The sequence below is a fragment of the Lagenorhynchus albirostris genome, chromosome 4 (assembly GCF_949774975.1).
Source record: "Lagenorhynchus albirostris chromosome 4, mLagAlb1.1, whole genome shotgun sequence".
Classification (NCBI taxonomy): Eukaryota; Metazoa; Chordata; class Mammalia; order Artiodactyla; family Delphinidae; genus Lagenorhynchus; species Lagenorhynchus albirostris.
This window is the reverse complement of record NC_083098.1, coordinates 145878507-146823439: the sequence shown is the minus strand read 5'-3', so window position 1 is coordinate 146823439 and position 944933 is coordinate 145878507. Positions and strand designations below refer to the sequence as shown.

The 944933-nt window shown below is 51.0% G+C and overlaps 14 protein-coding genes, 1 long non-coding RNA gene and 1 pseudogene across 88 annotated transcripts; 10 read left to right on the top strand and 6 right to left on the bottom strand.

Moving 5' to 3' along the window:
* The first annotated feature begins 2534 nt into the window (after positions 1-2534).
* On the top strand, positions 2535-45596 carry RNF4 (ring finger protein 4). Of its 9 annotated transcripts, none has more exons than XM_060148868.1 (8): positions 2535-2569; positions 22562-22723; positions 26280-26394; positions 28468-28561; positions 41906-42061; positions 42592-42627; positions 42768-42825; positions 42857-43557. In XM_060148868.1, exons 2-8 carry the CDS (start codon positions 22715-22717, stop codon positions 43088-43090), a joined length of 702 nt encoding a protein of 233 aa, XP_060004851.1. In that variant the 5' UTR covers positions 2535-2569; positions 22562-22714; the 3' UTR covers positions 43091-43557. The 9 variants fall into 9 exon arrangements, with proteins under 9 accessions (XP_060004851.1, XP_060004850.1, XP_060004857.1 ...); XM_060148867.1 differs by lacking the exon at positions 2535-2569 and adding an exon at positions 2650-2768; XM_060148874.1 differs by lacking the exons at positions 2535-2569; positions 42592-42627 and adding exons at positions 2696-2752; positions 41570-41579 and having other exon boundaries at positions 28468-28547; positions 41902-42061; positions 42768-42816; positions 43420-45596.
* A 13485-nt stretch (positions 45597-59081) lies between these two features.
* Positions 59082-233209, top strand: FAM193A (family with sequence similarity 193 member A). 8 transcript variants are annotated; one of them, XM_060148847.1, is made up of 21 exons: positions 59082-59157; positions 132187-132432; positions 157692-157837; positions 158176-158343; positions 161481-161715; positions 167211-167335; positions 172119-172266; positions 182215-182292; positions 183882-183994; positions 184129-184371; positions 186712-186892; positions 186981-187160; positions 192436-192687; positions 203737-203935; positions 204902-205174; positions 206730-207003; positions 207623-207806; positions 208834-209064; positions 211697-212540; positions 222554-222635; positions 232453-233209. In XM_060148847.1, exons 2-21 carry the CDS (start codon positions 132205-132207, stop codon positions 232544-232546), a joined length of 4278 nt encoding a protein of 1425 aa, XP_060004830.1. In that variant the 5' UTR covers positions 59082-59157; positions 132187-132204; the 3' UTR covers positions 232547-233209. The 8 variants fall into 8 exon arrangements, 7 of the variants coding, with proteins under 7 accessions (XP_060004830.1, XP_060004834.1, XP_060004833.1 ...); XM_060148851.1 differs by lacking the exon at positions 59082-59157 and adding an exon at positions 59390-59430 and having other exon boundaries at positions 132258-132432; XM_060148850.1 differs by lacking the exon at positions 59082-59157 and adding an exon at positions 59396-59618 and having other exon boundaries at positions 132258-132432.
* Positions 233210-242621: 9412 nt separating this feature from the next.
* TNIP2 (TNFAIP3 interacting protein 2) lies at positions 242622-268613 on the bottom strand. 12 transcript variants are annotated; one of them, XR_009540458.1, is made up of 7 exons: positions 267428-267799; positions 247737-248021; positions 245948-246037; positions 244894-245160; positions 244669-244788; positions 243606-244147; positions 243240-243379 (listed from the first exon to the last, which is right to left on the bottom strand). XR_009540458.1 is itself a non-coding variant. In XM_060148855.1 (6 exons), the coding sequence occupies exons 1-6, from the start codon at positions 268001-268003 to the stop codon at positions 243116-243118; spliced, it is 1602 nt and encodes a 533-aa protein (XP_060004838.1). In that variant the 3' UTR covers positions 242622-243115. The 12 variants fall into 12 exon arrangements, 11 of the variants coding, with proteins under 11 accessions (XP_060004838.1, XP_060004847.1, XP_060004848.1 ...); XM_060148855.1 differs by lacking the exon at positions 243606-244147 and having other exon boundaries at positions 242622-243379; positions 267428-268003; XM_060148864.1 differs by lacking the exon at positions 243606-244147 and having other exon boundaries at positions 242622-243379; positions 244684-244788.
* Positions 268614-292972: 24359 nt separating this feature from the next.
* On the top strand, positions 292973-334496 carry SH3BP2 (SH3 domain binding protein 2). Of its 11 annotated transcripts, XM_060148836.1 has the most exons (15): positions 316724-316940; positions 319150-319205; positions 323434-323573; positions 324728-324830; positions 326335-326452; positions 326808-326878; positions 327738-327826; positions 328087-328155; positions 329915-330566; positions 331946-332069; positions 332232-332287; positions 332743-332824; positions 333042-333085; positions 333494-333553; positions 333909-334044. In XM_060148836.1, the coding sequence occupies exons 1-14, from the start codon at positions 316872-316874 to the stop codon at positions 333528-333530; spliced, it is 1710 nt and encodes a 569-aa protein (XP_060004819.1). In that variant the 5' UTR covers positions 316724-316871; the 3' UTR covers positions 333531-333553; positions 333909-334044. The 11 variants fall into 11 exon arrangements, with proteins under 11 accessions (XP_060004822.1, XP_060004820.1, XP_060004819.1 ...); XM_060148831.1 differs by lacking the exon at positions 333042-333085 and having other exon boundaries at positions 316727-316940; positions 327747-327826; positions 333909-334496; XM_060148830.1 differs by lacking the exon at positions 333042-333085 and having other exon boundaries at positions 316727-316940; positions 333909-334496.
* An 11066-nt stretch (positions 334497-345562) lies between these two features.
* ADD1 (adducin 1) lies at positions 345563-422148 on the top strand. 6 transcript variants are annotated; one of them, XM_060148826.1, is made up of 16 exons: positions 345563-345713; positions 380835-381049; positions 384062-384224; positions 390653-390804; positions 398381-398461; positions 398706-398855; positions 400917-401060; positions 401165-401263; positions 402216-402392; positions 406622-406873; positions 409523-409624; positions 410300-410389; positions 411106-411198; positions 415503-415659; positions 418079-418177; positions 420211-422148. In XM_060148826.1, the coding sequence occupies exons 2-16, from the start codon at positions 380855-380857 to the stop codon at positions 420573-420575; spliced, it is 2319 nt and encodes a 772-aa protein (XP_060004809.1). In that variant the 5' UTR covers positions 345563-345713; positions 380835-380854; the 3' UTR covers positions 420576-422148. The 6 variants fall into 6 exon arrangements, with proteins under 6 accessions (XP_060004809.1, XP_060004806.1, XP_060004810.1 ...); XM_060148823.1 differs by having other exon boundaries at positions 406622-406966; XM_060148824.1 differs by lacking the exon at positions 345563-345713 and adding an exon at positions 347642-347663 and having other exon boundaries at positions 406622-406966.
* On the bottom strand, positions 419377-881914 carry LRPAP1 (LDL receptor related protein associated protein 1). 2 transcript variants are annotated; one of them, XR_009540456.1, is made up of 9 exons: positions 881650-881914; positions 877114-877258; positions 875374-875498; positions 874953-875073; positions 874426-874584; positions 873015-873097; positions 871657-871833; positions 868586-868713; positions 419377-419390 (listed from the first exon to the last, which is right to left on the bottom strand). XR_009540456.1 is itself a non-coding variant. In XM_060148846.1 (8 exons), the coding sequence occupies exons 1-8, from the start codon at positions 881860-881862 to the stop codon at positions 868651-868653; spliced, it is 1086 nt and encodes a 361-aa protein (XP_060004829.1). In that variant the 5' UTR covers positions 881863-881914; the 3' UTR covers positions 868247-868650. The 2 variants fall into 2 exon arrangements, 1 of the variants encoding a protein (XP_060004829.1); XM_060148846.1 differs by lacking the exon at positions 419377-419390 and having other exon boundaries at positions 868247-868713.
* MFSD10 (major facilitator superfamily domain containing 10) lies at positions 422648-426796 on the bottom strand. Of its 4 annotated transcripts, XM_060148841.1 has the most exons (13): positions 426647-426795; positions 425998-426215; positions 425800-425896; positions 425457-425560; positions 425044-425202; positions 424798-424959; positions 424368-424476; positions 424137-424248; positions 423770-423878; positions 423587-423677; positions 423414-423461; positions 423246-423335; positions 422648-423040 (listed from the first exon to the last, which is right to left on the bottom strand). In XM_060148841.1, the coding sequence occupies exons 2-13, from the start codon at positions 426169-426171 to the stop codon at positions 422928-422930; spliced, it is 1368 nt and encodes a 455-aa protein (XP_060004824.1). In that variant the 5' UTR covers positions 426172-426215; positions 426647-426795; the 3' UTR covers positions 422648-422927. The 4 variants fall into 4 exon arrangements, with proteins under 4 accessions (XP_060004824.1, XP_060004827.1, XP_060004826.1 ...); XM_060148844.1 differs by lacking the exon at positions 423246-423335 and having other exon boundaries at positions 426647-426796; XM_060148843.1 differs by lacking the exon at positions 423414-423461.
* On the bottom strand, positions 429388-450232 carry NOP14 (NOP14 nucleolar protein). The gene is made up of 18 exons (XM_060148821.1): positions 449937-450232; positions 447088-447222; positions 446448-446589; positions 443169-443311; positions 442210-442344; positions 441152-441274; positions 440232-440363; positions 439266-439500; positions 438280-438410; positions 437654-437739; positions 436637-436772; positions 435142-435243; positions 434487-434640; positions 432671-432830; positions 430596-430743; positions 429970-430088; positions 429671-429826; positions 429388-429510 (listed from the first exon to the last, which is right to left on the bottom strand). Exons 1-18 carry the CDS (start codon positions 450129-450131, stop codon positions 429411-429413), a joined length of 2532 nt encoding a protein of 843 aa, XP_060004804.1. The 5' UTR covers positions 450132-450232; the 3' UTR covers positions 429388-429410.
* GRK4 (G protein-coupled receptor kinase 4) lies at positions 450130-496295 on the top strand. Its single transcript, XM_060147071.1, has 11 exons — positions 450130-450225; positions 450414-450891; positions 458412-458477; positions 476274-476369; positions 481220-481309; positions 482191-482411; positions 486509-486646; positions 488194-488331; positions 488803-488931; positions 491861-491917; positions 495419-496295. The coding sequence occupies exons 1-10, from the start codon at positions 450130-450132 to the stop codon at positions 491888-491890; spliced, it is 1482 nt and encodes a 493-aa protein (XP_060003054.1). The 3' UTR covers positions 491891-491917; positions 495419-496295.
* On the bottom strand, positions 455201-455628 carry LOC132519583 (small ribosomal subunit protein uS8-like; annotated as a pseudogene).
* HTT (huntingtin) lies at positions 513819-650837 on the top strand. 13 transcript variants are annotated; one of them, XM_060148799.1, is made up of 67 exons: positions 513819-514183; positions 526880-526963; positions 534808-534928; positions 539350-539409; positions 539791-539870; positions 541523-541661; positions 547061-547202; positions 547926-548104; positions 551729-551933; positions 553131-553178; positions 556097-556177; positions 560849-561201; positions 564103-564226; positions 564484-564602; positions 566239-566350; positions 566602-566739; positions 567552-567710; positions 567809-567906; positions 569134-569273; positions 570276-570339; positions 570590-570690; positions 573051-573197; positions 574227-574347; positions 575947-576023; positions 577048-577199; positions 578290-578492; positions 580978-581104; positions 582711-582838; positions 585996-586106; positions 588716-588793; positions 589166-589389; positions 590506-590584; positions 590695-590856; positions 593346-593401; positions 594423-594571; positions 596393-596529; positions 597991-598107; positions 600845-600967; positions 601248-601483; positions 602573-602715; positions 616139-616343; positions 622386-622524; positions 625036-625215; positions 625345-625521; positions 625813-625889; positions 627064-627202; positions 628211-628333; positions 629828-630041; positions 630448-630593; positions 631974-632151; positions 633132-633227; positions 635545-635732; positions 637361-637487; positions 638932-639032; positions 639985-640139; positions 640495-640634; positions 641031-641113; positions 641593-641711; positions 641822-641951; positions 643583-643738; positions 645955-646145; positions 646415-646529; positions 646669-646882; positions 647195-647300; positions 648857-649019; positions 649181-649341; positions 650107-650837. In XM_060148799.1, the coding sequence occupies exons 1-67, from the start codon at positions 513960-513962 to the stop codon at positions 650318-650320; spliced, it is 9378 nt and encodes a 3125-aa protein (XP_060004782.1). In that variant the 5' UTR covers positions 513819-513959; the 3' UTR covers positions 650321-650837. The 13 variants fall into 13 exon arrangements, 8 of the variants coding, with proteins under 8 accessions (XP_060004782.1, XP_060004783.1, XP_060004781.1 ...); XM_060148800.1 differs by having other exon boundaries at positions 622383-622524; positions 635566-635732; XM_060148798.1 differs by having other exon boundaries at positions 622383-622524.
* On the bottom strand, positions 590702-591229 carry LOC132520065 (uncharacterized). Its single transcript, XR_009540455.1, has 2 exons — positions 591147-591229; positions 590702-590887 (listed from the first exon to the last, which is right to left on the bottom strand). It is a non-coding gene; the product is annotated as an uncharacterized LOC132520065 (long non-coding RNA).
* MSANTD1 (Myb/SANT DNA binding domain containing 1) lies at positions 656871-666738 on the top strand. 5 transcript variants are annotated; one of them, XM_060148796.1, is made up of 5 exons: positions 656871-658427; positions 658743-658857; positions 659537-659801; positions 663761-664036; positions 665450-666738. In XM_060148796.1, the coding sequence occupies exons 1-5, from the start codon at positions 658410-658412 to the stop codon at positions 665688-665690; spliced, it is 915 nt and encodes a 304-aa protein (XP_060004779.1). In that variant the 5' UTR covers positions 656871-658409; the 3' UTR covers positions 665691-666738. The 5 variants fall into 5 exon arrangements, with proteins under 5 accessions (XP_060004779.1, XP_060004777.1, XP_060004780.1 ...); XM_060148794.1 differs by having other exon boundaries at positions 658518-658857; XM_060148797.1 differs by lacking the exon at positions 658743-658857.
* On the top strand, positions 691950-810393 carry RGS12 (regulator of G protein signaling 12). 2 transcript variants are annotated; one of them, XM_060148789.1, is made up of 19 exons: positions 691962-692028; positions 717098-717242; positions 719469-721446; positions 735990-736106; positions 760724-760745; positions 788682-788851; positions 789270-789362; positions 790075-790218; positions 790973-791152; positions 791435-791588; positions 793374-793450; positions 795340-795534; positions 795897-795970; positions 796387-796513; positions 798370-798466; positions 799882-799961; positions 800303-800456; positions 801802-802242; positions 809881-810393. In XM_060148789.1, the coding sequence occupies exons 3-19, from the start codon at positions 719569-719571 to the stop codon at positions 810105-810107; spliced, it is 4230 nt and encodes a 1409-aa protein (XP_060004772.1). In that variant the 5' UTR covers positions 691962-692028; positions 717098-717242; positions 719469-719568; the 3' UTR covers positions 810108-810393. The 2 variants fall into 2 exon arrangements, with proteins under 2 accessions (XP_060004773.1, XP_060004772.1); XM_060148790.1 differs by lacking the exons at positions 800303-800456; positions 809881-810393 and having other exon boundaries at positions 691950-692028; positions 801802-801996.
* On the top strand, positions 811881-820127 carry HGFAC (HGF activator). The gene is made up of 14 exons (XM_060148791.1): positions 811881-812405; positions 812964-813174; positions 813323-813419; positions 813647-813726; positions 814359-814481; positions 814561-814692; positions 814831-814941; positions 815018-815192; positions 815437-815522; positions 816255-816519; positions 818095-818234; positions 818614-818754; positions 818855-819003; positions 819875-820127. Exons 1-14 carry the CDS (start codon positions 812298-812300, stop codon positions 820055-820057), a joined length of 2001 nt encoding a protein of 666 aa, XP_060004774.1. The 5' UTR covers positions 811881-812297; the 3' UTR covers positions 820058-820127.
* DOK7 (docking protein 7) lies at positions 827765-862890 on the top strand. 12 transcript variants are annotated; one of them, XM_060148808.1, is made up of 11 exons: positions 827765-827938; positions 828064-828109; positions 838411-838641; positions 840728-840928; positions 850858-850977; positions 852755-852871; positions 853692-854389; positions 858172-858214; positions 861369-861488; positions 861639-861771; positions 861952-862890. In XM_060148808.1, exons 1-11 carry the CDS (start codon positions 827885-827887, stop codon positions 862868-862870), a joined length of 2682 nt encoding a protein of 893 aa, XP_060004791.1. In that variant the 5' UTR covers positions 827765-827884; the 3' UTR covers positions 862871-862890. The 12 variants fall into 12 exon arrangements, with proteins under 12 accessions (XP_060004791.1, XP_060004798.1, XP_060004797.1 ...); XM_060148815.1 differs by having other exon boundaries at positions 861639-861865; positions 861952-862092; XM_060148814.1 differs by lacking the exon at positions 861952-862890 and adding an exon at positions 855247-855484.
* Positions 881915-944933: the final 63019 nt, after the last annotated feature.

Below are 944933 nucleotides of genomic sequence, written 5' to 3'. Positions count from 1 at the left end.
GGTGAAGTGACCTGCTGGGAGAGCTGGACCCAAAGCTAAGCCTGGATGCCTTTAGAGCACTGCCCAGCCTTCTCCAGCATCACTGAAGGAACAAGGTTAGAGCCACTGGGCAGGAGCTGGCCCAGGGCCTGGACAGGAATGGAGTGATTCCCCTGGGTCCTCAGACCCATCATTGGACTGGAGGTGCGTGGCTGTGAGGACAGCCTGGCTGAGTGAAAGCCTGCTGGTGAATAAAGCACAGTATGCTGCAGCTCTCAGGAGAGAGAATGAGCAAGCCCATGGGGTGCAAGGCAGTAAGAGAGGGGCTGGAAACTGCCAGGCGGATAGATGTCTAGGAGAGACCCCCCACACCCTACATCCTCCTTGGGTCTGCAGAGGGGGGAGGCTGCACCCCAGGGCACATTCAGACTAAGAGGGTGGACATCTCAAAGGGACGAGAACAGACTAAAGACCAGCGTTCTCCCCCAATACTCTGAACTGTGTCAGAACCCCAGGACTTCCCCACAACTGAGGTTGGTAGAAAGAGGAATTTCCCACCCCCGTCAAATTAGAGCTGGGAGCAGATTAAATTTCATTAAAAAAAATAAACATGGCATTTCTTACATCCTGTGTTGTTATTCAAACCCATTTCATTTGATATCGAGGGAATACATTGATGATGACCCGTCCCAAGAGAGGCTCTCAGGAGCTCTGAGGGCTTCAAAAGGGGAATTATTAGCTTCTATAACCGGCAATCCAAAATAGGGTAGACTTCAGGACATGCCTGATCCAGGAGCTCTGTCTCCAAGCTGGTAGCAGTTCCAACCTCACATGTCTGGAGGAAGAAGGACCATCTCTCCCTGGTAGTTCTCGTAGGAGAGAAACCTCTCTGTCCTCCAAGCCTTGTGCTCCAGTCTCACTGGCCTGGATTGAACATGCTCTGCTGAACCAGTTCCTGTAGTGGGAGAAGGTCTGCATGGGGGCTCTTGCAGCACATGGGGGCCGAAGCAAGCACTGTGGCAGAGGAAGAGAATTACCCTTCACCTATCAGACTGGCCTCTGGAGCAGAGGGGAGAGGTGGTGGCCCAACAGACTCAGGGTGCTATTAGGAGTAATGCTGGTTGGCAATCCACAGGGTCCCCACCTGCCCTCCTGGACTGGGCAGCTGCTCAGAGCTGCCTTGAGAGCACCTGGGGCTTCGGCTCCATACAAACCCCCGTAGGGTCAGGTCTTGGGCCATCCCCTGAGTTTATGGGCTGAGGGCCAGCCTTGTGTGGTAAACTGATGGCAACAATGTCTCCCGGTATCCATGCTCCTTGCCTTGTGACCCCTGCCAAGGCAAGGAACAGAGTAGGAAATAGGCAGAGTCTATTTCCCCCAGTCCTTGAATCTGGGCTGACTTGCTTTGGCCAATAAGGTTCAACAGGGCTGGCTGTGCACCAGTTTAGAGCCTGGACCTAGGTGGCCTTGGAGGTCCCTCTTGTTCTCTACCTGGCCGCAGTGTGGGCATGTCCAGGGTGGCCTTGCTGGGATGACCTGGTTATTCTCAGAACAAGAGAGACAAGCTGGGCTCTCTTTTCTGGTTGCCAAATTCATGTCCAAGTCCAGTTCTGGGAGCTGAACTCAAGGAACCTACCACCAGATTCTCTAATCCCAATTCTGATATGCAGCCCCACCCAGGGCTGGCATGCACCTGTGTTCACAGTGTTGAGTCCTCCCGACTCCCACCTTCCCCGAGATAAGTACTGCTATCATCTCCATGCTACAGGCCAGGGAAACGTGAGACTTGCCTGAACCATGGAGCTGGGATTCAATCTCAGGCAGGAGGGATCCAGGGCCCACACTCTCTTCTTGATTCTGGGAGTTGCACCAGATGCCCCAGAGACCTCCAGGCTTTTGCCTGGGCCATGGCCCCTTTCCCAGGACGGGGCTGGACCGGACCTGGGTGAGAAGAGTACTCCACGGGTTCAGTCCTTCCCTTCCCGACACCTATTGTCTTCGGGATAATCCAAACTCTTAGCCTGGCATGTGGGCCCTCCAAGGTCTGACTCGTGCCTTCCCCGACCCCAACCTCTCCCAACCTCTGAACCCGTGGCGCACTGGGCAGCCTCCAGTTTTCTGGACATGCTAGCCCACCTTTCCCCATCCAGGCTCCCTCTTCTTGGAACTCTCTCCTCCATTCTAGTCCTTTCAGTTCGCAGGTCGTTTCCTCCGGGGAGTCCTCCCAGACGTCCTGGTTGAGTGCCTCCTCCGGGATCCCGAAGATGGGCCGGGCTGTACTTCCCTCGCGTCTCCACCAACAGCCTGGCAGAGCCCGGGATCGCAGGGACCAGGCGCAGGCCCAGGGCCTGGCACGTCGTGGGGCGCGGGCGCCCGGAGGACCTGCAGATCCAGGCCGATAGTAGAGACCCCAGGAAACTGGCTGGGAGAGGCGCGTCGGGCTCCGCGCCGCGAGCCGGGCAGCCGGAGCCCAGACCACGACTCCCGGGAGGCCTTGCGGGCCGAGGGGCGCCTACCGCTCTCTCGCGGGAAGGCAAAAGCTTGAGCTCACGAGCGTGGGCGGAGCCGGAAGGAGGCCCATTTCAAAGTGGTAATAGATGGTTTCTTAGCCAATAAGATTGAAAATATACCTCCTCAACCGGCCGACCACGGGAGTAGGGACAGCGGTGGCCAATAGGGACGCGCGGAGGGCGGAGCCGAGGTCTCCGGAGCGGAAGTGGGTCTCTGTTGAGGCGGCGGTGTCTTGTTGAGGGCTTCTCAGCGGCTTCCAAAGGTCCTTCCTCGCTTGGGTGCGTCGACCGCCGCGCCTGCCAAGCCTCACCAGCGCCAGGCAGGGCCAGACTTTGTGGGGAGGGGGCGGCAAGGCAGGGCCAGGCGGATTCGGGGTTCGGGCGGCTTCGAGGCCTGCGGAGGCCTCGGCGCCGCGGCCCAAGGAGCCGCCGTGGCGCGGCCGACCACGCTCGGGCCCCGACCTCCGACCGGGCCTCCCCGGGCCCGCGGGCCTGTTCGCCTGCCCGCCCGCCCCGCTCTCCGCGCAAGCCTAGCTCGGCGCGGGGACGGAAGTGGGCAGGCCCCGCCGCGGGTGCCGGCCGCCCTGGCAGGCCACGGCGCCTCGTCTTAGCGTCGCCGGGGAAACTGAGGCTGGGCGGGGAGGGACGCGCCCAAGGTCACTCGGAGGGCCGGGCGGGGCGCGGGGCGCGGGCCTGCGCCGGCGTTCGGGAAGACCGGGCGACGGTTTGGTCCCCACCGAGACCGCCGCCTTTGTGTGCTCGCGCAGCCGCTCCGCCATCGCGGGCCTGCGAGTCGCCTCGGGCGGCCGGGCGGAGTCTCCTCCGGGCTAGGACGGGGCTGGGGCACCCGCCGGGGGCAGATCTCAGCAGGTCCTCAGCTTCCGGGCGTTGGCCAGGCGCGTGGCCGCCGAGGCCTGCGGCCGAGACCCCCGCGGGCGCCTGGAGACAGCTGCCTGAAGCACAGAACTCAGTGGACGCCACTTAACACCCTTTGACCCGTCGAGGGAGAAGGGGAGAGTTCAGATCCTTGGTAGGGGTTTTTGTGAGGTTTTGGCTTTTGTGTAACTCCAGTCCCTTCCCATCGATGGTCACGGCCATACCTTCCTTGTGCTTCTGCGCCACGTTCTCGGAGCCAGACCTGGGGGTCTCAGCTCTGCGGTCCTGCATTCGCTGAGGCTGCCTGAGTGGCCGGGGAGACGAGGTGGTCTCCCCAAGGTCACAGCCTCGGTTCCCTGACTGCGGAGCTAGGTAGCCCTTTGAATTCAGTGACCAGGAGTTTGCTAATGAGAGGCAGAAACGTTGAAGGGAATCGTTTTGCTGTCTTTCTGGTGGTTTGTTTTTTGATGGATGGGGGGACACATTGGGTAGTTTTGTGTATGAGTTTGAGGTGAAATGGGAATATTCAAGTAGAAAGATGTGTAGCTGGCTTCTGTATTGCGTGAACTTGAGTTTCCAACTTTGACTCACATCTTGCTGTAATCCAGTATTTATAAACCTTTTTACAACGACGACTCCGCGCTCCCCGCACCCCGCACACCCGAGCTTTTTTACACGTTGTTTTCTTGATTACCCACTCCAGGAAATTTTAATGCTGCTTTCACACTGTATGCCCTTTTTATTTGCTATATGCATGTTTATGCTTTGTACATAAAAAGAGGGGGCTTTTTTTCGCCCCCTTTGTGAATGCGTACGTTAATTTTTTAAGTCATCATATTTTGAGGTCTTCTGCATGTCAAGCTTTCTGCTTGCACAAAAATAGGCATGGTACCGGCCCAGGAGCCAGAGTGGAGAGAGTGAGAGACATTCCCTGAGGTTGAAATATAAATGGTAGAAAGGTGGGACTGGAGAGGTAAGCAGGAACTAGATCACAAAAGGTCTCCGGTATTCCTCCACAATAAGGAGTTCAGAAATTATCTTAAGGCCAGGTGGGAAATCACTAAATTGAGTTCTAAGCGGGGAAATTAACAGGGTTAGGTTTGCGTTTTAGAAAAATCACTGTGCTATGAGAAGGATGGTTAGAAAGGTGGACAAAACTAGTGGCTTCAGGACCAGTTAGGAAGAGAGAAAAGGATAGCCTGGACCAGGGTAGTGACTAGTCACTGAACTTGGTAATGGCGATTGCCAGTCATGGCAGTTTTTCACTGGCTGTTTACTTAAAAGCTCTTAGCAAGGTCCATGTCCGGTAGTTTATACCCCTGCCAATTTTTGGAAACGTTTTGGGGTGCTACTCAATGAAAATATGTGCACAAGGTAATTGGTTTGTATGCTGTATAAAAGTGGCTTTGTATGTTCTTGTGAATATGTTATCCATGTCTCATTTTGGAATGATTTACGTGCATCTCTCACCGTCCCCAAATCAGGCATTTTTGAGGGATGAGGTGGCTCCCGTAGCATATTACAGGGCTGACTCTGTTATGAGCTATAATTCACGTATGCGCTCTTCTAACTTATCTTTCTAAGTAGCTTGTTTCCCAGCAGGACTTTGGGAATTTTAGAGCGAGGCATTTCGAGGTTTCCTCTCTGAGGAGGAAGGCCCAGAGCACAGATACCGACTTACTCTGAGGTCACAGTTCCAGTGTGAGAAAAACATATGAGGTTAAGTTGGAGGGTGCCACTATAGGGTTATGGAATCTACTTTGGAAGCATTTTTTTTCCCCCGGCATAAATAAGAATTGGCAGGTTTATTGAATACCACATGATGCAGAGTAGGAGAGGCCCGGAAACATTTCAAAATGAGTATTATCAGTAGCCTGCCGGTGCAAAAGAGAAATTGTGACCATCATGCCTTCCTGGTGTATCCTGTAGGGTACATTAACTGTAGAATGTACCTCCAGATAGCTGAGTAAATTAGCTTGCTATGTATATTTAGATTTACCGGGCATACACAAATTTAAAATGAAAGAATGTCTGCTAAATGGCATTATTATCTGCTAATGCCTTTTTGTTTTGGAATCATAATTTCTGGTTTTAGGAATGCGACTCAGTTGTCTGTAAGGGTTACTCTAGGTTTGTGATACCACGTCTACTGTTTAGTAGTCTCTACCACTTACAAATCCACCCTGCCAGGTAGTTGTGGTTAGTTCCATTTTGTGTGTCCTGAAGCACAGGAAGGGCAGAGTCACTTGCCCAGGGTCACACAGTTAGTAAGAAGAGACCTAGCATCTGGACCTCACGTTCCGTTGCCTTTGTTCCTTTTGCTGGACTTTGTTATGTCATTCACATTTTTCTGTGGTGGGAAAGCACAGGGCTGGTGTTTCTAGTAGCTTTAAATAGTGAAAATGAAACTTAAAAGTGGGGGATATTGTCTTTATTTTTATGTTTCTTTTTCAAGTAACGTTTACCCAGGAAGGGTCTGATTATAAATATTCTCAAGAAGCTGAATTTTCAGTGACTGCATTGTATTCCTGAGGACTCTAGTTATTTTTCGTGAGTCCCCCCAACCCCCAACCCAAGGAGGTGGTCTTAGGACCCGGACATTTGTCTGTCTGCTGCACCTCCCTTCTTACTTCAGCCAAACTGTTGCTAAATTCTCCTGCTTGCTATAGCAGACCGGTATAAAATTTGCTTTCTTTCTAAGCACCTTCTTGCTATTTTTCAGTTCTTAACTAATATTTAAGAACTTTTTGCTCTGGCCTCTTTTTCCAAGTTGAAAATGCCATGATGATCATCTGTTTTTAAGTCTTCCTTTGTTTCCTTATGGTGACTCTCTCTCTCTCTATCTATCTATATCTATATATTTTTTTTTTTTTTTTTTTTTTTTTTGCGGTACGTGGGCCTCTCACCGTTGTGGCCTCTCCCGTTGCGGAGCACAGGCTCCGGACGCGCAGGCTCAGCGGCCATGGCTCACGGGCCCAGCCTCTCCGTGGCATGTGGGATCTTCCCGGACCGGGGCACGAACCCGTGTCCCCTACATCGGCAGGTGGACTCAACCACTGCGCCACCAGGGAAGCCCAAGGTGACTATATTTTTACTTGCAATGTCAGGCTCCAGTTTTCTCATCTCTGAAAGTCATCCTTTTTCCCCCCTCTCAAAAACACTTTATGCTGTCTTTTCTAAGTATCTGCTATCTCTTTCAAGCATCTAATGAGCTTGGTAATTTAATTTCAATGGGAAAAATCATTATTTTTCACCCTGTTTGTGCCAAGTGGTGTGCAAAGAAGAGGGCATGCCCTGATCAGTATTTGACAGAGTTATGTTTAGCATACTTGTACAGTAGAAGAAATTTAGGGTCAGGAGTGAGAGAAATGTAAGTAACATTTCTTTGAGGTAGGCCTTGAACAATGAGGAGTTCCCCAAAGTGGAATGGGGGTAGGGGAACCTTTGCAGGCAAGGCAACAGCATGTATCAAATTATGGTGCTGTGATAGGAAAGAGCATGGAGTTGATACTGACATCCAGGGTACCTGAAAAGTAAGGTACAGTCAGTTCTGCTTTAAACACTTGTTTGGAAGCATGGATTTGTTCCAGTGGGATTGATACTTTAGGAAACAAGTTGAATATAACGGGAATATTGAGTTTAGTGTGCATAATTTCATCATTGGTAATAGGTAAACAGAAAATTGAACTCAGCTGAACCAAGCCATGTAGACTATATACACTTCAGACATCCACCAGCTATCTCAGTTGACTGTGTGTGCCATGAGCCACACCCTGTGCACATCTCTTGTTACAACACTCACCCTATTTCCCAATAACTCATGAGCTGCAGACCTGGTTAAGTGCCATAGTTGTAGTATGTATGCATTTCTTAACCATTTAATTTGTCAAACTGTGCTGTCATTTTTGTTAGGTTTTTGTTAGCTTCTTACCGTAAGTTTACCATCTTAAGTTTTTGGGTGTTATACCCTTAATTCCACTTTTTCCCATAAACCCTGTGGACTTTTTGTGTCGTATGGTGATTTTTAGGAAAACATACGTCTGTAACTACAAATGAGGCCGGACCGGTGAGTTGTTGGCTATACACGTGAAGGCAATGGGTTCGATCATTTTGGAACATTTGCAATATTCTTGGGCCTCTTGGAGTCTGGCCGATTTTTTTGAGCTACCACGTGAAGCTTTTAACTTCCTCTGGCCCACTTAATGTTCTTCCTACGGCTTTCCTGCTTTTTCTCTTAGAACATTCCCAACATTCCCTTTATAATAGGTGCTTGCTGTCCTGGGAGCCAAAGACCATTGACTTAATATTTTACTTTCTAGGGAGAGAGTTGAAGAGAAGAGGATCTGGATTTCACTGCCAAGATTAATGTCTTTAGAGAATTGGGTTTGGCTAGCCATTTGGTGACTGCATGCATCCATTCATTAGCCAGCGCGCTTGTGCAACTGCCTGAATGGAAGGCTGTGCCTTGTGCTGCGGAGCTCTGGGGGCAGTGCTATTTGAGACCAGCTCCCCTCTTATGCAGATGAGGGAATTCCCTCTGTGGGGCGCTGCTGGGCTGCCCTTTGCTGTAGGTATACCAGCATTTATAAGCTTCTGCCTCCCCGCTGCCACCGCCACTACAGTCTGCACGTCGGCTCTGTTTAGTGGCTCTTGGTTTACTCCACACACATACACCCCAGCCCAGCCCAGCCCAGGTTCATGATTCAGTGGAAGCAGCTAAGATTCCTAGCTTTGTGCTTGGGTGCCATCCACACAGGCCCAGCATGCCTGCCTCCTGTGAGTTTTAGAGTTGGAGGTTGTTAATGGCCTCAGCACCTGAGGTCAATTTGTCCCCTTGGCCTCTGGTATCTTTTCAACCTCTGGTGGAAAGCTTAGGTTTCCTTCATTATATTACCCTTGCTTCTGGCCCCCAGCAATTGCCTTGTTTGTATCACTGGCCCGCTCCAGAGCCCAGACCACTGTGACTGAAAGAAAATCAGAAGTTAGGGGTCAGAGAGATGGAGAGGCCACTCGGCTTTGCTTCTGTGCTATGCCAGAGAAACCCTTCTGCAAAGGAGTAGTTAGTTATAGGACCAAGTAGGCAGCTTCTGAGCTGCCAAAATTAGTTGGTTGAATTTGGTGTCTATTAATATCCCTCCCAGTTGTGAAAATCCTCCAAATCAATCACTGATACAGCCTCATCAGACGTGGCCGTGAGAGAAGTAAGGTGCCCTTCCCGCCTGCACCCCTCCACCCCCCCGCCCCCAGGCTCCAGGGGTTTCATTGACAAAAGGGTCAACCTAGTATTTGGGGGAAATTGATCATAAACCTGCATGTGAAGCTGTGGAGAAATTTCTAAGAACAGTGTCGCTGAGTAGAGAATGAGCCAAGGTCCTCTTTGGCTGTGTTAGAGTCGTAGGTGTGTCCTGCAGATCCCAGGACATGGGGGAGACTGAGGGTCCCAATACAGGTGAGCTCTTTACAGGTGTTTCTGGGGCTGTACCTACTGCAGAGTGTTTCTGAATACTCGACTAAATCCTATTTAAACTATCTAGGAAAAAAGCATTAGGTGAAGTTTATTTTTTAATTTTTTTGTTGTGGTAAAATATACATAACGTAAAATAGATGATTTATAACCACTTTTAGGTGTTCAGTGGCATTAAGTAAATTCACATTGTTGTGCAACCATCACCATCTATCTCCAGAACTTTTTGCATCTTCCCAGACAGAAACTCTGTATTCATTAAAGGATAACTCCCTGTTCGCCCTTCCCCTAGTCCCTGGCAATCACCATTCTACTTCTCTCTCTGAATTTGATGTCTTGGGACCTCACATAAGAGGAATTATGCAATGTTTGCCCTTTTGTTTCTTATTTCACTGAGCATAATGTCTTCAGGGTTCATCCATGTTGCAGCAGGTATCAGAATTTTCTTTTTAAGGCTGAATAATATTCTTTTTACTGTGGATTTTTTTTTCTCATCATTTTAAAAAAGCTGAGGTTCATTCTTAATTCTGGAGCCTTGTACCTCAAGACCTGAATCGCAAACAAAAGTAGAACATCGCTATGCCCAAAGAGCTGTTCTTTTTCTCTAGTAGAAGCAAAAGGCAATCCTTGATGGGTCCTTTGTTTGGAGAAAAGGAAAGAACTTCCCTGAGTGACAAATCACTGAGCAGGTGTGAAGTCTCCTTGGCTCTGGTGCCCCTTTCAGGCTTCTGAGACTGACTGCTTCATCAGGGTCATAAGGTTAATGTGTGAAAGACCCGGTTACTGTCTCTCAGCTTAGTTAGCTGCTTTCTGTTTTTGCCAGATCTAGTTTAGTCCCTGCAAAAACCTCAGGAGATCGGTGGTCGAGGCTGCTGAGCCTCCTTTAGGAATAAATAACTGGGAGAGGGTTGCCCCACTGCCTCTGTGCTGGCTCGTCAACTTCCTTTAAGCCTAAGCAGGAGTGATTAGCCACATCCTGCCAAGTCTTTTCTGGAAATGAATTAAGCCTTGCTGAGAGCCGGAAACATTTGTTCCACTTCTTCCTGGGGCTGAAAGTTTGCTTTGCTCTCATCTAGTAGCACTCACACTTGTAAGAAGAGCTATGGTTTCTGGCTTTTCTGATGTAATCCGTATTTATTACTTGAGTTATTGATTGTCTTTCCACTTAGAGTATATGCTCCAGGAGTGTCTCTCTCTTTTAAAAAATAAATAAATAAATAAATAAATTTATTTATTTATATATTTGGCTGTGTTGGGTCTTTGTTGCTACGCACGGGCTTTCTCTAGTTGCAGTGAGTGGGGGCTACTCTTCGTTGCGGTGCACGGGCTTCTCATTGCAGTGGCTTCTCTTGTGGAGCATGGGCTCTAGGTGCACGGGCCTCAGTAGTTGTGACACGTGGGCTCAGTAGTTGTGGCTCACGGGCTTAGTTGCTCCGCAGCATGTGAGATCTTCCTGGACCAGGGCTTGAACCCGTGTCCCCTCCATTGGCAGGCCAATTCTTAACCACTGCGTCACCAGGGAAGCCCCAGGAATGTCTCTTGTTCGCCATTATATTTCTAGCCCCTGAGGTAGTGTCTGACCAGAGTAGGCACCTGTACATAGTTGCTGAATTACTCAGATGATAGGGTGCCTCCAGGGTGCTGGGAACCTACTGGGCCCTTTGATTCATCATCACGGCTGCAAGGTAAGGGATATTTTTCTGACATTGAAGATGATAAAACTGAGACATGGAGATCAAGTATTTGTGCAGGGCTCTGGAGCTCATTTGGCCAGTCTCATCATTGCTCTCTATACCATGCACCCTCCTCTGTCTAACAAGCAAGACGTTCATATTTTTCTTAAGTACTAAGGTCTGGATGTTGATGTGACAGTGGCATCAAAGTTCATTTAAGAAGCTTTGAAGGGAATTCCCTGGCAGTCCAGTTGTTAGAACTCCGCACTTTCACTGCCTAGGGCTCGGGTTCGATCCCTGGTTGGAGAACTAAGATCCCACAAGCCGCGAGGTGCAGCCAAAATAATAAAAAGGAGAGACGTGACCTAGACTGTTGGTACTAGCCAGTGCCTAATCAGTTGCTGGTAAATTGGCATCACCCTGATGAGATTCTGTAGGATTTAGGCTTTTCTCTGCCTTTACCATGCCAACATGAAGGGGTTGCCCCGGCCACTTCAGTCGGACTCACTCTGCTTGTGTCTCAGAATGGCCATTTATGAGTTTACAGTGAGATCTGCTTTACAGTTGCCCCACAGAATGAGTGAGTGACCCAGTGTGTCTGAGTATCCTCTCCCGGAAGGAAAACGCACAAGGAGCCACCTTAGAATCCAGATTGCCTGGGGCTTGTGGAAGCAGTGCTGGGGAGTTTGGTCTCAGATTTTCAGTGAGTGATTGTATCAGCCTCGGCTGCCCTGGCTTGTGTGAGGGCTCTGTGTGCCTGCCGTGGGCTGGGCTGGACAGAGCTGCTCACCCAGACATCTCCCTTGGCCTCGCTGCATAGTTGCTGCTTCCTTCTGTCTCTGGTGCACCCCTCCCCTCCCCTTTTCTGCTGACTCTTCCTTTCTTGGCTTGTGGGAAAACTGGTGGGAGATACGGTGACAGAATCCAGCTCTAGTCTAACACTGCCAGTCTGTTTCTAACCATCATGTGTGTAGACGTACACATATAATCACATCCACATAGGCGTCACATATATATGATTACGTGTGTCACACTCCTAACTAGAGTTGGGGGGTACCATCTTTAGTGTCCATAATAGCTTCCTGGGAAGAAAAATCAACCTCTAACAGTAACGTCACAATTGAGTAGACCATTAAATCTGTAAGAACACTGAAGGTACTAACCTCACCAACCCCCCTCCCATCTAGTCAGGGGCCTCACGTCTTTCCACTACCTCCAAGCCACACGGCTTTCTTCTTGCTTGGGTTCCTCTAAGTCTCCACGCAGGTCTGCATTCTGACATGTCCAGTTTCCCTTTGGTCCTCAGCGCCCAGGTGCTGCAGTCTCCAGATGCATCTCTGTCTGAAACCCTTGATGGCCCTGCCCCTGGGGTGTGGGTTAGGAGGCCTGTGGGGTTGCGTCACGCCACTGTGTGGCCCTCAGTTCTCACTGCTGACACACTACTTGTCTAGGGCAGATAATTCCTCTCCCCTTCGATGCCCTGCTGCCCACCCGATTTGTTTGTTACATAAGTCCGGTCACTTTCTGGCCTCATCTTCAGTGTCACTTCCTCCGCGCAGCCCAGCTTGGCCCTCAGTAACAGTTTGGGCCTCCGCTTGCTTGGTCGACAGTGTCCAGCTCCCTGTGGCCGGCTCACTGGCCTCGTTCTGGTTCCCCTGCCTGTTTACTGCTGCTTTCTCCTTGAAATGCCAGCTTTTGTCTAACCGATACCTCCAAGTTCTCCAAGCTTTGTTTCTGGCTTTTTATTCTCTTTACAGGCTTCTTTTTTCTCTACCTGACTCTCCAGGTTTTAACACAGATTCTAAAACCTCTACCTCTACCCTAGTTATCTCTCCTCTGAGTTTTTCAGCTACCTTTGGACCTTTCTACTTGGATACCCCACATGCAGCATTTCTAAAACTAAAGCTGGCTACCCTTGACACCTGTTTCTTTTTATCCCTTCTCTAGCCCGGTTTCATGGCATTACTACCATGGAATAACCAGTTAGACACCTTGGCATGGGTTGGTCTCCCCTCACCCTCCTGTCAGAGCTTTCGGGATTCCTGACATCTGGCCTTCTTGACCATTCCCAGTGCCAAGCTCTACCCCAGGTCTTTTCTTAGTGGCAGGGACAACATTTACCACTCCTCTCTCACCTCCAAGCCTTCAGTAAACATGAGCATCTGCTTTGGGCAAGAGGTGACCTAGGTACAAAGTATCCTCTGTGGCACTTCCATCAAGTGAGGGCATGCTGGGACTTCCCTGGTGGCACAGTGGTTAAGAATCCACCTGCCAATGCAGGGGACACAGTTTCGATCCTTGCTCCCAGAAGATCCCACATGCTGTGGAGCAACTAAGCCCGTGCACCACAACTACTGAGCCTGTGCTCTAGAGCCCTCAAGCCACAACTACTGAAGCCTGCGCGCCTAGAGCCCGTGCTCCACAACAGGGAAGCCACCACAGTGAGAAGCCACACACTGCAACAAAGAGTAGCCCCCGCTTGCTGGAACTAGAGAAAGCCCACGTGCAGAAACGGAGACCCAATGCAGCCAAAAATAAATTAAAAGAAAAAAAAAGTGAGATCTTGCTGAATGACTGCAGTTTGCTTTGGAAACCAAGGGGTGGTGGGGCCATTTGCCAAGATGGAGTGCTGGCATGTTAGAAGGAGTTCCTTTCTGGACACACTAAATTTGAGGAACCTGGAAAACATCTGTGTTCCATATTGTTTCTGGAATTAATACATCAGATTCTGGCTTAACTTTGTTTAAGGCTGGGGAGCTTCTGGCATCAGACTGCCCTGGTTTAAATCTAGGCTCTGGTGTTTACTCGGTGTGGACTTCGGGCAAGTTACTTAACCCCTGGTCATCCTTAGCTCCCTTGTGTGTGAAATGGTGATCATAACAGTACGTGCCTCCTTGTTTGGTGAGAGGAGGATTACAGGAGATGGTGCTTGGAAAGTGCTTAGTGTCTTGAACGTAGAAGTGGCCTCTGAGTTTTAGCTATTGTTAGTTTTATTGTTCTGATGACCTCTATTAACCTGCATGATCCAGAACCCTTTGCAGTTGGCGAGAGCCACTTTTCCCATGACCCCTAGCCTCTCTGTTCACACACTGCACTTCCATGTCCCCAAACTGGTCTGCTGGGAATGCCGCGCCCACCCCTCCCAAACCCCCCCGCATCTTCCTATCTTCCCACCTCCATTCTCTGGTGAAATCCAGCCCCTTGGCAGATTTCCCTAAGGCGGCCAGCCTTCCAACTTTTTATGTCGTCTGACCACTGACCTTTATTATCCCCTAAAGAAAAACACAGATATGGAACAAATTGCTAGTTGGCATTGGGCATGGGAGGGCGTGGCAGAATCTGGAGAACGAGGAAGCTCTGGGAAGCAGCCGCTGGGGCTCAGGAGGCTGGTTTCAGAGAGCAGGGAGGGTGTGCAAGCTGAGGAATGGGGGCCCCTCCAGATGGTTGCAGGACATGTCTTTAATGACCATATTTGAAAACCTAAAAATTAAACAAGTAGGAGGCAAGAGGCTTATGGAGCAACCAAGGTATGTGCATTAAATTATTTCCCTTTGCTCAGCGGACCTATCTCTCCCTCCTCTGTCAGTGACATTTTTATCAGATTTTTCTCAATTCTAAGAGACACCACTGAGATAGATAAGGTTTCCCCCAAAAGCTGCATCATGGCTGTATACTCAAACATAAGATACTTCTTGTGGTTAGCAACAGGAAGTACGGCGGATCTGGGACTATGTGTGATCTGTTCTTGTGAGTCCTAAGTGCCTGTTGAGGTGTTCAGGACACCTGGCTTGAACACCTTCTGTTCAAGCCAGGTGTCCTGTCCTCATCTCGGGTGGTGTTGCATTGGGAAGCATTTGTGCCATTCTCGAGTGAGAGCACCTGTGGGCCAGCCTGAGGGCTGTCAGGAGATGTTGTGCTGTAGGCCACCCGCGAGTCTCCCTGGAGAGAGTGACACGGTGAAGAGATAACTCTCTAAGCCACTGAGTGGATAATGGGAGATGGGGGGCATGCACGGATGCAGACTACCATGTGCTGGAGAAAGAGGCTCAGCTGGCTGGGCAGTCCTTTTATCTTTATTTTTTTAATCTTTTTCGAATTTTATTTAATCTATTTTTTTATATAGCAGATTCTTATTAGTTATCCATTTTATACGTATTAGTGTGTATATGTCAATCCTAATCTCACAATTCATGATGCTACCACCACCCCCGCCGCCACTTTTCCCCCTTGGTGTTGATACGTTTTTTCTCTACTTCTGTGTCTCAATTTCTGCCCTGCAAACTGGATCTGTACCAGTTTTCTAGGTTCCACATATATGCACTAATATACGGTATTTGTTTTTCTCTTTCTGACTTACTCCACTCTGTTTGACAGTCTCTGGATTCATCCATGTCTCTACAAATGACCCAATTTCATTCCTTTTTATGGCTGAGTAATATTCCATTGTATATATGTACCACATCTTTATCCATTTGTCTGTCAGTGGGCATTTAGTTTGCTTCCATGACCTGGCTATTGTAAATAGTGCTGCAGTGAACATTGGGGTGTATGTGTCTTTTTAAATTACGGTTTTCTCTGGGTATATGCCCAGTAGTGGGATTGCTGGGTCATATGGTAATTCTGTTTTTAATTTTTTAAGGAACCTCCATAGTGGCTGTATCAATTTGCATTCCCACCAACAGTGCAAGAGGGTTCCCTTTTCTCCACACCCTCTCCAGCATTTGTTGTTTGTGGATTTTCTGATGATGCCCATTCTAACCGGTGTGAGGTGTAGTTTTGATTTGCATTTCTCTAATAATTAGTGATGTTGAGTAGCTTTTCATGTGCTTCTTGATCATCTGTATGTCCTCTTTGGATAAATGTCTATTTAGGCCTTCTGCCCATTTTTGGATTGGGTTGTTTGTTTTTTTGATAATGAGCTGCTTGAGCTGTTTATATATTTTGGAGATTAATCCTTTGTCCGTTGATTCATTTGCAAATATTTTCTCCCATTCTGAGGTTGTTTTTTATTCTTGTTTGTAGTTTCCTTTGCTTTGCAAAAGGTTTTAAGTTTCATTAGGTCCCATTTGTTTATTTTTGTTTTTATTTCCATTACTCGAGGAGGTGGATCAAAAAACATCTTGCTGTGATTTATGTCAGAGTATTCTTCCTATGTTTTCCTCTAAGAGTTTTATGGTGTCTGGCCTTACATTTAGGTCTTTAATCCATTTTGAGTTTTTTGTGTGTGTATGGTGTTAGGGAGTGTTCTAATTTCATTCTTTTACATTTAGCTGTCCAGTTTTCCTTATTGAAGGAAACCACTTATTGAAGAGGTCGCCTTTTCTCCATTGTATATGCTTGCCTCCTTTATCAAAGATAAGGTGACCATATGTGTGTGGGTTTATCTCTGGGCTTTCTCTCCTGTTCCATTGATCTATATTTCTGTTTTTGTGCCAGTACCATACTGTCTTGATTACTGTAGCTTTGTAGTATAGTCTGAAGTTAGGGAGTCTGATTCCTCCAGCTCCATTTTTTCCCCTCAAGACTGCTTTGGCTATTCGGGGTCTTTTGTGTCTCCATACAAATTTTAAGATTTTTTGTTCTAATTCTGTAAAAAATGCCATTGGTAATTTGTTAGGGATGGCATTGAATCTGTAAATTGCTTTGTGTAGTATAGTCATTTTCACAGTATTGATTCTTCCAATCCAAGAACATGGTATATTTCTCCATCTGTTTGTATCATCTTTGATTTCTTTCATCGTTGTCTTATACTTTTCTGCATACAGGTCTTTTTTCTCCCTAGGTAGGTTTATTCCTAGGTGTTTTATTCTTTTTGTTGCAGTGGTAAGTGGGGGTGTTTTCTTAATTTCTCTTTCAGATTTTTCATCATTAGTGTATGGGAATGCAGGAGATTTCTGTGTATTAATTTTGTATCCTGCTACTTTACCAAATTCATTGATTAGCTCTAGTAGTTTTCTAGTGGCATCTTTAGGATTCTTTATGTATAGTATCATGTCATCTGCATACAGTGACAGTTTTACTTTTTCTTTTCCAATTTGTATTCCTTTTATTTCTTTTTCTTCTGTGATTGCCGTGGCTTGGACTTCCAAAACCATATTGCATAACAGTGGTGAGAGTGGACATGCTTCTCTTGTTCCTGATCTTAGAGGAAATGCTTTCTGTTTTTCACCATTGAGAATGATGTTTGCTCTGGGTTTGTCGTATATGGCCTTTACTATGTTGAGGTAGGTTCCCTTTATGCCCACTTTCTGGAGAGTTTTTATCATAAATGGGTGTTGAATTTTGTCAAAAGCTTTTTCTGCATCTATTGAGATGATCATATGGTTTTTACCCTTCAATTTGTTAATATGGTGTATCCCATTGATTGATTTGCATATATTGAAGAATCCTTGCATCCTTGGGATAAATCCCACTTGATCATGGTGTATGATCCTTTTAATGTGTTGTTGGATTCTGTTTGCTAGTATTTTGTTGAGGATTTTTGCATGTATATTTGTCAGTGATATTGGTCTGTAATTTCCTTTTTTTGTAGCGTCTTTGTCTGGTTTTGGTATCAGGGTGATGGTGGCCTCATAGAATGAGTTTGGGAGTGTTCCTTCCTCTGCAATTTTTTGGAAGAGTTTGAGAAGGATGGGTGTTAGCTCTTCTCTAAATGTTTGATAGAATTCACCTGTGAAGCCATCTGGTCCTGGACTTTTGTTTGTTGGAAGATTTTTTTTTTTTTTTTTTTGTGTTGGAAGATTTTTAATCACAGTTTCAATTTCATTAGTTGTAATTAGTCTGTTCATATTTTCTAATTCTTCCTGTTTCAACCTTTTTTTTTTTTTTTTTTTTTTTTGCGGTACGCGGGCCTCTCACTGTTGTGGCCTCTCCTGTTGCGGAGCACAGGCTCCAGACGCGCAGGCTCAGTGGCCATGGTTCACGGGCCTAACCGCTCCGCAGCATGTGGGATCTTCCCGGACCGGGGCACGAACCCGAGTCCCCTGCATCGGCAGGCGGACTCTCAACCACTGCGCCAACAGGGAAGCCCCCTGGTTCGATCTTGAACGTTTATACCTTTCTAAGAATTTGTCCCTTTCTTCCAGGTTGTCCATCTTATTGGCATAGAGTTACTTGTAGTAGTCTCTTAGGATGCTTTGTATTTCTGTGGTGTCTGTTGTAACTTCTCCTTTTTCATTTCTAACTTTATTGATTTGAGTCCTCTCTCTCTTTTTCTTGATGAGTCTGGCTAATGGTTTATCAGTTTTGTTTATCTTCTCAAAGAATCAGCTTTTAGTTTTATTGAACTTTGCTGTTGTTTTCTTTGTTTCTATTTCATTTATTTCTGCTCTGATCTTTATGATTTTTTTCCTTCTACTAACTTCGGGTTTTGTTTGTTCTTTATTTAGTTTCTTTAGGTATAAAGTTAGATTGTTTATTTGAGATTTTTCTTGTTTCCTCAGGTAGGCTTGTATTGCTATAAACTTACCTCTTAGAACTGCTTTTGCTGCATCCCATAGGTTTTGGATCATCGTATTTTCGTTGTCATTTGTCTCTAGGTATTTTTTGATTTCCTCTTTGATTTCTTCAGTGATCTCTTGGTTATTTAGTAACGTACTGTTTAGCCTTCATGTGTTTGTGTTTTTTACATTTTTTCCCCTGTAATTGATTTCTAATCTCATGGTGTGGTCAGAAAAGATGCTTGATATGATTTCAGTTTTCTTTACTGAGACTTGATTTGTGACCCAAGACGTGATCTATCCTGGAGATTGTTCCGTGCGCATTTGAGAAGAAAGTGCAATCTGCTATTTTCGGATGGAATGTGCTGTAAATATCAATTAAATCTATCTGGTCTGTTGTGTCATTTAAAGCTTGTGTTTCCTTATTAATTTTCTGTTTGGATGATCTGTCCATTGGTATAAGTGAGGTGTTGAAGTCCCCCACTATTATTGTGTTACTGTCAATTTCCTCTTTTATGGCTGTTAGCAGTTGCCTTATGTATTGAGGTGCTCCTGTGTTGGGTGCATATGTGTTTATAATTGATATGTCTTCTTGGATTGATTCCTTCATCATTATGTAGTGTCTTTCCTTGTTTCTTGTAACATTTTTAATTTTAAAGTCTGTTTTATCTGATATGAGTATTGCTATTCCAGCTTTGTTGTGATTTCCATTTGCATGGAATATCTTTTTCTATCCCCTCAACTTTCAGTCTGTCTGTGTCCCTAGGTCTGAAGTGGGTCTCTTGTAGACAGCATATATTTGGGTCTTGTTTTTGTATCCATTCAGCAAGCCTGTGTCTTTTGGTTGGAGCATTTAATCCATTCACGTTTAGGGTAATTATTGCTAGGTATGTTCCTGTTACCATTTTCTTAATTGTTATGGGTTTGCTTGTGTAGGTCCTTTTCTTCTCTTGTGTTTCCCAGTTAGAGAAGTTCCTTTAGCATTTGTTGTAGAGCTGGTTTGGTGGTACTGAATTCTCTTAGCTTTTTTTTTTTTTTTTTGCGGTACATGGGCCTCTCACTGTTGTGGCCTCTCCCGTTGCGGAGCACAGGCTCCGGACGCGCAGGCTCAGCGGCCATGGCTCACGGGCCTAGCCACTCCGTGGCATGTGGGATCTTCCCAGACCAGGGCACGAACCCGTGTCCCCTGCATTGGCAGGCGGATTCTTAACCACTGCACCACCAGGGAAGCCCGCTCTTAGCTTTTACTTGTCTGTAAAGCTTTGATTTGTCCATCGAATCTGAATGAGATCCTTGCCTGGTAGAGTAATCTTGGTTGTAGATTCTTCCCTTTTATCACTTTAAATATGTCATGCCCCTCCCTTCTGGCTTGTAGAGTTTCTGCTGAGAAATCAGCTCCTAACCTTATGGGAGTTCCCTTGTATGTTACTTGTTGTTTTTGCTTTGTTGCTTTCAGTAATTTTTCTTTGTCTTTAATTTTTGTCAGTTTGATTGCTATGTGTCTGGACATGTTTTTCCTTGGGTTTATCCTGCCTGGGACTCTCTGAGCTTCCTGGACTTGGGTGGCTACTTCCTTTCCCATGTCAGGGAAGTTTTCAACTATAATCTCTTCAAATATTTTCTCAGGTCCTTTCTCTCTCTTCTCCTTCTGGGACCCCTATACTGCGAATGTTGTTGTGTTTAATGTTGTCCCAGAGGTCTCTTAGGCTGTCTTGATTTCTTTTCATTCTTTTTTCTTTATACTGTTCCACAGCAGTGAATTCCACCATTCTGTTTTCCAGGTCACTTATCCGTTCTTCTGCCTCAGTTATTCTGTGATTGATTCCTTGTAGTGTATTTTTCATTTTAGTTATTGTATTGTCCATCTCTTGTTTGTTTGGTCTTTAATTCTTATAGGTCTTTGTTAAACATTTCTTGCATCTTCTCGATCTTTGCCTCCATGCTTTTTCTGAGATCCTGGATTATTTTCACTATCATTATACAGAATTCTTTTTCTGGAAGGTTGCGTATCTCCACTTCATTTAGTTGTTTTTGTGGGGTTTTATCTTGTTCCTTAATCTGGTACATAGCCCTCTGCCTTTTCATCTTGTCTGTCTTCCTGTGAATGAGGTTTATGTTCCACAGGCTGCAGGATTGTAGTTTTTGTTGCTTCTGATGTCTGCTCTCTGCTGGATGAGGCTATCTGGGCAGTCCCATTAATGTGTCTTCTCCTGGCAAACCTCCTCTGGCCTCTCCTTGTCCTCCTGGTTTCTTTTGCACCTGGCTCATATGCCCCAGTTACCACAGCTGAGCTGCCTGCCAGCAGCCACCCCCAGATAGGAGCTGGTGGCTGGATTTATTCATCGCTGTATTCCGGGGAAGGAGCCATACTGATAAGTGAATGAGGTGGGGAGATGTGCAGTCCTGGGTTCTTTTTTAAAGCTGGATTGGGTGCAGTGTTGCACAGCACTTTAGGGCTTGAGCAAAGGGGTGGAGCTGTTCAGTGGGCGGTACATTTGGAGAGACTGCAAGGCTGGTGCTGGCAGAACAAGTCAGTGATACCCACCCACAGTCCTTGAGCCTTTAAAACTGTGCACACTGGTCCAAGTGCTCTTTGCATTAACTCCTGTAATCCTCACACAACCATTGAGGTGGGTGCTATCTTGTTCTATAGATAAGGAAGTAAGGCACAGAGAAGTTCAGTGTTTCGCCCGAGGTCACAAGTAGGGGTTATGGAAGCCTGACCCCTGTCCAAGCTGTCTGGCTCTGGAGAAGTGCTCTAACTGTAAGGCCAGCTTGCCTCCACAGGCAATGCTTAGGAGTTAGGACGTGATGGGGAACCAGGGAAAGGCTGTGGGGGTCGGCTGTATGTTTTAGAGAGACGCGTTGGCAGTAGGGTAGAAGGATACCAGGAGATGGGCAGTCGTTTGGAGGAGGTAGCGGCACTGGAGATGAGAAGAAAGATGGGTTTGAGAGTGGTCCTGCATTAATTTCGCTGAGATACGACTAGTTCTCCCCAGCTCCGAGGCCATTGTCCTAGGCCATTGGGTTCCCATGTTGTAGCCTCTGGAGCAGAACCGTCAGAATTGCCTAGGAGTGCAGAGTTTTGAGCCCCATCCCAGACCTGCTGAATCAGAATCTAGTTTAACAAGCCCTCCGGGTGAGCCTGACGTCCAAGCCACTATCACCCAGGACCAGGTGACCAGAGCCTTCTCCTTGCTTTGACTCTGCTCTGGTCCCTCAGCCTTGCCCTGAGCTCAGGCCCTCCCCCACTAGAAGCCCTTCTACATGGGTTACACCCTGACTCCTGGCTTCACATTTTTGCTTCTCATTTGCTGCTTTATCCACTACATCCCTGAACACTGATATATCGTGGTTAGTTGTCACCTTCCAGTGGGCCCTGAGTGAATGCAAGGGCCTCTCATTCTCCAGTAGCCTCCGCATCTGCTGCCTTCTCTGCTCTTCCTGGAACCTGCTTGGCTTCCCAATTCACAGTTTCTAGGTTTTTGTCTACTCGTGTTGCCAGTGACAGAAGTCTCAGCTGGGCACACAGGGTGGATCAGGGTTGGTGGCTCTCATCTGCTCCCCTAAATTATCAGCTCCTCCAGAGAGCAACAGTTCCCAGTCATTGGGAAGAGGCCGAGGCTCTGGGCTCTGGACTGGCCTAGGAAGCTCTGTTCCTTCCTGGTTGCTAGGTGTTGGTGAGGTCACGTGTAAGCAGTTCTGATTCTCTTGTCTTTTCCCAGAAGCTAGTACAGGACTGTGCAGGAGGGTTTTTTTTTGTTTTGGTTTTGTTTGTTTGTTTGTTTGTTTGTTTTGTGGGGTGGAGGGGTTTCCATTTGTTTATTGATCTTCTCCTCATTACTCCAGAGAGGATTCAAGATGGGAGGGGGCTTCAGCATCACCCACCCTCCCAGTCGGCAGGGATCCTCAGAGCATGTGCAGTGAGGCACGGTCACTGTATCCTGGGAAGCTAGGAACTGAAGGCTGTGAGCTCTGGGTCCCTAGCCTCGCACGGTCAAAGTAATGGCACAGTAGCTGCTTTGCTAAGCCTGAGTGAGGCAAGCCGCATCTGCGCAGATTGCGCGAGAGGGCTCAGGATTTCTCCTTTCTAACTGAGACACCAGGGCTCTGTCCCCTCTGCCTGCTCGCTCAGCGGGTCACAGAACATCACCATGCTGGCTGCCTGGGTTTAACCTGGGTTTAGCGAATCATGCAATGACCAGCAGCTGGCTGGGGCCCTGCCATTTGCACTGTCTCCTAGCACAGCCTGGTGGGGCAGGGGTGGGCACAAGCTTGGACAAAGGCCAGAGCCTATCTTTCAACTGGGCCTCACAGGGGCAAGTCCAGACAGGCAGGGAGGGTGCCATGGGCTGAGGAGAATCTGTGGGGGTTTCAACGGCCAGAAAGGAGGGCAAGAGGTGGCATAATGTTTCCAACTGCAGGCTTTGGGGTCAGGTAGTCCTGTATTTTACAAGAATGCTTACTTCCTAAGAAGAACATGGATTAAGGACATAAATTGCATTAAGTGTTCAGCAAAGCACGCAGCTGACAGAAAAGACCAGTAAATGATTGAACTGAGCTTTGCTGTCGATGATGCAGGGGGCAGCATTTATCAACTTGATAATCTTTGTTTTTCAGGGCTTGAAGATACTGGAAGTCTGTTTGGCTACAAATTCCTATGCTAGCCAGAGGATGAGTAATGAGCAGGCATGAGAGGTTGAGGCATTCAGCTTCTCTGCAAATCCTGGTATAGATCACCTTCTCCTCTATAGGTTGGAACCACAGAGCACAATGAGTACGGTGAGTTTTGTAAGTTCATGAATTTTATTTTTTCAGGCTAAACAATTACTTCATCCCTTGTGTACCCTAATGAGAGTACCATAAAGGTGTTTCTAAGTAACCCTAGTTCTTACAGGAGTGTGTACAGGACCTTCTGGTAGTTACACCAACCTGCTTGTCTTAGGTCAGAGTCCAGTGTTTTGGGTGGTGCCCTAAAGACAGAAGGCTGAGGATGGTTGAGGGTTTTGAAGTTTTATACCTCCAGAGCAGCTGTCAGTGTCCCAGAAATATTAGGGCTCTGGTTTATTTAATTATTTACAGCCCAATCTTCCGTTTTTCCTTCTATTTCTTTTCCCTGTGTAGTTCTTGGTCCGATGTGAGCATCGGTAGCGGTAATAATCCTTGGTGAGTTTTCTTAGGGTCAGTGACCAAAGTTGGTAAGTCATTGTAACTCCTGTTTAGAGCTTTTATCAGACTGCAGGGGCAGCTCTGGTTTGGTGTAACCCAGATGTCACCTGGAGCCCCTTGAGTCCGGAGAGTGCCTGAAGGTCCCCCTCCCTACTTTACTCCCTACTAACAGGGCTGCTCATATGATCTAAACTCAAAACAGCTGTTTTCTGAGATAGTGCATTCACATCAGGTGGACCAGATGTGAAACCCATACTCTTTTTCCAGGTTCCAGAAGTGCTGTGAATGGTGTTGGGTGGGGGGTGCAGGATAAGGCTGAAAAAACGGTTCCCAGGGTGATAGAAACCGTGGTAGAAATCCTACTGTAGACTCTGTTCACCGACCCCCACCCCCTCCCCTTGGCCCATCCCTTCTGACCGCTCCTGGCCCCCACTGTATTCCAGACCCACTGTTGACGTTCATACACAAAAGGGCCTTTGTTTCGCTGGAGCTATCTTTTTAAAGGGCAGGTGACCTCCCATCTTGGTCCCATATCTGCAGGTTGCCACCACAGTTCACCTTAGGGAAACCTCCTAAGCCTGGGCACCTCACCTCTGAAGCCCACGCTCTGCCCAGGCAGGACCTGAACAGACTGAGCAGTGTAGCCTCTTATAAGAGTGTGTGAAGAATTTGGTTAAAATTTCCTCAGAGTGGTGTGAATAACTTGTGTGGTGGTGATTGGATGGTCGGTTTTAACTGGAAGCTGTGAGGGCTCTGCTATTAAAAAGCAGGAGAGCGTGACAAGAGTAATAGGAAGGCAGAGGGGGCGAAGTCTTTTCCCATATTCTAGGGTTTCTTGAGCCTGGCCCTGTGCTAACAGCCACCTCCTCCCTGCCCTCGGGGAGTGCAGGTGGAAGAGGAGGTGGAGTGGGGGTTCTGGAGGCTTGGGGTGGGGGGTCATGAGATGGTCAGCCGGAGGGCATGAGGAACGTCCTCATGGTGGAGCTCACAGTGAGTAGGTTCCTGAAAGCTGTGTAAGAACTGGCTGAGTGAAGAAGGGAAGGGATGGGTCATCCAGGCTGGGAAGGGTGCCAGGTGAAGGGCAGGGAGCGGCTGAAAGAGCAGCCAGGAAAGGACTGCTGTTGGTGGGGGCGGGGGTGAGTGCTGGCAGGACACATTACTACAGTGACCACGACGGGGCTTTTAGGCTTCAGCACCTGGACTTTGGCCAGGACCTGTGACTGCTTCTTAACCTCCCTCAGTGGAAAAGCTGCACAGGTTGGGGCATGAAGGGTTCTGTTTAGCAGTGTCTGCTAAGACAGATTTGGTCCTTTTCAGAGGATGGAAGATACAAGGGCAGCTTCAAAGAGAATGGGGTAAAAGTTACGGAGCCCTAAGTAACTTGGTAGCTGCTGGGGAAACTCATATAAACACCAGGTAATGGACTCATGCCAGCTCCCTGGAGGGACAGAGCAGCTCCTCACTGGACCGTTTGGAACAGCTGCTGTCGCTTGCCTCTGGGACTTCCTGGGGAGGCTTCCCTGTTCCTTAGATCCGTGGGAGTTGCTCAACCCAGCTACATTTCCGAAACTTCTCAAGCTGCCATTTGATAAGAGAGTCAGAACACAAACGGAATCAGGCTTCTCTCTGTTGCCAGAGAGTTGGGCTGGGTGATGGATGTTCCTGAGTCTTGTGCACATCTCATGGACACTTGCCTGTCCTCCAGCATTTCCAGGGATAGGATGCCTAGTAAGGCGTATAAGGAACTAGGGTAGTAATGCTATCTTCTAACAGCACTCAGTACTGTACATATGGTATGTCGCCTCATCCTTAGGAGAGCTCTGCGAGTCTGGTACTGGTGAGGAAGTTCAGACTTAGTAGTGAAGTAACTGCCCCACATCGCCCAGTGTGAAGCAGAGCAGGCCCGGTGCCAGTGAGGAGTGGGACAGGCCAGGGGAGAGAAGAAGCACCGAAACACAGGGAGCTAGGTTTGGGTGGGGCCGTACAGGGTGGGAGTGATGAGGCTGCGGGTCACTTGGGAGGTTCTGTCTCTTGAGGAAGATGGCAGGGGGCGGGTTCTCAACTTGTCTTTCAGGACCAGCCAGGCCAGAAATGCTGGAGCGTATTGGTAAACCAGCTCAAGGACGTGGAAGAAAGGCTGGTGAGGGGGTCTGGGCTGCAGATAGGCTGGTTAACAGCTCAGACCTTCCAGAGGCATGTCTCTCGGGCAGCCCCTGGGAACAGCCTTTTGAAGACTTTGGTTCTTAGAGTACCTACTGTACAGCACAGGGAACTCTGCTCAGCACTTTGTAATGGTCTTTATGGATATGTGTATATGTGTAACTAATTCACTTTGCTGTATAGCAGAAACTGCACAACATTGTAAATCAACTACAATGAAAAAATTTTTTTAAAAGTTCTCATCACAAGAAAAAAAAATAAAACTTTGGTTCTTGGAGCTGTGGCGGGTGATTATTAGGGTGTAAACTACAACTTGATAGTATCCTAAAAGGTTAGAGGCCAGAAACCTTTCCCAAAGAAAGACCCACTTTTCACAGTGAATAGAAACTTGGGAAACTGAAGGGCTTTGGGCTGAAAAACAGAAGGGGCTCAGTAAGGCCAAATACAAATCCAAGGAAAATAGGTCTGTAACTTTTGGTTAAAAGAAGGGGTTTCTGGCCAAATCCCAACCTGGACCAGAGGCTTCCATAGAGTTATGTGTCATGTACTTTAGACAGACCAATAGTCTTTATAACAGAAATTTTACTTTATAGGATTTGTATTCACTATATGTTCTGGATGATTTCTCTCTATAAACATTCAGTGTTCTAGAATCTCCAGTTTTGAAAGGACCCTGACCTCAGGTCTGCTCACTGGCCTCCTATTCTTCTTCTTCTTTTTTTTATTTTTTTAATTTTTTTTTGCGGTACGCGGGCCTCTCACTGTCGTGGCCTCTCCCGTTGCGGAGCACAGGCTCCAGACGCGCAGGCTCAGCCGTTCCGCGGCACGTGGGATCTTCCCGGACCGGGGCACGAACCCGTGTCCCCTGCATCGGCAGGCGGACTCTCAGCCACTGCGGCACCAGGGAAGCCCCCGTTCTTCTTAATGAGTTGATCTTTTTGTTCTTTTGGCTGAAATCTTACTGGTCAGGAGCTTATGTAACTGTTTCTTTTTCCCCCGATACCCTCAGAGAAAGCGTCGTGGAGGAACAGTAAATTCTAGACAAGCCCAGAAGCGAACTCGAGAAGCATCCTCCCCCCCTGAGATGGCCCTGGAGGCAGAACCCATAGAACTTGTGGAAAGCGGTAAGATTGCCAGTGACACTGGGCATGAGTGAGCACATATGCCCAACATGCCACCTACCAGCCACGGGCCTTGTGCAAGTTACACAACCTGTAACTCAGGCTTAAGTTTCCTCATCTGAAACGGGGGATAATGCTGTGCATATATGTGCAGTAGCTGCTGTGTAGAGTTATCATAGCACTGAAATGAGTCAATGACACAGGACACGTAGAACAGTGCTTGTCACGTAACACTATACGAGGTTTAGCTTATATCAGTGTATTTATAAGACCTACAGTCTCAGACTCGCCTACCGTTCGCAACTTAAAAAAGCTAAGGTGAGCAAGAGCTGCCTCCTTGGTTGCCCTGAGACTCCACAGGTTTAGAAACGGCCACTCAGCTGGGCTCACCGTCCAGCCTTTCAGGGGTGTGCAGCATGGAGTGGAGACTGCCGTGGGTCCACCTTTTCTCTTTGAAACTGTGCCTCAACTTACTTGGCCTCGGGAAGTACTCAGCTTTCTTCCTCTCTCCTTCATTAAGACAAAAAATTGCCCCAGCAGGCAGACTTGTTGGCAGAGCTGGGTGTGTTGGGAGTTTGGTGCAGGCAGAGGCCAGATTGGCTTTTCCCCCTTCTTCCTGCCTCGGGAGTGGCAGATGGCCTGAATCAAGTGCCTCAGCTCTGCAGGTAGTAAGGTTGTTTTTATAATTACGATGCCTGAAAACTGACATTAGAAGAGAAGCAAGCAGCTTGTCTGTAGATTTCATGGGCCCTTCAGGGGAGTGAAGTTCTCTGTATTGTCTCTGTGGTCTCTGAGCTTCACTTCTAACATAAATTCACAGCCCTGGGCTGTCCTCCCCTCCACCCCAAAGCTGATGCCCTGGTGTCTGAATTCTGCCACCCTGCAGGAGAGGCAGGTGCAGGAGGCTCCTCATTTGGGACCCTGAACCCACAAGTGGAATCTCCAACCTGGCCAAGATCCACTGCTTTCCACTGCAGCACTGCTCGTCCTCAGTCAGTCTTACACCCATGTGCAGGGCTGTATGCACAAGCTGCCCGTTGGAATACCGTTTTTATTTGTAGGAGCCAAAAATTGTGTCCATCAGAAAGAGAGCGGTTCTGTAAATTATGGTATGTCCATATATGGACTATTCTTTAAAAAGAATGAAGTCATTTTGTATAAATTACGTTGGACGGCTTTGATGTATTGTGGTTTTTATTCCTGTGAAACTTTTTAATGCATGAGAACAAAACAAGTTTGAATATGTTAAATGTATTACAAGTCACTTTCCCTGAATACTAAACAAACATTATTTCTAAAAGTTCTTCCCTCTTACTTTTTAATGTTAATAATAATAGAAACAAACATGGTTGTAAGTCTTGTTTCAGTTTATATAAATGGAAGTTGTACTCTGCCCCTCTTTTCTGCCTGCTGGATGTAAGCGCTGGTGACAGTTTGGCACGTGCCTTTCCCCCCCTTGTCCTGTGCTCAGGTAGACAGTGCGCTGTCCTCTAGGGCTCAAAGGCAAGTTGCAGAACAGGCTCAACCCATCTGCGTGGGTTGGGGTTCTAGGGGACCAGTAATAAACGCTTGTTGTCCACCCAAGTGGGAAGCACTTTAGAGCCAAATGGAGTTTAAAACGTAACTGATGAAGGTGCAGAGCTAAGCATGACCGGAGGTCTGAGGGGAGCAGAGGTTTCAGACAGATCCATCCCAAAGCCCAAGCTGAGCATGCTTGGTCCCTTCCCCAGATGTGCACCCCCATCCCACCTCAGGTAAGTTGCTGCCTCTCCCCTGTGAATGAGCTGAGCAGGTGCGGGGCACGGAGGCCTAGCTGTGTGGCAGTGTGAGGACACGGGGAGAGGTGTGCGTGTGCACAGACACACACAGGATGGTGTATTTGTAAAGCCCATACCCTGTTACTCACAGCAGAATTCTGGAAGAGTATTCATTGCCTGTCACCCCGTTACTTCTGTACTTCAGGGACTTTAGTTTGGTATAAGACTGTGCTCTGTTGGTAATCATATTAATAATGAAACTTAGAGCAGTAGTCCTTTACTTTCCTCCTAAAGCTTGTTCAAATGCTTTATCTTGAAGCTGGAGATGAAATAGTGGACCTCACCTGTGAATCTTTAGAGCCTGTGGTCGTCGACCTGACTCACAGCGACTCTGTCGTGGTAAGTGCTAGAGCGTGAGGATTGCCCTTTCTTGGCTGTGGGCCCCTGGCCTGCACGTCTGAAGGCCTTGGTCACAGGCTACAGCTTGGGCTAAAGAAGGCATGCTTTCAGTGACTGGTGCTCAAGATGGAAAATGTTTCAGGAAAGTCATTTGTTGCGACATCATTGCTTAAATTAATCACATTAGTAAATCTGTGCGATCCTGTCCTTTACATAGCTGGCCATAAAGGCTTTTGGGGAGAACTCTGAGGCCCGATCTCTCTTTGGTCCCCGATTCTACACTTAACACCAGCTGTGTGACCTTGGGCAAGTTACTTAGCCTCATTCACTTTGTCCATAAGATGGTGATAATGCCATCCATGTCAATAGAGTGTTGTGAGGATTAAAAGAGATCCTGTATGTGAGTGCCTGGCACCTAACGTGGTGCCCAGTAAAGCTGAGTAAATGTGAGTTTACACCCTCGCGGCTGGTGGGAATGGGGATATTTGCTCAGCACTGCCAGTGGGAAATCTCTCGAGTCCCAGAAGCAGCTGCCTCGGAGGATGCAGGCCCCCTGCATTGCCACCTGATGCCTTGGTTGTGTCGTGCCTCCAGGGAGGGTGGCACCTGGGAGGCTGCTTGTGCCCCCTCCCACAGGGAGCATGCCTGCCCCTGTGCGGCCCTCAGGAAGGAGACCTGGTCTGGTCAGGGGACATGTGGAGAAGTGGTTCTGGCAGCCTGGCTCCACAGGTCAGGGGCGCATAGCTGTGTGTGGGTCTGGGAGTCTGGTCAGCCCACAGACCCACATCCTGAGGACATACTGGCCTCGTGGGCTGCTTCTGCAGTGCCTTTTGATGCAGTGTGCAGTTGTGTGGAGTGGAGGTGGTGACACCCTGGACGGTCTTGGGCCAGTAGGGGCAGGTGCTGCTGAGGGCTGCGGTTTGGTGGGGCGAGTGGGGTTGCTAGGAGCTGAGTCTTCCCCTTGGCCTTGGGGCTGTCCTGGCTGTGCTTAGAACCGTAGACTAGGGTTGCACTGAGAAGCTTCAAGACTTTAAAAGGAGAAAAGAGCGAGGACAGGGAACGTCTTGACAAATTAAGAGATTTAGACTCTGGTCAGTCTGAAACTGCTGGGCTGTCCTGTGGTGTGTCCTTCCCTCTCATTCCTCCCCTCCCCCCATCCCAAAGGCGAGGCAGCTGCCCTTGCTGCGTCATCAGACCGTCCCCAGCAGATTTTGGATGAATGCTCGGGGAGACCGTGGCCCCCAAACAGGAGGCAGTAATTTCCCTGGAGACCAGTCGGAACTTTCTGAGATAAGCCTGAGCAGGTTTAGGGCCTGATTAGTGTGATTGCTAGGGCAGGGGTCCCCAACCCCTGGGCCGCAGACCGGTACTGGGCCGCGGCCTGTTAGGAACCAGACCGCAGAGCTGGAGGTGAGCAGCCAGTGAGCAAAGCTTCATCTGGGGCTCCCCATCGCTCCCCATCGCTCGCATCACCGCTTGAACCTGCCACCTGCCACCCGCCACCCCGCCACTGGTGTGCAGAAAAATTGTCTTCCACAAAACCGGTCCCTGGTTCCAAAAAGGCTGGGACCGCTGTTCTAAGGTACACACATATTGGGTTGGCTGAAAAGTTCGTTCTGGATTTTCCGTGACATCTAATGGGAAAGTACCCGAATGAACTTTTTAGCCAAGCCCACACATACAGCTTTGCTGCTGCTCCCTGCGGGCTCCCGCAGGTTCTGGAAAGGTAGCTTGATTTGGTACCGTGGCTGGAGCCTCAGGCCAGTTGCTGATTAACACTTCAAAGTGCTGCTAGTCCTTAATTTCTCCAGTATTCAGTGTCCACCTGCAGTGTGCCAGGCCCTGGGAGATGGCCAGGATTCTGCTCACAAGACCGCATTTTCTGCCCTCAAGGAGACAACGATTGGCTTCTGTTGGGTGCCAGACCCATGTCATCATGTCCCCTTTTACGCCTTAGTTTTGTTTTGATGGCCAGTCTGCCCTCCCTACATGGGCTTCTTTTCTGAGCTTTCCAGCCTTCTTCCTGTTTCTCTGGGTGTGGAAAGTCATTGAGAGACACCAGGATGGGAATGCTAGAGTTGGGGGAGCTGCCCTGGGAGTGGGTGGATAGCCAGGGGCAGGTGGATAGGTGAAGGGGAGGCTAACTTGAGAAGGAGTCCTCGCTTCTTGTCCCAGAGGCACTGGCCAGTTTGGTCGGAGGACTTACCTTCCCATGGCCTCAGTGGCCCCAGACATGGAATAATTGTTTTGGACTTAATAGCACCCCTTTTTCTAATCATCCTTCATTCTTTATTGGTGTTTAATAAATCCAAATGCCAGTTTTAAAATTTACAGTGAGAAGTATACCTGAGACTGAAATTCTCACTCTCTAAAGCAGATCTACTTGGAAAACCTAATAGTATTATTAGCTTATCAAGGAGCATCTATTAGAGGAATTACAAGTTTAGGGTTACTTCAGGCCCCGCCTACAGGACAGTATGAAATGAATAAATATATCGTTTCCCAAATTGGGGTAATCGTACCAGTTCGGCCAGAATGCAGGGGGACAGGCTTAAGTGTACCGCTTGAATATCACCTGGGAGTAGCTCTGCATCTTTTACGTCCCAGGATCCAGGGACAACGTTAGAACTCTTGTGAACCCTCTTAAGACTGGATGAGAAACTACACAGGCTGTGTTATTCTAGCTCTAAGGAATCCTAAACCCCTGATGAATTAGGAGAAGTCTTAAAAGCTGTAAGGTGCAATGAGACCTTGTACATCTCTGCTTTAATATTTTCCCTCAAAATTTAACTTATTTTTGGCATTGCGTACCCAAAAAAGGCCGTCACTGCTGGGTCCTAGGGTATGTATATCTTTGATTGTCACTAGATAGTGACAAGCTGTTTTCCAGAGAGGATGTACCAGTTTACGCTCCCACCAGTGTTGGAGGTTCTTCCACATCTCACTGCCACTGTAACCTTTAGCCAGTCTGGTGTTGTCTAGAGTATCCCACATGGTTTTAATGTGTGTTTTCCCATCAGTGGTGGGGTTGAACATCTTTTCATGTTTAGTGGTGTTTCATTTTCCTCTTCGGCGAATTGCCTGTTGCAATCTTTTTTTTTTTAAACACTTGAGTCTTTTTTTCTACTCATTTTTCTGTGTGATTGTCGACCTTGTCTCATTTTTTAGGAATTCTTTATAAGTTCTAAATATGAGCCTGCCATTAGTTGTGTTTTGAATCTGCTACTCAGAGGCTTGTCTTTTCTCTTTTTGGTTTATGTACAGAGGTTCTTAATTTTAATACAGTTCAACTTATCAATTTGTTGATGAAAATCCCATACCATAAAAATATGTTCCTCTACTCCAAAAGTTTTACTGTTTTGCATTTCACATTTAGGTCTATAATCTATATGAGTTTTGTGTATGTTTTTTTTTTAAATTATTTTTATTTATTTTTGGCTGCATTGGATCTTCGTTGCGGTGCGTGGGCTTCTCATTGCAGTGACTTCTCTTGTTGCAGAGCACGGGCTGTAGGCACGCGGGCTTCAGTAGTTGTGGCTTGCGGGCTCTAGAGCGCAGGCTCAGTAGTCGTGGCATGTGGGCTTAGTTGCTCTACGGCATGTGGGATCTTCCCAGACCAGGGCTGGAACCCGTGTCCCCTGCATTGGCAGGCGGATTCTTAACCACTGCGCCACCAGGAAAGCCCTTTGTGTATGGATTTATAATATTCCCTGGAGTGTTTTTGCAAGTCTTTTGTTAGAAGATTTATTTCTAGGTACATAGTATTTTAGGATGCTATAAAAAAAATGGTGTTTAAAATTTTCACTTTTTTGTTTTTATTATTTGCTAATATAAAGAAATGCAATTGGTTTTTCTTTTTTTTAGTACAACAGTTCTTAATCTGTAAATCTTTTTTTTAAATTTATTTTTATTTATTTATTTTTGGCTGCATTGGGTCTTTGTTGCTGTGTGCAGGCTTTCTCTGCGGTGAGCGGGGGCTACTCTTCTGTTGCGGTGCGCGGGCTTCTCATTGAGGTGGCTTCTCTTGTTGCAGAGCACAGGCTATAGGTGTGCAGGCTTCAGTAGTTGTGGCCCGCGGGCTCAGTAGTTGTGGCTTGCGGCCTCTAGAGTGCAGGCTCGGTAGTTGTGGCACACGGGCTTAGTTGCTCCGCAGCATGTGGGATCTTCCCAGACCAGGGCTCGAACCCATGTCTCCTGCACTGGCAGGTGGATTTTTAACTGCTGCGCCACCAGTGAAGCCTTTAATCTATAAATCTTTGAATTTCTGTGTACACAGAACAAGTTTTGGTTCTTCTCTATTTTCCTTTTTTTTTTTCCTTGGCCTTAACACACTGGCTAGAAAATTCAACACTGGCTGAATAAAAATGGTGACAGTCATTGACATTCTTGTTTCATTCTAAATCTGAAAGAGTCTTTTCAGAGTTCCACCATTAAATAAGACTTCTGCTGTAAGTTTTTTCGATTTGTTTATATCCTTTACCAGAGTGGAAAAGTTTCTCTATTTCCTGTTTGGCTATAAGTTTCATCTTGAATCAATGTCGAAATTTAACAATTTCATCTAATGTTGCTTTTTCCCCTGCTTCTAGTGTTAAACCACTTAAGCATTGTGGTCATGGCATTATCTTTTTATGTTGCTAGATTTGGTTTGCTAATGTTTCATATATAATTTTGCCTCTGTTTTTATGAGTAAGATTGGTGGTCTGTAATTTTTCCTTATAGAGTTCTGGTATCAGCATATTGATATCTTTACAAAGTGAGTTGGACACCTTTTTTTCCGTTCCACAGAAGATTTTGTAAGATTGGACTATTTCTTCCATGAATGTTTGTTAGAACCTGACAGTGAAGTACATAACCTAGAGTTTTAATAGGGTTTGGTAATTACATTTTTTAGGAATTTGTTGATGTCATCTAAAGTTTTCACTTTTATTTGCATAAATTTGTTCATAATGTCTTGTGTTCTGTGGAATCTATAGTGATGTCTCCTTTTTCATTTCTGATACTGGTTATTTGTGTTTTCTATTTTTTTAGATTAGTATCACCAGAGCTTTATTAGATCTTTCAAAGAACCAACTTTTAGCTTTGTGGATCCTTTCTCTTGTAAGTTTTTCATTCATTGATTATTCCTTTCTTTGTTTGAGTTTATTTTGCTGTTTTTCTAATTTTCATCATTTCTTTTCCAATAAATGCATTAAAGATTATACTGTCTTTAGCTATATCTTACAAATTATGTTACTGGTACTTTACATTTAATTCAACATATTTATCAAATTTATATTTTTTAACTTCCAAATATATGGGTACTTTCTTTTTGTTACTGATTGCTTGCAGTATTGGTCAGAAAATAACATTCTGTATGTCAGTTCTTTGATACTTACTGGGTCTTGCTTTAAGCCTGGCTTGCCCCCGATGGCTGGCCTTCACTAGATAACCTGCCCCCATGGTTCCTGCCTGGGCTTTGGTTTCTCTGTGGGGCTTTCAAAAGTAGCCTTCAATTTTTTAAGAATTCTCTGTGCTTTTTTTCCCTCTGGGTTACTGTATTCCCTATACTGTTGACCGAATTCTTCTCTTTTTTTGATACCTCTTTATTTAAAAATATGTATGTTTTATCTTGTTTTTGGTTGTTTTCAGTGGAAAAATGGATGGAAATACCAGCCTGCCATTTATTGGAAGTCTCTGCTTGTTTTCCATCCTTCTGCTCTTTCTTTTTTCATTATTTTAATTAATTTAATTTTGGCTGTGTTGGGTCTTCGTTGCTGTGCATGGGCATTCTCTAGTTGTGGCGAGCGGGGGCTACTCTTTTTTGCAGTGCATGGTCTTCTTATTGTGGTGGCTTCTCTTGTTGCAGAGCACAGGCTATAGGTGTGCAGGCTTCAGTAGTTCCAGCACGTGGCCTTAGTATTTGTGGCACACGGGCTTAGTTGCTCCGCGGCATGTGGGATCTTCCCGGACCAGGGCTCGAACCCGTGTCCCCTGCATTAGCAGGCGGATTCTTAACCACTGTGCCACCAGGGAAGTCCCATCCTTCTGTTTTCTTATCTGGTTTGATAGATGAATTAAAATTTTCAGACCACTTTTCATGAGCATTTGCAGTATGCCAGTCTCTGTTCCAGCTGGAAGTCATGCAGTGATGGAAAAGAGACTCACTCCTCTCGTTAAGAAACTGAGTCTTCCAGGGGAAAGTTATTAAAAATGGGACTTGCTTGGACTATTTTCCTTCATCGAATTTCAAAAGATTGTTTCTTTTAAAGTCAGGTTGGTTTTCCTGGAATCTTTTTTTGTTCTCTTCCCATAGTGTACTAATGTATAGAGCTATTTGTGTTACACTCTGTACCTCACCTGGTTTATGATTTATGAGACTGTTGAAAGGGTCTGCTTGGTGAAGCCTTACAGGCAGGGACAGAGCCTGGTCCGTCTCTGGCTGGGAATAGTAAAGGGCATGAGAGGTACACAGTGACTGCTAGAATGAGTGAATGAACCAGTGTAATTATATATGAAGGAAGAAGAGCCCAGACATCATATCCCAGAATTGGGGAAGTGAAACAGTTGTCCGTGGAATCTGACATGATTGCTCACTCGACTGGGATGTTCACGTCAGCACAGTCTTCCTGGTGCTCGTGGCGGTGCTACAGTAAAAGTACTCTGTAATTGTGTGATGCGAGCACCTGTTGGATGTGAGGCGTATCCTTCGTGGGTACGGTGGTTGCGTGTGGCTGTTCCTTCCAGTGGAATGATGTGCCGTGCTGCCTAGGAAGGTCACTTAGAGCAAGCGGCTCTCTGAGCTCCCAGCTGGGTGAGTTTTCTTGGGAATGCCAGAGGTCAGCTTGCCTGCAGAGGATCCCAGGGACCCTGCTACTTGGTTCCATTCTGTTGCTTAACCCCAGCATGTTGCTGTAGCCCTAAGAATGCCAAGCGTTTTGTCCACTAGTAGAAGAAGAAAGGCTTATCCTGCCCCACTGACCAGGAGTCTGTGACACGGGTGTCACTGTTTGCAGGGGTTCTGAGGCTCACTTGTGCTTCAGAAGCCCACCGGGGTTCTGGGTGCCTGACATGGAGTCAGTGTGCCCGGGTGTGGAGGCAGGCGGCGCCGGTGCTGCTGTGGGTTGTTCATGCTCCACGTGTCTCCACGTGTTTGTCTCTGACACACTGCCTGTAGTTTATTCTAGAGTCAGGAAAGAGAAGCCAGGCTGAAGGTGGGGTGGAATGTGTGGTCTGAGCTTGAGCCAGTTTTTCACAGTGTTGATTTGGCTGTACATACTAGGGGACTGGGGAATTGTTTCCGTTTGGTATTTTGTTTCTTTGAAAGGCCTCTCAGCCAGATGAGAGGTCCAAGAGGTGGTATTATTCCTATTTGCATCTGTTTACTCCTGGAGTCAACATTTCTGAAGCCCCAATGCTTTTCCCCACCTCTGTCTCTTGTGCTAGGTAAGCACTTTGTTACCTGCAGGGCTATGGCCACGGGGAAGGGACATTCCAGAGCACCTGCAGAGTTCTTGATTATTTTTTGTTTGTTTGTTTTTGTTTTGGCTGTGTTGGGTCTTCGCTGCTGTGCACGGGCTTTCTCTAGTTGCGGCGAGCAGGGGCTACTCTTTGTTGCGGTGTGCGGGCTTCTCATTGCAGTGGCTTCTTTTGTTGGAGAGCACGGGCTCGAGGCGCGCAAGCTTCAGTAGTTGGGCCTGCGGGCTCTAGAGCACGTGGGCTCAGTAGTTGTGGCTTGCGGGCTCTAGAGCACAGGCTCAGTAGTGTGGCACACGGGCTTAGTTGCTCTGTGGCATGTGGGATCTTCCTGGACTAGGGCTCAAACCCGTGTCCCCTGCATTGGCAGGTGGATTCTTAACGCCTGCGCCACCAGGGAAGCCCAGAGTTCTCGATTTGTTGCGACTTGGCTGCTGGGTGGAGGGAATACCAGTGATAGTATCTCACCTCCATCAGCTAGGAGGTGGCTCCGGGTCACCGGAAGTCATGGAGCTTGGAGGCCAGGCTGTGGTGCCATTCTTTTCTGCCCTTTGGGCAAGAAGCCTCATCTCTGAGCTGTTCTTCCATTGAACATGGATGGGCACAGTCATCACCAGCGAAGGAGGCTCTCTGGCCGCCGTGTATTCATTTACCTAGTAGTTAAGTGTGGAGCGCCTGCCGTTGTGCCACCAGCATCCTGGGCCTTGGGACTTCCTGGGGGCTCAGTGTTCAGGTCCGGCCTCAGCTTGGCACTGCCGAGAGGCGAGCTGGGTCTGGCTCTCAAGAGCCTGTGGAGACCTGGTTGCCACATTCTGGTGGCCTGGGACCCAGGGGCGTCACATTGCACACCTGGCCAGTGGTCCTTCTTGGCAAAGGGCAGTAAAAGCAGTGTTGGAGTGGAGGAAAACTGGGGTCTTCCCTGCCCACAGCAGAATTTCCTTCTGCTCTTGGCTAACTTCAGAGCTCCCCTTATAGACTTCATATGAACAGCACCTTCTGCCAGCCCAAGCTTGTCTTCCAGTTCATGGTCCTGGTGATGAAGTTGACTGTCGCCAGTTTCATAGTCACACTTTCCAGCTGCTTCTGGGGGGAAGGGGAAGTGTCTTCAGTGGCTTCTCATCTGCAAAATGAAGATCTTTATGCTCAGGCCTTCTTCCTTCCTGTGATGGCCATTTGTATTTGGCAGGGTTGAGGCTGGAGAAACCGAAATCCGCTCTACTTATTCTGGAGCAGAAATGGATTTTAATACATGGGAGGGGGACTTCCCTGGTGGCAGTGGGCAGTGGTTAAAAATCCACCTGCCAGTGCAAGGGACACGGGTTTGATCCCTGGTCCGCAAAGAATGCCACATGCCGCGGGAACAACTAAGCCCGTGCGCCACAACTTCTGATCCTGCGCTGTAGAGCCCGCAAGCCACAACTGCTGAGCCCGTGAGCCACAACTACTGAGACTGTGTGCCACAACTACTGAAGCCTGCGTGCCTAGAGCCCGTGTTCCGCGACAAGAGAAGCCGCCACAATGAGAAGCCCGCGCACGGCAACAGAGAGTAGCCCCTGCTCACCGCAACTGGAGAAAGCCCGCACACAGCAATGAAGACCCAACACGGCCAAAAATAAATTAATTAATTTATTAATTTAAAAAAATACACGGGAGGAGTTGCTTCGTGGTGTTGTAAAGGCTGGAGGAGCAGGTGTCTAGGAATAACTCCGGACATCTCAGCCTTGACGCACCATGGGATCTGCTACCTCTGCTCCAAGCAGAAGGATGGGAGGGGGCAGCTACCACCTGTACTAATCTCTTTGGGCTCAAGGAAATGCTGCTGTGTCTTCTTGCTTGGGAGGACAGACCTGGGCTTTGGACATTGCAGCCTCGGCCACGACTGCCTCTTGATCCCCGCATCTGTGTCCACCTACAGCAGCTGAAATTGTCCTCTACCCTTCTGCCCTCCAAATAGCATGAGTGTATCTCACTGAGGGAATTTAGTTCGTGTCTAGAATCCCCACTGCAAGGGAGTTGGAATAGAGTTGAGCTTCCCATCTCTGCGGGGCAGGATGGCGTGCCAAAAAGGGTCAGCCTCTGTGCCCCTGAACACGGGGGCAGCCAAGGAGAGGTGGCAGCAGGGCTTTCAACAGCAATCCTGAGAGCTCTCCTGAAGTAGCTGATCACACACACAAGCGAGAGGGAAAAGGGGTGCTACTGGTGATGGTGTAGACAGACAGGTAGTAGCTCAGTGAGAGAGCTGACTTGACAGGTTTGAAACTGTTGCAGAAAAGAATCTTAACAAGTTCTGAGTACAGGCACACCTTGGAGATGGTGGGCTCAGTTCCAGACCACCATAGTGAAGTGACAAAGTGACAAAGCAAGACACAGCAAACCTTTGCGTTTCTCAGTGCATGTAAAAAAGTTGTTTGTGCTATACTGCAGTCTATTAAGTGTGCAATCGCACATTATGACAATTTGCCTTCCTTAATTTTTTTTTTTTTTTTTTTTTGCGGTACGCGGGCCTCTCACTGTTGTGGCCTCTCCCGTTGCGGATCAGAGGCTCCGGGCGCGCAGGCTCAGCGGCTGTGGCTCATGGGCCCAGCCGCTCCGCAGCATGTGGGATCCTCCCGGACCAGGGCACGAACCCGCGTCCCCCGCATCGGCAGGCGGACTCCCAACCACTGCGCCACCAGGGAAGCCCTTGCCTTCCTTAATTTAAAAGTACTTTATTGCTAAGTGCTAACCATCATCTGAGCCTTCAGCAGGTTGTAATCTCTTTGCAGGTGGAGGGTCTGGCCTCGATGTTGATGCTGCTGCCTGATCAGGGCGGTGGCTGCTGAAGGCTGGGGGCCCTGTGAGAATTTCTTCAAAGAAGACAGCGATGAAGTTTGCTGTATTAATCAACTCTTCCTTTCATGAACAGTTTCTCTGTAGCAGCAATGCTGTTTGACAGCATTTTACCCATAGCAGAATTTCTTTCAAACCCTGCTGCTGCTTTATCAACTAAGTTTATGTGGTATTCTAATTCTTTTCTGTTATTTCAACAATCTTCACAGCATCTTCACCAGGAGTAGCTTCCATCTCAAGAAACCACTTTCTCATCCGTATGGAGCAACTCCTCATCTGTTCATGTTTTACTTTGAGATTACAGCAGTTCAGTCACATCTTCAGGCTCCACTTCTAATTCTAGTTCTCTTGCTTTTTCCACCACATATGCAGTTTCTTCCTCCACTGAAGTCTTGAATCCCTCAAAGTCATCTGATAGGGTTGGAATCAACTTCTTCCAAATTCCTCACCCGTGAAATCACAAATGTTCCTAATGGCATCTAGAATGGTGAACCCCTTCCAGAAGGTTTTTAGTTTACTTTGCCTGGATCCATGAGAGAAATTACTGTCTATGGCAGCTATCCTTACAAAATATATTTCTTAAATTATAAGACTTGAAAGTTGAAATGACTCCTTGATCCATGGGCAGCAGGATGGATGCTGTGTTAGCAGGCCTGGAAACATCACTGATCTCATTGTCCGTCTCCATCAGAGCGCTTGGCTGACCAGGTGCACTGTCAGTGAGCAGTAATATTGTGAAAGAAATCTTTTTTTCTGAGCAGTATGTCTCAGTAGTTTAAAATATTCAGTAAACGATTTTGTAAACAGATGTGCTGTCATTCAGGCTTTGTTGTTTCATTTGTAGAGCACAGGCAGAGTAGATTTAGCACCATTCTTAAGGGCTCTAGGACTTTTGGAATGGTAAATGAGCACTTAAAAGGCCTCAACTTAAAGTCACCAGCTAAGGAGAGAGTCAGCCCGTCCTTTGAAGCTTTGAAGCCAGGCACTGACTTCTCCTCTCTAGCTATGAAGGTCCTAGATGGTATCTTCTTCCAATAGCGGCTGTTGTCTACATTGAAAATCTCTGTAGCCACCTTCATTAATGATCTTAGCTGGAGCTTTTGGATAACTTGCTGCAGCTTCTACACCAGCACTTGCTGCCTTACCTTTGCAATATGGTGTTATGGAGACGGATTTTTCCTTCAGCCTCATGAGCCAACCTCTGCTGGCTTCAGACTTTTCTTCTGCAGCTTCCTCACCTCTCTCAGCCTTCATAGAATTGAAGAGAGTTAGGGCCTTTCTCTGATTAGGCTTCAGCTTAAGAGAATGTTGTGGCTGGTTTGATCTTCTATCCAGACCACTCGAACTTTCTACACATCAGCAATAAGGCTGTTCCACTTTCTTATCATTGTGTGTTCACTGGAGTAGCACTTCAATTTCCTTCAAGAGCTTTTCCTTTGCATTCACGACTGGGCTAACTGGCGCAAGAGGCCTGGCTCTAGGCCTGTCTCAGCTTGACATGCCTTCCTCAGTAACCTTAATCATTTCTAGGTTTTGATTTAAAGTGAGACATGTGCAGCTCTTCCTTTCATTTGAAGACTTAGAGGTTATTGTAGGATATATATTTTTTAATATTCATTTATTTATTTGGCTGTGCTGGGTCTTAGTTGCGGCACGCGGGCTGTTTTAGTTGCAGCATGCAGGCTTTAGTTCCCTGACCAGGGATCGAACCCGGGCCCCCTGCTTTGGGAGGGCAGAGTCCCAACCACTAGACCACCAGGGAAGTCCCTACTGTAGGATTATTAATTAGCCTAATTGCAATATTGTTGTGTGTAGGGAGTAGGGAGGCTCAAAAAGAGGGAGGGAGTCATGAAAGAGTTGTTCTGTGGAGCAGTCAGAACACACATTTATCAATTAAATTCATCGCCTTGCATGGGTGAGGTTCACGGTGCCCAAAACAATTACAGTAGTAACATCAGAAATCACCGATCACATATAGCCATAGCGAATATAATAATGATGAACAAGTTTGACATATTGTGAGAATTACTGAAAAGTGACACAGACACGAAGTGAGCAAATGATGTTGGAAAAATGGTACCAATAGACTTGATTGACACAGGGTTGCCACAAACCTTTAATTTGTACGAAACGCGGTATCTGTGAAGCGCAGTAAAGCAAAGCACAGGTGTGCCTGTAGTCAGGCGATGGGCTTGTCAGGTTCTCACTAGCTCTTTCTGTAGGCCTCGAACACAGGATTGGATTGATCTCAGTCCTTGGTGTATGCTACTCTCCGTAGTCCCCGCATGGCCTACTTCAGCTGTTTAATTATTTTTAATAAAGTATTAAGCACTGCAAACCCTTCTGCCAGTAAAGGCTCCGTCTCCGGCAGTAGCCCACATGGAGTGAAGACAAGGAGAACGGGTGGAGCTGGTTGGGAGCTTCAGGCCACTGGTGCCCTGTGGCATCGTTGTGATCTCACTTAGTTCTCACAGCAGCGAGGGGGCGCTGTTTTTCAGAAGAGGAAGTTGGCAGTTCCTGAGGGTATGGAACTTCCCCAGGTCACGCAGCTCCCAGAGACTCACTAAACACCTGCAGGCTGGGGCGCAGTGTGTCAGCTGCTGGGAGGCTTTGCTGCTCCTGAGGATTTTGCATTTGAAACAAATGCTTCAATTTTATTGTTTTAAGAGTTTAACAGAATACAGAATATTTTATGTCAAATTAATTGTGTATTTCTCTTTTGTTTTTCTCCTTTTTCAAAGATTGTTGAAGGTGAGTGGTTTCCTCTCCTTCCTTGGGTTTGGGTAGGGGACTGACGAGGGTGCGGTGGCAGGGCCTCGGGCCTTGCCAGCTCTGTAGGTGTGGGAACACTCCCGGGATGCTGCTGCTCACGCCTGCAGTCAGTCCCCTTCCTGCTGAGGAGACGTCCCCCTGGGCATCTGCACGCAGCAGGGGTGGGGGCTTCTTCTCTTGGGAAGATGGGAGGGTGGTCTCCGTGCAGCTGGGACTGGCCTTTTCCCAGTCCGAAAGGAGGGTGGGTGGTGAGGGTGGTAGGACTGGGAGGCCCTGCTCTGAACGTGGGCTCACATCTCAGAAAGGAGGCGGCCAAGGAGGAACGGCAGGAGGCTGCGCCAGGAGCACGCCGACAGCTGTGTGCTGAGCAGTGATGACGAGGAGCTGCCCAGGGACAAGGACGTGTATGTGACCACCCACACCCCCAGAAATGCCCGGGAGGAGGCCGCTACCGGACTCAGGTACCAGCGTGCCCGCTGCTCTGCTGCTGCCGTGCTGGGGACAGGCTCTCTGCCGGGAAGCTTCTGGATCTGTGGGACCCCATCGTCCCTGGAGTGAGGATCCTCTTCCTTCCTCTCCATATTTCAGTGGAGAGGTTGGGGCAGGAAGCAGGGTATTAGAGACACTGACCTTCAGCCCTGGGCTCAAGAAGGGCTTGTTGTAGCATCTGGGTGGCAGGTGGATCTGGAGCTGGGCTCAGCTGTTCCCACTGTGACCAGGGCGTGCCAGGCACTGGCTGGGCGGGTGTGAATAGCTCCAGGCTGAAGGCAAAGCCCCGCCACCTGGGGTGGAGAACAGACCCAGCGGCCCCCGGCCTTCTGCAGCAGGACTCCTTGGAGGAAGGGGGTGCTAGGCGCAGCCCCTGCCCCAGACAGGGAGGCTGGAAGGGGGCTCTGAGGGAGCATAGGCCAGAGGTGCGGGGCGGGGACAGGGCGACTCCAGTTGCTTGTGCCTCCTCTTGCCCCCATCTCTTTCCTCCCCTTTCTCATAGCCTCCCCCACCCCCCATCGGGACAGCCGGCCATCTTGTAAGTGTCCCGGGTGCCTGTGCTAAGGCAGGGTCAGAGGAGGCTTTTGTGAAGGGGATGTGGGCTGCTTACATGAAGCCACTTAAGAGTAATTGATGTTTGCGTTTGCTGAGGAACTGACATGAGCACTGTGATTTTAGGCCCTCTGGTACTGTCAGTTGTCCCATCTGCATGGACGGGTACTCGGAGGTAAGCAAACTTATTCTGTATTCTTTTAAACTCTTAAAACAATAAAATTGAAGCATTTGTTTCTGGTTCTCAAACTGCTTCAGTCAAAGAATTAGATGAGAGAGCACTCCTCACTGGGTGGGCTTTTGATGCCTCTGTTTTGCAGTCACACTTGGGTTGGCACATGGCTTGGCACACCTCTGTGAAGGGGGAGGGTACCATCTTCTTGGGCCCTACAGTCTTGAACTCTGGGCTGCCCTGTGCATCAGTCCTGTGTATTCCCTACCTGGCCTAATTGGAAGCTGCCAGTGTTCACTGTGGCCCCAGGCCCTAGGGCACTGCCCCACTGGGTGCCTGGAGGTTCGTCAAACCCCCTTGGGCTGTCGCTGCCAGAGACTGGCTGCTGCCTCTGCTCTCGGCTTCAGAGACACCGCTCATACTTGCCTGAGCCTACAGAGCAGCATCTTTAGTTCTTCAGACCATCTCCCTGCTTTTCCTGCTGCAGCCCTTGGCCCCCTCCTCTCATTCGGCATCTTAGAGACGGGCGGGGGTGGATTCTCTGGGGGCTCCCGCTGCTCTGGTACAAGGCCAGACATGAAGCCTGTTCTTTTTTATGTTTTCTAGATTGTGCAGAATGGACGTCTCATTGTTTCTACAGAATGTGGCCACGTCTTCTGTAGCCAGTGCCTCCGTGATTCCCTTAAGAATGCTAACACTTGCCCAACTTGCAGGAAAAAGATCAGCCACAAGCGGTACCACCCCATTTATATATGAAGTGCTGGGCTGCTCGGGGGACGGATGGACAGACAGAGCCTGACTGGGTTCTCTACGGCCTTACGTGGGCTATCTGCCGCCAGTTTCTTGAGCTCAGAAAGACTATTTCAGAATCAGCATCTGTAATGTAAACTGCTCTCGTTTCCCACCCCGTCTTTGATCCTTTTGTTACCTCTAGTCTGATGCTGTGGAGCTGGGCCCAGGGCCCTCCCAGCCCAGGGTCTACATCTGCTCCTCTGGGTGGTCTGGTTCCAGGGAAGGAGAGAGGGAGTCAGGCCCGTTGGAATTGAGAATCGTGGTTCCAGCCTCTTTCCGGAACCTGCACGTTGCCAAGAAGTTTTCCCCATTTGGAAAGTTTGCCCCAGCTTCCTGCTGGCAGTGTGTCGAGGGCTGGCCCCGGTCGGAGAGCAAACAGGTCCACCCAGCTCTCCTGGGCACGCTACCTCCTCCCAGGCATCTGCCCACCACAGTGACCAAGCCAGACAAGGGTCCATCTGGCCTGAGGATCCCAGGTGCAAGCATGGCCCCGGAAAGACCAACCACTGGACTTTTTTTTCTTCCCTTGAGTTTCAGAGGTCACCCGTGATTCCATCTGCATTGATGTCGGGTTCCTGCAGATCACAAGGACCTCTGCAGGGCAATCCCCAGTTTTCTAAGAACGAAATGTGCAATAAAGCCTGTTCTTTGCCTACTTTTCAGCAGCCCAGGAGATGTAGCACTATTAGTGTCCTTCAGAGGCCTCATGTTGCCTACAGAGCAGTGCCTGTCTCGCCCCGTCTGGTTCACCACCTGTTCTCAGGAACCTTACCCATGCCCAAGTTCACCTGGTGCAGGCTGTGCAAGGTCAGTGGGGCAGGCACGTCGTCGAGTATCCTCTCTTTTCTGATAAAAATCCATCCTTTGTTTACCACGTGCCCTCCGGTCCTCAGTTCCCACTGCCTCATGTCTACTCAAGCATAGACCCTGGGCGGTGGTGGCAGTAATTGTGGCCTTATTAGCCGCCCGTGTCCATGCTGTTGCCCAAGTCACAGCTGACCTGCGTTTCAAAGACCTCGGCTCTCCAGACTTGAGCTGGGCACCCCCCACCCCTGCAATTGACATTTCCGAAGCTGCTCTTCTGGCCACTGGGCTTTGATCCTTTGGGCTTTGATTGCTCCTTAGGTTTTGGTTGGCAAAGTACGGTGGCCTCTCCTCCCCAGGGGCCCAGATAACACCCTCTGCTCGACTCCACGTGGGTAAAAGCCTCTGGTCTCAAGGAGGCAGAAGGTGGCCCAAGCTGACCTGAACTGCCCCCCGCTGCACAGGGCTTGCCTCCACCTCTGTACCCCTCCTTCCTCCGAGGCCTTCAAGCCAAACCAACAACTTTTCGTGTGAAACATCTTCGAGGTGGAAAAGGGGCCACCTCTGGCTTTGCTAGCAATAACTGACCTTCAGTTTCTCCTTCTGGAGGAGCAGGGACTCAGCACAGAATTCACTTTAAATGGGGCTGAAGGAGTATCCCTCCTCTATGTGAAAAGAATTGTTTCATTCTTCATTCTGACTTTTTAACTGTTTGGCTCACTTCCGGTTCGTTTGATGAAAGTACTGCTTTCTACTTGGAGTCGAGGAGGGCCGACATCAGTTGTCATCTGCGTGGTGTGCAGCGCGTCTGCCCTTCGATTGGACATCGTTGCCATTAAGTTCCTTCTGGGCTTCATGGAATCTCTTTTCTTATGTTCTGACAATACCCGGACTTCAGGAGCCAAGACAACCGCAGCCAAAATTTCTCACGTTTTATGCTTAAGGACAAATGGTTGATCGTAAAAGTTGTATTCCTTCATACTAACTTAAGTTGGGAAAAAATGTTTAGTTTCTACTGTTCAGAAGTTGCAAAACAGGAAAAGGTTGATAAGAAAAATCCTTTCCCTCCCTCCGTGTACATAGTTCAAATCTTCTTTGTTACACTTAAACTATATCCATGTATGTCAGTCTGTTTTGGACTCTCCTCTGCTAGTGTTACAGGCGGAAATAAACCAGTTTGAACCAGGTATCTCGTGTGTGCATTCATTTGCTCTTTTGGATCAGTATCACCCCCCACCCTTGCCCAAGGTGTGTGATCCTGTCTGCCTCGTGTTTGGTGTTTTTTGTGACAGTATGTGTGCAAGAAAGTTGCTTGGTCATGTGCTGACCCAGAAGTCAGCAAGTAAGAGGTCATCCTTGGAGCAGAACCCCAAGTCCAGGCCCTGGAATCCCTAAACGAGCAGAATCTTAACCTCAGGCCTGAAGAAGCAAGGTTGGCTGTGGGCTGTCTGCTCAGTCTGGCCAGTGCCAGCTCAGGAGAGGAGCTCCGAGCAGTGTGGACTCGGACTGACCTGGGGTCCTGGCAGTGCAGCGCACCTGCCCCAACCACTGTATACAGTTTGCCCTCTGCGTGGGAGTGGGGGCCCAGGAGTGCATGGCGGGCCCGTTAGAGCCCCAAGCAAGCTGTGCGGGGAAAGCTGAAAAGACAGCATGGGCTTGGCTTACTTCCCAGAGAGTAAGTGATGGCAGAGTTGGCCTTTGCCTGCCTGCTCTTCTCCATTCCTGTCAAGTGGTCCCCAGAGACAGAACAGGCTAATGTGCTGGGTGCTTGGGGGCACAGAGGTGCTAAACTTCAGACGCCTGCCTGCCTTCCGTTGGAGACCACCAGAGACAAAAAACACAGTTATTCAAATGCTTGTTGCACATTTGCCATGCTCCTGGTACCACACTTGGCTTGGTGGGTGTTGAGAAACCCAACTCCCGTGCCCTGCTAGGCCGTACATCATCGAGGGAGACAGTTCCCCAGGCCAATGGAAAATAAAACTGGCAAAGGTGAGGTACGGGAGTCCAAGAGAACAGGAAGAGATGCTCAGCTGTGCTCCGCAAGGTCTGAAACTTGTCTAGGTAAAGAGAAGAGGAAAGGGTCCTTGAGTGCAGATCCCAGGCCTGGCGCCCTCCCAGTGTACAGGCCTCCCGAGACCTGAGGGTGTGATTGACCAGACACTCCCTTGGTGGCCCCCCTAGACCAGCAGTGTCTGAAGCCAGGAGCCAGGTGAGGCCTCCACCCTCGGCAAGCCCAGGGAGGAGAGCAGAGTCCCATGAAAGGGCGGGGAGTGTGTACCACAGGTGTGTACTAGCAGAGGATGTCCCCCAAAGCTGGCTACAGAAGGGGCTTGTTTCTAGGTTTCTTAGTTTTGAAACTTAAGTGGCATCTTACCTACCTGTTTTTGTTGTTGCCATATGGAAATTTAATTGGTTTTGTAAATTATGTAAGCATTCTTGCCAAAGTCTCATTCTAATTAAGAATCTGGATTCCGTTAAAATTTTGTACGTTCACAACCATATCATCTGCAATGGAAAGTTCTAATTCTTGGAACTTTCTTTTTCTTTATGAACTTGTTAGATAACAGGTAACAGAGGTTCCTTTTCCAACCACGAGATAGGAGTTTGTATTTTATTTCTGTTTTATTTTGTCACAAGGGATGTATCACCTTATTGGTTCTTTTTCTACTTCTACTGAGACATAGGATTTTCCCCCTTTGGATCAGTTAATGTAGTGTATCACAGTGATTTTTTTTCAGTGCTCACCAGCATATTTCATGGGTAAATCTACTTTGTTCATGATGTTTTATCTTACACATTTCTTACTTTGTTTTGCCAATATTTGGTTTAGGGTTTCTAAATATCCATGTTCATGAGTTATATTGACCTATCATTTTCTTACACTGTCTTTGTCAGGTTTTGGTTTCAAAGTAAGTTCCCTACAGTGAGACTAAGGAGAATTGTCTCTATACCCTGGATTCGAATTATTTGTTCCCTGAATGTTTAGTAGAACTCAGCAATAAAATTTCTGGGCTATTATTTTTATTAAGGAAAGATTTTAAAATACTGATTTGATTTTTTAATGTTTGCAAATTATTCACATTTAAGTCAGTTAAGTTACAGGTTTCTGGGAATTTGTGTATTTCATCTCGTTACAAGTCTTTGGTATAAAGTTCAAAATATTCTCTTGTAAGCTAATTAGTCTCTGCAGCATCTTTTTATCATTAATACTAATTTATGCTTTCTGTTTTAATCAGTTTTAGAGATTTGTCTGTTTCATATTCTATTTATGTTAATTCCAGTACCCAAAGTCTTTGTGGGTCTAATTCTGAGGACTTTTATTCCGGCTGGCTCTCACTAATGATGACTTCCTTCTTTGTGTGTTTTGTAAACTTTTTTCTCCCTTACTTTGAACCCAGGTAACTTGGTAACTATCTGAAAATTCTTTGAGACCTGAATTGAAGGTGGGTTCCTCCAGAAAGTATTTACCCTTGCTTTTTAATTTTTTACCCTTGCTTTTATGAGGTGTTTAAGGCTTAGTTACGAACTCAAGGCCACTGTATTTATTTATCTTTTATACTGTGAAATATACCACACAAAAAGCACACCTCACTGAATTACTTCAAAAGTACAGTTCAGTGAATTACCATAAAGCAAAAGCCTGTGAAACAACCAACTGCAACAAGAAACTATTACCAACACCTTAGAAGCCCCTTCTTGTCCTCCCTCCTGGTCAGTACAGTCTGCCTTTTCCTCCAAGGTAATCGCTATTCTGACTTTTATGAAAATCACTCCTTTAACTATAATTATAGTTTAATTACCAAAACACAATCCTACTCACGTACTTTACTTTTGCCTTTTCTTTGCACTTTAAACAGATGGAATTGGGGACTTCCTGGTGGTCCAGTGGTTAAGACTCTGTGCTTCCACTGCAGAGGGCAAAGGTTTAATCCCTGGTCAGGGAACTAAGATCCTGCATACAGCACGGCATGGCCAAATTAAAAAATAAATAGATGGAATCACTCAATGTGTATTTTGTGGAGGAGGGGGGTGGCTTCTGTTGCTCAATATTATATTTGTGAGATTCATGTTGTGTAGTTTGTTCATTTTCCATACTGTATAGTATTTCATTAGATGAATATGCTTCAGTTTATCCATTCTTTCATTAATTTATGTTTTTTGCTATTAGTAGCCAAATGTGAACATTCTGTATATCTTGGTGCAGTTTTGCTCACATACCTGTTGGACATATACTTAAGTGTGAAATTACTGGGTTATAGGGAATGAACATTTAGGAGAACCCACAAATACGTGGACATTAAACAACACACTTTTAAATGACCAATGTTTCAAAGAAGAAATCACAAGGGAAATTAGAAAATACTTTGAGAAGAATGAAAATGAGAACACAGCATACCAAAACATGGGATGCAGTGAAACCAGTGCTCAGGGGGATAGTCATAGCTATAAATGTCTACATTAGAAGATCAAATCAATAACTGTATGCCTTAAGGAACTGAAAAAAAAACAAACTAAACCCAAAGTTAGCGCACAGTTACAGTACAAATTCAGCAAAGTTCTGGGGTATAAATTCACAAATCAGTTGTATTTCTATACACTGTCAACGATCTGAAAGGGAAATAAAGAAAATTCCATTTTCAATAGCGTCAAAAAAAATAAAAGGAGTAAATTTAACCAAGTAGGTGCATAATTTGTACACTGAGACATATACATCCCTACAAAACATTGCTGAAGGAAGCAAGCCTAAATAAATAGGCATCCCATGCTTGTGGGTTGGAAGACAGTATTAAGATCGCAATAGTACCCAAAGCAATATAGTATAGAATCAATGCAGTCCCTACCAAAGCCCAATGGCAATTTTAATAGAAATTTGTATGGAATTTTAAAGGACCCAGGATAGCTAAAACAATCTTGAAAAAGAAGTTGGGAGACTCACTTCCCAATTTGAGAACATTATAAAGGTACAGGAATCAAAACAATGTGGTGCTGACTTAGGGACAGACATACAGACCAATGGAGTAGGATTGAGAGCACAGAAATGAATCCTCACTTCTATGGCCAAATGATTTTCACAAGGGTTTCAAGACCATTCAATGAAGAAAGGTCTCTCCAACAAATGGTGCTTGGAAAACTGGATATTCACGTGCATAAGAATTATTCCCTGGTGGCGCAGTGGTTGAGAATCTGCCTGACAATGCAGGGGACATGGGTTCGAGCCCTGGTCCGGGAAGATCCCACATGCCGCAGAGCAACTAAGCCCGTGAGCCACAACTACTGAACCTGCGCGTCTGGAGCCTGTGCTCCGCAACAAGAGAGGCCGCGATAGAGGCCCGCACACCACGATGAAGGGTGGCCCCCGCTTGCCGCAACTAGAGAGAGCCCTCGCACAGAAACGACCCAACACAGCCAAAAATAAATATAAAAATAAATTAATTTAAAAAAATTAAGTTGGGTCTTTAAACAGTATATAAAAATTAATGAAGAAATGGATCACAGACCTAGATTTAAAAGCTAAAACTATAAAATTCTTAGAAAAAAACAGGAAGGCAAATATTCATGACTTTGGATTTGGCAAAGTTTTCTTATATATGACACCAAAAACACAGGCAACAAAAGGAAAAATTAATTTGACTTCATTAAAATTAAAAACTTTTGTGCATCAAAGGATACTATCAGGAGAGTGAAAAGACAACCCACAGAATGGGAGAAAATATTTGCAAGTCATCTATTTAATAAGGGCCTAATAACCAGAATATATAAAGTGCTTCTCCAACTCAACAAGCACAAAAAATCAGCCCAATTTAAAAATTGGCAAAGGACCGAAATAGATATTTCTCCAAAGAAGACATACAAATAACCAATAAGCACATGAAAGGAACTCAGCATCATTAGTCATGAGTGAAATGTATATCAAAACCACAGATACCACTTTACACCCACTGGCTATTATCAGAAACACAGAAAATAAGTGTTGGTGAGGATGCGCAGAAATTAGAACCCTTGTGCATTACTGGTAGAAATATAAAATGATGAAGCTGATCTAGAAAACAGTTTGGTGGCTCCTCAAAAAGTTAAACATAGGATTACCATGTGTTCCAACAATTTCTCTCCCAGATAGACACCCAAAAGAATTGACTCAGACACTTGGGACTCAGGTACTTGTATACCAATGTTCATAGCAACATTATTCACAACAGCCAAAAGGTAGAAGCAACCCAAATGTCCATCAACAGATGAATGGATAAAGTGTGCTATATCCATACAATGGAATATTACTCAGCCTGAAGAATGAAATTCTGATACATACTTACAACATGGATGAACCATGATAACATCATGCTAAGTGAAATAAGCTAGACACAAAAGTACAAATACTGTATGATTCTACTTACATGATGTATCTAGAATAGGCAGATTCATAGAGACAGTAGAGTAGAGGTTACCGGGGCCTGGGGTTGTTATTTAATGGGTACAGAGTTTCTGCTTGGGATGGTGGAACATTCTGGAAGTGGATAAAGGTGATGGTTGTACAGCATTGTGAATGTAGGTATGCCACTGAATTGTACACTTGAAAAGGATTACAATGGTAAATTTTGTATTATTTTACCAAAGTTTTTTAAATGAAAAAAATACTAGCATACTATTATCATTCATATATCTATATATAAAGTCATATATATGCATATATATATATATACACACACACACACACACACACACACACACACACACACACACCATTTGTATGTCTTTGGTCTTTATTCCTCCATTTCAATCTGGAATAATTTTCCTACTGCCCATAGAATTTCCTTTAGTATTTCTTTTTTTCTGTTTGTTTTTGTTTTTGTTTGTTTGTTAGTTTTGTTTTTTTGGCGGTACGTGGGCCTCTCACTGCCGTGGCCTCTCCCGCTGCGGAGCACAGGCTCCGGACATGCAGGCTCATCGGCATGGCTCACGGGCCCAGCCGCTCCACAGCACATGGGATCCTCCCGGACCAGGGCACGAACCCGTGTCCCCTGCATCGGCAGGTGGACTCTCAACCACTGCGCCACCAGGGAAGCCCTCCTTTAGTATTTCTTTTAGTGAATTCCTGCTGGCAATAAATTCTATTTTTGTTAATCTGAAAATGCCATTATTTTACCTTCATTCTTGCATGATATTTTTGTTTCTGAGTAAAAAATTACAGGTCGCTGTCTAATATGGTCACCACGAGCCACACGTGGCAGCTGAGTACTTGAGTCACGATGAATCCAAATGTAGAGAGACCGCAAGTATAAAACACACAGGGGAAAAAAAAAAAAAAAAAAACACACAGGGTTCCGAAGACTTAGTATAAAAAAAAGAGTATTAAGATATGTTGTTAGTAATTTTATATTGGTTACATGTGTTAGTCATGATATTTTGAATATATTGTGTTAAATACGTTACAATTTTTAAAAATTATAAGTTGACAGTTTTCTTCCCCAATTACTCTTTGTCATCCTATTTTTTCCTAGCTTCATTTCTCTTGCAGTCAGCTGTCACATACCTTTGAAGATACGTGAATATTTTCTTTGGCTGAGTTTTTTCTTTGTCTTCAGCAGTTTAGTAATGATGTGCTCAGGTGTGGTTTTGCTTGTTTTTATTCTGCTTTGTGTTCACAGAGATTTTTGAAACTGGGTGAATATCTCACCAATTTTGGAGAATCTGCTTCTGTCTGTGGCATTCTCTCTTCTTGCCTTTTGGGACACCAGTTACACATATGTTAAACTTTCAACTGTGTCTCATGTACTTTTTATTCTCTTTTCTGTTTTATCAGTTGTTTTGTTTCTCTCTGTGCTGTTTTATATTGAATTCTAACTCATTAATCCTCTCTTGTACTGTGTCTAGTTGGCTATTAATCTATTGAAGTCAATTTCAGTTACTTTTTCAGTTCTAGTTAATTTCCTGATAGATTACAATTATCAATTTTTTCGTCTTTTTTTACACCTTTTCCTCTATTTTCTTGAACATATTAATTATATTGTATAGTCTTTGCCTACCAACTCCAATATGTGACTCACCTATGAGTTTTTGTAGCCTTTTGTCTTTTTATTTTCAGTAAAATGGCCATGTGCCTTGATATGCCTAGAAATTTTTAATTGAAAGCTGAACTTGTGCATAAGAAAAAAAAAATCAGGGATTTCCCTGGTGGTCCAGTGGTTAAGAATCCGCCTGCCAATGCAGGCGGGACATGGGTTCCAGCCCTTGTCCAGGAAGATCCCACATGCCGCAGAGCAACTAAGCCCGTGTGCCACAACTACTGAGCCTGCACTCTAGAGCCCATGAGCCACAACTACTAATCCCACGCACCTAGAGCCCGTGGTCTGCAAAAAGAGAAACCACTGCAATGAGAAGCCGTGCACGGCAAAGAAGAGTAGCCCCCACTCGCCACAACTAGAGAAAGCCCACACGCAGCAATGAAGACCCAGTGCAGCTAAAAAAAAAAAATCATAGAGGCTGCAGGTGCTCTTTTCCTCTGCTAGGCAAATGGAGCAGGTGCTCCCCACCTTCATCTGGCTGTGCACCAAGCTACGTCAGGGCGGTATTGCGGTTTGGTAAGGTTCTGTTCACCACTGGCTCACTTCCACCTTTAGGATACCATTAGGGCTTCCCACTGAGCACTGGAGCACCTGTCCCTGGTTAGTCCTCATCTTGGTTAAAAGGTGGAGGAGAGCTACTTAACAGCCTTAGGCCGTATGTGAGAAACAGACCTACTGGTATTTTAGGGTTTTTTACTATGGTGCAGTCTGTTTACCTGACAAATATAGTTTGTCCAAAATTGTTTTTTGTCTCCATACACAATTGACAGTTTGGCTGGCTATACAATTCTATTGTATATTTGATTTTCTTTCAGAATTTTGAAGGCCCTGCTCCACTATTTAGCTTCAAATGTTACTGTTAAAACATTTAGTGAGGTTCTTTTTTCCTGCCTTTTTTTTTTTTTTTTTTTAATGTGACTTCTGTTTTTCTTCCTGAGCATTTTAGGCTGGTTTTTTATTTTCCATCTCTGGTTTTCTACAGTTAACCATCTTCCTTGGTGGGCTCTTTCAATCTGGACATTCAACTCCTTACTTCTGGTAAACTGTATTACTTCTTTTTAAACATTTTTATTCATTTATTTTTCACTGCGTTGGGTCTTCGCTGCTGCGCGCGGGCTTTCTCTAGTTGTGGCGAGCAGGGGCTACTCTTCGTTGCGGTGTGCAGGCTTCTCATTGCGTTGGCTTCTCTTGTTGCGGAGCATGATCTCTAGGCCGTGGGCTTCAGTAGTTGTGGCACGTGGGCTCAGTAGTTGTGGCTTACGGGCTCTAGAGCGCAGGCTCAGTAGTTGTGCCGCACGGGCTTAGTTGCTCTGCGGCATGTGGGATCTTCCCGGACCAGGGCTCGAACCCGTGTCCCCTGCATTGACAGGCGGATTCTTAACCTCTGAGCCACCAAGGGAGTCCCTGTATTATTTCTTTCAAAAGTTATTTACCTCCATTTTTTCCCCTAGAATTCTTATTGGAAAGTTGCTGGACCGCCTTGATTGAGATTTTAAGTCTCATTTCTCTCTGATTTTCTGTGTCTTTTGTTCTGCTTTCTGAATAATTTCCTTTATCTTGCAGCCCTTCTATTGAATTTCTTTTACAATTTTGGCTGTATTTTTAATTTTCAAGCCTCCTTTCTTAAACATCTCTGAGGCTATTAGCAGTTTTTGAAAAAGTTTTTGATTCCTTCCATTAACCGTTTCTTTGCCTGCCCCCCCGCACACACATTTTTTCTATCCACACTTGAGCCATTTCTTAAATGACTGGTGATCTTTCACTGTCCCTTCATGTTTACAAGTGACATGTTTTAAAAGCTGATTAGAAGCTCCAGGTGGGCAGAGCTTTTGACCTGTGGGCTTCAATTCTGGGTGAGCATCAAGGACTGCCCGATTCTTTGGGATCCCCAAACATTAATATGCCCATTGCTGCTCTTGCATCGTATAGTTTCTACAGAGAATTCCCTGTGCTCTGCTTGGGGGTGGAAGCCTGCTGCCGTAGTTCTGCCTGGGGCAAGGAAATGGCTTGAGCAAAGGTGCTCAACTGTTCTTTCTGCAGACTTAATAAAGCCAGAAATTAGAAAAGGCTTTCTAGGTAATGATTCATTATTATGTAATGCTCCCTGGTTATAAATTGTGAGATAATGAACATATCTAATTTTTCTTATAAAATTGTTTTGTGTTACTAGTACATATTCATATCTTGGTTAATATTTACTGCACATGAAAGTAATAAAACTTGACTTTTACAAAAATATCCAACACATGCCGCCTTTTCCTGTAAGTGGTTCTAAGAGCCTTCCAGAGCATGAGGGTGCTTTGAGTGGCCATCTCCATGCCTAAATCCTCTCCAAGGTCACTGCCCACAAGTCCGTGACCACTTGTGCTCCTGCCAGACTGAGCTGCTTTTATTTTTAACAGTATACATAGACCTTCCTGGCCCTATGTCCTGCATTCTCCCTTGTGATGGTTAGTTTAGGTCAACATGACTGGGCCTTAGGGTGCCCAGACATTTGGTTAAACATAATTCTGGAAGTGTCTGTTGAGAGTGTTTCTCCATGAGATTAACATTTGCATTGGTAGACTGAGTAAAGCAGATTGCCCTTCTCAATGTGGGTGGGGGACTTCCCTGGTGGTCCAGAGGTTAAGATGCCATGCTTCCAATGCAGGGGGCATGGGTTCAAACCCTGGTTGGGGAGCTAAGATCCCACATGCCAGGCAGCCAAAAAACCCCACAAAAAACAGCAACAACAGAAAAAAACTGTGGGGACTTCCCTGGTGGTGCAGTGGTTAAGAATCTGCCTGCCAATGCAGGGGACACGGGTTCAAGCCCTAGTCCGGGAAGATCCCACATGCTGAGGAGCAACAAAGCCCGTGTGCTGCAACTACTGAGCCCACGTGCTGCAACTACTGAAGGCCACGCCTGGAGCCTGTGCTCTGCAACAAGAGAATCCACCACAAGGAAAGAGTAGCCTCCACTCGCTGCAACTAGAGAAAGCCCACGCGCAGCAACGAAGACCCAACACAGCCAAAAGTAAATAAATTAAAAAACACAAAAACAAAAACAAACCTGTGGGTGGGACTCATACCATCAGCTGAAGGCCTGGATAGAACAAAAAGCCAGCTTCTGTTGCCTGAGTGCCTCTGAGCTGGGTCATTTTTTCCCCTACCTTTTGGACTCAGACTGAAACATCAGCTCTTCTTGGGTCTCAAACCTGCTGGGTTTTGGACTAGAACAACTCCATTGGCCCTCCTGGCTCTCAGGCGTTTGAACTTGGACTTGGACTACACGATTGGGTCTCCTGGGCTTCCAGCTTGCTGACTGAAGGTCTTGGGACTTGTCAGCCTCCATCACTGTGTGAGCCAATTCCTTATTTTAAATATATATATATATATATTTATACATTTATATATGTGTGTATTATATATGTGTGTATATAAATGTATGTATATGTGTGTATAAATATATGTATGTGTGTATATACGTATGTATATATGTGTGTATATATAGGTATGTATATATGTGTGTGTATATATATGTATATATGTGTGTGTATATATATGTATGTATATATGTGTGTATATATATGTATGTATTTATGTGTGTATATATATATGTATGTATATATGTGTGTGTATATATATATATATCTCCTATTGGTTCCCAAGGGGGTGAAAACTGATTCTTAAGAGGAGAAACAAATCGTAGATATTACAGTGGTTTGTGGCCCTCCCAAAGCTCAACTCTACCAGACAAAATCTTATTCCTTAGTATTTTCTCCTTAGTATCTTAAGTTTTCCTTAGGGGGGAGATAATGAAAAACAAAGGTTGAGAACCGCTGCTTTATGCCTTTGCTTCGTAACTTCTGTCCGCCAGGAGCACCCCCTCCACCTGCTGCGCCAGCCTCCAATCTTGCTACCCTGACATCCATTCTCAACATAACAGCCAGAGTTTTCTCAGAAACGTACATCCTACCATGACAGTCCCTGCTCAAAACGCTGCATGGCTCTCAGCTGTACTTAGAATAAAACCCAACCTTGCTTTTGTTGGTTCCTGGGACATGCTGAGCTTCCCCCTGCTTGAGTCTCGCACTGCTCAAAGTTCTTTGCTCTGACGGTGATTGGCTCTGGTTCAGCTCACCTCCTCAGAGAGGCTGCTCCTGTCCCCAGGCGCCAGAAGGACTCTTCACTGTATCACCCTGTGCTCTGCTGGAACACAAAAGTCACACCTGAGCCACATCTGAATTGGAATCTGGGCCCTGCCTCTGACTATCTGGGTGACTTTGGGCAAATCCCTCACCATCTTTGAACTTTAGTTTCTCATCCATAATATAGGGCTAATGGTGCCTATCTCGAGAACGGTTGTGTGGATTAGATGAGATGATATAGCAGGAGGCAGAGTGGCTGGTGCATAATTGCTTGACAAATGGTCATTATTATGTCATTCATTCATCCAGCAAATACTGGATTGATGTGTGCCCAGCCCTTGCCTGGCAGGAGCTGGGGTTCAGAGGCGCAGGATGCAGACACTCCCATGCTCCCCCCGGCCCAAGACTTGACTTCTCTGGGGATACTGGTGAGCACCAAGAACCCCAATCCAGCGCAATGTGCTCTGACAGGCAAAGTCACAGGGGCTGTGCGAGTGGGGAGTGTCTGTATGGGGAAAGGGGCAGCCCAAAACACTGCCCACCCAGTGGGGTGCTAAGGCAGGCACCCCACCCACCTTCTCAAACTCTACCTTCAGCAGCAGGGTCATTCAAGACACTCCAGGAGGGGTGAGGGGTCTTATTCTGCCTACATAACATGGAATCTCTGAAAGGCTTTAAAGAGAGGATTAATTTGATCACATTGACTCATTCCGGTTGTGGAACGAAGAATGGGTCAGGAGATTAGAAGGCCGCGGCTGCAGCTGGGGCAAGGGTAACGGCCAGGCAGTGGCACCTGGCAGGCCCAGAGCTAACGGTGCGGGGCCCAGGAAGCAGTGCAAATGGAGGCCCTCGTACTACACATCCTAGCACCAAGTTTCTCTGCATCTCGGTCCCGTAACCAGCCATGGAACCAAAGAGGGGAACACATACATGTTTTTTGTGTCTCGGTGTTTGCGATGGGTGGGACCCAGGCGAGGGACTCCTGTGGTCCGGGTCTAAGGGCAAAACTGTACCTGGGGCTTGCTGATGATGGGCAAGGGGCCCGGGGAGGAGGAGGGTCCAGACGGAGCGGCCCCACTGGGAGGCCCGGGAGGGTCTGACGGGGTTCGTGGCCTCTGCGGTGGGGTGATTGCGAGGTCGTGAGACATGGCTGGACCACCCTGGGACCGTGCAGGGTCGCAAGGCACCGGGAGGCCGGGCGACGGCTGCACGGGACCTCAGGGAGAGGGCGAGCTCAGAAGGGTGCCTCCGGGCCAGGGGTTCTAAGCTAACGGCAAGGTCTGCCGGTTCGCGGCAGCCCCAGCGCCCAGGGCGGTCCCCGACCCGACGGCGGCCCGGGCCAGCGCTTTCCAGGCGCCCTCCGGAACAGCCTAACCCACGAGGAGGGTCATTCTCGTCCCAATGAGTCACCTGGACACGGGCGAGGGGCCCGGCCCAAGATCACAGAGCCAGCCAGTGGAGGAGGCGGATTCGAACCCAGATCAGGGCCAAGGTCACCGGGCCTTTCCTGGCGGGCCAGAGCCGAAGCTGCCCGCCCGGCGCATCCCAGGGACAGGACCGGCCTGCAGACCCGGTGGCGGGGACGCGGGGCGCTGGGGCGTCTGGGAGGCTGTCAAAGAGGCGGAACTCCTCGCCGCCAGCCTTGTAGTTCATCCACCGCGGGCGACGCGGCCCTGAGCTGGCCAGACCATTCCGCCCAACTACAGGTCCCAGAAGGCCGCGCGGCTCGGGTGGGGCCGAGAGGCGCGAGCGCGGGGTGACGTCACCGCCGCATCCAGCTCCCCTGCCGCAGCCCCTCGCGGCGTCCGGGCGCTCGGTCGCGCGCGTCCTGACGGGAATCGTGGTCCCCGCGCCAGACGCCCCCAGCAGCAGAGCGGGCGCGCGGACTCCAGCTCCCGGCGTGCCTGCGTGCCGGCGCAAGTTAACGGCGGGAGGGGAGGGCGCGGCAGAGGGGGAGCGGCGCTCGGGAGGGCGGAGTAAGGCGGGGGGGGAGGGCGCCCACACCCCTCCCCCTCCCCGCCGCTCCTTCCCCCTCCCCCGACATAAACTGGGATCCCTTTCCCCTTGTGTCCGCCATATTGGACTCTAACTCTGGTCAGCGGCGGCGCCGGGCCCGGTGGACTCGCCGTTGCTCCCGCCCAGCGGCCGCCCCGCAATTCCCACCCGCCCGGCCCTCCCCGCCCGGAGGCGACCCCGCGCAGCGCCCCCCGCCCGCGGCCGGCCGGAGCGCCCCGCCGCTGCCTCAGCCTCCCCGCCTTCCCCGCCCTCCGCCGCCGCCCGCGGCCCCGCGCCCGCTCCGCGCCCTCCCCGCCCGCCAGCCCGCCCGCCATGAGCCCGGCCGACGCCAAGCGCGGGGCCAAGCGCCGGAAGAACAAGCGGGGCGGCGGCGGCGGCTCGGGCGGTGGCAACGGCGGCGCGGGCGGCGGCAAGGCCGGCCCGGCGGCGGCGCTGCGCGGCTCCCAGGCCACGGGCCTGGCAGCCCCGGGCGGCGCGGCGGCGGCCAACGGGCCCCTCGGCGCGGGCGCGGGCGGCGCCGCCCCCGGAGGCTACTTCGAGGTAAGCGGCGGTGGGGCGGGGGCGGGGGCCACGGGCGGGTGGCGCCCTGACAGCCTCCTGCGGGGCCGGCGGGGACCGCGGGCCAGGGTGGGAGGCGCCGCCGACCCGCGCCCCGAGCCTTGGGCCAGGCTGCAGCGCGCCAGGTGCCGCATCTCCCGGGAGCGCGGCGCCGCCTGCCCACCTGCACGGCGCTGTCACGGATCCGGGCTGGTGCTGTGTCGCCCCGCGCCGAGGTCGTCCTTGAGGTTACTCGGGTGCAATTCCAGAATAATTGTGAGTCAGGTGACGAGCGGGGCTTCCCTCGCGGTGCCCACCTCCTCCACGCCTGGCGAATGATCATCGGGAAGTGCCTCCTAGAAGTTTTCTTGTTCTTCTCCAAAACGGTCATTTGAAAGATACCTGACAGTCTTCGGAGGTGGCGGCCCTGGCTCTTCACCTCTGCTTTTAAAAAGTTTTTAGAGGTAATTGGTGGTCTGGTTACCCAGGTATATATTTAGGGTTTGAACTTAAGGAATTTGAGTAGTAATTTTTTCTGTTTTGCTTTTGAAGGCAGCTAGCACACACTGCCTCTGCCAGTTGTGGATTGTTGCCACTTTTATTCCGCTCTTGGTCACAACACTTTACAAGACACGGTACTGGTACGTGGGTATGCAGTTGGTAGTCATTTCCACTCATTCAGTTGTCTCCTGAAAGATAATGGGTTTTTTCAAAAGTTATGTTGTTAGGACTGTTAAATTAAGTTGTTTTAAAGACATTTGCAACAGTAACAACAAAAGCCTCATCAGGAGTATTTATTTGTGTACCAAATTCCGAGACAGAAATTGTTTTATGCGGGATTCTAAATGTTGTGTTGGAAACGATATGTAGTGAGAGCAGATAAGAAATCATTGCATATGGCATGGCTCTCTGATGCTTATACTACTATACGAATACACAGTGTTCTCTGCAGTTGGAGCTTCCTTTAGATTATGTTGTCAGATTTGTTTTGGGTGCTGGGTTGTAGCCCTGGAGGTTACCATTTTACAGTACACTGGAGAGTGAAACAGGTGTAGTTCTTGGGATCCAGGGTGAGGCTTATGCATTTGCATCGATGGAGTGTAAATTAAGGGCAGTGTTTGTTGCTGCTGGGGAGGCGAGGCTGGCAGGTCTGCCCAAACAAATGCTTTACAAAAGTGTTTATAATATTGGCTGTAGTTGGGTGTAAAATACACCCATTTTTATTGATTTAGTAAAAATTCTTATGCTAGCCTTTCATACCATTATTTCAGGTTTAATAATTCTCCATTACTTTGCAATATTTGGCTAAAATAACCGTTCAGTTATTCTTTTTTCTAATTTTTTTTTCATAATTCCTTTTATTTATTTATTTTTGGCTGTGTTGGGTCTTCGTTTCCGTGTGCGGGCTTTCTCTAGTTGCTGAGAGCGGGGGCTACTCTTTGTTGCAGCGCGCGGGCTTCTCACTGCGGTGGCTTCTCTCGTTGTGGAGCACGGGCTCTAGGTGCGCGGCTTCAGTAGTTGTGGCACACGGGCTCAGTAGTTGTGGCTCATGGGCTCTAGAGCACAGGCTCAGTAGTTGTGGCTCACGGGCTCCAGAGTGCAGGCTCAGTAGTTGTGGTGCACGGGTTGAGTTGCTCCATGGCATGTGAGATCTTCCCGGACCAGGGCTCGAACCCGTGTCCCCTGCATTGGCAGGCGGATTCTCAGCCACTGCGCCACCAGGGAAGCCCTCAGTTATTATTCTAATCACACTTTTGAACTCACATAACCATACACCTAGTATTATTTTTGTTTGACAAGACTGTTTTCTATTAAACTTATGAATCCAGAGTTTTGACCATGACCCACTATCAGCAATAAAATATACCACACACACACTCACACAGCAGGTTTTACAAAACAATACTCTGATACTTTTTGATCTTTTCTTTTTCGTTCAATTTCATTAATAAAATGCTGATTGTATTTTATTAATGAATTATTAATATTATTTTACTTATGTACTGTTGAGTTGTGACCTGAACCTTTAAAAACATTCTCTTTTACTATATTTTAAAGTTTTAAAGTTATGTCTTTAGTTTTAAAATTTCTTCACAAGTGTCTTAATAATAGTGCATCAAAGATACTCTTTATGGTAACAGGGTGATGCCAATCACAAACATTCTTCATGTAATTCTGAAACCTCTGAATTGTTTCCCTACAGATGGTGAGCTTTTTGGGACACCTTATCTAGGGCAGAACAGGCACCCAAGACAGCGTTTGTCAACAAGTAATGGTGAATGGGTACTGGCCCTGCATTTCCCAGAGAGGCTTATGATTCTTGGGGTGCATATTTCCATTTCATATTGGGTCACCGGGGCAGAAGGTGTTTAAGAGAAGTAAGAGTGTAAGGACTGTCTTGATTCTCAGGAGGGGTCTTAGGCCCACTGCCCAGTGTGCTGGGGACAGCACTGAGCGTTAGACCCAGGACCACCTTCATCAGAGGCGGCTTCTGAGGCAAAGAGGGCATTTTTGCATGTAGGTGGCTTCTACAAAGAAATGAGGGCTGTAGGATAAGTAGGAAAACATAACTTAGCTTATAGAGTCCTTGGCCCACAACAAAACTCTGGTGTACAAAGCTCAGGGGACACAGACTTGTTAGGTTCTGTGCCCTCAGGCAGAGCCTCACAGGCGGTGTTTTCTAGGTGGTGTGGCTTCCGGCTCCTAGGGTTGTTGGAAGAATTAAACACGCGGAGGCTGGAAGGTGCTTACACAGTGCCTAGTGGCAGTCAGTGCTGTGCATGTGCTTGATGGCTGTTTTCAGGAGGCTGGCCTGGCTTGCTTTATAGGGCTCTGCTGCAGGGTGTTATTGATGAAGCGTTCCCACTTGTGAAATGGTGATGTAAAAATGATGACATGCGTCTTGGACAAGTCCCGCTCTTAACAGCCTAGTGTGCTGGTCTGCTCTAATGTGACAATACAGGGTTAGCCCTGAGTAAAAACTTGGTAGGTGAAGGATATCATGAAAATATCTTACTTTTTTGCATTTCTGTTTTAAAATGTAATTTGCATAGTGTTCATGATGTATTAAGAAAGAGAAAAACTTACAAAATAGAAAACAGTGTTTGTGGGAATTTCCTGGGGGTCCATTGGTTAGGAATCCACGCTTTCACTGCTGAGGGCCCAGGTTCAATCTCTGGTCCGGGAACTAAATCCTGCAAGCCGCATGGCATGGCCAAAAAAAAAAAAAGAAAACTGAATCCTGCAGGCGGCATGGCATGGCCATTTTTGTAAAGTGTCTGTGTGTATATATATTTGCATAGGAAGGTCTGATAGGGTATACACATCAAAATATTTTGTGGTGGAAGTTCTGATGGCTTTCTTTTTTCCTTTTGGCACATGCCTCAAGCTTTAAGACTTTTCTACAATGAATATTACTTATGGACAAAAAGGTGAATGATACTTTTACAACCTGATATTACCAATAATTTTGCTTTTTCAAATAAAACTGATTTTGGCTTTTCCCACTCTTTAACAGTTAAACATTTAGGAATTTACACACAATAAAAATATCTATACCATCAGAATTCTGTAGTTGAATCGGTGTGCAAAATTAAGTCATACACATATTATTTACCAAAATTTTTGTATTGTGGAAATTGATCCGTGTTATTAGCTGTTGGGATATCAAATTACATAAAATTTACACTTTTGGAGAGCTCAAATGGGAATTTAGGGCTATTTTTGTAACGCTGTTAGAGGTTTATAAAAGGAAACTGTTTGGGGTAGGGATCAAAGTACATTTCGAACAGTGATATTACAGTTTTAAAGTCAGAGAAACATGTAGTGTAGGGAGCATTTGTAATAACGTAAATCCTCTTTCATTGCTGAAAAGGTGGCAAGAAGGACATAATGTTATTAATGTTTAAAGGCCACCATACAGTGTATCCTGTGGTCAGATGGTATGATTATATATCTTGGGGTATACTGGGATGCACTTAGAGGCCTTCCCTGTGTTGTAGAAATAGCTGCCGTGACGAAATGAGGTTTAGTCATTACTATTTAGTGCACATTTGCCTTAGTGACCTGAGGAAGTAAAGATCTAGAACCTTATGTGATTTAGCTAAGTTTGACAGTGGGTAAAGCTGCAGAGAGCATCTCTGTGATACAATATTCTGTGTATGTGTACACCCATGGGACCAATATTTCAACATACAGAATACAGATAAAGAATATTCCCAGTATGCTAGAATGCGCCCTTGCTCTCTTCCTCGCCATCCCTACCACTTTCTCACGTGTTTTGCCTGTTTTTGAATTTCACTTAAAAGTACTCTGTGCTGGTGCTGTTTGGCTGAACATTATATTTGAGATGCATCCCTGTTGTTGATGTAGCAAGTCGTCATTCTCTTCCATGGCGTGCAGTTTTCCGTTGCGTGAATATTCCACAATTTATCCATTCTGATGTTGATGGACGTTTGGCTTATTTTATTTTATGGCTGATATGAATCAAGCTGATATGCACATTCCTGTACATGTTTTTGGTGGATAAGAGTGTTCCTTTTTGTTGAGCATATGCCCTAAGTGGATTTGCTAGGTATACATGTGGTTTGACTCTAGTAGATACTGCCAGAGAGGTTTTCTAAGGGGTTTTACTGTACACTAATCAAAAAAATTAACGTGTAGTAAAATATATTTTGTATGTATATATATTGGGCTTGTGGCATGTGGGATCTCAGTTCCCTGACCAGGGATTGAACCTGGGCCACAGTAGTGAAAGCCTGGAATCCTAACCACTAGGCCACCAGGGAACTCTCCCGAATTTATATTTTTTGATGTGCAGTTGTTTGGACTTTAACACACGTGGATTCATGTACCGCTGTCAGGATGCAGAGCAACTTCATTACCCAGAAAGGCTCCCTCCTGCTGTTCCTGTGCAGTCACACTCTTCCCCCACCCCTAAACTCTGGACAGCCACTTACTGTGCTTTTGTCTTCTGGGGAGGTCATATAAATGGAATCATACAGTATGTAACTTTTTTTTTAAGTTTTTTTTTTTTTTGATGTGGACCATTTTTAAAGTCTTTATTGAATTTGTTACAGTATTGCTTCTGTTTTATGTTTTGGTTTTTTGGCCGCAAGTCATGTGGGATGTTAGGTCCCCGACCAGGGATCAACCCCCACCCGAAGTCTTAACCACTGGACCACCAGGGAAGTCCCTAGTAGGTAACTTCCTGAGGCTGGTTCCTTTCACTAAGCTTAGTCACTTTGAGATTCATCCAGGTTGTTGCAGGTATGCGTAGTTTGTTCCTTTTTACTGTCAAGTAGTATTCTGTTGTATGGATGTACCACAGTTATCCATTCTCCTATTGGTGGACATTGGGCTTCTGTTAGTTTTTGATGATAATAAATAGAGCTGCTGTAAAACATATGTGTACAGGTTTTTGTGTGACAGTAAATTTTCATTTCTCTAGGGTAGATACCAAGGAGTGGGAGCAGGGTCATGTGGTAACATTGTAAGAAACTGCCAGACTGTTTTCCAGAGTGGCTGCACCAGTTCGACTTCCCACCAGCAATGATGAGAGTTCAGTTGCTCTGCATCCGTGCTGGCACTTGTTATTGTCAGTAGATATTATTTTAACCATTAATAAATAGGTGTGTAGTGGTGTTGTGGTTTTAATTTACATTTCCCTAGTGCCAATTATTTTTAAAAAATTAATTTTTGGCTGCGTTGGGTCTTCATTGCTTTGCGCGGGCTTTCTCTAGTTGCGGCAAGCGGGGGCTGCTCTTTGTTGTGGTGAGTGAGCTTCTCATTGCGGTGGCTTCTCGTTGCGGAGCGCAGGCTCTAGGTGCGCAGGCTCAGTAGTTGTGGCTCTCGTGCTCTAGAGTGCAGGCTAAGAAGTTGTGGCGCATGGGCTTAGTTGCTCCGCAGCATGTGGGATTTTCCTGGACCAGGGATCGAACAATGTCCCCTGCATTGGCAGGTGGATTCTTAACCACTGCACCACCAGGGAAGTCCCTCCCTAGTGACTACTGTTATTGAACACTTTTCACTTGTTTATTTGCCATTCTTGTATACTCTTGGGTGAAGTGTTTAAGACTTTGCTTATTTTTTTATTTATTTATTTATTTATTTTAGGACTTTGCTTATTTTTAATTGAGTTGTTTTATTTTCTTAGTTTTGAGTTTTGAGAGTTCTTTATAATTCTGGTTATGAGTCCTATGTCAGATTTGTGATTTGCAAACATTTCCTTTCAGTCTGTAGCTAGTCTTTTTTTTTTTTTTTAATATGTATTATTTATTTGGCTGCACCAGGTCTTAGTTGCGGCATGCATGTGGGATCTAGTTCCCCGACCAGGGATAGAATCCAGGCCCCCTGCATTGGGAGCAGAGAGTCCCAACCACTGGGCCACTAGGGAAGTCCCTGTAGCTAGTTTTTATACTTTATTAACTGTTTTTTGGGTTTGTTTGCTTTTTTTGCAAAGAAAAAAAATTAAATTTTGATGAAGTTCGGCTTCCTAGTTATTTTTTTGGGTCATACTTTTTGGTATCACGTCTAAGAACTCTTTCTTTTATAAAACCTCATAAAGATTTTATTCCTATATTCTAAAAATGCCATAGTTGTACATTTAGATCTATTATTTATTTTGAGTTAATTTTGTATAAGGTATCAGATTTGGGTAGGGGTTCTTTTTTTTCTCCCCCCATATAGTTGTCAGGTTTGTTCCAAACCCATTTGTTGAAAGGATGCCCTTTGTCCATAGAATTGACTTTTCACTTGTGTCAGAAATCAGTTAACCTTATTTGTGTGGGTTATTTCTGGACTGTATTCTGTTCCTTTGATCTGTGGGTTTATCCCATTGCCTATGTCACATTGTCTTAATTACTGTAAGCCTTAAAAAATTAACAAGGTGATTCCTCCAACTTAAAAAAAATTGTTTTTGCTATTTAGTCATTTTGCTTTTCCATGTATTTTAGAATCAGCTTGTCTAGGTCTACAAATAATTCTGCTGGGCTTTGATAGGAGTAGCCTTAGATCTGTAGATCAGTTTGATGGAGAATTGACATGTTAACAGTGTTGAATCTTCCAGTCTGTGAACATTGTGTGTGTTTCTATTTATTTGATTATCTTTGATTCTTTTTTAAATTGAGATAGAATTTATGTATAGCACATCTTTGATTTCTTTCATCAGTGTTTCATAGTTTTCAGCATACATATCCTGTACATGTCTTTTAGATTCATAAATTATTTCATTTTTTTTTCAACTTTTGTAAATGGTGTTTTTAAGAATTTCAGTTTCTTTTTATTCATTGCTGGTATATAAAGATGTGATTAATTTTTGTGTTCAACTTCTGTCTGTTGATCTTGCTAAAATCATGTATTCTGAGAGTTTTTTTGTGGATTTGTTTAGGTTTTCTGTGTAGGTAATTGTGTCTGTGAATAGTGAATTTTTTTGCTTCCTATTCTGTATGCCTTTTATTTCTTTTTCTTTCTTTATTGCACTGGATAGGGCTTTTAGTACAATTTCCTTGTTTCTGATTTTAGGGGGTAAGCATTCAGTCTTTCACAATAAAGTGTGATGTCTATTGTAGTTTTTTTGTAGATGCCCATTATTATGTTGAGGAAGTTTCTATTTCTAGTTTGCTGAGAATTTTCTCAATAGGTGTTAAAATTTGCCAAGTGGTTTTTGAATCTATTGATATAACCGTGTGTTTTTTCTTTTTTAGTCTGTTAATGTGGTAGATCACACATTTTTGATTATTGGATATTGAGCCAGCTTTGCATTCCTGAAATAAACCCTGCTTGAGTGTGGTATATTACTCGTTTTAAATTAATTGCTGGATTCACTTTACTAATATTTTGTTGTGCTTTGTTGTATCTATTTTTTATAAGATGTACGAAAGTAGTTTCCTTATATTGTCCTTGCCTGGCTTTGGTGTTAGTATAATGCTGGTCTCATAAAGCAAATTAAGAATCGTTCCCTTCTATTTTAGTAGTTTGTGCTTTTCAAAGAATTGGTCCATTTCAACTTAGTTGCTGAGTTTATGTGTGCAGAATTGTCGGTAGTGTTCCTTTTATCCTTTTAATGTCTGTGGAGGTCTGTGTCCTCTCTTTGATTCCTGATATTGGCAATTTGTCTTCTCTCTTTTCTGCCAGTCTTGTAGAAGTTCCTCAAGTTTATAATATTTTTAAAGAACCAACTTTTAGTTTTGTTGATTTTTTTCTATTATGTTTCTTTTTTGATTTCTTTTTTTTTTTTGCGGTACGCGGGCCTCTCACCGTTGTGGCCTCTCCCGCTGCGGAGCACAGGCTCCAGACGCGCAGGCTCAGCAACCATGGCTCACAGGCCTGGCTGCTCCGCGGCATGTGGGATCCTCCCAGACCGGGGCACGAACCCGTGTCCCCTGCATCAGCAGGTGGACTCTCAACCACTGCGCCACCTGGGAAGCCCTGATTTCATTATTAAAAAAAAAATTTTTTTTTAATTTTATATTTTATTCTTTGCCTTATTTCTTTCTTTGGGTTTATTTTGAGTTTTCTTTTCTAATTCCTTAAAGTAGAAGCTTAGATTATTGATTTGAAGCTATTTTTCTTTCCTAATATACATATTCTCAATATACATATCTTTATATATATATATATGTGTGTGTGTATACATATATGTATATATACACATGCTATAAATTTCCCTCTTAGCCATAATTTAGCTTCATCCCATAAATTTTGGTATGTTGTACTTTCATTTTCATTCAGTTTAAAACATTTTCTAATTTCCCTTGAATCTTTCTGTTTCACGGGTTATTTAAAAGTATGTTCTTGAATTTCCTGTTATCATGTTTCTGTGTTCTAGTCTAATTCCAGTATGGCCAGAGAACATGCTTTTATGATTTTAATTATTTGAAGAATTTTAAGGTTTTTATGGTCTATCTTGGTATTACTTATGCACTTAAAACATGTGTATTCTGCTATTATTATTTTAAATTATTTATTTATTTATTTTTGTCTACATTGGGTCTTCATTGCTGCACGTGGGCTTTCCGTGGTCGCGGTGAGTGGGGGCTACTCTTCGTTGTGGTGCGCAGACGTCTCATTGTGGTGGCTTCTCTTGTTGCGGAGCACGGGCTTCAGTAATTGTGACACGCAGGCTCAGCAGTTGCAGCTCGCAGGCTTAGTAGTTGTGGCACACGGGCTTAGTTTCTCTACGACATGTGGGATCTTCCTGGACCAGGGCTCGAACCTGTGTACCCTGAATTGGAAGGTGGATTCTTAACCACTGCACCATCAGGGAAGTCCCTATTCTGCTATTATTGAGTGGAGTGATCTCTCAAATGTCAGCTAGATTTTTTTGTTTAATGCTATATTCCTTCCTTTTAAAAATTTGTATTGGTGTATAGTTGATTTACAATGTTGTGTTAATTTCAGGTGTACAGCAGAGTGATCAGTTATACATTAATTCTATATTCTTGATGATTTTTTGTTTACTAGTTCTGTCAATTGCTGAGAGAGGAGTGTTGAAGTCTGGCTAAAATTGTGGATGTCTTCATTTCTCCTTACAGTTTGTTTAGTTTTTGCTTCATGTACTTTGAAGATCTCATGTTTGGTGCATATACATTTATGTTTGTTGTGTCTTCTTGGTGACTTGACCCTATTTTTCATTTATGTTCCTCTTGTCCCTGGTAGTTTTCTTGGCTCTGAAGACTGCTTTGTCTGATACTAGCATAGCCATTCCAGCTTTCTTTTAATTGGTATTTGCATGGTATATGTTCTTCTTTTCCTTTTTACCTACCTATATACTTTTATTTGAAGTGGGTTTCTTATAGACAGCTGCTTGATTTTCATTAATCATTCATATTCATATTTTCACCTTTACTTGTATTTCATTTACTTGGAATATGTTTATTAACTTGAGGCCTTTTTTCCTGGCTTGATTACTAATTGAATATCTATTTGGTGCTAGTGTGGGGTGCTTCTCTGCATTGTATGACTCTCTATTGGACTTTTTTTTGACTCTATAGGCTTTCTGAATACAGATGGAGACACAAGGTGATTTTATTTTAGAGACCATATAACCAGAATGAGCTGAAATTGAATAATTTGTATTTCATGAGCCTACGAGACTTTTTTTTTTTTTAACAGTTCAAATCAATGTTAGTTTCTAGGTTATCTTAGAGTAATTCCAGTAATATTTGTGGCATTGAATTATCTATCACACCTCCTGTGGAAATTAACTTTTTCTCATTCATAGAACACAGAGAACATTTTTCTCTTGATTTGAGTACATTATTAGTTACATCTTGAAACTGAATGAGAAGTTAAGGAATTTAACTTCCGATGACCCAGGATTTTTTTAACAACCTTTTTATTTTGGAGTAATTTTAGACTTACAGAAAAGTTTCCAAGTTAGTATAGAGAGTTCTCATAGCCCCTTCAACCAACTTTCCCTAATGTTGACGTCTCCCTTAACCTTTGTATATTTGTCAAAACTAAGGAATTAAAATTGGTACAATATTGTTAACTACAGGCTTTATTTGGGTTTCACTGATTTTTCCACAAATTACCTATTTCTGTTCCTGGATTGAATTCAGGACACCACATTGCATTTAGTGATTTAGAATTTTAATTATTTTTAGCTGCCTCATCTATGAAATGGGAATATTGATTTTTATTTTCCTCAAGAATGTTCTACAAAAGCTAATTAGTACTTATGTTTAAAATATAGTAGTAATATTATATTAATTTTATTTATTTTTAAATTGTATTTATTTTTGGCTCCATTGGGTCTTGGTTGCTGCACGCGGGCTTTCTCTAGTTGCAGTGAGCGGGGGCTACTCCTCATTGCGGTGCGCGGACTTCTCATTGCGGTGGCTTCTCTTTGTTGTGGAGCACGGGCTCTAGGTGCATGGGCTCCGTAGTTGTGGTTTGCGGGCTCTAGAACGCAGGCTCAGTGGTTGTGGTGCACGGGCTTAGTTGCTCCATGGCATGTGGGATCTTCCCAGACCAGGGCTCGAACCCCTGTCCCCTGCATTGGCAGGCGGATTCTTAACCACTGTGCCACCAGGGAAGTCCCTATATATTTATTTTAAAATTCAGTGAGATCCTTAACTATTTAATAGTTTGCGACAAGCTAATTTTTTTCTCTAGAGGTGCTTGGCTGTTATTCCACTGTGGTGAAAGTAGCCCAGCAAGGGAAACACTGTCTACAAGTTCCTGCTGAGAGCTTAGCCCCCTCTTTAGAGATTACTGAAGGGGGTGACCTGTCAGTGCAGGTACATCCCTAGTTGATGCTCAGGACAGCTTAGAGAAGGGAGTTACTAGCCCTTTGCCAAAGCTGTTTGGTTGTCTTGCATAAAGACATTCCATAAGTGAATTCTTGACTTTCTTTATAATATTGTTTTTGGTTTCTGTTTTTAAAAGCATAAAAAGCAGCATTACTCATTAAGTGGTTTAAATTGTAGTTACTGTCAATATTCTCTGTTGTTATTTTTTTTCGTTTGGCTGCGCTGGGTGGCTTGCAGGATCTCAGTTCCCCGACCAGGGGCTGAACCCGGGGCACAGCAGGGAAAGTGCCGAATCCTAACTGCTAGACCACCAGAGAACTCCCCAATATACTCCTTTCCTTTAAAAGAACAATTGTATCTCACTTTTAAAAAGAAAAATAGCAAGGTTGGATCTGTCAACCAGTCATTCCAATTACATGCCTCTCTGCAAACCATGATTTGATACTCCTTTATGCGTTTGCACATTTACTGATGCCCGTACCAGTGTTCCGGTTGGAATGCTGGGATTGGCAAATCATAGACTCATAGAACTTTAGAACTGGGCGGGACAACAGCAGAACACACATTTATTGCTGAGACAGTATTTGCTAGCTGAGGAAAGTGAGGCCCAAAGAGTTGACTTTGAAAACTTCTTTTAATTGTCCTAGCGAGGGTCCTCTCTTGTACCTTTCAGCTCCTGGTGGCGTTCATTACTTATCAGTAGTCACCCAAGATATAAAATCCTCCTGTTATTCTAGTCTTGCTTATTCTCATCCCAGTCTGTACGTCTTGTCTGTCTCTAAGTCAGGCTTTGCTACTACTTTCTTCACCTTTTCTGCACATAAACCTGCCGCTGGCCTGAGTAGCTGGAAGCCTTCACTTTTCTTTGATGACACCTTCACGTGTTCTTCCTACGGCGCCTTGTCTGCCAGACTGGCTGACGGACAGGTTCCCATCCTTCTTGCTCTTAGCTAGCTTCCTTCTGCCTTGTTGTTCCGCGGCTGCCACCACCTTTGTCTGGCACCACAGTAGCCATGTTGCTCTCCCTGTATGGTGCGGCCTGCATAGCATGAACGGGCCGTGTCTGCTGTGCCTTTCCCGGTGCTGCTTCTGCGCAGTGTTTCTCTGCCTTCACTGCCCAGTTAACTGCCGTCTCTCCAGGAGGAGGTCACGTGCCGTCCGTCCGTGTGGGAAGTGTTGCCTTCAGCACCCTAGGCCAGGCTGTTGCCTCCCTCTGGGTTCCCTTGGTACCTGTCCTTAGCTTGGCCACAGCCCTGGGTTAGGCTGGATTGCACTCCCTGGGTTATTGGAATGTTTTCTGTAAACCGTGCTCTGTGGCTTACTCGGTATATAGTACATACTCAGAAAACGCTGCTCTGGGATCCAGGCCAGCTGATGTGAGCTCCTGCGATTTCTCCCTCTTTCCCTTTTTTCTGAAATGTGTTGTCCTTGTCTTCTAATTTGGAAGAAAGCATTTGTCCTTTTTTTCAAAGTTAATCCTATACTCCAGAGGTTCTTAACTGATAGATTTGAGTGAGTCTATTAACCCATGGGAACTCAGGGCAAAATTTGTGTGTGAATATGTTACTTGAGGGTCTTTTCCAAAGCTCTTTGTCCTTTCTCTCCTGGGTCTTGAATCTTTCCTCCTCTACTGGGTTGTTTTCCATTCAGATTTTGAGTTTACCATCTTCCCTTTCCCCTCAAGTCTGTCTCTTGACCTTGCTTAACCATTTTAGGCACATTTCTGTCTGGCGTTGTCCTACCCATTGCTGTCAAATCACTTGAAATAATGGATAATGATACTGGTTAACACTGCTTCTACTTCCTTCACCCTCAACTCCTGTTTTCCTCCCTGATCTAGCTCTTTCATCTACCACTTTAATCAGCCTTCCCAGAGGTCATTAAGTGATCATACTTAAAAAATCCTGTAGTTGTTTTTAAATTCTGATACCCTTTGAGCTTGTTGCATCTGACCTTGATCATACATGCCTTTCTGGAACTCTCTTTTGCCTTTCTTTGTATGGCCGGGTCCTGGTTCTTCTCCCCCCACACTTAACAGCACTCACCTTGTTACAGGTGAGTCTATGTCCCATTCTTCCTCTCAAGTTCAGACTTATACTTGATATTTTTACCATGTGTTGGTAGAGATTTCTGACCATAGTTAGAAACTCACACGGTTGATTAAGTCTGCCACTATGGTTGTGCTCACTAGAATGATGGCGGAGGCCTGTGTTCCCCTCGTCTGTGCCAAGTGAACTCAGCTTGTCCACGTTTAGACTAAACTCTTCTTTCCACATTACAAAATAGTGGTTAGGTATTACTGGTTTGTTTGCTAGAAAGTTTATCAAGAGAAGCTTTTTTCTAAAGATCTCAGGCCAGTTGTATGTGGTTGTACATTGGACACATCTCTCAGGTAAGAAGATTGTGCTAGATAATCTTGACGTTCTTTACAACTTTATGATTCTCTGGTTGTCACTCCTTTGGTCACACGCTTTGAGAGACCATGCATTGCCCCCTGCAAGGGTCTCTAACGTGTGGTATACGTCAGAGGCCCACGCGGAGTAAGTAAGGTGCTCCTTGGTGCTGCAGGAAGAGCATATTAGTCCTTATGTTTTCAAGTAAGACATTACACTTCACAGATATTTAGTATGTGGGTCGATACTGACGCCCTCACTTGATCTGTACTTCAGAATCATGAGTCTTGTGTGGTTTCTGAGGTACCTTGAGTCAATAGAGGATGTTTGTTCACTTAACAGAGTGTTGCCGCCCATGGCAGTTAATGAGTGTTCATTAAGTACGTTCATGACTTCTGCTGTCTAGTTTTAATTAAACGGGTCCTCACAAAACAGGCAGTCTTAAAAGAAACCCTGGATTGGAGATACTGCCCATAACGAAAGCATATGAAACAACAAGGAAATTGATGGCAGAGCCACCGCTACTACTTCCTGCACAAACTATTAACCATGTAATGAGGTTGCGAAAATGATCTCAGCAGAACTGATAATTGACTCTCAAAGATTATTAGAAGTATGGAGTTATATCCACTTTTTTTTTTTTTTTTTTTGCGGTATGCGAGCCTCTCACCACCGTGGCCTCTCCCGTTGCGGAGCACAGGCTCCGGACGCGCAGGCTCAGCGGCCATGGCTCACGGGCCCAGCCGCTCCGCGGCATGTGGGATCTTCCCGGACCGGGGCATGAACCTGTGTCCCCTGCATCAGCAGGCGGACTCTGAACCACTGCGCCACCAGGGAAGCCCTATATCCACTTTTATTAATGACTAATCATGTCCAAAGTGGTTATCTTTTTTAAAAATTTATTTATTTCATTTATTTTTTGCTGCGTTGGGTCTTCATTGCTGCTGCGCGCTGGCTTCCTCTAGTTGCGGTGAGCGGGGCTACTCTTTGTCGTGGTGCGCGGGCTTCTCATTGCGGTGGCTTCTCTTGTTGCGGAGCATGGGCTCTAGGCGCGCGGGCTTCAGTAGTTGTGGCTCGCAGGCTCTAGAGCGCAGGCTCAGTGGTTGTGGCGCACGGGCTTAGTTGCTCCGCGGCATGTGGGATCTTCCCGGACCAGGGCTCGAACCCGTGTCCCCCGCATTGGCAGGCGGGTTCTTAACCACTGCGCCACCAGGGAAGCCCCAAAGTGGTTATCTTGTCTTGAGATTTAGAGAAGGAAAGTATATAGCCTTCACAGTCAGCAGAATATGTACAGACTAAGCATCCGGAAGAGAAACAGCACCTATGCATTTTGCAGCAGTGTTTAAAGTCATATAATGTTCCATCGAGTACTTTATAAAATTTCATTAAGCTTAAGGATAAACTCCTTCTGAGGCAACTTACATTTCTATAAGGTTCAGTTGCAGGAGCAACTGCAGCCAGTTTTGCACAGACAGGCATTTAATACGGAGAATCAGGAACATACAACATTTTGGAAAGGGCTGGTGGGACAGGGTCTCTAGGCTGCGCTGCTGAGAACGATTTGCAGAACAAAAGTACCTTACTCAGCCGTGGAGCTGGTCAAGCTAATCCACAGCATCTTCTGTACTTGTCTAATACTAACAGACAAAAGGGCCACAGGCACGCACTGGGAAATCCAGCTCTTCTAGCTGGGAGTGAGGAAGTAGGCAGAAGGGCTGAAAAATTCCCGGGAAGCAAAATGGCAACAAAATAAACACATTCCTTTGATAGCAAATACTTTTGGGGTATTCACAGAATATATTGCAGAAGATTTGCAAGAAGTAAATTATTAGAATAAATGATGTGTGGAGGGTTTGCCCTGGGATGATGCAAACACCGTTGTTTCTTAACAGTTTTCAGCTTATGCTTTTTGGTAGATTCAGATTGAGTACTTTTGTGTGTGTGTGAGCTGCTGAATAGCCTAGAGCATATATATTCTGAAACGACTTCTTTAATAAACAGGGTTTTGTGCGAAAACTAGCTATAACCAGTGATGGAGCAGCCACTGTAATTTAAAAAAAATTCTTGGATAGGGTAGGACTGCAGCAAGAACAGCACACGTGAAAGTTATTCAGCGCATGATGCATAGAGAAGTTCTTAAAGCAACGAATTGAAGCCAGAAGCACAGAAGGGATCAGCCTGAGACCTTTACAAAGTAGTAAATCTTTACAATGTTTATGATGAGATGGGGAGTAACTATGAAAATACTTGGCAAGACACAGAGCTTTGCTGGTTATCTTGTGGCAAAATTGAAAGCATTGCCTATTCTGAGGTGAACTGAGTGTTTTTCTTTTACTTAAGGACAAGTGGTCCAGGTTTGCGGACCTCTTCTGTAATGAGCGGCTGTCAGTAGAAAGCTACCTAGCAAATTTAGTATTTTTGAGAAAATAAATACTTAATCTGCTTTCTCAAAGTAAAGGTGACATTTTAACAATGAGTAGAAAATTGCTTTTTGAAAGAAACTCTTGCTTTAGAGAGCATTTTGAAATTGGATATATAGAGTTGTCTTCGTTATTTGTTTTGTTTTGCTAAGAATAACGTAAATAGTCATTTTACTGCACCCTCAAACTTGGAAATGAACTTTTAGCCTGTTTTAAAATTTCCTGTTAACACTTAATTTTAACCTTATTTTTTAAAAATACAAGAATGTTTTGCTTCCTGATTCTGTGTAAGAACAAAGAACTCCGATGATTAAGATGGAAATTGACTAGCTGAATTTCAACAAAAATCCTTGTGCAATTGATTGATAGGATTGAAAATTGACTAACATGATTTAGTAAATACAGCCAGCAGTGTATTTCTTCCCTTTAGATCTGTGTGTCAATAAAGGAGAAGCACCGTTTTCAGTGAAGACTGGCAGTAAAGCTAGCTTTCTAAATAATTGAATTTATAGTGCTCCAGAAATCTGGTTTTAACACAAACATACCAAGATTTTAAAAAATAATAAAGTACATTCAGTCACACTGGTTTTCTTAAAATTTTTTCTCATGAGTTTTTGTGATATAAAATGTTTTCAGTATTAATAAGAAAGACAAATTTGCAAAAATACAATTTTGTTTTTATGTTATTGTATCTTTGTAGGTTTGAGTGTATTTTTTATTACATGTAAATTACATTCATCAACTGAGTCTGAGTGCCTTCTTTGCTTCTGGTAATAGATGCAGGATGACCTCAAAGCCATACCCTGTGCCCTTCCCGGACATACAGTCTGTTATGTGGCTGCTCAGGTCTTCCTGACTGGACTCCTTCCACAGGAGTGCCACGTGCTGGTGACCAGGCAGGACCTTTCGCCAGCTGGGTCCCTTCTTCCTTTCTCCCATCATCCTGTGCTTTCTCACACCTCATTTGGATCTTGGCTCCCCACTTTTGCTCTCCAGGAAAGCTTTTCTTTCACTTCCTCTCTTTTCTCACCCTCACCCTTCCTTCCAGTTTTGCCTCCGAAGACTCCTATAGTCCTTCAGGGTGAACCTGATGCTTCCTTCTCCATTCTGCGTACCCTGATCCTCTCTCAGCTACAGCCGTTAGCTCTATGACATGTAACACATTTGTATGTACCTGCACATTTATTGTCTTTTACTAGATTGGAAGTTTATTAAATGCAGAAAAGTTTTAAGGGCATTGTAACCTTGTTCATAGACCAATAAGTGTTTTGTTTTGTTTTTTTTAACATCTTCATGGGAGTATAATTGCTTTACAGTGATGGTTAGTTTCTGCTGTATAACAAAGTGAATCAGCTTTATGCATACGTGTATCCCCATATCCCCTCCCTCTTGTGTCTCCCTCCCACCCTCCCTATCCCACCCCTCTAAGTGGTCGCAGAGCACCGAGCTGATGTCCTGTGCTAAGTGGCTGCTTCCCACTAGCTATCTATTTTACATTTGGTAGTGTGTATACGTCCATGCCACTCTCACTTCATCCCAGCTTACCCTTCCCCCCTCCCCGTGTCCTCAAGTCCCTTCTCTACGTCTATGTCTGTATTCCTGTCCTGCCCCTAGGTTCTTCAGAACCTTTTTTTTTTTAATTCCATATGTATGTGTTAGCATACGGTGTTTGTTTTTCTCTTTCTGACTTACCTCACTCTGTATGACAGACTCTAGGTCCATCCACCTGACTACAAATAACTCAATTTCGTTTCTTTTTATGGCCGAGTGATATTCCATTCTATGTATGTGTCACATCTTCTTTTTTTTTTGCGGTACGTGGGCCTCTCACTGTTGTGGCCTCTCCCGTTGCGGAGCACAAGCTCCGGACGCGCAGGCCCAGCGGCCATGGCTCACGGGACCAGCCGCTCCGCGGCACGCGGGACCCTCCCAGACCGGGGCACGAACCCGCGCCCCCTGCATCGGCAAGTGGACCCCCAACCACTGCGCCACCAGGGAAGCCCTGTCACATCTTTTTTATCCATTCTTCTGTCGATGGACACTTAGGTTGCTTCCATGTCCTGGCTATTGTAAATAGTACTGCAGTGAACACTGTGGTACATGACTCTTTCTGAAGTATCGCTTTCGCAGGGTATATGCCCAGTAGTGGGATTGCCTAGAGCATATATATTCTGAAGTATCGCTCTCTCAGGGTATATGCCCAGTATATACCCTGAGTATATACTGGGCATATGCACAGTATATGGGTATCGCTTTTTGAAGTATCACTTTCTCAGGGTATATGCCCAGTAGTGGGATTGCTGGGTCATACTGGTTTTTTAAGGAACCTCCATACTGTTCTCCATAGTGGCTGTATCAGTTTACATTCCCACCAACATTGCAAGAGGGTTCCCTTTTCTTCACACCCTCTCCAGCATTTATTGTTAGTAGATTTTTTGATAATAGCTATTCTGACTGATGTGAAGTGATACCTCATTGTAGTTTTGATTTGCATTTCTCTAATGATTAGTAATGTTGAGCATTCTTTCATGTGTTTGTTGGCAGTCTGTATATCTTCTTTGGAGAAATGTCTATTTAGGTCTTCTGCCCATTTTTGGTTTGGGTGTTTGTATTTTTGATATTGAGCTGCATGAGCTGCTTGTATATTTTGGAGATTAATCCTTTGTCGGTTGCTTCATTTGCAAATATTTTCTCCCATTCTGAGGGTTGTCTTTTCGTGTTTTTTATGGTTTCCTTTGCTGTGTAAAAGCTTTTAAGTTTCATTAGGTCTCATTTGTTTACTTTTGTTTTTATTTCCATTACACTAGGAGATGGGTCAAAAAGGATCTTGCTGTGATTTATGTCATAGAGTGTTCTGCCTATGTTTTCCTCTAAGAGTTTTATAGTGTCTGGCTTTACATTTAGGTCTTTAATCCATTTGGAGTTTATTTTTGTGTATGGTATTAGGGAGTGTTCTAATTTCATTCTTTTACATGTAGCTGTCCAGTTTTCCCAGCACCACTTATTGAAGGGGCTGTCTTTTCTCCATTGTATTTCCTTGCCTCCTTTATCAAAGATAAGGTGACCTTATGTGCGTGGGTTTATCTCTGGGCTTTCTATCCTGTTCCATTGATCTATCTTTCTGTTTTTGTGCCAGTACCATACTGTCTTGATTACTGTGGCTTTGTAGTATAGTCTGAAGTCCAGGAGCCTGCTTCTTCCAGCTCCGTTTCTCTTTCTCAAGATTGCTTTGGCTATTCAGGGTCTTTTGTGTTTCCATACAAATTGTGCAATTTTTTTGTTCTACTTCTGTGAAAAATGCCATTGGGAGTTTGATAGGGATTGCACTGAATCTGTAGATTGCTTTGGTTAGTATAGTCATTTTCAGAGTGTTGATTCTTGCAAGCCAAGAACATAGTGTATCTTTCTATCTGTTTGTATCATCTTTAATTTTTTTCATCAGTGTCTTACAGTTTTTTGCATACAGGTCTTTTGTTTCCTTAGGTAGGTTTATTCTTAGGTATTTTATTCTTTTTGTTACAGTGGTCAGTGGGAATGTTTCCTTAATTTCTTTTTCAGATTTTTCACCATTAGTGTATAGGAATGCAAGATATTTCTGTGCATTAATTTTGTATCTACTTTACCAAATTCATTGATTAGTTCTAGTAGTTTTTTGGTAGCATCTTTAGGATTCTCTATGTATAGTATCATGTCATCTGCAAACAGTGACAGTTTTACTTTTTGTTTTCTGATTTGGATTACTTTTCTTTTTCTTCTCTGATTGCTGTGGCTAAAACTTCCAAAACTGTTGAATAATAGTGGTGAGAGTGTGCAACCTTGTCTTGTTCGCGATCTTAGAAGAAATGCTTTCAGCTTTTCACCATTGAGAACAATGTTAACTGTGGGTTTGTCATATATGGCGTTTATTATGTTGAGGTAGGTTCCCTCTATGCCTACGTTCTGGAGAGTTTTTATCATAAATGGGTGTTGAATTTTGTCAAAAGCTTGTTCTGTATCTATTGAGATGATCATATGGTTTTTATTCTTCAGTTTGTTAATGTGGTGTATCACATTGATTGTCTTGTGTATATTGAAGAATCCTTGCATTCCTTGGATGAACCCCACTCGATCATGGTGTATGATACTTTTAGTGTGCTGTTGGATTCTGTTTGCTACTATTTTGTTGAGGATTTTTGCATCTATGTTCATCAGAGATATTGGCCTGTGGTTTTGCGTGTATGTGTGATCTCTTTGTCTGGTTTTGGTACCGGGGTGATGGTGGCCTTGTTGAACAAGTTGGGCAGTGTTCCTCCCTCTGCTATTTTTTGGAAGAGTTTGAAAAGGGTAGGTGTTATTAGTTCTTCTGTAAATGTTTGATAGAATTCGCCTGTGAATCCGTCTTGTCCTGGGCTTTTCTTTGTTGGAAGATTTTTTTTTTTTCCCTGCAGTACGCGGGCCTCTCACTGCTGTGGCCTCTCCTGTTGTGGAGCACAGGCTCCGGACGTGCAGGCTCAGCGGCCATGGCTCACGGGCCCAGCCGCTCCGTGGCATGTGGGATCCTCCCAGACCAGGGCGCAAACCTGTGTCCCCTGCATCGGCAGACGGACTCTAAACCACTGCGCCACCAGGGAAGTCCTCGTTGGAAGATTTTTATTCACAGTTTCAATTTCAGTGCTTGTGATTGGTCTGTTTATATTTTCTGTTTCTTCCTGGTTCAGTTTTGCAAGGTTGTGCTTTTCTAAGAATTTGTCCATTTCTTCCAGGTTGTCCATTTTATCGGCATATAGTTGCATGTAGTAATCTCTCATGATCCTTTGTATTTCTGCAGTGTCAGTTGTTCCTTCTTTTTATTTCTAATTCTGTTGATTTGAGTCTTCTCCCTTTTTTTCTTGATGAGTTTGGCTAATGGTTTACCAATTTTGTTTATGTTCTGAAAGAACCAGCTTTTAGTTTTATTTATCTTTATTCTTGTTTCCTAAATTTCTTTTTCATTTATTTCTGATCTTTATGATTTATTTCCTTATGCTAACTTTGGGGTCTTTTTGTTCTTTTTTTATCTAATTGCCTTAGGTGAAAGGTTAGGTTGTTTATTTGAGATTTTTCTTGTTTCTTAAGGTAGGATTGGATTGCTATAAATTTTCTTCTTAGAATGGCTTTTGCTGCCTCCCGTAGGTTTTGGGTCATCGTGTTTTCATTGTCATTTGTTTCTAGGTATTTTTTTATTTTCTCTTTGATTTCTTCAGTGATCTCTTGGTAATTTAGTAGTGTATTGTTTAGCCTCCATGTGTTTGTATTTATACAGTTTTTTTTTCTGTAATTGATGTCTAGTCCCATAGCGTTATAGTCGGAAAAGATACTTGATACGATTTCAGTTTTCTTAAATTTACCAAGGCTTGAGTTGTGACCCAAGATACGGTCTATCCTGGAGAATGTTCCATGAGCACTTGAGAAGAAAGTGTATTCTGTTGTTTTTGGATGGAATGTCCTATGAATATCAATTAAGTCCACCTTGTTTACTGTGTCACTTAAAGCTTGTGTTTCCTCATTTATTTTCATTTTGGATGATTTCACCATTGGTGAAAGTGGGGTGTTAAAGTTCCCTACTATTACTGTGTTACTGTTCATTTCCCCTTTAATGGCTGTTAGTATTTGCCTTATGTGTTGAGATGCTCCTATGTTGGGTGCATAAATATTTACAATTGTTATATCTTTTTCTTGGATTGATCCCTTGATCATTTTATAGTGTCCTTCTTTCTTTCTTGTAATAGTCTTTATTTTAAAGTCTGTTTTGTCTGATATGAGAAATGCTACTCCAGCTTTCTTTTGGTTTCCATTTGCATGGATTATCTTTTTCCATCCCCTCGCTTTCAGTCTGTCTGTGTCCCTAGGTCTGAAGTGGGTCTCTTGTAGACAGCATATATATGGATCTTGTTTTTGTATCCATTCAGCCAGCCTGTGTCTTTTGGTTGGAGCATTTAATCCATTCACAATTAAGGTAATTATCGATATGTATGTTCCTATTACCATTTTCTTAACTGTTTCGGCTTTGTTTCTGTGGGTCTTTTCCTTCTCTTGTGTTTCCTGCCTAGAGAAGTTCCTTTAGCATTTGCTGTAAAGGTGATTTGGTGGTGCTGAATTCTTTTAATTTTTGCTTATCTGTAAAGGTTTTGGTTTCTCCATCGAATCTGAATGAGATCCTTGCTGGGTACAGTAATCTTGGTTGTAGGTTTTCCCCTTTCATCACTTTAAACACGTCCTGCCAGTGCCTTCTGGCTTGCAGTTTCTGCTGAAAAATAAGCTGTTAACGTTATGGCAGTTCCTTTCTATGTTATTTGTTGCTTTTCCTTTGCTGCTTTTAAAATTTTCTCTTTGTATTTAATTTTATTTTGAATTTTTGAGCTTTATTTTATTTAATTTTTTATACAACAGATTCTTATTAGTTATCCATTTTATACATATGGTATATATGTCGATCCCAATTTCCCAGTTCATGACCCCACCCCACCCCACCCCACCCCACCCCTCCACTGCTTTCCCCCCTTGGTGTCCATATGTTTGTTCTCTACATCTGTGTCTCAATTTCTGCCCTGCAAACCGGTTCATCTGCACCATTTTTTTTGGTTCCACATATATTTGTTAACATACGATATTTGTTTTTCTCTTTTTGACTTCACTCTGACAGTCTCTGGATTCATTCACGTCTCTACAAATGACCCAGTTTCATTCCTATTTATGGTTGAGTAATATTCCATTGTATGTGTGTACCACATCTTTATCCATTTGTCTGTCGATGGGCATTTAAGTTGCTTCCATGACCTGGCTATTGTAAAGAGTGCTGCAGTAAACATTGGGGTGCATGTGTCTTTTTGAATTATGGTTTTCTCTGGGTATATGCCCAGTAGTGGGATTGCTGGGTCATATGGTAATTCTATTTTTAGTTTTTTAAGGAACCTCCATACTGTTGTCCATAGTGGCTGTATCAATTTACATTCCCACCAACAGTGCAAGAGGGTTGCCTTTTCTCCACACCCTTTCCAGCATTTGTTGTTTGTGATTTTCTGATGATACCATTCTAACTGGTGTGAGGTGATACCTCATTGTAGTTTTGATTTGCGTTTCTGTAATAATTAGTGATTTTGAGCAGCTTTCCATGTGCTTGTTGGCCATCTATATGTCTTCTTCAGAGAAATGTCTATTTAGGTCTTCTGCCCATTTTTGGATTGGGTTGTTTGTTTTCAATATTGAACTGCATGAGCTGTTTATATATTTTGGAGATTAATCCTTTGTCCATTGATTCATTTGCAAATATTTTCTCTCATTCTGAGGGTTGTCTTTTCGTCTTGTTTGTAGTTTCCTTTGCTTTGCACAAGATTTTAAGTTTCATAGGTCTGATTTGTTTTATTTTGTTTTTATTTCCATTACTCTAGGAGGTGGATCAAAAAAGATCTTGCTGTGATTTATGTCAAAGAGTGTTCTTCCTATGTTTTCCTCTAAGAGTTTTATAGTGTCTGGCCTTACATTTAGGTCTCTAATCCATTTTGAGTTTATTTTTGTGGATAGTGTTAGGGAGTATTCTAATTTCATTCTTTTACATGTAGGTCTCCAGTTTTCCCAGCACCATTTACTGAAAAGATTGTCTTTTCTCTATTGTATATCCTTGCCACCTTTGTCATAGATTAGTTGACCATAGGTGCGTGGTTTTATCTCTGGGCTTTGTCTCCTGTACCATTGATCTGTATTTCTGTTTTTGTGCCAGTACCATACTGTCTTGATTACTGTGGCTTTGTACTATAGTCTGACGTCAGGGAGTCTGATTCCTCCAGCTCCGTTTTTTTCCCTCAAGACTGCTTTGGCTATTTGGGGTCTTTTGTGTCTCCATACGAATTTTAAGATTTTTTGTTCTAGTTCTGTGAAAAATGCCATTGGTAATTTGATAGGGGTTGCACTGAATCTGTAGATTGCTTTGTGTAGTATAGTCATTTTCACAATATTGATTCTTCCAATCCAAGAACGCGGTGTATTTCTCTTTGTATCATCTTTAATTTCTCTCATCAGTGTCTTATAGTTTTTTGCATATAGGTCTTTTGTCTCCTTAGGTACGTTTATTCCTAGGTATTTTATTCTTTTTGTTGCAATGGTAAATGGGAGTGTTTCCTTAATTTCTCTTTCAGATTTTTCATCATTAGTATTTAGGAATGCAAGAGGTTTCTCTGCATTAATTTTGTATCCTGCAACTTTACCAAATTCATTGATTAGTTCTAGTAGTTTTCTGGTGGCAACTTTAGGATTCTCTATGTATATAGTATCATGTCTCTGCAAACAGTGACGGTTTTACTTCTTCTTTTCCAATTTGGATTCCTTTTTGTTCTCTGATTGCCGTGGCTAGGACTTCCAAAACTATGTTGAATAATAGTGGTGAGAGTGGACATCCTTGTCTTGTTCCTGATCTTAGAGGAAATGCTTTCAGTTTTTCACCATTGAGAATGATGTTTGCTGTGGGTTTGTAGTATGTGGTTTTTATTATATTGAGGTAGTTTCCCTCTATACCCACTTTCTGGAGACTTTTTATCATAAATGAGTGTTGAAATTTGTCAAAAGCTTTTCCTGCATCTATTGAGATGATCATATGGTTTTTATTCTTCAGTTTAATAATATGGTGTATCATATTGATTTGTGTATATTGAAGAATCCTCTCATCCCTCGAATAAATCCCACTTGATCATGGTGTATGATCCTTTTAATGTTTTGTTGGATTTTGTTTGCTAGTATTTTGTTGAGGGTTTTTGCATCTATGTTTATCAGTGATGTTGCTCTGTAATTTCCTTTTTTTGTAGTATCTTTGTCTGGTTTTGGTATCAGGGTGATCGTGGCCTCATAGAATGAGTTTGGGAGTGTTCCTTCCTCTGCAATTTTTTGGAAGAGTTTGAGAAGGATGGGTGTTAGCTCTTAAATGTTTGATAGAATTCAGCTGTGAAGCCATCTGGTCCTGGGCTTTTCTTTGTTGGAAGATTTTTAATCACAGTTTCAATTTTATTACTTGTGATTGGTTGGTCTGTTCATATTTTCTGTTTCTTCCTGGTTCAGTCTTGGAAGGTTATATCTTTCTAAGAATTTGTCCATTTCTTCCAGGTTGTCCATTTTATTGGCATAGAGTTGTTTGTAGGAGTCTCTTAGGATGCTTTGTATTTTTGCAGTGTCTGTTGTAACTTCTCCTTTTTCATTTCTACTTTTATTGATTTGAGTCCTCTTCCTCTTTTTCCTGATGCGTCTGGCTAATGGTTTATCAGTTCTGTTTATCTTCTCAAAGAACCAGCTTTTATTTTTGTTGATCGTTGCTATTGTTTTCTTTGTTTCAGTTTCATTTTTTTCTGCTCTGATCCTTATGATTTCTTTCCTTCTGCTAACTTTGAGTTTTGTTTGTTCTTCTTTCTCTGGTTCCTTTAGGTGTAAGGTTAGATTGTTTATTTGAGATTTTGCTTGTTTCTTGAGGTAGGCTTGTATTGCTATAACCTTACTTCTTAGAACTGCTTTTGCTGCATCCTGTAGGTTTTGGATCATCGTGTTTTCATTGTCATTTGTCTCTAGGTATTTTTTTATTTCCCCTTTGATTTCCTCAGTGATCTTTTGGTTATTTAGTAACGTATTGTTTAGCTTCCATGTATGTGTGTTTTTAATGTTTTTTTCCCTGTAATTGATTTCTAATCTCATAGCATTGGGGTCAGAAAAGATGCTTGGTATGGTTTAAATTTTCTTAAATTTACTGAGGCTTGATTTGCGACCCAAGATGTGATCTATCCTGGAGAAAGTTCCGTGCGCACTTGAGAAGAAAGTGTAATCTGCTGTTTTGGGATGGAACGTCTGATAAATATCAATTAAATCTGTCTGGTCTGTTGTGTCATTTAAAGCTTGTGTTTCTTTATCAATTTTCTGTTTGGATGATCTGTCCATTGGTGTAAGTGAGGTGTTAAAGTCCCCCAGTATTTTTGTGTTGCTGTTGATTTCCTCTTTTATAGCTGTTAGCAGTTGCCTTATGTATTGAGGTGCTCCTGTGTTGGGTGTATATATATTTATAATTGTTATATCTTCTTCTTGAATTGACCCCGTGATCATTATGTAGTGTCATATCTTGTTTCCTGTAATAATCTTTACTTTAAAGTCTATTTTATCTGATAAGAGTTTTGTTACTCCAGCTTCGTTTTGATTTCCATTTGCATGGAATATCTTTTTCCATTCCCTCGCTTTCAGTCTGTCTGTGTCCCTAGGTCTGAAGTGGGTCTCTTGTAGACAGCATATATTTGGGTCTTGTTTTTGTATCCTTTCAGTGAGCCTGTGTCTTTTGGTTGGAGCATGTGATCCATTCACGTTTAAGGTAATTATCTATATGTATGTTCCTATGACCATTTTCTTAATTGTTTTGCATTTCTTTTTGTAGGTCCTTTCCTTGTTTTGTGTTTCCCAGTTAGAGAAGTTCCTTTAGCATTTGTTGTAGAGCTGGTTTGGTGGTGCTGAATTCTCTTAGCTTTTGCTTGTCTGTAAAGCTTTTGATTTCTCCATCGAATCTGAGTGAGATCCTTGCCGGGTAGAGTAATCTTGGTTGTAGGTTCTTCCCTTTCGTCACTTTAAATATGTCATGCCCCTCCCTTCTGGCTTGTAGAGTTTCTGCTGAGAAATCGGCTGTTAACCTTATGGGAGTTCTCTTGTATGTTATTTGTCGTTTTTTCCTTCCTGCTTTCAATAATTTTTCTTTGCCTTTAATTTTTGCCAATTTCACTACTGTGTGTCTTGGCGTGTTTCTCCTTGGGTTTATCCTGTATGGGACTCTCCGTGCTTCCTGGATTGGGGTGGCTACTTCCTTTCCCATGTTAGGGAAGTTTGCAGCTATAATCTCTTGAAGTATTTTCTCGGGTCCTTTCTCTCTCTCTTCTCCTTCTGGAACCCCTGTAATGTGAATGTTGTTCTGTTTAATGTTGTCCCAGAGGTCTCTTAGGCCGTCTTCATTTCTTTTCATTCTTTTTTCTTTATTCTGTTCCGCAGCAGTGAATTCCACCACATTCTGTCTTCCAGGTCACTTACCCATTTTCCTGCATCATTTATTCTGCTGTTGATTCCTTCTAGTGTATTTTTCATTTCGGTTATTGTATTGTTCATTTCTGTTTGTTTGTGTTTTTTTTATATATATATATATTTTTGAGGTACGCGGGCCTCTCACTGTTGTGGCCTCTCCCGTCGCGGAGCACAGGCTCCGGACGCGCAGGCTCAGCGGCCATGGCTCACGGGCCCAGCCGCTCTGTGGCATGTGGGATCCTCCCGCACCGGGGCACGAACCCGTGTCCCCTGCATCAGCAGGCGGACTCTCAACCACTGCGCCACCAGGGAAGCCCTGTTTGTTTGTTTTTTAAGTCTTCTACGTCTTCGTTAAGCATTTCTTGCATCTTCTCGATCTTTGCCTCATTCTTTTTCCGAGGCCCTGGATCATCTTCACTATCATTATTCTGAATTCTTTTTCTGGAAGGTTGCCTATCTCCACTTCATTTAGTTGTTTTCCTCGGGTTTTATCTTGTTCCTTCATCTGCCTTTTCATCTGGCCTGTCTTTCTGTGAATGTGGTTTTTGTTCCACAGGCTGCAGGATTGTAGTTCTTATTGAATCTTCTGTCTGCCCTCTGGTGGATGAGGTTATCTAAGAGGCTTGAGCAAGTTTCCTGATGGGAGGGACTGGTGCTGGGTAGAGCTGGCTGTTCCTCTGGTGGGCAGAGCTCCGTAAAACTTTAATCCACTAGTCTCCTGATCCGGTGGGGCTGGGTTCCCTCCCTGTTGGTTGTTTGGCCTGTTGCGACCCAACACTGGAGTCTAGCTGGGCTGTTTGTTGGGGCTAGTGGCGGACTCTGGGAAAGCTCACCTCAAGGAGTGCTTCCCAGAACTTCTGCTGCCAATGTCCTTGTCCTCATGGTGAGACATAGCCATCCCCCGCCTCTGCAGGAAACATTCCAACACTAGCAGGTAGGTCTGGTTCAGTCTCCTGTGGGGTCACTGCTCCTTCCCTTGGGTCCCGATGCGCATACTACTTTGTGTGTGCCCTCCAAAAGTGGAGTCTCTGTTTCCCCTAGTCCTGTCGAAGTCCTGCAAGCAAATCCTGCTAGCCTTCAAAGTCTGATTCTCTAGGAATTCCTCCTCCTGTTGCCAGAGACTGAAACCTGACATGGGGCTCAGAACCTTCACTCCAGTGCGTGGACTTCTGTATTATAAGTGTTCTCCAGTTTGTGAGTCACCCACCTAGCAGTTATGGGATTTGATTTTATTGTGATCGTGCCCCTCCTACTGTCTCATTGTGGCTTCTCCTTTGTCTTTGGATGTGGGGGTATCTCTTTTGGTGAGTTCCAGTGTTTTCCCGTCAATGATTGTTCAGCAGTGAGTTGTGATTCCGGTGCTGTCGCAAGAGGGAGTGAGAGCATGTCCTTCTACTCCGCCATCTTCAGGCAAACTCAGGAAGTGTGTATTTTTTAATAAATGTTAATAATCACTCTTTGTGTTTAACTTTTGATAGTTGGATTAATATGTGTCTTGGCGTGTTTCTCTTTGGGTTTATGCTGTATGGTACTTTCTGTGCTTCCTGGACTTGATTGACTATTTCCTTTCCCATGTTAGGGAAGTTTTCGACTATAATCTCTTCATATTTTCTTAGACCCTTTCTTTTTCTCTTCTTCTTTCAGGACCCCTAGGATTTTTTTTTTTTTTTTTTTTTTTGGCCGTACGCGGGCCTCTCACTGTTGTGGCCTCTCCCGTTGCGGAGTGCAGGCTCGGCGGCCATGGCTCATGGGCCCAGCCGCTCCACAGTATGTGGGATCTTCCTGGACCGGGGCACAAACCCACGTCCCCTGCATCGGCAGGCGGACTCTCAACCACTGCGCCTCCAGGGAAGCCCTGTCCTCAATTCTTTTCATTCTTTTTTCTTTATTCTGTTCCTTGGCAGTTATTTCCACCATTTTATGTTTCAGCTCACTTACCTGTTTTTCTGCCTCAGTTATTCTGTTATTGATTCCTTCTGGAGTATTTTTAACTTCAGTTATTGTGTTGTTCATCATTGTTTGCTCTTTAGTTCTTCTAGATCCATGTTAAATGTTTCCTGTATTTTCTCCATTCTGTTTCTGAGATTTTGGATCATCTTTCTTATCATTACTCTGAATTCTTTTTCAGTTAGGTTGCCTATTTCGTCTTCATTTATTTGGTCTTGTGGGTTTTTACCTTGCTCCTTCATCTGTAACATTTTTTTTTTGTCGTTTCATTTTTTTTTTTTTTTTGACGGGTGGTGCTGTATTCTTGTCTTAGTGGTTGTTTGTCCTGAGACGTCCAGCACTGGCATTTTCAGGAAGTTGGATAGAGCTGGGTCTTGGCGCTGAGATGAGGACCTGTTCAAACTTCACTCCGATTGATATTCCCTGGGGTCTGAGGTTCTCTATTAGTACAGCGGTTTGTACTTGGAGCTCCCACTCAGAGCTCGGGCTTGACCTCCAGCCTGGGAACCATGATCCTGCAAGCCTGTCGCTGGGGGTTCCTCCCGGCCCCTTAAGTGTCTGTGGTCCCCCACCAGTGCCTGGTAGATGCCCTAGTTGTGAGGAGATGCGAATTACACGTCCTCCTAGTACGCCATCTTGACTTCGCCCCCCCAATAGGTGTTTGTTGAACGGATCAAATGAAATGTAGAATTAGGAATTTTTAGAAAGATATCTGAAAATTTCAGTATCACATTTGAAGTGCAGAAATTTTCCATGATGTGAGTTTAGACAGTATAGCCAATTTAGTCCAGACGTTCAAAAGTGCTAAAGAGAAAGATACAGGAAAGCATTCTAGGCCAGCGTTTCCTGCAGTAAGGAGTGTGTGTTACTACCAGGTGTATCGACTACAGGGTAAGGGGCAAAACAGGAGGGGGGAATAAAAAGGGGGGGGTTGGTTATTTGGAGAGTTAGAACTTAGGTCTTAGGAGATAATGCCTTGAATATGTTTCCTTGTGTGCAAAGTTGATTCCAGATTTAGTTAATTCTGATTCTGGAATATAGGAGAATCTTAAGATCATTTTCTTCCCTTTCCTGTTGCATGGAAACTCATGATTGGTAGGATTAAGTCTTTAGCTTGTTCAGGAAGTTAAACACAGTTTGTTTCAATATCATCCTAGTTATTTATTGAAACACTCATGGGCTTACTCATCCAGACTCTTGTGAAAAGCCAGGTTGATTAGAAATCCATGTGTGGGCTTGAGAAATTGTAATGGAAATTCTGTTGCTAAGAGTGGTGGAACATAATTTTCTAAAAACTAGGTTTTATTTAACAGTAAAACAAAACCAGTCCAGAGGTAGTTTATTCCATCATATTTAAACATAACTGTGCAGGTGTGAGGTTACTGCTCTTTGTCAGTGTTAATAGTGCAAATTTTGGTGTTTACCATCCTGAAATACTCTTGGGAGCTTGAGAGGCACACCTGAGATCTAGCGTCATTGACTCACTGGTTCATTCATCGTATATTTATAGCATCTGTTATGTGTCAGGAATTGTTCTTCACACTGAGCATACATTAGTGGACGAAGCAGTTGAAGATCCCCCTGCCCCCTTGCATGGGAAGAGACAGTAAGTTAGGGGAGGGTGGGGTGGGGTGGTGGGTGATGGGGTGGGGCATGTGCGCATGATGCCTGCAGTGTTAAGTGGTGGGGGGCGGGGTCAGTGAAGGCCCCCCTGAGAAGGTAACAATGAGCAGACACCCAACGACAGTGAGAGAGCAAAGCTGTGCAGACATCTGGGTAAGAGGCCGAGGGAACAGCAAGTGTCAATCAAGGCCCTGTGACTCCCAGTTTTTATTTTAGCTAATTCCATTAAAATTAAAATGAATATGCTTTCATAATCAGTTAGACTCAAATATTATCTGCTCACAAAATCACAAATTTTTGTTTGTTTGTTTGTTTGGCTGCACCACATGGCATGTGGGATCTTAGTTCCCCAACCAAGGATCAAACCCAAGCCCACTGCAGTGGAAGTGCAGAGTCTTAACCACTGGACCACCAGGGAAGTCCCACTAATTTTTTTTTTAATTGAAGTGTAGTTGATTTAGAATGTTGTGTTAGTTTCAGATGTACAGCAAAGTGATTCAGTTATACATACATATATTTTTTTTTCAGATGTTTTTGCCTTATAGGTTATTACCAAATATTGAGTATCGTTCCCTGTGCTATACAGTAGGTCCTTGTTGGTTATCTGTTTTATATTAACAGTGTATATATGTTAATCCCAAACTTATAATGTATCTCTCTCCTTCACCTTTGATAACCATAAGTTTGTTTTCTATGTCTGTGGGTCTGTTTTGTATATAAATTCATTTGTATCTTTTTTTTTAGATTCTTTATATAAGCGACATTTTGTGATATTTGTGTCTTTCTATGTCTGGCTTACTTCATTTAGTATGATAATCTCTAGGTCCACTCATGTTGCTGCAAATGGCATTATTTCATTCTTTTTTATGGCTGAGTAATATTCCATTGCATAAAGACACCATATCTTCTTCATCCATTCATCTGCCGATGGGCATTTAGGTTGCTTCCATATCTTGGCAATTGTAAATAGTGCTGCAGCGAACATAGAGGTGCATGTATTTTTTCAAATTATGGTTTTCTCTGGATAGATGCCCAGGAGTGAGATTGTAGGATCATAAAATAGCTCTGTTTTAGTTTTTTAAGGAATCCCCCTACTGCTCTCCATAGTGGCTGTACTAATCCATAGTCCCACCAACAGTGTTTCCGTTTTCTCCAAACCCTCTCCAGCATTTATTATTTATAGATTTTTGGTTTTTATAAATGTATTTATTTATTTTTGGCTGCGTTGGGTCTTCGTTGCTGTGCACGGGCTTTCTCTAGTTGCGGTGAGCAGGGTTACTCTTCGTTGTGGTGAATGGGCTTCTCATTGCGGTGGCTTCTCCTTGTGGGGTATGGGCTCTAGGCACGTGGGCTTCAGTAGTTGCGGTGCGCAGGCTCAGTAGTTGTGACTCACGGGCTCTAGAGTGCAGGCTCAGTAGTTGTGGCGTGTGGGCTTAGTTGCTCCACGGCATGTGGGATCTTCCCGGACCAGGGCTCAAACCCGTGTCCCCTGCATTGGCAGGTGGATTTTTAACCACTGTGCTACCAGGGAAGTCCTTGTAGACTTTTTGATGATGGCCATTGTGACTGGTGTGAGGTGAATACCTCATTGTAGTTTTGATTTGCATTTCTCTATTAATTAGTGATGTTGAGCATCTTTTCATGTGCCTGTTGGCCATCTGTATGTCTTCTTTGGAGAAATGTCTATTTAGATCTTCTGCCCATTTTTTAATTGGGTTGTTTACTTTTTTGATATTGAGCTGTAAGAGCTGTTTGTATATTTTGTAGATCAGTCCCTTGTCGGTCACATCATTCGGAAATATTTTCTCCCATTCTGTAGGTTGCGTTTTCATTTTGTTTATGGTTTCCTTTGCTGTGCAAAAGCTTTTAAGTATAATTAAGTCCCATTTGTTTATTTTTGGTTTTTTCCTAGTACTGTAGGAGACAGATCCAAAAATATATTGCTGTGATTTATGTCAAAGAGTGTTCTGCCTGTGTTTTCCTCTAGGAGTTTTGTAGTATCTTACGTTTAGGTCTTTAATCCATTTTGAATTTATTTTTATGTTTTATGTGTGGTGTTAGAGAATGTTCTAATTCCATTCTTTTACCTGTAGGTGCCCAGTGTTCACAGCACCACTTATTGAAGAGACTGTCTTTTCTCCTTTGTACATTCTTGCCTCCTTTGTCATAGATTAGGTGACCTTAGGTGCGTGGGTTTATTTCCAGATTTTCTTACCTATTCCATTGATCTATATTTCTGTTCTTGTGCCAGTAGCATACTGTTTTGATTACTGTAGCTTTGTAGTATAGTTTGAAGTCAGGGAGCCTGATTCCTTCAGCTCCATTTTTCTTTCTCAAGATTGCTTTGGCTATCATTGTCTTCTGTGTTTCCATAAAAATACAAGTTTAAAATCTTTTTGTTCTAGTTCTGTGAAAAATGCCATTGGTAAGTTGATAGGGATCACATTGAATCTGTAGACTGCCTTGGGTCAGTATTGACACTAATGATTTTTGCAATCCAAGAACATGGTATATCTTTCCATCTGTTTGTGTCATCTTCATTTTCTTTCATCAGCGCCTTATAGTTTTCGGAGTACAGGTCTTTTGCATCCTTAGGTAGATTTATTCCTAGGTATTTTATCCATTTATGATAAAAAAAAAAAAAGCTCTCCAGGGCTTCCCTGGTGGTGCAGTGGTTGAGAGTCCGCCTGCCGATGCAGGGGACACGGGTTCGTGTCCCGGTCTGGGAAGATCCCACATGCCGTGGAGCGGCTGGGCCCGTGAGCCATGGCCACTGGGCCTGTGCATCTGGAGCCTGTGCCCTGCAGCAGGAGAGGCCACAGCGGTGAGAGGCCCGCATACCGCAAAAAAAAAAAAAAAAAAACTCTCCAGAAAGTGGGCATAGAGGGAATCTACCTCAACATAATAAAGGCCACATATGACAAACCCACAGCTAACGTCATACTCAAAGGTGAAAAGCTGAAAGCATTTCCTCTAAGATCTGGAACAAGACCAGGATGTCCACTCTTGTCACTTTTATTCAATGTAGCTTTGGAAATCCTGGCCACGGCAATCAGAGAAGAAAAAGAAATTAAAGGAATCCAAATTGGAAAAGAAGTAAAACTGTCACTGTTTGCAGATGACATGATGCTATACATAGAAAATCCTAAAGACACTACCAGAAAACTACTAGAGTTCATTAATGAATTTGGTAAAGTGGCAGGATACAAAGTTTATACACAGGGACTTCCCTGGTGACTCAGTGGTTAAGAATTCACCTGCCAGTGCAGGGGACATGGGTGTGATCCCTGGTCTGGGAAGATCCCACATGCTGCAGAGCAACTAAGCCCGTGCACCACAAATACTGAGCCTGTACTCTAGAGCCTGTGAGCCACAACTACTGAGCCCACACACTGCAACTACTGAAGCTCACGCGCTCTAGGGCCCACGTGCCGCAACTACTGAGCCCACGTGCAGCAACTACTGAAGCCCGTGCACCTAGAGCCCATGCTCCGCAACAAGAGAAGCCACTGCATTGAGAAGCCCGTGCACCACAACGAAGAGTAGCCCCTGCTCACCTCAACGAGAGAAAGTCGTTGCCCAGCAGCAAAGACCCAATGTAGCCAAAAAACAAAAAAGTTCCTATTAAAAAAAAAAAAGTTAATACACAGCAATCGCTTGCATTTCTATACACTAATAACAAAAGATCAGAAAGAGAAATTAAGGAAACAATTACATTTATCATCACATCAAAAAGGTATCCTAAAATACCTAGGAATAAACCTACCTAAGGAGGCAAAAGACCTGTACTTCAAAAACTATAAGGCACTGGGCTTCCCTGGTGGCGCAGTGGTTAAGAATCCGCCTGCCAATGCAGGGGACACAGGTTCCAGCCCTGGCCCTGGAAGATCCCACATGCTGCGGAGAAACTAAGCCCGTGCGCCACAACTACTGAGCCTGAGCTCTACAGCCCACAAGCCACAGCCACTGAGCCCACGTGCCACAACTACTGAAGCCCACGTGCCTAGAGCCCGTGCTCTGCAACAAGAGAAGCCACAATTAGAAGCCCGCACACAACAATGAAGACCCAACACGGCCAAAAATAAATAAATTAATTAATTAATTTAAAAAATAAAAAAAAGAGGTTTATTAAAAAAAAAACTATAAGGCACTGATAAAAGAAGTTAAAGATGACAGAAATTTCTGGATGGTCTTGGGATTCATACATTCATCCTTGAAATTTTACGACTGGTATATTGTCATAATTTGATTTCATCTCATTCAGATGCCCTTGAAAGTGGAGCCGTACTCTTAGAGTCAGATGCTGGATAATTCACATACATCTGGAGGTTTTCACAACTAATATTTAAGCAACAGAAACTTAAAGCATGACTTCTAATGTTCACTTTGGAATATCTTCTGTATTTGTGACCCTCTTCCACGAAATAGCCCAGGAGTTCTTCAGAATTAGTTCTGGGCGTTTAGGCAGCACTGAGTGGAGTCTCTGGTTGCCATCTGCTCGGCCTGGGACCAGTCTGGGTCTGTGCTCCCTTGGATAAATCACCTTAGCCTTATTTCTGCCTGCAGGGTTGGATTCAGTGTGTTCAGATCTTCCATTTGTAAGAAGGTAGTACCTTCTGGGAGCCATCGTGGATTTGGTCATCTGGATTTCTTAAGGCATTTTATTAAGTTGAGAGGGTCATTCTGAGCTGAAGAAGCATCTCTGTAAATCTCTTTTAAACAACTTTGATGATATGCTTAGGAGGTATCAGAATAAACGAAATCTCTATGTTTTTTCTCAGTACATTTTAAACTTTTCCTAAGTATTTCATGTACTGGGGAAGAACAGTAATACTCTTGGTCACCTCCTGTTATTCCTTCTTGCAGGGGTCACCACACAGTCCTTTGGTGTATCACACAGCACTAAAGGGCCTTCCAGCCCTCTCTCGTGACTGGAATAATTGAAACTCTTTTCTCCCCTTCATCGCTGAAATACCATGGTGACACAGGAAATAAACCTTCCCACATCTAGATGTAAGGCTGTGTGCCATTTAGAAGAAGGTGTGCAAATTACCCCATGGGTGCAGCACTTGGAGAGCTCCTGCTTAGAGCAGGGCTTGGCTAGAGGAGCCCAGGCTACTTTTCAGCCCTCACTCTGAGGGCTGGGAGCTTTTGTGCTGCCGGTTTAGGAGAATAATTGTTTCTGTTAGGCTTCAGTCTCAGGTGGGCTGCCTTTGGTCGTGTTTCCCAGATGGAAGTCGAGTGCTCTAAGTGCTACCACGTCAGTGCCTCTTCCTCACCAGATCCTTCCCTCCTCCCCCCACTCTCTGTTGTATTTAGGGATCTTTAGATTGCATGAAACAGAAAGTTGCTCCGCTCAGCTTAATTTAAGATAAGAATTGCCACGCACGGGCACCCTGCCTGTCCTGTAGGTCCTTCTTGCTGTGGGGCAGCTTCCCTGAGCCTCTCCCTCTTCTGGCCTGGCCCACCTTACCCATAGAGTCTGCTCTTGGACCATTCTGCTTGCCATGGCCCCAGCTCTTCCTCCTGGTAGCCTTTGATGACTACTGGCTAATTGTGCTTTGTATTTTGGTTCACGTTTCTCAGAAGTGGACCAGATCATATTTTTATGCTAGGCTTCATTGTGGGTCCCCGACCGTGCTGTGATGGGCTGCCTGTTCCCCCATGGGTTTATTACCCATTCTGAGGCATGAAGGAGAGGGCAGGGCCTGAAGTACAGGGCAGGGGGACTGTGGGGACACTTTCCCTGATGAGGGCCACCTTGCAGGCAAGCTTGGAGATGCACATCTGATAGGACAGTGCGCTTGTGTTGAGTTATTTGTAAAAAATTCACATGTGCAATATGAGTTTGGAAGTTAGTGGTTTCGAGGCAGAAAACCTAATTTTATTTAAAGGTGTCTTGGCGGAAGAAAGTTTTGAGGTAAACTTTAGTAAAATTTACCTCTAGAAGTAAAATTCTAGAGCAGAACTGTTGATTTACCACTTTCTAAAATCTTGGTCAGGACAGCAAAACAGAGTATGAAGACTGAGTTTCAGCTAAAAGTTAAGCTGAAAGTAACATTTCAAGCTTTCTTTCTAATACCTTTTCCCCCTGAATGAGGTCCTGTACGGCACCTACTGGAAACCAGATTGTCTGAGGATGTAGCCTCCAAGCACTGGCTGGACCGGGGACCTGGGCATTTTTCTAGCCTTGCTAGGAATTCACGGTGTGACCCAGAGTCTCTTGTCCTCCTCTGGTATGTCAAATGAGAGATTTAGGTGGGATTAAGGTTTCAGGCTGGGCCTCGCGGCTGCCTGTGCGTTAGAACTATCACTAGGCCAGGTAGGAGGGAAGCCTTGTGCCATGCCCAGCTTCACCTCCAGGTGTGCTGGAGCAAGGGGCCTGGAGGGGGAGACTGGGAAGCTCTGGGTGGGGCCTGCAGGGCTGGGCCAGAGGGTTTTGCTCTTTTGGTTAAGAGCACCTGGAGACACTTGGTGGGCTTTGAAAAGCAGAGAAGAGCTCTCTGGCTGCAGTGAGGATAATGGTTTGTTTGCTTGGTGACAGTGGCTACAGGGAGACGGGTGGAAGGCACTTCAGTAACCCACGTGAGAGGTGGCGGTGGCAGTGGAGATGGCGAATGAGGTGCATTGAATGTGGGAGGGCCAAAGCGAATTCTTAGGAGTCTGACTTCAGAAAGGATTTCTCCTGATAGGAGATACTGCAGAAGGGCTATGTCTGGGGGACAGGTCTTCATTCTCTTATATGTATTTGTGTGTTTATTACCGAATGGTGTAGGGCGCGGGTCCTACTCTTACTTTGGCCCACAGCTTCGTTTTGGGGTTCCGATGTTGCCATATGTACATCACGCTTGTCCCTCCGTCCCACCAGTGTCTGCTGAGTGCCTGCTTGTCGGGCTCTGTTCTGGACAGAGGGTCTTGTCTGTCTCTCTGACAACATCGGTTTTTATCTTGTTAAGATGGGAGCATGGGAGGGTTTTGAGCAGAAGAGAGAAGTGCTGTGACTTAGGTTCTAAAAGAGTGATTGCAGATGCATCATGGATGTAAGGGCAGAGGCTGAAGCAGGAAGACTAGTTAGTGGCCTGGTGTCAGGCATGGGTGGGCATTTGACAGGGCATGTGGTGTGCCTACTTGAATTTTGCTTATGGGATGTGGAAAATGGGGGGATGGAGGTGGAGAACGGGCTGTGGGTGTCTCATCAGGGCACAGGTCTTCCTTGTATTGGGCAGGGCTGTCCCTTTGCTCTCTTGCTGTTTTCTTTGCAGTGGACGCTGCCAGGGGCTCTGGCTCACCATTGCCACAGAGGCCGAGGCATGTAGATTTGGGTTTGGACATGTTGAGCTCAAAGTGCCTTGAGACATCCAAGCGGGGGCAGTGCAGATTAGACAGTTGTACCATAGACATTTGAGCCCCCAAACCAACTTCTTTTTCTTTTTTCATAAATTAATTAATTTAGTTTTTGGCTGCACCAGGTCTTAGTTGTGGCACGCGGGATCTTTCGTTGCAGCACGTGGGCTCTTCATTGTGGTGCGTGGGCTTCTCTCTAGTTGTGGCACACGGGCTCCAGAGCATGTGGGCTCTGTAGTTGTGTTACATGGGCTCTCTAGTTGGTGTGCTCGGTAGTTGCAGTGCATGGGCTTAGTTGCCCGGCGGCATGTGGATTTTAGTTCCTTGATCGGGGATTTAACTGGCATCCCCTGCGTTTAAGCTGGGTGCTTAAACAGTGGACACCAGGGAAGTCCCCCGCAAACCAACTTTTGGGAATTGTGTGTGTATTGATGGTAGTGGATGTGGCTGGTGGAGGGACAGCATAGAGTGAGCAGAGGCCAAGACCAGGGCCTCAGGGTTCTCTAACGTTCAGAAGCTGAGACCTCTTTCCTAGTATTAATGCTTACATCTAAACTGCCATAATAAATTTGAACACGGGAGTTTTCAATATTACAGGCACAGGGACTTCCCTGGTGGCGCAGTGGTTAAGACTCCGCCTACCAATGCAGGGGACACGGGTTCGAGCCCTGGTCCAGGAAGATCCCACATGCTGCGGAGCAACTAAGCCTGTGCACCACAACTAGTGAGCCTGCACTCTAGAGCCCACGAGCCACAACTACTGAACCCACGTGCCACAACTACTGAAGCCCGTGTGCCTAGAGCCCGTGCTCCGCAACAAGAGAAGCCACTGCAATGAGAAATCCGCGCACCACAAAGTAGAGTAGCCCCCGCTCGCCACAACTAGAGAAAGCCTGTGTGCAGCAATGAAGACCCAATGGAGCCAAAAATAAATAAATAAATACATAAAATTTATATTAAAAAAATACTACTTGCACGGCATCTTTTACTATATAAATTATTTTGCACTAATTTAGAAACAAACATTAAAATCAGAAGCAATATTAACTCATCATTTAAGTCTGGCTACCGAACAGTTAGTTACTTGGGTAGGAAGTAGGCCTTTTGCCCTATTGGAAGCATTGAGAAGCTGAACTAAACTTTTTTTTCTTTTTTTTTTTTTTGCGGTACGCGGGCCTGTCACTGTTGCGGCCTCCCCCGTTGCGGAGCACAGGCTCCGGACGCGCAGGCTCAGCGGCCATGGCTCATGGGCCCAGCCGCTCCGCGGCATGTGGGATCTTCCCGTACCGGGGCATGAACCTGTGTCCCCTGCATCAGCAGGTGGACTCTCAACCACTGTGCCACCAGGGAAGCCCTGAACTAAACTTTTTTAAAAATATGGGGAATAAAAGCTTTCTAGCCTTTTGGGTTCATGACCCACCTGTGGGAAAGGAGGCCTCATGACCCACCCCCTCCGTCTGCTGGGTCATGCTCCTCGCCCCAACCCCAAACACTTGCATTGCCTCTTGCTTGAGCCCTGGGTTAGAGATGGCTGACCTGTCGGGAGGGGAGGGAGCAAGGACAGCGCATCATTGTGGGAGCAGCGAACCACAGCAACCATCTGGGAACCAGCTTTGGAGTGAGTGTACCGAGTGAGCAAAGTCAGGGTTGATGCCCAACAAATGAGTAGAATCTGGTCAGTGGCAACAAGGGCCAGACTCGCCAAGTCAGGAGCTTGGATTGCAAGTTGGTGTAGTTTAAAGAATGCAAATTTACTCACTGGGCAAACATTTGTTGAGGCTTTTTGATGTGTTGGGTACATGCTAGATCCTGGGATTGTAACATTGGAGGAACATGTATAAATCTTGGGTGTTGCTGGGCGTGGTGAGGTTGCAAGCAAGTGTCACGTGGAGCTGTTTCTGCTCTCAGGACACTTTTTTTTTGGCTGCGAGATTTTAGTTCCCGAACAGGGATTGAACCCGGGCCCTCAGTAGTGAAATGCTGAGTCCTAACCACTGGACCGCCAGGAAACTCCCAGGAGGCTTATGTTTTAGGTGAGTTGGGACAGCAGTGAGAGGTAGAAGTAGCAGCTGTCCAGGATTATAATGGAAGACAGATCAGAAATTAGTTTATATGGTCTGTTGGCATTAATTTACAGTGTATCTAGTAATCGCTGAGTAGCTCTGCCACAAACCCAATTATTAGTATATATTAACATTAGTTGGCATTTAGGAACTCCCCTGGCAGTCCAGTGGTTAAGACTGAGCTTCCACTGCAGGGGGCACAGGTTTGATCCCTGGTCAAGTAGTTAAGGTCCCGCATGCTGTGTGGCACAGCCGAAAACAAAACAACAGCAGCGGAAACATTAGCTGGCATTTATATAGCACCTACTCTGTGTCAGGCAAAGTTCTAACCATTTAGGTTGTATGTTTTTTTGCCCTCAGTAGTCTGAAGTGGAGGTGCTGTTATCCCCGTTTTATGTTGACGAAATAGGCATGGAAAGCCTAAGGGTTAGTTCAAGGCCAGCTGCACAGCTAGGGGTGAGGGGCCAGAGCCAGGCAGTACCTGAGCTTTGGGAGCTGACTCTGTACCTGTACCTGTCCAGTACCTGGGGGAGGTACTGTAACAGGTGTGAGCAACCTAGGCTGGAGATGCGCTGTTCTCTGAGCAGTCTCTGTAGTTTGGAGGGTCATTTCCGTACAGCTTTCTTGATGTGGTTGCTTGAGTGTTATTAGACTTCTTTGTATAGGGATTCATCTCACTGTTACATTACCTAAGGTTTTTAGTTAATGTGAAGACTAAAATACCTCAAAATATTGAGGATATAAGGAGTCCATGTAATATTTCTTAGAGATGTTCATTATTTTGGGTGTAACTAATTGGTACCATTCTGTTCTTAATTTTACAAAGGCATGAATTTGAATGGAGAAGACCTTGAAGTTCCTAGGTTTTCCTGAAAGTCACTTATCTGGGGACTGCTCATCCCCCCACACCTATTTCATTTAAGCTTTTTTGTGATTCTTCTGCCCTGTGAACAGTGACCATCTTATGAGATTAATAAGTAAAGTCAAAAAGAGCAGTGCGTGGTTTAATCTTATATATTTCTTAAAAGGTCTGATGAGGTCATTTAAATGTTTTAGTTATTTGTCATATCATGTGTTCTTTTTTTTTTTTTTCCCGGTACGCGGGCCTCTCACTGTTGTGGCCTCTCCCGTTGCGGAGGACAGGCTCCGGACGCACAGGCTCAGCGGCCATGGCTCACGGGCCCAGCTGCTCCGCAGCATGTGGGATCTTCCCGGACCGGGGCACGAACCCAAGTCCCCTGTATCAGCAGGCGGACTCTCAACCACTGCGCCACCAGGGAAGCCCTATCATGTGTTCTTGAAGGTCCTGATGTGTCCATTGAGAATGTCAGGAGTCTGTTGTACAAGATAAACTGACTTCAGAACATCCATAAATAGTGGAACAGTGGTAGAAATTTATTTAAAACCATGGCTCTGGTAGTTTGAGGTAGATGAGAGAGTGATAATCTTAGAAGGACTCAGTAAATGTTAATTATCTTGTGCCATTCATAACTTGAAGACGTTTTTAAGAGTGTTTAACCTTTAACTCCATTAAGTAAGCATGTTGTTTGTGCTCAGGAATATTCTGTTTCATTTATTTATTTGGCTGCGTTGGGTCTTAGTTGCAGCACGCAGGATCTTTCGTTGGGAGTGCGGGCTTCTCTCTAGTTGTGGCGCACAGAGTCTAGAGCGTGTGGGCTCAGTAGTTGTGGCACGCTGGCTTAGTTGCTCTGCGGCATGTGGGATCTTAGTTCCCCAACCTGGGATTGAACCTGCGTCCCCTGCATTGGAAGGCAGATTCTTAACCACTGGACACCAGGGAAGTCCCCAGGAATATTCTGTTTCTTAAAGGATAATCACTTGTTAAACTTTCCAGGTCTGGAACTTTTAAAGGAGGTGATTCTCTGCAAATTTTTCAGTTTCTTCATGGTCATTGGTCTAGGTTTAATGTTTCTGGCTGAGTCAATTTTGATCCTTCGTTTAATTAAAATTTAAAAATCTTTATTCCTTTCATTTTCCTTTTAAATATATTGACTTGATATAATGGGACTTATTTCTGGACTTGGTGCTTAGTTAATGTTTGTGCTCTTTGTTTTTTAATATTATTTTATTTTCAATAACCTCCCCCCCTTTAGACTTGCCCTTTTTAAAAAAATATTTTTTTAATTTTATTTATATTTTTTCGTTTTATCGTGAGATTTTTATTTTTATTTTTTTATTTTTTGGCCACACTGCACTTGCAGGATCTTGGTCCCCGACCAGGGATTGAACCCATGCCCTCGGGAGTGAGAGCACAGAGTCCTAACCACTGGCCAGCAGGGGAATTCCCTCTTTTTTAATTTTTTTAGATTTTTTTTTTAATTAAAAAAAAATTTTGGGGGGCTGTGCTACACGGCACGTGGGATCTTAGCTCCCCAACCAGGGATTGAACCCACACCCCTTACATTGGAAGCGTGGAGTCCTAACCACTGGCCCTCCAAGGAAGTCCTTATTTTAAAATTTTATTGAAATACAGTTGATTTACAATGCTGTGTTAGTTTCAGGTATAAAAATTATTTTTTTAATTGTGGTAAAATATATATGTAACATAAAATTTGCCTTTTTAACCATTTTTAAGTATAGAATTCAGTGAGAACTGCCAGGTTTTAACTACTCTTTACTGTTTAACAATTCTCTTTTATATGTCATTAACTTTTTCATATTTTAAAGTAACTTGTCCTTGTTTTCTTTTGGGCCTTTCTGAATTGGTTCTAATCTTTAGCCAAAGTTTTTTTTTTCTTTCCCTTCCTTCAAAATAATACTGGTGGTTAAAGCCGTGAACTTAACAACTAAAGTGTTGAGATACACTGTTCTCAGTTTTGTTGTTACTCGAAATCTGTTCACTCAGCAAATGTTCATTTAGTACTTACTGTTTGCTAGTTACTACAGCTGTTACTGAGAATTCAATGATGATCTCTGTTCTCTAGTATTAATTATTGGTGGGACTGTAATTACAGATTTTATTACTTCTTTGTTACAGTATTTATCTGAGAGAGCTTTGAATATTGAAGTGAATTGGATTTTGAAGTATATGGTTTCAACTTTATGAATTTTATATTTCATCGTTTTTTTTGTTTTTAAGTGAATATGGCCTCTACAGCTTGTGCCTTTTGAAATGTAGGTTTTTGTTTGTTTGTTTTTTTGGTAGAATATTGTTTGATTGGTTTGTATTTCTGGAGCTTAACAAAAGAAGTATTCAGTGGAGTTTAAATCTTGACATAAATCCAACCGTTAAGCCTTATTTAAATTTGTCATTTATGTTTTTGTTTACTTGGTTTGTTACATATTGATAGGTACCCTGTATGACTGTTGGTAAATTCTGTTAATTTTTATCTGGAGACTTTAATGGTTTTTGCATTATGTATTTCAACATGTTTATATTGATACAGAAAATAAACATGTTTTCATTAAAACTTTACCTCCTTATTAACAGAGTAATCTTTGTTACTTGTATTTTTTCTGATTTTAATATTGCTACCCATGCATTTATTTTATTTGCAGTTACCTGCTTTATTTTGCCCATTTAAAATTTTTGTCATTTTATGGTAACACATAGCTGCTATTTGACTTAATGATTACTATGTGCTAGATTCTCTATTAAGTACTTTACTTGTAATATCTCTTTTGATTCTATGGCAACCCTCTGAGTGGATTTTTTTAAAAATCCTCCAGTTACAGATAAGGAGACTGAGGCTTGGAGGCCTTAATGACTTGCTTAAGGGTAAACAGTGAGCAGCCTTCAATCACTGTTGTACTATATTTTATTTTGCATGTATATTTTCTAAGCAGCTTTAGAGTTCAGTGTTGTTTTAAAAAATAAACTTAATATTTTTTAACACCTATGGGGTGTCAGTTTCTCAGAAGAAAAAAAAAGGAGTTCTACAAAGGTTGAGTGACTTCTCAAAGTTAGGTAGCTTGTTAGGAGATAGAGTTGGGATTCAAATCCAGGCATTCTGACTCCAGAGTCCCAGGCTCTTCATACCAAAAGACTGTCTTCCTGCCATTTCTTCTTTAGTTGACACCGATGCTTCATCCGTTTGTGCTGGTCGGCCCTTGACAGTGGATGGTGCTGAGGGAGACACTGAAGGCATTCTGTTAGTCTGCCCCCATTGATTTATTCCATTACATTCTTCATAGGTTTTTAGGTATATTTTATTTAGAAGCATGTGTATGTAGAAAAACAAAAACATAGCTGACTGAATTTTTGGGGGGGAGTTCTGGGGTGATGTTTTATTAATTTTTCTTCATTCTGTTTCATGAGGAATTCAGAGGGTTGGAAAAAATTTATCAGCATTAATGTTACTATTCTTGGAAGACATGTTAACATTTTAGAAGGAAGCTTAGTTTAGAAATACATTTTTTTTTTTTTTTTTTTTTTTTTTTGTGGTACGCGGGCCTGTCACTGCTGTGGCCTCTCCCGTTGTGGAGCACAGTCTCCGGACGCACAGGCTCAGTGGCCATGATGGCTCACGGGCCCAGCCGCTCCACGGCACGTGGGATCTTCCTGGACCAGGGCACGAACCCTCATCCCCTGCATCGGCAGGCGGACTCCCAACCGCTGCGCCACCAGGGAAGCCCTAGAAATACATATACTTTTTAAAGACATATTTTTTGGGATTCACTGCTTGTTTCACGTGCTCTTTATCCTTGACCATCACTGTACTTAGTCACTGTTTTTTTGTTTGTTCATTTTTTTTTAGTCTGGTGGTTCAAAGGCATTAGGAGTCCAGCTGGTCGGGCAGGCTTCTGGTGTCCTGAGACTGTGTCACCCCGGGCGAGCACTCAGCTTCTGGGTACTAAGACTTCTAACCTGTCAGAACCAGAGTTGAGTGGGCCGGAAGGAAAACTTCCTGGATTGGTCATTAGGTGTCAGTGAGATGCTGCTCTCATTAGGACCCCTCTTTCCTGGACAGTAGGAGGTGTAGCAGCGTCTGTTGGCCATCTGTGCAGAGTGTATACAGCTGCAGCTTGTGGGGCAGCTCTTTAACCCCAAGGTCCCCTCTTCGGTGCGGTGAGTTCCCAGTAGGCCATTCCACCATACTCTGGAGCCAGTTGCTTCTGAATGGTGAGGTATGTGATGGATGAGTGAATCCAGTGATCATGGGCTCATCACCTCACTTTTACCCTGAAGCAAACTCCTTGGTCATTGTGGTGTCATGACAGTGAATAAGGCGTATGCAGCGAGTCCACAGATGGTGACGTTGGGGAGCAGACACAGTGTGTCAGTCTGGGCCCAACGAGGAGACAAAACCGTATACTAGTAATTTAAACAAGGCAAATTTAATATATTAAGGAATTACTAAGCTGTGATAGGAGAATAACTGTAAATTTATTTATTTATTAACTTATGGCTGCGTTGGGTCTTCATTGCTGCACGCAGGCTTTCTCTAGTTGCGGTGAGCGGGGTCTACTCTTTGTTGCGGTGCACGGGCTTCTCTTGTTGAGGAGCACAGGCTCTAGGTGCACAGGCTTCAGTAGTTGTGGTGCATGGGCTCAGTAGTTGTGGCTTGCAGGCTCTAGAGCGCAGGCTCAGGAGTTGTGGTGCACGGGCTTAGTTGCTCTGCGGCATGTGGGATCTTCCCAGACCAGGGCTCGAACCCGTGTCCCCTGCATTGGCAGGCATATTCTTAACCACTGCGCCTCCAGGGAAGTCCCAGAATAACTGTAAACTGGAAAGAGAACTCTATACTCTCGAGCTCAGGGATAGTACCTAAAGAAGGACAGACACATTGGGAAGGGGACTGCTTCCCAGGGTTGGAGGTCATACCTTGTTGGAGCAGGTATGGTTGCATCTGGATGGCCTGAGCCACGGCTAGTTCGCAGTTACTGGGCACACAGAAGCAATCTGGGGCTCAGGTGAGCTGAGACTGGTGGGTGGGCCTACAGAGGCAGCCAGGATACCCTTTCAGTGAGTCCTGGGGTGTGTGTTTTCTGTGTTGGATGGGCCACAGGAAATGCACCTCTAGGGCTCACGTGAGCCAAGGTTGGTGGGCAGGCACACGGAAAGGGTCAGGGTAGCACTGCTGGAGCTGCTTGCTGGTGCAGTAGCCCCCTTCTACAGGAACTCCTACACTTCTGTGTATCGCTTGGGCCAGGGCAGCTCTAGGGCTCTGTGTGGGACAAAGGTTGGGTAGCAGGCTCACTAGACAGCCAGCCCTGAAGGACCCCTGGTGTGTGGAGGCATGGCACCGAGGAGAGGGTGCAGCAAGCAGTAACTGAGGCTGGGGCACAGGTCCCAGCTCTCTGGGGCTCCCAGCTACGTTGCTGCTTCCCAAGTCCAGAGCTGGAGAAAGCACATAATGCCAAATACCCGAGAAGCTATGCCCTGCAGATAGATACCTAACATTGGAAAATCCAGGTCATCCTTGGTGGAAGTTCATGTCGTTGAGCAGATTCATCACTCCAGTCCCTGCTGCCATGTCTCTTTGTTCGTGAGCTCACTGAGAGTTGGTGAGAGAGGCTGAGAGAGACACACAGGGCAGGTCATCTTGTCCACCTGCTTCTGCAGTGGCTGTCATTGTGGGCACTCGTGTAGGACACAGCTATCCTTGCACTCCCTGCCCATTCTCAGAGCCTTCTCTAGATCTCTTTGTCACTGATTATCCCTCCTTGTTCTTTCCAGATTCCTGACCCTCCAGCCAAACATTAACTGCTGTCAGTGAGTCGGTGTGGATTTGCCTCTCTGGCCATTTCTCCTTCCTGACCAGGGGTACAACCACGCATACTAATTGAATGTCTGCTCACTGGCTGGATCTCACCTCCTCATCAGAGCCTTCAGGACCATCTCTGAGTGCAGCATCTTGCTGCAGCCATCCACTGCTGACTAGTGCCAGGACATCATTTACCACTCTCTGTACACGGACTTAAATTTTTCTTCCTTCGTTACTGATCATAAGGAACTCACCAGGAGGCCATAGGTGTAGTTTGTTTGTTTGTTTTAATTGGTTTATTTATTTATTTATTTTTGGCTGCATTGGGTCTTTATTGCTGTGCACAGGCTTTTCTGCAGTTGCGGCGGGCGGGGGCTACTCTTCGTTGCGGTGCGCGGGCTTCTCATTGCAGTGGCTTCTCTTGTTGCGGAGCTTGGGCTCTAGGCAATGGGCTTCAGTAGTTGTGGCACGCAGGCTCAGTAGTTGTGGCTTGCGGCCTCTAGAGTGCCGGCTCAGTAGTTGTGGCACATGGGCTTAGTTGCTCCGCGGCATGTGGGATCTTCCCGGACCAGGGCTCGAGCCCATGTCTCCTGCACTGGCAGGGCGGATTCTTAACCACTGCGCCACCAGGGAAGCCCTAGGTGTAGTTTTTAAAGAAGTTGCAGTGTAGCAACTTGATTGTGCAATATACATGTGATTTCAGGATCTTCTTGCATAAGTTATCCTGATGGGAATTTCAGGTAACTCTCATGTCAGGCAGTCAACCTTTTCCTATCTGCTGCCATCACTTTGAAAACCATTGGGTGTGATGGATGATAAGCCCAAGAAGACTGAAGGGTCTTCTTCTGCTTGTTCATTCCGTGGACATTGCCTGCCCTGTGAGCGATGTTATGGAAGGTGTTAGTAGAAGGAATGTGATTGGGACAAACTCTCTGGTCTCAAGGAGTGTGCCGTCAATTCACTGGGGGAGAGAGGCAGGCACACCTAGTGAGAAAGTTGTGTGAGCAGACAGAGGATATTACTAATTGATAAGACTGGGAGAGAATGGGAGTCAAATGAGTCAGGTTTTAAAGAGAAGATGATGTATGAATTATATTGAAAGATGAGAGCCATTATCCAGGTGGGTCATGAGAGGAGGAAGCCCTCCCTGACCCTCCCAGGAAGTAGACCAGCAGAGGCAGTTAATCACAATGTTGTGAATTCAGGTCCTAGATTCAGACTGCCTGGATTTTTTTTTTTAAAGCAGATATTCATTTTTAATTTTTATTTATTTATTGATGGATGGACGGATGGATGGCTGTGTTGTGTCTTCGTTTCTGTGCAAGGGCTTTCTCCAGTTGCGGCAAGCGGGGGCCACTCTTTTTTTTTTTTTTGCGGTACACGGTCCCCTCACCGCCGTGGCCTCTCCCGCCGCGGAGCCTGTGCTCCAGCTGCTCCGCGGCACGAACCCGTGTCCCCTGCATCGGCAGGCAGATTCTCAACCACTGCGCCACCAGGGAAGCCCCTGGACTGCCTGGATTTGAATCCTAGCTCTGTGATGTTAGGTGCGGTTACTTTATGGTCCTGTTACTAAGCTTTAAGGACTTTAGAGTGAGGTAATAGTGCCTCCCTTTGGAGTCCTTGTAACAGTTAGGGGAGGAAGCAGCTGAGTGCGTTTAGCACAGTGCCCGGCACTTAGCTGTGTGGCCTGATGGATGAGTCATCTCCTCTTCTTCTGGCTTTCATTTTCCTGGAACAGTTCATTCCCATGCCATTTTCCCAAGGGCCAGAGGATAGATTGGTCTTTGGAGCCGTCTCCAGCACCTTGTACATCTTCAGTAAATACTGCCTGTACTGCACAGAAGAAGTAGGAGTGTAGGAGAAGGGGGTTATTTTCTAACCCTGAGGTTTATTTCTGTGAGTGTATTTCTGGTGATGTGCTTTGTTTGCATTTACCTTTTCTTGCATTCACCACAGACCATTAGGTGCGAACAGACACTGGGTGATTGCTTGGCCGCCCGTTTTGCACCATTATGATTGCTCTTCAACGGGACGTGGCCCAGACCTTTCAGGCACGGGTTTGAGTGGGTAGTGCTCAGTCCTAGAGCCCCAGCCCCTTACCACGTGCTTCCAGAAGAGCCAGCCTCTCTGAGGGGGTGCTTCCAGGGCTCTCAGCTCATGATCATCTAGTTTCTTTTCACTTAGAGAAACGTAAACGCAGTGAATATTTTTAAAAGTTAATTGTATCTTAACTCCCAAAACAGAGTAATTAAAAATGTATGTATCTTGAGAGAATATGAATACAGTGCCTAGGTGGAATGTTTTTGAGCTCTCTGGCTCACAATGATTTTTTTTTTTTAATTGGCCACACTGTGCGGCTTGTGGCATCTCAGTTCCCTGACCAGGTATTGAACCCAGGCTCTCAGTAGTGACAGCCGTCTCCATCCTGGAGCTGAAGTGACAGGGAGTTCCCTGGTTCACAGTGATTTTTCAGAATTCAGTCTGATAGTCTTTGGTCAGATGACAGTGACCTCCCCCTCGAGGAACAGACCTCTGTGCTCCTGTGTGACGCTAGCTAACACGTGGTGTTCCTTCACTATGTGCCAGGTAGGGGCTCTGAGTACCTTACCTGTGTTCACTCACTCACTCCTCATGGCAGGCCTGTGAGGCAGGTATTTGAAGATGAGGAAGCTGAGACAAAAGGTTAAGTAACACCTATGTTGACGTGCTAGTAAGTGAAACCGGGCAGTCTGGCCTTAGAGCGGGCATTCTTTTTTTTTTTTTAATAAATTTATTTATTTTTATTTTTGGCTGCGTTGGGCCTTCGTTGCTGTGCGCAGGCTTTCTCTGGTTGCGGCGAGCGGGGGCTCCTCTTCATTGTGGTGCGCAGGCTTCTCATTGCAGTGGCTTTTCTTGTTGCAGAGCACGGGCTCTAGGTGTGCGGGCTCAGTAGTTGTGGCTCTCGGGCTCTAGAGCACAGGCTCAGTAGTTGTGGCACACGGGCTTAGTTGCTCTGCGGCATGTGGTATCTTCCTGGACCAGGGCTCAAACCTGTATCCCTTGCATTGGCATGCAACTTAACCACTGCATCACCAGGGAAGTCCCACTTGAAGCTTTTTGTAAGTTTTTTTTTTTTTTTTGCCCATGCCTTGTGGCTTGTGGGATCTTAGTTCGCCGACCAGGGATTGAACCCGTGCCCTTGGCAGTGGGAGCACGGAGTCCTAACCAGTGGACCACCAGGGAACTCCCTACTTGAAGCTTTTGACTTGGACATGTGTGGTAGTGGTGTGGTGCTGGCTCCTTATTCTGAGTAAGGCTGAGTCCTAGGTGTGTATGGGGCCCCTGAGTCTTGGGGTACAGCCCTCTCAGCTCTCCTGCCCTTCCTTGGCGGTAGTTGTGGGCTCACTGTGTAATCTTGCCCATTCTCCAGGAGTACTTCCCCCAGTCCCCTTTTTCCTTTCCCAGCTTGCAGTGAGTGTTCACCAACGCCTTTCCCTGTATGATCTGTACAGGGAAGGGCTTTTTCCTTTGTGGGTTTAGTGGATATGGAGAAGGATGGGGTGGCATTGCTTGCCCTTCACACATGGCTGCTGCTCCCCTCCCCAGTTCTGCACCGCCCTCGATGCTTCTTAGGGCTCTTGCAGATCTTCCCAGCGACCATCCGGGGGGTTTCATAGGGAGGTTGCAGAAGGGTACAGACTCCCCCAACTTCTGTTACCCCAGACATTGTCCTGCCAGCCTGCACTCAGCCTTCACCAGTATGTCATCTGTTCTCAATGAACTCTTCTTACCAGTGTGTGGTTGCATCTACCTTGGCTGAGTGTGTGTTCTCTTTTCTTGCAGGCACTTAGGTTTTGGGCAGTTTGCTCTGTGACATTAGTTTCCTGATAGGTTCCCAAAAAAGTCATGGATTTGCATGGCTGGTTGGTTTTTATTGTACAGGTGGGAGCAGTGCTCCTCCCGGCCGTCTCCATCCTGGAGTTGAAGCCAAAGGAACCATGTCTTGAGAAACAGGTATCTTTAAGTTTGATGAAGTCCAGTTTATCAAGTATGCTTAGTGCTTTAGGGGTCCCCCAAAATTTCTCTACCCCAAGGTTGAAATCTTGTCTAATTTAAGTAGAAAAAATGTTTGTCTACTCTGAGATTAGGAAGATTTTATTCTTTGTTTTCTTATTGAAGTTTTATAATTTTAGCTTTCATGTGTAAGTCTGTTATCCATTTCAAGTTAGTTGTTATGTATGGTGTGTGTGGTAAGGTTGGAGGTGTCCCCCCCAGATGGATATCCAGTTGTGTATCAGTTATTGGGAAGCCTCTCCTTTCCCCATGGGATTACCTTGTTCCTTTGTCAAATATTTATTTCTCTTTTTTCAGAACTTTTTTATTGTTAAATATCATAAAAGTGCATACAAAATTTACAGCTCTGCAGGTCATGTTTATTTGATCCATGGTATAAGCACCATTCAGATAAAGAAATAGAACATTTTGGGGACTCCAAAAGCCCACGAAGGCTACATCCTGATTACAGTTCCCTTTCTTTCCTTTCGTGGATAGCTGCTAAACATACATTCCCAAGCACTATAGGAATTTTTTGTCTTTGTTTTTGAACTTTACATAAATGGAAGCTTACTACATGTAGTCTTTGGCGTATAGCTCCTTTTACTCAGTATTTTTAACATTTGTTTTGAACAGATCTACAGTTTGTCCATTTTAATTGCTGAATAGTATTTCACTGTATGAATAGACCACAATTTATCTGGGTTCTTTCCAGTTTGGAGCTCGTATGAATAATCTTGTACATGTATTTTGGCTCGTGTAAGACTTCATATCAGGAAGGATATATATTTAGAAGAGAAATTACTGGGTCATAGTGTATGTGTGTTTTCAGTCTTAATATAATGCTTATTTGCTAGCATGGTTATACATATTTCCACTCCACCAGCAGTTTGTAAGTTCCCATTGTTTCATATTTTTGACTAAATATGGTTTTGTCACAGTTTCTCATTTTAGCCACTCTGCTCGGTTTATGGTGGTGATTCACTGTAAATATTACCTTTCCATATGTTTAAACAAGGTTTTTGGTTTTTTAAATAACTTTATTTATTTATTTATTTTTGGCTGCATTGGGTCTTTGTTGTTGAGCGCGGGCTTTCTCTAGTTGCGGCTAGTGGGGGCTACTCTTTGCTGTGGTGTGCGGGCTTCTCATCGTGGTGGCTTCTCTTGTTGTGGAGCACAGTCTCTAGGCACGCAGGCTTCAGTAGTTGTGGCTCTCAGACTCAGTAGTTGTGGCTCGCGGGCTCTAGAGCGCAGGCTCAGTAGTTGTGGCGCGTGGGCTTAGTTGCTCTGCGGCATGTGGGATCTTCCCGGACCAGGGCTTGAACCCATGTCCCCTGCACTGGCAGGTGGATTCTTAACCACTGCGCCACCAAGGAAGCCCTACCTTTTCATATGTTAATTGACTATGTGGGTTTCCTTTTTTGTGATGTTTGGGTCTTTTGCCTATTTTTTTCTATTGGGTTGTATATATTTTTCTTGCTTTTTCACTTTTTTTAAATTTATGTTTTAAATTTATTTATTTTTGGCTGCGTTGGGTCTTCGTTGCTGCGCACAGGCTTTCTATAGTGGTGGCGAGCAGGAGCTACTCTTCGTTGCCGTGCACGGGCTTCTCATTGTGGTGGCTTCTCTTGTTGTGGAGCACGGGCTCTAGGTGCGCGGGCTTCAGTAGTTGTGACACACGGGCTTAGTTGCTCTGTGGCATGTGGGATCTTGCTGGACCAGGGATCGAGCCTGTGTACCCTGTGTTGGCAGGCGGATTCTTAACCGCTGCGCCACCAGGGAAGTCCTTTACTTTCTTAATGTTGTCTTTTGAATAGAAGTTTTAATTTTAAGGAGTTGAATCTGTTGATCTTTTCCTTTATGTCTTAGTGCTTTCGATATCTTGCTTAAAAATGTTTTTCTTCCCCTGAGGTCATGAGGATACCAGTATTATCTTTCACATTCAGATCTATAATTCTGAAATTGAGTTTTGTGTATGGTGTGAGATGGGGGTTCGATTTAATTTTTTCCCCCATTTAGATATCTAGTTGAACCAGCATCATGATTTAAAAAGACTGTTTCCAGTGCTGTGGAATGCAGTCTCTGTTATAGTTTTAGAGTCCATATGTACCTTGGTTCTGTATTGTTCCTTCCTCTGTCTGTCCTTGGGCCAGCACCACACTCTCTCAGTTACTGCAGCTTCTTGGTAAGTCTCAGTAGTCCTCCTTACACTTCTAGAGTGCTGCCTTACTCTTGGCCCTTTGTATTTCCATATAAACTTTAGATTCTTTCTCAGTTACCACATGAAAATTTGTTTGGATTTTGATTCAGATTGCATTGCATATATAGATCATTCTGAGGAATGTTGACTTTGTCACCTTGAGTTTTTTTAGTCTGTGTATTTTTCTCCATTTATTTGGAACATCGTTTCTCAATAAAGGTTTATAATCTTCTCTGTATGTATGGTTTCTCTCTTGCTTTAGATTTATCCTTTGGTGCTTGATAACTTTTTAAATGATTTAACTTAGAAATAATTTCAAATTTATAGAAAAGTACAAAAATAGTACAAAACTTTTATATACCCTTGACCCCAGTTCCCCAGTTTTTTGACATTTTATCACATTTGCTTTATTATTCTGTCTCTGTTTCTTTCTCTCCTCTCTCCCACTTCTTTTCTTTCTCTCCTTCCTCCCCCACATATATCTTTTAATTTTTTTCTGAACTACTTGAAGAAAAATGGCAAACATAATGCCTATTACCCCTCAGTATGTATTTCCTAAAAACAAGGACACTCTTTTCTATATATATTGTATACCTATCAAAATCAGACAATTAGCTGTATTACAGTGTTAGCATCTCACCCAAAGTTTCTATTCAGATTTTGCCATTTGTCTGAAATATGTTCTTAAAAGCAAAAACAAACAAAAGACCTTGGCTTCAACCCTTTCCTTTATAGTCCAGAATAAGTTCCAAGATCACTCATTGCATTTAGTTGCCATATTTTTTAGTCTCCTTTGAATCTGGAAGAGTTTTTCCGTCTTTTCTTGTCCTTTATGACCTTGACATTTTTTATGAGAACAGGCCACGCACTTTGTAAATGACCCTCAATTTGGGTATATTTGATGTTTCCTCATGATTGGACTGAAATTTTGCATTTTGATGGGAATTCCACACAAGTCATGCTGTATTCTTTGCAGCACATCATCTTAGGAGTTTGTGACATTGATTTGTTCCGTTACAGGTGGTGGTAACTCTTATCACGTGGTTAAGGTGGTGTCTGACCAGCTTTTTCACTGTAAAGTTAATTAGTAATATTTTGTACTTACTAATAATAAGTAATTAATATGTCTTTTGTAGAGAAGTACTTTATCATAAATATCCTGTTTCTCATCAAACTTTCTCCCTCTAATTTAGCATCCATCGATAATTCTTGGTTGAATCCATTAGTTCAGTGGTAGCCAAATGGTGATCTTCTAATTTCATTATTCCTTCTACGTTTATTGAAATTCTGTAGTGAGCTAGAACTTTCCTTTCTTCCTTGTTATTTGTATATCCCCTGTGTAAGTATGGACTTATGGCTTCGTGTTTGGTGTTTTTTTTTTTTTTGGTGTAGTTTCCTGTTTTATGCAGTGTATATCAGATTTAGTCAGTGGGAGCCCCTTCAGGCTGGCTGCCGAATCCTTTTGACATGTCTTCATCGTTCTTTGAATATTTCCTTACTTTATGGTACCAGATGTTGCATTCTCATCTTGAGTTTTCTCAAGTCCTGAAATCAGCCATGCAATCAAGGAGCCCCGGTTCCTTTTAATGGACAGTAGTATTTACAAGTAAAAATTTGGGTGCTGGGCTTCCCTGGTGGCGCAGTGGTTGAGAGTCCGCCTGCCGATGCAGGGGACACGGGTTCGTGCCCCGGTCTGGGAAGATCCTACATGCCGCGGAGCGGCTGGGCCCGTGAGCCATGGCTGCTGAGCCTGCGCGTCCAGAGCCTGTGCTCCGCAACAGGAGAGGCCACAACAGTGAGAGGCACGCGCACCACAAAAAAAAAAAAAAAAAAATTTGGGTGCTAAATGTCCTCACAGGTATAAGAGCTAGGAAGTAGGTGGGCGTGTGTGTGTGTGTGTGTGTGTGAGTGTGTGTGTGTGTGTGTGGACACCCCCACTCCTCATCAGGTTTTTTAATCTATTGAAACCAGGAGTTCACACTGAATCTTTTCAATTCCAGTCCAACATTTGGAGTTTATTATTTGTCTTCCTCCTTTCTGTATTTGTACCTCTCTTCTCCTACAGGGAAAACCTGGCTACATTGTCTTCAACATGTTTACTTATTTACTCAATCCTGTTGTGTGTACCAGTCTCCAACTGCCAGCCACATTCCCAGCCCTGGTGCACCTCAGACAGGTGCATCCTACCCAGGACTGTCCTTCCCCCTCAGCACCACTCATTCACACCAACTAAGATGGCCAAAGCTTCCAAGGGGGAGAGGGCAGTGCTTGAGTTTTCTCTTTTAGATGTTATAATTAAGTGGTATCTGAAATTTTTTAAAAGTCAGCGTTTGAAAACTATTACTTCTCCTTATTTATCTTTACATCTTCTTGGATTTTCTGTGTGTACAATAGCATCATCTACAAATAATGGCACTTCTTTTCCCCCTTTCTAATCATTAGTCCTTTTATTTTTTTTCTTACCTTACTCTACTGGCTGGGATCTCTGTTATAATGCTGAATAGAAATGACGATTGTAGGTACCGTCATCTCATTCCTGATCTCAAGAGGAAAACTTTCATTGTTTCATCTTTAACTGTGTTTAGTGTTAATAGGGTCTTTTTTTTTAAGACAGCCTTTATCAGTTTAAGAAAGTTACCTTATATTCCTGATTTCCTAGAATGCTCTTTACTAATGAATGGATGTTCGATATTATCAAAAGCCTTTTTTGCATCTGTTTTAATTACATGATAACTTGTCTTTTATTCTGTAGTATGACAGAGTAATTAGAAAATCAGCTCAGTGTTAAACTAACTTTGCATCCTTGGGTAAACCCATTTGGTAATAGTAATATCCTTTTCTGCATATTACTAGGTTTGGTTTGCTCATAAATTCCTTTAGAATTTTTCATCTATTTTCATGAGTGAGAGTAAGCTGGGATTTTCCTTTCTCTTTGTCAGATTCTGGTATACAGATTATGGTTAGTTTTTAGTGTGTACTCTTTTCTATTATCTGCAATAGTTTGTCTAAAATTAGATTGCTTTCTTACTTAATTTTTTGTGTAAGCCATCTAGGCTTGGAGTTACATATGTTTGAATTTATTTAATAATTATAATATCGCTCTAGTTTCTATTTATTTATTTTGGAAAGTTATATTTTCTAGGAATTCTTTGAGCACTTCATCAAACTCTCACCTAAAGTTTGACCTAAAGATGCTGGTAATATCCTTATTATTATTTTAAGTGTTCGTTTGGTCTGTAATGATGTCTTTTTCATTTTTGACTTTGGTGTTTTGTACTTTCTCCCTAATGATTCTTACCAGTATTTGTCCATTTTATTGGTCTTCTCAAAGAAGCAGCTTTTGGCTTTGTTCATCTTCTCTAATGTATGTGTGTTTGACTTTGGTGCCCGCTTAGGCTCAGCCTCCTTTACCTGGTTGCGGTGCCTGTGTCCCAGCTAAGATGAGCTTTAGGGTTCACAGCTGCATTCTCTCTGGGAAGGTGACCTTCATCCAATAAGCTGCCTCGCCCAGGAAGTGACCCCAGCACACCCTCCAGTGGTCTGGAGCCAGTTTGCCTGGGTTTGAATCCTTGCTCTGATACTTACTAGCTTGAACAAGTCTCATAAACTCCATGCCTTAGTTTCCTTCTCAGTGAAATGAGGATGATAATTACACTAACAGTGTAGGGCTGTTGGGGTGATTGGAAGCTGCTGTACATATTTAGGAAATTGGCCTGTTGCCTCTGTGTTGCAGATATTTTGTCTAAGTTTGGTATTTACAAAAAAAACTTTGTTTTACAGAAGTTTTACGGTTCTGTGTTAAAAGACTTTGGGGTTTAAACCAACATGGTGTATAGAGTTATTGTCGGCTGTAGTCAACTCCTGATTTTCTAGCTGTTCTTCCTGTTTGTAAATTAATTATTCCTTGTGGCTTCCTTCCCTTCTGTGCCCAGTGTTGGATAGCACTCACAGAAGATGGGAAAAGAGAGGAGTAGTGACACTCCAACCCAGTACTGCCCGATAGAAATGGAACGTAAGCCACGTATGTAATTGGAAATTTTTCAGTAACCATATTACAAAAGTAAAAAGAAACGGGTATAATCAATTTTATTAGTATCTATTACTTGTGGCCCAAGTAGCCACAAGATTATTTCAGCATGGAATCAGTATAAAAATGATTACTAAAGAATTGATTCCTTTCTTCATGCTAAGTCTGTGAAATCTGGCGTGCACTTTATACTTCGGCACGTCTCAGTTTGAACTTGTCACGTTTCAAGTGCTCCGTAGCCAGCTGTGGCCGGTGGCTACTAAGTTGGATGCGCACCTCTAGTCTTGTGTTAGTTTGGCGATTATCTTAAAGCTATCTAATATTTCTTTTGATTTTGCTCTTAAAATTTTTTTTGAGGTATAATGACACAACATCGTTAGTTTCATGTGTACAACGTAATGACTGGATATTTGTGTATGTTGCAAAGCAATCACCACAGTAAGTCTGGTTGACACCCATCACCTCACACAGTTACCGAATGTTTTTCCTGTGATGAGCACTTTTCCTGTGTACTCTAGTAACTTTTGAATATGCAGGTAGTATTAACTAGCTGCTGTGCTGTGCATTACATCCCCATGACTTGCTTAGTTTACAACTGGAAGTTTGTATTCCCTTCACTCCTTTTGTCCATCCTCTAACCCCCCCACCTCTGGCAACCACTGATATGTTCTCTGTATGAATGAGCTCGATTTTGTCTGTTTGTTTTAGATTCCACATATGAATGAGATCATACACTATTGGTCCTTCTCTGTCTGATGTAAGCTTCATTTAGCATAATGCCCTCAGGGTCCATCCATGTTGTCTCTAATGGCAAAGGTTTCATTCTTTTTTATGGCTGAGTAATATTTCATTGTTTGTGTGGATACAGATATGTATGTATATACACATCTTTTTTATTCATCTATTGGTGGACACTTAGGTTGTTCCATAACTTTCTTGGCTATTGTGAATAATAACGCAGTGAACATGGGGATGCATATATCTTTTTGAGTTAGCGTTTTCGTTTTCTTCTGATGAATACCCAGAAATGGGATTGCTGGATCATATGGTAGCTGTATTTTTAGTTTTCTGAGGACCTTCCGTACTGTTTTCTGTAGTGGCGGCACCAGCTTACATTCCCACCAACGGTGCAGGAGGGAGGGCTCCCCTTCCTCCACAGCCTCGCCAGCACTGGCTATTTCTTGTCTTTTGGTGATGACCATTCTAACGGGTGTGAGATGATAACTCTGCTCTTTTCGAAATAAGCTATTACTGGTAACTGAGATGAGATCATTAGGGTTAAAAACAGATTTCAGAAGTTCTTTGGAGTAGATTTTTGTTAAACTTTTTATTATTTTATATATAATAGTGAGCATTGTATGTCGTAGGTACAATTTTATGTATAACCTTGTGTATCTCATACTTAATGCCAGAAAAAATGCTTAAGCATATAGTTAAAGGAAATACAGTCTGTGTTTTTCAATCAAAATGTGAGATTGTAGTTAGGAAAATACTGAAAATGAAATACAGTACATTTCTAGAAATTCTGATATACTAGCTTTTCACTCTACCTGCAACAATGTCTGTGCCTCAGGCTTCAAGTAAGGGTGTGGTGACCCTTCTTGCCTGTGGGAAGGTTGGTTTCGCATTCCTCACCTGATGGCCCTTACTGGTTGTCACTGCTTGTCAATCCGTGGAGTTTGTTCCCTGAGCCTGGGAGCCACAGGTGCAGGTGGCCTGTGTGCCCTGTCAGCAATGGGAGACGTCGTTCTCTGTGGGCTTGGGGTCCACGCGGGGGGGACTCGCGGGCGGAGGTCAGGGCCTGCCGGGTGCAGGTGTGTTGCTGTCCGCGCGACGCTGTCCTCTGGAGACCTGCCCCTGGCCCCCGTCCCCCTCCGGCGCCTCCTCACAGGAGCTGGTATCTTGATCCTGACTGAACGGGGGAGGTGGCCGCCTCCTGGCAGGAGGGCATCGAGCTCAGGACTCGTCAGGTCACCAGCTGGCTAGCCCTTTCAGCTTCTAGAACTCCCCTTTTGAGGATAGTTTGCTTTTTGTCTGACGCTCATTGAGATGTAGCTGGGACTTGAAGCGGGCGTTCTGTGGGCCCCCGTCCTGCACCTCCCGATCCACGGCACCATTTGTAGACCCCCGAGGACTTGAGGGGAAGGCTTCTCTTCTCTCTTCTCCCTTGAAAGTTACCAGGGAGGGAAGGGAAACGAGGCGCAAACTCTGAAGAGAGAGCGAGGAGCTCGGCTGGGACTGACCCTGCAGTTAGTTCTCAGAAAAACCAAGAGGGTGTGACAGCTGGGAGGCCAGTCGAAGAAAGAATATCAGATAGGAGGAGGTGAGCTGTGTGTCGTATGTCCATGGAGAGCAGTGTGATGCTGGAAGATTGGTGGGGAGCGAGAGCCCTACTGGAGGGAGGCGGCTGGAGAGTGGGCGTGGTTACCTTCGATGTGATAATGTTGTGCGTATATTGAGTTAAATAAAATCTTACTAGAATTCACCTGTGTTCTTGGGGGGGGTTTAATAGACTTTTTTTTTTTTAGAGCAGTTTCAGGTTCACAGAAAAATTGAGCAGGAAGTACAGAAAGTTCCCATATATCCTCACATGTGCACAGCCTCTCAGTGTCAGTGTCCCCACCATGGTTTGTCACAGTCAGTGAACCTACACCAGTACATCATCATCACCCAAAGTCCGGGTTTTCTGTGTGTCCATCTTTGTAGTATCGCACAGAGTTGTTTCACTGCCCTAAAAATCCTGTGTTCTGCCTATGCACCCTCTCTCCCTCGCAATCCCTGCCGACCGCTTATCTTTTCACAGTCTCCATAGTTTTGCCTTTTCCAGAATGTCGTATAGTTGGAATCATACAGTCTGTAGCCTTTTCAGACTGGCTTCTTTCACTTCGTGATATGCATTGAAGGTTCCTCCGTGTCTTTTCATGGCTTGATAGCTCATTTCTCTTTAGCACTGAGTACTGTTCCGTTATCTGGAGGTACCACAGTTGATGTATCCATTCACCTTCTGAAGGACACCTTGGTGGCTTCCAAGTTCCGGCAACTATGAGTAAAACTGTTACAAACATCTGTGTGTAGGTTTTTGTGTGGATGCAAGTTTTCATTTCATTTGGGTAAATTCTGAGGAGCACATTGCAGGGTTGTATGGTGAGAGTATGTTGAATTTTGTAAGAAACCACCAACCTGTCCTCCAGCGTGGCTGCACCATTCTGGTTCCCACCGACAGTGACGAGGGTCCCTGCTGCTCCACACCCTCGGCAGCCAGCATTCGGTGTTGTCAGCGTCCTGGATTTTGGCCATACTGATCAGTGTGGAGTGTTATCATCTTGTTGTTTTTACCTTTGTTGTTGTTTTTAACTTACTACATGGCTCGTGTTTGTGACTTGCATCATACTTCTTTTAGACAGAGCTGGGGTGGAGAGCTTTGAAGGAGTGTTCCTGAAAAGGAAGGAAAAGATAGGCACTTAGTAGCTGGAGGTGGAAGTGAGGTTAAGAGGAGGGTGTTTTGTTTATCCTAATGGAAACGATGCAGGAAAGAAGGAAAAATCGATGATTTAAAAAAGAGAGGGGACGATTAGTGGAACAGAGTCCTCAGGCAGCTGGCAGGGTCTGGTGCCTGAGCAGAAGGCTTCACCTAAGTGAAGAGGCACGTGTAGCGTAGGCATGCCCGAGGGCACAGGTGCAGGTAGACGGCTGGGAGCCTGTGGAAACATACTGCCAAGTGATTTTTCCAGAGAGGTTGTTGCACCTTCATGCCACCATCAGCTGTATGGAGTACACCCATCTTCCTTCACCCTCTCTAGCACGAAGAGCCCTTGTAATCTTCAGTAAATGTTTTCAGAGTTTCCCCTTGTTCCGAAACTGGAGGAGACCAAATGTTTTGGCGGGCGCCTACTCACCTGGCCAGGATCCCCTGTTGAAGCAGACACACCCAGTCTGTATAGGGGCCCAGAGCCCAGCCCACCTACTCTTGCTGCCCACGTGTGTGCCCTGCCCGTGGTTCATGTGTACGTCTCTGCTCCACCTTCCCGGACCTGGGTGTCTGCATCTTTGCTCCGCATTCTCTCCAGCTCCTGCCCAAAGGCACCCCTCCCTGTTCCCTTAACACTCTTAACCCTCTGATGGCAGTTCCTGTGCCCCTCGCCCTAACTCATCTCCCAGCCTTGTGAATTTTTGGGACCATAACAGTTTTTTGAATTTATTTATTTATTTGGCTGCTCTGGGTCTTAGTTGTGGCACTCGGGATCTTCGTTGTAGTATGCGGGATCTTTAGTTGCGGCACGTGGGATCTAGTTCCCTGACTAGGGATTGAACCCGGGCCCCCTGCATTGGGAGTGCAGAGTCTTAACCACTGTGCCACCAGGAAAGTCCCTGGACCATAATTCCTGCAGGCACCATCTGTGGGCATCAGTACTTAAGGTCCCTGGCCAGCCTCTGGTTCGGTTGTCCTTGAGCCAGCTGCCTCCCTGTGGCCAAGTGAGTGGTGGTGATGGTGGGGGGGAGGGGTGGATGAAGGGTTCCGGCCCTGGCCTCTCTGCTCATGTCAGCAGGGCCATGTTGATGACTTGGGGTTCACCAACATGTGAGTGGCTACCTTTGGAATTACTCCAGGTCACTCAGTTTTCAAACGTGGATGACCCGTTTAGGGACTGACCAAAAGCCTTCCCCAGTCTCTGTTCTATTTATGTGGTTTTTTTCCCCTCCCTTCTGATGTATTGTTGTAAACACTGTTAACATCCTATACAGAATGACTGGCTGCTGTGATTTTCAGGTACCTTCAGATTTATAAGGGGATGCAGACTGCAGTCTGAGAAGTTAGTAGTACTCTGATAATCAATTTTTCATTTAACTGTAGTAGATTAGTTGTATTTTAAAGATTGGTAAAGAGAAGTGTAAGAAATACATATTTCCAGAGCTGTAAGTCTTTTAACTGTCTGATTTGCTGCTATTAATAAATTCAAGTTATGTTTCTCTTTTGCCATGTGGAACTTGAATGCAGAGACCTGAAGTATTTTGTAAATATTTGAATGGGTGAATTGCTGCGCCGTCAGATGAAGGAGCAGTGAGTGATACTAAACTTGTCCTGGCATCCTGAGGCTTACTCAGACATTTATTTTCTTCCAGATAAGTAGCATCAAAACATACAGTAGGGACTTCCCTGGTGGTCCAGTGGTTAAAACTCCGTGCTTCCAATGCAGGGGATGCAGGTCAGGGAACTAAGATCCCACGTGCCCCGCAGCCAAAAAATAAAATAAAAATGATCCATTCTTTAAAAAAAAAAAAAAAAAGTAACAGTAATTACATTGTTTACTAGACTTTAAACATAACTACATTTGTAAAGGAAAACCATGTTAATAACAGTTACATGCATAAAATCATTTTCTATAACCATGGTTGTGGCAGATAGCAAATACCACTTTGCCTCATTAGTTCACAGAACCACCCTATTTACTTCTGTACGCCCACTAGTGGTTAATAGCTGGGCCAATTCAGGAAGTTAACTTGCAGCAGTAAGAAAAAATGGTTGCAGTTTTCTGTAGGCTTTCTGTATTTTTTTTTAACATTAAAAACTGAAATGAAAAATCCTAAAGAAAACTCATTTTTACATTAACTATAAGAAGGATGCTATAATAATGTAATAATATGGAATCAGTAATTAATGTTTATTGAATTTTATTGAATTTAAATGGAACAACTTTGAAATCTATAAATTGCTAAATATTTACTCTGTAAGATTGCATAAATTATAAATTACAAAGCATTAAATACTTCAGGTAATTTTGCACCTAACTCATGGTATGATTCTGTTAACAGTTTTTTTGTAACCAGTTAGGAGGGAACTTAAGTCTTAATGTTAGTAATTATTCTCAAGCAGTGCCACTTGCTCAAGGCATTTGCATGTGCTTTGGGAGAGCTGAGTTCAGGAAAGCAGCAGAAAGGATTGACCACACATGGAGTCATCCCTGGACTTCAGCACAGGCAGCTAATAAAAGATTGTGTGTGAAATAAGGAAAGAAAAATTGTAGTTGAAATAGGGAAGACAAAATGTGAATTACTGATTTGGAGTAGTTTCAGTTCCTTCAGTGAGTATCTATTAGATGCCTTCTGTATTCTGGGTGCTTTATGGGACTTAATGTCTAATGAGAAGATGGACATGTGAAAGTATAAGAAAACCTGTGTAAGCATAAAGGTTTACAGGAGTTGGAGTGATTAGCTATGTGGTGGCTTGTATTGGCTGAGGAGAGCATGTTGGAGGAGACTGGGATTCACAGAAAAAGAAGGGATACCACAGTGGGGTTCGAAAGGATGCCTCACAGTTGCCTGGTTAAAGGAGGGGGATTGGTGTTTTGGGGCGGGAAATGGCATGTACTAAGGCCCCATAGCTGAATGGGGCAGGGGTGTACTGGGTGGGCCAAAAAGTGCCTTTGGTTTTTTAGTAAAAACAAGAGACACATTTTTCATTTTCACCAAGAACTTTATTGAACAACGTATTCACCCTTTTGTTCCACTACCTTCTGCCATTTTTCAGGCAACTTCATAATTCCGTCTTCCCAAAACTTTTTATCATTTTGAGCAAAGAACTGTTCCAGGTACCTTTTACAGTCTTCCAGGGAATTGAAATTTTTTCCATTAAGAGAATTTTGTAGAGACCAAAATAAATGGAAATCTGAAGGTACAATCTCTGGTGAATAAGGCGGATGAATCAGAACTTCCCAGCCGGGCTATAACAGTTTTTGCCTGGTCATCAAAGGAACACGTGGTCGTGCGTTACCCTGATGGAAGATTACGCGTTTCTGTTGACTAATTCTGGATGCTTTTCGTCGAGTGCTGTTTTCAGTTGGGAGCAGAACTCCTTGGAATTAATCGTTTGGTTTTCCAGAAGGAGCTCATAATAGAGGACTCCCTTGTGATCCCACCATATACACAACATCACCATCTTTGGATGAAGACCGGCCTTTGGTGTGGTTGGTGGTGATTCATTTCGCTTGCCCCACGATCTCTTCCATTCCACATTATTGTACAGTATCCACTTTTCATCACTTGTCACAATTTGTTTTAAAAATGGAACATTTTCATTATGTTTAAGTAGAGAATCGCATGTGGAAATACTGTCAAGAAGGGTTTTTTTTTGCTTAACTTACATGGAACCCAAACATCAAAGCGATGAACATAACCAACCTGGTGCAGATGATTTTCGGTGCTTTATTTGGATATTTTGAGTATGTCGGCTGTCACCCACATGGTATAATGTTGATTGTTCTCAGTTAATGTTTCGATTTGATCGCTATCAACTTCAGCTGGTCCACCTGACTGTGGAGCATCGTCCAGCGAGAAATCTCCAGCACGAAACTTCACAAACCACTTTTGACACGTTTGATCAGTCACAGCACCTTCTCCATACACTGCACAAATCTTTTTTTGCGTTTCAGTTGCGTTTTTACCTTTCTTGAAATAATAAAGCATAATATGCCAAAAATGTTGCTATTTTCTTTCATCTTCAGTATTAAAATAGCTACACAAAAATTCACCAGTTTTGATAGGTCTTTTTTTCTAAATGCATGCTGATATGACAGCTGTCACATAGAGTCTAACAACGTTTCGAATGAAGTTAAAGACAACTAAGTGCTACTAGAGCCACATCTTATGGAAAAAACTGAAGGAACCTTTTGGCCCACCCAGTAGAATTGGAAGGAATTTCATCTGGGTAATGAGGCAGAGACTCAGTGATCATACTTGATCCTTTTCGGCGGTAGGAGCTGCTGGAGGGTTCAAAACAGAGGAATGTTCTGGTCACATGTGCAGTGTGTAAGGTCACTCTGCAAGGGGCAAAGGATGTGTGGAAGGCAGACAGTACAGACCTGCAGGCTGGGGACCAGTCAGGAGGAGATAATCGTGTCGTGTTCTAGGCAGGAGATGATAATGCAGTGAAAACAGACACATTTGTGTGTTGTGTACAGTAGAGTCCTGGCTTTAGCCCTCACTGGCTGTGTGATCTGAGATGTGCCATTATCACCTGCGAAGCTGTGGCTTTTTAGTGTCTTTAATGCCCTAAAATGCCATGTTTTCTTTTTGTCTATAAGTTTACCTGTAATGTCTTTAAAGAGTAAGTCTGAGTTTTTCATGTTGAATTTGGAATTTCTTTTGGAAATTACTTTCAGAGCTAGAGTATAAGCTTAGTAAGAAAGTGAATACTTGTGATTTGGTACACACAAATGCTGGCCACAAATGGTAGCTTTTACCTCAGAGTAGAAAATCCGTGTACTCAGAAAGGGTAAAATATTTTACATCATAGGTGTAGGGACTCAGTTGTAGTGCATTTTCAAGTTTTTTCAGCAGTATGACCATTTTAGGAATAGGTACATGCTCTTAGGGAAAAATTTCTTGGTTACCTTAGTCCCTTACTTTAATATATGTACATTTTATATATTTGTATAAATATCTTTTCTCTGTATAGGATTTGGGAGAAAGCGCTTGTTTGGTTATGTTCATTCTGGTACATTTTTTAAAATTGATATTTTGATCAGTGTAATTGGATTTATCCTCCTACCTTAACTAAATGAAGGACATAAACATCCCAGTTTTCCAACATTGGACAGTACACAGTACAGGACTGTGATCCCTGAGTGAAGATAAGCTAGGTGAGCCCTAGGATTGGCCAAACTTACTACCTGGAAAGAGTTTGCAGGCCATGGTTCGAGGAGGAAGGAGGAGTAGCCCAAACAGAGTTGAGGAGACCGAGCTGAGAATTTGGGCAGGCCAAAGTGAATCTGCAGGGCAGAATACCAGAGAAGAGAGAGCTGCAACGAGAAAAGTAGAGCTCTGGGGACACACGGCGTTCCCCTCAGATCTTCATGTGGGTACTGATGAGCACGTGCACATGTGGAAACTCTGAGCACAGGAAAAGAACCCTGGAAGTGAGTAGTAGAACAATCCTTGGAGCTCATATAGGGCCCCAAGTAGTTAGTGTTCCCAGCAGTCAGTGTGTGCTCCCAATGGTATTGCCTCAGTAGTGGGGAAGATTAAAGGTGCTCTGATCCTGCCTCCCAAAGCTTACAAGTGAGCCTTCAAAGAACCAGACTCTTCCCAAATAACCTAACCATGGCCCCCAACAAAGCTCAGAAATATTTGAAGGAATGAAATAGTACCTAACAGGATAAAACTGTAATCTAGTCAAAAATTACCAGGCAGAGAAAGAAGCAAGCAAATACCGTCCACAATGAGGAGCAAAATCAATGAATAGAAACAGACTCAGAGATGACACATATGATAGAATTACTAGATAAGGACAGTTGTTATTGCTATTAAATGTTCTCCACATTCAGGAAGATAGAGGAAAGCATGAGTGTGTTAAGAAGAAACAGAATATAAGAAAACCCAGATGAACATCTTGAGTTGCAAACTACAGTCTGTGATAAAAAATACATTATGTGAAGATTAGCAACAGATTAGACACTGTAGAAGAAAAGATTAGTGAATTTGAAGAGCTAGGAATAGAAACTACCCAAAAAGAACCATGAGGGAGTTGAAGATTGAAATTTTAAAAAAATTAAAAAGAACAGGGCTTCCCTGGTGGCGCAGTGGTTGAGAGTCCGCCTGCCAATGCAGGGGACACGTGTTCGTGCCCCGGTCCAGGAAGATCCCACATGCCACGGAGCGGCTGGGCCCGTGAGCCATGGCCGCTGAGCCTGCGCGTCTGGAGCGTGTGCTCCGCAACGGGAGAGGCCACAACAGTGAGAGGCCCGCGTACCGCAATAAAAATAAAAAGAACAGAGCATCAATGAGTTGTGAAACAACTTCAAACAGCACACTATATGTATGTTGAAAGAAAGAAAGAAAGAGTGGGGATAAGGAATAAAAATTTATATATTTAAAGGAATAATGGCTGAAAAATTTTCATGTTTGATGAAAACTCTAAGCCACAAATCCAAGAAGTTCAAAAAGCCTCAAGCACAAGAAACATGAAGAAAACTGCACCCAGTCACATCATAATTTTATAATGCTGAAAATAGTGATTAAAAGAAAACTTCAGCGATAAGACTAATAGCAGACTTCTCACGGCAAGTAGTACAAGCCAGAGGATAGAAGGAGGACAGCTTTAACATAGTAAAAGGAAGAAGAACGTAACCTAGAATTCTAAACCAGTAAAAATGTTTCAAAAATGAAAATGAAAAAAAAATGAGATCAAGATTTTTCATACATAAATAGCTGAAAGAATTCATGACCAGGGGTTCTTCATCACAGGAAATGTTAAAGGAAGTCCTCAGGCAGAAGAAAAATGACACCAGATGGAAATCTGAATCTTTACAAACAAATGAAGAGCACTGGAAATTGTAAATATATGGGTAAATGTGGTTTTTTTAAATTACTTTAAAATATAATTTCCTGTCTGGAGCAAAAATAACAATGAGTTATGGGGCTTTTAGGTAGAGGTAAAAGGTATGACAACAATAGCATAAAGAAGACCAGGAGATGGGAAACGTAAGGTGATAAAGTTTTATTTGATCGCTGATTGTGACAAGGCAAAATGTATACGGTACACACTGAAGCAGCCAATTCAAAAAGAAAAGAGGTGTAGCTCACAAGCCAACAGAAGAGATAACATAGCATCACAAAAATTATTCAACTTTTTAAGGCTAGAAAAGAAGAAAAAGGAAACAAAAAAATGAATCAGTAGGAAAATAAAGAATAAGACGGTAGATTTAAAAAACCCAATCATATCAGTAATTGTATTTAATGTAAATGGTTTGAATATCCCAGTTTTAAAAGATTGTGAGATTGGAACAAAAAACAAGACATAACTGTATGCTTTCTGCAGGTAACTTGCTTTAAATATAAAGACTCAGGTAAGCTAAAAGTTAAGTCATAGATAGACTTCCCTGGCGGTCCAGTGGTTAAGACTCCAGGCTTCCATTGCAGGGGACACGGGTTTGATCCCTGGTCGGGGAACTAAGATCCCACATGCCCTGTGGTGCAGCCAAAAAAAAAAAAAAAAAAGTTATAAAGAAAGATACGCATTGCTTATGTGAAAAGAAAGCTGGAGTGGCTGTACTAGTGTCAGACAAATCAATACAGGAGCAAAGAATAAAGAATGTTACCAGGGTAAAAACAGTCACGTCATACTGGTACAGGGGTCAGTTCATCAAGAGGACATAATAGTCCTGAACATTTTTGAACCTAATAATGAAACTTCACAATATATGGAGGAAAAATTGATAGAACTTCAAGGAAAAATAGACACATCATAGTTGTGTTTGGAGATTTTAATATCTCTCTCAATAATTGATAGAAAAGGTAAATAGAAAATCAGTGAAGTTAAAGAAGACTTGAATGACACCATTGGCCAACGTGACTGAACAGACATTTATAGTACACGCTACCCAACAACAGCAGCATACATACACATTCTTTTAAGTGAACATTGAACATTTACTAAAATAGACCATATTCTGGGCCATAAAAAAGTATTGATAAATTTGGTATAATTAAAATAGTACAGAATATCCTCTCTGACTGCAGTGGAATTATATTTTAAAAAATCAGTAACAGAGGGCTTCCCTGGTGGCACAGTGGTTGAGAGTCTGCCTGCCGATGCAGGGGACGCGGGTTCACGCCCGGGTCCGGGAAGATCCCACATGCCGCGGAGCGGCTGGGCCTGTGAGCCATGGCCGCTGAGCCTGTGCGTCCGGAGCCTGTGCTCCGCAACGGGAGAGGCCACAACTGTGAGAGGCCCACGTACCACAAAAAAAATAATAAATAAAAAAATAAAAAATCAGTAACAGAAAGATATTTAGAAAACTACGAATTTTTGGAAACTAAACCACACTTTAAACAACTCATGAGTCAAAGAAGAAATCAAGACGGAAGTTAGAAAGTATTTTGAACTGAATGAGAATGAGAACACAACACATCAGAACTTGTAAAATGCTGCCAAAGCAGTGCTTACTAGGGAAATTTACAGCATTAACCACCTTTTTATGCAAGAGAAAGGGCTTGATGACCCTATGCTTCCACCTTAAGAAAATAGAAGATGAAGAAGCCGCTTATACCCAAAGTAACTCAAAGAAATGAAATAATAACATAAAAGCAAAAGTCAGTGAAAGAAAGATTTTTAGTAAGGAAAAATCCATGAAAACAAAAGCTGATTATTTTAAGAATAATAAAATTGATAGACCTTGAGCCAGGCCAAAAGTTTGAATAGATACTGCATAAGCCTGTGAAAAGATATTTAACGTATTATTAGGGAAACCACATTGAGACAATACTATACACATTACAGTGGCTGCAATTTAAAAACTTACTGATGAGGATATAGGCTAGCCGGGACTCTTTAACACTGCTCTTTGGGAGAGGTTTGGCAATTTCTTCTTCTTCTTCTTCTTTTTTTGGCTGTGCCACGTGGCATGTGGGATCTCAATTCTCCGACCAGGGATTGAACCCAGGCCCTTGGCAGTGAAAGCATGGAGTCCTAACCACTGAACCACCAGGGAAGTCCTGGCATTTTCTTAAAAGTTAGACAACCCAGTCATTCTATTCCTTGGTATTTATGCAAGAGAAACAAAAACATGTGTTCACAGCAAGATTTATACATGAATGTTCATAGCCACTATTATTTGTAATAGCTGAAAACTGGAAATAACCTGAATGCTTCCAAGCAGCAGAATGGGTAAGCAAAATAAATAAATAAATAAAAATTAAGGGCGGAAAAAAAAGAATGGATGAGCAAGTTGTGGCTCACACACACAATGGACTACTCTCAGGACTAGAACAGACTTGTGAATGGAATCATCTCCAGGTAATGACACTCAGTGAAAGAAGCCAGACAGAAGAGAATATGTTATGTGACGTCATTTATAAACAGTTCTAGAAGTTGCCCAGTGATCTGCAGAGACAGAACTCAGTCCAGTGGTGGCCTCTGAAGGGTGGAGGGAAGAGGCAGCGGGGAGAAAGAGGGAGCAGAGGGCCTCCTGGAACCTTCGGGGTTAGGACGATGTCTATTATCTTGGTTGTCGCATGGTTTCACGCGCGTGTTCACGTGTCCGAACTATCCACGTCCCATACTTTAGATCTTTTCAGCTTATTGTTCCTCAGTTATACTTCAGTGCAGCTGTAAAATGTTTTTACGAGAACCAGTGGGACTTATATTTGTCCCTCACGTTTAGTCACGGGAGGGTGACCATGTGGCAAGCACTAGTATGTGGTTAGCTTGAGGTTTAGTCAGGCTTTGCTGTTGTGTGAGTGTCACTTGCTTTGTCTGAAAGAGGTTTGCAGAGTAGAGCTTCACCTCCCGAGAGGACTCGCTTCCTTCTTGAGCATAGTGGTCAAGCCTCGAGAAGTTTGACCTCCGTTCAGGACACTGGCTGCATGCCCTCCGCAGATCATCCCATCTGGCTCTGGCTTTACAGACCCCAAATTGCATATCCGGCTGCACCCCTCCGGTCGCTGCTCCAGCAGGTGCCGTGCTCCACGTTGTCTGGGTGGCTGACGCACACTTTGACCGCACAGTAGCCAAAACCAACCCTTGCTCCTTCCACCGCTGCAGCCTGTCCCCCGTTGCTGGTGGGTCCACTGCCCGGGCGGGCGAGCCCCCGAGCCTGACCGCTCTGCTCCTCCAGGGCCGCCTGCACCTGGAACTGCCTCACGTGTGGTCACCTCCTCAGAGTCCATTGTTCACACAACAGGTTTCCCTGTAAGATGAAAATTGGGTCACGCCATCCCCTTCTGAGCAATCTCCAGCCCCTCACGGGGCACGAGCTTCAGCCTCCGGCCTTCGTCCTGCCCCGGACAGGCCCGCGTTCGCAGCGGTTCCCTGCACCAGCGCTCCTCTCCAGGAGCTTCACACGGCTCTTTTCCGTTTGTTTTTCCTTAGCACTTGGGTCTCAGCTTAGCTTTGCTCTCGCTGAAGCCGTGCTCTCCTGCTGGTCCCACTCTGCACCCTTGGAGACTTCATTTCTTCCTCTTGGTGGAGGAGCACTTACTGCCATGGGGCGCTGGCTAGTTCTGTCTGTGCTTGTCTGGTGTCCCTCTGGGACCAGCAGGACCCAGTCACCTGACCTGTAAGGATGCCTGACATGCAGTGTGTTCCAGATGCCTACGGCCGAGGTCCTCCTCACCTCGGAGCGGTTCCACACGCGCAGTCCACAGTCCGGGGGGCTGTCTGGCCTCTCTCCTCTCCCCTGACGTCGGGCTCCTCAGTCGGCCTATGGGCTCTGCCTTCACAGCGGCTTCACCCTGGTCTCCTGGGCCCCTTCCTTTCTGCCATCGCATCTCTTCTCCACGCACATCCTGTCTCCCCGTTAGGACACGAGTGGGGTCAGGCCGTGCCGGGCTCCCTGCTCCCTTTCCCCTCCATCTCTGCCCCGGGGCCTGTGCGCTTGCTCTCAGGTGTCCGTGCGGCTTCCAGCAGCCCCGCACTTCAGATGTCTCCTCAGGGAGGCCCTGATGGCCATGGTGAATGAAGGGCATCGTCCCCGGCCCCAGACACTTTCTCTTGCTTTTCTCTCCTTCTCAGTTACCACTATCTAATGTTCTGTATTTTTTACTTTGTCTTTGTGTTTGACAAGAATTACCTCCCTAACGGCAGAGATTTTTGTTTTATTCACCACTGTGTCTCCAGTGCCTGGGCCGGTGCCTTGGCACACGGTGGGCTTCCGGTAAACACTGGATGGATGGACGGATGGACAGACAGACAGATGAGTGGATAATGAACTGGGTGCTCGCAAGACAGTTCTGGCTCTTAGCATTATGATTTCTGCTCGGGGACCTTTCTAACCTTGGGGCCCATCATCTTCTGCTCTGGGTAAGCAAGGCGGCCTAGAGAGGTTTGAAGGCTGTGGCTGTTCTGTCGGTGACAGGCTGCTTGGATTTGTTGGGACAGAGAAAGACGGCTCCTTCCATGGCAGATAGTACTCAGTTCTCTCCCCTTGCACCCCAGACATTCAGATGGCTGCTGAGCTGGGTTTGGTTAAATCCAGGGAACCCTGTGGATGTGACAGGTGTAAGCAGTTTTGATCACTGGTTTATGAAAGCAGGTAAGAATATACGTGCAAGTCTTTGGCATCTTAATGGTGCTGTTACTCATTCTTTTTTTTTTTAAATTTTATTTATTTTTGGCTGTGTTGGGTCTTCATTGCTATGCGTGGGCTCTCTCTAGTTGCAGTAAGCGGGGGGCCCTCCTCACTGCAGTGCACGGGCTTCTCATTGCAGTGGCTTCTCTTGTTGCGGAGCACGGGCTCCAGGCGCGCAGGCCTCAATAGTTGCAGCACACAGGTTCAGTAGTTGCGGCACGTGGGCTATAGGGCATGCAGGCTTCAGTAGTTGTGGCTTGCGGGCTGTAGAGCTCAGGCTCAGTAGTTGTGGCACGCACGGGCTCAGTTGCTCCGTGGCATGTGGGATCTTCCTGGAGCGGGGTTCAAACCTGTGTCCCCTGCACTGGCAGGCGGATTTCTAAGCACTGCGCCACCAGGGAAGTCCCGTTATTCATTCTTTGAATCACTCATTTGTTCATTTATCCATTCAGCCCCCTTGTTTAAGCACCTGATACCTGGTCATTCCAGGCTTTGATAATGGAGCCTGGGGCCCATTTAAGAGCACTCTGTCAGCTGTGGCACCCCAGTCGTGTACATGCTTATACGTAGTCCAGGTAACAAGTACAGCCAATGGCCTGTGCGAGCCTGGGTACAGGAAGACAGGGAGAGAGCCATGGGCTGAGGGAAGAGCTGGGCTGCTGGCTGGGCAGGGCTGGGGGAGCATCTGGGCAACGTTCCAGCCAGAATAGGCTTCGCATGGGTCCTGGTGCACTTTCCCACCTGATGGGTTCACGGTAGGGGCACTCCAAATGGGAGAGAGGCCTGGGGGTCCTGACAGCTCCATCCCATGTGTACTCTGGCTTCCCTGCTCACCTGTTGCCCAGGTGTCCCTCTCTCGAACCTATCTTCAGGATTTTCAGGATGATTTCTCTACGGTGCAGACGACCCTTCTCGGGCTCATGTTTTGAAAATACAAATTTTTTTTCTGTTCCAGACTCCTTTTAATTTTGGCATGAATCATAGAACACCACCCTACCCCGCTGGGGATTACTGTCTCCTGTGCAGAAGCGAGCGGAAAGACTCTTCGTTCTTAGAGAGTGGAGTAAAGACTGCAAGCAAGCTAGCCCTGTCCATGGCGCCCAAGGGCAACAGCGTGCTGCACCTGCCTCTGTGGGTGTGCCCGGACTGCCGGCGCACCGTGGAGAACGAGGAGCGGCGCGGCAGCCTCGACCCGCCGGCGGTGAGTGCCCGGCCCGGCGGAGTGGAACGGCGCGCGAGATGGCTCATTTGGGTCTGCTTTCTGGAGGAACTCCCTCCTGCGCCATCTCCTCGTCCCTGGCTCCAGCGGCTGGGGTCCCCGCCCCTCTTCCTGATGACACCTGCAGTCAGTAGGAAGGGCCCTGCCCTCCTCGGTCAGACAGCCCCGTCAGCAGGCCTGGGGGGCCCGCAGGGTGGGTTTTGGCTTTTTAAGTCTGCTCTCAGGATGTCTTTGGCAGTGTAGCTTGGTGAAAAGCTAGAGGCGTTCGTGTGCTTATTAGTGCTAGACAATTCCATGCGCTGGTAACTCGCCTGAAATTCTTTCCCAGATGCAATTCTCAAGTCGGACTCCCCCCCGCCCCCTTTTCCACTGATTTCCTGCCTCGGCTAAATGAGGCCTTCTTGAGAACATCAGGATCTTTAGCCCAGACGGTGTCTGCATGGGCCCTGGTTCTGAAAGGGCTTGCAAACCTGCTCTTTGGGTTCTGGAAGGAGTTGGCTTTTGCAGCCATTTGAGGCCCCGCATTCTAGGGCTTTTCTGTTCCTTTGATTTCTGCTTGATGATTGTTTTCTGAGCTGTTGTCTTTCTGCTAATGCCACTCTGCACGTGGCCGATGACAGCAGCACCCAGCACCACATTCTGTTTCCTGACCTGGGACTGCTTTCCACACTGGTCGCCGACAGTTTGCTGCTGCCCCTTCGCCTGAGCCCCCTTGCTGCCCGCCACTGAGCCAGTGGCTTCTGTTTTAGGGTTTCCTTGAAGGCAGCACCCCAGCTCACATGCCAGTTTCTGTAGTAGTGCTTTAGTAGCTAAAACTCAAAATCTGTTGTTTATCAAAATAGAAATTTACTTCTCACTCAACCTCTTCCCACACACCCCTTTTCCTGCTCTGTTCTCCTCCTTAGCACTTCTTTCTAATATACTGTGCATTTTACTTATTCATTTTGTTTGTCTTTTTCCTTCATTGGACTATATACTCCAAGAGGGTAGCTCTTTTTGTGTATTTTCTTACCAAGAACAGTGCTAGCCTGGCATATTTTAGGTACCCAAAATATTTGAATTGATGAATAAATAAACGAATGAACAAAGCAATGGATAAATCTGGAATTAGGGATTAAAAAGATGGCATAGTCGGTCTGAAGTTTTTTCACCCTCAGATCTTTGTGCTTTTATCATTTTATTTTACTTTTGTTTTCTTCCTGTGTCCACTTAAAGTATTTGGTCTGTTTTCCATTTTCTAATGGAAGGCTGTTTAGCTTACTGATACCCATTTGTTCCCTGCTCACTTCCAGTCAGCATTCTTTTTTTTTTTTTCGATACGCGGGCCTCGCACCGCCGCGGCCTCTCCCGTTGTGGAGCACAGGCTCCGCATGTGCAGGCCCAGCCGCTCCGCGGCATGCGGGATCCTCCCGGACCAGGGCACGAACCCGCGTCCCCTACATCTGCAGGCGGACTCTCAACCTCTACGCCACCAGGGAAGCCCCAGTCAGCATTCTTGAGTCTCCCCCGGCTAGCGCATTTTCTTTGCTTCCTGAAGTTTGCCGTCTCTTCTTCCTGTTTCCAGTCCTGCTCTTGTGTTTTGGCCTGACTGTGCCTTTGGGAGAAGGGTTGCTGTTGCTCATCCTGGTTTTGGAGGCAAAAGCGAAAATGCCTGTCATTTCCCATAACTAGTCTTGCCACGAGGGGAGTCTCATTTCCTGACTTCCCAGTTTGTCCTGGATAATGGATCAACACACGAGGCTTTCTCTCCTCATCAAAAAAGTGACACCAGGGACCACAGAGGTATAATGTTGACCTATGTTTGTAGACGTAAGCCTTCTGTTGCTTTTGTACAGTTGGCCTCTTTGCTCAAGCTGGTTAAAATTGCTGAACTTTTTAAACTAATGAGATGTAATTTACACCTAGTAAAACTCACTCATTTTAAAGTGTATATAGTTCACTGAGTTTTGACAGATTTATACAGTTGTGTAAACACCACTACCACGGCTAAGATACAGAACCCCCAGGTGTTCCCTTGTTAACCTCGGTAGGCAGCCCTTCCCCTCCTCCCAACCCCTCGTAATAACCGCGGACGTGAATTTTGTCCCCGTGGATTTGCTTTTTCTGGGGTGTCCCGTAGACTTCTTGGTGTTGTGCTTTGAGAGTTGTGCATCAGTCGTTGGTTCCTTTTTATTGCTGAATAACTTGTAGAGATATACCACAGTTTGTTTACCTGTTCACTGTTGATGGACGTTTCTGTTGTTTCCAGATTTGGACTGTTCTTTGCGTCAAGCTGTTGTGAACGTCCTTGCACATGTCTTTCCGTGGACATGCTTTGTCCGTGTCACGTTTGGTTGAGAACTGCGCGTCTGTGCTTGTGAAGAGGGTCTGCCCATGGAGGCTCATTAAAATCTTCTTGTCTTTTGTGTCTTTCAGGGCCTCGTAAAGTGAGTTGAGATGTGTTCCTGCTCCTCTTTTCTGGAAGAGTTTGTGTAGTGTTGGTGTTGCTTCTCCCTTCAGTGTTGTTGCTCCTCGCTCTCGCTGGGGGCAGTGCCAGGCAGCACGTGCAGACGCAGGGGGCCCGCTCGGCCAGTCTGACGGGCCCTGGGGCTGCTGTGGCTCGTCCCCCTGGCGGCTGCTGCCCCCTGTGCTTGTGCGGGCCGCGGGGTCTCTCTCCACACTCTGCCCGCGCCGTGTGCTGGCGGCGAGAGCCTCCTGCCTGGTGCTTCCTCGGTTCCCCTGTTCGGCCTGAGCCTTGGGCAGTCCTGTGCCCGGGCTTCAGGGTGCAGCTTTCCTGGTGATGCTGCCCCTGCCGCGTGGCAGCCAGACTCTGCCTGCATCTGTAGGGGCCTCGGGGTGTGGCCTGTGCTCGTGTCCGTGTGGGTCCTGGGCCTGTCTCCTGGAGGGCTCGGTCCCCTCTTCTCGGAGGATCAGCCTGGGCCTCGGGTGCAGACCGCCCACCGCCTCAGCAGTGAAGGCTTCTGCTGGCTCCCAGAGAAGGGCCCGGCCTGGCAAGTCCCACCGGCCACTCCCAACCTTTAAGGACTTGTCACATGCTGCGCTGTGGCCTCCGTCCCACTCATGGCTGCCTGCCTTCCTCGCCTTGTCCCCAGGTGGCCTGTCACACTTGTCCCATTCAGCCGGTCCTTTGTGCTCTCTGGTGGGCCCAGAGTTACGAGTTTGTGTGTGTCCCGCTGTCTCTGATCTTCAGGGTAAGGGCTCTGAGCACGGACAGTGGACCCGGAGCTGAATTGCTCCCTTGCAGATACACATTCTGTTACCGGCAGTCGTGGTGGGGCACTGATGTTTCTCCCTGCTCCGTGCCTCCCAGCTCCACGTTGTCCATTTCTCCAGAGACCTCCTCTTCTGTGCCTAGACCTTTGTCCTGCCCACACACCTAAGAGGACTTCAGTTCACACATCCGACTGGATCCTGTCTTTCTAGGTCACTTGCCTGAGTGTCCTCCGTTGCCATAGTTCTTGGACCTCCTCGGTCCCTTTCCCACCGTCAGGTCCCTCTGAGCTCACTGTCATTTCTCTCTTGGAAAGCCGCTAACTCGTCGGCCTGGGGCCTGGTTCAGTGCTGCCCCTGGCTGGCAGACGTGACTGGAGAAAAGCACCGCTGGGGTCCTGCTTCCCGACTGCGGGGTGCCAGGTCGTGGAAGGGCGTCCAGCGTGTCGCCCTGGCTTTGTCACTGCGCCCCCAGATGCAGAGATGGAGCACTCCCTTCCTTCTCCTCTCTTCCCAAACACCCCCCACCCACTTGGCCCTGCTGGGCTGGTCACCCCTGTGGCCGAGGGAAGTCGCCTCCCAGGTGCCCACCCCTGTCCATCCTCTGCAGGGCCTTGTTGCTTTTGCTGTTCATTCCCTCTCTTTGCTCCCGTCCGGCTCGCGCCCAGCAGAGTGCAGATGCTCTAGCGTCGTCTGCCTGTGGCCTCGCCCCTCCTGCTGTCAGCCTCCTCCTGTTCCCTTCACAGACAGGCATGTCTCTGGGTAACTTTTAAACTTTTGGTTCAGTTTCTTTAAGTGATAAGAGATTTTCCATTGCTATTCGAGTTAGTCGTGGTAAATTACATTCTTAGAAATTGTCATTTTGGGTACGAAGTTGTGTGTGGGTGGTCTGTTTTCAGTTCCTACCGTACCTGTAGATGCAGCTCTTTTCATTCCTCATATTTGTGCTTTTTCTTTCTCTTTTTTTAACCACTCTTTCTAGAAGTGTGTTGATTTCGTCTTTTCAAAGAACTTTTTTTAAATTTTTAAAATCTCTTTCACTTTGTCTATTTCATTAATTACTACTCTGTGTGTGTGTGTGTGTGTGTGTGTGTGTGTGTGATACGCGCACACGGCAGTATTTGATTGGTTAACGCTGTGGTGCTTCTGATAGAAGTTCCGGGGCACAGAGAGACTGGTGCAGAGTCCATCCCTCTACCTTGTCTCCTCACCATCCTCTCTGTCTTCCCAGAGGCTCGCTTGTGGGCAGATTCTTGTTTATCCCTCCACAGATGTTCTGTTCTGTTCAGTGTGCTGAAAGGTAGTGATGGCAAGCACCACAGGGTCCCGAATTACAGACAGATGCTGTCAGTAAGTTGAGACATGTGGTTCTCCCAGTTTCTTGTTCTTGGGAGCAGGGTACAGATGCCGTGACAAGGTGGGGTGCGTGTCAGTGTGGGGGGCTCTCCATTTTCTAGGCCTCTTCTCAGGGCTGCTGACAAGTGTCTGGGGAGCCTGAGCTTGGTACCAGCTGCCTTGGGAGCTGCATTCCTGTACTTACCTCACCCCAGAGACCTGGCGGGAACCTGGCCTTGCTCAGCCCGCCTGCTGGGGGGCGGATGGGAGACAGCCCAGTGCCACTCACTGATTGCCAGGCGACCTTCACCACACAGCCCTGCTGAGGCCACCACAGGTCTCGTCTCTTCTTTCTCTGCGGCCACTCTTCTGTCTCTCTACCTGCAGTTCTTCTCATCAGTTTTTCTTTCTCTGCCCTGATGTGTGCTGGAAACCTCTAATTACTGCTCTAGATTTTGAATTGCTAGTTGTATTGGCTCAATTTTAAGTGTTATCCAATTTTGATTATTTCTGTTTTTAACCATAAATTGTTTTGAAGTATCTGTAAATATCCAAACATATATCTCTCGGATCACCTTTAATCATATTGACTTTTAATTTAATGCTGTTACAGTTGGAGATCATGGCATGTATTATAGTGACCCCTTATCAGTCAGTTACACTAATATGTGGTTAGGTTTTTATAAAAGTTCCGTGTGTGCTTGAAAATGTTTTCTCAGCGTTTAGATAGAGGACTCTGTGTACTCCCATTAGATCAACCCCTTGTTAATTGTGTTCTTAACTAATTTTGTTGTGCTTAATCTGTTGATTTCTGAGTAAGGTCAGTTAACACCTCCCACTGTGCGTGTGTATTTGTCCCTTTTTCTTGTAAATGTTTCCATTTTTGCTCGAGGTTTTAAGGCTGTGCTGGATGAATACAGGTTGATTGATTAAATCTCAGTACATTGTTCCTTTGGTTGTGGTGGCCCCTCCTCAGGGCTTTTTGTTTACTGTTTGTGCAGGTTGCTGAGCTCTCTCCCTCCCTCCCTTCCTCTCCTTTTTCGTAGCCTCTTGTTCTCATTTGCTCTGTGTTGCATCTTGTAAGTGTCCTTGTGCAGTCAGCATAGAAGTATACTCAATTTGGTCTCCTTTGAGAAGCCACTTATTTATTTTTTTATTGAGGTAAAGTTGATACACAGTAAGTTTCAGGTGTACAACATAGTGAGTCACAATTCCTAAAGTTTATACTCCATTTATAGTTAGTATAAAATATTGGCTGTATTCCCTGTGCTATACAATATATCCTTATATCCCTGTTGCTTATCTATTTTATACATAGTAGTTTGTATCTTTTAAATCCCTGCCCCTACCTTGCCCCTCCCCCTTCCCTCTCCACACTGACAGCTACTAGTTTGTTCTCTATATGCGCGTCTGTTTCTCTGTTCTGTTATATTCGGTAGTTTTATTTTTCAGTTCCACGTGTAAGTGATAGCATTTGTCATTCTCTGACTTATTTCCCTCAGCGTAATGCCCTCCAAGTCCATCCATGTTGTTGCAAATGCAAAATTTCTTTTTTTTTTTAATGGCTGAGTAGTATTCCATTGTATACGTGTATATCTATGTACCGCACGCTCATCTGTCGATGGACGCTTAGGCTGCTTCCTTGTCTTGGCTGTTGTAAATAGTGCTGCAGTGAACATTGGGGTGCATGTGTCTTTTCAAATTAGTGTTTTCATTTTCTCCAGCTGTCTACCCAGATTGTATGGTAGTTCTATTTTTTGTTTTTTGAGGAACCTCCACGTTGTTTCCCACGGAGACTGCACCAGTTTGCATTCCCACCAGCAGTGCACAAGGCTGCCCTTTTCTCCACAACCTCACCAGTGGTTGTTATTTGTGGCCTTTTTGAGAATAGCCATTCTGACAGGTGTGACGTGATACCTCATTGTGGTTTTGATTTGCATTTGAGAAGCTACTTCTTCTTCTGATTCTTTTTTTTTTAAATTTAAATATTTATTTATTTATTTGGCTGCGCTTCGTTGCTATGTCTGGTATCTTTAGTGCGCGGCAGGAAGCTACTTCTTTTTTTTTTTGCAGTACGCGGGCCTCTCACTGTGGTGGCCTCTCCCGTCCCGGAGCACAGGCTCCGGACGCGCAGGCTCAGCGGCCATGGCTCACGGGCCCAGCCGCTCTGCAGCATGTGGGATCTTCCCGAACCGGGGCACGAACCTGTGTCCCCTGCATCGGCAGGCGGACTCTCAACCACTGCGCCACCAGGGAAGCCCCAAGAAGCTACTTCTTAATGGTGAAATTAATCTTCGTCACTTCCTGTGATTGCTGATCTGTTTGGGTTTATTTCTGCTACAGTGCAGGTCACAAGTCAAGCACTGCCCTTCACCTAGATCCCCTCTGTGTCTCTCCCGCCCCCCCCCACCTCTCCGCAGAGTTCGCAGTCTTTCCAGCTCCTCTTTCTTAGTTACAGCACCCACACCTCCGTCCCTAAGCAGTGTTGTTCTGTTCTTCTGGTGTTCTGAACTTTATACAGGTATCATGCAGTATGCATTATTTTGTGTCTGATTTATTTTGTTCTGCATTATGTTTGAGATTCATAAATGTTGTAGTTTTTTCATTTTCATTACTATATACTCTTCACCTTTGTGAACTTATACTACATTTTGGTTGTTTTCCAAATTCTGCTATCACGAATGATGCTCTTGGAGCACACGTTCACACATTCTGTTGTATATACATGTAGGAAAGGAATTGCGGAGTCATGGGGTTAAGATTAATAGCATATTTTTTAATGAAAACTATTTTCCAAAACAAAAATAGTAAGTAGAATAGCACTGTTTTGCAAATCTTCTTAATGTTTGGGTAATAGAAGACAGCTGAATTCTCATACCTGCTTCTGTGTTCATTCTGGGTGATAGGTTGTTTTGACTGAAGTTATATGAAGAAAATATTTTAATGGGTTTTTCAGATAACTGGATATTCTTTGGTACCACACCAAACCATGACAGGTAATAGTTTCCTAATGGTTAGCTGTAATGTAGAATCTGAAATGATATCAGAGAATTTTTCCTACACTGTTAAACTGAAATCCATTGTCTATCTTGCACTCTCAATGAACCTCTTACCCACACATGCTTCTGCACCACACATTGGTCATTTGTAAAATAGCTGTTTACTGAGTAAGGGAGGTCTTTGAGATAGTGACACCTTACATTATTCAGGTTGTTGTTTTATTAAAGTCACATTTGTCACTGCCACCACCGATCTCATCAGAAAGGTCTCTAAATGTGGATAAGTGTTCAAGTCCACAGTGATGGATACAAGTTTTCCAAACTTCCAATTTTTGCTTGAAAGCTCAGATTTTATGATTGGCCACAAGTAGCATCAGCTGTTTTCCTTGGAGGGACAGGCTTATTTCATTCATTTTTGAGAAGATGTCTGACAGTATCCAAGTCTGAATAAACATAGATTGGTGTGTCAGGCATTCTTTCAAGTAAAATTGATGTTTCATGGACGGAGTGGCTCATTCAGCTCACAGTGCACAGTGCTTTTCTCTGGAATATTGCAGAAATGCTTTATGCAGACTTCCCGTTTGATCACATTGAATATTCAAAAGCCGTGTGCTTAAAGGTTGAGATTTAATACAGTTCATGATTTTGCAGCATCTAGGACACTCTTAAGTGGCACTGGCCTTTTTTTAACTAAGCACGTGGTGGTGAAGGACACAGTGGCTACTAAGTCTACTTTGCTGTGTATATTGTGGTAATTACTGTAGCTCTGTAACAAATGTATTCAGAGAGAAAGCCCTCTTACCTTGTACTCATCAAAAATGTCTTGGTTATTCTTGGTTCCTTACATTTCTGTATAAATGATAATTATCTTATCAATTCCTCCCCCCCACAAAAAAAACCCTGTTAAGATTTGACCAGGATTGCACTGACTGTAAGTCAGTAGGAGAAGAATTAACTTCTTATGAATACTGAGTTTTCTAATCCCGTAAGTATGGGGTCTTTCTGCATTTATAAGTGTTTCATATTTTTCTGTATTATGCCATTGCACCTTTTATTTATTTGTCTATTTGGCTATACCAGGTCTTAGTTGCCACCTGCAGGATCTTCTTTGCGGCATGTGGGATCTAGTTCCCTGACCAGGGATCAAACCCAGGCCCCCTGCATTGGGAGCACGGAGTCCTACCTACTGGACCACCAGGGAGGTCCCCCATTGCACCTTTTTAAAAAAATCATTTACCTATACATACTTTTATTTATACTATTTATTTATTTATTTTAAATTTATTTATTAGCTTATATGTATTTTTGGTTGCGTTGGGTCTTCATTGCTGTGCGTGGGCTTTCTCTAGCTGCGGTGAGTGGGGGCAACTCTTCGTTGCGGTGCGCAGGCTTCTCATTGCAGTGGCTTCTCTTGTTGCAGAGCACGGGCTCTAGGCACGTGGGCTTCAGTAGTTGTGGCACACAGGCTCAGTAGTTGTGGCCCACGGGCTCTAGAGCGCAGGCTCAGTAGCTGTGGCTCATGGGCTTTGTTGCTACGCGACATGTGGGATCTTCCTGGACCAGGGCTTGAACCCATGTCTCCTGCATTAGCAGGCGGATTCTTAACCACTGCGCCACCAGGGAAGTCCCTTATTTATACTATTTAAATGATATCTTTTAATTTTTCTTCCTCTAACTTTATTGGTATAGGTGTAATTGACTTCTCTTTTTAAGTTGTTAATGGGACATTGCTAGACACCCCCCATCTGAATATACGTTAAACAGGCCTTTTGACTTTACTTCTGTCAGTGGAATCCCAAATTTTTTTCAAGATCTGCAATTTTAGGTTACAGGCTGTTTGTCTCAGATGTCCTTTGCTGGTCATTCATGCAACAGTTGTTAAAACAGGCGGCTTTTGGGAACTACTGTATAGCACAGGGAACTACATTCAATATCTTGTAATAAGCTATAATGGAAAAGAATCTGAAAAGGAATATATGTGTGTGTGTGTGTGTGTGTGTGTGTGTGTGTGTGTGTGTGTGTAACTGAATCACTTTGCTGTACACCTGAAACTAACATAACATTGTAAATCAAAACTATATACTTCAGTTTAAAAAACAAGCAAACAGATGGCTTTTACTCCTCTTCTCAACCTTGGTCCCTGGCACGATACCCAAGTCAGTGGGTGGAGGGAGCAGTGGAGTCCTGAGGAGGAGTTCTAGCGAACACCTGACAGTGGAGGTAGAGATGACTGAGCAGCAGACGGCGGAGAAGTAGAACGAAAAGCAAGGGAGTGTGACAAGCACAAGGTCGTCGTCGTTGGGTCTGGGGTTAGTTTTTTTTAACCCTACCTGAAGATAATAAGCTGGCTTGTTCCTGTTGCATGGGTGCTGGCAGAAGACTTGAGAATCCTGAGTCAGAGACGAAGGACTTTGTTACTCGGCACAGCAGAAACATCCCGTTCTCCTCACCCCCTCCCCTCCCCAAGGCCCACATCGGTGCAGGGGGTACAGGGGGTTTGTGTCCCAGTTCAGGAGCACGGGCTGGGGGTGGTGGTGCGGGCGGGGATCTGGCCCTTTTATTGTAAGCAGTAAGCAAGCCTGCCTTTTGTCTCAGGGTCCTCAGCTGCATAAACAGCCCTGAGAAGTGGCCCGTGGGGAGTGGGCAGGGGAGACAGAGCCTTGTAGCTTTGGTACATCAGCAGGACGAGGAGAGCCTGGGAGGTCCCTGGAGGACACTCTGCCAGCAGTCCTGACAGACACTGAGAAAAGTTAGCTGCGAGAGGACACAGAGTGTTGGTGTGGCAGTAGAGAAGTGGTATCTGACCTTAGATAGGTCTGTGTTCAGTTGGAGCACAAGCCTGGCTGAACTGTGTGAACAATAACTCAGTGGAGAGGAAGCTGAGCAAGTCCAGTTAAGGGGCTGATCTTTCAGATGCTTGACTGTGAGGGGAGGAGAGGACAGACACAGCTGGAGGAGGGACTTGGAAATGTTGAAATAATGAAGAAAAGAGCTGGTAGTGGGGAGAGGTTTTTCCTCCCATTTAAATTTTATTTTTTTACTATGTGATATTTGATATATATATATGAATTATGTCTACAGTATACATGTTATGAGGGATGATAAAATGAACACCAGTCAGCATTAAAAATCAGGCCATCCCTAACACCTGTGTGCCTGTGTGCTCTTCCCTTCTCCATCTTGTTTCTCCCCTTCCAAGGTAAATGCTGTCCTTTTGTATTGCTCATTCCCTTACTTTATTAAACCCTTTTAAAAAAAGTTACACTGCCTATATGTGTATCTCTAAATAATAAATTATTTATTTTTGTTTGTTTTTGACCTTTATGAAAGTGTGTGCTTATGCTGTCTTCTCTGTTTATGATTCCTCATGCTGTCTGGGTAGCTGCAGTTTGTGCATTTTCCCTAATATAATTCATTCATTTTTCACATAATACAATTCACATATAATCCAATATGTTGCTATACTGTAATTTATTCATCAATAATTTTGTTGAATAGTGGAGAAAAGACAATCTTTTCAATAAATTGTTCTGAGATAATTGGATATTTGCGTGTGAAAGAATGAAACTTGACCCATATCTTAGACCACTCAAAAACATTAACTCAAAATGGATTACAGACTTAATATAGGAATAAAGCTCCTTGACATGCGTCTTAGTAGTGACTTTTTGGATTTGACACCTAAAGCACAAGCAACAAAATAAAAAATAAACAACTGGGACTACGTCAAATTAAAAAGCTTCTGACAGCAAAAGAAACCATCAACAAAGTGAAAAAGAAAATCTACAGGGCTTCCCTGGTGGCGCAGTGGTTGAGAGTCCGCCTGCCGATAAGGGGGGCGCGGGTTCGTGCCCCTGTCCAGGAAGATCCCACATGCCGTGGAGCGGCTGGGCCCGTGAGCCATGGCCGCTGAGCCTGCGCGTCCGGAGCCTGTGCTCCGCGACGGGAGAGGCCACAGCAGTGAAAGGCCCGCGTATCGCAAAAAAAAAAAAAAAGAAAGAAAAAAAGAAGAAAATCTACAGAATGGGAAAAAATATTTGCAAACCATATATCTGATAAGAGGATAACATCCAAAATATTTCAAGAGCTCTATACAACTCAGCACCAAAAAACCAAATAAGCCAGGGAAAAAATGGGCAAAGGACCCATAGACATTTCTCTAAATAATATATGTAAAAGGCCAACAGGTACATGAAAAGATGCTCAACATCACTTGTCATTAGGAAAATGCAAATCAGAACCAGGCCTGTTAGAAGGGCCATATCATCAGCAAGACAGGAGATGACAAATGCTGGCATGAATGTGGAGAAAAGCAACCCTCGTGCACTGTTGGTGGGATTGTAAAATGGTGGAGCCACGGTGGAGAACAGTATGGAGGATCCTCAGAAAGTTAAAAATAGAATTATCATACGCATCAGCAGGTCCACTTCTGGGAATATATACAAAGGAAGTGAAATACTAACTTGAAAAGGTACTGCAGCACCATGTTCATAACAGCATTATGTACAATAGCCGAGTCATGGAAACAGTCTAAGTGTTCATTGTTGGATGAATGGATAAAGAAGATGTGGGGTGTGTGTGTGTGTGTGTGTGTGTGTTTGTATACACACATACATATAAAAACAATGGGATGTTATTTGGCCATAAAAAATGAGGAAGCCTTCCCATTAGGACAACATGGATAGACATGGACTTTGAAGGCATTCTGCTTAGTGAAGTAAGTCAGACAGAGGAAGACAAATACTGTATGATCTCACTTACATGTGAAATCTAAAAACACAAAAAACAAACCCAAAGCCAGACTTGGAGAAAACGAAATCGGACTTGTGGTTACCAAAGGCAGAGGGTGACAGAATGGGGAATTGAAGAAGGTGGTCAACAGGTGCAAACTTCCAGTTACAAGATAAGCATGTCCCCGGGATGTGATGTACAACATGGTGACTGTAGCCGACGGTGCTGTATGACTCATAGGCAGGTTGCTGAGAGAGTGAATGCTAACAGCTCTCATCACAAGGAAAAATGTTGTCCTCTATCTGTGTGAGAAGATGGGTGTTAGCTGAACCCATTGTGGTAATCATTTCACAATATAGGTAAATCAAACCATCATGCTGTATGCCTTAAAGTTTACAGTGATGTACATCAATTATTTTTCCATAAAACTGGGGGAAAAAATTAAAGCCCAGTATCGAAAACAAAATGCCCATTAAAAAATACTACTTAAACAAATTTTGTTGGAAGATACAGAGTTGTTTTCTGGGTTTTGCAGTTATTTAAAAAAAAAATGCCGTCGGGCATCTATATATCCATCTCTTGGTACTCGTTTGTAAGAGTTTTGTTAGGGTGTGTTTTGGTCGGGATTTTCCAGAGAAACAGAACCAACAGGAGATGGATGGGTGGATGGATGGATGGATAGTTAGATAGATAGGGAAAAGAAAAGAAGAGGTTTATCGTAGGGACTGGCTCAAGTGGTTATGGAGGCCAGAAGTCTCACTGTGCACATTCTGCAAAGCCGGAGGACCGGAAGCGCTGGTGTCCGAGGGCAGAAGGTGGACATCTCTCTGCCTTTTTACTCCGTTCAGACCCTCGGAGGAGTGGACGATATCCATCTTCACTGGGGAGGGCTGGCTTCGGTATTCAGCCTGCCCATTCCAGTGCTGGTCTCTCTGGAGACACCTCACAGACACCCCCAGAAGGGAAGTTTTACCAGCTCTCCGGGCATCCCTGAGCCCAGGCATCACAGAGTGTTTATCTGTGGAGTGGAGTTGCTGGGTTACAGGTAATTCAGACACATTCGTAAGGCAGCCCCAGCTTCTGGAGCGAGCGCCAGCAGCACTTGAGCCCCGGTCACCTGTGTTCTCACCTCGGCTTGGCGTCAGGGAGGCAGAGCTTGAGGCTGGGGTGGGGGAGCAGTAAGGTAGACAGATGGTGCCCTCATGAGGTCCCACTAAGACAGGAGAGCCTGATTCTGGAAGAGACAGATTTGCAGGCAAGCCTGTAGAGGATGCAAGTAAGGTCGGGTGAGGAGTGTAGAAGTTGAGAAAATTGCTGCCAGAATTTTTTTATAAACTTGTTTTTGAGAGCGAGAGTGGATTGAGGGGACTGGGAAGGAGCAAGGGAGTGGGTGAGGTTTCAGTGAGAACAGTGAGCTGGCGGGGCATCCGGGTTGCTGGACAGCCTGAGGTGCTTGTTGAAGGTGGAGACATCACTGCCCATCAGCAAGGACCTTCCCCCTCAGCAGCGTCCAGTGTTGGAGAGAGAGCCAGGCAGGGCGGCTCAGCTGAACAGGCTCAGCAGAGGCCTGGCCCCAGGGTAACTGAGAGCAGAGTCGCTCACCCTTTACCGCCGGCATGCGCCTCAGCCCTTCGGACCTGCCGGCACCCCCTAACCCCACGCCGAATTTCTCCTGCAACTCCTTTGCCCTGGTTCCTGTCTCACCCATCTCAGGGTGTCTGCACAGGCCTGGCACAGAGCAGGTACCTGGGAATGATTTTTGAATGAAGGACCGAGCCTTCCTTTGATTTGTATCCACAGGTAATGTTTCAGGACTTAAGAATGTTTACAGTATGCTTCCTGTACAGTAGAGTTCACACCTTGTTGGGGCTGTGGACGTGTGTTCCTGATCTGTGAGTTCTCTGATGGCTTGTATTCTGATAATGGGGCAGGCAGGCTCAGATCGTGTGGAAGGCTTTGCCCCTGACTTCTGTGGGCCTGGGGTGCACTGCTTTTCAGGGTTACTGAGGCAGCACCAGCAGTTGTCTTGATATTCACATTCTCTGCTGAAGCCAAGCAAAGACCCATCAAAGGTGTGACCCGCTCTGTGCAGGAGAAATTCAGACAGGCAAAGAGGTGGGATGGTGGAGACATTGTGCAGAGACCCACTCAGGAGAGCCTGCCTGCACTTAGTTGTCAGAACCAGGCTGTGTTGAATTTAGCAATTTGGTTTCAACGAATCATCCTTTTTTTTTTCTTTCTTTTTTGGCCCTGCTGTGAGGCTTGTGGGATCTTAATTTCCCTGACCAGGGATTGAACCAGCTCTCAGCAGTGAGAGTGCTGAGTGCTAACCATTGGACCACCGCCAGGGAATTCCCCCATCTGTGTCTTTAAAATAATGTTAATTTGAATTTTAATGATTTTCAGGGGGTTTTGTATTTAAGTTGTAGACCAGCTTGGTTTTTTTTTTTTTTTTTTCAGCTTGGTTTTTTATAGTTATAAAAAGGCCTTAAAAACATAAATTATGTTGCATTTTACATTTGTGTTTGTTTAAGTAACAAAAATAGTTTTAAGTCTGGTGTGGGGGAGTGGGAGATGGTACTCTGGAGAATTATTTTTTCTTTTATTTATTTATTATTTTATTTATTTATTTGTTTATTTATTTATGGCTGCGTTGGGTCTTTGTTGCTGTGCGCGGGCTTTCTCTAGTTGCAGCGAGCGGGGGCTACTCTTTGTTGCGGTGCGTGGGCTTCCCATTGGGGTGGCTTCTCTTGTTGTGGAGCACGGGCTCTAGGCACGTGGGCTCAGTAGTTGTGGCTCGTGGACTCTAGAGCGCAGGCTCAGTAGTTGTGGCGCACGGGCTTAGTTGCTCCATGGCATGTGGGATATTCCCGGACCAGGGATCAAACCCCTGTCCCCTGCATTGGGAGGTGGATTATTAACCACTGCTCCACCAGGGAAGTCCCTATTTTTTCTTTAAAGGGGCCTGTGTAGCCCTCAGGCATCCTGCCACAAGGATGACTACTTAGCAAATTAATATTCTACTTTCCTGTTTTCAGGGTTGAGTGATGTATAAAGGCTTTTGGTTGTGGACATTAGCATTTGTGTCTGTGTTCACCTATATATTGTTAAAATGTAAGTCTTGCGTTTTACACTAAGTAGCCAGGTTCTCTTAATGGTTACCATGACCACAGTTCTAATCAAAGGCATGTAGTTCCAATTGAAACCAACCATTTAAGAGTTTGTTAACAGTCGTCCTTATCTCGAATGTTTGCTCTGTTGAGTCTTGGTTCATAATGCAAACATATAAAATTCCTTTGTAATGAACCTCATGAAAGTGGTTGTGCTAATAAAATGTGTCACTGCTACCACGAATTGTCAGATCAAGAGGGCAGAACTTGAGTCAGCCTCACAGAAAGATAATCTGAATGGTAGTCTTTGCCTTTTTTAGCTTAATATAATGCTTTTAAGTCTTATCATGTTCTTGCATGTATCAGTAGTTAATGATTTCTGAGCAGTATTCCGCTGTATGGATGAACCACAGTTTATCCACTCACCAATAGAGGGACAGTGGTGTTTCCTTGTTTGGGCTATCATGAATAAAGCTGCTGGTAACATGTGAGTACAAGTCTTTGTTTGGACAGAGTTCATTTCTCTTTGGTAAATACCTAGGAGTGGAATTGCTAGGTTGTGGGTAAGTGTGTGACTAACATTATAAGGACCTCTCATGCTGTTTCCCAAAACGCTTATACTGTTTCCCAGCCGCGTGTGAGAGTTCTCCTTTATATCTCCATCCTCACCAAGGTTGGATATTGATAGCCTTTAATTATGGCCAGTCTGATAATGGCTCGTAGTGTTATCTCATTATGGTTTTAAATTGCATTTTCTTAATGACTTGTTGAGCATCTTTTCATGTGCTTATTTTCTGTCTCTTTAGTGAAGTGACTGTTCAGACCTTTTGCATATTTTTAATTGGGTGGTTTGTCTTACTATTGAGTTGCCAGAAATCTTTATATATTCTGAATACAAGCCTTTTATCAGGTATGTTTCTCAGACATTTTCTCCCAGTGTGGTTTGCCTTTTCATTACATTAACACTGTTGTTGTTGTTGTTTTTAATATTTATTTATTCATTTATTTTGGGTGCGCTGGGTCTTACTTGTGGCACGTGGGATCTTTGTTGCGGCATGCGGGATCCTTTAGTTGCGGCATGCGGGCTTCTTAGTTGCTGCATGCATGCGGGCTCTAGTTCCCTGACCAGGGATCGAACCCAGACCCCTTGCATTGTGAGCGTGGAGTCTTACCCACTGGACTACCAGGGAAGTCCCAATAACACTGTGTTTTGAACATCAAAAAATTTTAATTTTGGTCAAGTCCAGTTTATCAATTTTTAAATGATTTGGGCTTTTTGTGTTCTGTATAAGAAATCTTTGCTACCCAAAGTTTATAAAGATTTTTTTGCCCTGTGTTTTTTTCTAGATGTCTTACAGTTTGAGCTTCTGCGTTTGATTCTTGATCCATCTTGAGTGAAGTTTTGTATCTTTTGTGAAGTAAGGGTTGAGGTTCATCCTTGTATATGGGCATGCAGTTGTTCAAGAACTATTGTTGAAAATGCTGTTTTTCCTCATTGAAATACCTTGGCATCTTTGTCAAAAATCAGTTGATGCTGTATGTGTGGGCCTACTTCTGGACTTCCACTCTACGTGTATACCCATGCTTTTGCCAGTACCATACTGTCCTGATTCCTGAAGCTTTTTATAGTAAGTTATGAAATTAGGTAGTAAAGGTCCTCAAGCTTTGTTCTTCTTAAAAAGTGTTTGGCTGTTCTAGGTCCTTTGCATTCCCATATAAAGTTTAAAATCATCTTGCCAGTTTCTACAGAAAAACCCACTGAGATTTTAACTGGCACTGTGTTGAGTCTGTAGACCAATTTGGGGAGAAATGACATCAAAGTAATATTGAGTCTCCCAGTCCATGAACATGATATGACTTTTCATTTATTTAGTTTTTAAGTTTATTCTTAGAGTGGTTTTGTAGTCTTCAATATGTAGGCTTTACACACAGTGTATTGAAACATTTCCAAAGCATTTCATCTTTTTCTTGCTATTTTAAATAGTACTTCTAAAAAAATTTCAGTGTCCAATCATTTATTGCTAGTCTATAGAAGTGTAACTGTTTTTTGTATATTGACCTTATATCCTGTGAAGATTCATTTATTTTTAAAATCATTTATTTATTTATTTATTTGTTGACTGCATTGGGTCTTAGTTGCGGCACACAAGACCTTTTGTTGCGGCACGTGGGCTTCTCTCTAATTGTGGCATGCGGGCTCCAGAGCGCGTGGGCTCTGTAGTCATGGCGCACGGGCTTAGTTGCAGAGTTGTAGTTTGTGGCATGCGGGCTGTCTAGTTGTGGTGCGTGGGCTCAGTAGTTGGTGGCGCCTGGGCTTCATTGCCCCGCGGCATGTGGGATCTTAGTTCTCCAACCAGGGATTGGACTTGTGTCCCCTGCATTGGAAGGCAGATTCTTAACCACTGGACCACCAGGGAAGTCCCAAGATTCATTTATTAATTCTAGTGGTCTTTTGGTAGACTCTGTAGGGTTTTCTACGTAGTTGATCACATCATCTAAAAATAATGTGTTTTTTCATTTCCAATCTGTATGTCTTTTTTTTTCTTCTTCGTTATTCCGTTGGCTGGAGCCATCAGTATGATGTTGAATAGAAGTGGTGTGAGCAGACATCCTTCCCTGTTCCCAGTGTTAAGGGGAAAGCATTTAGTTTTTCACCATTAAGTATAGAAGAAGAATCTTGTAGATCAGGTTGAAAAAGTTTACTTCTGTTTTTAGTTTGCTGAGAGTTATCATGAATGGATATTTAATTTGGACAAATTCTCTTCCTACATCTATTAAGATGATCATAGAGCTTTTCTTTTTTAGTTTGTTAACAAAATTAATCATGGTGATTTTTTTTTTTTTAATCATGGTGATTTTTGAAATGTTGAATGAACCTTGCATTCCTGGGATAATCCACGCTTGGTTATGGTGTATTATCTTTTTTATAGATTGCTGTATTGGATTTGCTACTGTTTTTCTAAGGATTGTTGCATCTGTGTTCATGAAGGATATTAGTCTCTAAGTTTCTTGTCTGACAATATCTTTGTGTGGTTTTGGTGTCAGGGTAATATTTGCCTTTTAGAATGAGCTGGGAAGTATTCTCTCTTCTTTAATTTTCTGGAAAAGTTTGCGTAGAATTGGTATTATTTCTGCCTTAAATGTTTGGTAGAATTCACCAGTGAAGCTCTCTTGACCTAGAATTGGCATTATTGGGAAGGTTTTGAACTGTGAGTCCAGTTTAGTTAGTAAAGATTGTCTTTCTTCATGAGTGAGCTTTGTTAATTTTTGTCTTTAAAGAAATTTGCATAATCATTTCACAGTATATGCAAGTCAAGTCGTTTTGCTGTACATTTTAAACATATACAGTGATATATGTCAGTTGTATCTCAGTAAAACTGGGGAGAGAAAGAAATTCGCCCTTTTTATGTCAAATATATTGGTGTGAAGTTGTTCAGAATATTCCCTTGTTATTTTTAAATTTATCACAGGATCTGTAGTGATTGTGTGCCCTCCCTTTCATTCCTGATATCAGTTGTTTGGGTTTTGTTTTTGTCTCTTTTTCTCCCTGATAGCCTGGCTAGAGGTTTATCATTTTCATTGATCTTTTCAATAAAAGGGAAAAGAACCACATTTTGTTTTAATTGATTTTCCATTTTCTATTTTATTAATTTCTGCTCTTAGGTTTATTCTTTCTTTCTTTCTACTTTATACTTAATTTATTATTCTTTTTTTGTTTGTTTGTTTGTTTGTTTGTTTTTTGGGTTTTTTTGCGGTACACGGCCCTCTCACTGCTGTGGCCTCTCCCGTTGTGGAGCACAGGCTCCGGACGCGCAGGCTCAGCGGCCATGGCTCACGGGCGCAGCCGCTCCGCGGCATGTGGGATCTTCCCAGACCAGGGCACAAACCCATGTCCCCTGCATCGGCAGGCGGACTCTCAACCACTGCGCCACCAGGGAAGCCCTCTTGGTTTCTTAAGGTAGAAGTTTACATCATTGATTTGAGACCTTTCTTCTTTTCTGATGTGTGTTTTATTCCCGACAATTTTATCTAAGCATTCCTTTAGCTGCATCCCACAAATTTCGATATGTTGTGCTTTTCATTCTGTTCAAAATATTTTATACTTACTCTTAGCATGATTTATCCTTTGACCCATGGGTTATTTAGAAGTGTGTTTTTAAACTTCCTTATAATTTGGTGTGTTTTCTAGATGTCTTTTTAAATTAAGGTATATGTATATATATGTATTTTTTAATTTGGCTGTGCCACACAGCTTGCGGGATCTTAGTTTCCCGACCAGGGATCAAACCTGGGCCCTGGCAGTGAAAGTGCTGAGTCCTAACCACTGGATCACTAGGGAGTTCCCAGAATTAAGGTATAATTGACATACAACATTCTATTAGTTGCAGGTGTACAACATAATGATTCAGTATTTGTATAGATTGCAAAATGATCACTGCAGTAAGTCTAGTTAACGTCCATCATCATACATAGTTACAAAAACAGTTTTTTTGTGTGTGATGAGGACTTTTAAGATATACTCTCTTAACACCTTTCAGATATGCAGTAGAGCATTATTAACATAGTTACCATGCTGTACATTAGATCCTCTTGACATAATTTATTTTATAAATGGAAGTTTGTACCTTTTGACCTTTTTATTACTATTATCATTGTAATCAGAGAACGTACTTAATATGATTGAATTTTTTTTAACGTGTTGACATTTGTTTTGTGTTCAGTCTTGGTTAATGTTCCATGTGCACTTGAAAGAATTTGTGTTCTGCTGTTGTTGGGAAGAGTGTACTGTGAGTGTTAGATCAGATTGGTTGACGGTGGTGGTCACGTTGACACCCTTTCTGATGTTTCCGTCTGGTCTAGTAATTGAAAGGAGTGTTGAAATTTCCAGACGTAATTGTGGACTTTTACATTTATCCTTTTAATTCCTGCCTCACGTATTTTGAGCTCTGTTATTAGAGTGCTTACCCGTTTAGCATTGTTATTGCTTCTTGTTGAATCAGTCTTGTTGTCATTATTATTTTATCGTCATCATATTCATCATCCCCTTCACTGGTGCCAATATTCCTTGTTCTGAAGCCAACTTTTGCTGATGCTAATACCACCCAGCTTTTTTTGGTTAGTGCTTGCATGGAATTTGTCTCCTAACCTTTATTTTCAACCTATTTGTGTCTTTGTAATCTCCTGTAGAAAACATAGTGGCTCTTGCTTTCTAATCCAGTCTGACCATCTCTGCTAACAATTAGAATATTTATTTCCATTTAATGTAATTATTGATAGTTTGGATTTAAATATACCATCTTGCTTTTTTTTCCCCCCCTATTTTTCCCATCTGTTGTTTGCTGTTCTTCTTTTCCGTCTTTTCTTTTGGATTAATTGAATATTTTTCTTTCTTTCTTTCTTTTTAAGATTTGTTATTTATTTATTTTTAGCTGCATCGGGTCTTAGTTGCAGCATGCAGGATCTTCGTTGAGGCACATGGGCTTCTCTCTAGTTGTAGTGTGCAGGTTTTCTCTTCTCTAGTTGTGGCGTGCAGGCTCTAGGGCGTGTGGGCTCTGTAGTTGCGGCACATGGGTTCTCTAGTGGAGGTGCGTGGGCTCAGTAGTTATGGCACGTGGGCTTAGTTGCCCCATGGCATGTGAGATCTTAGTTCCCTGACCAGGGGTCGAACCCGCGTCCCCTGCATTTTAAGGTGCATTCTTTACCCCTGGACCACCAGGAAAGTCCCCAAATATTTTTATGACCCTGTTTTACCTCCTCTTGGCTTATTACCTATATCACCTTGTTTCATAATTTTTAATGGTTCTAGAGTTTACAGTATATATCTTCAACTTTTCAGCCTCTACTTTCAAAGAATATTATGTACTTAATATGTAGTGTAAGAACCTTTCAATATTATACTCAGAGCACCACCGTTTTTTGTGTTAGTGTAGTCATATATTTTTTGCATATCTCTTGTAAACTTTACCATAGATTTTTATTATTTTTGCTTTAAATAGTTAACTTGCTTTTTTCATATCTCTGTATAGACTCTATACATATTTTAATGGCTGCAGAGTATTCCATCATTCTGATATCATAGTTTGCTTAGTCTCTCTCTTATTTTTGAGGTAGAGTTGATTTACAGTGTTGTGTTAGTTTCTCGTGTACAGCAAAGGTGAGTCAGTTATACATACATATTCTTTTTTCATATTCTTTTCCATTATGGTTTATTGCAGGATATTGAATATAGTTCCCTGTGCTATGCAGTAGGACCTTGTTTTTTATCTATTTTATATATAGTAGTTTGTATCCACTAATCCCAAACTCCTAATTTATCCCTCTCCCCACCCACCCCACCCCCCCAGGTTAGTTATCTTTTTAAAAGAGTTTACAAATGAGAGGGGTCTTTGGCCCACATCTTCATCATGTGTAGCCCCACATCTCCACTTGGGGCCATTTAACTGGAACTGCCTTTAACATTTCTTGTCCTGCAGGGAAGCCTCTGTTTGTCTGACTGAGAGCTTTTATTTTGCCCTCATTTTTAACTGTTACTTTTGTTCAGAATTCTAGGCTGTAGGTCAGGTCTTTGCTGCCCAACCTGTTTCTGATGCGCAGTGGCGTTGTTGTTCTTCTCTTTGCTCCTGTAGACCGAAGGGGTGATTTCCTCTGCCTGCTTCTCAGCTGTGTACTTCTCACTGGTGTTTAACAGTTTTGCTCTGTGTGACTTGGTTGTTAGCTTTGGTTTACTGTGCTTGGGATTGCAGGAGCTTTTAAGATATGTCAGTTTACAGTTTCATCAAATTTGTGAAATCTTCAATGATTTAGCCCCTTTTTTCCTGGGACACAATTACCTGTGTGTTAGACATCTTGATTTTGTCTTACAAATGCTTTGTTTGTTTTTCTCAATCCTGTTTCTCGCTGTGCTTCATTTTGGATATTTATTTGTATTACTTGTCTTCAGGTTTATTGATATTCCGCTGGGTGTAATCTGCTCTTGTCTATCTCATGTATTTTTTTCTTTCAAGATATTTTTTATTTTTCATCTCCAGAAGTTCCATTTGCGTATTTTTGCATCTTTGGTCTCTCAGCTCACCATGTTTGTTTTCCTCTACTTTCATGAGCATATGGAGTTTATTCATAGTCTCCAGTTCCAGGTCCTTGCCTGTTGGTTGCATCGTCTCTGTTATTTGGGGTCTGTTTCTATGGATTGGTTCCCCTCCTGGTTATGTGTTGTATTTTCCTGCCTCTTGGCTTTGTTATTGGATGCTGGACATTGTATATTTCACATTGTTGAAGTGTTGGATTTTGTTGTATTCTTTTAAACTGTGTTGGACTTGGGCATAACACAGTAACTGAAGTTAAATGTAAGATGTGCACCGTGAGGTGACACTTTTAAGGATTTACCATATGGTAGCCACGCGCCCCGTTTTGAAAGGTCTGAAGCTTCCTCCCATGTCAGTAGGAAAGGTTTTTCAGGTTCTTGGCCGCTGTTCCGAGTCTGCCCAGGGTACCAGGCAGCGTCGCTGGTGCTCGTGTGCAGTGGCAGGCGGGTCAGAACGGGTCCTGCTCTCACAGAACTGATCTTCTTGTGGTGAAGACAGGTCTAAAACAGGAAAAGCCCAGGAATTCAGATAGCAGTTTGTGATGTCAGAGATTAGCCAGGGTGACCAAGGTCAGGAGGCGGCAGCGCACCACGGATGTGAACAGGGTCACTTGAATGTGGAGGGTGGTGAGCTAGTGACGGGAGACCCATGCCCAGACCCGAGAAGGGAGCTCTAAGGATACAGTCGTGGTGCATCCAGGGAGCAGCCACTCGGGGTCAGGGGAGGGCTCGAGGACACGCTTGGAGCAGAGGGGCTGCTGGGAGGCTGGAGCAGCGGCCGGCGGGCTCGCCGGAGCAGGGGCTGCACCTGGTCCCTCGGCCTCCGAGTGGTAGGAGTGGGCCAGTGCAGCCGGGGACCAGGAGGGAGGCCTCTGCCGAAGAGGCCAGGTGCTGACCACAGCAGAGGAGCAGTGTTTGCAGGGCAGAAGGCGGTGGGTTTGGAGCTGAGACGCAAGAATTGAGAACTGGTTCAGCCAGCCCCCCTTAGTAGGTATCTTTTAGCTGAGGCGTGATTGATGGAGAGAATTCTTCTTTTGTCGGAAGCCATTCAAAGGCTTAGTAGATTAGCCCTCTGGGTGAAGGGAGCAAGTGCAGTGAAATAAAAGCAGACGTTGGTCCTGGCCAACCTTGAAGACAGCGGGAAGACATGAGAGTCTGTTCAGATGGTGTGGGCGGGTCTTTGCAGGGATCTGTGTGGTCTCATTCGTGCGTTAAACACCACTCTGGCTGCTGCTTGGAGAACGGACCCTCGGTGTGCAAGGCGGCTGTAGCACTGTGGTATCCAGGCCTGGGGTGGGTGACAGTGGCCTCGGCTGGGCTGGACACGTGGGTGGGGTGGAGTGTGGGTGCGTGGGGGGTGGAGGTAGGGCGCGCGGCCTCGCTGCTCTCGGGGAGCAGCCTGCTTCCTCCACCACCGCCTCAGACCCGTCTCGTCTGACCGCCCATTCCTGCCCCTCGCTGACTTGTCCGTCAGACCCGTGGCCTCTCCAGGCACAGTTAGAATCCGCATTGTCTCATTGTCAGGAATGCATGTCCCATCTGCAGAAAACACAAGTGTCTCATCTGGTTCAGAGCTTCTCCCCCAGCTTCCATGAGTGACGTCGGCATCACCCAAGGGCATGTTGCGGGGCTGGAGGGCAGCGGTGCCTGTCCTGCGGCCTTCCCCTTGCCACCCCCGCCCCCCACTCTTCTGTTCTTTGCTGGTCTCCCTGTGGTCCCCTCTGGTGCCCAGGCCCTGCGGTCCTCACAGGTCGTCCATGGCGGGTGGCTCTTGCCCATAGGAGGCCCTGTCGAGGTTTTCCTAGGCCTCAGTCGAGCCCTTGCACTGACTGCCTGCTGGGGACTGTGTGACACCCCCGTCCCCGCTCTGCCTCTGCCCCCGGTGTAACTCCGGGGTCCGCTCACCCAGCAGGAACGTTTTCGGGCTGGGGGTGTTCTTTAATGATGGCGCAAGCCCTACCCGCGGCTTGGGAGTGGCTCCCCTGCTCCCAGCCCCTCCACTGAAGGACTTTCTTGTGCTTCATCCAGCAGTGGATGGGGTGGGGCCGCAGGCGGGGGCATTGGCACCCGGCTGAGGGCTGAGCCGGGCTTGTCTCAGAGCCTTTGCACTTGACCTGACGGTGACGGGAGGAGGAGCGATGCTGTCCTCCCTTCAGGAGCCTTTCCTGTGACTTGGCCCTTCTCTTCAGGCCACTGGGGCGCTGGCCGGAGCTGGCTGCCCTGCTCACGAGCCCTGGGGGAACGTGCAAGCACCTTCCTGCACTGTGTGTGGGTCCTCAGCCCTAAACCTGGAGCCCACGTCCCCGAGGGACCAGGTGGCGGCTGTGCGGGTCGTGGGACCATGTTCTTAGGCAGGGGGAGGTGAGGGGTCGTGATCTCCATGGCGGCCGCGGGGTGGCAGGGTCTAAGCCCACCTCCTCCTGGACGTTGTGGGCCAGAGGCTCAGGTTTCTGCCGAGCGGCATCCCCCAGGATGGTGGTTGCAGGTACCAGTTAGGGCACTGGGAGTAGAATTGCTCTTCTTTAATGTATGAAGGAGGTTCATGGACCGTCCTAGTGTGGTTATGATGTGACTATCAGAAGGTAGAAAAATAATCGGTTCCAGACGAAATTCTTGGGTGTCAGAGAGAAAGTTTCCTATGTAGTGTCGGTTGAAACATTTTCTTTTTGATGTGTAGGTTTTCCATTTTTTCTAAAAGGCGTTGTCCTGAATACTTAGTAACGAATTTGGGCCGTGAGCATTCCTCATAATGAGCCTGTTCTCTTTTCTCTAAAGCAGGGTCAAGACTTCCTTCTTCACTCCCCGCTCGGCAGCTCACAGCCCGAGGCTGGTGGCGGGAGGCTCACCCTGGGCGCTCAGCCGTTACCCACAGCCACCCCCTCGGACACCGCGTGCGCCTGCGAGGCCTGCAGCGAGCGCAGGTACGGGTATGGGGGGGCCCTCCGCCTGCGGGGGGTGGGGTCCTCCTTCATTGCTGCCCTTGACGACTGGTGGGAGGAGGCACGTCCTCACAGAGGGCGGGAGCCTCCCCGAAACAGTTAGGGTCTCAGGTCGATGGATGCCTCCGACTTGGAGGCTGGGGAGGCCGTCACTGCCGCTGCCAGAGGCCTGGGAAGAGGAGCCGGACGCGCGGGTCCTGATTGGTCTCGGGTCCCGGCTCGGCCGAGGCGGACCAGGGCCCACGGGAGCCTTGACAGCCAAGGGCCCTGGGGGCTGTGCCGGGGCTGATGGCGCCGGTCCTGTGGGCGTTTGTCCTCAGGGAGATTTCGGCAGAGGCGGAGCGGGAACCTCAGCAGCTGCAGAACTACTGGTCGGAAGTGCGCTACACAGTCCGCTGCATCTACCGGCAGGCAGGCACCCCGCTGGCGGACGACCAGGACCAGTCTCTGGTGCCCGACAAGGAGGGGGTGAAGGAGCTCGTGGACAGGTGCGTGTTGCCCAGGCGCGGCCCTCCCCCACCAGCCGCCCACCCGGGCTTCCCCTCTGCTCGGGGGGACTCCCCTCTCGGGGTTGGGAGAGCTTGTCCCGCGAGCTCGGCCCCGGGCACGTGGCAGGCCTGCAGCAGACGGGCTGGGTGAACTCTCAGATTCTCATTCTGATGGAAGGCTTATTACCTGTGTAATGAAAGCGAATGTACTTGTCTCCTTCCTTAGTGTTGAGGCTGACAGTAAGACTCCTTCTGGGCACTTGCTGTGCCCGCGATGGCGCTGAGCACTTTCTCAGGCACTCCTGCTCTATTGCCCCGCGGAGGAGAGGCAGTTGTGCCGCTTAGGAGATGAGGAAACCCAGGCCCCGTGAGGTCCGGTGGCGGATGGAGAGCCATTTGTCACAGGCCCGTTCACACAGGTGCTCCTCACTGGGCGGGGCTCCCGGCAGGGCGCTCGCGCAGGCGGGGACCTTGTGCTCAGTGACAGCACAGAGTTTGAAGTGGGTGTAATTTTTATTCTTCCTTAGAGTTTGTACCATTTGTTTCCTCTGTTTGGAGATGTTCCCAATAAAAGCAGTAAATTTGAGCGAGACGTTCCATGAACTGATTCTCATTTTGGTCCTTTTTTCATGTTTTGAATGCAGCCCCTTTGGGGTTCTGTAACCTCTTGTTCACTGTACTGTAGAGTTCCTCCTGGAGATGGGGGTGGTGACTGGCTATGGGCTGTATTAACTAGTTAGTGATTCAGCCGGTGTGTCTAGCGTTTGACTACGTGAAATGGCTCTGGGTGGTGTGTGCCTTTTTTAGAAGTTAGGTTTCCTAGTGAATATTAGGAACTACATATAACCTGCATGTCACACTCGGAGCTTCACAGCTTGTGAATGCTTCGGAAGAGGCCAGTGCAAAATCAGAGACAGTTGGAAGGAAATGCTCAGTAAACGATTGTTCAGATGGGACGTTACGGCAGAGAGGTTTGGGAAACAGCAGTATTCTAGTAACGAAACACACCGTTAAGAATGGAAACATTCCACGCCACCATTTGAGGTCCGGGTATATGTATGTCGCGTGTTTTCCACATGTTTTCCACGTCCTACGCTTTTCCTCATCTCCATGTCTAAGGACCCTTCTCTTGTCTGAACGCCAGCACACACCGGGAAGGGCCGTCTGTAAAGGCCGTGTCTAGGACCTGACAGCTGGCGGCGATTCTCCTTTGCCCCTTTCCGTGGCCCTTGGCATCCTGCCGCTCTGCCTCCCCCTCCCACCGCCCCCCATTTTCGCACATCATCACTGCGTTCAGCCACACTGGCTCTCGTGCCGTCCTCCACAGACCTGCTGGTTTCTTCTCTTCGCTCGGTCTGGAATGTTCTTCCTTGCTCAGGGTTCTTTTTCCTCCCTTCCATCCTTCACTTTAGACTTCAGAGTCACCATCTCAAAGAGACCACCTGACCTAAACTCCGAGGGGCCTCCCGCATCATTCTTTATCAACCCTTCCCTTCTTTTTTATCGTGTTACTGCCGCCACTACCTGGAATTACGCTCTGTATGTGTGTGTGCTCCGAGCATCCAGCGGCCTGAGAGTTTGTTCTCCTGGCGTCTTCCTGCTGTGGCTTTGACACAGCCGCCTGGGCCCAGTGCTTGTTGAACGCACAGCTGGGTGAGCTTCCACAGCATCTTCATCTTCCTGCCCCTTGGCCATAGCGCTTTTTACAAGTCTACTTGCAAAAGTACCATGTGGTCAAGTCATTAAATTTATAAGATACAGAAATGGACAAAGAAATAAAATGCAACGCATGTCTAATTCCAGCAGGTGAAGAGAGCCAAGAAGGAGGCATCCAGTCTCCTTGTAAGTTCGATTGTCCCTGTGTCATTTTGAGTCTTCTGTGACTTTCCTTTAAGAGATGAAATACCTTCTGTTTCAGAGAACAGTTGCTGTACTGGTAATTAAAATTATGATTGTCATGCTAAGCTAGAAAGTCAATATATCTGTGTGAAGTAGACTCACCACAGTGGGAGTCCCATCGGTTCTTACTGTTTCTCTGACCACGTTTTTTGTAAGGCTACACAAGTTCCATTTTCACTCGGCTCTTGTCTTTTACAACCTAGGTAGTGTGGTCACTTAAAAGTGGAATAGGTGACAACTTACAGTCTTCTCTTTTGACCCAGCGTGGTGCCCAGAGGTGAAAGGATCCACTACCCAAATCCAGGAGCTACAGCTTAATGTATTGTACAGCGTGGGTGCGGAAGTCCCAGCGGCTCCTCCTGGTGACGGGCTCCAGGCGGGTGCTGTGGTTGTCCCAGCGGCTCCTCCTGGTGACGGGCTCCAGGCGGGTGCTGTGGTTGTCCCAGCGGCTCCTCCTGGTGACGGGCTCCAGGCGGGTGCTGTAGTTGTCGCTTCATCGGATGTAGGTTTCCATCTGGAGGCTCCTCAGAAGTGCACAGCTGAAACGAGTGGTCACTTGAAACATAGTCATGCCAGTTACTATAGAACAAGTTTGTAAAAGTTGATGCTCTCCAAGTTAGGGAAGAAATTCGTGAAGATGATCGTTGCTGTGTGGCCTGATGGGGCGTGTATTGACTTGTTGTCTCTGACCTTCAGCTTACACATTTTCTCTTACCGCCTTTAGTATCTTTTGGTGGGATGATTTAAAAGGAGATACACTGTCTGTAAAGTTTCTTCTGATTATGAAAATAGTAGAAGCAGCCCATTTGGATCAGATACTGAATTCCTAGGAAGAAGGAAGAGCAGCCCGCTCCCGTGCTGCAGCCAGGTGTCACCTCTGGGGGCCGTGGCTTTTCCGCTGTCTGCATATAAGCGTTCAGAGATGAGTGCTGGGGTCTCCCGGGCTTGGCAGTTCTGTGGCCCCCGCGCGGCTCCGCTGTGCCCACTCTGCTACCTGCTGGCTGCCTGAGTCCGGGGACTCGCCCAGCCATGTGGCTTCGCGTCTGACCCGGCGTCGCCTTGGGGGTTGACAGCGAGCTCTCAGTGGACGCCGGTCACTGCTGTTTGGCCAGTGACTCTGGGGGCTCCCCCTCTGTCAAGCAGGCTGACTGTGAGAAGATGGCAGTCGTTGTTAGGTGGGCACCCCCAGGCTCCCAGGGTCCCCCTGCGGGCGAGTGGTGACTCTCTCTCCTGTGCAGGCTCTGCGAGCGGGACCCCTACCAGCTGTACCAGCGGCTGGAGCAGCAGGCCAGAGAGTACGTGCTAGAGATGAAGGTCCGGCTCCTGCGGCAGCTGTCGGCCGCGTCCAGGGTGAAGTCGCCGTCCGCCCTGCAGGGCCCCCCGCAAGCGCACCAGTTCATCTCCCTGCTCCTTGAGGAGTACGGTGCCCTGTGCCAGGCGGCGCGCACCATCAGCACCTTCCTCGGCACCCTGGTGAGTCGGCTATGTCCCCTGCCCGGGACGGGGGGCAGGAGCGGGGGGTCTGGAGGCCCGTCACGCCCCTCCCCTCCTCCGAGATGTGCAGGCGGGGCTGGGGGCCTGATTCTTCTCCTCTTTCTCTCCCCTCTGGACTTGGCTGCTGGATGAAAGCGGAAATACTGCTCGGGGACCTTGGGTCCTGGGGGCACGGTGTGGGGACCATGTGAGGTGAGGGCCGGAGTGGGTGACAGTAGGAAGGAGACAGAGGAGTGGCTGTGCTGTGAATTCTGCAGATGGGGGCTGTGTTCTCAGGTGGAGTGCAGAGCATGGGGGACGGCAGGGCACCTGTGTCCGGCCCCCCGGCTCACCATTACTGATCTACTCACCAGCCCAGCGCTGGACTGAGGATAGGGTCATAGAACCACGTGAGACGCTGACCCCCTGTGGGCGGTCTCTGACTGCCTCAGAAGGGAGATGACCACAGCGGGGTGGAAGGAGGCCTCTGGTAGAAACTCAGTTCCTGGGCCTGGTCCTCGACAGCCTCAGGCGCACCTGCCGGCTGGACAGAGGGACAAGCCGTCTTTGCTTTCTCGACTTACTAATAGTCTGTGGAGTTTCTCATCATCACTCAAATTTTACTGTTAAGTGAGAGTTCATTGGGCTGGTTTTGGGTGCTTTCTTAGTGGTAAAACTGCATTTTGAAACAAATGCAGTAACCAGTGGTTCCGAAGGTTTTAAGCATAAGGTCTTTATGTGACTCTAAAGTTGATAGACCTCGATAGAAAAATTAACCATTTTGCAGGTAGTTTCGGGGGGTTCACAGAGCTCCTCAAGCGGCATCACTTCAGTAGAGCATTGCCGTTCCCGCAAGTGAGTCCCGAAAACCTCGAGGGAAGCACCCACCGTGAGAAAATGAGCGGGTGAATGCATGGGCGGGCGGTTACCCTCTTCAGCACCGAGCCTGAGGGACTGACCCCCGGGCGTCCCAAGCAGCACCCGCCCCTGGCTCACTGAATGTCTCCCCGTCCTCCAGAAGTCCAGCTCCCCTGCCGCTTCCCCTGTGCCATCACTGGCCTGAGCCTGGTGCACAGAGCGGTGCGGAGAGCTGCTGCTGCCCCCCAGCCAGCCAGGGCCAGCTCAGCCTCACCCTCCTCAGCCGGTTAGAGTGCACGCCATCTTACTCAGCTACCGGAAAATAATTTGAACCGTGCTTATTGAGCATAAGCTCTAAGCTCAGAATACAGCTGTTTGGTCAGTGATCTATTTCACTTGGCTTTGCACGTGGAGATACTCACTTTGGTTTCCAGTGAGACACCACACCAGTAACCTGGACCCTTCCTTCCTCCAGGGGAGACAGCTGAACTCTGGATAACACAGGCTAAATCAAGGTAGAACCTTTTAAAACGCATTGCTGAGTTGGCATGAAAGGCAAGAAGCCTTGGAGGGAAAAACAAATCGAAAGCTGGTGGAATCCTGAGAAAGTCATGTGCTCAGAAGCCAGCATTCCCTCCAAAGATTTCTTCTCGTCCTGGGAGAAAGGAGGTACAGCCTAGGTCCAGCACATAATGCTGGGACCACAGATGATCACAGCTTCTGTGAGGGGGCAGGAGAGACCCTGCCCACAGGAGGGACAGCAAGGGCCTGTGCCTAGGGTGACCTTGGCAGGGGTGGGGGGCTGTTGATGTGATGTGAAAACCCCAAACCTAGAAGTCAGTGAGTCGGGCAACACGCAGATCCCCTCTGCGAGCTCACTTCATCCCATGTAACCACTGTACCGTGGTCACACCTGAGAAAACTGATGGTGATTTCTGTGCGCTCAGAAAAATGTCCCAGTTATCTCAAAAATCTCTTTTTGTGTTTGGGGTGTTCAAACCGGATTGAGAACAGTTCACAGATTTATAACAGCGTCTTTCCGGGTCTACCCCGTGATCTGAGCAGGGTAGGAGTTGACAGAGCCGAGGTGAGCTTAACTTCCAAGTCCGTGTCTCAGAGTCTCAGCATTTTTGGACTTGGACGCCTTTCCGTTTAAAAACGGAGAGCCCCAAATAGCATTTGTTTGTGCAGATATTATCTATCAATATTTACTGTGGTGAAATTAAAACGGAGAAATTTAAAGATATTCATTAAATCACTTTTAAAATAACAGCTCATTGCATAACATAGACAGCATGTCTCTAAATAAAAAAACTGTTTTCCAAAACAAAACGTTTAGTAAGAAGAGGGGCACCGTTTACATGTTTGCACATCTCTTTAGTGTGGCTTAACGGAGGACATATGTGTTCTTACATCTGCTTCTGTGCTCCGTGTATCTTCATAGGTTGTTTTGGTTGAAGTTTTTGAAGAAAATTGGGCCTCCCACAGATATGTATTTGGAAGAATAGTCTAATAGACTTTTCAGTTTGTTGTGGAAATTCTTCTTTGAGAGAATACACCGGAGTCCCAGTGCTTCTTAATGGTTAGCGGCAGTGTAGAACCTGAAACCGGGTCATTGAGCTGAGCCGGCTCTGTTCCGTCACAGTCCACTGGTGTGGCTCACGCTTCAGGTCGTTTTCTAGCATCAGACGTCGGTCATTTTGCAAACACTGGTTCACCGAGTGAGCTACACAGATCTTGCTGAAGATATTCAGTGTCATGTTAGGCAACACGATATTCAATATAAAAAATGGCCTTTGTCACCATCCCTGTGACCCTCCTCAGAAAGATCTTTAAATGTGGAGAAGCTTCAAGGCCACAGTGGCAGATGTAAGTTTTCCAAAGTTCTGATGTTTGCTTGAGAGCTCGGATTTTGGGCTTGGCCACAAGTGGGGTCAGTTGTCCCTGAAGCGGCAAGCCCCCTCGCCGTGCACACTTGCCGGCTCACGCTGTGCTCACTCCCTTAGCCTCTCTGGAGACAGCCCCTCCGGCCCTCCTGCCGCCGCAGGGCCACGGACCGTGTCAGGGCGTAGAGAGGTGTCTTCAAACACATGCCTTTCCTGGGAAATGTGCTCGTGTCCTGGGCATCAAACCAGCCACAGGTTTTCTAATGTTGTACACACTGAAATAAAGCTGGGACCAAAGTTAGGCCTCCATTCACCTAGGAAATGCCTTCCCAGGCTGTAAGAATTGTGAAATCTGAATTTCCATTTACAAGGCCAGAAGAATCTTGGATCTCCAGCTGTTTCTCAAGCTCTGCTGTAGGACTTGACTGTACACACTTCCTCTTTCTTCTTCCAACCCCCAAGCACCTCCCTGCAGGTGAAGTGAGAAGTGAGAGTGGTTTGGGTGGACATGCCTAGGCTCAGGCCATCCGGGAGCTTTTCCTTTGGCCTCCGGCGGGGGCAGCACCAAGTCTCCGCCGACCCCCGGGTCTCGTCTCTCGTAGCAGCTGTGGCAGCACCCCCCCCCCCCGCACACCCCGTCCCCCCAGGCCCAGGGCATGTTGCTCAGCCTCTGCACACTGTTTCTGGCCTGTGAATGGGGCACGGCAGCACCAAGTTCAGGGTGGCCCACGGGAAGTACTCGCACTACTAGCATGTGTTGTCGTCCCAAGTTGATCTGAGGTTGTGAAACGAGCTTGGGGTCTGCTGTTTCTCTTGCATGACTCACCTGGAAGTATAATTTCAGATTTCATAAAAAATGTCAAACATCTTCCTCATAAATCGGTCTTTACCTTTATTACCTTTAGTTAATGTGAGCCCAAATCCAGAGCTGTGGTCCCACCCTTGCAAGTATTGTAACTCAGTGCCCAGGGTTGCTCACAGGCTGGCGGGCAGGGACTGTTGACTCTGTCCCAGAGATTGACAGGGGAGACCAGGCAGGCCCTCGGCTCTCCTGGACGCCTTCCCTGGACCCTCTGTCATCTGGCTGAGGGCCTAGTCTGGCTGCTGCCTTAGCTCCTTCGTCATGGAGACAAATCATAAATCAGACCGTCGCCGATCCTCTGTCGCCTGGGGACTCGCGGCAGTCCGGGACCTGCTGCGCTAGTCTCTGTGGCCTCGTGCTAGCACAGCGCCTGTGCAGAGTGCTCGCTGCTGAAGTGCGTGGCACGTGTCCTTTCCTCACTGCCTCGGTGGCTGTGTCATTATGACAAGCACGTTCTTAAAATTACGTGCTTGTAATCAGGCCTCATTCCAGGCCTTGGGCCTAGTTTTTCGGTTCTCAGGCCCTGGTCTTCTGCCCCACCCAGCTTTCCTGTATCGTAATTGCTCCGAGAGATGCTGCGTGTGAAACAAGAATGATAAAACTTAGACCTGGGAGGCACTGGTGTTTCGGTTAAACGTGCAGTGAGGACAGGCACTGGGAACGTTGCCAGAGTCAAGGGCTTGAGGCTCCCTGCAGGTGCCACAGATGCCCTCCTGCAGGTGCCATAGACGCCCTCCTGCAGGTGCCATAGACGCCCTCCTGCAGGTGCCATAGACGCCCTCCTGCAGGTGCCATAGACGCCCTCCTGCAGGTGCCATAGACGCCCTCCTGCAGGTGCCATAGGTGCCCTGCCGAGTCTCTGTGCGGGTCTCGAGTACAGGCAGAGGGCTGTGTGCAACTCGAGAGCAGGTGTGCGTGCATGGTAGGGCAGGAGCACACGTGCTCAGCAGCGTCTTGCAGGTGTGTGCTCACCCTGAGTTGCTCGTTCAGCCCCTCCGTCCACTGGGGATCAGGGCACAGAGCAATGGGATCTCCACGTGTAGATCGTGTCCTGACGTCTCCAGGTGTCATAATTTCAGCTCAGTTGGGCTACACAGTAAATAGGAACAGACCAGTACATGGGGCGGCATGCGTCACCTGTTCAGAGGGGACTGGAGTGTGATGCCCAGTGAAGCCTCTCCAGACCGTCCGTCACTCAGGTGAGGAATGTTTCCCCAGGTGCGAGGTGATGCTCCACGAGTAGTGTACGTGTGACTGACAGATGGACGTGTGGGTTCACACACGCGTGGTTGCGGCCAGAGCTGTTGAATATGAACGCTGCACGTGGGGAGGTCGTGGCGCTGTCTGCCCCGGTCACCCTGTCCTCTCTGGAGGTCACTCGCTGTGATGGCCAGAATGCTTCCAAATGTTCAAAAGTTGTTGTCGAAAGTAACTGATGAGGTTGCCCATGTTTAGCAGGGAAAGAAAGAGCTGGCCTTCCCTGCATTGTCACTAGCAGGGAAGTTACTGTGTCTGTCAGAACGGGAGACTTCTCGAGACAGGCGCGGAAGTGCTTGTCCTTCGGCATCAGAGGATTTGTGTGCGTTTAGTTAAGTTGTTTGAGAGGCGGGGCTTGCAGGACATCTGGGAGGCGTGGTTATGAGGAGTGGCTGCTGGCCGTGCACGCTGGCCTCTCTCTTCTGTCCCCTCATTGTGTGCATCTCGCCGCCCCGTTGTTTTGTGTTGAGTCATTTGGAAGGGAGGCTGGATGCACAGGGAGTAGCAGCCCCTCATGAGCAGAATGTTCTGGGCCTGGACAGAGGATGTGGGTTTGGGGGCGGGGGGAGAAACCCTTCTGGGAATTTTTCAGTCTTTGATTGGATGTATCTTCTGTGTATCTGTCTCACTAGGAAAATGAGCACTTGAAAAAGTTCCAGGTTACGTGGGAGCTGCACAATAAGCACCTCTTTGAAGATCTGGTCTTTGCGGAGCCACTTCTCCAGAGCAGCCTGCCGGCACTGGTGTCACAGATCAGGTACTCGGTCTGCACCTGCATGTGTCCTGCTGGCGTGACGGCGTGCTCCTGCCCTGGGGTGCAGCAGGTGCGCACCTGAATGCCACTGCAGGGGCAGTTCTTGCCAGAAAATTACCGGGCTTAGGGGAAAATACAGTTTGGTTGAAAGCTCAAAACCCAAAGAGTAATACGATTGAACTTTAAAATAATAAACCCAGTATCATTGCTACTAAGGTTTAGCATCACAGATTTCTCCTGAATAAGGAAAAGCTGCGGTAAACATAACAGTTCACTTGACAAGTCCCAGGCTTTGCCAGGTGGCTGTGGTGTGGTCTGTGCTGGGGCACTTGGGGGGCCGGGGGAGGGCTGGTGGTGTTAAGGGGTTCTGGGGCGCTAGGGGAGGTATTAGACACGCTGTCAGGTCTCTCAAGCATTCGCTCCACATCGTGGCTCATGGCTTGGGTTCTTCTTACTGCTGTAGAGCTTCCGTGGGGCTTCATCAGGTGTGCCAAGCCCGGAGTCCCAAGTATAGCCTCAGGTCGCTTGCCCTGGTGAGGGGGAAGGGGAAAGTGCAGCCGGGGGTGTTTGCTCCGAGGTGGCTTGACAAATTGGGCCCCTCCTTGGATCTGCTGTCCCTGTGCTAGAGAGCCAGGTGTGAGCTACCTCAGCCCTGCAGCGGGTCATTTTGTTCCTCATCTGCTTACCACCTGTGAACAGATTCCCAGGCTGTAGACGCATCATAGAACAGCACAGACTGTAGTCATCTTGGTTTAAAGGTCCACACCAAAATATGGTTGGGCCAGATTCGCAAAGAAGGGGAATTATTTTTACGTCAATATATTATTGTTGTAGTTAACTTACACAATAGTCACCTATTTTTTTTTTCTCTTGAAATCCATGTTTCAATCCAGTCTTTGTTTCCTGTATTCCTAACTCCTATTTGAGGGGTCCTAGCTATTCCCACTTCTCACCCTTACCTCCGGAGCAAGAATAACCTTAAAAGCAGCTGGGGAAGGAGGACTGGGGCCAAGGTGGTCAGGACAAAGAGTTACTGGTGTGGCCCGCACCCTGCTTCCAGCAGCTCCCGCACCACTGCCTGCGTCCCGCCCACTCCGACAGCGCCGTTACGTTCCATGGTGGGTGCACAGAGAGATGCGTGTCCTGTACGAGTGTCCATGTCTCCATGAGACGTGAGCGACCCTCATGGAGATTGTGCCCAGTTACGATGCTCAAATCCAGCAAGAGCACTTCTTATAAAAAAGATGTGCATCTTGTGTGTGCGTGGGTGGGGGTGGGGGTGGGGGTCCTTATAGCAGCATTCCAGGGTATTTAGCCTTGTTTTTTCTTTTTCTGGTGAGCCAGGGAGTTTGATGGGCCTCTCATCAAACCATGGGTGGGTGGCAGAAACCTGAAACGTGTTGTAGAACCCCACTTTTTCCTGTGCCCTGGCTCTGGATTTCTCATCTTGTTCGTTGTGAATGGTGGTCAGTCTCCAAAGATCAGCAGTGGTTTAGAGTCTTCAGTGTTAATCCTGGGGCCAAGCTGCAGAGTTGCTACCAGGAGCGGGTGAGGGACAGGGTGCATAGAGATGGGGATGGAAGCTGGGGAGAAGGCAAGCAGGGCGTTCCCCAGGAGTCTGGGGCGCCAGAAGGAGCCATTCCTTCAAGTTCCCCAGGGGACACCTTTGTTGGACCCAAGAACAATTCAGATTTGAACTTCTAGTTTACAGATACCTAGTTAACAACTCCTAAAAATTTTGTGACAACTTATATACAAACACTACCCCCTAAAGTGATAACTATGTCTGTGGCACACAAAATCCATAGTTGTGAGTATCTTAACACTGACACTTTGTCTCTGGGCCTGCATTTTGTTTAACTTTATTATAAAGTAAAATACAGATACAGAAAACTACACAAAATAAATGTAAGCTGAATGGATTGATAGCAGGTGAACATCCCTTAGCCCCAACCCAGCGTGCTCACCTAGAAGCAAGTCCGTCTGCATGCCCCACCGGGCCCAGGAGCCTCGCCCAGAGCTGTCACTCAGTTGTCTTGCACAGCGATCCTGTGATTCCCTTTCTTTATTCTCTCTCTTTTTGTTTTTTTTGGCCACACTGTCCGGCATGCGGGATCTTAGCTTCCTGACCAGGGATCAAACGTGTGCTCCCTGCAGTGGAAGCGTGGAGTCTTAGACCACTGGACCGCCAGGGAAATCCCCCGTTCTTTATTCTCTTATTACTCATGTGCATTTCCATAGTCTTGCCTGATTTTTATTTGCTGTCGTTTTTTTTTTCTCTTTTTTTAAATACAAATGATCTACCCGAAGGTTGACTTCATTCAAGGAACTGACTTAATTTAGGCAAGTTATGTCTCTCTGCTTTTTAACAGCTTTATTGAGATAGAATTCACACACCATATAGTTCACTAGTTTAAAGTGTACAATTCAGTAGCATTAATTACATTTATAACGTTGGGCAACTGTCACCACTATTTCCAAAACTTGGATATCACCCCAGATGGAGACTGTGTCACCGTTAAACACTGACCCCCACTCCTGGCCCCTTTTTCTCCCTGCCTTTTGAGATGCTTTAACATGCAGGCCCCACCCCTATCCACTTTCCCTCACAACTTACCCATTAAGGAACCAGCTCCGTTTGTCGTGTAGCGATGCCAGGGTCTGGGTCCTCCAGCAGGCCACTTACTGTCTGTGCTGCCTGAGAGTTCGTGTGAAACCAGAAGCTCTGTCCGAGTCTGCTTCCATCCCTCTGGCAAGACCAGGAGCCCCGTTGTCTCTCCTTATTTGTTGTGGTGGTTTTAGTAGCTATTGCCCAATTTGGTCTTTATTTTAAGTATATTGATATATTCATTGTTAGGGGAATGTTTAATTAGGCTTGTAAGTAAACGTACCTGAACTGATTTTATCGCATTTTCCTTATCACTTATTGTTTCACATAGACAATATTCATAATAGATATTACCAGCTGTTAACTGTCATGTGTTTGCAGAGTGAATATGTAGGTAGTAACCTGTCTGCTGACCCATTGATGCTGTTGACCCTGAGGACACTTTCTGCAGTCTAGCAGCTCCCTGTTTCCTCTCTGGACTCCAGCCCTGTGCCTACAGCTTGTGCTCTGAGTGCCCCACCACAGAAGTCCCAGGACCCCCGGCTGCTTTGCCCTCCACTGGCTCTAAGTAGAGTCTGCGCGTAGGACAGGAGGGGAGCGGTTCTCACCTCAGGCAGGAGCGGGGGAGAGCATGAGTCCCCTCCGCCTCCACCCCAGTCTTCTGGGTGGCCTAACGGGCAAGGTGGGGTTTGCACGAAGAGTGGAAATCAGCTTGTGACAAGCAGGGTTGCAGAGGCAGGGGTTGAGGAGAAGACCGCTGCCTCGTGGGCTGCCGTGCTCTCAGGCCTGGAGGCACCCACGTGCTGGGTGGAGCCAGGGGGGCCTCGAGAGGCCCTGGATTCTGGGTCTTGAGGACTTCTGTTTCCTGGGGACAGCCGCGGTGTCTGAGCCAGCCCCATCACCGCGTGGGTCGCGTCGTGCCCTTTCCTGGCTCTGGGCTTTCCTGCACAGCTTTTCAGTGACCTTGTTTTCCGCGTGCTCCCTCCTTGAAGTGATGGAGCCGGTGTAGACGGCTTCGGCAAGAATGAGTCCATTCGCACGACGTGCGTCTTTGTGCAGTGGTCACCAGGGTGGAAAGGAAGGTGTCTGCACCCATGGAAAAGTTCTTGTTTTTAAATCGCTGTTGTTTATTTTCATTATAAAATTATTAGATTGTCATTGCAATAGAATTCTGAAAGCAAAGGAAACCCTGAAGAGGTAGGTAAGGTAGGTACCATAAACAACTGGGTGCTGCTTCCAGATTTTTTCCAGTGTCCACGCCTCCCACACATGTGCATCTTTACACGTGGTGACGTAGTCCTTTCCTCACTTAACATGGGAGCATCTCCATTTCAGAACATGTGTCTGTAAGTGCATGTGTGTCTGAGTCTGAGTGTGAGCGCATAGGTGTAACTTAGTGTGTGGTTAGAAGGCGTGTCTGGTGTGGTATCACTGATCCCAGCGGGTCACTTCCAGTTCTTTCGTGTGAACAGCAGCGATTATTAAGCCCGCGCGTCATCTTTGTGCTCGTCAGCGATTATAAACGTGGCCTTTGATTTTGAAATTCTGTGTTATGAGGTCTTTATCACCATTGCTTTGGTTCAAATGTTGACACGTTTAGGTATTAGGAAAAGGAACGGTGTCTGAAGATAACCTGCCTGTGAGCCTGCACCCCTCCCCCACTCTCCTTCTCTCCCCTGCCACCCTCCTCTTGAGAAGCCCAGGTGTTTACCTCTATTTGTGACTTTCGTTTTCTGTTTAGTTTCTCGTCTGCCATCTTACCATCTTTCTTAGCAAGATACACAGAGTAAATGAAACTATGATTATATTTTTTATTGAACTGAATTTCCTGTTTTACTTGATTTGAAAACCAGGTCCAAATTTTGTATTTCTCATTAAATGTTTTGTTCTCTCTGTGTCAGTGAATCTCAGTAGGGAGAAACAGTTTACGACCCCACATCCAGTGAACTGAATCTCTGGCCCTTAGTCTTTGTAGAACAGCGTGACTCACCACTCATTTTTTTCTTAGGAGCTGTTGCTTCCTGGAGCGTCTTCTCTAGGCCAGACTCTGTCGTGGGTGCCTGGGCTGTGTGCTTAACTCATCCCGCACAGCAGCCTCGTGGGGTGTGTGGTGGTGCCCCACTTGCCACCTCGGGAGGGGAGATGATGGCCAGGGTGCTGAAAGGCCTCTCTCCCCAGGCTGGGGACCACGACGCACGACACCTGCAACGAGGACACGTACAGCACCCTGCTGCAGCGGTACCAGCGCTCCGAGGAGGAGCTGCGCGGGGTGGCCGAGGAGTGGCTGGAGTGCCAGAAGAGGATCGACGCCTACGTGGACGAGCAGGTGGGTGTGCACCGCTGCGACGGCCGCAAGGAGCCCGCCGCGAGGCGCCACGTGCCCAGGGGAGGGGTGCGAGCGGGGGCTCCCAGCTGCTGTTGCTCCGGAGGGGACGCCCAGCCATGCCCGCAGGGTCAGCTGCTGGTCAGGTCCCTGCTGGCCTGGGTACAGCCACGGTCACGGGCACAGGCTGCTGCCCAGACTCGGTGCTGCCGGCGGGGGCCTCTGAGGCCTTTGGAAACGGCTGAACCTTGCCGTGTCAGGACCCGTTTACTGAACACTGGCCACACGTGAGCTTCAGAGCCCATTCTCCCCCCGTCCCTAAGCATGTCGAGCGGGAGCGCAGACACGAACACACACGGCTGTGCTGGGCAGGTGGTCTGCAGGGGTGGAGGAGGGTGGAAGGCAGGTGCTGCTGTGGGGATGGGGCCCACGGGCAGGGCTTCCAGCCGGCATCCCGGCCGGCCAGCCCGCCTTTCTAAAACCCCCAGGAGGGTTGGGCAGGGGAGGCGTTCAGCATGGATCTTTTCCAGGGTACTGCAGGGTGTGAGGAGTAATAAGGGAACAGTGACAGCTCCGTGTTGTACTTTTGAGGCTGTAGGAAAACAGAACCTTGGTTCTGGCGTAAGGCGGGTGCTGGTGCAGAGTCTGCCTGGGATCCTGGGTGCCGCCTGGCCGCTGGCTGTGACGCTTCGTCTCGGCGTTGCCACCTGAGCGTGGTGAGGGATTGGGAAGAAGGAAGGGACTGGCGTGTGCCCACGTCACTGTTCGTTCCAGCCTCACTCCGTGTTTCGTGTGGCAGTTCTCCCTCTGCAGCCTCAGGGACCGTTACTCTAAGTAGTCTCTCATTCAGAAGCTAGGGGAGCGGTTCCGACCATATTCTCCCGCGTGATCCTGGCCTTCCCCTCTGTCAGGTGCGCCTTGGCAACGCGACAGCTCGGCGCTGTTGAGCTGAGCTTGTCTTGGGCAGGTGGCTCCGCCGGCGCCATGCGCTTGGCCTCTTCCACAGTTGCTGCATGTGTAGCACGTGGCCTCGGGAGCCACTCTGTGCCTGGCCCACGCTCCCCGCTGTCCTGGGGCCCCCGGGGCACTCGAATTCTCCAGCTGTGGCTCGTTGCTGACCACTGACGCCTCAGCTTCGGCCGCTGTGGGGGCAGGGCTGGCCCCAGGTTGCGTGACTCGCCTGAGGCTGGCAAATGTAGGCACGGGGTCAGGGAGCCGTGCATCCTCCACCTGTGCATCCTCCACCTGGACCTGCAGCCAGCTCGGCCCCTGAGGCCTGTGCAGCCAGGCGGCCGGCAGCTGAGTCACTCCGAGGCAGGGGAGCAGACAGCTCCCTCCCCCCTGCCGCCTGCGCGTGCACCAGCCCGTTTGCAGGAGTTTGCTGTCCGGGCAGCAGAGGGCACAGGCACCCGGAGGGGAGACTGCTGCAGGGGACGGGGGCTGTTGCCTGTTCCTCGGGGTGTTCTGGACTCAGGTCCTGCGGAGGACCCTGAGGGGCATTTGGTGCCAGGCCCTGCCCCAGATTGGTTGTGAGCCTCATTCAAGCCTTTCCCCTCCCTGGGCCTTACTTAGTCTCCCACTTGTGAAATGACAGAATCAGATTAGATGACATTTTGGTTCTGTTTGAGCCTTTGTATTATATAATTCTGAATCAGTTTTGTGTGTGTGTGGTTACTAAAAAGCAGGACCGCAGTAAACAGTCCGTTGTGTTCTGAATTGAGCTGCACCGAGCCGGTTACTGGGTTACCTTTAGAGGAAACCCCACATCCGTTAAGTGCGGTGGTTTATCCAGAGTACAGAGGAGAGGGGAGAATTGGGAGCCCTGGTTTCCCGGGACGTTGGGGCATCAGTTCTCTGTGCAGGAGGGACCTTCAGAAAAAAGTCAAAGACTAGACGCCAGCCTCTCCCTGGCTGAACTCTCGTCTTTGGGGTCCAAGCTGACGATAGAAGAAATTTGATGAGCCATTCTTGCTTTAAAAGAACGAGTGATGTGCGAAGGCTTCTCAGGGAGAGAGACGTGTGAGAAACAGGAGCTGGTCTGGGCTGCTTTGTGGGAACCCACGAGGTTACGCCACCTGCTAAGTCTCTGTCCTGCCGTCTCGGCTTACAGGAAGGGTGGATTGCATCAGGTCACGGAACCCCTGTCCCCAACATTAGGCTGAAGAAAATACCCCCTGTCCAGCAGACTGAGGATGAGTCTGTCCTCACCAAGGGTTGCTGCTTACACTGGCCTCAGTTTGTCTTCAGGGTCCCTGGACTAGGAGAGGAGGGAGGACACCCTAGAACCTCACAAGCCATGTGCCGCGTCCCCTGAGAACCTTCTGGGTCCATGTGGGCAATAAACTGCTGCAAGGACAACAGCAGACAGTCCGTCCAGATGGCTCCCCCACCAGTGTTTGCTGTGGGCCTGGACAGTGACATTGGCAGCTCTGCCTTGGGCCCCTCTGCCACCCCGTTAGTATCTACAGTAGTAACAGACGTGTAGAGAGAAGCTGGGTCCTGGCGAATCAACTGGAGGGCGGATCAGATGCTGAAACGTTGATGGGCAGCAGTAAACAGACTGTCACTTGGAAGCCTGTGCTGGGGAGGGTCCTAGACAGAGTTCTGGAGTCCAGATGTGAGGGCTGCGCTGTCTGTCCTCAAGGCATCTACGAACAGGCCAGACCCCAACAGGAAATGGCAGTGCAGCCTCAGGAACTTGGGGCAGCCCCTGTCCTCAGCGCTGTGAGGAGGTCTGGAGAGAGAGGCCTCCAGCCCAGCGATTGAAGTCTGACCCCAGGGAGAAACACAGGAAGACAGAGCTGCCCCCTCCCTGTGAGAGGAGACGTGCAGAAGTGAATTGACAGCAGTCTTTTTTTTTTAATTATTTATTTTAATATTTATTTATTTGGCTGCACTGGGTCTTAGTTGCAGCAGGCGGGCTCCTTAGTTGCGGCTCTCTGGCTCCTTAGTTGTGGTATGTGGGGTCCTTAGTTGTGGCATGTGGGCTCCTTAGTTGTGGCATGTAAACTCTTAGTTGCGGCACGCATGTGGGATCATCTAGTTCCCTGATCAGGGGTCGAACCCGGGCCCCCTGCATTGGGAGCGTGGAGTCTTAACCACTGCACCACCAGGGGAGTCCTGACATCGGAATCTTAGATGTGGCTGGAGTAGGTGACCTGTGAGGTCCCCTGCATCTCTGGCCCTGACAGTGGGGCTTGTTGAACTTTGTGTTTGATGCTGAGCACTACTCGGGGAGTTTGCAGAGTTCCATAGTGGCAGTGGGGAGACGCTCATTCGTGAGTACAAGTGCAAACGAAGGCCTGCGGGCATGTAAGCAGCGCTGGTCCTTGTGTCGAGCAGGGGCTCGCCGTCTGTCGCAGAGGAGCCTTCAGTCTGGAGTTGATCTGAAGGGGCTTCCACTGCAGCTGGCGGTTCCTTCTGCAGAGATTGGTGCCATGCGCTAGAGTGGGGGTCTGATTTATCCCTGACTTTTCCATCATGCTGTGTCAGTGTAAGCTTCTGATGACAGTCAATAACTTGTGATCTTATTTAGATGATTTCAGAAAAACGGTGTAACTAAAATGATAATTCAGGTGAAGAGAAAGAAGATAAATGGTGGCTTGCTGTGCAGTGTGCTAAGCACTGTGCTAAGCAGTAACCTCCTTGCTGCGAGGAATATAATAATCAGAAATATAATGCACAGTGTTATCACTGCTATTGTGATAAAATGGGGGGATGTAAAAATAGCAACATACATGTTGTTTCTAAAAGGAAAATACGGTCTTAAAAAGTAAGACTGAAAGCGAATTTGTTTCTTTAAAAATACTTGTTCTTATAGCTATAAATGTTTACATTAAAAAAGAAAGATCTCGAATCAACAACCTAACTTTGCAACTTGTAGAAAGAAAAAAAAGATAAACTAAATCCAAAGCTAGCAGGAGGAAGGAAATAATAAAGATTAGAGCAGAGGTAAACGAAGACAGAGAATAGAAAAACAGAAGAGAGAATCAGTGAAACCAGAAGTTGGTTCTTCAAGAAGAACAGCAAAATTGGCAGACCTTTAGCTTATGGACTAAGAGAAAAAGAAAAAAGACAAATTACTAAAATCGGAAATGAAGTAGGGACATTACTACCAGTCCTACAGAAATGAAAAGAATTACCAGAGAGTACTATGAACCATTGTACACCAACAAATTGGATAACCTAGATGAAATGGACAAATTCCTAGCAACAAAGAACCAACCAAGACTAAATTATGAAGAAATAGAGGATCTGAATAGTTACTAGTAACTAGTAACTTATAACTAGTAAGGAGATTGAATCAGTAATCAAAAATCTCCCAACAAAGAAAAGTTCAGGACCCAATGGCTTCAAAGGTGAATTCTAGCAAACATTTAAAGAAGAATTAATACCCATCCTTCTCAGACTTTTCCAGAAAACTGAAGGGGAGGGAACACTTCCTAACTCATTCTATGAGGCCAGCCTAAGTCTGATACCAAAGCCAGAGACACTGCAAGAAAAGAAAACGACGGACCAGTGAGCGTCCTTTATGAATATTGATGCAGAAATCCTTAACAAAACACTAGCAAGCAGAAGTCAGCATATTTAACGGGTTATACACCATGATCAAGCAGGACTTATTCCTGGAATGCAAAGGTGTTTCAAGGTATGAAAATTGATTAATATAACATACCACATCAACAAGGAAAAACCACATGATCATCTTAGTTGATGCAGCAAAAAGCATTTGACAAAATTCACCATCGTTCATGATTAAAAACACTCAACAAAATGGGAATAGAAGGAAACTACCTCCATATAATAAAAGCCACAAATATAAAAAACCTATAGCAAACATCATCCTCAATAATGAAAGATTAAAGTCCAAAAGGGAGGGGATATCTGTATATGTATGTCTGATTCATTTTGTTGTGCAGTGGAGGCTAACACAACATTGTAAAGCAACCATACTCCAATAAAAATTAATTTTAAAAGAAGTGAAAGATTAAAAGAAAGCCTTTAATCCTCTGAGATCCGGAACAAGGCAAGGATGCTTGCTTTCACCACTTCTATTCAACATAGTACTAGAAAATCTAGCCACAGCAGTTAGGCAAGAAAAAGATATAAAAGGCATTTAAATTGGAAAGGAAGAGTAAAACGGTCTCTGCAAATGATGTGATCTTATATGTAGAAAATCCTAACGACTCTGCAAAAAAAAAAAACTGTTAGAATTTAAAAACTGTAAGTGAATTCAGCAAAGTAGCAGGATTCAGAGTGCACACACAAAAATTAGTTGCATTTGTACAAACAAACAGTGAACAATCTGAAAAGGAAATTATGAAAACAGTTTTATTTACAGTGGCATTGAAAAGAGTAAAATACTTAGGAATTAACTTACTCAAGGAGGTGGAGGACTTGTACAGTGAGAACTACAAAACATTGCTGAAAGAAAATAAAGAGGGCATCAATAAATGGAAGCACATTCCTGTGTTCCTGGATTGGACACCTTAATACTGTGGAAACGTCAGTAGTACCCAAAGTGGTCTACACATTCAGTGCAATCTCTATCAGAATCCCAGTGATGTTTTTTGAAGAATAGAGAAACCCACCCTAAAATTCATACGGCATCTCAAGGAACTCAGAATTGCCAGAACAGTCTTGGGGAAAAAAAGCGCAAAACTGGAGGCTCACACTTTTGATTTGAAAGCTTACTACAAAGCCACAGTGATCAAAGTGGCGTGGTATTGGCATAAAGACAGGCATACAGACCAGTGGATAACAGTAGAAAGCCCAGAAACAAACCCTTGCGTATATGGTCAGGTGATTTTTGACAGGGGTGCCAAGACCCTTCGATGGGGAAAAGACAGTCTTTTCAACAAATGGTGCTGGGAAAATTGGGTATCCACCTGCAAAAGAATGAAGTTGTACCCTTATCTAATACCATATGGAAAAGGGAACTCAAAGTGAATCAGGGACCTGCGTGGAAGACCTAAAAACGTGGAAGAACCTTAAACACATTACTCTAAGTGAAATAAGCCAGACACACAAAAAGACATCCTGTCTGATCCCACTCACCTGAGGTCCCTAGAGTAGGCAAATCCATAGAGACAGAGAGTAGGAGGGTGGGTGCCGGGGGCCAGGGGAGGCGGGCGGTTATTGTTTAATGGGGACTGCGTTTCACTTTTGCAAGATGAAGAGAGAGGGGATACCACTGAAATGGTTCAGATGGTTTATTTTAGGTTACACGTATTTTACAAGGAAAAAAAAGAAAGCATTCTCTGTCTTTTCACAGTGGAAAGCCATCCTCTTTCATTAAAGCAACCCAAAGGTGCATTCTTATTTTCATTCACCTGTCAAGGAACTACGATGCCATTAATACCAGTTAGGGAAATCGAGCAATTTTAGTTGCATCCAGAGGGTACCAGTCATTCTAGAATCCTTGGAATGGATATCAGTCTCTTCTAATCAAGTAGCATTTTAGAAACTACATAGTAATTCAAGACTGCAAAATGTTGCACATCTGTAAAATAATTAGTATTCACAAATAAGTATGGCCATGGGGAGACAGTTGACAGCTTTGAAATCCGTTGTTCTTGTTTGCTTTTAAAGATTTATCCTTTGTTTGTTGTGTGACGCATATATAAGCCTACAGGTACCCAAATGTTCCACAAAATTAATCCCAGAGGCTGCGAAGAGAAGGTCAAAGAGGAGGTTTCTATTGATTATATTTATCAAACAACTCTGTACTGAGCTCTGTAATAAGATAAAGAAATGATTACTTTTTCTAATGTTTAGCTCATTTTAAATCATTTTTAAAATTTGCAGCAGTAATTACTCACGAAAGAAAAATGTTTCTCCTGAAAACTGCAGACCCACGTTACGTAAAGGGAGAATTAGCACCAATATTGAATCTTCCCATTCCAAACTATGGTATATATCTCCTTTTTTAGGTTGTCTTTTATAGCCTATATTATGGTCTTATAGTTTGTACATTTCTTACTGAATTTATATGTAGGTGTTTCACAGTTTTAGGGACTATCACGAGTGGCATCTTAGATGGTGGAATACATTTTCTAAGGAGTTATTGCTGGTCCTTATAGGCGAGCTGAGTTCTGCTTTGTGTCCAGTCATCCCACCGTGTCATCATCTCTCAAATAGTTCTGGAATTGATTGCTTTGAGTTTTCTAGGAGACCATGACATCATTTACAAATAATAATAGTTTTGTCTTATCCTCTTTATTAGCATTTGAACTTTGTGTTTTGTTTTTTCACTTCAGCTAGAATCTTCAAAGCGTCATGAGTAAGAGTGTTACTAGCAGCAGCATCCTTGTTCAGTTCCTGGCTTTTGTGGAACGCTTTGGAGGTTTCACATTAAGTCTGATGCTTGCCATACAAATTTTTGATACTTTTTAGCAAATTAAAGAGCCCTTCCCTGGCGGCGCAGTGGTTAAGTATCTGCCTGCCAATGCAGGGGACACAGGTTCGAGCCCCAGTCTGGGAAGATCCCACATGCCGCGGAGTAACTAAGCCCGTGCGCCACAACTACTGAGCCTGCGTTCTGGAGCCCACGCGCCACAACTGCTGAGCCCGCGTGCCACAACTACTGAAGCCCGTGCGTCTAGAGCCCGTGCTGTGCAACGAGAAGCCGCCGCAATGAGAAGTCTGCGCACCGAAACGAAGAGTAGCCCCTGCTCGCTGTAACTAGGAAAGCCTTTGTGCAGCAGTGAAGTCCCAATGCAGCTAAAAATAAATTAATTAATTAAAAAAAAATTTTTTAAAGCAGGAATAGACATTAAGTTTGTATGTTTTTTCTCTTTTTATGTGTTTTTGTATGAATTAGATTAGGCTTCCTAATTTTGAAACATCCTTGCATTCCTGGAATTAAACCCTACTAGATTATAATATATTATTCTTTAATCCATTATTAGGCATTTTATTTAGGATTTTTATATCTGTATTCTGAGGTATTACTGAGTTTTCATCTTTGAGGTCTTGTTTGTTTTGTATAAAGGATAATTATGCTAATCTCATAGAATGAATTGAGAACTTTCCATGTTTTTCCAGTTTTTAGGAATAGTTCAACTTTCCTAATCTACAAAGGGTTTGCATAGACCCTACCATGAAACTCTGGGGCCTGGTTCATTTTTGCAGGGGAAGGAACAAGGACTCAGTATCTTTTACTGCCTTTTCAGTACACATTGTGTTCATGAACCTACTTCTTAAGTGAGTTTTACAAATTGATATTTGCCTGGGAAATTATCCACATCATTCATATAAAGGGGTGGGCTTAAGCTTGTGCTTACAGGGCAGCTGATGAAAATGGGTGCGTGATGGCTACAGGAGAATTCCCCTGCCTCTAACTTCGCACTGTAATGAGAGCACTTGCTCCCCTAAAAGGAGTGCCCCTGGCGTCCCAGCTGTGCCCACAGCCTGCCCTCTGAGCTGTCCAGCATCGAGAGAGGCCAGGAGTCTAGACTGTTAGGTGAAATCTCAAAGGCTTTTTCACGTTGGCTCAGCTTGTAAAACACGTTGTGCAGGGCCGACAAGATAGCCGCGAGCCACCTGTTGGCAGCTGCTCTTATATGTGGAAGGCGTGAATTGCACAGGGGTTTTCTCTTGTGGTTTTAGAAAATCTTTGTATGTGTCCGTGTCCCTTCTCACTCCCGCTATTTTTGTTGTTCCTTTTCTTCCCTTGTTCGGCCTGGGAGGAAGTTCAGAGAACCAACTTTTGGGTTTATTGATCACATTTACTTCTTGGTTTTCCAAATTTCAGCTTTTACCTTTAATTGCTTATCAGTTGATTTCTTGTTTCATTTTGTTTGGGCTTCTTACATTGAACACATACTTTTCAGGCTTTTTTTGTTGTTCTGTTCTCTCATAAACGCCACTAAACTGTACATTTTCTTCTGCATCTTGGGCTCATCTTATAAAATTTGATTTGTGGGGCTTTCCTTGTCAGTTATTTCTAAACAGACTGTAATTTCAACTTTGGTTTCTTCTCTGATACTTTTAAACTATTAAAAAATTTTAAGTGCATGAATTTGATTTTATTAAGTTACTCTTGTTTTATTTTGGAGGGTTTAACGGGCAGTTTTTTGTTTGTTTGTTTTAATTTGAAGATGTAATAGGCTATTTATTAGGTGGTCTGTGAGTCGAGCAGCATTCTGTCCAGCAGCTGGGAGCGCTGCTGGTTGTAGTATGTCCTTCCCTGTAGGACTGAATATACGCCCTTTTCCGTTTTTTTTTCCTTCTAATAATTTTGAAGACACGTATCCCATATCCTTTCAGTGGTTAATTTACAAGAATACATTTATATAAACACCAAGATTTAATCATTTCGTAGCCTCCTCCTTCAAATAAGGCAGTGCCTTGAGCCCATTCTTAATTCCCTATTCCCCTCAATTTCTTTTTAGTTGTGGGAAAATCTACGTTACTCAAAATTTACTACCTTAACCGTTTCTAAGTCTACAGTTCATTCATACTGAGTGCGCTCACATTGCTGTGACCGTCACCGCTGTTCAGCTCCAGAGCTCTCTCATCTTCACAAGCTGAAGCTCGTGCTTAAACAGAGGCCCCCGCCCCTCCCTGCGCAGCCCCTGGTGCCTGCTGTGGCGCTCAGGGCGACCTCCCCAGGGCTCACGCTTCACGTGCAGGGCCCCTCGCGGTTGTTCAGTGAACTGTGACTGTCCACTCACCGTATTGACAGATCCACCTCTGATACGTTAATTTCTCTTTAAAATCTGAACTCCTCGCTGTGTTTTTCATGCAAGAAAAGTATTTGCGATGATTTTGAGCGAGTCACGTGAGGCGCTGAGATCGAGTATAAGGTAGCGTTTCTGTAGTGCTGTGGCTTCTGTCCGCAGACGCGGTCTCTTGTATGTATCGTTTTAAAAGTCTCCCCTTGAAAATGTCCGGGGTAGCTCTTGCTGGTACTAAGACTTTTTGTTTTTTACATCCCCCATGAATTAGATGACAATGAAAACCAAACAGCGCATGCTAACAGAAGACTGGGAGCTTTTTAAACAAAGGCGATTCATGGAAGAGCAGGTGAGGCTGTGGGCCGGAGGGGCGGTTCACAGGAATGGGAATTGCTCCCTGCGGGTGGACGGCTCCAAAAGACCGGCACTTCAGCACCACACTGCATGTTCTGCTCACTGTGCGTGGCAGTGGTGTAAACTGGTTTTCCTTCCGACTTCCTTCTCTCCTGTATCCCTCAGGGGACACCCGCGTTTACAGAGCCACCCGCTCGGGCCACAGCCACCCCTGAGTCCCCACGGACTCCTCCTAGGCGGGTGGCGTGTCCCCAGTTTACTCGCCAGCGTGCATACAGTGAAGTCGCAGGGCTGAAACTTGGTGCGCGCCACGTGTGCCGGGGGCCATGCCTTCGCCGTGGCTGCTGGCGGCCCCAGCGCACCCCTTCCTCCAGCGGCTCTTCCCCCCACCCCTCTGCCTGCCGCTTTGGCAGAACTCGCGGGGGCTGCGGTGTGGTGGTCTCAGGGCATTGGACTTCACTGGGAAACTTGCTTCCCGTGCATGTGCTGGCTTCTCTCCCAGTTAGTCTCCCTTGCCGGGCGTGCTCCCTTGGCCTTCCCTAGGTGTCGGTGGCCCCAGCCTCGCCCGCACCCGTGGTCTCCTCTGGGCTCCACAGGTAGACAGAGGGCAGCCGTGCTCCGCTCGCTTACCTGTGTGGCTTCTGTCCTGTCCCATGGCTCTTCTGGCCACCACCCATCCCATTGCCCAAGCCAGTCCACAGGCTCCTTCTCTAAAATCCAGAGGCTCGCCCGCTCGAGTGGAGGTTGAGGGGCCGCTTCCTAGGTGGTTCCCGGGTCCCCCCTCCTCCATGCTCCACTGGCGTCCTCTCCAGCTGGCCTTCCTCTCTGCTGCGTTCCTTCCCACCCGCCCACTGCCGCCTTCGTGCTGACTGTCCAGCTTCCATCGTGCCTCATAAGCGTCTGTGTAACTCGTGGGCGCTGGGTGCCACAGCTCTGTGTGCACAGGCCCGATGGCGGGGAAGCTGTTCCCGAGACGCACCCCTGCTCAGCCCAGGCTCAGCAGCGGCCAAGGGTCTCGTGAGGGGATGCCCGGCTTAGTGCTCTTCGCTGGCCCGCACGCCCTCCTTGCCTCTGATGGGATCACCAGACTGCACCTGGGCCTTGCTGAGGCTTGGCACCTGCCGAGCAGCTCCCCCACCCCTCCAGCATGCTGAGCAGGTCTCCCAGGGCACCTTCTACGTCACGGTCTTCAAATTTGGTTTCTTGCCTGTCCCCTCTTCCAGAATCTAAGCTCCTTGAGGGCAGTGATTATCTCTATGTTCCCGGTACCTAGCAAGTACCAAGCCCACGGCAGATTCAGGGTAAAGGCTGGGTGTCTGCTGTGAGGGACGCTGCGGCGTGTTTGCTGGTGAGGAAGCCTGTTAGGGGTTACTGGTCCCTGGCCTGTGTCAGGGCCTCTCCCAGCCCCACGGCTGTGTGCCTCACACATCTGCGGCCCCTTTTCCTGGCCCTGCCCCACCTTAGGAAGCTGTGGTCATTGGTTCTGAGTGTGACACACACTACCACAATTACTGGAAAATATAAGCTGTGTCACGGGGCGGCGCGTCCTGCAAAACTAACCCGTTGTCTCGTGATTTCCTCCAGTTGACGAACAAGAAGGCCGTCGCTGGCGAGAACAGCTTCACGGACACCATGAGGCACGTGCTGTCGTCGCGACTGAGCATGCCCGACTGCCCCAACTGCAACTACAGGAGGAGGTGAGCCTGCGTGTGCGCGCAGCGGGCCTGCGGGACCCTCGCTGACCCCACAGAGGGCCGGCACCAACCTCTAAAGAGCACGGTCTGCCCTTCTCTGTTGGCTGTCTCGGTAACTGTCCTTAATTCCCAATCAGATGTGCTTGCGATGACTGCAGCCTCTCACACATCCTCACTTGTGGTATCATGGACCCCCCCGTCACTGGCGACATCCACATTCACCAGCTACCACTCCAGGTGGACTCTGCTCCCGACTATCTCTCTGAGATGCGCCCACCTAGCGTGTCATCAGCAAGCTCAGGGTCAGGTTCCAGCTCTCCCATTACAGTTCAGCAACATCCCAGACTCATCCTCACAGACAATGGCTCTGCACCAACTTTGTAAGTCGTGACTTTGTCATAAGGTTTCAGAAATTTAACTAATCCAATGATGAGAAATAGAGACAGTAATGTCTGCAGAAGTATGGATAGCATTATAGTGCTTTTCAAGAAAAAGGACCCTTCATTCTTTTAAATAGATTTTAAAACATGGAATCAGTAAGCCCAAACTTTGACACTGTTTCATGACCTGCCTAAAAGAAGGTGAATGAATAACTGCAGTAAGGCAAACAAACACATGCTGGTCTGCAGGGAAGTGTTTCCCAGCGCCGGCCTGGCCCGCGCTCACTGAATCACGGGGGGCCAGCCCGCTGCTCATTCCGCCTCATCATCAGCCCAGCATCCATGCTTGTTCCATGTCTTGCTAAGAACTCAGATGATCACTTTAGCACGTGACTGAAAGGTTCTGTTCTCCGTGTTCCCACATTACCTAGAAGGATGTTTTGTACAAGCGAGGTGGCTGCTGTCGCCAGTTCACAGGGAGGGGAGTGGGCCCATGTTTCTTCGGACTCGTGGCCGTGTCTCGTGTTGAGGCTACCTGCTCTAGCTTCTGGACAGACTGCACGCGGGTATATGTTTGAAGAAATAAAACATGCCTTCTGCATGTCACAGTGTGTGTGGGTGCCGGGAACCCTGTGGAGGTGACCGGCCCCCCGGCCATGGCTCCCAGTGGAGGGATGGTGCCCCGCATTTCTCAGACTTCTCGCTTCCCCCGTCTGGATTTCGCACAGTGACTCTGAGGCTTTCCTTCGGAGTCTTTCAATTCTCAATATGGATTTGGTCTCAAACACAGAATAATAGTAAAGGGATTGGCCTGAACACCCCGTGACTCCTTTCACTGAACTCAAGGTGCTTCATAGCTGTAGAAGCCCTGTGCTCTCGGAGCCGGTGCAGAGTGTTGAGGGCTTCACAGCTAGCTGCCAGCTAGCTCATCACAGGAGCATCCCGCAGTTCAGCGTGTGCAGTCGAATAAGAACTTACATTGGAAGAGTTTGCCCCGCTCCTGTGTCCTGGCGGCTGGCGCCAGCCGTGGTCTCCCATGCTGCGTTGAGTGGCGGAGCCGGGGCCATGTGCGGATGCTCTGGGCATCTGGCTGCCAGCACCTTGTGATCCGTGTCTTCCCGGTAGACACTCTGTGATCCAAGGAGCTCCATGTGGCCGCTGGTTCGTGTTGTCTCTCGTGGTGCCGCTTCTAAGTTGGTGAAATAGAAGCGTGGCGGTTTAGTCGCTGGGCTGCAGTGCTGTCTGGACTTCACGGGTTCTGGGGTCGCCTCCATTGCATGGAGCACGTGGTTTAGTTCCTTCATCTCTGCACCTTGGCTTCCTCCTCTGGGTCGTGGTGATGCTAACACCTCAGGAGCAGGTGTGGGTGCAGCCCAGGGCAAAGCCTGCTGTTACCTCAGGTGCAGTGGGACCCCAGGAGGCCTGCTGGGCACTGTCCGTGCTTGCTGTGATGAGCTCCGGATGATAGCACATTGTAGTCTGTTGACTCTTGTCTTCCTAAAAGTGGAAAAGAACCTGAGTTTGGCAATTCTGGACACTCTTCCCTAAAGCCAAAAGGTCTCCAGTTCTTAGGCTTGTTCCTTCTGGAGGCCATTGAGTGTTGAGGCTCCAGGCGGGCGCGGTGGCATGTTTACGTGGACCCGTGGGGTGTCCGTTTACAGTCGTGCCTTGAACCGTGCACACTGAGCCAGGAGCTCTGCGCCAGCTCTTTCCATGTACCAGAAAGTCATACATTTTAAGTGGTCTTCATAGGCTCTAGCCTTGAAGTCTTCTTACTTTTTTTTGGTAGATATTCCATTTGCCCATCGCTTGGATGTCTTGCTAAAGCTGGTAATTAAGATTATGACTGGACTTGGCCACAGCTGGCCTTGTAGTGAAAAATCTTGTAGTATTTTGTCACATAAGTGCCTTTAATGTTTTGTTCAGCTGGCTGTGTCTGAAATTTTGGCGGTTATAAAAACAAACGGTAAAGACCTACGGTTGTTCTCCATACCCCTTTAATTAGAATCAAAAATTGTGTCTGCTTGGAAATGGCGGAGAGAACAGTTGTACACCAGGGCACTTCAACTTGAATAGATGTGCAACATCAATTAATCTGATTAAATTTTGTGGTTTCCTTAATGTTTCTCCTTCTGGAGTCTTGTTTTCCGTTCTTCCAAATAGCACAAATGGTAATCTTCCAGGCGTTTCCTCGTGCGTTCAGGTTACGAGGAGATGCTGAGGGGCATGCGTGGCACTCAGTGCAGCACTCCTGTGAACGAGCGCGGTGTCTGCTTGGCGGGTGGTGCGTTCGCTGTGCTCGCAGAGAGCGGCCCCCTGGTGACGTCTCTGCTCTCTCAGTTGTAGTGACGATGAAGATGTTGCGCCGTTGTCAGCTAAGTTTGCTGATATTTATCCGCTGAGTAACTATGATGATGCCGAGGTGGTGGCCAGCATGAATGGAATCCACGGTGAACTGAATGGTGGCGGGGAAAACATGGCCCTGAAGGACGAGGTATGGGCATGCGTCTTCATAGTGACAGTAAGTGACATCAGACGGTGTCTGGTGTGTCAGTTGCCTCCATTCTTCTGTTTCAAAAAGTGTAAATTACAAAGGGTTGTTTTTAAAGTCCCCTCAGGTAAGCAGTACCAGCAGTAGTTCTTCAGAGGCTGATGACGAGGAGGCAGACGGCGAAAGTAGTGGGGAGCCCCCGGGAGCCCCGAAGGAAGACACAGCTCTAGGAGACGGGAGCCCTGGGAAGGAGGAAAGTAAAGTGGACAGTCCACCCCCGTCTTACTCAACTCAGCAGGTATGATTTTATTTTTTCGAACTTTGTTTTGCCAGAGGTCTCTTTCCTGCCTCTGGTTTCTCTAAACATGAGCGTTATTGAACACAGAATTATTTTATTTCGAAAAACTTCTGAAGATTAGGCCTGGAGAGAGTCGAGGCATCCTTGCAAATAAGCAGACGTGACTCGCTCCCTCCCTTCAGTCCTGTTCCTCTTTCCTGAATCTGTGATCGATGTCGTCTTGACTCTGCGGCACCGCAGAGTGGCTCCAGATATTTAAGTGTTGGGGAGGTTTTCTTGTCTGGGAAGCAAGGGAAGGGCTTTTTTTTAATAAAATGAAAGAGTGGAATGTTAAAATTTCAGAAGAGGTTGGTTTTGTAAGGGAGCTTTTCTTTCCTGATAGTGTCTGTTTTTCTGTTAGCCAGAGGTGCGGGTACCTTACCAGACTGTTATTTTTTCTTAGAGACTCAGAGTTTTATAATAGGCGCTCAAGCAGTTTTTAAATGAAAGGAAGAACAGATGAAGGTCCAGGCTGATTAAAACCATTTCAGCAGGTGGTGTAAATCTGCAGGAAAGGACACCAGAAGGTGTTACTACCCTGAGAAGTCACGCTCCCACCTCCTTCCTCATCTACCGGCTGCAGCGCCTGCTCACCCCCAGCCCCTAGTCCCAATACGTAACCAGTTTTACCTATTTAAAACTAGGTCCTTCCAGTGTTTATTTATGCAAATACAACTATTCTTCGCCTTTTCATGAAAAAGGCTTATACTAATGCACACTCTGTTCTCTTCCCTGCCTAGCAGTGTGTCCTGACCAGCTTCACCTGTACAGAGCGCACTTCCTCTTGCTCCGCTGCTGGTCTCTTTGTATTCCATCGTGTGGACGTGTCATAGTTTCGTTTTGTTTTTCTTTTTAGTCCCTGCTGACGGACACTTGCGTTTGCTTCCGTTTGTTTCCCCATCATAAACTATTCAGTGAGTAACCTTACATATCTGACATTTTATACGTAGGCAGTTCTGTCCCTAGGAGCGGTCACCAGCAGTGGCTTTCCCGGGTCAGCGTGATGCCTTCCCCTCCCCCTGGAAGAGTTTTGAGCTCTTGCCAGTCTGGTAGATGAGAAGTGGTAACCCCGTGAGGTTTCAGTTTTCATTCCAAAGTTGAGCTCCAAAGTTGAGCTCATTCTGTCATATATTGAGGGGCCGTTTGGGTTGCATTTCCTTCTCTGTCTTGTTTTTGAGTTTAATAATTCTTTGTGGGGACTTCCCTGGTGGTCCATTGGCTAAGACTCCACACTCCCGATGCAGGGGGCCCGGGTTCGATCCCTGGTCAGGGAACTAGATCCCGCATGCCTCAATGAAGTGTCCACACACTGCAACTAAAGATCCCGCATACTGAAACGAAGATCCTGCGTGCCACAACTAAGACCCAGCACCTCCAAATAAATAAATATTTTTAAAAAAAAGAGTTCTGTATATATTGGTATATATTGGTACAAGTCATTTATCAAGTATGTGATCTACAAATATTTTCTTTTGGTCTGTGGTATGTCTTAGTATTTTTATGGTGTTTTTTGAAAAGCAGAAGTTATTAATTTTGATGCATTCCAGTTTATAAATTTTTTCTTTTATGAATCATGCTTTTGAAGTCATATCCAAGAAAATTTTACCTAATACAAAACTCTCGTTTCCTCTATAATATTTATAATTTTAGCTCTTACTTAGGTCTGTGGTCCATTTGACTCAGTTTTGCTTATGGTCTGAGGTTAGGGTCCAAATTCACCTTTTGCATATTTGGGTATCCAGTTGTCCCAGTACCATTTGTTGAAAGGGCCATCCTTTCCCCTGTTGAATTGCATTGGCTATTTATTGCAAATCAATTGACTATAAATGTATGGGTTAATGTCTGTACTCAGGATCCTGTTCATTTGATCTCTGTGTCCTTAAACCCATACTCTACTTGACTGTTGCTTTACTGTAAGCTTGGAAATCAGGTAGGATCTGCCCTGCAGCTTGGTGGGCCTTTTTCAAAATTGTTTAGCCTTTTCAAAGTCTAAATGCATTCAAAATCTATGTGCATTTCCATATACATTTTATTTTTTGTTTTATTTATTATTATTTATTTATTTTTTTGCCATACTGCATGGCTTTGTGGGATCTTAGTTCCCCGACCAGGGATTGAACCTGGGCCACCACAGTGAAAGCACCGAGTCCTAACCACTGAACCACCAGGGAATTCCCCGTATACATTTTAGGAACAATTTGTTACCTTCTCCAAAAAGACCTGCTTGGATTTTGATAGAGGTTGCATTGAATTCTTGAATATTTGATAGAATTCATCAGCAAACTTCTCTGGGCCTAATCTTTTATTTGTGGGATGATAAGGATCAATTTTGGGAAAATACAGTCTTAACAAAATTGAATCTGTCAGTCAGTGACCATGCTGCTTCCATTTATTTAGGTCATCTTTAATTTCTCTCAGCGGTTTTTAAAAATTTCTAGTCTGTGGTTCTCGAACATGTTTCTTAAGTTTATTCTTAAGTATTAGATGTCTTTTGATTCTGTAGTAAAGGTGTTTTCTAATTTCGATTTTCAATTGACTGTTGGTAATATATAGAAATACAATAGATTCTCATATATTGATCTTGAATTCTGCAGCTTTGCTAATAAACTTGTTTTAGAAGGGTTGAAGTTTTGTGGTGTTGTTTTTGGGGTTGGTTTTTTTTTTTTTGGTAGATTACTTTGGACTTTATACATGCAAGATCATGTTGTCTGTGAATAAACAGTTTTACTTCTTCCTTTCCAATCTGGATTCTTTTAATTCCCTACTCTTGCCTTATTGAGCTAGCTAGAACCTCCAGTACAGTGTTGAGTAGAAGTGGTGCAAGCAGATGTCTTTGTTTATTCCCAGTCTTAGGGGGAAAGCATTCAGTCTTTGACCAGTAAAGTATGATGCTAGCCGTAGGTTTTTCATAGATGTCCTTTGTCAAGTTGAGGAAATTCTGTTCTACTCCTAGTTTTTTGGGAGTTTTATCATGAACATGCTTTGGGTTTTTCATATGCCTTCTCTGCATCTGTTGAGACCCTGTGGTTTTCATCCTTTATTCTGTTACCGTGGTGTATCTCATCAAGTGATTTTCGTATATTAAACCAACCTTGTGTTCCTGGGATAAATTCCACTTGCTCATGGCATAGTCCCTTTTTCATATGTTGCTTGATTGGTTATTTTGTTAGGGTTTTTGCATCTGTGCTAATAAAAGATACTGGTCTATAGTTGTCCATCCTTATGATGTCTTTGTCTGGCTTTGGTATCAGGGTGATACCTGCCTCATAGAATGAGTTGGGAATTGTTTGTTCTGCATATATTTTCTGAAGGAATTTGTCTAAGATTGAGATTTCTTAAATATTTGATAGAATTCACAAGTGAAATCCCATGAGCCTGGTCTCTTTTTGTGGGAAATTTTGTAATTACTAATTCAAATTTTGTTTACTTACTACAGGTCTATTCAGATTTTCTGTTTCTTCTTGGGATGAGTTTAATAATTTGTGTCTTTTTAGGAATTTATCCATTTCATCTAAATTGTCTAATTTGATATCATGTGGTTGTTTATTATACTCTCTTTTAATTCTGTAGAGTCTGTAGTGATGTTAATTCCTGATTTGGGTAATTTTGTTTACTCCTTTTTAACCCCCTCAGTCAGTCTGGCTATAGGTTTGTCCATTTTTGTAAATAACCAGTTTTTGGTTTTGTTACTTTTCTCTGTTTGTCTCTTTTCTCTTTCATTGATTTCTGTTCTGATCTCCATTATTTCTTTCTATATTCTTTGGGTTTGGTTTGTTCTGTTTCTAGCTTGTTGAATCTAAAGCTTAGATTACTGATTTTAGAGCTTCCAAATTTATTGAGACTTGTTTTATGGCCTAACATGTGGTCTGTCCTAGAGGTGCACTTGTATTCTGCCCCTATTAGGTGGAGCGGCCTGTAAATGAAAGTTGGGTCAAGTTGATTGATAGCGTTAGTCAAGTCTTCTATATCCTTCCTGATTTTCTATCTAGTTCTGAAAATTTTTGAGAGAGACATATTGAAGTCTTCAAGTATGCCTTTTAGGTTGTCTATTCCTTTTTCAAATCTGCCAGTTTTTGTTTCGTGCATTTTGGGGCAGTGTTGTTGAATGTGTATCCACGTAATTATTGTTCTATCTCCCTAACATATTGGCCCTTTTGTCATTATGAACTGTTTCCCTGCTAATACTTCTTATCTTAGACTATTTTGTCCAATATTAATACTCCACCTGTCTTCGGAGTACTGTTATATTATATATTTTTTCAGCTCTTAATTTCAGCTTCTTTGTGTCTTTGAGTCTAAAATTTGCCTTCCAGTCTTTTAGTTTGGTCTCATATTTTTATCCTGTCCATCAGTCCTTGCCTTTTGTTTGAAATGAGTCATTTACATTTAATGTAATTATTGACAATATTTACATTTGCCATTTTGCTGGTTATTTCTGTAGGTCTCATGTTTTTTGTACCTCTGTCCCTCCTTTACTTCCTTTTTTCATATCAAAGAAAATTTTAGTGTACCATTTTAATTCTGCTATTTATTCTTGAGTTACGTTTTTTTGTTTGTTTGTTTTAAAGTTTAATTTTTTAAGGAGTGTGGGGAGTTGGGAACAGGAAGCGCCCTGGGCAAGAAGGCTAGACCCCTTCTGTTCTCACCTGAAAGTTCTAGCAGATTTGCATGAATAAACGCTTCTCAATTTGTTATTTTCCTTTGGTTGATTTCCAGAGCCTCAAAACGATTGCCTTTGACAATTGTGTTCAGTTTTACACTTGTTTTGAGGGAGAAGAGTCACCGACTGCTTCATTCCACCTTAGCCGGAAGTCCCATCTCTGGTGCATTTTGAAGAATCTCTGTGTAACCGTCGTTAAGCAGTGTGAGCCCGGCGGAGCATGGCACTCACTGGTGGTCTTGTTGTCCTTGGTCCCAGCTCCCTCTCTCCGCTCTGCCGTCTTGCCAGTCCCCTTGCCCCTGCTCAGACAGGCGCGGGATGCAGATGGATGTGGCTGCTGCCTCAGCAGACACCCAGCTGGGGGGAGGTGCGCACCCCCTTCTCTTTTCAGGTCTCTTCAGTCCCAGTCCTGGGGGCCCTCGTTTACCTCACAAGGAGGGACCCGTCAACCTGGGGTGTCAGGACGGGCCCTGCTGCCTTTGTATCTGCCGTGTGACTGGCTCTAATTCAGTCCGTACAATTCTTTGTTTCCCTAAATACTCATTTACTAAATACTTCTTTTTTCTTTCCCTTTAGGCAGAGCAAGCTCCAAACACTTGTGAATGTCACGTCTGTAAACAAGAGGCGTCTGGATTGACGCCGTCGGCAGTGACCGCTGGAGCCCTTCCTCCCGGCCACCAGTTCCTGAGCCCCGAGAAGCCCACACACCCCGCTCTGCATCTTTACCCCCACATCCATGGACATGTGCCCTTGCACGCCGTCCCACACCTGCCTCGCCCTCTCATCCACCCCACCTTGTACACAGCGCCCCCCTTCACACACAGTAAGGTAAGTCAGGGCAGAAAGGGCTGGAAAGCTCACCCGTCACTCAGACCTTGAGGGGTACATGTTGAAACAAACGGAAACCCATAAGTTGGCAGCTTGTGTAGGATAGCATCCGCGCTTGATTGGAGGGTCTGTAAATGTTTCCTTTTACCGTAATACCTTAAACTCAGAATTTTCAACCTTTACACTTGTAAAAACAATCATGAAAGTCATGGTTTATTCCTCCAGAATTAACTAGTACGTGAAGAGTTTTTCAGATGGTGCCGGGGTGACGGGTTGTGCTCGGGGACCTTCCACACAGGGCTTCTCCCCACCCAGAGAGCAGGTCAGTTCTCTACCCGCAGCTTTTGGAGGCCTGGCTCTTTTTCTCAGTGTGGTGGGTAAAATAATTTGAATGTGACATGAGTCCTCTAACACTGGCTGGGCTCTACAGGGTCTAAAATGAGTGTCCTCTAAGCATGAGACTGAGGACTTTTATGTAGAAAGGAACAAGCTTGAAGGCGGGACCCTGGGTGCCATGCGGTGCGAGCCCCCGTGTGCCGGGCAGGTGATGAGTGGGAGGGGCTGGGGGCAGACCGGGAGGCCTGGCCAGGAGAGTAGTGAGGGGCTGGGAAAGTGTGATTTGCGTGCATTTCTTCTCCGAGAACCTCAGGTTTATGTTCAGTATCTTAGACTTTGCAGTGAGATTTTCAGGTTAGTTTCGTTCTTTGTGCCTCTCTAGCTATTTTGAACTTACCTTTATTGACTCTTATCACGAATTTTTATTTTTTGGTCACTTACTCTGCCTCGTGTTATTAGTTCTAGTCAGTCAAAAGTAGAATTTTCCCCAAGCTTTACTGATAACGTTACTTAAAGCAGTGATTCTCCGCTGGGAGAGAAAGGGAGGACGTGGCCTGAAAGGGGCTTTCTCAAGAAGGCCACACGTTGCCATAGCTGGGGAGGGGCACAGGCGAGAGATTATAACCACTGGTTTATAACAGAGTGTAATCAGCTTGTCATGTTCTCTTATGATAGGTGCTTGGTGACCACTCACATTTATGCTTAAATTTTATTAGATTGAATTGCTCAATTTGAACACTTAATGATACCTTTGTTAATCGGGTGATTTTAAGTAGCATTATTCAGGTATGTATTCAAGGCCAGGCTATTTTCATGGTCTCCCTGATCCACAGCCCTTGCCCTCTGGGTGAACGTATGAGTTCGGGAAGCTGCTGGCTCCCCGTTCTTACCTGAATAGAGCTCCAGTTTCTAGTCCCTAGGGAACCACCCAGAGAAAAGAGTATAGAAATGGTCTCTCATACTTTCTTGCTGGTGGAAGCTGTTCAAGAATTAGTTCTTAAAAATCTTCAAGTAAAGTAGTGAAATTGATTATCCCCAAAGGCTATTGGGACCTCTAGTTAAAACTGATTTCCGCCCCGCCCCGAATTTTGGCCTTTTTTCAGGACGTTGTAAGTAGTCTATAGAAGGTAAAGGGGAAGGAGAACATTTCGGGGGAGCATCATCTGTATCGAGATCTATTTATTTGATACGTTAAACTGTAATCCAGTAGATAGATGTGAAAGATTCGTGGCTGGAAAGGCAAATATAGAGGACAAGCTGTTAAGCTGTATTTCAGCCAGTTTAGTATTAATGTCAGGATTATTCAAATACATTTAAAATACACTAGTTGGATGCCATTTTTATTTGGAAAACTGAGATGCATTTGACAGAATACTTCATTTGTACCTGGTATAAAAATGTTTGCTTTGGGCTTCCCTGGTGGCGCAGTGGTTGAGAGTCCACCTGCCGATGCAGGGGACGCGGGTTCGTGCCCCGGTCCGGGAAGATCCCACATGCCGCGGAGCGGCTGCGCCCGTGAGCCATGGCCGCTGAGCCTGCGTGTCCGGAGCCTGAGCTCCGCAACGGGAGAGGCCACAACAGTGAGAGGCCCACGTACCGCAAAAAAGAAAAAAAAAGAAAATGTTTCCTTTTCTAAACAATCTTACGTTGTCACTTAACCAGGTTTTGCAAAGTTGGTTTGTGTTATTGGAGTTAGTTTGACTAACTTGAGTACTGTGGCTGCGTCTATACCTAAATGCATCGTGTGTTCCCAGCCCCGTAGGAGATGGTAGAGAAGAAATGCGCTGTATTAGAAGGACACAGACTCATCCTCAGCTCCGTCAGAGCAGGTTTCTCAGAGAGGCCAGCACGGTTCAGCGCGATGGTCCACGCACAGTTGGGAGGAGGGAGGTGTTGCTGAGTGTGGCGGGCACCGTCCCCATTGAGGCTCTTCTGACCTGCTGGTGTTTCTGTGTTGTCAGGGCCTTTAGAAATTTCTGGTCTGGTGAAATGACAGCTGTCGCCTTGAAGACTTTATGTCACTGTAGTTGTAATTCTTTTAATTCATACTTTTGCCATCGTGGGCAAATATATTTAAGACCTAAAATGCTTGGAATGAGCAGTGTTAAAATTTTATTTTCCTGAAATTAGAAAAACTTGAAGACTATTTCTGTTTTCAGATGTCTTCATACCAATGATACATTTCATTTGTGTGTTCACATGTGTTATTTGAAAGTTAAAAGTAGTTGCAGGAGGTAAATATAGTGATGAAATACTAGAGAAAAAATTAAAATTGTAAGTGATAGGGAATTTAATTTCCAAATATTTGGGAATTCTCTAGCTATCTTTCTGTTACTGATTTCTACTTTAATTACATTCTGGTCTGAGAGCAGACACTGTACTTCTGTTCTTCCAAATTTGTTAGTGTGCTTTGTGGCCCAGAATGTGGTCTCCTTGGTGAATGCTCCATGTTCCTTCAGAGGAACGTGTAATTTGCTGGTTTGGGATGAAGTAGCAGTTGATTGATGGTGCTGTTGAGCTCAGGTGTGTCCTTACTGATCCCTCCCTGCTGGATCTCCCCATTTCTGATGGGGGAAGGTTGAGGTCTGCAGCTGTAATAGTGGATCCACCTGTTTCTCCTGGCAGCTCTGTCGGGCTTTGCCTCGTGTAGTTTGATGCTCTTCTGTTAGGTGCTCACATGTTTAGGACTGTTACGTGTTCATGCAGAGCTGACCCCTTATTATTAAGTAATGGCCCTCTTTATCCCAGATAACTTTCCTCGCTCTGCAGTCGGCTCCGTCTGCAGTTAGTGTAGCTCCACCAGCTTTCTTTTTTTTTTTTTTTTAACATCTTTATTGGGGTATAATTGCTTTACAATGGTGTGTTAGTTTCTGCTTTATAACAAAGTGAATCAGTTATACATATGTTCCCATATCTCTTCCCTCTTGCGTAGTGAAATTGATTGCGTCTCCCTCCCTCCCACCCTCCCTATCCCACCCCTCCAGGCGGTCACAAAGCACCAAGCTGATCTCCCTGTGCTATGCGACTGCTTCCCACTAGCTATCTACCTTACGTTTGTTAGTGTGTATATGTCCATGACTCTCTCTCGCCCTGTCACAGCTCACCCTTCCCCCTCCCCATATCCTCAAGTCCGTTCTCCAGTAGGTCTGTGTCTTTATTCCTGTCTTACGTTCTTCATGACATTTTTTTTCTTAAATTCCATATATATGTGTTAGCATACGGTATTTGTCTTTTTCTTTCTGACTTACTTCACTCTGTATGACAGACTCTAGGTCTATCCACCTCATTACAAATAGCTCAACTTCGTTTCTTTTTATGGCTGAGTAATATTCCATTGTATATATGTGCCACATCTTCTTTATCCATTCATCCGATGATGGGCACTTAGGTTGTTTCCATCACCGGGCTATTGTAAATAGAGCTGCAATGAACATTTTGGTACATGACTCTTTTTGAATTTTGGTTTTCTCAGGGTATATGCCCAGTAGTGGGATTGCTGGGTCATATGGTAGTTCTATTTGTAGTTTTTTAAGGAACCTCCATACTGTTCTCCATAGTGGCTGAACCAATTCACATTCCCACCAGCAGTGCAAGAGGATTCCCTTCTCTCCACACCCTCTCCAGCATTTATTGTTTCTAGAGTGTTTGATGATGGCCATTCCACCATCTTTCGATTAGTGTTCCATGGTGTATCTCTCCCCACCCACCACTTACAGTAGGTTTCTTGTAGACAGGTATCCTTGGATCTTGGGGTTTTTGGGAGGGGGGAAGGTTCTTGTTGTTTAATATACTCTGATAATCTCTGTATTTTCATTGGTGTATTTAGACCATTCACTTTTAAAGTGATTCTTTTACGTGTTTGGATTAATAACAACCATGTTTGTAACTGTTTTCTATTTGTTATCAGAGGCTTCTTTTTCTGCCTTCTCCACTTTTTTTTTTTTTTTTTCTGGCGGTACGCGGGCCTCTCACTGTTGTGGCCTCTCCCGTTGCGGAGCACAGGCTCCGGACGCGCAGGCTCAGCGGCCATGGCTCATGGCCAGGCCCAGCCGCTCCGCGGCATGTGGGATCTTCCTGGACCGGGGCACGAACCCATGTCCCCTGCATCGGCAGGCAGACTCTCAACCACTGCGCCACCAGGGAAGCCCTGCCTTCTCCACTTGTAATTGAGCATTTTCTGATTCCATTTTATCTCTTCTCTTAGATATTAATTATGCCTTTCTTTCAACTTTAGCAGTTGTATTAGAACATACGTTTTAACTCATCTAAGTCCCTGTTCAGAGACCACCATTGTGCTTTCTGTGTAGCATAGGTACTTGTTAACAGATGATTCCCAATTCCTCCCTCCCATCCCTTGTGACATTGCTGTCATTATTTTCATTTATCCATATATTAACCACCTAGTACACTGTTATTATTACTTCAAACAAAGTTATTTTTTAGATCAATTAATAATAAGAAAAATAAGAGATTTTATTTTACTTGTATTTATTCCTTCTCCATTGCTCTCCCTTTCTTTATGTAGATCCAAATTTCTGAGCTATATTATTTTCCTTCTGCCTGAAGAGAATCTTTTAACATTTCTCGCAGGGCAGGTCTGCTGGAGATGAGTTCCCTCAGTTTTTGTTTGTCTGAGGAAGTCATTATTTCTCCTTCACTTTTGAAGGATAATTTCGCTGGATACAGAATTTTAGGTTGGTGGGTTTTTTCTTCTTTGAACACTTAAAACACAGTTAACTCCACGCTTCTTGCTTGCATGGTTTTAAATGAGATGTCCTCTGTGATTGTGTTCCTCGTTCTGTAGGTACAGGGGTTTCTCCCCCCGCCCAACCCCACCCCCTTAGGCTGCTTTCAAGCTTTTCTCGTTGTCTTTGGTTTTCTGCAGCTTGAATGTGATATGCCCTGGTGTGGGTTTTGCAGGCATCTGTTCTGTTTGGTGTCCTCCGCGCTTCCTGGGTCTGTGGTTTGGTGCCTGTTGTGAGTTTGGGACGTGCTTGGCTGTTCGTCCTTCGGATGTCCCTCCTGCCTGTTCCGCCTCCTTCCAGACTCCAGGCACCACACTGAAATGGCTGCTGAAATTGCGCCACAGCTCTTGGACATTTTGTTCTACTTTTTTGGTCATTGTTGGTGGTGGTTTTTTTGGGGGTTCTGTTTGTTTGTTTAAATTCTTGTTTCTCTTTGCATTTCAGTTTGAAAAGTTTCTCCTGACCTATCTTGAAGCTCATTGATTCTTTTCTTGGCTGTGTCCAGTCTACGGATTCTTAGTTTCTCTTACAGTGTTTTTTATTTCTGGCATTTCTTTTTGATTCTTTCTTAGAATCTCTCTGCCCACATTACCCATTTGTTCGTGCATGTTGTATACCTTTCCCGTCAGAGCCCTCAGCGTGTGAGTAATTTTAAATCCCCCGTCTGATGATTCTCAGCCATTTTATCTTGTTTGTATTCCCTCTTAACCGCTCTGCTGTCTCTCCCTGCACCTCTGGTTAGACCTTCTCATCCTGCACGTCACACCTGATGGTCTCTCTGTACCTGAAATGCGTCTCTCAGTCTGTTCTGGGAACTTCTTTTGGATCAGTCTTCCAGTTAAGTGGTTCTCTATAATTGGGTCTAACGTGCCCCTTAAGTTTGAGTTTTTAATCCCACCTGTAATTCTTATTTCTAAGCTTTAATTTATTTATTTTTCAAATGTGTTAGGAACTTTTTATATTCTCTTGTTCCTTGATCACTTTTTCTTTCATCTTTCCTCTCTTTAAGCATTTTACACACAGTTATTCTGTGTTTGAATGAAACCTTGAGGACCTAAATCTGTTTTTATCATGAGAGCATGTTTTGTTGAGCAGGTGCTGAGTAGGGGGCGCTTCCTCAAGAGAGGGTCCGCATTTGCTGGTGCAGAGGTGCCTGCAGGGAGCTGACCCTCTGGGACCCTCCAGCTCCCCTTCCTCCCGTGGGACCACAGACCCATCCCCTCCTCACGGTGACGATGGCGCACACGTCCCCAGGGCAGCCATCCCTTCCCGCGCCTCCACTGGGTCCTGTTTTTCTTGCCATGTGCTTGTCAGTTCTTTGTGGACCGTTCCCCTTGCTTTCTCCGTAGCTCAGCCCTTTGTTACAAAAGTGCTTGGTGCCAGTTATCTGGGACGCCAAGCGAAGCGTCCCCCCTCACTGGACCACGCCCGCCTGGGAGGGAGAACTTGCGGCCTTGGAGACGAGCGCATGGGCCACACCTCCTGCTCCCCAGCAGAGCAGGCTCCCCTGCTGCGCGTGGCCCGGGAGCGGTGCTCGAGGCTTCCAGCTTTAAGTCCTGTGTCTTTTCCATCTGGAGAATGTGTTGTGAAGCAGTTGCCCCATTAGGGAGGGCCTGGAGCTGAAGGTGGACACATGTCTTGAAGTCTCCACAGGAGCATAAGGGTTATTTGGAACTGGTCAGTGAGTTCAGTGCATTGAGTGGAGCCTGGTGACGTGACTCCCACGTGGCTGTGGGCCTGTGAACCTGTCACCTCCTCACCGGGTTACTTGTGTACAACCACTGCAGAAGTATCTCATAAAGTTAAACGTGGTACAAGTGTAAGATCAATTGGAATTCGACGGAGAAAAATGCTGTGTGGAAAATAGGGACATAAATAGATTGCCATCTGGGGGTCATGTTGTGACCTGTGATCTGCGTTTTATTTCAGAGGCAGAGTTCAATTCTTCTGACGCTAAGAAACAGCGAAACAGAGGTGGGGCTCTTGCCTCTTCTCCTCTGGCAGGAGTACTGAAGAGCCTCTGAGAAGAAGTGCAGAGTAGAGGGGTCGTCACTCTCTTGTTCGCTGGGATATAAGTGGACCCTTTTGTTTGCACGCTGGGCGTCAGCGGCCTCGTGCTCTCTCGGCTCCGTGCTCATGGCATCTGGGATGACATCTGGGTGTGAGACGGGCTGGGTCTTAGGTTCCTGCATAAACGCAGAGGCATGCGTGGTGAGGGCATCAGTTAGTGTGTGTGTCGGAGCTTCCACTGAAAGCAAAATTTTGCTTTCCCGTGAGTCAGTTTTGTCTCAAAGAGGAGAACAGTTGAGAACTTCTGTTAATTGAAGCCATGTGGATTTGTGTAAAGATTGAAAGCAGTGTTCCAACTTAATAGCGTTGGCCACATGTTGGGAGGCTGACTTGGTGCTTAGGTCATTAGTGTTTTCATGGAGGCGTGGCCCCAGAACGGCCTGGGGGACAGGGGCCTGCTCGCTCCCTGAAGGAAACCCCCGTAGCCATGGAGGTTAGTAGGCGTCTTGCGCAGAAGCACTCGTGCAAAGACGGCTTGCTTGTTACGGACCCCTGCTCCCCTTGCTCTCTATAGCTGGGCCTCCTGTTTTGAGTAGACAGGCTTCTGAAGAAGTGTGTGAGTCAGATGTATAGAGTCGCTGACTTATGTCTCCAATATAACAGTTCCATGGCTACATCCCCTTATTCCGCCCAGTTAAATTCTGCCCATTTATTGAACATCCGGTATGTGCCAGGCCCTGTGCTACATGCTAGAAAAATAAAACTGGTTAGTCCTTGTGCTTGTTTTCAGAGACCTCGCGGTCTAAAGAGAAGACAAAAACACAGTCAGTCAAATTTGAAAACTCAAAATACTATGACGTACCTTAATAGGAATTGTAGATGCGGAGTAGGAAAGTAACACTGAAGGAGAACTCCCCGAGCCTGTGGGGTGGGTTTGCAGAGAGGTCATGCTCGGGTATCCAGAGTGCTGAAGGGTGAGCAAAGGCTCTCTGGAAAGACGCAGGCGGCGGCTCCCGGCAGTCAGCCAGGCTATCCCCGGGAGGAAGGAGCCAGCAACGCTTGGCCATGCCCAGAGGGTCTCCGAAGTTCTTGAGTAGCTTCCGAGCCCTCAACGTGCTTCTGCTGTTCCGAGCTGCTTCTCAGAGCTGACGTGGTGAGCAAGCGGCTGCTTCCCACCTGTCAGGTATGTCTGCGCTTAGCAGAAGGTCTTCAAGACTAAGAAACCTTCTTCCATTTGATCGTTAGTTTTCATCCGTCCCTTCTCAGCAAAGCAGCTCTTAGTTTGTCACTTCTTTGTGGAAACTGACATCTGTTGAAATACAGGTTTCTTGTCCTCGCCCTTTGCCCCTGGGGCTGCTCCGCCAGAACAGCTGGTCCAGGCTTCTGCTTTGGTCCTGGGCGTCCAGTCTAGCCCTGTTTCTTCCCACTTTCAAATCCTGAATCCGCTTCAGCCTCACCCTCCACCTTCGTCTCTCTGAGCCCGTTCAGCAGGTGCGCTAAGCTGCTCAGCGGCCCGAGCTGAGGGAGGGAAGCGGGGGCAGGGGTGGGGTGGGGGCCTGGCTCGTGTCTAGGGAGACCCACCTTAGCACTTGGGAAATGCCTCCTTTGGGCCCGGCCATATGCTAAACCCTTGACATGCACTGTCTGGTTTAATTCTTACCGCGTCCCCTGGAGGTAGGTATTTCCAAGTTACAGATGAGAAAACTAAAGCACAAAAAGATTGAGTAATTTGCCTGAGGTCACACAGCTAGTAAAGGGCGGGCTGGCCCTGAACCCCTCAGACTGGGCAGCCCGGAAGTCCAGCTCCGTCACTGGCCACGCCTCCCAGGGGTGGAGCCAGAGGCAGCAGCTCTGACCTGAGCACAGTCTCAGCTCAGACGTGGCCGGCCTGGAGCTCCCAAACCCTCCCCTTCCTCCCCACCTGCCCCGCCAGCGCTCCAGCCCTCCCCGGCCCCTTACTAACTGCTCTCTGCGTCATCCTTGCCCCTCTGGCTCCTTCACCAGGTTGCCACAGATCCATGTTTCTAATCAGCTGACCAGACCGTCTCACCCTGCTGCGTAGAAACCTCTGTGGCTTCCCAGCCCCTTCAGGACGGAAGTCACACGGGGTTGTCTCTGCTGTGGCCCCTGCAGCCCATCAGGTTGTGGCACACTTGTCCCTGGACATTGGCCATCCCCATGCTCTGACCCTTCCCTTCGACCCTCTGCCCAGCCAGGCCCTCAGGGTTCTGCCAGACCATCACCGCCCTGGGAATCATCCCCAAACCCTCCCACTTGAGCTCACAGCACTCACTGCTCATTCCTGTGTCCTCAGGGACGCTCCCAGCACAGACCTGTAGCTCGTCTGGGTGGGCCTGGGCACACCCCTGCAGAGGGAAGGCCGTGTGCTGCATCAGCGAGATGCTGGGGGCGGCAGGGCCAGGATCCAGGCGGCCCCATCCCCTTGCAGTTTATGTAACTCGAGGCAAGGCAGACGTTAAACCAATAGGTTAAAGATAAGTCTTGAATTATGACTGTGGTAAGTGCTGAGAGGGAAAACTGATGGACTTTAGTGTGTTTGATGGGAAGGCCCCCCGTGGTCTGGGTGCTGGGTGGTGAGAGCAAAGGCAGTGATGACTTCTCCAAGGACGTGACATCTAGGCTGTGGCCAGTAGGATAAATGCAAGTCAGCAAGGTCTGAGCTGAGATTAGGACCTCCTAGAAAGTGGACACAGTGTGGGCCAAGTTGTGGGTCAAGAAGTAGCTTGGAGTTTGAGGACCAAGGAAAGACCCGTGTGTCCAGGGGCTTCGTGATCAGGAAGGACGGGGGCGGCCGGCCACGTTCAGGACTTTGGGTTTTACGTCAGAGCAGTGGGAGACCAGTGGCACAGCCGGAGTGTGGGAGTGACGCCCTCCTACTCACATTCCATGAGCCCACTCTGGCTGCGGTGGGGAAGACTGTTGCGGGTATGGGGGGCGGGGGCAGGGGGACCAAGGGGAGGGACGGCCCAGGACGTGTGCAGGGAGCAGCTGACGGCCAGTCACCCCATAAATGTGTGGACCCAGCGCCCTCCCTTGGCACCTTCAGACAAGGGTCTTCCCCTCCCCGCCCCGGGGAGGGTGGTTTAGAGCTCAATGTAGAATCCATCTTTTCTTCACACTTACACTGCACTTTGTCCAAGTGTGAGGGAACAGCGTAAGAGCTGACCATTTTTATGAGTGATTCCAAAGTTGACTTTGCGGCCAGCAGGGGCTACTCTTCCTTGCGGTGCACGGTGATTTTTAAAATGTCAGATGAGAATAAGCCACAGGAACAGATCTCATGCAAATGGGCCTCATTTAAAATGAGACTAGGGGGCTTCCCTGGTGGTGCAGTGGTTGGGAATCCGCCTACCAATGCAGGGGACACGGGTTCCATCCCTGGCCCGGGAAGATCCCACATGCTGCGGAGCAACTAAGCCCGTGCGCCACAACTACTGAGCCCACTCTAGAGCCCACGAGCCACAACTACTGAGCACACACGCCTAGAGCCCGTGCTCTGCAACAAGAGAAGCCACTGTGATGAGAAGCCCGTGCACTGCAACGAAGAGTAGCCCCTGCTCGCCGCAACTAGAGAAAGCCCGCGCGCAGCAAGGAAGACCCAAGACAGCCAAAAATAAAAACAAATAAATAAATTTATTTAAAAAAATAAAATAACATGTGACTAGGGAGGAATGTGAGAAGTCACCGAGTTGTCTGAAGTTTGTCTGATACATTCCTTGAGCATCAGTTGCTTTTAAAATCTACATCTGGTTCAGATTTGCCCCGTCACGTACAGCCTCATAAATACTCAAGCCTCTGCAAGACGTGCTCCCGGGACACCTGCTCACGGCAGGCGCGTCCCACAGGGTTTCAGTGATGACTTGTCTGTTTGTAGTTTAACTACTTAGGTAAATAGAATATTAATTTTGATATATGATTAGAACATTTTTTTTTGTAGGCTTTACCGCCAGCACCTGTTCAGAATCACACAAATAAACATCAGGTATTCAATGCATCTCTTCAAGACCATATTTATCCGAGCTGTTTTGGGAATACTCCAGAGTGGAATAGTTCTAAATTTATAAGTCTTTGGGGATCAGAAGTGATGAATGATAAGAACTGGAATCCTGGCACTTTCTTGCCAGATACAATTTCTGGTAAGGAACTCATTAAAACTTTCTTAAAGTTTAAAATGATCTGTGCTGAGTGGATTGCCCTCTCTGTTGCTGCAGTTCCCCAGTAGGGGCCCGGGCTGCTGCTTCCCCTCACCTCCACCTCTAGCAGGAGGCCCCTTGGCCCCTTCAGGCTGCTCCAGCCACCCATGTCTGCCGCCAGGAGCGGAGCAAGGCTCTAGGCTTGGCGGCCCGTTGCCGGCACAGGAGCCGGACGGGCCTCGGACACTGGGTCTTTCCCGCCCCAGGGCTGCTGAGCGTCTTGGCTCCAGGGTGCAGTGTTGGGCCTTTGGTTCTTGAGCATTGGTGACCAGCAGACCTCGACCCGGTGCAGCAGGGTGGTGTGGCTTGAATGCTATGACTTACGTTCCTTTTCTCTCTTTCTGCACTGACCCTACATGGGACCTGTCCCCTCTAACAAGCACCTTCCTCCTTGCGGCCTCAACTGCTGAGGTGCAGCTGTTTCTTCAGTGGCAGGGCAGGGCATGCCTGAAGAGGGGTTGGTACCTCTGCCTCATCTCTGTCTTCACGTGGTCAGAGCCCCTGGTGGTCCCACACCCCCGCCCCTGCATGTGCTCAGAACAGCAAGCTAGACTTGACATCTGGTCTGTGCTTAGAAAGGGTTTCTAACTGTGTGACCTTGGGCAAGTTGCTTAGCCTCTCTGAGCCTCAGTTTCTTCATCTTCAGGATAGGAATGATAGTACTAAGCTCAGAAAGTATTTTAAGACATTAAATAACTTTTGGAAAGCACCTAGCACAGGAATTGGCACATAGTAGGTGCTCAATAAATTTTTCTTCTGAGATGAAAACTAGTTGACTAGTGTCATCCCATTGGAATCCTAACTTAAGTAGCAGCCCCAGTGTTAATAGTTGATTCAGCAGATGTCCTTTAGGTTTTAGCTAAATGCTCTTTCTTTTAGAAGCCTTAATTTTCCCATTCTTCTCTGAAGGGAATGACATATTAGGGCCAACACTCTCAGAAACAAGACCTGAAGCTCTTCCACCTCCATCTAGCAATGAAACGCCTGCAGTTCCGGATAGCAAAGAGAAAAAAAACGCTGCGAAAAAGAAATGTTTGTACAATTTCCAAGATGCTTTTATGGAAGCAAACAAAGTTGTGATGGCCACGTCGTCAGCCACCTCCTCCGTGTCCTGCACGGCCACCACGGTGCAGTCGAGCAACAGCCAGTTCAGAGTGTCGTCCAAGAGACCGCCCTCCCTCGGTAAGGCCCACCAGCCCGCTGGAGCCCTCGGGGTGGGCGCTGCGTATTCGCTCCTTCTGCCTCAGCAGCTCTGTAATTCCCTTTCACTCGGCCTGGCCAGGGATGTCAGTGTAATTAACACCTAAGAACGCTCGTGCACAAAGAGCGTGTCCTCCAGGGCTCTGATGAGAACTTCACTGTCACACTGACACCCTCCAGGGCTTTGCCACACTGTGTCCTGCCTTTCCTCTCTGCGCTTCTTGTTCTGTGGTGGGGAGAGGTCTTTGCTTCCTGAACACGTGGAGTAATTTTTAGGCATCTGAAAGTAGAAGCCTCACGGAGAGTCAGCTGATGGGGCTGCTGACCAGCCTGAGATGCAGCCCCTGCTGCCGTGCAGGTCACTGGTGTGGAGGTGGTGTCGCTGTCACACTCTGCCCTGAGCACAGCGAAGAGGGGGCTTGAAAGCAAGGGGGGCAGTCAGAGACCAGGGGCAAATGTCAAAGGGACACGGGAGCCGGATCAGAGAGGCCTCACTAGCCAAAGTTAGGACTGTCTGAGCATCAGAAAGAATGAAGGAACGGATTGTAGCACGCAACTAAAGTCGAGAATCCTTCGGGACGCTCAAAAGAGGGAGTCGGGTGGGAAGCTGTCTGGGTGGAAGCTCGCTGCTGACTACGTGTGCAAGACCGGTACAGATAGAAGGCCACTCTGCAGCCAGCCGGTGACAGGGGGCCCGGTAAGCGTCCTCATGGGCGTCAGGACGTTGGATCTCAGTTTGGGGAATGCAGTAGTGCCGGTGTCTGGGAGCAGCACCCACAGGTGACTGGCAGATTGCAAAGGGAAGATAAGGTGCCGACTGCCCCCCCTGCACACCTGATCAGATGTAGCCTCACCAACGGCAGCAAACACGTTAGGTGCTTCCTGTGCAATCAGATGGGAAGATCCAACGTAACCTTTGCAGGATTCATGCGTAGAATATTTTCAGCTAAATCGGACATGAGACTGTAAATCCAGAATTGTGGACAGCTGGCCTCAACTCAAAAAATGTCAGTATTGTGGAAGGAAAAAAAGAAAGTTTAAAAGATGCTGGGTTCGGGGAAAAGCCGCAAAGGACTGTGGGAGAGGCCAGAAGTCTGGATGGGGTTGTACGTGAGATGAGAATGTCACCACGAGGTTAATTGTCTGTAGTTGGCGCTGGTGTCGAGGTTTTACGGCAAAGCGTGCATGTTCTCAGGAGTCCAGGCTGGAATGTTTAGGAGTGAGTGCAGCTTTGCTTCCACATGTTAAGCCACCAATAAAGTGTGTGTGTGTGTGTGTGTGTGTGTGTGTGTGTGTGTGTGTGTGTGAGAGAGAGAGACAGACAGACAGACAAAGTAAATATAACAAAATAGTAAATACTCTTGAGTCTAGATGAAGGGTGTATGGGTATTCTTTGTACTATTCCTTCAAGTTTTCTATAGATTTGAACATTTTCAGACCAAAAGTTGGTTTAAAAAAAAAAAGTTTTAACTTAGAGAAGCCTGAACGTCTGCCTGACCTTGGCCACTGGCAGTGACTCTGGCATCTCTGAACGCAGGTGACGTCTTTCACGGCATCAACAAGGAGGATCACAGGCACGGGGTGCCGGCGGCCCCGAGGAACAGCCCCACAGGTCTGGTGCCGCTTCCTGCCCTCCCTCCCGCCGCCCTCTCTCCAGCTTCCGCGCCTCACCTTGCCAGTCTCGCAGCCCCGTCCTTCCCCAAAACGGCCGCCACCTCTCCCGGGTTTGCGGATTCACGCAAGAGCTTCTGTCCTGCTCCCGTGGCCCCCACCACAGACGGCTCCGTCAGCGCGCCTCCCAGCGTCTGCAGGTGAGCCCGGGGCGGGGCGGGTTGCGGGGGGGGGGGGCGGGGGGGGAGGCCGGCACGCTTCAGAATGGGTGCTGTGCGACCTAACCCTGCAGGACTGCCGGAGACACTCCGGCGCCCAGGGCCTCACAGCTCACCAGCGGGGGACGGCAGCGGGGAGGGGCGGGCTCCGGTCTCGGCCGGTTCCGCAGAGCACAGGGCCACTGTGGGTCTGTGCGCAGACCGCCGGCAGCGGCAGGGGGCCCGTGGGTGTTTTGAAGTCGTGTTTGTTACACACTGAGCAAAGAACAATGCAACGGACACTCAACAGCTTTCTTTAAAAAGTCAGTGTTCGTTACCTTTGAACTTGCCGCCACTCCCCCGCCCTGACATCCCCCAGGGTGAAATGGTGGTGGGAGGGACAGTGGAGAGGCCGTGTGTGTGTGTGTGCACCTGAGAAGCCCCTCTGGGTGTGCCCGCCGGCCTGCGCCTGTCCTGCCTGCGCGGCCCCTGGGTCGTGCAGGCCCCGCGCCTCGTTGGTGAGGGCAGGCTGGTCGGAAAGAACCACCTCGGCCACCGCTCGCCATGCTCGCACCCCTTGAGGGGCAGGCTGCTTGCTGACGGGCCCTGCGCGGTTTTGCAGCGACCCCGACTGTGAAGGGCATCGCTGCGAGAACGGCGTCTATGACCCGCAGCAGGACGACGGAGACGAGACTGCGGATGAGGACAGCTGCTCCGAGCACAGCTCCAGCACCTCCACCTCCACCAACCAGAAGGAGGGCAAGTACTGTGACTGCTGCTACTGTGAGTTCTTCGGGCATGGCGGGGTAAGTGCCTTGGCCTCTCCTCTGCCGAGGGCCTCCTCGGGGGAGGGGCAGGTGCCGGAGCGCGCACTTAAGTGCGTAAAATTGGTGTTTCGCCATGGGTGTTTGTAAATTGCGTGTTTAAATCAGAATTGTAAAATGTGCAAACTCCTTTGCAAGAATAATGTACCAGGTTGAATTCAGGGTATGGTTACACTGTGTGTAAAGCGTTAGTTGCGAGCATAATTAAAATCAAGATACCGTCTAAAACAGTGGTTCCACTTCTAGGTTGTAGTTGTCGTAAAGAAATAATGACACGTAGTTTTGAGTATTTCATCTCTGCATTTTTGCATTTGATTAGATAGGACCTACCAACTCCCCAGGCGTGGGAATTGTTGAGTCCACACAGTGGACGGCCTGTACGGGCGGATCCCTCTTGCTCGACTGCACAGCGCGCTGAGACACATCCGCACTGCGTGCTGTGCCAGGACAGTCATTCCATCCGTACACGCAGGTGTCAGCCGCGGTGCCCGGGGCTGGGCGGCGGGAAGAGCAGGGCCGGGAGCTGTTCTTTTTCTGCTTTAGTCTCTCCGTGTTTCCTCAGCTCGTGCAGGTGTTTTTAGTAGTCAGTGAGAAGGCTTTTCGGCTCTGAAGAGGAAGCCTGCGAGGGGATGGAAAAATGCTATAAACACATCTATTGATGCGAGAAGATAGTCACACCGTATTACATAAAAAGTAGATCAGTTACAGCATGTATAATAGTTTCTTTTTAGTTTAAAAATAACCATTTGTGTACGTAGTTGTACATCCTCTGCCAGATGTTTTTGTGAATATGTAAAGCTTGACAGGTCAATGCCAAAATACTACCTTTGGGTAATTGGCGATGAAAGGTTTTCTTTTTCTCGCCATTTGTTTCTTCTATTTAGTTACTTTTCCGGATGAGCATGTGTCACTTGAGCGATAAAAATTTCACTTTTAATGCTATGGTCTGAAATTTGGTATACTCAAAATCATGAAAACTTGCATTTCGTCCTGTTTCCGTTGGTCTTAGCCTCCCGCTGCGCCAACAAGTAGAAATTATGCAGAAATGAGGGAAAAGCTTCGTTTACGGCTGACCAAGAGGAAGGAAGAGCAGCCTAAGAAAACGGATCAGCTCTCAGAAAGGGAGAGTGTGGTTGACCATCGCAGGGTGGAGGACCTGCTCCAGTTCATAAACAGCTCGGAGACCAAGCCCGTGAGCAGCACGCGGGCCGCCAAGCGTGCACGGCATAAGCAGAGAAAGGTAAACAGAGGGTCTGCGCCAGGCGGCCTCCGGGGGGCCTCTGAGGTCGGGGCTGGGCGACAGCCTCCCAGTGTTGCTTCAGGAGCCCCTGACCGCCTGCCAGCCTGAACTGGACGCTGCTTCAAGACCCAGGTTGTGTTTTCAGGCCGTGGAGCCCCCTCCTGTGCCAGGGGTTTGTTAATGGCTCTAAAACAGGCCTGCGGTTCTTGTGCTGGCCAGCGTCGGGGCAGCAGCAGCCCCTCCGCCTCTTGTCTGTCGAAGGAACTTCTTTCCCAGGAAAGCAGGGGAAGCAGCCCTGGCTGTCGAGGGCGGGGCACTGTGGGCTTCTGGAGACTGGGGCTGAAGGAGCGCCTTTGACCCGAGGCTGGTGCAGGGCCCCGAGCGGCCCCACTGGCAGAGGAGGGTCAGGGAGTACCGCTCGAAGGAGGGCCTGCACGTGGCAGTGACGTCGAGAGTAAGGAGGCCCCCACACCGTTAGGGCAGGGGCTGCCACAAAGGCAAGTAGCTGCTGAGACTGGCCAGGCTGGCCCAGTGGGGAGCTGCGGCCGGACTGAGCGGGTCTCAACGCGGGAGCGTGGTGCGCAGACTGTGCCGCTAGGCGAGAAATTGTATCCGTTACTGCCTGCGACGCTGAAAGTGATGGGAACAGCATCTCCTCTGGGGTTTCCTCCCCACCCCCGCCAGTTCTTTTGGAGGTTCTTCCCGGTTTCAGCTCCCTGAAGGTGTCAGGCTCCACGAGCCCGCCTCAGCAGGCAGGTGTGGGCTGTGCCCAGAGGGGACTCGTCAGGACCACAGGGCTCTGACTGTAGGATGGGTTGCTTTGGGAGGGCGTGAGGCCCCTGTGAAGGAGGAGACATGCCCACAGTGGACCCAGGGTCGGGCCACTTGTCGTGTGGTGTTGCTTCCAACTTAGTTGCTGTGACTCTTAAGGTAGCTGTGATTGAACTGAGTGGATTCACTGCCGCTGTTGTACCCACCCCCGGTCCTGAGATAGGTCTGGATTGGCCACAGGTCTAATTAGGGGGCTTGGAGGGGGCGGCCTGCTTCTGCCCCAGACCTGGTGTGGGGAGAAGGTGTGTTCTCCACCCAGGGGTGCTTCAGCACCCGGGGTCCCAGGTGGTCCGAGGCCCTGGAGACTGTCGCCACTGGGCTTCATCGGAAGCCTCTGGACTGGCTCAGGTGCTTTCAGGGCTGCCCCCACCCGGACTCCTATCCTCTGTCCTTGCAGGCGGCCTGGATCCGGACCACGCTGCAGGTGCATCCCGGGTCGCCCTCGGCACCCGCTCTCACCCTTCGTGCTCTCTGCCGAGCACCTGGTTTGCAGGGGGACCCACAAAGCTGCCTTGTCTCTTGTTGAAATGAAGGCAGCACACACCGGGGTTGGATTCGCTGTAGAGTCTGTCCTGAGGCAGGTCAGGCCTGCAGACTGGAGGCCCTGGAGTGCCTGCAGGGGCCACTGCGGGAGACACGGTGGGAGTTTGTCTGTCAGGCGCTGCCTCCAGCAAAGCTTTCCTTTAACAGATGGAGCAGGAATTTTAAATGATCTTTACTTGAATTGGCAAGTTACATTTTTCTGAAACCTGTCATTGAATTTTTAACCTAATTTTATGTTTATTTAGCAAAACAAGCAAGTTGTCTCTTAAAAAATATTGCCTTCTGAAACATAATGAAGAATATTTAAATTCGGAAGGACCTTTACATTTTCCCACGCAAAATGTTTTTTTCAGAGATTCTCACGATCGTGAGCCTTACTGGAGCCCAGTGATGGAGGAGCCGTTCTCCTTATTCTCACTGGGTTTTTGTTTGTTTTCTTTTTCTAAAAAATATTTATTTATTTATTTGGCTGCCCCGGGTCTTAGTTGCGGCACGCAGGATCTAGTTCCCTGACCAGGGATCGAACTCCGGCCCCCTGCATTGGGAGTGCGGAGTCTTAACCACTGGACCACCAGGGAAGTCCCTCGTTTGTTTTCTAATCAGAAGGAATCTTTTCCATTTGTGCTCCTGCAATGTGTGTCACTAAAAAAATACAATCTTCGCTTGAGTTGAAAATTAATTTCCTGCCAGTTGGACAGCAGAAATAACCTTTGTCTATTTGCCACGTCATGTTGAATATTTTAGGAAGTCATTTGCTCTGTCACACTAGTGAAAATATATTGGGAATTTTACCTGCTAGGGTGGGAAAAAGAAATTCCGAGCTTTTCAGTACACATTTTCTTGAATGTCGCTTTGACCCACATGAACGCATCAGCAGCATTCCCCACCTGGAAAGGTTCTGGCGGCACCTGTGCGGCTGTGTAACTGCTGCCTCGCGATCAGTCTTGTTCTTGTCCAGTTCATCCCCCACCTGCCGCCGCGCACAGACGGGAGAGCCCACGCAGGGCAGGAGCACGGCGGCTGCTCTGACCTCGTCCTCTGTGCCCGGGGCTAGGTCGGAGGCTACAAGGGATGTTCTGTTGACTGCCACCCCCTGCTTTGATGGAGGTGTGTTTTAAGCTTTTGACCTGTCACAGCCCCTTTCAGTGTTTCTATTCTTATCGTGCGATTCAGTTTTATCTCACTTTTGTGTGCGTGTCTTACTTTTTTTAGAGCACTTACTGTTGTCCTAAGTTGCCTTTTCCTTTCACGTCGGCAGCTGGAGGAGAAAGCACGCCTGGAAGCGGAGGCCCGGGCCCGGGAGCACCTGCACCTGCGAGCGGAGGAGCGGCGGCGGGAGGAGGAGCAGCAGCGGCTGCAGGAGGAGCTCCAGAGGCTGCAGGAGCTTCAGAAGCTGAGGGCCGTGAAGAAGAAGAAGAAGGAGAGGCCAAGGAAGGCCTGTCCCGAGCTGGACATGCTCGCTCGGAGTCTGCAGGCGGCCGCGGAGGCTGTGCCCGGCTCTGAGAGCATGCACAACGGCTCGCTGGAGCCGAGTGAAGACCCGGAAACCTCCTCTTGCTCCCCCTCCAGACACGTGGACCATAGAGACACGGGGCCGGGGCCGGGGGCCGACGCGGACACCCCCGACCCCGTGGCCGCCAGAGACTCCAAGCTCCTTCTGCCGAAGGGGGTCAACGGGAAGCAGCAGCAGCCGCTGTCCTTCCTCCTGGACATGATGCATCAGCACAAGGAGGGAAACAGCAAACAGAAGCTGAAGCACAGCAGTAAAGCGGGCGGCGAGCCGGCGAGGAAGCCCTTGGAGCCCCCCAGAGCCTCAGAGGCCCAGCCCCGGCCCCGGCCCCAGGCTGAGTCAAAGGCCAGAGTGCTTGACCTCACGCCCCTGGCGGAGCACAGAAGGGAGGAGAGGAAAGTCAACAGCAACAACAACAACAGAAAGCAGCTGAACCACGTCCGGGAGGAGAAGCCGAGCCCGGGCCCCGCAGAGCCCGCCGCGCCCAGCGAGCACCCGCAGAGTGGCAAGCCGGTGCCAGACTCTCCGCAGCCCAAGGGCAAGAGCAAGAAAAGCAAGAAGAAGAAGGGAGACAGAGGCAGCGGCTCAATCGGTAAATAAACACAGAGCAGAAGGGGGCGCCTGTGTAGGGGCATCGTGGGGCGAGGAGGGCGCTGGGTCGGGTGCCTCTCAGGGTCCACCCCTCCTGGAGGGGGGTGCTGCCGTCCATGTCGTGGCTTCGTGCCTTGTGTGACCTCTGCACCAGCCGCGAGGGACGCGTAGGCATTGTGGTTGTATTCGGTTACCTTGAAATAATTTCAGACTTCCCGCAAACTACAGGGAAGAGCACGAAGGATTCCCACATACTCCCGTCAGCTCAGCGTGTCACCACACTTGCTGTGTCCTATCTCTCCCTCTTGGTTACTTTTCTGAACCAAATGAGAGTGCCCTTTTACCCTGAAATACTGCTGTGTGTATTTCCTCAAAACAAGAGATTAGATACAGCAAGATACAGATGGGGGGGGGCACGATGTCCTTGTTGATTTTAACAACTAAACAAAACAAAATGGTTACAGTCGGAAACAAAGGAAGCCGGCTGCACTTCCTAGGAGTCCCCGTGGCTGTACTAAATGTGCCGCACTAGGTCCTGTGGGGGGAAGAGACCTACCAACCCTCAGGCTAGAGAAGGAACCCTGAACAGACACGGAGGGCAGGTGCGCCGGCCGGTCTCCCACCGCGGTGGGAGCAGGCAATTCTGAAGCCACCCGTGTGTCCCCCCAGGACCGCAAGGCAGGAGACACACTGTGGACCGCGGGGAGGGGGCTGCAGGGAGCGCAGTGTGGTTGTTAAAATCAAGAAATTAACACTGACGCAAGACTGTTACCTAGCTGTAGGCTTATGCGTGTTTCTCCGTTCATCCCTTTAACGTCCTAGGAAACAAAGTTTTCTCCTGACACAGGATCCAACCCAGGGTCACCGTCATATCTCTTTAATTTCCTTTAATGGGTCAGTTCCTCACTTTCTCACAACCTGACATCTCTAGAGTATGACCCACCCATTTTTTAGAGTAAATGGCCATCTAGAGTAATTTCAGTTTGGTGCTGTTCCTTCACAGCCAGGTTCAGGTTACGCAGCGTTGGCGGCAGCGCCTTGGGGGTGACGGGTCTGTGTTGGTGGGTGCCCTGCCGTCAGGAGGCACACTGCCCGGTGTTGGTAACTCTCCTCCTGGACCGTGGTGCGTGCGGTCGGCCTGTCTCTCCTCTGCCAGGCTGACACCTGACCTGTGCTCACCCGGAGTGTCTCATGGGGAGACGAGTCCCTTACGCCGTATCAGACATTCATCCACTACTTTTAGCATCCGTGCACGACAGTGTTGCCCAGGGGGATTATTACTGTGCTCTTTGCCTACATAATGGTGACTTTTCTGATGCCATTCCTTCTCCCTTTCTTACTCAACGTTCTGTAGGAAGAGCTCTTCTTCCCCACGTATTTTTTTCATTTACTTCATCATTTATACAAGGGCGGGTTAGTAGATGCTTTCTTTATGCTATAGGTTATAATCCTTTACTAACACTGTTTCGATGCCCCCAGATTCAGTCGGTGGGAGCCCCCTCTGCGTGGCCTCTGCACCCCGTTGTGCTTTGAGCGCTTCTGTGCACAGTTAGATGTCCCGGCTCTGAGACCCAGAGCTGGCGTGTGGTTGGCAGGGCCTAGGAGGGGGAGCGAGTGTGTGTACGCAGGCACGTGTGCACTCCTCGTGCCCCCCCCACACACACATCTGTGTCTTTCGGTATCTAATCTCTGCAGTAAAAACCACCCGTTCACCCTGACAACTGCAGTCCGGCTCCGGTGCCACTGCGCTCCCTGCAGCCCCCTCCCCGCGGTCCACAGTGTGTCTCCTGCCTTGCGGTCCTGGGGGGACACACGGGTGGCTTCAGAATTGCCTGCTCCCACCGCGGTGGGAGACCGGCCGGCGCACCTGCCCTCCGTGTCTGTTCAGGGTTCCTTCTCTAGCCTGAGGGTTGGTAGGTCTCTTCCCCCCACAGGACCTAGTGCGGCACATTTAGTACAGCCACGGGGACTCCTAGGAAGTGCAGCCGGCTTCCTTTGTTTCTGATTGAATCTATTTTGTTTTGTTTCCCCTCCTTAATCCTGATTTCTTTTTCCCTATCCCATTCCTACTTAGTTTCTTATTTGCTTTTCTGTTCTTTACACAAAAGGTTGGCATATTAGAGACGCCTTTCCCCGTGGCTTTTTCCCCACATCCTGTATTCCAAAGGCCCTCCGTGTGCGTCCGCAGCTCTTCCTTGTGCTTTCAGGTGCTGAGTGGGCTCCGCTGGACACTGCCCCGCTCTCGGGGTTTGTAATGACACACAGCGGGGCGGAGCGCAGGTGCTCTGCGTGGGTGTTTCTGCGGGAGCGCTGGGTCACAGAGGTCAGTGCAGACAGGGCTTGTTGATGTGGCCTGCTCCTCTGAAGCCTGCATTGCTCCCACCCTGTCGAGCCCCTGTTTGGCCACAGCCTCACCGGGAGAGTGTGTTGTCAGGCTTTGTAACTTGAGCCCATCTGTTAGGCGCACTTATTCCTGAAGTGGTCATATGCATTTTTCTCTAATTATAGTGAGGTCATATTTTTAAGGGCTGTTTCTATATCTCTTTTGTGAATTTTCTGTTCGTAACTTTTTCTCATTTTTTAATTGGGTTTTTGCTCTTTTCCTTCCATTTTTTAAGAGTTCCTTATGAATCGGGGCTATTGCCCCAGGTCCTTAAGTTGTCTTTGACTCTTTCCAGTGCTTTTTAGCCAAGCACAAGTTTTCTCTTTTACTTTATACATAGTTCACTCTGGATTTTAAATAGTTGTTAGGTGTGATTGTTTATACTAACACGAAGGTTAAGGAGGAATGTGCCCAAGTTTTTTTCTAGTATTAGCGTGGTTCCACTTTTTTCACTTAGCTCCCTGATACCTTTATTTGGAGTTTATTCTTTTGTATCGTGTGATGCATGAATCCAGCTTTATCTTTTACAAATAGTTAACCAGTTGTCCCAACACCAGTTATTAAAAAGCTCATCTTGCCTCAGCGACTCAGGATGCCACCATGTGCTACACCGTGTGTCCTCAGGTCTGTTCTGGAATTTCTTTTCTTTCCCTCTGTGTTCATTCACTCGCCATTATTGCATTGAGTTGCTGCTTCAGGGGTTCTGTACATGTTAATGACTTGAGGGCTCTTCTCTCCTCACAGCCTTTTTCAGTTTTCCTGGCTGTTCTTTCATGTTTGTATTCCCATAAGAACTTTGGTGTCAGTGTGCGTAGCTCCCTTAAAAAAAAGAAAAAAACAACCTTGTTGGTATCTTTATTGGTATTGCATTAAATTTATAAGATAATTTAGGGAGAATTGGTGTCTGTGATGTTGTTCGTCCTTCCCAAGAACAAGGGGAGCTTTTCCATTTGTTCAAGTCTACTTTATGTCTTTTAGGAATGTTTTAAATTTTCTCTTATAGGTTTTTCACATTTCTTATTGAGCTTATTCCTAAGTATTTAATCTTCCTTGCTTTTAATTTTAACGGGGTGTTTTCTACAATCATACCTTCCAACTCCGTCTGATGCAGTAGCCAGTCACATGTCACCCCTGAGCACCGAAGTGTGGAAGGTCCAAATTGTGCAGGTTATGAGTGTAAAAACATAACCAGATTTTGAAAACCTAGTATGAAAAAAAAAGGAATGTAAAATAACTCAGTATATATATGTATATATATTTGGGGGGGCGTGGCTGCACTGGGTCTTCGTTGCTGCACGCGGGCTTTCTCTAGTTCAGGCAAGCGGGGGCTACTCTTCATTGCAGTGCGCGGGCTTCTCATTGCGGTGGCTTCTCTTGTTGCGGAGCACGGGCTCTAGGTGTGCGGGCTTCAATAGTTACAGCGCACGGGCTCAGTAGTTGTGGCACACAGGCTTAGTTGCTCCACGGCATGTGGGATCTTCCTGGACCAGGGATTGAACCCGTGTCCCCTGCATTGGATTCCTTTTTTTTTTTTTTTAATATCTTTATTGGAGTATAATTGCTTTGCAATGCTGTGTTAGTTTCTGCTGTACAACAAAGTGAATCAGCTATACGTATCCATATATCTCCTCCCTCTTGCATCTCCCTCCCTCCCACCCTCCCTATCCCACCCCTCTAGGTGGTCACAAAGCACCGAGCTGATCTCCCTGTGCTATGCAGCAGCTTCCCACTAGCTGTCTATTTTACATTTGGTAGTTTATATATGTCAGCGCTACTCTCTCATTTTATCCCAGCTTCCCCCCGCCCCCCCCGCCCCCCGTGTCCTCAAGTCCGTTCTCTACGTCTGTGTCTTTATTGTTGCCCTGCCCGCTAGGTTCTTCAGAACCATTTTTTTTTTTTTTAGATTCCATATATATGTGTTAGCACATGGAATTTGTTTTTCTCTTTCTGATTTACTTCACTCTGTATGACAGACACCTCATTATAAATAATTCAGTTTCGTTCCTTTTTATGGCTAATATTCCATTGTATATATGTGCCACATCTTCTTTATCCATTCGTCTGTCGATGGACATTTAGGTTGCTTCCATGTCCTGGTTATTGTAAATAGTGCTGCAGTGAACATTGTGGTACATGTATCTTTTTGAATTATGGTTTTCTCTGGGTATATGCCCAGTAGTGGGACTGGACTGCTGGGTTGTATAGTAGCTCTATTTTTAGTTGTTTTAAGGAGTCTCCATACTGTTCTCTGTAGTGGCTGTATCAGTTTATATTCTCACCAGCAGTGCAAGAGGGTTCCCTTTTCTCCACACCCTCTCCAGCATTTACTGTTTGTAGATGTTTTGATGATGGCCATTCTGACCGGTGTGAGGTGGTACCTCATTGTGGTTTTGATTTGCATTTCTCTAATGATTAGTGACGTTGACCATCTCTTCATGTGTTTGTTGGCAATCTGTATGTCTACTTTGGAGAAATGTCTGTGTAGGTCTTCCGTGGCAGGTGGATTCTTAACCATTGTGCCACCAGGGAAGTCCCAGTATAATTTTTTACATCGATTACATATTGAAATGATAATCTTTTGGACATATTTAATTAAAGTGTATATTACTAAAATTAATTTCAGTTGTTTAATTTTTTCAGCTGGCTACTACGAAATCTTAAGTTATGTATGTGGCTCATGTTGTGTTTCTACTGGATGGTGCTCCTCTAACTGGTCATTTGTGTGTATGACAGCTGTTGCTTTCTGTATGTTAACTTTATATCTCCTACCTTAGCAGATTATTTCATTGTTTGAGTCTTATTGTTGATTCTCTGGGGTTTTCCAGCTACCCTATCATCTATTTGCAAATAGAGAAAGCTTTACTTCTTTTCCAATTCTTATGCTTCTTGTTTTCTCTTGTTTAATTGCATCATTCTTGAACTTAATGGAAACGTCTGGTGTTTCTACATTAAGATTCTGGCTTTAGGGTAAGGTTTATATATTTCATCATGTTAAGAAAATATCCAGCAATTCCTATTTTTCTTGAGTGTTTTATCAGGAATGAGTGTTGAATTTTGTCAAAGGTTTTCTAGTATCTACGGAGATTAAACATAATTTTTCTTCTTAGACCTGTTATACTTCGTAAAGAATTAGGAGGCTTTTTTTGCTTGTTTTTCATTTTCAGTATTCTAGAGCAATTCACCTTCCATTGGGACTACTTAGGCTTTAATGATTTGACAGGAATCTCCTGTGCAGCCCCCCAGGCCGGTGCTTTTTGTGGGGAAGTTGCCTGATGGTATTCTCTCTGTCCTCTATGGTAATTGGTCTATTTAAGTATTTCTTTCTTCACTGAGGTTAATTTTGCTAAACTGTATTTCCGTAGTAAATTATCTTTTCAGCCAGTTTTCCAGCTTGTTCACATAGATGTCTGCGAAGTACATACTTTTTTTTTTTTAATTTATTTATTTATGGCTGTGTTGGGTCTTCGTTTCTGTGCGAGGGCTTTCTCCAGTTGCAGCAAGCGGGGGCCCCTCTTCATTGCGGTGCGTGGGCCTCTCACTGTCTCGGCCTCTCCCGTTGCGGAGCACAGGCTCCAGACGCGCAGGTTCAGTAGTTGTGGCTCACGGGCTTAGTTGCTCCGCGGCATGTGGGATCTTCCCAGACCAGGGCTCGAACCCGTGTCCCCTGCATTGGCAGGCAGATTCTTAACCATTGCGCCACCAGGGAAGCCCGAGTACGTACTTTTTAAAAAATTTCTTTCAGCGGTTATTTTCCTCTTGTCATTTCTTATTTTGTATGTTTGTGCTTTCTTTCTCCCTGTTCTGTTTGACTCAGTTAAAGTTAATAGTTTATCTATATAATGTTTTCAAAAGCCAGGCTCTTGATTTATCAGTTGGGTGTATACTGTTGTTTGTCTCTCTGCCTCATTAATCTCTACTTTTATCTTTTTATCCTGTGCTTCCTTTTGTTTTACTTCATTGTTCTTTCTAACTTTTTGATTTGGGAATTGAGTTCATTTCTTTTCATTCCTTCGTTTTTACTGATCAAAGTATTTAGCACCTTGAATTTTCTCTGATCATTCCTTTAAGTATATCCCACAGTGTATGATAATGTTTCCGTTTGGTTTCTTTTTTAGAAATTCAGCAGTTTCCATGTGGTTTTCTTTTCCTCTTTCACCCAGTAGTTTAATAGGTGGCTTTTAGGTTTCCAGGTGGGAGAGCCTCGTTTATGTTAATACTTTCTACGTTTTGTACACTGTGATCCGAGAGTATTGTTTGTAATATTTCTGCTTCATGAAACTTACTGGTATTTTCTTTGTGACTAGTTTTTGTGACTGCTCTGTGTTCACTTGAGATACAAGTGTATTTTCTCTGCTATCATGGTATTAAACTAAATATATATTTATATCCATGATATATCTTTGATTTAGGTTTAGGTTTAGGTCTTCTGTATCCTTACTTGTTTTTTGTCCTCTTGACATATATTGTTATTTATTATTGAGTTTCTGTGTTTTCTTGCATTTCCTGTAGTTTTGCTTTAAAAAGGTGGTCTCTTTGTTACTTGGTACATATTCCTAACTAATTTCTTATATTGAATTTGGTTTTTATTGTTTAAAAATGTCCTTTCTGTTGTGTTTCACACTTTTGGCTCGAATTCTCCTTTGTCTGAGATGGTGATTGCTACCCCTTCTCTCTGTTTCTGTTTGCCTGGTGGGGCACCTTTGTCCTCATTCCTTCATTGCTGGTCTATCTGAGTCACTTGGTTTTAGGTCATTCCCTTGCATACAGCCGAGACACCTCAGTCCTGCTGTGTGAGCCACATTGACAGTCTTATCTACAGGTGAGGTGAGCCTGTTTCCATGTATTGATAGGACAGCCCTGACATTATTTTGTAATTATTAGATCAGTTTTTTAATACATACATATATTATGTGTGTGTGTGTGTGTATTTTTTGGCCTGCTGGGTCTTAGTTGTGGCCTGTGGGCTCCTTAGTTGTGGCATGAGCACTCTTAGTTGCGGCATGCATGCAGGATCTAGTTCCCTGACCGGGGATCAAACCCGGGCCCCCTGTATTGGGAGCGTGTAATCTTAGCCACTGTGCCACCAGGGAAGTCCTCTGTTTTATATTTTATATTCGCTGATTCTCTCTCTGTGTGAGATGTTTGCCTTTCTTTCTGTATATCCTTCGTGTTTAGGAACGTTTGCGACTCTGTACCGGTGCTGCCCCTGCACTTATACCTTTAGTGCCCCATCCCTGCTCCAGATGGGGGCCTGTGGCACCACCTACTGCCTGGGGGACAGCCGTGCACGGACCCTGTTTTCTCTCCTCTGCCCGCTTGTGCTGTCCTTTCTCTTCCCATTTTTCAGCTGCGTTTGTTTCTGCTTTGTCAGAGCGCATAGTATTTGTAGGTTTGCGCGTGAATACATTAGGTGCCCGTGTTGGTCCTCGTGTAGCGGTGTTCCCAGGCGCGTGTCCTCAAGTAGGGGTCAGGGGCGCAGAGTCCTCCAAGCTCTGGCGAAGCAAACTGTTTCCTGTGGTCTGAACAGTGAACAGACAGCCCGGCGGGTACGAAATTCTTCAGGTCGCTCTTTCTTTCCACCCTGGTTAATAACAGTTTTGTTGTGAAAAATGTCTGTCTGATACTGAATCTGGTTATAGTTCTGTCCCATTTTTTTCTTGTGCCAAGATTTTTAATACCGGTTATCAGTTCTAATTAGAAGAGTATTAGAAATCGCTTTATAATGAGAGCACTCCCAGCAGACGTGTCTGCTCTGTGTTTGCTTCTGTGGTTGAACCAACTCCGCTTCTAGAACTTGTTTATGGAATAACTTGAGTTTGGCCTTTCTAAGACTTTACCTTCTTTACACCTGTAAACACTCCTGGCCCCCCTCACCTCTCCTCTCCTCGTGCATCACTGTTTCCTTGATCAGGGTCAGCCGGTGGGCCTCCAGGAGATGCCTGCGGTAGGTGTGCAGCGGAGGCCTGATGAACGAACGGTCTCAGTGGCTGGGAAGGAGCGTGTTGTGAGGGTGACTTGTGCGGGCTGGCGGCCTGGACCAGGGAGCCTGGGCGGGGGCTGGGGGGGCATCCCAGAAGCAGCAGCAGTGGGATGGAGACAGGCATCTGCAACTGTTGACGAGGAACGTGCCCAGCATGGTGACGGAGCGACAGGTGGGACGTGAGTGTGAGGAAGGGGGTGGGGGGAGGATCATTTCTAGATCACTGTCAGAAAGGGAGCGGCCGCAGCAGATCACAGCGGCTTTGCCCGCCTTGGGGGTCGGCTGCCTGAAGGGTGGATGTACAGAGGAGGTGGCTTTATGGACGAGCCGCTCATGAAGGAGGTCTGGGGCGGGGTTGGTTTGGTGGTGTTGGTATCCAGGTGTGGCTGAAACCACAGGGGTACAGCGGCAAGGGGCGGAGTCGAGGAAGACCCAGGCCCCGAGCTGTCTGTGCGGGAGGGGCTGTGGTCGTGCAGGGGGCCGTGCGGGGGGCTCCTCGGTGCCCGCGGCGTTGCCTTGAGCTGGTGGATGTGAAGGCACTCCGCATGGCGCTGGGAGTCTTCAGCAGTGTTAGCCGCTGGTATGCAGGTAAACCACACCTTCATTACCGCTGTGCAAATGCCCAGTGATGGGAGGAACGGGGGTCCTTTACTGAGGATTCCGAAAAATTGTCCCTTGCTAAGGTGGGGACAGGGAATGGAGACTGGCTTTAACAGAGCACTGTCGGTGGTCTGCACTCATCCGTGAGTGGAGCCGGGTGCTGTGCGTACACCGCCAGTGCCCCCCAGCACCTAGGTGTGCACGGATGGAGCCTCTGAGCGCCGGGCAGGTACCAAACAGGGTGGGCAGAGCAGAGGAGGGAATTAAAACCCTCAGAGGTGCCAAGGCTCCCTCATCAGTCGTCTCCCTGCTGTAGCCTATTTTCAAAGAGGGTTGCTCAACTGCAAAATGAAATATAGCCTTGCGTTTGGTAGGGACAACCGGAAAAGCTTTTTGGTGAAGTCTCTGGATGTTGCTTGGATAAACTGAATGCCTAGAAGAGCCGTCTTCCTCCAGAGGCTGACATCTGGGTCCTGGGTACAGACACGTCCGCGGCGTCTGTTGACAGCCGTGCCCCTGCTCCCCCCACCCCCCTGCCCTCCCTCCAGCGGGGCCTTGGGGCAGACAGCCTCTGTCTTCTCAAGGGCTCTCCCGGTGGCGGCAGCAGGTATGTCTCTTCTCTTGGACCTGAAGCAGTGGTTCCTTCACTCAGCACAGGAGTTCGCTAATTCCACGTGACCTGGATGTTCCCAAGTGCATGAGAGAGGTCTGCCCACCTGTGGCCATTTGCAAATGCTCATTTTTTAAATTTTTTAAAAAATTTTATTAGACAAGTTCTCACTTTCTTTTTTTCTTTTTTTTTTTGTTTTTGGCCGCACCCCGCGGCATGAGGGATCTTAGTTCCCCGAGCAGGGATGGAACCACGTCCCCTGCGTTGGAAGCGTGGAGTTTTACCCACTGGAGCGCCTGGGAAGTCCCATGCAAGATCTCATTTTAGAAAAGATCTTTAGTTTGTGAACTTGTTGAAATTAAGTAAAACCAAATGCTTTGCTGTGTCCCGCTAAGATGGCCTGCTGTTCAGCTGACTTACCTCTTTTCTTTCATCTTACAGATGATGTCTTTCTGCCTAAAGATATCGACCTAGACAGTGTGGACATGGACGAGACAGAGAGGGAAGTGGAATATTTCAAAAGGTAATTGTTAGGAGTGTGGTCCGAAAAAGGGATGGTTTCGTGGTTACCACGCGTGACCCTCCCACATAGCACGGCTGCTTGTCTGGGACAGAAGTTGTGTCAGCTAGCCAAGCAGCCTGGCTGCCTTGTAGCATTCTAGCACGTGAAGGCCTGCCGTGCACATCCCACCCACAGCCCGGGCACACACGTACTAGCCTCCTCGCCCACACTCTCACACCTCATTCACTTGTCCCTGCCCGTGTGTGTAAAGACTGGTTTCTAGCAGCGTATCTCAGAGTGGTCCTGGACCAGCAGCACTGCCTAGGAACTTGGGACCCGACATCCGTGTTCTCACAAGCCTCCCAGCTGAGCTTTATATGCGCTGGCATTGGGACACAGTGATGTGGCATGCTTTAGAGGAGAAAAGTAACACTTCGGTTAATTTAGTCAGCTTTCCTGATATGCAGACTTTATTAGTACATGTTTAATAATATTTGTCATAATATGTTCAATAATATCTACTATGTGAGTCATGACAAGAAAATTTTTCTTTAAAGTGCCTTGTTCTCTCTTTGGAAGTACGTTAATCTCTTGGTTTCAGAAAGCACGCACACATACACACACACTCACAAAAGCAGTTTGCAGTACAAAAAGTCATTAATTCATAAATGAAGTATTGTAAAATTCTGAATGTTTCTTAAAATTAAATACATTTATAATGTGTGTGTATGTGTGTGTGTGTGTGTGTGTGTGTGTGTGTTTAAATCTTAGCAGATGGTACAGCATTTGCTAAAGTTAAGCATTCATAGTAAAAACCCTTAACTAGGATGAGAAAGGCCTCTCCTAAACGTGGTGAAGGGCGTCCATAAAATCAGTAGGTGTTATATACGTCACGGTGAAACGTTACAAGCCATTCCTTGAGATTAAAGAAGTGATGACAGCGATGCCCCTTATCACAACTTCTATTTCTAAAGAAATAAAAAGAAACAAAGGGATAAGGATTCAGATGAAGAAGTGGCATTGTCACTCTCAGATGATGTGAATATGTTTGTACAAAGTCCAAAAGAATCTGTAGCTAAATTACTTGAATTATTTTTTTAAATTGATTGATTGATTTGGCTGCATTGGGTCTTAGTTGCGGCCTGCGGGATCTTTGTTGTGGCGAGTGGGCTCTTCATTGTGGAGCGCGGGCTTCTCTCTAGTTGTGGTATGTGCGGGCTCAGTAGTTGCGGCATGGGGGCTTAGTTGCCCTGCGGCATGTAGGATCTTAGTTCCCCAGCCAGGGACTGAACCCGCATCTCCTGCATTGGAAGGTGGATTCTTAACCACCGGACGACCAAGGAAGTCCCCAATTTTTTTTTTTAATATTTATTTATTGACTTATTTATTTTTTTATTTGGCTGTGTCGGGGCTTAGTTGTGGCACTCAGGATCTTCATTGTGGCATGCAGGATCTATCGTTGCAGTGCGCAGGCTCTCTAGTTTTGGCGCACAGGCTCAGTAGCTGTCGCACGCGGTCTCTCTAGGTGCGGTGCATAGGCTCTAGAGCGCGTGGGGCTTAGTTGCCCCGCGGCATGTGGGATCTAGCTCCCCAACCAGGGATCAAACCCGCATCCCCTGCATTGGAAGGAGGATTCTTAACCCCTGGACCACCAGGGAGGTCCCTAAATTACTTGAATTATTAACACAGTTTGCTCTGAAGCTGGATTCTGGGGAGCAGGGGATGGAACAGGGGCATTTCTTGGATGTAGGCAAAGCTTTGGAGGAATATTTTCCCAAGGTAGACCTGCAGGATTCACACACCTTAAAATCATGCATGACCTTATAAACAAAGATTATCAAACACCCAAGACCAACAATAAAAATCTAGAAATGAAAAATAGAATTATTAAAGTCAAGACCTCAGTAGATAGATACCTGATAAACAGATTAGACACTGCTGAAGAGGGAATTAATGAACTGGAAGATATAACTGGAAAGTGTACCCAGAATGCACCAAGATTATAAGGAAAATAGAAAATGTGAAAGAGGGCTTAAGAGACATGGAGGAGTGGCTAAGTCTGACATACACCTAACGGAAGCCCCTCTGAGAGAGAATGGAGACCACAGAAAAGCAGGATTTAAAGAGATAAGATGCCTGAGGATTTTGCAGAACTAATGGGAAATTTGAATCTACAAATTCAAAAGCACAACATATACCAGTAGGATAAACAAACAAAAATCCGTTTCTAGACATAGCATATGAAACCAGAGACCATGGAGTGATCTTTACAGTGTTGAAAGAAGATTGTCAGTCTATAATTATGTATCCCACAAAACTGTTCTTTCCCATAATAAAGAAAAAGTGTAGGAGCTTGCTACAAAGAGACCTGTTTTAAAAGGAAACATCTACAAGTATACTTTAAGAAAAAGGAAATCGGGAATTCCCTGGTGGTCCAGTGGTTAGGATTCCATGCTTCCACTGCAGGAGACATGGGTCCAATCCCTGGTCAGGGGATTAAGATCTTGCAAGCTGCGCAGCGTGACCCAAAAAAAATAAAAAGAAGAAAGAAAAGAAAAAGGAAATTGATCTCAGAAGATCACTGTAACATACACAGGAAGGAATGAAAAACAGCCTGATAAATCTAGGTAAATATCTAACTGACATTATGTTTGAAAGAACCCCAGTACTGAACAGCAGTAGTATGTCAGTTAGGTGTGAAATCATCAGAACTGAGCATCCTGAAGTCCTTCTGTTGTTCAGGTAGTTAACATTCAGACTTTAAGCTAAACGGGCAGGACACAGTTTCAAGAGCAAGCATTGAAAGAATAGAAATAGGGTGTATAAATTGCTAATCAGTAGAAGGGAAAAAAATCAAAACAAAAAGAGAAAAAAAATAAATGTAGAGAAAGTACAACAAACAAATTTTAAAAAGATGATAGACACAAGTCCAGTTGTGTCAGTAACCATGATAGGCAGTAAGCAGACAAAATTAAAAGTAGTTTGTCAGGTTGTGTTAAATTTTTTAAATAAATAAATATATACACACACACACACACACACACACACACACACATATGTATATATACTGTTTACAAGAACATACCTAAACTATAATGAAAAGAAAGGTGGAAATAAAGAGAAAGGAAAAAGGAAACTGTTACAGTTGTTCTTCTCAGACAAAGTATATTTTAACACAAGGGATAGATGAAGTTTGCTACATAATGATAAAATGTTCAATTTGTCAGGAAGAAATAGGAATTTTAAACACAAGTACTTAATGAAATAGCCTCAAGATACAAAAAGCAATTTGGGCTTCACAGAGAATCAAACAAATCCACCATCCTGGTGTGAGGTCTCAGACCATCTCTCCGCGTCCTGATTGGCGTGAGCAGCCCAGGCCCCCCTGTGAACTTGACCGGCAAGCTTAGTCTAATGGATGTAGGTGAAACCCTGCATCCAAGACACAGAGAGCTGAGTTCTTACACACACGGGGCCATCCACAGAAACGGGATATGTGCTGGGCCACAGAAAGCAAGGCTCAAACATGTCAAAGAAGGATGTATAATTTGTGTTCTCTGACCACAACATGTTGAAGTTGCATATTTACAATAGATAGATTTTATGTCCCTAAATATTTGGAAATCTGGAAGTATGTAAGTTTAAATAACTCATGGGTCAAGTAAGAAACCACAGTGGACATTTAAAAATACATAGAACTAAAAGATAAGGAAAATATTGCATGTGAAAACCTGTGGAATGCAGAAAAGGTTTTGCTCATGGGTGTGGAGAAAAGGGACCCCTCCTACACTGTTGGTGGGAATGTAAATTGGTACAGCAACTATGGAGAGCAGTATGGAGGTTCCTCAAAAAACTAAAAATAGAGCAACCATATGACCCAGCAATCCCACTACTGGGCATATAGCCAGAAAAAACTATAATTCAAAAAGATACATGCACCCGTATGTTCGTAATGGCACTGTTTACAATAGCCAAAACATGGAAACAACCTAAATGTCCGTCGACAGATGAATGGATAAAGAAGATGTGGTACATATACACGATGGAATATTACTCAGCCATAAAACAGAACGAAATAATGCCATTTGCAGCAACATGGATGCAACTGGAGATTATCATACTAAGTCAAGTAAGTCAGAGAAAGACAAATATCATATGATATCACTTATATGTGGAATCTAAAATATGACACAAATGAACTTATCTATGAAACAGAAACAGACATAGAGAACAGTCTTGTAGTTGCCAAGGGGGAGGGGGTTGGGGGAGGGATGGAGTGGGAGTTTGGGGTTAGCAGATGTAAGCTATTATATAGAGAATGGATAAACAACTAAGGTCCTACTGTAGAGCACAGGGAACTAACTAGATTCAATACCCTATGATAAACCACAGTGGAAAGGGATATACATATATATATATATATATATATATATACACACACACATATATACACACACAGATACACACAGACACACACACATAACATATGTATATAAAACTGAGTTACTTTGCTGTATAGCAGAAATTAACACCACATTATAAATCAGCTGCACTTCAAGAAAATTTTAAAAAAAAGAAAAGGTTTGCCCTTGGGAGCACTTCCACTGAAGCCTTAAATGCTGGAGTTAAGTATTAAAAACCTGAAAATTAATGAGTTTAGGATTTAATTTGAGAAATTAGGAAAACAGCAATAGAATAAACTCAAAGAAAGTGAAACAAAGGAGATAATACATAAGAGCAATAATGAAATAGGAAACAAAGAGAAGATCATCAAAGCCAAAATTTGATTCTTTGAAAACATTAAATAAATAAACCTTTGAGAGACTAGTCAAGAAAAGTAGAAAAAAGACACCCAAAATACCATAATTAGGTGGAAGGAGAAACAGAATGTTGATAATTATCAAAGTTGGATGGTGGCTCTGTTCATTTTACCATTCTCTGCTTTTGGGTGTGTTTGAAATTCTCTGTAATATAAAAGGTTTCTTTGATTCTGTGAGTACGTAAGTGAAAAGGAGGACGTAACTCCAGAGACTGGAAGCAACTTCACAACAATTAACTTTAAAACTTAAATAAGACACAAAATTAACCCAATAGAAAAATAGCGTGAATGGTCCAGTAACTATTAGATTAAAGCAGCAGTTCTGAGTCTTCCCAGTGAGAAAACTACATTCTGACAGTTTCACAGAGAATTGTCCAAGACTTTCAAAGAAAGATTATTCGGTCTTGTAGATTCTACCGGAGAACTGAAATGAGACAGCACAGGAGCGTGCTCCCCTCTTTGTTTTATGAGAGAAGTAAAATGTTGATACCAAAATCTGCCAAAAACAGTACCAGAAGAAAATGGGAAATTACACATTTGTTTCTCTCATGAATATTAGGTGCAAAAATCATCACGAAAATATTCACATGCTAAATCCAACAGTGTACAGTATTTTCAAAGAGCAGCATGTTACCAAACCGGCTTGCCCCAGGACTGAATGCAAGGAGTTTCTGACGTTAGGAAATCCGCAGTGTTACCTGGTACATTAACATAGTAAAGAAGAGTCATGTGATCATCTCAGTGAGTTCAGAAAAAAACCTTTGCTAAAATCTTAGCACCCATTTATAGCTACTTTTTTAAATAGTAAGCAATAGAAGAAAATATCTTTAACCTTAAAAAAGGAATTTACCAAAAGAGGGAGAGAAAGAAGAGAAAAGAAAGCTACATGAAACGTTTTCCAAAACGGGAAAGATGTGGAAGCATGTGCAAAAACAAAGCCGCCCTGCCGCCCTCTTATGTCCTCTTCTGGTCAACCCTAAATCGTGGTTCCTGGCGAGCACGGTAAGACAGACAAGACATTAAAGGCATGAGGCATGGAAAAGAGGAAGTAGAATTTCATTTTACAGATGATCTCATTGTCTACATAGGAAACGACGGAAGAAAACAGGACAGTTTAGCAAGAGCCTGGCTGTAGGATAAGTGTACGGAAGTTATTTTCCTCTACGCCACCAATAATTCAGAAATGTAGTTTACGTGAAGACAGCGTTTATCACAGCAGCAAGATCTGTGCAGCGTCCATGAATAAAGCTAGTAGGAGTTGCACAAGACTCGTGCACAGAAGGCGATGAGACTTCACAGGAGAGCATTGAGGGACCCGGGTCACACAGGTTCTTCGTGTTCATGCGTAGAAGATTAGTGCCTTCGAGCTCAGTGAACTTTAACAAAGTGAGCACATCCAGGTAACCACCACCTGGCCAAGGTGTGCGTTACCAGCACCCAGAAGCCTGCTTCACACGTCCCCAGTCATCACCAGCGCCCCCAAAGTAAAGGTGATCTTTCACCATACATTAGTTTTGCGTATTTTTGAACTTCATATAAATGGAACTACATAGCAAAAAAAAAAAAAAAAGTACCTTTAAGCTCTCCCGCTTCCGCAAGTTTATCTGTGGATTTAAAACCCAAGAAGGGTTTTGTGGAACTTAACACAGTGTTTCTAAAACTGGTTGGGTTGGACACATTGTGGTACAGTCAAAGGAGAAGTGTTACAGCAACAGAAAGGAACAAACCAGAGCAGTCCGCAGCACAGATGCATCTTACAGACTGGACGTTAGACAAGAGCCGGTGCTCAAGAATGGACGCGATATCCAGTTTACATAAACTAAAAATTGGGCAGAACTAAAGTACATTGTTTAATATGCCTGCTGTTCAGTCCAGCAGCTCTACTGCTGGGGGCTGCCCAAAAGCCCAAGAGAAGGCAGAGTGGATGCCTGCACGACGACTTGTTCCTGAATGTTCCTGGAAGTCTTATTTGTAGCCCAAAACTGGGATCAACCCAGAGGTCTACACAGATGAGCAGATAAACAAAACGGTGCTCTGTCCCTCCAGTGGATGCCACTCAGCAGTAAAAGGCTGCCGCCGCAGCACACGGCCAGTCCTCAGAGGCGCCTGCTTAGTGCAAGAAGCCAGACAGAATGCGCGCGGAGGCTCCACTGACGCAAAATCCCAGAACACACACGCTCATCTGTGGTCACAGGCCAAGAGGTCCCTGTTTGCCTGCCTGGGGCTAGAGCGGCAAGGAGACTTGGGGGTTTCGCGGAAACGTTCTGTGTCCTGGTTGAGGTGATGGTTTCCCAGACGTATATGTTTGTCAGCACTGTGGGCTCTACACTAACTGCAATTTGCTGTACATAAATTATACCTAAATAAAGTATGTTTTTAGAAGTGAACTATGTTCAGGGATGCGTACGTAGGCATTAAAACTTGAAAGAAAGACACGGAAGTGATCAACGTAAAAAGCCAGAATGGTGATTACTTCGGAGGAGAGGAAACACCAGGCAGGGGGTCCCCAGCTTGACTCTGGTGATCCACACTATTTGCTTTATAATGATTCTTCATGTCATACATTTGTTTTATTCACCCTGCTATAATGTGTTACATTGACCCACAAAAGAAAAAAATTGTCAAGGATCGCTAGTATCCTTCTAGAAGAATAGGGAGAATAAGGAAGGCTCCTTTTCCTACCCATTGTAAGGACTTGGAAAGTCCTGGTTATTAAAATGTGGTGACATTGGTGCCCAGAAACAGGCCTGTACGAACACTGAGCTTTGGTGTGTGACAGAAGATGGGTCGGCTGATCACTGTGGGAAGAAGGTGTGCATAAATGGAGCTGTGCAGGTGTGTTGTCCCTGCATCACACCACACTCAGGGTCGACTTCAGATGGGTTAAGATTTTAAGTGTCATATGCAAACCTTTTAATTTTGAGCATAGGGAAAGATTTCTTAGAAACACCAACCATAAAACAAAAGATTGATAAATTGAGCTACATTAAAATCAACAGTTTGCTTTAAAGAAAGTGAGAAAACAATATTTGCAGCACATCACAGAGGATTAGTGTCACGATGTGTAAACATTACAGACCATTAAGGAAAGACAGACCTGTGGACAAGTGGGCAAATGAAACGGTGTTGCAGAAAACCTGTGACCAGTTAACTGTGGCGGCCTCAGCCCGACTGGCACTGGGGAGCAGCTGGGCCCGACTCCCTCCGCGGGCGAGGAGCAGCAGGGCAGGTCAGACCACCTTGGAGAAGAGCTCGTGTGAAGTTGCAGCGGCCAAGTTGTGCGTCCCACATACTCCAGCAAACAGTCCCACCGTGCCTGTGGCCTTGCGGCAGAATCGCATGAACGTACTGTTGAATGAAAGGAGCGACATGAAAACATACAGTACGGTTCTGTTCCTGTGTGTTTAGAAATCAACATGAGAGACTTACCTGGAGGTCCAGTGATAAAGAATCCGCCTTCCAATGCGGGGGACGCGGGTTCGATCCCTGGTCGGGGACCTGAGATCCCACATGCCGCGGGGCAGCTAAGCCCACGTGCCACAACTACTGAGCTCGCACGCCTCAACTAGAGAGCCCGTGTGGTGCAGCTACAGAGCCCACGTGCCCTGGAACCCGTGCGCCACAACAAAAGATCCCACGTGCCTCAACGAAGATCCTGCGTGCCGCAACAAAGACCTGACACAGCCTTAAGTAACTAATTAATTAAATGTTAAAAAAAGAAAGAAAGGAATCAGCACGAGCCCCCGTCGAGTCGTGAAACTACAAAGAACCATGAGGGTTGCTGGTTGCAAAGGCTGGGGTGGCGGCTCCCGGCTTGGGAGGGCACGGCATGGCGCCCCACGGTTGGCAGTGTTGGTTTTCCTGACCCGGGGGGCGGGTACCCAGGCTTTTTTTGCCTTATAGTTACCTGTACTCGCGTGCTCTGTACACGTGTATGTAAGCGTGCGTGACCCAGTCCACGGTTGGCAGTACGGAGGCCTGACGGGAGGTGGTGTCCAGAGTGGAGCCAGGGTGTGGGGAGGACGCAGACCAGGCGGCCTGGGCCCCGTGGAGACCCTGCTTTGGTTCGGGCTGCAGCTCCTCTCTGAGCGGCTTGGAGCAGGGACGTGGTTGGTGCTTCCGAGCGTTCTGGCTGCAGCGTGAAGGGTGGGGACACACACGTGCTGATGCAGAGACAGTGGAGGAGGAGGTGGAAGCTTCCAGAAGGTTTAAAAGGTGACACCACTAGGACTTGGGGTTGACCAGCCGTGTCCAGGGAAAGAGAGTTTGGATCCTGGGAGACGGTGCAGCCCTTCGCCGAGGGGCAGGTGGCCGGGGGCTTCATCTACCTGGACACAGTCCTCCAGGCACACAGCACCCATGACTGGCTCAGCGATTTAACCACAGCTGAAGCAAAAACACTTCATTTCACCTGCTGCACGAGTGACAACACCACCATTTTCTAGTTTAAACCAAATTTCTGCTACCCACGTTAGTGCTGGAAGGGTGAGAATTTCAGAAATTAGGCAAAAGTAGAGGCTTTTGAAAGAAAATGTTCTTTGCTTCATCTAGTACGGAACTCGGCCATCATTGCCTGGGAAGCAGGGGGCAGCACAACGGCGAGGCTGCGCTGGCCTTGGAGGCCTGTGGGCATTCGACCTGCCCCTGAAGGCGGGGGTGGGGGCGGGGGGAGGGGCCGGCCAGTGTCATAACTGTGTCTCATACAAATGCTTGTTTCACATCACACTCACTGTGACCTCGTGGATAAATGAGGGCAGACTGGTGGCCGTGGGCAGAGCTTGGCTGGGACGGGCGGCTTCCTGAAGAACGAGAGAAAAGGACATAAAGCCCCAGAGATGTCCAGAGTGCTGGCCAGTGTCCTGAAGGTGGGACCCTGTTCCTCCGGCAGCAAGGCGTGGGGAGACGGTGGACGCCAGCGGGGTCCCGCACGCTGAGCCCCGTTGGGTGCTGGGCTTCTCCGGCTGCATACCGGGTGTGGGCCTCTTCCTCCCGTGACCGCTGGGCTTCTTTTCTTCGCAGGTTCTGTTTGGATTCCGCTAGGCAGACCCGACAGAGACTGTCCATCAACTGGTCCAATTTCAGCTTGAAAAAAGCCACCTTTGCTGCCCACTGAACGAGGACCGCCTGGAGAGGGACACGTGGGCGGTGGGCCGGGCCCGGAGCTGCCGTGCCTGCCCCGGGCTGTGCGGGTGGGCCGCCGCACCCGAGCCCCCTCCCGACCGAGAACTTGCTGCTCGACCCGCATTGTTAGCTCGTGTGCGTGTAGTCTGTGAGTGAGCCGCCTTGACCGTAGCTCTGCCGTCGGATCGGAACAGTAGCTCTGCCACCTTCTCCACCGCCGCGGCCTCGGAGGCCTGGGCCGCGGCCGGACGGGTTCGCATCCCCACGTGGCCCGTTGCCTCTGTGTCTCGCCCTGTCCCGCCACCTGTCCTGCCGGGGTGTCGCTGCGCTCAGCTCTCTGTGCCCTGCGTCCCACCCGAGGCGGCCGGGCAGGGCAGGGCTCTCCGTTCTCCTCCACAATCTACTGTTTAAGAGTGTACACGTCGCGCTGTCCGTGTCTGATCCCCCTGACTTGTAGCCAGCTTGTGTAAGATCCCTTGCAGAATGAGAAAGTTCAAACACAAAGCACCCACCCAGTACTCACACCATCAAGTCTGTTAGAGTGTTCGGCTGTATTAACACGGAGGCCTGCCTGGCTACTTTTTTAACATATTGTTAAGTAATATTAAAATCATGTCTTTCTTTTTGAAAGATGGAATACATTAGTACAGCAGGAGGCCTCGTCTGGTTGCTTTGTGATGGGCTGCGGCGGGGAGGGGGCGGGCAAGCTGATGGCTGTGCCCCCGAGGGGACCCCAGGCCCTGGCCCTGGAGCACCTCTAGGGTCGCCGGCAGCGGCAGCTCTCGATTCCTGGTGCCCTCACCCTCCTCCATCTAGCAGGTCACCCGGGCCTTCGCGTGCCCAGGACACAGCCCAGCCAGGGACTCAGCGCTGTCGGTGGGCCACAGTGGTAAGTGCCAAGAGGACAGCAGGGGTGTGGAGCAGGGGCTGGGGGGCCCAGCAGAGGGGAGTGGGGAGTGGGCTGGGCTTCCATATGGCCTTGGAGGCGGGTGCCCCCACCCAGTCTCGGGGGCGCAGGGAGGGTGACCTCTGAGACAGCAATGAAGAACTACAAGTATTTAATCGGGTATAAGCTGGCAACAATGTGCTAATAGTATTTAGAGTGAACAAAAGGAATCCCAGCATGGTCCCTTTCTTCTGAGCTCTGTCATCAGTGTGCAGAAAGCTGGCGTGGAGCTGCTGCCTGGTTGCAGCCTGGCTTCCACTCACCCCCTAGAACACTCCATAGCTCCCGCTGCTCCCGGCCTCTTGGTGAAGCTGCTTCTGTGCACATACAAGGATATGGCTCGTCCCTGAGTGAAGGGGGAGCGGCGAGGGCCCCGCTTCTGTGTGGAGACCGTGCCCGGCCTGGCTCTTAGCCTGAGAGAGGGTGAGTGGGACTGGCCTGCGGAATTACTCTGACGGCTGGACCCACAGGGCTTCCTGACAGACGGGATGCAGGTAGGAGGATGAGAGGGGGCAAGGAGGACCCCAAGGCTGTGGTCTGAGCTCTGGGAAGGAGGGGCTGCGGTCCCTGGAGGGGTCCCGTCTGCAGTGCCCATCAGGCACCTGGTGAAATGTTCATGAACCTGTGTGGACGGGACCAGGGTTCGAGCCCCAGAACCAGGCTTCAAGAGCAGGTGAGGATGAGGGCAGCCTGGAGGCCGTGGGGCAGGGAGAGACTGGCCACGTGGCTCTGATGCTGAGGTGACCTTGGCCGGCGCCCAGTGGAAGCTGGTTTACAGGAGAGTGGGGGAGGGGCGGGAGGCAGAGGGGCTTTGGGGTCAAGAGGCCGGTTCGTTTTTCTGGGTGATGGGGTGATCCAGCAAAGGAAGAAACTGAGGCCGGACTGTGACCACGCCAGAGGGTGTCCTCGGGAGGGGCAGAGACCCACCACGTTTCCCCGGGACCCCAAGCCCAGGGCTGGGCTCATCCCCGCCTTGCTGAGGCCGGGCACTTGGTGAGAGCACAGGCAGGGCCAGGGAGCAAACCCTGGGACGAGTCCAGGCTGGACCCCTTAGGGGGAGCTGCCCGCTCGGGCCCCGAGACCCGCCTGTGCCCACCCCTGTTCTCCCGGGGAACAGTCTTGAGGCCGTCGGGGGCAGAGCCACCCGTAGGCAAGCCTCCGCTTCGTCTGCCCTGTGGGCCGCGTTGGCTGCTGAGAGCTACAGGTCCCCTGCTGTGAGGTGAGCCGTGGTGAGGGGAGCCCTGTGTGCCCCAGCACTGAGCACCACCCACCCCACCACACGGCTCCTGAGGGGCCCCTGCCGCCTCCACACCCCGCTCCGCCCAGCACGTGGGCGTGCCGTCTACACCTGGTTCCGAGTCTGCACGCTTGGCCCCTAGGACCACCCGGCCTCTCTCCTTGCCGGGACGCACTTCCCGAGTTCCCTGGAAATTCCACCCAACCTGCAAGACCAACCCTGATGTTCCTTTGGATCACTCCTCAAGGGGGCATCTCGGGAACAAAAGAGAGGATGGATTCAGGCCCCGGGAGGCTCAGGCCCTGGTCAGGGGTTCTGGCGACTTGTTACTGTGGTCTAGGTGTGAGCCAGGCCCTCGCCCCAGTCCGTACATTGACAGATGGGGACACCAAAGCCCCAGGCAAGCCCCTCAGGTTCCCGATGAGGTCACTCCCCGACCTGGGGTCAGCCTCTGGGGGAGCCTCTTCAGATCACGTTGATAAGTAATCTTACGATGAAGTAACAGTAGCTAAAAAAACAGCAAAATGTTCTTTTATTGAAGTTTGCCCACATACTCATGCCATTAAAAAATCAAAATGTTACGGTACCAGAAAGGATTGATACTTCTCAATTTCATTACTATATTTTTTAAAAGGAGAAGAAAAAACTTAACCCACAGTTCATACTGTTTTAAACAAAAATAAAACCTCCAAGTCATCACAGAGAATGACAGAATGCAAGTGACGTTCTGCTGCTTCACCTTGACAGTCACAGGTTTTGGATCCACTACTAAGTGTTAAGAGTAAACAGCACTGCGGGGTGGAGACACGGAAGGAGATTTCAGACAGCTCTGGACTGTGAAGAACTTAACTGTCAGGACCACTCACGTAGCTGAGTGTGGAGCCCGCTGGGTCCTGGGAGCCCCGGCTTGTCTCGGTGGAGAATGCGGTGTCGTCTGGAGAGAGAGAACCATGTGCCTGGACTGTTAAACTCAGCAGCAGCAGCGTCTGTGGGGGAAGCGTGGCTACAGAAACCGTCCCCCTGCTGTTACCTGTGAAGCCAGGGAAGCGTTCTTAACGGTGATCTTGGATGTTGGAGCAGAGGCAGCACGTGGCAGTGTTTCCTGAGTGAAGGGCAGGGAACAAGGTGAGCCTCTGAGGGCCCCAGCTTCCGGCCTGGAGGCAGCCTGCAGGCCCCAGCACTGGGAGGAGCCCAGCAGGGCTGCTGAGCAGAGGAAGCAGAGACCAGCATGTGGGGTGGCTGGAGTGTGTGGGGCAGAGATGCAGACAGGAGGGGCTGCCCTTAGAGCGCTCCACGGGTCTGCAGGGAACCCCCTCGAATCTACTCATCTGTGCACGTGTGGCATAAAGTTCCATAAATCCAGGGGGAAAGTTTCCACCAACCAGGGTGGAGAGACCTGGTTGTACACGGGTATTGGCGTGGAGCCCTCAGAAGGGTCTCAGCTCGGCAGTGGGCTTCTCTTACCCTAGTATGGAATCTAAAGCTAAAAGCAAGCCTAAGAAGGATCAAACTGGTCCTAAGTAACTTAACTGCCTGCTGGAACAGAGTCCAACATTCTTTTAGAAGAAATACGAAACCATCCCACACTAAAGTAAAATTCAAAATGCTGGAATCCAGGCAAAAAATTAGCAGGCCATCCCAAGAAGAAGGAAAATATAAACCATAAATCGGAAGAAATATCAAACAAGCAATAGAAACAGAACCAAAGATGGTGAATTTGCAGGCAAGGACTTTAAAACGACCATTACAAATCTTACGACTGCGCTGAAGGATATAAAGGAAAACATGAACAAGATGGAGAACTGGAAGATGTAAAAAAGATCCAAATCCAAAGGACAAAAGATAACAATATCTGAAATGAAAAACACTACAACAGCAGATGAGAAACGCTGGAAGAAAATACCTGTGACCTTGATGGCATATAAACAGAAACGACCAGAAATGAAGTACTGAGAGAAAAGAGACTGGGGGAAAAAATGACCTGTGGGAGGGAATCCCCTGGCAGTCCAGTGGTTAGGACTCCAAGTTTCCACTGCGGGGGCACGGGTTCGATCCCTGGTCGGGGAACTAAGATCTCGCGTGCCGTGCGGCGCAGCCAAAAAATAAAGACCTGTGGAACCATATCAGGCATTCTAACACACATGTAACTGGAGTCCAAGAAATGGGGGGGGGGAGTACTCATTTTAAAATCAGTTTGTCATAGAGGCCTATTGGGATTGTGACTGAGATTGTACTGAGTCTATAGATCAACTTGGGAAGAACGGGCATCTTAAGGACTACTGAGTTCCCAGTCTATGAACATGGTATCTTTTATTTGTGTGCTCTTGAATTTCTCTAAGCAATATTTTACAGCTTTTATTGTAAAGGTTTTGCACACTTCTGATAATTTTCTCCTAAGCATTTTATGTTCTTGACATTACCTAAGTAGAGTTATGCATTAGTTTCCTGGGGCTCCCATAAAAAAGCACCCCGAACTAGGTGGCTCAGGAATTTATTCTCTCAGTTCTGGAGGATATAATCCAAGATCCAGGTGTCAGTAGAACTGGTTCCTTCTAGAGGTTGTGAGGAAACATTTCTTCGTGCCTCACTACTGGCTTCTGGTGGTCACTGGCAGTCCTTGGTTTATACAGGCATCACTGCAATCTCTGCCTCTGTTTTCATACGGTATGTTCTCACCTGTGTCTGTCTCTTGTCCTTTTCTTGTAAGAACACCAGTCATTGGATTTGGGGCCCACTCTAATCCAGCAGGACATCACCTGAGATTATACCTGCAAAGACCCTATTTCCAGATGAGGTCACATTCACACATTCTGGGGATTAGGACTTCAACATCTTTTTGGTAAACATATCTTTTGGGGGAGACACAATTCAACCCACAACAGGTTTATAAGTTTGCTTTTCCAATTGTTGCAGATATACAGGAATACAGTAGATGTTTCATACATTGTCTTTGTATCTTGAGATGGTCAACTTGACTAATTCTAAACTTTTTTCTTAAGATCCCCTAGGGATTTTCTATATCCACAGTCTGTCATCTGTGAATAGCGATAGTTTGATCTTTTTCTCTTCCAATTTTTCTGTCCTTTTTTCCCTTTTATTGCCTGATTGCACTGGGTATCTCCTGTACAATGTGTAATTGCAGCAATAAGAGTGAACACCTTGGGGCGTCCCTGGCAGCACAGTGGTTAAGAATCCGCCTGCCAATGCAGGGCACACGGGTTCGAGCCCTGGTCCGGGAAGATCCCACGTGCCGCGGAGCAATGAAGCCCGTGTGCCACAACTACTGAGCCTGTGCTCTAGAGCCCGCGAGCCACAGCTACTGAAGCCCACATGCCTAGAGCCTGAGCTCCGCAGCGAAGAGTAGCCCCCGCTCGCCACAACTGGACAAAGCCCGCACGCAGCAACGAAGACTCGACGCAGCCAAAAAGTAAATAAATAAAAATTTTAAAAAGTGAACACCTTGCCTTGATGGGATTCAGCAGGGGCAGCACTCAGTATTTCATCGTCACATAGAAAGCTGGCCATAGGTCTTTTGGACACATACCTTGATCAGATCGAGGAAATCCCTTCTATTCCTAGTTTGCTCAGTGTTCTCATGAGTGGGTATTAAATCGTGTCATAAGCTTTTTCTGCTTCTGTTGAGATGATCCTATGGTTTCTTCTCTGGCAAATTAGTTTTGTGGGTTTTGTTTGTTTTTGTTTTATGTCAACCAATCCTGTATTCCTGTAATAAAAATTCCACTTGGTTATAACGTATTATCCATTTTATATTGCTGGGTTCAATTTGTTAATATTTTGTTTAGGACTTTTGCCTCTATGTTCAGGAGAGAGAGTGGTCTGTCATTTTCTTTCTTGCCTTGTCCTTGGGTTTTGGTGTCATAAAATGAGATGGGGAGACATTCCCACTTTCTGTTTCCTGAGTGTAAGATTGGTATATCTTTCTTAGATGTTTGGAAGAATTCACCAGTGAAGTCATCTGAGACTGTAATTTTCTTTGTGAAAAGATTTTTAATTACAGATTCAATTTAATGGACATAGAGCTATTCGGGTTTTCTATTAATTATGTCAATTTTAGTAAGTGGTGTGTTTCAAGGATTTTATCCATTTCATCTAAGTTGTCAAATTTATCAGTTTTATAAATTGTTCATAGTATATAGTATATACTCTTTTCAAGATCTGAGAGATCTACAGTGATGCCCACCTTTCATTCCTGATAATTAGCAATTTGTTTTCTATTCTTCATCAGTCATGCTGTGGGTTTATCAGTTTCATTACTATTTAAAAGAACTAACTCTTGGCATTGTTGATTTTTGTCTGCTTTCCATTTCATTGATTCTGCTCTTTTATTATTTCCTCCCATTTTCTTTGGGTTTAATTTGCACTTCTTTTTATTTTTTAAATTTTATTATTTGGCTGCGTCGGGTCTTTGTTGTGGCGCGCAGGCTCCAGAGCACGCGGGCTCAGTAGTTGTGGCGCAGGGACTTAGTTGCCCCACAGCACGTGGCTGGTGTCAGCTCCCTGACCAGGGATCGACCCTGCATCCCCTGCATTAGAAGGTGAATTCTTAACCACTGGACCACCACGGAAGTCCCTAATTTGTGGTTCTTTTCCTAGCTTCTTGTGATGAACACTTGGATCACTGAGGTTTAACGTCTCTTCATTTCCAATATATGCCTTTGGAGCTAATACATTCCCCCTAATCACTGCTTTAGCTGCATTCCATAATTTTTAGCAAGTTGTATTTTCATTTTTAACTCAGTTCAAAATACTTTCTAATCTCGATTGCGTTTATTCTTCCCATGGATCATTTAGAACTGTGTTGGGAATTTAGTAGTTATCTTTCTGTTATTGAGTTGTGGTTTAACTTCACTGTGGTCAGTGATCATGAATTCAATGATTAGGTTCTTTGGAGTATGCTGTGACTTGATTTATGGTCCACAGATTTGTCTCTTTTGGAAGCATTCCATGTACACCTGAAAAGAATTATAGTTAACGTTCCTTGGGTGTAATTTAGGTTCTACATATGAAATTAGGCCAAGTAGATAGGTTTAATCTTCTGTATCCTTACTGACTTTTTTCCCTGCTTCTATCAGTTACTGAGAAAGGTATGCTAAAATCTCCAACGATGATTATGCATTTGTCTAGTTCTTTTGCTTTATATTATTAGCTCTACACAAATTTAGGTATATTGTATATTCCTGATAAATTCACCCTTTTATCATTATGCACTGTTGCTCTATATTTCTGGTAATATTTTTTGTCTTAGAAGTCCACTGTGTCTGATTATCACTCTCATTTTCTTGGTTAATGTTAGCATGAGTGTATCTTTTCTAATGAGCACACAGGTGAGACTTTCATCCAGTAAGACAGTCACTGTCTTTCAATCAGAGTGTTTGGTCTGTTTATTTTTATTAACATCTTCATTGGAGTATAACTGTTCTACAATGGTGTGTTAGTTTCTGCCATATAACAAAGTGAATCAGCTATACATATATCCCCATATTTCTATCTCCTCCCTCTTGCGTCTCCCACCCTCCCTATCCCACCGTCCATTTATTTTAATGTAATTACTGATACAGTTGGTTAAGTCTACCATCTTCCAGCTGCTTTCTCTTTGTCTTGTCTCTCCTTTATCCCTTTGGTTCTCCTAACTTGTCTTGCTTTGGATTAATAAAAACATTTTTCTGTTCTATTAACTTTCTAATTAGATATTTTCATTACTACTTTAGTGGTTACCCTAGAGATTATGCTTCCTTAGTTCATTAGTCCACCACAAATCAATGCAAAAACCCTACACTTGTATAAGTTCATTAAACACTCTCGTCCCTCACCTAGAAAGTTCTTGTGGTCACGTTTGCATGTTTTAAAACCCTCAAGACATTATTGGGGGTTTTTGTTGTTGTTGTTCTTTTGCTGCGTTGGGTCTTTGTTGCTGCACATGGCCTTTCTCTAGTTGCGGCGAGCGGGGGCCGCTCTTGGTTGCAGTGCGCGGGCTCCTCATTGCAGTGTCTTCTCTTGTTGCAGAGCACGGGCTCTAGGCGTGCAGGCTTTAGTAGTTGTGGCACGCAGGCTCTAGAGCACAGGCTCAGTAGTTGTGGCGCACGGGCTTAGTTGCTCCACGGCATGTGGGATCTTCCCGGACCAGGGCTCGAACCCATGTCCCCTGCATTGGCAGGCGGATTCTTAACCACTGCGCCACCAGGGAAGTCCCAACATTATTGTTTTAAACAGTCAGTATTCATTCATATCTACCCAGTCCCATGCTCTTTTTTTTTAATATTTATTTATTTATTTGGTTGCGCCAGGTCTTAGTCGCAGGCTCCTTAGTTGTAGCTTGCCAGCTCCTTAGTTGCGGCACGTGGGCTCCTTAGTTGTGGCATGCGAACTCTTAGTTTCAGCATGCATGCGGGATCTAGTTCCCTGACCAGGTTGATCAAACCCGGGCCCCCTACATTGGAAGCATGGAGTCTTAACCACTATCCCAGCAGGGAAGTCCCCATTCCCATGCTCTTCATTCCTTTCTATGTTTGTTTTTATCCAGAATCATTTCCCTCTAGCCTGAGTAATTTCCGTAGTATACTTTTTTCTTGTCGTACAATCTGCTGGATATAAATTTTTGTTAGCTTGTATTTGTGTGAATATATCTTTGTGTGTGCGTGAATATATCTTCATTATGCCTTTTTTTCCATATGTCTAGTATTTTTTACTGTGTATTGGACTGTGGTTAATATAGTACAAGGTCCTGGCTCTGAAGAAAGCCGGATTTTGTTCCAACAGGCCAGTGAATTACTGGTTGGCTGCCTGGAAGAGCAGGGCTGTTTTGATTTGGCCCTAAGATGTCAACTTCACTCCTAAAATGTGGCCCTTTGAGGGTTTCAAAGGAAAACCAAGGTTTTCCAGCTCCTCTAACCCCAAGGGACTCAACTTCGGAACTGCCACCCTATGGTGGACAGCCGCTGGGAGCTCTCCTCAGCACATCCTGCCCTCCAGCCGCTGTTCCTGCCCCAGGATTCTTGGAGTCTTACGCTAAGCTCGCACAGTTCAGGGGTCAGCCAAGGATTTGAGGGCTCCCCCTTCTGCAGTTCCCTTCTCTCCGGGAGGTCCCCATCTATTTCCAAAGTCCTCCGACTCCTCAGGACAGTGAGACGGAGGCTTCCTGTGACGTTCTAGCACCCACACCGCAGCGACTGATCCCTTCCAGTCGGGCTCCTGGAAAGTGGGGTGTGCGGGGATCCTACAGAGGAGTTGACGCCTGAACTACAACTGGAGGAGGACCTACTTAGCCAGCGGAGAGGGTGAGCAAGTGTTCCAGGCAGGAGGGACAGCACATGCACCCAATGCTGGCCCTTCACCGTGCCGGCAGCTCCTGCACGTTGGGAAGTAGAATGTGGGCTCAGGAGCCAGGTGGCCTGGGTTTACATCCTAGCTTTGTCCCCTGCTACTGTGACCTTGGGCAAGTGACCTTACCCCTCTGTGCCTCATCTTCCACACCTGTGTTGAGGATGATCGACAGAAGTACTTACCTCCTGCGACTGTTCTGAAGGTTAACTTGAGTCACACAGCCCTGACCCCACCAGGACTATGCACGCAGTCCTTGCCCTGCAAGCCTCTCTCTTGCCTTCGCCAGGCGCCTGGTTCCCCCCGCCTCACCCCCAGCCCTTCACATCCTGGCTGGAGCTAAAACAGGCCGACGGCAGAGTGCTGGGCAGGCTGGACTCCCGCTGACCGCCCCCTCGGGATGCCCTAACAAACAAACAGGTGACAGACAGACAAACAGTAAGAAAGTGTGTTTCTCCTCCCCGGCTGGTGTAACTCAGGCCCAGATGGAAATGGTGCCGGGTCCCTGCACCCCAGCCCCCAGCCCCCAGCGCACACTCGCAGCAGTCGCTGTAGCAAGTGCATTTATTACAAAAATAAGTAATGTGACATAAACACGGTTAAGTTCCGGATACGCAGCACCCACTCTTGCAGTGCAGCCTTACTTCAGCACAGGCACAGTGCTCAGCTGTGCACGCCTCCTGGTGGGCGTGGGCGCACTTCCCACGGGCAGCCACCTTGTCCCAGTGACCTGCAGCATCCCCAGGTGCGGCTGGGACAGGTCTGTCCTGCGGGCCCGGGAGAACCCCGCACCATGTCTCGCACGGCCTCAGCCTGACTGACAGCTTCGGACGTCAAACTCCACACCAGAGGCGAGGCTGAGCCCTCCCGGGCACGAATGCCCAACCCCACCTCTCCCTCCAGCCCCACCGGAAGTGCCCCCTGACCCAAGGGGGGCCAAGGGGAAGGCTCAGAGGCACCCCCAGCCTGTTCTGGGGGCCCCGCGTCTCGCTGCTGTGTGCTGGGAGCACCCCCGGGCCCCGGGCCGCCACCAGCAGGGCTCACTGGCAGCAGTCGGCCACGTGCCGGAAGAGCTCCTCCCCCTGCTCGTCGCTGAAGCACTGCAGGCAGTGAGGGCACTGAAGGTCCCCCTGGCCTCTCTGGGTCGCTCCGGGGCTCCCGCCCTCTGCGGGGAGTTCTGGCCGCTGGGATCCTGTCCCAGGCCTCCAGCCACCGGGTGCCACGAGCTCCGAAGCGTCAGTCTCTAAGTACCCGGGAGTTTTGCCCCCAGTATGAATCCGGCAAGAGCCTTGCTCTCGAGGATCCTGGAAAAAAGGCAAAGGGTCAGCTTACGAGGCTGGCCTTGGGCTCCAGCAACTAGAGATACACCTGCTGCACAGTGGGACGTGCACCTTCGCTCTGCCTGGTGCTGGGGCCCAAATGAGGACGTGCTCCGTGAACAGCCTCCTGCCTGTGCTCACAGAGGAACAGGCCCGAGCTGGGGGGGGGGGGCACTCCCCCCAACCCCCGCCGCAGCCCCAGCAGACTCACCCCACACGCCGCCGTGCAGAGAGGGAGCCTGGCAAACTGCGTCCCTCCTGGGTGGGCAGGGGGGTCTCTGGAGGCAGCAGGGGTGCCCGTGGCACGGCCGACATGATCGCCCCCGACGTCAGCCCCGACGCGCCGTGACCCCCAGTGCTCATCACGCCTCGTGTGGGAGCCGCAGCCCAGGCGGCGGGACCCTGGCTACTGGCCCACAGCTTCACCACCACCCGCCCCGGGGTGTCGCCCAGGGGCCGAGCAGTGCTCCCAAAGCTCGACGGCCACAGGCCGCAGCTGAAAGGGGCTCAGAGGCCACTCGGTGCACAGGCCCCGGGCCTCGGCAGGCCGGGCCACCCTTCTGTCCACCAGTGGGGTCCACAGCCACGCAGGATGGGGCACTGAGGATGGCTCCCACCAACCACGAAGGGTGGTTCCGGGGTAAGCTCGGCATCCCCGCCCCGCCAGGGTGCTAGCCCCTCAGGAGGATGTGTATCGGGTGCTCTGGGCGGAACCAGGGAGGAACAGGGAAGAGGCGTGTGGGCGCCCGGGTCCTGCAGTGAGAAACCGTCAGTTCCCACCCAGGCCCGGCCTCCCAAGAAGCACCCCCTGTGGCGGGGCGGCACGGAGCCCAGAGTGAGCTGCGGGGCCTGCCCGCCTGCACGGCCCATCTCCGTGCACAGGGGCTGTGAGCTGGGGGGCGCCAGCAGACGCCTGGAGCCTCAGGGGCTGCGTGTGTGTGACAGGGCGACCAGGGTCCCTGCAGCACAGCGAGGAGGGGACACACGTGCACGAAGCTCCCAGTAGGGAGCCTGAGGCCCAGGACGCGCCCTCTGGGTGCAGGACAGGCCCGACAGCCACCCCTGAGGTCACACGCCACCACGCCAACATCCTCTACAGACACACACGGTACGACGGGAGGTTTTCTGCCACCAGGCCCCAGGCACCGGGCACCATGGCTCTGCCCGGAGCACAGAATCAGGGTCTCGGCAGACGCAGAAAGGGATTGAAACCGATGAAAGGAACACGAAGAAAACGCCCAGCCTGGACCGGAGGAGATGGGCCTCCATTCTACCTGTTTGCAGGGTACCTGGCGCTGCAGCAAGGCCACCCGTTCCTCCAACTCCTGGATCCTACTCTGAGCCCGCTCCCGGTCAACCCTCTCCGACGTGAAGTCGTCCTTGTACGCGAGGATCTGTGAGGAGACAGACACTCAACCGTTAGACGGCAGCGCCGTTTCTGCTCAGACAGAGAAAGGCCCCCAGCGCCCCCCAGCACCCGGCCCCGGGGTGGGGGGCACCTGCTGCTCCAACATCTGCACCCGCTCCAGCGCGGCGTCCCGGGCCCTCCTTGTGGCCTCCAGCTCCCGCCTCGCTTCTGCACAGTCATTGATCTTCTCCTCCAACTGTGTGTTGAGCCGGGAGATCTCCTTCCTCATCAGCTCGGGCGGGGAGGGCCTCTCAGGCTCGAGGGGGGCCTGCAGCCCTCTCAGCTGTGCGTGGAGTCCCCTCACGTACTCATCCCTGCTGGCGTCGTAGCGCTGCCACTTGGCATTGAGGTCTTCCACCTGAGGAGGCCGGAACGCTCACGGTGGCAGCGGCTGAGAACCTGCTCTCAAGCCAACCTGAACGGTGAAGCTATTCACCAGCAACAGGGAGCAGTGAGTCTCCCCTTAAATGAAAGTTGCCTCTGGGGACCTCCCTGGTGGCACCGTGGTTAAGGAAGGATCCGCCTGCCAATGCAGGGGACACGGGTTCGAGCCCTGGTCCGGGAAGATCTCACGTGCCACGGAGCAACTAAGCCCATGAACCACAACTACTGAGCCTGAGCTCTAGAGCCCACGAGCCACAACTACTGAAGCCCGCGCGCCTAGAGCCCGTGCTCCGCAACAAGAGAAGCCATAGCCATGAGAAGCCCGCACACCGCAACGAAGACCCAACGCAGCCAAAACTAAATACATTAATTAATTAATTTTAAAAAAATAAAAGGAATGAAGACCAAAAAGAAAGTCTCAGTTTGCTCTGTGCAGAGGGGACACTAGGACGTGGCAACAATGGCCACAGACAACCGCCATAGACAGGAGCAGACTTGCTACAATTTCCCACCGTAAAAGCTGTACTTGATAGTAATTCTTGTACCTCATTTATCCACATGTGAATTAACTTGGGGGCCGGAGAATGACAAGCGTGTTCTACACGTCCTTTCAGGCAAATATGTCGGGCCTACAGGGACTGCGCATATCAGCCGGAGTGGCCTGAGGGCAGGGGCAACCCCTGGGCACAGCCGAGGAGAGGACCCTCATCTGCGGGCCGTGAGGGAAAGTTCTTCCCGAGGGACATCTAACAGACACTCACGTGAGTCACCTTCTGCTTCAACAGTCGATTCTCCTCCCGTAACTTCGCAACAACCGCGTGGACAGAGCCGTCCCCATCTGCACACGCTGGCTGCATAAGAAAGGGACGGAGAGCAGACACCGTGTCACCGAATGTGACTGTCGTGTGCGGCAAGAGGGTAGGAAGCCACACCTGGAGACTGAGGGTGCAGATGGTCACTGCAGCCCGCACTGCGGCAGGTGGGACGTGCCCCTTCCCGAGGGTGGGGGAGGGGTGGTCCTCGCCGCGCCCAAGCCTACCCCACGCTGGGGCCAAGCCTCGCTCAATCTTCTCATGCCTGAGACTTTCCATCATCACGGGAGTCGGGAGGGCAGGAAGCTTAATCTCACCGTCCACCAGAGAACCTTCCAGCCCAGGGCCACAGGGCCGCCAGGAGCAGGCCCGGCCAGGGACCCGGCTCCCTCCCTCTGGGCCCACCACACTGTCGTGTCACGTCACGCAAGCAGGGTTGACCTCAGTGATTCTGTACACGGCAGTCCACCCGTGCCTCACTCGGGGTCTTGGGACTCATGCCTGGAAACCCACGTGCCAAACCAGCCCTAACGGCGGTGGGCAGAGCTAGCCGAAAAGTCCATCTGAATCCTAGGAATCCAGTGCATTTAACAGTACGGTGGGCTGTATGCTGGTGCCGGTACTTTTGAGAATTCCCCTCGAATGACAAGGGAACTACACGTCCTAACCCAGCGGGCACCGGGAAACCCCGGTGACTCAGCCGAGTCCAGGGCTGAGAAGTGACGCGGATGTAGAGCCTGTTAAGAGCTCCGGCCCCACCCCTGCCCGGGCCAAACACGACGTGCGGCTGTGTTCAAATCCCCAGAGGGAAATGACACAGTGACTCAAAATCCCAGAGTCACAGCCTGCCCCCAGAGAGCACTGTGGTATCTGAAATGTGCCTGTGTGCTTTCTGAGGTTCCCTTTTCGTGGAATCCACCCGCGGAGACGGGCAGTTCTCAGACCGGTTCTCAGACCAAGGTTCTCCCCAGCGGGCTTCCCAGTGGAGCTGCTGCTAAGGGGCTGGAGGGCCTGTCCCCGCCTCCCCCGCGTTTCTGAGTCAGCCTGGTTGCAGCCCCTGAGGATCAGAGAACTGCCTGGAAAAGAGTAATCTGGGCTGGGCGGGGCAGGGTGTGCACTGCGTGGAATCAGACAGGCAGGGAAGGCGGCCTCCCCCCGTGCTCCCAACACCCCCAGCCAGGAGCCCCCTGATCTCCCAGGTAGGGAATTCCTGATGCTGAAACCACACTGTCTCCTCCCCGACCAGACCGCACACACAGCCACAGCCCAGCTCCACGCAGTCCTGTAGGCCGCCTGCCCCTGACCCCGGCCCCCAGCCCGCCCGCCAGCCCGGCAGATTCCTCGCCACCTGCGGCCTTTGGAGGCGCTGCCCCCCGCCCGCCTGCACGTGTGCCATCACCTGCTCAGGACACCCCTCCCGCCCCTGCTCTGACTGCTCTGTCCTCAGCGAAGGCTGATGAGACCACAGTGCCATCTCCCCACGAGGACCAGGGTCACCTGCAGGCCTGGGGGTGGCAGCTGGTGACGCAGGCCACCTGCTTCCCTGTCACGTTCTGCACCTCCCACCGTGCTAGAAGAAATCCCCGGATGGGCGGGCTTTGCTGCAACCCTCACTATGGAGAGCAGGGGGGCCCTGGGCGCCCCCCGACCTCCATGGCGGCTGAGGGATCCTGAGCGCGAGGCGAGGCCTCCTGCTGCCCCTCGGTCCGCACCGTGGCGTGCTGACACCGCAGCCTACCTCGGGGCTCCTCTCCCCCGCGTCCCCCCCTGCGCGCTGGCGTGCATCCAGACGCCCGGCCAGGTGCTGACACATGTGGGCGGTGGCGGCCAGCGTCCTGCGCAGCTGATGCGTCTCGTCGGCCAGCGAGCGGCACAGGATGTCGCTGGCGGCCGGGGCCCGCCCCTTCTGGGCCGCGCCTCTCCTCAGCAGGGCCACTTCCTTCTGCTCCGGCTCCGGCTGGCTCATCAGCTGCTTCGTCTCCCTCTCTTTTTCTTCTAGTTGCTCGGAAAGTCTCTCGATTTCCTAAGGGGCAGATTTAAAAGCACAGTTGATTTGACTATAAGAAGCAATATCAGGAACAAACATTCCTAGAGCAGAAGTCCAGCACGGACACCCATCAGGAGGTGATAAACGCGCTCATTTGGAGGTTGGCTTCTGAACGAATAATTAACTTTGGAGTTTTCAGCCCATAAAGTTCTAACTGAAACTTCATCTAAATTTCTATTTTCATGAGGAAATTCATAATGTTAGATCTTACATCATCAAATTACTAAGTGCGGCAATTCCAAATACTTCTTGATGGGAAGGGTAGAAACTCCACTGCAGTGGGTAGCCCCCCAAAAGATATGCCCACGCCCTAACCCCCGATACTTGGGAATGTGACTTTACTTAGAATTAGGGTCTGTGAAGATGCACTGAGCTAAAATGAAGTCATAATGGATTAGAATAGACCCTAATCCAATGACTGGTGTCCTCATAAGAAGAAGGAAACATGGACACAGATACAGAAGACGGCCACATGTCGACAGAGGCAGAGACTGGAGTGATGTGTCCGCAAGCCAAAGAAAACCAGGGATGCCGACAGCCACCGGAAGCCGAAAGACAAAAAGAAGGCCCCTCCCCCAGAGCCTCGGAGGGAGCACATCTCTGCCAGCGACACCCTGATTTGGGGCTTCTGGCCTCTAGAACACCGAAAGATGAAGCATCTGTTGTTGTAAACCACCCAGTTTATGGTACTTCGTTACAGCAGTTCTAGGAAACTAAGATACCCAACCCCAATTAATTTTTTTTAAAAAGTCCTTAAAATTACAATTTACTTTAAACCCAGCCTTAGTTTTGTGCTTTCCCATTTTCAAAGTAATCACCAGCATAAACAGTACATAAGGGAGGTGAAGCAGGATGAACCAGTCCATCCTACAAATGAAAAAACAGCTTCAGAAAAGTCAGGGTTGAGCCTGAGCTCCACGTGAGGAAGTGGCAGGAGAAGGATCTGGGCTCCACTCAGGGAGGCGCTCAAGCTCACCTCCTGCGTGCTCACGAGGAGGGATGGACCCCAGGAACCGAGAACCTTCTTAGCACAGTGGAATGGAATACAGGGCCAACATTACTAACGGAACCCTGAATTACTACTCTCTCACCTGCTTTAAAATGAAAACATGTGCATGGTTATAAAAAATTCAAACATACAGAAGGAAAGCAAATGAAAACTTCAATTCCTTTCTCCCAGCAGCTCCTCTGCCCCCAGCTTCACTCGCCAGAGGCAACTACTCACTATTTGGGCACGGACCTTTCCAGAGTGTTTATAAGCATCTATAACACATGTACTTTTACACAAACGGATGCTACAACACGCTTTTCTCCTCCTCAGCAATATACCTTATTCCACAGCAGCACAGAACCTGCCTTGTTCTTTTCAGCCACAGCCTGGAGCTTCACGACAGATTCCAGATTTACTGAACACACACCTCCAGCTGGCAGACATGTGGCTGCTTCCTTGTGCCCTTATGCAAATACAGCCATGGGATAAATGCCCAGAGGTCACATGGCTGGGTTAAGACTGGGGTTAAGAAATAATTGGTGGGGTGGACCTAGAGATTATCATACTAAATAAAGTCAGAAAGAGAAAGACAAATACCATATCATACCACTTTATATGTGGAATCTAAAATATGGCACAAATGAACTTATCTACGAAACAGAAACAGACCCACAGACGTAGAGAGCAGACTTGTGGTGGCCAAGGGGGAGGGATGGATTGGGAGTTTGGGATTAGCAGGTGCACATTATTATATAGAGAATGGGTAAAGAACCAGGTCCTACTGTATAGCACAGGGAACTATATTCAATATCCTGTGACAAACCGTAATGAAAGAGAATACAAAAAAGAATGTATATATGTATGTGTGTGTGTCACTGAATCACTTTGCTGTATAGTGGAAATTAATGCAACATTGTAAATTAACTATACCTCAACAAAATAAATTAATAAAACAATAAGTGGTGGATCTCAGGAACACAGCCAGTCTCCGGGTCCCAGCCTGGCTCCCTGGGCCTGCGCGCATCCACGAGGCAAGGGCCGCTCCCCGCGCTCCTGCACCCAGACACCCCGTGCACCTGTGATAACCAATCCATGGATAAGCCCAGCGTGTGACCGAACCACTCCAGCCAGGTGACCCAGAAAACATTCTGGAAACCTCTCCCTCTCTCAGGAAATTTTTTTTTTTTTTTGGCCGCACTGCGTAGCTTGCGGGATCTTAGTTCCCCAACCAGGGATCGAACCCAGGCACTTGGCAGTGAAAGCGCCGGGTCCTAACCACTGGACGCCCCCCAGGGAATTCCCTCAGGGAATGTTTAAGATTCCTCTCCTTCCCATTTTCCTTGGACTTTGCTCTAGAAATGAACAGAAAGAGAGGAAAGAAGAAAAACTGCAGTAAGAATGACCGGTTTGGCTCTCTTAGCAAAGGCCTAGAGGAAGAGGCTGTTCTAGATCTGCACTTCACAACAGGGACTCAAAACAGGAAAGAGCAGAGGCCTGGCAGATGGCGAGGCAGACCGTGAGGGCGGCGGGGGAGATGAGGAGGTCAGGCCCCGGCAAGTGGGAAATGTCCACCACCAAGTGCGGAAGAAGTAGCAGGACTGGTGATGACGGGTGTGACACATCACTGGGAATGAGCCTGTCAACTGGGACTTCCGCTCCAAGGCGTGTGGCGCCGGCACTCCATCACGCCATCACACCTCCCTGCCCTCGGCTCACAGATGTCACAATCTCAGGGGTACCAGCCAAGCCAGGTGAGACCCACTCTTGGAAGGTCATTACTTCCATTTTTCCACCTTTTGGCCCCGACGACCTCACCCCTGAACCAAAGGAGGAGAAGAGGCGTCTCTCTGCAAGCTGGCCGGTCGGCATCCATACCTCCTCCCAGCAGACGGCCCTTCGGCACCAGGCTGCACCTGCAGGACTGGGAAGGGGGCGCTGGGGGCCACCACGCGTGGCCTTCTGAGCCTGTCCACATAGCTGGGGCTGCCGGCTGGTGCAAAGTCACTTGGTCTGGGTGAAGCCACGTCCACACAGTGCAATGGGGCATTCACAGAGCTGAGAACCAACTACAGCCTTCTTAGCATAAAATACCATAAACAGGAAAAAGAACACCAAACCCCAACGAAAGCTCAGGCTCTCACTGCTGATTGTTTCCTGGCCTTGGATTTATTTGTTCTCTTTAAAAACTGGCCGCTTCTGAAGGCAGCGCCAGCTGGTCAAGGCCCCCGTCCCACGTCCTTACCACGGAAAACGCAGCAGGAGCCCCTCCCTCCAGTGTCACAGATGCCAGGCCCGCCAGGCCCACCCTTCGCCTGGACTTGTCTCCCCCTGCCAGCATCACAGCTCTGGGGTGGCCTTGTCACTACTGGTGGGATAGACACGCCACACTCCCCCGAGCTGGACCTAGTCACCCTCCACAGTGGCTCAGAAGTGTACCTGGAGTAGACACGGATGGTAAAGAGAGACCTGCCCTGAGAGTGGACTTTCACTACATTTTAGAGTTATTCAAATCAAAAGCTGTGATTTCAGGGCTTCCCTGGTGGCGCAGTGGTTGAGAGTCCGCCTGCCGATGCAGGGGACACGGGTTCGTGCCCCGGTCCGGGAGGATCCCACATGCCGTGGAGCGGCTGGGCCCGTGAGCCATGGCCGCTGAGCCTGCGCGTCCGGAGCCTGTGCTCCGCAACGGGAGAGGCCACAACAGTGAGAGGTCCGCGTACCGCAAAAAAAAAAAAAAAAAAAAAAAAGGAGGCATAGCCTCTTGGACTTCATCCCTTTATTAGTCTGCTCGGGCTGCCGTAACAAAGTCCACAACCTAGGTAACTTAAAACAACAGACATGTATCCTCTCACAGGCTAGAGGTCCAAATTCCAGGTGTCAGCAGGCCATGTGCCTTCCGGGACTCTAGGGAAGAATGCTTCCTTGTCTCTTCCAGCTCCTGCTGGTTGCTGGTAACCCTGGGCTTGTAGATGCCTCCCTCCAATCTCTGCCCCCAACTTCACATGGCTGTCTTATAAGGACACCAGTCACTGGATTAGGGTCCACCCCAGGCCAGTATGACTTCATTTAAATTTATTACCCCTGCAAAGAAATAAGGTCCAAATAAGGTCCTTATTCCAAATAAGGACCCTACTTCCAAATAAGGTCATAATCACAGGCTCCAGGTGGAAAGGAACCTGGGGGAGACACTCTCCAGCCCAGCACAGTCCTCTCCTCTCTCCTTCCCGGGCAGCTCGCAGTGGCTGGCCATGTGCAGACTGCAGCAGCAGCTGAAAGGGGAGTGAGATAACAGGGGCAAGCACGGAATTTAAGAAAAGTCAATTCACTGGGCCTTCACCACAAGTGCCATGCGCTGAAGGTGTAGCGGGGGAGGCACTGATGAGGACGCAGCACACCTCCTCCCCACTGGAAGAGTGCAGGGGGGAGCAGGCAAACAGGTAGGACAAAAACGAGCATGGCCTGGAAGGTTCTGGGAACATGGCAGAGGAGGGAGCACCGGGAATCTTCTCCTCACCTGAAAAACAGTGCACTGGCAGAAATCTGTCTAGTGTGACTGTTTTGGATCTCAAGTCCTAAAGACTTGCAACTTCCATCTGAGCACTTGGACAGTAAATTGAGGTTAATTTCAGTCAATTTCAGCTCTTCCTACAGTAGCAGCTACCCATCCCACCCCTAGCCATGCCACTGGAGGCCATACACCTGTTTCTGGAACAGCCTACACACAGCTTGCAGGAGCCAAGGTGGGCAAAAAAGACCCTGTCCTCCAAATACTGGGTATCTGCTCTGAGCTCTGCGTCCCGCTTCCGATCACAGAGGTGTGGCCAAACAGGCAGGCGGCCATTGTTGCACCTCCCCCATTGCTATAGGACCCTCCCCCTCCAGCTGAAGTGCTACTGGATTTAAAGGGCCAGTGCCCTTTCCTTCCCCTTTTAATTTTTCTTTTTCTGCTTCAGGGAGCCAGACATTAAAGATTATGATATTCAAAAGCAACTACATAAAAAGGGAAAACTTGAAAGTGACCACACATTCCCAGTTACAGGCTGAGAAAACCTTAATTTATGCCTCAGGCTGATCCTTGGTACAGAGACGATCTACAACAACCAAAGAAAAACAAAAACAGCATATCCTAGGCAAGGACAGTAATCTGATTTCCAGAGATACCACATTACTAGATCCAAACGTCCAGTTTTATTTATTTATTTTAGATGTTGGGGGTAGGAGTTTATTAATTAATTTATTTATTTTTGCTGTGTTGGGTCTTCGTTTCTGTGCGAGGGCTTTCTCTAGTTGTGGCAAGCGGGGGCCACTCTCCATCGCGGTGCGCGGGCCTCTCACTATCACGGCCTCTCTTGTTGCGGAGCACAGGCTCCAGACGCGCAGGCTCAGTAGTTGTGGCTCTCGGGCCTAGTTGCTCCGCGGCATGTGGGATCCTCCCAGACCAGGGCTCGAACCCATGTCCCCCGCATTAGCAGGCAGGTTCTCAACCACTGCGCCACCAGGGAAGCACCCAAATGTCCAGTTTTAAACAAACAACAACAAAAAAAGCACAAGGCACTCAAAGACACAGGAAAATATGGCCCATTCAAAGGAAAAAACAAATCAACAGAAGCTGTCCCCGAAAAAGACCTGATGGTGGATCTTCTAGACAAGGACTCTAAAACAACCATGTTAAAGATGCTCAGAAAACTAAAAGAAGATATGGAGAAAGTCAAGAAAGCAAGGTAGGAATAAAATGGAAATACAAGTAAAGAAATAGAAAACCTAAAAAGAAACCAAAAAAATTGTGGAGCTAAAAAGTACATTAACTGAAATTTTAAAATTCACTGGAGGTACTCAAAGGCAGATTTGATCAGTAGAAGAATCAGCAAACTTGAAAACAGGACAATGAAAATTATCAAGATTCAAGGAAAGTAAACAGAGCCTAAGGGTCCTGTGGGACACCATTAAGCAGACCAACATACACACTGTGGGAGTCCCAGAAGGAGAAGCGAGAGAGAGAGAGAGAGAGAGAGAGAGAGAGAGAGAGAGAGAGAGAGAGAGAGAGAGAGGTAAAAAGAATACTTGAAGAAATAATGGCTGGGGCTTCCCTGGTGGCGCAGTGGTTAAGAATCCGTCTGCCAATGCAGGGGACACGGGTTCAAGCCCTGGTCCGGGAAGATCCCACATGCCACAGAGCAACTAAGCCCATGTGCCACAACTACTGAGTTTGCACTCTAGAGACTGTGAGCCACAACTACTGAGCCCATGCACTTAGAGCCTGTGCTCCACAACAAGAAGCCACAACAGTGAGAAGCCTGTGCACTGCAATGAAGACACAACACAGAAATACATATAAATAAATAAGTAAGTAAGTAAGAAATAATGGTTGAAAACTTCCCAAATGTGATGAAAGACATGAATCTAAACATCCAAGAAGCTCAATAAACTCTAAGTACGATGAAGTCAAAAAGACCAAGACACATTATAATCAAACTTTAGAAAGCAAAAGATAAAAAGAGGAATCTTGAAAGAAGAGAGAAGCAACATGTCACACAGAAGAGATCCTTAATACGATTAGCAGATTTCTCATCAGACACTTTGGAAGCCGGAGGCAGTGGGCCTATATATTCAAGTGCTAAAAGAAAAAAAAACAGCTGGGGACTTCCCTAGTGGTCCAGTGGTTAAGAATCTGCCTTCCAATGCAGGGGACGCAGGTTCAATACCTGGTCAGGGCACTAAGATCCCACATGCCGTGGGGCAACTAAGCCCACGCACAGCAACTACTGAGCCCATGTACTCTAGAGCCCGTGTGTCACAACTGGAGAGCCCACGTGCCACAACTACTGAGCCCACGCACTCTGGAGCCCGTGCACCACAACTAGGGAGAAGCCCACGTGCAGCAACTAGAGAAATCCGCACGTCGCAACTAGAGAAGCCTGCACGTCACAACTAGAGAAGCCCATGCACTGCAACAAAAGATCCTGCATGCTGCAACAAAGATCCCACGTGCTCCAACTAAGACCTGATGCAGCCAAATAAAATAAATAAATAAATAAATACTTTAAAAAAGAAAAAATACTGTCAACCAAGAATCCTATATCCAGGGCTTCGCTGGTGGCGCAGTGGTTGAGAATCTGCCTGCCAATGCTGGGGATACGGGTTCAAGCCCTGGTCTGGGAAGATCCCACATGCCACAGAGCAACTGGGCCCGGGAGCCACAACTACTGAGCCTGCACGTCTGGAGCCTGTGCTCCGCAACAAGAGAGGCCGCGACAGTGAGAGGCCCACGCATTGCGATGAAGAGTGGCCCCTGCTTGCCACAACTAGAGAAAGCCATCGCACAGAAACAAAGACCCAACACAGCCAAAAAGAAAGAAAGAAAGAATCCTATATCCAGCAAAACTGTCTTTCAAAAGCAAGGGAGAAATTAAGACATTCCCACATAAACCAAAGCTAAGGGAGTTTGTTACCACTAGACCTACCCTGCAAAAAATGCTCAAGGGAGTCCTGTAGAGTGAAATGAAATGACACTAACTCAAAGCACAGTAACTCAAAGCTATATGAAGAAATAAAGATGTCAATAAAGGTAAAGACTTGGGCAATTATAAAAGCTAGTATTATTGTAACAACAGTTTATAACTCTTCTTTTTTGTTTTCCACATGATTTAAGAGACATAAATATATATATATATTTTTAATTTTTAGTCTACAAGTTAGTATTACTGTAATTTTGATTTGTAACTCCACACGTTATTTCCTACATAATTTAGGAGACTAATGCATTTAAAAGATTAACTTATGTTTGAGGGCACACAATGTATGAAGATTTAATTCTGTGACATCAACAACCAAAAGGGGTGGGGTTTAGCTATAAGGGAGCAGGGGTTTTGTATGTTATTGAAGTTAAGCTGGTATAAATTCAAATTAAAGTGTTACAACTTTCGGATGTTAAACGTAATTCGCATGGTAAACACAAAGAAAATAGTTACAGAATATACCCACAAAAAAATGAGAAAGGAATTTAAATATTTCACAATTTAAAAAATCAAACCTAAGACATAGTGGGGCTTCCCTGGTGGCGCAGTGGTTGAGAGTCCGCCTGCCGATGCAGGGAACACGGGTTCGTGCCCCGGTCTGGGAAGATCCCACATGCCCCAGAGCAGCTGGGCCCGTGAGCCATGGCCACTGGGCCTGCGCTCCAGAGCCTGTGCTCCGCAACGGGAGAGGCCACAACAGTGAGAGGCCCGCATACCAGAAAAAAAAAAAAAAAAAAAAGAACATAAGACATAGTAATGCAGAAAATGAGAAACAAAAAAAGCTATAAGGTATACAGAAAACAAATAGCAAAATAACAAGTATTTCATCCATATCAGTAATTACTTTAAATGTAAGTGGATTAAAATCTCCAATTAAAAGACAGAGATTGGCAGTATGGATAAAAGCATATGATCCAACTACATGCTATATACAAGAGACTCACTTTAGATCCAAAGAAACATATAGATTGACAGTAAAAGGATGGGGACGTCCCTGGTGGCGCAGTGGTTAAGAATCCTCCTGCCAATGCAGGGGACGTGGGTTTGATCCCTGGTCTGGGAAGATCCCACATGCCATGGAGCAACTAAGCCCATGCGCCACGACTATTGAGCCTGAGCTCTGAAGCCTGCAAGCTACAACTACTGAAGCCCATGCACCTAGAGCCCATGCTCCACAACAAGAGAAGCCACCACAAGGAGAAGGCCATGCACTGCAACAAAGAGTAGCCCCTGCTCACCACAACTAGAGAAAAGCCCACGTGCAGCAATGAAGACCCAACGCAGCCAAAAATAAAATTTTTTAAATTTTAAAAATAAAAAAGAAAGTAGAAGGATGGAAAAATATTTACATTCCATGCAATTAGTAACTAAAAGCGAACAGGAGTAGCTATACTAATGTCAGACAAAATAGACTTTTTTTCAAAAAAGTCTACAAGAGACAAAAAAGGATGTTATACATTAATAAAAGTTTTAATACAGCAAGAAAATATAACAATTATATACACTGAGGTACCTAATAACAGACAGGCAAAATATATGAAGCAAAAACTGACAGAACTGAAGGGAGAAATAGACAATCCTACAATAACAGCTGGAGACCTCAAAACCCTACTCTCAATGATAGAACAACCAAACAGAATATACGTAAGGAAATAGAGAACTTAACACAATAAATCAATTAGATCTAACAGACATCTACAGAACACCCAACAACATACACATTCTTCTCAAATGCACATGGGACATTTTCCAGGATAGACCATGTGTTAGGTTACATATTAAGTCTCAACAGATTTTAAAAGACTGACATCATACAAAGTATCTCCTCCCCAACCACAACAGAATGAAGTCAGAAATCAACAACAGAAGTAAAATGAAGATTCACAAAACTGTGGAAATTAGAAAACACACTCTTAAACCAATGGATCAAAAGAAGAAATCACAAGGAAATTAGAAAATACTTAAAGGCAGATACTTAAAGTGAAAACACAGCATACCAAAACTTGCAGGATCGAGTGAAAGCAGTGTTAAGGGGGAAATCTAAAGATATAAAACTTACGGGCTTCCCTGGTGGCGCAGTGGTTGAGAGTCCACCTGCTGATGCGGGGGACGTGAGTTCGTGTCCCAGTCCGGGAGGATCCCACATGCCGCAGAGCGGCTGGGCCTGTGAGCCATGGCCGCTGGGTCTGCGCGTCCGGAGCCTGTGCTCCACGGCGGGAGAGGCCACAGCAGTGAGAGGCCCGCGTACCGCAAAAAAATAAAAAATAAAAAAAATTTTAAAAATATATATATATATAAAACTTACATTTAAAAACAAGAAAAATCTCCAATCAACAACCTAACTTTACAACTTAAGGAACTAGAAAAAGAAGAAAAAACTAAACTCAAAGCTAGCAAAAGGGAGGAAGAATAAAGCAGAGACAAATGAAATAGAGAACAGAAAAACTACTAGAGAAATCGATGAAACCAAAAGTTGGTTCTTCAAAAAGATCAGCAAAATGGATAAACCTTTAGCTAGACAGACTACAAAAAGAAATACAGAAGATTCAAATTACTAAAATCAGAAATGCAAGTAGAGGGAATTCCCTGGCGGTCCAGCGGTTAGGACTCCACGCTTTCACTGCCCAGGGCCCGGGTTCAATTCCTGGTCAGGGAACTAAGATCCCACAAGCCACGTGGCATGGCCAAAAAAAAAAAAAAAAAAAAAAAAAAATGCAAGTAGAGACATTACTGACAATTCTACAAAAATAAAAATGATTATAAAATGAGTACTATGAACTGTACACCAGCAAATTGGATAACCTGGATGAAACAAATTCATAGAAACACAACACCTACCAAGACCAAATCACAGAGAAATATAAAAACTGAAAAGACCTCTAACTAGTAAGGAAATTGAATCAGTAATTAAAAATCTCCCAACAACAACAAGTCCTGGAACTGATGGCTTCACCGGTGAATTCTATCAAACATTTAAAGAAGAATTAATACCAATTCTTCCTAAGCTGTTCCAAAAAAAATGAAGAGGAAGGAACACTTCCTAACTCATTCTATGAGGCCAGCATTACCCTGAGACCAAAGCCAGACAAAGACACTACAACAAAACTACAGACCAATATCCCTTATGAATGTTGATGCAAAAATTCTCAGTGAAATACTAGCGGGCAAATTCAATGGCATATTAAAAAGATTATACATCATGAACAAGTGGGATTTTTTTCACAGACTGCAAGGGTGGTTAAACATACAAAACATGATCAATGGATGTTAACGACTTATTGTGGTAGTCATTTCACAATATATACAAATATTGAATCACTGTGCTGTACACTTAAAACTAATATAATGTTATATGTCAATTATAGCTAAAGGAAAAAAATAGCAGTTGACGCTATGATACCGGTGTTCTGATTTGGAGACTTAAGTTGGCTTAGTTCCATACTTACACTATGTTCAGTATTTCCCCACTACACATCCCTCCAGCACTTTTACAACCTGCTTCAAGCAGTGATCATGTATGTCCATGTATGATTCCACAATTTGAGGGCAAGAATTGGATACTGATCATCTTTGCATTCCCCTAGCCTAATGGTTAATAGAATGTGCAATTAACAACTTTATAAGGTAGTAAAGGCCATCATAATTTGCCCCCAATCTAACTTTATAGCCACTTCCTGTGTTATTCTCTACGCACTCTTCACTCTAATGACACTGAATTAACACTGCTATAGATTAACACTGCTACTGGTGCAACCCTGATAATGTACACGTCGTTGTGAAATGAATGTACTATACTTATTGGGAGAAATGGAAAAATATAACCCATGATGCCTGCTTATACATATTCCCCTTACATACAGAACACGCCCAGTAAATGCAAGCTCAGTAAATAAACACCTGAGTGGCTATGGTAGATGACATTCACATCTTCTGAGTCCCCATTATGTGCATGAGATTATTATATATATACATATATACCTGTTAAATCATGTGTTCCTCACAATATCCCATACATCTGTTCTATGTCGTATTTTCCACAAAGGCAATGGATTATTTCTCCAATGTCTATTTTCTCAACTAAGATGTAAGCTTCATAAAGATAGGAATCTGCCTTTCTCAATCCTTTCTGCATTTCCAGGGCCTAACAAAACATCTGGCATACAACAGGCATTCAACAAATAACTATTGGCTGAATGAATGAATAAATAACCCTATGAGCTATGTATTATTACTTCAGTTTTACTGATGACAAAACTAGAATACTAAATGACTTGCCCAAATTAACATGGCTAAGAAAGTGGCAGAACCAGATTTAAGTGCACAGCTTTTCAACATTCAGTGTAATATTTGCTTCTCATTGGTGTCTAATAAAGAGCCAGTTTTGTTGCCCAAAGTAGTTCTACAAATCCCTGTGAACTTCTCACAAGAAAATTTTAGCAAGCTTCGTCATGGTTTCTTCTTAAAGATAGTGAAAAGGTAATACTAAATACGTGACTAAGGTTATCCGTGGCTGTTTGAAAGTATAAGAGGTGCAGCATATTCATCTTCTGGGCAGCTGTATAGAAGGTTCAGAGACCAGTTTTAGCAAAGTGACTAGGCCATTCTTGAGCATCAGTTTCATTATGTATGACAGGCCTTGAATTAGTTCCATCTGTACTTTGGTTCTACTTTCTAGATGTTGCAAATTGATCATGTTCTTGACATTCCTAACTTTATCATTAGAGTCTCACTTATAATATCTGAAGAAAATTAGATAATTGTTGATAAATATCTAGTAAACAATAATGATAGGAGAATGAGGCCTTCTGAGGGACATGAAGCACAATTATGTGTTTGATGTTTGTTTTCTATGACTCAGCATCAATCCCTTGGAATGAAATGAAAATGATATTATTAGACTTTTCTAATCAGAAAATTTTTCACCAGATTTGTTCCACATAGATTTAGGTAATATACTACTCTGCTGTGGTTAAGTTCACAAACATATTTCATCAAAAAGAAAAAAAGGAAGGGATTGTTCAGTGTAATACACTACATTAACAGAATGACAGGGGAAAAACACATGATCATATCAATTGATGCAGAAAGGCATTTGACAAAATTCAACACTTTTTCATAATAAAAACACACAACAAACTAGGAACAGAAGTAAACTACCTCTACATAACAAAAGCCATAAGAAAAACCCATAGCAAATATCATACCCCGTGGTAAAAGACTGAAAGCTTTTCCTCTAAGATCAAGAACAAGACAAGGAGGACTTCCACTGGAGGGGGCATGGGTTCAATCCCTGGTCAAGGAACTAAGATCCTGCATGGTTCAGCTGGGGAAAAAAAAGAACAAGAAAAGGATATTGGCTTTCATCACTTCTATTCAACATAGCCCTGGAAGTTCTAGCCAGAGCAATTAGGCAAGAAAAAGAAATAAAACACATCCAAATAAGAAAGGAAGTAAAACAGTATCTGTTTTCAGATGATATGCTCTTACATGTAGAAAACTCTTAAGATTACACACACATACACACACACACACACACACACACACAGACACACACACACCTGTTGGAGAGAATAAATGAATTCAGCAATTGAGCAGAATACAAATCAACACATGAAAAACAGTTGTATTTCTATAGAGTAACGATGAAGAATCTGCAAAAGAAATCACAAAAACAATTCTACTTACAATAGCATCAAAAAGAATAAAATACTTAGGAATTAATTTAATCAAGGAGGTGAAAGACTCGTACAATGAAAACTATGAAATACTACTAAAAGAAGTTAAAGAAAACATAAAGAAATAGAAACATATCCCATGTTCACAGATTGGAAAACTTAATATTGTTAAGATGTCAATATTATTCAAAGTGATCTACAAAGTCAATGCAATCCCTATCAAAATCCCAGGGAATTCTCTGGTGGTCCAGTGGTTAGGACTTGGTGTTTTTCACTGCCGTGGCCCAGGTTCAATTCCTGGTTGGGGAACTAAGATCCCACAAGCTGTGCAGTGCAGCCAAAAAAACCCCCCCAAAACAAAAACAAAACAAAAGCTCAATTTTTTTGCAGAAATAGAAGAACTCATCCTAAAATTCATATGGAATCTCAAGGGACCCCAAATAGCCAAAACAATCTTAGAAGGAAAAAAAACAAAAAAAAGAACAAAGCTGAAAGACTCACATTTCCTAATTTCAAAACTTCTACAAAGCCACACACATCAAAACACTGTGGCACTGACATAAAGACAAACATACAGACCAGAGAGACAGAATAGAGAGCCCAGAAATAAACCCTTGCATAGATAGTCAAATGGTTTTGACAAGGGTACCAAGACGATTCAGTGGGGAAAGGACAGTCTTTTTTAAAAATGGTGCTGGGAAAACTGGATGTCCACATGCAAAAGAATGAAGTTGGACCCTTATCTAAACCATACATGAAAATTACCTCAAAATGGATCCAAGACTTAAATGTAAGACCTAAAACTACAAAACTCCTAGAAGAAACACAGGGCGAAAGCTTCATAACACAGGATTTGGCAGTGATTTCTTGGATATGGCACCCAAGGCACAGGTAACAAAAGAAAAAGCAGACAAATTGGAAAGTTTTTTAATGAAAATAAAAATGAAAATTTTGCACATCAAAAGACAAGTAAAAGCAAAAAGGCAACCTACAGAATGAGATAAAATATTTACAAATCATATATCTGATAAGAATTAGTATCCAGAATGTAGAGTACTCATAAAATTCAACAACAAAATAACCCAATTCAAAAATGGGCAAAGGACTTGACATTTCTTCAAAGAAGATATACAAATGGCCAGTAAGCACATGAATTGATGCTCAACATCACTAATCATTATAGGGAATTGCAAATCAAAACTACAATCATTTTGTACTTAATTAGCATGCACCTATTAGGATGTCTTCTATCAAAAACACAGAAAATAACAATATTGGTGAGGATGTGGAGAAATTTGAACCCTTGTGCACTGTCGGTGGGAATGTAAAGTGGTACAGCCATTGTGGAAAAACAGAATGGAAGTCCCTCAAAAAATTAAAAATAGAATTATTATATAATCCAGCAATTCCACTTCTGGGTATACACCCAAAAGAATTGAAAGCAGGATCTCGAAGAGATATTTGCACACCTATGTTCATAGCAGCAGTGATATTCATAAGAGCTAAAACATGGAAGCAACCCAAGTGTCCATCAACAGATGAGTAGATAAGCAGTGGTATATGCCTATAATGGAGTATTATTCAGTCTTAAAAAGGAAGGAGATTCTGACACATGTTACAATATGGATGAACCTTGAGGACATCACGCTAAGTGAAATAAACCAGTCACAAAAAGACAAATACTGCATGATTCTACTTACAGGAGGTATCTACAGTAGTCAAAATCATAGAGACAGACAGTAAAATGGTGGTTGCCAGTGGGGGGTGGGGAGGGGAGGGGTCGGTAGGGGACAAAGTAGGGAGGTGAGGAATTATGTTTAATGGTATAGAGTTTCAGTTGTACAAGATCAAAAGAGGTATGACGATAGATGGTAAAAACAAACACACAATAAACACACAATACACACACACACACACACACACACGCAAAACCTAATATAACCTACTGTACAGAGTGTACGCTGTTCCACTTACAGAGAGCACGGCAGCACAGGGAAAGAAAAGCCACAAGTTGCTACATCAGGACCAAGCAGGGTCCATGAGGCTAGTCCCCAAGGCAGTGGTGAGACGGGGTTGAGCAGTTACAGCCTGCACAATGAATCAGTGCCACCATTCCAGAAAATCTTAACTGGAAAAGCTTTGCAGAGTCATCCATCCAGGCCTCATGGTACAAATAAGGCAACGTCTTGAGTCCCACTGTGGTGGCAAAAAAGACCAGAATTCTCAAGACTGATCTGGTCCCATCACACACTGGCTACACCTTGGCCACAGATGCACTGGTCACCTGGCAGTCCATCCACACCTGTGAGCCTCAGCATCCTCTTTGGGAGCCCTCAGCCCTCACCAATCCAGGGTCCCTGCTCCTAACCAGCTGGCTGACATGGCCACTGATGAGACCAACCTGTTGACCAATTCCTCTCACTGTTTTCACTCTGCACAGCTACTTCAGTGAATCCAGGGCCTCTGGGAGGTGATAAACATCTCCATTCCTCCCCAGGTTCTCTGACCAACCCCAGAAAGATGTAGGGGTAAGCAACAAATATTTAATTGCATAAGACATCAGATATTAAATTGCTCCTGAAATAATTTAAAATCCTAAAACAAAACTTACATTGAGGGACTTCCCTGGTGGTGCAGTGGTCAGGAATCTGCCTGCCAATGCAGGGGACACTGGTTCGAGTCCTAGTCCGGGAAGATCCCAAATGCCGCGGAGCAACTAAGCCCGTGCGCCACAACTACTGAGCCAGCGCTCTGGAGCCCATGAGCCACAACTACTGAAGCCTGCACGCTCTAGAGCCCGCATGCCGCAACTACTAAACCCTCACGCTGCAACTGCTGAGACCCACACTCCTAGACCCCATGCTCTGCAACAAGAGAGGCCACTGCAACGAGAAGCCCGCGCACCGCAACGAAGAGTAGCCCCCGCTCGCCACAACCAGAAAAAGCCCGCGCGCAGCAACGAAGACCCAACGCAGACAGAAAAAAAAAACAACCTACGCTGAAAGGACCAGTAGTACTAGGATGACAGACCTGGCTCTGTCTGCACTTTGGTTAGAGGCTCTGGGGCCACAGGATGCTGGGACACATGCCAGCTGAGCACCAATGGCCACCAGACTGCAAGCGGAGTCCTGTTCTGGGTAGGATGTGCTCTGGTCCCCAATCTACACTCATCTATGGCTCCTGGTGTCCATGACACTAAGATCAGGGGTGCAGACCAGGTGACTTCCTTCTGCCCTGATGAGTAATAATCCACCTTGCCCAGGAAAAGGGAGACAGCTGGAGCGAGGAAGACATCTGGCTTCTAAAGGCATTTAAAATGATGCAGATGAGAAAATATTGACATGGTATTAAGTAAAACTGTATAGACAGCTCAAACACGCCAAGTAGATACATACCCTATGGTTAAATGAAAGGCAGGGAAGAGGCCACGAGATTAGGCTCTGTGGTCATCTCTCTGTGGTGGGATGGTGGTGGTTATCTTATTCTTTATTCTTTCCTCTATTTTTCAGATATTCAAAATTACTTTTATTAAAAGAAAAAAAGGCGTGCCTCTTTTTCACTCTAAAATCCGGCTGCAGGGTCAAGCCTGGAAGTGAAAATTGTCTTTTGCAGGCCTAATTCCTTTCCTGGGAAAACCCAGATAACAGCTCTGCACTGAATGGGATAACAGACCAGAGTTCACCAGAATGTTTGGGGCACTTCCAAACTGTTGTAGAAAAATACTGTTACTCTCGCTCCTGATCTGGGTGTTTAATATTTCACACAGATAGACATAATATCGCTGACAAGGATATGAAGGAGGAAAAATAAGGATTTAAGTCTATTATCAGACACACTGGCAGGCTCCCACTCTTGTCACCACTCCCAGCAGAGCAGGAGTGTTACTACCGAAAGATACATTCACAGCTGGGGCTAAAGGAGATCCAGAACATAACTATGGCTCATGTGGCCCTGAACCCAACCCAACACAAACACACCCAAGAACCCAACTCAGACACACACACCAGGAGCCTATACGCATGTCCCACACACACACCCAGCCCCAATGTCTGCGCACACAATGCAGAACTCAACATGAACACACACGTACACAGAACCTTCCAGGTGCACACACGCCCCAAATACAAATAGCATGCACACTCATCCCTAAGACCCACACAGGCGCACACCCCTCAGAAAGGTACACACACCTTTCAGACCCAGCATGGACACACACACACCCCTGAGAGCCCAATGTAGGCACTCGCACTCTTCAAAACCCAGCACGGCAACAGACCCCTCAGAACTGATCATGCACACACATCCTTCAGAACCCAAAACGGGCACAAACTGAAGACCCAACACAGGTGAACACACCCCTCAGAACCCAATTCAAGTGCTTGCACACCTCATATACCACACAGGTACACACGCCACAACCCAACACAGACACACAACCCTCAGACCCAAGAAAGGTACACGTTCCCCTCCTCCCCGACATGGGAGCAGACCCCTCTGAACTCACCTGGTACACAACCATCAGTTTTAACACCAGCACACACACAACCCTCAAAACCACCAGAGACAGACAACCTTCAGAACCCAACACACAAACACACCTCTCAGAGTCCAAACAGGCACACATACCCTCAGAACTCAAGGCAGGCGTGTGCGCACACACACACACACCACTCAGAACCCAACATGGAGGCATACACCCTTCAGAAACCAGCGGGGTACACGCTCCTCAGACCCATACGGGAACACACTGCTCAGAACCCAACACATGCAGAGACGCCCTTCAGAGCAGACACACACCCTCAACAGCCAACACAGACACACCACTGAGAACCACTCAGACACATAACCCACAGACACAACATGAACACACACACCCGAGAACCAACAGGACTCCACTCCTCAGACTCCAACACACACAAACATACCTCAGAACCAACACAAACACATACGCCTTAGAATTAACATGGACACACATAACCCTCAAACACAACACAGGCACACAGACCTCGGAACCAAAATGAGCACATAACCCTCGGACAGTATATTGGCTTTCATCACTTCTATTCAACATAGCCCTGGAAGTTCTAGCCAGAGCAATTAGGCAAGAAAAAGAAATAAAACACATCCAAATAAGAAAGGAAGTAAAACAGTATCTGTTTTCAGATGATATGCTCTTACATGTAGAAAACTCTTAAGATTACACACACATACACACACACACACACACACACACAGACACACACACACCTGTTGGAGAGAATAAATGAATTCAGCAATTGAGCAGAATACAAATCAACACATACACACACCCCTCAACACGACTGAGGAAACACACCCTTCAGAACCCACCATGGGCGCAGACACAGCCCCAGACTCTACACAGGGGCACACACACAACTCAGACCCAACAGGGATAAACACATCCGGAATCAACACAGACACACACCACCCAGACCCAATACAGACACACCCCCTTGAGAAGCCATACAGGCACAAACGCCTCAGAGCTGAACACGGGAAGACACAGCCCTCAGACCCAACATGGGAGCAGATCACTCGGACACCCGAGGACCAACGCGGACACAGCAACCCTTAGACCCAGGTGCACAACCCCCAGCACAGAAATGGGCATACACACCCTCCAGCACCCAACTCAGAGACACACACCCCTCAGACCCAACATGGTAACACCGCACACACACGAACACGCGCACACGCCCCTCAGATTCAACTCGACACACCTCCCTTATAACCGGAAAGGACACACAACCCTCGGACTGAACAGTGGCACACACACCTCTCAGAAGCCGAGCCAGCAGTACACACCCCTTCAAACGCAACCAGGGTCAGACCCCTCAAAACCCAACAGGCACACACTCCTCACACCCAACACAAGCGCACAACCCCCTCAGAATTCGAACAGGCAGACAGCCCTCAGACCCAACGCGGGAGCAGACCGCTCGGAACACAACCCAGACACACACCCTCAGAACCCGACACGACACACTCACCAACGCGGCGCGCACCCGCCCAGAACCCCCCAGACACAAACCGCTCAGACCCAACCAGACCACACAGCCCTCACGCCCGACGGGCGCACGCACTCCGGGGACACGGCGGGCACGCGGCCCGCGCGCCGAGGAAGCGTGGCTCGCGCGGCCCCCTTGCGGCCTCTCCGCCGCCTGCGGCCCCTCCGCCCCGCACCTGGCGCAGCGCGGCCTCCGCGGCGCCGCCGTCCCGCTGCCGCAGCTGCTCCCGGAAGCGCGCCACCTGCTCCAGCAGCGCGTCCACGAGCGACGGCGCCGTGTCCCCCTCGAGCGCGGCCAGACGGGCGCGGAGGCGCGCTATGAGGACGTCCCGGGCGGCCAGCTGGTCCTGCAGGCGCCTCAGCCTCTGCCCCGCCTCGTGGTACAGGCCGCAGAGCGCGGCAGCGGCGCGCGGGGCGCCCTCCCGCCCGCCAGACCCCGCGTTCCCAGACGACATGGCTGCGGGCCTGGCCGACAGGGTACTGACCACCGGCAACTTCCGCGCCGGGCCTGGGCGGGAGGCCCACCTTCCCGGAACTTTTCCCGGCGCGCCCCGCCCCCCGCGGAGATCCCGGGCCCGCCCGCCCCGCCGAAAGGCCAGGCCCCGCCCCCCCGCCGAAAGGCCAAGCCCCGCCCCCCGCCGAGATGCCAGGCCCTGCCCGCCGCCGGGAACGTGGCCCCGCCCCAGTCCTATCCCGCCCGCGGCCCGCGGCCTCTCCGCCCGCGGGTGACTGGCGTGTCCCACCGGCCCCATCGCCTTGAGTCGGGGAGCTTTCGGAGACTCGGGCCCGGGCGAGGAGAGGGGTCAAACGGCCTGCGATGTAGTTACTGATGGAAGGGAAAGAAGGGGCCAAAGACGACCCCAAGTGTTAGTCCCGAGCGTAGGTCCGAATCCCCGGGCTGCAGGCCGGCTGGCCACGCCGAGCAGCAGGAAAACGGCGACCTTCCACGAGCTGAGCCCAGCGAGGTGCTGAGCATGCTCAGACCCCGCATCCCCTCTCTAAGGTCGCAAGAACTATTCTTAGGGCGGAAGGCGGGAGGGAGCTGGCCCTTTCCCGTCCTCGTTTCTCCATCCCTTTCCTTCCCCCCAGCTCCCCAGACCAACTCCGAGGGTTTTTCCGTGGCTCCACGGCTATTTTCTTTTTCAAAGTCTGAGTGTCCTCGGCAATGATGCCCAAGCACACCTGTGATCTTTCAAAGGTTCCCTCCCACAGACTCCTCTGCCGGCCCCTACCCAGAGCTGCCCTCCTCGCCAGATCCCCTGAGAGCAGCATGGCGTTTTTTCCCATTTTTGTAATCCATACCAAACTTGGGCTGAGCCCGGGGAGACACCCGCAGGCTGGTAGCATCGGACAAGTATAAGCGAAGACAGCTCACACTTCCTCCGCTGCAGAGGGAAGGTCAAAGGCAGTTGCCCTGCTTACCCCATAGGTGTGCTGTAGGGATTAGAGGATGGAGTGCAGAGTTCCTGCCCCTGCGAGCCCACAGTCCACGTGACTAAGGTTAGGAATGACACACTCTTGTTGGCTGGAGCAGTGATGGAGAAAACCAAGTAGCACTGGCCCCAGAGCTGTTAGAGATAGGTGAGTTGTCATTGCTATTGATGTAAGTGTAACCTCCCACATGTCACTCAACTGCCCTTGAAGCTGGTTCTCACCCGTAAAATGGGCATCCCAGTCTCTCCTCTAACATTCTGGGGGTCACACGTACTTCGAAATTCAGAATCTTTGGATTTGAGATAGGTACATATGATTGGGGTCGCCAACATCCAGAAAGGATCCCACTCTTGGGATTCATGCTCCTGTGATCTCACCCTCTGACACAGTGAATAGGGCTGACCCGTGTAAGCAAGAGGATATTGCAGAAATGATGGAGTGATTTCTGCAGCTGGGTCACAAAAGACATTGCCTCGCCCTCTCTTAGATCGTCCCCTCGGGGGGGAAGCCACCCGTCGTATCGTGAAGACACTCAAGTTACCCTGTGAAGAGGTCCATGTGATGAGGACATGAGACTTCATGCCGGTAGCCAGCATCAACTTCCCCACCATAGTAACTGAGCTACCTTGGGACCACCCCCAGCACGCATCTTAACCGCGACCTCATGGGAAACCCTGGGCCAGAAGCACCCAGCTAAGCTACTTCCACACTCCTGGCCCACAGAAGCTGTCTGACATAATAAATGTTTATTGTTTTAAGCTGCTAACATTTGGAGTCGTTTTTTTACACAGCAATAGGCAACCAGCAAATAGTATATTGCTCAGTGCTCCCACTGGGGCATTGGACAGCACCCCAAAACCAGACACATTAACATTGCTGCAAAGACAGGATGACCATTCAAACTAAGTGTGATAAAGACCATGAAAAGCCTTACAGCTGTTCAAGTCAGATGTCGACCCAGTTTGAGAAAAACATTTTGGGTTTCTGAGCTTTTTGGATTTCAGAATTATGGATGAGGGATGGCAGAATTCAAACAACATCTGCCTTACAGGACATTGTGAGGATTCGGTAAGTTAAGGTAGGAAGTACCCAACATGCCTGTGCCTTCAACTAATATCCAGGGACTGAATCAAGCACGGGGTTAATGGGCAAACAAACATTCTAGGGGCAGAGACAGACCTCCCTTCAAAAAAAAAAATTACACGATAAGGAAACTTTGTATAGGAAAGAAAGGGGGTAAAAATTCTTTAAGAAAAGAAATAAATGAATCTTGGGACTTCCCTGGTGGTCCAGTGGTTAAGAATCCGCCTTCCAATGCAGGGGATGCAGGTTCAATCCCTGGTCGGGGAACTAAGATCCCACATGCCTTGGGGCAACTAAGCCTGCGTGCTGCAGCTACTGAGCCCCTGTGCTCTGGAGCCTGTGCACCACAACTAGAGAGAAGCCTGCACTCCGCAACAAAGAGCCCACATGCCACAACAAAGATCCCACATGCCTCAACTAAGACCCATTGCAGCCAAATCAATCAATCAATCAATATTTTTCTAAAGTAAGCAAAGGGGCTTCCCTGGTGGCTCAGTGGTTAAGAACCCGCCTGCCAATACAGGGGACACAGTTTCGAGCCCTGGTCCGGGAAGATCCCACATGCCGCGGAGCAACGAAGCCCATGCCCGACAACTACTGAGCCCACATGCCACAACTACTGAAGCCCGCGCACCTAGAGCCTGTGCTCTGCAACAAGAGAAGCCACTGCAATGAGAAGCCTGTGCACCGCAACAAAGAGCAGCCCCTGCTCGCCACAACTAGAGAAAGCCCATGCACAGCTACAAAGACCCAACGCAGCCAAAAATAAATAAATATATATATATTTTTTAAGTAAGCATATAAGAGGCTTAGGAGGAGAAACAGGACGATGGGACAGAAACAGAGAGGAGGGGACTCTCAGCTGCAACCAGAATGATGAGAAGGAACCCACACAGAATTGAGTCAGTGGGTCCTGAGCAGAGGGAGGACACGTAAGTCGGCCTGGCGGGGAGTGCTGGTGCTGACGCCCTAGACTGCGGCCTAGGGTGGGCAGGGAGGGGGTAGGGGCCAGATCTGGAGGGGTCAGGCCCTACACAGAGGTTGGGTCTTATTCTAAGAACAGTGAGAACCACGGGGTTTCCTGCAGAGGTGACCAGGAAGGAGGGAGAGGGGTGAAAAGTACAGGAAGAGACTGGGGATGGGTTGCTTCTTCAACTCTGGTTCCTCCCCTGATGGAAAACTACTCAATATAAATTCCTCCAAAATTCTCCCTCCCCTGGCGTCTTACTTTGGGTCCTATCGGGGCCTGCGGCCTTTTCCTGGCCTCCTTCCCCCACTTTGTCTGGATATTGGGACTTCAGCCCTTGCTGTGATCAGCCTCTGGAAGCAGCTGTGCCAAGAAGCAGGTGGTGGAGGGGCCAGGGGCCTCCCCAGGAGCCAAGCCCATCCACTGAATAGTAGCCAGTGAGGTTGACCCCTGGCACACCTATGCCGGCAACCACCCTCACACATGCATGTACCTGCTGTCATGTTCCCCTACCCAGCTCTTCCCTTCTATGGGTCCCAAGGTATTCAGAGTGCAAAGTTCCCAGATGTAGGAAAGTGAATGGATTAGTCAATTCAGGCTGCCATAACAAAATGCCACAGACAAGGAGACTTAAACAACAGGCGTTCATTTTCTCACAGTCTGGAAGTTGGAAGTTCAAGGTGCCAGCCGGTTTGGTCTCTCCTGAGGCCTCTCTCCTTGGCTTGCAGACAGTTGCCTTCTTGCTGTGTCCTCACAGGGCCTCTTCTCTGTGCACATCCCCAGTGTCTCTCTTCTTACAAGGACACCAGTCCTATGGGATTAGGACCCACCCTTATGATGTCATTTAACCTTAATTACCTCTGTAAAGGCCATACATCAAAATACAGTCACAGTGGGGGTTAGGGCTTCAACATATGAATTTGGGGTGGGGGTGGGGGACACAATTCAGTCCCTAACAGAGAGGTTGCTGCTGAGTAGCACAAAGATTTTTTTAGTAAGGTCTCTGACATATGAAGGTATGTCCCCTCTGCCCTTGGAAGAGGTGGAACACAGAGAAGGACTAGGGGACAGAGGGTGGTCCTGGAGAGCCTGGGTGGAGCCCATTCCAGCTCCTGTATGGAACTGACATACCTGCCACGGCAAATGGAAGAACAAGCAAACCTCAGTCTCCCAAGTGTCTCCACGCCTTCCCAGCCAAGACGGCACAAGTGATGAGCTGTTCCACTGGGTACTCTTTTTACCGTTTGCTTTTTGTGTGTGATGTCCTTGCTTCTGGTGCACCGGAGCGTTAGAAAGAGCACCAGGTTGAGGAAAGAGTCCTCAGTTCTAGGGGCAGCTTGGCCACTGCCCACCATTCTTACCCTCTCTGTGAGTTGGCCTCCCAGTCCAGCCACTTTCTCCGACCCTCTCCAACTCCTCACCTGCTACCCAGGTTCTCCTACGTCCAGAACCAAATCCACTGTCCTTCCTCAGATAACCTGAGACAAAGATACGAGAAGCCTGCTCCACAAAGGGACCCAGAGTGAAGCTGGGTGGGAGCTGATACAGGGAGCATTGGATTTCCACATCCTACACCTCTGCGGTGTTTGGATTTGTGCAGTAAAGCGTCAACTCTGCAGGTTTGTTGTGTTCAAACTCTGTTCACTCCAAAGAAAAAACTGCCCCCCCCGTTTTTAAACAACAAAATATATTTTACTTAAAAATTACCCACCAATAAACTTTCTTTTGTACATCAGAAGTAATGGATTAATTACTGTTAACCTAAAACAATAAAAGTAAGTTATTTTTACCAGTAAAATGGGTTTACTCATGAGCAGCAAAGAATTGCAATTCAGGATACGCAACTGTGGCAAACCACATGCGAGTCTAGTAAAACAAAGGAAAGGACACTCTTTTATAGAGGAGAAGGGGAAGTTGGGAGGGGCTGTTCTAAACAAGCAGTCCATTGGAGGGAACTGGGAGTTCAAAGTAAAGTGACTTTTCATTGGCTGAACTGTGACAGCCTCTCAGTAGCTGAGGTGTTGCCAGGTGAGGAGAAAATCTTTCTTCTTCCTGCCTGCAGTAGAAAAACAGTGTCACTTCCTGCCAGAGACGCAAGCTAAGCCTCTTTCTGTTGGGTTCTGTACATTCATAGCTTGTTTTGTTATGCTTTGCTTTACTCCACTTTGCAGATGTTGCCCTTTTTACACATTGAAGGTTTGTGGCAACCCTGTATTGAACAAGTCTATCAGCACCACTTTTCCAACATTATTTTTTTAGATAGAATGCTATTGCACACTTAATAGACTATAATTAGTGTAAACGGAATTTTATATGCACTGGGAAACCAAAACATTCATGTTACTCACTTTATTGTGCTATATGCTTTATTGCAGTGGTCTGGAACCAAACCCACAATATCTCCTAGGTCTGCCTGTATTGATGTTAAGTGTTACGTGTGTGAGAGCTTCCCCTTCTGTCTTCCTGACTCCATTTTTAGTAAGTTTCATTTTATTAATTTTCACCACTTCCCCCCCTTTGATCAAGATCTTTCTCTGAGGGGCTTCCCTTGTGGCGCGGTGGTTGGGAGTCCGCCTGCCAATGCGGGGGACGCGGGTTCGTGCCCCGGTCTGGGAAGATCCCACATGTCGCAGAGCAACTAAGCCTGTGTGCCACAACTACCGAGCCTGGGCTCTAAAGCCTGCGAGCCACAACTACTGAGCCCGTGCACCACAACTACTGAAGCCCGCGTGCCTAGAGCCCGTGCTCCACAACAAGAAAAGCCACGGCAATGAGAACCACGCGCACCGCAACAAAGAGTAGCCCCGCTCGCCACAACTAGAGAAAGCCCTGTCGGCGCACAGCAACAAAGACCCAACACAGCCAAAAATAAATTAATTAATTAAATTTAAAAAAAAGAATCAGGGGTTTTGTTTGTTTTTTACCAACATTCAGTGGCCTTTTGTCCATTGATACCAGGAAGGACCTTTCCTGGTGTTGTGTCCCACGTAGGAGTGAAAGTGCACAGATTGGAAACCTATTGTGGTTACATTTTAGTAACAAGGATGGGTAGGACAGAGATCTCTCGGGCATTTCTCATCTAAAGTCTGTACCTTAGAATAGTGAATACAGCAAGGGCACACCAAAACTGCAGGAATTAAACAAGCACTTTGGGAAGACAATGCCGGAATAAACATGGAGTGAGTAAACAGTATTGTTATCTCAAAAGACACTGTTTGGAACTAAATGTTCTATCAGAGAATATAGCCTGTAGTTTGCAAATTCAAAGACTATAAGTTGGGATAAAAATCCAGAGTCAGTTTATAGTCCAGATGAAAGAGAGAGACTTCTGTGAATTCTGAACTTTCTAACAGGCTTGATCTCGACACCTTGGGAAAGCTGTCTCATCAGATATCATCTGCTTCACTTCCAGGAACTCTTTACCTTCAGGTCACCAAATAGTGTATGGGTCCAGTCAGGGCTTGATACTTTCTTTCGATGTGTCGCATGAATCCAGGAGTCTATTCCCTGGAGTTTGGTGGCACAAGGGTGGGTTAGCAGTACTTGCTAAGGGCCTCTCCAGTGAGACTGAGGAGAGTCCTTCTGGAGATGCCTTTTCCAATAGAAGAAATTTCCAGGTTGCACGGTGTGATGCTGAAGGTATTCGTCTCCTGAGACTGAAAAGATTGCTCGACAAGAGCATGGCTACTCTTAGAAGAAGCAATTATGCCTTTACAATACTGAAGCATATCTCCTTTTATCAGCTGCAGGTCAAAAGAGGGAGGGGCCTGGTACTTTGGGCATCCTTTGACTATCTCAAAGGGTGAGAGTTTACGAGCTCCGAAACGGGTGGCTCTGAGATTTAGAAGGACCAACAGCAATGGCTTTGGCCAGAGTCTTTGGAGGGTATCTACAAATTTTGCCAATTGCGTTAGTTAGTTAGTTAATTAGTTAGTTAGTTATTTTGGCGGCGCCGGGTCTTACTTGCGGTACTCGGGATCTTCGTTGTGTCATGCAGGATCTTTTGGTTGCGGCATGCGGGCTCATAATTGCGGCGTGCGTAGGGGATCTAGTTCCCCCACCAGGGATCGAACCCGGGCTCCCTGCATTGGGAGTGCAGAGTCTTACCCACTGAACCACCAGGGAGGTCCCACCAGTTGGGTCTTAATAGCACTGTTAGCACGTTCAACTAACCCTGAGGATTGCTGATTGTAAGCACAATGAAAGTATTATAAAACCGGCCAAACATCGCAAACTTGCCAAAGTACTTGACCAGTAAAATGGGTTCCTTGATCACTACGAAATTCAAAAGAGTTTCCCCAGGTAGGGATAATCTTTTCTAACAAAAATTTAACCACAGAGAAGCAGTGGCCTGTCTACAATGGAAAGCTTTAGTCCAATCAGAAAATATACAGACTATGACTGAAATATTTGCATGCATACCTTGGAGATATTTTGGGTTTGGTTCCAGACCCCCACAATTGAAGCAAATATCACAATAAAGTCACATGAATTTTTCTGGCTTCCCAGTGCGTATAAAAGTTACGTTTACACTATACTATAATCTATTAAGTGTGCAATAGCACTATGTCTAAAAAAATGTACATACCTTAATTTAAAAAATAATGTTGTTGGGAAAATGGCGCTGATAGACTTGCCTGACACAGGGTGGCCACAAACCTTCAGTGTGTAAAAAATGCGGTATCTGTGACGTGCAATAAAGCAAAGCATAATAAAACAAGGTATGACTGTACATCCATGAGATGGGGCAGCTGTAATGAATTCCATTTGCCAAATCTCGAATGACCCATAAGGCAATTCAAAATGAGAGCAGGTTGCCCTGGACTGTACTTGGGCAGGTGAGACCGGGACTCATTTTGACCTTATTAATATTTCCCACCAGGGACTTCCCTGGCAGTCCGGTGCATAAGGCTCTGTGCTTCCAATGCAGGGGGCCCAGGTTCGATCCCTGGTTGCAAACTAGATCCTGCGTGCATGCCGCAACTAAAGGATCCCGCATGCCAAATCGAAGATCCCACGTGCCGCAACTAAGACCGGGCGCAGCCAAAACTAAATAATATTAAAATATATATATATTTCCCACCAATATTAGTTCATGCATGCCATCATTTGTCAGTGGACCAACAGTTCAATGCATGAACAGTGCCAAGGAGTGGGAGTCTTAGAATTTCTGGTAGGACCAGTTTGTTATTTGGCCCGAACCAGAGTTCTCTTTTTTTTATCAAACCAACAGTTACTAGAGCTCCAATATCATTTTTCCACTTCTGGGGCCAATTTTTGGGCATTCCTAGTCTGTTATCTTGGGGAGCATCTCTTTGGATGACAGAGGTTTGGCTACTTCCTTTGAGAGTAGCATTTTTGTTGTTTTTTGTTTGTTTGTGTGTGTGTTTTTGCCACAATGCACAGCTTGTGGGATCTCAGTTCCCTGACCAGGGGTTGAACCCGGACCACGGCAGTGAAAGTGCTGAGTTCTAACCACTGTACTGCCAGGGAATTCCTGAGAGTAGTATTTTGGTAGGATTATCAGTGACGTAGGTTTTTATCCTCTATGTCAAGCTGATACGCCAGGGATCTTAATAACAGCCAAGGTTGCCGGCAAGAGCGTGGCATCTAATAGATTTTGGATATAAGAGCCATTTTTAATCTTTTCCCCATTAGAGGTAAGGAAACCTCATTGTTTCCATAGCATCCCAAGCTCACGGTCTACCCCAAAGGCATACTGACGAATGGTATAAACGTTGGCGGTTTTGCCCTTGTCTAAAGTACAAGCCCAAATGAGAGCGTATAGTTCAGCTTGCTGGGTTGCAGTAGCCAAGGGACACCCAGCTTGGTGTTTACCTTCGTCATCTTCAATAGGATCCCTCAGTGAATCGTGAAGAATCCGCACTGGTTAGAAGAGTCCCCTGTAAATTACTACGGGGAGTCAGAAGGCGACCTGTCAGTGCTAGACAGTCCTGAGGTGTTTTGTCAGAGAAGGAGGGGAAAAGAATAGCAGGGTTGAGGTTGTTACGACGTGAAAGAGTCATGTGAGGAGCTGTTAGCAGCAGGACTTCATAGGAGCTGGGGCAACTGACCGGCAAGTGTTAGATGTGATGAGAATTCACGAGGGTTTCTACTGCATGGGGTGTGAAGATGGCTAAAGGGGATCCCATGATTAACTATTCGGTGGCCTTTCTGATTAAGGCCTTAATTCCTGTCACTGTCTTTCTGCCTTAATCAGAAATGGATGGGTGGGTGACCTTCCCCATGTTTTGGGGTGAATATTCCATGGGCATGGCCTTCCCTCTCCCATGCAAAAAGGAAAAAGCAAAGCTGGTAATTAGGATACCCAAGGGCAGGTGGTCTCATTAAGCTTTTCTTTAAGGCTTCAAAAGCTGTGTCATCTTGATCCCTTAATTAGGGTCAGGTTTGCTGGGTCTTAATAAGGCACACAGGGGCAAAGCCCTCAGTAGTAGCCAGCTAGCCCGAGAAAACCTTGTAATCGGCACTTAGTTTTAGGTTTGGGGAAGTTCAGGATGTCATGAGGCCTGTCCAGATCCAGATGTCGTCCTTGTTCCAAGATCAAGTGCCCTGAATATCCATGCTGAGTTTGAGCAAACTGCAATTCTTTTTGGAGACTTTATGTCCCTTTAAAGCCAAAAGTTTTAGCAGGTGGATGCCGTCTTCCTGCAAGGAGGTTTGAGAAGGTGAACATAGAAGCAAATCATCCGTATATTGTAAGAACATAGAACCTGAAGAAAACTTTATATCATCCAAATCAGCTTTCAAGACCTGTGGAAAGTAGGAAGGGCTTTCTGTGAAACCCTGGGGCATTACTGTACATGTGTATTGTTATCCTTTCCAGGTGAAGGTGAAAGGATACTGGCTGGCCTTATCAACTGGAACACAGAAAAAAATCACTGCCTAGATCAATTAGAGTGAAAAATTTGCTTCCAGTGAGAATGGACGTCAGTAGTGTGTCGGAGTTGGTAAAAACAGGTTGTTGAGGGAAAACAATGTTGTTTATTGCTTGGAGGTCCTGGACAAACCTCCACCCTTGGCCCTTGGGTTTTCTTGCACATAAAGTACGAGTGTTGCAGGGACTAGTACAGGGATAATGAGACCTTGAGCCTTGGAATCTTCTGTTACAGGCTTTATACCTTGAAGGACTTCTTATAGGGTATTGATTAATTCTAGTTTTGAGAGATCTATTCGAGCCTAAATGGAAGGTGCACTGTGGATTTTGCCCATAAGGAGGGTGGTAACTGATTCCATGGGGATAAATGATCGGTGTTTCCCATCGGCTCCGGGGCCATCAGAGACAGAGCAAGTAAAAGACGTAGAAGGGTCATTTAATTCACCTGGTGGGCTATTTTGATGGCTATTGTCATATTCTACAATTGTTTTCCCCTTTTGGGAGAAAGAAATTCTAGCATGATATTTTTCCAAGAAGTCTCAACCAAAATAATGAATAGGGGCAGAGGAGCTAAGGAGAAAAAGGTGTATCTCTCTCAAAGGGCCTAAACGAAAGGGAATAGGTTCACACGCAGGAACGTGTTGATGCGTATTGGAGACCTCCCACGATTTGGGTCATTTTAGTACTTCAAGGCAGGGACTGTTTTATAGCAGGGGGGTTGAGCACCAAGAGTGTGGCTCTGGTGTCACTAAGGACACAGAGACATTCCTCCCCAATCTGGAGAGTTGTTTTTCTGAGCTGATTAAGAGGGAGGGGTGAGAAGAGCCCCTGTATTTCCTCAAAAACCCCCTTCATTAGGAGGCCACTGGAAAGGCTGGTTAAAGGGCTGAAGATGCCTGAAATGCTTTAATTTATAACAATAATCTTTTTTATACATATAAATTATTTATTTATTTATTTTGGGCTGCATTGGGTCTTCGCTGCTGTGCGTGGGCTTCCTCTAGTTGCGGCGAGCAGGGGCTACTCTTCGTTGCGGTGCGCGGGCTTCTCATTGCGGTGGCTTCTCTTGTTGCAGAGCACGAGCTCTAGGTGCGCGGGCTTCAGTAGTTGTGGCACACGGGCTCAGTTGCTCCGCGGCATGTGGGATCTTCCCGGACCAGGGCTCGAACCCATGTCCCCTGCATGGCAGGCGGATTCTTAACCACTGTGCCACCAGGGAAGCCCCAGTAATCTTTTTTTTTTTTAATGTCCTGGTTCTTTGCAATTACAGCAGAAACTAGAATTTTGGTTTCATTTAGGAGCCTTCATTTGCTGGTGTTGAACACTAAGAATTTTGGCGGTCTTTCCTTTTGGTGACTCATCCAGTGTTGGAATGAGCTGATTTGCCAAATTAACTAAATCTGGAGTGTACTTAGTTTCCCATTCCACCCTGGTCTTTTTTTATTAGAAATGATCCCAGTTCAGCCCGTTAATAAACATGGCGTTAAAGGCTATCCTAAGGGACTCAACATCTGAAGGAAGATCAGAATTTTCTTTAAAAGTAATCTGAAGTTGATTATAATAGTCATGGGAAGGTTCATCAGATTTTTGTGTGCAAGCCTGAATTTGGTTCCGATCAACCGCCTTGGGAATAGTTACTGTAAGTGCTGGTGGAGTTCTCCAGCAAGGGTTCCAGCCTCTTGCCAGAAGTTAGGGGTTTGCTCTTCTAAATCCCCTCCAGAGTGTTTCCTTTGGGCTATTTTCACCCAATATTTGACTTGACCTTCACCAAAAAGCACGTGGACTGCCCGATATAGATCTGAGAAACCAGGTTGGTAGGTTTGAATAACCATGTTAAAATCTTCAGCAAACCTATACGGTCCTCCGTTACTTTAGGAAACTTTAATTATGGTTTGCAATTCAGCCTTAGGCCGGGGGATGTAAGTAATCTCGGGTTTATTTGGATCCTAAGAAGATTTAACTTTAAAGGCAGGTTCTGATAGGTTCCGAGGAGGAAGACGGCACCAGAGTGGAGACTGAGGCAAAGAAATTGGAGAGCTGAACATGAAAAGCCATTTTGTCTTTTTTTTTTTTCTTTTTTGCGGTCCGCGGGCCTCTCACTGCCGTGGCCTCTCCTGTTGCGGAGCACAGGCTCCGGACGCGCAGGCTCAGCGGCCATGGCTCACGGGCCCAGCTGCTCCGCGGCATGTGGGATCTTCCCGGACCGGGGCACGAACCCGTGTCCCCTGCATCGGCAGGCGGACTCTCAACCACTGCGCCACCAGGGAAGCCCTTGTCTTTCTTTAATTCTTTCTTTGCCTCAGTGAATTTATTTACGGCATTTTATAGAAAGTCCATTTTAAACTCTTGATAACATCTGAAAGCCTCAAAATACCAATCAAAATAGGCATCCAATTCAGTTTTGACTCCTTCCGAGCCATGGCTATCTAACACAGTTTTAAGAAAGTTAAGTTTGGGGAGTTCAAAAGTTCCTCATAAGAGCCATTGATGTGTAACCGAGTAGATCCTGTGGGGCCTTCCTGGGACACACCCGCCCCCGTGTCCTCAACCTGCCTCTTGTTTGTAGAAAAACTTTAGCCTCGTAGGCCTTCCCCCCGCCCCCCGTTCCAAAGAATAAATTTAATCACAGAAGTGAGAAATGTAGAGAAAGGAAATCAGTCAAGCAAGACAAAATAATAATAGTTTAGCCATTAAACAAAGTCAAGGACCTTTAGTCCCTCCTCAAGGGCTATAGATAATATTCTGAGCCATGTCCTTTGAGCTGTTTTGCAGATACAGAACCCCCACCAGGTGGAAGAAGTTAACTGTATGCTTCTCATAATCACGTAGACCCCAGAGCAGTTGAAACAGGAAGGTTGACGATGTTGACTCCTAGTTACCTCACCGCCAACCAATCAGAAGAATGTCCACCAGCTGATCACAAACTCCTGTGACCTGCCTCCCTCACTCTGTCTTCAAAAACCTTTCCCTGAAAACCTTTGGGGAGTTCAGGTCTTTTAAGCACCAGCTGCCCTAGACTCCTTGCTTGGCCCTGCAATAAACGCTGCAGTTTCCTTCACCATGACCCGGTGTGAGTAGATTGGCTTTACTGCCTGGGCAAGCGAACCCAAGTTTGATTCGGTCACAGATATTTTAAATTACTTTTGGTTAAATCAGTCAATTTAGTTAGAAATGCACACAGGAGGGACCGCATTTTCTGAAGATAAAATTGGCTGGAGGAATTGGCGGTCCAGTGGTTAGGATTCCACGCTTCCACTGCAGGGGGCATGGGTTCGATCCCTGGTCAGGGAACTAAGATCCCACAAGCTGTGCAGTGCAGCCAAAAAAGAAAACAAAACTTGCTGTGGTCCCTGAATGAGGGGTGCTCTCAAAACATTTAAATAACTGGAATCCCATTTTTCAGAGGTTTTTCTCTAGAGCATAAAATAATAATAATAGTTCTTAGCCTGCAGGCTGAATACCAGCACAGTTCCAATAGGAACCACCCAGTTCCAAAAGGAGTCGGATCGAAGGCTGTCACAGTTCCAGTAAAAACAGCCTGATTTCAAGAGTCAGGCCAGGGACTTCCTTGGTGGCACAGTGTTTAAGAATGTGCCTGCCAATGCAGGGGACACAGGTTCAATCCCTGGTCCGGGAAGATCCCACATGCCAAGGAGCAACTAAGCCCGTGCGCCACAACTACTGAGCCTAAGTGCCATAACTACTGAAGGCCGTGTGCCTAGAGCCCGTGCTCCGCACCAAGAGAAGCCACCGCAATGAGAAGCCCGCAAACCACAACAAAGAGTAGCCCCCTCTCACCGCAACTAGAGAAAGCCCACGTGCAGCAACGAAGACCCAATGCAGCTAAAAATACATACATACATACATACATACATACATACATACATGTATTTAAAAAAAAAACAAAAAAGAGGCCAAGGTGCCAAACGAGTAGCTACGGACAAAGCAAGGCCTTAACAGAAAGGACAAAGCCTTTAAACAGATCCCGAACAAGACCTGGAGAGCTTCAAAACACAGCAAGAACGGACTCAAATCCAAAAGAGAAACTTACCCTCCAACTCGGGGGTCGGCGAGAAAGCTGTGAGCTCCTTGGGCTCTGTGGGTACCGTACCTGTTTGCTCATCCGCCTCTGAGTTGCCCTGGGACCTCCATATCATGTTCACCCAAAACATGAAACCGCCAGTTATTTTTACCAGCAAAACCAGCTTATTTGGGAGCAACAGGGAATTGCAACTCAGGACATGTAACCTGGCAAACTACATGCAGGTGCAATAAAGCAAAGAGGAAACTCTTTTATAGAGGAAAAGGGGAAGCTGGGAGGGGCTGTTCTAAACAAAGAGTCCATTGGAGGAAACTGGGAGATCAAAGCATGGTTGCTTTTCATTGGCTGGGTTGTGACAGCCTCTCACTGGCTGTGTTGCAGGGCAAGGAGAAAATCTTTCTTCCTCCTGCTGGGGGTAAAGTAGTGTCCCTTCCTGCAGGAGACTCAGGATTCCTCTCTTCCCTTGCGATCTGTATGGACATCCAGTGGTTTGCATTTGGGAGCTCCCCCTTCTGGCCTTCTGACTCCAGTTTAGTGAGGTTTCCCTTTATCAATTTTCACACTACCTCCTTAGAAATCCAATTCATCTCTCTCCTTTGCTGATTTTCTTCTTGGGTTCCCTCTTTGACAGCCTTACAAGATTTAAAAAAAAGACTTTCACCATCAGCTTCCCCATATCCATTACATTTAGCAGACTGTTACATGATTTCCATTAGCCCAAATCACAAATAGGTGAAGTCCACTTGTTTTTAGCAAGTTCAAAATCCACACAAAAACTGGGTGATTCGGATGTAATTTTTTTTTTTTTAAACTTTTGGCTGCATTGGTTCTTAGTTGCGGTGGTCAGGCTTCTCTCTAGTTGTGGCACGTGGGCTCCAGAGGGCGCAGGCTCAGTAGTTGCAGTGTGCGGGCTTAGTTCCCCCACCAGGGATTGAACCCAAGTCCCCTGCACTGGAAGGCAGATTCTTAACCACTGGACCACCAGGGAAGCCCCTGGATGTAATCTTATAGAAGGACTTCTTAGTGTGTAACACCGCCTTCCAGCTTCTGGGGTACCAGAGCCTAGTGGGGAGCAGGAAACAGGGTTCCCATCAAGACACCCTATCCACCAAGCAGAGCCATCTGGGGGGCAAGTGCTCTCAGGACTGGCCCTGGACCAGCTCCTGGGAGACAGCCCCTAAGCCCCGGGAATATCCTGCCTGGCAAGAGTATGTTTGCTCACCTGGAGGCCTCGGGTCACATCAGATAGTCTGTGCTAGCAGTGTGATGTATGGCAGGGGCTGTGGGCCATGATGTATCATCTTGACCTCCGGAGGGGCTGGAGGTTGAGTAGCCAGGGCCAGTCACATCAGCGCTGCCCACCGGCATCGAGGCCGGGTGATTTCCCCGGGTTGGCAGCTGGGTGATACGGCTGAAAACCGAGGGGTGGGCCAGGCAGCTGCACCCAGCCTGCACCAGGCTGGCCCGGGCCCTCCGTGTTTGGTTGGTGACCGAGTATGCTTCTTGCCACCTCTACCCTGGTCCCCCTGCCCTCTTGCAGCTTGAAATGTTTCTCCCATGAGGTCGTGGATCCCCCTTCGTCCAGCTTTCCTGGCCAGCAGCAGGCATTCTATGACACGATGCGTCCTCTGAGCAGCAACGTGGGTCCTCTCTGCGGTGGGTGGGAGTGGCCCCCCCAAAAGGCAGGTCCGCGTCCTATGACCCCCAGAACCCGCGAATGGGACCTTGTGTGGAAAGAGTCTTGCAGATGGGCTTTAATTTGAGGATCCCAAAATGAGATCATCCTGGATTTTCTGGATGGGCCCTAAATCCAATGACGTGTGTCCTTATGAGGGAACGGAGAGGAGAAGCCCAGACACAGAGGAGAAGGCCGTGAGAAGACAGAGTCATGGGGTGATGCGGCCACAAACCGCGGAAGCGGGCAGACACCAGCAGCTCAACCGGCACAGTCCGCGCTGCCCGCCTCGGGCCCACTCGTGAGCCTCACCGCCTGGGCGTGGCACCCCTCCCCACTCTGTCAAGACCCCTGCTGAGAATGACAGCTCAAGAGCCCCCCGCTCCGTCACCCAGCGTCCCAGAGGAGGCCATCCTTCCTCCGCCCACAGCTCCCCACGCACCCCTGGATCCCAGGTGCCCTGTGCCCATGTCACAGGGTGTGATGCTGAAAAAGGGAGGGGCCGAGGCCTCAGCGCTACTGGCTTTGTTCACCGTTTTGTATTGTTTTGCCCTGATGCGTGGGATCTTCGCGCATCGAAAAGTGGTGGCAGACCGTGGGGTTGGCACGTGTGTCACACTGGGATTGGGGGCGCAGAAGGAGGGGTGGCGCGCCCAGGGGGTGGGCCTCACAGAACTGACCGTGCTGGGTCAGCTCCCAGAAGAAAGGCCCTTCCAGGCCCAGCGTCTCCGCCCCCGTCCACCATCCCCACAGCACCCCAGAGTTCCCCAGGTCCCACTCAGCAGAGAGACTGCACTAGGGGCAGGCGGGGTCCCCACTGCACCCACCTTCTCTGACCCTCACGTCCCTCACCCCTCCTTCTCTGACCCCCGCCAGGACTCCCAGTTCTACCCCTACCACTCTTACCGGCTTTTGTCCAGAGAGGTCAGGACAGGCAGGTGACCTGTCACTGGACACCAAAAGGGAGGAGGGAGCCGTGCAGGATCTGGGGATGGAAACTTCTAGGCAAGGGGACGGCCAGGGCAAGGCCTCAGCGGCCAGTGCTGGGCCTGATCAAGGGCCGGCTGGCGGGGAGCAAGCGGGAGGGGCGTGGGAGGGACCAGACAGGGTGGGCATTAGGCTCCGGGCCTGGGTCTTCCCCAAAGCCCTCTGCAAGCCGTGTGCACACAGGGCTCCGCCGTCTAATTCCCGCTGTCCCGCCCCCGGCTCCAGAGGGAAGCTTCTTCTCCTTGTCCTGCCGATGGAACCAGGACGGCAGGGGAAGGACACGGAGGTCACCCCAGTGCTGTGTCTGAGCAGCTTGCAGTGACCGTCTCATTTGCCCCTGAGAGGCCGGCAAGAGAGAGGAAATGCCGGCCGCTTAAAGAGTCTAGGCCCCTGAAGCTGAGCTGGGTGAAGCACCATCGGTGAGCCGGAGGCGGCCTCTTGCTTCTGTCCCCTTGGCCCCCTCTGTGCACGTGACCTCTCTGACCTCACCCCCTCTCCCCATCAGTGGGTATGGGCAGTGGGCAGTGGAGACTCAGCAGGGAGAGCACAGGACCCTCAGGGTGGGTATAGGCCCTGGGAGGGCCCTCCGGCCACCCGACCTCTGGCCACACTGCCCAGGGGCCCACCAACGGCCCACCTGGAGGAACGACTCCTGACCAGGTGCCCACAGTCATTTCTTGACTGAGTGATCAGAATGCAAATTCTGAGGGATTCCTATTCGGTTCCGGTGGGCACAGGTGCCTCAGGGCAGCCCGGCTCCTGGGCAGAGCTCAGGGCCATCTGACACCAAGGAAGGGGCCAGGCGCAGTGGAGGAGACCCGGGGCCGCTCTCCTCTGGGCCGCCTCCTTCCTGAGACCACTCTCTGGGCCCCAGGAGGCCTGGGGCGGCACCCTCAGCCCCGGGGGCGGGAAGGGGCCCTCCCACGAGTGTCCACAAGGGGGTGATGTGGCCCAGCACTTCCAGGGGCCAGCGGACTGGGGAGCTGAGCTTTAGACAGAACCAGAGTGTGTGTGAACACCCCTCCCCAACGCCTGAGCACTGAGGCCCGCACCCCAACTCCTGGCTGCGGCTGGGCACTCGGAATCCACCCCTGCTGGCCCCGAACCTCTCCTCATGCCACTCAACAATCTTGTTCATCTCCAAGCTCACCTCAGAGGTAGAGACACCAACCTGCTCTCCCTCGTGGGCCCAGGTACACTAGGGGGAGAATTTGACCTCGGTCCTGTTGATCTAAAGTGTGGTTCAGAACTTACGGTTATTTTCTTTCTGACTTACTTCACTCTGTATGACAGACTCTAGGTCCATCCACCTCACTACAAATAACTCAACTTTGTTTCTTTTTATGGCTGAGTAATATTCCATTGTATATATGTGCCACATCTTCTTTATCCATTCATCTGTCGATGGGCACTTAGGTTGTTTCCATCTCCTGGCTATTGTAAATAGAGCTGCAATGAATATTTTGGTACATGACTCTTTTTGAATTATGGTTTTCTCAGAGTATATGCCCAGTAGTGGGATTGCTGGGTCGTATGGTAGTTCTATTGGTAGTTTTTTAAGGAACCTCCATACTGTTCTCCACAGTGGCTGTTTCAATTTACATTCCCACCAGCAGTGCCAGAGGGTTCCCTTTTCTCCACACCGTCTCCAGCATTTATTGTTTCTAGATTTTTTGATGATGGCCATTCTGACCGGTGTGAGATGATATCTCATTGTAGTTTTGATTTGCATTTCGCTAATGATTAATGATGTTGAGCATCCTTTCATGTGTTTGTTGGCCATCTGTATGTCTTCTTTGGAGAAATGTCTATTTAGGTCTTCTGCCCATTTTTGGATTGGGTTGTTTGTTTTTTTGTTATTGAGCTGCATGAGCTGCTTGTAAATTTTGGAGATTCATCCTTTGTCAGTTGCTTCATTTGCAAATATTTTCTCCCATTCTGAGGGTTGTCTTTTGGTCTTGTTTATGGTTTCCTTTGCTGTGCAAAAGCTTTTAGGTTTCATTAGGTCCCATTTGTTTATTTTTGTTTTTATTTCCATTTCTCTAGGAGGTGGGTCAAAAAGGATCTTGCTGTGATTTATGTTATAGAGTGTTCTGCCTATGTTTTCCTCTAAGAGTTTGATAGTGTCTGGCCTTACATTTAGGTCTTTAATCCATTTTGAGTTTATTTTTGTGTATGGTGTTAGGGAGTGTTCTAATTTCATACTTTTACATGTACCTGTCCAGTTTTCCCAGCACCACTTATTGAAGAGGCTGTCTTTTCTCCACTGTATATTCTTGCCTCCTTTATCAAAGATAAGGTGACCATAGGTGTGTGGGTTTATCTCTGGGCTTTCTATCCTGTCCCATTGATCTGTATTTCTGTTTTTGTGCCAGTACCATACTGTCTTGATGACTGTAGCTTTGTAGTATGCTAACACATATATATGGAATCTAAGGGGAAAAAAAAGGTCATGAAGAACCTAGGGGTAAGACGGGAATAAAGACACAGACCTACTAGAGCATGGACTTGAGGATATGGGGAGGGGGAAGGGTAAGCTGTGACAAAGTGAGAGAGTGGCAGGGACATATATACACTACCAAACGTAAAATAGATAGCTAGTGAGAAGTAGCTGCATAGCACAGGGAGATCAGCTCAGTGCTTTGTGACCACCTAGAGGGTTGGGATAGGGAGGGAGGGAGGGAGGGAGACACAAGAGGGAAGAGATATGGGAACATATGTATATGTATAACTGATTCACTTTGTTATAAAGCAGAAACTAACACACCATTGTAAAGCAATTATACTCCAATAAAGATGTTAAAAAAAAAAAAGGAAGCCCGCACACCACAACGAAGAGTAGTCCCTGCTCGCCGCAACTAGAGAGAGCCTGCGCACAGCAATGAAGACCCAACGCAGCCAAAAATAAAAATAATTAATTAATTGAATAAAATTTAAAAAGATAAAGGCTTTCACATATCAGTTTTCATTAAAAAAAGAATCCGCCTGCTACTGCAGGGGACACGGGTTTGAGCCCTGGTCCGGGAAGATCCCACATGAAACTAAGCCGGTGCGCCACAACTACGGAGCCTGCACTCTAGAGCCCGTGAGCCACAACTACTGAGCCCACGTGCCACAACTACTGAAGCCCGCGCACCTAGAGCATGTGCTCCGCAACAAGAGAAACCACCGCAATGAGAAGCCCGCGCACTGCAACAAAGAGTAGCCCCCACTCTCAGCAACTAGAGAAACCCACGTGCAGCAGCGAAGACCCAGTGCAGCCAAAAATTAAATAAATGAATAAATTAATTAATTTTTTTAAAAAAAAGAAAGAAACAAGCCCTGGCACACTGCCCCCCCCTCCCCTGCTCCTCCCTCCAGGTTGGTGTCTAGGAGGATTGGGAGGGGAACTCACGGGTCCCAAGGCTTTGGGGAAGGCGGCCCCTGCCGTGGCGCAGACCTTGGGTGAGCTGGTTTGTATTGACTGGTCTCCATGGTGATGACACTTGTCCTCCTGATTGCAGGCGTCCTCTGCCCTGAACCCCACTCTGCCTTCCTCTGCCCATGCCCTCCCTCTATGCGAGGGGTCCATATGGTCATTCAGAGCCTGCGCTTCACTACTAGACCACCCTCTGGGGGCCAGGACGTGGGATTCCCTGGGCAAATGGCCCTGGGCAGGCCTCGTCCCCAGCTCTGTCACACTGAAGGCGGATTACACCGCTGGTTGTGTGGCCCTGGTGAGCTGTAGGCAGAGCTCAGCAGGGAGCTGGGGTGGACACTTTGGGGGTGTAGAGCGGGGAGCCTGAAGGTCACGGAACAGGGCCCACTCTCCTGCTCTGTTGGAGGTTCATGCAAAGACCTCAGGGAGCCCAAGACTGAACACAGACCTGGCCTTGCAGGGTGCTGCAAGCTGGATTTGCTGTTAAGCAAGGAGAGAGTATGTCTAGTTCATGGTTTAGAGCTTGACGTGTAGCTCTGAAATACTTAAACGCGTGGACTGTGGCTCTCCCTGGGCAGCCCGGTGGGACACGCCTCTGGCACTTCCCTCCCCTCAGCTGTCCTCTCTCCCCCCACAATCCGTGACCTTTTGTTTTCCTGATGCTCTGCTACGGAGAGCATCCTGGCCACACCACGGGAGAAGGCTTCGTTCTGCCCTGGCTCAGCTATGGCTTCACTAAAGGGGGTGAGAAAGGAGCGTGAACAGTTACTCCCCAGGCCTTCGCAGGCCTGGGGCTGCTGCCTTGCAGCACGCCCTGGTGTTGGAGCACTTGCTCCCTCCTCAGCAGGCTAAGAGGGACAGTGGTGCTGGAACAGCGGTTGGTGGTAACATGAAGGAGGACTTTTGAGCAAGGACTTGTAGGACGCGAAGGCGCGAGGATTGCAGCTTCTGGGGTAAGAGCGCTCCAGGCAGAGGGAACGGCTGTGGAGAGGCCCGGACTCAGCCCGCTGTTGCTGGCCTCCCGGATGCAGGAAGGGCAGAAGGATGTGGCAGTCTCTAGGATCTGGGAAAGTCAGAGCCTCCGGAAGGAATGCAGCCCTGCAGACACCTTGATTTCAACCCGTGTCAGACTTCTGCCCTCCACAACTGTAAGATAATAAATTTGTGTTGTTTTAAGCCACTGAGTTTGACGTAATTATTACAGCAGCCAGAGGAAACACATACAGACTAGGGTGGGGTGAGAGGGAAATTGGAGGAGGACCTGGGTTCACGGGCCTGAGCGAGGAGGGTAGCGCTGCCCTCGCCTGGGGCGGGGGAGTGGGGTGGGGGGTAGCCACCTTGCCAGCTCTCGGTTGCAAAATGAATGAATGTTTAGGCGCTCAGTAAATACGTATTCCATGCATGGTTGAGTCATGATTTGATGAGGCTGACCTGGGACCCCCAGTCTCAAGGGGTAGCTGGGGGTGGGGGGATGGGAGAGGGTCTTGCCAGTCTCTGGAGCTCAAGCAAGCTCTAGTGGCCCCCGTAGGATTGGGGCTCCCTCCGTTTTGTCCTGTCCAGCCAGCATGATAGGCATCCCTGGGCTGGACCGCAGGGTAACCCCAGCTCTGCGGGAGCAGCCCAGTGAAGGTGTGGCCTGCCCCCTCCTGCTGCCTTCCCCCGCAGGCAGCCTCCTAGCCCGGTCCTGCAGGCCCCGCCCTGCCCAGCACATGCACTATATCCCTGAGAGTCCTCCTGGGAACATCACTTGTCTCTATCTTGCTCCATTTTCCAGACACGTTTAGTGCTGGGACATCTTCCCGGACCCTCTGGCCCTGGAGAGAGGATTCAGGAAGGTTCTAAGCCTTCCTATGGGAGCAGAGGGGCCTGCACAGCCCCACCTTGGGCCAAGAAGCCCACTCTTGGGACCCTCAGTCTGCCCTTCCAGCCCTGGGCAGTAGGAGTCTTCTAAAGGGGTTAGCAAGGCAGGGATCTCCCCGTCAGGGTCCCCAGGGCCAGGAGAAGAAGTGAGGACCCCAGCAGGGGAACTTGCAGGCTGGACACCTTTGGCAGCCTCCAGGGGTGGGTGGGTACGGGACGTGGCTACTGAGGATGGGCAGGGCGGGAAACCATCGCAGCCCTGGAGCAGGCAGCCTTGACACATCTCTCCCCTCTCTGGCCTCATCGTTTGCATCTGTTCAATGGAGAGAAGCCGTGTGCAGCCCGCTTTTATAATTTATTAAACACACTTGTATCGAGGGCCTACAGTGTGGCTCATGGCCCCTGCTCCCAAAGAGGCCGTCCCATCTGGATGAGAGTAATGTGCCTATACACTGGAGGTGACCTCACCTGCGAGGGTGATGCCCACCAGAGCTCCCAGTGCCATGGTCCCTGGGCTACATGGTGATGGTGGCTCTTAGGTGTTTTTTTTTTTAAACAAACCTTCTTTTTTTATTTTAATTAATTAATTAAATTTGTTTATTTTTGGCTGCACTGTGTCTTCGTGGCTGTGCGTGGGCTTTCTCTGGTTGTGGCAAGTGGGGGCTACTCTTCGTTGCTGTGCGTGGGCTTCTCATCGCGGTGGCTTCTCTTGTTGCGGAGCACGGGCTCCAGGCGCGCAGGCGTCGATAGTTGTGGCACATGGGCTCAGTAGCTGTGGCTCGCGGGCTCTAGAGCACAGGCTCAGTAGTTGTGGCGCACGGGCTTAGTTGCTCCGCGGTATGTGGGATCTCCCCGGACCAGGGCTCGAACCCGTGTCTCCTGCATTGGCAGGCGGATTCTTAACCACTGCGCCACCAGGGAAGCCCGCCTCTTAGGTCTTGGTTGCCTCTGTTCCTTGTTAGAGCCATTTTCCTCCTCCCAGGAGCCACCCACCCACACAGGGGAATGTCTGTATTTCATTCCCAGACAGAGCCTCTTTCTTGGTTATCAGCAAGGGTATTGGCTAATATTTGAGGTGTCAACTAATAACCAAGCTGTTACCTGTTAACTCTGGTGTTGAGTGACAGCAAAGTGTTACCTTTGAGTTAAGATGTTTGATGTTAAAGCTTAACGCTGATTGGAGTTATCGATAACAAAGAGATTTTTGAAGACAGAGTCTGACGAGGGCAGGCAAACCCAGGGAGGGAAGCTCTTAGGGTGGTGAGTCAGGTCACAGCAGGCTGGGCTCCGCAGTGCTCGCTGAGGCTCCTGGGGAAGCTCCTCCCTGGGTGTAAAGTCCCTTCTGGAGGGAACAGCCCAGGAAAATACCATCCTCGTGAGCACCTGGGGAGCTGGGGCTCGGAGGGAGAGACTAACTCTAGCCTTGGTGACGCCAGGGTAGAGGCAGGGCTCCCCATGTCCCCATGACCCCAGCGCCTCACACTCCCCTGGAAAAGGCTCAGAACTGATGGCCCTGGGAGCCTCTGTAAGTTGAGTGAAACGGACACGAAATGAGCAGGGCTGGTTGGAAATAGGGCAGAGAGCCAGATGCTCCCACAGCCCTCATCCACAGCCAGGCCTCTGGACCACCCCCACCCCCAGGCCACGCACTGAAGGCTCCTTCCCTGGGTGGGCCAACAGAGGGTCTCTGGACTGGCGGACATCAGTGCACATTTACATAACGCTGAGACACCAGCTGTGTCCCAGCCACCCACCCTCAGTGTCCAGAACTCTGGAAACCGGGTCTCGCCTCGAGACGGGATGTCAGAGGGGTTTTCTTGGGGGAATCTGATCATCCAGGAGGTCCTACCAGGTCACCGCTTGCTAAAGCTCACAGTCAGCGGGCCCAACCCTCCAGCCTGAGCAGCCAGCCAGCTTGAGCAGACGTCTGAGGGACCTCTGTAACATGGAAGATCAGGATAAAACAAGGAAAATGGGAACTGGGAGGAAACAGAGATGGCTGGGAGAAGACGACTTAGAAAATCCGTCGTTAACATCCCCAGGAAGAAAAGAGAAAATGTTGTACTCATGAAACAAAAACCAGGTGCTATAAAGAAGGAACATTACGGAATATAAAGAACTTTTGGAACTTAAAAATACAATCATGGAGGGCTTCCCTGGTGGTGCAGTGGTTAAGAATCCGCCTACCAGTGCAGGGGACACGGGATTGAGCCCTGGTCCAGGAAGATCCCACATGTCGCAGAGCAACTAAGCCTGTGCACCACAACTACTGAGCCTGCGCTCTACAGCCCGCTAGCCACAACTACTGAGCCCGCGCGCCACAACTACTGAAGCCCGCATGCCTAGAGCCCGTGCTCCACAACAAGAAAATCCACCATAATGAGAAGCCCGCGCACCGCAACGAAGAGTAGGCCCTGCTCATCGCAACTAGAGAAAGCCCGTGCGCAGCAACGAAGACCCAACGCGGCCAAAAAAAAAAAAAAAAATACAATCATGGAAATTGAAAACTCAGTAGAAGAGTTGGAAGATGAAGTTAAGGAAGTCTTGAAGAAAGTAGAGCAAAAAGCTGGGGGAAAAAAGTTGAAAATAAGAGAAAAACAGGAGAGGGAAGTATTAGAGAACTGGTCTAGGAGATCTGACATCTATACAATAGGAGTTCTAGAAAGAGAACTGGAGGAAAGAAAACAATCAAAGAAACAGTGGAAAAGATTTCACAGAAATTTGAGACTTCCCTGGCAGTCCAGTGGTTAGACTCCATGCTTTCACCACCGAGGGCCCGGAATCGATCCCTGGTCAGGGAACTAAGATACCACAAGCCATGTGGCCAAAACCAAAAAGATTTCACAGAAATTAAACCTGAGTTTCCAGATTGAAAGGAGCCACTGAATGCTCAGATCCAAACACGAAAATAGATGCACAGTAAAGGCACAGCAAAGGGGAATTTCAGAACACTGGACACAAAGAGAAAAGAAAAGACTGTACAAGCGTCCAGAGAGAAATGACGTACAAATGACTAAGATCAGAATGATTTCAGACTTCTCACAGCTGGAAGGCGATGAATAAAATCTCTCAACTCTGAAGTTAAATGCTTTCTAAGCCAAAATGCTATACACAGCCAAACCATTAAGAGTGAGGGTAGAAGGAAGATATTTTCAGAACGATAAGGTCTCAAAAAATTTACAGCCCTGCACCCTTTCTCAGGAAGCTACTTGGTGTGTTCCACCAAACAGGGGGAGGAAAGCAAGAAAGAGGAAGTCGTAGGAAGCAGGAAGCAGGGGATCCTGCCGGGGAGCAAAGGATGAAGGGGACTTCAGGGTGCTGGTGTGGTGGTCCCAGACTGCAGGCTGTGCCCCCGCTGAGAAAGCAGAGTCTACTTCCAGGTGATAGAATACCTGATACACCGGGATGCCTCTGGGGAGATTTGAACTTTTGGCAGAATTTGGAGTTGAATTAGTATTGAGAATTAAGCAAAATAAAAAAGATGACATTAACTCCAGGGAAACGAGAAGTTGAGCAAGGAAGGAAACGTTATCACAATACATTATGTGGCTCAGACATGAACAGTGTTTATGTAGTAACATGAAGATGTCAGCCATGGCCATTGATCTGAACAAAATGAAGGTATGATGATTTTCGAGGTCAGGAAGTCGCAATGTAAGCGTGTGGTCTGGGGATACAAAGGTGAAACCAAAAGAGTGAGTTAAAAGTTGCATTGGAAGACGAGGGTTGGGGGACTGCTGTGTTTTGTAAGAAGGCTTGTAAAACTCGCTCTTTAAATTGCATGCATGTATAACTCGGATAATGAGTAGAAACTAAATTTAAAACACACACCCTAGGGACTGCCCTGGCGGTCCAGTGGTTAGGGCTCCGTGCTTCCACTGCTGGGGACCCAGGTTCGATAACTATCCTGCAAACTGCATGGCAAAAACAAACAAACAAACAAACATACACACACACTCTCATGAGTTACGCGCTCAATTCTACCTTGTTGGTAAATCAGCAGGATGTGAACTTGTGCTTCAGGGTGGACTCATTCTGGGGCAGCCCTGGAAAGAGTGAATACAGATTCTCCTTATAATAGGGGAATATGTGAATGTATATTCATGCTGCTGTGGGCTATTGAGGTGCCACGTGAGAGTTTTAGCTTCAAAAAGCAAAAAATGCTATCTCATGTTTCCCATTGGTATTTATTTAATTACTAGTGAGGTAGAACCTGGTTAAACGTGTCTTACTGGTCACACATAGCTCTTTTTATGAATTGCTACTTGTGCCCATTTTCAAGTCAAGGTAGAAACTTGTAAATAACTTATAAAAATGCTTTGTATATTTACCCCTGGTTAATGCATGCACTTTGCACGTATTCCTTCCCAGTTTACAGTTTTCCCTTCAATTTTGTTTGTGGTGTTTTTGACATTCACCTTTTTGGGGTCACTTTTATGCTGCCATACCTACTGGTTCTTTCCTTTATACACTCAAATGTTAGTTATTTTATCTTTGGTACCTAGAAATCCTGCCTCATCTCCATAGCATAGAATCATCTACATTTTCTTTTAATAGGTTTTTGGGGTTTTTTCCCTTCGCATTTTAAGTCTCTGGTGTGGCTGACGTTTATGTTGGCATAAGATGTGGGGTAGGTCTCTTTCTCTACCTAATAATCAGCAGGCGTTCCAACACTATTTACAGATGAGTTAAGCAGGCACAACTTGAGATAAGCAGGCTCTGATTTTTTGAAACATGTAACAAAAAAAAAAGGCCACCTTGTGTTTCTGAGTGGTTCTGTGAGAGCTGCACAAGGCTCTGCAGACAGACTTGCTGGGCTAAAGCCCCACTCCCCCACGGGAGCCCCAGAAGGCCATGGGTGCGCCCCCCAGACTGGGCCCAGTTCAGCCCCACCTCACTCCCCTCCGGGCCTTCCTCACAGGCTGATCCCAGCCTCCCTGTGACGGAAACCTCTCTGCTCCCGAGTCTTCATTGTCAGGCAGACTCTGCCCACTTCCCCTGACACCCTAGGACTGCACCTCCTTCCCCCCGCCAGGCCGGTCCCGGGCTGGGCACTGCTCACAAGTTCTCTGGGGGTGGACCCTGTTCATCCCACCGTCAGAGGACAGGAGGAGGCGGGCTGTGGGCAGGGGCTCAGAAGCAGGGCAGGCTGGACCGAGCCATCCCCAGCTACCGGGCTGGGTGCTGGCCCGGGTACTAAGCTGGGGCACAGGGGACCCCCAGCTCAGTCCGGGTGGTGATGGAAGCACAGGCGGGCATTGTGGTGTCAGGCTGCCTTTCACAAGTTGGGCTGATGGGCCAGATGGTGGCATGTTTAATAGGGCAGTGACCTAGGGCGGCAGCTGGGGGCCTTCAAGCGGCCTACTGTGGTTTGAGGGACCCACAGGAGTGGGAATGGAGGCCAAAATCCACTCTTGAGGCTGGACGAGGGAAAGTGGGAAGGGGGTGGCCCCCTGGGGCCCTGGGCTGAGCCACTGGCTGAAAGTCTGGGGACACCCACCCAGAACCAGAGAGGGGGCCAGCCAGGTAGTGGGTTCCGGGAGCCTGGTGGGCTCCTGCCAGGCAGCCTGATGTCGCCTGCAGGGCAGGCCTTGGGGAGCTGAGTCCCTCCTGGGGGTCCGTGTTCCTGGGAGCCGCCCAGGCTTACCCTTGTTCCTCCCACCTCTGGTCCAGGGGGGCTTCACAGCTGCAGAGGCTACCTCACCCCCTCTCACCTCAGGCACCTCATCCCAGTGTCCAGCACTGTCCAGGGAAGGGCTGGCTGCCCCTGACCCCGGGCTGGGGAGGCCACTGGGGCCCCCTGAGGGTGACGTCAGGCCTTTGCATCCTGAGGGCCACAGCTTCCCCTTCCCAAGCCCCACATGGGCTTCCCCTTCCCGACCCCAGCGCCTTCCTGGAAGTCACGTGGTCCACGGGGTGGGGGGGCACGGGCTGCCAGGACGTGAGTGTTTGGGAGGGAGGAGGGCAGAGAAGGCTCCTGTGTACAAAACACCCACCTCCCCGCCACGAGGGCGGAAGCCACCCGAAATAGAATGGGTTGCTTTCAAGCTCCAAACTGGGCTCCGGAGGCAGTAAAAATAGAAACACGAGTGTCTGCGTGGGCCCTGCATCCTCCACCTGCGGGGCTGGTGTTTTAAAATAGATCTTCCTAGTGGGGCCTGCCTGACGCCTGGTAGGTAGAAAATTCACCCAAACAAACCTCTCAGAGAGTAAAAGCAGCAGCTGATCCGGGCTTGGGGTTGCTGATGGAGGCCCGCAGTCAGGGTGCAGCCTGTGGGGAAAGGGGGGGGGCACTGGCCGGCCCTTGAGCTGGCCTTACAGCCCCATGACTCTATTTTTCTCCTGCCCTGGGGCTTTGCAGAGGCTGGGCCCCGGCCGGGGGAGCCCTTCCAGGTCACCAGGGCCAGCTCAGGCCCGCTGGCCGATGGCGAGGAGGTGCTGACCCACGCACTCAGGCCGGGCCGGAACTGGGCAGGAGGTGCAGCAGGCAGGTGGGTGCAGGCCCTGCCCTCCGGGTGCTCACAGTGGGCCACCGACTACAAGCCCACGGGCTGGGCCACCACCCGCTGAGGGCGGCCTCCGAGCAGGAAGGAAGACCCTGTGCTGGGACCCAGAGACGGCTGACAGGTGCGCCCAGAAGCGATGCAAGAGGGAGGAGGCCGGGGGGCAGAGGGGAAACCAGCGGCAGGAGCTATGGCTCGGACGGAGGCTGGACGACACGCCCCATATCTAGCCCAGCGCACGGTCATCCTGTGAGCCATCCTCCGCTGCCCACTCTCTGGCCCTGGTGCCCACTCTGCTGCCCTCCCCTTTGGTTCCAGCAAAGGCAAAACACATCCATCTCCCGCACAGGGCAAGGCGGTGCAAGAGAGCACCAGGGCCGGGCTGGGATGTGGGAATGGCCTGGAGCCCAAGGTGGACGGCCCCTGCCCAGCCTGTCCTCCCTGCCAGGGCACAAACTGGCAGCGAGTCCCCTGGAGCGGGTCCCAGCCCCGGGCCCCGGCCTCACAGCCACCGCAGCAGCCTTTCTGGCCTCCCCACAGCGCAGCAGGCAGAGCCCCTCAGCCTCACTCACTCCCCTCCCTCACCAGCTGGGCTGTGGCCCAGGGCAACTCCCAGTGGCCTCCCCTTGGAGGGTCTGGGGTGGGTGGGAACTCGCTTCCCGCCGTCCCCAGCCAAGCGGGCAAGCTGCCAGAGGGTACAGTGGTGTCTTTTCCCAGTGGACACAGCCACTTGGTTCTGGCCTTTCCCACCTCCCCCCACCCTCAGTTAACTTCTCTGACCCCGAGTGTGCTGCTGCAGCCAGGTCTCCTCTTTCTGGGGTGTGGGACCCGTTGCTGGGCAGCTCTGGGACAGGTGGACAGTGACATGGCCCAAGTTCTGTCCAGCTGCAACTCTGAGCACCCCTCAGGGACCTCAGCCTCAGCATAACCCAAGTCCAGCCCCTGGATGCCCCCCACCCTGCTGGTTTGGAGTAGCTGGTCCAGCCCCTGCCGTTGCTGCCCTGCTGGACTCTGGCCCTTTGTACCCAGTGCAGCACAGAGGGGCAGACCTTGGCCTCCCACCCGGACAAGGCTCAGCCTCTGCTGGGCTGGCCTTCTGCTCTCTCTCCCAGCCCCTTCAGGCCCCAGCCAGATCCTGTCCTTCCCCTGCTCACAGCTTCCTAGGCTCTGGGACCAGGGATCCCATCCCCTCCACCGCATCGTGCCGCAAGCCATTGACCCCTGCCCTGGAAGGCTCCAGTCCCCTGCAAGCTTGCTGGCCTTGTTTCCTCTCCCAAGAATACCTTCACTCTATCTCCACCACTTACCCCACCCCTTGGGGCTCCCCTCAGGAAGCCATTTCCTCCCAGAAAGCCCTTTCCCCTACAGGATCTGACAAGCCCCCTTTTCCCTAGGCCCCTGCCCCTTAAACAGGGTAACCTGGGTCTAAAGCTGGACTTATGTCCCCCCTCCCCCCATGGCTGTGGGGAAGGGCCTTGGATGGGCACCTCCCAGGAAGTAAAATTTAAAGTACCCTGTTTTCTGGGCCTCGCACTCTTGGAACCAGAACCCTGGGCCCTGGGAGTCCAGACCTGGTACAAGGGCTGTGTCCCCGTTTGGAAGTGGCTGAAAAGTGCCCTAGAGACCCTTCTGAAACAAGGGCGAGGTTCCAGAGGTTCGGTTCCCAGCGAGTCCTCTTCTGCCGGGGGCGGGAGAGGGGTCATCCGCTGCCCCTGCCCCTGGCCTCCTGACCTGAGTCAGAGGCCGCCTCCTGCTGCAGGATCAGGATCAGTGGGTTGGGGGGGCAGCGCCTTCTCCAGTGGGGCCACCAGGTGCCACTTGCATTTATTTACGGCGCATCTATCGTGTGCCGTGCAGGGATGGCTTGTCCACACCCGCAGCCAACTCCCGCCTTCTCCACGGGACCAGGAGTGGGGAAAGGTGGGGATCCCTCGGACTCCGACGTCTTGACCCCCCACCCCGCACCCAACCTCGAACTCCGAGGACGGCAGGCTGCGTCTGCGACCTCCGCATTGCAAAAGGAGTTGGTGGGATGGGCCCAGGGAGCCCGAGGAGGCGGGGCCAGGTTCTTTGGGAGGGGAGTCAAAGGGCGGGGTAGGATAGAAGGGGCGCGGCCCAGAGCCTCGGGCGGGGCCAGGTCGAAGGGGCGGGGCCGGGAGGACGGGGCGGGGCACGGGGCCGGGGCGGGGCCAGGCAGAAGGGGCGGGCACAGCTCCGGGCGGGACCTGGCTCCTGGCTACCCGCCGGGAGGGCGGGAGCCTGGCGGCCCAGCCGGGAGCCGCTGCCGGGACTCAGGACCCGCGGGCTGGGAGCAGAGCCTCGGCAGGTAAGGCACGGCAGCGGGGCGCGGACGGGCGGGGCGCGATCGAGCCTTCCGGGCTGGCCGGAGTCCCCGGGGCCGGGGTCATCTACGTAGGGCGGGCGGGGGGCGGTCAGCTCCAGCTCGCGCCAGGCCTGGCGGCGCCACTGCCCGAGGAAGCGCGCGAGCTCGAGGGTGCGCGGGGTGCACCCTGGAGGCCTAGGGGCGGGGGCGAAGGCGTCGCGTCTGTCCCGCGTCCCCCTCGTCCCTCTGGCCTCCGCTTTCCCAGGCCCCTGGGGCTCGCAGACCGCCGCAGGCCCGCATTACACGACCCACACATCCCGGCCTCCGAAGGCCCCGGGCGGGCGGGGAATTCGCTTCCACCTCCTCCCGGTAATCCAAACTTTCCTTCCCTCAAGCCGCGCAACGAAGGGTGGAGAAAAGCTGCCTGTTGGAGCTGACTCACACTGAAGTGTGAGTGACTGATAGCCCAGTGGCTCTGGGGGTGTCTGCGACTCTTATTCTGGGGGACAGTGAGTGTCAGAGAGTTGGGGGTCAGGGACAGCTGTCCTTCCACATGTGGGCCGGCCCCTCCCAGCAGCCCGGCTCTTTCCTGCTGCTCTGGGCCTCTGCTTCCCCTGGTGAAGTGCTGACAGTGTTCCCACTGGGAGTGTTGAGGGGGCCTGAGCCCCGCTGCAGAGCCTGGAGCTCACTCCCCCTGCCGCCCTGCTGCACCCTGAGCGCCTCACATCCTCCCTCTGTGCCTCGGTTTGCCCATCTGTCAACACTGATGACGTCCGTGCCTGCTGGTCAGGTCATGCGGAGTAAAGGGCCCCTCTAAGTGACCCTGGCCTGGGGCGGGGTTCCGTGTGGGACCCCCGGGATTGCCGAGTCGAGGACACGCATGTGATCTTGCTGACGAGGCAGGTAACCAGGCCCTAGCACAGAGGAGCTCAGGAAACGTTACTTGCCGTGATGATGATGTGTAGAATTTTTTCACGACAGTTTGACAGCCAAGGGAGCATGGCAAGTCCTGGAGTCAGCGCAGATTTCCAGGTTTAAGTCTAGCCCAGCATTGACTTCAGTGTAACCCTGGGTCGGCCCTCTGCCCTCTCTAGCCCAGGCTCTGCGAGACCAGAGGAGGGGGCTGGGCGCCATTATCTCCTGGCTCTCCTCCCACTGTGTCCGATACGCAGGGCACCCACGCAGACGGCCCTCTGGGAGTCAGGGCTCCACTCCAGGTAGACCAGGAGGCCAGGATGGGGGCTCCAAGGTGAGAATTCTGTCAAATTCCCCCTCCCTCCCCCCCCCCCCAGCCACCACTCCATTACTTGGCTCTGTTCCCCGTGTTGGGGCACACCCTGGCCAGAGGCGGCAGGCAGAAGGACAGATGGGTAGATGGCCCAGGCTAGACCCTGTTGGCCATCAGGAAAGAGGGGTGCTGACAGAGGGCCTGGCCTTTCTGGAGAGTCCCTCAGGCCTGCAGAGTCAGGGAGGAGCCCAACAAGGAGGCCAGCCTGGGAGAGATAGGAGGGTGGGCGGCTCCAAACCTCCCTTGGCTCTTCCTGTTCACATGGACAGAGGAAAGTGAGATGCTGAGTCAGCTACCACCATCCCTCCCCTTCCATGGTTGCCCGCAAGCTTGCAGGCCTACACGGGGGAAGCCTGAGGGAGCACAGAGAGAGACACACAGAGTGGCTGGGTCCTGGCTTTGAATCCGGCTGCCACCATTTACCAGCTGTGTGATCTTGGCCAGGGGGCTTCGCACTGCTGAGCCTCAGTTTCCTCATCTGTAAAATGGGGGTAGTGAACCACTTTCTGCCTTATAGGTGGTTTTGAATGTCCAGGGGCTGGTGGTGGCACATGGTTGGTGTTCAGTGACTGTGAGCCACTGGGGGTGATTTCCCTGGCCCTCAGGGCTGGAGAGCAGGGATAGCTGGGCCACCTCTGCTTGGGAGTGGGGGTGGGACTGGGCCTGGAGAGATCTGGGGCAAAGGGCAGGCTCCTAGGTCCCTGCCCGCTTGGGTCTCATGGCAAAGGCTAGAGTGTCTTAGGAGTGGCCAGGCTCAGGGAACCACCTGGGTCCTCCTGGTTTCTGTCCTTGAAGCTCTATCGTGGGACACCAAGGGTCAGTGACTGGCAGGCCCCACTCTCCCCTCATTGGCTGGCTAATAGATGGCCTCAGTAAGGCCTGGGCATGCACATATGTGGTTCTCTAATAATCTCAGGTAGCATGGTCAGCAGTCGGCAGCCTGGCTGAGGGAGGTGGGCGGCAGGTGGCCAGTGAAAGTAGGGTTTGCAATCAGAAGGAGGGCTGTCTGAGCCATGCGGACAACCATGAAGGTAGGAAGAGACTGAGCCAGAGGCTGGCAGCGGGGAGAGTGGCAGACCAGTTTGACCAGAGTGGCCTGGTGTGCACCGGATGTGGTGAGAGTGTGGATGGGGGCATGGATGAAAGTGCACAGGGGCCTAGGCAGGGAGAGGGGGCTGTCAGGACGCTGGAATCTTACCCACAGGTAGGTGGCCTGTCTCCAAAAGGCCTCTGGATCTCTCCAGTGGCCCTGACCAGTCATCCAAGGGCTGGGGACAGTCCCACATGTGGGCCACTGAAGTCCCAGAGGTGGGGAGGGGGAGCATTCTGGGCTCTTTGTAGCCTCAGGCAGGCAGGCTCAGCAGCGCCCACCTCCTGGTCCTTGCCTGCTGGCCTCCGGGAAGGGGGAAGGGTGTGGGCTCGGTAGCTGAGGCGGGGGCCTGGGGAGGTCGGCCGGGCCTGAGGGGTTGGCAGGGCACTCTCGTGGTGCCTCCTTACCACCCCTGGGCCTAGGCACCGGAGGGCAGCCAGGATGATGCCGAGAGAAATGGAGCTGCCTCTCAGCCACGGCCAGGAGACCTGAGCCTCCTTAGTGATACAAGCCCCTGGCTCTGGGCCACACTGGAGGATTTGGGCTCGGGAGCCAGGCTCCTGAGCTGCCCTTGAACTCCAGGCGCCATCCCAGTGAAGTGCGAAACAAGGCTGGGCCCTCATCAGGGAGAGGGCCTCACGGTGCTTGAGGTCCCCCCACTGCCCAGCTTCTCCCTGGGCAGCAGAACTTCTGAGGTTCCAGCTTTTTTTTTTTTTGCGGTACGCGGGCCTCTCACTGCCGTGGCCTCTCCCGTTGCGGAGCACAGGCTCCGGACGCGCAGGCTCAGCGGCCGTGGCTCACGGGCCCAGCCGCTCCGCGGCATGTGGGATCTTCCACGGACCGGGGCACGAACCCGTGTCCCCTGCATCGGCAGGCGGACTCTCAACCACTGCGCCACCAGGGAAGCCCTGAGGTTCCAGCTTTGGGGCCACCTGCAGTTTAGCCCCTGCCCGTCCCCGTCCCAGGTCATGAACCATGCTGGAACTTGCTGGCAGGACTGGGCTTCTTTCACCCAGTCTCCAGGTCCAGAGGCGACTGATCCTTGGCCCCCGTGGGCTAGGCACAGCGGGTCCCAGTCAGTGATCCTTGCCTGCCGGCCTCTGGGAAGGGTGTGGGCTCAGTGGCCGAGACACTGGCTTGGGGAGGTCGGCGGGGCCTGAGGGGTTGGCAGGGCACCCTCCTGGTATCCGTACTCCTTCCCCTGCAGCTGTGCTGCAATTCTGAGAAGTGCTCTCTGCTTCCTTGTGAATCAGATGTTTATTGCATGCTGGCTGCAGTAAACAGGGTAGGGGCGGCCCACTGCCAACCATATTCCAGGCCGCTGGTTGGGGTGTGGGGCGTCTGCCTGCTGGAACCTGCAGAGGCAGGGGAGGTCCCTGTCCCCAGGAGCTGCCAGGCTGACGGGTGAGTGCTCCGAGTTGGCTCCGTGCCTGCTGGGAGGAGGGTGGGCTGCCCCACGGCTGGGGGCTGGGCCGGCCCAGGGAAGGCTTCCCAGGGGCTTCTTGGAGCCAGCACAGCTCCTCCCAGGAAGTAGTCGGGGGCCGCATTCCCAGCACTGGAGCAGCCTGTCCCCTTCAAGTCTCAGTGACTCTCTGGACTTCACGTCCCTCCTTGTGAAATGGGGTTAAAAACAGTTACAACTCATGGTGTCCTCGGAAAAGTTAAATGAGATGCTGCAGAGGAGCCCCCACTGTGGGATCTGGAGCCCTGTCCCAGGCTGGGGCCTCCCTGCCCTTGACCCTGCAGCTCCATTTGGGGGATTTCCTCTAGCCTTGCCCAAGGGGATGTTGTAATCTGGCAACATTGCTCTGTGGCATTAGAGAGCTCTGTGTCCTCATACCCCGGCTGCCCCTGTGGCCCCAGCCCTCACTGCTGGGTGCCCCCTGCAAGGTGATGTGGGGTCAGGGGTCGACCTAGGGGCCTGGAATACCAGGGTAGGCCTTGGCTTGACCCCAAAGCCTTGGGAGCCAGGGGCAGCACCCACAGTCCACTTAGGGCCCTGGCTGGGCGCCTGGGCCCGTGCCACCCCGCTCCGAGCTCCACTCCTGGGGCAGCTCTCCCTGCCTAGGCCCCTGTGCCCTTCAGAAAGCTGCTGCCCCCAGACCTCTGCTCCTCTCGTTCATGCTGGGTGCCCTGTGTACCAAGCCCAGGGCCAGGCGTGGATAGGGAGCAGCTCAGCCTGTCTGGCCCACCCTGCCACTCTCTCCCTCGGAAGCAGTTTAATAAAAGGCATAAGTGTCTGTCCTGCTTGGTGCTCAGGGACCCTCCCTGGCCCCTGCCCCTGCTTCCCGGAGCTAGGTGCCTTCTACAAGCCCCAGCCCGTTCCCTGGTCACCTTGTCTACCTATCTGCTTCTCCCTGCCCAACCGGGGACTCATGAAGGACAGGGACACAATTGAGTGCCCTTGCCCAGCGGTGCCCATGTGGGTCTGGCCCAGAAGAGGGACGACCCCCTGTAGAGCATCCCAGGAGCTCCCAGAGACTTGAAGCCCGGCGTGTTTACCTCCTGCTTCCACATCAGAGACACAGGTGCCCCGTTATCCTGGAAGGAGTCCGCCGCCCGGCTGGTGACGTTTCCAGTCAGATCACCGTGGGTAGTTGTGCTCTGGCCTTGTGTGAACCCCTCCAGGTTTCTACCACGGCCCCGGACCGTGGGCCGCAGCAGCTACAGCCCTTAGTAGTCACCACTGAGGTCACCTGGTCTCAGGGGCCCCAGCAGTGGTTCTGACGGGGAGACAGGCGGGGAGTCTGGGGCGCTCCACCCTAAGTGGAAGCCGTTCCTTTCTCCGTGGCTGTTCCTTCCTAGAGACACGTGTTGGGGCCAAGATTGGGGTCAGCCTGAACTCCCCTGACCCACCGGCCACTGCGGAGGCCTGGTCTGTGGGTCCCAGAGACCCCGTGCCCCAGATGGGGCCTGGCAAGATTAGATCTGCCACCAGCAGGAGAGTGGTGGGGAAGGAGCCAGAAAAGCGGGCCGGGAGCCCTGCGTGGACAGGTGGGAGGGGGAGGGAGGCATGCCAGGAAACTCACCTTGTCTCCTGAGGAATGTCCTCCGTAACCCCAGCTGCTTCCTCTCCTCCTGTTTGAGGCCAGAAAAGGAAGACCCTTTCTCAAGGGGCAGCTGGTACAGAACCGCTGGGTCCCCTGATGGCCAGGCAGACACAGTGCTGGGGGCCGGGCCCTGGCAGGCAGGTCAGTGATCAGCTGGTGGGTTTGACCACGGTAGGCAGAGGACGGAGTGACCGCGCCCCCTGCCCTTCAGCACAGGACGAGAGGCGGCTTCCCGTTGCCATCACCATCTGGCCCGGGACCTCTAGGAGCGCAGGGTGGCCGTTGGGTGCTGGGCGGGATCCATGGTGGTGCCCGGCTGTGAGCTGGATGCACGAGAGGGCCTCAGAGCCCCCAGGGTCAGCGCCAGGCCACTACAGCCTCCCTGCTGACCCACCCAGATCTGGGCGGGGCCGAAGGCGCTTGGGGATAGAGCCTCAGCCTCCCACAGGAGGTGTCACCACCACGTACCCCTACAGCCCCCAGCTCGGGAGCTTGTCGATGCTGTGCTGCAGCCCCGCTGAGCAGCCGGACCCCACGAAGTCCTCCCCCAAGCCCCCACCTCCTGACTTCTCTGGAAGCTCACCCAGGGGGAAGGATATGCTGCTCCAGGGGACCCCACCCTGGCACTTTGCTGCACCAGGGCTGGGGCCCCCAGTGCCGGCTCCTTGCCACACAGGGGAGCTGCTCAGGGGTGGGCCGTGGGGGCAGGAGACTCTGGAATCACTTCCCTTCGGGGCCTCACCAGGACCCAGCCTAATTTGGTTCCAGACCTTGGGCTGCAGCTGCCAGAGGAGGCCGATGCCGGGTCCTTCTGTCAGAGGAGGTGTGCCGGGCCTGAGGGTGGGGTAAGGGGGAGCCCCAGGCTGCGCTCAGGGTCCGGGTTCTGGCCCAGCTGGGCCTCAGCGCCGGTGGCCCTGGTGTCCACTTGTTATAAAATGGAGTGAGGCATGGAGCCCATCCCTGAGTTGCCCAGACATCCTGGGGTTCCTGGGCACCAGCCTTGGAAGGTTTGCCACCTGGGACGGGAGCTCTCTGAGATCAGCCTTGCGTTCTCTCGAGAATGTGACCAGGAGGGTGAAGTTCTGTGGTCAGTGGTGGCCGTGCCTGCTCTGGGGCAGGAAGTCACGGGGGAAGGAAGAGTGTAGAGAACGAGATCCCCCGCACACACGCAGGACCTAGGAGGCCCCAAGCCCAAGGTTCCTGCCAGCCGGGCACCAACAGGAAGTTGTTCCAGAGTGAGGCCTTGGGAAGCAGGAGGGGATGGCCCCACCCCAGTGGCCTCCGTGTTGATGCCCCTGCCGCCTGGAGGACCCGCGGCCCCCCCCGCCACAGGCAGCCCCAGGCCCAGCCCTGCAGAGGCAGCAGGCATCTCCTCGCCCAGCAGGGGGACGGCCCCCAAGAATGGTGTAGGAGGTGCCATTTGGGGTAGGGCCTTCTTGGGTTGGAAGCAGGAAGGGGGCAGGAGGGGCCAGGCTGAGAGGTCAGGCATGGGAGGGTTTTTTTATAAATTTACTTATTTATAAATTTTTAAATTTATTCTGGGCTGCGTTGGGTCTTCGTTGCTGTGCACGGGCTTTCTCTAGTTGTGGCGAGCGGGGGCTACTCTTGGTCGCAGTGCGGGGGCTTCTCATTGCGGTGTCTTCTCTTGCTGTGGAGCACGGGCTCTAGGTGCACAGGTTTCAGTAGTTGTGAGACGTGGGCTCAGTAGTTGTGGCTTGCGGGCTCTAGAGTGCAGGCTCAGTAGTTGTGGCGTGTGGGCTCAGTAGTTGTGGCTCGCGGGCTCTAGAGCGCAGGCTCAGTCAGTAGTTATGGCGCACAGGCTTAGCTGCTCTGCGGCATGTGGGATCTTCCTGAACCAGGGCTCGAACCCGTGTCCCCTGCATTGGCAGGAGGATTCTTAACCACTGCGCCACCAGGGAAGCCCCCGTGGGAGGGTTTTGAGCAGGGGCTGGTTTGTGGTTTGAAAGCTCACTCTGGGGTCTTAAGACTGCCTTCTGCCCCCCCACCGCACATACCGCACCACAGCAGGGGCTGTAGGAGCTTGGGCAAAAGCAGGTGAATTGGACCTGCAGGAGGGCTAGGTGTGCCGTGGGCGCAGGGGTTCAGCTGACCAGGGTGGAGTCAGTGACTCTCGCTGAGGGGCCGCCAGGGCCGGGGGAAGGCAGACGTGGGGTAGCACCCGGCTCTGGTCGTACTGCCTCTGCCCTCCGCCCCCCGCACCCCCAGTCCTCATTGCTGGCTTTTCTGGTGACAGTGGTGTGACCCCATGGCTGTCTCCCTGGGGAGGGGAGGGTGTCCCTATAGCACCACCGAGCCGTGCCCCTCCCCCACCCGGTGCAGGCGTCCCCAGCCCGGTGGCAGGTCCCCAGCCAGGAGGAGGCCTTAGGGGCTGGCACTCGGGAGCTTGACCCCTGGCTCTGCTGACCATCAGAAGCCACCTTGCCTCTGGGAGGCTTAGTTAGGCTGAGGGTTAGATGAGAGTGTCTGCCTTGTCCACAGGGGCCCCGCGGGCACTTTGCCTGTGGGATCTGGGGACGCTTTCTAAGGCTGCTGTGCCGGTGGAAGGGGCGGGCCTGGGGGAAGGGAGCGGGGGGATGGGCCTCAGCAGAGGCCCTCTCCTCCAGCCCTGCACTGGGCTCTGAGGTCCCCTGAGGGCACCACTCCCCAGCCTGACTGTGGGGCATCAGGGTGTCCCGGGGTGACCTCAGTTTGCAGGGTGGGGACAGCACGAGGCGGTCAGGGAAGGCGGTCAGGGAAGGCGTGCGAGCCGTCCGTCGTCGTGGCTGAGCACCAACGGGGTGACGGCCTTGAGCCTGAGACTGAGCCCAGTTGCCTTTGAGAGTTGCCTCCCAGCTGTGGCTGGGACAGCGGCTCAGAGAGAGGGGCCGGGGCGCAGCATCCTCCAGGACCACCAGCCTTGGGAGGATGGCAGCGTGGCTGGATGGAGACAGCCCTCCCCCACCCCCTCCTGTCCCCTGTCCTGTCTGTCAAGGCTGCCCAAGAGGGACAGGAGAGCTGGGGCTGGGCCCCTTTCCCACCATCCTGGGCCCACCGCCAGACCCTTCTCCTCACTGGGCCTCTGAACAATGGGGCAGTGTGAGGGCGCCTGGGAACCGTCAGGCCAGCCAGGCCCCCTGTGGGCCCAGCTGAGGGGCTCGGAGGGGAGCCAGGGCCGTGAGTCATCCATCCAGCGCCCGGCCCAGGGCTCCCAGGCTGAGGAGGAACAGCGTTCTCGGGTCCCCACACCGCATGGGGAGCCGGCCTGCTCCTCCTTCCATCTTTTGCCCCCCCTGTCCGTGCCTCTTCCCGTGGCCTCTCTCTGGCTCCCTCCCTTCTGGGTGTGTCTCTGTCCCCCTGCCTCTGTCCAGCCAGAGACCCAGGCCTGGGAGTGGCTGCGGCCTGCTCCCCCAGCCCCCATCCACGGCAGCCCGGCGGAGGGGCTGCCCCGTCATGGGGCGCCCCCGCCAAGCCTGCAGGGAACCCCAGCAAGTAGCCAATGAGAGGACAAGACCCTCCTGAGGCCAACTTAAAATTGACCAAGGAATAAAAGGTGAGCAAAAGCAGAAACAATGCAATAAAATAAAAAACTCAGGGGCTTCCCTGGTGGCGCAGTGGTTGAGAGTCCGCCTGCCGATGCAGGGGACACGGGTTCGTGCCCCGGTCCGGGAAGATCCCACATGCCGTGGAGTGGCTGGGCCTGTGAGCCATGGCCGCTGAGCCTGCGCGTCCGGAGCCTGTGTTCCACAACGGGAGAGGCCACAACAGTGAGAGGCCTGCGTACCGCAAAAAAAAATTAATTGATTAAAATATATATATATATAAAAAAAATTAGAAAACTCAGAGAGTGAAGGTTAATCTACAGCGTCAAAGAAAAAAATGTTTGAAAACAGCCTAAAAATATTAACATTAGGGGGACTTCCCTGGTGGTTCAGTGGTTAAGACTCTGCGCTTCCACCGCAGGGGGCACGGGGTTCGCTCCCTGGTCCAGGAGCTAAGATCCTGCAGGCCGTGCGGCCAAGAAAAAAATGAACATTAATGATAAAAGGATAAAAATAAACGGATTAAAACTGAAGAGACACCAAACCCTAAATTGCTGAAGTGAGAAGAAGGAGGGAAGGGACCTTGTGGTATGGACTTGGACTTGACGGGCTCCAGCCTGTGGCAGGGTGGGCAGGAGACCAAAATACTGCTGGACAATTGCTGAACCAGGTTCCTAGGTGAGTGAGTGGTCCAGGGACCCCCAGAGGTATATGGAGCAGCTGAGATGCGGGGCCACACCTCATGCCCCTGGGTCCTGATGCCCTTTGTCCTGTCCTGACCTGGGAGCCCTGACTTGGTGAAATGCTGTAAGGTACTCAGGAACTTTCTGGTTCCTGTGGTCTGAGGGAGGCCACCATGGCACGAAAGATCCTAAAGAGATGAGTAAAGGAACAGATGCTACTGGTGTCAAGGTCAGTGCCCCTGGTGGCCTACGCTGGGACGCCCCAGCTGGTGGTTGCCAGTGTGGAGGGCTCGTACAGCTGCCCTGGCCTGGCACCGGCGGACAGCAAGTGTCCCTGCAGCGTGCCTGTCAGGGCCAGCCTCTGGCCTCCACCCTCGGCTCCTGCAAGGAGCAGTGGGGCCAGGTCTCTCTGGATGCCTCCTCTCACCCCGACCCCAGGCCCTTTGCACAAGCTCTTTGCTACTCAAGACACTTTCCGTGTAACCTTCTTGCTTGGCTATGGCGTGCGGACGCTGCCTGATGTGTCACCCCATCTGGGTGGAAGCGTTGTCACAAGGACATGAGTCAGAGGTGGCTGCCTCCCCAGCAGATCGGGAGCCCAGCTTGGATCCGGGGGTGAAGGGTGCGGCGTTTGCTGACAGGTGGCGATGCCCTGATGGCCTCCCTCTGTCCCAGTACCGGGGACAGCGGTGAACAGGGCTCAGGGTGGGGGCTTGTGGCCGGGACAGTCTCCTGACGAGCTCCCCCTGGGCTCCGGAGATACGTGTAAAACAGAAGCAGACTCTGAATTCACGAGGACAGGCTGGCATGTGCCGCATCCCCAGCCCCGTGTGCCCCAGCCTTCTGGCCGGAGCCTGGAGCCCTCCTCTGGGCTGCTGGGTTCTCTGCCGGGTGGGAGCTGGCATCCTTCCTGACAGTAGGCCCTGGGGCTCCTCCTCATGCCCCCGAGACCCAGGCTTGGTGGGAAGTGTCAGGCTGCATGTGGCGGGTGAAGTGGCCCTGGCTCTGGGCCACATGGTGGTGCTGGCTGTGTGACCACTGCTGCAGCCCGCTCAGCCTCAGCTTCCTCATCGGGAGAGCGGGAGACGGCCGCCGGGGACTGAGTGGGCCGTGGGGGCTGACGGCTCGGCACTGGGCGGACATTCCCGGAGGGTGCCCCCTGCCCTGGCGCACTGACTTGGCCCTCCTGTCACGAGAGGTGGACCGTAGACAGGAAAGTACCCCCAGCCTTTGTGACCCCCCTGCCTTGGCTTCAGCAAGTGGGGACGTGTCCCCACAGGATGTGACATGTACATGTGTCCCCAGGAGGGTCTGGCTGGTGGTAGCCTGTGCTCCTGAGGCCTGGGGCTGCCGTCGGGGCCCAGACCCGCCACTGAGGGCCAGGCTCTGGAGTGCTGAGGGAGGCACGGTGACGCGACCCAAGGAGCACGCACGGTGGCCGCTGGGAAGACGGTGGAGCGGGCTGGGTTTGGGGAAGTCCTGCCGTCTGCGTGTTCCTCGTCTGCCAGGAGTGACCTCAGAGGAGACGGTCTGTCCCCTTCTGGGCGACCTGACAACGGGGCTCTGCAGATTCCAGCCCAGCCACACCCCCTTGGCCCCTGGAGGGTGGGCAGCAGTGTCGGGCAGCCTGGTCTGCCTGGGGCTCAGCCCACCGGGCGCTCGGGGTGTGAGGGTGCGTTGTCCAGGCCCTACACCTGCCCTGCCGGTGCCTGCTGGTCGCTTTGTGGACAAGGACAGTGAGACTGGGAGAGGTCAAGCGCCTGGCCGAGGTCACTCCCGGGGTGTGCAGGCCTTGCTCGTGGGTGGCAGAGCCCCCGCACTAGGCATTGTCATTGCAGCCAGAGGCCCCCCCCGCCAGGGACAGAGCAGTGGGGGTCTTACGGAGAGATGAACAGTTTCATTCAGTGAACGAGCTCTGTGATGGGACCCCATGTGGAGTCGGGAGTGTCCAGCTAAGGAGGTGGGATCTGTTCATGCTGCAGGAGGTGTCCCGGGCAGCTTCATGCTGGGGACACTGCAGGGGACAGACACAAGGAGTGGCTGTCATGTCACCCCCCATTGAGCTGTATCGAAGAAGGGTCAGAAAGTCAACAGACAGGCTGAAAATGCCGCAGTCAGTGTGGCTCTGCACGTGGGCGGAGCCTACGCAGGAGAAGGGCAGGGGCTGTGTGTGCAGGTAGTGGGTCTGGATGTGGGGCGGAGGAGGCAGGGGTGGGACCAAGGGGAAGGGAGATGTCGCTCCAGGCTGAGCACAGCACTGGGCAAAGGTATCCGTCACCTTCAGGTGGAATTTTCAACCCTGCAAGCCTGGCTCAGATGGGGCCAGTGGTGAGCAAGGAGGCGGGAATACTCGGGGCTCCAGACCCACGGGGGCAGGATGGGAAGGTGTCGCCTGGCTTTGTGCAGGGGAGGTTCAGGAGAGCGCTCTCCCTTCCTGACGCGACGGTGATGACGGCGTGGCCCACGGAATCCCTGGAGTCACCCTGACCCCCAGCCATGCCCGGTGGCCCTCAGGACAGCCCCGCACAGGAGCTGTGGGCCTCAAGGTTAGAACTGAGCCCATCCTGTCCCCAAGGAAGCCTGAGCCATCACCACCGCGCCGTCCTGCCTAGCGAGGTCCCATGGTGGAGCAGCCCTGTCCTGGCGGGCGGGGCTGGGAACCTGTGGTGCCTGCTGGCTGTGATGCGCAGCAGTGAGCCTCCGCGGGCAGGCGAGGGGCCAGGAACACGGGGGCGGACCCGGCCCACACGTCAGCACTCTGGAGAGCTTTTTCCTCAAGCAATTAAAAAGTGGAAACTTCTCAGTGTCATGATGAACTGAAGTGTGAATCCTGAAACGCCTCTGCTGGCTTGTGGTTTGAGACAAGAGAGTGACGATGCTAACCTATGCTTCCCCCAGACCGACCCCTGCCCACCATGGCCATATCCAAGGACAGGGACCCTGGGCCTGGAGCCCCTGCCCAGCCATCCTCCCTCCCACCCACGTGCTGCTCCTTCCTGGCCAGGCCCCGAGCTCCCTCCTCCCCAGGGCTCTGCTGAGTGTGTCCCGCACCTGGTGTGCGGTGCGCAGCGGCCCCGACTCTTTGAGGGGCCCCAGCTCTGCTCCCCAGGCTAATCCAGCCCTCGACCCCGGCCCTTGAGAGATGCTGCTCAGTTTGGGAATGTTTGCTAGAGGCAGAGACGCCAGGCCTGGAGAGGAGGGCCCCAACTTGCTACGGGGCGGGGTGGGGGGCATCCAGGGATACGTGGGCTCTACGAGTCCTCTATGGGGACAGAGCTCGAGGGCCGAGGGTCCCAGAGTAGAAACCCCATTTGGCCACCACCCTCTGAAGCCCAGGCTCCATGTGGGCAGCTGTGCATGTGGGCCTCTTTCTGCACTTCCCCTAATTCCCTCTGCCGCCGACACGGGAGTGGCTGGACTGCCTCTCGCCTCCACCCTGGGTAGCCCTGAGAAGCCCCTGGGGGCCTCCTAGACCCCAGCACACTGCTGTCTTCGGGGGATGCTGGCCTGTTCTCTGTTTTGCAGTGAGCAGACTCCAGTGCTCACCCAGTGCTGGCTGGCGGCTTACCTCACTAGGCGGTGGGGGGTCCCGGGCCATGGGACTTTGCCACAGCCACTGGGCGTCAGTTCTTGGTGGGGGTCAGATTAGTGCTTCACTCTGGCTCTGAGGTCCAGGCATGTGCTTGTATAGCCACGTCAGGGGTATGGCCGTGTGTGTAGATGTGACGCTGAACCCATCTGTCTACCCATCCATCGGGCTCTTGGCCCCTTCTGTGGGCCAGGCACCGGGCTCTGGGGCTTCAGTGGGACCCAGGCCCATGGGGAGTGCTAGGGATACAAACACATGTGACACCCTGGTGGGCAAGGCTGTGCCACTGACTTGGAGATTGCAGAGGAGGGGGTGAGGTTCTAGATGGTTCTGTTTTCAGAGGATGAGGGAGCATTTGTTGGAGAGGATATAGTTTCCAGGTGGAGAAGATTGCGCGTACTCAGGGTGGGGCACGGTGGTCCTGTGTGACAGGCCCAGAGTCGAGGACTCAGGGCAGCAAGCAGGGGCCAGACCCCATACACTCAGCCAGGGAACCAGCCTGGCCTCTGCTTCGTGGTGGAAATGGCTGGACGGAGCCAAGGAAGGGCTGGCCAGGGGTGGAACCAGGGTCCGGAGGTGGGCCCAGCAAGTCTGGTGGGTGTAGGCTGGGTGTGGCCTCCGACCCCGTGCACGGGAAGGGTGGGAGGTGGTGAGGCTGTGGAAACCCGCTCAGATTTACCCTATCCAGCTGGATGCCTCACGCAGAGCGAGCCTCGCCCTGCTGGCCCGCCCAGGACTTCAAATTGACTGTGAATTCATCCAGGGGAAGAACTTCAGCCAGTCCCCGTGTAAAATAGTTTCCCACGGCTGCCCTAACAAAGTACCACAAGCTGCGGGCTGAAAAAAACAGAAATTTATTCTCAGTCCTGGGGCCAGACTCCAAAATCAAGGTGTCAGCAGGGCCACGCTCCCACGGGAGGCTCCAGGGGAGAATCCTTCCTTCCTCCCTTGTCTTCCAGCCTCTAGTGGCTGCCTGCAGCCCTCCTCAGCTTCCTTGGTTTATGGCCACATCACTCCAATCTCTGCTTCTGTCTTCACATCACCTTCTCCTCTGTGTCTTTTCTCTCTCTCTTTTTATTTTTTTTATTTTATAATTTTTTTTTTTTTTTTGCGGTATGCGGGCCTCTCACCGCTGCGGCCTCGCCCATTGCGGAGCACAGGCTCCGGACGCGCAGGCTCAGCGGCCATGGCTCACGGGCCCAGCCGCTCCGCGGCATGTGGGATCTTCCCGGACCGGGGCACGAACCCGCGTCCCCTGCATCGGCAGGCGGACTGTCAACCACTGCGCCACCAGGGAAGCCCTCTCTTTTTATTTTTAAGTTTAAGGCACACAGCATGATGGTTGATTTGCATATACTGTGAGATGATTCCCACAATAGGGTTCAGCTAACATCCACTTTCTTATACAGAGACAATAAAAAGAAAAGAAAAAAGGGAAAAAAATGTTTCCTTGTGATGAGAACTCTTAGGATTTACTTTCTTTACAACTTTTCTGCACATCATACAGCACTGTTGGCTACAGTCACCGTGTTGCAATTCCACCCCCAGGACCTATTTATTTCATAACTGGAAGCTTGTACCTTTTGACCACCTTCCTGCAATTCCACCCTCCGCCTCTGGTAACCGCAAGTCTGATCTCTTTTTCCGGGTTTTTTTCCCCCTTCTCTTTTGTCTGTTATAAGGATGCTTGTTGTTGGATTTAGGGCCCATGGTAAGATCCTTAATTACATATGCAAAGATCCTTTTTCCAAATAAGGTCATGGTCATAGTTCCCAGGGACTAGGACTTGGACATATGTCTCTGGGGGCCCCCACTCAGCACACTACACTGGGTGGTGTGACCAGGACCCTGCCCTCTATGCCACCCGCTCCCTCTGCCCAGCTGGATGGCACCCAGGACCAAATTCCCGGGAATCCTTGCAGCCCTGCGCAGGAAGGCAGCTTACAGCACCTGTGCAGAGAGGAGTGAGGCTCAGACAGGGGAAGGGCTGGTGGCCCTGGCCCCGGAGGGTGGGGACTAAGTAGGTGGGTGGCTGTGGGTGGCCTTGGGCCCTTCCTTTGTGAGGGACTGATGCAAAGCGTCTTATTTTGAGAGCTTGAGGTTTTCACACGAATGGAGGTGCCAGCCACCCTTCCCTGGCCCCAGGGCCCTCCCTGAGCCTGGCAGGCCCTCCTTGGCATGAAGGTGACAGGTGGGCACTGGACTGGGCACAGGGCTCTGGGAGACTGCGGGAGACACCGGGCTGGGGTTCTCAGGGACGTGGTTCCAGTCCCCACACCTCTGTTCCCTGACCATTGGCCCGGCCAGTGCCATGCTCTTTGAACCCTAGCATCCCCAGGGTCACCGCAGGTGAGTGGGCTGTGAGCATCAGGGTGGGGCAGGCTCCATGGCCTGCTGCAGAGGTGGTGGGCATTTGCCTGGGCTTTTGCCTGGCTCCAGGGCAGGCTGAGGACCCCCGGAACCCAGAAGGCTCTCCCTTCCACTTTTTCAGGCCGACTCTTGGCCCCTGCCCCGCCGCTGTCTAGTCCCACCCACCCTGCTAAGTGTGCTGCGTCTGGCATGGTGGGTGGTCCGCAAGCCTGGAACTTAGAGGCAGCCGCCCTGGGAGCTGGGGGAGGAGCTGCAAGTTGGGGAGGGTTGGGTGGAAGACCAGAGCTGCTGAGGGCAGGGACCCCAGCCCCACACATCTTGCTGCTTGGGGGCTGGTTATTCTCAGCACAGCGTGAAAGGTCGTGGAGCTCCCACTATTGAAGGAGGGACCCTGAATGTCCTCTGTTTGAGGAATGTGAATCGCTGCGTTATTTGCTGCAGGGATGAAATGCTGCCTCGGGAGATGGGAGGGCACAGGGAGGAACAGAGGCCTGGAGTGGCGGGGCCTTCAGAGGTCGCAAAGCAACCCCGGGAATCCTGACCTCAGACTCCCAGAGGGAGTAGGGCTGGGGAAGGAGTCGACGCAGGTCTGACTTCCACGGAGACCCCTGTTCCTCTGCTCGGGCGTGACTGCCCCTAGGCCCCTTAGTGCTGAGCCGGGGCTCTGCCTACTCTGCCTCTGCTGTGGATAGTACTTGGTGGCCCTCCTGGGGCAGGGGCAAGGGGGGGCTGTGGCTCCTGGACCCCAGGCCTCCTGATCCATCCTTCTGTCTCTCCAGTGAGGGATGGGATGTCCCAGTGAGAGCCTGGCGGCCTCCCGTTTCGGGCAGTTCTCATCTGCAGGCCTGTGCCCACACCCTCCCCCTCCCCCCTGCCGCCCGCCCCCCCAGCCTCCCCCGGCTCTGGCCACTTGCTGCCCGGACTTTGACTTCCTCAGGCCACCCCTGCCCCAGCAAACTCCTTCTCAGTCAAGCCTGGCCCCTCGTCTGGAGGCCTCCCCTGATCCAGTGCCTGCTGGGCACCTCCTCTGGACTTCACGGCCCCTTGAAGCCCCTGCCCCGTCCCAGAACTGCTCCACTGGCTTGTCCTGGCTGCCCAAGCCCCAGGGGCTCCTAACCTGCTATTTTATCTCAACCCTCAGCACTGATGAAGAAACTAAGGCTCAGAGAGGCTAAGTCAGTAGCTTGAGGCCCACAGTTGGCAGAGGATAGAGGTGGGCGGGGTGCCCAGCTGAGTCTGACTGGGAGCCCTCTCCCCACTCTGGGCAGGCTGCGAAGGGGAAGGGCAGGGGGCCCCACTGAACCTCCCCATTGCCACCGCCCGTCCATCTGTTGTGGTCAGCTTTCTCCTGAAGGCATGGCCTGCCCACTGCCACCGAGGGCACTGAGGCTGCGGAGGCCAGGGTCCCGCCCTGAGGACAGCTCGTACGCAACAGCCCCATCCTCCAGGAGATAGCAGGTAGTCTCACACCCCAGACTGGCCCCCGGGTGGTGCGGGGACCTTGGCAGGGGTCTGGGGCTGTGCACACATTGGGAGATGGAGGCCCCCCAGCCAGGGCCGGCCTCCCGCAGGCCCCGACACGCAGGGATGCAGGCTGACGAGGCACTGGTACAGCTGGCTGTGGGGCTGTGCCCTGGCAAGCCTGGCGGGCAGGACGAGGCCTTTGCAACGCCCGTAGTCTGCGGCCTGTGTCACCCTCAAATCCTGCCGTGGCGTGGCCCCAAAGCACTCCTTCCTCCAGCTGGTCTTGTCCTCCCTGGGCGAGGTGTGACCTTGAGACCCAAGCTCGGGGGAGGAGAGGCAGGGGGCCTGGGGGCTCAGCACCGAGCAGCCTGGGCTTGAATCCCTGCTCCCAGCTTCCTGGCTGTGGACCCGGGCGGGGGAGGAAGCCCGGCTTGGTGGGGCAGAGCAGGCTTGGGAGGGACCCGGTCAGGGACCAGGGAGTGACAGGACTGTGCTTTGCCACTGGGGCTGTAAGTGCTTTCTAGCCAGCCGGGTGCTCACAGAGGCAGCAGAGAGTGGCGATCACCGCTCTGTCACAGCAGCTGTGTCACAGAGGCTGTGCCTGGCATGGGGGGATGGGGTGGGGCAGAAGGCTTGGGGGACGGAGGGAAGGTGACGGGCCGACGCCTGGGCCCAGGCTCGGAACCCATCCCTTGGTCCCTTGGTGTCAAAGGGCAGAGAGGTGGCCACCTTGAAACGCAGAAGGCTCTGGTGCCACAGGCACAGCTGCGCCGTGTAGCCTCGGAAGGCAGAACTGGGCAGCGGCGCCCGTGGTGGTGGTGGGAGCACGCCCGGGTAGTAGTGAGCTCCCCGTGCGGGGCATAAGCACCGACTTCTTGTGTGGCTGTCTCTGGGGTCAGGGAGGCCAGGCCTGGCGCCCTGGGCTTTGGGGCTTCAGCGATTTGCTGGGAAGAAGTCAAACGTACAGAGGTGGCCCTGGGGGGGACCGGCAGGGAGCTGCCTCCCGGGGGCATAGCTGGCCTCATCCCGGGGCCTGGCGAGCTGTGGTCTCTGGCCACAGTGGGCGTGGCCCAAAGCCAGCAGGCCACACGGCACTGACTGGGCACAGCGCCGGGCCTCAGGACCTCAAAGGGTGGAAGGCAGGAAGTTCTGGCTACCCGTGGCTGCCCAGGGGCCCGGCAACAGGAAGCCCTGGGCGGGGAGGAAGCCCTGGAGGCCACGGGCCCCAGATGCAGCAGGCGGCTGTCAGCAGGAGGCTCCGCGGGCGTAGCCGGCCCAGCACTCTGGGCTGCGCGGGGCACCGCACCGCGCCTGCCTAGGGGAGGCCGGCTGAAGCCCCGCCTCGTGGCCCCTGAGCCACATGGCCTTCCTGGGCCCCAGGACACCTGCCCCCAAGCCGTCGCCAGGCAGGAAGACAGTCATGTGCTGGGTCAGTGCCACCAGGTCAGCAGGGCGGTCCTGGGGCTGGGGGGCTCGGGAGGTGGTGCCGGCCCAGCACCTGTAGAGCCGCTCAGGGAGTCCCCGTGACGAGTCAGAACCCCCCTCAACGGGGCCCGCGGTGGGGCGCACAGGACGCTGGCCCTGGGCCGCGGAGAGGAGAGCCCTCAGCTGGACGGGGCAAGTGGGAGCCCAGAGAGGACAACCCCGCCCCCTGGTCATGTGCTGCCCTGCCTGGGTGGCCTTGGCGTTTGGGTCCTGGGTGCACACATTGTGTGTGTGCGTGTGTGAGTGTGATGATGTGTCAGCGTGACCGTACCTGCACTGCGGGGACACGGAGAGCTGTGTGAGCTCCCACGGCCTGCCTGCCCTGGGAGCGCAGTGCTGGGGGGCCTGGCAGGGAGCCGAAGAGCCTCAGGGTCTCAGGGACCCCAGCCCAGGTCGTGCCTCCCTCCCTCCCTCTGGCATGGCTCGTCACTGGCCTTCACTGGAGATTTTTGGTTTTCATTCTTTTATGGAGAAAGATTCTGGGAAGAGGAAGGGGGAGGAGAAACTGAAAGGAGAGACGGAACCAAGAGGCGCTGCGGCCCCGCCCCTCCAGCGCCACCTAGCGCCCGCTCTGTGCCGGGCGGGACAGGCTGAGCGCTCCACTCTTCACTGGCTGTGTGACTTCTCAGTTATTCAGCTTCTCCGAGCCTTGGTGTGTTCATCAGTGTCGTGGGGGTGACACAGGTTCACACGTCAGGGGGTGTTAGGATGGTGACGTGGGGTGGTCCTCGAGAAGCACAGAGTCTGGTCCCCACGGTGAGTGCCCGGTGCGCTCCATGCGAGTTGACGACTTGCTGAGCTTGTTCATTAGCGTCCTAGTCTGTGAGATGGAGGTAAAGCAACGCCTGTGGGGTTTAATGAGCTGTCGGGTCAGACTTGGCTCTGGACCAGTGCAGGGCTGCGGGGTAGTGATGATTACTCTGACCTGTGCCCACGCTGCCTGCCCAGGGCACTGGGGCCACCCATGAAAGGTCCTGCTAGCCCCTGGAGGCTGTGTGTGTGTGTGTGTGTGTGTGTGTGTGTGTGTGAATATACACGTGAGTCAGTGTGTGTGTATGAGTACATTTGAGTGCAAGCAGGCATGTGTGAAAATGAGTGCATGTATAAGAATGAATGTGAGCGTGTACATGTGCGATGAGTGTGTGCATACGTATGCGTGTGAGCCTGTGTGAGCGAGTACATGTGTATGTGCGAGTGCATGTGTGTACGTGTGCACGTATGATTATATGCAGGTGGGTATGTGAGAGTGTGTCTTCGGGCGTGAGTGTATAAGCGTGCATGCAGGCCTGTGACGAATGAGTGTGTGCATTGGTGTGAGTGAGTGCACTGGGGGACCTGGTCTCTTCTCCCTCGGGGCTGGGACCCCCAGACCCTCCTCACCCTGCAGCTCCCACACATGGGCGGCCTGGTCACCACTGACGGAACCCCGACCCTGTGGTCCCACGAGGTGCTAGCTCCCTCACCACAGCCGAGACCGCACCTGCGGGTGCAGGAGAGGAGAGCCGAGGGAACCCTGCCCTCCAGCGCCTTCCTCATGCACCTTCCAGGCAACCTGGTGCACAGGCTCACACCGGTACACACGCGTGTGCACACACAGAACCTTCTGCCTTCGGGCCGTGTGGCTCATACACACATCCCGTCTGGGTGCACCGTGTGTGACAATGACCGAGTGTGCGGAGCCACGGCTCCTGTGTGGGCCTGTGCAGGGGATGTGACCACACGCCCCAGAGGCTCGCAGCTCCAAGGCAGATGGAAGCCACAGAGCCTGCGCTTCCTGGAGACCAACGGAGCTGTCTCTCTCTGTGGGAAAGAGCAGCTTTCTCCGGCCTGTTCTGCCCTCACCCCTACAGCCTCGGGCCTTGGGTCACACAGACCAATCGCAGCTGGGAGAGAAGGTGGGGGTGGGCACAGAGCAGAGACTGGGGAGCGTGCCTAGCACTGTGTTCCTGGGCAGGTCCCAACCCAGCTCACCCAGTGGTGCAGGGCAGGGCCGGGCGGCCAGAGGATATCCGGCCATCAGGATGAGCTTCCCCTTCGATGGTCCATTTTCTGGAGAAGGGCGGTGGATGTCTGTTCCTGAAGCAGGGACATTCCCAGGGGAGGTGAAGGTGGAACACGACCAGGCCTGCTACAACCCACCTTCCCCACCCAAGGTCAGCCCGTGGACACCCAAGAGCCCTCCTCCTGCCCGCAGAGGGACGGAGGCTAGGTGAGACTGAGCCCCTCACAGGCCTGCACCTGCCTGGCCACCGAGCTGACCAGGGTGGGACCGCGCGCCACCCCGGCTCCTTCCCCATGCTCGCTCAGGTGTGGAGCCAGGACGAGGGGTGGGCCCCATCATCCTCAGCTCTGCCTCTGGCACCCCCTGCCCCACACAGATGCCAGGTCTCCTTACAGATGGGGGAGGAGGCGATGGAGCAGGGTGGGGCTGTTCCAGCTTCCTGCGCCTTCCAGGCAACGTGCAGTCTCCCGCACCCAGCGGGGTCAGCATTCTACACCTCCTTTGGGACTGCCTGGGTGCCCCCTGTGTGCTGGGCCTGAGCTGGTGGGACCACCTGAAAGAGGGGGCACTTGAGTTAACCCTCTTCCATTTTTGGATTGTTCGTTGCTAGTGTAGAGAAATAGGACTGATTTTGGTGTATCCATCTGGTATCCTGCCACCTTGCTGAGTTTGTTTAGCAGTTCTAATCATTCTTTCTTTAGTGGATCCCTTGGATTTTCTAATCATCTCATCTTTGAATAGTTTTACTTTTTCCTTCCCAACCTGCATAGCTTTTTTTTTTTTTTTTTTGCGGTACGCGGGCCCCTCACCGCTGTGGCCTCTCCTGTTGCGGAGCACAGGCTCCGGACACGCAGGCTTAGCGGCCATGGCTCACGGGCCCAGCCGCTCCGCGGCATGTGGGATCTTCCCAAACCGGAGCACGAACCCGCGTCCCCTGCATCGGCAGGCAGACTCTCAACCACTGCACCACCAGGGAAGCCCATGCATAGCTTTTATTGCTTCTTCTTGCATAATTGTCCTGACTAGAACCTCTGGTACAATGTTGAATAGAAGTGGCAAGAGCTGATGTCCTTGCCTTGTCCCTGCTTGTAGGGGAAAGCTTTCAGTCACTCACCATTGTTTATGACGTTAGCTCTCGGTTCTTCGTAGATGTCCTTTACCAGGTTGAGGCAGTTCCTCCCACTCCTAGTTGGTTGGGTGTTCTCATTATGAAGGATTGTCAAATTTTGTCAAATGCTTTTTCTGCATCTGTCAGCATAAGCATGTTCTTTTTTTTTTCTTTATTAGATTGACATAATGTATTACCTGCTTTGAGTTTTGTTTTTTGGGTTTTTTGTTGTTGTTGTTTTGGCTGTGCCGTGAGGCTTTTGGATCTTCGTTCCCACACCAGGGATTGAACCCAGGCCCTGGCAGTGAAAGCGCTGAGTCCTAACCACTGGACCACCACGCAATTTCCTACATTTTTTGAATTTTGAATGTTAGATCAAACTTGCATTCCTAGAATAAATCCCACGTGGCGTAGAATCCTTTTTATATGATGCTGGATTCAGTTTGCTAGTATTTTGGTGAGGAACTTTACGCCGACATTCATAGGGATAGTGGTCTGTAGTTTTCTTTTCTTGCGAGGTCTTTGGTTTTGGTGTCAAGGTAACGCCGACCTCTTTTTTTTTTCTTTTTTTGCGGTACGCGGGCCTCTCACTGCTGTGGCCTCTCCCGTTGCGGAGCACAGGCTCCGGCCGCGCAGGCTCAGCGGCCATGGCTCACGGGCCCAGCCGCTCCACGGCATGTGGGATCTTCCCAGACCGGGGCACGAACCCGTGTCCCCTGGATCAGCAGGCGGACTCTCAACCGCTGCGCCACCAGGGAAGCCCACGCCGACCTCTTAGAATGAGTGCCTTGCTCTTCGGTTTGGGGAGGAGTTTGTGAAGGACTGGTGTTCATTTGAACCACCTCTTGAGGGTGAGTTAGTTCAGTTGTAACAGCAGGCAGTGGGAACAGTGTGGACAGAGGCCTGAAGGGGGGAGCGCAGTGGATTTGAGTAACAGGAGCCACGGGCCTGGCTGGTGCAGGCACACGCACGGGAGGTGGAGGGCTGGAGGACAGCCCGTGAGCAAGGTCCCCAGGGGCTGGATCCAGACGGGCCGGCTGGACATGAGCAGGTCCTGGAGCTTTAGAACAGAGCAGTGATGGGCGTGGCGTGTGTGCTGGAGCCTGTGCTGAGGGGAGGGTGATGGAGGAAAGAGACTGGAGGCCTGGAGCCTGTGCTGAGGGGAGGGTGATGGAGGAAAGAGACTGGAGGCCAGGGAGGGACTTGAGGAGAGGAGGTGGGGTGGGGCTGCCCGGAGGCGGTGGAGGGGGGCACAGGCAGGGGGCTGCGAGGAGGCAGCCTAGAGGGCTGGGAATGCTGGGGGCGTGGGGCTGGCAAGGGCACTGGGAACAGGCACAGAGGCTGGCTGGAGCCTCGGTGTAGGGAGGCTGCTGTAGAGGCGTGAGAGGCAGGGGCTGGTTGCAGCGGGAAGGGGCCAGAGCCCTGGCCTGAGGTAGAGGCCTGGAAACCAGGGACCTCCCGCTGGGTGGGAGCAGGGCGGAAGCTGTTAGACCCACCCTCTGCTGCAGGTGGCCCATCTCGGTGGCAGCCTGTATGCAAGTGGAGGTAGAGAAGGCAGCACGCTTGGGAGGCCAGCCTGTAGCCAGCCTAGGGGGCTCCTGGGAGAGGTGCCCACATCCTTCCAGGCAGAAGGAGCTGCCAAGGACCGGAGCCCTGACCCCTGCAAGGAATCCCGGGTCAGAGAGGCGACGCAGCCCGCCCAGAGTGGGCCACGGGGGAGGAACGAGGGAGGACCGGCAGCCCCGACCGGGAGCCTGAGTGCTCGCGCCCCGGGGGGCCGGGGGGAGGGGAAACTCGCCAGCCAGCCCCGCTTCAACTCCAGCTCAGCCCCGGAAGGCGGGGCGGCCCGCACCACCCTTGACAGAGCTGCGGGCCGGGGCTCCGGGAGGAGGAGGAGGAGGCACTTTCCCAAGGTCTCGGCCGCCAGGAGCCGGAGGGGCTGGGGCCCGGGTGTGGGGGCGGTCGGGAGCCCTCCAGCCGCGCGGGGTCGTGAGGCCGGCTGCCCGTTCACCTCCGTGGCTTCCCGACTTCGGGCGGCCCCTCAGGCGTCCGCCCCGCGCCCCCGCGTTCCCGCGCCCCCTCAGCCCCACCCTCGCAGCGGCCGGCGGGGAAACTGAGGCCCCGCGGGCTGACGGGCGGGGCGGCGCCTCACCTGCAAGGGGCGGAGCTGGCGGCCGGGCAGGGGGCGGGGCGCGCGGCGGCATGGCGGGCGAGGGGCCGCGGCCGCGGGCCAGGGGCCGGCGGGAGGAGGGCGCCGCAGGCGAGGCGGCGGCCCGGGCGCGCGGCCCGATGCCCTGTCGGTGCGCGCAGGGGAGGCGGGCGCGGGCCGACCCCCCGAAGCCGGCCGTGCCCATCAAGTGGACGCTGTGAGGACCGAGCCGGCGCTTCCGGCGGGAACAAAGGCGGGCGGGGGCCTGTCCGTCTGTCAGCACCTCCCGGGGCGGGCGGGCGCGGGGCCCCCTCCTCCCTACGCCCGCGGGGTTCTGTCCGGTGCGGGCCGCCGGGCGGGCGCGGGGGTGGCGCGCTTTGTCGGAGGCTCCACTGTTGGTTGGGGCGCAGGCCAGAGGGGTGGCTTTGTGCTTAGGTGGAGCTGGAGCGGGCAGCCCGAGCGACCTGGGCAGGGGCCGAGGAGCAGGCGTGCGGGGAGGCGGGAGGCGGGAGGCGGTAAACATCTGTTGAGCCTGCCGGTTTGCTGAAAGCGGAGTGGGTTTTTGTGTGTGTGTGTGTTTGGGGATGGGGCAGGAGTTCCAGCAAGGCTGGGCCTCTGGGTCTGACCCGAACTGCTCCTCCAACTCCACTGGGGCCCCCGGACGGACCATACCCCGGGTGGGGTGGGGGCAGGCACTGGATAAAACAGTGCGGGGTGGGTGGGTGCTGTTCAGAGGGACCAGGGGTGCGGTGCGGGAGGCCCCGAATGTGACTGGGCATTGAGGTGCGTCACAGAAGAGGGGAGTCTGAATCTGGGTCTTGAAGGGCGAGTAGGAGTTCTCTATGTGAGAAGGGGTGGCAGTCATTCCAGGCAGAGGCCGGAAGTGTGAAACTGAAAGAGCCTGCCAGGTTTCTGGGAGAGCAGCTGGAACATGAGTAAGAGGCTGTTGAGCAGCGGGGCCTTACAGCCGGGCCTGGAATGTAGGGCCCTGAGGGCCTGGGTTAACCCTGAGGCAGGCAGCCTGACCCTGGAGACCGTGCACTGGGTGGCCCCTGCCCGAACGATGCCCCAGGCTGACTGGGACACTGTGGATCCCAGCCAACCCACCAAACGATTGTTTGGCGAGGGTGTGGGCCCCAACCCTGGCTGAGACATGTCCCCTTCCCTTTTTATTGTAGCTTCATGGCGGCCGAGGAGATGCACTGGCCCGTCCCCATGAAGGCCATTGGTGCTCAGAACTTGCTGACCATGCCTGGGGGTGTGGCCAAGGCTGGCTACCTGCACAAGAAGGGCGGCACCCAGCTGCAGCTGCTCAAGTGTGAGTCCCCTGAGTGGTGGGGAACATAATGGGAGGACGTGGGGACAGGGCTGAGCCCCACTGGACCTTCTTGGCCAAGCACCCTTCCTTTCTGAGCCTCTTTTTCCTTCCTTACCTGGTGGGCCCTCCAGAGTTTCCCTTCTCTCCCTGCCGGCACCCCCTCGGGGCCCTGAGGTTGGCCTCCCCAGCCCCCAGGACTGTGGAAGGGTCTGGGGTGGTGCAGCGGGTGGAGATAGGAGGGCATTTGGTGCACAGTGCTGACCAGCTGGACAAGGGAGCTTCAGCCTGTGGCCAGGGGCGGGAGCCCTCGTTGGCCTGGTAGGTCTGGCCCCTGGGTGGTGCCCTCGCCTTATCAGGTGTGTGTTCAGTGAGTCAGGCAGTCACTCTGTCTGCAATGAACCCACGTACCAGGCCAACAGCCATCTGGGTGCTGGACCTCCAGAGCTTCACGAGACCGGGGCTCTGGTGCCTAGGACAGCAGGCTGGGAGAGGGAGAGAGCCCCCAGGCCTAGGAGATGCTGAAGCCCAAGAGCATCAGGGCCTCGCCCACCCCTCTGACCAGCCACGAGCGTCCCGTGCCTTTGCTCAAGCTGTGCCCTTTGCCAGGGACTCCCTGGCCCTGTGCTGCCTGGTCGAGGTGCCCCAGGCTGACTGGTTTGGTTTCTCTGTGGGCTCCGATTGGTCTGCCCTCCTCTTTGAACAGGGAGCCTCCAAGGAGGGGCTGTAAGTGAGCTGCCTCCAGGCCCGGGAGGGGCTGCTCGGGGATGGGGCAGTAGCCCCAGGGGTTCTCACCTTAACTGGCTCCACACCAGTGGCTCTTGTTGGCAAGATCTCTGGGCATCTTTGCCCCCAGCCTCGCTCCACCCAGCAAGGCGGCTCTGTGGCCTCCCTGGGCCTCTGGCCCTGGCTCTGCCCTTCCTTGAGCCACTTTAGTCCCTTGTCCCTAGGGCCTGCGGTAGCGCCACACAGCCCCCTGAATCTCCCCTGCCCTGGAGGGACCCGCATGCCCATCCATCTGTCAGCATTTGGCCCCGTGGTAGACTCCTGGGGAGGGGGCAGGAGGCCTGGCCTGGAGTCGCCCAGGGCCTCCAGGCGTGGTCCCTGGAGTGGGGCCTGCCCGGAGGCTCAGCCCCTGCCCTCGCCCCGCTCCGCAGGGCCCCTGCGCTTCGTCATCATCCACAAGCGCTGCATCTACTACTTCAAGAGCAGCACGTCCGCCTCCCCGCAGGGCGCCTTCTCGCTGAGTGGCTACAACCGGTAAGTGCCCCACTGACCCCCAGCCCCACGACCAGTGGGTTCGCCCCCGGTTCCCACCCAGGGCGAGTCCAGGCTTTCCTGAGATGGTTCACACCCCCAGCCCTTCGGATGGGTCCAGCCTCTGCCGCTCCATCCTAGCCTCAGGCCGTTGCCGAGGGCCTGGGGTCGAGGCTGGGGCTTCCTGCCGCTTTATCAGCCTCAAGGGTTGCAACAGCCTGCTCTGCAGAGTCCCCATTCGGTCTCAGCCCAGTGACTTCTGCGTCCCTCCTTCCTCTCCACCTTTTCCCCCTCAACCATCTCCACCTCCTTTTGGCCAAGAGCCCAGGCCCTGCCCCAGGCCCCCTGGTTCCCGGGGCCTCCCAGGCTGGGGCCAGTTCCCTGCTGCGGGCTGCCAGTCTATCATTTGGCCAGGAGCCTGCCCTCAAGGAGCTCTCTGACTCATGGGCACTGGGCCTCCCCCTCCCCCCCTCCCCGGGGGATGGGGCATGTTGGCACGTGTGGGCCCACCCACGGCCTCGCCTGCACGCACGGGTGGGGGGCGGGGGGGTGTCAAGTGTGATTCCTGACTCTAGGTCTTGGTGTCACACCACCCAGGCCCTGCACCCAATGGCATTAGTCTGTGCCCCTGCCCACCCCGGGAGGGCCCAGCCCTTCCTGCCTCTGAGAACCTGAGGGTCCCGTGGTGTCAGTGGCAGGACTGGCGCCCGTGGGGGGGGGTGACTCTAGGCCTGCACTCACATGCTGGCCGCAAGCTCTGTAGGGAAACTTCCCCCAAGCACCCAGCCCAGTGCCCATCCCCCAGGTGGAGGCCAGGGGAGGCTCCAGGGCCCTGTGGCTGCCAGCAGGCACTGGTGGGTCAGACTCTGGGGTCCCCTGGGGAGGGACATTTCCTTCCCCCAAACACACCACCCCTGGCCTGGTGGGAGTGCAGCCTTGCAGCAGGGGATGGTCCAGGCCGTCTGATGGGCCGGAGGGACACACCTGCCCCAGGCGCCCAGCCTGACAGCGCCCCCCCATGGTAGAGTTTGTGATCTCTACGCAAACTCCATGTCCTGGCTGCAGGAGCGGCCGCAGTGAGTCACTTCCCTGAAATGTTCTCAGGCCAGCCACCTGGCAGCAGGGGCAGGGCTGAGGGTGACACGAGCCCCATGAGGGTCCCCAGGAGGTAGGCCAGGGACCAGGCGGGGCCCGAGGCATTCAAGTAAAGTAGCATTGGTGGGCAGCGAGGGTGGCATGTCCTCGTCTCAGAGCCCTGCATGCGCTGCTCCCTGGAAGCCCTCCTGGACCCCTGTGCCCTCCGCTCACTGCCCACCCTTGCCCACACGCTTCCTTCTGCCTGACGCATCCAGGCCTTCAGCCAGCAGCATCGATGGGCCAACCGTCCAGATCTTCCCATGTCCCTCGGGGCGTGGTGCTGGGTGCCAAGACCTGTCCAGGGGCGGGGCTGTGCTTGGGCCGTCCCTGCGGGCATGGGCCGCATGGTGACCACTGGCACTGCCCTCAGGGTGATGCGGGCAGCTGAGGAGACGACGTCCAGCAACGTCTTCCCCTTCAAGATCGTCCACATCAGCAAGAAGCACCGCACGTGGTTCTTCTCTGCCTCCTCTGAGGACGAGCGCAAGGTGATGGGGGGCCGGGTTGGACCTGCCTTGTGGGGACGGGGAACTGTCAGGGCCCCCGTCCAGGCCCTGAGGGGCCGTGGCTGGGGCATGGGCAGCTGGGTGGGTGCCGCCCCCCGGTCTCCAGTCCTCACGCCCAGGGCCTGGCGCCAGCCCCCTCACACTCAGAGCACGCTGTCTCAGGAGGAACCCTGGGTTGGCTGAAGGGGGGCCGCGGCTCCAGAAGGGCCAGCCAGGGTCGTCTTCCCCAACCTTGGTGGTCGACACAGACCAGCCAGTGCAGGCAGGGGAGGAGGGATGAGGGTGGGTTCCTCCCCTGGGCAGCATCATGCCCGCTGAGGGCCTGACTGACCCGCAGAGCTGGATGACCTTGCTGCGCAGGGAGATTGGCCACTTCCATGAGAAGAAGGAGCTGCCTCTGGATGCCAGGTGGGCCTGGGGGTGTGATGGTGGGTGGGTGTCACTAGGGCCCTGGACTTGACACGTGTGCCTGCCTCCTGACCCCTGGGGGCTTGGCCCAGAATCCCCTCCTTGAAGGCTTTTCTGAAGGTACCAGCTGGGCCGCGTGTGTGCACCTGTGTGTGTGCACCCGAGCGTGTAAGCACGTGTGTGCGTGCGCCCCGCTGGTGGTTCCTATGTGGGGATTACACGTGCTTCTACTTGCGCACCCAGGAAGCCCGGCGTTTCTAGCAGCTCAGGCCTTCGGGTTCCCAGCGCCCCTCACTAGGGAGCGAGAGCAGGCTGAGTGCCCGGGGCAGTGGCCCAGCCTGTCTGGGCGTTGATGACCGCACGGTGAAGGTGGCTCAACAAGCAGCGGGGCCTCTCTGGGCGGGAGCTGCATCCATCCGGGCCTTTCAGACATGAGAAAAGGGAGGCCCAGGTAGGGCTGGGTACACCTAGGCGGTCCCGCAGGCCCCTGCCTCAGCCCCCAGGGCAGGAGCAGGTGGGGACGTGGGCCCAGCCTTGAGGCCTGGCACCGTCTGGGCGGTCGGGGTGTACTTGTGGTGAGAACCACGGTGGGGCTGAGGAGGGAGACACCACAGCCTCCAGTCCCCTCGTCTGCCCTTGTTTTGTGTGTAGACGTGTGTCTAGATCTTTCTGTGTCCGCACGTCTCCGTGCGTGTTCCCGTGTTTATCTGTGTGTGTGTCTGCATCCGCGTGTCTGAGTGTGCACGTGCGTGTGGCTGCGTCCTTGTCTGTCTGTGTGTGTGTCTGTCTGCGTGTCCGAGGGTGTGAGTGCAGGAGACCCCCTGCCCGGTACTCACGGCCCTGCCCGCCCTGCGCTCAGCGACTCCAGCTCGGACACAGACAGCTTCTACGGTGCCATTGAGCGGCCCGTGGACATCAGCCTCTCTCCGTACCCCACGGACAATGAAGGTGAGGCGCGTCCCCATCCTCTGCCCGCCGCCTCTCCATGCCTGGCTGCTGCCCCGGAGGGAGACGTAGCTGGCTGGCCTCCCTGCTCCGTCCCTTCGGCTTCCCCAGGCAGCCTGGGTCTTGGGTTCCCATCCTGCCCACCTCATCCTGGCCCTGGGCCCCCCTGAGGGAGCGAGGTCCTGAGAGCCCCGCCCGGCCACCCCGGCCTGGGTGCAGCTGGCCTGGGTGGCCCTGAGTCCGACCCTCCATCTGCCCCACAGACTACGAGCACGACGATGAGGACGACTCTTACATGGAACCCGACTGCCCCGAGTCCGGGAAGCCCGAGGGTGGGTGGGGCACCCGGTGGGCCTGGGGAGCGCTGGGAGTAGAGAACAGGGGCTGGGGCCTGGAGCAGAGGCTCCCCCACCCTGGGCTGGGGCTATCAGCCTGGGTATGGCTCCGGGTGGCCTGAGGCCTGACCGTCTCCACCTCGGGCCTCAGTTTTCCTCCTTCAACCCAAATATTGGGAGGAACGGAGCAGAAGAGGCTGGCTCTGCTCATCTGCTCCTCTGACCTCCTCCAGTTCGCCTGGGATGGGGGAGGGGCGGTGCAGAGGTAGGTGAGGGGGAGCCCCACACGTGGGACGCTGAGCCAGGGCTGGCCCTGGGGGCTGAGAACAGGGAAGGAGGATAGCTCGCCGTGAGCACCTGCGGCCAGATGGTCACTCAACTGCCCCACCCTGCCCCCACCCCCCAGAGCCCTCGGCCAGGCAAGGGGACAGGCTTGTACCAGGCATCCCAGGGAAGCGCAGGGACGGGTGGGGGAGGGCCACGCCTCTGTCCTGCGTCTGTCGCATCACTCACTGTTTCTTCCGCCCCCAGCTCTCCTCCCCCAGCTCCTCTTGTTCTCATTGATTTCATCATGGTCCGGGACTCCCTGTTCCCTGGCCTCCTCTCCAGCCACCTTGTCTTCTGCCCCCCCCAACTCCTCGTGGCCTCCTCTTAGCTCTGCCTCCCTCAAGTGCGCCCGGTGCCAGCCCTCTTCCCTCCTACTGGCTCCCTCCCTCTGGGGCCCCAGCTCCCACGGGCCTTCAGCCCACCAGGACCTGCAGGCCAGCACCGAGCCCACATCAGACCCTCATCCGTTCTCTGGTCTTTGCGCCCTCGCTCGCCCGCTTCGGGCTCTCATCTCTCGGGCCTGTGACCACAGCCCTGGTGAAGCCCTGCCTCCGTCTGCCCCACCCCTGGCTGGAGAGAGCCCACGGAGGCCTCACCCTCATCCCCACCTTGGACCTCCAGGGGCCCAGTGCCCCTGCACACCTGCTTGCGCATTCCCAGCTCCTCACCCAGAACGCCTCTCGTCAGGGTTCCCACCCCAGCGCCCGAGGGTGGCACTTGGCCCGGGGCCCCCTCCCTGCCCCCACCTGCCTCGCCAGCCCCAGACACCTCGTGCTCCAGGTCCCCTCCCGCCCAGCCCTGTGCTGCCCGGGGTGCCCACGCGCACGGCCCCGGGGCTCAGGCCTGGCCCGCTCCTCTCCCGTCACTCCTGGGCCACGGCCAGTGTCATCGACAGGCTGTTGACTCCTGACATTTCCAGCCGGGGCCCCTCCTCTGAACTGGGCCTGGGCCCCTGGAGTCCACTCGACGTCCCTTAGGTGTCTCGGGGCACTGTCAACTTGTTAGGAGCAAACCCAACCCCCAGCTTCCCCCAGCCTGCTCCCGCCTTTCCTCCTCACCTCTGTTACTGGGACTCCCAGCCGCCCCAGCTGAGGCCCGGTCCTGGGAGACTTCCTTGCCCCTTTGTCCTTCTCGCCCTGACCCGTTCCCCCGGAAGCTGAAGGCTCCTGATGTGACACCTGGGCTTCAGGAAGTTTGCACAGGCTGCTGTATGGGGGACAGATCGGGAGGGCCGGGTGGCCTGGGGTGGGCCAGCGTCCCAGAAGGAAGGCTGCATCGGGGCTGTAGGCCGCGTGGCCGGGCTGGGGGGCTGGGCGCTGGGGGGTTGCACGCCTGCTTGGCCCTGGCTGGCCCTTGCTGGCAGAGGTGCTGCTGCTCTGGCCTCCAGCAGGGGACGCTTGCTCACCAGATGGGTCTCCTTGCTCTGCAGATGCCCTGATCCACCCACCGGCCTACCCCCCACCTCCGGTGCCCACGCCCAGGAAGCCCGTCTTCTCTGATGTGCCCCGGGCCCTCTCCTTTTCCTCCAAGGGTCCAGGCCCTCTGCTGCCACCTGCACCCCCTAAGCGCAGCCTCCCCGATGCCGGCCCGGCCCCCGAGGACTCCAGGAGGGAGCTGCTGGGCCCGAGGTGGCTCGAGCCCGGCCCCAGGGTGCCCGCCCCCTCCCGGAGGGTGAGTGAACCCCCACCGGGCGGCCTGCCCGCCGTGCCCAGCCGGAAGCCACCTTGCTTCCGCGAGGACGCCAGCTCCGGCCCGGAGCCGCGGGTCCCTGGCCACGGCGCCAGCTCTTCCTCTGGCTCTGCCAGCGCAGCTGCTGCCACCTCCAGGAACTGTGACAAGCTCAAGTCCTTCCACCTGTCCCCTCGGGGGCCACCCACACCTGAGCCCCCTCCCGTGCCGGCCAACAAGCCCAAGTTCTTGAAGGTGGCTGAAGTGGCCCCCCCAAGGGAGGCAGCCAAGCCCGGACTCTTCGCGCCCGCCGTGGCCCCCCGGCCTCCCGCACTGAAGCTGCCCACGCCCGAGGCCACAGCCCGGCCCGCGATCCTGCCCAGGCCAGAAAAGCCGCCCCTCCCCCACCTCCAGTGAGTCTGTGCCGCACCGGTGCCGCGGGGACCCCCCAGCCGTCCTCCCGCCGGTGACCCAGCCTCCCTGCCTCTGGCATACAGCCCGTGACAGGCACCAGGCGGCCCTGGCCTGGCTGGGGGGAGGAAGGCGCCTTGATGGCCCTGGGCTGCCTAGGCTGAATGGCCTCCCCTACACCTGACGCGGGGGTTCCCAGGGGTGTCCCGCCTGCCCTTCGAGGTCCAGCCCTGTGGGTGGTGAGCCTGGAGCCCGTGGCTGCCTTGGGGAGCAGTGGGCGAGGCGGGGCTCTGGGCACCCCGGCCTCCCAGAGCCCCTGCCGCGCAGTGAGGGCCCTCCGGGCGCTGCCAGCCTGCCCAGGGACGGGCGCTCTGGGGAGGTGTGGGACTGAGCCCTCCTGAGCCAGAAGTGCCCTTCCTGGCCCTGTCTGGGGCTCCAGATGCCACCCTGGCTCTGACGCCACCTAGGCTGCCTTTGTGCCCCTCCCGACTGGGAACCTGCCAGTTCCCAGTGGAATATGGGACGTGTGTGTGACTCACCTCGAGGCCTGCTCGAAACACTTTCCGCTTTATTGCTGGGCAGTGCCGGGAGCCTGGTGTGTCCTCACACCCACAGCCCGCAGGGCCCTCAGCAGGGAAGGCTCCGGGAGCCCCAGCGGGGAGCCTGAGTGGGCACACTAGTACGGTTCCTCCTGAGTACTCTTGACCACGGCACCCTTCTCCCTAGGGCTCTGTTAGCACTGCCACCCGTGCGGGAGTGCCTGGGAGAACCCCTTGGCACACTCATGGTTCTGTTTTGTGAGGGGCCACAGAGTTGTAGGCTGGCTCATGTGTTCGTGCTCTGGGTCTGGACCTGAGTGCCACGGGGCTGCGTGTGGCAGAGCTGATCGTCCACAGCACAGCCTCACCCACAGCCTGGCAGCCCATCCCAGGGTGGTCTCCTTTAACTCTCCCTGAAGCCCTGGAGGCTCGGACCATGTGGCCACAGTGAGGGGCGTGTCCCTTTGGCTCGACCCATTCACATCCGTCCCGTGGCTCTGGGACGAGTGCAACGTGGCTGAGGTCACAGAGCTGGTCCATGGCAGCACTGGGCCCTTTGCCCACAGCGTCTGGAGCCCAGGACCCCCCTTGCCGGTGATGCCGGCTCAGGCGGCCAGGCTTCAGACGACTGCTGCCACCCCAGGGCGGTCAGCGTGGAGCCCCCCAGAGCTCTGTGGTCCTGATCTTTTGACAGCCGCCAGGGCCGCAGGCGCCAGACCTCATGGGTCCCCAGGCTTGGTGTGGTCACTTGGAGGCGCGGGGGGCAGCATCTGGGGGGAGCAGAGGGGGCCTGTCCCACGTCTGGCAGCGACACGGCCTTCCTCCGTTTGCTTCCCGTCCAGGAGATCACCCCCCGACGGGCAGAGCTTCAGGAGCTTCTCCTTTGAAAAACCCCGGAAACCCGCGCAGGCTGACACGCCGCAGGCGGACGCTGGCGGGGAGGACTCTGATGAGGACTACGAGAAGGCAAGGCCGTGTGGGGCGCCCAGATGTCCAACAGGATGGGCGGCCGCGGGGGAGCTGGGGGCGCGGGACACGGTGTGCAGCCCCGGCTCCCGGCACAGGCTGGCAGCCAGCGGGGAGAGCCCCACCCGGGCCTTGACGCTGACCATGCCGGCCTCCCTCCAGGTGCCACTGCCCAGCTCCGTTTTCATCAACACCACGGAATCTTGTGAAGTGGAAAGGTCAGTGTGAAGCCCTTCTTTCTCCAAGGCCTTGTCTTGGCAGACCTGAGGTTCTCTGCCGCCCCCCACACACACACCTGCACACACACACACCCCTACACACACACACACACACACACACACACATACCTACACACACACACGCATGAATGCACGCCCTCTGGTCTTCCTGCTCTTTAGTTCCCCTCTCCAGCCTCGGTGCTGGGCAGTTACTGGCATGAGAACACAGCTGAGTGCCACGAGAAACCCGGCGAAAGAATGACTCCTGCCAGTTCAGCCCCTGCTCTGGCCTCGCCCTGGGCTCTGTGCGGCCGGCCCTCGTGGTCCCCAGTGCTCTCGGAACCTGAGCTGCAGAATCTGGGACGACAGAAAGCCACGTGGTGGTGGGGGCTGGAGGGTCCTTGAGAGAGCTGTCCGAGGGGGGCTCACCTGTTCACACGGCTGTGTTCTTGTAGGCTGTTCAAAGCCACGAGCCCCCGGGGAGAGCCCCTGGACGGCCTCTACTGCATCCGGAACTCCTCCACCAAGGCGGGGAAGGTAGGCACCCAGGGAGGGTGCTCAGCCGCCACCCTGCTGTGCAAAGGCCCCCAAGACGGCTGCGTGGTGGGGTCTGCCGCCCTCTACATACCCGGGCTGACAGGCGAGCACAGAACTCTACAGTTCGTAGCTCATTTCCCCACGCAGCCTCTTACTTGGCTTCTCAACCAGGTTTCATCCTTGAGGTCTACAGCCCCTTCTCCCCATCCGTTTTCAGGAACTCAGCACCGTCTGCAGTGGTGCCCACTCCCCAGCACGGGCATGAGGCACAGGAAGGGTTGGGGGGCCCGGGGCTCTGACGGGGTAGGGGGTTCCCCTTCCTGCTCTTTGAAGGGGAGGCTGCCTGGGGCCGTGGGAACGTTAGGAGGTCTGCTGGCTCTGCCTGGGTCCCTCCAAGGGTGACTCGTGTGACCTCACTGAGCCTGTTTCCCCTTGAGTGTCGGAGATGGTCCTAGTGTGGACCAGGCACCTGCTACTGTCATTCGCGTCTTAGCAGACGCTCTGAGGGCAGGAGTCCCGGGGCAAGGGGCCGCCCATCCTGACCCTGCTGTCCATGGGCAGGGGGACCCTCTCCCAGGGACCCAGCCTCGACGCTGCTGCCCCCGCACCCCGAGTCTGTGTCTTTCCTGAGGAGAGTGAGCCGTCCTCTGCCCGCTCCTCTCCCCGCAGGTTCTGGTCGTGTGGGACGAAACCTCCAGCAAAGTGAGGAACTACCGCATCTTTGAGAAGGTGAGCGGGCTGGCCTACCCGAGGGCCCTGGGCAGGAGGGGAGCCCTGGTCCGGGGCTCGGCTGGGGTCGGGGCAGAGTCTCCCTGGGAGAGCATAGGTAGTGGGTGGTCTGAGGCCAGCACCCCCAAACACTCCTCCTCCGCCGTCCCCTCTCTCCGTGGCCCCACCTCCCCCCGCTCCTGGCTTCTCTGTGTCCTCCACTGACCCTAGAGGAGATGGGGTGATCAGCCCTCGGCCCTAGGCTTATTTACAGACCTGGCCTGCGTCCCCTGGGCAGAGCGTTACTGCCGACCGCCCCGTCTTACAGCTCAGGGGGCTGGCCGGCCCCTCTGACCCTGCCCCACTCCCCACCCAGGAGGCAAAGTTCTACCTGGAGGGCGAGGTCCTGTTTGTGAGCGTGGGCAGCCTGGTGGAGCATTACCACACTCACGTGCTGCCTGGCCACCAGAGCCTGCTGCTGCGGCACCCCTACGGTTACGCCAGGCCCAGGTGACGCCTGTGCTTGCACGCTACTGGGCAGAGACGGCCACGGGGCCACAGCCCTGGGCCACGCAGAAGGAGACCGGCCTGCACGGGAGAACACGCGGGAGCCAGCACCGTGCTCTGACCCGGGGCCTCCCCGGTGGACACCTCACAGAGATTGCCAGGCCAGGCCCCGCCCAGCAGGCTGGGTCCCCCGGGGCTCGGCCAGGCCCTGGGCTCCAGGGAATTGTGTGGGCCTCTCCTGTCTCACCCCGCCCACCTCCCAGGAGCCTAGGACTGAGCCCAGTCTGGACTTGATTTACAGAAATTCTGGTACCCCCCGGCACGCCCCCCCGGCACTGGGCTGGGAGCTGGGCAGGGCTGAGGTATTTGGGGTTGGGCAGGGGCTGGACCCCCAGGAACGCTACAACACAGGCTCCGAGAGGGGCCGGTGCCGCACAATAAAGCACAGATGACCTTTGCCCCGGTGGCCAGGGCTGCACTGGGAAGGGGGCACGCCAGCCTTACTGAAGTGTTGACTGTAGCAGGTCAGCTCACGGGACCTCTAGGAGGTGGTCTTGTTTTCTAGGCCACAGGGCGCTAAATGACTTACCCTTGGGTCCACAGCTGGTAACAGAACAGGACCCAAAAAGTTGGACAATCTGGGCCCAGAGCCTGTATCCAGAATGCCAGGTTCTGCTGCCAGAAGTTAGGTCCAGGGCAGTGAGGCTACAGAGCTAAGAGGCCCCTCACATCAGTAACCGGGTCATTCGTTGGCTTAACCAGTGGTTACTGGGAGACAACCGGGCAGAAGGTACGCACAGCGCCCACCGTCCGTGGCAGCGGGGTGTGCAGGGGCTGGGAGCTTGCAACGCGGCTGGGGGCTCCAGGAAGACTTCCTGGAGGAAGTGATGGTTACAGTGCTGCAGGAAGAGTAGGCCCTGTGTCGGCCAGGGGTGGGTGGGGACAGTGGTACCCAGATGCCCAAGTCGTCTGGTTCATGCCTGGTGCAGGCCCAGCACCGATCATCCCCTTGCTTCCTGTCACGGAATCCCAGCAGCCTGCTCTCCCTGGCGTGGCCATCCAGGCTGGAATGTTTTCTTTTCCTCATAAAAACAGACTCAACTGGGTGTCAGGGCTGCCAGGGAACCCAGGGTCATTTGCTCCTCACTGCACTTTGTGTTGGGAATGAGGAATTTGCGATGTAAAAGCCAAGCCGCAAGAGCCTATGTGCCCACTAGCCATTGATTAATGGTCCCAGAGGAAGGCCCTTTGGACGTCCCCTCCTCTGCCCTGGGCATGTCCCGGGGTGAGGTCGTTGGAGGAGGAGAGAGAAGTCCAGTCAGGTGGGAGGCTCCTGGAGGTGCAGCAGGGAAGACAGCAGCCGTCTCCTCCCAGGAACCGAGTGTCCAGCACCACCTCTACAGATGTTTCTTCTTCAGCCACCCGGTGGAGTTGGGGAAACCGGAGCCCCTGGTGTTCCTTCCGCAGCATCTGTGGGAAACCAGCAGTTCCTCCTTCCTGCAGTTGCAGTCCACTGCCCTGAGCCCAAGTGACGCACACCAGTCCCCACTGTGGCTTGCAGTTTCCCTTTCTGTGAAATCAGAGAAGCATTTCCAGCAGTTTCTGGGGTCTGCTGTGCTGCTCATTGCTGTAGGACACATGACACTAATGCTTTTAGCTGACACGCAGCCACTTGGCAGCCAGCTCATACTTGAAGACCCCTGAGCTGGAAGGTTGGGGGGTTCTGGTGTCCAGAGCCAGGTGGTAGGTCCTTCTGGCCACCTGGACAGATGAGACCTGTCGCTACTAGAGGCCCACCCCAGAGCCCAGCCCAGGGCCTGACGGGACAGCTGCCCTCCTCTGAGTTCACACCCCAGGCCCAGGGCCTCGGTTGCTAGAGTGTGTGTGGAGGGTAGTGGATGGGGCCCCAGGCACGGTCCTCCAGCACACAGGAGGGGCTGGAAGGGGTCCCACTCCCCCGAGACTTGCCATGAATGTTCTATTCCTCACGTAGGGCTGGAGGGTGGTTACCACTGGCTGAGCACTTCCTGTACTCAAGGTGCTGAGCTGCACACTTGACTTAGGTCTAACAGCAGCTGCCCTCCAGGCGAACTGTTTTACAGGTGAGAAAACCCAGGCTCAGGGAGCCCTGGATTCCAGACGCAGCCCTGCGATCCTTCGCTGCTGAGCCCGGACCCTGGCCCCCGCCTAGCTCCCTGCCACCCGCGTGGCCTCGGACAGTCATTTTAGGGTGTCTGGTTAGCCTGCCTCCCGGGGTTCTGGGCATGCCTTCACCCAGCGAGGGGGCCACAGCTCGGGGTGGGGGGGACAAGGCTGACCTGCCTCACTGTTCTGTCCTCCCAGCCGCAGTCTGTGGGTAAACTGATGGGGGCCCCACCCGAGGTGCTGTGCTGCTCCCTCACCTTACAGATAGGGAAACTGAGGCTCAGAGAGGCTTCGCTGACCTGCCCATCCTGATGGTGAGTCCAGAGATGGTTCAATTCCTGTGCCAGGGAAGAGGGCCCTGGACGCTTTGGGAAGCTTCTCCAAGCTGAGCCCTGAACATGGTTGTACTTTTCCTGCAGTTCATTGGAAGGAGTGCAGTGAGCCTCTGTACCTTCTGTTCATAGAGAGTTTTATTGTCAAAAGATGTTTTTAGAACCAGAAGAGACCTCACAAAACAAGCCAGAGTTGCTCCAGTTCCCACGCCAATTCTGGGTCACATTGCACGGACGCCCCCTGCTGGTCCGAGGGGGAACTTCTGGCACCCCAGGCTGAGCACCAGAGGCCTGGGCCCAAGGGGCTTCTCGTCCCGCTGGGCTGCACTGGGCTGGCCTCTGCAGGGCATGGCATAGAGGACAGCAAGGCCACCCGGGGAATATCAGGCAGAGCTGGCCCGTGAACCAAATCTCTGTGTCTCTAGAGAGGCAGTGAGGGGCAGGCCGCAGCCTGTCTCTGCCTGTGACTCAGAAGCAGGGAGCCCCTGGCTGGGCAACCTGCACACACATCGGGCCCCCCTGTCTGTGCCCCGGAGATGGTTGCTAGTGGCCATCCCACATCAAGCCACCAGCACTCTCTCGGGAGGGAGAGTTGTGGGATGCAAAGCAGACCTGACCCATCTGCCTCCCTCAGACTGCTCCTCAGAAACTGCGGAGGCTGCCTGACAGCTGCCCCTGCGTCGCCCTCCAGCTGCATCCCCGGTCACGCTCTGAGCTACTCAGAGCTGAGGCACCTCCTTTCTCCTTTCATTTCCGGTGGAATGAAACACATCCAGAAAAGTGAACAGAACACAAATGTACAGCGTAACAAATTGCTATGAAGTGAACCAGGCCCCGTGTGCCCTCCCCAGCTCAGCGCCACCCCCTTCCTCTCTCACAACCCCTGCCCTCGCTTTGGGGAGGCTCACATTCCTGTTTTGCTATGAAGGCTTCATCCATCACAGTGCTTTCCTGTTTTCGGACGTTATGTGAATGGAATCATACAGATGCAACCTTTGGCGTCTGGCTTCTGCTCGTTACATCTTTGAGATTTGTCCAGGTTGCTGTGCGTAGCTGTAGTTTGTTCAGATTCATCGCTGAAAACTGTTCCATTGACTGTATTGTAGTTCATGGATCCATTTTACTGTGGATGGACGTTTAGTTTGTTTGTAGTTTGGGACAATCACAGACAGTGCTACTAGGAACAGTCTTATCTGTGTTTGTGATGCATGTGTGCACAAGTTTCTCTAGGGTTTGTACCTAGGAGTCTCACTCCTGAGTTCTAGGGCCGTTCACTGTTTTCCAAGAATTTTGCAGTAAAAGAGACTTCCCTTGGTTCCACATCCTTGCTAACACTTGGTATTGTCAGACTTTTCTTCATCTTTGCCAGTCTGGTGGGTGTTTAATTATGGCTTTAATTTGCATTTAGCTAATTACTAATGAGGTTGGGCACATTTTCATGTATTTACTAACCACTTTGATTTTCTCTCCTGTGAAGTGTCTATTCAAATCTTTTGCCTATTTTCCTGTTGTTTTCTTATTAGTCTTTAAGAATTCTTTATATAGCCTCAATATTGTCAGCGAAATGTATCATATATATCTTCTCCAACTGTATAATTGTTTTTTGCACATAGCAAGAGATAAAGATTCACTTTCATCTTCCCCCCATAGGGTTACCCCACCTACCCCTGCATCATTTATTTATAACCTGTCCCTTCCCCAACCATCTGCAACGCCACTTGCCATATATCCATATATGTGTAGGTTTGTGGCTGGACTCTTTGTTCTGTTCTATTTGTCTGTCTGTTTCTATACCAGTGCCAAGCTCTCTTACTTACTGTTGCTTAATTATGTCTTTTTTTTTCTTTTCAAATTTAGTTTATTGGATGACACCACCCAAATAACACCATGCCCACTATTTTTTTTAAATTAATTTATTTATTTGGTTGTGCCGGGTCTTAATTGCGGCATGTGGGCTCCTTAGTTGTAGCATGCAAACTCTCAGTTGTGCCATGCATGTGGGATCTAGTTCCCTGGCCAGGGATGGAACTCGTGCCCCCTGCAGTGGAATTACAGAGTGCTAACCACTGGACCGCAAGGGAATTCCCTTCAGGTGACTTTTAACTTCATTGAGCTCCTCATTACTTGATATTTATTGTTGTATGTGTCTAGTTTTCTGGGGTTTTTTTTAAACTCCTACATAAGACAGTATTTCTTTTTTCTTTTTTTTCTTGGAAAAGGAAGGTGTACTTTAATAGCATTTAAACTTTTTTATGATGATAAAATATAGATAATATAAATTAACCATTTTAAGCATACAGTTCTGTGGCATTAAGTACATTCACGTTGTTGTGAACCATCACCACCATCCATCCCCATAACTCTTTTCATCCTGTAAAACTGAAACTCTGTATCCATTAAATAGTAACTCCCCATTCCCCCTCCTCCAGCCCAGACAACCGCCATTCTACTTTCCGTCTTATGAATTTGACTATTCTAGTTCCCTCATACAAGTGGAATCATCATTTGTCCTTTTGTGACTGGCTTATTTCACTTAGCATAATGTCTTTAAGATTCATCCATGTTGTAGCATGTGTCAGAATTTCTTCTTTTTTTAAAAAAATATTTATTTATTTATGTTTTGGCTGCATTGGGTCTTTGTTGCTGCGTGAGAGCTTTCTCTAGTTGGGGCAAGCAGGGGCTACTCTTTGTTGTGGTGCGCGGGCTTCTCATTGCGGTGGCTTCTCTTGTTGTGGAGCTCGGGCTCTAGGCATGTGGGCTTCAGTAGTTGTGGCTCGCGGGCTCTAGAGCACAGGCTCATTAGTCGTGGCACACGGGTTTAGTTGCTCTGCGGCATGTGGGATCTTCCCAGACCAGGGCTCGAACCTGTGTCCCCTGCACTGACAGGAGGATTCTTAACCACTGCGCCACCAGGGAAGCCCCAGAATTTCCTTTTTAAGGAAAGAAATAATATTCCATTGTATGGATGGACATTTTGTTATCCATCTGTCAACGACACTTGAGTTGCTTCCATCTTTTGTTTATTGTTAATAACACTGCTATGAACATGGATGTACAAATAAGTGTTAAGAGTCTCTTTTCAGTTCTTTTGGGTATATACCAGGAATTGGAATTGCTACGTCATATGGTAATTCTTTAACTTTTTGAGGAACCACCATATCATTTTCCCCAGTGGCTGCACCATTTTATGTTCCCACCAGCAATGCACAAGGGTTCTAATTTCTCCACATCCCTGTCAACACTTATTTTTTCTTTTCTTTTTAAAAGATAATAGCAATCCTAATGGATGTTAAGTGGTATCTCATGGTGATTTTGATTTGCACTTTAAGGCTTAGTGATGTTGAGCATCTTTTCTTGTGCTTATTGACCATCTGTATATCTTTGGAGCAATGTCTATTCAAGTCCTTTGCCCATTTCTTTTCTTTTCTTTTTTTTTAATGTTTATTTATTTGGCTGTGCCAGATCTTCATTGCAGCGTGTGAGATCTTTAGTTATGGCATGCAGGATCTTTTAGTTGCAGCACGCTGGCTCTTAGTTGTGGCATGTGGGATCTAGTTCCCTGACCAGGGATCAAATCCTGGTCCCCTGCATTGGGAGCATGGAGTCTTACCAACTGGACCACTGGGGAACTCCACTTTGCCCATTTCTTTTTTTTTTTTTTCAGTACGTGGGCCTCTCACTGTTGTGGCCTCTCCCGTTGTGGCGCACAGGCTCCGGACGCGCAGGCTCAGCGGCCATGGCTCACGGGCCCAGCCGCTCCACGGCACGCGGGATCCCCCCAGACCGGGGCACGAACCCGCGCCCCCTGCATCGGCAGGTGGACTCCCAACCACTGCACCACCAGGGAAGCCCTGCCCAGTTTTTAATTGGGTTGTTTGCTTTTTTGGTGTTGACTTGTAGACAGTATTTCTTTTTTGTTGTTGCTTTTTAGATATTTATTTATTTATTTATTTTTGGCTGCCCCGGGTCTTAGTTGTGGCATGTGGGATCTTCCTTGTGGCATGCGGGATCTTTAGTTGCAGCATGAAGGATCTAGTTCCCCGACCAGGGGTTGACCCTGTGCCCCCTGCATTGGGAGCGCGGAGTCTTAACAACTGGACCACCGGGGAAGTCCCGACAGTATTTCTTATATACAGTTTTCTTAGATTGGGTTCTTTAGAAGGAAAACCTGAAACAGGGATCTTGTGCAAGTGATTTATTGCTCTTGTGCAAGTAGTCTCAGGATAAGCTGAATGGAGGAATCAGGATAGTGCAAAGGAAAAAACATGGGAAAGAGGTGGTCTCAGCTGGAGACTAGCTTTAGCCTGGTTCTACAGGAAGCTTTGGAATGCGCCTTGTCCTACAGAGTTGGTTTTGCTTTGAGGGGACCAGACTTGTGTGACCCTGGATCAGCATTATTGGCCAGGGGTTGTCTGGGTAGGGAGATAATCTCCTGGGCAAGGGCAGCACTCTGGCAAAAGGGGCTCTCTGGGCAATTAGTAGCTAACATTCACAGCACCTGGAGAGGGGACCACTTTTAGCACCAACGTGGAATGGGGATCTGGACCGGGCATCAATGGCAATTACCAAGTCCACCCCTTGAAGTGCTGAGATCCACTTGTTTCTCATATTAAGTTCAGTCCATTCAGACACAGACTCTTCAGTATTCTCACTGGTCCCAGTATCTGGGAGAACTTCTGAGAGATGGGTAGAGGGATGAACTATGTGGCCCCCACTGCTGCAGTTGGACTCAAAACCACAAATGATACCCAACACCTCCCTTTTCCACCACCCTTTCTAGATTTCTCTTCTTGATGGCTAGGCTTTTGGCTCTTCGAGTCCCTGGGAGCCTGTGCTCACTGGGCCATGTTGCCATGCTTGCCTGTTTACAGTCACTGGGTATGGGAGAACCAAGAGCTACCCTGCCCCTCGGAATGCCTGAGTGCCAAATGCACTCCTGCCTGCCTCCATCATGAGGCTGGCAGCCCTACATACAACAACGAGGGTCGGTTACCCCTGCCAACGTGGCCACTTCTTTCTGTGCCTACTGATCTACTAACATAAGTTGTCCCACGTGACCAGGTGGCAGCCATAGCTTCAGCTTTACTAGGTCCCTGGGTAGAAATGTCCTCTTTGGTAATCCAAACCTCTAGGCTCAGTACTTAATGTCGCAGAGCAGGAAGTGCAAGTTCCTCAAGGCGGTGACTGGGTAGTCCACCTGTTAGGGATGGAGCCTCGTGAAGTGGTTACTTCTTTTTTTTTTTAAGATTTTTTTTTGATGTGGACCATTTTTAGTCTTTACTGAATTTGTTACAATATTGCTTCTGTTTTATGGGTTTTTTTGGGGGTTCGCGGGCCTCTCACTGTTGTGGCCTCTCCTGTTGCGGAGCACAGGCTCCGGACGCGCAGGCTCAGCGGCCATGGCTCACAGGCCCAGCCGCAGCGGCGGCATGTGGGATCTTCCCAGACCGGGGCACGAACCCGTGTCCCCTGCATCAGCAGGCGGACTCTCAACCACTGCGCTACCAGGGAAGCCCTATGTTTTGTATTTTTGGCTGCGAGGCATGTGGGATCTTAGCTCCCTGATCAGTGATCGAACCCACACCCCCTGCATTGGGAGGCGAAGTCTTAACCACTGGACCGCCAGGGAAGTCCCAAGTGGTTACTTATTGGTACAGAGTATGTACCACTTCCTGGAGGACAGTGCTCTGTCCTCCCAGGATGCCATCTCCAGGTTGGAGCCTCATTTGAGCCTTCATGTGCCTAGTCCATCTCTAGTAGATCAGCAACTTCTAGATGGTACAGTTTGTGGTAGAAATGGTGGGTCCCAGGTCATGTGCCCATTGCCATACCTACTTTGCCATAAAGCAGGTCCTTTAGTGCTAGGTAGTTATGTGGGATTTCAGGTCAGCAAACCAGATACATTGTGAGCTCTTGATAATGGTGCTGGCTTAATTACTGCAGGCAGAAAAGGCAAATCCACACCCAGATACATGGCAATCTATCTTGGTGAGTATGGGTTATTGCTTTTTCTCGGGTAGAAGGGATCCAGTGTAATCAACTTGCCACCAAGTGGCCGGTTGGCTCCTCCAGGGGCCTCAGCCTTGGTTTCTGATGCTGACAGGTTAGACACTGGCAGTGGCAGTAGCTGGATCAGCCTTGGTTATGAGGAGCTTGTGCTGTTGGGCTCATGCATAGCCTCCACCCTGCCACCATGGCTACTTCATTGATGAGACAATTGTGGTGGCAGAGAACGGATCCCAGCTGATCCCCATTGGCTGAGCCATTCCATCTGCTTGGTGTTTAGAGCCTCTGTGGTGGATGCTCACTGGTAGACGTTAATATGCCATACAAAGATCTCCATCCTTTGTGCCCGTTCTCACAGGTCCATCCAAATGCTTCTTCCCCATACCTCTTGTCCCTGAACTTCCATGTTTCTCCGTCCAGGCTCCGTCCAGCTAAATCATTTCTCACTGCCCATGAGTTCAGGCCATGTCTCCCTCCCACAAAGTGAGTGGCCAAGTTCACTACTGCAAGCTTTGCCTATCGGGATGATTTCCCTTTGCCACCTTCTTCCAGGGTGACCACTGAATGGGGATACAGTGCAGCATTAGGCCATTTTCAGGCCACACCAACATATTTAGCCAACCTTCCCATGGACCAAGCATATACGTTTTCCTCCTCTGTCACTGTGTCACAGGGAATCCCCTGAGACCACAGGTGAGAGCTAAGGGAGAGGTATCACAGCTATAAGAGTAAGTACATGAATCCAATCCTGGATCAGATGCTTTCAGATGATGATTTATCTACCTGGCTTTATGCCTTGGTGGTCTGACAGAACCAAGTGATGGGCAGTTCTGGCCTCAGATGTCCCATAGAAACACTGCATTTCTACCGGAGCTCAGTAGCAAGCCAGAAGTTACAGAATGGGGGAAGCCATGCTGCATGTCATGTGGGATCTTATACCCCGACCAGGGATTGAACCCAAACCCCCTGCAGTGGAAGCACAGAGTTTTAACCACTGGACCACCAGGGAAGTCCCCAGTTACTTCTTGAGCTGCTTGGATCTGGGTGGGTTTGTAGTTTTCATGAAATTAAAAGAATTCAGCCATTATATCTTCAAACAGTATTTCTGTCCTCCCAACACTCACCTCTATGTTCAGGGACTCCAATTAACATCTATACTAGCCCTCTTGAAGTTGTCCTACAGCTCATTGGTACTCTGTTCATTCTTTTCCAAGCTCTTTTCTCTCTGTTTCATTTAGTTTCTTTTTTCATGTCTTCAAGTTCACTAAGATTTTCTTCTGCTGGGTCTAATCTGTTGTTTGTTTTGTTTTGGGTTTTTTTTTCTGGTTTTTTTTTTTTTTTTTTTTTGGCTGCATTGGGTCTTAGTTGCAGCACGCAGGATCTTTCCTTGTGGTGCGTGGGCTTCTCTCTGGTTGTGGCGCATGGTCTTCTCTCTAGTTGTGGCGTGTGGGCTTCTCTTTAGTTGTGGCGTGGTTTTCTCTCTCTAGTTGTGGCCTGTGGGCTCCAGGGCATGTGGGCTCTGTAGTTGCGGTGCATGGGCTCCAGAGTGCATGGGCTCTACAGTTTGCAGCATGCAGGCTCTCTCGTTGAGGCATGCGAGTTCAGTAGTTGTGGTGCGCAGGCTTAGTTGCCCCGTGGCCATGTGGGATCTTAGTTCCTTGACCAGGGATTGAACCCACACCCCCTGCAGTGGAAGCACGGAGTCTGCATTGGAAAGCGGATTCTTTACCACTGTACCACCAGGGAAGTCCCTGGGTCTAATCTGCTGTTGATCTCACCCAGTGTATTCTTCATTTCTGACATTGTTTTTCACCTTTATGTTTGACTTGGGTCTTTTTTGTATCTTCTATGTCTCTACTTAACATGCTCAGTCGTCTTCTACTCCTCCCTTCCTCCTTCCAGCAAGCCCCCACTGACACCTCTTGTGGGCCAGGCCTTGTTGCTGGGTGCAAGGGAAACAGAAGTGATAGATGCAGAATTGTGGAGTCTTGTCAGAAAAGTCTTCTGAGAAAAGCCAGTGTCCAGGAGATCAGACATCCATATTAATAATAATAATAATCCAGATTATCCATAGACAGTATCCCCGACCCTCTGTGGACAAGGCCAAAGGGGACCCTGCTGGGAGGGAAGGTCTGGATTCCACACTATTCTTCCATTGCTCAGCTCTGGGCCTCAACTTTCTATGGGTATAAAGGGAGCTAGCCCATATGTCTCCCGGGTCTTTTGGGGACTCGGATGAGACAAGGAGGGGCAGCTTTGGGGCAGGTGCTGATGTGATCTCTAGTCTTGCCTTCAGGTCACTGGCAGGTGGCCTGGTCTCACCAATGCCCTGGTTCTGCAGCAGTGACTGTGCTCTTTCAAGCAGCATCAGCAGGCCAGGCTCCAGGCATCAGGCAGCGGCCGCGTCGATGGAGCCTTATCGGGATCCACAGGCCCCGCTCTCCTGGCCCCGCCTGGCTGCCAGCCCGGCCCCAAACTTTGCCCGTGGTCCCGGGCACCCTGGCAAGGGCTTCTGGATGCAGACCAGCACAGGGCTGGGCACAGGGGGCAGGGTCCGTCCGCTGGAGGAGTGGGCGAGGAGGGCAGGGAGAGGCCCCCAGCCTCAGGCTGAGCAGGGCCTGCAAACTACCCTTTGGTAAGCTCTCCTGCGCATCGCACGAATTTGGCCCGCAGGAGACCTCCACGAGCCTGACCAGCAACAATGAATGAGTGACGGAGCGGCTCTGGGTGAGCGGGCGCCGCTGGCACGACGGCCCGGCCTGCTTCAGCGACGAGGCATGAGGGGCTGCAACTGGCCGTCCCCACTCTTTGGACCCTGCTTCGTCCGCAGGGGCAGGGCGCGGCCCCCGAAGTCCGTCCCCGGAAAAGCGGTGGCCAGAGGCTGTAACCCCTCCCGCCCAGGCCCCACCCCACCTCTCCCGCCCTCTCTCAGCCAATAGCAGCACGCGTTGCTTGGAGGTGCAGCAAGGGCTGGGCCTATGGGGTGGTGCGTTGTTGGGCTGCGGCGCCTCAGGCCGCACCCAGCTCGGGCTTCTGGGGCTGTGCGGAGGGCTGAGGGGGCGGGAGGCCGGGCAGGCCGGTGGGGGCAGCCGGCAGGGTACGCGCGGCGGACAGGGGGCGGAGCCGGAGCGACGGGCGGCGGCCGCGCTCAGAGCTGGTAGCCTGCCCGCTGCCCGCGATTCGACTCTGAGGTGAGGCCTGTGTGCAGGACGGCGGCAGGCCCGGGGCTCCAGGCCGGGCGGCGGGGCCTGTGGCGGCGGCGCGGAGGGTGGAGGCGGCCCCGGGGGGCTGTCCTGGGCGGGCGGGGGTGGGGTCCCCGTCGTTCGGGGGTGGGGTCCCCGTCGTTCGGCCGTCAGCCTTGACTGGCGCAGAGGGGCCGACGCCCTGCAGACCCTTCGTCGCACGGGCTAGTCTGTGGGAGCGCCTGGGCAGCTCGTCGGTGGACTGGGTGGTGGGCTTCGGGCGCCCGTGTGGGAAAGGAGGATCCGGGCCGGACGCTGGGTCAGCGCGGTGCTCGCGGCCGCCGGGTCAGTGGCCCGCAGGGCTGACGGCTCCAGGGTTCGAGCACAGACGCAGACAGACGCGGGCATCCGGGTTCTGCCCGTCTGCTCTCGTGTTTTTGAAAAAACGACAGCTTCTACCCAAACAAAAGCCATATCCGCCTACGGATGGTAATAGGGTTGTCCTGCAACTTTATTAGAGAAGGAGCTGTTGGTCATCTCGCCCTCTCCTTCCTTCCTTTCTTTTTCGTTTCTTTTAGTGGGGCGGGGGGGTGGTGTCAGAGGGTCTCTGCCTTTAGCAATTACTTTTATTTTTGCTCTTGTAATTCATGGCTCAAGATATTTACCAGGTCTTTGTGTTCACTTCATGCAGTCTTACCTTAAAGTAAGTATTTTGGTTAACCTCCAACGGCTGGTGGTGTGACCATATGATTTTATGCCTAAATGACATAAAGCAATTTGTCCTATCCCCAAGAACCAAAAACATAGCTGAGAGTGGTGTGCAGTGCTGATAAGTTGTTACAGAAAGGTTTTTTTGCGGGTGAAAAATTGGTTAAATCTTAATGGGGATAGGAAGTAGGCTGCTGTCCTCTTTGCTGAACACATCAGTAGAAGCCCCCAGTGAAAACGAGTCGGAGTCAGTGAGCTGGGGTTCAGCAGGCACCAAAGAGGGGAGGGCATCCCAGGCAAAGAGGGTGAATTGTATGAGGGTGGGATTGTAATAGCTGCAGTCTTTAGTTAATGGGCAGGTGCCAGCCCACGTGTAAATTACTTTTTAAAATCCAGAATCTTAGTATTCTGACTGTGGGTTAAACTAGAATAGTAAAGTTGGTTTTTCTTTTTAGCATCTTTATTGAAGTATAATTACTTTACAATGGTGTTTTAGTTTCTGCTGTATAACAAAGTGAATCAGCTATATGTATACATATATCCCCATATCCCCTCCCTCTTGCGTCTCCCTCCCACCCTCCCTATCCCACCCCTCTAGGTGGTCACAAAGCACCGAGCTGATCTCCCTGTGCTATGCGGCTGCTTCCCACTAGCCGTCTTACATTTGGGAGTGTATATATGTACGTGCCACTCTCTCACTTTGTTCCCAGTCCATTTGCAGATCTGTTCCAGACCATTCGCAGAAGACGCAGTAGGTCTGCGTCTTCCCGTCTTGCCCCTAGGTTCTTCATGACCATTTTTTTTTTTTTTTTAGATTCCATATATATGTGTCAGCATATGGTATTTGTTTTTCTCTTCTGACTTACTTCACTCTGTATGACAGACTCTAGGTCCATCCACCTCACTACAAATAACTCAGTTTCGTTTCTTTTTATGGCTGAGTAATATTCCATAGTAAAGTTGTTATTTAGAGAAGTGGATGGTTTTGGCAGTCCCAACTGCTTTTCAGAGTTTTGTTTTGTTTTGTTTTTGTTTTTGCGGTACGCGGGCCTCTCCCATTGCGGAGCACAGGCTCCGGACGCACAGGCTCAGCGGCCATGGCTCACGGGCCCAGCCGCTCCGCGGCATGTGGGATCTTCCCGGACCGGGGCACGAACCCGTGTCTCCTGCATTGGCAGGCGGACTCTCAGACACTGCGCCACCAGGGAAGCCCTTTTCAGAGTTTTGACGTGGGTTACAGCAGGACAAATGGTATGATTTGTTTTACTGCTTGTGTGGTTTTAGTTACAGAGGCTCACTGAATGGCAGGAATCTAAATTCCACCCAGTCTCCAAAAGGTGGGATAGTTTCCTTTCTAAAATATAATTTATACACCTCACCGTTTCTCCTTTAACTCTTTGATGCTATCCGATATTGGTAAGGTTTTGTTTGGTATTCAGTTTTTTGTTATTGATTTTACTATAAAAACTGTTTCTTTAGATCGGTTATTAGTTTTTAGTTAGTTCTTTCAAGTAGTCCTTGTATTGAATCAGAAAATACTGAAATGCTTTAAAAGATACTTTAAAAAAATTAAAAATAATCAAATATCCAGCCAGTGTTAAAATTTTATTGATCATCATAATTTTTAACAGTTTGACAGTTAATATAAAAAAGACATTTTTATTATGTGAAACTTAGAGTTTAACTGGACTTGTTTATTTATTTATTTATTTTGAATTTTTGAGTTTATTGTATTTATTTTTTTATACAGCAGGTTCTTACTAGTTATCTGTTTTATACTTATTAGTGTATACATGTCAATCCCAATCTCCCAATTCATCACACCAGCCCCACCACTTTCCCCCCTTGGTGTCCATACGTTTGTTCTCTACTTCTGTGTTTCTGTTTCTGCCCTGCAAACCGGTTCGTCTGTACTATTTTTCTAGGTTCCATATATATGCGTTAATATACGATATTTGTTTTTCTTTTTCTGACTTCACTCTGTATGACTGTCTCTGGATCCATCTGTGTCTCTACAAATGACCCAATTTTGTTCCTTTTTATTGCTGAGTATGTGGACTTGTTTATTTATTTTTACATGTTTAATTCTTCCCACACATGTAGAGAGACTAGTATAGTAAACGTCTCTTTATCCTCATCCAGCCTCAGCAGTTATTAACTCATGGCCAGTTTTGCTTTATCTGTACCCCCAAACCCAGATGTCATATCATTTTAGCCGTTAAGTATTTCTGTATGTATATCTATATACTTTTTTTTTTTTTTTTTTTTGCGGTACGCGGGCTTCTCACTGTTGTGGCCTCTTCTGTTGCGGAGCACGGGCTCCGGACACGCAGGCTCAGCGGCCATGGCTCATGGGCCCAGCCGCTCCGTGGCATGCGGGATCTTCCCAGACCGGGGCACGAACCCGTGTCCCCTGCATCGGCAGGTGGACTCTCAACCACTGTGCCACCAGGGAAGCCCTATATACATCTTTTTAAAAAGACAAATACAGATACCACTATCACAGAATTCCTTATTACCTTCAAATATCCAACTAGTGTTGAAATTTTCTTGATTTTAACAGTCTGAATCAGGATCCAAATGCTATTCATACATTGTGGCTTATTTTAATCCATAGGCTCCTCCATCTTTTGTTATCTCTTGTAATTTATTTGTTGCTGAAATTGGTGGTTTGTCCTGTGGAATTACACACAGTCTGGATTTTATTCTTCTGTAGTTTACACAGAATTTGCTGTAAATGTAATCTAATTTAGTTAGAGCTGAAGGAGTAGTCAGATTCAGGTTTGATTTATTTTTGGCAAGAAGACTTCATAGGTTAGTAGGCAGGTAAGGATTAGTAGTCTTTTTTTTAAATTGAATATAGTTGATTTACAGTGTTTCAGGTGTGCATCAAAGTGATTCACATATACTTTTCAGATTCTTTTCCAATATAGGTTATTACAAGATACTGAATATAGATCCCTGTGCTATCCAGTAGGCACTTGTTTATCTACTTTATGCATAGTAGTATCTGTTAATCCCAAATTCCTAATTTATCTTACCCCATCCCCCTTTCCCCTTGGGTAACCATAAGTTTGTTTTCTTAGTCTGTGAGTCTATTTCTGTTTTGTAAATAAATTTGTATCATTTTTTTAGATTTGACTAAAGTGATATCATATGTTGTAATATGTGTGATATATGATATCATACGTCATTCTCTGTCTGGCTTATTTCACTTAGTATGATAATCTCTAGGTACATCCATGTTGCTGCAAGTAGTCTTTCTTCTTGTTAGGAGCCCTTGATGCTCAATGTTTAGAGTCATTATTTCATGAGGCATTAAAAAATGTTGATAATTTAATTATATAACTTCATCATTGATTAGCTGAATATTTCTATAAAGAGTAATTTCCCCTCCTTCGTAATTTGGTTATCTTGAATTATAACTCTTTAAGGAAAGGCAAGATAAATGCTTAATTCTGCTCCATTTTTTATTAGTTTTCAAAATAATGAGTTGGTGTCCCCCCAAAATAGCCAATGAATTGTGTATATGTATTTGTGTTCTTGTGAACTCATGGATTTAAATGTATTTGATATGGTTCAATTCATTGTAGATCCTTATTGAGGCTCAACTTGTTCCGTCGTTGTCCAATAGGAATCTGTTCAAATCGGCTCCTAAATCCTTTAGACACAACTCTTAATGGTCTTTGATTGCTCTTCTTTCTGGTATGACAAACTGCACCAGGCTCACCTTGTACATTTTCTGTCCCAGCCCTGGAATCATCATTTCTCCAATGGGCCTTGGTTTCTTTTAATGAAAAAATAGTATTTAGTAATCACAATCTGTGCCCTGGAGTTGTTCATTGCTACTAAGTTGATCATTGTTTCTAGGTCTTTTCAGTGCACACATCATGGATTACTGATACTTCTAGTTGTAAAGCAAGAGGACAGAATTCTATTTAACCTTCTTAATCTTGCACCTGTACCTTTTTTCTTCTAAGACAAACATCTTGATTCTAATTACTCATTGTTTTATCCCACACTGTACATATTTCAGTATCAGAAGAGTAATATGAACACTACCACCAACTGATATAAAGCATTTAAGAGGTTTTTTTGCATCCTTATTTGGAATATGTAGTCAAATTACTGTGTTTTAAAGTCACTTTGAATAGTTACTCCATGATTTTGCCACCACTGGATGCATAGTGTTCGTTTTTTATTTTGCTTTCAATGTTTAGGAATTGCTTTTTTTTGGATCTTTTTTCTTTTTTTTTAATTGAAGTAATTTGATGTACAATATTATATAAGTTGTAGATAGTGATAAATAATTTTTAAAGGTTATACTCCATTTATAGTTATTATAAAATACCGACTAAGGAATTGCTTTTTGTCTTGTTTTGTTTTTAGATTCCATGTATAAGTGGGACCATACGGTATTTGTCTTTCTCTGTCTGACTTATTTCATTTATCATAATGTTCTCGAGGTTCATCCATGTTATAGAATGTATCAGGATTTTCTTCCTTTTTAAGGCTGAATAACATTCCATTGTATGTAAATACCACATTTTGTTTATTCATTCATCCCTCAGTAGACAGTTGGGTTGCTTCCACATTTCAGCTATTGTGAATACTGCTGCTCTAAACATGGATGTACAGATATCTCTTTGAAACCCTACTTTCAGTTCTTTGGGATATATACCCCGGAGTGGAATTGCTGGATCATATGGTAATTCTGCTTAAAAAATTTGGGAGAACCACTGTACTGGTTTCCACAGTAGCTGTACCATTTTACATTCCCACTAGTAGAGCAGAAGGGCTCCAGTTTTTTCACATCCTTGCCAACATTTGTTTTCTTTTTATTGATAGTAGCCATAATAGTCATCCTAATGGGTATGAGGTGGTATCTTGATGTAGTTTTGATGTACATTTCCCTAATCCCACCAGGCTTTTTTCACTTACCATTTGGCATCCATGCCAGACTATAATATAGACATATTTCTCATTCCTTCTTCCAGTTGCATTGTGCTCCTTTATGTGGTTGTACCATACTTTATTCAAGAAGATATGACTGCTTTTTAATGAACATTCAACACAAATATCTTGTCTGATAATGGCATTTTTTTCTTTTTTATAAATTTATTTATTTATTTTTGGCTGCATTGGGTCTTTGATGCTGTGTGTGGGCTTTCTCTAGTCGCAGCAGGCAGGGGCTACTCTTCGTCGTAGTGCGCGGACTTCTCATTGCGATGGCTTGTCTTGTGGCGGAGCACAGGCTCTGGGTGCATGGGCTTCAGTAGTTGTGGCTCCTGGTCTCAGTAGTTGCGGTTCACGGGCTTTAGAGCGTGGGTTCAGTAGTTGTGGCGCACGGGCTTAGTTGCTCTGTGGCATGTGGGATCTTCCCAGACGAGGGTTTGAACCCGTGTACCCTGCATTGGCAGGCGGATTCTTAACCACTGCGCCACCAGGGAAGCCCTGATTTTTTAAGAGCTTATTTGTGAGAAATAATGTTCATGGCAAATTATTAAAGGTTCATCTGTTCCCTTAAAGCAGGGGTTAACAGACTTTCTGTAAAGGGCCAGATAATAAATATTTTAGGCTTTGAGGGCTGTATGATCTCTGTTGCAACTACTCAGCTCTGCTGTTGTTGCATGAAAGCAGCCATAGATGATATGTAAGTGAATGAGCATGACTGTCGCATAAAACCTTATTTATGGTTGCTGAAATTTGAATTGATTTTCGTGTCTATCATATATTTATGTTTCATACAATTTTTTTTAGCCTTTAAAAATCAAAGCTTGTGACCCTTCTAAGAACAGGCAGTGGGCTGGATTTGGCTTCAGGCGGGGCATCAGTTGCTGATTTCTGCCTGGAGTTTAAATTTTATCATTAGATCAAACTAGACATCTGCCTCCTGGACTTAATTGTTTTGTCTGCCAGTGGACTTTCTTTCGTTGCATCCTGCTTTGGTCTACAGTAAGGAACTATGTAGGAGAAATACTGTCCTGAGATGCCACATGGTATTGGTTGCAGGGCTATCACTGGGGGCTTTGTCCATTATAATAAATGAAATAAAGACTGTTCATTCTTCAAGAAATGTTCTTTACTCTTCTTTGAGTAGAATTTTCAACTTCATTATTCTAGTTCTATCCCAGAATGAATTTTTATATTTCATGTTTGTCCTTTAGTTTAATGTATTTCAGCTGTGGTTCCATAGTAATAGCTACTTGGAGTTAGAAACACCTGGTTACACCTAGCTGTATAACTTTCTTTGCCAAATTAATATTTTTTAATTTAATTTTTATTTTATTTTGGAGTATAGTTGATTTACAATATTGTGTTAGTATCAGGTGTACAGCAAAGTGATTCAGTTACACATATACATATATCCTTTTTTTTCAGATTCTTTTCCCATATAGGTTATTACAGAATATTGCGTAGAGTTCCTTGTGCCACAGTAGGTCCTTGTATCTATTTTATATATGGTAGTGTATATGTTAATTCCAAACTCCTAATTTATCCCTCCCCCAACCTTTCCCTTTTGGTAACCCTAAGTTTGTTTTTGAAGTCTGTGAGTCTGTTTCTGTTTTGTAAATAAGTTCATTTGTATCATCTTTTTAGATTCCACATATAAGTGATATCATATATTTGTCTTTGTCTGACTTACTTCACTTAGTATGATAATCTCTAGGTCCATCCATATTGCTGTAAATTTTGCCAAATTAATCTTAAGCTAGCATTAAACCTGGCCCAGAGGAAGAACCCAAGAAATGGCAAAGCCCCTTTCCTATCCTTACCTCCATCACTTCCTCCACCTCTTATCCTTGGGCACATCACTTCCCTTTTTCTGAACTTCAGTTTCCCCATTTGTGCAGTGATGATAATACCTTCCTTAACTACCTCGAAGAATTTGTATGATGAGTAAATGAAAAAGTACTTTGTAAGTGATAGGTGCTGCTCAAGTGTGTGATTTATTATCACATATTTAGAATATACTTGGGGGCAAAAAGGAGAGAGGAACCATTGCTGATGGTGCAGTAACTTCTCTTAAATTCACCCCCAACAGTTATTTATCTCATGCCTTTTGCGTGTGAAACATTGTACTGAAAAAGCAGATGCTATGCATATTGTAGCTCATCTTGCCAAATGAGATGATACTGTTTGAGAAAATGTAATGCTTGTAATTCAGAGGTGCCGTTGCCACAGAAGCTTACTACACAAAATTGTAGATTTGAGCCAAAGGTCTGGAAGCTCAAAACCTTGGGGTAAAATCTTTTAGTTTTACTTTAAAGATGTTGCTTCACTGTCTGTTTTTTGAATAAATTTATTTATTTTTTGGCTGTGTTGGGGTCTTCGTTGCTGTGCGTGGGCTTTCTCTAGTTGCGGCGAGCGGGGGGCTACTCTTCGCTGCAGTGTGTGGGCTTTTCATTGTGGTGGCTTCTCGCTGCAGAGCACGGGCTCTAGGCACTTGGGCTTCAGTAGTTGTGGCACATGAGCTCAGTAGTTGTGGCTCACGGGCTCTAGAGCACAGGCTCAGTAGTTGTGGCGCACGGGCTTAGTTGCTCCGCGGCATGTAGGATCTTCGCGGACCAGGGCTCGAACCCATGTCCCCTGCATTGGCAGGTGGATTCTTAACCACTGCACCATCAGGGAAGCTCTTCACTGTCTTCTTGCTTGCATCACCTCCTACAAGCAGTCTGCTGTCATCCTTATGTTTGTTCTTCTACATAACATGTGTTTTTCTTTGGCTGCTTTTAAGATTTTCCCTATCACTGGTTTTGAGCAATTTTATAGTATTTTGATGTGCTTTTGTATTCAGTAGTTTTTTTCATGTTTCTTGTGCTTGGGGTTCATTGAGCTGCTTTCTTGGATCTGTGGGTTTATAGTGTTTGTCAAACTTGAGAAAATTTTGGCCATTAGTTTTTCACGTTTCCTTCTCCATGTTGCCTTTGAGGACTCCAGTCCCATTCATGTTAGACCATTTAAAGTTGCCCCACAGCTCACGGATGCTCTGTTCATTTATTTGTCTTTTCTCTTTATGTTTTGTTCTGGTTGTTTTTTGTTGCTCTGTCTTCATATTCACTACTCTCTCTTCTACAATGTTTAATCTATCATTGATCTTGTTCAATGTAATTTTTCATCTTACATGGTGTAGCCTTCATCTTCAGAAGTCCAATTCATATCATATTTATAGTTTTCATCTCTCTACTTGAGATTTTGAACATATGTAATACAGTTGTACTAACTGTTTTAGTGGCCTTGTCCACTAATTTTAACTCCTCTTTCAGTCCTGGGTTGGTTTGATTGATTTATCTCTTCAATATGGGTCATATTTTCCTGCTTCTCTGCTTGTTGGGTAAGTTTTTATTGGATTTCAGACATCGTAAATTTTACATTGTTGGGTTCTGAATCATTATTTCTTCCTATAAACGTTCTTAAGCTTTGTTCTGTTATGTTAGCAGTAGGACTTTAGAATTTTTCCTGCGTTGGAGATGGTGAATGGCAACATTTTCTTTTTCTTTTTAATATATTAAATTCCTAGCTTCCTTGAGAATCTAAAGTTAGTGAAACAACAACAACAGCACTTTACCTTGAATCATATATATCCTTTTGTTTTTTATTTTCCCCCATGCTTTGGCAAGTTATTTTGGCAAGTAGAAGGGATGTCTTTTTTTGAATTTTCTATCGTCTGAGGTTTTAAAAATTGAATCTAAGATTTGGTTAAGTAGCAGACAGATTAAACATGCTAATACTTGCTTAGTTTGTTCAGTGCTTGCTGGTTAACACATGGCTCCTTAAAATATTTAGGTTATCTTAACATAGCATAATGTTAAACTTTAACAAAACTGTTTAATAGTTAATGCTTGTTCTGACCTACATGCAGGAAACTTGAGTTGGAAGGAATGAAGGGAAGCAAGTTTAACTCAGTTTTGCCCTTTGAGCTTTATTTATTCCAGAAGTACCTTTTTAAACAAGTGTTATGACTAATGTATAATATTGTCTTTGATATCTGTTAGCTTCAAAGTGTTGAGCATATTTTGACATGATTTTATATGAATTTAAGCTACATAGGAGAAGAATAGCATTTTTAAATACAGTAGGACTGGAGTGTGGAGGACACTTATTTTTAAATTAATTAATTTGTTTTTATTTTTGGCTGTATTGGGTCTTCGTTGCTGCTCATGGGCTTTCTCTAGTTGAGGCAAGCAGGGGCTACTCTTTGTTGCAGTGCGTGGGCTTCTCATTGTCGTGGCTTCTCTTGTTGCAGAGCATGGGCTCTAGAGCGCGGGCTCAGTAGTTGTGGTGCATGGGCTTAGTTGCTCCGCGGAATGTGGGATCTTCCCGGGCCAGGGATTGAACCCGTGTCCCCTGCATTGGCAGGCGGATTCTTAACCACTGCGCCACCAGGGAAGTCACTTAACTTTTAACTGAATAGTGTCTTGAGAACGTAGTCTGCCAGGATAAAATGACAGTAATTTTTAAAATGTTATTTTGCAAGCATGTTTTCCATTCTGTAGCTTTCATTAACTTGCAGTCCCATCTCTTCACCTATAGTTATTGAGCACCTACTGTACTCTGGGTACTATTCTGGGCACTGAACAGAGCAGGGAATGAGACACATTTTCCTTTCTTGGGAACTTATATTCTAGAAAGAGAGGTTAGGTAATGAAGAAATACTGTAATGTCAGATAGTAACAACTGCTGTGAAGACCATGTAACTGGTTAAGGGAACAGGATAAGGGAATGGAGAATGGTGGCAGCAAGGATCTGTTCCAGATTGGGGAGGGAGGTAGGCTTCTCTAAGGAGGTGATGTTTGATCAGAGATCGAATCTGTGTGCATTTGGGGGAAGGCATCTGGGCAGCGGAGACCCGTCTCACTGTACATGGTTTCTTGTTGCCTGTTGGTGGGGACAGGCCATGTAGGCTAGACATCTGGAAAAGAAAACCCTCGTGGGCTGTGAACTCGATGGGGAAGCAGAGCATGTGCTGTTTGCCCGTTTCCCTGTACTTGGGTAAGGCCTGGCGCTGGGTAGTGTAGATATGACATTGATTGTTTTGGTGGAGCCCATGTAATAATGACAAAATTATTGTTATTATTAGTAGTGTCATAATTAAATCATGAAGTTTAATAATAGCCACAGTTAATTTTTATTGAGCACTCCATGGGAAGTATTGTTGTTGTCCCATTTTGCAGACGAGGGAGCTGTGAGACGGGTTAAGTATTATAACTTGTCCAAGAGCACACAGCCAGAGTGGTGGTGTGTACCTATACCTCCTTTAAAAAATAAATTGTTACGCATAATGATATTGATTTTGTTCCTCCTTAATACATCTTGGCGAATACTCCGTAGCAGCACAGATAAATCTATTTCGTTCTCTTTAATAGTCTCAGGTATTTCGTCGTAACAATACAATTTGTTTAATCACTGCTGTATTGATAGGTATTAGTTTCCAGATTTTTACTGTTGTAAACTTTTTCAGTTAATATTCTTTGTCTTTGAGCACTCTGAAGTATATCTGTAGATATAGTCTCAGAAGTGAAATTGCCTGGTTCAAGGATATTTGTACTTTTAGTTTCCATAGCTGTTTCCAAATTACCCTCCTAAGGAGTTATGCCAGTTTATATTCCCACCAACTACATGTATTCCCCACATAAGAAAGTGTTGACGTGTAACATAGAGGTAATCACAGTACTTATTTTACACAGTTATTGTGAAGATTAAATGAATTAAATGCATAAAAGCTACCTAGTAAGTGGCTGTTATGTATTATTAATATAATTATTAACCATGTTTCTGAACCTTATTACCAAAAATATTATAAGCCTAGGAACTGTTTGAGGAGGTTGGAAAAGGGGGTTTATACGACTGACCGTATATGCTCCCCAAATACTGTCCCCGTTTCAGAACAGCTTAGCTCTGCGTCAAGGCCTTGGGAGCTGTGGGGACCTGGGAGCTTCAGGCTGATGTGGGAATCGAGCCCGCAGGCACATGCAGACAGGACCGGGGTGCCCTCAGAGGCAGCGCACAGTGGGTGTTGACTCCACGTGTGCCTCCGCAGCACCCTGCAGTAGCAACCTTCAGTGTTTCCATGGGGGGGAGGAGGCCAGCGCTGGGAGGCACCTGTAGAATACCGTGTCTCAAACACTTTGTTCTCCCCTTCTCTTCATCTGATAAGGCTTAGTTTAAATTTGCCTTTTGCACTGACTTACGGAGAATGATTCATGGAGCTCCTCATCAAAGCAGGCGGTTTTTCTCATCCGCATGCTGTTGCTTGAAATGTCTTGTGGAGGAGACAAAGCAGTGTGGTGGTAAGGAATGAGCAGGTCTTCAGCCAGAAGGTGCGAGTTTACTGCAGGTTCACTGAGGGTTACCCAGCAGTGGGTGGCAAAGTCACTTAACTGCTCCCAGCCTCAGTTCTCTCTCACAAAATGAAGCAGTTATAAGATGCAAAGGAGAGAATGTTGCAAAAACCCTTTGAAAATGCAAATGCTGAAGAACATATATGTTCACACAAAAATTGGTATGTGAATGTCCGTAGCAGTATTACTCTTAATAGCTGAAAAGTGGAAACAAACCCAGTAATAAAGAATGAAATACTGATACATGCTGCAAATGGATGAACTTGGAAAAGGTTTTGCTAAATGAAAGAAGCCAGAGAATCAGAGGTGGTAGGGGAGGGGAGGAATAGGATTGGGGACTGACTGCTAATGTGTGTGGGGTTTCTTTTTGGGTGTTGAAAATGTTATAAAATTAGATCGTGATGATGGTTGCACGTCTCTCTGTATATACTAAAACCCACTGAACTGTACACTTTAAGTCGGTGAATTTTATGATATGTGAATATATATCAGTAAAGCTGTAAAAATGCGAATGCTGCATTAGGCATTTTATTCTCACTGAAGTAAGTTAGTTGTCAACTATTGGTATAGTGCTGGGTATTAGGGATATAGTGTCTGGATGCAATTTGCCACTCAAACTGTGTAGCCCTGGATCAAGCTGGTGAAATTCTCTGAACTCATTTTTTTCTTTGGTTGAAACAGAAGTAGTAATAGTAACAGTCTTGTCTAACTAGAAGTGTTGTGAGGCCACAGTGAGAGAACTTTTGAATGCATGTGGTACATAGGTATGCTGTCAGTGTGCGTTTCCTCTCCTTTCCTCCTTTTCCAGTGTATAGACCAGGGAGAAGCAGATGTTAAGTGGGAAAGGCACAGAAAGGCAATAAAGAGTCCTGTTTACTAGCTACTCCCACTCTTTTTTTTTTAATAAAGCTATGTGCAGAGATATTTTTGTTTTGTTACAGCTGTATGTATTTGCAGCTTAGCAAGAACTTTGTGGTTAAGCCATGCTTTCCAAGATTAGAAAATGTTTTAGTTAATAGGCCAACCTTGTTCCCAGGTGATACCATTAATCAGGTTATTATTGTATAGAGCTTCAGGCAAGAAGGGAGGGTAGAAATGATTCTTTTTTTTTTTTTTCTTTTTTGCGGTACGCGGGCCTCTCACTGCTGTGGCCTCTCCCGCTGCGGAGCACAGGCTCCGGACGCGCAGGCTCAGCAGCCATGGCTCACGGGCCCAGCCGCTCCGCGGCACGTAGGATCTTCCCGGACTGGGGCATGAACCTGTGTCCCCTGCATCGGCAGGCGGACTCTCAACCACTGCGCCACCAGGGAAGCCCTAGAAATGATTCTTGAGTCTCATAGAATGAACTCCTTTTAAGACTGAGTGTCTACTTCAGTAGGAGAGATGTGAAGGTAGTCGGTCCATCTTTAGGGGAACTAGATGACCCCTCCATCCAGATACCCTCTATCTCAGTTTATTCTGAGAATCGTCCTCAGGAACTGAAGCACAACGTACATTGACAGTGTAACCACTGGGAATGTCTCTGACCCAGGATGTCTGGAATATTGAATGTGCTCCGTTTTCTGCATAGGGTGTTTGACTAATTGTTTTGGAAAGCAGGGAATTTCTTCAGGGAAACATTTCTTTTCCAGCATTTCATCAAGCGATAATAGTATGAATTTTCTTTGTCTCTAGTTTGTAAATGACAGTAGTCACATTTAGGAGATTTATTAATTCACTGAACTTTTAAAAGGCCTTTAGTGTGCCAGGCATTGCACTGGGCATTGGGAATCAAACATAACAAGAACACAGGTCCCACTTCAAGGGCTCTTGACTCTTCAGGTCAGACAGAGAGGAAGCCCACGAGGATGAGTACACAGGAACTCCTGCTAGGGCCTTCTCTGTAGGGACATGAGGTAGATCTCTGTTAGAGGTGTCCAGATCACTGAGATGTTTCATATCACTCATTCACAGTTATTTTTACCATTTCTATTTTATAAAAATCAAACTAGCAGTTTTAAAGTATATTTTACTTTTTCTTGGTGGATAGTTTTCATTTTGATTGCTTTGTGATGCACTAGGCTGAAGTAGAATCCTCATGAAAATAGTGTGGATTTTGCTGACTACAACTATGGAAGGTTGCCAGTACCTTTTTCATAAAATGAGTTACTTGTATGTTATTTCAGCTCTTGACCCCAGATTTATTGTGCTGTGAAAACAGCCATGACATCATCTTTTTTTTTTTTTTAAAGGCAAAAAGGAAAAATCCAGTTTTTGGTATATTGCCTTTCTTTTTTTTTAATATTTATTTTTTGGCTGCATTGGGTCTTAGTCACGGCACATAGGATCTTTCATTGCAGCGTGTGGGCTCTCTTGTTGTGGCACGCGAGCTCAGTAGTTGTGGCACGTGGGCTTAGTCGCCCCGCAGCATGTGGGATCTTAGTTCCCCAACCAGGGATTGAACTGGCGTCCCCTGCATTGCAAGAGGGATTCTTAACCACTGGACCACCAGGGAAGTCCCCCATGACATCATCTTTATTCTCAGTAAAAATCAAGGCTGAATGATAGTTGCAAGAATAGATAAACATGAGTTACATCGTATGTGATGTATGTTTTTTTTCCCGTGAAGGAGCATGTGGTTTGTGCTTTTATTTTTTATTTTTTGGCCATGCCTCACAGCTTGCAGGGTCTCAGTTCCCCATTCATTTCTGGGCCACAGCCGTGAAGGTGCTGAATCCTAACCACTAGACCACCAGGGAACTCCCATAAAATTTAATTGTTTTGGAAAGCAGGGAGGTGCAAGGTTCTCTATACTTATAATGATCTTTTGATTACATTATTCTTTTTTTTTCTATTTACTGTTTGCTAATTGTTGACTGCTTTGCCTGTTTTAATAATTGAGCAATGTTTTGGTGTTAATCTACCCATTATGGGTTAATCTATCCATTATGATGGTAGATTTGTCAATTTTTCTCTGAGTTTTTATAGTTTTTGCTTCATATGTGTTGACACCATTTTAATAGGCATATATATGTATCTTCCTGTTGAATTGAAATATTTTTTCGTTACTTAGGATAGCACTTCCATTCTAAAGTAATGCTTTTATTTTCCATGGTCTTTATTGTCTCACATTAATATAGATACTCAAGCTTTTTTTTGTTGTTGTTTGCGTGGTATACCTATTTTCATCCATTAGCTTTCAAACTTTCTATGTTCTGTTCTTACGTTTTATGGGGATGTTAGCTTTTTTGTGGCTGCTATAACAAATTACCACAAACTTGGTGCCTTAAAACAAGAGAAATTATTCTCTCACAGTTCTGGAGGCCAGAAGTCCAAAATCAGAATCACTGAGCCAAAATCTGTGTTGGAGGGAACATACTTCCTCTAGACCTTCTAGAGGAGAGAATTTGTTCCTTGACTCCTACGGCTGCCAGTATTCTTTGGCTATAGCTGCATCACTCCAATCTTTGTGTCCCTGATCAAATTGTCCTCTTTTATGTCTGTGTAGCCAAATCTCCCTCTGCCTCCTTTTTGTAAGGATACTGGTGATTGCATTTAGGGCCCACCCAGATAATCCAGGATAATCTCACCATTCCCAATACCTTAATCACATTTCCACAGTCTTTGCAATGTAAAGTAACATTTACTGGTTCCAGGGATTAGGACTGATTTCTTTGGTGACCGTCCTTCAGCCTACTACAATGGGTATTATGTCTGGCTTTTAACTGGCATAATACATTTACATTTATTGTGATTCTGATAAATTTGTACTTCTTCTGTCATCTTACAATTTGTCTTCTATTTGTAATTTTTTTCCCTGCACTCTTGCCTTTTTGAACAACCAAGTAGTTTTGTTTGTTTTTCATTATGTACTCCCTTTGTTTGGTTTGGAAATTACATACTCTATTATGTTCTTTTAGTGGTTGCCCTTGAAGTTTTACCATGCATATTTAACAAAGTGAAATTAATTTCATATTCCACTACAAGAGAAAACAAAGATGTCAAAATACTTTAATTCCAGTTAAACTCAATGATCAAGTTACATGCTACTCTGATCCAGTATTTTAGTCTAGCCTTTTTTTTTTTAGCCTCATAAATTGGACAGCATCATCACTATGTTTTTCAAAAACATTTTTAGATTTACTTTCCCGTTTTCTTTACTCACAATGCTTATTGCATTTCTGATTTTCTTCCTGGGATCATTTTTTCTTCTTTAAAAGCTCCTGGGCTTCCCTGGTGGCGCAGTGGTTGAGAGTCCGCCTGCCGATGCAGGGGACATGGGTTCGTGCCCCAGTCTGGGAGGATCCCACATGCCACGGAGCGGCTGGGCCCGTGAGCCATGGCCGCTGAGCCTGCGCGTCCGGAGCCTGTGCTCCGCAACGGGAGAGGCCACAACAGTGAGAGGCCCGTGTACCGCAAAAAAAAAAAAGCTCCTTTACTATAGGTCTGTAGGAGGTACCTCTGTTTTTGTTTATCTGGAATGACCTTATTTCACATACATTCTCGAAAGATAGGCTTGCTTGGTATAGAAATCTAGATTGACAGTTATTTCCCTTTCAGTAGTTTCTCTACTTTTGTTGTTTCTGTTACAGGTTTGCCAACAGTCTAATTGTGATTCCTTTGTAGGTGATGTCTTTTTTCCTCTGCTTTTATTTATTTATTAACATCTTTATTGGAGTATAATTGCTTTACAATGGTGTGTTAGTTTCTGCTTTATAACAAAGTGAATCAGTTATACATATACATATGTTCCCATATCTCTTCCTTCTTGCGTCTCCTTCCCTCCCACCCTCCCTATCCCACCCCTCTAGGTGGTCACAAACAACCTAGCTGACCTCCCTGTGCTATGTGGCTACTTCCCACTGGCTAACTGTTTTACGTTTGGTAGTGTATATATGTCCATGCCACTCTTTCTCTGCTTTTAGAAAAAAATTTTTTGCCTTAGCTATTCTGAAGATTTGTTACAGTATTTATGAGGCATGGATTGCTATTTATTTTGCTTGGTATTTGTGGATTCGTGTCTTTCAGTTATGTAAAATTGTCAGCCATTCTCTCTGGATACTGACTCTTTTCTATTCTTTATTATCTCTGCTTATAACTCAGTAAATGTGTAGTAGATTTTCTTATTCTGTCCTTCATATCTTTTCTGTCATAATTTGCATCTCCTTGTCTCTCTGTGCTGGTTTCTGGATAATTTTTTTCAAACCTGTCTTTTAATTCATTGATTCCTGTATGTAAACAGGAATCTCTCTCAAAGCTGTTACTAATTCATTAGTTGATTAACTTTTTTTTCCAAATTATTTCATTTCTAAAAGTTCTCTGTGGTTTCTTTTTCAGCTCTGCCTGCTCATTTTTGGTAGTCTCTGTGACTTGTCGTATTTATGACTAATTTGTTTTTTAAACATTTCATACATAGTTATTCTGTGTTCTGTGTTATAATTCTAGTATTTGAAGTCTTTGAGGGCTTGGACGTATAATTTATTTTTTTCAGTGCCTGTCACTCATGGAGATTGTTTTTGGGTTTACTGAATTTTTGACTTGGACCTCTATTTGGTTGATCTTAACCTGTGGAAAAACCTGGAGAGTCAACACTGAGAATGTTTTTTCCTGAGAAAATTGTATTTACTTCTACTGTGAGCCAAGGTTATTCAGCCTGAGACCATTTCCATCCCCTTGCAGAGTTCAGCTCGTCAGCTCCTCCTTTTTTGCCTCTACCAATGCAGATTTTTGTTGTTTGACCTCTGGTAATGTCACTTTCTGTGAGTGATTCCAATTCAGAGTTCTAGTTTTAGTCTCAAGGTTTTGGCTGTTGTTGTTGTTGTAGTTGTTGTTTAGCCCTTGGAGGTTTTATGTATTTCCTACTTGCAAATCTTATTTGAGTGGTAGGGCCTCACATATTTCTTACTTGAGATCTCCAAGTGGTATTTATTAGTAATGGAAATAGTGGTTGTGCATTGGTTTAAAACTTAAGAAAAGCATGTTTAGTATGAGGTGATTCTAAAATGCACAGTTAGAGTTCAGTGGAGTGAGTGAGGTGTTGATGTTCTTGGTGCAGGAAGGAGCTGGCTACAGGTTGGCCAGCATATAAGACTTGGCTAAAGTCATTTGCTCAGTTTTGTCATCTGTAAAATGATCAGGTGGCTTCTCAAGTTCTTTCTGGTGCTAAAAATGTATACTTCCAAGGTTTCTTCTTACTGCTTTTTATTTCTATTATATTAATTTAAAAAGCATTATTTAAGATCTGTGTTCAGAGCATTGTGTTAGGAATTTTGGAAGGTAAAGCATTGTAATAGCTGCTGCCTCAGTAAGCTTGCAGTCTAGGAATTGTATTAAAAACTGACAATAAAGAGCAGTGATATAGTCTGTGAGAGGGAACTCTAAAAAGTGGTGCGGCTGTGTTTTCCCTGTGCACATCGAGGAAGACAGTTAATTAGTGCCCGTCATAGAATGTTCTTCCAGGGTTCTTTTGAAAGAGCTTCAGTCAGTCTTTAAAGATGCTGCTGCTGCTTATAATAATAATGACTACCATTTATTCTATTGTTTACTGTGTGCCAAGCATTGTATGAAACTTTTGACATAAATTAACTCATTTAGTCTTTTTTTAAACTTTATTTATTTATTAAAAATATTTATTTGGCTGCGCCGTGTCTTCGTTGCAGCATGCAGGATCTTTGTTGCGGCATGTAGGCTCTTAGTTGCGGCATGTGGGATCTAGTTCCCTGACCAGGACTCGAACCGAGGCCCCCTGCATTGGGAGTGTGGAGTCTTAGCCCCTGGACCACCAGGGAAGTCCCAACTCATTTAGTCTTAAACCAAGGAAGTAGCTAATAATATCATTCCCATTGACAGATGAAGAAACTGAAGCATAGAGAGAGGTAACATGTGCCTAAGGTTACATAGCTAGTAAATGGTAAACTGGGATCAGAACCCAGGTAGCTTGGCTTTAGGGTCTAAACTCTAGATATGAATTGAGCACATTTATTAATCAGTTAGCATTGAGAGGCTAATGGAATTTTGATGAAGACCCAAGCCAGATTCTTTCTGTACCAGTGTTATCTCACATATTTTGGAAATATAAACAGGATAGGGTGCATTAAAGTTCACTTAAATTTGTTCAGTTGAACAGATGTTTGGTTGACTTATCTTTAGTTGCCTCACCCAGAGTTGTTTTCAAAACCACACCCAAATCTCTTTCAGTAAGTTACAGTCCAGTATTGGTTTAGGGATTGAGTTAGAGTGAGAAACTTCACTTATTAATTTGTGCTCCATGTGTTGATAGAACACGATAGTGTTTATAAAATGTTATTTTTAATTAAAATGATGTTTTTTAACTTTTAGTTGGTTAAACTTAATGTTCTTGAAGTTTTTAAAATGAACTTTTTTTAGCATGTTACTTTTACATCCTCATCAGATACTAGATAATTAAAATATTTCCTGTTTATAGGGTACCCACTATGTGCCAGACATTGCGCTAGATATTTTACACTTATTATTTCTGATTGCCCCAACAACCGTGGAACATGACTTGAGTGTATTTTATTACAAATGAGGAAACTGAGGTGGAAAAGGTGATAGGGTAGATGACGAGGCAGTAGTGGGGTGCTGCCGGTGCAGAGTTGGAAGGTTCATCAGTGGGGCCTGGTGGGGGGTGAAGAAACACACCTCTAGGTTTCCAGGGAGAAGGGATTATTGGCAATGAGATAACTGGAAGACATTCATCAAAATAAATTCCAGATGGATTCAGGAGAAATGTTTAAAATTATAGAGACTGTAGAGAAAAAGCAAAGTAAAATGTTTTTCAGAGATAATGCCTAAAACTTTCTTGGAACATTTTATTAGACATGTGCCTAGGAAGCAATGATAACTTTCTCTTTAAAAGCAGAAGAATTCAAAGGAAAAGGTCTGCAGACCTAAATATGTAAAATGTTAAAATATTTGCTAATTGAAAAATAAAATTATAGAAGGTAATAGTCTGGGAATGTCAAATATGATAAAAGGTCAGTGTAGGTATACTATTTTTTTCACATTTGTAGGAATAAATACATCAAGATTTCAACAGATAGATAGGTAGACAGAGAAATTAATAGACCCTAGTGGAAATTTCAGATGTAAATAAACATATAAAAAACATTCATTCTTACCTACTAATCAGAGAAATACCAAATAAAGCAGCCACTTCCGATCCATCAAAGAAGGGAAATTTTTCTGATACCTCTGCTTCCTTTTCAGAGTATGTGAGCCAAAAAGGAAGTGAAAGTTTACCATTTGGAGGGTTTCTTATACTGTAAACTTTCCTTTCCAATGTTCCACTGTTTCGTTTAGCAACTGCTGTTTGAGCTCCCACTCTAGGCAAGGTCCTGCAACTAGGATTTTCTAAAAGGGTCACATTTTGGGGGATATTTATTTTATTCGTGCTGTTGCAGTTATTTGAGAGTGTGCTTTGCATTTTTATTGGCTTGATAAGATATGCTGTAGTTTTTCAGAAGTGTTCTGAACTGTGTGGAAATCATTTTGAAGTATGTCATGGCTTTGGCACCAGCGGAGAATTACCTCCCCTAAGTAAATGAAGCATTATTATTCATTTGAGGTTTGGGGTTGAACACTTGACTAGATGGACCATTTCTTTCGTGTATTAACCCCAGAAGGTCAGGCTGCAAGGCCAAAGCGCCAAGATTTTCCTAGACACACAGTGTACTATACTTGGGAAAGAATGAATTATTTGTTCATTTCAAAACTGGATCAAGTTCTGGTTAGACGTGATAGTATTGCTTAGCTAAGTATGAATTCAAGGTAAAAACATTCTCATCTTAGGCTAATGTTGTTAGTCCCTCCTGATGTGTTTAACTAGATTGCAGAGTGGCTTTTTTCTTCCTTATCAAATCTGCGTAGAATTCTCTGTACTCACATGTGGCTGGTCAACCTGTGCTTCCTACTTGCTCAGCTGGGTCTCTGCAGTCTTTCTGGGCCTGACTCTAGTACCGTTAAGTCTAGAATTCTCCTTTTCTTACTTCCTGACCTTTGGGAGTTATACTTGCTTGAGTCTCCAAAACCAGTCAGCTAGACACAGATACACCTTTAGCTTTGTGTACCAACTTTGGGAATTGACGTAATTCTTGGAAACATAATACCCAGGTAACTCAAAACACAAAACCCAATTTGATATACAGATTGTTGGTGTGCAGTCTGGAACCACCTAGTGAGTGGTAGACTGGGATTTGGAGTCTGTTCAGTAGCTGCTTGTACCCCCAGAGTCTCTTCAGTTGTACGTCAGTTGTGATTGAAAGAGGCAAAGTGATGGCTTTTCTTAGTCAGATGCCTCTGGAATCCAAACTTGGATTAGCATTGCCAGTCCAAGATGTGAGACCTGGATGTGTATTTGGTCCTTAGTGTGTGTTTATTGAGGGACTTCTAGGGGTTAGCCTTGTGAAAACAGTAGTGACTGAGACAGGTGAGTCTGCTGCCCTCTGGGGGGTTACAGTCTACTAGGGGAGACAGACGGTGAATTTCTGAAGGTAGTATTAATAACTAACACTTAGTGTGTGTAGTTAGTGTGTCAGACACTGGTTCTAAGCATTTTACATTCATTAACTGTTTGAGGGGGTACATTTGTTAGCCTCATTATTTCAGATGTGGAAACTGAGACCAGGGGAGTTAAGACATTTTCCCAAGCTTACAGAGCCAGTAAATGGCTGAGCTGGAATTTGAACTCAAACAGTCTGGCTCCAGAGTCTGTGCTCTGAAAGTAGGGATAAATCCTTGAAGGGAAAGAAAACCCAGGGTGATTTGAGAGAGCTGGGAGTGGGGGCTACTCTAAATAGGGGAGTAAGGGAAACTAATCTTAAAATTTGGTCTCAGAATTTGGAGGTGAAATTTGACCTGAAACTTGACCGATAAGGAGTAGTGCGCTCAAAGGAGCTGGAATAAGTTTGTTCTGGGCAGAGAATGGTCTAAAGGCTCTGAGGCAGGAAGGAGCTGGGTGTGTTTGCAGACCAAAGGAAGGCTAGTGTATCTGGGACAACAAGGCAGAAAGGTGTCTGGAGGCCAAACTGGGAAGGTCCTTGCTGGCTGTGATCAAGATTTCAGATTTTACTCTGGGGACTATGGCAAGTCCTTGATAAGAATTAAGCAGGGGCAGGACCTGATTTGATTACATTTTTATGCAGAATGAGTTATAAGGGTTTGAGTCCAAGCAGGGAGACTAGGCTGGGGGAAGATTAAGAGTTCTGTTTTGGACGTAAGGTATGAGTGGCCCTCCTTGTATCTTTGTTTGCTTATTTATCAAAATATAACTGAAATATCTCAGTGCTTAAAGAAAATGATGATAAACGGATTTAGTTTTGTCCCCCTCTCCCACTCCAAACAGAAGCCAGTCCTCACTCCTGGCTTGGCTCTAGCTGTCCCTCTGCTGGAGTGCCTCTCACCCTCGCCACCTGTGATGTCACCTCTGGGAGCCTTTCCTTCTTAATGTTGCCACTGACCCCCCCCCCCCCGCGTCTTCCCAGTCCCCTTCCATGGCACTATGTGATTTACTTATGTGGCATGTTTATTGCCTGGTCCCCTCTGCCAGCATATACGTTTCCTGAAGGCAGAAATCTTTGTTCTGTGCATTGCGTCTCCCAAGCATCCAGATTGAAGAACAGTGCCTGGCCTGTGTTAGCTTCATGGTAGGAGCGCAGTAGGCATTTGATGACGTTATCCTTTGGCTTCTACTTCAGTTACATTTGAAAAATTATGTGGGATCTGTCGCTCTGTCTGTGGCCCAAGTGTGGATGGAGCCTTTTAGAGTTTGAATTCTCCCCTCTACCTCAGTAGTGTCATGTTTGTTGAAATGGTGCCGTTTTGATTAAGTAAAAACTAATATATGGGGCTTCCCTGGTGGCGCAGTGGTTGAGAGTCCGCCTGCCGATGCAGGGGACGCGGGTTCGTGCCGGGGTCCGGGAGGATCCCACATGCCGCGGAGCGGCTGGGCCCATGATGAGCCATGGCCGCTGAGCCTGCGCGTCCAGAGAGGCCACAACAGTGGGAGGCCCGCGTACCGCAAAAAAAAAACAAAACTAATATATGCAATTTGAGGCATGATTTTCCTTTGTCTCAATTTGTTTTTGGCCATTTTTTTCATATGGTTTAAGACTTTCATAATTTTCCCCTTCAAATATCATTTGGAATTTTTAAAGGCTTCAGAAGTTATTTCGATATTAACATAGGAAATTTCTATGGTGGTAGTGATAATGAGAAATAAATTATATATACTAGAAATTTTTTTTTTTTTTTTTTGCAATACGCGGGCCTCTCACCGCAGTGGCCTCCCCCGTTGCGGAGCACAGGCTCCGGACGCACAGGCTCAGCGGCCATAGCTCACAGGCCCAGCCGCTCCGCGGCATGTGGGATCTTCCCGGACCGGGGCACGAACCCGCGTCCCCTGCATCGGCAGGCGGACTCTCAATCACTGAGCCACCAGGGAAGCCCTAGAAAATATGTTTTAATATATTTTTGAAACCAGTTGCAGTTGTGACAGAGATCAGAAATTTTTAATTATTTGTCACAAACAATAAAAACCATGTTAGCAAGAAGCAGTTTGGTGTTGTGGAATGTCCATAAGCCTGGCCAGGACACTTTGGCCCTAGCCTTGCCCAGGAATCATAGCCACCCTTTAATGTGTGTCCACTGTCTACCAGACACTCAGCTGAATGCTCTTCAAATGGCATTTCTGATTCTTACGATAACCCTCAAGGTTGCCATGACAACACCCGTTCATAGGTGAGGAAACTGCGGTCCAGAGAGAAGTTAAACAACTTTAGAAGTTCAGGATCACAGTAGTAAGCAGCGCAGTGGACATCAGACTTGGCCTCAGCCTGACTCCAGACACACCAGGCTGCTGCTTTCTGCCTGTTATACTCCCTGTGTGCCCAGGGCCGTCTTCTCCCTTCTCCAAACCTCAATTTTCCTAATTTTATTTAATTAAATTTAATTAATTAATTAATTAATTTTTGGCTGCACCACGCGGCATGTGGGATCCTAGTTCCCTGACCAAGGATCGAACGCCCCCCCGCCCCCTGCATTGGAAGCGCGGAGTCTTACCCACTGGACTGCCAGGGAAGTCCCATCAGTTTTCCTACTTTTCAAATGAAGGGGTTAGATTTAAACTACGATGGAGATGTTTACAGCACTGACTCAGAAGGGCTCTAAGGGTCCTCATGGCTGCTCTGCTGCTGACAGCTCTTTAGTTCATCACACTTTTATTGAGCACCTCCTGTGCACCAGACAGCAGTGTAAGATGCTCAGACGACGAAGGGCAGAAAACCTGGTCTGCCTCTTGGAATTAGCAGGATGGTGTGTTCCCCTAATAGCTTCAGACTTTGAGACCAGTGTGCTAAGTGCCCTGTTCTTCAGTAGTAAACCTTGCCTGTCGTACCCTCACGTGCAAAGGGAAGTGCATCAAATCCCCTTGATTCCTTATAGGATGAAGTGCTCTCTTGTGCTTAGAGGCCAGGAACTCCACTGCTTTTTGTAAGATGGAAGTACGTAGCGGCTGCACAGTAAAGCCGGTACTGATTTATGGAAATATTCAGCCGTAAATGCTTCTGATACGAACAGAATCATTTTGGAGGACTGACTATGAGGGGCTCATTAACCCTATACATTCTTAACTCAACTTGAGAGTTTGGTTAACTTACTATCTCTGCCTTAGGGTAAAACAGTCTCTTAGAGCCTACATTTTCTCACCTGTAAAATCAGGATAGGGCCACTCTAGTAAAGTACTTAACAGAATATATATTAAACTTTAAACAAATGTTCGATGTCATCATGCTGCTGGAAGTACAAGGTACTGTGTACTCTGTTCATTTATACCTTCAAGGATGCTTATGATTTTATTTATGTTCTTAATGGTGTTTTATTTTTAAATTTTTCTTATTTTATAAATTTAACTTTTAAAAAGTATATATGAACAGTAAAGACTCTCCTGGCCATCTCTGTCCTCCATTCACCCAGATCCCATTCCTTACAAGTATAAACCACCATTTTAAGTTTCTTGTACATTCTTCCTACATTTCTTTATGCAAATACAAGCAAATGTATTTTTCTTATCCCTCCTTTCCCCACCAAGTGGTACTATAAATACATCATTCTCTGTATCTTGCTTTTTTTCACTTGATAGTATATCTTTATTTTTGTGAAAATGAGACCATCTAAGAATTTGTGTGCTCATAATTAATTATTTCATAGCATAAAGGGTTTTCAGTCTCCATCAGCTGACCTGATTACTTTTCAGAGAAATTTACCTTTGGCAGATTTTTACTTAGACTAATTGTTGTGATTTCATTTTATTTTATTATTTATTTATTTATTTTTGGCTGCATTGGGTCTTCGTTGCTGCATGCGGGCTTTTCTCTAGTTGTGGCGAGCGGGGGCTACTCTTCGTTGTGGCGCGCGGGCTTCTCATTGCAGTGGTTTCTCTTGTTGCAGAGCACAGGCTCTAGGTGTGCGGGCAGTAGTTGTGGCACGCAGGCTCAGTAGCTGTGGGTCACGGGCTCTAGAGCGCAGGCTCAGTAGTTGTGGCTCACGGGCTCTAGAGCGCAGGCTCAGTAGTTGTGGTTTGCGGGCTGTAGAGTGCAGGCTCAGTAGTTGTGGCTTGTGGCCTCTAGAGCGCAGCCTCAGTAGTTGTGGTGCACGGGCTTCGTTGCTCCACAGCATGTGGAATCTTCCTGGACCAGGGCTCGAACCTGTGTTCCCTGCATTGGCAGGCAGATTCTTAACCACTGCGCCACCAGGGAAGTCTGTTTTTGTGGTGTTTTAATCTTCCTTACTTACAGCCCTGCCAAGGTTTCCCCCCTTCCTCCTTCCCAGAAAAATAAGCAAAAATCCAACTCAAACCCTTACATTGTAAGCACCCTCATGGAATGAAATTCAGGAAAAGTTTTGTTTCAATAAAACCGTAAATTTTGAAAGTCTTCATTAGTTCAGCAAAAATATAGTTAAAAAAATAAAAATAGTAAAGTAATTGAAGGACAGTAACAGTATCATGAAGGATCTAAAATAGAGAAAGTGGTTGATGCTGTCAGAGGATAAAGTTGAATTCTACTTTTTTTCTACATGTAGCTGTTCTGGGCGTGGGTAACTCAATATGTGCATCAGTATAGTAACTATAGTGGAGACCGTCCTGTGGTGTGGTGGTTATTTGTTAAATTGTGAGACACCATGTATAAAATTACTTCTCCCAGATTCCTCTCCTGAAATCTGAATTGTAGTTTCCTTTGTGGAATTTCTTCTTGAAAGCACTTAAGAGTATACTGATCAATATTTGCTCACATGCTATCTGAAAGTAGTGGATGTTACTTCAGATACATTTTTTTTGGATGAAAGCAGAATTTTGTGAAATTAGTAATGGAGAATGATTGTGTATTCCTTTCTACCATTCACCCACTTACCCGATGTTTATTGAGGCCTGTTAATGTGCTAATTAGTGGAGAGATGGTGCTGAGTTAGACAGTAGACCCCGGTGTGCTACCTGCTCTCGGCCAGTATCCACATTTTGACTTCCTGTGTGGCAGTTGATGGATGAGCGTGGTTTAGGCGGTCTTGGGTTCAGGTCCTGATTCGGCCTTTTATTTATCTTGTGGCCTCAGGAACTTGAAACTCAGAGTCAGCTCTTCCTCTACAGGTTGGGAACTCGCAGGGTTGTTTGAGTGAACGAGTCTGTGTGGAAGCGTGTACTCTACGGTGGCCTGTGGTACTGTCCTCATAAAATTCACGTGTTGGTCACTCTTCTGATCCTTTGCATTTGCTAGTTGCATTCTCCTCAACTGGATTTGGGGAATATTTGGTTTGGAGTTTGTGAGTCATGGAGATGATGACTATGCCTCTATCCTGTTTTATCATGTTTTCCCTAAGGTGCTTTCAGATACATTGTCTCATTTAATCCTTAGGTTAGGGAGATATTTTTAGTTTATAGATGAGGACTTCGTAAGTGATGACATTATACAGTGGAACAAGTGGGACTAACCACTGATACCTAGCCCAAGGGCCTGTCCACTACCCAGTACTGACCCTTGGACTGGAGAATCCTCTCATCAGCACAGGAAGACCATTTGGTGAGAAGCAATTAAGAGTGCAGTCTCTAAACCATAGTCTTTTTTTTTTTTTAATAATTTTTATTGGAGTGTAGTTGCTTTACAATGTTGTGTTAGTTTCTGCTGTACAGCAAAGTGAATCAGCTATATGTATACATATGTCCCCTCTTTTTTTGATTTCCTTCCCATTTAGGTCACCACAGAGCATTGAGTAGAGTTCCCTGTGTCTAAACCAGTCTTAATTTCAGATTCTTGCTTCTCCACTATGGCTGTGTAACCTTAAGCAAGTAACTGGAATCTCTGTAATAATACACCAGAAGATTGATTAAGTGCTATAGTAAAAGAAAAACAACAGCTGCTATATAATTATATAAAAACATAAAATGTGGAAGATTTAGGCTGGGAATCTGTTAACAAATCATTTATCCTAAAGGGGAGAGGAAGCAAGAGGACCCACCCAGATAATTCCTCAATGAAAGGAGCATAAGAGCAGGCGACAAGGCTAGGAAGCACTGCTTTGATTCAATTTTACCTTTTTTGTTTGTTTCTTTCTTTTCTAATTTGAGCTTCCTGGACATATGATGGTGAGAGGTAGTGTGTGGCAGAGTTAAGAGCAGGTGCTCTGGAGCTGGGCAGCCTGGGTTCAGATCCTAGCAACCCCACTACAGGCTCTTAACTGCATTGTGCCTCAGTTTCCTTATCCTTCGGAAAAATGAGTTAATACATGTAAAAGATGAGCTTTAGATCAGTAATTACCACTTAGTAAGCAGTGCTTATCTTAAAGGGAACTTTTGAGCAGTTTCATCTGCAAGAGAACATCTGGAGACACAGGAATAGAAATGATCCGATCAGAGTAATTAAAGGCTTTTACTGAGCTGTGAGTCCTGAGCAGGGCACACTCAGCTTGAAGCTGTGAAGAGGAGTCTTAAACATAAGGTAGGTGTTTGTCCTTTAGGGGAACTGGAGAACTAGGCTAGTAATGTTGGTAGTGAGGGTTGTAACACATTATGGTTGTATTCTGTTTTATTTGGGAGAGGGCTCAGTGTTGGGCTCCTTTGTCAGGAGATTTAGAGACTCCCCTTTCATTGACTAGCTGGGCACCCCTTCCACAATTGAAGGTTTCTGAGAATTTGTAATGGATTTCTGGTGGGGACTTCCTTGTCTCTTCCACTTTCCTACCTGAGGCGCTGGACGGGGTGTGGACTGTCTCTGCAGCACTGTTCCCAGCCCTTTGCCTAGGCTTGGCCATCACTGTTAGCTCTGCCAAGCTTGTAGAAAATCTTGTCACTCTTCCCAGCAAAGGCGCCACTCTATTTTTTACGCTTTTTTCTGGCTTTATTGAGGTATAATTGAAAAATAAAATTGTAATATGTTTAAAGCACACAACGTGATGATTTGATATGTGTATATATTGTGAAATGATTCCCACAATCCAGTTATTTAACATATCTATCACCTCGCCTAGCTGTGCTTTTTTATTTTTATTTTTTCTGATGAGACCACCTTCTGTTTAATTAAGTGTGGCCTGATGGTGCCCTTTCATTCTGGGTGCAAACCTTATGGAGCCCTCCCAGAGATGTTCATTCACCAGGTGACTGCCACCTGCCCCAAGCCAACCTGGAAGCACCTGCTTAGCTCTAAGCGTCACTTCCGTGAAGCTTTCCATCAGTGTCCTGGGGCAGCCCGCTCCATCAGTGTCCCAGGGCTGCCGTGACTGGGCGGCTTGAACAGCACAAGTTTATCGTCTCAGTTCTGGAGACCAGAAGTGCAAGATCAGGGTGTCAGCAGGGCCAGTTCCTTCTGAGGCTGTGAGGGAGCCTCTGTTCCAGGCCGCTCCCCTGGCTGCTGGTTTGCTCGCAATCTTTGGTGTTCCTTGGCTTGTAGATGCTTCACCTCAGCTCATCTCTACCTTCATCTTCACATGGCCTCTCCCTGTAGTCTTGTCTGTGTCCAGATGCCCCGTTTGCATGAGGACACCAGTCATATTGGGTTAGGGGCCCACCCTTCTCCAGTATGACATCATCTTAACTAATTACCTCTGCAGTGACCCTGTTTCCAGATAAGGTCACATTCTGAGGTGCTGGGAGTTAAGGCTTTAACATGAATTTGGGGGCGTACAGTTCAACCCATAATACCCTCTCTCTGCTTTTTCTACCTCCCCCTGGACACTTTTGGCCTGCTGATATGTAAGTAGATTTCTCTCATGGCACCAAGAGTATTTGATTACATTTATTTATCTGTGGTCTCCTACTCATTTTGTAACTTTTTATCTCTGCTGCCTTGTACATGATGTGGAAAGTAGCTCTGGTGGAGATATATTAAGTACCTGGAGTTACAGAAATAGAGGAAGATACTGCAGAGGTCACCTCTTATCTTGTTTTCCTATTGACGGTACCAAAGGCTCTCTGGAGTTGGCTGTGAGGTGGCCAGGGACACCAGCAGAGGCTGCCACTTCTGTTACCGTATGAGCATGTTTGATACCTCCTGGTTTATTTTCCATGGCGTGATAGCTCAATATCACCTGGCAGTCTTTATGCTCTCTGAGATTGTTTGAAGAACATTTAGAAACGGAGAAGACCCTCTAGGTCTTCAGCATTCGCCTGACCCAGAGAATTTTGTTAACGGCCACCTTCTTGCTTCAGCCTTTGGTTTGAGTGTTCTGTTTTTAGGGATTCAAAAGTAAATCATGTGAATGGTTGGAATAGTTAGCGGAATGTCTGTGCCAGAAGGGAGATGCCAAGAAATAATTGAATCTGCTCCCAGAGCTTTAGAATTAGCTCTTAGATACGTTAGAGAAAAGAAATTTGTCTGGGTTCTGATCTGAGGTTTAGTTACATGTTAGTGAGGGTGCATTGTCCTGGGACTGGAATACCTTTGCTAAGAAAGAATATTCCAGGGCACGCTTTTTGTTATTTCCAGAATAAATAACATTCTAGGCAGAGTGGTATTTTCTGTGGTGTTAGTAGAAAGGGGAGGTTAATCTTAAAATATCGTTTCATCCCGTATCAGTCATATCTGTCTGAAAGAACATGCTGAAATTTGTTCATCTGAAGGCAGACAGAGACCAGCTTATGAAAGGTCTGGAGGTACTTTATTCTATGAGCAAGGAAAATTATGGAGCATTTCAGACACATACGAAATAGAATAGTATAATGAGCCCTGCTTTATCCTTCATCCAGCTTCAGCAGTTATTAACTCATGGCTGGTCTTGTTTATTTTGTGTAACCCTTACTCTCCCTCGACCCCATATAAGTTTTAGGCAAATTCCAGATGTCATATTATTTCATCCATAAATATTTCTGTATGTATCTAATACAACCATAATAATATCACACCTAAAATTTTTAACAGTAATTCCTTAATGCCATCCAAGTCCACTTGGTGTTCAAATTTCTAATTGTCTCGAATGTCATTTTTAGATTTTTATTTTACAGTTTACTTGAATCAGGATCTGGCAGAGATCCTCCTATTACCTGTTGGGTTTTAAGCAGGGGAATGAATGACATGATCTGACTTATATTTTGAAACTCTCTCTGGCCTCACTGTGAAAAATGGATCGGTGTGGGGGTTGCTAGGAGACTGGAAGTGGAGAAACTAATTAGGAGGCTACTGTGTGTCCAGGAGGTGAGTCGTAATTATCTAGATTAGAGTGATGTGGTGGAGATGGAGAAAAGTGGGTGAATGTGAGATGTAACCCGGGCAGGCCGAGCTTGTTTGTCATGGCTCAGCCAGACTTTTGGGTTCTGCTGGGTGTGTATGTTTGTTTATTTGAAAGTATTGTTCCCAGAGATTTCATTGATTTCAGTATCAACATTTTAAGTTTAGTGAAATCTTAACATTTTTACACAGGTTAAATTACAGCAACTTTATGGAATGCTGAGATAGAGGAACATTAATCCCTACTTCTCTTGAATCAATTTATTCAACTTTAATACAGCTTATTTGCCATTATTATCATCTTGTTTATATGTGACTACAGTGATAATATTGATAACTTTAATAGGAAATTTATAGTTTTTCACTTAAACATGTTACAGTCTCATGTGTATTCTGCTAAAGAATATTCATAGTTTCATAATACTGTATTGAGCAGATTATGTTATAGCCATTCATGTATTATTGGATGTTGATCTTTTAAAATTATTCTAAATAATGTTGCAGGAAGTTTTTTTTTGCATCTGTATTTTTTCCATTTCTTTTTTAAAAATCTGGATTAAGTAATCACTTCTTTGTAGAGATCTTCCTAGAAAAATTTGCTGTCTTAACACACACTTAGAAATGACATCAATGAAACCTGAAGCCGTAATTGACGAAAACCAAGTACAGGCTTTTATTTTTTTAAAGAGTGTCTCTCTCTCTCTCTCTCTCTCTCTCTCTCTTTATTTATTTGGTTGAGCTGGGTCTCTTAGTTACGGCAGGCAGGTTCCTTAGTTGTGGCACACGGGCTCCTTAGCCGTGGAATGCAAATTCTTAGTTGTGGCATGCATGTGGGATCTAGTTCCCTGGGCAGGGATCGAACCTGGGCCCCCTGCATTGGGAGGGCAGAGTCCTAGCCGCTGCGCCACCAAGGAAGTCCCCAAGTACAGGTTTTGTACGTTAAAAGTTGGAATTATGTTTATTCTTGGTTATTGGGCTCAGAATATGTATACTTTGATTTAAGTTTATAGACTTCCTTATTGAAGGGAGACCACATGCATATCTGGTCTTCAGTCTTTATCTTCTCCCATTCATATGGCAATTTGTAATAAAATGAGAGAAATCTCTGCCTTATCATCAGCATGTTGGTTTTACAAAGATTCTTTTCTTTCAGTCAGCTCTGGGAACCAGGAAGAAGCTATAGTTGCCTCTAAAATGTTCCCCTGTGTCCTTATTTACTGATGAAAATAGCTTAAAATTAGGACTCATTTGATAATAGAGAACTCATAATACTGTATATCCTATTGTCTTTTTTTTTTTTTTAAATTTTTGGCCACACCGCATGGCATGCGGGTCCCCAACCAGGTATCGAACCTGAGCCCTCTGCAGTGGAAGAGTGGAGTCTTAACCACTGAACCGTCAGGGAGTCCCTTTTTTGTTTTTTTGAAATGCTGAAGTGGAACATTTTTATCGTGGGCTCAGAATGGTCAGCTTCTTTTATATCTAATGAAGAAATGTCAGATAACCGTTAATAATGTTTTTGTTCTTTGGGTCCTTCTTTTAGAACAAACTAGGTTAAAGTAAACAGATGACACTAAACATTTTAAAGGATATGTTCAGAGAAGGGTAAGTTTTAAAGACTATGTTTTAGGTCATTGGTTCACTTATTCTGTTTTATTGCCTTTTAGTCACTGATTGTTTTCATACTTTGTCTTTAAGTCCTTGAAATAGTGTCACTTCAAGTATGCTCTTCTATCATATCTTTAGATTTCAGAAAAGCAATATCCAAATCGATCTTTTTCTTTAAAAAAATGTTCAACTGATTCTTTGGCTTTTGGTACCACAAAATATATATTTTTAATAAACTATTCTTTAAAGCCTTACTATTCAAATTGCTGTCTGAGTCCAGTGGCATTGGTATCACTTGGGAGCTCATGAGACATGCAGGATCTCAGGCCCCATCTCAGACCTACTGGATATGAATTTGTATCTTAACATGATTCTTAGGCGATTCATATGCACATTAAAAAGCTAATAATGCCAGCCCCAGATTCCTGGTTGGATCCTCCTGTTCAAGGCATCTATGCCCTCAATTCCATCACTTTGGGAACATTGTTTCCTCTCACTGTCACCATCATCATCATTTACAACATAGCTTTAGAGGTTAGGAACAGGAGTTCTGCATCCAGGAGGGCTGCATTAGAATCCCAGACATGTTAACTTCCTAGCTGGGTGACCTAAGTTCCCTTATCTGTAAAGTGAGAAAAACAGTAGTATATTGACAAATAGGGGAGATGAGAGGATCAAATACAGGTAAAGAACAAAGTCTAGCGTACAGTTCTGGCTGCTTTCATTCTCCTTCCCCTTATCACAAACATTATTTTAGATATCTATTGCAGCATAACAAACCATCCCAGGACTTTGCAGCTTAAAATAATTATTTTATTATTCATATTTCATGATTTTGTGGGTCAGGAATTTAGGCAAGGCACAACTGGGCAGTTCTGTTCTATGTGGCATCTACTGAGGTCACTTGATGACTTTCAAGTTTTTTAATTGTTATTTTAATTAAGTTGTATATTCTGGATGTAAACCTTTTCTCAGATATATGATTTGTAAATTTTTTTCCATTTTATGGGTTGTCTTTTCACTTTTTTATGTATCCTTTGAAGCACAAATGTTTTTAATTTTTAGGAAGTCCAGATTATCTTTTTTCTTTTGTTGCTGTCTTTTTGGTGTCACATAAGACTTTGCCTAAACCAGGGTCTCTTAGATTCACTCCTTTACTTTCTTGTAAGTATTCTGTAGTTTTTGCTGTTACATTTAGGTCTGTGTTCGGTTTGGACTGAATTTTTGTACACGGTGTAAGAAGGAGCACCATTTACTTTTTTAGTTGCTAATTTAATCACCTCTTTTAAATCCCCACGTTGCTTATCCTCTGTGGCTTGAGGAACTGTTGTTCACTCACTCGCCATTAAAACTCTCTGCCTGTGGGTTCTGAGACTATTTCTCACCTTGTGTCTTTATCCTTTCTTTCTTGTTCTTAATTTATTCAAGACTTTTTAGTTACATACCAGCTATATGGCAAAATCGGTTCTGGGTGCTGGTTCTGCTCCATCTTGTCAACTTACATGCTTCTGCTGGCCAGTTTCCTCTCCTCTCCTGGCCCCACCTCTGTGCTGATGACTTCCACAGCAGCACCTCCGCCTTTCTCAGTGAGTCTGTCTCCACTTCTGGACTGTGAGTCCAGCTTCCTTAGAGTGAGGACTACATCTGATTAATTTTGTGCCCAGCACAGTGGACGTAAAAGATGCTCAGTAAACATTGCATATATATATTGTTAAAGCTGTCATTCAGTGGGTTATAAAAGCAGAATGAACTATTTGTATGATTAGTAAAGGTGCTATTTAGAGATTTATAGTTAAAAGATGAATATAATTTAGTGTGTTCAAAACAGCATTTCAAATAAAAGATTGGGATTAAAAAGAGTGTAAAGTGGGACTTCCCTGGTGGTCCAGTGGTTAAGACTCTGAGCTCCCCAGGCAGGGGGCCTGGGTTCAATCCCTGGTCAGGGAACTACATCCTGCATGCCGCAACTAAAAGATCCCCCATGCCGCAATTAAAAGATTCCCCCATGCTGCAACTAAAGATCCCGCACGCTGCAACAAAGATGCCGTATGTTGCAACCAAGACCTGGCGCAGCCAAATAAATAAATAAGTTTTTTTTTAAAAAAAAAAGACTGTAAAGTAAGTAGCCATATTAGCAGATGTTTAAATTTGAGCCATTTGGGCATCTTTTCAGGTTATTCACAAACTCAAGGACATGCTGACATTTTCTGAGCCTACTATTATTGTTCTTTGAACCAAGAAGGTGATGTTGATGAAGAGCATTTTCCATTTGCATGAATACAGATGTGTGAGCGGCTTCTCTCCTTTGACCTGTGTGGCAAATCCTTTGCAGAGTTGCCACCAGTACTTTTTGGGGACAATATCATGAATCACATTTCTCCAGAAATGAACTGTGCTGCTTTTAGAAGATCCTGTCTGTTTGGGACAATATGTTGACTTGAAACTATCTTGTGGTCAAAATTTTCATATCTAATTATATTTTTTCAGTTTGTCAGAGGATATACTAGCTTTGTTATTGTTTTCTTGTTGTCTGCTGAAGAACAGTGGCAAGGACAAAAACTGCCCTTGTTGGTGGACAGGTGGGCGATGGCTGACCAGCCACGTGCCTCAGAAGCCACAAAGAAGCATCACACGTCATGGCTCTGACTGGTCAGTCAGTCAGGGCATCCTCATGCTGGAGACTGTATTTATCAGGCTGATGTTCTCATTATGAAATGCTACTGGACATTGATTCAAAAACAATACTGTCTTTTGTTTTGATTCTGTAGGAACCTAGAAAGATTGTGCAATGAATGGTGATACTCGGGCTGCAGTGGTGACCTCACCACCCCCGACCACAGCCCCTCACAAAGAGAGGTATTTCGACAGAGTGGATGAGAACAATCCAGAATACTTGCGAGAGAGGAACATGGCACCAGACCTTCGCCAGGACTTCAATATGATGGAGCAAAAAAAGAGGGTGTCCATGATTCTGCAAAGTCCCGTAAGAGAAGCTTTGTCTCTGACCAAGTGTCCTCTTCCTTCTTCCACTACTTCAGCTCTTATGCTCTGTTGTATGTGTCATAGTCCGTTTACCTTAACACAGGAAATCAGTGCCTCGTATATATGTATGGCTGTTAAAGAGTTCAGTTTAGTTCAAGTTATCAGACACACAAATGAAAAATCTTCATTATCGTAAAGGATAGGAGGTGTTCATTTCTCCTTTTCACTCTCTCACTGCTTCGCCAGAGAGTCTTTATAACGACCATTTGAAAATTACTCTTTCCTCCAAAACACCTAGCTTGGTGCTGGGCACTTAGTAGGTCTCAGCAACACCTGATTGTTGATTGATTTTACCTTTAGTTATGGTCGGCATTTGAACCACAGTCACGCCCAACTGTCTTCTGTTTGCATCTTTAGGTAAAGTAGTGCTGTTTTCATAGTTTTTTCATGTTGATGCTGCTGTCATTATGTGTGCTTCATTCTTTTTATCCTTTTAATCTGTTCTTGTTTTATTTCCTTAATATTTTGGGGTATCACTTGGCAGATAATTCATTTGAGTTATTTTTTTAAATGTTGATCATCTCTGTCTGCAAGGAACCGGGTACTTAGCATACAAAGCTTATTTGTTTGGTTGTTATTATTATTCATATATTATTCCTCAATAATATAACTTACAGTAAAGTACACAAGTCTTAAGTGTACAGCTTGATGAATTTTGACATATGTATAACACCTGTGTAAACGCCCAGATCAAGTCTCAGACTTTACATTGTAGTCGAAGGAGATAACCAAGGAGCAACAAATAGAAGCACAGTGCAGGAAACAGCTGGATGATTAGATTGAGTGTGACTGGGTAGAACAAACCTCTCTGAGTGAGGAAGATTTGACCTGAACTCTGAATGACAGGAAGGAGCCGGCCATGCAGGGATGGGGGAGAAGCAGACATGAAATTCCCAGGACAGGAATGAGCTTGAAGAGTCCAAGGGCAGCCAGTGTGGTCTGGGCATAGGAAGCGGGAGTGCGGGGTGTGTGAGATTGGAGAGGGAGGAAGGGGCAGTTGCCTCAGAGGCTGTGTCAGCCCAGCTCAGGGTACGGTGCAGATGGGAACGGCACGCTTCAGTCTTTGAGTAACTCATTCTGGGTTGGTATACAGAGAGCACCGTAAAGGGCAAGAGAATAAGGTGTCTTTCCAAGCAAGAGGTAGTGGTAGCTTGGGCCAGAGTGGTGGTGGTAGAGGTGGAGAGAGGTAAACTCATTTGTGTTCTGTTTTGAAGGTGGAATAAATAGGACTTGCTGATGGATGGGGAGGAAGAGGTGAGGGAAAAAAAGGAATCAGGATAACATCTAGACTTGGCTTGAGCAGTTTTCCTGTGTAAAAGCAACAAGAAACCAAGTGAAAATCACTAAGGATAGAGTGAAGAAGCTAAACTTTCAGTACCGAGTATGTGCCAGGCACTGTGCTGGGGGCACTGGGGATGCCAAGTCCCTACCCACAGGGGTCAAGAATACAGTCAGCATCAAAATGTTACTGACCCACATGCACTGTGGGGTCTGGGAACAGAGAAAGAACCCTAGAGGAAAGACTGGTAAGGCCTGGGCTTTACTGAGTAGAATGTACCCGGTGTTGGTTTTTTGGTTTTAGGAGCGTGGATCGTTCAACTGCAGTAAGGAGTGGGAAGGCCCACCCTGTGTGTACAGATGCTGACAGTTGGGAGATGTGCGAGGGAACCTGTGGAAGTTTCCTTCAGACTGATTCTCTGTTCTCAGTGGAATAACAAGTGGAGGCATCTGCTTAGAATGGGCACGGGGAGTGGTGTAGAGAAGGCATGGAGAGTAGGCGAGAGAATGGGCAAGAAAGGTCAGGAATGATCCCTGGGTTAATGTCAAGGGTGCACTCAGGTCAGTGGTCATGGATTTACAGTGAGACAGTGCGGTACGGTGTTCGTTTTTGCCCCCCAGCCACTTTCAGCAGCGTGAATAGAAAGGGTGTGAAGAGTTGAACTTAACATGGGGTTGGGATTTTGCCAGATGAAATGGTAGAGAGTTGAAGTTGTAAGCAAGGGAATGGCTATAGTTTTAAACCAAGGGCCTAAGCTGAGTGAGAGAGGTCAGGACACAGGGAAGGTACGGGATGGTGATAAGGTCTTAGGATCAAGACGGACACTAGGAGAGGGTGTTTGGAGAGCATGTGCTTGGCTCCGAGACTGAAGAGGGGCCCAGTTACTAGAAATGAGCAGGTCTCTAGGGCATGACCATGGAAATAGGAGGCCGGGGTGAATTGGATGACACAGTCGTTGGAGGAGAGGCGATCAGGGAGCTGAGAGGGGAGGGTGTGGATATTTAACCATCCGGAGTTAGGACCAAGCAAGCAAGCAGGCAAGGTCATTGGCTGGTGACTGCTGGTTGAGGAAAGAGTCTGGGGTCCAGATGGGTGGCTCCAGGCCTCACTCACTGGTAGTTGCTAAGCGCAGCTCCATACTGTGCACATATAGGTCATCTGGAATGCTGTTGATACAGAGGGTCCTTTGTACTGTGGATTTTTTCTTTTTGTTTTCCTTACTAAGTTTTAAGTTCCTGATGGCAAAGCCATTTTCTTCCTATGTGTCCTCAGTGCCTAGAACAGTGTCAGGTGTTGTAAGGTGACTCAGGGTATTTAATCAGTCCCCTACTGTTTAAAATGTAGACTGTTACCTGTTTTCCCTTTTATTGGTAATAATGCTGGAATGAGCATCCTTATGAATAAGTCTTTGAGCACATCTGTGATGAGTTCCTTAGAAAAGATTCCTAGGAATAGGATGCCTGTTCAAATTTTTAAGCTTTTATCTTGTTAAATTACTGTCCAGAAAGAATGTACTTATTTATGCTCCAGGTAGTGATATATTGAGACTATCCATTTGCCTTTCCAGCACTGGATGAAAACAAACAGAAAATTAGTCTATGCGATAGTTACCCTTGCCTTCCCAAGGAACAGAAAAGAAACGATATCTCATTGTTTTAATTTGCCTTTTATTAGGCTTTCTGTGAAGAATTGGAATCAATGATACAGGAACAATTTAAGAAGGGGAAGAATCCCACAGGCCTATTGGCATTACAGCAGATTGCAGATTTTATGACCACGAATGTACCGAATGTCTACCCGGCAGCTCCGCAGGGAGGGATGGCTGCCTTAAACATGAGTGAGTAGTTCCTGACTTGGTATACATTCTTTGTCATTTTCCGGGTAAAATTTCCTAATATTTTCCAATGTGAAATAGATGAGCACACACTATGTAATACATAGAATTGAGGTTTTTTTAAAAATTGAGTTTTAGTTGTAGTAAAAGATAGGCCTAAAAATGTCTTGACTATAGAGGGCTCCTTTTTTATGAGCCAGTGGGACTGTTATTTCTCAGGCAGGTAACTTTTTATGTGGCTTCTCAGACCCTTTATGAATTAAAAAAAAAAAACTAATTAGAAATAATGCTTGGGGAGTAGCACATTGATTTTGATTTTGCCTGAACTTATTTCAGTCAAGCCAACATTTCTTTTTTTTTTTTAAATAAATTTATTTATTTCATTTTAAATTTTTGGCTGTGTTGGGTCTTCGTTGCTGCACGCGGGCTTTCTCTAGTTGTGACGAGCAGGGGCTACTGTTGGTTGCGGTGCGTGGGCTTCTCATTACGGTGGTTTCTCTTGTTGTGGAGCACGGGCTCTAGGCGCACGGGGTTCAGTAGTTGTGGCTCATGGTCTCTAGAGCGCAGGCTCAGTAGTTGTGGTGCATGGGCTTAGTTGCTCCGCGGCATGTGGGATCTTCCCGGACCAGGGCTCAAACCCGTGTCCCCTGCATTGGCAGGCGGATTCTTAACCACTGCGCCACCAGGGAAGCCCCAAGCCAACATTTCTTATCCACCATTCCTCACTGCTCTTTGCAAATGAATGAGAAACAGAAAAATTCCAAAAGAAAGCTAGAAGAAAACTGTTGGGTGGGTGAATGTGAGCAAAGTTAGTTAGCAAAGATAGTTGTGCAGAGATGGCGCTTTGCCGTGGCTGTTGAATTTGTAAACGTTAACATGACAAGGTGGAGCCCAGGGTACCTTGAGCATCAGCTAATGTGACCTGCTGTGTACTGTGCCCTGGATCAGTCTCTGATGTTTCTAGTTGGATAATCAGCTTCTGACTACCAACTTAAGGTATTGGTTTGCGTTAGATCACCTGCCATGTGCTATTTACCTGTCTGTTCTCTGGTATTCTTAGAAGTTGATTGACATTCACCTGAGTGATAATATCATTAATGTCCAGAGAGTGTTAAAAATCACATGTAATTTACTAGCTCACACTTCCATCCTGAAGTTGAATGGTAGTCACTAGGTTTTCATGTTTTCACATGGATTCTTTTTTATTTATTTATTTAATTTTATTTTTGGCTGCGGTGGGTCTTTGTTGCTGCACGCGGGCTTTCTCTAGTTGCGGCGAGCGGGGGCTACTCTTTGTTGTGGTGCACAGGCTTCTCATTGCAGTGGCTTCTCTTGTTGCAGAGCACAGGCTCTAGGCGCATGGGCTTCAGTAGTTGTGTTGCGTGGGTTCAGTAGTTGTGGCCCACGGGCTCTAGAGCGCAGGCTCAGTAGTTGTGGCGCATGGCTTAGTAGCTCCACGGCATGTGGGATCTTCCTGGACCAGGGGTCGAACCCGTGTCCCCTGCATTGGCAGGCGAATTCTTAACCACTGCACCACCAGGGAAGTCCTCACATGGATTCTTAATGGATTCTAGTGATATTTATATGAATTAGATAATAAAGGACAATGTAATATATTTACTCACATATTGTTTTCTAGTCAGAGATAAAGGAAATTTTAATAGTGCCACACCAAAAAAAGAAGGAAGAAAAAAATCTAGTTTTAATTGTATCTAATAGTTTACTTCTCACATATAAAAAATTTTAATGTGAATTTTAACCTTTGTTGTGGAATATAATGTATGTAGATGGCATAGAACAAAAAGATATATAACGTATGAATGGTTTAAGGTGAACGCCTTTATAACCAGCACCCTGGTTAAGAAATAAAGTTTTATCAGTTGCTTGCCCTCTTAAAAGGAATCACCGTCTTGACTTGAATGGTATCACTGCCTTGCTTTTCTTTATAGTTTTATCATCCAAATGGTTATACTTAAATATATTATGGTTTAGTATTTGTCTTTTTTTACTTACTGTCTCTTCAGCATTTTTAAAGCTACAAGTTGCCCCTCCATCTCTCTTTTTCTCCTCGCACTTTAAAGGAAATGGGTTTTGTTGACCTGTAGAGTTTGCTACAGTCTTGAATTTTACTGATGCCATCTCCATGGTGCCCATTATATTCTTTTTTCTTTTGTATTTACAGTAAATTGGTAGCTGGGTCTAGAAGCTTGGCTGTATTTGGATTTTGTTCTTTGGCAAGCTCACTGCATAGGTGGCACTGTGTTCTACCCGCAGGCACATAAGCCTGCTTGTTGCCATTTGTGCTGTAGCAGCCATCATTGCTCAATGCCTAGATCCGTTAATTTAACAAAGGTTCCAAGATGGTGATATTTTAATTTTGTCATTCCTTCTTCTGTATTTACTAGTTAGAACATTTCTGTAAAGAGAAACTTCTCTGGGAAATGGGGCATGACCAGAAAGGGGGCCGCCTCATTCTCTGTCACTCAACACATGATTGCAGGGAGGCTGGTGCTAAACCATTCATAGATGACCTGCTTGTTGGTCAGGGTTTCATACGGAGCAGAGCAGCTTCCTTGCTGAGATCTATTGGAAGTCAGCCCTCAACCCACACGCACAAAAAGAAACTTCCTCTCAGCTCTTTTGCTTACCCCGTGGTACGGTTTGTATAAAGGTAACCGTTCAAAACGAGAAGTTGGTTTCCTGTCATCTTCTAAAGTGACCAATTACTATTTCTTTAATATTATTTTGAATGCATAGGTTTTTAAAAAAATTTATTTATTTGGTTGTGTCGGGTCTTAGTTGTGGCAGGCAGGCTCCTTAGTTGCAGCTCACAGGCTCCATAGTTGAGGCTCGAGGGCTCCTGTGGCTCGCCGGCTCCTTAGTTGCGGCACATGGGCTCCATAGTTGTGGCATGCGGGCTCCTTAATTGCAGCTTGTGGGCTCCTTAGTTGCGGCTCGCTGGCTTCCTTAGTTTTGTGGCATGAGAACTCTTAGTTGCAGCATGCATGTGGGATCTAGTTCCCGGACCAGGGATCGAACCCGGGCCCCCTGCATTGGGAGCACAAAGTCTTAACCACTGCGCCACCAGGGAAGTCCCTGCAGAGATTTAAATATATTTAATGTGTTTCAAAACATTGCAGTTATCCTTTTTGATACTACTCACATTGTCCCACCTTTGACTAAAGAGAACCTCTCCAAGTTGACTCCTGAGCCTAGTAGTCTTTGACAGCTTCCAGGCCACCTCCTGTAGGAGATGTTCTAGGCTCATCTTGTACATTTCCTGCCCCAGATCTGGAGTCAGCCATTTCTCTAAGAAACCTTGATTTCTTTTTGTGAGAAATGAAATTTTAGTCTGGGTGCTAGAAATGCTCTTTGCTACCGACTGGTTAGTTATTCTTTTTAGACCTTTTTAGTGGATAGAGCTAGGAAATATAAATTACCTTTTGGAGATTTCCTAAGAATCCACCTGCCAATGCAGGGGACATGGGTTCGAGCCCTGGTCTGGGAAGATCCCACATGCTGCGGAGCAGCTAAGCCTGTGCATCACAACTACTGAGCCTGCGCTCTATAGCCCGTGAGCCACGACTACTGAAGCCCGCGCAACTAGAGCCTGTGCTCCCCAACAAGAGAAGCCACCACAGTGAGAAGCCCGCGCACTGCAACGAAGAGTAGCCCCTGCTCACTGCAAATAGAGAAAGCCCGCGCACTGCAACTAGAGAAAGCCCGCGCACAGCAACGAAGACCCAATGCAGCCAAAAATAAACAAATAAATTTATTTTTAAAAATTACCTTGTGATTTGTATACTATATTGATAAATTGGAATTGTAAGTATAATTATAAATATATTGGAATTATAATTCCAATTAAAATTCAGGTCTAAGGGGTTTTTACTTAACCTCTTCTATCTAACATTTGTTTTTCTTTCTTCTACAACACGAATTCTGGTTCTCCAGGACACCAGGAATAACAAAACTAGAATATTAATAACTCATTTGCTTTCTCTCACATACCCCACACAGTATCAATCCTATACCAATAATATGTTCTCTCTTCATGTTTTAAAATAGTTATATTCTCTGTTGTCAGAGCATATAACCATTATATGTTATGGTCTTGTTTTTACATTCATTTTGTGTTACAATTAATAACTTAATTCTGTAATAAATATATATTTAATGCTCACCACCAGTCCTTGTATCAGTGCCCCTTTAGTCAATTTGGTTGTCTGAAGTTGCTTTTATAGTAGATTTCCCAGAAAACACTTGTGGAAAGGATTTCTTCATTCTTGCGTTGTGGCCTTTATATGTCAATGTTAATTTGGTTTAGTTAGTTTGGGTATAAAATCATTGGCTCACATTTTCCTATTTTGTGTATCTTAAATGCATAATTCATTTTCTTAGAATTTGAAGACAATCTTTCCATATAAGTTACTTGGTTTCTTTTCCTTGATGCTCATAATCTATTTTCCTTTTTCTTTAGAGTCCAGAAATTTTACCAGAATATGTCTTGGTGTTTGTCTTTCTGGGCAGTTTTCTCAGATGATGTGCCCTTCCAAACCTTTTTTATTTTCAGAGTGTTTTCTTGAATTGGTTTTTAATATTCATTCTGTTCCCTTGCTTTTGTTTCCTGGTATGCACATGATGGATTTTCCTTGTCTGACTTCTTTAACTGTCAACGTTTTCTCAAGTTCTTTTTATCACTTTCTTCATTTCTTTATGATTTAAAAAGTTTTTCTCCTCTTTCACCTTTACGCTGTTTTTAATATTTATTTTTAAAATTATTTTTCATTTATATCTAATTCCTTTTATATTCTAGCCCTCATTTCTGAATTTTTCTAATTATATTAAACATTTTTCTTATCTTTTATTATTAATGCCTTTCTTTATCTTTTATGAAATAATAGGTTATAGTTTTCATTTGTTTTGTGGATATGTTTTTTGTGCTTTTGTTATGTGTAGGAATGTGATTTTGCTCTTTTTTCTTTTAATAATTTATTTTTAAAATTTATTTAATTAATTCATTTTTGGCTGCATAGGGTCTTCGTTGCTGCGTGCAGGCTTTCTCTAGTTGTGGAGAGTGGAGGCTACTCTTCATTGTGGTGCGTGGTCTTCTCATTGCCGTGGCTTCTCTTTTTTTTTTTTTTTTTTGCTGTACACGGGCCTCTCACTGTTGTGGCTTCTCCCGTTGCGGAGCACAAGCTCCGGACGTGCAGGCTCAGCGGCCATGGCTCACGGGCCCAGCCGCTCCGCGTCATGTGGGATCTTCCCAGACCGGGGCACGAACCCATGTCCCCTGCATTAGCAGGCGGACTCTTAACCACTGTGCCACCAGGGAAGCCCCCGTGGCTTCTCTTGTTGCGGAGCATGGGCTCTAGGCGCATGGGCTTCAGTAGTTGCGGTGCGTGGGCCCAGTAGTTGTGGCTCGTGGGCTTTAGAGCCTAGGCTCAGTAGTTGTGGCACATGGGCCTAATTGCTCCACAGAATGTGGGATCTTCCCAGACTAGGGCTTGGACCCGTGTCCCCTGCATCGGCAGGCGGATTCTTAACCCCTGTACCACCACGGAAGCCCTCTTTGAATAATTTTTGTGTGGTATTTGATCATGATATTTTTCTGTTCATTTTTACATGAAATTAGTTTTCCTGGAGGAGTCCAGTTCAGGAATCCTGACTCTAGAGCTCCCTCTTCTGTTGTTTTTGTGAAGTGCTAAAAAATATGGCAGCTTATTTAATTCTCCTCCCTTGCTTTTATCTGGGTCTTTTCTCTTTTCTTCTTTTCTTTTCTCTCGTTCCCAGCCCCATATTCCCCTCTCCTCCCCTCCCCTCTTTTTTTTTGTAATAAATTTATTTACTTACTTACTTATTTATTATTTTTGGCTGCATTGGGTCTTTGTTGCTGCATGCAGGTTTTCTCTAGTTGCGGTGAGCGGGGGCTACTCTTCGTTGTGGTGCGTGGGCTTCTCATTATGGTGGCTTCTCTTGTTGCAGAGCACAGGCTCTAGGCACGGAGGCTTCAGTAGTTGTGGCTTGTGGGCTCTAGAGGGCAGGCTCAGTGGTTGTGGTGCATGGGCTTAGTTGCTCCGCTGCATGTGGGATCTTCCCAGACCAGGGCTTGAACTCGTGTCCCCTGCATTGGCAGGTGGATTCTTAACCACTGCGCCACCAGGGAAGCCCCATAATGTATATGTTTAATACTGTAAATGTCCTTCTAAGTTTTGCTTTACTGCATGCTACAAATTTTATTACCTTTCTGTTATTGATTTCTACCTTAATTGTATTAATGTTGGGGAACTTGGTCTTTATGAAATAGTCTTTGACGTTTTCAAGACTTACCTTATGGCCCATTGTGGGACGATTAATATCTCAACTATTATTTGATTTACATTTGACAAGAAATATTAAATCTTTGAGTCTTGTTTCTTTTTTCATTTCAGGTCTTGGTATGGTGACTCCTGTGAATGACCTTAGAGGATCTGATTCTATTGCCTATGACAAAGGGGAGAAGTTATTGCGGTGTAAACTGGCAGCGTTTTACCGACTAGCAGATCTCTTTGGATGGTCTCAGCTTATCTACAATCACATCACAGTGAGTATTAAATGGGGTAGTAACTGAATGATAAGTGGAGTAGTATGTGTCTGGCACCACCTGTTTTCATTTAGGGGGAGAGGGAATCTGGCTGAGCTGAAGTAAATCTTGGAACACCTTCCTTCTGATTGCTGACTGCAGAGTATAATAATCTGAGAATTAGCCAGTTTGAATTAAAAATTATGAGAACAGTAGTTCTTTAAAACTCCTTTCTTGCTTGCTCACCTAATAAATGAGTGTTTACCAAATTATAGGCAGTTCCTAAAGTTCTTTTTATGCCTAAAAAATCAAGAATGAAGATGTTTTCTTTCCTACTTGGACCAAAGCCTTCTATCTCTCATATTTATTTCTTCAGATATTCCAGTTTTAGCCATTTTTCAACATTATCAGGACCTCTAGTTTCTTCAATTCATTCTTTTTTTTTTTTTAATTTGTTTTTGGCTGCATTGGGTCTTCGTTGCTGCGCTCAGGGTTTCCCTAGTTGCAGCGAGCAGGGGCTACTCTTGGTTGCAGAGTGCATGCTTCTCATTGCGGTGGCTTCCCTTGTTGAGGAGCACAGGCTCTAGGGCACGTGGGCTTCAGTAGTTGTGGCGCACAGGCTCAGTAGTTGTGGCTCAAGGGCTCTAGAGCGCAGGCTCAGTAGTTGTGGCTCGTGGGCTCTAGAGCACAGGCTCATTAGTCGTGGCACACGGGTTTAGTTGCTCTGCAGCATGTGGGATATTCCCGGACCAGGGCTCAAACCTGTGTCCCCTGCATTGGAAGGAGGATTCTTAACCACTGCGCCACCAGGGAAGCCCCTTATTGGATATTTTAAATTATTAATATAGTGTGTGCTTATTGTGGCAAGCGTCCCTTACACAGACGTTGAAAGAAGAAATCATAATCCTGTGAATACTCTTGTCCCCCTTGAGATAACCAGCATTAACAGACGTTTAAATCGTTTTACCCTTTTCTCCATACTCAACACACTCAGTACACACAGTACTTAATACACATGTGTAGGTGTTTTTTACTTGTGGACTCATAACCAGCAGTGCTTAGTTCAGCTTCATTCATTTTTTTTTTTTAAGTATTTATTTATTTGTTTTGGCTGTGAAAGGATCTTAGTTGCTGGATGTGGGCTTCTTAGTTGCGGCAGGCATGCTTTTAGTTGTGGCATGCATGCAGGATCTAGTTCCCTGACCAGGGATTGAACACGGGCCCCCTGCATTGGGCGCACGGAGTCTTACCCAGTGGACCACCAGGGAGGTTCCCAGCTCCATTCTTGACTCCAAGGAATGCTCTTTGATGGTAGTCTGAAGCCCACCTTTGTGACTAGTGCACTGTGCTTCTGGGACATGGTAGGGATCTTTGCCAGATATACCGAGTTACCCTCCCCTCTGTTCTCCACATTGCCGCTAAAGTGAACCTTTCAAAACGCAGACCTGACCCTGTTGTATCTATGCTGTCTTGCCTGTGGAATGTCACTTCCACCCTAGAACATCTGCTTTATTTCCCCCACAGCAGTTACCATCATCCATACTGTACGTTTGTTCGTCGTCCACATCAGCTCCATGAAAGGAGCCTCCGGCTGTGTCCTGGGAAGAATTCCTGTGCTGGGCACAGAGGAGGCGCCTTTTGATATTTGGTCAGTGGATCCAGTTAGCCTCCCACAAGAGCTGGCTCTCTTCCTTGTGCCTGCGTGGAAATTGCTGGCCTCTGTGGCTAATTATACTTGACAGAACGTCTATGTAGATTTTTTTTTTTTTAGTAAGTTTATTTATTTATTTTTGGCTGCATTGGGTCTTCGTTTCTGTGTGAGGACTTTCTCTAGTTGCGGCGAGCGGGGGCCACTCTTTATCGCGGTGCGCGGGCCTCGCACTATCTTGGCCTCTCTTGTTGCGGAGCACAGGCTCCAGATGCGCAGGCTCAGTAGTTGTGGCTCATGGACCCAGTTGCTCCGCGGCATGTGGGATCTTCCCAGACCAGGGCTCGAACCCATGACCCGTGCATTGGCAGGCAGATTCTCAACCACTGCGCCACCAGGGAAGCCCCTGTGTAGAGATTTAATGCTAAATGGTTGCCTAAAAATTAATTCCATGAAAATATTACATCGCTAAGAGGAAATGTAATCCTTGGCTTAATGCCAGCCTTACATTCTCTGGGGATTTTAAAAGCTGTTTACTACTAGTCCTATTATGAATGCTATTTAAATAAGTTTGAATTGCTTAAATTGATCATTTTTTTCCCCCTTTAATTATTTAGGACTTGGCAGAATTAAAACATTAGTTAGGGGCTTCCCTGGTGGCGCAGTGGTTGAGAGTCCGCCTGCCGATGCAGGGGACACGGGTTCGTACCCCGGTTCGGGAAGATCCCACATGCTGCGGAACGGCTGGGCCCGTGAGCCATGGCCGCTGAGCCTGCGCGTCCGGAGCCTGTGCTCTGCAACGGGGGAGGCCACAACAGTGAGAGGCCTGTGTTCTGCAAAAAAAAAATTAAAAAAACATTAGTTAGGTGTTTACTTTTCTGTAAGTGATCTCTTTGGGACTTAACACTGAATAAAAAAGAAATTCAAGTTACAAAACATATTTCTTATATCTTGTGAACTAGAGAATCTTTGAGGAAGAAAGTTTTTGTTTTTTTAACTATTTATAGCATCCATATTTTGGTTTCACAGTCTAGGCGTTATCATATATAGATTTAACAGAATAGAAATATTAATAGTATCAGTGCAGCCAAAAAGTGCCAACAGGTCATCGTGCCCTTTCTTTGAAGGAGGGCAATAGGGATTTTCTGCTAAAGGGATTTAAAAGTGCTAACAGGTGTTAGAGGATTGGAGATGATTGTCTGAATTAATCTCTGTCTTAAGATTGCATTGGATTTAGAGAAGCTTTTGAGTGGGGGTGTCAAAAGACAGGATAGCCCAGTTGGCACATGAGGTGGGCTTCCTCTCTTGGTGGCTCGTAGCCAATGGCAGGGTCTTTCCGTCCCTAAATGCCTCTGGGTGTCAGTGGAATGCTAGGTTCACCTCCATTCTGGATTCCAAGGAATGCTAACCCTCCGAGGTGGTGGGCTCCAGAGGTGGCAGCGGGTCCACAGTGACTGTGTTCTGAGGACATGATAGGGATGTCTGCCAGAGATAGTGAGTCGGGTGTATTGTGTTTTCGGTGAATGACGTTAGCGCTTATTCCTTGTGCACAGAGAAGGGGCATTACATGTGGGAAGACTCGCAGTTAGACCAGTGCTACGCCATCAGGGACTAGAAAACTTACTTTGAAATGTCCTCTCTTTTTTCAGTCTACATCAGTATTTAGCACTTTCTCCTTTTTGTTTCAGATTCTGAAGATTGTATATTTTAAGCTTTTCCATTATAATATGTAGATCTGTTAAGCTCACTCTTGGAAATATATGTTAAAGAAAGAAGTCAAAGAAGAAAACATGATGTATAAATATATTTATTATAGCATTATCTGTAATAATAAAAAAATTTGAGTCTTAATATCCATCAGTAGGTGGGAAATGGCTCAGTTATTCAACATCAGCTTGAGGGAATGTTACATATTATGAAAAATAATTGATAAAGACCATCTGAAACCATGGAAAATAATTATTATAAAAGAGAAAATATAAAATGTATACTGTTTATAGCTATATGAATTATGTGTGTGTGTATATATATATATATATACATAGACAAAGAAAAAAGTGAGTAAAACTGGCTATGTAGTATTTTTTTAATGTGGGACCTCATAGCATGAGCGTGCTTCTAAAACTTATGTGGAGGAAAAAAGGCCTAGAATAGATAACTCCTGAAGAACTAGGTAAGGAGATATTTTTTCCTATCAAGTGTCAAACTTATAAAGTGATGGTAACTAAAATAGTGTGCTTTGGGGAAAGGCAGAAACAGATAAACCAGTGCGACAGAGCCCAGAACTAGATCTTTATGTACTGAAATCAGATATACAGGGACTTCACTGGTGGTCCAGTGGTTAAGACTCCACGGTCCCAGTTCAGGGGGCCTGAGTTCAGTTTCTGGTCAGGGAACTAGATCCCGCATGCTGCAGTGGAGATCCTGCATGCCTCAACTAAGACCCGGTGCACCCAAATAAATAAATAAATATTAAAAAAAAAGAAATCAGGTATACAAAAGAGTCTGCATTGCAGATCATCAAGGGAAGAGTGCTGGGCCAGGCTGCAATGGGCGCTGGCACAACTGGAGGGAAAACTCAGAGTTGGAAAATTGTGTTGGATTCTTACCTTACACTGTATGGAGTCACAAAGCAATTCCAATGAACTAAGCATTGAGTGTGAAAGATAATACTTAAAAAATTTTAGGATCTGTATAAGTGAAAATCACTTACCTTTAACCTCTGACTTAAGGAAAGTTGTCTTAAGACACAAAAGCACTTATCATAAAAGAAAAGATGAATAAATCATTTGACTACATTAAAGTAAACAAATTTCTCATCATTAAAAGACACCATAAAGAGAGTGAAAATAAAAGCTTACAACCTAGAAGATTTTGCCTCACGGTTAGCCAACAAGAAATTAGTATCCAGAACAGATGAAGAACTATCAGTAAGCAACCAGTATAAAATGGACAAAAGACAAGGCAATTTACAGGAATTTCACAGAAGGGGAAATGAGACTGGCTTATAAAAATATGAAATGTTGCTCAACTCAGTTGTAACTGGGAAATTATAAAGTCACGATGGAATACCATTTCACAGACATCAGATTTTAATTTTTAGGAAAGATGGTTGTAGAAGCACAGAACTATCATATACTACTAGCAGGAGTGTACATTTAATTAGGCCCTTTGGAAAATAATTGGCTTCACCTCCTACTTTGTTACCCTGGAGAAACTTGTACCATGTACACTAGGAGACAGGTATAAGAATGTTCATAGCATTGTTTTTAATGGCAAAATGAAAACCACGTCCATTGACAGAAGGTGGATACATAAATTGTATATTCATCCAATAGGCACTATACAGCAATGAGGATGAATAAATTATTGCCATGTTGTATATCATCTGCAGGAATCTCAGAAACAGTGTTGAGGAAAAAAAGTCACCGAAAAATACAGTATGATTGCAATTACATGAAGTTCACAAACAGATAAAAATTAAGCAATGTATTGCTTAGGGATGAATATATATAAAGTAAAACTGTAAGGAAAAGAAAGAAAATGCTTAACACATAACTCAGGATAGTGATTACTTATGGGATATGGGGAGAAAGAAACAGCTTCAGAAATATTAGATTTATTTTGTTTCTGAAGCTGGTTGAAAGGTACATGGACATTTGATTTATTATTTTACCTAAGTTGTACGTATACCTGCTAAATACTTTTTTACATGCATGTTTCAAAATAAAAACTTTTAAAATAAGCAAAAATATCTGACTTGGGACTTCCCTTGTGGCACAGTGGTTAAGAATCTGCCTGCCAGTGCAGGGAACACTGGTTCGATCCCTGGTCTGGGAAGATCCCACATGCCACAGAGCAGCTAAGCCCATGCACCACAACTACTGAGCCTGTGCTCTAAGAGCCTGTGAGCCACAACTATTGAGCCCGCGTGCCACAGCTACTGAGCCTGCGCTCTAAGAGCCTATGCGCCGCAACTACTGAGGCCCGTGCACTCTAGGACCCATATGCCGCAACTACTGAGCCTGCGTGCTGCAGTAGCTGAAATCCGCGCACCTAGAGCCCATGCTCTGCAAAAAGAGAAGCCACTGCAATGAGAAGCCCGCGCACCACAACAAAGAGTAGCTCCCGCTCGCCGCAACTAGAGAAAGCCCACGCGCTGCAACGAAGACCCAGCGCAGCCAAAAAAATAAATAAATAAAATTAAAAATATCTGACGTTTAAAAAAAAAAAAAAAAATCTGACGTTTAATTTTTCCCTGTTTCCAACCTTATTTTTCTTCATCCCAGCCAATAAATACACAGTAATTCCTTGTTTAAGTTTTGTTTTGACCCAGTTTGGGAATTGGGGAATTTGCATAGTTTTGATTTAGATAGTTAGAAAGATCAACATCTTTTATAAAATAAAAGAACTGACTTCAGCGTTAAAAAACCTGGCTAACTTAAAATTAATGGGAAAATATTTGGGGGAAAGGCCCAAAATTATGGAAAGGCCCAAATATTTCTGGCCCCTCGGTAGTGAAAGTGTGGAGTCCTAACCACTGGACTGCCAGGGAATTCCCAGCATTTTTGAAACAACTAAAAAGGAGTAGAGACCTAGTAGTAGAGATTTATAGAGAATGGATATTGTAGAGATGGCTTTCCTACCACCATTAATAATACTGCAGTAGTGTAATAGTTAAGAGATGCCATTTATTGAAAGCTTTATTGTGAGCACAAGCCCCTTTCATCCCCACTTCATGGGTGAGGAGGCCAGGAGCCCAGGGTCCCCAGAGCAACATAGACAGTTCTGGGTTCTAACTCAGGTCTTATATGACTGTGGGTCCGCATTCTAGTGTGCTGAGGAAATCCAGTGAGTTTCGCGTGAAGGTGACATGGAGGAGATGGGATAGTTTCAGATGTCCCAGGACTAAACTACAGTTTAGGGCAGAGGTAGACCTCGTTCTGTGTTGCACACCACAGACAGATTTCTGTTCAGTGTAAGAGAGAGTGTTTAATGATTAGGCCTCTCCAGCTTCTGTTTGTTTACTGCTGTACCCTAGCCTCCAGGTGCAGAAGGCCTCCGGGACTATTTGCTGAATGAAGGAACGAGGCCGGCCGTGTGAGGGCATCACTGCACTGTCCAAGCAGACACCCCTCCGCCCCGTGTGTGTTTCTTTTGGGCCACTATAGAAGTCACTGTGCTGGTTAGGAAGTTGGACTAAACAGCATAAGGCCTTTTCAACAAACATTGAATTCCACCTACCTGACCCTAGTTAGAATTCTTAGCCCAGTAGTAAATGTGTTCCGTCCTAATAGCTTCGGGAAGTCTTTTGAGTCTATCCCCAAATCATTACATTGATAAAAATTAGACTAAATTTTTGTGAGGGCAGGACTCCCCCCCGACCCCGCACTACATGACTAGCATCTAGCACATATCCATCATATGTGACAAATCTGTATTGTTGAAAGAAAACTATATTGTGGAAGGAAGAAAGATACCAGGGGAGTAAGGATGTGATGTGTAGAGACTTTTGGTCAGGCAGAAAGGAAGAACGCTCTCTTATTTGTGATTTTTATGATTGTTCACTATCCTATAGGTTTTGAGTACTTAAAAAAAAAACAAAACATTTTGACTTTTAAAAAGTAAGGTTTGGTTTTCATTATTACACCCTTGAGGAGTGTCACCTTTTTGCACGTGACACTGGCTTGGTAGCCACCAGAAGGTTTTTTCTTTATAAAGTTAATTATCATGAATGTGACCAAGATGCACTTCATGTACCCAGTAAGTTACTACAACATAATAACAGAAAGCTTTCAGTACCCCTTAGCTTTGTGATAGGCACTGTATTTAAGTGAGACCCTATGTAGCTCAGTTAATGCTCACAAAAAAACCGTGAGTCTGTGGACTGAAAGAGATGCAAATAATTTCAGTAGGATTTTTGAGCTAACTCAGTAATTCTCCGCACAGACCAGAGTGAGCTCCGAGCAGGAACACTTCCTCGTTGTACCTTTTGGACTTCTCTACAGCGAAGTGACTGCATCCAGTTTGGTAAGAATGTCCTTCTCTTCTTGGGCATCAAGTATATGTAGGTCATGTTAGGTAATTAAATACTGTCTAATCTCGTTAGACATGTAAAACCCAAGAAAGAGGAAAAACTCTATGTTTTGTGTGATTAACTCAGGGAAAAACTTTTATAATTAGTTATAAACACTTTAAACTTTGGTTTAAGTAATTTCTAGTTAGGATAACATGAAATCCTCTTGATATTTAAGATTTTGCTTTCTTATTTCAGGTTAAAGTCAGTCTACAAGGAGAGGCAGTGGACCGTGGAAGTACTAATCTAGGGGTAAATCAGGCTGGCTTCACGTTACATTCTGCCATTTACGCTGCACGCCCAGACGCGAAGTGCGTTGTGCACGTTCACACACCAGCAGGGGCCGCGGTGAGTGCGCTGCCCTGGTAGAGACTTCAAGTTTAAAGCCGTTCAGTGAGCGGCACTTCACATTTCCTCCAAATTGCCCTCTCTTGTTGCACCAAGTCAACAAACCTCATTTTGTTGGATTAGAAAAATCTTTTTTCCTCACTTCATTTGACTTTCTTAAAAGAATATATTTTAAGGGGTCCATTTACTATCTGATTTTGAAAAACATGTAATAAGTCTGAAAATGTTGTAAGACTCAACGATTAGAAAAATCAGTGTTGAAGAGGGGAGTGAGATTTCAGCGTATGGGAGACTGGGAAGTGCAGAATGACAGCAGTGAATTGAGACTCCTTGGTTGAGCAGAGAAGTGGGAAGAGGAGGGAGGGTGAAGTGAGGTGGTAAGTGGGGGACGCTGGGCTCAGGCAAGGGTTTGTGGGATGCAGGAGACTTGAACCTGCTTGACGGTCTGAGGGGAAGGCGCCAGGCCTGTGATGGAGAGGTTGAGGCTGAGAGACACACCAGCCAGCCTCCACAGATGATCCGCCTGGATTTAGCGAAACCCAGGCTGGATTGTGACTGGGGAGAGTAATACCGGGGAAGGGAGTTCCCTGGTGGTCCAGTGGTTAGGGCTTGGCGCTTTCACTGCCCTGGCCCGGGTTCAGTCCCTGGTTGGGGAACTAAGGTCCCCTCAAGCCGTGTGGCGCAGCCAAAAAATAAAAAAAGAAGGGGGAAGAGGGCACAGACGCTGCAGACTCTTAGGAGACTTGGCCGTTGAGCCCCGAGCTTGCCAGGAGCCTGCCCCATTCTGATCACCAAGCCTGGACCCTGCTGGTGCACACAGGCCACCTGACCAAGACTCGGACCCCTCAGTATGTATGAAAGTGTACTTTCTGGTTGTTGGCACAGTCATGTGAAAGCGAAGCACTCAAGAACTGTCTAGAATTGTCTTTTTTATCACCAGTTTTATACTTTAATGACTTCCTGGGCTTATTTGTTTGACAGATGACCTCATTGATTAAGTAATACTGAATTTCACTCTGTCTTGATGTTTTAATATCATAGATCTTGGGTTGTTGGGATGAATGTTGGATCTGGTTTGTTTGTTTTACTTTGAAGATATGGTTCTTGATGTCAGCATCAGTTTTATTAGTTACATCATTCTCCAAATGATGTAATTTTTTCTTAAAAGAATGCATGCTCTTCCAACCCCAAAAAATCCATGCCAAAAAAAAAAAAGAAAAATCCATGCATTTTAAAGAACCATTAGAGGTACCTTTGAGACTGTGGTTATCACAAATAGCATGTAATTTGTTTTAAAAATTATCAAAGTAACTTTACTTTGTAAGGAAATAACTTCTTACAGAAAGGCTGATATTGTGAAAGGAATTAAATATGGTACTGCCTTTTTTGTGGTATTGTCTTTTTAGATTAACTTTTCTGTAAGAAATTGTTACACTTACATATGTATTATTTAAATCTTTGGGGCCTGTTAGTCTAGGTAGAAGACCTTTAAAATTAGCGTATTCTAAAGTCAGTTTGGGAAAGTTAAGGAAATTAAAGGGCTATATGGACACTTTGATTTTTCACTTAAATAAATGTAGAGAATTTATACAGTATAATATCCTAAATCTTTATAAATCTCCTTTTATCTGACTTTCAGGTGTTCCTATCTCACCTACAACCTAAGATGAAAAGTACACAAAACCTTAAAGCTCTTCAGAAACCCCTCTTTGCAATGTTGTGACTCATTCAGAGGAAGCCATTGTCTCTCCTTGCAGTAGATCCAGGACTCATCTTATTAAATCTGAGCTCACTTGGTGTTTACAGTCAGTGTGGGAGAAATCCAGAAATATGTGGAATTTCTTTTGAGGCCTTCCTTGACAGTGGTAGCTTTGATTTTTAAAAATAGATTGGTGGTGAGCCCCAGAAGTAAGGTTTATCTTAAATTCATGGGTTCATTCATTTCTGAAAGGAGAACAGAGTAAAATATGTTCCCCCCATTACGTTTTTGAGGAAAGCATTTGCCGTGTCGTCAGTGGAGCTCCTGATTCGTCTTCCTTGATGGTGCTGCTTGTTCTCTAGGTCTCTGCGATGAAATGTGGCCTCTTGCCAATCTCCCCAGAGGCACTTTCCCTTGGAGAAGTGGCTTATCATGATTATCACGGGATTCTGGTTGATGAGGAAGAAAAAGTTTTAATTCAGAAAAATTTGGGGCCTAAAAGCAAGGTCAGTAGGCATCTAATCTGGTATTTAAATTACAGAGGAAAGAAGAAAAACGTTATCTGTCTTCTTGCCTAGGTCCATAGAGCGTTCCTGTTTCCTCCCTTTAGGTTCTTATTCTCCGGAATCACGGGCTTGTATCCGTTGGAGAGAGTGTTGAGGAGGCCTTCTATTACATCCATAACCTTGTGGTTGCATGTGAGATCCAGGTAGGTGGTGGCCGTTCCGTTTGGTCTATAGTATACTTAGGTGTTTGTGGGGTTCCCATAGATTTTCTTTTTTTTTTTTTTTTTTTGCGGTACGCGGGCCTCTCACTGCTGTGGCCTCTCCCGTTGCGGAGCACAGGCTCCGGACGCGCAGGCTCAGTGGCCATGGCTCACAGGCCCAGCCGCTCCGCGGCATGCGGGATCCTCCCGGACCGGGGCACGAACCCGTGTCCCCTGCATCGGCAGGCGGACTCTCAACCACTGCGCCACCAGGGAAGCCCTCCCATAGATTTTTGATATTTGTTTTGCAGCAGTGAGTCTGTGAGCGATTTCTTTGCTAAAGATGAGCTCATGGATTTGGAAGATGACCAGGGAAAATGCCATTTCACTGATTTAAGTTGGCAAATGATTATTGGGCTTTTCATTTCTAACTTTTAATTTTTCAAATACATAAGTCACTGCCATTGATGGAGTACTAGCATATGCCAGCCCTGCTATCAGGTGCTTTATTTATGTTACTACATGTCATTTCATTTGAACTCCACACACTCTTTTTGAAAAAGTGGGTGCAGGGAGTAGAGATGTGCCCACAGTCTCACAGCAGCGGGCTCTGCTTATGCTGAGTCTGCTCGGCCCCTATGTGCGTTCCTCACTGTCACTCTGGCTTGTGTCTGTGTGGTGATGCAGCCCCCAGTCCCCTTCATATGGCCTTGGGAGGGCTTTGTCTTCCCTTTTGTCCTTCTAGTATGAGTGCCCAATATTTTTTCATGCTAAAGAAAACCTTCTGAAGATTACCTTGTGATTTGTCTATCAGTGTCTGTCTCACATTTTTTATTCTTATAATGATTTGGTTTCTTTTGAAACCTACATTTCTGTTGAAGTGATCTCTCATGGGCATCTGACCCCGTTGATCAGCAAGGAACTCCAACTGTAGTGTTTGCTTGTTTTGGAAAAGGTTCGAACTCTGGCCAGTGCGGGAGGGCCAGACAATTTAGTCCTCCTGGATCCTGGGAAGTACAAGGCCAAATCCCGTTCCCCCGGGTCCCCGGCAGGGGAGGGCAGCGGATCGCCTCCCAAGTGGCAGATTGGTGAGCAGGAGTTTGAAGCGCTCATGCGGATGCTGGATAATCTGGTAAGAATGTTGCCACCACTTGATGATACAGCGCTCATCCCAGCAGCACAAATGTTAGTGTTTTCATAGTGAGTGAAATAGTATTGTGAAATTGCTGTCTTCATGCATTCATTCATCAGAATGCTTTCACCCTCAAGTCATGAAGAAGCACCAGGGCAATTTAACTTCTAAGCTAAACTACGATGGAATATACAGGTGAGGGTTTCTTGTCTCCTTTGTTTTTTAAAGGTAATCTTGTTTGGACTGTGTGGGGTCAGGAGCACAGAGAATGCTCTGCTCTGCTGGATGAGTAACTCCTCGAGTAGCAGGGTCAGCCCTGTACCCGTCATCCCGCAAGCAAGCTGTCGAGGGGACTTTCTAAATCAGTCAGCCGAGTGTCTTGTTTTTGTTTTAACAGTAAATTCTAGCTATTCGGGGCCTGACTGCTGTGTTCCACACACTTTGCTGCCAATTTATTGCGTGGGAGACCCTCTGCTGCTTCCTGCGGGGACATGGAGCCCAACGTGGTACAGGAGCATGGCTGCGGGGCTTTTAGCATAATAAGAACGTTCTAATAGCACATGGCAGGATGTGGTCTGTTAGGTGGCTGCAGTGAGGGATGTCATCCTTTTGCAAGGATCAGGGAGGAAATTTATGTAGAGGGTGGCACTTGAGAAGGACCTCAAAGAAGAGGTAGAAGCGTGGCAGGCTGAGTTGGGGGAAGGAAAGCATCCGTAGCAGAGGTGAGGGCACGGCTGGAGACATGGCAGCACGACAGGGTCGTGTCTTTTAGGTCCATCTCTGATCTCGCCAAGTTCTCTAAATATTCACAACAAGGCACTTAGGGTCGAAGCAATCACATTAAAAGACAAATGACTCTGTGATGGGGCCCTTTTCCTGCTGCAGTGTCATACCTCTTCAGTAGGATTCAAGAGAGTCTCCTACTGCCACATGATGTTAGGTGCTGGAGGAAAAAAAGACCTGTCGTGGGCATGTGGGACAGAGAAGACACTGGAAGGGCATGTTGCCAGCTTCACATTAAGAAAGTCGCCACAATTGGACCAGGTCACGGGTGGGATGGGTGGCTTCAGGAAGATCTTGGAAGAAAAAGAATTCATGGATCTGATTCAGGGTATGCTAAGTGTCCTCAGAGGGTTCTTCTCACTGAAATTCTTTGGACTTAGGAGAATGTTCATTGCTGGAAAGGGAGAGCTGGGAGTTAACTGCCTAGAAGTGATGGTCACAGGAGTAGATTTGATCAGTGGGGGAGGGGTGAACCTCCCATAACTTCTGCATTCATTTGCTCAGTAAGTGGGTTGCATTAACTGACCACCTAGTCTTGAGCCTGTAGCCGTGACCAGGACACAGTTCCTGCCCTCAGGGAGTTCATGGCCTAGTCAGGGAAATGGACAAACAAGTCCCGGATGCAGTCCGGCACCTGTGACGTGTGCACTGACGGAGCACGAAGGCAGCTGCAGGGCGGAGGGGGCATGTGAGCCGGGACTGCTCTCAGGGAAGCAGCCAAGAGGAAGAAAGCCCACCGAGACGCTGAAAGAGGCAGGCCAGGACAGTGCAGTCTCAGGGAGGTCACACCCGGAGAAGGTTTGAGAGTGGGTGGTGATCGCTCAGGCATCTGTATCCGGAGTCCGATACCCCAAGGGGCCCGGCAAGGTGAGGAACGCTGGGGTGACCCAGGCTTACTGGTCCTTCTTCTGTCCTCTTAGCAAATACTTTGACGTTCACTGCGCTTATACCTAAAAGGCGGGGAGCGGGAGGGAGGAATAAAAATCAGGAACACCAGCCTGCCACATCTTGTGCACTCAGTACATTCTGGAAGGTGGAGAGAGAGAGAATTAAAATTAGTGACTCCAGTTTGATAGGGGAGGAATATAAAGGATGAAAGATTAATAAGCGAGATGACAGGAAGGGTGTTTTATTCAGTGCGCTTAACATGCACAGGTTATTTCTGACATTAGAAGGCTGTGTGGTTTATAAGAAGTAAAGTTGGATGGCGGTCACTGATGCTAGTCCCTGTTTTAATTTAACATTCTGATCAACTGTATGTGTTTGCTAATAATTGAGTAGGGTAGAGAATAGTTGAGGGTTCTCACACTATAAGGAGTAGGTCATATAAAGTCCATGAACATTTCTGACATAGAAAGTCAGAAGAAATGCTAGTTTGTTTCCCGATCAGGATATCATTCCAGCTTCTCAAAGAAGGGATGAATCCATATTTTTAACTATAAGCCATATAGGAGGTCTGAGGGCTGAGTATTGCTTCTGATTTTGGTTTGGCATTTAAAGGAGAAGAATAAAGAAAAAGCCCATCCCCCCTCAGAATAAAATTTTGTGATGTCCTGGATGGTTTATTCTGAAGTCATGAAGATTACTCAAGAGTCCCAGCTCTCTCAGCAAGAGGACACTTCAGTTAATAAGAACTGTATTTTTCTGAAGATAGTCTTTATAGCTGAGTGGTTATCTTTTATTATTCTTCAGCAAAGCATGTTCATAAATGGAGAAGTTGCCAGTGCAGACATTTACCTGTCTTCCTGAGGGTAGTTACGAAACAAGAGTAAACAAAACAACAACCAACTCCATTCAGGGGTTATTACCACCCTTTTTTGAATGTATTAAGGGAATGATTGGTAATAAAGGTGGTGACCCCCCATAGAGGGCAATCACCCAGAGGGGGAGAACTCCCGAATTGAGAGGAATGCTTCTACAGTACTTGGCAAGTAGAGCGCCGCCACTGACTCATCCTACGTGACTAGCCCTGTGTAATCCTTTCAAATCTTAATTCTCTTGTCATTCATTGTGAAGCTGCCATAAGTGACCTGGTCGAGGTATGAAACTATGGGTCAGGAGTCCAGGCACAGCTGAGCTCGGTCCTTGGCTTAGGGTCTCACAAGGCTGCAGTCAGGGTGTTGGCCTGGGCTGGGTTCTCATCAGAAGGCTCTACTGGTGGAGGATCCAATTCCAAACTCCTCACATCATGGGCAGAATTCATGTCCTTACAGCTCAGGAGTCATGGCAGCTTGCTTCTTCAGAGCCAGCGATGGGCAGAGAGACTTTCTCAAGACGGGTGCTACACTCTTATGTAACATATCCCATCACCTTTGCCCAGTTCTGCTGGTTTGAAGCAGGTCGCTGGTTCCCCTCACACTGCAGGGGAAGGGCTTTACAGGAGGTGGGGGCCTTTGGGGGGCCACTGTAATGTCTGTCCGTCACAGCTTCTGAATGCTCAGCTCTGGAGAGGAAGGATGAGTGAGACATCATCCTTGCCTTGGAGATGCTGTCTGTGGGCTATTAGCACTCAGGTGGGTCAGCACGGTGGGCTCAGTGCCGTTACAGAGGCGGCAATTAGTCGGGCAGGTGTTTTAAAGCACAGCAAATGGTCGTGAAACAGGGTTGAAGGTTAATGCAGATATTGTTATGTTCAGAAGTAAAGTAATTTCTCCAGGTACCAGTTGTCATGAGGTGTACTTGTTTGGTCTTCCTGAAAGATTTTCACTGTGACTTAACAGGTTAAAAAAAAATGTTAAGTAGGCTGATTAATATAACTTATACTATAACCAGCAGCAAGTAAACCCTGGTCTTTTAAATTTTAACTTTTTGTTGATATATATATATATATATATACATATACATATATATATATGTATATGTATATGAATAGGAGAGAGTACCTGTTTAAGTGTTCAGTTTATTTTTAAAAACTGAACACACTGTGTAACCAGCACCCATATCAGAAAACAATACCAGCACCTCAGAACCTCGTATCCCCCTTTGAGTCTCTTACCCCATCCCAAGGGTGACTGCTATGCATCCTATGCATCTAACAGCAAAGATTGGTTTTGCCTCTTTTTTACTTTTTATAAATGGAATCATACAGTATATTCTCTCACATTTGGTTTCTTTCACTCAATACCGTATTTGTGAAGATTCACCCACATTTTGTCCTAGTAATATTCTCATTGCCGTGTCATGCTCTGCTATGTGAATACACCACCGTTCATCCATTCTACTGTTGATGGACTTCGGGTTTTTCTACTTGGGGCTTTGGGAATAGTGCCGCTGTTAGCATTTTCATACCTGTCTTTTGGTGAACGTATTTGCGTTTCTCCTGGGCGTGCATGTACATAGGGTGTGCATATAGTCAGCTTTTGTGGATATTTCCACACGATTTTCCAAAGTGAAACTCTTGTTTTCAGATCTGAAATATTGACTGTGTCTCTCTCTCTGGCCCCTAGGGTTACAGAACTGGCTACCCTTATCGATACCCTGCTCTGAGAGAGAGATCTAAACAATACAGCGACGTGGGGGTCCCTGCCAGTGTCACAGGTTACCCCTCTGCGAGTGACGGTGATTCGGCCACTTGCTCTCCTCTCAGACACAGTTTTCAGAAGCAGCAACGAGAGAAGACAAGATGGCTGAACTCTGGCCGGGGTGACGATGCTTCTGAGGAAGGGCAGAACGGAAGCAGTCCCAAGTCGAAGACTAAGGTGTGGACGAACATTACACACGATCACGTGAAACCCTTGCTGCAGTCTCTCTCGTCCGGTGTCTGCGTGCCAAGCTGTATTACCAACTGCTTGGTCTGTGCCTACCTTACTGTTCATAGTTAGATGATGTAGAGCACGTCTGGCAGCTGGGGCTTCGGAGGCTTTGGGAACCTGGCCCTCTGACCCGGGGCTGGGCGAGCCTTCCCCAGTAACCTTCCTTAGCCTGAACCCAGACCCACTTTCGCATCAGATATGATTCAAGTAATACTGTCTGCTTGAAACTGCTTAAGATATGTTGTTCCTCTGCAGTCATTCCAGCATTACCTAACTCCTAACACAGCAAAAATGCTACATAACTTACATGGATTAACCTAAAAGTAGGAGCTGTCATTCAGTTCAAATTGTATTTGAAGACTCTTTAATACTTCAGGACAAAAAGATGGGTGAAGCATAACCTCTTACTTTAATGTCGTAAACTCAGCTGTTTCATTAAGTCACTAACTTAAGTCTGTTCTTTAAAGTCTTAGTGTTTTCTTAAGCAGTTTTCCCTCGTGGCTCGTGGGCATCTTCTCAGCTGACCCTCGTCCTTTCTCGTTAGCCTCCTCCCCTGTTTGCTGTCCCAAAGCCTCCGAACGCTCTCAGCCAGCTACTTTCTGCATGGACTGTTGCATGTGAGTAGACGGCCATAGTGGAGAGTCTTCTGACTCCTGCTGGGTGTGGCATGACCCAAGTGCAGCCAGGCTATCCGCAGGCACCAGCGACAGGCGCTGAGGCGAGCTTCGTGTCAGGAGTAACGCTGCCCTGAACGCTACTTTGCCGTCTGGTGCTCAGACGTCCCTGGGCAGCGCTAGACCTGGACAGGCCACTGGCCCCTGCATCAGAGTAGGAGAGGCCCTCAGTGGAGCCTCTTGTGAAGAGACGGAGGCTGGGACGCACGTGTCTCTGCATGATTAGTTCCATAGGAGTTGAGGAGAGATCAGCCTAGTTGTGCTGAAACGGGACACCAAGTAAGCAAAGCGGGCCTTCCTGTTTCCCTTGTAACAGTGCTTTTGCTTTATAGATTTATTTAAAAGAAATAAGTTCTGTCTTCCCCAGGTGGTTCTGGTGTTTTCCTGATGCACAGTTGTTGAGACAGCCTCTGTGCTCCTAAGGAAATGTGTCACGTGGCAGAGACTCTGCGTGAATATGGCCGGGGTCGGTCGGTGTTTGAGCCCGTCTCCCCTTTCCTGCTCCCTCTCACCCACTTCCTCTCTCTCTCCCTCTGTCCCTTATTTTCTTTTTTCATTTTATTTGTTTAGTTTGTAACTTATTTCACTTGTTAAAGGGAGTGGGCCTAAAAACAACTTCTGCTGACCACATACATATGTAGTGCTGAATTGCTGTGATTAATTTTTCCAAAGTGTATGTGTAGCAGCAGCTTTGAGCCTTATTTACTATTAGCTTGAAAAAAATATTAAATTGCTTTAGGTATTTTAGTCACTGTGTACATTGAAGGGGAGACTTTGTTCAACTTCTAAATTTGTTTCTTACTGTTCTGGAGTAATACGAATTCCATGCGCTGTTTTCAGGTTGGTATATTAATTTATAATAATTATTCTTAAGTTTTCAAACTTGTTCAAGCTTCTGAGGTTGTTGTTTTAATGTTTTAACTAAAAATTATTTTTAATAAGAAGCTGGAGTTATTTCTATCTGAGGAGATAAAGCGTCAGTGAGTATCTCGCAGCTCATGCCCATCCCACGCTGCCTTCACAGCGGCCCAGCATTGGACGGTTTTGCTGCTTTCTTTAAAGTCTCGGTTTATGGCTATCTTATTGCCTCTTGAAAATATTCTGAAAGGCATAACATTTGCTCTCTACGATGGGCTTGTTTTAGTGTTCAGTGCCTACTCATGCCTAAGAATTAGAATTTGATTAAAAATCTCATACTTGATTGGAGGTCCGAAAAAAAAGTACGCATGAAAGGTGCAGCATGCTGATATAACACGCACTGGTGTCTAAAACAGCCTTCCAGGAAGGGTTCATGAGCGCTTTAAGTTCGTTTGGGACATTTTTGTAACACTCAAAAGTATTAATTACATAAAGTGTTTGACATCACCAAACTCCTCCGCAGGTAGCTACTGTATAAGTCTTCACACAGTAATCTTCTTGGGTTGAAATAGCTACGCAAACAGTACATTCTGGTGCGGTAGTTTATTTTAATGCAAAACTTTGGTGATGCCCACTCTTGCCTCACCGCACAGAGTCTCCCCTCACCTGGACAGCAGCATCACACCGCTTCTCATGACCCTGTCATCTCATGCTTCCAGCTGGCTTTGGTGTTGAGGACTCTCAGAGTGGTGAACCAGTGTGCTCTGAAGGGTCCCCCACGGCTTGTCCGAGGGAGTCATGGGGCATAGCTCTGTCGTCAGCCCGTGTCGCGCCCTAGATGTCAGCTGGGCACTCTGGCTGGCACTTGCCAGTCAGTCACAGCTCTGGCTTCCAGCATTACTGGTTTCCAGCCACTGCAGTGACCCAGGCGGCGTGGTCATTGGTTCACTCTCTGTGAAGTTCGGTGCATGACCAGATGTGAGAGGAGTTGGACAGACTGGATGCTGTGGTGTCACTTACTGTTGTCACGATTCTGACTTTTCAACTGTCCTTGCTATTACAGTGGACTAAAGAGGATGGACACAGGACTCCCGCCTCTGCCGTCCCCAACCTGTTCGTCCCACTGAACACCAACCCAAAAGAGGTCCAGGAGATGAGGAACAAGGTGTGCACTGACTGCCACCAGCAATCGGTGGAAGCTGACATGTGTGCGGGAGGAGGCAGCCCTGGGTGGGGCAGGAGGCCTGCGGCTGCAGGGGGAGAGGGTGTAGCTCCAGGAGGACCTCTGCTGCCACCACGTGACTGCCGAGGTCCTCCCTTCACACTGCTTTGCTGCCGTGCTGACGAAGTGCAGTGGCAGTGCGTGAGCAGCAGACGCTTTGGCCCTCGTTGTTGAACCAGCACCTGCTCACATAGCAGGGCAGAATTGAAGGTGCAGAGCCTGTTCCTGGCAAGAACAGCCTTTGCCCCCTGCCTTGCAGGGTTCATTTGAAGAGTTAGAACGTTTGGTATATTGGAACATGAGATCCACCAGTGTTCACAGTGTCACTAAAAGATGGGCACACAGGGGGTGCCTCCCCTCAAGTTAGTGAGTTCAGTGAGGTCTGTGCCTGCCGAAGTCGTCTGGAAGGGGCCCTCCATCTCCTCAGACCCATGAATTACTAATCGGGCTGGACCAGCACCGTTAAGCGGGCACGGTGGTCACGCAGGACCCACTGGGGTGCAGGGCAGAACAGAATAGCAGCTTGTGCTGGGGGCCCAAGAGCACAAACGGTGACTTTCAGCCACAGCGAGGTTTCTCTGTACTGTTGATGTGTGTTTCCCTTCTTGCCATCCTCAGATTCGAGAGCAGAACCTACAGGACATTAAGACCGCGGGCCCCCAGTCCCAGGTGTTGTGTGGTGTAGTGATGGACAGGAGCCTCGTCCAGGTGAGAGCTCAGAATGTCTCTGACGGTAGTGGGTGGTGGCTCTAATGACTGCCTGCTCCAAAATTATTCTTAAGTTGGGAGAGAATGACTATGAGGTAAGTGTCCTAGGCAACCGGTTTTCTTTGTTCAAAGTCTTCATGATAAGAAGTAACCCAGCCACTTTTCCTTGAGTGGTAGACCAAGCATAAGCATGCCCAGGGCCGTGTCCCCCTCCAGCCCAGCTCCACATCGTGCATGCCTGGCTCAGGGCCTGGGTTCGCCCAGTGTTAGCGGTGAACTGTGTACAACGCTGGAAGAGGGTGGGTGTCGTGGACTTTGGTTCTTGTATAGATTGCTGTCCACAACAAAGTGCTGCTTGGGGAAAAGTGCAGAGGGTTCCTGTAAATGTGGTCCACATTTACACGCATTTCTGTAAAAGGATTGTACCTCATGGCACATTGAAGATAATTGTGTAAGTAGTTATCTCTGAAAATGAAGTTGCCACCGAATGTTTTAAACATGACTCACCGGGGTTGGTGATTGTTGTTGCATTTTCTGACGTTGGCCAGCTGTGGTCCTGGTTCTGTGGCCCGTGTTTGCACGTTGCACCGCCATCACCGCTGCATCGCTGTGGACGGCTGTCCCGCTGCATGCTCTCAGCTGGCTCCATCCTGTGCTCTCGTTGATGTTCCACAGCCGGGCCTGGTGGGCTCTGACGACTCAGTTTACTGTTGCAGGACGCGCCCCTCTCTGACTGTACGGAAACAATCGAAGGGCTCGAGCGTACAGAGCAGACCTTTAGTCCCGCTAAGTCTGTCTCTTTTAGAAAGGTACTCACCGCCCCGTCCTCAGCTACCTGTCGGCACACCCTGCTCTTTACACCCCCCCCCCGCCCCCACCCGTTGCTCTCGCTAGGTATTGTCTTAGGTACCGCAGGAGCTTTAAACGGATCTCTCAGTTATTTGTGAGATCGTCCAAAAGGTTCTGTTCTGCTTCTTTAAATACAGCATTTTGTATGAGGTTATTTTTACAATTTTTAGCATTTTTACGTTGTGCTGAGAAATGGCTGACCTTAGGGATGTTTCTGAAGTTCTGCATGTGACTTTGGCTGGTGCATGCTTTGGGGATTGAGGAGCTTGCCTTTTCCAAGGTGCCAACTGCAGAAGGCTCACGGGTGGGCCACGAGCGTGTCAGCTCCCCCGCGAGACCTACCGCCTTCGCTTCTCAGCTGTGACCGCGGGTGAAATGAGCGTGGCAGTCAGAGGTTGTAGGATTGAAAGACGTCGTTTCAGAGGGATGGGAAATGAAACAGGACAGTCTGCCAGCCCTTGTTGAGGAAATGTATTTTTACCTTCAAAAAATAGGAAATAAAAAAAACCTAGATTGTTTTAAATGTTGCAAGGGGGAAGAAATACTTATGAAAATTTGAAACCCAGAATTGTAATTTCTCTGTGTACGTGGGTGCCTGACATGTACAGTAGGTGGAAAATGTATCTGGTGTAACTTGCCCAGGTGGAAGGAAACCCTCTACACACTCAGGCTGCTGATGTGCAGAGCCAGAGTGGCTGCCCACGTGGCTGAGTGTCTTAGTGGTGTGTACCCTGTGTTCAAAGGGAATTTTCAGGGTCTCTTTCGATTAATACACCCCCAGTGAGAGGCAAATATGATTTTATCAATGTTCCCATTGCCAGAGAAATCAGATTTGCACTAATGATCCTATATTCCTGTCTGGAAGCCCTGCTGATAAAATTTTCTTGCACATTTATATATTAATTCAGTGGGCCCCATTTTTCCTTGTCCTTAGAGAGTACTTCCAGCTGCCATTCTTAGAGGAACTGCTCAGAGCAGGGGAGAAAGATGGCTTCTTACCCCTGGTGCTTGTTTCTCATGTTGCTCCTTTGGACCAGAAGCTGTTGTGATCTTGTTAGTTCATAATTCTTTCTCTCAGATGCGTCCAAGTGTGTTGAGTCCATGACCCCAGGGTGCTTACTGTGAAAGCCCCAAACCACCTCCAGCTTTGTGGGCTCGAGCCAAATTCCTAGCCATTGCTGTGCAGTCTCTCGGGCATTGCACTGCACTTGGTGGTTTCTGCGTGCTGCTGTGAGGGCTGTATGCAGGGTGGGCCGGGGAGCTGCACTGGAGGGAGCTCTCGTGGCTCCAGTTACAGTCTGGCTCTCGCTCTGCCGAGTGGTGTTCGGATTTGGGGGCGCGTCACAGTCACCTGCGACCGCTTCCCGAAGAGGTGTACGTAGGGCCCCCCTCACGCCTGGCTGGGAAGTTGAGAGTCTGTGGGAGTGAGACTCGTGGAGATTGCGGCGTCCTCCCCGCAGCAGATCTGAGCGGCGTGCCGCTGTGAGTGCCCTGTCCGGTGAGGTTAGCCGAGGAGACTGCTCCCAGCTGGGGGGATGTCGACATCCCCAGACACAGGCTTCTGTCCCTGGTTTTCCTCCCCCATCCTCCTGGCGCTCGCGTTCGCAGCCTTGGTCTTCTTCCCGCGGCGGGTGTCTCCCTCCAGCGGTGAGAGTGTGCTTTGACTCCACCAGCGTCCTGGGCTGGGTCTGTGTCCACGTCCTTTCGTGTGGACCTCAAGTGCAGATGGCGTTACTCCTGGAAGATGGCACTGCTTGCTGGCGAGTTGAGTTCTAACTCGACCAGGGAAGGACTGGGCTTGTTAATGTCCTAAACGCGCCCTCTTCCCGGTAAGGCAAGTGTATGGATACTTGCTGCCCGTTTGAGAACTTGAGGAACAGGTGTTTGGGACTCGGGAAGTTGGGGCTTTTCTGGAAGGACTTTGCTTTGCCTCCATCTCTCCCTCATGGTGATAGCTGTTCACACAGGGCAGGGGGTGTCTTCTGACGGAGGAGGGGCAGTGCGTCGCCAGCCACACCCCGACACTCCGGTTCTGAAAGGAACGCTGAGCCCTGCTGCAGGCGCGCTTGGCTCCAGTGCCGCACGAGCCAGCATGCAGCCCTCTGGACCTCATCACGACTGAATCGAGTCGTTAGAGACCAGGGTGGGAAAGTCTACGCCGAAAGTTGTCCAGCGCGGGGGAGAACTCTTGTGCGATTTGTGTAGCGTAAGCGTCCCTGTTGGTGCCTGTGCCTGCAGCCGCCTGCCGCATGGTAGAAATGCAGGAGGCCTGCGGCCCAGCTTGTGGACTCGCCCGGTGCACTTGGTGTTGAGCATCTAGTGTGTGTGTGGCCCGGCACCTGGAGTGTAAATTCAAACCTGAGTAGGTTTTACAGGTGAAAACCTGATGCTCAGAGAGGTCAGGGCACTAGACCAGGTTTGCACAGCTTCGGAGCTGGAGCTGTTATCCCACACAGGTGGTGTCAGTCGGGGCAGACGTAGTTGCTGGGCGTCTGTCCTGCTTAGAGCCCGTGGTGGTGGCTCCAAGTGACGGCAGCAGCGAGAGTCTCCGCGGGGCCTGCTGGCGGGAGCAGCCGCTGCGCGTCCTGGTTTCTCGGCCTCGGTTGCTCCACAGCGGGCCTGCGTCCCTCTGCATCTCAAGCGTATCTGTGTCTCCTTCCCTCCAAATAGCAGGGTCCCTGTGTCCCTGTATCTGTTAAGAGCTGGTCTGGAAGGCAGCTCGGCCCTCGGCTGAGGAATCTGGAGGAGGGAGCTCCCTGCTGGTGGGGGCAGGAGCCGGCCATGCTGCACCTCGAGGGCCAGGTGTTCCAGACAGAAAGGACCTTGCTTGACCACAGGGCATCTCCGTGGCAGTTGACTGAACATTTGATTTAAGTGATGTAAACATTTCTCTGAAAGCTCGAATCTCCATCTCATTTTACTGGCGGTGATACCAGGATGCAAACGCAGTTCTCTAGTTGCCGTAGATCCTAGAATGTTAGTGCTCAGCACATCTTAGCTGTGGTCAGCCCGGCAGGCCCCTCTTGAGGCCTGTAAAACAGGCCCATGGACAGGAAGGCGCTTGTCTTAGGCCACAGAGCTAACTCGTGGCAGACGAGGATCCGATGCCTGTCCGGGGAGGCTGGGCTACTTCTGAAGGAAAAGCCGGTCGACCTGGGGTCGGGCCCGCTCAGAAGGAGCCCCCTCCCCATCTAGGCAGCTGACTTCCGATCTCGAGGCTCTCTGAGCACAGGCTGCGGATTTCAGCCTTTTCCTTCTCTCCCCTGGGGTCCGTGTCGCTGGACAGTGACTGCTCAGCCCAGGTTCCCAGGGGAGCGGTTGGCCGGTGGGCTGAAGTTCCTGGGACTCGGCCTGGCCCTGTCTCTCGTGCACGTCGCTGGCATGCCCTCTCCCTCTGGGGTTCGCCCACCGAGGAGAGCGCTGCCGGGCCAGGCCTGGCATCGAAATGATTGTGGGTTCTCCCGTTTTCACTGGCTTTCAGGAGTTCTCATTAAGTAACGGGCACGTGCTTGGGTTCTGGTTAACTTTCTCAAAACTGAGCCCCAGAGGGTGTGGGAGCCAAGCTGGCGGGCTGCGGGGCACCGAGCTGTGCTGGGCAGGCGAGGGTGGGCGGGCGTAGCGCCCGAGGGCTGCCCGCTGCTCCCTGCCTGTGCGGCCTGGCTGCGTTGGCCTCCTCCTCGAGGGCCGGGCCACCTGTGTGCTTCGCTTTGCTTAAGCTTTCTTTTTTCTTTTGTATAAATTCTTACACTTTTCCAAATTTCTCAGACAAGTGCTGGTGTTTTGTGACATTCTGTTACCTCTTAATGTTTTGCGGTAAGTTAACAGGATCTAGCTACAAATCAAATGCACAGTCAAAAGGACAGAACTTTTCTGTGCTCTTAGAGCATGAGCACATCTCCGAGCACGCCCATCTGAGTGTTGTGGTCATGACGTTTTCTGATTTGGGAGGAGGGTAGTCGACTTTAAAAGTCCCCTTTTCCATCCATCCCTGTCTGTCTGTGAGGGGATGGGCCTCTCCCTGGGGTGCTCTACACACTAGATCTGCACGTTGGTGCCTTTGCTTCTGAAATCTGAAGGACTTTCCTAGGAGTCTCTCCCCAGCTGCATGTGTTGCTCAGTCTTCTACTGCTGAAGGCTGCCGCTCAGCCTGAGCCTCAGGGCCTCTCAGGGATGTGTGTGCGCCCTGCCCCACCCTTGCCCGGGAGGAGGGACAGTCCTGGAGCGGCAGGGCTCTTGTAGACCAGCCGTCCCTTTCTGTCCGCAGGGCGAGCTGGTGACAGCCTCCAAGGCCATCATTGAGAAGGAGTACCAGCCCCACGTCATCGTGAGCACCACGGGCCCCAACCCCTTCAGCACGCTCACCGACCGCGAGCTGGACGACTACCGCAGAGCGGTGGAGCGCAAGCACAGGGGCCCCGAAGGTGAGCAGCCCCGTGGGTCCTGGGTGCAGGAGGAGGCAGGAGGACGTGCTCCGCGGGCTCCTCTCTCCTGGGCCGACTGTAGGTGGCCATGGAAGATAAGCGCAGCATGCCATTCCGTGCACATTCTGCTCTGCTCCCGGAGAGAGCGGAATAGAGCAGTCTGTTCCCAAGAACAAGGCCGCGTGTGGCGGAGGCCGGCCCGGGTCTGTGACCTGCGCCCCTGCACGCAGTGTCCTCCCACCTTCATCTCAGCTGAAGTCACGGCTTGGAGTTTTCTGACGGACTCCTTTCCTCCATAAGCCCGAGAGCTCCCTGGCTGGGCGTGGTCACAGGCCCAGGGACGAGCGAAACCCTGTGAAGGGTGTGGCCAATGCTGGTGCAGCCTTTGTTTCTCTCGGTAGCTCACTGACATAGGAGGTCATATTTTTGCAAAACATGTTGGGACTATTTTACAACAAAGGAAAGTAAACGGCTCTGAGAGCCAGAACCTCTGGGAGCAGCTTGTTTCAAACTTCAGGGGTTTTTTTTAACATCTTTATTGGGGTATAATTGCTTTACAGTGGTGTATACTTCAGGTTTTTAAAAGCACATCCAGACATTTTGAGAACTAAGAGAGAAGCCAGCCTCCCACTGCCTCTGACACGAAGGCTCATGGGTCTGAATCACTGTCCCTGAGTGCCCTGGGTTGGTTACCACGAGGACCCTGGGGCATGACGTCCCCTCCAGGAAGTTCATGCTGCTGTCCCCGGGACCTTAGTATGGACCACGCTTCTTCCTCTTGGGAGCAGCCCTCCTGGAATGGAAATCCCACAGTTACCCTCCAGGTCGATGGGGGACCATCCTGGGAACTATTCCTGCTTCAAACGCAACCTCTGATTTGCCCCAATTTAACTTTTTTTTTAGTCTTGTTTTAGACCGATTACATAATGCATCACATAGCTGCTATTGGAATTTGAGTTGTGCAAAAAAACTGCTGCTGAATTGTTTTTCAGTGTGTTACACCATCACTGCCTGTCGCTTGGTTATATATACATTAAAATTAAGGCTTGCTGCACATAGATTCAGAGTGAGCCTGATCTTCTGGTCACAGCACTGATTCTGATCATCTCCTGAGCGGTGCATGCAGCCCTGCAGAAAGCTCTGTCTGAGCTGTGGCCATAATTACTTGCCTTAGAGTAAGAACTGGTGTGTGGGCCTGAGCTATTGGTCCTGTAGCCTAATCCCAGTTCCTGGGCACATATATGTGTGTCTTCCCTTTGGACTCAGACCCTTCCAGTGTCTGGGAAACCTGGATTTTTTTTTTTTGTTTGTTTGAGTTAAACCACAAGATACAAATATTTCCTCTATATGTGAGGCTCCATGAGGAGTGATGTCACAGCAAGTGAGTGGATGTGCATGGGGACAGCTGTGATCATGCTGTGCGATCACAGAGCTGTCAGCAGTGGGAGTGGCAGCCAGGGGCCACTGCCAGGAAAGCCCTGCCCAGCACTGGTGCTGGCTCTGGGCACGGCGTGGGGGGCGGGCAGTGTGTGCCGCAGTGATCGCAGGCTGTCTGCGAGGCAGCACCTCAGGCACGAGGAAGAAAGCCCCTGGCCTTTGGCTGCTTTTCTGGCTGAAGGAATTTGTTCCCTCAGGCAGGAGGTGTGAATGCCTCTGTTTAGAGACACCTGGCTTCAGGAAGGGAGCTGCAGGCTTGGGGGACTTGGGGAGGCAAGTTGGTCCGAAGCTATTAACATGAAAAGTTTCAATGAGAGAAGGAGATTTAAGGCATTAAGATAATACTGGTATATATTTTTCCCTAAATGAGAGGTGGACTTGGAATCTTCTGGGTCCTGAGTCCTACCTAGTTCTTGTAATTTTTCCTCTGGTCCTTAGCATACTTCACTATAGAAAATAGAAATACGTGTTACAACTGCCAAATTTAAATTATTGGTAGAAAATGCTCTAAATAACAAATTAAAACCAAGGTCACACTCCTGTAATGTTGCCTGAGGTGGCAAGTAGGGCGAGGGTGCTTGGGACCCTGGGCTCTTGCCCAGCAGTGGGAGAGGCAGGATGGTGAGGACATGGGGAGGGGCCCCTCACTAGAGGACAGGAGAGGACAGGCGGGGGGTCACGGGTCACAGCCCGTCACAGAGGCAGCTCTGGCAGATTCTCAAACCGAGATCCACAGCCCAGTCAGGAGTGGCTTCCTTTGTCCTCTTGGGTAGGGATGGGGAAAAGGTTGAGGCCAGCGGCTGCGAGCCCTTCCCTTCTTGGGCTCTTGCTTGCGGCCTGAGCAGCGCCCCCGCCCCCCCGCCCTCCCCGAGGCAGCCCGATGGGCAGGGCGGGAGGCCCGTCCGCCCAGGAGGGGGCGAGGGGAGGCCCGCCGTGTCCAAAGGCCTTCACCGTGCTCTTTCCGCCCTCTGTGCACCTGCAGAGAATCTGGACGAGACTAGAGAAGACAAAGAAGAGAGCCCTCCAGAGCCCCCTGCTGCCCCCCACGCTCCCCCGAGCGCCCCCATCAAGCTGGAGGAAGGTGAGCCCTGGGGTGGAGGTGGGTGTGCGGCTGCCCCGTGTGGGAGGGTGGTGCACGGCCGCCGGGGGCGGCATCGCCAGGAGGGGCCGAACTTCGTGGCTTTGTGTAAGAAAAGCAGCTGAGTGTGGCAGTAGTTGAACTGACACGTAACAGCCGAGTGCGTTTGCATGGAAACCAGTACATCATCCGCTCTGAGCTTGCCCAGCCTCCTCCGCTCCCGTGTTGGTTCTGTCCGGGGTAACTTGAGGCCACACAGATTCGTTAGCGTGACGTCACAGGTGGGAGGACAGTCGTTGGGGATCGGAACCTGCCTTCATTCTCGATGTCAGTTTTGCCCACTGCTTGCACGTTTCCTAAACCTTCCTGTGCTCGGATCAGCCCCGGAAACGTCCTCTGTTGTGTCTGGGCCACAGGGCTGCATTCTTTGGCCATATTTCCCAGTCCGTGGAGAGTGCCCGCCTCCCCTGGCCTCCCAGACCACCCACCGTGTTTCTGTGACATGTGGCCTGCGTGTCTGTCCCTCGGTCTTGTACGTTGTGCTTCCCGTGCCTGTCGGGAGCCTGTGGCCCACCTCCTGCCCTTTTCTGTGTCCACAAGAATGGCCTGGCCATTCTCCTTCTGTAACCCGATGGCTGTGACTGAATGCATAGATTCTCTACCTGTGCTTTTCTCTTCCTGTGGCTGCGTTACAAACAGGAGGTGGATGTGCTAAAGAGTACCTGTTACCATAGTAAGTACCGCCTGCTGCCTGGCCCTCTGCTGTTTAATTGGAATTTCCCTGTGCTTTGCCTCATTCCTCTGCTTCTTTGTTGCTTATTAATTTTTGTTTTTTGTTTATTCAAAATAAAAACAAAGGCCCTTCTTCTACCCAGTTCCTCCATTCTGGGCAGTGGCCTTCCTGGAAGGGGCTGGGTCCCCCTGAGCTGTGTGGTGGGCAGCCTGTCCTCGAGTCCCCCCAGGGCCGAGGTGGCACTGCTCCAAGCACTCTGGGTCCCAGCAGTTTCAGGACCACGTGGCCCTGCTGAGCCTCCGAGACAAGTCCAAGCTAGACTCAGGCTGGGATTTTGCCACCTGCTGCGCGGGGGTCGCATGCGTTTGGATCTCTGCTTAGACTGGGTGCTTAAGCTTAATTTGAGGGGGTGGAAGAGTGACATTTGGTGCTGTTTTCCCAATGTGACATTTGTCAGATGGTCAGAGTTCCCCTGAGCACCCACAGGCCACCTCTGCATGCTTCGCGGAGCGAGTCCTAACTGCTCCCGCCCAGTCCCGTGCAGCCGCGCCTCCGCAGCTCAGCCCAGCCTCTGGTCACCTCCGGGCGTTTGGCTAGATTTCCAGGCACTGAAGGTTTGCTGTTGCCTAACCTGCCAGTGGCTGGTACCTTGGTGGACTATTTTAAAAAATCTACAAAACTGGTTTCCCCCAGGGTCAGTTAGAAACCAGTCCTCAGGCTGTTTCTTTAAAGTAAGTTCCATTTGGTTCTTTTATGTTTCCATGTTCAAATTGTTAAGGGGGCTTGAATTTTTTGTCCCTTCCCTTAGCGTTCATCTCTTTTTTAACTCTCCAGCCTAAAATGGCCTTTGTTTGGTGTTGATGTTGGTCTGGGAATCAGCTCGTAGTTTTCTACCAGCTGCCGCAGCTTTACATAGTTGTCTCCCTGGGGGAGACCAGGTGTCGTGGATACAAATTTAGGCTTGATTTCAGGATTACTAACACACGTCCTTTAAAAGCGTTCAGGTGTTTAGCGCAGACGTTGCAATACTGAAAATGTTTCCACTTGCCTTCGTCACCGTCTCTGTGACCGGGGACCGAAGCCCTGGGACGGTGTCTGGCTTTGTCAGCACGTTGTCCATGAGAAGGAGCTAAAAACCACCCTGAGGTTGAGCCCCCGTTTTGCACTGTAAGCTGCAGCCAGCCTGAAGCAGAGTAGATCCTGCTGACAGCTTCTCACTCTTGTTTGGTGCAGGGCGCTGGCCATCCCCCTGGGAGGTCCAGGCAGTCGCCCTCTAACCCCGCCTCTCCCACCCCTCCCCCAGACCTGCCGCAGGAGCCGGCTTCGGGAGACAACAGCGATGCCGCCACCTTCACGCAGACTCTCCCTGACCTGTCCCCTGAGGAGCCTTCAGAAGCGCTCTGCTTCCCGACACTGGAGGAGGAGGAGGAGGAAGAGGGGCTTTGTGAAGCCGGGGGCCCTCCAGGCCCCACCAGGTCCCCTTCAGCGGCCATCCCTGAGCCAGTCACAGCCCAGGCGGCTGACGAGGCCGCCGCCCCGGCTGCCGAGGAGGGGGCTGCTGTGGACCCTGGCAGTGATGGGTCTCCGGGCAAGTCCCCCTCCAAAAAGAAGAAGAAATTCCGCACTCCCTCCTTCCTGAAGAAGAGCAAGAAAAGGAGTGACTCCTGAAGGCCCTTCCTGCACAAACCGATGCCACCAGGCTGTCCCCGATTGTGTCTTGTGCCCTGTCTTCTTGTGTAATGGAATGCAAAAGGCCCACCCCTGCATAGCTAGCGCTCCCCTCGCGGCGTGACCGAATCCCCACGGAGACCGGTGCTAACCTTGTGCGCGCGCAGCGGCCCGGCCGGCAGCCTCAGGTGCCGGGGGAGACTTGGTCTCTGCGTCCACCTCCGAGCCCTGCCCTGCAGGGACCAGCATCTCGGCCCATCTCATGAGCCCTTCGGGGACACGCTGTCCCCAGGGGCTTAGCTAAGTCCGGGTTCTGGCTGGGTCGGGGGTGGCCCTGCCAGCTCTGGCCTCCACCGCTCTTGCTGTCCTTCTCTTGTGAAGTAATCCGCGGCCCACCTCTGCTAGGCTCCCTTCAGCCCGAGGTCTCGGGTGACTGCATCACACCTGTAGCTTCTTGCTGGCATTATCTGCTCAGTGATCTCATTTGTTCGGATACACAAAGCCTTGGTCCTGTGAGAACACTCGTGTCCCCGCCAATGGCCCAGGCCACCGTGGCGGACTTTTTGAGAGGTGGGTTTGGGCTGAGCCGGCAGTCCCAGCAGCGGACAGGCCTATGTACACCCAGGTAACCTACGCATGGTCTCACCGGCCCCCCGCGGCCAAAGCCAGACTTGGGGCTCCGTTCCTTACTCACTGGGGGCTCTCGATTCCCTGTCATAGGGAAGGTGCATCAGGAGGGGAAGAGTGCTTTCTAGATGTTCTTTCAGAAAGTCTGCAGTTCACCCTACACACTGTGAGCGAACGGTCTGCGTTGTGCTTCGTTTTCTCCCCAGGGCCTGTGGCAGAGCGCAGCAGGGCTCCACGCGCTGTCCTGGGGGGTCTGCTCTTAACCGCGGCTCGGCTCGGCCTGGAGGGTACCCTCACTTTGACAGAAGGCAGTTCGGGGTAGGAGTTGGCCCCAGGGGTCCCACCTGACGCCCTGTGCAGTCACTGGTGGAGCCCACCTCCTGCCCTCCAGCACCACGGTGAATTTCACTGCACTCACATCCCTGGAAGATAGCGGCTAGCTGCTTAGTGGGAACTAGTGGGTGGCCAGGTGTCTCTTCGACAGTGACCTGTCCCAGGAGCTCCAGTGCCAGCCTGTCTCCCAGACAGGTCCCCAGGAGGGGGGAGGGGCCCTCGGGGGACCCAGTGCCCGACGTGGGCTCAGGTCCCACACACTCGACACCCAGGCAGGACCTGAAGCGGCTGCATGGCGCTGACCTCTGCTTCGAGCTTACTGGCAGGCAAGCCACTTCTCTCCTGTGTATCGTTCCATTGCCAAGATGGTGGTAGAGCTCTCCACCCTCACCCTGCACCTCAGTTAACCATGGGCTCTTCCTTTCATCCCTTCTTCTGACCCCAGGTATGCAATGACTTTAATTTCATTTTTATAGTTTAACTCTTTGTATTACAACATGAAGTTTAGTTGCATATACAGACACAGGCTCGGGAGGACAACTTCTACAGCCTTTCTTCACTGTAACATGTTTTACTCACAAATAAAATTCTTTAAGCAGTTTCCTTGTCTAAACTTGGGAAGCAGTCTTGCATCTTAATTCCTTTTCTTTGTTCCTTTAAAATAGGACTTCAGAAGTTTATCTTATGTTCTAAAAAAAGATCCCACGCAGTTTGTCACTTTGGACCACGGAGGACTCTCTACCTGGAAGTGCCCTGCCCCAGTGCCCGCTTGTTCTTCCACAGGGCGCGGAGGGCAGGGTCCAGGCGAGGTGGGGGGGGGGCAAGCGGAAGGGTCGCTCCTCCCCAGTCTGCCAGGGTGCAGGACACCCCCCATGTACCACCTGGTAAGCGCTGACCCCGGGGCGGGGGCGGGGGCAGGGGCAGCCCTTCATCTGCCTGTCCACCCCTCCCTACAGTGCAGAAGGGAGGGAAACGGGCCTGGGCAAAGCCTCGTGCTCTTCCGGACCGTGGAGCTGTAATGTGTGTTCAGCTCAAGCTGCTTCTCCTAGTGCCTGGGGGGTCTCCCTGGGCAGTGGGTGTGTCGAGGCAGAGCTGTGCACTGGAGGAAGGCACTGGGTATAACACAGCTGCTTTATTTGGTCATTCAGAGGCCTGGCTGAACGCTGTGTCACTAAGTATAAAAGACAAGTGAACAGAAAGCCTGGAAGGTTTCGGAGTCTGATCCCAGCAGGCAGGTCCACACAGGAGTGTCACAGGCACAAGTGCGAGTCCTGGGCCGCCCCAGGCTGGGGGGCGGGGAGGGAGGGGTCAGGCGGGCAGTGGGGAGCCGTCCTGGCCCAGGCCTCCCACTCCCTGCGTTGGCTGCCCCGCTCTGGGGTAGGCGTGGCTCGGCTACTCGGCCTTGAGCGTTGCTGCCGGTCTCAGCTTCCGCAGGAGGGAGAAGGGGAGCAGGAAGAGCCCCGCGCACACAGTGTAGCAGCCCTGCGCCCCGGCCAGCCAGTACGCTGTGGAGACAGCAGGGGGTGATGGCGACGGTCCCCGCCCAGGTCCCTGCCCACAGGACAGTGGGGCTGAGCCAGGGGTTCAGTAGCTGGGACCAAGGCCGCCAGCAGGGGCTGTGTGGCCTCCAGCTCGGGCCAGCAGCCCCCTGGCCTGGCGGGGCCTCTCCAAGCGCCTAGCACGCCCTGAGTGCTGTCGCGCGGCCCTCACCTGAGGCGGCCACCATGGGCCCCAGAGCCCTGGCCAGGGCGCCCAAGCTTCGCAGCGTGCCCATGACCACACCCTTCTGCCCGGGAGAGCCTGTGGGGGAAAGGGGAGAGGCCGTCAGGTGCTTGTGGGCCACCCAGGGTGACCTCAGGCAAGGGAAGGGCCTCTCACCATAGCTGGCGACCACAGAGGACAGGCAGGGCACCACGATGGCAGCGGCTGGTAGGGGACATCAGGGAGGCGCCCGTCAGCCTGGAGGAGGAGCCGACAGGGGTGCGACCCTCCAGGATTCCCGGCCGCCGGCCCCTGACCGCACCCCCGCCAGCCTGGGCAGGGCCACTCACCGAAGGAGTAGAGCAGCAGCCCTAGGCCCAGCACGGGCAGCGTGTGCCCCCAACCGATGAGAAGGAAGGCGGGGACGAGCAGCAGGATGGCCTGCGGGCGGCACAGCTGGTCTCAGGACCACCCCACTGCCTCTGCAGAGCTCGGGGCGCCGCCTGCCCCCACGCCCAGGGGAGCCCCCGTACCCGCTTCACAGCTGCGATCTCCCCGCCAGGGCTGATCCGCCGGGCGTAGGCGCCCTGGATGGTGGCCATCGTGAGGCCGATGAAGAAAAACATCTTTCCCTGCTCTAGGCTGGGAGGGGTGAGCTGTCAGCACCCCTTCCCTGCTGCGCCCGTGCTGCTCACACGGAGAGCCAGGCAGCCTGGGTGACGGCCCGTGCGTCACCCGTCCTCGGCGCGAGGCACCGCCCGCCCCGGGATCCCGGGCTGGGCCCCGGGGGACAGGCCAAGGTGGGAGTCAGCCCTGAAGCAGCGGGGCTGCGGGGCCTCGGGATGGGGAGAGGGCAGGGCGTGCCCAGGCAGGGTCCTGGCAGGGGCCCCACACTCCCACCTGCTGAACTGGAAGCGCTGGTGCACGAGGAAGCTCAGCGTGAACTCCAGGCCCGAGAACAGGAAAAGATAGAGGAAGTAGACCAGGCCCAGCAGGCGCAGGCTGCCCAGCCCTGCCGAGCAGCGGAAAGGCACGTCAGCGGAAAGGGGGCCCCGAGCAGCTGGCGGGGGGACGCTGGGCAGCCCGAGGGAGCCACAGCCCCACCCTCACGAGGGGGGGCCTGCTCCTTACTGACTCCGGTGGGCGGGTCCGGGCCACGTGCCACGACTGAGAAGCAGAGCAGGGCCAGAGGACTGAGCAGGTCAACAGCAGCTCGGAAGCCCAGCGTGATGGACGGTGCCTGGAGGGGACAGGATTGAGGAGCCTGTGACGAAGCTGGTGGCGTCCCCAGGCCTCGCAGCCTGGGGGGAGGGGGCTTGACCCGAACCAGCTTGGCCCCTGCCCCCTGCAAGGCCCTGGCAGGCCCGGCCCCCAGTCTACCTGCCAGGCTTTGGAGGTGTAGGGGGTCTGGGGGACGCAGGGGCCCCAGGAGGCACTGTGGTCCCAAGAGCGTCTGGACACCAGAAGCGGGCAGCTCGGCCTCCCCAGCACCTGGGCCCGCGACGGGCCTCCCCGCAGGCCCCGGAAGCGAGCCCCTGTGCCTGTCTGGCTCCCACCTTACCCGCTTCTCCGGGGGCAGCGTCTCTGGCAAGAAGCAGCAGATGAACAGCAGATCGGAGACCGCGAAGAGCAGGGCCAACCAGGGCGCCGTCTCCACGGGCAGGGAGGCGCCGAGCATGGGGCCCAGCGTGAAGGCCAAAGAGAAGGCCACCCCGATGACTGCCTGAGGAGAAGACTGCCTGAGCCAAGCAGGGAGACCCAGGCCCCGGAGCCCCTCCACCCGCTAAGCCCCCCAGAGTGCACTCACCATGCCCCTGCTGCGGGCAGGAGACGAGCCCAGGTCGGCGACAATGGCGGTGGAGAGGCTGACGTTCCCCTTGCTGATGCCCCCAATCATCCTGGAGACCAGGAAGGCCGCAAAGCTCTTCGAAGTGGCCCACACGGCATACGAGGTGGCCAGGCCTGCCTGCCTCAGGGCGGGGACCAAGGGCGGGCATGGTCACTGGAGGCCAGGAGGAGCCCACAGCGGGGCCAGCGAGCCCAAGCAGTGCCCTGGGACCCTGTCCTGTTCTGCAGCATCCAAGGGCCACTTGTGTTCCCAACGTCCCCGTGGCAGGAGAAGCCACTGCCCCCCCAAACGCCACCCCCAGGGGGCAACGAGGGCCAACGAGGGGCCCTGCTGGTGGGCGGGAAGAAGCTCCCGTCTGTGGGCACCCGTACCAGGGACAGCAGCATCACCGGGCGCCTCCCCAGGCAGTCAGAGATGGCCCCCGTGAGGGGCGCTGACAGGAACTGCAGGAAGCAGAAGATGGAGCCAATCAGACCTGGAAGACACAGAGATCACAGTCACCACACTGCCCAGTCCCCAAGAGTCGGACCATGCTGGGCCCTGCACCCCCAGGCCGTGGACCTTGAGCTGAGACGGCCCCAAAACCGCCCACCTGGAGAAAGAACAGACAGTACCCAGGAGCGAGAATATGAGAACCAAGACCTGGGACTGAGAAGGGAGGGACCAGGAAGGCAGGACCCGAATGGGCCCCCAGCCCTGGCTCAAGAACCATACCTCCGAACAGGACGCTGTTGTACCTCTTCTCGGCTGGCATCCCAATGGCTGAAGCAAACCAGTCCACCCCGCGCTGCCACGAGCCATAAAGAGGATCCTAGGGCACAAGGAAGTGTGACGGGCTGGGGAGTCCCTGAGGGGCTTGGAGCAATGGACAGCCATCGGCGGTGAAGCGGCATCGGGACCGGGGGTGCTCACCTGCGCACGGCCGTGGCTCTCCAGCAGCGCAGGCAGCAGGGGCAGCAGCAAGGTGAAGGCCAGGAGGTCCAGCAGGAGGCCGAGGAACACCACAGCGACCACCCGGGTTTCGGGTGCCGGCTGCTGGTGGATGGGCGGGCGCGGGGTGCAACTCCCGCCGGCTCCCCAGCCCATGATGGGGGCCGCTCCGATCCGGCCTGGCTGAGCGTGTGGCGGCTCTGCAAGACGGCACGTCGCACGAGGGCACGTTTGGGTACCCCAGCCCCACACCCACCTACCTGGGGGGGGAAACAGACCCCAGCTCCCGCCGTGCCCCAAACCCGCGAAGAGCTAGCGAGCGCCTAAAGGGTCTGCCTGCCCCGTGACCCAACACAGGAGTCCCTCTGTGCACCCTTCCCCCGACCCTGGGCAGCAGGAAACGCAGGCTGCGGGCGTTACGCAAAGAAGCCGCAGCCCCGGAGGCCAACCGTCCCAGGGGCCGGGGTGGGGCATCGCGGCTCCGGTACCTCCCCGCCCCCGCCGCCACCCCACGGTCCCGGGCGGAGCGGCTGGGGAAACTGAGGCCCGGGCGGGCGGCGGGGGCGGCCCCGCGAGCCGGAGAACAAGACACCCGCCCATCCCTGGTCGCGCGCCCCGTCCCGTCCTGCACCTGCGGGTTCCGCGCTCCGCACAAACGGACGGACGGAAGGAAGCGGAATGGACCGGCGGGCGGACAGCGCACGCCGACCACGCCACGCCCGCCCGGAAGTGGGCGTGTCTCCCAGTCGGAAGTGGGCGGCCCTGCGCGCCCTCTTCCGGCCGCTGGGCGGGGCCTCGGCCGGTCCTCCAAGGCCGCGCGACTTGGCCCTATAACGGGTCCGGCAGCGGCTTACCGGCGGGAAGGCATCCAACCGGAGGCGCCTGACAGGCCACAGTTCCATTTGCCCCCGGACACTGCGCCCGAGTGACGACCCGCCCGCTGAGGACCTCGGGGTTTTGGGCGCTCCGTCTGGAGGGCCGTTGGGCGGGGTCCACCCTGACCGGACCCTCCTCACATCGTCCACTCCCGTCCAAAATACGCCCGCAGATGCGCGGGGGCGCGGGGGCGCGGGTTCGCCCACCCTGGGGCCTCGGCCGGGCCGGCGAGGAGGAGGGGGCGTGAGGTCAGGACTTTCCGGTGCCCCGCCTGCCCCGGGGTCAGCGGGGAGGAGCAGGTGCCCCCAGGGCGCGCTCGGTCCTGGGGCCGCGCCGGGGGAGACCCCACGGCAGCTGGAGGTTCTGGACTTCTGGACCTGCCAGCACCTCCTGCTTCCCTTCCGTCCCTTGAAATTCAGGCGTCTGTGGCCGAACTATCCGGAAGGACAGTCCACCCCGTCAGCTCAGCACTCATGCACCTCTCCGAAAACGACACTAAATTTCAAACATCCAAGCAGTCACACTTTGCCTAACATATAATTGTTCCACCTACGACCAAAGAGAACACGTGTTAGCTCTCCCTGAGGACACGCGTTCCTTTATGGAGGCTCAGGGGATGCTCGCCTCTTCCACCTGAGCCGTGCTACCCCCCCTTAGAAGCCTGCACGTGACACAGCGGAGGTAAGAGCTGGTGGGCGCGCGGCAGAGGGGAGGAAGAGCTGGGCAATATGTCGGCAGATGTACTCACATGGAAACACTCTGGCTTCATAACCACCTTCTTCCACGACCCCTTCTACACACGCCCCTTGGCAAGGAGTAGGAGGCAGGGTTGGGACGGGCCATCCACATGGATACTGACATTTCCAAGGACTGTCCCTGCAGTGGAGTGGAGAGGCCAGGGTGGGCAGAGGTGGGTGTGCTCGGGCGACCCAGGACCCAAAGCTGGGGCTTTATCAGCTTGTTGCTGGCACGTTCCACCGCCACCCGGGATCAGCGGCTTGGCGAATTTAAGTAGCAACAGCTGCAGGAGGGTTTACGTGAGGGTGCAGTCTTGAGTCTGCACGATGTTAACGGCAGGCCAGGCCTACACAGCGAGGTGAAGCCAGCCCCGTTTGTGGCCCCGACACCTGCCAGGGCCTTCGAGATCTGTGGAGCCACGCACCTGGCAAACACCTATCTCTGAACAATCCTAGAAAAAAGGTAAAGATGCAGAAATCTCATCCAACGTGGTCTCATCTGTCCCTTCCGCCTGCCACCAGGGGGCGCTCTGGCCCTGTCCCTCTGCCCTTCTGAGCCCCAACACGGCCTAACAGCGCCCCAAATCAAACTCCGGATTCTCCCCACCAGCCTCCCTGTTGGGGGAGCCAGAATCAGTTACCCTCTTCCCACATGTCCAGTCTCGCTAATCCTTCAATCTTTCCATGGTCACTTCTGTGGCTGTGACCTCAGGGATGGGCTTCATTTTCTAAAATTTATTTCTGGCTCTGTTGGCTCTTCGTTGCTGCGCGGGCTTTCTCTAGTTGCGGCGAGCGGAGGCTACTCCTTGTTGCAGTGCATGCGCTTCTCATTGCCGTGGCTTCTCGTTGCAGAGCACGGGCTCTAGGCGCGCAGGCTTCAGTAGTTGTGGCTCGTGGGCTCTAGAGTGCAGCCTCAGTAGTTGTGGCGCACGGGCTTAGTTGCTCCATGGCATGTGGGATCCTCCCGCACCAGGGCTTGAGCCCGTGTCCCCTGCATTGGCAGGCGGATTCTTAACCACTGTGTCACCAGGGAAGTCCCAAGGATGGGTTTCTTGATGTGAGTGTTAGGGCCACCCGGCAGGGCTGCCAGCTGAGGGTGAGGCCTCTGCCACGTGCCGCATGGTCACCTGGGGTGTGAGGACCAGTGCCTCACTCTCGGAGACTGGGGGCAGGGCACGGGGGCTGGGGGACTTGCCCATCTCTGCACCCCCGCAGGGAGGCAGCATTCTGTGCAAGGCCGTAGCCCCCAGGGCCGCGAGGGCGGGCAGGTGGCTCCTGTGTCCTTATGAAGCCTCCTGGGTCAATGCAGATGCAGCCGAACCCCTCCTGCCTTCACAGCGGCCTGGCACTCCAAAGCATTAATCAAGACTGGGTATGGATTGGGGCAAAGCCGATCGTGGCTGCCGGGGTGCCGGGATTACGGGTGATTTCTAAACTATGTGCAAACTTGTTTCACTGATGACTGAAAATTTATGTAACATTAAGTAACACTGAATTCTACACCTCAAGGCAAGTATGCTTGGTTGACCAAAAACATTAGCCTGAATCCCATCAGTCCCAAGCCTCGTGATTAACTGAGGACTGTCTGGAAGTGAGGAATAGAGGTGATTCTCAGTTTATCGGCATGTAGCTCCCACAGAGGCTTGGCCGTGTTCCCAAAGTGCAGTATGTCAGGAGAGGCGTTTTAACATGAAGCGAAGTACAGGAAAATAACTTGACGTTACAGCACCCCTTACGGCATTCATTACATAGCATCTCCTTGTCTGATTTATAAAACATAATTTATTTTTTGAACTTCTTCCTCTTCAGAGCCTTCCATTCACCTTCCTGTGTGGCCAGGCTGTTAAAAAGCTGCTTCACTTTTCGTTTTCTTTCCGCGTCCCTTTAAAAAAAAAAAAAAAAAAAGCCCATTTTTGGATACATTTTGGAGGACATCTTGCCCTTTTCCCTATCTGACCCAATAGCGGTTCACATCCGCGTGGCCCGCCCTCACCCCGGCCCAGCACCCACACCAGCCCCTGCCAGACCCCGTCGCCCCTCACCGTTCCATGATCTCCGAGAGCTGCATCCGGGCCAGGAACTGGTTGTCCTTGCGGATCTCCCGGACGGCGCCTTTAAACTCTCGCCTGTGCTTGTGGATCAGTCTCTTCCTCTCCTGCTCCTCCTTTGTGCAGCCCTGCTTCTTCCCAAACTCGAGGCTGAAGGTGCAAAGCCGGCCTTGAGGGCGCAGGGTCTGCGCACCCAGAGCCTGCCAGGCCTCCGGTCAGGGCCGCCCCCAGCCACAGCCCCGGACTCCCCAGGCCCCTCTGGGGCTGGGGTGCTGGGGGGCCTCCGTACTCACACTTTGACCAGCCGGGGGGTGAACAGCTTCAGCGGCACCGGCTTGCTCTTCTCACAGACCAGCGGCCGATAGTGCTTCGGCTGCTTTTCCATTTCCGTCAAAATGCTCCGACTCAGCTCCTGACACGTGAGAAAAGCTGACACCGCCGGGCCTGCCCACCTGGCCTCCGGAGCTCCTCCCTCCGGGCCGCCCCTTCCCCGGGGCCCGGCGGCTACAGGTGCAGAGCCACTGTGCCCAGAAGGCCCGGCTCTCACGAAGCTTCCACCTTCCTGCAGCGTCCTCGTGGCATCTGGCCTGGTGGGACTTCAGACCCACAGACCCATCGAGCAACAGAACGGTCTCTCCCAGAGGAACGTGGGGAGCACACGATGGGGACCAGCCCATTTGTACAGAGGGGAGCCCCCAGGCCAAAAGGCAGGTGCCCCTCATGGCTTCCTGTCGCCTGGTGCAGGGCCGTGGGACCATCCTCAGAACCCGAGTGACCTGGGAGGGGCGCGGGGCCTCGAGCCGCTGCCCAGGCTGAGGGGGGCGGCCGGACTTGATTCCTAGCGCCAGAACCCCCGTGACAGAAACGCCTGCCAGCCTGCCCCAACTCCGGGACACGGCCGTGCCATGGGAGGCCTCACCTGGAGCTCGGGCGGGCAGCTGCGGGCTGCCAGGTGCTCCATCAGGAGGGCTCGCAGGGGCTGCACGATGTCGTGGAAGCAGGGCAGGGTGCCATAGACGGTCACACAGCGCTGCACCAGAGCCAGACACACGGCCAGGCAGGACAGCCTGCATGGGTGACACCCGGCCTCAGGCGAACAGGAAGGAAGGGCCCCTCCCCGTCACCAACAAAGCCCATCATCTTGGCAGAGATGAAAACCTTCCACTCGTGGGCCTGGGCCGCAGGACCCTGAGGTCAAACATCTGCCCCGGGCAATGGCTGCAGCCGGATGGCTGATGGGATCAGGAGTTAAAGAAAACATCCTGCTTCCCTGAATAGAAGAGAACGTTGCGGGAAATGCAGCAACAACTAGGAAAGAGTACTTGGTGTTTTTTGTTTTTTAAACAGAAGAAAAAGTTTAGTAACACATATACATTTCTTGGGAGAGACCCAAGAAAACTGACTCACTCACTACAATGGCTGGAGCCCTCATCTTAAATAAACCCCGTTGTAGTTTTTAAATTACTAAAACTATTTCCAGTATCAAGCAGATACACTTTGAAAATCACACACATTCTGGGAAAGTTAGGCTTTCATGGAAAAAAGCGGCCATCAGGATGTGAACAGACATTTCTCCAAAGATTATGAACGTGCAACAAGCACGTGGAAAGATGCTCATTACTAATCATTAGGAAAATCAAGGCAGAATCGTAATGAGACACCGCCTCATACCCATGAGGATGGCTACCATCAAAAATCCAGAAATTACTAAGTGTTGACAAGGATGTGAAGAAATTGGAACCCTCATACGCTGTTGGTGGGAATGTAAAATGGTACAGCTGTGGTGGAAAACAGCATGGAGGTTCCTCAAAAAATTAGAAATAAAACTATCATCTGACCCAGCAATTCCATCTCTGGGTATAAACCCAAAAGAACTGAAAGCAGAAACTGGAATAGATACTTGTACCCCCATGTCCACAGCAGCCTTATTCAGAATAACCAAAAAGTGGGAGCAACCCAAGTGTCCACTGATGGATGAATGAATAAACAAAATGTGGTCCATCCACACAATGGAGTATGATTCAGCCTTAAAAAGGAAGGAAATTCTGATACCTGCTAAACATGGATGAACATTGAGGACATTACACTCAGTGAAATAAAATAAGTCACAAAAGGACAAATCCTGCGATTCCACCTATATGAGATGCAGCAGAGGAGTCAAATCCACAGACAGAAAGGAGGATGGTGGGGCTTGGGGTGTGGCATGGGATTAGTCTTTAATGGGGACAGAGTTTCAGTTTGGGAAGATGAGTAAGTTCTGGAGATGGAGGGTGGTGACGGTTCCTTAACAGTGTAAATGTACTAAGATGCCACCGAACCATACATTTAAAAATGGTTAAGATGGTAAATGTTATCTGCATTTTAACACAACAAATAAAAGTCAACAAAAAAATTCAAATAACCATAATTTTTTTAAAAATCAGAGGACTTAGGAGAAAAAGTCCTAGTCCCCTCCTCATTCTACTTCTACAGACTGAAGGATGTGACCCCACAAAATCCCCTTGTTGAAACCGAACCCCTAACGTGGTGGTATTTGGAGGTGATTATGTCTACCAGTCCAGGAACACAGACGTGTTTCCATTCATTCACGTCTTTGTTAAGTACTTTCAACAAATGTTTTGTAGTTTCCATCGTACTAGTCTTCCACCTCCCTGGATAAGCTAATTCTTAAGTAATTTTATTCCTTTTGATGCTATTGTAGATGGAATCGTTTTTGCAATTTCTTTTCAGACTGTTCATTGTTTGTGTGTAGAAATACAACTAACTTTTGTACGTTGACTCTGTATCCTGCTACTTTGCTGAATTCACTTATCAGATCCGATAGCTCTTCTGTGGAACCTTTAGGATTTTCCACATATAAAATCACGTCATCTGCGAACAGCGATAACCCGGGTGCATCTTCAAGGCTGGGTGGTGGGTCACGTCTGGCTTGCAGCCTGGCCTCTTGGAGGTCTAAGCTGGCACCACGGCCCGGAGCCCCAGGCCCGCACGTACCTGCTGTGGTTGGCCTCTGTCTCAGTCTGGGCTTTCAGTCTTCCTGCCCACTGGAGGGGGAGGCTTCTCCTGTGCCACGTGGCCGTGGCCCCCTCGTCAGAAACCACGAGCAACTCCGAGTTCTTCCCAAGTGCTCTGAAAGGGTGCACCAGAGTGTAACCTGGATTCCAAGTGGGACAGGGACAGAGTCGGCCTCTGAGGCTACCGGGCCCGCAGGGCAGGCTCTGCAGGGTGAAGCCTTTGGAAGTTCATTCTAACCGACACGTGCTGTGCTTACCACCAGAGACGAGCGACAGCTTTGACAGGGGTGTGTGGGCCAAGTCCAAGCTCAGACTAGGCCCCTGCCCTCGTGGGCAGACTAGACTGAGTATCAGTAAGAAACAACGGACAAAGGAAAAGCAGAGGAGGGTGAGGCGGGTTTGTCAGGAGAGCTGGGGCGGTGGGGCAGGGTGCAGAGCTCACCAGGCCAGAGAAGGCCTGCTCCAGAGACCTGGGGAGCAAGCAGGACTTAAGCCCACCGTCACTCAGAGGAGCAGTTGAAGCAGACGGAAGGGACTGCCGGGGAGGGCACCAGGCCGGGTGCGGTCCAGGCACGGCAGAGTGGGCGGTGGCTGGGCAGAGGGTGGGGGGCATACGGGCGACAGCCAGTCTGCTGACCAGTCCCGACTCCGGCGTCCAGTGCCCTCCACTGGGGCCCCTCCTCCAGCACTGCAGCCACCCTGACGTCTCCCTGGGGTGTGGCTGGCCCCCCCGTGCCCATCCCCACGGCTGGCAGAGAGGAGCCCACAGCGTGGGGCTCAGAGAAATCAGGCAAGTGTCCATGTGAGGTTACGAGGAGAAAGTGGAAGGGCAGGGAAGGGAAAAGGAGGCCGGGAAAGCAGCCCCTCTAGACACGGAGGAGCGAGGGGACAAAGGTGGGCAGCTCCTGGAGAGCGAGGGAGCCGTGAGTGGGCAGAAGCGTGGGGAGAACGGTCGGCATCCTGTGTGGGGGAGGGGAGGGGAGGGTGTGATAGTTCAGAAGAGCAACAACTGCTGAAACCCTGTCAGAATACTGCTGTCCACGATCTCCTTCCAACATTCAGAACATTGTAGGAACTACAGGAGCGGTGCTGCTGACTAGAGATAGACCGTGAGCTACGCCAGTTAAAGTGTTCTTGTTGCCACATAAAATGAGTAAAAACAAAAAGGTAAATCTTTTTTTGTTTTTTTGCGGTACGTGGGCCTTCCACCGCTGTGGCCTCTCCCGTTGCGGAGCACAGGCTCCGGACGCGCAGGCTCAGCGGCCATGGCTCACGGGTCCAGCCGCTCTGCGGCATGTGGGATCCTCCCGGACCGGGGCACGAACCCGTGTCCCCTGCATCGGCAGGTGGACTCTCAACCACTGCGCCACCAGGGAAGCCCCCAAAAAGGTAAATCTTAATGGATGTATTTTATTTACCCTCCCCCGCCAAATACTGTTTCAACACACAGTCAGTACAGTAAACCTCAGTATTTTATATATTTCTGGTAGGTAGTCTTGCCACCTGGGGGGTACTTTACACTAAGCTCAGACTCCCCACACGTGGAAATGGGCTACTGTGCTGGACAGATAAAGTGGGATCCTGGACAGATAAAGTGGGATCCTGATGTTTTTCAAAATGTGGGTTTACACACATCCACAGAGGGAAAAAAGGATGCTACTCTGCATGATGAGACTTGAGATTCTTTTGTCTTCTTTCTAACTTCCCCACATCCTAAGCTTTCTACGATGAATACCGATTCCTATTAAAAGTCTAAAGTACAGTATATTTGCAAACGCTGCCTCCAATCAACTCACCTTGGCTCTGCTTGTTGGGAGTTGCGATGTAAAGAATCCCAACAAGAAAATTGATGAGCTCAGGTATGAACCTCTGGGACAGAGACACATAGTCCAGGAACACGCAGCACACGAAGAGCCCCTTCACCACGTCTTGGAGGGACTGGATGGGACACTGGCAAAGGAACACAGGGCACAGTGTCCACTTGGGAACAACATTCACAACACTGCGCCAGGCAGACAGCCTGGCTTCCGCGGGAAGCCGCAGGCCCCGACCTTCCTCTGCACGGAGGGGAGCACCGCCCCCACGGCAGGATCGAGGCGCGTGGCATGCAATCAGGCACAGAGCCCTGTGACCGTAAGGTCCCACCCTTTCGGAGCGGAACGCTGATAACTGCCACAGCAAGTGGGTACCGATCACACGCCCCCTCAAGGAAAACGGAGCTATTTGGACTTTTAAAAGCCAAGAGGGGAACAGAACCCCAGATCAGACACGATGCCCTCATGCGCTTTCTGGGGTCACGCCCTCTGCCACCTCACCCGGGAGCTCTGGGAAGGAGCTGCTACGCAGGCCTCACTGACGAGCCTTTCCTACTCGTGCCCCAAGGAGGGCCAGTCTCCGCGGCCCCGCTCAGCCCCAGGGAGGGCTGGCTCCGATGGGGAGGCCCTGACGTACCTTGGTTAGCAGCTGGCTCAGACACAGCAGCGCAGGCGTGACCACCGGGTGCCGGAAGTCAGAGGTTGGAAACAACATCCCAGCAATTTTCAAGTAAACGAGCTGGAAAGAAAGCGCCACCACACGGGCTAAAGAAGGGAGACAGCCTGACGCGCACCTCTGGGCTGTTCTGCGGAGACCAAGACCACCACCCGCCGGGGGCGGGGACTGCAGGCTGCCCGCGAGCACCAGGCCCCAGACGCTGGGAGCCAAGTGGCCGAACATCACCCTGTCAGCTCACCACCAGCCACTCAGAGGAAAGCCCACCAGCTGGTCACACACCCTGGGACCCTCACCCTCGATGTTGCCTTTGAAACCCCTCCCCCGAGGCCCTCAGGGAGTCCGTGTCTCTTGAGCACCAGCTGCCTGCAGTAATCGCTGCACGTTTCTTCCCCACAACCTGGCACCAGTCGGCTGGCTTTGCTGTGCGCCGGGCAAGGGTGGGCCCCAGTTTGGTTCAGTAACAACATCAACTCATGAATCCCCACGCCAGCCTACGGGACAGGTACCACTGAGCCATCACTACCGCCTACAGCCGGGAGAGGCCAGGCCCGCGCAGCCCAGGACGGAAGCCCGGGCAGCCTGCCAACCCCCCTGGCCTCCCCACTACTCCTCGCCAGGGACAGGCTCCGGGGAGGCAAGGCTGGATACCCTCGGCCACAGCTCGGGCACCCACCTACCCCAGGTCACACAGAGAAAGGGGCCGAGGCCACAGACACTGGCTCAGATGCCTTTCCAAGGAGTCTACTGACCCACTGACATAAAGCCGAACTTTTTTTTTTTTTGCGGTACGCGGGCCTCTCACTGTTGTGGCCCCTCCCGTTGTGGAGCACAGGCTCCGGCCGCGCAGGCTCAGCGGTCATGGCTCACAGGCCCAGGAGCTCCGCGGCATGTGGGATCTTCCCAGACCGGGGCACGAACCCGTGTCCCCTGCATCGGCAGGCGGACTCTCAACCGTTGCGCCACCAGCGAAGCCCTAAAGCCGAACTTTTAAGTTCCTGCCAGTCGCTGTTAGTTCATTTCAACACGAAGACCAGAAAATGGAACGGACTGAGCAGTACTTCTTCAGTGACCAGAGCTGACGACACGGCCCACGGCTGTCGTGAAACGGTCAGAAACCTCAGAGAGGTCAGAGGTCGCTGTGCACAAGCAGGTGGAGCAACCAGCCCACAGGTTCAGGTCCTCAGGAAAACACTCCCCGGGTCTGCCATCAAGACTAAACACGGCACCGTTCACGGAGAAGTCAAACCAGGAACTTTGCTCCTGAGCCCACATTAGCTAGTTGTTAACAGGTCAGCAGTCCTTCCAGGCCTGGCCCAGCGTGCCCTCCAGATGGCTGCGGAGGCTCTGGGGCAGACCACCCTCTTGAAGCCCCCAGCCCCTCCGTGCCATGGCAGCACACTGGACAGATGGCGGCCGCGGGTCAACGGCCAGATGAGACACGCCCCTGGCTTACCACGTCCAGGCCCGGGAAGGCCGCCCGGCCTGTGGTCTCAACCATTCCTTCCATGTCGTGCATGGCATCTCGGAGGACAAATTTCACGGCGCTGCTTGCGGCTTCAGGAAACATCTGGCAAAGGTTATACAACTGCCTGTTCATCAGAGACATGTCAGGGGAGAATGTCCGTAGGTAACAAAAACATAGAAACCCCCTCAAACCACCCACGTTTATCATCTTCCTGTGAAGTCACCTGCCGGCTGAGCTGGAGCTGGAAGCCCCTGGATGAATGCACTTTTCCTTACTGACACCTGGCTGGCCGTCTCGGTGATCCAGGTAGTTTTTCTAGTAGTGTTTTATAATAACCTATAATCATTTTTGCTATTTGCTAAGAACCTGGTCATAATTTCTCAGTACTGGTGGCAGAAATAGCTCTGTTTATACAAGTAACAGCACGGGAGGCATATTCTAAGGGCCAGACGTGGCTGACAGTCCTGAACCCAGTGGTACCTCACAAGCACTCCTGGGGGCAGAGGCTGGCACGGGGCGGAGGCATGTGCAGGTGGCCAGCCCGAGGGTACCACCAGGCACCTGCTCTCACGGACCCTCCCAACTGAGCACCCTGCCCGCTGCGCCCTGCTCCAGCCACCACGGGGCCAGGAGCCACCATGCGGCTCTGCTCTCACGGGGCCTGGTGCAGAGCCCGGCCCGGGGACCCCGCGCAGGACAGCAGCAGGCGGGCGAATGAAACAGAAAATTCGCCGTCAAATATGAATAAACTGAAGGGGCCCTACTGTCTTAAAGTCGATTCGTTTGCAGTTAAAAGCAGGTCCCATCTCTAGGGCAATGGGAGCAGCGCATGAACACGACTTAGGAGCAGGATGGCGTATGGAAATCACCGCAGCTGTGCGAGCTGTGGGTCCACTGGCAAGGCTGCCTTAATAACTCTGAAGTTATTCTACAACTTAACTAAAAGGCACAAAATTTGTTCAACTCAGCCCCACGTTCCAGATAAGGCACCCCGTTTTCACTTACACAACCAACTTATTGATTCCGCCAAGGTCTGGAGGATCACGTGTAGCCAAATCTCCGACGTATTCCAAAAGGAAGCCAAACAGTTTCTGCAGGAACAGGGTTGGGGCCAGAGCTCAGGGCTGAGCCCAGAACGGAGCCGCGGCACAGCACGCCCTGCCCCCTGTGCCCCCGCACCGGGTGGGGCGAGGGCCTCAGGGCCAGCGAAGGGGGCGTGTGACCCAAGGCAGGCACGGGGGCGAAGAGCACAGGGTCTGGGTGCTGCCTCGGCTGGCGGGCAACGCCTCAGTCCTAGACCAGGAGCGCGCCGGCCGGGCGCCAAAGAGGACGAGGCACGTTCCTAGCTATCTACTTCCCCAAAGCCTGGCTTTGCTGCGTGACGGTGCGCGCGGTGGACTCAGTGTAAACTGAGGTCAACAGCTCGGCCTCCTCCTGGGCCTGCCGTGGCCCTGGAGCTGACGCACACCCAGGCCTGGCTCTCTGCCCCCCGACCCACACCCCACCGTGAAATCTCGTGGCCGTAAGCACGGGGTGCACTTCAGGACCGCCAGCTTCATGGTTACGACGCCCACACAGACCAGGGCTCTTCCCTGACACTCCCAACACTGCAGACAAACGACTCAGCGTACTTGTAGTTTTGCTTTGTTTCCTACTGCGAGACTTGGATGGTTGCATTTCTGAATTCTCTCCACAACCAAAAGCTGTTCTTCCGTCGATCTTCCCGATAATAAAGACTTCAGTTCCTCGTAGGATTCGGGAGCTATCAAAATACAATACACGCTCCACGCTTAACTTGTCAAATGAGAATTACATTTCTGGTAACGGAGATAAAAACTGAACACAAATTAAATAATACAACTTCTTTTACTTCATCCAAAGAAATACTTCCGCCTATTTTATAGAACCACTCATTTTGTGTAATTACCACACTGCTTCTAACGTGTGCCCGCGTGCCCGCCAAGGGTGAGGCTCGAGGAAACTGGGCTGCCTGCAACAAGCCTCGACGAAGAAATGACCCCAAGCTCCCCTCCAGGAGGAATCCCGCCAATGCCCGACACGGGGAGGGAGGAGGGGACAGTGCGCGGGCGGGGTGGCCGCCGGGACCGTTCAGAACAGGCTGGAAGCTGGAAGGAGCCCCGTGAGCAGAGCAGCGTCACGCCTGAGACGCCCCCGGCAGCCAGCTCCACCCGCCGGTTCAACCGCTCTGGAAACACCCTTAGGTCGCAGGACAGCTTAGGCCTGCGGACTGGAACCGGATGGGGTGTCTGCAGGTGGGACAGAGCAGCCCACCGTGTGCTACATGCCATGTCACGGGGCCTGAGCCCGACTCCGCGGCCACCCTGGCCCACAAAGGGCTGACTTGTCAAGCGGCAGGGACCGCCGCCGGCGGCCTGCAGAACTGCTGCAGTCACAGAGCAGAGGCTGACGTGCTGCCCAGAGCACTCGGGTCAGATCCCAGGGGCGTCGCGGAGAAGGATGACCGTGCCTGTCTGCCAGCCAGGACAGCACAGACGGGCTGTGCCCGTGTGTCCAGGCCCGTACCCTGTCCCACTCCATGACGCATCCCGTGAGGCAGACGCCACCAGGTCACTGCGGTCACTCCCCAGTTGTCTACCTGCGAACATATAGGGCAGCTCGGCCCTGGCAGCCTCCCGGTCGTCGGCTGCCGATCGCTCCCCGGGATCCGGACGCTGCTCCTCCTGGGTCCTCTCGCTCCCGTCCTTGCTCTGCACGTCAGACTCTAGGCCTGAGGGGCCGCCCGGGCCATCGCTCTCCTCTGAGTCCCCCTCGCTCGAGCCTTTGCCCTCTTCCCTCCTCCTCGGCTCCTCCTCGACGTTCATCTTTCCATCCTGGGAACAGAGTGTGGGAACCAGCGGCGCCACTCCTCAGGGGACAGCGGCTGGCACAGCCTGTGACCGTGTCTGAGGGCCGTGCACGCGCGGACGCTTTAGGCTACTTGTCTGCCAGGAACACGCGGCCCGGTGCTGCACCGTCCACGGGCGTGGGGCCTCTCTCCCGCCTCCTTCGGGGCTGCTACACGTCACGGGGCTAAAGGCCTGGGAACCGCAGTCCCCACACCCTGCCGCCAGGACTCTGGGCAGGGCTTGTCTCTGCTGGGGAGCGGCGGGGGTCCAGGATGCGGAAGGCGCCCCAGCGGACAGGCTCCAGCTGCTATGAGTGTCTGGCAGCCCCAGGAAGCTGGGGCTTCCTGGCATGTGGGCTGCACGCGGAGGTGGTGGGACCTCTACATCGGAGGGTGACCCCTGACGACTCCCCCAGATAACCCAGTGTTTTGCGAGCACCCAGTTTCCCGTCTTGGAACCCTTTCTGCTCGAGACCCCTGGCCTTCTCCTATCTTCCTGCCCCGAGTGGGGCCGACGCTCTGAAAGGGGAGAGGAGTATAGAGCTCATGGGGCTCGCGGATGAAAAACCTCATCAACTTCAGAAAGAGCCACAGAGAAACTGCTTCTAAAAAGACTCACAATTTCCACCTGTGGTAAACCTATCAAGTGAAAAACCAGGAAATGTGCTGCTTTAAATTAAAAAAAAAAAAGAAAGGAAACGAAGGCAAACATCTTACTTTGTAAGAAAGCAAACGCCTGTCATCTTTGTCTAGTACGAAGCCATCACTTAAGTCATCCGCCGACATGTGTTTCGGTCTCTTAATATGTTCATCCTCCTCCTTTCCAAGCATCCTCCGGAGTCTTTCAGCCTGAGCAGGAAAGACAGAAAAGCTGTCCGCCGTGCTGTGAGCACGTGGCAGGGACGCACGCTCCAGGCTCCCTCGGCCCTCACAGCTGCTTCAGGCCTGCCTTCTGCTTTCTTCAACCAGACACGCAAACCCTTGGCAAGCACTGTGTGGAAGACTTATTTTAACAAAAATAAAAATACTGCGGCAGAAATATGTTCCCGTCACAAGGAAGGAAAAGCTGTCACCCTGGGGACTTTCTGGCCAAATGATGGTGGCCAACCATCGGCTTCACTCACCACCAGGCCCCAGAAGAGGAACAGGACACTTTACACTGAGGTCTGCATCCATTTAACAAGCAGCTCAGCTACTCTGTCCCTCTGAACCATGCAATGGCCACAGGAGACGGCCCACGAGGGGGGTACTGAAAAGGCCAGATGCACGACAGTATGCCTCCACTTCATTTTTGTTTTGTAACGTAAGGAAATTTAAAAAACCTTTAAGAGAAAAGAGGTGAAAAGGTAGTGCACTATATCGCTAGCAGCTGTTCTGAGGTAAAGGGATTAGAAAGAAAGTCATTTTTAATTTGTTATATTGGGTATTATCTGCATTTTCTTTTCCTTTTCTAGTTAAAAAAAAAATAAAACAAACAAACTTGTTTAGAGACTAAAAAGAGTTCACTGGTAAAACACAGCACACCTCCAGCCCATTGAACACAAGGTGGAAAGGGCCTTTCCCGTAGTAGCAGCTTCCCAGAGCAGCCCTGCCCCTGCCCCTGCCTCGCCCCGCCCCCTGCCCCGCCCCCTAGACACCTCCAGGCACTTGAGCCGCTCCCGCTCCTCCTGGGCCAGCTCCTCCTCTGTCTTCATCCTGTTAGAGGGCGGCGCTTTCATTTCAAAGCCGAGCTCACGAACCATCATGTCGTATGCGTCAGGCTAGGGCAGAAAGAAGAAATTGTTTTTTTAAAGAAAAGACCTGCATAACGAGCTTCCTGCACATCCCAATTGTGGCTGGACATCTTTATGGAAGAAGCTAAACCACGGCCTAAGTCTTTTCTTCTTGTGTGACAGAGGCCTGTTCTAATCAGTCTCGAGGACGCCTTTAGGTCATATACAACTATTTGCTCCTCGAAAATTCTTAAAGTGTATCTGCTTTAAGAAAACTAAAACTTGGGCTTCCCTGGTGGCGCAGCAGGGGAGAGTCCACCTGTCGATGCAGAGGACACGGGTTCGTGCCCTGGTCCGGGAAGATCCCACATCCTGCGGAGCGGCTGGGCCCGTGAGCCATGGCCGCTGAGCCTGTGCGTCCGGAGCCTGTGCTCCGCAACGGGAGAAGCCACAGCAGTGAGAGGCCCGTGTACCACAAAAAAAAAAAAAAAGAAAACTAAACTTTGCTCATCTAGGCATTAAGCCCCCCAAATGGGATTCTGGGGGAAGCAACAGTAAGGTCGACTCACAGATGTGCAGATGGCCACACGGCAAGGTAATCTGGTGAAACCCAAGTATTTTCTAGAAACCAGCAACTCAAACGAATGCGCCTTCTCTGACAATTTAGACTAAAAGCAATGTGGTAGGAACCAAATATTGTCCAGGGGGAAAAATAAATAAATGTATATATCAATACACATACCAAGTCTTCTCATACCAAGAAACAACCATTTTCTTTACTTTCATTATTCTGGAGTAGATAGTGAAGTAACTTTTAGTCTATTTCCACCCTGATGTAACACACGTCAGATACCTCAATATAAAAGTTTAACAGAAAACTTAAGTCCTAAAAGGGAGAACAGATGTCTGGCTCCCCCTCTTCTGCAGAGAAAGGCTGGGTCAATGGTCGTGAGCCCAGGCTGCCTGTGAGGTGCTGACCCCACCTTGGGTTTCTCCTTTCCACCTCTGCTCTCGGATGTGGGTGTTTTACGGGCCAGGAGAGTCTGGATTTCTTTCCAGTCTTGGTCTAGCTTCTCTGTGAGTTCAAGGGCGTCTTCTCGTTGAGCCTGTCTCTCCCTCTGGGGAAAAAGAACAGAAGGCACACCATTACTGCTGGCCTCCAGCAGACGTCCAGGCCCCACTGGACAACCGCTCAGCCCAACATGCCGACGGGGAAAGAGACCACGAGAAATCAGCATCTCAGGATCCCATCACGCAGAACGAACTTCCTGCTGTAAAACTGCTCTTCTAGATGCTCTGAGCAGTTTGCCTTTAGCAGAAGCAGTGATGTTTTGCGACTCTTGATACGTGCCAAAACACTAAAACCAACCCTCCCCCCAAACCAAAACCAAAACCCCAAGAAACCATTAGAAGTACATGCTTGGGGCTTCCGTGGTAGTGCAGTGGTTAAGAATCCCCCTGCCAATGCAGGGGACACGGGTTCGAGCCTTGGTCCAGGAAGATCCCACATGCCACGGAGCAACTAAGCCCCTGCGCCAAAACTACTGAGCCTGCACTCTAGAGCCTGCATGCCACAACTACTGAAGCCTGTGTGCCTAGAGCCCGTGCTCCGCAACAAGAGAAGCCACCGCAATGAGAAGCCCGCAAACTGCAACGAAGAGTAGGCCCCACTCGCCGCAACTAGAGAAAAGCCCACGCGCAGCAGAAAAGACCCGACACAGCCAAAAATAAATTAATTAATTAAATTAAAAAAAAAAGAGGAAGTACATGCTTGATGAAACTTAAAATGCATTTTGTATTCCTATTCAAAGTGAATGCTTTTATTGAATTCATAGAAAATATTAGACACAGCCTAAACCGCACAGGGAGAAAAGACTTGAAAGTGTTCAGCAGCGAGCCTGCGGGCGGTGCTGCTCCGCAGCGAGAACGGCAGCGGACGCACCTTCTCCTGCCTTGATTTGGCGATGAGCTCCTCGATCAGCTCTTTGCGTGACTTCGGCTGTTGCCCCTCCTCGCCTTGCTGTTGAGAGGTCTTCTTGTGAAGCGGCCCACCACCTCCTCCAAAATGGGCCGCCGTCAACTCAGCTGCAGACAGAGAGCAGAAAACCCCGCTGTGAAGCCAGGCCCGGCTGCAAAGTGGGTTTTGCAGTCGCTCTGCCAACGTTTCTCCAAGCACGGTCCTAAGAGCAGACTCCACGTTTAAGAGAAAACTCTCACCCACGGCAGGTAAGACTACAGGCACAGCGACACAAACCCCCAAGATGAGCCCCTCCGAGAAAACCCAGAGGCATAAAAAGACCAAACAGCTGTGATCCAAGTGACTGGAAACACCAAGAACCTGTTTTCCAATGTGTTAACGTCTCACAGAAGACGGGCAAACGCAAACTAGCTCGCGCCCGAGTCCTAAGAGGGCGTGCCCAGGACCAGGGCCACTTCACACCCTCCCTGTGTCTCACAGAAAGTCCCGGGCGGAGGGGGGGGGGCAGGGGGCGGAGCCAGCTACTAGAGTCACTGATTCCTAGGCTGCCTGAGCTACTAGGGAAGAAGAGAGAAAGAAAACACTGGGAATCGTCGATTTTGGAATAGAAAGAAACTTTAAAAAAATCCAATTTCTTGGAAGAGAAAACAGAGGCTTAGATGCTAAGCAACTGACTTCAGATCTCATCCAGTAAGAGACACAGCTCCTGCCTGTGGCCCTCTAACCCCGTCAGGCCCACAACCCGCCATCTGCGCCTGCGCTCTGCCACCCCCATCATGCCTCCTTCTGGAAGCTGCTCTCGCTCCCCCTGCAGTAGACTCTGGCCCGATTTAAAGGCCAACGCTCACTCCTCTGGGCAGCAGCTCCCTCCTCCAGGCAAGGCTGTCTGCGGACTTGGGCCCCCACTGCCCTCCTGATGCCTCCCCTGGGCTGACACGTACCCCAAACACCCCTGCGCATCCTGCTTCCTCTCCACCTCCCGCGCCTACAAGAGAATTTCAGGAAGACCTCTTGGCCTGCCCTAGCCAACTCTGTCCTTCCCCACTCAAGTCCCTCCGGCTCCCGTTCCTGAGTAAAAGCCAAAATTGTTCCTGTGGCCCCAGGGGCCCAGCCCACCTGTCTGTACCATCGCCCCCTCCAGTTGCCAGGCTCCTGGCTGGTCCCAGACCGTGACACCACCAGAGGCCTGCACGACAGCCACCTCCTTCGTGACCCTAATCAGGACTACCTGGCGTGTCCCAGACCGCTCCGACTTCATTTCCCCCACAGCACTTCTACTTCCGACCGGCCTGCGGGATTTAGTGATTATTTAGTTTACTGTCTGGGTCTCCCCAGAAAACTGAGCTGCAGGTAGGTTTTACTCACTGCTATTTCCCCAGAACCAAGAGCACTGCCTGGCACATGCTGAATAAATGAATCAGTGACTGAGTGATTCCTCTGCTTCCTGCAAAGTTTAGCATATTAGAAAACACTATCATTTAGCATTCTGCTAATTCAAGATTGTTTACAATATTTTCTGAAAATAAAATTTACAAAACATTAACTAACGAGGTGGTATTATATAAAAGATTCCAAAAAGGATTCTCGGAGAAAAGAAAAAAAAAAATCCATCAGTGTGTTTATACTGATGATAGGATTTAATTAGAAAACTAGGATTGATTTTTAAGATGAAATTCTCCTAATCTAGGAGAACATATAAACTATGTAGTTGAACAAAACAGAATGTTTCCTAATGATTCATTTTAAAAGGTACGGCAAATATATTTATTTTCAAATATAAGAGGTTACCTGGAAATGTGCAAGTCCCCTGGATTCTCATGAGCTCATACTAAACATCAGAGGAGGATAGGAAACCTCAAATAAACAGTTGAGTCCCCAGGACCCAACACCTGGCAGAATGGGAATCCAACTTCTCCTCTCGTCAGCCAACCGTCACAGCCTATCATACCAACGAGGCCGAGGCCGACACCTTGTGATGAATGACCAGGCCGCCAAACGTTAAGGTGCCACGGCAGTCCCCTTCAGTGACAGTGAAGGTGAACGTGTTTAAAGCGAGCGTGCATAAAAAGTCCTGAACAATGGAAAGTGCGCAGAGAAAGGCCCTCAAGGTGAACTGTGTTCCCCCCTCAACCACGAAGCCTCAGCAGAGTTGTGGTCCGCCTCCCGGTGCTGTGGACAGAACCACGGGCTGCCCTAATTCCTAGGCCCTCTGCCCCCGCATCACCCAAATACCAAAAAGCAGTCATGGGCTTAACGGCTTGGCTTTCCACACACCAGAAAAAACGCTGAGTCAGTTTTAGTTTTGTGCAGCTTTGTTCTGAAGATGCTGAACAGAGGATATTCTAAATCATAAGGATGCGAACTTACGACATGACCGCAACTTTACAAAAGGGCCCAAGATGATCAGACCTGAACCGAGTCCTAACTCGGTTCAGTTGTATATCAGTGTTAACTAATGCCACGGTTTAACCTGCTTCGTTATTATCTATAAATAAGAAGCTCAGGACTTCCCTGGTGGCCCAGTGGTTAAGAATCCGCCTGCCAATGCAGGGGACACAGGTTCGAGCCCTGATCTGGGAAGATCCCACATGCCGAGGAGCAACTAAGCCCGTGAGCCACAACTACTGAGCCCACACGCCTAGAGCCCGTGCTCTGCAACAAGTGAAGCCACCGCAATGAGAAGCCTGCACACCGCAACGAAGAGTAGCCCTGGCTTGCCGCAACTAGAGAAAGCCTGTGCGCAGCAACAAAGACCCAACGCAGCCAAAAATGAAGTAAGTAAATAAATAGATTTTAAAAAAGAAATTAAAAAGAAGAAGCTCAATGTTATTTCCCCCACAAAACTGTCATAAGCAGTTCCAGAGAAAACAAAGACTAAAAGAACTAAGTAAACACTGTTAGTGCACACATTGGGTCAGAACTGGTAACAGTGGTAGCAAAGCACTGTGGGTTAGTACAGAAGAGCTGTCCTAGGGGTTAGTGAGGTGGGTTTTACCCACAACTCTGACTCACGGGTTGGTCAAATCATATTGTTTCTCTGAGCTCACCGGGTAAAATAAGCCGGGGTGAAGTTCAAACAAGAGGAGGGATACTGAGGTGCTTTCTGTGACAGACAGACAGCAGGCTGTCTATCTTATCTACATATACACATTCTTAAAGATCTACACCTGCATCTTCTAGGTGTGCAAGCAGGGCAGAAAGAACGTCAGTGCTAAGCAGACTGCCCCTGATCCCAGGCCTCACCCGACAGCACTCCTCGGTCCTCGGCATCGCTGTCGCTGTCGACAATGTCATTATGCTTTTCAATGTCTGCCAAAGACTGGCCGTAATGAGTTAGTTCTTCATCTTCATTTAGGTTGTAGATGCTTTTCTTTTCGTGTTGTCGCTGACAGAATAGAAAAAATGAAAATCAGTCTCCTAAAATTTCCACATCCATTTAACATCAAAAAAAGAACGATTTTTTCCCCCATTTTTGTGCAATGTGACAGTGTAGCTTTAAGATTATTCTGGGTCATTTGAGCAATGATTCGGATATAAACAGAACCCACAGAAGGTAAATAAATCAATGGGCCACCCTAAGGCACTGGGAAATCGTGCAGCTCTACCCACCAGGAATGCTCCACAATCCACTCAACCCAGTTGAAGGCAGCAGTTTAGTCCAGAACCCCAGGACGCATCACTGCCGGGCACTCTGGTTAAGATATTTATCCACCTAACTGGTATGTGCAAGAGGCTGCTTCCCCCTTGGCCTAGACAGGCAAGATACAGGACTGAAGACCCACCCACTGTGCACTCACAAAAGTATAAACAAACAAGGGGGAAACGGCCTTCTCTTTGTATTTGACTTCTGTGTAAAACTACAGCAAAAGACTGTTTTCCATACCTGTTGTTCCAGAGCAAACCTCTTCATCATCTTCTCCTCCGGGCTTATGTTGCTATTGTATTCTCCAAAGCGTTTATCTCTAAATACGTTGGACTTATCCCTTTCTTTGTATTCCTTTAGCAAAGTCTGGGTGCGCTGAAAAACAGATCATAGAACAATCTCTCAGTGGTCCTGGCAACTCTGAGCTCTGACGGCCTGGCAGTCCTAGTCACCAAAGGGGAGGTGCTTCCACAAGGGGACACAACGCTGGCTCTAAGGAACTGGAAAATGCCATTTTCTATGCCTCAGGCCACTGAGACAAACAGTCCAAAAAAGGCCAATCTACTGGCTGGAAAGACTGATCTCAATTACCAAGGAGAAACTGGGTCGCTGCCATACAACGGCAGCAAAGAGGATGATGTCTGGAACCCAGGGGATTCTCTAGGGTGTGTGTTAGTACTTCCATGCCTAATACCAAAGGTTAAAGTAAAATGATGGCAACCAAAAAAAAGCAGAACAATCGAGCAGAGGTCACTCCACCCAGGTGAAGAAGCCAGAGGAGTTCAGGTTCTAGCCCAGTAAGGGGAGCAGGGAACAATGATCTGAGAGGCCATTTATGTCAATGACGACGTCAGGATCAATTACAGACACAGACTGCAGCAGCACTGCCTATCTGCTCTTTGCTTGTTATATACGTGCCATTATGTGTATATACAGCCAGTCTTTGCTATTTGCAGATTCCGTATTTATGTATTTGTCTATTGGTAAAATTTACGTGTAGCCCCAAACCAATACTCTCAGCACTTTCTGGGTCATTCATGGACATGCACGTGATGCCCAGGAGGTGCAGTCGAGAGTGAGGACTCAGAACCCCACCAGCTGCACCACTTCCCAGCGAGGACTTTGGGAAGCGCCTACAGCCTCACCTGTAAAAAGGAGAGAATGGCAGTTCCTACCTCAGGCTCTTAAGGAGAAATGAGAAAACTGAGGCTTACATGATAAAGGAAAACATGTCTAGTCTGGAGCCCATGCAATGCCCATCCCCACATCTGCCCCCACAAGCCTGCCCTGGGGTGTGTGATGCAGGGGTGCATCGGAGTCGGCTATAAGTTTGTCTTGTCTACTACTACTGCCAGCTCCTTGAAATAAGGACGATGTTTGATTCAATTCAAAGATCAACTGGGGGGACTTCCCTGGTGGTGCAGTGGTTAAGAATCCGCCTGCCAATGCAGGGGACATGGGTTTGACCCCTGGTCTGGGAAGATCCCACATGCCGCGGAGCAACTAAGCCCGTGCACCACAACTACTGAGCCTGTGTGCCACAACTACTGAAGCCCGTGTGCCTAGAGCCCGTGCTCTGCAACAAGAGAAGCCACCACGATGAGAAGCCCTCGTGCTGCAGCGACGAGTAGCCCCTATTCACAACTAGAGAAAGCCTGTGCACAGCAACGAAGACCCAACGCAGCCATAAATAAATAAATAAATTTATTAAAAAAAAAAAAAAAAAGAAAAGATCAGTTGGGGTTTCCCTGGTGGCGAAATGGTTAAGAATCCGCCTGCCAATGCAGGGGACACAGGTTCGAGCCCTGGTCCGGGAAAATCCCACATGCCGTGGAGCAACGAAGCCAGTGTGCCACAACTACTGAGCCTGCGCTCTAGAGCCCATGAGCCACAATTACTGAGCTCACATGCCACAGCTACTGAAGCCCGCGCACCTAGAGCCCGTGTGGTCTATAACAAGAAAAGCCACCGCAATGAGAAGCCCGCGCACCGCAAAGAAGAGTAGCCCCCTCTCGCCGCAAAAAGAGAAAGCCCGCGTGCAGCAACAGACCCAAGGCAGCCAAAATAAATAAATAATAAAATAAATAAATATATATATAAAAAAAGATCATCTGGATTACATGCTGTGGGACAGAACACAGATTATGAGCCCATGAAGGCAGGGCCAGGTGTTACTTTACCTTTACCTCTCCACCTGCTAGAACACAGCTTAAACGTTAAGTGCTCAGTGGCACATAAAGGCTTCACAGGTGTCCAAACCCAGTGCAAACCCCAGCCTTTACCAGCTGTGTGACCCTGGGAAATTTACTTGACCTTTCTGTGCTTTAATCTGTTCACTAACTTACTAATGTCTCCTCCTCAGAGTAACAATAAATATCGTTAAACAAACCAATGAGCATGTCTCAGAAGCTGCAGAGAGAATGCCACCCGAACTGAATTTCGAAGTACAGAATACTCTGGAACCGTAAGCACAGGAAAGCTGGAGGCTACGAGACTTTCCAAGAAGGCAGCATTTCAGTTACCCTGCAAGGGACAAGGTTGTGCGCTTCAAAGGAGCGATACATTCCTTCTTCAAACATCTACTGAGCATGTAATCCCCTATCCTGTCCCTAACCAGCGGAGCTCAAAGTCTCAACGAGGGCAGGTTTTAAGAGGTTCGCACAGGGGCCGCGGCAGCGCGTAAGTGATGAACTCTGCCTGAGTTGGACTTGTGTGTGGGTCTCCAAGGAGGGACGGTGGTTTTGCAGGGGAATGTCGTCCCCGCCCACGCAGAAGCAGAGGCACGAAGATGAAAACAGGCCAGCTGACACATGGCATACACGATACACGACGTCTCACTGCTCCAGGCGCTGTCCCGAGGACTCTAAGTGGACGCTTCCCATCCTCCCGCCGGCCCTGGAATGTACGTACCACCATCACGGCCGATTTACAGAAGGGAAAAAGGGCACAGGAAAGTAAGTCCGTAGCTCGCCCAAGCCTGCCGGCGGCCCCTCGGTGCCGCAGGGGTTCGAGGAGCAGGGCCGTGGGTGGTCCCAGCCGGCAGGCGGGGCCGGGGGGACCCATCCCGGAGGGCCCGGCGCCCCGCTCACCTTCTGGAGGGCCCGCGCGCGCGACACTCCGGGCAGCCCCACGTCGTGGCGCGTCTTCCTGCCCAGGACCTGGAATTTCTGCCGGTTGACTTTCACCTCGAACGGGTTGGCGCTGGGCCTCGCCCGGCAGCCCCGCGCGCCCGCCGGGGCCCCGGGGGCCTTCCCGCGCGCTCCGGCAGACCTGGTCTTCCCCATGGCAACACGCGCTGCACCTCGGGGCGCTGACGAGGAGGTGGCAGCTACAGCGCGCGCTCCCTCCGGAGCTACCGCGCGGCCCAGCAGCCTAAGAGTGCCGCCCCCGTCTCGCGATAACTGAGCCAGCGAGACGTAGGAACGTTGGGTAAAATACTGACAAGCCACCGCTCAGCTTACCCGCCCGTAGGCTGAGCAACTACAACTCCCAGCAGGCCGCGCTCGCGCCCCACCGCCTCCGCCCCGTGCGGGGCCTTCTGGGAGCGGTCCCGGCCTGCGCGGTAGCGCCACAGCCTCGGGGCCCGTGGGGCGCAGCGCTCTGGCTCCCTCGTCTGGGGAGCCGTTGGCCGGAGCCGTCGCCGCCGGGGGGTAGTTTCCCGGCCAGTGAGCGCCTCCCCGGGCGATGGGGCCGACAGCCCGGGCCACGGCGCGGCGGGGGTGACCGCGGGGGCTCGGCCCGACCCCTCCTGGGCCGCAGTCCCGGGTCCCGAGGGCGAGGCGTCGCGGCGCCGGCAGCATCCGACGCAGCGGCGGCGGCGGCAGCGGCAGAAGCAGCAACAGCAGCAGGAGGACGAGGAGAAGCGGCGGCGCAGTGCGGGACCGGACCCGGCATTGGGCGAGCGATGCGCGGAGGCTGCCCCACCGCCGCCCCCGGTCGCCCCCTCGCCTCCTCGAGTCCACAAAGCTTGGTCGCGGCGGCGGCGGTCGTCCATGGAGCTCGAGAACCTTTTGGCCAACTCGATGCTGCTGAAAGCGCGCCAAGGTGGGTGCACAGCGGCGCCCCGACCCCCGCTGGAGTCCTGATCCCCTTGGGACCTGAACCCTGGTCCCAAGCAGAACCCCGACCCTGCTGCGGACCCCAGATTTTCTGTGGAATCCGGACCCGGGGTCCGCGCAGCCTCACTCTCAGGAGTGGTTGGTCGGCGAGTGGTCAGCTTGGGCACGTGAAGCTTAAGCCGCCCCGTCCCCTTTCAGCGCCTCCGGACCCAGGTGAAGGTGGCTTGCGCTCTGCTCTTGTTAGTGTGAGCTTGTTCCCTGTCCTCTTCTTCCGGAACCTCGGGTCGCAGTGTGGCTTCAGCACCAGGCGAGCCGTGTTCTGTCCCCGAGGGAGGAAGCCGGACCGGCGAGCGAAGCCAGCAAACAAGAACCGCGCCTTTGTGCTCTTTAAAGGACCAAGAAGAAAATCCTGTAAACTAACTCGGGAGACCCTTCCGTTAGTGTTTTTAGAGTGTTACTTTAACATCGATTCTTGGTTTTGAGGTTTGGTGGTGTCCGAGACTTTACGGTGTGTGGAGTGGGTTTTAGCCCGACTTAGAGATAGATTGAGCACGTTAGTTACAATTCACCCTGATAGCAACGTAGAAGCAGCAGCTGGCGCAGCCCTTCTGCTCAGAGACCCCAGGAGTAGAGTTCTCTGTGGAATACCGAGTGTCCCCTCTCCGGCCTCCCGAGAGATGGAAGAGCGGGCGGCAGGGACCACCCATAGTTCTTCCGCAGCTTCCCTCTTAGGGAGTCCGGGTGGGAGCAACTGCTTCATGTTTGTGCTGGGAACAGCGTAAGTGCCCACCGAAGGATGTATATTTAAGACAACCTGGAAGAAGTGTTTTATGCTCCATCTCCCAGGGCTTCGGGATTCCTGGGCGCACATGTCGGCCAAGTGGTGCTCCTGGTGACTTGGATGCTGTTGAGAAGCATCAACAAGTTCATCTTGTGCTTAGAATAGTGTATAACGTTCTGTGAGAGAAATTAACCTGGAACACAACTATTTCAGATTTGGGGGTCTTGTTTTCTTTTTAAGCTCCCCCCCTTCCCGTTTGTATCCCAAGTGCCTTTCAAGAGGAAAGGTGTTGATTAGGATTGGCTTGATACGGAGGGAATAAAGCATGTTCAAGTATGGCTGCAGAGCCTCCTGATTGATAGCTAAGAATAGCTACCGTTAATGAGGGTTTGCTTTGTCCAGGCATCGTGCTCAATTCTTTATGGACGTTATCCCAGCTAGTTCCTATGCCTCATTCTCCTGTTCTGTAAAGCTGGACTTACAACAATCCTGCTTCATGGTGTTGACGAGGGGACTGCATGGAATAACGTGGTACAGTGCTTGGTGCTTAGAAAGTGCTCAGTAAATAAGCATAGTAGTTGTGGTTGTAGATTTTATTATGTCCAGAGTCATGATGAAAAGCTGGCATTTTAACATTGCAGTTGTGATCATTTAATTGACCTTGAACCTGATTCCTTGTCTCATTCTTAGACTTTCCAAAAGCATAGCTTTTCTCTTCCTGAATCCCCACATGCAGGAGGTCCTTGAATCTCGTTTATCCTTAAGCTTCATTATTTCTGTTGTCCATTTCTTTGTCTCTGTCTTCACCCAGTACCCCCTTAGATGGTTCTCGACACCTCGTAAGTTGACTGAGGGCAGTGGTTTCCTAGCTGCTCTCTACTTTCAGAGCTGCTTCCCTTTTATCATCCCCAATGCTGCTAGAACACTTTCTAAAACCCAGATTTGTTCTCTGTTTAAAATTTGGCCCTGGAGCTTCATTCCAGGTCAAGAACAAACGCCTTAGTTCATCATGGCCCACAGGGTCCTGTCTGACCACTGGCCTGCTCTCCTCTCCTTGTCCACAGCAGCTGAGCGTGTCACACCACTTCACGCCTCCAGGCTTTTCTTTTCTGCCTGCAGTCGTCTTCTTCCTTCCTGTTCCAGCTCCAGAGTCTTTTCTGGGGAACGTCCACATTCCTGCAAGAGGCCTGGTCACTCCATCCCTTGAGCTCCGTCCCTTGAGCCACTGCTGTGCCCAGGAGGAGCTCTTGCTGCACTGGGCATCCCCCGGGGCAGCTTTGGGTCTCCCCTTCTGTGTCACCGGCACCCAGCGCTGTAATGGCACTCAGTCTGTTCTCTGCAAATTCCAAATGCTGGCTGAAGGACAAAAGAGCACATCTTAGGAAGTCTCTCAGTACTGGTGATAACCAGAAATTGAAGTTTCAAAATAAGCTATCTTTTTAGACTAGCAGTCTGGAAATAGGGAGCAAAACCTGAGATTTTATTCAACTTTGGGATGTCAGTTGGCTCCATACTTGTAAATGCTAAGTGCTTTTTATTTTGTTTTGAATGAACATTTTTATTGTTTTTATTAAATCAGTATTATTTTATTATTCATTTTTTAAAAATTTTATTGAAGTATGGATGATTTAGTGTTGTGTTAATTTCTTATTAAGTCAGGATTAAGTGTTTAATTGTATCTGCAGTGCAGCCGGTAGGTTCCCTCTCCATGTTTACATGTTCATCACTAGCAAAGACAGCAGGGCCAGCCAGCACTAGTTATGAGGTTAGCCAAAGGCCAGGCACGCGTGCGTTTCTTTCAGAATGTAAATCTTTGTCTCTACCAAATTGAAAGAGAGTCCTAGTTCAAAGGACACAGGACAGTGTTACCTTTGCTGCCCCCTTACTGCTGTGCTAACTAGTCTCACTTCCTGGCAGAGACACTGTGCTTGAGCTTTTGCATTGTAAACCTATGTCTCTTTTTCTGAGTGTTGTTTTGAAAAACAATGCTCCCACATTCACATGGGCTAAACATGGTGCAGTCTTGTAGGAGTGCCTCTCATAGAGCCAAGGACAAAATCAGCTCCACCGCTTCTGTTCTATGTGTTTAAAAACACATTTCCAAATAACCAATAATTTTTGAAAATCAGAGAATAAAGGACTTTTGATAAAGAGCCCTAATCTTCTCCATTCTACTCCTTCTACTATAGACTGAATGTTTGTGTCCCTGCAGAATGCATATGTTGAAGCATAATCCCTAGTGTGATTGTATTAGGAGATGATTAAGTCATGAGGGTGGAGCCCTCGTGAATGCTACGAGTCCCTTTTAAACAAGACCCCAGGGAGCTCCCTTGCCCCTCGTGCCACGTGAAGACACAGAAGACACCGTCTATGAGCCAGGAAGCAGGTCCTCACCAGACACCAAAGCTGCCAGTGCCTTGATAAATAAATTTCTGCTGCTTATAAGCCACCCAGTCTGTGGTATTCCATTATAGTGGCCCAAACAAAGACACCTCCCCAGGTGCAGCCACATTGATTCTTTTCTTGGGTTCTATTTTAGTTATCTTCCTGATTACTGTTGCATTTCTAAAGTATAGTGTTGATCAAATTCAGACTTTTCTGAGCCTCATGAGGAGATAGCTCACTTAAACCAACTCCATCTTCTTTTCCCTTATCAATATAATTATATCACTGTTTTTAATTCTTGTATTGGTTATCTTTATAACTTAAAAAATTAAGCTTAGGGGCTTCCCTGGTGGCGCGGTGGTTGAGAGTCTGCCTGCCAATGCAGGGGACACGGGTTCGGGCTCTGGTCCGGGAGGATCCCACATGCTGCAGAGCAACGAAGTGTAGCCCCCGGCTCGCTGCAGCTATAGAAGGCCACTGCGCAGCAATGAAGACCCAAAGCAGCCAAAAATAAATGAATGAATAAATAAATAAAATTAAGCTTAGGGCTTCCCTGGTGGAGCAGTGGTTAAGAATCCGCCTGCCAATGCAGGGCACATGGGTTTGAGCCCTGGTCTGGGAAGATCCCACATGCCGTGGAGCAACTAAACCCGTGCACCACAACTACTGAGCCTGCACTCTAGAGCCCGCGAGCCACAACTACTGAGCTCACGTGCTACAACTACTGAAGCCCGCGCACCTATAGCCCATGCTACACAACAAGAGAAGCCACCGCAATGAGAAGCCCATGCACTGCAACGAAGAGTAGCCCCCGGTCACTGCAACTAGAGAAAGCCACGCGCAGCAACGAGGACCCAATACAGCCAAAACTAACTAACTAAATAAATTAAGAAAAAGTATGAGAATTCCCTGGCGGTCCAGTGGTTAGGACTCCGCACTTTCACTGCCGAGGGCACGGGTTCGATCCCTGGTCGGGGAACTAAGATCCCACAAGTCATGCGGCATGGCCAAAAAAAAAAAAAAAAAAAAAAAGGGAAAAAGTATTTTCATTTTTGACAATTGAAACATTGATAAACGTTTCTGATTTTTTTCCATTGAGGCATTTTATTTGCATGAATGTATTTCATCCCTAGAAAAAGAATCCCAGGATTTTCCCTCCTGTGTGTTTTCATCTTGCTTCATGGACCATGTTGCTAGCTGAGGTTGTCAGTCCAAAGGGACCAAACTGACGGGACGGGAGCAGGTTACTCTGCCGTTTTTCTAGATCTTTGAGTTGCACATCAAATCTGGGCTGATCACTCCACACTTGTTTAGCCTGCCTGAGAGCTTCACGACAATTTTCCCAGCTCTGTGATCATGGGATCACAGGTGATCAGATTCTCCAGTGGAGCCATGCTTCATCATCACAGTTGGAAAGTGGACAGTGAGTTTGGAGGACAGCCTAGTAAGAACCTGGCTTTGGCGTCTATTTTCGGCATTGTTGATGCTCTTGAGAGCATCGGCCGGGGCATTCGTGCCCACTGTTATGGTGGCGCGGAAAGATGGCGGAGAGAGCATTTCTAATTTTTTTTTGAAGTATAATTGACTTACAGTATTATATGAATTTTAGGTGTACAACATAGTGCTTTGGTATTTCTGTACATTACAAAATGATCACCATGATAGACCTAGTTACCATTTGTCACCATACAAGGATATTAAAATATTCTTGGCTATATTCCTTATGCTGTACATTACATCCCTGTAATTTATTTACTTTATACCTGGAAATGTGTACCTCTTAATCTCCCCCACCTATTTCACTCATCCCCCCAGCACCCCCTCCGCCCTGGCAACCACCAGTTTGTTCTCGGTGTCTCTGAATCTGTTTCTGTTTTGAGAAACGTTCCTAATTTAATGTGAATGTGGTTTCTTTAATTGTGTAAGAGTTCAAAGTGTAGAAGATAGTATAACAAGCACCCCAGTGCCCACTGCCAACAGATCTTAACATTTTGCTGTATTTCATTTCTTTAAGAAAAAAACATTGCAGATATACTGGAGACACTTTGTGTATCTTTCCAAGGTCCCAGGCCCTTCCCGCATTCCCCAGAGATAACCAAGGTCTCTCTGCACTTTGGCTGTTCAGGTTTGTAGGTAACAATATGGAGTGTATTGTTTTACGTGATTTAAACTTCAGGTCGGTGCTGTTGCTCTGTGTGTGTGTATGATTTTGTTATCCTTGTTGATGTATAAGTCCCCTTCCTCCTCTTTTCCCTCCCTCATCTTCCTTCCTTTCCACTCTTGCTAGCACGTGGAGTTATCAGACTCTCAAACTTTTGTTCCTGAAGGGCATGAAATGTTATCTTACATGTATATTAGTCTGCTTGGGCTGCCATGACAAAATACCGCAGACTGGGTGGCTTAAATGACAGAAATTTATTTTCCCACAACTCTGGAGGCCAGGAGTCCAAGACCAAGCTGCCAGCATGGCTGAGTTCTGGTGAGGGCTCTCCTCCTGTGTGCTCACATGGCCCTTCCTGTGTGTTGGCTGAGAGAGGGGGAGATCCGGTAACTTCCTCTTACAGGGACACCTATGGGATTAGGGTCCTAACCCTCTGGCCTCATTTAACCTTAATTACTACCCTAAAGGCCCCATCTCCAAATACAATCACATTGGAGATCAGCATTTCAACATGTGAATGGGAGGGGGCGGATACAGGTCAGTCCATGTAACACTGTTTCAATTTGTGGTTTCCTAATTACCAGGGGGATTGAACATCTTTTCACATTGACTGGTGATTCAGCTTTCCTCTTTGTGAATTGTTTCTTCGCATCTTCTGCCCAGTGAGGGGAGAGTGTCTCATTGATTTGTAGCAGCTCTTTATATAATCTGGATACTAAATATGCTTGCACAAGTCTCCCATTTTCTGACTTGCCGTATTAGTTTTCCTGTTGCTGCTGTAACAAATTACCACAAAACTTTATTATCTAACAGGTCAGAAGTCTGAAAAGGGTCTCACTAGGTTAAAGTCAAGGTGTCAGCAGGGTTGCGTTCCTTTCTGGAAATTCTGGGGGAGAATCCATCCATTTTCTTGCCTCTTCCAGCTTCTAGAGGCTGCTTGCGTTCCTTGACAATTTATCAGGTGTTAGCAAAGATGCCGAGTAGCGGCAACTAGAACTCACACACGTTGCTTGTTGGAGTGTAAAATGGTCGGACCAGTACAGGAAAATAGCACTTTCTAATAAAGTTACACACACACCTATGCTATGGCCCAGTGATTCCCCTTCAGGATATACCCAGGTGAAATTCATACAGACGTCTACAAAAAGTCTGGTTTATACCAGCTTTATTCCTAATAGTCTCAAACTGGAAACAGCCCAAGTGTTCTCAGTAAGCGAATGGATCAACACATAATCAAACAGTATAATACTACACTGCAATAGAAAAGCGTTGGCTACTGACACATGCAACAGCCTGGGCAAATCTGAAGAGCCTTATGTTGAGGGGAAAATCAGAAGAAACTATTCAGTACAATCCTCAGTGATTTCATGAGCATGAAGTGAAATTAACCCGCGGCCATCTGAATGGGAGTCATGATTGCTTCCAGGAAGGGGGGTGTGACACAAAAGAGGCAGGAGGGAGCTTTGGGGAACAGCGAGGATGTTCTATTTATTGATCCAGGTGGTAACTGTGTGCATACATACATTTGTAAAAGTTCATCAAGAAATAGCCTTAAGATTAGTGCATATTATTGTGCAGATTATATCTGGTAAAAGTTTTGTTTTTAAAGGAAAAAAAAATTCATTAGATAGTGACTCTCTGTACCTTAAAGGATTGGTGAAACTTGCTTGTGAAATGCCTAGGTTTGGTGCCTTTTCCTCTCTGGAAGAAGGGATGGGAACGGTTCTTTTTATTATCTGTCTAGTTTCTTTAATAGTTATTGTGATATTCAAGATTCCTGTTTCTTCTTGAGCTATGTTTGGTAATGTGTGGTTGCTGAGAAAAATATTTTCCTCTAACTGTTCAAATTTATTTGGCATAAACGTTATTTGTAACGTTTTCTTACTATTTTACAATTACAATTGTGATCTTTTTCATTTGGAGTATTATTTGTGTGTGCCTGTCATTTTTATTAGCCTTGCAAAAGATGTTTCTATTTTATTAGTCTTTTCAATGAACCAGCTTTTGGTTTCATATGCTATTGTATGTTTGCCTTCTGTTTTATTAATTTCTGCTTACATTATTATTCTCTTTATTTTGATTGGCTTCTGCCTTCTTGAGTTGAATGCTTAATCCATTTCTCTTTTTCTTTTTTTCCATTCCTTCATCAAGAATTTATTGGCCGTTTATTTTGTGCTAGGAACTGTGGGAGGTACTGGAGTGAACCATGAACTCGGCAGAAAATTTGCCTTTGATGAGGTGACAGGCAAGTGGAGGAAACAAGTATCTTATGACTAAATGCAATGTGATTAACTAAATTTCAGTGATCTCTGAAAGAAAAAAAAAAGAACTGAGACCAGAAACTAATAAGCTTCTGCATCAGGTCACCCATGCCTAGACATATTTGTCAGTCTCTTACTCAGTAGAACTTTGTGAGTAGTGTACTGTTCTTACTGATAACTGTTAGATGAACTAAGACTTAATACAGTTTACTTTCTGGTTAAATTAAACACAGTTCTATAGACTAGGCAGCAATCATAGACATACATATATTTCCAGCTCCTGTTCAGATCTAGTTGCTATTTCTCTTCTGCCTGGACTGACCCCTCACTGGAGACGGTCATCATTCTTGTTTCATGTTGGCTCTTTTCCTGGGTTCCAGGCCTTGTCCTCCGCCTCTGCTTGTGTCATCATCACCTGCATCGTCAGGGCTTTTTCCCCTTTCCAGTACCCTCTGCACAATTTCCACTGCCCACCACTGGTCACTAGGGAATGGTCCTCTTTCCAGGCGAGGGACCCTGCAGCCCTCGGACTTCCCTGAATCTCAGCACCCTGGGTCTTCTGTGTTCTGTCTGCACTTGACGAGCTGGGGAGTGGCTTTTAAATGCTCTCCTTTGACAGAATAACAACAGAGATTGAGTGCTAAAGTGTTAAAGTGCTAAAGTTTCCAGACCTGCAGCTGTTCAGGTCATTTTACTGTTTGACCTCTTCAGACCAACCGCCATGTCAGCTATGTTAACATTCACCTTAACCTTATGGTTGAAGTAACCCTTAAGATTTCTCACCAGTACAGTAATGTGGTTTCACAGCTTGTGGAAATTCTGTTTCCCTTCCATTTCTCACTGTATATACTATATTGTGAACATTCACTTTTAGCCCAATTGACATTTTTAAGTGTTTTTACTTTTGTGCATAAAACATCAAATCAGGGACTTCCCTGGTGGTCCGGTGGGTAAGACTCTGTGCTCCCAATGCAGGGGGCCCAGGTCCGATCCCTGGTTGGGGAACTAGATCCTGCATGCATGCCACAGCTAAGAGTTGCATGCCGCAACTAAGAAGCCTGACTGCTGCAACTAAAGAGTCTGCATGCCGCAACTAAAGATCACGCATGCTGCAACTAAGACCCTGTGCGGCCTAAATAAATTAAATAAATAAATAAATAAATATTTTAAAAAACAAACCAAAAAACCCCATCAAATCATATTCTGTTATCCAGAGAATAGGGATCCATGTTTCAAATGAAACACATCTGAATGTATTCAACTAACTCATTCAAAACAAAACAAAAATTCTCATTGTCATACTAGTTAGTCAGAATCTGAATCAGCACTTCTCCATTCAGATTGGCCACACATCCAGAGCTCAACGGCCACATGTAGTGCTTATGCTGGACAGCACAATTCTAGAAAACCGATTTGTTCATGTTGACGAGCTTATCAGATGAGGAGAAACACAGGTCATTAAATAAATTGTCTCCTTCACAAACTAGAAAATATTTTTCTAGAGGCAATAAAAATGCCGAAGAAGTAAAGTCTTTCCTCCAAACGAGTAAGTATTAATTTCTAAGCTAAATTATTTTATGTCAATATAAATTACAATTAGCAATCTAATGAATTCTAGTACCCTAGATTTTTAGAAAAATTCTCTAACACCCACTGTTTGTCTGAGTGTGGGAAGTGTAAAGATTATCCCTGTTCTTTGGCGCTCACAGTCTGGTGAAGGAGTAGACCTGACAATGAATAGTTGACATGCAGGACAACGTGATAAGGAGGACAATGGCCAGGGCTGCTTCAACAAGTGAAGGGAACACGGAAGAAGACTTCACATGAGAGGAGACACTGGAGCTGCGTCTTAGAGGATAAACAGGAGTTTTCTGGATGAACAGAAGAGGAAAGAGCACTGTGGCCAGAAGAAAAGTATGCTTACAAAGCACAAAGGGTGGAGGATGCTGGCAGCGCTCAGGGGACTGTGGACGTTTGCATAAGTGGTGCAGAAGGAGAATACAGGGAGAGGAGAGGCAAGACAGAGACAAGTAGGGGTGCTTCATCATCAGGTTCATGCTTGATAAGGTCACTTTGACTGTAGTTTGAGAAATGAAATGAAGAGGACCAGACTGAAGGCAAGGAAACCAGGGCTGAGGCTCTTGCCCGGTTCAGCTTAGAGTTGCTGAGAGTATGGACAAAAGGAACAACACGATGAGGAGGGGAGGGAACAGATGCAAGAAGATTTTGGAGGCAGAATCAACAGGACCTGGTGACAGATGGGATGTGGTGTGAGTGAGAAAGCAGGACCCAGGAAGCCTCCTGGGTCTCTGGTTATAACAGATCTCCCCCCCCACAAAATTCCCGTTCCCTGGCTGTGATGCCATCTTCTAACCTTCAACCCAAATTTCATTTCCAAAGCAGATCCACCCATAAACAGAAATAATTTCTAACTTACAGGATATCAGATCCTAAACTTATAAGTGACTGACACACAGAACAGCAGAGATGGGAACAAATCAGTCAAATTAAAATATTTAAATCATAAAAGGTTTCAGGCCATTAACCATCAAAAGCTATTTGGGTTGATCAAAAAGTTCATTCGTGTTTTTCCATAAGATGGCTCTAGTAGTGCTTAGTTGTCTTTAACTTCATTCAAAACAATTTTGTGGGCTTCCCTGGTGGCGCAGTGGTTGAGAGTCCGCCTGCCGATGCAGGGAACACGGGTTCGTGCCCTGGTCCGGGAAGATCCCACACGCTGCGGAGCAGCTGGGCCCGTGAGCCATGGCCGCTGAGCCTGCGCGTCTGGAGCCTGTGCTCCGCAATGGGAGAGGCCACAACAGTGAGAGGCCCATGTACTGCAAAAAAAACCCCAAAAAACAAAAAAAACAATTTTGTTAGATTGTACTGTGACAGTTATCATATCAGCGTGCATTAAAAAAAACTTATCAAAATTGGTGAATTTTTGTGTAACCATTTTAATATTGAAGATGGAAGAAAAAAAGCAATATTTTCAGCATATTATGCTTTATTATTTCAAGAAAGGTAAAAATGCAACTGAAAGGCAGAAAAAGATTTGTGCAGTGTATGGAGAAGGTGCTGTGACTGATCAAACGTGTTAAAAGTGGTCTGTGAAGTTTCGTGCTGGAGATTTCTCGCTGGACGATGGTCCATGGTTGGGTAGACCAGTTGAAGTTGTTAGCGATCAAATCGAGACATTAATTGAGAACAATCAACATTATACCATGTGGGTGATAGCCGACATACTCAAAATATCCAAATCAAGCGTTGAAAATCATTTGCACCAGCTTGGTTACGTTCATCGCTTTGATGTTTGGGTTCCATGTAAGTTAAATGAAAAAAAACCTTCTTGACCGTATTTCTGCATGCGATTCTTTACTGAAACGTAATGAAAACGTTTCATTTTTAAAACATTGTGATGGGTGATAAAAAGTGGTCACCGTACAGTAATGTGGAACGGAAGAGATTGTGGGGCGATGGAAATGAACCACCACCAACCACACCAAAGGCGGGTCTTCATCCAAAGAGGTCGATGTTGTGTCTATGGTGGAATTGGAAGGGAGTCCTCTATTATGAGGTCCTTCTGGAAAACCAAACTCTTAATTCCAACAAGTACTGCTCCCAGTTAGACCAGCTGAAAGCAGCACTCGATGAAAAGCGTCCAGAATTAGTCAACAGAGAACGCATAATCTTCCATCAGGATAACGCACGACCACATGTTTCTTTCATCACCAGGCAAAAACTGTTACAGCTTGGCTGGGAAGTTCTGATTCATCCGCCTTATTCACCAGACATTGTACCTTCAGATTTCTGTTTATTTTGGTCTTTACAAAGTTCTCATAATGGAAAAAATTTCAATTACCTGGAAGACTGTAAAAGGCACCTGGATCAGTTCTTTGCTCAAAAAGATAAAAAGTTTTGGAAAGATGGACTTACGAAGTTGCCTGAAAATTGGCAGAAGGTAGTGGAACAAAATGATGAATACATTGTTCAATAAAGTTCTTGGTGAAAATGAAAAATGTATCTTTTATTTTTACCCAAAAACTGAAGGAACTTTTTGGCAAACCCAATATAAAGTGTCAGACATAAAATTTCAGGTTAAGTAAGTGAAGCCATGATGAAAGGGTGTAATATTCTTGGGGAACTTTGTATGCAAAGCAAACACCAACAAGTCATTTAATAATTGCTGAGTCTCCATATGCCTGCCAGACTGACCCAGGCCCATGACAGGACTTAATGAAAGTGTCCGCTCCCCATGAGTTTACTTTGCCCTCACACTCTGAGTTGGAGCCTAGTGCCTCATAAATATTTAACTTAAACTGCAAAGCAGAAAGACCAACCTGGGACATTAATGCCAGGAAGTTAATCTGAAAATCATATGGTGATAGCCTCCATTTTAATTAATGTTCTATTACTCATACCGCAATTGATTTTTTAAAATGGTTTCATGTTAGGTATCTTATAATTACCCTAAAACCAATACAGCCTATATTCACATTAGTGTGCCATTTCCACTAATCCTTTTTATTTTAATGTATTTTATTTATTTCTTTTTGGCTGCGTTGGGTCTTCGTTGCTGCGTGTGGGCTTTCTCTAGTTGCTGTGAGCGGGGGCTACTCTTCGTTGTGGTGCACGGGCTTCTTGTTGAGGTGGCTTCTCTTGTTGTAGAGCACGGGTTCTAGGTGCACGGGCTTCAGTAGTTGCAGCACACAGGCTCAGTAGTTGTGGTGCACAGGCTTAGTTGTTCCACGGCATGTGGGATCTTCCCAGACCAGGGCTCGAACCCGTGTCTCCTGCATTGGCAGGCAGATTCTTAACCACTGTGCCACCAGGGAAGTCCCTCTACTAATTTCTGACAAGGGAAAATACACATATTTGGCTTTTCTCTGGCATAAAGCATTGATTATTTGGCTGTAGTCATCAGGACTTAAGATGCTGAGGAGTCTTGGGCTTCCCTGGTGGCAAGGGGGAAACAGAGACTCCACTCTTGGAGGGCACACACAAAGTAGTGTGCACATTGGGACCCAGGGGAAGGAGCAGTGACCCCATAGGAGACTGAACCAGACCTACCTGCTAGTGTTGGAGGGTCTCCTGCAGAGGCAGGGGATGGCTGTGTCTCACTGTGAGGACAAGGACACTGGCAGCAGAAGTTCTGGGAAGTACTCCTTGGCGTGAGCCCTCCCAGAGTCCACCATTTTAGCCCCACCAAAGAGCCCCAGTAGGCTCCAGTGTTGCGTCACCTCAGGCCAAACAACCAACAGGGAGGGAACCCAACCCCACCCATCAGCAGACAAGCGGATTAAACTTTTACTGAGCTCTGCCCACCGCAGCAATGCCCAGCTCTACCCACCACCAGTCCTTCCCATCAGGAAATTTGCACAAGCCTCTTAGATAGCCTCATCCACCCGAGGGCAGACAGCAGAAGCAAGAAGAACTACAACCCTGCAGCCTGTGGAACAAAAACCACATTCACAGAAAGACAAGATGAAAAGGCAGAGGGCTATGTACCACATGAAGGAACAAGATAAAACCCCAGGAAAACAACTAAATGAAGTGGAGATAGGCAACCTTCCAGAAAAAGAATTCAGAATAATTCTTGTAAGTGAAGATGATCCAGGACCTCGGAAAAACAATGGAGGCAAGATCGAGAAGATGCAAGAAATGTTTAACAAAGACCTAGAAGAATTAAAGAACAAACAAACAGAGATGAACAACACAATAACTGAAATGAAAAATACACTAGAAGGAATCAATAGCAGAATAACTAAGGCAGAAGAATGGATAAGTGACCGGGAAGACTGAATGGTGGAATTCACTGCTGCGGAACAGAATAAAGAAAAAAGAATGAAATGAAGACAGCCTAAGAGACCTCTGGGACAACATTAAACGCAACAACATTCGCATTATAGGGGTTCCAGAAGAAGAGAGAGAGAGAAAGACCCGAGAATATATTTGAAGAGACTGTAGTCGAAAACTTCCCTAACATGGGAAAGGAAATAGCCACCCAAGTCCAGGAAGTGCAGCGAGTCTCATACAGGATAAACCCAAGGAGAAACACGGAAACACATAGTAATCAAATTGGCAAAAATTAAAGACAAAGTATTGAAAGCAGCAAGGGAAAAACGACAAATAACATACAAGGGAACTCCCATAAGGTTAACAGCTGATTTCTCAGCAGAAACTCCACAGCAAGAAGGGAGGGGCATGATATACTTAAAGTGAGGAAGGGGAAGAACCTACAACCAAGATTACTCTACCCGGCAAGGATCTCATTCAGTTTTGATGGAGAAATCAAAAGCTTTACAGACAAGCAAAAGCTAAGAGAACTCAGCACCACCAAACCAGCTCTACAACAAATGCTAAAGGAACTTCTCTAACTGGGAAACACAAGAGAAGAAAAGGACCTACAAAAACAAACCCAAAACAATTAAGAAAATGGTAATAGGAATATACATATCAATAATTACCTTAAACGTGAATGGATTAAATGCTCCAACCAAAAGACAGAGGCTTGCTGAATGGATATAAAAACAAGACCCATATATATGCTGTATACAAGAGACCCACTTCAGACCTAGGGACACATTCAGACTGAAAGTGAGGGGATGGAAAAAGATATTCCAGGCAAATGGAAATCAAAAGAAAGCTGGAGTAGCAATACTCATATCAGATAAAATAGACTTTAAAGTAAAGAATGTTACAAGAGACAAGGAAGGACACTACATAATGATCAAGGGATCAATCCAAGAAGAAGATATAACAATTATAAATATAAATATATATTCACCCAACATAGGAGCACCTCAATACATAAGGCATCTGCTAACAGCTATAAAAGAGGAAATCGACAGTAACACAATAATAGTGGGGACTTTAACACCTCACTTACACCCATGGACAGATCATCCAAACAGAAAATTGATAAGGAAACACAAGCTTTAAATGACATAATAGACCAGATAGATTTAATTCATATTTATAGGACATTCCATCCCAAAACAGCAGATTACACTTTCTTCTCAAGTGCGCACGGAACATTCTCCAGGATAGATCACATCTTGGGTCACAGTAAATTTAAGGAAATTGAAATCATATCAAGCGTCTTTTCTGACCACAACGCCATGAGATTAGAAATCAATTACAGGGAAAAAATGTAAAAAGCACAAACACATGAAGGCTAAACAGTACGTTACTAAATAGCCAAGAGATCACTGAAGAAATCAAAAAATACCTAGAGACAAATGACAATGAAAACACGATGATCCAAAACCTATGGGATGCAGCAAAAGCAGTTCTAAGAGGGAAGTTTATAGCAATACAAGCCTACCTCAAGAAACAAGAAAAATCTCAAATAAACAACCTAACCTTACACCTGAAGCAATTAGAGAAAGAAGAACAAACAAATCATAAAGATAGGAGCAGAAATAAATGAAATAGAAACAAAGAAAACAATAGCAAAGTTCAACAAAACTAAAAGCTGGTTCTTTGAGAAGATAAACAAAATTGATAAACCATTAGCCAGACTCTTCAAGAAAAAGAGGGAGAGGACGCAAATCAATAAAATTAGAAATGAAAAAGGAGAAGTTACAACAGACACTGCAGAAATACAAAGCATCCTAAGAGACTCCTACAAACAACTCTATGCCAATACGATGGACAACCTGGAAGAAATGAACAAATTTTTAGAAATGTATAACCTTCCAAGACTGAACCAGGAAGAAATAGAAAATATGAACAGACCAGTCACAAGTAATGAAATTGAAACTGTGATGAAAAATCTTCCAACAAACAAAAGTCCAGGACCAGATGGCTTCACAGGTGAATTATATCAAACATTTAGAGAAGAGCTAATACCCGTCCTCTCAAACTCTTCCAAAAAATTGCAGAGGAAGGAACACTCCCAAACTCATTCTATGAGACCACCATCATGCTGATACCAAAACCAGACAAAGATACTACAAAAAAAGAAAATTACAGACCAATATCACTGATGAATATAGATGCAAAAATCCTCAGCAAAATACTAGCAAACAGAATCCAACAACACATTAAAAGGATCATACACCATGATCAAGCGGGATTTATTCCAGGGATGAAAGGATTCTTCAATATATGCAAATCAATCAATATGATACACCATATTAACAAATTGAAGAATAAAAACCATATGATCATCTCAATAGAGGCAGGAAATGCTTTTGACAAAATTCAACACCCATTTATGATAAAAACTCTCTAGAAAGTGGGCATAGAGGGAACTTACCTCAACATAATAAAGGCCATATGTGAGAAACCCACAGCAAACATCACTCTCAATGGTGAAACACTGAAAGCATTTCCTCTAAGATCAGGAACAAGACAAGGATGTCCACTCTCACCACTATTATTCAACATAGTTTTGGAAGTCCTAGCCACGGCAATCAGAGGAGAAAAAGAAATGAAAGGAATACAAATGGGAAAAGAAGAAAATCTGTCACTGTTTGCAGATGACATGATACTCTACACAGAGAATCCTAAAGATGCCACCAGAAAACTACTAGAGCTAATCAATGAATGTGGTAAAGTTGCAGGATACAAAATTAATGCACAGAAATCTCTTGCATTCCTATACACTAATGATGAAAAATCTGAAAGAGAAATTAAGGAAACACTCCCATTTACCATTGCAACAAAAAGAATAAAATACCTAGGAATAAACCTACCTAGGGAGACAAAAGACCTGTATGCAGAAAACTATAAGACACTGATGAAAGAAATTAAAGATGATACCAACAGATGGAGAGATATACCATGTTCTTGGATTGGAAGAATCAATATTGTGAAAATGACTATACTACCCAAAGCAATCTACAGATTCAATGCAATCCCTATCAAATTACCAATGGCATTTTTTACAGAACTAGAACAAAAAAATCTTAAAATTTGTATGGAGACACAAAAGACCCCTAATAGCCAAAGCAATCTTGAGGGAAGAAAACGGAGCTGTAGGAATCAGACTCCCTGACTTCAGACTATGCTACAAAGCTACAGTAATCAAGACAATATGGTATTGGCACAAAAACAGAAATATAGCTCAATGGAACAGGATAGAAAGCCCAGATGTAAACCCATGCACCTATGGTCAACTAATCCTTGACAAAGGAGGCAAGGATATACAATGGAGAAAAGACCGTCTCTTCAGTAGGTGGTGCTGGGAAAACTGGACAGCTACGTGTAAAAGAATGAAATTAGAACACTCCCTAACACCATACACAAAAAGGATTAGAGACCTCGATGTAAGACCGGACACTAAAACTCTTAGAGGAAGACATAGGAAGAACACTCTTTGACATAAATCACAGCAAGATCTTTTTTGATCCACCTCCTAGAGTAATGGAAATAAAAACAAAAATAAACAAATGGGACCTAATGAAACTTCAAAGCTTTTGCACAGCAAAGGAAACCATAAACAAGATGAAAAGACAACCCTCAGAATGGGAGAAAATATTTGCAAACAAACCAACGGACTAAGGATTAATCTCCAAAATATATAAACAGCTCATGCAGCTCAATATTAAAAAAACAAACAACCCAATCCAAAAACGGGCAGAAGATCTAAATAGACATTTCTCCAAAGAAGACATACAGATGGCCAAGAAGCACATGAAAAGCTGCTCAACATCACTAATTATTAGAAAAATGCAAATCAAAACTACCATGAGGTGTCGCCTCACACCAATTAGAATGGGCATCATCAGAAAGTGTGCAAACAACAAATGCTGAAGAGGGTGTGGAGAACAGGGAACCCTCCTGCACTGTTGGTGGGAATGTAAACTGGTACAGCCACTATGGAGAACAGTATGGAGGTTCCTTAAAAAACTAAAAATAGAGTTACCATATGACCCAGCAATCCCACTACTGGGTATATACCCAGAGAATTATGGTATATACCGTAATTCAAAAAGACACATGCACCCCTATGTTCACTGCAGTGCTATTTACAATAGCCAGGTCGTGGAAGCAACCTAAATGCCCGTCGACAGACGAACGGATAAAGAAGATGTGGTACATATATACAATGAAATATTACTCAGCCATAAAAAGGAATGAAATTGGGTCATTTGTAGAGACGTGGATGCATCTAGAGACTGTCATACAGAGTGAAGTAAGTCAGAAAGAGAAAAACAAATATTGTATATTAACGCATATCTGTGGAACCTAGAAAAATGGTACAGATGAACCGGTTTGCAGGGCAGAAATTGAGACACAGATGTAGAGAACAAATGTATGGACACCAAGGGGGGAAAGCAGTGGGGGATGAGGGTGGTGGTGTGATGAATTGGGCGATTGGGATTAACATGTATACACTGATGTGTATAAAATGGATGACTAATAAGGACCTGCTGTATAAAAAAATAAGGAAAGTAAAATTAAAAAATTTAAAAAAATAAAATGAACATGCGTTTTATTTTCCTCATATGTGAGTGAACCAAGCAGATATTATGATCCGTTCAAAGGAAAACGTCAGAAGGCTAAAATTTGGGACTTTACTGGAGGTCCAGTTGTTAAGACTCTGCACTTCCACTGCAGGGGGCACAGGTTTGATCCCTGGTCGAGGAACTAAGATCCCGCATGCTGCACGTGGCTGGGAAAAAAAAAAAAATCAATAAAAACCAAGTTTATATTAAAAAAAAAGGCTAAAGTTTCTATGGAGTGAAGGAATTGAATTGCAAATGGAGGCAAAATGATTTTTCTATAGAAGACCATGGAAACTACCAGATAAGATGGCTCGAATGTCTGCCCGTCATCACCTGTGATTTACAGACAGCTGCACGACAGCTCAGAGACAAGGAAGCCTAGAATTGGATAACCTAGCCGGAGGTGCCAGGTGAATACAACGTATAGCTTTTTACTGAAACACAACTTTATGTTTTCTCCGAAGACTTTACGTACATCAGCATTAAATCAAGTACATCAGAATTTCACTAACTTGAGTTCACGTGAATGATCAAGCCAGTATGACTCAGTGAAAGTCTGAATTAGGGGCCTTTCCTAAGAAAATGACAGATAAGATGCTTACCTTCTGTGCCAGGTCCGTCTCTGTCGCAGCCCTGCTGCTACCAGTCAGCGGATATCCTGTGATCAAGGTTTCTCAGGTGCAAAGGGAGGACCCGGCCTGGCAGGTATAGGCTGCCTCCTCGTCAGTATGTGGAGCTGGAAATGACCTACTGTCACCCTGTGCTCTGGCCCAGAAGTCAGAGGCCAAGCAGAGCCTTGAGTCCTGGCCACCGCTCTGCAGCACCTGCACCTCTGGCCTGTGACCCTCCCTGGGAGGAGCCTGTCCACTTCACTGGCTTTTATGCATCAGGAGCACCGGGGCTGTGACTTTGCTGGTCTCTTCCTTCCTCTTTGCAGGCGTTTTAGAGAAACACTAAGGAAAAGGATTACTGTTGGGCGGTATGAGGGGAAGGAGCTGTTTCAGAGCCAGAAGATGGTGAAAGCACTCAAACAAGGGAAGCCCCGTATGGACAAGCAAATAAAGGTAGAGAAGCAAAAGGAGCAGAGGGTCTGTCAGCTCCATTTCCCCTGGGACTGAAGTGCCAGGGCACAAACGGTGTAGTGGGTGCAAGTAAGAAGCCCACCCTTTCTTCTGAGATTGTACAGCGATTCTTGTGCATCAGAATCGCCTTTCTCAGGAAGTACTGTGATAACGAACGGGCCGGAGGCGAGGTGTTCTTTTCCCCTCACTTGGCCAGGTAAGGTACTTAGAGGGAAATCTGATGTATCTTCTCTCATCCCCCCTGGGATTTTCTCACGGGATGAGGAAGGACTGAGAGGCATTTTTTCCTGCGTCTTTGCAGTGACTGTGCTAAGGTAAACACTGACACTGGATGCAGGAAGGGAAGAGAGATAACCCCGGAGCGGCGTCCAGGAAGAAGCTGGGGCCTGGTCTGCCGTTTCAGCAGTTCTGGTTACGTTCTGCCCTGTGCTTGGAGAGTTTTCTACGGCATTAGTCGTCACAGCCAACAACTCCCTCACCAAGGCTGCTGCATCTGCACATCATCTTCACTTCTGGTGGCGTATGAAGTGGAGAGCTGGGTGATACCTTTTCAGTACTTAAACCGCAAATGACTTTATGTTGTTTGACTAGATCTCTCTTTTTTTTTTTCAAAAAAATTTTTATTGTGGTAAAATACACACAAAATGTATCATCTTAACCATTTTAAGTGTACGGTTCAGTGGTATTAAGTGCATTCACATTGTTGTGCAACCATCACCACCATCCGTCCACAGAACCCTTTTCATCTTATACAACTGAAACTGTCCCCGTTATTAGTAATAACTCCCCATGCTCCCCTCCTTCCAGCCCCTGGAAGCCACCATTCTGGTTTCCATCTCTTATGATGCTGACTATTCTAAATACCTCCTATGAGTGGAATTGTACAATATTTGTCTTTTTCTGACTGGCTTATTTTACTTAGTATAATGCCCTTAAGGTTCATCCACATTGTAGCATGTGTCAGAATTTCCTTCCTTTTTAAGGATGAATAATTCTAAGTATGTACTTCTTTTGCTTATCCATTTGTCTGCTGATGGACATTTGGGTTGCTTCCACATCTTAGCTATTATGAATGTGCTGCAGTGGACGTGAGTGTACAAATATCTCTTCGAGGTCCCGCTTTCAGTTCTTTGGGGTATGTACCCAGAAGTGGAATTGCTGGATCTTATGGTAGTTCTATTTTTAATTTTTTTGAGGAACCTCCGTGCTGTTTTCCACTCCCGCCAACAGTGCATAAGGGTTCAGATTTCTGCACACACTCATCAACACTTGCTATTTTCTGTTTCTTTTGATTTAGCCTCTCCATGGGCATGAGGTCGTACAACGTTTGATATGCGTTGCTGTAATGATTATTGATGTTAAGCATCTCCTCATGTGCCTATTGGCCATTTGTATATCTTCTTTGAATAAATGTCTATTCAACTCCTTTGCACATTTTTGAGTTGGTTGCCTTTTGTTGTTGTTGTAGAATTTTAGTTCTCTATATATTCTGGATAATAATGCCTTACCAGATATATGGTTTGTAGCTGTTTTCTCACATTGGGTGGATGTTCATACAGTAAATTGCTGTATAGTAATGAAAACGAATTCATTTACTCATTCAACAAATGTTTACTGAGTGGTTATTTTATGCCAGATACTCATCTAGATATCGGGGGTACAGTTACGAATAACACAGGTAAAACCCCTCTCTTCAAGGAGTTTATAATCTAGTGGGGAGACAGGTCCTCAGCAAGGTACGTAAAATAGATTGTGTAGTAGATAGTGTTAAGGGCTAAGAAGAAATAGTGAAGCAGAGAAGGGAGATGCTAAGGGTTGGACGTGAGGTGGGGCATGACAGTTTAGGTGGGGTGACCAGGAATAAAGGCCTGAGGCTGGGGGTCGAGGAGGAACAGACTGGGACGGAGTAAGCCAGTTGTGTCAAAATGGACCGAATTGCTTGAAAAAATACTAAATTGTAGAGTGATGTATGCAGTAACACACCATTCCTGTTAATCTAACAACCTCTAGAATAGGGCTTCTTAATCTAAATAAAATTAATTACCTACAGTTGTAAAGGAAGCCAATTACATTAAAATAATTATAAAATTTTTAATGGATTCGTGTTACAATATGTGCTTTCTTATTCGAGCATTAAGTGACAGGGCAATACATGTAAAACATAGGCAAGTTAAGGTGTCGTCTTTTAAAGATCTGTCAGCGTGAGGACTCTTGTTGATCAGCTCAAATGGGGATTGTAAACTGAGGGATGGCCTTTGACTTACCTCCTTCCGTGTGTTGATCAATACAGTTGTAGGGAATTGTAGAGAGTAAAGTACATAGCTAGACCGCCCATGTGAGAACTTGGGACCTGGCCACTCGCAGTCTGAACGATTAACTGCCCGGCACAGAGCTGCCTACGAGTCGGTTGGCCGTGTCGCATGAGTGCTTGTAGACAGTCTGGCTGCTGGCCTGGCACCTATACTGTAATTTCAAAGTCGTTTGAGATACGAGATATTTTGAGTTACCTCTAATAACGATGATGCGACATGAAAATCTGAATTCTGGTGATAAAGTCGCAGGCACTGCTAATATGATTGTACTTTTGTCTATATTTATAGCCGAAGGAAGTGATGAATTTTGCTTGGAAGTTTGTGAAAATAAAGATGATTTCTTTTTCCAGTTTGAATTCAGGGACACCCTGATATCTGCTGTGGATCCCAGTTTAAGAATCTTGTTTTAAAACAATACGATATTGTTCATGGCTACACACACACACACACACACACACACACACACACACACACACACACACACACGCAGATATCTACAAATGGATTGGAATAATACACACTAAATTCATGATTGTAGTTGGATGGTGTGTAACGTCACAAAATATGTTATAAAAATAATCATGAAAAAAAATAATCATGGCATTCAAGGTATAAAACCACGTCACAAGCCCCTCAATATCCAGGACCCACTGGGGCCGGCTCTTCCTCACATTGCGCATTTATCTTGCTAGTCCTGGTTCTTGATGGAAAAACAGCTGCTGTGACAAAGGTGGCGTCCCCATCTGTCCAGGGCAGTTACTTGGGTTCAAATCCCAGCGTCCCTGCTTACTGGCTGTAAAGCTTTGGGCCGATTATTCCACACATCTGTGCCCTCGTTTCCACACCTGTAAAACGAGGATTATAACAAGTGCTCAGCAACAGTAGTCGCCTTGTAGGGCTGATGGGAAGGTTTAGTGAGAGTAGACTTGTGAAACTTCTAGAAAAGTATCTGGCTTTTAGTAAATGCTAATAAGGGCTACTCATTATTATGGCCATCACCATAACCATTTCTGACATCTTGGGAGTTTTGGTTTACTCTTATTTTCATTTCACACATACCTTAATTTCTTTTTCGTTTTTTAATATTTATTTATTTATTTGGCTGCATTGGGTCTTAGTTGCGGCACGCGGGATCTTCCGTTGCAGCGCGCGGGCTTCTCTCAAGTTGAGTTGGCGCGTGGGTTTTCTCTCTCTAGTTGAGGTGCGCGCGAGCTCAGTAGTTGTGGCGTGTGGGCTTAGTTGCCCCACTGTATGTGGAATCTTAGTTCCCTGACCAGGGATCGAACCCGCGTCGCCTGCATTGGAAGGCAGATTCTTTACCACTGGACCACCAGGGAAGTCCCAACATACCTTAACTTCTAAACGTGTTCATGGCAAATCTTTAGTTTCGATGCTTTTGCGCTTCAAGAGAAAAGAACAAAACCAAAACCGCTTTGGTTGCAGCTTTACTGCTTCTTAATAGACAGGACTGTTTAAGCGGGATTGCTGGAGTCAGGCAGGCCCGAGTGTGTCTCGGTTCTTCTCTCGCCAGCTGTGTGACAGTGGCAAGTTATTTACTCTTAGCTTGGGTCCCTTATGTGAGAAAAGGGACTAACTAGTAGCAGTACCTACATCCGAGGGGGCGATTGAACAAGTCCATAGGTGGGAAGGTCCTAGAGAGGTGAGGGTATTGTGGACCTGTCCTAACTCTCCTCCTCCTTTCAGCCCTCAGGGTGGGCTTCCTGGAGGGGGTCCCGCTTGAGCCGAGTGGAGGTTTTGTAAGTGGCCTGGCTTGAGCACGGTGTGCCTGGGGATGGTGTCAGGCAGGGCTGCGCTCTGTTCTCACTTCATCCTCAGACTCCGCGACACCTTCAGGGTCTGTAGGCGGTGGAGAAGTGAGCTTGTATATGCATGTTAGGAAGGTGACCCTGAGAAGCAGTGGGGAGGGTCTGAAAGGGAGGAAGAGGTTGGAAGGCCAGTTAGAAGGGAGGTGGAGGAGAGTGGTGGCCCTGGCGTGAAAGGACAGTAGAGAGGGTGGGGGGGGGCAGGAGCGCCTCTGAAGGCCGGGCTGGCCTCCGTGATTCTGCACGGTGTGCCTGGTGCCTGACAGGGCCCTGCACGCAGGACCGCAGCAGCGCACCCCTCCTGAGTGACTGACAGCGGTGCTTAGCAGACAGAGGTAGATGGTGCCCCAGTTTCCTGCTTCCTTGGCCTGGTAGATGGTAGCTGTTGGCAGGAATCTCAGTGTGGAAAGAGGACTGGATTGCAGGAGGTGATGAGTCTAATTTGAAGCTGACCTTGAGGTGCTCTGGGACGTCCAGAGAGTGGGTGCAAGTCCAGGGCTCACGATCTCAGTTGAAATGGGGGGAGTAGTGGAGCAGAAAGGAAGGCTGAGGAGGAAGGCCCCGTGTCTCCCACCTGCACCCACTAGGCAGCCACTGTCAAATCTCTGTCTGCAGCCAGGCCTTCCCTCCTGAGCCTAAAACAGCCCCCCATCTTCTGGTGTCTTCCTCTCCAAACTGGGAGCACGTCACTTCCCCGAGAAACAGGACCTTCCTCCTGATTTCCCTGTTCCTCCCAAAAGTCCTGGAGGCTTTAGTCACCGGCCCAAACTGTGATGTTTTTAGATAACCAATGATAACCTACTGTATAGCACAAGGAACTCTACTCAGTGCTCTGAGTAGGGTTCAGGAAGGAAATCCAAAAAAGAGGGGATACATGTATACAAATAGCTGATTCACTTTTCTGTGCAGTAGAAACTAACACAACATTGTGAAGCAACTATACTCCAATAAAAATTAATTTAAAAAAAAATCACCAAGCCAAACCAAACCAAAACAAAACAAAAAAACTGTATGTTTTCTCTTGGATAAAATTCAGTAAAACTTCAGTTCCTCAGAATGCTTAAAATCGAAGGTTCTGATTTCTTGGAGTTAAACTTTTTTTAAAGGTCAGTTGTTTAAAAACCTCTTTCTAAAATATCATGTAATTGCTTTTCCCACCATTCTTGTCTCGCTAGGGACAGTCGTCTTCTCCCAGACCTTCCCGAGACTCACATCCCAGGTCTCTGCCTAAGCGTGACCCTCCAGAGGGGTCTCTCCTGGTCCTGCCTCAGCCCAAAGAGCATCCTGCGCCTGTGCCTTGCTTGATTTTGTTTCACACCGTTTATCACTATATGATTGGCTAATTTTTTTCTTATCACTTGTCATTAAGTGATTTTTAATCTCTCTCCCTCACTAGAATGGTCTTTTTTTACCACTGTATTTCCTGCACTTGGAAGGTGTTTGGTACATAGTGGGTGCTTCATAAATAATTGTTGAACGAATATTTATAAGCAGCCCTTTATGATATTAGGTCCGGTTTACAAACTTGGATATAGGCTTAGCAGAGCTGCTTACGAAGGTCCAGGTCACCTGATTTCTAAAGGACAGAGCCAGTGACTGATTGCCTCGGTGGGATTTTCACACTTCATCAGGGTGCCTTCCAGATCCCTCATCGTAGGTATCCAAGCTACTCAAACAGAATACATGAATGGAAGAAGTTGTCAGAAATGGAGGTTTCTGGGACTTTCTTGGTGGCGCAGTGGTTAGGAATCCGCCTGCCAATGCAGGGGACACGGGTTCGTGTCCTGGTCCAGAAGATTCCACATGCCACGGAGCAACTGAGCCCGTGTGCCACAGCTATTGAGCCTGAGCTCTAGAGCCCGTGAGCCGCAACTACTGAGCTCACGTGCCGTAGCCCACCCGCCTAGAGCCCGTGCTCCACAACAAGAGAAGTCACCACAATAAGAAGCCTGCGCACCGCAGCAAAGAGTAGCCCCCGCTTGCCACAACTAGAGAAAGCCCGTGCGCAGCAACGAAGACCCAAGGCAGCCAAAAATGAATAAATAATTTTTTAAAAAATGGATGTTTCTGATTGTTACAAAAATGCCTTGCTTTTTTCAAATTTAGGAGGATATGGCAAAAAAATCGGTCGTAGTAAAAATTGGAGGGCGATGCTGAAGCTGCCCCCCGTCACCCAGTGCAGCAAGCTTCGACATTCGATTGGTGAGTAAGGAAGCCGCACCTGCTCGAGTCCGGAGGTCATGGCTGGCATTGTGCTGTTTCGTTTGTTAGATGTTGGCCTTTCCTTAGTCCCTTATTTGCTTCAAATGCTATTTAATAGATTCTCCATATATCGTCACGATTCTTCCCAGGAAAAAACCCTGTAGATTTTCTAATGTGCAGTTATAAAGTATGGCTATTGACTTTTTCATTAAAAACCTTTTTTAAGAACTGGGACTTCCCTGGTGGTCCAGTGGTTAAGACTCCGCGCTTCCAATGCAGGGGCTGCAGGTTCGATTCCTGGTCGGGGAACTAAGATCCCACATACTGTGGAGCACGGCCAAAAAAAAAGTGATATATACCCATTGTTCTAGGTAGAACAGAAGAGAAATGCAGCAGTCATCCTCTCTAGAAGTGAACACTGGTAACCGTTTCTCGGTCTCCTTCCAGACAGTTCTCTGTGCGTATGGACAGGAATTACTGGTGAGACCTTCAGGAAAGGAATAGTCAGATAAAAAATAAGGTATGGCGGGGTCATGGGGTACTCTGCAATGTAAAGAAGGAGAGAGTTAGCTACAGGTCCTGACATGAGCACAAGAAGTAACAAGTAGAGTCATGTCTAAGGGCAATTATAATTGTATTTTTTTAGAGACATGATTTCCAGTTCAAAGGGTATGTGCATTCAAAATTTTGATGTTCCCAAATTACCCTTCAAAAAGGTTGTATCGCTTTACCCTTGCCTATGACCTGGCTAACACTGGTCGTTATCAATGTTTTTAACCTTTACTAAACTGTAATTTGAAAAATGGTCTCTTGTTTTAACTATGGATGGGGTTGAGCATTTTCATTGGGTTTTTTCAATTTGCTTTTTTCTAATTCATTTTTGAAAGTTCTTTATATATGAAAGGTGTTGTCCTTTTATATTCATTGTGAATACATTTTGTATTTATGCTTTTTGCCTCTTGGCTTGCAGTATTTTTCAATATGGCAGTTTTAATTTTTTATATAGACAACTATATCAATATTTTTCTTCTTAGTCTCTGAGCTTTATGTTGTACTTAGGGAGGACACCTTTACTCCCTAAGATAATTTTTTAAAAAATCTATCTTTTCTTTAGTACTGTTATAGTTCCTTTTTAAGAAAGTTTAAATATTTTATCTATCAAAATTAATTTCAGATAGTATAAAGTGGGAGTATTTTTTCCCCAAAGACCTATCCAGCCATTTTAATGTCATTACATTTTTTTCCTCATTATGTTTTAAAAATAGCAGTTTTATTGAGATATAATTAACATGCCATACAATTCACCTATTTAAAGTGTACAATTCAATAGTTTTTAGTACATTCTCAGAGTTGTGTGACCATTATCACAACCAGTTTTTCAATTTACAGCATTCTCATCACCCAAAAGAAACCCTATACCCGTTGGTAGCCACTCCCTGTTCCCTCCCCCACCTCTAGCTACAGGCAACCACTAATTTACTTCTGTCTCTGTGGACTTGCCTATTCTGGACATTTCATATAAATGGGAAACATATACTATGTGATCTCTTGTGACTGGCTTCTTTTCACTTAACGTAATCTTTTCAAAGTTCATGCATGCTGTAGCATGAATCAGAACTTAATTCCTTTTTGTTGGCAAATAATATTCCATTGTATAGACATATCACACTTTATTTATCCATTCATCATTTCATAGACATTGAGTTGTTTTCATTTTTGGTCTGTTGTGAATAAAGTGGCTACAGTGATTCACGTACAAATGTTTTTCAAATTGTGGTAAAATATACATAACCAAAATGACCATTTTGAGAATGTAGACTCCCTCCTGCTGCCGTCTCCTCACCACGAGGGGACTCAGAATTGGAGTGAGTCGCCTTCTGAGATGCACTTGTCACCGGAAGCTGGCCTCTCCGTCCGACACTCACCACCTCCCTCTGGCAGCAGCTGCTCGTCCGCTGGCTGGTCCCCTGCCCCGTCCCCCTGTCCCAGCCCCACTGCCCCCGTCTCCTCCACGGCCCCAGATCCAGACGGCCCTCAGAAGTGAGCAGGTCCCATAAGGTCTCTGCTGTCCTCACAATGCCCAACTTGTATTATTGTGAAGTTCAAATGAAATAATACACAGAAAGGACTTAAATCATAGTGGCACGCAGTAAGAGGTGAAAAATATTACGGGTAGTTATTATTTTTATCTGTTCCTTCTAGGAGAGAGAGAAACTCCTTAGTCTGGCACCAAGGCTTTTTGAAAATCTGATCAGTCTTTTTAAATTTTAATTTGATTTATTTATTTTAAAAAATTTATTTATTTTTGGCTGCGTTGGGTCTTTGTTGCTGTGCGCGGGCTTTCTCTAGTTGTGGCGAGCGGGGGCTGCTCTTCGTTGTGGTTTGCGGGCTTCTCATTGCAGTAGTTTCTCTTGTTGCAGAGCATGGGCTCTAGGCATGCGGGCTTCAGTAGTTGTGGCACGTGGGCTCAGCAGTTGTGGCTCGCGGGTTCTAGAGCGCAGGCTCAGTAGTTGTGGCGCACGGGCTTAGCTGCTCCTCAGCATGTGGGATCTTCCTGGACCAGGGCTCGAACCCGTGTCCCCTGCATTGGCAGGCGGATTTTTAACCACGGCGCCACCAGGGAAGTCCCTGCCATTCATTTTAGGAGATTTCCTTATTATCCAGATAAACGTCCATGCTTTTATGCACATGCAAAGCACTATCCAGCCCATCCCACAGTGTTTTGTCATTAATCATATTTTTATTTAATTTCTAAGCCCACACTCTTGTTCTGTGACTGCTTCTTTCATGCTTTATGTTCTAGCAGTCCCTTCAGTCTCTAGTCTAGAGGATACTAATTAGGGTTTTAAAAGGTAAGTTTTCTGTTCCCTGAATTACCTTTTCTCCTGGGTCAGTTTTTCTGCTGGCTTTCTTTGTTTGTTTATTTGGTTAGTTGGTTTTGGTTTTAGTTTTTACCTGCTGCTTTTCCCCTGTATCTAGAGAATGCGATTATTTATTCAGGTTTATGTTAAGGGCTGTGTTTCTTTGTGCGGTGGCGGCCTGGCTTCCTCTGTGGTTGTACCCCTCTCTTGAATGGCGTTCTGGAAGGCGGGTGCGTCAGCGGGGTGCCGTCCAGACAGGGCCTGCGTTCCAGCGGCCACAGACAGCATGGCTCCGCTTTGCCAGTAGAGTGTGTAGTTCTTCAGTTGTGCTCTGCCTCCCCCCTGGGGTCCCAACTTTCTGCCAAGTGACTTCAGCCTGAAGAAGTCCCTTGGTCGGCAGTTGTGTCCAGGCCTGGGAGGGGCTTCTGGGACCCAGACACCCGGGCAACCTGCTTATCTCTGCAGATTCACCTGGTGGTTCCTTTAACAATCCAGCCCCATAGGCTTTCTCTCTTCCAGGTAATCCTCAAATTTCTCACTCTTGAGGGTGCCCTGTATTCTTTTTCCAGATCACGTTTCATTATTTTTGTGATTTTGTCTTTGTTCCTTTCAGTAGGAAGCTGGGTAAGAAGGTTGGCAGACCTATGCTCCATCTGCTACCTCAGTGGAAACCAGGAACATTTCTGAACCTTTGAGTTCGGGAGGAAAGAGTTAAAAGCTCTCAACTCGGGCTTCCCTGGTGGCGCAGTGGTTGAGAGTCCGCCTGCCGATGCAGGGGACACGGGTTCGTGCCCCGGTCCGGGAGGATCCCACCTGCCGCGGAGCGGCTGGGCCCGTGAGCCATGGCCGCTGAGCCTGCGCGTCCGGAGCCTGTGCTCCGCAGCGGGAGAGGCCACAGCAGTGAGAGGCCCGCGAACCACACACAAAAAATTAATTAATTAAAATAAAATCTGGCACAAATGAACCTATCTACAAAACAGAAACAGACTCACAGACACGAACCCGCGTCCCCTGCATCGGCAGGCGGACTCTCAACCACTGCGCCACCGGGGAAGCCCCATAACATAGTTTTTTATTATTTCCTTGACCCTATTACCATTTGTTCTTTAGAGAAAAACTCCGTATTATTTGTCTGTTGTTGTCCCTGCGTATAAGCCTCTTGGTATTCCGACAGGGAGTGTTTATTTGCTGTTTCATAGTTGATATAGTATCCATTATAGTTTTTTTAAAATTAATTAATTTATTTATTTTTGGCTGTGTTGGGTCTTCATTGCTGCCCATGGGCTTTCTCTAGTTGCGGTGAGGGGGGGTTACTCTTCGTTGCAGTGCGCGGGCTTCTCATTGCGGTGGCTTCAGTAGTTGTGCACAGGCTCTAGGCACACGGACTTCAGTAGTTGTGGCATGCGGGCTCAGTAGTTGTGGCTCGTGGCCTCTAGAGCGCAGGCTCAGTAGCTGTGGCGCACAGGCTTAGTTGCTCCGTGGCATGTGGGTTCTTCCCAGACCAGGGCTCAAACCTGTGTCCGCTGCATTGGCAGGTGGACTCTTAACCACTGGGCCACCAGGGAAGCCCTCCATTATAGTTTTATTTATGTGTCTGGTAGTTATGTGGAAATAAAATAGCAAACGTAATGCTCCTGTTTTATCCTGTAGTTGTCTATGGTTAAAGGGCTTCCTGATCAATATGCAGGCATAAATCTAATTTCCTGCGGGTAGTGGAACTGAATGCAAAAGTTAAATGTAATTTCATTTTTTGTATTTTTTATTTTTATTTATTTATTTATGATTGAACCCGTGCCCTTGACAGTGAGAGCATGGAGTCCTAACCACTGGACTGCCAGGGAACTCCCTAAATGTAATTTTATATCTAAGTGTTTCCAAGTATGAATTGCTATAATTTCCATCCGTGTCTTTTAGATTTTTTCCCATTCTTTATTGGTAAAGTGTCAGCTCACCGCCTGTGGTTTGTCTCGTGTATTTGGCCACATGCAGGACACATCCGGATTTCAGATCTTGGTTTAGCCGTGGAGATCCCGGAAGGGGAGACCATCCAAGGAAGAGTCGGAACGCTCAGCTACATGGGTATGTAATGTACCACCCCGGGGTGCTCGCGCCCCTGCCCTCAGGACACAGAGAACTGAACACGGGAAGGGACCTGGGGTCCACCCTGGCCCACTGCTGGGGAGCATACCTGGCCCCCCGGCCTGCGCTCCTCTCTGCTGACGGGCCAGAGTAGGGACAGGGCAGCGGGCCTCTCCGCTATGCTCACTGGCCCCGCACACCCCTCACAAGGTTGTCAAGAGTTATGCGCGCAGCTCCAGGGCAGTGACCCAGCCTGACGCAGGGGGGCCTCTGACATGAGGGACCCTGAGGGCCTCTGCTGAGTCCTGCACTTACCCTCCCCCCATTCCACTGTGGCTGCTGTCACCTGCTGCTGGGGTCTTACTCTGAGGGAAAAGGGGCGCCTGGGGGCCTGGCTCTGCCTGTTTGGCGGTGGGGTTTCCCCACGGTAGTTACTCCACGAGCAGCAGGAATGGTTTGTAATAACAGCTTTACTGAGATGCAGTTCATGTGCCATAAAACCCACCAACCCGAAGTGTGTAGGTCAGTGGGTTTGGGTATGTTCACAGAGGTGTGCAGCTATCACCACTGTCTGATTCCAGAACTTTCTCATCACCTCAGAGAAGGCCCGCGCCCGTCAGCAGTCACTCCCCACTCCTCATGTCCGCCCCCAGCCCTGCAGCCCCTCATCTGCTTCCTGTCTCCGTGGACTCGTCTCTTCTGACTGTTTCGTACGGGTGGACTCACACGCTCTTCGGCCTTTTGTGTCTGCCTTCTTTGGCTTAACATATTGACGAGGGTCATCCACGTGGTGACACATTAAATTTACAGTGTGTTGTTTGCAATTAAGTATGAGGACATTTAATTTAATTTAATTTAAATTTCCTGTGTTTGTTATGTAGCTCCCGAAGTTCTCAATCATGAAAGGTATATATTCAGTCCTGGTTGGTGGGGACTTGGCTGTCTGATATACGAAATGATTCAGGGACAGTCTCCGTTCAGAAAATTCCGAGAGAAGGTCGTTAGGGCGGAGGTGGAGCGGAGAGTGAAGGAGGAGGCAGAGCGGTACTCCGAGAAGTTCTCCGAGGACTTCTCCGAGAAGTCGCGCTCGGGGAGGGCGGGAGTGGGGCTAGGCTTCTGACCGACCGCCGTTCAGGCTCAGGAGGGGCCACCTGGTGCTCCGCGGTGCCAGGGACAGGGCCTTCCTCGGGGGTTCTGATCACGCAGAACAGAGTTCATCGTTTGCTTTCCCCAGAGGTGCAGCTGAGAGGGAAGGGTGGTGTCGGGTCACTGTTTAGAGCACAGCTGGCCAACTTCACAGGACGCTAAACATGAAACAGAATCTTCGGGGTGCTTTGCAGCGGTGAGGTTCTTCTCTCTGCCCACGTTCCTCAGAACTCCCTTTAACTGGTCGCCTGGGACTGTGGTCCTATCGACACCCTGCCCCGATGGCCTGCCATGCGCCTGGCACTGTCAGTCCCAGGCCATCCTGGATGTAAGGGGATGAGAGAAGCTCTCCTTGTCGCTTAACTTCTCTTAAGCCAATACTCAGGATTTTCTGAGCACATTTTAAACTTCATCTGCAGCCAGCGAGAATGTATTGAGCGTCCCCCATGGGACCTTCCCCGGCACTGAGTAAAACAGGCAGTAATCCCAGCCCTTCTGCCCCCAAGCCCGGTGCTCTCACCCACTCAGGGGAGGCGGCCTGGGAGACGGGCATCTTCGGCAGGGAGGTGGGAGGGGCTGGCCGCGGGGCGGGGTGGGGAGGAGGGGCCGCACCGGGGCAGGAGGCCGGGGGCTGATGCGCTGGGACTCCCGGGAAGAGACCCACGGGACAGAAGGAGGGGGGCCGGCCCGGGTTTTGTGGAGATTCAGGTGGGAGTCTGAGCCCTGGGTGGTGGCAGAGCGAGTAAGAAGCCGTCGGACTCCGGGTGGACGGCAAGGCCGCGCCCGCAGGATTTGTGAGCCGTGCACGGAGCGGGGAGGGGCTGCAGCAAAGCCCCGGCGCGGAGGCGGGGACTCGGTGCGGGCCGGGCAGCTTGTCCCGTCCTCCTGCGGCGCGCGAGGGTGGGAGGGAGCCGCTGGAGGTGTGCGGAGAGGTGAGGGGCTTCCGGCGCGCCAAGGGCCGCGTGGGCGTCCAGGGAGATCGGGGGTTGGTTGTGTGCAGGCAGGACGCGCGAAGCTCGCAGCAGGCGGGGAGTCGGGCTTGCTTAAGCGGGTCTGAAGAAGCAGGAGAGAGGCCGCGGGGCTGGGTGGGTGCAGAGGGGCGGTTGGAGGAGCGACTGTGGGTGTGAGCGGGTCACAGAGGAGAGTGCGGACACGGGGCAGGTGGAGGCGGGCTCCTTGCCGGAGTTAGACACACGGGGGCGCGCGCTGCGGGGGGAGGGCTGACGGGGTGGGGGGGGAGTGGCAGGATGGGGGACGGAGGACCAGGCCACTGGACTGCGGCCACAGAACGCGGGGCGTGGTCCCCCAGTGGGTGCTGGGGTCAGCCGGTGTGTCTTGCGGGAGTTGACACTGGCTGGGGATGAAGTACCTTGGGGTCCGTCTCCTCTTGTGTCCACATGTGAAGGGACGTGTGCTGGTGGCCTTTCTCGGGCTGCTCACCCTGCTTGGAGCTGACGGCATTCAGTCAGCTCCTCCGTAACCGCCTCCTGGCCACCCTGCTGTTGCTATTCAGCTGGTAAATGTTGACCCAGTGTCTGCTGACACGCCACGGTCCGATGGGGCTGCAGGAGCATACAGATGTGAGAAGTGGGGCCGGCCCCTCGGGAGCACAACTCCCCTTGGGAGTTGAATGGCAAGCCTAAAGTAACACGAAAGAAACTAGGGTCAAAAGCAGGGCTTGACGGGTACAAGATAGAAGCGAAGGCTGCAGGGTTTTCAGGATGAAGGGGTGCTGTTCGTGGGAAAGATGGTGGTGTCTGCGTGAAGCCCAGCCTGTGACTCAGGGCCCGGGGTCGAGGCCCAGCCTCCCACCACCACGCGCTCACCCTTCCGGGTCCCGGGTTTCTCATCTAGAAGATGCAGACGGTGGATAACTTCTACCTTATAGAATTGCCAGCAGGATAAAATGAAAGAGTGCGCGTGAAGTGTTTAGTCCCACATGAATCCTCGGTAACTGCTGAGCAGAGCAACAGCTAGTTCTTAGAGAGTCTGTGAAATTCCAACAGACAGGGCCTGGAGGAGGGGCCACCTCAGGTGCAAGGTCGATGTGAACAGGGCACAGAGGGGGGAGCGTGGGCAGCTGCGGGGTCCGGGATGTGGCCCAGCGCTGACTGCACGCGAAGGGGACGGCCCGCCTCTGCCCGTCCCTGCCGGGCCCCTGCCGTGACACCTGGCGTCGGGTACCGCTGGGTCATTTTCAGAGCTCTCTGTTTTCTCATTTCAACCCCACAGTGGCTTTCTAGGATATTCTCAGAGCTGCACGGTGGAAAAATTAAAAGTTGATTTCCGTGGTGTCCCGTAGTCAGTGGCAGCAGGCAGCACGGGCACAAGGTGCTTTCCGCTGCCCGGCGCTGCCCGGTCAGGCCCCTGGGCCGCGTGAGTTGGCAGCAGGCTTGACAGAGGCCTGGAGTCCCTGCAGTGCGGTCATTGCATCTGGCCTGACACAATGTTCAGGTCTGGTCTTAATTAAGGAAGCCTGTGTTACTGAGCCCCGCCCTGGCTCAGTGCTGGAGTTCCCACGGCAGCTGCCTGCAGAAGCTTGAGTCCCGCAGGAAAGCCCGGCACCGAGCCAGCTACGCAGGTGTACTCCCATCAGTGGTGTCTGGTAGGAGCCGGCCTGGCCGAGAGACCAGACGGCCTCGGTGTGTGTGCGGCACAGCTGAGCGGGCGGGGCCCGGCCCAGGGGCGTCGCACACAAGCCGGGAGCCACACGTGGGTGCTGGCTGGGAGTCGAGGCCACGGGTCAGCCAGCGTTCCTGTGAGGCACCAGGTGGTGTCACTAGGGCTTTGCAGGTCTCTCTCGCATTGTTCAGCTCACCATTGCAGCGCAAACAGCCACAGACCCCTGAGCTAACAGCCAGCTCTGCTCCCACAGAGCCTTATTTACAGAAGCAGGCACCGGTGCGGTACAGCCCTGGGCTGCAGCTTCCCAGCCCCTGGCCTAGGCTAGGTTTTGGAGGCCCAGACCTTTCCTGTGTCGCTCTGAGCAGAGGCAGACCTCTTTGACTGCTAATTGTGGAAGAAGGCCTATTTGAACTTTTGGCAATAAGGGGCATACCTCATTTTTATTGTGCTTCACAAATAGTGTGTTTTTGACAGATTGAAGGTTTGTGACAGCCCTGTGTTGAGCAAGTCTATTGCCACTATTTTCCTAGCAGCTTTATTCTTTAATTAGGTACAATTTTTTTAGACATAATGCTATTGCATACTTAACAGACTACAGTAGAGTGTAAACGTAACTTTTATATGCACTGGGAAACCAAAAAATTCGTGTGACATGCTTTATTGCAATAATCACTTAACTCTGATGGTCTAGACTCGAACCTGCAGTATCGCCGAGGTCTGCCGGTTTAAATGTATAAGTAAGGAATACTTTTGAAAGAAACACTTTCTATTAATTTTAAGAATATACAACTTTTAGAGCTAGGTTTGCTAAATTTTTGCCTCATCTGAGGTCCTTAGTGATCTGTTTAATTAATAGATTAAAATAGTTTCTAATAATCAATATAACTTGGCATGAAAGTGGTCTGCGAAGTTCCCAAGAGCTTCTATTTCTTGAAAAAAATCCCCTAATTTTTACGTGGGTAACCTTTTCTTAAGGATTTACTTAGCCACCTCTTTTTTTTTTTTTTTTTTTTTTTTTTGCGGTACACGGGCATCTCACGCGCAGGCTCAGCGGCCATGGCTCACGGGCCCAGCCGCTCCACGGCATGTGGGATCTTCCCGGACCGGGGCACGAACCCGTGTCCCCTGCATAGGCAGGCGGACTCTCAACCACTGCGCCACCAGGGAAGCCCTCTTAGCCACCTCTTTATTTATTGATAGCTCAAAGGCAAAACTTCAGTTTCAACTCCTTTTTGAGGCATTACGTATTCTAAATCAGTAAAATCTGAAGTAACGGGGTTTGGTTGATACTTTGAAATTTAGTGACTTTGTTTAGATGGAGGTGCTCTTTGCCACCCCGATTCTTTGGCCATTTTTGTTATGGAGCTTTTCTGGGTTTTCTCTTTTATCCTTGGAGCTTCCATTGACTCCATTTTCACTCGTCCACAGCTACTCACCAAGGATCCCAAGCAGCGCCTGGGCTGCAGGGGCGAAGGAGTGGCTGAAGTCAAGGGACACCCTGTGTTCAGGGACATTAACTTCAAGAGGCTGGAGGCCCACGTGTCAGACCCCCCTTTCCGTCCTGACGTAAGTGTGTTGCCAGAGAGCAGCGGGGTGTTGGGGTGTCTGAGAAAACGGATGTTTTCCAGGTAGGTTCAGGACCACCCGTCCCGCCCCCAGTGCCCCCTGGCCCGTCCGCACAGGCCCTCCCGGCCTGCTGCCGCCCTGGCTGGTGGAGCCCACCCAGGTCACTGCCCTGCTCAGAAACCTCAGCAGCACCCGACACCCTCCCCGGGGCGCCCCGCCAGGGTCCCCACGTTCCCGCGGCCCCTTCCCCCGCCCGGAATGCGCTTCCCCACGCCGGGTCTCGCAAGGTCCTGGCTGCACACACTGAGGGCCCTGGAGTGGCCGCTCGAGCCTCCTGGTGAGCGCGTGGCGGGGCCACACGAGGCCACGTCCCCAGGGCCCAGCAGGCCCCGCGCACGTCGGAGCTGGGCCGGAGCAGCCCCCTCTTTGGCCTTGAGCTGCTGCAGGCCTGTGATGGAAACGTGGAGATTCGATCATTCCGCAGGATATGATGGGGCTGAGACGTGCGGTTAAAATAGTTTTAGTTGTACAGTCAGGATTCATTATGTTTACGTGGAATGTGTCGTGGCAGCAGCTTCTCCCCTTGAGCGCGTCCTCGCAGCGCCCTCCCACCTGCTCCAGGTGCTAGAGTCACAGGGAGGACCAGCTCCAAGACGAGGAAAACCCAGCCGGGGCTGCTCAGAGCCTTCTTTCCACCAGGCCCCGCGCGCCGCGGGCTGCAGCCTTCCCTGAGGAGGGCGCCGGCTGGGGAGTGAGGGGCAGGGGCGCCGGGGCTGCTCCGGGGGTTCTCCTGCATTTAACCAGACGGCCCGGGGGCCTGCTGTCAGCAGCGTCTGAGGGCGTCAGGCAGCCTGGCAAGGGCGCAGGATGGGGTTCTGGCCTGGGCTCGGGCGTCCCCTGCACCGTCTCCTGAGGGCCGGCCCCCCACCGGCGGCTCCCACCTCCCCACTGCTCTCAGAAGTTGTGACCAGGGGCCCGGGATCGGCACGCTCCTTCCTTGTCGTGCACAAGCTCGGGCGCTCAGAGCACGCATCCCTGAGCCCTGGCTTCCCTGCTCCAGAGGCGGCGGCCCGGGCTCCACACGCCCTGCCTGCTGGCCTGACTCTGCGCCCGAGGATGCCAGTGCCCGGTGGGGCTGGGGGCCTGGGGGCCTGCCCAGCGCAGACGGGGGCCAAGCAGGTGGACGGCACGTGCGCGAGGGAGGCCGAGGGCTGGAGGCTTCCTCTGCTGTGTCCCAGCAGGGGCACCCCGTCCTCCCTTCTCCACCTGCAGCCTCTGCTGTGGCCCGTTTCCGTGCAGGAAAGAGAAGAGGGGGCCTCGGGAGGCTTGTGGGCGAGAGAGTGGGGAGCTGGAGCAGACGGGCCGCGGGGCCTGTGGCTCTGGGGGTTCCTAGAGCAAGGATTGGACGTACTCCACGCCGGGAGGGATGGCGAGGAAAGGAGGGTGCAGGTGTGCGTGCGGCGGCTTCCCAGGCGTCCTGAGCACCGCTGAGGGAAACAAACGCAGCGGCGGCCGTCTCAGCTGCGCCTCTCTGTGCTCTGTGACAGCCGCAGGTGGTTTACTGCAGGGACGTCCTGGACATCGAGCAATTCTCCTCGGTGAAGGGCATCCGCCTGGACAGCACCGACTGCACCTTCCACAGCCAGTTCGTCACGGGCTGTGTCTCCATCCCCTGGCAGAGCAAGGTACTGCCCATTGCAGCACGGCCCGCCTAGCTAGTTACAACGACCGAGAAGAACCTTATGTGTGTAGAATGAACAGCTTCCTCTTTAAGATATCTTTTTAGCTATTTTACATACACATCCATTTGTGTGTGCGCACACGTGTGCATGTTCGGAGGTAAAATTATATGTGGCAGCTGCCCCTGGTCCCTTCACGGGGGGTGGACAGAGGTGGCCCTCTCGGGTCTGCTGGGCTTCTGCCGCCCTGAGCCCTGCTCCCTGAGCGGGGCTGGCTGGACGGGAGTTCACTGCTTTGGGGGCCACGTTGGCGGCCACGTGACCTCCCCCAAGAGGAGGCCAGGAAGCAGGGGAAGTAGGAGCCGAGGACAGGGGCCAGAGTGGCCGCCGAGCACTGGGCTGGGGGCTGGGTGGGCGGTGCCGACCGGCCGCACGGGGCCTCCACCACTCCTGTGTCCTGCCCTTCTGGGGGTGCAGATGACCGAGTCTGAATGTTCCAAGGACATCAACGAAAGGGGAAATGTGGCATTAGATCCAGAAGAGAAGACATATCAGCCAGCTCCCAGACAGAAGAGAGGCTTCCTCCACAGACTCTTTACTCGCGGGGTAAGGGTGACACACGTTCTGTTATTATTATTATCACATTATAATGTGATGTGTTAAAAGGAATATTTCACCAAGGTAAAACTTTCTTTGTTCAGCTTTCTTTTTTCAGTGCCTCTTACATAAGATAATTTACATAGTTTGAAAGCCAGCCATAAGGTACAGTTTGAGCCCAGCGAGAAGAATCCTCACAGTGATGTTTGTCATTGCTGTGAAAACTGTTCTGATGCAAGAAGAAGAAATGGCTTACAACACTCGAAAGGAGATCGTCTGTCCACGGCAAAGCATTTCACACTAGACTCAGAAATCAGCATCTTGTAGAACAACCATAAAACAGTGCACATCATTTCAATTTCTGCCTTACGTGTTCTGATTCTTTTTTTTTTTTTTTTTTTTTTTTTGGCTGCATTGGGTCTTAGCTGCGGCACACGGAATCTTTCGTTGGGGCACACAGGCTTCTCTCTAGTTGTGGCTCAGTAGTTGCAGCACGCAGGCTCAGTTCCCCCATGGCGTATGGGATCTAGTTCCCTGACCAGGGATCACACCTGCGTCCCCTGCATTGGAAGGTGTCATCTTAACCGCTGGATCACTAGGGACGTCCCCGTGTTCTGATCCTTAGAGCTGTCACATCATTCGCCACGATCACAGGGAAAGATGATTTTCTTTTGAACATGGAAGAGTGGTTTGGAGAGACTTTCTGTGGTAGCATTAAATTTAGGAAGTTTTTCCAAGTCTCCTTGGACCAGTGGGTTATCCTGCCGTGAACCCCGTCTGTTCCCGAGGGATTTATGCCGAGGTTGTCCACTAACATCCATGGTTTTTCAGTATAGACCCAGAGTGTGTGACCACGTTTCCTCTGCAAACTGGGGGCTGGGCGGGAGTTAACCCCGTCCTTCTCTGGGGCCGAGTGTGTCTCGGTGCGAGTCGTCTCCGGTCCACACCGTGGGGGCCTTCAGTGAACCTGCGGCCGGTGGAATCCATACGGTTGTTCCGGAAGGAAGGAGGCGCGCACCCCGCGCTGCTGAGCTGGGTGGTGAGCGTGGGGTGAGGTACGCAGCGTGAGTGCAGGACGCATGGGCGACGCCGTCTCTGTGTGAACCAAGCAGCCCGCAGGACGTGAAGCACACGGGAGCGAATTTAAGGGTTTCCCTGCCTTGAAGTCAGCACCCTGTGCCACGTTTTCACGTCCACTTAAGGCAGGTCAGCGACTTGCATCAGAAAGGCGCCTGACAGGCCTTGTGCCGGTCTTGCGGGCTGCATCAACGCCAGCCCCAGCGAGAAGGAGGGGCTGCCCTCCAGACGGCAAGCGCTTGCTGCACAGCCGGCTGGCGCCACGGAGCCCGTGCCCTGGGCTGCATCCTGCCCGTGAACTGCAATAACCGCGCGTGACACACCCTGAAACGTGCCTGATGAGTCTGTCCATTTCTCTACTTTCATACCTGAGTTGTCTTTTCACTAAAGCTGGATTGAGGAAAAGGCCTCTTGAGGACTCGTGACGCCCAGAAAGCCCCAGCTGCAGACGCCTTGTGGCGGGGACTCCGCGTGTCCCCGCGGGGAGGAGGGGAGAGGCCTGGGTGCCAGCCCTGCGGCGTCTGCGCCGAAGGCCCTGCTCCTCGCCCGAGGCTCCTCCCGCGCTCCTCCTGTGGATGGGCGTCGGTTGGAAGCTCTTGGCCCCTTTCCCTTCGTGTTCACCACCCCGTGCCTCTCATCGAGATTCCCCCCACCCGCCCTCGGGCGTCTCCGCAGCGCTCCTGTCCATCCTCTGAAGGAGGGTGTTGCCAGGACCCTGAGGTCAGGGCTTGGCTGTCGGGGGCCGCTCTCCCTACCCCTGCGGTGTTGGACGGGTTTCTGTGGCCGTGGCCTGTGAGTCTCCGGGGCTGGGATCCCGGAGCCAGACGTGCGGGAGGGGCCCTGGCGTCGGGGCGAGGGGGCGCCCGGGGTGCACCGGGCCTCGGCAGGGCCTTCTGGGGCCAGAGCGGCCTTTGGCAAGGTGAGAGCTGGTGGAGGGAAGAGCCGAGAAGCCTCCTGTGTCCTGTGACCCCGCTGGCTGCCCTGCCTCCGCGGTGGGCTGAGGTCAAGGTCACTGTCCCTTGGCTTGCTGGGGAGCCCTTGCCACCTGCCGTGTGGGATCCAGGGGCCGGGCCTCGGAGACTGTAACCAAACAGCAGGGACTTGGTCCCGATGCTGTGACACCCGGAAAGCCACCGCCAGGGCCTGGTCCCGCGTCGCTCTCCCCAAGGGTCATCTGCCCCACCCAGCGCGTTCCAAGGTGTGGTTTGCATCTGCGCTGATGAAGCTGTATGCCGCAAGCTGGCTGCAGTGGGGAGCCCAGTTGCCTGGAGGCCTGTGTCTAGAGCAGAGTCCCTCCCAGGCGACGTACCACAGACCAGGTGAGGGGAAGGGGGAGCTATCTGGGGTCTGGGGCCTTGATTTTGGCGGGAGGGAAGTGGCTCGGCCTCTCCCCCACCTCATCCTGCCTCTAGAGGGAAGGTGGCAGGAGTTCCCACCTCCTGGGGGCTGGGAGCACAGGCAGCAGGGTTTGGTCCACGCTACCTGCTCATAAAGAGGTTACTAATCGTGGAAAAGGAATACGTGCTCATCGTAAAAAACACAGGAGAGCGTAAAGAAAATAGGAATCACCTTTATTCCCACGTCCTGTTTACATTCTGACTTCTTCCAGGCTTCCTTCCTCCCCTGCTGGGGCCCTCCTGCCTCCCGCTGTGGATCATCTGGGGGACGTGGGAGGGCCTGGCCCGTCACAGGTGGGGAGGCTGGGGTGCAGCCCACCTGCCTGCAGAGTGAGGAGAGGGGGACCGCAGGGACGGCCCGAGCCTGGGTGGTCGTCCGCACCCGGGGGCACAGCTACGGGAACCAGTCAAGTCCTTTTTCTTTTCCTTTCTTTTCTTCTCTTTCCTTTTTTTGCTTAAGCTAGTCTGAGTTGCACGTCTCCATGCCCAAGTGAGAGCCCTGACAGAGACAACAAATCCAGGTAAGAATTTTCACAGGGTGTCTGGCAACTTAGTAGATTGAACATGTCTTTTTTTTTTTTTCTTTGTTTCTGATTATAAGCAAATGTATATTTATTAAAGAGAATTTTGAAATTAAGACGAGTACACAAGGAAAATTTGTGTTTAATGTCAGCCACTGTCCAGGGATAATCCCTATCCGCATTTTATTCTGTAATGTATATAATTGATAGTTGTTTCTTGCCATGTCGTTTAAATAGATCTGACTGCTTCACCTCTTATGGCACATTTTGACCATCATTTATTTAAACAGTCCTAACAAATGTCGTTCCCACTTTTCTCGTCAATATGAATACCAATGGGACGGACGCCCCGCACCTACGTCTTTGTACCCACACCTGATAATATTTCTAGGGTAGCTTCTCACCAGGGGATCCCTTAGTAAAAGGGTATGAACGATGGACATAAATCCTCCAAGAAAGAGCTAAAATGGTTATACCTAGAAAGCAGGTTCACTGGGATGGGCAGAAATGGAGCAGAGGAATGCTGTTTGCTTTATAAGCACTGCATCTTGACTTTTCTCTGTTGACCACGTTCATGTATTATTAAGATAAAAATAAATGTGACATTGTAAGGATTATTTACTTTTCCCCCAATAAAGCACAGCTATGCACTAAAAAAGGTATAGGATCATTTTTAAAGAATATATATGATTTGCCTTTATGAACAAGTTGCCCTCCTGAAAATTTTTAACCATTTGCCCTCCCACCAACAATGTTTAACAGTTCCTTGCTAAGTTTCACCAAAAACTCAGTTTTGATGAAGAGTTTCACCAGAAACTAGGTATTTTTCATTTCTTTTTTGTGGTAACATACACATAACACTTACCACCTTAACCATTTTTAAGTGTACAGTTCAGTGGTGTTAAGTGCGTTCACGTTGTCGTGCAGCCGTCACCACCACGTGTCCACAGAACCGTTTCATCTTGTGAAACTGAAACTCTGTCCCCATTAAACACTAACCGCCCTATTCTTCCCCTCCCCCAGCCCCTGCCCCCACCATTCTACTTTCTGTCTCTATGGATTTGACGACTCTCGGGACCTCATATAAGCGGAATCATGCGGCGTATGTCTCTTGGGTCGGGCTTATTTCACTCAGCATAACGTCCTCAGGGTTCATCCATGTTGTAGCAGGTGTCAGAATCCCCTTCCTTTCTAAGGCTGAATCAGATTCCTTTCTGCTTCTCCATTCATCCGTTCATGGGTACTTGGATTGTTTCAAAGTTTTAGCTATTGTGAATAATGCTGCTATGGACTTGGGGGTACAATATCTCCTTGAGACCCTGCTTTCAATTCTTTGGGGCACATACCCAGAAGTGGAATTGCTGGGTTGTAATTCTTGGTTTAATTTTTTGAGGGGCCACGATACCGTTTTCCACAGCAGTGGCACTATTTTACGTTCCCACCAACAGTGCACAAGGGTTCCAGTTTGTCCATATTCTTCTGAACACATCCTTTTCAATGGCTTTTTGGCATTATTCCAATATTTTATTAATTTTTTCTTTTTGGCCACACTGCACGGCTTACAGGATCTTAGTTCCCCAAACAGGGATTGACCCCAGGGCCCCTGCAGTGGGAGCGCAGAATCCTAACCACTGGACCACCAGGGAAGTCCCTCCGATATTTTAAAGTATTAATGTTTCTACCAATTCCCTATTGTTGGACATTTACGTTGTTTCATCTTTTTGATACTATTAATATTGCTTCAATTACCATCTTTGTAGCTCCATCTTCGAATGCTCGTCTAATAACGTCCTGAGTGACAGTCCATAGGTATATATGCTAAGTCAAATGGTTCAGGTACTTAAATCTTCTCGTATCATCTCATTTATTTATTTATTTTTTGGCCACACCACGCAACATGTGAGACGTTAGTTTCCTCCACCAGGGATCGAAGCTTTCCCCCTGCATTGGGAGCCCGGAGTCTTAACCACTGGACCGCCAGGGAAGTCCCCTTTAATCTGCTGACGGATCCACATCTTTTGACGTTGCCAAATTACTCTTCAGAAGAATGACAAGACTGTATTATAACTAGCAGTTCTTGCAAGGCCTTGCTTCCTGTGTCCTTATCAATCCTGGTTAGCACTCTCTTTACTCACCTTTTGTCCGGTTCTTGCTGAATCTTACTGAATCAACTTACGCTGTTTTCATAAGTTGCTAACTCAAAGTTTCCCGCCTTACCCTGGAGCATCTGAGCCAGGACTACAGAGCCTGTGATGAAATGCCACCCAGGGTCAGACATTTCCCCTCCTGCTCTGTGCTTTGTCATCCATGAAGCGAGGCATGTGGAGTGAGAGTGTTCCCTTTGTCTCATTCCTTGAAGTCAAACTTTCCCCCTCTTATGCCCTTTGAATTCAGCGCTGAGATCTCAGAGGACCTCTGCTTGGGTAGGTCCTGGCCTCTTTCTCTTCTGCTTCATTGTGTTATTCCTCTTAACTGCTCACAGCTGAGTGTGAGTGAAATTCTTTAAACACTGCTTTATCACTGGGGCTGAATTCTTACTGTTTTCCATCACATTTCTTTCCCTTCTCAACTGGAAGATGAGCCCAGCAAAGGGCCTGCATTGTGTGGCAGGGAGGTGGGGGGTGGGGTGGGCTGTGCTTCTGCTTTTTGTATTTCGTGTCTCTTACTTTGAGGGCCAGGCAGCATTCAAGTTGTGGTTTTAAATAGGAAGGAGCACTTCCAGTCTTGATTTTCTAATAAGGAGACAACTGGACTTTAGAGTGGAGGAATGTCATACCCCATGTAGACCTCATTTTAATTAATATAGCAGTCAGTGCTGGCCAGGCATCTCCTTCAAGAAGTCCTCTTGGGACCTCCCTGGTGGTCCAGTGGTTAAGACTCCATGCTCCCAATGCAGGGGGCCCAGGTTTGATATCTAGTCAGGGAACTAGATCCCACATGCATGCCGCAACTAAAGATCCTGCATGGGGCTTCCCTGGTGGCGCAGTGGTTGGGAGTCGGCCTGCCGATGCAGGGGACGCGGGTTCGTGCCCCGGTCCGGGAAGATCCCACATGCCGCGGAGCGGCTGGGCCCGTGAGCCATGGCCGATGAGCCTGTGCGTCCGGAGCCTGTGCTCCGCAACGGGAGAGGCCACAACAGTGAGAGGCCCGCGTACCGCAAAAAAAAAGAAAAAAAAAAAAAAAAAGATCCTGCATGCCGCAATGAAGATCCCGTGTGCTGCAACCAAGACCCGGCACAGCCGAATAAATAAATGAAAACAAAAACACGTCAATCTCAATGCTTTAAAAAAAATATATAAAAGAAGTCTCCTGACCCTCATTCCCAGGCCAGGTGAAGGGCCCCTCCCTGGGCTGGAGCTTATACAGGGGATCAGTTGTAGCCTTCATGTTGTTCATATTCTAGTTACCAGTAACTAAGGGTAATGTCTTTGTTTGGGCTGTTACATCAGAATACCATGGACTTGGTGGCTTATAAATGACAAAAATTTCTCACATTTCTAGAGGCTGGAAGTCTGAGATCAGGGTACCAGCAAGGGTGGTTTCTGCTGAGAACCCTCTTCCGGGTTGTAGACTGCCAACTTTTTGTTATACCCTTACATGGCAGAGAGCAGAGAGGGGAAGCAAGCTCTCCCATGAATCTTACAAGGGCACTAATCCATTCATGGGGGCTCTACCATCATGACCTCATCTAATTATCTGAGTAATGGACAAATAACATGATGATTGAAAATGAAAATAGAGTGAACCATAGAAAGATATTGAAGAAAATCTTCATCTTATTACTGGAGACTAAATTACCAGGTTCCCAAGAGATAGAACTTACGACATTTTGGTCACAGTACAGTACAAAGTACAGTAATAGAGGCGGCAAAGATGGGAGGAATGGAAGCAGTCAAGAGAACAGAAAATAGTAAATAAGAACAAAAAGGATCAGAGAGAAAATGAGAGCTACTCTGATTTTACATTCTTTGTGGGATACATTTTAAAGACATAGAGAAACTTGTAGACGTTTGAATTGGATGCACAGCAATGTGAATGTGAATGTACTTAATGCCACCGAACCGTATACTTAAAGACGGTTAAAACGATCAACTTAGGGACTTCCCGGGTGGTCCAGTGGTTAAGACTCCACACTCCCAGTGTAGGGGGCCCAGGTTCGATCCCTGCTCAGGGAACCAGATCCCGCGTGCTGCTACTAAGAGCCCGCATGCTGCAACTAAAAAGATCCCACAAGCCACAATGAAGATATTGCATGCGGCAATGAAGATCCTGCGTGCTGCAACTAAGACCCAGCACAGCCAAATAAATATTTTTTAAAAAATGGTCAACTTTATGTACTGTATATTTACCATAATAAAAAAGAATGAAAAAAGTTGAATTGAGTTTAAACTCATTATTTCCCAGCTCTGTGCTCTGAAAGACCTAGAAGCAATGACACCCCGGTAGCAGGGAGCCCACCTGCTGCCTGGATCTTGGTTTCTAAATACCATTCTCCAGTAAAAGGAGTCAGGGCTCCTCGAAGAAATGGCTGGGTCCACGTCTGAGGAGGCAAAGATGAGCCTGGAAAATCTTGTGATATAAAATAAGAAAGTGCTTTAAAAATAATGGGCATGTCAAAAGGACACAGAAGTCACCTTGAAGTGGCTTCCAACGAATTTGGGACAATTCGAGCATTAATAAAAGAATAATGATGAAATTGATAATGATATATATTTTTTTAAGTGTCTATAGTAAGATTCAAAGAAGTAAAGGAATAGATGTGTATGGGGAGGAAAATGCTTCCTCGTGACAGAGTGCCGGGCGGTTAGGGCAGAAGGAATGAGGGGTTAGGGCACTCACCAATCTGCAACTCCCAGCGTGAGTCAGTCCAGCAGCATCAAGAGTGCCAGACCCACTGGTGGAAGGCCTTTGGGGAATAGGGTATTCTCACAGGTCCAGAGAACTATCCCAAGTGACTTAGTAATTACAGAGAAGAGGTACTTTCATGTTGGAGAGATCTGGCAGTCACCCCCTTGACTGAGTGACCAAACTTAGCCCCACACACCAAGGGCAGCCTGACACCAGGACAGGCCCACCTGTGAAGCTTTCTTCCTAAAGGGTTTGATGGAATCTAGTCAGACCCCCAGACCAGAGCTGTCCAATAAAATATGTAAGTCACACATGTGAATTTTTTAAAGTAAAAAGAAACGGCTTTGAATAATTTTTAAAATTTAACCCGCTATATCCAAATATCATTTCTATATGTAATCAGTATAAACATAATAAGACATTTTACATTCTTTATTCTGTACTAAGTATTTGAGATCTGGCGTGAATTTGAAATTTTTTTTTTTTTTTTTTTTTTTTTCCGGTACGCGGGCCTCTCACTGTTGTGGCCTCTCCCGTTGCGGAGCACAGGCTCCGGACGCGCAGGCTCAGCGGCCATGGCTCACGGGCCCAGCCGCTCTGCGGCATGTGGGATCTTCCCGGACCGGGGCACGAACCCGCGTCCCCTGCATCGGCAGGCGGACTCTCAACCACTGCGCCACCAGGGAAGCCCCATTTTATTTTATTTTATTATTGGCCGCGCCGTGCAGCAGGCAGGATCCCAGTCCCCCGACCAGGGATCTAACCCGTGACCCCTGAAGTGGAAGCGTGGAGTCCTAACCACTGGACTGTCAGGGAAGTCCCAGGCCTGGATTTTAGGTGATATTAGGTAATTAGGGGAAGGTGGTATCATGGCTCCTACTTTTGGAAACATCTGCTGAAGTATTGAGGGCTGGAGTGTGACAATGTCTTCAACCTACTCTCAAATGATGGAGGAGGGTGTCTACATGCAGAGAAAGCAAATATGACATGATATTAATAGTTGTTGAGTTTAGAAGGTGTACTGGGTGGTCCCTGGACTATGTTTTGTTTAATTTTTTATACATCAGGTTCTTATTAGTTATCTATTTTATACATATTAGTGTGTGGGCTATGTTTTTAACGTTTTGTGTGTATAGGAGAGAAATAAAAAGCGCCCCCAGTCTGTCGTGTGGAGGACGGAGTTGAGGCAGCAGGAGTGGACGTAGGGAGCTAGTTAGGACTGACAGTGGCCTAGGCCAGCTGGACACGTGGAGCCCGAGGAAGTGGACAGATTTGTGCTACACTTTGGATGTAGAAGCAGCAATTTATTACAGCACAGCCTCATCCACCGGACTGTAAGCTCCCTAGGGACAGGGGTTTGTTATTTATATCATATCCCCAGCACCTGACACGTAGTAAGGACCCACAAATGGTTGTTGAAGTCAACTGAACTGCTAACCAGTATTTAACGTAAAAACTAAAGGATAGAAGTTATCCAAAAGGGAAAGTGCTTTATTTTTATTGTATCGATATTTTACTCCCCACCCACATGTCTAGGGTGTAAACCTTGTTTCTGTCTAAAAAGTAACGAGGCCACTGGCAATGGAACTGAAACCATGTTGACAACAACAAATCAAACAAACAAAAACCGAGGAGCCCCAGAAAAACTTTTACAGGTGATGGTGTGTCTGTTGCCTTGCCTGTGGAGATGGTTTCACGGGTGTTTGCACAGGTCCAAACTCATCAAATTGTGTACAATTAAACGTGCTTTTTTTTTTAAAACATCTTTATTGGGGTATAATTGCTTTACAATGGTGTGTTAGCTTCTGCTTTATAACAAAGTGCATCAGTTATACATACGTTCCCATATCTCTTCCCTCTTGCGTCTCCCTCTCTCCCACCCTCCCTATCCCACCCCTCCAGGCGGTCACAAAGCACCGAGCCGACATCCCTGTGCCATGCGGCTGCTTCCCACTAGCTATCTACCTTACGTTTGTTAGTGTATATATGTCCATGCCTCTCTCTTGCCCTGTCACAGCTCACCCTTCCCCCTCCCCATATCCTCAAGTCCGTTCTCCAGTAGGTCTGTGTCTTTATTCCTGTCTTACCCCTAGGTTCTTCATGACATTTTTTCCCTTAAATTCTATATATATGTGTTAGCATACGGTATTTGTCTTTTTCTTTCTGACTTACTTCACTCTGTATGACAGACTCTAGGTCTATCCACCTCATTACAAATAGCTCAATTTCGTTTCTTTTTATGGCTGAGTAATATTCCATTGTATATATGTGCCACATCTTCTTTATCCATTCATCCGATGATGGGCACTTAGGTTGTTTCCATCTCTGGGCTATTGTAAATAGAGCTGCAATGAACATTTTGGTACATGACTCTTTTTGAATTTTGGTTTTCTCAGGGTATATGCCCAGTAGTGGGATTGCTGGGTCATATGGTAACTCTATTTTTAGTTTTTTAAGGAACCTCCATACTGTTCTCCATAGTGGCTATATCAATTTACATTCCCACCAACAGTGCAAGAGGGTTCCCTTTTCTCCACACCCTCTCCAGCATTTGTTGTTTGTACATTTTCTGATGATGCCCATTCTAACTGGTGTGAGGTGATACTTCATTGTAGTTTTGATTTGCATTTTCTTATAATTAGTGATGTTGAGTAGCTTTTCATGTGCTTCTTGGCCATCTGTATGTCTTCTTTGGAGAAATGTCTACTTAGGTCTTCTGCCCGTTTTTGGATTGGGTTGTTTGTTTTTTTTTTAATATTGAGCTGCATGAGCTGTTTATATATTTTGGAGATTAATCCTTTGTCCGTTGATTCGTTTGCAAATATTTTCTCCCATTCTGAGGGTTGTCTTTTCATCTTGTTTATGGTTTCCTTTGCTTTGCAAAAGCTTTGAAGTTTCATTAGGTCCCATTTGTTTATTTTTGTTTTTATTTCCATTACTCTAGGAGGTGGATCAGAAAAGATCTTGCTGTGATTTATGTCAAAGAGTGTTCTTCCTATGTTTTCCTCTACGAGTTTTTATAGTGTCCGGTCTTACATTTATGTCTGTAATCCATTTTGAGTTTATTTTCGTGTATGGTGTTAGGGAGTGTTCTCATTTCATTCTTTTACATGTAGCTGTCCAGTTTTCCCAGCACCACTTACTGAAGAGACTGTCTTTTCTCCATTGTATATCCTTGCCTCCTGTGTCAAGGATTAGTTGACCATAGGTGCGTGGGTTTATCTCTGGGCTTTCTATCTTGTTCCATTGATCTATGTTTCTTTTTTTGTGCCAGTACCATACTGTCTTGATTACTGTAGCTCTGTAGTGTAGTCTGAAGTCAGGGAGTCTGATTCCTACAGCTCCATTTTTTTCCCTCAAGACTGCTTTGGCTATTAGGGGTCTTTTGTGTCTCCATACAAATTTTAAGATTTTTTGTTCTAGTTCTGTAAAAAATGCCATTGGTAATTTGATAGGGATTGCATTGAATCTGTAGATTGCTTTGGGTAGTATAGTCATTTTCACAATATTGATTCTTCCAATCCAAGAACATGGTATATCTCTCCATCTGTTGGTATCATCTTTAATTTCTTTCATCAGTGTCTTATAGTTTTCTGCATACAGGTCTTTTGTCTCCCTAGGTAGGTTTATTCCTAGGTATTTTATTCTTTTTGTTGCAATGGTAAGTGGGAGTGTTTCCTTAATTTCTCTTTCAGATTTTTCATCATTAGTGTATAGGAATGCAAGAGATTTCTGTGCATTAATTTTGTATCCTGCAACTTTACCACATTCATTGATTAGCTCTAGTAGTTTTCTGGTGGCATCTTTAGGATTCTCTGTGTAGAGTATCATGTCATCTGCAAACAGTGACAGATTTATTTCTTCTTTTCCCATTTGTATTCCTTTCATTTCTTTTTCTCCTCTGATTGCTGTGGCTAGGACTTCCAAAACTATGTTGAATAATAGTGGTGAGAGTGGACATCCTTGTCTTGTTCCTGATCTTAGAGGAAATGCTTTCAGTGTTTCACCATTGAGAGTGATGTTTGCTGTGGGTTTCTCACATATGGCTTTTATTATGTTGAGGTAGGTTCCCTCTATGCCCACTTTCTAGGGAGTTTTTTTTTTTATATCATAAATGGGTGTTGAATTTTGTCAAAAGCTTTTTCTGCCTCTATTGAGATGATCATACAGTTTTTATTCTTCAATTTGTTAATATGGTGTATCACATTGATTTATTTGTGTATACTGAACAATCCTTGCATCCCTGGGATAAATCCCACTTGATCATGGTGTATGATACTTTTAATGTGCTGTTGGATTCTGTTTGCTAGTATTTTGTTGAGGATTTTTGCATCTATATTCATCAGTGATATTGGTCTGTAATTTTCTTTTTTTGTAGTATCTTTGTCTGGTTTTGGTATCAGCATGACGGTGGTCTCAGAATGAGTTTGGGAGTGTTCCTTCCTCTGCAATTTTTTGGAAGAGTTTGAGAAGGATGGGTGTTAGCTCTTCCCTAAATGTTTGATAGAATTCACCTGTGAAGCCATCTGGTCCTGGACTTTTGTTTGTTGGAAGATTTTTCATCACAGTTTCAATTTCATTACTTGTGATTGGTCTGTTCATATTTTCTGTTTCTTCTTGGTTCACTCTTGGAAGGTTATACCTTTCTAAGAATTTGTCCATTTCTTCCAGATTGTCCATTTTATTGGCATAGGGTCGCTTGTAGTAGTCTCTTAGGATGCTTTGTATTTCTGCAGTGTCTGTTGTAACTTCTCCTTTTTCATTTCTAATTTTATTGATTTGAGTCCTCTCCCTCTTTTTCTTGTTGAGTCTGGCTAATGATTTATCAATTTTGTTTATCTTCTCAAAGAACCAGCTTTTAGTTTTGTTGATCTTTGCTAATGTTTTCTTTGTTTCTATTTCATTTATTTCTGCTCTGATCCTTATGATTTCTTTCCTTCTGCTAACTTTGGGTTTTGTTTATTCTTCTTTCTCTAGTTCCTTTAGGTGTAAGATTAGGTTGTTTATTTGAGATTTCTCTTGTTTCTTGAGGTAGGCTTGTATTGCTATAAACTTCCCTCTTAGAACTGCTTTTGCTGCATCCCATAGGTTTTGGATCATCGTGTTTTCATTGTCATTTATCTCTAGGTATTTTTTGATTTCCTCTTTGATTTCTTCAGTGATCTCTTGGTTATTTAGTAATGTATTGTTTAGCCTCCATGTGTTTGTGTTTTTTACGTTTTTTTCCCTGTAATTCATTTCTAATCTCATAGTGTTGTGGCCAGAAAAGATGCTTAATATAATTTCAATTTCCTTAAATTTACTGAGGCTTGATTTGTGACCCAAGATGTGATCTATCCTGGAGAATGTTCCGTGCGCACTTGAGAAGAAAGTGTAATCTGCTGTTTTTGGATGGAATGTCCTATAAATATGAATTAAATCTATCAGGTCTGTTATGTCATTTAAAGCTTCTGTTTCCTTATTTATTTTCATTTTGGATGATCTGTCCCTTGGTGTAAGTGAGGTGTTAAAGTCCCCCACTATTATTGTGTTATGTTGATTTCGTCTTTTATAGCTGTTAGCAGTTGCCTTATGTATTGAGGTGCTCCTATGTTGGGTGCATATATATTTGTAATTGTTATATCTTCTTCTTGGATTGATCCCTTGATCACTACGTAGTGTCCTTCCTTGTCTCTTGTAACATTGTTTATTTTAATGTCTATTTTATCTGATACAAGTATTGCTACTCAAGCTTTCTTTTGATTCCCATTTGCCTGGAATATCTTTTTCCATCCCCTCACTTTCAGGGGAAAAGATATGTGTCCCTAAGTCTGAAGTGGGTCTCTTGTATACAGCATATATATGGGTCTTGTTTTTGTATCCATTCAGCAAGCCTGTGTCTTTTGGTTGGAGCATTTAATCCATTCACGTTTAAGGTAATTATCAATATGTATGTTCCTATGACCATTTTCTTAATTGTTTTGGGTTTGTTTTTGTAGGTCCTTTTCTTCTCTTGTGTTTCCCACTTAGAGAAGTTCCTTTAGCATTTGTTGTAGAGCTGCTTTAGTGGTGCTGAATTCTCTTAGCTTTTGCTTCTCTGTAAAGCTTTTGATTTCTCCAGCGAATCTGAATGAGATCCTTGCCAGGTAGAGTAATCTTGGTTGTAGGTTATTCCCTTTCATCACTTTAAGTGTATCAGGCCACTCCCTTCTGGCTTGTAGAATTTCTGCTGAGAAATCAGCTGTTAACCTTATGGGAGTTCCCTTGTATGTTATTTGTCGTTTTTCCCTTGCTGCTTTCAATACTTTTTCTTTGTCTTTAATTTTTGCCAATTTGATTACTATGTGTCTCGGCATGTTTCTCCTTGGGTTTATCCTGTATGGGACTCGCTGCGCTTCCTGGACTTGGGTGGCTATTTCCTTTCCCATGTTAGGGAAGTTTTCAACTATAATCTCTTCAAATATATTCTCGGGTCCTTTCTCTCTCTCTCTTCTCCTTCTGGGACCCCTATAATGTGAATGTTGTTGTGTTTAGTGTTGTCCCAGAGATCTCTTAGGCTGTCTTCATTTCTTTTCATTCTTTTTCCTTTATTCTGTTCCACAGCAGTGAATTCCACCATTCCGTCTTGGAGGTCACTGATCCGTTCTTCTGCCTCAGTTATTCTGCTATTGATTCCTTCTATTGTAGTTTTCATTTCAGTTATTGTATTGTTCATCTCTGTTTGTTTGTTCTTTAATTCTTCTAGGTCTTTGTTAAACATTTCTTGCATCTTCTCGATCTTTGCCTCCATTCTTTTTCCAAGGTCCTGGATCATCTTCACTATAATTATTCTGAATTTTTTTTCTGGAAGGTTGCCTATCTCCACTTCATTTAGGTGTTTTTCTGGGGTTTTATCTTGTTCCTTCATGTGGTACATAGCCCTCTGCTTTTTCATCTTGTCTATCTTTCTGTGAATGTGGTTTTTGTTCCACAGGCTGAAGGATTGTAGTTGTTCTTCTGCTGTCTGCCCTCTGGTCCAATTCTTTTTATTAGTCTTTTCAAAGAACCACCTCTTGGCCTGGTTATACTTCTCTGCCTTAATAGTTCTCTGATGCTTTCAAATAGATGATTTTTAAAATTTTGTCCCCTAGTTTCCTGGTCCTTAGCGGGAGTAGGGTTTGTCTCAAATTGCCTAGTTCACCTCCCAGTGTTGGAAGGTCTCCTGCAGAGGCAGGGCGTGGCTGTGGCTCATCGTGGGTACAAGGACACTGGCAGCAGAAGCTCCGGGAAGCACTCTTTGGCGTGAGCCCTCCCAGAGTCTGCCATTAGCCCCACCATATATAAATGGTCTTAACTCACCAATTAAAGGGAGATTTTCAGATTGGGTCACAAGGCAAAACCCAACTCTGTGCTGTATCTGAGACACACATAAAACAAAGTGAGTGAGAAAGGTTACAATTCAACCATTGACAATGTATATCAGGAAAATGCAGACAAAAATAAAAGCAGCAGTCACAATCTTAGTATCAGACAAGATGGAATCCGGGCCACAAAACGTTAAGCCAAGCAGGAGGGGCATTTTGTGATTGAAGGTACAATTCTCAAACAAGATGAAATGGTCAGAAATAACTTCACCAGCAGCCATAGCTTTCCCAAAGCAGAGCTGAGAGGTTTGACCCAGCTGTCACTCCCAGACAGATCAGACCGAAAGAGCATGGTAAGGTGCATTTTATGAACATGTGTGTATGTGGATGGATGGATGGATAGATAGATAATGTATTGATGTAATATATAGGTAATACATTCTATATTGATAATAAAAATGCACTTTCTTTCCAGTGCCCATGGAACATTCATGAAAAGGGACCGTATATTGTGGCACAAAGAAAATCCTCATGGGGACTTCCCTGGTGGTCCAGGGGTTAAGACTCTGTGCTCCCAATGCAGGGGGCCCAGGTTGGATCCCTGGTTGGGAACTAGATCCCGCATGCATGCCGCAACTAAAGATCCTGTGTGCTGTAACGAACATTTCACACACGTCAACGAAGATCCTGTATGCCTCAACTAAAACCTGGCACAGCCAAATAAATAAATAAATATCTTAAAAAATATTCTCATAAAAAAGGGGGAAACAATATCCTAACAAAAAATTTAAAAAGATTTAAATATAGTCGAGTATGTGATTACAAATGCAGTAAACTTACAAATTAATAACAAAATCAGAAAACAAACAGGCCTTGGCACCTGGAAATTTAATAGCCTCTATTAAAGTTCTCTTGGGCCAAAGAGGATATATAATGCAAAACTGCAGAACAACAGGACTTATATATCTGATGCATGGGATACAACTAAAATATAGTGCTCATGGAGAAAATGTATAGCTTTTAATTATATCAACAAAAATAAGTGCCTGGAAATAAATGAATTTGGCCTCTAACTCATAAGGATTGAAAAATACATTTAGGAAAAGCAGAAGGAGGAAAGTAATAGGGAAAAAACAAACTAATGGCTAGGGCTTCCCTGGTTGCGCAGTGGTTAAGAATCTGCCTGCCAATGCAGGAGACAGGGGTTCGAGCCCTGGTCCGGGAAGATCCCACATGCCGCAGAGGAAATAAGCCCGTGCGCCACAACTACTGAGCCTGCACTCTAGAGCCTATGAGCCACAATTGCTGAAGCCTGAGCACCTAGAGCCTGTGCTCCGCAACAAGAGAAGCCACTGCAATGAGAAGCCCGCTTGCCGCAACTAGAGAAAACCGGTGTGCAGCAACGAAAACCCAATGCAGCCAAAAATAAATAAATAAATTAATTAATTAAAAAGTTCACGCTGACTTTTTTTTTTGTGGCTATGTTGGGTCTTTGTTGCTGCACGTGGGCTTTCTCTAGTTGCAGGGAGCGCAGGCTACTCTTGGTTGCGGTGTACAGGCTTCTCATTGCAGTGGCTTCTCTTGTTGTGAAGCATGGGCTCTAGGCACGTGGGCTTCAGTAGTTGTGGCACATGGGCTCAGGGGTTGTGGCTCATGGGCTCTAGAGGGCAGGCTCAATAGTTGCGGTGCACAGGCTTAGTAGCTCCGCAGCATGTGGGATCTTCCCGGACCATGGCTCAAACCCATGTCCCCTGCATTGGAAGGTGGATTGTTAACCACTGCGCCACCAGGAAAGCCCCACACTGACCTTTAAAAAACAAGTCTATACCAACTTCTTTTATGAATATTAATGCAAAAGCCCTTAAAATATTAGCAAACAGAATCCAGCAACACATTAAAATTACTACATCAAGGGACTTCCCTGGTGGTCCAGTGGTTAAGACTCCGCACTTCCACTGCAGGGGGCATGAGTTCGATCCCTGGTCAGGGAACTAAGATCCCACATGCCACACAGTGCAGCCAAAACAAACAAACAAAAGTACTACATCAAAATAGTGGGTTTGTTTTAATAATGCATGGATGGTTCAATATCAGGAAATCCAGTAACATAATACATCATGTTAATAGATCCAAAGCAAAAATAAAAGATCATTTTCATAAAGGCATTTGACCAACTTCAACCCACTTTTTTACACAGTCAATAAAATACATTTGACCCTTGAAGAACACAGGGTTTGGGGTGCTGACCCCCGCACAGTTGAAAATTCGCATATAATTTTATAGTCGGCCCGCCGTATCCATGGTTCCACATCTGAGGAGTCAACCAACCACGTATTCTGTAGTACTGTGGTATTTACTGAAAAAAAGCCTCATATAAGTGGAGTTGTGCACCTCAAACCCATGTTGTTCAAGGGTAAACTGTAGATCAATCCATGCTTCTTTATCATAATAAAATATATTTACCATCCAGAGGCAGCATCTTACCTGATGAGGGTTTATTCATGTTAAAATCAGGAATATTCATGTTAAAATCAGGAATGTTAAAATCAGGAATAAGAGAAGGATGACCACTCTCAATAGCATCCTATTTAATATTTATAGGAGGAACTTCCATGTACAGCAAGGACGGACTAGAGAATACGGATCTACCCTCCTGATGAAAATAGCTAATAAAGCTCGGCAAATATCTACGTCAAGAGAGTCAGCAACTTTCAGGGCTGAAAGCCAGGAGAGGGTGGCACCTAGAGAGATGAGCCAAACGCTAGGGCTCCTCCCGCTTTGGGGGGGTTGGAGTCCTGAAACACCCGAAAGGCTGAGCTAAGCTCAAGGCTAGGAGAGCAAAAACCAAATCCAGGGCAGGCCAAGACTGGGGGCCCGGCCAGTTCACACTCCACTTCCGGGTCCAGCCCACCCAAGAATAAGGGTGACCTGGAAGAAAACCAGCTCTCTAAAACGGGTGGCCTGGACTTCCCTGGTGGTCCAGTGGTTAAGACTCTGCACTCCCAATGCAGGGGTTGCAGGTTCAATCCCTGGTCAAGGAACTAAGATACCACATGCTGCACGTGCAGCAAAAAAAAAAAAAAAAAAAAAAATTAAAAAATAAGATGGGTGGGGCTTCCCTGGTGGCGCAATGGTTAAGAATCCGCCTGCCAGTGCAGGGGACACGGGTTCGTGCCCCGGTCCAGGAGGATCCCACATGCCGTGGAGTGGCTAGGCCCGTGAGCCACAACTACTGAGCCTGCGCGTCTGGAGCCTGTGCTCCACAACAAGAGAGGCCGCGATAGTGAGAGGCCCGCGCACCGTGACGAAGAGTGGCCCCCACTCGCCGCAACGGGAGAAAGCCCACGCACAGAAACGAAGACTCAACACAGCCAAAAATAAATAAATAAATTAAAAAAAAAAAAAAAAGATGGGTGGCCCAGAGGACTCCGAAACTGGAATTTGGATTAACATGACCTAGAACTTCTAGTGTCCCAAGGAGAGTAGCATTGCAAACAAAAATCTTGCCTGGAGGAAGAAAATACCCTAAGCTGTAAATCTCTTCTATAATAATTTTCAGATACAATGTCCAGTATATAATCAAAGATAACCAGGCACATGAGATGAGGCAAATGAATGAAAATTAGCCAAAACTTCAGACATGAAAAACATTCCCTTGGGACTTCCCTGGTGGTCCAGTGGTTAAGACTCTGCACTTCCACTGCATGGGGCATGGGTTCGATCCCTGGTCAGGGAACTAAAATCCCCCATGCTGTGCGACACAGCCAAAAAACAAACAAGACAAAAAAATTTCCTTAGAGGCTCTAGATAATGGAAATATGCGAGACACAGACTCTTAAACACTGTGCTCACTATGTTCAAGGAGAAAAGTTGCATAGCTTGACAATTTTGACAGGAAGCTAGAAACTATTTATAAAAAGTGACATAGCATACTTTAGAAAGATATAAATTCCAGTCCTGAAAGCTACAAAATTCCAGAACTGAATGGTTAACATTAAGGGTTCAGCAGTAGAATGGAAACAGCTAAAAAGAGAACTAGTAAAATAAATCAGATGAAACTATCCAGAATAAAGCAATGAGAGGAAAAAAAAAGAAAATAGAAGATAGGTTGTGGTGAGAACACCAGGAAGAGAGAAGAGAAACAGGCAATATTTTGAGATAATGACCGAGCAGTTTCCAAAACTTGGAAGCCATTAGTCCACACGTTCAGTAGCCAACTATTTCCAAGCAGATTAAATGAAAAGAAATTCTACTGTTAAACCAAGCCAGGGTAATAACAAACACCATAAACAACACATGGTGCAGCCGTAAACTGGAGCCAGTGGGGGAACTTGGAGGCCAAAGGTCATCAGAAGAAGCACCTGTCAAGAGGGAGGAGATGTGGGGATATATGTGTATGTATAGCTGATTCACTTTGTTACAGAAGAAACGCACCACTGTAAAGCAATAATACTCCAATAAAGATGTTAAAAAAAAAAAAAAAAGCACCTGTCTCCCGAGCTCTTTGCATCCCACGGAGAGTTGTGTTAGCCCCGGGCCCGGATGGCCACAGTATAGGTAGTGCCCCAGGAGAGGGACCTTGCTCCCTGTCATTCTGTGTATTTATAGGGGAATTGGAAGGGGACGGGGAGTCCCTGGCCAATCCTGCAGCCATGGCAGATTTCAGGCTGTGGGGGAATGGCTTTGCTGGTGAAAAGACCATCCGGATCCCAGACATCTTTCACCAGGGGAACGTGTGCTTCCAAGACTTTCAGAACTGGTCTTGGCCGGTCTTTTGGGCCCTTCCTGCTGAGCAGCCTATGGGGAGATCACTTGACAGGATCCCCAGGGGCATCCTGTAACAAGTGATTCTCTCCTTACACACCCAGACATGGCACGCTGAAATCACAGAGAGCCAAAGACAGAGAGAAAATCTTAACAACCGTCAGAGGGAAAAAGACACTTACCTCCAAGGGAGCAAACATTAAGTCAACTGATTTCTCAACAGTGAGAATGAAAAGCAGAAGACGTGATGTCCGGATCTGTAATCTGCTGACAGAACATACCTGCCAACCTTGAATTATATACCCAACCAAAAATCCACTAGGAATGAAGGCGAAAAAAAAAAAAAAGACATTTTCAGATAAACTGAAACTGAGAGGTTTCAGCAATAGAAGATCCACTGTAAGAGAAATTCTAGGGTGTTTTCCAGACAGAAGAAAATGATCCAAAATGGAAGATCAGAGATGCAGGCACGGATGAAGAGTGACGAAAATGGTACATCTGGGAGACAATTTAACCAAGAGCTGGCTGTTCAAAACAACAGTTACTGTATCTATATCTTTGGCAGTTTGTGTACTTATGTAGAATTAAAATAACATGGCAATAATTCCCTCTAAAGTGAGAGAACCCCTTGGGGGTGACTGGTGGGGGGCCACCGAAGCACCCTCAGGAGTTGCCAGTCCACTCAGCCTGTTCCTCATGGCGCTGCTTCACGTTTCCTTTTTCTGACCCAAGGCCTCACCCGCAATGAACTCCCACCTGGTTTTGGATTTAGGGCAGGTGCCTGCCCCCCAACTGGAGTGTACCCCGTTTGTGGGTGTGTTGGGTTCCCTCTTTTCCTGGGCAGAATCAGTCACAAGTGTGTTGCAAGGCTTTCATTTTTAGTTCTCCACTCAAACTTTTACATGTTTTTCCCCTGAGTAGTACACATTCATTGCTGAAGATTTGAAAAATACAGAAAAGCACCCAGATTAAATTTCCTGTAATTGCCCTGCACAGAGAGAGTCACTGTTTTAGACTCGGTGAGCAGGTCTCTTTCTATTTATGTATCGTTTTTCTTTAAAAAGAGGGGGGATCGTGCTGTACACAGTAGTGTAACCTGCTAATGCATTGCACACCTTTTTCCATGTCATGAATGCTCTTCTACAACAGGATTTGAGTAACTGCACAGTTTTGTCATATGGATATATCGTGCTTCATTTAGCTAATCTCCTGTCCATGTTTCCTTTTGTTTCTTTTGGTCCTAAATATTGCTGTAACCAGTGACCATCCTGACACACAAGTGATTCTTTTCTGAGGATAAATTACTGGGAGTGCATTTGCTGTTCAGAGGCTACATTCATTTTAAGGCTTTGGAGACAAGAAGCCAAACTGCCTTCCCAGCTGTGGAATCTTTGATTAGTCTGCGACGATGCCAAACTTTTCTCTGAATTAAAAAAATCTGCCTTCTGGACGGTCCCTTTCAATAGGCTTTCCTCTAAGACCTCTTGTCAGGGGTATAGTAAGTTCTCAGCAGACGAGTTTCTTCTTGCCTCAGCTAACACAGCCTGATCTGTTGTGGCCATATAAGGTCTCAGTGACTCATACCCTCTCTGGACTGGTCAGAATTTGGGTTTAGGAGCCCATAAACAGAATAATCCAAAGTAAAAGTGGCTTAAACAACATGGAATCATGGGGCTTCCCTGGTGGCGCAGTGGTTGAGAGTCCGCCTGCCGATGCAGGGGACGCAGGTTCGTACCCCGGTCCAGGAGGATCCCACATGCCGCGGAGCGGCTGGGCCCGTGAGCCATGGCTGCTGAGCCTGCGCGTCCGGAGCCTGTGCTCCGCAACGGGAGAGGCCACAACAGTGAGAGGCCCGCGTACCGCAAAAAAAAAAAAAAAAAAAAAAAAAATGCAATTACGTTTCTCTCCTATAGATATTTGTCTGTGAGAAGTCCAGAGATGGTCTGGCCAGGCTGGAATGGCATCTCCACCCAGTCCTGCCAGCTCCATTGTCCTGGGATGTGGCTTTCATCCTCATGATCCAAAATGACTGCTCAAGTGCCAACCACTATCCGCCCATTCCAGGCAGCAGGAAGAAGACAGGTGTACCCCTTCCTTTTAAGGAGATTTTCTAGAAATAACACACGTCACTTCTGCTTACATCTTACCAGCCAGAACTTGCTCAGTCACATGGCTACAGCTAGCTAAAAGGAAGGAGGGAAATGTGGAAAAGTGCCTGGATGAAAACTGAAGTCCTACTATTGAAGGTCAGAGTGGCTATTAGGAGACAACTCTACTACTTAGTGTGATGGGCTGAATTGTGTCCCCTGAAAATTCATACGTTGAGTCCTAACCCCTAGGACCTGAGAATGTGACTATATTTGGAGAAAGTGTCTTTAATGATGTAATTAAGATAAAATAAGGTCATGAGGGTGGGCCCTAATCAAATATGACCATTGTCCTTTAAGAAAAGAGGATTAGGACCCAGACGTGCATAGAAGGAGGAACATGCAAGGACACAGGGAGAAGACGGCCGTCTGCACACCAAGTAGAGAGGCCTCAGAAGGAACCAGCCTGCTCACACCGTGATCTGGGACTTACAGCATCCAGGACTGAGAGGATAAATTCTTGTTATTTGAGCCCCCCATTCTGTGGAACTTTGTTAGTGCAGCCCTAGCGAACTAATACACTTACCTGTTGCTGTGTAACCAATCGCATGGTGGCTTAACAACACAGGATCTCACAGTTAATGCAGATCAGGAATCTGGGCACAGCTTAACTAGGTCCTTCACTCCCTGGTCTCTCAAAAGCCTGCGTTTAAGTACCACCTGCCTCTCACTTGAAAGCTCAACTGGGCAGGGATCCACCTCCGAGCTCATGTGGTGTTGGCAGGATTCAGTTCTCCCTGGGCTGTTGGCCGAGTGGGCCTCCCAACATGGCAGCCTGGCTTCAAGAACGCGTGTGCAAGCCAAGAAGGTGCAGACAGCCAGCAGGACAGAAGGCTCAGTCTTTTGTTACTTAATCCCAGGAGTGCCACCTTTGCCTATTAGAATGTTAGAAGTGTCAGTGAAAATTCAATTAACAATCAAGTTAAGAAGAAAATAGAGAATTTTATTCAAGCCAAAATGAGGATTATAAGCCAGAAGGCAGGCTCTCAGAAGCCCTGAGAGCTGTTCTGCCTGGTAGAAGTCCAAGACACAATCATATATATATATATATATATATATATTTTTTTTTGCGGCACGCGGGCCTCTCACTGTTGTGGCCTCTCCCGCCACGCAGCACAGGCTCCGGACGCGCAGGCTCAGCGGCCATGGCTCAGGGGCCCAGCCGCTCCGCGGCATGTGGGATCTTCCCGGACCGGGGCACGAACCCGTGTCCCCTGCATCGGCAGGCGGACTCCCAACCATTGCGCCACCAGGGAAGCCCAATCATATATATTTTTGAGACAAAGGCTCATACATCACAATGACATACTGACATTTTACAGAGAGTTCACCAAAGATACATAGTCCAGGTAAACTCTTACAAAGTGCGCAGTCAGTACGGCCCCCTCCAGAGTTGGGAAAGAATGCTAACCTTGTAAGAAGTTCCATTGCTAGGTCAGAAGAAAGGAAAAGTTGATCTTTACGGTCCCGCAGGCGTTCCCATCTTGGAGGAGGTCTGGTTAACGGGTAACGCAGATGCACGCTGCACAGTAGGGAGGGAGGGGGCCCAAACGACATAGAGAACTTTCTGTTCAAACTTTTTTGTCTTGCTGTAAAATGTAAACCTTAATCAGAAGCCAGCCTCCAGTGACAGCCCACTCTCAAGGGGAGGGGACTATACAAGGTGGTGATCTCAGGAGGGGGGTCACTCGGTCACCCGAGAAGTCTGCCAACCACAGTCCCTGACAGCCTGGAGCCCCGTCATTGTGGCCTGTCCTGTGAGGGCTGGCACATGGCTCGGCCTGTGGACAAGGGCCTTTATTAAATCAGGGAACTGGGACCTCAAGGCTTGTGGCAAGTTTCTCTGAGGTCCTTCCCCTGAAGCGGGGGCAGTCGCTGTCCCCTTGGAGACAAGGCTTCCTGTGGCGATGCTGGGTTCACCTGACTGCTTTGGGACAACAGGGTCTGAAATCAGGCGGAGACGTGGCTTGTGGCCTAGAACAGGTCGCTGCCCTGAGTGGGCTCTGGAGGCTTCATGCTGCTTGCCCCAGGCGGCTTCTCTGAGGGCCACCCACTCCCTGCGGGCAAGCGGACGCTGCCCCTCTGCTTGCTCACTGCCGCCCCTCCGGGTGGCGAGGCTCTGGAGCCCGGGACCCTCCCACGCCGGCCGGCCGCGCTCAAGGGGAGGGCACACCCTTGGGCCGGGCAGTCATGCCGGCGGGGCAGTCTCTGGGGTCGCTGCACCAGCCACGGCCTCTCCGGGCAGCAGGCACCGACCAGGCAGGTTTTTACCACCCGTCCCTGCCCCAGGCCCTCCGCCAAGTTCCTCAGCTCCTCCTCGGGCTGCAGACTGGCTCTCCAGGGCTCCGCTCCTCTCTGGGGGCCACACCTGGGCTCCCGCCTTGAGGGTCCTCTGGCTCCGCGCGGGGCGACCCACTTCCCCCTTCCTCCTCTGCAAGGCTGTCCCGTGAGCCCTCTCTTCGCCCGGGCCGCTGGGTGAGCAAGCACCCACGCAGGGTCTCCGGCTCCGAGTCCACGGCCGGCCCTCCCTGCCACCCGCCGGGCGTCGGCCGGGGTCTCCTCGACTAGGGGCTTCTTCCCGAGGGAGCATGACGCTCACGACCGCCCCGCCCCTCCTCGCCGCGCCCCTAGTCCGCGCCCTGGAGGAGCGCTGGGGTCTCCGTGGTCGCGGCGGTCCTAGAAAGCGAGACGGCGGGCGCGGGAGACTGGCTGGCGCCGCGCCCGGCCAATGGCGGAGGCCGCCGCCTCTGGCTGTCAATCTCGCCAGCCTGGCCCCGCCCCACGACGGAGCGTCGCGGGACGCAGGGCCGCGGGGGCTGCCGGGACGGACCCAAGATGGCCGAGCGCTTCGGTTCCGCTCCTGCCCGTGCCTCCGAGCCTCATTCATTGCCGCGCTGGTGAGCGGAACCGCGAGCAGGTCCGAGGGTTCCGGGGGCTGTTCCCGCGGGGCGGGAGGCCGCCATGGCGACCCTGGAAAAGCTGATGAAGGCCTTCGAGTCCCTCAAGTCCTTCCAGCAGCAGCAGCAGCAGCAACAGCAGCAGCCGCCGCCGCCGCCGCCGCCTCAGCCTCCTCAGCCGCCGCCGCAGGCGCAACCGCCGCCTCAGCCGCAGTCGCCGCCGCCCCCGCCCCCGCCGCCGCCGCCGCCGCCCGGACCGGCCGTGGCCGAGGAGCCGCTGCACCGACCGTGAGTGCAGGCCCGCTGCAGCTCCCCGGCCCGCGGCGGCAGGGCCGCCCCGTGGCCCCCACCCAGTTCCCCGGCCCCGCGTGGGTCTCCGGCCCTCGGCAGGCGCGGGGAGCCTCGCCGGCCTCTCCCGGAGGCGCCGGGGCGGCCCCGGCCCCAGTCCTCTGCTCTCCCGGCTGCGAAGTTAGGGGAGGAACCGGGGCTGTGTTGTGAGCAGAACTTGGCAGCGCCGAGGCCGCGTCCCGTCCCTCTCCTCCTGGTCTGAGAGGAGGAGGGCTGGGGGCGCAGGATGCTCCGGGAATTGGAGCCGGAGTGATGCGGGGACAGTGGTGACATCATGCCTTGGGACGTCGGGCTGGAGGGCGGGGGAGCGCGCGCGGCCCAATGGAGAGCCTCCTGCGAGGACCCCTTTAAGCAGCCTGTGGCTCGGGGCTGCAGCCTCAGGGCATTTCGTGTCGTTCCGGATCCGCAGCAGAATGTTGAGCTTCAGGGAGAGACCGGCTTGTCTCAGCTCGGGTTGGCCTGCGGGCACTTGAATGAGCTGTGATTGCCAAGTAAGCGGTGAACTGACTAGACGGTTGTTGTTCATGCGTGAGAAGCAATAAAACTGGCTTAAATATTAGGAAGAGTTGACTGCCCTTTATTGCCTGTTCTCAGTTGGAAACAAATGACATGTTGCCGAGGGAGAGGTTAATCGCTGGGGGCGAGTGATGTCCCTGTCAGGAGTGTCGCAGTCCAGCTTTGCCGGAGCAGTGGTGTCTGCGGACCCCACGCACGCTTCCTGTTGCTGACATGTGCTACTGTTTGGAAGCAGGGGGTCTCCGTTGCTTGTGCCAGGGAAAGTGTTTGAAACAGAAGAAGAGAGACCATTAACGACACCGTCTAAGAGAACCGAGTACTTTTCCCTGAAGTCTTGTGTGCTGGGTGTTCAGCAGAGGTCAGGGTGTGTGCTCTGCTGCAGTTCGGGCCTTTCTTTCATCTCGGGTCAATTTATTTCTGATCTGGGTGTGTACAGGATGGCGTTTAACGAGGAAAGTTTTCGCGAAGCGGCCTCTCTAAGAAGCGTACCTTCTTCAGGCTGATTCGTTTTTAGTAATGTTTTCTTCGTTGTGCGTCTGATATGATCCTTGCTGTGTCCTGAGGTTTCATTAGAAACTGAGAATTTGGGGAGTACTTTTGGCTTATCTGTTAAAATAAAATCTGGAAACAAGGTTTCTGCTAAAAGGTGAAAAACCTGTTTGGATACTGACAGGGGAAAAATGTTGGTTTTTGTTTGTTTTTTAACAATTTGACTTTTCTCTGCAGCAGGTGATTTATAACCATAACTATCCATTCCAGACTTTTATGGTCGTGCTTTTCCTGGAGTTAGATGTCGTGGAAGTCCATGCCCTGGGTGATCTTGTATAAAGGCGGGAAGCACCAAGCAGGGCTCTGGGTGGGAAGGAAGGCCTTACTTCCGTCCCTGTCTGCTTGTTCAAACACTTGGTCAGTCTGAAAATATGCTTTCTGTTTCTTATGCTGATTTGACAGAACCTGAATTAGCTCATCTTCTTCAAAATATGGGTGTAAAGAGGTTTCCTTCTTAAGCCAGCTTGACAAAGTAGATACATTTTGTTTCATTATTGTAAGGAAATGTATGATTGACTTATTTTTAAAATTTAGTCTATCATTTTTGCATAAATAATACATTAACATGGTACAAATTCCAAAATTGCAAAAAGGTAATTAAAATGTCTCTCGCCTGTTCCTTTCTCCTGAGTACCTAACTCCATTCCGAGGCAAGCTTCCTCCTTGTGTATCCTACCAGATATAATCTATGTATTATATATATGAAGATAGATTTTAAATTTTTTAAAAACAAAAGTACTTCAGAATAGTAACTTTGAAAGGTTCTTAGCATGCTCTGAAATCAACTGCATTGGGCTGAATTATAGTTATTTTAAATAAAATGCATAAATGTTACATTTTCATGTACTTTGCTGTTGAGAAAGCAAGTATTCATTAATTTTGAGTAACGAACTCACTGCTTACAGATTTGGATCTTGGCGTTTCTGTTCAGATGCTTCAGCTGAAAAATCCATGCCCCAAAGTAAGATTGGCCAAAAGCAATTAGAAAGTAACTGTTCCATTTTTATGGCCCTTGCTCTCTGTGGAACTATGGCGTCACCAGCCACGCTTGGGCTTCAGTTGAAGGATCTGAGTGCCTACTCCCAGCTCAGCGTATGGGATACAGGGGTTCCGGGCGGTACTGGCTACAGTCTCAGCAAGGCTGACGTGCAGGGGAGTGCCAGAGCTTGGCAGGGTCCTAACTGCAATTATGAGGCAGTTGACGTTGGCCTTTGGCACTTTCTCACTCTCCTTCAGATTCCCTCCTAGTTTTTCTCTGATTTTAATTATTTGCTGAATGTCTAATGTGTGACAGCCAGTATCGTTATAGGTGCAGGGCTACAGCCATGAACAGATAAAGCTCTGCCCTCATGAAGCTTACATTTTAGTGAGGGACATAGACCAGAAACAGGATACGTAAGAAAAATACACAGTATGTTGGACGGTGGTAAACAAAGGAGGAACAGCAGCAAAGCAGGGAACGGGGTCTAGGAAATGTCAGGGTTCATAAGGTATTGACGTTTTAGATAGGATGTCCAGGGAAGGGCCACTGAGATGGTGTCTTTTGAGTAAAGACCAGAAGAGAGTCAGGGATTGCCATAAAGGTATGCGGAGGGGCGTTCCAGCAGAGGGAGCTGGTCCAAACCCCGCTGATGGAGGAATAGCGAGGCGGCGGTGTGGCCCGTTGAATTAGCGAGAGGGAGACTCAGTAGGAGCTGAGGTCGGAGAGGTAGAGAGAGTGCTGTATCAGATAGATCAGTAGGCCCTCCCTTCAAGGTGGAATAAAGACAGTGGCATTTATTCTACGTGAGGTGGGAGGTTTTGGAGGGTTTGGTCCGAGGAGTGGCAGGATTTGAGTTCCATTTTTCAGTGAATACTGGCTGAGAGCTGAGTGAAGGCAGCATGGTGAGGAGCAGGAGACCAGCTGGGAAGCGAGCCACGTGCCCGGGTGAGATGCTGGCGAATTCTGTCAGGTTGTTAGGGGTGGCAAGGTGGGAACTGACTGAATTTTGAAGGTAGAACCAACAGGACTTGTTCATCTCTGTCTGCTAAGCATGACATAATTTAGCCATAGTTGGTGTTATCAGTTATATTCAACTGCAGGTAACAGAAAACTCTGCTGCCGTAACTTAAATAGGAAGGAATTTATTATAAGACAGCAGTGTCTGCTTGAGGAAGCTCACCAGTGATTAGGGACCCAGCTGCTTTCTTATGCTTAACTTGCAGACCCTCATCCTCATTCTTTCCCATTTTTGAATGGGAAAGTTGGGTTGTCTTTTTATTGTTGAATTGTGACAGTTTTCATAATATTCTGGGTACTAGACCCTTATCAGATGCATGATTTGTAAAATGATACTCCCTTTCTTGGGTTGTCTCTTCAGTCTTTTTTTTGGCTGAGCCCTGTGGCTTGTGGGGCGGCTTGTGGGATCTTAGTTCCCCGACCAGGGATTGAACCCGGGCGCATGGCAGTGGAAGTGCGGAGTCCTAACCACTGGACCGCCAGGGAAGTCCGTATACAATCTTGATTACCATTAGGTTTTTCTTTTTTAATTTTTAAAAAAGATTAATTAATTTAGTTTTGGCTGCGTTGGGTCTTCGTTGCGGTGCGAGGGCTTCACATTGCGGTGGCTTCTCCTGTTGCGGAGCACGGGCTCTAGGTGCACGGGCTTCAGTAGTTGTGGCACACAGGCTCAGTAGTTGTGGCTCGCGGGCTCTAGAGCACAGGCTCAGTCGTTGTGGCTCGTGGGCTCTAGAGCACAGGCTCAGTAGTTGTGGCGCACAGGCTTAGTTTTTCCACGGCAGGTGGGATCTTCCCAGACCAGGGCTCGAACCCGTGTCCCCTGCATTGGCAGGCGGATTCTTAACCACTGCGCCACCAGGAAGTCCCTACCATTAGTTTTGTATCACAGTTTCAAGTCATGAAATGTGAGTCCTCCAACTTTATTCCTTTTCAGGATAGTTTTGGCTATTCTGGGCCCCTTGCATTTCCATTTGAATTGTAAGATCTGATTGTCAGTTTCTACGAAGAAGCCAGCTGGGATTCTCTGATGGGTATTGCATTGAATCTGTAGATCAGTTTGGGGAGTATTGGCACCTTAACAATATTAGGTCTTCTGATTCTTGAACATTGGCAAACATTTTATGTAAATGGTACATCTCTGTAGCAACCATTAAACTTTGCCATTGTAGAAAAGAAGCATCCAGAAGCACTATGTAAGTGAATGTGAGCCTCTGTTCCAATAACATTTTATTAAGGACGTTGAAATTTGTATAGTTTTCACGTCATAAAATATTATTCTTTGATTTTTTGGGGGGCGGGTGTCAACCGTTTAAAAATGTAAAAACACTTCTTAGACTGGCCGAAACAGGTAGGCTGTAGTTTGTCCACCCCTAGATTAGATATGATAGGACCACTTTGGGGAAGCATTTCTTTTTTGGTTGCTTTTTGTTAACTAGCTTAAAAAAAATTACACATATACGTTGCAACAACGTCTTCAAATAGCACAGAAGGTGGAAAGCAAAGTCTTCCTCCCTGGCTGTCCTAGTCTCATTCCCTAAAAGTAACAATTGTTAAGTTTCTTTTGTTTTCTCTGATTTTTTTTTTTTTTTTTTTTTTTTTTTTGGCGGTTCGCAGGCCTCTCACTGTTGTGGTCTCTCCCGTTGCGGAGCACAGGCTCCGGACGCACAGGCTCAGCGGCCATGGCTCACGGGCCCAGCCACACCGCGGCAGGTGGGATCTTCCTGGACCCGGGCACGAACCCGTGTCCCCTGCATTGGCAGGCGGACTCTCAACCACTGCACCACCAGGGAAGCCCGTTTTCTCTGATTTTTTAATGCATATACAAGTCCTTTTTTTTTTTTTTTTGCATGAATGAGCTCACACTATATTATTTCACTTAGTGTACCAAAGACATTGTTTCATAGCAGTACCTATCATTCTTATTAACTGCTATATAATACTGTAGAATTTCTTTTTAAAAGAGGACTTATGGAGATGTAAAGGCAAAGGTCTTACAGTGTCCTGGCTTTCCTATTCTCTCCTCCTTCAGAGGCCCCACCCCCATTACCTCTGGTCCCTGCAAGTGAGCCAATCACTCAGTAAACTACCTTGGAATGGAAGTCTTATTCAGACCGCAAGAAGGAAAAATTAACACAGTACAAGTTGTGTTAACTTGAATCAGTTTGGGTGCTAGAATATGTGTTAGAGACGAGATATGCCATAGATCCTCGCTGCTCAGAGTGTGGTCTCAGGGCCAGCAATTTGGTATCACTTGGGAGCTCATAAGAAGTACAGAATCTCTGCCCTACCTTAGACTTACTGAATCAAGAGTCTGCATTTTAACCAGGTTTGTGAGCAATTTATGTGCACATTAAAGCTTGAGAAGCTCCACTGTCGATGATCAGGACCTACTTTTCTGTTGATATAATATAATATAATATAAAATAATATATAATATAAAATTCCATCAGCATTTGGGAGGGAAGACTTATGTTGCTTACATCTGTCCAGGTGTAGCTGAGGCAGTATCATTTCTCTGTCCTAGGGCCATGGAGCATTTGTGTAGCTGTAAAGTAGGTGTAACACTGACACGTAAGCTGTGGTGGCATTAAGAGCTCCCAGCTACTGGGAATGGGCACTTAAGTGGGGACTGGACTAGATGACCTGGAAGGATTCCTTTCAACTGGGTGCCTGTTGTGTGCCAGGGCCTGTTCTGGGCCCTTGGGTTACAGCAGTGAACAAGGCCAGTGGTTTATGGAGAAAGACAAAACAGAATAAGGGGGAGAGGAGCTTTGTGGTGGTGTTTAGGGTGTGAAGTGCACTGAGAAGGTGATGCTGGAGCAGGGGGAGCGGGGTGGGTATCTGGAGGAGGTGAGGTTGAGGTAGAGGGAACAGATGAGCGGGAGTGCTTTCCATGTTGCAGGAGTAGTGAGGAGGCCGGAAAGAGGAGATGAGGGGGAGCCGTTTAGGGCCTGTACCCCAGTATAAGGACTTTGGATTTTACTCTGACCAGATGCTTACTTGTGTAGTCAAACAAGTGATACAGCTTACGATGCTAAGCCAACACCAAATGCTGGCTTGGAAGAAACTGGGTCACTTAGTCATCGCTGGTGGGACTATAAGATGGACAGCTACTCTGGAAAACAAGCAGTGTCTTGTAGAACTGAACATACAGTTACTATATGACCCGGCAGTTGCACTCTTGGGTGTTTATCCCGGAGAAGTGAAAACTTATGTTCACATAAAAACCTGTACACAAATGTTTGTAGCAACTTTATTCATAATAGGCAAAAACTAGAATCAGCTTAGATGTCCTTCAACAGGTGAATGGTTAAACTACTCAGCAATAAAAAGGAACAAACTCCTGATAATACATGCAACAACTAAGATGAATCTTGAGGAAATTATGCTAGTGAAAACAGGCAATCCCCAAAGGTTATATACGGGCTGATTCTACTTATGTAACATTTTTGAAATGACATAGTTCTAGGAGTGGAGAGTAGATGAGTGGTTGCCCGGTTAGGGGTGGGTGGAGGTACAGAGTGGAGGGCCAAGGGAGGTGGGTGTGGTTCTCAAAGGGCAGCTCAAGGGATCCTCATGGTGATAGAAGTGTTCCATATCTTGACTCTGGTGGTGGATACACAAACTTACACATCTGATGACATTGTGTAGAACTAAATGCACACATCCGCACAGATGAGTAAAAGTAAAACTGGAAATCTAAAGATCAGTGGATTGTATCGCTGTTCTGGCTGTGATCGTTTTGCAGAATGTTAGCAGTGGGGGAAACTGAGTGAAGTACACACTGTATTTCTTTTATTGATATTTCTTACAGTTACATGTGAATCTACAATTACCTCATTAAAAACTTTTTTTTAAGAAAGATTTTTTAAAATTTATTTATTTATTTTTGGCGGTGCCAGATCTTAGTTGCAGCCTGTGAGATCTTTAGTTGCGGCATGCAGGCTTCATAGTTGTGGCACGCATTCGGGATCTGGTTCCCTGACCAGGGATCGAACCTGGGCCCCCTGCATTGGGAGTGTGGAGTCTTACCCACTGGACCACCAGGGAAGTCCCCCTCATTAAAAACTTCAATTAACAAAGAGGGCCACCCCTGGTGGACAGGGAGCAGGAATGAAAGAGGCTATTAAAGTAAGCAAATCTGATTGAAGTCATCAAATCAGTCGGGAGGCTGTTGAAGTAGTCAAAGCTGGAGGTGCCGGCAGCTTGTGCCGGGCTGGGAGCAACAGTGCTGGTGGCGAGGAGTGGTCACATCCCTTCCTCTGGGGAGGAAGAGCTGCTGGGATTTGCAGACGGATTTTTTTAAAAATTGAGATTATGATTTACATATCATAAAATTCACCATTTTAAAATGTACAACTTAGTGGTTTGTAATATATTCACAAGGCTCTGCAACCATCACTACTGTCTAATTTCTGGAACATTTCATCACCCCAAAAAGAAAGCCCCTCTCCATTAGCAGTCAGTTCCCATTTTCCCTCCCCCGGCCCCTGGCAACCATTCATCTATTTCTGTCTCTGTGGATTTGCCTGTTCTGGACGTTTCTTGTGAACGAAATCATACACGTGGGGCCTTTTGTGTCAGACCTTTTTCACTTAGCATAGATCGCATTTTGAATTGCACCTTCTTCTATTAGTAATTGTTACAGTACTCAGTTAAATTACTGGTAAGAAAGGCTTTCACAGCCCTTTTCTGTGATATAGACTGTGTGGTGGGGAAATCGTAGGCCTTGCTTCCCCTAATCAAACAGTACTTTTTCTTTTCGGCCGTGTCGAGCGGCTTGTGGGATCTTAGTTCCCTGACCAGGGATTGAACCTGTGCCCTTGGCAGTGAAAGTGTTGAGTCCTAACCATTGGACCGCCAGGGAATTCCCTTAAGCAGTACTTTTATTTTAAAATTATGTATGAAACATAATTCCAAAATGACTTTGGTGTTCCATTCCTTCTTTAAAAAAAAAAAGATCCAAAAGAGTCCTAATCTTCTAGGAACACTCTCATTAGTATAGTACTTGGTGAAAGTTAGAGAGCAGCTGATGAGGAATCAGAAGACCTGGATGTCTGCCCGGCCATTTACTGCCCTGCTCCTGCAGGCGGGGCAGCCTCTAGACCTCAGTTTTACTCATCGTGTGGGGTGTGTAGGCACCGACTCGAAAATGTGTATGTGACAGTACCTGTGACCACAACTAGCAAGACAAGTACAAGATTCCTGGAGTAGTCAAGGCCCTCCCTTGCACACCCTCAACCTGGAATCAAATTTTTCTTACATAATTCTAAAAATAAGAATTTTGATGAGAGGGTTTGAGTTCCCATTGTCAGAATTAGTTCTTTGATAATCGTTTTAACGTGTTTGTAGTATGCCTGTAGAGTCCTTGATTTTTATATGTTCCTCCTCCTTACAGATGCGTGTTTGTGTACAGATCGCTTCATTACACAGTTGGGGGGGGGCTGACTGTGGTTTGTTTTCACTTTGAAGGTGGAGTTAAAATAAGCACGTTTACAAAAGCAGCTGAAGGATCAGGACTGTTCTTACCTTGTTTATCCAGCTCTCACCCTGCTCATCCAGTTCCTGCCTAGAGCAGGGCGGTTCCGTTTTCACCTTAATTTCCATACTTACTCTTCTTGTAGAACAAGTCAGTTTGACAGCTTAGTTCATCAGCCTAATTAAATTCCATGGGGGAATGAAATAGTTGTAGTTTTCTTAAACTTCCAAATTGGTTTATTGGACAAAATAAGACGGGAAGGAAGTATTTGAAGCAGGGACCATGGCATGTACAAGAACTGAGTTTGAAGGTGCATGACCAAAACGACTGGGTTATTTCCAGTGGCCAGAGTTCCCACGCAGGCTTCCTGACGGAGGAAAGTAGCCTGAGGCCAGACTATACTGGGCCTGCTTAAGCCGGGTTGGTTTTGTACTGGGTGGGGGTGTTTGTTCCTTTTGGGCTACATTGCTGCCCTGACATCTTTCAGTGGGTAGTGTTGGAAGGGTTGTTTTTTTCGTTTTCTGATATTTTTGGTTAATGCCTCTTTGTTGGGGTGTCTGAGGGTAAAGTCGGATCCTCACACTTTAAAATGTGGGTATTCTTCAGTGTGATAAGAGAGAAGATTTTACAGGATAAGTATTTTGGTAGCAGTCAGGTGGTTTGTTTCTATGCTCCTCACCCAAAATAGGTACTTAGTAATTATTGTTTAAATTTTAATAGCAAGACTAGTAACCACTGAAGACTTTGACTGTCTATCTGAAGACTCTTATGATTTTAGGGCTATCTATTGAGTGTGGAAAAGATGAAAATTTAAATATACTACGGTAGATTTTTTTTTCCCCCCTCAAAAGTGTTTGGATTGCTGGAAAATGATTGTGGATGAGTTAGGAAGAGAAACTTAAAACATGTGCTTTCTTTGTAACCGACCATGATAGAACGTGTGCTGCCCTCTTTCTGGCAGTAAAGTCGTGAAAGTCAGGGTCATCAGACGTGTCGTGATTGACGTCTTGGTCACAGCCAGAGGGGCTGAGGGCTGCAGCTCGGACTCCACAAAGTGCTTGAACTCAAGCCTGTGGGGTTGCCCTACAGTTTCTCTCTTTTTTAAGCTTTGCTGTTTCTACTTTTCTTTCCATCTCTTGGTTATGCAAACTCAAGTTTAAAGCAATTATCATTTATCTTCTGAATCTTGTTTGTAAGACTGACTTAAGAACTTTTGAGTCAGTTTTAACGTGTATGTAACCTACCCTCCTACAGCAAAAGCTTACTTATCCATTCCTTTGTTGTCTGTCTGAAACACCTGCTCCCGTGTAGGTGCTGTGCTGAGTGCCAGTGAGAGAGACACGACGTGGCCCTTGCTCTTAGTGAGTCTGTCATCCCTGGGGAGGAAATTGCAGGAACAGTTACTACCAAAGAGTGTGATGGGGGTGCTGGCTGACGGCCGGGCCTAGGGCAGGGTCCCGGGTGAATAAGGCAGGCTTTCCTCACAAGGAGCTCGGAGGAGGAGCTAGACCCAAACAGACAACAGAAGCATGTATTTTTATTTTGGTGGGTGAGACTGATATTTTCTCTTTGACTTTCTGCTAGTTTCATAAACTTTTGCTCAAGTTCTGGCTTGGGGGAACAGCACAGTAGGTCTTAAGGAAACCAGGCGGCAGGTCCAGAGAGCTGTATTGTTTATTGTTACCTGTATTCTTGTGGTTTATTCCACATGTGAGGAGGGAGACAAGGTTCTTTTTGAAGCTCACATTTGTATTTATCACTTTTCTATTCTGACCATCGTTAGGTAGTGAAGTCCACTCAGTTTAGTGTTTTTCGACCTTTTTCTGATTACCATCCCCCTAGGAATCATTTTAGACCTCACGGTAAGAGGCTACCCAAGGAGGGGCCACTACCTATATAGCTAGGAGCCTGGGTGTATGAATTCAGTTCACTTAAGGCCTTTGACAGATTCTCACTTTGGAAAAGAGTAGTGGATAAGTGAGTTAGTTTGCTTCCTAATGTGCTTGGAGTGGTCAGTGTTCTTTAATTTTCTTGATGGCTGTCTTAAACTAGGTAACCTCTGAGCTGCTGTAATAGAGACTTTAATGTGGTGGCTCAAAGAAGAGAGCATTTAAATTCTCATGGTGCTTTCTTCTTTAAATTGAGGTATTTTATTTATATACACACACACACATACATATATATAGTAAAATGTACCCTTTTTAATGTACAGATCAGTGAATTTTGACAGTTGCATAAAGCTGTGTAACTACTGCCACAATCAAGATTTAGAACAGTGCCATCACCTCCTAAAGATTCCCCCTGCCTCGGACCTCTTTGCTGTCAACTCCCCCCTCCTCTGCCAGGCCCCTGGAAATTACTGATCACCTTATGTTCCCCTGGTTTTGTGTCTTCCAGAACGTGGCATAAATGGAATTATACTTATGTATCTTGAAGCTGATACGTTGAGATTCATCCTTGTGTGAATCAGTGGTTTGCTGCTTTTTACTGCCAAGCAGTGTTCCGTCATTCGGCTGTGTCATTTATCCATCCACTGGGACATTTGGGTTGTTTCCATCACAGTGTTTTTGAAGTGAGTGACTCATGAGGGTGGGTGGTGAGGGGCCTCTGCCTCTTGTGGTCACTTGGGACTCAGGCTCCTTCCATCCTGTTGCTCTGCAGCCTTCTTGTTGTCTTTATCTGTATAATCAGAAACTGGGTGTTAGGAATGTTTGTTCCAGTCGGAGGGAACTAAAAGGGGGATGCCCAGGGCGAGCCAGCAAGGCAGAAGCTCCACCTGCTACTTCTGTTGCCATTTCATCTGTGGGAACTAAGTCACCTGTCTATCCCCGACTGCAGGGAAGCTAGGCTGTGGAGCTTCTAACCAGGAGGTGTGTGTCGGAGAAGGGAAGGCTGGCATTTTGGTGGGTGACTAGCAGTCCGCAACATAGCTTATCAGTAAGAGTCTCTTTTAGAAAAGAGACCGGTGGGAGGCACACAGTCACCAGTCCATGTGGTGATGGACTCTTACTGACCAGTCATCGGGAAGCCCCTCTCCGCATGCCTTGGGCTTGTCTTCTCATTCAGGCTCTGTCTGTCCTTCATTTTGGACCCTGACTTTCCCCTTTGGAGACTCTTCCTTGTCCATTTTCTTCCCTGGCCACATCTGTAGTGCCTTTTGGAGGGTGTGTCTTTCATGGATTTGCATAATTGTAAGAGCCTGTTCCTTCAGGTGTACTTGTTGGAAACTGAGGTTGCATTAGGGATTAAATAGAGGTGTTTGTTGGTTAGTTTTTAAATTTCTTTGGTGCTAGAATTCCCTCCAAAACTTAGTAGTCTTCTGGTTTAGGTGTTTCTAGTTAGTACCATGTACTGGTGACCTGCTAACACTCAGATTCTTTTTGGATGTAGTTATCAAGCCTGAGTTATTTTTTGGCTTCCTCTTTGGATTGACCCTCTCTACCTTATTTCTGTGGTGCCTACCTCAGAGACATCTCAAGTCATAGGTTTGGGTGGGAAGCAAGCACCTTTTGTCTGATCTTCTTGACCAGGCTGTTTATCTCCTTTTTTTGGGGCTGAGAAGTCTTACTAGGAGGCTTTTGAGAAAGTGTCTGGGCAGGGGGCTTGTTTCTAGCCGTTTGGGGATATAGAAGCAGTTGGCCATTGTCTGAACGTTATTTTACACCTAAGAGTGTGAGGTCTGTGTGGTATGCTGACTGTAGTCAGTAAATAAGACTTTGAGAAGTGGCAGCAGCTTGGTATGTAGAGTATTATATTGACATCCTTGTGTTTCATTGAATTGCACACTCCGTCCATCCATGTGATCTTGGGTGAGCGCTGTTTGCACTGCAGTTTCTCCTTCTCTCTAAAGTAGAGAAAGCAGGTGCGTTAGTAACACCCCTTGACTTTTCTATGGAGCCCTGTCCTGTAGGGAACCCTGGGTTAGGCTCATCCCCTCTTCCCTGACCTCAGAGCCACCCTGCCCCCAGCAGGAATGGGTGGTTTACTTCTAGGAGTCAAGAAGCACTACTGAATGAATGAATGCCTTGTAGAAATAGATGGAGCGGATAACACAACACATGCAAACTTCCTTTACTCTTTTTTTTCCTTTTAGAAAGAAAGAACTCTCAGCCACCAAGAAAGACCGTGTGAATCATTGTCTGACAATATGTGAAAACATAGTGGCACAGTCTCTCAGGTAACTGCACTTTGAACTTCCTAGTGAAAATTAAAAATTTCTATATTTTCATTCTTAATGGGCTAGAATATTCTTTGTCTCCCCAATTGTTTTAGAACCTTTACAGGACCCCCTTCCCCATACTTCTGGCTACATATGTGGAGGATGTCCAGACACTGTAATGAGTAATGTTTCCATAATCTTACATAGTATCATTGTAACCATTATGATAATTGAACATGTTTATATTTTACTTATTGCGGTATTTGGAACAACAAGAGCCTGTCTAATTATAGTGGTCTTTTTTTTTAATTGGAGTATAATTGCTTTACAATGTTGTGTTAGTTTGTGCTGTACAATGAAGTGAATCAGCTATATGTATACATATATCCCCTCCCTCTCGGACCTCCCTTCCCACCCCCATCCCACCCATTTAGGTCATCACAGAGCACCGAGCTGAGCTCCCTGTGCTTTATAGCATGTTCCCATTAGCTATCTATTTTTAAAAGAATAAATTTGTTTATTTATTTATTTTTGGCTGCGTTGGGTCTTTGTTGCTGCTCGTGGGTTTTCTCTAGCTGTGGCGAGCGGGGGCTATACTCTTCGTTGCGATGCACAGGCTTCTCATTGAGGTGGCTTCTCTTGTTGCAGAGCACGGGCTCTAGGGTGCGTGGGCTTCAGTAGTTGTGGCACGCGGGCTCAGTAGTTGTGGTGCACGGGCTTAGTTGCTCCGTGGCATGTGGGATCTCTGGACCAGCGATTGAACCCGTGTCCCCTGCATTGGCAGGTGGATTCTTAACCACTGCCTCACCAGGGAAGCCCCACCACTAGCTATGTGTTTTACACATGGTACCCCTATGTTCACTGCAGCACTATCTACGATAGCCAGGACATGGAAACAGCCTAAATGTCCATCGACAGATGAATGGATAAAGAAGATGTGGTGTATATGTATATGATGGAATATTACTCAGCCATAAAACGGAAGGAAATTGGGTCATTTGTAGAGATGTGGATGGACCTAGAGTCTGTCATACAGAGTGAAGTCAGAAAGAGAAAAACAAATATATATTAATGCATATATGTGGAATCTAGAAAAATGGCACAGATGAACCTACTTGCAGGGCAGGAATAGAGATGCAGATGTAGACAACGGACGTGTGGACACGGGTGAGGGGTGGGATGAATTGGGAGATTAGGTTTGACATAAATGCACTCTCGTGGTCTTTTGTTTGCTTTTCTTCAGCACTTTGCCCTCGTCCGACACTGTGGGAGTGCACGTGCTCCCCCCATGGCTGCTGCCTGCTCATTAAGGCTCTGGGACCAGTGGGATCACGGGCATTGACTGGAGGTCTGCTTCCCTGGCTCGATTGTTCCTCTTTGCTGAACTAGCAGCACCTTCTGTGTAGCTTCGTTGCTAATTCTTCTCGTTCTCTTTACTTTGGACTGTCGGTTTTTCTGACCATTGATTGTTCATAGTAGCTGTGGATGGTAAATATTTTAAGCCTGTTTCTGATGGCTGAGTAGGAAACAGATTTACTTATGATTTCAGAATTCTGTTACCCACATGGGCATGTGTGAAGTACTTCTCTCTTGACTTTTCTTTCCTTTGGAATAAATCATTCATGTTATTCTCCTGTTGGAAAGAGCTCTTTATAATCTGTTAGAAAAAGCTCTGAGAATAATAATCTTGATTTTAGTACTGACAGAAATTTGGTGATTCATTTAATTTTAGTGTCACCTTGCTTTTGTATTTCATACTTTCAAAGCAGTTTCACAATAGAGTATTTCATTTTAGTTGAACTCATTCAGTTTGTGAAGGACAGTGGATGATTTCTGTTTCTATCTAATTTGTAGAAATATTGTGGGAAGAAATGAAGTGACAAATGAGAATATGTGCTGAGAATAAAAATATAAAAATTCTAAGTTAGCATACTATTGTTAGCATAGCTTAGAAAACAATACTAAGATAAAAGTAGGGGGGAAAAAAGCTTGAATTCTATATCCACTCCTTATAAGCCAGGTGGTTTTAGATAAGTTTAACTTCTTGGAGCCACTGTTGCCTCATCTATGAAATGTAAACCCAATTTATAAGGGTTCTTGTGGGATGAAGCGACACCCGTGAAACACTGTCGAGGGCTACATAGATGTGTTCTTTAGCTACCGAGAGCCAGAGATACATCCCGTCGTGACGCACATTGTCCTACAAACTGTCATTACTTTTGTATGAAATGACGGTAAATGCCCGACAGGCCCCTGGTGCCTGCTGCTGCTGTAGCACTGCTGTGCTCACCTGACCCCCAGCATCCGGGTCTCAGGGAGTAACACCTCACTTTGAAAGCTTATGGACCCAGGAAATAGATCTCTTCCAGTCTTAGTGCTTCATGCATTATACTTGGTTTGTTTCTTGACAGTTCCCAATGGAATTGATGGGATGTTGGCTTAGATTCACACATTGGTAGTAAAGTATGTTGAGATGTGTTAAGACTGATTTGTGGTTCAGTTTGCCGTCTTAAATCACAGTAGTGGCTGATAATAGTTTTTACATTCGTATGTCTATTATGTTTGTATGGAGTAATGCTGATAGTCATTATACTGCTTGTTCTACACAGCAGCATATGAATAGGATATTTTTTGGACCCAGAGAGGTTGTTTCTGGTCCCGTCAGATCAAAGAACAAGTTTGTTTTAAGATACTCTCCATACTTTTTAGGAATTTTGGAGTGTAGAGCTGAAGTGGATGTTTTATATGCGTGTAATGATTTATGAAATCTTCTCGATGGCTGGTATTTCCTCTTATCTCTCCTGAGTGTAATTAACCTCTGGTACGTTCTTACAGCTTCTGTGATACACTGACCTTCTCTCCAGTGGGGTTATTCCGTGGCAGCTTCTGAAGTCTTCATTGTGTATTGTGACTCTTAGTCTACCTAAGCTCTCAAGTTGGTGGTCTGTCCTACTGGTTCCTAAATACACATGAACATCAAAATCATCCGGAAGATTTGTCAAAAATATAGTAACGAAGATACCTCACTGCCCTCTTCCCCAGCACACCTACATTTTCTGTTCAGGTGGAGTGTGGGGATTTGTTTTTTACCAGTATCCTCTTGGGAATACTTAGGAACCCTCATCTAAGCAAGTGTACCTTGATAAAGTGGTTGGGTAAAAATAAGTATACAGGAATCTATAGATTTCCCCAATATTAGCATAAATCAGTTAGAAAATGTAGTGGTTCAAGAGCCAATTCATAGTAGCAACAACATATTAAATTTCAAGGAATTGACAAGAGACGTGCAGAAACTACTTAAGGACGGCTATTGACTTTCCTGAAAGGTACAGATTACTACTTCCCTTTCTACATGGGAAGATTTCTTTATCATAAAGTTAAATTTTCTCAAAATTAGTCCATAAATTTAAAATGATCTTGATCAAAATTCTAGTAGAGATGTTTTTGAACTTGTTCATCTGCAAGAATAAATACATCACTGTTGCAAAGAAAATCTGAAACCATCAGTAATATGGTGATACCTGGTGTACATGAAATTAAAATAGCTGTTAGACATTAAAGAAGGTATAGAATAGAAAGTGGGAAAGTGTATGTGTGTATCTGTGTGTATGAATTTATGATACATATAGCATCTTGTATTAGTATGGAAATGATGAACCACTTGACTATTTAGTGGGGGGTATTATGTTTCTTCTTCATATTGCAAACAAACATAAATGCCAGATTAATTACCTAAACACAAAAAAGTGAAATCATTACTATAAAAAGAACATTGAATCTCAGGCTGTGGAATGCTAGCAGTATAAAGGAAAAAAATGTTTTATCTGGAATATAGTTCAGTATGTCAAAATCCACTTTAAACTGGAAATTACATAAATGCAACTTGGGGAAAGTATTGACAGCATATATATCAAAGGTTTAATAGTGTCTATAAAGAGCAATTATAAATCATGAAGAAAAAGACTATCATCCTAATAGGAAAATAGGCAAAGGCTATGAATAGGCCTTTTGGAAAAGAAGACATGAGGTGGGGCCCGTGAGCATATGGCTGACACTTACTTTGTGCTTCCTGTGGAGGCAATGCTCACACTCACTGGTGGTCAGTGGGATGAGACTAAAACACGAATAAGAACAGTTTCACCTGTCAGAGTGCCAAACACTAAAAAATATTCAGGGGTTTTTCAGAGGTGATACAGTTTTTTTAAAAGGCAGTTTGGCAAACACTACCTGTTTGACTTAACTGTTTCACCTCAGGAGTTCATCCTGAGGAAAGTGTACAATGATGTGCAGTGCTATTCATCCCATTAGAAAATTAAAAATAATCATAATGACTTACCCACAGAATTGAAGAATTAAGATACATTTATAGAAAGGAATATTAGCTAACTTTATAAAAGGTGATTTATAGATATTTATATTTGTGACCAGAAAAGATATTAGGAATATGTTAAAAATTAAATTTAAAAAATCATGAAAGATTTTTGCTTCTGGCTGAGTGACAAGGGCAGGATCTACCTTCCTGCCTAAAGCAATTGATAATGGATAAAATATATGTAACGATGGTTTTCAAGGCACGGGGCATCAGGCATTTCTGGAAAAATGGAAAACTACTGTGATGAGCATTATGACTTCCCCAGGTTACTGCCTGGAGGGAGTTTCCCAGCCAGGATGTGAGGAGGGGAAACCCAGGCAGAGCCCAGTGGCTGCTGAGATGGGGAGACAGAGCTGATGGCCTCAGGAGGCAGGGTGGCTGGGGCCCATTGGGGAGAATACCAGAGAGGGGGGAACTGCACGGAGCCATCAGCGAGACCTGCAGGGGTCCCTCAGTGCCCTGGGGCTGGGGGTGGAACCACCTGAGGGGATTGGAGGGAACAGGTGCTAAACTCAGACAGGTGCAGGAAGAGCTCCTGTTCCCCCCAGCCAGAGTGGAAAACCCTATCCTTCCTGGGGCGTTGGGTGGGCTACTCAGGAGGGTTTGCCTTCGCCACAGGGCTCACTTAGCCCTAGGCTGAGATGTCATTCCAGTCCTGCCTAGTAAAGCTTAAAAGCAAAACCCAAGGTGATCACACTCTTTCAAAGTAACTTAATTGCATTCCAGAGCAAAGTTCAAGAATATTTATCGGAATTCAGAAGTACATAACACCCAACAAGATAAAAGTTACAAGGTCTGGCATCTGGTCAGAAATTATCAGGAATGCAAAGAAGCAGGAAAGCATGATTGACAGTGGAAAAAATCAATTGAAGCTGACCGAGAAATTGCACAGGTGGTAAAATTTGTACACAGAAACGTTAAAACAGTAACTGTAACTGTTCTTCTAGTTCAAGAAGCTAGAGAAAAGATTGAATATGTTAAGTAGAGATAAGACATGAAAAAGACCTGAAGTGAACCAAGGTAAGACTGACAGTGGATTTCTCACTGGAAAAAAAAAAGTGCCAGAAGTCCGTGCAACATCACCTGTGAAGTACTGAAACGGAAACCCCTAGAACTCTACACCCTGTAGAAACTTCTTTCTCAAAGACAAAGGTGGAAGAAGACTTTTTCAGACTTGCAAAAGCTGAAATCATCTGTGTCCAGCAGGCAACTACTATAAGAAATACTAAAGAAAGTGTTTCAGGTAGGAGGAAGATGGTACCAGATAGAAGTCTGGATCTACATAAAGGATTGGAGAGCAATGGAAATGGTAACTGTAGTGGGTAAATATAAGACTTTCCCTCTTACTTTTAATCTTTCAAAAATATACTTGATTGTTTACAGCGAAAATAATAACGATGTATTTTGGGGTTTACACGTAGGAGTGGAATATATGACGGCCATAGCACAAAGGGTGCAAGAGCAGAAATGGAAATGCAGTTGACCTTTGAACTAGATGGTTTTGAACTGCATGGGTCCACTTATATGCAGATTTTTTTCAAAAAATGCTGCAGTACTACACCCCGCGCGGTTGGTTGAATCTGTGGTTTCCAACCTGCAGATAATTTATACTCGGGTTTTTGACTTTGTGGAGGGTCGGCACCTCTAGCCCCTCCAAACTATCGGTATAGGTTGTATCAATATTAAAAGGATAGTAAAGGAATATTATGAACTTCAGTAACTTAGATGAAATGGACAGTTTCTTGAAAGATGAACTTCTAAAGCTCTCTCAAAGAGAAATAGATAACCTAATTAGCCCTGTATCTATTTTATTAAATTAAAATCTAAAAATCAATATTTGATTAGTTATTGGAGACCTTTTAAGCATGGTTAGAAATGGTATATAAACCTACTTTTTTCTTCTTTAAAAATTGAGATGTAATTGGCATATGACACTGAGTTTGAGGTGCACGTGTTGGTTTGATACATTTGTATAATGCACTATGACGGCCGTAGTGTTAGCTAACACCTTTATCATGTCACATCGTTATCATTTCTTTTTTTGTGTTGAGAACAGTTAAGACCTAGTCTCTTAGTAACTTTGAAGTTTAAAATACAGTATTGTTGACTATAATCACTAAGCTGTGCATTAGATCTCCAGGTTTTATTTAAGTAAACCTACTTTTTCAACTGTGAATTTTATGGAGTCTCTATACAAATAAAATACTTCTGATGAAAATTTTGTGTTTGAATTGGGATGTGCTGTAAAAAAGATTGTTATAGATCCCAGTAATTTTTTCATATTGATTACTTGTTAAAGTAATGTTTTGGATATATTGGGTTAAATGAAGTATATTATTAAGATTAGTTTCTCTTTATTTGTGTGTCTATTAGGAAGTATAAATTGCACTTGTAGCTCACGTTGTATTTCCGTAGCACCGCTTTGAGCAGCGCCTGGATGCTGTGTCAGCATCCCAGGGACCCTTCCTCTTTATTCACAGGCGTGTTTCACAGAGATGAGGTCTGAAATATTGCTGAGGGGCACATGTTTTTTCTTGCTCGTACTTGTTTGTTGATCACTGCTAATGTGGTTCTTTGCTTTCTCTTAGGCTCCTGGCTCTTCCGACTCTTGGTAGGAATTGTGAGGTAGAGAGAGAGTGGGGAGGAGGCCCTTTATTTCAGAGGACTCTAGACTGAGATGTTTCAAGAATAGCATCTTTGTCCAGGGGCTGTATTACTGCTGGCCCATCCCTCACTGTGCTGTGAAGTCAGTTTCATGCACATGGCCATGGGTCTCTCTGTCTTGGCTGTGTTTAGCCCATTGGATCACAACTGCCTGACAGGCTCTCTCAGTGAAACTTTTAAAAATCATTTAAAAGCATCGCCTAGATTCCAGTTCTTGAGACTGATGGAGCAACAAAAACACAGCCTGACCATGATCATGTTGAGTTTGGAACATACTGAAAGCAAGATGAAAAAGGAGTAAAGGAGTTATATTGGTATATTGATTTTCTAGGTTCTGAGAATATTGTAAGAGTAGAAGTAACTTGTTGGCAGAGGGCGGATGGCTATCTGAGATTTAAGTATCTGAAGCCGTGTCTTTTTTTCTTTTTTTTAATTGAGTTAAAGTACATACAAAGACAGTGTCTTTTTAAGATTTTTTGACTAAAACTCAAACAAAATAAAATTGTCTTGCAAGTACACTTCTATTTATAAGTAATTCTTAAATTTTAGAATAGTTTTAGATTTACAGAACAATCACAAAGATAGTATAGAGTGTTCCCATAAACTCCACATGCAGTTACCCAAATTATTAGCATCTTACATTACTGTGGTGCAATTTTCACAATTAATGACTCAATATTGGTATACTGTTAGCCTTAATTTTTATGTAATGTCCTTTTTCTGTTCCAGAATCCCACATAGGATACCAGAAACTTCACTATGTTTCGTCGTCATGTCTTCTGAGCTTCCTTTTGGCTGTGACAGTCTCTCTTCTTTTTTTACTTAGAAATTCTCCAGAATTTCAGAAACTTCTGGGCATTGCTATGGAACTTTTTCTGCTGTGCAGTGATGACGCAGAGTCAGATGTCAGGATGGTGGCTGACGAGTGCCTCAACAAAGTCATAAAAGTAAGAGCCCTGCGGACGGTGTTCTACGAGCTGTGACCGTTGTAGCTAAGAGAAGAAACCATGACTTAGGGTTCTTTTGTTTTGAGTAGCAAAGCCCCTCAGGACATCTGCACCGGTTCCATTTGTGGTGTGTGGTTTGGAGGCTCTGCTGTGTGCCGGCGTGCCGGCTGCGCCCGCCCCGTCAGAGGGAGTGGGTTTACCCTCGTGCCTGCGCAGGGCATAGGTCGGGGTGGGCGCTGATGGGGGCCACTGGGTGCTCTTGGGGAAAGCATCACTTTGTTGAGAAACCATGAGGCCCTGAAAGGCAGGGGGACGGGGAGTGGGATCCGCTTTCGGTGTCTTCGTCTCCTAAGACCTGGGTCAGGCAGTACTGTTTGCAGGTAAAGATGTGCCTTCTCTGGTAGCTGCGCTGGAGTTAGTGTGACGTGACTGGAGAGACAGGAGTTCCCAGAAAAGGTTGATGAAGCCAGAAAGCCAGAGCTACCTGGGTGGTAGGTGAGGTAAGGAGTGGGCGGGGGACACCTGTCCTCTTCGCTTACTGCTTCCCAGTGCAGAGCTAGTACCCAAGACCACTGTAGCTTTAATCCACTTTTCCCTTTTTTTGTTTTCTGCTGCCATCGAAGATAAAGTCTTTCTTCCATAATTCTTACGGTGTTGGAAAACAATCCTTGTTTGTCTCATTCTGCCATTCTCCTAGTTTGTATCCTCAACCACCCTGGGCACCTTCTTCCAGGTCACCTTTGAGTGTGTGAATGAGACTTTTGAATTTTGTGTCTAAGCTTATATATTGTTCCCACCACCAGAGGCTAACCGGTGCTGAGGAAGGTTCACTGACATAGTTCTTGACGCTTTCTCCAAAAACGATTTCTTGATAATGGTGAAGGAGAAAATGTATCTTGTTCCCTTCTCTGCAGGGAAGCCCTGCTAATTGGATCTTTCCAGTTTTTCCTAATTTTTCCCTTACTGTTTTGAGTTCCACCCGTGGAATTGAGATAAGGCCACATCTTTTCATTTTCCTTGAAGGCTCTCTTCCTAGTAATACTTACTTGGCCAGATGAGCCAAGAACTCCAGCCTAACATAGGCTAGTTGAATATTTCCCTCCTTATTAGGATCTTGAAAACCAAAACTGTTCTTTGGAGTCTCCCCAAGGGCTTTCTCTGGAGAGTGGTCACACTTTACATTGGCCAAGAAATTGTCCTTCATTTTTCTGTCATGGGTCCAGCTTCCTCGGGAAGACGCTCACCCTTTACTCCTGCGTTAAGGAGGTGGGGCACAGGGAGGTTCTGGAGTGAAGGAGGCCTGCGCTTGAATCTGGCCTCTGCTGCCCGCTCGCTGAGCAGCTTCGGGAGATGTGCTTCATTCTGCGAGCCTCCGTCTCCTTAACCACAGAGGGAATCGGACACGGGTTTGTGGTGTGCGTGAGTGTGAGGATCAGGTGCAGTGACGTGCGTGACGGGTTAGTGTTATCCTGCCCCTTGCTGGGCCTCGGAGTGGGAAGGGGCGCTCTTACAGTGAGATTCCTGCTTCCTTAACCAGAGAGGCCGAGGGGCATGCCAGAGCCCCACTGCTCCCCGCTTTCTGGCGTGTGGATCTGTGGGCCATGCTGTCTATGCTCGGGCGCCAGCTTCCCTGCAGACACAGGGTTCTGGCTTCTCCATTGGGAGTTGCCTGGTCTTCTCCCTCCACCTGCATTTCACGTCTCCACACGCCCCCCCCACCCCCCCACCCCCGCAGTGTTGCAGTGGCCACGGCCATTTGACCTTGTTCTCTGCCCGGCAGTGTGTGGGTACCACTCAGGTGTGATGGGTCCACAGCACATTTGGAGGTGGACTTTTTCACTTACACTTGCTTTTCTCTAGGCCTCAACATCCTTGCTGCTTTTTTTTATTCCCACTGGCAGGACCAGGCTAGGCTTTTTCTGATATTTCAGTTCTTGAACTCTGATCCTCAGAATCAGGAAACCTAAAGAAGTCACCACAGGTTGCCTTGGCCATGACAAGAACAGGTGAGGAGGGGAGAGAGGACAATATGGCCCCAAACACACAAACAGAGAAGGTGGTCATTTTACCTGGAGGCACATGCTGCAGAGAGAGACCTGCTTCTGTAACTGCCGTCCAGCTAGCCTGGTGTGTGTGTTTGGGGGCTTGGGCCATGGCCTGGTCAGAGCTCTAGGTGCTGGCTTCTCTTCCTGGCCACCTCCCTACTGCCTTCCTATTTCCTCTGCCTTGTTTTGGCCTCCCAGTGCAGAGGTTCCAACTTCTCATGTTGCGCCCCTGAGCGTAAGACGAGGTCAGTCTCTCAGAACCTCTTCTTTCTGCTTAAAGTTGGACATCCTGGGCTTTGGCTGTGCTCTGATGTCTGCTTCCTCAGATGCGCAGGTCTTCAAGGCCAGCAGGCTGGGGATGGGGTCAGGGTCTGGCTGATGTGCTCTCACGGTGGCAGAGGAAGGACAGGCTCGGGAGAACTTGGATGGCATTAGGCCCAGGTGTCAGGGGTGGAGAGGAACGCATGGATGGTCGCTTAGGAGTCAGGTCCTGGACTTGCGCCTTCTGTTTTTCAGAGTATCATTATATGCTTAGGATGAGGACCCAAGAAAATGGGGCATGCTCTGCTTTTCACTTGTGTAGCAAATGCACTGGGGATGTGCTTCAGCTGACAGCATGCTCCTGCCTTCAGATAATTTACAGTCTTGGGGAGGGGGAAGCACGTTTGTACAGGAATGGCTTAATGCGTGCTGTAAGTTCCGAGACATGCTGGCAACTCATCGTGGCGGTCAGGAAGTGGATGTGATTTCTGTCTGGCGAGGCAGAGAAGGCTTCCTGGAGGTGGTGGCTGTTAGGTGAGTGAGGAGATCAGGACCGTCTTAACCCCTGCAGACCCACCTAGGAGGGTGAACGTGTGTGCTAGCAGAGAATGGGAGGCGTTGAGGATCCATTCAAGGAGTTTGTACTTCATCTGGTAGAGGATGAAGAGGAAGAACTCGTGAAGGTCTTTAACCTGGTCAGAGGAGTGCTTTATTTAGGAGGAGTAGCCTGGGGATGCCGTGTAGCCTGCCTTGGAGTGGAGAGAGACTGTGCACCCAGAATCCCTGCGAGAGGCTGAGTAACCCGGGCAGGAGCGATGGGGGCCTTGAACCAGGGCGGCCTGTGAGGCACAGGGGGCCGCGATGGGCTGGACTTGGCTGCTGTGTGTGTTCGCCTCAGTGTGAAGGTGGGGTCAGGAGCCGGGAGGGGTCAGATGGCACCTTCCCATCACCCATGACTGCGAGGGCCCGTTCAGTGCTGTTCCAGGGGCTTGGGGTTTATGTTCCTCCTGTAATAAAATAGGTTTGATATCAGTTTATAAAACATTTATAAAGTAAAACAAAACTTTGATATGCCTTCTGGTTTTATCGGCAAAGTAGTGCTTTAATGTATGTTTGTCCATTTTGGTGTGCTCATTTAAGGAATTTCAGTACACGCTGAAACAGCAGAATTAGGATTTTAAAATTTCTGAGACATTATTTGGAACCTCCCAGAAAGTGACCCTGGTTTGATTCTCAAGCTTGCTGAACCTCCGTGAGTTTTACTAAGACCAGCTTGGTTTATAGACATCACATGCTGTACATCTTAGGAAAGGAGGAGGGATTTTCTGTGGAGGCTTGGTTACGTCTTTCTGCTCTTCTTGTGGACGGGACATTGGCAATACTGTTTTGGAAGAGAGGGTTCCCATGGCTGGGAGCAGGGCACAGAAGTCTCTCCTTTCTGTCTTGAGAAGCCGCCTCCAACGGGGACTTTGTGTCACTGGCGGTGGTTGCCATCAACCATTCTTACTGGGTTGAAATTGGCTGTGTGGCCATTTTTTGGTTTGGCCCATAAGTGAGCAGAAGGGTCAAGACATGGCTCTGAGGAGCCTATGGTTCCAGCAGGTTCGGAGCGTTGCTGCTCCCTGGGGAGCACCCGTGCATCACTGGTGGACCAGACCTTTGGAAAGGACTTGGGCTTCTGCGTGGAGAGGAGTATTCCCACGCCAGAGCTAGGGGCTCTGATCTGGGATGTCCACCCACCGCCCTGCTGGCCCTGCAGACTCCAGGGCATTGCTAATGTTGGATCGTCCAACAGAATGTGCTTTAATTGAATGTAAGAGCTTTAGAATGAGTTTGAACTACCTACCATTTAATTTTGATGCTGTGTAGTAGTTGATTGTAATGAAAGTTAAATTTTTTCCTTCCATTTTTAAAATTAAAGTGAATGACCTGTATCTTGTCCGTTTGGTAACTTCCTGCATACATATGCTTCTTTCTTAAAGAATAGGTTCTTAGTTTAGTTGCTATTATATTCTGCTTTGCCCCCAAATTGAAATTTTAGCTGCCTTTTAGCTTTCTTTAGAATTGCTAGTAGAATGTGTCTTCCGTGAACAAATCTCTTGTATTTTGTTGTAGGCTTTGATGGATTCTAATCTTCCGAGGTTACAGTTGGAACTCTATAAGGAAATTAAAAAGGTAGGCTTTTGTTTTCCATCATTGAAAAAGTGCTACTGATTCACTGTGTTGAGCAGTGTAGTGTGTGAAATTTTATCTTTTATTTGATAAGGAAATAAATGCTGTTTGGTAAAGTAGACTTTATTGTTTTACTTTTCTTCGAAAGGTTGCTCCTCATTATTTATTAGATGGGATGGGAACTAACATGGTAGTTTTAAAAAATATCTTTATAATTGCCTCCCATTAGACCTTAAGATTACAAAAGTAGTTACACATTCAAATGGCCTTTTCTCTAAAAATAGAAATTAGCAATGAAAAAAATGCTTTTGTTTATTTGAAGTCCTCTTGGTGACTCGTGTCTGCGACTCTTCAATGTAACACGCTGCTTCTTAAATCCCTCAGAACGGCGCTCCTCGGAGCCTGCGCGCTGCCCTGTGGAGGTTTGCCGAGCTGGCTCACCTCGTTCGGCCTCAGAAATGCAGGTAAAGTGGACACTCTGGGTTATTACTATTATTATTATTTGGGGTGGGGGGCCAGCTGCGGTGGATTCTTGCCATCTTGGCTCAAATGTCATTTCTCTGAAGGTCTTCCCTGTCCACTCTGTCTGAAGCTGCCCACCTCTGCCTCTCCAGCTGCAGTACAGGTTGTCCTGATCCTTTTCCTGCGTAAAACTTACGGCTCTCAGGAATACTGTCGCACACTTCATCAGCGTGCTTGTTCGTTTTCTATCCCACCCTCCCCCGAGAGCTGTAGGAGATGTACGTCTCAGGACAGTGGGGGCATCCCTGTCTGGTCCCTGCTGCAGCCCAACACTGATAACGGCGTCTGCACGTGGTACTTGCCGAAAAGATACTTGCCAGGTGGTTGAAGGTTGAGTACTACCTCATTGTTGCTTACTCTAGGGATTATAGAAAACTATGCCTTTGTCTATTATGTGGGTTAAAAATATGAGTGTTAAACTGTGAATAAAGTTTTGACTGATTGAACCAATTGTATCTTAATGGATTGAAAAACAAAAGAAGGGCCACAGTTTTCAACTCCTTCCTTCTCTCCTTCACTGGCAAGACGTGCTGACATCCATGGAGCCCTTGGCTCTGTCCCCGAGGAACTGGTGGAGTGGCAGAAACCCTCTCTTTTAATATGAAACAGTGATCTGTTCCACTGAGCCTGACTGTAATAAGAGTCTTACATGATTGCACACATACAGTCACTAAGGAAATTTCTTTTTATATAACCTTTTTCTTTTACTATCCTTGTTTTGAAAACTTTGTTATATTTCTAAAGCAACACATCCCTAGTTCTCCACGTAGAAGCCAAAGTGACCTTAAAAAACTATGATTGGGTCATGTCATTCCTTTACTTAAACTCTTTACTCATTTCCCAGAGCTGTTCAGATAAATCCAGACTCCTTACCAAGGCCCAGGGAGATCTGGCCCCCAGTGGCCCCCGTCACCTCAGACACTCCGTTGACTTATTGGCCTGACTTTGAAAAGTTGGGCATGTCTTCCTTCTGATGTCTGGTTTGTTTTCCCTTGGGCCATCTCCTTAGAAGGGCCTGCCTCCCTCCCTGTACAGTCCCAGGGGTGCACCTGCTTGCTGCCCGTCTCTGCCACTAGAGGACGCCGCCGTCGCCACCAAGTTCTTGTCCCGTGGCCTTGGCTTATCTGTCCTGTGACTGCTCCTCTCCAGTCCTGCGTGGTCTGCTACTTCTCTGTAGAGGGCCAGGCTTCTCTCTAAGGCCCTGTTCATTCAGGTCAATGCTTAGAAAAAATTTTGTAATGCTCCCTTTTCAAGAAAGCTTTATTCTTATTTCTTAATTTACTTTTTAAATGGTGTTTTCTTATATTATCTGTTATTTTCTCATTTAGAATCTGATTATTTTAATAACTATTATAATTTACTGCAAAGAATTTTTAAAACAAGCTTTTGAGAGTCGTGTGTGTGACTAGAGGAGAAACAAAGGATGAGAGCCTCCCAGCATCTGGGCTTCATCTGCCTTTAGTCTTCTAGCAGAGGTTTGCTTACCTTCCAGGAAGGACTCTCTTGCATGTAAAAACTGGTTTTTCCCTAACAGACGCTGAACTAATCGCTTGTGTTTCTGGAAGAGTAATTAGTGTCCCTCTCACATGTACAGGCCTTACTTGGTAAACCTTTTGCCTTGCCTGACGCGCACAAGCAAGAGACCTGAGGAGTCTGTCCAGGAGACCTTGGCTGCAGCTGTCCCTAAGATTATGGCTTCTTTTGGCAATTTTGCAAACGACAGTGAAATTAAGGTATGATTGCTGCCTCAGGTCACAAGCGTGGGAGCTGGGCTTTTGCGCAGGCAGGCATTTGAGAGTACTTCTCGAGTTAGGCTGTGCTTCATAGTTTAGATTAAAACCTTTTGAGCTCTTTGGAGGCACACTGAGAGTTTCTTTCCACTTCTGCTTTCTTACTGTCGGGTGAAAAGAGGAATAGGGAGATGGTTTATAGATGCAAAATCCAAAGGCGTTTTGCCAGAGCAGACTGGTTTTGGGGTATAAGATTGACTGCTTAACCTGGCTGAAGAAAGGCCACCGTCCCTGGACTGCAGGCAGGAGAAAGCTCACCGATGATGCCTTGTGTGTACGAGTGCCCTGCGGCTGTTGGGAACCACTTCCTGTTTGTTTCTGCCCCAACCAGCAACCTTCAAACCCTCTCTAGTGTTTTGTCTATAATGTCCAGAAATCATGACCCTGTCACATGGTCTGAGGATTACAGATTCTTGACTTCATCCTTTTAGTGAGTCAGTCCTGTGTTAGTGTTTTTCTTGGTATTTCCCTCCACATTTCTAAATAACTTGCTTATACTGCTGGTTTTGGATTTTTTTATTTTTTACAATGGAAAAGATGAATTCAACTCTAACCCTTCTTTCCTCTTTTTACTACAGTTATATCAGTATTCAGTGTGTACATTATTATGCCTAAGTAAATAGTCACAGCTAGTTATGTTCTGTGCCGTGGTTATGTTTCTGTGTATAACTCTTTGGTATTTCCGGAGTCAGTAATTGCCTCTTTTTCATTTGCTTATTATTCTTTGGCAATTTCCGTCTTCTCGCACCTCCCACCGGCGCTGTGTGTCTCAGTTCAGTTGTGCACATGATGGGTAGTTTCCTGGACCCGTTTCCTCCACTGGGGTCGTCCTGGGCTCTGCAGCTGCTGCTCCAGCCTGGTCAGGGCGCCCCTTAGGTCTGTCGCACGGTCATGTCTTGGCTCCCCTGTCCGATGCCTGATTCCTGGCTGCCATGTCTTCGTCTCTGTAGGCTTACTCCTGGAGAGGGGGCTTCCTGAGAAAGGCTGACTGGCAAGTAAATCGTTTGAGATTCTGCATTAGTGAAAATGCCTTGATTTCTCCCTGATGCTTGGCTGGGCGTAGAGTTCTGGGGTGGAAATCGTCTTCCCTTAGGAATGTACAGGCTTTGCCCCTTTGTCTCATAGTCTCCAGCGGGGCATCTGAGAAGTCGAATGACCTGATCTCTTAGCCTCTGAATGTGTCCTTCTCTAGAAGGTTTTTGCTGTTTTGTGGAGGGGGGAGTGCTGGGTGCTTGATAGACCTTTTAATTTGGAACGTTCTAGCCTTCAGTTCTGGGAGTTGTCCTTATCCTTCTCTGACAATTTCCCCCCTTTATTTTCTCTGTGCTGTCTTTCTGAAATTCGTTAGTTAGCTGTTGGTCCTCCTGGACTGATGCGCATTTGTACTATCTTTTGTTTCTATTTTCCATGTCTCTTTTCTGTACTTTGCTAGGAGATGTCCACCTCAGACTCTTCTCTGGAATTTTTGTTCCTGCTGTGGCATTAGTTTCTAAGAGCTTTCTCGTGTTCAGAATGGTCATGTTTTCTGGCAACCTCTTCTTGTTTCATGAATACACTCTCTTATCTTTCTGAGGATACTGATTATAGTTTCTTGACAACTTCCTTTGACCTCCACGTTGTGTGTTTCTTCTCACTTCCTCTGTTCTATTTCCTGTCTTTCTCTTTTATGTCAGCAGTTGTCCGCATAGATTTGAGTGAGCCCCTAAAAAGCTTATTGGAAGCAAGTGTGTGGCAAGCTTTGTCCCCTGGTGGACTTCCTCGGGTAATGGGTAGTGAACCTGCTTTTCCACTGTGGGTCTTTAAATGTCAGTGTCAGTAAGTCTTTTCCTCTTGGGCCAGTCAATATCTCTAAAGAAAAATCCCTCATTCTCCTGCTTGGAGGCATCAGCCCAGCTGCATTTGTCCTGGGACCCTTGGATGGAAGGGTGCTGACAGTCTCACTGGTGAGAATGCAGACTTCTTCTTCATTTCTGTTTTCTGTCTGTGCCTTGTGCCTGTCCTCAGCTGTGGCAGCATCTCTGGGGATTCCCTGTCTCTGCGGGAGACGGGGAAGTGAAGACCACATCCCGGGCTGCCTGGGTGGGAGCGGGGCTTGGCAGTTTACCCAAGGAGCTGTTAGATGAGCAGCTGTTTCGTCCCCACATCCACGCCACTTTCAGATGTCTCTGGTACTCCTAAGCCTGAGCTTTTCTTGGCTTTCTGTGGCTTGAGTGAGCTTGCCTTTGGTTGGTGGCTTTCAGTCCTTCTCCCCAGCTCCCAAAAAGGCTTGCGTGGGAACTTCTGCCTGAGGGCTGCAAATCAGTCCGTTACCACTTGTTTACTTTCTAGCTTCCAGAAATTTGCTAATGCCTCTAGTCTGTGCTTGTCCCTGTTCTGTTCTTTTTGTCCTTGTAAGTTTATGCTTTTTAAACCTTGTACATGTGATTCTGGTGGGGTGTCTGGGAAGTTAGAGGTTCACGTGTCCAGTACAGCATGTTTGATCAGAAGTTTCCTAACAGGAGCCCTGCGGTGTTATTCTCAGGCTTGCCTGTTAAATATTGAGACTCCCGAGCCTTTTATTTGACTGGTGTATAATGTACATACAAGAAGCATGTAAATCATACATGTACTCCTTGATGAGTGGTCACAAAGCGAATCTGCCCTCACGGCCACTGCCTAGGTCTGGACATATGGAGTATTACCGGCACCCGGGAGCCTCCGCCCCCTCTCCCTGTCACTACTCCCTCCTTCCTCCACAGGGCTGATCACTGACCTGGCTTCTAATGCCATAGGGTCTGTTTCTAAATTGTAAATATGTAGGACCATACAGTATGTATTCTCTTCGTCTGGTTTCTTTTGCTCAGCACTAAGCTCGTGAGATTCTCCCACGTCACTGTGTGTGTCACTAGATCCTGTGGTTTTCCGGAGCTGTGTAGCGTTCCCTTGGATGAATGTGCTCCAGCTCATCATTTTACCGCAGCTGGACCTTGGGTCGTTCGTAGTATTGGCCGTCGCGAGCATTGCTGCTGTGCCTGTCCTTGTACGTGTCTCTTGGAGCACAGGTTGTGATAGCTAGAAACGGAGATTGTGGGGTGTGTATACGCCACCTTCGGTAGATGCCTCCAAGCAGCTTCTCTCAGTGGCTGCACGAGCTCACACCTCATCAGCGGTGTGTGCGAATTCCGGCAGCCCCTGGCCTCGCGGAACTGGAATTTCGGTCATTTTAGGCTTAGCCGCCCGCTGAGTGTGTTCCGGAGTCACAGTTTGGTTTAATTTCCATTTCCGCTCCCTAAGTACTCTGCCCTGAAGTGGAATGAAGTACTCTTAAGTGTATGTCCTGCCTGTGTTTAGAGAAGTGGAGCTATCTGCCCTGTAGTCTAGCGCACTTCCTCCGCTTGTGAGAAGAGCTTTTAAGGGTGGTCTAGGTAACCTCCGGCCAGCAGCCTGCTACAGGGCATTCTCGGGGTTGTGGGACTTAGACCCAAGGAAGCCCCCTCGAGCTCTCGTTCCATTTTACTGTTATTCCAAACTTTAAGTTCGCCATGGGCTGACTCTTCATAGTAATGTTTAGCTTTCATTCTGCTTAGAAGTTTGGACTAATATAGGATGATTCTTTATTTACCGTTTCAGTGATGTGTGTGTGTGTGTGTGTGTGTGTGTGTGTGTGTTCTCACTCAAAGGAGTTCTTTAAAATGTATCTTTCCTTGAAGCTAAAAAAGTTTGTCAGAGATAAGTTGACTGGTTTCTCCGGATATTGTCTCTGGGGAGAAACTGGAGGCCACAATCCACTAGGGGTGTCCTGTGGCCAGGGGTCTGGTCCTCCACCTCTCTGGTTCCAGAGGTCTAATCTGTGAATTCGCTGAGCGTTGATGAGCCTCTGAGAACCAGTTTATGCCAACACGTAGTTAGGGAGAAGCTTGTTTAAGTCAGATGCCAGGCTGTTAATTGGCTGCTCCTTTGCCGATGGTTAGACTCCCCGGTAGGGCCCCAGTGGTGTCCCTGACTTGCCCAGCGAGGCTCCGTACACGCCCAGCAGTAGCTGGGCCAAATCATGAGCTATGCTCAGAGCATAGCTTAGAATGGTGGGAAGTAGACGTTCTTAAGTAGCATAGTCACCAAACTCCTGCAGCTGGATGGTCACCCCCTTTCATTGTTTGGATAATTTTGTGAAGACTTAAACGGTCATCGTTAGCAATATAGCACCCCTAGAATTATAGCACCCCTCCTTTGGGTTTTCTTGGAGGCACGGTAACAAGTCTTATTCTCTGATTTCTTAGGAAAATAGCTGTGAGGAGTGTGTGGTCTCAGCTCAGTTACGCTGCACACGTTTTCCAGACCTGGGACTGTCTCTTGGTGGCATTAGCAGCACGTTTACAAGCCGTCGTTCAGGCTGGGACCTTGCTGTGATTGGCTAGCACTTTTCTCCTGGACTTCATTATTTACTGTGTGTGGTTTTGTTTTTTTTTTTGCGGTACGCGGGCCTCTCATTGTTGTGGCCTCTCCCGTTGCGGAGCACAGGCTCAGCGGCCATGGCTCACGGGCCCAGCCGCCCCGCGGCATGTGGGATTCTCCCGTCCTGGATCGGGGCATGAACCCGTGTCCCCTGCATCGGCAGGCGGACTCTCAACCACTGCGCCACCAGGGAAGCCCTGCATTTATTTTACATAGTGTTATTCACTGACCCTGGCCCCAACTATTGTGGGGACACCTTTTCTAGAAGTGAAGGCTTTCACTCTCGTGTAGGGACGTAGTTGCTGAGCAAGTCCCTACTCAGTTTATAAGGAAATAAATCGACTACATATTTGCAAACTGCTCTGAAATATCCCAGATTTGGTGTGCTTCCTTTCAGCTCTAGGAAGGTCTCAAATTGTTAGTACTTTATGCTCTGCAAGAATTTGGAGCAAGTTATGCTTTTTGAAATACATGATGGTTTCTTTTTCTTTTTTTTTTAAAATAAATTTATTTATTTTATTTTATTTTATTTATCTTTGTCTGCGTTGGGTCTTTGTTGCTGCGCACGGGCTTTCTCTGGTTGTGGCGAGCAGGGCCTACTCTTCGTTGCGGTGCGCGGGCTTCTCACTGCGGCGGCTTCTCCTGTTGTGGAGCGCGGGCTTTAGGCACGCAGGCTTCAGAAGTTGTGGCTCGCGGGCTCAGTAGTTGTGGCTCGCGGGCTCTAGAGCGCAGGCTCAGTAGTTGTGGCGCACGGGCTTAGTTGCTCCGCGGCATGTGGGATCTTTCCGGACCAGGGCTCGAACCCGTGTCCCCTGCATTGGCAGGCGGATTCTTAACCACTGCACCAGGGAAGCCCATGATGAGTTTCACAGGAGCTTCGTCTTCTGTCTACTTGGACTTTGCTTCCACAGGTTCTGTTAAAGGCTTTCATAGCGAATCTGAAGTGCAGCTCTCCTACCGTGCGGCGGACGGCGGCCGGCTCGGCGGTGAGCATCTGCCAGCACTCCAGGAGGACGCAGTACTTTTACAGCTGGCTGCTCAGTGTGCTCTTAGGTAAGGCGCAGGCCTGTTAGTGAGTCTCCCCGTGGGGGGTGGTCACTAGCGTTTACTTGAGACAGGCCTGCGAAATTCTTTAAAATCAGGCAGCCCCTCGGCTTCTGGACCGGGCCCTTTAGCTCTGGCCGGCTGGTAAATGTGAGTGAGCCCCTGTGGGGTCTGGGTGAGGGTTCCAAGAAGGCTCCTCCCCCTCGGTGCAGCGGTGCGGATGCGGCCAGGCCCTCGGACAGCTAGCGGGGCCGTGGGCGGGAGCCTTCCCGGGCCTGGCCCTCTGGCAGCACACCGTACCACCTCTGCGGAGACCCTGAGTGCAGGGAGTCCCCGTGGCCGGAAATTGAGGCTCAGGTCCCTGTGAGGGGCCTCTCTGGAGGGCTGTAGGCCCGGTGAAGGCTTCTCCTCTACTGTGGGCAATTGTGGAAATCCGTGCTGGCAGGTGCTGCCGGGAGCACACGGACGGACAGTCGACGTGAAAGAGCTGCGGGGCTTTCAGAGGCAGTGAAACTCACTCACTGCAGGGCCTCGCTGAGCTGAGGCTTTAAATGTTGCCCCTTAGAGCCACTCCTGGATTTTGGCCGCTACCGTGATGTTTGTGCCATCTGTTTCCCTCCCTGCCAGCCTCATGATGCGGTTCTGCTTTGGATCTCTTCCTGTGAACAAAGGAAGCCACGAGTCTCCCAGTAGCGAATCCGATGTGACAGAATCTTGTTGCTGCGTTTGTAGGTTTGCTGGTTCCCGTGGAGGAGGAACGCTCCGCCCTTCTGATTCTCGGAGTGCTGCTCACATTGAGGTATTTGGTGCCCTTGCTGCAGCAGCAGGTCAAGGACACGAGCCTGAAAGGCAGCTTTGGGGTGACGCGGAAAGAGATGGAGGTCTCCCCCTCGACAGAGCAGCTCGTCCAGGTGGGCGTCCCGCGCTTTACTCTAGTGCTTGTGCGCACGTGACCCACGTTCGGAGACTCAGCTAATTTGGAAGAGAAGTGGCAGAGCCGAGGCTTAAGAGCGTGCACTCTGGAGCCAGACCCCGTGGTTCAGATCCTAGGTCATGACCCCGGCTACTCCACCTGTGTGTGGTAGTGATGTCAGATAAAAATGAAGGCGTCCCTTTACAAGGTCACCGAGGGTACTGTTTACGTGGACCTGCTCGAAGCAAACCCCAACCATCGTATTGTTTTACTGCAACTATTTCATATGTGTCCTTATAGATGAGGACTCTTTTTTAAAAATTTTAATGACAATGCCCTTGTCATACCTAAAAAAAAAGAACACTTTCTTAACATCAAATACCCACGTATCCCCTGTCATTTTGTTCTTCTGCTCTTTGGAATCAGTACCCAAATAAGATTGGTTGATAAGGATTGTGATTCTCTTTGATCTGATGGTTGCCTTCTATCCCTATTTTTCCCTTAGAGTTCATTTTTTGAAGAAACAGATTGTCCTGTGGAACTCCCGGCAATCTGATTTTTTATTAATTGACTCTCCGTTGTATAAATTAACATGCTTCTTTGTTGTCTGTATTTCCTGTAAACCAATAACTGGAGCTAGAGACTTGTCAGATTTGGTGCATATTTTATAATATATGTAATATCTGAGTTTTGGTAGTACCTGTACAGTATTTTAAAATAAATATTATTGGAGTTGCATGCTCAGAACTTTTTTTCTGATTTTTTTTTTTTTTAAAAAGGCTGCTTAGTCAAAAGTTTGGAGACCATTGGTCTAGTGGGGGAAGCAAGCAAACAGTCACTAAATAGCAAGGCGGGGGGTGTAGGGTACTGTAGAGTACATGGCGGGGGGCAGGGGGTGTGCATGACCAAGTTCAGGGAGGCATGCTGGGCAGGCTGTTACGGCTGATGCTTTTGGGTGAGTAGGATTTGAGCAGACACAGGGAGCTGGGAGAAGAGAGTTTTATAGACAGAAGCTGCAGCCTTTGCCAAGTGCACAGAGTGAGAGAGTGAGAGTGTGCGGGTGAGGGTGAGCTGGATCCTGTAAAGGTCTCCAGGCTTTCTCACAGGTCAGTAGGGGTGCTGGGGGAAGATGTGGCTAGAGGGATATTGAAAACTGTGTTAAACTAAGAGAGCAGTAATCCTGGGAGGATGGAGTGAAGGGGTATGGGATGTGGTGCTTAATTAATTACAAATTTTCTTAATAGTTAATGTTTCTTCAACATGGTTAAACAACATGGTACCTTGTTGCATTAGCAAGCTAGATAAGATTGTCTCTAAAACATATCTAATCTATTTTCTTTTGACTGTTGGCCATTTTGAATTAAATTATTTTGATTAAGAAGTTCAACTCAGCTAATGTAATAATAGTTTGCCTAGCTATATTTAAATAGAATTTAAAATAATCCTGAGCCTGGCTAAACTGTTAAGCAAGTGTGGGCAAAATATAGATACTTTTAGATATGTAAGAATTCAGTTTGCTTTTCATGTGCACTTACTTTTTTCATGTATGCTTTTTGAAAAAATTATTTGAAGATGTATTCCAGCAAAATGAGAAATAGATAACAAAAAAAGAGGAAGTCCTGAAATCCAAGAAACAAAGCACCTAACCCAGGAATGTGTTAGAAGCAATTCTGAGATGACTGGTACTGTGTGCCATTCAGATTAGAAACGGAGTCCAAGGAGCTCCTTGTGACCAATGTTATGATTAAGTGCTGGGAAAAAGGGAAGGCATGTGTGTATGTTAAAAGGAGGGGAAAACCAGGAAGATTTATAAAAGTAAGTTATCCAATTATGAAACAAATTAAAATGTTGAATAATTTTAAGCAAGTAAGAGATTATGATAAAAGAGAATCCATTTAACGGTTATCCTTGGGACATTCTCTTTCAAGTGACACAGGACTAGTAATAATGAAATACTTCTTTCTTTTTGGGTCCAGTCACATTAACAGGCTTTGCGGTGAAGGGTGTTAATGTACACGTGATGAGACACATACTGGTTTTTTTTTAATTGGCGTATAATTGCTTTACAATGTTGTGTTAGTGTCTGCTGTACAGCGAAGTGAATCAGCTGTACGTATACATATATCCCCTCCCTCTGGGACCTCCCCCTCCCTCCCCTCCCCCATCTAGGTCATCACAGAGCGCCGAGCTGAGCTCCCTGTGCTATACCGCAGGTTCCCACTAGCTACCTGTTTTACACATGGTAGCGTACTTACGTCAGTTGTAATCTCCCAATTCATCCCACCCTCCCCTTCCTGCCCACCGTGTCCACACGTCTGTGCTCTACGTCTGCGTCTCTATTCCTGCCCTGCAGATAGGTTCATCTGTACCATTTTTCTAGATTCCACATGTATGCGTTAATCTGCAATATGTGTTTTTCTCTTTCTGACTGACTTCGCTGTGTATGACAGATGCTCAACATCTAGGCAGAGCACGTGCGATTTTAAAAGTTACATCGTACTAAATAAATGTAACCCTTAATATAAAAGCACTCAGGTTGCTAACAGAATTTGGGAGGAGGCAGATGAGGTGAGGGAGTGTGGGTGCCCATTTCCCCCATTTACATAGTAAGAAGTCAAGAGATTCTTTGCTCAGAGCAGACGGCTCAGGAATCGCGGTGTAAAGCTGATTACCTAGAGCAGGGCTCGTGGGCCAGCTACTCAACTGCAGCACCGTAGCAGGAGAGCAGCCACAGACAGTACACACACAGCCGTGCTCCAGTAAGACTATGTGCAGAAACAGATGGAGGGCCACATTCGCCTGTGGACTGCGGTTTGCAGATCTGTGACCTAGAGTTACGGAGGTAACCATCAGAGGAACTAAAAACAAGCCAGTCAAAGTAGCCACCTTTGAGACTTTTACTCTATAAACCGCTATACTGTCTTTTTAAAAAACGTATATATGACTTTTATGATATTAAAGGTAAGGCTGCCCAACTTGGCAAATAAAAATAGGGGGTACCAGTTATTTGAATTTCAGATAAATCATCAGTAATCTTGTGGTGTAAGTATGCCTGAAATTGCACGGGACACAGTTACACTACAAAATTATTTGTTTATCTGAAATTCAGGTTTGGCTGGGAACTCCGTATATTATCTGGCACCTCTAATTAAAGGGAAAAAGGATAAATACACTATGTTCATATAATGTGATATAGTATTAAAAGCACTAATGAAGTTTAATGTAGTGCCTTTAAAAGCTTTGGAAACCCTTTCTCAGTGGCACTCATGACAGTACTTCTTGCTTATGACGTGTGTGTTCGAGTAGCTGCGCGCTCCGTGTATTTGGGGCTTTACTCTCCTTTACTAGTCGCCCGTTTACGGAGCTGGAGCTCTTCACTAGCCTGCTTCTGCTTTTGTGGAAGTGCTCTATTTACTTTTAAGGAATTAAGGTAACAGTGAAAAAAATGCTGGGACTTTAGAAAACAGCATGGAAGCTATGATCACACTGGTAGAAGGGATAGAGAAGTTTTTAGAGAGTGAAATTAAGGCACAAATTTTCCCAACGTAAGACAAAACAAAAACCTGAAACCTAGGACACATTTTAAAAACCATGGGAATGACACTGGTGTTTCTGTTTCTAGGTGTACGAACTGACCTTGCATTATACTCAGCACCAAGACCACAATGTTGTGACTGGCGCACTGGAACTCCTGCAGCAGCTCCTCAGAACCCCTCCACCTGAGCTCCTGCGGGTGCTGACCACGGCGGGCGGCATCGGGCAGCTCACTGCCGCTAAGGATGAGCCCGGTTGCCGAAGTCGTAGCGGAAGTATCGTGGAGCTTATAGGTAAGGTGTTAGGAAGGTGACTCTTGGAGTCCACCCTGCAGTGTTATTGGCCCCTCTCCTGACCCTTGCTCCGATGCTGTGCTGAGCAACGGACAGCTCCGTTCCTTAGGAGACTTGCGATGCAGGTGTCGTCCTTATTGTGTAGACGGGGCAGGGCTGAGGTGGGAAGGCTAGGTGGCAGGGTGAGGCCAGCACGTGAAACCCGCCTCCTGCATCTCACTCGGCTGCCTCTGCGTGGCATTTCATCTGTCGTGAAGTGGAAGCATTCGGGAAGGGATTTCCAGGCGCTGTGTCCCTTTGCCAAAGGTGGGCTCTTCAAGTCTTCCTGGAATTCTGGACTCCTTTTCTGCCCTCTGGGCCCTTTTTGCTGTCGCGCCTGATTCTAGAAAACCCCTTCTGTTCCTCGTCTCGTGGCACCTCTTCCGCCCCATCTCTGCTCTTCTTCCCCATGCTCTTGGGCACTGGGCCCTAATCCCGCCCCCGGATGCTGTGCAGACCTACCAGTCTAATGTGGAGCTGCCCCTGGGGAGCTGGAAGAGATGGGTCCCTGAGTCGCAGCCTCTAGAACTGGGTCTGGCTCAGCGGCAGAGGCTTCTTTCTGCAGCCTTTGCTGACTGCACTTGAGTAGGCGTGGTGCATGGGGTCCGTTTAGTGCAGTGTGGGTGCGGTGTGGCCTTTACCCACAGCATCTGCAGACCAGGGAAGGTTGGCGTGAAGTCTGACTGCTGCCTCGTTTGAACACAAGTGTTTGCCTGAACCATGAGTAGAAAATGTTGATCTGCCTGTCCACTGTCCTTTGTACTGCACAATCCTTTTCTCTCTGGAATGCATGCCTTACAAATAATTGCTGGAAATACTAATTTCTAATGATTGTTTCTAATGAAAATTTGTACTTAATTATTAGTTGACCAAATTATCCGAGATTTCTAATGTTTTTAGTTTGACTTTTTAAATGCACTTTGAGCTCTTTTGCATTTTAGAACTGTATATTTGAGTGTTAATATAATTTCCACGTTGAAATTAAAATTGTAACATGCAGATTTCATGTTACAGTATGGTAGTTAAGCACCACCTGTAGAAATATGTTCACATATTTTCTAGTTTTAAAGTTGAATCAAGCTTAAAGATTTTCTAATTCCTTCTGCATTTTAGTGGCTTGTTACCTTACTTTCATCTGTCATTTTCTGTGATTTACAGCTGGAGGGGGTTCTTCATGCAGCCCTGTCCTTTCAAGGAAACAAAAAGGTGATTATTTCAGAAATGATTCTTATTTTCAATTTTACTGCTTTTTCCATATTTCTGTAATGTAATTGGCTATGCCTATAACTCTTCTCAGCAGGGTGATTATATGTATAAATGTTGCTGGAATCTGATAACCAGGCCTGAATAGTCCTGTAGGATGGCTTTTTAAAGAATAAATAATTAATTAATTTATGGCTGCATTGGGTCTTTGTTGCTGTGCGTGGGCTTTCTCTAGTTGTGGCGAGCGGGGGCTACCTTTTGTTGCAGCAAGCGGGCATCTCATTGCAGTGGCTTCTCTTGTTGCGGAGCACAGGCTCTAGGTGCACGGGCTTCAGTAGTTGTGGCTCGCGGGCTCTAGAGCGCAGGCTCAGTAGTTGTGGCGCACGGGCTTCCTTGCTCTGCGTCATGTGGGATCTTCCCGGACCAGGGCTTGAACGCGTGTCCCCTGCATTAGCAGGTGGATTCTTAACCACTGTGCCACCAGGGAAGTCCCTAGGATGGGTTTTAAAAGTTGCTTGTGTATCAGAATTGGTTTGTCATATATTTCCTTTTTTTTTTTGGTTGTACCACGTGGCTTATGGGATTTTAGTTCCCTGACCAGGGATTAAACCCGGGGCCCCGGCAATGAGAGCACCGTATCCTAACCACTGGACCACCACAGAATTCCCTGTCATAAATTTCTAATGCTTTAGGCCAGGGGTCAGCAAATGTTTTCTGTAAAGGGCCAGGTGGTACCCATTTTAGCCTGTGGCCCTTACTGTCTCTTTTGCAATGATTCAACTCTGTCCTGTGGCAGGAAGGCAGCCATAGACAATACTAAGCTAATGGGTGCAACTTCATTCCAGTACAACTTTATTTTACAGAACTGGGTGAGCTGGAGTTTGCCTTCTCCTGCTTTTAGGGAATGTTATGTTTATAAAGGTAACTCATCTTCCCAATGAATTTTGTTTAGTATTAGGAATAATGTTTGGTTAATTATTTGGTGAATTTGGGCCTCGTTGTCATTTTTCAGACATATTTAGCCTCGTACATACCTAAGTTTCTGATACAGTTTGTTTATTTTTATTTAATCGAAGTGTGTCTGACATGGTCTGATAGCTTTGGTACACGTCATCACTTATAGCACCAATTATGTTCTGTTCCAGTCTAGATTTCCATAGGAAAGAATTGCTGTTGTTTTCTATTTTGAAATCCTAAAAGACTTATACCGTTTTTGGGGTTTTTTTGATGTATAATTGACATATAACAACTAATCTTTTACATACAACATACTAATCTTTTTTGTGTGTCATGAGTTGAATATTTAATTGAGAGCCTAATGCCTAATATTATTTGTAGTATTGAATGGGATCTTAACAGGAATAATATTCTAGCCTTAACTGGATTAAGTAAGCATTTCCTAGAAGTACTTAGAATTAATAATATTTGGGCCATCATAGTGTGGGATACTTAGTCAAGTTTGAGATTTTGGTGAAAACACTGAGATTGCTTGAAAACTGAAAGGGTTCCAGGAAAAGCTAGCCTTTCTATTCTTGGACTAGGAAGAGATTTTTAGGCATGTGACTAGATTTCTCCGGCACTTGCCTTGTTTGTTTCTCGGTCACTTTTTCTGATGATGATAAAATGACTCGTTGACTAGTAGAGATGTATTTTGTTTTCTTGGGGGCTAGGACATACAATTTGTCCTCATTCTCTTTTTTGTTTTTCAAGTGTTTTGTTGTTGTTTTTATTTAGAGCTGCAGTTTTCACAGTTTCCTGTCATAGCTGCAGAATTCTTTTTTTCAAGTGAAATCTGCCAGTACATAGGAGAGAGAAAAACAGAGTTGTCGTTGTTGAATGTAAGGGTGAGGGCTGGGGGTTGTGGCCTGGCATCCTGGCAGCAGCCTGGCCCTTGCCCACTCTTCGGGAGAACTCCTTGGAACAGATTTGCAAACTACTGTTTCCAAAGACAGAGACTGATTTCATTAACTCTGAATTCACAGGTTGGAATGTTATTTGCTTTCTCAAGGTAAATCACTTGTTCTGTAATAAAGGACCCTGTTATTTAGTAGATAAGCGAAGTTGCTGTGTTAGTTTCATCTAGATTTTGAGTTTCCTTTGCTTTATTCTGGGGTGGGGGGAGGGCTTTAACGTCACATCAGTGTAGATTTGTGGAAGTTATCACCCCTATGACTTAATCGTTGAAGAGCAGTGAAATCAGAAATTGGAACTTACCAGTAATTATATTGATAGTGTTGTTTAATGACATTTATATGTAATATAACCAAAATGATTTAATGATCCCAGTTAAATCATGTTAAGACTTTTGTTTACTTTTTTTCTTATTAATATAATTTAGAAACCATGAACTGTGAAATGTATTTTTAGGATTTTGCAAAAGATGAAATATTATTCCATCCTCATAGATCATAACAGTACCTGAGTATTGATTATCAATGATAGAAATCTAGCAGATTAAAAGATAAAATAAAAGTGACTTTTAGCTATAAAAGTTTTATATATAAGTTTTGATGTGCCATTGGAGATATGACATGAATATTCCAAAGGCTAATAGAATTGGTTCTAGCCATAACTTACCATTTTTAAGATTAAATAAATAGTAATATAAATTATTTAACATTAACAGTAGTCTAAGTCAATAAATATTAATTATTAAAGTACTTTGTGGTACAGATTGAGAATCGTTGCTTTTAATTCTTTTTCGATATAGCTTTATTGACTTTAATAATACTCTAAGTATGATATCTCTGCATTTTTTGTGTTTCACACTCTAGAGGTATAAAGGAACTTATATATAATGATGGACTGAGAGCAGGAATTAAATATACTTACGATATTCCTCTTGGAATGTACATTTATTTGATTTTCAAAGTTCGTCCTTTTAGCAAGCTTAAAAGGACTCTCGCTACATCATTTCCTAGGGAAAGTGCTCTTTGGAGAAGCAGCAGCCTTGGAGGATGACTCTGAGTCAAGGTCAGACGGCAGCAGCCCCACCTTTTCAGGTAGCTCTCTCGGAGTGGCCGTGGTGTCCTCCTTGCTCTCCCCTGCTGCGCCCACCTCCTCCCCTCCCCTGCACCTCCATGGATCTTGCTCCTGGGAGGCAGCAGTGAAGCCAGCTTGCTCAAATGGTGGATGATTCAGGAGTCTTTTATAGTGTTCACTTTGAAATGTGTGTGTGTTTTCTTGCATCAAGTGTTTGCTGTTTTCCCTGGTTTAAGCTGTTTTAAAATTAGGTTTATACTCCCTGAGTATAAGTCTTTTTGAGAAGAGGATGGTGGGTAAAGTGTCTCATGAATTGCATGGGTTGTGAGGGGGAAAATGGGATTAAAAATTGTCTGAGGCTCTGAACCAGGAAGAAATAGAAAATATGAACAGACCGATTATCAGTATTGAAACTGAATCAGTAATTTAAAAACTCCCAACAAACAAAAGTCCAGGACCAGATGGCTTCACAGGTGAATTCTACCAAACATTTAGAGAAGAGTTAACACCTATCCTTGTGAAACTATTCCAAAAAATTGCAGAGGAAGGAACACTTCTAAACTCATTCTATGAGGCCACTGTCACCTTGATACTGAAACCAGACAAAGATACCACAAAAAAAGAAAATTACAGGCCAATATCATTGACGAACATAGATGTAGTCAAATAGGATTTATCCCAGGGATGCAAGGATTTTTCAGTATCCACAAATCAGTCAATGTGATAGACCACATCAACAAACTGAAGAATAAAAACCATATGATCATCTCAATAGATGTAGAGAAAGCTTTTGAAAAAATTCAACATCCATTTATGATAAAAACTCCAGAAAGTGGGCATGGAGGGAACATACCTCAACATAATAAGGGCTATATATGACAAGCGCACAGCTAACATCATACTCAATGGTGAAAAGTTGAAAGCATTCCGTCTAAGATCAGGAACAAGACAAGGATGCCCAATCTCGCCACTTTTATTCAACATAGTTTTGGAAGTCCTAACCACAGCAATCAGAGAAGAAAAAGAAATAAAAAGAATCCAAGTTGGAATGGAAGAAGTACAACTGTCAGTGTTTGCAGATGATACTATACATAAAAAATCCTAAAGATGCCACCGGAAAACTACAAGAGCTCATCAATGAATTTGGTAAAGTTGCAGGATTCAAAATTAATATACAAAATTAATATACACTAACAATAAAATGTCAGAAAGAGAAATTAAGGAAGCAATCCCGTTTAGCATCTCATCAAAAAAAGAAAAACAAAAACCTAGGAATAAACCTACCTAAGGAGGCAAAAGACCTGTACTCTAAAAACTATAAGACACTGACGAAAGAAATTGAAGACAACATAAACAGATGGAAAGATATACTGTGATCTTGGATTGGAAGAATCAATATTGTTAAAATGACCATACCCCCAAGGCAATCTACAGATTCATTGCAATCCCTATCAAATTACCAGTGGCATTTTTCACAGAACTGGAACAAAAAATTTTTTTAATTTGTATGGAAACACAAAAGACCCTGAATAGTCAAAACAATCTTGAAAAAGAAGAATGGAGCTGAAAGAATCCCTCCCTGACTTCAGACTCTACTACAAAGCTACACTAATTAAAACAGTATGGTACTGGCACAAAAACAGACACATAGATCAGTGCAACAGGATAGAAAGCCCAGAAATAAACCCACACGCTTATGGTCAATTAATCTACAACATATGAGGCAAGACTATACAATGGAGGAAAGACAGTCTCTTCAATAAAGTGGTGCTGGGAACACTAGACAGCTAGATGTAGAAGGATGAAATTAGAACATTCTCTAAACCATATATGAAAATAAACTAAAAATGGATTGAAGACCTAAATGTAAGAACAGATACTATAAAACTCCTAGAGGAAAACGTAGGCAGAATACTCTTTGACATAATCACAGCAGTGTTTTTCTGGGTCTGTTTCCTAGAGTAATGGAATTAAAAGCTTTTGCACAGCAAAGGAAACCATAAAGAAAATGAAAAGACAACCTACAGAATGGGAGAAAATATTTGCAAGTGACGAGACCGACAAGGGATTAATTTCCAAAATATACAAACAGCTCATACAGCTTCATGTAAAAAAAATATACAATCCAATCAAAAAATGGGCAGAGACCTAAATAGACATTTCTCCAAAGAAGACATAGAGATAGCCAACAGGTACATGAAAAGATATTCATTATCACTAATTATTAGAGAAATGCAAATCAAAACTACAATGAGGTACCACCTCACACCAGTCAGAATGGCCATCATCAAAAAGTCTACAAATAATAAATGCTGGAGAGGGTGTGGAGAAAAGAGATCCCTCCTACACTGTGGGTGGGAATGTAAATTGGTCCAGCCACTACGGAAAAGTGGAAGTGTGGAAGTTCCTTAAAAAACTGAAAATCGAGCTACCATATGATCCAGCAATCTCACTCCTGGGCATATATCCAGAGAAAAACATGGTTTGAAAGGATACATGCACCCATATGTTCACTGCAGCACTACTTACAATAACCAAAACGTGGAAACAATCTAAATGCCCATCGACAGAGAAATGCTTAAAGAAGACGTGGTACATATATACGATGGAATACTATTCAGCCATAAAAAAGAATGAAATAATGACATTTGCAGCAACATGGATGGACCTAGAGATTATCATACTAAGTGAAGTAAGTCAGACGGAGAAAGACAAATATCGTATGTTAACACTTATATGTGGAGTCTTAAAAAGATGATACAAATGAACTCATTTACAAAACAGAAATAGATTCACAAAGAAAACAAACTTATGGTTACCAGAGGGGAAAGAGCAGGAGAGGGATAAATTGGGAATTTGGGTTTAACAGATATACACACTCTTATATATAAAATAGATAAACAAGGACCTACTGTATAGCACAGGGAACTATATTCAATGTCTTGTAATAACCTATAATGGAAAAGAATCTGTAAATATATATATATATATATATGCATGTAGCTGAATCACTGCTGTACACCTGAAACATTGTAAATCAACTATACCTCAATTAAAAAAAATTGTCTGAGGATAATTTAACTTGAAAGAAATTTACATTTGTTTACAAATAGTTATCTAAGCTCTTTATTCATCTTGTGAAAGATGAGTATTTAGTAAGATACTAATAATTGGATTAAATGAGAGTGGTTTGGGTTGTATAACCCTGTGCAAAATAATATTTTTAGATAACTGAAAATGAGGCTGAAATACTGGGGAAGGAAAATCTGAATGATTTCAGTGGTGATTACTTATTTATTGATTTAGTCTACAAAAGAGAAATTGATTTTTTAACTTACAAAAATAAAGTTAAAACAACAAAAAAATTGCAGCTATACACAACATTATAAAGCCCAAGTGCTCATTGACCCACTGGCCTACAGGAGTGACACTGCTAACAGCCTGGTGTAGATTTTTATGTAGTGGTAGTATATTTATTTATTTATTTATTTATTTATAAATAAATAATTTTATTTATTTATTTGGTTGTACCGGGTCTTAGTTGCAGCAGGTGGGCTCCTTAGTGGCAGCTTGCCAGCTCCTTAGTTGTGGCATATGAACTCTTAGTTGAGGCATGCGTGTGGGATCTAGTTCCCTGATCAGGGATCGAACCCAAGCCCCCTGCGCTGGGAGCACAGAGTCTTAACCACTGTGCTACCGGGGAAGTCCCCATAATGGTGTTTTGTTTGTTTGTTTGTTTGTTTGTTTTTTGTTTTTTTTTTAAATGGGAATTTAAAAACTAAACTAGGAAAATGTGAAACTTTACGCTACCGGAGAGTAGGATTGGCTTAGAAGTCTTGAACAGGGTCTGGGAAGAAGGAAAGCCCATCTCCAAGAGCACTGCTTGCTTAGAGCTCCGGGCATTTGGGTTTTTTTTGTTTTTTGCTTTTTTAAATAAATTTATTTATTTTTGGCTGCGTTGGGTCTTTGTTGCTGTGCGTGGGCTTTCTCTAGTTGTGGCGAGCGGGGGCTACTCTTAGTTGCTGTGTGCGGGCTTCTCATTGCAGTGGCTTGTCTTGTTGTGGAGCACGGGCTCTAGGCACGCAGGCTTCAGTAGTGTTGGCTCTTGGGCTCTAGAGCGCAGGCTCAGTAGTTGTGGCGCACGGACTTAGTTGCTATGTGGCATGTGGGATCTTCCCGGATCAGGGCTCGAACCCTGTCCCCTGCATCGGCAGGCGGACTCTCAACCACTGCACCACCAGGGAAGCCCTGCTCCAGGCATTTGTGACCACCCAGCCTGTGCCCCTGACCAGGCTGCCTAGGAATCGCCTAAGTCTTGTCGCTGCTCCACGCTCAGGCTGGACCAGTTGCTTAAGAACTGGAGGTGGCAATGTTGCTGGGCAGGGTTCAGGTTTTGCACTGAAATGCCATTTGAGAATATTCACAGCACTTAAAAAATATCTACTTGTGATCCTTATTTTATCAATACTGTAATATAGTAAAAGGTAAGTAAATAATACAGTAAACATGTTTGAAGGATGCACTGTTGTCTTGCTTTTGAAATTGAGTAGTTCATATTTTCACTGTATTTCAGGGATTCTTGCAGTTAAAACATTTGCTGATAGTGAACTTTGGGGTATTTTGCAAATATCTGATCCCGTATTGAATGCTTTTCCTGACCCTTTGAAGAATGAGTGTTTCTTTGTCTTCAGCCTCAGTCAAGGGTGAGATTGGTGGTGAGCTGGCTGCCTCTTCTGGGGTCTCCACTCCTGGCTCAGCTGCCGACTCTGTGGGTCACGACATCATCACTGAGCAGCCCCGGTCACAGCACACACTTCAGACGGACTCGGTGGATCTGACCGGCTGTGACTTGACGAGTGGTGCCACTGACGGGGACGAGGAGGACATCTTGAGCCACAGCTCCAGCCAGATTAGCGCCGTCCCATCTGACCCTGCCATGGACCTGAACGATGGGACCCAGGCCTCCTCTCCCATCAGTGACAGCTCCCAGACCACCACCGAGGGGCCCGATTCAGCCGTGACCCCTTCCGACAGTTCTGAAATTGTGAGTGGTTGGAGGGGGCAGCCCGGTTTCTTCAGAGGGGCCTTCCCTGGAGGCCCAGACCTGGACCCTCCTGCTGGTTCACTCCATTCATCTGACCCTCTGATAATAGTGTAGAGGTCACCAGCTCAGATCCTTAACAGGCAGCTCGGCCCCATCTGAGTCCTTCACTGAAGGAAACAGCCCAGTGTCTTTTGCGCCGAACGTGGAGGTCACAAGTGCATTAAAAGTTTCTTAATATCTTATTGGGCACAGGTTAAGTCATTATTTTGAAAGTCCTTGAGGAGCCTGTTAGTAACAGACCTGTGGTCTTAATGCAGGATGATTAAGAACATTAATACTGTGCGTTATTTTAACCCTTTTTGACTTTTCAAAACCTTTTACAACATGTCCCATCTTGAGCATGGCTCTGAGGGCCTCTTATCTGAGTTAGTGGACAAGAAGTGCCTCAAGAGTGGTCTAAGGTTTGCTACAGGTATATGCCAGATTTTACAGCGCCATTTTATCGAAACAGTTTGTACTGTTGTTTTGCTACTATTGAATGCATTTTATTAAGAATATATATATATATATTTTACTTAAATGAATACAGAAACTGTGCGTTGCAAATCATGAGCTAAAGCACTGGCAGCTCTCCACTTGTCACGTGGATGTGGTTCCTAATGGCCGAGTGGATTGCCGCTTACTCAGCTGGAGAAGTGGGCTCACGGTTGGGGTTTTTAACTAGAAGACCTGGAGGAGGATAGGACAGATAACGGGAACGGTGGGAAATGATTTTAAGTCAGGAAAGGGTGAAGAGTGCTAACCAGTAGGCTGGGAGAAGAGAAGGTTGGGAAAGTGCTGGGCTCAGTAGCACGTTAAGTGTGCGGAGGAAGTTTCTGTTGTTTGCTTATTGCACCAGCTTTCATCTTGCCTTTTCACAGTAGATAATTTCTGGGCAGGTTTGCTACAAGTAGGACTGAATGACCATAGGAGGTTGTGAAAGCCTCCCATCTGGGAGTGCTGCAGCAGCTGTATGTTGTGTGGTAGGGCTGGGCCAGGGACCCACGCCGGGCTGTAGCCTGCAGGGAACTAAACCTCTTCCCTTGATGCTTCTCACACTGGCAGAGTTCTTTCTGATTTATGAGGTGCTTCCATGTCCTTTATTTAGTCATTAGTTATTGGCTGAACAAATGTACTGAGCATCTGTTATGTTCCAGGGATTGTCCTACAAGCCGCAGATGAAGTAGAAGGCACAACATACAAAACTGCTCACACAAAGCTAATATATATATTTTTTAATTTAATTAATTAATTAATTTATTTATTTTTGGCTGTGTTGGGTCTTCGTTTCTGTGCGAGGGCTTTCTCTAGTTGCGGCAAGTGGGGGCCGCTCTTCATCGTGGTGCGCAGGCCTCTCACTGTTGTGGCCTCTCTTGTTGTGGAGCACAGGCTCCAGACGCGCAGGCTCAGTAGTTGTGGCTCACGGGCCTAGTTGCTCCGTGGCATGTGGGATCTTCCCAGACCAGGGCTCGAACCCGTGTCCCCTGCATTGGCAGGCGGACTCTCAACCACTGCGCCACCAGGGAAGCCCAAAGCTAGTATTTTAGAGTGGGACTCCTCAAACTGTTCCCATTTAGGGCCAGATAATAAATATCTTTGGCTTTGTGAACCATATGACCTGTGTTGTATACTCATCTGTGCTGTTGAAGTGCCAGAGCAGCCGTAAATATGTAAATGAACGAGCATGACTGTGTTCCAATAAAACTTTATTTACAAAAACAGCTGGTGGGCCAGGTTTGGCACACCGACGTAGTTTGCCTGCCTCTGTTCTAGAGTGTGTGCCTCTGTGGGTGGGGCAGATGATGAGCCAGTAATCAACAGGTAAATAAACACATAGTCAGATAGCAATAAGTGCCATAGAGAAAAATAAGCCAACTGTAGGAGGTCGGGATTGTCCTCATGAGATAGCCCAGTGCGGGGCTTGTCTTGGAGGGAGCCCACCACGATGAGAATTCTGGCTCGGCCATTTACTAGCTGTGTAGCCTAGCACAGTTATGGCCCTTCTTGCCTCAGTTTTCTTATCCACGAAATGAAGATGATGACAGTACTTATGTTGTTAAGGCTTATGAGGATAAGGGAAATAATACATGTTATTACTTTTGAGCCTGCCTGGGGTGTAGTATGATATTCAAAAAATGTTGTTTTTTATTGTGGTGAAACTTCTCATTTTAACCTGTGTGGGTTCTTTTTTTTTAAAACAGTCTGGAGAGTGGAGGAAATCATTTCTTTCTTGGTTGTTTTTGAGCAAGTAGCTCAGTTTCTTTTTAATTTAATTGGAGGGATTTGGGATGATTTTTTAAATGATATAGAATTTATTTCAGTAATAATTTAACTTGCATACTGAAGGTACATCACTCAGTTTTTCAGGTCAATTACAATTGGATGTGAAAAATTTTGCTGTATGAAATCATAACCCACATATATGGCTAAATATATGAAATATTGTGCCCAAAACTTAGTTGGGTCATTTCTAACAGTTTAGGGGATAACCTATTGGTAGACTTTTGTCTAAAAGATTTTTCCTCATTTTTGACTTACTGTAAAATTTGCTTGTGAACACAAAGACTTTTGTTTGGATTTTTTTTCTTTTTGTAATCAAAAAGAGAAATGTTCAGATTGGAATTGTTTTGGAATTTTTAGAGTTACAAAAGCTTTTTATAATGTAGCAGTAATGCGTGGTCAGTCAGCTCTTGATAATGTACACGCACGCACCCACGTGTACTTGAAGAAGTGACCTTCGTGTTGGCGTGTGAGATGTGGTCCGTGTTATTTGTGGGGTTTTGCCTTTGCCTTCCACGTTGGAGGGCTTGCCCCTCGGTGGTCGCACTTCAGAACCCTCACAGCCCCTCTTGAACTGTTTAGGTATTAGATGGTGCCGACAGCCAGTACCCAGGGATGCAAGTGGGGCAGCCCCAGGACGAGGACGAGGACGCTGCTGTGGTTCTTCCTGATGAAGACACGGAGGCTTTCAGAAACTCTTCCATCGGTATGTTGACTTCAGGCCATGTACTACGGAGCGGCCTTGTCTTCAACCCTGACCTCTTATGTCTCAGCTTCTGAGAAGAAATCTCCTGGTGTCTTTGTTTCCTGAGGTGTAAATAGCAAATGAGGAAGATCAATTGTGAAGTTATTATCCTTTTTTTAATCTAAATCCTGTGGTTTCATATTGACTTTGTGTAAATATGTGTATTTGTGTTTTAATTGGAAACTTGTCACTTAACCTCTCTTTCTCTGATTTTGAAGCCCTTCAACAAGCACATTTGTTGCAAAGCATGGGCCACAGCAGGCAGCCCTCTGACAGCAGTATAGATAAATTTGTCTCACGAGATGAAGCTGCTGAGCCAGGAGATCCAGAAAACAAGGTGAGACACTTAGGCCCGAGACTGCTCAGCCTCCCGAGCTCCCGTGAGTGTTCGGCAGTGCCCTGGTGCTGCCTGTCCACCACGCTCTTGGCTTTCCCGTCGCTGAGCTTTTGCTCAGCTGTCTCCCCTTCGCGTATTGACCTCTTCCCGGGTCTGCTCTGCTTTTCTGCCTCTCCAGGTGTGAGCGCGTCCTCACCATCTGGTGGTCATGCATGGCCTTGCAACATTCTTGGTTTTGTTCCATTGAATTGATTTGTTTGTTTGTTTATTTATTGTGGTAAAACACTCATGACAAAATTGACCGTCGTAACCATTTTGAAGTGTACAGTTCAGTGGTATTAAGTGCATTCACACTGTTGTGCAGCCGTCACCACCATCCGTCCACAGAACTTTTCCCATCTTCCCAAACTGGAACTCTGTCCACTAACCTCCCATTCCCCCGGCCCCCGGCCCCTCTCACCCACCATTCTGCTTTCTGTCTCTATGGATTTGGTGACTCTAGGGGCCTCATATACGTGGAACCATGCGGGATTTGTCCTTTTGTGACCAGCTTGTTTCACTCAGCAGAATGTCCTCAAGGTTCATCCGTGTTGTAGCAGGTGTCAGAACGTGTTTACTACATTTTGCTTTTCTTTCTCCTCATCTCTTAATGGACACTTGGGTTACTTCCACATTTTGTCTGTTGTAAATAATGCTGTTATCAGTGAGTGTACAAATACCTCTTTAAGACCCTGATTTCATTTCTTTAGGGTGTATGTCAGAAGTGGAATTGCTGGATCATGTGATAGTTCCGTTTTTAATTTTTTGAGGAAGCACTGTACTGTTTTCCGCAGCAGCTGCACCATTTTACGTTCCTACCCACAGTGCACCAGCATTCCATTTTCTCCACATCTTCGCCAGCACTTGCTGTTTTCTGCTCTTTTTGAGAGTGGCCATCACACTGAGTGTGAAGTGTATCACTGTGGCTTTGATTTGAATTTCCCTGATGATTAGTGATGTTGAGCATCTTTTCATGGGTTTATTGGCCATTCATATGCCTTCTTTGGAAAATGTCTATTCAAGTCCTTTGCCCATTTTTTAATCAGGTTGTTCGGTTTTTTTGTTGCTGCTCACTTGTTCATTGAACTATTTTAAAATTATCTCTCTTGCTTACCTTTTCCATGTAAGTGTCCTGTATTCCCAGCTAATTTTAAATTCCTTGAGGGCAAGAAGTAGTGTTTTGTACTTAGTCCCTCCATGATGCTCAGTCGCTGTAGCGGCCTCGGCTGTTCCTTCTGGGCCCCCTCGCACCAGGCCCACCCCTCGCAGCTTTGGGCTCCCCCAGGCTCTTTCCTCTGCCCGAGGAGCTTCCCCCGGATGCCAGGTCTCAGCTGCCCTCCTGTGTGGCTCCCTCCCTGCACGTTGGGCTCATCCCTGCCACAGCCCACGCGGCCCCGGGTCAGGACTCCCTCTGGCTGGTCTGATTCTGCTCTGCCGTGGCCCGTGAGGCTGGGCACCTGTGGGTGAAGGTAGGCGTCTCTGAATCCCAAGCGCCTGGCACAGCTGCTGTTCTGGAACTATTTGTTGGATGAACTAACGAATCAATGGGTGGGTTCTGTGATTATAAGACAAACAAGTGTCAGTTTTTCTGTTCCAGCCCTGCCGGATCAAAGGCGACATTGGCCAGTCCAGTGATGAAGATTCTGCTCCTCTTGTCCATTGTGTCCGCCTTCTGTCCGCTTCATTTTTGCTAACTGGGGAAAAACACGGTAAGTGTAGAAAAGCAGGTGCAGAGTTGAAGGGAATGACTTTAGGTTTCAGAGGTCATCTTGGGAACCAGCTTCGTGCCTGTTTGCAGCAGACAGAGTAGAATCTGGGGACGAGCTTTGGTTTTCACTGACTGGAGCGGGAGGGAGGGGAAGACGGGAGCAGCTGGTTTAGTGGGTCTAGTTTTGTGTATTTGGAAGCTGGATGTGTGCTGCTTTGAAGCTGAAGGTGACCCAGGTGTATTTGTTTGCAGCCTTGGTTCCGGACAGGGATGTGAGGGTCAGCGTGAAGGCACTGGCGCTCAGCTGTGTTGGAGCTGCTGTGGCCCTTCACCCTGAATCTTTCTTCGGCAGACTTTACAGAGCACCGCTTGACACCATGGAATACCCTGGTACGTTCCAAGTTTGTATCTTATTCCTCACGTTCAGTCATTATTTTGAAAACTATTTCAAACCGTCTTGACTATTTTAGTTTTAGAGCACTAAGTTTTCTTAGCTGATTTGCGGCATTTGAGGGGTGTTCTCCATAAAACACACAGTCATGTTTTTAGCTTCCTGGACCCCCTATAGATGCAGCGTTTAGTTGAAACACATACAACAAAGCGATAGAAATCTGGGAACGGCAGAGCTTATTTGCATATGAATTGGATTTATACCAAAAGCACAAATTGTATATAATCAAAATGGCTTTGGGCCACACCACCCAGGCCAGGTGTTCACACTCAGAGCCAGTGGGCACCAAGACCAGCTGGGGCAGCAGCGAGCCAGTCTCCTGTCATGCACGTTCTGGGGCGTATTCTCACGATACAGTGAATGGTGGGAAGACTCGCTCCCCTAAAGTTATCCTCCTGCCTGCTCTCTGTCTTTCCTTGGGCAAGGGGACAACCCATGCTTTTGAATTTATATTAGGTAAGTATGGACAAGTTTGAGGTTCTCTAATAATTTTTTGAGATGAAACCTTGGAATTTTGATTATTGGCTGACAACCTGGAATTATAATCCAGAAAATCTATTGTGTTGAAGGATGAATATAGAATCTTTAAACCCCGAAACGTTTTTACCACTGATGGTTATTATATTCAAGTCTTTTCTAGATTAGGATCACTGCCTCGCCCTCTTTTTCTTTCCTGAGAATTCAGCCTTTGCCCTGAGTTAGAAAGTTGACGGTAGGGACTTGTACAGTGGCCGGCCGTCTCTCTCCACAGAGGAGCAGTACGTGTCAGACATCTTGAACTACATCGACCATGGGGACCCGCAGGTCAGAGGAGCCACAGCTATCCTCTGTGGGACCCTTGTCTCCTCCATCCTCAGCAGGTCCCGCTTCCACGTGGGAGACTGGATGGGCACCGTCAGAACCCTGACAGGTAACGTCGAGTGTTCATTTTTCAGTGTTGTCTCTTCCAGATGGCATTCTCATGTTCAGGTTCACATGAAGGTGTTTGTTCCTTGCTTTTCCGATCAGGAAATACATTTTCTCTGGCGGACTGCATTCCCCTGCTGCAGAAAACTTTGAAGGACGAATCTTCTGTTACTTGCAAGTTGGCTTGTACAGCTGTGAGGGTGAGCATAGTCATTTGTGGAAATCACTTCTTTGATTAGTGGAAATTTTACCAATGTTACAGTTAAAATTGGAGCTTAACATTAAATATTTCCAGATATTCTGAACAATAATAAACATCTGTGTATCCACCACTCAGCCTTAGAAGGAAAACATTGCCAACAGTTAAGGTTTAATAGACTTTGATTTAAATCTCAGAATATTTGTTTGAAGTATACCTTCCCTAAAGGGTGTCTGTACCTTGCTCACATTAAGCGTAAAACCTGTTGAATTAAAAAACCAACAACTCTTTCAGTCCCATAGAATGGATAGAGTTAAAGTGAGGCATAGGGGTTATTTAATCCCCTTTGTTTTTTGTGTCGAGGGAGAGCCCCAGTCCTTTATGTGGTAGGAAACTTTATATCAGCTGGTTCATAAATCACAACTGGCTAGTCAACAGCAGTCCAAGTTAACCAGTAAAAATCAAAACAAAAACCCTACAATTGTCAGATTTATGACAATTTAATTTAATTTAATCCCCTTTGTTTTTTGTGTCGAGGGAGAGCCCCAGTCCTTTATGTGGTAGGAAACTTTATATCAGCTGGTTCATAAATCACAACTGGCTAGTCAACAGCAGTCCAAGTTAACCAGTAAAAATCAAAACAAAAACCCTACAATTGTCAGATTTATGGGATACCGTCCCTTTGGCCCGGCCAGAATTGTTCCTCAGTTAGAGTTGTTTGCCAAGTTTCAGTCAGTCTGTCTTTGCTGGAGCAGAAGGAAGGGGGTTGGCGGCAGGCAGCAGGCCGTGTGTGGAACTGCCCACGAGTGTGCTCAGGGCTCGGGGGAGGGTGCAGCCTTGGAAGCCCCGTCCCGTCCGCTCGTGCGGCCAAGGGCAGGGTCACGTCAGGAAGGGCTCGGGTGCTGTGTCCCGTGTGCTGGGCGCGTGGCTGAGCTCGGGTTTAGCGGTGGCGGTGTGGCGCGTGGTCGGTGATGGCGATGCTGGTGTCCGGGAGGAGAGGCCGGGGTAGCAGCAGAGATGGGGGGAAGAAAACGGTTTTGTGGAAGGGACACATTTACTTTGCAACTCGAGTTTATGGAGGTGAGTGTATATGATAAGTGTTTCTGAGAGATGTGGAAACAGGGCAGCATCCCTGTCGCTGTTAAAGGAAGACGGAGCGGGGACGGTGGGAGGGGTCGGCGTGGGAGGGGTCGGCGGAGGCCCACCTGCCGCCCGCTGTGCCTTCCAGCTCTGCGTCATGAGTCTCTGCAGCAGCAGCTACAGCGAGTGGGGGCTGCAGCTTCTCACCGACATGCTGGCCCTGCGGAGCAGCTCCTACTGGCTGGTGAGGACGGAGCTTCTGGAGACCGTGGCAGAGATCGACTTCAGGTGAGTGAGTCGGGCTCGTTGGGTCGGCGAACCACAGCCGCTCCCAAGTTGGAACAGGTGTTGGAAGGCCCGGTCCCCTGGTGCCAGTAGTGACGCTTATCAAGTGACCCGTGTCAGCATCGGAGTGGTTTGCACGGCTGCCGCTGCCCGTCTCCTCCTTGACTTTGCCCCCTTCCTGGAATGTTTACGTACAGGCAGAGGAGTGGGGTTTTCCGGTAGTCTTAGTCATCTAGGTGTTCTGGGTGGTGTGAATAAAAGAGCTCGAACTTCTAAGACAGTGAAGCTTGTGTCACTTGTGCTTGTTTAAATGAGTGTACTTAGCACTGTACTGAACTTAGCTGATCTGTATTGTGTTGCAGTTAAAAATAACTTCTGATGCCTTGCAGTTTTCATTTTCTAAGAGTAAGTTTTCTTTCCAGATGATTTCTCTCCATGCTTTCTTTTAGACGGGAAATGGTCCTTTATTGCCCGGGAATATTGTGCTTTTAAGCCGCCATTTATAGAGTGCTTGTTGCGTGCCAGGCTGGGCTAGGTGACCTCTGTGGGTTACCTTCTCTCAACCTCACAACATCTCCATGAAGTCGGGGTTGCTTTCACCTACGCCTCACAGACAGGACCCTGAGCGGGGCGGGCGGGGACCTTCCGGTCTTGGGGAGGCGCCAGAGCCTCAGCCCCCTCCCCACAGTCTGCCCCTCTGAGCTGATTCTGTAGGGCACTTGGGTCTTTCAAAGTAACAGTTGCTTATATCCATTTTGAAGGAAAATAGTTTCCTGAGTAGTGTCTGACTGAGTCTGGAGTCAGGAGAGCAGTGTAAATTCTACTTGTTTGGAAAACATGAGTCTTTCTGCTGTTTCAAGCAAGGCTGCCTCAGAGCCTTCCCTGGCTCTTGGTTAATGTGCTGGAACCAGCCGTCTTCCTTGCTCTGTCAGTCGTGCAGGCCATCAGCGGGTGTTTGTTCAGTAACTAAATTGTTTCATTGTGAAATATGTTCTTTTGTGTTAGGTTGGTGAGCTTTTTGGAGGCAAAAGCAGAAAACCTACACAGAAGGGCCCATCATTATACAGGGGTAAGCCCTTCATTTTTGTGAGGCCGTGATTTAACTTCCAGGAAGTGCACTTTCCTAGTGGAGTAGAATGTCTTGGAATGCATTCTGTCCTAGATTTATTTCACATGAAGTATTTATTGACATCATGAAAGTTGTGATTGTATGCGTGACTCTAGGACTAGTGATGTTGAGTTCTTCCTCACTGGCTTTCCAAAATATCTGACCTAAAACTTAGTTAATATATCTGTTTTTATTATCCTTCTTTCCAAAGCTTTTAAAACTGCAAGAACGAGTGCTCAATAACATTGTCATCTATTTGCTTGGGGATGAAGATCCCAGGGTGCGCCACGTTGCTGCAGCTTCGTTAACGAGGTACTTACCAAGTATTTTATCTCTTTTCACTTTCTTGGTTAAAGTACTAAATGATATGAGAATGGGAAGAGAGGGGAAAATTCAGAGGACGTGGGGCAGTATTCCTAAATCTTTTGAGCTCACAGTCAGCTACTCTTAAACTATCAAAAAAGGTATTTTTCACTACCTTAAGGGTCTAAAATGGAAATTTAAACAACAAAGTACTAGCTTCATATTATAAAAGTAATGCACTTTCATGGCCAGAATTTTGAAATATGGAGACTAGCACTGGAAAAATCACCTTCGGTTCTACCATTGGAGATAACCACTGTTAACATTTTTTCCTGTATATCCTGTGTACAAGTTTCTTTTTCAGAATTGGGACAAAATGTACATGCAGTTCTGTTATCTGATAATTTCCACATAATGTATTATTAGCATCTTCCTGTTGGAAATACTCTTCTTAAAAAAGAAATTTTAACTGGCATTGTTGTCTGGGGTGGCACCCTCTATTCAAATATATTCATATTTCTGTACTGAAGTGCATGACATTTCATATAGTGTGAGATAAATAAAGCCTGTAAATATTGTTTAAAAAGTTTTTTAGTTAGTGGCCACTTTTTCACTATGTAGTTGTGATAAATTTTTATATAAATATTATTTGGTTGGATATTAAATCTTTATTGATTTAAATAATGAATAATGGTTCAGTGACTGTTGTTATACATAAATGTTTATGTGTAATTTTTTTTCTTAGAATTAATTCCTGGAAGTTGAGTTACTAGGCCAGGCAAGCTTTCTGATTTTCCCTAGTAGCTTTATTGAGGTATAATTTTATATCTCTAAAATTTACTCATTTTAAGTGTACAGTTAAATGAGTTTTGGTAAATTTACAGAGTTGTGCAACCTTCACCACAATCCAATTTTAGAACATTTCCATCATCTCAAAAAGATCTTTTGTGCCCATTTGCAATAATTCCCAATTCCCACCTGGCCACAGGCAACCACTAATCTGTTTCCTGACTTTAGAGGTTTGCCTTTTCTACATGTTCTATATAAATGAGGTCACATAATAAATAGATGGGGCTTTGGCGTCTGGCTTCTTTTGCCTAGTTTTTGAGATTCATCCATGCTACGTGTTGTGTTTGTTCCTTTCATTGTTGAATAGTATTCTGTTACATAGATAATACTCTATTTTATTTATACATTCACCAGGTGGTATTATTATTTTCACTTTTTGACTACTATAAATCATGCTTTTCATTTCTCATGGGTAGATACCTAGAAGTGGATTTTTATGGGGTTTGGTACTTATTGTGAAATCACTGTCCAGAAACAGATCAGTTTATGCTCCCACTCCCAGAATAGGATTGTGCCTGATTCTTCTCACCAAAACAGTATTTCAAAAGAAGTTAAATATGTGTCAGTTGTTCAGGCACTCATTGGTATTTCCTATTAAAGTAACTTTTATCTTGTTTTAAAAGTAATGTGTACTGAACAAAATTTAGGAAAAATGTAAAGGAGGAAATAAAAATCTTTGTAATCAAACTGCTCAAAAGAAAACCAGTTACATTTCGGGGGATATTCTTTCGGTTTTCAATGTGGTCATTTGCATTTCTTTGATTACTTGTGAGGTGTACCTTTTCATGGATTTAACTGGATTTATATAACTGACTTGATCAAAGATCTTGGATCTTTACCATTTTCTGTGAATGATAGTAGTTTATTAAACCTTAGGAAAAAATTACACTTACGACCAGGTCTTCATGGAGGAAAGAGACTTTAACTAAAGACACTGGGTTTGCAAACTAATGTGATAAAGCAGTTGACTGTTTCTAAAAGTTATGGGCCCGTCTGTAGGTGTGTGAGTGCTCACATGGGGCGTGTGCCGAGTGCTGATTGCAGGGAGGAGCCCACGTGCCCCCTGCATTCTGCCTCTGAGTTCACTTTGGATTTGTGAGGGACCTCAGCTGGAGCTCTGCACCTGGGAGCGTGTGGGACGGTTTTGCAGACAAAATTGCAGAAGAGAGTAAGGGACAGCCCCTGGGATTCAGATCTGCCCTGTACTCAGTGCTTCCTGTGCACCTTGGCTTCACGCACTTGTTGACGCTGATCAAGATGGTTAGAAAGAGAACTTTCAAGGTTTTTTAAATCAAAGCATTTAATTATGTGTAGAGAGATGTATGTAACTGTATGACAGACAGGAAGAGAGTCCAGCGCCTGGTCTTTTCAGAGCAGGTGTGTGGGGGAGTAGCCCTGCGATCGGAGCCTCTGCTCTTAATTCCCCTGACGAAGGAAGTGTCTTTGGGTAGCCGGAGAGAGGGGATCACAGGTGGGTTTCAGGTACTTTCTAAGGAAAATAAACCTTGCTTTTATGTCAGGCTTGTCCCGAAGCTGTTCTATAAGTGCGACCAAGGACAGGCTGACGCAGTCGTGGCCATGGCGAGAGGTCAAAGCAGCGTTCACCTGAAGCCTCTCATGCACGAGGCGCAGCCTCCGTCTCACTTCTCCGCCAGCACCATAACCAGGTACCCGTGCTAGCCGAGGAAAGCGTGCCCTGGGCTCACTCTAAAGCCTCGTGTTTTCTAGAGAACACGCTTGGAAGAGGCGCTCCTCCCTCGATGGGGCGCTTCTCTTTTTCAGGGTCTACCGCCCCGCCTCTTTATTTAAGCTCTGATGCAGCCACACAGCAGTGACCTCGTAAATCGTATGATCGTTTGTTATGAGCCACATACCGACAGCTGTATTTTTCTCTAGGACTCTAATGCTATGTCTTCTCTAAAAATTTGTCCTTAAAATTTTCACTATATTTGTGTTACCTATGAAGAGTATAGTTATATCATGACATTAATGTTTAGGTGAGCAGGTTGTTAAAGAGTGTCAGTGTTATTTAGGGTTATCGCTAGTTCAGTGATGTGCAATTATTATTATTCACATTTTTTTGTGAGAGTCTTTTATATACAATTTCAAATGGTTGTACACAGCCCATTCTTTTCTGTGTCTTTTAGACTAGAAGACTAACATAGACTGTGTTTTTTATTGTTGAGGACAGGACACTGAGGGAAACAAAAGTGAATCAACGCTAATCCTACCTGGGCTTCATTTATGTAGTTGGGGAATTAGAATTCGTATGTAACTACAAGGAGGGACTGAAATTGACACGTGCCAGGAATGGAGTATGGAAAAGTGGCAGTACTGTAGTGGGAAAGGACTTTCTTTTGTCCAGAATCAGGAGTAGATTCATGAAGGATTTCTTTTAACTTAAAGCTTGAAAAATGGGCAGCTTTGGACACGTAGAGAGATTGCAGGCAAGGCTGTGTCGAAGAGAGCATTGCTCCAGTGCTGTGGTGTTGGGAACTGGAGGAGGAGAGGGGTGATCGCAGCCATTTTCCTAGAATAATGACCACCTTTATTCCCAGTCTTTCTTTAACTTAAAAGTCAAGACTGCTTTAACCTCTTGTAGCCTTTAATCTTAAAATTTTAAGTGCCATTTGAATTTTGAAAATGTCATAAGCTTCAGTGGTAGATTATAAGTCTCCACGTCTCTTTCTCATTAGAATATATAGAGGCTATAACCTACTACCAAGCATAACAGACGTCACTATGGAAAATAACCTTTCGAGAGTCATTGCAGCAGTTTCTCATGAGCTAATCACATCAACCACGAGGGCGCTCACAGTAAGACTCTTTTGGTTGGTCTTAATGAGGTTACTTTTCAGTAGTTTGTGTGGTCAGTTCTTAACGGCAGGATGCTTGTATTAGAGCTCTTATATGTGCGGCTTACTAAGAAATTGTGCTTCTGTGAATAAAACCTGGGTTTATTCCAATGGGAATGGAAACAACTTTTTTTTTTCTGAACATTAAATATGTTCATTGTAAAAAAATTCAGCCAGGGGAACTCCCCAGCGGTCCGGTGGTTAGGAATTGGCGCTTTCACTGCCGCGGGCCTGGGTTCAGTCCCTGGCTGGGAACTAAGATCCCACAAGCTGCGCGTTGCGGCCAAAAAATTAAAATCAGTCAATCAATCAATCAGCCAGTCTAGGAAGACATAACAAAGAAAAGAAAAACTACCATAATCTGAATTGGTAGTATATCAGAAGTTTAAAATATCTCTAGACTAATTGACTCAGTGACTTTATAATACATACGAAGCGGAAAAAAATCAGAAATGCCAACAAAGATTTTTGTGTAATGTGATTATCTGTATCATTATTTGTGATGCTGAAATTGTGAAAGAACCATAATGTCCAAGAGTCCAAAACTGATTAAGTTCTGATTATAACTAAATTCTGTATAGATGGTGATATGTTTATTATGCACTTATTAACATGATGCTTTGGAGGATTTTGAACAATCTGTAGAATGACCATCTGGATTATAATGAGTGAAAAAAGGCGCAGTACAAAACTGTGTATGCCTGTGCACAGACAGATCTTGCTTATGAAAAATAATGTTCACATTAAACACATTTCTTACATACTTAAGAAAATGATTGGCAGAAAATTTCCAAAATAAATTTTAGGATTATGAATGATTATGCTTTTTAAGATATTCACAAATTTTCTAAAATGAACAAGTCTAACTTCCATAATCAGAAAAAAAGAATGTTACACGAAAGTAGTGCCAATTTGCTGATTACCAGGTTAAATCTTGTCATTTATTTTATGTGACAGAAGGAATGCTTTCATGTTGTGAAAACTCAGGCAATTATGATTAGACTATCTTGATAAGTATATAAGTGCCTTTCAAACTTAAATATTGTTTGGGCTGTCTGCAGTTTGGTCTTCCCTTGATTTGTTCAAAATATTATAAACATTATTTGTATTTATTGTGGCCTACGTATGTCAGACAGTGTTCTAGGCTTGGGATGTAAAAACTAAGAGGATCCCTGCCCTTGTGGTTCTTTCAGTCTGGTTAGGAAGATGGACATTAATCTGCTGGAGCAGATGGGGTGGGGTGAGCTGGGGTAGGAAGGGCATTCCTGGTGGGGGCGGGGAGCACGATGGTTAAAGTTGGAGCCAGAGGAGGTGCATCACTCCTGGCCTCTCCTCACTGGGATATAATCGACCCTCCTTAAACCTGTATCTCAGTTGTCCAGCTGTATCTTCTAAGGTATGAACTTGTATCATGGGAGGACAGATACAGATGTCTTATCGTTAGATACAGATCGCAATTTTGTTTTCATTGTTCGTACTCTTTATAAAGGGAAAAAGGAGGTTCAATTTAATAAACTTTTTTGGTGTTTGAGTGTGATTTTCTCATTCCTTTCTTCTTTAGTTTGGATGCTGTGAAGCTCTGTGTCTTCTTTCAACTGCCTTTCCAGTTTGCATTTGGAGTTTAGGTTGGCATTGTGGGTATGTATTTTCCTCGGCGCATGGCTGTCTACAGTTATGTGATACAAACATAGTTATACGGATCCCTTTCTTTCTTTCTTTTTAAGTCTCACCTTAACAGTTTCACCTTTTGGAAAAATACCCATTGGAATATTTGCTTCTGCCCTGTTAGTTGTGTGGGAAGCTAGAGAAGGAGCTATTGGGAAATACTGAATTACTTTGAATTCTAATGGATGTCAGATGCTCACTCTTAAGCATTTTGGAGGATCTGAGGGTATGATCTGCAGGTTAATTTAAGGGAATTTGCATATGCTGGCAAAAGACTTTTCTAATTGGCTTGATTCTCTCCAAAATTATTCACTATTCACTATGTATTAAAAACTTAGAAACATTTTTCATTTGAAATCAAATGTGAGCTATGGTGCAAAATTTTGTAATCAATTACAAGAGTAATTTAGGAACTATTACATTTATATTAGCAGTTCTCATTTAAAAATGATTTTCTTCCAGTAGATGGCCCTCATAGCATCTGTGAAATAATTCTGAGTCCTCTACAGCATTAAGGAGTAAGCTTTTGTTATGTATACTGATAACTGAGACAAATTTAGTAACTCACCGTCACATTTGGAAGGGAATCTGCAGATTTCTTGTGTGTGTCAGCGTATGGCCAACTAACTTTGCTTGAAGTAGGTGCGTCCTCTGGTCCTGGGTGATGGCTTTCCTGTGTCGTAGGTGCAGCATTAGACCTGACTTCAGAGCAACTCTGGTGTTGGGGTAAACGTGCTAAGTCAGTCGAAAGAGAGTTAAAAGTTATCAGAGTAACCAGTTCCAGTACTTCCAGTCAGATCTGCTACCTGATTTCCTGTCTCGGATGACTTTCATGGGACTGTGGTTACAAGAAAGATGCTAGTTCACAGTAGTAAAATCGCTTTGTGAGCTGGCATGAAATGAACAGTGATGTGCCTTCCTTTTGGCTCATAAGAGAAAGCAAGGCTGTTATCTTAAAATTTTTCTGTAATTCGATCTTGCAAACGTCTGCTTTCAGAGTGCCCCCACTGAGCGCCTCTGATGAGTCTAGAAAGAGCTGTACTGTGGGCATGGTCACGATGATCCTGACCCTGCTTTCATCAGCCTGGTTCCCACTGGATCTCTCAGCCCATCAAGATGCTTTGATTTTAGCCGGGAACTTGCTTGCAGGTATTGGTACTGAGTTGAAAGAGGGATTCTAGGTCTTTAACTTTTGATTTCCTTTTGCGGGGTGGCGGCGGTGAGCGCATGGAGGAAAAGTATTGAGGTCATTGCCAGGGATGGCTTGTTCCTTTAGTCAGAATTTCAGACATTACCGATAGGCATAAATGTGTACTGCAGGCAGCTATCCTGTGCCGAGTATTTTAAAGCAGCCCTTTCCCGATCTAGCCCCTCAGTTAGCTATAGGTAAACTCATTTCTAATTTCATTTTAGCGGGCACCCTGTGCAGGTACTGTCTCAGGCACGGGGCCCATGAGAAAGTATGGTGTGTGGGCTCCGTTCTCAAGTTGAATGTAGGTTTGTAGCGACACACGTCAACAGAAGTTCAGTGGCCGCACGGAGCGGCTGTAATCACTCTCTGTCGGGGATTAGGACAGGAAGCGACATTTATGGGCTGGCAGGAGAGGGAACACCAGACAGGGCACAGCACACGTGAAGGCATGCAGACATGAGAGATTGTGTGACGTTTGAGTGCTAAGTAATTTTGGATATTGTGTGAGGGCGAGGACGACGATGGAGAATGTGGCTGGTGAAGGATCCGTCTCCGTTAATGAGGACTTAGTCTGTTTGCTCTGGGAGGTCATTGGAGAGCCTCATGAAAGGGACTAACAATCTGGGTAGTATTTTAGGAAGATCGCTCGGCTGACGTGAATGTGGATTGGAGGAGAAGTTAGGGAAACCCGTACTTAAGGCAAGATCAAGAGAGTGAACAAGATAATGGCTGTGGGTTGTGTGGGAAGAGACCCATTAAAAGAGAGTGAAGGGGGCAGAGTCAGCACATCTGGACCACCAGTTGAACTTCAGTTGTAAAGATCAGGAGGGGCACTGTCACATCCTGGGTGGATATGTGATGGCGGCCTTCATGGAGGTTGGGGACACAGATTCGGGGGGAGATGTCGGTTTCCTGTGGAACCTGAGGCATCAGTGGGCCCCCAGGTGGAGGTGTCCAGCAGACTCTCGACGTAGACGGGTCTGAAGGACTTACGTCTTGGCCCCATGCTGTGGAGCTGGGGAGGTAACGTGTGTGCCCGTATCACAGCCAGTGCCCCCAGATCTCTGAGGAGTTCGTGGGCCTCCGAAGAAGAGGCCAGCCCCGCAGCCACCAAGCAGGAGGAGGTGTGGCCGGCTCTGGGTGACCGGACCCTGGTGCCCATGGTGGAGCAGCTCTTCTCCCACCTGCTGAAGGTGGTCAACATCTGTGCACACGTCCTGGATGATGTGGCTCCTGGACCAGCAATAAAGGTAACTCCGTGCTTGGGCAGCTGTTTTCAGCTGGTCCAGATGGCTCCGTGGGCCTCCAGGCATGCCTCTGTTTATTCATCTGTCCCTTCCTTATCCTCTTTTGCTTTAAATAAACAAAATTGCTCATATCGTGACACTAGATTTAACACCTAGATGTGCTCATCCAACTTATAGCCCATTCGGTATCGTCTGTCATTTACTATCACCTGTGAGAGGGAAATACCTGGCTTTATTCTTGGGCTTTCAGCGTTGGCCGAGAAAGCTCAGCGTTGAAGCCGGTCTCTCCCGAAATGTTTTGCTTTTCTTTGAAGTACAGTTCAGTGAAAACTAATCACACAGTGAATTTAAGATGGCTCAGTTCACTTGTAATTGTATCTGATGGTTCACTCTCTCTCCTGTCTCTTACACCATGACAGCTCAGGTTCTCCTCTAGCTGCCAGTTTGGTTTGCTACAACAAGAAGGTTTGCTACAACCTTCTCTCGAGTCCTTTCTCCAGCTTAACCCCTGAATTAGTGTACTGCTTCTCTGACACTGGCCTCCTTTGCAAAACCTCTCCGGCCCTGGACTCAGTCCACGGCTTCGGCCGTCGATTCTTTAACCCCTGCTGGCCTGATTTCTGCCAGTTCCCCACAGCAACGCTCCCTGCCAAGACCCGCCTTTGACTCTCGTGGGTGCTTCGCAGAGCCTGTCTCATCTCCCCTCTGCGTCTCCCAGGACCACCTCTCCTGTACTGAGGCATTCTCTCTGGTTGGCTTCCGAATCCTCTGACCCCCTGCTACTGCCGGGGTACTTCCTGGTTTAGTCTTCTTCCCACCATCCGTGCTCTCCAGGGCTCTGTTCTCAGTCGACCCCCCTCCATATTCTCCGGCCCAGGGCTGTCCAGCACAGCTCTCTGTAAGGATGGAAATGTTCCATCTACACCAGCCGGGACAGTAGCCAACAACCACATGTGGCAACCGAGCACGTGAAATGTGGCCAGGGCAGCTGAGGAACTGAACTTCTAATTTTGTTTAATTGTCATTAAATTTGAGTAGCCACCTGTAGATCGTGGCTCTAGCGTGGGACCGGGCAGCTCAGTGCAGTCAGGTCTACTCTCAGGTCTTCAATATCTAAGCGGGGCAGACCCCAGACCTGTCTTCGGAGTCCAGTATGGCCAGCTGCCACGGGTCACCTCTACTTGAGCGATCCATAGAAATCTCATTCGGTCTAAATCTGGACATCTTGGTCTCCTCCCCAGCTGGTGCTTCTCCCCGTCTCTCACTCCATATTTTTCAAGCTAGAATATGGGAGTCATCACAGCTCTTCATCTTGCTCACCAAATTCTTTGTTTTCTCTCCTAAGTATCTTGCAGAAAGCCCATATATGTGTATGCATACACGCATATACATTTACACACATCCATACACGCACATGTAGATGTACACACTTTTCTCTATGCTCACTGCCGCTGTTCTGCTCCAAGCTGATGTAGTGTCTCCTTTGCACCACTGCAGTGGCCTCGCTGAAACAGCATTATTAACATATCACACAGTTACAGTGCCATTCACATACCACGCACCTCACCCATGTAAAGTGTATGACTCTGTTCTAGTACACCCAGAGTTATTTGGCCCTCACTACAATCCATTGTAGAACCCCCAACGGAGCGCTGTACCATTTGGCTCTCACCGCCCAGCCCTGCCACGTCCCCAGCTCCAGGCAGCCACTGAGCTACTTTCTGTTTCTGTACATCTGCCTGTTCTGGACATTGCATGTCAGCGCAGCTACACAGCTGGCGTCCTTTGTGACTGGCTCCTTTCGCGTGGCGTGTTTTCCAGGTGCAGCGGCTTCTTTCCCGGTCTCTCTAGCCCTTCCCTGTCAGCCACTGTGCCCTTTGTGCAGACAAGGCTCCGAGGTGTAGGGTGGCCTCTCTCAGATCGCGGAGGGGGTGAGCAGCAGAGCTGAGGTGCCCGCGCCACTGCCTCCTGCTGTGTGGGGCTGGGGCGTTCTGTACTGTCCTGTGTATGCAGAGTGTGGGCATCGTGGAGGGTCCGGGTTTGTTGCCTCCTGCCTCTGCTTCTTGTTAGCTGTGACCTTGAATAAGTCACTTCATCATCGCTGAGCCTATTTCCTCATTTGAAAACGGAGTTCAGAGCATTGCTTTGTACCCTGTTTCACGCCCTGGCTCCCAGAGAGAGCCCCATTGCTTGCTATTGGAGGTGGCATGCCGGGGCTCCGGGGGCCTCCTGAGACCCCGCCTGACTGCCTGAGGGCTCCTCCGTCTCTGAGCATTCATGGTGCTCCCGTTAGGAAGTGCTGGGTCAGTTCCCACCACGTGCAGTTGTTGTGTGGGCTAAAGTGGATGGTACGTGTACGGAGTCTGAGCTTCATAAATGTGGATTCAAAGAAGAGAAATGGATTGCACGGGTGAATGGTAGAAGCACATACCATAGTTTTCAGTCCTGTGTTGGTTACACTTCCTTCACAGTTTGTTTTCTATTTTAGGCAGCCTTGCCATCTCTAACAAACCCGCCTTCTCTGAGTCCAATCCGACGGAAGGGAAAAGAGAAGGAACCCGGAGAGCAGGTGTCTGTACCCGTGAGTCCCAAGAAAGGCGGTGAGGCCAGTCCAGGTGTGAGGCCACGGCGGGGGAGTGGGAGGGGGCGGGATTGGGGGTGCCTGTCTGTATTACAGTGGTTTAGGACCAAAGCTTACGTTCATGTCAAGGTTAATATTACAGCTTGGTAGTTTTGGGAAATAAAATACATAGCAATGAAGCCAGAGAAATGGTTTCCCCAGGTGTGGTTTCAGGTATTGAATATTACTTACTGAGTGTACACAGACCACATTTTGGTCTTACGCACGTCTGAATGTTGCTTGCCAATGTGGGGTCCCAGCCGTCTGCAGGCGTCTGGCCCACAGCAGGGCGCTGTGCCCCGTGCTTCCCATGCTGTGCCTCCCCGCTTCTCCTCTTCTCACTGACTGATTTTCAGTAAGGGAGGGGGTGTAGACGGCTAGGAATAGAGTGGGGTGACATCGTTGTTTCTGATGTGTGGAGAATTCTGAAATAGGAAATGGAAATTTTACCTGTGGAAGGGCTGAGGGAGAAGTAAAGTGGGGATAAAATCATCTGAGTGAGACGAACCTGAGAAATTGACACACACTTGGAGGGGAAAGTCTTGGAATAGAAGGGGCCAGAGTGACCATGTGACTCTGCCTATGACGTATGTGGTCCGTGCCACTCTTGGTGGGCACAGAGCAGAGGCGACCAGACGCCTGTCTGCTTGTGCTGCCCCCAAGTCCGTTCACATGCCACCTCACAGTGCCGGGGCCGGACATGATTCTCCCGTTCATTTTGCTTATAAAGCGTTTATGTTAAGCATTTTATTAATTTTAAAACTTTATTTAATTTTTTGGCTGCACCACACGGCTTGTGGGATCTTAAGTTCCCCGACCAGGGATTGAACCTAGACCCCAGCAGTGAAAGCATCAAGTCCTAACCACTGGACCGCCAGGGAATTCCCTATGTCAAGCTTTTTTTTTTAGAGTTCTGAAAACGCTTATTCATTCAGTTCAGCAGTAAAGCATTTTAAAAGAAACTATTTTCTAAGTATTGATGACGATACCAGTGGAAGATTTACCAGCTAAAAAGCTTCAGAACTTTATAAATGCAAAGTTAGCAGTATGTGACTGATCATCTTTCTGATGCATTAAATAAACTAAGGACCCCAAATCATAAATCTTTAAAATCTTACACGGTGCTTGGCATTTAATATTTAGTATCAGCTTAATGACAGTGTGTGTACCTGACAGACTTCAGAGCGTGTTCACATCACCCCTCTTTGACTGCTTACAGGGCTCATGACCTAAGTCGACCAGAGGTCAACCCCACCGTGCCCCTGGGAGCCTTGTGCTCCGAGGGGTTTTGAGATTGACTGAAGGTCACGTCAGTCGTTCCTCTGACTCACACACAGGCAGCCAGGCCAAACCAAACACATAATAGCATCACACTGCTCTTCTTCTTTTTCTTCTATTTTATTTTGTCATCTTATGGGCGGTACTCAGAGTCTACTTATGTTCATTAGTCAATTTCTTGTTATTGTGAATTAATGAAAGAGTCAGGAAAAATTTGAATTTTATTCTACTAGAATACAATAAAAATAATTATTACTAGCAGTCTTTTTTAAACTTGGTGTGTGTTTCCTTTTGATCTAAAAGTTTATTTTGTGTGTTTAAAGCCTCTCGACCATCTGAAACCTCAGGGCCTGTTGCAGCAACCAAGTCCTCGTCACTGGGGAGTTTCTATCACCTTCCTTCTTACCTTAAATTGCACGATGTCCTGAAAGCTACACACGCAAACTACAAGGTACTGCTTCTTTTGTAAAAATACACTCATTCACACATTTCAGAGGATTGTCGATGTTTTTCTTAAGATTGGAGCTTATAGACATACATATATAAGTAAGTAAGTTAGACCTTTGGGATATGAGTTACAATTAGCTTTTTCAGCTTTGTCTTTCAGCTTTGTTTACGGTAGCTTCCATCATACAAAAGTTTAGGATTTTCATTGGGAAAGTGATGTCTTTATGATTTATTGATGCCGTGTCTGGGCGTCCCAAGATTGCCCACGTTCAGAGATCCGCTAGGTCTTGTGGGACTGAGCATGTGGTTGTACTCACAGCGAGGGTTCCTCATGGCAGGGTGGGGAGGACACACAGCCAGCCCCTGAGGGGAAGGATGCCGGCGGAGTCTGGAGCAACCTCTGCCCCCCACGAGGGCCACTCGGAGGACCCCACCCGCCCCCGCCCTCAACTAAAGTGCAGCCGCGTGCTGGTTACAGAGGCTCCCTCTGCCTTCACAAACCAAAATTCACACTCACAGAGGAGAGCAGGGGTCCAGCATCAACACATTGTTTGATAAGGCAGTCCAGGCACAGTGAGCTGCCCTTAGTGCTCAGGGCGAGTCTGACGTCAGTCTAGGGAACTGTTTACTGGCTGAGTTCCCAGGCACCCCCGAGGGCCAACCTTGCAAGCAGCTTTCTGGAAGGATAGCGGCCTGCTCTTTTGTTTCTCTTGCACAGGTATGTTTCTTACTTAGGACTTTCTCATTCTGAGATGATTATTATTATTATATTTTATTTATTTATTTTTTTGGCTGCGCCACGTGGCTTGAGGGATCTCAGTTCCCTGACCAGGGATTGAGTCCTGGCCACAGCAGTGAACGCCCAGAATCCTAACCAGTAGGCCACCAGGGAACTCCCCTTATTCTAAGATTATTAAGGAAAATCTCCCGCGGTTTCATTTAGAGCTTTTCATTGTTTTCTTCCATTCAGTTTTTTGTGTGTTTAGACTATTCTGTCTGCAATTTGTTAGATATGAAGTATGCATCTAACAGGTTTTTTTTTCCAGCTGCCTAACCAGTTGCCCCTACAGTTTCCCAAATAGTCCATTTTCTGGCACTAATGAGTTTTGAAATACTACCTTTGTCACATACTAAATTCTCATAGTTCTATATTTCCATTTACTCCTTTATTATATCAGTCTGTCCATCTGTTCATCCATTAGAAGCACACTTCCTGATTATTGTAGCTTCATAATGTATTTTTGAGGAGATCAGTTACCCCATTTTACTTTAGAATTTCCCTGGATATTCTTATTTATTTTTGCATATGGACATGAGAATAAGCTTATCTAATTCCAAAGAAAGTTGAGAGTTTTTCCATTGGGATTGTGTTAAATTTGTAGATTAATTTGGGGAGAACTGATATCTTACATGCTAAGCCTGCCCGTCCAGAGTGTGAGATGCTTTTTTTTGTGTTGGAAACTTCCTGTTTCCTCAGAAAGGCACATCAGAAGCACATGAAATTTAAAGAATTTTAAAAGTAATTTTAAAAGATACTTCACATAGATCTTGCACGTTTTTTCATAAATGTGACCTGTAGTCATCCTTTTTTTTATTACTAATAGATGCATCTCAATTTTTTAAAAACCATTTACAAACTTTATCTGGTTTGTTTTCTGAAGGATATAGATAATTTTTAAAGATAAAAGATTTGGAGGCTCTCTTTAGCCGGATGTTTCTCATGTCAAGCTCTAAAGTAGAGGAGGGTATGTTTAAAATCCCACACAGAGAAGATGTTTCCTTTCCACCTGTTCTCAGTGTACGTCATCTTCAGTTCTGCGGGACCCCCCGCCCATGTTCTCTGCAGCATCCCTCCATCCTCTCCTCCCTCTCCATCGTCTCCCTTCCTGAATGCCCTGGACTCCAAGGTGGACCCCTTTACTTTTGGCCTCCCTGGAGTCTCGGAGTCCCGCCTGCTGGTTGAGTTGCTGTGCGCAGACCGCGTGTGTGTGTTTGGAGCGGCTGGCGTGTCCTGAGATCTTCCATCACTGCCTCCTCACCTCCTCTGCTGCCCCACGGGGTGTCCTGCTCTCCCGCTCTCCATTGTTCGCTTGACCCTTGGGCTCCCGCCTGCGTTATTTCCCAGTCTCCAAGTCCTTCTTCAGCTCTCCTCGGAGCCCTTTGACCCCAGTTCTCACATCTGTTCGCTACTCAGGAAAGGCCTTCCCTGCTCTCTCCCCGACCCCCACTCAACGTCCTTGCCTGCTGGAGGTGAACCCCTGCCCTCCTGCTTTCCCTGGGACCTGGCGTCGTGCAGTCGCCTGTCCCTGGGTCTTTGGGGGTCTCGCTCCTGGATTTTTCCTTCCTTCCTTGGCCTGTTTTGAACACCCTCAGGTTGATGGGACGGTGGTCACAGTGTTGAGATCCACTTACATGTTCATTTTCTGTGTCTGTCTCTCACCTGCTTTCCTCTCCCTTTGCCCAGAAAGTGTTTCCTCTTTCATCAGAGGTGGTTAGATTTTATTTCAGTGAGCAAATTCCTATCTACTTATTGTAATGTTTTTGTAGGATTTTTGCCGGTTTTTATTTTCACAGTCAATGCCTCCCCCTCACCCTTGTTCTTACATATTATATCTTTGGCCCTGAACCTTCTCTCAGTCTGTTAAATGGGGGAAATTGCTACATAATTTAATTCAGTTGGGTCCTTTAGGATCTTAACTTAATACCTCTTAAGACTAATTTAATATTTTGTTGTAGCCAGACTGAAAGGTTGTGTCTGAATTTGATAATGATTTCCCCCAGGGATCTTAATGGGTGGAGGAAGACATGTGTTTTATATTTTTTGATATGCTGCTTATCAGGCACTGGTTATGATGGGCATTAAACATTCTTTTTCTCATTATGATAGAAGGTTAGGAATTATTTCTTTCAGTAGCGTCACTATACGTTGGAAGACGCCTTTGAAAATAGTGTTTATATAGCGACCCGGAAGAGTAATTTCCTTTCCAAGGCATTTCCCAGTGCTAAAAACAAGCAAACAAACAGAACCCCCCCCACCATCCCCCCATGGTGAGTGTCGCGCTGCCTAGGGAACACACCACAGCAGACAGTGTGCGTCTGTGTTAGGTGACCGGGATGCTGCCAGCAATCATGTGTGCCTTCTCTCCCACTACTTTCCCAAGGTCACCTTGGATCTTCAGAGCAACACCGAAAAGTTTGGGGCTTTTCTGCGCTCTGCCTTGGATGTTCTCTCCCAGATTCTGGAGCTGGCGACGCTGCAGGACATCGGGAAGGTTTGTGTTCCCTTTCTTCTCGTTGAGCTGTAGCGGGCACGCTTGACGTGTGCCCTGGGCCGAGCGCCTCCAGGGCGAGACCCCACCATCCCGGCACATTCACCAAGTGGGGAGAAGGTTCTGCAGTCTGGGCACTTGAGTCTGATTCTTGTCTTAGGCTGAAGTTGCCGGGGGCGGGGTTCTGTTTGTATCCTGTTTTCACTTTTTGCTGTAAATTAGCTCAGACCCAGATGAATTAAAAAATTGGTGGGTTTAAAACTGTTGACAGAGTCCTTTACTTTATTTGACCTTCGCACGTGGCAAGGTCAGAGCAGTCTCTGGGGTGTGGCTTGTTCCTCTGGTGCCTCAGGAAGCAGCAGAGCTGTGCTTGAGGCTCACGGACTTCGGTTCCAAGCCCAGTAACCTCCCTGCACCACCCACATGTTGTGGGGACATGTTCAAGCACACGGGAGAGTTAAGAGGTCGTGTGGTGAGTGCCCGTGTCGTGTCCACAACCAGATCCAGCAGTTACTGTTTTGTCCACTTGCTCTGCTGTGTTTGGATCCACCTGTCCAGCTACCGGGGCATCTTAGTTTCTTATGAATTTCAAAGTGAGTTACCAATAGCCCTCCTTAAACATGTGTCTCTTAGAAGTGGAATACAGTGAAGTTCCTTTGTTTTCATTTCTCTCCATCTTTTTTTTTTTTTTTTTTTTTTTTGTGGTATGTGGGCCTCTCACTGTTGTGGCCTCTCCCGTTGGGGAGCACAGGCTCCAGACGCGCAGGCTCAGTGGCCATGGCTCATGGTCCCAGCCGCTCTGCAGCATGTGGGATCTTCCCGGACCGGGGCACGAACCCGTGTCCCCTGCATCGGCAGGCGGACTGTCAACCACTGCGCCACCAGGGAAGCCCCATTTCTCCCCATCTTTTTCTCGATATGCATAAAGCTTACCTGGCTTTAATCATTGTACACATTGTCTTCTGTTTCTCCTCACTGTCCCTTTTACTTTTTCCACGTGTCAACTCAGTGGGTCGGAGCAGTGCTTAGTCCAGGGCTAATTCTTCCACCACCGAGGCAAGGCCTCCCTGGTTCTAGCCGGCGCCCCATAAACGCGGTTAGGGAGAGCTGTCACTGTTCCAGCCCTGTGTGAGTTCGGAGTGCTGTGCCCTCTGACCCTTCCTTACGCACGTGTTGAGCGGCTCCCAGGGCCTCCCCCGGTCTACAGAGTCCTCTCTGGGAGCTCTCTCTTCTTTGGAGCCCTCACTGTTCCCGCTTCCCCAGACTCTCAGCTCCTCCTCGACTCGGGGGGTCCCCTGAGCTCTGCTCTGTCCCTCGCCCTTGTGCCACCACCCAGGAGCTCTCTGAGGGCAGTGAGCGGGGCAGTCGTAGGGCTGACTTGCTGGTTTCCCATTTCTCAGGGATGCCTGTCCTCCAGTGCCTCCTGGTCACTGTCTTGGAACTGTGGTTTCATATATTCATATATTGGGTTTTTTGGGTTGTTTGGCTATAGGGTAAATCTGGTTCCTCTTACTGCATATTGGCCAGGAGTGGAAGTCTCCCTTCATTATGTTGTATGTTAATATCCATGCCCGGGACTTGTTTCCTTGAAGGCCACTAACAGCAGCATCCTCTTCTCACCTGTTTTCAGCGCCTATAACTCAGTTTCTGTTGCACATGGAGCGTTTCATACGTGTTTGTTAAGAGACGTGGTTCTTTGTTAGGCAACTTGTGATGTGAAGGCTCTGGTTGTAATTCTTCTGGTTCGCACTTCTTAGTTGCTTGCTATGAGCTAGTGAAAACAAGGTGACGTGGAACAAACTCAGCCCTGCGGAGTATAGCCTTGGATATCTAGTCCAATAGGAATAAATCAGAATCTTAAAAATACATGGTCCTGAGTATTTGAAATCAACAGAAATCTGTTGCTTTTGAGTGCAGGAAATATACCAAACAAATGGAGTGAGAGGCCTTTTCAATGTAGTTGGTCTGATAGAAGCAGTGTCTGGGGACCAGGTGGGCGGTGAGCGGGGAGCTGCTGATGCTGGTGCCTGGACCGTTCATGTCTTCAGGGACCTTGGATAACATGGACCTCATTTCTGAGGCTGGTAAAAACAGTTTGTGAGAACAGTCGTTTGAAGGCAGTCATTTTGGTCGTTTTTGCAGGTTGCTGTCGGACACAGGACCTTACGCTAAAGGGAAATGTCTAGGGCTTTTTGTGGTAAATCACACTTGATGTAGTATGTGCTACGTTCAGCTGAACCTCTGCAGGGGCCCCACAGATGCAGGGCTTTCACCCCTTTGTAGGCTCTGAGCTCCTGCCCTGACAATCCAGCCCTGAGAAGGGCTGGATGCCGAGGGCACAGCAGATCCTTGATGCACAGTTTCTGGATGAGTGAGAGAAAGAATGTAAAAATGCATGAAGGGAAGGGTGAGACGTGGCTGCTTAGATTTCCATGCTTTTTACTGACTTTCTCTGCTGGCAGTACGCGAAAAGCTCCTTCTGACTGTCCTGTGATGTTTACTGTTTACAATTTAAACGGAAGCCGTCCAGTGGCCTGCTCTCCGTGCAGAATTCACCACCACAAGTATCTGTGAATTGCTTACTTTAATGTCTTGCTGCCTGTCCTTTGCAGTGTGTCGAAGAGATCCTGGGGTACCTGAAATCCTGCTTCAGTCGAGAACCAGTGATGGCAACTGTTTGTGTCCAGCAGGTCAGAAAGCAGTTTCTTTTAAGCCCTTCACCCCGGCACGCTGATGTAATGCTGCCCGTCGTTCAGAAGGTGGTGCTGGTGGCGCGTCCGGCAGCCCCACCTGTCCCGCCTTTGCTCACTCCGCTGTTCTCCGGCCAAGAGGGCTGCTCCTCCCTCATGGTCCCTGAGGAGGACGCTCGCCCCCATGGGGGCAGAGGATCTCAGAAGCTGTGCTGGCCTCTTGTCACTTAGCTGGTGTCCTGGTATCCCTCCACTGTCCTGCGCAATCTGAAGTTTTGCTAACATACCCAGTTATGTATAGGTGGATGTGATATTTGTGTGGGAGATTCTGTGTTACTTCAGATGTTGATGGCTTCAATTCTTCCACTCTAGCTGTTGAAGACTCTCTTTGGGACAAACTTGGCCTCCCAGTTTGATGGCTTATCTTCCAACCCCAGCAAGTCTCAAGGCCGTGCTCAGCGCCTTGGCTCTTCCAGCGTGAGGCCGGGCTTGTACCACTACTGCTTCATGGCTCCGTACACCCACTTCACCCAGGCCTTAGCCGACGCCAGCCTAAGGAACATGGTGCAGGCAGAACAGGACCACGACACCTCAGGGTAACCTTCTGATAGTCTCCTGTGTTCAGAGAACTCTAGAAAATGTGGTTGCTGCAAGGATGCTGAAGGCATGGCCCTGCCTCCAGAGAAGCATGTGGTCCAGTGGGTGAGATTGCGGGCGCCTCAGTGTCTCGGCAGGGCTGGGCTGGGGGAGAGGAGTGCTGAGCGGGCTTCCCGGGAAGCGCACTCACTGCTGATTCGTCAGCCAGCCAGAAAGGGGACACGCTATTCCCCAGGGCGCATGACGACATTTCCCTTTAGAGTAAGTTCCTGTGTGTTGGTGGCGCTTTGGGGGCCTGTAACTCAGGTGGCTCAGTAGTGCTAGTGTGTAGAGGGCATAGGTATTATTACTCTGTGTTTTGTAACTTTATGGCTAAAAGTCTATTTTCACTCAAATTTATAGTTGTTTATGGTGCCTGGAATTACAGTAGTTGTTTCTTAAATTACCATCAATTATTAGTGCATATTTGAGTTACTACTCTGTAGTAACAATAGAATTCCTGGTTTTTCTTTATATAGGTGTAGTGATAAAACAGCTATAGTTAAAATACTAGAGTATTTTAGGAAAATGTCCACGATTGGGGCTTTAATTGGTCATGGACTTACTATTTTTCCAAGTCTCAGGAATAAGATTCTTTAAATACTTTGTCTAATAATATGGGGTATAAATAAAACAAGCAAGTGTCTGATTACTGTCATTTAATATTGTGTTTCTTAAAAAGAAAAGGGTATAATTGATGTAAAGAAATTTTTTCCCAAGGAAATCAAATGGTATCTTCTAGATCCCTGAATCTTTCAAATGACCATCACCTCTCTGGCCCCACTACACACGGGCTGAGTGGTGAGTTTCCTGTAGCAGAGGAAAGCGCTGTCTCGGGTAGCCTGCTGCAGGTGACAAGGTTTGATGGCTGTCGGTCAGCTGTAAACTCTGTTTCACCTAATTATCTTCACTAAAGGAAGAGCTTGATGCCGCTACACTGAGTGGCTGTTATAGTTCTTTCTGACTCTGAAACGCTCTGATTTTGTGAATTTGAATTAGTTTGACCTGGAGTATAGCTGGATACATAGGAGAGTGTTCAAGGGTATTCTTTGCTCACCTTTCTTTCTGCCTGGCAGGTGGTTTGACGTACTCCAGAAAGTGTCTACCCAATTGAAGACAAACCTCACCAGCGTCGCAAAGAACCGCGCGGACAAGGTAACTGGGAGCCGGCAGGTGCACGCTGGGCACGTTGCAGGTTGGGGCCTCCAAGCTGCCTGCAGTGGAAGACTCACTTACGGATTCTTGCTTTCTCTTTTTTTTCGTAGAATGCTATTCATAATCACATTCGTTTATTTGAGCCTCTTGTTATAAAAGCTTTAAAACAGTACACGACAACAACCTCTGTGCAGTTACAGAAGCAGGTTTTGGATTTGCTGGCGCAGCTGGTTCAGTTACGGGTTAACTACTGCCTTCTGGATTCGGATCAGGTTCGTCGCTTTTATCTTTCGTCTACTGCACCTGTTCATAAGTTAATAAAAATGAACTTGGAAAGACGCCGAAGTCTACCTTAAAGAAATGCGCCGTTTTTTTCCCCCACCAGCGGCTGCGTCTCATCTGTCTCACCCACTGGTTGACACGGAAGGCCTGGCGTGCGCAGGCCTCAGCAAGCGTTGCACCCTCGCCCAAGCTCTCCAGGCTGGGCTCAGCCTTTACAAATCTGCCCGTGGCTCTTCCCGGCCACTCACCCTCCCCCACTCCACGGTTAATCCGAACTTACATTGTCGTTGAGATTTACTGCTGGGGGGGACATTTCTGCAGAATCCAGAGTCTTATTTTAGACAGCTTATCAAGGAAGATCAGTTTCAAGCGATCTAAAGTTAGCTCACCTATTTGAAAGGGAATGTGATCTGTTGGGCAGTGGCTGGCCCCCGGCCCCTGGGTCCCCGCGTGGCGGCTGTCTGGGCCGGCCCTGAGTGTCTGTGCTTGCTTCCACCAGGTGAGACCTCCCTGCCACGGGTACGACTCTGGAAAGCTGTGTCATTTCGTGATGCGCATTCCCTTAAAGCAAGCGTCATGCCAGCCAAGTTCACTGCAAAGAAAGTTGCCTTTAGGTCGTCAAAATGTGACTGTCGTTGTTGGGCTGTGATTTGGTGCTACTTTCCTATGACACAGGAAATACTGCAGTTGTCCATTCCCTTCTAGACACCGCTGTATCTGCGGTGTAGCACTGTCGTTGAGGTATGCCTGCGTATCAGGTGGGGACTTTAGAAAGATAGAAGAAAGCAACAAAAATCACTCCGTTTTGGAGAAGGGCTCTGTGTGGCATGACTGAAGAGAGAATTTGATAAAGGCCTGTCTGACCAGTGTAGGGTTGAGTGGGGAGCTGTACTCTTTCTCTGTCCACTGACGGCAGCCCCAGCAGAGACTGGTCTCTAACCACCCACCGGCCACGCACCTTGAGAAACTCACCAGGAGAAGCGAGCAAACACATTCAGGACGCTGGTTTCCCCACAGGTGGTGTTGGGGGGTCACCTGATGAGAGCGGGCTTGGGGCGGGGGCTCTGTTTTGACCCAGCATTTTCATTGTCCCGCCCTCTGCTCTGGTTCTCCGAGGAAAATCGTCCAAAGAGCCGTTTCCTTCCTTGGGGACGACGCTCACTGTGGGACGGTTCCCGGGCTCTGACGCAGGGGCTTGGGTGGAGAGAAGCCCTCATCTGAAGTGGGGGGCAGCCGTGGCCGAGAGGGAGGCAGGCGCAGGCACGCGAGGGGAGCCTGGGAAGGTGGGGCCTCCCCGGGCTTCCCCCGCGCCTGCTGCTCCAGGGGAGAGCAGAGCCCGGGCTGGCTGCACTCTCAGAGGACACGGGCCGCCTTTCTCGGTTTCCCCCTTCTGACTTGTTGTGGGAGGAAACTGATTCTCTCAGGTGGTGGTCGGTCTCTGCTGGGGCTGCCGTCAGTGGACAGAGAAAGAACACAGCTCCCCACTCGGCCGTACCCTGGTCAGACAGACCTTTATTAAATTCTGTCTTTAGTCATTCTACACAGAGCCCTTCTCCAAAACAGTGATTTTTTCTTCTCTGTTTCTAAACTCCCCATCTGATACGTAAGCGTCGAGAGAGAATTCCGTGCTGTGTTCGTCTCTGCGCACGTGCACAGGTGGTCTGATGTGCGGGCCTCGCCGCGAGCCCAGCACTTTCTGCCTCTTACTTGGTGGCGTTAGGTTTTCTTGCCATGGGCGCTCTCTCCCCAGGTTTGTTCCGATTTGTTTCTGTCACTCAGCGCCCTTTCCCCCCATTTCTTAGGGTTCAGTACCTTGACAGTTTTTATGGACAAGGGTAGAAAACTATCAATAGAACAGGCAAGTGATTTAACTCAGTTCAGATAGTGATTTACTGAGCACCTGCTGTGTGTCTGTATCACACCCGGGGGCGAGGAGGAAACTGGAGATAAGCTCCATGCTTCGGGTTGGAGAGTGAATTTGGGCACTTGGAATGTGACACAGAACTGGCTGTAAGCCAGTCGTGAGGTCCTGCCTCTGCTTCTCAAGGCCACCCTCCCCTCCGCACCCCTCGGTACCCAGCTCCTTTGAATGTTGGGGGCGCTGGGGGAGAAGTTGGACTCACTTGGGCATCTTTATTCCTAAGCCAGTTTCAGGAAATCCGTGCTGTGCGGCTTGCCGGGAGCTGGAGCGCACGAGGCCTGCTGCTGTGCCTTGTGGGTGCTGCCTGGGGCTCCTGGAATTCATCATCTGTTTCTCCCAACAGGTTTCACCTCAGCGTTCAGTAAATGTGTTTAGAGGGATTTCTGGAAGTGTCTTGAAATTATCTAGTCTGACAGTAGAATACGTTGGAGTCCTTGTGCACAAACAAATTCACTGTCAGGAAACTTGTTAAAGGTTTATACAAATGAGTATGAAGAAAAATAACCTAGTTTGCACATTTTAATTATTGATGTAAAAATTTTATATTTCTGCCTGTAGGTGTTTATTGGATTTGTGCTGAAGCAGTTTGAATACATTGAAGTAGGCCAGTTCAGGTAATAGCGTTTTGTTATTTTAGATTGCTTGTCCTTGTTACGTGATTACATGGAATTTTATGTTATGTTATGTTATTTGCCGCACTGCACAGCATACGGGATCTCAGTTCCCTCGACCAGGGATCAGACCCGTGCTCCCTGCAGTGGAAGCACGGAGTCTTAACCACTGGACCGCCAGGGAACTCCCTACATGTAGGATGAGCATTTATCTTAAAAAGGTTGTTAGGCATTTTTGCTAAGCATTATTTTTAATGGAAATCTGATTAACATGCTGTGGATTTTTGTTTCTAATAAAAATTCATGAATAAGCATCTCAAGACGTGTTGAGACGTAGTTCTGCATCTGATAATCACGTGTTGTCAGTTTTCATTTCATATTTCAAAGCATTTAATTATAATAGTTTTCTAAATGAACTCTCATTTGATAGAGCACTAATTTTTCTAATCTTAGAGAAGACAGTTTTCGGATATAGTTGTCTTTAATAAAGGTAATTATTATGCACTGTACTTACATTAATTGCAGTTTTTCTTTGCTAGACTGTAAGGTTTGAATACTTCCTCTTATAAGTATAATTATAGAAAATTAAAATTGTTCAGTTTCTGAACTAACTGATAAGTAGTTAGGGAAACATAGTGCAGAGGGAAGTGTTCTGAGAGTCCCCTGGGTCTGGAGGCATAGTTTCTTGTTCTCGACCATGTGATTCGAGGCAGGTTACTTTTTCTCCTTTGGGTGTCAGTTACTTTTTCTCCTGTTGGGTGCCTTCTCCAGGCCCTCACTTAGCCCAGGCGCCCCAGAAGACGTGCTGGCCCCACCCCGAGCCGGGAACACGGGAGGACGTCAGCTGGACTAAACTGGGTCCCGAGGGTCCTTTAGCTCAGCGCCCACTCATCCCTCCTCGCGCGCTCCCGTTTTCTCACATGTGCTCTCTCAACTCTGAATCGAGAGTAATTTCATGCTGTTTATATTGGTTATGTTTCTTCATTTTAAAAGGAAGCGTCTAAATGGATGTTTTTGTTTCTAGGGAATCAGAGGCAATTATTCCAAACATCTTTTTCTTCCTGGTATTACTGTCTTATGAACGCTATCATTCAAAACAGATCATTGGAATTCCTAAAATCATCCAGCTCTGTGACGGCATCATGGCCAGTGGGAGGAAAGCTGTGACACACGGTAACGGGACAACCTTTCACTGTGGTCTTCAGTGGTCATCATGTGCTGACGCCACCTTCCACCTGTGTGGACAGCTGCCCAGCGCTCTGTAGGCTGTGCGTGTGTACGCGTGCACATGTGCACTCTGGTTAGAGATGTTTAAAAAAAGGAGAGAGCACACTCTTTACTCTCAGGAGTGTATGATCCACTTAGGTAAACACAGACAGTGAGATAATCTAAGGTGCACGTAGAGTCTGACATAAATACTCTTGTCTAGCCATGTGAAACAAAGAATTTTAAAGTCCAGCTTCTGTAAGGACATTGGATTTCTCGTCCAGTGGTATTGGAAGATATAGTTTGGCCGTGATTCAGGGCCTTCTGTTTTGCCTGGTTATTTCGTAGCAGGTTGAGTGAGGTCCACAGACGACAGTCAGCTGCTCAGGCAGCCTCCTCCCACCTGTGGAATGAGGTGGTGTGCTTTGGGAAGGAGCTGTGAATCTTTCTTTGCACTTTTTAAGCTGCTCTTCCTACCGACTCCTCTCCGGCTCCATCGTCAGGAATCTGTAGGCTTTTGAACTGTGATTGGGGTGCCTCCCAAGACCTCGGCTGGCTGCTGCACCCCGGGTCCCCGTTCCGCATACCGCAGTAGGGTGACCAGCGAGCCGTGGTGCCGGGGATGTGGAGGGGCTCGGCAGTCACCATTTCCCACACTAGCAAGACGGTCACCTTAGCCATGGCCTTGCTGGGGCTCAAGTCCATGCCTCAGCACGGGGGCACATGACTGCACGTATGGACCTGGGGTCACTGGACAGAGTTGAAAGTGCAAACGGCAAATAGAGAGATGACTGAGGTTTCCCAGATCAGAGGGTCTTTGGATAGAAAATTGATGGGCAGCCAGACCGCCCCGCTCTCTACTGGGAAGCCTGGTTGTCTGTAGAAAACTCAGCAAGTGTGGTGTGTGTGTGTGCGTCACTGAGGGTGAGAGAGTGTGCCTTTCAGTAATCGTGGTGACATGACTGGGCTGATCCTTCTTAATGAAAGGCCTTTCTTAGTTTATTCAAGTGGTGGTGTGAGGCAAATCATTTACTTTGCTCTTTTGGAGAAAGACACGACTTGGGGGAAAACACATTGTCTAATGAGAGAGTGACTTTAATTGCTTGAAACAGTATAGAAACCTAATACTTTGACTAAATGTTTTCCATTGAAAAAGCATTTATTCTCTCTTCAGGTAAATCTTTAAGTAGATTACGCATGAGGATAGAATGTTGCTATTTTGGTTAGTTAGAAGGTTCTATTATTTTGAATTTGACTTTTGAATTTTTGTCTCTTTGTGTCAGAAATAATGTTATGTCACAGAAATCCTAGTTTTTTGTTTTTTTGTTTATTATTATTATTTTGTGTGTGTGTGGTACACGGGCCTCTCACTGTCGTGGCCTCTCCCGTTGCGGAGCACAGGCTCCGGACGCACAGGCTCAGTGGCCATGGCCCACGGGCCTAGCTGCTCCGCAGCATGTGGGATCTTCCCTCACTGGGGCACGAACCCGTGTCCCCTGCATCGGCAGGCGGACTCTCGACCACTGCGCCACCAGGGAAGCCCTGTTTTTTTGTTTTTTAAAATCTTCACAACATTATCAAGTGTCAGAGGAAGACCCATGGCCTTCCAGGATGGTATACAGGTAATTTCACGGCGCTCATTGATAACCTTAATTTATGTCTTATCACAAAGCCAAGTATGGGTCAGGGTTTTCTTTATTTCTTGAAAATAATTTGGAGATGTTAGTGCTGTCTTCCGAATGCATCTGTCACATACTGCCTTCTTAGTGGGCCCTTTTGTGCCTACAGCCATACCAGCCCTGCAGCCTATAGTCCACGACCTGTTCGTTTTAAGAGGAACCAATAAAGCTGATGCAGGAAAAGAGCTTGAAACCCAGAAGGAGGTGGTGGTGTCCATGTTACTGAGGCTCATCCAGTACCATCAGGTAAGAGGAGGTGTGGGGCGGTCGCTGACCCCTCCTTGTCCCTGCAGGGACTGCCTGCTGCCTGCTGTCAGTGAGGGTGGCTTTGTGCCGGCCCTGGGCTCTCGGGTGGTGAGACGCAGGGGGACATAAGCCTTGGTGGGGTCTGTCTTGAAGGCAGTGTGGCCTGGCCGACGGTCACGAGGTCGTTCAAGGCGGTAAGCATGGTGGAGGCCCTCTTTTCCAAAATGAGGACCAAATACCAGTCAACAGTGTCGATCAAAATGGTAGCATTCTAAAGAATGATTTTTAAAAATCTCAATGTGAAATAATTTAACGACTTTATTTGTACATTTATTTAGCACTATGTTGAGGGAGGGCCAGAGGCTTTTTCTTGGCGCTGATTTCTGGCTTCGTTTTCCTTAAGGTGGAGTAGGAATTTCAGGTGGTGTGTGAGGCAGTCTGAAAACAGAAGTCTGGCTTTTTAATGAATTCTCTTCTGTAGCTGGTACAGTTGCCTAGCCCTCACTTATTTTGGTAATTCTTTTTAGCTATTTGTCTTTGAATCTTCATAAAATCGTAAGATTTTCTCGTAGAAACACTTTCTTTGTGCATTCTCATTTTGGTTAATCTAGGTAATGTTTAATTAAATGCTTTTAGTGTTTAATTAAATCCCGTAATTACAATAAAAAGTACGACTACCATAAAGAGGTTTGAGAACCAATAACCGGCTCTTGGCAAGCATGCAGTTTAGTGGGAGGCCTGGAGGGCGGCTCAGCCGGCACAGCGTCCCCGGAGCTCCTGGCCTGGTTTAGGAACGAACGGAGAGGGCGGGTCTTGGATTAGGAGAGTCGGGATGAGCACAGAGTGGCCCCTGTGCTGCAAGTGCTGCCCGAGGTGCCTCCTGAAGGGGGAGGCAGCTGTGGAGGCGGCCGGGCGGCTTTCCAGGGAGCGGGCTCAGCCTGGCCAGCACGCTCACAGATCAGGCTGCGGGCTTTTCTGCCAACAGGCGGGTGACAAGCATTTTCAGCTTTGCAGGAGCTCCTCGTGTCTGCTGTCGTTCTGGAAGCCTTCCCGGCAGCATTTTCACGGTGGTCGTGTGCCAGGGAGACCGTGTTCACCAAAACAGGCTTTTAGGGGTCCCTGTTTAGAAGGGATCACTAACAAACTCGTGCTCACCCAAGGCCAACTCTTCTGAAGTATGGTGTCCTCAGTAGAAGGTGACCTTTGCACAGATGTTAACACACACGAAAGCCAGAGGGTGTCTGCACAACAGTTTAGTCAAGGCTGTGCTTGTGTCCTGCCAAAGGTTGAGATGAGTTTGGCTTTCCTTTCGTGCCTTTCCTCTGGTTGTCCGTCTTGTAAAGCTGTAGAGGTGACAGTGCTGTGGTCCTCCTGCGTGTCCTGGGGCCAGGGCTGCATCGGCCCTCCTTGGGGGCACGTGGGCTGGGGTCTGAGTGTCTTCCGGCCGTTCCCTCTGTGCAGGTGTTGGAGATGTTCATCCTGGTCCTGCAGCAGTGCCACAAGGAGAGCGAGGACAAGTGGAAGCGGCTGTCTCGGCAGGTAGCCGACATCATCCTCCCGATGTTGGCCAGGCAACAGGTTTGTCCCCCTCCCCCCGCGTGTGGGGTCACTGCGACACCGTGGAAGTGGGTGAAGATGCTCGTGAGAGGTGGGTGCTCGTGGTGGGCTTTTCGTCAGTGTGTGGTGTGTACATTTTATGGTCGTTACTGATGCCATCTGGGCGAGTGCGAGGCCAGAGGTAGAGACGTCCCCTGGGTCCCAGGGCGCCCCTGGGGAAGTGCTTCCAGGGCTGCGTCCTTTCTTGCTTACACCCTGTCTCCCTCACTCTGCTCAGCCAGACGCCCTCTGTTTGCTCTGTAGGGGAGTGTTTTTCCTTATCACGTATAAAGTAAGTTGGCAGTTACCTGTCATTTAATCAGGATTTCTGTGGTCACACGATGCAGTCAGTGGTTTCCACAAGCGCAGTGGAAGGCACTGGTCTGGCTGTGTGTGTAGGATGGAGCCCAGTAGTTGTACGGCTTCTGAACCACTTCTGCCCCCGCCCCCCGTCCCCCCAACCCCCGGCGTCGAGGGCAGGACTCTGTGCTCTGGGTGCTACACCACCCTGGGAGCCGGGCAGCAGGGACGCACTGAAGACGGTCCCTCCAGGAATCCGTCCCAGCTGCTGGCAGAGCTCTGGGTCGGAAGCACTTTGGGTACAGTCAGCAGGTGCCTGTTCATCTGGGTCGGCCTGGCTAGGGAAGCGGGGCGCTCTCAGAGTGAGCGTTTAGTTGGAACGGGGTGGGGAGACAGACAGCAGAGGGGAGTAAGCTAGTTATGTGTATAAAATGTCAGATGAGAGTGCTGGAGGGAGGGGAGGTGTGTCGGCTGGGGGTGACACTGTTGAATGGGTGACATCCACGGGGACTTGAAGGAGGTGAGGGATGAGCCGAGCAGATGCCTGGGGAAGAGCTCTCCAGGTGGAGGACTTGGGGGAACCCTCGGAGGGCTTGGTACGAAGGGGGTCAGGGTGAACTTGAGAGTGGAACAGGCGGGCGGGGGTGTAGGGAGAACCACTCATGGCTCAGGGCCTGTGTGGACCGGGGGTGGGAGCGAAGGGGCGAGAAGGGGCGTCTGCTGGACGCAGCTCAGACGCAGAACCAGTGAGCTTTGCTGACGGCTTAGGTGGGGTGAGGGATGTGAGAGGAGGGGCGTGCAGGTGGCTGTAGCGTGATGGCTTTGGGCGGACCGTGGAAGGAGCGGGTTTCGGGACGAGGTCAGAGCCTGGTTTGGATGTGTTTGGTTGGGACACTGGGTGGCGCCAGGGAGGCTGGAGGAGGCCTTTGGGGTGCGAGCTGGAGGGCAGGCCTGAGGGTGGACGAGGTCGCTGCGGGGCCCAGGGTAGCTGGGCAGTGGGAGAAGGCCAAGCCCCGGGAGGCGAGGGGGCCCATGGACGAGACGGGCAGGAGCAGGTGGCGTGGTATTCTTACAACCGAGGAGAAAAGGTGTTTCCCGGAGAAGGGACTGATCGCTGGGAGCTGCTGCCGGGCCAAGCAGACGGGCCCTGGGAACTGACCCACACTTGGCCACACGCGGGTCCCTGGGGAGCGGCTTTGGTGGAGCGGAGGGAACAGAAGCCCTGCCAGCGTGCGCTGGTGAGAGGGCAGGAGGAGAGAGGGAGAGACGTGGCGGCAGCCGGCCGAGCTGGGGGGCACGAGGGCCAGTGTCCACCCTGAGGGCAAGAGCAGAGGGGCACTGCCTCTGCAGGACAGGCGGCTGTGCCGTCGTGGCGTCCCTGAGCACCACCAGACCCAGGGCTCTGTGGCCGCGTAGCCGACGGGTCACGGCCAGAGGGCCTTGCCGGCGGGTGGGCCCCGGCAAGAGGCTCATCTTCCCACCGCAGAGGGGCGGCTCCACGCCAAGCAGGGCTCAGACCTGCACCTTGAGAAAATCGCCCTCTGTGGAGATGTTACTGTGTGTATACACACTCGTTAGTAGTGACGAAAGTCATCAGTAGGGGAGTGGTTGAGTGTACTGTGGTAGAGACTTAATTTGGAATATTTTGCAACCTTTAAAAATAATGTTAGGAGGACCTCCCTGCCGGTCCAGTGGTTAAGACTCTGCCCTTCCATTGCTGGGGGGGCCGGGTTCGATCCCTGGGTGGGGAACTGAGATCCTGCATGCTGCACGGAGAGGCCAACAAAATTTAAAAAATGTTAGGTTTTAAAACCTGTTGCCTTGGGAGTTCTCCATTATATTTTTAATGGAAAAAAGCAGAGACATTTATAACATGATTTTTCAAAACAACTTAAACAAAAATCTCTCTACATGTATAGGAATGTGGAGAAAGTTAACGAGAAATACACTAATTTGCTAACATTTGTTACTTCGTAGCGGGGTAGGGATGGGGTGCCAGTAAAGAAAGAAAAAAGATACAGTATGTATGATACCCATTTAGGTACATTACTTGTGTGTAAAGAGATGCGAGAGAGGCTGGTTCCTGAAGTGCTGATGGTGACTGGGTCAGGGCGGTGTGGTTTCAGTTGATATTTTTCATACTTCTACACATTTGAATTTTTTACAGAAAGCATCTGTGGTTTATTTAATAAAAATCTAAATGCAAAGATTTCCATCGTGGAAAAAATACAGCTGTGTTACAGTGTTGTTCTAAAAAATGTTTACTTGGTTCACTACTGAAGTTAAAATGCGTTTAAGTGCGGGGGTGGGAATGGTGCATGGTCAAGGTTATTTGACCTTGAGACAACTGACGTGAGGTATGAAAGTTGGCATTTCAGTTGGCTCACGGGAAAATGTCTGTGACGTTTCATTGCAACAGATGCACATTGATTCTCACGAAGCACTTGGAGTGTTAAATACGTTATTTGAGATTTTGGCCCCTTCCTCCCTCCGTCCCGTGGACATGCTTTTACGGAGTATGTTCGTCACCCCAGATACCCTGGTGAGTATCCCGCCTCCTGATGGCATCTTGGGTTCACCACTGTGTGGGGCACCCGGGGGTTTCTGCTGGGGCCAGGGTGGAGCCTTAGTATTTGCATTTTAAGCAGGTTCCCGGATGGTACTGATGCTGCTTGTCTGGGACCACACTTTGAGAACCAATGAGACAGATTTATTGGTGGAATTGTAAACTCAGGGTGATTTTCGTAAATGAACTTGGCAATCAGGAAGAACTTAACCGTCTTTTTCCTTTAGCTATAACATACTTGTCTTCCTTCCTCTAGGCATCTGTGAGCACTGCTCAGCTGTGGATAGCCGGGATCCTAGCCATTCTGAGGGTTCTGATTTCCCAGTCAACTGAAGACATTGTGCTTTCCCGCATTCAGGAGCTTTCCTTCTCTCCGTATTTACTCTGCTGTCCGATAATTAATAGGTTAAGAGATGGGGGCAGTAATTCAGTACTGGAAGAACACAGTGAAGGGAGACAAACGAAGGATTTGCCAGAAGAAACATTTTCCAGGTACGCTCTATGTCGGAGCCTTCCGCGTGCGTGTCCTCAGGCCGCCGTGTGGTGTTTGGGGTCACTGAGTCTCGCTTCAGCTCTGCGAGGCGGGTTAAGGAGTCCGTGTCGGTGTGTTTCCTCTGCCCAGCCTGCCTCACCTGTGGCCCTCGTGCCTGTCTGCAGGCTCTGTCACATCCTGGATCAGACCCTCGTTAAGACTGCACGGTGGTAGTGGGTGGGTGCAGGCGGTAAGGGCGTGGTTGCCTGCAGAGAATTTGAAGACCTAGGAAAACCCACTAAAAGTCAGTCTTAGGTTTATTCCCGCCGGGTGCTGGCCACCCTCCACACTGTCAGTAGTAAAATGCCCCTCCCCGCCAGGGTGGAACGCTCATACTGTGCTCCCCGGGTGTCCTTGGGGCATCAAATCACATCTGCCCTTATCAGTTCTTGGGAAGCTCCTTGAGGGTGGCGATCACAACTCAGGCACTGAAAAGGCTTGTTGTGTAGACGACTGTGTATCCACCTTTGCTGGATTCGGGGTGCACGCTGACTTATACCTCGTAGAGCGTGTCCAGGAAGCACAGTTCCTGAGAACGTGCTCCTTCCTGCCGGGTCCACCGTAATGTCCACGTAGCTGCCCTTGGTTGGTCGTCAGGGCCTGGGGCGCCATTGTGTTTGTGGAGATAAATCCAGTGAAACTGCACGACACCCATTTGTCCGCAGGTTCGGCAGGGCCGCCCGTGGCCCCTGCTGTTACGTATAAGCAGGGGCTAAAGCGGAGGACGCGCTAAATTCCTGCGGTGGGTTATCTCCCTACTTCATGGCCTATAAAGCTTTGAAGAAACACTGCAGGTCATTTTACCCTCCTGACAGTCCTTTAAAGGTGGTATGATTCCTGCCATCTCATTAGTGAGGAAAGTAATACGCAGAGAGGTGAAGTGACTTAATCCAGAGGGCTGGCACTGAACACTTCACCTGACTTGCAGTTTTACCCTACTGCCCTACCCATATCTACTGTGTATATTACTCTTACGTGTGTGCCTCCCTCCCAGAAGTGCTCCGCAATAGGCCCCCACTTCACTGTCACCCTTCTCCCTTTCTTTGAAGGTTTCTGCTACAACTGGTTGGCATCCTTTTAGAGGACATTGTTACAAAACAGCTAAGAGTGGAAATGAGTGAACAGCAGCATACTTTCTACTGCCAAGAGCTAGGCACGCTGCTCATGTGTCTGATCCACATCTTCAAGTCTGGTAGGTGCATCACACTAGTGTTATTAGAGCACCTGTATATCCCCTGCCCTGCCCTGCACACTCGCAGGGTGTAAGGAGGTGCTGCCCAGTGCGAGCTCTGCCCTGCTCAGTGTGCCTTTGAAGACGTTGTGCTGATGAAAACAGTAAACCTGGGCGCTTCCTCCTGTTTCAAAGATTTGGAAAGACAAGATGTTTTTGTTACCTTTACATATGATTGTGGATTAAAAAAAACAGTGCACTCAAGAGAGAGGTCACAAGATCCCAGCCATGTAGCAAGCATAGGAAGCAACCTTAGGACAGTCAGTGTGTTTCAACAGGAATGAGTGTTTTCAAAAGGAATGTCTTGCTAGTTAGAGGGTATAGGCGTATCCTTTTCTCAGCAAGAAAAAGTGAAAGGCAATTCTAATCTCTAGGAAAAGCAAACAGCAAGGAAGTCATGGTCCAAATATGAAGCAAACCTGGAAGTGGTTTGAGTCCTGGCAGTGCGGGGGTAGGTGCTCTCTTTGGGTGTGACTGCCTCTGGTGTGTTTAATTCTGTTGCCGCGTCGCGTATTTCCACGTCTCAGCTCTTTTACTGTGTTGCCTTTGTTTTCTGTGGGGCTCCTTCCCCGCGGCAGAAAGGATGGCCTCTGGTCTCAGCCCCTGCGGGAGTCCTGTGAGGGACTCGTGAGCCCTGGGTGCTCTGGCCAGCCTGGGCTGGGTGAGAGGCTGGACAGCATTCCTTTGGGAGAAAGGGTTACTTTCCAGTAGTAAGGGAAGGGGAGCAGACAGAATAACTGACGGTCCACTGCAGGTGATGAAAGCATACCAAGGCAAGTTTGGAGGTAACACCACAACTGAGAGCAGAACGATAGCAAATGGTCACCTTAAGAGGGGTGGGGCAGGCACTTGTCAAGGCAGAAGCCCCCATCTGTTGTGGGATTTAAAAATCACGTGTGTATATTACTTCAGTACAAATTAAAACACACACATACCCGCATACATACCACCAGAGCAGAAGATAGTTACCGCCGTCAACCTTTATTCATTCAGCAAAGATGCACTGAGTCCGCCGCCACTGTGCTGGGCCCTGGGTGTGCGGTGGTCAGTACAGCTGACGCGATTCCTGCCTCTGTGGTGCTCAGTCTCGTGGGGCAGACAATACACAGATATGTCACCACAAGTCTTGCTATCTCCTGAGAAGGAAACAAAAGCACAGTGACAGCCAGCACAGGGGTGGGCAGTAGGGGCAGGTTCTCCTAGGGGCTGCTGAGCTAAGCCCTGAAGGAGAAGGAGCTGGCCCTTCGGAGAGAGTGTTCCTGCTGAGAGGGGTGAGGGCTCAGAGGGGCTGAGGGGGCGGGCAGGGACCTGGGCTCGCGCGGCCTGGGAGCGATGGAGAAGGACACCCCTGCATGGGTGCTTCACGTACCTTCGGTCGCCCTCGGCACAAGAGTGTGGCCAGAATTGAATTCTGACGATGGTTTACAGCTTCCAGCCACCTTGTTTACTTACCATTGAAATAATTTTCTTTTTGAGGATCTTTTGATTTATGTCCCACCCACTGCGATAAGTCTAAAGTTGAGAAAATAATTAAGCCATATGAAGAATAAGTTGTTTTTAGTATATGGGCCATTTTAATGTTTGGCCATCGGTTGGTTTGGATCTGACACCAGAAGGGTACCAGTTCACATCGAAGGATGGCTTTCTACCTTCTTTGGATAAGAGCAGTGCATTCTGCGGCCTTAGGCGCATCTAAGTGGATTTCCATGGCGTTCCAGTGGATTTCCGTGCTGTTCACTCACCCGTCACTCTAACTTCCTCTTCCTTTTCTCAGAAATCAGGGGAAATACTTTCATGGTTTGTTGCAGTGCTGTCAAGTCCAGCTTCCTGCAGTGTGCAGATGTTCTGTGTCTGCATTAATCCAGTTGCTTCTGACCACACGTGGCTGATGGGCACTGGAAGTGTGGTGTTGTGACTGCGGAGCTTTTATTCAGTCTTAAGTTTGGTTAAATTTGAGCAGCCATGCATGGAGTGGAATATTGAGAAGGCCGTGCTCTGCTCCGGAGCCCGGGCTGGGTATCGGGGCACGTGGGTTTTGCCACTCGTGTCTTTGGGCATTGTTCAGTTGGTCCAGTATTTGTAAATTAGGGGTGTATGGGTGTGTACAAATGTCTGTTTCTATCTCCTCGTGTATTTTGATGCCATTTCTTTTAAAGGCACCAGGCAGCAGAATTACTGCGTTGGTTGCTTTTGAGATAAAATAAATCATCTTGTTTTTTATATAAATAAGGTGTCTTTAGCATCTCAAGTTGGTAGTTTTTATTTATGCATTGCTTAAACAATGACAATAATTTCACCCCTCCGTTGAAAATCGAGATCTTTGAATTTGCCCATTTCAGGTATTATTTCTTAGAACAGGAACTAGTCTGAGTAATGGCCTTGTCCTCTCATTTTCTGTTGTTGGCGGGGGTGGTGGTTTATGAATCCCAAAGTCATTTGCCTATTTCACATTCAATCCAGCATAAACAGAAGAGCCAAGAAAGTTACCTAGTCTCCATTTTATAGGTTCTGGGTAACTAACACCTCGTCCTCTCCAGTGAGGCAGGCCAGATAGAAGCAGAAGGTGGAGCCGTGGCAGGAGGCTGACAGTGTCCATTGCTTTGTTGCAGGCAGGGCTGGGTTGAGTCCTCCGGCCTGTGGCCACAGTAAGGCTTCCTAACTCCTCACCGTGTTTTCCAGTCCCCCCCGCACCTCTGCCAGCCCCCACCGTGTGCCCTCCCCACTGCCGTCCAGTGCTCACCCAGCCGAGGGCAGCAGTGGGCGGTGGAGCCATTCCTGACCCTCTCCCTTCCTTCCTCGCAGGCAGAGCTCTCTTCCCAGTGTTTTATGTGTGGGTCAAAGTAGGATTACTAGAAGGAAGAGAAAATGGTCTTCCTGCAGTGATAAAATGGGCACTGATTCAGATTCGTGCTTGGGCCAGGATGGGGCTGCTGACGGTGTTCTCTTAGGGGTGTGTGGTACCCTTTACATGATTATCTCCATCAACCCTTAGAACAACTCTATGAGATAGTTCCCCATTTCTACTGATGAGAGAATTCAGGTTCTGAACGGTCATATGATAAAACCAAGAGCGAAAACCCAAGAATTTTTTCTTGCCCATTATGTCGTGCTGCTTCTTGGGTTGGTGATGGTAAGTGTAGCAGCTGATGTTTGCAGAGCACTTGCTGTGGGCCCGGCACACACCGTGATATCCGTGTTCTAGCTGAAGTAACTGAGTCACGGGGCTTGTAATGCGTGAGCTCCCAGGTGGTGGGGTGGTTGGGGGAGGTGTCTAGAGCCTGGGCCAGTCCTCGTACGTCGCACACCATCAGCAGTGCCGGTTCCCCCGCGAGAGTCTAGCCCCAGGCCAGCACCAGTGTCTGTCCAGTTCCTCCGTCTGACATCTCGTCCCCCATCCTGGTCCCCATCCCCTCTTGTGTTTGCTCTTCCCATGATCAGTTCTTCCAGTTTGTGTCTTGAGAGGCTCCTTCGTTCACTCACGCTCTCTTCGCTGCACACTCCACACGGCGAGACATAGAAGTCTGTCTTTCCTTCTCGCCTGGAGCTGCGCTGCTGATACAGCCTACGAGGCAGAACAAACCCTTTCTTTGCTCTGCGGCTTCCTGAATTGTCCTCCTCTTCTTGTTACTACACAGTTTTTCAAAAGAAATGTTTCAGGAGTTTATTGTTGTTGCTTCTAGCGCTCTGCTTTCCCTCTTTATCTCCATCCCCAGCGGTTTGCCTCTTGATCTCATTACCAGAAATGCCTCTGCAAAGGCCACCTGTGGGCTTTCCCAGGTCCTCATCTTCCCGGACCCTGCAGCCCAGTTCCATGGACAGACTTCAGCTCGCTGAAACTCCCTCGTCCCTCGACTTCTCCTTCAGTCTTCGCTTTCCAACCTCTTAATTGCATGTGTTCTTGCGCATTGTCAATCACCCCAAAGAGGAGGAGATGTGCGCCTACTTGGCGTCCCTTACTTACTCTGCAGCAGGAAGGAGACACCTTCTTCAGTAGGTGTGAGAGCTTCCCCTACAGGCCTCTTCCAAGTCCAACTTGAGCTGAGGTTTCTGTGGTTAATTCCACACTTGTAACTGAAAGGTTGTACCTTTTGACCACCTTCACCCATTCCCCCCACCACCACCTCTGGCAACTGTCAGTCTGATCTCTGTATCTATGAGTTTGGTTTTTTTAGATTCCACATATAAGTGAGATCAAACAGTATTCATCTTTCTCTGACTTATTTCACTTAGCACAATGCCCTCAAGGTCCATCCATGCTGTTGCAAATGACAGGATTTTCTTCCTTTTTTATGGCTAAATAATATTCCTGTGTGTGTGTGTGTGTGTGTGTGTGTGTGTGTGTGTGTGTGTGTGTGTGTGTGACACGTTCTTTATCCACTCATGCTTCAATAGGCACTTGGTTTGTTTCCGTGTCTTGGCTCCTGTGATTAATGCTGCAGTGAACATGGGAGTGCAGGTATCTTTTTTTTTTCTTTTTAAGGAACACTTATTTATTTATTTATTTATTTATTTTTGGCTGTGTTGGGTCTTCGTTGCTGCACGCGGGCTTTCTCTAGTTGTGGTGAGCAGGGGCTACTCTTCGTTGCAGTGCGCGGACTTCTCATTGCGGTGGCTTTTCTTGTGGAGCACGGGCTTCAGTAGTTGTGGCACATGGGCTCAGTAGTTGTGGCTCACGGGCTCTAGAGCATAGGCTCAGTAGTTGTGGTGCACCGGCTTAGTTGTTCCGCAGCATGTGGGATCTTCCCAGACCAGGGATTGAACTGGTGTCCCCTGTGTTGGCAGGCAGATCTTAACCACTACGCCACCGGAGAAGTCCCGCAGGTATCTTTTTGAGTTAGTAATTTTGTTTCTTTCAGGTATATACCCATAAGTGGGATTGCTGGATCATATGGTAGTTGTATTTTTTTTAATAGATCTTTATTGGAGTATAATTGCTTCACAGTACCATGTTAGTTTCTGTTGCACAACAAAGCGAATCAGCCATATGCATACACGTCCCCATATACCCTCCCTCCTGCGTCTCCCTCCCACCCTCCCTATCCCACCCCTCTAGGTCATCGCAAAGCACCGAACTGATCTCCCTGTGCTATGCTGCTGCTTCCCACCAGCCAACTATTTTACATTCGGTAGTGTATATATGTCAATGATACTCTCACTTCGCCCCAGCTTCGCCCTCCTACCCCATGTCATCAAGTCCATTCTCTATGTCTGCCTCTTCATTCCAGCCCTGCAACTAGGTTCATCAGTACCATTTTTTTGTTTTTTTTAGAATCTGTATATATCTGTTAGCATACGGTATTTGTTTTTCTCTTTCTGACTTACTTTACTCTTCATGACAGACTCTAGGTCTATCCACATCACTACAAATAACTCCATTTCTTTTTATGACTGAGTAATATTCCATTGTAAATATATGTACCACATCTTCTTTATCCATTCATCTGTCAGTGGACACTTAGGTTGCTTCCATGTCCTGGCTATTGTCAGTAGTGCTTCAGTGAACATTGTGGTACATGTCACTTTTTGAATTATGGTTTTCTCAGGGTATATGCCTAGTAGTGGGATTGCTGGGTCATATGGTAGTTCTAGTTTTAGTTTTTTAAGGAATCTCCATACTGCTTTCCATAGTGGTTGTATCAATTTACATTCCCACCAATAGTGTAGGAGGGTTCCCTTTTCACCAAACCCTGTCCAGCATTTATTGTTTCTAGTTTTTTTGATAATGGCCGTTCTGACCGGCGTGAGGTGATACCTCATTGTAGTTTTGACTTGCACTTCTCTAATAATTAGTGACGTTGAGCATCTTTTCATGTGCCTCTTGGCCATCTGTATGTCTTCCTTGGTGAAATGTCTATTTAGGTCTTCCACCTGTTTTTTAACTGGATTGTTTTTTTGATATTGAGCTCCATGAGCTGTTTGTATATTTTGGAGATTAATCCCTTGTCTGTTGTTTCATTTGCAAATATTTTCTCCCATTCTGAGGGTTGTCTTTTTGTCTTGTTTATGGTTTCCTTTGCTGTGCAAAAGCTTTTAAGTTTAATTAAGTCCCATTTGTTTATTTTTGTTTTTATTTCTGTTACTCTAGAAGGTGGGTCAAAAAAGATCTTGCTGTGATGTATGTCAAAGAGTGTTTTTCCTATGTTTTCCTCTAAAAGTTTTATAGTGTCTGGTCTTACATTTAAGTCTTTAATCCATTTGGAGTTTATTTTTGTGTATGGTGTTAGGTAGTGTTCTAATTTCATTCTTTTACATGTAGCTGTCCAGTTTTCCCAGCACCACTTATTGAAGAGGCTGTCTTTTCTCCATTGTATGTTCTTGCCTCCTTTGTCATAAATTAGATGCCAATATATTTGTGGGTTTATCTCTGGGCATTCTGTGCTGTTCCATTGATCTGTATTTCTGTTTTTGTGCCAGTACCATACTGTCTTGATTACTGTAGCTTTGTGGTATAGTTTGAAGTCAGGGAGTCTGAGTCCTCCAACTCTGTTTTTCTTCCTCAGGACTGCTTTGGCTATTTGGGGTCTTTTGTGTTTCCATACAAATTGTAAGATTTTTTGTTCTAATTCTGTAGTTTGGTAGTTTGATAGGGATTGCATCAGTGTTTTATAGTTTTCTGAGTACAAGTCTTTCGCCTCCTTAGGCAGGTTTATTCCTAGGTATTTTATTCTTTTTGTTGCAATGGTAAATGGGAGTGTTTCCTTAATTTCTCTTTCTGATTTTTCTTTGTTGGTGTATAGGAATGCCAGAGATTTCTGTGCATTAATTTTGTATCCTGAAACCTCACCAAATTCATTGATTAGTTCTAGTAGTTTTCTGGTGGCATCTTTAGCATTTTCTATGTGTAGTATCATGTCATCAGCAAATAGTTTTACTTCTTCTTTTCCAATTTGTATTCCTTTTATTTCTTTTTCTTCTCTGATTGCTGTGGCTAGGACTTCCAAAACTATGTTGAATAAGAGTGGCAAGAGTCTTGTTCCTGATCTTAGAGGAAATGTTTTCCGTTTTTCACCATTGAGTATGATGCTTGCTGTGGGTTTGTCGTATATGGCCTTTATTATGTTGAGGTAGGTTCCCTCTATGCCCATTTTCTAGAGAGTTGTTATCATAAATGGGTGTTGAATTTTGTCAAAAGCTTTTTCTGCATCTATTGACATGATCATATGGTTTTTATTCCTTAATTTGTTAATATGGTGTATCACATTGATTGATTTGCGTGTATTGAAAAATCCTTGCATCCCTGGGATAAATCCCACTTGATCATGGTGTATGATACTTTTAATGTGCTGTTGGATTCTGTTTGCTAGTATTTTGTTGAGGATTTTTGCATCTATGTTCATCAGTGATATTGGTCTATAATTTTCTTTTTTTGTGATATCTTTTTCTGGTTTTGGTATCAGGGTGATGGTGGCTTCGTAGAATGAATTTGGGAGTGTTTCTCCCTCTGCAGTTTTTTGGAAGAGTTTGAGAAGGATTCGTGTTAGGTCTCCTCTAAATGTTTGATAGAATTCGCCCGTGAAGCCATCTGGTCCCGGGCCTGCCTCTCCTGTTCTCCCCTCGGCTTCCTTCCTATGCCCCCAAGGACCCACGTGACCTGGAGGGGGCTTTGGGGGGCAGGAGACTGGCCTGGGAGCTCAGCAGGCTCCCCTGGCCCCAGTGGGGAGGGCAATTGCCCACTGCTCCTTTTCTGCTCCTCCCGGAGGGCCCCTCCCGCCTGCCACTCCTGATCTCCCTGGCCTCCCTCCTATGCCCCCAGGACCCATGCGGCCTGGATGGGGCTTTGGGGGCTGGGGGAGCGGCTTGGAAGCTCAGCAGGCTCCCTGGCCCGAGTGGACCAGGCGTTCGCCCTCCACTCTTCTCCGACTCTTCCTGGAGAGTCCCTCCCACCTGCCTCTCCTGATCTCCCCGGCCTCAGGGGTGCCGATCTTGTCTGGCCTCCACCTCTCCTCCCCCCTTGGTCCCCCTACATCCTACTGGTTTACTCTGGGGTTCCTCCTGTCTCCTTGGGGGTCAGAGTCCCCCACCAGCGGCCGGCAAGCGCCCTAATTGTGGTGAGAGGCTGACTCCGCGTCTTCCCACAGTTCCACCTTGACTCCTCCTCTGGTAGTTTTATTTTTAATTTTTTAAGGAATGTCTGTACTGTTTTCCACAGTGTCTGCACCAATTTACATTCCTATCATAGTGCACAAGGGTTCCCTTTTTTTCCCGCAGCCTCACCAATACTTGTTATTTCTTGTCTTTTTGATGATAGCCATTTTAACAGGTGTGAAGTGATATGTCACTGTGGTCTTGACCTGCAGTTTCCTGATGATTAAGGATGTTGAGCACCTTTTCATGTACCTCTTGGCCATGTGAATATCTTCTTTGGAAAAATGTCTATTCGGATCCTTTGCCCACTTTTTAAAATTTTTTTGAAGACTTTTTTCTTGCTGTGGACCATGTTTTTTTTTTTTTTTTGGCAGACATAGTGCTCACTTATTCTCTCCATGTTTAAAAAAGAATTTCAAAATAACAAAATAATTTTATACACCATACAATTCAGGGTAGGGTTGGGCTCAGGGGACCATTTCGTTGTTCACAGTGTGGGCAGAACCCTCTGTGTCCAGACATTTTTTGAGCTAGTTTAGCTTTCAGCTCTGAGTCCTGGTCCCAGTCTTGAAACCACAGAAAGTTAGGGGTTGGAATTTTCTCAGCCACAGGGATGAGGTTCTTGTTCAGATGGGAGGAGAGAGCTTCCTGCACGGGATCAATAAAGCCTCTGATGCAGAAACATGAGGAAGCAAGGGCAGAGGGCACCGGGGCTGAACCAGAGGGGCCTGTCGTGGGTGGGGGGAGCCCTCTCCCGGTCCAGCATTTCCCTGTGCTCACCCCTGTGTCTCCACTCAGTAGAAGGGGCTGCCTGAGAGCAGCAGCAGCCAGTATATTTGGTGGAGGAACTTTCTCCTAGTAGCTTCCAGAACCTGAAGACAGGGCCCAGTAGAACTTTGACTGGACTCATGAGATCCCAGGATGCCTGGGAGCTACAAGCCCTTGATTACTGAGATGACCCTGCCAATGGGCCCAGCCCCTGGAAGGCACGGTCCCATAGTTTTGCAAGGACAGCCCTTGACTAGGGCAGATGGACCTGCACAATCACACTGGAGTGGGACAGATAGACTCCACACTGCTCAGACCAGAAATCAATGTCCCGAACCAAGTGTTCAAAAGACACAAAGTGGACAACCTTCTTAAGGTTGGAGAACACATGGCTAGCCTCAAAGGAGAAACTCTCTACACTGCTGGATGGGAAAAGGCAAAGGAGAGTAATGATGCAGGACAGCCTGGTTGGCATCTAGAGGTTGGACAGTTAGCCCATATAAACTGTCAGTGTACTGTTGGTCTGTCCACCAGTCAGAGACAAAAATCTCAGTCTTTCCACTGTCCAGGAGTTCCGGCCACAGACCCTCCTCTTCCAGGTCCGACACCTGCTTCTTTTGACACCACCTGTAGGAAGACAGGAAGCTGGTCTGTATACAGGCCCTGGGAGTGACCTCCCAGTTTTCCTCTGCCCCCCAGGCATCTCCTCCAGTCGGCACCGTCCATTTCAGGAGGCCTTCGCCATTGGCTTCAGGAGGAGGTTGCGTCCTATGGGTGTGCTCTCGCAGAAGCGGCCCAGGACACAGGGCCTGGGGTCGTTGGCGGGGGCAGGTAGGTGTGGAGGATGGCTGACAGGTGGCGTGGCCTCGGGCCAGGATTCTCAGCCACAGGGCCTGGCAGTCCACCAGGTCGTGCCAGTGCCGGCACCCCTGCGGCAGCGCCTGAGCAGAATGTGTCGGGGCACGTGGCTCAGCACCGTCACAAGCAGCTCCGATGACGGTTGGCCCAGACCCAGCGCCTCCTTGGGTTCGGGGTCCTGAGCGGGGACCCCGGTGGGCGGGCCCCTGGAAGCTGAGGTGTGCATGGTCTCCTCTCCAGGCCCGGCTGCCACTGCTTCTAGGGGGAGAGACATGGTGAACAGGAGGCACAGTAAGCAGATGATGTACTGTCGGGAAATCACTAAAAATAAAATCCCGAGCTTCTCGAGGGGGCGGAGTCAAGATGGTGGTGTGAGAAGACGCGGAGTTTGCGTCTCCCTACAACGTCTCCCCACAACTAGGGCACCTGCTGGATGCTGGTGGGGGACCTCGAGGCCCAAGGAGATGGGAGGAACCCCCAAGCGAACCGGTAGGACGTGGGGGCACTGAGGGGGGAAGAGAAGTAGAGGCCGGACAGGACCGGCACCCCTGAGGGGTGGCTGAGAGGGGCGAGGGGTTCCCACACCTGGAGGGACCCTTGGGGACTCGGATCGGGGGGTGGGGGGAGTGCGCCCAGCGTTTCTCCCGCCCAGTTGGCCGGAGAAGTCTGCCCAGCTCTCGGGCGGGGTCCTACGCCCTCAGAGTTCCCATCCCGTCCGGGCTGCGCTGGCCTTGGGGGCGTAGGAAGGAGGCAGGCGGGAGGGCACTCCAGAACCTGAGGAGCCGCAGAAGGAGTGGAGGGCGTTCGCCCCGCCCACTCGGGCCCCGAGAGCCTGCTGGGCTCCCAGGCCTGGTCCCCTGCCCTGCAAGCTCCCCCGTCCCCCCTGCCCCACCACACTGGTCCTCTGGGGGCCATTTTTAAAGTCTCTATTGAATTTGTTGCAGTATTGCTTCTGTTTTATGTTTTGGTTTTTTGGCCATGAAGCATATGGGATCTTAGCTACCTGACCAGGGATTGAACCCACACCCGCTGCATTGGAAGGCGAAGTCTTAACCACTGGACTGCCAGGGAAATCCCACTTTGCCCACTTTTTTTTTAATATAAATTTATTTATTTATTTTTGGCTGTGTTGTGTCTTCGTTGCGGTGTGCAGGCTTCTCACTGCGGCGGCTTCTCTTGTTGCAGAGCACGGGCTCTAGGTGCGCGGACTGCAGTAGTTGTGGCGCACGGGCTTATCTGCTCCGCGGCATGCGGGGTCCTCCCACACCAGGGCTCGAACCCGTGTCCCCTGCATTGGCAGGTGGTTTCCCAACCACTGCGCCACCAGGGAAGCCCTGCCCACTTTTTAATTGGATTTATTTTTGTTATTAATTTATGTGTTCCTTATATATTTTGGAAATTAACCCCTTATCAGATGTATGGGTTGCAAAGTTTTGTCCCATTCTGTAGGTTGCCTTTTCATTTTGTTGATGGTTTCCTTTGCTCTGCAGAAGCTTTTTAGTTTCATGTAATCCCACTTATTTATTTTGTTTTTGTTGCCTTTGCTTTTGGTGTCATATCCAAAAAATTATTGCCAAGACCATGTCAGGGAGCTTAATACCTATGTTTTCTTCTTTATGGTTTCAGGTCCTACATTCAAGTTCTTAATCCATTTAATTTTTGTGAGTGGTGTAATAAGCTAGGGGTCTAGTTTCATTCTTTTGCATGTGAAGACCCAGTTTTCCCAGCACCATTTGTTGAAGGGACTGTCTTTCATCCATTGAGTGTTGTTGGTCTCTCTCTGCTCTCCCCTCCCGCTCTCTGTCTCCCTCCCTCCTCCTCCCCATCCATGGGACCGCCTCCTTCATGACCTGCCTCGGTTATTGCTGCAGAGATGACTGGTAACTGCCTCCTTAGGTCCTGTCACTCCATCGTCATGGCTGCCTTGGTCTCTCGTTTCCATCCTCCCTCTAGACACGTGCTTGCTGTCCTGCCAGCACCTCAGACTTACACTTAAGGCTGGACTTGTCACCTGGCACAGCTGCTCTGCTCCAGCTTCCTCTTCTTGTTGACTTGTTCGTCATTTGTCATTAGAGACGCTCAGACCCCAGCGTCATTGTCGCCCCCCCCGGTGGGCCCCTAGCTTCCTGTCCTGTCCCGCCAGCGGTTTCCTCCTGCTGTCGGGACGCTGCCCCCCAAGGCCGCGCACTTCCCTGACGTCCTTCCGGCAGCAGCAGCCGCTTGCTGGTCGTTGGCTCTGTCCAGCGCTGTACTGAGCCCTTCACCTGGGTTTTATGATTTGATCCTTACTGCAGCCCTGTGAGTGGCTGGTGCTCTGAATTCCATTTTACAAGCGAGGAAACTAAGGCCACAGGGGACGTACGGCCAGGGTCACCGAGCAGGCATGGCAGAGCCACAGTCTGATTTCAAAGCCCACCTCGACGCTCCGTCACCTGATCTCAGCTCTGACCATGGTTTCCTGCTCCCTGTTCAGTAAAACCCCACATCCGTGGTCTGCCATTCCCCGCGTGCCTTGGTCTGGCTCCAGGGTTCCTTTGGGACAGCACCTGGCTCTTCCCTCGTGTCCGTGACCCACAGGGAGCCCACGCAGTGACGGAGGCACGAGAGGGAGCAGGCCAGGGCTGGGTGGGCCTGAGGTGGGCGATGCTGACACGGCAGCAACCGGAGAGAACCCAGCCAGTGCGGCCAGAGAGGAGGCGAGCACTGGAAGCTCCTCGTCGATGTTTCTGTTTGGCGAGCTTTTGTCAGCTCTCCCCTTGCCTCGGGGCGTGGGTGTAAGCAGTCATGAGGAGTGAGAAGTCTGTGGTCTGTTTGTTTCTGCCTGTTTTAGGGCCCTTTTATGTTTGCATGTGTTGAAATTTAGAGCAGAAATAAACTTTTGACTCGCCAGAAGTGATGCCAGGAGTCCTCAGCTGGGGGGACAGGGAGCCCCTGGCCACCTCCTGTCATGTCCAGTCCTGCTGCGTCCCAGGCTGCACTTCACGGCATGCACGTGTCCCCGTGTCCCTGGGGTGAGGGCCAGTCTAGGTGCATCCAGGGCGGGGTGGAGAGACAGGCGTGTGGAGCTGGCTTCGTGTCGTTCCAGAAGTGGGATAGAATGAAGTCATGAATTCACTCTCTCCTAGGGGAGAGTCTTCCCGGCCCTAAGGAGGATGCTGTGGGAAACCGGGGCAGAGCCTGGCTGGATCTGCTGCTGACGTGCGGGTCTGAGTGTGGGCGCCTGCCTGCGCGGCCACCTTGCCCCGGGTGGTCACCCCGTGCTGGGTGCAGAGGCCCCCTGGCCCTCGGCTCTCAGGGACCTGCCGTTCCCACCCGCGCGGCTGTGGCTTGGGCCGTCCTGGGTGCCGTGACCTGATGGGCTGCATGGTGGCTGCTGCCTTCTCGGTGGAGCTGTGTCCACGGTCAGCACCACTGAGGCTCCCGGCTCGGAGCCCCTGGAGAGCTGGTCACTCAGTGGGGAGGACGGGACAGTGGGGGCGCCGGCTTCCTTGGCTGCTCCATTGAGGAAGCAGAATGTCAGGCTGGAATTTTCTCAGTGCCAAAGGCTGTGAACGTGTCAGTGTAGCAGAGAGCCCTGTGTGTATCTTCTTTGTGTAAAAAGCTTCATGTGGTTGCGAAGCGTTGGGCCACGACGTGTCTCTCCGTAATCGGTTTTAGTTTGGCTTGTTTCTAGGGACATTCCGGAGAATCACTGCAGCTGCCTCGAGACTCTTGACGGACGGCGCGGACGGCAGCTTCTACGGCCTGGAGAGCTTGAACGCGTGGGTGCGCTCCATGGTCCCCACCCACCCGGCCCTCGTGCTGCTCTGGTGTCAGATCCTCCTGCTCGTCAGCCACACCGACTACCGCTGGTGGGCAGAGGTGCAGCAGACCCCCAGGTACGCGCGCTCTGCTCCCCGGGAGGCCAGCCTGGGCTCGTGTGCCGGGGCTCGGAGCAGCCTGAGCTCCGGCTCCCTTTTCACGAGGCTTTGTAAAGATTCTGCCGCATGTTAGTCTTTCTTTCACGGACACTCTATTATAGGGAAAACGTGGTCCGACTACAGGCATTCAGAATAGCCGCTGCTTTTCACATGTGATTTCTTTGACAAGTTCTTTGACAGTGTTCCATCTTACGGCCGTTTTTGTCATGCTGTGTCCCTCCTGCTGGGTTCTCATCCTTAAATTGGTTCCAGAGCCAGACATGTTGCGATGGCTTAACTTCATTATAAGTTAAATGTGGTTCTGGTTATTCTTAGATAATGAAGAAATTATTTAGCAGCCTTTCAAAACTACTTGGAAATACCTTATTTTTTTTTATCATTCAAGAAGACTTGTTAAGTATCTGATTGTGGGTGGCCCTGTTTTTGCAAAAAGTTGTCAGGTCTGAGTCTCTGTTTCTAGGCACCCTCTTGCTCAGCCATTTGTACATATGTGGAAAGAAAAGATTTTATTTCCGCCCCCCCCCCACACCCCCCCACCCCGCAGCTGAGTCCTCAGTGCGGTGTTTCTGGAAGACTCAAGAGCCGATGGCAAGGAGAGAAAGCTATGGAAATAGGAGACTGCAGGGGCTGCAGGGTTGAGGTCAGCTCCTCTCTGCTCAGCATGGAAAGACAGCCAAGTGAGGCCGTGGGTCCCGCGTTGGCTGGTCCAGTCCTCTCACTGGAAAAGCCAACGTGAGCAGCAGTATTACACCTCTACCCTGTGCTATATGTTGTGGGACATGCAAAGGAAAAATAATCGCTGCTTCCTGCCCTCCAAGTGCTTACAGTTAGTTGGGGAGCACAGAGCAGTGAAAACATCGACATGCTTAGAGAACAGTTTAAGCCTGTCATGATGACTAAAGTATTGTAAGAGTCGGAAACAGAAAATCGGTGTCTTCTACTTCAGAGCTTCTTCACTGTGCGTATAAATCAACTGGGGAGCTTGTTCAAATCAGATTCTGATTCAGCAGATGGCTGATGGTGCCTGGGACTCTGCATTTCTGCCAGACTCCTGGGGGTACCAGTGCTCTGATCCATGGAGTATGCTCTGAGCAGTGAGGCCCTGGGTCCTTGAGGATTTTGCCTCAGAGCACCCAGGGGGCTGTTCCAAGGACCAAGCCTGTGCTCCAGCCCACTGTCGGACCGGGTGGCTGGGCACCGTAGGAATTAGGGTCCTGGGCTCTTGTGTTATTGCAGCTTCCCCAGTAGCCTCCCTGGACATCAAGGGCAGGACTTGAGTTAGCTGATAATACTAACAGATGTTGGGTGGGTGGACGGTAAGTGAGAAGGTATCCACCGCCCAAATGGATCCTCAGCCAGTGTTTCTTAGCTTCTGCCCCACTCTCCTTCTCCTCCTCCTCCTCTTCCTCTGCCTTTGCACATATGGTGGGTGGTGAGGGCAGAGGCCCACCTGGAGTGGGTTCAAGAGGAAATGGGAGGGCAGACCCCAGTCTGATGAATGGAGGGCCTTCCACAGAAGAATCATCTGGGCTCTCCAGCAGTGTCAGTCAGTGTCATGGAAGATACAGAACTGTTGGCTTGGATGAAAAGACGTAGGAGTGTGTGACAAATAGGTACAGTTTTACGATCCTTGATTGCATTCTGGATCTGGGGGATGAAACCACTAGAAAGGACATTATTGGGTCAACAAGCTGCATTTGAATGTGAGCTCTACATAACTTGTTGCTTTTGGTTATGAGTAGTACTTAGGGGACACACTTGCTGAGGTATTTAGGGGTGCAGTCTCTTGACCTGCAGATTACTCTCAAATGGTACAGCCCCCCAAATTGCGTGTGTGTACAGTGTGCATGAGTGTCGAGTGTGTGTAGGGTATGTGTGTATGTGTGGAGCACGTGCATGTGTGTGGCGTGCGTGCCTGAGCGCAAAGGTGGTGACTTACTAGTAGTTGAATCTAGGTGAAGAGTATGTCACTGTTAATTAAATTATTCTTTTTTTTAATATAAATTTATTTATTATTATTTTTTTGGCTGCATTGGGTCTTTGTTGCTGTGCGCAGCTTTCTCTAGTTGTGGCGAGCGGGGGCTACTCTTTGTTGCGGTGCGCGAGCTTCTCATTGTGGTAGCTTCTCTTGTTGTGGAGCTCGGGCTCTAGGCGTGTGGGCTTCAGTAGTGGTGGCTCGCGGGCTTCAGTGGTTGTGGCTCGTGGGCTCTAGAGCGCAGGCTCAGTAGTTGTGGCGCACGGGCTTAGTTGCTCTGCGGCATGTGGGATCTTCCTGGACCAGGGCTCGAACCTGTGTCCCCTGCATTGGCAGGCGGATTCTTAACCACTGCGCCACCAGGGAAGCCCTGAATTATTCTTTGAGCTTTTATATCAGCTTGAAAGTTTTCAGAATAAGAGTTAAGGAAAAAAAATGACGAAAGAGGGACATTTAGAGAGCAGCTCTACACAACGGTTAGGAGTTGTTTCGCTCTGGAGGGAAACAGAGACATGGGAAATGAGGACATGAGTTTCTAGATGACAGAACGAATGGCATGGGTGACCCCTTACAGAAGAGAGCGTTATCCTAGAGTTGGCAAGAGCAGATGGGATCTAAGGGACAGACATTGGCTTTATGATATTGATTTATTTTTTGCCAGCTTTTTATAGTTCAACTTACATTTTCCTGATTTCTCTCCATATATTAGCAGATATGGGAAACTCACTGATTCTGGGTTCTCAGCTCAGTCATTATTTCCTCAGGGAAACCTTCCTGACTTCTCTTTGATTGGTGAAGTCTCACTATCTGCTCTTACCCCAACCTTTGCCTCTTTTTTGTGGCATGTGTTGAGACTGTAATTTGACATTTATTTGTGTGATAATTTGGTTAATATCTCTCCCTCTAGATCATAATTCCCACAAGGGCCCTCATAGTGTCCCCAGCACTAACATGAGTTAGTGATTTAATTACCCTGATAATAGAAATAATAATAATGTATTGGTAAAGACCTTTTATATATAGATCACTAGCGCTTATATAGCATTAAGTGCCAGATGTTGTTCTGTGGGCCTTCCACTATGATAAGTTATTAAAATCTCTCGAAATGCATGTATATTATAGACAAGGAAACTTCTTTTCCCAGAGAAGTTAAATAACTTGCCCACTATCACACATTAACAGACATGTGTGCATGCATGGTCCCCCAACTCGATTATTTTCACCTATTGTAGCTGAAAGTGTCATATAAGTGTGGGTTTATTTCTGGGCTCTCTATTTTCTGTTCCATTGATCTGTGTGTCTGGTTTTATGTCAGCACCGTACTGCTTTGATTACTGTGGCTTTGTAGTGTAGTTTGAAATCAGGGAGCGTGATACCTTCAGTTTTGTTCTTCTTTCTCAAGATTGCTTTTGGCTGTTCGGAGTCTTTTGTGGTTCCATGCAAATTTTAGAATTTTTTGTTCAAGTTCTGTGAAAAATGCCATTGGAATTTGGATGGGGATTGCATTGAATCTGTAGATTGCTTTGTGTGGTATGAACATTTTAACAATATTAATTCTTCTAATCCATGAGCATGGAATATCTTTCCATTTATTTTTGTTTTCTTTAGCTTCTTTCATCAGTGTCTTTCAGTGTATAGTTCTTTCACCTCCTTGGTTAAATTTATTACTAGGTATTTTATTATTTTGATGCAATTGTAAATGGGATTATTTCCTTAATTTCTGTTTCTGATAGTTTGTTATTTGTGTATAGAAATATAACAGATTTCTGTATATTGATTTTGTATCCTGCAATTTTACTGAATTCATTGATTACTTCTAGCAGGTTTTTAGTGGACTCCTTAGGGTTTTCTATGTACAGTATCATGTCATCTGTAAGTAATGAAAATTCTACTTCTTTCTGACTTGAATGCCTTTTATTTCTTTTTCTTGCCTAACTGCTTTGGCTAGAACTTCCAATACTATGTTGAATAAAAGTGGCGAGAGTAGGGATCCTTGTCTTGTTCCTGATCTTAAAGGAAGAGCTTTTAGCCTTTCACCATTGAGTATGATGTTAACTGTGGGCTTGTCATATATGGCCCTTATTATGTTTAGGTACGTTCTCTCTGTACCCATTTTATTGAGAGTTTTTATCATAAATAGATGTTGACGTTTGTCAAATGCTTCTGCATCCATTGAGATGATCATATATTTTTTATTCTTCATTTTGTTAACATGATGTATTTTATCGATTGACTTATGGATGCTGAACTATCCTTGCATCCGTGGAATAAATCCTACTTATCATGGTATATGATCCTTTTAATGTACTGTTGAATTCAGTTTGCTAATAACTTGCTGAGGATTTTTGCATCTATGTTCATCAAGGATATTGCCCTGTGATTTTCTTTTTTTGTGGTGTCCTTGTCTGGTTTTGATGATGAGTGTGTCTATTTCCAAAAGATAATAAAAATGAATTACTAGAAGTTTGGAATACAAAGTACAAGTCATTATTTTCTCTCTGTGTACTCAGCAGATATAGAACTGCTCTATCAATTGTTACAGAGGTTCTGTATGCAGCTCAGCGCTGGCTCTCAGATGAGCACGGGCTCCCAGGCCACACTTCCTGGAAGTACCCGTGGTTGCCACAGTGGGGTCTGTTTTTGTCTGCTTCTTATTTTGGGGATTAGATCATCATAGTCTTATGATTTGCTTTCTACCTGTCCTACCTTTTGGTGGACGGTTAGGGTCCTGCATACGCAGTCATCTTTTATTTGGGAAGTTCATTTGCTATCAGTAGCTGGCAGTGTCTGTCCTGAGGTCTTGGGGGCTTGCCCTCCTACAAACTGGGACTAAATTTGGGTTGACGTTGGACCTTCTTTGTGTCCACTGCTAATATTTGAACTGCAAATTCTCCCCTTCTCTTTCAGAGGCTTTTTCCCCTATAGCTATACTATTGCAAACACAGAATTGCAGCTTGAATGTAAGTCATGTTGGGGCTGGCAGGAGGGCTGACTGAGAAAGGAAAGGTTTTTTGTTAGTTTTTAATTGACATATAACTTACAGTACAGTAGAATGTACTGTTTTGTACCCGATATAGTCAGGTCACCACCGCCACAATCAAGAGTTAGACCAGTATCATCGCTTCAGAGAATTCCCTCCTGTCCCAGTGCAGCCACCCCCTCCCCCTGCCCCTCCCTCGGTAACCACTTATCCATGTTCTGTCGTGATAGAAGTTTTTAAACAATTCTCTTCTAAATCCTGAGGCGTTAACAGGCAGAGTTGACACATTTCAGAATATTCTAGTCCTGGTGTCATCTTCGTCTCCACTAAGCCTTAGCAGAGACTTGTAGGCTCTTGGCCGCTGAGGTGAGGGGATTGTCTTACCCTCAAGTCAGAGGGCTGTTTGTGAGCATGGCAACTACTGTGTTTTAAGAGTTGTGGCCAGTACTGAGAGTCCCAAAGTTTGTAATTCTCATCTCCTTAGAAAGAAAAAAGACAAGGTGAGAAGAAGTAAAGATGAAGTGAAATAACCTTCACTAGTGGGGAATTAATTTTGCAGAAATGCTTTTAAACAGGGTTTCCATAATAGCATAGACGCTGTGGGCATGCTTAGGGTTGTAACTTTTCGTTGGTAATTGAAGAGTAAAGTATGGAAATGCAAAGGTTTTCTTCTGTCACTTGACGGCTTTCGTAGCAAGCTAAAACCAGACATTTCAAAAGCAATAGCTCTGCCATCAGACACAGCCAGTGAGATAAGAGCGCTGATTGAATGTGCAACTTTGTGGTGGATTTTGCCTTTCAGTCAAGCATTTAAATTTTCTGCCTGTTAGATCCTCTGTTTATTTTAGCTTTCCATATGTGCTTTATCATAGCTCAGAAACAGATCACTAAGAGTAGATCTTACACATCATTCTGATGTGGCAGTATTTAAAGTAACTGTCTGCTTTAGAACTGGTACTAAACGACAGTCATCTTCAGTGTTTTGAAAATAAGCCGGCTGTCATCACAGAAACACTGTCAGAGCTTCTGTTGCTCCTTCTAGAAGACGCAGTCTGTCCAGCACGAAGTCACTTAGTCCCCAGATGTCTGGAGAGGACGAGGATTCTGATGTGGCTTCCAAACTGGGAATGTGCAATAGAGAAATAGTACGAAGAGGAGCTCTCATTCTCTTCTGCGATTATGTCGTAAGTTTGAAATTGCGAGGAGGGGCGGGTTGGGGGCTGGAAAACACCTCGCGCGGATGATACTTCTACAGACTGACTTCCACCGTCCGTCACTCCACCAGAATGAAAGACTAAAATTAAAGTTGAATCCTGCTCCCAAGTATAATTGGAAATCAGGCTTGGCGTCCAGCCCTGGGAGTTTAAGTTTGTCTGTAAAAGATTCAGTGGGGAATCACTTGCTCTTCACCAATCACAGTGCTGGGTGCCTTTGTTGTTTTGAGGGACGCCATGGAGTAACAATGATAATAAAAAGAAGTTACAAGTTTGACTGAGTGAGGTTCTGATTAAAAAAATTTTTTAATCTGTGGCAAAGGTGTTAGAATGTTAATTGCTGCGTTTTTAGATTCCTATTTGAATGACATTCTTTTAAAAAATAACTTTTGTGGAATTTTTGACCGTAAAACTAACATCTCTTGTTTAATACAAAAAAATTTACAAAAACCAAATAAGTAAACAGAAGAAAATAACATCTGTAATCGTATTACTCAGAGAGAACTCGTTGTTCCACTCTCACTGGGATCTGATACCTTTTCCAGGCTGATAGAAAGTGCTGCCTTCCTTTGGTGCAGACATGGTGCCATGAAGGCCGCTGTCGCTCAGCAGTGCGTCGGAAGAGGAGTAGACTCCTTCACCTGAGCTGCTTGTTGAGATCTTTTTTGCCATGATAGCAATTTGTTACTATTCATGTTTTGTTTTACATTTTTTTTTTGTAAATTTATTTATTTTTGGCTGCTTTGGGTCTTCATTGCTGCACACGGGCTTTCTCTAGTTGCGGTGAGCAGGAGCTACTCTTTGTTGTGGTGCGCAGGCCTCTCGTTGCGGTGGCTTCTCTTGTTGCGGAGCATGGGCTCTAGGCACGGAGGCTTCAGTAGTTGTGGCACGCGGGCTCAGTAGTTGTGGCTCACGGGCTTAGTTGCTCTGCGGCATATGAGATCTTCCCAGGCCAGGGCTTGAACCTGTGTTCCCTGCATTGGCAGGCGGATTCTTAACCACTGCACCACCAGGGAAGCCCCTTGCTTTACATTCTTGATGTTCAAATAGTTTTTCTAACTTGTTCCACTTTTGAGAAATTGATATAGTTATATAATGCTGTTTTCACAGAAAATTAAGAAAAATATTTAATACTATCTAAAATACTAAAAAGTTAATACTATCAAATTATCCCACAGTAAAAGTATTAAGCATTAACCAGATGCCAAAAAATTTATCTCGCTTTATAATTTCTGCCTAGGGTCATGAATTACAGTGAAAAGGCAACATATGTATTGGGTTGGCCAAAAAGTTTGTTCGACTTTAAGTAAAAATAACATTTTTCAGGCTTCCCTGGTGGCACAGTGGTTGGGAGTCCGCCTGCCGATGCAGGGGACACGGGTTCGTGCCCCGGTCCGGGAGGGTCCCGCATGCCGCGGAGCGGCTGGGCCCGTGAGCCATGGCCACTGGGCCTGCACGTCCGGAGCCTGTGCTCCGCAACGGGAGAGGCCACAACAGTGAGAGGCCTGCGTACCGCAAAACAAAACAAATAATAATAACATGTTTCATTTTCACCAAGAACTTTTTTTTTTTTAATATTTATTTATTTAGGCTGCACCGGGTCTCAGTTGCGGCATGCAGGATCTTTTAGTTGTGGCACGCGAGCTCTTAGTTGTGGCACGCGAGCTCTTAGTGGTGGCACGCGAGCTCTTAGTTGCAGCATGTGGGATCTAGTTCCCCGACCAGGGATTGAACCCGGGCCCCCCTGCATTGGGAGCACAGACCACCCCCGCTGGACCACCAGGGAAGGCCCACCAAGCATTTTACTGAACAACGTATTCATTAACTGAACAAACTTTTTGGCCAACCCAAAATTTAAAACTGTATTTTTCTCATTTCCTTATAAATCTTACATGAAATTTCTTCCCTTAAGATCCATTTGATCTATGGGAACCATCCATATTTTGGATTCAGGAAATCTATCAAAACTGACAGTTACAGGAAATTCTTTTTGTCTATTGACCTGTCACAAAGCTGCAGCGAGGGTAACTGGAGAATTCCCGTCAGGAGGCTGGACTGAGGCCTGGGTGAGGCAGGGCTTGCCCTGGATGGGAGCACCACCCGCTCTCGTGTCTCAGCTCGGGCCGGTCACGCCGTTCCCACTGCCCTCGGGAGGCGCCGGGCTCTCAGGTGCCCCAGACCGCCCGCGGCCCTGGGCCACGCTCTTCTCCTCCTGTGTCCCTGAGCTGTGCCGCTGGGGCGCACCTCCCTGGGGCCTGACTTTGGACAGCTCGGCTGCGGTGCACAGTTGCGGGTGCTGGCTCTGTAAAGTGTGTTGTCACCTCATCAGTCATGGTGCTCAAACACTGAATACTTTCAGTGAGGATTATAATTCGGAGTTGGTTTTCTCCTTCCTACCACTTCCGGCCTTTTCTGTGGCGCTCGTGTCCGCTCTTGCCTCGTCCACTAGAAGATGGCCTTTCATCGTTGTCTTGTCCTCAGTGCCAGAACCTGCACGATTCAGAGCACTTAACGTGGCTCATCGTCAACCACATTCAGGACCTGATCAGCCTGTCCCACGAGCCTCCTGTGCAGGACTTCATTAGTGCTGTCCATCGGAATTCCGCGGCCAGCGGCCTTTTCATCCAGGCAATTCAGTCTCGTTGTGAAAATCTTTCAACTGTAAGTCTCCCTGGTGCCGGCTATCGCCAGTTTTCTCTGCCTTAAAAATGGAGGGTTGGCATTTTTAAACTGCTCTTTCCAGTGGTCAGAACCCTCTGCTCTTATTTCTCTCCTTCTCTCAAACCGCAGCCCACCACGCTGAAGAAAACCCTCCAGTGCCTGGAAGGGATCCACCTGAGCCAGTCGGGCGCCGTGCTGACGCTGTACGTGGACAAGCTTTTGTGTACTCCGTTCCGTGTGCTGGCTCACATGGTCGACACCCTTGCTTGTCGCCGGGTGGAGATGCTTCTGGCTGCAAATTTACAGGTACTGGGAGAAAACACGGATGTCGTTTTTTACTGAAAACCTGGCAGGGCAGGCGGAACACTTGGCTGGCTCCTCCCCCACGGGGATAGTCTTCACGTGGCCACCGAGGGGAGCGTGCAACATGGATGAGCTGGTCCTTCCTTGTGTGTCCGATATGGGTGCTTCCTGTACTTCTTCTAGTCCGCCTTTGCCACCAGAGCCGGACACGCCCCTTTATCTTCTGTAAATGAGCACAGGTGACTTTGACTCTTGTGCGTTGCAACCCCACTGACGTGTTCTTGTCTGCTTTAGAACAGCACGGCCCAGCTGCCGGCGGAAGAGCTAAGCAGGATCCAGGAGCACCTGCAGAGCAGCGGGTTAGCGCAGAGGTAACGCCGGGGCCCGGTGCTCCTTGCTTTCTGAGTGTAAAGACTAGGGTTTGCGAGGGCACAGACTCGCAGGATGAGAGGCTGGCGTGCTGTATTGGTGGGTTCACTGCAGAAGGGCCTTGAGAGAGGAGCCTTCCGAAATTAACACAGTTGGATCTCAACGTGTACACAGTGAGGACCAGCTGGCAGTGTCAGCCCTGCCGCGATAATGCGCCGTGGCTGTGTGAGGGTGGCGGGTGTTCCTGTGGCCTCCACTCACCATCTGCGATGAGTCATCGATCAGCTCTGTCTTAGCAAAAATCAAAGCCTGTGATCTAACTGCTAAATAAGACCTGGCAGAGCTGAGAGACGTTACCTAGTTCTCGGCGAGAATTGTTTCTACATCTTGTCAACATTTTGTCTCTCTGTGGCTGTTTATCACCTAATTTTGTTTGCAAAGTCTTTTTGAGGCCTTTGCCAGAAATCCTGATGTCTGTTACATGAGTGTATTTCCGTGACTGCAAAATAAATGAGGAGAAGCCTTTATCTTCTCTCCTCCACAGCAGGGAAAACGTTTGTGAGAGAGAATCTGGTTACTGTACTGACTTCAGTCTTAAGAGTAGCTGTTGCTGGTTTCTTTAACCGAGAAGGGGTAGGACTTGGGCAGTACGAGGCTTTAGGTGACTCGTCAGTATGCTGGGTGACTTACGTTGTGATTTGCATCATGAAGTTGTTGTTCTCGTAGCAGGTGGTGAGAGGCGACACTATCCCTATTTTCGACCCTAGACTTTCAGGCAGACGAGGAGGGGTGAAAATACTTTGTGCCAGCTGAGGTGATTCTTTTTCGAAATGAATGTCAATGGGTAGAGATTGACATGCGGGGAGATAAAGTAGGAGATTCTGTGCACTGGGATCTTAGGTGGTCCGTTGTGTGTTGGTACGCGCCTGTATTAGCTGTTATGCCGTGTGTTGCCTGCTGCAGTGTTTGGGTATAAATGAAATTTCTGAAAAATACTTATGGGACATAAACTGTGGTTGTTACCAGCAACCTGGGGCCTGAATTTGCATCATGACTTGAGTGTCGATGAGAAATAGCTCTGAACAGAAAGTTTCAAACGTGTCGCCTCGCTGTAAGAAGCCACTGTTGCTCCCTCCCGTGCAGCTGTGCCCTAACCCGTGTGTGATTGGATTCCAGACACCAAAGGCTCTACTCCCTGCTGGACAGGCTTCGTCTCGCCACTGCACCGGCATCGCGTGGCCCCGCTCCTCTGGTCACGCCCCACCCGCTGGACGGGGACGGGCCCCTGGCACTGGAGACAGTGAGTCCTGACAAAGTAAGTGTCCAGCACGTCTGGGTGTGACACATAGGGCCCCCTCGGGGCACTGAGTGCCTCTGCAGTGGGTGGCTCAGGCGGCAGGACGTCCTGGCGCTCAGCACAGCCCCTGAGGGCTCTTGACCTGCCCTGTTTCTTGCCAGCAATGGGCACAGTCACATCAGCGACAGGACCCATGAGGTCCAGCCTGGGTTTTAGCAGGGGGCATGGGGTGAGAAAGGAAGTGCTGACTCGGGTCATTAGTAGGGGCTGAGGGTCATGGTGACAAATGGAGAATCAGGAGACGGGTGGCCACGGCCTGCCCAACTGGCGTGTCTCCCTTTCCTTAACGCCTGCTGACCCGCTGCATATTGACCCACCACCCCAGGGGACCTGGTACCTTGTCATCACCCTCACTGCTCACACCTCAGAGCCGGGGTCCATTTGGGGCCTTGGTGGGGCCTTGGTGGGGCCTTGGTGGGGCCTTGGTGTGCTCCTTTCCTGGAGAGAGTTCATTTTAAATATGAACTTGGAGTCCAAAATCCAGCAGCCCAGGCGTAGATAACAGAGTCCGGGCCACTGTTCTCATGGTTTGTTCAGCCCCTCCACTGCACTGGCCCTGGGGAGAGAAGAGCAAAGCAGACCCCCCAGTAGAAGGTGATCAGCACGATGCCCAGCAAGGGGTGGACAGAGAGGTGTCCGCTACCTTCAGTGCTTTACTGAGTTTGAGGGACAGTGGAGCGATCGCCAGGTGAGGGGAGAGGGTGTCCAGACAGGTGGCAGCAAGTCCAAAGACACAGCCAGTACCAGTTCCCATGGGAAAGGGCTGTGGGGCGCTGAGCAGCCCGCACGGTGACAGCGTCCAGTTTTACCAGAGCTGTATTCATGGTCCAGGGAGGCCACTTGTCCTTTGGTCTGGGACAGGACATGAGGGTCAGTAGGAGAAGAAACAAGGTGTATCCGGTCAAGTTGAAGCCCCTTGAGAGCCTGCCCAGTCGCATCCCGTCGTCCGCCTTTTCTCCTCCCCAGGACTGGTACGTACGTCTGGTTAAATCCCAGTGCTGGACACGGTCAGACTCTGCACTGCTGGAAGGGGCAGAGCTGGTGAATCGGATCCCTCCGGGTGACTTGAATGCGTTCATGATGAACTCGGTACAGTGGAGCCGCGGGACCCTTGGGAACCCTTTCTCTTGTTACTCACACGTGTTTGATGTGTTTCATTGTCATGTGACCGGGATAGCAATGTGCACCACTTACCTTTGTGCCTTAACAGCAGAGACCCTAACCCAGACAGGACAGGATGTTATTGCAGCCACGTTAGAGTCTAAAAGGAGGGGAATTGTGTTTAACTCACCTTTTCGTGCATTTAAAGAAAATAGGTTCCCTTAGGTTATAATGAGTTCTGATTGCTTGTCTCGTGCTCATGAGCAAAAGTACTGGGATGGAGCCATGGTGCATGATTTAACTGACTTTTTCATGATGTTATGGAAGTTAGTAAGCCCCTCCCTACCCGGAGCGGGGTCCCCTCCCCACTGTGTGCAGTGAGGCCCCCCACCCTCACTAGGTGTCACACAGGCCTGCTGTGCGGAGCTGGCCCAGGAGCCCTGGCAGGGGCATCCATGTTCCTGTCCTCAGCTGTTGGACTGGTGCTGTGAGGGCTGGAGCCCCCTTGATGGTGTTGGCACAGCCTTGGCAGAGTCCTTCTCAGACCTGCTGGGACCAGCAGCCGACAAACCTTTAGGTGTTAATAGTGCTGCCTGGAAATATGCCAAGTGGGAGGGACGCAGGGACGTGGGGGATGGCAAGGACCGGCAGGTGTGGCGTAGAGAGCTTCAGGGTGCAGCCACATGTTCCCAAGCACTGACCCTCCCTCAGTTTGAAAGAAAGAGCTACATGGGGAAAACAGGAGAATTGGCCCAAAACCAGTTTGCCAAACTCATTTGAAGAGCCCTTCAGTGAAAGCTGATTTGCTGATAAGTGATAAATTTGCTTAATAACCAACTGAATTTTCCAAATTTGCTCATTAGACTTTTAACAGCATTAAAGAAAGGCTCAGCTGCAATGGCTAGGGGTCGATTTTGGTCGCCGACAATGACATGTGCTTTTCTGAATATTAACTAAATTAAGATTGGCCAAAAAGATCCTTAAATGGCTTTAAAAAGTTGGCAAAGCACAGTACAAATTGAAACAGTATCATATGAAATGCTATTTTTCCAATCAGACTTGTGGCATTTATATGACTGCGTTGATTTAGTCCAGCTGCTTTTGAACATAACTTGTCTTTTTCGAACATTGAGATGTTTGGTGTTTCACTGTTTCTTGGATGGCACATCAGCTTGATTTTGTATCTTCATCAGTTAAAATTTCATCATATTAAAGTTTTGATTTTAAATAAATCTGAAGACATAAAAAAAAATTTCTTTAAAATTAAAGTACCCAAAAGCGACCAGAAATATACTTCACTGATCATATACTAAATGGAGATGTTCATTTATTTGTAACAGAAGTAGAATAAGGTATTCTTTCAAGTGTTTTGGGTGGTGTACTAATCTGTTATCTCAGAAACGTTTGCTTCTCTGCTGTGTTTCTCTTGCCCGACTGAAAGCTCGTAATCGGCATTGTTGAACCTTTAATGCCCCGATTCAGGAGTTCAACCTGAACCTGCTAGCCCCGTGCTTGGGCCTGGGCGTGCGTGAGATCTGTGCAGGCCGGAAGAGCCCCCTTTTTGCAGCAGCTCGCACGGCGACTCTGGACCGCGTGGCCAGTGTGGTTCAGCAGCTGCCCGCTGTCCACCACGTCTTCCAGCCGTTCCTGCCGGCAGAGCCCACCGCCTACTGGAGCAAGTTGGACAATCTCTTTGGTAATTAAAATCAAAGTCCCCTTATTTTAAAAAAACGCTGCAGAGCCAGTGCCACGCTCTGTACCGAGTGAAAATACAGTCAACACTGTCGATCTGATACACCAAAGGCACTTACAGAGGCCACTGAGAACCTGCCCTGGGGCCCTGGCTCTGCGTGTCTTTTGGTGTGTTTGCTGCTTGGCCGTTCCTTGACGTGGCCTGAGCTCGGGGCCTGCGAGGAACGCAGGCTCAGCCTCGGGAATGTGGGTCCTGGTCTCGCGGGGTGGTGGGTTGTGTGCCCGTGTGCTTCCGGGAGCCATGTCTTTAGTTCCCATCAGATTCTCGGGGCCGGGGGGCGACTGCCTGTCTTTCAGAGGTCAGAGCCTCTGCTGAAGGCTCTTGCCCCCATGGAGGCCTTCTGTTTCAGGGGATGCCGTGCTGTATCGGACCCTGACCACTCTGGCCCGGGCCCTGGCCCAGTACCTGCTGGTGTTCTCCAGACTGCCCGGCCACTTGCACCTTCCTCCTGAGAAGGAGAGGGACACCGTGAAGTTTGTGGTCATGACCCTCGAGGTAAGAGGCAGCTTGGGAACTTGGCGCTCAGTGCAGAGGGAAGAAGCTCCTCCATCTGAAAATGCAGAGCTGTGTGCAGCCAGGCGCCTGCGGCCTGTCCTTCCAGCAGTGACCGCTGTCACATGTCACATCCGCCCCCTGCTTTGCCGAGCTCCGTCACGCCCCTAATTGCTCCATTCCCCACGGTTGCCTTGTGCGGTTGACAACACAGCCCTTCTTGTCTCTGCCTCAGGGCAGGGGAGCGGGGGCACTCTGAAGAGTCAGGTCTGGGACCTGGGCTCCCGCCCAGGGTCTCCTGAGCATAGCATGGGGAGTCGTCAGGCACTTACATGTGAATCTTGTTTCCTTGATGCTAAGATACTTGTTTGATTTAGTACAAACCATCCATTTAAAAATTTTTTCCAGGGAAAAAGAAGCCGTGCAAATGTAGTGTGTATCCTAATTTTAGATACTTAGTAAATAATAATCTGAGAAATTTGTTATATTTTAAATTGAGCAATAAACCTGATATTTCAGCTGTGGGGAATTGAACACTCTGTGTTAATACTTATAAACACCCCCAAAACGGGTACATACGTGTGTGCATTGCCTTTTTCTACGACTTCTGGAGAAGAGAGTTTGGCCTGCACCCTTGGAGGCAGAGGACACGGCTGACCCAGTGCTGACACCCCCTGCCGCCTCCCAGCAGGGAGGGGGAGCGTCCAGAGGGCATTCGCCCAGCTGTTGAGAAGGCGACAAACAAGCGCCTACCTGAGCCAGGCCGAGCCAGATAGCTGTGACCCCTGCCCTTTAGGCTTCAGCGTAGTCGGAAGGCTGGCAAACAAGCGTACGGTTACAGTACAGTGTGGCCCCTGCCAGCCATCACGTGCCCGTACGCCCTGCATCATCTCATTCAGGTCTCACTGCAACCCTGGGAGGTGGGCTGTTATTCCCGTTTTACAGATGAGAGAAGTAGGGATTAAGAGGCTCAGCGACTTCACCCGCTGGGAAGTAGCCATTCCAGCATTTGAACCCCAGCGCGGCTGTCAGGTTCAGCCTCTGTGACTGCAGCTGAGGCGAGGCCCTGGGCAGTGGGAGCCCCGAGGGAGAGCCCAGCCCGCCGGCTGTGTGGCCAGGGCAGGATGCTGGGGGCGGGCAGCCACATCAGGTTGGGCGTTCTGCGTTCCACTCCCAGAGTGGGAGTGGGAGGGGGGTACTTCAGTGAGCAGGTGGGTCAGGATTGAACCGGAGGGAGCTGGGGATGGTGGCCCAAGAGCCATCCCTCTGCAGGAGGCTTTGGACAGTTCCTTGACGGCCGGGGGTTCTCAGCTTCCCTGCCAGCCCCTGCGGCAGGAAGGAGGTGTGGGTCCAACCTGCATTAACACGCACCTGCCCCTCCAGGCCCTGTCGTGGCATTTGATCCACGAGCAGATCCCTCTGAGTCTGGACCTGCAGGCGGGCCTGGACTGCTGCTGCCTGGCTCTGCAGCTGCCCGGCCTCTGGAGCCTGCTCTCCTCCCCTGAGATGGTGACCCACGCCTGCTCTCTCATCCACTGTGTGCGGTTCATCCTAGAAGCCCGTGAGTCCATGACCGTGACGGTTTCTTTCCTTTGTCACTTGAACCAGTAATCAGCTCCGCAAATGTAGTCACAGACGTTCATTTTGTGCCACCTGTCTGCCAGGTGCTAAGTTGGGAATTGGGGGTGAAGAGGTGGATGAAGTATGGGCCTTGCCTCACTCTCCAGCATCTTGGGGTCTACCCTAGAATTTAACTTGAGTTTGCTTTTGCAGTCATTTTGTTTAGATTTTGGAATTCTAGCTTTCATTAAGAATACTTCTAATTTATGTCCCTTTGATTTCTGGTCCTAGTTGACTGTTTCATCCTTTTAGTCCTAGATGATCATAAGATTAATAAGATTGTATTCAAAAAATTACTTGTTTTCTATTATAGTTGGAATGCTTGTTTCTATACGGCATTGTAATACTAGTATATTGAAAAAATAAAAGTGACTTACTCTTTTCAAGGGACAATGTCCTTAACAAGGGTCATTAGCCACAATTTTTAAAAATTGGACATTATCGTTTAACATGTTAGAGGGTGTCTTGAAGTTTTGTATTTTTAAATTAAGCATTATAGAGTGGTGTTTTGAAGAGTCATTGTTTAAATTGTTTTCATCTGTGCATTTGTAGTCAACTTGAAAACGAAGATCCAGGGGCTAATTTATCAAAGCCAGACTTCTTGGGGGTTGCATTGATGCTTTTAGCAGTAATGAATCACGAACCATCTGATAAAGACCTCCCAGGTTAGAGGTGGCAAACAGCAGACAGTGGGAAGGACTTGGAAATCCGAGTGAGAAGTCCAAATCCTTGCGCACTTTGGATTAACCTAGAGATTGATACCTGAGTCTGGTGCGTCTAAAATGGTCTAAAGTTGATTCTAGGAAATCTAGACCTCATTTGACATAGTCTGTCACTTTGAAACGTTCATGAGGCTGCATGAATGTGAAAACCTGAATGAAAGGAATGGGAATTCTTCTGTTTGTTCTGTTGTGGTTTTAGTTGTGGTGCAGCCTGGGGACCAGCTTCTTAGTCCAGAAAGAAGGACGAACACCCCACAGGCCGCCAGAGAGGACGAAGTGGATGCAAACACACAAAGTACGTCTTACCTAGTGTCTTTGGGGGCTTGAAATTCACTCACAGGAGAGACCTTTAAAGCGGTCAGTGTGGACGTGGGAAGCTGCCTGCCTTCACTTGGCTGTGTCCTGGCGCTCGTCCCTGAGTTCGGGGCGATTCGAGGGGCTGCCTCGCACGTCCCGCTGGCGGGCACCCTCTGCTGTCTAGCTCCCTGTGAACCCCACACTCCGCTGGGGTGTCGTGCTCGTCGGGGAGCCTCCTGACTTCCATCCTCGCTCGCTTTCCCCCCGCTCCCCACCTCTGTTTTCACCCTGCACTTGCTGCTTCTGTGTCCTTTACCTCAGACTCCGAGCTCCTTGTGGGCAGGGTGTCCGTTTTCCTTCTCTGTGTTCTCACTGCTGTAAGTGATCAACACATGTTTGTTGAGTAACGAATGAATGAATAAAAATACTAAGAAACTTAAAGTTAGTGGAAATACCATGTGAATGTTAGGTAACCTGAGTGTCTGTTTCAGCCATATATTTTGGTGGACTTTTAAATGAAAATTCCTCTTCTCCCTGCAGAAAAAGAAAGAAAAGAAAAAAATACACATCTCATTCATTTAAACCTATTCAAAATCATTTAAACCTAAATCATTTAGCCACGTACCTTAGTTTTTCATGTACTTTCTCCCGATTCGGGTATTTTACTCTGAAAATGGTGGCAAGGCACGTTGTGAGGAAAGCTTCTTGTCACCAGGGGCCTCCAGGCTCTTTCCCCAGAGGGTCTGGTGGGAATGCCAACCTGCAGCCTGTCCCACAAAGGGGGGAAGCAAATGCCCCGCCTGGCAGTTCTTGGCCGTCTTTCTTATGGAACACTCTTACTTGGAATATCGAAATCTTATCCATGCTCTGTTGGCTTAAGAAACATGCCTTTTTAGTAGCAGGTAGATAAACGCTTTGTGTCCTTTTTTGCCAGCTCTTGTTCAACCCCAGTTAACGACAAGAGTGTTCCTGTTGGTGGTGTTAAGATAGGAATTGTTCTTCTTGTTACCCACTCAAGGTTTTACAGTTGCACAGCATCTAGAAGCAGTGGTGTTTTGTTCACAGCCAAGCTCTTCCCTGAGCCTCTGTCTTAAGACTCTGGTTCTGCCATCCCCGAGTTTGTGACTTAATGATTCCTTACTGATAACTGAGGAACGTGCAAACGCTCACTTCCTGCTCGGCCACCTTGTGGCTGTGTGGCCTTAGCAAGTTACTACCCTGTGCTTCTGCAGTACGGATAAGAATAGTACTCACCTGATGGGGCTGCCATAGGATTAAGTACGTTAATCCACATAAAGAACCCATGACAAGGGCCAGGCTTACTGTAGGTGCTCAGGGCATGTCACCGTATTTTAGTTGTAATTTGAGTTTCCATTCCTCTGAAAATAGTTGCGGCTCTTCATGTGGTTGAGTCAGAGCAGGCAGGCCCACTGGCTGGAGCATGTTTAGTTTGGGTTAATATAATTGCGCTCATTCTCCACGGCCCCATTGAGGCTGGTTAATTTCATCCTGGCCAGAGGAGGAAGAGCGCTTTCCTTATCACCTCAGTAGGATGGTACCTCTTAAAGGTGGTCCCGGAAACGGTATTAAAGTCACCCTTGTTTCCCTTAGTTCAGGGCTCGATTCCTTAAGTCCACTGGTCATTCCTTCTCTCTGTGAAGGAGTTGCCTAGACTGTTGAATCTCATGGACGGTGGATAGTATCCGTCCACAACCCTAAACATTTATCAACTTGGCAAATAATGTTTTGGCACATACTCGATGCCAGGCTCAAAGTGAGGAAGAACGTGCCCCTGCCGTCGAGGCGCAGTGGTTCTTAAGCCCTCAGGACGTGGGGTTTTCCTCAGCGTTCTGTCTCGGGGCTTCCGGGTAGGACTCGGCAGCCCATCAGAACCCCGCCACCAGCCACCAGAACCCCTGATCTTGGGGAAACGGTGAACCGAGGATTACGGCGTGGGTCTCTCCACACCAGCCTAGGGGCGAGCGAGCACAGGGTCCTGGGAGAGCCAGAGAAAGCGAAAGCCCTGGGGAGGGGCTGCACACGCAGGGTGGCTGGGAGGCTGGGACCAGGTTCCAGGTGTTTGTGCCCGTCTTGGCAGATGTGAGAGGACTGCTTGTTTAGGTGGATGTGGAGGAGGTGAGATCTGAGGGCCTTCAGCGACCACCTAGAGTCTCATGGGCTCCACGTTCCTGGCGGGCGTGGCCGGCGGTGGGGCTGTGCCTACTATCTGCGAGGGTGGGAAGGTCAGGGGGAGGGATGGTGGGTTTGGGGTGTGTTTTGACAGAATGGTCCTGTCACCCACGGTGCCTGTTTAGACCCTCAGTATGTCACTGCAGCCTGTGGGATGGTGGCCGAGATGGTGGAGGCACTGCCGTTGGTGCTGGCCTTGGGTCATAAAAGGAACAGCAGCGCCCCGGCGTTCCTCACGCCGGTGCTCAAGAACATCGTCATCAGCCTGGCCCGCTTGCCCCTCGTCAACAGCTACACGCGCGTCCCGCCCCTGGTGAGTCTGTCCCTCCCTTTGCACAGGACCCAAGTGATGGGGACACGCAGGCAGGCCCCAGCTCGGGACTCTGAGAGTGCGAAGCCGCTCACATGCCCGCTTGCGGTGGCCAGGGCGTTCCTTGGTTGCATTCGTGACACCGGGCTGGTTTCCTCGGGCGTGATGTGGCTCAGTCGTGAGTAGAAATGCTCCGAAATGGGGTGGGGCATCATCACATGATGAAATGAGATTTTTTTTCTCCCACGATGCTGGATGTGATTCCGAGGTCCTCAGGCTCATCTGTTGAACAGGAGAGCAGAAATGATACCTCCTGGAGTGAGCGTTTCCCTTTAGGTAGTCACCCTCGGGGGAAGCTCGGGGGGTGTGGCACAGCTGCAGCTCCTCCGCTCTTTTAAAGCTGGCTTTGGAACCAGGGTCAGGTGGGCGTCGTCAGTGGGACCCGGCTCCACGTCACAGAGGGGCCTGGGCAGGCGGGCCGCGGGTGCAGGAGGCTGCGCTGCTGCCCTCACACCTGCTGGAGGGAGAGATAGGGCGATGGGCTGGCACCCGCGGGCTGGAGCCAGCAGGGGGAGGTGGGCCCGACCGAGAGGCAGGTGCTTGTTGCCGCCTGGAAGGGTGCGTGCCCGCCGGCGGGGCTCAGCCTCTGTGCGTGTGAGGTTCTGCAGCGGCTGCACCGAGGCCGTGGTGCGCCCCGACCCCGAGGGTGAAGAGGGTTTCGCTGTGGGAGCTCTTTCTGGGGAAAAACCCAGTGACGTGCTGTCCTGGGGTCGCCGTGGAAACTGGGAGTTGTGGGCGTTGGCGAAACCCGGCACCCCGGGGTGGGGAGAGCTGGGGAAGTCAGGTGTGGGTCTCAGCCCGGGCGCTGCGCTTGGGCCGTCGCTGCAGTTGTCGAGACAGCTCACCTTTGGGTGGGAGCGGGGAGCCGATGCAGGCGGGCACAGTCCAGAGGCTTCGATGGCTGGCCCGGACGTGGGAAGAGCCGCCCAGACCACGCATGCCGTAGCTGAAACTCTGCGAGCGTGGGCTTGAACCCACGCAGCTCCACGACCCTGCCACGGGACGTTCAGGAGGGTTCGGGGAGAGGTGAGAGGCTGAGAGGGCGTCTTCCAGAGGCCAGTGGGCGCTGGGGCTGCGGGGGCCAGCCGGCCACCTCCTCGAGGCCCACGTGGCCGGCTTTGGGGATGCAGAGTGCGAGCTCTGGCCGGCTGCGGCCTGTGTCCTCCGAGGGGGTCGGCTCGGCCAGTTGGGAGCTGGGCTCCTGCTGCCGGGGCAGCCTCGGCGCCTCTGGTGTGCGTGGCAGCACCAGACGACAGAGCTGGACTTGACGGAGTTTACAAACGGCTGGCGTGGCTCTTGTCGTGCCTGCTCGCGGTAAATATTGCTGTGTGCGGCCGACCCTCACGTGCTCCTGCCAGCCTCTAAGGGTTGGGGGCACCTGCGCGGGCGGCCCTGGGCAGGTCTGGGAGCCCCCGCGGCACCAGCGCCCAGGGCCCTCCCTCCGCCGTGTCTGCGCTCAGGAAGAGGTGGCCCGCCAGGAGCTGCGCCTAGAGGAAGCGTGTTTCCTGGCTCCCTCGCGGGGCGGCCGTCCTGACTTGACTCGGGAGGCTGTGTCTCTTTCATCCTCTCAGGTGTGGAAGCTCGGATGGTCACCCAAGCCGGGAGGGGATTTTGGCACCGTGCTCCCCGAGATCCCCGTGGAGTTCCTCCAGGAAAAGGAAGTCTTCAAAGAGTTCATCTACCGCATCAATACGCTAGGTAGTCCGGGTCTCCCCTGCGATGTGGTTACACGTCATCACGTGCCTGCCCTGGGGGAGCCAGGGCTGCAGTAGTGGGACCCGTCTTCTCCTTTTATTCCACAAAAGAGTTAAGGCATAACGTAATCGTGCATACGTTCTGTAATGTACACAAAGCTGTCACGGTGAGAAGTTTGATCCAAGTGTGTGTGTGTGTGTGAGTTTAATGCCAGATTTTCCTGTGTCAGGCTTGTTTCCGGTCAGGAAGGGTACCCTAGTAATTGGAAATGCTAAGGCACATTCAGCCTTTGTGTAGCACCTAAGCTAAAGGGCAGCAGTGATTCCCTCTGAGTGCTTCCTATGTGGTCACTGGTGCCCCTTTCCTCGGATGCAGAACCAGGAGCCTGGGCGGGATGGAGCCAGAGGTGGCGGGGGGGAGAGTAGGCTTTAGGTGGGCAACACTGGGCTTCGTGTAGTGTGGGGCAGGTCATTTTAACCTCTGGCCTCAACACCCGCATTCTTGTCACTTGTAGCCCTAATACAAGTGACATGGCCACCTCCACCTCCAAGGTCACGGGTGGGGACGTTAGCGCAGCCCTTGAAACAGTCGTTCATCAAACAGCACCTTGAGTGCAGCTTGTGACGATGGTGCTTGAGGGTGGCCCCTCAGAGGTGCCTTCCCCGAGGGCTTGAGCACACACACCCCCGCTAGATTACATTCTTTTTTTTGTGTGTGTGGTACGCGGGCCTCTCAGTGTTGTGGCCTCTCCCGTTGCGGAGCACAGGCTCCAGACGTGCAGGCTCAGCGGTCATGGCTCAGGGGCCCAGCCACTCCGCGGCATGCGGGATATTCCCAGACTGGGGCACGAACCTGTGTCCCCTGCATCGGCAGGCGGACTCTCAACCACTGCGCCACCAGGGAAGCCCCTAGATTACATTCTTTTTTGACCTACTGTTCTTCTTGGTGGGGTCAGAGGGACCAGCGCTTTGACTTTTCTAACAGCTGTACTGAGGTGGAATTCACACAGCACACCCTTCACCCACTCAGAAGTGCAGTTCTGTGGTCTGGGGTGTACACTCAGTCTGGGGATGTGATTTCTGGAGGACGTCCAACCCTCTGGTGAGCAGGGTAGAAGCGGCTCAGACCCCATTTGAGTGTAGCCTGCTCAGATGTCCCTTTACTTCATTGCGTCTACACAGCAGGGCTCCAGAGGGTGCCTCTCGCCGGGCTACCTGGGCTGAACTCAGCCTGGCCTCTTGTGTGCCTTTGGACCTGTGTGCTTCGGTCTCGTCACCACTGGGCTCGGCCGGCAGTGTTGCCGCGTCGCAGCACTGCCGTGAGGGTCCAGGGAGCGGCTGTATGTGGCGCCTGGGCCAGTGAGAGCCGGAGGGCCCAGCTGCCACATGGCATCGAAAAGTCTGAGCAGCAGGGGACCCTCTGTCTAAAGTGACATTTGCATTTCTAGGGTGGACCAGCCGTACCCAGTTTGAGGAAACGTGGGCCACGCTCCTCGGTGTCCTGGTGACTCAGCCCCTCGTGATGGAGCAAGAGGAGAGCCCCCCCGAAGTAAGGCCGCGGGCGGGCGCCGGTGTCTGCTGGCCGGCGCACGGGCACTTGCAGCAGCTCGCGAGCCGTGCGTGCTGGGAGAGGCAGGGCAGCAAGCTCTTACTTTTCTGTCTCACCGTGTTTTTAAAAGGTAGCCAGATCATGTCATGACTGGTGTTCCAGAGCAGGAATGAGCCTCCCCAAGGTCTGGGTACCCTAGAATCGCGGCCGGAGTGCCTTTACCACAGTGCACTGCCCTTTCAGGGTCAGTAGCATTATGTCCTTTCTTGAAAATATTTTTCAGTTTTGTTTCTCAATATTCAGGGTACAGTGGGTAGCAACATTTCATCAAAATGAAAAGGCACGTCATAAAGGCCACACATACGTACGTGTGTTCATTTCTCTTGACTGTTTTGCGAAAATTTTATCAGGCTTCTTGGGGTATTAATGCATATTATGTTACTTTAACATTAATAAAAAAACATGTTCAGATAAAGCAAAGCCTGAAACATTAAGTCATGAGATACGTTTTTAATTCTGACGGAAGGTATGGTATGAACGTCCAGAAATGGCAGTTCAAAGAGTATGTATGTCAGGAATCATCAGGTTGTCTTTCACAGGTGTGGAACTAACAGGGTGTCATATGCAGAGTCCCTAAAATCAGTGAGGAAATTTAAGGACAGTTTCTTAAAAGTAATTCACGTTTGGAGGTTTGTGCCTGTAGGAGACCTTGCTTTCAAAAGCAGCCATTTGCCCATCAGATTCATCTCAAACCACAGATGTGTGTGGGTTCTGGTGAACTGACGCAGACACAACAGGACCCTGGCTGGGAAGGCACATCCCTCTGTCGCACTCGGGGGGGCCCCGCCCTCAAGGCCACGTGGCTGGACAGCCGCGGCCCGCAGCTTCTGCCCACAGGCGGGGCAGCGGTGTTGCCCGTGTTGTGACTTGGTGACGTGGGCTCCCCTTGCAGGAAGACACGGAGAGGACCCAGATCCACGTCCTGGCCGTGCAGGCCATCACCTCCCTGGTGCTGAGCGCGATGACTGTGCCTGTTGCCGGCAACCCAGCCGTGAGCTGCCTGGAGCAGCAGCCCCGGAACAAGCCCCTGAAAGCTCTCGGCACCAGGTTTGCCCGAGAAGCCGCGTGTCTCCAGGGGCAGCCTCGGTGGGAGCAGGGAGGCGCCAGGGTGCCCTTGCCTTTGCTGCCGGAATTAAAGACAGAAACCCCGTGCGGGGGGTGCAGACCCAAAGTGGCTGGCTGAGGCCTGATGACTCGGGCATCCGGTGTGGAGGGCAGATTCCGAAGGAGCTGACAGAGCACCTGTGCAGGGCCTGCGGACGGGAACCGCCCACAGAGGGTGTGGGCCTGGGGCTTGGAGGTGCCTGTGTTTCCTTGAGGCAAAGCTGGGGGAAGCCTGGCGGTTTCCACTTGTAAGATTCGGAGGAACCAGATGTTCTGTAACCTTTGTTCTGAACCTTAGGTTTGGGAGGAAGTTGAGCATCATCAGAGGAATCGTAGAGCAGGAAATTCAAGCGATGGTTTCAAAGAGGGAGAATATCGCCACCCATCATCTGTACCAGGCGTGGGACCCCATCCCTTCTCTGTCTCCAGCTACTACAGGTACCTGTGGGGAGAGGGCCGGGTGTCCCTGGGGCTTGCGGGGAAGATGGGTTGAGCGTGGGTGTCAGCTTATGCCCTGGGCCGGTGGGCACAGCTGGACAGTCCTGGCGCCGAGGCGGGATCCCAGGAGGGCCCATCCACCAAAGCTGTCGTCTGGGCTCCCAGAGGGCCGCCGGCTGGGTAGTCGCCTCGTTCGTGGCTACTGACTCTTAGCTTTTACACCTCAGCCCACAACCGGTTCCTGTTCAGAGTCTGAAGCTGGTCTGTTACAGAGAAAAAGTGATAATTCAGCATCGCCCCGCTGGCCCTGCCGGCTTAACGGGTTGTGAAGGGATAGAGCACCCCCGAGCCCCTCGCGGCCGTGCGGGCGGCACTCACGCGCCCTTGCTCCCGCAGGTGCCCTCACCAGCCACGACAAGGTCCTGCTGCAGGTCAACCCCGAGCGGGAGCTGGGGAACACGAGCTACAACCTCGGCCAGGTCAGTCCCCCAGCCTCCGTCCAGCGCGAGGCCCCATGGGGCGCGTGGGGACCGGGGGGCCTGTCAGGGTTCTCAAGCTCCTCCCCACCGCGCCCTCTGCAGAGTAAGCATGGCATTCTGTTGCATTTGTGGGGGGCTTTGTTAAGCAAGTAATTGAGAGAAACGGGGTCCTCAAGTGACTGCCAGTGAGGACAAGTTTTGAAAAGGGGTCTCACGTTCTGGTTCAGTTTTGTGCCGAGACCTCACGCAGATGTCCCTTAGGAGTGAAAGTGTCCTTCCCTAGAGACTCTTTCCTTCCCTCTCCTCGGCCGCTCCCGCCCGGCGCGCTTCATCAGGCCCTGAGTCCTGAAGGCAGAGCGCCCGGCAGCCCTGCTGAGTGCCGGGGGCTGCTCGCCTCGGGGGCCCCGGGCCGCACCTGCGGCTCCGCGCCCCTTGCCTCCTGCCCTGAGCGTCAGCTCCCTGTCCTGTGCCCCTTGAAGGTGTCCATCCGCTCCGTGTGGCTGGGGAGCAGCGTCACGCCCCTGAGAGAGGAGGAGTGGGCCGAGGAGGAGGAGGCCCCCGCGCCGTCGTCCCCGCCCACGTCTCCAGTCAGCGCCAGGTTCCCGTCTGCCTTCTGTGTTCAAGCGCTCGGAGAGCTCTGATTAGTCACTTGACTTTCTGGGCTGTTTCTGGAAATGAACCTCTCATCTCTGTTGGGGGACATTGCAGGAAACACCGGGCTGGAGTCGACATCCATTCCTGTTCGCAGTTTTTGCTCGAGTTGTACAGTCGCTGGATCCTGCCGTCAAGTTCAGCCAGGAGGACCCCTGTCATCCTGATCAGCGAGGTGGTGCGGTCGGTGCGTTTGCCTCCCCCGCTGCCTCCCGCCCGGGGTTCCCGGCCTCTGGGCGCCCGTGCGGGGACGCGTAGACACAGGTGGAGGATGTAGTACTTCTGGAGCCAGTGAAGGAGCGGTTTCCGCTGGTCCAGTCACTGGCAGTGACACCCGTCAGTCCAGTGGGGGTGTCGTGGGGACGGCACGTTAACCGTAAGGTCTGAAGGGTCACCGTCCTTGTCCACGTTGTCTCCTCGGGGGCTTGTGACAGACAGTCCCCTGACCACCAACCCACCGACCACCCAACCACCGATTGGTGCTTGAGAAGCACCAGTTTAGAGCAGTTGTTCTCCAGCTGTCGGCCAGGGGATTTCTCTGCATCCTTGAGATTGGTGGGGACCCCAAGGAGCGCTGGTGTCTGTCGGTGACATCCATCCGTGCTTGCAGTATTGGAAGTCACATCTGAGAAGGTTTAAAAGTTACTTATTCAGTGCTGGCTTCTCTACGTCACCCAGGTTAGCCATCCAGCAAGGAGAGATGCCCAGTTACTGGAACCGTCTTGTTACCTGTGCAGCACAGAGTTTTTATTATTTTTACCGAAAGATGTCTCTTTTAGGTAAAGACAGACTTTTTTTTCTTCCAAGTCTGTTTTTCTCAATACTCCTTTAAAGTTTTCTAAATTGTTTCATATCTGGTCAAGTTGAGATTTTTAAGAACCTCATTTTTAATTTGTAATGTAAGTTACCAATTGATTTTTTCAAAAAAGTCAACAAGTTTAAGTACTGCTAAAGAGCTTAAATTTTTAAAAGTTATCCATTTAAAAATAATAAGGATAACAATTTCTATTTTAAAATAATTTTTTTAAATTAGTTTTTGTGCGCTTTTGCAAATCTCTTTAATGTCTGGCTCATTAGAAGTCCCCTGAGGGGACTTCCCTGGTGGTCCAGTAGTTAGGACTCCACGCTTCCACTGCAGGGAACGAGGGTTCGATCCCTAGTCAGGGAGCTAAGATCCCACATGCCGCATGGCGCGGCCAAGACACTTGTATCTCCTCTGCACTCAGTCTGTTAATATTAAGTAATTTCTAGAAAATACCACCGTACAGTTGGGAGAGCACAGGAGAGAAAGGCAAGTAGGGTCTTAGCATTTTTAGGAAAATAGTTTTGACCTTGTGGCCCTGAGAGGCTCACCTAAGAAGTGCTCTTTTAGATGACTTGCTGAGTGTCCTGCTGGCTTGTTGGTTCAGCTCACCTGGGGCCTCTGAGAAGGGGCCGACCCCAGCCTTCCCTCACGCTCCTAAAGAAAAAGGGCCTTCGTGCCTAATCAAAGTTTGTTTTTAGACGTAATGTGAACACTGAACGTTTCGGGGAGACAAAAAGAATCATCGCCAAAGCATTAATTTCCAAAATGATCACCCATTTCTCCGTTCCGGGGCTTTGGGTAGCTTCGCCGGCGGTGGCCTGGGGGTGGGTTCCCACGCGGCAGCAGTGTGTGCGTACAGGCACTAGGAGGATGTGCGGGTACAGGGTTACAGTGTAGTTTAGGTTTCCGGGTTTTGTTGGTTGCTTTTCCCGGTCAGGGCCCCTGTGAAGTCCCGCGTCGCGCGCTTCCCATAGCGTAACTCACCCCTTCCTGCCCGCATGTCCCGTTGCCAGCTTCTCGTGGTCTCAGACTTGTTTACGGAGCGCAGCCAGTTTGAGACGATGTACCTGACGCTGACAGAGCTGCGGAGGGTGCACCCTTCGGAAGACGAGATTCTGCAACAGTACCTGGTACCCGCCACCTGCAAGGCGGCCGCCGTCCTCGGGATGGTGAGTGGGAGGCGGCGTGGGGCCTGGGCGCGCGTCGCTGTGGAGCGTGCGGGGCTGGGCGAGCCTCGGCTGGGGCTCCTGTCCCCTGGTCCCTCAGGTTATCCCGTGCCTGGCCCTGGACGGGCTCGGCTGTGCCGGCGGGGCAGCGGGGCTGGCTCCTCCTGGACGGTCGCCCGCGGCCCACAGCGCCGCACCCTCCTCCCCCGTGTGCTGCCGCCCGCCGTGCTCCCGGTCCCCAGGGCCTCTCCCGGGGCCGCTTGTCTCTGGCCCTGCGCTCCCACCCCTGGAGCTGGGTCCTGTGCTCTGTTCTGAGCCCGGGGCCCGGGCGGGCCTCCTCCTGAGCCTCTAGCTGGTCGGGACTCGCCACCTTCTGTGGCCACATCACCACGCGGCACAGGCGCAGGAAGTACTGACCGCCGGCCCGGCCATGTCTTAGAGCGTGTTAAAATAGCAGCCCTGCCGTTGGAGGCAAATAGCGTGACTGCAGGCCACGTGGCATCCGCCGGTCACTGCTGTTTCTCACTCATGTCTCCTGGAATCCAGCTCTATGCTAGAATAGAGACTCGCTCCCTGAACAAACGCAGGGGTGGCCGCCGTGAGCCGGGCATTTGGGCCCATCAGCGAGGGGCGGGGTGGCACCCAGGTGCCTCTCCCACATCCCACACCCATGCTGTCTGTCCTGATTGCGCTGCCATTTGCGGAGCTCCCCCTCGTGCCCCACACACGCTGTGTACAGGCTGGCGGAGGTGGGGCCGCCATGATCCCACCTGCTCCCGAGGAGGCCAAGACAGGGGGCTGCTGACTTGCTCCAGGTCGCACGGGACGGGGCAGACGTGGGGTGTGAGCTGGGGTCCCCTCCTTCCCGACTGTTCCCCCATTGAATTTGTCCCTCCAAGCCAAGGCCCAGAGCAGGTACCATTCATCCTGGGTGGCCTTCGGCCCTGGGGCCACCGTCCAGGGAACAGAAACAATGAGTCCCTTCCGCTGAGCAGACAGCTCTTCCAAGTGTCGGCCCTCTGGGTGTGGAGAGGGAGGTATGTGCAGCCAGGCTTGAAGGGGTCCTCTTGTCCTTGCGGGAGTTTCAAGTGCTGGGTGTTTTCATGGTAATTGTGTTTGTGCTCTGGCCTAGATCCCTGAGGCAAATGTTGTGTTGTCAGTAAATGGATCGAGTGATCGTGGTTTTCAAGAAGAGGCTTAGGCAGGATGGCACGGGACGTGGACTCCCGGCCGGTGTGAAGGGCAGCGCACTTTCCCTCAGGGCACTCTCTCTGCACATCGTGGCCTGTGCCCCTGCGCCCCGTGCAGCACCGGCGTTCCCGTTGCCCAGTGTGGTGGTAGCGGTGCCCTGCAGCGGGTCCTGGTGGTGGTGGTGGCCCTGGGTGCGGGCAGGAGGGGTAGGAGTCTCAGCAGTGTCACGTCCTCGGGGGCCACAGGACAGTTCCGGGGGCTGCCGGGCCGGGCAGCCTCTGTGGCTTTTGCAGAGCGAGACAAGGCCCTCGGCCAGCAGTGGCCGCCTGTGTCTGGGCAAGGTGGTCTGTGAAGAGCAGTGGTCGCCATCTCCGCCTTGTGAAGGGTCTTCTCTGATACAAAGCCGATCTGAAGTGCGGAGTGTGGTGCTGAGTGTTGAGGTCCCTACCCCTCTCCATCCTGCTTAGGCTGCTGAGGGAAACTAAGACCATTTTCCTACAAGTTAGCATAGGCTACTGTGCGGGTCCCCAAGGCCACACCAGGAGGACACGCAGGACTCACATACACTCAGGGCTCTGATCCATCGCAGTGAAGGGCTGTGAAGCAGAACCACCGAAGGGAGAGGGCCTGGGGGCGAGGTCCAGAGGAAACAGGCGCTAGCTTCCAGAACCCCGTCCCATGGAGTCACGCGGGCCACACTCCACCCCCAGCGACACGCTGTCCCCAGGGAAGCTCGTCAGAGACTCAGAACCGGGGCTCTCATTGCCGGCCCGCAGGCTCCGCAGGCCCCTCTGCCGGGCACACACCGAACTCCAGCCCCGGGGAGGGGGGAAGGGTGTCAGCACAGACACAGCAGGGGAGGCCCAGGGAGCCCCCCATCCCGACACCCCAGCTCCCGGACGCCAGCCCCGCACGCAGGCCTCGCAGAGGGCTCTGTTCTGCACACCGGCCCGACCGCAGCGTGAGGCCAGCCTCTCTCGGCGCCCCACGGCACTGTGAGGCTAGCCTCCGCGTGTGCTGCGCCCTAGGACAAGGCCGTGGCAGAGCCGGTCAGCCGGCTGCTGGAGAGCACGCTCAGGAGCGGCCATCTGCCCAGCAGGATCGGAGCCCTGCATGGCGTCCTCTACGTGCTGGAGTGCGACCTCCTAGACGACACCGCAAAGCAGCTCATCCCGGTCATCAGCGACTATCTCCTCTCCAACCTCAAAGGCACAGCCCAGTGAGTGGCAGCGGCCAGGACCTCCTGCTGCTGTCTCCCTCCAGGGCTTCTGTCTGACCAGAGGTGGGGGGCTGTGAGAAGTGACGTTGCACATTTCAAAGCGTATGTCAGACCCCGGCCGTATCATGGGCAGGGGTCAGCAGGAACCCAGGCGGGCACCCTTCTCACAGGGACAGTGGCTGCGGTCACTGAGACAGGAGGATACCACGTGCCATCAGGTGGGAGTAGCCACCACGCGTGGCTGAGCCTGGCCCTTGTCTCGTTCTCAGCTGCGTGAACATCCACAGCCAGCAGCACGTGCTGGTGATGTGTGCCACGGCCTTCTACCTGATTGAGAACTACCCTCTGGACGTCGGGCCGGAGTTCTCCGCATCCATCATACAGGCGAGGGGGAACGGGCGTGGGCTCCGTGCTCCGGGACCTGTGCGGTGGGGCCCTTGGTGGTTTTCATCTGGGGGAAGGTGCATGAGCGACAGGAGGCCAGATGTGGCTCTTTGACCGGGAGGTCTTCCTTCCTGTCCAGATGTGTGGGGTGATGCTGTCTGGAAGCGAGGAGTCCACCCCGTCCATCGTTTACCACTGTGTCCTGAGGGGCCTGGAGCGCCTCCTGCTCTCCGAGCAGCTCTCCCGGCTGGATGCGGAGTCCCTGGTCAAGCTGAGCGTGGACAGAGTGAACGTGCACAGCCCGCACCGCGCCATGGCGGCCCTGGGCCTGATGCTCACCTGTATGTACACAGGTGAGCAGGGGGCCACCTGTGCCCGGCGGGTCAGTGCCGCTGAGCTCCGGACGCACAGGACGCAGACCACAGGCCCCTCCAGTTCTCAAGGTTGCAGAGCTGTGCGGGTGTCGGAACCCTGCCTGGGAGCGGGTCTGCAGACAGACCCCTGGGCCCTGTGTGGCTGGGCTGGGCCCTGGGGTGCTGGGGGCTCCCGCCACCTGGTCTGAGATCATCTCTAGGTGTTTAGTAAACTCCTGTGCGAGTTCCAGGCCCTGTTTACGGAGCCTGTCCAATTTTACAAATGAAAAGAACTGACCGGCTTTGTTTCAGGAAAAGAGAAAATCAGTCCAGGCAGAACCTCAGACCCCAGCCCTGCTGCCCCTGACAGCGAGTCAGTGATCGTGGCCATGGAGCGTGTGTCTGTTCTTTTTGACAGGTAAGAATGGAGCCTGACAGGTAAAGCCCTGGAGCGTTAGCCGGGAGCTGCTGCTTCCTACACACCCGCTCTGCTCTCAGCCCGCCTGTGCCCTGAGCGCGCTCGCGCTGCCCTCGGGCTCTGCTCCAGCCGCCAGTCCTAGGACCCCAGCGCCCTGTCCCCAGTGCCGGCGTGTCTGCTGAAGGCGAGGGGCAGTGCCGGCCATGTGGTGGTGTCGGGAGGGCCTGTAATGAGACTGGGCGTGCAGCCCTGGTCGGTAACGGGACTGGCCATCAGACCTGCTGCCTTGTGAGAGGAGCCTTAGAGCCACGTTTGCAGTGGCTCAGGAGGCTTCGGGAGACCGTGGTACAGACTTAAATGACAGACGTCTTTGAGAGCCTGCCCCCGACGTGTGTGCCCTTGTGTCCAGGACTGGCTCAGTTTGCGGTCCTGCAGAATGGGTGAGGGGGCCTCATCCGGCTTTGCCCCAGGCCTCCTGGTCCAGGCGACGTGCTGTGTCTGTGGCCTTGGGGCAGCCGACTCCGCACCACTCAGCCTGACAGGTCTGGTCAGCTCGGTCAGGAGGAGGCCATTTGGGGTTTCACAAGAGCACACTTAGCAGGACTTTCTCCGTCTGCTCTGGCCAGGTGAGGGGCTGTGGGAAGCTGAGCGCGTGGGCTGTTTTCACGTTGAGCGTTGAAAGCGTTTACAGTCATTCTTCCCTCACATTCTTCGGGCCCCTCCACGGTGGGCAGGGCCGCCCACGCAGGCCCCTGCCCACGTGGGGCTTGCATTCCCATGCCTGCTGGTGGGATAAACGCTTCAGCCAGTGCAGTGCCGGCGTTCAGCCTGACCACCTTCCAGACACGTGGAGGGACGCTGGCTTGACAAAGCTGACTTTGAGTTGTGAGTGTCGCCCATGCTGGGCAGCGGCTGGCGTCTGCAGGCAGGTGGGACGGTCACTCCTGGGCCAGTTTCTGGGTCCTTTCTGGTGCTTTTCAGTCACACATAGCTTTCCTGTACGGTCGTCTCTCGGTATCCACGGGGATTGGTTCCGGGACCCCCACGGATTCCAAACTCTGCTGATGCTCAAGTCCCTGGCATAAAATAGTGGAGAGCACTCCGCCTCTGTGTCCTCGGGCTCTGCCTTCACCCAGCCAGCTGCGGAGTGAAGTGCGGGTGCGGAACCCGCGGATACGGAGGGCCAGCGGTGTGTGCTAACGGTACGGCAGCGCGAGTAGCCTGCTGGCCGCCTGCCCAGCTGGAACCTGGAAGGACGCTGCCCAAGATGCCCGCTGAGGGTGTGTTGAGGGGAGGTGTCAGGAGGGCACCAGGGACAGGCGGGAGAGAAGGGGGCCTGGCGAGACGCTGACAGGTTCCAGGAGCGTGTGGACACTGGTGAGGACAGGCGCGAACGAGGACGTGGTTCTGTTACGACTGACTTAATTCCCCCATAATGCCACTGCCCCAAACCATTTCTGCTTGTTACTCCAGGACCCCTTTTTGGCTTGGGGGCCCCCGTGCGGGTGGGGAGCCCTGGGCAGGGCGAGGCTCTGATCCGTGTCTCCTCCCTGCAGGATCAGGAAGGGGTTTCCCTGTGAAGCCAGAGTGGTGGCGCGCATCCTCCCCCAGTTTCTAGATGACTTCTTCCCGCCCCAGGACGTCATGAACAAGGTCATTGGAGAGTTTCTGTCCAACCAGCAACCGTACCCGCAGTTCATGGCCACCGTAGTGTACCAGGTGAGGGCCCAGTGCAGAGGAGCCCCCAGACCAGGTGCCTACTACCCTCTGAACGTGTCGGCCCCGGGGACTTGCCAGTTCCTCCCCTTGAAGCCAGCCACCACTCTTCCCCCGAAGCCGGTGTTGACGGGGTGGCCCCCCGGGGCTCTCTGCCCTTGCAGGTGTTCCAGACTCTGCACAGCACAGGGCAGTCGTCCATGGTCCGGGACTGGGTCATGCTGTCCCTCTCCAACTTCACGCAGAGGACTCCGGTTGCCATGGCCATGTGGAGCCTCTCCTGCTTCTTTGTCAGCGCTTCCACTAGCCCGTGGGTTTCGGCCATGTATCCTTCCCTGGGTCCTGGGGCCCCGCGGGACGTAGCATTCAGGGGCAGCACTTCCGTCAACATCCAGGTTGACGTTTGCGTTAAGGTTTTGGAAACCTAAGCTCTGCAGAAAGCCCAGGTGTCAAGGTGTTGTTTACCTTAAGCCCCAAGAGAGTAAGCCGTGGACAAGGAAACAGAAAACCATGCGTTCCCCATGCTGAGCGGGAGGGGCGGGGCCGGGGCATTTCTCTGAGGAGTGCGGGGGGGGGGGGGGGGGGGGGGCCGCAAAGAGCTCCTCCCGCCCACTCTGGTCCGTGCAGCTGGGTGTGTCCCTCGTGCTGCTTCTCTTTATTCTTTGTCACGTGCCTCGTATCACTCTCTTGGGTAAAAGCTTAAGTGAAGATCCAGTTCCCACCCCCAAGATGCTGGCTGCTAAAGGGACGTTCCCCTCCTGTCAGCCGCCCCCTAAGACAGACCGCAGAGCCTCGGAGCAGACAGCCGTCCTGGCGCTGTCAGCGGCCCTGGAGGGCAGCACGGCTCTGCCCTCGGCACACGGGTGCCGGGCCAGGGAGGTGCTGCCCAGAGGAGCGCCCTCCGCGGGGGGCTCTGGCTTCCCGGAGCCAAGGTGGGAGGCAGCTGCCGCCTCCACCCCGTCCGCGGCTTGGCTTGGCACTCGGTGCTCCCGGGCCGTTGGCAGGCCTGTGTCGGGGCAGGGGTTCCCAGGGAGGACGGGAGGCAGGTCCCCCCACACTTGCAGCCTTGCGCCCTTAACCGCCCTGCCAGCCTTCCCCACGTCGTGAGCAGGATGGGCAAGCTGGAGCACGTGGACGTGCACCTCTTCTGCCTGGTGGCCGCGGACTTCTACAGACACCAGATAGAGGAGGAGCTCGACCGCAGGGCCTTCCAGTCTGTGTTCGAGGTGGTCGCGGCGCCAGGAAACCCGTATCACCGCCTGCTGGCTTGTTTGCGGAACGTCCACAAGGTCACCACGTGCTGAGCGCCCAGGTGGGCGGAGGCGAGGTGGCGCCAGGACTCGGGGCCCCGCCTGCACCGCGTGGCTCGGCCTCACCGCGTGCAGGGAACGTATGCAGGAATCTTGGGGGTTGAGCCTGAGTCCTTGCAGGGGCAAGAGCAGCCGTTGCTGACCCCCGTGCTAGAGCTAGCGTTAAATGCCAGTCGCCGGTGTGTGCTTCCTCACGTGCGGCCTGTTCGCTGCCACCGGGTCCCAGCTGCTCCTGCCTCGGCTCTCGCAGGTCGGCCGTGAGCCCCTCTGCTGTCCCGCAGGCGGGAGGTGATGCCACGGGCCTCCCAGGGCACCCCCCGCATCTCCCCAGTGAGGCACGGGGTCCTGGGGTCTCGCTGGCTCCTGCAGGCCTGCGTGCCGCGCTGGCATCGGGCCTGGGCGGGGCGGGGTGGCTGGGAGCACGATGGCCTGCGCCGTTCTTCCCTGTCTCTGTTTTCTTCTCAGGATTTAAAGTTTAATTATATCAGTAAAGAGATTAATTTTAAGGTAACTTTCTATGCCCGTGTACAGTCTGTGCATTGCCGAGTCTGTGCTGCGTGTCACGGCCTCCGAGGAGGTCGACGGGAGCCCCTCCCTCTCCCTCCACGAGACTTAACTCTGGCGTTCCTCTCGCCCAAGCCCTAGTCCCCCGACACGCCGCCCTTTTTTGTGCATTCACGTTTAGTTAGAGTTTAGGGAGGTGTTGGCGTGCAGATGTCTGACCGGGAGTTCCCCCTGCCCCCTTACGAGTTGGGAAGGTTCCCCCGTGGCTGTCCTGGTCGTGGGCAGTCAGCGCTGGGGCACAGATGGCTCTCAAGGCTCTCCCACTGGTGACGGGCGGCTCCTGGGCACTTAGCCGACAAGGCCGGCCCGCCTGGCCGTGAGCAGCCTCCGTCCTGACCAACACTGTCGTCCCCCGGCTCCTGTCCTGACTGGGGCTGCGCTCTACCCAGGGGCTGGCCGACGGGTGTTGGGATCCGAGTCCCCCGTGTCCCTCCTGCACAGTGGGGCCCAGAGGCTCGCCTGGTCTGGCAGCCCCAAGGGTGTAACAGCATTAGTTGTCTGCGCCCCTCTTGGTCAAGAGCAAAGCTTGGAGTCCTGGCAACTGTTTGAGAAAGGCCCGAGCACGTCCTCGGCTCCCTTTCAGTCCATCCGCGGGGCCTCCTTTCAGCATAGGCGGGTGCGTATCTGTGCCCACTGGACCAGTGGTGGGGCAGGAATGAGGCCAGCCAGGGCCGCCACTTCTACCCCAGGCCCTGGCCCCTGGACCAGCTGTTTCTGGGCCCAAAGCAGCCACATCATCAAATGCACACGAGGCGTGGACAGTCGAGTGCCCTTGGCCAGGGGCTGGTGGAGCGCTTACGGGCAGGGCTCTTGAGGTCCCCAGAGGCAGCCAGTCATTTGGTCACCGTCATGCTGGCCAGTTTGGTCATGAGCTCAAGTGCAGTCAGGTTTGGGGTGTTTCACTGGCAGGTGGAGATGACTGTGAAGCTGACTTCCAGAGTCTGCCAAGGGGAGGAGTCCTTCGGTGCACGGTTATCTACCCTCGCGTCTGTGCGACATCTCACCATGGCGCACACAGCTGCGGGCGCAGACCCAGGCCGCTCCCACCCCCAGAGCTGCCATGGTTTGAGGCCGGCTGGGGTCAGAGTGTGCGGCCAGGGTAGGCTGTGGGAGCCCCTCCTCAGAGCAGCCCTTGGCTTTTCCTGCCTGCCCCACCAGCGCCTGGCAGAGGCCTCGCCCGGCCAGGGCGTGAACAGTAGAAACGGGTCAGAGGTCCAAGTAGGACCTTGGGGAGGAGTAGAAACGGGTCAGAGGTCCAAGTAGGACCTTGGGGAGGATCTCCTGACTCTGAACAAGAATTGAGAAAAGTCACCGCTCTCTCTCCCTTTTCACTTTGGACTCCCACGTTATTTCAGCAGCTCCGAGATAGACGCATCGCAGGCTGACGTTGTCCCTGCTTAATGTTTACGCTTGTTAGAAATAGCTCTGTGAATGTAAAACTGGGAACCGTTCCCCTTAGGAGTCATAGCACCGGGCTCAGCTGAGTTTGGTGGGGCCTCCTTGTTACCACGTGACCCGTAACAGCCAGTGCTTAACGAGGGGGCTTGAGCCCAGCTCTGGCCCTAGGTGCCAACCCAAAGACTTGCCGGTGTGCCCCCGAAGTGGATATGAGTTTATGAGTGAGATCACTTTACCCGTGGATGAGTACGTGTGTAATGTGTTTGTATGTATCTGTATTCATCAAGACACAGACAGGCGAGGCCTCTAAGAGTGGCCATCAGTTCCCTGTAGAAGCCGACCTTCCTTAGACCTGCCCTGTGGAGTCGGCTGCACGGGGTCATTAAAATCCCACTGAGAAAACAGTCCACCTTGTCAGCTCTCTGCAGAAGGGACTGACTTTGCCAAGTTCCTGAAAGTCTACGGCGAGCACCAGTCCTACTGCCAGTCCACATTTTGTTGAAAGTATCGTTGATGTGATCGTCAGGTTTGTTTTGTTTTTTTGGGGGGGTGTTTTTGTTTTCCTGCTGGTGACACAGGAAAGATCTGAGTGAAACCAGGGTAGGGCTGGTGGGCGACGCGCTTGCGCGCCTTCTCGGAACCGTGCCTCCCGGGGCGGCCCCTGAGCCGGGCAGGGGCTCTCCAGCCTCCTAGTGCCCTTTACTGCGGGCTCTCCCACTCCTGCAGCCCTGTATCCTCTCAGGAGGAAGGAAGACGCTGAGGCGCCTCCAGACACCCACAGCGTGGCATCAGAGGAGCCCCTGAACGCCAGAGGGCCCCCTTCGTGGCCGGGCGTCACTGCCCAGCCCTGGGGCGCGGGCGGCTCATCCGTGGAGCCAAGGGGAGCCCCTGCTGTCGGCGCGGGTTCACGGAGCTGCGCTCGGCCGTGCTGCAGGGAAACTCCTCCGGGGCCGCGTGGCGTGGGCCACTTGTCTGTGGTTTGCAGGTGAGGACTCAGTTCCATCTTGATAACGTCTCTCCCTGGCACGTGGCCTCGCTTTGGCTATTGTCCCTCTGCGCCGTGGCCGAAAGTGTAGCTCCCGGCCAGGGTGAGACTCACGGCCGTTCTGCCCACTGGAGCGACAGGCGGGGATGGGAAAACCACCCCGAAGGCCACCAAGGCTCGCTGGGGAGCTCGGGGTGCCCCCGCGAGGAGGGGACCACGGGCCCGGGCATGCGCTCAGCAGGGAGGGGCCGCTCAGGTGGCGGTGACAACCGGAAGGGGCCTGGAGGGTGCAGGGGCACTCTTGCCCTGTGCCTGGCACTTTCTAAAGCAGCTGGAGCAGCCCACTTCCCTCGAGCGCATGTGGGAGCATCTGGCCCCAGACAGTCACTGCAGGGTGACCCCTGGCCCTGGAGGATTGTGGCCGTCGTGGACCTGCCGAAGGTGGTTGGGCTCTGAGCTCAGTGGGGCCACCTGCCCGTACTCGCTGCCTCGAGCCGTGGCGGAGTGGCCATCGGCAGGGGTTTGAGTTCATGCTGCGCCGCCGCCGCCACCGTCCCCGCCGTCCCTGCCACGCTGGGCACCAGCAGGGCTGCGATGGGTGCGTCCCGGAGCCTGGCCCAGATGTGACTGTCTGCGAGAGGAAAGGGAAGTCTGACGTGAGATGTACATTTTAATTTTTTAAACTGCTACAAACATTGTACTTATGAATTAAAAGAAAAGAATTAAGCGATAACTTGCTGGGTGAGGCCTGCTTTGCTTGCGGAGAGCCTAGACCCCGCGGCGGGGAGGCAGGAATTGATGCCACACCAGCACGAGCCCAGTGCCTCAGTCGGGGGCCGCCGGTCCGGGTGGCTGGCCATGCGGGGCTGAGGAGGCGACCCGCGGGCCACCTCACAGCGGGCCTCCTGCCCGCACACGCGGCCGCGAAGGCTGCAGCGGTTCTGGTGGAATCTCCCAGGGGCCGTGGGGTTTCGCCCGGAGCCCTACCCTGGAGGGGCGGCCAGGGCTGGCAGAGGTTCTGGGGGGCTCACTCGGGGGCCACGACCTGACTTCTGAGCCCCTCACGGTCTAGCTGCCCCTTCCGCCTCATTGGCCATTGCCCCCCCGTGCTCCTGGGCGACAGCGTGAGGCGATGCTGCCCTGTCTATTTGAGCCGGTGAGTTCTTCCCACCTGAAATGCTAGCTCCTCCTGGAAGTCTTCTCCACTCAGCTGAGTGGGCACCGTCCTTCCCAGCCCCCAGGAACCCCGGTAGTGAGCGTCACAGTCATCTCGGGGCGCTGGTGGTTGCCCACCAACCTGCAAACACAGAGACCCTGGGCCGCGGGCTGCCCCGGGCAGGCGCTTCACAGTGTCTGCTGAAGTCCCCCCAGTTCTGGGAAGTGGGCGGCCCCGAGCCCGACCGTGGCGGGGGCCCCGAGAGACGGCCGAGCACGGGTGGACTGGCCCCTGCCTGTGGTCACGGCCGTGTGACCGCACACGCCTGCAGACAGGGTGTCGGGATGTGCGCAGGCGCCGCAGGTGCGGGCAGTGTCGGCAGGAAGCTGCTTGGAGAGCGTTTAGCTGCTGGGCCTCGTGGACGGGCCGCACGGGTTCGTTTCCACCTGAGTTGCTCTACGCGTTTGGGAAGATCATGTCGCCTCCACAGGTGTGTCTCCTCTGCGACACACCTCCAGGGCCCCTTCAGCTCACCCTTCAGAGCTGCCTAAGCTCTACCCGCCCCTCCCTGGTCCAGGCGAGGCAGCCAGACCCTGGCCGGCACACCTGGTCCACCTGCTGTTTCCAGAAAGGAAATGCCCCCAGATCCCCTGGAAAGAAGCGACGGCTTGTCCCCCACTCACCCTCCAGCCACCGTGCACAGGTGCCCTCGGTAAAGGGCAAGACCCCTCTTGTCTTCAGAGGAAGCCCTTGCTTCCTGACCTGACACCTGAGAGCCCTTCTGGGTCTGGGGGTGCCCGGCCCAGCCTCACCCCTCAGGGTAGCCTGGCCATGGGCCCAGGCACCGCCGGACGGGGCATTCTGCCAGCGCCCGGGGCCTGTGGGCACAGGGTGGGCCTGCTCTGTGGGGTCACCGGGGCTCTTGGGAAACCATGAGGGTGTCCTGCAGTTTCCACGAGCTTGGGGGCCTCAACGGCCTGGCTTCTCCGTCTGGACGGCTCATCCCCACTGGCCCTCCAAGCAGGAAACCCGGGGCCCGTCACGGCCACGTCCTCTAGGGGCCTGACACTCCCAGGCCTTCACCGGCCAGGCCTCCACTCACCCGGCCCAGGGTGTGCTCGGAGGCTGGCTGGCCCAGTGGAGCCGTTGGGTCGGGGTTGGGTTCTGCCTGCTGAGGCGGGGGACTGAAAGTTACGGTCTGGGCTCCCGTGCGCGCGGGGAGAGGATGGTGGTGCCGGCACGGTCGTCGCCCCCTGGCACCAGGGAGTCCATCCTCCCGACCTGCCCTCCTTCAGCTCTGCCCTGCCTGCGCCCGGGCCTGGACCCATCTCCCACACTCCCTGTGCTTCCCTGCCTCTGCCCAGCTGGGGGGTCTTCCTCGGCCAAACCCCTGCCTTCGGAGACGGGCTCAGCTCACCGCTGCCTGCTCCCAGGAGGTGCTGGAGGCCCCTGAGAGACGCCCCTTCCTGCCCTGAGCCTCCGCGGCGGGAAGCAGAGGCCTGTGCCGAGGTTCACAGCCCTGCCCAGCCGAGGGCACGTGGGCCCACCCGTGGGGCCGCGGGGAGCTGGGCCTGCCTTCCCCACCTTCCTGGCCCCTCCTCGTCCTTGGACACCGAAAGTGAGGGCTCTGCTTCCGGGAGCGTCCCCCGGGCCCCCCTCTCCAGGGCTTCCGGTGCCCCTGAAACCTGAGAAGAGACGGTTGGAGCCCAGCCTTTTACCCTGACTCTCCTGGACGTTTGGCTGGAGGCCTAGCAGGGGGTGTAGATGCCTCCTCCGAGCCGCCTGGCTGCCAGGACGCTGAGCACGGGCAGCGATGCCTCTGGGCCACAGCTGCCCTGCGGAGGCATAGGGACCCGCTGTCCTGGGGTTGACCAGGCCGGGTGCCCTGGGGCAGCAGCTTTTCCTGATGACGATTCGCCAGCCCCGCCAGGCCAGCACATGGGCCTCTGCCCTCTCCCAAGGCTCCAAGGAGGGTTTGGGTGGGGGTAGGGAGGGGGCCGTGGGAAGGGGTCCCAGGGCCTTGGAGGTGCAGCCTCCAGCCGCATGTCTGGCGGTGGGTACTTGTCCAGAGAGGACGACTCCTGTGCTCTGAGCCCCACTGTAGGTGAGGACAGGGGCTGGGGGCGGGGGGACGGCCGAGTCACAACCCGAGTTGGTGGAGCTGGGTCTGAGACCCTGAGCCGGCTTTGCCTGCCTCTCCCTTGGTCCCCCTGGCCCTGGTGCTGGGATGCACTGAGGCAGCCCTGCTCTGTTCTTGGAGTCGTGGTTGAAGAAAGGTCCTCCTGGAGGATGGTCAGGGTTGGCACAGGCTCTGGGGGACAGAGAGCCAGCGCTAGGGCCACTTGGTAGGTTGAATCCTTCATCTAGGGCGGGGCGGGGGGGAGGTTTCCTGGAGGAGGTGGGACTTGCGGTCACTGGTCCACTTGGCAAGCACTACTGAGTGCTCTATGCCAGGTACCCAGGCTGGAGGAGTGCAGCAGTTGTCAGCCTTCCTGGGCGGTGCTATGTGGTGTCCCTGTGTCCCCAGAGAGGGAGGGGCCTCCACCAGGAGCTGATGGCAGGCCCGGGCCCTGACCCAGGGACCCCTGCTGCCCTTCCCCTCTACACTCCAAGATCTGACTGCGGGGGAGGGAGGGAGCCCCAGCCAGCCCACCCCATCCTGAGCACCTCCCCTCCTTCCGCCTAGGGCTTCAGCCTGCCTCGCAGGGTGTCAGAGGGCGAGCTCTGGGCACGTGGGTGCGGTGGGGGGGGCACCTGGGTGGAGACTCGGGGACGCCTCGCATCCCAGGCTCAGCTTCCCTGTCCTGGGACGGCTCAGACCAAGAAGCTCCTGTCATAGTCAGGCCCGAGGAGGGTCCTCTGTTGAAGGTGGAGGTTTTCGGCCTGGACTTTGTGAGCCCTTCCCCCCGAGTTCAGGCCACCCCGGAACCCTGAGGATGCCAGGCAGGCTCACGGATGGGCACGCTGGCCCGTGGGCCTGGGGGTGGGGCGGGGGCACCACGTGGCCATTGCAGCCCGTCCAGCAGGTGTGAGGGCTCTTGCTGGCAAGCCACCTGCTTGAGTTTTACCTTCAAAATGTTCAGTCCCGATGCCTTAGGTGGCCCTTCTCTCTGAAGCCCCCGCAGGCTCCACTGCTCTGGTCTTCTGCCCGGCTAAGGCTTGGTCCCCTGGCCAGTCCCAGTGGGCACTCAGTCCCTAGGCCCTGCCGAGGTGGTGGCCCATCCCCAGCCTGGCTCTCAGGCCCTGCTGTCCTGCCCTCCCCGTTACGGCCCCACCACCTCTCACTGCCCGTCCTGCACGTGCTCTGGGCCGGGCGGCCTTGCTGCCTCTCTTGGCCGGTCCTTCTGCAGAGCTCTCCTTCATCCTACGCTGCACCACCTGGCTGGCGCTGGAGGTTCATGTCCCTGTCCCCTGAGCCTCAGTCAAACACTGGGCGGAGGCCTGCTGAGGGTGGGTGGCCGGGGACCCCAGCCAGTGCCAGTGGTCGCTTTGTCCAAGGTCAGCGTTGGGGGGTCTCTCAGGAGAGCCAGGAAGCAGCAGGGGCGTTTTCCCAGGACCATGGGCAGAGGAGGCGTGACGGTGTCCTTCACGGGGAGCCTGGCGGCCACTGCACAACACAAGTCAAACCCAGTCCCGAGCCAGCCTGCCTGGGTTCAGAGCCCAGCTTGGCTCCTTGACCACAGCGTGACCTCACCTTTGTCCCTCAGGCTGTTCATCTGGAAAATGGGAATAACAGCAGTGCCAGCCTCCCTCGCAAGAGTGCCGTGAGGATCAAAGTAGAAGACACAGACGTACCAGACATACTGCACTTAGAACAGTGCCCAGTGGCCTTAGCAAGCGTCACAAAGCTGGAAGGCAGAAAATAAATGGCTGGCTCAAAGCAGGTCCAATTTGCGGGAGGGAAAAAGGGAAGAAGGACCAAAGTGTATTGAATAGGAAGACTTCAGAGAGGAGCTGATGCCAGAACAGGGTTTTGAAGAATGAATAAGAGTTTGCCAGTAAGTCCGAAGGTGAAGTCTAGGCAACCTGCTGGGAAGGGAGGGGATTTACTTGAGGTCAGTCCTTCGTTTGTTCACTCCTTTATTCAGCAAGGCTTCCCCGAGCTGTCTCCTGCGGGGCCGTGGGGCACAGGAGGAGCCGACCCAGCCGAGTGGACCAGGCAGGTCTGGGTGTGGATGGGGCTGATTGATGCAGGGCGATCAGGACTGCGGTGGGGCTGCCCATGGTGGGAGGGATCCGCACCACCCGCTCCCAGCTACTCTCTGGTCTCAAGCACTGTGCCAGCCCCCCAGCCCGTCCCATGTGTCACCCAGGCCAGCAAGCATCCCGCCTGCAAGGAGGGGAGCAGGCAGACAGTGGCCGAGCCAGGGGTCTGCTCGGGGCCGGAGCCCTGCCCCCGCCCAGCCTGGTGGTGGTGGCGTTTGTACCGTAAGTGTGAGCGTGTTGGCCGGAGGATGGCTGTGTGCAGGGCATGCAGGTGGGTGGGTGTTGGTGCACACACGTGTCTCTGCGGGTCCCCAAGAGTGTGTTCCCGTGTGAGTCTCCCCATCTGTCTGTCTCTGCCCCTGCCACCCCTCTGTCTGTCGTCTCTCCTCCTCTGGGTCTCCTCATCTGTTTGCACCCCAATGCCTTACCCTGGGCCCTCCCTGGGCCCCCGCCTGTGTGAGCCAGGGCGGGGCAGAGGCGGGGGCTGCGGCCTGGACCCCACCTCTCAAGAGCCCGGTCTGCCCAGCGGAGGTGCCTCGTTCGGCGGCCTGGGCCGGCCAGCCTGGCGACAGGGCTGGGGCGCGGGGCGGGGCCGGGAGCCCGGGCCGCCAGTTTGGGGTCTGGCTCGCTCACTGCAATGTTGATGGCCCGTCAGGGCGGCCCTGATTCCTGCGCTTTCAGTTAAAAGGTTTCTGTTGTTGTAGCTTATGCAGTTGCTCTGTTGCTATGGAAACGTGACATCAAAATGACGTTTCCCGTTTAAAAGCTTTTAACTAAATTCCTGCCTGTCAGATGTAGGCCCCATTTTGAGCGAGGAGCTGCCTTCCAGGAGCGGGGCTCCCGCCGCCGTGGTGCGCAGGCCCCACGCGGCCCGGCCCGAGTGCGCTCTTTAACCCCGCAGGTGACCCCGGCATGGCAGCGGCCGAGGTGCCCGGCTACCTCGTGTCCTCGCAGACGGAGAAGCACCGGCGGGCCCGCAACTGGACGGACGCGGAGATGCGCGGCCTCATGCTCGTCTGGGAGGAGTTCTTCGACGAGCTGAAGCAGACCAAGCGCAACGCCAAGGTCTACGAGAAGATGGCCAGCAAGCTGCTGGAGATGACCGGCGAGCGCCGGCTGGGCGAGGAGATCAAGATCAAGATCACCAACATGACCTTCCAGTACAGGTAGGCCCGCGGCCACCGCTGTTGCCGCCACAGAGCCCCAGGGCACCCCAGGCTCGCTGGGCAGGCGGTCCGCACAGGGACATCGCCCCCCCCCCCGCCCCCGCCCCCGCCCCGGCCGGGACATCCCCGGAGCTGAGTGTGGGGGGGGGTCCTGGCTTTGTGTAAGTGAGAGGGGACCTGCAGAAGCCATGGGGGAGGGGAGGGGGGAAACCGAGGCACAGGAGGGCCGGGCTGGGGCTGACCCCGGCTCCCCAGGCCTCGGCCAGGGCACCACCCCCCAGGCCCGCGGGCGACTCCCACTCGGCCCCCCAGGCTTGGCTCTGCTCCGCAGGGTGGCGGGTGCTGCTGTGTGGGCGGGAAACTGAGGCCGGAGGAGGCTCAGCCACCAGGCCTGCGAGCCGGCCTGTCCTGCCGCTCTGTCATCTTCAGCATCCGCTGAGCCTGCTGTGAGCACAGCACAGCGCTGGCCTTGGGGCCTGGGCGGGGCGTGGAGGGCTCAGCGGAAGCCCTGAGTGCCCAGGAGGGTCCGCTCCCGGGAGGAGGCCCCCGGCCCTGGCTGCCGTGGGAGGAGCCCGGTCGGGGCCAAGTGCGCGGCTCCGGCAGGGGCAGCTCTGGCGTCCGGGACGGAGCCTTGTGGCCCCACGTGCCCAGCACCGTGGAGTGTGAGGCCAGGCCTATCTGCAGGGGCTCACGGTGAGGAGAGGGTCACAGGGAGGGCAAAGGTCAGAGGTGTGGCGTGGGTCAGGGCAGGTAAAGGTCAAGCAGCAGCTGGGCTCTAGGGGGAGAGTGGCACCGAGAGCATGGGCCCTGGGGGCGGCCTGGGCAGCCCCCAAGAGCCTGTCAGTGTGCGGGGGGGGGGGGGGAGGGGGCCGTCCAGGGGGCCGTGCCGGGACCCAGCTGGTCCCAGCCCAGGCCACTTCTGGCCCTCCTAGTGGCCGCTGTGGGCAGGGGCACAGAGCTGCGTGTGGACGAGGCCCTGCAGGTTGGCCTCGGCACCTTGAGCCACACCGTGGGTGAGAGGACCCTCACCCCGACTCCCATGCCCACCTCGAACAAGCAAGGAGAGGCCTCATCCCTCCTGGCCTGACGCTCCCAGCCCGTCTGGAGCCTGGGGACGTGCAGGGGCTCCCCAGGGCCCTGGGCAACCAGAGGCTGTTTCAGTTGCATCCATTTAACTTTTTCTGGCCCTTGGAGGTCCTGAGCCTGGCCTGTCCGAAGGCCCATTTCTGACCCCCAGCTTGGCCCCCAGCCAGGCCCCGGGGTGGAAAACAGGCGGCTGCTGGGGTCCAAAGGCATCCGAGGAGTCGCTTAGGTAAAGTCTGTCAGATTCCAGTCGCCGGCTCCTGACGGAAGGGCCGAGCAGCGTGTAGGTGCACCTGCCCCCCGCCCCCCACCCGCCCCTGCCCGGTGAGGAGGGAGCTGTGGAGGTGACGCAGGCTGTCTTACGGGGCTCCTGTCTGACTCCATAGCTCCAGGGCCCTGACTGGTGTCTAGCCGGGTCATTCATTATTTATCCTGAAAGCTTCTTCAGAGTCCCAGGGGAGGGATTCTGTTCCATTCCTGGAAGAGGGATGTGGGCCCCAGAGGCCACAGGAGATGAGGGTATGGCTGAGAGGGCCCAGGGCCCCCTCGCGGACAGCACTTCACAGTTTAGGAAGCACTTGCACACCATGGTATGTGTCAGCTCCCGTACACCGATGGGGAAACAGAGGCCCAGAGCAGGAGAGGGACTTGCCCAAGGCCACACAGCCCCTCACAGGCCAACGCTTTGGCTGCATGACTGGTTCTTTCTCCCCCCGCCACCCAGAGCCTCCCACAGCAGAGACTTTAGTTATTTTTTCACGACAGCTTTTTTTTTTTTTAAACAATCCTTGTTTATTTATTTATTTATTGGCCGCACCGCAGGGCTTGCAGGATCTCAGTTCCCCGACCGGGGATTGAACCTGGGCCCTCGGCAGTGAAAGCACGGAGTCCTAACTGCTGGACCACCAGGGAAGTCCCGAGACAGGTGTGTGTGTGTGGGGGGGGGCGTACGCGGGCCTCTCACTGTTGTGGCCTCTCCCGTTACGGAGCACAGGCTCTGGACGCGCAGGCTCAGCGGCCATGGCTCACGGGCCCAGCCGCTGCACAGCACGTGGGATCTTCCCCGACTGGGGCACGAACCTGTGTCCCCTGCATCGGCAGGCGGACTCTCAACCACTGCGCCACCAGGGAAGCCCCGGAGACAGCTTTTTATATATTAACATTGTCGGGGGAATTCCCTGGCGGTCCAGCGGTTAGGACTCTGCGCTCTCACTGTCGTGGCCCTGGTTCAATCCCTGGTTGAGGCACTAGGATGCCGCAAGTCGCTCAGTGTAACCGGAAAAAAAAAAAATTGCTGGTTAAGGAAGCCTGGGGGTGGCCAGGTTCCGTGGGGGGTGTTTTGTTGGCACACCGTTCAGGTGCTCCCCATGCCAGGGCGGGCCTTTCCTTATTTCTCCGAGGAGTGGGCTGGCTTGAGTTGACAGACCAGGAGCTGGGGGGACACCTGCAGAGGGCGTGGGGGGGAGCCCGGGTGGGGGCTGGGCCCCGAGCACCATCGTCCACCCGCTGTGCCCATGTCCGTGTCGCCCTCCGCGGGATGGACGGTGGTCCGTGGTCAGGAAGCCGGAGCGGCCTGCTCGTCCCCACGTGGCCCGTCCCGGGCTTCCCGCTGAGGACAGTCTGCTTGCTGGGCACTGCTCGAGGGCATGTCCTGCCTGGCCTGCCTCTGCCTGCTGCCCTGAGCCACGCACCTCCGCGGGGGGCCACTCTTTCAGGTGGTCAGCTCGTTATCTGCAGTGACCAGTGTGACCGGTGGCTGCACCCTGGCAGGGAGCCCCTTGTCAGAGACAGAGGCCGTCTGGCCACGGGGCGCTCTGTTTCTCAAAGGCCTCGCCACAGCGGGAAGAGCGAGGGGCAGGAACATGGGGGCTGGAAGCTGAGGCCGGGGGCCCAGGAAACCCTGTGGCCTCCTTCCTGGCCTGGCTGGTGCTGCCCAGCTGTCTTGCGGCCGCCTCTCCCCATCCCTCACCTCCCAGGGGACAGCCAAGGCCCAGGGACCTTCAGGTTCCGTCTGCAGGGGAGGGGAGCGTGGTGCAGGGCCTCAGATGGGCTCAGGCCCACAGTGGGCAGAGCCGTGCAGTGCAGACCCTGGGCCTGGGGCCCGAGTGGGGGTGGGGGACGTCAGGCAGTGTGGGAAGGGACCCCGTCCGGCCCAGCCCGGGTCCTCCTGGCACCTTCAGCCGAGAATATCTGACAGCTTGCTGTTTGCCAGACACCGGGCGTTGTCTTCTTAAATCTTCCCGAGAGTGACGGCCACGTGAGGAGCTTACTTTGATCATCCCCATTTTACTGATGTGAAAATGGAGGCTCAGAGAGGTTAATGGACCTGCTGATGGTCACACAGCAAAGCGATGGAGACGAGAGACAGACTCAGATGTGCTGGACACTGAGGCCTGTGCTCTTACCTTCTGAGCTTCTTGCTCCCCAGGGCGTCCTCTTTAGAAAAGCGCGTTGATTATACGACCGTACTTTACGTTTGCGTAACACATTATATTACATTTTATTCCCATGTTGGTGTTATACCATATATTTGGTTATTGCCGGTTAACTTATTAAAAAGCAGCATTTGTTCATTGCAGAGAGTTTAGAAATTCCAGAAAAGCAAAGAGAGGACGAATGAGCCCAAGGTCCTGGCACTCACACTGGGGCACGTGCATCCTTTCCAACATCCAAGGCGGTGTAGGTCCCGAGCCTGACTTCTTGCTGAGTCCCATGTCACCTTGGCCCTGGGGCCTGGCCAATTTTTCTGGGGAGGCCTGGCTGCCACGTGGCTCCCCCAGGTCCGGAGCCCCCGAGTGCCCCTCTGCCGAGGGCCGGGCGAGGCAGGGCCGGGAGCAGCTGTTTCTCACCCTTGGCTCTTGTGTCTTTCGTTTCAGGAAATTAAAATGCATGACAGATAGCGAGTCCGTCCCGCCCGACTGGCCCTATTACCTAGCCATTGATAGGATTCTGGCCAAGGTCCCCGAGTCCTGTGATGGCAAACTGCCGGACGGCCAGCAGCCGGGGCCCTCCACGTCCCAGACCGAGGCGTCCCTGTCGCCGTCTGCTAAGTCCACCCCTCTGTACTTACCGTATAAGCAGTGCTCCTACGAAGGCCGCTTCCAGGACGATGGCTCCGCCAGCTCCTCCAGCTTACTGTCCCTTAAGTTCAGGTAGTGTGTGTGCTTCCCTCTCTTGCCTCCACACCAGCGGGGCCGGGCACCCGCCCTCCGAAGAGGGGGCTGAGGGCCGCGAGGGGGCTGTCCTGGCGGCGGCATCCTCGGCCGGCCCGGGCCGGCCGCGGAAGCCTAGGTAGTATGCACCAGCCCCCAGGGGCAGGGAGGCCAGAGACAGGAAGGCAGGTGGTTCCCGAAGCTTGGGCTGTCATGTCCACAGACTGGGTGCATCTCCTGCTCCGTCACCGCTTAGCTGTGTGGAAAGTCCTTGATCTCTCTGGGCCTCAGCCTCCCTCTGTGAAATGGGGATAAATCAGGACCTTCTCCAAGGAGGGCTGGGATTAGAGGCGAGCGCTCCCGCCTTCCCTCGGCTTCTGGCTCTTGCGCTCCCCCTACCCCAAGCAGACCGTGCCCTGGGGTCCCCTTCTCCCTGGCCTGGCCGGGCCGGCTGGTCTCTCAGCACCGGGGAGGGGGTGTCAGGCTGAGCCTCCAGGGTGTGCTCGGAGCCTGGCTGCAGTGGGGGGACGCAGCCCCTCTGCCGTCCACGGCGTCCTGCCAGGCGTGTGCTGACCCTGCCTAAAGATGCCCTCAGTCAGGTGTGCGGGAGACACACCCCTGTGGTGTGGGGGCTGGGGAGCCAGAGGAGGTGACGTTTGGGCTGGGCTTTCACGGATGAATAGGAGTTGGCCAGTGGGGGAGAGAACAGGAAGAGTGTGGATTTGAGCTGTGGCCCTGCCTCCCCTGAGCCTGGTCTCAGGTCTGTCAGATGGGAGTAGGGTGGGGTGAGGAAGGCATCTCCGGGGGCCCCTCCAGTCTGACACCCCCAGTCTGGGGGGCTGCTGCTCCGTTTGTTCTCAGCAAAGACCCCAGACAGAAATGCCTTTGCTGGTGGCCAGGCCGAGTTGCAGGGAAGTCTGAGATTTACGGACAGTTGTTTCCATGGATTGAGCCCAGTTCCCAGACTGACAGCTGCCCCAGGCATTGCACCAGGACTGGGACGTGGGGCTGTTCTCCCTCTTGGGGCCGAGCTCTGCTCTCTGCCCCTGAGGTTGGCGGGATCACGAATCTTCTGCACAGAAGCAGAGGGCCTGGGCTCGGGGACGGGCAGGATCTTGGGGCCTGGTGGGGTTTGGCAGCTCCCTGCCCACCCGTGGGGGCCGGTTAGACCCGGGATGCCCCACCCCCGAGCAGAGAGCCCAGGGCATGCCCACCCAGCTCAGCGGGTTTGGGGGTGCTCTCGTGGCAGGGACCCCCCGCCTCCTAAGCCTGCGCCCCCTTCGTGGTGGGAGGGCCCGGCCCTCACGTGCGTGGACGGTAGCCCAGCACCCCATGTGCCCGGTGGCGGCCGGGAGGGTCGGGCAGGCCCGGGCTCCGTGGCCAGCCGTCCACACGCCGGCGCTGTCCTTCCAGGTCGGACGAGCGGCCCGTGAAGAAACGCAAGGGACAGGGCGGCCACTTGCAGAGGAAGAAGCTGCGGCTGCTGGAGACGATGCTGGAGGAGCAGCGCCGGCTCAGCCGCGCCCTGGAGGAGACGTGCCGCGAGGTGCGCCGCGGGCTGGACCAGCACAGCCTCCTGCAGGCGCAGGGCCTGCAGCTGCAGGAGCGCATGATGAGCCTGCTCGAGAAGATCATCGCCAAGTCCGGGGTCTAGGCCGCCCACCGGCCCCCCGCCGCCGCCGCCTCGGCCTCCAGCGTTAAAGCCCCCCGGGCACGCGGCCGGCCGGGGCCCCGGGCTCACGGCAGGGCAGCTCCCGGGAAGAGCCTCCCGGAATCTGCTCTCCAGTATCGTCACTGTCGACGGTACTCGGAACGGCTTTTGATGTTAAACGTGTCATTTTCATCACTGCCTGGCAGCGGAGGTCACAGTGCAGCCCTGGAGGGAGGCGCAGGCGGTCCCTCCCAAGACGAAGCGGGTGGACGCAGCGCGGGGGCAGGTGTGTCCCCCTCCCTGGGTCTGCTGCGTCGGCCCCGAGAGCCTCGAACACCTGGGCCAACCCCAGAGGCCCGCACCGCCTTCAGCGGCCTTTTCATCTGTCCCCCCGGGACGTCGGGCGTCCCGACAGCGCTAATAACAGCGGTGACCCTGCCCGCTGGGGACACCCTGTCCCGTTCCACCGTCTCTGCCCAGGGATGCGGCGGGGATGAGACGAGGCCGAGCCTCGGGGAACTGACACTCGGGGGGCAGGCAGGCGAGTGAGTGGAGAAGCCAGGTAACAGCAGGTTGTGAAAGTGCTGGCAGGGCAGGGCCGGGCTGGCCGTGGGCGCACGTAGCCGGCAGCCATCCAGGGGCTGCCTCCCCGGGAGGGAGAGGGGCTGGGGGTGGGAGCCTCAGCGCTGCGAGATCTGCCAGCAGGAAAGCCCTTCCAGAGCCCCCCCGCCCCCCAGTTCCTCCTGAGTCTCATCTGGGCCCAGGTGGCTGAAAGAAGGCACCACAGGAGAGCCGGGGGTTACGTCTTGTTCAGGGCCTCCCTGGGGACGTAGCCTGGGACGCTGCCACTCCGTAGCTCTGGGGACGCTCTTCCAAAAAAGTGGGGAGAAAGAAGCCTCTTGATATGTGACTTTTGGTAGGAGATATGGCAGTCAGGTCCCAGTGAAAGGTCACAGCTAGTCACAAAGAACAGACGTCTCAGTTAATGGCTGTAGCGCTTTTCTCTGTATGGGAAGAACCGGATTCATTAAAACTTGCTGAGATACACGTCTACCTGTCTGAGGGCCTGATTGTTTGTCCAAAGCACAGAGTACCCCGTCACGGTCTTCACGTCTTCTGTCTGGAGTGTGGAGGGCTTCGTCCTGTCACCTTTTTTGGGGGGTGGGGGCCACGCCGTGAGGCGTGCGGGCTCTTAGTTCCCCGACCAGGGATCAAAGCCGGGCCCCGTGCGGTGGAAGCGCAGAATCCTAACCACTGGACTGCCGGGGGAGTCCCCATCCCGTCGCCTTGATCCCCTCGCAGGGTGCACTGTGGCCCCACCCCGTGCAGCTGGGTGATGAGCAAAACCCTCCGTGGCTCTCTGTTTTACAAGGAATGCCTGGTTCACCCCTGGACTAGCAAGTTGCTGCCACACAGCAGGGTTCTGAGGAGACACAGTGGGTGGGTTAGTGACAGGTGACTTATGGGGTGGAAAAGCTCCTCTGACTGTTGCTCAGCAAACTGCTGGGATTTTTTGTGGGGCTGCGGGGTGGGGAGTGGAAGCCGGGGCTCTGCAGGAGGCTGCCGCAGTCTCCCTGTGTGACAGCCACCAGCTCATCTGAACCTCCATGACCCTTGAGGGCAGCCAGCCAGTAACCAGGGCTCTGCTGGTGTCAGAGCACCCCCGGTGAGCCAGGTGGTGTAGACACCTGTCTGCTGGAGGGAGGGGCTGGGTGTCCTGTGCAGCGTGGAGGGCGGGGCCGGGTGGGCAGGACGGCCCAGCGGGATCCCCTCGGAGAGCACGTGCTGTGGACTCAAACCATTGCACTTTGGGACTGAAGAGGTGGTGTGTCTGGGGAATGTTTACCCAGCTCTGCAGCAGGGGTGGAGCCCTGCCGTGTCAACTTGCAAGTATTCCCACGAGCCCCAGCTGCCGGGAGTGTGCTGCCGCGTATGCCCTGCCGGGAGTGCGCTGCTAGGTGTGCCCTGCCGGGAGTGTGCTGCCGTGTGTGCCCTGCCGGGAGTGCGCTGCTAGGTGTGCCCTGCCGGGAGTGTGCTGCCGGGAGTGTGCTGCCGCGTATGCCCTGCCGGGTGTGCGCTGCTAGGTGTGCCCTGCCGGGTGTGCGCTGCCGGGTGTGCGCTGCCAGGTGTGCCCTGCCGGGAGTGTGCTGCCGGGTGTGCCTGGCCGGGAGTGTGCTGCTGGTTGTGCCCTGCCGGGAGTGCGCTGCTAGGTGTGCGCTGCCGGGTGTGCGCTGCCGGGTGTTCGCTGCCGGGTGTGCCCTGCCAGGAGTGTGCTGCCGGGTGTGCCTGGCCGGGAGTGTGCTGCTGGGTGTGCCCTGCCGGGTGTGCGCTGCTGGGTGTGTCCTGCCGGGTGTGTGCTGCCGGTGTGTGCTGCCGGGTGTACCCTGCCGGGAGTGTGCTGCCGGGTGTGCCTGGCCGGGAGTGTGCTGCCGGGTGTGCGCTGCCGGGTGTGCCCTGCCGGGAGTGTGCTGCCGGTGTGTGCTGCCGGGTGTGCCCTGCCGGGTGTGCGCTGCCGGTGTGTGCTGCCGGGTGTGCGCTGCCGGGTGTGCGCTGCCGGGTGTGCCTGGCCGGGAGTGTGCTGCCGGGTGTGCGCTGCCGGGTGTGCCCTGCCGGGAGTGTGCTGCTGGGTGTGCCTGGCCGGGTGTGTGCTGCCGGGTGTGCGCTGCCGGGTGTGCGCTGCCGGGTGTGCACGGTGGCTCCCGCATCCACCACAGAGGCCCAGAGCCTGGAGGCGCCTCATGTTGAAGGCCTGTGTTTGGGGGCTGCCCTGGCGAATTTCTAGCTCTTAGGCAAGGCACCAGCATGAGAACTCACTCAGCTGACACTAGGCCCCGGCCAGGCTGGGCCTGAGAGGGTCTGGACTGAACCCCGACAGGCAACCGACCTCATCAGGGTGGTCATGCCCAGGAGCCCTCCAGGAGGGGTGGACCGAGTCGTGAGGCAGAGTCTCACCTTAACATCTTTGCGTTCCTAGAATCAGGGTCACGAAGTATTAGTGTTTCAGAAACTGCGAGGCCTCAGTTACAACGTGTAATTTTGCTTTTTTGCATTTGTATTTGGAGGTAATCTGGTCTGTTTTCTTTTCCCTGCTCTCTCCATCAGAGTTTGTAATTAATGCCCCTTCTCCGTCCTCAGTGGAATCAGCTTATCCCTGTCCTTGGTCTGGACAGAGCCATTTAGGGTCCAGCGGAACTCAGCTGAGAACCGCCCAGGTCGCGCCCTTCATAAACGATGTGTCTTTAGCCGCTTTCCAATGTCTTCTACAGGTTATTGGTCCGTTAAGGAAGGAAAAGTGGCGATATCAGTAAATGCTAAAATATTTGATAAGATTCAGCAAAACAACATGTTAACACTGACAAGTAAAATCAAGAAGCAGACAGATGTGCTCACTTTCACCATTATTATTTTGTTTCTTGACATTTATCACTAATGCATTAAGACAAACAAAATAAGCAGGATAAGAGACGAAATGAAGAAATTAAAAATACCTTTATTTTCAGATCATATTTTTATATACCCAGAAAACCAAAGTATAGAAAAGATCAAGAGCACATTAAACTACCTTCAACCCGTTAAATATGCGGATGGAAAAATTCACAGTTATGATTCAGAGCTATAGAATATCTACAAGTGAATTTAAGCAGAAAGGTATAGGATTATATGAAGAAAACTACTCAGTCTCATTGAAAAATGTAAAACAGGCCTCCCGCCTTCTGAGATGGCCCACACTCTGTCTGTGAAGTGTGTTTCTCCCAAGGCTGTCTCACCACTTTTTTTTTTTCTTTTTTTTTTTTGCGGTACGCGGGCCTCTCACTGTTGTGGCCTCTCCTGTTGCGGAGCACAGGCTCCGGACGTGCAGGCTCAGCGGCCATGGCTCACGGGCCCAGCCGCTCCACGACATGTGGGATCTTCCCGGACCGGGGCACGAACCCGTGTCCCCTGCATCGGCAGGCGGACTCTCAACCACTGCGCCACCAGGGAAGCCCTGTTCTCACCTTTTGAGACAGACTGCATTATGTCTATGGAATGTGTATCTCTCTAAATAAATCCACTTCTTACCTATCCAAAAAAAGAACATTTAAAACAATATCTGAGCATGTGGAGAGATCCCAGAAACTCCAAAATATACTATGATTTTATTAATGAAACCCCAACTCTGCTCTCAATAACACTGCACTTCTTTGTTTTGAAATGGGTGGAATTATTTTAAAATTCACATGAAAATGGAATAGGGCAAAAGCTCCGAGGCCGATAAAAGTGGGAAGACGTGCTCAGCTCCAGGAGGCAGTGGGAAAATACGAAATTAAATGCGAACATGCATTTCACACTCGTGAGATGGGGAGAACGTCAAGAAACGAAGACTCGGACACGGCCGGTGGCCATATAGACTGATGCAACCATTCCGAGGAGCCATCTGGCATTTCCTAGTAGAGCTCGTCAACCGGGCCGTTCCCACACGCGCCAGCCCAGGGCTGAGTTCTCAATCCGGGGCCTCGGGACCCCCATAAATAACACTCTTCAAAAGTATTGAAGATGCCAAGAGCTTTTCGTTTATGTGGGTTCTAACTGCCAATATTAACACCTGTTGGAGTACCTTATTAGAAATTAAACCTAAGATTTAAGAAATATTCACTTCAAAATAACAATAAACTCACTACAATGGTAACCTAAGTAACAATTACATGGAAAATATGTTTTCCAAAACAAGAAGTTTTAGCGAGAAGAGTGGCATCGTGTCACCTTTCCTCAAATCTCTGGCTTCAGAGAGGTCAGCGTCAACTGTGGCACATGGCTTGGTTGGAAAATGTGAGAGGATCTGGGAAATCCAGACTCACACGCTTATACGTTTGGGAAAGAAAGGAAGGTTTAATAACATCTTCAGGTCACAGACGTTCTTCCTCGTGACGACACCCAAACTCAACAAGCGGTGGTCCCTCTCGGGCTGGTTGCAACGTGGAATCTGAAGTTGTATCGATGAACTTTCACTTCTGTCTTACTGGAATCCATCTGTCCGTCCTGCGCCTGGACCAGTCCTTATGCACACTTGTTCCTGTGGCATCACACACTGGGCATTTGGAAGATAACGGATCACCAAGCAATGGAGGTGACAGTCATGTATCAAAGTGTCGCTTTTGTGAACGTCACCATCAGTCTCAGCAGAAAAGTCTTTAGTTTGGTAAATTGGCGAGCTTATGGTGGTGGATGCAGGTTTTTCAAAATCCCAGTCTTTGCGTGAAAGCTTGAATTTTATTGTTGGTCACAAACACTCCGTTTTCCTTAAAGGGACAGGCTCACTTTGTTGTTTTCAAGAAAATGTCTGCCAGGTCTGAATAATCAGAGCTTCTATCAGTCCTTCCTTCAAGTAAAAAGTTGTTGCATTAACATGTGTGTGTATTTTTCAGCCAGCAGCTCAAACAGCTGCACACGTGCTTTTCCCCAACCTCCCCGCAGGCCTGGAACTGAAGTGCTTTGTGTGTATCTGCCATTTGGTCACACGGCAGATTAAGCCATGGACTCAAGGGCCAGGATTTGATAGAATTAACCCTTCTCCAGCAGGTGCTGCCTCTGAGGGCCCCAGGCAGCTTTCTGACACTGTCTTCTGGAGTGTTCCATTGGAACCGTGCTGGCCAGAACTCCTCACCCCATGTGGTCCCAGGGTCCCAGGGTCAAGGGTGAGGTTGTGTGAGGCTGGGAAGGCGGAAGTGAAGGGGAGGCCAGGATGCTCTGAAGGCTGCAGTGGCTTACGGTCGTGGGGGGTTAGAGGCATCGACGCAGCAGGGGAGAGACACAGCTGTCTCAGCTGTTCCAGTTTGTCTGGTGCAGTGTAACTGGCCACGTGAGCCATTTTGGGGAACTGGTTCCATGGCATTTTGGGGGCACCTGCTCAGGTTCAGGTGCTGTGATACTGTGTCCCTGCCCTTGAGGAGCTGAGGACAGACCTCAGTTCCTTCATTCAGATCTCTGCTGTTTGGTGTCAAGGTTGATTCAGGTTTCCCCTGTAACAGACAACGCACGGAAGACCCTCCCTCCCCTCCCTCGTGGCAGAGCCGCTAAAGGCCCGTCAGTATCCATGCTTTCCTTCCTCAATGACAAAATGCTTATATTATTCTGGGCAACAATGTTCCAACTAAATCTGACCAAAGTCCCTTGCAATTTAGGGTGGCAAGTAAGGCATCTGAGGAAGTTAGGTGCAAATTCTAGGAAACGTCCTTAAGAAAGTAATAGGCAGGTATGTGGGTTTTTCTTGCCCTTTCCCCACTTTCTCCTGCTTCCTGCCCAGCAACAGGGGAGATGGAGGAGATGCCTGGCTCTCCAGCAGCCTTCCAGGACTATGAGGCCCTCTTGAGGATGAAAGCCACAAGCCCAACAGAGCAGAAAGACTGAGGGCCCTGGCATCTGCCTGCGCCGTGAAGCTGCTGTGTGGGCCTGGCTTCTCTTATGTGAGAGAGAAATAAAATTCCATCCCATGTCAGTGTTATTTCCGGCCTCTGTTTTTTGCAGCCAAACTCAATTTTTAACAGAGAATTTAGTACCAGAAAGGGGAAAGGGTATTGGCAACAGCGGCTCCTGGAACAATGTACCAGCCAAGTGGAGGCAGCTGAATGGGGGGCAGAGGGGTCACGAGGGCCTACCCATTGCCGCTGGAAAGCCGGTGACACGCGCCATGTCACGGGGATCGTGTGGCCAGACTGCCATCCACCTGGCCCACCTTGGCAGGCAGACACACACAGGCAGGCTGGCAGCGCTGGGGGGATGGGGGGAATACGTGCAGAACCCTGGTGAGAGCTGGGCCCTCTTGGCACCTTGAGCAAGGCCCCAACAGCAGAAGGGGAGCCCGGGGGGCACGCAGCATCCTAGGGCCAAGGCCCCTCACGCCATGCGTGTATGGGGTCCCCGAGTCGGGATAGGGGAGGCCGGGAGGGCCGCAGGTGTGGGCAGGGCCCCGGGGTCCCGGGCTGCTCTCATCTCAGAGGCCACAGACAGCGTGGGGGCCTCGCTCCCCGGGGAGGGCCCGGCACACGGACCCCGCCCTCCCTCCTGCTCCAGCTGCTGTCTCATTTCACATCCACAAAGTGCCCTCAATGCAGGCCTCGCCCCCCAAGCTTTCCACCAGCTTCTGGAACTTTCCCATCTTATTACTCGGTGTGTGGTGTGTTACTACTCCTGTCAAGCCCACAGCTCAGGCTGCCGGGGGTCTGGGGGCCCGCCTCTCCCCAGCTGCTTGCCCCTCAGGCCACGAGCTCAGCTCACAAAAGCCCATTACTGTTGAAATTTAGATTCCGGCTTCATGCCTGACCCCCACCTCCCTTATTTTCCAAAACGCCTTCGTCTTTTCCTGTTCAGAGAACTTTCAAGAGCCCTTCCAAGTTCTCCGGGAACAGTGCGGCTCCCCGGGATGCCAGCTGGCATCTCCTGCAATTATCCTTAAATTATAGGGACAATTTTAATTTCACAATAATTAGAAATATCAACTGCAGCTCAAGCCTTCGAAACTAATGGAATTTTAATGGGCAGCTGCTCAGGTTACAGCCAAGGATAGTAACACTCCACCACTGTGCGGAGGGGGTGGCTGCAGGCGTCCGTGCAGGGGGGCGCAGGGCGGGCTGGCCGATGCTCTGGGGCCGCCCTGGAGGCTGGGAGGTGATGGGCGCACCCAGTCCTGTGGACTAGAGCCTGCATCCCGGACTTTGGGCCCCAAGCTCAGTGTATTTCCCTCCTGAAGATGCATCCCGGGCCCAGGTCCACCCATCGGCAGCCCCCGACGCGCTTGGATCCGAGCTCCTTCCCCCCAAGGCCAGAGCCCACCCCACCCTGGCGCCCACAGGGTGGGCCACGAGGAGCTTCCTCTGAGGGATCTGGGAGTCGTGATGCTCACCCACTCGTGTCTCTCCTCTCAGGATTGCAGTCCAGTGTCCGAAAACCATCGTTTCACGTGTTTGGTCCAGTTTTCAGTTGTTTGAAGTGGGTGGGCGCGGGTGGGAGAGTGATTCCATCCAGACCTGTGACACCACCGGGGTGGAAATTATAAGTTAATGGTGCCTTTAGGTAGGCAGAGGTTTTGCTTTTGATAAAATCAAAATTACCTAACATTTTTCTTTTATGGCTAGAGTTTTTGTGGTGTAAGAAATCTTCACCAAGGTCATGAATTTATTTTCCCACATCCTATTCTAGCAGCTGTGATGATGTTTGGATCTTTGATCCAACTCAGATTAATTATTGTGTATGATGTGAGTTAGATATCAAGGTTCATTTTTCTCCATGGTTATCCAGTTACTCCAACACATCCCCCCACGGAATTTTTCTGGTGCCTTTGTCAAAAATCAATTCACTGAACACGAGTGGGTCTAATTTCTAGACTCCGTTCAGTTCTGCTGGTCAAATGTCCACATCATCATGATTACTGACTGTAGTTTATAGAAAGTCTTGAGGTCAGATAGTGTGAATCTTCCAACTTTACTTCTTTTCTGAAATTGTTTTGTTTACTACAGATCTTTTGCATTTCCTTATACATTTTAAATCAGCTTGTCAGTTTGTATCCAAAAAAAAAGCCTGCTGAATTTTGATTGACACAGCATAGATCTATAGATCAACTTGAAGAGAATTGACATGTTACCAATCAATATTGAATCTTGCAATTTTTGAACGTGATATATCGCTCCCTTTGGAGAAATCTAATGCATACTTCATTAAATCTATTCCTCAGTATGTAAATTCTCCAATTATTTGTTGGTAGTATATAGAAATACAATTGTCGTTTGTATCTGTAGCTTGCAACCCTGCCAAACTTGCTTATTAGTCTAATAGCTTTTTAAATAAGTTCCTTAGGACTTTCCAGGTTTATAACCAGGTTTTCTGTGAATAAAGGCAATTTGCTTCTTGTCCTGTAACAGGTATGCCTTTTATTTTTGTTTCTTGCTTTATTCCTCTGGCTGGGACCTCTAGGACAATGTTGAAAAGAAGTTATGAGAGTGGCATCATTGCCTCATTCCTGAGCTAAGGGGGAAAATTGTCTTTTACCAATGAGTGTGATGTTAGCTATAGGTTTTTCATAGATGCTCTAAATTTATTAAATTGAGGAAATTGCCTTCTATTTTTAGTTTGTTTAGAGTTTTTAATCACAAATGTGTAGTGAATTTTGACAAGTGCTTTTTCAGCATTTATTGAGATAATTGCAAGATTTTTTTCCTTTATTTTGATAATGTGGTGAATTATAAGGGTTGCATTTCAAATGTTAAATCAACCTTGCATTGCTGGGATAAGCCATACTTGTTCATGGTTTTATTTATAGTAATATTTTGCTGAGGATTTTTATATCTATGTTCATGAGGACATGGGTCTGTACTTTCCCTCTTCTCATTATGTCCTAGTGAAGTTTTGGTGTCAGAGTTATGCAGACCTCACAAAATGAGTTCCAAAGTGTTCCAACTTTCTCTGTTTTCCAAAAAAGTTTGTGTAGGAATGGTGCTATTTCTTCCTTAAATATTTGATTCACTCCAACAACGTATGGTTCTGGGATTTTATTTGTTGGTAACTTTCTATATGGAAAATGCTGGCTTTTTTCCCTAAAAACTTATTATGAAAATGTCAACCACTCAGAAAAGTGGACAGAATTGTATAATGAACAGTCACATCCATTTCCTAGGTTAACATCTTGCTGTACTTTCCTTAGCAGATATCTATCCATCACACCATCTTATTTCTTGATGCATTCCTAAATCACAGACATCAGCACATTTTCCCTTAAAGATTCTTAATTCTTTGTTCAATTTATTTAACTGATATAGGGGTAGTCAGACTTTCTACTTCCTCTTGTGTAATTTTTGTTGTGTTTTTAAATGAATTTTTCTATTTTTATATAAAAATGTATTGGCAAGTTTATTGTCATCAAGTTGTTCATACAACCCTCTTACTATCCATTAGATATCTGTGGGCCCTGTAACGATATTCCTGATATTAGTAGTTTGTGTTTCCCTCTGACCTTCATTTGTCTTACTAAGGTTTGACAAATTGTATTAATCTTTTTGAAACACCAACTTTTGGCTCTCTTGTTTGTTTGTTTTCCCTGCGGTTTGGCTCTTCTGTATTTTGCTAATTTCTGCTCTTATTTTTATTATTTCCTTCCTTTCCTTCATTTACTTTAGGTTTAATTTGCTCTTTATTTTCTTGCCTCTTAATGTAAGGCTTAGATCATTAATTTTAAACCACTTTTTGTCTGTTTAAACACTTGAAATTGAAACCACAATTTTTGATATACTGAGTTTTTTACAATTCAGTTTAATATATTTTTCTAATTTCCCTTGTGATTTCTTCTTTGACCTTTGGATTATTTAGAAGTGTGTTACCTAATTGTCAAAAGTTGAGTGATTTTCTAGGTATCATTATTGATTTCTGTTGTCAGAGAATATATGCTGTATGACTTCAGTCCTTTAAAATTAACAAGATTTATCTTATGGCCCAGCATATGTTGTCTCTCGGAAAATGTTTAATGTACACTTGAAAACAATCTGTATTCTGTAGCTGATGGGTGTAGTCTTCTATACACTTCCTGATTATTTTGATTTTTCATCAATTTATGATAGAAAAATGTTAAAATATTGCTATAAATCTATTAAATTATTTGTCTATTATTTTTGTCTCCTCTTAGTTCTCACAATTTTGCTTCAAATATTTGAAGATGTAGCCGCTCCAGCTTTCTTATGGCTATTTTCCCATGGTATTTCTTTTTCTATCCTTTCACTTTCAATCTAAATGTGTTTTTCTATTTAAAGTGTGTCTCTGTTAAACTAGAATATAGCAGGTTTTTTTAAAATCCAGTCTGACATGTCCTGCCTTTTAATTGGAGTGTTTAGCCTATTTATATTTAATGTAATTAGTGATATTGTAGGTTTAAGTCTACTTGTAATCTTACTAATTGTTTTCTGTTTGTCCTATTGGTTCTTTGCTCTTTTATTTCTCCCTTTCCTATCTTCTTTTGGATTAACTGATTTAAAATTTAAAAAATTTTATCTCCTCCATTGGCTCTTTAGCTACAATGCTCTTTGAATTATTTTTTTAGAGGTGGCTCTAGGGATTCTAATATGTATCCTTAATCTACTTTTTTATTAAATCTTTTTTTAAATTAATATTTTTAAAATTTATTTATTTTTGGCTGCATTGGGCCTTCATTGCTGCGCATGGGCTTTCTCTAGTTGCGGTGAGTGGGGGCTACTCTTCATTGCCATGTGCGGGCTTCTCATTGCGGTGGCTTGTCTTATCGTGGAGCACGGGCTCTAGGCACGCGGGCTTCAGTAGTTGTGGCACGCGGGCTCAGTAGTTGTGGCTTGCAGGCTCTAGAGCGCAGGCTCTGTAGTTGTGGTGCACGGATTTAGTTGCTCCACAGCATGTGGGATCGTCCCAGACCAGGGATTGAACCTGTGTCCCCTGCATTGGCAGGCGGATTCTTAACCACTACACCACCAGGGAAGTCCCCCTTAATCTACTTTGAAATCATATTATACTACTTCACGTATCATGTAAAGACCTTTCAACATACAATTCCATTTCCCTCCCATCTTTTGTGCTACTGTTGCGTATAATTTACATGTACTTTTATTATAAACCTCATAAAACATTGTTATTATATTTGCTTTAAATGTTCAATTGTCCTTTAAAGAAAGGAAAAACAGGGAAATGGGTCTTTCCTATTTACACACATATTTACCATTTCTAGTGCTCTTCATTCCTTCGTGTAGATCCAGGCTTCCATCTGGCATCATTTCCCTTCAGCCAAAGAACTTCATTTGGCATTTCTTGCAGCATGTGTTTACTAGCAACGGATTCACTTTTGTTTACCTGAAAATGCCTTTATTGTGCCTTTATTTCTCAAGGCTATTTTCACTGGATCTAGACTTCTCAGTTGACAATTCTTCCTCCCAGTCTTTTAAAAGTGTTGCTCTTTTGTCTTGGGGCTTCCTTTGTTTCTGATAAGAACTCACTCATTTTTATTATTTTGGTAATGTATGTAATATTTTTTTCTCTAGATGTTTCTAAGATTTTAGTTTTCGTTTTCAACAATTTGTGTCTAGGTATGTTTTCTTAGTATTTATCCTGTTTGGAGTTTGTTGAATTTGGAGATCTATGGATTGATTTTTTTTAAAAATCAAATTTGAGAAAACCTTGGCTGCTATCTCTTCTAATGTATTTCCCCCATTTTATCTTTCTGGGACTCCAGTTACACATATGTCACACCACTTTGTATCATCCCATAGGCCACAGCACTCTTTTCCTTTTACTCAGTCTTTTTTCTCTCTTTGTGGTTTAGTTTAGATTATTCATATTGATCTGTCTTCAAGTTCACTGAAATTTTCTTTTTCAGTGTCTAGAAGCCTAGCCAATCATTTTTTATTTCAGGTACTGTGATACTGTAGTTTTCAGTTATTAAACTTCTTTTGAGATTTTAGAGTTTCCATTTGTCTTCCGAAATGCCCCATCTCTTTATCTATTATTTCTTTCTCTGTAAATTCTCCTACATATTCATAATTTTTTTAACATTATGTGTCTGTTAATTTCAATTCCTGGATTATCTGGGGTCTACATCTTTTGACTGTGTTTTCTTTTGATTATAGGTCAAGTTTTTCTGCTTTTTCACGTTTCTTATAAATTTTTATTCCATTGGAGACATTGTGTGCAAATGAACAGTGGTGACTGATATGTAATGTTTTGTTTTGATTTTGTTCTGTTTATTTCCCACAGAAGGCAAGCTGTTTCCTCAGTTTGGGTGGGGAGCCTATCATTCAGATTCCTACAAGAGTCAAGGTGGCTCTGGAACTGGGACACACCTGCTGTCAAGCCTCTCCTTTCACTTGCTTTACAACATTTGAGTCTGGGTGGGACTTGGTGATTTGTCATCTAACACGGCTGGTTTCTCTCCATCCCAGCTCCTCTGTCCACTGTTATGTTGACCAGACTCCTGTGCCAGGTGTGGACGTTGCTGCCATAGTCTGTTCTTGTTTTTGTTTTCTTTTTTACATTTTTAACTTATTTTATTGAAGTACAGTTGATTTACAATGTTGTGTTAGTTTCTGGTGTACAGCAAAGTGATTCAGTTTTATATATATGTGTATAAAATATGTATATATATATTCTTTTTCATATTCTTTTCCATTATGGTTTATCATAGGATATTGAATATAGTTCCCTATGCAACTATAGAGTAGGACCTTGTTATTTATCCATTCTATAAAATTTTTTTATTGAGGTATTTTTACTTGTCATAATATTCATCCATTTCAAGTTATACATTTTAACAATTTTTTTCGGCTGTGCCACGAGGCTTGTGGGATCTTAGTTCCCCGACCAGGGATTGAACCTGGGACCACGGCAGTGAAAGCGCAGAGTCCTAACTACTCGACTGCCAGGGAATTCCCTAATGTTTTTTTTTTTTTTTAACATCTTTATTGGGGTATAATTGCTTTACAATGGTGTGTTAGTTTCTGCTCCACAACAAAGTGAATCAGTCATACATAAACATATCCTAATGATTTTTTAAAGTAACTTTACTGAGTGATGCAACCATCACCATAAATTAGTTTTGTTTTTGTTTTTTAATTGAAGTATCGTCGAATTACAGTGTTTCAGTTCTACAGCAAAGTGATTCAGATTTTTTTTTAAGATTCTTTTCCATTATAAGTTATTACAAGGTACTGAATATAGTTCTCTGTTCTATACAGTAGGTCTTTGTTATTTATCTATTTTATATACAGTCGTGTGTATCTGTTACTGCAGTCTGTTCTTGATGAAGAGCTGTCTTTCTCCGGAACTCAGTTCATAAAAGTTTCCTTGTACCTACTGGTCTACTAACCCCATAGAAAAGTATAATTATTTTTTTCCCTGGATTTTTCTTGTTGTTACCATGGGCGTGGAAGCCTTTGCCACCTTCTACACCCGAGGTGGAGGAAGCACCATTTTCTTTCCTTATTATGCTCCACATTGAAAGTGCTTAAGTTAAGATAGAAGACAAATTCACACATTTGTCAAATCCTTCCTCGCAGGTGGAGTGAACACCATAGATTCTCACATAATAAATGCTGTTTCCCGACAGTGCTGATGTCCGTTTGCCTTGCTTTCCTTCCTATTTCTATTCACGCTTGTTTCCAGAGGTTCTCAGAAGTTAGCAGAGCATTTGCTGCAGTTTCCCTGAGAGCTGAGGAGCATTTGCAACACGGAGTGTCCATAGCCCCGTACATGTAAGTGCATGTGGCACGGGACCTGACTGCGACAAGGGACCCTCATTGCAGACCCCCAGCAGGGTGGACACTGGACACCAAAGCTGTGAATTGTTTATTTAAGAAGTTCCATTAGGGCTTCCCTGGTGGCGCAGTGGTTGAGAATCTGCCTGCCAATGCAGGGGACATGGGTTCGAGCCCTGGTCTGGGTGGATCCCACATGCCGCGGAGCAACTGGGCCCGTGAGCCACAACTACTGAGCCTGTGCGTCTGGAGCCTGTGCTCCGCAACAAGAGAGGCCGCGATAGTGAGAGGCCCGCGCACCGCGATGAAGAGTGGCCCCCCTCGCTGCTGTGTTGGGTCTTCGTTTCTGTGTGCGGGCTTTCTCTTGTTGCAGAGCACGGGCTCTAGGCAGGCGGGCTTCAGTAGTTGTGGTGAGCAGGCTTCAGTAGTTGTGGCTTGTGGACTCTATAGAGTGCAGGCTCAGTAGTTGTGGCACCCGGGCTTAGTTGCTCTGCGGCATGTGGGATCTTCCCAGACCAGGGCTCGAACCCATGTCTTCTGCACTGGCAGGCAGATTCTTTTTTTTTTTTTTTTTTTTGTGGTACACGGGCCCCTCACTGTTGTGGCCTCTCCCCTAGCGGAGCATAGGCTCCGGATGCGCAGACTCAGCAGCCATGGCTCATGGGCCCAGCCACTCTGCGGCATGTGGGATCTTCCCAGACCGGGGCACGAACCCGTGTCCCCTGTATCGGCAGGCGGACTCTCAACCACTGCGCCACCAGGGAAGCCCGGCAGGCAGATTCTTAACCACTGTGCCACCAGGGAAGCCCTAGCTTCTGTCATTTTAGATTAAGAAATGATCTCAATTGAAGAGAGATTTGAATAAATTGAGTAATATTTTGGTATTTTAAAAATAATATCTCAACATGGAAAATTTGAAATAAGAACTTTCGAAATACTCTGTGAAGCTAGATGTAGTTTTAAGAGATGGTGAAAATCTTCCTATGTTATAGTGATTTCTATGATGAGATTAAAGTAGTTTGTAATAATTTCTGTGATAACAATAATGTCTCGTACGCCACCCCATAATATTTGAACATGATACGTAAAATCTGTGGTTCTTTTCCAACTATAAATATTTGCTCTAAGAATTTTAGTCACAGTTATGTTTGCTTCTGCCTCAGCAGAGAAAAGTTTCTTCAAATTGAAAATACAACACAAATTATGTGGAAATCTGAATTGTAGCAACATAATTACAGATTTTGCTGAAATGAAGGCAGGAAAAGTTACTTTTGTAATAACTATCATTTATGATATTTATCATAAATAACATTTAATTAATCATTCATGAATAGTGTATTTTTTCTGTTATTACTCATCCATTCACAGTTGACCCATCAAAGTCCCTAGACATAAGCAACAATACATAGTTTTGATAATTTGATATTGTGTGGTCATATAAAAACCAGAGCTTTAGAAGATATACAAATGGCCAACATGCACTTGAAAAGATGCTCAACGTCAGTAACCATCAGAGAAATGCAAATCAAACCCACAATGAGGTACTACCTCACACCCATCAGAATGGCCATAAAAAAATAAAAAACAAAAAACAGAAAATAATATGTGTTGGTAAGGATGTGGAGAAATTGGAATCCTCGTGCAGTGTTTGTGGGTTGTGAAATACCGCTGTGGAAAACAGTGTGGCGGTTCTTCAAAAAATTAAAAACAGAATTATCATCTGACCCGGCAATTCTACTTCTGAGTGTAAACCCAAAAGAATTGAAAGCAGGGACTGGAATAGATACTTGTACCCCCATGTCCACAGCAGCATCATTCACAACAGCCAGAAGGTGGGAGCAGCCCAAGTGTCCGTGAATGGGTGGATGGATGGATGGATAAACGAAATGTGGTCCATCCTACAATAGGATATTAGCCAGCCTTGAAGAGGAAGGAAATTCTGACACATGCTAAACATGGATGAACCTTGAGACATTATGCTCAGTGAAATAAACCAGTCACGAAAAGACAAATACTGTATGATTCCACTAATATGAGGTCCCTAGAGGAGTCAAATTCACAGAGACAGAAAGTAAAATGGTGGGGCCAGGGCAGGGGGATGGGGAGTGAATGTCTAATGGGGACAGGTTTCAGTTTGGGAAGATGAAAAAGTTCTGTGGATGGATGGTGGGGACGGCTGTACAACAGTGTGAATGCACTTAACACCACTGAACTGTACACCTAAAAATGGTTAAGATGGTGAATATATTTGCTTTTTTGTGGTTTTTTTTGGCTGTACTGCGCGGCTTGTGGCTTGCGGGGTCTTATTTCCCTGACCAGGGATTGAACCCAGGCCCTGGCAGTGGAAGCACAGAGTCCCAACCACTGGACCACCAGGGAATTCCTTATGTTTGTCTATTTTACCAAAAAAAAAAAAAAAATTGGAGAAAAACCCATAGCTTCAGCTCTTTTTTTTCAATTTTGTTGTTTTTTAGGAATTTTGTCAAGGTGGAAGGACAGAAGGAAGGCATTTTATTGAACATTTTACTGGCTTCAGTTATATTTATTAGTATTCAGGCAGATGTGGTGTGTGGTTCCCATCTGCACTGTGACTCGGGGGCCCTGAGTATTAGGGATGCTGTGGAAGAGCTGAAGGCTGGCAGGGACCCTGCCCCTGGGTCCTGGTGTCCCAGGCAGCTTTTAAAAACTCCTATAGACTGGGGGCTTAGACACCAATCTTTTATTCCTCACATTTCTGGAGGCTGGACGTCTAAGATCAAGGCGCTGGCAGATCTGGTGTCTGGTGACGCTTCGTGGCTCATAGACTGTGGCTGTCTTCTTGCTGTGTGCTCACGTGGCACCAGGGGTGAGGGAGCTCCCTGGGGGGGGGTCTTTTTTCAAAGGGCACTAATCCTATTCATGGGGGCCCCACCCTCAGGACCATCCACCTCCAGGACACAAACGTTCAGACCACAGCACCAGCCCTTAGAGTTCCTGCCTATGTATGAGCCACAGCTGCAGACACTCAAGTCACCCACCTGGAAGGTCCCACCTGTCTCAGGACCCTGACATGAATGTCCAACGCAGCACTGACCAGCGGGGCTCCGAGACGGCCCTAGAGGAACCTGGATTCAAGAGGACGAGGCCCGGGGACCCTTTGGCCTCAGGTGAGACACTCCCCTTAGTCTCACACAGAGGGGAGCACAGGCCCCCTGAGACAGGCACGCAGGCCCGGGATCTGACCCTGGGTGGGCAGGTGGTCGTCTGATGGGTGGGTGGTTGGGTGGGTTCCTTTCCTTTTTAAAGCAAAGGAATCATAGCAGCCTCCCCAGGAGGCCATGTCTCTCATGGGTGGACACAGCCTGTCCTGGGGCCCCAGCAGGCCCCCTGCTCCTCAGGGAGGGAAGGCCCGGAAATGCACCCTGTCACCTTGGATCTGAAAGGGGTGAGATTGAAAAGCGTGTGAAAACTCCGAGACTTCCTGCTCTTGGGGGTGCCCAGGGCGCAGGCAGGACTTTGTGGAATCGTCTATTCCTTCTCAGTTCTTGCCCTATCGCTGCCATATTAGCAGAGACATCCCGCAGCCCCGGGCTAGGGACTGCCTCTCGGGCGAGCCAGGAAATCCCATCACAGGACTAACTGGGAAACGTGCAGAGTCCAGATTCCTTTAGGTGTGAGAGGCAGTGCCTTTGTCCAGCCTGGGTGTCTCCCTGGTTATTCGTGATGTCCGTCAGAGGTGGGGGGACTGAGGGCTGCGGGGGATCCAGGGACGCAGGACTTCCGATGCTAAAGCCTGGAAAGGCCCAGGTGAACTGGGACAGCTGGTCCTCATAAAAGGGAAAGGTCAGACCTTCACCCTGCAGTCTGAAACGTTTATTTCCTATGCAGTTGGTGGGTGGGAAAAGCATTTCTCACCATAGAACCAAAATGCAACTTTCTTTACTTTCTCCCTCTTTCTCGTCGCAGCCCGTGCAGGGGGGCAAACTTCCTAGGTCCCTAAAACTTTCTGGTGGCATTAGGGTTTTCCGCTCACTCTTACATAAAAAGCAGCTAGCTTTCCATCACTTAAGTGGCGAATATAGTCTCAATTCAGAATCAGTCCAAATCAGTGATATCAAGTCTGAGATACTTGAAAGCAAATCAAACCCTCCTGCCCTGGGCCAGCCGGGGGCTGGAATCCTGGGAAGGGGCGAGGTGAGCGTTTCCCTTTCCCCAGTCTCCTTCTCCCACTGTGCCCCAGCTAGTTGCCACAGTTTGTTTTTCTTTTCTTTTTTTTTTAAAGAAAAATTTTTTTTAATATTTATTTATTTATTTAGGCTGTGCCAGGTCTTAGTTGTGGCACGCAGGCTCTTTAGTTGCAGCATGAAGACTTCTTAGTTGTGCAACGTGGACTCTTAGTTGCGGCATGCAAACTCTTAGTTGCAGCATGCATGTGGGATTTAGTTCCTCTACAAGGGACTGAACCAGGGCCCCATGCATTGGGAGTCTTACCCACTGGACCACCAGGGAAGTCCCTAGTCGCCCCCATTTCTGTCCCTGCAGGTGGAATGGAGGGGGTGGGGGAGAGGGAGAGGACTGAGGGAACTTCTGGGGTCTGGGCCTGCCGGTACAACATTCCTATCTCTGCAGGTACTTCCATGGGTCCTTGGGTGAGTCCACGGGTGGACGGGTGGGGACTCCCCCGGACACCCCCTCCTTCCTCGGCCCTGAGGAATCAGGGTTCACTCCTGTCCTTGCTGTGGGCCCTCTGCCTCTTGGGGTGGCAGGCAGACAGGACAGTGATGCTGGCCCCACACATGGTCCACGGGATTCCTGGACATCCTTGTGCACACACAGTCAGGGTGTGGGATGGGCTTGGTGGCCCGGGACACAGGACACAGAGTGACACCTGGATGTGGAGGAGGCATCAAGTCTCCCCCATGCTGGGTGGGACCCGCAGCAGGACACCCCAAAGAATCTCTCCTCAAACCCTTCTCCACTCCCTCCAGTGGACAAGCGGTCCGGCTGTCTCGCCTTTGTAAGCTCCCCCTCGGCACTTCCCCGCCCCCTTACTCATCCATCGTAGCTGTCACACTGTCACCCGGATGCAGATGGACCCTGGCTCTGGCCTGCCCGTGGTGGGGCTGGGGGCTTTCCCTCCTGCTCGGTCTCATCACCTGACAGGTGGGATAATACTAATAATACCCACTCCACGAGGCCGGCTGACTAGGTGATGCCAAAAAATTCCCCACGCAGAACCCCTGTTGTCTCCATAGAAAACGCAGGAAGCACCCGTCTGAGGGGCGCCAGCACGGGGTGGGGAGCGGGGTGGGAGGCTCCGGGTCCTTACTGAGAGGTTACCCTGGGGCTTTGTCGTCCCTGGAGGTGGACGTGGGCGGCCTTACAGGCAGGCGTGGGGTCTTGTTCCTCGGCTGGTGCGAGCGTCCTGGCGCCCTGATCCCACGCAGGGCTCCCCGCAGCCTGAGAAGGAAGCTGTCCTGAGGAACGCGCCTGTCCCCCACCTGCCCCGGACCTGAGCTCGGTGGCGTGGGTCCGAGGGTGTCCGGGTCCCAGATAGAGGAGGGCGCATGACGGACAGGGCGACCCTGCCGGCCTCGCGACATTCCTCCCGGGGAACAGCGGGAACAGCCTCGCGCGCCCCGTGGCCGCGCTCCAGCTCCTCTGGGGGCCCTGCAGGGCCACGGCGCGTACTGAGCACTCCCGAAGCTCAGAGCAGCTCAGGAGGCACGAAGGGCAGTGCGCCCCAAGGCTGGAGGCCCGGCCCGGCGCCGCACCCTGGAGAAGGCTTGGCACCATCTCCGGGAGCCCGGGTCCCCACCCATGGCTGTGAACGGGCAGAAGCGGGGCCGGCGGAGTAGAGAGGCCAGGCCGGGGAAGCACCCGGGGTGCCTGCGCCCAGAGGCGCCCTGACCTGGTGCTCAGCCTGCCCAGGGGAATTCTGCACAGGCCCGGAGGCTCCCCAGGATGCGGCCTCGCTGCGCCAGGAGCATGGGCTCGTGCACACCATAGAGAGCGATCAGAAAGGGGACGTCGCCGTTCCAAGTCCTGGTCTTAAAGGTGAGTTCCAGACGCTGCCTGCTCACCGAGGCCACCGCCGAGCCGTCTCGGAAACGCTGTGGGACTCAAAGTGCAACGTTCAGAAATGACTCCCCCGACGTTTTCCTGTCTTGAGGGGGTGTTTCTGATTTATTTCTTGTCGATTTCCTGTGGAGGAAAACACAATCTCCTGACGTACATTGTCCCCCCGTAGGTATTTTTCCAGCAGGAGGGGTTCCGTTCCAGTGTGTTTAGGCGGTTGGTGGAGAAGAGACATTTCAAAGTGGGGACTGCCCAGGAGGGGACATTCGCGCTGCGCAGGGGCCTCCCTTTCCTGCTCCATGAACTTGGCTGAGGCCGGGCCGCCAGTCCCCAGCCCACCAGCAGCCCCGCGATCCTTCGGGGGGGGCAGTGTGTTCTGGTTGATTATACGTCCTGTTTCTGTAACAATATGGTCTGTTTCATTAGTGCATACTCTATTTGGTAACAATGTCCCTAATTAATACAAGTTCTATTTAGCGACAATATGCTCTATTTAATTAATTTCATGTGTTCTGGTTAAAAACAACATAGTGCTTCACTTGAGTTATTTCGTCTGTTCACTGATCCTAATGAATTCCAAAACACAGGGTGGAGGGAGGGTGGGTTCTGCAGACCTTCGGGGCTGGTCAGCTTGCCTGCCTGCAAGGGAGGGGCTCACGAGGGGCCACTCGGGGATTTCAGGTGGGGACAACATGTGAGCAGGGCCCGAGCTGGGGCACTCAGCCCCATGTCTAACTCGCTGGGGTCCCCCAGCTGCCCTAACCCGCTGGGCTCCACACCAGCCTTGCCTCTTGGGTCTTGGCCCAGCGCCCCTGCCCCTCCCTTGCCTACACCACGGCCTCCAGTCTCTCACACCCACTGCTGCTCCTTTCCCAGGGCCCTGTCCCTCCCCAAGGTCGGGGCACTGTCCCCACTCCCCAGCATCACCACCGCTGCCCCTTTCCTTTGTCCCTCCACCCAGCCAAGGGCTCTTCTGGAAACACAGCTGCCTAGTATCCTGGACGTGGTTCCCAAACTCCTCCTGAAGTGGCCCTGCAGGCCTCTCTGCCCGACGGCCCCCATGGGCCATGGCACCTGCTGGGCTGGTCCACCTGGAGTTCCTGGAGCCTCTCCTGTCCCGGACATTGTGTCCCCCAGCCTAGCACGTGCCTGGTATGCATGGGCACTCCCACCCTTCTGATGGTCCTTCCTGTCCAGGAGCTCCAGGGTGGAGGGGGGTAGTTTGGGGGTGTGGGGCAGACCTGAACTTGACCCCTTTACAGAATGTTGGGACGGTGGCAGGTGGGTGTATGGGTCTGGTGGGTGCATGGGAGGGGTGTGTGGGGTGGAGGCGGGTGTGACAGGTGATGGGTGTGGGAGCCGCTTCCCAGCAGGCCGGTCAAGGACAGGCAGGCGGGACGAGAACCGGCTCAGGAGGGTGGAGAGGACCTTGGACCCCGCTAGTTGCTTGACCACTGGAGCTCTGATCTGGCCTTGTGTCTGGCTACACCAAGGGTGCCTGGCTGTAAGGCCCAAGGTCCCGTCCCCTTGACTTCTCGCAAGGCAGGAAGGGGCCTTGTGGAGGGGAGCCTGGAATGCCAGCCTTGGACTCAGACAGTGGATGTCTTCCTGCAGACGGTGGGGTCCCCGGGAGATTCTGAGCAGGGATGGTACAGCAGACGCAGGCTGGGGAGAGCAGCCTGGCAGTGTGTGCCCGCCGGCCTTCCGGCAATGGCTCAGGGCGCGGGGAGGGGCTGCGTGGCACCGCGTCAGCTCCCAGCACCCTCCCCCTGCTTAGTGGTGACCTGTGCGGGGCCTGCTGGAGGGCTAGACTCACAGTGGCCTTGCAGGTCCTTCTGCAGAAGGGCTCTGAGCCCCTGAACTGAGATCTAGAGGCGGAGGAGGGGCTGCGGCTCTCCATCAGGACCGCTGCTGCAGCCTCCTGCTCACCAGCCCTCCTTTCCCTTAATTGTGGAAAATGACCAGCACCCAGTGACCCGCCCATCTTTCTTGCCCCAAGAACACCATCACCACAGACCCCCAAGGGTCAGGCCCCGCCAGGCTGCCCACTCCAGTGGCTCCACCACCTTTCCGAGCTGTGACATGAGGGACCAGCCATGGCAGCACCTCCACTGTCAGCGTCAGCCTGCAAGGCAGCTACTGCCAAGCCCCTGGATGTGCTGTGCTCTCCAGAGAACATTCCTTAGGCTAAGTGACCATACGCTTTATCACCCCGCATAGGGCTCCTTGTGGAGACAAAGGGGTTAGTAATATAGACTGGGAATGCAGCCGGCAGGTGTCGACGGGTCAGAGTCACTTACCTCTGCCAACCTTGAAAATAAAATACCCAGTCAGTTATTTTACCAGCAAAACAAGTTCATTCATGAACAGCGGAGGAATTGCAGTTCGGGACGTGCAAGCTATGGCAAAACCATGAGCAAGTCTAGTAAACAAAGGAGAGGAACTTTATAGAGTAAAAGGGAGGAAGGTGGGAGGGGCAGCTTTGAAAGTCCATTATAGGAAAGCCGCGGTTAAGGGTGGTGATGGTTTCTCATTGGCTGAGCAGTGGAGGCTTCTCATTGGCTGGGCTATTGCCGGGTGAAGAGAAAAGCTTCCTCCTGCTGGGGAAGTAGTGACCTTCCTGTTGGAGACGCAAAGTACTCTCTTCCTGTATGGGGCCTGCAGTCTCCCAACTGCATAAGAAGTCCCCTTCAAGGCTTCCCAACTCTGTTTTATTTTATTTTTAATTTTGTTTCTGTGTGTCTGCTTTTTTTGTTGTTGTTGTTTTGTGTTTTTTTTTTTTTTGGCCACACCATGGGGCGTATGGGATCTTAGTTCTCCAACCAGGGATTGAACCTGTGCCCTCGGCAGTGAACTGCTGGGGAATTCCCCCCAACTCTATTTTTTGTTGTTGTTAATTTTTTTTAAATTTATTTTTGACTGCATCGGGTCTTTGTTTGCTGTATGCGGGCTTCCTCTAGTTGCGGCGAGCGGGGGCTACTCTTCATTGCGATGCGCGGGCTTCTCACTGCAGTGGCTTCTCTTGTTGTGGTGCACAGGCTTAGCTGCTCCCCACGGCATGTGGGATCTTCCCGGACCAGGGATTGAACCCGTGTCCCCTGCATTGGCAGGCGGATTCTTAACCACTGGGCCACCAGGGAAGTCCCAACGCTATTTTAAATGAAGTTTCCCTTTGTTAGTTTTCACATGTCCCAACACGCCTCGGCCTGCATCTCAGCCCAGTGACCATGAATGAGGGTGTGAGTGGTCACCGTGGAATCGCTTCCTGCTGTCATGCTGCTCATCACCAGCAGCAGGGTCCACGCTGTCTTCGCACAGGTTGGGAATCCAGTTCCAAAATCCTTTCCTGATGGTCTGCCTTCTGGAAGGGTTATACTGGATCTGCCGGCCTCGGCCAGGGCTCCCCAGAGCATAGAGCCTGCAGGGACGGGTGGAGGCATGCGGGACTGCCCCTACAGCTGGTGCAGCTCCTGGCCTTCTGCTCAGTGATGCAGGTCGTCTCTGGGCTGCCCTGTGAACAGCTCCACTTTGAGCAAGCTGACCCCGGGTGAAACCCGGACCCTTCTTTCTCAGTTCTCTTATTGCCCAGCTGTTGGCCCTTGGGAGGCTGGAGGGGGCCCACTCCCCAGGGTGGGGGCTTCCTCTGAGTCTGGATGTGGGGTCCATGCAGCAGAGCTGTATGGTTCACCCGCCCCAGACCTTCTGCAAGGCCGGCTTGGCCAATGCAGGTAGAGGAGGCTGCAGCAGTGCCGCTCTGGGCTGTCCCCCACTGTTCATGTGTTAAAGCCCTTACCCTCCAGGTGATGGTGTTAGGAGGTAGGCCTTAGGGAAGTGATCAGGCCATGAGGGTGGAGTGCCTGTGATGGGATTAATGCCTTTATAGGAAGAGACATGAGTGAGCTTTTGTCCTCTCTCTCTGCTCTCTGCCATCTGAGAAGACAGCCATCTGCAAACTAGGAAGAGGGCGCTCACCAGACCAGGGATCTGTCCCCACCTTGATCTCGGAATGCCAGGCTCCAGAACTGTGAGAAATAAACATTTGCCGTCTACGTCCCCCAGTCCATGGTATCTGTCATAGCAACCTGAGCCGACAAGATAAGAGGCGTCCAGCGCTCTCTGCTGGCTCAGAGCACAGGTAGGGCCGAGCGAATCTAAACCCCACATGGAAGACCCTACGTCCGCCCTGTTAACTGCTACGCCAATAATACTACAGACTGGTGGCTCAGAAACAACAGAAATTTATTTCTTGCACGTTGGAGGCTAGCAGTCCAAGATTCAGGTGTGGGCAAATTCAGTGTCTGGTGAGGACTTGCTTCCTTGTTCACAGACGGGTGTCTTTGGTCTGTGTTCTCACATGGCCCATCAGGTGAGGGAGCTCTCTGGGGTCTCTTACAAGAGCACTAATCACGTTCATGGGTCTCCACTCTTATGACCTCATCACCTCCAAATACCATCACATTGGGGAATAGGCTTCAACATGTGAAGTTGTTGGGGGGACACAGTCCGTAGCTGTGCTGTTGTAGAGACCGTTGGCCCCAATGCCCAAGAGCTCCCCACTACCTGCCCTCAGCAGAGCACGGCAGCCCTTCTGATGGCCAGCACACTTCTGCCAACACAGGTCCGCATCCCCAGATGCTATCGAGCTATTTCATTTGCAAACATAAGGGGAAGATGCATCCTGACAACATGTCAGGTAGTGAGAAATTTGTCCTCCGCTGCCCTTTTGGGAGCACTGAAGGGAATATGAAGCATAACTGAAGATTTTCTGATTTTTCACAGTCAGCCGAGGGGCTGGAAGTGTGATGGCTGGTGATTTAATATACAACAATATACAATTTAATATACAACCCAGCAGGCTCCAGCCAGGTTTGGGTGCCGGCTGCATAACTGAAAGTCAAGGCATGACTAGTCAGGAGCCCTGGGCTTGATTTTCCCCACACTTAGCTTGTACAATAAATGCCCAGCAGACTGTTTCCTGAAAATACTCTGGCCGGTCACTATGACTAACGGGAATGGGACTTCCCGAGTAGGGACCGCTGAGGAAGAAGACAGCTGGAGGGGAGGAGAGCCAGCCCGGGACGGCCTCCCCGGCCGGGCACAAGGCCCAGGGTCTGGACAGGTGGGAGGGGAGCAGGCGCCCTGGGGACCACCAGGGCAGCCTGGGTCGTGCTGGGCACCTGCCTGGCCTGCCTGGCCTCTGCTCCCTGTTGGGGGACTAGGGGGAGGCTGTGATCCGCGGGGGACACCACACTCCCTTCCGCAAAAATAAAGCGATTTCTTGGTGGAATGCGGTCTGATGATCATCAAGGTCGCGGAAGGCAGTCGAGAGGAGGGGGCGGGGTCCTCGAGACGCGGGCCGCGGAGGAAGTCTCAACGCACCTCCCGGGACCGGGGGGGCGGGGTGGGCGCGGGAGAGAACCCGGTGCGGGAGGGGATACGGGCCGACGGCGCAGGACGTCCACAGCCAGAGCAGGACCCGCCACGTCTCCCGGGTAGCGGAAGTCCCGCCCCTGTCCGGGGGTCCCCGCCCTTCAAGATCCGCCCCCTCAAGATCCGTCTCTCGTCTCCTTCTTCCCTTGTCCCGTGGAAGCGCCGCCCCCCATCCCGTCCACTGGACTCCCCGTCCCAGCTCCATAGACCAAGCACTCCGGCCCCGTGCTGAGAGCCTCCCACGACCTTGGAGGCCACGATCCCGCCCCACCTCCCTCCTGGAGGTCCCGCTCCTCTCACGGCCCCGCCCCCAGGAGGTCCCATTCCTCCCTCGACCCCGCCCCATCAGCCCCTCCCCTACCAGGCCCCGCCCCCTCACCGGTCCCGCCACAGATGGCCCCGCCCCCTAGAGATACCTACCCGTCCACGGCCCCGCCCGCATTGGCCCCGCCCCCGAACAGCCCCTTAGGCCCCGCCCACGCGCTGCTTTCGCCCCACCTCCCATCGACCCCGCCCCTCTCTGCGGCCCCGCCCTCTCCCGGCCCCGCCCCTCGGCCCTGGGAGACAGCGGAGGCGACCGTTGGGCGCGCGGGCGGAGCGGATCGCGGCCGGAGAGCGAGCGGCCGGTAGGTTGCGGGCCGGGCGCTGGCCGCCCCGCCTCCGCTTTCTTTCTTCTCTGGGCGCGCGCTCGCGCCCTCCGCGGTCCGCCCCGCCCAGCGGAGCGGAGGGTGCTGGGGGCGGCCGGCTCCTCAGGGTCGGGGCCGCCCGGCCGCCGCCGCCCTCCTTTTGTTCCCGGGCCCGACTCCGGCCGGGTTGTGGGGCCGCCGCGGGGCCGGCCCTTGGCGGGACAGGAGGGCCGGGGGTCGGGGCCGGCCTGAGCCGCGGGCCTGCAGTGCCCACCGCGTTCGCTCGGACGGCGGCCGAGCCCGCGCGCCCCGGGCCGAGTCCGCACGGCTCCCGAGTTTCCTGTCCGATCTTACGGGCGGCCGCATTGTTTGGCCAGAGGCCGCCTCCAGAGACCCCAACTCTGGAAATCCACTGCAGCAACGCAGTGCATTGCCGTGCCGGCTTCCCGGTGCAGGCTCCGTGCTGCAGCTCAGGGGTGGAGGGGTGAGACTGGGAGGCCCAGAGTTGTGGGTGTAGACAGAGCGGCCCAGAGTTGTGGGTGTAGACAGAGTGGTCGAGTTGTGGGTGTAGACAGAGTGGTCCCGAGTTGTGGGTGTAGACAGAGAGCAGCCCAGAGTTTTGGATGTAGACAGTAGTCCAGAGTTGTGAGTGTAGACAGAGCGGCCCAGAGTTGTGGGTGTAGACAGAGAGCATCCCAGAGTTGTGAGTGTAGACAGCATCCCAGAGTTGTGAGTGTAGACAGAGCGGCCCAGAGTTGTGAGTGTAGACAGCATCCCAGAGTTGTGAGTGTAGACAGAGTGGCCCAGAGTTGTGAGTGTAGACAGAGCAGCCCAGAGTTGTGGATGTAGACAGAGCCCTTGGGCAGGCGACCCCCCTCTCTGTGCCTTAGTTTCCCCATTGCTGGGTTGGGTGTGTAACGGGACCTGCCTGTGAGGCTGCTCAGGGTTGTGGGTGGATCTGCGTGGTCAGTGTCAGGTACTTTCACGTGCTGTGATGGGAAGGGCCCTTGTGAGGCCGGGGGACCTGCAGGCGGGACAGTGAGGCCTGCGGGCAAGGCGCCGCTTCCCCAGAGACCCCCCCAGCACCCAGGTCTGAGACAGGAGCCCAAGTAGGCAGTGGGGAGAGGGCGGTGAGTAGAGAGAATATGTTTAAAGTTTTACTTTAGAAACATAGTGGTCACAGCGTGAGGTTTCATCAGAACGCCTTCCGACCCAGTGGTCTTGAGGCCTAGAGATAACGGGCACGAGGTGGCCGGCACAGGACCTGGGCTTCAGGGATGCTCAGATGGGGACAGCCCATCGCTGAGGCGCCCACAGCCAAGGCGCTGGGTGACCGCCTGTGGGCTGGGATGGGCAGAGGAGGACCTGGGCTGGACGGACGTGTGGAGCTGACCTGTGGGCGGGTGCTGGGTGGCAGTGTCCTGCACAGGGTCAGGAGGTGAGAGGCGGGCACTGAGTGGGCCTGCGCAGCCGAGAGGAGGGGGCCTGGACACTGCTGCGCCCCAGGGTCAAGGGCAGCCCTTCTTCCCCCTCGTTCTAGAAGGAGGGCATCTGAGAGGAAGGGGCCAGTGGCCAGGCAGAGGACAGCTGCGGGCTGGGAGGCCGGGACCAGTGTGGCCCTGGCGGAGGGGCCGGCCGGCCGGGAGGCGGGGGAGGTGAGGGCGGTCAAGGCTGGCTGCCCAGTGGAAGGAGTGGCCCGTGCCGCCCGCCCGCATCTCCCACAGCAGAGGTGATAGCACGTTCGCGTTCTGATTATATTGTCTTTTGACACTTGTCTTTGTCTGAAACGGGCCAAGCAAAAGGGTCAGGATGAAGGAGAAAAGAGTGTGTTAGTGAAGACTTAACACATGCTGTGTAGCAAGTACACAAAACACAGCGAAGCCAGGGCGTCTTACATTTTCTTTGGTGGAGTTCCCATAAACCTTTTACTTTCTAGTTAGCACGTGTATGCGTTTCCCATGACCGCTGTAACAAATTACCACCAGCTTAGTGGCTTAAAGGGCAGAAATGTACCCCTCGCAGTTCTGGAGGCTGTCCTACATGCCTCGGCCCTGGGCCCCGTGTCACACTGCCCTGGCGCCCCTGCTTCCGTCCTTGTGTCCTGTCTTCACACCTCCCTCTGCCTCCCTCCCGTGAGGACACCTGTGGTCACACCTGCGTGTGGAACCCAGGGTCCTTTCCCAGCAAGGGCTCTTTAAAGTAATCCCACCTGCCAAGTCCCTGTTGCTTATGAGGTGACATTCACAGTTCCAGGGCCTTGGACCTGATGTCGTTGCGGACCACCCTGACTACTTTTGGAAGGACTGTGGTCTTTCCCATCCTGGGCTGGGGAGCAGCCATCTCGTACACCTTCCCCGACTGGGCGCTGCCGCTCCTGCGTCCAGAAGGGCCTCGCGGTGTCCCCTGCTGTGCGCCGGAGGAGAGGCCGCAGCTGTCCCGGGAGAGAAGATGAGCTTTGCTTGGGGTTCAAGTCTGGCAGATCACTCGTTTTTACTTTTGGGGGTGGTGGTTACCAGCTCCTTTGGCCATCTGACAAGAGCTGTAGTCAGTCCTCAGAAGTACACTTAACCCACGTGCACGTGCAATTTTAATACAGACGCAAGTTTACCTGCGGTTTTTGGGGGTTCACCAGATTCATCCCCGAGATCATGTACTCCAGGCAAGTAAAATGCCTAGTTTGTCCTTTCTGCTTTCTTTGCTCTCTTTTCCTGTGGCCTTACTGTCCCCAACCCGTCCCCAACCCTGTAATCAGGTGATATCCCGATGTGTCTCCTTCCTTGGTTTTTTTTTTACACACACCATGTTGCACCATTTTTGTCCCTTGACAGTGGCCATCCTTTTAGGACACCAGATGAAGAGCTAAGCCTACTGATTAAAGAATCAGACAGCAGGCACTCTCCTGTCCTGCTTGTCCCCATCTCCAAGGGGCAGTCATCTCAGGCATCCTATTTTCTCAGGCATTTACTGCCCATTTAAGCTGCTAGTCTTAAAATGTGTGTATTTGATTTCCCTCGAAGGTGCGAGGGAGGGCTGGCTCTCCCCTCCGCTGCACCACTGCTTCCTCTCCCTCCATTTCCCAACTTCATCACATCACCTTCTTTTGGTTAGACTAGTGTCCGCTGCTCACATGTTTGTTACTGAACCACACGGTACCTGAGCACAACTCCTTTCTCGCTCAACCCTGTCGCTCTCCTGTCAACCTCTCTCTCCTCACCCCAGCACGTGCCCTGACACACCCCTCTTGTGGTGGCCCTTGTTGAGGACTTCGCTCCTGGCATCCTGCTTCCTGCCCCACTCTGTCCTGGTCCCCATGGGACCTGCACGCCTGCGCCCCCGTGTCCCTACGCTCAGGACCTCTATTCTCTGTCTGGGCTCACTCCTTGTTCTGTTGAGTGCATATTCATGATAACTAAGAAACATTAGCTAGATTTTTCTTTTGCCCCTGATTCTGAAAGTATCTTTGTTTCACTCTTCAGTTAACTTCTAGTTTAGCTGGGTATAGAATTCTACTGAAAAGTGTTTTCTCAGAATTTTGAAGATGTTGCATCATTGTGTGTAGTTTCCGGCACTGGTGGAAGCTGATGCCATGGTGACTTCAGGTCTCTGTGTGTGATCTGGCCCCACAGGAGCTTCTCTTGTTCCCCATGTTCTGATCTATCAGTTGATGACGTACGTTCTCATCACTGTCCTGGGCCAGGTGGCCCCCTTCAGCCTAGGCCTGACGTTTTGTGTTATTCTTAGTTTCCTTTCCTTCATTCTTGTGTCTCTCTGGAACCCCTTTTATTTGGAGGCTAGAACTCCTGGGCTGACCTTCTAATCCCTGATCTTCCTTCTCCTCTTATTGATCTCTTTGATGTTTGGTCTGCCCTTGGGAGATTGCTTTGCATTGTCTTCTGACACTTCTGTTAATTGTTTTATTTCTGTTATCCCTTTTATTGTTCAATAGTTCTTTTTCATTTCTATTTTCCTTTTCTATTTATCTCTTAGAAGGTAATAATTAAGGATACTTTGAGTTTTTATTGTCTTTTTTTTTTAATGGTACAGTTACTTTTTTTTTTAAAATTTTATTTATTTATTTATTTACTTTTGGCTGTGTTGGGTCTTCGTTTCTTTGCGAGGGCTTTCTCTAGTTGTGGCAAGTGGGGGCCACTCTTCATCACGGTGCATGGGCCTCTCACTATCGCGGTCTCTCTTGTTGCGGAGCACAGGCTCCAGATGCGCAGGCTCAGTAGTTGTGGCTCACGGGCCTAGTTGCTCCGCGGCATGTGGGATCCTCCCAGACCGGGGCTCAAACCCGTGTCGCCTGCATTAGCAGGCAGATTCTCAACCACTGCGCCACCAGGGAAGCCCTATTCTGTCTTCTTATCTTTCTTTTTTCCCCCCTATTTTTTACTAGACTATATCCTTCATGAGAACAAGAATTTTTTTTTTAAATAAATTTATTTATTTTGGGCCATGTTGGGTCTTTGTTGCTACGTGCTGGCTTTCTTTAGTTGCAGTGAGCGGGGGCTACTCTTCGTTGTGGTGCACGGGGTTTTCATTGCGGTGGCTTCTCTTGTTGCGGAGCATGGGCTCTAGGCACGTGGGCTTCAGTAGCTGTGGTTCACGGGCTCTAGAGCGCAGGCTCGTTAGTCGTGGTGCACGGGCTTAGTTGCTCTGCAGCATGTGGGATCTTCCCAGACCAGGGCTCGAACCCCTGTCCCCTGCGTTGGCAGGTGGATTCTTAACCACTGCACCACCAGGGAAGTCCCTTGAGAGCAAGGATTTTTTTTTTTTTCCTCAGTATTATTCATGGCCGAATTCAAACACCTAAAATTGTGCCTGGCACATGGAAGGAACACTGTATGGTGTTCAGATCTCCTATATTACTGATTTTGGGGGTGGGTGGGTAGGGATTCTGGTCATTGTAATAATTGTTGAGAAAAGTGTTAAAATCTCCAACGTTGACTGTGGATTGTGTATTCCTGCCTTGAGTTCTTTCAGGTTTTGCTTTCTGTATCTGAAGCCCTGTTATTAGGCTTGTACGCTTTCGGGACGATTTGTTTTCCTGATGAGTAGAGCTTTTGTTTTGAAGCCCATTTACCTGACACTGATGCGCTCCCCCAGCTGTCTCATGTTTACTGTCTGCACCTTATGGCTTTTCCATCCGTTTACTCTCAGCCTGTTTGTATGCTGACATTCAAAGTTAGCTTCTCATAAAGCCCATTTCATACTTTCTGCTTTTGAATGTGAGTGTTGTTTTCCTTTTCCATTTCTAGTGTTTTAACTTCCCCCAAATTGAAAGTTTTTATTAGCTAATAAATAAACAAATAATAAACACAAACTTTTCCAAAGCAGTTTTGGGGGGGGAAGGGGCATAAATAATATTTGGAACACTCTTAATACCAATTTTTAGAAAGTGTTCATTATAGAAATTATTTGAATAGATACAGAGTAAACAGAAGAATATAGTGAACGCCCAGGTACTGTCACTCACCTGTGACGACTGTGGACGTCCGGGCCTGCTAGTCTCCGCTTGACTCCACCCGCTCCTCACTCCTCTTTTGTCGTAGCTTTTCATTTCTGTTCCACGTGCCTATTAATAGGGCTGATTTGTGTCTCCACTTGTCTTCTGTTTGCCCTAGTTTTTGGTGGTGTTGCTGTTTTTCCTTTCCTGTCTTGTTTTGGGTTAATTGAATGCATACATGTATGTGTGTACATACACAAAGGTGTGTACATGTTTGTATCTATGTATTGCATGTACCAGATGTGTATTTATCTGTAGTAAATATACACACCTATTTTCTAGTATTCCATCTTAATTCCTGGCTTGGCTTTTTGGCTGTACCTCTTTGCATTATTTTTTAGTGGTCTAAAATATGTATACTAACTTACTGCAGCCTGTTTAGAGTTAATTGTGTAACACTTTAGAAAAAGTGTTAAGAATTTTATAATAGTAATAAGAGTTCCATTTATCCCCCCTTTGAGCTATTTGCTGTCATTCGTCTTGTATCTACATATGTTATAAACCATACAACACACTGTTATAATTTTTGCTTTAAAAAGTCATACGTATTTTAAAGAAATTAAGAGAAGGAAAATAATATGTCACGACATTTACCTGCATATTCACCATTTCTGTTTGCTTCGTTCCCTCTCGTAGATTTGAGTTTCCATCTGGTGTCCTTTCTCTTCAGCTTGAAACACCTCCTTTAGCATTTCTTGCCTGTTGGTGACAGATTCTCCCAATTTTGGTTTATCTGAACTGTCTTCATTTCCCTTCAGTTTTAAGGGATCTTTGTGCTGGCTGTAGAATTCCGGTTTCTCCTTCCCAGCCCTCTGGTTCGCTTTGTCTTCCGGCTGCCGTTGTGTAGATGTCAGCCTCGCCATCGCCGCCTTGTCCCCGTGTGTCACGTGGCGTCTTCGCCTTTGACTTCCAGCACTTGGACTGTGATGTGCGTATGAGGGTTTTCTTTGTATTTATCCTGCTCAGGGTTTGTGGAACTTCTTGGATAAATAAGTTGATAATTTTTTTACCAAATTTGGGGAACATGTGGTTATTGTTTATGCAGATATTTTTTCTGCCGCATTTGTTCTCCTCTCCCTCTGGTGCTCCTATTACATGTACGGTTGGTGTTTGTTATTGTCCCACAGGGCATTTAGGCCCTGTTCTAATTTAAAACTTTTTTTCTCTTTCTCATCTCCTTTTCTTCCATCTCCAGTCTAAATTAAGTCCATTTCATTCGATGAGTTTAAGAATTTCAGTTACTGTAGTTTTTATTTCTAGAGTTTCCACTGGCTTCTTTCCTATAGTTTCCATTTCTCTACTGAGATAGGCCACCTGTTTATTTGACCGTATCTTCCATTAAATCCTTGAGCACACTATATTAGCTGCCTTAAAGTTCTGATCTGCTAATTTCAACTCCTAGGTTACCTCAGGATCAGTTCCCACTGGCTTCTGTGTCTCTTGACTGTGGGCCGCACCTTCCTGTTTCTGTGAACATCTAGTAACATTTGACTGTGCCCTGGACGTTGTGAGTGATCCACTAGCGGTTGTTTTCTCTGAAGAGTGTTGACTCGTCGGGGCTCACACTGACCTCTCTGCATCACGTCTGCTGCTGTGCCTGGACTCTGGCTTCCTCCTCGGAGGCTCTCTGTGCACAGGCTGCTCGGGGGCTGGCCGAGGGCCCGGGCAGAGTTTACCGGCAGATTTCAGGGCTTCCTCTCTCCCCAGCTACCTCCTGTCTGAGACACTGAGGTGTTCCCCTCACTTTACAGGCACCTGCCATGCCCAGACTCCATCCTGTGACTAGAAGCTGGGGGATTGCAGCTTCCACCTGAGCTCCAGACGTGTACAAACACACACCTTACCCAGCGCAACCCTCTTCTTGTAGAGGATAACTCCCCTCCGGTTTCTGCCTGCTTTCATAGCCCTTCAAAGAGCTGGTTTTATATTTTGGACCTGGTCGGAACTTGATTCAGCAGCGCAGGCGGATGCGTGAGGCTTTCACTTCACTGACGGACCTCCTGGCACTTTGGTTAGTAGCCAGGCGTTGACCTTTGGGGTTTACTTGTTTCTCATCTAGAGAATCAAGTAATTGGGGAGTGAGCCACTCCAGCCTAGGAGAAAGCTCTTCCTTACCAAGTCCTGGATGAGATGAAGTCCAGGGCGGCGCTTCTAGGATGCCTTCTTAGACACACAAAGCAGTGTGGGGAGCGTGTTGGCCGGTGTGCGCCCCTCGCTGCATCCGTCCGACGTGAGCCGCCGAGGGGTGAGGACGAGGGTTTTGTCCGCTGACCTCTGGTGGGGGGGCGGTCCTGCTGGTGCGGGTTGCCTCGACGCAGGGCGCTGTGTGGTAGCTGCTCTTCACCCCACCCCGGGGGCTCGCTGGGCCTCGGCAGACCGCTTTTCTTTGCCAGTTTCTGTCTGTAGCGCAGGGTTAATGACGCGGCTGTTGTGAGGATGCGCTAGAATAACGAGCGTGCAGTGTGGGGACTGTGTGGCCCGTCGGATGTTCCTGGTGCTGTTAGCGTGGCTGCTGTGAGTGGACGTGGGCACCTCCGCCTCCAGCCCCTACTGCGGGCCAGCCTGTGGCTCCGCGGCTCGTGAGTGCAGTCCCGAGGAGCCCGGCCTGGGACACACTTTACCTGGAGGCATTTGGGCAGTGTGAGGTGCCCAGACCGCCCGCTCCCCAGAGCCCCATCCCTAGTGGCCTGGAGCCTGGCCAGGAGCGTGAACCTAGCGTTTCACAGCCAGTCCACTCTGCACCGCGAGGGTGGGGCGGCCGGGCCCGGGCTGGGGGGCTCCTGGGCCCACCTTGTGTGAGTTTCCTGGGGCCGTGGAACAAAGCACTGCCAACTGGGGGGCTTACACCAGCGGGGATTTATTCTCGCTGTTCTGGAGGCGGATGTCCGCATCAAGGTGTGGGCAGGGCCCAGCTGGGCTCCCCCTGGGGGCCTCCATTGTCGGGAGATCCTTCCCACCTCTTCCGGCTCCTGGTGGCTGCTCGAGGCCCCTACGCTCCTGTCTCTGCCTCCGTCTTCACGTGGCCTCCCCTGTGTCTCAGCTTCTCTCTGCCTCCCTCTTATAGGACACTTGTGATGGCATTTAGGGCCCCCTGGGTAACCCAGCACTGTCTCCTCATCTGAGAATCCTTCACACAAGCCCATCTGCAAAGACCCTTTTTCCAAATAAGGTCACATTTGCAGGTTCTGGGCATTAGGACCTGATGTCCTTGGGGCCACCATGCAGCCTACCACACCCTGCCTGAACCTGGAAGGTGAGGAGCCCTGTGGGATCATGGGCAGGGGATGCGCCTCCTGCCACGTGGCCTGCTCTGGCCACGCGTCCTGCGTTGATTTCTGAGGGCTCTGCCCGCCGCCCGCCCGTGTGCAGGCTGAGCCCGTGTGCAGGCTGAGGCGGGTACTGGGACTCTGTGCACTTGCAGATTTCTGTCTCCCTGAGAATGACTGAGAGAGACGCCGAGCACAGAAAGGTTCCCGTCTACCCCACTGAAAAAGACAATAAGGGCAGTGCAACACCCTGTGGCTTCCTCCTCTTGACTCCTGTAGCGAATGACCAGATTTGTACGTGGCGGGATGTTCTGTAGGAGGCCTGAGAAAAGACCCACTTCTTGGAGAGGAGAGTGGTTCTCCGCCGGTGCCGGCCTTGGGGTGAGCGAGGAGGCGGGGACCAGGCAGCCAGGTGGGTGGAGGGTCTGGCTGTGCCTCCTGTCCTGGGCCGCCAGGAGGGTGGCAGGACAGCCAGGTTCCGGTGGGGGGCTGCTGCCTCAGGACTGGGGGGCTGTCCCTTCATAGATAGATTCACCGGATAAAAACTGCTGTGCGATATTTGGGGCACAGTTATACTAAAAAGTTATTCGTCTTTTATCTGAAATTCAGGTTTAACCGAGTGGCCTTCCTTTTCATTTGCTACAGCCAGCAACTTTATTTATAGTGCCCCCCTGCCCAGGTTTAAAAACCACAAACAGAAATGAATACCAAGCAGAGCTGAAAAGGGCAAGTCAAATAGCGACAGGAATGGAAAATTGAGATGGTTTAACCTTCAGTATTTCAATTTGTAGAATTTGTTTCTGGAATCAAAACTAGCCCCGCAGTTCATCAGCTGTAGAGCCTGAAACATTGTAGCCCCAGCTTGTCCTGTCTACTTTCTGGAAGCGGTATGGCCGGGCTGGCGCCCAGAACAAGCCAGGAGCTCGAGGGCTGGGTCTGCCCGCCGATGGCAGGGGTAGGGTGTCACCGCTCTCGGGCCCCTCCGCTCAGCCCTGGCTGCGGGGGGCTGGGTGGGGGCGTGGTAGGGTGCCCGGCCCGCCTGAGCTGCTTGGTGTGGTGCTCTGGGCAATCGGGATTTCTGGGGCTTCCGGCCTCTGTGTGTTCTAACCTTGTGGCAGGTGGACCCTGCGCTGACGTTCCTGCCACTCCTTACGGCTGTCTTGTTCCGCTTCCCCTGCCCCCTCAAACCTGCCTCCTGGCCCCTTCTCCCCCACCCCCGACTGTGCACCCACAGTGGCGTGTGGACTACTGCCCAGGGCTGGGAGGGGAGGGGCTGCTGAGCGAATGGCAGGCGTGGCCCAGGTGTGGGTGTCCTCCGCTGGGCTGCCGGGTAGCTGGGGGGTGATGAGGCTTGGGGGAGTTCGGGGGTCTGGTGGGGGGGCTACCTGAGCCAAGGAGCGGCGGAGGGAGGGAGGGGGAGAGGGTAGGTTCAGGGAAGAGCAATTTTTCAAATGGAGTCAGGGCTACCGTTGCCCTCCTGTGGGTCCCTCCAACTTCCGTGTGTGATGGTACTGGCCCGTTGAGCTGTTTTGTCCCCCAGGGTGGTTGGCCCTGGGAGGGCGGGGCCGTCACTGGTCACCTGATCGTAGTTGTCTACCCGGTGCTGCTGTAGAGGCCACTGGACAGTTATTGAATGAATGAATGAGTGAATGAATGAATGGGCGAGCAGGGAGGTCATGGGTGGTGAAGGTGGACCTGCCCGGGGTGAGCACTGAGGTTTGGACAGGGACCCTGGGCGGCAGCCGGGGAAGATCCCGGGCTGGAGCAGGGTGGGCTGTGGATGTGTGGCCGGCAGGTGTGAGTAGGGTCTGCTGCAGGTGCTGGCAGCCCAGCCAGCCTCTCCCCTGCCTGTCTCCTGCCCCTGTCTCTGCCGCCATCACGCTGCCATCTCCCACCTGGATGTCTGGCTGCCTGCCTTCTGCCGAGCTCCTCCTTTCCTTAGTTGAGACCTTTCTTAAATTCCTTCCTGTGTAGAAAGGGTTCTTATTGTGATGGGAGTTTAAAAGTTACTTCCCGATGCACCTGCCTCAGTATCTTCGTTATGCCCATCACACTGGAGAGTGATGCAGAGTGGCAGCAGAGGGTCCCTGGTCAGCCAGCGATCAGGCCCCACGTGTGCTCGGGAGACGGTTTTTAGGGACACAGGTGCCTGGTTACAACATAGGTGTCTTTTGTGTCCTCTCAGGCTGCAGGGTCTGTGCCCCTCAGTGCCTGTGTGAGCCTAGCTGGTGTGAAACAATGCTGCCTTCTGCTTGTCGGAGGCCTTACGCCTTTGAAAAAAAATTTTTTTTATTTTTAAAAATTAATTGTTTTATTGAAGTATAGTTGATTTACAACGTTGTGTTTTACACTTTTATTTATTTCTTTTAGATGAGAGAGATCTCACACATTTTTTTCTCTTAACTGGTTATCATTTGGATTTTTCGTGATGTAAACTTTACAAAGGATTAGAATCACCCAGAAGGATGTAATATAGTAATATTTTTGCACCAGTAAAATGGACCTTTGTAATTTAAAATAGTATCTTTTCTGCTAAATCTAGACTTTCTTCTCCACACTTTGAGAAAAGGAGAAGTGCTGGTGAGGGGGCTGCTTGGTTGAGGCCTGGCGTAGACAGGGGCACCGGGGACAGAGATAAAATATTCAAGCCGCCCTGCAGGTATCCTGTTCCCACAGGCCCTTCTGTTCTGAGCGCTTCGGGCGTTCGCAGGGGTCCGTGGGTCTCCCTTCCTTGGGGGCAGCCCTCTCCTTCCTCCGCAGCTGAGCTGTACTCGGCCCGTCCCCTAGAGAGAGCTCAGTGCTGTAAAAAGAACACCCCGTGATGTGTTCTCTTGAAAGAAGATGGAGCTAGATGAGTTTTTTTTAATTTATGAAAAAAATTTTTTTTCCTTTTTGCATATTTTAAAAAAATTCGGCTGTGCCAGGTCTTAGTTGCGGCATGTGGGATCCTTAGTTGTGGCATGTGAACTCTTAGTTGCAGCATGTGGGATCTAGTTCCCTGACCAGGGATTGAACCTGGGCCCCCTGCATTGGGAATGCGGAGTCTTAGCCACTGGACCACCAGGGAAGCCCCTGGAACTAGATGAGTTTAAAGCTAGTGTTTTAAGCTTTCTTTGCGTGGTAAGTACGACATCGGCAGAGCTGTGTGTCTTCAAGTTCACATTATGTTCGGAATTCCATTTCCTTTTAATGTTATTAGACAGTGAGTAATAATTCAGTATACATTTTCCTGATGTGTTTAAATGTTCTTAAGGTTGCCAGTCTTTCATCTCCCCTCTTTCTTATTTTTTCTCCTCTTTCCATATTACTTGTATTTGTCATATTTCCTAATTCTAAGAGCTGCTTTGCTGTTTAGTAAGTTCTTGTCTCCATCGCTAGTCGATGGGTGGCTGCCTCATGATGACCTGACTCTTGCTGAGGCTGACTTGGGAGCAGGAAGGGACGTGCCCCCGGAGGCCAGAACCCAGGCATCTGCTCTGTGTCCCTGCAGCCTGGCCTCTTGGTTTCTCTGGGCTTAAAGTGTTAAAACCCTAAGAACTGACATTTTGAAAAAAACCCACGCAAAAATCTCTGCATAATAACAAAATGCTGAGGTGGAACATTTTATATGTGGTACTCTTCTGTTCAGTCTATCATAAATTATTCAACAACCATGCATCCTGATAATTTTAGGGGCTGCTGACCTGCTTCCTAAACTTAGATTAACGTGCAAATTTGGGAGATGAAGCTACCAAGGAATTGAGGTAGACTGTTCGAGAACCAGGTGGATAATTTTTGTTAGCAGAAATGCTTCAGGGGAGGCCAGTTTCTGCACAGGCATTTGCTCGTGTGCTAGTAGTAAAAAGTGTGGTTAAGAGCGCAAACTGAAACTGGTCGGCCTGAGTTTGAATCCTTACTCTGTCTTCGGACATGGTTGTAGGCGAGATGCCTGAGCCTCGGTTTCTTCATTTGTCAAACGGGACTCTGTTATATTTAGCTTGCGAGACTGATTGATTAGGTGGTCATCCAAAAGTAGTCATTTTCATTAGCCAGTTTTTCCCATTCCTGGTCAGTTTACCTCTGATTTATGCAGCATGATTTCCTTAATCACCTCATCACAGATTAGATTTGAGGGAAAAATACTTAATCATGCATTGCTGCTTAGAAATAGGTATAGCGCTGTATTGTGTATATTTACAGCAGGAATGGTGACAAATCAAGTGACGACATTCATATTTTGGATCCCGCGGTGCATGAGTTATTGCTGCCATGTAACAGGTCAGCCCCTGGAGCGACAGTGTTTTCTCCCTCCCCGTTCCCGTGGTCAGGACCCCGGGTGTGGCTCAGCCGGGTCCTCGGTTCCAGGTCTCACACAGGTTGTGATCAGGGTGCAGCGGGTGAGGAGCCACTCCTAAGCTCACTGTCGTAGCAGTTGGTGGCCTCAGAAGATCCCCTTCCAAGGTCACAGTGTGACTGTTGGCAGGCCACACGACCGTGCTGGCTGGTGGCCGGAGACGTTGCTCTTTGCCATGTGGGCTGCCTCTCAGGGCAGCTCACAGCCTGGCCGCTGACCTCCCTCAGAGCGAGGCGGGCAGGGAGGCGGTCTTTGGGTAACCTGTCTTGGCAGCGACATCTCATCCCTTTTGCCGTATTCAGTTTATCTGAAGCGAGGCACCAGGTGGAGCCTGCACTCAGGGAAGGGGGCTGCCAAAGGTGGGACGGCTTGGGGGCAGGATCCTTGGGGCCGTCTCAGAGGCTGCCTGTCTGTGTCCAGCCCACGCCCCAGTGGCTCACGTCACTCGCACGTACAAAACACACTGCCCCCAAGACCCCTCCACGATGGCATCAGCTCAGAGTCCAGAAGGCTGTCATCCAGACGGGCTCCAGGTGTGGGTGAGGGTCCCCGGCTGTAGTTGCTTGAGTACAGCTCCAGGGGTGCCCTTCGTCTCCGTCTGTAGACCGGAACTGAAGACCAACTCTCAGCCCCTCCCCAGAACAGTGGTGCAGCGTTGGGACAGGCATAGGGTAACCACTGTAGACGCTCTTCAAAAGGGAGGGGGAAGGGAAGGCGTAAGGGGTCACAGGCACACAGCAGCTCTGCAATCCAGCCTGGAAAATGCTGGAAATCGCTTCACTGGGTCTGAAGATTTGGGGGTAGTGGCTCTTGCTCTGCCTTCTGCGCGCCTCGTTCTTCTCTTTCCCTTTTCGTGAAGGCAGCGCACGTCTGCAGTTGAGTCATTCTCTCGGCCTCCTTCCCGCCAGCAGGCTTTCTGGGATCCAGTGGCCAGTTTTCATTTGTACTGCCTGTGACTCTTTCAGTTCAAGCTGACAGTGTTTCTATGGAAACCGTTTTCTTGAAAACTTTGTGGGCCTCCTGTGAGTCTCATTGGTGTTCACGCCATCAGACAAGAGCCATCCCTCAGATCTCTCTGAGATAAACCCTTATCTGCCTTGGGCCCCTGCAGGGTGAGGGACGGTGCCCGTGGGCATCCTAGAGGCCCAGATGTTCAATGAGAAGGTCTCTTTACGGGGCGCTGTCCATCTCTTCCGCCTTTCCTCACACGCAGCAGCCTTCACGCAGCATCACGTGCACTAGGACTCTGCCCTGAACAGAAGGGGAAGGTGAGGTGAGGCGCTGGTGTTCGGGGACATTTGGGTTCTTGTGGGTGGGTTGCTCGGAAGAGAGTCAGGTGGCAGGAGGTGACAGTGATGATGAGTTCAGAGCAGGTGTGGAGAGGAGAGGAGGTGGATGCAGGCGAGCTTGCCCAGGGGGACAGCTCAGCCGTGCAGGAGGAGTGCAAGTGGGGTGAAGACAGGGCCGCTCTGGAGGTCATCCTCATGGCAGGTCCGTGTCTCCCCTCTCCTGTGTCACGTAGATTCAGTTAGGCTAATTGGATTTTAATTTGGGGGCTTTCTGTATGCACTGCTTGTGAACATATGATACCATATACTCAACAAGTTCCTGGCCCTGTGGTCTGAAAACTCCTGACCGTTGTTTCCCTCCTTAAGTAGAAATGTGTCCGCCCACTCTGGCATGTGAACCTCAGGACCATCCCTCAGGGTATAGGTCGTGTACTTGGAAGAGGCAGGTGACCCGAGTGGAGAGCGACCCGTGCTGCTGGCCGCCTGACCCAGCCCACCGTGGCTCCCTGTTTCTCTTGGGTTGGATGTTTGCAGGGACTTGGGTGCCTGGGAACTCTGCGTGTCTCACCTGATGGGCGGCTCGGCTGCCAGCTGTCCTTGGAGGTGTTGGGCTGGGCTCAGGGGTTCAGGGCTGATGAGCTTTGGGACTAGGGAACGAGGCTGGGATTCTCGCTTCATTTTAGGGAAGCAATGTACCAGAGTGGATTTCCGCGTTTTCTGATGTCTGGCTCCCCCGGACCCCTTCCCCCTCTGAGCTGGCGCTGGTCCAGACCTCCGCTGATGGTTGTGGTGATGGGGCGAGCCTCACCTTCTGCCCTGGACTCTCAGTTGTATGTGCTTTCGTGCGGCTAGGGCAGGGGGTCTTGCTGAGGTCTCACCCCCTTGCTGATCCCCATCCCAGCTCCGGCAGAGCCTCCTGAGACCCCACAGCAGTGGTGGGGGCCTGCCGCAGGGCACAGGTCTCCTCTGTTTTGTCCTCACGCTGGGGCAGGATTGATGTGGGTCTGGGGAGAGAAGGCAACCTTCATTTTTGTACAGCTGGGAATTAGGTGTTCCCGATGACAGTGGCCTGTGTAGAAAAACCCATTGCCCTCTTCAGTTAACTTTTTTTTTCTCCTTACAAAAGTCATATCTATTCTTTTTAGAAAGTTTAGACATTGTGGACTAAAGTAAATTCTAACACTTAGAGACAGCAAGGCCATGTCCCGGACAGTTATCGGCTCAGCAGGTGCTCACTGAGCCTTCTTCCCGCTCCAGCGGGCACAGGATGTGAGCACGGAGACCTCCCACTGCACCTGCACCCCCCTGCACACCTGCACACCTGCACCTGCACACCTGAACCCGCACCTGCACAGCTGCACATGCACACCACGTGTCATCTGGGCTAGTGGGTGGTCTGGGAGGGACGTTCCAAAGGGGAGGGTGCAGGCGAGGCTGATGTAGGGGTGAGGGGCTTGAGCCCTCGGGGAACTGCCTGGGGTCCTACGTTCTCTTCCGGGCCCTGTGACTCCTCAGACCGTGGAAGAGTTAGGGTGAGCCTGGCTTCTGCCTGCCCCCCAGGAAAGGTGCTCTGTGGTCTCCATTGTACAGGAGCAAGGTCATCATCTGACCAGTGTCACACGAGTGATATGGCTGGGCCCCCAGCATTCAGCTCCGCAGTCCAAGGGCCCTGACTGGAATGGTCTGCTGTGCTCTGTCTCAGCTATTTTGCACAGGCAGAAGGTGGGCCCCAGTGTGGACTCCCCAGGACGGGCTGCCCCCAGGATGGGCTCCCCCAAGATGGGCTCCCCCAGGATGGGCCCCCCCAGGATGGGCCCCCTAGGTTGGGCTCCCTCAGGATGGGCTCCCCTAGGATGGGCCTCCCCAGGATGGGCTTCCCCAAGATGGGCTCCCCAGGTTGGCTCCCCCAGGATGGCCCCCCAGGATGGCCCCCCAGGATAGGTCCCCCTAGGATGGCCCCCCCAGGATAGGTCTCCTAGGATGGCCCCCCCAGAATGGCCCCCAAGGATGGGCTCCCCCAGGATGGCTCCCCCCAATATGGCTCCCCCAGGATGGGTCCCCCTAGGATGGCCCCCCAGGATGGCCCCCCAGGATAGGTCCCCCTAGGATGGCCCCCCAGAAAGGCCCCCCAGGATGGGCTCCTCCAGGATGGCCCCCAAGGATGGACCTCCCTAAGACGGGCTCCCCAGTATGGCCCCCCCACCCAGGATAGGCCCCTGGAGGATGGGCCCCCCCAGGACGGCCCCTCCAGGACAGGCTCCCCCCAGACGAGCCCCATTGTCTCTGTTCCTCTTCCCAGAACAGCACTGCCTGCACAGCAAAGGCTCCCTACGTGTTTGTGGGGCGGACATGGACAGACGGCTATCAGTAGAGCTATTTTAGTGCCTCTGGTGTTCAGGAGAGGGGTGTAAAATTCTGCACGCAGAAGACACTGCCCAACCAGAGGTCCTCTTATAAAGAGCCCTCCCTTCTTTTTTCAGAGGCCAAGAAGTCCTTTTGGGGGAGTGTGGCACGTGCTTCTGGCGTGGTGTATCTGGACTCCGGCCACCAACCAGCAGGCGGTGGAGGGTGGTTCCGGAGGACCGCCCGCAGCGCACCTGTCTGTGTGTCTGGTTGTCGAATTCAGTCTGTGCCTCTGCTGCCGTGTGCATGGAGGCCAGGGCCCAGCCCTCCTGGGGCCACCCTGCACTGGGTGGGAGGCTGTGTCATGGGTGAATAAAAAGAACCCCCCGAGTCAGGCAGATGGGGACTCTGCTTCTGGTTGAGGGGTGTCCGGTCCCTCCTGACGGCTGGCGCAGGGGTGGCTGTGGACTCGCAGTGCCTTGTCTCAGCGCCTCCCTTGTGTGTGCGTGACCATCACACTCAAATGGCCGGACTGGACGTGCTGCTGTTTCTGACTACCCTCACCTTTTAGAGCTGCCACAGGCTGAAGATCTGGCCGGGGGTACGTTACTAGTACAGCTCACTCACGTAAGTGCCTGGTGAGCATGGCCGGTGTACCCGCACCTGAACACCCAGCCTTGGCCTCCACCTGCCTGTTGCCTATTCAGCAAGTGTGTGGGAGCCGTAGCACCTTGAGGGCTGGGCTCTGCTGTCCTCAGACACCTGCTGGCAGGTTCTCTTCCTTCATGTGAGACCTTTCTCTCTGAAGGTTTGGTGGGACTTCTTCACTTCCTCTGCTTAGCACTTGGTGGGCCCTTTGAATCGAAGGGTTCTTGTCTTTCTGTAGCTCTGGGAAGCGTTCCATTAATTTTTGGACCAACAAGGCAGAGAGGTGTTACTGGGCAAACACTGACCACCACGAATGAATTCAGTCAGTCCATCCACCCACCGTTCATGCATCCCCCAGTCCCCATCTGTCCATCCCTCCATCCATCTATATATTCATTCATCCCCATCCCACACCCACTCGTCCATCCCCCATCCATCCATCCATCACCCCATCCACCCATCCATCCATTTATTCACCCATCCCCCGTCCATCCTTCCATCCATCCATCCCCCATCCATCCTCCCATCCCCCATCCATCCTCCCATCCCCCATCCATCTCCCCATTCTCCCCATCCATCCATCCCTACATTCTCCCATCCATCTCCCCATTCCCCATCTGTCCATCTGTCTATCCATCCACCCATCCACCCGTCACTGTGTCCACTGGCACTGTGGTAACCAGTTTCTTGCGCAGAAGCAGCCTGGTTGCAAACCATTCCTTGAGATTTGGCATAACTTGTGGCTTGAGACTTGGCAATGAACCTGCAGTGCTTTTCTCTGTTTTGGGGACCTGAGCACGGTGGCCTGTGTCCCCTGAGTTGTGGGGGGGTGGGACTGGGGGGAATCTTACCTTTGTTTAAGCTGCTATTGGATCCCTCTGCTATTTCTTCCAGTTTCTTTCTCTCCTTTCCCACTTCTTTTTTTTTTTAAAGTCAAATGAGGTCAAATATCCCACCAAATGCTAAAATCTGGCTTCAATTTCAGCTGCCTCCAAAGTTCTCCAAAGAGAATTTTGTGTTTTCCACATAAGCTACAATTTAAGTCATCCAACCCCAAATATACCCTACTCATTTGGGAAAACCCTTTCTGGCTGCCCTGTGGGTGATGCAGTGACAGATGAACAGAGAGGCTTTTCACTGAATTTATCCACTGCTTTCCTTCCCCCGATAGCCCCTGGATCCATCCTCTTGGTCTCTTAGCTTTCCTGTGGTACTCCATCTCCTGGTCCTTCTGTGGAAACTGCCCTGGACTGTCCTCCAGCCCTGGGTTATTGTGGATTTTTTCAGACTCTGTTGCCATGGCTGTTTCCTGTTTGTGATAACCTTTGCTTGAGGCTGCATCTTTTTGTTTTGCTTTATTTTGTTTTTTGCAGGGCAGATATTTTATTTATTTAATTGAATTATAGTTGATGTACAATATTATATGTTACTGGTGTATAATATTATATGTTACAGGGGTACAGTATAGTGAGTCACAATTTTTAAACGTTACACTCCATTTATAGTTATTATAAAATATTGGCTGTGTTCCCTGTGTTGTACAGTATATCCTTGTAGTTTATTTTATACATAATAGTTTGTACCTCTTAATCCCCTACCCCTATATTGCCCATCCCCAGTTCCCTCTCCTCACTAGTAACCACTATTTTGTTCTCTGTATCTGTGAGTCTGTTTCTTTTTTGTTATATTCACTAGTTTGTTGTATTTTTTAGATTCCACATATAAGTGATATTTATTGTAATATAAATGATATTCTGCATGTAAGTGATAAGTATTTGTCTTTCTCTGTCTGACTTATTTCACTTAGCATAATACCCTCCAAGTCCATCCATGTTGTTGCAAATGGCAAAATTTCATTCTTTTTTATGGCTGAGTAGTATTCCAATGTGTGTATATACCACATCTTCCTTATTTATTCATCTATTGATGGACACTTAGGTTGCTTCCGTACCTTGGCAATTGTAAATGATGCTGCTATGAACATTGGGGTGCATGTATCTTTTTGAATTAGAGTTTTTGTTTTTTGGGGGGTATATACCCAGGAGTGGGATTGAGGGATCATATGGTAGTTCTATTTTTAGTTTTTTGAGCAACCTCCATACTGTTTTCCATGGTGACTGCACGAATTTACATTCCCATCAACAGTGTACAAGGGTTCCCTTTTCTCCACATCTTCACCAACATTTGTTTTTTTTTTAATTTTTAAATTTTTGGCGTGTTGGGTCTTCATTGCTGTGCATGGGCTTTTCTAGTTGCGGTGAGTGGGGGCTACTCTTCGTTGCAGTGGCGGGCTTCTCATTGTCGTGGCTTCTCTTGTTGCAGAGCACGGGCTCTAGGCACGCGGGCTTCAGCAGTTGTGGCATGCAGGCTCAGTAGTTGTGGCTTGCAGGCTCTAGAGCACAGACTCAGTAGTTGTGCTGCACGTGCTTAGTTGCTCCATGGCATGTGGGATCTTCCTGAGCCAGGGATCGAACCCACGTCCCCTGCATTGGCAGGCGGATTCTTAACCACTGTGCCACCAGGGAAGCCCCCAACATTTGTTATTTGTGTTCTTTTTTATGATAGACATTCTTTTTCTAGAATTAAATTTTTTTTTATTGGAGTATAGTTGCTTTTATAATAGCCGTTCTGACAGGTGTGAGGTGATATCTCATTGTGATTTTGATTTGCATTTCCCTGATGATTAGCAATATTGAACATCTTTTCATGTGCCTGTTGGCCACCTGCACATCTTCTTTGGAAAAATGTCTATTCAGGTCTTCTGCTTATTTTTTTAATCAGATTTTTTTATGTTGAGTTGTATGAGCTGTAACCCCTGATTGGTCATATCATTTGCAGATATTTCTCCCATTCAGTAGGTTATCTTTTCATTTTATTGATGGTTTGCTTTGCTGTGCAGAAGCCTTTAAGTTTAATTAGGTCCCATTTGTTTATTTTTGCTTTTATTTCCTTTGCTTTAGGAGACAGATCCAAAAAATATTGCTATGATTTATGTCAAAGAGTGTTCTGCTGTGTTTTCATATAGAAGTTTTATGGTTTCTGGTCTTACATTTAGGTCTTTAATCCTTTTTGAGTTTATTTTTTTATGTGGTGTTAGAGAATGTTCTAATTTCATTCTTTTACATGTAGCTGTCCAGTTTTCCCAACACCACTTATTGAAGAGATTGTGTTTTCTCCATCATATTGGGTTGGCCAAAAAGTTAGTTTGGATTTTTCCATAACATCTTACGGAAAAATTCAAATGAACTTTTTGGCCAACCCAATATATTCTTGCCTCCTTTGTCATAGATTAATTGACCATAAGTGTGTAGGTTTATTTCTGGGCTTTCTATTCTGTTCCATTGATCTATGTGTCTATTTTTGTGACAGTACCATACTGTTTTGATTAATGTAGTTTTGTAGTGTAGTCTGAAGTCAGGGAGTGGGATTCCTCCAGCTCTATTCTTCTTTCTCAAGATTATTTTGTCTATTTGGGGTCTTTGTGTTTCAATACAAAATTTAAAATTGTTTTATTTCTGTGAAAAATACCTTTGGCATTTTATTAAGGATTGCTTTGAATCTGTATATTGCTTTGTGTATTATGGACATTTTAACAATATTAATTCTTCCAATCTATGAATATGGTATATCTTTCTATCTGTTTGTATTGTCTTCAGTTTCTTTCATTGGTGTTTTATAGTTTTCTGAGTACAGGTCTTTTACCTCCTTAGGTAGGTTTATTCCTAGGTTTTTTATTCCTTTTGATGCAGTGGTAAATGGGAGTATGTTTCCTTAGTTTCTCTTTCTGATAGTTCATTGTTTGTGTATAGAAATGCAACAGGTTTCTATATATTAATTTTGTATCCTGCAACTTTACTGAATTCATTGATGAACTCTTGTAGTTTTCTGGTGGTGTCTTTAGGATTTTCTGTGTATAGTATCATATCACCTGCAAACAGTGACAGTTTTACTTCTTCCTTTCCGATTTGGATTCCTTTTATTTCCTTTTTTTTTCTCTGACTGCTGTGTCTGGGACTTCTAAAACTATGTTGAATAAAAGTGGCGAGAGTGGACATCCTTGTCTTGTTCCTGATCTTAGAGGAAATGCTTTCAGTGCTTTCAGGAGTCAACTGAGGGGTTTTACTCCTTTTAGGGCTAGAGAGGCTTGGGTGTTTTCAGACCCAGGCGGGCGGTGTCAGCCCCCCGAGGTGGTGGGGATGGCGTCGAGGGCCTGGGGGAGGAGCTGGCCTGACGTAGGGGGAGGGTGTGCACTGCAGAAGGAGGGCCTGCGGGGTGTCTTCTCTGGAAAGGAGGGGACAGACCACGAGCCAAGGGCAGGGAGGCGAAGGCCGGGTGGGTTTGGGTGGTCGTGAGTGACCAGAGGAGAGTTGCGGGGTTGACGGGAGTGCTGAGAGCCCCGGGGCTGGGAACGTGGCTTTGGACCAGGGGCCCGGGCGCCCTGTGTCGTGGCGGCCCCGCAGCACGTGCTGTGAAGAAAGCCCAGGCCATTCCTGCGGGGGAGGGGGTCCCCGGATGGGGGCAGAGGACATGAGTGGGGGGACAGGAGAGTCCCTGGGCTGATGCCTGGCGGGCGGGGTGGAGGGAGCGGAGGTGGGCGGGAGAAGCAGGACGGCTGAGGGGGCTGGTGCGACGGGGGGCTCCGGGGCACGGGGGCAGTGTGTGGCCGGAGAGGAGCAGGCTGGACAGGGGTGACCGTGAGAGCGGCTGCTGAAGTGAGGAGGAGGGGGGACGGAGAAGGCTGGGGGTGGGCCGTCCAGGTGGGTGGAAGGTGTTGGGGACAGGGGGATGGTGCGGCGGGGTGGGAGGGACGGCCTGGAGGGGGAAGTGGGGATGACCGAGGCACTGCCTGGTGCCTAGAAGGGTGGGTGGGCTTAGGCGGATGTTGGGGCCGAGGAAGAGAAGGGTGCTTCCAACAAAGGTGTGTTTGGGTGTCGACACGCAGAGAGAGGTGATGGGCGGCTGAGAGCTCAGGAAATGGGTTTGGCGCTCAGGAGAGAGTTCCGGGGTCAGGCCTTGGGGTCACCCACGTGGGGGCTTTGAGTTCAGAGAGGAAGTGGGTCCTCAGGGAGAGGGGACAGGGACAACGGAGCTGACAGTGCTGCCCCATGCGCGGAGCGCAGCAGCTGGGCTGCCTCCCTGGAGGGTCCCTTGGGAACCGCTCACCAGGCCGCGTGGCCCGAGCAGCAGCTGTGCAGACGCCCTCGGGAAGCTGCTGCCGTCGGAGCCTCCGGGTCCTGGTCCCCTGCGGAGAGGTCTTCACAGGAAGAGACCGTTCCCTCCTGAGGCAGCCCCGTGTCTGGCCCAGTCTCACACACAGTGGGCGCCCGGTGACACCGATGAACAGGTGAAGGGTCTCCCCGACGCCGGTGGGGGGCGTCAGGTGGCAGGCAGTGGAAAAGGGGCCTTTTCAGGATGAAAGCTTGGCGAGGGCGTTGGTTGTTGGTGGCAGTAAGGGGCCCGGAAGTGGCCCTGATGAGCGGAGTCCACCCGCGCGTCCTCCCGGGTGGTTTGGGCACTGCTGCAGGCGGAGTGGCCGTGGGCTCGGGAGGGCTTCGCAGGGGTCGGGAACGGGTGCTGGAATGGACTGGGGGGATGAGGCGGCCGGAACACAGGGACCACCAGCGTGCATCCTGGCGTGTGTCTGCTGGGGGTGTGCTGGGTCCTCCGTGCGCGTGTGTGTCCCTGAGGGGTGTCGGGGGAGGTGGTGTGTGGCGGGTGCTGGCGCTGTGGGCACTGCTGGGGTGGTGGTTGTAGGTAGCTGCTGGGACACAGTGGCTTTGGGGATGGGTTTGAGGAGCAGGGGTCTGCTGCTGGGCGCGTCCCACCACCGCTCCGCTTCCTCTCTGAGCCCCTCTGCGTGGGGAGAGAGGAAGCCCAGAACAGCCGGGTTCAAGTCCACCTCTGACACTGATTAGCTGTGCAGCTGAAGACAAGTTACTTCACTTCTCTGTGCCTCCGTTTCCTCCTCTGCAAAATGAGAATAATAATCGTACCTACATCATAGCGACGTTTCACCCACACGAGTTAGTAAGTGTAAAGCCCCCAGAGCGGCGCGGCGCACGCCGTGGACTGTGCGGCTTCCCCACGGCCGCCGTTCCGGGGCTGTCTTGCCCTTATTCCTGGACTTCCCGCGTCTCCTCCGTGCGCTGGGTGCTTTCTGCCTCCTGGTCCTCAGCTTCTCTCCCTCCCGCTCGTTTCCGCGCCCTGTTGTGGTTGTTTTTTGTTGCTTTGGTCTTTTGACCCCGTGCTCAGCTCGGCCTGTTGCCCCGTGAACATCTGTCGCCTTTGCGGCACAGCCATGAGACCCGCAGCGCCGTCCCCACAGATCGCCCATCTCACGGGCAGAGGTGGAGGCCGAACTGCGGCTGTGCCAGTCGCCCCCTCCTGGGATGGCTTTCCCGGCCCATCTGCCGCAGACTCCCGGGCACCCGAGCATAGGGCCGGGGCTGGCGCTCGCCCTGCTCCAGAGTGATGGCTGTTCGCCTCCTCTTGCCCCTCCCTCTCTGGGGACGGCGGGCTGCTGGGCACGGCTGGGACCCTCTCTGTAGCTTCTTGGTCTGGGGCGCTGCCTGGCCCAGGTAGGCGTTCACTCGGTGCCTGTGAGTGGAGAAATTCATCAGGACAGGACTCATTTTTGCCAGATCTAAACCGTGGAAAGGGGTAGGCACCTGGTGTTTATCTCTAGATCTCGTTGGTTTGAAGGATGAGTGGCTGACGGTGGTAGCGGGGTGTGCAGAGAGGGGAGGCCCTGGTGTCCTAGCTGACTGAGCCGTCGGGAGGTGGCCCTTGGAAGAAGCACTCCTTTCCGACCTGGTTACCTTTTCTGCGAAACAAGGAGGCTGGCTAATTAGCTGATGTCTTCGTCGGCTCCGCTGCTGTAACAGAATTCCCTACACCGAGGGGCTTAACACAGGCGTTGATTTCTCCTAGTTCTGGGGCTGGAAGTCCGAAATCAAGGCGCTGGCAGATCCGGAGTCTGGAGACCCACTTCCTGGTCCCTCACGTGGTGGAGAGCAGAGCGCAGGGGCTCCCGGGTCTCCTCTGGAGCCGCAAGGGCACTAGTCCCATCGTGGGGGCTCCACCCTCATGACCTCATCCACCCTGATCGCTGCCAAGGCCCCGCCTCCGGATCTTCCCACTGGGGTAGCATCTCCACGTGTGAACTTGGGGACACAAACACTCAGCCCGTAGCAGACGGTCTCAAGTCGGGGTGTTGCAAGTGCTGTCACCCACGTGTGGATCACCTGGGCCGTGCGCAGCGGGTCGGGGCTGGCCTCTGCTCAGAGCTCGGAAGCCGGGGCCTCTGAGCGCAGGAGCGAGAGCGGGAGCCCGGGTGGCAGACGTGCCGGGTGAGGTTGGGAACTAGCGCCCAGGGGTTTCTTCTGAATTTCACTGTCTGTTCCACCAGTTTTACTATTAACTGGTACAGTTTAAGGAAAAATTAACCTGTAGGTTGGATTACAAAATGTGATTATTAGGTATCAAGATATTACTAGTATGAATTAGAAACTATTTTTAATCGATAGAAGAGCATGACAGTAAGAGTCTAATAGAAATGTTTGGGTAAACCACCTACAAGACTGTCATTGAATATTGTGTCACACAATGTTGTGACTCCATGGTGGTCGGATGAATCATGGAGTAATTCTGCATATAAAACTGGGAAATTATTTTTTTCATACAGGCAACATCTGTTACTGTTTGGAAGAGAAAGCCAGGGGTTTTCTGTTCCTGGAGGAACCAGGAGGGCCTCGCTAACCCTGTCCCAGTGAGTTCACGGTGACAGCCTACACTGCTGGGAGCCAGACGCTGTTGTGAGCATTTTTCAGGTGGGATGTGTCATGCGTGCACTGCATCCTCTCTCCCCACCAATAGGGCGATTCCCCTTTTGCGAGTTCTCCAGTGGTTGCTGAAACAAGTGACCACAAACTCAGTGGCTTGAAACAACTCAGATTTACGCCCTTACAGTCTGGGACCAGGAGTCCAGAATCAGTGTCGCGGGCAGAGGCCGGGTGCGGGCAGGGCTGGTTCCTCCTGGAGGCCCCCGGCGAGGCCCCTTCCCCCCCTTCCAGGCCCGTTGCTCTGCTCTCTGACTCCCCCCTCCCACCGCCCTCCCATCTCCCTCTGCCAGGACCCTGTGATCATGGCCCCCACCTCCCCGCCCCCGGCGAATCCAGGGTGACCTCCCATCTCGGGACCCTTCACTCCATCACATCTGCAAGGTCCCCTCGGCCACGTGAGGTGACAGGTTCCAGGGATCTGGACGTGGCGTCTCTGGGGTGTTGTGTAGCCCACACCCCTTTAGAAGATCCAATGAGAAGACCCTAAAGCATAGTTCATGGCAGACTTTAATATGCACATTTTTAATGATGAATATTAAATAGTTAAATTCCAGTCCTAATATTTAAATGATTAATTTAGCATCACTTAGGTATTGAATAACATGGTAGTTTATAAATAAATTGTCTTTTCACTCTTATTGTCATGAAATAATTCTACTCAAGCATGCGTCCTGCATGTCAGTGTTTTGTCACTTGCAGCTGCTCCTGAGTCATCGAATAGTATACTTTCCATTTTGTCCAGTTCTTTCACTTTTTGGTGTGTATACATCAGTTACTCTGAGTTACGCTTCTGTTACTGGAAACTTTATCCCAAGACGTGAGAATTTTTCCTGACAACTTTAAAACAATTATTTAAAAAACATATACTCTTTAAAAAACATGTTCTCTTATGTTTTGGATCTTCACAATACAATCACTCACTGTATTGCTTTTCAAAGTGATCTCTGAAGGGATTTGTGGGGAGAGGAGTCCTCCCAGCGGGCCTGGCTGCCGCCCTCTGCGGGGCCCGCGTGCGGGGCTGGCCCTGGGCTGGCGTCCGGGAGCTGGGGTGTCGGGATGGGGGGCTCCCTGGGCCTCCCCTGCTGTGTCTGTGCTGACACCCTTCCCCCTCCCCGGGGCTGGAGTTCGGTGTGTGCCCGGCAGAGGGGCCTGCGGAGCCTGCGGGCCCCCAATGAGAGCCCCGGTTCTGAGTCTCTGACGAGCTTCCCTGGGGACAGCGTGTCGCTGGGGGTGGAACGCGGCCCGCGTGACTCCACGGGACGGGGTTCTGGAAGCTCGCCCCCAGGCCCTCTCCCTTCGGTGGTTCTGCTTCACAGCCCTTCGCTGTGATGGATCAGAGCCTTGAGTATACGTGAGCCCTGCGTGTCCTCCTGCTGGAAGCCCAGCGGTGGTCTTGGGGATCCCGACATGGGTCTTTTTTCAGTGACAACCAGTACTTTCTATTGTGAAGTTATCCCCCTGGAACAGTTAAGTTTAAATTCCTTTGCTCTTTTTGGTTGTTTCCTCTGTGCTGTCAGGCAGCCTCTATAGTATCAGGTTGGCCAAAAAGTTCCTTTGTGTTTTTCTGTAACATCTTATGGGAAAACCCAAACGAACTTTTTTGGCCAACCCAATATTTCAGACTAATGTGTTTTCTCCACACAGTGCTTTGTTCAAAATAAATTACTTGAGCGAGGGTGGTGGATATGAGGGAAAACAAGCTGACAACACTTCCTGGGGGAGAACTTTGCGTGGAGGGAGCTTGTGATCAAAGACGGGGATGGACTAGGGGCCACGCAGCTGCCTTTCCGCCCTCGGCTCTGCCCCTGGCTCAGTGCATGGCAGGGAGCTCCGGGGAGCTGGGCACTGGTCCTTGGGCCACACCCTTGAGTGATTAGGGTCCAAGGGCTCTCCTCTTTCCATCCAGACAGGGAGGAAGCAGATTCTGCGGGAGTCCTGTGTTCCTCAAACCCGGGGTGGGATTAGCCTTGGCGAGATCCGAGTTGGGGAGGATACCAGCCCTGGGAAAGGCCTTCTGCTTTGGAAGATTTCTTAGGCTGACTTTAAGATTTGCTGCACAGAGGTAGTGTGTCTCCTTCACGTTGACATTTGTGGGGCAACGAGACTCTTCCTGTGACGGTTTTGTTGTGAGGTATCTTTTTATGTTTGGGTAGTAGCAGTAAGCAGTATAAATATGAGATCTTTAACAACGAGCTCTTTATTCTTCTTCCTTAGGGCATTATTTCAAGGAGAACCATGGTAGCTTCCAGCATTCCCTGAACCACGGATCCGCCGGCGTAGTGAGCTATGCTCCTGGTCTCGGAAGCACTTTGAGATGTACAGAGCGGGGGACCTGGGGGAGCGGCCGCTGCTCGGGACGGCGCCCCCCCGGATGCGGAGCGTGGAGGTGGCCAGAGGAAGGGCGGGGTACGGATTTGCGCTTTCCGGGCAGGCGCCCTGTGTGCTCAGCTGTGTCATGAGAGGCAGCCCTGCGGATTTTGTGGGCCTCCGTGCTGGCGACCAGATACTTGCTGTCAACGAGATCAACGTGAAGACAGCATCCCATGAGGACGTGGTGAAGTTAATTGGGAAATGTTCTGGTGTCCTGCACATGGTGATTGGTGAGGGCATCGGCCACCTGGAGTCCTGCTCCAGTGATGAAGAGGTTGGATTTTATGAAGGAAAAGGCTGGCTGAAGCCCAAGCTCGACTCTAAGGCATTAGGTATAAACAGAGCAGAGAGAGTCGTTGAGGAAATGCAGTCCGGAGGGATTCTCAACATGATCTTTGAAAACCCTGGTCTTCGAGCAAGCAGTTCAGAGCCCTTGAAGTTGAAACAAAGATCCCTTTCAGAATCAGCCACTGGGCGATTTGACCTTGGCCATGAAGGTGTAAATAATCCAAACACCAGCCTGCTAGCTAAGGAGGAGATACCGAGAGTGGTGAACGATGATTCTGTTTTCAGCGTTGGGCTGGAGACTCACGAAGACTTTGGGGTGGACGCGAGCATTCTGAACGTGGCCATGGTCGTGGGCTACTTGGGCTCCATCGAGCTGCCGTCCACCAGCTGCAGCCTGGAGTCGGACAGCGTGCAGGCCATCCGGGGCTGCCTGCGGCGCCTGCGGGCCGAGCAGAAGATCCACTCGCTGGTGACCATGCAGATCATGCATGACTGCGTGCAGCTCTGCACGGACAAGGCCGCTGTCCTGGCCCGATACCCAGCCGAGAGGCTGGCGTTCAGCGCCGTGTGCCCAGACGACAGGAGGTTCTTCGGGCTGGTGACCATGCAGGCGGCCGACGACGGGAGCCTGGCGCAGGAGGAGGAGGGCGCCTTGCGGACGTCCTGCCACGTGTTCATGGTGGACCCGGACCTGTTCAGTCACAAGATCCACCAGGGCATCGCCCGGCGCTTCGGGTTTGAGTGCACGGCCGACCCTGACACCAACGGCTGCCTGGAGTTCCCTGCGTCCTCGCTTCCAGTCCTGCAGTTCATCTCCGTGCTGTACCGGGACATGGGCGAACTGATCGAGGGCGTGCGGGCCCGGGCCTTTGCGGACGGGGACGCAGACGCTCACCAGAACACCAGCACCAGCAGCAACAGCGACAGCGGCATCGGGAACTTCACCCACGAGGACAGAAGCAGCCGGGTGCTCGTGCTGGACCTGGGCGCCAGCTCGAGCAGGCATGGCCCCAGCGGCAGCGCCTGGGAGGGTGTGGTCGGGCGGGGCTCCCAGCCCTGGGGCGGCCCCTGGAATGGGGCCTTCGGCCACGACCCCGAGGGGGCCCCGTTTGAGGTCGCTCCGCAGGCCGACAGGTGCCGGGACCTCGGTAAGCACCTGGGGCCCACTCCTCACGTGGAAGCCCCCCCGGCATCCTTGCGTTGCTCAGTTCCTCCTTCCAAGAGGGGCGCTGCGGGCCCCGGTGGTGGCTTTGGCCAGCGGTGGCTCCCAGTCCACGTCCTGCAGGAGTGGCAGTGCGGGCACACCAGCGACCAGGAGTCTTACACGGACTCCACCGACGGCTGGTCCAGCATCAACTGTGGCACGCTGCCCCCTCCCATGAGCAAGATTCCCGCTGACCGCTACCGGCTGGAGGGCAGCCCCGCGCAGCCCGCGCCCAGCACCCAGAAAAGGGACTGGGCCAGGAAGGCTCTCGGAATGCAGAACATTTTCGGCCCCCATCGAAATGTTAGAAAGACTAAGGAAGACAAAAAGGTAAGCCTGTTAGGGGAGGGTCAGGAAAGGTGAGCGTGCTCTCATAACTCGGTCAGTTACTGATGTGCGACGGCACCTTCATTGCCCAGTTCCCAGTCCTGCCTTCCTCTGGCCGCCCTGGCGGCCTATGTCGGCTTCAGGGCACGTCCGCCTGGATTTGCCCTGGCTCTGGGCGGGGCGGGGCAGGACGTCAGGTGGGACAGGTGGTGGTGGAAGAGATGGTGACCGCCTGGCCAGGTCACCCTGGCCCTCCTCCCCGCTGCCCACCCTTTCCTGCTGCCGTGGGTGCTGGAGGGGCCTGTTCTGGCAGCCCCTTTGAAGCCCACTTCGTCTCTGGCCCCAGTGGCTGAGGCCTCACGCCCTTTTGAAGCGAGAAAATTCTGGAAGCACAGAGACTGGTCGCTTCAGGACGGGGAGCTTCACCTTGGTGTTTCCTTCATTGAGAAAGTCCTTCATTGAGAAAGTCCTGCTACGAAAAAAACGCCAGCTGAAGTTGGCAGTGGCTCGGCTTGAGCATCAAACAGCTGGGGGGCGGGGCCGGGAGCTTGGTTCCGAGTCGGGGGAGGGACTCAGCACGGCAGGAGGGCTGGCCCTGGCAGGCTGGGGCGGTGCTGGCGGGGCAGGCTGAGACGCAGCCGCCCGCGGGTGAGAGGAGGGCTGGCCCTCAGCTCGCTGGCTTGGAAGGAACCGTTCTCAGGGGACCTTTGTGATTTAAAACACCTTTTCTGCGTTTGTTCACATTTTTGTTCCCAGCAGCTGAAAATCCCACAGGAAGACCCTCCAAAGACTGGAGGAGTGCTGTGGCCTGGGCCGTGGAGTTTGTTGAACGTTCTGTTCAGGATCCGTCCCCTTCCCAAGTCTTACTATTTTTCATCGTAGAACACATCAGAGAAAACTTAAAGACGAAGGAAAGGACAGGCCTCCCATAGTTTTAGCTCCCCTAAATGACCATGTAACACTGTGATGTATCTAAGCATAGATTTGTGCTTTTGTATAAAACACAGTTGTAGTCACGCAGGTTTTGACTGAATTCCTACAGCGGCCGGGCTAGCGGGACTTCTGCCCTTGTGCGCACCTTCCTTCCCGTTCCCTCGGTGGGACTGCATGGGCTGGGCTCTCCTTTCACCTGCAGTGTGGGCGGCGTGGCCGGCAGCTTCGGCCTGGGCTTCCCTGGTTGGGGGAGGGCTTAGGGAGGGAAGGCCCTGGAAGGTGGCTAAAATGTTATCAGAAATTGGGGAATTCGCCACCTCTTTTAACATAACCCACAAATGGGTTTTCTCCCTTGCCGCTGTGCATGTGAACTGTTACACTGGCAGGAATAAATGGCGTTTGTCTGGCAGACTGCGGTGCACCCTCATGCCCGTTCACTTGGTGGCAATCCCCACAGGGCCTCTGATCTCAGGAGACCCAGAGACAGGGTGCCGTGCTCCCCGCTCTCCAGGCGAGGTGACCGGTCCTTGAGGGCTAAGTGACTTGTCTAAGGCTCAGCAGTCAGGAGGAAGCAGATTCATGAGTCAAACCTTGGGCTTCGTCGTCTCTCTTGTTTTAAAGACTTTATTTTTAAGAGCAGTTTTAGGTTTATAATGAAATTGAGAGGGAGGCACAGAGAGTTCTCTCTACCCTCAAAGGCGTGCAGCCTCGCCACCATCAGCCCCTCACCAGAGGGTACCTTTGTCACAGTCAGTAACCCCGGAGTCCATAGTTTATATTAGGGTCGCTGTCGGTGGTGTGCATTCTGTGGGCTTGAACAGATTATAGTGACGTGTACTCACCATTGTAGAATCAGACAGGGTGGTTTCACTGCCCTAAAAGTCCTCCGTGCTCTGCCTGTTCAGCCCTCCCCTGCTTTCCCCCAGCAACCACTGATTTTTTTCCCTGTCTCCGTAGTGTTGCCTTTCCCAGCTGTCGTATAGTTGGAATCAACTTTTCAGATTGGCTTTCCAGATTGGCTTTTTCAGATTGTCTTCTTTCACTTCGTGATATGCATTGAAGGTTCCTCCATGTCTTTTCATGGCTTGATAGCTCATTTCTCTTTAGCACTGAGTACTGTTCCGTTATCTGGAGGTACCACAGTTGATGTATCCATTCACCTTCTGAAGGACACCTTGGTGGCTTCCAAGTTCCGGCAACTATGAGTAAAACTGTTACAAACATCTGTGTGTAGGTTTTTGTGTGGATGCAAGTTTTCAGCTCCTCTGGGTAAGTACCAAGGAGTGGGATTGCTGGCTCGTGTGGTGAGAGAATGTTTAGCTTTGTGAGAAACTGTCTTCCAAAGTGGCTGCGCCGCTTTGCATTCCCACCAGCAGTGATGAAAGTTTCTGTTGCTTCACATTTGGGCCCCAGTTTGGTGGTGTCAGTGTTCAGCGTTTTTGCCGTCCTGATGCGTAGGTAGTGGCATCTCACTGTTGTTTTACTCTGCATCTGCCCTGATGGCATGTGAGGTTGAGCATCTTTTCATATGCTTACTTGTCATCTGTATATTTTCTTTGGTGAGGTGTCTGTTGAGATCTTTGACCTATTTTTAAACAGATTGTTTGTTTTCTTACTGTTGAGTTTTTTTTTTTTTAAGAAACAGGCCTTTAGTTCCTTTTTTTAAATATAAATTTATTTATTTATTTGTTTTTATTTTTGGCTGCATTGGGTCTTCGTTGCTGTGTGCAGGCTTTCTCTAGTTGCGGTGAGCGGGGGCTACTCTTCGTTGTGGTGCGCGGGCTTCTTATTGTGGTGCGCGGGCTTCTTATTGTGGTGGCTTCTCTTATTGCGGAGCACGGGCTCTAGGTGTGTGGACTTCAGTAGTTGTGGCACGCAGGCTTCAGTAGTTGTGGCTCGTGGGTTCTAGAGCGCAGGCTCAGCTGTTGTGGCACACGGGCTTAGTTGCTCTGCGGCATGTGGAATCTTCCTGGGCCAGGGACTGAACCCGTGTCGCCTGCATTGGCAGGCGGATTCTTAACCACTGCGCCACCTAAGTTCTTTGTTTATTTTGAGTAGCAGTCCTTCATCAGATGTGGCTTGTCTTTTCATTCTCTTGGTACTGTTTTTCACAGAGTAGAAGTTTTAAATTTTAATGAAGTCCAGCTTATCAGTTCTTTCTTTGGTGGTTCGTGCCTTTGGTGTTGTACCAAAAAGGCATCACTAAACCCACGGTCATCTGGGTTTCCTCCTGTGCTAACTTCTAGGAGTTTTATGGTTTTTTATTTTACATCCAGGTCTGTGATCCGTTTTGAGTTAATTTCTGAAGGGTGTAAGGTCTGTATCTAGATTCACTTTTTTTTTTGCATGCGGATATCTCTTGTTCCAGCACCGTTTGTAGAAAAGACAATCATTGCTCCCTTGTATTGTCTTTGCCCCTTTGTCAGAGAGCAGTGGACTGTACTTAGGAGGGCCTTGGGCTTCTTTTTAATGTTCTTTAACCTTCAACAGAAGTGTAGTGAAAACGAAGGTATTGGCTGTTATTGCTTATACTGTAACAAAAGAATGAAGTGCTTGACATGGGACTGATGCTTCCAGTGCTGGAAAGTAGCAGTGTAGCATTCAGTGTTTGCAGTGCGCTTTATCTCCTTATTTGCCCTATGAGCTCATTATCTTACTGACAAGGAGAGTAGGGTTTATACACATCGAGCGACTTGCCCACAGGCAGGTGGCGTTCCTTTCGTGACGTGATGGGACACATGATTTATCTAAAAATAAGTAGTAATAAATTGTATTGTATTGCGTTCCAGCTCTAATCTCTGCAGGTGTACCCATGGTCTTTGCTAACTGGGTTCCCCTGCATTATTAGTGCAGTCTAATCCCACAGCCCCTGCTGGAGCGGCAGAAACTTCCAGGGTCCTAAGGTGGGCCTCCTGGTGTCCCTCCTGGCCTGGCTGGAGCTGGCTGGCGGCTTGTCAGGATGAGCAGAGGACAGGCCAGGAAGGGATGGAGGAAGGAAGTGCTGGAAATGCGAAGAGGAAGAGGCGTTAGGAGCAGGAGGGGGAGGGGCCAGAGGCCGTGGAAGGTCGAGCAGTCGGTGTCCGGAGTTACTGTCAGTTCCTCTCCGTGGTGACAGTGGCTTCAGTGTCTTACTCTGTGCAAAATCAGGCTGTGTCCGCCAGGATCTGGCCAGGAGACAGAAAACACACCAGCGATTTGGACAGGGAGACGTTAGCCTGAAGAAGTGGTAGCCAGACCAGAGGTGGCCCACTGCCAAGCGAGCGCTAACGGAACCCCAGGGAGGAAGCAACAGAGGGGCGAGGGCGGCAACCAGGCGGAGCCTTAACACCAAGGGGAGGAGGCCGTGGGGCTGCAGCCAGGGCTGTCCGGGGAACAGGCTGCCGGAGAACGATGGTCCTGAGCAGGATGCGGGCACAGCCTGCTCCCGCCGCCCGGAAAACAGCCCGACGGGAACCAGCGCAGCCCCGCTGGCAGAGCCGGCCGTCGAGCCCGCGCCGGCAGAGCATCGTCTGCAAGGCCCAGCTCCAGGGTCCGGCGCTGGCAAAGAGGTGTGCGCTGGGCGCTAAGAGGCGAGACTCGGCCACCTGGCTCAGCCCAGCATCTGGCGCCCTCTGCACACAACATCTGATCTTCGCGCAACCCAGAAACTCAGCAGGGCGCCCCGCGCAGCGCGCAGCTGTCCTGGGAGCGGAGATGTGCTCTCCCTCCCTTGCTGTTTGTTGCTGTTTGTTTAGGGGCTTTTCTGAGCAAATTCTGTCCGGTGCATTCTCTGTTGTGTGTGGCCACGAGGTCTCGGCTTGGTTCGCTTAGAGGTCAGCTAGTGACGGGCAGAGATCTCCTTCGATGCCTGGAGCCGGTCAGTCTCGGTCTTTGCCGAGGGGCCTGTGTGTGTGGAGCCTTCAGTGCTCAGCCAGGCAGCTGATGGCCCCGCTTGGGCCTCCACTCCTGCCGGTGCAGCCGCAGCGCTGCGCATGGGCACAGCCCTCCATGGCCTTGTGGGTTCTGGGGAAACCTTGGAGCTTTTCACACCCCTAGGGGACTTCTCACCGCCCCCCCCGCAGCTTCTCCTTTTAAGCCAGCCTTGGCCGCCTGTGCCCCTGAGGGGTGTTGCTTGTGACCAGTGAGGGGCAAGCACAGCTGATCCCAGGCCTGGGGAGCGGCCACTGCCAGGACGCCCTCCCCATAGCGCCCTCTCTCTCTGTTTCTGTCTGTCTCTGTCTCTCTCGCAGCTAGGATGGTCTTTAGTGGTCTCTGTGTTGATGACTGCTCCCACGTTATACTTGACAGCCCTTTGTATTAAATGTTCCCTTTGAAAGTCTGGCGCGCAGCCTTTCTGTCGTGTTGCACAAAGCAAGCCAGCTCTTAGAGGGGCTACACCACTGCGTTCAGTCACCAGCTGGTCTCTGAGTCCTACCAGTTCTCTGTCCAGTCAGTCGTCTTTGCAGGATGCTCCTTTACCAGGGCTTTGTCACTGTCTTCTTGGTCCTTTATACCCTAGCTCAGTCCAGATCCCGGCTTTCTGGGACCCCTCACTCCTGTGGAAGCCTGGAGGGAAACCGGCCAAAGAGAAGGCCCACTTTGCCCACACTTGCTCGTTCAGGTGGACACGTCTCCGCCTCTCAGGCTCTTTTATTACACTGGTCAAGTGGGAGGTTTGCAGAGGGAATGCTCGGCATTTTGACCTCCTCCCAGTCACATCCAATGCTCCGACTCCTAGTGCGCTGACCCAGGCAATGCTCCTGAACTGTTTCCTCCTTGGGGAGCCCTGAGATATTGGGCTGGGGGCTGGGAGGGCATCACCCGGAGACTTAGCCGAGTGTATGACATTGTTGACGAGAGTTAAATAATGTTTATAAATGGATGCTTTTCCATTTTATTAAGTTTGTTAAGAGTTTGGGTGGGGCTGCCCAGGGCTGGTGTGGGGGCTCCCCGTTCATCAGGGGCCAGGTTCCCCGGCTGTGCCTCCACTTGAAGGTCAGATGGAGATACAGCTTCCGCTACATTCCAACCTGCAGGAGGGGGGAGCCTGCAGGAGCGGGGGGGGGGGGGGGGGGGGAGCCTGCAGGAGGAGGAGGGAGCCTGCAGGAGGAGGGGGGAGCCTGCAGGAGGAGGGGGGAGCCTGCAGGAGGAGGGGGAGCCTGCAGGAGGAGGGGGGAGCCTGCAGGGGGAGGGGGAGCCTGCAGGAGGAGGGGGGAGCCTGCAGGAGGAGGGGGGAGCCTGCAGGAGGAGGGGGAGCCTGCAGGAGGAGGGGGAGCCTGCAGGAGGAGGGGGAGCCTGCAGGAGGAGGGGGAGCCTACAGGGGGTGGGGAGGGAGCAGTGGAGCCCCAGCAGAAGCTGCACAAGCTCTTGCTGCTTCTCATTGTCCAGGCCTCCTCACATGACTGCACCCTGCTGCAAGGGGGGCTGGGAAGTGTGGCTGCGCAGGCAGGTGTGCATCACTGAGGGGGGCTGTGGCTCTGGGCTCTGCCATGGGGGCGGGGGTTACCACGTGAAGCCCCCAAGACGCCCGAAGCGAAAAAGCAGGTCACATGTACGTATTTAATATGATCCCGCTTTTGTGTAACGTATTTCAATACCCTCCAAATAAACCTATGACATTTTAAAGCATGCATATATTTATATGTAAGTATATAGAAAAGATTAAAAGGAAACACTCCAAACAGATAGTAGTAGTTACCTCAGGTTAGTAAGTGAAAACTGGGAAGCGTCCAGGACACTATAATTTTATTTTGTGTTGTTTTGATTTTTTTATTATGGGAATCTGAACATATTTTACTTACTAAAAATAATGCCTTCGGAGAAACAAATGGAAATTACTTTCTTAATTCTTTTAATGAGAGCAAAGTGAGGATTGGTACTGGAAGCTGCAGTGGTATTTCTATGGCATTGCTAATGACATCATCAGCTATCCAGCCAGGACAGTATTGGATTCAACAGACAGGTCTTGTGCAGTTTTTCTAGTACAATGGGAGGAAGTTTTAAAATAGATTCTAAGAAAATTCTGGAGAATACTAAAAAGGCCAGGTTAGGGCCCCATGATATAATTCCCTCTAAAAACAGCAGCTTTGATCTTCACGCCTTGTAAGCAATGCCCTTGGGCAACATTGCATCACTCGCTGCCCAGGCAAGAGGAAAGGAAGCGAACAACGGAGAGAGAGTCAGCCGTCTGGGGAGATAACACCACCGGGCAGAGGGGCCCGGGCCGGGGGTGGGGCCGGGCTGGGAAGGGCACTCTGGGCTCCTTAGCTCCCTATGGGCTCGCTCTGCGCAAGGCCTTCCTTCTGACCACGTGCGCTGAGCGCTCTCTGGGGGGCTCGGTGCTGCGTGTGGACCTTGAGACCCAGGCCGGTGGAGGCGCTAGGGGGAGCAGGGGAGAAGCGCTTGGGCCCTCCTGGAATAGGCAGGGCAGGGCTTCCCAGAGCTGGACGCAGTCTGTAGGACGGAGAGTGGGGGACACTGAGGTGAAGGAAATGGGAGCAAAGGAGCAGAGACACAAAGCAATGCCACCCCTTACTGTTCTTTGGTTTTGTATAGTTTCCAGGAAAAGGGAGACTATTCAGAGCTAAGTGGCCACTGCCAGAATCAGAAGTGTTTGAAGTGCTTGAATCCCTTATTGATTAGTTTTGCTGTTTCTTCAGCTTTGTAAAAATGGCTTTGTAACACAGTCTCATGCAACCTGTTTTGAAATCACTGAATATCATTTCAAAGATTTATCCATGATACCATCTGCAGCTGCAGTTCATCATTCTAACTATGTAACATTCCATTGTGTGAGTATACCACCATCACACACCCACGCGTGTGCGTGCGCACACACACACACAGGGCCATTAACAAAATGACTGATGATGTGTTGGTGAACATTCTCGCACACGTCTCCAGGCATGTATATGAAGGCATTTCTCAGGGTCTATCCAAAGAACGGAATGGCTGGTTTGTCTCAGGGCCGGGTGTTAAGCTTTTGGTCTCTGTATCCGTTCATATTGACAGTAGACGGGTCTCTGGAGAGACACAGCTTTAATTACTGATGTACAATACAACAGTGGTTCCCCCGTGCCCAGTCCTTGCCCTGGACTGGAGCAATGAGAACCACATCGGGTATCACCCCTCGACTCCCTAAACAGGGATCCAGGAGATTATACACGTGCTGCCCCCTTCCCCTCCTTAAGGGGAGAGAAACCGTTACTCTAAGCAAATCCTCTTTCTAGACAGGGGAAAAATCCTGGGTCTCTCCTCTCACCCTTTGCAGTGCAGGTGGGTGTCTTCAGGAGGGACATAAGATCAGCCTCTTTGGGAGGTGTTCCAGGCCTCATTCCTTTGAAATGTCAGTCTCACCTGGAGTTCTCACCATCTCTTTGGTCATAATTTAACTGCTGAGTCCCAGGACGTGGAAACTTTTAGTACAGGTCCCAAGTCTCAGTAAAATTTGCTCAGAATGCTGTAACCGTGCAGAAACATGCTGTTTTCCTGGCAGTCCCGTACCAGCTACTGTAAGAACTCAGATCGCTCCACATCCTTGCCGAAGCTTGCCTTCGCCAGACTCCTCCAATTTTTGCCAATCCATTAGTTGTAAAATGGTGTCTTGTTGCGGCTTTAGTTTGCATTCCCTTGAGCACAAAGATTTGATTTCCTCTTTGTGAGGGACCTACTGAAAACTTTGCCCATTTTTCTGTTGGGTTGTCTTTCTCTCTAATTGGTAGGAGTTACAGATTTTGGCTATTAACCTTTGCCGATTAGATTACAAGCGTTCCGTGAATGCCCTCTCCATGTTCCGTGTGCTGTGGCATTTTTTTTTTTTTTTTTTTTTTTTGCGGTACGCGGGCCTCTCACTATTGTGGCTTCTCCCATTGCAGAGCACAGGCTCCGGACGCACAGGCTCAGCGTCCATGGCTCACGGGCCCAGCCGCTCTGCGGCATGTGGGATCCTCCTGGACCGGGGCACGAACCCGTGTCCCCTGCATCGGCAGGCGGACTCTCAACCATTGCGCCACCAGGGAAGCCCTGCTGTGGCATTTTGATGAACAGAAGTTATTCACTTTAATGTCATCCAGCTTGTCAGCCTTTATCTTGCACTTTTGACATAACACATTCACTACTACCCTGAGGACAGAAAGATTTTCTCCTTTTTTTTCCCCTAAAATCTTTTGGAGTTGATTTTTGTAAATGGAATAAGGTGGGTGGCAAGTCCATTTTTTCCTCTATGTGGACGACCAGTTGTTGGAGCACTAAATTCAGGCTCTCACGAGGCCCAGTGGTGCCCTCTGCCGTGTGCCGTGTGTTCACATACGCGGGTCTCAGTTCTCTGTCCTCCACTGTCAATACCCCAACTGCACTTTACCTTCAAAATTGTACCTTTGTAGTAAGAATTCGTATCTGATAGGCCAAATCACCTTATCTGATCTTGGCTTTGCTTGAGCCTTGCTCTTTCATATAGATTTTACAATCAGCTAATAAATTCTCCAAAAAATAAAATGCTATTGACTTTTTTATTGGGAGAACTGACGTATGTAGGATATTGAGTCTTCCTATCCATGAAAATGGTACCTCTCTTCATTTATTTAGGTTTTCTTTATTTTCTTTCAGTAAAGTTTTATAGCTACCTTCATTAATGTTGTTAATTAGATTTTTTTCTTAGATTATTTGGCCAGATTTATTCCTAGGTACCTTATACATTTTATTACTATTGTAAATGGGTGCCTACTTAAAAATTGTAAATGTTAACTTTTGTGATATATAAAAGTACAATTGATTCACTGCTTTCTTTGTGCAGCTGCCTTGCCAGGATTACTTCTGTTCGTATTTGTTAATACTTGTCATCATGAATGGGTGTTGAATTTTGGTCTTTCTTTTTTGGTTCTTTTTGTGTTCATTGAGACAATCAAATGGGCTTCCTCCTTTAAAATGCTAACGTGGTATATTACACTGATAGAGTTTTGAATATTGAACCATGCTTGCATTCCTGAGATAAGCCTAACTTGTGCTTATCTTTTTATACTCTAATGGGTTTGGTTTGCTAGTATTTTTGTAAAATTTTTGAATCTGTGTTTATGAGTAAAACTGTCTTATAGTGTTCCCTTCTCTCATTGTTTTTGTCTGGTTTTGATATCAAGTTTATTCTAACCTCATAAAGTTATAAAATCAATGGTGGCATTTTTCTCCCCCTTTTCCTCCTCTTCTTCCTCACTTTCTTCCTTTTTGGTGTATTGAATCTCTTATTTAAAAACCCTATTAGAGATGAGATCTATTTTGTCTGTTATTAACATAGCTACACAAGCTTTTTCTGAGTCAGCATTTTCTGTCCTTTTCTTTAAACTTTTCCATTTCTCCATGTTCTAGGATTGTTACTATGAGTGGCAGGTAGTTGCATGTTTTTCCTGATCCAGTTTGACATTCTGAGATTCAAGAGTAAGACTGTAGTAAATTGGCAAATTTAGTCCATTTATATTTATTGGGATTACTGGCATGTGTAGTTTTGGTTCCATGATGTAACTGTGCACTTTCTGTAAGTCTGTTTTTTCCTAGGCTCTCTCCTCCTTTCCTGCCTTTGTTTGTGTTTTGTTTTCAAGGCTGTTGTTGGTTTTCCTGCTTTCTTCATCACCTCCTTTATTGGCTTGGACGTTTTGCCACACACCTTGTTTCTGTCTTTTTAAGGTTTTCACTCTTGATGACTGCCTGGCTCTTAGATATTTATTGAATAAACAAACATATTCCTTAATTTTCTGCCTCGAGTTGGATGTCCTTTCCTACATATTCACCCTTTTCTTCCTTGAGCAGGACACCCAGTCTTGGCTTCTTTCTCGAGAAGGTGATTCACTGTGACCAGGAGCCCTTCTTCAGCCCCCACACGTTATTCCAGAGTCACCGCTCTGTGTTTGTCCAGTGTTGTGTTGGAAATGGAATTTTGTTGATTTTAAAATTGATTTGATTTGGGGCTTAGAATTCTTCCTGATATGGAGAGTTTTGTAGCAACCAGATCTCACAAGTTGTGCTTGTTACTCAGCTGTTGTCCCTCAGCCCCAAGCCCGCCTTCTGTGATGGGCTCTGGGAAGGGGGTCTGTGGCCTCTTCCCCTTGCCAGCTGGGTCCCCACCTGGCTCTGCTCCCAGCGGCCAGGCGAGAGGAGGAGGGTCCTCCTGCCGCTGCCGCTGAGTCCAGTTTGTGGTTTCCCTGCCTTGTCCGGTGCCTTGTCACCCCCCAGACACCAGCCGTTGCCTGTGCCCCCTCTGAGGTCCGAGGTCTGGGTCCCACCTTCCCCTCATCTGGCTGCAGAGTTTAAATAAGTCCTCCTCCTCTTCTCATACTGTCCCAGCCCCGGGGGTGCAGCCGCTTCCCGTCCTGGCATCTTGGAGTCTCTTTCTGCCCTTTCAGTTCTCTTATTCCTGGTTAGCAGTTCTTTGTGGGAAATTCTCTGTTGACCAGTTGCTGTGGTTTTGCTTTCTGACTGATATGATGGGAGAAGTAAGTATGTCAGCTGGAAATCCTACTCCTCGGCTTCTCTTGGGCAGGTCTTCAGATGGTCTGGTCTCTGTTTTAAGCTAAATGGCATCCTTGGTTAATTTGTTCAGTAAGTGTTTACTGAGCACCTGCTGTGTGCCAGGCACTGTTGAGGGGGGGCACAGCCCTTGCCCCACTGGGGCTTCTGGTCTAGTGTTTATACCCTTCAGTTAGGAGTTTCTGGTTCTGACTGTGGTGCAACGAGATCTGGGTCTGGGCCCTGCTGGCCGTGTGGGCCCGAGCAGGCCCTTCACTGGCTGCTGGGCTCTCATCTGTAGGTTGAGGAGGCTGGACTGGCTGGTCCAGGTCACTGCTTGTGCTAAAATGAGACCTCTCCCTGGGTGGTGGGCAGGCGGGCAGGCGTCAGCGGCCCAGTTCTGCCCTCACTCCATCTGCTGGCTGTTTCTCCTCTCGAAGGCTTCCCTCAGGGGCCCTCCGCCCTCCTGTTCTGAGTTGACCATCCAGAGCAGGGTACCGGAGCGCAAAGGGCTCACGCTGAGGTCCATGCCGGCGGCTGGCCCTCGTACGGGGCGCTTGCGGGCAGAGAGGCGGAGCTGGGGCAGCCCTCAGCCCCTCGCCTTCCCAAGCAGTTAAGATGAGTTGTTTGCGATTTAAGAAGTGGAGTTGACTTTGAAGAAAGCGGATGTGTAGCCATTTTTGCCTAATCGCTACTGTTTAGTTCTGTCTGGGGAGAGTGAGTGATGTAGTGCCAGCAGGGGGCGCCAGATCAGCGGGGATTTTCCAGCCGTTTATTGATGCACAGCCGTCTTCATACACCGCGGTGGGGGGCAGGGACTCTCGCTGAGGAGCAGCCGGAGAAGAGCTGAAGCTTCTCCCTGTTGGTGAAATGTCACCACGGGGTCGATTCACACCTCTGTAGGCGTTATTCCTCCTCTGAGGCCCCAGTCCCGCAACGCGCCCGTGCACGGCCACGTGTAGACGGCTGCTTTCCTTCCGGCCGCGTGGACCCCCTGTCCCCAGTGATGGGCTCCCTGTTACTGGGCACCCAGGCCCCCACGCAGTTTTGCTCTTGTGTGTTCTCTGAGCAGATGCCACCCGGCCAGGCAGGTGGTCCCAGAAGGGAGCACACACAGAGCAAAGACCCCTGCTGCTCCCAGGGCTTCCAGGCAGCTGGGGAGATGGGGCAGGGGGGTGGTGCTGGGGGTCTGTGGTTCCAGTTCCTGCTGAGAGTGGAAGCCTCGGGACCCCCCCCCCCAGCAAGGGGCTGAAGGGGGCTCTTGAAGGGGCGCACCGTGCGGCGAGGAGGGGCCCTGGGGCAGGGGTGAGGGTCTCTAGAGAGATCGCTGGGCTCCAGGTACATTTTACACATAGACTCAGCTTTGGGCATATTTTTTGAAAAAGATATTTCTTAGACAAATCTTTCTCGAGAATATGTCAAATTTAGTAACTTGCTAACAAGGCCCCGCAGTGAGCAGAGGGTGCTGCTCGCGGGGGTGGGGTGGGGGCGGAGAAGGGGGACTTGGACACAGATGCGGGGAAGGGTGTGGGCCTTGACAAGGCCTGAGTGGGCTTGCCAGTGGTCACAGAGCAGCCCTGTGGGGCGGGGCCTGGGCGCCTGTCCCCGGGAGCGGAGGCACGACTGGAACCACGGGCTCACCCAGCTCAGGGCAGGGGTGGGGTTCTCGGAGGCCAGCTTTTCCTCAGCTTTCGAGCGGCTGTGTGCCCGGTCCCCCGGGCCCATTTGGGGACAGGCAGGTCGTCTGTGCAACTTGACTTCTTAGAGGCATCCCGGCCGAGCCCTAGCCCAGGTGCAGCTTCACCTCTGCACGGCTCCGTGGCCATTGTCCCTTTCAGAGTGACGCTCTCGAGCCCGTGGGGGTCTGGCTGTGGCCGGGCACCCTCACTGCCTTCTTCCCTCCAGTGGCCCCCGCCTGCCCTTAGCCCCAGCTCCACGGCAGCCCCGTGGGGCGTCTGTGTTGCCCTCTGTGCTCCCAGCACCCTCTGTGTCACCCTTGTTTTCCGCCACCGGCCTGGGGACTGCGGGTGGGCAGGCTGGCGACACATCACCGCCTGGTGTGGACACACAGAGACGGAGGATGCGTTTGCTGGGACAGTGTGCACACGGCTTCTCTCTTGGGCTCTTGCTGGAATGCTAGGGTTTGCTGAACACGTGGTGACGCGATACTACGCCCGGGGAGCCCTTTGCTGGTGGTGACGACGCATCTGAGATGGAGCCTTGGCTTGTGTCTGCGTCTCCTCTCCCTGAGTCAGCTCCTTTCTCCCTGTGTCTACCGCTCTCTGTGTCTCCCTCCCTCCCTCTCTTTCCCTGTTAGTTCTTCTGGATCTTTCTCTCCCTCCGCTTGCTCTGCGGGGGGTGGTGTCTGCGAGGTTGGCTGTGCAGAAACTTAGCCCCGAGAGCTTTATAAGGGAGTGCTGCAAGGTTTTGTCTTTCTGCAAGATGCCCGGGTCCCTACGCAGGTGGGGAGCAGAGAGTGCCTGAGGCCTCGCAGTTTTTAGAAACCTGTAGCTTCCTTTATGCCTGAAGCCGGTCATTTAGGATTTTGAGTACCCAGGAAGTCAAAGATTTTCAGCTGTGATGCTTTTTATTTTTAAAATGTGATGACATTTGCTGGAACCACATTTGGGGAGATGTCTGGCATGATGACAGCGAATTAATTCTGGTCGTTTCCCAGAGAAAGAATAAGATGTTTTAATGGCTGGTTATTTCATGCATTTGGGTTGGTTTGGTCTTCAGACACCAGCTGAATGTCTAGAGATTCTTTAATTTCCTAAAATGCTTCTAAAATTATGTGAAAGCACGAGCTTGCTGAAAACCAGCCTTTATATTACTAATGATTTCCTCCGCCCACTTGTGCTTTCCCAGACATGCGCACATGTTTTTCCGTTGCCCTTGGACGAGGAGTTTGAGGCTGGGGTTGTCCTCTGGACACATAGTTGGAAGTGGCACAGCAAACGCTCGGGGGCCCTGGGATGACTCTTTTTTTCAACTTTGCATTTTTGGTTGTGGTGACTCGTTCGTAATGTGAGGTTGACCTGGACGACCTTGAGGCCTCCTCTCCTCCGGTCTCTCCAGGCGGTGTGTCAGGCAGAACTAGTGTCTCCTCCCAAGAGGGTAACGACGTCTTTTTCTTGTTTTAGGGCTCCAAGTTTGGGCGGGGCATTGGACTCCTGCCGCCGGCTCAGCGTACCTCTGCCCGGAGATCTTTCGGGAGGTCCAGGAGGCTGAGCATCACCCGCTCCCTCGATGATCTTGAGGTAACTTCATTTTAGGGTTTCTTCTTTCATTTTCCAGGTTTTAAAAAATGATACATCTGAATCTCCTTTGAATCCCACCCATTTTCTACCACCTCTCCCTCTCCTGTAAACTCAGTCTTCAAGTGGGGCTTCTGTGCACACCCAGCCCCTCCCCTGCCCCACCCGCTCCTGCCCCATCCGGACCCTCTTCCTCTGCCCCTTGGTCTACAAACCATCGCGGTGTGTCCCGTCCTCTCTTACGTGCCAGATGCCGTAATAGACACAAGAACCCTCTGGGGGCCTATCATTGCCTGTTACCAAACCAAACTTGGGTCCATTTGCCCAACGCACAGAAAAGCTAATCTACTGACACTGGGTTGTGGGGAAGGAAAGTACAGGCACCAGACAAGGAGAACAGGTAGCTCATGCTCAAAAGACCCAAACTCCCCAGTGGATTTCAGGGAAGGGCTTTACAGGCAGCGTGAGGTAGGGGGCCATGGGGTATGCGATCAGCTTGTGCACAGTTCTCTGATTGGTTGGTGGTGAGGTAACTGGGTGATGTTTCAGGAATCTCAGCCATCAACCTTCCAGCCGGTTGGGGGTCTACATGCTGGTGGGCAGCCTGCATAACTTCTTCCACCTGGTGGGGGCTTTAGTATCTGCAGAACAGCTCAAGGACACAGCTCAGATGTTATCTAGAGCCCTTGAGGAGGAACTAGAGGTCCTTGACACTGTTCAGTGGCTAAACTGTTATTGTTTTGTCTTGTTCGACTGTTTTCTTTTGATTCTGCATTTTCTCACTTCTCTGGTTAAATTTGCAGTTTGGAATTTGGGGAGGGCCTAGGAGGCTAAAGCTTTGCTACAAACAAGAGGGAGGGGGAGGTACTGGGGGATACATCCCCAGGAGGCCCCCCAGGGTCCTGCTCTGTTTCACACCCACTTTATTTTTTTTTATTATTTAAAAAATATTTATTTATTTATTTATTTTTGGCTGCGTTGGGTCTTCGTTGCTGTGCGTGGGCTTTCTCTAGTTGCGGCAAGCAGGGGCTGCTCTTCGTTATGGTGCGCGGGCTTCTCTTTGCGGTGGCTTCTCTTGTTGCGGAGCATGGGCTCTAGGTGTGTGGGCTTCAGTAGTTGTGGCATGTGGGCTCAGTAGCTGTGGCTTATGGGCTCTAGAGCGCAGGCTCAGTAGTTGTGGTGCATGGGCTTAGTTGCTCCACAGCATGTGGGATCTTCCCAGACCAAGGCCCAGACCTGTGTCCCCTGCAGTGGCAGGCGGATTCTTAACCACTGCGCGACCAGGGAAGCCCCATACCCCCTTTAAAGATATGATATTGATCCACACATATCGAGAGTATCCTCTTGTGTGGTTCTCTTCTTTGATTTGTAATCCTTAAAAAATTAATAGACTTTACTCTCAGAGCAGTTTGGGGTTTACAGAAAAGCTAAGCAGGAAGTACAGAGAGTTCCCATGTGCCACCGTGCTGGGTACATGATTAGTTGAGGTTGCATAGCGTGCATGGAGGCCACTCCTTGTGCTGTACATTCTAAAGGTTTGGACAGATGGATTGAGGTCACACAGCCACCATCACAGTGTCACACAGAGCATCTCACTGCCCTAAAATCCTAGGTGCCCGCCTGGTCGTCCCTCCCTGCTCACCCTGGATCTTGGCAGCCGTGGTCCTTTCACTGGTGCATTTTGTGTGTTTTAAAATTTTATACACAGATGTAATCATACTGCATGTCTTATTCTGCCACTTTTATAACATTGTATTATACTTTCAAGTTTTACCTTGTAGTTTTAGTTTATTTTACTTGTTATGTAGCATTCCGTTATGAATATGTCACAAATTTTTATCCATTCTGCTGTTGCTGGCCACGTGATAGAAGGTTGGGAACAGACCTCTGTGAGAGGAGCTGCAGCGGACAGTGTCATGCAGGTGCCCGTGTGCACAGCCGGGGCTGTGAGAGCGTGTTCTGGGGAGTCAGTTGCTGTGACAGTCTCATCCGAGCCTCACCCAGGCTCTGGCCGCCAGCAGGACCAGGGGCCTTGCTATCCTGCTCACCGACACTTGGTACTGTCAAACTGAAATTTTCCCTGTTTCAATAAAATGCCAACTCATTTTAATTTGCATTTCACTGATTGTGAGTGAGACTGAGCATTCCATCACGGGCTCTTTGGCTGTTCAGGTTTTCTCTTTTATTTATTTATTTATTTATTTTTGCGGTACGCGGGCCTCTCACAGTTGTGGCCTCTCCCGTTGTGGAGCACAGGCTCCGGACGCGCAGGCTCAGCGGCCATGGCTCACGGGCCCAGCCGCTCCACGGCACGCGGGATCCCCCCAGACCGGGGCACGAACCCGCGCCCCCTGCATCGGCAGGTGGACTCCCAACCACTGCACCACCAGGGAAGCCCAGGTTTTCTCTTCTTTGAATTAGTAGCCTATTCATGTCCTTCCTGTAGTTTTTAAATTTTTATTTTATTTATTTTATTATTTTAAAAATAGATTTTGTAGTAGTTCTTTACATTTTGGGGATACAAATCCTTTGTCAGATAAAGGTTTTGAAAATATCTTCTTTGTGGCTTTTTTCTGCCTTTGTCTAGGGTGTCAGTAGATATATATTTTAACTGTAGTAAAATAGAGCATAAAATTTACCATTTTTAAGTGTCCAGTTTGGGGCAATAAGTACATTCACATCATTTTGCAAAAATCACCCGTCAACTCCGGAAGGCTCCTACCTCCTACAGCTGAAACTCGGTGCCCATCACTCACTCACTCACTCCCCCTCCCCTCCCTCAGCCCCTGGCACCCACTGTCCTGCTTTCTGCCTTCAGGAATTTGACTTTTGTGTCTGGCTTGTTTCACTTAGTAGAGTATCTTTGCAGTTCACGCATGTTTTAGCAGGTGTCAGAATTTTTTCCTTTTTAAGGCTGAATAATATTCCCCTGTATGGATGGCCCACATTGTGTTTATCCGTCTGTCTGATGATGGACACTTGGGTAGCTCCCACCTCTTGGCTAATTGGCTAATGCTGCTGTGAGCATGAGTTTGCAAACATCTGAGTTCAGTAATGTTCTAAAAATTAACCATAGTTTCTTACAAACTCAATAACAATTATCTGGAATAAATTGACTTTGGTTTTTTTTTTTTTTTTTGCTTAGAACAGTAAGTTAATTTGTGTTCTGATGCTAAGCTGGAATCTTTGGCTGTTAGAGCTAGAAAGGGCCTTGAAATCACCTCATTATCCAGATGAGAAGGGGGACTGATTCCAGAGGGTTTTCAGAGAGTCCTGGGTAGGTGTTTTGTTTTGTTTTGTTTTTCTTGCGGTACACGGGCCTCTCACTGTTGTGGCCTCTCCCGTTGCGGAGCACAGGCTCCGGACGTGCAGGCTTAGCGGCCATGGCCCACGGGCCCAGCCGCTCCGCGGCATGTGGGATCTTCCCGGACTGGGGCACGAACCCGTGTCCCCTGCATCGGCAGGCGGACTCTCAACCACTGCGCCACCAGGGAAGCCCCCTGGGTGGGTTTTGGGGCAGCGGGGCACATGGTACTGGGAGGTGGGAGCGGGGGCGGCCGTGGGGCAGCCCCCGGGGGCCCTGAGGCCGGAACAGGCCCCTGCTCAGGGCCTCGGGGCTCTGGGGTCCCAAGAAGGGGGGTCCCCGCCAAGCCTGCATTCTCCCTCTGGGAGTTTGGCCAGGTGTCGTCTCTGCATCGTCCTGGGAGAAGGGTCTCTGCAGGGGCCTGAGCCCCCGGGGACCATGAGCCAGCGCGTGTGGCTTGGTGGTGGCTCGAGGTCTGCTTCCGGACAAGCGCTCCAGGCCCTGCGGTCACCGCTTACTTCTCGTCACGACAGACACCAGGGGTCTCCTGTTGTCTGAGAGCAGGCCAGACCTCCCCTCCCCTTTCCCTCTGAGTGTCCCCATTTCACAGATGAGAAGCCACACGCAGGCACAGTGTTCTTTAGACCACGGACTGCAGGGCACATGATCTTCCTATCACCTGTGAACCTCTTTTGTCAAAATAGTGTGTTAGAGACATGGGACTAAATCTTTGCGACCTTTTTGCCTGAAGATTTCAAAATGGAGACGCACAAATAACTTTAACACTCGCCTTTGGGAGGCCTGTTGAACTCCCTGTCTGTCTGTTCTTCCCTCTGTCCCAAACTCTTCGGCAGGTGTGCTAGGCGGCCTCTGGGCCATCCCCGTTCCTGGGCCTCACACCCTTGTTAGGCCCCCTCCCCAGAGGCACCAGCTTTCACATCTTGCCTTTAATTGTCCCTGCCGGGGCCTCTGCATGCGGCTGCCACCAGCCCGGCTCCTCTGCACGAGGCCAGTTCCGAGTCCATTTCCTGGGCCCTCGGGACACCGTGTCTTAGGCTGAGCCTCCTGGAGCAGACTCAGATGGAGGGCCCTCTAAACGCTGGGCGAGGAGGACCCAGGAAGGACCGCACAGGACGGGGCGAAAAAGTGGTGACTGTATCAGTCAGTCCAAATGAGTGGTGACTGTAAAACAAGAGGAATTGTGTTTTGTTTGGTTTGAAAGTACATGAAATTAAATTACAGCACGGCAGGATGAGCACTGGCAGAGGGGAATGGAGGTCAGCTGTTTCTGGGAGCTTATCTCCACTAGGAAGAGGACAAAGGTGTGATGAAAATTTGAGTTTTATAAGGTAAGGATGCATGTTGTAATCTCCAGGGTAACCTAAGATAATAAAATAATAAGTAAATTTTAAATTAATAGAAGGAAGAAATGGAATAATAAAAAATGTTGAATTTGAAAGAAGGTGAGACAGGAGGAAAGGAGAGACAAAGGGCGGAGAGCAGGAAGGACAAGTAGGCAGCCTCCGTGAGGGGGTTCAGTCCAGCTGTGCTGGTAGTTACAATAATAGTAAAGGGGTCAAATATCCCAGTTAGAAAGGAGAGACTGTCAGGGCAGCATTAAAAGTCTGGTTATGCTGTTTGCTAGGGACACATCAAACGCGAATGGAAGAACGGAAGAGGAGACACTGTGCAGTACTAATCAGAAGGCTGGTTGTGGGGCTGCACTGATCGCAAAGTGGTCTCCCAGGCAGAGCACCCCACAGATAGACAGGAGCCTTCGTCATAGTGAGGCAGCAGGGAGCTGCAGTTATAAATTTTGTTTGCATTCAGTTACACAGTCTCAACATGTCTACAGCAAAAACTGACAGAAGTAGGAACAGAACTGGACTAATCTGTACTCACAGTAGGAGATTTTTTAACTCCTTGCTCAGTAACTGGCAGACTGAGCAGGAAAAGTTCAGTAAGAGGTAAAGGATCTGACCAGCTTGACCTGCTGGACTCATGTGTGCGGCACCCAGTAAATTCATCCTTTCCTCCTTGTGGAACACGTGGGAAGCTGACCATGTGCTGGGCCATAAAGCAGGTCTCAACAGGTATGGACATCTCTTCACCCAGAGTCTGTCCTTGGCCACAGGCAGGTGTAGCAGAAACCAGTGGCAAAGAGGAGATACCGCACTCACGTCCAGCGTGAGAGGCTGAGTGATCTAGAGTTCAAAGAATCACTGTGGAAATTAGAATATATTCTGAATGATAAAGAAAATACATCTAAGCCTGTGAGATGTAGCTAAAACTGAGCTTAGAGGAATATTTGTAGCTTTATGAGCGAATGTTAGACATGAAGGAAAGTAGAAGTCACCTCAAGAGGTTAGGAAAAGAGCTGTAAACAGACGCAGAGGAAGTAGAAGCTGGACAGCGATGAAGGTCAAAGCAGAAATTAACGAAACAGAAACCTATCAAAACAATCAGTAAAGAGGCTTTACATCCTAACTCATTTTATGAGGCCTCCAAAACCTTGGCACCGAAACCTGAGAGAGGCCTTAGAGGAAAGGAGGGTTATGGGGCAGCTCACTGCTGAGAGAGGTGGAAGGTCCTAGACTACATCATGTCTCCTGGATCCAGCTGTTCATGTTTGTTCCAAGGACAGTGTTTTTTTAACATTTGAAAATCAGTCAGTGTAATTCACCACATTAACAAAGTAGAAAAATCATATATCATCTTAACAGAAGTAGGAAAGGCATTTGGTAAAATTCAATATCTGTTCATGGTTAAAAAAAAACCTTAACAAAATAGGGATTAAGGGGAACGTCCTTAACCTGATAAGGATATAAAAAAGCCTATTGCATGTGTCAGACTTAAGCTTTCCCTTTGAGATCGAGCGAGGAAAGATGTCTGCTGTTACCATTTCCATTTAAATGTTTACTGCAAGTCCTAGTCAGTGTACTAAGAAAGTAGAACAATGGAAGTTAAAAAACGGGGCTTCCCTGGTGTCGCAGTGGTTGAGAGTCGGCCTGCCGATGCAGGGGACGCGGGTTCGTGCCCCGGTTTGGGAAGATCCCACATGCCGTGGAGCGGCTGGGCCCGTGAGCCATGGACGCTGAGCCTGCGTGTCCGGAGCCTGTGCTCCGCAACAGAAGAGGCCACAACAGTGAGAGGCCCGCATACCACAAACAAACAAACAAACAAACAAAAAACGTGCAAAGGAAAATGACAGTGTGATTATTCTCCCATGATGTGATCGTAACATGGAAAAATGCAAAAGAATCTATGGATTCTTAAAATTAATGAGTAAGTTTAGCAAGGTTGCTGGATATATGATCACTATACAAAAATCAGTTGTGGACACAGTTTGAAAATGACATGTAGATTCAATGTAATTTTAACCAAAATCCCAACAGCTGTTTTGTGGAACTTACGATGATTCTAAAAATTTTGTGGAAATGCAAAGGGCCAAGTGTAGCCAAGATATTCTTGAAGAAGAATAAGGTAGGAAGACTTCCTCTATGAGCTGCTGAAACTTATTATAAAGTTAGAGAAACGTAAAACTGTGGAAGTGGCGGCACACAGATAGATGGATAGACAGACAGCGGAGTAGGAGAGAGAGCAAGAAACAGACCCAGCACCTGTGGACGTCAGGCCGAGTGTGCAGAGCAGGGGGGAGTGTGGTCTTTTCAGTGGTGCTGGGGTAAGTAGGGGTCTACATGGAAAAAGTGAAAGAGAACCTGATTCTCCCTCACGCCGTGCAAACGCAGTGAATCCAGCTGTGTCGCAGGTCTCCCTGGGAAGGGCACAACGCGAGTTACTAGGGGTTAAAGTAGACGCGCATGTCCGTGGTGTTGTGGAGGGAAAGGCTTTTTAAGCTGAACACAAAAAGCACTGACCATAAAGACCAAGGCTGACTCTGACTCAGCGAATACTCGGAACCTGTGTTCACGCAAGCGCACCTTCCCTCGAGGGCAAGGACGGGGCGGGGGGACATGAGTGCGGTGACCCACGGAGGCTCCTCACAACACCTACCAAAGCAAAGTGGGCAAGAGACTCGAACAGGCCTCTGATGAGAGATGATCCACAGCGGCAAATGCGGCCTTGGAAAGGCTTCCAGCCACATTAGTCACCAGGGGGGCAAGCTGCAGCCAGTGAGGTCCACATCCCAGGAGGTCTGGAGTGGAAAAGACTGGCGGACGGCGTGAGTGTTGGTGCAGACGTGAAGCAGCCAGACTCTTGCCAGGCACGGGGGAGTGTTTGCTGTCACTAGGGACACTGAAGACACAGGTGTCCTGAGACTCAGCATCCCTCGTGTCTGAGACGGCACCGTGTGGACCAGGAGACGGGCAGCAATTCAAGGCGGCGTTGTCGTGAGCCTCCCAGACGAGGCCACCTCTCCTACCCACAGTGTGATTGGCTCGTGCTAGAACGCCCTGTGGCTGCCTCATGGTGTGCAGGTGTCACGGGAGCAGATGGACACCAGAGAACGTGTCTGCACAGTTCCATCTGTGTGGCTGTGGCTCGTGGTGGCATGTCCAGTGCAGAACCGTGGAGAGAAGCAGTGATATGGCTACGCTTTCCCTGTGACTTGGGGGGGCAGCGTCGCGGGGGACGAAGGGGGAGGGAGGGGAGGGGAGCTGGTGATAGGTGGGGGGAGGCGGGGGCCGTGGGGGGCGTCCTCCCTGGAGGGCTCTCGAGACGGGAGGTGTGCAAGCGTCGGGTGGGTTTCTGTGAGTTTTGGTCCTGCTAACGTTGGAGGGTCGCCAAGGAGGGCGGGACCCGAGAGGCGGGGCAGGAAGAGTGGAGTCTGCACTGCAGGCCCGCCTCTGCCTGCAGTGTGTAGAGCCGGTCTCAGAAAGAGCGCCTTGCGCGTTTGTGGGACATCTTCAAGGCTCCCAGGGCCTCGAAGTGGGACCCGGGTGCAGGGGTCCCAAGCTGAGCAGTGCAGGCCTAAAAGGGAACAGTGCCCCAGCCCAGGTTCCGGGAGCTGCCCCTCCCCGTCACCCACTGGAGGCCGTTGACCCATGTTGTGCGTGGAGCTGGCTGAGCCACTGCTGGCCGTTGGCAGGAGTTTCTCCGTGCCTGCCTGCTCCGGCCGTCAAAGGCAGCCTGTGCTGGTTGCTCTCACCTGAGCAGGCCCAGGGGTTGTTAGCAGGACTGGCAGTGCCCGGACTGGACAGCAGGGGGCGCTGAGGCCACGCGGTTCCCTCCCTGGCCACTTGTCCAGACTTCTCTGCTCTGGAGGGACAGGGGGCTTTGGGGGGTAGGGGGCTTCGCCTGGTCCCTCTGATGCTGAGGCTGAGGTCGAGTGAGCTGCTTTGCACCAGCTCCCTGAGCTATGCTGGGCTGGCCCCTGAGACTGACCCCCTACAGCAAAGGCAGCAGGACCCCGAGCTGGGCCTCAGACCTGAGACTGAGAGCCCAGTTGCCGGCTGTGGCCACTTGTCTGGTTTGGTTCACTCCTTCCCACCTCTGGCTCACCTCTGGGACACTGGGCGATTTCCAGAAGTCCCATTATCCAGGGTGAAATCTACTCAGACATTTCAAAACAAGCTCTTTTTACCCATTTCTTACTTTTGCTGTTTTCCTATTTCTAGGGGAATTTAACTTTGAAGTTTTTGCTTATTTTTTAAAAAATTTTATTTAGTTTTTTTTTTTTTTTTTTTTTGGCTACACTGTGCAGCGTGTGGGATCTTAGTTCCCCAACCAGGGATTGAACCTGCTCCCCCTGCATTGGACGCGCGGAGTCTTAACCACTGGACCGCCAGTTTTTGCTTTTTTTGGTTTTTGACATGCTAGTCTACTCTTTAAACTATGCACATAGGAAATGATCTTAATTCTCTTTAAGCTCCTATTAACTCAGGGACGTATACTAGGTTTTCTCAGTACCTTGAGTGTCTCCTCATTCAGTGACTGGTTTTTGAACGCCTACCGTGTGCTGACGTTATTCTGGCTCTGTGGACAGCACTGGACAAAACTGACACCAACCCCTGCCCCGGAGGAGCTGGCCTCCCAGCAGGGATGCATGGACATGAGGGGCGGGAGGTGGGGCACAGGTGCTGTGGGTGGGTAGGAGGTGGGCAGGGCAGCTTCAGGGTTTGGAAAGGGTCCCTCCGGCTGCTAAGCCGAGAATGAGCAGTAGGGGTGTCGGGGCAGGAAGGGGGGACAGTTAGGGTCACCCTTTGGGCCGCATGGTGGTTCGGGTGAGGGGAGGGGTTGGGGAGTGGGGGGCTTGGGCCAGGTAGATGGCGCATGGTCAGACTTCTCACCTCGGCAGCGCTGTGGGGAGACTCGAGGGTCCCCGCCCACAGGGGTCACAGCCGAGGCCCTGAGGCGGCCGTGGGAGGCCTGGGGTGAGGAGCTGGGATGGCAGGTGAGGCCGCGTTTCCTGAGCATCTCCCCACGGCGGTCACCACGGTCGCTGTGCACCCTCCTCCGGTTGTGCCTTTTACCCACTTAGCCTCTTCCTTGGGAAGCCTGGGCATCCCCGAGTGAGGGTGGTCTGGCCCTCGCCGGCCTCCTTGCCCTCGTGAAGGGGCGAGGGGCCGGGCAGGCTGACGCAGGCCTGTCTCTGAGCTTGTCTGCGCTCATCTCCCTTGGTTACTTTGAACCTTGAGTAAAGCGCGTGTCTGTCCCCTCCAGGCCCAACTGTGCCCGGGGCTGGGCGGAAGCCTCGGGAAGCCCTGGTGGGTCCAGGGTATTAAGGAGAATGTGCCCTCCCTTTTCCAGCGCTGGTGTGGGGCGGGGGATGGTGACTGGTGAGAGGCTCCTGGGGAGACAGGTGACTCTGCAAGGAACCCACAACGAAGAAGGAGCTCTTTGGCCCTGAGACCCCACCTGCAGCCCCTGGCCCGGGGATGCAGCTCGCCAGGGTCCCCAGTTCCCGCTGGATGCCCTCCCCTCCCTCTCATCTGTCCCTTCTGGCCGGAACACCTCCCCAGCATACTCCCTGAGCTGCCCTGACCCGGGTCTGTGCACCCCACAGGGACTCTCATGCCATTTTTAGCTCAGGACGGACCCCCGGGCAGGTGCGGCCCCAGGGAATAGAGGCCTCTGTGTTCCTCCAGCTGCAGGACTCGCCCGCGGGTGCTGTCGTCGGGCTTCCAGGCTGGGGTGCCCCCCAGACCCCCCTGCTTTCCAGCCGTTTGCTCTCTTGTGGAGGCGCCAACAGGGTGACTGGCCTCAGCTCACAGAGGGGGCTGTCCTGTCAAGGCTGAGCTGGGCAGCTCCACGCCGTCTGCTGCCACCAGCCTTTTCTTCTCCTCCCCGAACCAGCACTTGCTGGGTTTGTCGGGGGCTGTGCTGGGCTTTGTGGCCCCGGGTCAACACTCCCACCAGAATAAGGAGGATGCGATGGTGGGTGTGGTTGGTGCTCAGAATGTCCTGGTCACTTGTTCCAGGAGCTCCGGGCACCTCTCTTTCCCCAGGAAGTGAGCTGGGCTCTGGGATGCCCAGGACACCATCTAGTACCGGAGAGTCTGTGGCCAGATTCTCGCCCCACCCCTTCCTCTCTTTGCCTTACGGACAGCAAAGGAGGAGACAGAGAAAGCCTGAGGGACAGAAGAACCCAGAGGGGACAGCTGCACCTGGACCCTGATGGTCCTGGGCTGCTTTTTGGGCTGAACGTGATAAACACGCAAAGTGAAATTGTTCTGCTTCTGCAGGGACACATATATTTCTGTCTGAAATGATTAAAATAAAGACAAGTTTGACACCGAAGTGGTAACCTGGGCGGCCCAGCACCTGGGTGCTAGGTTTTCCCAGGGTCCCAGGAGGTCCTTTGCTTGCCCTGTGGGCGTGGCCTGTCCTGCAGTCTGTTTCCCGTCTTGGTCCCTGGTGGTCATCTCCAGGGTCTGTCTGGTGGGCCTTTGGGGCTAGGATGCTGCTGGCCCCCGCTCTGGCTGGGAGGCCAGCACCTCCGCCAAAACCCTGTGAATTAGTACAGGCCCCTCGGAAATCAGCGAGGAGGATGATCAGGTCACAGAGTCACGGGCTCAACTGATCACTGAAAACCCCATGGTTGTCTTTCCAGAGCCCTCCAGCGGGTTTTCTCTGGACATGTGCTTGTGTGCACGTGTGCATGTGGATGGGTGCGTGTGTGCAGGTGTGCACGTGGATGGGTGTGTGTGTGCAGGTGTGCACGTGGATGGGTGTGTGCAGGTGTGCATGTGGATGGGTGTGTGTGTGCAGGTGTGCATGTGGATGGGTGTGTGTGCGTGTGTGAAGGTGTGCACGTGGATGGGTGCGTGTGTGCGCGTGTGAAGGTGTGCACGTGGATGGGTGCATGCGTGCGTGTGTACGAGCTGGAAGGGGAGGCTGGGCAGTGGAAAGGATGTCGCTGTGTCTAGCGCCGTGTCTCAGCCCTGCAGGCCTGCAGCGTGTACCTCACAGCTCCTCCCGCCGTGGCGTCTGTGTGCCCAGAGGGCCTCGTTTGTAAGGGCGCCCCCCCTTTCTTTAAGATGAGGCCCTGCCAAGGAGAGGGTTCGAAGCCCCTCCAGGCCAGGCGGGCACCGGGGACCCCGGGAGCTGGAAGGAGTGGCTTCTTATGTCCTGGAGCCCCTCCCGGGGCAGGGGCAGCTGCACAGAGGGAGAGGTGGGGCTGCGGGTCCCCTCCCTGCCCCTCCACACAGCCCTCCCCCGCTGTCCGCCAGCCGGCGAGGTCTCCCCCACCCCCCTTGCTGGCTCATCACAGCCCCCGGCATCCCCATTGGCCTGTTCCTGTGCTCCGTGGTGGCAGAGAGGGTGACCGTGGCAGCCTCTGCTCCTTCCCCTCTCCTGCTTCCGTACATTTATTGTGTGAGAAAGCCTGTCTGAGGAAGCCCGAGCCAGTGCCCGCTGGTTATCTCTGAGAGTTCTGCCCGTGCACAGAACACTCACGCTGGCCGTGTGCGAGTTTCTCCCACGGAAACAGAGTACGGTGGGCTCGGCGCGTTCCGGCTGGCAGCCTGACCCCCAGCCCCAGGCCATCATCCCCGCCCGCTGGCCCATGGGCACCACTGCGCCCACAGCCCTGGACAGGATGCGTGCCGAGGTCCTCCTGGTCTAACACGCCAGGAGCGAGGGCCGTTCCTGGAGCCCCTCAGACGAGACCCCGGGCACCTGCTGCGGAGAGGTTTTGACAGGGAAGCACCTTGGGGAGAGCAGTTTATCCCGAATGTCCAGAAAACTAGCAGGTAGCTCTGCAGTGATACCTAGGTTCTGGAAACAGTTTTCTTTTTCTTTCCTTCTTGCCTTTTAAAACCAGGACCTGCCATGGCCCCCTCGCGTTCAGGTTGTGTCAGGTGTTGGGAGGCAGACGGCAGATCGTGGAGCGGGGGCCGAGGCCCCGAGACAGGTCTTAGGAACACGGCAGGTTCCCAGGGCTGGCCCTGCACACGTGTGCACGTGGAGCTCACAATAGACTCGTGAGCCTCTGTAATTAGCCGGCGCACTGCACCACGCTGCTAAAAACAAATTCTCTGCAGCTGCTGTGCCGACTGAGCGATTACCCCTATCAGCTGAAGGTTTATTCTTCTGATTTGGTAGAGGAAATACTTTTAAAATGATCTCACAGCGTGATTTATGTAAACGGATTTTTTTTTTCTTTGTACGAGACAATTGAGATAGAGTCTGAATCCCTGGCAAACCACAGCTTCCTGCAGTGTCCTGTTGCCATGGGTTACGGAGGGAGCAGGATGGAACTTCATCTGAAATGTCTTTAAACTTTCTGACGTGCACAGGCGTGCGGCGGGGCTGCATGGTGTGTTTTAGAGCTGCGTGCCTGGTGCGGGTCAGAAGTTCTCCTGTCTTAAGATGAATTTGGAAAAAGGGTTGCCAAAGGAGACTCACGTTTTAAACAGTCAGCAGGTAAGCAACTCCAGATGTTTCTCGTCACTTAAACGGAATTGTTTAAAGGAAACTTGGCATCTTGGTTACTGCTTTATTTTCAGCCTGTTTAGAGAATGGTAGCTTTTAAGTGTAAACTTTGAAAATGTCTTTCCTGTGTCTACATCGTGGAGCCTGAAGTGAGTCCCATGGAGGTAAAAGCCCGGCTCTGGGACCTCAGACCAACTCCCAGAGCGAGGCTGGGTTGGGGGTCGGTCACACCGGTCCCCCCAGCCTTTCGGGGGGATGCTGCCCGCGTCCTAAGTCAGCCTTACAGAGAGCATCCGTGTTTCCTTGCCCTTACCATCGTGATTGTGATAGATTTTGAAGATGAGTGAATTAATTGTGTTGAGATATTCAGTTTCGACCAGATACCTGTATTACAATTTTGCTTACTCTTTAAATTACTGTTTCATAGCTAACATTTTCTCTTGTTTGAAATTGAAGTGTAGTTTTCTTTTTTCAAATGGATTTACAGCGTGTTAGTGTCGGCTGTACAGCAAAGTGGTCTGGTTGCATAGATCTAGCGTTTTAAAAATGTAATGAGCTGGTTCTGCTTCATATACATACACGGGGAACTACTTACTGGCAGTCGTGTGGAATGATTGATTAGTATCTAAGCTTATAGAGTTGAACTTACTATAAAATGTTTTTAAAAGATTTGAGATTAAATAAAAAAATAATTTTTACTTTCCTCTCGTGGCTGTGCTGTGTTGATGTAAAGGCAAACATAAATTTAAATTATTTACAAAAGATTGTTCCCAGTTACTGGGTACCAGTTTAAATTCGTTCTTTTCTGAGAGTTGTTTCATCTTAAAATGTTCTCCTGATGTCTAGTTAGAGCCTTCTGTAGAGAACAGCAGGAGGAACTCCTTGCTCAGAAGTGACTGGTTTGGGTGTTGGGTTTAGGAAAATGACTGCATCATTCCCTTTAAATAGAAAATAGAAGTAGGTCTGCTGGACAGGCCAAGAGTCCTGCCTGTGAAGGAAGTGCAGATTTTAATGGATTTTAAAAATATTTACTATGTATTTTGAAAACTCCTTGTACTGATAAAACTCATGTGAGAGGGTGGGCTGGCGGCTTCGATGTTTACGGGAGAGCCTGCTGCCTGCCTGCCTCTGGCCCTCTCTGCAGGAGTACTGACGTTTCCTGTCCATTCCATTTCACGTCCTGGCGGAAGAGGGAACTTTGGATACACTGTGTCCGATATATGCACCAATTGACCAGTTACTAACTTGTACATATATGTAGGCTGCATTTTCGTTCCCATGGTATATAGAAGCAAGTTTTAGAAAATGGTTTTTGAGTGAAAAAAAAATCACTAGAAATCTGCCTTTTACTTGCCTACATAAACGATTTGGATTCATTTTGAAATTTTGAAAATGCTCAACCCAGCAAATAACAAAATCTGGTTGGTAAGGTCATATTTTAAGCAATAGGAAATGGGCTGGAAGGTGGTAGGGCAGTGTGCAGTCCTCCGGGTCTGGCCGGCTCTGCCCGCGGGCTGGTGGGAAAGGGGGCAGAAAGCGCCGTGGCCTCCAGGTCAGTCCTAGTGAGAGACGTCTTGGGGTGAAGGGCAGTAGGGCTGGGGGGCCCGTGTGGGAAGGCCGCCCTCCCCTTGCCAGCTCTGTGCCTCCCCTGAGCCTCAGATTGTCCATTTCTACCATGGGTGTGTCACAGGAACCCTAGGGCCCCGTCCACAGTGTGCATGTGCTCAAGGAAAGCCATGACTTGTGAAGGGCGCTGTGTCCCTCGTGGCGCCTTTCATCTTGGAGAGGAGAACCCGTGAGCCTTGGGAGGATACATCTCCTGTAGCCATCTAAGAAGCGCACAGGGAAGCTGATGGACGCGGACCCGGCAGGAACGCAAGGCCCTCACTGGCCAGATGAACCTGTTGGTTTCCCCATCTTTTTTTTTTTTTTTGCGGTATGTGGGCCTCTCACTGTTGTGGCCTCTCCCGCTGAGGAGCACAGGCTCCGGATGCGCAGGCCCAGCGGCCATGGCTCACGGGCCCAGCCGCTCCGCGGCATGTGGGATCTTCCCGGACCGGGGCACAAACCTGTGTCCCCTGCATCGGCAGGCGGACTCTCAACCACTGCGCCACCAGGGAAGCCCTCCCCATCTTTTAGGAATGAGGTCCAACATAAGTAGACTTTGAAATGTATCTGCCCGTTTGCCAAAACAACGCGATCCATCATATTTAAACCACACTACGACGGGCTGTTACAGCCTCGGGGGCTAGTAAGATCGCATATTGAGGAGGCGCGAGAAATTGTTGCGGGAAGAAGGAAAGCTTAGTGGGCTCCCTCTCTGGACCCCCTTGCGGACCTTGGAGCGGTGCCCGAGCGCCTCTGCCGTGTCTGACTGGCTCACTGGGGTGGGGGGCCGCGGCGGTGCTCCGCGCTGTGGCCGGGCCGCGGCCCAGGAGGGCTGCGACAGAATTGGCCATGTGCCGTCCGGCGAGGCAGCCCTGCCAAGCAGAGGGCTGGGCCGGAGAGCTTGGTGACCCCGCGCCACCGCAGCCAGCGGCAGGCTCCACACCGCCTTCTGGGCTGTGGGAGCAGCCCCCGTGAGGTCGGGGGCCCCGGGCACCGCCGTGGGCACCACCTCGGCCGACCTGACCCTGCGTCCCCGCTCTGCTCTCACTGCGCCAGACCCAGAGTCCGTGTCCACAGCACCCCGTGCCGCCGGGCGGAGATGTCCGGCCTGCCTGGGCGTCCGCTCCGGTGGCCCGGCTGCTCCGGGAGGGCGCTCAGCCCGGTGGGTCCTGGGCGTGCATACAGCTTCTGCCGCGTCGCACTCGGGCGGTCTTTGGGAGAGTCGGGTGTGGCAGCTCCGTGCGGCCTTCCCTCTGCCCAGGCAGGTGCCTCTGGGCTCTGGAGTCCCGGGGAGAGAGCTTGCCTGACACCAGGGGCTTTACCCCTGCATGCGCTGGGCTCTGGGTGGGATTTGAAAATAAAGGCTGCCCTGTAAAAAACGGTACAATAGTCTTTTCTGGGCGGCGCTGAGCAGGGAGGTGTCAGGACCGGCCGCAGCGGGCGGGCTGCTTGGCGGCCAAGGCGGCGGGCGCCCGCTGAGCGGATGGCGCGGTCCAGGCGCAGCTGAGGGGATGCGATGCTGAGCACTGCGTCCCAGGGAGGAGCCCCGGAGGAAGGCAGCTCCGTGTGCTGGGGCAGTGAGGACCTAAAGCGGGAGGCGCAGGGTGGCCAGGCGTGGGCCGCTGCTCCCTTCCCTGCAGAGCGCACGCCAGGACCCCGGCTGGCCCTCTGCTGGCTGCGGGCGGCGTGGGCAGGGGCAGATCTGAGCTCGCGCCCTTCTGTGGGCTGGCGTGTCTGAGGCGCGGGGCCCGCTCTCTCTGAACCTCTCCGGGAGAAGCTTCATGGGCTGTCAGGGAGCCCTTCAGTTGACCGAGTTTCTTTTTAGCTCAGATGAGCTGACTTGTGCTCACGGGCCTCTCCCCCCACGTCGGCTTCTCCTGCTTCTGCCGCCCTGGGTGGTCCTGACCAGAGCCGGGGTGGCACCGGGCTGCGTGTCCAGCGGTCTTTGCCAGTGGGCATCCCGTCATGCTGGGTGCACCGCAGTCGCTCAGGCCTGCTCTGCCCCAGGCTTCTTCACCTGAAAACTGCATGGGGCAGTGGCTTCGGTCTGTCCAGGACCGTCCACTGTACCCCACTTGATCTGTGGGCTGCACAAATTCTTTTCTCCCTTTTTAACGCTCTGATTCTTGTTATCTGTAGAAGAAGAAGGCCTCCTAGTATACTTGAAGGAAATGATCATCTTCCCTTTTGTTCACATCTTCCCTTTCTTCTGTAAGGGGCTGGGTCACCTGGAACTGGGCTTCCCCTGCGTCCTGTCCCTCCTTTCTCTTGTTTGTTTGCGTGGCCGCAGGTGGCTCCTTTCTCCCGGGTCCCCTCAGTGAGCGCTTCTCCCCTCGACTCTGAGCACACGGTTCTCATCTGGCAGGTGTGGAAGCTGGGCCCACCTCCTCCTGAAACAGCAGGACCTGTCTGCGTCCCAGCATCCCCCTGCTACTTCAAGGCTGCCCTCCCCGCCCCACCTCTGCAGATCTGGAGATGCGTCCCTTAGGACGTGCGGGAGGCCTGGGGGAAGGGCCCAGCCCTGCTCCTGCCAGGGTCCCCGACCCCGGAGCCCTGCGGTCAGCAGGCCCCAGGGCTCGACCCTCCGAGACCCTCCAAGTCTGTCTGACCTTATACTTCCTCGCCCGCTGGCTCTCCTGCCTGGGGCCCTGGAGGCCCCGCTCGCTCTGCCCCACGTCGGCCCCCTTCTGTGCCATGCGCTCCGGGACACCTGCCTCCCCGGGACGGCGGGGACTTGACTTTCTGGATTGATCTCCAGCCCCTCGCATAAGCTCCTGGGTTGCAGGTTTGTGGCAGGCACCCTGCGTCTGGAGGAGCGCGCGTTCTGTTGAGTGAGTGGAAGCCGTCCCAGCGCGTTCCCCACTTCCCATGCTCCCTGACCCCCAGGGCCGGCGCCCCCTGCCACTGCCCCTGGCCCGCCTGGGGAGCAGCGGCTCCAGCTCCGCCGAGCAGAGGTTTTCAAGTGCTGGCTGCACCTCGGCCTCCGTGAGAAAACGTTTCAAACGTTTCCTGGGTTTGGGCTCCAAGTTCAGAAGAGAGGGGGCTTCGGATTCTGTGGACTCTTTATCCAGAAGGAGCTCCCGGTGAGCGAGCCTGTCTGAGGCTATACTCAGTGCCACTTCCTGCCCAGGACATCCCAGGAGGCCAGCGTTTACGTTAACTTGACTTGCAGGAGTCTGGCTGTCCTGTGGGGATGCAGACGTGAAAGTTGTCCCAGACCCTCTGAGACTTCCCGCCCTGTCTACACAGTGGGGATGTGGGTCTTTCTTCCGCTGGGCTGGCCAGTGTGGAGGGGATCTTCGTCTTCATTTCAGCAGTGAGGCCAGAGGGTTCTCGTGTAAAGTTGGATGCTCACCCCAAACCCCTAGCGTTGGTGTGGCGCCCGTGTGCTACCTCGTCCGTGTTCCTTTGGGCTTTTGTTTTTGTAATGAATGATCTGAGGCTTCTCCAAGGGCACAGTGGCAATACTAGCTGTTAAATTCTTAGGAAAATGCTGTGATTGTGGGTTTTCGGTTTCTTCTGATTTTATTGGAGATTGAAGAGCTCTTTGGGACACACACACACACACACACGAGACGCACAGATTGCATTCTGAGCTGGGGCCCCTGCGCCCTCCGACTGCAGGCCCCCACTGCCTGTCCCCACCCCTCCCAGGAAGCGCTGTGAGCTGCCTGGTGAGCCCCAGCCCGCCTTGTGTCCGGCCACCCCGCTGGTCGCTGGGCAGCACTGAGCACACCTGTGGTGCTGTCGTCCTGCTGTCGCCACAGCCTCTGGCTCGCAGAGACCCTCTGCTGTGAAGTCGTGGTTTGAACCTAGAACTCTTCTTGCTGCACGTGAGCCTTGCGTCCAGCTGTCTCTGGCTGAAACTGCTGGGAAGGAACAGTGCGGGGTGTGTGTGTGCACAGTGTGTGTGCAATGCTGTGGATCCGGGCTGGGCTGGGGCGCGGGCACTGCCCCTTTGGTTCGGGCCCCTCGAGGTCTATGGGAGGTCACCCCGTGTCCTGTATGTAACCGGAGTACAGGGCGTCATGGCTGTGGAAGGCTTCTCTGGAGAAGGCGTGGGTGAAGCTGCAGCCCAGGTAGTGGGCTCTCCAGGTGAGGCTGCAGGTGAGCGCTAGGGACCGGATGGGGTGCTCCAGGCCAAGGGGAGGGAGAGGTTGCCTCTCTGCTCTCAGAGCCGTTCACACATGGCTTCCCCACGTTTGCACAGGTGCTCTCCACGCACCACCCCAGGACTACAGCCCGCGCAGGGGATGCGTGTCACATCAGGACACACGGGGTGTGTGTGCTCGCATGCACGCAGACGTGCAGCTCTGAGGCCGGGCTCTAAAACAGCGGAGAGCCCGGGGCATTTGTGGTGTTTTGCTTTCACGTTGTTCTATCCCATCTTGTCTCATCTCTTCACAAATGCTGCTAACGATGCACTGAATTGATTTGATGGCTCCGTGGAGGGTCGTGGCCTGCTGTGGAGGCCCCTGAGCTCTAGGCAGAGGGCGGGCTGGCGTGTGGGTGGGACCAGCAGGGTGGCCCTCCATCCCTTGTCCGATGGCCCTTCATCCCGCCCCTTGTGGTCTTCCTGCCCCATACCCCCTGCTCTCTTCTGTGCTCCGTCCAGCGAGCAGTCGCTTTAAAACTTAGCTGATCGGGACTTCCCTGGTGGTCCATTGGCTAAGACTCCGCGCCCCCAATGCAGGGGGTCTGGGTTCGATCCCTGGTCAGGGAACTAGATCCCACATGCCGCAACTAAGGGTTCTCATGCTGCAACTAAAGATCTCGCATGCCACAACTAAGACCCGGTGCAGCCAAATAAAAATCAAATAAATAAATATTAAAAAAAAAACAACTTAGAGGATCAAGCTTTTAAAAGGCCAAATGAATATAAATTAGATGCAAATTGAATTGTTAGGTTCTTAAGGCTTTTCATCATTGGGATTATCTCTTTTTTCAAAACGTTTAGGCAAGTTACAAGCCTTTGGTCTCTTATTTTAAGAACCAGAGATGGTTATTTAATATTTCTTATGTTCAAAGTAGGAAATTTTGTCAGTAGCTCAAAATTGAAAATATATATCTGTATATTACCATGTACCGCGTCATTAGGAAATGATATATGCTCATAACTGCTATTGTCAAATGTCACTGACAGACTCGGCCTTGATAAACCAGAATCATATAGCACTCTTCATAGAAATTATCTAGAATGTTCAAAACATTAATTAAAAATAAAATATCTGTGCACATGTGTGGCCCAGACACATTTCCTGCTGGGAATAGATCCAAATCAGCTCACACTGAGCTCTCAGGTGTAAGAGGCTGACCTGAGGCATGGAGATCGTTTGAACTTAAATTACGTGTCTAAATACTTTGTAAGTTTTTAAAAGCAAGTGTATTTACATTAGCGTAAACCCCAGTCTTGGAGACATATCATAGACCTTTTTAGCGCTGTTTAGTTATGGTATGTGTTTAAACTGTAAGCACAGAAAAATGCTCACTTTCCGGCACCTTTTAACCGGCAGCTTGTTTTCTGCAGCTGCACTTTTTATAAGAAGAGCGTGTGATATGGGAATGCGGGAAGAACCCAAGAAGTACAGGCTAATGAAAACACGTTGATACAAATTATACTGAGTATGAGAACAAACGTTAGGCGAGTTAAGTTTTAGTTTGTGAAAACGTTTATAGTGGTCTAAGCAGGCCAGGAAATTGGGGGATGCCTAACTTTAAAAGTCACGTTGAGCTGCAGTTGGTCCTTCTCACCCTTTGTGGGGGATCTTCTTTGGGAATTATCTGTGGGGGTTTCTGAATGTTTGCCATTTTCGATGCTTCCCCTGTCAACCAGGATGTGCTTGAAAAGTGCAAGCCAGGCTCAACAAGGGTAATTGGGTCAGAATTGGACGTGCCGATCCCAAGGTCAATAGAAGCGATTTGGGGGTGGCCTGCCTTTCCCCCAAGGCTGTTGTCGGCAGGTTGCTTGCCTGCCCCGTCTCATCTGCCCCTACGCCAGGCGCTGGCCCCCTCCCCCGCCCCCTCCCGTGACAGCACCTGTTGCCCGTGCTGCGCTGTGTGCACCTCTTTCAGCCTCACCTCCTCTGATATTGAAGCCCCTGCGATGTGCTCCGTAGCCTGCTTCCGTATCCTTCTCAAAACGGCCAAGGAATCAGACGCTGACTAGGGATCCAGCGGGCCCTTTTGGGGGATATCTCATGTCGGTTCACGTGATGGCCCAGCTCTGTCACTCCCAGGTGTGTGCTTATAAATAGAATAAATATTAGAGAGTAAATGGGAGAATTCGGTTAATGATAATTATACATTATTTGCAAATTAAGTAATCTGGTCAGGAAGTCATCATCGACTTCTCCAAAAGTATGGAAACTTGGAGGGGGACAGTAGTTTTGTGTCCAGGTGATATTAAGGTGCGTCTCCATAGAGCTCTACTTTGGGATTAACGTCTGGTTGGGATGGAGACAGTTGCCAGGATAACAAGTCGCGAACAGAGAAGGTGGGAGACGCGAGGCAGGGCTGCGTACCTAGTTCCGGTGATCCTTCTGCATTGATTCGTGTCAGGAGCCATCCCAGAGTGAACTTGCCTCTCGTCAAGGATTTCTGTGCAGAGCTTAGGGCCTTGGTTGGGCGGGGATATCCGGCCGCTCGGGGAGAACCCTCAGCACACAGAGGCCACCAGCCTGTGGCTCCACAGACGCCTACTCTTGGGACAGCTACCCAAAGTGGGGAAAGGGAAGGAAGTACATCCCTGAGGCTGTGGCTTGTAGACTTTGAGTCCCTCCTGGAAAATGCGGCACAACTGAGACTTGGACCCAGGATGCCTCTTCCTGGTGGGCATCGTGGAGAAGTTCCCGGAGGGATGGCCTGTGGGCAGAGCAGCTCTCACTCCTGAGGGGGTTTCGCTGGCCCTGCTGCAGGCTGGCCAGGATTTCCTCTCTGTGCACCCTCCCAGTGCAGCCTAGTCTCTGCTGCTTGTTTCCTGTGCCTCCTCTCTGTGCTGCCATCCGTGTGATTTCTTTCAGGTCTGTCTTCCAATCCCCAAATTTTCTCTTCAACCTCTAATCTCTGTTAACCTCTCTACTGAGTGTTTAATTTCAGCAGTTGTAGTTTTCATTGTCAATCATTCCGTTGGGTTATTTTTCATATCTACCACCTTACTTCCTCTTTTCTTTATTGCAACTTTTACTTCTTCACAATTTCATGGTTATTTGACATCTGTATTAGAACCTTCCAGTGTCTGAGATTCTGTTAATTGCTATTTCTGCTGGTTCTTTCTCGTGGTGGGGTTTCCTTGGGTTTGGGGGGGGATTTTTGAATTGTGAGCTCACGTCTGGGCAGGCTCACACTCTTGGAACTCCTGTGGGCCTTCCCGGAGGATTTGTGTTTGTGGCTGCCGGAGTTGGGGCTCTTTGCCCCATGAGCGTCCGAGTGAGTGGACACGCGCCGCTCAGCCCTGCGTCCCGCCTGGCGGCCTTGGCGTCTGCTGGCTGCTCTCTGTTCCCTCCCCCTCTCTCCCCCTTCACGGTTCCCCTTGCTTCTGTGGAGCAGCAGTATGTTAGAAAGCATGTTTGTTTCTGTGCTAGCTTCACAATGTGTCTATAAATCTAAAACTGCTCTAAAAGCACGTTTGGGGAACTTTACCTGGATCTGTTCACACTCTGCACCAGAGGGCCCCCAGCTGGAGCCTCTTCAGACGCAGTGAGCCCGCCTGCTCGCCGTGCCCGCGCTCCCCAGCCCACCCCGCCTCCCTGTGGGCTGCCCGCACTCAGCTGCCGCCCCCTTCTTGGCTTCAGGCACGCTCCTGTCTCCTGGATCTTGAGTTCAGTTCATTTTGGGGATGCGTGTGAGATTTTTCAGTGCATTTTGTTCAGTCTGCTGAAGCCTGAGACTTTAGTTTTAGTCATGATTGTAACATGAAGTGAGCCACGTCTTTCACATTTGTGGATTTTGCATTTTATGACTTATTTTTCAAAATTGGTATTGATAGTATTTCTGCTTCTGTGTATGGCCTTGCAGATTTTCTTCTCATAATCTCAAGGGAGTAATTTGCCTTTGATATTACTTAATTTACAACACAATTGTAGGTGATTTGTTGTGAGCACGGGCAGAAGGACAGCCTCCCACAGTGCACTCGTCCACCCTGGGAAGGAGACGCACCCCGCGCTTCTCCGGTGAAAACCAGACCCTTGGCGTGTGAGGGCTGGTGGCTCGCCGGGGCCTGCGCACTGCCCGCCTGTCTGGCAAGATGAAGGTTTCAAAGCTGGACCCACAATAGCCTGTGTGTTTACTATTGAAAAATATACGGATAAGGTACCAGGTTATAGCTCCAGAGTATTTCTGACCGAGGGCTCACGATGGTGTGAAACGCTGACGAGCCCCATCCTAAAACCGTCAGGAAGCCTCTTCTTCTCGCTGTCAGAGGACAGACCCTTGGGGGCAGGAGGGTAGGTGTAAGTCCCACAAGGTGAGGGGCTGCGACCAAGAGCGTCCCTTGTCTTCCGTGAAGTCAAGGAGGCAAGGTCTGGGGGGCCCTGGCGCTGGCGACGGGAGGGCCAAACAGTGAGTAGGGGATGCAGTTGACGTGGTGGCTCTTTTCAAAATTCAGCCACAAATACATGCTTTCTCTCCCCCGGGGGGATGGGGCTTCCACCGGAAGCAGCTAATCTGGGGCACCTCTGTCCTCACTTGTTTGGCTTTGGCCTTAGGGGTCTTAAAACATGACCTCTGCTTGTTGGGGGGGCCCAGAACTTGGGAAGGGGCTCCCCGTTCACCCTCCACGCCATGCACTCCGGTCTCCCTTCCCTCTGCAGAGAGGAAGGCGTGCAAGGCCTGGGGGTTCTGCAGTGGGTTTATTCTTAGGGCGTGGCTGGGAGGTTTCCTTGCGCCCAGCCCAGCGCTGGGCAAAGACGCAGAGGGCAGCACGCCCGCTCCGGTGCCCGGCACCGCACCAACGGCCCGCTGGCCCCCGTCCCTGCCTTGGGGCCCTCCTGCCCGCTGCTCTCGGAGCTGTGCCTGTGCCGTGACCAGGACATGTCAACAAGGCAGCAGGTTGCCCTGCACTGAACCTGCTCCCCTTCCCGCGGTGAAGGCTCCCTGGTGTCTGTGCCACCGACACCCTCTCCTGCCTCCGCCCAGCTTTTCCCTTTCCCGACTCCTTCTCCGGAGCCCTCTCCCTCCATGTCCCAGGTGACCTTCCCTAGGTTGCAACCTCAGAACTGTTGACCCACAGGCGGGTCCCCAGGGGGCCTTGCTCAGCTGTCCCCATCGGAGGATTGCTCAGAGCTCTTTGGGAGCCCAGCCCGCCTGTCGTTCCAGGACCTCCCTCGATGGCCTCCTCCCTCCGGTCCTGGCCTGTCCCCATCTGTCTGCTCAGGGCGGCTGGGCCTGGTGGTCGGGGTTGGCTGTGGGCAAGCCCCCAGTCTGCTACCACCGGGGCGGTTTCACCCCTGCGCGGGCCGGGCCTCGGCGTGAGAGCGCCGAGCAGGGCTGTGATGTGCCCAGGGCAGTGCCTGGCCCTGGACGGACAGTGGGCAGGGTGCCTGCCTCCTGGACGTGGGTGCGCCTCACGGACTCCAGCCCGGGCTGATCAGACCGAAGTTGTAACACGGTTCTCACCGAGGTTGTTACTAAGACGGCGATGTCAAACGTGCTGGGATTTGTCCCCAAGTGGAGATGGGCTGCTTCCGCCCGGCCTGCTCCCCGGCTCGCCCAGGAAGCGCAGGGACGCGCCCCAGTGAGGCGGCTGGTCTCCTGGACACCCGCTCCCAGAACGGGGACGGCCAGAGTCTGCTTTTGCTCCTCACGTGGACGTGCTATCATCTCCTGCCCTGTCATGAGGCCCAATTAACTCATGTCTCTCTCTCTTTTCTTTCAGTCTGCAACTGTGTCTGATGGTGGTAAGTCACAATTTCTGATGTATATTTTTATTATTTTTAACGACGTTTTCAAATGTGGAGTGTATTTGCTGTTGGCTCACTCGTAACGATGTTTTCTTGGCCTTTCTGCTTCCCTGGGTGGGGGGAGGGTTTAGTCGGGGCCAGTGTGGGGGCAGCTCTCCGTTCCTCCCAGTGGCTGCCACCTGGGGTTTGGAAGCAGTTTATCGCAGGGACGTGCTGGGTGTGACAGCACCCTCGCCCGTCCCCTCGCATTCCTGGGCCAGCAAGTAAAGACCTGCCGCCTGCCTTGTAGAACTAGCTTGTAAACCAGCAAGTGGAGATTGCAGAGCTCTCGCTGAATTTGAGCAAATTCGGGTGAGACGCTCAGTTGCTAAATTTCCCTTTCTTAGGAAAAGTTTAGTAGATAATTGGAGAGGTGTGGGATGAAGAGGAAGCTTACTTTCTGCCTTTAAATGGTTTTGTTCAGGGGATTCTTTTAATGGGACTTCCCCGAAAAGCAGATGGCCGGAGATATCCTACTTCACTTAAGATATTTCTCGATGTAACCCTTATCATTTTAGTTCCGTGAGTTTTAAAAACCCTTCAAAATGATTTGGAGAGTTTCTTCCAAATGTTCCTTATTTCTGATAATACTCATAAAAGTCCTATGCTCACAGTTTTGGTTTTTTTAACTTGTTTTTAATTACTCTGTTCTGTCTATTGAGAGTTGAATTTTATAATTTGTCAGAATGTATCAGCACTTTATTTTCATTTATTTGCTGGCTGTGGGTCCCAAGTACTGCCAGAGCTGGGGAGTCACGGGGTTCAACGTTACCCTCTTTATTGTAAGCTAAAGAGAAACCAAGGGTTTCTGTTGTCCAACAACTACAGACTTCAGTCATGAGCCTTAGACAGGGTGGCAGATATGTGGCGGGGCTCGGCCTGGAAGGTGACGCCAGTCACCCTCCGCCGGCTGGGATCAGTCCAGCCGTGGGAAGTACAAGAAATGTGCAGGTACCTGAAGCTGAGACCAGACAGATCCTAAAGTTTGTGTCTGGGGATTTATTTTTTTAATAAAAGGAATTATGTTACCTGTCTTATGTACAACAATAATCATGTCATTTAATCACCTTAAGCTAGGAGTGGGAAAAGCTTCCCTAATGAAAGGAAATAGGACCTGTAACCAACTCCAGGATAAAGTGAGTGGTTTTCACAGTGTTCTGTTCATGTTCACCTTTCTCCTGTGCGCTCATTTATCTTTTCTGCTAGAAGGCATTCATTTCTGCAGGACATTTATACATTTGAGAAGTTTATTTAAAATGTTCAATTTAATCATAATTATTAAGCTTTATTCATCTCTAAAGTTTTCTTCTGTCAGCGGTAGATGCAGGAACCCCGGGGAGTTTTATTATATACTTCATTTTACAATTTTTGGAAAGTTAAACTTCCCAAGTGTGGGAAGTCCCAGACTCACAGCCCTGTGTCCTTTCTAAGGAAGTGGTGTCCTGGCTGGTGGCAGTGGTCCCCCTGCCCTGCTGGGGCTCCCCACCCCCAAGTCCCTACTTCTCTTCCTGCCTCAGGCCCCGGGCCACTCAGGATGGGCCCCTCCCTCATGAGTCCCTCTGCCGCAGAGCAGGGAGGGGGCAAGGTCACTGTTTCTTGAGCACGCCTTCAATTTCAGGGACTGCACCAGACAGTTGTGTGTGTCCTATTGAGTTTTTCCATGCTTTTATTATTTTCCATCTTCAATTTCTTTTCTGCTTACAAATAAGAAGAAAAAGCGATCTCATTTATTCTGCACGTTAGTTCCAGGAGGTGTGTGTTATACTCAGCCATCTTTACAGGTAGAAGCACGCAGGCAGAAGGAGGGTCACATAGACACCAAGTTAAGAGGCTGGGCCCAGGCTCTGAGGTCTGCCTCACTGCAGACCCAGGCTCACGGCGCCCTGCTCCGCGTCTCAGCCCTGGACCCTCCAGTTCCTGACACCTGCTTCCTGGGGTCACCTCACCCCATCCGCGGTCGGGGCTGGTGAGAGGATCCAGGCACAAACTCAGAACGTGTGTCCACAGAGATGTTTCATGTTCGTGCTGAGCAGGAGGTTCCGGCTCCTGGGGGCCTGGGAGCTCCAGGAACAAACTGCTTCTATGGGAAACGAGTCCTGCAGTGACTCAGGACCGGCTTTGGGGAGCAGCCTTTTCACAAGCCGCGCGGCCTCCACCTAGCCGTCGGCCTGGTTTGGGTGACTAATAAATCAGCACTCAGGAATGTTTTGTGTTCAGTTCACCTTGCCGGTGAGGTCACTTGGACTCATTTAACTTTTGGACTCATTTCACACTTCATACCTTTATTATGTGTGTTCTCACCATATAGCTAGTTTTGTGGCTTTATTTTAAGGAAGCTGGACAATGCTGCTTTCGCAATCTTTGTCAACCAGAAGTGTGTCTTTTCGATTTCTCAGGAGAGTGGCCCAAAGCCAGAGACCACCCTGTGAAGGAAGGATTAGAGGTCAGTCTCTGTGGAGGGCAAACCAGGACCAGGAGGGAGTCCAGGGAGGCAGATTCTACCTCAAGAAAAGGAAGAACATCCTAGCACGTGAGAGGCTTAAAATGCAATGACCTGCCTTGTGGCAAATTGTCCGAACGCTTATTCACCCCGGATCCCCCCGTGTGGGAACGGAACCCTGGGGAGCTGGCGGCCACAGCTTGGTGGCACTGTAAGGCCTTCCCGAGCAGAGGGGAGAGAGCCTTCCAGTCCCTGAACCGGGGGTTTGGCACAAGGCAGCTTTATTGTAATTAAAGTTTACTCTCTTATTTTCTTTCTTTTTTACCCTGTAGTACCAAGCAGCTTCGCCAGGACTTCCCCCCCCACCCAGCTCCCACACCCTGGAAGGGCCAGGCTGTCTCTGCCGATACTGGACCCGCCCTTTGAGGTTGGGAAGTTGGGGCATTAGGGAGCTTTCGAATAAACGCCTGCACCTGCAGGCGCATGACCATGGGGGACGCGGCTCTGGCTCCTGGGGTCTGGGGTCTGGGGTCTGGGGCACGGGGCACGTTCTCTCTAGCTGCCTCATACACATACCAACCTAGCCTTTCCAACCTCGCTCTTTCTCCCCAAGCATGCTGTGGCCCCCGGGTCTCCCCGTGACCTTCCTCCGTCTCCGCCCCCTGAATCCCGGCCCCTCCCACTTCCCCCGCCTAAACTCCGCCCCTCGCGGTTCGCTCCACCCCCCGGGCTGGCAGAGTTCCTCCCCTAGTCTCCCGCGGCCCCTCAGACGCGTGGGGTCTCGGTGGGCTCCCACAGCACTGTCCGCTGCCAGCGTGGTCTCCCCGGCCTGGGGCAGCGCCCCCCGGAGCCCTGCGCCGACCACCCCGGCCTTCACTTGAGCGTCAGCCTAGGCTTCATCTCCTTCCGACACTGCTGACGAGGTACCATCATTTTAATTATTTATCGGTGTCACTGGCTTGTCTGCTCCCTCCACCCACTGGACAGTGACCTTCGCGCGGTGGCTTCAGCACAGCGGTGGCACGGGAGGTGTTTGTCAAGTGAATATTGAATTCGGGCATTTACAGTATGGCAGACAGCAGGGCCTCGGGGCTAAGGCCTGCGTTAGGCCGTTAGGGCGGTGGCTTTCAGTTTTTCCTTCTTCGTGAAACCCTCTCAAAAAAGAAGCAGGCGAGCTTAGTAGAATCCCATTCTGTAAAATACGGCAGCAGAACTGTCTGCTGGGCGTGGCCAGGGCCTTTGAGGATGCTTCTGCATCCGCGGCCCAAGTGTCCACGGGGACACGCGTGCAGTTTCTTCTGTCTGACAGATCGTTCTGGAGTGGATTTTAAACTCTGTTGCCATAAATTAATAAGCAGTACTTTGTAATATTTCTGATTATTGTTCTAACATAAAAACCGGGACCTTTTGAAATCAGAAATAATATCTGAGATGAAAGACATGCATTCTTTAATTGTTGTTTGTTTTCTGAATGGAGACGGCCTTTGATTTTACGTCTACTGTCTGCCCTGCTTTTCTCCGTCTGCCCCTTTCCAACGAAGTACAACTTCGGCCAAGCAATAGGACGTCAGGAAGGGGGCCGGCAGGTTAGGAAGTGACAGGGAAGGCGGAGCGGTGGGGCTCCGTGTCACCTGGCAGCTGCGGAGCCCTGGCCACTGAGTCCGGGTGTCACCAGCCTGGGGCACTGACGTTGGCTCCATGAACTCTGGGCCTTGCCTGAGCCGGTTCAGTCCCGGGACTCAGTACTGGGAGAGGGGGACGGGGGTCTGGTGGAGGCTCTGCGCTTGCTGGTTAGTTCCTTTGTAACTGGTAGCTGAGAGGTGTGCTGGCAGGTTAGGCTCATCGGTAGTTACAGTCAACGTGGAGAGCAGCTGAGTATGTGGTGTCGGGCCAATGGTCCCTTAGTGACCAGGACTACGTCATAAGCCTGGGCTGTGAGATGCAGCCAAAGAGAAACCGGTTATAGGCGAGGTCAGCGCCCTAGGTCATGCTCGGTACCCACCCGTGCGTGTTGTTCGGACTCACTTCTGATATCAGTAACCGCTTCCTACGCGAGGCTTTCTTTTTCCCTTTTAAAAATTATTTTATTTTACTTTTTTCCAGCTTTATTGAGGTATAATTGATAAAAAAAATTGTATGTGTTTAAGGTATATGGTGTGATATTTTGATGTACATACACATTGTGGCATGATCACCACAATCAAGCTAATTAACACATCTGTCACTTCACACAGGCACCTTTTGTGTGTGTGGTGAGAACACTGGGATCGACTCTTCTCAAATGTCAAGTGTACAAAACACTACGATTATAGTCACCACGCTGTACTTACTCATCTCACAGCTGACACTTTTCATGCCTTGACCCATGTCTCCCCATGTCCCCCTCCCCCCAGTCCCTGGCAGCCACCATTCTACTCCCTGCTTCTATGAATTGGACTATTTTAGATCCCACATAGAAGTGAGATCATACAGTTTTTGTCTTTCTGTGTCTGGCTTATTTCATTTAGCATGTCCTCCAGATTCATCTATGGTGTTGCAAAGGCAGGATTTCCTTCTTTTTTTTTAAGACAATAATATTCCATTATACGTAATATATATATATATATATATATATATATATATCCACACACCATAATTTCCTTATCTGTTCCTCCATGGGCACTTAACTTGTTTCCATATCTTGACTGTTGTGAATAATGCTGCAGTGAACATGGATGCATATATCTTTCGAGATCCTGCTTCATCTGGATGAATCACCAGGAATGGAGTTGCTGGATCCTATGGTAGTTCTAGTTCTAATTCTTTTGAGGACCCTCCAGACTGTTTTCCACAGCAGCTACAGCAATGTACATTCCCACCCACAGTGTAGGAGGGTTTCCTTTTCTCCACACCCTCTCCAGCACTCACCTCTTGTCTCTGATAATAGACAAGACTGTCGACTAATGGGTGTGAGGTGACATCTCATTGTGGTTTTGGTTTGCATTTCCTTGAGATCAGTGATGTTGAGCATCTTTTCATGTACCTGTTGGCCATTTGTATGTCTTCTGTGTCTAAGAATATATTCACCTCAGGTCTTTTGCCCGTTTTTTAATCTGCTTATTTGGGTTTTTGTTATTGAGTTGTATGAGCTCCTTGTATATTATGTTTATTAATCCTTTATCAGATAGGTTTGCAAATCTTCGGAAGGAGTTCTGATCACGTGGCCACCGTTAAGCAGGTCAGACCCTCGGCCTCTTTGCTCTCACTCACCAGGGAGGTTTCTAAGAGCCCAAGAGTGTTCTCTTCTCCTTCTTTGAGAAAGTCAGTCAGTTATACTCAAAGGCAATTTAGTTGTAAAAGGTTTTTTTCTATGTTATTAATTTGATTTTTCAGACATATCTTGCCTCTTCTTTTACTTTTTATTCATTTTGTAATAGTATTGATTTTGTCCTCAATCTGTTTCATCAACTGTGCTTTCTCCCCTTTCTCTCATAGAACATGAAGAATTTCTAAAGCTTTTTAGGCTGTGTTTTCTTCCAGACCAGACTTTGTGTTTGCTTTTTGCATATTCTATACCTTCTTTCCTCCGTCCGCCCACTCATCTACACATCCATCTACCTACCCATCCATCCACCCACCCACCCACCCATCCGTCCGTCCACCCGTCCACCCACCCACCCACCCATTTACCCATCTATCACGTCATCCTCCCATCTGTGGATGCCAGCAGTCCCCATGGCCCTTAACACTGTGCTTTCTGGCACTGACATTCTTGAGCCCAGAGAGACCACAGTGCCGAGCTCCCGTGTCCTTCCTGCCTGAGCTGACACCCTCAGCACTAGTTGGGCTCTACCCACAAGGGTGTACCCTTGACTTTCCCTGTTTTGTCGGTGCACCTTCCTTCCCCAGGACACCTGCTGGGGACTCAGGGATGGGTTAGACTCAGAACCTGTCAAAACGTTCTCATTTTTTCTCTTTCCTTTCTCTTTTTCTTGTTTGAAGCTTACGGCATCAGACGGTGCCGTCTTTTCTGGTTGCTTTTGCTAAGTTTGTGGCTGATTTTTACTGCCCCTCCTCCGCCCCCGCCTGTGCTGGACGTGGGGGGAGGAGAGTCGGTGGCTCGCCTTCACGTTGCCCACGCTTACCTGGGCAGCTGCCGTGTGCCGGTTTGTTTTGTCTTGTTTTGAAATAACTTTCAGTAGGAAACAAAAGAGCAAAGTAGGTGGTCACAGACTAGAGCCTCCAGTCCTCTCCGCCCGTTCCTCCAGGTGCTGGGCGGTGAGTGGTCTCAGGCCCAGCAGATCGCTTTCCAGGGCCCACCGGGGCTCCTTCCCCAAAAGTTTGTACACACCTGGCCAGGGCTGAGCGTAGCTCAGTGGGCACGGCTGCGGGGCCACATCTCCCGGTTCTGCCCGCTCCGTGACCCTGCTGGACACCCGGGGAGCCATGGTGAGCACAATCTGGGCCATCTCCAGCCGAGGGTCCTCATTCCCCACCTCCAGCCTTGGGACCCCTCCCGCCTCTCGCCTAAGGCCAACCCTCAGCCCTCCATCCAGGTCTGCCTCTCAGCTCTGTTTCCCTCGCGCTTTACTAAAGTTCACAGTAAACTTTGGTTTCCAGAAGTGACTCTTACTGCTTCAGGGGTTTGGGGTTTAGAGGGTCTCTCCTTTAACACCATCGTGTGTGAGAGAATACATCAAGGCACAGAAAAACTCCTGTTGCTTTGGTCACTCTCTGGAAAGAGCTGACTCCCCCCGGGCAGCTCTTGGCTAGCCGCCCGCCCCCAATCCGCTCACACCGTGCGCTCCACGGCCACGGAGGGAAGCTCGCAGGCCGCCGTCGTCTCTCTCTGTGTCTTGTCTTTTCTCGAGGCCTGATGGCACCTTCTCTGCCTGCCTGGTGGGGTCGCGGTGCAGGAGTGGGCCCTGCGCGTCAGGCCGCTTCCGGGGCTCTTACAGCAGCTGCCTGGTGGTGAGGGTTACGTGCCTGTTAATTGAGGGAGTTAAACTGCACCCTTCTTTAAGATACTAGGTATTGGGTCTTCCCTGGTGGTCCAGTGGTTAAGACTTTGCCTTCCAGTGCAGGGGGTGTGGGTTCGATCCCTGGTCGCGGAGCTAAGATCCCACATGCCTCACGGCCAAAAATCCAAAACATAAAACAGAGGCAATATTGTAACAAATTCAGTAAAGACTTTAAAATTGGTCCACATCAAAAAAAAATCTTTAAAAATAAAATATGAGGTACTATGATCTCTAGTATTTTTGGCAATGAATTTGCATCCTGTAAAATTATGAAAGAGAAGGAGAAATGTAAAGGTTTCAGAGTGGTATCATGGGTATTTGTACAGAATTCTGGTGAAGCCATATTTTCCTCATCAGAAGAACAGTGCAGCCTAATTGCACATTTTCAAAAATGTTTGCTAACTAGTAGAGATGGAATGTTAATTTGTTATTTGCTGTGTGGGAGGGGTTGTTTTAACCAGAAGTCTTTATTTCAGTTTAATATATTGTAACATACCTTATGGTCTGCTTTGAACCTAAAAATTATACCCAGAGTTGCATAGTGTATTTATAGGGTACGAAGTACTAAGTATTTTGTAAACACTAGCCAGACTTGGAGTTTAGTTTTTGGAAGGATAGAGACTCGATTTCTGCCAAGGTTCTTTGCAGTGTGCTGATTTCTTTCCAGTTCTACAAGATATTTGGAGAGAGTTTTTATTAGTAATTATTTATACTGTGAAATTTTTTTCAACCAAACAGAAGTTCAAAAGTAATAAACCAGTGACCACATACGTTCCTCCTAGAAGCCACGCCAGCTAACGTTGGGGCGTATTTGCCTGAGGCCTTTCCTCCAAAGCACTGCAGTCACTGTGGAAGGGGGTCCCCTTTGTGACCCCTTCCTGTGTGCGTTCCTCATCCTCCCCCCAGAGGCCCCACCTGGAAGCAGGTGTGTCTCCTTCCACTCCAAGGGGATTGATTAGTTTGATTCTTGGGGGGAAAGCGTCTCTTAGGAAACCGTAGCATGCAGAGCAGTGTAAGGACTGGTCTAGTAAGCCGTGTGTCCCGTCAGGGGAGCAGTCACCCTGAGGCAGCTCCCGCCAGAGCCCGTGTTCTGCCTCTCACACGAGTGTTCACTCATGATTTGTGCCCTTTTTTGGTATGTATTACACTTCAGTGAAGAGTTTACTAAAATAATTAATATTGTTTTAAATGCTGGAAGCTTTTTACCTAAGGACTTGCCAAATGGCTTGAAAATTTTATTAGATTCACTCTCAGGAGAATAGGTGTAAAGTTGCTCAGAGAAAGTATTACACAGATTGGGTTGAAAATCTGATTGGCCAAAATAATTTAGGGGAAAGGTCTAGAAGTCGACCTTGAGGTTGGGGAGGGCTCAGTGGCTTTTTGCAAGAGCTCTACCTAAGCAGCTTTTATGCAGATTAAGAAAACTAAGGAGAGAAAGTAGAGGCCTTTGGGCCTGCCTTCTCAGCTTGTAAGATTTTCTCTCTCGCTGGTTTTCAGCAACTTAATTACGATGAGTCTTGGGTTGGTTTTGTTGTGTGTCTGCCATTTGGGGCGTGTTGAGTGTCAGATACTGTTTACCCCTCTCCCACTCTGGGGACTTGGGTTTTTCCTACAGGCCACTGAGACTTGTTCATTTTCAGCCTTTTTTTTTTTTTTTTCCTCCATATGCTTCATAGTTTCTTTTGTTCTGTGTTTAAGTTCACTGATCTATTCTACAGTGTTTAATATGCTGTTAATTCCATCCTGTGGACTATTCATTTCAGAGGTTTATTTTTCACCTCTAGAAGTTCCTTTCAGATCTTTTAGAACCCTTCACTTCTCTCCTGACATATTCACGCTTTCCTTTAAACTCTAGAGCGTGTTTACAACATCTTTAAGCGTCTTCAGGTCTCTCATTGCTCACTTATCCTCGCTGTCACTCCTGGGTCTGTTCTACTGCCTCATTTTTCTCCTGGTCGTGGGTCACATTTCTGCATCTTCTCATGTCTAGTGGTTTTCGACTGGCTGCGGGATTTTGTTGTCTTCCCTTGAAGAGTATAGGGCTTTGTTCTAATTGGCAGTTCAGCTACTTGGGGCTTGGCTTGGCCCCTTTGAGGCTTGTTTTTACGCTTTTTTTTTCTAGGCCAAATCTAAAGTCGCTTTCACTGTAAGCTAGTTTAGCCCACTGCTGAAGCCTGACACATGTGGGGTCTCCTTTGAAGGCCAGGCATTCAAGCAGAGCTAGTGGGGACTCAGAAATCTCACAACCCTGTGTGAGTTCTGGGAACGTTCATCCTGCAGCTCCCAGCTCTTCTTTGCCTGGCCTCATGGGTTTCGCCCCGTGTGCACACACCTTAGAATTCAGCAACAGACTCCAGGGGTCTCTTTTGAGATTTCTGGAGCTCTTTCTTCACTAGCTTTCCTCCTGGCACCTGCAAATTCCAGCCTGGCCTGGCCTGATTCTAATCTCTGTCTCTTCAACTCAGTGCTCATGCAAGACTTCTGCCCATTTTCCTGCTAGATCATCTACTTTTCCTTATTGGTATGTAGGAAATTTGAAAAAAATTCAAATTTGAAATTTGTAGGAAATTTGAAAAAATACATTGGATTTATGTATTCAGGTGAGCTCCCCCACAGCTTACCTGTTCATTCTCTTCGTGGTCTCTTTTTTTTTTTTTTTTAATTTATTTATTTTGGCTGCATTGGGTCTTCGTTGCTGTGCGCGGGCTTTCTCTAGTTGCGGCGAGCAGGGGCTACTCTTCATTGAGGTGCTCGGGCTTCTCATTGTGGTGGCTTCTCTTGTTGCGGAGCACGGGCTCTAGGCGTGCGGGCTTCAGTAGTTGTGGCACGTGGGCTCAGTAGTTTTGGCACGTGGGCTCAGTAGTTATGGCTCGCGAGCTCTAGAGCACAGGCTCAGTAGTTGTGGCGCACGGGCTTAGTTGCTCCGCGGCATGTGGGATCTTCCTGGACCAGGGTTCGAACCCATGTCCCCTGCATTGGCAGGTGGCTTCTTAACCACCGCGCCACCAGGGAAGCCCTCTTCGTGGTCTCTTTTGGTGACCAAAAGTTTTTAATCTTTGTATCATCCAATTTATCATTTTCCCTTTCTGTGATGCTTTTTATATCCTTTTAGAGCAGGCGTTGCCCTTCCCAAGTTCATGAAGGTAAAGCCATCATTGTTTTATCTTCTGCATTGAAAGCTCTGATGATCTGCAGCTGGTATTTGTGTATGCTGTGAGTTAGGGGACAAGATTCATTTTTCCCATCTGGGACCCAGTTGATCCAGCTCCATTTATTGAAAAGGCGATCCTCTCCCCACTGAAAGGAGGCAGCACCTTTATCAGGTAATCGTATATTTGTGGGTCTGTTTCTGGCTTCCAGCTTCTGTTCCATTGGTCTCTTTGTCATTGGATCAGCACCTTGTGTCGTCATTACTGTCGTTCTGTCGTGCGTTCAGAGATCTGGTTGTGTAGTCTCAGGATGGTTTTGCTTATTCCAGGCCTTTTGCATTTCCTTATACATTTTGGAGCTAACTTGTGAGTCACTGCCAGTTTTCCAGAGTCACCTTGGCTTCTTTCTGTCTGAGCTGGTGGGGATACAGCACCTTTGGAATCTGTGTGTGATGCTTTCACTGGAAGTGTAGCACAAGCCACTAACAGCCATTGATATTAGGGCAGCTGGGTTTTCTCATTGTTTTGTGACTGTACATTTGTGATCTTCATTATGTAGCCACTTACTGTCTTGCTCTTTAAAAATCTTCAGGTCATTCCCCCAGGAATAAATACTAAATCTGGCTTTGTTTGCCTTTTAAAAAACTGTTTCTTTTAGATGAGTGACCTCTATCAGTATCTAAAACCAGCATTAATCGAGATTACTTCAGGCCAACGTGTCACCCTCAAACAGATGCTGTTGTTCAGAGAAGGGAGGGAAAGCCTTGTAACGTACAAGACTTTGCAGGGACTTGCGTGTAAGGTGACCCGAGCACCCGAGAGAGGCTGGTGGACAGGCCGTGCTCGCCTCTGGGAGACGGTGGATTGTCGCGGGATGTGCTGCTGCTGGTGGTGGGAGAGATGGAGGCGGGCGGCAGGGCCTGCTCCAGCCAGAGGCCCGCGAGTCCAGCGGAGCCAAGCCCTGAGATGAGAGCAGAGGCTGTCCCTCATGTGAGTTTGGGGAGATGGGAAGAGCCAGGAAAAAGCCGAGAAGGAGCATCCGGGGTAGTGGAGACCTGAGAGAGGATGACTCTGTGTCTGTGAGGAGAGCGCAGGGTGAGGAGACCTCCACTGGGGGGCGGTCACCACATCGGCAGGGGTGGGAAGGAGCAGGGTCGGGAGAAACAGATAACAGGGCAATAACAAGAGCTCTGCTTTGGACCTGTGACTTTTGAGATGGTTCGCAATTTCCAGGTGGAGATGTGGTGTAGACAGTGGGGTAACTGAGTGTGGATGCCAGAAACGGTTGCGCCTGGAAAGCATGAGCTTAAGGGTCATCAATCCACCAGTGGACTTTAGTGCCTTGGCAAGCTTGAGTAATTAGAGATCATGCAGAAAAGAGAAGTCTCAAACCTATGAGACAAGTGGGAACTGGAAGACGGCTGGAGACGTGAGAGGTGATAAGACACACGAGTCAGAGCATGGACTGGGTTAAACCCTGACTCTGCCACCAGCTGGCCACCTCAGTTCTCTGTCTGTAAGATGGGTACCAGGACCCATCTTACAGTGCTACTGTGAGAATGACAGGAACTGATACCTGCGATGCATCTAGAACAGTACGTGGCACATAATGAAAAGCTACGCAAATGATAGCTGCCGTTATTATTGTCAATATCACTGTTGCTGTTTTCATTGCATTTCCAATATAAACGGTACTAGGAGTGGATAAAATTGCCTAGAAGAACTACATAGAGAAAAGAGCCTAGGACAGGTCCTGAAGAAGATTATAAGAGCAGCGGAAGAGAAAGGACATCAAAGGAGAAAACTCTCCTTTTAGATTGTTTAAAATTCAATTTTGAAACAAAAGGACACAGGAAGATTGAAAAAATTAAATGAAATTAATTATTTTCTTAGGTAGATACTAAGGAAAAAGAAAATTGGTATGGCAATATTAACACCAGACAAAATAATTCAAGTGAAAAAACAATAAAAAAAGAGGAAAGCAGGCAGTGTGCACCAAAAATAGAGTCTCTCACTTGTAAACAAAGTTAGATGAACTACAGTAAAAGTGGACAAGTATTCTTAGGGGAAGACTATAATATACCTTTTTCAGAAACTAAGAAATCAAGTGATAAGAAATAGAGTAAGATCACAGAATGTTGAATTATAAAACAGACAACGTAAATTTTATATATATAAAATTTTACATCCAATAGAGAGTACACTTTTTTCCCAAAGATACATGAAGTATTTACCAATGTTGACAATATACTACTCCAGAAATGCAGTTGCTACAAATTAAAAATATATTTGTAGCACACAGAGCACATCTACTGTCTGCAGGGTAACAGAGCACATCTACTGTCTGCAGGGTAATTAAATAGAAGTCAATTACAAAAAGACAGTACAAAATAAACTGTACATTTGAAAGTTTAAAACTATATTTCTAAATAATTCATGGGTCAAGGAGAAAATTAAGCTGGAAATTATAATACAGTTTAGAACTGTTCAGTAATTATACTGCTACATATTAACACCAGTGGGATATAGTCAAAGTGGTTTTCAGAGAAAATTTTGTAGTATTAAATGTATATATTATAGAAAAGAAAAGTTGGGAAATACAGCAAATAAGCTTTCAAAACAAGGTAGGGAAAAACATAAAGTAGAAATTAACAAAATGGAAAACAAAACAAACAGTATATAACTGATTAATACAACAAAAAAATAAGTCTTCAGTACGTGTGATCAAGAAAAAGAGGGAAAAAACATTAAGAATGAAGAAGAAAGAAGACAAAGATGACTTCAAAGATAACAGAGAACTAAAGTTATAAGAAAATTCTACGAATAACTTTATACTAATACATCTGATTACCAGGTCAATTGGACAACGTTTAGGAAAATATGGTTGGCCTAAGAAGAAAAGGAAACTTTGGTTAGATAAATCAACATAAGCAAAAATGATTTGGAAGTCAAAGATCTACACCGCAAAAGGCAACATGCCCAAACCAATTTATAGGCGAGTATATCGATCAGCTTGGGATAAATGATGTTGCAAATAACAAAGAACTGCAAAATCACAGTGGCTCTAAGAAAGCAAAATTTCTTTTTTACTTACATTATACGCCCCCTGCAGTTTGGCCTTGTTTTACTTTGCGTGTTTTCGCTGTCGCAGCAGTTCCTCTATGGGACACTGTGAGTCTTGTGGCAGAGCCGGGCAGTGCTTCCTTCCCAAGCACTACGTGCTACGCTCTCTCACATCACAAGGCCAAGCCTGACACTGCGGTGGGGGGCACGGTAACCCTCCCACAAGCAGGGGCAGCAAATATTTTGGACTTGACGTGGTCTACCACACAGGGTATAGAAGATGGGAAGCTACCCTACCCTGCTCGTATCAAGCCAGCATAACCTTGATACCAAAACCGGACAAGTATGGCACAAAATTGAATTATTGGCCAATTTAACTTAGTGAACAAATATGGAAACTTCCTAAATAAAATTTTAGCAAATTGAATCCAGCAGTGTTTTTATTTTTTAAATGCATCCTTATGAAGTGAGGTTTATTCAAGGAGTGCAAGGATAGTTTAACATTAGGGGCTTTTCCACTCAAGTCACCATTTATTCATTCGACAGTTATTTTTAGAACTCCTACTCTCCTAAAAACTGTTACAGGCACTGGGGATACATTGGTGAACAAAGCAAAGTCCCTGCCTTCATGGCGCTTACACTTCAATAAAGGAATATCACGGTCACATAAGCAGATTGTATTATATTAATAGATTAAAGGGGTAAAACTGTATGATTATCACAGTGGAGGCAAAGGAGTATCTAATAAAATTAAGTCCCCATTCCTTTTTTTTAAAAATTGAAGTATAGTTGATGTACAATATTATATAAGTTACAGGTGCAATATAGTAGTTCACAGTTTTTAAAGGTCATACGCCATTTGTAGTTGTTATAAAACATGTTGTACATTATATCCTGTGTTGTACATTATATCCTGTAGCTTATTTTATACACAGTAGTTTGTACCTCTTAATCCCCTCCCCCTATATTGCACCCCCCTTCCCTCTCCTCACTAGTAACCACTAGTTTGTTTTCTATACCTGTGAGTCTGCTTCTACCCATTTCATTTTTTTAAAGTTATACTTAATGGTTAAACATTAGACCCAGGAATAAGGCAAAGATGTTTCATATCTTAGCAACTATTTAACATTATATTGGAGATTCTGGCCAACACTATAAGGCAAGAAAAAGAAATTTTAAAACTTGTAAAGGAAGAAACGAAGTCATCATTATTTACAAATGACATTCTCATCTAACTAGAAAACCCACAGCATATCAGTCACATGGCCAGGCCTGACTTTTAGAGCTAATGGAGTTCAGGAAGATGAAAAGTAGTAGCTTTCCTAAACAATATACATTGTTTTGATAGGAACATATGTATGTTTGTAAAAGCGTAACAAGAAATTTGGATCAACACCAAATTAATAAGGTGGGTTTCCTCTAGGGAGGGGAGATAGGACTAGAATTTTAGGTAATGATCAGTAAGGGATTTTATTTTTTATGTTTAAAATTTTTAAGTAGAAAATATTTTATGAATTGTGCATTAAAACTGCAAGATGTTTATATTTGAAGTTACATGCCTTTCAGCCTGTGCCATCTCATTAGCTTGTATTTGGAACACGTGATCTATTTATCCAACCAGTATTATTGAATGCCTACTATGTGCCTGGTACCACTTGTCACAGTACTCTTAGGATGCCAGTATACAGTTACTACTGTGGCTCTATAGAAAGGTGAGGTGACTTGGTGAGGAGTGGAGTTCTCACAGCATCCCTGTGGCATGAGTACACGGTTGTTACTGCAGCATTACAGAACGGGGAGGACAGTGTGACTCCGGAACCCACACCGTGAACCACCACAGCTGTGCCAGGTAGAGCCGGGCGGAGGCTCTGGCCCCCAGGACAGGGCTTGCCACAAAGTAGACCTTCAACAGATGTATGTTGAGAAATGAGGAGGAGGGCGTGGCCCCAGTTACCTCTTACTCATCTTAACGGCCCGTCCAGTTTGAGGAGGAGAACATGGAGGATGTTGGGTTCCCCCGTGTAGTGGAGCCCTGATCTATTATTCCATAGAAGAGTCAGGCTCGCAGATCCTCAGGGCAGGCGGGGGGAGAGAGGGCGCACCTTTATTTTTATTTATTTTTTGCACCAGGTAATTTGTTTTCAGTCTGAGACTATATCAGACTTTCAAAAATTGCAGCTGTAGGACAAAGAACTTTTCCTGTACCATTTGAAAGTAAGTTGCTGATATGATACCCTTACCATCTTGAATACTTTAGAGTGAATTTCTTGCAAATGAATACATTTTCCTGCATAACCAAAATACAGCCATCAAAATTAGGAAATTAACACCGATACATTGCTACCATCTTATCCTCACACCCTGTTCATTTCGCCAATTCATAGTAAATGTCATCTTTATGGTAAAAGGATCCAGTTCAGAATTACATTTGGCTTTTAGTTGTCATGGTTCTTTTATCTCCTTCAATGGAACAGTTCCTCCTTCTTCGCTTGTTTTTCGCATTCACGCCGCTTTTGAAGATTGCGGACCCCTTAGTTTGTCGATGCTTCCTCAATTTGGGTCACCTCTGCCTTGAGCGCCACCCACTGGAGACATCCAGACCAGAGGTGGGGCTTTGGGAGCCCCCACCACTCAGCACCGCCTCCTGCAGGAGAAGGGGCAGGAGAGCTGCCTGCCTTCTTTGGGGGTGAGGTGGGGGCGAGGTAAGGACCCCTCAGGAGCCAGCCTGGTGACCAGAATTTTGGAGCCCAGTCTGGGACAAATGACTTTCTGAATTTGATTGCTTTATTTGGAAGTCACATAAAAGACACAGGTATTACATTCGTTTAGTTTTGCACCTGACATATTATCTTCATTATTAAAATTATGTGAAATCATAACTGTTCCAGAATCCCAGGCTATGGATGCCACAGCCAGAAAGTACAGTTTATACCTGACCCAAAAGTAAGCCTTTCCTATGTCTCGGTATTACCTCTTTCCCACTGACAGGAGTGGCCTCCCAGTGCCATCCCTGATGAAGGCGGTGCCTGCCCCGTGCGTCCTTGATGATCTCATCCCCTTGATCCTTTTCCTTCTCTCATGGTCAGCCCACGAGCCCCCTGTCCTGTTGGGGAGGGTGCCCGTTGCCTGGCCCCCCACCTGCACGGTCTCAGTGCAGGCCTGGCACCTGCGGCTGTGCCTTTAGTCTCCTGTGCCTCGGCTGCAGGCGGGGGTGAGCGCCAGTTTTGAGTCTTCCTTGTGGAGCCCCCATTCGGGGTCCTTGGGCTTCTGCACTGAGCAGTGGCCTCCAGACAGGGTCAGGCCACAGCTGGAGGGTTCACACTTCACGTGCGGCTCTTGGCCCCAGAATAAAACGAGGTCTTCACAGAGTGTATGTATTTTATTCACTGAGGTGAAATACACTGATTTCACTAAGGAATTAGTAAGTGAATAATGTGAATTTTTTTCATTCAAATCAACATACTAAATGAATTTGATTAGGGCTAATCTTTGAAAAGTGTCCCGCGTCCCTTTCTGGTGAGTCCTGGAGGCGCCCTGTGGTCAGATGCCGGCTAGTGGGCAGCCCACGTGTGGTCACAGTTGCTAGCACTGTGCCTTGAATCCCGAGCGCTCATGTGACAAGTGACACGTCCCCTTTGCGTGTCGCGTTACTTCCCACGCTGACCCTTTTTGGCTACCGTTCTGCCCACTCACACGGCCTCGCGAGCTCTCCCAGCATCTCACCCCCATCTGCTTGGCATTTCAGTCTCCAGAAGGACTTGTGTCATTTCAGACACGGAAAGTTTGTTCTGCTCTGCTCTGCCAGAACAGTTATAAATCGACTCTCTGGTGGTGACTCCAGGAAAGACTCAGCATTTAGGTTTCTGGTGTTTGGGCCCACATTTCCTGTGGCCCTGGGAAGTATATGGAAGGATACTGTACACTGAGCGCTGCCCTATAGACCTGGGAGGCGTTTGCCTGCTCTCCAGGGCTGTGACATCTGGCCAGGAGTTCATGAACGGTGACACTGGGAGCGTCCCTTGGAGCACATGGACGCTGTCTCAGCACCTTCACCAGCTAATCTCAGGCTGGTCATAGGAGGGCTTCACACTTCAGCAACTTCCTTTGTAAAATGGGCTGATGGATCAATAGTTTGCAGACTCTGTGCCGAGGAGGTGCTGTCAGGCTCCATAGACATTTCATTCTCATCGTCAGAAGGGCTCTGTAAATAGTGGCAGATCTTTCATGAAGGAGGTGCTAGGCTGCCTGCCCGAGGCCGCACCAGGTCAAGCAGAGCGCGGCCGAGGTCTGTCCCACCTGTTCTTGTCTGTATCTTCTTCCTTCCCAGTGGCCCAGTCCACACACAGGGATTCCATATGCGATTGCTTTGAGAAAAAAAAAAGGCCTGCTGCTTTAAATTTGTAAAACGTGTCAGGGCTGCAGCTGGGGAATGAAGTGAATACTCTTAGGGAGCCTACTGTGCGGTGTGGGCAGGACGTGGCAGACTTGGACGTGCAGCTGAGCCGGGTAGGGCGGGGGTGGGGGGAGGGCCGGGCAGCCCTCCCTGTGCATCCACCTTTCAGTGCAGAACTCGGGCAAGTTCCAGAATTCTAAGTTCAAGCCTAGACTTCAGGGCGTTTGAAGAGAGGAGAATAGAATATATCTTACTTAACAGCACGTTAGCTTCTTTGATATTTTTTCAGTATTTAGATGCGTGGTGTAAAGATCTTAACTTGTACTCTTGCACAAAGCCCTGCAATTGTTAATTTCTCCCCTAATGAGAAAACCAAGACATAAAGATATCCAGGCCCATGCAGTCTATTGCATTATGCCACCCAGAGCCAGAATGACCATCATGGGCCTGAGCCTCCACCTGGGTTTTCCCCCAGAACTGAATTTTACCGTTGAAATGGCCGAATGGCAGATATTCCCAAGGCCTGGTTTGAAGGGTGGACCAGTTCACTTGATGAGCAAGTACAGGCTTTAAAAAGTAAATGACATGGGCTTCCCTGGTGGTGCAGTGGTTGAGAGTCCGCCTGCCGATGCAGGGGACGCGGGTTTGTGCCCCAGTCCAGGAGGATCCCACATGCCACGGAGAGGCTGCACCCGTGAGCCATGGCCGCTGAGCCTGCGCGTCCAGAGCCTGTGCTCCGCAACGGGAGAGGCCACAGCAGTGAGAGGCCCGCGTACCGCAAAAAAAAAAAAAAAAAGTAAATGACGTGATGCTAAAACTCATGGAATCCTGCACCTAGGACTGTATATTTCACTGTGTGTGGATTTTATCTCAAAAAGAACTGTAAACAAAGATTAAAGCCTAGTTAGTGGTTTTGTTTTTGGCAGTGTATGCATTATCAGTTCTTTTTTTAAAATAACTTTATTTATCTATTTATTTATGACTGTGTTGGGTCTTTGTTGCTGCGCGTGGCTTTCTCTAGTTGCAGTGAGTGGGGGCTACTCTTCATTGCAGTGCACGGGCTTCTCACCGCGGTGGCTTCTCTTGTTGCAGAGCACGGGCTCTAGGCGCGCAGGCTTCAGTAGTTGTGTCACGTGGGCTCCGTAGTTGTGACTTGCGGGCTCTAGAGCGTAGGCTCAGTAGTTGTGGCGCATGGGCTTAGTTACTCTGCAGCATGGGGGATCTTCCTGGACCAGGGCTGAAACCCGTGTCCCCTGCATTGGCAGGCGGATTCCTAACCACTGTGCCACCAGGTAAGTCCGTGTTATCAGTTCTTAAAGTACCTTCTGTGTATTCTAGGCTTCAGCAGATGAGCAAATACACCAAGAACAGTGGGAGCCCAGTTCTCCGCTGCTGGTGAGGGAGTTACAAATATGGGACAGGAGAATGTATTGGGGTTAGGGTTGGGGTTGGGGTTTAAGTGAATTCATGGTTTTAATAGATGGATGTGAGCATGTAGAAATAAGTAGATAAATAGTTGTGCACCTGTGTATTCATAGGCATGTGTGGGTATGCGTATCAGTATTTCTTAGCTCTGTCCACTGGAAGGGCCTGGAAGCAACAAAAACCCCCAGTAGCAATGAGTGCCCCTTGTGTCCAGATCTTGGTGTCCAAACACCACTCCTCAGTGAAAGGAACTGGGTTCCTTGGAGCAAAACTGATTCCTGGTCTGGAGCACGGAAAGTACAAAATGAGTCCCACACATGTTCTTACACCAGAAAATAAGGAGGTGCTCAGTGCATGATGGGGACTTACCAGAAGGCCCCAGGTGCCGGCTTGAAGGGAGGCAGAGCATAAAAACAGAAGTCCATTGAGTGCATACTGATGTAGATAAATGAGTTTATAGTAAGTGGGCGAGGAGGGAAAGCTCTTTCATACAGTAAAATGTGGAGGAATTATGGTGTCAGAAAGTCTTCTGTGGGGACTTCCCTGGTGGCACAATGGTTGAGAAGCCGCCTGCCAATGCAGGAGACATGGGTTCGAGCCCTGGTCTGGGAAGATCCCACATGCTGCAGAGCAACTAAGCCCGTGCACCATAACTACTGAGCCTGCGCTCTAGAGCCCGCGAGCCACAACTACTGAACCCGAGTGCCACAGCTGCTGAAGCCCGCATGCCTAGAGCCCGTGCTCCATAACAAGAGAAGCCACCGCAATGAGAAGCCTGCGCACAACCAAGAGTAGCCCCTGCTCGCCGCAACTAGAGAAAGCCTGTGCGCAACAACGAAGACCCAACGCAGACCCAAAAATAAAGAAAATAAATTTATATATATATAAAGAAAAGTCTTCTGCAGATGCTGAAATACTGGACACAAGCTTGACGAGGAACAAGAGCCATCCATCAACTCAGAGGGCAGGTTAGCGCCTCCACAGTGGAGAGCCCGGCACCCCAACCAAACAGCACCAATGCTGCAAGGGACTGACGCCCCTTCTCCTGCAGAGAAGTGCAAGGAGGACGCGCGCGGGGCACCCATCGCTCCCGGAGTGCTCCTACCAGGTCAGCAGGAGACACCAGGCAGCCCAGACTGAGGGGCAGTCCACAGAAGAGCCGGCCCATGTCTGGGTCTAGAGACCAAAGAGAGGCTGGGGGCTTTTTTAAAAAAATAATTAATTAATTAGTTTGTTTTTATTTATTTGTTTTATTTAATTAATTAATTTATTTGTTTTTGGCTGCGTTGGGTCTTCGTTGCTGCGCGGGCTTCCTCTAGTTGCGGTGAGCAGGGGCTGCTCTTTGTTGCGGTGAGCGAGCTTCTCACTGCGGTGGCTTCTCTAGTTGCGGAGCACGGGCTCTAGGCACATGGGCTTCAGTAATTGTGGCTCGCGGGCTCAGTAGTTGTGGCGCACGGGCTTAGTTGCTCCGCAGCACGTGGGATCTTCCCGGACCAGGGCTCGAACCCATGTCCCCTGCATTGGCAGGCGGATTCGTAACCACCACACCACTAAGGGAAGCCTCAGGCCGGGAGCTTTTAAAGAGACACAACCACTAAGCGAACCTGAATTGGACCCTGGATGGGGAAATAGCCAGAAAGGACATCGTTGGTGAAACTGGAACTCGGACTGTGTCACTTTCTCCAGTTTTGATGGCTGTGCTGTGGTCGTGAAAGAAAATGTCCCCGTACTTCAGAAATTCACACTAAAGTATTCAGGGGTGAAGAGGTATGCTGTCTCCACCTTAATCTCAAATAGTTTGGGAAAAGTTACTGGCGTGTGTGTTTATAGAAGGAGACTGGGAGGAAGGGAGTGAAGGGGAGAGGAGAGAGGATGACACGGCCGGTAGAGCAAGATGTAGACGGCCAGTGAATCTGGGAAAGGGTGTATGGGAGTTCCTTTAACTGTTTTTGTAATTTTCTGCAAGGTTAATTTATGTCAAAATTAAAAGCTGCCCCCAAAGGATGGCACGTGTGGCTCTAAGAAAGGGGCAGCTTTAGGTCCAGTGGAGGTGTTTTCGGACCTCGCTCAAAGTCCTGTCTCCCCAGTTTATCAGCTGTGCTAGTAACTCTGCCTTTCTGAGCACTGCCTGAGTCCCTGGGCAGGCGAGGGGCCCGACGCAGAGGGACTGGGACCCCACGTCCCGGCCTGACTGCCCCTGCGACCCCTGAGCTCTGCTGCCTCATCAGCAGATGGCTGCACTTCAGAAACGTGAGGTCAGAAAGGACATTGATAGGAAAGTGGGACCCACTGGGGCTCTGCTGCATCGTTAAACACTTTTCCTGCATTGTTTTCTTGGAAAATGTTGAGATTGATTTAACACCTTTTTAACAGAACTGTCACCTAGTTGTAGCTGTTTATGCAGCAGTGTCCACCCAAGGATCTATGGCCGCCGGCTCAGCCTGAGAGCCAGATCCAGCCCCCGCCAGTTTTTATAAACAAAGCTTTCATGGGACAGCCACGTGCATGCTTTGCTTTGACCTCAAAGTGCTCCTTGCGGTTTAGAAGTGGTTCAGTTTGGGGTAGTTGCTTATTACTTAGCGAATACTTATTCCTGATACTATGCAATTTTTTAATGAGAAGGTGATCACCTTCTCATTAAAAAGATAAGTTTTCTGTTTATGGGATTAAAATGTTTTAAATAGGGGAATTAAGAGTTTTATTATAAAAAGTATTTTTTTTTCCTTTGCCGCTGCTAGTTTAACAGAAAACAAGCGCCCAGAGGCCCCCGGGGCTTCAGCCTCAGCTCTTGTGCCTCTGAGAACAGCTCTGGAGCTTCTCTGCCTGCTGAATAATTCACAGTCATGGCAGCGGCAGGCTAAAGGTCTGCTCTGAATTATGGATGCGTCTCCTGTGATGCTTTGTGTTAGGTATACTGGCGGCTCCTTCTCCGTGAGCTCCAAGGGAGAGACTCGCCTTTGTCAGCCTGTGGCCTGGGATCTCTGGAGAAAGTGCACTAATTTACCTCTTTGGGGAGCGTGAGCTAAGCAACAATGTCTCTGTGTGTGGCCCGAGCCCGGGGCCCCGGGGGCTGTGCTGGCTGACCCTGGTATGGATTCAGAGGGGTGGTTTGCGGTGAATGGTTGGAAGTATTTGGTTAAATGGCATCACAGTGGCTCTTATCGGCTCTGCCCAGGTAAAGTCCCTCTGGTCTGTGCCTTGTCGTGGTTGGCGGGGGCAGGCAGACTGCGCGGTCTCCAGGTATGTGTGCCGAGGGGGCCCGTCCGCTTGGAGGCCGGTGGCAGTTAGCCCTATCACCTGACCTTGAGTTGTGATTTAAATATTTAAAGTGCTGGAGGTTATGGTTTGGATGAGATATTCTGGTGAGATAATGATGGGTGAAAGCCTAGAGTTACAGAATTATCTATAAAATGTTAATAGTAAGGCATTCTTCAAGTTATTTGCAACACGGTAACCTGCATGTTTGTCCAGCCAATGTAAAGGTGGTGGCTTTCCTAGTTTTCAGCAGATCTGAAACAGACTTCAAAAACTTTCTCACCAGGAAAGCATTTCTCTGACTTAAACTGGTGAATTGAAAGGAAAAAAAGAAAACCAACTGCGACAACAGAAACCAGGAAACGTTCTCTAAAGTGAAGCTGTAAGGTGGGATGTGGGGTGTCTTCCATGGACGTGTTTTTCTTTGGCTGGAGGATGAGTGTGTTGTTTTCCAAGCACCTGACACCCCAGAGAGACTCAGGCAGTGGCTTAGACATAGTGGGGTTTCTTCCATCACCTGTTCTGGCCTTGGAGTTGGGGTAGGAATCCTGGCGTTCGAAGGAATTTTATTTGTGTTCAAGGGCAGTCCTCCCACACATGTGCACTGTTTTCTGTGTCGAGAGCAATTCCAGAGTGAGTTTAAGGTGGCGTGAATTATGAAATTCAGAACTTGACAATGGCTGTCAAGGCCCGGTGACTCTCCGGTGTCATGGACACACGGAAGTGCTAGGATCTTGTCATCCCCGAGGGGCTCTGCACCCACCACATGGCTCTCCACATTCTTCTGCAAGAAGCTGCCACCTAGAGATTCACCAGGAGATCTCACGATGACAAGAGCTGTGTACTGACGTGCTTTACGCAGCCAGGCATTGTCTCTAGTTTTCCCACTCTGAAGAGTGTGCACATTCCCAGAGACCTGGCCGAGGTGGAGGGAAACGGCCGGGGCTGCGGCCTCAGGCAGCGTGGTCTGGCCCTGGAGCTGCTCCTGCAGGGTCACTGCTGTCCCCTCTCGAAGCTCCTGGTGCCTGAGTTGAGGCCCAGGGAGCAGGCATTCAGGTCCCAGAAGCAACAGTGTGGGTGTGTCGGCCAGAAGAAACAAAAGAGCCTGTGGGGAGGCCCGGGGAGCCAGCGCACGATAACTTTCTGACTTCGTGGGTCAGATGAGAGCTGGGGTCCCGGGCCTGCGTCCCCAGCTGAAATGACTCTTCCCAGGAGAGGCTCTGTCTGCAGGCAGAGCCCAGCCCAGCCCTCCACCCCACCCCCACCCCCCCGCCCCTTCTCAGGCCCAGCGCATCTTTCTGTGCAGGACACCAGTGCCCCTAAGACTCCACGGCAGGAACCGCCCTGCTCCCACCAAGGCATCAGAAAAGGCAGGCCTCAGGGTGTGCCCGCCGCTGGCCGGCTGAGCCGAGCAGCCCACCATGAGCGGCCAGGGGGGGCCTTTCTTTTTTTAATTGTAATGTTTAATGTTTCTTTATCGATTAGACTTTTAAAGTGTCAGTTTTTGATCTGTGAGTCTTCAAAAATAATTCATATCGGCTAAATCTTATAAAAATGGATTGGTATACGGGTCATCTTTCCCTTAACACGTGTATTCGGTCAGCGTTCATTTTTCCTTCACTCAATCCCTCCACAAACTTGCAGCGCTGGGCAGGGCAGGGGTGGGCGCCTGGGAAGCCTGCCCACACACCCCCCGCCTCCCTCGTGTCCTGTGTGCACTGGTCTACATTGCTCTGCCTGTTGCGTGTTGGAATCCACACACCTTTTGTTTGACAAGTAAAAGCTGCAACACCTTGATGGGTTCAGCTGCTGTGTCTGCAGTTTGCCCCCGACCTGTCCTCACCATCCAGCCTCAGCCGACCTCCGCTGGCCGCTCTCCACGTGCAGCCAGAAGGACAAAAAGTCCCTTCTTTTTTATTATTATTAACGGAATGTTTTATTTTTAGCATAGATGTGATGGCTTTTTTTTCAATATTTTTTATTTAAGTATAGTTGATTTACAATGTCATGTTAATTTCTGCTGTACAGCAAAGCAATTCAGTTGTGTGTATATATATGTGTGTGTGTATATATATATATATATATATATATATATACACACACATTCTTTTTTAAAAATATTCTTTCCCGTTATGGCTTATCCTAGAATATTGACTACAGTTCCCTGTGCTGTACAGTAGGACCTTGTTGTTTATCCATTCTCTATGTAATAGCTTACATCTGCTCATCCCAAACTCCCACTCCATCCCTCCCCCAGCCCCCTCCCCCTTGGCAACCACAAGTCTGTTCTTTATGTCTGTGAGTCTGTTTCTGTTTTGTAGATAAGTTCATCTGTGTCATACTTTAGATTCCACATGTAAGTGATATCATATGATATTTGTCTCTCCATCTGGCTTACTTCACTCAGTATGATCGTCTCTAGGTCCGTTGATGTTACCACAAATGGCATGGTTTCACTCTTCCTTATGGCTGAGCAGTATTCCAGTGTGTATATATGTGCCACATCTTCATCCATTCCTCTGTTGATGGACATTTAGGTTGTTTCCATGTCCTGGCTATTGTGAATAGTGCTGCTGTGAACATAGGGGTGCGTGCATCTTTTCGAATTATAGTTTTGTCTGGATATATGCCCAGGAGTGGGATTGCTGGATCATATGGTAATTCCATTTTTAGTTTTTTGAGGAACCTCCATACTGTTTTCCACAGTGGCTGCACCAACTTACATTCCCACCAACCGTGTAGGAGGGTTTCCTTTTCTCCACACCCTCTCTAGCATTTATTGTTTGTAGACTTTCCAGTCTGACAGGTGTGAGATGGTACCTAATTGTAGCTTTGAAGTGCATCTTTCTAATAATTAGTGATGTTGAGCATCTTTTCATGTACCTATTAGCCATCTGTATTTCTTCTTTGGAGAAATGTCTATTTAGGTCTTCTGCCCGTTTTTTGTTTGTTTGTTTGCGGTACGCGGGCCTCTCACTGTTGTGGCCTCTCCCGTTGCGGAGCACAGGCTCCTGACTCGCAGGCTCCGCGGCCATGGCTCACGGGCCCAGCCGCTCCGCGGCATGTGGGATCTTCCCGGACTGGGGCACGAACCCGTGTCCCCTGCATCGGCAGGCAGACTCTCAACCACTGCACCACCTGGGAAGCCCTGCCCGTTTTTTGATTGGGTTGTTTGTTTTTCTGTTGCTGAGTTGTATGAGCTGCTTATATATTTTGGAAATTAAGCCCTTGTCGGTTGCATTGTTTGCAAATATTTTCTCCCATCTTGACATTCCCTTGTTTATCGCTGTCCTCCAGGGTGAAATCCACACAGCTTGGGTGCCCACCTCCTGGCCCCACTGGCCTTGCCTGCCAGCTCTCACAGCCGCACGGGCTGTGAGCCGTGTTTCTTCTGCCACAGGGCCTTTGCACGTGCTTGTCCCCTTGTGGAAGGCTTTTCCCGCTTTCCTGAGGTCGGTTAAGTTCTGTTCATCCCTCAACTCTCAGTTCAGCCATTATTGCCTTAAGGGGAAAAAGCTGGAGGAAAATGTTTTGGTGCTCATACTTTACCGAGTGTCTTTAAAATAGACTGTTTCATCTTTTGAGGATGACCCTGTTTATCAGCATGAAACGTAGCAGGGAAGCTTCTCTGCTCGGCCCCTGATGCTGCCCCGGACGCTGGTTCACGGTTCACATTCTCTTTGGCTCCGTGTGGGGGTCCCTGGGGCTGGGGGCATCTTAAGCCTCTACTTAGTGACAGATCATACTCTTCCTCCACTTTCCTTTGGTTTATTGATCTTTTTTTTTTATTGATGCGTAGGTGCTCTTAAATATAAAGAAAATGAGTCCTTCAGCTGTGTAACGTGTTACATGTATTTCCCATAGTTTCTTATTTGTCTTTTGCCTTAGCTTACAGTATTTTTTACAGAGATTTGATTTGATATTTTGAGGTGTAGTTGACATACAACATTATGTTAGTTTCAGGTGTACAACATAGTGTTTCAAAATTTGTATATATTGTGAAATGATTGCCACAGTGAGTCTAGCTGACTTCCCTCACTGGGCACAGATGCAGAATTCTTTCTTGTGATGAGAACTTCCAAGATCTCCTCTCTTAGCTCCTTTCACGCGCGCGATGCAGTGTCGTTGCTTACACTTGCCGTGCCGTGCCGTCCGTCCCCAGGACCTCTTTCTCATACGTCTGGACGTTTGTACCTGCTGATCCCTCCACCCACATTGCCCCCCACCCCGCCCACTGCCTCTGGCACCAGCCGTCTGCTCTCACACACAGAGGCTTCAAGTCTGTCTCTGACGGCTCTGGGCGGGAGCCTGCCGGATGCCCCCACTCAGGTATCTCAGAGAACTGTCCCATGCTTTCTTCTAGTATTTCTCTGACTTCACTGTTTACGTTTAAATCTTTGGTCCGTGTGGCATTTTTTTCTAGTGCGTATTGCAAGACCGCCAAGTTGGTCACTCTCCAGCTGGTCACAGTTGACCCTGTAGCGTGTATTGAGTGATCCGGCTGTGTCCTGTCCCAGTGGCGCGTCTGCTTCTGCAGCGGCATCGTTCAGGATGCGGCGTGCGACGAGTGTAACATTGGGTGGGGCTGGCCCTGCCTCCGTGCTTTTGTTTTGTGTAGTTTTCCAGCATTTCGTGTTTGGTTTTCCACGTGAACCTTTACACTCAGTTTGTCTGGTTCTAATAGAACGTGTACTGGGAAGTGTGTTGGGAGGAGAGGTTAATTTGGGGGGATGGGAGTCTGTGGTGTTCAGTCCTTTGTTGCCCCTGTTACTGGACACAAATCACACGTGAAGACATGGGGTCTTCCAGGACCCCAGCCCCAAGGAGAGAGAGGAGAGTGTGAGCGTGTGCCTGCCTGTGAGCGTGTGTGAGCATGTGAGCATGTGTGAGCGTGTGTGAGCGTGTGTGAGCGTGTGTGAGCGTGTGTGAGCGTGTGCCTGCCTCTGAGTGTGTCAGCGCACGTTGAGGAGCGGGTTTCCGATCACATACACACAAAAGTCGTTCCCACTCGGCCCAGTACCCAGGGTGCCCAGAACGATGCGGCCACGGTGTGGGCACTCGCCGCACTGTGTCGGCTGAATGCACCTCCTGTAGAAGACAGATGGTGAGGGCCCCGTGGGCAGGAGGGGGACAGGCCCGCAGGTGAGTGAGGTCTGTGCTGCCCCACAGAGCTGAACGGCGCCGACCTGAAGGACTGCGTGAGCAACCACAGCCTGAGCAGCAATGCCAGCCTCCCCAGCGTGCAGAGCTGCCGGCGCCTGCGTGAGCGGAGGGTTGCCAGCTGGGCCGTGTCCTTCGAACGGCTTCTGCAGGACCCGCTCGGAGTTCGCTACTTTTCCGTGAGTCTGATGGGCAGCGGGCACCTCCTGCAGCCGGCCCCAGGGCAGGGCTGGGCAGGGCAGACGTCTCGTCCTCCTGCTTCTACCCCGGACGCTCAGGCCCAGGGGCTGGAGGGCGCCTCTCTCTGCTGTGAGGGGCATCAGAGCTTCTTGTGAACCGTTGGAAGCAGCTGCCTGCTAGCCAGGCCGGCTACTAGGAAGGCGTGCTCAGCTCCTAAGGAAACAGCTGGGAAGGCCCAGGTGGTCCCAGTGAGGGCGGCTTTTAAGTTTGCTCCCAGGTAAATTCTGGAGAGGCGCTTGGCACCCCTGGTTTCTGGGAATAATGAAACAGAGCACAGAGGAGGGAGGTCCCACCGCCACTACTGACGTACCCTTTTCCGAGGATGGTGTGAAGGTTAATCTGTGGTGTTTTTCGTAGGATTTTCTAAGGAAGGAATTCAGTGAAGAGAACATTTTATTCTGGCAGGCCTGTGAATATTTTCATCATGTTCCCGCACACGACAAAAAAGAGGTACGTTTCTTCCGGCTGGGAAGTGGGAGTGGTTAAAGGGCAGGGTGATTTGAGCGTAGGTTCACACATAGTGCAGTTTGAAAAGTCCGTGTAAAAATATTTTCACACGATTAAAAAAAATTTTTTCAGAATGTTTCTTAATATATATGATATTTAATTTTGCCTAAACATAGCTTGCATAAATGGCCCTAAAACTTTCAGCACATGTGCTGCCACTCCGTGTGTGGAAGGGGATTTAAGAGAAAATCCTGGGCCATCCTAAGGATGCCCATCCGTACGGCCCCCCTTGCAGGCTGCGCGGGGGCAGGTGAGCCCCGCTGGTGTGGGTGCTGACCCGCGGCGTGACCCGCTCCGAGGCAGCCTGTGCCCCTCCCTCAGAGGAGGCCTCTTCTCTGCTTCTCACGCTCCGTGCTGCCCGGACCTCCCTCCCACTTCGGCGAGACCACACCATGCGACAGCACCCGCGCCGCCCGCACCCGGATGCCCCCGTAGCGGCAGCACAGCCTCGGTCTTTGGAACATTCAGATTGCGCTTTGACAAAATTTGGAGAGGAGCTGATTTAGTGAAAAGTTTCATACTGGCTGGTACTTCTAGTTATTATGCAAGCAAGAAATATTTATTAGGCCCCAAGAAAATGTGTCTCCATTGCCTGGACCCGTGTCAGAAAACACGTGTGTGGTCTGCATGTCCCACTCACATGCTGTCCCGTCAGCTCTCCTACAGGGCCCGCGAGATCTTCAGTAAGTTCCTGAGCAGCAAAGCCACCACGCCGGTCAACATCGACAGCCAGGCCCAGCTGGCGGACGACATCCTCAGCGCCCCACACCCCGACATGTTCAAGGAGCAGCAGCTCCAGGTGACTGCCCGGGGCACGGGCAGAGGACTCGGGTCCCGGAGAGCAGCTCCTGCAGGCACCAGACTGCGAGGAGAGAGCCAGTGGGACCCCCACCCCTACCCCGCCCCACTCCAGCCCCTGGGCTCCATCTCAGAGCCAGGGTTCAGCAGGGCGCTGGAGCAGGACATCCCCACCGCGGCGTACCTGACTGTTGACACTCTCCCTTATGCATCTGTGTGTCATCACAGGTTCATGGGCGGTGATATACATAGAGATCGATGGACGTTTGGATTTTTTTCAGTTTTAGGACATCACTGTGATGAAAAGTGTGCATTGGACTTAATGTGTTTTAGAGCACATGTCCACTGGCCTTAGCAGGGGTTACTTCTGTTGCTGAGTCATGTGAATGAGGTTTAAGAAAATGGAGGAAGGTAGTTTCAAGACAGGTCTCACTTCCTTTAGGTTTCCAGTTGCCTTTGGTTTCATTCTTATTTAACAAAGTAAAGATTCTCCAAGATCGCACCTTGGCTGTCCTGAGGCCGCTCAGACGCTGGCTTTATGTGGGTTGTTGGAACTGGCTGGTCATAAGCACGGCCACCGAGGGCTGGCGTGTTATAAGTGTGATCAGACATAACGGAGCCTGGGCAACGACTCCAGGGGCGATGAGGGACTTTGGGAACAGGCCCTGCTGCGCGGGCGGCCTGGTGCCGCCCCGCACCTTCAGGGCCAAGTGTCCGGTTCCGTGTGTCACTGGACAGCGCTGTTTCCTCGGCAGATCTTCAACCTGATGAAGTTCGACAGCTACACTCGCTTTCTGAAATCGCCGCTGTACCAAGAGTGCATCCTGGCGGAGGTGGAGGGCCGCCCGCTGCCCGACGCGCAGCAGGTCCCCAGCAGCCCCACCTCCAAACACAGCGTCAGCTCCGACCACTCAAACACGTCCACGCCAAAGAAGGTGCCCGTCCCGGCCGCGCTGGCCCCCCCCCCAGATGAAAGCTGTTCTGCAGAGATGACAGCAGACGCCCCTGTTGGCTTATCCCCTCACCCGCAGGGAATGCAAGGCCCTCTTAGCACTCGCACCTCCCGTGCGTCTTGTCCGAGGCTCTGGCCTTGAGGGACCTGGGCCCTCCCGCGGAGCACGTGTCTTGGTGGCCTGCTCCAGCTCCCTTCCCATGCATTTCATGTGATGTTAAATTAACTTCACGCTGTTTTAACGACGTTTTCCATTTGACGGCAGTTGAATGGAAAATCGAAATCAGGACGGTCCCTGAATGAAGAGTTGGGAGATGAGGACAGCGAGAAGAAACGAAAAGGAGCGTTCTTCTCTTGGTCAAGGACCAGGAGCGCCGGGCGGTCCCAGAAGAAGAAGGACCAAGGCGACCGTCCAAGCGGTTCGTGGTTTGTCGTGTGAGGTGGGGGGGGGCGGGGGCGAGGCCCTCTCGGGGACAAATGAGGACGTGTGGGCTGTGCTTGTGACGTGGCCCTTTGGGGCGGCCTGGCTGGGGAAGCGGGGCCTCTAGGGCCCTCTGAGAGGGGGCATGGTGCATTCTAACCCCCCAGGCTAGGGTGCCCGACGGGTACTTCTTGCTTGAGCAGTAATGGGTGCTCTTGGTAGAAAATTTGGAAAATACAACCAAGTGAAAAGCAGAAAATACAGGTGTCCTGCCCTCTGTCCACCCAGACTGCCTCTTGCTTTTCTGCCATGTGCAGAGAGGTACACGAGCTTTTGTAATTTTTTCAAGAAAATGTGACACCATAGTTTGGGTACCAAGCATTTTCAAAATTGTAATTTTATTATTGTAAATTTTAAAGGTTGCCATCCTAGATCTTCTCTCCCTTGGTTTCTTTCTTGGATGTGGCTGAGAAGACAGTGTGAGAGGGACAGGGACGAGGGCTGGGACGCGCCGGGAGGGAGGTGGGTGGGCGGGTAGCAGCCTGGGCGTGGCGGGGGGTGGGGGGACAGGGCAGAGAAGGGCGGGGCGCACACTGGGTGCGGGAAGCACACGCGGGAGGGTTTGGCGGCCTTTTTTTCTCCACAGGCTGTCAGGAAAGGGATTATTTTCTGGGAAATAGCCTGCAGGCTCCAGACCCGGGCCCCGAGTTTAGGTGGGGCAGCCTACCGAGGGAGCTTGGAGCACCTGCGGGGCTGGTGCCTGTGCTGTGCCAGGCACTTCAGAGGGTTCATCTCCTGCTCAGAGCCGGCCGCAGGCAGGTCTTATGACCACTTTGCAGAGGGCAGTGTAGGGAGGCTGTGGGCCTCTGCCAGTGCCCTGAGGCTCCAGGGCCCTGCCTGGGGCGGCCGGTACAGCTCTTCTTCCACAAGGAAGGGCAGCCGGAGCTGGGGGTGGGAGCGGTGTCGTCAGTGTGGCCAGGGACCCCCGAGGACCAGAGATGGGGGAGTGCCTGCCTCTCTAGGTCTGTGTCTCCGAGCGGGACCCCAGGAGACCGGGGTCCCCATACCCGGCACGTCTTTAGAGAGCCACCCGGAAAGGCCCTAAGTCCTGACTCCAGGACGCTCCCCAGGCGTCCTGACTCTCTCGCCTGCCAGTCCATTGCTTTTGGCAGGTGGGTCAGTGGGGCCTGGGGGCCTCCGTGTAATCAGGCCCCTGCTCCACCCCCAGGCCCCGGCACAGCGGCATGGTCGGGGCCCTAGGCCCCGTGTTTTTAAAGGTCCTTTCTATGTCAGAGTTCTCGCGAGTTTTAGATTACAGTTAGCTTAGTCAGTGACATCGGATGGCGCGATTGTCGGCTCATTCAGGACTTTACAGGAAGATGGGACGTGAGCCGTCGGTAAAAGATGCCGTAACCGGCTGGCATGTGAAGCCAGGTGTTGAGATGACAATTCCAGGTTAAATGAAGGGCAGGGAGGCCCTGCACTTGCTTCCGTTTTGACCTGCGATGAGGCAGCAGGAGCCGGGGGGCTGCGCGGCCGCCAGCAGAGCAGAGCGCGGGCCTGGGCGGTGGCTCCCGGCTCCGGCTGTGTGCCGGGGGCGAGGCTGTGCCGCCGAAGGGCCTCCGAGCCTGGCTCCTGTCCTTCGCGCGTGTCTGTTCAGCCTGAAGGAGGTGTGGAGCTGTGGGGGACGTGACCACACTCGGGGGGTTTCTGTGCTTCTGCATTAAGCGAGCAAGCGTGAAGCTGGTGCCGTTGGGGGTTCTGAGTCCCTGTGTCCCTGCAGACCCCGCGCACGCCAACGGAGGCCTGGGCCGCCGGGAGTCGCAGGGCTCCATGACCTCGGCCGGGAGCCTGGACCTGGTGAGTCCCCGCAAAGCCGTGTCCCTCGTAAGGGAGCTGTGGCATGGATGGGGAGGGCGCCCCTTGAGCTCTAAGAATATCTCTGGGTTCATTTCTGAGACCTTTAGTTCCCGTTCAGGCACGTTTCTCTGGACGCCCACGGGAGCAGGCAGGTACTCCTCTTCGTCTCAGCACCTGCACGTCCCATGAGCTCAGACACCCCTGTGTCTGCCTGTGCACTGGGGGCTGTGCCGACGGGGCTCTTCCCCGCCGGCCCCTGCTGTGGGCCGGGGGCCCGGGTCCTGCCTGGCCCTGAGCTCTCTCCTCACGCCCTGCTGAGTTGCTTGTCTGGCCCAGTTTCCAGTTAGATGGAGGAGGCATTGGGCTGACCTGCTAGCTGGTTAGCTGGCGTCTGGTGGCAATTTTGGAAAACCCTATTGTTGCCGGCCTCCTAGTCACTTGAGCTGGTCAGGCAGTAGTGAGTGTAGATGTCATTTCTTCTTCAGTGATAACAATACCAGTTAGAGCCGTGAGGGTGGCCCACGCGCCGGTCAGCCATTGCTGCCTGACAGAGCATCCCAAAACCCAGCGGCTTAAGACAAAGGACGTTTACTGTTGCCCGTGCCTCTGTGGGAAGGGCACATTTGGGGCCATTTTGCAGTCAGTCTACCACCTGCAGACTAGTTTTCTGAAGTAATATTTGGGAGAAAGAGATCTTCAGACCCTTGGAGGACAGAGTGGTAAGGAAGTGACAACCAGGGCAAGTCGGGCATTGGAAGGAGGCATGCGGGGAGCCGTCTGTAGCCAGGAAGCGGTGCTGTAACTCAGGGACCCAGAGGTCTGGCATGGGGCGCGCGGCCGCGGGCTGGCCCCGGTCCGGCTCCTGCCCCGAGCACGTGGGAGCCCTGCTCCGCGCAGTGGGGAGGGGCCGCCTCCCGCTCCTGCCCAGTCCACCCGCAGCACAGGCATCACGTCGCAGGTGCTGCCGCGCTGGAAGGCTCGCTTCCCCATCCTGCAGGCGTGCCCCCCGCCGCAGGGCCTGGCAGTGGGACAGGTGGGCTGGGCCACATCCCCTGCGCCGGGCAGAGGTGGTGGGCGTTCTCTGGGCAGAGGGCACCCCAGGCTGCAGGCTGCCTGCAGGGCGCACCCCCTGGCAGCCCTGCGGAGGAAGGAGCTGAGACTCCCCCGTGCCCCTCACACCCGGCCTCCCCATGCCGCCAGCTCCTCGTGACCTGGGGGCCAGGGTCTGAGGGGCCTCACACCCTCAGGTGTGTGCCGCTGCCTCTGAGCCTTGGCCTGGCCGTCCCGGCCCCTCTCCCAGCCTCTTCCCTCCGGCCCACCTGCTGTCTGTCTGTCCATTCCTCTCGGAAAGGCCTTGGGCCTGTGAGGTCGGGCAGAAAGAGCCAGAAAGGTGACCAGAAGCAGCAGAGGCTGCCTGCCTTGTCCGTCCCCGGCTCCTAGGCTGAGAGATGGGCGAGGCAGCTCCTGGTCCCCAGATGGCCTCAGTGGGCTCTGCAGGGTGACTCCACGTGCTTCCGGGTCAGGGAGGCCAAGACCGGACCCCCGAAAACAAAAGTGGGAAGGCCCACCCTATTCTAGTAGGAAAGCTAGTTAGCATGGCCCTCGTAAAAGTGTAGACTCAGAGCTTGGAGGCTGGGACTGCAAGGACGGTGCCTGTAGCTGAGAGGGGGTGGCGCTCTCTGTCAACTAGCAGCCCCACAGCGTAGCGGCCGTGTGTGCACAGCGCACTGTGCCTTTATCGGAGCATGTCTGCATTGTGGAGCCGGGTGTGCACAGGGAGCCACACTGCTGGGCCCCCCACGCGTGTGCAAGCTACCATGGCCCTTCCCCGGGGCCTCCCCGCACTTTCCCTGACCCTGCGCCCGCCCCTGTGTCTCCCTGCCCCCCAGCCAGAGGCCTGCAGGACCCTGGCGCCCGAGAAGGACAAGGCCGCCAAGCACTGCAGCATCCAGCTCCCCGACGGGACGGCCTGCGTGGTGCTCGTCAGGGCGGGGCTGTCCATCAAGGAAGTGCTGGCCGGGCTCTGCGAGCGACACGGCATCAACGGGGCTGCCGTGGACCTCTTCCTGGTGGGCGGGGACAAGGTACAGGGCTGCGGAGACCGTGGGCGTTTCCTCTGGGGGCGTCTGCCCTGTGGGAGACCCTGCCGATGGGGGAGCCGGCTAACCTGTGTGTATTTACCTGAGCGTGCGGGTTCCCTGCCGCCTTGGCCTGTGTTGGGCCTCACGGCCGACTCTGCTCTGTGCTCCATGCATGTGGCGGAGGTGGGTCCCGAGAGCGCCGTCTCGCTGCGCAGAACCCTTTGCGGGCTCCCAGCAGCTGGTCAGAGAGCTGAGGCCTTCTCTCCGGCTATGGTGGGCCGCGTTTGAAGCTGCACTTTGCTCCGTGCAGCTGTGCGCCCCGGCTCCCACTGACGCCTGTCTCTCTTCCTTTCATGTGTTCGTAGCCTCTGGTACTGCATCAGGACAGTAGCATCTTGGAGTCTAGGGACCTGCGCCTAGAAAAACGCACTTTATTTCGGTAAGAGAAATGCAGTTGCCATTTTCATGAGGCTTCCAGAGCCACAGGCTGTTTCTGACCACTTGCCCCGCCGGCCTCCGCTCTACTGTGAGCTCAGAGGGGCAGCCGCACGTGGCCCCAGGCACCCCGGGGGCCAGAGGGTCACGCTCCCCGCCTGCCGGCGACCACGGCAGGGCTGCACCCGGGGCAGGGTCGACCCGTGGGGAGGGGCCGCTCCTTGTCGGGTGTGACAGTCCTGGCTCAGCCCCACGAGACCCTAAAGAAGCCCCCTGTGGGCTCTCTTCTCGTGCAGAACCTGGGGCTGCCTTGGTGATGCCCGTGGGTGCCATGCTGCTCTGCTTTTGAGACAGAACGTCCACATGACAGTTGCCACGTGTTTGTGGCAAACGTGCTCCTGTTTCTCCCCCTCCAACCAGGCTGGATCTGGTGCCGATTAACCGGTCTGTGGGACTCAAGGCCAAGCCCAGCAAGCCAGTCGCGGAGGTGCTGCGGCCCGTGGCGGCCAAGTACGGCCTGCGCCTGAGCGAGCTGGTGGCCCGGCTGGTGAGTGAGCGACATGGGGCCCCCGGGCCCCCGAGCCGCCCGCAAGCTCAGCGCTGCCTGCTGGGGCCCAGCCTGCCCCCGTTGTCCGCGAAGCGAGCTGTGGCTGGCGTAACGGGAGGACGCCGTGGGGCCGACCCAGCGCCTGTGTGCGGCTTCTCCACCCAGCAGGCCCTGGGGAGGACGTCGCCGCTGCCCTCCTGTTTCCCACCCTGTGGGGGAAATGCTTACCGCTTCCTCGTACCTTGGTCGTGCCCTCTGGGATTTGGGTTGGTATTTGAGATTTGGGGGTTTGGGCCCAGGGAAACCAAGAAGAGAAACAAATGAAAACCTTGCAGCCTCCCGCCGTTGGCAAATCTGATCGGATGACGGCACGCGGTGGCGTGTGTGACCCGATCTGCAACAGCCTGTCGGGTGTCCGCTGCGACACTGTGCAGCGTCCCATAGGCCGTGGGTCTGACAGCTCTCTCTGGTGTTTCGGAGCCGGGCCGTCGGGTTCCTCCGTGCATGGGTGAAGCAGGGATGAGAGCAGAGTCCCCGTTCCTACAGCCGGAGGGTGGTCCCGCACCTCCACACGTTTGCTTTGAAATGCGGTGACTTATGACCCATTGGCCTGTGTTCTCCTTTCTTTAGAAATTATACTTTATCAGGGCTACGATTTCAAGTATTTTTAGGATTTTTATTTTCTCTGAAATGGGCTCCAGAATTGTTCAAGACTTTGGCGTGAACAAGAGGACCAGTTAAATTGTTTCAGGCTTCCCGAGGGTAGCCCGAAGCCCTCCGCCCAGCTCGCTGGGGGATGGGGGTGCCGTCCTAAAGTCTAGAATATGCCGAATGGAGAGGGACGTGGCCTGGGTTCCATGTGGCCTCCCTGCTCGTACTCCGTTGAGAGCCTAAGCGATCCTTAGTCCCCGTGCCTGTTTCCCCATCTGTAAAGTGGGGTGAGTCATGGAAGCGTGCTCGTGGGGTCGCTGGGGGGCTTCAGTCCCAAAGGGCTGGCCAGTGGTCGGGGCTCCTTCCCCACTGGGCTGCTGAGGCCTGACCGGGAAGAGTGGTCCAGCTGCCTCAGGGCTCGGGGCCACGAGAGTCATGGAGGGCGGCACGGGGCGTCCTGTGGATGGGCTGTGAGCATGTGGCTTTCCGTGGACCCTCCTTAGTGAACTGTGGGCCGCGAAGTCGTGAGCCAGGCAGGACCCTGCTAGCCTTGGTCCGTTCCCCACTCGGCCGGAGCTCTGTCTGGGCGTGTGGTCGCTTAGCCATTTAAGAGCCAGGCTACAAGTTCAGATTCTTTCTTCGACAGAGGCTGTGGGTCTTGAACAGCAAGATAGTCTCCCCAGGAGAGAAGGGCAGGATCCCGGGCCTCAGATGCGCCTGCTTCCTGCCCACAGGGAGGCATCTCCCCCCTACTCCCACGCCTCCTAGTGCACTGAGGACCAGTGAGGTGGGCTTGAGGTCCCCTCCTCCAGGCTGGAGGTAATGCTGAGACTTAGGCCAGCTTGACTTAACGCCTAAAAGCACCCAACTTGTGGACGCAGGTGGTACCGGCTCCCACCAAGCGCTCCTCCAGCCCCGGGGCCTCGCCTCGGCCCAGTGCTGCCAGCAGCCAGCACTTGGGTGACGGCCTGTCCCGCGGGCTCCTCCCGGCGCCTGCGTTCCGGCCAGGCCCGCTGGCGCTTGGGATCCTGGTTGTTGCACGTCAGGCGTCTGCGGCTGGCCCTGCCGAGGTGACAGGACCTGGGGTCACCTGGCGCATGGCTCCATCAAGCCTGGGATGGTCCTGCTGGCCGATGTGCCACACGCAGTTGTTCCGGAAAGCTCCAGCCAGGGTGAGCCACTCATTGCACTGTCTCTGCCTCTAGAGTGGAGAGAAGGAGCCCCTGGACCTCGGAGCCCCCATCTCGAGTCTGGACGGACAGCGGGTCATCTTGGAGGAGAAGGACCCCTCCCGAGGGAAAGGTGAGCAGGGTGACGCTGCCCTGGTCCTTCCGGCCTCCTGGGTCCCTGGGCTCGGCCCCCCGAAAGCTCCCGGCCCTGCTGCCCTGTGGTCTCAGAGTGACACTGCAGATGGCCTCACTTGGGTTTAGGGTCTCATGGGGCCCGGCGACCCCCTGCCATGGCCGAGTGCAGCCGTGGCTGGGCGTCTGTCTGCGGGCAGGAGGCCCTGGGACCGGGAGCACGAGGGCCTCTGGCTGGGACCCCTGCACGTCTTCTCTGCCATAAGAAGGGGCGCAGGCCCTGCGAACGCCCTGCGTCGCTCCGAGGGTCCAGCATGCCCTGGAAAGTGCTCTCTTCCTGGGGGGCCTCCCCATCCCTCTGCACAGGGACCCGGGACCCTGGGGCGTCGCTGCCCCATGTCGGCCCAGCAGCGGCTGAGGTCGGGGGCTGGGGCCCCCTGTGCCTAGTGCACAAGGAATGGGTGGTTTGCAGGGCCCTTTCCCCTACGCTGCCTCAGCCCCGCAGCCCTGCCCTGGGGACGGGGACCTGCACTCCCGGGGTGGGGGGGGCGTGCCTCCTGGAGAGAGCCTCCTGGAGCCTACTGAACAGGGCAGGGAGCTGGCCACGCAGGAGCCGCCCTCCCCTTCCCCGGGCTGGCTCAGCTCTGAAAGGGGCTACCCGTCACTCGTCTCCCTCCCCAAGGGTGACCGGGCTGCGGTCGCCCCTCTGCCCTCGGGCTCCCGTGCCTGCTTCCTGTCCCCCTGTGGGCCACCTGGGTTCTAGAGGACGCTGTGTGCGCTTCTCCCGCACGGTAACCGGCCTCAGGGCCCGAGCGGCCTGAGCGGGGCACGGGTGCTCAGCACCTCCCTCCAGGGTCTGATAAGGTCGGACCTCCCGGCCCGCTTGTGCGCAGGTGAGTCTGAAGGCATAGCTGCGGGCAGGTGCGTGCAGTGTGTTTGGGACACTGCTCACAGGCAGGAGGGCTGGGACTCCGCCAGCCCATCCTGGGCCAGGGAAGTGGTCTGTGGACCACGAGGGCCAGCGGGGGCCAGCCTGCAGCCCTGACTTGGGGCAATGGCCGTATTTGAAGATACATAATAAATGTGAGACTCTCGTACTTTCTAAAGACATTCGTGCCAAATAGTACCCCGAAAGGCACTTTCACTCACCACGGGACCACAGAGTCCCAGTGGGCACAGTCAGCCATGAGCCTTCTCCCTGTCGCCGTCCTGTACAGCTCGCCCAGACGCGGCGGGCGGAGGAGGCTGGTCCTCTGTCCCTTGACCCCGCCTGGGTGCTCAGGCCTGAGCGCGCATGTAGACAAGGGGCCCCTGATACCTTTGGCTTCTGTACAGCTTTGAGCTGGTGATTGTGTTAGATGTGGAGACGGGTCTGCATTCACTGCAGTTTTATAAAGCTTGTCTCGCTATGTTCAGCCCCCACAGATAAGCAGAAAAGCGGGCCCGCCAAACAGAGCGCAGCCGTAAACGCCAGCTCCAGAAACCACTCGGCGATGGTAATTCCCCTCCTCACCCCGCCTCGCTCCTTGCCTGCAAAGCTCAGGGGCGCGGCCCCAGCGGCTCTCTGCCCTGGTTGGGCCTGCACCCCGGGTTGGGGGGTCTTCTCAGGGTCCCTTTGCGGTGCCTGCTCCCACTAGCCTGGGAATCGCTGGCTGGGTGGGTGTGCCTTACGTGCTGTTCTTTTTGCAATCCTTATCATTGCGATTGATGTTTCTGCCACGCATGTGAAGTCCAAATCAATGCCATCTATGTTTCAAAGACCCTTTTATATAACTGATGAACTGTGTTGTCATGTGTCTGAAATGTGAGTGGAACTTTGACTTTCCTTCTGACGCAGGGAGAGGAAAGAACACTAGGCAAGTCTAATTCTATTAAAATTAAAGGAGAAAATGGAAAGAATGCTAGGGATCCCCGGCTTTCAAAGAGAGAAGAATCTATTGCAAAGATTGGGAAAAAAAAATATCAGAAAATTAATTTGGACGAAGCAGAGGGTATGTGTACTTTTTAAAACTTCCACGTTTTTCGTGAATGCAGTGTCAGTTTTGCAGTCCAGTCACTAGAAGCTTCTCTGAGTTACTGACATTGGGGTGGCCGTGACCCGTCACACTGAGCACTCGCCCCTGTGTCTGTCTGCAGCTGTTGGTGTAACTCTACTAAAGCCCCAGTTTTCAGACCGAGAGCCGGGCCCTAGGAGTCAGGGAGCCCCCACGTGGGCTGCAGCAGGAGGTGTCTGTCCCCCCTCACAGCCGGGTCCCGGCTCAGAGAGGGGCTCGGGACCAGGGTCCACGTCCCTGAGGGTCCTCGCCAGGAGGAGGCCGGTGGGAGGGCCCGGGCCTCGCTGGCCTCTGCTGTCGGGGCCCTGAGGAAAGGCTGTGCGTTCGGCCATGGGGGCCGGACGCCCGAGCCGCCCCCGGGCCTGCAGGACAGAAGAAGGATGGCATGAGAGACAGAGAGGAGGCGTGGGGGACTTCCTTTTCTTCCGAAAGCTCGTGACAGAGGGAAGCTCTAGGAGCTGTTCTGCGCCCTGAGCTGTAACCCAGGGAGCACTTCCTGGGCAGGTCAGCTGGGCTAGTCACTGCTCCCTGTGGCGTCCGGCCACGGGCCAGGGTAAAACACACGCCTGCCCTGAAGTTCTCGCGTTTCTGAGATCCGTTAAGATTTGAGTTTTTAAGCTCCTTTGCTGGTCAGAAGCTCAGGGTGTAACTTAAGCCTCGAGAAGGCTCAGTGTAGACACCATCTATTTTGGATGGTGAACTCGAGTTACAACTGAGAATCCACCCAGGTAAGAAAAAGAAGAGCTCTGGGGAGCCAGCGAAGAAGCTGGACGTCCCCGGCAGGGCGGAGGTGCCAGGAGGGGGCGGCCTGGGGGGCCGTGGAGCTCCCGGGGCGGGGTGCGCGGCGGGGGGAGGTGTCGAGGGCCGGGCGCTGATCACAGGCCCCATCAGGACCGCCCTCTGCCCCGGCGTGGTGCCCCCGAGAGGCCCCTCACACACGGGTCTAGGCTGGTTCACCAGCTGCGGGCACCAGGGGCTCCTGGCTGTGTCAGGCCGTGGCGCCTGGTCAGCGGCCTCCCTCCTGCTCGGAAGGTCGTAGGCTTCGAACGCGGGCGGAGCGCAGACATGGGCCGCGGGCCGGGGCCGTGGCGGCCCGGAGCTGGTCCAGGGAGGAGCGCAGCTGTTCGCGTGGCCTGCGGCCTCCCTGTGGCTGTGCGGGCGGGAACAGGAGGAAGGGGGAGGGCCTGGGGCGGCGGGACAGGGCTTTCCAGATGCGCTTTTGCTGTGCCTGCCGGAGGGTAAACACGATAACACTTGGTCAACGTGGGTTTTCTTCCAACAGAGTTTTTTGAGCTCATTTCCAAAGCTCAGAGCAACAGAGCAGACGACCAGCGCGGGCTGCTGAGGAAGGAGGACCTGGTGCTGCCCGAGTTCCTGCGTCTGCCACCTGGACCCCCGGGGCTCGCCCTCTCCCCCTCGGCCGCCCCCAAGGCCTTCTGCACGAGACCCGCGACAGGCCACAGCGAGGAGGGCGCTCCCCGGCCCCGCGAGAGCCCGGCCACCAGCCCTGGCTCTGCCGACAGCCCGCCTCTCTGCTCCCCTGGGACCCCCGGGACCCCCAGTCCCCCGGCGCAGGCGGCGGAGGCCGGGGGCGTCCAGACCGTGGAGGGCGAGCACGTGGCCGACCTGACGCTCACGGGGGAGGGGCACCTCAGCAGCCCTAACAGCACGTTCCTGCCGCCGCCCCCCACCCCGCCGGGCTCGGCCGCACCTCCGAGACCAGGTACCAACGGGCGCGACGCCCCTGCTCCTCTCTGACCCCCCTCCTCCCTGCCCGCCCGCCCGGGGTCGCCTGCCGGTGCTGTCCACCCACTTAGAAAGCGTCAGCGGTGCAAAGTTACCCCCTGCGCCCCTCAATCCCTCTAAGGAGGTTTCAGCGTGCTAGCCCCTCGGGTGCTGTGTCGGTCGCGGCGGCCTCTGCCTTCTCTAGAAGGACCCTGCGGCCTCTGAGGTCAGGGTGTGGCCAGGATGGGCGGCGGGGCCTCGGAGGGGGTGTCGCCCCGTGGCGTGACGCTCCTGAGCGGTGCCCGCACTGGGCCCGGCGGTGCCCTCCCGCCGTCTTTCCCTGGGTCCCCGGCAGTAATGCCACCCAGCAAGGCCCTGGGAATTTCTGCAAAATGTATGTGTTTTATTACAATCTGGATAGCTAGCAGTTTTAGTATTTTAATCTCAAGGCTGAAAACAACAGTGTTTGTCTTGAGCAAGTGGGTGAAGCCCGTGTGATTTAGAGCAGGACGGCTGCGCTGACCCTGCAGGGAGGGTGTTCACCCTCCGCCCATCGGTCAGACAGCAGGTGGAGGCCTGCGTGCTGGGCGCTGGGATCCGCGTGGGGTTCCCTGACCCTGGGTGGTCACAGGCGGCCCTCCAAACGGAGGCATGAGCGTGTCAAGGTGAGCAGGGCTGGTGGAGCTGCTCCTTAGCCGCGTGAGTGTTAATAGCAGGTGAAGCGAGGCCCCCGGCCTCCCGGGAGAGCGGCTCCCGCCCCGCACTCGGGCCGCGGCCTGTGTGCCCGGCCCCGAGGTGTAGGGAGGAGCCTTGTCCGCGCAGGCATGTGCCCGTGGAGCCCCTGGGTGCCGCCGTCCTCTCTGGCGGGCTCCGTGGTGGGCAGACACTAGCTGTGGCTGCTGTTGGGGGTGGCGGGAGGCCCCCTCTGGTCTGAGTCCTGCCCCAGGACTGGGTCCTGTCGGACCTGCAGCCGCATCTCCGTGGGGACCCAGGGCGGCTCTGTACCCGTGGGGTACTGGCTCTGCGGGCCGGGCTCCCGGCGCCCTCCCCACGGAGACAGCCCGCGGACGTGAAGCCGGGAGAAGCCGCGGCCTTCCTTGCATGTCTCCTGCACCTCGATCCGACTTGCCCTCTGCTCTCCCCGTAGACACCTGTGTGTGGTCTCACCTGTGTTTTGAGTCTGTGCTCTTCCAGGAGAAATAAACTCTGCCTCTCCTCACTGGACTGGTTTAAAGCGCTTTCCTTTCTCACTTGAACATCTGTTTCCTCTTTAGAAAACTACAGGTGTATTTTAACCCGGGAAAACATTGCACATTTTAATGGAATTCATTGGGTTTACTTTAATGTACTGGCTTTCGAAAGCAGACCTTCGCTCACCAGACGTTCTTGAGCGCCTCATGCACACCCGCAGACACAGCTGTGTAAGGGCGGCAGTAACGAGCTTCGCCGAGAGGCTGGGTGTGACAGTGGGGACACCGCGAGGGGCTGGCATGGAGCGCTCGGGGCCACGGCTCTCCCTTCCCTGAGAGTTCCGGGGTTGGGGGCCGGGTGGGGTGCCAGGTGGTGGTGGGTGAGCCGGCCGGGCCGGATCCCTCCGACTCGCTCCCCGTAAACCCGGAGCCCGGCTCGCTGGCTGCCCGCTGTCCAGCCGTTTTCTCCGAGCTCCCGCCGGGCTTCTCCAGCTCCACGTTCCGGGCTTGGGGCGTTGGGCCCACGTGCCTTACCCAGTGCGGGGCTCGGCCTTCCCACCTGTGGCCCGGCAGCGTGACCGGCGAGTTCTTGCATTTCCGGGGTGTGTCGCCGTTGGTGCCTCCCCCCCCCCCCCCCCCCGTGCACTGGTCGTCCCTGATGAGTAGGAGCCCAGGTGGAGACCCTGGATGCTTGGCTCCGTGGGTGTCCTGAGCAGGGAGGACGGCAGGGGGGGCCGTGAGGGTCTGTGATCAGCCGCGTCCTCCTGGAGCTGGGAAGGGCCTCCGCTCCTCCTGTGCGGTGCCCATTCGCCCTGCGAGGCCCTCGGTGGGACGGCCTCCACCTTGGGCTCGCCGGACGGATCCTCTGCTCGTCCTGTGAACCTTGCGTCCACCTTTGTGACGCAGAACCGGACCCGAGGTTCCCCCGCCAGTGTAGGGCGCCGCAGACACCCTTGGGCCAGCGCGCGTCTGGACCCGGCGCTGAGCTGTATCCTCGGGGCCCAGAGGGCAGGTCTCATCCACACCTCCTGCTGATTCTAGCTGCCGTGAGCTGTTTCCTAGGTGGTGGCCACCGTGGCCCCTCCGTTCAGGGCGAGAGACACAGCGTGCTGATGCTGCTGGACCCTGGGGCGGGGAGCCGGGGCCACGTCTGGGCCGTGCAGCCCGGAGCAGGTCGGGGGCTGCCCGCAACGCGTCCCCATGTGCGGAGAGTCCCCTCAGAGCCGTGCTGCGCCTGCACCCTGGCCCTTGGTCCCCAGCACCCTTGTACGGGGAGGCCTGTGAGTGCCCGACGTGGCCAAGGGATGGAGGTCTTTGAACGGCCGTGTGGCCCAGGCACGGAGCCTCCGCTGCGGGACGCAGCCTTCCAGTGTAGCCTGCCGTGGATTTGGTCCTAATCCGGGCCACCTTCCCCACTGTTACCTGTTTGGTTTCCAGCAAAACTCTGGGCATCGGTGGGCGTTGGTGGGCATTTCCCGTCCCGGGGAGGACCAGCTGGGTGGCGGTGTGAGTCCTCTGTCCCAGCAGCGCGAGCGTCAGGTTCCGAGGTCGGCGTCCACGGCCCTGCAGGGGGCGGAGCCAGCCTCAGGGCTCGCTCACCCAGCAGGCGAAGACCCCGCGTCCACATAGGCAGACGTGGAGAGGGCGTGGGAGTCGCCCCCAAAGGGCATCTTCTTCCCAGGGAGAGAGAGGAGCTGTCTTCAGGGCTGACCGGCGGGCGGGCGGGTGGGCGGGCGGCCCCGGCCCAGCAATCCCCCTCCCCTGGCCCCCAGGTGTCCTTGGGCTGGGCGGGTCCTCACCTTGGCCCCCGGCTGAGCACTCAGATGGACACGGGAACCCCAGGTGCAGGGCTTGACCTTGTGGGACCTGCTGTCCCAGGAGGTGTCTGGTGCCCTTCCCGGGCCCTCCCTCGCCGGCCCTCGCTCTGTCCAGTGGGTGACCGCAGCCCCTCAGCCAGGCACTGGGCAGGCTTTCCCTCCCTCCCACTGCCGCCTGGCCGTGCTGGTGTTGGACGCACGGGTCAGGGTCCTGGCCGGGCCTCTCCCGTCCCCCTCCTGCAGGAACACGGCTGCCAGCAGGGCCACCCGCCCCTCCCTAGGAGTCCTCGCCACCAGTCCTGGCCTGGGGTCCCGGGGCCTCAGCGCAAAGAGACGCTGCTCACTGGACGGGGCAGAAGTCGCCCGACTTGGGGGCCTCGTGCCACAGTGTCCAGGGTCCCCAGAGGCACGTCCAGTTACCAGAGTGGGGTCAGGAGCCCTCAGCTCGCTTCTTAGCAGGTGCGTGGAGCTGTCCCGCTTGCCAGGGGTCGCTGTAGCCTAGTAAATTGTAAATTGGTTTCCATGGGAACGGGGCTGGAGCGTTAACCAGAGGCCACAAGCCCAGATAAGGGCCACACCGTTCACCTTGGCAGTGAAGGCAGCCAGACCACGTGACCTTGCTTTGGCCATGAGTCCCAGGAGCCCCTCTGCACCTGGCTGCTCAGTGGTCAGCCACCCCCCCTCCACCCCCAGCCTGGACCCCCAGCCGGTCTCGGCGTGTCACACCTGCTCAGTCCCAGGTGAGGCGGAAGCCCTGGGCTGGGGGCAGTAGGGGAAGTGCAGCTGTGCACGGGACGGCAGCCACAGTGGGGATCCAGCTGCCCGTCCCCTGGGGCGTCGGCCTCCCGGGACAGCCGTGCGGATCTCCCCAGCCCGGGCCCCAGCCTCTTGAACCTGCACCGCCGCCCCACCACTGCCAAGTTTGCACTTGTCCCTTCAGATGTCCCCTCTCTCCGCAGCAGAGCCCTGGCCCTTCTGTCTGGGCGGCCGGGGGACACCTCCACCGCGCACACCCGCCTTCCAGGAGGATGGGCCAGCCTCCCCAGCGCAAACCGTGATGTGCATGTGGGGGGCTGCCTGGCCTTCTCGGGGTCACGTTGGTGCCGGGGGTCCCGGCGAAGGCAGCCCTCTGCCAGGGCTCGCTCCAGAACCCCCCTTCCAGCGGAGCGTGTTCCGGCGCTCCGGCCTTGCCCTGGCTAGAATGGACCTGAGTCCTGCTAGATGTCTGGGGGCTTCTGCCTGCACCCGGCCCACTCCACAGGCCTCCACGGGCTTCCCAGGGCTGACCCAGCTGGCCCAGCACCCCTCTCCAGACCCCAGCACGGGTTGCGACAGCTCCATCCTCCTGGCTGCTCAGGCCGACGGCCCCGGGTCTCCCCTCGCGCGTCCATCCTCCTCGTGTCCCCTTCTCCGTACGTCTCCCCCATGTGCCCTGCGGCTGGTCTGCTCCACCCGGCCCCTGGGTCTCTCAGAGTGGAAGCCACGGGCCGCCAGTGGCTGGCAGCGTGACCTCCCACACCCTGACCTGGGGCCGGCACTGCTGCAGCCGCTGCCCACGTCCCCTCCCCAGGCTCCGCCCGTCTGCACGCCTGCACTCGGTATGGCCCCGTGACTGCCCGGTCACTGTCCCCCCCTTTTACCCTGTGCTGCCATGAGCGGGAGTCCTGGCACCCATTAGATGCTCAGTACAGATCTGCTGAATGAGGAGCTTTGATTGGCACCCAGGGAGAACTGGAGATGGCCAAGGGGTCAGGCTGCACCCACCGCGCTGGCTCCACCCGTGCAGCCCTGCACCCGCCGGCCCCAGGAGGAGGGTCCTGACTCGGCCTGCACCTTCTCCCGATGTGGAGCCTTGAGGGCCAGAGCAGACCTGGCCGCTGGCAAGGGGCTGGTAGGTGGGCTCTCGGGAGGGGCTCTTGGGCTCCAGCAGGGCGCCCGGCGGGAGGGCCTGACTGTGCAGAGTCGGAATCAGCCGGGGGGCAGGGCCCGTGGTCCCTGGGGAGACGAGGGGTCGGCAGGGCAGCCTGAGGGGCGGGGGGTGCGGCGCTGGCTCCGGCCCCGCGTGCGCGTGTCCGAGGGACGTGGGACAGAGGCCCAGGGGGCGACCCTCATGAACAGGGCAGACCCGGCTCCCTTCGGAAGCGGTGGCCCCTGAGCCCTGCAGGGTCCCCCGCGCTGCTGCCCCTGCCAGGAGAGCCAAGGGGAGCCTCGGGAAGCTGGGAGGGCAGCCACCCCGGGCAGGCCCTGGCACGGAGGCCGTGATGCCCGCCCGCCGTGCGGGGCTGGGCCCCTGACACTGAGTCACAGGCCTGGGGCTGCCACTTCCTCAGGAGAACAAGTCTGGGCGGGCGGGCGGGCGGGGACTGGACTGCAGCCACCCTCCCGTGACACGCCCGTCCCTGGCCCGGGACGAGCTTCCCGTCCACAGAGGCAGGCGGCCCTCCGCATCCTGAGCGCGCCCGAGCTGCCCAGGCGTCAGAGAGGCCGTGGCTGAGGCCCCTCCCCCTCGCCAGCCTCTGTCCTCCTGGGGGGTCCAAACGGGGCTGGACAGGAAAGGGCCGTGGCCCTCAACCTGCGTGGGGTCACGGGCCTCTTAATGCTCCAGACAAATGCCCCAGATGGGGACAGACGGTTGGGGAGCAAAGCCCTGCCTCTCTGCACAGCCCCCATCCAAGCGCAGACCAGCCCCACCCCATCATCTGCTGGCCCTGGGAAGCCGCCAACAAGCGGGGGAGGGGTGGGTCCCACAGGCCCCAGGAAAGGCTCCTTCTGCCGCCTCTGTTAGATCAGAGAGGCCGCAAGGCCCTCTCACAGGCTCGGACCTGCCCCGGGGGTTCTGGGGGCCACAGAGCAGCTCCTGCAAGGGGAGGCGAGGCTCCTGACCCCCACGGCCGTCCCCACTCGCGCACGTAGGCCTCGGACCCACGCAGGGAGCAGAGTCTTCGCCTCCACCGGCAAGGCCCGGGAGGGGCGGTCACCAGAGCAGGACCCTGTGTCCCTGCGCCTGGACTCCTCCAGCCTGTCCACTGGGAACCTGGGGCTGGGGCTCCCCCTGCACCCCAGGCACCTGAGGGTCCCTGGCTCCCAGGCTCACTGAGAGCACCCCACAGGCATGCTAGCCTCCCTGCTACACCTGGCCACACCAGGGCCTGGGGCTCTGCCTGACCCCTGGCCCTGGGGTGAGCCCTGGGGGGGCTCAGTGGAGGGAGCCGAGGCTGAGGGCGCCTGCTGAGCCCTGCCCGCAGCGACCTGGTTCCTGGGGACTGCACCTCTGTCCCCCAGGGCCCACCCCCGGGACCAGCCAGGGTGACAGCGCAGTGACAGCCTGCTGGGGCGGTTGGCAGGGAGGTGTGGCTGCCCAGCCTGGGATCGGAAAGCTTCCAAGGCGGTTTCAGGCAGCCTGGAACTCCTGGGGCCTAGGTGGGGACTTGAAGACAGAGGCCTGGCTGACCACTGAGCAGCCTGGAAGCGGGCAGGCGGCAGGGTAGGGTGGAGGAAGGGGCACTCGGGTTGGGGTGTTGCTGATGGGGTAGGAGAGCGTGAAGGACTCAGACTTTGTGTGGCTGAAGAGGTAGGCCCGGGTCGACGGGCAGGTGGACAACTGCGTGGCCAGGTCGCGAGGGCCCTGGGGGGCATCAGTGGTGGGGCTCAGGCCCCTGCCCCACTGGGAGCCGCAGCCCTCAGAGACGCCGGGCAGTGAGCTCTGTGGATGGAGACCCAGAGTGCCCTGAGGGTCCAGCCCCGTCTGGGGCAACCCACACCCAGTGGTTGGTCCTCCCTCAGCCCAGCAGCATGCCTCCCCCTGGAGCCCCTCCCTGACGGCCCGTTGGCTGCGGACAGCCCCCCAAGGAGGAGCGGAGGCCCGGCCCTGAACCTGAGCCGCAGTGGGGTGCGGGACGGGCTGTGGGGGTGTCTGAGAGGCGCAGCGGAGGTGGCTGGGAGGTTTCCCACGAGACCGTCCCCCATGTGGCCCTCCTCGGCCACCCCCCACCCCAGGGGCGGCTGCATCCTGCTGAGGGGCCCTGGGACCGCCCCCCCCCCGCCCCAGCTCCTCCGCCATCTCAGCGCCCAGCGAGGGGCACCACGTGCTCCTTCCCGTGACGCAAACCCACACACAGCCACGCACCCCTCCCCCCTCCCACCCTGGCGAGGGGCAGCGCGGTGTCATCTGGGGGCGGGTGCCCCTGATGCCCCCAGGGCGTCAGTGGGGAGCTGCAGGGGCTCGGGTGCCGGGCTTCTCCCCAGAGGGGGCCCCAGCTGGGCGGACAGCACCCTAGTGGGTGGGCCGTCCCCACTGTCCTGGCTGCGCCGGGTGAGGACAGGGTGCAGGGTGTACCCATGACAGATGAGGGGCCGCGCCGGTCCCACCACACGGAACCTGGGCCCTGCGCCCCCAGACCCCCTCCCCCAGCTTGCTTCCCTGCAGCCTGCAGCTCCCTCGGCCTGGGACCCTCCCCACTGCAGAGGGCTCCCTGCGCCAGGCCTGGGGGCCCCAGGTCAGAAGTCGCCTGCCCCTGGGATGCACGTGGGGGTCTCAGGAGCCCCTTGCCACCATCTGTGCCAGGAGGGTGGGGTCTCCAGCCCAGGATGGGCAGACGGGTGACAGACTCTCTCTTCTCCCCGCGGCAGGAGGTGGGGCCCGAGGCAGCCGAGGCCTCCCAGTCAGCACGATCGTCGACGTGGACCGTGTGGCTGGCTCAGTGCCTGGGCCGGGCAGCAGCATCCCGGGGGTGTGGACGGGCCCCCGGAGGTCACGGGCCGGCGGGACGCTGACATCAGACCGCCCCGGCCTGAGCCCCGTCCTGGGGGGACCTGCCAAGCCCAAGGCCGGCCCACACCACGCCACCTTCGTCTGAGGCTGCCGCCCGCGCACCCGACCCAGCTGGCCGGCCCTCCCTCCCGTCCCGGCGTCCCAGCCGCCTGCCTGGACACACACGTGGAGAGCAGAGATCCCGAGGGAGCCGCTGAGCCTATCTTGAGGGCCTCGGACGGGCCTCCTCAGCCACCCCTGGGGGCCGAACCAGCAGAGGGCGGGGAGGGTCCTGGCCCCGGACACTCGCCAGCGTTGGCTCAGGGCTCCCTGGCCCCCGCCCCAGCTCCCGCTCGGCGTCCAGCCTTCCCGCAATAAAGCGTCTTTGAGGACCAGATCGTCGGCCTCGTGCCTGGTCCTGGGGCCCGGACCCTGCCCTCAGGGAGCCGTTGTTCCCGTGGCCCTGTGCGTGTATCGGCAGGGGGCTGGGGAGAACCGGCTCTCAGGGGTGAGGTCGGAGGTGAGCAGGGAAATAAGGCTGGCCTTGCGGGGCACGAGGCTTAGCCTGTGGGCAGTGGGACGTGGTCCCGCCCCGTCCAGGGCCCTGGTCTTGTCCACGTCACAGCGCCTCGTGCAGCTCGGTGCAGGGTCTCCTCTTGGGGTGGCCGCCGGTGGGGGCAGAGCTTGGCCTGGGGACCTTTCAGGCCACTCTGACCCAATCCCCCGCCCTTGGCCTTATTTAGGGAGGTGGTCTGGCAGGGCCTGTCTCTGGAGGGACCACCTCAGGGGAAGCCTGACTGCCCTGCCCAGGAGGCCTGGGAAAGAGTGTCAGCCTGTGCAGGGGTCCTGAGGCTTGAGCAAGCCGGGAGGGGACGGGGGAGCAGGCCAGGCCAGTGGGCAGGGCTGCCGTGTGACGCTGGGTGGGCAGGGCAGATAGAGACGGCACCGTCAGCCCAGGTGCCTCGGCGGAACCCCGGCGCTGAGCAGCTGAGGGGCCCCCGGCACCCCTCCCTCCTCCGAGATGCATGTCAGGTTTGTCAGAAGGGCCCTAGGCCTGAGCGCGCCCTGGCCGCTGGGCTGCTCTGGGTCCTCCCAGGGAGCTGTGCTCTGAGCTGGGGGTGCCCGCGTGGAAGAGAGGGCCCGGCACCCACCGCGTGCCAAGCTGGGTACCCACTCGGTTTCTGCTCTCGCTCCGTCTGCACAGAGGGGAAAACGGGGGCCCAGAGAGAGTGCGATTTGGGGGTGCACAGTGAGACAGCTGCAGTGCTAGGCCCATCCCCAGGCCAGCCCTTCTCTCCGCCCCATGCAGGCAGCTGAGCTGACTCATGGGGACCGGGCCACCCACCACCACCACCCCCGCCGCCTCCGCGGCCCCTCAAATTGCAGAAGAGTTTCCCGTGGCAGCTCTACCTGCAGCTGCAGTCACGAACCAGGGGCCAGCTGGGGCGACAACTGTGGCCGTGTCTGGGGGGCGACACCCCAGCGTCCGTTCACAGACCTGGGCAGGACCCCAAGCCAGGTCTCTGTGGCCCTGGTGCCTGGCCGGGGCTTGGGATGGGAAGGAGGGCAGCCCAGGACAGAGGCGGGATGGCACGGGTGGTCCCGGCTACTAGGGGAAGCCCAGGGGCGAGAGGGCTTCCTGAGGGGGTGCCCCAGCGGGTCCAGGAGCAGTGGGGGCGGGGAGCTAGGACAGCAGGCAGGGGCTCTGGTATTGCCCACCTCCTCCGCTCCACTCCCCCTCCCCCCGGAGGCCCCACCCCAGGCTCGTCCTGGGAGCCACAGGCAGAAGTGCTGTAGAGAAGGGTGGCAGAGGTCCCTGTCCCAGGGGGCATTGTGTGCAGTGGTGCACACACCCTCCTCTGTGCCTGGCCTCTTGCTGGCCAGGGGCCACATCCCATGCTCCAGGCCTGGGCCCTCAAAAGGGCTCAGCATGTGTAGGTGCTCTGGTTAGTATAGCTCACAAATAGACAGTGGCCAACCCTGTGGCCAGGTAGGGACCGGAAGCTGGGGCTGTGGGGGTCCAGGCCCCTTCCTGCCATGTCATCCTGGAAGACTTCCTGGAGGAGGTGTCGTAGCTGAGACTCGAGGACATTGTCAGGTCCAGGGACCAGCATGGCTGAGGCCAGAGGGGCCGGCTGGCTCAGGCAGGGTGAGCTGGGCAGCAGACATGGGGAACGTGTGGGCCTGGCACGGGAGGCAGCCAGGGTTAATCATTTCCAGGCGGCCTTGACCCCCACCTGCCCTGGCCACTCTGCTCCCGCCTCCTGCTGCTCCTCACGCCAGCCCAGGAGGAGCCATGGGGCGCTGGGCCTGGGTCCCCAGCCCCTGCCCCCCACTTGGGCTGTCCCTGCTCCTGCTGCTGCTGCTGCTGGTGCCTCGAGGGGCTCAGCCCCAGGCTGGCAGGGTGAGCACTGACCCCACTGCACTGTGATCATGGGCTCTCCGTGCCCACTCTGGGTCCTGGGGCTGAGGCCAGGGCAGGGTGTGGGGTGGGTGAAGGGCCCAGCGTGGCGACGGCCAGCCTTCCGGGGGTGAGGTGGGCGTGCTGGGCTGGCCTGGGGGACGGGGGGCCTGGGGATCCAACCTGCTGGCCCCCACCCAGGGGCATGGAGACTGTTCGCCTCTCTGGGCCTCTGCTGGGTCCACGTGTTTGAGGTGGGGGCGGGGGGGGGCCGCTGAAGGCCTCGCAGCTGCTCTCGTCCGTCCCCCAGAACAGACCCCCAGGGTTCGAGCCTGGAGGGCAGTGCCGCCAGCCTGGCAGACCCTGAGTCAGCTCAGCCTGACTCCTTGGACTCGGTGGGAGGGGAGGGGACAGGGTCCAGCTGAGGCCGTGGGAGAGCCAGTGTCCCCTGGTCCCTACTCCAAGACCTCAGGGCCCCAATATGGAAACTGAGTCAGGGCCTGAGTGTGAGCGGGGTCCATCCCACACCGACCCCATCACAGGCCTCTCGGCTCTTCCTAGAACCCAACGGAACCCCCAGAATGTAACGCCACAGTGACCCCTGGGACTCCCGCGACCCCCGTGACCCCCAGGACCCCCGCGATCCCCGTAACCTCGGTGACCCCCAGGACCCCAGCCACAGCGACAGCACCCAGGGCAGAGGGACCCCATGGTGGAGGGCTTACCCACCTGCCCAGGGCAGCCCCCTCCAATAGCAGCCCTGGGGGCACAGGTGGGTCAGGAAGGCTTCTTGGAGGTGGCAGGCTACACCTAGATGGGGGGTCTGGAGGAACACAGCAGCACTTAGGGAGTGGGGTATGTGATGGGGGCTGGGAGGTGACCAGCGCGGGAGCCCTTGACCCCCGTGTCTCCTCCGGCAGTGCTCACCGAGGCCGGGCAGCCCTGCAGGTTTCCCTTCCGCTACGGCGGCCGCATGGTCCACTCCTGCACTACAGAGGGAAGCGCCCACAGGAAGTGGTGGGTCCCAGTCCCTGTGCCCCGTGCCCGCCCTGGAGACGCTTCCGCTCCCTGCCCTCCGTACTCCACACTGAGCCTGGCGCACAGCAGATGTAGTGAATGAATGAATGAGGGAGTGCATGGGAGAAAGCCCCAGAGTGGTCAGCGTGGGTCCCTGCGTGAGTTGGGGTTACGGTGGGCGGGTCTCTGGCCTGGGACCCCCACGTCACCGCATGTGTCACCCCTAGGTGTGCCACGACTCACAACTATGACCGGGACAGGGCCTGGGGCTACTGTGTGCAGGCTTCCACCCCCCGGGAGGGCCCAGGTGGGTGCCGGGGGTCTGGGCCCGAGCGCAAGCTAGGAGGGGGCTGGGCCGGTGGTGGCGGTGAGCTTGAGGGGCCTGAGAGCTGACCCGGGGCTGGGGTCCTGCCTGGTGTGCAGGAGGGGGCTTCGGGGTTCATCCCACTGCAGGCCTCGGGGCCTGCAGGAGTGGGGAGTGGGGAACACCCTGCCCCGCAGGTCCTGCCCTCTCGGGGGGGCCACATAACTGTTTTGGCCATTGCCGGGGGTCATAGCGCCCCCTGGTGGTCAGGCTGGGCCCTGCGGCTGCACAGGAACAGCCCTGGACGTGGAGGGGGCCCAAGGGGTCCGCAGGGTGTGGTGCTGGCAGCCCCGCTTACAAGGGTCCCAGGGCACACGGAAAAGGACTGCGCTGCCTGATGGGGCTCGGGCTTTCAGGGTGCTGGATGCAGAGCCAGAGGCCCACTTGCCCAGGGTCTGAGAGCTGGGCAGAGGATGTGGTGAGGAGGGGGAAGGCCTGCGCTCACTCCCAGGGCATGTACACACCACGGAACTCAGGAGGGGCATCTTTAAGGTGGCGAGAGTCACGGCGTGGGGAGGGAGTCACGAGGCCCGGCCGGGCTCTCAGACACACCCCTCCCTGCTGCGTGTGCCCAGCTGCCCTGGACCCATGTGCCTCTGGCCCCTGCCTCAACGGGGGCTCATGCTCCAGCACCCAGGACCCCGAGTCGTACCACTGCACCTGCCCCGTGGCCTTCACTGGCAAGGACTGCGGCACGGGTGAGCAGGGTGGGGGCTGCAGGGCAGGGGGCCGCCAGGCGCACGTGCGGGGAGCAGCGGCTCACTGTGCTGCCCCCAGGGAAATGCTTTGACGAGAGCCGCTACGAGTACCTGGAGGTGGGCGATCGCTGGGCCCGCGTGCACCGGGGCCAAGTGGAACAGTGCGAGTGTGCGGGGGGCCAGGTCCGGTGCCAGGGCACCCGCCACACAGGTACGGGGGGGCGGGCCGTATCGCTGGGCCTCCCACCCAGGGAAGGGGCTCATCCAGGGCCACCCAGAGACGGGCACTGGGTGGGAACCAGGCCCTGCCCCTGCCCCTCGAGGCCCAGCTTCTGAGCCCTCCCCCCAGCTTGTCTGAGCAGCCCCTGCTTGAATGGGGGCACCTGTCACCTGATCGTGGCCACCGGGACCACTGTATGCGCCTGCCCCCCAGACCACGCCGGGCGGCTCTGCAACATTGGTGAGTCGCTCGACTTCAGAGCTGCGTGGCCCCGCGTCCTGGGGCCCAGGCTCACCACGCACCGTGCCGCCCGCAGTGCCGGCCCAGTCCTGCTTTGTGGGGAGTGGCACCGAGTACCGAGGCGTGGCCAGCACGGCGGCCTCGGGCCTCAGCTGCCTGGCCTGGAACTCCGACCTGCTCTACCAGGAGCTGCACGTGGACTCTGTGGGCGCCGCGGCCCTCCTCGGCCTGGGGCCCCACGCCTACTGCCGGTCAGCACCAGGCGGGCGGGGCCTGTCCCTGGGTCCTGACCCCTCGGCTTGGGAGGCTTTGTGGCGAGAGGAGCCCAGGGCCAGGGATCGGAACCACCTGCAGAAGGGGCCAAAGGCTGTGGGGTGCGGGTGGGCAGAGTGCCAGGAGCCGCACCCAGCTAGGGGTCCCCAGCTCTCTCCTCCCATCCGTCACTGAGGAGCCGTGACTGACTCCCCTGCCCACCTGCTTCTCCCTGCACCCCAGGAACCCGGACAAGGACGAGAAGCCCTGGTGCTACGTGGTGAAGGACAGCGCGCTCTCCTGGGAGTACTGCCGCCTGGCAGCCTGCGGTGCGCGCAGCTAGTGGCTGGGTGGGAAGCAGCAGGGTGGGGGCAGCACTGGCCCCGCCCCCGCTGAGATCACCGTGGTTTCGCCGTGGCCCAACCCACTCCACCCGCATGCCAGGCCTCCTCTCTCCGGAGGACCACGGCCCCATCGGAGAGATGGGGAAACTGAGGCTCACCAGAGCAGGGCTGGTCCAAGGCCACGCAGTGGGTTGACACCAGAGGTCAGAGCAGGCGAGCTGGTCACCGGGTCCTCTGGGTGGTCCAGCCGGGCTGCACGGTGCCAGGACGGTCCCCAGAGACAGGGAAGTGTGGGGGCACGTGGATAATGTGAGTACCCTGGAGTCAGACCCTGGCAGTGGGCTGCTCCATGAGGCCAGCCGCCCCCTGGCCCCGTGCTCCAGGCCTCTCTACCATCCCGAGTTGGCTCTGGGGTCCCAGGCTGCTGGGAAGGACACGAATACCTGCCAGGTGTGCCAGGCCACCCTGGTTCCCACAAAGCCTTGTGACTGGGTGCGGTTCTCACCATCCTGCAGATGAGGAAACTGAGGCTCAGAGTGAGTCATGTGCCCACAGGGGCAGAGCTGGGGACCCTCTTTCAGACGAACTGCCTAGGCTGGGTCAGGAGGCAGGTGAACCACGGGGGACCTGAGGATGGTGGACGCAGCCAGTACCCTCTCTGGCCTGGGGTGTGCAGAAGGGACCCGGGGTGTGTGAGCGGGTAACCTGTGTTCCCAGGATCCCTTGCCAGAATCCAGCCCCCGCCCACCGAGGCCCTGCTGAGCCTGCCTGGGCCCGCGGCAGCTGGACCAGCCGGACGCCAGACCTGTGGCAAGAGGCACAAGAAGAGGAGCTTCCTACGGCCACGCATCATCGGTGGCTCGTCCTCGCTGCCCGGCTCCCACCCCTGGCTGGCCGCCATCTACATCGGGAACAGCTTCTGTGCCGGGAGCCTTGTCCATACCTGCTGGGTGGTGTCTGCCGCCCACTGCTTCTCCAACAGGTGAGCGGTTCTGGCCCCAGTGTCCACGACCCCTGCGCCATCCCTCAAGCCATCCACCTCTCCACCCACCGCTATCTAGGCCTCCGCTCCCCCACCCGGCCATACACCCATCATCCACTCTCTACCCGCTACCCATCTACGCACCCACCCGCCTGTCCTAACCATCACCCATGTGTCCCCACGTTCCGCCACCTACCCGTGTAAACCCCGTCCTTTGGTCCCTCCGTTCCCCGTTGCCCCTCTGACTGAGGTGGGACTCAGCGCTCAGCCCAGTGCTGGGCATGGAGACTGCCGAGACCCGCCCCATTCCTGCCCCGGGGTGCTGTCCCTGTCCCTGTCCCTGCCCGTGTGGCCGCGCAGCCCTGGTCCTCGCCCCGGGAGCTCCAGGTCTCCCCGCTCAGGGAGGGGCGGGGCGGGGCGGCCAGCGCGTGCGCGGCAGGGTGGTGGGTGTGGCCCGTGCCTCGCAGGGCCCGCCCCTTCCGGCCTCGCTCCCCCGGCCCAGACCGAGCTGGTGGCACCGTGGGGCGCAGGGAGCCCGAGGCCCCGCCCACTCGGCGGGCTACCGGAGCGGAGGGCCGGCTGGGGCTGGCGGCTGGGGGAAGGGTCAGGGGTGCGAGGCCCACTACCACACCCCAGGGTGGGGGACAGCGAGCTCAGGGCAAGAAAGGCCAACCCGTCCCCCGCTCCTCACGGCTGTGACGAGAACAAGGCTCTGCCGTGGGGAGTGGGGGGCTCTCTCTGAGGGAGGGTTCAGTGGGAGGGAACGGGCCTGACAGTGGCATCCCAGGGAGTGGGACGTGAGCGGGGGCTGGGGGCTTGGCAGCGTGAGAGTCCGACGGTGAGTCCCCATCAGTCACCCCAGGGACTACAGCGTAGGGGTGGGGGGCAGTGGGCATACGTCCTGCCCTGTGCTGACCGCTGTGCGACCTGTGAAACAGGACCCCTGAGGCCTCCCCAGTATGGATGGGATGGGGGTGGTTAAGAGGCTGGAGAAGGGGAGCAGGCATCCTCTGCTCACGTCCAGGGAGGGGCTGGGGAGGGCCAAGCTGGATGGAGGGGCCCGTCCCCTGTGGGCTGGACCCCAGCACCCTGGTCCCTGGCCTGGGCCAAGCAGGGCTGGAGGAGGTGGGTGGGACAGGTCGTTCGTGCGCAGGTGCGGGGGGTGAGGGGAGTACTCAGGCTCCTGGGCCCACGGGTGACTTCACAGGAGGCCTGCCCCTGTAGCAGGGGCGTGGGGCAGAACCGGTGCCCAGAGCTGGGATCCGCAGCAACGTGGGTGCATGTCAGCGCAGACCCCACCTAGACCTGCACAAGGCCCCCCAGGGTCATTCATGCCGCTGCCTCAGAGGCGGTGCTGCCAGGACGGGGGCTGTGGCCCCAGCTCCCCACTCCCTACTGCACTACGGCCCACACCCCAGCCCCTGCTCAGGTCTCTCCCAGGGCCTGGTGGGGGCGGGGGCCCTGCACAGCGTCACCCTCCTGGGATCGTCTACCGGATGCTCTGTCCCCGTGGGTAGGGGGCGAGCTGACCTCAGGGGCCTGAGAGTCATGCTGCCACCAGCTCCCACTGCACAGCCCCCCCAGGGAAAGTGTCTCTGTGGTGCTCGGCCAACACTTCTTCAACCGCACGACGGCCGTGACGCAGACGTTCGGCATAGAGAAGTACATCCCGTACCCCCTGTACTCGGTGTTCAACCCCAGTGACCATGACCTCGGTGAGGCTCGGGACCGGTGCTGTGTGCTCTGTGCACACCCAGGGCCAGAGCCAGGAGAGAGGCTGGGAGTGGGTGCCAGGCAGGGGAGGGTCCTCAGACACTCAGGGGACGGGTGGGAGGGAGGGGGAGGGGAAGGAGAGACAGAGCGGGGAAGGGCGGGGGGAGGGCAGCGAGAGCAGCTGGTGTGGCCGAGTGGCCTCGGCGTGGCTGGAGGAAACCCTGGCTGCCCAGCCTTGCTGGCCCTCCTGTCGCCTCCTGGGCCTCCCAGGCCGCAGCCCCTCTGCCCGGTGGGGCTGGACCCCGTGTGACCCAGCAGCCACCTTCGGCCCATCGTGGGCCCCCATGCCGCAGGCTGACCCCCTGCCTCTCTCCCGTCCAGTTCTGATCCGGCTGGAGAAGAAGGGGGAGCGCTGTGCTGTCCGCTCCCAGTTCGTCCAGCCCATCTGCCTGCCTGAGCCCGGCAGCACCTTCCCGGCTGGGCACAAGTGCCAGATAGCGGGCTGGGGCCACCAGGATGAGAGTGAGTGGGGTGGGCGCGAGGGGCCAGCGTCGTGCCCCCGGGAGCAGCGGCCCGGCCCCGCAAGCCTCGCCCGGGCTGAGTGCCCCCTGTCGGCCGTCAGATGTGAGTGGTTACTCCAGCTTGCTGCGGGAGGCCCTGGTCCCCCTGGTCGCCGACCACAAATGCAGCAGCCCGGAGGTGTACGGGGCCGACGTCAGCCCCAACATGCTCTGCGCCGGCTACTTCGACTGCAGGTCTGACGCCTGCCAGGTGAGCCGGGACGGCCGCCCCGGGAGCACCCCCAGATGGGCGCTCACTATTGCTGGAGGCCCGGGGGCCAGGAGTGGGGTCCCTGCTCACAGGGGGGCGGGGATTGAGGCCCGGGAGGGGCCGGCTCCCAAAGCCCAGGCTCGGGCCAGCTGTCCAGCCAAGGGCAGGGCTGTCCACGTGACGTCGAAGGCCAAACCCCTTTTCACCCAGAGTCCTCCCAAATGGGCTCGAACGATCGGCCGATCGCAGTGTCCCGTTTCTCAAGGGCTCCTCGGGTCTGCACATCAGTGCTGAGTTGGAGAAGCTGCTTTACTCCCCACTTTTATAGGTGGGGAGACTGAGGCCCAGAGAGGTCTGCTCACTCTTCCCAGGTCACACAACTCACAGGTGGCAAAGGCGGGGGGGGCTCGGCACTCAACCACATGGTACAGCAAGCGCCCTGGGGGAAGTCAGGGGTGGCTTCATGGAGGAAGGGGCGCTGGCACTTGTCCCGGGGGGTGAATAGGGGTTTGCCAGGTCTGCTGGAGCGCGGGGCCGCCTGGTGCACATGGTGGGCGGAGGGGGGACCCAGATGGAGGAGGGCTCTGCTGGTTGTGGAGGCGAGAGGGGGCCGCAGCAGCCCACTACTGGGAGGGCGCCCTGCCTATGCGGTTGGGGGAAGGGGGGCAGCCCCCTTACTTGGAATACCCATGTCATCTGTGCCCAAGCTCTCGGGAAGCCCACCTCGAGGGCTGACCCCTCTGGAGGCATGTTCCGGGTTGGGGCGAGGGAGCCTGGGGTGAGGGGTGGTGGACTGTTTCATGGGTGTCGAGGAGCTGAGCCGTGAGCCTCCTGAGCCGGGCCCCAGGCTCTGACCGGCCGCTCCGCGCAGGGGGACTCAGGTGGGCCCCTGGCCTGTGAGAAGAACGGCGTGGCCTACCTGTACGGCATCATCAGCTGGGGTGACGGCTGCGGGCAGTTCAACAAGCCCGGTGTCTACACCCGCGTGACCCGTTACGTGGACTGGATCAGCGACCGGATTCGGCCCCCCAAGCGGCCCGTGAATCCCTCCTGAGACCACCCCTGGGGACATCGTGCCTCCTGCCGTTCCCTCCTCACTGGCAATAAACATGCTTCCAAAAAGACCCCGGCCCACACTGCCTGTCCCGCTGCCGCCAGCTCAGCCTTCCCCGCCCCCAGGCCGTGACCCCCGACCCAGCTTTGTGGATGCTGTGGCTTCAGGGCTGGGGCCCCCAAGCCAGCACCCCAGCTGCTCAGAGAAGGGAGCCTGTGACCCCACAGGGAGGGTCTGGCCCCACGGCCTGGGCAGTCAGGACGGGGATCCAGACGAGACCTTCTCCAGAGCAGGAGCTGTGCCCAGCCAGACCCCGCTCAGACCCTCCCCCAGGCAAGTGGGGCTTGGGTCCGGGCGCCTTGGGCGGTCCCACGGCAGCGGACGCTAGAACTTAAGACAGGTTATTTGGGAAAACCCCTGGCTATCATTTTGCTTCAAGGAGGCCGCCCGCCCGACTGCAGCTCTCCCTCAGCCGTGTTTTCTAGGCGGGGAGAACTGGAGACTTCCTCTGAAGGAAGCCAGGGGAAGGGAGGAGCCCCAATGCCAGGGTGAGTGGAGGGTAGTGGGTTGTGCCAGCCAGGCAAGACACTGTGGGCACGGGATCCGAGATGCCCAAAGGGCCCAGAATCCTGGGCCAGAGGAAGCAGCACATGCAAAGGTCCTGAGACAGGAGGCCGATGGTGGCTTATCTATTTTTTTTTTTATAAATTTGTTTATTTATGTATTTATTGGCTGTGTTGAGTCTCCGTTGCTGCGCGCGGGCTTCCTCTGGTTGCAGCGAGCGGGGGCTGCTCTTCGTTGCGAAGTACGGGCTCTAGGCGCGCGGGCTCAGTAGTTGCGGCACGCGGGCTCTAGAGTGCAGGCTCAGTAGTTGTGGCGCATGGGCTTCGTTGCTCCGCGGCATGTGGGATCTTCCCGGACCAGGGCTCGAACGCGTGTCCCCTGCATTGACAGGTGGACTCTTAACCACTGCGCCACCGGGGAAGCCCCTGGTAGTGGCTTATTTGAATCAAAATAAGGAACTGCGGCTGAGGCCAAAGAGGGTGGGACTGTGTGTGTGTGGGGGGGGTGGGCTGTAGCGAGGTGCTGGGGGTGTCCCAAGTGTCCCTGATGGGACAGCAGGGTGGGGATGTGATGACATTTGTGGTCAGGAGAAGAGGCCTGGATGTATGGGGGTGGGTCAGAGCGGTGCCCGGCGCTGGGACCCCTGGTCTCAGGGAGGGTCAGGAAGAGGGTGGCATTCAGCGCATCCAGCCCCAGCCCCACCCATCCTGCTCTGGGCATGGGGCCCCTGCCCAGAGCAGCCCAGAGGGTGGGGTCCTTCTCCCCACAGTCCTACTCCCCTCTGCTGTCATCTCCACAGCTCCACCTGGACCGGGTCTCGCCGCCTGTCCCGGGTGACACGCCAGGGCTTCCTCCATGTCACCCCTCCCATCTGGGAGCCTACCCCCAGTCTCTGTGTGATCTGACTCCACCTGCCTCCAGCCCCTCTTCTGCCCCCACAGCTGCACTCTGACCACTCGGGCCTCCTTGTGTTCGTGAAACTGACCAGGGCCCTTGCTGGCGGTGCTCCCACTGCTGCCTAGAACATTCCCTCCTGCACCGCCCCTCCCCCTTCACTCAGCCTTTGGAGCCCCGAGAGGCCTGACCGTTGCCTGAATGGGGTCCCCTGGCCACACCCAGCTGCAGAGGAAGCCGGGAGGGCAGGGAACAGGGTTGTCATGACAGGACCAGACAGATCACCAGGGACATGCACTGCCCCCAGCAAAGCCGGAGGAAGAGAGACAGGCACTGGGAGGACAGCAGTGTGTGTGCCCATCGCCCCAAATGCCGGGGGTGGGGCTCAGAGCCCTGAAGCGGACTGGGACGTGCTGCTGAAGCCCCACCACGTTGACCGCAGCCAGGGCAGCGGAGGCGGGTGCTGGAGCCCCAGGAGCGTGGAGGGTGGAGCGGCTCCCACTCGTGACTCTCGGACCTCCGACCGCCTGTTCTCGGCCTCCAGGAAGCGTGTTGCTTCAGTCTCACTGCACCTCTGCCTGACGTGAGCTCTCCCTGACCTCCTCCCCTGCGAGTGCTGAGCGTGGATCTGTTAAAGAGGTGACGTGCATTTATAGACGGTCTAACGTCAAGCCAGCCTTGCATTCCTGTAGTGAGCCGTGCTGAGTCAGGGTGGGAGCCAGCTACCTTCCGTCGGCTTCTCCAGATTTATTCCCCACCTTGCCCGGTGCCCCATAGGCTGATCTTGATGGACTGTGTCAGTGGGCTCCTGCGCCCTTTGGGGGAGCCCCAGCAGGAGGTCAGAGGAGGGAGGAGTGTGAGGTTGGGGTGCTGATTTCCCTGGCTCCCTCTTCTGGGGTCGCCTCAGTGTTATAGGTTGGATTGTGTCCTCCCCAAGCTCGTATATTGGAGCCCTAACCCCTAGGACCTCAGAATGTGACCTGATGTGGAAAGGGGATCTTTAGAGAGTGTGGGGCCTGATCCAATATGAGTGCGTTCCCCTAAGAAGGGGAAATTTGGACGCAGAGACATGCATAGAAGAAAGATGATGTGAAGAGACACAGCGGGGAGATGGCCCCTCAACAAGGCAAGGACAGAGCCTGGAGCAGGTCCTCAACCGTCAGAAGGACCAGCCCTGCTGGCCTCCAGAATGGTGAGACGATTTCTGTTGGTTAAGCCCCCGGTCTGTGGTGCTTTGTGACGGTACCCCAGCAAGGGATACACCCAGATCCCTTAACTGAAGGCCGTGATCCTCCCAAGATGGACATGACGCCCCTTCGTGGTTCAGGGAACCCCCCCACCTCAGGTCTAGAGGTGGTTCCACGGCTCTCTGACTGGCCAGGGGCTACACAGTCACGTACTGCGCCCCTTACGTACAAAGGTGTGGTTCCTTCCAAGAGCACACCTTTGTGAGTAATCCCTCCTTGAATTGTCCTAATGTAGTGTCAGCTGCTGGGGCCCCGGCTTACGCATTCTGTCATACTTGTTATAAGCTTTTCTTGGATTGACTTAAAGTTTGTTTAGGGTTTTACATTTACGTTCCTGAGTGACACTGGCCTGTCATTTTCCTCTCGTATACTCTTGGAATGACTGTCTTATACTCTTTGAATGGCTGTACTGATCTCATAGAAAGAGAGCAAGAATGTTCCTTCTTTCCTGATCCACTGGAGGGCTGCAGAAAGCTGGAATGATCTGTGTTTTGAAAGTTTGGTAGAATCCCCTATAAAATTCCCTGGGCCCAGTGTTTTCTTTGCAGGATGTTATTTAACTACTGAGTCGTTTTTTCATGCTCTGGGACTTGTGGAGAACGCTGTTTCTCCTTGAGCTAGCTTTAGGAAGTTACACTTCCGTGAGTGTATCTGTCTCCATTTCCACGTCTATTGCCGTAAAGCTGTTCGCTTGGCATCGCACCTCACACGTCAGCAGTTACTGGCTGTCAGCACGTGGGTGGTGTTCCGCTGTCTGCTGTCACTCCTGCTGAGAAATCTGCTTTAAGTCGAACTGTTGTTCTCTTGCCATGACTCCGCCCCCCCCAACCCCCGCCCGGCAGCCTTCGTGCCTTTTGTCTTTGCTGTGCTGCGGCCTCACCACCACACGTGCGGGTGGGGGCGTCTCCCCGACTCATCCCGCCTGCGGACTCCTGTTCAGCTTGGACGTTTGCCGGTGCCCTTGGCCGTGGCGACTCGGCGGGGTCCAGGCTCCTTCTCTGCAGAGCTTCCAGACATTGTGTATCAGAGTGCTGCTGCGATGACACAGATGACATCCAAACGCAGTGACGTACAAGCAGCCACGTACTGAGCTCATGACGCCGGGCGGGTTGGTAATGTGGCCTTGCTTGGCGGGGTGCTTCTCGCCGCCTGGGCTGGCTCCGCCACGTACCTGGGTCGTCAGCGGGTCTTAGGCGGTTCTGCCCCCGGGGGCTGGCTGGCTCTTAGCTGGGGCCGTGGGGTGACCGGGCCACACGTCTTCTGTCATCTGGCAGGCTAGCCTGGGCCCGTTCACATGGTGGTGGCCGGGTTCCAAAGAAAGAGTGGACGTGAGCTGCTCAAAGCGGATTCCGGGGTAGAGAGGCAGGCTCCACCTCTCGGTGGGAGGAGGTCACATTTCAAGGGGTGTGGGTGCAGGGGAGGGGCCTTTGCAGCCATTTACTCAATCTTCCACACTGTCTGCGCCAGTCTGCTCGGCTGCCTTAACAGAAGGCCACAGACTGCAGGGCTCGCACAACAGAAATTTCTCGTGGTTCTGGAGGCTGAAGTTCAAGATGAAGGTCCAGTAAGGCTGATCTCTGGGGAGGCCTCTCCTCCAGGCTTGCAGACGGCCGCTGTCCTGCTGTGTCCTCACGTGGCCTTGCCCTGTGTGTGTGCTGAGAGAGAGAGAGCTCTGGTGTTTCTCCCTGTGTTTTAAGGCCACAGACCTATGGGATTAGGGCCCCACCCTTATGACCTCATTTAACCTTAATTACCTCCTTAAAGATCCGATCTCCAGGGACTTCCCTGGTGGTCCAGTGGTTAAGGCTCTGCACTTCGATCCCTGGTCAGGCAACTAGATGCCGCACGTCACAACTAAAAGATCCTGCGTGCCACAACTAAGACTTGTGCAGCCAAGTAAATAAATAAATAGATATTTAAATATTAAAAAAAATCTCATCTCCAAATACAGTCATATTGGGGGTTAGGGCTTCAACAGATGGATTAGCGGGGACACAGTTGGGTCCATAACACCCCATCTCGCCATGCAGTGGATGAGGAGGGTGGCAGACGTGCAGGGCTGGGAGGTGGCGGTCATCACCTCCTCCCACTCTGCTGGCCAGAGCCCCTTCATGTGGCTCCACCCGACCGAGGGGAGCTGGGAATTGTGAAGGAGTGACACGGGGTATCGCTCGTGTGGACACAGGCGTAGAGTTTCCCACGATCAGCTGGTGTGTGTCCTTCTCCAGCCTCACTGAGCACCTGGAGATACGAGACAAGGCGGCCTGGCCCTGGTCCCCATCACTCCCTTGTGTTTGTGAAACCCGTGATCATTTTGAGAGACCCTCACATACATCATCTCATTTAGGGGCTCATCATAATAACGTCAGGCTGGAAGAGGAAAGAGGCCAGAAAAGTCGTGTGATGGTTAAAGTTCATTTGGATGGTGAACGGCAGGTGCAGCGTCTGATGGCAGGTCCCTCGGCCGCAGAGCCACAGATGGGGTGACACTGCCCTGGGGCCATGGAGTCTGGCAGTGGTGGCAGTGTCCTTGGCAGTGATGTCCAGCAGCAGTGCCCGTGGCTGTGTGGCCAGCCGGTGGTACAGCTCTGACCCACGGTCGGGGGGCTTCTTGGAAGGCGGCTGTGAGTCCGGCAGGGCAGTGGCGCAGGGCGGGCGTGGCGTCCGGTCTCACGAGCGTGGCTGTGCTCCCCTGGCGCCCTATCTCCTGCAGCTCCCGCTGGATCCGCACGTCCCCTGGGTTCTACTCAACACCTGACATTCTTCCAGCAGATTCCTTCCTGCTTCAGTGGCCAGAGTCAGCTTCTGCCACTTGCAACCAGCAACTCTGGCCGCAACAGCTGGGGAAACTGTCTTAGTCCGCTCGGGCTGCTATAACAAAAACACTGTAGACCGCGAGGCTAAAACAGCAGGTTCATTTCTCACAGGTCTGGAGGCCGGAGGTCAGAGATCAGGATGCCAGGCTGGGGTCAGGTGAGAGCCCTCTTCCAGGCGTGCAGATGTCTGCTTTCTGGCTGTGTCCTCAGTGGTGGGTGAGGAGAAGGAACTTGTCCCTCATGCCTCTTCTTATAAGGACAGTAATCCAGTCCTGGGGACCCCACCCTCGTGACCTCATCACCTCCCAAAGGCCTCACCGCTTCATACCATCCCCTTGGGGGTTGGGCTTCAACGTGAACTTGGGGGGTGGGGACACAAACATTCGGTCCACAGCAGGAACTTAGGAGAGAGAGGCCAGGAGCCCAGCCAGGGTCTGGGAGTGGGAGCCAGGCAGGCAGATCAGCCCACCTCTAAGTAGCCGGCGGGGGGCGGGGGGCGCCGTCTGTCCCCACGGCGGCCCGCATTCTCTTGGGCCAGTGCAGGAGCAGGTGCAGCTTCCAGGCACGGCAGGAGCCTGGGTCGGGTCCAGCGCTCGGGAATGCAGCGGGGCACTGACCCTCCCTGCAGGGATGACCAAGTGCCAGGCGCCTGGGGCGGCGGATGTGTTGGTGGCCACAGCCCCCAGCGCCACCGGGCTCCACGCCGGCTGTCCTGGGCCAGCCCCTGGGGGTCTGAGATGTGTGGGGAGCGTGAATGGGGCTCTGTGGTCGGGCAACTGCTCTGCAGAAGGCGGCTGGCGGCTGCACAGGTGCCGCTGGAGGTGGTGCTGGAGGAGGGGACACAGGAGACACAGAGCTGCTTCCTGGGCCTGGCGTGACACTGCTCTGCATTACGCCCTGGCAAGACATCCCCAGGGCATCTGAATGAGGGTGGTGCCCACCAGGGACCTGCCTTCTCAGCTCCCCAGAGACAGTGAGGAGGGGAGTGGGTGCCCAGAGAGGAAGGACCTGGCCCTCTCTGTGCCCAGCATGGTGGCTGCTGAGCTGGGACTCCAGCCCAGGGCTCTGCCTGCCCCCACGGATCCTGTGCCCCGCTCGGGGCTCAGCCAACGTGGGTCAGTCCTGGAGGCGCCCGCAGCTCTGAGCGTTAGTTCCTCCTCCGTGAGAGGCAAGACCTGGATGGGATGAAGATGCACACGCTTGTTCCCACCCAGGCGGATTTCAGGGTAACGGGACACCACTGAGCCCTCCCCTCTCCTCCCGGCGGGACATCAGCTCCCTTAGGGTGGGACCTCGGGTAGGGTACATTGCTTCTCCTCGCTCTTCTAGGGAGCTGCCCCATCTCTGCCACTGACCCCTCGCCTTGTTGGTTGCTCCTGAAGGGGTGAATGTCAGAGGTTGTCTTAGAGATAGATGGGGGCTGAAGTCTGAGATGTCGACCTGCCAGGTCCCCCAACCACCTGGGTTCCCAAAGAACAGCGGGCAGCTGGACTGGAGCTACAGGGTGGAGGAGGGGAAATCCGGAAGGTGAGCGCTCCCCCACTGCAAAGGGGACTCTCGGGGGCCTTTATAGAGCAGCAGAGAACCTCTGTGCCATCCTTGCCCGGAGGGATAGCTCTCAGCCCCGGGGCGGGGGGGAAGGGGGAACCGAGACCGCGGCACTGTGGTCCCACTCACTACTGGGCAGCAACCTGCCCTGGGATTCCTGCTGCCAGGGGACGTGAATGAACCCCCCTCCATCACCCTGACTGGGGAGCGGGGGTGGTCTGGGGGGAGCAGAGAGGGGGCTTGGAGGGCTGGGGGGCGGGGCAATGTCTCGGCCAGGGTCGACCCACGGTCATTCTGTGGTCAGCGGTGTCTGGTGACAGCTCGGGGTGGTGGGAGGGAAAGGTGCCGGAGGGCGAAGCCAGCTCGGTTGAGGCGCACTTTAAAATTGGGCCAAGCGCTTGGACGCGCGGACGCCCCCTTCCCGTCCGGCGTTTCCTTTGCTTTTGGAGGGGAGCCCGCTCCCCCCGCCCCCCGCCCCGGGGTGAGCAGTGCCGGAGCGCCAGCGGCCGAGCCCCGCAATGTGCCTGGCTCCGGAGGGCGCTCAGGTGGCCTCAGGTGCCGCCGGGCGCAGCGCCGGGGCGGGGCGCCGGTAGGGCAGGGCCGGCTGGGCGCGCACCTCGCCCCGCCCGCGCGCCGCCCCGCCCGCCCCGCCGGCCGGCGCAGGGCCCTCCCGGAGCTATTTTGAAAGTGACCCTGGGCTGGGCGGCCGCGGGGCGGCGGGCAGAGGCGCGGCGGGCGCGCGGGAACCATGACAGAAGATGACCGAGGCGGCGCTGGTGGAGGGCCACGTCAAGCTGCGGGACGGCAAGAAGGTCGGGGCGCGCGGCGGGCGCGGGGCGGGCGGCGGACGCGGGGCGCGGGGCGGGCGGCGGGCGCGGGGCACGGGGGGCGGGCGCGGGGCGCGGGGCTGGCGCTCACGCTCCCTCTGTCCCCGCAGTGGAAGAGTAGGTGGCTGGTGCTGCGCAAGCCGTCGCCGGTGGCAGGTGAGCGGGCGCGGGGAGCGGGCACGGGGCGCGGGGCACGGGGCGGGCGGCGGCGGCCTCCTGCGCCCGGCCGGCCCGGAGCGCGGCCAGCTCGCCCGAAATAGCCGGCGGCGCCGGGGCCGAGGGCTGTAACCGGAGAGCGCTCCGGCCTCGCCTCGGCCTGCGCCTGCCGCGGACGCCGGGACGCGGGACCCTTCCGCGACCGCACCGGGCCCGGGAGCCGTCATCTCAGACTCCAGGCCCGGGGTGGGGACCCCCTTGGCAGAAGGGCGGATTGAGGCTCGGAGGGGCCTGCGGGAGCCGGTGGAGGCCCGAGGGGCGAAAGGGCAGGAGCCTGTCCTGGCCCCTTCCCCCATCACGCGGCAGGGAGCATCCCAGAAAGTTCTGCCCCAGTTGGGGATTGAGTCGTGTCTTTGAATCCAAACGTGGATGGGTGTTCCGGGCAGCGCTGACCCCAGGAGGCCCTTCCAGCCTCCCCAGGTGGAGCCGAGGCTGGGCCGCCAGGTAGGAACGGAGAAGAGTGAAATCTACCTTGTGTGTGGGATCCGTCCTGGGAGGAGAGGACGGCCCCCTCCCAGCCCCCTGAGCGGAGCCGGCACCCCAGCCGGGAGGAGCCGGCTGGGAGCCCCGGAGCCGGGCATCTCCAGCTCAGCGGCCGGAGGCTCTGAGCTGTGCAGCTGCAGCTGTTTCCGGAGACAGGTGCCTTGGAGCCGGCCCAGGCTCCCGTGGGTCTGTGTGGGATGCTGGGGGTGTGAGCGCACGCTGCCTCACACGTGCCAGGCTGCCCGAGAGTCTTCCGGGACGCCTGGGGTGTCTGCCATTTCCTAGGCAGGGTGTGGAGGGCCCCCTCCCTGTGCCCCTCCCGGGTCCCGTCCTCCATCCCTTCTGCTGAGCTGGCTCTGGGAGCCTCGTGGTTGCGATAGAAGGGTCTGCTTTCGGCCACGGACACACTCACCTCCTGCCTGGGCCTCAGCTTCCCCTCCAAGGGGGCCTGGGCGCCGTGCACCCTTCGTTCAGCCGATCAGTCTTTCATGCCCAGGCCCTGCATCTGGAGCTGTGGGGTCCTAGTCCTGGGGAGCTCAGGGACGCCTGGCAGGGGTGGGGGAGGGTAAGAGCTGGGGAGGGGGTGCCCAGCCGGCAGGGAATGGGGGCACCGGCCAGCTGAGGGTGGCAGAGGCGGGGGTGAAGGCCGTGCTGATCCGGGAGGCTGTGGCCCGAGGCAGGGGGCTGGCTGTTGGGTGGGGGTTGCTTGCCGGGACGGTGGTGAGCCAGGGCCTGTGCGGCCTCTGGGACAGGTGGCCCACCCGAAGAGCAGTCCCGGGGTGGGCCTTGTCCCTCTTGGTAGGGGGGGTAGTGATCTGCAGCCCCTGGTGGTGGATTTTATGCCAGTATCCGAGAGCGCTAGTTGAGAGGTGAGCTCTGGCCGGCCCTGGAGGACACCTGTGGAGGGGGCCCTCGAGCACTGCCGGGGAGTCTGCAGTGGGTCCTCAACACCGTAGACTCTGAGCCTGTAAGTGGGCTTGTGGTCATCGGGCCTTTCCTGGGTCTCACCACGTGCAGCCCAGCGGTAGAGAGCCGGGGGCGTCGGGGAACCAGGACTGGACTGGAGGGGAAATCGCGGAGAAGAGGGGGAAGGCGCTCGGGCAGGACTGGGCCGGGGACTGGGGGCGGGGAGGGGATTAGGGGTGGTGGACGCGGCCCCTCTGGGCTGCTGTCCACTCTGAGCCCTGCGTCTCACGTCCTGGTCCCCAGGGTCTCAGAACCCCCGCGGTCGCTGCCGGTTATCTTAGCAGCGTCCCCTTTATCCTCACGCTGCACGAGGGCCGCGGTCATCCTCTTGCGGGTGCTTGGCCTGAGGCGGAGTTGCCAAGCTGACCCACTGCCCGGCTCTCGCCAGCCCTCCCCCTCTCTCCCTCCCGGTCAGTGCCAGTGGCCATGGTTCCCCGACGGGTCAGAGGCTCCGGACCCTCCTCGCTCTCCCCTCCCTGGCCCCTAGCTGATGAGCTGGCCCCTCTCTAGTGTGTTGGGGGGCCTGGCTGGGAGAGGTGCAGCCGCCTGGCCCCCCTTATGCTGAAGACCAGCTCCCTCGGGTGGCCTTGGGTGTTGGGGGCAGGTCCTCGTACTTGGGGTCCCCACAGCTAAGACTCCCCAGATCCTGGCTGCAGCCAAGGGGGAGCCTGGGAAGGAGAGAGGAGGGGCCGCCCTGCCTTCTCGTCATGGAAACGCAGGACTCTTGTTTTTGAAAAGTATTTCCTTCCCAGGAGGGCCCACGAGGAGAGGTTAGGAGGGAATCAGGGGCTGCAGGCGGGCGGGGGTAGGAGGGCCCCTCTCCGCTTTGGGTCTTTTCTCCTGTTTTTGCTTTTCTTAACCAGGACCACTTGTTCTTCTTACAATAAAGTTTAGTTAGTGGAAGGAAGGAAAAGCTCTGATTTTTTTTTTTGGCAGTACGCGGGCCTGTCACTGCTGTGGCCTCTCCCGTTGCGGAGCACAGGCTCCGGACGCACAGGCTCAGCGGCCATGGCTCACGGGCGCAGCCGCTCCGTGGCATGTGGGATCCTCCCGGACCGGGGCACGAACCCGCGTCCCCTGCATCGGCAGGCGGACTCCCAACCACTGTGCCACCAGGGAAGCCCTGATTTATTTTTTTTAAAAGATCTTTATTGGAGTATAATTGCTTCACAATACTGGGTTAGTTTCTGTTGTATAGCAAAGTGAATCAGCTATACCTATACGTATATCCCCATATCCCCGCCCTCTTGCGTCTCCCTCCCACCCTCCCTATCCCACCCCTCTAGGTGGTCCCAAAGCACCGAGCTGGTCTCCCTGTGCTGTGGGGCTGCGTCCCACTAGCTGTCTATTTTACATTCGGTAGCGTACGTATGTCCATGCCGCTCTCACTTCGCCCCAGCGTCCCCCCCCCCCGCCCCCGTGTCCTCACTTAAAGTGAAAGGGAAAACCTCTCACTGACAGAAGTAACAATCTTTATAAAAGGGAGCAATACTTCAGCGGGACTGTGCTCCTTGGGGCCTCGACCTCTGTCCTGGCCAGAGGATTCATGCCTGGATACTTTCCCTTGAGAGGAGGGGGGTCTGGGCGCCCCCCTGGTGACCCTGGGCAGCCCCTCTCTTCCTCCCCGGGTTGAGGCTTAGGATGGTGGGAGAGGTGTCTCTTGCGTGGCTGCCCTGTGGAGGGGGCGGCCCACCCACAGGTGTGGCACCCAGAGGGTTCCTGCGCAGCCAGGGCAACTCCCCTGCCGTCCGCTCCGAGGGCCCTCAGAGCTCCGAGGGCTTCACCAACTCCTGTGCAAGCTGCGGGGGCTTTATTCAGCCCGGAAAAGCCCCCGGGAGGGACCCTGACTCCTGGAGCTGGCAGGGCCTCTGGGGGGTCATTATAGGCGCAGGGGCTGAGACTGGCTGGCCCACAAATGACTGGGTGCTGCCCCCTGCCCACAAGCCCTTGGCCGGCTGGGAGGTCAGCCCCTGCTCCTGCCACTGAAGGTGAGGTGTTAGTTCAGTACCCCCTTCCTATCCCTGCCCTGAGACAGGCGCTGAGTTCCTGGAGGGCAGGGTCCCTGACTCAGCGTCACCCCTCACAGGCAGCCTGGCGGGGGCTGGGGCTGCCAGGTGAGGTACCGTGAGCCCAGCCACTCTCGGCAACATCTGGCCCTGCAAGCTTGCCCAGGAACCGCGGCCTCGGGACACCTGCCCCTTAAGCCGCCTGAGCGGTCCCACTGGCCTGTGCCCGTGCCTCTCCTGTGCAGTGGCAGCTCTGCTAACTGAGGTGGGCGCATTCCGAGAGGTTGGGCGTCCCAGGTGGTGATGGTGGGGAGGGTCCCTTCTCCGGTCCCACCTTCTGGCCTTGGATCTGCCGTGTCCCCCAGGAATGGGCGTGACTCCTCAGTCCTGGGCTGGGCAGGCACTCAAGGACAGGGTGTGGGTGGTGGCCAGCCATTCCGTCCCCACGGAGACCTCGAGAAGGGGGCCAGGGCTTCCTGCAGCCCCTGGTTCCGGACCGGGAATCGGAGCGCCAGGGCTCAGGTCTCGCCTCTGCTCGGACCAACTGTGTGCCCTGGACGAGTCCTAGCCGGTCCCTGCGGAGGGTGGACGGGTGGTGGGCGTGCATTGGGCCTCGGCACCGTCCGTTCCCGCTGCTGCCGCGAGGTCGGGGTAGCCTGCCTGTGGGAGCCCGTGAAGCCCCCTTGCGCCCTGCGTACACGGTGAACGTGCTTCCCCCGGAACTGGATCGGGAGCAGGCCTGGACCAGCGGGTCAGCGGGGTCCCCCTGGGCTGCAGCCTCAGGCTCCGGCTGGCGGCCCGGTCAGCAGCCCCCATCCCCAGTGCTCGGCTGCCCCTAGCCCGCTGCCCAGCTGCTCTGCTGAAGGCGCTGCCCAAGGTCACTGTGACCTCTGAGGGCTAAAGCCAACAGCCGCTCCTCCGGCTGTGTCCCGTGGGTGGGCGTCAACCTCTGTCTCCTCTCCCAGCTCCCCCTGCCCCCCACGAGACCCGGAGGTTTGCGTCTTCCCGGCCACCCGCCCTCCCCAGGCTCTCGGCCCCGGGCTAAACGCCTCTGAGTGCCCGTGACTGACTCCATGGTTATTTTTACATCTTCAGACGCGTGCGTCCAGCTGCCTGTGTGCACGCCGCCTGGCGTCTGATGGGCCTCTCAGGCTCACGTGTCCGGGACTGAACCCCAACCCCGCCCCCTGCCCCCGGCCCCGCACCCCCTCCCCAGGTGCCCCCCTCCCCAATCCAGCATCGCCTTCCTCTTCCTTCCCCTCACCCCATCATCCGCCCACCAAGAGGTCCCATGAGTTAGCGCTCCTCCGCAGAGGGAAGGCCCCTCTCGCTGTCACCATGGTTACTGCAGAGCCTAGCTTTGGGCCCCCTTTCCTCTGCTCCGCCTAGGCCAGCAGCTCCTCTGGCCTGGACAGCTGCAGCGGCCTGGAGCTTTGCTGTCACCCCGTGTCCCTTCGCCACACGCAGCCAGGCTGGGCCCTCTTTGCTCACAGCTCTCGGGGCCCCTGGTGTGCGGGGATGCGGCCTTGGCCTGGCTCAGCAGGCCCACCTGGCTGGAGCCCGCCTACACCTTGGACCACTCTTCCCCTCCCTTCATGCCAGCCCTGCCCATGGGGTCCCTGCCTCTGGGCTTCTGCACTGGCTGTTCCCTCTAGCACAGTGCTGTTCCCTGAGGTGCTGCCGGGCTGGCGCCTTATATCCCTTGGGAATCCGTTGTCCCTTTGGGAGAGGCTCTGACCCCCGTGCTCAGGCCCCATGACGGCCGCTGTCATCAAATGCCGTCCACCCCGCATGCCGTCCACCCCCACATGCCGTCCACCCCCGCATGCTGTCCACCCCCACATGCCGTCCACCCCTGCCATCACATGCCGGTCCCCTGAACAGCTCTTCCTCAGAGTTTTCTTCGTTATCGACCTTTTTCAACGTTTGACTGTCTCCCCTCTTGGGTTTCAGCTCCGCAGAAGCCGGGCTGTGTTCCCTGGGTCCCCGGGCTGCTCGTGAGCAGAATGAACTGGGCTGAAGGCTATGGGGGAGGCCGCCCTGCTGAGGGACGGAAAAAGAGGTGGGGTGGGCTCCGAGGGGCCCCACTGGGGGTCTTTCAGTGGCCCTTGTGGTTAACAGGGCCCACTATGGGCAGAAGAGGGCAGGGGTGGGCTGACCCCAGAGGCGGGCACGCTCCCCTGGGTGTCGTGGTGATGGGGAAGGTCCCAGGCCCCAGGCTGCGGCCCCTGCTCATCCCGCTCTGTGCTTGCTGGCGTGTGGCATTCACCGAGGGCCTCTGTGTGCCAGGCTGGGGCTGTGCTGGTGCCTTGACTCCGCAGGGTGAGTGGCGTCCGTTTCTCAGATGGAAAATAGAGGCTCTAAGAGCTGAGGGACGGGTTCCCAAACACGGATGTGGGACGTGATCCGGGTCAGCTGGTCCCCACTGTGGCGCCCATGCACAGTTGGTGGAGTGTGTGCGTGTGTATGTGCAAGCGTGCAGGTATGCACGTGTAAGCACACGTGTGTGAGCACGCACGCGTGATCAAGTATGTGGCTGTGCACACGCACAGGAGTGTGTGTGCGTGTGCCTCCGCGTGCACCCCCTTGGTTTACTCTTTGACACTTCCGTCGTCGCCCCATCCGTGCCTCCTTTCACTACGATGACCCCGGCCCCCTCCACCCCTGGCCGAGAGCTGCCCCGGCCACGAGCCGCCCAGGCCCTGCGGCGGCTTCATCTCCTGCCCCTGGAGTCCGGGCGCCCAGGGCCAGGTTGCAGCCTGGCTGTGCCCCTGCGGCTCCGCGCTTCAGCTGGATGGGTGCTGCCGTGAGCAGGGTCCTCAGGCCCTCGTGTCCCGGCGTGGAGATCAAGCGGCCCCGTGAGTGGGTGGCCCGGGGCGCGGGGCGGGAAGGCCAGTGAGCTTCCAAGGCAGCTGGCCGGGACACCTCGCCGAGTGACCAGCTCGCTGGGCTTCCTGCGAGGGGCGCAGCCCTGGGTGCTCCCAGCGAGGGTCCCCTGTGGAGCTGGCCAGTCGGTGCAGGCTCCCGTGGCCCTTTGTGCGGCGCGTCTGCGGGAAGGGCTGGTGGTGTCACTGCTCCCTGGGGGCACTGGTGCTGTCTCTCCCGGGCACGACCTGCTTTGTCTCAGGCCCAGACCCGAGAATTTCTGTTTCTCCGGTGCTTGGTACTGCACAGCTTTCCACTAACCAGCGCTCCTCACAGAACAGGTTTTAAAAATAGGGTCAATTCACGGCCGGAAGTGATGGGGAGGGAAGGGGGTGGAGCAGCTGCCCATCAAAGGGCCCCACCCACGCCCCTCCCAGGAGCGGAGCTCCGCCTCAGCTAGAGGAGCCCAGTGCGGGGGGCTGGGGGGCTGCCGGGGGGCTGGAGGGGGCCGGCTGAGGGGCCGGGGGGGCTGCCGGGGGGCTGGAGGGGGCCGGCTGAGGGGCCGGGGGCTGCCGGGGGGCTGGAGGGTGCCGGCTGAGGGGCCGGGGGGTGCCGGGGGGCTGGAGGGGGCCGGCTGAGGGGCCGGGGGGTGCCGGGGGGCTGAGGGGCTGGGGGGCTGCCGGGGGCTGGAGGGGGCCGGCTGAGGGGCCGGGGGGCTGCCGGGGGCTGGAGGGGGCTGGAGGGGGCCGGCTGAGGGGCCGGGGGGCTGCCGGGGGCTGGAGGGGGCCGGCTGAGGGGCTGTGACTCTGGGCAGCTTCCACCAGGGGCTGTCACACAGCCGTGACCCTCGCCCTGTTCTGTCCATATGTAAAATGAAATCAGTGACGCTGAGGGTATGTTAGCTTCCTGGGGCTGCAGTAATGAATTGCCACAAACTGGGGGGCTTAAAACAACAGAAATGTGCTCTGGAGGCTGGAGGCCCAAAATCCAGCAGCGTTCTCCCGCTGAAGGCGCTGGGGAGCACCCTTCCCACCTCCTCTGGCTCGGGCGACTCCAGGCCTCCTGGGCTTGTGGGCATGTCACTCTGTGACTTGGCTTCTCGTGGCCTCTCCTCTGTGCATCCGTCTTTCCTTTTTTGTCTCTTATAAAGACACTCATCTTTGGTTTTTAAAAATTTATTTATTTATTTATTTATTTTTGGCTGTGTTGGGTCTTTGTTGCTGCGTGCGGGCTTCTCTCTAGTGGCAGCGAGCGGGGGCTACTCTTCCTTGCGGTGCGTGGGCTTCTCACTGCGGTGGCTTCTCTTGTTGCGGAGAATGGGCTCTAGGTGCGCGGGCTTCAGTAGTTGTGGCACGTGGGCTCAGTAGTTGTGGCTCGCGGGCTCTAGAGCACAGGCTCAGTAGTTGTGGCGCACGGGCTTCGTTGCTCTGCAGCATGTGGGATCCTCCCGAACCAGGGCTCGAACCCGTGTCCCCTGCATTGGCAGGCGGATTCTTAACCACTGCGCCACCAGGGAAGTCCCAAGACACTCGTCTTTAGATTTAGGGCCACGCGGATAATCCTGGGTGACTCATTTTGAGATCCTTACCTTGGTCACGTCTGCAAAGACCCTTTCTCCAAATAAGGTCATGTTTGCAGATTTGGGGGGGTCAGGACGTGGAAATGTCTTTTGGGGGCCCCCATTCACCCCAGCGCAGGCGGGCGAGCGTACGCATTGATTCTCAGATCTCTGTAAGGAGTAGGATGTGAGCTGCATTTCGGTTAGAGCCAGGGAAAAGGGTCTCGGGGACACATGCTGGCTCTCGCATGTAGGTCCCCAAGCCAGCCTCGCAAGCGCAGGCATCCAGGACGGCAAGACCTGCTTGGCAGCAGGAGGCGTCTGAGGAGCGTGACGTATGGGGCGACACAGGGGCTCGTAGCAAGCGAGGCTCTAGACCACGAGTCGGCAAACCAGGGCCCTGAGCCACATCCGGCCCTCGGCTTGTTTCTGTTGTAAAGTTTTATTGGAACACAGCCATTCACTTACGCGTGGTCTGCGGCTACTCTTGCAGTTCAGTAGTTGTGACAGAGACTGCGTGGTCCACGTAGCCGCAAACAGCTACTGTGTGACTCTTCACAGGAAGGGTGATGGACTTTGCTCTCGGCTGTATCACTGGGAGCATAACTCCTAGAACAAAGGGGTGACGGTCTGGCCCTGCCTTGCTGTTAAGGCCACAACTAAAGCGAACGGTGTGTCCTGTGACAGAAGGCCCTCACCCTCACCTGTGCCAGGTGATGGGGCTGTCACTGCTCCAGCAGAAGAGGGCCTGCCTTCGAGAGCTCATCTTCCAGGGTGGGGAGTGGGGAGGCTGGAAATATGGGACGGACAGCTACCTAGAAAAGCCACCGAGAGAGATGCCGGCCTTCCCTGGGGAGAGGAGGGGCAGGAGGGGTCGGCGTGTCCGGGGATGGGGCGGCCCGTGTGGCTGGCAGGCTGTCATCACGCCCGTGGTCCCTTCCCCAGCTGCCTCGGTGGCTTCCCTTTGTCCACACACATTTTTACTGGGAGTCTTTCTGTGCTCACCGCCTCCCCAAGCTTTCACCTCTTGGGCCTCTGGTGACACATCAGGGAGCTCTTCCGTAACAACACATGCCCTTCATGCCACGTGTGTGACTGATTTCTCTCCGGGCCGGGCCACGAGTTTCCTAAGGGAGCCGTGCTCGGGAGAGAACACGCTGGAACCCTTGGGTGGGCAGATGGGTTTTTGTGGGTTCTGGGATTTTGTTTGTTTCCCTCAAAATGAGAACACCTTTACTTTTTTCTGACGTAAACATTTCAAACCCTACAAGCAGGGTGTCAGATAGGAAGGGGAGCTCCCCCATCACAATCCCCGGATTTTGAAATACAGGCGTGTTGGAGTCCAGTCACCGAGGCTGGTCTGTGTGCTGCCTGGGGCGGCCTTCACGGGTGGCCGGGACAGACTGTCCACCCTCTGCCTTCCTAAGGAAGGGGCTGTGGCTGTGGTTTGATGGCAAACAGGCAGGAAGCACCACCCTCGTTCTCCGCTGGCGGCAAAGATGAGTCAAGCTCGTCGGGATCTGGTTGTCACTTGGGTCTGTGGGGCTGCTTTTCCAGTGTTCGGGGGTTGGGCCGGGGGAAGCAGTTCATCTCTTCGTCCCGCGCCCGCCCCTCCGTCCCCTCCTGCCTGGACGACGGGGCTTGATCGTCGAGCGTGCGGGGCTCAGGGCTGTCCGACACTTCGGTGTTCATGTTAGGCCCCGGACCCCTCACCTTCATCAGAGACCGGGCGGCGGCCGCGCTGGGCGCGCTTAGGAGGGTCGCTCGTGCTCTGAGCTAGGGCGGTTCTCCAGGGCCACACAGGCGGCCAGGAGCGGCGGGGATACCAGCACAGCGATTAGGATGTTGAGGGGAATGGGAACTTGAGACAGACTCCGGTGCGTCCCCTGCAGGCTCTCGGGGGCGGCTCGTGTCGTGTCTGGCAGAGGGACCCAAGCCCAGTGGCCCTCCTGCCCTCCCCGGCGCTGGAGTCCGGCTCACACCCTGGAAACGGAGAAATCCAGGAGGTGAAGTGGCTCTGGGTGTGGCAGGAAGCCACCCTTGCAGGGCCGAGGCGGGAGGCCTGAGTCCCCGGCAGGCTCCGTGCTGTCCTGCCAGCAGCCTGAGTGTGGCCCCCGTGGCCCCAGGGTCTGGGGCAGGCTGGAGGCCCTGGCTGGGGGCCAGGGTCAGGTGGGCGGGCCAGCCAGGGCTTGCTCTGAGCCCACTTACGCTGTGTGGCCGGGGCTGTGTGGGTGGGGTCACCCTCTTGCACCCGAGGAGGTGGAGGTGCAGGGGGGCCGGGGCGCAGACTCGGGCGAGCGGGGCCGGGCCGGGGCGGTACCTGCACTGCACCGCGTGCCTGACGGCCCCCGCGCCCTCCGCAGACTGCCTGCTGATGCTGGCCTACAAGGACAGGTCGGAGCGAGCCCGCGGGGTGCGGGAGCGCAGCAGCCTCGCGCTGGAGGACATCTGCGGCCTGGAGCCCGGCCTGCCCTACGAGGGCCTGGCCCACACGCTGGCCATCGTCTGCCTGTCGCAGGCCGTCATGCTGGGCTTCGACAGCCGGGAGGCCATGTGCGCCTGGGACGCCCGGATCCGCCACGCGCTGGGTGAGGGTGAGTGACACCGGCGCGGGGCTCCGGGGGCCCAGTCTCTGTCCTGAAGCGTCCCGCGGGCCCCACCGACGGGCTGCAGAGGCCGGGACGCGACTCCAGGCCACGGAGCCCAGGGCTTGCGGAGCGCCCTCCGCCCGGCCGCAATTGGGGCGGGGGGCTGGGGGGCCGGCCCCTCTTGAGCTCCCTGACTTTTGACCCCATTCGTCTGAACTAGAGCTTTTAGCCCCAGCGGGCGGCTGGCTGAGCAGTGATCCGCAAGTGCTGCCCTTGGCTTCTCACGGGGCCGCCTGAGCCCAGAGCCGGGGCGGCAGGAGCCGCGCGGTGTCGGGAGCGCCGTCCCCCGCGTGTCCCTCAAGGGGAGTAGCGGGGTGCGGGGAGTGCTCTCGGGAGGTGGGGGGACCCAGCCCACCTCTCAGCCCCGCTGCCCACCCGGCTGTGTGAGCAGAGGCGGGCAGGCCCCCAGCTGAGCCATCAGAACCCATGATATTTTTAAAAAAATTTTTAAAAATTGAAGTAGAGTTAATTTACAGTGTTGTGTTAGTTTCAGGTGTCCAGCAAAGTGGTTCAGTTACACACATATACGTATATTCTTTTTCATGTTCTTTTCCGTTATAATTTCTTACAGCTAATGAGTAGAGTTCCCTGTGCTATACAGTAGGGCCTTCTTGTTTCCCCATTCTATATAGAGTAGTGTGTATATTTTCATCCCCACGTCCTAATTTATCTCGAAACCCGGGATATTTTAACACCGTATTTTAAAAATTCAAAATTAAAGCCAAAAGCCCGTGACGAACAAAGTGTCAGAATTCAGAGTGAAGCTGGGCTCCGAGCCACCCTCAGACATTCCCGTCCTCAGCTGCCCCAGCGCCACGGCCAGCCTGGTCTCGATTCACACATTTGCTGTTTCGCTCACCGTGGGCTTTTTGCATTCATTTTTGTTGTTTGAATAGTCACTAAAATGTCAGTGATCTTGGCCACTGTCTTGTGCTCAGGTAAGGCCCTTGCTCACCTCACACCAGCCCAGCCCGGCGAGCAGGCTGCGGCCCCTCCCACCTCCACCCACCTCCGGGCGCCCCCAGAGCAGTCCCCTAGTCTGGGGACGTGTGGACGGCTCAGTGAGGGGATGCAGTGGCAGAAGGGAAGAGCCACGCCTTTCCAGAAAGTTCTGCGGTTGGGGGTTCCCGCCAGTTCAGCCTGGCTCAGGGCACGGCTCCTTTTCTGCTACGGGGCAGGCAGGGCCCTTGCACAGAGGCAGCTGGTGCCCTGTCTCGGCACCTTGCCAGAAATCACCAGGACACTGATGGGGTCGCTGATCCCCAGCCTCCTTGGGCCGGGCACGGCAGGCCCTCAGGGCTTCCTTGCCTAGGAGCCCCCTCGACGCCCCACTGCAGGGGCTTGGGTGGGGCTCAGGGAGGAGGAGGTGGGGCTGGGACTGGGCCCCTCTGGGTTGGAGATGAGGCTGGTGGGCACGGGCGGGTAGGCCGCCGTCCACTCCTGGGCCCGGCTACTCCGGGGTGCACCCTCTTCCGAGGTGGGAGCCATCTGGGGAGAGAAGACCATCCTTCTGAGGGGCTTCAGGGCAGAGCGCCGAGCCGGGGTAGTGGATGAGATCTCGGGGAGCAAGTTGTCCTGCTCGGCGCCAGGGAGAACCCCTAACTGGAGAGGGAAGGGGGTCCACGGTTTCCCGAGCGTCCCTGCGGTCAGGCTGGGCTGTGGGGCAGACCTTAGACTCTCCACGGACCAACAGGAGGCTGGGCCTCCTGGGCCTCCGTTTCCCCATCTTTGAAATGGGACCACAGCAGCTACCCTGGGCGGGGGTTCTCAGAGGACGTGCTGTGAACGGGAGTCCTGAGGCCGCGGACCTACCAGGAGGCACGTGTGAGCTTTCACTGGAGCTCGCCGGGGCCAAGTTAGGATGGGGAGGGGGCCCCTGAGGATGGGAGAGGTGAGTGTAGCCACCTCGGGGCTGGACGCTGCGCTGGGAGGTGGGGTGGGGCAGACCTGCCCTCGGAGCTGACCCTGGGAAGCTGCGCCCCTCCCCCGCCTCTGCCCCAGCGACGCCCTCTCGCCCCTGCCCCGCCCTTAGTGCACAGGTTCCACGTGACCGTGGCTCCAGGCACCAAGCTGGAGAGCGGACCCGCCACCCTGCACCTCTGCAATGACATCCTCGTCGTGGCCAGGGACGTCCCTCCGGCCGTCACGGGGCAGTGGAAGCTGTCGGACCTCCGGCGCTATGGGGCCGTGCCCAGCGGGTTCATCTTTGAAGGAGGGACCAGGTGTGGGTACTGTAAGTATGTGGGCCGTGGGGACCCTGGGCCGCGGGCAGCCCCAGACCTCCCGGCTTCCCGGCCCGACCGTGGTTCAGAGCCGACCCTCCTGCTTGCAGCTGGCCTCTCGGGGACACGGCAGGGTTATGTCTTTTAAGGTCGAGCCCAGACCCTCAGCCGTCTCTGTTCTTGCTGTTGGAGGCTGAGAGGAGGCCCCTCCCGCAGGAAGCCCGTGCAGGGGCCGCCCGGAGGCAGCTCATGGGCCTATGTCCCAGGTCACAGAGCATCAGAGCGGCTCAGGCTGGCTTTAAAAAAAAAAAAAAAGGGGGAAGAAGAAGAATAGATGCATTTATTGAGGATGTGCTGAGAAACTCCGTAGTGGACCCGCCAGCTCCCTTGGCCCTCCCAGGCCGGACGTCACAGGTGGGGGCCGAACGCGAGGGCCCAGCAGTGAGGCAGGGGTCCCGAGGGCCGAGGTGGTGTCCGAGCTCCAGCAAGCTGTCCTCCAGGCCGGGAGGGGCGTGGTGGGAGTGGGGGATGTTCCAGTGCCCCCAGCCTGCTGTTCTCCGAGTTGGGGGCCGCTGTGGACCTGCTGTCACCGCGGGGAGCGAGAAGTCCCTTCCCTCCTCTCCAGCGGGGCCGAGCCTATCTGCGTGGCCTCCCCGGGCTTGCGGCCGGCCGAGGGCCTCCTGCTGACCAGCTGGGCGGCCTCGAGGGCCACGGCCAGTGTGCTGGGCTGTGGGCTGTGCATCCCCACCTCCGTCAGCCTGGGACCCTGGTCAGGGGGATCATCGGCCCCTCCCTCGTGTGCAGGGTGGATGGAGGCTCTAAGCCGGGGGCGACCTCTCTCCACCTCTCCACCCCCGTAAAGGGGCATTAACCGCCCCCCTCTCTGCCACCCGCAGCCTCATGAGAGCACGCAGATCGCCAGGGCCTACCGCAGGGCCTGGCACACGCTCGGTATGGCCAGGATGGGGGTCCACCTGGCTCTGGGGCCTTGGTCATGCCTGGATCTCTCTGGACAGAGGACACGGTTGTGCTGCGTGCTGGGCACCTGGCCCCCTCATTCCGCAAGGGGTGTGTGAGGTGGGACAGGCTGATCCGGCCCAGCCGGGCAGCCCGCAGGCCCCTGCCTTTGAGGGGACAGGATGTAGGCTTCAAAGGCGCTTAGCAAACAGGTGAACAGGCAGGTGAGGGCCAGGTTCCTGCTCAAGGCAGCATGTCTGTAGCCACTGAATTGGTCCTGGGCTTGGGGGAGGTTACAGGCTTGGAGAGGCAGAGAGGCAGGGAGGGGTGACGTAGCGGAGGCGTAGGTGGACCTCCGGGGCGGGCAGTTTGGCGCAGCGGCCCTGGAGCTGGTGGGGCGGCTGCAGACGGCGCCCGAAGGGCCTTGACCGCGGCTGCGCCTGTGCGTTTCCCATCTGGAGTTTTTGGGCATGAGTGAGGGGTGAGCGCAGCTATCGGCCTGTCTGCCTGGGCTGCTGTGGAAGGGCGCACGGGACCTTGGCCAGAGTCCTTTCTGCTGGACAAGCCGTGGGCCACCTCGTCTTTGGTACATCAGAGGTGACAGCAGCGGGTGGTGCAGGGGACCCTGGCCCAGCTTTGTTTCCCTCCCTCGCGTGGCTGGCTGGGAGCCGCAGGTCACAGCGTACTTGGCACGTGGCGGCCCTTCCCTTCCGAGATCTCCTCCATGTGGGGCCCTGGAGCTGCTGGGGGCACCCTGGGCAGGGTCGGGGGGAGAGACCAGCGTCCTGGCTGGAACTGTGGAATCCCTGCGCGCTGAGCCTCAGACAGGATGGCTTGTGGCTGCTTTGAGGACTGGGGTTCAGACCTGGGGTTGGTGCTGGCGTGTGCCCTCGAGCGGGGGCAGGCCAGGAGGACCGGCTCCTTGGAGACCGTTTTATTTGCCCGGACGGACGTAATGTAATAGAGCCCTCTAGATATTCTTCCCCTGAGGCCTCGGGGTTGAAAATTCCGACTCTTGGTGTGGGTGGGCTCCTCCTGCGCTCGTCAGCAATTCCAGGCATCGGAGCAGCGCTTCCTGCAAGGGCAGAAGCTGAACCTCGAGCCGCTGTGCCTTCCCTGGGTCCCCAGCGTGAACTGTGACAGGGCCGCCCTGGTTCTTCTGCCTGAGGCCTCGAGTTAGCTCTGTCCACAAACCCGGGCTGGCCCAGCGGATCCGCCTTGACCTGCAGGCTGCAGGCCGGACATTCTCCCTCCCGCTGAGGGACCCTGGACCGAGAGAGACTCCCTGTTGGGCATCCTCATCTCCCCTCCAGGCTGTCTGGAGGCCCCTGGCCAAACCCACCCAGTCAATGGTGGCCGAACACGGTGGTGGGTGGCTAGGCCAGCCTGTCCCGACCCTCTGCCCCTGGCAGGTCCCACTGGGCTCCGTTCTCTTCCAGGGACAAGCTTGCCGCTGCTCTGCTGGTTTAAGCCAGTTTTTAGGCTGTTACCGGACTCGATGCAGGGCTGGGTGGGAAGGGACGGTGCACCCCTGTGCGTGTGGTCAGAGCACCAGGCCACTCAGGACCCGGGCCGTCCTGGGAGGAGGGCGGCTAGTTCAGGTCCAGGAAGGGGTGTGAGTTAGGGTCCTGGGGCCCCGTAGCAAATGACCACAACCCGGGGCCTTAGAACAACACAAATTTGCTCCTTCACCGTTCCGTTCAAAGTCAAAGTTGGGGAAGGGCCGGGCTCCCTCGGGGGTCCGGGGGAGGGTCTTCCCTGCCTGTTCCAGCTCCCGGGGGCGCCAGGTGTGCCTGGGCTTGTGGCCGCGTCACTCCCGTCTCTGCTCCGGCATCACGGGGCGTCTCTGTAGGACGCCAGTCGTTGGGTTTAAGGCTGCCCCGCACTCGGGGGTGGTCTGTCTGCGAGCCTTCACTTGAGCACCTGCAGAGACCCTTTTCCAGATAAGGCCACCGTCATCGGCGCCAGGATGTGAACCTATCGTTTGGGGCCACCGTTCAGCCCATGACAGGGGTCACCTGAACGGTGACGGTACCAGCGTTGAGATCTCGATGAGTCTGTGGGCACCGGGACAGAGTGGGTCAGAGTCCCCAGAAGACCCTGGAGGTTTTGGATGTAAGGAATCAACATCTTCTCCGCTGGGGCAGGTCCCAGCCTGGACCCTGGGCCCTCAGCCCACTCCAGAGAGCAGTAACTCGACCCTGGCCCCCTTCACCCGTCCTGAGGCGTGGGTGACTGGGTGTCAGGAGAGGGCCCTGGAGCGTGTGGGGGAGGGGTCGGGCAGGTGTGCGGGGGGGCTCCGTGTGGCTCCGGGTACCGCGGGGGTGGACGTGTCCTCTCTGTGGCCTCCACGTGGACGACAGCCTGTGCAGATGATTCGGATGGGGGTTGGGCTTGGTGGCCGGGAGCTTGAGGTCCCCCAGCGTGGCCCGATTCTCTCTCTCTGGGGTGGTCACGGCCCGCTGTGTGTGTTTAGGGCTGCAGGGCAGGGGCAGGGCATGCTGGTAAGGGTGGCACAGAGGCTTGGGGGCCCTTCCCCAGCAAGAGGCTCAGCAGGCAGGGAGAAGGGTGGGCCCGGGAGAGTGGGGTCTGTCCGCGGTCTGGAGCCCGGGGAGGGCTTTGGAGAGGGCCAGGGGGCATTTGAACGGAAGTTTCTAGGACGAGGGGCCCCAGAGGAGGTCCCCGTCCTTTACATTGGCAGGTCCTGTCAAGGGCACTTCAAGGGCATTTCCACATCCGTGTGAGCCGGCTGCGGACAGGATCGGGGTCCTGGGACGCTGAGGAGTTCAGCAGGTGGTGGAGGGCGGGGGTCCCAGGCTGGCTCCTGAGTCTGTGCAGGCCGCTTCCCCTCTCCTTCTCCCTAGCTCCTTGGGGTCCAGGCCGTCCTGTCAGCCCCTTGGGGTGCAGTGAGCATTTTAAAACGATTTTTATATGTGCGTAAAGGAGAAGCTCTGAACTAGGGAGAGACCGTCTTGCCACGCCTGTCCAGCTCTGAGAAGCCCTTAAGTGCCTCTTTTGTGGTCCAAATGCTGGTCTCGCTGGAACTGCTGGAGCCCTGGTCTTGAAGCCCAGGAATCTTGGGGAGGAGGGAATGCATTCAGGGGCTTCTCCGTGGCCTGCACTGGGTGAGGGATTGGAGCTGGGAGCACACGGCTGGGGAGACTCAGCCTGTGTGGGAGGACACAAGGCGTTTAGAATCCTCGGGGCCACAAGGGGAGCCGGGGAGGGCCGCAGGCCCCAGCCCGGGAGCGTTGGGGAGGCCCTCTGGAGGTGAACCTGAGTGGGGTCTCTGCGGGGTGAATAGGAGTTGGCCCAGCCGCCGAAGGTAGGGAGGGCTGGGGGGAAGAGAGAAGGTGCTCCAGCCGTACATTAAGCGCGGCTGGGTGACGGGAACAGTGTGTGCGGGGTGGCAGAGGTGAGGTAAGAGGAGGAATCTGGACCAGAGCTTGCACTGCGTTCCCAGGGTAGCAGGGAGCCATCAAAGGTGCTAGAGCAGGACAGTGCCACCCACAGATCTGTGTTGAGGGCGATAACTGTGGCCCCAGGGTGCAGACGGGATGGAGGCAGGGGCCGTGAGTGGGCGTGAGATGTGGATCCGCTGAGGCAGGGTCCTGCTGTGGGCGGCAGCTGGGTGGGTGGGCCGGGCCTGTGGGTTCAGGAATGTTAAGGCGGTGAGTGAGAGGGGGAGGGAGGGAGGGCCAGCCTGGGGTGGGCGGGGGAGGAGGGCGAGGCCAGGCGAGGGTCCCAGCAGCGTGGGCCTGGGCTGAGCGGTCCAGAGCTTTGCCGGGAGCGTTGGGGAGGCCCTCTGGAGGTGAACCTGAGTGGTGGGGCAGGCATCCCAGGCTGGGTTGCAGCCCGTGCAGAGGCCCCGTCAGGAACCTGTTCAGGTTTATACTTGGAGGTTGAGTCTCGCCTTGGGGCCCCTGTCACATTTCTGACAGGTTTGTGGTTGATTTCAGCCCTCTGCCCTGAAGTCTCTGCTCCGGGGGTGGGAGTTGGGCCCGGAATCTGTCACCCTTTTGTAGTCCACTATGGCATTTGCATACGGGGATGGTTCTGGGCGCTCTGCGTGTCCAGGGAGGTGACACTCTGGGTGTCCAGGGAGGCCTGAATTGCACAGGGCCAGGGAGAGATGGGGCTGGGGTGATAGTCACCCCAAGAGACCCCCTTGCAGGGCCCCATACTTCGTGGGGTTCTAGGTCCTCACACCAACCCTACGTGGTGTGTGCACATCCCCATTACAGGCAGGGAAACTGAGGCACGGAGCTGTCCGTGAGTTGCCCTGGCCTGTCCCTCTGAGCGTGCTGGAGCCGAGGTCTGGCCCTGGGGAGACCTGAGCCCACCCTGCGTGCCCTGCTGTGCTGCCAGCCAGCCCAGCGCCCGCCTGGCCCCGGGGTTAAGTGGGGCAGGACCAGACACTTTTCAGCTCTCAGCAGACTCGGGGATTCCTTTTTGGGGTGTTTTGCTTCAGTCTGTTTCCTCCTAGGCAGAAAAGCAGGCCCCGTGTCCTCCTGACCTTGGGGGCCTGCAGGGTGGCCTCTTGGGGCCATCTGGACGTGATGGCATGCGAGCCTCATCCCGCATCTCAAGTGGGAGGTGCCCGCTGTGTGCAGGCGGTGTTGTCAGGGCAGGTGGCTGGCACCCAGCGGCCGTGAGGATGTGAGGTTCCTGCACTGCGTGGTGCCTCCTGCCCGGATGGGGAGGGGCTGGGCTGAAGAGGGTGGGAGACGGCTCGCTCGAGGATGGGACAGAGCCTGCTTCCCGGAGGAGCTGTTTGTTTTTTTGGTCTTGTTTGTTTAAACCACTTCTAGCACGTAGTTCAGTGGCAGCGAGCACATTCATGCGATGATTCTGCCCCCATCACCACCCCCAGCCCCAGAATCTTTCCGTCTTCCCGAACCCTGTCCCCATTAAACACTCTCTCCCCATCCCCTCTCCCCGCCAGCCCTGCACCCTTTATTCTCCTTTCCATCTCTGAGTTTGCTGACTCTAGAGACCTCACATAAATGGCATCTGCAGGATTTGTCCTTTTGTGACGGGCTTGTTTCACTCAGCGCAGTGTCCTGGGGGTTTGTCCACGTTGTAGCAGGTGTCACCGTTCCTTTCCTTTTTAAGGCTGAATCAGATTCCACCGTATGGATGGACCACATTTTGTTTCTCCATCCATCTGTCGATGGACACTTGGATCGCTTCCGCATTTTAGCTATTGTGTGTGATGCTGCTATGAACGTGGGTATGCAAATAGCTCATCAGGACTTTACTTCTAATTGTTTTGGGTGTGTGCCCGGAAGTAGAATTGCTGGATCGGATGGAGTTTCTCTGTTGAATTTTTTGAGGATCTGCCACACCGTTTTCCACACGACTGCCCCGGTTTACATTCCCACCAACAGTGTACGAAGGGCCCAGTTTCTTGCACCCTCACCAGCACTTGTTTTCGGTCTCATTTTAGTTTTCTTTTTCTTTGTTGTTCAAATAGTAGTCCTCCTAGTGGGTATGAAACGATCAGGTGAAATTTAAAACTTCATTTCGAATGAACTTATTTCATTGAACTATGCTTCTTTCTCCCCAAATAAGGGCAGAGACAAACGAAACATTAATTACCAGATGTTTTACTCTATTAGGAAACTCTGTGCAAAATAATATCCCAAGGGGCTCAGTTAGCTGTGCCAACTTCCTGACTGATAATCAGTGCTGTCTGGACTTGAGCTTTCTAGAACCTTCTCGGCAGGAACGTCCTCCAACGCCTTCAGACTCTGTCCTCGACTGGACGTCACCGTGGGGTCTTTGTCAGCAAAGGGTGGAATGCTCGTTCTCTGAGGAGCTGGGGACTGAGCTCTTAATGGGGTCCAGTGACAGAGGTCTGGAGGCTGCAGATGAAAGACTAACTTCAGCTGGGACTCGGCCGGGATCTAACTGGGCTCATTGAACGTTTGAAGGAAGGCCTTTCTTTCTCACGACTGGAGATATTTATAACGCGGGCGAGTTTTGCTGCACCCCTGAGGATCCACAGCGTCTGTGTCCGTGGACCCGCAGGCGGCTGTTTCCTGCTCCGCAGGACTCTCTCCTCCGTCTGTTAATTTCCCGTGTTATTTATTGCTGAGGGACAGACACCCCAAACTTAGTGCTGTTTCCTGGCTTGCGGTTCTGTGGGTCATGGTGTACTGGGGTCACTCGGGCAGTGGCGTTTGGTGGGTAGCCTCAGGCACGGCCTGGGGCCCTGGTGCTGGCTGTTGGCTGGGACGCCTCAGTTCTCCTCCGGGGCCTCGCCCTCCAGCAGGACAGCCGGGTTTCTCACAGGGTGGCTGGTTCCAGGAGAGCAAACGTGGGGGTCTCCAGCCCCTAAGGCCTCGGCCCCAAACCCTAAGGAGCGTCCCTCGGTTACTTCCTGTGGTGCAGACCCCGGGAGAGAGCCCGCCTCGGGGTGGAGCCTTCACGGACGTGGTTGAGAGGAGGCACGGGGGGCGTCGTGACAGCGACCACACCGGTACAACGTGGCAAAACGGGTCCAGGCCCTAGCTTGCCTCCCCTCCCCCAAACAGATAAGCAAACAAGAAATGCGGAGAGCCCTTCCCTGGGGAGGGGAGGGGCCCGGCTGCCTCCACGCCCCCCTTTCCATCTACACTGAGCGCGGGGGTCTCCTGGGCGCCTGGCCCTGGATTAGACGCAGGGGACTGCGGACGACTCAGAAGTGGTCCTGCCTCAAGGTGCTGGGCCTGGCGGCCGGGACAGCGTCAGACCCGGGAGGTAAAAGGTCGGGGGGTCTGCCCCAGAGGAGGTGTCCCCTGAAAGCATCACCGGGTGAACCGTCAGGGGTCAGGGGTCAGGAAAGGCCATGTCACCCGAGCAGTCTCAGCAGGCGAAGGGGTGTTACGGGTGGCTGCGGGGAGTCGTGGAGGGGGACGGCCGCGCCGGGGGAGGTGTGTCAGGCGGGCCGGGCACACCTGGGGAGCTTGTTGTCCCCAGAGCCTGGGGTGGGGAGGGGAGCCACGGGCAGCGGGAGGTCGCCGCTGGTCCGGGAGGCCTCGTCCCTTGGTCGTGAGGCTCAGGCTCGGGAGCTCGCAGACTCCCGTGGAATGCCGCCGGCCCCGCTCCCCGTCATGTGGTTTTTTATAGTCGGGGGACTGACTGTGCCGAGGCCTCTGCCAGCTGACCGTAAGCTCCGGATTAGAGGCCTGGCCCCGGGGAGCGGGGGTGGCCGGGACGGGGCCTCCTCCCCGCCCGCCCGCCATCAGCCAAGGTCCCGGGACCATCCCCCAACCCAGCCCCTCTGGGCAGCGAGCCTCGTGGGGGCCCCCGGGGGCCCCCAGGGCGGGCCTGGCTCTGCGTCTGCTCAGACGCTCCGTGGTGCCAGGACGTGGCCCCTCTCTGGGCGTCCGCTTTCTCACCTCTCGAGCGGGCGTGCCACCGGTTTGGGCCCTGGTGGCCGCCCCGGGGCACGGCGGCCTCACCACGTGTGGGACTGGCCCGGGTCCCTGGGATTCGGCGCCAGTGAGCGTGACCGGGACAGTTTCAGTGCGCCGCTTCCCCGTCTGCCCCGGGCACCCTCCTTCCAGAGGGCGCAGGCCTTTCTTTGGGCAGAGGGAGGAGGGCGAGGCAGCGAGGGATTCCTGTGTGGTGACGCCACGCCGGGCGTCCAGCCCCGGTGACCCGGTGCCCCATTCACTCAGCCGCGGGACTTCATTGACGCTGGCGGGGCTCCGGCCCAGCGCAGGGCCCCGCGGCCGCTCTGCGCCCTGGCGTCTTGCAGGCCCACGTGCCCCCTCCAGCCGAGCCCCCTGGGCTGGGATCGCAGCCGGGCCTCCCCTCTGTCAACGGAAGTAATCAATAAACCATCAATAATAAGAATAGAAAAGAGTTTTATTGGAGCCAAACTGAGGACGGGCCCGGAAACCTGCTTCCCAGATGACTCCGGAAAAGCAGGGTTTTCAGCACAGCTTTATATCTTGTCAGAACAAAGACCATCAAAGCAGTCAGGGTGACGTTTCTTCAAGGTTTCAAAAAATAATAAAAATAAAAAAACAGACCAGCGCGTACACAGAGAGTCAGCGTGGCCTTGGCACCTGGGAGGGGGGCTTAGCATCGAAGGAGGAGGGGCATTTATTTAATCTTTATGTTTAACGTGGACAGTCTTTACTGCTGGTCGACGTGCCCTTTTCTCTAATAATTAAGGCAGATGTACAATTTGATAGACCACAAGTAGGCTATTTTAGTTAGCATCAAACTCAAGTGAACTCGTGTATAAGCCACGATGACTTTCCCGTATCTCAGTATGTAAACGTGTCTTTTAAAATCACCTCTGTGGGTGGGAGCCCCGAGGCTGGATCTCAGCCCTGCAGCTGCGCGCCAGGGGCTCCGGTGCCCCCCACCCAGAAGACGAGCCCGGGGAGAGGGGAGGGGCTTTGAGGTGGGCCAGGCTGCTTCGTCTGCAGGGCAGGAGCCACTGCCTGTATCTTGCCAGCTTCCCCTCACCACAGCCCGGGTGAGGAAACCAGGCCTCGCAGCCGCCCTCCTGGAAGTGCACCCGCCGCCCACCCCTCAAAGGAGCGTGGGCCAGAGGGAGGGGCTGCTGGGCTCTCCACGCATCCGGGACGCCCTCCTCGGCCCACTCTGTGACCCCCATCCTCCAGAAGTCGCCCCAGCTCCTCTTACCAGCCTGGGAGACGAGAGATGGCTGACGGCTTGGGGCCAGCGGGCAGGACGCCCTCTCCCACGTTGCTGAGGCCGTGCAGCCCGGACTCAGGCCGGGATGGTGTCCTCAGGCCTGGGAGAGCCGGCGTGTGGCCTGAGCCGCCTGCATGGCTCACGTCACCACAGTGCCGTGGGGACATCGCCGCGGTGCTCGGGGCGGGGGGGGGGTGGTCTCACGGGTTGGCTCAGGCCTCTGTGGGCAGTCCCCGCGCAGCGGCCCTGAGCCCGCCCTGCAGGGGCCCCACCGACCCGAGCTCTGGCCAGGCTGACACCGGGGTCTGTCCTCCCTCTGCAGGGGCTGGGGTCTTCTTCCTGTCCTCGGCCGAGGGAGAGCAGATCAGTTTCCTGTTCGACTGCATTGTCCGCGGCATCTCCCCGACCAAGGGCCCCTTTGGGCTGCGGCCTGTTCTCCCAGGTGGGTGCCGGAGTTGGGGAGCCCGGCCAGGTGGGAGGGTCAGGTGGGCTGCTTGATCTCGGGCTCCCGGGGGCGTTCGCCCTGGCACAGCCCCTCCTCCACGGGGTCTGAGCTGCTGGGACGCTCAGAGGCGGAGGCTCTCGGTTGGGACAATTACTGCAGCTGCACCAGGTGGGCCAGCAAGAGGCCCGAGCCCGGGACCCCGAAGACCTTCCGAGCCGGCCCGTCTCCCAGACCTGGGCTGGGCCCTCGCCTGCGGTCGCTGGGGTCAAGGCTGGCTCCGTGGGAGCCAGAGCTCGGGCTGGAAGTCGCCTTGTGAGCTGGGGTCTCAGCGCATCGGGTTGGCAGGTGCCAGGGCTGCATGAGCTGGCCTGCCTTCTCTCCCACTTCCCTGGCTGTGGCTGGGACACTGCTCTTCAAGAGTCCTGGACCAGGGATGGCGCTGGCCCGCGGAGGGCCACGCTACCTGGGCATTTCTTCCCTCGGGGAGGCCCAAGCCCATGGCAGGGACAAAGGCTGGTCCTCGTCATCGCAGCTTCCTTTGACCGAGGCACTCCGGGTGGGTGGTACCCAGGGTCACCGATACTCCCCTCGCCCCAGTGAAGCAGCGCTTGTCCCCTTGTCCAGGTGGGAGACCAAGGCCTGTGGCCGGGCAGCAGGTGGTCAGTGAGCTCACATCCGTGGCCTCCTTGCATGGGCACCATAGCCAGGTCGGGGGCAGGTGGACCTCCTAGGGAGACAGGGGCTGGCGACGTGCCAGGTCCCCTTTCTCCCAGCGTGGGCCCCTCAGCCCCGCAACCCCCCAAGCAGGCCCGGGGGGCGGGGTAGGGGGCGGGCTGGGGAGGAAGGAGGCAGTTCCTGTGACCGGAGCCTCGCCGCCCGGGCTCTGCTGGGTGGTGCGGCAGCGCCCTCTGCTGGCGGCTTACCGCATTGCCGCCGCAGGCAGTGGTGTGGGTGGCCGGGATCAGAAGGGGGCTGGCGTGGATGGGGCAGGTGTGGACAGCTGGGGTGTGGACAGCCGGGGTGTGGACGGGGCTGGTGGGTCCCTGCTCGCTGAGCCTGGCCGGTGTCGTGTTGAAAGCCTGTGATCTTTGGGGACTCTTGAGATGTGGCCTCCATTGGGTCAGCAGCCTTAACACTGAGATTTGGGGGTGTCTTCTCAAGCTGACCGCTGCTCGGTCAGACGCACTTGGGCACCAAGGCCCAGAGGCAGGACCTGCCTCACATACAGTGGGGAGGGGGAAGGGGAGAAGATAGAGTTCCGGGGTGCACCCTGCCCCAAGCATGTCCTGTGCGTTCCCACCTTGGTCCCATTGCGCGTGGCGTGCACTGTCTCTGCTCCCACGTTTTGCAGTCGTGGCTGCGAGGTTCGGGGAGGGCAAGTGGTGGGGCTGCGAGTCCGTCCAGCGCCAGCGTCCTGCTGCCTCACCAGCAGCAGGAGGGTGTACCAGTGCCCCGGTCCGCTGCAGGGACCGTCCACTTCGGGGCACGGGACATCTGCTGGTGGTCAGGGGGGCTGCCCTTGGGCCCAGGACACAGGATGATGGCCGGGGACCTGGACGGGGGTGGTTTGGGTACCCTGAGCTTGGTGTCTGGCAGCTGGGGTGCTGGCGTGGGGAGGAGCTGGGGCTCCCAGGGGCTCTGTCGTGGTGCTGCGACTGGACCGAGGTCCACACAGCCCTGTCAGTGCTGGGGTAACTGTGACGTCCTGAGCAGTGGGTGGGCCGCGGGGACAGGGCTGGGGACGCCTCCTCGCTGACCGTCCCCTCTGCTGCAGACCTGAGCGCCGGGGGCCCTGCCGTGGAGGAGCGCGTGGCCCAGGAGGCCCTGGAAGCCCTGCGGCTGGAGAAGCGGCTCAGCCTTCTCTCCCACTCCGGCTGGCCGGGCAGCGCAGGTAGGGCCATGGCCTGGGCCGTGAGGGGGGGCCAGTGGCCCTGGGGCCGCAGCTGTCCCTTTAAGGCAACCTCCCAGCTCCTGTTCGTTCATTCATGCCCCTCCCTCTGTTGGTCCATTCGTTCTCTCACTCGTGATGCCACACTCACTAAGCTCCGGCCTGGATGCTGACCGTAAGCACGGTGCCCCGTGGGTACCGGCTGGGGGGTTGGGTTCGAATTCCTTCCCAGCCACCGGGGTGTGGCCTGGTGAGGCTGTGGCTTCACCGTCTGCGCCCACACAGAAGGCTCAGGGGTGCTGGCTGCCGGGAGCGAGGCCCCTCAGCTGCTGTGCTCCGCGGGGAGACGGACGCGCGTCGAGGGGACGCTGCAGCTCCCGGGGGTGGTGGGTGGGGGGCTGCACCGGGGTCTCCTGGGCCAGAGGCGGGGGAGCTCTGCGGGCCCTTTGTCCTGTGTGATTGTCGCCAGTCCCACGGGTGCAGAGTGGGGACGGTGGCCTCTCCGTCCAGGCCCCTAGAGCCGGGGGCTCAGGTGCGCAAGGGCCGCCGCCTTCCCGGAGGAAGGGCTCACGTCTGGTTCCCAGGGGGACGGCAGGGAGGGGACTGGTGTGGGAGAAGGGGCCGTCCTGGGTGACGCTGGGCGTGGAGGTCCAGGCAGGGTGTGGGTCAGCCGTCCCAGGGTGGCGACTGGAGACCGGAGAGTGCAGGCCCTCAGCAGGGCGGGGGCGTGGGGGGGCTAGACGTCAGCTCCCACCGAGGCTCCCCAGCCCACCCCGGGCAGCCCAAGCCCCACAGGAGTCTCAGCCCCCGACTCTCCGTTCAGGGGACGACCGCAGCCTGTCCAGCTCGTCGTCAGAGGCCAGCCACTCAGACGTCAGCGCCAGCAGCCGGCTCGTGCCGTGGCCAGAGCCGTCCCCGTCCTCGGCGTGCGCGTCGCCGGAGGGTCTCGGGCTGGCGGCTGCCCAGGCCCCCGGGGAAGCCGCAGCAGGTGCCTCAAGGCCACCCCCCAGGCCGCTGCGGCCCCGGCAGCTGCAGGAGGTCGGCCGCCAGAGCTCCTCGGACAGCGGCATCGCCACGGGCAGCCACTCCTCCTACTCGGGCAGCTTCTCGTCCTTCGCAGGCAGCAGCCTGGACGTGTGGCGCGGGGCCGAGGAGCTAGGCTCTCTGCTCAGCCTGCCGGGAGGCGTGGTGCCCGAGCCCGGCCTGTGCGCCTGCGCCCCCGGGGCGGCCGAGTACCAGGTGCCCTCCGCGCCGCGGCCCCACTACGACACGCCCCGCAGCCTGCGCCAGGCGGCCCGGGACCAGCCCCCCGCCACACAGGGCAGCGCCAGCGACGGAGCCGCCGGGGACTCGGGCGGCCGGCTGGCGGCGGGGTGTCCCTCCGGCTGGCTGGGCGAGCGACGGCGGGGACAGGAGACAGAGGCCCCGTCGGGGCCGGGCGAGCCCTGGGAAGCGGGCGCCCCCCACGCGGGGCCCCCTCCGGCTCTCTTTTCCGCGTGTCCCGTCTGCGGAGGACTGAAGGTAAATGCGCCTCCCTGAGGGCGGCGGCTGCGGGGTGGGCGGTGCCCTCGTGGGGCTGCCCTCGTGCCGTGGGGCGGCCTGGGGGTCCAGCCTGCAGGGAGGGCCGCAGCTGGAAGTGCGTTCTGGAAGGTGGGGGGCCGGGGCCGGGGCAGAGCCCAAGGACCAGGTGCCCAAATCAAACAGGAGCCTGAGACCAACCTCCCTGCGCGTTGCGCTGTGTCCGAGGGGCTTCACCTGCTTGCGCGCACAGGTGGTCTGTCCTTTGGGGGGTTTGCTGAGGCCCAGGAGGCCCCGGGGACTGCTGGGGGTCTGGCTCTCGGGACCCCGGGACCCCGACGGCTCACTCACAGCCGCCATTTTCTGAACCTGCGCGCTCCAGGGAGAGGGGCGGGCGGGGAAGGGCAGGGTCGGGGTCACTTGCCGGGCGCCCCCCTCCGCCCTGCTGGCTGCGCCAGGGGCTGGTGGTCAGGACCAGAGGACGCAGGGCTCGGGCTGGCGTTCGCATTCAGGGGCCCCAGGCACTGCCGGTGGGCCACCTGCGGGCGTCGCGCTTCCTCCACGCCCTCCGCGGTCGGCTTGGCCTGCTCTCCTGCATGGATTTTGGCTGCGTGGCCTGGTTTGTCCGTTCGCGCTACGATTCCAGACGCCCGCGTGGAAGGCGAGGCCCGAGTCCGTCCGATCTGGGCTCCGGCCGGCTGCGTCCCGCTCACAGCTCAGCTGTAACCGTTTCGCTTTGTACCTTCACTGCTGGCTGAAGCCGTCTGTTGCTCTTCACACCTGACACTGTTTGTAATACATTCTCAGACTGGAAATAAAATTGTTTTTTCTTATCGTCTTGTTCCTTTCCATGTGGCCAGCTGTGTCCACCTCCCACCCCGGCCCTCCCAGTGGGGCCTTTAACTGTCTCTGAAATCCAGGGGCTCGGCCTCCCCTGGCCCGTGGGTCACAGAGCAGGGAGAGGCCTCGCCTGTCTGTTCAGCCTTAAGCCTGAACACGCCGGAGGCGTGAACGAGGAGAGCAGCCTCAGACGGCACACAGGCCTCGTGCACGTGTGCGTGCGTGTGTGGTGTGTGCGCCAGCGTGCGATGTGTGCATGTGAGTGCTTTCATTTGCATGCATGTGTACAGTGCGTGAGACGTGCACACATGTGTGACATGCAACGTGCATGTGTGTCGTGGCGTGCACGTGCGTGTGTGCACTTGCATGCACTTGTGTGTGGCGTGTGCACATCCTGTGTGCACGTGTTACATGTGTGGTGTGATCTGTGCTTGGGTGCCAGGTGTATGCGTGTGCCCACGCACGTGTGTGGCCTGTGTGGTGTGTGTGCACACGTTCACTGGAGAGCACAATGTGGTCCTCAGTGGTCCCTTAGGCTCAGGCAGGTGGCTCCCGGTGTCCAGTGAGGGTGGACACCCTACCTCCTGGGCCAGTGAGGGTCCTGGCTCTGAGCCTGGAGCACCCTCCCCACCCCTAGTCTCCCCTACGTGGGCAGCAGAGCTCCAGGGACCCCATCAGGGTCCCCCTGCACATCCCGGGAAGCCACATCCCACCATCACACCCACTTCACCCTGTTCACCGCCCTGTTAGAGAGCTGGGGGGCCCACGTCCCTGTGGACGCTGAGGGCCGGGGTTCTGGCCCGGTTCCTGCGACACTGCAGTGCAGGGAAGGGCAAGCTGGGGCCCTGCCCGCCGGCTGGGCGGCCCCCAGCAACTCATTGCCCCTGTCTGGGCCTCCTCCGTAGAGAGGACAGCAGTCCTGCCTGCCTGGGCCCCGAGGGGCCTGCTGAGACGTTGTATGGAAGTGCTCGGTGGCTGCCTGCCAAAGGGGCTCGACTCACTGCTACTGTCGCCTCCCCAGAGGGACCCACCAGCCTTGTTGCCAAAGAAAGAGGCTGGGAGGTGCTGGTGCTGCGGGCTGTGGGGAGCGGCCCTGGAGGCCTGGGCAGCCCGCTCCCGCCAGAGCCCTCATCTTCCAGGCCCAGCCCCGCGGCGCTCCCACGTGCCCTGCAGACGGCCCTCCCTCCACCAGAGCAGGTGGTGGCCCCGGCGGCCGAGGGACTTGCCCTCCACGTGAAGCCAGGGAGGGCTGGAGCTGGGTTTTCGGCCTTCCCCTGGCCCGTGCGGGCACCCTGGCTGTGACCTCTGGTCTCCTGGACCGAGGTCGATGGCCGGGACTTCAGGGAAGAGCCATCTGAGGGGCGCGGCGGGAGGGGTGGACCGAGGGCCGCCAGGTGAGGGCTCGGGCGCGGTCGGAGCAAGTTTCCGGAGGGGACGGGCTCTGGGCTGGAGGGGCGTGGCCAGGACCTGGGCCCAGAGGAGGGAGGGGCCCTCCATGGGAGTGGCCACTGACCACCACAGCCCTTTGGGGAGGCGATGGGGCGGCTCAGGAGGAGGGCCTAGCCCCCAGGAGGGTGTGCCTCAGTTTCCCCTGCAGCCCAGGGCAGCCCAGAGGCACGGAGCCTCTCATCGGGTGCGGCCAGGTGCGCCGCCAGGGTAGCCCCGCGGGAAGCTTTTGGCCTCGTCCCCTATCTTTCCGGAGCTCACGGGGTGGGCCTCGCGCCCCTGGCTGGGAACACCTGCTTCTGCACTCCTGGGGCCACCAGCTTCACTCACCCTCCCTGGGGTGGGGTGGGCTTCTCAGGTGCCAGAAATGGCAGGGCTGGGGGCAACCAGAGAGTCGTCCTCGCCTCCCCAGGCCCCGTGCACCCACCTGCCCCCACCTGGCCCTGGCGCCCAGGGGGAGGGGACAGGAGGCGCCGCATTTGCTCATCTCCCGCGGCACGTGGTTTCGTCCTTTGGGTCTGACGCTGTGCCCGCCGGACTCGCCGCCAGCACAGCAGGTGCCGTCTGTGGGTGGGGCTCTGAGCAGCTAGTGATGGGGCTCCTGAGGGCGGTCGGCTCTTGTCCCAGGTGTTGGAGGTCAGACACACCCTCCCCAAGTCCCCAAGCCTGCCGGGCGCCTTTACACAAGGTGATGGGTTAGGCCAGCCCAGGTGCCCAGCAGCCTGGCCGGGACCAGGGTCGAGGTGCTGTGTCCTGAGTTTGGGCAGCCCCTTTGACCTCCCAGAGAGCGGGTCAGGCTTCTGCACCCCCATGCCAGCCCGCAGCCCCCCATGAGACCCCACTGCCGGGCTGTCCTCAGAAGCGCCGGGGATGCCGGGCCCTTTCCCGTCAGGTGCCCCTGGCCCTGGCTGGCCCGGCTCCTACTGGTTTGGGGCATGGAGACTTAGGCAGCAGTGACCGTGCCGGCAGTGGGCACCGTCCCTCCCTCCCAATCTGCCGGCAGACACTGCCCCCAGCTCTGAAGCCCCCGAACCCCTTTCCTTCTCGGAGTCTTTCTGCGCCTCCAGTCAGGCACCTCCAAGTGGCCACCCTGCGGTCTAGGGGCCTTGACCCATCTCACGGGGCCCCCAGGAGTGGCTCAGCCGGGGTGCCCTGCTCAGAGCAGGCCGGCAGTGCCCGGGGCCAGGGGTGACGTGACAGCCCTCGTGCATCTCACGGCTACAAACCCTGCCACACAGCTGGCAGCGTGACACGGCCACCAACACTGACGAGAGCAGCCAGGCCACATGTGTTCTGGAGGCCCGAGCTGCCGACGCCTCACCCCAGATGGGTTTGTGGGTGTCAGGGTGGGCAGGGACCCCTGGAGAGGAGTCGGGCCCCCGGCTGGTCTCCCTGGCGGTGGCCCTTTGGGACTCCTGGGTAGCATCCTGGCTCTTGGGCTGGGTGCCGGGTGAGCGGGAGCCGGATGGACAGACTGACATGTGTTCTCCTTGGTCTAGGGAGCTGCCGCCTCACCCGCTGGGCTCCCGGGGATGCACTCAGGTAGGCCTTGGCTTTGGCACGCCTCGGGACGAGGGACGTGGGGTCACAGTGGCCGCAGTCACAGCCCAGCCAGAAAGTCTTTGCCAGACAAGACAGCGGGGGGTCAGCGGGAGGAGGGTGCAGCGGGGAGGGGGTGACAGTGGACGGCAGGGCGGCAGTGTGCAGCCGGGGTGAGCCCCGGCTGGGGTGCGATGGTGCCAGGCAGCGAGTTGAGGACAAGGTGGCCGGGCGTGGCCAGCCTGCCCGGGACGGTGCGTGGTCAGAGCGGGCAGGGTCAGCTCTGGCCTGGAGCTGCAGCCTTTAAGAGGGAGGCTTGTCCTCCAGGTGACAGAGAACAGAGGTGACGATGCTCTGGGGACCCAGGAGTGGGCAGGGGCGTTGGTGACCTTGGTGGGAGGAAACCCAGGCAGGGAGCCAGGGGGAGACGTGGGGTCCCCTCGGAGAAGCCCCGTTAAGAGGTGACCGCTGGGCAGATGCTGGCTCTGACCCAGGGGAAGGCCTGGGAATCTGGGAGAGGCTGCAAGTCGGGGGAGGTTGGCCTCGGGTGGCGTGGCTAGAGGTCGGGGGTGTGCTCTGTGCCTCATTTTCTCAGTGGAGTAGAGGCCACCTCCAGCCTGGGGCGGGATCTTTCTATTTCCTCTTCAGAGGAGCATGGTGCCTGTTTGGGGCTAGACCGTGTGGGCCAAGCAAGGCCCAGGCCCGTCCAGAGTGGAGGGCGCAGGAGGGGAAGGGCAAGGCCATGGGCATGCAGGGTCAGACAGTGGCCACAGGAAAGCCCCACGTCGGCCAGCCTAGGGTTCCCTGGGTCAGGATGGGACCCTGAGGACACTCCCTGATGACGCTGGGCAGTGGGCAGCCTTCCCAGATGGTCCTGGATGCCTCCTGCCTGCTGTCCACCCCCCCACTCCCCCTTTTACCCAGACAGAGTGTGTGTTCCAGGGAACAGGCAGGGGACAGGCGTCAGGATCTACTGGAGGACAAGGAACCTTTCCTCTGGGGTGGGGGGCCTGGGGGAGGAGGGGGCCCTGGGTCTGGTGGAAGCAGAGATGAATCAGACCCAAGATAGCGTGGCCAGAGAGCGGTGATGGGTGAGACACCCAGTGTGGTCAGGCCGGGTCTGCTGTGTGGCCAGGGAGAGGTCAGGACAGACCCACCCGATCTCTGCTTGGCCCGGAGAGTGTTCGAGACAGCTCCCGAGATGCTGGCAGGAGGCTCAGTCTGAAGGATCAGGGAGGGAGATGGGAGGTAAAGGGGAGCCTGGGGGAGCCAGGGCTGGGGAGCAGCCACCAGAGGGGCGCCCCTGCCCCCGCAGACGCTGCTAGAGACCAAGGCGGGATGGCAGCCTTCCTGTGCTGCCTGGTGTGACCCTGGAGATGCTGGGCTGCCCCAAACCCTCCACCCACTCTCCTGCTTCCACTGTGGAAAATGCGGATCCAGCCCTGAAGCTAGCTGCTGAGCCACGGGGAGCTTGTCCACGTGACCTCAGGTCAAGCCACAGCCCTCCTTTCAGCTTTCAGGAGGCTGGGCCTCCTTCCTAGCCTCCCCTCGGACCCCGTCTCAGCCCCTGATGGGCTCTCCCAGCTTCAATCAGGCCTTCCCGCTCCCCGCTCCCCAGCTTCACCCCTCAGCGTGTGCCCCCTTCTCCAGGCAGCCTGCCCAGATTTCCCCTGGACCCCCGGTCTAGGTGCCTCCCTGGGCGCCTCTGCCTGTCATCTCGGGTTACACGGGAGAGGGTCTGTGTCCAACAGAAGCCTTCCTCCTTCCCTCCCTGTCGCCGCAGGTCAGCCCCGGGTACAGCCCGCTCTGGCTGCCATCCCCACCCCCAGCTTTGGCCGTTCCCACCAGGCTGGCTGACTTGGGAACACGGGGTCTCTCTGGCCTCGGTCTCCCTGCTGAGCAAGGAGGACACCCTCTGGCCTTGCTGGGGCGGTGGAGGGATGAGGTGCAGGCTTCTGTGCGGGTGCGGGCCTCCAGAAGGTGGTGCCCGCAGTGGTGCCCTGTACCAGTACGTGGCAGCGAGTGGGGTGGCGTCTGCCCACTGAAGCCCCTTGGGCTGGTTGGCGCTCCAGTGCCCGGTGCCGGCAGAGCCAGGACCCTCCCGGGCTCAGCTCCCCGGACCTGTGGGCAGGTGGCCAGAGACAGGCTGTCCTGTGGGAGCTTCAACCCCCCACCTGATCCCACCCCCCTCCTGACTCCTCCCTCCCGGAATCCCACTCCCCCCAGATCCCACCCCCACCAGAATCCCAGCCCCTGAATCCCTTGGGGCCGGGAGCTGGCCAGGTGGATTTGTGCGAGTCCCTAGGCCTGGCTGTGTCGCGAGACGGGGCCCTCAGGGAGGAGGGAGGACCTGCGCTCCTGCCCTCTGGGATGGCTCTGGCTCACCCCCCCCCCCCCCCCCGTGGTTCGGCTGCCGGTGAGTGGCCAGGCAGGGTCGTGAGCCTGGTCTCCTGCAGCCACCCGGGGCCCAACAGGCAGAGCTCTTGGGCAGGTGGGGGAAAGGTGGATCGGGGGTGCAGCCAGGCACTCTGGGTCCCCCCCCCCCGCGCTCCTGTCGCACCTGCCCGGAGCCCCGTTGGCGTTTGCTGAGTGAAACCATCGACTTCTAGGAAATGGGGGAGGCAGGGGGCAGTTTCTTGGATGGGGGAGGGGACTTGAAGTGCCTGGGGCCACCCTGGAGGAGGTGTCACAGTGGATGGAAGTGTGGGCCTGCGCTCAGGGAACGATGCTCTGTGGGGACTCACCGGTCCAAAGAGGGTCCCTGAAGCAGATGGGGTGAGCCGGGAGGACAGCCGAGGGGGGGGGCATCCTGCCTGGGAGGGGCAGGGCACCTGGAAGCCAAGGAGGAAGTGGCCGGGAGGGATGTTTGAGGGTGGGCGGCCAGGGGCTGAAGATGGACGCGTGTCCAGCGGGCCATAGGGGGCATCCCTGGTCAGCCCGTTGTGGGGGGCAGGGGCACCGCGGTCAGGGAGGGACGTGGGTGGGGTGGGAAAAGATGGCCAGGAAAACGGGGGAGTCGGGGAGGCTCCCCAGGCCCTGGAGAGGAGGAGAGCGGGACACTTGAGGGGTGGGCAGTGGGGAGCTCTTTCCCGAACAGTCTAGGGGGTCAGCTCAGCCTCGGCCACCGCCTGGGGACTCACAGCCCCTCTCCCCGCAGGACCCGAGAGGCCGTGCAGTGAGGCGCCCACATATGTGAACGTCCCCGCCAGCCCTTCGCCCCCAAGGCAGCTGCACTACTTGGGCCTGCAGCTCCAGGAGGGCGGCGCGGGCATCCGAGGTGGGTCCGCAGGGGCCTTGAGCCCCGGGCGCATCGGCCCTGGGCCAGGGGCTCGCGGGCACCCCCTCACAGCCCCGAAGCCGGCGCTCAGGCCCTGGCCGGAGCGCGGGGTGGGTGCGCCCCCGCCGGCTCACCTGGGGCTGCTCGCAGGGGCCGGTGCTTCCCGCTACGCGCAGATCGACATCTTGGCCACAGAGGCGGCGCACAGGGCGGGGGCCCGGCACGCGCAGGCCCGGGAGGAGCGGCTGCCGGCGCTGGAGCAGAGGCGGAAGGGGACCCCGCGGTGAGGCGGCCGGACTGCGACGCGACCCGTCGGCTCGAGGGAGCGGCCCCGCGGCACCTCTGCTGCGTCCCGGCGCTCAGGCTCCGAGCCGAGGGTGGGCGCGCTGCCCGGGCCGGGGGCGGGGGTGGGGGCGGGTGGACGGCTCCGGGGCGCTCCTCTGACGCCTGCTCTGGTCCCCAGGCCGGCGGGAGGTGCCGCCTGGACAGGTGTCGGGCGGCTCCAGGTGGACCTGAGGGGGCGTCTGGCGAGCAGTCTCCGGTTCTGGGATGCGACCTGCCCGCGCCTTCCCTGGAGGCGGCGGCCCGGTGACGACGATGTGTCCCAGCCAAACGCATGTCCCCAACCACGGGGGATCCGGCCAGGCCCCACCACGTGGCGCCCTCTGCAGGGCCCCCGCTGTCCCCTCTGGGTCACTGCTGCCCTGCGCCTGGATGGCATGGCCCTCGCGCGCTCAGCTGACTGCCCGCTTCTCGGGACCCATTTAGTTAGTTCTGTAAATGGTTTAAAATCACTCGTGTTCCACTGTCGACCGGCCAGTTATTTCCTGAGGGTGAGGGCTCGTGCCACGTGCCTCTGGACACACGCAGGGACTCCTGGTGGCTGGGTGGGGCTCTCCCTGTGGCCTTGGTGGGTCCAGGGCTCAGCGGGCCGGTGGGCTGGTTCCCCCTCCACTGGCCAATGGGAGTCCGGATGGTGGGAAGTTCCTGGAGTTGGCGGTGCGCTTCCTGTCCTCCTCGCCAAGCCGGGCTGTCCCACCCCGGCCTCAGAGATGAGACGGGGCCCTGCTCCGCCTGGTGGGGATCCTGACCAGGGCCCACGCAGACCCATCCCTCCCTGCCTCCTGCCGCGATCCCAGCCCGGACCCAGCGAGCCGTGGTTAGCCTGCCCGTGGGGAGCCCAAGCGGCTGCACCCCACACCTCCTCCTCCTGGCGGCGGGTCCCTCAGGCCAGTGGGGCTAGCACTTCAGTCCCCCTCCCCTGCCGAGCCTGTGGCGGCAAAGTGCCTCGTGGGATGCGAAGGCCCCGGGGCTGCCCAACAAACAGGTCCGGTTTTCACACGCCCTGGATGGGACTCCAGGGTAGCAGGCTTCACTTTTAAGGCACAAGTGGGGGCAAAGCGTGGCCAGTGCGCCCCAGTCCGGGGCTTCAGCTGTGTCAGGGTTCCCTCGGGTGGGAGGGGGGCCGACCTCCATGCCCTGGGCAGGCTGCACGCGCCTGCTCGGGGACAGGCAACTGGGGGTCCCGGGCCTTACCAGTGACCTTGAGTGGCTGGTGTCTGGGGTCTCCCGTTTTCCAAGTAAGATGAGCTTCTGTGAGGCTAACACAGGGCCATGGATGTGTGGGGCATCGAGGAAGGGTCTCCGCGCCCCCCTCTGGCGCTGTGGGTGGCCGAGGGGTCTGCTGGGCAGCATGCACCTGCAGCAACACGGTCACGGGAAGCAGAGCAGTTCCCTGCGGGGTCAGCCAGGCCTGGCCAAGGGCGCCACGAGAGGGGCGGTCGGGGAGCCAGGAGTCTGTGGAGGGGCCACGGGGCACGAATGCCAAGGGCAGGGGTTTGTCCTGACGTACGATGGCTGCCCTCCGGCCAGCGAGGCTCAGGGGCGCTAGGGCTAAGCCAGCTAGGGCGGCCACACGGGGCCAAGTGGGGACCAGACAACTGCCTGCCCTTCCTCCAGAGCTGCGAGGGGCGGCTAGCCAGCACTTGGTGGCCAAGTCCAGCAGGGTCACCTCGGCAAAGCTGTCACAGCCACCAGGGGTGAGGCCCACGGGCCACTGTGTGGTGGTGGGAGGAGGTCTCAGGGACCCTGGACCCCAACTCAAGTCTGGGAAGGGCTCCCCACCTTTGCTGAGAGGGAAGGGGCATCCCTGGCCCAGCACCCCTGCAGTGACACCCCCATCGCTGCCCTTCCCACTCCCCTCATGTCCTGTCATGCCCTGTGCCCTCAGGTCCCCAGGCTGGACCCTCCTCAGGCCTGAGCTGGCCTAAGGGAGACTGTGCAGGGCGCTGGACACAGATCCGGCAGAGAGGTGCCCTGGAGGCTGGGGGGCCTCCAGTGCTGTGCTGGGTTTAGCGTCTTAATCCTGGAATATCAGTGTCAGACACAACACCTTATTATTGTTTTGTTGAGGTTTAATTGACAAATTTTATTAGTTTTAGGTGGACAGCGTAACGATTCTATATTTGTATATATTGTGAAACGATCGCCACAGTAAGTCTACTTAACATCCAGCACCTCGCAGAGTTACGGAATGTGATGAGAACTCTGAAGACCGACTTTCCATCAGCTGTCAATACACACTACAGTATTGTTAACTAGAGTTGCCGTGTCGTACATTACATCCTGTGACTTAGTTTATAATCGGAAGTTCGTGCCTTTTGACCCCCTTCGGCGCGTCATCCACTCCCTACCTTCCGCCTCTGGCAACCACACATCTGTTCTCTGTATCAGTTCAGTTGTTTTTTTTTTTTTTTTAAGATTCCACATACATGTGAGATCGTATATTCATCTTTCTGTCTGTCTTCCTTCACTTAGCACAATGCCCTCTAGGGGCATCCATGTTGTCACAAATGGCAGGGTTCCGTTTTTTTAATGGCTGAGTAACATTCCACTGTATGTTTGTACCACACCTTCTATCCATTCATCCATGGATGGGCGCTTCAGTTGCTTCTATATCTTGGCAGTTGTAGATAATGCTGGGATAAACACAGGGGTGCAGATACCTTTTTGAGTTAGTGTTTTCATTTCCTTCAGATAAATACCCAGAAGTGGAACTGCTGGATCATATGGTAGTTCTATTTTTAATTTTTTGAGGAATCTCCACAGTTTTCCACAGAGGCTGCACCCATTTACATTCCCACCAACAGTGCACAAGGGTTCCCTTTCTCCACATCCTAGTCAACATTCGTTATCTGTTGTCTTTTGGATAATAGTCATTCTAATATGTGTGAGGTGATGTCTCTCTGTGATCTTGATTTGCATTTCCCTAATGATTAGTGACGATGGAATTCCCTGGTGGTCCAGTGGTTAGGACTCTGCGCTTCCACTGCAGGGGGCACGGGTTCAATCCCTGGTCAGGGAACTAAGATCCCGCGTGCCTCAAGGCGTGACCAAAAATAGGAAAACCAACAAAAAACAAAACTTAATGATTAGTGATGTTGGGCACCTTTTCATGTATCTGTGGGCCATTTGTGTGTCTTTTTTGGGAAAATGTCTATTCAGGTCTTCTGCCCACTTGTAACTGGATTGTTTGCTTTTTTGCTACTGAGTTATATGCGTTCTCTATATATTTTAGATATTAACTCCTTATCGGATATGTGGTTCACAGATATTTTCTCCCATTCCGTAGGTTCCCTTTTCATTTTGTTGATGGTCTCCTTTGCTGTGCAAAAGCTTTTTAGTTTGATGTAGTCCCACTTATTTATTTTTGCTTTGGTTGCCTTTGCTTTTGGTGTCAGATCCAAAAAATCATCGCCGAGACCAATGCCAGGGAGCTTACTGTTTTCTTTTAGGAGTTTTATGGTTTCAAGTCTTAACGTTTTTTAATCCATTTTGAGTTAAATTTTGTACATGGTGTAAGATAGTGAGTGGTCCAGTTTTCCCAACACCATTTATTGAAGAGACTGTCCTTTCCCCATTGTATATTCTTGGCTCCTCTGTTGTAAATTAACTGACCACATAAGTGTGGATTTATTTCCGGTCTATTCTGTTCCATTGATCTGTGTGTCTGTTTTATGCCAATACCATATTGTTTTGATTACTATAGGCTTGTAATATAGTTTGAAATCACAGAGCATGAAGCTTTCAGCTGTGTCTTTCTCAAGATTGACTTGGCAATTTGGGGTCTTTTGTGGTTCCATAAAGAGTTTAGGATTGTTTGTTCTGTTTCTGTGAAAAATGTCATTGGAATTTTCAGAGGACTGCACTGAATCTATAGATTGCTTTGGGTAGTATGGGCATTTAAACAATATTAATTCTTCCAATCCATGAGCATGGAATATCTTTCCATTTATTTGTGTCTTCCTCAGTTTCTTTCATCAATGTCTTACAGTTTTCAGTGTACAGGACTTTCACCTCCTTGGTTTAACTTATTCCTAGGTATTTTATTCTCTTTCAATTATTCTCTTTGAATTATTCCAATTATAAATGGGACCGTTTTCTTCATTTCTCTTTCTGGTAGTTTACTTTCACTGTATATAGAAACACAACAGATTTCTGTATATTAATGTTGTACCCTGCAGCTTTACTGAATTTGTTTATCAGTTCTAACAGTTTTTGGATGTAGTCTTTAGTTTTTTCTATGTATAATTTCATGTCATCTGCAAGAAGTGAGTTTTACTTCTTCCTTTCCAATTTGGATGCCTTTTCTTTCTTTTTGTTGCCGAATTGCTGTGGCTAGGACTGCCAATACTATGTTGAATAGAAGTGGTGAGAGCGGGTATCCTTGTCTTGTTCCTGATTTTAGAGCAAAAGCTTTCAGCTTTTGATGTTAGCTGTGGGCTTTATTATGTTGAGGACACCTTATCTTGAAAAAACGCATTAGAAATAACTGCCCATCAACAGGGACCTCCTTGAAGCACCTGAGGGAAACCCAGGGGAGGAAAGCGAGGTGCTTGGGAGGCAGCAGCTCCACCCCCCCACGAATGTTCACCACAGTCATTTCTAACTGATGTTACGTACAAAACTGAAAACAACTCAAGTGTTCAGCAGGAGAACGGAGTAAAATCAAAGTGTGATACGCCCCCATAACGGAATACTACGTAGCAACGAAAAGGAACAAATTCCTGCTAGACATTGTTGAATCTCACCAGCACATCTACTGAAAGCCAGACAACATACACACACACACACACACACACACACACACACACACACACACACACACACACCGACACAGACACATCCCCCCACTATAACTGCATGTTTATGAAGCTTGAACAGGGAAATCCAACCTTACTAAGAGTGGTTTCTTAGTCCACTGGACCACTGTAACAGAAAACCATAGCCTGGGCGTAAACAGCGTCCGGTTACTTTCAGTTCTGGAGTTCAGAAGCCCAGGGTCATGCCGTGGAGGCTTGGTGTGTGGTAGGGCCAGCTTCTTGGTTCTCTGTGTCCTCACAGTGGAAGGGGGCGAGGGAGCTCTGGGGTCTCTCTCATAAGGGCACTGATCCTGTTCACGAGGACCCCAATCTCATGACCTAATCACCTCCCAAAGGTCCCACCTCCTGGTACCATCACCTCGGGGATTAGGTTCCAATATACAGATTTGGGAACATGCGCAAGTGGTTAGCTCTAGGAAAGAGGGGTGCTGGGGGAGGGGGTCCTGGGGAGCCCGGGGCCCTGCACGTCTTGAGCAGGGGTGGGGCCCCAGCACTCGTGGGAGAGCTCACTGAGCCACAGGCATATGTCTGTGCCCTCACACAAACACCCTTTACTTCAAAGTGATCGTCTAGAAACTACGACTGAACAGTGCAGCCACTGCCCCTGAATCGGGGGGCTTCCGCCTCACCCGTCTCCTCCAGGGCCAGAGCGAGGACAAACCACAGTGAAGGCCCCTCCGTTTCCCCTGCACACGTCTGAAGCCAGGAGTTGCCTCTAGGCTGTCAGCTCCACCCCATTCGACTCCATGTCCTGGGCCAACTTTGCACTGCCCCCCAGCGTGAGCCTGGCTGGGCCATGCGTGCACATGGGGGACCCAGTGCCCGAGCGCGTGACTGTGAGCTCTGAGCTCCCAGGAGCAGCCTGGAAGCCCGGCACCGAGTCCTCCCTTGGGCCCGACAGGTGTCTCAGTGCATTTGCCCCAGCCCTGCCCGAAGCCTGGCCAGGGCTGAGGGACACAACAGCCGGTTGGGCCGGTGGCAGACATGACATGAAGGCCCAGGTTAGGGTTACCTCCTGTGCTGGACAGGCCTGGCGCTGGGCCAAGCGACCCATGGAGGAACGAGGCTGCACCCGAGCTGCCTGTCACAGGGCCACCTCCCCACTCGTGTTCATGGTGCCCTGACAGGCCTGGCGGGCTACCCTGGGCTTTTCTGGTAAGCACAGCTAACGGGTATCTGCACGTGGCACGTCCCAGTGCTGAAGCCGAGATCAGACGTGGCCAAGATGGGAACCCAGCACCCGGGGGACCCTCTTGGAACCATGCGTGCTGTGGACCTGACCCTGAGCTGGTCCCTCTCGCCGCACGTGGAGCCCTGTGGGCCGTCGGGCTCTTGCCAACCCTGACCTGCAGGGCCAGGAGCTCAGGTCAGAGGCCAGGGCACCATCCCCTCTGCCCTGCCGTCTCTACCCCATAACTCAGCGCCAGACCAGGGAGAGCCCAGCCAGCCCGCCAGCCCCTCCTCCATCTCATGCCACAGAGGTGGGGGGGAGGGGGTGGGAGAAGGGCCTTGGAGCTGGCATGGTGGCCTGGAGCCGCTCAGCTCACCTGAAGCGGAAGTCCCCCGGCCCAGCAGACACAGCGAGGTGGGAGGTGACGCCTCAGTGACCTCAAGGTTTAATTCAATACTGCAATGTATTTGTAAGGACTTCTGTACATAGTATTTCCAGTGGCAGATTTTTAAGATTTTGACGCAAACTGTGACCTGTAGCATAGGGGACCAGCACTCCACAGGCAGCTGGGAACTGCATTCTCAACAGAGGTGACGGCTGGCTGTGCTGAGGGCAGAGGGCCACCAGCCAGGGGTGGGCGGGGCGGGATCACGGGGTTCCTCTTCCCGGCCGGCGGCGTTATCCCTCCTGCTCAGGCCCCTCGTGGCCCGTCCCCCTCGCGCCCGCCCTGAGGTTCTGCTGGTGACACGCCACCCCGAGCACCCGGCCCGTCTTCAGGAGCCCCAGGCAGCTGGCGCCTCCTCTGTGCCGCCGGCCAGGCTCCGGGGCCTCAGAGCTCGTTGTGGCGAGCCCTGGAGATGCGGCTGGACAGGTCCTGCAAATGCTTCTTTACCTGCGGGGACAGCACAGGTGAACCAGTTAGCAGATCTGCTCCTGACCCGAGACACGCAGCCCGTCGCCGAAAACTCTCAGCTGGGTGATCCTGCTGTCCAGTACCCTCCCATCCAGAGCCGATCGTAAATAAATCATAAAGGCAGCTCGCTGGCCACAAACAGCCCCCAAGGCACGTCAGGAACAGCGGAGCGAGGAACAGCGCTGCTCCCGCTCTCCACCCCCGCGTCCGCGTTTCCGCTTTCGTTGATTTGGGCCCATTCTCGTTTGCTTCTTGATGAGTCCGGATAAAGGTTTATCAGCTTTGCTTATCTTTCCAAAGAACCAGCTCCTAATTTCATTGATCTTTTCTATTTTTTTTTTGTCTTTATTTCTGTTCTGATCCTCCTGATTCCTTTCCTTCTACTAACTTTGGGTTTTGTCTGTTCTTTTTCTAATTCAACTGTAAGGTTAGGTTGTTTATTCGAGACTCTTACTTCCTGAGGTAGATCTGCATTGCAATACACTTCCCTTTTTGCTGTGTCCTCTAGGTTCGGGAAAGTTGTCTTTTTGCTTGTCTTCAGGTATTTTTAAATTTCTTTCATTTCTTCAGAGACCCACTGATTGTTGAGTAGCATACTGTTTAGCCTCTATGTGCTTGTGTTTTTTGGAGGTTTTTTTTTCTTGTAGTTTATTTCTAGTCTCAATCTCGTGTGTTGGAAAAAATGCTTGATATGATTTTCTTATATTTACTGAGGCTTGTTCTGTGGCCCAGCACGTGATCTGTCCTGGAGAATGTCCTGTGTGCACTCGAGAAGGACGTGTATTCTGCTTTTCGCTGGAATGCTCTATAGGTGCCTACAGCGTTCATCTGGTCTGATGCGTCGCTTAAGGCCTGTGTTTCCTTACTGACCTTCTGTCTGGATCATCTGTCCACTGAGGTAAGGGGGTGGCAAAGTCCCCCACTATTAGTGTTACTGTCAGTGTCTCCCTTTATGCCTGGTCATAGTTGCTCCTATGTTGGGTGCATTTATATTTAAACAATTGTTTCGTCGTCTTCTTGGATTTATCCCATTATGTAATGTCTACCTTTGTCTCCTGTTACAGTCTTTGTTTTCAAGTCTATTTTGTCTGGCGTGAGTACTGCTGTCCTGGCTTTGATTTCCACTGTGTGGAATACCTTTTTCCACCCGCTCACTTTCAGTCTGCACACCTCTAGGTCTGAGGCGAGGCTCCTGCCGGCAGCACATGTACGGGGCTCCCATAGGAGACGTCCTACAGGGCCCAGCACCACGGTCCCCTCTGGTCACCAGAGCTTCATGCTCTGGGGGTGACCCCGTGGGCTGAGGGGCCTGTCGTGGCGGGCTGCCTACGGTACGTCATTTCAAAAGCAGCAAATGAAGACCCCGACTCGTCCGCGGCTCCTGCCAGCTTGTCCTCGTCACGTGATGGCGGGTGCCGCCGCGGCAGCCCGAGGGCCTGGGCTCTGCTCTTTCTGTTCCTAGTTCACAGAGCCCCGCGGGCTGGTGCTGCCGGCCTCCCGCGCAGGAGCCTGGGCTGGGCGGGGACCTGGGGAGGTCTCCTCCAGCAGCCCCGGTGCTCACAGCGCGTCAGAGCCCCTTCTCCACGGTCGGGGGAGCCAGGAGCCCCAGTTCCCTCTTCATCCCCGCTGTGCAGTCCGCCACGGTGTGACCTGCAGGTGGACGCCCACGAGGGGTGCCTGGCTGCGCCCTGCTCGGCTCTGCCAAACACAGGAAAGAATCCACACGCTCCCTTCCTTCTCGGTACTTTGGTCTTCTTTCACTTTTTAAGTTTCGTTTATTTATTTATTTTTTGTGGTACGCGGGCCTCTCAGTGTTGTGGCCTCTCCCGTTGCAGAGCACAGGCTCTGGACGCGCAGGCTCAGCTGCTCCACGGCATGTGGGATCTTCCCGGACTGGGGCACTAACCCGTGTCCCCTGCATTGGCAGGCGGACTCTCAACCACTGTGCCACCAGGGAAGCCCAGTTTCACTTATTTTTGAATAGGTAACACTTCCCTGCACAAAAGGCACAAAGGAGGCTCCCTCCAGGGCCCAGCTCCTCTGTTTTGAATTTCCTGGGCGTCTGTGGCGACGTACCATTCTCGTGCTGCTGGCTCTGCAGAGGGTCCACACCACCCGCCCCTCCTTTTCTCTTAACCTGAACCAGAGGCTCTGCTGCAGACGGGCCCTCACGTCTTAGTGGCTGGCAAGTGCCTGGATTTGTGGGTTCAGGTTAATGACCAGGGGAGGGCGGGCAGCGGCCCTGCTGGTGCTTCACAATGTCCTGCACACCTGAGCACGGTCTGGCGTTCACGCGTCACCCCATAACGGAGCCAGCGCCCCCATTTAGGGTATCTGCAAGCCCCCCTGAGCCGCACGCGAGGAGCGCCCTGCATGGGACCCGCCGCTACTCTGGAGCCAAGTATGGCCTCCTTGCGCCCCAGGCCGAACGCTTGGCAAACCGCTGCCTCCTGCGTCCACTCAGGAGCCTCCAAAGCCACGTGGGCAGCTCGCAGGAGCGCAGGACCTGCAGAGCCAGTGCCAGGCCACATGTTTGGGGGCTGGAAGGGCCCGGCTCCAGCCCTGGCTGCCTGCCCACCCGCCTGCCCGCCTCGCGCGTGTGCGCCTCTTCCCTGCTCACCTGGTTCAGAGCCCGGCCCTAAACAGACCCAGAGGCAGGTGGGGGTGGGGAGGCCTGGGCAGTCCCTGTCCCCCCACCCCCTGCAGCTGACCCCCTTCAGGGCTGCGCAGTCCCCCAGCAGGAGCAGCTGCGTGGTTGCTCCCACCAAGCTCTGCGAGGGCGAGACAATCCCGTCCCCTCTGCAGAGGGGGGCCGAGGCCCAGGGAGGGGCGGCCAGGGGGCCAGGGGGCCGGCGCGCAGGCGCTGACGGAACTGTCACGTGCCCGCTCCCGCGGAGGCCTGGCCGGCGGCCGCACACCCACCTTGTAGCCCAGCTCCTTGGTCTTCTCCTCCAACACGGCGTACCGTTCCCTGTTCCGGCTGACGTGCTCCTGGTCTCCTAAGCTCTCCACGTGTTTCAGTTTTTGATGAGAAATTTCCAGCTGCTTCTGGTAGTGGTTATGCTTTTCAATTTTGGCTTCAAAGTGCTTAAGCTCTTCCTAGAATAATGTTGAAACAACTGAATTACCCCAACACGCTCTTACTACCACCCTAGGGTCCCTGATGGAATTTCACGGCTGCTTCAGGAGACCACCCAGGGCAGGTGGCTGCATGCTTAAGTTTCGTTTATTTTTGAATAGATAACACATCCCTGTGCAAAAGGCACAAAGGAGGCAGGCCAGGGCCGGGGCTCCCCCGCTCTGAAGGCTGCAACCCTGCGCCCATTCCCCGTGCAGCCCGCCCAGGGCAGCTCTGGGGGCCGAGCGGGACGGCAGGCTCAGGTGGAGGGTGTCCTGGCTGCCATGCCATCACGAAGCAGCACACATGGAAGTCAGGTGAGCAGCCCTTCTCTCTAAAGGGCCCCAGCAGGACCTGATGGCCTTCAGGGCCCAAGGGTCGCACCCTATGCGCTCCCTCCCCACTCCCAGTGACCCCTCACCCTCTAGGTAAATGGCGCCTGCCAAGCACCTGGTCCCCTCCGGCCCTGCCCCCACATCCAGCCTGAGCTGAGCCCTGCACTGCCCCCCGTCCTCTCCACCCCCAGGCCTCCAGGCTCCCCCCACCCCAGCGCAGGTGGGCCTCCAGGCCCGACCCCTACACTCCCCCAGCGCCCCCAGGCCCACGCCAAGATGCCTGCGGAATGTGTCGGCGATCCTAACTCCCCAGGCCCCGGGCAGGCTCCCCTCCCCCTGCGCTCCTGTCCAATAACTCCCCAGGCCCCGGGCAGGCTCCCCTCCCCCTGCACTCCTGTCCAAGGAGACGGAAGCTTCACGCCCACGGGCCTGCGCCCTTCCTCGATCCCTGACCCCCTGCCCCATGGCAGCTTTGCCACAGCAGAACCCACCTGGAGGCCCAGGTGACCCAAAGACCCTTCCTCCCTCCGGGCCGAGCACTGCGGCCCTGCAGGGTCCTGCTGGCTCCCCCTCCAAATCGCTGTCAATCCGCTCATCCCACAAGTCCCAGCTCGTGCCCAGTGCACCCAGAGCTAAGCAGATGCCCTGAAGCCACACTGTGTTCACTGGAGGCCAGCTTCGTCCCACACGGGCTGCCACCCGGGGCAGCGGAGGGACACAGACGGCAAGGAGAGAACGTTCCCGTGAAAACGCTGATCGGCTAGGACTAAAGAAGAGGACCTTGCCCACGTCCTCAGAGAGTCCGCTGGGAGAGACGCCGCCCCTACCCGGAAGGCCTCCAGCTCCTTCTCGGTGAAGTTGGCTGACTGCGCCATGTCCCACAGGTCCAGCACCCGAGGCTCCTCGAACCCTGTGAAGGAGCAAAGGCAGGCTCGGTGACCCGCACGGCGGCAGCCCGGGTCGCACAGGGCCACGCAGGCCACCTGCACAGTGCACGGTGCTCGTGCACAGTGCAAGCGTCCTCTGGAAGCCGACCGAGCACACCTTCCACACACGCTCAGTCTGCGGTTCCCGGGACCCGCGGGGTGGGGCCTTGGCGATGCCCTCACCAGCCCCGGGTCGAGCCGCTGCTGCCCGGGCGCAGGAGCCCTTGCGCGAGCAAGCGGGAGTGCTCGGGGGTGGGGGGTGAGGCTCAGACTGTGGGTCCCCCTGCCCAGCAAGCGGGAGTGCTCGGGGGTGGGGGGTGAGGCTCAGACTGCGGGTCCCCCTGCCCACAGTTCCGCGCTGAGGCTCAGGCGCTGCCTGTCCCTGTAGCTCTGAAGCGAAGTAAACCCAAGGGAAGGGACCCTGTGACTTCAGCCACCACTCCCGAGAGCATGTGGCGACGGTGCAGGCTCGTCACCCACCTCCCTCCCACGGCTGGAGGCGGCTGGGAGCAAGTGGCCACGGCGGCCCGCCCAGCGGTCATCTCACCAGCCTCCCACCGGCGGACCCTCCCTGCTGCCTGGGGCCCTGGGGCGCTGCTGGCAGGACTCGGCAGGCTAGCAGCAGGGTCCGGCTGGATGCAGCCCCGGGAGCGGAGGGGCCGAGGCACAGCCTCAGCTGCCCCGCTCCTCTGCACGGCCAGGCCCTTGGGGTCCCTGCTCCATGGCAGTTGAGCAGATCAGCACAGCGGGTCCACCCGGTGGTCTGGTCCCCTCTCCATGGCAGATGGGCGAGCCCAGCAGGGCAGAGTCGTGCCCTGGGGCACCCGGGCCATGCGGAGGAGCAGGGAGCCCACCTCACGTCCCCACTGCACGCACCCTGCGTCGACAGCAGCACCCGCCATGTGGCCAGTGCTCAGGGAACAGGCCGGAGAAGGAACGGACGGGTGACAGAAGACGGTACAAAAGAGCACCTGGCCGACTTCCGGCAAGCCCGCACCAGGCACGAGCCGCGGGCTCCCGCGGGAGACGCGCGCAGAGGCCCAGGCCATCCTCCAGGGGGCGGCACCCAGCGAGGAGCTCCGGCCTCGGCCCGAGCAGCGAGCTGTCTGCACAGGAGCAGAGCAGCCATCCCAATGCGCGGGGCGGGGGGCCACCGTGAGGGTTAAAGGACGCCGTGAGGCTAGAAATAAAGGTGCGTGCACCTTCCAGGAGGGAGAAAGCAGCCCAGGCGTGGCCCTGGGAGCGGAGGGGCTGGAGGGGCTCTGCTGCCGTCTCCCGGGCGCCGGGCAGCGGGGCGCAGGGCGGGGCTCACCGGCCTGGTCGCCGTAGCCCTGGTGGCTGACTCTCCGCAGGCGGTCGAAGCCCTGGCTGATGTCCCGCAGCTTGTCCTTCAGCTCGGCGTGGCCCACCTGCAGCGCGTCCTCCTTGACGCGGCTCACGTCAACGGGGCTGATGACGTTTTCGTGGATTTCTGCGGGAGCCAGAGGCAGGAGGCCGTGAAGGCCCGGGCCTGAGCCGCCCGCGGAGCTCCGTCTAAGCTCGTCTAGATGTCGTGGAGCCACCGCAGCCCCACCCCCACTGCTCTCTCAGGGCGGGTCCCGAGCCCCCCACAAGTCCCCCTGAAGTCAGGCCGGCGGTGACAGGAGAGGTGGCCCGTGTCACTGCAGAATGGGTTCATCTGAACCCACGCTCACAGACGTGCATGGGCACCCCGACGGGCTCCTAAACGCCGAGATTCCTGCTCGGAAAGCAGGGAGGCCTGACAGCGCGGCACTGCCCCCAACCCCCCAGCAGCTCTGTTCTGGAACGCTCTGGAGCCAGGGCCGCCTGCGGGGGCACCTTCGGTCCTGCTCAGGGTCTCCAGCAGGACGTTGTACTCGTGGACCTTCTCTTTGTGATGCTGGAGCTCCCGCCACAGCTTGTCCAGTTCTTCACTGGAGAACTTCCCAGAGGTCTTCGCCTGGAAGGAAAGCCACCCCAGTGAACACCCCCGTTGGGCTGTGCTCACCTGTCCATGCCTCGGGGTCCCCCCATAGGCCGAGCCCACCCGTCCACGCCTCGGGGTGCACCTTGCCCACCTGGGGTTAGTTACACGGGTGCCCCTGTGGATCACTCCCGTAGGCCAGGCAGGACCCTTGTTCCTGGGTGGAGTACTCAGGCCCAGCTCTCGGCCTTCACCCCCCTTCGCTAGGGGACGCAGGGGCAGAAAACCAAAAGCCAAGGCCTGACGCCTCCAGGGCGGACGGCAGCGCGAGGGTACCTTGTGCCACAGCTTCTCCAGCCGGGGGTCCTCCAGGCTGTGGTCGGCGGGGCCGTGGCTGATGGAGTTGCTGCTCACGGCCCGGGCGTCCTTCCTCCCGTCCAGACCGTACTTGGCCAGGATGACTAGGAGGGCATAGGAGGGGCTCGAGGCCGTGGTCTGGGGGCCGCCCCTCTGCCGCCCGCCCAGCTCTCCTGCCCACTCGGGACCCAGCGGAAGGAGCGCAAACAAACCCGGGGATCCTCCTCCAGCAACGCCCCCGTGCACACTGGCGGCCTCGGGGCCGCGCGCTTCCGGCCGATCCCTCTGTCCCGACCCGCGGGGAGAGCGCGGTGCGGCAGGACGGGCTCAGCATCCCGGGACTGCCTTTAGGACCAGCTTCACAGGTTTGCAAAACCAAAACCTGCAGCCCGTTTGTGTTGTGGGGCGAACTCCAGCGAGGGCGGGAGAGGACGACGGTCCACAGAATGGACGGGGCGGTGGCCAGGGGAAGCTCTGCCACGGCCTAAGTCATATTTTTATTTGCAGAAAAGATTTTCTACAAGGAGAAACCTCAGCGTCGGCAGCTTCCGGTGAAAAGTTAACAGCGGTAGCCGGGAGGGGACACTGGCTCCAGCCTGCTGCTGGCTGGTCACCGTGGGACAGCGACCAGGTGTCGTCTGTCAGTAGCGCCCAGGACACAGTGCCGCCCATAGCCTCTGCGCCAGACGGGGACCTGCGTCTCAGCACCATCGTCACCAACATGATGCGGCGGATGCCTAGTGGACCCGGAAGGAGCGCTCCTCAGCGGGGCCGGGCTGCTGGGTCTGCCCTGGAGGACGCCCCTCCCAGCATCTCCTCGCGCCCCACACCTACCTCCTGAGTTGGGAGTGGGCCTGCCCCACCCTCCCTGCTCTGAAAGACCGGGCGTCCTTCCTCCCATCTGCAGACAGTCCCCACTGTCCCCTCCAGGCCTCACCCGGGCCTCTCTGGATCCGGGCTTCCCTTTCCCCTGTGCTCCATCCCTGAGGTCCTCATCCGAGCAGTGTCCCACCTGACCCCTGACCCCCAGCACCTCCTCTGACAAGCGCTGGACACAAGTGGTCCCCACGGGGGCCCACCCTCAGCTGAGCCAGCCCAGGGAGCACCCCGCTCAGCCTGACCTCACCTCCTGGGGCTTCACTTCCCTGTCTACACGGCCTGTGCCTCAGAACTCGCCCTGCCCAGCAGTTCAGCCCACTGGAAGCCTTGAGAGTAAGCTGTGAAGAGCGTGTGTCCCTGGTGTCCAGCCTGCGGTGCGGGCATCACGGGCAGGGGGCTCTCCCTGCCCCCACCCTCCTCCATCTCCCAGCCCCGGGCCACCTGGACGCACTGGGAGCCCTAGATGCAGGGTGGGCCACAGGGGCCACAAGGCTCGGCCTGGCGGGGGCAGTGCTCTTCACACGGCCAGACCCTGGGAACATCCCTGCTTCCTCGTGCAGGTGACCGTGGGCATCTGGCCATCCCAGCCGCCTCCCTGGACCAAGCAGCCCTGGTTGCTTGTGCGCTAACGCGGCCAGACATCCTCGCCCTGGCCCTCCCTCCCACGTGCCAAGAGCCCGCACAGGACAGCCCAGCAGCTGTGCCTGCCCACGGCTGAGGGTCACCTTGCCAGGGCCAGGCTCACGAGGACAGCCCCGACTCTTACTCAAACCAAGTCAGAGTAAGAAGCTGGGGCCCGAGCCTGGGCGACCGCCGCCCCTGGCCTGAGAAGAGACGTACCGCTGAGCCCGCGGGCGAGCTTCGCCTCCTTCTCTCCGTCTTCATCCAGGCCTTCAGCCTTCAATTTCTTCCACTTGAACTCGTCCCGTTCTTGTATCTTCAGATCAGCATGGAGCTCGGACAACTTCAGAGGAGGCAGATCAAGCTACGGGGGGAGAAGAGAGGACATGTGACCCCCAGCTGCACGAGGACCAGCGACAGCCCGGGAGACGCTGACCTCGGAGAGCAGACGCCAGCGACGGGGAGACCGTGCCGGGGTCCCAGGCGGCCGAAGTCCCGCATGTGCCCCCGCACGAAAGCCTCAAAGGGACCTCTGCCCGCAGCCTGAAAACCACTGGCCCTTACACCCCGAGGCCACTCTCCAGCCTCGTCAGATCCCAGGTCCCCGGGGAGCCGCCCGCCACTAGCGGCCTGAGTGTGCAGGTGCTGGTGGCCCAGGGGCTCCTGTCGCAGGACGCCTCACGTTCCCAGCCGGGGCCCTGGGGAGGCTGCGAGTGCGGGGCTCCCCCCAGGTAGCCCTTGGGCGCATCGGCTCCCCGGATGGTTGTGCCACCCCAGGCAGGCGCTCCCCACAGATGACAGGACAGTGGGCGAGGCCGCTGGGACCTGACCCCTGCACACCTCCCTGGCTGTCCACCTCCCCGGGCGCCAACGTCCGGGCCGGAGCCCCGAGCTGCAGACTGGTGCCCAGCAGCGTCCGAGGCTCTGCGTCTCACAAGGGTGAGTGGTGATCTGGTGCCAGCCTACCTCTGAAGCGTGGAGGCCCGCGGGCTCAGGGCTGGAGATGCCCCGGGTGACAGTGCTGCCCCCAACAGCAAGCACGGAGCCCAGGCAAAAAGGCCACTCTCCGGACCCTTCTAACCTCCTTAACTTGAAGTTAACTGTTAATGGCTCACGTGAAAAGAACTGGTTAATAGACTCCAAATGCAGAGCAGCCTCTGGCAAATATTAAAGCGGAGTAAATCACCTACAACCACGAGACAAGCAGCTGGGCAGGAGGAAGCCGCTCGTCAGCGGCCGTTGCCGCTGGGCCCGCATCCCGGACACCCTCGGCCCAAGGCTCAGGGTGCGCACGGCGCCCTCCACGGAGCTGCTCTCAGCCAGGGGCCTCACGAGCCCGGCACCTTCTCCTCTGCCTCTGCAACTTTCACCATCACCCTGCAGGCTGCTCGGGTAAACTGAGGCCCAGGGAGGTTAAGAACTGGCCCAGGACACATGGCGAAATGTCACTGGGTACTTTATCCCTTCTGCTGCTACCGTGAATGGGACTGTTTCGTTAATTTCCTTTTCAGAGCGTTTGACGCTGGCGTACAGAAATGCAGCCGAGGCTTGTATGTTGCTTCCGCATCCTGCAGCCGCGGTGACTGATAACTAGATCTGAGTTCTCTCCTGCAGTCTTTAGGGTTTTCCGCATAAGATCACATCACCTGCAGACACACACCTTTACCTCCTCCCTTCTGATTTGGATGACTTTTTTTGGATGACTTTTATTTCTTTTTTCTTCCCTAGCTGTTCTGACTAGAACTTCCACAACTACGTTGAACAGAAGTAATGACCTGATTTTTTAAAACATAGGTGAAGACCTTGAATAAATATTGCTCCAAACACAACATACAAATGGCTGACAGGCACTTGGAAGGATGCTCCACATCCCGACTCATCGGGGAAACGCAAATCCAACCCCAGTGAGGTACCGCCTCACACCCATTAGGACGGTTACTATGGGAAACAAACAGAAAACAACAACTGTTGGTGAGGATGAGAAAAGGGAACCCTCGTGCACTGCTGCTGGGACTGCAAAATTGGCGCGGCCACTGTGGAGAACAGTGCAGAGGTTCCTCAAAAATGAAGACGAGAACCATCAATACACTGTGATCCAGCAAAGCCCACTTCTGGGTATTTATCTGAAGGAACTGAAATCAGGACGTTGAAGAAAGATCTGGGGTCCCATGCTCACCGCAGCACTATTCACAACAGCCAAGAGGGGACGCAAGGTGCGGGTCAAAGGGCACAAAGGCAGTTATGCAAGTCCCGAGGCTCACTGCACAGCGCAACACCCTCCACTATTTACACTGCATGCTTATTATTTAAAAATGCGCTAAGAGGGTAGATCTACCTTAAGTTCTTATCTCTCACACACACACACACACACACACACACACACACACACACACACACACGCACGCGCGGCAACCCCGGGAGGGACACGCCAAGCAGACGTCTCCACAGGGGCACCCCTCGGGACGACTGCCCACGGCTTCACCCACCCCCAAAGCTCCAAGGGCGGCTCCGGCCCCTCCCTGCTCAGGAGCCTTGCAACACCCCGGAGAGGTCACAAGACTCGCGAGGCTCTGGAAGTAACCCTGTGCCGCCTGGCCCACAGCTCTCCTGAAGCACCTGCATCAAAAGGCACTGCAGTTCCACAGCAAGTCAAGACTGGAGGTGCTGGGCTGCGATGACGCAACACCAGCAGCTCCCTGGTCTGCTCTCACGGTGGGGAGGCATCTGTGGACCAAGGCGGGACTGGCCCCCACCCCCGTAGAAGGTGGGCTGGAAAGAGAGGGCGAGGCGGGCGCCTTCATCAGACCCCTCTCCCTCACCCTGGGTACACGCTAGGCGTGACATGCTATGAGATCGTTTGTTTAGAAAACAAAGCAACACTTGATGTCTCCAGAGAGCAAATTATCCAAGGCTGAGAACCCTGGCACAGGTATGCCGGGTGCCCCACACCGCCCTGGGCACCGGCTCTGAGCAGCGGCAGTGCCCACCCCAGCCCGGCACCGGGAGGACTGCACAGCTCGCCACCCGGGACCAGCTCCGCCGCCGCCCTTGAAGCTTCTCAGCGTAGAGAGCCCGGGACAGGCCAGCTTGTATTCTGTGGGTCTGCCTACCCACGCGAGGCGTCCGGATGTGAGGAGGGACCCGGAAAATGCCAACAGGCATGGACCCCACCCTGGAAGGTCTGCACATTTCGTTCAGCAGAAGAGACTTGTACGTGCAATTGTAGAATTCAGGGCCAAGGGGCCCGGAAAGGTCATCCAGTCCAAGGCCCGTCCGTCCAAGGCTGGGGCAGGGTTGGGGTTCCTGCAGAACCGATTCAGACTCTCTCGGACAGATGTGACCTGAGGCTGCCCAGGTCAGCAGTGAACTGAGCATGGGGGCGGGGGGGGGGCGGTTCAGGCGGGTGCAGCTCGAGGGCAGGTGACAGCCAGGAGGTGTGAAGAGGCTGCCCAGGCTGGGCAGGTGCAAAGCAGCATCTGGACGTACAAGGCGGGGCTGACCAGGACAGCCCTGCAAGCAGAAGGGCTCAGAGCAGGTTCCTGAACACAAGGTCCCCTTCCTCCAGGAAGCCCCCCCCTGCTTCTCCAGCCCAGAGTGCTCTCTCTTACCCGGGAAGGCTGCACACACACAGTGGGCCCTGACAGCTGGGCCCCCAGCAGGATCCTCAGGACCACTGGTCTGGGAACAGTGCTGGGCCTGGGGGCATCCACCCACCCCTGCCTGCCCTGCAGTCCCCCTGCCACATCCCTTCCCCAGCCCTTATCCCTCCCTCCGCCTTTCCTTCCCGCCGTTTTCCCCTCTCTTCCAAAACTCAGTCCTTACTTTGTTTTACTCTCCTTCTCAAGGACTCAGGAATGCTTAAAAGTGGAAGCCTGGATCTCACGAAGACGCTGCGGCCCAGAGGGTTGGGGGAAGTTTGTAAATACCCATTTCACTAAAAACAAACCCCACCCAACAAAGGAGGGGCCTCTATGTTAACGAGGAGGCGGCGGGGTCCAGGTCACACCCCAAGCAGCAAGCTGTAGTCCCAATTCTACCCCCAGGCGGAGTGACCTTGGAGGCGTCCTTTGCCCTCTGGGCTTTCTTGCTTTCTTCTCTAAAATGAGCACAGTTGGATTTAGATTTAGTTCACTAGCGTCTTAAGTTTCGGGTGTTCTCCTCTCACCTCACCACATCCCCTCACCCGATTTAACAAGAACTGGCTTTTGCTTCTAGGATTTCCGCTGTCCTTGGGCTTGTCTCCGTGCTCAGCGTCACCTGTTTTTCTTGTTTCTCCATACAGAGAAATACAACGTAGGAGAAAAGGCAAAAACCTGCAAGGCAGGAGACCTGGGTCTGCCTGCAGGGAGGGATCTCGGCCTCAGCTGCAAAGCTGCCAGTTCAAACTGGCGGGGCGGCCCTTCTGCCCAGGCACCAAGGCCTCCAAGTCTTCGCCTGTCATCACCAGGCCAGGGTCCCTCTTCCCGGAGGCGCAAGGCAAGGGGTACCCACACCTACCTCTGCGGGCCGGTGTTAGGCTGTCAAAGGCTCAAGGCCCCGGCCCCGTAGACTCCCAAAGTTAGAGGAGACCCGGGCCCCGGGGACCCCAGGATTAGAAGAGACCCCGGCCCGGGCTCCGCCGATCCCAGGATTAAAGGAAGCCCCTGCCCCACGGACCCCCGAAACTAGAGGAAGCCCCGGCCCCGCGGACCCCCGAGGTAGAGGAAGCCCCGGCCCCGCGGACCCCCGAGGTAGAGGGGCCCGGCCGCCGCTCACCCGCTGGGCCTTCTCCCACAGCTGGTTCAGCTTCTCCATGCGGAACTCCCCCCCGGGCTCGCGCTTCGAAGAAGGCTCGGGCTCATTCTTCTCCCGCGAGTACTTGCCGCCGTGGCCCGCCGCCGGCCACGGCCCAAGGAGCAGCAGCAACAGTAGCAGCGGCGGCGGCGTCCGGAGCTCCCGCAGCCAGGTTCGAGCCCTCCCAGACGCCATCTTCCTCCTCCAGCCGCGGAGACCCTAGGAGCTGCGGGAGGGAAAAGGCCCTAGGCCGGACCCGCCCACCAGGACCCGCCCCGCCCCCAGGACCCGCCGCGCTGCCTCCTGGGAGTTGTAGTCTCTCCCCGTGTGGCCGGTCCAAGAGAGGCGGCCGGCGGACTACAAGGCCCGGGGAGCCCTGCGGAGGCACGCGGGCGTTTCCTAGGCAACCACGCCGCGGCCTCATGACGACGGGAACCCCTAACTGCGGCTAGGGCTGCCCTAGCTGGGATTGCGGGGTTGCTAGAGACTTGGTGGAGAAAAGAGCCCCGACCGCGCAGCCCGGATTGACCGGAGCGCCCTTTCCCTTCGACTCCGTAGAAAGAGTAAACAGTTCAGAAATCGGGAGCGTGTCTGCCGCACCTTAGATTGTTTCTGTGTCATCTGCCTTGGTCTTGAGCCTTCCTTGTCATTATGGTCTCTGGAAGGTGGCCTCTGCTCGGCACTCCAGCGTCAGTGTCTCTGTTGGGAACCCTAGACCCACCCAGCCCACTCCTTCACTTGTCAGAGGAAAACAGCCTTCTCGCTCCCGTCCCCCCGAAGCTTTCCCCGTGACCCAGGGAGCGCTGGCACCCCAACACTTGTCTTTGAACTGCATCCCGCTTATCTTCCATGCACTTGTTCTGTATTAGAGATACTTGTGTACCTGTTTCCTTTCTTCCCACCTGCTGTTTCGTAAATGGAGCAAAACTGAACGCGGCCAATTTGATGGGGCCAGTGAGCCGGTCAGTTCCCCGGGGGAAGAGCAGGAAACGGGGAAAGAGTGAGAAGCAGATTGCGGCCCCCAAGTAGCTTATAGGGTCGGGTAGAGGCACCCCTAGGTGCTTGGATGGTTTGAGAAGGGACAGGGTGAATCCATCTGGTAAGGACGCTGCACTGTGCCTGGGAGGGAGTGCAGGCAGATGGGGGACAAGGGAGACCCCAAAGAAAGAGAACCAGGCATGGCTTCTTGACATAAGAGAAGCCACTTTAGGTGTAGGCCATGTTGTAATCTCAGCCTGGCCACAATGCTCGCCTTTGCGGAAGAACGCGTCTCAGGAGTTAATGATTTTAAGGAAACAAAAGAATGTAAGAGCAAACAGCTATTTCCAGGCCAGGAAAATCATTTAACCGTATCGGAGATACTAAATCAGTCATAAAGACTCCCAGTTCTGTGTCAAAGGTAAAGATTATTCTGATACATATCCTCGAGCTGTTCTTACAGGGTTCGAACCTCCTCGGACAATTGGCCACCAGACTAACTGGAGCCAGAGAATGGACGATACTGATCTTTGCTGGCTTCAATCAACTAAGACCTGGACTGTCAACCCGGGATGACTCTTGCCCCAGTTCTATGCTAAATTCCTCCTGCACAAGCCCCCTCATGAATATGCATGTTCCCTTAGTTTAAAGCTTCCCCAGTTTTGCTGTTCAGGGCGACACTGCTTTGGGAAGTAGCCTCGATGTTCTCCTTACTTACTGCAAGTAATAAATCCTTCTCCCACTACTTGACTTGATTGTGTGTTTTGGCTTGGCACCCACTAAGAGGCAAACCCAGTTTTCAGGTAACAGGAGAGCATTCCAAGTGGAGGGTCGATGAGGACGCCGGCTTGCGGGATCTTAGATCTTAGTTTCCTGACCCAGGGTTGAACCTGTACCCGCTACGGTGGAAGTGTGGAGTCTTAACCGTTGGACAGCCAGGGAAGTCCCAGGAATTGATATTTAGTTACTTTTTTTTAATTGAAGTATAGTTGCTTTATAACGTTGTGTTAGTTTCAGGTGTACAGCAAAGTGTTTTAGTTTTATATACATATATATATATATTATTTTTCAGATTCTTTTCCATGATAGGTTATTACAAGATATTGATTATAGTTCCCTGTGCTATACAGTAGGTCTTTGTTGTTTGTGTATGTTATATATAGTAGTGTATAACTGTTAATCCCAAACTCCCAATTTATCGCTCCCCCCTCTTTCCCCTTCGGTAACCATAAGTTCATTTTCCATGTCTGTGAGTCTATTTCTGTTTTGTAAATAAGTTCATTTGTATCATTTAAATTTTTTTTAATTTTTATTATTTAAAAAAAATTATTTATTTGGTTGCGCTGGGTCTTAGTTGCGGCAGGCGGTCTCCTTAGTTGTGGCATGCAAACTCTTAGTTGCTCTGTGGCATGTGGGATCTAGTTCCCTGACCAGGGATTGAACCCGGGCCCCGTGCATTGGGAGCTTGGAGTCTTAACCACGGTGCCACCAGGGAAGTCCCTGTATCATTTTTTTTTAGATTCCACATATAAGTAATATCATATGATAGTTATCTTTCTCTGTCTTATTTCATTTAGTTTGATAATCTCTAGGCCCACCCATGTTGCTGCAAATGGCATTAGTTCAGTCTTTTTCTCAGCTGAGTATGATATTTAGTTAGTTTTAAATCGTAGCCTGTGTTATTCCAGAAAAGGGTTTAAGGTGCCTGGAATTAAGGTGATCTGCTGTCCTTCCTGCCTCATGTCCAGTATCTCGAGAACCATTGTTTTCTATATTTTATCCAGTTGTTTAGTTGTTTCAGGCAAAAGGGCAAATTCAGTGCCTGTTCCTCCCTCTTAGTCAGAAGCACCAGTTCCCAGCTGCTTGGCTACTAACAGTTAATGCACTTATCCTGTTCATTAGTTACATTAGGCTAACTCCTATAACAAAATACGTATAGCAAAGTGCATAAAGGCCCCCAGAGGAGAGATGTTTCTTCCTCCTCCTGTTCAGATCTGAAAGGCAGATGCTCCTGGTCAGCAGGCAGTGGTCCAGGTGGTGATGCAGGGACCCAGCCTGCCCCATCTGCGGTGCAGGGCTTCCAAGATGGCTTCCCTCTGCAGAAGCGGGCAGAGCACAGGGGTGTGTCTTGTCTCCGTTGTTCCAGTCGGGTGCCCACGTTTTAAGCACTCCTCGGTGTGCATTCTACGTGTCAGAATAGGAAGTCTTCCTTTCAGTGAGTGAATTGCGCTCAGAGCAGGCCGGGCACGGAGCAGGCGCTCCGGGTGAGGCCCGTCTCTGCCCCTCGGCTTATCCCCCAAGGGTGGACGTCGGTTTTCAGCAGCTGCCGGCTCGACTTCTTCCGCCTCGGTTCAGGGCACCCACCCTGCCCGGCCCGGGGTTGGGTGCTGAGGACTCCCCTCCCTGCCCGCTGTGAGGGCGGAAGTGTGTCCATCCGCAGACAGACACAGTGCTGGGGGAGCCCTCGACCTGTGTCGCAGGAGTTGGCCTGCTGAGGCAAAGGGAGGCTGTGCTTGGGGGACGCCTCCCTGAGCAAAGCAAAGTGCTCACCCTGGGGGCCGTGGCGTCCAGGCTGGCTCTGCTTCCAGGAGCAAGTGTGTTTAAGGGCCGGCTGACTTAGCTGTTGGAGACGTGCCTCGTTCTCCCTCTGTATGTCATGTTCAAGTCTCCCAGGCCATACTTGCCTGTGCGGCTCTGTACATCCCTTCTCTGACCCTTCCCCCATGGCCCCCTGACCCCCCAAACGCTCCAGCTGTGCCCTTCTGAGCCACGACACTGCCACATCCTACACCTTTTGTCTGAACCTTGACCTCGCTCTAACCAAAAATGGGGCTCCTCTGTCCTTCAAAGACAGCATCCCTCTTTAACCCTCTCCCCTTATCATCCTCAGGGATTTCAACTTCCAGGTGGGTGATCCATCCACCTGCTCTCCTCTGATGAACTTGACCTCCAACCTACCCCAGCCACCTACTCCTATGGCCAGACCACTTTGTGACCCATTACGTGAACTCTACCTGCCTCCTGAACACAGTTCCAAGCACCCATGCAGTAATCACACCACCTGTCTTTCCAGTAGACCCTCCAGGGCCCAGCCCCAAGCATCCTTCAGCCGCTGGGATTTATACTCTGCTGACCTGGTAACATTTTCACTGCTCATCACCGTCTCTTGTTCTCCTTCTCCTCTGCCAGCTGTTGTGGTGGGTACCCAACAGGTTGCCAATTCCCTCACATCTTCTCTTCATAATGCCAGTAACTTCAGTTGTCCCCATGGGACGTGGAGCACGAGCCACAGCCTTGCTTCTGTGTCTTTTTCTTGTGCTTCTGTCCATGTCTTCTTCCCTCCTGGACCATATGTCCTCTGAGAGCAGTGACTATTTCCTGCATCCTTGTCTCCAGCACAGGGCTGGGCTCAGAGTTGGTGCTCAATGAAGGTGTGTGGAATGGATGGGTAGATGGATAGATGATGGATGTATGAATAGATGGATGGGTAGATGTGTAAGTGGATGGAGGGATGGAAGGACGGATGATGAATGGATGCATGGATAGATGGATGGAGGGATGGGTGGATGGATGGATGGATGGAGGGATGGGTGGATGGATGGATGGATGGAGGGATGGGTGGAGGGATGGGTGGAGGGATGGGTGGATGGATGGATGGATGGATGGGCGGATGGATGGATGGATGGATGGGTGGATGGATGGATGGATGGATGGGTGGATGGAGGGATGGGTGGATGGATGCATGGATGGATGGAGGGATGGGTGGATGGGTGGATGGATGGATAGATGGGTAGATGTGTAAGTGGATGGAGGGATGGAAGGACGGATGATGAATGGATGCATGGATAGATAGATGGAGGGATGGGTGGGTGGATGGATGGATGGATGGATGGAGGGAGGGATGGGTGGATGGATGGATGGATGAACGGGTGGATGGATGGGTGGAGGGATAGGTGGATGGATGGAAGGATGGAAGGATGGAAGGATGTAGGGAGGCATGATGAATTCTTCCCTTGTTCCCAGACTGGTCCTAGAATATGCTGCCTTTTCTTCAAAACAAGGTGTCACAAAGCCCTTGGTGATGATGGGCAAAGGAATAGATGGTGAAGATCTCGTACCCACTTCAGATCCAGAACATTTCTGGGGGAGACCTCAGCCATCAGGATCTGCGGGCTGGTGAAGGGGGCTGGGGCTGGGGGTTGGGGGAGAGAAGGCAGCTCAAAGTTCTTTCCAGGCTCCAGACAGCTCCCCACTCCCCTCTGCTCCCCAGTGTTTCTTTTTTTAAATTTCTTAATTTTTTATTTATTTTTATTTTGGGGCTGTGTTGGGTCTTTGTTGCTGTGTGCGGGCTTTCTCTAGTTGCGACGAGAGGAGGGGCTACTCTTCCTTGGGGTGCATGGGCTTCTCATCGTGGTGGCTTCGCTTGTTGCAGAGCACGGGCTCTAGCACGTGGGCTTCAGTACTTGCAGTGCATGGGCTCAGTAGTTGCGGCCCCCCGGCTCTAGGGCACGCGGGCTTCAGTAGTTGTGGCTCGTGGGCTTAGTTGCTCCGCGGCATGTAGGATCTTCCCGGACCAGGGCTCGAACCCGTGTCCCCTGCATTGGCAGGCGGATTCTTAACCACTGCGCCACCAGGGAAGCCCCCCCACCTCCAGTGTTTCTGTAGACTCTGGCATCCTGGTCCCAAGGGCATGGGGGCTGGCCTGAAGCCTCTCCCACCCAGGTGTGTACTGTGGTGGGGACATGGGGACCCCTCCCCTGCTTTCTCCCACCCCCTGCTCCCGTACCCTTTGCTCTCCCTGGGGTCTCCCACGCTGGCAGCCCCTGGAAGCACCTCACCTGGGTGCCTGGATCATCGCTCAGCACTGCACCCCTGCATGAGAATGATTAACCTGTCCGTTATCAACTCCTACTTAGTGGTTCCGACATGAAACTCCCACCAGGCTGAAACTTGGCAAAGAAAAGCATTTTAAAAAGTTGACGTTTTTGTAAGAGTTCATCCTCCTCCGCGCTCCAGCCTCCCCCAAAGAGATGTGCACTCAGGTACTTTTTGTGTGAATCCAACTTTGCAGCACCCGCTGAGGTGCAGTTAAATTGGCTCTGGGCCCAGCCCCTCGCCGTGGCCAGGACTCTGCCTCGAGACTCCTGCTTAGTGGCCCTGGCACTGCCCACCCCCCACCTCCCCCCGGCCACCTGAGCGCTTCCCTAAGTGGCCCAGTTCCCAGGGTCTCATCTCAATGGGTGGTTGCACTTGGGGGGGGAAAGGACACCTTTTCTGATGACAAGAGTGACAGGTGCGTGACTCGAGAAGGTCACACGCATCTGGGACCGCAGCAGCCATCTGATGGGGACAGCACAGCTGGGCTTCCTGCTCTCCAGAGATGGAGTGAGGACCTCTGTGCCTAATGAGTGTTGTGTGGGTGCCTGGCTTTCTGCTAGGAAGTGTCCCGTAAACACCGCCATTTACAGAGGAGAAAATTACGGTTTGGAGTGGTGAGATCACTTGTCCCAGGTCAGACAGCTAGAAAGTGGCAGAGCCAGGATTCGAACTCATGGCAGCTGATCTAGCCCAGGACACGATGATCCCCCTTCCTCTCATCCTGCCCTCTGACCCCTAAGGTCAATTGCTGTGGTATTTGTCACAAAGCCAGAGGTTCATTCGTCCACTAAGCAAATACTGCCGAGCCCTCACCGTGGGTCAGGGGCTGTTTTGGGGGCCAGGGACACAGTGGTAAACAAACAACTAGAATCTCTGCCTTTGGGAGGTGTGAGTGCGTGCCCCTTCTAAGGCAGTACTCTGCTGGGGGGTCACCAGGCGGAGCTGACAATGAGCTGTCCCATCGCTGAGTGACCTGGCCTCCCTAAGCATGCATCCTAGACCAGGCGTTAGGAGAGTGCGTTTTCCACTCACGACTTGCTTCCTGCCTCCCAGGAGGCACTGCGTGGCATGTGGGACCTTAGCTCCCCACCAGGGATGGAACCCATGCCCCAGGCAGGGGAAGCGCGGAAGCGCCAGGGAAGTCCCACGAAACCGCCATGGTGACGTGCCCTGGAGCCCTTCCTGCCCAGGCAGGTGCGATGCTGGCTCCTGCCAGGTTAAGCCACCCAGCAGAAGTGAGCCCAGGGACCCCTCCCTCCCCAGACCTCCTCCTCCTCCTCCGCGGTAAGGTAATTGCTCTCCTATGTTTACTGTCATCAGTCCCTTGCATTTCTTTACAACATTGATTGCATCCCTAAACAATAGGGTTTGGTTTGCACTTTGTACACGTGGACTCACACTGCGTGTATCCCTCGCACCTTTTCCCCTCCACTGATGTCACGATGTATCGCGTTGGCGAGACGCGTCCCTGCCCCGAGGAGCTCTGGTTCCTGCATGCTCAGGACTGCACGGCAGACGTCTCAGGAGTGCGCCTCACCTCCTTCATCCAGTCTAGTGATGACGGCCACCCGGCTGGTTCCTGGTGTCTGGCGACTGTCAACAAGGCTAAGAGCAGGTGCGCAAGCTTGCATTTCGTGGAGTATTTGCCCAGGAGTGGAATTGCTGGGTCCCCTGGCTTGCATGTCCACAGCTTGAACAGCCAAGCCCACCCTGTTCCCTCCGTGGCCACAGGCACCTGTGTGCCCACAGGCGGTGCGTAGCTGTGGCAGGCCCCCTGCCTGGGTTCTCTAACAGCATTTTCCTGACTGTTAAGGCACTTCTCCGTCTGTATCAGCCATTCCGAGTTCCTCCTTTGTGAAGTCCCCGAAGCTCTTTATATAACCTAGACACTCGCGCTTCGTCACTTTGTGTGTTGCAAATGCCTTCTCCCATCCTGCGGCTCGGTTTCATTCTTTTACAAGCATCTTTTGATGTACAGACAGTTTAATATACCTGAAATTATCAACATCTTCCTTTGATTGTGACTGCTTTTTGTGTCTTGCTTAAGGGAGCTCTTCCAACTTCAAGGTCATGAATACATTCCGTATTATCTTCCAAAGGCTTTGTAGCTTCGCCTTTCACCTTGGAGTCTTTACGCCACCTGGGATTGATTTCTGAGGGTGGCTTTAGGTAGGAGAACACCGCTCCCCAACCCCCACCGGCTTTGTCTTAAATCAAATGTCCGCATAGACAAGGGTCTGTTTTGGGGGTCTTTATTCTGTCCCACTTGTTTCTGAGTCTTCCCTGTGCCAACCCCACACCATCTTGATGATGAAGGTCCATCGTGTGCCCTGACGTCTGGTACAGCAAGACCCCACCTCTTATCACTTGGTGTTTCAGCCATGCTTGTGTCTTGCAAACATCACCTTCGGCCACCATCTGCTGGCTGCCCTCCCTGCCTCCCGCCCGCCCACAGCATCCTAACCTGCTCTGCTCTTCGTGTCCCCAAAGCAAACATCTACTATCTGGTCACACCGGGAAATTCGCTGATGTGCTGTGTTGAATGACAGTTCCGTTGGAACGCAAGCTGCATGAGGCAAGATCTTTGTTGATTTGATTCTGTTGTGTCCCAAGTGGCAGGAGCAGTAAGTACTTGTTGAATTGAATCTGTGTTTCCATGTTAATCTTGGAATCAGTATTTTAAGTTCCGCAAAACTTGGTTGGGATTTGGATATAAATTTCTTTGATTCTATAAATCAATATGGTAAGAATGAATGAATTTCGGGAGGAACTATATTGAGCCGTCCAATCCATGAACACGCTCATCTCCATTTATTTAGACCTTTTTTTTTTTTTTTGCGGTCCGCGGGCCTCTCACTGTTGTGGCCTCTCCCGTTGCGGAGCACAGGATCCGGACGCGCAGGCTCAGCGGCCATGGCTCACGGGCCCAGCCGCTCCGCGGCATGTGGGATCCTCCCAGACCGGGGCACGAACCCGCGTCCCCTGCAATGGCAGGCGGACTCTCAACCACTGCGCCACCAGGGAAGCCCTAGACCTTTTTTTTTAATGTGTCTGACAGTGTCTTAGAATCTCCTTTATAGTGACCCGCTACCTTATTCCTAGACTTTAGATATTTTTGATGCTGTTATAAATAATGTCTAATTATGAAATTTTATTTTTCCAACATTGCTGCTAGTATAGAGAAGTAAAGTTGCATATGGTACATAGATTTGGGGTCCAACAACTTTGCTGAACTCTCTATTCATTATCCTAATTCCTCTGAAGATTTTTCAGATTCTCTCGCACGTGCGACCGTGTCACCTGTGAATAAAGACAGCTTTGTTTCTTTCTTTACAAACCTGACCCGACTCGCCGTGCTGCCTGCCACGTCCAGGCTGACATTGAACGGCGGTACCAATGGGAACCTTTGTTTCCTTGCTGATCTCAAAGGGACAGCTTTCCACATTTCCCCATTAACTCGAGGTTTTAGGTAGACAGCCTTTATCAGATTAACAGGGTTCCCTTCTCTGAAGCAGCTAACATGCTTTCTTAAGGACAGAAATGGAATTTTATTGAATTCTTCTGCATCTGTTGAGATGCTCACCTGCATTGTGTCTTTAGCGTGTTAATGTGTGAACTGTCTTTGGGGGCCTGAGTGTACGTGTGGTTTTGGGAAGCGGAGCACAGTTTATTCAGAGGAAGTGGGGGAGCCAGAGGAATAAGCACCCCCAGCTCACCCTCCTCCCACTGTCGGTCCCCCTGCCAGCTCCTCCCTTTCTTAAAAAATTATTTATTTATTTATTTATTTTTGGCTGCGTTGGGTCTTTGTTGCTGTGCGCAGGATTTCTCTGGTTGCGGCGAGCGGGGTTTACTCTTCGTTGCGGTGCACGGGCTTCTCATTGCGGTGGCTTCTTTTGTTGCAGAGCACAGGCTCTGGGTGTGTGGGCTTCAGTAGTTGTGGCACGCAACCTCAGTAGTTGCAGCACGCAGGCTCTAGAGCACAGGCTCAGTAGTTGTGGCGCACGGGCTCAGTAGTTGTGGCTCGCGGGCTCTAGAGCGCAGGCTCAGTAGTTGTGGCTCACGTTCTCAGTAGTTGTGGCGCACGGGCTTAGTTGCTCCGTGGCACATGGGATCTTCCTGGACCAGGGCTTGAACCGTGTCCTCTGCACTGGCAGGTGGATTCTTAACCACCGTGCCACCAGGGAAATCCCAGCTCCTCCCCTGATTGGTGTTTTCCTAGCATCTGCGTTTATCTGCTTGGCATCCATTAGCCATAAGGACAGACTAACAGATAAAGTTGTCTGCATCTCTCCTGTGACCTGGAGCCCATTCTCAGCACCACCTGTTTCCTTATCTCTCACTCACCAAGCAAGTGTTCCCCTGCCCTGATCAGCCAGGTCCCCAGGGCCAGGTACCAGATGACTAGGAACAGCCCCTGTGCCCCAGAGCCTGCTGGAATTACTTAAACTAACCAGTCCCAAGCGGTTCCCCTGTGCTGCCTTGCTTTTCCTACGAGAATCCCAGTTAGGGCTGTGGTCCAGGCCTTCCCCCTGCTCCTCCTGGGTCCCTGCCAGGTGTGCTGGCCCTCTCATTTCTAGGCATCTATGAGTAACATCAAATTTTTGTTTCAGCGTCCTTACCTCTGTATGTCATCACTCAGCCTCTTGTATAACTTAAAACCCGGACACAAAACATCCCTTTGGCAGGGTGACGGGAAGGTGCAGGGCAAGGGCTATATGGGATGTGAACGCGTCCTGAGCGTCCAGCGCTGCAAGCACGCGGGTGGCGGAGGGGACACGACACGAGGGGTACAGACCGGAGCCAGCTGTGGGCCCTGCTAGTCGTCCAGACGCACACCACTGTGCAGATGATGCAATGCTCATCAACGCCTCGTCAGAACGGAAATGTGGTCTATCGTCCGTTGTCTGCAACGATAAACGTGCGCCATGCATTGTTTCCTTTTTAGAAACGGGAATCTTAGGAAATGGAATTGACCAGATTGTTGTTTAGGGCACAAGAAACTAGGCTGTCCTGCAAACAGTGCATGTGTGGGCGAGGGCCACATTCTACGTGTCCTAACTCTGAATAAGACAGAATGAATTTCAATCAGCCCTGCTGGAAGAAAGACAACTATACATATATTCCTTCTTTCAAACGTGACGTCGCATTGTCGTACGCTGAGATGACTGAAAAGGATGCGGCCAAAATGTGTCAGGAAAGGTACCATGGAGCTGGGGCAGGCAGCTAATGAATAAACATATGTTGTTGTTTTTCCAGATTTTGTACGTTTTGTCCGAATTTAAATTTGTCTTCGTTTTGTTCTCACTCTAAATAAATGTTCCCTTTCATACCTAATTTTGTGTCTGTACGTTTGTATTCTTTTCTGTAAAGAGAGCCCCAAACTGTATGAGCTTCAGGGCCCACAAAACCTGGATCCACGGGCTTCCCTGGGGGCGCAGTGGTTGAGAGTCCGCCTGCCGATGCAGGGGACGCGGGTTCGTGCCCCGGTCCGGGAGGATCCCGCATGCCGCGGAGCGGCTGGGCCCGTGAGCCATGGCCACTGAGCCTGCACGTCTGGAGCCTGTGCTCTGCAACGGGAGGGGCCACAATAGTGAGAGTCCCGCGTACCGCAAAAAAAAAAAAAAAAAAAAAAAAAAAACCTGGATCCAACTTGCTCCCGATCTCCTGTCCGCTCAGCGGGGGTGGAGGGAGGACTCGGAAGAGGTGGAGGGGGTGATGGGGCGCAGCACCGGCTCTCAGAGGGCCCCGGGTCACTCATGCTCGCATCTCTCCCTCCATCCCTCTCCCCTCCCCCGCCCTCCCCGCCTTCCTTCCTTCCTCCCCTGCTTCCTTCCCTCCCAAATGTGGCGCCCCATGACGTGGGCTTGCTTTATAAAGACCTGAGCAGGGCGAGGGCTGGGCCGGAGCCGTCCCAGTCTGGGGAAGGAGTCAGAGAGGGGAAAAAGGACAGTCTGGGCTCCGGATCGCTGGTTCTCAGCTGGGGGCAGTTTGCCCCCGGGGACAGTTGGCAAGGCCTGGGTGGAAGCTGATTGTCACAACTGGGTGGAGGCATGGCTACCAACCTCTAGGGAATAGGGGCCAGGGATGCTGTTGAGGGCAGCCCCGCCTCACAGACCCAGTGCGGGGTGGGGGGAGGGGGGCCCTGGTACCGAGCAGAGACGCTGGCCAGGGCTCGGTGCAGTCCGGCCGTCAGAGGAGCAGTCAGGAGGTGGTGGCGGCTGGTGGGGCGGGCGGCAGTGCCACGGCAGAGCAAGGATTCTCGTTCCCATTTCATATGAGGACAGAGTCCTGGAGGGTTGTGTGTCCCCTGGCAGCCAGGCCAAAGCCACAGCTCTGGATTTGAATCCCAGTTACTTTGCCAAAGAATGCTTTTCTTTTTTAAAAGTATTTATTTATTCGGTTGTACCGGGTCTCAGTTGTGGCTCGCCGGCTCCTTAGTTGTGGCATGCGAACTCTTAGTTGCGGCATGTGGGATCTAGTTCCCTGACCAGGGATCGAACCCCGGACCCCTGCACTGGGAGCGCAGAGTCTAAACCACTGGACCACCAGGGACGTTCCCGCCAAAGAATACTTTCTGTGTGCAGAGAAATTCGACCTTCCCAAATCATGTTCTTACTCTGTCCTCCCAGTGTTTCCAAGAATTAAGAGGGAAAGGTCCTTTCTCCCCATTTTGCAGATAAAGACAATGAGGCCGGGACAGGAACAAAGCCCAGAACCACCGCCCCCCGCCCACGGCTTGGCACTCGAGAGCCCCCGACCTCCTGCCACCTCCTACCACAGGACCTGTACCTCCAGACCCAGGGCCCACCTGAACTTACCTGGAGGCTGTAATTCCGGATCCTGGAGGCCTTCTAAGCTTGTCTGGTGAGATTCCAACAGTGGGATCTCTGAGACTATTTGGGAAGAAAATTACCTTATCGAGGTCTCGCGGGCTTCTTTGCATCTTCGAGGGGTGGTATAACTGCGCTGCCGCTGTGTGTGTGGGCGGGGAGTACGATTCGGGGTGCAGCCGGGCTCGCCCAGCGCCCCCCGCATCTCCTGGGCTCAGCACACTCGAGTGTGGATACGCCTTGCGTGGATAAAGGAGCTGCAGCTTAGAAAGGCGCCCCCGGCCCCCTGGCCGCCCCCCACGGCCAGTCAGCCAGAGGCAGGGCTGAGATATGAGCCTGGCTGCCCCCAGGCCTGGCGGCCCCCTGGGCTTGGCTGGCCTGGGCACTCCTTGGGCGAAGGGCTGGGTGTTTGTGGGAAGGGGGAAGGGCGGCTGCCCTGCAAGCTGGCTGTGCAGCCTGGGTCCTGACCTAACCTCTCTGAACCTCAGTTTGCTCATCTGTGAAGGGGGCTGGGCTCTATTCCTGTCCTCCCCACAGTGGAGAGTGTTCCAGTGAGAATGGTGCATGGGGTCCTGAGGGAGAGGGGGGTGGGTGTGTGTCTGGGCCAGCCTGTGGGCCCAGCCAGGGTCCCTCCAGGGCAGGGAGGGCCTGGAGACAGGAATGCGCAGCTCCCAGGTGGGGCAGGGGCCCCTAGGGGTGGGTGGGGACCCAGCCTCCCCCAGGCTGTGCCCTTCCAGTGACCTGTGAGTCAGAACTGGCCGGGGAGGGAGGGCAGGGTCCAGGGCCGAGGGAGTGGTTTGGGCAGGTTGGGGGTGGGGACCGCGGTGTCCTGTGCTCACTGGCCGCGCTCTCTCCCTGCGGAGGATGCTTCTGAGTGGAGGGGCCGGGCGGCCGCATCTGAAATGTGGTGTCAGGGGCCGGACAAGGTTGGCACGTGTGGGTACATGAAACAGGGACACACAGTGTAGTGGGGATTCTTTCCTTCCAACTTTTTCCGTGGAAGTCTCAGACTGAAATTCAAGGCTGATTCTGCAGCGAGAGCCGATGAGGTGTGGTGTTGCCTTGTACCTTGAGGTCGGCCATGGTGGGCATCTGTGCAAACACTGCGCCCCAGCCTTTCCCCAGAGTTGGGTGTGCAGCACACACCCTGAGACCTGGGGACCCCTGCACCCCGCCCGCAGCCTCCCTGACAGGGAAGCTCAGCAAAGGCGTCTGGGTGGGTCTCAAACCACGAGGCGGGAACGGAAGCCCCCATCCAGGATCTCCCCTCCGCAGCCTCTGCTCACACCCCCTCTCCTGGTGTCTTGGAGGACGCCAGAGCCCCGTTGCCAGGGGTTTCCAAGCGGCAGCTCTGGCAACAGGCCTGGGAACCACCACGGCGCCTGGAGGAGCCTCCAGGCTGGGCCCCGCCCCTTCCCTGGCCCAGCATCTCCTCCTCAGCAGCCTGGTAAGTGCATGTCCCCCTCTGCCCCGGGAGGGAGGTGGGCCCAGCTGGTCACCCACGCCAGGAGCCCCACTGCGGTCTCAGAGTCTGAAACCCCCCATTGCTACCTGAGCCCCCAGGGTCCTGCTCCGTCCTGCTCGCGGCCAGACCCAGGGGAGGAAGGAGAGCTCGAGGGGCTTAGCATCCCCTCGCCCGTGAAAGCCAGACTCCGGGCATGATGACCCTTGGCCCTGACCCGTTTGGGGCAGAGGGTCCTGAGCTCCGTGGGGTCCTTCCATGCTGGGGGTCCTGGGGGTGCGGGAGGGTCTGGGGTTCTGTAGGGGTAAGGCTCCAGTCCCTTTGGTTCCCATGGGTTCCCCAAGGCCATGTGTCTGGGATGTTATACAGGAGACAGAATGGGGCAGAGCCCAGGATTAAAATGGGGGGACGTCTCGGGCCCGAAAAGAAGGGTTCACACGGCATCTGAACTTGCAGCTTCAGGACTGATGTCCACAGCTGGGCTTGTCCTGCTGGGTCTCTGCGTGGTCACGGCACCTCATGGGAAACTCTTGGGCGAGTCTGTCCGTGAGCCGTGCTTGGGGCTGCTGTCTGTCTGTGCTGGGGGCATGGGGAGCAGAAGAGGTCCAGCTTGTGTCTCCCAAATCCCCCTTCATCCTCCTTCACTCCCCACCTGGTCAGGAACTCTCTCTGTGTGTGTGTTTACCTCTGTGCTGCTGAATGCGGCTAACGGTCAGCTTCGCTGTCCTGTGCCTTCCAGCGCTGACAAGGCAGAGCCCCGGAGCCTGCTGTGTTTTCCCCTCACCTCCCCACAGTGTGTTGGTTTATTCTCGCTGCATGGTTGGACCATGCCACGTCTGCGTTCAGCTTCTTAGGCTAGTCTCATTCCCATTTTTGATAGGTTTTTTTTTTTTGCGGTACACGGGCCTCTCACTGCTGTGGCCTCTCCCATTGCGGAGCACAGGCTCTGGACGCGCAGGCTCAGCGGCCATGGCTCACGGGCCCAGCCGCTCTGCGGCATGTGGGATCCTCCCGGACCGGGGCACGAACCCGTGTCCCCTGCATCGGCAGGCGGACTCGCAACCACTGCGCCACCAGGGAAGCCCCATAATGGATGTATTATTGCTGATATTCAGCGTAACCTTAACCGCTCTCCTACAGAGGGACAAATGGAGGCCCAGAGAGGTCAAGGCACTTGCTCAGGGTCACACAGCTGGAAGTAGCAGGTAAGCCCTGAATGCAGAGAGGGCACTCACCCGAGGACAACTTCACAGAAGACAGGTGGGTGCAGATTCCAGACGTGCCCCTCCTCCTTGCCAGCAGCGTCTGCGTTCCCCTGCATCAAAGGGACTCGTGACTCATGACCCTGACGCCGGCAGCCTGCGGTGCTTTATATGGGGCAACGTGAGGGAGCAGAGCCGTGCGGGTTCCTGTAGCTCCGCGGGCTCTTGCTACTTCTGGAACGTTGCAGGGAGGGAGGGTTACTGGAGGTGAGATAACGGTAGTGTCACTTCGTGGCCTCAACTGGGAGCGGGAGAGCGCGTTTAGGGGCACCTGCTCTGTCGCCACTGTCACTCTATCTGCATCGTCACTCTGAAGGGAAGGAGACTCGCCCTGCCTGTGCGTCCTGAACACACCAGGGCGGGTGTGGGTGTGTGTGGACCGGTCCTGCCCTGGGGAGCCTGCTTCTTCCCAGATCCTCCTGGACTGCGGTCCTGCACCAGGAACTTGTCACTGTGCGAAGTCCCGAGTTCCCTAGATAATTCACTCACTCACGAGTGCTGAACGCTCACCTTGTACCAGACCCCGAGCTGGGCTCCAGGAGGAGCCGGGCGGCGGCTGGGCTCCTGCACAGTCGGACAGTTTGGCGAGCGACACGCGTGAGGGGCTGAGGGCAACGGAGGAGAACCCTCCTCCGGGGGGCGGGCTGGCAGCGGCACCAGGCCCCCTCCAGCTTCCCAGGGGAACAGGCAGCTCTTTAACGGCTGCACAGAAGGGAGAGTCTGTTCAGGATCACCGTGGACTGTGCTTTGGTCCTCACGGTCGCGGATGAAAGCCGGCAGGAGAGAGAACCTGTGAAGGCTGCGCAGGGGGAACCTGGAAGCAGCCCCAAGGCCCGGGCTGGGGTCGTAGCCATCAGAGTGGCTGGAGGTGGAGACAGTGGGCCTGAGGAGGGGCCTGGCCTGGGGGGTAGGCCTGGGGGTCATCTCAGTCCCTCTGATGATGCTTTGGCTGGGTCCCCAGTACTACCCAGCCCCTCCCTCTGTGCTCGGTCCAGTGCTGGTGATGCAGGGACTGACAGAGCTTCCTGCAAAGCATGGCGCCGAGGCTGCTCTGTGACCCACCCATCCACTCACCCACCATCCACTCACCCATCCACTCAAACATCCATCCATCTATCCATCCATCTGCCCATCCATTCACCATCCACCTACTTATCAAATCAAAAATCCGTACATGCCTCCTCCCGTTCGTCCACCCATCTATCCATCTACCATCTAGACATCTCCCTTCCTTCCTTCCTTCCTTCTTTTCTTTTATCCACCTCCATCCCACATCCATTTTCCCATCCATCCCCCCATCCCCCATCCCACCCATTTATCATTCATCCATCTGCCCATCTATCCATCTCCCATCCATGTACCCACCCTCCCATCTAGCCATCTTCCTTCCTTCCACTCCCTCCTGTCCTACCCATCCATCCACCTAGCTACCCATCCATCATCTATCCACCCAACAGCTGTTTACAGAACAGAGGTGCTGGGGGTCAGCCACCGCCCTGCTCTGGACTGGGCTTCCTGATGGGGCAGACACTTAACGGGCTGGTTTCAGATGGTGATAAGTGCTGTGAAAGAAAGAAAACACAGAGATGGGGTAGAGAGCTGCCAGGGTCTCCAAGGGGACCAAGAAATAGCCGACTCTTCCATTCTGAGTCCTGAACCCGTGGAGAAATGAGGCACGAAGGCGGTAGCCGGGCCCCCAAACCTTCTTCACCAGGGCCGTCTTCTCCAACGGGCACAACGGGCTCAGTGCCAGGGCCCTTGAGACTTTTAGGGGTCATGAAAAATGTTTGAACTCCTTTCTTTTTTTTTATTTTTTAAAGAATTAAAAACAAAGTCTTTATTGAACTTGTTACAATATTGCTTTTGCTTTATGTTTCAGTTTCTTGGCCCCGAGACTTTGGCCCCGAGACCTGTGGGGATCTTAGCTCCCAGACCAGGAATTGAACCCACACCCCCCTGCATTGGAAGGGGAAGTCTTAACCACTGGACCACCAGGGAAGTCCCTGAACTTCTTTTAAAACCGGAAGAAAGCATAACCCAACTTGGATCGTCTTCATACCAACACAGTTGTAAACTATCATTTCCAATATTTGTGTGCAGAGCCGGGACCCCACGAGGCCACCGTGTGGGTCTGCCCTTTCCTCCTGATGGGCTGGTCCGAGGACACACCTCAGTGTGAAGGCCAGCTGGGCCTCCCACCCGACCCCCAGCGTGAGACCGACCGCCGGGCCCAGAGACCCCAGGGGGAGCCCCCAGCCTGCACAGCACAGCCCCTGCAGGCATGGGGGCAGGGGTGGGGGGCAGTGGGCTGAGCATGCCCAGCGGACCCCCCACCCCCACCGTTTGCCAACCTCCTCCCTGCATGGGGGTCGGTGAAGAAAGCTGAGAGAGAGGCAGGAGGTGGAACCATTGGCTTTCTCCCTGGGGAAAGAGCCTCAGGGGTTGGGGAAAAGCGTGCTCACCTTCCCACACTTTGTCCCCTGGCCGAGGGCTTTGCCGCCATGCCTGTGGTCTGCTGGGAGGGGGAGCTGCCCCTGAGGGGTGGGACAGCCCTGTCTCCCCTTCATGAGGCCACTCCCAGTGTTGGGTTCACCCCAGGGCTGAGGAAGCTGACCCCAAGGCCCCTTTGTACCAGAGCTGACAGTTCACCCTCTACTGGCCGACCCCCCTGCATCCACCCTGCTGTCAGCTGAGCTGGGAGGGGTCTGCGGCAGCTCCACGAGCCAAACTCCAAAAGCTTTAAGTCCCCGGATTATCTTCTCCAACTTCTTTTATTCTCCCCCACCCCGACCTTTGTCACAGCCAAGAGGTCCTCAGTGGCTGGGAGAGCTGGGCTGCTCTGGCCGCTGCGGCAGGTGTCTTAGGGAAGCGAGCGGCTTCTCTCTTGGGGCGGTGCCTGGGGTCCCAGGTAGCTGGGCGAGGGCTCGGCCACTCTGCACCCAGGCCACCCCCCTTCCTCCTACCAGTGGCCTTCCCGGCATCTCCCAGATGCCCTTGCAGCTGAGGTTTTGCAGTGGGCAGGAGGCGGGGGCCCTCTCCCTGCCGCGTCCAGCCGCCAGCAGACGCGTGGTGCAGAGGTTGGACCCACGGGTGTCCGCAGTGGGCGGTGAGTCCACCTTTGCAGGAGCAGGGTCGCCGCAGAGCGGGGATCCGTGGCGGCAGAGGCCAGCTGAGGCCGGTCAGGGTGTAGATTTATTCCGGGTAATCCAGAAAGAGACGGTTTGCAGAGTCGTCTACTTTTGACAATAATTATTTTAATTTACACTCAAGAAAAAGAAACTTTGTTTTTTAGAAGAGCTTCAGATTAACATAAAAATTGGGAAGACGGTGCCGAGTTCCCACAGCCTCTGCACCCAGTTTCCCCTATTATCGGTATCTTACGTGAAGACCGTACATTTGTCACATCATGGACCAATAGGGATGCGGGATTACGAACAGAAGTCCACATTTTATTCAGGTTTCCTTTGTTTTCCCCTAACGTCCTTTCCCTGCCCAGGATCGTGCCCGGGACACACACATGTAGTTGCTTGTCTTCAAGCTGCCCCCGACCGCGCCTGTTGGACTCTTCCTTTTACTAAGAGGGTGGGGCCGCGGGTGCAGATGCATTGGTGGCCCTGGGGCCTCGTGTCCGTGGCACCCAGCGCTGCTCGAGGCTGGCGGTGCCTGAGGACCCCAGCCGTTCCCCTCTTTCGCACGTGGTTTTGCAGCTCCCAGTTTGTTTCCCTGATGGTGGGGAGAGGGGCCTGGGGGCGGGGCAGACATGAAATGGGGACCTGTCACTCCCCGCGCGGCCCCTTTTCTGCTCCCTCGGCCTGTGCCACCGCCCTGTCCCCTCCCCAGGACTGAGAGAGCCTCGAGGCAGGGGCCGGGCGGGCCTACCTCCCCCTCCACTCCCCCCTGACCTCTGGGCAGGGACGCAGTGACCACCAGCCCACAGGCCCCTGGCCGCCTGGCTCTGACCTGGGCTCGCTGAGGCCTCGGAGGGAGTCGGGCCGGTGGGGCGAGGCCAGGGCCTCTGGCTGGACACGCAGTGCTGCCTCCTGCACGGGGCTGCTGCCGGCCGGGGGAAGGTCTCCTGCTGCTGGAAGTTCACGCTCCTTTCTTGCGGGTCTGCTGACCTTTAACTCTCTCGGTCCTGGGGTTTAGAAGGAAAGCTTGCTTCCCTGGGTCTTGGATCCCAGACACCCTGAAGCTGTGATTCCAGCGTCTCTGGCTTCCGCTGGCGGATGAGAAGTCGATGGAGAGTCTGTCGGTCCAGGTGGACAGTCTGACCTGTTTTCCGGCTGTTTATTAAAAAAATCTTCCCTTTGCCTTTGAGAGCCTGCAGTCCCACCGTGATGTTTCTAGATGAGGGTTTATCTTTACTTACCCTCACTGATCTTCCTTCTTCAGAAGCCATGTCTTTAAAACATTCTGGGGAAATCTCAGCTTAATAATCACTGATTATCGTCTACCCCGCACTGTAGGCCCTCTTCTTGGGTCCCCTGAGCCCCCCTCCCATCTCCTGTGAGCTCCTCCACCAGCTGCAGGGGCACCTGGGGCTCCCGTGGAGTCCAAGTTCCCAGGGGCGAGGGTGGCGGGTGTGAGAGCTGGCCCCCTTGTCTTGAGGCAGGACAAACTCAGAGGTGGATTTCATGCCCCAGAGCCCCCCGTGGGATCCGAATGAGGCCGGCACTGCCCAGAATCCCACCGCTGTGTAGCTTTGCTGTCCTGTCTCCCCATGCCCTGACCAGGGTCTCCTGGGAGCAGGTGCCTGCCTGACCCCTGCTCAGCACGGTTGTGCTGCTGGGGCCCTGGCTGAAGACCAGCTCTGTCCAAACTTTAATTAGATCATGTTGCATATGTCCCTTCTGTGTCTCTTAGCTTCTCCTGTTTCCCCATCTTTGCCTCTCTGTGCTGCGTTCTGGGTGATGTCTTCAGATCCATCTTCCGGTTCTTGAATTCTCTCTTCAGCTGGGTTTCATCTTCTATTTAACCCACCTGGGTTTCTAATTTGGATCTCATTTTAACATCTACTCTCTTTTAAAATCTGCCTTGGCAATTTTGATAACCTCTCTTTCTTTTTCTTCTTCTTTTTTTTAATTTTTTGGCCACGCTGAACAGCATGCAGAATCTAGTTCCCTAACCAGGGATCGAACCCACACCCCCTGCAGTGGACGCTTGGATTCTTAACCACCAGACCACCAGGGAAGTCCCAGCCTCTCTTTTTCATCATCCTTTTAATATGCTTTATTCTTTTAAGCACATTGAACAGACATGGAAAAAACTCTGCATATTCCTACCTGATAATTCCGAATCTCCTGTCTCTGTGGGTCTGATTCTGCAGTCTGTTGTTTTGGCTGACACACTCAGGGTAGCTGTTTGCTTGTGTGTTGGGTAGCTTTTTGTGGCAAGCCCTGAACCCTGGGCCTCTGTTTGTGGGAGTTCTTTGAGGTCTGAGTTTAAAACGCTTTTCTCTGGAGAGGACTTGCCTTTGCTTCTGCCAGAGCTTGTGTGGCCAAAACTGTTTCAAACTGAGTGTCTGGCTTGGGGTCCTTCTGTTCACCCAGCAAGTGTGAGCTCTGGCCTGAGCTGGGCTTGAGGCTGGAGTCCTCACCCTGCTCCTCCTTAGCTGAGGGGACATGCGCCACCACCTCGCTCTCTGGGGAGGGTCTCCCCTAGTCCTTCTGTGGAGGTGTCACCCTCCTCGGTGAGCATTTCTGATCCCCATGCGCCTTTGCCTCCTGTTGCTCTTCTGTGACCCATTAAAACCAACTGAATACAAAACCAAGGATTCCATGGAAAAGTGGGTAAAAGACATGGACAATCAGTTCAAAGAAAAAGAGAAATCAGTGGCTCTCAAACACATGAAAAGATGTTTATACTAAATGCATATATAGGGACTTCCCTGGTGGTGCAGGGGTTGAGAATCCGCCTGCCGATGCAGGGGACACGGGTTCGAGCCCTGGTCCGGGAAGATCCCACATGCCGTGGAGCAACTAAGTCCGTGCGCCACAGCTACTGAGCCTGTGCTCTAGAGCCCACGAGCCACAACTACTGAGCCTGTGCGCTGCAACTACTGAAGCCCGTGTGCCTAGGGCCCGCGCTCCGCAACAAGAGAAGCCACCGCCATGAGAAGCCCGCACGCTGCAACGAAGAGTAACCTCCGCTCACCGCAACTAGAGAAAGACTGCATGCAACAATGAAGACCCAACGCAGACATAAATTAAAAGAAAAAAAAAGCATATAAAAGTTGCACTCAGATACGATGTCTCTCATATCAGCTAGGCAGTGATTCAAAACTGGCCCAATGCTCTGTTGAGGAGCCTGGGAACCAGGCGCTGTCACACGAGGTTGGGGGAGGGAAACTGTACACCCCCAGGAGCGGAGCAGAACATGGACGCTTAAGAAAATTCCATAGATGTTTACCCTTTGGCCCAGCCTCTCCATTTCTGGGAATTTCTCCGTGGTGGTTACTTGTCTGCAAATAGGAGACAATGTACATGTATGGTGATGCATCGTAGCCTTAGGCATCACAGCGAAGTACTGGAAACAGCCTAAGTATCTATCTGTCATCTCTCTATCAATCTACTGGAAAAGAGAAGGAGAGAGAGAAAGAGTTTGATTTTGCATGAAGAAAGGAAGGAAAACCCAGATGTGGTGCACGTGGTTTTCTAATTGTGATGAAACCTTGAGCTTTCCTTTATAGGTTTGTTGTTTCAGGGAGTAGCAGTACTTGTGTAATAATTTTGAAAATATTGTGTATGTATTGAAGGTTGGTCACATAAGAGAGATATTCCTCGGAACCAGGGTCCTCTCTGTGGGCAGTGAGAGGTAAGGGAAGAAGAAAAGAGAAGGGCTTCCCTGGTGGTGCAGTGGTTGAGAGCCCACCTGCCAGTGCAGGGGACACGGGTTTGATCCCTGATCTGGGAAGATCCCACATGCCGCAGAGAAATTAAGCCCGTGCGCCACAAGTACTGAGCCCGCGTGCCACAACTACTGAAGCCTGTGCACCTAGAGCCCGTGCGCCACAGCTGCTGAGCCTGCGCTCTGGAGCCCGCGAGCCACAACTGCTGAGCCCACGTGCCACGGCTGCTGGGGCCCATGCGCCTGGAGCCCGTGCTCCGCAGCGGGAGAGGCCACCGAGGTGAGAGGCCCACACACCGCAGCGAGGAGTGGCCCTGACTCGCCGCAACCAGAGAAAAGCCCGTGCGTAACAATGAAGACCCAAACGCAGCCAGAAACAATAAATAAATAAAATAAATAAATTTATTTTTAAAAATAAAGAAGAAAAGAGAGTGGGGGAAGGTGATGAAGAACCCTGGGGCTTGTGCTTGAACTGAAAGTCGCAGAATAATTCATGATCAAAAATTTTAAAAAATCCATTTCCTAGCTCTGAGCACAGAAAGGAGCTAAAAGCAATGATACCCCAATAGCAGGCAATGCGCCAATGGTTTCTGAAGCCATCCTACTAATGGGGCTGAGGGTCTCGCAAGAGACTAACGCCAGATGTGGGCCAAGGCGAGCGTTGAGCATCACGTCAGTCAGAAAATTCAGAAGCCCTCAAAGACCAATGGGGGCAGGTCAAAGGTCAGAGGACATGAGGGCCAGGCTGCAGGGGCTCCCAGTGGTCAAAGTTGGGCAATATTATGATGACCATCAAACATCAAGGCACCCATGAGTTCACATAGATACTAAAAAGAAGGAAGGATTTCTATACAGAGCAATGCCAGCTAATCAATGCTGGAGAGACTATAGGTTAAGAAAAATCCCCATTTTTGCAACCCCCAGGCAATATCTATTCTTTTAGGTGAGGGTAGTCAAGGGATGCTCTGGTCAGTTAAAAAATGGCCCCAAATATGTCCCTAAATCCCCAAAGCTGCCCACATCCCCAGAACCTGTGGATGTTGTCTTTTATGGTAAAAGGAACTTTGCAGAGGGGGTTTAATGAAGGATTTTAACATGTGGAATTATTCTGGGTTATCAAAACGCAATCACAAGTGTCCTTAGAAGAGGGAGCAGGAGATCAGTCAGAGGAACAGGTGACGCGGTGATGGAGACAGAGGCTGAAGGTGGAGTGAGGGCCATGCGTGAGCCAGGCACCTCTAGAAGCTTAGAAAGGGAAGGACAGTGGTTAGGACTCGGGCTTTCACTGTCAGGGCCTGGGTTCAATCCCTGGTTGGGGAACTAAGATCCTGCAAGCTGTGAAGGGAGGCAAAAAAAAAAAAAAGGAAACGCCTTCACTGTAGCCTAGTGAGGCTCCTTCAGGCTCCTGATCTACGGACTGTAAGAGAATCATTTCTTGTCGTTCAGGGCCACTGAGCTTGTGGTAATTTGTTTCAGCAGCAGGAGGAAACTAATTCGGGTGCTAAGACCATTGAGTTAAAGGCTGTTGGGGAACAGGAAATTCACACTCAAAGAAACACCTGATGGTTGACTCACTAATTACAAAGGAAAATGGGAACTTCAGGGTGGAGGTGTCAGGGGACGCCCCTTACCCAAGTGGTCCAACTTAGCATCGCCTGAAAAGGGACAGACGATGTCATGTGTCCCCACATGCTGTGCCGAGGAGGACGCAGCATCCCTTAGGGTGTTGGTGCCCCAGCTGAATCTGACCGTGGCCGGTCCGGATGGTGCCACATTCTACAGAAACCAGCCTGACCCCTTCAAGGCTGTCAGGGTCACTAAAGGAAAAATCAGACACACGAGCCCCGGCACCCAAACACCACGGGTGTTCGTTGTTGGATCCCAGATCAAAATATATGGCTAGAAAAGACATTGGGGTAATCTTGAGTGTTGATTATGTATTAGACAACATTACTGGGGAAGGAATTAAATGAGTATACGGGTATTCACTGTACTATTCTTGCAACTTTTTTTCTTTTTTTGGGGGGGGAGAAGTATTAAAATTTAATTACCCAAGTTTATAATAACAAGACACGTCTAGTTGCTTACTGAGTTTCAATCTCTGCTGTAAGTTTTCTTTTCTTTTTTTTTAAATTTTATCTTATTTTTTTTTATACAGCAGGTTCTTATTAGTTATCTATTTTATACAAATTAGTGTATATATGTCAATCCCAATCTCCCAATTCATCCCCCCCTCCCCCCTCCGCTTTCCCCCCCTTGGTGTCCATACGTTTGTTCTCTACATCTGCGTCTCTATTTCTGCCTTGCAAACCAGTTCATCTGTACCATTTTTCTAGAGTCCACATATATGTGTTAATATACGATATTCGTTTTTCTCTTTCTGACTTACTTCACTCTCTAGGTCCATCCACGTCTCTATAAATCACCCAATATCGTTCCTTTTTATGGCTGAATAATATTCCGTTGTGTATATGTGCCACATCTTCTTTATCCATTTGTCTGTTGGTGGGCATTTAGGTTGCTTCCCTGACCTGGCTATTATAAATGGTGCTGCAATGAACATTGGGGTGCGTGTGTCTTTTTTTTTTTTTTGAGGTATGCGGGCCTCTCACTGCTGTGCCCTCTCCCGTTGTGGAGCACAGGCTCCGGACGCGCAGGCTCAGCGGCCATGGCTCACGGGCCCAGCCTCCCCACGGCATGTGGGATCCTCCCAGACCGGGGCACGAACCTGTGTCCCCTGCATCAGCAGGCGGACTCCCAACCACTGCGCCACCAGGGAAGCCCTGCATGTGTCTTTTTGAATTATGGTTTTCTCTGGGTATATGCCCAGTAGTGAGATTTGTAACTTTTTTCTAGGTTGTAATTGTTTAAATGTTCAAAAATGAAGGTGCTGGGAACCCCCTCCCCCAGCTCGAGGCCCAGGATCTGGTGCTGACCTGGGGGAGGGGATGCTGTTCCAGGGCTGCTGGCCCCTTTGGACCAGCTTCTCCTCTAGGAAATCTCCTTGATTCTCAGGCCAATTCAGCGCATTGAACCCAGCTGTTTCTCCCTCCAGTCCTCTCCTGCCAGGGGCCTTTCGATTCCAGTTTACAGTGTGACCTGGGAGGGATAGTGACTGTGTACGTGTTCCCTGAGGGGCCAGGACATGCACAGGACAGAGGGTCCGGGTCGAGGCAGGAAGGGGTCAGAGGTGGGTCCTGTGTGACGGGGTGGGGATGGGGGAGCCATGCCTCCCCGCCAGGACCGCGGATGCAGTTAGCGCTGGGCGCGCGGGGACATCCACGTCCGTCACCCCCGGCCCGAGTCCTCGGGAACCACACTGCCAGCATAGCTGAGCCGCAGAGAACTCTCTCGACCTGCTGTTCCCACGGTCGGAGTGATTTCTCCTCAGCACCTTCACTGAGAAGTGGGGCAGTGAGAATTACTGCACCCTCTGTTTTCCAGTTCAGAAATCTAGGTGACAAATGGCAGAGTATTTATTGTTACAATGTGGAATTCCTTATCCCGAGCAAAAATCGACCCACTGAACTCAGGCACTGGATGAAGGAGCTTGGAGCCCAGCGCTCTGCCCGGAAGGTGGGGAGGGGTGTAGTGTCCACCTCTCCTGATGGACCAGGGTCTCGCGTGTAAGCTCACCCTCCAGGGAAATAGAGACCCTGAGGAAGAAGGGGCTGTGCCGAGGAGCTTTGGCTGCGTAAACCCCCTCAAAACTTAGTGGCTTAAAACACCCATGACCTCACCCAGCTCAAGAGTCCCTGACCGGGTGGGCAGCTTCTTTGGTCCCCGCTGGCTTGGCTGGGCTCTGCGGTCCGTTGGTGGCGCGGCTGGAGCTGCGTCAGGTACGTGACCTCCCTCCGCGCCTGGTGCCAGGCTGCGGGTCAGCCGGCACGCGGAGGTGCGAGAGCACGACCCCCAGGCACTAGTGCTTCTCAAGCCTCTGCTGGCATCACATTTGCCGATGCCCTTTGATTAAAAGGGCCACGTGGCCTCACTTCTATGGGGCAGAGAACGCGGCTCTGTTTCCTGACGGGGGAGCAGAGCTGAGCTGCGGGGGGTGCGCACAGGGTGAAGCGCGGGGGTCATGTTTGCTACTTACTAACCCCGTTCTCTCATCGCTTCAGTATCTGCGTGCCGGCTCAGCGCTGGGCGCCAGGCACGGGGAGGGCGCCCGTTCTCAGAAGGGTTTATTTTGGTGTGGAGACAATCTACGTGCAAACACAGGCAGGTCACAGACACACCTCGTGGGCTCCAACTACAGGCAGCGTAACTGGCCCAGGGTCCGGCTGATATGCGTGCCGAGGTCATGCTTCCCACCGCAGCTCCCAGTGCAGCAGGGACACTGAGGCAGGCCCATCCCTGGGGCGCCCAGACCCTTCTGACGGCAAGCTCGACTCGAGGACTCCCCATCAGCCTTCGGAACCTTCCTGGGATGCAGCCACTCTTCCTACCCTCTGGAGTGAGGTCACAGTGTTGCCGCTGATGCCCCCCCCCCCGCCCGCCCAACCTCCCCATCACCTCTCCTGGGCGTTTCCCTCAATAAAGTCCCTGCACGTTTAACCCCAGGACTAACGTGACATGGAAAGGAGAAAGGCCATGGGATAACGGAACAGGGCAGCGCATCCCCCGCTCAAATCCCCTGCTGCCCCTTCCTTCCTGCCACTTAGCACACAGCACTGAGCCTACATTTGTGTGTTCAATTTCCTTTTCTGTCTCCCTGTGAGAACGTCAGCTCCATGACTGCAGGGGCTTCCTGTGTCTGCTCTCAGCTGCGTCCTGAGCCCAGCCAGTGCCTGCGTGCAGTAGGGCTCAATCTGGTGAGTGAGTGAATGTAGCCGAGAGCAAAAGTGCCGCGGTGACTGGGGCAGGGGGAGAGAACGACCAGTTTTGGAAAGTGGCCAGTACAGGCCTCTGTGAGGCAGCGGGTGGGGCCAGGGCAGAGTGGGGGGCAGATTAAGGCTGAGACTCCCTGAATGATGAGAATGAGCTAGTCACGTGATGACCTGGGGAAGGCAGAGGGATAAGCACATGCAAAGGCCCTGAGGCAGGGACAGAGGGCTAGGCTGTTAAGGCCAAGTGTGGGTGTGATATGGGAGAAGGCCCAGGAGGCAGGACCTGTGAGGCCCTGGCTGGAGGTGGGGGGGGGGCCCTTGGTGGTTGTAGGTGCCCGAGAGAGGCTGGGGGTCAAGTGGCCAGGCAGTGGTCACATCTGCCTGCCACACTGCCCTCAATTGGACCAGTTAGGGGACAAGGCACAGAAGGCCCAAGTCAGTCCTCCTGCCCTCACGTCCCATGGGAGCAAAAGCGGGCAGGACTGTGTCGGCCTGGGAGTCCCGAGTTAGCAAACCCTTGATGCTGTGAAGGAGCTGCTGGCAATTCTGCTCAGCGTGGCCGGCAAGGGGGATGTTATCTCTTCACCCTGGAGGGTTAGCAGGTCTCCTCCCGGGGGAGGGGGAGATTTCGCTTTCATGGAAGAGCTCCTGGGGTCTCTAGGCCCACGCTCTCTAGCTTGCAAGTCTGTCTCTCGGGCAAATATCCTCGAGGTGGCCTGTGCTGGAGGCCGTGCAGAAATGCCAGCCTCGTGGAGAATCTCCTCCCGGCCCGCGGGAGCTGGGCAGGTGGCGGGGACGGTACGGAAGCCTCCGGGCTCCGGGCAGCTGTGGTGTTGGTCTGGGCTCAGAGCAGGACGTGGGAACAGCTCTAGGAATCTCCAGCAGAGACGGATCCAGTGCAGGGAACAAGATGCTGACGAACGTTCTGGAAGGAAGGATGGCAAGTGGGGATCCAGGGCTGGAAGCCGGTCCCCAGCCCCTGCTCTGTCCGCTCCTGGTGGCACTGCCCGCGGGTCCACCACAGCCGCCGGCCCGGGGCCCTCCCCGCCAAGCGTCGCCAGCACCGGCCACTTGGGTCTCCTCTATGCTTCTGTGAAACTGCGTCTCTGATTTTATCACGAAAATCACGGGAACGCAGGGCTCACTGGACGGGGATCCACATGTCTGCCTGTTTGAATGGCGGGCGTCCTCCATCACCAGGAGTCTGACTCCTTGATGAGGGGCCCTGCCTCGCAGGGGTGGCGCATTACAACCCACAAAGCTCTTCCACGTGCACGGCCTGGCTGACAGCCCAAGGCTCCCTGGAAGAAGAGACACGGGGGTCGATCTCAGGGGAGAGCTGGGCTCAGAGAGGCGTGGCGGCTTCCCCAGGGTGGCCGGGCTGGGCCTGGCCTGCATTCCTGAGCCCACGTGTAGCACTGTCCCCCTCTGCTGCCCACTGCCCCTTCACCTGAAGCCTCGCGTGTCCGTGGTTGTCCTCTGAGGACGGCATTGGCCTTCCCGCTCACACCCTGCCCTGGCCGTCCTGGTGCCCAGCTGGTCCGTGTCGGAGCATGCCGTGGGAGGGAAGGGGCCGTTCGTGCCACGGCAGGAGGTGAGGATGGGCATTGCCGCCTGAGATGTCCCCAGGGACCTCTCGTCACAGTCTGGTTGACAGTCAGCTGGCCGGCGCAGGGATGGGCCGTGTGTGGCTGTGCTGGACTTCCGAACGCCCAGGGCACGGGAGCACCTGGCCTTGGGAAGCCGCCTCTTTGGGGACAGAGTCACTCCTTCCATGCTAACCGGGCCCCGGGGCAGGGGCTGTTCTTTCCAAAGCAGAGGGGCAAGTGGGGGGATTTGGCAAGGGTGGGGCAGGGGTAGTTTGTCCCCGTGGAGAGAGTGGTCTGGGAGGTGTCTCAACACGGTGGCAGGAGTGACACAGGTGCTGCCTGGTGAGGATGGCCACCAGGAAGGACAGAGCAGTGTGTGCCCGAGATCTCCGGGCCCGGGGGACCCCTTGTCTTGAGGGGCTTTGATGGACCCTGACGACGCACGGTCCCAGCCCCCGGTCCCGCCCAGCAGGGGAGGAGGGCGTTAAGATGTGCAGACATGGGGGGTTGGGAGGGGCCATCCAGGACTTCTCTACCCTGGGGGGGTCAGCCTGGTCTGGGGGGTGGACACACCTGCTCCAAAGCACTGTCCTGTCACCACCAGACACATCCCCGGTTCAATGCCGTCTGCTCCAGAAGACCAGTGGCCCCATGTGAGCACGGTGGCCAGTATTGGGGGCGTTGATCAGATTGACTACTTGGGTGGGGTGCTAGGACCCCAGATGGGGGAGGGGCTCTGGAGGGAGGGACCCTGGAGGGAGCCAGGGTCGCTGGAAACACCAAGAGGGAGTGTGTGGTTCTGGGACTCAGTTTCCCCATCAGTCAAACCAGGGGACTGGGGCAGGTGGCCCAGGCACGCTTCCAGGTCAAGGCTGTGTGTTCAGCTGCGCTGTGTGTTCAGCTGCGCTGTGTCTGGGGGAAGCAGACGCAGACAGGGCGTCGCTGGGCTGGGCCCCCCAAGGCGGGGTTGGCCGTGGCCTCGCTCCCCTTCGCTCCCTCTGTTCACACTCCCACTCACTCGTTCACCCAGGAAGCCCTTCCCAGCCCCTCCCTAGCCCCTCACCACGGCAGGAGAGTGAGCTTCGCCCGCATCCGCTGGGGGACGGCGTGGACAGGACGCAGGTGGGCGCCGCGTGACGGACGGCGTGGACAGGACGCAGGTGGGCGCCGCGTGACGGACGGCGTGGACAGGACGCAGGTGGGCGCCGCGGGACGGAGGCTGCGTGCGAGGCCTCGGGTGGGCCCGACTTCTGGTGTCAGCCCTGCCCCGTCCTGGCTGTGGCACCTGGGCGCGCCTCACACTCGGTCTCCTGGTCTGTAACCGAGCCTCTGGCCGCCCAGGAGGCACGATGCTGACTCCCACTCTTGCCTGACCTCCCACCTGGCCTGCCAGGATAAGAGGCCTGCTGTCCTGGGGCCCAGACCGGGCTCCAGTCCTGTGGACAAACTCCTCCATCTCAGCAGCAGCTCCTGTGACTAATTCTTGATTTACAGCCGAAGGGGCAGACGGGGCACAGACGCCCGTAAACAGCCGCCTCGGGCCACCTCCCGGGTCTGCAGGTCCCCCCAGCAAGGCCGGGGCAGGCGCCCGCCGACGGCTCCCTGCTCGGGCTGCAGGGTCAGCGAGCGTCTGTCCCAGGGTGGAGCCACTCCCCGCAGGGGCTGACGGGGGGGATGCTGGCCCGTCTGCCCTCCTCTGTGTGCTGAGGGGCTGACTCGTGGGCCCGGCGTCCAGTGACCGCCCTGGCCCTGGTCCTGAGGCCCCGAGGTCACCGTGGAGCACCCCCACCAGGGTTGCCCCAAGCTGTCTGTTCTCTGACTGGTACCTTGGGCAGGCCGAGCCCTGTGGCCCCTTCGGGCTGTGCCGCCGGAGGCCTTGTATCTCCTACAATGTGGGCGCCCGGCCACTGGGAGCCAGGGGGACTCGGCCATGAGGGCTGCACCCCAGACGCTGGGCGGGGGGTTCTGTGCCTCTGGGACTCTCTGCTTCGGGCTGCACACACTACATTTTGGGGTCTTGGGGGCCCCTAAGATGCACACTCAGCCTTCCCCTCATTGAGGTATAGTCACGGGGACGGGCAGAGGGGGAGGGTGGCTGAGAAATCTGGGTTGGTGATTTGGCTTTGATGAGAAGCCCCTCCCACATCACCGGAGCTCTGCTCACGCACCAGCCACTGGCAGAGCCCTGCTCAGCCGTGCATGCGGAGTGGGGCGGCCCGAGCCCACCTCTGGGGCCACCAGCTGCTCAGCTGCCCCCTACCCAAACTCATGGTCAGAGATCAAGGGACAGAGGCCTTGGGGAGGGGCCCCCATCTCACCTGGGGCTCAGGGAAGGCAGCAGCGAGACCAGGCAGTGAGAAGGAGCTGTCATTCCCCTGGGGCCTGCCCAGGACCCCCCAACCCCGTGCTCAGAGCTCAGGGCACTGCCAGTCTCTCTTGGGCCCCTCGTGCTCTCTGTGCCCCAGTGGCCCTTCCTCGAACGTACCAACCCTGTAGCCCCAAGGCCTTTGCAAATGCTGTTGCCTCTGACTGCGATGCTTTTCCCCCAGATCTTTGCTTGACGGGCATCTCCTCCAGGTTGCCCTCCCTGACTACTGCAGTGGAAGAGGCCTTACCCCTTGACAAGACAGTGGCTGCCTAACTCTCTGATTCCCCATCAGAAAGATCCAGAATCCTGTGAGAGCATCAGACTCACAGCAACTCAGACCTGGGTGAGAATTTATAGACCTCGCTATTCCCTGGGCTCTCCAACCTTCCTGCCAGGTGGTCCAGTGACCTCAACTTGCACCCTTCCAGGGACGGGGTGCTCACCACCTCATGGGGCAGGGGGTCCCAGTGGCCACCCACTCCGCTGGGTGTCTGTTTTCCTGCAGCTTTACCCCCCGCTGGCATGCCCCCTCCAGCCCCCCGCGCTCTCTGGTCCCACAGAAATGTCTGCCCTCTTGCCTGGTTATTATCGTTATCTGGCTCCCTTTAATGTCCCCTGGGTCCCCAACTCTCCTAAGGCCGGACCCTGTGCAGGCCAGACCGCCTCGAGGGAGCCCCATCAGTCTATTTGCGGCAGAAAAGGTTAGCCGGCTCTCGGGAAATGTCAGGGGGCAAGTCACAGCTGGCCAGAGGCGAGGCCCGGTGACGCCCTGTCACTCTGAGTCTCTTTCCTTGATCAGTCGAGGAGAAAAGCATGCAGCCAGGGGTTTCCCATAGCAACCACCAGTGGGCGGAGTCCTCTTCCGGTTGGGGCTGGTCCCAGGAGGACGGGCTGCTGACCCTGGCCCCAGTGGCAAGGGCCGTGTCCTGGGCTGTGACTCCCAGGCACCCGGGCCTGGGCTGGAGGACCGAACGGGCACAACTCATTATGTCCGTCTGCTCCAAGACGCTCACGGAGCAGATGGGAGGAGAACCGGCAGCGAAAGCACCGGGTCCTGAGCGCTGGACTGCCGCGGAATTCCCGACTCGTCTTCTAAACTAGAGACTTCTGCGTTTCCTCCTTCGCCATTCACCACCCACCCACCCATCCATCTTCTTCTGTCTGTTCACCCACTCACCTGTCCATCACCCACTCATCCTCCTATTCACTCAGCTGTTCACTCACAAACCCACTGAAAGTTTCCTCCCATATTTCCCCATATTCATCGACCCACCCGTCCATCCACCTACCCACTGCCTCATTCACCCACGCATTCCTCAGTCTACCCACCTGTGCAACGAACTCCCTATCAGTCCACACACCTAGCTGCCTCTCCTCCATCCATAGCCCCCCTCCCCATCACCCATCCACTCACCCATGCATCATCCTCCTACACACCCACCCGCCCTACTGCCCACTCACCCACACACGCATAAAACTTCTATCCACCCACTTATACAGCTGCTCTTACATCCACTCACCAACCTGTCTATTCACCAGATCACGGTTCACCCTTCATCCACGCATTCATCCGAACCCCACACAGTGGTGGTGGGATCTTAGAAGGCTTGTCCACAGACTCCAGCTCAAGTGCTCTGAGATTTGCAGCATCCGGTTGGCATCATCTTAGCACCTGGAATGTGTGGTCTTACCGGGAAGACTGTGCCCATCATGGAGGGTTTGATAAATGCAAAATCCAATAGAGCCTCCGGGGTGAGGTTTGCAGATGTGTATGAGAGGACTGGGGTGGGTCTGTATGGGGTCAAGTGTTGAAGACCAAACTCTAAGTTCTGAAGTTCTCATAATAAAACACAAACAGGTCTCTGGGAGCCCCGTCTGTGTTGGTGGAAATACCATCAATGCAGTGAAACAACTGCATTGTGAGGGCCTAGTAGTTTGCAACCTCCGATGAGCAAGGTAATGGCCCCCAATCTCTTGGTTGTTTGCTCAGTGAAAAAGCACATTTGAAAACCCCAAAGCATGTTTAGGATTAAGTACAGGAATATTTAACGGCATCAGGTCCACAGCATTGATATTTTTACGTGAAGGAATCTGAGTGTCTTTGATATTGTAAGCATTTGTTTAAGAGGATTTGGGCCATCAGAAGAATAAGTCGACCTTTCAATTCAAATTTAAAATATACACTTAATTACTCGATTTAGACTGAGGGTTTTACGTTGAGATCCCATGAAATGTCTACTACACAGTGTTGGAACGTCTCACAGAATCCAAGATTCTTCATATTAGGGGGACTGCCCCGGCCGTTCAGGGGTCAAGAGTCTGAGCTTCCACTGCAGGGGGCGCGGGTTTGATCCCTAGTTGGGAAACTAAGATCCCGCATGCTGCACGGTGCGGCCAAAAAAACCCAAAAAACAAAACAATCGTATTAGGAAGTTATCTTTTTAGGTTTACAAGAATTCCTTAACATAGTGGGAAGGTTTATCAGATAAAATACAGTACATCAAGTTTGCGAATGTAATTGAATTTCTGAAGGTGTTTTTTTTGTTAAGTAAGTTTGAAAGTGGGACCTCATGTTAATCAAAGAACCTTTAAAAAGAATTTTGAAATTTGTTAGACTTAAAAGTATGATAAGATTTGTAGATCAAATTAATCGTTTAAGGGGGAAAAAATCTAGGTTTCTGTAACATTAATAAATGAAAACTTAATGACAAAAAAAACAGATTTCTGAATAATCTTTCCTAAGTATAGAAAGCCAGCTTGAGGACATTAACACCACACACCCACTCATCCTCCCATCCAGCCATCTACTTGCTCACCCTTCATCCCGTCCAGCTATCCTGCAATCCTCCCACCTGCTCATTCACTTATTCAACTACTCATCCATCCATCTGTCCATCTGTCCATCCACCCACCCTTCTGTCCATCCATCCACCCATTCACTCATCTACCCAGTCGTCCATCCATTCACCCAGTATTTACTAAAGCACCTAGGAGGTGGCAGACCCTAGATAAATACCTGCAGCTAGAGAGAGGCTGCTTCTGGACCCGCAGAACGTGAGTGGCGTCTCAGCATTGGGAGGCCCTGGCCCTGCTCTCCCTCTGCCCTTTTTGCTTCACTTGTCCTGCAATGTCTGGGATCATGGGTGCAGAGGTAGGTGTGTGGGTCCTGGCGCCAGTGTTCCCGATTCAAACCCCGGCTCCTCCTTCTGTGGGATGTTGTCAAAGGAGTTTATGAAAGGAGCACACATTGCGAGCACACAATGAGGGCTTCTGGGGTCCACGTGCTCGGGGCTCCCGGCCAGCCCTCGGTCCCAGTTGCCCCTGTTGGGACGGTTGCCAGGCGCCCTCCTGGATACCGCCTGCCCTATGTGTGTGCGCGTGCTTACGGGCTGGGTGGCCTGTGGGGGGGATAGACGCAGACAAATGGACAATTGCCACCGTCGTTAGAGCTGAGGACGTGAACTTGGGGACTGTGAAAGGAAGAACAGGAGACAGCTCTCCGTGGGGGACAGTCCCTGTGACATCAAAGGGAAGCCTGCCGAGCTTCCTCACAGCCCCCTCCAGGGCAGCACCCTCCAGGGCGACACCCTGCCTGACACGCCACGGCCAGGCCTGGACTGCAGGGGCCGCCCAGGGGTAGCGAGCTGGCCTGGGAACCCATGCCAGCCAGCACAGCCCTCCCCTGGAGCACCGCACACAGAGCAGAAGCAGCCCGGCCCTCGCGTCTGGGACGTGGGTCCGTTTGCTCTGACTGGTGACACAGTGATGGCTGTGCCCAGTCCCAGGACATGAGCATCTTCCCCAGCATGTCTGGCCTGGCTGCGTGGGTTCCGAGGGCCCTGTGACCCCTGGCATCTCCTTAAATGCTGTCTGCGCCATGTTTGCCTGAAATCCTCTGTCCAGCCCGCCCCTACCAGATCCCACCAGGCACTGCAGCCTCAGGAGCTCCAGCTGTCCTGGTCCACCACCGTCCTCGGGGCCCACAGACGGTACCGTGCATGGCAACGCCTGGCCCTGCTGCCCACCCTCCTGCTTAGGACCACGGTCCCGGGGTGGCCCCTGGGTCCTTAGAGCCTGCACTTGGTGGGTGCTTTGTGGGTGTGTGCAGAGCAAGTGCACTGCTTGAGCTCCTACTGTATGCCAGGCTCCAGCCTGTGTGTGGGTAGGGTCCATGGGAGGTGGGTTTTCAGGAGAGAGAGAGAGAGGGAGAGAGAGAGAAAGGGGGTGGCGGGGAGAGGGAGGGAGAGATCCCCTGTTGAGTGAAGCAAGGCTAAGAAGTGATGGAAGGACAAAAAGTCCTGCAGCCCGAGGTCCCTGGGGGCGTGAGAAGGGCAGTGTCACTGGGTAGGTGACAGGGAGAAGGGTTTCCAGGGAGGGAGGGGCAGCACGAGCCCGGAGCAGCAAGGATTCCTGGACTCTGGCTGCAAAGGGGAGGTGAGACGTTGAGGGTTCAGTGGTCCTTTTTCCTGTTTAAGAAGGACCAGGGGAGCCCACGTAAGTGCCGTCGGGCAGGAGCCAGAGACGACAGGACAAAGGGGCGGGGAGGGGGCGGGGGGGTTAGTCACTCACTCATTCATCCAGCAGATTTTCTAGGCTCTCTCTGCCACCTCCTGGGGACACTGAGGCTGTGAGGAGCTGCTCTGGGCCGCAGGACCAAAGGGCGCAGAGCCAGTGCGGGACTCAGGACCCACTCCCCCTGTGGCACAGGCGGCTCGATCCCGGGCGCTCTGACCCTACAGACCCCTGGGGTCCAGCCAGGACGCTGAAGGAGGCCGCTTCTCCAGGAGACCTGGAGGTTAACTGGGGGGACACGGGAAAGGAGAAGGGGGGCTCACTGCAGCCACTGCAGCCCCCACGCCCTCCATGGAGGTGGGCTGGTGCCGGGACCATCTCTCTGGCTGCAGTTCCTCAGGTGGGGAACTTACGTGCATATTCGTGTGTATACTGGTCAAGGACCAGGCTCAGCTACGGTTCACATGTATCCCCCGTCTGTCCTCTTCTCTTCCCACCATCTTATTTAGGTGGGTGATGGTGATGGGGTTCCCACACACCTGCGTTACAGGGTGTTGGGTGAGGCGTCCACGTGCTCTGACGCACATGGGATGTCTGCCTGTGCTCCGGGGAGGACAGGTCGTCACTGGTATGACGACGGGGCTGAGGCTGGAGCTCGGGGTCAGGGTGTGGAGACTGGGAGGTCAGTAGGGTGGGGAGGGGCGAGGCGGCGGGGAGAGGAGGGGAAGCGGGGAGGGGGGCAAACAGTGGCTTCATTCTCCAGTTCTCTTTCTTCCTCCTATCCGAGTCTCTGTGTCCCCAAAGTCCCTGGGCCGTCCGGGCGCTGACAGAGCCCGGGCCCCCGTTCTCAGGTTGCGGTCTAACCCGCCTGACCAAGGACGGTGTCCTGCTGACCTTGTGTTCTGACACAACTGGCTGTGCCCAGGAGTGAGTCCTCTGTGAGTCAGTGGGTCGGGGTGTGTGAATGTGAGTGTGAATGGGTGTGTGAGTGTGTATGTGCACCTGCGGCGCTGGGCGGGGGGTGCCCACAGCACTTGGAGGCTGTCACTTCTGGGTTTCAGTTCCGGCTCACACCTTCCCGAGGTGACCTCGGCGTGACCTTGGAGAGGGGACCTCGGCGTGACCTTGGAGGAGCCTCCCTGCTGCTCCCCAAGCGATGATGGAGCTGCCACATGTTTCATGGGGTCAAGCCTGCCAGGGGAGGCCTCCAGCAGACGGTGGTGTCCCCTCCCTCTCCCGGGTGCCTGTGGCTGGGAAGGGAACTCTAGGACAAAAGGTCCATCAAAGCGGGGTCTCTCCCACGCCCGCCTGGGACCAGAGCTATGGCCACACCTTGGAGGAGGAAGGATGTCCTGCCTGGGTCCTTCTCCCTCGTTCCCCTTAAGACAAGGTGTCAGAGAGGGGCCTGACCAGAGACCAGCGGGGTCCTTTCCTGTCCGGACAGGAGTCTGGCCAGGGCCTCTCTGGCTGACTGGGCGCTGCCCTGCAGGCGTGACTCCAGGTTGGCTGAGGTGCCGCTGAGGTGCCTCTTGGCGCCTGTGCTTCTGGGCACCGGGTTGCCCTGCTGATCCACTGCCCCTGTGCACCTGGACGGTCAGGTCGGAGGCCGTCCAGTCCCTCCCCAGTCCACTGGCAGAGAGGAGAGTCGCTGTGCACATTGATTTTGCTTTATTACCATTAAGTGCATCACGGACACACAAGAACAGTGATGCCCGCCCCCTTGGAGCCCCCTTCCGCTTCGGAGCCCCAAACCCTACTTCTGTGACAGCTTGTTTTGGCTCCACCATGTGTGCATCCCCAGACCCATACCGTTTGGTTGTTCCTGTGTTTGAATCTGTTATAAATGGGGCCACGTGATAGGAATCCTTTAGTGACTCGCTTCAATCAGGCTGGTGCCGGGCTTTTGTTCACTCTCACTGCTGTGTGTGTCCTGTGGACGCCTGTGCCACACTTAACACGTTGCTGCTTCGTATTACTCATTTACTGAAACACCCAGAAGGGACCTGCTTTGTCCACGGTTTTCACCCCTTCCTTGGAGCCGCTGGCTGGTGGCCAAGGGGCTGCAGCCGTGGCCAGGACCAGCAGTGTCCTGTGAGCCGGACCCTCACTCTGCATCCCACCAACCCTTGGTTCAGTAGGATTTCAACATGTTTGACAACGGAGTGAATGTCAAAGAGGAGTCCCTGTGGTTTAATTTGCATTTTCTTAAGTATTCACCAGGGCTGCATCTTTGCTTGTGTTCCTTTGCCATTTGAATTTCTTTTTTTCTGAAGCACCCATTCAAGTCTTTTTGGGCTTCCCTGGTGGCGCAGTGGTTGAGAGTCCGCCTGCCGATGCAGGGGACACGGGTTCGTGCCCCGGTCTGGGAAGATCCCACGTGCCGCGGAGCGGCTGGGCCCATGAGCCATGGCCGCTGAGCCTGCGCATCCGGAGCCTGTGCTCCGCAGCGGGAGAGGCCACAGCAGTGAGAGGCCCGTGTACCGCAAAAAAAAAATTTTTTTTTGGTCTTTTCCTTAGAGAATAGTTAAGAGTTCTCTCTATATTTCCTAATGGGTCTTTGCTGGTCATCTGTGCTGCAAACATCTTCTCCCAGTGTGGCTTATTTTTTCATTTTCTGTGTGGTGACTGGTGAACAGAACGGAGGTCTAAATTTTAACGTCGCCCATTTAATTCGTCCTTCTCTTTATAATTTGTGCTCTTTGTGTCCTGCTTAAGAAATTTCTCCCTAACCTGAAATCATCAGATTTTCTCCTTTACGCCTTTCCAAAAGATCTGTGGCTTTATCGTTTGTATTTTGGTCTTTAATCCACCTGTATTGCTTTTAATTTATCACTTATTTTTCTCCCGGCATTGATTTTTGTGGACAGTGTGAAACAGGAGTCTCGTTAATATTTTTTTCTCTCTAGATAATCAGGTCTCCAAACTGGTAGTAAGGAAAGGTCTGCCCTTTGTCCACTGATCTCCAGGCTTCTCCAGCTAACAGGGGAGGTCATGCTTCCCTAGCGTACGTGGTGCCCACCGGTTCCTCACCGGTGGCTTTACGGTAGCTTTAAAGGAAATCTTGGGGTCTGGTAGAGCAGGCAGGCCCCCCTACCTTGTTATTCTTCAAGAGTATCTTGGCTAATCTTGGTGATTTGTAATTCCATGGAAATTTTAGAATCAGATTGTCAAGTTCTATACACACACGTATGCACACACACACACACACACACACACACACACACACACGAGATTGTGACTGGCATTGTGCTGACTCTACAAGTCGTTCTGGGGGAAACTGATATCTTCACAACATTTTGGGGACCTTTAATTCACGTACATGTTTGATTTTTAAACGTCCCTGTTTTCTCTCTCCATTAATGTTTCTTTAACGACATGCAAAAAAAGTTTGATTTTGTTTTTCCTGTCTGTCTTACACGTATTTCGTTAGGTTTATTCCCAGGGATTTCATGTCATCAGTATTATCAGAAATGGTATCTGTGACGGGTAGTTTCGTGTGTCAGCTTGGCTGGGCCACGTGCCCAGATACCTGGTCAGGATGTTTCTGTGATGGTGCATTTTGGGATGAGGTTAACAGCTATTGAATACATTGGTGGATTTGGGGTAAAGCAGGTTACCCTCCGTGATGGGGGGGAGCCTCATCCAGTCCGTTAGGCCTTAATAGAACAAACACTGCCCTCCCCCAGGAAGAGGGCTCCTGACCCGCCTGTGGACCTGAACGCAACTCTTCCCTCGGTTTCCAGCTTCCTTCCCACCCTGCGATACTGGACCCACAAACCTCCGCCATTGCATGAGCCAATCCTTGAAATAAATCTTTCCCTCTGTACACAGGGGGTGCCTGACTGATGATGGTGTGACTTATGGCGTTTCTGTATTTGGTCCCATCCCCTCTCGTGACACTGGGCAGTGGCTGTAGCGCCCGGTCAGCCTGAGATCACAGGGTTGACAACCGATACACTCACAGCCCTCCTGGACTCAGACAACAGGTCTGTTTTTCACTTTCCGTCCAGTATTCAGTAAAGTCCACGAGATGGTCAACACTTTATTGTGAAGTAGGCTTTGTGAGAGGTGATGTGCCCAACCGTAGGCTCAGGTGATGTCCTGAGCACGTGTAGGGTAGACTAGGCGCAGCGGTGATGTTCCCTAGGTGAGAAGTGGAGGAGGGGCCCGCGTGACGTTGACCATGAAGAGTAGCAGCGTCTCCTTCCGGGGGGCCTTCCCAGGCTGAGGACGGCCGGGAGCCAGGACAAGGGAGGGCTGATGGCTGCTCCTGGCGGTGCCGGGGAGGGGTTTCCACCCTGGCATCCCAGTTGCCCTCCCTGAGTTTGGAGGTGGGCCCCTGGCTGCCGTGGCCTGCCCTTCCCCGTGTGTCAGCTTCCAGCCTGACTCCGGTCCCTGGCTACCTTCTGACCCTAACCCTCCCACATGGCTTGTCCACAGCGGGGGGAGCCCTGGCTCAGCCTGGCGGGGAGCGTCTGGCCTGCCGGACAGCCCATCACTCAGTTAATACAGGGCGTCCGGCCTGGCACTACACCTCTCGGAGTTGTCAGTGCGACTCAGTGGCCCCCTCTCCTGGAAGCAGACCCAGGACCCCCCCACCCCGCGGTGGAGTTTCTGGGTGTGGCAGGCAGGCTGATGGGACCCGGTGGTGGGAATGCCATGCAGTGGCACCCAGCGGCGCCGTCTGGCCAGGCCTGGGCCGCTCTGTCCCGTGTGGGAAGGCTCTGGCTTTGTTGTTTTAGTCATTTTGGAGAAAACCCTCCCAAGATACAGCAGACGTAGAGCTTTCTGGGTGTTGGCTCACCTCTTCCTGACCCCTGCAGGCAATGTATTCGGTCTACAATGCTGGATTTTAGAGTTCTTACTCCGTTTATACTTAATGCGTTTCTGATACACTGAAGCTCAAAGCTTCTCTTCTGTCTCGTGCTTTCTGTTTGCCCACTGGTTCTGTGTATATTTTCTTCCCTTTCTTGCCTTCTTTGAGTTTATTTTCCCTGAGCTTTTTTTCCTGAATTTTATTTATTTTTTTATACGGCAGGTTCTTATTAGTTATCCATTTTGTACATATTAGTGTATACATGTCAATCCCAATCTCCCAACTTCCCTGAGCTTATTTTAGAGAACTTTCAAGCAAACAGAAAAGTTGAAAGAATAAGGCAATGACCACTTGCCTGCCTTCCAATTAGATTCACCAGTTATTACCATTTTGCCATATAAATGTATACATTTATATACACACACCCCTACACATATATGCATACATATGATACAATATGCAGACACACGTATATATGTATATGCATGTGTATGTATGTGCTAAATTGGTTTCCTTTAAACAATTTTAAAAATTTAAATAAATTTTTAATTAAAATTTTTTTTATTTTCTATTGGAGTATCGTTGGTTTACAATGTTGTGTTAGTTTCAGGCGTGCTAAATTGCTTTCTAAAGTGAAGCTCCTTGAATTGACACTCTTACCGGTAGTGTGCGAACATTCTAGGCGTTCACATCCCTGACAGCCCTTGATTTTACCCTGGTTTTGAACTTTTGCCAGCCTGGTGGGTGTGAAGCTCTATCTCACTGTGGCTTCAATACGCATTTCCCTGCTTATGCACGAGGGTGAGCATCTGGGCTTCCTCTTTTGTGCTGAGCCCATCTGCTTGTGTGCTGTCAGCTCTCACTGTTCCATGTTTTTGACATGCCTGCCTGCAGCTGCCCTTCCCTCTCCTAAATTTTAGGCTCTACACTCCTGAGTTCTGGGAAACAAGGTACAGGATTGTTTACTGATTTAAGGCTGTAATTGAGGGCCTGAGGGACTCCCCTATAGAACTGTATAGCATTAAAGGATGCTCTAGGCTGTGAGCAACAGAAATGCAGCCTAAGTGAATCTATCAGCTTCTACAACAGACCAACCCAGCGGTAGTGGCAGCTTCAGGTGAGGTGTGCTCCAGCAGCTCCAGGGTGTCACCAAGGACCCAGTCCTTAGCCTCTGCATGCTGCTCCTGCAGGGTTGGTTCGTCCCAGGGCTCCCTCCCATCTGTTCTCAAGTTGTTTGCCAGCAGGTCCTGAGGCTACGGCTCTTTATCCACACCCACTCTGAGCTGACTGGACTGACTTAGGTCACCTGAGCATCCTTGAACCAAGCTCTGAGGTTGGAGGATAGAACACTCAGATTAGGGTGGAGTCAGCTTCCTGAAAACCCCGTGGATCCCCAGATGGGAATCAGAGCAGATGGGCAGAGGTGGGGGGGTGAGGGTGGGTTGGATGCCGGGGCTGGACCAGTCAACGTGCACACGGCAGACGCGGCCTGGTGTGGCTGGCGCTGGCCATGGTGGCCGCTGAGCAGCCCTTCTCGCTCACTTCTGGGCACGTGCCTGTGCGCCAGAGGGTCGCACCTCCTGGAAATCTGATCTGCGCGTAACTGCGGGATTTTTAGTTTTTCTTACTTACGAATGCTTTCATAATGGAAGAATAATATGGAAGATCAGCACGTGTATCTCTCCCACTCAGGTTCAGCTGTTATCAACATCTTTTTTTTTTTTTTTTGCGGTACGTGGGCCTCTCACTGCTGTGGCCTCTCCCGTTGCGGAGCACAGGCTCCGGACGCGCAAGCTCAGCGGCCATGGCTCACGGGCCCAGCCGTTCCGCGGCATGTGGGATCTTCCCGGACCGGGGCACGAACCCGTGTCCCCTGCATCGGCAGGCGGACTCTCAACCACTGCGCCACCAGGAAAGCCCTGTTATCAACACCTTGCCATGTGTGTTCTTTCTCTCCTTCCCTCTTTTTTATCTGAACATTTCAATATAGGTTGCAGACACAGTGACACTTAACCCTAAATACAGAACCATAATGCCACTGTCATACCTAAGAAAATTAGAAATTAGTTCTCAAATACCAGCTAATATCCTGTCCAGACTGAAAGTGGCCAGAATGTCCCTTAAACTTGTTCTGTAGCTGTGAGTTTGAACCGAGACCCAGCCAAGTTTTATGCACTGCATCACTTGTTTGCCTCTTTGGTATCTTTTAATCCAGATGAGTTCTTTCTAGATTTAAAGTTTTGGGTTAGAACTGTAATTCCTCGACAGATTTTTCATGACTTTCATCCTGAAGGGCTGGGCCAGGTGTGGATGGCCCCGAGGTCCTGCCTTCGTCTGTTCCTCCAGTACTGTGCAAGGTGTCCTGTGTGCTGGTCTTTTCTGTAAATGGGAAGTTAGGTATGAGTCCTTCATAAGTGAAGGTTTTCTTTTATTTTCCATGAGTGAGCTGTGTTCTTCTACCGTTATTCTTCAGAACCACATACGTGAGAACGTTTACTACGTTTGCTTTTTGTATCTTTCCCCTTCTTTTCCTGCCATCTCTGTTTTCGATAGATCATTTAAAAATGATTCAATTAATCTCTTCTATTGACTTATTTACACCTCTTTAAAAACCTTTTTAGAGGTTTCCCCAAGGTTTACAATATACGTTTTTAAATGATCAACATGAATTTTGCCCCGGCCAGCAATTATTTTGCTGGTAGGTCGGCGTGGTCCTTATGAAGCTGTTTTTTTTTTGTTGTTGTTGTTTTTAACATCTTTATTGGAGTACAAGTGCTTTACAATGGTGTGTTAGTTTCTGCTTTATAACAAAGTGAATCAGTTATACATATACATATGTCCTCTCGCGTCTCCCTCCCTCCCACCCTCCCTATCCCACCCCTCTGGGTGGTCACAAAGCATCAAGCTGATCTCCCTGTGCTATGCGGCTGCTTCCCACTAGCTATCTGTTTTATGTGTGGTATTGTATATATGTCCATGCCACTCTCTCACTTTGTCACAGACCTACTAGAGCATGGACTTGAGGATATGGGGTGGGGGAAGGGTGAGCTGAAGCTGGTTTTCAAGCTTTGTGGGAATGGATCCCGTGTAGCCCTTGCTCTGGGGCCAGGAAGCCTGCTCTTAGCGCCTGGCCCTTCTGACTGAAGCCAGGGCGCTGGCGGGTGCCCCGTGGTGTGGCAACGTTGACCCCGCCCTGACGAGCACCCTCTGTAGGCACTATTCCACATTCTAGGAGGCGTGTCTTCCGGATGGATTGGAGATTCCTGGGTCTAAAGGGAAATTGCTGTTTTTTGCTGAATTTCCCTCCAGCGATGCACTGCGTTGCTCCCCCTCCAGCGGCGGATGAGGGGGCTTGACTCTGCGCCCACCTGTCCAGAGCTCCCTGGAGCTCTGCTGGGGAAGGGGGAGGGGATCTCTGGTGGCTTATTTGCATTTCTCTCACGATAAGTGAGGTTCAGCCCACTTTCCTGTGATTGAGGGGCCTCTGCATTTCTGCGTTTCTCCTTCTGTGACCTGTCTGCTCACGTCTTCTGTCCTCCCCTCTTTTTTTCATCAGATTTGGTCCTCCCCTTCCCTGTCATATCGAAATCTCTTTATACAGTAGGGGGATGAGCCCTTGGACCCTGACATGAATTGTCGTATTTCTTCCACGTTTTGACCTCATGTGTTTGACCTCGTTGATGGGCTCAGTGTTTCACATGCACACATACAGTCTGTATCTCGGGATCACCAGTATCTCCCTTCATTGCTTCTGGCTTTGAGTTATGATTAGAAAGGCTTTTCCTGCTCTTAGATTTTAAAGGAATCCACTCACAAATTCTGGGGCAATTGTAGAGTTTCCTCGGTCACATTTCAATTTCTTTTATTTGCTGCACTGTGTGGCCTGAAGGATCTTAGTTCCCTGACCGAGGATCAAACCCGTGCCCCCTACAGATTGTACCTGTGCCTACAGGGAAGGGGAAGGCCACGTGGCCCCTGGACAGGCCTATATGGGCATATGGGACGTGGACCATGTGGGGACACTGTGCCTGGTGACCACTGCTGTGTCTGGAGAATGCCCAGGGGTGCATGGCACAGGTGGACCTGTGACAGGACCGTGGAGGAGGGACGCAGTGGGCTCAGGGGGTGGGCAGTGAGGGGTAGCCGGGAGTCCGTGCACGCAGCTCTGGGACAGTAGGAATGGCAGCCGCCGTCAGCCTGTGTGACCCGCAGCAGGGGGAACGCGGTCTGTTCCTATCAAGACAGAAGACAAGGCCGGTAAGATGCTGCGTGGCCTCTCTCAGAGAGTGAGGGAGGCTGGGGGGCAGGCAGGCCGTGCCGGTCCCCACCCAGGGACAGAGGCCGTGACCCCATCCCATGGTTCTGGGTCTGTCATTCGATGGAGGGACAGGCCTGGGCCTTGGCTCGGGACGCAGCGTGCTGGGGGTTTGGGGTCACGCTGGTTGCCCCTGGCAGTCTGTGAGCGGAAATGCCGGGATCGAGCCCCACGTGTGCTGGTGTGAGAAGGCAGAGCGGGCAGGAGGCCGGTGCAGAGGCCCCGAGGGAGCGTGTGTCGCTGGGGCAGAGAATTAGGGAGAGAGGCAGGGGCCCTGAAAGGTCACCTGCTGCTGAGTGGAGAGGGGCCCGTGGATCCAGCTGGAGGGGGACCCAGGATGGTCCCAGCCCACCCTTGGCTGAGAAAATGACTGCCGTTCACAGAGCTCTTGGCCCCAGGGACCCTAGGTGGCCGGCGCTGCCCAGGTGGCTTTCTGCCTCGTGACCGGAAGGGCCACATCTGTGCCCTTCCTGAGGGGACTGCAAGACAGAGCCAGGCCCTCTGCCAGCTCTGCCCTGGCACCCCGGCCAGGTCGACATACAGAGCAGCCCCCCTTCTGGGGCCCCCACCCCAGACCCCCAGAGCGAGTCAAGGGACAGCCGCTAGGAGACAGCTACGTGTGCCGGGCCAGTCCGCACGCCCAGCCCTCAGACGGTGGCTTCTGCTCCACGGGCCCAGAGAAGCTGAGGCTCAGCGAGGTCGCAGCTTCCAGGAGGTCAAGCAGCATCTTAAGGGCAGGGCAGGTGCGCTCCTGGCAGTTTGCTGCCACCTCCTGCCACGAGGACAGAGGCCAATGACCGAGTGCTGAGCCGTCCAGCACCAGAGAGGTCTGCTCTGAAAGGCTGCAGAAGGCGGGAAGAGCCGTGCTTCTCGCCGAGCTGGACCAGACACAGGGTGTCTGCGAGGGAAGTTGCCATGGAAACCGCGGAGATGCAACCGGTGATGGTGACTCCTGCCACCTTCCACCAGCCTGTGATGTGGGCATCAGGGGGCCTTGGCGTGTGTGCGCCTGCATGTGAGTGCCCTGTGCGCGCCATGCGTGCGTGGGGGTGTGTGGGCACAGCTCTCCCAGCCCCGTGTGTAAATGGGGGGCCCAGGCAGATGCCCACGTGGCTCATTCCCTCTTGGCAGGCTGGGGCTGCCTGGCCTGATTTCTTCTTTCTCCTTGGCTGGAACGTGGGGAAGCAGGAAGGTGAGTAAAAACTGAAGGGGGAGGCCTGGCCAGAGGATGGGACCTTCCCGGAGGGGGGACACCGCTGGCAGAAGAAGGGAGAAGTGAATAAGTGGGTGGACGAGCCTGGAGAGCCCTTACCACAGCCCTGCCCGGTGGGCGTTATTGACCAGGACCGTCCCCTGTGCCGCCAGGGGCTCCTGCCGCATCCCTTCTGCGCCTGTTCAACTGCTGAACCTCTGCCCGTCCTTCAGGGCTCAGCTCAGGAGCCACCTCCTCCAGGAGGCCTTCTGGAACCCTCTTTGCGGCCCCACCCCTTCCCCTTACTCGGCCGCAGCCCTCACGCCTCTTATTCTGTCTCCGTCTCTGCTCTTTGAGCTTCTCGAGGGCAGGGACGGGCTGCATCCCCAGGCTCCAGCGCCCAGCCAGGAGGGATGGCCAGTGGGCTCCCGGCAGTGGCAGGAAGCACTGATGCCCGCGTTCTAGCCCTGCCTTCCTGAAGCCCAAGGATGCCTTGTTCCCAGTGGGGAGGGGGCCTTCCTCTGCGTCTTTGGTTTGTCCCCCAGAGGTGAATCACCACGTTCCCTTCCCTCTCAACCCAGAGCGCCTCCCCTCTGAGAATCCGGGGGAGCCATGGGTGCCGGGGCCCAGACAGAGTCTCAGGGGTGTCTGAGGAGAAAGGCTGCTCACAGACATGCTGGGCCGAGCAAAGAAACAGCATTTTTTTGCACCTTCTTTAAAAGAAAGCAACAGCATGTATATGCTAAAAATAAACTATTTCTACTTTAAAAGGGCAAAAACAGCCAAAACAAACGCAGAGCTAGTGAGAAGAGCTTAGCTGAAGGCACCGAAGGTTTACTCACAGCTGCCCAGAGGACGGCAATTGCTCAGACGGGGGTGAGTCTAGCAGGGCTGGCTCCTCGCTGTGCACCAGGGGTTGGAGAGAAGATGCGGATAGGGACAGGCTTCTGCCCAGAATGTGTCGAATGAGCTAACGACAGCTTGTCTACATCGGAGAAGGGGCACCTACACTAGCTGGCTGGGTGGGGTGGGGGAGTCAGGGAAGTCTTCCTGGAGGAGGTGACCTGTCTGCACCGAACTTTGAAGGGCATTCCAAGTAGAGGGAACACCTTGGAGAAGGAGCCAGTGGGGTGTGTGTGTGGGACCCACCTGAGGGGGGTTCACAAGCCCAGGACCCCTGGGTTCAAATTCTGCTCAGTCCCTTAGGAGGTGTGTCCCCAGGCAAGCTGCAATCGTTCTGGGCCCAGCCTTCTCACTTACAAAGCAAGAGCAGTGAAACAAACTGGAGGCCGAGCCGTAGCACGGGGGAGGCTCCAGCCCGGCCCCGAGACCAGCGGCACGTTGGGTCCCTAAGTCACATCTGTGGGGGTAGCCCAGGCTCCGACCCAGACACCCCACTCATCACTCCCAGGAGGAAGATCAACTGGCGAATTCAGGGTTCAGAGCTCCCCGAGCTCTGCGGGGAGCCCCTGAGCTTCATGGGTCATGGGTCACCATCCCTAGCAGGGCTCTCCGGGTACCCTATCCTTCTGTGAGGCTGGGGGCTGGGAGGGCACCGCAGGGCTGGCTTCCTGGGCGTATTGAGCTCTGGGTGGAGGGCTCCCTGGGCCAGCCGGAGGCCAGGGTCCAGGCTCCCCAGGGTGAAGTCGTAGGTCCTGGACCTCCTGCTCTCCGTCGTCCTCGCTGAGTGCTTACCTGTCCCCCCAGGAGGGCTTGGTGGCGTGCAGGAGTTCAGGGGCTCTTGGCTTCCCCGCCCCTCACTGCAGGCCACCCTGAGCCTCAGTCACTGTGCGGGAACCGCAGAGACTTCACCCATCGGTACGAGGCTCCGGAGCCACGTGACGAAGTGCTGGCCTTCGCCTGGCGCTCGGTAACTATGGCAACCACTCCCAGTTCCGCCTGGGCCCATGCAGCTGGGAGGCGATGGGGCCAGGCAGGACCAAACTCTAACATGTGCTGCCCTCTCTGGGCGGCCCTGTTAGTCTGCTCTGGCTGCCATGACCAAGTACCGCAGACGGAGTGGCTTAAAAAACAGACATTTATTCCTCAAGGTCCTGGAGGCTGGATGTCCAAGGTCAGGGTGTGGGCAGTGATGGCTCCTCCTGAAGCCTCTCTCCTTGGCGCGTAGACGGCCGTCTTCTCCTGTCGTTTTCCTTCTACGTGTGTCTATGTCCTAATCTGCTCTTCTTATAAGGACATTGGTCATATTGGATTAGGGCCACTCCGATCACCTCCTTACAGACCGTATCTCCAAACACGGACGCATGCTGAAGAACTGAAGGTTAATGCTTCAGCGTGTGAATTTTGGGGACACAATTCAGCCTGGAGCAGCCCCTCTGCAGGGGAGGGAACTCCTTCTCACTTAAGCGTCTGCTGTGTCTGGTGTCTGGTCTCACGCCTCCAGCCCCTCTCGACTGCGCTTCTCCGCGCGGTTGGGCCGAGGCCAGGACATGTCTCTCCACGCCCCACGCCCAATCTGCCTTGATTCTTGGGACCCCAGACCCCAAGTCCCCTGCCTGAGGTCTGGCCTGAGCAGCCCTGCTGACCTCCATCTGCCAGAGGGCCTGGCAGGCTCAGGCGGTCCTCTCCCCGTGCCCATCTGCCGGCGTCTCGAAGCTCAGTGGTCCGCAGAGCATCTGGACCAGTCTGGGCAGGCAGGCTGGCTGTGTGCCATCTCTCTAGGCCACTGGCAGGTGACGTCTTCCCTTCCCAGCCCGGGACACAGGGCGGGTGGGGTGGCAGGCCTGGCAGGAGACCTCAGGGTCTCTTGGGTCCCTGAGAATCCTAACAGGAACGGACAGAGTGGCCCTAAAAGCTGGGAGAGCGTGGCCGTGCCCGCGAGATGGAGTGTCTTTCGGCTGGTGGCCAGGAGAGAGCTCGCACACCCAGCCATCCCTGTGCATTCCTCACCGTGGCTCTTGTCCTTGTCCAAGGACCCCTCCAGCTGCGGATGGGGCTGTGCTTTGCAGTGTCCTCAGCTCAGGCTTAAGGACTGGGTGGGGCTTAGTGGGATTGGTTGAATAAATGAGCGAGTGAGTGAATGTATGAATGAGTGAGTGAATGAATGAATGGGTTAATGTTTCAGTTCAGGCAACCGAGGGACTTGGGAGCACGCATCTCCTCCACTTAGCTGGCTCCTGGGAGGGCTGCTGATGCTGAGTCCTGTGCTGTCACCCCATGACCCAGGCCAGATGGGGCCTTGCCTTGGGGGGGGCGGGGGGCACACGTGTGGCCCAGCCTGGGGCTCTTTATCTGCTCTGTGGCCCTGGGTAGGTCACTTCCCCTCTCTGTCTACTTATTGATCTGCAAGATGGCATAATGAGGGGATTGCTGTGAGGGTTAAACACTGTGTTGGCACGCATGTGTGCACAGGACAGTGGCTGTCAGGAGGGAGGTCCACACGGGATAGTAATTACTGTTCTGGGCCGGGCACCTGTGGGCTGCTTCTTGCGCTTCCTGCACTGAACGCTCTCGACAGCCCATCGTCCCCACCACTCTCAGCCCACCCAGCCTCATGACCTCTCTTCTCATTCTTCCGCCTCCCCAGGATGCTCTGCCTCAGGGCCTTTGCATGTGCTGCCCGGGACACGGCTCCCTGCGTCCACATGGCTCACTCCCTCACCCCTGCGGTCTCTGCCCACAGGCCACCTTCTTCTGTAAAATGCGTTATCCAGAGTGAACTGAGGTGGCGGGACTGGTGAGGGGGTAGGGGAGCTGAGCTGAGTCACAGACAGAGTCTTTCGTCTCCAAGGCCTTGGGGGAAGGTCCCAGACAGCAGGTGGCACGTCCAGAGGAAAGGGGGCAACTGTGGGGTTCTCCAGAGCTGGGCCACGAGGGGATGAGGGTCTGGGGCAGGGAGGGCAGAACCAGGCGCAGCAGAAGAGACTTTCCAGGCCGGCAGCGTCAGGCCCAGGCTCGGTCCCAAGGGCGGTGGGAGCCATGGAGGGCTGTAGACAGCGCCGTGATGGGGTCGAGCCCTCACCGCAGAAGGTGGCTGCTGGGGGCAGGCAGGCCAAAGGCGCAGGGACGGGGCAGGCCCAGCATAGCCAGGGTGGTGGAGCTGGAGCTAAGTGTGTGCACAGATGGCAAGATGCTCAGCGGGTGGGGAGGCCGTGGCAGAGGCCACGTGACCGCACTGGACACAGGGGAGCCTCCATCTGTGCAGACACCAGGGCGGCCCCCGCCCAGGCCATCGTCTGCCAACGGCCCGCTGCCCTCCCTGCCTGCCAGGGGCCGCGGGCCCTGTGTCCCCATCCCTGCGGGGCGGTCCTGGGCAGAGGGGGCTGAGAGCTCCGTGTGCTGCTCCCCTGTGCTGCCCGGCGCGTGTGTGTGTGCGTGTGTGTGTGTGTGTGTGTGTGTGCGTGTGGGAGACAGGAGGCTGGGGGGCAGGGGGAAGGAGCAGGAAGAAGGGTGTCGCCCATGTCGGCTCTGCCCCCTAGACCAGGCAAGGAGTGAGCTCACTGCCCAGGGAGGCATGTAAGCGCCCCTCCTGCCTCCACCTCACTCCTCCCTTGCTCCTTACTTCTCAAGGGAGATGGGGGTAGTTCTGGGGGCTTCTGATGTCTGGAAAGTCCCTGCCACCTCCGCTTGGCTTCCTGCTGCCCCACTGCCTGCACAGGTGCAGGGCCTTGTCCTGTGGCCCCCCTTCTAGCTGCCGTGAGGACCCCTGCTACTGTACCGGGGCGCCCTGGGCAGAGAAGGCGCACGCTGGCCTCCAGCACAGCCAAACCCTGAAGCACTCGGGCCGTGGAGACAAGACAGGAGCGGGAGAGTCTTCCCTTCTGTGGGGGGATGCTCCCCGGGAGGGGCTGGAAAAGTGGGTATGGGGAGACTGAGGCTGGGTAGAGGGGTCCCCGTGCGCACCCTCCCCTCAAAGGCGGGGAGACGTCCTGCTGAGGAAGGACCCTCTGGAGCCCAGGGCCTGCGTGATCTGGGGAGGACAAGAGGGGCTTGGGGGAGGGACCCCCCGGGCTCTGGAGAGAGGGGCAGTGGAACCTTTGTGGTTGGGCTCAGGGAGAAAGCGGCACAGTGGTCCAGACGTCCCCCAGGCCCACGCAGCCACTGGACCAGCCGGGCATTCCGGCTGTGTGCCATCTCTCTAGGCCACTGGCAGGCAGCGCACTTCCTCCCTCCGTCCCCTGGGTGATGAACTGTAGCAGCCCTACCTCACCCTCCCACCCCCGCAGCCCTTGATATGTGTCACTTGCTGACGGCCTCTTATCGCCCTGGGACCAAGTCGAAGTTTCTTAGGCTTGGGTGGCAGGTGGCATCCTTGGCCACCATTCTTCACTCTGTCCTGCATCCAAGCCCTTTGCCACCAGGCTGTTTCTCCGACTGAAAGAGGAATGCGCGTCTGGGACCCTGGATGGGGCTGGACCATGTGATCAGCATCAACCTTGGACAGAAGAGAGAGCATGCGGGTTTTGGGCCTGGGCTTTAAGAGGGTTTCCTGCTCTCCGCCCTGTGCCTCTGCCTTCAGCCTAGGAGACGGTCCCAGTCAGGCTGCTGGACCACGGGGGATGAGAAGCACGTGGAGCAGACCCAGACCCAAGTGGCCGCTCAGAGCTGGCCTCCCAGCTGAGCCCAGCCTTGACCAGACAACAGAAAGGCTGAGTTTGTACATCAGGGAAATAGTCATTATGCAGCACCAGCTGACTGCTACAAGGCGCCACCCAAACTTCCTCTTCCCCAGGCAGCCTGCATTTCGGGCACCACCATTATCCAGAAATGTTCAATGTGCACGTCCGCCCTCCGTACGTCCCTGCCCCTTCCGGATGTCCAGGGTGGGGACCCTGCCCCCACAATACCGTCAGAGTTCCAGTCGTCTGGAATATTTGAAACAAACCTCCTTTTGCTCCAGTTTTTCAGTGGGGGAGGGGAAGGGGGAGGGGTGCTCTGTGTTCTTTGAAGAATCAGGGATTTTTTTTAAAGTTATTTTATTATTTTTATCTAAAAATTTTTTTTAAATTTTAATTTGATTTTATTTTTAAAAATTATATATATATATTTATTTATTTATAGCTGGGTTGGGTCTTCGTTGCTGCGTGTGGGCTTTTCTCTGGCTGTGGCGAGCGGGGGCTACTCTTTGCTGTGGTGAGCGGGCTTTTCATTGCGGCGGCTTCTCTTGTTGCGGAGCACGGGCTCTAGACACGCAGGCTTCAGTACTTGTGGCATGCGGGCTCAGTAGTTGTGGTGCATGGGCTTAGTTACTCCGCGGTGTGTGGGATCTTCCCAGACCAGGGCTTGAACCCCTGTCCTCTGCATTGGCAGGTGGATTCTTAACCACTGCACCACCAGGGAAGTCCTATTTTTATTTTTTAATTAATTTATTTATGTTTGGCTGTGCTGGGTCTTTGTTGCTGCGTGCAGGCTTTCTCTAGTCCCGGTGAGTGGGGGCTACTCTTTGTTGCGGTGTGCGGGCTTCTCATTGTGGTGGCTTCTCTTGTGGAGCACGGGCTCTAGGCGCACGGGCTTCAGTAGTTGTGGCACACGGGCTCAGTAGTTGTGGCTCACGGGCTCTAGAGTGCAGGCTCAGTAGTTGTGGCGCACAGGCTTAGTTGCTCCGCAGCAGGTGGGATCGTCCCGGACCAGGGCTCGAACCCGTGTCCCTTGCGTTGGCAGCAGAAAAATCAGGGACTTATTGCCAGGAGCCAGGAGGAAAACTGAGTAATTCCTCCAGAGAAGGGAAAGTGCCCCAGGGCCCTGAAGCTGCTTCGGGGCTGTGAATTCCTGGACCTTCCCACTGGGTCTGGGCCTAGTGGTCCCTGTCGCTGTCTGCTTCTTCAGTCGGGAACGGTCCTCAAGGGGACGGCTGGGTCTTAGCAGAGCTCCCAGGGCAGAGTGCGCTGGCATCACACAAGGTCCCGACTTTCTCATGGAAACGGACACTGCTACAAATTAGAAAAAAGAGGAAGCAATGTTCCTGTGGTCCCTGCACACAGATGGCTGTAAATAAATGCTAGCTCTTCCCTCTTGGGGTCACACTTCTCATGATAGCTTCCTTTGAAATAGGGTTTTTGTGCTGAACTGCAAACAACCAGCTGTTTTGGAATCATTGCCAAGGGCAGCAACTGTGGCCAGCCTGACCCGACGTGCAGCCGTCATGGAGACACTGTGAGCTCAAACCTCGGTCACCGTGAATGGATGAGGGCAAGCACGGTCCATCTCTCTGGCATCTGGGGGCCGTGGTCCTGGCATGAAGGCAGGGGCTGTGTTCAGGGTTTTCTCCACTTGACCCCGCCTGACCTCAGGTGGTAAGCAAGGGCTCATGCAGGGGGCACACGCGGGGAGGCTGCAGCCTAGGCACGCACGCCCTTCCCGGCTCCTTGCTGCAGGCTGGAGTGTCCCCAGGCTGGTGGCTGCCGGGCTGAACATCTGTGCCGGAGGGAACTTGGACGAGAGGCACTCTGACCTCCGGGTTCCCAGATGAGGACCTGAGGGCCGTGCACAGAGGGCTGGGGCTCGCATCGGACAGCTGGATGGAGACACAGGGCTGGGACGTCTCCAGACCACCCTCTTCCTGGCACTTGTGCCCATCCTTGCTGGGCAGGGACTCGCCCTTATTTGTCTGGGTCCGTCTTGGTCAGTGTCTGCTCCTCTCGTGGTCCGCCCGCCCGCCTGTCCCCCAGCCGATCCTGGCAGCACATGCAGGGCCCTGGTGGCCCCCCTGCCCACCCACCTTTTCCCTGTCACTCTCTGCTCTGCAGTCCTTCCCTCCTCACTGCTTCTCTTCTGCTTGGAACGTTCTTCCCCCCAAAGGCTGCCTGGACCGCATCACTTCCAGCCTTTTCATTCATAGATGTTTCATGTTACAGGGTGCACTGCACTTTACAGGTTACGTGTGCGTATTCCATCCATGTCCTTGGTGGTCCCGAGGCACAGACCAGGCAGAGGTTCTCTCTGTTTTCTTTGGCCGATGGCTTGGCAAACGCTCAGAGAACGCGGTTTGCAGGGTCTGAAGGGCCCCTGGCAGGGGGCCGGGCTGGCCGAGGTCCAGCTGTACCTCCGCCCGGGCCACCCCAGCCTGTGGCCTCCCCTCTGGTCTCAAGCCCTGTGCTGTGGTTCTGTCCGATGGAGAGGACCCCAGTGTCTGTTGTCATTGGGCACAGACATCCCCTCAACTGCAACAACACAGACAGATTACACTTCGTATGGGTCCTTTTTGGTCCTTTGGGGAGAGGGGAGGGGCTCGGTCTCAGCTACACCCCAAGAAACAGCTGTGGGCTCCAGTGCCCACGGGGCTGGCAGTCGTACATGATCCAGGTTGAGTCTGAACCTCACCCTCGGGTTGGCGTCAGGTCGGGGTGTGCCTCTCCCCCTCCCCGGGGCTCACCCCTGAGTGGACGCCCGTGAGGTCACCTAGGACTCGGACCACGTACTGCCCCACGTGAGCTCCTCACCCCCTGCGGTCCTCTCAGCATCCCTAGGCTGGGCGGATCCTGCCCACTGCACAGATGGGCAAACTGAGGCTCAGGGACATCACGTGACTGGTGGGGCTGGAAGGGGCAGAGCTAGAGCAGGACCCAGCTGGTCTCACCGAGACATCCTTCTCTCCACACGGCCGAGGCTCTAGGTGTGGGGGGCACGTGGAGGGCCGCAGGTGCTGCAGGGCCGACCTTATGCCTGAGGAGCACCAACACACAGGCTTTCTGCCCAGCCCACCTGGGATGGACAGAAGTTTTCAGACTGGATGCTTCTCTCTGGAATTAAGGCCTGCATCTCTCTAGAGGCTCAGCTCCGAAAAGCAGCCCCTCCTGAGAAGACCCTCTGCCCCTTCCCTGGGAACCCGCTGCCCCCTACGTGGGAGCGCCCCCTGCCCCTTCCCTCGCACCACCCTCCCTCCAGGAGAGAATAAACAGGTGAGGCAGCCCCAGGAAGGTGCCGTGGAACCTGATGGTCGCCTGGGTGGCCTCTCAGCTTCCCGTGGCCTGTCCGGGCTGGAGGGGCTGATGCGTCCTCGGGCCTCAGGCGGCAGGCGTGGTCTCCATAACTGCTGGGGCTTTGCAGACACTTACAGGTGCCCACTCAGCCTCGTTCAGCTTTTTGAAAGCCCCGTGCAGGTGAGCGGGCAAAGTTTCCTGTGGATTCCTGGGACTGGCCAGCTGGCTGGGAGACCGTAGCCCCGGACAGTGCATCGCATCTGCCGACCCCGTTTCCCGAGAGCGTCCAGAGCCTGACCCCGGCGCCCGAGGGACCAGGTGTCCAAGGCGGCTCCCGTTTGTCACAGCTCAGCATGGTCCTTGCGAGCCTTCCTGGTGCCAGGAGTCCAGGGGACCTTAGGCAGCCCGGAGGTGCTTGTCACCAGTCCTGGGGAGGTCTCACCACGTGGGTCCTGGAGGTCACACGGTGGAACAGAGAGGCTGGCCTGTCGGCCCCCAGGGAAGGAGCTCCACTCTGCTCCCTCCTCCCCCCTCCTCGTCCACACCTCGCTCTCAGACTGAACCCAAGGTTGCCCCCTGCTCTCCTTGGCCCGGGCCCAAGACGGCCGCCACCCCTGTCCTTGCGCCCACCTTCCCCTGGCCTTCCTGCCTCCAGGCCGGCCCAGTTCAAACACCTTCAGATCTGCTCATGCCCCGTCACCGCCAAACATCCTTCAAAGGCTCCCACTGGCCGCAGCCTGAAGTCAAGTCCACTTTGCAGGCCTTCAGTGAGCTGACCTGTCTGCCCGTGCCTGTGTCTCCACGGCAGACCTGAACGTGGCCTCTGTGCTCCTGCCCCGGGGCCTTTGTCCATGCTCATCTTTCCACTGAAACTCCCTTTTCTCCCTTCTCATCCAGCACACCTCTCCTTGCTCAGCCTTCAGACTCAGCTCAAATGCCGCCTCCTCCAGGAAACCCCCGTGGAAGCCCCTTGCTCCCCTGCAGCCCTAACACTCCCCTCTGATGCGGCACTCTGGGTTGTCCCGTGTCCGTGGTCTCCCTCCCTCGGCTTGGGGTGGGTCTGACCCATCTCTGTGTCTCCAACCCCAGCTTGGGGGAGGGGGAGGGAGGGCACAGCCAGGTGCTCGGCCTGCGCTGGACTGAAATGAGATGCGCTTCCTTTCAGCGACGTAAGCAAGGGGATGAGAAAATTGGAACATTGGAGGAAAAGCGTCTGAAGGTACTGACGTGCGGTTCTCACTTTAAACAAGACTAAATGCACGGTCGCTGGTTGGACTGATACGGGTGAAAGATGGGAGGAAGCAGGGGTTTTTTCCCTGAGTTTTGAGGGTTTGCCTGTGTCTGCCCCCCGCCCCCCCGTCTTGTTGCCAGGTCTCGGCAAGGTGGACACTCTCCTCCCTTCCCTTCACCCCCTCCGCTCCCTGGCCCCGTTCACCCCAAGGCCCCGCACGTCGCCCGTCTCCTGACAGCCCACCAGTCGGTCCTGTTGTTCCTATCCTGGAAGCTGTCTGCTCAGAGGGAAGAGTGGGCTCTGGACTGAGCGTCCAGGTGAGAAGGAAGTGCTGGCCAGCGTGGGTCCAGGCGCCCGTGGGGACTCGGCGATCGTGGACCGTGTTGCTGGGTTCACCGTCCCTGCTGCTTTGCAGTTTGCTTTGTTTCTGGCTGGGCCATGTTCGGGGCCTTGATTAAAAATGTGCTTGGATCTCTGCCTCCTGCTGAGAACGAGAAAAGCCAGATGAAGACCGCAGCAAAACAAAGCACCACTTGTTAGAAGGCGCTGAGTGACCACTGGGGCAGCCGGGACTCCAAGCACACAGAACGCAAAGGATGAAAGGGCAGGGAGGTGAGTGGGCCGGTGTGTGTGGGACTGGCCCCCAGCAGACGGGGAGAGAGAATGCAGCAGAAGCCGTATTTATAGAGATATTGGCTGCCAGTGTTTTCAAACTAATGAAATACATGAACCTGCAGATTCAAGAAGCGCAGTGATGACAAACAGAAAAGAAAACCACACCTGGTACATCCCAGCAAAGCTGCTGGAGAGCCAAGGCAGGAGGGAGTGGGCTGCGGTAGGGGTTAGGCTCCCCCCGCTTCAGTGGGAGGCCTGCCGGTCGCAGGCAGGGTGCAGGGTGGACGCAGGGAGGGTGGGGAACTGCGGCCCCTGATGCGGTCAGCCTAGCACCCTGTCCGCCACCCATCGAGGAGACGGCCGGCAAGTCCTGGAGGGCCTGTGGGGGTGGGTGGAGAAATTGGGGATCATGGCTACGCTGACAGAGTCGATATCTGCCCGCCGCGGATGACCTGCACTAGCTCTTTTTTCTGCCTTGGATGCCACTCCCAGGCACGATTGCTGTCAGCCGTCCCTGGCCTTTCTGCTCAGGCTTCGAGACTCAGCTCGAGCGCTGCCCTCGGGCCTGGCATTCACGCCGGGTTTGCCATGGTGCTCGTGGCCTGCTAACAATACGATGTATTTAGTGATACCATGTGTATCATTTTCTATCTCCCCACACATACTGAGTATTTGAAGGCAGGTGTTCATGGTCTGTCTGGCTCGGTGATGAGGCCTAAGGACCCGCACGAGTGTCTGGTGACACGTGATGAGCAAAGTGCTCCTTGCTTTCTCTCTCTTGTGCCTGGCCTCCTGCTGGGGAGGAGACGGGGAGGCACTTATAAACAGGTCCCCAAGGGCTGGGTGAGCTGCGACGTGCTGGGGAAGAGAGTGAGGCTGAAAGGCGGGGACCTGCTTACACGGTGGAGCCGCGGGGCTGGAAAACGGTCAAGTAATCTCCTGGCTTCTCATTTTTGCTTCGTCAGAGCCTCTGCCACGCATCCCAGTGTCTTTTTCAGTCTTCATTCCGAGCAGTTTTCCCTTAGATTTTCTGTAGTTGGGCTGCAAGTGGAGAGGTGCCAAGGTGCTCCGTTTGAGGGCAGTCAGCCCCCCCGGAGAGCAGGCCCAAGGGCGGCAAAGTCCAGATGGACTGCTGAGGCCGGAGCAGGCAGAGCTCGCCTGGGTCAGGTCCTACCTCCGGGTGATGCTGGGGTTGTCCTGCACACCCGGAGCTCGCCTGGGTCAGGTTCACCCTCAGGATGACCCCCGCATCCTCCTGCACACCTGAGGGCTTTCCCAGTGGACCGTCTGGGTCTCACGGAGGGATCTGCTAATGGCAAGGACCCCAGGGTTCCTGGTGAAGGAGGAGGCCAGAGCCTCTTAGCCGTCTGTACGCTGTGTAGTATTTGATTACTTGATTTGTGTTCTCGATGTTAGCTCATGTCATATCCCTTTCAAGAAGTATTTCTGCCGTGTCTGTCTTTTCATCTATCACAGTCACAGTGCTGTTGGCTCCAGGCTGGCCCCACTGTTTCTTCTTATCATTCCACCGTCTTCCTCCTGATGTTTTGAACATCATTTCCATCCGTGTCTTAATTGGCTGGGTTCATCTTCAAACAAAGTTTTCAAGATGGGTACATGGGAGGTTGTCCTTTGTCTCTGGGGATGTCTGCTGTTGCTTTCTTGGCTGTTGTACCAGTCAGCTCAGGCTGTGTAACAAAGTATTGCAGACTGGGAGAAGATACATTTCTGCAGCAGAAATTTATCTTCTCACCGTCTTGGAGGCTGGGAATCTGAGATCGAGGTGTGGACAGGTTGGTTTCGTCTGGGGCCTCTCTCCTTGGCTTGTAGACGGCTGTTGTCTCCCTGTGTCTGTCTGTGCATGTCTCTGTCCTAATCTTCTCATAAGGACACTAATCCTATTGGGTTAGGACCCCACCCTAATGACCTCGTTTTACTTTACCTCTTTAAAAGCCCTCTCCCGAGTATAGTCACATTCCGAGGCCCGGGGGTGGGGTGGTTAGGGCATCAACATATGGATTTGGGGGGACACGATTCAGCCTATCACAGCTGGGTACAAGGTTCTCAGGCCACAGTAAAAGATGGTGATGGGATGAAGTGGCCTGGAAGGGGTCGTGTGACTGTCACCCCAAAAGACGGTGTGGCACGGCAGAGGGATGCTGGGGTCTGGCCCGGAGTCCAGGCACAGGGTCCCCTGTCATGGGGGCAGGCGCATGTGAGGGGGTGTCCAGTGATGTGTCTCAGCCCGGTTTCCTCACTGTGGGTCACTCGTCCACCTGTAGGAGCTGGCAGAGTTGTGAGGGCGCCTTTGTCTGTGGACGGCCATCTCTCTAGCGGGGGGTTGAGGTGTCTGTCCAGGGCTGCGGCCAAACATCCTTTCAAACCAGGAGTATTTTTCAAACTCCCAAGCTGAACACCAAGCATATGTCTTTACTCGTACTTTAAAAACTTGCGTTCGTTGTCGCAGCTACGGAGTCACGCTTGATGACAGCTCTGGCTCCATCTCGCATATGTGGGTCCTGAGTATCCTTATATTTATTTTATGACAAACAATACATTATTTTATATCCTTCTTGCTCCAAAACTTTTCCATTTCTAAGGGGTTGATTTTTTTTTTTTTTTTTGCGGTATGCGGGCCTCTCACTGCTGTGGCCTCTCCCGTTGCGGAGCACAGGCTCCGGACGCACAGGCTCAGCGGCCACGGCTCACGCGCCCAGCTGCTCCGCGGCATGTGGGATCTTCCCGGACCGGGGCACGAACCCATGTCCCCTGCATCGGCAGGTGGACTCTCAACCACTGCGCCACCAGGAAAGCCCGTGGTTGACTTTTTTACTTAAACTTTTATTATTTGTATCTTCATCACACTATGGTAAGGAAACAAGAACTGTATAAACTTTGCATTTTACATATTGATTGAAATTATGTTGTGTCTAAGGGAATACGTGTGCACATCCCACAGCGCCTGAGGCGTCCGCTGCAGGGCACCTGCCTCACCCATCTGCTTGCTCTGTCTCCGCCCTGCCAGGCTTGTTTATTTTGGCCCGTAAAGCAGACCTAGTCCTGTCTCCCCGTATTGATAATAATTTTCTTTCTTTCTTTTTTTTTTGGTGTTTTCTTGTTGCCTTGTTCAGCTCTCAAATGTTTCTTATTATTCTCCATCTTTATTCACATATTGGAACAACATAATATGACCCCTAATGTTCACATTGAGTATTTTTTTGCTGTAAATTCAATGTTTCAATATTAAAGCTCCTGCTGCCGCTTTCTGTATTTTCACTTCCATCTGTGCCCTTCATCATCTTTTCATTTCATACTCTCCTGTGTTATTTTGTTTTATGATGTCTCTCGTAAGTAGTAAGACGTTGGAGTGCTTTTAAAAAAACAATCAGAAATCCTGATAGGTTTGGAATGAGTGTTTTTTTTTTTTTTTGCAGTACGTGGGCCTCTCACCGCTGTGGCCTCTCCCGTTGCGGAGCACAGGCTCCGGACGTGCAGGCTCAGCGGCCATGGCTCACGGGCCCAGCCGCTCCACGGCATGTGGGATCTTCCCGGACCGGGGCACGGACCCGTGTCCCCTACATCGGCAGGCGGACTCTCAACCACTGCGCCACCAGGGAAGCCCTGGAATGAGTTTTGATGCAGTTTTTGTCCTTTCCTTCTTCACTCTTTCCTTGCTGGGTTTTTTTTCTTTCTTTCTCCTTCTTTTTTAAAAAAATTGAGGTATAGTTGATTTATAGTGTCGTGTTAGTTTCAAGCGTACCGCGCAGTGATTCAGTTGCACACATACATTCTTTTTCAGATTCTTTTCCCTTACAGGTTATGGTTTCTATTTGGTCTTTTTTTGTTCACATCTTTTCTCCTTTTTTAATCTTCTGTAATGGTTTAGAAGGCAGACATGGTGTTTTTGATTCTACCACTTAACTTTCCTTTTTAAACTAAGAGTCCTAAATTTGTGTTTCTCTAATAATCAAAATCTGAACAGTAACTTCTGACTCGCTTTTACGGGAGACAGAGGAAGGCTTTCATCTTCCTTTTCACCCCTTCTCTCAGGGCATCTAAGTCCTCAGAGCCTGGAAACCTCACTCTTCCTGCTGTAACATTTAAATCGCCCTGAGGTTTTAAATGCATTCTGTTTAGTTGGCATTGTTATAACTTTATTTTAAATTCGTGTCAGCAGCAACCTTCCACAGTGGTTAGTGCTTTTATTCTCTTGTTTTTATTTGACTCTCAAATCTCAGACACATGTTTTCTAGCATGACACCCCCTTGTCGTTTTATTTAAAATGGATCGCGTAGGTCTTTGACGAATCACGTTTGGGGGCCATCTTTCTGGGGCTTTCGCCAAAGGGCCAGACCATCTCAGGTCCTGATGCTTCCTACACACACATGCCGATGTTGGTTATCCTGTGGTCCTCTGGCGTCCTTCATTTTGGTGGGAAACACGAGCACACCTTGCTTGTAGCGACTTTCGAGATCATCTGTTGGCTTTTCCTCTTGGGAGCTTTTCAGGTGCCTTGATTTTCCTGAAAATGGATCATTTCCCCACAACATCCCTTGGTACTGCTCTCTCCGCCTTTTTACTTTCCCCCTGAAATCTCAGTTTCTGGATGCTTCTGCCCCTTCCTTCCCTGCCTCCTTCTGGGTCTCCTAGTATTTGGGGTCAGGCTATGCGAGACCACCATTCTCCCTAGCTTCTCGCTTTTGTGTTTTTTTCTTTTCACTTGCATTGAAAAATTTGTCTCAAGCTCTTCCTTTGTGCCACTGTTTTGTTCTTCTCCAGTTTCAAGTCTGCCATCAAGCCAGCCATTTCTTCTTGCCCTGAAGATCTTACTCCGGCCATTGTGTCGCGTTTCTTCAGGTCTAGAGAAGAGATTATTTGGAATCCTGTTTGGGGTTAGGTTGCCCTGAGCTATGATGAAATAAAAGCAAGTGTGAGCCCCGAACGTGTGATGACAAGGATAGCACAATAGCGTCCGACTCGGGTGAGCAACTCCCAGCCTCTTGGCCTGATTGCATCCTGGTCCAGCTCAGCGTCACATCCGTCTAAAGACGAAGCAGCTGGGACCATGACTCTCCCTCTTTCCTCAGTGGATTTTGGGAGCTGCTGTAAAGATGCCCCCTGGGGGGCATCAGAGAGGAGCAGGCCACGGGCACCTGAGCCCAACCTGTGAGGGTCCCGCCCCGAGATGCAGCCTGGCAGGGACACAACACAGGAGCCTGGTACGTCCTCTGGAGGGTGGATGCCCAGCATGGGAGGACCACCTGCCTCAGATAGGTCCCCTCCTTTTCTCTCCACTGCACCCCAAATCTAGACCTCTTTCCCAAGGATCTGGAGCAATTGTCGTGAGGGTGAGGTAATGCCTGGAATATGCATGGAGTAGCGCCCAGCTCAGCATATGTTTAATACACCTCAGCTACTTTTATTTTTAACTCAAAAAAAATACCGAAACCCTTTTGTTGTAGCATAATGTACTTTATAGACATGCACACATGCTGCGGATTGAACTGTGTTCCTCCAAAATTTATATGTTGAAGTATTAACCCCCAAGGACCCCAGAATGTGGACTTATTTGGAAATAGTGTCGATACAGATGTCATTAGTTAAGATGAGGTCATTAGGGTGGGCTCTTACCCAATCTGACTAGTGTCCTTGTAAAAAGGGGACATTTGGACACAGACACACACGGGGAGAAGGCCACATGAAGATGGAGACAGGGATGAGAGAGACGCTTCTACAAGTCGGGGGACACGGAAGATGCTGGCAACCACCAGAAGCTGGGAGAGAGGCCTCAGGAGGAACCAGCCCTGCCGACACCTTGATCTCAGACTTCCGGCCTCCAGAGCTGAGGCAGTTTCTGTTGTTTAGGACCGTCAGCCTGTGGTGCTTTGTTATGGCAGCTCCAGGACACTAATACACACACTTCTGTAAATTTCACATAGTAAGCGGGTTTTTAATGAGCTGGACACACTCTGTAGCTAGTGCAGTGCCCAGCTCAGAAGAAAGAGGGTCCCCGGCGCCCAGCACACTCTTCCAGTCCCCAGGTGGCGGGGCTGGGTTTTCTGCCCTCGGTGGAACACAGGCCCGCTTCCCCCATCCCCGGGAGTCCAGGTGGTGCCGTGGGTCCTCGTCCTCACAAGGGCCGGTGTGTCCACTGTGGGGATCAGGGAAGCTTCCAGCCTGGGACTATCATCATAGCTGCTGCTGTGAATGTTCCAGCACGAGTCGATGGGGAACTCATGGGTGCGTTTCCCCTGTGTGTCCTGGGTGGAACCGTGGGATGGTGGGGTGGGCACAGACGTGTTTCCAAGGTGACCACACCCCACCTGGCCCGCAGCCTTGCCCACACTTGCTATTCTCTGTCCTTTCGTTTTAGTTTTGCTGGTGGGCTGGAAGTGTGTCCCATTATGGTTGATGATCAATGATACTGAACCCCTTTTTATATGTTTATCACCCATTTGAATTTCCTCTTTTGTGAAGTGTGCTTCATGTTTTCTGCCCACTCTTCTGTGGTGTTGTCAACCTCTCCTTATTGATTTATGTGAGCTCTTTATCTGTTTTTGTTGCGAGTCCTTTTTCAGATAATGTATTGAATTGCAGTACTCCTAATGGTGTCTTTTGATGACAAGAAGTTTTTTTCAATGTAGTCTAACTTATCAAATATTTT

What these genes read in the sequence shown, in the direction of transcription:
- RNF4 (XM_060148868.1), top strand. An exon ending in GTCGTGGTAAGTGCTAGAGC is followed by an intron (nt 28,562 to 41,905) that starts GTGAGGATTGCC and finishes CATCTCAGAAAG; the next exon opens with GAGGCGGCCAAGGAGGAACG. An exon ending in GAGGCCGCTACCGGACTCAG is followed by an intron (nt 42,062 to 42,591) that starts GTACCAGCGTGC and finishes CCTTTCTCATAG; the next exon opens with CCTCCCCCACCCCCCATCGG.
- FAM193A (XM_060148847.1), top strand. Translation starts at nt 132,205, where the DNA reads ATGAATCATAGAACACCACCCTACCCCGCTGGGGATTACTGTCTCCTG. An exon ending in CAGAGGCAGCGGCTCAATCG is followed by an intron (nt 212,541 to 222,553) that starts GTAAATAAACAC and finishes TTCATCTTACAG; the next exon opens with ATGATGTCTTTCTGCCTAAA. An exon ending in GAAGTGGAATATTTCAAAAG is followed by an intron (nt 222,636 to 232,452) that starts GTAATTGTTAGG and finishes TTTTCTTCGCAG; the next exon opens with GTTCTGTTTGGATTCCGCTA.
- TNIP2 (XM_060148854.1), bottom strand. Translation starts at nt 267,706, where the DNA reads ATGTCGTCTGGGAACGCGGGGTCTGGCGGGCGGGAGGGCGCCCCGCGC. An exon ending in CGGAGGCCGCGCTGCGCCAG is followed by an intron (nt 248,022 to 267,427) that starts GTGCGGGGCGGA and finishes TCTGCCCCTTAG; the next exon opens with GAAATCGAGAGACTTTCCGA. An exon ending in TGAAGCAGAAGGTGACTCAC is followed by an intron (nt 245,161 to 245,947) that starts GTGAGTGTCTGT and finishes CGGCCTCCTCAG; the next exon opens with GTGGAAGACCTCAATGCCAA.
- SH3BP2 (XM_060148829.1), top strand. Translation starts at nt 322,309, where the DNA reads ATGGCGGGCGAGGGGCCGCGGCCGCGGGCCAGGGGCCGGCGGGAGGAG. An exon ending in GTACCCCACGGACAATGAAG is followed by an intron (nt 327,827 to 328,086) that starts GTGAGGCGCGTC and finishes TCTGCCCCACAG; the next exon opens with ACTACGAGCACGACGATGAG. An exon ending in CTGATGAGGACTACGAGAAG is followed by an intron (nt 332,070 to 332,231) that starts GCAAGGCCGTGT and finishes GCCTCCCTCCAG; the next exon opens with GTGCCACTGCCCAGCTCCGT.
- ADD1 (XM_060148823.1), top strand. Translation starts at nt 380,855, where the DNA reads ATGAATGGTGATACTCGGGCTGCAGTGGTGACCTCACCACCCCCGACC. An exon ending in TCCAGGAGATGAGGAACAAG is followed by an intron (nt 409,625 to 410,299) that starts GTGTGCACTGAC and finishes TGCCATCCTCAG; the next exon opens with ATTCGAGAGCAGAACCTACA. An exon ending in TGGACAGGAGCCTCGTCCAG is followed by an intron (nt 410,390 to 411,105) that starts GTGAGAGCTCAG and finishes TTACTGTTGCAG; the next exon opens with GACGCGCCCCTCTCTGACTG.
- MFSD10 (XM_060148841.1), bottom strand. Translation starts at nt 426,171, where the DNA reads ATGGGCTGGGGAGCCGGCGGGAGTTGCACCCCGCGCCCGCCCATCCAC. An exon ending in CAACAGCGTCCTGTTCGGAG is followed by an intron (nt 425,561 to 425,799) that starts GTATGGTTCTTG and finishes TGTGTCTTCCAG; the next exon opens with GTCTGATTGGCTCCATCTTC. An exon ending in AGATCGCAGCTGTGAAGCGG is followed by an intron (nt 423,678 to 423,769) that starts GTACGGGGGCTC and finishes TGCCGCCCGCAG; the next exon opens with GCCATCCTGCTGCTCGTCCC.
- GRK4 (XM_060147071.1), top strand. Translation starts at nt 450,130, where the DNA reads ATGGCAACACGCGCTGCACCTCGGGGCGCTGACGAGGAGGTGGCAGCT. An exon ending in TGCCTTTGATGAGGTGACAG is followed by an intron (nt 458,478 to 476,273) that starts GCAAGTGGAGGA and finishes TTTCAAATTTAG; the next exon opens with GAGGATATGGCAAAAAAATC. An exon ending in CCATCCCCTGGCAGAGCAAG is followed by an intron (nt 488,332 to 488,802) that starts GTACTGCCCATT and finishes CTGGGGGTGCAG; the next exon opens with ATGACCGAGTCTGAATGTTC.
- NOP14 (XM_060148821.1), bottom strand. Translation starts at nt 450,131, where the DNA reads ATGGGGAAGACCAGGTCTGCCGGAGCGCGCGGGAAGGCCCCCGGGGCC. An exon ending in GGCGTTTGCTTTCTTACAAA is followed by an intron (nt 439,501 to 440,231) that starts GTAAGATGTTTG and finishes CTCTGTTCCCAG; the next exon opens with GATGGAAAGATGAACGTCGA. An exon ending in GCTGCCCTATATGTTCGCAG is followed by an intron (nt 438,411 to 439,265) that starts GTAGACAACTGG and finishes GTATTTTGATAG; the next exon opens with CTCCCGAATCCTACGAGGAA.
- HTT (XM_060148798.1), top strand. Translation starts at nt 513,960, where the DNA reads ATGGCGACCCTGGAAAAGCTGATGAAGGCCTTCGAGTCCCTCAAGTCC. An exon ending in TCCGCCAGCACCATAACCAG is followed by an intron (nt 573,198 to 574,226) that starts GTACCCGTGCTA and finishes CTTTCTCATTAG; the next exon opens with AATATATAGAGGCTATAACC. An exon ending in GATCCACATCTTCAAGTCTG is followed by an intron (nt 602,716 to 616,138) that starts GTAGGTGCATCA and finishes GCTTGTTTCTAG; the next exon opens with GGACATTCCGGAGAATCACT.
- MSANTD1 (XM_060148792.1), top strand. Translation starts at nt 658,410, where the DNA reads ATGAATAAGAGTTTGCCAGTAAGTCCGAAGGTGAAGTCTAGGCAACCT. An exon ending in GTGGTGGTGGCGTTTGTACC is followed by an intron (nt 658,858 to 659,536) that starts GTAAGTGTGAGC and finishes TTAACCCCGCAG; the next exon opens with GTGACCCCGGCATGGCAGCG. An exon ending in TTACTGTCCCTTAAGTTCAG is followed by an intron (nt 664,037 to 665,449) that starts GTAGTGTGTGTG and finishes CTGTCCTTCCAG; the next exon opens with GTCGGACGAGCGGCCCGTGA.
- RGS12 (XM_060148789.1), top strand. Translation starts at nt 719,569, where the DNA reads ATGTACAGAGCGGGGGACCTGGGGGAGCGGCCGCTGCTCGGGACGGCG. An exon ending in CCAAGGCGACCGTCCAAGCG is followed by an intron (nt 791,589 to 793,373) that starts GTTCGTGGTTTG and finishes GTGTCCCTGCAG; the next exon opens with ACCCCGCGCACGCCAACGGA. An exon ending in CCAGAAACCACTCGGCGATG is followed by an intron (nt 799,962 to 800,302) that starts GTAATTCCCCTC and finishes CTTCTGACGCAG; the next exon opens with GGAGAGGAAAGAACACTAGG.
- HGFAC (XM_060148791.1), top strand. Translation starts at nt 812,298, where the DNA reads ATGGGGCGCTGGGCCTGGGTCCCCAGCCCCTGCCCCCCACTTGGGCTG. An exon ending in CTCAGCCCCAGGCTGGCAGG is followed by an intron (nt 812,406 to 812,963) that starts GTGAGCACTGAC and finishes GGCTCTTCCTAG; the next exon opens with AACCCAACGGAACCCCCAGA. An exon ending in GGAAGCGCCCACAGGAAGTG is followed by an intron (nt 813,420 to 813,646) that starts GTGGGTCCCAGT and finishes TGTCACCCCTAG; the next exon opens with GTGTGCCACGACTCACAACT.
- DOK7 (XM_060148808.1), top strand. Translation starts at nt 827,885, where the DNA reads ATGACCGAGGCGGCGCTGGTGGAGGGCCACGTCAAGCTGCGGGACGGC. An exon ending in CAAGCCGTCGCCGGTGGCAG is followed by an intron (nt 828,110 to 838,410) that starts GTGAGCGGGCGC and finishes CGCCCTCCGCAG; the next exon opens with ACTGCCTGCTGATGCTGGCC. An exon ending in GGGCGGCGCGGGCATCCGAG is followed by an intron (nt 861,489 to 861,638) that starts GTGGGTCCGCAG and finishes GGCTGCTCGCAG; the next exon opens with GGGCCGGTGCTTCCCGCTAC.
- LRPAP1 (XM_060148846.1), bottom strand. Translation starts at nt 881,862, where the DNA reads ATGGCGTCTGGGAGGGCTCGAACCTGGCTGCGGGAGCTCCGGACGCCG. An exon ending in AGGAGCTGGAGGCCTTCCGG is followed by an intron (nt 871,834 to 873,014) that starts GTAGGGGCGGCG and finishes ACATTATTCTAG; the next exon opens with GAAGAGCTTAAGCACTTTGA. An exon ending in CCAAGGAGCTGGGCTACAAG is followed by an intron (nt 868,714 to 871,656) that starts GTGGGTGTGCGG and finishes CTGTCCCCGCAG; the next exon opens with GTAAAGAAGCATTTGCAGGA.